At 41.4% G+C, this 1091893-nt stretch overlaps 10 protein-coding genes, 1 long non-coding RNA gene and 1 other non-coding gene across 38 annotated transcripts; 7 read left to right on the top strand and 5 right to left on the bottom strand.

Annotated features, from left to right (window-relative positions):
• The first annotated feature begins 30690 nt into the window (after positions 1-30690).
• On the top strand, positions 30691-122022 carry MYZAP (myocardial zonula adherens protein). The gene is made up of 15 exons (XM_073303761.1): positions 30691-30850; positions 39025-39114; positions 58511-58669; positions 62900-62992; positions 67615-67728; positions 68662-68814; positions 71201-71326; positions 72236-72364; positions 74989-75074; positions 76016-76121; positions 94119-94202; positions 94709-94809; positions 116810-117520; positions 118766-118988; positions 120237-122022. The coding sequence occupies exons 1-15, from the start codon at positions 30767-30769 to the stop codon at positions 120375-120377; spliced, it is 2400 nt and encodes a 799-aa protein (XP_073159862.1). The 5' UTR covers positions 30691-30766; the 3' UTR covers positions 120378-122022.
• Positions 122023-225380: 103358 nt separating this feature from the next.
• Positions 225381-292301, bottom strand: ALDH1A2 (aldehyde dehydrogenase 1 family member A2). The gene is made up of 13 exons (XM_073303757.1): positions 292138-292301; positions 262222-262326; positions 261860-262000; positions 260185-260314; positions 253800-253861; positions 250483-250611; positions 250242-250355; positions 238388-238490; positions 235121-235305; positions 234076-234240; positions 233462-233619; positions 232340-232414; positions 225381-227601 (listed from the first exon to the last, which is right to left on the bottom strand). Exons 1-13 carry the CDS (start codon positions 292252-292254, stop codon positions 227529-227531), a joined length of 1557 nt encoding a protein of 518 aa, XP_073159858.1. The 5' UTR covers positions 292255-292301; the 3' UTR covers positions 225381-227528.
• AQP9 (aquaporin 9) lies at positions 288564-357868 on the top strand. 2 transcript variants are annotated; one of them, XM_073303759.1, is made up of 7 exons: positions 288564-288872; positions 290241-290419; positions 340064-340190; positions 343601-343738; positions 348345-348463; positions 350873-351090; positions 356408-357868. In XM_073303759.1, exons 2-7 carry the CDS (start codon positions 290399-290401, stop codon positions 356607-356609), a joined length of 825 nt encoding a protein of 274 aa, XP_073159860.1. In that variant the 5' UTR covers positions 288564-288872; positions 290241-290398; the 3' UTR covers positions 356610-357868. The 2 variants fall into 2 exon arrangements, with proteins under 2 accessions (XP_073159860.1, XP_073159861.1); XM_073303760.1 differs by lacking the exons at positions 288564-288872; positions 290241-290419 and adding an exon at positions 322923-322973.
• An 11246-nt stretch (positions 357869-369114) lies between these two features.
• LOC140894899 (uncharacterized) lies at positions 369115-379014 on the bottom strand. Its single transcript, XR_012153987.1, has 3 exons — positions 378685-379014; positions 371165-371291; positions 369115-369163 (listed from the first exon to the last, which is right to left on the bottom strand). It is a non-coding gene; the product is annotated as an uncharacterized lncRNA (long non-coding RNA).
• A 26226-nt stretch (positions 379015-405240) lies between these two features.
• LIPC (lipase C, hepatic type) lies at positions 405241-523339 on the top strand. 4 transcript variants are annotated; one of them, XM_073303754.1, is made up of 12 exons: positions 405241-405318; positions 441398-441486; positions 451514-451641; positions 451853-451979; positions 499535-499722; positions 501775-501954; positions 505134-505251; positions 508506-508739; positions 510265-510507; positions 516587-516707; positions 518198-518416; positions 522199-523339. In XM_073303754.1, exons 4-12 carry the CDS (start codon positions 451898-451900, stop codon positions 522320-522322), a joined length of 1509 nt encoding a protein of 502 aa, XP_073159855.1. In that variant the 5' UTR covers positions 405241-405318; positions 441398-441486; positions 451514-451641; positions 451853-451897; the 3' UTR covers positions 522323-523339. The 4 variants fall into 4 exon arrangements, with proteins under 4 accessions (XP_073159855.1, XP_073159857.1, XP_073159856.1 ...); XM_073303756.1 differs by lacking the exon at positions 508506-508739; XM_073303755.1 differs by lacking the exon at positions 405241-405318 and having other exon boundaries at positions 441349-441486.
• Positions 447264-447455, top strand: LOC140895221 (U2 spliceosomal RNA). The gene has a single exon (XR_012154156.1). It is a non-coding gene; the product is annotated as a U2 spliceosomal RNA (small nuclear RNA).
• An 8672-nt stretch (positions 523340-532011) lies between the features above and the next one.
• ADAM10 (ADAM metallopeptidase domain 10) lies at positions 532012-659690 on the bottom strand. 3 transcript variants are annotated; one of them, XM_073303751.1, is made up of 16 exons: positions 659418-659690; positions 620950-621100; positions 593454-593572; positions 590545-590703; positions 579844-579947; positions 576089-576238; positions 573611-573703; positions 571174-571357; positions 558392-558555; positions 555665-555848; positions 548537-548687; positions 545620-545803; positions 543483-543591; positions 542757-542977; positions 535287-535413; positions 532013-534675 (listed from the first exon to the last, which is right to left on the bottom strand). In XM_073303751.1, exons 3-16 carry the CDS (start codon positions 593554-593556, stop codon positions 534581-534583), a joined length of 2028 nt encoding a protein of 675 aa, XP_073159852.1. In that variant the 5' UTR covers positions 593557-593572; positions 620950-621100; positions 659418-659690; the 3' UTR covers positions 532013-534580. The 3 variants fall into 3 exon arrangements, with proteins under 3 accessions (XP_073159853.1, XP_073159852.1, XP_073159851.1); XM_073303750.1 differs by having other exon boundaries at positions 532015-534675; positions 659372-659690; XM_073303752.1 differs by lacking the exons at positions 620950-621100; positions 659418-659690 and adding an exon at positions 605197-605346 and having other exon boundaries at positions 532012-534675.
• A 7105-nt stretch (positions 659691-666795) lies between these two features.
• Positions 666796-784260, top strand: MINDY2 (MINDY lysine 48 deubiquitinase 2). 8 transcript variants are annotated; one of them, XR_012153986.1, is made up of 11 exons: positions 666801-667777; positions 694937-694994; positions 705492-705556; positions 710182-710340; positions 712718-712820; positions 724948-725090; positions 752692-752865; positions 759193-759375; positions 766757-767254; positions 767692-767765; positions 768205-778854. XR_012153986.1 is itself a non-coding variant. In XM_073303748.1 (9 exons), the coding sequence occupies exons 1-9, from the start codon at positions 667094-667096 to the stop codon at positions 766886-766888; spliced, it is 1698 nt and encodes a 565-aa protein (XP_073159849.1). In that variant the 5' UTR covers positions 666796-667093; the 3' UTR covers positions 766889-778854. The 8 variants fall into 8 exon arrangements, 3 of the variants coding, with proteins under 3 accessions (XP_073159849.1, XP_073159847.1, XP_073159850.1); XR_012153985.1 differs by adding an exon at positions 782916-784260 and having other exon boundaries at positions 766757-768331; XR_012153984.1 differs by having other exon boundaries at positions 766757-767169; positions 767692-778854.
• Positions 773443-819561, bottom strand: SLTM (SAFB like transcription modulator). 5 transcript variants are annotated; one of them, XM_073303742.1, is made up of 23 exons: positions 819315-819561; positions 818215-818302; positions 810105-810169; positions 809520-809708; positions 809202-809249; positions 808088-808115; positions 806270-806738; positions 805671-805720; positions 802852-802970; positions 800813-800962; positions 800619-800728; positions 800343-800503; positions 799629-799720; positions 799217-799380; positions 797918-798098; positions 797196-797320; positions 795373-795543; positions 794415-794729; positions 792983-793124; positions 791872-792029; positions 789152-791408; positions 785189-785366; positions 776717-783059 (listed from the first exon to the last, which is right to left on the bottom strand). In XM_073303742.1, exons 1-21 carry the CDS (start codon positions 819486-819488, stop codon positions 791300-791302), a joined length of 3108 nt encoding a protein of 1035 aa, XP_073159843.1. In that variant the 5' UTR covers positions 819489-819561; the 3' UTR covers positions 776717-783059; positions 785189-785366; positions 789152-791299. The 5 variants fall into 5 exon arrangements, with proteins under 5 accessions (XP_073159846.1, XP_073159843.1, XP_073159842.1 ...); XM_073303741.1 differs by having other exon boundaries at positions 776717-783056; XM_073303740.1 differs by having other exon boundaries at positions 776717-785366.
• Positions 819562-830200: 10639 nt separating this feature from the next.
• RNF111 (ring finger protein 111) lies at positions 830201-921859 on the top strand. 6 transcript variants are annotated; one of them, XM_073303731.1, is made up of 15 exons: positions 830201-830560; positions 845564-846453; positions 847495-847617; positions 850496-850622; positions 874340-874503; positions 877165-877362; positions 878134-878453; positions 879519-879774; positions 882124-882466; positions 888993-889118; positions 890170-890296; positions 910686-910778; positions 911737-911832; positions 917805-917908; positions 919889-921859. In XM_073303731.1, exons 2-15 carry the CDS (start codon positions 845583-845585, stop codon positions 920004-920006), a joined length of 3066 nt encoding a protein of 1021 aa, XP_073159832.1. In that variant the 5' UTR covers positions 830201-830560; positions 845564-845582; the 3' UTR covers positions 920007-921859. The 6 variants fall into 6 exon arrangements, with proteins under 6 accessions (XP_073159832.1, XP_073159830.1, XP_073159831.1 ...); XM_073303729.1 differs by having other exon boundaries at positions 917781-917908; XM_073303730.1 differs by lacking the exon at positions 919889-921859 and adding an exon at positions 918179-918370 and having other exon boundaries at positions 917781-917908.
• Positions 920057-933891, top strand: CCNB2 (cyclin B2). Of its 4 annotated transcripts, none has more exons than XM_073303735.1 (9): positions 920057-920140; positions 928299-928427; positions 928507-928632; positions 929056-929226; positions 929301-929459; positions 929835-930071; positions 930950-931090; positions 932288-932398; positions 932672-933890. In XM_073303735.1, the coding sequence occupies exons 1-9, from the start codon at positions 920102-920104 to the stop codon at positions 932774-932776; spliced, it is 1218 nt and encodes a 405-aa protein (XP_073159836.1). In that variant the 5' UTR covers positions 920057-920101; the 3' UTR covers positions 932777-933890. The 4 variants fall into 4 exon arrangements, with proteins under 4 accessions (XP_073159836.1, XP_073159840.1, XP_073159837.1 ...); XM_073303736.1 differs by lacking the exon at positions 920057-920140 and adding an exon at positions 926324-926652 and having other exon boundaries at positions 932672-933889; XM_073303738.1 differs by lacking the exon at positions 920057-920140 and adding an exon at positions 926692-926963 and having other exon boundaries at positions 932672-933889.
• A 3151-nt stretch (positions 933892-937042) lies between these two features.
• On the bottom strand, positions 937043-1078813 carry MYO1E (myosin IE). Of its 2 annotated transcripts, XM_073303726.1 has the most exons (28): positions 1078463-1078813; positions 1023394-1023537; positions 1019687-1019776; positions 1018764-1018858; positions 1004248-1004335; positions 1001286-1001375; positions 999543-999674; positions 996747-996881; positions 995351-995483; positions 994185-994381; positions 992711-992791; positions 992251-992337; positions 990501-990587; positions 989316-989483; positions 986519-986604; positions 985744-985825; positions 983235-983341; positions 979398-979496; positions 974805-974949; positions 967645-967759; positions 966599-966768; positions 965902-966047; positions 959954-960100; positions 957929-958086; positions 955561-955653; positions 951106-951310; positions 938734-938903; positions 937043-938146 (listed from the first exon to the last, which is right to left on the bottom strand). In XM_073303726.1, the coding sequence occupies exons 1-28, from the start codon at positions 1078463-1078465 to the stop codon at positions 938070-938072; spliced, it is 3330 nt and encodes a 1109-aa protein (XP_073159827.1). In that variant the 5' UTR covers positions 1078466-1078813; the 3' UTR covers positions 937043-938069. The 2 variants fall into 2 exon arrangements, with proteins under 2 accessions (XP_073159827.1, XP_073159829.1); XM_073303728.1 differs by lacking the exon at positions 959954-960100.
• Between the last annotated feature and the right edge of the window lie 13080 nt (positions 1078814-1091893).

Below are 1091893 nucleotides of genomic sequence, written 5' to 3'. Positions count from 1 at the left end.
ACTTTATCCTAATTATAGTCTAAATTAAAGGAAGTGAGTGAAAGTTTATTAACTGTCACAATAACCTCTAACAATAGATATGGGTGGGAAAGGGAGTCAGAGTGAATTAGTCCAAACGAAGAGGCCTACTAATATAATTCAAGGCCTGTGTTAAGATCATATCTGGTAAACTAATGAAATGTGGGACCAGAAATCAATGGACCAAAAATGGTGTGTCATAAATTAGGCCTAATTGGTGAACAAAATAACGAGGGGATGAGCAATTCCAACCCTAACCCTAACCTTTTTGGAATCCTAAAAAATAAAAGAAAAAAGATTAGAAGCAGCAGAAGAAGCTGTTTTGCCAACAACCGCTGCAGCAACCTTTGTCATCATGCCTGCCACCCACACCATCTCCTGGGACCCAAGGGTCTGCTGTGACATTGTTGGCCTTCATCATCCGAATTCCAAGACGTGTCCTGACAAGACCAGGCCAAAGAGAGGGACCCAGATGATGTTGCCACCTCCACCAGCTCTGGCTAAATCCTGAATACCATCTGGAATGTGGGATTTTGTTGGCCCTTCCCCTCCTTGCACGCGTCCTTTTTCTTCCCCACCTTATTTGTTCTCTTTTCTTTTGTCTTCTGTTAAGTGAGAGTCTGGCTTACCCGGCCAAGTCTGTATATTTTGCAACACTGCTGTAAGCCTATGACCATAAAAATACAGACAAAGCAATGCCCTAACCAGCCTGACACTGGTACAACAGAGTGGCTGATAAGACCATGTGCTGTGCCTGTTTTTTTCCAGCAGTGAGGTTGCAAGTGAAAGTCAACGCTAGAGATAGAAGCTGCATTTGCTGTCTTTGCTGTTTTCTTCTTTACCCTTCTGCCTGCATTTGCCTTTTCTTCTATGAAATGGGATTGGACTTTAACATAGGGTGACCAGACAGCAAGTGAGAAAAATTGGGACAGGGGATGGAGGGAAATAGGTGCCTATATCAGACAAAGCCCCAAATATCGGGACTGTCCCTATAAAATTGGGACATCTGGACACCCTACTTTAACAGCAGCTTCAGCCCATTTCAACTAACTTATCTTTTCCCCCAAAAGGACAGTTATTACCATTTGTAATACCATCTACAAGACTGTCAGACAAAGGGTTTTTCCTTCTAAAAACTCTCCAGCGAAAGGGAACAAGGGATGATAAAATGAAAGCCATACTTTTCAAATGCTTTAACTATATTTCCTTCTTTTTCTGTATCTTTTTAATAAAAGATTTATTATTTAAAATAGGTTTCAGAGTAACAGCCGTGTTAGTCTGTATTCGCAAAAAGAAAAGGAGTACTTATGGCACCTTAGAGACTAACCAATTTATTTGAGCATAAGCTTTCGTGAGCTACAGCTCACTTCACATCCGATGAAGTGACCTGTAGCTCACGAAAGCTTATGCTCAAATAAATTGGTTAGTCTCTAAGGTGCCACAAGTCCTCCTTTTCTTTTTGCGAATACAGATTAACATGGCTGCTACTCTGAAATATTTCATTGCAGTAATGCATATTGATTTCCTTTGGCCTTGTTCTACGCATCTGATGCACCAAGTTGTAAAGATCAATACAAATGGTTGATTTCAGAGTAACAGCTGTGTTAGTCTGTCTTCGCAACTTGAGTTTGTGTATGTGTGGGTGGGGGGGGGCGGAGGGTGAGAAAACCTGGATTTGTGCTGGAAATGGCCCACCTTGATTATCATGCACATTGTAGGGAGAGTGGTCACTTTGGATAAGCTATTACCAGCAGAAGAGTGAGTTTGTGTGTGTGGTTTTTGAAGGGGGGTGAGGGAGTGAGAGAACCTGGATTTGTGCAGGAAATGGCCCACCTTGATTATCATACACATTGTGAAGAGAGTGGTCACTTTGGATGGGCTATTACCAGCAGGAGAGTGAGTTTGTGGGGGGGGGGGGGTGAGAAAACCTGGATTTGTGCTGGAAATGGCCCAACTTGATGATCACTTTAGATAAGCTATTACCAGCAGGACAGTGGGATGGGAGGAGGTATTGTTTCATGGTCTCTGTGTGTATATAATGTCTTCTGCAGTTTCCACGGTATGCATCCGATGAAGTGAGCTGTAGCTCACGAAAGCTCATGCTCAAATAAATTAGTTAGTCTCTAAGGTGCCACAAGTACTCCTTTTCTTTTTACAAATGGCTGAGAATCAGTAGGCAAATATTTTCCTAGTTTAGCATATGTGCCTTTTTAATGTACAGTCTCCATTAAAAAAATTTTTTTCCTCTAGGTGCTGTATCTTGGTTATTGGGTTGTATCATTTGCTGGTTAACCTGTGTATTTCATTGATTTATCTTCATGCTTTTCAACTCAAATACTTTCCTCCTTTCTTGATTGAGTTAAATAATTTGTTCTGATTTATAGCTGATTTTGTAACACATTTTAGAAGATGTGTGCAACTCTCATTTGTATAGTGCCAGTTGCATGCTTTGCTGAGTGTGCTCAGTTATGCACTAGTTGAGTTTGTATGCATTTTAGGATCAAGCAGCATATTTCAGTAATTAAATGTTGATGTTTTTAGCCTGCTTGAACTTCCTATGTCACTAGTGGAGCTGTGCATTTCAGTTACTTAATTTTTGCTTACTGTACTCATCAAGTAACATAGCAGCATGTCCCTCTCCTTTGCGGACTGAGCAACATCCTTTAGTGATCATCCGGGTTCATAAAGCATTTAGTTTGTTCACATTTCCATAATGTGCAGATTATGTTACATATTTAAGCTATTGCCTGTGCTGTGTTACTCAGGCCCAGTTTTGCAGCCAGAATTTCAGAATCACATTTCACAACTTGCTCTAAGGGATTTGGCTACCAGGGAAAAGAAAACAGTTACAGAATAATTTTTTTAATGAAAGGTTTATAGGAAAATTATTATTTTTCTTAAGACACTGAGACCCCATGAAAGAGGAGAAGAGAGCAAAAGCTAGGGTCGTAGTAGCCAGCAGAACACTTGCTTGCCATTTTGTATATAAACATTTGTATAGACTATCTTTTTTTCATCTTTGAATCTTTGTATCTGTATCATAAGAGTATTATTACTGGGTATTATTACATTCTCCTCCTGTCCAATCCCTCCTCCGTGCACCTTTGACTGGCAAGTTTATCTAGTTTTCACTGTACGGGCAGAGTGGTCTGAGTGATTCTATTGTGCAATAGAAAAGGCCCACTCTCGCGATGGTAATTTTTAGATGCTGCTTCTACAGAACGTGCATGTCAGATATGCACAGTTCTATACTACAGCTCTCTTAATTCTTTTCTTAAACACATCAAAAACAAACAAAGGAAACTGGACTACAAAGGAACGACAGGGTGGTCCAGTCGTTTAGAGCAAAGCACTGGGAGCCAGAAGGATACTGGTTTCTAATCCCAGCTGAGCCACTCACTCACTGTCTGACCTCCTCCTGCTTTTGTCAACATTATTAGAAAACGGAACATAAAACCGGAGCTCCTTGAAAACCAGATACTGTATTTGGGCTGAGGTTTCCTGTGTAAACAACTTCATAAAAAAATAAGTAAAGGAAATGTAAAGTGTGTGATTTTCTGCAAATCAGCCCACTGAGTTTGTGCTACAACTCAGTACTTCACTCTGCAGTGCCTCTGTGATATGTTGCAGTGGTCTCCAAATGGTGGCTGATCTGACACACCACCCTTCTGAGAGGCCAAATCATTGTCGGGCAGTCCATGTAATATCCTATGTACAATGGTTTAAAGACAAAACTGCAGACTTAAGTCTAGATTTCCCTGGGTTAGTGGGAATTTGATGTTTTTTGTTTTCCTGAAGTAAGAAGAAAATGGTTTATTGTGTTAGTCATAACTGCTATAAAAAGAGGAATGAGGGAGAATTAAAAAGACAATAAAACAATGCAAAAATTGTAACACAAGCCAACCAAAGCAGGGAACTTCCTGGATAAGGCCCTGGTGTTGACTTTAAACCCAACTCATTGTGCCTTGTTGTTCTAGAGAATATTTCGTCTAGTATCCAGCTATTTTTAAGATAAAATTAAACTCAGAACCCAGGTCAAAATTTCTGTCTGAACTATGAGTTTATTAAATGTTGTGGGGGAGAGGGGATCACAGTGGGAGATCTGTGCATGGATAAATGTTTTTCAAATTGAGAAGAGCCTCTCACCCTTTCTCGGGCAGTCCCTGAAAGGTAGTGACAGAATTCTTCTCTCCAGTCTGCACTTCCGAGGTCTTACGTGCACTCTGTGGCCTTGAACCTTGGGTTCAGATGAGCTGAGCTTAGTGAGTTCTGAGCACCCCAACTCTAAGGACCGTTTAGTTGCTGGTACAATTTAGAACAGCTTCAGGGTTCTTCTAAGTTATGACAACCAGTACCAGCCCACAAGGGGCCATTTTGCCACCTGGGGATTAGTCAGTGTAGCAATCTTCCAGCATAGATCTTCCCCCGCTCCCTCCCCCAACCACATCCATGTCACTGGGGAGGGAGTAGAACTGAGCCAGTCTATAGCTCCTAGGATTTTCCCCAAGGTGGAGAAATAATCAGGAGGCTAGTTTTCTAAAATATTGCAAAGGGGCTGTAGCAGGAAACAGGAACTGGGTCTCTGTTTCATATTCCACACTAGCCATATTCATGAAATTCAGTGAGACAAAGTGTGTGAGGTAATATATTTTATTTGACCAACTCCTGTTGCTGAGAGGGAAAAGCTCCTGAGCTTACACAGAGCTCTTCTTCAGGGCTGGGAAATGTACTCAGACTGTCTGTGTTAGTCTGTATTCACAAAAACAACAAGGAGTCCGGTGGCACCTTAAAGACTAACAGATTTATTTGGGCATAAGCTTTTGTGGGGGAAAAAAAAAACCCACTTTTTCAGATGCTAAAGGTGGAACAGATTGTTAAGCATAAGTAGTTAATACATATTTCAAGGGATCATTCAAGGTGAAGTGGCCTGTTAACACCTCTCCAGTCATAGAGGGGAAAGGAAGGGAGGGGGAAAAAATAAGGTAGCTGGGGGGAGGGAGGAGGGTTAGTGGGTTATAGATTGTTGTAATAAACCATATTCAGCCCATGCATTTTAGTGTCTAGCAAAGTTATCAACTTAAGCTCCCAGGCTCCTCTTTTGAAGGTGTTGTCTGTTGTGCATGGGGTGGCTACTGGGTCTGTGACTGGTAGGTGTGGTCACAGGCGCCAGCTTCCTCTGGGCACCGGGGGTGCTCAATCCCCCCACTCTGGAACTGCCCCCACCCCACCCCTTCCCCCAAGACCCCACCCTGCCTCTTCCCACCCCTGCTCTGCCCCATGTCTTCCCCCCCAGTTACGCCCCCTCCTCCAAGCGTGCCCCATCCTCGCTCCTCTCCCTCAGAGCCTCCTGCTGATCACAGCGGGAAGGAGGCGCTGGGAGGGGGGGGGGAGTCGATTGGCGGGGTTGCCGGTGGATGAGAGGCGAGGAGCTGGCTGCAGATGGGTGCTCAGCACCCGCTAATTTTTTTCCCTGTGTGCTCCAGCTCTGGAACATCCATGGAGTTGGTGCCCATGGATGTGGTGATCAGTGGATTGTGTCTGTAGGGTTCCTTTGTTGAAGCTGATTGTGGTGTCCAGGAAGTTGATGTTAGTGTGGGAGTACTCTAGACAGAATTGTATTGATGGGTGGTGGTTGATCACTATCTGGTGGTTGGATTTTAAGGACTGTATAGCCGTCCTCTTGGTGGTAGAGAGATTGTGGTGGATGTGATGTTGTTAAGGATTTCACAGTCCATTTTTTCCTGAAGCAATCAATGTAATAATCATGAGTGGATTTCATCTGCAGTGGGGTGTCAACTCAGATAATTCTGCTATGGGGGAGCTGGTAATTGTGGGTGGTTCCATCATTGTTGTGAAAGAATTTTTTGAGGCGGAGTTGGTGGAAGAATTCTTTTAGTTCTCCACATGTTAGAATGGTATCAGGTTCTGTGGTGGGGGCGGAAGTTCAATCCCTGGAAGAGTATAGATAATTCAGCTCCAGTTAGGGATAATCTTGATGATGTTGGAGTGTCATTTAGTATCCATGTGGTGGGTCCTGGTGCCATGGTTTCTCCCAGAAGTGGTGTTCTGTAAGTTGTGGAGTTGTTGTAGTTGGTTCTGCTTTTTGTTTTTGTGTTGGATGGCTGTGATCAAGTTTTTTTAGTGGTAGTTTTGGGCTTCTTGCATTTCCTGATTCTTCCAGGGTTTGGGAGCATGTGATGATTTCTTGTTTGAGGTGGTCCTTTGTGGAGTATGTGAAGCCCAGTGGTTCCTCAGTTTTTCTGCAGTCCTTCTGCAGAGCTGCTCAGCATATATGGAGTTGTATGTAGTGGTCAAAGGGTTATAGATGGTGAGACCTCTGGGGCTGATTATTTGTTTCTTGAATTTGCTCAGGAAGTAGATGCCAACTTCCTGGACACCACGATCAGCTTCAGCAATGGATTCCTACAGACAACTATATACAAGAAACCCATGGATCACCACACGCTACCTTCACAGATCAAGTAAGCACCCCAAACCCATCAAAAAGTCTGTTATCTACAGTCATGCACTCAGATACCACAGAATATGGTAGAACAAAATCCAGGATATATACCTTAACACACTTAAAACTGTCTTCACCAAACAAGGATACCCCACCAGAGAAGTAGATTGCATCATGGAACATGCCACCAAAATACCCCAAGAGAACCTGCTTCAATCCAGATATAAAACCCCATCCAACTGCACACCCCTATTTGTCAACTGCCACCCCACAATGGAACCCATACTAGGTATAATTAAGCAATTCCAATCTAAACTCGATGGGACAACATCCTAAAAGAAATCTTCCTGAGCTCCCTCATCTGGCCTTCAAACAACCCCACAACCTCTCCAAGCTCATCATCAGATGCAAGCTCCAATCAGCTCTGCGAAAAGAATGGATGCAAAACTGCGGAGATAAAGGAAGAAAGAGGCACGCCTCGGGACCCTATTTCGCCCCCGGGTGTTCACTACTTCCTACCACCTAACACAGATGTAATGAGGTGAAGTGGTGTCCATATAAAATAAGTAAGAACTACTGATTATTCCTCAAGGAAGGCTTTTAATGATTTTTGACTATAATAACAGCATAAACAAAACAAGAAAAGGAAAACCAAAGACCAGCACTGAATAAGAATTAATACAAAAGGTAGATTATATTGAAGACAAGCCCAAGTACAAGTAATATTGTGGACCATTTGCAAGTTCCTGAACAGTGACTCTACATATGCTGGTCCTGGCAGGTTATAATAAAAGCCCCGAAGACAAGCATAGGTAAAGCTATTATTCACCAGCTCTATATTCCTGGTGTAAAAGGCAACATAAAGCTGATGAACGACAGCGCTACATGCATTTACTAGGACTATGTAAAAGACAAGCAATAACACATGCAAAGCTATTATGCATCAGCCATCTACTATTGATTTTGTACAACAGTATCGATACGACTATGATCCGTTCAGCTCGAGCGACCAGACTTCTTTACTCCATGGACTTACCCTGCATTCGTCCGAAAAATACGTTACCCTTCAGTCGGCCGTTTTCCACACTGGCCAGGTACAGACAGTCGAGAAGTGCACGTCCCTTCGGTTCAGGGGGTGTGGGTCAGGTACGACTGACAACACACACACACTCCCAGGCCTTTGTCTTTTTATCTGGTCTGATGGCCATGTTTTAGAACAGACCAACCAATCAGGGTGGGCCACATTGTTTATGTGGTTGCCCTAATTGTATAATTGATGCATATTTAATTTTTAGGCCTATTTATTTTCTATCATCAATTATATTTTGAATGTGGGCATGTGGGTAATTTTGGATTGATAAGTACATAGAAGTCAGCATAAATCGCTATCTGGTTGCTTCGTTTCCTGACCACAAGTCACAAGCGTAAGCTTTATTTTTGCAAGGCTTGCATTTTGCAGAATACGGAAGTTTGAGGCCTAACATTTGCAATACATCTATTTCGTTCAGGCTTGACAAGACAGTTCACTTTATTCACAGCAAAACCTGTAGAAATATCTACACTACATCAATTATCAAAACCCTTCACTATGCACCTTTCAAGATCCATGGGTCCTTCACATAGTATACCTCATCCACTGCACTAAATGTCCCAATAACAACTATATGGGTGAAACCAGACAATCACTATTCTCTCAAATGAACTCACACAGAACAATGATAAAAGACAAACTCTGTATCACCCATGGGTGAACACTTTTCACAAAGAGATCACTCCATATCTGACCTCTCAGTTCTCATCTTCAAAGGTAACCTGCACAACATCTTCAAAAGACAAGACTGGGAGCTTAAAATGATGATTTTGCTAGACACTAAAAACCATAGACTAAATAGGGACATTGGGATTTATGGATTATTACAACAATCTATACCCCACTAACCATTCCCATACCCCACTAACCATAACCCCCAGCTGCCTTTTCTCCCCCTCCCTTTCTCGCCTATGAATGGAGATGTACTAATGGGCCGCGTCTCTTTGAATGGTTCCTTGAAATACATTAACTAACAACCTGCTCCACCTTGTATTTAGCTGTGACATTCCCAGATCTGAAGAAGAGCTCTGTGTAAGCTTGAAAGCTTGTCTCTCTCACCAACAGGAGTTGGTCCAATAAAAGATATTAGCTCACCAACCTTGTCTTTCTAATATCCTGGGACCAACACAGCTACAACTACACTGCATATCTAACTTCAAAGGAAATTCTGAACTTGGAACCAATGCAGCGTAGCCACAGGAAGGAGAATTTCCCCCAGACACTAGCCTTCTTTGTCTGCGCTGACCTGAGTTTTGTCCCTCCAGTCAGTGCTATATTTGTTTCCTGTTCTGCCACTGCTACGTCACTGTTTCCTCCACCTTTAACTGGCCCAGCCAGAATTTCTTGTCCTGTTGGGGACAGTGATTCCTTTCAATCTGTCTCATGAGTGTGAACTGACAGCAGAAGAGTGAAGCTGCTCTGGCAGAAACCAAAGCAATATTAGGAGCCTTTTTCAACCAACAATCTGAGGTGGAGAGAGAATGAGCCCATCTCTGGTCCTGAGAATGATCTCTGAATGGGGATTGGCCTCCTCCCCTCCAGCCTCACTCGTGGCCAAGCTGATTTAGTGTACAGAAAATGTGATCCCTTTCTAAATGTGATCCTGGTGCGAGATGACCAGTGTAGGAAAGGTGCCCTTCCTGTTCCTAACTTCAGAGTCCCAGTAGAGTATATAAACAACGCACCTTTGTAGTTTGCAAAATAGCCGTGGAGCTGGTAGGTCACTGCTCTGACCCCAAGGATGGGCTTTCAAGGAGCTAGTGGAGGAGGAGACTAAATGCTCTTTTATACCAGTTCTGTTTGATTGTTCTGTGGGGACACATGAGCGCTATCCTGGAGACCATCCAACAAACCTGACCCTTTTGTATGACAGCCAAAGAGCTACCAGCTTTGTTTAACTGTGACAGGCTCTTTTGTCAAGTGAGTAAAGACAGCCTGCCTCTCTCGTTCCTCAGGCATGGGATATTCCATTCCAGGGATTCCAGCGCTGAAATCTAGGCTGTTACCATGTGACTATTGACTAATCAACAGCCCTGGTTCACCATTGGGAGAATGGACTACAGTGCAAGTTAGAATCCTTACCTGGGAAGCAGGTATGCTCTGTTATAATCAGAGCCCCAACTCCTTCCTTTAGACAGGAAGATGCTCACTATAAATTTGAAGGGGAAAAAAAAAAAGGCTTCTGAATCCTGCCTGCTTCTGAGAGGGTTGGTCACACATGCACAAGATTAATTAGGTTTAATTTAAATATATGCATATTTGAGTAAGTAGGCGTTTGAACTACAGCATGTTCATTGAAAACACTGGCTCATAGGGAAATCTAGCCTGTTTCGCAGGGCTACAAAGCTGTGACAACTGGAATGATGAGGAATTCACATATATCTGTATATATTTACACAGCCTCATGAAATTAGTCTAGGGTCTTTGGTGGCAAAGGGCCTGAGCAATTAACAAGCTCTCAAACATGAAGGACCAAAGTTTCTGAAAACTGAAACCTGGGCAAAGCACATGCAGTTACGTACATGATATATGGATGTAGTCACTACAATTACATGCGTTACTCCAGACACATACATGCATGTAGAACCCAGTTTGTACATGCAATGGCAATAACACTGCACATAAAGTGGGCCCACAATTGCATATGTGCATGGACTTGGGCCTCAGCTTTCTGAAAATGGGCTCCTAGAACCATGTCTCGATTTCAGTGCATTTGGGCAGCCAATTGCTCGGTGACAGTGCCACCAAACTTCAAGGTGATGTAAGCCAGTGTTTCTCAAACGCAGCCATCATCGGATTTTTTTTGCGGCCACAACGGCTTCCAAAGCATGAGCAGAGATGGGGGTAGGGGAGCAAAGCCACCCCCTGCAGACCCCAGCAGTTGCTCCTGAATAGCTGTTACTAAGGGCAGTGAGATGCGCCGCCTTGGTGTCTGTGCTGGCCTACACCACGCAGCCTCCTCAGGGGCTCCAGGCAGCACCTCTGAAGACACGTGGGGCCAATTGGTGCGCCGCCAGAGGTTACTCTGGTTGGTGGAGGTGTCTGCAGGTGTTCGGGCACTGGGGTGCTCCTCTGGGCAGCTCCCCGTTCCCACTTGGCTGAGGCGCAGGGAGCCTGGGACTCCATAGGCAGCTGGTGAGTTCCTGACCCACCTTCCTCGGGGTGGGCTCTCACTGACGGGCTGTGGGAGCCAAGGACAGAGAGATGGGTTTGTCAGAGTAGCCACTGGCAAGAGGCGATGGGCGCACTCTTAGGCCACCAAAAAATGTGTTGTGAGAACCCCTGCGCATCAGGACAGGATGCAGGAGCACTTGATCTCTGGGAAACAAGGATTAATCTAATTTCATCCTCTCCAAACTCTTCCACAGGTGGTCAGGGAAAGGAATATATTAGCTGTTTGGCAAGCTGTGGGGAAAAGGGAGATGGCATTTGTTATAGAATAAAAGCCCCAAACCAGGTAATTTCCTCTTTCTTTTCCCCTGTGTTTTAGCTATGGTGGTTTTACTTTGTGCATCACTTTCTTGGAGTTTTCTTAGTCATTTTTTTTTAGATGCTCATTGCAACTATTTTTTTTTTTTGGCTAAGTCATTCCACCAGCATTTACATGCTAACTGACCAGTCGGTTGAATGGTATGAGATGTCTGATTCCTGTTGTGGTGATGTGACTGAACTGCTAGGACAGGAAATGTCCAGGTGCCACTTACAAATCCATAGAAAGAATGAGCACACTTGTATTATGTTTGCAGTGGTGGTGTAGCCATGTTGGTCTCATGATAGTAGAGCGACAAGGGGGGGTGAGATAATATCTTTTATTGGACTAACTTCTGTTGGTGAAAGAGACAAGCTTACACACGACCCAGAGCCTTCCTTCTCATCCACCTTGTCTCTCACACTGATATTAGACATTCATTGTTCTGTTTGTTTTTAAGGTTTGTAACTGCAGGAGGCAAAATCACAAGGATTCCAAGTTTCAGAGTAACAGCCGTGTTAGTCTGTATTCGCAAAAAGAAAAGGAGTACTTGTGGCACCTTAGCGACTAACCAATTTATTTGAGCATAAGCTTTCGTGAGCTACAGCTCACTTCATCAGATACATCCTGTGGAAAGTGTAGAAGATCTTTTTATACACACAAAGCATGAAAAAATACCTCCTCCACCCCACTCTCCTGCTGGTAATAGCTTATCTAAAGTGATCACTCTCCTTACAATGTGTATGATAATCAAGTTGAGCTATTTCCAGCACAAATCCAGGTTTTCTCACCCCCCCCCCCACACACACACACAAACCCACTCTCCTGCTGGTAATAGCTTATCTAAAGTGACCACTCTCGTTCTGTTGTGTGGTTTGTATTTGCTGGTGAGTAGTTGCTACTGAGGATTCCAAACAAACAACTGCTGCTCTTTTATTTTGTATTGCTGCCTATTCGCGTTCAATAACAGGGAGTTCATTTTGAAAGGACAATATTGCTCAAGGCTATTTGCTGGAAATTCAGGTGCTTGACTGGGCAATGATAAACTAATGTCCAACCTTCTTTTCTGCAATTTAAGCCCATTGCATCTTGTTCTCTCATCAGAGGTTAAGAAAAAACAAATTTTCTCCCTCCTCCTTGTAACAACCTTTTACATACTTGAAAACTGTTTTCATGTCCCCCCTGGGTCTTCTCTTCTCCAGACTAAACAAACCCAGTTTTTTCAATCTTCCATCATAGGTCATGTTTTCTAGACTTTTAAACATTTTTGTTGCTCTTCTCTGGACTCTCTCCAATTTGTCCACATCCTTCTTGAAATGTGGCGCCCGGAACTGGACACCATACTCCAGTTGAGGCCTAATCAGCACAGAGTAGAGTGGAAGAATTACTTCTTGTGTCTTGCTTACAACACTCCTGCTAATACATCCCAGAATAATGTTCACTTTTTTTGCAACCGAGTTACACTGTTGACTCACATTTAGCTTGTGGTCCACTATGACCTCCAGATCCCTTTCCACAGTACTCCTTCCTAGGCAGTCATTTCCCATTTTGTATGTGTGCAACTGATTGTTCCTTCCTAAATGAAGTACTTTGCATTTGTCCTTATTGAATTTCATCCTATTTACTTCAGACCATTTCTCCAGTTTGATCATTTTGAATTTTTAATCCTGTCTTCCAAAGCACTTGCAACCCCTCCCAGCTTGGTATCATCTGCAAACTTTATAAGTGTACTCTGTATGCCATTATCTAAATCATTGATGAAGATATTGAACATACTTGGACCCAGAACTGATCCCTGTGGGACCCCACTCGTTAAGTCCTTCCAGCATGACTGTGAACCACTGATAACTACTCTCTGGGAATGGTTTTCCAACCAGTTTTGCACCCACCTTATAGAAGCTCCATCTAGGTTGCATTTCCCTAGATTGTTTATGAGAAGGTTATGTGAGACAGTATCAAGAGCTTTACTTAAAGTCAAGACATACCACATCTACCACTAGACACAAGGCTTGTTATCCTGTCAAAGAAAGCTATCTGGTTGGTTTGACATAATTTGTTCTTGACAAATCCATGCTGACTGTTACTTATCACCTTATTATCTTCTAGATGTTTTCCAAATTGATTTCTTAATCATTTGCTTCATTATCTTTCCAGGTACAGAAGTTAAGCTGACTGGTCTGTAATTCCCTGGGTCGTCCTTATTTCCCTTTATATAGATGGGCACTATATTTGCCCTTTTCCAGACTTCTGGAAGCTCTCCCATCTTCCATGACTTTTCAAAGATAATCGCTAATGGCTCAGATATCTCCTCAATCAGCTCCTTGAGTATTCTAGGATGCATTTATTCAGGCCTTGGTGACTTGAAGACATCTAATTATGTTTAACTTGTTCTTTCCCTATTTTAGCCTTTTCTGATCCTACCTCATTTTCACTGGTATTCACTATGTTAGACATCCAATCACCACCAACCTTCTTGGTGAAAATCGAACTAAGAAGTCATTAAGCAACTCTGCCATTTCCACATTTTCTGTTATTGTCTCTCCGCCCCCCCCCCCCGCATTGAGTAACGGGCCTTCCTTGTCCTAGGTCTTTCTCTTGCTTCTAATGTATATGTAGAATGTTTTCTTGTTACCCTTTATGTGTCTAGCTAGTTTGATCTCCTTTTGTGCCTTGACCTTTCTAATTTTGTCCCTACATATTTGTGTTATTTGTTCATATTCATCCTTTGTAATTTGACCTAGTTTCCACTTTTTGTAGGACTCTTTTTTGATTTTTAGATCATTGAAGATCTCCTGGTTAAGCCAAGATGGTCTCTTGCCATACTTCCTATCTTTCCTATGCATTGGGATAGTTTCCTCTTGTGCCCTTAATAATGTCTTTTCTAAAAATTGCCAACTGTCTTCAGTTGGTTTTCCCACTAGAGTTGCTTCCCATGGGAACTTACCTACCAACTGCCTGAGTTTCCTAAAGTTGGCCTTCTTGGAATCCATTGTCTTTATTTTGCTGGTCTCCCTCCTACCATTCCTGGAGGTCAGAGTGCGGGAGGAGGATCTTGGCTGGGGCAGGGAGTTATGGTATGGGGGTAGGGTGAGGACTCCGGGTGGGGTGGGGCTGGGGATGAGGGGTTTGGGGTACAAGAGGGTGCTCTGGACTGAAAACGAGGGGTTTGGAGGGCCCAGGAGGGGGTCAGGGCTGCAGGCTTCTGGTGGTGCTTACTTCAAGCAGCTCCCAGAAGCAGCGGCATGTCCCCGCTCTGGCTCCTACATGGAGGCACGGCAAAGTGGCTCTACATGCTGTCTTGTGTGCAGGAGCCGCCCCCGCAGCTCCCATTGGCCGTTGTTCCAGGCCAATGGGAGCTGCGGGGGCGGCCCTTGGGGTGGGAGGAAGTGTGCGGAGTCCCCTGGCTGCCCCTAGCATAGGAGCCGGAGGGGGGAGGGGACATGCTGGCTGCTTCCCAGAAGCCCCATGGTGCGGAGGAAAGCAGGGAGGCTGCTGGTGAGGATGTGTGGCGCCACCAACCGGACAGTCAGCGATGCTGACCAGAGCCCCCAGAATCCCTTTTAGACTAGATGTTCCAGTCGAAAATTGGACACCTGGTCACCCTACTGTCAACCCTCAGTTGAGAGCGAAGCAACCCAGCTTAAGTGGTTGATGTTAATGAAATCCATTGAACTAAACTATGGTGGTTGGTCACCATGAATCGGCTAAAGCAATACTACTGGGGGAATTCTGCACCAGTGCACATGTGCAGAATTCATGTCCCCCGCATATTTCTTTGCTTCTTGGAGAAAAATGACTTTCTGACAGGGAAGCTGCAAGAGGAGTGTCACACCACTCCCTAGCTGTGCAGGTACATCGTTTCAGCCGGTGGAGAGGTAAATCACTGCAAGGCTGGTGACAACCCAGCCTTTGACTCCTACCTTGAGCTGGGATTAGCTGCTAATCGCAGCTGGGCTGGAGGCAGAAGAGGATGGGACTTCCTCTTCCCCTGCAAGGAGTGGCTGAGGCTGTGTCAGACCCACCCCTCAAAACCTCCCCCAGCTGCAGAAAGCTCAGCATCCTCCCCTGCTTCCTGCCCCCATTGCTCCTCAGCTGCTGGGGAGGAGAGGGGTCACTCTGCTGCTCCCCCATCCACCCAGCCATGCATCCAGACCTCCCATACCCAGACACCCCCGCAAGCTTCACCCTGTATACCCAGAACCTCCCAAGCCCCCCATACCTGAACCGCACCCTACTGAACCTCAACCCCTGCATCTGGTGCTCCCTGCACCCAGACCCCCTGCCTCTGGACCCCCACTGAGCTCTCTGCACTCAAACCCCAACTCTGATGATCCCCACACCCATGCACCATCCTGAGCCCCCACATCCAGACCCCCATGCCCTGACCCCAATTAGTTTCACCCGGACCCCCACCCCACCAAGCCCCACTCCCCCAGCACCCAGATGCCACTGCTGAGATGCCAACACTCAGACCCCTCCACTGAGCCCCAACCACTTTCACCTGGAAGCCCCTGAAGAGTCCCATTGCCTCTACACCTGGACACACACCCCCATAAGCCTCTCTGCATCCAAATCCCACCCCCCACCTAGACCCCCCCCACTGAGCTGCCTGCACCAAAATTGTCACACACAGAATCCTCTCACCTCACACCTGGATCCCCCCACACTGAGCCCCTCCACATTTGGATCCTGCCTGCCCCACACCCGGTGCAGAGGGGCAGGTTCCCAGGGTGATTCTGGGGCTGGCCCCGGCCTTGTGCTGTGTCAGGTGCAGCCTCACCACTGAGTCCATGTCCCCGGGATGGGGTGTGGGGAGGCTGCAGGCTGATCTCCTATCTTTGTGCACTGCCATGCTGGAGCCCCTGCATTTATTTATTGACAAATAAAACTTGTAGAATTTTTCAGAATTTTTAAATATTGTGCCCAGAATTTTTAATTTTTTGGTGCAGAATGCCCTCAGGAGTAAAGCAATAATGACCTGCAGGGAAGATATTTCCTCACTGGCTGGGGGAGTACAGTGCTTGAGGCAAAACCAGCCATTCACTGCCAGGAAATGCAATGAATCAACCTGTGTAAAGAACTATGTTCCAGCACAAATAGGTAAGCTGATTCATCAGACATAATGTACATGTCATGTACAGCCTTGCTGACCAAGGCTTCAATCTTGGTGCCATTGAACTTGCATTGATTCCAATAGATGCTAGCATGACATTAGCTGTGTTTGGGATTCTGCTCTTGTGCAGAAGGAAGGACCTCACTCAGGGCAGAGCTCAGTGATTAATGAGCCTAGAAGTAAAGAATGGAGAGAGAGACACAAAGCCAAAGCTCAGATTTGTTAACCCTCCAAACATGCTGCAAAGCCCATCTTTCCCCTCAGGCTTTCACACTGAGAGTGGAGGTGTTTCTTAGAGCACTCTGTCACAGTTCAGGGCAAATGCACTTGTATTTCCCAGCCCTGGTCCCTCTAGGGCACAACTCTAGGTTTTTGGCTCCTTAGTCATCACCTTCCTTGCACAGAGACCTCTTGCCCTCCTGATTGCCAGCCAGTTAAATATGGAAAAATAAACTAAGAGCCAGCCCCAGATCTGTGACTGGTACAAAATACCTGCATGATGAAAGAGAGTGTTTGTGCATAGCTCTTTATCTTAAGCCTCACCCTCCTGCCCAGTTACCTCCCCTCATACTGTGAAGTAAGTCTAAGAATTGTTACTCTGAACAGCATTTTCCTTGCAAAGTGGGGGATCGATTCCAAAATATATTTATTTTCTCTTTCTTGCCTCTTCAGCAAAGTGGTCTCCTGCACTTTTTGTTTATGGCACCTGTATTTTCCTAGCAGCTGAGGATGAATACACAAACTTCATGAAAGTTTTTAGTTTTGAAAAAAGGTCATTTTTCATTTAAAAAAAAATATGAATGAAAAATTTCACCCAGCTCTAGTAAACATGCAAACTGTGAAAGTGTTAATGTGAGATATTTCAAATTGAAGATGCACTTATCACAAAGCCTTAATGAACAAAGCCTTAAAATAAAAGATCCATAAACATCAAAGGAAAGAAGTAAATGTTAGTTTCAGATTAAGCTGGATATTTTAGGCTAATTCATTCCGCCATTAATGCCCTCTGTTTACTTCCTTTTTGTGTTAGTTATATTTCATTAGACTTCAGTTCTGGACCTTTGGCCTAAGCCTGGTCCTGTTGAAATCAATGTCAGTCTTGCAATTTATCCAGTAGGTGGTAGCAGAGAGCGTTGCTTCATAATTATTTGACCTTAATCCTGTCTGTTGGCTGCTAGAGTCTGGAAAATTGCATTGCAGGTAAAGTACCCCAAAACAAAGACATTCATCTGTCACACATTTATTCCCTTACTTTCCAGTATTACAGCTGGAAAGGAAGGGAATAAATGGACCACGCCTTCGTCTGTGTTGTTTATTAGATCATTCAGGGGAAGGACAGAACTGATAGGTGTTCTTACAGCACCTAGCACATTGGGTCCTCACCTCAACTGGGTCCTCTAGGTGCTACCACAGTGCTACAACTACTAAATTATTCATACTGAGCAGAGGGTCATATGCTGCCCTCTGCACCAGGCTGAACTCCACTCTCACTATGGAAATATGAGGGGAATATTATTTCCATCAGGTTGCTAATGGCACTTTAATTTTATATGGGGATAACCCCCCTCCGCCCCCAGTCCGACTTGACTCCCTGCATGGGTTAGAGTGCTCTCACAGCAGTCTTTGGGAACAGTGAATCATTCATTGCCTTCCTGGGCCTGGCCTCAGACAGGCCATCAGAACTGTAACATGGGCATGGGAGCACTGCCCTGCTTCACAGGGATGTTGTGAGGATAAATCCATTAAAGTTGGGAAGTGCAGAGATACTGCAGTGATGGGGGCATCTACGTGTCATAGGCTACATCCACACAGCAGCTGGGAGGGTGCTTCCTAATGTGGGAGCCAAACATGCGCTTTCTCTGCTTGAGCTAAGCACGGCAAACGTAGCAGTGTAGCCTCAGCAACTTGGACAAGCTGTCTGAATACGTACCCCCAGGCAGGCAGCTAGCCCAAGCCATGGCCAATGCTGCCATGGCCACGCTGTTGTCTAGAGTGTGTTCCTTCCAGTAGAGTTAGTGCAGGTCTGTCCACACACACTGGGAAGCACCCTCAAGCTACTGTGTAGACAGATCCATAAAAAGAAAGTAGCCTAAGGTCATTAGTGCCCAACTCCCATTGAACTTCATGAGGAGTTAGGTCCCTAACTCCCAAGGGCTCCTTTAAAAATCCCAGGCTTGAATGTCATTGTCAAATGTTCAGTTACTGTCTCAGCCAGACAGCCCCAAAGGTGAAAAGTCAGTGTATTAATTCAGTTCTTTCTCCTTACTCCCTGTAAACCAATCAAATTCCTAGATCATGGGAAATCTTATAAGCTCCCTGGCACTGCAACATGCAGATATGGTCCCCTTGCACGGCATTAAGCCAGCCTAAAGACTGCTGTAATTTATGCCGGTTTGCAGTGGGCACAGGGAGCCAAAACCCTGAGGATCCGTATAATATAAGGATGTCTTGACCACTCCCTCTTTTCCATGCTACATCAGCTCCATGTCACCATTACACTGAGGCATTTGGAAATTGGCTGGTTAAATCAGACCACATTACACTGACATGCATTAGCTGCGCCACAGAGGAGGATCCAACCCATCATGAGCCCAAAAGGGAGGAAAGGTTGAAAATGTGAACAAAAGGGATATTTTTGAAGCCTTCTCATCTCCTTTCTGAGTGTTACCAACTTCCTTAGGATGTGAGGTGGCAAATGAAATTCCAGGGGGTCAGATATTTTTTTGTGGAAGTTGTAACAAGGAAGACCTGTTAAAAATCAGCCTTTGATTGGGAAGATAGCTTCAGCCTTATCTATGGAGCAGCTGTGCATGCTCTTTTATGTCAAAGAGCCTTTCTATAGGCTTCTCATACAGTAGAATTCTATAGCAGGGAAATAATCTTCAATTAAATTCTGCAGAGTGTTCCAGAGTTTCTCCTTCTCTGTTCAGTTCTACAGGAATATTCCATAAGGGTAAATTTCTGTCTATTCTTTTAATTCATCTGAATTCTGAAACTATACAGCAGCATATGAAAACCAAAACACTAACAAACTGCATGATGCCCCTCCACTAATCTGAAGACAGCTTATCATAATAACCAGGAAAGAAACATGCCCTACCTTCTTTACAAGAGCTCGTTGTCAAATTTGCAGTCAGAATTTTCTGCTGAACTTTGCACCCCAAATGATTTAACATAAACAAGTGATATACCACAAAACAGTTAATTGAAAGGGGATTTTTAAATTGCTCATGGTCTCCCCAAATATTTACTCAAATAATAAACTAGAAATAAAACAAACACCAGGTGTTTCCTATCTCTCTAGTTTAGATTTTATCTCAAAATACCTACCACTAGAGGCTCAATCCAGCCCCCATGATGGTCAATGGGATTTTTACTATTGAAATCAAATGGAGCAGGATTGCCCTGTGTTACTGTATTAGTATTTTTCTAAATTATAGGGGAGTTGCCTGGATGGAACAGAGTGATAGTCCACTGATCAAGATCCTGTTTGCAACAGTGGCCAATTACCAATGATTCATCATAGGAAGACAAACCCTCCTCTCCATCTCCCACATCACGTCTCATGCCAATTGTGTAATACTGTACTACTGGAAATCTCTCTCTGACCCTAGCCCTGGTCATTTTCATCCTAACAAACAAATCCTTTTATCTGACCATAGCCTAATTTCATATGCTTGTGTGGCTTACCTCTCTTTGAAGTTCTTTGCCTCAGTAATAACCTAGGGTTCCACATGTAATTATATATTGCATTCAAATAATTCCTTTTTTCAAATTTTAAATCTATGGAGCCAGATTCTGATCACAGCTACACTCAGATAAATCCTGAGTAACTCCCTTGACTTCTTGACCATTACCAGACTTATATCAATGCAAATGAGACCAGAAGCTGACCAACTGCCTTTTAATGTTATCTGATATCCCCTTGATCTTGTATTATGGTGAAGGGAAAATAGGAGTTCCAGACAGGTCTTTTCTAAGCCATTCATTATTTTAAACACCTCTCTCTGATCTGTTTTTACTGCTCTCTCTTATAACAACGTGGTTGTAAAATAAATGTACAACATCTCTATTCAAACTGAAACACAATATTAGGTTTTGGGTCTACTTTCTTGTCCACAAAATTGCCATAAATAGGAATTTGAGTTACAGCCATATGAGTCAGACGAAGCTAATGGGGAAGTTTTTCAGTTATTATTTATATATGGCAGCACCTGTGGCTTGGGGTAAATACAGCAGTCCCAAGTCTCTGACCCTTCTATGTGTCAATGTTTAATTTGTACCAAAGCCCACATCACAAATCATAAAAAGCAATTATACCATTGTACCCCTTCTACTAGGGGGAAAAGCCCGGTGGGCAATGGATCCCCATTCAGGCAAAACTCCTGCAAGATACAGTGCTTTAGAGAATCCGTCTCTAGCCAAAACCAGTCTTAGTTCTGTTTCTTCAAGAGCCCAAAATGAGGTCTTGGCCCAAACAAGGCACAGGTGATCTACCCTCCTATTACTCCACCCTAATTAGGTCCAACAAGATACCTTGCTAAACTTGATCCAACTGCTCTCTAAAAAGTTTCTCGGGCACATGGGTAGCTACTTTGAGTGCACATGGTTTTATATAGGTAAGAGCACCCTACAAAGCCCTGGTGTCCCTACCCAACAGAGCTTCGAATCTGAATAGCTCAAGAACATAACAAAATACCCAAATGTAGTAGAATGATGATAGCAAAAAGGTCTATAAGGGAAATTACAATGGTAAAGTGGGGGAGGGAATTCAATGCTTTTTTGTTGTTGTTGCTTAGATTGAGTTCCCAGTTAATGCTACAGAAAATGTTAACTTTAGCATAAATCTTGTAAAATGAGAAGATGGTTGTAATCATAAGAGGCTGTATGGATAACCACAAAGATGAGAATAGGATATTCATACAGCAGGAGCTGTTAGGTCAGAGACTTGAGTGGAGCAAAGGAGTAAGGAGTGGATTTCTCTCGACTGTTGAAGAAGAGGGTATGAAGTCTGAATTTTAGGAATTGTCATTGGATAGTGTCAGGGCTGGATTTAGGGGCAGGTGACCCAGGCGACTGCCTTGGGTGCTGGGCTTGAGGGGTTCTGGGCTCGGGGTGCTGTTCATGTTGTTAGTGACAAAAGGGAAAATAGAATGTTTGAAGCAACATGTTTCAGGTATTCTGTATGTGGCTTCATTTTTCATTTACCTCCTAGAATGTTCTGCGTCTTCGTAGAATCTCACAAGATATCCAAATGTTGAACAAATGGAGGGGGGAGGTGCAAAGACGCTCCTCGCCTGGGGTACCATTTGATCTAGGGTCAACTCTGGATAGCGTTATCTTTTAGATACCCTGGTCAGCACTTGATACTGTTTTGAATGTTTGCTGTTGTTTCCGTGTTACACTTAGATTCAGTGCACTTTCTCATGGACTCACTTACCCTGTGTTTCCATTATAATAACGTTTTGGAATGTCAGATGGAGGAAGAAGCTTGGTGGTTGGGAGGGCTGGGAACAAATTGAGGACATGATCTAAAGCCTGTAGAAATCAATGGCAGTCTTTCCACTTATTTCAATAGGCTTTAGATCAGGCCTTCTTTGTTTGTTCCTGAGGCCTTGTTTACATGTGGAAATTGACCAGAATAATTACTCTTTCATTAATTAGTCCAGAATAAAATAGCTATTGTGCAATAGCTTATTCCACAACAGCTGTTTTGGTCAATTTCCCCATGTAGACAAACACTGTGTCATTTTCAGAAAGTAATATTTTACCTATGCAAGCCTCAGGCTTATCTGGATCTTGTGGCATCTCCAAGCCTATGTATGTTAGAAATCCTATCCTACTGGTTTAATGGCTGATGTTGGCTGGACCCCAAAGTGTGGTATATGGCTTGAAGGTGAATGACTGGGTCTTGTACTATGTCACCTGGACTCAGAAGCAGGGTGGTTCTACCCTCAATTGACTTCCTGCTAATTGGTGATGTGCTGTAATGCTGAAAGAGGTAGGTGAAAGAGAAATAAACCTAACCCATGTGCTGAGCAGATGGACAAGCAAGGATGATGCATTGGAAATCCTGGGAGTGGCTGATCAGGTTTACTGGTAAAACACATGGCAAAGTTTCAAACTATTTGGGTGTGTGATCTCATTTCGTGGATCTCTCATTAAAGGTGCATTTCCCCATGTAACTTGTTTACTCACTCAAATTGCGCTATTGGTAAATTATTTGTTGATTATTTAGTCTCCCTTCTGACCGTGCTTCAGATTATATTGCAATCAAACACAAACGTTGAAAATATTTTTGAGGAAGACCAAAACCATGGCACCAACCTCACCTTAATTTTGTGGAAGTCCAGTTATGAATTTGGGGGCTAAGCCCCATCTATGTAATGAGATGAACTGAAATCCCCGATACAGATCCAAACTTCTCCAAAGCTTGGGCGCATTTGTATCTGTTATGTGAGACTCCTCATATCTCTGCTAAGTACAACTTTGAAACTGGGTTGTGTTATAGTGAATGGGGGAAATAAATGCCTCACTAGGCAAAACCCTTGCAATGGAAAGTATTTCTAGGTAATGCTTCTCCAGACAAAGCTACTTGTAGGTGTTTCTCCCTGAAATTCCAAAATAAGGCAGAACCCAAGCAATCCCCTGGTGAACTGCCCTCCTATTACTGCACACCAGTTAAGTCCAATGAGAGATTTTCTTCTGTGATAATAAATTAAGCTATGACTAACCATGTTCCTCTTTCTATTATTGCAGTGATTTATTTATTGGGGAAACCAGGGAAATCTTGGTCTTGTGGCCTGCTTAGGAATTTTCCTTGAATCTCTGATAAAGATGGGAATTCCAGCTAGGTTTTCTTCGAGAATCACTTGGCCAAGCTTATTCCGATGGGACTCTTGTGATATCAGGGGACTTACACCAAGGTGAATATGGCTCATTATACTGTAGTGAATTTCTCTCGTAGGACTATTTAGTTCTTTTTGGTGTATAAAAAGAAGATAAAACAATGGGCCAGATTCTCTTGCTGTCTAAGGCCAATTTGCTTATATAGCACAAATGCCAGATGCATTCATTACTAGTGTAAGGGGGAATAGAGGGAGGGCTGGGGGGATAAGAACAGCTTTGATACCGCATCTAGGGAGTATACCACAACTTAACTGTAGTAGTAGTAATGGGTGTGTCTATTGTTCCTCTACCTGTCTTAATTTGCTCACTTGCACAGCAGTCATGAGTCCTGCCCCTTGTTCAGTAAAGTTGCTATTTATGTGATTCATTTTTAAAATGACATGCATTCTTCTAAATAAGGCTGTTGATTAATCACAGTTAACTCATGCGATTAACTCAAAAAAATTAACTGTGATTAAAAAAATTAATTGCAATTAATCGCACTGTTAAATAATAATACCAATTGAAATTTATTAAATATTTTGGATGTCTTTCTACATTTTCAAATATATTGATTTCTATTACAACACTGAATACAAAGCATACAGTGCTCACTTCATATTATTTTTATTACAAATATTTGCACTGTAAAATGATAAACAAAAGAAATAGTATTTTTCAATTCACCTCATACAAGTACTGTAGTGCAATCTCTTTATCATGAAAGTACAACTTACAAAAGTAGATTTTTTTTGTTACATAACTGCACTAAAAAACAAAACAAAGTCAAACTTTAGAGCTTACAAGTCCACTCAGTTCTACTTCTTGTTCAGCCAATTGCTAAGAGAAGCAAGTTTGTTTACATTTGCAAGAGGTAATGCTGCCCACTTCTTCTTTACAATGTCACCTGAAAGTGAGAACAGGCATTTGCATGGCACTTTTGTAGCCGGAGTTGCAAGGTATTTATGTGCCAGATATGCTAAAAATTCATACATCCCTTCGTGCTTCAGCCACCATTCCAGAGGACATGCTTCCATGCTGATGATGCTCGTTTAAAAAAAGCATGCGTTAATGAAATTTGTGACTGAACTCCTTGGGGGAGAATTGTATGTCTCCAGTTCTGTTTTACCCGCATTCTGCCGTATATTTCATGTTATAGCAGTCTCACTTCCACAGCAAATTTGACAAAATACAAAGAAGGTACCCACATGAGATTTCTAAAGACAGCTACAGCACTCGACCTAAGGTTTAAGAATCTGAAGTGCCTTCCAAAATCTGAGAGGGATGAGATGTGGAGAATGCTTTCAGAAGTCTTAAAAGAACAACACTCCGATGCGGAAACTACAGAACCCAAACCACCAAAAAAGAAAATCAACTTTCGGCTGGTGGCATCTGACTCAGATGATGAAAATGAACATGCTCGGTCCACTCTGCTTTGGATCGTTATTGAGCAGAACCCGTCATCAACATGGACGCATGTATTATGGAATGGTGGTTGAAGCATGAAGGGACATATGAATCTTTAGCGTATCTGGCACGTAAATATCTTGCGATGCCAGCTACAACAGTGCCATGCGAACACCTGTTCTCACTTTTAGGTGACATTGTAAACAAGACATGGGGAGCATTATTTCCTACAAATTGTAACCAAACTTGTTTGTCTGAGCAATTGGCTGAAGTAGAACTGAATGGACTTGTAGGTTCTAAAGTTTTACATTGTTTTGTTTTTTGAATGCAGTAATTTTTTGTACATAATTCTACATTTGTAAGTTCAACTTTCATTATAAAAAGATTGCACTTCAGTACTTGTATTAGGTGAATTTAAATATACAATTTCTTTTGTTTTTTACAGTGCGAATATTTGTAATAAAAAATAAAGTGAGCACTGTATTCTGTGTTGTAATTGAAATCACTATATTTGAAAATGTAGAAAACCTCCAAAAATATTTAAATAAATGGTATTCTATTATTGTTTAACAGTGCAATTAATCACAATTTTTTTTAATTGCTTGACAGCCCTACTTCTAAACTGTCCTTCCACCTCTTTTGTGTATGCTTATGGGAATAAATCTATTACTCATTTATTTTGTGCCAGTGTTTATACTTCAGTATCTTCTATCATTGCATTGTACTCTGCAACTTATCACTGTCAGCTGTGACCTTTTCACTTCTTACAGTTAAGCAGGTTGTCAGGCCTGGTTGTACTTAGAGGAGAGATCTACATGGATAATCTAAATGCTACAGGAAGAGGAAGTAGAGATGGTTAGTTTGCAGGTGTTACTCTTCCAGTTGAGTTGGTACTGAAACAATGCCACAGTGTGGTGGAATGGGGCACCGTGCTGTGATGGGTTCCTCCCGGGGTGCCACCTGGAACTAAGGTACCACTGAGCGCCCTGGACCCACCAGCCTGGGCTCCCTCTCACACTGTACTGCTGCGACAAGCTGCAAAGCCCTCCAGCCTGCACTTTCACCAGCATTCATACAGGCAGGGACACACCCAGCTGCAGTTACACACAGGCTCTCTAACCACCAGCTTCCCAGCCTGGGACCCCCAAAGCAGTACTGTCCTGCCCTGGTCAAATCTGGCCAGTATATTGGTTTAATACCCAGTCCGCTTCCCCCTCAATGCGAAGAGAACAGTGCACACTTGTGGAAACCAAGCAGAGATTTTCCCCAAGCACTCCAGTCAAAGCTCACTGGTTTAGATTATAACATAAAATAAGTTTATTAACTACAAAAGGATAGATTTTAAGTGATAGCAAACTGATCAAAGCAGATTACTGAGTAAATAAAACCGCAAACTGAGCTTAACATACTAGATAGGGTGAGAATTTGCTAATTCATATCCTACCTGAGTGATAAACAGGCTGGCAGATTCTTAAGGCACAAGCTGCCTTTGCTTTGCAGCTTGGGTTTCCCAGGTTTTCATACACAGCTAGAAATCCCTTTAGGGACCATCACTTCCCCCCCATTCAGTCTTTGTTCCTCAAGTTTTTCCAGGTGTGGTGTTGTAGGAAGAGTGAGGTCCCAGCATGATGTCATTTCCCCCCTTTTATATCTTCTTCCCACTTGCTGAAAAGCTCTTTTCCCATTGTGTAGTGCTATCTTTGAGAGGTTTCTACTGTACATCATTCCTGGGGTAATCCTTGTGCTTGTGTACATTTCCTCAATAAGCCATTAATATCGCTTGGCCTTTTTACTGTTGTATGTGAAAGGCTGCTTATGGGTGTTTTCAACCTCACAACATGTTTCAGTAACACATACATAGCCAAACTTCATAATGTCACATAGATGATCGCACATACAATACAAGATATTAATGACTTGCAGATCAAGACTTTTAGAATGATACCTCACAAGGCATACTTTGTACAAAACATATCCTAATTACGTGATAGTGGTGAATATTGGGGTGCCGGGGTGTCACACGTGCTACTGGAGATTTCATCTTCTGGATATAACATAAAACTTGAAGCCCTAAGAACTTATAGCATTATACTTTTTGACCACATTGCACCCATGAGGTGGCCACCTCTCAGTGATGGATGAAGTTGCGTGTGTGTGTATGTATGTATATACACACGCTTCTCTATCTATAAATTACACTTTTAAATTTTATTAAATCTACCTAACCAGTGCTCTGTGTGCATGTACAATTGATATATACAGAGAGAGAGAGAGAGAGAGCTAATATCCAATAGCAAAATCTTCCCCAAATTAGAATCTTTAGTGGCCTAAGAACTTTAAAGCTGCTTGATTATTTTTCACAGGATGTATGCTAAGCACTTTCTGATAATTGGGTCTCTTTAAGGTATCACATGTTGGGCAACCAAATACACTCGTTATGCTTTAAAACCTTGGCTGTAGTTCTTGTTAGACTGCGTGTTGCTCAAGAATGATCATTAAGGACCTGATCCTGAAATCATTATCTGCCTGATACAATGTTTATTGCTCTGAGTAGTCCTACAAACACACACTGCGAAAGTGCGTACAATTACATGTATGCACAAATGCAGTTGAATCCCATTTCTATTGGCATTGTTTTGTTTGGTTAGGTGAGTTGCAGGTGCTCAGACCCACTCCAGCTGAGGCTTTGAGTGACTAATCCTCTGTGGGACATTCTCTTTTGTGGTTCCTACCTCTTACACAAGAAATCACTCACTCAAGAAATCACTCAAGAAATATCATTGTGTTATTATTCTTCACCTATCTATCAGGAATGTTCTGAGCCTTTATTAATGCTTATAAAGCACTCCAAGAACCTCAGCAGAAAGGTGCTGTGTAAGTTTAAAGGTGCTGTGTAATTATTAGAAGTACAGTAGATAATGAGAAATCAATGCAATCCTGCTACACAATTCCATATTCTCATTAATATTTTCATATAAATATGAAATTTATCATATAAATAGCAATTAACCCCAGGGGTTCCTTTTTAGATTGAACCCTACAGTAACTGAAAATAACTTCAATAAGGTAGAGAAGGGGTAGTGAGAACCCAGCAAACTGAAATACATATACAGAAATGCTTTCCACAATTACATTTGAAGTCAGTGGGGCTTCTTACATGCTTAAATATCTTGTTGAATTGGGTTCCTAAATACCTTCCATGATTCTGTTCATGTGATAGTCTTTGCTGTAAATGGAATTCATGGGTAAGGGACAATGAAGGCTGCATATCCTTTAATCTCACTGGCAAGTGAAGCCTCTTCAGAAGCTTAAGTATAACACTTCACTCTTTGGGCTTGTACATACTGGCACTTACTTCAGTATAACTTAAGTCACTCAGGGTGTGGAAAAGTGACGTAAGTTACACAGACCTAAGTGCTGGTGTGGACAGTGGGAGAAGCTCCCCATTGACATAGCTACCGCCACTGGGAGAGGTGGAGTAATTACGCTGATGGGAAAACTGTCTCTCATCGGCATAGAGTGTCTGCTCTAGTCGTGCTTCAGTGGAGCAGCTATATCGGTACAGCTGCAGCAAGTCTAGTGTAGACTAGCCCTTTGTGTAGCAATAAAAAATGGGATTTTGTTTGGCTTCATAACCCATGTGTGAGTCCATGCCTTGATGTGGAAACTTATGATTCTTCATGAATCCTACAGCATTATCATTCCATTTGACAAGGCATTGCCAAACAATCACTCCTCCTTCCATAGCTTACTTCCTTCACACCTTGCCAGCTATTGACCTTTCTTTCCTGAAATATGGGTGGTGCTGCTTTGCGGAAGAAGAATCCATCCCTTTAAAATGCCTACATGTAGACATGTACACTTCACAGCATTGTAAACTCTGCCTTTGTTAATTGAAGGCTGGATTGCCCTTTCCTGCAGAAACGCCCATGGGAGGCGAACTGGAAGGATTTCATTGCAGTTGTCCCCTCATTAGTCAGAGAAGGAAGTTTTACTTCCTTCCTGTGTGGGAAGAGCCATTGGTCAGGCCTTCAAACCTGCTTATCCACAGAAGCCCAAGGCCATTTGTATGGAGGCCTTGTAGGTCCCCTCCCTGACAGCACAGGTCCCCTGATCACCTTGAAGAGAGCTTCCCATTCTGGAGGGAGTCTGCAGAAGTTATAGTACCTTTTTCAGGGAATTTGTGTGAGGATGGGGGGAGGATGGGATGGGTCCTCCCTAGCCCACTACTACCAACCTGAGACCTTAACTACTCCTTATCAAAAGCCTGTGCAACTCCTTTCCGTCCACATGGATCCCAACTCTGCAGATGGCTCTCTATATTGTGCTAGGAAAGGGTGACGGTGGGCAGGGGGACACTCGAGGTAGAAGGGGTGAAAACTTGATAGTTCACTGCAAAGTTTTCCTTTTTCCATTTCAGATTAGTTCCACTTCTTTAGCATTCCTGAAATCAGAAAACACCAAAGCTAATAATGATATCCTTAATTATATTATTACGTACATCTCAAATATGGTATATTTTTCTACAACTTTTGCCCTTCAGGTGTGACGTCCTATTACCATGATTACACTGCATAAGGCAGACACACAGAGCCTAAGAAAGTAACTGTGTGTGTATACATACACAAAGTTACATGGTGAATGAGACAGGGGTTTTGCAGTTCCCTTGTCTCATTTGCTGTGCACCATACTACTGACAGTTAACTTCTGTGTTTGTCCAGGCTGTATAATTGCTTCAGTTCTATTCTCAGAAGCAAAGAGAGGGAGAATAAGAAAGAAGGAAGTAAAATGAAACGGGAAAAACAAGTATCAAAGACTTTAAGCTAAATAAGCTTTAAAGACCAAACTAACCCAGAACCTGTAATTAACAACAACCCACTATAGGTATATAAACCTTATTATTGTCTCTTTCTCTCCCCTCCCCTCCTTTGTTAGAATCTAAACTCTTTGGGGAATGGGCCATATCTTATTGTCTGTAAAATGCTATATCATTTTATGGGCATAAATAATTAATGAAACACAAAAACTGGATGAGGTAATATTTTTTAATGGGTCAACTTCTATTGGTGAAAGAAACAAGAGAAGAGTTCTGTGGAGCTCCAAAGCATCTCTTTTACCAACAGATGTTGGTTCAATTAAAAAAAAATTACCACGCCTACCTTCCCTCCCCCCCTTTGCCCCCTGGATCCTGGGACCAACACACCTACAACACTACAAGTAAATAACTATGTCTTATACTGTTTACTAAGTGTAAAAGACAGAATACTAAGTGTAAAAGATGGAATGCTTGGCTATCTGTCACAAATAAATACAATACATGCAAGTATAGGCACACTATATATATTCAAACAGGCACACGATGCATATGTATTTATACACTGTGCATTTACAATATCCACATTCATACACACAAGCACTCACTCTGCATACATACACTATGCTTCCATACGATATGCATACAAATACTTATGCACTATGAACAATCACTGTACACAAATAGGATATAAATCCATGCTAGGTCCATGAGTGGAGCTTCTAGATTCTGCTGAAATACAAGTAATAACTAACAGACAAAGCACCCACCACAAATACCCAGTGCGCACACCTGCCGTGCGTGCACACACTGACCAATACCCAGTGCGCACACCTGCCGTGCATGCACACACTGACCAATACCCAGTGTGCACACCTGCCGTGCGTGCACACACTGACCAATACCCAGTGCGCACCCATGCTGTGAACACACCAACACATACCCAGTGTGCACACCTGCCGAGCATGCACACAGCCACGCTACCCAGTGTGCACACCTGCTGTGTATGCACACACCCACAAATGCCCTACATGCACCCCCCCACACAAATACCCGACGCACACATCCGCTGTGTGCACACCCCCCCCACACAAATGCCAGCTGCACACGCCTGCTGTAGAGCTGTACATACACCCACAACTACCCAGTGCACACACCTCCTGCACACTCACCCACCCATGCCTAGTGCACACACCCGCTGTGCATGCACACACCCACCCAGGCCCCGTCGCACCCGTGCACGCACCTGCTGCACACACCCATGCCCCGCGCACCCCCCCGCGAACAGGCCGGGCACACAGGGGCCGCCCCGCTGCGTTGCTGACGAGACGCCCGGCGAGCGATAAAACGCGGGTTGCCTGACGAGTCCGGGGAGCACCGTGCTCGCCCGGCGGGCGCGGCGGCCCCTCCCCGGGGCGTTGGCTGGAGCCGCACCTGCTGGCCCCGGCCGGAGCGGGGCGGCTGGGCCCGGCGCCAGTCACTGAGGGGGAAGGCGGCGAAGGAGGATGCTGCGCTACAGCTCCGCGCTCACCATCACCACCACCGTCCCCAGGCCGCCCGCCGGCGGCAGCGGCCCCGGCGAGAAGCGGGTGAGTCACCCGGGAGCGGCCTCTCAGCCTGCCCAGCTCGGCCGCGGGGGGCGCTGGGTCCCCCCGGGCTGCTTCCCGCGCGGTGCTGCTGCCCCCGAGCCAGGGGTGAAGCCAGGCCTGGGGCCGCTCCTCGCGCGGGACCCCAGAGAGTCCTGCGGGCTAACTCTGAGCGGGCACCGTGTGGGCCAGGCTCCGCCTGGGGCTGCTCCCCGCTGGTCTGAGCTGGGCTTTCGGGCAGGGGTGGGCGCTAGTGCCCGAAACTCGCCTTGGCTTAGGGCACGTTCTGCTGTTTCACCCTCCTCCCGCCACAAGCGGCTGCCCAAATCCGCACTCGCCAATGGTAACCGTGAGCCCTAGTGTGCGGGGTCCGGTTATCAACACCAGGCTCGGCCAGCGCTGGCTCGGAGGAGCGGAGAGACTGCGGGCATTCCGCTCTGTGGAGAGCGCAGCAGAATCCAGGAGTCTTTTCTTCTCCCCCATTCGCTAAAGGAGCTTTTACAATGTAGGGCAAATGTCTAGTTCCCCATTTCTACTCCGCGTAGCCAGCAAGGTTAGAACAGAGCAGAAAGAAAAGGAGGACTTGTGGCACCTTAGAGACTAACCAATTTATTTGAGCATAAGCTTTCGTGAGCTACAGCTCACTTCATCGGATGACAGAAAGAAGTCTGACTTGGTTTAATGTACATACTTTAATAAGGATTGTTTTTAAAGGGCAGAACGTATATTTGTCCAGCAGTGTTTGCCCTCTAGCTATACATGTGTACAGGAAGATGTAGTTTACTAATGATTTTTCTTTTGAATAGAAGAAAAATGTGCCAAAATATATTTTATTGCATGGCAAAGACTAGAGCTGTAAAAGAAAGCGTATTGGTCTCAAGAGAAATACTGTGCCCCAGATCCTCAAAGGTATTTAGGGGTATAACTCCCTTTGCGGATCTGGACCTGTGCTTTTCGTTTTTTATGTTATGTTTTTTCAGAATTAATGTTTCTACTCTAGAGAGAGAACACACTTGACATCAAGATGCACAATTTCAAAGAAGAACAGTTCAAAGAAAATATTGCAGGATACTGCAAAATAGTGGTTTGTTTTTTTTTAAAATCTTCAGTAATTAGTTTAGAGCAAAAACTTTCCCTCTATGTATTTTGGCAGACTTCTTTTTTTCCCCCCCAATCTGTGCTTCATCTTTGTTTCTGTTCCAATCGAATTATCTACTGAAAACAGGATCAAATTTTGTGGGCTCTACAATGAGGTTTTCTTTTACTAGTCATAATATTGTGGCTCCAGTTTTTCCAGGTGTGCAGTTGTTTACAAACATCCAGCTGGATTTAAAGAATCAAGGACTTTCACATGCAGATGACAACAGATTAAGGATGCTTAAATTAATGCCTTAGATGCTGTAGCTAGTGGGTGTTGCTTTAAACCCATGAGCCTTTTAAATAGAACAATATTTAAATATTTTGGAATCTTTCATAATCAAGATAAGATCGGTAATGATGATGTAAGAATCTGCTTGGCAAGTCTTCTAAATGTTGTTAAAATTCTGGCAGATATAGTGACAAGAATGTTCCTACACCCACCCTACTTTAAATAGCTTTTTCAGTACTATAACAACATATGCTGTTATCATGAGAGGACACACATTCTTTACCTGCTGTAGTGGCAATAAATCAACAAGGATCAGGTGATAAGCTTGTCATTACAAACCAGTGTTGTTGTGTGACTAATCTTTTTAGAGAGACAAGGTGGGTGAGGTAATGGCTATGTCTACGCTACAGACCTTACAGTGGCACAGCTGTACTGCTGCAGCTGTGCTGCTGTAAAGTCTCTTGTGTAGCCACTCTGTGCTGATGGGAGAAATCTCTCCTGCTGGCATAATTAAACCACCCCAACAAGTGGCGGTAGCTATATTGGCAGTAGACACTCTCCCATTGACATAGCGCTGTTCTCCCCGATGCTTTTGACAGTGAAAATTATGCGGGTCGGGGGGGGGATGTTTTTCACACCCGTGATCAACAGAAGTTTTGCTGACAGAAGTGCTAGTGCAGACAAAGCTGGTATCTTTTTAATGGACCTACTTCTGTTGATGAGAGAGACAAGCTTTCAAGCTAACACAGAGCTGTTCTTTTGGAATACATAATAGTTATCTCTGTTCATCTAACAGCAACACCCACCTGTTCATCAGAGAACACAAAACCAGTGAGGAATGTTATCATGACACCTGTTGCATACAGTAACCAGTGAGACTGGTGAAGTTGCTGTAGCAAAGTCATCTGCCTTTGTATGCTAGGAGCCAGTTAACTCTCTGACTTCACTCTTCATCACAAATATAAGGAGTAAACAAACTTAGACTCATGGTGGGTGAGAAGCGAAGTTATTAAACCGGAAAATTAGAAAGCTTTGGAAACTGCAATTATTATTATTATTTTATTATAGTAATAATAAGGAAATAAGATATTTTAGTGGAGAATTACATAGTATAATGTGGCCTTACTTCCTAATTCTTAAGAATAAAGTGATTCCCATCCTCATTATTCATAATAAGTTTCATGTTTGATATTTTTCTTCTAAACAGGTTAATATTGAGAGTATATTTTAGAATACAAGTTTTTTTTTTTAACTTAATCTACTCTAGCCTACATTCCAGGACAAAGTAAAAATATGTAGTTCTGGTAATTTGTAAGAATGCAGTCCCTTTTTCTAGTGGCAACAACGGAATTAATTTGCAAGTAAAACTCTCTTTTGTAGTGAAAAGTTAGCTCCCAAACATGGCTATTCAAAAAAGGGAATGAAAACACTTGGAATAACAAATGAAGTAAAATTACACCCAACACAAGATGTCATAGTTCCATCTACCTGGAATCACAGGAAAAGTGTCCATTAATCATGTTGTTTTAGAGATGAATCTAAAGGTGGCTATAATTACATTTTTTCCACAGATTGTCTGTCAATTGTACCTTATCACCAGATTAATCTTTCTGCACTGACTGAAACTAAAGACTTGTTTCTTGTCTTGTCTTCAGAAGTTTAGAATAACTTCGGACCCTATGCAGAGTGAGTGGTTCTTAAGCTTCACCCATTGAGCAAAGATCAAAAAAAGTCTATGGAGGCAAGCAGCAGGGAATTACTCGACAAAATTCCAGTCCCCAAACCACTTGAGTGCCAGAAGCAATTGTATCTTTATTGGCATAACCAATAACATCTCCGGCTTTTTGATCCCACACCCTCTAAAGTCAGTGGGAATTTTGACATTTTCAGTAGTTGGGTCAATATTGAGCGTCTTACTCCAGTGGGAGCAATATGGAGATCTTAGGAAGGACAGATTATCAATAGACAAATATTACTTTGCTAGAAAAATATCATTTTGGTCATTCTAACCCTATTGCTGGCATTCTGGCTCCACATATTTCACTAGTATTTTGCTTTAAAAAAAAAGTCTGCAGAACATTTGTCAAAATAATCATTCAGGGTTTGAGTCTGTTACTCTTACTTGTGTAAAGCAGACCCCTGCTTATTCAAGGAGCATGCTGCTCAGTGTGAATAAGGATTGTGGAAGTGGGGCCCTATTTTTTTTTAATATAGTCTAAAATTTTAAACTTACCTTCAGTATTTTCTTTTTAAGTGCTATATTGCAACAAACTATCTTTGGTGATATCCTGCATGATATAAGCATGTCTCCAATTATTAACTTCCATTCCATTTGGCAAACTAATGTTAAGAGCTGTAGTGAACCTGTCTTTGCTTCCCTGTGTGTGCATCAGTCTCACAGATGACATCCAGCGTAGCTCTGGGAATATTGCTCATAGGTTGGTGGTTATCGCAGAGTAAACAGTGGGCACATAGTATTGTCCAAATTGGGATTACTTTCTTTGTTGAGTAGTTTGCTAAAACTGTGGTCACTGCAAATTATAAAGTTTACAAGTGATGGATTTTTTTAGATTGTTTCTGATTCTTTATAAAACCAAAGTTATACCCCTACATCTACCAGGAGTTCAGTAATAGCATGATACGGTCAATTTCATTCTAACCTGTTGTGAGGGATAGCTCAGTGATTTGAACATTAGCCTGCTAAACCCAGGGTTGTGAGTTCAATCCTTGAGGGGGCCATTTCGGGATCTGGGGCAAAAATTGGGGATTGGTCCTGTTTTGAGCAGGGGGTTGGACTAGATGACCTCCTGAGGTCCCTTCCAACCCTGATATTCTATGATGACATGGAGGTAGATGGGCGAATGCTTCCAGTCCATAACTTGGCTGCCTACTCAGAGTACCGGTGCGTCTATGCTACAAGCTCTACAGCAACACAGTACTTGTTATAGCAACTGAAAGGGTCTTTCCACATAACCCCAGTGTTTCAGTCCATTTCTTCTTCACTTTCAGCTCAGTCATATTTCTCCGCCCTTCACCCAGCACTTAGTTCAGTCTCTCCCTAGTCTGTATCTGAGGTACCCCGTCTTTTTCTGAGGAATTTCTGCAACCATCCCCACAGCTAGAGAGTGCTGGGGTTGATTCCCTCTGGAGCTCATTACAATTGTTCCTTGATTTGACCAATAAATTTGTGAACAAACAATGCAAAACGCTACTTCCCCAAGAGGCAACATCAGCTGAGGATCTGGCCACATGTGTATGTAACTTGTGTGGGGGGAAAAAAAAATCTTTCAATTACATTTTCTATTAAAATTGAATGGGAGAGTTGGTTCAATGCTTTGTGGCATCAGAGATTCTGGAATCCCAAGTGAGGTTGTGTGAGTATATGCCCAATCTGTTTTATGGCGTCATGCAGCTACTTCTTTCATGTGCCCCTTGAGACAAACCGTCAGGCTGGTGTTCGTCCAAAAGGCTAGTGACTGGTTCTGTTTGAAAATGTGTGATTGTTTTCTGTGGCATTTGCAGAGATGTTGGGATTGGTACATGGGTTCTGATTTAATTGGGGATGTATGGTGATTGTGAAAGTGTGGGTACAGTCCTGTTTGGTAAAATTCCATTTCTGCAGGGTGATGAGGTGCAGTTTCTTCATCTATGTCTCCTAAAGGGTCTGTAGAATTTGATGGGGGATCCCAGTCTTGTCAACTGATGAACTCTACAACAGTCTGGCCTTTAGTATTCTGTGAGCATTGCAAGCTGAAATGTGAAACAGTAAAGTTTTTGTTTCACTTTGCTGCTTGAAGTACTCAGAGCAGAAATACTGATGAAAATATGATCTTCTGGAGTGTGTGTGCATATGCGTACTGCTATGCGCCTGAGGGGATGGGGAAATAAAGGGCAGAGAAAAGAAGGGCTCCTAGGCGTTATGGTAATATAAATACAGTAATGTTTTGGGGGGATAATAGAGAATGAAGTATGAAAAGGGTGCTACCTTGAATTTTTTTTAAACTTAAAGAAAAAGAAAGAGGAGAAAGGAAAAATATAAATATCCGTGGTCTCAGCCAACCAAAGAACCAATGAAAGAACCAGTCAAAGAGCTGGGGATGCTGTGCAATTGCTAAACCTAACTTATTACTCTTCCCAGTTATTCAGTTTCCTGCACTCTGATTGTGGGTCTGCATAATTATTGTTTGGGTGCAGTAACCAAATAGCATGTGAATCTCATTCCCTGTACTCTGGCAGACAGTCACTGTTCACCAGTCAGCGTATGGGGACTTGTATAATTTCAGTATGATTACTGACAAATAATTTTACTGTGAATATTTAAATCAACTGCTGACTGGCTCCTTTGTTGAATGCCATGCACTTTGCTTGCTTCAAAGATGGTGTATGCTTCTGTTTATCGTTCTCTTGTCTGTGAACAAGAAAAATACCTAAAATCAAAGAAATAGAGGTTGTCAAATCACTGAAAGGGAGACTGTATTCAATTCTGTCTGGTCTGAAATCACTGGGAGCAAGATTTGGCCTTCTTTCTTTCATCACCTTCCCTTGCAACCCCCTAAATTCCCTTGTGTTCCCTTGCCATCCTACGGGTCAGGAAGGTGCTTGTCTCCACAAGAACACTCATAAATGTTTGTCTTTGTTTGCTTATATTGGAAGACTGCCCACCTCTCCCTTCTGGTTCATGCCTGTAAACGAATATGTATTAGGGAGAAGAGCCTTGCTAAGTTGATGGGAGGAAAGAACAGTGGAAAGTAAAAATTAAGGGGATGGGTGGGGGAAAAGGGGTGATAAGAGGTGTATATGGGCTTCCTGATAGTCATATTTTGTGCCAATAAACTCCAAAGTCAAGGAGTTTAGTAGTGTAGGGTACGGTTATTAACTTATAAACAGGAAGTGCCTTAAATTTCTCTGTTATAATGGCTGAAAGGAAGAATCTGGAATTCTCTTTAATGACAGTTACAGATACCACCTAATCAGTGTCAAAAGCCAGTGTACGTGGACACAGTCAAGGTTGTATTCATCGTTTAAAAATAAATCACATTGTTTGTTCCTCTGGAAACTGGAAATTAAAATGTTTCGTTACCAAATTTAACATCCTTCATCACATGTACTTTGGCTTGTTGTTGTAGGTTTGATAATGAATGCTGATTAATGGCATTGAGCTCTTTTTGTGTTTAAAATTGTTTTGCAAATGGATCTAAAGATCTAAATCAGTGATACTCAGACTGAGTCTCGCTTGTGAGCCACAAGTGGCTCTTTAATGTGTCTCCTGCAGCTCTTTGCAGCACATGATATTAAAACACTGTGATTTAATTATTAACCAATCTGGATGTTTTTACTATGTTGTTAAACAACTGTAGTTGATAAAATAATATGTGGTGAGTTATTTTGCTGAGTAAAAACTAAATATTTCCCGTCATACTGTTGAAATATGAATATATAGCACTATAGTAAATGAAACAAAGAATTCATGTGATGGTGTCTTTTGGGTAATGTTGATCACTAATTTGGCTCCTGAACCACTGAGGTCTGAGTATCACTGATATAAATGGATCTAAAGGGCCTTGAAAGTGAAGACCAGTAGCTTATGTTCAAAGTGACAGAGCAAGGGGAGTTAATAGAGGGATGAACTGGTCAAAGCAACAGGCTGAGAAAATGATCTGTGCAGTAGCAATTTCAGTGAATATGAGTGAAACAGGATTGCATTTTTCAATGCTGGAGAAAAGGATGTAGTAATTGAGGCATGAGGGCCTGGATGAACATTTTAGCTGTGTGGATGGATAGGAAAGGCCATAGCTTAGACCTATTACGCACAAAGAATTGTGAAGAATTAGACATGGAGGTCAGAATCCAAGATGATACCCACATTATAGGCCTGCGTGACAGGTAGGACGGTAATGGTGTCCATAGTGGCTGAGAAAGCGGGAGGGAGGGATTTTTGTGGGGAGGCGAATTTAAGAGCTAGACATCCACAAGGAGATGTCAGAGAGAGTCTGGGATTTTTGTTTGGACAGAATGTGTTTTGTATTTCAATAGTTGGTATCTATTGCTTAGAAATCATTTATTGCTTTTTATTGTAGCACCTAAAGGCTCCAGCCAAGACTGGGACCCTGTCATGCTAGGCACTGAAAAAACTTGTAATAAAAGACAGTCCCTGCCTCAAAGAGCTTACAATCGAAACAGACAACAAAGGGAAACAATGTGATGGGAAAATAGTATTATTAACCCCATTTCACCAACGAGGAAGTGGCTTTTCCAAGATCACATAGGAAGAGGGACCTTGATTACACTTTTTTATGAAAGCGTTTATGAACTTTTGGCCATGTGCATAATTTACCAATGTGATTAATCTCATTGAATTCAGTGGAACTAAACTCATGAGTGTTTCCAGGATCAAGCTATTGGTATGTCCTCGACATAAAAACAGGGTCTGTTCTAGAAAGCATTTTGTGTTTTCAGATACTGAATCTCCCATTTTAAAGATCAAAGATGTGCCAAATTTCAATCCAAGGCAGAGAAACTGAAGAAAACTATTTTCAGTGTTAGTGTATTTCAATCCCCAATGTCATTTGGGTGAACATAGCAAAACCCCATTTCAGTCAACAGCATGTTATTGTTTCAGGTATGTAATGTTCTCCTTGAATTAGTTCTTGCCAGCTAAAGAACCCAGCCATTAGAAAGTAACTTTTTCCATTGTTTGTGGCATGGATGAAAACTCAAAAACTAGTGCATCTTATTTTGTAGAGGGGTCTGTTAAAATGACCTTTCTTAGCATTCTTAAAACTGAAAGAAAACCTTTGTTTCTTTCTAGATGAATGTCTGTAGATTACGCCTAACAGTGCCACCTGATGAAGGCTCATTTTCTGAACAAGGAGCAAATAAACCGGAAAGAACAAAAAAAGTAAGTGCATTGGGTGTAGGCTGGCATTTACGAGCACGCAATCAGTAACAATCAGAATGTGTTTGTTTCATCCCTTCCACAGAAATAAGATTAACATTGATGGGAATTTCAACATCTTTGCAAATTTAAGAAAAGAAAATTGACATTTCACATAAAAGTTATACTGTGTTCAAAACTGAGGTATGGGTGAGCTCTGAAGTTGGTGGCAGCAAAATTGTGCCTGGAGGTATAAGGGTTAGAACAGTTTTGCAACACATAGGCTCTAGGTGATGGGCAGTTGAGGTACTTGCAAGATTTTATTATTTAATATTTGTAACAGAAGCCCAAATCAAGATCAGGGCCCCATTGTGTTAGGCACCATACAAGTGCCTGCAAAGGCAAGGTCCTTGTCCTGAATAGTTTACCATCTTAGGGTTTGATCCTGCAAAGTCTTAAACGTATGAATGGTCCCCATTGGTTTCAGTGGGACTACTTGTTTGTGTAAAGTTCTGCATATGCTTAAGTTTTTTTGCAAGATTGGTGTCTTAAAAATGTGAGTTTGAACTGGCCTTCATATGACTTTTGGGGCCGGGGGGGAGTGAAGTGTAAGTTGTTAGACCGATACTGATGGGAAAAATACAAAAGAAGGAAATCCAGGTTCTTCTGGGAAGAAAATGGTACGAGAGCAGTGCGGTGAGAGAGACAAAGGGTCCAGTTCTGTTCCTACAGAAGCAGTGGCAAAACTTTGTGAGTTTCGGGGTGCAAGACCAAGCTTTAAAGACCAGATTTTTACAGTTATTTAGGCATGTAAACACCTTTTTAAAAAAAGCACCTGGTGCCAGATTTTTAGTGCCATAAATATGTTTATCTTGTCTTAAGCCAGGATTAAAAAGGAAAGCTGGGCATCTTTTACTATTTGACCACATGAACACTTTTTAATAAACCAAACCAAAACAGGATATTAGCAGAACAATGTTTGAATTGTGATGCGGCACTCGGATCCCCTCAAAACACAACTACTTCATAGTATCTCTAAACTAACACAACTTTAGCCTGGTTTCAGAGTAGCAGCCGTGTTAGTCTGTATTTGCAAAAAGAAAAGGAGTACTTGTGGCACCTTAGAGACTAACAAATTTATTTGAGCATAAGCTTTCGTGAGTTACAGCTCTGTAGCCTGACTTAGCAAGAGACAAATGTTTTCTCTACTTTTAATTTTGTTCAAAATTGTCAAAATATAAGGCGTTTATCAAGTATCTATTGTGCAAAGATACAGGCTTGGATTCTTATTTACGCTAAGGCCCCTTGACATCACTGTGGTGTTGTTAAAGGGGTTTTAAAGTGGCTATAAATGTGACTTACACTCACTTGAAGATAGTTTAGTGTAAATTAGAATCAAACCCATAATATTTAAACTGAGTAGTTGTACCATGTGGAATACTTTTTGCCACTTTAAATCCTCTCCTCATTTGTATCTGATACCCAAGGAATTCCTGCTAATTAATTAGGGCAATGGATGTAGGGTCCACCCACATTAAGAGTAGTCTTAGTTTGTTTTTAAGGAGGATATATGTTGACTGTACTATGTGGGGACACAATAATGAAAAGAAGTGTCAGAGGCCCATGAATGATCAGAGCTGAGACAGGTTTTTATTTCTGACAGTCTTTTTCACTGTGAGGCCTTGAATTTAAAGGAAGCAAATGAGATTTCCCACCTCCTCCCTCTACAACTATAAATTCAAATTGCAAATTTAACATAAGTTGAGCCTGGCAGTTTTATACCAGAGAATGTATTAAGGGGGAACAACTGTATTGATCCTCTGTACAGTCTAGAATGCAAAGTGGTAAGTTTGTTTACATATTCCCAAGACACTGGATTCTTTCTACATATTGTTACATGATTTATATTAGTTAAATTCAGAATTATCTACCGGCTGTATGATCTTATTGCATTGTTATAACAGTCTGATAGTTTTCCAAAGGTAAGTAATTCTTGTCAATAATAATTGCTGATATTCAGGAGTATGTACAAGAGTATATATCTAGTTGGCAGTGGGCATTGCAATTAAATATTCAAAAACATGTGGAGCATTTTACCCCCCAATGCCATCAGATAGCTAAATGCATATCACCATATAAACAAACAACTGCAAAAAGTTACTGACTGTGAATCAGTTCTCACCTAAGACCTTTAAGAAAATTTTGTAATTTATTACTGATGGATTTTATTGTCACTGTAATGCATTGCTTGTATAAACCCTACCTGGTTGCTTATTAACTGGGAATGCACAAAGAGCTCTATTTATTCTTTTTTTAAATTTTATTTGCAGAATGATAAGATACTTTTATATCTCTTAAGATATTGTGATCAGATATCTGAGCTGATCCACCCATATTCGACTGACTCAGCGTTAATAAAATTACCTTTACTCTTAAAGTGCCTTACAAACATTAACTAATCCTCAGAACGCCTTTGTGAGACAGGAAACCTTAGCTCTTATAAATGGGGATAATAGAGACAAGGGTTAGGTGACTGTTCAGTTTGCAGGCTTGCATTTAACAATTAAAGTATGCAAATACAGCTCTGCAGTACCAAGAACCGAAAGGAACTGCATGACAGTCACTGGACAGCAAAGCTGTTTGATAACAATGTTGTATTGTCTTTAAATACTGGATATTGTCAAAAAACATTCAGAAAAATGCTAGTGTTGGATATGAAAGTAAGACCTTGTTTACGCTACAGATTTTTGTTGGCAAAAGGCAGTTTTTATCGACAAAATAGGAGAGGTGTACATACTACAATGCCACTTTTGCTGACCAAATTCACCTGTTTTGGCAACAAAATAAAACCATCTCGATGAGAGGCATGGAGCTTTTTGCGGCAAAGTTTTTATTGACAAAATGTCAGCGTAGACACAGCGCTTCGTTTTGTCACTGTAATTGGCCTCCGGGAGGTCCCACAATGCCCATCCTGACCATTCAGGTCAGCAGTTCGAACTCCGCTGTCCTGCACCTAGGTAAACAAGCATCATCCCCTCCATCTTTAAAGGCCATTTTTGAAATTCTACTTCCTGTTTGCTCAGCATGGAGAGCTCACATCGCATTCTCTCCGCTGACTATGGCGGCTCCACTGGGCAAGTAGTCTCCCACTTGGACCACAGTGGAGCATTTGGATCTGCTGAGTATATGGGGAGAGGAGGCTGTCCAGTCCCAGCTCTGCTCCAGCTGAAGGAATTTTGACAGATTTCTATGGGCAGATTTCATATGGTTTGTGCGATAAGGGCTGCTATGATCGGGACACTGCGCAGTTCCAAGCGAAGATAAAGGTGCTGAGACAAGTGTACCATAAGGCGAGGAAGGCAAACGGTTGCTCAAGTGTTGTGCTGAAGACCTGCTGCTTCTATAAAGAGCTGGACGCCATCCTCGCGGGGACCCCATCTGCACTGCCAAGAGCCCTGTGGATACTTGGATGGGGCTAGAGGCGGTGGACAGTGGACCTAACCCTGAGGACAAAGTCATGGACCCTAGAGGTGGACTTGGAGGATGATGTGGAGCCCATGGCAGAGTTGTCCGGTGGTGCTGCGAATCGGGAACTCTTCTCCTCACAAGAGGTGTCTGGCCAGTCTCAGCAGTCCATCTCTGGCGAGCCAGATGCTGGAGAGCAGACCCCTGGTAAGTGATCTTTTTGAGCTGATGCCGCTCAGTTATTTGACATATAGGTGTCCTTTGTTCTGTATCCAGTAGAAGTGGGTGAAGGGATAGAAATGTACAAGACTAGCTGTGTTTGAGCATGCTTCACATTCCCCTGTGCAGCTAAGCAGTGTGATGGTACAGTGTGTTGATTCACACCAAGATTTCATAGGAATCCTCCAGAGAGATCGCTAGGACACTTTCCTGGAGGTCCTCGCCAATCCTCTGTCGAAGGTTCCTTGGCAGAGCTGCTCTGTTCCTTCCTCTGTTGTAAGAAACTTTCCTTCGACGATCACTGGCGCAGGGACCAAAGCGGCACACAGGCAAGCAGCATAGGATCCAGGTCTGAAGCTGAATGCGTGAAGTAGATGCACCCTTGCATTCTTTCTTACCGCCAGGAGTGAGATATCTGCTTCAGTGATCCCCACCTGTGGAAAATGGTGGCAGAATTTACAATATTGTCCCTACTTGCCTCCAGTGATCCCGTTTTTTTTTTTTTTTTTTTTAAAAGTAGACCCTTTGCCCCATCTTGAATGCCCAACTGCCCGCCCCCTGGGCCAAACTCACCATGTTTAGTATATCCACCGAGCTGTTGCTTGCCAGGGAACAGTGAGAAACAATTCAATATGTGAAAAGAGGTGTATTTTAATGTCATGATGCAGTGCTGTGCATGCACTAACAATCATGCTTCTCTATATTATTGTTTCTTGTGCTTCTGCAGATGTGGCATTCAGGGGAACCACCTACACACTGGCGGAGCACCTTCATCAGATAAGGAAGTGACTAAGGTGGAGCAAGGAGAACATGTTCTGTGAGGTGCTCCAATTGTCTGAGGCAGAAAAAAGAGAATGGAGGGAGAAAAATGGAAAGATGGGATAGAAAGGACCGTGTGGAGCGCATTCAAAAGGCCCATGAGCAGATGATAAAAGTCATGGAGGAGCAAACAGAGATGCTGAAGTTCCTCATCGCACTTCAGTTAGAACAGATGCATGCTTGTCCCCCTCCCCCCCCGGCCAATACCGAACTGTTTTCCACGCCCTTCCCAAACTCCTCCCACACATTCCTTCCAACTTTTTGAAACATCTCAGTATCCTGTTCACTCCACTTCTTTGGACAGCTTCCAAAATGAGAGCTGGACTTAAGCACAGCTATGAGAGCATCCACTGCCTTGCATTGCTAACTCCCTTCCCACCAAGCCTTTTGTATGTGTTAATTGATATTTAATCAAAACAAACTCTCTCTGAAAGATAACCAGTCTTTATTTGTGTTCCACACTTGGTGATAGCTGCTGGTAGTAAAACATATGCATGTAGTTGTTTAATCATTTGCTTATGGTAAATCCCATGCGGGGAAACATCGCAAGTGTTAGGCACAATAAGAAAATTCAAAATAATGAACAGATTACTGAACGGAAATATACATTACTGGTTCTCATTATCAGAGTGTTTCCTCAAAGCCTCCCTGATTCAAATTGCCTTCTGTTGTGCCCCTCTAATAGCCCTGGTATCAGGCTGCTCAAAATCAGCAGTCAGGCAATCTGCCTCTGTGCTCTATCCCTGGTCAAACTTTTCACCCTTCTCCTCACAAAGATTATGTAGCAGGCAGCTATGACTAGATCTAAGTGAGGAAAACATTCCCATAATCTGCCATAAAGGCATCACCAGTGCACTTTTAATCTGCCAAATGTATATTCCATGGTCATTCTGCACCTACTCAGCCTGTTGGTGAAGTGCTCCTGCCTGCTGTCCAGGTTTCCCTTCTAAGGCTTCATGATCCTTGGGAGTCAGGGGTATGCTGGATCTTCCAGGATCACTGTGGGCATTTCAACATCCCTGTCCCCCATCCCCTGAATCTCCTGGTCTGGAAAGAAAGTCCCTGCTTGCAGCTTTCTGTACAGGCCAGTGTTCCTGAAGATACATGGGTCAAGCACCTTCCCGGACCAGCCCACGTTGATGTCAGTGAAATGCCCATGGTGATCCACAAAAGCCTGCAATACTATAGAGAAGTACCAGTTTCTATTCATGCACTCTGTTGCTAGATGGTCCCGGGCCAAAATTGGAATATGCGTTCCATCTATCGCCCCTCCAGTTAAGGAATTCCATTGCTGCAGAGCCATCCACTAGTTCATACACATTGCCAAGAGTCACAGTACTTCGTAGCAGGATGTGATTAATGGCCCTGTTCACACGTGTTAACGCGGCACCCACGATCAACTTTCCAACTCCAAACTGATTCGTGACCGAATGATGGTAGACTGGAGTCACCAGCTTCCACGCTGTGATCACCATGCACTTCACCACCAAGAGGGCAGCTCTCGTTTTGGTGTCCTTGCAGTGCAGGGCTGGGGTGAGCTCCGCACACAGTTCTAGGAAGGTGGATTTGCGCATCCGAAAGTTCTGCAGTCACTGCTCGTCATCCCAGGCCTGCATAACAATGTACTTCCACCACTCAGTGCTTGTTTCCTGACCCAAAAGCAACGGTCCACTGTGTGCAGCTGCTCCGTGAATGCCAAAAGTTCATCTGGTGTTTCTTTCCATGGCATACAGCAGGTCAGGCAACTTTGATTCCTGTTCAGATTGAGAGCTCATGATATAATGCATGACCATCCACTATATGTTCATAACAGTGACAACAGGAGCAGTGCAGGATCCATCCTTTCACACAGAGATGGCAGGTGCTGAGTAAACAGAGGCCATTGGAAAAATGTCACAAAATGTAGTCGGAAGACCCTGGAATGCTGGGACAGAAAATAATGCATCATGGGATGTTGAACCTGCCCCCATGATGTGTTGCGATCCACTCCGCCTTCCCACAAGCCCTAGCTGCAGAAGGGGATAACTGCCCACAGTGCACTGTCGATGCTAGAGCACCAACTGTGGACGTGCCCTGCAGACAGAGGGAGCGTAGTGTGAACGTGCAATAGCGATGAGGTTGTAACGCTTTTTTGTCAACAAAAAAAAGTTTGTCGACAATCAAACTCTATAGTGTAGACAAGGCCTTAATCTAAGAATTTTATTTTGAGCACTTACTGAATTTTATACCCATCTTTGTTCCATGCTGTAGCATCATAGAACCATAGAATATCAGGGTTGGAAGGGACCTCAGGAGGTCATCTAGTCCAACCCCCTGCTCAAAGCAGGACCAATCCCCAACTAAATCATCCTAGCCAGGGCTTTGGCAAGCCTGACCTTAAAAATATCTAAGGAAGGATATTCCACCACTTCCCTAGGTAACGCATTCCAGTGTTTCACCACCCTCCTAGTGAAAAAGTTTTTGCCTAATGTCCAACCTAAACCTCCCCCACTGCAACTTGAGACCATTACTCCTTGTCCTGTCCTCTGCTACCACTGAGAATAGTCTAGTCCATCCTGTTTGGAACCCTCTTTCAGGTAGTTGAAAGCAGCTATCAAATCCCCCCTCATTGTTCTCTTCCGCAGACTAAACAATCCCAGTTCCCTCAGCCTCTCTTCATAATTCATGTGTTCCAGTCCCCTAATCATTTTTGTTGCCCTCCGCTGGACTCTTTCCAATTTTTCCACATCCTTCTTGTAGTGTGGGGCCCAAAATTGGACACACTACACCAGATGAGGCCTCACCAATGTCGAATAGAGGGGAACGATCACGTCCCTCGATCTGCTGGCAATGCCCCTACATATACATCCCAAAATGCCATTGGCCTTCTTGGCAACAAGGGCACACTGTTGACTCATATCCAGCTTCTCGTCCACTGTAACCACTCGGTCCTTTTCTGCAGAACTGCTGCCGAGCCATTCAGTCCCTAGTCTGTAGCGGTGCATGGGATTCTTCCGTCCTAAGTGCAGGACTCTGCGCTTGTCCCTGTTGAACCTCATCAGATTTCTTTTGGCCCAATCCTCTAATTTGTCTAGGGCCCTCTGTATCCTATCCCTACCCTCCAGTGTATCTACCTCTCCTCCCACTTTAGTGTCATCTGCAAACTTGCTGAGGGTGCAATCCATACCATCCTCCAGATCATTTATGAAGATATTGAACAAAACCAGCCTGAGGACCGACCGACCCCTGGGGCACTCCACTTGATACCGGTTGCCAACTAGACATGGAGCTATTGATCACTACCCGTTGAGCCCGACAATCTAGCCAACTTTCTATCCACCTTATAGTCCATTCATCCAGCCCATACTTCTTTAACTTGCTGGCAAGAATACTGTGGGAGACCGTGTCAAAAGCTTTGCTAAAGTCAAGGAACAGCACGTCCACCGCTTTCCCCTCATCCGCAGAGCCAGTTATCTTGTCATAGAAGGCAAAAGGGCTTGTCTTTACTGCATTAGTTAGCTTCAGTTAGAACACTCAACTTGCTCCACTCAAGCCTACTGAGAGTGATCACACTGCAAAACAACACCCTCACAGAGGCTATGTGTACACAGTAATGTACACCAAGGGTTACTGGGACTTAACTGACCTGTGGCAGGGAATCCTGGTCTCAACCATCTACATTGCATTTTTAATCCAACATCCTAGTGACAGGGAGCCACCTCCTCCCTGTCAATTTTGCTCCCTGCTCTGGGCAAGCTCCACACAGCAGCGAGGAGGAGCCAGAGTCGCTGCTGTGGGAGGAGCTGAAAGGGGTAGCATGCTCGGCCAGACAGTAATGGCACTTCTGGCTGCCTGCACTGCTGCTCCTCTGCTGCCAGGAACTTTGGGATACCCAGGAGCACTTCTAGGACCCACATCAAGCTGAAGCCATGGGGCTCGGACCCTAGGTCCCAACTTCATATGGGCTCAGACCCTCCAGTCCTGAAGGGTCTTGGCCTGTGTACCCTCTAAGCTGCGTGGCCGCACGGCCTGCCAGGAGAGATTCAAATGCTGTGCACTTGATTAGCAGAGCTGCACGCATTTGGCAGCATGTGTTCAGGTGCCCCTCTCTGCTGCTTTTTGCAGCCATGTTGCTCCTGCAGCTGTTCCTGGGACCCTCCTGCTGGCTGTGCAGAGTGGGGGGAAGGAGGGTGCTGATGTCAGGGTGTCCCTGTCCCCCACCCCTGTATCCCATCACCACAGAGCAGGACAGAGGGGACAGGGCTCAGGACTTTTGAGCAGGAGAGAGCTGCTGAAGTCTGAACAAGCCTTCTGGGTGGAGTGAGTGCCTTAAAGAGACAGCACACGGTGTCTCAGAGACTTCCCCAGCAGCCAGTGTGCATGTGAGCGCGTGTTCTCCCTCTCTCTTGCCCATGTCCCCCATCTCTGCAGAGCCAGGGTGGGGAGACAGGGCTCAGGGGAACAGAAGAGCTTTCAGTGAGTGCCTTAAAGAGACAGTGCACGGTGTCTCTCAGAAACTTCCCGAGCAGCCAGCATACACACACTGTGTGTGTGTGTGTGTGTGTGTGTAATTTTACTCTTTCAAAATGTTATTTTAGTTTTTTGAGTGGTCTATGCATTTCATAATTTTTATTTCTCTCTTACACTTAAATTTAATTCTTTGAGTAGTGAGATCTAAAATGCCTAACCTATCCCGGCTGGAGTAATTATCCCTATGGTAACTTTTAAAAAATATATATTATATCTAGGATTTTTGTTTCTTCTACTGGTGGCGTACATCACCTCGGTGCACATAACAAAATTTATTCTGCAGATGGATGGAAAAAAATAGAGAGAACATTGTTTGGGACCCTGGGAAAGAGCCCTAGGTTAGCACATTTGCAGTGAGGATACAAAGGTGGAGGTTAGATTGAGCCTGGGCTTAAACTGCTGTGTAGACATGCCCAGAGTGATTGAATTAGTAGTTGATGAGCTGTTGTAATTCAAGATACTGCATTCCCATTCTAACTAGCATGAGCTTCAAACACCATTTAAATTGAGCTAGAGATTTTTGCATGGACTGGAGTCAGGTTAGGTGCAAAACTCAAGTTGCAGCTCAGGCTAACAATGCAATGAGGAGAAGGCCTAAGAACCTGTTACCGTGAATAGTTTAAGGCTGACTCATCTTTCAATGCACCTTGCAAATATCCCCAAATTGAGGAGATAATTGGTTAGGGACTGGATGACTAAACAACTAACAAGGTGATTCAGCTCATCAGCTGGGACATTTAAAAAAAAAACGGAAGAGAGGGGCAAAGGCTGGAAGGAAGGTCAAAGAAGCTCAGGATCTCAAAAGTAAGACCATCCATCATCCCTCTGTCAAGGAGTACCTTGAAGATTGGGAAAAGCATTATGGTGATGGGACATGAAACTGCATGAGACAAATATAATATGCTGTGGTGAACTTAAGTAAGAGTGTGTGAGGACTGCTTGTAAAGAGAAAGGGTGAGGTAGCATGCCCTGTGGCACTGCCCAACTCTGATCTACGAAGCTCCACCTGACTGTTGAACCACATGTAACTCTTGTGGAGTCTAAGAGCAAACACAACAGTTGCATCAGCAGAATGCTTTCCATGTGACAAGGCAACAGATGAGCAAATGGATAATTCCCAGGATTCCTTCCCATCTCTACCAGCTGCTTGAGAAGGATAAGAGCTAGAGGGTTAGTATTGTGTCAAAGGGAGTGCCAAAGAGTTATAAAAATACCATGGTACGGCACTGGATTACAGTCTTCTCTAGCTGATACTCTTTTAGTAAGAAGTGAAAAATCAGTTGCACTAATGTCATCTCATAACGTGTCTCTGAGTATTTTGGGGTTCTCTGCACCTCCTTTGGTTGAGACATAGTCTCTCTAGGGTTGAGCACCGCTAAAATAGGTTTTGTGAAGCACTTTGAGATCTACTGATGACAAGCAGTATATAACAGCTCGGTACTACTGGGCTACAGTATATGTTATAAAATCAGCTACTGCACTGGTAGATATGTGATAGTTTTTGCTAATTGTGATACTCTTTGAATTTTCTAAAGTTCCTGGCAATGTTATAGAATCATAGAAGTTAACTGGTGTATTTCTTTCAGTCTATATTTCATATATGCTGTATTTCAAGAAATAATGCTTGTATAGATATGTATTGACACATTTCCATATCCATAATGCATTTAAAATATAATGTAGCATCTGCAAAGGAGGCTGAATGTAATATGAGTTTCATGAACACCAAAGTAATATAAAAAATAATAATCTATCACATTAGAGCAATTTGGGCTGATGGAATAGATATAATAAAGATGCTATTCTTCTTTACAGGAAATCTAAGTTAATCAACTGTGTGAACATTATCACTGTCTATATCATTGGTAACTTGTATTCTAAACGAAAGGGAGACAGAACTGATATAGCAGATACTCTGATAGCTCTGGGAATAGGAAGAAATAAGAAACCTATTTTAACTACTTTTAGTAGATGCCAAAGGAATTGATTTGAGATATTACAGGTAATTGACAATTAGGTTTTGCTAAAACTTTTAAGTTCTTATTAAACGCACCCACACCCCTACATGAATCCACTGTTGTGTATCCAAACCAGTAGTTCTCAACCTGTGGTCCAGTCAGCACACAACTGTGGCCCATGTGACATCCTCAGGGCCATATAGGTAGTATTGGATGCGGCCCACAATGGTAAATTGGATCAGTGGTTCTCAGCCTAACACACCAAGATGTGTCTTAATCATTAAATTAGATGGGTTTACTCCTTTTTTTTAAAAGGATGCCTAGAGTGTACCCTGCCCTCTTGTTTAGGAGGAATCTGAAGTGATAGGAAAGTCTAGAACATATCTTTTGATTTGATTTTAAAATGGAATATTGGATATTGATTGGGGGAAAGCTCTCCTTGGCATGTGTTTCTTATTGTACATGTAAATTAATAGGCATCATGCCTGCCTATAAAAGAGGAAGCAAAAAGCAGCACTTTATATTCTGAATAGAACTTTATTGCACCTTAGGCAGTTTGGTATGAAGCAGAGCCACCATAAAAACAGTCTATTTGGGTTGAGAGATAAACAGGACACCTAGTAATTAGCAGGCATTTTGCAACATCTCAGGTGTCTGTCTATTTAAAATAGTGCAAGGAACTGAATAATAAATAGCATATCTCAAAGAAAAGAAGATCGTTATTAGACATCACCCTATGTATTGTGTCTGTGCTACTGCACATCAAGTCAAAGCATATCCCTGGAAGCTACTGTAGATTCATATAGCATTTGCTGTGCATGCAAATGGTATATTCTCACTACTAACTTACATTGCAGCACAGACTCAGAAATCACTCAAAATAAGCCTGTAATTTCAGGTCAGCAGCTCGCATGTTAGAATAGTTTTAAAATAAAATGCAGTGCTTTTTCTATAGTATCTGCTCAGGGAGTGCTCTGATATCACAGTGATGAGTGTGTGGCAATGCCGTGGTAGCTAAAACTGTTTCCTTTACATTTCTCTAGCAGTAATGTGATGGTTTTGACCAGAAATGGGGGTGGTTAGGCTGGATCTTGGCTTTAAAGTCCACCAGCATTGACAACTTTACTTAGTAAGCTCAGCAGCTGAATGCAATGATCCTAACCAGTGCTCATCTGGTCCTGAACATTTTGAAGACACACATTGACTTTTAATATCCCCAACTGAGAGATCTATCATTTGCCTCACCATTGACCATGCAGCAGAGAGAGGTGGTGATTACCATTTCTACTCCTTTATCACTGAATACCTGAGCAGGGGGAGAGGATCTACCAGCCTGGCTCCCCTCTGTATTGGAATGCGGAAAAGGTGTGGCTGTAAACATGTATTTAAACAGATTTTGCTGTCTGTGAAGGCTCTAGCGCTCCATGGTGCTCGGTTAGGGAGAGGGGGACCCTGGGGATTTGGGAGAAAGAGAATATGGTAGGGAGGGGGTATGACAGGGGAACAAGAAAGAAAAGGAGAAAAAAGATAAAATATTGATGGGGAAACACTGACCAGAGATGGGGGGGGGGGTAAGTAAGTGCTCGGAGAACGCAAATTGGAAGAGGTGGGTAATGTCAGGTGCATGCTGGTGGAATAACATGAGAAAAAACAGTTGCAGTCAGCAAGATCCTCTTTTGAAAGATGGTAAGTGTTTTATAGCAAGAATGTAAAATAAGTCAAGATAATTGGTAATTCTCTGACCCCTGAGTGTGAGCCTGCACTTCCCCAAGGAATTCTTCTCCTTCTGCCTTTCAGGTGGCCACTTCACTAGCCCTTCCCCTGAGTAGCTGTGCAAGTGAAACAGGCAGCTGAATTGTGATTAACACCCTGGTGCACTGTGGCCAGGTAGTGCCCTTATACCCTTCTACAAATAGTTTAGAAAAAATAAACTTTAAACGATAGAACTACCAACTTCTTTGGGGGAGTTGGGAGAGGCAGGGGTGGAAAGAGATTTGAGTGGAGGGAAGGAGGGAAAAGATGAGAAAAATGACAGTAAAAGGGAAAGTAACATAGATAGTGCCGTCAATTTTATACAGCATTGAACAATGGGAAAACTGTACCAAAACTAAAGGAGGACTTGTGGCACCTTAGAGACTAACAGCTTATGCTCAAATAAATTGGTTAGTCTCTAAGGTGCCACAAGTCCTCCTTTTCTTTTTGCGAATACAGACTAACACCACTGCTACTCTGAAACCTGTACCAAAACTGAAACCGATCCTTATAAACCAAAACAATACAGTGTAAAGCAGAGAACAAATGTACAATGTCATGTACTTATTAGATGTGGAATGCTTTTCAAACTAGAGGAATTCTTAAACTCTCTTTTGTAAGAGAGGAGAAAGAGGGAGGAAGCTTGGGACACTGTTCTAAACTTACAGAACAGCCTGAAAGGAGGCACAATTCCTGGAGCAGGTGGTGATAACAAAAAGGCATGGTTAGAGGTGTAAGCAGTGGTTGTGTAATATATATACCTACATGTCATATGTACAATTCCATTGTCCTGTAAATGTAAATCTACTCACCTGTGTGTGTAATGGGAAATAAGTGTATTTGGGGGACCATGTGGTTTGGATGGATACAGATCTTGGTTAGTTTGAATCTACTAGATCTTTGCCAGGAAAGATCTTCCCAAGGCATTCTGCACAGATATGTTCCATGGCCTAGGAAAAGCCCAGTTGTGGCCAGAAAGTTTATAACTAGAGCTGGTTGAAATTTTCCAACTGAAAAATTTTTCAGCAAAAATGGACATTTGGGTCAACCCAAACATTTCATGATTTTGTGTTGAATTTGCTGAATTGTTTCTGTTGAAAACCAGGAAGAAAAAATCTAAACACTTTGTTTCCACGCTTTCAAAACAAAATATTTTCACTTTTTCTATTCAAAGTGACATTTCATATAAAGGTCCTCATTTTATGTAATTTTTAAAACAAATCTTAAAATTCAGAACAATTTTTTTTTTGTTAACTTTTCAGTTTGTTAAACAATTCTGTCTTTTTGGAACTGCCAGCAAACTCGAAAAAATCAGTCATTTGTATAGCTCCCTGCCTAATCTCCATGTTAATGCCTATAAGCAAGATTTTTAAATGAGTCCTGTAACATTTTGGAGACCCAGTAGAAGTTTGTTGCTGGAGATCAAGAAGTTCAGCTACTAGAGCTCCATTAAAATGATGATAAACCAGTTGTGTGACTTTGAAAGCTATACTTGCTAGGCAGTAGCTGTTCCATGGATAATGTTCAGGTCCTTAGAAGCATATTACTTTCTGAAGTAATTTGCCACAATTGAAATGATTATTGTTTTGGGCATCTGGGAGACGGAAATTATTCTTTAATGCTCTAATGCAAGTAATTATTTAAGGTGGCGTTGCTATGAAACTACCAAACGAATTGTATAACCCAGGAAATGTAAAGCTAGTCTTAAATCGTGTCTCACCCAGTTCCTGTAAAACAAGCTTGCTTTCTTTGTGTTTTCAACAAAGTAAATGGTTTTTTAATGACGGGTAGAGTAGTATGTGATTATGTAGCTTTGATTATTGGCATACAAAAATATGCCTGTGATGATTTTTGTATTTTATTTTTTTAAAGCGTGGAATTGTATGTTGATAGTTGCACTGCAAGTGCATGTGCGTTTGTGTAATAGATGAGGTTGTTAGCACCATTTTTTTTTATTAAGGTTGCCCAACATTTCCCATTATAAGACTCTTTTTACAGTTGCTTACAAGTTTGTGATCACTTTAACCATTTGGGTTGAAATTTTCCATGCTCTGGGTGTTTACTGCAACCTGAATTTACATAAGTAGGGCCATACAGGATCAGATCAGTTGTCCATGTAGCCCATTATCCTGTCTTCTGACAGTGGCCAGGGCCAGATGCTTCAGAGGGCATGAACAGAACAGGACAACTTATCAAGTAATGCATCCCCTGTTGTCCAATTCCAACTCCTTGCAAGTCGGAGGTTTAGAGACATCCAGAGCATAGGGTTGTGTCCGTGATCATCTTGGCTAATAACCATTGATGGACCTATACTCCATGAATTTATCTCATTCTTTTTTTGAAACCAGTTATACTTTTGGCCTTCACAACATTCCCTGGTAATGAGTTCTACAGGTTGACTGTGCTTTGTGTGAAGAAATCGTTCCTGATGGTGGTTTTTTAAATCTACTGCCTATTAATTTCAATGGCTGGCTCTTGTGTTATATGAAAGAGTACATCACATTTCCTTATTAACTTTCTCCACACCATTCATGATTTTATAGAACATAAGAACATTGGCCACTGTCAGAAGACCGGATACTGGGCTGGATGGACCATTGATCTGACCCAGTATGGCTGTTCTTATGATCTACAGATATGTCCAAAGCAGACTGTGAAGTGTTACAAAGGGATCTGACAAAACTGGGTGATGGGGCAACAAAATGATTAAATGTAATGTTGAAAATGCAAAACAGTGCACATTGGAAAACACAATCTCAACTACACATACAAAATGATGGGTTCTAAATTAGCTGTTACCACTGAAGAAAGAGATCTTGGCGTCCTTGTGCGTAGTTCTCTGAAAACATCTACTCAATGTCCATCTGCAGTCAAAAAAGCTCATAGTGTTTGGAACCATTAGGAAATGGATAGATAATAAGATGTCACTGTATAAATCCATGGTATGCCCACACCTTGAATACTGCATGCAGTTCTGGACACCATATCTCAAACAAGGTGTATTAGAATTGGAAAAAGTATGGAGAAGGGCAACAAAAGTGATTTAGGGTTATGGAACAGCTTCCATATAAGGTAATTTTGTATTGTCGGCAGACTTTACCACCTCACTCTTACCACCTTTTCCAGGTCATTGTTGAACAATGCTGATCCCAGTACAGGTCCTTGGGGGACCCTGCTATTTAGCTCTTTCCACTGTGAAAACTGACTGTTTATTCCCACCCTTTGTTTCCTATCTTTTAGCCAGTGAGGGATCTATGAGAGGACCTTTCCTCTTATCCCATGACTCCTTAATTTGCTTAAGAACATTTGATGAGGACCTTGTCAAATGCTTTCTGAATTTTTCATAAGTTTCAGTCATTTCTCAGAATGAGGTTAGACCGCATGGAGGAGGAATACAGAAGGGAGAAGACCTGGACCAGGGAAGAAGGAAAGGAGTAGTTAGGACAAGGAGATTTCCTGGGACAGGAAGAGGAAACGGGGGAAGAGAGAAACTGACTGGGAGTTGTGGGGTGGGACTGGGATTGGGAGCCAGAGATGGTAGGGAGGCTGGGGTTGGGAGAAAGAGGAGGCTGAGACTGGGAGCTGGTGAAATAAAACGGGGGATCTGGGAGCCATTTGGGGAGGAATGACAACACTGAGATCAGACTCCGTGCTTAGAGGAGTGGGGAGACAGGAGGTGGTTGAAGGAGGAGACTGGGGTTGGAAAGCTGTGGGGGGTGAATGAGTGGGGGATGGGGTGAGGGAAGAGATATGAGAAGGAGCCAGGACGTGCGTGGGGGAACTGCGATATGAGAAGGAGCAAGGATGTGCATGGGAGAATTGGGGCTGGCTGGTCAAAGAGATTGCTACAAAGAGCCAGGGAGAGAGGTGATTGGGGCAAAAATACAGGGGTGGGAAGAGTTGGGAGGGAGGAACTGGGAATGTCAGGGCAAAGAGACTGGGACTGGTAGTGATGCAATGCTCAATTTGAGATGTCTAAGACCTGATTTTTTTCAGGTGCTTAGCATGATACAGCACTTGATAGTTTCAAATAACAGCGCCTCTTGACTTCAGTTGCAGCTGTGAAAGTTTAGCAAATCAGAGTGTGAGTGTTCTGCACATCAGACCCCAGGGTCTCAAGCTGGGCACTCAGAAAATGAGGAACACATAAGTAATGACTACCCATGAAATGTTTGATGTGATGTTTTTTGGTTTTTTTTAAGTGTCTTGCCCAGCATCACACCAGAACTCTGTGTGCCAGAGGTAGGAATAGAATCCAGTTGTCCAGGGCACCATTCAACTGCTGTTAGCATAAGACCATCCTTCTCTTCCTGCCATGCCTTATTAACTAGTACAATAAATGAGGCAGTGGTCTTCTAGACAACAGCCACCTTTACTACACAATCCTGATTCATCCCCTGAGCAGGTCCATCTTGTGCAATGAATGAAGTAGAGGTACTGTTGAAAAAAGAAGCATGTGAGCATGGAATTAGAGAATGTATCATCATGCTTATGCACAAAGTCAATTAATTAAGGTTACACAGGCAACCTTATTTCTGGAACTTCCTAACTTTCGAGGGCTCGATCTTGTAACTTTAATGTTCTTTTAATGTGGTGGGAGGGGGTTGGGTGATATTTGTATATGATATTGAGGAGAAAATATCAGTGTAACAGAAGCTTGGAAATATTTCACAATTATGTATTTTTTTTAAATGTCAAAGCTACAGCAATATTTCCTTTTTTCATTTGTATGGTAAATGTTGTTTTCCCAAATACGTGCACAGCTAATGTAGTGTGTGATTATCTAATATAGACAAACTAGCTTGCTCCAAATCAGTACAAGGTATCCTTTAAAAACAATCTCTAAACAGAGAGATTAACTCATGTACTGTGTCTAAGAATACAGTACAAATTGATTATGTACTACAGTTGCCAGCTCATTGTCTTGTGAATAGTTCCAGGAGATGTATTTTTGGTTCCTTTAATGTTAGTACTTTAAAGGTGAACTCCAATAATCCCCTTTGTTCTTAGCTTTTTTATACTAGAAAGAGCATGCTGGGTCGGTGTTTATTTCTCTGTGTTATCTGAAGAACTGGAGAGCTAATGGGATGTGACATCATAAGAGACTGAAAATTGAGCTGCAGCTTTCTCATCCCTCAGTTGATGGGGAAGGAGAATATTTAGACTGTTGAAATGTGGTGGAGGTGTTAAAAACTTAATAAGTTTCAACACCTAAAAGCTTTAAAAGTTCTTATTGTTGAATGGGAATATGTGTTTGGTTACAAAATCTTTATCTGAGGGACTAAGGGCAACATTCAGGAATGTTCCCAAATCTACCAGGTCCTGCTAAGTATATAGAGAGGGGGGGAAAAAACTGAAAATGTATGTTTTGTCAATCTTGCAAACATTTACATTATGTGCTGAGTTTAATGGGACTGTTCATGTGCATAGAGTTAAGCAGATGCATAAATATTTTTCAGCCATATTTTCAGCAGTGTTCACTGATTTTGTGCACTTCAGTTTTGGGTGCCCAATTTGTGACACCTTGTATCTAATTTTTTTCAGAGGTGTCGAAAGCCTGAATTGGGGACTCAGTGTCCCTCTTAAATTGAGGCACACACATGCATATATATTTTTTTAGTTTAACTTCCTCTGTACTTTTACCTACTGGGACCTGAGTTCAGAGTTCTGTGTCCCCCTTACAAGAATTGATAACATACCTAACACCTACACAAATATGTGCAAATACCATGCAGCTCATTGCCCTACTTCAAGTCTTGCAGTACTGATGTTACTAAATCCTGCAGGAGAAACAGAATCTGAACTGAAGTATTGGGGTACCATGGGAGTATGCCAGCTTTAAAAAAAAAAAAAAAAAAAAAGCTTCAAACGTGAACTGGACTGCTTAAAATATAAACAAAATATAGTACAAGTAAGTCCTGATTTTTTTTTTGAGCACTAAATATCAAACCACTGTAATCTAAAATCCATATCCTAAATGCAGCTTATATATTTTTTTATTGAAAGTTTCAGTTTCAGATGTTTCCTGAGAACTACGTTAAATCAGGGTTCATATGTATAAATGACCCACATTTATTCATAAAAGTTTAAGAATTATAGTGCAAAATATTTAGACTTGCACTGACATTGCATAAGAGAGTTGTAAAAACTGCATCTATCATGTATTTCTTCATGAAAAAGTTTTAAAATGAGCAATAAAACATCTTATATATCATGTCTCCTGGATTTTCCTCCAGGATATTTTTATTTTAAAGGGTGCATAAAGAAACATTTTGAAAGTAAATTTTATAAACAAAAGTTGAGAGCAGCTCCAGGCAAAGGAAAACAGCTGTTATGGACTGTGCCTACACATCTACTTATCCCTAGCCTCCAAATCCAACCATACATATATATATATATATAATTTCCCGATAATGAATTTGAGTAAGTCAATGTCTTGAACAATTTTTTAATAACCTCATTACTCTCTCTCACCCAGAAGTCCAGTCTGTTGTCCTCTAGTTGTACATACACATATAATTTCTGTTAAGACTAATGAAACTTCTATCCTTCCTTGAGGATGCAAGTATATAAGACCTAAGGAATTTCTGTATCTTTCTTTGCAGGTCTGTAGCATGCTCCCTTTTGCTGTTTTTAATTTGTTTTTGTGTTTAGTATTATTTAGGGTAAAAGGTGTTTGGTTTTTTGTTTTTAAATAGCAACCCTACCATGTTCCGAATGGAATGTCTACAGGGAAGTTCTCTGATGGCATGGTGTATGGTGTGGTACACAGGACTGACAATAACCATAAGAAAGAAATGGTGGTTTATGGGTGGTCAGCTAATCAGCTGAAAGAAGAGATGAATTACATTAAAGATGTGAGTTATATTTTTTTTAATTTTAAAAAATGTTCTCAAATATCCTTTCTATAATGTTGTTGTTTATTGAGTCTCTACAACTTGAGTAAAAAAACCCTCTGTTCTGTAGCAGGGGACTGTAACAGACTCACATCCTCTGTGGGTTGGGTACAAGGGGAATACCTAATACATACACTGACCGGAGCACTAGAGTCCTGCTTCTGTTCAGCAAGTAAGCTGCCAAACAACTCATAGGGTCCCTGTTCCAAAGCCCTTATAATCTGAAATCAAATACATAGAAAATTGTTTAAGCTGCCTTTGAAAGACTGATCAAACCCATCCTCTCCAGTTCTGGGTGGGTTACTAAAAATGGTTAAGTAGCAAATTCATTTAAGGATGCTTTGGGGCAGCTTCAGGGTAAGGGGTTGCCTAATAACAGTGGCCTCTTGCACAAATTTTACTGTATAGAAAGTATTGGATAATAAGAGAAACTAACATGTCTATAGCTAACTATAAATAACAGCTCTCCTGAAATAGAAGTGTAAATTCAGTGGCTTTGGTAAGACTGTGCCAAATCATGCTGGAGCTAAATATTTCACCTGTTGATCTTTGACCCTCTAGGTTTAGTTAGTAATTCTGCTAATTAGCACAAAGCAAATAATCTGTCCTTCTCTTTACTCCATTCCACCCATGGAATGGAGTAAAGCTGGCCAGTGCAGATGATGCTATACTGATTTCAAGTTCAAGAGATCAACTTTCATATAAAAGAGAGAATCACTGTGAGTCAGGCTAACAATTTAAGGGGATGTAATAACATTGATTCCTAATATCTGCTTGTTTTTGCTTACAGGCCCTTGCAGGCTGTTTTTTCTTATGCTAATAGGCCATTTTCTAATAGTCAGGGATCATTGACTCTCTCTTACCAAGTGGCTTCTTGTAGTTGAGGAAACTTGCCCTTTTTGTAATATTCTGGGCTCAATTCACCATTGACCTGTCCCTTGTATGGTCCTTTACACCAGTGAAAAGTGAGTGAAAATGCTCTCATTCTGACGGGTGTAAATGACTCCACAGGATGCAGGGCAGTGGCAAGTGAGCAGAGCTGATCCATTATCAGTTCACTGCCTTGATATTTAAATGCTACAATGATGGGAGCCAAAATGGTGGTGGGATTGTTATTGCAGTAGCTCCTAGGGCAGTGGTCACCAACCGATTGATTGATTTTTGTGATCAGCTAGTCGATCCTAGAGAATCTCCGAGTTGATTGCAATGTCTGGCGGTGCAATGTGGCTGCCACTAAGGCAGATTCCCTACCCTGGCCCCACGCTGCCCCCAGAAGCGGCCAGCGCTGCCCCAGGGGCGGGGGGTAGGGTTCTCCCTCTGCGAGCTGCTCCTGACTGCAAGCACCGTCCCCACAGCTCCCATTGGCTGGGAGAACTGCAGGGGTGGTGCTTGCAGAGAAGGACAGCACGTGGAGCCACGTGCCCCCTTCCCCTCCTCCCACCAGTGGCTGCAAGGGTGCAGGAAGCGGTGTGGGCCCAGGGTAGGCAGGGAGCCTGCCTTAGCCTCGCTGCACCTGCCACGGGAGCTGCCGGAGGTAAGTGGTGCCTGGCAGGAGGCTGCACCCCAATCCCCAGCCCTGAGCCCTGTTCTGAAGCCAGCACCACATACTCCCTCCTGTACTCCGAACCTCCTCCTGCACTCCAAGCCCCACCCTGAGCCCCCTCCCAGAACCAGCACCCCAAACCCCCTCCTGCACCCCAGCCCTGACCCCCCCTCCCAGAGCCAGCACCCTGTACCGCCTCTTGCACCCCAACGCTCTGCCCCAGCTTGGAGCCCCCTCCTCCTCTGAAACTTCCTCCTAGAGCGTGCATCCCTTTCCTCCTCCTAAATGCCTACCCCAGCCCGGTGAAAGTGAGTGAGTGTGGGGGACAGCGAGCGATGGAGTGAGTGGGAAGGGTTGGGGCCTCAGGAAGGGGCAGGGTAGATCCTGGGTTGCACTTAGATTCAAAAAGCGATCTTGGGCATAAAAAGGTTGGAGACCACTGACCTAGGAGCTCCAATCTTGGACCCAGACTCCATTGTGCCAGGTACTGTACATACACAGAACAGAGACAGATGCTGCCTCAAAGAACTTTGATTGGACAATTGTACAGCATGTCTTTGGATTTGCTGGGTTGGTTTGGTTTGCCCTAGTGCTGTCATCATCATTGTGTGGTTTTTTTTGTTTGTTTTTTTCCTCTCACATGGTATACCAGCTCACAGACATATCCTGTTTAAAACTTCAGATCCCTTCCCACACCCTCCCCAGTCATTTTGTGCCAATTGAAGTATGATACTATGTAAATGCACTCTTATTATTTGGATCAAAGCCTTCGGTCCAGACAAGTATTAGAATGAAGAGTATGTCCTCCAATCAAAAGGATGGCAGTAGTGTTGTCTGAACAGATTCTCAAAAACAGCCAAAGGTTGGTGGGTCGGTCTATCTATCTAATATAAAAGTCTGACAAGAACAAATTTTTAGGCTTTGATTCTGGCAGTGCTGTGTATAGAGGTTGGGGGAAGGTGTGATCCCCTCTCTCTCTCCATGTAAAGCTGCGTTCAACTAAACCAATTCAAAAGCTTCGCTCCCCCCTCCTCCCAATGACTTGCATCTTTGCAGCCCAACAAGGTGTTAGTCTGTCTTCACTACATACATGCATATAAGGTGATGTTTAACATTTAAACTTAAAGTAGACTAAAAATCATAGCTCTCTGGGTAGGTGCACTAGTGGGGAGAGACTCTACTGAGTTATTTCTTGAGCACAAGGAATGGTGTGTGGCAGAGGAAGGAGAGAGAGTTCCTGGTGCTTTCAGCTGCGCATGTTCCAAAGGGGGCAGGACTACATGGTTTGGGGCATGGCCATGCAGCACAAACCCCTTTCTGAGAGTGCACCCCCCCTAAAGCAGTGTTTCTCAAATGTGGCCACCGTGGCCAAATGCAACCACCAGGGACATTTCTTGTGGCCACAGCCTCTGGGGGAGAAGGGAGGGAGGGAGTAGCGTCCCCTCTCCCTTCCTTTTGCTCCTGGATGCCCTGTCTTGGTGTTGATGCTGGGGCCACCAACAGGGGTTGGGCCCCGCCCCCCTCTGGAGAAACCTGGGGCACAATGCTGGAGGAGCAGGTGCCCAGTGAGTTCCCCACCTTCCCGGGGGTGATGGGGCTCAGGCTTTGGGGTTCAGCCCTGGAGTGGCAGGCTCTGGCCACCGGGCTTTGGGCTCCAGTCCTGGGCTCTGGCTGAGCAGCAGGAAGCTCTGGCAGCAGGGCTTCAGGCTCTAGTCCCCTGTTGCCTCCCCTGGCCCCACATCCAGGGCTTAATTTGTCCCCAGGCTTGGCAGGGCTAAGTAAGTCTGCTGTGAAAATTGATACTTGTATGTTTAATATCACTTTTCACAGCAGACTTACTAGCTAGCAATAAATAAATTACAATGATTTGGACATGTGTAGGTGCATATTTATTTGTTTTTCCTAAAGCTAATTAAGTATTTTAGGAAAAAGTGTGAGACCGGCCATCAGCAAGAGTTGGTGGCCGCACTCTGAGGCCACCAAAAATTTGTTCTGAGAACCCCTTTATTACATACGTACACACGAATGCAGCCACCTCTCGGTGCCTCCTGACCTGACTCCAGCTGTGCATAGGCCCAGCTATGCTCACTGTTGTACAGTACCTAATCAGTCTGGTAGGTAATCATAACTGAGTGAAAAGGGCGACCTCTAACTATGTGTCTGGAAGGTAGCATGTAAGAGAACATTTATATATTTAGTTGTCCGTTGTAAACACTAGTTAATCTTGAGCTAAAAAGTTGCTTCTGTTCATGTTTGATTAACGTAGCTAACTCAGTTTTGTTTCCAGTGTTAAAAATACATATAGGAAATAACAATTTATACCTGCAGTTATTTTAAGTTACGTTTAATTTTTGTATTAAAATCAAATTGGTGAATAGCCTATTTTTTGGAATCTAGTGATGAAATTAGTTTCTAAATTCATGCAAATCAGTGTTTATACAGAGAGGGGCCTTAAAAGGTAATTAAACCCTCAGCTACTACACAGTTGTGTCTTAGATACCAATGTCACAGTGAGCAAGCATTGGCTTAGTAATGGTGATACTGTAGGTGATCTTGGTCTTTGGAGAACATAGTTGTCTGGTTTCTAATCTAAATTATATTTGTAATAAAGGCTGAATAACAAAGGCTTATAATTTGTCTGACTACAGGTGAGAGCAACTTTGGAAAAAGTAAGAAAGAAAATGTATGGCGAGTATGGTGAAATGAAACGGAAAATACAGCAACTTACAAATGAATTGACAGTAAGTTCACGTTTATTTGTAATGATGTCATAAGAGGTGAACCAAACAAGGTTACCTACAAACATTTTTTTATGAAAGACAGCATGTGGCATGAAACAAATCATGTTTTAGAGCCATTTAAGTTCATTATTTTTCATGCCTTCAGTGAAAATTTCATTTCAAGCAAAATGAAAACAGGGCAGAGGCTTTTTCTGTCTGTAAACGATCATTAGAGAGTCAAGTGGGTGAGGTAATGTCTTTTATTGGCCCAACTTCTGTTGGTGAGAGAGAGAGAAGCTTTTGAGTTTATGCTGAGCTCTTCTTCAGGTCTGGTCATGTAAAGGAGCCTGACAGATTACTCCCATTACCTGCTTTTTGTAAATAAAGCCTACTGTTAATTACATTGCTTGTGTGATTATGTATGATTAATATTCTAATACTGACTGGAGGATGGTGTTTATCGTAGAAAGCTACTGTTCTGTGGGCTGACAAATTAACTCACTGGGGGTTATACAAGAATCTGTCATCTGTTGCTTACTGGAGGTCACGTTTGCAACTCAACAGGTCATTCCACTAAACTAAATTCCAGCCTTTGTAACTTACTACAGTATTTAAATATATTTGATTGCCCTAAAAGTGCTGCAGCCTCAGTACTCTGCTGAAGCCTCTCCATGTTCCACTGCAGCAATAATAGTGAAGGTGTCAGGAAAATTATCCCCCCCCCTTTTTTTTTTTTCCTCACACGCACTTTAAAAATTGCTCTTACCTGAATCCATACAAACTGAGTTCTTTAGTTCAGAAAACTGGTTGGTTGGTTCAACAATTATGCTATAGATGCCAATTCCAACATTACTTTCTATGGCCCTGATTCAGAAAAGCCTTGTTAATAAGTTTAAGTCCCACTAACTTAAAGTTAAGCATATGTTTAAATGTTATCCTTATGTGCTCTAATGCTATCTTGATAGAGCCTTTAGCTTCTGCGAGTCATTATACTAGAGTGTGCATCATGACCTCTATAGGTTTGGAAGCAAACTTAAAAATTTGGAAGGGAAAAAAAAATCATCATTCCTTAGTACATTGTTGGACTACTTCCTGATACTTGGGAGTGTCTGAAAATATGAATACTTGCTTCTCTTTCACTTAATCTTTTTTCCATCAGTTTCTGTGTCCTGTAGAAGGGAAGTGGAGTCCAAAAAGTAGCTAAAGATCAGAGAACTGTGTCCCAAATGCTGCCATAAGGACTAAACTAGATCCCCTTGAAGCCAATGGGAGTTTTTGCTTTGACCTCAAAGAGTTCAGGATTTGGCCTGAAATATGGGAGAAATGTAAATGTCTCTGGGATCTATTATTGGATGAATTTATTTATTTGTTTATTTGGACTTCTACAATAATATAAAGGGCTGTTCAAGGCCAAAGGCACTCTTGGCACACACCATTTTTGTCTCTGTAAAGTGTGCCAGATGCACTATGGAATTCCATCTACCCTGTGCTGAGCTTCCCCTTTCTAGTTAATGATTATAGGATCATTTTTCAGGTAATGGTTGCTTGTCAATAGATCCCAATGCCATAAATTGGGTAGTTAGGAAGAGCAGTAACATGTAGCTCTTTTCAGGTCATGCAATCCTGGCTCAGTCAAATGAATTGTGTGTGGCATTTCAAGGGAATGACATAGTGATAGTTAAGTGTGTAGTCCAGTGTCTCTTCAGTATTGCCTTTTGGGTGTTTAACCACCATCTTACATTCCCCAGACTAAACTTCTTATCCCTAAGCCTCCTTTTCTCCATCTTATCTGTTGCTTTTGGCAGCCCCACCGTCTTCCCAGACACCCAGGCTCTCATACTTGGCAACATTTTAGAATCCTTTTATTTCTGCTCCCATCACCTCTGGGCCCTTGCCATAAATTCTCTCTCTCTGTCTGTAGCATCTCCAAAAACTGCCCCTCACTTTTATCCCTATTGCTAAAACTCTTGCCTGTGCACAAGTGAAATCCTGCCCTTGGTCACTGAACCTTTCTTCTAGGTCCTCCCCACCTAACCTCTCTTCTGCAATTTGTCCAAAAGAGTCCTTCCTTGATCACTTTTTACATGTGCACACACCTCTATGAAGTGAGCCTTGAGCACTGCCTTCCCCTGTATGCTCTCGCTCAGTTGGTGCATGGCTTGGCTAGTGAATGCTAATTGTTAAATAGTGATGAAGGTTGGTCCACGATGCTTGTGTATTTTATCTAGAGGTAGACCTTGTTTGCTTGTGTGCATGATAAGTTTAGACCTTGGTTCATAATCATTGGCACTGTTTGGTCTGATGTATCTTCCTTTATGTTCTTAGACACCTTAAGGTTGGTTGGTTTCATATTGTGATGTTGTACCCTAAATGCTTTTATAAAAATATGCTAATGAGTGTGACTATAATGTAACTGGAATATGCTTCATGCAAAAGGTCTCTTCTAAGGTATCATTACAAAGCTTACAATCTAATGAGTGGTCATCCTATTTGTATAAATGTATCGCTCTTGTTTCTGAAATGAGAAATATGAAATATAACTCTGAAGCCCTATTGTAGTTATGCAAAGTGTGGGCCATTAATGGTGGTTTGGAATCTTAATGGCTCCCATTAACTAGGACAATTGACTGTAGATGGCTCTGTTTTACTTTTAAGTCTTCCTGTATACGTGTGTGCTGGCAAGTGAGTAATGAAGTCTTACAGTGATGTGATCATGTCACCTGAACTAGAATCCATCTTTAACCTGGTGCTTTTCCATTGATAAGGAGGGGTGGGAACCCAGAGGGACAAAGGATTCCCGCCTTATGCAAAAGATACATAAGTGGGTGGAACAGAACAAAGGGGGCGGCCATCATGAGAAATCCCCTAGCTACCACCTGAGCTGGAACAAGGGCTGTACCGGGGAAAGGATTGTGCCCAGACTAGGAAGGTGTCCAGTCTGTGAAAGAAACTTACTGAAACATCTCTGGGGGTGAGATTTTAGCTATATTCAGTTTTATTACTGTACTAGGCTTAGACTTGCGTGTTTTGTTTTATTTTGCTTGGTAATTCACTTTGTTCTGTCTGTCTGCTACTTAGAACCACTTAAATCCTACTTTCTGTATTTAATAAAATCACTTTTTACTTATTAATTAATTCAGAGTATGTATTAATACCTGGGGCGGGGCCAAACAGCTGTGCATATCTCTCTATCAGTGTTATAGAGGGCGAACAATTTATGAGTTTACCCTGTATAAGCTTTATACAGGGTAAAACGGATTTATTTGGGGTTTGGACCCCATTGGGAATTGGGCATCTGAGTGTTAGAGACAGGCACACTTCTGTAAGCTGCTCTCAGTTAAGCTTGCAGTTTGTGGGACGTAATTCAGACCTGGGTCTGTGTTTGTTGCTTGCAAGCATGTCTGGCACAGCCAGTCAGGGTTCTGGAGTCCCAAGCTGACACGGAAGGCAGGGGCAGAAGTAGTCTTGGCACATCAGGTGGCAGCCCCAAGGGGGTTTCTGTGATCCAGCCCGTCACACATATATATTTGAAAAGTTCAAACATAGTAAATGTTTGTGTTGGCTGCTCCCCACTGATCACTCTCACATTTAAGCTCATGCTTCTTACCTTCAAAGCTTTTTACTTGCTTCCCTGAGTTCCTGGTCTCGTCTCCTCCTACACTGTCATGCTCCCTGCACTCCAGCCACGCCTCTCTCTAAGCTTCTCCATTTCTTTCCTTCACCTGCTCCTGACTGTATGTCCTCTTGCACTCCACCCCATGTGCCTACAGCAGCTTTCCCAGTAAACTGCCAAACATCCTCCTCCTCCTATCGTTCAGTTGTGCACTGAAGACACAGACAGCTAATAAACAGCTGTCCTGTATCTGTTTGTGTTTGTGTGTGTTTGTGTTTGGGGCAGGGACTTTGTCAATTTGGGGGTCTGTATATTTTAGCTACTCTAAAGTATTGTGAAAATTTACCATGCTATCTAAATAACAATAAATGAGTATGAGTGTTGTTTCACCTACTGGAATGCTCTTATATGCATTTGCAATTCTGATCTTTCGTGGAGATCCTCACAGCAGTTTCTAGACACACACATATTTTTTATAAACCAGAATCTTTTCTTTTTGAAAACTGGCAAAATTTAAAAATATGCAAAGTACAACTTCAAGGTGAGAAAAACTCTGCAGGAGTTCTTATTGGGTGAAACTTGCCTCTGTGCACAGGGTCAGCACAAGGCCTATGCACCAGGTAAACCCCAATTAAGCACCAAAAGGGATGAATTCCCTCTGCACAAAGATGAATTTCTTCTACCAAGTTTAGCTAGAGAAAAGTTCTCTTTTTGTGACCACAAGAGTTAGAGCCTGAGTCCTTGTTGTGATTAATGTGCATGATGGCACACACCATGAGAAGACACTGAAAAACTGCTTCTATATCTCAGCATAGCTTGCTTCCAAGGCCAAAATTTAAGCTTTTAAAATGAAGTTTTGGTTAACACAGGATTTCCAATAGAGAGAAGTTTACCTAGAGATTCAAACTCTTAATCCCATTGTTTTTAATCTCTTGTCTCTCCAGTGCTAAATTGGTGGCAGCTATCATCCTTTTGAAAGAATTTTAAAATGTGAGGATTGTTTTTTATATCTTTTTCTTAATCTGTTTAGATAACAAATGTTGAAAAAGAATCATTACAGAGTCATATGCAAGTGCAGGCTGCAGCCTTGGATAGCTTCAGTGAAATGAACAGCTCCTTGACATCGGCATCAATTGAGTTGCAGGTATGCTGTTAATAACTCTATCAAAGAGAATGGCCTGATCCATCAGCTACCATCCTAGACTCCCTCTTGTGTCATCAGTTTAACAGTATACATGAGGGATGGATAATGGTTAGATACACATTCGGATCTTAACCATCAAATGTGACAGAAAAAGATGAAGTTAAGAAAAATCCAGGAGTTTTTGCTGGCTAAAAGGCTATCCTTTAATATACAGTAAAGTGTTGTTTCACTCCATTGCAGCTGGTGAAAGCCATTAGCCTTTGCTTAATGGAAAATTAAAGGTGAAACTGAGACTCTTTCCATATTTTACAAATCAATGACACATCACATGATTTTGTCCCATTGTTGTTTTCTATTGATGGAAATTTCAATGATTTTTTTTTAATTTTACAAATATTGAGTAGCCACTCTTGTAAACATACAAAGATCATTTTTCTTGTTTATAAAAATGTTTTCAGCTTGGCATCCATCCCAGCTAGCCTCCTCGACTCTCCTGCCTCCCGGTGTCAAACTTCAGTGTTTTCAGGTTTATTATCTTAAAATATGGCATTTGGAAAGGGGAAGAATGGAGGGGAAAATCCAACATTTCACTTCAGTTGTATTACAGTATCAAATGGAAGTAGTGTTTGCACTGTAATGCATGTGTGTCTCTTCCTCTTGATCACAGCTCTCTGGGACTGCATTTTAATGAACATGCTCCTATGGAGAGAGTTTTTTCGTAAAGCAAATAATTGGAAACCGTAATTTTAAAGAGCCAAAGCTATTAACTATGTTAACACTATGTCAACAAAACCATAAACTCTAAAATATTCTAAATATTGCAAAAAGTCTCTTGTGGTAGGTTGGTCGAATTATTATTTTTATTATTATTATTATTATTATTAATTATTGTTATTACTGCAAATTGTGTTCATTTCGTTGTGTTCATTTTAGAAAACTTTAGTGGATGTTAGTTTGGAGAACACAGATATAAGGGATCAAATAAGGAATTTAAAACACACACATGAGCAGTCCATGGAAAAACTGAAAGAAAAGCAAAAACAGCTGGAAACAGCCCAAGTTGAAAATCAGCTACTGAAACTAAAGGTACGGTATGTAAACTCCCCTTATTCATATTGTACAATAAGGACATTGCTGAGGCAATGAGATTTAATTTCTTGGAAAAAGAGATTTGGCCACATTTGTGTAGAGTTCTTCACCGACCATGCATGGAGTGTTATTGACAGCCAGTACTGTACCTTTCACAATTTTTCATCAGAAATCTGTTATGTTTTGTTCACATGTACAGTATTTATTGGGCAACAGAGGTGCACCCTAAGAGCAAATTACCCTGAAAAGAGAAGTTAGTTGTGGGACAGGTTTTCAGGTAAGCACAAGGGAATGAAATGCAAGCTGGAGCTATCATATGGGCCTTTTTTATGAGTCCCACTGTCTTGCATTTGGAAGCTTCCATTAAATCATATCAGAGCAGTTAACAGCATTTCAAATAACTTGGAACAATCATGCAGTATCAGAAATATTTTTAAAAATACATTAAATCCCTTCCATGAAATTAGGTGACCACTGATTTACTGACATTTTAAAAAGTCAGAAACAGATGATTATCTTGGAGGCTCTTGTATCCTACATTGGTGCATAATGATAGATGGCCCAGATCCATCACACTAAAGAGGGAGGGTACCAGCTTACTAATGTATTTTTATGTTCTAATTTCCTTTCAACAATAGTTTTACAAGGTTTTTGTGCTTGCATCTGCTGTGGTCTGTAGGGAATAAAAAGAAGGAAAGGATAATTAGAGGAAAAGAAATCAGGATTTCAAAACAGAAATTCGTAGTTTATTCTAATCTTGAGGACACATCCTGGCCCAAACATGAAGTGAGGGAAAGCTATGTGTAGAATCTGAGGGCAGAATTCAGCCTGTAGGTCCTAATTCAGTGAAGCACTTAAGCATGTGCTTAACGTCAAGCAAGTTGGCATCAATGGAATGTGAGCAAGTGCTAAAAGTTAAGCACATGCTGGCATAGTGAAAGTTGCTTGTTAAGTCATATGCAGAAACATCTACAGGATCTGATTTTTAATTTGGGGGTGGGGAGGGCACATAAGAGAATTTGGTATTGTGGGGGTTGGCTGTGAAAAGGCAAAAATTACCAACTACCCTTGTTACTGCCAGTCAGGAATGTTCCTCTCTGTTAGAATCATTTCTTTTATATTCTCACTTGAGAACGTTGTTAGTTATTGCGGTGGCCACCCAAATTGTAAACAAAGGAAGGTGGGAGAGGTGGCACGGGAAATTATACTCGACTTTGACACTTTTTAGGGAGGTTAGGGTTGAACTGTTGCAACTCTGCTTTCCTAGTTTTGTCATTTCTAACCACATTACTGTAACTCTGGGGGTTCAGCATATACTTTAATTAAAGTTTATTTAATTCCTGTTCCTTTAGATTGCATTGGCAGAAACTTGCTCTCTGTCCTAATGTAGAGATCTGGGTCAGATGCCACAGAAGGCAGTTACAATGCAAATAGAATCCTTCCGAGAGATCTGTCCCTCTTCAGAAGACAAAATATCTTTTTATTTTTATGCAGAGCAATAACATTTGAACAGTTTGTTCCCACTGAGTAAGACAGTATAAGGGTTTGATAAATCTTGCAGTCCTTGAAACAAGATAACTCAGATGTTCAAAACAGAGATCTTCTATAACCAGGAGCACTAGAGTTCCAGCATTAAACACTAAGTGCCTGATTCTTTTCTTATTACCATGATTAACACCAATGTAAATAACACTAAGTTAATAGTTTTGTAGGCCTAAATTCTCCTCTCACTTAGATCAGGGTAACTCCCATGACTGTAATGGTGTCACTCCAGATTTGCAGCAGAGCAAGTAAGAGGAGAATCAAGTCCTAGCAAAGCTATTTAGTTTAGTTTAGTTTTATTTAGCTTTTATTTCAGTCTACAGCACAGATGGGCTCAAAACTGTAAATATTGGATCTGGATTTTGATCAGTGCAAAGTGCATGGGCATTTGGATATGGGTTTTGGTTTAGGTTCAGGCTCATTTCTAAGCTATACTCCTGTAAAATTAGAGAATTTTGAATTAATCATCATACGTGGGAGCAAACTTCAAGTGTGTGAGAGGGTGTCATGAGAGAACTTAATAAAGAGTCAGGCCTGATTCTCAGTTACATTAATGGCACGTTAACTCTGGCAGTGTGAAGGGGCTCTAAAGTTGGTGTAATTGTAACTTACACCCATTTGAAAGGCCCTTTTACACTGCCAGAGTGCTGTAATGTGGACTTGGTGTAAATCAGGCCTAATAGTAGAGTATATTTTGTAACAATGCTAAGGGAAGGATCTACCTATCAACATCAGTTACATCTCTACCTTTTGGTTGGTTTGAGCTCCATTTTTCTTGTCTCCAGCAATGGTGCACCGAGAGAGGGTTCAGCTGTAGAAGTTCTTTTGTTCGCTCCTATAGGTAGAATGCTCTCAAGAAGCCAATGCTGACGTAATGAGAGAGATGACCAGAAGACTGTACAGCCAGTATGAAGAAAAACTACAACAAGAAGAACAGAAACATATAGCTGAGAAAGAAACTCTAATAGTATGTACAGCCAGTCTGTAACAGTGTTCTTCAGTTCAGTGTTTGAAGTACAGTCCTTACATTTGTCAATATAATTTAATTTGAAGTCTTAAATTTATTTGTACCCCAGTTTCTTTTCATTTCATGTCTTGTCACAGCAACTTTTAAACTTTCATAATCACTAGAGTTTTAAAGCTGAAGAATAGGGTGTCTAAACATAATGGACAGTAAAAATTTAAATTTCAAAATGAAAAAAGTGGATGGTTTTTCTACTCCTGGTCTAAGAAAATGGAAAGTACAAATCCTCTGACTTTAGTGAAATCTCAAGAGGGGAAAAAAAATAAATTTCAGTAGAGAAATCCTGAGAACATTTTTTTTTTTCCTTCCAAAAGCTTCCTCTGATCATGTTTTGTATATTTCTAGTCAATAACAAGGTTATCTAACACCACTCACTGATCGCCACAGAAACTGAAGTCAAGCTCTCCAGCCTTAATGTGATACAGATATAAATGCAGTTAAAAGTGACAGGCTTTGGGAACTAAACATACTGTTCTTGGGAATAGTACATTTTCTTCTCTCATTACTGAGTACGTGTGTATCCACTGAGGGGAGAACAAATATTCATGTGGTGTGCAAACCTTTTTTGTTTTTAAAGCTAATTGCTGAGAAGCCTTTTAATACAGGGATGTAACGCCACTATTTTGATCACCCACATTTTATGTGCCACAAAACTCATATTCGATGCTATAGCTAGATGTTTGGTTTGCAAAAAGTCTCAGTTCTTGGGCACCTAACTTTATTGGCTTTATTGAGTCTACTTTTAAAAAAAAACAACCCCATTGTATATAGCACAGAAATCAGCTCCTTACTTTTCATTCATCAATTTTATTGATTGTTTGTGGATATGATCATAAACTTGTTTGTTCAAAGGCAGAAACAAATAGACTTCTGAAGACCATTGAGGAGGCAAATAAGAAGATGCAAATTACAGAGACAAGTATACAGGAAAAAGACGAGAGGATTGGAGAGCTGGATCGGTTCATTCAGCGCATGGAAGAGGTAACGTTCTCTGCTCACAAATGTTAAAGTATGGGTGCCAATATCTATGCTCTTTTTAGCAGAAATGCAAGACTTGTATAGGAGTGCACCTGTTTCTTCAGTCCCCTGTGAGTCAACAACATCCCTCTCCTCCAATGGCCTCTATCTCACTCACCACTTTTATCTTCTTCCTGTTAATAAAATCAAAAACCCTTTATTGCATCCGTCCATGCTCTTAGCACTTGGACTGCTGAGGACACACCATGGCAAGTTGGCATCCTTTGCCCACTCTGCTGTTTGTGGAAGCTGTTACTTGCAAAAACTTTCACGGCTGCTTTGGAGCTGAGACACACATGGGGCTAATCTTTATTTTGAAAGGACAGTTTAAAAAAACAAACACATTTTATCTCCTAATAGCCTGTACAAGTTTTTCTGGATCCTTTATGGTCCTTTAGTGATTAGACATAAAATCTTATAAATGTACCACTGACCTACGTAACAAATGCATATATATGAAAGCATTTTTATCTAAATGCATCGGGGAAAAACCTATTATTGTAATTAGTTTTAACTGGAATTGCACCTCAGGGTTCCTGTACATCAGGATGAAACTCTTAAGACTTCAGACTAAGATTCCTTTTGAATTTTGATGTCAAACTTTCTGTGCATGAACAACCATCTGTGTTTCCATGCACATAACTTATTTTTGATTATTTTTCAAAATACTCTGGCAGTGACCCCAGATATTCAGTTTTTAGTCTACCTCTGATATATAAAATGGTTCTTCCTTACTTCTCTGCACACAATATTGTCAAATGTTTCTCTCCTTGGTTCAAATATGGTCTACCATGCTGCAGCCTTGAACATATTTTTACAATTGACTTGTAACTCCCTCAAAGCAGAAATGCTGCCAGATACTTATCTCTTGTGACGTTAGCAGCACTGCTGTAGAACAAGTTGTAGCAGTTTCTGTCATTTCCTTATATCTCCTGCCCTGCCTTCTTCTATTTTATGGACTTCGTTTCCGGGCAAAACTCACACTGGTTTTGAGATAATTGTTCTAATGTAAGTCTAGTAGTGCAGTGCCTCTATTTACACATACAATTATTATCTGAACCTTGTCTGTTGGAAGTTCCCTGATGTCTGAAACAGGTTTATTCCCCCAGTGTCAACTAAGGGAAATTTCATTGTAATTATTAATCTGAAATGATCAGTGATTCCATTATATTCAGTAATGGAGTCTGCAATATTATTTGTTTAGTGCCTTTAGCATGTCTGGCATTGTTCAATATATGAAAATAAATACAATCCCTGCCAAAGAATTTACTGTCTAAAGGACAGAAATGCAGAAGTAAGGACTCACTAGAAATCCTGAGTGGTGACAGGAACGTAGGGTTTTGGTTAGTTTAATCCTAAAACATAATAAAACTCAATTCTTAAACTACGGTCTTGGTGTGCTTTAGCTTCAATTTAAATCTAACTACTAATTATTTGCTAATACAGAGAAACAAATATCGCCATCCACACTTGCTGGCTAGATGGGATTACTAACCCTTGTTTAAACTATATGTAGTATGTTAATGTCCTCTTTACCCAACTAACAAAAGTGCATTGACTGGATTATAACTATTTAGGTGGACTCTTCTCAATTTAAGATCTAGCTGTGACATAAATTAAAATAAATGAAGCTATCAGTTAGCAGTAATGTTGGATAAATCATTTTGGGCCAGATTGTAATTCCTTACTCTACAGGTCGTCCCACTGCGTTTAGTGGCGTTATTCATAGTGATAAAGGTGGTATTCAATGAGTAAAGTGGTACATTATGATCGTTGGTGTTAGGAAATGCATGTGAACTTTACTTTTTGTTAATTAATTTATGCAGTCAGCTCTGAACTCCTGCTGTTCTGCTTGTGTTGCTGTTTAAATATTTGGCTGTTATCTAAGGCCCCAATCCTGGTCTCATTGACATGAAAGGCAAAACTCACCTTGACTCGTAGAGCAGGATCAGACCCTACAAGTGCACAGATCCTCTCAGCACTCATGCTGGGTAACATTTGAACAGGATAAGTAGGGACATTTTGGGAGAAAACTAGGGAGACGCCTCCTATCTCTGCCAAAATACATTGGATCAGGAGATCCTTTTGGAGGAACAATATGGAAAATTTGATATTCATTTTAGCAACAGTGGTCATGTGGTTCATTTAAGCTCTGCATCCAAGACCTTAAATGCAATCATATCTTTGACCTGTAAGAATTTTAGAGAGATGGAGTCCCTTTGTGGGTCAGAAAGATAATGTTCTTTCAGAGTTGCATTTCAGCTCACACGTCTTTATCCTTCAGAGTCTCACTTACCTACAAAATTGCAAGCAAAGCTACCCCTTGACACTGGCGCTGAAGACTGAAAACATTGCCATTTATCTTGTGCTCAGCTGAGAATTCAGGGTTCTCTTTATTCAAGCCTTGTTTTTTCCATTCTGTGCTTCTTGGCTGTAGGAAATACATGCTCTACCTGTAATATAGTAATAACTTGTAGCTGAATCAGCTTCTGTTTTTGTTTAACATATTATGGGCCTTTTTAAATCACAATAAAATGTACTTGAATTTACAATGTGAAGAAGTGGAGAAATAACATTTTCTTGTTTAGGAACGCCACCAGCTACAAAAACAACTGGTACAACATGAAATCCAGATATCTGGAGCAAAATCTCAAACCCATTCAGACAGACAGAGGTGAGATTTTACTCCTTACTGAGATTTCTAGCATTGTTAAAAAAAATTTCAAACCTGAATCTGTTATATTAACTTTGGTTGTAATATGTTCCAGCTGGATAATTCCTTCCCAAATTATATTTGCCTTATTTTATGTAGGAAAACTGCAAGAGAATTTATTTTGCAAAAACTCATCCTTCTCAGCTTTATTTATGAGAGAAGTTGAGTGCAATCATGATGGATTAGGTAGAGTACATTGCATTGCTGAGAAATCAGTTTTTAGGTCCATATAGTTTCATGCATATCTGCTATGCTTTTTTAAAATAGATATAAAAGACAAAGGCCAGACTCTTTTCAGAAGTGCTGTGCACCCAAAATCAGGCCGCTAGGATCCTTGCAATCAATATCTTAATTATCTCTTTCTCTAGTATGTATAGTCACAACATTTTAAAAAAAGTAATTTCTGTACCACATCCTATGTAGAACTGTAGGACAGCTCAGTGAGCACAGTCTGTGAACTCTTACTTTTTCTCCTTGGTAACATCTGCCTCTTGGTGATGAAGCGGGGATTAATCAGATAATGGTTTGTAAGTGCTAAAACAAACCATAATGTGCATGCAGCTCTCCAGGGCTGATTGTCTAGAAGATCCCAGATCATCATTCTGTTTGAACAAGTATCCCTTTTGAAACTTCTCTAAATTTTGGCAGCTGATATGTAAGGTAAAGGTGAGCTAAGTGGGTGGTGTCTGACAATGACTAAAGACCAAACAGATAACCATAAAAATGAACTTTAGACAAATATAGGAAATGACATTTGTCAGTGGAATTTGGCTTATTTAATGAGGTTCCTTTTCTTGATCGACTTTGGCGTTGTGTTTATTTTTTTTGTTTTGTTTGGTTGTTCTTTTATTTACATTGCATGGCTTCCTACATATTTACTTAGTTCTTATAACTTATATCAGGTCACAGCATCTGGAAGATGTTGCAGCTGGTCTTAGAGAACGAATCAAACATCTGGATGACATGGTCCATTGCCAACAGAAGAAAGTCAAACATATGGTTGAAGAGGTGAGCTCTAGTAAAACAATACATTCCATAAACCGCTTTTTGAAGGTTTTAACACTGTACACCATAAAGCTGAATACATCGCCCAGGAGGGAGCTCTCTTCTAAGTCCTTCTGCCTGCTCCACTACCAAAAGCTCTGCATGTTGTTTGCTGCTTTGTTTAGCCCGTTACCTTCTTACACCATGTTGCGTACTGCGTGAATAGTGCATGAGCTATGCATCTGTATATTGCAAAGCAGAAAGAGGAAGTTAAAGTGGTTTATACCAGTGGTTCTCGGGCTATAGTCTGTATCCGTGGTAGCTCTGGATCCCTTCCTGGTGGTCCATGGAATGAAACTCTTTCAGAATTAAGCAGTGAGTAATGAAGACCTGATGCACACAAATAGTTGGGGTTGGGGATGTGCGGTGGGTGGATGGGTGAGGAGATTGGTTCCTTCTCTAAACAAGTGGTCTGTGGAATGAAAAAGATGAAGGATTATTTGCTTTTAGTAATATACCTATGAAAGATACTGTGCAGAAGAGGTGGCTTTAATCTACCCTTATGCTTCTCTAATCCTGGAACCACATGGGGCTGGATTGGTCTCCAGTGGAAGGTAAAGCAGTCTTCCATGTGAATTCCGCTCTGATTTACCAGCAGCCTGTGCCCCCGTGCTGTTCCAGCCGCCAGGCCAGCTAGAGTCCAGACAGGGCAGGCTGGGCTGATATGGCACAGGGTTTTGGACATGAAATTGGGTTTAAATTGGAGTGACGCAGGGGAGCCAAATTGCACTAGTGTATTGGGCCCAAATATTGTAGTCAGGGAGGACTCTGAAGATTCACCTTCAATTAGATTTGGACAAACATTCAACATGGTGGAAAATTATTATGGATGCTGTTGCTGATCTGAATAGGAATTCTTCCCTTAATTCAGCATTGTGGTATTACTGCTTTGCTATGAAAATTTCTGTATCCTAGTTTGTTTTCCTAGTTCCAAAGATGAGAAAAGTCATTTTAACATTTTTTGTTTGTTTGTTTGTTTGTTTTGAGCAGCAGCACTAAGCACTTTTTTTTTTTTTGCGGGGGGTGGGGGGGATATACAAAAATATCTATTTCTGGGTGTAACATTTGTGGCATATACTGAGTGCATAACACTGTGGTATAAAGGTTTTATTGGCACTTTCGCTTGGATGACCTGCCTAACTCATGGCTTCACCACCTACACGTCAACCAACCACTCCAAACTTGTTGTTAAAACCTTTCTACCACAGCATAGACAGGATTCATTTTCTCTCTTTCCAGTGCTCATTTATTTAATGGATTTCTGGCAGAACATCTTAAGAATTATTACTAGAATTTCATTTCAGTTTAGATAAGCAAACTAGCACCCTGCAGATTCTTCTTTCACAAAACTACGAGAATTCTCTCTTCAGCCATGACATGCAGGGCAGGCAAAGTGATTCCAGAAATATTTGTGAAGAAATGCTAAATAGGATGAGCTAATTTTTGCTCTTTATTGCAAAATATGTACTAAATTGCATGGGTGCAACTTGTTAGGAATTTGCCTCAACATAGTTGTACCTACTTGGCTCACTAGAGGTTCTACAACTACAGTTTTTCCATATTGAGTGTTTTGGCAAAAGCATACAAAAATATTGGACCAAATTCATTCCTAGTGTAACTTCATAAACTTCAGTAAAATAACCGAAGGGTGAGTTTGTCTGGTTGGATCCTTATAATATAGAAGAGTATATTCATCTTGGAATACCTTTTTGTATCACTGCTAAAGCTTTAAAACCAGCTTTCTGCTCATATGTATAACTTAATCACTGTCATCATCCTAGAGAATAGAAAGTCATGAGACACCTATCAAGTCATTTCTTGGCCCTTGTGCAAGTCTCCACTTAGTTAAGATAAAAGGCTGGTGCCTTGAATAGTTTTTTTGTTTTTGTTAATTATGGCAATTGGGGAAAATTCATATTGTCACACAGCCATAAGGAATGTAAAACTACAAGAAACTACTGGCTTTTGTTAATCAGTTTCATCATGAGCTTCACATGGACCTTTTCAGTGGCACCTTCTTTTTCATTTTCTTCTAAGGTGAACTAACTTCCCTTTCTTCTTTCTCCTTTTTCACCACTAACCGTTTTTGGCATTCCCAATGTAGGGGTTTGTGATTGGTCAACCCTCATCAGATCAGATAATGCCAAATACAAGCTTGGGCCCTGAACTTACAGTGAACTCTATGTGGGCACAGCAATCCACACATACAGAGTTCCATTACAATCAGGGTTCTGTGCAGATCCCAGAGCACAATTAGCGCTGCATTCTCTACTTTCTGCAGTTCATAATGGATTCTGCAGCAGATGATGATCATACTGCAATAGGTTTGGGAACCCTGTTTCCTTAACTGCATGAGGATATGGGTTAACTTATGCTTTCCCCAGCATTCTGAAGTATTCTTTCAGGCTACATCTAAACTGATGTCAGCCTGCCTTTTTTTTTTTTTTAACTGTGTATTCAAATGGTTGTATTTATTCAAAAGGCTAGAGTAAAGCAGTCTTATATATGATAGAAACTAGAGCTCCTTCAAAAAAGGAACAGTCCATGATGGGGAAGAGGTGGGTGTTAATGGTTCCCCCCCCCCTCCAGTTGCTTGTGCACGCCCTTTAATACTTGATTTACCTATGGATAAAGCACAATAGATGGTCATGCTTTTATGTCCATTCTGAAATCAAAGCTTCAAATGGAATTTCTTGGAGTGGATTCATTGCGTAAGCGAATGAGTGCTGCTAACAGATACCTGAGATGTCAGCACCAGAATTTCTGCTTTTGGTGCAGTGAAGGAACCTGTACTCCTGGAAATGGTGTCTATGAAGACGGTGGCACCACTGATTTGAAAGTAAATTAAATGATGGCTTCATGTATCTCCTAAACATGGGAGATTTTAGAGTTCCACAGTTAAGTAAGGTTCCGAGACTTGGGCATACTCGGGTGTTCAACAGAGTATACCCAGAACTGCCCCTTCTGTTAGTCTTTTAAATTATTTAGATACTGCAAAAGGAAATAGCTCGTAACTTGGGGAGGTAGAATTTATTAAGGTACCTTTATTAATCATTATTGCAGTACATTCATGGCTTGTCTCTATTCAAAAACAAAAACCCGTCCTACTGTTCATAGGGATGTGTTCATCTTATGAAGAATGATGACATCCTTTTCAATAGTATCATTGAAAAAGAGTATTTTACAATTAGGAAATTATTTTATAATGCAGTTTGGCATCACTGTGGCCTGGCTTTGAGAAAACAGGTTACTCTAGGAACCCCAGAACAGAAATATATGGTATCTAAATTTAGAAATATCAACAATGCTTGTACGAGGTGAAGCAAAATGTATTTTTTTTTTTTAACAAGAAGCTTTAAACTACAGAGCTAAGTGAGAAGCTCAGGTAAGCATCTGCTTGCTTGATTACAGAATAAGCTTTTGTTAGTTACCTCTCAACCTGTTAACACCTAAATGTAGACTTAAATGCTATGAGATTCATTCTTTCAGTATAAATAACACTGTAAACTCAGTTTTTATTATTTATTCTGCTATAAATTATTTTCAGCAATCAAACTGAAGGAGCAACAATCTGTATGGAATATAAGTGGCGAGAGGCTAAGATCAATGGCGTTCTTTAAAATGAGGGATAGTTGAGGTCTGAATTGAACATCTTTATTACAACAGTATCACCGGATTCTGTGAGGATTAAAGTTTGTTGGGCGCTCAGACACCAGGGTAATGGGGGCCATATAAGTATCTTAATATGGTACCATCCCAACTGGATGATCATTAAATCCCAGGAGACTGTACTGTTTAGTCAGACAGGCAGTGCATCATCTCTGCCTGTCATAAATATAAAGGGAAGGGTAAACGCCTTTAAAATCCCTCCTGGCCAGAGGAAAAACCCTTTCATGTGTAAAGGGTTAAGAAGCTAGGATAACCTCGCTGGCACCTGACCAAAATGACCAATGGGGAGATAAGATACTTTCAAAGTTGGAGGGGGGAGAAACAAAGGCTCTCTCTGTCTGCTTTTGCCAGGAACAGAAAAGGAATGCAGTCTTAGAACTCAGTAAGTAATCTAGCTAGATATGCGTTAGATTCTGTTTTGTTTAAATGGCTGATAAAATAAGCTGTGCTGAATGGAATGTATATTCCTGTTTTTGTGTCTTTTTGTAACTTAAGGTTTTGCCTAGAGGGATTCTCTATGTTTTGAATCTGATTACCCTATAAGGTATTTACCATCCTGATTTTACAGAGGTGATTCTTTTTACTTTTTCTTCAATTAAAATTCTTCTTTTAAGAACCTGATTGCTTCTTCATTGTTCTTAAGATCCAAGGGTTTGGGTCTGTGTTCACCTATGCAAATTGGTGAGGATTTTTATCAAGCCTTCCCCAGGAAAGGGGGTGTAGGGTTTGGGGAGGATTTTGGGGGGGGAAAGAAGTTTCCAAGTGGGCTCTTTCCCTATTATATATTTGTTAGACTTTGGTGGTGGCAGCAATAAAGTCCAAGGGCAAAAGGTAAAGTAGTTTGTACCTTGGGGAAGTTTTAACCTAAGCTGGTAAAAATAAGCTTAGGGGGTTTTTCATGCAGGTCCCCACATCTGTACCCTAGAGTTCAGAGTGGGGAAAGAACCTTGACACTGCCTGATCCAATTCCTTTAGGTTCTAATAGGATATAGCTCTGGTGGCAAGACTGCACTCCAACTTTGGGGCACCTGGGACCAGATTTGTCAACCCCGTGGGGATTTGTTTTCACTGTGCACACCAGGATTTGAGGGACCTTGAGAAGCAAATATCAAAACTTAGACCCGTCTACCCAATTTCTTTGCCTATTTTCCCAATTCCTGTTCCCTTTGCCATAAGATTTTCCTGTACGAAAAAGTTAACGTATTTCCTTTTAACAGTTTTTCAGCCTAGCTCCATTGTAGTGCAATACTTATTCCTATATAGAGGCAGCTTTGTGCTAGCCCTTACCTTTCTTTGTACCAAGAGTTTGTGTGAAATCCCATATATTCCATGTGTAGAAGGTGCCAAATAAATAAGAGACCCTGCCCCAGGGAGTCTATATAATTTAAAAGCAAATACAGGTTCTATACAGAAGTATCCAAAACTGAGCAAGCACAGACTGGAAATGAGTTTTTATGGCTACAGTGCTCCACATAATAGGTGGATCTTCAGTTCTGTTGTAGGAGGAGACTGAGGACACTTGGCAAACAATAATTAAGGGGATGCTACAAGCAAGAAGGGTTGCATGAAACTAGAAGGGGCTGAAGGAGACCCTGTCTAGATTAGGAAATATGCTAGCTAGTACACTTTCACTAATATGTTTTTAAACACAAGTGTAGACAGTGTCCAGCATTTTAAAAAAAAAAGTGTTAGCAGGTTGTGGTCAACCCTAGTCTAGACATGTCCAAAAGGAGCAGTCTGAAGTGAAGCATGGATGTAGGAGGCAGTGAGGACAGATGAACAGAGTGACTAAGAGTTGATGCAGAAGGAGTCACTTTAAAATAAATGCTATTAAACCCTGCTCTTCACAGAGGCCCCAATCTTGCTGGCATTGAATTCAATGGTAGTTTTGCCATTGCCTTCAATGGGACCAAAAATCAAGCCCAAGATCAACCTTCTGTGTTCGACATGCCAGGAGTGTTTTTGCCAAAGTTCTCCCTATTTTAAAAGAAACCCTCATCTTACATGCTATAGTAAAAGTTTAGTCAGCTTGAGCTAGACAAACTAGTTGTAATTTCAGGACATAAATTAAACAGAAGCACAGAAACTAACTGCCAGAGGAAAATAAATGTTTAAATTAGAGATGAAATGGAAATTGACTGGATCTGTGACCTTCAACATCTCTTTGCATTAGACCCCACACAAAGCCATTTTGCAGCCTCATAGGGTTTCTTTATTGTGTGAGACACAAAGAGAATAGTTGGTTAGAGAACTTTCTTGCCAGCTGCTGTTGTTGCATGGTAAAGTCTGGTGTTATAAGTAGGGAAGAACCGCAGATGATACAACACTGACAGATTTTCTCAAAGCAGAACTTACTTGTTAAATAAATGTGTTTCCAATTGTGACAAAGCTCCAACCTTGTCTCAGTGGGTCCCACGCTTCCAGGCAGATTTATGCTAGCCTCAGAGGCTAACTGTGACCTTCCTCATAGCCCTTCTCTCTCTAGAGGCAAGGGTCAGAGCCTACTCAGCCGTTTTCATCATAAGCCAGCAAGGGAGGTGGGAAGAAGCAACCCTCTCTCGCACACAGTCTCTGTCTCATTGTCTCTGTGATTAATCTGGGAGAGTGGGGGCGGGGGAGGGAGCTTGGGCCCACTCTCTACTCCAGGCTCCAGCCCAGGGACCCTAATAGTAGCAGCTATTTGTAGCTGACTTTTTGAAACAGGACAAGTACAATTCCCTGGGCCACTTCCCCGCAGCAGCCCCCACTTCCTCAACATCTACTTTATCCTTAACTCAGGGCCCCCTTTCTTGTGCCTGATCGGGTTGGTCCTGCCCAGTTTCTCCAGCAGCACAACTTCCTACTACTACTCCTGACATACACCTCTAACTGACTAACTGGGAGGCCTTTAACTAGTTCCAGTGAGCCCTTGATTGGCTTCATGTGTCCCAATCAACCTAGCTGTCTCCACTGCTTTCTAGAAGGATCTTAATTAGCCAGGTGTCTTGATTAACCTGGAGCAACTGCCGTTTGGTTACCATGGTAACAGGGATTTGTTTAGCCTAGAGCTAATGTACCTGTTTCTCATTACTTTCCTATAGTCATCTGGCCCTGCCCTGTTACACAATATACTGTACTTCCTTTTTACTTACCATGCCAATGGCTGCATGTGAAAGACCCCAGCACCATGGTAGGTGGAGAATCTCAATGTCTGGTGGCATGGCATATTTATATTTTTAAGAAGAAATTGTGCCAACTTTAGGAAGTTTACAGTGCAGGTTCTTTTAGGAAAGGAAGTGTCAGAGAAGGTGGATCATCTGGATCTCAGTGGATAAATCGAAGTGAGCATTAATATGGGAGAAATTGAGAGACTATCAATAGTCTGCTTCTTGCTCTCCCTGTGTATACATCTTAAAGTAACACTTGGTTATTAACCAGACAGTCTAATGCCTAATGCAGTGAAAGAAAGTCAAAGATGGTGAAACTCTTATGCAGAACTGTTACATTGAAGTGGGCAGAAATGTTTTCTTCAAAACACTTTCACTGGAGAGATCAGCCACCAATAAGATGACACAGAACTGGACAGGCAGATGCAGACTTATGAGACCTGAGGCAAGATGATAGCAGTGCTTCTGACCTGGTAATGGTGTTGCTGCCAAACCTTTGCCTCACTTTTTTTGTCTACTTAAATGCATGGACATGGGTGAAATCTTGCTCTTTAAAGTGATCTTTTCCTTCTTTTGCCATGGTGGAGGATAGCTGTAATTGCCTCCGTCCCCCAAAAACCTTTTGCAGAGACTTTGTTAAGAAAAACAACAAGTTAAAAGAACTTACAATGAAACATAAAAATTTAAATCAAATTATTTTTAGGGTTTTTTTTAAACAAACAAAAGTATTCATCTAGGCGGAGTGACTATGTGCTAAATTTCAACCTGGTGACATTTAAAAGATTTGAAGTTTCTTTCCTTTGCTTTTGAGTATTATGCTGTAAAAACAAGATCACATTTTCATTACACAAGGGACTTTATTTGACATAATAAAGCATTTCATCACTGAGAGAGGATTGAATTTGAAATTTGAAACTGAGCATTTTGGGAGAGAGAGAGATTTAAAGGGGAAAGAAGGGGTTTTTTTCCTTGGCAAGAAATTATCTACAGAATAGAAATTTAGAATGACATTCCCCTAACCTACTGAATTGAACTGTCTCCAGGTCATGGCACACGAGCTGTTCTCCACATTTAGTCTGAGATTCATTGGAAGATAAGTGGCGGCCAGACATAAGAAAAAGAAGCTATATCCTTTTTTTTATTGTAGCAGAAATTGGCATGAAAGAGAGAATATTTGTATACGATCTGCTAAGGAGTGAATCCTAACCCAAATAATGAAGATACACATTATATTGAACAAATGGAAAAGAGAAGGAAGCGTGACAAAAAAGGCTATATGACCAGCTGAAAACTGCTTACTCAAGACGTTTCAGAAACTCCAGGCATATTATATGATATTGCCAGTTTTAATATGGAAATACTTTTAAAACTGTAAAAGAAGCAACACTGAAACATGGACTGTGGAATCACCATCCAAACTGGGATGCTGTATTTTTACTAACAAAACTCTATACTTGTGTGGGATACAACATCTCTATATTTTTCAACAAAGGAGCCCACATGTAGAAAGAAAAGCCATATGGGAACATGGCTTAAGAAGAGCAACTTCAAAGCATAAATGGCAGAGAATCATAATGCTTATGCTCAGATAAATTTGTTAGCCTCTAAGATGCCACAAGTACTCCTTTTCTTTTTGTGGAATGCCTCAGTGAATCTAAAAAACGAAGCTATACAGTCCAACATCCTACATGGAATGTATTAGACCTCTACAGACAACAAAAATAGAACCACCAGAGATCTTTGGTGGAAACGTTCATTCATGTATTTGTGGCAGAGGCAATCTGTCATTTCTGGTCCAGCTTCATCTATAGAATGCACTTTGCAAAGCATTGACGCCTGCAACTTGGATTGGAGCGGCAAACCAGCTAGCATACTTAAACCCACGTTATTATTGTATTATGGTAGTTCCTAAACAAGGGGGTCAGTACCCAGTTATGCTAGACACTGTACAAACAGTTCTTACACACTAGAACACCAGTGATTCCTCAGAGCTACTGTAGCAGTAGATTGAGATCAAAGACTGGTTTAATATTGCTAGAACTAGACAGATTAGAAAGTCCCTTAAATTAGTGCAATAATTTACGCTAAACCTAGTTTGAGTAATAATATCTGTTACTACAACTATGTTAAATCTGTTTTTACTGATGTGTGTGTGTGTGTGTGTGTGTGTATGTATATGTATATAATATATATGAGAGAGAGAGTGTGTGAAAACTGTGATTATAAAAAGAAGTAGAAGATATTATCGGAGTCTGGCGTTTTTAATGGGGCCTAAGGGAATAAGATGCTCATTCTTATTGATTTTTGATAGAGCCACTTGGAAAAATCTCAGCTCTAATGCCTAGAATACAATAAACTTGGCTTATTTAAAAATTAAAGTTGAATGAAACATTAGACTTTTAGAATGAAATCTGGTCTTTCCTGTACAGCCACTGTCTCCCTAAAAAGATGACAAAGGCTGAGCATTCTAGTCAATGTTGTGATGTCTTGTCTGTCCTGTATTGTTTAGTCCATTGTGTGTTTGTAATAAGTTTAGTCATGTTTATAACTGGTTTGTCCATTTTTGTTTGTCATGTATCACCATGTTACAGGTGTCAAATTCACTAATGGCAGATGAACAGTAAAATATAAATGTCTTTTATAATATACAATACTCATATAAATGTACAATGTGATGTACTGAGAAATAACTTCAACTGGATGATATCATTGTGTGGTAAATCTTGGGTGAATTTAAATAACTGCTGGATCTACTCCAACCTGATAAATCAATATACATTTTCAAGCCTCCAGCTCTGAAATGGATCATATTTAGCAAAAAACCAATATGTCAAGGTTGTGCCATTTACACAACCCCTTTTTAAAAAAGGCAATTATTTTATCATTCTCTTAGAGAATGACAAAAAAGAGAAAATATTTTTCTCATTTCCTTGGCTTTGAATTGCTTTGTACTCTCCTGATTCTTCTCTAACCTCACTCTTCGCTCCTTCAGCATTTTTTTTGGCAGATTTTCTTCTGCTCCTTCCCCACATCTTTGTCCCAGGGTAGTGTCCTTTCTCCTCTTCTTTTAATGATCTTATTCACTCTTATGGGTTCAGAGTCCTAGCTTTATGCTGATGACTCCCAAATCTAATTTTCTACCATTAACCTTTCATTTCTGGCTATTTCCTCTCAGATGTGTCTCACCATCTCAAGAGCAAATTGTATAAAACTAATATTAACTTTTCAGTACAGACACTCTGGGAGAACCAGGGGAAGGAATTGTATTAGATTGAGAATAATTTAAAAGAAACAATCTTGTTTGGAGCTTCAGATAGAGTGGGTCTGCGAAAGAGATTGGGAAGAGGAGTGTGAGCCTGATGCTCTGAATTTCAGAGTTTGTTCCATGCACAGAGGGCAGTATAGAAGAGGACGGGAGAGGGCAAAATAAATTAAGTAGGTGTCAAAACCAGCATCTTTGCTCACATGAAAGAGAGCAAAGTAGAGTTCCAAGATGTAGTTCAGGGTGAAGTTTTGTAGGGCCTTGAAGCAAAAAGTGAAAGGTTTAAACTGGGGTGACTATGCCAGGAGATGTCAGGGGAACAATTTTTCAAAGAGAGGATTGATAGTCTGTTTTAGCAAGGAAGGGAATTTGAGGAGGTCATTGTATCCAAGGTGAGAGAGAAGAGCATAGTCAAGCATCTTAAATGATGGGATGAAATGGAAGGGTTGGATTTTCTAAGTGTGGAGAGAGAGACAATACAGGATTTGATGATGATCTGGATGTGTGCTGAGAGATTGAGAGTGAAAGATGACTGTGACATTGCAGGACAGGGAGGATAGGGGTGCGCTCAATGACAACAGAAAATGAGGTAAGATGGTGAGCACTGAAGAAAAATAAAGGGCTTTAAAGTGGCCATATTAAAGTTGAGCTGATGACTAGCCATCCAGAATGATGTGCATCCCCTAACCCAGTGAGGCTTTCAGCTCTGATTAGGATCGCTAGGGTCTACTGTAATACAAATAACAGTGTTAGAGAAATAGTCAGTATGGGTCTGAAGAGAGGAACAATTGTGACTCTATGTAGAGATGTTGGTAGAACTGTGAGAAAAGATAAGAACAGCTGAGATAAGGTGTAAAGGGAGTGCTAGGTTAGAGCCCTGTGAGGCTCCCCCAGAGAGGGGTTATGGGATATACCAAAATAGCAGTCAGAGAAGGAGGAAGAGAATGGTGAGAGGACAATGCCATGAAAACTACCTGGGGGGACAGGATTTCTAGTAGGGAGTGACCAACAGTACTGAAGGCTAAGTAAAGATCAAGGATAAGAATGGATTAGAGCAGGTAGGTAGCCAGCCATTAGGTAGCCAACCTATGGCACATGTGCCAAAGGCAGCACACGAGCTGATTTTCAGTGGCACTCACACGCCTGGGTCCTAGCCACCGGTCCGGGGGGTCTGCATTTTAATTTAATTTTAAATGAAGCTTCTTAAACATTTTAAAAACTTTATTTACTTTACATACAACAATAGTTTAGTGTTATATTAAAGACTTATAGAAAGAGACCTTCTAAAAACATTAAAATGTATTACTGGCACGAAAAACCTTAAATTAGAGTGAATAAATGAAGACTCTGCACACCACTTCTGAAAGGTTGACAACCCCTGGATTAGAGGCTCTAAGTCTTAGCCAGAAAGGTGTCCTTTTAGACCATGGTGATAACACTTTCAGTGGAATGAAGAGGATAGAAGCCAGACTGCAGTGGATCCAGGAGTGAGTCTGAGAAGAGTTGGAGGATTATTTTTTGTCCCAAACTGCTCCACTTCTCACCCACATCTTTCATTGTGGATAATTCTGCCATCCCTCCTGTCAGGCTCTCAGCCTGATTATCATCTTTAATTTGTCATGCTCCTTCTCTCTCCATGCATATTCACCTATGCCTTGAACAGGCTGCTTAAAACCCACTTCTTTCTGCAAGATATCCCTACATGAAAACTGACTTCATGGCTTTTTGGTCTTTTGCCTCACATACTGTGTGTCTGCTTTACACTGCCAGTGCTCATGGCAGAGACCATCTCTTTCTGTGTGTTGGGATGTTGTGTGTGTTTTAGATTAGTTTCCATGAGTTAATGTTTGTCTAGCTCTTTGCAAAAAGGAAAGCACTATGGAAGATTGAAGTATCCCTTCTGTTTATTTTAAAAACATTTTACCAGAAAGTATGCGTATTTGAGCCAATACCCTTGTTACATTCCTAACATAGTGAAGATCACACTTTCACTTTATGCAGTGTTACTTATATCAATGTACTGTACCTATATATTGTGTTTAATTTAAGGCTTTATTGAATATATCTTTTATACTCATCCAAAGTTGTTGCTTCCTTTCCCATGTTTCCTTTAAATGTAGCATCTCCTCATCGGGGTATCATAGTACCCTAAAAGTTTTTATACGATCAGGTTTGATTGCTTCTTAATGTCTTTTCCCAACATGAAAGGCCATAGGGTGGGAATTTAACACCTTTTATCCAAAGATGCAGTGAATGGCCTCTTAGTGGAGGTCTAAATCCACTGTCAGCTCCTGGACAAGGCTTCAGCAGCTCTATAGCCCCTTTGTGGTGGCTCCTCCAGGTCCTGGATTGCAGCAGTTGCCAAGAACCTGACTGTCCCCTTCAAAGGGTCAGAATAACTGCAAGCTCACTGGCTACATTCCTGCTCATCCTCCATGCTGGCCTATGTGCATTTGGCACAGAGAATAACTCTGCCACATTCAGGGGGTGCAAAGTCTTTCCGCACCTCTGTCCTCCTCCCTTCACAGTGGAGAGACGTCTGTGGCTTGTCCACTGCTGGGTGTGTTTCACCCCTAATGGATTTAGGATCATTTTAGTCAACATACCTAAAATCTTGGATTGAATGAAGTGTCACTTATATATAATATGTAAAATAACAGTGTTATAGGATTTGGGGAGTCAGGTATTTTGTGTAACAGCTCACTGCAAGTGTAATCCACATGGTCCAACCAGATCCTCTATTGGTCTTACCCCATATTATTTTTACTGATATAAACAAATAAGCTTTTAGGCCATAGGAATCTTTGCTTTTCTTACACACTTTTATACTTACTAGATTACAATTTTAGCACAATCCTCCAAAAGAACTGAAGAAAAGGATGAATAGAATTGAACTGCAGCCATAAAGCCATGTTAAAATGAGCCACGAAATGTTGCTGTTGGTGTGTATGGTTCAGAACTCCAGAGCCGTTAGTGGCTCCTGCCTTGGAACACAAATGCAGTAAATCTGATGCCAAATCATAGAATACCAGTTGAATGAAAACCAATCAATACCATGTTGGGGAGAGGTGGAAGAATCCATCAGGCTTTCCATCTTAGTGTTCTGTTCTGGATTTCAATATGTTCCTTTTAATTCTAGCATTTTCATTGTTATTCTAGGTATAATCTCTCTAGACCATTTTCAGATCATTCAGATCTGTATATACAGTGTTAATTCTGAGTAGATGTGGAATATATATGAATATATACGTAGATTCCATTTTAATCAGACTACATGTACTTGTATTTGACAGTGTGATACTGAACCATCTTCTTTGCTCAATTTTAACTTTCATGGTGTAAAGGCTTTGAATTATAATCACTCTGTGAACCAGTAAAATAAGCTGTTATGAAAAGGTAGAGGTGTAAGGCCCTAGTTGGCTTTCAGAAATGTTTATTGGTGTCTAATTAGATTACTACTCTAAATAAAAACATTTGTTTTCCAAATTAATTTAAAAATCAGAATTGGCACCAACTACTGTGTAATATCTCCAGTAACAGGATCTGCCTCAGTAAGGGAAAAATTGTCCTCTGATTACACAGCTGTACTTGGTTTCAAGCTGAAAGTCTGCTCTCACTACGCATACAGATGTCTGATACCAAAATGATTTCCTTCTGTGCATGGCAGGGGAACAGAATGTTAATGCCAAATACCACCATAAGAAAACAATTTATACTGTCAGAATATTCCACTTTCAAAATTGTGGGAAGACTAAACCCACTTATAACAAAAATGCTGGCTGAACTATAATTATAATTATAGTGTTAGACATAGCAATAATTAAAGACCAGGATCAATAGCTGTCAAGTGTCTGCAGGTGCTATAAACATTACTCTTCTATGAAGATATGAAAGCTGAAAAGATCACTTAAAATCTAGTTTTAAATGACAATGCTAATGGAACTATATTTTAGCCAGAGAAGAATCTGCTATTTAAAGTGAAAGACAGATGAAGGAGCACCAGCTTGAACTGAAAATAAACCCCTTATTTGCAAAGAAATGGATGAGTTGATCATAGCATTTCTTCACTGCTGTGTATTTTATCATTATCATTTAGTTGAAAAATTTACAGTATGGAATTTACACTTGCCTTTTTTCAATAATTGAATTGCCACTTCTTTGTATGACACATTTATTGAAAATAAATGATTAAAAATACAAATTAGACACATCACTTTTATTAAGATAAATACCCATGTTAGCTGTACTTCTTTTTATTATTGTCTTCACAAATCTTATGTTTTAAGTTCTTTGCCTTTTTTTTAATTCATCTGTGTTTTACTCTAACCTTTTCCAGATCTTTCTCTTTAGAACTGTTTTGGGGTTTTTTGCACTCATTAATTTTTTATATTGGTTTGCAATGGATAATTTGTGAAAGTGATGGCCATTGTATTTAATATTTAAATTTCAGATTCTTTTCCTCTTTCTCTGAGACCTTTTTTATTGATTATTTTCAGATATGCTGGAGAGCTTTACATAGAAGGGGTTTTTAATAGCAAAAAACAGTTTAATAAAAAAAATTTAAAGGGCGGGGAGATGAAATGAAGAGGGAGAGAGAGCTGGACAGGCTTTTGGAATTTGTTTTACTCTGATGCATATTAGTGATATTACCTCAAACACCTTATCTCTCCAGTGTACCACAGTGACAGTTATAAGTGGAAAATTGAATTATTTGGAACTTCAGTTGCCTTCTGATTGGCTGTTTTTTAAATTTAATTAATTTAAAATAAAATTTTACTGCACTTCTATGAATAAATAGTTTTTACTTTTTTTCCTTAAAATTTTATATGTAAAGGTCACAGCCATTCAGCAATCTGACAGGATAAAATCCATTCAGTTTAATGAGAATTTTGTAGAAAATACCTATTTTTATTGCTCATGAGTATTTTTATAATTTTCTTGTGGCAACAGTTATAGGCATTTATGAAATTTTTCTTGGCTCACAGCCCAAACTATTGAATTTAATTGGGCGGGGGGGAAATGTTCAGGTTTTTGTGCTATGGCATATCCAGTTTTGCTGAGTGACAGCTCCTGTAGCATTCCCCTTCCTTCATCTGCACAGTGCTAGGTTGTATACTAGTATAGCAGGTCTAAAGAAGAATCTGCATGAGTGACTTTTTTTTCATATGTTGTATTCCAGCATCTACGGGTAACAATAAAATCACTTATGTCAATGGGTACTCCATGAGCAGGAGGATATACCTACATGCAGAAGTAGGCAGGAATGGGGCCTAGGTTTGCTAAAACTCTAACTTGATGTCTAATTCTGCTTCCACAGAAGTCCAACATCAAAATTCATCCTGACTTCAGTGAAACCAGAATGCAATTGTTAGTGTGATCTTTTGATTTTTTTTTAAATGGTTGATTATTCAGTAAAGGTGGACTGGAACTTAACTGTTTAAGTCCTGACATGACTTAGCTTCATACAGAGTGCAGAATTCAGTAAATATTATTGGCTTTCAGCCCTTCTTCTGCACCTAGGACATGACCTGCACCCTTTAAAATATATTATTTTTAGATTAAAAGCTATGTTTATACCAACAATTGTATTTTATATTAGAGAGGCACCATTGACTCAAATTCCAAAATATAGTTGGGATGTAAACAGAAATGTGACCTTTTAAAAAAAAAAAACACCAGAAAAGGTTGTTCTTAAGTATTTCCAGGTAGTGGAAGCAAAACATTACAGCATTCAGAAGCTGAAAGCCGAGCCCGTCAAAATTTCACTAATTTTTTTGTTTTTGTTTTTCACCCAAGATCTTTTCATTGAAAAATTTCTACCAGCTTTACCTCAAAGTTAATTTGACTTCATTATTATTGTCCAGGCTGGAAAAAAATTAAGTAAACAAAGTATATATAGTAAATAAAAAAACTAGATTTAAAAGAAAATTCCGTTTTAATAATCTAGGGGAGTGGTTCTAGTAACATAAAACTTGTCAGTGTGTCTTCATGCAGACCATTAAGGAATCCTTAACAGTTTACAAAATACCATTAATAACTTAAAAACTAATTTTAAAATATTTATTTGTTAATAGGATGAATAACTGAGTAGTGTCATTTTGTTCTTAAAGGGGTACAGTCTGGTGTATTGTTATTTATTACTAATACATATTAGTATATTACTAATAACCTAAATTTCAGGTCTAAAGTCTGACTAGACAATGGCCCTTTAATACAACATACAAATCTGGAACAATCGAGTAATTCATGTACTTTGAATGTAGCATTGGTTTTGCATTGCAGCACTCTATGTAAAGTGTTCAGGTATCACTTCTTACATACATGTAGTAAGTACTGGAAAATGTCCATTTCTGCTCCTCTCAAGCCTCCCTCCAAAATTCTCTTTGTACTAGCCTATGCTATGGAAACTGTATACTAAAAACCATCACCGCTAGCATGGCTTAGTTGTATTGTGTATAGTTTTAAAACAATGTTTTAAGGCTATACCAGTTCCACTGTAGTGGCACAACTAGTTAACCTGAAGCTGTTCTTGAAAAGTGTAGTTTTTGTAATGTAGGTGTAACCTGAACTGTTTTCTGTCACTCTTGGTGCTGCATCTCTCTCCTGTGCCTGAAACTACATCATATTCACACACCCACAATAAGCAGCGTCCCTTTTTCTCCTTTAGGTTCTTAGAATGTACTTTTGCAAAGCCTTCAGTGTTCATCTCTTCAATCTTGTCTACTCCATTTTGTGTTTTGAGCTGTTATACTAGTGTTCTGTTCTAAACAACATACAGATCGACTTCAGTGGAACTCACTTAAGCAATCAGTTAACAGGTTTCTTAAAATACTCCTTCACAAGAGACAGAAATGCACGTGTTGGGCCAGAACCTCAGCTGCAGGCAAGCAGCATCAGCATAACTTGGCAGGGGGACAGCAGTGGAGACAACAGAGGCTTTCAGAGGCTACTTGCTCCAAACCAGCCCCCCAGTTTAAGAACAGCCTTGAGCCATCTACCAATGACCCCAAGGGACTGGTACTGCAACTGGGGAGCTCTGTGGCATCCTGGTCATGCCCATCTTTCTCTGGCCACACCCATTGCAGTAGTGGCTGGGAGGGATGTGTGATTAAAAATTGCTACAATAATGTGCAAAGATCCCACTACTCGGGGAGATCATCTTGTAGCTGGGTAAATTAGCTTTTAAGACAAGTTTGCACAAATTGAGTGGTGAAAGGTTGCCCTAATGAAGGGGGGAATCTGAAATTATTAATACTGTATTGATGTTAATATTGTTCCCTACAGAGCCCAGAAAATGTCACATTATTGTTGAGGTGGCCTCTTTTTGTTGTTTTATCATCAATCTGACAAGCAATTGTTGATGATGACTTTTTCCCCCAACTATGAAATATAAAAGTTTTCATATAGAAATATTTGAATTTTCATGCTATGCCAAATAAGGGCAAGAGATTAGCACCAGGTAATAAAAGTTTTGGGTGAGCTTAAAACCTGAGAGCAGAGTCCCCTGAACCCTGTAATTTAGTTTATTTTTTTACATATTTTTATATCGGCTAGTTGTTACTTGAAAACTTTTGTTTACTTTCCAAAGACTAAAAATGCATGAAGTGTCAGAAGCCATGTTAGTACACATGTATGATCATGGCATCTGCATTAAGCCATGTTAGTGCATGTCTGTGATTATGGTGTAAACCACCCAAGTTGACCCTTTTGAATCCAAACTGTTTTGGAATATGTACACATTCTAGAACAGAAAGTACAATATTGGCTGCACACTGAAATCCAGTGAGTTTTGGTTTCGGTTTGTGGAATAGTCTTTTGTTTCTTCTTCTTTTTTTTTTAACGTCTTTGCCTTAAGATATTCCTGATTTTTTTTTTCATTCATAGATCGAAATACTAAAGAAAAAGATCAAGCAAAAGGAATTGTTTATAATGCAGCTTCTAGAAAAAATCTCTTTCCTAGAATGTGAGGTAAGGACTTAAATTAGCTTTACTCTTTTAAGGGTTAAAATTGATTTGATGTGATTTACGAGAACTGTTAGAGTTGGAGCTATGCTGTCTGATGTTTTCTTTATGTAAATTCACTGTATGTAGTAACTGGTCTTGAATATGGAAACAGAAATATCTCTAACATCAGGATCATCATGAATGCATGTAATAAACAAATAATCTTCACATTCATGTTGAACTTCTGTAACATAGTTATGCATTTACACTATAGAGACATTTAAAAAATCTAGCATTCTGTATGTAGGGCATTGATTGACTTGTGTTTTTACGGTCACAGTAACTTTATTTTCCAAAATTTTTGTGTATTCTAAATAATAATTTTGGAATGTTGATGAAGAAAGCCTTATGCTGGACTTTATTAATTTAAAAGAGAAAATACAATGTTAATGAGCTAAAATCATTAAAACATATTTGTCTTCTCGGAAAATACAACTTGAAAGGTCATGAAGAAAATCCTTCTTTTCCAGAATAAAGAATTACAAGACAGGTTGGACTACTTAATGGAAACCCAGTCAAGGACTAATGTAGAAACAAGAGAGATCGGAGTAGGATGTGATCTTCCATCCAGGTATTCAGAGCTTCAGATAATTTACTGGAAAGGTTCTCCACAGAAAATCACTGTCAATAAATCTATCCAGAATATGGATTTGGAACAACAGCACTTATATCTACCAACAGTAATTTCTCAAGAACTTATCTGCAGCCTAATGGCTAATGTACTTTTATTTAATGATCTTTTTCTTCATGGCATACAGAGTGGTGTGTAGCATAGAAATGGTATTTACCATTGACTTAATTTCTGACACCTACAACAAACATGTCTCTTTCCTTTAAATGATGGAGCATGGTAGAGGCTCCTGGAGTATTTAACTACAAAAGGGTGAAATGAGCAGGGAGTTAAACCTAGGCCCCCTAGAGTTCCACCTTTTGGGGGGATATCAAATAACTGTTCTTGTGACCTATAGGAAAAATAGTGTTCAAGTTTTCCTACTGTGAGTGCAGCAGAACACAGCTGCAGAACTTTAGCACTTCAGTTGGGTTGCGTAAAGTATCCAGTATGTTAGGCAGTGCTGGAATTTGGCTGCTCCATAATTCAGATTAGGCTAATGTTGTGTATTCGTAACATACATGGTCCATCACTATTTTAAAAAGTCAGTGTTAGCTTAAAATTGCTAGATATTATTTGAGATACTACAGGAACCTAATATAGGAAATAACGTATTGTTGATCACTGTTTGCAGTAAGAGCTCCTCTGAAAGCTATTACAATATAACTATTAACATATTAACTGTTGGACTATATGCATGTAGCTAGGTGAATCCTGTTACAAGCCTGACCAATGCAAGCTTCAGGGGTGGGAGGAAAAAGTGGCAACTCCTTCTGAAGGTTGAGTAGTGGCAGTAGAGCTCCTTTTAAGGCTGCCGTAGTTCTTGTACATGCCCCCAGCCCTGCATGGGGATTGGCCACTGGATCTGCTTAGTTTTGTTTTATCTCCTGAGCCTGCATCTAAACTGCTTTATTTTCTTTGAGGGGAAGGGTGTCTTCATAGCCCATTTGGATGGGCTACACTCTCTCTCTCTTACATGCTCCACTGGAACCATGTTAGTTCTTCTGTAACCAAGGCTCCGTGCACTTGCATCAGGAGGGGGATAGAACTTGCTCAAAACTCACTTAAAATAAAAAGTAGTAATTGTCCATGAACCATAAAGCCCAATAGCGTTGCCATTTTTAAAATGCCCAGCGGTACAATAATCCATTTTAACAGCCCTGCAAAGTAAATATTTAATTTTGAGGAATGCAAGTAGGCACATGAAATCAGTAAACTATCTTGTATAATATAATTTGCCCTCATAATATAAAAACTACCATGTCCGTTTTTCAGCTTGTTTGGCAACTTTGAGCCTAGAGTGTAATTTAATGGCACTATGAAGCTAACAAACCCTTCTTTGTGGTGCTTCTTGGGGCCCCTTTAGATCTCAAAGCAGCCTTTGCATAGCTTTCAGATTTCTCCCATTCTTTAAATTTATCTGTGACATCTACCTGGTTTAGTTTTCATGAAACTACGTTTTTACAGTCAATTTTATTTTTTAATTCCATGTCACTAGTTTTTATGGCTTTAGGGAGACTTCAGCATGCTAAATTAGAGCACCTGTGTTGGTATTCTAATATGTGATTTGTTGATGCTCACATCCCAAACTTGCTATTATCTGGCATAAGATTACCAAGAGTTCTTCGTGACATTTAAAAAGACATCTGGGGTGTATCTAATGTGCATTACAGCTTCTAGAGCTAGTATCAAAAAGAACCTTCAGTACATAAACTTCACTGCAAAGAACTTGTGTCTAGCTGCCCAAATTGACATGTCAAGCAAAACAAGTTGAACCCCACAGACTTTGACAGTTAAAATGTCTTTCCATCTCTTAGCAGTACAAACATCGACAGCAGAAGGTCTCCTGAAACTTCAAGACCTGTGAGGACGTACACCCCATTCAAGAGAGTCCTGGAGTTTAGTGTGAAGAATAATACATCTTAAACACGCAAGTCAATGCATTCCTTACAAATAAGCAAGTGCCTTGTGCAGCTTGACGTCTGATAAGAATTAAGCTAAGCAGCCACAGAGAAGACCAGCCGCAGAGAGTCTTGCTCAACATTTTCTGTGTGCAACTTTTTAGTAGCTCCATATCTGAAGTTGCTACTGACATTAGTGTTTTGCATGGGGTTTTGGAAGAAGAGCAGATTGAAAATGCAATCTGTATTGCTTCTTGAGAGGAAGCGGTATAGTGCAATTTTACATATTTCAAACACACTGAAGGAGAGACTGTTGTACAGTTGTATAGTTTTTCTGATTGTGTGTTGTAAATCTTTTTGTAAAATGAAGCTGTAATTTATTTTATTTTCAATCTAATATAATTAGGTGTAAAATCTATAATTCTCCTGCAAAAGGGTGTTGATTTGCAAGCCATCTCTTTTCTTCTTGGATGGGTCACCTGTTACAGTCCTAAGGGCTCTGTTTGCCCAAAAAAGATTCACCAGTATCCAACATTCTTTTGCAGAATGTTTACAGCGGAGTTGTGTACCTTGGGTAACTATCAAAGAACTTGATCCTACAAACACTTGCTAATGAACGTATTGCTTACTACTCTCAGGAGTAAGCACTAAAGCTTCACTGCTTTGTTGGATTGAGACCTCCGTTTCTACTACAGTTAGCTGTAAGCAATTATATTCAGTGATAAATGTTTGTAGAATCAGGACCAAGTCTTGTAGTCAAGGCCCTACATTTGGATTTGGATTTGTTCTTGGTCCATTTTGCCCCAGAAACAGGAATGATAACTACAGAGCAGAATTTTGCCTTCAAAGGCAGTAGCTGCATTATTCTATTATGTGATTTTGGATTCTGATTCAGAAGACCATTTCTTCAAAATTTGGCTTACCATCTCATGCCCAGCTTCCATGTACCAGCAGAAATTACTCCATCTGCTCTACCTGCGAGTATTTTAATACAGAGATGATTTTTCACACTCTGTTTATAATCCCAGAATTTAAAAAACAATGCTAATTTTATTTTTAATGTTTTCTTATGGTTTTATTAAAATTAGTTTTTAAACAGAGTAACTTTATATTATAGTCACAGCTGCGTTTTATTTTTAAAAATGTACTGTTACTTAATGTTGCTCCAGCATTTCATATTATTACTGGACGACAATAGGCATGCCTCAGGGTTTCACAAAATGAATGTGTTCCCCAACCTTAACCCAAGATTTTAAACTTTGGCACCAGCTGTAGAAACAAAGTAAGAGGTCGTGTTTTTAATTAAAATTATCAATAATCTACATGTAATAAATGCCTTGCTTACTCCCAAGTTTTTCATGTTTTTGGATGCTTGTTAGAGAAGTTTGTCTTGAAATTGCACTTTGTAACTGGCAAATAAAATAGCACATTTTGCAGTATGGAATCACAAGTGTCTGCATTGGTGTGGATAGTTTGGAACACTTGCAGAAACAATAATTGTTCGAAGAGACCAAAGCAATGGAATGGAATATCAACTTAGGCACCAATTCTGCAAGTTCATATACACAGTAGATCTCACTGTGTGTGAATCTGCAGAGGTAGGGCCTAGTGAACCTGGACTTCAGCTTCTGAACACTGAAAGTGTTCATTTTCTAAAAAGCAAAGTTCAGTATTATTATACTATCTTCAAAATTCAAAGTAAGTGTTTGTTTCCTCCCCCACCACACAAAAAAAAAAATCAAGGAATGTATAAATTACTTCAAATACAGTTGGATGGAGATCTGTATAATATCTGCTTATCTAAAGTGTTTTATTTTAATCTGTGCTACCATAGAAGTAGCTCTTAAATGTTTGTTTTAAAAAAAAATCCTAAAATACTGATTCTACATTAATGCCAGTGAAGGGATAAATCTGTTTCTCGTAGTGAAAAGGCATAGAAATCGCTCCACTGGCAAAGGGCCTGAGGACAAGCCCCCCTACTTTTTATTAAAGTGGGTTACTTTCTATAGACCCCTGAAATGAGGAGCTATATTTATACTGCAAACCAGAGGAATTGTCATGTGACCAGGTAGCAAGTACACTGAAACTACTCACACCCTGAGATCAGTGGTAACTGTTGTTTTAATCTTGTGTGGAGGATCTTTCCTTGAATTACACTGTGGTGCCTGAGACTTGGTGCCCTGGTGGTTTCTGAAAGACTAAGCTGGCTGAACTGGGCTTCTACCATCTTACAGCCAGTTTGAAATTTATCAGAATTATAAATGAGATATGAAACTATTGGCAGGATCTTCAAAAACATTAATATGTGCCAGAGATGATGGTGAGAGAAAAGGTGGGTAAGATAATATCTTAAACTGGACCAACTTCGGTTCGTGAAAGACAAGCTTTCGAGCTACACAGAACTCTTCTAATGGTGGTTGATTTTTCTATACCCAATGCATATATGCAAAAAGAAAAGGAGTACTTGTGGCACCTTAGAGACTAACCAATTTATTTGAGCATGAGCTTTCGTGAGCTACAGCTCACTTCATCGGATGTATGCATACATGCATGTATACATGCATACATCCGATGAAGTGAGCTGTAGCTCACGAAAGCTCATGCTCAAATAAATTGGTTAGTCTCTAAGGTGCCACAAGTACTCCTTTTCTTTTTGCGAATACAGACTAACACGGCTGTTACTCTGAAAAATGCATATATGGTATGCTTGCCTAGTGCATGTGATCATGACTCCCTCTAGCGGCTGATAGCAATCATTCAGACTATTTCATAACTTAGCCTGATTTACACTAAAAAGTTATGTCGACCCAGCCAAGTCACTCAGGGGTATGAAAAATCCACACCCCTGAGCCCTGGTCTACACTAGGACTTTAGGTCGAATTTAGCAGCGTTAAATCGATGTAAACCTGCACCCGTCCACACAATGAAGCCCTTTATTTCGACTGAAAGGGCTCTTAAAATCGATTTCCTTACTCCACCCCTGACAAATGGATTAGCGCTTAAATCGACGTTGCCGGCTCGAATTTGGGGTACTGTGGACACAATTCGATGGTATTGGCCTCCAAGAGCTATCCCAGAGTGCTCCATTGTGACCGCTCTGGACAGCACTCTCAACTCAGATGCACTGGCCAGGTAGATAGGAAAAGAACCGCGAACTTTTAAATCTCATTTCCTGTTTGGCCAGCGTGGCAAGTTGCAGGTGACCATCCAGAGCTCATCAGCACAGGTGACCATGATGGACTCCCAGAATCACAAAAGAGCTCCATCATGGACCGAACGGGACGTACGGGATCTGATCGCTGTTTGGGGAGAGGAATCCGTGCTATCAGAACTCCGTTCCAGTTTTCGAAATGCCAAAACCTTTGTCAAAATCTCCCAGGGGATGAAGGACAGAGGCCATAACAGGGACCTGAAGCAGTGCCGCGTGAAACTGAAGGAGCTGAGGCAAGCCTACCAGAAAACCAGAGAGGCGAACGGCCGCTCCGGGTCAGAGCCCCAAACATGCCGCTTCTATGATGAGCTGCATGCCATTTTAGGGGGTTCAGCCACCACTACCCCAGCTGTGTTGTTTGACTCCTTCAATGGAGATGGAGGCAATACGGAAGCAGGTTTTGGGGACGAAGATGATGATGATGAGGTTGTAGATAGCTCACAGCAAGGAAGCGGAGAAACCGGTTTTCCCGACAGCCAGGAACTGTTTCTCACCCTGGACCTGGAGCCAGTACCCCCCGAACCCACCCAAGGCTGCCTCCTGGACCCAGCAGGCGGAGAAAGGACCTCTGGTGAGTGTACCTTTTAAAATACTATACATGGTTTAAAAGCAAGCATGTGAAAGGATTACTTTGCCCTGGCATTCGCGGTTCTCCTAGATGTACTCCTAAAGCCTTTGCAAAAGGTTTCTGGGGAGGGCAACCTTATTGTGTCCTTAATGGTAGGACACTTTACCACTCCAGGCCAGTAACACGTACTCGGGAATCATTGTAGAACAAAGCATTGCAGTGTATGTTTGCTGGCATTCAAACAACATCCGTTCTTTATCTCTCTGTGTTATCCTCAGGAGCGTGAGATATAATTCATGGTCACCTGGTTGAAATAGAGTGCTTTTCTTCAGGGGACACTCAGAGGAGCCCATTCCTGCTGGGCTGTTTGCCTGTGGCTAAACAGAAATGTTCCCCGCTGTTAGCCACAGGGAGGGTTGAGGGGGTAGCCACGCGGTGGGGGGAGGCAAAATGCGACCTTGTAACGAAAGCACATGTGCTATGTATGTAATGTTAACAGCAAGAATTACCCTGAGAGTGTGTAGCCACTGTTTTATAAAATGTGTCTTTTTAAATACCACTGTCCCTTTTTTTTTTCTCCACCAGCTGCATGTGTTTCAATGATCACAGGATCTTCTCCTTCCCAGAGGCTAGTGAAGCTTAGAAAGAAAAAAAAAAACGCACTCGCGATGAAATGTTTTCTCCGAGCTCATGCTGTCCTCCCACACTGACAGAGCACAGATGAATGCTTGGAGGCAAATAATGTCAGAGTGCAGGAAAGCACAAAATGACCGGGAGGAGAGGTGGCGGGCTGAAGAGAGTAAGTGGCGGGCTGAAGAGAGGGCTGAAGCTCAAATGTGGCGGCAGTGTGATGAGAGGAGGCAGGATTCAATGCTGAGGCTGCTGGTGGACCAAACCAGTATGCTCCAGTGTATGGTTGAGCTGCAGCAAAGGCAGCTGGAGCACAGACTCCCACTGCAGCCCCTCTGTAACCAACCGCCCTCCTCCCCGAGTTCCATAGCCTCCACACCCAGATGCCCAAGAACGCGGTGGGGGGGCCTCCGGCCAACCAGCCACCCCACCACAGAGGATTGCCCAAAAAAAAGAAGCTGTCATTCAATAAATTTTAAAGTTGTAAACTTTTAAAGTGCTGTGTGGCATTTTCCTTCCCTCCTCCATCACCCCTCCTGGGCTACCTTGGTAGTCATCCCCCTATTTGTGTGATGAATGAATAAAGAATGCATGAATGTGAAGCAACAATGACATTATTGCCTCTGCAAGCGGTGATTGACGGGAGGAAAGGCGGGTGGTTAGCTTACAGGGAAGTAGAGTGAACCAAGGGGCGGGGGGTTTCATCAAGGAGAAACAAACAGAACTTTCACACCGTAGCCTGGCCAGTCATGAAACTGGTTTTCAAAGCTTCTCTGATGCGTACCGTGCCCTCCTGTGCTCTTCTAACCGCCCTGGTGTCTGGCTGAGTGTAACCAGCAGCCAGGCGATTTGCCTCAACCTCCCACCCCACCATAAACGTCTCCCCCTTACTCTCACAGATATTGTGGAGCACACAGCAAGCAGTAATAACAGTGGGAATATTGGTTTCGCTGAGGTCTAAGCGAGTCAGTAAACTGCGCCAGCGCGCCTTTAAACGTCCAAATGCACATTCTATCACCATTCTGCACTTGCTCAGCCTGTAGTTGAACAGCTCCTGACTACTGTCCAGGCTGCCTGTGTACGGCTTCATGAGCCATAGCATTTAGGGGTAGGCTGGGTCCCCAAGGATACATATAGGCATTTCAACATCCCCAACAGTTATTTTCTGGTCTGGGAATAAAGTCCCTTCCTGCAGCTTTTGAAACAGACCAGAGTTCCTGAAGATGCGAGCGTCATGTACCTTTCCCGGCCATCCCACGTTGATGTTGGTGAAACGTCCCTTGTGATCCACCAGAGCTTGCAGCACTATCGAAAAGTACCCCTTGCAGTTTATGTACTCGGCAGCTTGGTGCTCCGGTGCCAAGATAGGGATATGGGTTCCGTCTATGGCCCCACCACAGTTAGGGAATCCCATTGCAGCAAAGCCATCCACTGTGACCTGCACATTTCCCAGGGTCACTACCCTCGATATCAGCAGATCTTTGATTGCGTGGGCTACTTGCATCACAGCAGCTCCAACAGTAGATTTGCCCACTCCAAATTGATTCCCAACTGACCGGTAGCTGTCTGACGTTGCAAGCTTCCACAGGGCTATCGCCACTCGCTTCTCAACTGTGAGGGCTGCTCTCATCTTGGTATTCATGCGCTTCAGGGCAGGGGAAAGCAAGTCACAAAGTTCCATGAAAGTGCTCTTATGCATGCGAAAGTTTTGCAGCCACTGGGAATCGTCCCAGACCCGCAACGCTATGCGGTCCCACCAGTCTGTGCTTGTTTCCCGAGCCCAGAATCGGCGTTCCACAGCATGAACCTGCCCCATTAGCACCATGATGCATGCATTGGCAGGGCCCATGCTTTCAGAGAAATCTGTGTCCATGTCCTGATCACTCACGTGACCGCGCTGACGTCGCCTCCTCGCCCGGTATCGCTTTGCCAGGCTCCGGTGCTGCATATACTGCTGGATAATGCGTGTGGTGTTTAATGTGCTCCTAATTGCCAAAGTGAGCTGAGCAGCCTCCATGCTTGCGTTGGTATGGCGTCCGCACAGAAAAAAGGCACGGAACGATTGTCTGCCGTTGCTCTGACGGAGGGAGGGGCGACTGACGACACAGCTTACAGGGTTGGCTTCAGGGAGCTAAAATCAACAAAGGGGGTGGCTTTACATCAAGGAGTATTTCAGGCAGGACTTCACGGAGGGTTCCAATAAGAAATGGTACACCTAAGTTATTGTTCTTATTGGAACAAGGAGGTTAGCCTGGCCTCTGATACATGGCTAGATTTACCTCGCTGCACCTTCTCTGTGAGTGACTGCAGAGTGACCTAGAGGAATGAGTCCCCTAGACAGGGGAGGGGGGGAAGCAAATGAATACAGAACAAATCTGGTCTATTTCTTGTTTTGATCCACTCCATCTATCTTTTACATCTTTGGCTGGCAGCATACAGTGCAGAAGGACTGCATGCCATCCACATCTCATGGCTGCTCGGCAGAAGATGGTACAGTACGACTGCTAGCAATCCGTATCGCCTGCCTGCTCACCATAAGACGGTTCAATAGGACTGACTGCAGGACTAAAGAGAATGACCTGGTCAAGTTACTCCAAATTTAGTCCCTGCGCCCATGTCTGCCCAGGTGCTCCCAGCCGACGTGGCCAGGAGCACCTCTGACATGACGATGACGGCTACCAGTCGTACTGTACCGTCTGCTGCCACAAGGCAAGGGGTTGCTGCTACTGTGTAGCAATGCCGTACCGCGTCTGCCAGCACCCAGGAGTCATAGGGTGACGGTTACCTGAGCAGGCTCCATGCTTGCCATGGTATGGCGTCTGCACAGGTAACTCAGGAAAAAAGGCGTGAAACGATTGTCTGCCCTTGCTTTCACGGAGGGAGGGAGGGAACGGAGGCCTGATGATATGCACCCAGAACCACCCGCAACAATGTTTTAGCCCCGTCAGGCATTGGGATCTCAACCCAGAATTCCAATGGGCAGCGGAGACTGCAGGAACTGTGGGATAGCTACCCACAGTGCAACGCTCTGGAAGTCGACTCTAGCCTCGGTACTGTGGGAGCGCTCCGCCGAGTTAATGCACTTAATGCACTTAGAGCATTTTCTGTGAGGACACAAACACTCGAATATATAAAACCGATTTCTAAAAAAACGACTTCTATAAATTCGACCTTATTCCGTAGTGTAGACATATGAGATGTATTTAATTCGACCTAACCCCAGTGTAGACAGTGCTAGGCCGATGGAATTCTTCCATCAACCTAGTTACTCACTCTCAGGGAAGTGGATCGCCTATGGGAGAACCCCTCCCATCCGCACAGGTAGTGCCTACACTGAAATACTACAGCGCTGCAGCTATGTCGCTGTAGTGTTTCAAGCGTTGATAGGCCCTCATTATGTTTTTGCTTTGTTCAAGGGATAGATGCTTCTGCTCTTGATGTTGAGGATTTTTGAATTGAACCGCACTTGTGATTCTGGTGTCCTCATGGGTACGCAGTCACAGTCCATTACACAAGCACCTCTTGACCTCTTACATGGCAAGATGGCTCCACAAGCAGTTTGATCATGTGATGAGGCTGGTTTATTATATGGGAGCAATCTTTAAACTTCAGGTGGCTGGATGAAGACTGAATTAAAAGATGGGGGAAAGGTGCATGGTTACAAAAGATGTTAACCTTTTTCCCCCCTAAGTCATAATGGAGCCCAATGAAGTTACACAGGCAAAGGTTGAGAAACAAGAGTCATTTTGGGGAGTTTCTCAGCAAATGGCATTTGCTTGGAGATTGTGAGAAAATGGGGGAAATGTTGGGCAGTATTTTATTATAAATATCAAAAGGAAATTCATTATGCTTTCAAAGGGTTCAATGGAATCTCTTCTGAAAATGTCATACAGGCCTCATTAACTCTGAGTAAAGCAAAAAAATCAACCACTCTGACTGTGAAACTGCACTGGGCTTGCTTCAGAGCAACTGAGTCTTGGGTCTTCCTTGTAGAAGTTTCCTCTTAAAAATATAATTTATAGAATAATTTGAAATATGGATTAATTTCTAAACTAAATGAGAAGTACACAGTTTCTTCAGTCCTAGTTAAAGGACATCTTGATATCTGATATGCTGCATAGAAATCACTGACTAAAAACAGACAAGGATTTTATAATTGAATTTTGTTCAAACTTGATTGATGGGTACTGTGTGGTCTTGATGATGAAGGTGGAGAAGGAGGGAGACGGGGAAAAAAGTTTGTTACTCAGAGATCAGCTAAAGATTTAGGGTCAGATCATGAGCTGGTGTAAATCAGCATAGTTCCACTGTCAGGAGGTCAAACTAGGTGATAAGTGGGTCCTTCTGCCTTTGAGTATATGAACGTAAGTCAAACTGTAAAAATTGTTTTCATATTTCAATATCCTGTTTGTCAACGCTGGTTTGGATAAATGTGTCCTACAACACTGGAAATTAGGAAATAGTCAATGAGATCCATGTAGCTAGGTCCTATAAAGTGCATCGAGTATGTAAGAGTAAACTATATCACTTTATTTAGATCACAATACAGTGTTTGTAGCACATATTCTTTTGTAATTTAAACCATGTTGTTAGCTGTCTTGTATGTAAATCAAGAAAGCACTTGGGGATTCAGTTTGCATATACACTGTATAAATAATAGTTACATTGTACATTTTAATATCTATGGTATGTAGGATTTGAAAAGGATAAACAGCAATAAATATTGTGTATTTTATAGGAATTTTTATACTCTAGTGTCTCAACACTAATTTGAATATAACATAAGCTTACCATAAAAATCATAGAAACAACTTATCCTACAAACCCTTCGAGGTGCAAAACATGTATTAATTTGAAAGTGATTTGTTTGGCTCTTGGAATTTCTTGTTACTGTTTCCTTTGGCAGATACACTCTTGAGAACAGGAAATCACTCCCTTGTTTAAGACTGAAAACTGCTCTTTGAGCTAAGTATCAAATAGATGAGGCTCTTAATTAAAGAAAAGAGAACTTGTTTTGTATACAAAATAACTGGCATAATGGTCCCTTGTCCCTCAAACAAACACAAAAAAACTGTTCTAAAAATGACTATCCATTCTGTTGTCTAAACCAAGGACAGATTAAGACAGATCCCAAGTACATCAGGGACGATGCTCCATTGACCTCACTGGAGTTATACCACTAGAATAAATTGGCCCATTTTTTATAACTTAAATTTCCATTATTCATCACACACATTGAGTGTATATTGTCTTCTAAAAACATATTTTAAATGAAGCAAATAATATGTTGCATCCAAAGAGCCTTATAAATATGCAAGCAATAGCAAAGATTAGAACCAGTGACTAATCAATGATGAGCAGTATTATTAGTTTGGTTTCTTAAGATGAGTTCTGTAAAGTGTTATATCTTAGCTAATACCATCTTAGATGTCCTTTTGTATGCGCAATTTTGATAGCTTTGGTGTGCCTCTCAGACGTGGACTCTGGTTTTCCTGTACATTGCCACAATGCACTACTAAAATCTTAAAAAGAATAGGACTACTTGTGACACCTTAGAGACTAACAAATTTATTTGAGCATAAGCTTTCGTGGGCTAAAACCCACTTCATCAGATGCATGCAGTGGAAAATACAGTAGGAAGATATATACACAGAGAACATGAAAAAATGGGTGTTGCCATACCCATTATAACGAGAGTGATCAGTTAAGGTGAGCTATTATCATCAGGAGAAAAAAAACCTTTTGTAGTGATAATCAGGATGGCCCATTTCCAACAGTTGATAAGAAGGTGTGAGTAACAGTAGGGGGAAGAAATAAGCTTGGGGAAATAGTTTTACTTTGTGTAATGACACATCCACTCCCAGTCTTTATTCAAGCCTAATTTAATGGTGTCCAGTTTGCAAATTAATTCCAATTCAGCAGTTTCTCTTTGGAGTCTGTTTTTTGAAACTTTTTTGTTGAAGAATTGCAACTTTTAGGTCTGTAATTGAGTGACCAGAGAGATTGAAGTGTTCTCCGACTGGTTTTTGAATGTTATAATTCTCGACGTCTGATTCATTTATTCTTTTACCTAGAGACTGTCCGGTTTGGCCAATGTACATGGCAGAAGGGCATTGCTGGCACATGATGGCATATATCACATTGGTAGATGTGCAGGTGAATGAGTCTCTGATAGTGTGCCCAATATGATTAGGTCCTATGATGGTGTCCCCTGAATAGATATGTGGACAGAGTTGGCAATGGGCTTTGTTGCAAGGATAGGTTCCTCGGTTAGTGGCTTTGGTGTGTGGTTGCTAGTGAGTATTTGCTTCAGGTTCTGTCTGTAAGCAAGGACTGGCCTGTCTCCCAAGATCTGTGAGAGTGAGGGATCGTCCTTCAGGATAGGTTGAAGATCTTTGATGTGCTGGAGAGGTTTTGGCATTGGGGGTTTTTATGAGTGGATGAGCAGGTTAAAAAGTGTAGAAACTTAGGAGTGTAGGATTTGGCCCTTTACTAAACCCATAGGCTGTGCTGGAGATATCACCATCATCAGTGCAGGAACACACACTACTAGTGGGTGGAGGGGCAGAGAATGGAAACATCTATTTTATTTTTTTTTAAGTAGGAGATACCAGGAAAAAAATAAAAAATGGAAAACTGAAATTTTTGTTTCCAAAACCCAAAAGTCAATGGCATTTCCAGTCAAAATTTAACATTTTTAGTTTTGCTTTGAAATATCAATTTAAATTAAGATTTTCATTTTTTTTAGAACTTCCCAGTTGGTAAATCAAAAATTTTGATGCATCCACATTTTTCCAATAAAACTTTTTAGTTGAAAAACATTGACCGGCTTTAATCCTGTGGCCTTTTTCCTATTTCTATCCTTTGGATGGAGAGCTTCATTCTGGTACCTTCCAGAAGTATTAAAAATTCACACATGCAAACATCTATCTCTATCAGAATGTCCCCAGTGACTTGTATAATATGTCAAACAGTATACTTTTGGATACATTGCCTAATTACTTGAAAGCCTAATCTCCCTATATAAAGAGCAATATTCCTCTCTCCTATCCTTGTCTCATCTGTCACCTCATTTATTCTATTTTATTTATCAGAAGAGTGGATTTTCTTCTCTGCTGCTCTTCTTATAATTGGATCTTCTTGTAGGTTCCAAGATATTTGCCATACAAATAACACTGAATTGCATAGCAACTGTTCTCATACTATTGAGGAATAAATTGCATTTGACTTCAGACATGACAGAAAACAGACTGTCGCCTTCAGTCAGCTGTTATTAATAGCACCCTCTGTTGGGACAATATCCAAAGTGGGGAGCATAGTAAAATCTACTATAATAAGAAACAAAGGGACCAATCCTGTGAAATAATAAGCACCTTATATGAGTGCTGAACAAAGTGTTCAAGAAAACAGTTGGTGACTGGAAGAAATATTCCCCTCTAATGTGGAGGCAAAACATGCTCTAATACAAAGAGAATGTTCTTCAAGACAAGCTGTGAAAATACTATTGATGTGTAGGGTTGCCAGCCCTCTAGGATTGGCCTGGAGTCTCCAGGAAATAAAGATTAATCTTTAATTAAAGATTGTCATTGGATGTATTCCTGGAGATTTCATCATATCAAAATCGGCAACCCTACTGATGTGCAATTTAAATATGTTACTTCTGAACCCCAGTAGAAAAAGAAGTGGCCAAAGTCCCTAGATTGTATTAGGCTGACCACGTTCTGTCTGATGAGATCTACTTGTCTTCGAAACAGGGCTGTTTGGGGGGTTTCCTTCCTGCAAAACAGTTCTCTGTACTCTCAGCTGGCAAGGCATGAGAATGCACGACCTTCCCCTTCCCCGCAATTGCTCCGGATGCCAGTTCATAGCAGGGAGGTAGGGGTAGGGGTTGGGAGGGTGAGGGTGTTTCAGATCCACTTCTACCTTTGAGCATTAGCATCTACTTTCCACTGCCTAGGCATCCATAATGGCTTCTGCTGAATAAGTGACAAGATCAAATTTGACCAGAAATGTATATTCACCCCCATTCTTTTCTATAGGTGGATCACTTGATGACCTCCATGTAAATTCCTGATCACACTTAAACCATAAAGGGAATTCTAAATCTTATCCTAATACAGGCATCATCTACTCAGTATTCTTCCTAATGATGCTAGCTAAAGATAGATGAATGTCACAGTCTGAGTGATTGTCCTTATGAGTGATGCCATAGGGGAACTCACATGTTTTGTATCCAGCACATCATCGCTGATGATTCATGTTGGTAATTTGCAACATGAGATTTCATTCCCATCACCTTTTCTCCTACTGTTGCACGGTGGTGCTGCAGTTCAGAGTTAGAAATATAAATTGTAAATGCTATTACCTTTCTGCACATGTAATAATGATTGAACGGAAGTTACACAGCAGCAACTCAAAGTATAATAGTGATAGAGCTGTAGATCATCCTGCATAGACCTGTGCATGAAAAGAACCTTCTGTATGTGCGCCTCCCTGTTCCCCTACAGAAAAAGGGGGCATTCTCTTTCCATGACATTGCCACATTTTTCTCTGTGGTTTGCACAAGGAGAAGAGGTGGAGATATAGGGCAGGAGGGGGTGAGCTGAGGGATACGCATCATCCTGCCTCTGGCTGTGTGAAGAGTAAGTTAAAAAACTTCCACTTATAGGTCTAAAGGGTTACTGGGGCTTGGGAGTTGGCCAGAGGAGGGGCTAGAATTCAGAGCAGATGCAGGGGAATAGAGCCTTTATTTGGCCTATTACAGCTTCCCTGGGATCACCTAAATTGGGGAGGGGGAGTATTCTTGCCTATTTGTCAGAGGCAAAACCTGCCTCCCCTGACTGAATGATCAGGGAGAAATGGGGCAAACAGAGATTTCTTCCTTCTCCTGTAGGATTTTCTGTAGGACGGGATGATCTGGGCTGGGGGCAATAGGCACTAAGACAATCCACTCACTAGTCACTTAGTTGGGTTTTTCTCACCCTGATCATGGTATTTTTTTTTCCAATGGGTAGCTGCCGACTTGATTAATCTCATTTCCCCTAGCCCTCAGCCTTTCCATTCACCTTCCAGCTGAGCAAACAAAGGGGTGGATAGTCATTTTAACATGCTTCCTCTCTCAATCCCTCTGGGATTGGCCTTCAGTTCATCCTGTTCATAAAACAACTGTTTTAACAATCTCTGAGAAATGTCTCTTTACTAGTACTTGGACCAAGCGGCCTCTATTGGGATAAACTTTAAAAGACCCAAATCTGCCACCTGGGAACCACCATTCAGCTAATGGCTTTATTATTATTACTACTAGATGGAGTGGGTTTAATAAATATCATGGCACTCATAACAACCAGTTGAGAAAAAACAAAATAAGCAAACCAACAGAGTCTGAAGTTCTATATTTACCTTGTGTATTACCCACAAAGATATTTTAAAACAAGTTTGACATAAGTCTCATCTATGTTCTTTGTTTAGATTTTGCATTTCTCTGTTTGGACAATGAAAGTCAATGAGGTCAGTTTCACTTTTGGTTTCTTTTGTGTTGCAAGGTTTAGCTCTTGCATTGTGAAGAGGAATGTTTATTTACTTCAAATAATCTGTTCTCATTTGGGAATTTTTTTAAAAAGGTAGAAATGTATTCATTGTCACTACATTTTATAAAAACCTGTATTTTCAAAATGTAAATTTGTGGCCGAACTAAAAATAGTCAATAGAAAATGTCAATTTGCAAAAATCCCTGTAATCTCCACCTTTACCCTTACTTAAGCAATCCCTGACAATTAAAAATCTTGAGTCCTAGTAAGATCCTATGGTCAGCTAAAAGATAATGTCCATTTAAACAAATGGAAGGGGCTAGATTTTTTTACCAGTGAAAAGTGCAAATCAGTTTTAGTAAGAAATCTAGACCCTCACTACTTTTTCAGTAAACTGACTGTTGAACACCAGACACAAGTATCTGCTTCTGTTCTCTACTATTTCTTTCATCCAGCTTACTACAAAATGTGCTTCTTCCAATGAACGTAACAACCACATTCAAGAATGCAGACTGTGTGACATGGGGATCCATCTTGAGTTGAACTCTGATGGGCTGAGGGCCCTTTGCTTCAGTTGGGTCACTTGATTTATTTAGTGCAGAAGTCAGCAACCTGTGGTTCACAAGCCACAGATCTTTTCAAACATCTGCATCACTCAGCTTGAAATAGGAAACTGGCGCCACCCTACCATCCTCATTCAATTCCCTTCCTTCTACTCTTAACCCACCCCTTTCTTCCTGGTTTCTGCTGTTTAAGTCCCACTCCCTGTAGTCTTGAGTGCATTTCTCCTATTTTGCTGGTTGTCTTGTGTTAATATTTTGGGGGAATACAGATGCATTTGAAAATTGCCATTTTGAGTCTCATGCTGGTATCTGTTCTTTACACCAGTCACTTTACAAGGGTTGCCCTACTGCACAATAATTGAGTGAATATGACAGCATTATATAAATGTTGCTTTTGGGGTGGTAGACAGCTACTTTCTGTCATTCTTGTTTGTTTATTTAAAGTACTACTAGAAAGTTTAACAAAATGCCTGGCTTCAGGAATGAGGACATTTTCTATCTGGCTGTAGGCGTCTGCTTTCTAACCGCAAAAGCACCAAGGTTGGGGGAGCGAAAGGAACAACTTTCCCACTTTGATACATGCGGGCTGCTAAGGGTGCTGAACGAAGAGTATAGATGCTGTCCTTTCCCATCGTTTTTGCTTTTTCAGCTATTACCAGGAGCTAATTTGAGAGGTGGAGGGACTTTGTAAAAGTCCCCACAATTCAGACTTGAGTAACCACCCTAATCCTGCCCTTGGAGCAGTAAAACCACCACACTGATTCTTCTACATCTTTGTTCCTACAGTCATGGAGGGAGGAATGAATAGCGTTTGTCCCTAATGAATTACAACACTGCATTAATATCCAGTGAGACATCAGGATCGCGCTAGAGAAAACGTTGCAGACTCTAAGCTGGCTGCATCATTGGTCTCAACAGGTACAACACACTTGGGTGACTGAGGATCGCATTCACAACTGGGGTCAGAGTAGCAGCTGTGTTCGTCTGTATCCGCAACTCCAACATCATCTTTGACACCGTCTATTTTTAAGACACAGTGCCCCACAGAGTTTTATCTATGGTAGAGACCAACAGTACATTTGCATTCTAATGTGTGACCGTTTACACGGTTATCTGGAAGGTGAGGGCGGAGTTCTGTGCAAAGTGGGAGTGCAGTTGGCAGGGCCGTGGGATATTAGACCCCAAAGTCATTGTGGGTAGAGATAAGGGGGCCTGGAGGGAGGAGGAGCGTGAGGTTTGGTGATGAGTTGGTATATTTGTGTGCATGGGATGCAGCAGGGGTCATGTAGAGCGGGAGGTGATCAGCGTTTGGAGAAGGGTTGTCCGGAGGGAGGAGCCTGGGACTCGTTGGGGGGGGGAGACTGATGGGGGTATAATGTCTGTGGGGGATGCAGGGGTTGATGGAGCGGGGTTGTCTGGTCAGTGGTCCGGCAGTGGGAAGGTGGGTGGAGGTTTAGGGGCAGAGGAGGGGGATTGGGCATGTTTGGGATGGGGGCGCGAGATAGAGGGGGGTGGGGTGACAGTGTGTGGACGGAAATGGAGGCGTGACGGATGGGGGGGGGCGGGACCCATCCGGCCTGGGTTGGGTGTGCGCTTGGTAGAAGAACGGGATCTAAAGAGGGGCGGGACGACCGGCTAAGGGCCCAGGGATCAGCGGCGCACAGCTCCGCCTTTCAACAAAGTCTGACCCTGCTGCCGTACCGTCCTTTCCGGTAACATGGCGGCCTACTGTGTGCGGCGGAAGCCGCTGGCGGAGCCGGCGCTGGGGAACCCCCTGCAGCGACAGGTGCCTGTTCCCGGCCGGCTGGCAGCATGTCATCGCCGCCAGGGGAAGGCGGGGAGCTGCGGGGCCGAAGCCTGCAAGAGCTGCAGGAGATGCTGAGGCGCCAGGAGAGGCTGCTGGCCGCTCGGTGAGCGCGGGGCCGGCGGGAGCGAGATCGCGGGATAGCGCCCGGCGGCCACCACCCCGGGGCTGGGCTGAGCCCGTCCTTCCCCGGCCACGGGCCCGCGCGGCGGAGACGGGTAACCGGCGTAACGGCTTCCCGCCGGGGCCCAGCTGCCCGCCCCCAATACGCACACAGCTGCCCTCGCGCGCCTTCCACCCAACCCCTGCTGCCATCCCCGCCCCCCCCCCGGTGCCCTGCCTCCTAATCCCCCCCCGCACTCACCGAGAGATGCACTGGTGCCCCACCACCCCGCTCTCATTCATTCCCCCCCCCCCGCCCCACACACGGAGCTGCCCCACCACCCCGCTCTCATTCATTCCCCCCCCCCGCCCCACACACGGAGCTGCCCCACCACCCCGCTCTCATTCATTCCCCCCCCCCGCCCCACACACGGAGCTGCCCCACCACCCCGCTCTCATTCATTCCCCCCCCCCCGCCCCACACACGGAGCTGCCCCACCACCCCGCTCTCATTCATTCCCCCCCCCCGCCCCACACACGGAGCTGCCCCACCACCCCGCTCTCATTCATTCCCCCCCCCCCGCCCCACACACGGAGCTGCCCCACCACCCCGCTCTCATTCATTCCCCTCCCCCCCACACACACACGGAGCTGCCCCACCACCCCGCTCTCATTCATTCCCCTCCCCCCCACACACACACGGAGCTGCCCCACCACCCCGCTCTCATTCATTCCCCCCCCCGCCCCACACACGGAGCTGCCCCACCACCCCGCTCTCATTCATTCCCCCCCCTCGCCCCACACACGGAGCTGCCCCACCACCCTGTTTTCATTCATCCCCCCCCCGCCCCACACACGAAGCTGCCCCACCACCCCGCTCTCATTCATTCCCCCCCCTCGCCCCACACACGGAGCTGCCCCACCACCCCGCTCTCATTCATTCCCCCCCCCCGCCCCACACACGGAGCTGCCCCACCACTCCGCTCTCATTCATTCCCCCCCCGCCCCACACACGGAGCTGCCCTGCTTCTGGTCCCCCTAGCCCCCACACACAGAGATACGCACTGCTACCCCAACACATTACTGTCATCGCTGCTCCACACACAGAGCTGCCCTGCCTCCTATCTCCCCAACTACCACCACCTAAAACACAGACAGACGCGCGCATGCACACACAGACACACCACTACCCCATCGGTATTGTCATCCCCCCACACACGTACCACGCACACACACAGAGCTGCCCTGCGTCCTGTCCCTTAGCCCCTAGCTTCCACCACCTCCATCACACACACAAATAGAGGTACCACTACCGCAAGACCAACACACCGCTATCATCCCCCCTACTCGTACACGCGTGTGCACGCTCATAGCTGCCTTCCTCCTGTTCACCCACCCACAGCCACCACCATTTCCAAGACACGCAGACATGACACAGTGAAGCCTGATCTTGCCAATGACTTTGCAGGAGCACCTGTCCCCCCACTGTCTGCTGTCATTTTGGATGGTGGATACCACAGTGACAAGAGCCGAGTTCTTGTGAGAGGGATAACAGCCAGGTCACAGATTGGACTTGGTGGGCAGAACAGGCCCAACAGCTGTAAGAATTTTCCCCTATTGAAGGGGCCACTTCACGGGGGCTGTGCCAAGCACAGAGAGTGCACTGATAGAGGACAGAAGGATTTGGGAGTCCAAGCAATACAGAATCAGACAATCATAGAATTCAGTGCCAGAAGGGCTGACCGGATCATCTGGTCTGATTCCTGTATATTACGGGCCGCCAACGCCACCCAGCACCCACATGCTAAACCCAATGACCAAAGTATTACAGTCTACGGGAGACTAGGCTGTTAGGTGCCACAGGCAGAGAATAGGTGGGAGTGAGGTACATCAACACCCAAAGCCAGGAAAGTGATTGTTCAGTAGACCCAGTTAATCCTAGCAAGTAACCTGCACCCACACACCGCAAAGGAAGGTGAAAAAGTTTGTCACTGCCAATTTAACCTCAGGGAAAATTCCTTCCTCACCCAACACATGGTGATCACTTAGATCTTGAGTCTGAGAGCAAGAACCAGTGAAGAACAATAAATAAGTGATGCTTTTCCGTTAGTAGGGACTGATCTTGCAAGCACTTAAGCATGAGTGACTCTATTCAAAGTCAGTGGGGCTCCTCACATAAGTAAAACCACCCCACGTGTTTACATGTTTGCGGGGTCAGGGCTTTAATGAGTTGCAAATATAACATGTCATCTACAGAAATACGTGGTTTTTAAGGAGGCTTTCAAGTCTTCTTTGAATAAAAAGAGTGTGTGTGAGAGACAGAGTTAATGAGTAAAGGCCAAAGTGGGGAGGGTGTCACTCATCAATTTATGGGGGAAATATAGAGGGGTGGTGTCTAAAACTTAGGCTATGTCTTCATTGTAAAAAAGATATGTCTTGTTTCACATTGAGATAGCAAGTTTGATGTAAAATTGTAGTGGAGACAAGACACAAGTAGTTTTATACCTCAGTGTAGTTAGTTGAGGTAAACCCCAATCAGTGGGGCTTTGATTACAACTAGCTATGCTGAGGTAGAAACTTCTGTGCCTGGTCCCCTCTAAAAAATGTACAGTGAGGTAGCTAACTTAGTATAAAGACATATCTTTTTTTTTTTTTTCCTTCCAGTGAAGGAAAACTAAAGAGTGGGGAAAAGGAAGAACTAGAACAAACATATATCCTGCACAAATGTGCAATTTTAGCCCTATTCTCTAAGGTCTGGTCTACACTGAAATCTTTTCTGGTGTTGGTAAGGGCATTTTGGTTTTTTTTTTTGCAACATTTCTATACCAGCAAAATCCCTTGTGAAGATGCAGTTATACTGGCATAGAAGTGCTTTTGCTAATATAGCTTATTTTGATATAAACTATAGTGGCAAAAACAGATTTTCGCCAGTGTAAGTTGTGTATACACTAGGAGGGTTTGCTGGTATAGCTTTACCAGCAAACCTTTTCTAGTGTAGACTACACCTAAGAGATCTACTTACTGATACTTCACTTGATTTTTCCATAAAATCAGTTAGTAAAACTTTCTTGGACCCAATTTACTGGTTGTGAATGCTACTCATTTGTGTCAGAATCACATCACTTTATAGGTTGGATTTCACACGCACACACTTTTGTGATTAATTTGCTACAGATAGCTTTGACAACTTAATAGAGTTGTGAAGACTATTCTGGGTAAGGCTGTCAAGACAACAGTTTTAGAAGTATACTCAAGTTTTATAAATTCACAGTTCTAAAGTCAATTGATAAATATCTTCAGTAATCATAGCACAGTTCACTTCAGTCTTGTATTTTCCCCTCCCAGTTCTGTGATCTTTTAAATGAAATCGTTGTAAAATATTTGTCAAATCATTATTTCAGCTCAGAATAATCTTCACTGGTTTGGCAAAATGATTACTTTTTTTCTGCTATAGTCATGAACTTATAAAACTACAGATGTCATGCATTTATGCAAACTTAAAGCATTCTGAAAACATTAGAATTCTAATGTCATGGAACCAGCAATGTTTTAATATTTTCATGAAACTATTAACTTTATCCATCTGATATTACATATGTGAATATCAGAAATAAGACTGAGGCTTGTCACATAACTATTTCTTTCTTATTTTTAGGACATTTATTTATAGACTTCCAGATAAAGGTAAAAAGATCTCTGATTTTGTTGAAAAGCTGAAGCTTGCCATAGCACAGCAGGAAGAATTAAGGAGGACAACTGAACTGTTGTCTGTTGTTAGACTGGAGTTTCAGACAAAACAAGAGGCGATTAATACAAACAAGCAAAGAGTTGCCCTGAGTGAGAACAAATCAACATATAAAGTTTTCTCATCTATTTATGAAAACTCTGCTACTCTTGTAAACAAAACTTCTACAACTGTTTTGCAAGACAAGGAAGCTGAATGTACCGAGAAAAGAGACACACGTACAGCTTCTTCAAAGGGCCATAAAAAACTTAATCAAATAGAGAGTATGATAGAAGACCATGCAAAATCTCACGAAAGTGAATCCAATTTAAATTCATCCACAATCAGCCTGATGAAAATTGATCAGCAGATACCTAAATACAGTTCTCTGGGTGAAACAGAAAGTCCAGTGGATGCTTCAGGCAGCAGTGGTGACGTGCTGGTGGATGCCTTTGAAAGAGTTGCAGTTGGAGATGGGAATAACAATGAAAGAAAATCAGAAAAAGAACAGAACATTGCTAAATTTAAGAAGAATCCCTTTGGAAGCTTTCCCACCGTGGCATCAAAAAAGCCACATTATATTGAAGTTCTAGAATCAAGAGCTAAGAACCCAAGAGCTAAAAATAAATTTAAAACCAACGTGTAAGTATTGCGGAATATAGAAGTTTCTCATAAATAGGAGGGCTAACTATTATCTATATAAAATTGGCGACTGTAAATGCTTTAGTGTCATGCTAGTTTAATGTGCTAGTCCCCCACATCTGGAGACTGGGGCTAAAATCCTGATTCAAAAGTTATCATCAAAAAATGTCGCTTAGTCTCCTGATTCCACGAGTAATAAATAATCATCATCAATCCTGAAAGGTTTTTTTGCTTCACGCTATGAAGCTATTACTTAACTGGCAAATATTCCTTTTAGGACTACAATTGAACGGTAATAGCAGGTGGCTTTTTCAGGATCACTCTGAATTTTAATTTCTATATTGGCAAAATTGTCTGGCTGAAGTTTCCCTGACTCCCAGCCATTGCTATTTTATGGGCACAAAATACACAGAAACATAGAACTAGACGTACAACTTCTGGCAGAGATTTTTTCCCCCCGAAAAGAATATTTGCTACAAGTTGGTGACATGATAGCGTTTTGCACCTTTACTAGGTGCTATTCTGGAAACAATTGATATGCATCATGGAGCATCATCATAGTGCCTTCATATAATTGAAAAGATTAACCTATTGTAGCTGCAGATCACTACATTAGAAGATTACAAACTGTATGAAATCACTAGTTCATTTTTTCCATTGATTAAAAACTTCAGATATTCACAGAGGAAGGCAGGAAAGAGTGACTCCAGGTGTCTGTGTAGTATGTGATTTTATGGTTAGTATTAGAAACATGTATATAGAGAGAGATTGTACTTAAGTAGGGCATGATCCTTCAATGTGCTGGAGCATTTCCTGTGAAAAAATGAATGTACTCAACCTCAGGGAAGTTAATTGAAGTAGATAGCGTTCAGTAGATTGAGAGAGGCAGCATATTCTAATGGACTTATTGCTGAGCTGGGAACTCTTCCATTCTAATCCTTGCGAAAGCAGTGATTTACGGTGTGGCTTTGGGGAAGTCACTTAACCTGTCCATGAATTTTTCCTCATTGGTAAAGTTTCCTTCCTTGTAAAAGTGCTGTGAAAATTAATTACCTTTTTACATGAAGAAGCACTATGAAAGTTCAACTTATTGTTCACTTATGTGGTACATTATAATATGACCTGATTTATACGGTCTCTTTCTTAGTCTTTCTGTATCAGAAATGACTATTTCTAGAATTAAAAACTACATCTTAAATTCACATTGCAAATATGGGTTGCAACTTCACATTTGATCCCTTTTAGATTACCAGCTGAGTGGAGTGGCTCATCTCATGATTCCTCACCTAGTCGTTCACCTAGGAGACTTGGATCTTCAATTTCCGAAGAAGAAAGACGTCTTAGAGATAAGAAACATCTGGATGACATCACAGCAGCCCGGCTGCCACCACTTCATCATGCACCTACCCAACTGTTATCTGTAGAAGAATCAGTAGCACTTCAGACACAGCAAAAAGAAATATATGAGGTATGAATCAGTGTTACTGTTTGGACTGGAAAATGTAATTATATTGCTGAGACCATTCTGGAAAGCCACGGTATAAAGGGTATGCCTTTCATATGTTAGTCAGTCGAGACTCTCAGACTCTCTTTAGAAGGTCAGATTAATTTTTCTATTTGATTCTGTCAGTGGTGTTTTCAAATTCAGTCTTTAGAGCTGTTTATCAAGCAGTAAATAAAATTTAGCCTTATTCTTTGCATATAGTAATGATCAATTCGTTGCAGTGTCACTTGTCACCTCTGTGCTTTGAACTCAAAAAGTATGCTCGGTAATGAGCATACCAGTCACTAGTGTATGCTGGATGCCCCATTCATGCTAATAAAGGCAAAAGAAGTATCCAGTGTTATAGATCTGAAAAATGCGAGCACGTAATTACCGTTGATTTTCTTTGCACTGTGACTGGCAACGACCAAGTTCTTTGTAGTCACTGGAGGTTAAGGAAATTTCATTTTGAACAGAGATCTCCTGTGGCGCTGGATTTTGGCATTGAATTCCATATGATGACAGATTGGTAACGTTTAAAACTGGACAGCTAGTAAAAACTTATTGGTGTTGGGCTATTTAATTTCAGTGTGGTGCTGCTTAATATTTTACAAGCACTTGCCAATTAATAATCTGAGCGTTCCTGAGAGTTAGGTAAATAGCTCAGCTAAAGTAGCTGTTCAACATACTGTAGTAAGCAGTAACAGAGTGTCTACAAGAAGGTGGTGTTAGTTGGAAGAAAAATGAATGTAAAAGGAATAATATATTTTTCCGCCCTAAGACCTATTGTGAATAGACAAGAACTTTTTACAGGGGGGTGGAAAAATTGGAACTGGAGAAATTATAGGAGTTGCCAAAGGCCACAGTCTTTGTTGGAGCTGGGAGTTCTGTTTCTCACATGACTCTGGTAGGCAACATCTCTACATAGGCCTGATCTTGTTCAAGTGGAAGCAGGTCTTATGTAAGAATTGCAGCATGGAGAAACTGCTGCTCAAGTAATAAAATGAAATAATTTCTAAATCAAAATATTAAAGATCTTTTTGTTTAAATTTAAGGAAATGTCCACTGTTTCTTGCAGATATTAAGAATAGTTGGGTTGACACTTAATGTGATCATGCAAGTTACTCTGTAATGTTTCTATTTTTTTAGCTAGTAGATTTTTGACATCCAGGATGAATAACAAATTATAGTTTAACTTGTCTCTCTTTCCTTCCTGTGTGTGTTCGTTTTTAGGAAATGCAAGCAAAACTTGCTGCACAAAAACTAGCAGAAAGGTTGAATATTAAAATGGTCAGGTATGAACCTGAGGAGGAAACTTCAATGAAATACAGAGAAGTGAGGGATGAGGAAGACTACCATTCATTGGAAGACTGAGTTCAAAAAGGAAAATATCTGGCAATGGACAGTGTAATTGATCTCTTGTGCTATCCTTTTAAAAACTCGATAACCAGGATTCTTGGCCTTGTAGATTGTTGTGTTTGCTAGAGGAGATGTGGCACTGCAGCTCTGGGAAGGGATTAATAGTTTGAGTACAAATGATATTGGTGTTTGTGGCCTGATTTTCATATGCAGAGTGTGTGCTCAGTGCCTCTGAAAATTGCCCATTGGGCTTCATATAGCTCAGCTAAAGTAGCTGTTCAAGCAGTGACAGAGTGTCTACAAGAAGATGGTTATAGTTGGAGGGAAAATGAACGTAAAAGGAATAATATATTTTTCCACCCTTAAACCTATTGTGAATAGATAAGAACTCTGAGTTATAAAATAACTTAAATCCTCTTCAGGCTCTAAGGGACATTCTCTCCAGTTATGGTGACCCTTGTTAAGCAAATCTAAAGATTTAATTAATTTGAAGACTAATATTTTCTATTAAAGGTCTTGGTGTTCTTTTTCTTCATACTATTTTTGTACATTGATTAAACTTTTGGAATACTATTGTCTGCTGAAATTAATAGAAGAGATCCTTCCTCTAGTTTCATTGGAAGAAATAAAGTCTTGGGTGTTTTTTCAGTAATGCAAACTAGCCAACCCTTGAAGAACAAAAATCTCTCAAACACAGCATCATTTTCTTTGCTTCAACTGACGTTTGAAAGTGGAGAGCCCCAGTGAAAAGCTTTTCTTAATTGCAAAGAAATACAGCTCAGATAAAAAAATAATAGAAAATTCTTTATTTTCCTTGCCAAGATCTGGGTTCTAAAACTCCTCTGCAGCATAAGAAATGCAGGTCCCTGCTGCTGACTTAGTTATTGGGAATAGCATTAGCTGTAGTAGGAGAACTCAAGCCATGGCAGGTAAAAAGACTTTCGTTTGTCCACTAGTGTTAAATATACTATAGTGTAGTCTGCTTTGAATGATTGACACCTGGAAACGTAAGGGCCCTTCCATGGAAGTGCAATACTTGTAAAAGTATGCTCATACCCATAAAACACGCTTTGTGCAAATCCTACATAGCTACCTGTCTTGTGTACAGATGCATGTTTCTGAAGCCTCAAGCATTGTGTCCTTCAAATATGTGACCCTGAACATCAGATTCCTTTCTAGCTTCCAAACATAAGTAACAAGCTAAATCATAGCTAGCAAGGTTATTGCGTAAAGCAGGGGTGGGCAAACTTTTTGGCCCAAGGGCCACATCAGGGTTGGGAAATGGTATGGAGGGCGGGGTAGGGAAGGCTGTGCCCCCAAACAGCCTGCCCCCCCCCCTATCTCCCCATCCCTCTTCCTGCCCCCTGACTTCCCCCCCTCAGAACCTCTGATCCATCCAACCCCCCCCCAGCTCCTTGTCCCCTGACCGCCCCCTCCCGTAACCGACCCCTGGGACCCCACCCCATCAAACCCCCCCATCCCCGGACTGCCCTGCCCCCTATCGACACCTCCACCCCCTGACAGGCCCCCCGGGACTCACAACCTATCCACCCCACCATTCCTTGTCCCCTGACCACCCCCTCCCAGGACCCCTGTCCTTAACTGCCCCCCCAGGACCCCACCCCCTATCCAACCTCACCTGCTCCCTGTCCCCTGCTCTCCCGGGACCACACCCCCATCCAACCCCCCCTTGCTCCCTGGCTCCTGACCGCCCCCCTCCCCGAACCTCCGCCCCATCCAACTGCCTCATGTCCCCTGACTGCCCCCCCGGGACCTCCTGCACCTTATCCAACTCTCCTGGCCCCTTACCATGCTGCTCAGAGCTGCAGGACAGGCTTATTGGATAGCCTGGGAGGTAGGCGGGTGCAAGCCGCTGTGCGGTTGCATCATCCCAGGGGAGGGGGAGACAACAGGGAGGGGCCGGGGGCTAGCCTCCCTGGCCAAGAGCTCAAGGGCTGGGTAGGACAGTCGGGCTGTAGTTTGCCCACCTCTGATCTAAAGGATAATTCTGAAATTGTGTTGCTGTATTAGGAAACTGGAGGATGCTAATTGAAAAGGAGAAAAGCCTTGGCTTGCAGGATGTAGTCAGAATAGTTGTTTTGTACATTCTGGAATAATGAAGCATCCGATTAGATCCAAAACTTTCAGCATTTTAACTTCTGTTATGCATGCTTTTAAAATTTTATTCTGTTTAGTGACAGTTAACCTTTAGTACAAAAATAACTCAGTTGAACTGGTTAGGAAAACATATGTTGAATCTTCAGGTTTTAAAAATTATATTAGAATGCAAACTGACTGGAAATTGGTTATATTTGTTTAAAAGTTTGGGAATCCTGCAAGTTTTCTGACACAATTGCAATAAACTAACTTTCCTGTATATTGAAAGATTGAATAGCAGACACTCTGCTCCTCAGTGCCCCGTGTTTAAAGGGATGGAACTGTGTAAGTATGTCTAATTTGTGATCCTGTGGGTTTTAGGAGCAAGCTTGCCAGAAGAGTTTGGATTTTGCTCCTGTTTAATTATGTAAGTCCCACCCACACTAATCTTAAACCTTCTTATGCATTAGTTACTGGTGATTCTTGCAACCATACCACTTTAAACTGCTATCTGGTTTGCTCTTCTAAGCTCAGTTCTTGACTGGGAGGGGCAAGCAGAGAATCTCCCAAGGACAAAGCCAGGTCGTGCAGGAAGTGCTGGCAGCTCATAAGTGGCATTCAGTCATTCATGAATCAATGTCTGACTGTGCTATTAAGGAATACTGTTGAAGTTTTCATCTTTTACGAGGGACATCCCGTAGTCTTGACCATTTAACATCTGATTTTTCAGAATGTTAAAACTTAGCAACCTCGGTTGAAGTCCATGAAAGTGGCAGGTGCTCAGCGCCACCAAATGTCAAGTTATTAATCAATGTAGATCTCAGGTCTCTCTTAAGAGTAAGGATGCTCTGGAGACTAGATTTTGCATATATAAAGTCCCTCTTCAGTTTCAGCTGGATACAATATTCATCACTTCAGGTTCTTGGCTTAAGTACTGTTGCTGCACCCTATTACGTATTTCCACTATGAAGAGGCTTCTGTCCCAGTATCCTCCTCAGCCCCACTGTCCCACTCTGACTCTCCCAGCTGTGCAGCTCCCAAAAGGTTCGCCTTCTTCCCCCAGCACCAATCCAGCTCTCACATCCACACACTCCTCTACCTCCTCCCCTTCATCTCTGGTGAGATTTGCTCCAGCCCTGGTCCTCCCTCCATCTTCATCCTCTCCACCTCCCACACCCATCTATGCCACTTCCTCTGCCCCTCTAGTCAATCATTCCTAACCTCGCATCTATCTTACTCCTTTTCTCCTCCTCTTGTTTCTGGAACACCCACTCCATCTCTGAAAAGATCACAGCCATCTAGGACCACTCCATATCTTGTTCCCTCCTGGCTCCTGTCCCTCACAGAGACTAGAATCCCTTCATCTGACACTGGCTCTGCAGCTGCCCTCTCTTTTAGAGTATGTCTACACTGCAGCTGGGATTTTCAGCGCAGGTAGACAAACTCACACTAGCTCATTCTCCAGCAAGTGGCTAAAAATAGCAGTGTGGATGTTGCAGCACGGGCCAGAACTCAGGCTATCCACCTGGATCCAAGCTCACCTGACCCCCATGGTCCAAGGTCATGCAGCTAGCTGAAGCTGCCACCCATGCCACAACATCCACACTGCTATTTTTAGTGCGCCTGCTTGAGCTGAGCTAGCGCAAGTCTCAACCAGCACTGGGAATCACACCTCACGGCTGCAGTGCAGACATAGCCATAAACGCCTGTCCTTCTCTCTGACTTCCTGCCCTGGATCAGACACGGTGAGGGAGCTGAGTTTCTCCTCTTCTGTTCCTGCTGCTTCCAACTTCTCGCTATTTCCCACTCTGTGTTTTGAACAACCCTGCATCTGACTCTTCCCTCTCCCCTCTGTGTTGCCGTCATCTACCATCCACCCAACTCCTCCCCATCAGCTTGCTTCTCTGATTTTGACTCCTGTTATCTCTCTCTAGTGATTTCAGCTTCCACGCTGATGACCCACCTGACCCCTTCTCTGAAAGTTTCCTCACCCTCATCTCTTTGTTGTACCACACAGCCCTGGTTCAATTCTCTCATTCACTAAAAAGGCCATTGACTTGCCTAGCTCTTCAACTAGCAGTGCTCTTGCTCTGATCTCTCTCTAGCTGATTTCCCCCATGACTATCATCTGGTCTCAGCATTGCCCATGAGCTCCCCCAGCATGCCCTGTGTCTTGGCCTTTCTGTAATACCCACTCCATCAGCTTTAATGAGTTCTCATCTGCTTTCAGCCCTTTCCTCCTTGTCCTCTTGTCCCTGTCTTTTGTCCATATGGTTGTTGATTCTCTCCATGTTTCACTCTCCTCCACCCTTGACTCTTTTGCGCCTCTCTCTTCCATCACAAGGTCTGTTCTGCCAACTGCTAGCCTGGTTTACCCTCAACATCTGCTTCCTCAGCTCCTGCTCTTGTGCTGTGGTGTGTCCCTGGCTGAAATCCCATGACCAGGCTGACTTCCTCCCCTACAGATTCATTCTGAGTCTGAGTGATCACCTTTGGGTGAACACTTTTCACAGAGCGATCACTCTGCATCTGACCTCTCAGTCCTCGTCCTCAGAGGAAACCTGCACTACACCTTCAAATGACGAGCCTGGGAGCTTAAATGCATAACTTTGCTAGATACTAAGAATTATGGACTGAATAGACACACTAGATTTCTGGCTTGTTACAACAGTCTAACAATCTGTTCCACGTTGTATTTAGCTGTGACACTGAGTACATTTCCCAGATCTGAAGAAGAGCTCTGTGTAAGCTCAAAAGCTTGTATCTCACCAACAGATGTTGGTCCAATAAAAGATTTTACCGAAATCACCATGGCTCTTTAGGATGAAAATTCACCAGGAAAATGGAAACACTCATATTAAAACAGTGAAATACAACTGGCAATTGATACCAGTATGTGGTGAGAGTTATTTCTTACCATGGGAAGTTACAGGAATTTCTACTAAGTAGTATCCCTCCAGCTTACATTTTAAATTTGACATTATGGACTGGGTCATCACCTAGTGTAAATCAGTGCACATCCATTGAAGTCATCACTGAGGTCATTGAAGTCCATAATGTTTAATTTAGATATTTATATTTCTTCCCTCTCTGTGTACACAGATGGTATTAATGTAGTTAGTTATTAGATCAAGGTGTCCAGTATAATTGTGTATTTGTAACAGGCTTAAATTGTTGCAATCCAAAATCTAGTCTTAGTCTAAAGATGAACACTTTATAAGACTCCCTTTGTATACTTTTGCTGACTGCCCATCTCGTTGAAAGATTTCTGTTTATACTTTTCTTTTGATGTTGATCATAGAAATGTCTTTTAAGAGAAACCCTCACGGTAGTGATGTCTTTTACTTAAAAGACTGCCCAATAGTGATAGGATTAGCCTTGTGCTGGTTATAACATAATCTCCTCTGCTGCACCAATATTTGAGCTGCAGTTCTACCATCTCCCCCACTGCTATCTTAAACCCCAGGCCCTATCTAATCTGTGACACAAATTCAAATTCTGTGGCAGGAAACCCACAATTCCATGACAATGTTACTTAGATTTATGAGTTGGTGATTGTTTTCATAATACATTGCTGAGTCCTCCCTGGAAGTGCAGCGTGAAAGGCCTGAGTAAGGAGAAATGTATGCTTACTAAGGCTTGATGTTCAGGTTCCCTGTATAGACAGCGTCCAGTTGCTGGGGGAGTATGTGGCAGCTGCGTAAAGCTCTGTCCTTCCAGGACTGGCAGTGATGAGAGGGTCTGAGCCAGACTGCAGAAGGCTGGTGGCAGCCAGGGGCTGAGCTGATGTGCTGTGGTAACCATGTAGAGCTCCAATACCGCTTCTATTGTGAAGTGGGTGAGCCCAGATTGAGGGGCAGATGACGATATTTTATTACAAACTTTTTTAGCAAAAAAATATTATATGTGATTGTTATCCCTGGCCTTGCAGTTGTCACTTGGTTTGGATTGTAAGCTCCTTGTCATAGGGACTGTGGATATAATTTTCAAAAGTGCTGAAGTGATTTAGGAGCCTAAATCCTGTTGAATTTGAATGGGACTTAGACAAAGTGTACAGTGCTCACTTTATATTATTTTTGATTACAAATATTTGCACTGTAAAAATGGTAAACAAAAGTAGTAGTATTTTTCAATTCACCTCATACAAGTACTGTAGTGCAGTCTCTATCATGAAAGTGCAACTTACAAACGTAGGCTTTTTTGTTACATAACTGCACTCAAAAAGAAAACAATGTAAAACTTTAGAGTCTACAAGTTCACTCAGTCACTCAACTCCTACTTGTTCAGCCAATCACTAAGAGAAACAAGTTTGTTTACATTTACGAGTGTCACAAGATATTTATGTGCCAGATGTGCTAAAGATTCATATGCCTCTTCATGCTTTGGCCATAGTTCCAGAGGACATGCTTCCATGCTGATGACGCTCAATAAAAAAAAGAAGGGGTTAATTAAATTTGTGACTGCACACAGGAGAATTGTATGTCTCCTGCTCTGTTTTACCTGTATTCTGCCATATATTTCATGTTAAAGCAGTCTTGGATGATGACCCAGTACATGTTTGTTTTAAGAACACTTTCACTGCAAATTTGACAAAATGAAAAGAAGATACCAATATGAAATTTCTGAAGATAGCTACAGCACTCGACCCAAGATTTAAGAATCTGAAATGTCTTCCAAAATCTGAGAGGGATGAGGTGTGAAGCATGCTTTCAGAAGTCTTAAAAGAGCAACTCTCTGATGTTGAAACTACAGAACCCAAACCACCAAAAAAGAAAATCAATCTTCTGCTGGTGGCATCTGACTCAGCTGATTAAAATGAACATGCATCGGTCCGTATTGCTTAGGATGGTTATCGATTAGAACCTGTCATCAGCATGGACGCATATCCTCTGGAATGGTGGTTGAAGCATCAAGGGACATATGAATCTTTAGCGTATCTGGCATGTAAATATCTTGCGACGCTCCTGGTTACAACAGTTCCATGCAAATGCCTGTTCTCACTTTCAGGTGACGTAAACAAGAAGCAGGCAACATTATCTTCTGCAAATGTAAACGAACTTGTTTGTCTGAGCAATTGGCTGAACAAGAAGTAGGACTGATTGGATTTGTAGGCTCTAAAGTTTTACATTGTTTTATTTTGGAATGCAGGTTTTTTTGTACATAATTCGACATTTGTAAGTTGCACTTTCAGGGTAAAGAGATAGCACTACAGTACTTGTAGTAGATCAATTGAAAAGTACTATTTCTTTTGTTTATCATTTTTACAGTGCAAATATTTGTAATCAAAATAAATAGAAAGTGAACACTGTACACTTTGTATTTTGTTGTAATTTAAATCAATATATGTGAAAATGTAGAAAACATCAAAAATATTTGAATAAATGGTATCCTATTATTGTTTAACAGCGTGATTAATCCTGTGTTTAATTTTTTTAAATTGCTTGAGAGCCTTAATTGTAATACATTTTTCACAACAAGGGCCCTTCCAAATTCACAGCCCATTTGGTCAATTCCATGGTCAGAGGATTTTAAAAATCATAAATGTCATTATTTCAGATATTTAAATCTAAAATTTCACCGTGTTGTAACTGTAGGAGTCCTGACCCAAAAAAGGGAAGTGGGAGGGTTGCAAGGTTATTGTAGGGGAGTTGTGGTATTGCCTACCTTACTTCTGCGCTGCTGCTGGTGGCAGTGTTGCCTTCAAAGCTGGGCGGCTGGAAAGCGGCATCTGCTGATTAGGAGCCCAGCTCTGAAGGCAGAGCCCCCGCCAGCAGCAGCGCAGAAGTAAGGATGGCCTGGTATGGTATTGCCAACCTTACTTCTGCGCTGCTGCCTTCAGAGCTCGGCCAGCCGCTGCCACTCTCCAGCTGCCCATTGCCACCCTTACTTCTGCCCTGCTGCTGACAGTGCTGCCTTCAGAGCTGGGTGCCTGGCCAGCAGCCACCACTTTCTAGCCACCCAGCTCTGAAGGCAGTGCAGAAGTAAGGGTGGCAATACATGACTCCCCTATAATAACCTTGCAACACCCCCATGGCCCGATTTTGGGTCGGGACTCCCAGTTTGAGAAACGCTGGTCTCCCCTATGAGATCTGTATGGTATAGGGTAATAGTACACAAAAGACCAGATTTCATGGTCCATGAGGTGTTTTTCACGGATGTGAATTTGATAAGGCCCTATTCATAACTAATACGTGCCAAAGGAGACTGCTGATCTCCAAGGGGATGAAGAGCATAAATGAGCTTTCAAAGAAAGCAGTTAGCCTGCAAGACAATAATTATTCATATTTTCATTTGAATTTAGGAAAGACCTCAGGTCTGTGTGTAAGATGACAGATGTGTTCAAGTCTCTGTTAGATTATGAATGCTCTGTTGCCTCCTGGTTACTATGAAAGTTCCACAGTTTCCTAAATGTCTCAGGAGAGCTTCTTGGTGCAATTGTGTTTTCTGGAGTTACAGATCCATGAGATCCATTCCTAATTATGTGTGAAATGCCTTTGTCTTCAGTTGGTTTTTCCTCCCACTTAAGGAATAAGATAAATATATGGATTCCCAAAATCCTCATTATGTGAAATAATAGTTTCTTTACTGACTTATGTTGTCTCATATTAGTTATAAGTTCTCAGCCCCTAATTTCATATTATTCATTTTAGCTGTTCCAAAATGGCACTGTACTGATTATAATACTACTTAAATGATAGCTGATGATAAATATTATCCTTGCACAGACATAGGGCATCATCATATGTCATGCCGGCAGACCATTTTTTTGCTAGCACAGCAGATTTTTGTGGCTGTAGGCCAGGAATTTTAATGAAAGAAAACATCAAAGATGCAGAAGAAATGAGAATATTAGTCAAGGAAGATACACAGTGATGCTCTCTGATAACCTCTGGTAATTGACATTAGAACTATGTGGGAGCAACTTAAATAAACATCTGGACACTGAGCTTAGACATTTCCAGTGACAAAACCCAGACAGATCTTCTGGACTTGCAATAATAAATATTTCAGCACAGCCTACATGAATCACCTTAAAATCCTGTTTTCAATTATTCTAGTTTTATAAATACATCATAGTTAATCATTCAAGTATATAATTTCTTTTGAAGGTTACAGAATTTGATTTTTGTTTCATTCACATTAAATGCAGTTTTTATTCATATCAAATTTACTTCTGTTTGTATAAAAACAATAGCATAAGCTTGCCAAATGCTATTAAAGCAGAATGCAACTGAACTTTTCCTTGGGTGGAAGGGCCTTTTCTGAAAACCCTGGCCATGCACTATAGTTCATTCCAGCCATGCAGCCCACTAAAATAGTGGTGAAAGAAGATTACAGTTTTTTTTTTTTTTAAAAAAAAGCTGTTTCCCAATATCTTTTTAAAAGGGTCTTTTCTGATTTTGCTTAGTTCTGTAAAAGTAATAGTGTTAAGAATATGGTCTGTGCTCGCATGGCTAGCCCAAGCTAGCAGAGCTAGAACAAGTCTGTCTACCCATGCTGGGAATCACGCCTCTCAGCTGCATTGTAGAGATGCCCAAAGTGGCCCTCTGCCATCAAAAGTGTGCTGAAAAGAGGGAAAAGTCTGCTGTCTTGTGTGTGCCAATCATGGGGGGTGGGCGGAGTGAATTAGTGAGATGCAGGTTTGCAGGGATATGTACGATGTAGAGAATTTATTCTACGTTATCACAACTCTGAGATCTGTAAAATACATTTTCTGCTTTGATATCCTAAAAATAACCAGTAACTTATCCTGGTTATTCTCATCTGAATCTTTGTTTAAAATTTCCATGTTAATTAAATAAAATGCAATTTGTGCTTTGTAGGCCTTTTCTATATACTATAAAAATGATGGGTAGGGGAGTATAGAGAAAGCTACAAATCAACCTTAAGTATGATAATCTAAAAGCTTCACTCTTGCAATTTCACTTCTTGCTAATTGATCTATAGCTTATAAGTAGGGGAAATTAATTATAAACCTTATATTTATTAGAATACTTGATTTCTTACTGTTAAAACTGCACCATAAGCTGTCAGCATTGTAGCTGATGCAATGTAATTCATTTCACTCTTGTATAAACACTGATGAGGGAAAGGAAGTATTGAGAGTGGTGTATTTGGGGTGTGAGGAGGAATAAATAAGAGCAAGAGGATGAAATTAAGAAAAGGAAAATATAGATTGAATATCAAGTATTACTTCCTAACTCTAAGGTATGTTAGCTGTTGAATAGTCTCCTAAGGGAAAGTCCCATTTTTCACAGAATCATAGAAATGTAAGAATGGAAGAGACCTTAAGAGGTCAGTCCAGCCCCCTGTGCAGAGGCAGGATATTTAAAACTAAATTGGACAAAGTGCTAATAAATGCACTATAGGGAACAATTCTGCATTGGTAAAGGGTAGGACTGGAGGAGCTAACCAATGTTTCTTATTACTGATGTCTATAATTCTATATATGTTGCACTGTCTCATTACATATTTGAAAAATACTCCTCTCTTATGAGGCACCAATACTCTTCACTTCTATATGTGGGGAAAAACTTAAGGCCTGATTATGCTGTCTTGTAACTCCCACTGAAATTAACGGAAGTTGTACTTCAATGAGGACTGCCATCTAGGCCCTTAATTTGAAATGCATTGACTGTCAAAAGAAAAGGAGTACTAGTGGCACCTTAGAGACTAACCAATTTATTTGAGCATAAACTTTCGTTAGCTACAGCTCACTTCATCGGATCCGATGAAGTGAACCAATTTATTTGAGCATAAGCTTTCGTTAGCTACAGCTCACTTCATCGGATCCGATGAAGTGAGCTGTAGCTAACGAAAGCTTATGCTCAAATAAATTGGTTAGTCTCTAAGGTGCCACTAGTACTCATTTTCTTTTTGCGAATACAGACTAACACGGCTGTTACTCTGAAAATTGACTGTCAAAGTTACCCTGGCCATCTTTGCCATCCAATCTCACCACAGGGACTGGATTCTCTGGGTAATTTTCTTACTTATTAATAGCATTCTCCCCAAGTGATAGTTGACTCATTCCTGAAGAAAAGGAAGATAACTCATTGAAAAGTGCTGATGGAAAACAGTAGTAAAACCCACTTCAAGCTGTTTTTAGCACAAATAATTTACATGCCTACATTTCTTTTAATGCGTTCTTTGTATATAGGCGAAAAGTGTTCATATTGGTTGCCTTGACCCCTCTTTTGACCTGCAAACTCCCACGTAGTATAGTGAAGGTCCGTTTAATGGTGCTTTTTGGTTTTAGCCTGATGAATATTGGATACTTAATACCAGCATATTTACATTTTTAAATCATTCCTAAATGTGGTGTCTTTATTTTTCATTTCTAAAGTGATATTTAAAGTTTTGCAGGGGTGTAATTTTAATTAACTATTTTAAAAATACGCAGCAATCTATTCCATATTTGCCTTTTAAAAGCTGCCTGACATACAGTATAAAAAGAAAAGGAGTACTTGTGGCACCTTAGAGACTAACCAATTTGTCTGAGCATAAGCTTTCGTGAGTAGCTCATGAAAGCTTATGCTCAAATAAATTTGTTAGTCTCTAAGGTGCCACAAGAACTCCTTTTCTTTTTGCGGATACAGACTAACATGGCTGCTACTCTGAAACCTGTCATTATACAATAGTATAAGTTAAGATGCAGAAAAAATCTTAACCTTGATTAAATCCCTGATTTACATCAGTATTAACAAGAGACAGTTCTAAAGTTTTGCAGTGTTTAAATACAACTTAAAATATGTTTGTCTTATAAAATCATAGTAGTAAACAGATATTATACTTAAGATACCACAGTTCTTATATAAAATAAATAAAGTGGGCCAGATCCTCAGTTGGATCTTCAGTTGAGCTGTATCCCATTTCACCAGCTGAGGATTTGACCCATAAAGTCTATTGCCATTATCATAAAGGGAATCTGCAAAGTTTTACATTACAAGGTTTGCCCACTAGTGTTCTTTTATGAAGTATCACTCTTTTCTTCCACACAAATGTTTTTCCTGTCTGCTTCTTCTTTCTCATTAGAAATATCAGACCCCCCCTTTTGCTGGAGGACTCTGGCATTTGTGAGGGAATCCAAATGGTGATATGACATAGACTGTAACCTGAACTTGCAGCTCTTCCAGCTTCCAAATGCAATTCCTGGTTCTAGGCACATGGAGGGTCAGTTGAAGTCCTTCAGTTGGGGGAGAAGAGAACAGCAGCTCAGGTTCTAACCTTATATGACCACGGCATTCCACAGATGCCAGAGTCCGCCTGCAAAGGGAAGGAGGTTACGGTCTGATATGTCTGATTATATGAAACGTAACAAGCAGAAAAGTATCTTTTCTTTTCTTTTTAATTCTAAAGCTGTCGATAAATCAAGGTGCAGGAAAGGGCAACTCCAAAAGGTTCTGATGTTGTTGTGCAATTTAGTACTGCCAGAGACCAGCCTATGCCTGAGTAAGGCAATCATTGGGGCATCTCGTCTAGCTGGCGTTCTCTTAACCTATGTTAGGGGCATGAATAAGTAATGGGACGGCTCACGTACTTAAAGTTAAGTATTTGCTGAAGGTCCTTGCTGAATCAAGGTCTAAGTAAGTAGTTTTATTGCTGAGGTTCAGGAGCACTGAGTCAATTTGCTCTTCATCATGGAACTTGATATGAAATTCATGCATTGTCACCTAGAAAGCTATGGTGATTAAATGTTTATAGTAATAATGTATGTCCTGGGGCTGCCTGGGATCAGGCACCCAACTAAGAGGCTGAATGTTATACACCAGTTTTACATGAGTGAAAGTCCACTGATGTCAATGGATTTATGCCAGCATGAGCGGGAAATACATCTGTGGAACATGAAGGACCCAAGTCCTGCCACCTTAACTCACAGGAAGGCTCGTAGTGGAGGACTATATCTGTGAGGAAGGGTTGCAGGATCATACCCCACATGAGGCATTCAAGCACAGCTTCCTTCTTAGGGTGCAGTCTCTGAAGTTGACACCATAGGTGGCAACTGAATTAATAGGGAATGACTGGAGGGACCTGGGGAACCACTGTGTCCTTCACTGGCTAACTGAGCCAAGGAAAAAATTTCAGTGAGAGCTGAGAAAAACTTCTAAATGGTCCATAACCTGAAGGTATTATGCTCTCCCAAGCTGACAGCCCTGATCTGAATTTCAGCCAAGGTGAGCAGGAATGGGGCCCTGGGGCTTAAAGATACTAACAAAATAAGTAAATAAAACCTCAGCACCTCCTTCTACTCCCATCAGCACATTCCACTGATGGAGACTGAAGCATCCCTTCTTGCTCTGCTATATTCCATGAGGTAAATAAGACACATTGACTGCTCTTTATTAGTAAACAAAGGAAATTAAAAAACAATGTAAACCCTATTCCACTTGCTACAGAAACTGGATATCAGATTATTCAAAAGGAAGACACTAAGCCATTAATACATGCCATGTGTGCCTTCACATCTTATAATTGTGAAGAGGATGCATATTTTTTCACTTGTAATATTTTAGGCCTTGATTCATGTGTTTAATTTTAAGAATGTGCTCAAATCCATGCATGCCAAGTTGTTGTGTTGGGTTTATTTATTGGTTATTGACTTTAAAAAACTCCTCCAATGAGAAATACAGTACTGCCAACTCTGGTGATTTTACTGTCTTGCAGTGTCGGAATATGGAAGATGGGGTTCCTGTCCTGTGGGCCTGGCTGGGCTTGGCTCTCTGCCCCTGGTGTTGTGACCTCCGAGGTTGCACTGCTATTCAGGTTTGGCCCAGCCTTCCTGTTGAGGGACGGCGACGCTGGCCAGGCCACATTTATGTAAGTGACATTGTGACCTGGTGCATGGGATTGCAGCACCACTCACTCAAATTTAGCCCCTGATGGAGGGGCAGCTTGACTAAATCTGAGTGGTGCTGTGACCCCGTGCACCAGAGTACAATGCCTGGGGTGGAGAGATGAGCCCAGCCAATACTGTGACCCCTTGATGCATTCTGGTGATCCAATTTTGGGTCACAAAACCCTGATCTAAATGGCCTTTTGTTTTTAGCCTCTATTTTTTTTTTTAATGCACTAATTACTTTGAGTAAGATTTGCAGTCACTCTTCTACTGGGCCCCTTTCACTTAGGTATGTAGAAAAAAATGTCTCCCGGTCATTAGAGGAGGAATTAGAATTTAAACAGCTGGATGGTGATGGATAGTTGAACAGTCTGATACATTTTCTCTAAAACAGAGCTTGATGTTTTGAATAACAGACAAGGAAAGGTGACTTTATTTATTTATTTGAACTGTTGTCGCTCAGGACTCTTAAGGGTTAGAGCCACTGGCAAGAAAACATACAAACCTTCTTTTCCACCATGGTGTCATCAAGCATAAATTGGTCTATAACAACTTATAGGTATTTGGAAGGAATCTGAAAAAAGCTACATTAATTTTATCTTGTATAACTTTTCAGACGTCTAGCCTTGCGCAGTACTTAGAGAGTATAAGTATTTTCTAAGATATCTGTGACATCTGGTCTTAATATTCTCACATGTTTCTTCTGTGTACATTTGATAGATAACATATTTCTGGCAGTCTTTTGTTATTAGAATCTCCAAAATGTTGATATTAATCTGAGCCCAATCCAGAACAAGCTCTTTTAGGGACTCATCTTTGGAACTGGGTTATTTCTAACAAGCCAAATGTTTCAACATTCTCTTTAGGTAATTTGAAATTGACTTATAATTCAATAAGGAAGTCATTTTTGTTCAGTTTATAATGAAGGGCTGCTCAGCTGTGTCTTCCTCCTCCTCCTCCTTCAATTTTTAATCAATGTAATTCTTATTTGAGACATTATATTGGAATGTTATAGAAGCTAAAAGGCTAGGCTGTAGGATTTCACTCCACTAAATACTTAGGTGCTCTGGAATGTAAGGGCTGTCCTTTAAAATTGGATGGATTTAAGAGTATAAATGTATAATATTTCTTTAAGAGGCTTTCCATCAATCACTGGAACTACATATGTGAAAAAGGCAAGCAAGATTTGGTTCTGCATAACTAAAAATCTCTGAGTGATACATTTATGCAAATAGGATATGCAGGATATGGATCTCCATTAATGTATATTTCCATTAAACAATATGCAGGAACAAAAGAGAATTACACATATAGAGAAATATATACTGGAGGCAGTGAGTGAAATCCTGGCCCTATTGAATGTTAGGTTTTTTCCTAATGAATGTAATAATCACACATTCAAATTAGTGTGTGCATGTGTGTGTGTTATAAAAGGTAAATTAATTAAGCTGTTTTGTTAACAATGTGACTGTGTCACTCTGTTCTGCAAACACTTACTGGGTCAAATTCTAATTTAATCTATGCTCCTGTAAATTTATAATAACTTCAGTGATGAGAATTTTGCCCAGTAGAAGGGATATACACAAGTTTGATCACAGTCATCAAGATTCTCAAAGAATTTTTAGAGCTATTACACCTTTGCATGATGTAGCTGTCATTTTTTTAAAACAAGGGTTCATAATCATTATCATATCCTGAGATAGATATATAGACCTTTTGTTTTATTTTTTGGTAAATAAAATTCATAACTAGATAAGCGCTGTAATAATGGATAATACTAAATTGTTCCATGTTCGGACTGGGAAAAATGAACTTTATGAGATGCATAATCCTAGCAAAAACATTACTACATTCCTGAATTGACTGAAAGCATTTAATGATCATGCATCATGAGCAGCAGTTACAGCAGCAGACAATTATCTTCTATCCAAAAGGTCCCCTTTGTATCATTATTTGAATTAACATTTTCACAATGAGGATATTTTTATCCTTTTTAGTTTCTGGTGTAGTTTATCTGAAATTCCCTTTTCACAATGAGGCAAATTATATTTGAATGTCCATCATGTTCTACAGGTATTATCAGCTGTGCAGCATGGGCATTCACTCTTTTGCACTCAGGGCCAGATTCTGCCTTCATTTGCACTAGTCTTTTTAAGCCCTTTCCCTGCAAGTTAAGTTGTTCCATGCACTCAGACTTCTGTACCCACACAAGAACAATTTGCAGGATCACGGACTTAGATTGTAATTTCTTCAGGGTAATGGCCATTTCTTTGTATGTGTTTATATGGTACCTTATCCTGATTGATACATTTGAGTGCTCAGAGTATAAATATTAAATAAATACATGATGATAAATAATATAATGCAGATTTTTTGAAAAACAAGAGCAGAGTCCAACTCCCTCCCTCTAATCAACTCTTCAAGAGGTGCTATTTCACTTTTCCTCAGTAGATGTCAGCAACACTACAACCATTCCAAGTATTCTTGCTTCAAGCAAGTCCTGTTTACAATTTTAATTATTTTTACAATTTCACTTTTGCATAGGAGTAGCAATCTAAACCAGTCAAATCTATTGGCCTCTGTCTATAATAGAGATGGGATTAGAAATTACCATTTGGCATTGTAAAAGAAAAAATGTATTCTCCACAAAGCAACAATCATACAGAACTTGGTGGAAAGGGCTTATTGCTACATTTTTAGAATTTTCAGCAAGTTTACCTCACATACTGCCCCCAAGGCAAATGTGAAGTAATATAAGATGTCTAATATTTTGCTTCTTTCTGTGAAGTAAATCAAAACCGTGGGAATGTTTTCACATAATTTGATTTACTCCTGTCTCCTACAATATAGCTTCAACTACATTTAGTTAACTCTCTGCTACAAAAAAGGGGCCCAATCCTATTCCCAGTGAAGTCAGTGGCAAACATCCTGTTGACTCCATTGGGAATAGGATTGGGCCCTCAGGACTACACAATTGCAAAGGAAGGACATGGAATGAAATCCTTTCGGTAGAATTTTTTTCCTGCTTAACAGAAGCATTTAATTCCACTTTAAGTTTTATGAGATAAGCAAAAATATTCAGAAATGTATATTTTATATTAAATGGGAAGGAGAGAGCTCTTGCTTTGATATTTACTTGCTTGAGTGAGTGACTGGAAGGGTCCCATTGTTTCCTGGACTGCCTGAATATAGTACCTTCCTTCACATGTGATCCAGCTGGATTCCGACCCTCTTTTGACACTGTGTGTTTCTGTGTTCTTTGGTTCGGACATTTCTCTCTTTCCCATTCCTCTTTAGAGATTTTGAAAGGTGAGATGAAGAACTGGATTGGTAGTTCTGGAGAACGAAATCTTATTCTGTCACAGAACAGGTATAGCAAAGGCAGCAGCAGTGAAAGCTTCCCTACGCTGCCCTGCCAATGTGTCCACTCAAGCATACCCTGGAGAAATCACCTCTATGAATGAACAATAGCTGAGTCTCCATGGCTTGTTTACACCTTGCTCGCAATTGTGCAGGGTTGCTAATTAGTCCATTGGTGGTGTTTGCTTGCTTGTTTCTTGTGATGTGGACACTCGTTCACTGGGAAGTGGGCTGAGACCACTTGTCTCACCAAATTCACCTCCCACTGGCCATCCCCAAACCATCAGATTGTAACAGCCTTTGTTCATTAGGGATGGGGATAGAGCCAAACTGCAGACCTTGGGTCAAATTGCTCCAGATCCCACTAACCGTGGGTGGAACCACAAAGAATGTTTGGGGGGACAGTGAACAAATGGAGTAATTCTGACCCCAAATATGCAAAGAACTGCCTCCACAGCTGAGCTCAGTTCCTGTCCTCCCAAAAGCCCCCCCTTAGCACCTTGTATATATTTACACCATAAAGTCATATGCACCTGTGTGTGTGCACATGTGGATATCTTTCTGTTATAGTGTCATCCAGTGCCCTGTATCCCAAGATCTCTCTCTTCGCTGTCCCTTCCTGTGTGACCCTCAGCTGTTCCCATAGTGCTCTGCCCTCCCCTGTGCTCTGCATCCCCATTCCCTGGAGTTCTGACACCTCCAGCGTCCTGTCTTCCGTGGTACCTAATATTGGGTCTCCCCCATTAGTGTCCTCTGTTCCCATCTCTCCCCAGTGCTCTTTGTCCCACTCCCCTTTCTTTTTTTGTGTGTGGGGGAGTTCACAGACTCCCAATAGGGCGTATCTGTCATCTTCCCAGCAGTTCCTTCCTCATCCTCATTGGAAGTGGGTCTGATGGGTGTTCTTTGCCTCTGACAAGGTGCTGTAGGGTTGTGAGGAGAGGACTCTTCTTCCACCTTCCTTTGTAGCCAGCAGGAAGGAAGCTGGCTCTTCCTCCTTAGCGCTGTCTGCTGGGTGTCTGGTGCTACTGCTGTCTTTCAGCTGGTGAGCAACTCTGCTCATGAACTGGTGGGTGGTTCTACAGGGGAGGGAATGGAGAGTGTCGAGTCTGCTGCTTCACACAGCAGTTCATATAGGACTGGAACTGACCTTATTTTATTTCTTCATCATAGATGAAGGGGGGAAAAGACACTGCTGAAAGCTGTGGGTCAAATAGCCTCCCAACCTTCCCAGTGTCTGTGCTGATGCCATTAATGCTTTGAACTTCCATAGCACTTTTCATCGGAGGATATTAAAGTAGTTTGCAGGCTTTAATTAATTAAACCATACAACCCCTATGAAGTTGATAAGGATTATTCCTGTTTTACAGAAGGAGGCACAGAGAGATCAGGTGAGTTAGCCCAGGTGTCACAAGAAATCACAGTAAGCCAGAAGCAGAGTAGTAACAGATCTCCTGGTCCCCAGCATTGCACTTCACGACTGAAACAAAAGTACTGCAAAGTGCAAAGATGCTGCATAGTTTTGGTGCTGTTTCGATATCTGCATGTTGCTCACCTAAGATACCTCTGGAAGATAGACTTTGGCTGTGTTGCTAGGCAGACTGCCAGATTGGTGGGTAGTCTGGAATGGTAAATAGTTTACATGTGAGAGTAAATGCTGGACCATGTCTGCTTCATTCATAATATGAAAAGGAGAAATCTTTAACTTTACATAGGTTATGCTTGTAACAACTTTTGCAAGTAGTGACTACTGGACGAATGGCTTAATGTAGATGATGTGGGAAATTGCTCTGGCCGCTGTGAGGAGAGTGTATGTGTGTGTGTGTATTTATGTGTGTATGTATATATGTAATGGACGATTTGAGTGGAAAGGCTGGCATAAGCTTTTACTTATACCAACAATACTGATATAACAGTTTCCACATCAAAGCTAGGTCCAACTACTATACAGTTGCATAACTAAACATATGATTTAAGTCAGCAAGTCTTTCCAGCTTATGCACCATTTCCTGAATATGAGTTTCATGCCTCGTGTGCATCAACAATAATGGATCAATCCAGCCAAAATTTCCTTCCACAGCTGCTGGCTTTAGGAAGTTCTCTGGGCCTCCTGTGCTCTGCAGCTGTGGAGGCTGTTCCCTGTTCTGAGTGTACGAATCTCCTGTGCCTAGAGAATGCTAAACCAGGCATCCTGTAGCACCCTGTTCTGAGTGGCAGTCTCCAACTCTGCCCCCAACTGATTGCCATCTTCTGCAATGAGACCTTTGGCGATGACAACATGACGTGTTAGTATGTGCCACAAGTCACTGATGTTCTAAAACTGAGTTCTGAGGGCTGAATTTTAAAGATCTGTGGCCTCAAGGTCTTATGCTTTTCCTGTTCCAGAGAGAGCAAGGAGGAGATCCACTGAGCAGAAATTTTAAAGGAATATAATTTGGCAAATTAGGGGATTGCAACATCTTTGGCAAGAGAGGGGAGAAAATTTGTCCCCCCACTGCCAAAAATAAGCCCAGAGAACTGCTGTGTGAAATGTTCCTGACAGAACCACATGAAACTTGCCTGCTTTCAAGTTTTGTTATAAACTCAAAAATGAACCCAGAGCTGTTGAAGGTTCCACTTAAATTCCTTAATCTGCACCTTTCAATCAACCTGGAGCCCATTTATGGTTTTGAAAATGAAACGTGGTGGTTTCAATTGAGTTTCAATTTGAGCTTTTAAAGTTTTTGTTCAAACCTCAAACTCAAAGTGAAACTCAGGGGGACAAAACCACGTAAAATCGAGAATCAAAGGAAAGGTTCACATGAACCCCTGAAAACCAAACATGTGTGAGATTTCTCACAGCTCCTGGTTAGGCTCTGCCCATCCACACAGTCCATAGGCAGAATTATTCTTCTCCTTCTCTTTGCTATGTAGCTGGGGCTCAGAGGGCCTGAATTTGATGTCAATCAGGTGTGCTGCCCCAAGAAAATTAATGAAACCCTCCCATGTTTAACACTGGGAGATGTGGCTGTATTTATCTGGGGTGCAATCTATCCATAAACAGGTTTGAAAGATTGCTTACAAATTGCGGGGGGAAGCAGTTTAAGCTCTACCGATAAGGGAGACAGAATTTCAGGTCTTGTACTGTGTGTGTAACTGAAGCTGAGGAAACAGAGTTTGAAACCTTTTTGGAACTGAGAAAAATATTGCTAACTGAGCTGCAACAAACAGGTAATTACAATAGAGACTGAGGGGAAAAACTTGGGGAATTATGAGGTTTTATCTAATTTCAACCCCTGCAGTGTTCTTGGTTGAAAACCAAACAGTGAGTGTGCCTCATTGCTGCATGAGCTAAACGAACTCCAGAACGCTGTGGTGGCGTCTTGATCTGCAACACTATAAAACCACCACATGCAAATGAGGGGAAGTGCAAGTTTAAGGGTTTGTGATATACGCTGTTTGTATCCTGCTTAGCACTATTTGCACTCTTGTGAACTCTCAGGGGAAATCCTGGCTCCATTGAAATCAGTGGGAGTTCTATCATTGACGCCAAAGGAACCAGGACTTCACCCATCTTGTGCAATATACTGTTGCTACACTTACAAACTTGACAAATGTCTCTGATGGTTAAATAAGTATTGTAATTAGATAACCTCAGTATTTGTCGTATTCAAGGTATTCTGTGTAGTAAGTGTAGGGAAGGCAAGGCAATCCCTTGTCTTTCTGTTTAGCTCATTCTCTCCTAATTAAATCCCACCTCTCTAACCCTCCTCCCCGCCCGAATTAGTGGAACTAGCGTGACACTTGCCACCATTACACTGATCGCTCTGTGTATCTGTTATATCTTTCCCCTCTATCCTTTGTCTGTCTACTTAACTCCTCAGTGCAGGGTCTGTCTTCTGCTCTGCATTTGTAGGGTGCATCGCACAGTGGGGTCCTGACCTTGATTGCCCCTAAGCACTAAAGTAATAAGCATGACTATTATTAATAATAAAAATAATACAGTAAGGTCACCTAAAGTGCTGTATATTAAGCAAATTGACAAGTGTTAAAAGGCCACCATGAATTGCAACTCTGGAAAGCAAAGAAATTCAGCATGCAAGCTGTGGAGAATATTGAGGCCTCGTTCTGACAGGAATGCCTCCGCCTAGCCCTCCCTTTCAGGGGAGCACTAGAAAGCCATTTTCTTAAGCCAAAATTTCTCAGCTTTATCTCTAGAAAGCTGTAAGGTTGCCACTAATGTTGCCAGAGGATTTATCTCCCTCCTTTCACTTGTTCAGTTCTTCCTCATGAACCACCCCGGGCTTTTCTTGTGGACAGCTGGCGTTTCTATATAATGCATGTGTTGTGACAGAATCCAGGCTAACATGCAAACTCAGTTGTGTGGCTGCATACAAGTCATATGCTCATCGTGGTATAGTTATGATTCCTACTGCCTTAGCTACCCAGGGAGCCAGAATGGGGCCATGAGCTCAATCCCCAGTCCCACTGGAGGAGCCAGAGAGGGCCAGCAGCTTGATGTTCGTCCACCATTTGATGAAATACATTGAGAAAGTAAATCTACTGTTCAGGGTGGGCAAACATCGTGGCAAAGAACTGAGCCAGGACGTATAAGATGTATGCCTGTTTGATATGTGTTATTAGGGTTAATGGCCAAGCTCACTGTTAGTTCATTTGAATGAGCTAGCGTTGGGTGAGAAATCCATGCTGAAATAACACCATGTTAGTGGCTTACAGCAATATGTGAATAAGGGGAAGCTCACCTCATGTAGCGAACTTGCACAAAGCCTGTTGGAAGGGTTTCAGAGAGACTTTGCTGGATGTGGGCCTTATGTGGGCACTATGCATGTGGGTGAATGTGACCCATCATGCCCAGTCCAGGAAGTTATTTTCTTATTTTGTAATGTTTTAAACCAGGGCTGCTCCAGTGGTTCCCTTCACTCTTTCTCCTACGGAAGCCCTGCAGAGCTGTGACAAGAGCAGTTTATGTAGGTGAAGCAGCCAGGGTCTTGAAGGTGGAGCTAACTAGCTGCTCAGGAGTTTAAAGTACCACTCCAAGAACTTTTCCTTTTAGGAAAAATAACGATGTGTTTGTTCCTGCAGTGATCTACCTGCAGGGGCCCTATTTACTGTACTGTAGATATAGGCATCTGTAGGGCCTGAAACACAACACAAGATAAACAGAGTGAGAGAGGACAGAACAGATGCGTCTGTGGTAGAGGGAGGTAGGTGTCGCTTTGTCAGTGCTGTATGCAGCCACTGCGCACGGTTTATGAATGGTGCAAAGCTGTGCATGCTGGACAGATGTGAGGCCAGCTATGTTTGTAGGTATTCCCTAAAAATCAGGAGGAATAGAGGACTTCATTGGGCTCAGACACCCAGGGGCTGTGATCAATCAAAAGAACCCCCGACTCACTGATCTTATTTTCCATAACAGCCCAGACAACTCTGCTTCAGCTGCCTCCTAAGATTTCTTTATTTCATACCATCAGTGTTGATGCAGAATGACCTCAGCAAAGAAGAAGCCAATGTGGAGCAAATCTAAAAGTAAAATGTACTTCTCAAGCTGTGTGAGGTGAATGTGGGACCCAGTGCAGTGGAGGCTGGAGCGAGCTGTTGAGAGAAAGGCACTATAAAGTAGTCTTCATTTTCTGCCAGACAAGCTTCTGTAGCTTTCTAGCGTTTTATGTGAATAGGTAAGCAAGGTAGGGAAACATGGTCTGTTACCTTTGAAGTGGTGGTCTCTATATACAGAAGGTGTGCCCTGAGGTCCATTTATAGAAATGAATATTATAATTGGAGGTCATCTGATAAATTATCCATATTCGATGTCCTGATCAATAATGCTCTACAGGTAAAGATCCTCACCAGCTGACCTCCATCAAGTTAGAAAAAGGTTCAGCAATATCTTTGAAATGCTCACTGGGCTCTCAAATGATGAATAGGAACAGCTGCTTGTACACAAGCAGAGAACAAGATAAAAAGTGGAAAAATTACTCTCTCTTCAAATCAGGGTCAACTGTAGTGTCTGCTGGTGCCTGTTTAGTAGCTCTCCTCCTAGGTCAAATGGCATTTCATAAGGGATATGACTCCTTCACCATGCCCCACACCCACATCCATTGTACGGTAACAATGTGCTTTCATATTCACGTAGCTGCAGCATCTTCTGGAGCAAATAGGCTATTCTATGTAACTATTTATAAATAAGATCCACTTGTACAGCACTGTAAATATAAATAGCCCTTAACAATCACAGGGTAAGACGTTTTCTGCCTTAAACAGTTTACAGTAGACAGGACAAAGACAAACCTGTGCAAGACATGGGACAATAGTTCAAGAAAGGGAGAATGGGTACTGCAGGAAAAGAGGAGATTCTGACAGCCTAAATTTTCAAAAATGACAAGTTATTCTGGGTGTCCAGTTTGAGACACTGTAAAGGGTCCTGATTTTCAGAGGATGGGTGCTTTGTGCTCACAAATATAGTGGTCAGTAGGCTTGAAGGAACAAAGCGGGAGACAGAGACTAAGGGAGCAGTAAAATGAGAGGAACAGAGAGGAGTGTAGAGGGGGAGCAGGAAGAAATAAAAGCAGAGAAGTGGGTGTGGCAAGATTATTTAGGGCCTCAAAAGCAAGAATGAAGAATCTGACTTTGGTGCAGTGCAAAAGAAAGAGTCAATAGCTGATCGGTAGGAATACAGTGCAGGATCTCAGACAAAGTTCCCCGGTCTCTCCTGAGGAGCTCACCCTTCTAGAAAGAATCTGGACTTGAGCATCTAGCAGTTTTCAGAGCCCAAGAAGTGCAGCTTTCTCTGACCAAGCCTAAAGTGGCATTGAGAATCACCAAGGAAAGCTCCCCAGATTAGTAAAGAATTTCTTTATGGCCATAAAGTACCATTCTATTTAGTTATCGGGGCCTCTGGCTAGTACCAAGGCATCCACTGCTTCTACTAGGCCTCCATCAGATTTTTCTACTAGTGCTGAGTTTTCTTGTGGCATCTCTAATCTGAGACATGAGGCTTGTTTTAACTTCAAAACCTTAAACATCCTGCACGTATGGAGGAAACACATTCATTGCAGCCAAGCACTGGTGATATCCTCATACAAGAAGAGGTTAGCGTTATCATTTTTTGTGATCCTATCACATGCTTGGCCTTGGTCAGAACTGGAACGGGAGTCTTTTAAAGAACACCAAAGTGCTGCATAAAGTGGTGTTTTTGATTCAACAGGCTTAATTTAAAACCCCATGATGCTTTCAGATATTTCTACTGCAGTAGATCAATCCCTGAGGCACGAGGGAAAAAATGTGTTTTCTAGATACCTGTAAAGTTTTATAGCTTTCCATATTTTTGGAAGTGGAAGCACTGACATCCCATTAAAGGGCATCTATCGCTACCATCTCTGCAAGACTGTAATAAATCAACTACAGAACTAGATGCTAGGGCAAAGTGCCAGCTGTCGCTTTAGTTTTTCCATTTATTTCAAACTGCCAACGCTATTTTCACATAATCTTTTTATATTTATTTTTCTAATTCCTTTAGCATCAATTTATTCCACAGTGAAGCAGAAATTACATAAATATTCTGAATAAAGCATTTAGATGGACCAGGCACTGCCTAAATAAAGAGAATATTTGACGGTTGCAGTTTAATTCATTCTTATTAACATTCCCACAAACACATTTATTAAAACCCTTTTAAAGTCCCCTTATCATTTGCTTTCCACTCTGAACACTCAACCAAGGGAGACATCTTTCATAAACTATGATAGTTTTTGTTAAAAAGACTTTCGTAACATACACATGGTGAAAATCTTGTTGATAAAATGTCAACATGTTTCTAGTGAAATCAGAATGAAATATTATTCAAAGAGGAACTTACAATAAATATTTCCTAATTTGTAATAGCGGAATTCAGCAGTGTATGAAAATAAATATGCTGTGTGAAAATGTATATATACATCAATCAGTGTTTTATGTTATTTGTTCAGGATGAGTTGTGCCTTTGAATCCCACAGAAAACTAATGCAATATTTCTACCTCAGAAAAAAATTACTTTGCAGGTAGAATTAAACCAATGACAACTTTTCTCCTTTTGATATGTACTTCACCTTGGGTTCATAAACAGAAGACAAAGCCAAACAGTGCTCAGACTCTTTGTTTTTAGCCAGATGTTACATTTTAGAAACATCTATTGCAATGAAAATAAAATAAATTCAAATTAGGGAAAAGCAGATTACCATGAAAGAAAAATTCTGGAGTAGTTACAATTGAAATTTAAGTTCTTCCTACTGAAACAAAAATGACACCGGGGGGCTTTTAAATGGTGGAGTGCGTGCTAATTGGCTGAAATTCTTTTTTTCATATGCTAATGTTTGCGCAGCTGTGTTTATAATATACCCTGAAAATTTTAAGATGCATTACTTAAGATATATTTCCATGCTCCTTGTGGTTTTGGGAGGACTCCACTGGAAAGAGGGGCTTTTGTTCATGGACCTGAGCATGCTACTAACTCAGAGGGAGGATGGCAATGGTTTTCATAAGGCTACCTCTTTTACAGCACTTGTGGAACCCACTATCACAAAGTTTACATATTGGCTGAGCACAGGAACATCTTTTTATGTGAGATTTCTCTGGTGTGTGGGTGCTGCAGGTTTGAGAAGTACAGGATGGTGAAAAATAAACGTTTTTGAACTTGTAGAAGGAAGTTGTGCACCCAGATAAGTGGGCATTACGCTATTGGCCAGATTATCAAAGTTATATGCATACAACTATGTCCTCATATTTATATGTACCTAACTTATGCACAATGCAGTCTTATGCAATCTGCTATTTCTACATACATCTCCCCACTTGGGTCCTAAACTGACCAATGCATACACATCTACCAGATTTGTGTGTGTACCTTGAGTATTTTCGTGCAGATGTGTGGTAATATTTCCTCATTGAATATTCAACCTAAGTATTCTGTTTCTTACGTTCATCTCATTTCTCCTGATTATTATTCTCATTGATTTCAATGAGGCCAGGATTTTCATCCTCTTTGTATCACTGAAGAGTACCTGTTCCTCTTTGATGTACTGGTAGAATGGTATGGGCTCCTTTAGTTGTTGCTTAGCCAAGCTCAAGAATTACCACTAAATAGTCAACAACTGTTAACAAAATTAATCAACAGAGTTGTGCTCATGTTTCTGTTTTGGGTTTCACCTTTGACAGATGGGTTCTGAAGGAATCAAGACTGAATGGGTATAGAATCATGCTAACTGTAAATGGCAAATTGGGTCATGGAAATCCATTTGAGCTACAATCTCAGAACTGGCTGGGGGTTCGACACAGCGCAAGTTTTAATTTGTTTCTTTAAGTTAAAAGAATGTAACTCCAAATACCTTCACTCCAATGAAAAAGCTGTAGCCACTGAATGAAGGATAGGTCTAGGTAGGTATGAACTGCCCAATGAAGAAGGAGCCTGTGTAGTTCATTAGCATTTTTCTTGTGTTTTTTAGTGTTATATTCCTGTCAGGATATGGGAAGTCCATATGTTAAAGACCTTTTAAAATAGCTCTTATTTCTTGCTTTTGCTGATTTAAAACCAAAGGGTGCCTGAAAATGCTCTTTAGAGTGTTCATTCGTCCCTCAATTTAAACCAACCTGGAAAAAATCAGCTCCTGAGATCATTGGTACATTTGTGCAATCTTTAAAGAATGTTATCACACTTTCTCCCTCTCAGTTGATTGAGAAAGCTGTGGTTATGAATTTTCCTGAATGGAAATGCCCTACCTAATTGAAACACTGACTCTGCTTTTAACTCTGATAAATATGCTTTAACCCAAGAGCTCTAAATCTGCAGCAGGCCGGAAGAGTTACCCTACCAGTCTAAAGGCCTTAACTTTGGCCTCATTTTCTCTGGACTCCTTCTCTCTGGCCTACCTTCTTGTCTGTCTCATTAACAATCTATTCAAATGCTATTGCTAAAATAATCTTCCTCTCCCATTCTTCACACCTTGTCAGCCTACTTCTCAGACCCCTCCACCAACTTCCTGTCTTTCTCTTCATCATCTTCAAGCTCATTATCCTTCCACTTTCTGTCATGCTGCTCCCTTTGGTTGGAATTATTTCACAATATAATACATTACCGTGTAATTCTGTACATTCCTAGTCTGGAAGTAGCTGGGGTATTTTATATGCTTCTGATCTCTGCAGGGTCCTTGTATACCCATAGCACTGTATTAAAACTCTAATCATCAAACTGATTGCAGCAGAGCTTAGGGATGACCCTAAGGGGCCTATCTGTGCCTGTAATGTTTGCACATTCCTAGTAGTGATATCGTCTCATCGCTCTGCAAGTAACACCTAGACTGGAATGTAGTAGGGACAGTATTAGCATCAGCTCTGCCTCTTTGTTGCGTGACAGCTGTGTGGGAGCCATGGGCTGGGCACTTGCACTGGTCCAGTGTGAGGAGGAAGAACAGAGGCCAGTCATGAGATTAAAAAAGGGTATTTTATAAGATATATAAAAGGGTATTTTACCTTTTAAAAAAATAGCAGTTTTTAGATGTACACTCCCGCTCATTCAAACGGGCGGGAGGAATAAGCAAGCGTGATCAGTTGTGCTAGTAGCAGCAAGGGTGTCTCCTAGTAGCATTTTAATAAGACTGGCCGTTTGCTCAAGATCTCTCTCAAGCCCTTGAGGTAGGCCCACAAGACCCCACAGTCCAGCTTCGTTGGCCTCTGTCTCCTGTTGGTCTCAGCCATTTAGTCCCCTTAGCTTTTCTATGCTTCCCTCCTCCCCCATGAGCTTTGTTTATTGAATGCTCACTCAAACCCGCTATGTCCCCCTAATATGGTTTGGCCAGCAGGAAACAAGGGGATACCAGCTGCCTCAACTTCCAAAGAGAAAAAGTGACGAGTCCGCAGCAGAAATGAGCAGAAAAAAATAAACTGGAACAAACGTATGGTGCTTTTTGCAGTTTCCTATTAATTTCAATGGAAAATTGCAGTCCTGCAATTCTGCCACTAGTAAGTGCTGTGAGAGGCTATCCCTGAAGAACATGGCCCAGTTTGCTCCCCTGATTCAAAATGGAATCTCCTAGGAGTCAGCAGAAAGACCCTGGAAGACTTGCAGTGCTTGTTTGTTCAGTGGAATGCTTTACAAAGGTGAGAGGAGCCTTTTCAGCTTTGTGCTTCTGTGGTGCAGCGAGCAGGAGATTGAAAGAATATGTAGCATGTGCCTCCTTCTCCATGGTCCTCACTGGAGTCTCATACAGTTAATGCAATCTGGGCTAATTTTTTAATAGTGCTCTATCCACTAGACTATACTGCTTCAGAGTACCCTATGAATATTTGTTTGCATCACAAGTGCCTCTTCTTACTTCAAACTCTTGATATAAGGATTAAGGGCCCAGTCATGTATATGTGTTAAAGTCTACAAAGGTTTTGTTAGTGAGTTCAGTGGATGTATGATCAGGCTCTAGATTTCCAGGATTTGCATATCATGTCCTTGTTGTCAAGCATGTTCTGTTTCCTAAGTATCTTCCTACAAAGCTGTAAAAATAAATAATTAAATTAAATAAATGACCCACAACAGTTCTACCCTCTCCCAACTTCTTAGAAAAATCCCACTGGAGGAAAGCTCATTTAAAGCGGGTTCAATATCACATATTGCTTGTTTAATAAAATCACTCAGACTCCATGGGATTATCCATAAGCATGATTCTTTGTCTGTTTTACCTTTTCAGGAAAAGTCAGTCTATTAATGCACTGTCAACACAACACATACTGTTACTAATGTGGGTGGAATGTTCAGCCCTTTGAGTCCCTTCAGCTAAATGGACTTGAACCCCACACACATATTCCTGTGTAGCTGTGGTGATGACAGGAAAAGATTACACTTCATGTACGTATTTGGTTGAGAAATGTTGCCCAGAGGCATAATATTTGCAAGCCCACCTTAAAGACCTGATGAAATTAGTTTAATTGTAAGGAAGCTATTTCATATTGTTGTGGCACTGTATGTCGTCACATTCGACAAGTACCAGGGTCTAACCTTTTAATTGAAAATTACTTTGGGAATCTTGCCAGACATTACAAACTGAAAATACTAAAACCCCATTACTGGGTCACGTAATATAATAGGCACAAAGTCAAATGTCATTATAACAAGCACACTCTATGACTGTGCAGGTGTGAAGCTCTGTGTTGATCACATATTTTGACTGAAGAATAATTTCCTGAATAGCAATTTGTTGCCTCATTCAATGAAACTGAAGGTTTTCTACAGCAGTTAAAATGTAGTCCTTCCAGAGCTTATTGCCTTTTGTCACAAAGATTGATTAGACTGCATAATGATAGTTTCTTTATTTCTATATGTAGATACATTAAAATGGGTTAATTATTCCCAGTTTAAATAAGTGTTTTTCCTTGAAACCAGTACTGGTTAATGTAGCTAGCAGCACTGCAAAGAGCAGTGATGTTTTGCTCATTATACATCTGTATTAACAAGGGCATACACTTTATTTTTAATTCCTGTGAGTCCTCAAGGATCATCAGATTTGGACACCGCAATAATTTACCAGTATGTTAGCTGTGATCTTCAGCAGGTCACTGTCCGAGCAAGGCTGGGTCCATGGGATTTTTGTAGCTGCTGAGAGAAGATGCAGATTGCAAATAAAGATGAGGTTACGGGGGAAAGAGGAGAGATTTCATTTAGCCCAATGAGGGAGTCACAGAAGAAAAGCTGCTCACCATTGCTATATTTTTCTTGCAACCACACTTTCAGAAATGCTCTCGAACTATGCGCCTCCATTCATGTGCCTCCTTGGTACCTTTAAAAATCAGGCACAAGGTGACTCAAGTTGGGCAACCAAAATAACATTTTGGCGTGACTGAACAGCCCAGCTAACACAACAAAGCCCCCATCCCCATGGGAAAGGGGAAGAGTAGAGGACTGCATAAAGTCCAGTCGGGATGTTGCTTTGCTAATCTAATTAATGGAAAGGGGCTCAATGTATATTTAGATAGATAGATGTGTTCTATGGAAATATCGTGGAAAGAATTGGCAGATGTATGGCAAATGTTATACTCTCTGTGGAAGTGACTAGAAACAGGGCTGGATTAATGGAAGGCTTGATTGAACAACGATCTGTCGTAGAGCCTTGATGAAATTTTTTGGCTGAAACGTTTATTTGCCAGAAAAATGCAGGTTTGGGTCGACTGATACATTTCGTGAATTTGTGTCAATTTCAGCTCATTGTTTTGGGTGAAAGTTAAAAAAAAAAGTGCTGGACATACTGAAATGTTACGTTTTGATTTTGGGGCTAAAGTCACAAGGAGAATTAGGCGCCCTTAACAAAATGATAAAACAGGTGCCCCCTTTATGCTCAGTAAGCTAGTGGTTAGTGTACTTGTCTTGACTGTGGGAGGCTCAGGTTCTAATCTCTGCTCCAGGGAATATTTAGCTATTTATACAAAGTGGAGCAGCTCCAACAAAAGTGTGATAAAGAGCCATAGTCCAGTAGTTAGGGTGCTTTCCTGGCATATGGGAGGCATGGGTTCAAATCCCTGCTCCATATCAGGCAGAAGAGATATTTGATCCCCTGGCTTCCAGGCGAATACGACAACCACTGGGCTATTGGCTATAGGGGTGGCACTGCTACATCCTTGTTTTTTCTTGAGCAAAGACTCACCTGGCTTAAGTACTTAGCTCCAGGAAAGGGTTCACAGCTCTGAATCCCAAATGGAGATAGATGCCTTCCCCAACTCAGACTCAGGCACCTAACTCCCTTTGAGCAGTGGGGCTTAGGCCACACCTCTCTCCTTGGTGTTTCCACTGGCCAGTTTAGGCAGCTCTCCACACAGTGTACTGCCTTCTGTGTATTAGGTCCCTATTTAGGCACCTAACTCGCCTTATGCATTGTATGGGGAGCTCGGGTCCCTAACTCAGGGTTATGTAGGACATCGAAAAGTTAGGCATTGCAATGCCTACATCCTCCTTGTGAATCTGTCTCCTAGATCATTGGTTTTCAAACCGGGGTGCGCATACCCCGAGGGGTACGTGATAAAAATCCTCTAATAGTGGACAATGCATTTTATTTAGGGAGACTTAGCAATCTAATGAACATATAATTTCCTTTCAGTTAGAACTGCAGCTGCATTGGTGTACGTTTCCTCTCTGCTGTGTGACTCAGAATCAGAGCTTTTCAAACTGTGGGGCATGCCCCCCTTGGAGGATGTGGAGGAACGTTTTGTGGGGGGAAGCAATGACATCAGGTGACTTGTGCTAGCAGGGCTGTCCTTACCCATACACAGAGTACGCAGCTGCGTAGGGCACCAGGAAACTTGGGGTGCCCTGCGTAGCGGCTTGCTGCTTCAGCCCCTGCCCTACCTCTGCCCCATGGCCCCCGCCCCTGCTCCGCCCCAGCCCTGCCTCTTCCCGCCCCTGAGGACTCCAGCAGGGCTGGGCTTGCATTCCCCAGCAGTAGGAAGTGCAGGGACCCGACCCCAGCCACGCTGCTGGTGAGTGCTGGGAGATGGTTTCCCCCTGCTTCCCGAGCCACCCCCCGACCCCACGGAGGCCTGGGGCCCCACATGCACCCCTGCGGAGGCCTGCCCCCCCCCAAGGGGGGGCTGCATAGGGCCCCAAAATAGCTAGGGACGGCCCTGTGTGCTAGTGACACCAGGTAGCTTAGCTTGGGCCAGCTCCATCTGGTGTCACTGCTCACCCCACCGAATGTTCCTCTGCGCCCCCTAGGGAGCATGCACTCCACAGTTTGAAAACCTCTACAAGCTGTTGCTAAATGGAAAGCAGAAATCTGAGGGGGCATGTGATCCCTGCTGCCCCCTCCCAACACATGCAGTAGACTACATTATTTAGAAAGAGGTACATATCCTAAAAAGTTTGAAAACCACTGCCCTAGAGCTGATGGGTGCACTCTGGTGTGGAGTTTTGTTTTTTAATTAAATTCAAATCAAATGTATTTCTTATCCAATTTGCACCATACTGTAGCTGTGTTTAAAAAAAATTGATCAGATATGAAGGAATTCATACTAGCAATAAAACCAATGCGCATAAATAGCCCGTGAATGGGAAATGACAGGTTGTTTTGCTTTAAATAGGGATTAAGAGTTTTGAAAATAGACAGAACTTGGCATATTGAGATATATTTGCTCAAAACCTAGGGTATGTAAATTCACTAGAATTAGGGCTGAAGAAAAAGTTCACATGAATCCTTGCAAACTGCATGTCCTGTGATTTGCACAGATGCAATATATGTATGTGATTCGTGTTCTACTATGCAGAATATCTCTTAATGAGGGCCTAATTCTACAAATCCTTATTCATGCAAGTAGTCCTTACTCACACAAGTGGTCCCAGTGATATCAGTAGGATTACTCCTGTGAGGTAGCAGCAGAGCCAAGCTGTAAGTCACATAAAGTCAATTTCCCTTTTAAAACGCGACTGTGATTCTAGTGGCCAAAATAAAAATGGAGAGCTTCCCACCAACTCTGCTTCATTAATAATGTTGGCTTACTCAAAGGTCTGTATATAAATGTATCTGATAACACTACACCCTGCCTTTGTTCCGAAGATTCACACACACAGGGAAACTGACGAAAGTTTATTTTGGAAAAGGAGTAAATCCAAATGATGGATACCATGTGTCAAAATAAGCCTTAGTGCACGTTTGCACTTTCACACTCAAGTTTAAATTATGCTTTGGATCTACGTAGAGGATCAGTTTGGCAAGAAACAGCCTGAGTTATCCAACAAATTAATTCATTCTGTTGCATGGAGTACAGAATATATCCATTTCACTGAAATGCTATATGGTATTCATTACATTCAGAGAGCTCTCTCGATCCTAGAAATAGATCACCTGAAAATCAAGTAATGGAAACATCCCCTTATGGTCAGGTCTTCCTTTATTTGGTGTTCAATCTATTTATTCTTGAAGAGACAGATGACTAAGGCATGTTATTGCGAAGTCTCTTGTTAACTAGATGCTCACCATTATGGTACTATTATAACAAATTAATAACCTTTGTTTTATCAAATGGCTTAAAAACATTAATTAAGCCTCAGGTGAAGTAGATATCTCCATTTAACTTGTTTGGAAACTGACACAATGAGAGGCTAATAGGGCCTAATTATCAGAGATGATGAGCATATGCAGCCTGCATTGATTTCACTTAGAGCTGTGGGTGCTTGGCACTTAATCACATGCTTGCATGCATTCCTGAATAGGGATGGACCCAAGAATGTGGTTAAGTGCTTTTCTGAATTGGGGCCTGTGTGATTTGCCCAAGGTGGTACAGCAAGTCTATGGCAGAACTGGGAAAAGAACTTGGAATTCCTGACCAGGCCAGCAAAATGACCAATAGGCCATTGTCTGAGACTAGAGGGAATGGACTTGTCTTAGATATTTTCTTAGGTTTGGGCATTTTTGCACAGCTGTTAAGTATTTCAGTACACATACACAAGTTTTTCAAAGTAGCAGCAGAGCCGCTCACCTGCAAAGTGTTCTTTCTGCATGTGGGAATCCACGTGGACTAGAGACTGAAGTCTCTGTGGTAATAGGGCCTTGCCCTTCGCTTACTCTGAATCTGGTTAATGTTTGCTCAGTCAGCTGGGAATGGAAAGTATCATGTTAGTATCATATTGACAATCTTTCTTCTGTGGATGCTATTTATTGAAGCATTAAAACAGTTTGGTAGAGTTGGGTTTTGTGACTTCTTCTTAAAGTAGAAAGGTTTCAGAGTAGCAGCCGTGTTAGTCTGTATTCACAAAAAGAAAAGGAGTACTTGTGGCACCTTAGAGACTAACAAATTTATTTGAGCACAAGCTTTCGTCGGTGAGCTGTAGCTCACGAAAGCTTATGCACCAATACATTTGTTAGTCTCTAAGTTGCCACAAGTAGTCCTGTTCTTTTAAAGTAGAAACACATTGTTACTGTTGGTCCACGTTGTTACTATGCTGATACCATTTTCCTCCTTAAATGAAAACCACAAAAAAGACACAAGTGCTGTAAAATAATCACAATTTTGCAGCTTAACTTTTAGCAAAAGGAATTTTTCAATGGTGACAGTTCTGGAAAGACTTTAACTTTTAAATACTTACAACAAATAATAAGTAAAACTTCGTGATTAAAGTTTCCAGAAGGGACTACTAACATTATCTGTACATCTGTTCATGATATAATCTCCAAATGAAAAACATTCATTTGAAGGAAAAAAAAGACAAATATTACCCAGTGTCTCAGTGCAGACTTCACTCTGTGTGGACATCTTTGGTAAGAGTTAACCAACAATTTTTTCATGTGATCACTATTTAGCCAAACCTCAACAGTACTCCTGAGGTTGCTTAAATGTCATTGACTGCCTCTCATTTCATTTGCTGAAAATTGTGGTCATTTTAAATTATGCTACATGAAAGAGCTTTCAATTGCATTAAATAAAATTGGCCATCATATCTGATGAAAATACTCAAAGGTAAATCAGCCATAAATGCTGTGAAACAGCATATTTTAAGTCTCATTGATTTAAATATTAGGAGATTGTATAGTTTGTGTTTGTGACTGTATAAGTAATTTACAGTAGTCTCGCCATATCTTGTGATACATTCAGGAAGACAGAATATGAACTTCTAATAAATTTGTGTTAACTCACAAAATAATGACCTATGTTGGTCAGCAGCAATTTGCCAGTGTAAGGCAGAGTCTGCTGAAATTAATACAAGTTAACAAAGTGCAGAGAAATCCATTGGACTCAGTCTAGGTAACTTGGACCTGAGTCTTAAATTAATTTTACTCTGTCTGTGAAAGTTGGTGAGATTCATGTCGTCAGTGCTAAAAGTCACCTTTTTCTTCAGATGTGTAATATTTTCTGCTGGCATTAAACTTATACAAATTGGGGTCATGCTAAACATTTTCTTATGATATGCAAATTGACATTGACTGATACCATTTATAACTCTTTAGTTTTTCATTGCATGGTCATTTTGATCATTGGTGAGTGCTATTTGCTCATCAGCCACTGATTCCCTATTGTCTTGCATCAGCTGGCACAAAAAATCAGTGACCATATAATGGAGTTACAGCCAACATCATTTATGGATTGCCTTTGATTTTGACAGAACGTCCTTTGATTGATGTTTGCTTACTGCCGGAATATTCAGATTCTAATAACAACTCCACTGCCATTCAGATGTAAGAATGAAAGTGACAACCTAAGGTGCCAAACATGAGGAATCGAATGTGGGATACACAGGGCTAGGTGTTCCTTGCAAATTTAACACGTGCATGTGATGGAGCTAAAAATGTTATCATAAAAGGTGTCTAGTGTCAACTATTACAAAAACAGATAGTTAATCAAAGTGACAGGAGAGAGAACAACAGGAAAAACAGGGCAATCAGCGATCTCAATAGACCTGCTCACATGCTGAAAGTTAATCACATGTGCTTTGCTAGATTAGGGTCTTGCAGCAGGGTAATCTGTGTATTTGTTAGAAACATTTGAGGTCAGGCAAGCCTTCTTTAATATACAAACATTGCTTGTGAACTGAAAGAATTTCAAGAACTGATCTGGCAACACCATTTTTCTGGCCTGTGTGGACAAGTCAGGACTTGACCATTCTTGATCCTAAAATCCAGAAAACTCTGTGCACCAGGTCCAGCACCAATCAGCACAGCTATGCAGTCTGAAAGAGCTTTCAAGATGAGGACCTTTCTGTAGTGACGGGACCTAAAATACTTGACACACTTTAGTCAGCAAATACCTCATTTTGCCAACTGTTTATTTAACACGTGACTTAAGGTTCTGTATCTGGAACCTCAGAGACAGAGTAACACTGATGGTTGCCTCAGAATAGTCTTTGTGGTCATCATCTTGTCAGAGAGAAGGTAACTACGATAGCAATTTAATGTAAGTAGAGGGTTCAGGAAGCAGAATGCTCCAAAAGTGTTCCACCTCTTACCATGCTACCTGCATATTCAGTCTGCTAAGGGTGGGTAACATCATGTTAATTGAAGGTTTCCTTTATATGGCATGTACAGTATACCTGTAAAGTGTATTGTCTGATTTATGAGAGTAGCACTGAGGGAACTACAATATATAAAGTAGTCACCAGATATTGTTACAGACTAAGGGCAAAATTCTATACTCAGATCCTTATAACTGATCTAGAATTTGATATTCTGCTCTTTTTAGATGCATGGAAGTCCTAGTGGGAATTCTGAGGGAGTTCCATACATACAGAACATTGAAACTGAAATCCACAGTACAGAGATGAGAAAATGATTTTGCCCAGGGTGGCTATTTAGGGGGGGATACGAGGTACAATATGAACCATAGCAAGTATTCTCTGTGCCACAATGTGATATTTACTTGTACTACATATCCTTGGTATTCCCTATACTGAAAATGCAAAATACCATGGTACATTTAACTATGGCTGATGGTGAATGACTTATTCTTAATGGTATGCACTGTAAGGAAACAACTATATTATTTGGTTTCTTTAGTGATCCTAAAGAGTCAGGAAACACAAACCGCACAAAGCCTCATGTACACCTGAGAAGGACAGGTGGAAAGGTGAAGTAGTTGTGCAGTTTGACAAAGTGGGAATAGTTCTCATCCTACCAGGTTACTCTGTCTCCCTTTGCCCCACTCCGCACATGCTGTGGCTTCATGTGGCTCCTGGAAGCAGCGGCATGTCTCCACTCCAGCTCCTATGCGTAGGGGCAGCTGGGGGGCTCCGCACACCACCCCCGCCCCAAGCGCCAGCCCCGCAGCTCCCATTGGCTGGGAACTTGTGCCCCAATCTCTTGCCCCAGCCCTAATCCCCCTCCCACCCTCCGAACCCCTTGGTCCCAGCCTGGAGCACCCTGCTGCACCCCAAACCCTTCATCTCCAGCCCCACCCCAGAGCCTGCACTCCCAGTCAGAGCCCTCACCCCCCCCCAAACCTCCTGCCCCAGCCCAGAGTGGTATCTCACACCCTGAACTCCTCATTTCTGGCCGTACCACAGAACCTGCACCCCCTCCCGCAGCCCAGCTCCCAATTTTGTGAGCATTCATGGCCCGCCATACAATTTTCATACCCAGATGTGGCCCTTGGGCCAAAAAGTTTGCCCACCCCTGGTTTAAACACTGATTTCAGCTTTACATAAAATTAATGCTTATTTCTCACATTTTGAATCATAATCTGGGAGCCAGACTAGAACACAGATGTCCTTTCTGGCAAATATAGTTTATATACTTGTATATGATATTTTTGCTCTATCACCTTTAGGACTGTGTTGAACAAAAGCTTGGGTTGTGCAGATTTATGGAGTAAATCTCTGAAATACATATTCTTCTGGCCTGTGTTGATGAACCAGTTGTCTCATTGATCATATGGAAGGGGGTAGTTTACAAGGTAGTTGTAAGTGCATTAAGAGAGCTGCATGCTGTCCATGCATATAGGAAACCTCTCAAGTAGAAATACACAGTGTTTCTGTAAATGATGATTGTTTACATCATTTGCTGCAGACTTTAAATTATGGTGATTATAAGAATCTCTACTGATCTACTTTTATCCATTGTCTGATGATGTGGCCTCATCATCATTGCTCATACTCTCACTGGTGCCTTTCAGATAATGTTAAAACACCTCAACAAAGGTGCCAAGGTTTGTAAATCTCCACTCTCTCTCTCTTTTATGAGGGAGCATGCCCTCCTCCCCAAAATCCTATCAGAAGAAGAAAACAATAGTAACCTACACCTTGGTTACTAGAAAGAAAAGGAGTACTTGTGGCACCTTAGAGACTAACCAATTTATTAGAGCATAAGCTTTCGTGAGCTACAGCTCACTTCATCAGATGCTTTGGTTACTGGCACACTCAGTGCAAACACATTACTGGCATTTTATGTTTTGTCACTCCATTGCATTCATCCCTTTCTTCCGTTATTTAGTAGGGGCTCGTCCGCAAACTGAGTGCCTAATTGTAGTATGGAACGTTTGCATGCTGTGGTCCTTTTCTGTCCTTTCAGTTGTCACAAGTAATGGGGGCCCTTATGGCTCCCTTTTACTGTGTAATTGGAATATTTTGACACATTATTTTCTCCCGAAGTGAACCCTGGCAAAGAGGCATATGAGACAAATGTGACCTTTTCATTACAGAAGTGGTGGCCGTCTCCAGCAGAGTTCAGGTTCCCATTCTAAATCCATCTCTGAAACCAGTTTACCATCTTAAGTGTAGGCAAAATGCCCTTTAAGACTTGCAAGATTAGCAAGCAACCACTGAGCTTCAGATGTTTATTCAGGCTACAATTCTCAGCCAAGAATGTATAGCTTGTGCTAGGATTCTTTGCACTCCTGGTTCTAGGATTTACCATTGCTACTTTGGCTCAGAACGTTGGAAGGAGAGGAAGAAAATCTATGACCAATATGTAAGATACATGTTTGGCTCTAGGGATCTAGTATTAGTATTTCACTAGTGGGCTCGAGGCATGCAGACAGGGTTCTTGTAAGAAACACTGAACCTGTTAAGGGTTCTGAGGTTCACTCCCATTGGACTTGCTCAAAACTATTTAATGGGGCAGGAATATTTCTGCTGAATAAGTCAAAAGGGTGATTGTGATGGTTCTTTGAGCATCCAAGACTGAGTCACCTCGTTATGTCCTGCCTCTGGAAAAAAAAGGGGGGGATCTTTCTTAGGGTAGCTCCCTGTCACCACCAGCCTTTGAGCCACTCAAACACTCTCCTCTGGGCTATGCCAGCCTTAACTTCACCTTGCAGGTTAACAATAGGTGCACCTCAGTTGCTGATTCCCTTTGAATTGTCCCCCTGTGATATTCAGCCCCTGATGCTGGCTACTCATAGAAATCCCAGATTCCCTGCACCCAGAGGTGTAGTTTTCCCCAGTTTTCCAGTTTTACCTTAAACCACCATTCCTGTAAACCATATAACACTTGTGAGCACTTGTAATAAAACAAAAGTAGGTTTATGTAAAAAATACTTAAGATGTAACTAGAAACGAGAAAGAGTAGTGGAAACAAAAAGAAAAGGAGGACTTGTGGCACCTTAGAGTAGTCTCTAAGGTGCCACAAGTCCTCCTTTTCTTTTTGCGAATACAGACTAACACGGCTGTTCCTCTGAAACCTGTCATAGTGGAAACAAATAATTACAACACAAAACATATCATAAACCACAAACCTGAGTCCATGCTTATCATTAATTACCTTTCCTATGTAATAAAATAGATTTCCGTCACAAAGTTCACTCCACTGCAGAGCTCGCTGGTATCTCAAGAAGCAGAATCCAAATATTCATGAAAATATCCCCTGCTCTACCAAGGGTTTCCTCAGTGAATGTCTGCAGAGTGCTTCTCCTTCCTCTGTGTTACCCTGAAAACTGCATTTTGTTTCTATTCACAGACAGAACAAACCCCTGTCATGCTGAAAAGTTTCTTTTTACCTTTAAGTAGTTTTGATTATTTGTCTTTGTCACTGATGGTTTCCCATTAGAAGTCTTAGTATAGCGAAAAGCTAAACAATTAAGCCTTGCATTGGAGCACCAGCCAGCCAGAGCAGGGTGATAACTCCCCCTTGCCCAAATGGACCATCAACAAGACGTATTATCTCCTGGTGACTAATTTCTACTCGAATCCATAAGCAAACTTTCAATATACATTGTCCCTTAGATATTACCTGTGCATACATCTCGCAATGGTTATGAATCTTGATAAATTACGAGCTCTCTGCAGATACAAGATATTACTCCATAAAGAGTAACACATGAGGTAAGATGTGTAATGAGTTTGGCTATGTCTACACTGCACATCTCTTGTGGCAGCATGTATGGTATGTATAGCAGCATGCAGCAGTGACAAATGGGCTGAGTCCGCTCTGCAGTGTGTAGCAAGGAAAGGATCCAACAGCAAGGAGGCAGTGGCATACTAAAATAGCAGTGTAGACGGTCAAGGCACTTCTTGGGTGAGTAGCAAGCCCGGTAGGGTACATACCTATATACATACCCACAGGCTTCAGGAGTGTCTTTGCTCAACTTGCCTAAGGAATGCCTCATAGTCTACACTGCTATTTATATTCATGCTGGGGGTAGCATGTAGTGTATGTATTCCACTCGCTGCTGAAAGGAGTGTGCAGTGCATACCTTTTGTCAGGTCTGAGGTGAGATTTGTTTGCAGAGAGATGGGGATCCTTTTTTGAGGGGTCACTCTGTCAGTGATGAAGCCCATTTTGTGGCCTCCCACAAATACTTCTGTTGCCCAGCTGGAAGAAATATCTTGGCTATATTATTGGAGATTGATGACGCATAGCTTTTTCCAACTTAGTATTCAGGAAATATTTATAAACATGAAGTAGAGTCATGAAGTAGAGTCAATAAAAAGCAATTAGATCTCTTAAAATTGGAACTTCTTCTCAAATGGGTTAAAGTGATACTAGCTAGATATTTCTAAAATTATAGCCTTGAAAGAATCATTCTTAGCTGGCAAAACTTGTTGTCTCTAACGCACAATAATTAACATTTCTCAATTTATTGTAAAAATATTTTTAACTGACATAGAATTTGTTAGAAATTTGTTTTAGAAGGAAATTTAGCCAGATCTTTAAGGCACTGAGAATAAAGTGCATTTTCTGTAATTGCACAGATGAAAAACTGATCGAGACAGTCTTACTGACTCTGTAAATCAAGGGAAATAAGATTTGGGGGTGGGGGAGGAAAAACATTTCTGCCTAAAATGAGCTCATTAAGACAAAAACCTACAGCCCTACTCCTCCTTTCCAGAAAGTTCCATCCAACAGGAAACTATGTCTAGCCTGAGGAAATACATTAAAATAGCCTTTGACCATGTCAGCCTGTGAGACATCATTGTGATACCTCTACTGGAGGAGAATAGGGGACACTTGTTTGCCAGGGAGATTAAGATAAAGACTTCAGGGTGCCTATGTAAGGGAATGTATTTGGATGCAAGAAGACCTGTGTGTTCATAAAATCCTCACCTGTCCCTTGTGGAGTTTAAAGTCTGCACTAGAACGCAGTCAGTCTGGAAGCTGTGTTCGTTTGAGACACTTCAGCCGACAGAGCTCAGGGTATTATTAGAGGATGACAGAGACAGAGCGGTCTAATAAGTGTTGTGAGTGGTTGTGTGACTGTGGAACAAATTTTACTGCAGATAAGGCTTAGCCTTAACTTTATACTCCTTATGGCATGTCGCAAGACACATCTCAGGAATATCTGAATACCATAAAATGCACTGACAGCAGTTTGCACCTGCAAGATTGTGCCTGTGACTACTTGCAAGTGCAAACTCCAAGATCACTTCTGAAAGCTCCGGTCTGATATGTGCAGTCACGTTTGGCAAAAAGATAACCAAAGGCAAAGGGTTAGGGGAAAGTAACTGATTTGTTAATCAGATTTGTCTCCGATTTGTTAATGGGTGATAATACCAAGGCTATACTGGAATATTGTTTGTGCTACACAAGAGCATAACAAAGAGCAATGGAATGGAAATTAAGAAAAGGCAAATTTTGAGTGAAGATATATAAACATTTTCTTGCAAATGAGATGTATTGGGCTGTGGAATAGGCTCCTCAGAAAGTAATGGAAGCTCCTTTGCTTGAGATTTTTAAAATGAGATTAGACAAAATACTAGAAAATGCCCTGTATGGAACAATGCTAGACTGACCCGTAAGAGATGGATTTTGATGATCTAATAGGTCTCTCAGTTCTTTCCTCTGTGGTTCTAAGAATTCCTATTCCTCAGTGGGGCAGGTTGGGTTACCAATCCATCAGGGCAGCAGAGAGGCAAATAGTGAAATCTTTTTAAAACCATTATCTTTTTTCCATTGTATTATTATTTATTATTGGTATTACTCAAGCGCCACGAACCCAATCACGGACCAGGATCCCACTGTGCCTTTGAATATATTATGTATATTATTATTTTATTATTATATATTAAATCACACTTAGATTTTCAGGACTGTCTTTCAATATGTTTGGAAAGTGCCCAGCACACTTTGAAACCTAATTCAGTCAAAAATTATGTTACAAATAATTTCTATTAATGAAAGCCAATCTCATGTACAACCTGGGGAAGGTGCAACCTCAGCTGACGTGGCAGAATTATAGTCTGGTTGTCTTAGAATTGTTTGTCTGTGAATGAGAGAGCACAGAACTAGGCATCTTTGAAGCAGGATCTGAGTAAGTATTTCACAATCCTGCCTGCGTCACCCCTGCGATTCCAGTCCTGGACATTGAGTATAGATGGGGAAACCTGATTCTGCGCTTACATGCTGTACTTTAGTTCTATACCAGTGTAACTTAAAGAGCAAAAGTGGTTGTTATAAGTGGAGATGGAAGGCCAAAATCTGCTCTTGTTAAAATCTGTATAAATCCAGAGCATCTCCCCTGACTTTGGCTGAGTTACTCAAGGTTTAAAGTCGTGTAAATGAGAGCAGAATTTGGCCTGGAGTTTGACACACTGGAATGTAATTCTGTGATGCGGACTAATGACCAGTAAGGGTTAGGAGGGAACTACCAAATGCACTTTCACTTGTTACCTTATTTAAATTTCAACCCAGGCCTCTGGAGGTGAAAGGCTAGCATGTTATCCAGGGCCTTACAAAATGTGTTTCAACACACAAACCTGCAATATCTCTGAAATCTATGCTGGTTCTTTCTGCTGCTGTGTGTAATTTCAGAATACAGTGTTACCATTAAAGAAAAACAACAACCGTTTGCTCTTTCATCTGCACACTCTACTGCACCAATTGGGGGAATCATTCCCCAGGCTCCCCTAAAATCTGTGATCTTTGGCCCTCGCTGTAAATTGATTCCTTGCTCTGCCAGTCAGACATGTGAACAGGGTAAAATCCATGTTATTTTAAACCCTGGCATTAACTCTCTCTACCATTCTACCCTCTTATGTTCTGACTTTATTTTATTGCGTTATTTATCTGGAAGAATATATCAGAGCACAATGCAAGTTTAGCCTGTTAAAAAACTTCCAATTAAAAATAAATCCCTGAAGTTTGCTTTGACTTCTGCAGGAGAATTGATGTTGGGAAAAGCAAGTCCAATTAGTCATGAGCAAGTGAGTGCCTCATTACTGTGAAAATTGCTTTAGTACTATTTAGCCCATGTCTACTTTACAGGATCCTTTCCATGCATAAATACAAATGTGTAAAATGTCCAATATCTTGTTTAAGTTTATTGTGAACTGATTATCTGAAACCCACAAAATACTGTTCTGCTTGAGTACAATGTAATTAAATAAACCACAACAGTTTTCTTTTTTCCACTTCTCCCCCTCACCCCCCATTTTTACAGCAAGAATAGTAATGTATTTTGTATACATAATGCCTTCCTTCTTATGTGCATTCAGTATGAGTCGCTTTGGCAACCACTGAAATTAAGGAATGTCTTGGTTACAACACAGTAACTATTCTACATAAGGGTTTAGGATGGGAAGGGAAGATAAAAAACTGAAAACTACAGGAAATTTGAGGTAGCGATACTGTAATTCCAAATTGCAACCTTGATAATACCCTGGCTTTAACCAAATAGAAGAAAGTGACATGATTTTTGACTGCAAGTGGTCAGGACCTTGGTATTGTATCTCAGGATAGCAGTACCAACCGAACAGTGCCCCAGTACCACGGTGGGACATTGTTTCAGTGATGACTCATCGGTAAGATGGAATTTTAAAGTTAAACTGATGATTAATAGGGTTAGTTTTGACAGCTTGATAATGTGCTTGTTTGCGTAAAGAGCACAAAGCAAAGATAGTCACTGTATTCTTTGCCAAAATCCTTATTCATGCCACCAGTCACCCTAAAGTCAATAGGACTCCTCACAGGAGTAAAATTTTGAGGATTGGCAAAATTACTTCTCCATGCTGCTATGTAGCTGCCTGGCATATTGTCAGGCTAGTAGCATCAGATATAACATAATATTGCGTGTTGAGTGTGTATACTGAAAGTGGGGTAAAATTATATTTCAATTTTCCTTTGAGAAAAATGTTGGTAATACAAGGCCTGTCAAGACCCTTTCCCGTGTCTGATAGCTTTATCACAGCCCCAGCTCCAAAGGTTAAATGTTTTGGATTACACAGAATGTACATTATATAGGGGACTTACAATAAATCAACAAGGCAGGTATGTTAAACACAGAAAAATATCTACAGCTGTTCTCTTACTCATCCTGCTTGTTATTTAACTCCGTCTCTACCCAAAGGAATATTTTTAGTTGTACTGTCAACAGTTTCAAAACAAAGAAGCAACTACAACTGGCAAATGAGGAACCCAGCTGGTGCTGTGTTTAGGCTCCCAATGAATATACTCTAATCCTGACACCTGCAAGCTATTTAATCAGGATTTACAATTGAACATGAAGGATGAGGGGTCCAGAGGGCTGTGTTCTTGGTGTTTTGATTGCAAATGATGGAGAAAAACTTTGTTATCGGATGTTGTAGTTATTTGAAGTTTGGTGCCCTCTAACCCACAGGGGACCTAGAATCATTTATCACTTCACAGCAAAAGCCAAAAAAAAAAAAAAAAAAAAGAACCCACCATGGCTTACACACTTGCAGTCTCCTTTAGCTTTTCCTGTATTCCAGTGTAAACAAGACTTGGATTTATGAACAATGAAAATCAATTGCCAGCAGGCCTATGGAAGGGCCAGGTTGTATGGGAAAGTATGCATGCTCTATCCTGTTTCAGACTGAAAAAGATCACTTTAAATGCCTCAGAGCTGGTAACACATGCATAATGATGAGATGTGCCTAAAGATACGCAGAAAGAATGTGGTTATAATGCAAAGACACAAGAGCAGAATAAGTAAGCGAATTTAGGGAAAAAAAAGTCCAGCTTCTTTCACAGCTTATTCCTTGAATCTTAAAGTGACATTGTCAAAGTTGAATGCCCCCAACATACAGCCTGCCTTAGATAGAAATGTCATATTTATACTCATTGCCCTCTTATTCCTTTTAAATTCCATCTTTTGTCCTAAACAAAGGATGTAACATGAGTCAATTTTAATCAATCTCATAACAAACCCAAGACACTCAATTATTTTGCGAGACTTTTTGTTTATCTTGTTTATTTACTGAGGGATTTTTAAGTGCCCCTGGCTGGGTGCATGACAAATTAAATACCGTAATTTGGCCTGGGTGTGGGTGTGTGTGTGCACAGGGGGCGGGAGGGTTTGCATGCCATCCTTTCCCTCTGCTGTGCCTGTCGAGCTCCATAACTACAAATAAGCAGAGTGTGATGTTACTGACACCCTCTCTGAAGTTGTTAGGTAACAGTGATGTGCCCTTAGGGTCTGTTCTGATGATTCTAAGTTATTTTTCATTGGCTGAGTGTATTGTGTAACTCCATAGCCTGCTGAACTTTGTGTGGGTGGAGTTGTGGAATAAGCCAGATGCTGTCTCTAACTTGATTATGTTGTTGAATTTAGTTCTTAATAAAGTAATTGTTGTTTTTCAAGGCAGATGAGTGGTGGGGGGTAGCTGAGATGGCTCTAAGCTACCTTTTATGCCTCCCCTGATCAGCTGAGGGCTGAGAGTGGGGGCAAACCATCCTCTAGAACCAGTTAGAGCAGCCACAGGGCTGCTCAAATTTGTGCTGGCTAGAATGATCCCCTAGGGACTGTTCTGCAGGCCAAACAGCATCATCCCTTCCATGGCCCTTCCCCTACCAGCTGGCTCTCGCATGCCCCTTGTGTTGGTGGTGGGGAAGCCAAGAATTCACCTCATGATGGTGGGATGCTCTTCAGCCCCACTGGGGCTGGTTTAATGTTTCTGTGCACCATACCATGTTGGCTGTGCAAAAGGACCTAATCAAGGCACAATCTGAGCTTCAACTCATATCACCTTCACCAAATATTTGAGAAGCATGCAAGCACTGCACCCCTAGCCGACCAGTAAAAATGAGCCATTCCCCCGCTCTACTTCTTTCTGGAGGGATTTGAGAAGAGATTTTAAAAAGTGTATTCACATTTATTACAAGATAGGCTTGTTTTGATTTATTTTTTAAATAATGTTTTTAAAAGCCCTGTTAGCCCCACTTTTTCCTGCCTCCAGGTACTGTATCAGAGACATCTTCCTTGCCTGCTGGCTGGTGTCTCCTGCACAGTGTCCATGTCATAGCTCTTCCATTGCTTGCAGAATGTCAGAATGAACTATTCCTTTGATGAGGAATTATTAGTGCTACTCCTTTGCTCCCCAGACTCTTCCTCAGCTTCCTTTGCCTGCTATCAGCAGTACTGGGTCAGACTTTTCCATTTCCATGCTCCTACACTTCTTTGAGCAGGGGCCATAAGACATCTCACTTAGTCTATCACAAGTGCTTTCCCTCCTTCCAGCTCCTTCTGTCGTTCAGACACTAGCACCTGATCCATCAGTAATCACCTGTAAGCTCTTTTCCGGTGAATGCTCTCCTTAAGGTAACTTTTCCTCTGTTTTTCAAGGAAATGCCAATACTTCAGATCAGAACCCACCTCTTCTGTCAAGGAATTTTGATCTCTTTTAAGTTCCACACCAACTTAAGGATTCTTTCTGGATGATTCCTATTACAATTCCTCTGATATCCTTCAATAGCCTGTTATGTGACATAACCTCCCCTTGTTTGGGTCAGCATATCTACCTCCTCTGATGAATTCATTGCATACACTCACTTGATTGGTCTTTGCTTTCCCTGATGAGTCTTCTATTTTAATCTCTACCCAGTTCCATTTCCACCAGATTAATAAAATACTGTCAGTTTGAAAGCAACTTTTTCATGTGGAGTTGCAAATATCAGTGTCACCATGGACACAGGAAATGATGATTGGCTCTGCATCTGACCCAGGATATGGAGGTGTAATAAAGGCTGAAGATTATTGCCACAAAAACAGGTACTCCAGTCCTGCTACCTTTACATAAATATTCCCATTGACTAAATAGTCAAACTGGTAAATTCAGTAAGACTATATGTGTGAAAAGAATTGCAGAAGGGGCACTTATATACAAGTATCTTTCAATGCCTCTTTGTGTAAAACTGAATTCTATGAGGTCTAGAGCAAGGCTTAATCTTGCCGTTTTTAGGGCATCCAAGGTTCAAACTGAAGTGCACAAAAATGCAAGATTGGGTTCCTAGTCATGATAATTGTTCAGGAAAGAAAATGCTCCTCAGGATGTGATGCTGTGAAGAACATTTTTGATGATGGATGAAGTTGTGATTGATTATTTAAAACTGTGATCGTAGTAGAATTCAGAGTACATTGATTTAAACTGGTGCGGCTCTTGATAAGCCCTCAGTGACACATCTTGTTCCAGGAGATGACACCACAGTTGATAAAGTTACAAAGTAGACTTTCCATTATATCTAAGAAAAGCATGATACAGGCCTTAATGCAGTTAGTCCTTATCAGATTGCTGCACTCCATCATAAATGCAAACGGAGGCTACATGTGGACACACGCAAGATTAAGCATTAGGGATGGTCATCAGCACTGAGTTGTAGTAAGTCTCCAGCCCCTCAAAGGCTCACTTCCTTATTTGCAAGTGTTCAGGGAAAAAGGGAGGCAGAGAGTGGGTGTGTCCAAAGAGGCTTGTTTGAGTGTGATACTCTTGCTAATGCTGTGCATGCTTAGCTATGCTTTGGCTTCTTAGGCCACATTCCTATAGATAGGCAGGACTAACTTGTCATCAGCACAGCAGTGAACGTGTTGAGAAGTCTAAATGCCTTTGGAGGCAATTGGAGTAAAGTATAGGGTGACCAGATAGCAAGTGTGAAAAATCAGGACACTTTTTGGGGGGGTGTTGGGAGGGCTATAGTTGCGTACATAAAACAAAGCCCCTAATATCGGGTCAATACCAGTATTATCAGGATGTCTGGTCCCCTTAGTAAAGTACAACCTTTCTGTTGTTTAAAACATTCCTGCGACTGCATTCTTTTTGGAGAGCAGAAATGAACCTTAGTGCCTAGAGCGCAACTCCTTGGAAGGGTGTTTAACAAGTCTCACTATGCAGAAAACCAAAATATCAATTTGATACCAGTGTACACTAAGGAAATGCATGAAACTGGAATGGAGGTAAAAGTTAGGAGGGAGGTGGACTTTAATGTCTGGATAAATGTGCAAAAAGAAAAGGAGTACTTGTGGCACCTTAGAGACTAACCAATTTATTTGAGCATAAGCTTTCATGAGCTACAGCTCACTTCATCGGATGCATAGATGTGCCTACATAAATGTGAACAAAGTTTAACCATCTCAACCGCAAAAGATGAAAAAAAATGGTCCTCTCTAATTTTATTCATAGACTACACTTGGTCAAAAGCATCCATAAAAATGCCATTAATGAAACAAACAGGGATTCTTCAAGTGTAAAACAGATACAGTCACATTTCAGAAGTTCAGCACTTCTGGTAGATAAGAATAATAAATAATGTACAATCTCTGCTGGGAAATGGGAATTTCCTTACTTCAGAGTTCTGCCTTAGTAATGACAGGTTTCAGAGTAACAGCCGTGTGAGTCTGTATTCGCAAAAAGAACAGGAGTACTTGTGGCACCTTAGAGACTAACCAATTTATTTGAGCATGAGCTTTCGTGAGCTACAGCTCACTTCATCGGATGCATACTGTGGAAACTGCAGAAGACATGCATCCGATGAAGTGAGCTGTAGCTCACGAAAGCTTATGCTCAAATAAATTGGTTAGTCTCTAAGGTGCCACAAGTCCTCCTTTTCTTTTTGCCTTAGTAATGATTATTCAGATATTAGTTTGGAGAAACACCAAATGAAACTTGCTGAGGTCACCCTTTCTGTAACTAGGAAGCGTGCCCATTTGTACTGGGACTGCATTACACGACATCTGCATTGACTGGAAGAGATGTGCCTACATGTGCACCTTTAGAGACAGGGACTTAGCCCTGATCAGTTTTCCCATGGACTTCAACGGGCATTGCGACAGACTCTTAAAGAAATGTTTGGGGAGTGTATAGTGCATGCACACCACGCCAAACACAGCAGAGAAAACTTGCTTGTAGAAAAAAGATTTTAATTTGGCAAACGTTCCAACACCAGGAGACCACCAGTTACAAGATTAGGGAAGGACAGTCAAGAGGTTGAACTTTGCCTGTGAAAGGCTCTATGCCAGCATTGTTTGCTGAGAGTTTGGTAGCATAATGCTATTTGTTTTTAAAAAATTAATAATAGGGAAAAAATCCCTTAAGGCTCTGACTTAGGCCATCTCTACACTACCACTTACGTTGGCAAAACTTACGTTACTCAGAGGTGTGAGAAACACTCCCCACCCTCTCACTGACATAAGTTTTGCCGGTATAAATGGTAGTGTGCCTAGTGCTTTGCCCGCCCACATAACTACACCGCGTATTGAGGTGGTTTTATGTTGTCGACGGGAGAACTCTCTCCTGTCGGCATAGAGTGGCTACATGGGTGATCTTACAGTGGCGCAGCTGCATCGGTACAGCTGTGCCTCTGGAAGCTCGCAAGTGTAGACATGGCCTTGGTAATGAATGATGGTATTGTATAAAATGACCAAATGTTTAGAAGGGTCCAATAGCTCCAAACTGAACACTGAGTGCATACTGTGTTGCGGCAATTCAGCAGTATCTAGGTGCTTGGATGGCCAAGAGATCCTTTTTTCTCTGTATGATCCCTTGGAAAATATTCATCTGGGGTAAAATTTGCACCTGAACAGATGGCCAGCACAAAGTGAATGTATTGCTTTCAAGTTACACATGGCCTGATTTTGAGGCTGCAGTGTGTTGTAGAGCTTCAGTTTTAGTATTGTGCTCAAACATATCAGCACGACCAGCTAGGTGCCTGAATATATTCTGCCAAGTAAGCAGCTAGGTTAGAAACAAAGCCCTGTCTGTTTTAATAAGGGTTGTTAATTACTGACTGCTTCAGCATATGAAAATGAACTTGGCTATTTCTTTTGAACTGTGCCTTTAGAAGTTCAAGATAGGGAAGTACAGTGTTTATTCAAGAGGCCTGTGAATCTATGTATCCTCAGCTAGATTATCACTTTGTAACATTCACAGATAGTTAACAAAACAAATGGCTTTGACTGTAATGCAGGAGCTGAGTTCTTCAACTTCTTCCCAGCAACCAGACCTGCCGTCTGATAATCTAACAAGGTGTGCTCCATTTCAGCAGTGGGAAAGGGGGCCCACTGTCCGTCATGTCTCGTAAGAATTAACTTTTGGTCTGAACACAGAGCTAACTTCAAATATTCGTTACAAAATATTGCTAAACTCTCTACTCGGTTTGGAAGTGAATGCCATCAATCCTGCTCTGAAATTAATTTCTCAGTGTGAAGATGCTTATTATTAGAATTATGAGTCTTGAAAAGTCTTCCTCACAGGAGCAGCCCTGTTGAAGTCACCAGTGTAACTATGGGCAGAATCTGGCCTGTTGTCTGCATGCATGAGGAAGGGCTTTCTGAATCAGGTTCTAGATTAGGAATGAGCAAATGAGTTAATAAAAAAAGAAAATCTTCTTTTCTTGTAGCCCTGCTGGTTGGTACAGTTATCCCTAAAGTGTAAAATTGTGGCAGATATACACAGCTATCCTTTGGGGGCAATGCTCGTTTGGATGCTCCGTGAAACTTTCTGAAACATCTAAATATTACCCAAAATATCACTGCTATTGTCAGTAACATCATGATGTAAAAACAACAAGGAGTCCTTGTGGCACTTGAGAGACTAACAAATTTATTTGGGCATAAGCTTTCGTGCATGCCCAAATAAATTTGTTAGTCTCTAAGGTGCCACAAGGACTCCTCATTGTTTTTGCTGATACAGACTAACATGGCTACAACTCTGAAACCTGTCATCATGATGTCAAAGTCCCATATCTCATGAAGTTCCAGGGCTGGTAGCAATGCTTATCCTATTTCTAACCCAGACAGTTATTAGACATCATACCTGTCACCTTTCAGGCATTGAATATTGCTCTACTGGGGTTGGACATTTATACGGATAACCAGAGTTAGCATAATTAATGATAAAAATGTGAAAAGGGATAGTAAATCTCATGCTTCAAGGTTTAAACCAACCCCTGAGTATTAGAGATCAGGATGAGACCGAATGTGGAGGGCAGATTATCCCACATCTCCCTAGCGCATCTTCCTCTGAAGCATCTAATACTGGCTGCTGTCAGAAACAGGATACTGGGTTAGATGGATCTCAGGTCTGATTTAATCTGACAATTCTTATGTTCCGAAGCATTGCACCAGTATAATTTGGGGGGGAAGAACAAAACATTTTTCAAAAGTTTTAAAAACAAAGAGAAGTTCATTGATAATGCTTAGATGTTATTAAAATTTGGAATAAAATTCTAGTGGGGAGGGATTAGTGGGCAGAGTGCAGGTGAGAAAGGCAAAAGAGCATACTAAATTCAATTTTATAATGAGAATATTCCACCTTCACTTTAAGGAGAAAGGAGAATAACATGAGGTATCCGTGATGTGCAAGGTTTTTTACTAATGAAGGAGCAGAGGATTCTGGGAAGTTGGGGCTATTTTCTCCTTTCCCAAGTGTCTATGAAACTTACTCTTCTGTATACTTATCTAAATCTATAAGGTTTAGGTAATGGAAGTGGCTGAAATTTTTTGAATGAATTTTTTTTCATTCTAAAATGCCCTTTAATATAGTAAACTTCATAGTACAGTATAGTTTTTTTTTGTATTTTTAAAAAATATTTAGTTGCAAAACCCTAAACCATTTTCTTTTTCATATTCTTTTTTCCCTCTTCTTCTTCTCCCTTTTTCAGTGGCAAAATGGAAAAAAGAAGAGTAAAAAGGAGAGAGAGGGGCTAAAACTAAAAGTCCAACTATTTCTGAAACCAAAAATTTGATAAAATCTTCAAATAAACAAAAACTTGTTCCCTTTCAACATCTGTGGGATAAATTACTTCGGAATTTTCAAAATTTGTTGTGAAAACTCTTTATAATTTTGAGTAGATTTTGTTCTAAAGTTTGTTTATGCTTTTTGAACTCCCACCCAGATTTCGGGTAACTAGAGTGGGTGGCTAGGTACTTTTTATTTCCCCTCGTCATACTATAACAATTATGATAAACTATGTGGCTCAGCTTTTCATAAGTGACTAATGGTTTTGAATACCTCAATTTTTGATTGTCCAACTTGAGAAACCTTAAAGGGATCTGATTTTCAGAGAATGTGTGCACAACACTTTCTAAGAACTGGACTCCTTTTCACTAATTACTCCTGAAAATTTTGGCCTATAACTGTAAAAATCTGACCAGAACATCTCAAAAAACTGGAGGAATTTCAGACTGACATAACTGTTTTAGAATATTTTCAGTACATTCTAAATGCCTGAAGATAATACATACATTCCAGCTATGAGCCTTATTAAATGAAAAGTAAACTGTCTATGTCATTTGCAAGTCTGTTTTCTTGTGATGTTTTTTGATGAAAGGTTTCTGTGGCTTAAAGAGCACCACCCCATCCAAAGCTGGCATGTTTTCTGCAAATATTGATGCCCAGAAAATCAGCTCATAGTACAGAAATCCGAATCCAGCTTCTGATTAATAGCACTAGATTTTTTTTTTTTTATGGACAGCTCATGCAGAGAATTCAAAAGAAAAACAAACATTTCATGGAAAGCACTTGGTATTTTGGTGGATAGAATTCAAGCAGGTGCAGGTTTACAAGCAAATTCAAATACAGGAATGAGTAAACACTGCTGTTTTGCCTGTAGCAGAATGGATCACACAGACCAGCTGGAATTTAGATGGATTTTTTTTAAAATGAAATAATAATAATAGGCAACTTTTATTATATTACTAAGCCAGTAACCCAACAGAGGAATGGGAAAACACCATGGATTTCAGTATTTTTAATTTTTTCAATCAAATTACTTAATTTTGTAAGAAAATGAAACAGCACAAGGAAAAAGATTTTACGTGTGCTGTGTTTCCAAATAATATACCTCTCATGAGATGAACTTTAAGCAAAGGAGAAAATGTTTATATTTTTTTTCTTTATATGTTTGTGCGGTGTGTCAGGGTTTGCATGACAAGTTACATGTTTCTTTATCTGTCATAGGAATATATTCTTACATTTTGGAAGAGGGATTAGACTGCTGACTTTTCAGAACCTCGACATTTGGATTTTGAAAGTTTAAGAATACTATGTGGAGTAGTTTTCAAAATGGGTGAACAATAAGCCATCGTCTTAAACCTGGATCTCCCCACTGTGTGATACAATTCCTGCTTATCTGATCTTACCAAAATCACCTTCATGATGAATTTTGGGATCCAACAGACCTCCGTGAACTTTAGTTCAATATACACTTGGAGGATTTATTGTATCCGGTTTTGTCTACTAGAAGAAAATGAGAAAACCAGACAAATCAACTATTTGTTAATCATCTCAATAGCATGGGAATTTAAACAAATGTTACATATGCCTTCAAACAAATGGTCAGCTTCTGAAGCACATGTTTAGTTAGAACACTTCTGGCTCTCGGGTGATATTTCTCTCATGGTCTTTCTAAGAATACTGACTATGCCTAAATTTCTTCCGAGAGTTAACTTACAAGTGCCACTGAGCTAAAGAAATTGTCACATCTGACATTACAACTGTTCTTTACTATTCTAATGAAGTAAAAAATCACACTTCTTCCACGGAGAGAAATTAAAGTGCTTGACCATCTGCATATGCATCATTCACAGGTTGGGCCTTGTTCCCGTGGTATCTGATTTTGATGTTAACAAATATAGAGTTTTGTTCCTGAATTGATACTTTTTGAACTATGTTGATAGAAATCAACTCATGTTTTCTTTTTGTTCCCTGATTTATTTACAGCACATGTTCTTAATTTGGGTACATGCAAACATGTCAAGAAAGAACTGAAGACCAGCATTCCGAAATAGATGCTGTCTGCTTCATTTCATTACTTTCTTCTAAAACCGAAAAGAACACTCATGACAACAACTCAAAGCTTCCATCCTGTATGTTTTCATGCCTGGAGCAGGCTGAACTGTGCTCTTCGCCATGGGCAGGAGAATCAATGCTAGGGCATCTAGGTCAGGAGAAGTCAAGAGTAAGAATGTGCAGAGTAAGAACGTGCAGGATCTACTGTAATACATTCTCTTTTGTGTCGCCACTCATGACCATTGCCATAATCTTCACCACTGAGATATCGTTTGCTAGAACCAATAGCAGAAGCTAGAGTTTCAGTATCTGTTCTGTCAGGTCTGAACGGATCCAGATATTGACATTTGGGACTCTAGTATGAATCATTCAAAACTTAATCTTTCAAGAAGCTACGAAATACTAGCTTGAAAGGGCTTGTGTGTATTTTTGGAGGAATGATCATACATCAGACCCTCTCTTAGCCCAGTTCCTCCTGTTGGAAAAGCTACTCTATTAACTCCCCATGCCAAACTGTTATTCTAAATGATCCTGACATCAGTCATTCCCCTCCTCATTATTTAATTCAACTACGCTCCATAAGATTTGCATTAATCACAAGTAATTCATGAAATGCAGATGTGTCATTAACTTAATGTCTAATAAGAATTACATCAGAAGATTATTTATATGAACAATAAAGTACATTGATTAATAAAACATTTATGTGTCAGTGACAATCAGTTCAGGCTCCTGCAACTTAATTCATTCATTATTTGTTTATATTGGAGGAGTGCCGAAGGAATCTTTAGTGATTTCTTTGATTTGTAAGAAAGTTTAGATACTTTGGGCCAAATTCCACTTTCAGGTACATGCCTGCAAACCCTCTGACTTCAATGTGAATCTAATCTTGGACAACATTCTGCCTTTTTTCCGTTAGCTGGGGAGAGGGCCACTTGGTTTGGTTAATTGCACCTTTTAAAATGTGGTGTGCATTGCTGTTGAAAATGAGTAAGAAGTGAGCGAGAACATGGATACTTTCACAACAGTAATTTCCCCACTAAAAGAGAGAGAGAGAGAAAGAGAGAGAGGATGTACTGGGCACATTGGCTTACTTATTGTCAGCTCTTTTTCTCACTTTAAATTGCAAGCTATTGTAGGAACAGTCAATAATTTTCCTATTTTTTGCACAAATTCTAATTTCAGTATGCCAGGATCAGGGGCAAAAATGTCCACCAATAAATACTTCCACATCTCAAAGGCAAGAAGCATTATGTATGGCAGTTCTTGAGGATCTTGCCATTTACAAAGCTTAAAACCACAAATTAGGGCACGGATATTTAATACTTCAATAAAACAAACATTAAAAATCACAAATTTATTTTATAAAATACTCTTTTATGCTTCCCAAAGCAGGCATGCTTTCCATGCTAATGAAACCAAGGGGAGCAGATGGTTTCCTCTATAAATCCATGCATGGAGTGTTGTGCCATTGGAATAATGCTTTAAAAGCTTTACATAACATTACAGAGAAGGGTTAGAGAAGGAGCTTGCCCAGTATTTACACAGAGGAGTGGGGTTTGGGAAACCTGGCTTAGGAATCTCCCACTGACTTGCTGTGTGACCATGAGGAAGTCATTTACCTGCTTTGTTTCCCTATTTCTGCATCAGTCAAATGTGGCTCATTACACCTACTTTGATTAAGCTCTTTGTGCAATACATTCTTATTTATCACAGAAGGAGAGAGAGTTTTCTATTCAGCAATTAATATGCCTCTGATTGATGTGAGTCTCTCAACTGACTACAGACGGTGCTGCTCAGGGCTCCACTGCAGATCACAAACTTATTGTAAGAATATTTTCAACTTGAGTATTTTCAGTGACCATAGAAAAAGCATTTTCCTAGCGAAAAAATGCAAGAGGAGAAGTCACGGAGCAGCGGTTCTTTATTGGGACTTAGTGAATGTTTCTATAAATATATTACTTCAGGCCCTGACAGTAAGGTGCTTGTGTATATCTTTACCACTCTAGATTGCTAAAGGCCTTTTTAGATTGTTATTCTGAACATAAAGCAAGCAAATGGCAGAGAACAAAGATCTCGCTTCCAAATTAACATGCACGTAGACTGAACTTAGTACTACTGGGGTAGCTCCTCAGTTTGCTATCTATGAACCCACAGAGGAGAAGTCAGAACTGTGCATGAAGGCTAGAATTTCCTCGTTTTATGCCAGCTCCAGGACTCGCTCCCCATCCTATTTCTTTTCAGTGTGATCATGTGTTCAGGATTTTAACTGGCTGGTGTAACTTGCCGGAGGCTGGGCTCTACGTGTGCTAGTTTATGAATGGCCTGTTCAAAAGGCAAGGCGGGGTGTATGTGTGTGGGGGGAAGGGGTGTTGTAGCTGACAGGCTCTTTCGTGAAGCCCTGTTTCTGCTTTGGCGCCCCCTATGGGAAAGTACACAAAATCTAGGCCCACGTTTTGAAGCACTGGGTGGGAATGACATACGGAACTGGGACGCAGGGAGGTGAATTTACCTTACTGTGGGTTTATTGTCACATTTTTCTGAGTGGGGCAGAGCACTAGGTGTCCCAGTGGTGGAGCCTCCACTGGTTTCTAGCCATTCCAGTGGAAAGGAAAACAGCTTAGGAGTGTGACTTTGGGGAGGAAAACTAATGCACAGAGGACAGTTGCTTTGAATGTAGCAGGTCTGCTCATGTGCTTAAAGTTAAGCACCTGTTTAAGGTTTTGCCCAGATCCCCAGCTCAGGAGTCTTACTCCAGTGGAGTGACTTTGATGGCAGAAATCTCTCATTCAGTGAGCAGTGAAGAAATTATCATTTCTTTCTTTCATACCTAGGCCACTGTTTGTCTGGCTTATTTTTAAAGAGTGGCAGGAAACTCCATGCACCCTCAAGGTTTAGAAAAACCCTCAAACACATCTTGCCAAATATCTACAGCCATCTGTCTCAGATTGCACCCACACCCACAAACACACCATCCCAGGCAGCGTTCCATAGAAACCAAACTATGATTGTGTGAATGGCTACAACCATTTTTTCCTCTAGCCGTGTGTTGATAATACGTGTAACTACAAAAAACCCCAAACATCCAGAGAGAGATTTTCACAGGATTTACATTCAAACATGTTTTAGGAAAAGTTGTATATAATCCATCCCATCACACCACTGTGGCTTTGACTGTGCGTGCACACACATCGCAGGCTTCTGATAGCTCCCGGACCAATCCAGCTTTGCTCTTGTGCTGATGAAAGCACTGGATCTCCCTGATGTGTGTGTGTCAAGCCTCTGATATTAGAACAGTGCTTTGCAAATGTAAAGCAGTGCACAAGTGTTGAGTGTGACTATTCATAATTAGGATCCTCATGTGCTTTACAAATACTAAACATCCCAGTGCCCCGAGACGTGGGTAAGTGTTGTTGTCTCCCTTTTACAGATAGGTAAATCTGATATGTGAATTGCCCAGTGCTACAAGGCAAGTCAGAAGCAGAAAGAGAAGTGAAACGAGGAGTCCTTAGTTAGCCCTGTATCACACATCAGCCACTAGACCTCCCACACCTTACAGAAAAGTCCCATAGACTGTAATGGGCTGAAACTTACAGGCTTCTATAAAAATGACTCTAAAACCTGTACTTTTAATAGAGAATTATAAGTCCTGCTTGGTTTTTTTTTAAACTATCTTCTAGAGTTTTGTATAAGGGCTATAATTCTATATTAAATTCTAATCTACAGTATGGTTGGGGGGAAATAATAACCTAGAGAGAAGTTATCATTTTCTATTCTATTGTGTACAGCTTTTCCCCTAAGCTTCTTCTCTCTGGTGTGAAATGGTTTAGTTTCTCCCCCTATGAAAGTTTCCCTTGAAGACACAGTTGGGGAGAGCAAATAGCACACCCAGAGGGCCGGGCTTGGAGAAGACAAGGTCTTTGGTATGCCTGGTACATCCAGGCACAGCTGTTTGCATTTGTGGACAACTTGGCCCCACACCTCCATTCAGCATGTAGTCTGGAGGTGAGGAGTAACTGCTGAGCCGCCTGCTGATAAGAGGCAAAGCAGAGATAAGCATCTTCTGCTTCACAGCTTTTATCTGAAAACAAGTTAATGATTATGCTCTTAACACTGTTAGCAGAATGCGCTCAGGCGAGCTTGTGGGGAGGTTGTGCTCCAGCAGAGGACTAGAAAGACACCATTTGTCCACAATAATATTCCAAACTTTGTCCAGGGGAAAAATTCACCTAGGATGTGGTGGAGATAGGTAACGAATGAAATGTACACAGCTCTTTACGGGAGGGGAATCGAAGAGGAAGAGCCTGAAGAAAAACCTATTCACATTGACAATCCCAAGTGACACTACCATAATACAGCAGGGAAGATCATGTGTGAAGGTCCATTAGCAATGCTCTCAACATTTGTACTGAAAAAGAGGCTCAACTTGCTTTGCCTTGGAACAGGATAAAATGAATCCACTCTTCTTTTATGCCACTGAATTATTTTTCATAATCAGCCCTTGTTCTGTGTGGTTTACCAGCCCTGCGTAGTTATGCAATAGCTCTCATATGGAGGGGAAAGTGATATTATGGAAAACTGTGCAGGCTTCTTCAAGTTTCCCACTATTTATGGCTTTGTGCCTAAAAACACAAAGTGGTGGAGCAGTGAAAGGTGTAACCTTTTGCCAGCATGAGGGCGTGGGATTTCAGTCTGAGTCTTGCAGCACTTTCAGACAGTAAAATTACATTCTGGTACCTCCCACCATTATCCCTTGTCCAAATGGAAATAAATCCATAGGCAAAGAGCTGATGTATCCAATATACCAATAAGGTGGCACATGCTCACCAAATGATCCACACAGGATTGTAAAACTAGAATGGATAGAGGAACATACAGGCGTTCTCCAGGGAGACGAACTGAGGTTGTATGCAGTTCTAGAGAACTGAAGTAGGGAGCAAAAAGTGATTACAGGGGTACAAAAAGTTTTATGCTGGGGGACCTATTGTACTTGCATATTCTATGAGGTGCCTCTCATTTGCAATGGCTTCAGACACGGTTTTTGCTCTGATTCTGTATAGTCATTGCTTTAGGGCTTGAGGAAGGAGGATCAGTACTGTTTTAAATAAAGTAGCTCTGGAATATACTTAGAATGAGCATTCTTAACACAATGCTCACGTATTCTTGGCTGTTGAATGGAAACAAACAACCTACCAAAGGCTCACCATATTCTGTGTAACTTCTGTATGTTTAGCTATTATAATTGTAATTAGTCGTGGGCATGCTTTAATAGCCTCAATGCGGTCAACAGTTAAACGCTTGTACCCTTTGAATATTAGACATGATACTTCCTCCTTTGCGATCTGAGCCTTTCTAGCATTACATTTTTCCCCACTGTCTGCCAAACACTGCAGAGTCACTTCTAAGTCTTTCATGTGCTTTTGGCGATCTGGTGAGGAGATAAGAAGATCATCAACATACTGTACAACATAAGAAGCCATGTCTGGCAACTTTGCCAGCACATCAGCTAACACTCTATGAAACAAAGTAGGTGAGTTATGAAAATCCTGGCTTAGGCGAGTAAAGGTATATTGCTTCCCTTTATCAGTAAATGCAAACCAGAATTGACTGTCAGGGTGCACAGGAACAGACCAAAAGCCATTGCTAATGTCCAAGGCTGAAAACACTACGTGATCATTAGGTACAGTAAAAAGAATTGTACTAGGGTCAGCAACTAGGGGGGTGAGCCTGTCTGCATGCATGTGCTATTTCGATAATCAGTGGTAAGCCGCCACGATCCATCTGGCTTCTTAACAGGCCAGACAGGTGAATTACATTTTGACTGTATTTCTTTTACAACTCCCCTCTTTATCAACTCTTTGACTGTACTTTCTGCCTCTCTCAGGGCCTCTGGCTTAATTGGATAGGGACGTGCGGGAGGGGGAGGATTTCCTGTAATCACCACTGGTGGGACATTCATCAAACCACAGTCGAGTTTATCAGCTGCCCACACTCCCACTGGTCCTGGCAGCTCAGGGAGCAACTGCACAACGCACACACACGCCCCTGGAGAAGAATAGATCAGAGGCACATTAGCACTAGACTTTTGAGATGGTATTTGCAACGAAGGTGACTCACCCAAATTTAAATGACACCCCAATTTTCATAACATGCCAATTCCCATTACTTGTACCTTTGGCTTGTTTTGGCGCATAATAAAATCACCCCCAAAAACGTTCTTCTGTCTCGATTAAAAGGGGCTTTGTCAGATATGCTTTCATGCTTGCTCCCCACAACCCTGTTAAAGTAGTAAATTTAGAAGTCAAAGGTAATCCTGGAATATCAGTGATGGATACTGAAGCTCCCGTAGCTATAAGAATTTTACATGACATGCCCCCAACCCTAGCATTTAGGTACGGACATGCAGATGAGCCATACTGGCTCACTGCAATGGGGGGCCGAAAGCCCCTAATCAGAGGATTTGTTCATGGAGTTGAGGATTTGTATTAATTGGTCCCAAGACATAGTCTCAAGAGGGTCTTTACCCTTGTTACTAGGGCAATTCTTGGACCAATGCCCTGTCTGGTCACATTTCATACACTGATCAGCTCTTCCACCCCTTTTCTTATAACATTCCTTTTTGTTATGGCCCAACATTCCACAGTTACTACAATTACCACCTCCTACATTTGCTGCTTTAACTGCAGCAACAAAGCTATCTTCCAAACTCATGTTCAGTTTTCCTTTTCCTTTCTGTCCTTGGGTTTGCATTCTGTGCACCTTTTCTCCTGTACCCTGTTTCTGATTGTGTTTGCTAATGTTTGAAGCCCATGTTAATAATTCACCATAACCTGGAGGCTGAAAGTCAGTTTTCAGGGCTGCCTTCTACAGGCCACATACCCTGTCAAGTACCCCCTCTAGGAACACAGCATGTTCACGAGTAGCATTCTGTTGCCCCCCATACCGTTGATATAACTCAAACTTGTCTTCCACATATTTTTCAAAGGGCTCATTTGGATGCTGTTTTCGGTTAGCATATAATGAGTACAAATTAGTACCCGGCCCCAAAGCCACCATTACAGCCTGTCGGAAATTCCGCACTGCGGTTTCCATATCAGCTGAGGAGGCAAAAATAGCAGTTGCCCATGCAGAGTTATTAAAACCACCAGCAATCCTACTCCAGGCTGTGGCAGGACATTTTGCTTTTGCCATGGTGAAAACATCAAAAGCATGTAAGGCCTCCTACTACCATCCACTCCTGTGCCTTTTCCCAGAAGGGTAGGTTTGGGTTATTAAGCTGCAAAGATGGCAATTCTTTTAACATGCTCCGCAAGTCAGATGGACTCATAGGAGTGTGCTCTAGGCAACTAACAGTAGCAGGGTCTCTTTCCCCTTGATTAGGATTAGGGACAGTGTGCACTCTCACCAGAGCCATGAAACTAGACTGATATCCCCATATTCCACATGTAGGGTCCAAAGGTGCTGAGGGACAAGATCTCTTTCCCTGCGAGTCTGCTTCTTTATACTTTTTTGCTTCTGCTTGCAGTTCTTCTACCTCTGCTTCTAACTCTCCCACCCTTCCTTTTAGCAATCACACTTTCTAACCAGCTGTTCATAATCAACAATTAAACACATACCAGCCATTTTGTCCTTCTCTTTGCTGTTTTTTAACCCCATATACCAACAGGTAACATAATATAATTGTTTAGTCAGGTAATCATCATGTGTTGGATATCCTTGTTTCAATGCCTTATCATACTGAGACAGGGCAGATTTTACAGCCAGCAACCTTACATCTACACTGAGGACATCGTCTTCCTCTGATAAATATTGTGGTTTATGCACAAAATCAATGTTACCCACCTGTAATGGGAGGTGGTCATCCTTCTTTATTTCAGTCATACAGCCAAAATATCTCAACAAGAGTGATGTAGTGGTGGGAGTCTGCTATAGACCACCGGACCAGGGGGATGAGGTGGATGAGGCTTTCTTCCGGCAGCTCGCAGAAGCTACTAGATCGCACGCCCTGGTTCTCATGGGTGACTTTAATTTTCCTGATATCTGCTGGGAGAGCAATACAGCGGTGCATAGACAATCCAGGAAGTTTTTGGAAAGCGTAGGGGACAATTTCCTGGTGCAAGTGCTAGAGGAGCCAACTGGGGGGGAGCTTTTCTTGACCTGCTGCTCACAAACCGGGAAGAATTAGTGGGGGAAGCAAAAGTGGATGGGAATCTGGGAGGCAGTGACCATGAGTTGGTTGAGTTCAGGATCCTGACACAGGGAAGAAAGGTAAGCAGCAGGATAAGGACCCTGGACTTCAGGAAAGCGAACTTCGACTCCCTCAGGGAACGGATGGGTAGGATCCCCTGGGGGACTAACATGAAGGGGAAAGGCGTCCAGGAGAGCTGGCTGTATTTCAAGGAATCCCTGTTGAGGTTACAGGGACAAACCATCCCGATGTGTCGAAAGAATAGTAAATATGGCAGGCGACCAAATATGGTTGGCTTAACGGTGAAATCCTAGCGGATCTTAAACATAAAAAGAAGCTTACAAGAAGTGGAAGGTTGGACATATGACCAGGGAAGAGTATTAAAATATTGCTCGGGCATGTAGGAATGAAACCAGGAGGGCCAAATAGCACCTGGAGCTGCAGCTAGCGAGAGATGTCAAGAGTAACAAGAAGGGTTTCTTCAAGTATGTTGGCAACAAGAAGAAAGCCAAGGAAAGTGTGGATCCCTTAATGAATGAGAGAGGCAACCTAGTGACAGAGGATGTGGAAAAAGCTAATGTACTCAATGCTTTTTTTGCCTCTGTCTTCACGAACAAGGTCAGCTCCCAGACTGCTGCGCTGGGCATCACAACATGGGGAATAGATGGCCAGCCCTCTGTGGAGAAAGAGGTGGTTAGGGACTATTTAGAAAAGCTGGAGGTGCACAAGTCCATGGGGCTGGACGAGTTGCATCCGAGAGTGTTAAAGGAATTGGCGGCTGTGATTGCAGAGCCATTGGCCATTATCTTTGAAAACTCGTGGCGAACGGGGGAAGTCCCGGATGACTGGAAAAAAGGCTAATGTAGTGCCAATCTTTAAAAAAGGGAAGAAGGAGGATCCTGGGAACTACAGGCCAGTCAGACTCACCTCAGTCCCCGGAAAAATCATGGAGCAGGTCCTCAAAGAATCAATCCTGAAGCACTTACATGAGAGGAAAGTGATCAGGAACAGTCAGCATGGATTCACCCAGGGAAGGTCATGCCTGACTAATCTAATCGCCTTCTATGATGAGATTACTGGTTCTGTGGATGAAGGGAAAGCAGTGGATGCGTTGGTTCTTGACTTTAGCAAAACTTTTGACACGGTCTCCCACAGTATTCTTGTCAGCAAGTTAAAGAAGTATGGGCTGGATGAATGCACTATAAGGTGGGTAGAAAGTTAGCTAGATTGTCGAGCTCAACGGGTAGTGATCAATGGCTCCATGTCTAGTTGGCAGCCGGTGTCAAGTGGAGTGCCCCAGGGGTCGGTCCTGGGGCCAGTTTTGTTCAATATCTTCATAAATGATCTGGAGGATGGTGTGGATTGCGCTCTCAGCAAATTTGCGGATGATACTAAACTGGGAGGAGTGGTAGATACGCTGAGGGCAGGGATAGGATACAGAGGGACCTAGACAAATTGGAGGACTGGGCCAAAAGAAATCTGATGAGGTTCAATAAGGATAAGTGCAGAGTCCTGCACTTAGGACGGAAGAACCCAATGCACAGCTACAGGCTAGGGACCGAATGGCTAGGCAGCAGTTCTGTGGAAAAGGACCTAGGGGTGACAGTGGACGAGAAGCTGGATATGAGTCAGCAGTGTGTCCTTGTTGCCAAGGGAGCCAATGGCATTTTGGGATGTATAAGTAGGGGCATAGCGAGCAGATCGAGGGACGTGATCGTCCCCCTCTATTCGACATTGGTGAGGCCTCATCTGGAGTACTGTGTCCAGTTTTGGGCTCCACACTACAAGAAGGATGTGGATAAATTGGAGAGAGTCCAGCGAAGGGCAACAAAAATGATTAGGGGTCTGGAACACATGACTTATGAGGAGAGGCTGAGGGAACTGGGATTGTTTAGTCTGCAGAAGAGAAGAATGAGGGGGGATTTGATAGCTGCTTTCAACTACCTGAGAGGTGGTTCCAGAGAGGATGGTTCTAGACTATTCTCAGTGGTAGAAGAGGACAGGACAAGGAGTAATGGTGTCAAGTTGCAGTGGGGGAGGTTTAGGTTGGATATTAGGAAAAACTTTTTCACTAGGAGGGTGGTGAAACACTGGAATGCGCTACCTAGGGAGGTGGTAGAATCTCCTTCCTTAGAAGTTTTTAAGGTCAGGCTTGCCAAAGCCCTGGCTGGGATGGTTTAGTTGGGGATTGGTCCTGCTTTGAGCAGGGGGTTGGACTAGATGACCTCCTGAGGTCCCTTCCAACCCTGATATTCTATGATTCTATGAACAAGAAAACTAATAAACTTACTGCTACAATAGTTATAAAAGCACTAATTATACACTCTTCATATTGTGGATCACTATAACCCTTCATCTTTCCCCTTTTTTTTCTTTTTTTAACCTAAATATCCTCCAATCTCCAAATTTTTAAATACAATTCTGTTTACAGACTAATAACAATTTATTCAAATCAAACACCCCAGACTGAAATGCCCAATCAGCAGATTGATCTGTTTTCCAATTTATTTGATCTACACAATTACAATTTTCAGTTAGGAGGTCTGGGCCAGCCAACATAGTAACCAGAGGTACTTATGGCTATACCTGCCCCTACTCTAACTGTTGGCCCTTATGGCCTCTTTGATTTCCCACTTCAACAACACTTAGTCAGAGGAACTTACAGCTTAACCAGCCCCCACACTAAGTACAATGTCTTAAGACTGTGACCTAAATGTTTCAGAACTGCATAAACCCCTTGAATTCCCCAGCGCCAAGACTTGCTTACTACAAAAGGTATGAGAGTCACCAGTCAGGTCAGAGACCCACAACCAAATAAAAAATGAACAAACTCACCCTCTAATTGGATTGTAGGTTGTGATCCTGAAGGATATTTCTCACCCTGCTCGCTGTGCCAAGAAACTGCTGGGATTTTGTGGTTCCCAGTAATAACTAAATGAGTCAGATGCCGGGCAGAACCAAGGGTCTTCGAAACTTTGCTCAATTCAATAAGACTTAATTCAATGTGCACAAAGGGAAAGCCCCTGGTACAAAAATCAGCCAGAGTCCCTCCAGCAAGGAGCCCCTTCCATTACTATTTTATAGCACATGGCAGTTACATAACACAAACCTCTAGCCAATCATATTTAACCTTTCCATATATAGATTTGTTCATCACATGCTTATACTTCTCCACGCCACATGTTGAGCTCACTCCCCTCCCCTTGGCCTTTTCTAGAATGTTCCTAAGGTGGTGAGCCACAGCATGCTTCTTTATGCATACGTACCTTCTAAATCACATTTTGTTTAAAATGAACACAAGCATACCCTTCAACGTGCAGTGGCATCTTTGCTTACTAGCACGCTTGTAGTGCATGGCTAGCTCATGATCTATACAGGGATTGGTTCACAAAATTAGTAAGCCAATCAGAAAGTATATGATACAATGTAGAAGGTAATGTGCATGTGTTAGTTTGTCTTAGAATATGTATATAGTCTGATTTATAATTGTGTACTTTGTAGTTATGGTGCACCCTAACCCACTCCCCCTACACTTGAGCCTGATCACCTCAGATGTAGCTCTAAGAAAGACACCTCAGTGACAAGTCTGGATTCAAACTGAGTTTTTTTATGTAGGAGAACTGGATAAAGTCCCAGCTCTTCTCCCTTCTGTACGTAAATCAGGCAGCTTCCTCTTCCATGCTGCCTGCACGCCAGCAGGGGGAGAACTGAGCGCACAGGAGAGACAGTTTCCCTGCTCTCTGTTCCTGTGCTGGGTGCCACAGCGGCTTGGAAGAACAAATGCAGAAAAAGTCCTGCTTGGTTCCTTCATCCCAGGGCTGGAATATACTCAGTTCATCAATAATCTTCAGGGAATTTAGCTGTCGAACTCTAACAAATGTCTACTGAGCATGTGCAAACTGAGATTTGTCAAGGGCTTTTAAATTTGCCAAAGTTGAGCATTTTTTTCACAGGAATAGCAAAAAGCACATCCCTGACACAAAGACAAGCCCTGCTACAAAACATGGGGGTGCAAGAGCTTCTCAAATAAATGGTTTAACCAAGGCAAAACAATGTATTTTCCCCTGACCTCAGACACCTGGAATGTTCAATTTCAGACACATGGTTAAAGTTTTGCGAAGTTATAAATAGGCTTGGAAGGATTAGGTTTTCTATCAATAAATGTTGGTAAATGTCTATTCCATTGCGCACACACAAACCAACAAAAATATTTCCAATGATAATAATCAAATTTTACAGATAAATGAAGTAAGAAAAAATGCTGCTTGAGACCTCATTAGAATAAAAATCCAGTGATCTAGTCTTTTCATAGAATCATAAGACTGGAAGAGACCTTGATAGATCATCTGGTCCAATCCCCTGCACTCATGGCAGGACTAAATATTATCTAGACCATCCCTGACAGGTGTTTGTCTAACCTGCTCTTAAAAGTCTCCAATGATGGAGATTCCACAACCTCCCTAGGCAATTTATTCCAGTGCTTAACCACCCTGGCAGTTAGGAATTTTTTCCTAATGTCCAACCTAAACCACCCTTGCTTCAATTTAAGCCCATTGCTTCTTGTCCTATCCTCAGAAGTTAAGAAGAACAATTTTTCTCCTTCCTCCTTGTAACAACCTTTTATATACTTGAAAACTGTTATCATGTCCCCTCTCAGTCTTCTCTTCTCCAGGCTAAACAAACCCAATTTTTGTCAATCTTCCCTCATAGGTCATGTTTTCTAGACCTTTAATCATTTTTGTTGCTCTTCTCTGGACTTTCTCCAATTTGTCCACATATTTCCTGAAATGTGGCGCCCAGAACTGGACACCATACTCCAGTTGAGGCCTAATCAGTGTGGAGTAGAGCAGAAGAATTATTTCTCGTGTCTTACTTACAACACTTCTGCTAATACATCCCAGAATTATGTTTGCTTTTTTTTGCAACAGTGTTACACTGTTGACTCATATTTAGCGTGTACTCCACTATGACCCCCAGATCCCTTTCTGCAGTACTCCTTCCTAGGCAGTCATTTCCCATTTTGTTTTTGTGCAACTGATTGTTCCTTCCTAAGTGGAATACTTTGCATTCATCTTTATTGAATTTCATACCATTTTTCCAGTTTGTCCAGATCATTTTGAATTATAATGCTAAAGCACTTGCAACCCCTACCTGCTTGGTATTGTCCGCAAACTTTATAAGTGTACTCTCTATGCCATTATCTAAATCATTGATCACTCTCTGGGAATGGTTTTCCAACCAGTTATGAATTAGGCTTGTTAAAAATGGAATAGTGAATGAATAGCAAAAACCTGAGGTCTGATTTAAGGATATTTACTTTGTATATTTTGACATGATGTTGAAAATTTGTGTTTTAATGGTTTATAAAGCTTTAACTTTTTGAATTTCAACATCTACACTCATTTAATAATTGTACGACCCCCCACCCCCGAATTTTCTGCAAATATGAACATTTAAATAGATTAAAATTAAAATTAAAAAAATTAAAAAATAAAATTAAGACTAAACATAGATATTATCCATCAAAATATAAAAAATAAAAACAGATTTCTGCCAAACCCAGTTATAAAGGAACTGAAATCAGCACTTATAATGGAAAGTGTTGGGTCACCTTAACTGGAGACATTGCTACTTGTTCCACCCATAATGCATAGCTGAAGCTTTCTGTATCAAGCATGTTTATTTTATTATTTGTTTGTATTTTCTTAGCCTCTACATTGTGCAAGGCGCTGCCTATACACATAGGAAGTCACTGTCCATGGACTAAAGTACTTAGACAAACAACATTAGGAAGCAGAAGAAAGAGAGGCTTGAAATCAAAGTCATTTGTATTCATCTGTTTGTACATATTGGTGTCTCTTTTAATTAAAAAAGACATAGCCACTGCTCCTCAACTTAACTGTGGCTGGTTGGCCAGTTTCTTGTGAATGTCGTGGAGGAAATTCAGGCAGTAGTTGTATACAGCATATTCAGGCCCTATCAGATCAGCATCCTGTTGCAGGGCAGCACTTAAACCTGGGATTATACACATGCTTCAATTCTGTCCTGAATCAGGACCTTATCAAATTTGGCGAGAGGGTGCTAGTTTGAGCAGCAGGTGGAATCAAGCAATTATGTCTCTGTCTATTGTGGTTGGAGGCTTCTCAAATAAGTCGCCCTGGAACCCATCTGTAGTTTATAAACTCTAAACAAACAGTGTCTGTATCAAAAGTTTGTCATTCGTGGTGGAGCTTTGACAGGAGCAAGAGACTGGCAACAACAATGAATGACGAGAGCACCCAGTGGGGAGGGACTTTAATTTCTCATGCCACTCGGGCTGCTAAGGTGGGCAGAGCAGGAGGGGTGAGTGACGCTCCCGTGTTGGCTGATCCTTTTCCTGTAATGGCAGCTATTGAGGAGTAAGGGACAGCTACTAGGCAAATACCCCTACAGCACAAATACGCTCAGTGTCTGTGTCCCTTTCTCTGTTGCATGGAATGCCATTAAGAAAGGAAAAAATTATCCAGAATATCAGGAAAACCTTCCTAGCAGTGAGATTTATTAGGATATGGAATAGTTTCCCTAGGGAATTGGAGGGGGCTCCTTTGTCTGAGGCTTTTTAAAACCAGACTGCACAAACCACTAGAAAATGGATGGGAACAATCCTACTCTAGCAGGAAGAAGACCTTCTTTCTCTCATCCAAAAGCTGGTGGACAAGCAATAGAAGCTACGTCCTTAATGTGCTTTGGAGTGAGTTTGTTTTTCCCATCCCCAACTACGTCCATCTCTCGCTGTTCAATTCATTTCTATCTTGACCAGATTTATTTGAAAGGAGCTGAACAGTAAAGTACAGAACTTGCTGAAGAACTAAAACTACATTATTTGGCTGGACATTTTACAGTGGTTTTTAGTTTATGATAACATTTGTTACAGATCACTTGCCAGAGAACATAGGAGAAAGGGTTTGGTGTGTTCCATTACTTCCATTACTAGTATGGGTTCACCCTGTATATGCTGTAAACCGCTTTAATGGTGAATACTTGCGCTGAGCAATTAGAAAAATAATACTGAGAAACTATGATTATAGGACCACCACAGACTAATCTGTCTCTCTTCTCTTAGTCTGTGGTTAAAATCTGTTGGCATGTGGCCCACAACATATTGCCTTTGTTACAACAGAGCAAAAGTATGCAGAAGTATTTCCTCTAACAATCAAAACTTCAGTGCAAAAGTAGTGACCCAAATTAACTGTTTGGAAGAAAAAGGTTAAAGGTGTTTTCAAAAAGCATTCCTGACCAAACTGAAATAAATCAGCCAACTTCACCTACACATCCCCCAAACCTGCAATCAGCAATAATTTAATAGAAATAAAACAAATGGATTGCCACATTCCTTCATGTCTATTACACTTCACTCTTCATTGCAGAAATTACTCAGAAATGAAAGGTTGGAAGGAAACTTGGCTGCTGGTAATGTCTTTATCACTTATGCTGCTGCAAACCTTCACAGAAACATCTACGATGCATTTTCCCAAAAAGTCGCATTTCTGAGGCTACAGAAATTATGAAAATGCTTTGAGTCTTTTAATAAAAAGTGTTGCGAATTAATTTTATATATAATAATAATAATAATAATAATAAATAATTTATTAGGCCTCTGAACAATTAACACAATATTATAGTGGAGGTGAGTGGCATGCCCTCTAGTTGAAGTTCAGTTTCAATTTCCCTTTATCGGTAGAACATGACAAATTGTGACCCCCCCTACCAGGAAAAGCTCTTAAGCATGTGCTTAAGCCTCACTAAAAATCAATAGGACGTAAGCATCTGCTTAAGTGCTTTCCTGAATTGTGGCCTATGCCTGAGTTGCAATTTTCAATGTTCTGTGTCAGGCCAAAGGTGAATAAACTATGTTTATCTGCTTTAAAAAGCTGTGTGTATACTTGTTTTAAAAAAATATACCCGTATCCATTTGCTCTTATAAGAAATGTTATGTGTGGATGATATGTTTAAATATTCAAATGTTAGAGGCAAAAAGCCAATTTACAGAGGGGTTGCCAGAAAAGAAAAAAACAGATCCACAGTACCATCCCATCCCACTGAAAAACAAAAAATTCACCCCTATGTTTCACAGATATTCTAGGAAGGGAAAAAAACCCATGAGACTTGCGCAGAAGGAGTGCTCTGGCATATGTATTTTTCTAATCCACTAGGTTTGAGATAGGCTTGGTCAGCAGCTAACTTTGAAAGTTATGGTGTTCTTGGCTTGGGCTTTGCTACTGTTTTCTTCCTATAATACCTAGTTCACCTATGAGATACAATCCTAATATTTTTCATGACACAATGTCTTGAAAATTTCCAGAGAAAGAGGACAGGTTTTTTTTTATCTAATTCAAATCTTTGATCCTAAAAGGAAATACACTTTCTTATAGCCGTATGCAAAAAGAAAAGGAGTACTTGTGGCACCTTAGAGACTAACCAATTTATTTGAGCATAAGCTTTCGTGAGCTATAGCTCACTTATGCTCAAATAAATTGGTTAGTCGCTAAGGTGCCACAAGTACTCCTTTTCTTTTTGCGAATACAGACTAACACGGCTGTTACTCTGAAACCTCTCATTATAGCCTTATGACATTCTATAATTGCTGAACTTCTACAACTATTTCTGCCCAGGTATATTTAATGAAAATATTTTTTCTGACTGATTTGCAAGTGACAGATTATTATAAGAAACATTAAGTATGCTTTTGGAGCAAGGAAATAATAAGCAACAGTAACGGCTGATTGACTTTCCATAGATATTGATGGTTTACAATTTAAGAAAAAGAACAATGTAATTTATGGTCATTAAAAAAAAATCCAATTCTTCCTGTTCTGACTCCCCAGATATTTTTCATATTTAATGATGTTGCAAGGTCATGCTTTTAAAAGAAATTAAAGAAATTTAGGGCGTGCCATTCATACACAAATAGCATGATTTTTCTCTCCTACTATCCTTCCCCCCCCTCCTCTCCTGTGTGTGCTGCTGCTTGGTGTTGCCAGAAGACCTGTTGTATCAACTCTCCTGGATAAAACCACCCGTCGTCCCCTGACATGGATGATAGGATTAGTGACCAGCCAATGCCCCAACAAAGACCCAAGAGGCTTCAAGAAAATAGAGGAGATTGCTGCCCCACCACCATCCTGCTTTGCTGAAGGCAAGATAACAATCAGGGACCTGCCCCTTACATATCTACTGGGCAAAGCTGCTTTTGGCTTTGAGAGTCAGAGAGAGGTGGAGCTGGAGGTCCCAGCCTGGGTGAATGGACTGTGAAACAAGTGCGGAGGGTGAGAGTGCTAGTTTGAGGCTCTGGGTTTAGAGAAGATAAAGGAAGGTGATGGTCACAAATCACCTGGGGAGAAGAAGAGGGACAAAGTGAAGAAGCAGGAAACATCTTTTTATATGCTTTAGGAATTATTTTGGGGAAATTCTATGGCCTGTGCTCTTCAGGAGGTCAGACTAGATGATCACAATGGTCCCTTCTGGCCTTAGAATTGATGAATCTATGAGATGTCAGAAGATGGTTTAAGGGAGGAATCCAAGGGCAGAGGAATTGGTTGGGCCTGAATAAAAATTTTGTTATTGAAAAGGAATGGTTTAAATGAAATATTGAAGCTAAGAGACAGGAAAGCACAGAAGTCTGAGAGAAGGAATTGGAACGAACTTTGAAAAGCATTGCTGTGGATTTGTAAATTAAAGGGATTACAGCACACTTGGGATTGGACAGCAACATGGTGGCATCCTTATGCAGGACACTGTAACAAAGAGTGACTGCCCAGGGATCCATGGATAAATACACAGCCCTTTAATTTTTTTTGGACAGGAAGTGAAGGGTCCAGGAGCGATCATGGAGGCAGAGAGATTTGTGAGTGAAGGCCTTGGCCTCTGGCAGATCCTTGAGATCCCAGGATTCCATGGGTTGAACCTCTTTGCTTATCCTACAGGGAAGAAGACGAGGCCCCTGAACAGATATCTGCCTGCAAAAAACTCCACAAGGGAAACCTCCCAGATCTTTTCTTCCCATCACACCCTATCAATGTTCCCTCTAATTTTTGACAGGTCGTGTGTGCAAAAAATTTCTTCTGTGCAAATTGTGCTTCTGTGCAAATTTTTGTGCGTGTGGTGTTTCGCCGTGTGCACGGGGTTTAAGATCTGTGTGTGCGCACGTGCACGCACAGCTTAGAGGGAACCGTACACCCTGTCCATGGGTTTGGTCACAGGAGTGAATGATCTGGCCTCTCAGCATGTTAACATTTAGTAAAATACAATTCTTTCAATTATACATCCTAAGCTCACCCCGGCCATAGAAAAGTCATAAACTCATCAGGGCTTTAAACAGAAACACACACAAAACCTTTTGAGCACCAAAAACCCAGCCCCTTTGAATACTGTATATTTACATATTAAAACATTTACATATTAATATGTATTTACATATTATATAATATAAATAATATTTATTAATATTTATATAATAGAAATAATATTTATTAATATTTATTTATATAATAAATAATATAATATTTACATATTAAAACAACAACAAAAACATTGTGAAAACCCGAAATAAAAGAACCCATTTTATTACATTGCGGGCTGGCGAGAGGGTTTCTCTCTGTGCAGAATTATTATGTCTCCACCCCCGCCCCTCTCCGGCACAAGCTCAGTTATATTGTTTGAAACTGCAGACAATGGAAACACAAATAAACACAGAAACACATGTGTTTCAGTCTGTAATTTGTGCCATTCTGTTCTGGTGCCTGAGACACCTATCCATAAAAAATTTCCCCAAGACAGCAGATTGTCAGTACAGAAACCATGTCTGAAAGTCTCCCTTCTTCCTTTAACTAGCATCAGAAAGAAAGAAGAAGGCCAATACATATTGTAGTAAAGAAAAATCTAAGGCCTAACAGTTTGAATATTTTGGAATTTGTGCTCTAGTGATAGAAACTCATATCTTGATCCCATTTCAGCATGGGATAAAATACTGAGGATCCTTATTTCAAAAGATGTTCTAAAGATCCCTTGGTTTCCTTGTAAGTGATGACCATAGATGGTAATACACTTTTGACTGAATGTATCCCTGGTGTAAACTGTTTAAATAAGGTTGCACTGATTTACACCAGGAATGAAGTTTGCCCCTTATATAGGCCATTTTGATAATACCGATGATTTGATGTTGTATGATTACTTGAATCTGTGAGTATGCTCTTTTCTCAGTAATCGCTGGATATAGCACAATGTGCATCATGTGTTACAGACCAAGATTAAGACCATTTTAGTCATCTCCCTAGATTCCATTATGTAAGCAGTTAAAGAGTAAACTGAGGTCATATGGTTGGTTCCGCCCCATCCCCATATAATCCGGGCCCTAAAGTTTGAAACTCCAGCTGTTTAAGTTCTGCTAAATGAATGTCAGTCAGGAGAGCGCAGGGGTTTGGCATTTCAGCTTTATTGATGCACCTTTGATAGGAAGGAACACCAGCTGTAACTGGAAAAAGCCCTTATGAGAGAGAAATGACGAGAAGAGGGATAGGTGGCAACACTAAAGAGCCGGAGTTGGAACAATTGGAGGAAATGCCTCTATCCTAGCAGCATCCCACTATGTATTCTCAGCTTTCACCCTAGTCTTTGTCTAAGCATCTTTCTTCCAGTTCTCTAAGACTTCATTGAATAGTGTTGGCTTGGAGCCAACTAAGTGTGAAAAGCCCCCCCGTCCCTTTCAACAGGTGCAACAGCACAAAAACTTCATCTTCCAGAGAGGACAACAGACACTGCCTCAGACTTTGGCTATGAAGTATAAACATAACCCAGCTCATTCTGGAATGCAGCTCTGAAATGAGGCAACAGCAGAGCTGCTAAAATTACTGCAACATTCATTTGTTTCAGATGAATTTTCCCTGATGCACATGGAAGGATCAGACCCATGATACACTGTTCATCTTGCTGGACTTATTTCAGAGAACAAATAGTTAAGTGTGGTGTCATAACAAGGGATATGAAATGCCTATAACTTTCCTTTTGCATCAAGACGGTTGAAACTGCATTTGTGTTTGTTTCTATCAATATCTGTAATATCTCAAATGTACAAATTTACCCTTGACCTTTGAAAGTTATTGGCATAAGAGGAGAATGGTTCTTATTTCTATTATCCTGATGCCTTTAAACAAGTGTGTGTGTGTGTGAGGGGGGAATAGAAATGTATTGGTTCGGGGCTCCTTTTAATAAACACAAAGGTTCACTTTAAAAATGTGATTTGGTAGCTGTTTGTAATGTGTCTACAATGTTTAAAAATTTAAAAATCTGTCTTGCAACAGGGGCAGCCTCAATATATAATCCTGATGCCAGCAATAATGCTTGCTATGATCAGTAACATGTCTAGTGATCTTAACTGGATCGTGGGTTTAATCTCAGAACAGCAATATTTACATTCATATTCATTTTAACTCCCCCCCCCCAAATAAACAACTTTTATCAGAACAACCCAATGGGCCTGCATCATAAAACTGCTTTTCAGCTAAGGTTCTTGTAATTACAGACTGTGGCCCAACTCTTTGACTTCAGTGGAGCCATGCCAGTTTACTCCAGCTGAGGATCTGACCCAGTAATTTTCTTGAAAAAGTATTTTATGCTTTGGATGGTAAATCAGACTGTTGCTCAAAGGCAAACCAAACCTGAGCAGAAACACTTTTGTGTCTTCAGTAAACTGTGAAGAGCTTTTACCCACTGGTATTACTTAATTACATATGCATGTGCACTTTCTGGTTCTGGCTGGCACTGGATTTAGAAGTGTCAAAATAGCACCAGAAAGGCTGCCTCCTATGACTTTTGCAGCACCATCAGGAACTGGATGTACCATAACTTATGGTAGTGTAATTTACAACCCGGTTTTGCAGATCTAGAGTTCTGGTAAAGTCTGGGTGATCACCAGTGTAACTATACAGTAACTTTACCTCACTGACCAGGTCACATTCAGCATTCATAAAATTATTACATATCAATATTCTTAGATTATTACATAGAAGCTCCATGTCCTTCACAGTTTGATTATTAGAATAACCTCAAGTCCACATATGATTAAAAAGAGGACAAATATTTGCCTACTGATATAAATGGAGTAGAGTGGACAAAAGAAACAGTAAATGTTACTGTCATGATCTATTTAGATGAGCTAGAGAATGCTTAGTTACTGACCACACTAATGTAGTTTATAATTTGATTGCATAACTAGCTGAGGGGCTGTAGTCTTTGGGTAGTCCTCAAAAACAACCTCTTTTCTCAGCAGGACTCCAAATGTGAATAGCAAAGTTCCGCTTGATATGATTCGAAATAGCAAAGATATTTATCCTATAGCCTGTGAATTCTCTGGGCAGGGACCATCTTCTTTATTATATGACTATCCACCACCTAACCCTTGACTGGTATTTATAGGCACCAACTGTAATGCAAATAACAATAATTAACTAAACTTGAAAAGTCTAGATTTACGAGAGGAATGCAAATTGAATTTTACCTGTTGAGCGGCCATTGGGAGCAAGTGCAGAATGTCATAATCTACCATCCACACTTCATGCATTATTTCAGAGACAGGCTGTATGATATGACAACTCAGATCAACTGGATTTATTTAGATACTTTTGAAAAGTTAATAGAAATCGGGTTGCTTGGCACAACTTACTGACCCTGTCAAATCATTCTTTCCTAATCTACCACAACAGGGATTGTAAGGAAAGCATAAATCTTGGGCATTCATTTCAGTAATTAGATATGTGGTCAAAACAAGAAGATGTTAGGGATTATTTATGTGGTAGTACAGGACAAAATTATCACTCTCTACAACTGATATGCATTCCTGGTAAGGTATTAAGCACCCTCTGCTGCTGCTGGAGTTGAACATGCTCAGATGTGCATAGGTAGGATCTGACCCTGTGGATCTATACTTGTTTTAATTTTTTAAATAATATTCTGCATTTGTTCTGTTTGCTTGACTTACTTGAAAACGTGACCATCAGGAAATATCGCCCAAATCTACACATTTTTAGCTTTTACATCATCTGGACCCTTCTTTTGTTAAATCCGCTAATGCACAATTGGCTGTAGCACTGGGAACTGGGAGTGAGTCCCACCTGTGCTAAGAGCATGTGCGCTCAGTACCAGTTAACTGCTTTCATCACCTGCATTCATGTTACAGAGAAACATCTGGATACTATTACAATTATAAAAGGTGCAGTGTTTATCCTCACTCCAGGATTGGACTCTGATTTCACAACCCTCCTAGAAGAGTGAAGCTCAAGTAAATACATCCTGTCCCATTTATAATCGACATATGCTTAACATCAATAAAACATAATAGATCTTTGTTAATTACATCATCATCATCATCAACTATAATTGAGGCAGCATTAATAAACCTTGCTGAAGAGTAAAGCTTGTCAGTGCAACTCTTGTCATCTGGGACAGAGAAGTAAAGATGTGGATTTCTTGGTCTTTTTTCAAGTAGCAAATAGCCTATGGAATTTTGTTTGCTGACTGAGAAGGGAGACACAAGAGGCTTGTCTGGCACATTAAGCAAAGTGACTGGTTCTTTTGCGTGTGGAATAGAACAGTAATATAGCCCAATGCTGTTCCCACTGACGTCTGTTGTAAAACCTCGATTGACTTCCGCCAGACAAAGGAGAATTGAGTCCTGTTTGCAATCCTTCAAAATAATTCTGTCTTTCATTTTTTCTTTCCAAATGAAAATTGGAAGTAAGAAGTCCACACCTTCTAGTTTGCACATGGTAATGAGTGTTTGCCCATACAAGCAGGTGCATGCCCACTTTTTTGCTCACGCTTCGTTATGCACAAACAAATGGGCATACAGAAACAGAAGCCAGCTTGAGACAACCCATAGAGTCCTTCCAGCATTTACAATATAAACATATGGAAGGGGACTGGAAATAGAAAAGGGAACGGCAAAAACGATTTACTAAATTCTGAATGGAAAGAGGAATGAAGCCTCACTCACTGCATGTGCTTCCTGTCTCTTTATGATGGTATTTTTGAAATGTGAGAGACTGTTACTTTGCCAAAGTGAACAAGGAAGCAGATATGTAACCAAAATGTGAAATCCTGGAGGCGTTTTAGCTCATTTACAAATGTGTTCACACCATTTTATCAGTCAGGCATGGCTAAGCAGGTGTGCTAGTTTCCTCCTGACATTATGATTTCCTTGTTTCCCACTTGTAGCTCAACTGTTTTCCCTGCATTTATTTATTTTGTAATAACAGTATCCCTAAGACACAGGCAGCTTGTTCAATATAGTACCCTGATTATGCATGGGTGTCCTTGCTGATTGAAGGATTAGTAGGAAGAGCAAATTATATGCTGGGAGAAGCTTGATTTTCTATTGCTCCTTGAAGTGCCATGCCTAGAAAGTATCATTTTCAGAAGTGACATCACAATCAGCAATAACCCACCTGTGATTGCTGTGAAGCGGGGGCATTACTTTCAGAAATGACTCTTTTCAGAATGAAATTGTCCAAAGGTTCAAAGATCTTGATCTGCCAGGACAGTTGGTTATAACCCCTCACATCAAATCATGGGCCTCCAAAACCTTTGTATCTCAGGTACTTATACATTTTTATACCAGTTTGGCCATTTTTTAGTGAAGAGTCTTGACCTGTGAAACATAATGGGAGCATTTACCATGCTTTTCAAATGGAATTCTTTGACGTGGGTCAGTCCCTCCTCCTGGACCACTTTCATCTCTGGTTACCCCTTGTTAAGGTTTCATACATCTCTGTCAAATGACTCTGTCTCTGTATCTGATGGCAATCCTCTGTGCTAAGATGCATTCCTTTATGCAATCCCACCAGATTCATCTCTGCCTTGTTTAACTACCTTCTTCCTCTTCGTCATCTAATCCCCATCCTTATTCTTAAGGGCCACTTGTACACTGATCAGTTCAACTGTAAATCTCATTCCAAATTTTTAATAAATATCTTTCAGTTAACACCATCTAAATATTTCTCAGGCCAGAGGAACACCCTCACTATAACCCTGTCTCCTCGATCTCCCTTCTCTGCTCAAATTTCCCAGTTGCTGCCACTCCCTATAAATTTGGCCTCCTCTTTGAACTTGAAATGTAGTCCACCTCCTGCATCTCTTATGTCTGTCACTCCCCCCACCACATTGTTTATGTATGCCAGTGTCTTGACTCACTTCTGCCAAAAGCCTCATCTGTGGTTGCTTTCATGTCTTCCCACCTTTGCTAATGCAAGTCCTTTCTACTTGGTTTCCCCAGTTTGCAGTTGTCCAGACTCCAGCATGTGCAGAATGGTGTCGGCCAGAGTCTCACCTAAACATACAAGTACCAGCATGTCTCCCATGTCCTTAAATGGCTCCCCATTCAACTCATGAACCAGTTCAAAATGGCATCCCTTGTTCCGGCCTGCTGCATAGACTGCTCCTCATCTCCTTGCCTCCCTCGGTTCCCCTCTCTACTCTCCCAATCTTGGACACTTGTTCTCCACAACTCCTGCCATCTCAAAGATCCTCCTGTATTTCTCTGCCTCATAGATTTTCCATCTATTTTCAAATGGTGGGCTAAGATTCTCAACATTGATGTCAATATAGCTACGCTCATTTACAACAGCTAAGAATTTGCCCCATTGTCTCTCCTTTGTTTCATAATTTCTCACTCTTGCTTAGCTTTCAGTTCTTATTTCAGCTTTTTCACGGTAATGTTTATTTCACTGTAATGTTTAATTCTTTAAAACAGAGCTGTGGAAAGAGGCAATACAAAATAAACTTGTATGTTTTGGGATGTATGGGAGAGCAACATCTGTCTTCCATCCCATGGGAATCACATTTACCTCAAATACAGGTCTGAAAGCTGGAACAGCCTTTACCTAACAATTTTATTGGGAATTCTTAAAATATGCTTAGGAAATCCTGCTGTCCTCCTTACTAGACAGAAAAGCCAACTTCACAGCTCATGTTAACCTGAGGAGCCTTTTAAAAAGTGCTCTGTGATGGCTTAACTGTGCTCCCATTGAAATCAGGGGTATAACGCCAGTTGATTTCAATAGGAGCAGAATTATGACAATAAGTGCTTTTGAAAATCCCATCCAAGACGTGTATGCTAGTCATTTCCTAAGACATGTCTTTTTAAATTCATCCCTACGAATTAGCAGGGGGATGTCAGTGTGCGTACTGAGGGTCACGATAGACCCATTCCATAGCAAGAACCCAGAAATCCTATAAGTAGGGGGCTTATAATTTGATAGCATATAAGAACAGAGCCACATTACACTTGGTTGGGGGTTTTGTGTGTGATCTTTTAAATGTGGTCTCTCTCTCTCTTTTTTTAATTTGAATTTAGTTACTGTCAATTATATAATACCAACTAGTGGCAAATTATTATGCCATTAAAGTGGGAAAAACCCTTCAGGTCATGTGGAAGGCAGCACCATGAGAGAGAAACAACATTTCACATCCATAAGTTATTAAAGATGGCCACTGAGGACCACATGTTTGCTAGAGATGTGAGGAACATGTTATTGGTATTTACAATTCCAGGTAGTTAATAGGAATAAATAATGAGCAGAGATGCTGAAAAGAAGCGGGGGTAAAAAAGAGAACTAGAGAAAAACATGGATAGAGTGAGGGAATCTGGAAAGCATTCAGCAGAGAAAGGGAATAGAAGAAAAAAATATACTGCTCTGTCACCCATGATTTCTTCTTTCCCCCCCTTCACCTGACACGATGGGACTGGTAGTGAGGCATTTCATAGAGCATCTTACAACATGGTGTGAATAGAATTACGTATCAGAGGGCAAGGGTGGAATTGCCAATAACTGCAATTTATTGGAAGATGACTCTTGCCACAAGATGAACTTGCCACTGCTCACCACAAACATGTGGCCAAACACTGAATTTCTTATCATACCTGCTGCTACCAACATGCGTTTAGGTAAGTGCAGTTGATTCATTCCTCTTTGGGAATTTTACTTAAGGATGTCCTGAGAGGATGTTTGTAGATTCCATTGTTTGGAATATGGCATGCTGCCCATTTCTGTGTGCGGTTTTTCAGCAGGGCTTTAACACTTCTAAACAGATGTTTTAAAAAATGACTTTTTGAAATGTAATCTACATAGGTCTGACCATATTTTTGTTACAGATGTCAAACATATCGACGTGTTGTACAAGAAAGATAATGTTTGGAACCTAACACTAGGAGATGATCGAGAATGTTTAGCTGAAAAATCCTGTCAACCTCCTTTACTTGTCTCTGCACATAATCCTAGAGGGAAGAGCCTAACCCTTCCCAGTCCCACATACAGATAGAGCTAAGAGACAAAGGCACTAGGCAAAATGAAAAGATGGCTTACCTGAGACAGCGCTGAGCTAGCCTTGTTGCTTCAAGTCTGTATCAATTGTCCAGGGACTTCTGCTTGAGCTCTCTGAATAAGATTCATGAGTAGAGGACATTTCTAAGTATAGTCTGGTCGCGGCTATGGAATTGGTTTTCTGTTTTTCAAACTCAGAATTATTCCTCAAGCCCTGGTAAATTTCCTCTGTACTCTTTTGACTCCAGATTAGTAGAAGAGAGATTGTGCCCATGGCGGAAGCAAAACTGCTGGCAACACGTATGTTTAAATATGATTGTTGCTTAGCAGGGTTCTAGCAAGGCTTCCCTGTTCAGTATATGCAGATATTGTCTGTCTGAGAACCACACTGTGGAACCATGGGTTGGTGAGGTTTTAGGATGGTTTGGTGAGCCTATTTCTGAGAAACTGTGCTAGAGAGTGCTGCCAGGAACCACTGGGTTACTTGTAGCTAGTGAGACAGCTGCCATCTTGGTTAGCACACCAGGAACCTCCAGAGTGCAAAGCATGTTTCTTCAGCTTGAGCTGAAAGGCCAGGCTCCGCAGCTTGAAGCTGTAACAGACTTGCCTCCTTTATGCAATTGGTTACATGCTTCCTTTAAACAGAGGAAGCTCTTTCTAAGCATCTGAGGCCAACAGCAGTATGAATCAGGCTGAGCCCCCACTTATGTGATGGCCACCATGCTGGCTGACACTGACTGAGCTAGGGACCCTACTGAGTTAGAAAGATGAGTCTCTGCAGCTTGAGCTATAGAGCCAGACTTGAGCTGAGACCTGTGACAGACCCATATTCTCTATGGAGAGGAGGCAGGGGTTGGGGAGAGGAGACACATAACTTTAGTACTGTTCTGCTCTCAGTATGGACAGGGGCATACTCTGTCCTTTAGCCAATTTAATTTGAAAAATATTTTCAAATAATGCATTGAAATAGAGAAAGTTTGTTTCTCTGTGTGAGATGTGTCCTAAAAGGTTTATTGCCAGTAATGACTGTGGTTGAACAGTTACAATGGAAACTATTCTTAGCAAATCTGTTTCCATTTGGCTGACCTGTCCACATTCGCCTTATTCTAAATTGTGTTTGCCAAGTATTTTCTAAGGTATCTGCAGGAACTGTTCAACTTTTATGTCTACACCAGAGCTCATCCATTACTTCAAAGACTCAAACGCTAATAATGAAATGGTTTTGTGGTCTCACTATTGATTTTGAGTCACATCTAACTCCTTTCCCAGTGTGGGTATTATCAGCTGTTTAAAGAGATTCTTTAGTATCTTTCACCATTCCCATCTGTTTCTTGTGCCCTGAGGTCACCAAGATTTAATGGTCATCAGTGGAAGTTAAAGCAATTGAGAGGAGGAATGGAGAGGAGAAGGATATTTAAGCTGCCTTGAATTTGATCATCTTCCATATGAGGACTTTATTTTGGCATGTTTGAAGAGGTCTGATTGAAACCCAGGGGTTGTAGACACTGTAAAGAATCAGCCATCTGAACTCTTGACACAGTCCAGTTAACTTAGGCTGTTGGATTCTAGCTGTATCTTAGATTGCTGCCACGAGTTTTGTTGCATTCTTTGTGCATAAGGATGAATAGACTCTCTGAAATGTGTGACTGAAAGAGATGCAGGCTCGTGATGGAGTGCCTCCCCTTGGTTGTGTTTGACATGGTTCCCAGAAATTGTGACCATTCTTCACAGTGTTTAAAAAGATATCATTTTAGTGTTAGATAAGAGCCTGTTAGCCATCTGCGTCATGGTGGACCTCTTTGTAGATTTTGATGCTATTGAACTTCATACCTTGAAGACAGGAGTCAATCAGTGGTGAAGGAATATGATATGTATCACGAAAGGATCTGAACTTCAATGCCCCTCAAAGATCCAATGTTGTTCAATTAATCTATGAGGCCACCAGCTGAAATCACTTCTTTACCCTGAAGTCTTATGAGTACTCTGATAATACACACTTGTGTAACTCTTACCCAGTAGAACCTGCATGCTACTGGAGGAAAGCTTGATGTTGCTCGCTGAACATCTCAGCACTACTTCATCCTCAATCCTGGGAAACAGTAGCCTTTCTATCAAGTAAAGTTTTTCATGATGAAGATTCGAATGCTTCCTTCATGTCTTCTTTAATGTGGGGGTTTGATTGTAGTGAGTCATTCTGAGAAGTTTGTCACTGCTTTTGACCTTGCTCTTTCTATGCAAGACCATCTGTCAGACATTGTATCAGTGTGTGTTTCCCAGTTGAACAGACTGCACCTTTACTTATCTTGTGAAATCCTTGCAACATCACCACTAGCCTTTGCGGTTGTGAGCTGTGATCATTTTACACCCACTCTGCATTCTTTGGAATGGTTACCTATAAACTGCCTGAATGACTTTAAGTTCATAATACTGATTTTTAACGTCCTTTAGCAATGTAGGTGGTGGCTATATTCAAGGCTTCCTCCTTGAGCCTCATCCTGATGTGTATTTGCGCTCTGATGATATCCCGCACTCAGAGATACCACCGTCATATCTTAAGTCAGCAGGTAATAGGGTTTAAATACGATTTTAACCATTATTCATTTTTAGAATGATTTTATTCTATTGCTGTTCAGCACTGTGTGTGCTGTTGTGTTATGCAAGCTCATAGCAGCGTCAAGCACAGTTACCCTGCTTTCCATATGAGTTCCAGGTGCACAGTCACTGTTTATACTTCTGCACTGGGAAGTGGTTAATAAAGTTGCATCTCTAGGCATAAATCATTTCCCCCCGAACAATTATGGCTAGTAGCTTAATAATGAGATAACAAGGTTGTATGTACTTGAATGGGGTATTTTAGCAAACAGGTTGCAGTAATTTGTGGGGAATGTGACGCAGAAATTGTTGTGATATGCTCAGGGCTGAGAGAGCTCTGGGAGCTTACTTGGTAATCAAGGTCACCTTCTGCTATAACAGCCTGACAATTCTGGCTCTTCAGACCACACAAACTTAATTAAAGCCAGTGGAGAAATTGCAAGTAAAAGGGGAAAAAAGAACTAGGGCAATCAGAAATATTCTGTATTCTAGATCAGCTGAGCAGAGTCCAGGAAAAGAGCCTGATCTTGCTCATTATCTATATATCATGAGGCACGTAGAGAATGGGGCATGTCATTTATGAACTGTAATGAGACAGCACAGTATATGGGTGAAGGCCATCTGCAGGAGCACAGAAGAGACCAATCACTGTGGGACACCTCACTGTCCTAGCGAAGGCTCCCACCACTGGGGTAAGGGCTGCCATTGTGCCAGATCCTTCCCTTTCATTCAGATCACTGCAGCTGTAAAGTAGAGAATCAGAGTTCTGGCTTCTAGTCTCAGCTCTGCCACTGACCTGCTGTGTGACTCAGGGCAAGTCACTCCACTTCTCTTTACCTGTTTCTCCTCCAACCCTTTGTCCATCTTATCTAGTTAGATTGCAAGCTCTTCTCACCAGGGGTTGTCTCTTACTGTGTGTTTGTACAGTGCCTGTAACGGCCCCAATTGGCTTAGATTAGGAGTCTTAAACATGTGGCCCGCGGAGTTATTTCCTGCAGCCCACCATAGGCGCCGACTTCACCGGCAGCCAAGCTCACCTCCTCCACCCGCCGAGTGCACCACTTCCCCGCTCCTCTGCCTACCTCCCACCTCTTCCCGCCACCAAACAGCTGTTTGGCGGTGCTTAGGACTTTCCAGGAGGGAGGGGAGAGCAGCAGGGACATGGCGTGCTCAGGGGAGGAGACGGAGATGATGTGGGGCCGGAGCGGGATTTGGGGAAGGGGTTGGAATAGGGGCAGGGAGGGGGCGGAGTTGGGGCAGGGACTTTGGGGAAGGGGTTGGAATGGGGATGGGGAAGGGGTGGGAAGAGGCGGGGCAGGGGTGGGGCCTCATGGAGGGGTGGAGTGGGGGTGGGAGTATGGGGGGGCTTTAACTGAAGTAATCTGCACAGCTACAGACTAGGGACCGAATGGCTAGGCAGCAGTTCTGCAGAAAAGGACCTAGGGGTGACAGTGGACGAGAAGCTGGATATGAGTCAGCAGTGTGCCCTTGTTGCCAAGAAGGCCAATGGCATTTTGGGATGTATAAGTAGGGGCATAGCGAGCAGATCGAGGGACGTGATCGTTCCCCTCTATTCGACATTGGTGAGGCCTCATCTGGAGTACTGTGTCCAGTTTTGGGCCCCACACTTCAAGAAGGATGTGGATAAATTGGAGAGAGTCCAGCGAAGGGCAACAAAAATGATTAGGGGACTGGAACACATGAGTTATGAGGAGAGGCTGAGGGAGCTGGGATTGTTTAGCCTGCAGAAGAGAAGAATGAGGGGGGATTTGATAGCTGCTTTCAACTACCTGAAAGGGGGTTCCAAAGAGGATGGCTCTAGACTGTTCTCAATGGTAGCAGATGACAGAACGAGGAGTAATGGTCTCAAGTTGCAGTGGGGGAGGTTTAGATTGGATATTAGGAAAAACTTTTTCACTAAGAGGGTGGTGAAACACTGGAATGCGTTACCTAGGGAGGTGGTAGAATCTCCTTCCTTAGAGGTTTTTAAGGTCAGGCTTGACAAAGCCCTGGCTGGGATGATTTAACTGGGAATTGGTCCTGCTTTGAGCAGGGGGTTGGACTAGATGACCTTCTGGGGTCCCTTCCAACCCTGATATTCTATGATTCTATGATTCTAATTCTAAAAGTAAATGCATGTTTTGTCATTTGAGTGAGGTGCATTACTGAGTGTTTATATTTTATTAAAACCCCTCTTTGCATTACAGTTTTTAAAAAGTTAATACATTGACTTTTAATAGCATACTTTTTTACTCTTCATATTTTTCATTTTTGACTATACTTTTGTATCTTTGTATGAAATGGTTTCAGTGATACGGCCCTTGGGCCAATGTACTAGTCCTCACGTGGCCCTCGTGGTGATTTGAGTTTGATCCCTGGCTTAGATGCTCTTTGACAGAGCCATCTCAAGCCCCTGAAAAAAGGCATGTGGTCATTTATTTATTTTGATCTGTCTCTTTTGTGCCTTTGGTATATAGTGACATCACTTTGTTCCCTTCTGTAACTGCCTTTCTCAGTCTTTTCCCCATCACATGGTAACCATAGGTTAGCGGGGGTTGATTTAAAGATGACCCATTACCCCAACAAATAAAATAACGGTTAGTTTGGGGGCAACAACACAGAGGACAAATGAGCTTCTAATGTCTATATAAGGTGACTGAGGGTTTTTTTTTATTACTACTCAGAACAAGTGAATAATAAGAGGGGCTGATATTTTTTGTTATTCTGCACCTGCGCAGGGCTTTTTACAGAGAAAAATGAGCATTCATGGAGTCGGTGGGATGGTTTGCTGGGTGTATGGGTTTATTTTCCTTTTCCTCACCCCCTCTCTCATCTTCCAGCTGGGTCTTCATCCTGGCTTTCTCTCAAATTTCAGTTTCTCCTTTACTCATTTTTATTTAGCGGAATTTTAGGTTTCTCAGTACACATCCCCCCCCCCGCCCCATGTTCCCCATGGGCCCCACTTCCTTTCTCACATTCCACACTGCAGCTTACCGCTCTGGATTCACAGTTGGCCAGTGGGCTCAGGGAAGTGTTCTAACCCTGCAAGTTCCAAGCTCGGTCTGTCATCGTCATCAAACCAAGGAGCGCACTCTCACTAGTGAAAATGCTAAGATAACAGTTCTCATGGTATTCTCAATTAAAAATTCCTGAAATATTTCCAGTGTCAGCCAGCAGAAAAGCAGGGTGATAGCGAACAAATGATGACAGGAAGGCAAGTGGGAAATGGGGAAGGGAAATATAGGGCGAGACAATAAGGAGAGAGAGAGAAATAAGCAGGAGACAAAAAAAAAATAGAGAGATAAAAACCTAGTGAGGAGGCATCAAAGAATGAAAAAATGAAAAATGTGAAATAAAAGTAAATGAAATTAAGTGCACAGAACAAATATTTGGATAGTGGTCAAACATAGAGAGCAGATGCTGAATATGACTGAGAGCCAGAAACACAACAAAGATTAGAAAAACCTATAGGAAGGTTTGGGCAAATTTTTGGTCAGTTCTTATGTTATCTGCTCTAAGTCACCCATCTCCAATTCTGATACCTCAGCTCTTCTACTGGGAAGTTGGTTTGCCCAAAATCAGATGATTTACTAGTTTTGATACAATGCTGTGTTTTATGGAGGGTAATTTCTGTGGTGGTTTTTCTGCTTAATCAGAGCAATCATGTCTGTAGTCTGGGTATATTCAGGATATATATACTATGACCTTTGCAGGAGAGGGTTTCTTCCATCATTTATGTTCAGATATAGTCACGCAAACCCTGCCTATGTCTCAGGGCACACTCTGTTCTGAAAAAGGCTCTTTTTGCTGAATACCACACGTTCACTTCCCTACGCCAGCCTGCCATGGGGGAAAACCCACAGGAAAAAATAAATGTCTGTCTGAGTGCAACTTCTGCAAAGGGGAGGGCCCTTTCATAACATTCCACCCAACCAGAAAATATTGAAATGAAAGAAAGGAGAAGGGACTTGAGCAGTTCATGAGGATCTTTCCATCAGAACATATGAATGCCAGATACCATATAGCTTAATTTACAACCTGCTCTCAGTAATCACCGCTAGTTAGCAGCAGCACCTTTACCATAGAGCTTTTAATGAATGCCATCCATCCTGGTTTAGTAGCCATCCTCACTGGGCACTGTACTTTTCCACACAAGCTTCAGGGGAAAAGTAATTTTATTTAGTAGGAGCCATCCTTGCTTTAAAGCAGCCCTTGAGTTAAATCCAGAAGTAATTAAATGTAATGAAGCTCACAACTTGTCGTTGTTGCTAATGTGTTAATAGCCTGGTTTCCATAATCAATTTGGATAGTTGGTTTTTTTTCCCTGAGAACCATGCTGGCCAAACTGTGGTACAGCGTGTCTGTAGAGGTTAGGGTAGTTTTATAACACGGCTGAAAACAGTTTTTAGATTAAAAACCCTGCCTGCACTGGGAAAATGTGCTAGAACTGTATCACATTGCTGCTCATGGACTGATCCAGGCCTTTTCGTCTTTCTGTTGTATTGGTCTGTATAGCTGTTGGATATCTGTTTTACATCTTTATGTATATTTCCTTCAAATCCTACCACAAAAACCGATCTTTTTCTACAGCTGTTCTCTACTGCCCTTTCTAAAGCAAAATAAAGTAGAACCTGCATTTTCAAAAGAATTAATATGCTGCATTACTGTGCCACCTAAATAATCCCGTCAGCTCATTCTGGGTAGTCCTCCTTCCTTTCCTCTGTACCTCTGTTTTTGGGTTCCCAGGGTCCCTTCATGCTGTGTACAATTTAGATTGTTAGCTTTTTCGGGCAGGGATCTTGGGTGAAATCCAAATCCTACTCAAGTCAATGTGAGTTTTGTCACTGACTTGAATAGAGACAGGATTTTCACCTTTGTCTTAACTCCCTGGTTACAGCAACCATATACATCTACCAACATACCTCTCACCTACCAATGCCCAAATGTGGGACACGGTGTATGACGAAGACCTAAAATGAGGGGCATGAAAAAAAAGTCATGGAGGAATGCTGTGGGATTCACCCCTTCAGTGGAAATAACTGCAACCTCAGTGCAATGATTCTTTATTTCCAGTGTCAGTGACTTCCCACCCTAAGAGTGAGCTGACACCGAAGTGGTGTGGCTGTGCCTTGAAATGGGAAACATTTAACTATATTAGAAGTGGAAAAGGCAACAAGTATGTTATCGCTCAGGGATGATTCAGCCATCTCCGTCAGTCAGAGTAACTGGCTCAATTTTGCCATTAGTTTTTTGGCCACCTTTTAGGAAGGTGATCCTGAGAGCCCACACTATGGCATATCACTGAAATGAGAACCCAAGAAACACAAAGATGAGGCATTATGGGGTAAATGAATAGTTATAGAGTGTAGTGTGTAAGTGGAGTGACTCATATCAATTCATATCTTCCTGAAATAAGACTTTTGGGTGTAACAAATATAATGTTATAGTGAAAGAGAACTGCATGAGTTCGAACCCATATTAGTATAACGAGAGCGTTAGGACAGAGATTCATATTTATAAAGTGAATGAAAAACAAGGGAAGGGAGAATTCTATTTTCCCTGAATAGGAAACATTTCGATTGTTTTCAACTGTAAATGATGCATAAAAGTTCTACAATAGGCCCCTTGAGGGCTCCTGACTGCAGTTTCTTGAAACACGGTAACACTGGTTCTCTCCAATAGGATATTCAAAGTCAGTTATATTACACAGCATAAACAGGTGCATGACACCTGATCTGTCATACTGGGTGTACAAGGCAGACAATGACAGACATGGTGATCAGTTCCACGGCATTTAAAAAACTGCAGATTATGTATTCGCTGATTACCGAGGTTTTCTTAAATTGAGATCAATCAATTTACACTTGAGTGTACTTTAACTTTTTAAAAGCCTGTACTGAGTTATTATAGTGCTTAACTGCAATTACACATAACATTGGCTCTGTGATAACAGATATTTTTTAAATGATGTTTCAAGACTGTTGGAACTGTTACAAAAAAGCCCTTTTTGCTTAGCACCTTTTATAATTTGTACTAAAATCCTATAAGTACCTGCTGTAGATATTGTAGTTGTTTTCCCTGTTTATATCAATCTTACAGCTGTTGCTTTGCTGGGATTAATTTGTCTCCAAGGGGTTTCAGCACTATCCTCCCTGGTGCATTTTGAGAGCCTGTAATGTCATGTAATCAGGGCCATATTATTTTTGTCTAAATCTCTGGGAGTGATGTCAGAGGAAAAAGGAAACTAGCTAACTCCCAACCATTTGACCAAAGGTTAAATTAGTCTTGGCCTTCTCCCAGCTGGACTTGAAGCTTTTCAGTCAAACATTTGTTCTGCCCAGCTCAGAAAAATTGAAGGGTTTTTTTCCCCCGTGTCTTCCCCCGCCCCCGCAAGAGTTTTTTGAATTTTTTTGAAAGAGTTTTTACCAATATTGTCTGCTTTCCTAAATGTCAATAGACTCATTTGTTGTGGAATAGATCTCTGGAAATATGAGTGTTATCTACTGGTGGTTCTGTCTTATTGTTCTTAATTCCAGCAGAAGCTGTGGAATGACGTGGAAAAAGAACAAAGTGATAAAATGTCTGTATGTCAAACCACACCGTGAAATAGCTACATCATTTACCAGACAAACAGATATGCTGTATTTTGTGTATAGTAGAGGCATAATTCAGAAACAGCCCAGTCCACAATATTGCAAAAAGCTCCTCTTCAACTTTGCACATGTTTGTGGTTCTGCTTTGGAGTGTGCTACACATTCTCACAACAGCAGCAGCAGTTACCTTGGTTTTGTTGTTGTAAAAAGACATCTTGCAAACTGTTCTGTACAGTTTCTTACACCATCCTCATCACTATAGTATCTGAGCACCTTCCACTAGTGTGTTAAGCAAGGTAACTGAACATCTGTGTTGTGTTTGTTTTCTGATCCTCTCCCCAGAGGGAGAAGTGTGTGCAGTGGAGTGGTTTTATTTTGGAATTTTTGTTTTATTTTCTATACACACATTGCTTTATGCATGTATAGAGAGCAAGGTGAAAGAAATGTGCCTTGCACTTAGCACAGAAGGTGGTGAGGGTTATGATGCTCCTAGGTTCCTGTGGGAGTTCATTAGGCAAGTATCCTGATCTGATTACAACAGGTTGTGATTTTAAATCTTGCCTTCTGATTAATGATAATGATAATGAAGTCCCAAAAGCTCAGACGTTGGGCTAAATTAGGTTGGGGGTAAGCTAGGTTGGGGTAAGCTTTGAAAAGTTTGGATGCTTATCCATCCTCTTTGGTCTGGAGAATGGGCTTGGAATCTCCCAAAGAACAGGCTTTCCTTGCAAGGTTTCTGGTTGTTTGGACTAAATATCACAAATGTCCTTTATCCCACTATTTTAATAATTCTGCTCCCTGCTCTGCTTTAAACCAGGAAGTGATTCTGAAGGAATGGGCTGGTTCTATTAAGACCTTAAAAAAGGTTTGAGTGTAGTTCAAGCTTTGAGCAGAAGTTCAGGTTGGTTCATAATTTCTAAGGTTTGGACACCCCGTTCCTAATGTTGATATCCCATCATTTCTACTGAGAAGTTCATAGAATCATAGAATTGTAGGACTGGAAGGGACCCTGAGAGGTTTTCTAATCCAGCCCCCTGCACCCATGGCAGGACTAAGTATTATCTAGACCATCCCTGACAGGTATTTGTCAATTAGTTGATCCAAGACTGGTATTCGGAGATCAGAATTAGTAAATCAAAATAGTCTGTTCACAGGTTCTAGTGGCTTTCTGCACATCCCTGCATTCATGGAGTGTTTTCAGATTCCTTCAGCCTCATTTCAGACTTTCCACTCTTGTCAGTGCATTACCCACTAATGATGGCTATTTGTGCTTGTGAAATATCCATTGCATTGTAATACCTGTGCTTCTGTTTATGAAAAAATAATCCCTGGTCCTTTTATAATGCACTACTATGAGTCCAAATCACATCGAGAGGCTAATTCACAGATTAGTATTTTGGCTCTTTGATCCCCAATCAAAAGAATAATATGTGTATAATTTAAAAAGCCCATATCCAGATATTAATGGTCAGGCAATGATCACGTAAGGAAACTTTATTTGTTACAGGTTACTTTAAAGCACGATTATTGCACAAACCCTTTGGAATGCTATAACTAAAATCAGTCTCCCTCCTCCCTCCTCCCTCCAAAAAAGAGTATGCTCTACTTTCAACAAAGTTTTCAAGGGTCAAAACTCTGAGATAAAATTTGTCCTCGGGTGGTCATTTCTCTTATAGTTAAAACAAATTTGAAGGTATAGATTTGGTTGGGAGCTGCCAAAATATTCTCTGGAAATAATTAGAAAGCAATTGAGATTGATGCATTTGGAAAAGCACACGAGTTTAGCATTGGTGAACTATATAGTAACAATTGCAAATCCTTTGAATAAAGCCAAGCTATTTTAATATTAAGCATATACCTTTTAAAGCTATTCATAAGAGCTTTTTAGCTCTTGCAAATGATATTGCAGCTAGTTAATGTGTTAAAATATAGAATTATTTCTTTGGCTAGTAGTGAGCATACTCCGTTTTGATATTAATATAGACACTAGAAAAAATAGGAAATTGATTTGGTCTATGGAATTAATTGTGTTTTGCCTCATGGGAAACAAGGGTGACCTTATGAATTGTTCTCCTTGGGCAGAGAAGGATTGGAAGCATGGCTGAGGGGATGCCCTCTGCTGTGGGGAAGCGCACAGCTTGTATTTCATCACTTGTTTGCATCTTACAATGGCTGGCTGAAGCATGTCATTGCAGTTGTGGAGGAGGCTGGATCATCTTAAAAGGTACCAACTGCAGCAGGTAATAATTGCACTGAAGAAAGAAAATGCAAGGAACTAGAACCATCTAATGTGGCTTCATGGAGTTTGCTTAATATTTGAGAGTGAAAAAGGATTGGCTCTAGAAATAGAGAAGGAGCAGAGCAATAAGCATAAAAGGCAGCCGTATATTAGAATGAGTTACTGTACGAGGTCAGGGGTTGGCCAGATGGGGATTGGGGGATCCTTGCATTGCCATGGAAATTGTCTCCATGCCAAACCTGTGTGGGGCCGGTATGGAAGGTCATAGGGGAGAGGCTACAGACCCCCGCATCTGTGTGGATCTTGTGGCCCCAATACCTCACAAAACCAGCAAGGAGGAATTGCGTCTGCTATTCCTGTCCATAGCTGTGAGGAAGGAGGCTAAGCGGCAGCCCCTTGTTATGATCCTGGGTTGGAGTTCTTCATTTCACCACCTGCATTTCAAGCACATACACCCTGCATCCTTTGTATGAGTAGGGTGAATTTCACTACCGGTACCCCGGTGATCAGGGAACCAAAAGGAATAAGCAGCAAGAGCTTAGAAAGAATGAATCATAAACAATTCTTTGATGAAATCACAAACTCACCTGTCACTAGGAATAGAATAGATATAACAGAGAAATTTCACATAGAAGTTTATTCACATGGGCTTTGGTCTGAGCGCTGTCAGATGCGGGGGACAGTGAATGTCCAGGCTTTAAAGAGACAGACAGACAACCCGGATGTATGTTTGCTCTATATATCTTTATAAAACTATAGCTTTACTTTCGTACTCCATGAACACATTATTCATTCTATATTAAATGCTTGAGTATGGATGCCACTAGTTAACCTTTCTGATGTCATTTGTCAGGCTAATCAGAGAAATATTATATACGGTCTCCTATGAATAATATTTTATGTGGAAATAGGCATTTCCCTGACTAGCGTGACTTTTTTCTACTTTTAAGTGTAAACAGTTATACAGCAAAACTACCAAACATTGCTAGCTCCGATTAGCTACAGCTGCTGCATGCCACATAAGGCTTTCCATTAATAGCCAGGTAGCATTGCCTATGGTCACTATAGAGCCTCCTGTTGACTGGGTTGCCTTCAAGTTAGATAGAAGTGAGGTGGGGGAGGGAGGGATATGGAAAGGGTCAGTACAAAGGTTATAAAGAATAAAACGGGGCGTGAAAAATATCATGCCTTGCTCAGTTTCCCTAAAAGTCCCCAGAGAAGTTAAGCTCTTCCATGATATATTCAGTACCTCTTAGGTCTTCTGGGACAAAGGAAAAGAGTTTCCATAATAGCCCTTGCACCATCTTCCTTGCTGCCTTTATCTGTATATATTATGAGTACCATAAGTTAGAAAAATCATTTACATCTATTGATTTTAAAATCATTGTTGGTTCTGGAGCAGTCTCATAAGTACAAGAACCTTTGGGGTTTGCAGTGCAGAGTTATGGAGCCCCAGGAGGCTGCTCAGTCAGTACAAAACAAGGAGGCAGGAAATACAGGTATGTAAATGAAAGTGCTATTACCTGTACCAGAGTAGGAGCCTTTCTCTCACTCTCTCTGGTTTTCATGAGAAAGGTGTCTTAGGTGCCTAACTCCAGGAGAGGGTTTGCAGCTGAGAATCTTGAACAGAGGTAGGTACGTGCCTCCGACCTGTCAGGCAGATACCTAAGACCCAGGGAGTTAGGTACCTTGTGTACCTTTGAGGAGCTCTGCCCTAAGCCCCACCCCTGGCCTCTGCATATCACCGCTGGCTAACTTAGGCAGCTCTCTGCTCAGCTTGCTGTCTTCTGTGAATCCTTTACTCAGGCACCTAACTCTCTCCATATAATGCATGGGGAGACTGGGTGCCTAACTTGGGGCTGCGAGTTCCATTGGGCAACAGGGTGCCTAGGAGTTAAGCATTGCGATGCTCAGCACTGCAGTGTCTCAGTGCCAAAGACTGTGTGCAAATGGAGTATTTGCAGGGGGGCCTTAGTGCACTGTTAATTTGGGCCTAATCCACCAAAGCAGCCAATCAGTATTTCAACAAGGTTTTTTTAAATAAAGTTATTCTGCACATTTTTGGAGACTAATTGTATAAATTGGATAGGCTGTGTTATCTTTCAGCAACAAAAGTTTGCATATATAGAGAGATATGTACCTTTTCAGTCTATTACAGATATATTGTGTAGAGCATCAATGGTTCTTTTTCCTTTAAAAGAATGCAGTTTGCTAGATTAACCATTACAAACATAATAAAGAGGGTGCATAGTCCTACATTTAGTTCTGCCTGTGCCTCTGTCCTGGGGCCATCATAAAACTGGAATCTTGTGGCTTTCCTGAAATGCCTCAAGATTCACACTGGGAGTAGTAAGAAGACTAGATCAGTTGTACTTTAGAATGATCCAGGAAGCTGTAGCAAACTGTTCTTTGAAAATTGCTATGATAAAATGCTCCTGACCAAAGACGCGAAGCATTGTAAGTAATCGGAATGAATCTAGCCTAAAGCCAAAATTTACACAATAGGGTGCCTAAAGTCAGGCGCTTAGGACCCATCTCAGAAAAGCATCCCTATTTAAAACCAATGGGATTTAAGCATGTGCTTAAAGTTAAGCACATGCTTAAGTGCTTTCTTGCATTGAAGACCTTTGCCACTATTTAGGCATCCAAATAAGTGGTTTGACTCAGAGGTGTTGAACATCTGCAGTTCCCACTGAACTCAATGTGGGGCTGACGATGCCCCATGCCTCTGAAAATCAAGCCACTGATTTAGGTGTGTAAATGAGGGATTGGTACCTAATTTTATGCACTCAGGTTTAAAATTGTGGCCACAATATGGGTGTATATGTGTGAAACAAAAGCAAAATATGTTATTTTTAAATTGCTGTCACTTCCAACTAAGGAACAAGCCAACTGGCTTCTGAGAAACAGGAAACAACTGAACTAAACTGCAGTAAATTGATACAAGTGCTGAAAAGATAATTTGTCCAAAACCAGGCTCTGGTGAAGCTTCATGGTATTATTTATTAGCTAAGAGATCCTGTATTGAGTATTAATATGTAGAAATGAATAGCTGCTGTGGCTACTAGTAGGGGATTTGTTTTCAGGCCATTACTTGAGTATCAAACACAATATCTTAAATAGTCTTTAGTCTTAAAGTGTTACAAGGGTTTTTTCCCCATTTGGATTGTCAAAAAAGAAAACTTTTTACAGTCTGCTCTTGCAGTCCTTCAGGCACATGAAATTCCCACTTATGTCTATAGTATTTCCAGGTGCAATGGCTGCAGGAGCAGGGGAGTGTATGTGAGCATGCGTGTGTATTGGGTATACTTTGTCTTAAAATAGACTTAACACAGCAGTCTGTGCAGTTGGTACTGTTGGAGAGGAGGACTGATCTTGTGGTGAACGCACTGACTGAGGAATCAGGGGAGCTGGGTTCAGCTCCTGGCTTTGCCATAGACTCCCTTTGTAACCTGGGATAAATTATTTAATCTCTCTGGCCCAGATCCTCAAAGATATTTAGGTGACAAAGGGCATGTCTACACTAGAAAGGTAAGTCGCCCAATATTAGGCTGACTCACAGTCTCCACAGTCCACACTACCTCCTTGGGTCAGTGGTGTGTGTCCACACCAGGAGCGCTTCCACCAACCTAAGTTTGGGGAGCTGAGAGCTCAGTCTCTCAACTCCATTGGCGGCTCCTGACAGGCTGCTCCCCCATTCTGGTTCCTGTTCCCAACCAGGAATGGGGGAAGCCACCGGGGCTGCTCACCTGCCCATTCCTCACCAGGAGCAGGGGGAAGCCACCCAGAGCTTCTCACCCAGTAGGGAGCGGGGTCCAGCTCCTGCCGTGAAACTGACAAGAGAGCTAACAGCCAATATAAGGATCACAGTGTCTATGCAGACATTGTGTCACCCTAACTACACGAACATAAGCCTTATACCTCCCATGGAGGTGGAGTTATTATGTTGGTGTAGTACACTGGCGGCATGGGTGGTGGGTGGAGCCCCCCTTTGTGGAGGCTAGTCCCCGGCTCCATCCCTTCTGCCCCCCTCCCCCCCCGCTGCAGGCCGGAGCCCCACGGCTCCCCACCCCACTGCAGCTGGAGCCCCGAGACCCCCTGCTTGCCCATGGCCGGAGCAACAAGCACCTCCTACTACGAGCCTGCCCCCTTGGCTGGAGGAGCCCTGGGCTGGCTGGAGGCCCGAGGGCCCTCGGCTGGAGGAGCCCCAGGCTGGCCAGAGCCCCAGGCACCGAGCCCCCATCCCCCGACCTGCCCGGAGGAGCCCTGGCCGAGCCCCCCAACACTTTCCCGGAGGAGCCCTGAGCCAGTCACAGCAGCACCTCCCCTCCCCAGACTCCAAGCCGCCCAGGAAAAGGTGCAGCATGACAGCGTCTCTTCCTGAAGAAGAACCTGAGCTATGTAGGTTCTGGGGCAGCTGAGGAGGCGGTATCCACTACTCAGCTTCCTGAGTTCATCAGTAATCTCTCTGGAGTCCAGGGAGATTACTGATGAACCCCAGAAGCTGAATCTCATGCCTCCTCCGCTGCCCTGGAACCTGCATGGGGCATAATGAAGCAAAACTTCCCCCGCCAAACCTGCAACTGGGCATCCAGTGGCAGCGGCGGCGCCAGGGGAGGCAATAGCAGAGCCTCCTCTGGCCTATTATACCCACTGCCCATGATTGGTGGGAGGAAGGCTGTAGTGTAGACACTGACATAATTAGGTTGATGTAAGCTGCCTTATGTCAACCTAATTGTGTAGTGTAGACCAGCCCTAACTTCTATGGATTTCAACGGGAGTTAGGTGCCTAAATACCTTTGAGGAGCTGGGCCTTAGTTTCCCATCTGTAAAATGGGGGTAATAATATTTCCTTGCCTATTTAGCTTATATGCTCTTCGATGCATGGACTATTTCTACTATGTTTTAGAGAACCTAGCACAATGGGGCCCAGTCTTTGGTGGGCCTTTAGGTACTACCCTAATACAAATAATTCATAGCTAATTCATGCATTTTGTATGCTCTGAAGGACATGAGAGCATAAAACATAGACAGAGATACTGCAAAAGAGAGAAAAAAAGTCATCCATTCAGATAAATTCAGAATTAATCCATTTCATTAGAACTGTTTTGAAACAACTATTTGTTTCATAGCGTTGACTGCTTCTGTGCTAGAAAAATTGTCATTAGTTCTGTTACTTCTGTTTCTGGACAGTGATAAAAATATTTGTGGAATCATAGGCCACACTAGCTAGAGAAGCGCCCAGCTCAGGATCTGCACACCCTTGAATACTGGGGAAAGTTCCAGTCCAGATCTGGACTTCATGAGTGGCCTTTACACAGATAGTTGGCTGAACCAAATCCCCAGCTCTGAACACTCTCAAACTGTGGAAATTTTGGACCTAGATCTAGGTTGTGCAGCTTGGGTTTTTAATATAAAAGGACATGTTTTCATCAATAGTCTTCAGGTTGAATTTGATTTATCAGGTTCTTCACTGAATCAGCAGCATCTGCACATTGCTCAGCTAATAACATCAGCAGAGAGATGGTGTGTGACTCAAGATAATGTAAACAAGCATGTCTTCCAGAACTTTAATCAGCTTCAAAAACCGGGAAAAGTCGGATTGTATGTGGGAATCTAGCTCGTCTTTTGGGTGGTTATTTTTAAAGGTTACAACAATATTTTTGAACAATGTGTTGTGACAGTAGCTCCTTCACCACTGTCTAATTTCCTGGCAAGGATAGATGACAACGTCTGACGCTTGATAGCTATAACTGGAAAAAAATGGCAAGCTGGAACAGCCATTTCCAGTGTATTCATGTATGAATTTTTAGTGGCGCAAAACCATGGTTTACTGAACTCTGGTGAACTGAAACTCTCTTCACGGAAGTTCTGTTATGTTCTCCAGCCTCATTCTGTCTGTTCATTGAGTTCCAAGTTCCCCAAACCCAGAGTGCAAAGAGGAGCAGTTGACCAGTTTGCCCAAAGTTGACTGGCCAAGGAGGGTGCTCAGCACTAGAGCTGGGCAGGAAATGGTTTTCCTTGCCCAGAAATACTTTTGAGAGTTTGAAAGTTTTTCCCATTTTGAACTTGGATGGAAAGGCTATGGTGAACATATTCATGAACTGAAAAAATGAAGTGTTTAGTTTCAGTAATTTAAAAACATTTTGTTTCAATGTTGATGGTTTTTTTCAACTTTTTAAAGGCCCATTAGCTTAAATTTCAAAATATACAGTCATTTAGAACCAGAAAAAGTGACTTTTTTCCCTTTGAAAAAAGTCAGAATAGATAACTTTGAAAAAAAAATTCTCAACATTATTGCTTTAATTGGGAAATTCGTCAAAACCACCCTGGTTTGACCCTGGTTTGTCAACAGCTTCAGTCTTGACAAATCAACACTTTTCTTCAAAAACTTTTCATCAAAAAATTCACAACCAGCTCTACTCACCACTTTGCTTGAGGCTAACAGGCAGAAAAAGATGCTAGTGGTGACAGTCTGCACTCTGGAGTTAAGCATCTGCTAAAATTCTTTGCTGAATAGGGATGGATTTAATCATGCTTCAGATTAAGCATGCACCTAGGTGCTTTGCAAAACTGGGGCCTCCAGGCTAGCACAACTTTGTATGTGCTGTTGCAATATGTAAACTAGCTAAAGTTGTTACGGAACATGGCTCTGAGCAAGTATCTGTTGAGCACAAGCACAAGAAGAAGAAATTGTTGAACAGAACAGAGAAAAATAATCTTTAAAAATGAACATTAGGAAAAAAGGGGAAAAAAATCCATTTTCTTCCAGAAACCATGAAAACAAGGTACTGGGAAACCAGCCATCAGTTTGTTTTTCTTTGTGAGTATCCGGCTGTCTAGGCACACCATTCAGATCGTAGCATGCCGACTGGCTGCATTAGTGTTTGTGTTACTTAATACCGTGTCAAAAAGTTGCTTAAAAATAATTGATGCTACTGATGAAGTAAAAGTTTTGTGCTGTGTTTACAAAATGCTGAGATTACAGCGTTTGAGATGACATTGTTTTATTGCTGCTATGCTGCATTACATGCACAAAAAGGAAACAAGTAACATTAAGGGTAACTATATTTGTTTTATTCCCATTTTTTAAGAAATACAAGCACAGTGAAGGCTCTTGAACCTGGTAGAATCCCCAAGCTGCTAGTAACGTGAAACATAATGTCCCCAGCAAGCATTTGGGGCTAGAGTCTACAGTCCTTAATCGGAGTTCTGAATGTTTGAAGCTGCACATTATAAGGCTAACTGGTAATTACTCTTCCCAGAGTGGCCATTGTAAAAACAGAGCATGCCACAATTTGTTGCTGTTCTACCGAGGAGCACAATTGAGAGACCCTCAGTGCCAAAAACCCTGAGGAAGAGCTCAGGATGTTCGGTTTTAAAACTTAAACCACCCACAAGCCCAGCCTTTTATCATAGCTAGTACCCAGCCTTGGGTTGCCAACTTTCTAATCACACAAAGCCGAACACCCTTGTCATGCCCCCTGCCTGCCCTTCCCCGAGGCCCCGCCTCAGCCCCACTGCTTCTCCGAGGGCCCACTCCCTGCTCACTCCGTTCCCCATCACTGTGTCGGTCACTCTCCCCCACCCTCACTCACTTTCACTGGGCTGGGGCAGAGGGTCGGGGTGCGGAAGGGGGTGGGGTGAGGTCCAGGGTGAGGCCGGAGATGAGGGGTTTCGGGTGCAGAAGGGGACTCCGGGCTGGAGCCAAGGGGTTCGGAGTGCAGGAAGGAGCTCAGGGCTGGAGCAGGGGGTTGGGGTGCAGGAGGAAGTGCAGGCTCCATCTGGGGGCATGCACTCTGGGATGGGGATGGCAATGAGGGTTTTGGGTGCAGAAGGGGGCTCAGGGCTGGGGGCAAGGGGTGTGGGCTCTGAGAGGGCGTTAGGGTGTGGGAGGGGGTTCTGACCTAGGCAAGGGGTGGGAGTGCATGAGGGAGTTCAAGGTGCGGTCTCTGGCTAGGCAGCGTTTACCTCAGGCGGCTGAAGCATGTCCGGAGGGGCTAAGGGGCTCTGTGCGCTGCCTGTGACTGTAGGTGCCGTCCCTGCAGGCACCACCTGCCTTACTCCTGCTGCGCTGCCGACTGGACTTTTAGCGGCTCGGTCCTTTTCGACAGGGCATTCCAGATGAAAACCAGATGCCTGGCAACCCTAAACCAGCCTGTCTGTATTAAGGTGTGACATCTAGTGCACCTGAATAGGAAATTATCTTAAAACATTTGGCCCACAATGTTAGATTTCAAGCCACAGCCCATGCTGATTGGCATGGGGTCAGGAGGTGGCATGCTTAAGAATATGCTTCAGGACCTGTCTTTCTGACTAGGGGAGGGAGGGCTGGGTTCCAGTTGCACAGTTCCCAGTACAACATTCTGAAGCAAGGGGCACTTGGGAGATTTGGAAAGGCCTTCTGAGAGCCCAGGGGGAGAAGAGATCAAATTCCCATAAATCCTCTGGTACCAGTGACACTCCTGCTGCTTTTCTCAAAATGGAGGCTTGCTTGGCAAAAGAGGTTTCTCCTTGGAAGGTGACTGCAGTGAGGGCAGGACCTGTGTAGAGCCAAAGTCAGACAGCGACCTGTCATGGAGAGAGTTTTTGATGCGACATTGGGGCAGACGCCACTCCTGGAGTAATAGGTTCCATGCAATACTGGTAGATGATATTCATGTGGATGATATTAGAAGCATAACTCTGTGAATGGAGAGACTGTTAACCTTCTGTGGAGAGCGCTATACATTGCTCCCAAATTAGATTGCAAGACTAGCTATAAACAGTATTTGGACATAATTACTGATGATTGTAGAGAAATATGGGTGAAGGCTAAGTGGTGTCTCTGCTAGACCTTTGTGTGTCTTTAGTGTCTGAGAGTAGACATAATTGGCAACGTGATTATTCCGCCAGCTGTCATGGCCTGGGTTAGTTGTACATCAGTTTATTATCAAACTATGCCTAAAAGCCCTTTTCATGCAGTAAGCAGAAAAGAGCAGCATTTTAACTGTGTTCCCCAGTTCAGTGTCTGGCCCAACAGATACAATGCAAATGCTCTGGTCATAGTCCTCAAAATGTAACTTCCTGAAAGTAAAATGTTTGTTTTACAATTCCCTGCTATCCTCTCTTCATCTAAAACTTACACTGAACCTTTGTGAGATTCAGATAACCATGGCTAACTTTCTATGTATTCTTGATTATTGTTTGCCACACTATGTAGTGCTGGGTTACATTTGGGAATGGAACAAAAGTGCCAAAAGAGTGAGAGAGTGGGTATGTCTGTGATATTTTGGTCCAACGCAAAGCGGGAAGTAGCAGAAACCTCCCAAGAAATCCTGCTCTCATGAGAATTCCAGCCCCATCTTGTAGACTCAATGGATCAAACAAAACAGGGGAGGCACGCCCACTGCCACCTTTTCCATTTGCTGGGGGAGTCACTGGAATCCGTTTTGTTTTAGTTTTGCAGAGCAGCGGATCTCTCATGCTGCACGCAACTGTCTTTCTGGTTTCGACTGCTGTCTGAAATCTGAACACAGATGTGCACTTTTCCAAACAGCAGGAAAAGCCACAAAAGAAATGAGTTGCTGTAAGCACGTTTGGCAATAAGGCCAGGCTATTGGCAGGGGTAAAGGACGGTGGCTAAGCAAGGTCTTTAAAAACGGACAAATTTTGAGTGTGTGTGTTTTCTTGATACTTTAAAAGGATCTCACATTTAAATTGAACGTGGCCACTACAGCTAGGTTATTGGTTCCAGCTTTGTTACATAGATAAATGGCCAAAGGAAACATTATCCAAACAGTTCCACTTCAAAGGCAAAAATGACAAGCTTAGCGGAACTTGCAGTACTTTAAATCTGGCCGGTAACCAAGTGAAAAGTGTAAAATATACATGTTTAGGAAGTAGGACACATGCCGTTCCACACAGGCCTTTCCCATGCTCTTAGAGCAGGCCAGCTTCATTTGATGTGCAAATGCATGATGTGTGAGCTATCCTGGCAACACACTGCCTGCCAGCAGCACAAACACTCTTTTGGAACGCTGCAGCAGGCGACGCACACAGCAACTCCTGCCTGGTGAGGTTGTCTGTTGCAAAACCCAGGTTTATTTAGCAGGTCCCATTAGGGAGGCTGTGCACATGAAACCCACCCTCAAAAGAGCAAAATCCTCAATAGTATTTTGAATTAACAGCAAACAGGAAAGTTACAACAACATTCTGGGAACTATATTAGTAATACAAACTTCATTTGTGCTTTACCCACCCAGAATGTCTCCAGCAAGAACCCTGGGGCATGACAGCTAGTGTCACAACTAAGGCCCCAGCATAACAGCAACAATGTGTTTGGAAACAGCCGCTGAAGTATTTTTCTTTTGCTTGGCAGCGCCCAAGTTACAGCCTCACATGGGAGAAGCTGATCATAATATAATGCACAGGGTATTTTTGTATCACTTAACTTTTGATTAACATGTTACATAACCCTACAAATATAAATGTAAATGCCGGATACAAAGATGCTGTAAATAGTGGTCCCGGTTCTTCACTCAGGCCAACTTTACATCAGTGACTTCAATGGCTGTATACAGCTGTAAGTCCAAAGTGCTGGTAGTCAGACTAAATCATTCCTACCTAGACCCCCCATGTGCACCATGTAATTCCTCTCCCTCTGCCTTTACAGTGGTTATGTCCTTCAAGTATTAGTTCATGGTTTTATGTCTGTCACGCGAAACATATTTAGCTTTTCTACAAAAAAACTTTCTCCATATGGTTTTCTCCCCTCTCTAACGCCCCCCCCCTTCATCGCTCAGGAGACCTGTTCCCAACTCGGCCACTGATCTGCTGCATTGCCCTTAGGGCGGTCACTTCATCTTGCTGTGCCACCATTTCCCCTTTACCTATTTAAGCTCTTTGGGACAGGGACTGTCTTCGTATGTATATAGACTGTATCTAGCACTAACAGTGCACTATGAAAAGTGTCAGTTCCATTAAAATATTATCACCGCCCAGTTAGTGTGTGTGGAAGCCCCACGCGGGGGAGTATGCGTGCCTCATCTTCTAGCCTCCTCCCAAAGAGCTGCGCACGGAAATTCCAAAATCATTGCCAAACTCTGACTGCGCATCTTTTAAAACTAAGCATTTCTGCGGTATATTATGCATGGCAATGTGTTTACTCTCACTGTTCTGGCAGGCATCGGTGCTCATTTAGCATTTGTTAGTTTAGCTTGTTTTAATTAAGGGATCCATGGACTGGATTCTTCACACAGTGATGGTGAATGGCAACACTTCCATTGGTGTCAGAGCTACAGCATTGGGCTCTACTCTATCTTTCTTTACACGGACTTTCTGTTGCTTGTGTGAGCAATTTGTGGCTGCACAGTGCAGTCAGAACGCTGCTGTAGTTAGCTTAACAGAACACACATCAGTACTGAGATACACTGGAACGTGTTGATTGTCCAGATGTATGGCCATGGGGAATTATTGCCTGTTACCTACTGAAGCGAGTGGAAATGAAGGCCTGAAACATTTAAAAACATTCCTGATTCCCAGGATTTGTCAATAACTGCGTCCTTTTCTCTTGTATTGCAAGTTAGTTGCTAGTCCAATAAAGTATCAGGGCGTAGCCGTGTTAGTCTGTATCCACAAGGATTCCAGTGGCACCTTAAAGACTAACAGATTTATTTGGGCATAAGCTTTTGTGGGTAAAAAAACCCCACTTTTTCCCCTTCCCCACCAAATGGTCCCTCTTTTCCTATCCTGTTAGAGGTTCCCTATGTATAGGGGTCGCCCTTAAAAATGTGTTTAAATAAATCACATTACCCCAGTATTTTCTGTTTAGTCTCGGTATTCTCAGTTGTTCGGCGTAGATTTTTATTGCTCAGTGTCAGGAAACGTCAATTTCACCGTACACACACAAACTGAAAAAAATATTTCCATTGATCATGATAAAAATTTACAGCTAGGTAGAGAAAGAAAAATGCTGCTTGCAAACTTATTAGAATTTGAGTTAAGGATAGCTGTTGATATGTGAGGTTGACAATTTGTGTTTTACCAGTTAAAGTTTTAAAGTTGTTGAATCTCAATATCTATTGTGAGATTAAGTAATTATTATCTGACCTCCTCCCTGGAATTTCCCACAACTGGGAAAATTTAAATTGATTAAAAAGCTTAAACATTGATATTGTCCATCAAAATTATTTAAAAAAATTGAATTCTACCAAGCCAAGGGCTATGGAATAGTGATGTAACCGTATCTATTTTATCCTATCAAATAGGCAATTTTTCAAAAGATGAGCAATGCTCTGGGCCATGAAAATATGTGTGGAATTTAAGGGATTGTCCAATCGTTTGTGGGGGAGTTGTACATACCATAGAATGCAAATTCTACTGCTTGTGAAGTGCCTTGACATTCAAACTGCCCCTTTTGGCTTGAGAGACTAAAGGCCAGTGTAATATCAGTCCATAAGTGATCGTGGTGTTAATTTATTTGTATCTGTGACTCATTGGTGGGGAAAGTAAAGTCATCATCCTTTTTGTTTAAAACTTTATCCAAAACTCAAGCTGCGATGCAACAGTTTGCAAGGATGCCCCACTGCTTCAAATGATTTCAGCCCGTCACCGATAGCTAAACTTTATGAGCACAGAGGGCGAGGATGAACTTTGGCGGTGACCTGGATCCACAATTCACAGGGTTTTTTTTCCATACAGCTGCAATAATATTCCAAAAAACATAATTGGCCATTTACTTCATTCACTTTTGCAAATGAAAATAAAGCTACTGTGAGAGCAGCCCCTTCACTAATGTAATGCTTTTTCCCCCCTGGCTCCATCAACAACAAAAAACTCTCGCAGGCTGCAAAATCTTTCTCGAAACCTTTTTAATGGAAAACTTCATAGAAAATATTTCATATCCTTTTACTTTTTTTAATAACATAACTATATACATGATAAACTGTAACGAAGACTTGCAGGGATTGGAAAAAAATGTTTTGTTGACTACATGCATATGGTACATTGTTCAAAAAAAGATTTTCACAAACTCATGTACATCAAATGTAGCAACAGTGACAAAAGCTGGGGGGGAAATGTCAGCTGTATATTATTTACCTGAATTTAATTGAAATAACACGGAGACATACAAAACACACAAATAATACAGAAGAATACACAATATAAATGCTTATTGCTAGCACAGGTTTCTTTTCTTTTTTTTTGTTTTGTTTTGTTTTTAAGTAAATAGCAGAAAAGAAATAAAACCTCCCTTTTCACATTTTATACTGCAGTTAAAAAGATAACTAATTTGTTATTTGCTGTATGTTTATTTTACTCTGGTATACACTACAGTAGGAGTACATGACCTTCACATGTAACAACTCAGGAATACTGGGTTTCAGCTCTGTTTGTGAATGTACTGTCACTTGTGAATAACAGCATGTTACATAGTACTTAAAAACACACACAGGAAATGGCATGAGTTATAAATACAAAATGCTTTTGGGGCTCAGTGCCAGAAGGTGCTGGGCACTTGGGTCCTGATGCACCAAAGCATTTAGGGACAGGGTTAACTTCACGCACAGGAGTATCCCTCTGAAATCAATTCGTAAAAATTAAGCAAGTGCCTAAATGATTTGCTGGATTGGGCCCAGAGCGCTCAGCAACTTGGCCTATGGAGCCTATGGTTAGTAAACAAACTGTTAAACACATGAGGCTATAATTCTGACCTTACCCTCCACATAATGTAGCTACAGTAGGATATTTACTGTACTTTTAAATAAATGTTGTTATAAAACACCTTTCCTCCCCCCCCAACTGGCGTTTGAGTGTTATTCTGGAGCTGGAAAGAAGAAAAAGACAAAGACTCGTGAGTTTATGTTCAGTTTGTTAACTGGGAATCAGGAGGGATTCTGGAACCATCAGGTGTGGCAGTGTACTGTAAACATCTCACTTTTGAATAGGCCTGCTCTTATTCTGGTGCAGTGTCAAAACAAACGTGGAATCAGTGAAAAGTCCAATCGCAGCAATTAAGCTCTTCTGGGGCTCACCAGCAGGGTGAGGACAGCAAGCCATCTTTTTGTAAAATCAAGCTTGTCGGGTGGGTTTTTCCAACGCTAATGAAAACATCACAATTTCCCAAAGTGCCAAACTTGAAACATCTGCTATAATCACGAGTAGTTTGCTGGCCAAGGAGCCTGCAGTGTCAGTCTATACAGATATTTCATGGCGCGGGGGGGACGCTCAGCAAATAATGAAAGCTAAAATAGTTCTGTAAAGCCTTTGGGATCTCCTTCCCATCCAGCCATGCACTTGTGGGAGGATGGTAAAACTTTCTAAAAATCTTATTATAGGTACCAACTCACTTATAAGACATAAAATAACTGTTAAGATGCACTATGAATATCAGACCATCTGTGTGTGTTCATGGAAACCAAATGTCAATGCTAACTAGAATCTTTCCAAATTTAGTAATCCATGCAATAAATTAGTCCCCCCCAGTCTAACCACTTCAAAACATCATGCTGATTGCAAAGTTGCCAATGTACCATATTGCCTGGCTCCAATTCAAAACCGTTCACTTTTGGTTATTAAAGAATGTCAGTGATACTTGATCAGTTGTGTATGCCTAAAATGGTGTCCTCCAAATGAGATCTGTCGCAAAGCCTCGTATAAGAATATCAGCCCAATCTAGCCTTGTTTGAGAAGATGATTTTAAAACAACCTATCTTTTTTGCATATGTGTGCAAAGGATTGTTGTGTGTGTAACTAACAGATGTATAGTGGTACAGTTATTAAATAGTATCCAATTGCAATTTTAACTCTTGCTGCCTGATTTGGTTTAAAAATAAGGGTGTGTGTGTGGGGGGGGGTTCCCAGTGGAGCGTTATGAAATAATGCAGAGTCGGTTTGCATTTTGTATGCAATTATGTGCCTGGTACATATGTTGTAACTTAATATCTTAAATATATACTGCGTAACAACACTTTTTATTCCTGAGTGCTGGTCCCATAAGGAATATTGAGGGTGGCATCACATGTTGTTCTGCACAACATGCTCCTTCATCTTCTTAGGAATTCTTTTGAGGAATCTTTATTGTCACAGTTTTAACTTCAGAATATTCTCTCAATCCACATTCGCCCCTAGAAAACAAATTGCAGCCTATCAACTCATGTCAATTCATTAGTTCCTTATCCAGCCATAAGACGTAGCAGAAGGTTATCTGATGAAGTCATGATATAACTTGAACACCAAAGCACAGTTTCATCACTATATTGTGTGTTTAACACTGGATTAAAGTTCATTTTATCTTCTAAAACCATTGACTGTCAAGTCCCGGTTTGGGACAGGAGGAGTATGGATGGCTCCAGGGTTTGGTAAGGAGGTGTGGAGCCACTATAAATCCTGTCCAGGATGGTAGTGACTAGAAGCACTCACTGTCCATTGATGGAGCCATGCAAAATGAATTGATGGTCTCCGTCCCTTCCAGGTCCTGGAGGAAAAATAGCCACATGCCAAGAACGAACAGCACAACTGGCATCTGTGTTAGCACTCTACAAAGAGAAGCCAAGGACTGAAAGGCAGGAAAACCAGAACTCCTCATATCCCTAAACTAAAGCTGTGCTCAGCCCTGACCAGCCTGTCTCCTATCCCTGCGGGTTCCCGTCAGTGAGTGGGGAGGGTAGGTAGCAGCAGTTATAGAGGCTGAGACTGAGGAAATACCTAGCAGCAGGGACTTAGGGCATTGGCACATACTCCACTGCAGAGTTCAACCTACCCAGTCTTCCAGCAGCCAGAAACCCTTTTAGCCCTGGCACAGTGCCACGTAAGTGAGCCTACAAGCTCTTCAAGGTTAGTTATTCTTATCCACCTGGGATTGGATACTGCTGGATACATCCACTACTTGGGAAATATGGAGGTTAAGCTATTGGTGTTGTCTTGGTTACTGAATAGATTTTTCTGTAACCGGTTCTGGCCCAGCTCCTCTCTTGGGCAATTCTGCTAAGTCTCTGGAGTGGATACTGCATTACTCTAATCCTTTTCTCCCTTAGGAACAGCTCGTTTCCTTTTATCTCCATACATTTGGGGTGACTGACAAGTCATTATTTGGTATTGACATTGCAATCATGCCTTAGGCTCTAATCAGGAATTGGGGCCCTTTTGTTGAGACAAAAAATAGGCTCTGGCCCTGAGAGTTTACAATCTAAGTACATGAGTTGAGCATCTTTTCGGCCTCGATTGGTACTAGGAGTCTCACACATAGACTCCGCAGGCATAGTGCCATGTCTCCTTGCAAGAGGCTGCACTGAGTTAATTTCCTTATTTGTAAGAATAAAACCTAAAGAATTCCTGTAACTGCACTTCATGTGAGTTTGTTTGGCATTTGGAGCTTTCCTTCTTCCTTATGCAACAGTACAGAATGTAATCCTAAATTGCACAAGTAAGAAAATTCCAAGGGGACTCTCCTGAACCCCCCTTTTAATAAATGTTGCTTTCAAAACAGGGAGGGGGTTATTATTCAGAGGCTGTCCACTATAAAACCCCTGGGTATGCTCCTGATGTTGCATAGCCTGTTCTGAATTTACTTCCAAAGTGTACATTTTTACACACAAATGTTTCCCCGGGGGTAGACCCTTCTGACCTCCCTTTGGAGTGTTAATTCATTTGTGCAGAGATGTTGATATTTATCAGGTCATTCCACCCCACCTGCAGTTTTGAAACCTTTCCAACGTGCCTGTTGGCACTGTAAAGTTTACACCTGACTTAGCCAGTTGATATTTAACTTGGTCAGACTGGTGTTTCAGTCAGCACTGTATGAATTAGTAGAAACTAAGTACAAGAAGGGAAATGAACTAATGAGAATTCTTCATAATTAAGTCTCACATTCAATTGGACAAACCCCCACAACTTGCAACAGAGAGTCCCCAGATTTGTCTTCCGCACAATGACCAAACCATTTATCAAACTTAGCTGAGCCACAGAGCCGTTCCCCAATGGCTCAGTAGAGGCTGTCACAGAGAGCTCCAGGGAGCTGAAGAACTAATGCTAATAAGTCACTCTGTGTGAAAATTTCTGCTTGATTCAGTAGGGCTGAAACTTGGCTCCAAACACCCCTTAGACACATTTTTGAGTCAATAGTTAACCCAGCCAATGTAGAATCCAGTGCCTTTATATACCACCAATTGCCAGCTGCTGTCTTGTTCTGGTCTAGCAAACAAAATAATGTGTGTGTGTGTGTGGGGGGGGGGGGGTGTCTCAAACTCAAGGTGCTATGGGCCTTCACAATCTTTTTTTTTTCTTTCCTGTTTTGAACTTGAGAAGGTAGACAAATGTGAAGTGTCCTCGAGCTACTGGGTAGTTGATGCCCCTTTATAAGCTTATCTTGATTGTCCCTACCTCTAATATAGCCATACAGGAGAGTACGGAGCAGGAAGAAAGCCCCAGTGCATGGCCATGTGCAGGCCTAACCAGATCATAGTTCTAGGAGCAAGGAGAGAGCTGGTGTTGCAATGCTTGCAGAGGTGAAATGGACTAGTCAATGTGCAGGTCATCATCAGAGCCATCATTCCATTCCCCTCTATCAGCTGGTCAGGTTTGAGGGGGGAAGTAAGCTGCACTCCAAAAATGGGTGAAATAATGTATGCTCCCTCTCTCCCTCCCCCCAAGAACAAGAGACGACCAGGGAAGGAACTGTACCCAAGGGATATTCCTTCTTAGCTCCTTCTGAGCAGTGCAGCTAGGCATTGCCCCCTACGCAGGACCAAGCTGAAAACCTCAATCTTCTAGACCTTACGGATTAACTCAATGATAAACAATGAACTTCCTTTGGGAAAGTTTGGACTGAAATCAGAAAGTCTTTCTTTGAGTCATTTTTAATTTAATATGGCCACAATAAATATGATGGGCCTGATTCTCATTTACAAGATGTCACCTTCACAGCACTCTGGCAGTGTAAAGGGACCTTAATGGGAATGTAACTGTAACTTAAGACCACTTTAAGGCCTTTTTACACTTCCAGAGCATTGTAAAGGGGCATCCTTAGTAGACAATAGACCTGAATCTCATATGTATATAAGGTCTGGTTCCTCACAGCTTTTTACTTTGTGTCATCAGGTACACCTGTGCAAAGTGAGTGTAAAACTGGTGTAGTAGACCTTAAATATTGATTTTCACGCTTTCCCACCTATGAAAAAATAGCAGAAAAATCTAGGAAATGAAATGCAAAACCCAAATCAAACCTTGCTAATGCAACATTAAGGTAGCACGGTTATTACCTGACTCTAATATAATGTTAACTCAGTTGTGATGCACATATTATATGGCCTGTTTTTCTAGTCTGTGGTTTTCTAGTCCTATTTTTCTAATTAAATGTGTAGCTTACTAATGTTTATGTAGTAAAATATGTCCCATCAAACATATGGATGCACAACATAGCAAATTAGCATTGTTAGAACATTCACTGTTTTCATTCCCTGACTTTGTGATTTTAACATTGAAACCTTGACATTGCAGTAAAATGTGTGTGTGTGTGCGTGTGCGTGTGTGTGTGTACATACACACAATGGACTCTGGTCAAAGGGATTCTTAAATACCTAGAATGATAACTCACAGCAGAGTTATCATCAGGTGTCTTTTCATGCGGGAGACAAATATTATATCAGACCTTAACATTATTTTCTATGGGAAAGATTTTCAAAGGCACAAATGGGAATCAAGCTGGCTTAACTACTCAGAGCTTTGAAAATTTTCACACCCTGTGTGATGTAATTAAGCTAAACTAAGCGGGGTTGAGAGGTGGTTGAGAGGTGAGATTTATTATGGTGATGGAAGAACCCCTGTCTACACTTCAGCGCTTCTGTGGCCCAGCTGCAGCATTTTCAGTGTAGGCACAGATATCCTGAGAACAGTATGACTAACTCATGAACGAGTTCAGCTAAGTGGTTCTTAACAAGGGAAGATATATCTGTGTGCATGGAACCCATTTTATGGATCAGGAGCTACTTCACCATATTTAGTTTGAAAGAGTTTGACCTTATTTTGATTTTACTGCTGAATGAGTAGTCAGCCAAAAGCTATTTTCAGGGATGAAATGGGACTTAAGTGGTTCATGTGCTCTCTGCACAGGAATTTTCCTGTTATACATATATATTAACAAATACATAATCAAATGTACTGCATACACAATTGATACAATATCTTGCTATTTCCATGAAGGTTAATATTGGTAGGACGTTAAACTAGGTATGGAAGGAAGAGGATTAAGGGTGGGATTCCATTCCAAGAGATCTGCCATTTACTTCCAGCTGGAATAGGAAGGAAGACAGATAGTCCATAACAGAAGGGGAATATTTTTTTAGGAAGTGTTAATAGAGTTGCCTTAGTGTAGACCTGATTTCATTTAACCTTGTTAAATCTGGAAGAGATAAATAGCACTTTAATTACATGCAGGTGGTCCAGTATTGGGAACTGTGGCAAACAACAGTGAAGACGGAAAAAAAGAATACAAAGAGTTGCAGCTAGCGAGGCAAGCAATATGGCAGAAGAACAACAATATGGGAATCTTCTCAGAAAATTGCCAGTTAATATATCCAAGGAAAAATCTTCTGGATCAGGGAGACATTTGGAAACTTCCATTCTTTTTAGTAATGAGAAGACAGTCCCACTAAATCACCTTGCTGTTCCAAAATCTCCAAGGGAAAAATACTAGTGCCATACAAGCCAAATGTATATACAACCAAGACACGAGTATCCCTGTCTTCTCATACCACGCTCATCAGTGTGGTACATGAGTATCTCTATCGTTTTCATTCTAAAAATTCACTAATATTTCCTTACTTGTATATCTGAGCAAAGTTTAGAAGGCAATAATATGATACTTACATTTCTCTCCCATTGCCAGACATTTTGAACCCTCCAAAAGGACTCTGGGCATTTAAGGCATTGTAACAATTTATCCTGTCAAAAGAAAAGGAGCTAATCTGGGTGCATTGTCAGTTATGTATTTGGGAATCCAGTTGGGAGGACTAAACTCATAGAAATAAGGATACCAGCCAACTATTTGTAGTAACTAAGTAATTTCAAACATATTAAAAGAAACATAAGCAGTTTATCTTTTAAAAGCATAATCCTACTCCCAGTGCAGACAATGACATAATTCCCATTTCGACAGGTTTCAGAGTAGCAGCTGTGTTAGTCTGTATTCGCAAAAAGAAAAGGAGGACTTGTGGTACCTTAGAGACTAACAAATTTATTTGAGCATGAGCTTTTGTGAGCTACAGCTCACTTCATCGGATGAAAGCTTATGCTCAAATACATTTGTTAGTCTCTAAGGTGCCACAAGTACTCCTTTTATAATTCCCACTGTCTTCAAAAGGCAGCAGGGTCAGCCCCTTGGATGCTGATGGAAAAAGTTAAGTAGCTTGAATTCAGCTTCAGTAATGAACTGTTAATTTGTTAACAAACCTCAATGCCATCTTATAACACTTTGCTATTAGATTTGAAATGGTCTTTTTCCACCTGATTTCCTCTGGGCTCTTTAGTTTATCCAGTCCTGACATATCAAATTACATGCTTTTGTTAACCCTCAGAAATGGAGTTTATCAGTCCCTGATAAATGGGTGCCTGTTGTTTTCTTGATGCTTTAACATCAGCAACTGCATTATTATTGGAGCATTCATCAGAAAAATCTAACAGAGTTTCCCCATTCTGAAAACAACACGGGACCTTATTATTATTTTATTAGGAGGATGATTATTATTTCCTATTATTTGTTTTCAGCAGTTCCTACCAGCATGCCAGCGGCTGAGTTTACAATCTAAAGAAGATGGGGGAAAGGGCACAATATACAAGTAAAGTGGGCAGGATGATGACAAAATACTTTTACCTCTACAGTTAGTAGATATCTAGACTGGGCCTGGGAAAGGGTGGAAAACTAGGGTCGAACAATGGTGAGTCAAACCCCTTATCTCCAACAGCAGGAATGCATGGTGACTGCTGCCTTACCAGACTGTCCCAGCTTGCATTGCTGATGAGACTGTCAGGGCCTTGTTTATGTCATTTGTAAAGACAGCAGCTACCAGCCCAAAATCTGAATTGTTGGCTCTCTCTATAACTTCATCCATGGTTTTAAATCTCAGTATTTCTTGAACAGGCCCAAAGATCTGCAACAGAGATTAATGGTTAATTTTTAAAACAGCCTTGGGATAAAAATCCCCATTTTTTTCCAGCTGTCTCCCTTTTCCTGTTTTACTCTTTACCAATTCCTAAAGGAATATTTATTAGCGGCACCAGCTCCCTGCAAAACTGTGTGAGCTTTCCCAAAGCAGAGCCCTAGGAAGAGCAGCCACTGAATGAATCCCATCCACTTCCTTTTCTCTTTTCTCAGCTCTGGAACTTGGCTAACTAAGACAGATTCTTTACCCAAACAGGTGCTGAGAGCTTCTCTACCCCTAAAGGGTATTGAGATGCACACCATTGTCCAGCAAGACCCATATTCCATTTGCAGCAATAAATTCCAACTCTAAAACTTTTATCTCCTAAAATAAATAAAATAAATTAAATCCTGTTTAGACACAAATTTATGATGATTATGCCCCCGAGAGGAAATTTGTGGATACCTCTTCCTTGGCAATCCGCATGTCATCTGTTACATTGGAAAACACTGTAGGTTCAATGAAGAAACCCTTTCTTCCTAGTCCTTTACCTCCACATTCGAGTTTTGCGCCTTCTGTAATGCCACTTTGGATAAGTTCCAGGATCTTGTTATACTGTTTCTTATCAATCTTAAAGGTTGAAGAAGCTGTGTTAGTTCTACTGCTTGAGAGTACTCTTGACTACAAACCAGAATGAGTCTGAGAGCATGTTCACAAACACTCACTTTGGCTCAAACTTGAGAGGTACTAAATACCTGCCACTACTGTTGACTTCCTCATCTCAAAGAATAGTGTAACCCACATTAACCCTGTATGGTCTTTGTCCTGCTATAGTGGCTGGTCCACAAATAGCAGCTAATGAGTCTGCTACTGCCTTCCATCTAATGAAGCTGAGCCTTTTGTTCAGCTGGTAGACAGGTCATGCCTTTAGGTCCAGATGCCTTACAAATGACCCAACCAGGGGGGTTTAGTTACAATTAGGTATTTTTAGTATTTTTTAGTACAAATTAGGTATTTTTCCAAATCTGCCTAATTTTTGTTCAAAACTCACCCCTTTTTGGAGATCAACAATCACAATTATGGCATTATGAACTTTTTGAAGGATGACAGCCTAGAGCAGAGACTTCTGGGAGTCTGCCTCTCCATTGCATGTGCTCATTGCACAGCCTGGAGGTGCACAGTGTAGATTTAAGGACAGAATCTACCTTTAATTCTATGAAGCAAACTTTGTAGAATTTGCCAGTATGCTCAGATAACAGAACGCAAGAGTGACTTTTCATGAAGGGGGAGAGACCTACTTCTGCACTGCAGCAGATAAGGTTGGCCCCTTTGGAACTATAATTTTTAAAATGCTTGTTATTTCAATCCCTGTGTACCACAACAAGGCATGCATTCATTAGCCACAAAACATGCTGTGGTTTGAATGAGAACCACAGTGCTAAACAGGCACCATCATACTCTCTATGCAGCCGGCCCATGTGTCATGAAGAGCTGACACATTATTCTTTACCTGGGGACCTTGTTCCGTAGTTGGGTCAAAAGGACTCCCCACTACTCTCCTCTTGGCACGTTCGACACTTCTTCTAACAAACTCCTCGTAGATCGACTCTTCCACGTAAATCCGCGAGCCTGCAGTGCAACATTGTCCTTGATTGAAGAAGACCCCCTGGTGAGCTTGTTCCACAGCATAGTCCACTACAAAACCAAGACAGCCACACACTGCTGTGAGAAGTAATTCACACACTGCTATTGTGCCAGCATCAGACATATTATTTAGTGTTGAGTTTTTATAACTTCGTAGCAGAATTACAGGATTTGGTTAAAAAAACAAAAACAAATTAAAAACACATTACTGTGGTATGGTCCTTACACGAGGATTCGTTTTATTTTATGTAACAATCCCTGTGAAAACATGGTACACAATGTGTGTTTTAAGTTTAAGAGCTCAAAAGCTGTAGACTATTAGGGCATGATTTTTGTCTCATTTACATGAGATTTGACATCTCTGAAATGCTGGTGATTTCAGTGGAGTTACTCCTGGACACCAATGGGAGGAAAATCAGGTACGTAGGGACAAAAATTCTACCCTTGGTTATTTGGGTGCAACAGATGCCTAGAACAGAATTTGGCCCTCACAGTATTTCATGTGCCTTTATAAAGATTAAAAATACCACCTTATTAAGCAGTAATGTCCAACAGGGTAGCCATTATCCCACTGTCAGTTGCAGCACTTTGGAGTTTGGAGTAGAATATGATCAATTTGGGGATTTTAAAAACAACAACAATGCTTTATTTTCAGAACATTCTAGAAAACCCTGTCTAAGAAACATGTCAAACATGTTTCCTTGTCACCATCATCTTGAAAAAGTAATTCAGCCTGTTTCCTGAAACTCATTCAAAATCTCTCAAGAAGACCCCACAAAGATTGAGAACAATAGCATTTAGAACTGGTTAACTGATTTCCTTTCTCTTTTCTTAACATACTTTTGCACTCCGAAGGGCTGTAACCATCCTCTTGTGGCTTTTCAAAGAAAGTATAGTTTCTATGGCTTTGCCACACTATCAGCAAACTTTCACACACGTTGTTCTGTAAACAGATTAAACAGTTCCTTTGTAACAGCCAGCAAAAACTCTTCAATGTTTAACTAGTGGCTTAGAATGGTTGGATGCTAGTAGTGTATTTGCAAGGAGGCCAAAACTTGCTATTGATCCTCTGTTTTGTATGATACACTGTGAACATACCTGGAATTTAAATTTAAACTTTTCTGTAGGACAAGCAGAATATAGGGTGGGGAAAAAAGCTCTTGAAACATTTATGGCATATGGGATCTGTAATAAGTGCTTGGCGGGAGAACAAGTTGATGCCTGTCAATTGTCCGTGATTACTGAGCTTTGGGCAAGAACTGGACGACTGTTGAAGGTTGTTAATTGTAGAGATGGATTAATTAATATTTTGGCTGCTTGTTTCAGGTTACCTAAAATCACAAAGCTTTAGGCAGAACAATTTGTCCCAATCCAGGAGAATACTGTCAGGTTTTGTATACATGCCTAGTGGCACCTGCTTCAATTTAAGATGTGATTTCAGCCATATTAGTTAAACTGGTTGTAAAAATCATGTGGACAATTTCAGTTTGAATCACTTATTTTAATTTAGCATTTTATTAGAAATACTTTAAACCAGTTCATTAGGAATAGCTTTAAATAATTCAAAATAAACCTCTCAAGCCAAAATAAGGGTGTCCTTAAATGGGTTTGCACTGGTTGAGTTAAATCAATGCAAGTCTGTGCGTAGCAAGACTTGAGGCCTTGTCTGCATGGGAACTTTTTGGGGGGTATAATCTAAGGTGTGAATTAAGGCAGAGTTATAGTTACATGGTAAACCCTTTGTGTGGATGCCCTTATGCCACTGTAGTTTATGTCACTTGGGAAGATTTTTAACCTGATAAAAGCCACTCTTCTACCTGAATAAGTGTGTCCACACAGGATTTATACCAGGCTAACCATAGTTGTATCACTACTGTATATCAGTAGAACTGCTAACTTTTTCCCATACCAACCAGCTCTCTGTAGTTGAGAGTTCTTCGACTTTATCCTAATCTTGCAGAGCCTATCTGAAGGCTTTGAAAGTGGATGTCAGGTTGTATCCTTCTGTTGCTCGGCCTGGGGTCTAGTTAAAAACCCTAAACTTCTAGCCCTTATGGTTGCAAAGGCTTTGTCTACACAACGCACCTTTTAGCGACACGGCTGTGCCGCTAGAGGTGTGCCGCTCAAAGACGTGCAGGGTAGCCACTGTTTGTCAGTGGGAGAGAACTCTCCCGCCAACAAAAAACTTCCACCCCCAAGGAGTGGCCGTAGCTTTGTCATCAGGAGAGCGCTCCTGCAGATAAAGTGCTGTTCACACCGGCACTTTTCATCCACAGAACTTTGGTCTTGGGGAGGGGGTGTATTTTTGCCAGTGTAGACAAAGCCAAAGAAAGCTTTTCAAAGGTGCAATGAGTGCAGTGCGTCTGAACGGCAGCCTGAAACAATAGCTCAAAGCAAGGTGTGAACTGACCCATTCATCCTAATAAGGTGTTAACTTCAAAACCTCCTGCTGAACAATTTAAATGTCAACACTTTAACTACTTAATTGCTGATCATTTTAGCAGAAACTTCCAGCTAATGTGCTTATCCCACAATCCTAAAATGCTGCCCGCAACTTCTAAGGTGCCAAAAATCCTAAATTTCAGAGTAGCAGCCGTGTTAGTCTGTATTCGCAAAAAGAAAAGGAGTACTTGTGGCACCTTAGAGACTAACACATTTGTTTGAGCATAAGCTTTCGTGAGCTACAGCTGTAAATTGGTTAGTCTCTAAGGTGCCACAAGTACTCCTTTTCTTTTTGCAAAAATCCTAAGTATCTGGCCTGGTATGTGTGCGCCAGAATGGGCAAGAGGGGCTGGATCACTTGATGATTGCCTGTTCTGTTCATTCCCTCTGGGGCACCTGGCATTGGTCACTGTCAGAAGAGAGGTGGAACTTTGGTCTGACCCAGTATGGCCATTCTTATGTTCTAACTCCCAGCTGCACACACCTTACCTAGCTGCCAAACCTCCAGCTACCCTCTAAGGCTCTGACAAAGGCACTTATGCTTTGTCAATGCACAATTCTGCAGCACATTGCAAATCAAGAAATTTAGGAGGAGTGTAAAATGTACAATCAAATCACACAGCAAAAGGAATACTGCACGGATTGTATTATCATTGTCAGATTTAAGGAGATTGCGTAAGTGCTGACTTACAATCAGCATCTGCAAAAATGATGTTGGGGCTCTTCCCTCCCAGCTCCAGAGTTACTCTCTTCAAATTACTCCTTCCAGCTGCTTCTTGGATCAGCTTCCCAACCTGAAAGGAAATGGAGAAACATTTTACACACAATGCAGTCATACAGTTAACTGCACTAGCAAGCTCTGGATATCAGTGGGACACAGCTATTAAATAATCCAGCAGGTTCTTCAAATCCACAGATTCACGTAATAAAGAGACAACTTCCCAGGCCTTTCCCAGAACTGGAGGGTGGCCAAGACATGGGACAAACCTGGCAATAGGCACGCCCCTTCAATAGCTGTGCTGAAATGGGTTTGGGTTCTTGTCACAGGGTAGCTAATCCCTGGGGATAGACTAAGCCTAGTGCCGCTGGAGCAGAGCAGGTGGGTCCAATCCAACCAATTAAAGAGGCCTGGGCTACAGCTGGGCCCATAAAGGGCTTCTAGTGGGCAGTTTGGATGGTGGCAGCGATGGGCAGGGGCAAAGAAGTTACATGGAGTAGAGCTTGCTTGGGTGCTGGGTCCCTAGAGCAAGGGGCCAGGTGGCTTGGGGTTGCTGCTCCAGGAAGGGAGCAGAGCTGACTGAAACTGGGAAACTGCCAGGAGCACCAGGGACCCCTCGGGGTAAGGGGCGGGGGGCAGCCCTGAAGCCTAAGGCTAAGGAGTGAGTTAAAAGACTGTTTTTGTGTTTGTCTGCTGGCTTCTCTTAAGAAAATAAACCTCCTTGCAAGAGATCAGGCATGGCAGCATACATTTTGGAGCTGGGGAAAAGCCTGGCTCAGTGATCATTTTCTTCTAGTCTTTCTATTGCCAGGATCAATAGGAGAAATTAAGCTGAAATCTGTGTAACTGGAATGACTTCTTACACAAGCCAGTTATTTTAATTATCTATGGAGTAAGTGCAAAGGGTTTTCCATACCATTAACAAGAGGTTTCTGTTGCTTTCTGTTGCTACTGAAAAAAGGTCACTTGTACTAGCGCAGAATGCATTAAGTTCTTCTTTAGTAATAAGCACCATCATGCTTCTTTTATACAGTACAGCAGTTAGTAATACGATCACTTTAATTGTATTGTAATTTATTGCAATCCACTCCGAACACTGACATTTTCCAGATTGTTAGCCAAATAAGTTCTGAGGAATGTGTGTGTGTGTACGTATATATATATATATATATACACACACACACACACCCTCTCAAACATTCAATTTTTAGTCCCCAAAGAATTAAACTAATTTGAAGAGTGAAATTATAAACCAGAGAATATCACCTCATCTTAAAATTAGTGGCATTATATATAGGATTAACAGCATACAGTAGTTACAGAAGGATTTCACAGGCAAAATACAGCGCACACATACCAGGCCAGGTAGTAAGCTGCATCACAGCTAGAACAGGTAATAAGGGTGGGAATCAAAGGTGGTTTTGAGATTCCTTTGCACCTTCTCAATCCTAGGGGCCATTGGAGGCAAATGCAGCCCCTGGTGTAGTTTGGAGCAGCCCTAAGAGATGATTCTTCAGGTGAGGATCAATAAAGTTCAGCACCAGTCTGGCCACCCCCACCTTCTGCTAGCCATACCTATGACATGCCACCTATGCCAATGTCAGAAGGGTCGTGTAGCATGGAGCCGGAGCTGGTAACACCTGCTCTATGTTCCCTGGAGATTCCCCTGTGCTGGGGAAATCCCCAATAACCAGTTTAACTAGATTTCTGCTTGGTTTCCATTGTTTGAACTGCATTATTATGCCCATTTTGTAGGTTTGGGAAACAGTCACGGGGAGAGTAAGGCCTTGATATAGTAAAACATGAGTACAGGGTTCCGCGCTCTGCTGAAAAGGGATGGACTTAAGCATGTTCTGAAGTGCTTTGTTGAATCAGGGCCTAAAGTTCAGATCCTCAAAGGTATTTAGGCAACTAAGGAGTTGGATGCCTAAAAGCCTATGAGAATCTGGGTCTAAATTACATGCCCAAGGTCACACCGCAAGTCAGTAGCTGGCTGACACACATGTACACATGCATTTTGATTCCCAATCCTTCTCTCTTGCCATTAGAAATCAGTCTTTCCTTGTGCAAAAATCCCATCGGCAGCTGAACTTTCATCTACACTTTGACTGTGCTGCAGGACCTAGCTGTTGATATTTCTCAATGTTAAACTTCTACACACAGGGCCAGGTGACTGTGACTGCCAGCATTAAGGGGTTAATGGGAGAGACGCTGACCTACAGAATTAAAGTCAGTCTGCTGGAGAAAGTTAAGTCAGCACTGGAGTAATCATAAATGAAATAGAAACCCAGGGCCCCCACCAGAAAAAACAAAGAAAAAAGCCCACAGGATAATTAGGGAATTGTCAACCATTCCATGTAACTCAGTGATTAACTGTGTATCTGGCGATACCACTATCAAGTTTGACTGTGGATTTTTTAAAAATAAATTAACTTCAGCATCTTTTCTTTACCTCTATATTGATGAAACAGAGTGCTGACATTATCATGAAATTCCTTACATATCCCCTTAATTGGAGCTGATTTTACCACTATGTTTAACTGACAGCCGGGCCACACTGAATATGTTTAACACGTCACTTAGAAATTCCAACATCTCCCAAACAGGTATGAAATGTCCGTTTGAAAATCATCTAGAGCCTGGCCGTTATAGTCGGTGCTCTAGCCAATGGCACTCTGCAGCCTTATGGCTTCAGCCTCCCTCTTTGAAAGACCAATAATTAACTAGTTCCACCCCAAAATCACAATACAAACAAAAAGCAGAACATGTTAAGGAGGACAAAATTTATCTTTCCTGCCACCCCACCATTTCCACTTTAATGTCACAATAATATTGTGACCAAGTTAAAAAAAAGATTAAAACACCTGGCAAAACACGTGGTTGCCAACAGGGCCGGCCTTACGTCCCCTAGGCACAGAATCTTCAGCACCTCTCCCTCCCCCCGCCCCTGCCTACAGCTGACCTTAGTGTGTGCTGTAAAAAATGAAACTTTTAACCCACTTTTAACTTTAAGGAACCCTGAGAATGCTGGTGCCCCTAGGCACATGCCTATTGTGCCTAATTGGAAAGCTGGCCTTGGTTGCCAAATGTTATAGGACCCAAGGGGCTGGAGACCATGGTCCTAATTTGGAAATGTGTTGTCTTTAATATACAGAGGTTGTCAACGTTGCAAGAATAAGCTTAACAGAGAGTCTTACTTCAGCCTTAACACTGGGAATAAAAGCACGTTTATGGGTGGTAGGGCACAAAGCAGCTTACTACGGGGCACGCTCCTGAGTAAGCACTGGCATTTTGTTCAGTTGGTACAGTGCTCTGTGCACTCATGGCATGAGGGGAGCCTTAAGGAGGGTACTGAGGCTGTGATTATTTATTGAGAAAAGGAGCCTTTTTCATTTCTCTCTTCATCCACAGCGAGAGTTACCAAGGGATAAGTGATAGCGTTCCAGTCCCTGTAGTCTTTTAGTTCATGCTCCCTGTGGTGTCTCTTAGCTCTATCTGTGAACTTCCAACAGGCAATGCAGCGTAGCGAGGGAACTTTGGAAACGAGGACTCCCCCACAGATAATGGAGCTGAGCTGATTAATCAGCAGGAATGTTGGCACAGAAAACCTCAACTCCCCATCCTTGTTTTGAATAGGCTGCAAGATAGATATCAGGAGTATCCCTGGATAAGTTGTGAAGTACCATAACCCTGTAAACTGCATGGAGGGTGTGGGTAGATGTAATTTGGCTCATCTCAAAGAAAACAATCTGTTATGTGGGGTGAGGGGTGGTGGTGGTTGGTTGGTTGGAGGGGGAGGGGAACGGGACACCCAGCTGTACAGGACACCTCTGTTCAAAACAGCTACTTGAATCGCAGTCCCTAAAAGTATTCAATTATTAAACTGATGGCTGTTTTCTTTGTATCAATTCAATAATTGACAGGCGCACTCAATAGTTTAGTTTGTTTTTGAATGATTAATCTTTCTTATCAGAAGAGACTCATCTAGTCACATATTAAATAGGAGTGTGCAAACCAGTTTGGGATGAGACCCAAAACTTTACCCAAATTCTTTTAGAGGGTGGGGTTTCGGGTAAGCTATTGCACCCATTAACTTTTATTTTCATGTGCCTCTGCGCTTTCTGATTCCAGACAGAAGTGGAAGTGCCAAAATCATACAAGAAAAGCTATAATTTCTAATCTTACTAAAGCCCTGGAAATCTCAAAACCTCTTTCCCCCACCACAAAAACCAAAACAAAGCCCTAGTCCTGTGAGGTTTCCACTCCAGTCCTGAATAGTGCATTTGAATGTTCAGGTGCTTCTCTGACCTGAAGCTCCCAATGTTTGGAGGCTGTTTAGTGGTTTAAGAATCAAGTAAGCTCTACCTATAATCCTTGGATTCACACAGCAGGGTCAGTTTAGCCTTTTAAACTTCTGAGGTAAAAGAATTCAGTGGGATTTTTCGACAAAACCTTTAAAGCTGAGATGTTGCTTGCTTTGTGTGAACTTTGATTCCAGATTGTCTCCAGAGCACTCAGTATAACCCTATTTGACCACATGAGGTACTCTGCTTCTAAAGTGACCTTGGGGACTGTCCCCAGGCCAGCAAAGATTAGTGAACTTCACAATCCTGAAGTGGACAAGAGTAGCTTTTGGTATGTAGCCTTATCCTGGAGGAAGGACAACTTCCTAGCTCTCTACCAAATGCAATAAGGAAAAAAAAAAGAATGATTTTATTTCGGGTATCCTAGTTATTCAGGAAGCAAAAGTTGCCCAGCAGAATGAGTGACAAAAATTATCAAGAGGGCTTAAGCTAAAATTATGAATGAATTATAATATATCCTTCCCAAAGCCTCCTGTATTGGGCATTTCAGTAGTATGATTAACTGACAGACTTTTGGAAAGGGAACACACAGCCTTTAAGAATTTTATTGTTAGTGGAAGAAAAACCAGGACGTAATCCTGCAAGAAGATCCTAAAACAAGGAAAGATTTTATGATAGAAGAGAGCTGACACAACTCATTACTCATGCAGTAGGTAGACATGCTGTCTATATCATGCAACATGACATTCATCTCACTTAGGAAATGAAAGGAGAATCCTGCTGAGTAAATTAGAATAAATGGTAATACAGCTGTTAGCTACAAACATTTGTTTGGCATGAATCAATCTTGACTCTCCTGTAGCTTGCTTTGATGGTCTCTCTAGTCTCTTGTTGACTAATGATGAGATCATGGTTTGTTAATCTAACTGCATAAAGAAAACACTCTGCCAAGCAAAATGCAGACCGCTTTGTTGGGTTTTATTGAAGTTGTTTATGGACCTTGTGTTTACATAGGCATCCAAACCCATTTATTGAATATTTATTTGACTTATGCACATAACTGCATGAACATAGAACTGAATCATATCTTTAATCTGAGTTACTCTGTCTGCTTTTTAATGGGATTTAGCTTGAACAACATGGAAACCAGCCACGTAAAATACATTTCTTGTTGGCCAGCGCTTCAAATGTTTAGCATGCTATCTGTGATTCCTATCATCTTGAGAGCATGTAAAAACTGGATGGAGTTGCAAACCAGTTCAGATTTGGAGGAAACACATTTGTTTTTGAACAGAAGTTATTGATACACATTAAGCATTTGCTGAGCAAACTTCTGGGTAATATGTAGCAACATGAAAATTTATATTAAAACCTTCCCCTTGTCAATACATTTCTAATCTATATTGTATTATTTTCATCCTTTGTATTGACTATATACTTACCAACTACAGTACTATATGTTTTGCTTGAGTCATTAAATATTATTATTAGTCCTATATGTCCTTACAAGAACTCAGGCTTTGTGTACACATAGACATTGGATTAGTTATGTTAGTATCTTATAATGATAACACTATTACTAGTTTAGTAAATGTAACATAAAAGGCCTGATTCTCAACCTGGCCTCAACTCCCTCCATTTTTGAACAAACAGTGTGTTATGGGTGTAAATATAAAGTTAATGTTTTAGTGCATTCAATAATGCCTCCCTCTCATGACTGTGAAGTACAGGCTGGGACTAGCTGGTTAGAATAGGCAATATAAGCTTTATTGAGTGTATTGTTGTGTGTATTTGTTGGGAGATAGAAGACCAGAGAGAACTAGATAGTCCTATGTGTCCAGTGATCTCATGGACTGTTGCCAAATGCTTATGACTATATCATGAGTCTGTTGATTTGGTGGGTTGTTTTTTTTTTTTTTTTTTTTTAAAGGCCCAGGACCTTGAGTCATGGGATTAGGTGAGAATCACAGCTTTCCTTTTTTAAAATGAAATAAGTTTCTAGTCCTCCTGGCTGTAGAGAAAAACTTGAAAACGTGACCCCCTAAAGGCTCAAACCCACAAAACTACATAAAAAGAATCCCAAATGTATCTAATGTGTTTAAGCCAATCACGATTTTTTTTAAATTCAGGGTAAGCAAATAAGAAGCTGCTGCCTCTGCAAATCATGTGCAAAGTTTGAACCTGTGTGCTTCAGATATTTATTGGCTTTTACAAACATTTTAAAATCAGATGGTGTTCTAAAACTAGGATAATGCTATTTTTAAAATGTTCCACTTATTGGCCTCAGCCATGGTAACTTAGCTGGCTGTCCAAGTACTGCATGCAAAACACTTACACAGGCATTTTTGGTGGCTGCAGAATTTGGCTGGCAACTACAATAATGGCTTTTCTGTCTTTCTGAGCCCTTTCCCGCTCACGATTTAGAGAACCTGTCTTTAAAGAATGAAAAGATCTTAGGAAGAGGAAGAACTGCCACTCAGCATTTGAGATATGTGTAAATTGCTGCCCCCTCACAAGAATGTATGTTGTTGTAAACAATGGCTGCAGCAGTTCATTTTACTATAGGGAAAGAAAAGATAATGGCTCAATTAATACATGACCTCATTCCATACAGTGAAAAAAATGTTTAAGGTGCTTTAGGAGCAGTCTTCAGTTCTCACTTCTGTCCACCATTAATATTGCATTATCTAGTGTTGACAACCTACAGGGATCTGTAAAATGATAAAAATGAAGATATCTCCTGCCCTAAAGAAGTAGTAGTCCAAAGGCAAGTATAGGGACACACTAGGAAATCCAGAGCTTGGGATAATTTAGGTTCTTAAAAGATCATTTAATTGTATGTAACTTTAACATAATCACTCCTTGTGGGCCTCCTGGAAGAACTGTATTTTTAAAAGGGATGTAAATGTGCAGAAGGTAGTGAGATGGTGAGGAAATCAAACGGAGGCTGGCATAGAAAAAATGCATGCAGATGGCTATGGGAAACAAGGCAACAGGGGTAAAATCCTGGCCCAACTGAAGTCAATGGCAAAGCTTCCATTGGCTTCAACAGGGCAAGGATTTCACCCTGGACTGGCACCAATGGTTGGGCAGAGAGGGTGAGGGCAATATGACAGGAAACCAAACCCATGAGGTAGGTGGCAAGAGCCGAGTCATGAAGAGCTGAGAAAGCGAGGAGGAGCCCTGTAAACTCAAAGTAGTGGAAGCCCATGAGGAAATACAAATAGGTGGTGACATGGTCAACTCAATTGCTGAGGAAGGTCCCATTTGGCAGCTAAAGTTTGACCGATGGGGTGGATGGAAAAAAAGGGTGTCAATGAGGTCAGAGAGGAGAAGGTTACAATAACTGAAAAGGGACACGATCGGGGCCTGGTTCATTAAAAAGCACCTAATAGAAACAACCAATCTTGTTAGAAATCCCTCCATCAAGCAAGCTGTTGAAGAGTATCAACCAGTGCAAGCAGATAAGCCTAAAGGGACCATGGCAAAATGTTCCAAATCTGGATCTTGTGCTCAGTATGATTTTTTTCCCCTTCAGTGCATTGGTTCTCAAAGTGTGGTTCATAAACCACCAATAGTCTGGAGAACTTTTCCTAACGAGCTATTGAGAACCATGCATTGGGGGATTAGGAGAGGAGGTGATGCATGGAGGGATGTTTCTCTTGTAAAGTGGTGTAAAATGAGATGAAAGAGATGAAGGACCACTGTTTTGTGTATGAGATGAGCCATGAAGGAAGTGGGATGGGGGAAGGGAATAGTGATAGTATCAGGGAAAACATGATTCATGGGATGGGAAGATGAAAGGGAAGCATAGGCATATTTTGACTTTATATTTGGGGGTGGAGGGGGACAGCTCCAGTCAGGCCAATGGGGCCTTGCATGGGGTAGGCAAATTCCACACCTGTCCAAGGCTTTCAGTTTGGGGAGGGGCAAAACTCCCTGGTCTCCCCAAACTATGCCCATGAAGGGAAGATGGTCTTTGCACACACATGACATTTTAAAACAATTCTCAAAGTGCCCAAGAGTCTGAGACAGAAATAGAGAAGAGCTGGAGAGTACAAACTGATCAACAAAACAGTCACAAACCTCACACCTGAGCCATCAGGAAGTGACTAGTTCATATTTTGATTGATTCAAGTGCTATAGCAAGTTCTGCATGGATTCTTCTCCTCTCTAATCTGAATTAAACTCCCTGAAAGAGACAAATGTCCCCCCTTCCATTTAAAGATCCATGAAAGGCACACTTGCAAAAATGTCTGCCTCATGGTTCCTTGGTTCTATGAGGTGAAGCCAATGGGCATGCAGACCTTCAAATGGATGGGATGAGGGGCTTATGGAGGCCAGCTATCCATTGGCTCTTCCACTGTGGTTAGGCATTACTTGCTTGACTGAAGATTATGGAGATGCAGTCAATGCTGCTGAGTACATCAATAATTTATGTGTCAATTTGAAATATAAACTCGCTCTGTCTCCTGCTAGCAAGTCAAACCATGCACCCCAACTTGCACAGAGAAGAGCTTGTGTAATATGGCATGCTGGTGGCTTTACAGTGGGAGAAGACAAAGCATCTGGCCACCTGACCCGTATGTATTCCCCCGACTCCTTTTCCATGTGATTAATTTGGTTTTACTGAGCTAGGGTTGCCAATTTGGTTGGACGTATTTCTGGAGATTTCATCACATGACATAATCTTTATTTAAAGACTAATCTTCAATTCATGGAGACTCCAGGACAATCCTGAAGGGTTAGCAACCCTATTTTACTCCCCTTAATGCTGTGCTGCAGAAGGGAGTGAGTGGGGAACTAGGTGGACTGAAAAGTGAGTTTGGCTCAACCAGCAGATTCTGCCAAGTTCTTGACGGGGGCGTGTATTCCTCTGGATTCAATGGGCATTCCATTGCCATTATCATGAATTACACTTGTTTACTGAGAGAATAGAAGCCTTTTATCACTCCATCAATTGGGATCATATTGTCTCTCTCAGGTTAGGAGAGGGAAATGAGAGGTGCAGTTTATAGCCCTGATTGAGGAAAGCATCTCTATTCAAGACAGAACTTAAGCATATGCTTAAAGTTAAGCATGTTCTGACGTGTTGTCTTGAACAGGCATGGATATAAAGTACGTTCTTCAGTGCTTCCCTGAAGCAGGGCCTAAATGAGTTAGAGATTGAAGTCAAAATATGAGAAAAAACTTGTCATCTTTGTATAGACCAAGACTTGAGCCCTCACAATGGACTCCAGCATGGAGTCACAGTCATGCACTTGGTCTCTCTTAGTCTTATTTCTTTTGTTTGTTGAATTTTTATTATTTATGAAATTGTACCAAGAATGACCTCTTCCCCCCACCCTCCTTAAAGGAACGCTGCTGAAAAAGAGACAATAAAACCCAATTAATGCTGATTCTGCAAACATAAGATTTTTTTTGCAGGCAGCTGGGGAGCTTAATTAGCTTTTACCGGAAAATATTGATTGTTTACGGTATAAGCAAGAGGTTCTAGTGGTGGAGACTTGAGAAAAACCCCATGCTACAGGCACTTAAACTGGAATAACTTTGCTTTTCTTCTGATAGGTTTTATCATTAACTTGTTGGAGCTAAAATAGTAACTGCCTGTGCTAGCACCTGGAAGAGCTGTGGGACTGGAATATTCTGGCTCTGGGTATATCTGATGGCTGTAAGAAACCACATCACTGGAATATACAACTGACCTGCTGTACGTAAGAGTAGACACACAAAATATTTCCATTTTTATTTCATTAAAAAATGTGAAAACTGTTTCTGAGAAGTCTGATGCTCTGTATAACCATTGATATTACAGGACCATGTCTAAAATGTTACAGTGTTGACTTGCTGTTATAAGAATTCAGTGTTACAGGAAATCAGAAACAATATGGAACAGTTTACACTAACTCTGCATTAAAATGTTCCATCTGTTCTTGCTTTAGGTTCTTAGAGAATTGCTTTTTCATCTCAGTAATGCTTTTCACTTCCTATTAGTAAGGCTTTTAAAGGTAGGCACTGAGTTAGTATAAAACCCACAGCTTTTGAGTTTTAAGCGCCTATTAGAACTAAAGCTGTCTTGAACTACAATAAAAATTTATTTTGGCTACAAAAGACAACTTTGAAACCTAACCCATCTGTATTATTTCTCCTCCAAACAGCGCAACATCCTGTATAATAGAATATTTATCTTAAACACACACCACATACCTTTGTGAAAACAATTGTTTCAACTTAATTTATTGGGGGGGTGGGAGGGAGAGACAGAGCTCATATTAAGATTTCCAATATTCTATGATGCTAATGTAAATCGCTAACAGAACAGGAGTTGTAATGAAATTGTTGCAATTTTTCAAAGTAATCTGAAATCTGATGTTTGTTGCAATTGACTTTGTTACTTTTTATATATTATAACCTAAATTTTCATAAAAATCCACACATAATTACACATGGTAAATTTTCTACAAGGTAATTTTGTGTGTAAACTAGGCACACAATTGCATCCACATTATACTGACAATTTAGGCCCATACACTGTGGTACCTACGATTCATTATAGATTTTATTGTACCAAAAAGTACTGAAAGTAATAGATTAGCTTGATCTCGCAGTCATTGCACACACAAGTTTCCCAGTGACTTCAGTGAGAGTTACCATGCATGCACATAAGGATGGAAGGATCAGGTTATAATCTCACACCAAGAGTAAATCTATCTCACTATGGAGTGTAGTCTACCCTTGATGCACACAAAATGTCCACTGAGCCTAGTGGGAGTCATGTGCACATATCAAGGAGGGAACAGACCGCTAGAATTGTAGGATCCATCCATACAATAGTTTGTCAAAGTCTCAATGGAACAGGGCCTGTTATTAGTACTCTCTAAATATTACCAATCCTGAAACTCCCATTGAGATTCCTCTCCTTCTGGTTTCCTTTTTTCCTCTCCTCAGACTGAGAGATAAGGACCCTTCTATGGTGGCATCAGCCTGTAGCACCTCTATTATCCCCAACTCCTGAATGATAACAGCGGTCTTTGTACATATTTGATAGTTAGGCAAAGTCACTGTTCTGGTTGGTTCAGCCCCCTTTATGTAGATTAAAACCATTCTCTTCAGAGTTAAACTCTTCAATAGCTTCTAGGTCACACAGATTATGGACACCAAAGAGGGACTTGTGCACTGTATGGCTTATACTACACAATCTATCTACCCATGTGTCCTAATTCATGTCCTCACAAGCCCATAGCAAATCCTACCAATATTTTTCCACATGTGTGCCATGGTATTTGGTACAGCAGGTGTTAAGGGGAAAGTGACACCTCTGCTTTGGTAGTGTGATAATATGTAGATTTTAGATTTTAGATTTTCAGATTTTCAGATTGAGCTGGGAAGGACAGACCGTTCTGGTGTGAGTATATCCTTTCTGCTGGATGACCCGGAGGAACTTCAGTCAAGAGCTTGGCTATTGTTCCCTAAATATTTTCTGGATTGATATCTTACAGTAACATACTTTAGAATACACTTACCTCAGTAGATCCAGTAAAAGCAATTTTATCTATGCCAACATGAGAAGCTATTGCTGCGCCTGCAGTTGGACCAAATCCTGGCAAAATATTGACTACTCCCGGCGGAAAGCCAGCCTAGCAAAACAGAATTAGAGGAAACATGGTTTGTGAAAATTGACCAAGCAAACTAAACTAGACGTGCTGTGGTAGTTCCTTAGCTGCCAGGAGAGCAGGAGACATTATTCCTGTCAATTATTCTTACCTCCTTGACGAGGGCTCCCATATAAAGCGCGCTGAGTGGTGTTTGCTCTGCTGGTTTAATAACTACTGTATTGCCACAGCACAGAGCTGGGGCAATCTTCCATGCAAACATCAGCAGGGGGAAGTTCCACTGTAAGAAAAAATAAAAGTTGATAGATGGAAAAATATTGCAGTGGTGCTTTGTTTTCAAGATGTCAAGCTGCTACCTCACTGATTTCTCAGGCTTATCCTCCACATAAATCTTTCCCAGCACAAAGCAAGGGTTTTTTTTAATTACCACCATTAAGAAAGAGGCAATAGTGACCTTTCAATTCTTCTTTCTCCTCTACTCAAAGAATTATAACCTCCGCCCCCCATCTTCTCAAAAAGAATTTTGGGTTTGACGTCAATTTTTTTAATCCGAGCTTTTAATTTCATTGACTATTTTGCAATTGGCACCTCTTCCCCCCCGCCCCCCATTCAGGACAAATAGCTGCTGGCTCTGTGGTGTTCAGAAAGAACTATTTTGCATCAGTGCCAGATTATATAGATAGATTTCTAATCCTTGAATGCTTTTTAAGAACTCCAGAACATTTCTAGGCAAACCCATACATAATTAACTGATGGGATTATAAGAAATAACTCCCACACACACACACCCCTCCCAATATCTCTACAGTGTTAGCACTCTGTATTATCTATTTATTTACCAAGGAAGTTTTAACATGTTTACAGATCATTGCCATGGAAATATCAGAGACAAAAAGATAGTCAACTATCTGTGTCATTTTCATTACAAGTTCTTCTTGAACAATTGGTATGAAACACACAAGAAAAAGAGAGACAATAAATTGATCCAGACAAATTATCTGCTGGTGTAAGCGACTCCATTGACTTCAACTGAAGGATGCCAATTTACTGCAGCAGAAAATTTGGCCCATTATATTTATTTGCTGCACAAAATGGGTTAGGATTCCATCTGGTAGCAATCATCAAATGTATCGGGCCTTCTGCATTTGGGCCTGATCCTGCAAACACTTATGCATGTACGTTATTTTACTCACATGAGCAGTCCCATTGATTTCATGTGAGTAAAGTTATTCACATCTGCGGTTGTAGCATTGAACTCATAGATGTAACTACAATAATCTCACTTGGAAGAAAATAGAAATATCAGTCATGAAGAGTCAGCCACTAGCTAGAAGGTGTTACTGCCTGATGCACATCAGCTGCCACTCTCATAGACCTCTCGCTGGACCCTGGCAAGCTTGAAAAAATACACAAATGTCTTTCCTTCACCAAACACCCAATTTTTTCCCCCCTCAGTTGTTTATAAACTTTGGAGACAGAGTGATGTTTTAATTCTATCACCAGTATATAAGCCTGGGAGTGGAGACATTGGGCCAACAGTATGCTGACAGCCTGCACTTCTGTCGCCTCTTGCGGTAAAGCTCTGAAGAGTTGTATAGTGCAAAATGTGGCAGGGTGAAAATAGGCATTCCTAGTTAGGAACCTTGCAAGGTCTTTCCTCATTCTTCTCCAGGAAGGTTTTGCTACGTAAGACACTAAAAATCAAAATAAATACAGCTTCAACCTACGTCTCTGCACAAAACATATGTAACGGATTATGTGTTTGGACTGTGCTGTTAGTGCCTAATTTACAGCTCGATCCTGGCCTAGGACATATCTACCTACTGGATCTCCTCTCTCCTTATGTCAGGATGCCACAGCTGTGATCAGCAGAGGCACCTGAGCTGGATCCCCCTCCATTTAAAAGAGAGGAGCTCAGCAATAGAGCGTTCTCCATGAGGGGAATCTCAGGTCTGAGAAAAGCTTTGCACCCCTGGCCCCAAATGGCCTGGGTTAGTTAACTTTCAGGGTATGCTGCAGGATTCAAGGCTACAGTGGAGGGTAGGTTTTGATGGGGGTTAGATGTGGAGCAGGGAGGGGAGTTTTGTGCAGTGCTGGCTGTTTAGTTTTATTTTTGTAGTACATTGCAGGGGTGGCTAAAGCCTTGGATAAGGTTCCCCTTTATACTTTTGTACAAATCTAAATCAAGTAAATAAATCCTGTATTCTTTAAGATCTTGGGCACCTCCAGCAGAGTGTTCAGTATCCGCAGTGCCCAGTCACTTCAGCAGAACATGTCCATTGAGGGCACTGAGCAGCTCCCAGGAAATTAAGGGCATTAAGGTTCTGATCCTGCAATCACCTACTCACATGCTTAACTTTTCACAAGTTTATTGCCATTGAAGTCACTCATTCCACAGAGCTGCTCATGTGACTGGAAGTTCAGAACATGTGTAGGTGCTTGCAGGATGGGGCTTAGACTGTGAGCTCCTTCCCATGGTGTTCATATAGAGTGCCAGCCACAAGAGTCACCCGTTACAAAGAAATATAGTAATAAATAGTAAGAGAAAAAAGGCCTTGACACTGTTAAAAATCATCTTTTTTGGGTTGCTCCTTTTTATTGAAATTGCTGCGTATTACAAACACACTCTGGCCGCTCAGGGGCTTGCGGTAGACATGAATAAAACAAAAACCAACATCAACAAAAAATTCTTGATTAGTTCCCCAATGCTTTGTAAAGGAAAAGCTTCCGCACCATATTTTAATAGCTGTACATGAGCCTCCCATTGAAATTTCTCCCAGAAACCATTAACCAGTACTTTTGAAAAGAATGCTTGTTCAATGGAGTTCCCATGCAATGTATCACAGGAGTTTGCCGAGGATGCATACAGGGGGGTGGGGGGAGGGAGGAGAAGGAAAGAAAGAGTATTAAATTTAATGAAATAATAAGTGTCCTTCTCTCTTGCAACAAATACAATAAACCCTTCATGTTTTTAATAATCTGCACAAAGTTAACTGTAATGACGTGTCTTCTGGAGTTTCTTCTTTTCTAAAAGCTTTGTAAAAGGAAATACCAGGAAAGAACAGAATTAAAATACATAACATTGTCCCAGGAACTTGGAGGCGTCTGTTAAATTGCAGTAAAAACTAACTAAATAAAAAATGACTGCCACAGCAAAGCATCAATTTTCCATAAGTTGTGTGAACATCCATAACCAATGACAGCATATTAACACTGTGTTTTGCTTTGCTTGTTTTAATCATGAGAATTCTATGACTTGAGAACTTAACTCCTAATACCAGAGCTAAAACCCTATTAGCGTGTTCAAATAAGCATTTGCAGGGAGACTGTTAAAGATATGTCAACAATATGAGCTCAGCTTTTTTTCGTAATGGAAAACACACATAGCTGAGGTCCATGTTTTATGTGTCTTTTAAAGAGAACTGGTTCAAATGAAAATAAATACAAGGCACTAGCAGAGATACTCACAGGGATGATCTGTCCACACACTCCGATGGGTTCATGTCTTGTAAACGTAAAATAATCTCCATCTGAAACAGATGAGAATGGTTACTCTCAAGAGCAGTTTGACTTGGCAGAACAAAAAAAAGGGGAGGGGGGAGAGCTTTAAGGATCAGCCTTTGATGGCAGTAAAAGAAATAGTTACTGAAATATCTTTCGTGAGCCAGCGTGGGAAATCTGGAGCAACCCAATTGTTTGCACCACATGCAAAGGTGACAGGCTTGGTTCCTTGGGAAAGAGGACAATCTGTGCAGAAAGGGTATGTCGACACTGCAGTTAGACACCTCTGGCTGGCCTGTGCCAGCGGACTCAGGCTTGTGGGGCTTGGGCTAAGGGGCTGTTCACTGCAGCACGAGTTCTGGGACCCTCCCACCTTGCAGGGTCCGATAGCCTGGCTCCAGCCCAAACCTGAATGTCTACACTGCAAATAAACAGCCCCTTAGCTGGAGCGCGAGTCAGCTGGCACTGGCATCCGCGGGTTTTTAATTGCAGCGTAGACATACCCACAGAGGTTTTGGCAGTGACCTCAAAGGAAGCCATTTACTTACCTCCTCTGCTTCCAGGCTCGAAGAAGAGAAGAAAAAAGGAATCCTCTGAATCACTGAGGAAGAGCTCTGTGTGGCTTGAGAGCTTGACTCTCTCTCCCCCAACTGAAGTTGGTCCAATAAAAGATATTCCCTCACCTACCTTGTCTCTCTGAATCACTGACAATTATTTTTAGAGCCTTGAAAACCAAGATGGCAAAAAAAAAATGTGGTAGGTACCAGGCTTTAGAATGAGACCTATGCCCAGCCTGAAGGTTTCATTTAGTGGGGGGCAGACTCCTGAGCTAAATCACTACAGTGAAGGGGGTGAGCTGACTCATTTCAAGAAGTAAACAGAAACCTGAAAGCTCCCTGATTTGGGGGTCTGATCTTTCCTCTGTGCCAACCTTTCACATTGCCTCTGAGCTGCTGGTCTCTGAGTGGGCCTGTGTCTATAGGAACACACAGTATTTACAAATGTAGGCATCTGTTTATGCACTAGAATCACCTCAGCTAAATATGAGTAAGACTGGTGAGAAATGTACCTAGGCTCAATCTCAGGGGAAAGGGCGAAAATTAGAGCTCGGAGTGCTTTTGGGAACCTGCAGCAAACTTTGGTCCCGTACATCTGGTAACAATAAATGGGTTAATCCAGAAAGTTTCCTGGTTTTAAATATGGGCTTCAGCTTGGCTTTAATTAAAAACAAACTTTTTTTTAGGTTTACTTGTTTCTGTAAGTCTATTTCATTTTGTGTAGGGGAAACATACCCATAAAGCACTACTGTACATTAATCAGCTGGGATTTGGCTTCAAAGTTTTCAAGAGACCAGAAACTGAATATTAGCTATAAAACAGTTATCAGCAGGCTATGTGCAGCAGAGGGAGACAAAAGAGGAAAAGGGTCAGCGAGAGCGAGAGAGAGAAAGAAAGATTAATAGAATAAGAGAGAGAAACAGAGTGTAACACAGGGGAAGGAAGAAGAAAGATGGTTGATGAATCAATTTGGTCTGCTCTGCCTAGACAGAAGGAAAAGAATAGGAGGAACTATAGAGACCGGCTTATAATTCAAATGATCAAAATGCTTTATTTGGAGCATATTTTTAAAAGAATCATAGAAGTGTGAGGTGAAAATACCAGCCTATGCTCGGTAACACCAAGATAAATGGCTCCTAGGCAGAAAACCTCAGACAACGTCACAGTAACAGGCCATCCCTGTATCATCATTACTGCACTACTTCATGCCCCCTGAGGTAAAGCTGCAGTGAACCCAAACATGGGTTGCGAAGTCAGCCAAATCATGGTTAATTTGATTGGACATAAAAGGCATGTTCTTTCCTCACTCAGAGTTTTCTTCATAGTGTTACCTCCGATGCTTGCACAGCTTCTGCCAGACTCCAGAATAACTGCCCTTTTTCGACACCTACTTTAAATGTTGGTCATCCACAGACCTCACAATTCTGGTGACATTTTTGGGGATGTTTAATAACATTTCCTTCAGTCATCACTGCAGATGTCAAATTACCCAGAGGATGAAGGTGAAGTTGGAAATGCCAAAGGTGTATCTGTAGGCTGCCTGGTGCACACCATAAAACTAGTTTTTGCAATAGCAGAATAACTAAGTTTGATGAAGTGAATCATTTTAGCTAAACAATGATAGTTAAAAAGCCTGAATCCCATGTGCTCAGAAACTACACAGGCAACAATGAAACTTTTACAGTTTTAATATAAACTTATAAAACTAGCAGTAATGAAAACACTTCTACTTTAAGCTGGTGTGAAAATGTACTAATTCTCACTCACTCTCCTCAGCGCTCTCCTAGTAGCTGTCAGCAGGCAGGAGACTACCAGAGTGAGGTCTGTATATCTGACACCCACACCGAGGTGACTGAAAGAAGATCCATCTATGCCAGACCACAAAGGTCTTGACTTTAATCTCTGCAGCACCTGAACCTGTCTGCAACTGCTTCAGGAGTGTGAGCTGTTGTCACTTGAGACAGCTTACTCTGAATCCCCATGGGAGGGCAGACTGGCTGTCCACTAGCTCTGGCCATCCCTCCTGAAGGACAAGCTTCCCACTGGGATCTCCTTAAATCAGCTAAATTAGCCCTGGTGAATTAGCCCTGGTAGACAAGGCTCTGGTATGTTGTACTGCGGCTGTTATTAGACATCTTTGTGTGCATTATTAGCCCATTACTCAGCAGAAAACACACAGATTTAGGTTTGGTGAGAAAGCAGATCCTAGCAGACTCCAGGGACAGCTGTGAAATCTAAAAGGATCATCCCTGTTAACCAATTTCATGACTTCTAAAAAAATTATTGTGTTGAAAAATACTTTAGAAAGTTACCATGAATGGCTTGAGGGAATGGCAACATGATATGCCATTCCACATCTAAGGCTACTGATTCCAATCCAGTCCCGATTAGTAGTAAATGGAAGTTGTCACTGCTTGATGACTTTTGAGAGCTGAAGTAGGTTACCCTCTAGGTCTCAGCTGAGGTCCTCTAGGTCTGTATCACAAAGTTCACCACCTCATTCATTATCAATCAACTTTGTAGACAGTAAGCAAAGAAACTGGAGATCATATGGGTCTGGTGACTGAGAGCCCAACTGTGCGCCCATTTACTTATGCTAGCGAACACCTACACGAGTCATCCCCTTGGTTTCAAATGGGACATCTTGCAGGAATGCGTGTTCACCAGCATGAATAAGGATAGCACATGGAGTAAGAAGGGAATGCAGGACCCTTAGAGTTGGTACCTCCAGGTCAGGGTGGAGGCATATGGCAGGACAATGTGTGAAGCTTGCACTGTTGCAGTACATACTGTAGCCATTTGGTAGGTAGGGGACTTCAGCCAGGCTGCTAATCTGACACCTCTCCTATTTTTTTCTATCAAATCGTTAAGGTAAATGCGGAAAAACAAACTAATTTGTCTCTTTTTCAAGTTGTATTAAAACAGGGTTAAAAAAAAGAGCATATATTATTTTTTAAAAAATATATCCTCAGCTGGTGTAAATTGGCCTAGCTCACTGACGTGAATAGAGCCACCAATTCACAGCAGTTGAGGATCTGGCCCAAAGATTTTTTTTTATTATTATTATTTCCCAATTAAAAAATCCTGTTTATATTCAGGGATCTCTGCTTTGGTATTGGAACACCTTCCATAGGGGTATTCGACCAGATCTCTCACAGGAGTCGGACCATGTCCTAGGTATTTAGTTTTCACATATCTGGTAATGTGGCAGGTCTAATATGTAACCATATGACTTGTACAGGGGCACGTAGGAGATAGAGATGAGAGATTCAGGAAACATTGGAAACACATTGTGTGATAGCCCGGATGTAACCAGAGCAGAATTGGTCCTATAACTTGTGATATGGCATATGCTGTAGCTACAGCTACATTTTGGACTGTGATAGCTTTATTAATCTAACCGTTTCCAATCAGGGCCTGATTCTGCTGTCCTTGACATCAGCAGGGTTTTGCAATAGGGAGCAAAGGGCAGGGTGGAGACCTAACACTGAGACCAGAACAAATGTAACTCTAACAAATGCTCTTCCTTCTTAGCCACCCCTGTATCCAGTGCCTTCCTCCCTGTCTCTCCTTGGACTGTAGTTGTTTTAGAGAAGAAAAACCTTGTCAAAAATAAACATCAGAGGACTGTAGGGTATCTAATTAATGATCACATTTAACAGGCGGGGTGGAGGAAGAAATTTAATAGTGGTGTTTTTGTGGTTTTATTTTCATGGCTGATTTCCTTTAACAAGTTAACTGTAACTATGAAAAAACAGTCATCCCTGGGTAAGACCAGCTTTAAGTTGGTATAACTAACTTCACTCTGGTGTAACTCTACTGACTGCCGTGAGTTTACCAGAGTAACACAGTGGTGAATCAGACTCAGGGAGAAAATCCTTGCTAGTTAAAAAGGGCCAAATTGCACCCTCAGAAATTGAGATTTCACCCATTTGTGTCTGGAAAATCCCACGTTTGCACAAGGATATGGATACCAGTAACTGCAGGCCATTGTGGTTTGCACTTAGGGAGGCTTGCTGAAAATGCAGCCCCAGGAACTCAGACCACTTCACTAACAAACTCAGTTTTGCAGCTGCTTCCCTGCAGCGTGTTGGTTGTTTGCATTTTTAAGGACTGGAATAAACAGAGAATTTGTTCTCCCGAGTTGGCAATGCCTCTTACTCACCGACTTAATTTCTGTATTCCTGCTGGGCTCATAAGTGAGAAGGAGGCATTCACTGACAAGGGAAGAAGGGATTAGGGAGCAGGAAATTTGCTGAATATATGAATTTATGGTGTGCTCTGCACTATTGCTTGTGTCAATTTAAAGTGAAAGCAGGACACAAAGAATTTGGTGCTAATATTTTCTTTAGTCCTTACAGAAGAGCTTTTACGCAATGTTACAGTGCCATGTCTTTAGTGAAAATACACTGACTCATAGACTGTAAGGCCACAAGGGACTGTCATGGATCATCTAGTCTGGCCTCCTACACATTGCAAGCCTCAGAACCTAACCCACCTACTCCTGTCACAGATCTATAGCCTCTGGCTGAGTTACTGATGTCCTCAAATTGTGATTTAAAAGATTCCACCATTTACTCTAGTTCAAACCAGCAAGTGACTCATGCCCCATGCTGCAGAAGAAGGTGAAAACCCCCAGGATCACTGCTAATCTGATTCTGGAGAAAACTCCTTCCCAACTCCAAATATGGTGATCAGTTAGACTCTGAACATGTGGGTGAGACCCACCAGCCAGATACCTGGGAAAATATTCTCTTTAGTAACTCAGACCCCTCCCCATCTAATGTCCCATCTGGAGCTATTTGCTGGAGATATTTGCTAATCGCAGTCATGGATGAGCCATATGCCACTGTAGGCAATCTCATCGCAGACCATAGATTAGTATGCTTTCAGTAGAAAATGGAAGGGGAGTAGGTTGTCAGCTAAATATGAAAGATAAGAAAACTCAGCTTCATTTCCTTACTTCTTTACTAAAATAGAAGAGCAGAATAACTTCTCCCCACCACTTATGCCCCAGCTTTTCTCCCACACATATTATTAACTACTGATCCCACTGTACATCAGAAGGAAGCAGATACCATAAAAAAAGTCTCTTGTATTTATGGAAGTTTCTTGCTAATGAAATTACAAACTCTCTCAAAGTATCTGTGAATTTGGATCCAGTTTGAAAGACATGTTAAATGAGTTGGACAGTCACATCCTGGTCCATGATGGGTATTACTAATCCCCATTTTAAACCACACAAATGAGCACAACTAAGGCTACAAGGTGGGAAAAGCAGGGGCAATAGGGGTGAAAAGTAAGGAGTAGCTTCAGTAGGAGAGCTACATGAAGGATTATGCACAGAATTTGCCCAAATCATGCCTATATTTTCAAATGCATCAGGGTGCATAATATTCATCTCGACAATTATATTTATATTTAAATATAGCTATAAAAAGCTATCTATAGTTTACTTCATGGTACACATACATAAGGGTCCAAACATTCCCGTGAACGTGCATGTGAAGCTTTCCATTGACTTTAATCACAGTAAGTTATCTAGTTATCTAGTCCATCCCAGTGCCAGTTGAATATTGTACCCAACAGCATACTATCTAGTGATTTTTCCAATATGATTTTAAGCAATCCAATTGTAGGGCTTCCTCCACCTTCTACAAGAGGTTATTCCATAATCTAATAGGTCTCCTGGGTGCTCCATTTGGCCCAAGTGTGTTTGTGTAGATATATAAACAAAATTCCAAAGAATCATCATATTGTAGGTAGAATCTGCTGCTTCTGTGAATTCTACTTACCCACAGGAATGGTCATTCCATGAATCTTGTCTGCCCAACCTGCATAATACCTCAGAGTTTTGATGACTCCCTGAAGATCTACATAGAAAGCCTGCAGAAAGGGTTTGCCACTATTCAGCGATTCCATGGTCTGGAGGACAAGAGAAAGTGAAGAGAATATGAACAAAGTAGCACATCAGGCTCTGCAGACTGCAATACTCCAACTGCTCATGTAATGACATTAGTGACAGATGAATAGAAATGAGGATCAAACCTTCCCCCAACATCAGGAACTTCACAGTAGTGATTAAGACCCCATTTTACTGCTACTGTATTTTTTTGGGGGGGAGGGGTGCTATAATACTAGGAACAAAGACTTCTCAAGAGTTGCATAGTGAAACTTTTGTCGAATATTTCAACTGATCTGAAACATACAGAATTTTTCTTGAAAAATCCTAGTAATTTTAAAAGTCCCTAAAATCCCTATGATTTTAAGTGTGTGTGTGTGTACACCTAATAGTCACTGTGATTAGTTCAAATACATAAACACAGCATTTCTTTAATCAGGAGCCAAGATAAAAATGCCTGTCAAACTAGGTTCTGCTATGTTCATGATAACAGCTGAGAAGGGACTCTTTGTAACTTTACATTAACTATCTGAATTCATAGAAGAATGGACGTATTCCTCTTTATATAATTGATGGGAATATAAAATTTTCTATAAACGGCTGCCAAAACCCCCATTGAGGCCTGAGATATCTACAGTGTACAGCCAGTTTATTTATTACCATCAAATACACAAGCTCTCCTCTAGGGAAGCTCATAATTTAACAAGCGAAGGGCCTCATTTTTAATTCAGTTTTCCTATTGACAACAGTATCTTATTAGGCATCCTCTTAAGAGTCCCTAAGATTGTTTAGTGAAAAGAATCCAATAAAATGTCCTTAGATGTTGACTAGCTGAACTAACTTTCAACAGTTAGCATTATCTAATAGAAATTGTTATGAATGAGCACAGTGGAGATAAGATAGCAGGTATGACACATGACTAGATACAGACCATAAATGTAATTTGTATACAGAAGAGTAGCGGCTTAATTCTGCACTGACTTACATCCCAAACTGAAGTCAGTAGCACTGCCTGTGATGCAATTCAGCAAAGAATTTGGCTCTAGACATACAAATCAAATGACAGGCATAATGAGCTTGGTTTGTTGTCCACTTCCTTCTCCCCATGGCGATTTTACAGCTTACACTGGTGGTAACATGATTTAAGTGTTGACAAAGCTGGAATTAAGATGTTCACCAGCTTAGTTCCAAAGCACTTGACATGCAGAAAACAACATTAACAATGCTTCAGTTTATAAGCTTAATGTATGTGCTAAATAGCATAATTTCTAAACTGTGCATTATTGGTTCAGTACTGCACAGCATTTCATCTATCATTTTATTAAGTAGTACCGCACAATTGGTTTTATGCAGTTATCCATTTTTTTATATTAGAACATAAAACCAAGTTACAAATACACACACACAGCCTGATCCAAAGCCCATTCGAGTCAATGGAAAACCTATTCAGACACACTAGCCAATCTGACACCAACATCATGCACATTTACACATCTATGAACTTATTTGCTCTCAGAATATAAAGCTCATACATGAAACAACTTCTGATTTCCCCCTACACCACTTACAGCAAGAATTGCCCTGTCTCTTTCAACCAAGTCCGCTAGTTTATCCAAGAGACGGCCTCTTTCCGATGCATCCATTCTCCTCCACACTGAGCCTAGAGAGAAAGCAAGGCGAGCTGCCCTCACTGCTTTGTCCGTATCAACCTGTTGAGGAGGAAGGAACAATAAAGCTTTGGGGTAAACACTAACAGAGTATTAGTTGGTATCTGAAATTTCTGAACGGACAATATACCATAATCATACTATGAGGGGCAGGAGTTAATAAAAGATTGGTCTATCATCAGTGAAGATTCTGGAGTGGACTAGTCAGAGGTGTGGGTTTTGGTCTAGTGTACATTTATAACCATTTCACAGGGATACTTTACCTTGTCAGCTTCCTGGATCTCACAGATTTGCTCTCCTGTTGATGGATTATATACTGGGAATATGTTCCCACTCTCAGAATTTTGCCACTCATTATTTATGAAAATCTAAAAAGGGGAAGAAGAAGAAGAAGAAGAAGAAGAAGAAGAAGAAGAAGAAGAAAAGGCACTTTAAAGCTTTGAATCATTCTGTAGTACCAGTCATTTAGCAAGTAGCATTTTACTCATATGAGAATCTCACTGAAGTCACATTAAAGCCATCAATAAAGGTCTGCAGACTCTGGCACCAAAGTGCTGAACTTATTTCTGCTTTACAATGTTCAAAAGTTAAGATGAAGGACCTGATCCTACTGTCACTGAAGTCAGGGGCCTAAGGCCTAGATCCTCAAAAGGTACGTAGTCTTCTACCTTCCGGTGATTTAATTGGAAGTTAGGAGCTTAAATACCTGGGAGGATCTGGGCTTACGTGGCCTGGTTGAAATTGAAATTTGCGACATCCACTGTACAAAAACAATCACATATCACTGACTTATGGGAGCAAAACCTTGAAACTACCAGGACTAAGGCAAGATGATGGATTAGTCACTCAAATCCCCATCTCAGCAAGTAAATGTTTCGTTACTGAAATAACCCAGACAATATTAAGTAATCTCAAACATCACAATTCTCCAAGAGATAGTCAGTTGATTATGACCAAATGGAAAAGTCACAGCACAGAATTAAATATCTGCACAGAACAATGGAAATTACTGTTAAGTCCTGTTAGTAATGATATCATCTTAATTGTCATGGACAAATCAAATGCAGATTTTAATTCTGCCTAGCAGTTGCTATTTTGGCAAAGGTTCATTACTGCGGGGCTCTGTGTTGGTAACTACATAGTAGGGGGTCCAAATTTCTACTGCATGACTTTGGAAAAAACAATACAAATTTTTATTAGCAAATATGAAATGCCCCCTTACAAATAATTCACTCTAGGGGGAAGTCCTGGACTCAGTGAAGTCAATGGAAGTTTTGCCATTGACTTCAGTGGGGGCAGGAGTTCCACCTTAGACTGGAGCGACAGGATTAAAGTTCAAAGCCCGTTTTCTGCAAGGCAGTTTAAATTGTGATTATAGGGTAGACCCCTTTCTTCGGTTACAGCACAGAAAGCCCCTTCTGGGCCCTTTGATCTTGCAAGAAGCTGAGTGACCCTTTGAGTCAATGGGAGTGAGGAGGCTCAGCATCAATCCTTCACTGCACACAGTGAAGGGACCAATCCTGCAAAGTGTTGAACATCCATCCACTTTGCCAGGAGACCTTTAACACCATGGCCGATGAGGCATATGCTGTACAGAGCTGTCTCTAAATTGTAGACATCACTACTCTACTGTTTATGGTTTATATTAAGATTTTTTAATGACAACTGATTTTTCTGGTATGCTGGGAGACCACAATGTGGGTGGCCATTACACAGTGGCACATGGAGCTTCTCATCCCATATACAGAGCTAATCAGAATTGCTTCCTTTCTCTGGCTCTGGGTCCAGTCCACCCCAAAAGGGGATAAGGAGAACATTGAGCCATGCTCTCCCATGTGTGCTAGCCCACGGAGCAGGAAAGCCAGGCAGATGGGAGTATGTTGCACTGCTGAAGATAGGATTTTTGTCTGACCACCCCAGGTATGGTGTGAGCACATTTCACAGTTTACTCAGGGTTATATGCACCCTGTACACGCTAACCATGAGTAAGGCACTCAGGATTGGACCCTTCATTCATAACAACAGGAAAGATCTATGTTACTCAGAGAATATCTGAACATTTGTTTTTATGTAGAAATCTGCAGAGTTCAAAATACATGGGTCATGATAGTTTGCTACTGGTAGACTGGAATGTGGCTGTCTCTGTTAGTGCTGTTCTCACCACCCAAAATACAAAAATTCAATGGTGACTTGGGCAATGACGTTGGGTGGAAGCCATAAGTTTCCATAAGTTTTCAGTGTGAACCCTTCTTCACTTGAAAACAGTCCATTTTCACTAAGAAAATCCACATCCCTCCATGAAATTCTTCATGAAACCTAGCTCATTTTCACTGGAAAAATACATGTATTTGGCAACAACTGGCCCACTTTTGAGTTCATAGCTACATGACAGGAGATGACTTCATGACACACATTTCATACCCTTCTCGCTTCCTCAGAGATCAGTTAATCCTCACTGCTGAGCCTGCTCAGACAAAAATGGTACTTCCTATTTAAGTAACCTAAACATCATAGACTTGTCTAGACAAAAGTCATGACTTTGTCACCCCTTTTGATTGCTGTTACTGCCATTGCAGGAGTCTGCGCTCTGACTTCTACACCTGGGAATCACGTGAAGGGATCGCTGTCATACTGACAAATGTGCCTCTGAAGCTGTGCTCTGGACATCCACCCACAGAACATGCTTAAGAGAGATGGCCAAGGGCCCTGACTTCCCTAACAAATGATGTGCCTGGATGATGGAGCCACACAAACAGATAAAAGAAAATTTAGAGAAAAATCTGGTGAGACAAACCCATGGCCTTATTTATCATGGGCAGGATTTTCCTGTAGGCAGGAGGCAGATTGTTATACTTTGCGACTTTCAGTTCCTCTGCTTCATCGGCCAGGGAGTTGATTTAGATCTCATGGTCACATCTTGCCATGGCCTTGAAAATGCCTTTCTGCCATTTACGTTCTCAAACATTTCCCTGCTTATATGCTTCTGCCTTTTTCACTAATATATCAAAGTCCTCTTCAGAAAGTTCAGGTTTGTTGCATGACCATCTGAAACTAATTGTTCCAGCCATGGCATGTGACATAGCATTACGTATACCACTTTAGGCGATCACCCATTTGTCCTAGAGAATCTGAAGTTTACATATGTGATCATCAACTGCCTGTGTGTATTTCAGGGCTTCAACAGGATCCTCGGACATTGGAGACACTGGACATTGACTGTTGGTGGACATCTGGCTTTTGAGGAGTTGGGAAATACAGTGAGACCTGAGGGAAGCTAGTCTTGGTCTGAGTTTGCTGGTGCTTCTGCACTGCCAAAGGCCTCATAAGATCTCACTATGGAGCAATTTCTGATGAGGATGTGGTCAGTTTCCTTCATGGCACATCCATTGTTTGAAATCTAGTTACTGTGATGGTTGTTAAGGTTAAAGTAAACCAGGAACCCATACGAGACAAGCCCTTTGCAGCACACGTCAAAAGCTGGGTGGTGGTGTCATGATTTGGGGAACCTTAACCAAAGCTGTCACAGTATCATACCGAGTTTGATCACAGCCAGTCACGGCACTGAAATCTCCAAGAACTAGCAGTGTGTCATATGGCGGAGTTGACTGGATTTTTGCTGCTAGCTGGTGATACAGTGCCACCTTGGCACAGAGCCATCATGCACCTGGCTGGCAGCCATAAACAGCCTTCTAACATCCCCATCACAAAACCAGACAGCTCTCCCTGCTCATCAGTGGACGAGGCCCTGGACAGATGGAAAACACATTACAAAAATGTGCTGAACCACATACATGCTAATGACTGTCCAGAGCTATGTGACCTGGCACACCACAAAGCTGCAGAGCCAGAGATGCACACTGATCCTTCATCATCCAAGGAAGTATGAAAGGTCATCCAAAAGTTACAGAATGGACATGCTGCTGGACCTGATGGCATTCCACCCTAGCTACTCAAAGATGCTTTGGAACCAGTGAGCGTTGGCCTGCATCAGCTGTTCCTATGTGTGAGCATCAGCAGAAGGGAAAGATGACATCTTAGTGTCCCTGTACTAGGGCAAAGCATCTCACACCAAATGTAGCAACTGCAGGCCAATCTCATTATTATAAGTCCCTGGAATGGTCTTCACTTGCATTCGGCTTGGCAGGATGCAGCTGCTCCTTAACAGACATTGTCATCCACGCAATCAGATTTCACTGTTGGGTGGTCCACAATGGATGATGACTTTACCTGCTGGCTGAGCTGCATTTCTGCTTCATGTGGCATTTATCAATATCAACATGGTTTTTGATTCAGTTGGCAGATCAGGATTTTGGCTCACACTGAAAAGAATTGGCGTTCCAGATGTTTTGCTAAATCTGGTACATGATCGTCACATCAGTCCCACTGTAAGAGTGCGCATTTGTTCTCAGCTTTCACAGCTTCTACCCAACCTCAGCTGCATGGCAGGGATGCATTCTCACCCTGGCACTAGTCTGTCAAACTATCAAGTGGATATTAGCACTTGCTGCGCCACATGTTGGAATCAAGATTGGTCAAGAAGTGTTCACTGACCAAGACTATGCCAGCGGTGGTGCGATACTTGTGAAAAAGCCAGAGAATTTCAATCCCCAGTCTCCAAGACACTACCTGCACTGTGGAGGCATCTCATGACAGAAGGCCAAGGTTCAGAACCTCAGATCTGGGCCAACAGAACCCTTGGTGCAGGTGGGGTTGAGTGTTGACTAGATTATCTACCTAGACTGCCAGCAGAGTCAAACAGTCACACCAAACTGGACTTTCTTCAACAATTAGGTCTCACTGTCTTTTGCATGAAGTCCATGTCTAACTTATGGATGGAAAAACGTCTTTGCCCTAAGACAAAGTTCAGACTCTATCAAACTTGTGTACTACCTGTATTGCTGTATGGGTCAGAAACCTGGACCCACTTACAGGCAGACACAGAGCGTCTAGAGGTATTCCATATGCACTGTCATCATCAAATTCTGAGGATAAAGTGGTTTGACTTTGTGCAAAATGTCATAATCTTGCAGAGATCTGATCTTCCTTCAACAGCTCATTATATTCCAAAGTGGTGTTGCATGCTTTTTGGCCACGATACCAGGAAAACACTGCAGCACACTATGCTCTCAAACTCTTCAACAATGTGCAAAGTTTTGCACACCTTACCCTGCCTGACACTGCCTGCAAAGACACCCCAGAGATTTGTGAATTTGCAGGATTGAGCCAGATCTGGGCACTTCCATATACCTAGTGTGACACCATCCATTATAATCACTCTGGCTGGCACAATACTCCTCAGTTGACTGTGTGTGTTTGATAATTCCATGGGGGTTTGAATTTTGGTGAAACTCATCTGACTACAAATAGATCCATAATTCTATTTTTCACTGTGCAAAGAACATATAAGATTAGAACTGTTGCGGAGCTGGCTTCTACTAGAGAGACCAGGATCTAAAAGTCTGTACACATGGCTTGGAGCCAGGAACTCCTCCATTCCAATAATGGCTTTCACAATTTCTTCCACTGTCGCCTTGGGCAAGTCACTTTGCCTTCTGTCTTAATTTCCCTGTCTGTAATGCAGGGCTAGTAACACTTGCCTGCCTCTCTGGGGTAACAAGGGTTAACTAGCCAATGTTATAACTTACTTGGACCTTGAAAAAAGCACCAGCTTTAGAGGTCTTTGTAACATTGAATCATTGACTAGTGAGAAAGATCATATAAGGCTGCAGTCTGTCTCCTGGGAAGTGAGGGAGTGAGAAAGATAGTAAAAAGATAAGGAGAAACCAGATACAAGGAAATTCTTAATGAGAAAGGAAAGACAAAAGGATACTCTTCGAAAAATAAACTGGAGAATTATAAATTATTGCTATTTTAGAAAACTCAATGAGGAACCTACAGAGGAGGCATTGTCATACAGAAATAAATAAAGGCCTATAAACCGAGAGAGAAATGTGAAGGACAGTGTGTGGATCTGATTTTTTTTTTTAAAGTCAAGGGTGAGACTTGGACCTGGAGAGAGAGAGAGACAAACACACACACAAGTTAATTGTGCACACCAATGGGCAATTACAAGCGCAAGATGGATCTGCGTGTACATGGATTTGGTGGATCTCAGCTTTCTGGATTTTTATGGACTGGGCCACTGGAAGGTAACTAATTCTGAATGACTTGATGTGAAAATATTGTAGAGATGATGGATGTGTGTTCTGTATTCACAGTGGCCCATAGCAGAGAGGGACTGAGCCCCAACTGGTCCCTTCCCTGCACCCACCATTGAACTCATCTGGGGACACCTCCCGTAACCAAGACCCACCCTGCCTCCTTTTCCTTCTCCCAGACGAGGCCAGCCCTATGAGCAAAGGAGACTGCACCCCCATAGGAGCTCTGTAGGCAGTGTCAGCAGCAGGGCAGAGCGGCAAGGCACTTTCAGAACCCCTGGACTCTGGACATCCTTTCCTCACTGCTAATTTGTTGCTAGCTGCTAACTCCTCACACTGCTTTCCTTCACATTCTCTTTGCCCTGCTCCTCTCTATCCCACTGCAGTGTCCCCTTGCCTTTCCTTTCTTCCTTCCGCTCCCCTAGTTCTAAAAAATTCACCCCCTCCACCAGCTTCACCTTCACAGTATAAATAAGCTTGGGCCTAACATGGCATTTGCCAGATATCATTTTGTTTGGATGTTGCACCCTTGGTCTGGCAGGGGTATTGACTGTAAGCTCATTAGACGAAGGACTGTGTTGTCCTACTGGTTTGTACAACACCTAAAAAATGGGGCTTTGCTCCCAACTGGGACACTATGGTGCTTACCCAACAGAAATAATAAAACTCATCATCTGTAGTAACACCACGTGCTGGACTCATCCGGCATGTTATTGTCACTTCTTAGCGTATATTTTAAACCAGATTTGATATTACAAACAAAGAGCTGGCTATGACCTGTGTAGAACAAGGATTTTGCTGGCAGCCTTTCCACTGACTTTAATCGACTTTACATTAGGCTCATACTGGGGCGGGGGGTGGGGGGGGAAGGAGGCTCTCCAGAAGCAGATGGCCAGGGAGGTGGCAAGGATGTTTGTCCAAGGTTGCAGAGTGCACAGAGACATGAAGCGTCTTACTTAATTTTTCTGTCTTGAAGTAATAAAACATTTGGACTGAATAAAAGAAGTTGAGATGGGAGGGAAGGAGAACAGGGGGCAGGAACAGCAGTTTGGTTTTCTTCCCGGATGGAATTGCTCTGGTTTTGTAAAAAGCTTAACAAATGCCACAACATGTTCTGCTGGGACCAACAACAATCATCAAGTTCACCAGTATGTAGGACATGTATATATTGTTAAAATGCATTTCAAAGCAGGGACTGGATATAGCAACACAGAAGTCACAAAACTAACTTGACCTATCTGATGTAATATTTTTATTCAATACTCCATTTATCCCCATAGTGTTTAAAAAGCAGCACCAGCAAAGGTTCTTAGATAGGGCACGGGAAAGATCTGTTTGGCATAATGTTGAGGTAGAAGGCAAAAGAAATTGCTACTGTTAATGGTTAATGTTAGTTTCTTCCTGTTCCACTTTCTATAAACAAGGTAATGCCTATACAAGCTCATTACTGTAAACTGAGCACATTTAAATTGGCAGTAAAATCAGAGTATTTACTCTAGTGCACATATAAAGTACCTCGTCCAATGTTTTGGAACAGTTTCAAGTCTTGAAATCCAGCAGCTGGCGGCTTTACAAGCAAAACGTTACACTTAAATAACTCACTTTTGAAAGTTTTAGGTGTTCTGTGTCAGGTAGTACCATTCAGCAGACATTCATACCACCAAGACCCAGATTCTTTTGCAATAAATTTGCATTCACTAGAGCTTTTATAACTCTTCCAGCACTACTGACTCCAATGGCTGTTGATTAAATGTATATATCCTGTACATTTAATCTGACTTTCATTATGGCCACTTCATAAAAATGCCATGGAATGGACAAGTGATGACACATTGCAAGGACAAGGAATCCCTGCAAAGCCTCAAATTGGGTTTTTTTTTCTTCCTTATTTATAGTGACCATTGTAGTGGCTCGCTCTAAATCAGGGAAAATATTTGACAGCAAATGTTCCTATCTATGGATTATATATAACCCATCCTAAACACCAGATGAAAAAAGGGATAACCCTAGGAAAAGAAGGGCTTGCTTCCATGTAAATCATGCTACAAATTGGACAACACCCAGCGAGCTCATTGTTCAACCTCAATTGTGAAAGCTATTCACATTTACTATTCCCCTGGAATCAATGTTAATTAAGGCTGAGTGAGGCCATAAATCAGCCCTTGGTTTTTACAACTTAATTCAGCATTAAGCATATATATTTAAATAAAAGGTAACTGATTAACCACTTGAGTTTTCCAGGAGTTGCTGAAGTAATTTGTTTTTGTTTGAATCCTAGTGTTCACTTTTGTGGTTTGCAATAGGGAAAAGAATAAGTATACAGTATGTCATGTATTAGCTATGTGGCAATGTGAGTAGTTAAGTAATCTAGCCCACTGGGTGTTGTCAATGAAACTGTGCCAAACGAGGGGGAAAATAGTGGAGAGATTTTGGAAGCAATGCAGTAAGCATTAAGTTTGCCATCTAGCCTCATTTAAGTGAGTACTTCAGCCATGTCAGACCAGTAAGAGAGAATAGAAACTCTCCCATTTTATTCGTGTTCCTTTTCAAATAGCCCACAAATCTATCCAGTACAATGAACTGACCAATCATAATGCATCAGTGCTGACGCCATAATGTAACAGGTGGGGGAGGTTGTTATTCACTGTTCAAAGTGCCATCTATTCACAAGGGGCATCAACAAGAGGGCCCTCTTGCCCAACTCTTGTGATGGGCTCAAAACACTTTTCCAAAAGAGTAGGGATATTCCTGCTGTCATCAGAGATGAAGAGAGGGGAGGAAAAAGAGGGGGAATTGTACTGGAGCCCTGAGCTCAGGTCCCTCCACCCCCCTATCCCAAAATCGTCTGTAACATCTAAGTAAAATGAAATGGGAGAGGGTGTGTCCCCATATTTCTCTTGCCAGGCGAGGGTTTCGTGGTTAATATTCTCACTCACTCTCATGCACACACACATAGACAGTTTCTAATCCAGAGCTTTGAATGCCTAATGGTTGCCCCAATTTTTGCCTGGGGAATCACGTCATTAGTAGGGCCTTGGTTAATCACATACACATCCCATTGACTTCACTGGGCGTTGTAACCAAGGGAAGCATTGGCCCATTGATTAGGACACATGGCTGTCCCAAACACGACGGGATACCTAGAAAAATGAAACCTGTGGTATCATCCTGAATATTATAGAAAACAAGCACTGGATTTCTTGGTGTCACCTGGAGATACTGCAGACATATAATCTCAGTCCTATTTTTTATTTTGGATCATGCATTATGGTATATATGGCCTGAATTTTAAAGCTACTGAGAACTGGCCTTAGTAGGATTTGTGGATGTTCATCGTTTCTGAAAAATCAGGGTAGTAGTAGCAGCTGTTTTAGCCTAACGCAAAGCAGTCTAAGCTTCATGAAGAAACCATTATAATAGCCCAGTTAACTAGTAGTCTGTCCCAGTTGAGGCTTGATCATTATTAGTAACAATGTTCACCTCAAAACATCGCTGTAATTCATTTCTAGAACATGATCGGTAAGCAAATTTATGTTTACAAACTCCTATTAAGTGACACCCCCTGCTTCCCCCGCCCCCCCCCCACACACAAATATGCCACAGAGCTAATATCTTCTGTGCTGCTCTGAATCGAAAGAAATTTGTTTTTGTTGAATTACAAATTCCTTCTGATGTTTACCCTGGGGCTAACTCTGGCTTTGGGAAGCGGAACTGATTTTTAAATCCACCAGGGATTCCTGCATGTTCATTGCCTCTCATGCTTACTGTCTTCTCTAAAAATATGCAGGAACAATAGCATTGGGGTTGTTTTAATTCAGCAGAGCAATCAACACAGGTGGCAACAATGTAACTTTTCATTTCCTTTTTTTAAAATGTTCTCAGATGATGTGCTAGTGAAATGGATGATTTACATTCCTAATTCAATATTGCTTAGTGATGATGTCATCAGACTTTTTCTATAAGATCCCCAGGTGCACAAGTAAGAACCTCCGCCAGTGGACAGACAGTGGCCTAGCTTTCAGTTCCTTTGAGATAGAATTATTTTCCCATGGATTTAATAAACAGTGTTTTTGTACTTTTGCTGATCCAAAAATGTTTTTTTGGTACAGGAAGAGGATTTTAACATCCAAATAATAATGGCTTCCCACAGGAGACATGGTTCTGGATGAATGCAGGAATGAATGGGAATTTCCTAACTCAATTGATTTAGTAGCTGGTTATAGTTTTGTTCTATCAAAGTGATCCCTTTTTCATATGTGGCTTTTTTCCTTGGAGAGCCTTCAACGCCAAGGCTACAAGAGAGGGGGAGGGGGGCATCAGATGCCAAAGTACTTTATGAAGGAATCACAGCTGTTTGGCCCCCAGCATCTTCTCATAGCTGGAGGAATTAAGAAATACATAATAGCACTTTTCGGGAGTGGGGGTGGGGGGAGGCACACTTTTAGAGGCATGCAAAAAATTCAGCATCAGTCCCTTGGTAAATGTTTCATAACATCACAGATACTGGGCACCTGTACCTCAGTCTGGTCAGGAAATTTCATATCCTTTCCCATCTCAGCAACTTCATTTCCTCTCCTTTGGAAACATTTCAGGAGTTCTAACAGTTCGTCATTGGGAAGGGAATGAACTAGACAGGATTGCCAATCAGAGGTGCAGCTTGTTTATTTTCTCAGGCTTTGTTTTCCTTCACTTTTATGGCTGCCTTGATACAACAAGCCTCCAGCATTCTAGACAGTGTGTCACAGGGCATTTCTGTGATTGCCTGGGAATCGACAGGTGGCTACAGAATCCGGAAAAATCCATATTTTATAAACTAGCGTCATGATGGCAAAATACAATCTTGGCATGTCGGTGGAGAACTTGGTGATTGGTCAACAAACTAACTATAAATAAAATAAGGTGTAGTGCAGTGAATGAACAGAGTACACAGTGCTTTGCAGTGGCTGCTAAACAAACGATATGGGCTATGCACTTTTAAGCAATGTGGAGTTCTGTTTATAAAGCCAGTGGCACGACATGGTCCAATGTTTGGGCCGTGCCAGTGATGGGACCACTTTTGAACCTGAATCAATAGATGGATAGAAGAATCACAGCTAGAGGCAGGATATACAGATTAATGGTATAAACTGCCAGTGGCTATTCTGTTGTTCACTAAAGCAATGCTGAGGGAACAGTGTGGCTCCCATTGAAGTTGTCCAGCGTTTGTTTTCATAATAAGGTGTCTTTCAAATGGGGACTGTTTGTAATCACTTTAATTAGAGTGACAATGAACTGTGAACAAGATTTAAACTCTGGCAAGCAAGCCAGGACTTCCAATGAACTGCTGTTCCATCATGAGGGGACCAATCCCATTTGCACTGAAGTAAATAGAAAAACTCTAACGGACTTCAAAGGGAGCAGAAGCAGGCCCCTAGGTGATGAAAAGGTAGCTACGCAAGCAGCCAGTAGGGAGATGTTTGTATTGGGAGGTTCCATTGCTTTACTGGAGACTGAAACCAGCCAGAAAGACTGCGAATCCCACACGCACGTTGATTTTCCTTCTTTGGCTGCCTGTCTGTTGACTTTTATTCAGCTCTGCCTGACCTCCCAAATAAGAAGAGATTTCTAAAGGAAGAAGAGCATTCTTTTTTTTACCAGGTGGGATTTTTCCCAGCTCTAATTTGGATGTAGAGCCAGGAACAAGTTGTCATGGCCCTTAAGGAAACACTGCCATAGAATGGGGTTTTCATTCGTTAACTCAAATTTAGGTTTTATTAAAAAACACAAGATACAAAATATCTAAAATCCAAAATGTATCAAGTGGGAAATTTAGAACATTTGCAACTAGGGACTAAAGTATAAGAACCAGAATGGGGAATTGCCTAGAAACTGACACAGTGAAAGTGACATGACAAGCCCAGTTTCATTGTCACTACTGGATGAAATGCAAAACACTTCAGGTGAAAAGTAAACTATTTTTTTAAATTTCTCTTTTGAATAATCTAAAATGTTGTCCACAACAGATAAGATCTTTATGAACTATACTGGGACAATTTAATCCTACTGTAACTTCATTAGCTTTGTTAGACTGGGAAAGGATTTGGCCCACTATTTTTGTTTTAACATTGTCCTTTAAGTCCTATTTCAAAGAGAAGAATCTAGTTTCCTACTGACAAAGACAGTCCCCCCCCCCCCCGTCCATGTAAGAGTGATTCCATTTTAATGTGGTTCAAGTCTCAGAGATTTTATTTTAATTAAAAGCAAGTGGGACATTAAACTATACACAACTGATGGGACAAACAGCTTCTCTCTCTCTCTAGTGTTCCAGACCATCAAAAGAAGCCTCATACTGAAGCCTTTATTCAGCCAGTAAGTCCCAGATAAAGTCAGTGGGTGAAGTTCTGGCCTGCCGCAGTTCCATGGATTGGGATGGATTGAAATGGAGTAGAGTCACCTTTACCACCCCTTTGAGCCTTATCCCAAGTGCGGTGTGTCTGGATAGCTCTGATTGGGGCCTACCGCTTTTCTGGATATAATCCTCAAACAACAAGGGCTTGATCCAAAATCCATTGAAGTCAATGACGGTCTTTCCATTCACTGCACTGGGGTGTGGATCAGGATTTAAGTTTTTAAAATAGTAAAGTACATCAATATCTTGAGAACAGAGTTTCAGGGCCAGATCCTGCTCTTACTTATACCAGTGTAAATCAGGAGTCACTCCATTGCAATGTCCATTGAGTTAAAACGGTACAGCTGGAAGTGGCTGTGGCTTGAGGAGAAGTTCTGTGGGAAATTCAACTCCTGAGTAGTAGTGGGAGACACTGATCGGGTTTGACAACCTCCTGTCAATCGGTTGTGCAAGTGGAATGTAACATGATTTTTCTTCTCCCTATGAAACAAAATCCTCGCACCAAATGTTTGATCTGCCTATCTCCCTGGCTTAATTAGTCTTCTGTCTTTCTGAGAGTTGAGTCTGCTCTTTTGCAAATGGCAGCACATCAGACAAGGGGAGACCTGTCGTGTTTATTTTCTAAGCCATAGGGGACACCTATTTGAAAAAACATCCAGCTTATCTAAATGTTTTTGTTTGTATGATTTTGAATTAGGAGGTTTGGGTAATTAGTTGAGGAGATTAAGTATGTCTTAACAACGTGCAGTAGTAGCATGCTTACTTAACTTGTTTCCTTCACAAGTATTTCCTGCATAAAACCTAGTCTGCCAAACACCGATTATATCCTTTTCTATTTGAGTTTCTCACTGTGGCACATGCTGATGAAGCAGCCGTTATTTTAATTCAGTCACACTAAAGGGATTAATTTTGCGTTTGGTTCTTCCAGAAAATACTCTAGGAGGGAAAAAATATATCAAAGTGCATTGTTTGTTACACTGTCCTTGTAACAGATCAGAAACATCTTATTAGTTTTGGTTGTATTATTGCAGCCTATAAACACAATTTTACACGCAGCACTGGAAGTAATTGCTTTTCTCAAAGTAATTTGCACCTTTTCATTTAATGAAGAATTTATCTGCTGATAGTAGCACAATACAGGGACAATTACACTTGCACTAGTCCAGCTAATATTTCATGTAATCCTAACAAAACTTTCAGTCATGCTTTCAGTAGTGGGGCTCTCTTTAATTTCTGGTGAAACTCTCCGCTGTCTTAATCTGCCCTGCATCAGAAAGGGTTTTGTTGGAAACTAGGAAATTCCTGAAACATTTATTATGCACTGGATCTGCCATTTAGAGAAAAGAAACGCCATTCGTGAACAAGTAACTGCAAATTTGGTTACATGTGAGGGGAAAAATTATGTTTAGGTCACACAGTCCATCTGGTTGATTGCACTTACTGAGACCTAAAAATTAAACAATGAGAGATTTCTAAAAATTCATTGTCAGGAACTGGGGGGAGGGAGGAGGTATTTGTTTTGAAAATCAATTATTGAGCTGCCAGTTCACTTTAATGAAGTTGTGGCAATTAAGAAACGGATCCTGGAAACCCTTCCTTTCACCAGTATCCTTACACAAGGACTTCCATTTTAGGCAGTGGGCATAAGGACTATTCAGATAAGGATTTTTTTTAGAAATGAATCTAAGATTGAACATCATGTTTTTTCCTGAATCATGCATAGGTGCTTGTGTGCTGTGCTTGTTGTTGTGCATCTCAGCACTGATTTTGTAGTTAAATAATACTACAAAACAGAATTACGTGTTCATTTTTGCATGGGAGAATGATTCTAATATTTAAATGAAGACGGCAACATTAGTCTTCAAAATTGTTTGTAGTTAACTATTTGCTATTTCACATGTTCATTACCAAAGTGCAGGGTGTTGCTTACAAACTAGGCCACATTTTAGCTGCTCTACATAAGTATTTCTCCTGCTAAGATCTTGAACATTACAGACAACTCTGCCCTCAGAAAAATGTCATGGAAGAGTTCAGTTTGACTTGAAAGTCCCACATGAGAAAATCACTTTATAACCACATATGAGAAATTGCTGGAATGTCAACTTCGTTTGCAGTGGCCCCATATGGCCCGATCACTCTCCCTGGCATGATAAATCACTGGCAGAATCCTTACCTTAGCACGTTTGATCTCAGCTCAGCAAGACTTGGTTTTGATGTGAAGAACTCCAGATCTGTTAGGTCAGAGACAAATAGCAGAGCCACTGACCTGCAAAGTGCTAAGTCTATATTAGACCCAAGTGAACAGTCATGGCTTCTGGAAAATTTGCCCCCACTGGTATCCCACTAACCTACTTAATGTTTGCAAATATTTCTGTTAGAGCATTTTGAACGTATTTGCTAAATGATACCGATGAAACTTCCTTTTATTGTAGGTCCTGCAGTGCAAAAATTACCTAAAAGTGAAAAACCAGACAGCCCAAAAAGCATTTAGGAATAAACCTTGGATTAACTGTTATAATTGTCAACACTTCAGGGATATATAAAATCAAGCTGAATATTTATCAGCCTGATTGGATTTCTGTGGAACAGCTATACATTTTAAAGTTTACACTAACCCTGTTCTACCCAAAGTGCATTCACTGATATATCTAGTAATCATGATATTCACTAATACATCTAATAAGATACATGCAGGTGATTATTTGACTTCCCAGACTGGTTATAACTGAAGACCCCAAGCCACAAAATCTTGATCTAAATCTGAACTTTCCCAAAGTTCTGGAGGCCCTTATTTCTGGGGATCAGTTCTGGGTCTGATACAGGTTAAATTGTCACTTGTCTCTAGGATACTATGCAGGAACATTAACCTTCCTGAAAATGGGACATTATTAATGGGCTTCAGAAAGAGAATAGCTTGGCATCATCAGCATTAAGTTACGTCACATTATGTACCACTTACACTGTAGGGAATACCACCTGTGACATCCTTGGTGAAAGCCTTTAAAACAAGTTGTTGTGTTTGGTAGATGCAGGCGTGAAGTAATTCCCAAAAGACTAATTTGGAAACTCTTTCATCAATTGCTCTTCAAAAAGATATAGAACACATCATCTCTCCTCTTCTCCAAAATGACAGTGGAATCTCTTTGCTCACAGGCACAGATGAACAGGGGCTTTTCTTTCCAACAAAGGAGTTTGCAAGGGTTTTGATTTGTTTATTTTAAACATGGTTTCTCTCTTGAAGGAAATAAAACTTTAGTTAGAGTCCCTTGCCTCAGAGTTCAATTTTGATTCCTCCTTCAGTTATTTCAGTCAATTAGCCATTGAGTCCACAAATAGAAAATTGGAACAGTCCATTCGACTTACTTTCTATTATCCATAAGGCTGATTGGGGAAGGCTGGGATTAAGTTGTCAAAAGTATCCCACTGTGTTTGGATATCTGACAGATTTACACCCCAAGGTACACTGTGGTGCTAAGACGAAAATTGGATGTGAAGAGTTCTTGCAGGAGTTGATTACAGTGCTGAGCAAATAAAACACTTAGGGGTATAACAAAATAATGCCAATATTTAATGGTGTTTAACACTAGTCTTTTTATAATTGTGAGCTATTCATTATGACCTGCATGAAAAATGAGCTCTTTTATTTACCTCTAAATAGAAGCAGACCAATAATTTTAGGTGTGTAAATTAAAAACATAAGCCTCACCTTTTGCCAAACAAACAGCTTTTACAATATGGACTAAGGCAAAACCAAAACCCCACAACCCAGAGATTTCCCTAAATGACCAGAGTGGGTTATAAGTCTTGTGTGTGTAGCCTTCCCTACACACACATGTTCATTTATCTAATCCTGAGAATTTTTCCATTTGCTTTCAAATCACTGTTTCTCTTCCTCTTTCCAAACGACTCCCCTTTTACTCTGCTGGAACCCCTTGTAATGATACCAGAATGTGGGCAAAGCTCATTAGTCTCCCTGCTGTTTACAAGACAGGATTTATGCTCAATGTAGTGAACACAGTGACACTTGATCACTAAATGGCTAGAACCACCATCAAGGCTTTAATCTGAGAAATTTTTCACCCAGACAGTGCAAATACCTATCAGCATGTAGAAGCATGAAGAGCCATATTAATTACAGCTAGCACATGTAGACCAATAACTAACCTTCTCTAAAGAGCACACCAATAAATACCCATTTGCGAAGGTTAATTTAATACAACCCTTGGCTGTTATCTGGTATAGGATATGTCGCCAATTCAATCCATTAAGTAATAACTGAACTCTCAGGGGGCCTAGTTGAAGTCAAATGTTGTTATTCCAGGTTCACTGCTTTTAGTCTCCCTAAAGACCATTTAGGCAAACAGATGGAAGAGCTGACTACAAAGGCTCTCAGTCACAGAGAGCCACTTTGTGAAAACAGGTAACTGATTTCCTGGTCAGAAGCCTTTATCAAGTACTCTGCGTGTGTGCGCGCCCACACTTGTATTTAGAGAGACAACCCAAAAAAGAAAAGCAATTTGTTCTTGCTCCATGTGTAACCAGAGGGAAAGTCAGGCTGCCATAAAAACAGCTTTCTTTCAAAATGAGTCGATTAAAAAAAGCAGTGAGAGATACAGAGACTATCATAGACTGAGCTAAAAAAAATATCAGGGACTAGATGGAGTTATGTCGATTTACACCAGCTGAGAATCTGGCCCCAAAAGCTCTATGCAACCTGGCCCACCTGGGTAGATGGGGGTGGGGGACGCTGAGCTGTTCCAGTTGCTGGATATCTCTGCCTGTGGGGTTGGGGTACTTTTCATATTAAATATCAGGGCCTCACCTCCCCGCACCCCTTTAAAAAAAAAAAGGAGGACCTTATTAAGCTCTTTGGAAGACCTGAATAGTGATGTCACAAGTGGGAATGACCTTAGCTGTAGGTCGTCTTCTCCACACCCTGTCACTCCAAACAATTCTGATATTCATAGAAAAATAAAAAGGGGGGTAGCATTTCAGGGTACAGCCTCATGTGACCTCATTATTCAGATCTCCCATCAAAATCTGAACCTAATATCTCCAATGAACAGCAGCAGCAAAACTCCCAAACACGGAGTCCATCTTCATGCTACATCAAGAAGCAGCAAAGAGCAGAAAGCAAATGTAAGATTGCGTGTGTGTGTGTGTGTACACAACATATAATACACTAAGTTCAGCCTTCTGAGCATTTGAGGAAGCAGCCCAATTCCAAAAGTGCATTGTATTGTCCAGGGCTCTCAGCCTGTTAATTTGTCTCCAGTGTTACGACTGTCCCTGAGGTCTTTGATACTCATGCATCTCTGCAGGGGGAGTAATTTAGAGAACTCACTGCTTGGACTATTTAAAATATGCCATTTCTCTGTTCAAAGACAAGGGAAGCACATGGCCTAATTGATGCAGTGAAGGATGGGGAAGTCAGGAGCTCTGGATTCGAGTCCTGACTCTAACACTGACTTGTATAACCTTGTGCTGGTCACCATGACCACCTTCAGGCCTGAGCTTCCCTATCTGTAAAAAAGACCTAACGCTCACCAGTCTCCCAGGAATGGTGGGAGGCTGAAGTAATTGATGTTTGTTAGAAGCTTTGAGATCCTTGGAGGGAAAGTGCTGAGTATTATTTATTGCACTAGAATGACTTTAGGTAAAAATGTCTTTACCAAAATAACAAATGGTTTTTAAATGATTATCAAAGGGCTCAGACCAGTAGGACCAGGTTAGTATAGTACAGACATGTTGCTCTGGAGACCTGGGCTGCTTGCCTAAAAAGTACAGGTGCGGAGTTAGGGCCTGCTCCAGTTCAGTGAAGTCAATGGAGAGCGTTCCATTGACTTCAATGGGCTTTGGATCAGACCCTTAGTAGAAGTGGCTGGGGAATTATGGTAAAGACAAGGAAAGACCAAGAAAGCCTCATGGGTGATGGAGAAGTCAGGGCTGAAATCTTATTAAGATCTGTCACAGACACAGTGTAATGGTAGCCTCAGTACCTCAGGCATCTAGGAAGAAAAACGGCTGGATCAGGTATTTTAAGTTTGCAAACATTACAATTAAATAAAAACAATGTTAAACAAGTGAAGACTATTGTAGGTCTCTGATCAGGATGATCCTGGGTTCAGTTATTGACTCCTATTTGGGCTTACCCCTCTGTACTCAAGTGGGAAGACTCGCTCACTTGCAGCGGCTTTGGATCAGCCCCTTTGTTAGCTTCAGGAGCTGTAAGTTCTTGTCAGAACTTTCAGGATGCCCCAGTACAGGAACTGCTAGAACCATCCTTTCCAGCCGGAAAGAAGCGGTAACCGGGAAAGAAGGCTCTCCTTTTCCCTTGGTCTGAACAGGCGAACAGCCCATTAAACTGTTCATTTCTACCCACTCCATTAAGTTAACCTATACAGATGGCTTAATGTTGATTAGTATTCAAAGCTATTAGGAGGAAATAGAGATTTCATATGACAAGGTAAATTGGTGCCTGGTGGAGATGTACAGTGACAAGTGCTGGGATCCAAGGAAGGCACTTCTAAAATGGGTCAGAAAGAGCAGTGATGACAAACTCTTGTTAGATTTCAGAATGCAAAATAAAATGGCTCTTTTCAGGTCCATGAGCCCTGATTCTCATTTACACCAAGCCCCATTACATCACTGTGGCAGCATAAAGGGGGCTTAAAGTGGCTGTAAATGTAACTTACTTCCATTTTAAGACCATTTTCACTGCCAGGGTGGAAAATGAGAAGTAGGTCCTATGTCTCAGGAAATGCCATAGTGATCTAGTTGAAGAGGCTTTGTAGGCTTTTCAACTGGTCAGCCTGCAGCTTTCATCCAAGTAATCTTACAGTTATAAAAGTACAAGTGCCTATAAACCAATGCAAAAAGCTTAAGAGAAAAATGGGTGATCTGGACTGTCTCACTGCGAGAAAAAAACCCTGGCATGTTTGAAACATGGTGGGGTGAGAATAATCAGTGGCATACCATAATTTTTAGCTATAAACTTCATAGGGAGGACAGGTTAGGCTGCAAAGATGAGGGGAGTAGCCCCATACATAAAGAATTCCATGAATTCTATTGAACGAAAATGTCTGGGTAGAGAGGACCCTGAGGTAGACTCAGCAGTGGATAAAAACCTGTGGTCATAAAGTACAAACACAATAGCAGGGGCATAGTTCTGACCTCTGGATCAGAACAATAATCGTGAAGTTAAATTTGAAAAAGAACAGGGAGGCAATAAAAGCTATTAGAATAATCACCACATATTACCCAACTGAATATTATGCTGTGAAAGAGAGTGTAAGAAAAATAATTCTCTATATTCTAACCCACACTTGACTTAGTCCTGTCACACAGGAGTTGGTTTAAGAAGTAATTGTAGCTGGACCATTGAGTAACAGTTACCACATAAATAATTTCAACATCATTGCAGGAGAGGATCACATGAAGAAGCACTACGCTCTGGGATACTAAAACTTCAAGAAGGGGATATTTTTTTTTTTTAAAGAAAAGGAAGGAAGTTAGAAACCTCCTGCTTGAAGTTAGGAAATTAAAATCCATAGAATCAGCATGGAGGCTTACGAATGTATACGAGTCACAGAAGATTTGCATTCCCAAGGCCAAAAAAAGGAAGCAAAGAGACAAGAAAATAAATGGGATGGTTAAGAAGAAAGATACAAGGGTTTATGCAGGCCAAAAAATATCCTTTATAAAAGCAAAAGCAAAAGAAATCCTGCCTAAGTGATGCTAATAGAAGAGAACATAAAATGTAGAGGCAGCAAGATATAAAATGGAAATTAAAAAACTGCTTTGAGATATTTGACGAAAAAATACCAAAGATGTAAAGGCAAATTAAAAATTCATAAAGTGTAGTCTTTTTTTTTTTAAGCAGCTTTGCGAGAGTCAGCGGGATCACAAGACAACCTGGCTGTGAAGGGCAGAATAAAGGAGGCCGCAGACTAAGCTAAGACTGACATTTTCAGAACTGGCCCCTGATTTTGTGTGTCTCAAGTTGACCATATTATAATAAAATAATAATAATACCCATAGCTGGAAGCACACAAAGCTAGGAGACTTTCTAGGCAGTCAGGGCCTAAATTAAAGAACGGGGATGTGGAGGAGGGGGGTCATAAGTCTTCACCACAGAAGAGAATGGGGAAATACCTGTCCTAGGGACTGCTCTTTACTTCTCTATTTAAACAGCATCCATTGAAGTGAGCTGTAGCTCACGAAAGCTTATGCTCAAATAAATTGGTTAGTCTCTAAGGTGCTACAAGTCCTCCTTTTCTTTTTTTGCGAATACAGACTAACACGGCTGTTACTCTGAAACCTATCAGTCAAGGGTGCCACTGTTTCATATATGTTGTAAAGAGATTAATTCTGAGATCTTACAAGCAGCCCCGAATGCTAACCTACCTCAAATCTCACAACCTAATCAGGCTGAGGCCCGGCCAGTAATTGCATGAGAAACCTCCTCAGAAATCCCAGGGTGCTGCTAAAAGTGGAGTTGGTGATTTAGTATGTGGCATACTTCCCACTGAGCCAGTACTGAAACAATGCCCCAGCATGGTGCTGCTAGGGATGTCATATTTCAGATGAAATGAAGAATTGAGGTCCTGACCAAACACTGTCATTTAAAATCCTGTGGCATTTTTCACCCAGGGGTGGTAGGGTTGTTAGCTTTTGTATTATGGTCACATTTTAGTTTGGGTAATTACATTTTACCTTCCTAAAATCCTCTCCAAGTTCAACTGACACTAGTATTCTTCACTTCCTGTCTCAAACTGTTCAGCCTTGTGTTGCTCTGCATTGTTACGCAGCTAATGTGTTGCACCCCAGAAGTGGATTCACTTCAGTGACGGGTAAAGTATTTTACAGAGAGAGGTGTGTTTGGAGATCCTTTGTGTTGAAAGGCACCTTTTATTACCCACATTTGAAATTTTGGGATTGTTCAGTCATTGCCTGCTACTGGATGTCCAGAGAACAGCAAAGAGCGGTATTGACCCAGAGTGCTTTTTTTTTTTTCATCTGAGGCTGGCAAAAAGGTGGCAACCGTTTCAGTCAGAGATGGACTTCACTACAATTCTCTATGCCCCTGCCACCTCCAGCGTGGATTACTGCAACTGAGTTACTCCACTATGGACTACGCCTGAAGACCACATGGAAACTGCAACTGGATTAAAATGTGGCTCAGTGCATACTTAGTGATATTGTGTATAGGGACTGCATTACACCTTTGCTCAATAGGTCACACTGGCTTCCACTTAGGTTCTGAGTGCAATTTAGAGTGTTGACTGTGACCTACTAATTGCTTTATGGAGTAAGTCCTGTGTATTCTAGAGACCACCTCTCTCCTTGTATTTTATTGTGAAAGTTGAGATCAGGTGGGGTGTGAGGGAATTTTCACTGGAGGGCCTTTCCCTCTGAAAATTACTCCTACTTCAGTCCAGCAACACCTGAATGCATTGATTTTCAGGTCATGTTGCAAAATCTAGTTCACCAGGCACCCTCTGGGCAGGGTTCGGAGTGCTACTGAAGGGGGAGGAATTCTGTTTTTGTTGTTGACTTTGTTTCATCTTTTATGTGGCGATTTGTACTGCATATTTAAGTAATGAATTGTTTGTGCACTAAAAATTTGATCACATTGTATGAATTTAAATAAATGTCACACTTATCTACACATAGTGTAGATCATTATTAAAAATAATAGAAAACACTGGCCAGGGGTGTTATGATTTTTGACAGATTCCAAAGCATGGAAGTTCTTGTGTTCTGGGTGAAACAAGCTGCTTATATACAATCAGAGCAGCCAGCCCTTCACTAATAATGAGTGTGCAAATAATGCAGGATTAGGTCCTTAAAAAGCAATCACTTTTTAGGCTACATCATTTTAATATATTATATAAAATACAAATAATGTTTAAAAGTCTTTAAGTAGCCAATTTAGCCACTTATTTGTGTTTGTTCCTAGGTACCCACATCACTTGACTGAGGATGCCTTTCCAAAGGAGAAGGTGGAGGGAGATTTATATGCAAACAGCATGAAAGTGCTCAAGAGCTTTAATTTGCTGAAGAAATTGACTTTCTTTGATAATAAATAAAAATACTTTGTCTTTACATAGCCCCATGATAGTGGTACTTCTCTATAAATATACGATTTGGCTGTCACAATGCATCTCTTTAAGCCAGGTTGAATTTTGATGCATCCATGTTGATTTATAATAATGAATTAGTCACATTAGCCTATGCAATCGTTCATTTTCTTGAGCTGTGTATCTTTGTCTCTGCATCTGTGCTTTTAGTTTTGTTTGCTTCAGGGAGGAAGTGGTACTCTTATACTGGAAAAACTAAAACAAACCAATGAAAAACAGTCATTTTTAAAAAATGAGGTGATGAAAAATTAAATTGCAAAATGTCTTGTTTCAGTACTAGGAAAAATAGTTGAGAAAAATCATAAAAAACCAGTGATATTTTATGAACCATTTGGCTATACAAACAAACTGATATAGATTCTTCTACCACTGTGTCTCTGTAACCCGTTAAAGAGTTTTTTTAAAAGAATTATCCAAATGATGGGCAGAGAAGAATCAGTGATTATAATTTATTTAGACTTTAAAAAGGCTTTTGATCATAAAGTCCTTCGCAAGAAGCTATTAAGGAAAGTTAGTAACCACATGGTCAGAGATAAAGTCCTGTCATGGATTAAAAACTGGTTAAGAGATAAGAAGCTAAGAGTGGAAATAAATGGACAATTCTCACTTTGGAAAGAGGTTAATAGAAAGGTGCCCCAGGATCATTACTATGATTAGTGGCAATCAATATCTTTGTTCACTAGATCATTAACAGTGAGGTGCATCGGCTGCAGATGAAAAATATTCAAAGTAGTCAAGAGACTGGAAGGGATTGTGAGAAATTCCATCAGGATCTAACCTAACTGGGTAATTGGACAACAATACAACAGATGAAATTCATCATAGGTAAGTGCAAAGCAGTGTACATTGGAAGGAAGAATTTAAATTACTAGTACAAATTAATGGAATCTGAATTAGTTGTAACCTCTGGAGAATTAGCCATTACTGTGGACAGTTCATTGAAGACATCTCTTAATGTGCAGCACAAAGAAGTGAATAGAGGAAGATATATACAATGGAATTAATGTGTTCGCCTGGAATACTACATTCAGTTTATTGTAGATAACAACATGTATAGGATCTGATTAAGGAGTGGTGGGCAATTCTGCATTGTCAGGCAGATGGATTAGCTGACTAACTTAACAGGCCTTTTCAGTCTCCAACTTCTATGAGTCTTAGAACAGATAAAGATATTTATATCAAAATAATAGCATTTTCAATTATATTATCTATACTCAAGCTTCAAAGCATCAGGGGTCAGGAAGAAATTTCCCCTTTAGACCACAATATAGTTTTGCACAGTTCAGTGCACCTTTCTCTGAAACATCTAGACCTGGTCACAGTGGGAGACTGTTACATACCAGTTGGTCCACTGATCAGTTCCAGCATACTCCTAGTGCAGAGAGATTAGGCCTGTGGATCCACATGGCATCAAATCCAATAGCTACTTTGCCAGTCCATGCTGGCACAGAGGGCAGACTGGCAGAGATGTAGCCAAACCCCCACCCAGGCTGGCACACAGAAAAGGGTTCTATTTGTCCACTTCTCAGATCTCATCTCTGGTTGTCTTTCATCCAGGTACCCCCTAGTCCTGGAATCTTCCAGCTGAGCTGACCCACAAGGCCACTAACCCCTTCCCATTCAAATGCTTCCCTGGGAGCAACTTCTACCAATAAATCTACAAGAAATTAGCCAGCTAATAATGGCCTGTTACACGGATAGAATGATATTTTTTATATGAAACAAGACACGTCAACCCAAAGAGGATCTGCTACCACAAAGGATAAAAATAGCTAGGGAGAACTCCACTCACCTGATTTTTTTCAAACCTTCTGCTTCAGTTCAACACATTCTAAATAAATCATCTTCCCTGTCACCCCTAATCTGAGTTTTGGTCAAGAAATTACTCTGAGAATCTCCAGCAGGGAAGAAAACCTTCAGGAAAAGGGTCTAGGCAATGTCACAGAGTGGAGATGGGCAAGAGAATTTAGCAGCAACCAATAAAAACCCCAAACACTTACTTTTTTGGAAGCTCAAATGTTTCTGTTCAGTTCTTATTTCACCAGAAGTCGCTTACCCATCCCTATTACAAACTCTGTAATTTTACTGCTTTACTGTAGGGCTGGGCTTACAGTTTGGCTAAATTGTCTGAACTGTACCTGGTCTATATTTAGTTTATAGTTTAGGAGTGGAAGACGATCCCTGTTACAGGTTTAATATGGCCATCAGTCTATTCACCTAATCCTAATGTATAATTCTTTCTGAACAAAGAGCCATTAATAGAACTATATACTCACTCCTTTCGTAATAAAGCAACTTCATCCTGTTACAGTCCTTTTATCAGAGGATCTCAAGAGACCTAATTTAGCAATTCTTACTCAAGCTCAAGATCAAGCTAAAAATGCCATGCAAACAAGAATTAGAACTCAACATCAACTTGAGTATTATCATCCCCATTATACAGAGGTAAAGTGAAACACAGAGAGGGAGAAGCTTTTCACTCAAAGTTATGCAAGCCAGTGGCAGAGCTGGGGAAAGAACCCAGGAGGCCTGGCTCTTTATTCCAGCTCACAGCACTTAACCACACCCTGTCCTTTCTTGTCAATGTGACTTATTAAAATCACTATGACAATGCTCTGTACATAGGGCTTCTATTTAACAGGATTTATTAATTTTATTTTTCAGGGTTTATTTTTAGCAATTTTTGAGTTCTGTGTAGATGTTCAAAAATCAGGTTTTGGGGATTCTCTCTTTAATACGGTAATGAAGATTTTTTATGGAGATACTTCCCAAAATTCTTGACTAAACAGGATCTACTTTAATTTTTATTATATGTATAAAAATGACTTACATGTTAGTTTAAGCTTTATCCTTGTTACTGAACCATTGGTTTTAGCATTCAGTGCATTTGTTCCCTACTGACCTTTAACATAGCACTGTTTCAAATGGCACTACAGAAGAACCTCAGAGTTACATACACTTTCGGAATGGAAGTCGTTCGTAACTCTGAAATGTTCGGAGCACTGAACAAAACATTCTGGTTATTTTAAAAATTTACAATTCAACATTTTTAATACAGCTTTGAAACTTTATTATGCAGAAGAAAAATTCTGCTTTTAACCATTTTAATTTAAACAAAACAAGCAGAGAAACAGTTTCCTTACCCTGTCAAATCTTTCTTTTTTAAACTCCTTCCCCCCTTTTTAGTAGTTTACATTTAATACGGTACTGTACTATATTTGCCCTTTTTTTTTTTGTCTCTGCTGCTTCCTGATTGCGTACTTTCGGTTCTAAATGAGGTGTATGGTTGATGGGTCAGTTCGTAATTCTGGTGTTCGTAATTCTGAGGTTCTATTTATGTTAAAGTGCAGTAAGGAACCTTTACTGCCCACCAACAGGGACTACACAGACCAATTAATGTGCAACACATTAGTACACTTTAGAAATCACATCCCCGTTACTGCTTCATGTAGATACAAGCCAGGGACCAGCAATAGTGCCCATATAATGACAAACTGTAATGGGAAAGGGGTGAAGTCAACATAAATTGAGTAACCATTTCTGATATTTTTCCAGTGTTTATTAGATAAACACCTACATTTTTTTTTCAAATTGGGGGGTGTTTATTGGTTAAAACCTAACATCAGAAGTCCTTTCTATAAAACAGGGTTGATTACACAACAGCAAGAGATCAAGAATTCCTGCAGAAAAAACCACCAGAGGTGGCCTGAGGGGAGGAAAACTCTGCAAGGGGAAATAGTTCCATTGGAATAATTCCATGTCTATTTTTAAACACTGGAGAGTTGCTCAGATATTATTGTGTTGGCGAAGCCATATAAATATCTAGATAGGAGAACAGATCAAATGATAAGGAGGTTCAGACTCTGGAGCCCACAGAGTCCTCACAGATACACACAGATCTCCACGGTTCCATGCTCAGAACGCCCAGACGGCATAGCTTCACTGCAGCTTCACTGCTGCGGCTTCCCTCAACATCTGATGCTCCTGGAACACCCCATTTTAGAGGAGTTCCCAGCATGGAGATGGCACAATTGGATTGATTGCTTGTTGCCAGGGAGAGGGTGTGTATCAGCCTGGCATTCCCTCCTGCCTGTCCCTTCCCTGCTCATGGATCCCTGGACTGATAGAGGTCTCCACAGGTTTGGAGCAGGGGGATGAGGAAGGCAGAAAAACAGAACTGCAGAATGACTTTGCTTCTATGCAAGAGGGGAAGACCCTCCTCTCTGGTGAGCCTGGGGGAATGATTCCTCCCCACATATTTATATGGGGCTCAGAAATGAAGAACAGGGTTAAAAAATAATAATTATATTGAAAATCTTAAGTGACTTGCACATAGCAGTTTCAGTTGGTGTCATCAGAAGGGGAGATATTTAACCCTTAACCTGTAAGCCTGTCTAAATGTGGACATTAATCTTGTTTAAGTTTGGACAGAATCTGGCTGTTTCTCTTCCAGCATTTTCCTATTATTTACATATTAAATTAGTCATTTTCTATAGTGCCCGATCTAGGGCGATATATTTCTACAACTAGTTTTTAAAAAGACTACATTCCCTTCTGAGGATGGAATGCAGAGTAAACTACAGCATACATTAAAAGAAAACTGCACTTGTGCATCAGGAAACTGACAGTCATTGCAAATATTTTTTTTCCTGATCAGTGAAGAAATGTACAGTGTGCATGTTCCAAAACATGGAGCAAAAGTATATGTGATAGAACGCAAACATTCTCTGCTCATTCATTTCACTACATCTAGCATTTAATACTTTAAAGAAACAATTTTATGATATTTGATTGCTAACTAGTGGAAATACACCCAACTTTAAACACACAAACACAAGCAGTGTTTATTTTATGTATGATGACAGGTTTCAGAGTAGCAGCCGTGTTCATCTGCATCCGATGAAGTGAGCTGTAGCTCACGAAAGCTTATGCTCAAATAAATTTGTTAGTCTCTAAGGTGCCACAAGTACTCCTGTTCTTTTTATTTTATGTATGTCACTCAACGGTCCTTAACAGTGTGGTATTTTCCTAGGAAAATAATATATGTCCTACTATTTTAAAGATTTCTGGGTAAAAAAGTAATACTTTCTTTCAATGCACATTTTTTAAATCTATATTGATTCTGACTTAAGGCTCCCTGGAAATCTAATAGCTTTTAGACTTAACAAAATTTCCTCAGCATTTTTCAAATTTAGAATTTAAAACACAGCAGAAATGCAATCCTTAACTAGAAAAAACATATTCAAGTAACTTTAATTTCTCTGCATTACCATGAGTACCTTTATTTTATGTAAAGAATTAACTCCGAAATGGTTAAGACTTTACATTCAGAGAGAACTGTAATAAGAAGTTCAAGAATTCTGAGCACTGCTTGTGTGTTTAAAGGTCTCAGCTAACAAGCAGGAGGCGAGAGGCTGCTGGAAATGCTCACAGATGCCTGATTTTACAAGTTTTTTGTAAAGTGCTTTAGTCTAGCATTATTTATTGTTTATGGAAGTTGTTTGTCACTTAAGACATGAAGTGACCCCTCCCCCAAATGAAAGAATCAAGTTTCAATCCATTATTTCATTTCTGATTGTTTTTCTTTGTAATAGGTGGGAAAGTGGATCCTGGATAAAAGTCCTGCCCAAGACAAGACTCTAAATTGAAGACTCCAATTATCTATAAATCACTTGTCTTTCCTGCAGAGAGAAAGAAAAGGGAGGGGGAGGAGAAAGAGATAGAGACAGACAGAAAAACAGAGACAGACGACATGCCAAATAAAATACTAAAGGTACCTTTTCTATATCAAACTTCTTTCTTCAAGGGCAATCACGAGTTACCTGATAATTCAGATTCTGGTGAAACATTTTTGTTGTTGCTTTAATACTGAAAAATGAACTCTCTTACTTCAACCATTAGGCTAAAATCTGTCAGAACTCTCACACTTCTGAGATTATGGCATTTGCATTCTAAATGATTAGAGTTTATATTCCTTGGTAATGTTTTCAAACAAAAAAGAGGCACATGGCCACTCACAAGTTTGCATTATACTTTAGAAAGATTTTTAAACCAACTTCCCAGTTGCATAAAGTTGAGAAATGTATACACAATTACTATACAAACTGACTTGGATAAGCACATCATTCAAAGAGTACTCATAATACCTGACACACATTTTATAATACAAGAACTAATAACTTTAAGCGGTAAATAAAATTCATGCAAAATATTTGCTCAATATCATTGTTCTTACAACGACACAGCAATCACCCTCGAACACCCATGTACTTTTTTAATTTTCATTTAAATTACCTTCTGGAAAATTATAAGCTAACAAATATACGCACTCTTAATTTGTATATCTCGTTTCTCATTAAAAAATTATGAAGCCTAAAGTAGTTGAGTTTCCCCTCAAACGTACTTCTAAAACATGGAATAACTAACAAATTAGAGAACAAATTCGTTTTGGCACTGGCTTAAAAAAAGGAAGACAAAAAGCTTTTAAAGTGATAATTGGAAAGAAAATATTACAATGGATTGGCCAACATGGGTTTCCTATCAGTGCTAAGACACCTGAAGGTGTATTTCCAGTAGATAAAAATGTTATCACCTTTTTCTAATGTTAATATGTTTTCTTTTCCTATTAAGTTACTCAGTAATTAGGAATAAAATCTTAAACATTGGAATCTATTTATACAATGCATTTGATATTTCTCCAGCACAAATGAAAACATACTTCAGTTCAAGGTACTAAAGGTGTAAAGATTAAAAACATGAAAACAAAATTTAAAAATTGAACTTGCATTTACAAACAACTGGTCTAAAAGCCTGTTTTAGCCTCTGGAAACTGTTCAGTTCTATAATGTAATATAGAAATCCTGAGTATGTATCTACCGTGACCCAACTGGATAATTCTTAACCATGCCTTAATGAAAATATAATATGACACTATATGTCTTAAATGTTAAGATAATTTGCCCTCTAAACAATGTCATTTCAAGGGCATACTCAGATACTGAGGAAGTTAGTCAAGAGACCTGTTTCAAGACTGTAACAACCTGGTAGGATTAAGAGCCCTCCAGGAATTGTAAAAAAGTCCCAGGGGTACATGGACCATTTCAATAAAGAAAACATTTTTATTTTCTGATTGAGAAGTAGAAGTATGTATAACCTCCTCTGATTTCCATCAGGAGCAACTGAAATGTATAAGGGAAGCACTGACTGCTACACTGAAAATAAAACTGATCAGTTTTGTGGAAAACAACATTTAAAGAAGCACAGAAATGGTTCAGCCAACCTCAGCAAATCTCATTTGCTTTTCTATTATCCTTTGGCTTTCCAGATGGTTACAGGGCTACAACAATCCGTTTCCTTTATTAGTGTTTCAAGGCAGTTTTTTTATCTCTGCACTGAAGTCGGTTAGGGCAGATTGGAACCGATGTTAAGCAAAATCCCTCTTCTGGAGGGAAAGCTGTGAGCTCCCTGCCAGAATAAATGAACACAACTTACCTTGGTGTATTTGATTTCAAGGTTGAGAGTGGGAGAAGGCAGCAGATGCAGAGATGCCATCAGAGCTGCAGGGTCTGCCTTCACCTCTCCTGGCATCTCAATTTTACTGGAAGTCATAGTCTTTGGGGATTTTATAGTACAAACGTTCCCCCTTATCTGACCTGGGCTTCCCCCCCCCCTTTTTTTTCTTTTTTTCCTCCCCCCACCCCCCCCTTGCACAGATCAGTGCTGAAGCTTTTGCTCTCGTCCTCTGTATATAGGCAGGTGTCAAGCCGGGTCTCTTCTTATTGGCCATGAGGGCAGAGGCAGGGGGGCAGGTCCATCCTACCTAGGCTGAGAGAATTAAAATGCTCTCTCTTTCCATCAGCCTGAGCGCTCAGCCTCAGCCCAGTCTGGCAGAGAGTGCAGGAGACCAGCCCGCAACAGGTCTCTTCTCTCGGCCCAGGCTGGAGCCCGAGGGGGCTCCGCCCTGGCTCTCACCCATCCGCCGGGTAGCCAGCAGCTGGGCCCCCACGTGAAGCGCGCTCTGGTGCCGGGGCTGCGGAGGCAATTCCCGAGGATTTCCCTGCAAGAAGGGCAGGGGAATTAGCAGCCGGGTGCTAGGTGCAGCCCGGCGGAAATCAAAGCGGGTTTCCGAGGGGCGCACAGGCTCTCGGCCGCAGGGGGGCACTTGGGAACCTCATTAGAGCCGCTCTGCCAAGGGGGGGGGCGGACAGGGCGATGCGCGCCCGGCCCCAGCGGGGCAGCCCCTCCGGGGCAGGCCCGGCTCAGCGGACACCCCGCGCCAGGGGCGACCCTCCCGGAGCGGCCCCGCAAGTGCAGAGAACCCCGCGCTCCCGGGCACGGAGCAGCCCACACAGCCCGGGGCCGGGGCAGCTGCTGGTCCAGCTCCGCGGGACAGGCTCAGCCCCGTGCCAACAGCAGCTTCCCTCCCTCCCAGCCCACGGTCCCCCGGGCAGAGCGCCGAGCAGCGGCTCAGTTCCCTGCTTGCCCTCCGCCGGGGTAGGGCAGGGAGAGCCAGCCGGACACACGGACACACACGGAGAGACGGAGCTACAGCCAGCCAGGCTGCGCGAGATACACACACCCCGACAGAATCGCATGCAGAGATACACCCCGCCAGACAGAGAGACACGGATGTACACACACTGAGAGAGATACTCATACCCAGAGATACACCCCGCCAGACAGACCCACTCGTCCACACAGATACACACCGACAGATAGTCAGAGAGAGACACAGAGAGATACTCATACCCAGAGATACACCCCGCCAGACAGACCCACACGTCCACACAGATACACACCGACAGATATTCAGAGAGACACACACAGAGAGATACTCATACCCAGAGATACACCCCGCCAGACAGACCCACACGTCCACACAGATACACACCGACAGATAGTCAGAGAGAGACACAGAGAGATACTCATACCCAGAGATACACCCCGCCAGACAGACCCACACGTACACACAGATACACACCGACAGATATTCAGAGACACACACAGAGATACTCATACCCAGAAATACACCCCGACAGACACACAGATATACTCATACACGGAGGTACACACACAGACCCAGAGACATACACCGACAGATATATGTATACACACACAGATACACTATTTTTATATACACACAGACACAAAAGTACACCCTGAGGGGCACAGCACAGACGCATGCCGACGCACATTTTGTTTCCACCTTAGGAGAAAATAGGGGAATTGATACCAGTGAAGATGCTGGTAGTCCTGCCTCTTTGCTAGGACTACCCTCTTCCCACGCTGCCCTACCCTGAGCAAAGATGGGCAACCCTTCCACTCCCAATCAAAGACACAAGGTGGGGGTGAGGTAATAGCTTTTACTAGTCCAACTGCTGTTGGGGAGAGAGAGCCCCTCTTGGAGCTTACACAGAGCTCTTCCTTCTGTGTAAGCTGGAAAGCTTTTGTCTCTGGCCAACAGGAGTTGGACCAAGAAGAAGATACTACCTCACCCACCTTGTAGCCATGTTGGGTGGCAGGATATTAGAGGGACAACAACAGGGCACACTCCCAAAGTTTCTTTAGAACTGGCCTCCCTCCTGGTCTGTTTCTAGATGGGGATCTGCTCCCTTTTCCCTACCTGCATCACACCCCACTACAGGAAAGGGGTTTCCTTGCACAACCCAGCCTCTTGTTCTCATCTGCCAGTTATTTTATTTACCCTCCTTCCTCCCTCTCCTTCAAGCGATCTAACCAAACGGATTTCCACTCCCCCTTCATCTACTTTTGTAGAACAGGGACCCTGCCTCTCCTTGCATTGGTCTCACAGGATGCCGCAATTTGGGAACCAGAGTTTTTAAACAGGTCCTGGTGTTTTTCCCCTTCTATATCTCTCCCACCTTTATTCTCAGCATGTACTGATTTTCTCAAAATCGCCTCGCTTTTTTGCGGCTACTTACATCAAAGAGGCTGGATCTCAGGGTGTGACAGTGATAAACGCAAACCAAATATCCTCCAAAGAAAGCGGCCGGCAGCAGATACCTGGTTACAGACAGCAGCATCTTCTGTTAGCCTGCTGCCCTCTGCTGGGCCACGTGGCTCATATCCATCGTCCGGTCCCCCAGCAGAACTATCGCCGTCTGTTGGAACTGAAGACAAAGAATGCACATCAAAGCAACCAGGAACATAGCAGGTTATTCTTTTTATTGAACTAGCTAAGAATAAACAATAGAATCTGGGGACACTCTGGTTTTGTTAGATGGACCCTTTGCAGAGTCCACAAATCCTTGTTGCTCCTTGTTGTACAAACATGGCCACAGTTCATGGACAACTTGCAAATACAAATATAGAGTGTCAACAGGGGTTATGTAAGGACACACAGTGAACTTCACCCCTCCGCAGAGAGCCAGCAAAAGGTATATGTCACATGAGGGCTAAATGTTTAGCGTTTAGTGGTGTATAGGCCACAGCACTGATCTGTGAATTCACCCACAGTAGTGGTTCCAGCTGAGTAACAAAAAAGTAAGGTCCAAATATATTTGTCTAATTTCCTTCTTTTCTTTATTCTCCTCCCAGTGAAGATGGCTTCATAATTTTGTGTTTTTTATAGGATAGGCAGGACGGTGACAATTTGAATGAGTGAGATTTCAAAAATTTAGCAATGCAGTTTATAATGCCACATTAAAACACAGAGCCAGCGCTTTACCATATCAGTGATATAGTCTATAAACTGCCTTAAAATGAACCAAATGAGGGAATCTTCCCCCGAAATGAGTGAAACTCAGTGGAGTTTGTATCTAGGGGGGTTTTATTGGGAAAGATTTGAGAGATAGAGCCTGGGTGGCTTTTTCATTCTTAAGCAATACAGGCTGCTGGAGATTAAGCCAGAAGGCACTCATTTCCCCAGTACACACTAACTGAAGTGGGAAAAACTGCTTAAATGCTGCTCAGTCTGGGCTGGGACAGTCTGCACAGAGGCCCTGTGCCTTTGCACTACCTCCCAGCTTCCTCCAGCTCCATGGCAGTGCAGATCCTGTGCCTCTTGTTGCTAGAGACTCCTCCGTCTATCACACAGACCCTAGACCCCAGCCACCTCTTAGTGTGCTGAAGGCCCTTGGGCTGGCTGCTAGCATTACCTTTTCTGTGGTGGGGGGGTGATGACTGGCACCACCCTAGTCCTGCCTGAGCCCACTGTCTGTGAACAGATTGTTGAATAGGGAATCCCAAGACAAGAGGTGGGAAAGACCGGCGTTCACTCTTCCTACTAGCCAGGGGTCTGCAAAGGCAACGATTTGGGCCTAAAACAGAGTGTGATTGTGCTCTCATTGAAGTCAAAGGCAGCTTGGCCAAATGGGAGTAATAGCAAGGTCTAGAATACAAAATGCTACACTGGACATAACAACAATGTTGCAAGCATAACTCAACACTATGAGTGCTTGATTATAATACCATAGGTTGTTCAGCTCCCACTAAAGGAATATAAATATTTCTTCTGGAGTATAATCTTTCGGGGCAGGGACTCAGTCTCCCTATGTGTCTCTACCCACCATATTTTGGGTGCTATCACAATAAATAAGTAGAAATGAATATAGAACTAAACTTGATTTGCTTTCTCATGGGAGAACAAAATAATTCCAATAAAAACTACATTGCATGGAAAAGGAAGAAAACACCATCTGTGTTTAAACCTGAGGAGTTCCACAAACGACAATATTTTACTGAAATCTTGCAACTTCTATTCTTTTTCTGAGTGGGAGTGTTAAGTACACTGGTAATTAAATCAGTGTGTTTTACTTTCTTCCATGTGAATGGGTTTTAATTAAACACCTATTGAGACAGCAACTTCAAATCACTTAATCTGGAAACAAATTTGTTCTGTGTCAGGTTGTAATGACAAAGATATTACTGTCCTTCCACACTTAGTAAAGAAATAATCATCGGCAAAATGGAGAAAGACCTGAGTAATTGTCTCCCTTATTTTCAAGGGAAGGATTTCAGTTAGTATCTAGCCAATAACAAATTCATTCTGTAATTGTCACAATTCTTCTTCATTATCAGTTCTGCTCATGTGGATCTAAAAGGTAGGTAACATTTAGAAAAAAATTGGACTCCATTTCCAAACCTTAATGGCCCCCCTTTCAAATTATGCTGTTCATAGTCAAATAAGTGGCATCACTTACATAAACGCCAACTGCCAAAGCTCAGAAATAAAGTATTGGATAGGGCTCAGGCGACAGGAGCCAGTGCTGTGGCATGGGAAGCAGTATATTTCCTGACCCAAATGTAATAAAGGTGTGACAGCCAGGAGTCATGGTAAGGCTAGTCTTTAGCTTGTAGCCCCACTCACGTGACATGGATTAGAGTTACAAACGGTTCCTTGTCACATGGCAGAGGTCAGTATTCCCAGAATGCAATGGCTCCTGTTACATCTAGTAAATCAAACTTCACAAACATCCTTTACATTAGCAAGTGGGGACTCTTACTGCCTAGTGTCTTAGGGTATGTCTACACTAAGGAATAAGGTTGAATTTATAGAAGTCGTTTTTTTAGAAATCGGTTTTATATATTCGAGTGTGTGTTTCCCCACAGAAAATGCTCTAAGTGCATTAACTCGGCGGAGTGCTTCCACAGTACCGAGGCTCGAGTCGACTTCCGGAGCGTTGCACTGTGGATAGCTATCCCACAGTTCCCGCAGTCTCCGCTGCCCATTGGAATTCTGGGTTGAGATCCCAATGCCTGATGGGGCTAAAACATTGTCGCGGGTGGTTCTGGGTACATATCGTCAGGCCCCCGTTCCCTCCCTCCTTCCGTGAAAGCAAGGGCAGACAATCGTTTTGCGCCTTTTTTCCTGAGTTACCTGTGCAGACGCCATACCATGGCAAGCATGGAGCCTGCTCAGGTAACCGTCACCCTATGTCTCCTGGGTGCTGGCAGATGCAGTACGGCTTTGTTACACAGTAGCAGCAACCCCTTGCCTTGTGGCAGCAGACGGTACAGTACGACTGGTAGCCGTCATCGTCATGTCCGAGGTGCTCCTGGCCACGTCGGCTGGGAGCGCCTGGACAGACATGGGCGCAGGGACTAAATTTGGAGTGACTTGACCAGGTCATTCTCTTTAGTCCTGCAGTCAGTCCTATTGAACCGTCTTATGGTGCGCAGGCAGGCGATACGGATTGCTAGCAGTCGTACTGTACCATCTTCTGCCGGGCAGGCAAGAGATGAAGATTGATAGCAGTCGTATTGTACCATCTTCTGCCAGGCAGGCAAGAGAGGAGGATGGCTAGCAGTCGTACTGTACCATCTTTTGCTGAGCAGCCATGAGATGTGGATGGCATGCAGTCCTTCTGCACCGTCTGCTGCCAGCCAAAGATGTAAAAGATAGATGGAGTGGATCAAAACAAGAAATAGACCAGATTTGTTTTGTACTCATTTGCCTCCTCCCCTGTCTAGGGGACTCATTCCTCTAGGTCACACTGCAGTCACTCACAGAGAAGGTGCAGTGAGGTAAATCTAGCCATGTATCAATCAAAGGCCAGGCTAACCTCCTTGTTCCAATAAGAACAATAACTTAGGTGCACCATTTCTTATTGGAACCCTCCGTGAAGTCCTGCCTGAAATACTCCTTGATGTAAAGACACCCCCTTTGTTGATTTTAGCTCCCTGAAGCCAACCCTGTAAGCCGTGTCGTCAGTCGCCCCTCCCTCCGTCAGAGCAACGGCAGACAATCATTCCACGCCTTTTTTCTGTGCGGACGCCATACCAAGGCAAGCATGGAGGCCACTCAGCTCACTTTGGCAATTAGGAGCACATTAAACACCACACGCGTTATCCAGCAGTATATGCAGCACCAGAACCTGGCAAAGTGATACCGGGGGAGGAGGCGACGTCAGCGCGGTCACGTGAGTGATCAGGACATGGACACAGATTTCTCTGAAAGCATGGGCCCTGCCAATGCATGCATCATGGTGCTAATGGGGCAGGTTCATGCTGTGGAACGCCGATTCTGGGCTCGGGAAACAAGCACAGACTGGTGGGACCGCATAGTGTTGCAGGTCTGGGACGATTCCCAGTGGCTGCGAAACTTTCGCATGCATAAGGGCACTTTCATGGAACTTTGTGACTTGCTTTCCCCTGCCCTGAGGCGCATGAATACCAAGATGAGAGCAGCCCTCATAGTTGAGAAGCGAGAGGCGATAGCCTTGTGGAAGCTTGCAACGCCAGACAGCTACCGGTCAGTTGGGAATCAATTTGGAGTGGGCAAATCTACTGTGGGGGCTGCTGTGATGCAAGTAGCCCACGCAATCAAAGATCTGATGATATCAAGGGTAGTGACCCTGGGAAATGTGCAGGTCATAGTGGATGGCTTTGCTGCAATGGGATTCCCTAACTGTGGTGGGTCCATAGATGGAACCCATATCCCTATCTTGGCACCAGAGCACCAAGCCGTCGAGTACATAAACCGCAAGGGGTACTTTTCAATAGTGCTGCAAGCTCTGGTGGATCACAAGGGATGTTTCACCAACATCAATGTGGGATGGCCGGGAAAGGTACATGACGCTCGCATCTTCAGGAACTCTGGTCTGTTTCAAAAGCTGCAGGAAGGGACTTTATTCCCAGACCAGAAAATAACTGTTGGGGATGTTGAAATGCCTATATGTATCCTTGGGGACCCAGCCTACCCCTAAATGCCATGGCTCATGAAGCTGCACACAGGCAGCCTGGACAGTAGTCAGGAGCTGTTCAACTACAGGCTGAGCAAGTGCAGAATGGTGGTAGAATGTGCATTTGGACGTTTAAAGGCGCGCTGGCGCAGTTTACTGACTCGCTTAGACCTCAGCGAAACCAATATTCCCCCTGTTATTACTGCTTGCTGTGTGCTCCACAATATCTGTGAGAGTAAGGGGGAGACGTTTATGGCGGGGTGGGAGGTTGAGGCAAATCGCCTGGCTGCTGGTTATGCGCAGCCAGACACCAGGGCGGTTAGAAGAGCACAGGAGGGCGTGGTACGCATCAGAGAAGCTTTGAAAACCAGTTTCATGACTGGCCAGGCTTCGGTGTGAAAGTTCTGTTTGTTTCTCGTTGATGAAACCCCGCGCCCCTTGGTTCACTCTACTTCCCTGTAAGCTAACCACCCGCCCCTCCTCCCTTCAATCACCGCTTGCAGAGGCAATAAAGTCATTGTTGCTTCACATTCATGCATTCTTTATTCATTCATCACACAAATAGGGGGATGACTACCAAGGTAGCCCAGGAGGGGTGGTGGAGGAGGGAAGGAAAATGCCACACAGCACTTTAAGCACAGCACTTTAAAAGTTTACAACTTTAAAATTTATTGAATGACAGCCTTCTTTTTTTTGGGCAATTCTCTGTGGTGGAGTGGCTGGTTGGCCGGAGGCCCCCCCACCGCGTTCTTGGGCGTCTGGGTGTGGAGGCTATGGAACTTGGGGAGGAGGGAGGTTGGTTACAGAGGGGCTGCAGTGGCAGTCTGTGCTCCAGCTGCCTTTGCTGCAGCTCAACCATACACTGGAGCATACTGGTTTGGTCCGCCAGCAGTCTCAGCATTGAATCCTGCCTCCTCTCATCACGCTGCCGCCACATTTGACCTTCAGCCCTCTCTTCAGCCCACCACTTACTCTCTTCAGCCCGCCGCCTCTCCTCCCGGTCATTTTGTGCTTTCCTGCACTCTGACATTATTTGCCTCCACACATTCGTCTGTGCTCTGTCAGTGTGGGAGGACAGCATGAGCTCGGAGAACATTTCATCGCGAGTGCGTTTTTTTTTTCTTTTTAAGCTTCACTAGCCTCTGGGAAGGAGAAGATCCTGTGATCATTGAAACACATGCAGCTGGTGGAGAAAAAAAAAGGGACAGCGGTATTTAAAAAGACACATTTAATAAAACAGTGGCTACACTCTTTCAGGGTAAACCTTGCTGTTAACATTACATACATAGCACATGTGCTTTCGTTACAAGGTCGCATTTTGCCTCCCCCCACCGCATGGCTACCCCCTCAACCTTCCCCCCTCCCTGTGGCTAATAGCGGGGAACATTTCTGTTTAGCCACAGGCAAACAGCCCAGCAGGAACGGGCTCCTCTGAGTGTCCCCTGAAGAAAAGCACTCTATTTCAACCAGGTGACCATGAATTATATCTCACTCTCCTGAGGATAACACAGAGAGATAAAGAACGGATGTTGTTTGAATGCCAGCAAACATACACTGCAATGCTTTGTTCTACAATGATTCCCGAGTACGTGTTACTGGCCTGGAGTGGTAAAGTGTCCTACCATGAAGGACGCAATAAGGCTGCCCTCCCCAGAAACCTTTTGCAAAGGCTTTAGGACTACATCTAGGAGAACCGCGAATGCCAGGGCAAAGTAATCCTTTCACATGCTTGCTTTTAAACCATGTATAGTATTTTAAAAGGTACACTCACCAGAGGTCCCTTCTCCGCCTGCTGGGTCCAGGAGGCAGCCTTGGGTGGGTTCGGGGGGTACTGGCTCCAGGTCCAGGGTGAGAAACAGTTCCTGGCTGTCGGGAAACCCGGTTTCTCCGCTTGCTTGCTGTGAGCTATCTACAACCTCATCATCATCATCATCTTCTTCGTCCCCAAAACCTGCTTCCGTATTGCCTCCATCTCCATTGAAAGAGTCAAACAACACGGCTGGGGTAGTGGTGGCTGAACCCCCTAAAATGGCATGCAGCTCATCATAGAAGCGGCATGTTTGGGGCTCTGACCCGGAGCGGCCGTTTGCCTCTCTGGTTTTCTGGTAGGCTTGCCTCAGCTCCTTCAGTTTCACGCGGCACTGCTTCGGGTCCCTGTTATGGCCTCTGTCCTTCATGCCCTGGGAGATTTTGACAAAGGTTTTGGCATTTCGAAAACTGGAACGGAGTTCTGATAGCATGGATTCCTCTCTCCAAACAGCGATCAGATCCCGTACGTCCCGTTCGGTCCATGATGGAGCTCTTTTGCGATTCTGGGACTCCATCATGGTCACCTGTGCTGATGAGCTCTGCATGGTCACCTGCAGCTTGCCACGCTGGCCAAACAGGAAATGAGATTTAAAAGTTCGCGGTTCTTTTCCTGTCTACCTGGCCAGTGCATCTGAGTTGAGAGTGCTGTCCAGAGCGGTCACAATGGAGCACTCTGGGATAGCTCCCGGAGGCCAATACCATCGAATTGTGTCCACAGTACCCCAAATTCGAGCCGGCAACGTCGATTTAAGCGCTAATCCACTTGTCAGGGGTGGAGTAAGGAAATCGATTTTAAGAGCCCTTTAAGTTGAAATAAAGGGCTTCATTGTGTGGACGGGTGCAGGTTTACATCGATTTAACGCTGCTAAATTCGACCTAAAGTCCTAGTGTAGACCAGGGCTTAGGGTGGCATCCAGGAAGGGACTTAGGCATTGCAACATTGAACATTATGACACACAGAAAATCCAGCAACACCACCGTGATCCACAAAGCCAAGGCTCCTAGGCTCCCCATACAAAGCATGAGGAGAGAGGCATGGAAGAATGCAAGCCACAAAAACCAGCATGCTAGCAGGGACCTACCTAAACTAGCCAATAGGAGACGCTGCCTGGAGGGCTGCATACTAAGCCTGCCCCTCTTTCAAGTCCAGGCTGCAGGGAGGTGCCTATCCATGCCTAGTGATCCACAAACAGGAACCCACTGACTGGAGTTAAACTCGTTAGGCACCAGAGGTGTTTCTTGTAGGAATGACTTAGGCACCTGCCTTGCTCCATAAGAAACAGGAGGAGGCGGTGGTGCCCACCATGTAATTTTTAGCAGAGTGCTTAGACCGCTCACCTGGGATGGGGGAGATCCAGCTTCAGTTCCCCACTCTGCCTCTCTCTCTGGCCCAAGGACTGTTCCAGTGTGGATAAATACAGTCACTGGGTGAGAGCAAGAGGATTAGAATGACTGTGTAGCCCAGTGGTTAGGATACCCCTCCCACCCGGGAGGTGGGAGAACCTGGATCCAGTCCCCCTGCTCCAACCACACTGTCATCGTTTATTCACAGTGGAACAGGAGACATGGAGTGTCCCCCACATCAGAATATCCCATAGCTCAGTGGTTAGAGCACTTTCCTAGAGTTGGGAGACCCCTGTTCTATTCTTTTCTCCCCATCAGGCAGAGGGGGGAACTGAAACTGGGTCTCCCCTATCCCAGGTGAATGCTCTAACTACCAAGCAAAAAGTTATAAGATGGGCACCAGCACCACCTCCTCCAGCCAGATTTTGAATGGGACCTTATCCAGTAGGGGCCCTCTGAGCACACCTACCATATCCAGGTGGGCCTCACACACGACTTATGCGACTAATCGCCTGTGGACCCCTGGTTCATGGATTGCTCTGGGATGGGAGGCAGGTATCTGGTTGGTATAGAGATGTAGCAGCATGCCCAGAGGCAGAAACTTAGGCGCTTAGGGAACTTTTACCCTGAAAAACTTAAGGCACAGAGTGAGTTTAGGTGCCTACAGGCTCTGGTAGGAGTTTGATGGATCACGGTAGAGCCAAAACTGGACTCTGGGTACCTAAAACAGGGACTTAGGCACCTAAGTCTGGGGTTTATGTGCTTAAATGCTTTTGTGGATTCCACCCTTACTACCTATTGCATTCCCACTCGGCACCTTCCAGGTTTGGCCATTGCAGTGTAATGGGCTCACCCCTCCAAGGATTAGGTATTAGGACACATCTACACTTGCTAAGTTACGGCGCCAGCAGTTACAGCACCACTCAGAGAGCGCCGAAGAGAAACCACTATTATGTGTTCACACTGACAGCTGCCTGCGCAATAGCATGTTCACACTTGCCGTGCTATTTGGAGCGGTGCACTCTGGGCAGCTAGCCCACAGAGCACCTCTTTCTCTTTTGTCGCTAAGTCTTGTGGAAAGGCGGAAGGGGTCATGGGGCATCCTGGGTCCTGTCCCAATGCCCTGTGATGCATTGCTTCACATCCCAGCATTCCCTGTGCTTCTGTTTGCATTTGGCACCATATTTCAATGGTTTGTTTACTGTGCACCCTGTCCTGCCTCTTTCGGGCTGCAGGAATGGATCCTGAGCTGCTGACCACTATGCTGCTCGCACTAACCAACATGTCTCGAGTGGCAGTGGAGTTATTACTTAAACTACAAAGTCAAGAGGAGTGCAATGTTGATCTTGCCACACGTAGTAGCCATGACACAAGATTGCTTGTGGCATTCACGGAGGTGCTGACCACAGTGGAACGCTGCTTTGGGGCTCGGGAAACAAGCACTGAGTGGTGGGATCACATCGTGATGCATGTCTGGGATAAAGAGCTGTGTCTGCAGAACTTTCACATGAGGAAAGCCACATTCATGGAACTGTTTGATGAGCTCGCCCCCATTCTGCGGCACAAGGACACGAGAATGAGAGCTGCCCTGCCACTGGAGAAGCACGTGGTGATTGCATTGTGGGAGCCGGCTACTCCAGACTGCTACCGATCAGTCATTAACCAGTTCGGAGTGGGAAAGTCAACGGTTGTGTTGTGTTGATGGAAGTGCGCAGGTCCATTAATCATATCCTGTTCTGAAAGACCATGACTCTGGGCAACGTTCGTGACATTGTAGATGGCTTTGCACAAATGGGCTTCCCTAAGGGGTGATCGATGGCATGCACATTCCAATTCTGACACCAGACCACCTAGCCATCAAGTACATTAATTGCAAGGGGTATTTCTCAATGGTTCTCCAGGTGTTTGTGGATCACTGTGGGCATTTCACAGACATTAACGCAAGCTGGTCTGGAAAGGTGCATGATGCATGCATCTTTCGGAACACTGGCCTGTTCAAGAAGCTGCAAGCAGGGACTTTCTTCCCTGACCAGAAGATCACCGTAGGGGAAGTTGAAAGGCCCACTGTGATCCTGGGAGAGACCGCCTACCCCTTAATGCCATGGCTCATGAAGCCATATACGGGGCAACTTGACAGCAGCAAGGAGTGGTTCAACAACAGGCTGAGCAAGTGCAGAATGACTGTAGAGTGTGCATTTGGCCGTTTAAAAGCCCGCTGGCGATGCCTGTATGGAAAGCTGGACATGGCTGATGACAATATTCCTATGCTTATAGCCGCGTGCTGTACGCTCCATAATATTTGTGAAGGGAAGGGTGAAAGCTTCACTCAGGGCTGGACTGCAGAGGATCAGCACCTGGATGCTGAGTTTGAACAGCCAGAGACCAGGGCTATTAGAGGGGTACAGTGCGAGGCCATAAGGATCAGGGATGCTTTGAGGCAGCAATTTGAAGATGAAAGCCACTAATAGTTGTTGCTATGCTCAGGATTGCAGTGCTTGTAATGCTAGACCAGTGACTGGTGCACATGATGCAAGAAGGGACCTTAACATAACCTTAACTTTGCAGTGCTCTTTTTGCTTTCACTTAATAGAATAAAGATTGTTTGTTTGTTTGAAAGCAATTCTTTTATTGAAAGACAATAACCAAAGGAGAGAGTCAAATGAAAAAAATCATCAGCAGGGAGGATGATGGGGGAAGGGAAGGTATCAAGAGGAGGAGGGGTCCCGGGATGGCTACAGATCTGTGTATGTCCAAGGATCATACCCAAACTTCTCCTTTGGAGTACGATGCAGTGGGTGCTGGACTTCAGCAGGGCCAAACTGCAGAGGGATCGGTGTTGAGTGCAGTGGGTAGAGAGAGTCCACACTGCTGGCTGGGAGGAGGGAGGAGTGGAATGCTGCGGGTAGAGAGTGGAGCCAGGAGGTTGATAAGAGTGTGTTGGTGGGGTTGGGAGGTGCATGGGAAAGAGTTTTGCGACAGTGCTGCAGGGGAGAGCAGGTGCGGAGCTCCTCGGTTTGAAGAGCTAGTATCTCCTGGAGCGTGTCTGCTCGGTGCTCCATAACTGTTAAGAGCCACTCCATGGCTTCTTTCTGGTGTGCCGCATTCTCCTTTCAGTCCCTCTTCTCACTGTCTTGCCACTCCTTCAATTCTTTTTTCTTGGCGGTGTAGTGCATCATAACCTCATGCATAAAGTCCTCCTTAGTTCTTCTTGGATGCTTTCTAATTCTGTGCAGCCATTCTGCCACCGATAACAAAGAAGGAGGCTGTGCTCCCAAGGTCATCTCTGTGACGTTTAAATGCAACATTTTACAGAAGCAGTATTGTTTGCAACATAGACAACACTGTTTCAGTGCTTTAACACACAGCCAGTGCTCACACACCTGTCGCTAACTGGCTGAACCCAGGCAAGCACACATGAGCCACAAGACCCCAAAAATGGTGAGTAGCCGCAGGGGCAGGGTAAATCACTGTTCCAAGACCCTGCTGTACACTGGGCATGTGGCTCTTGGGCACTTGAAGAGAGTCAGCACTGTAGGGTGGGCCTGATAATCATTCCTGTCCCCACAGGAGGTAATCATTATCAAAGATATCTCGCTGCTGAGGGTGAGCAGGGAATCAAGGGAGAGTTTTCTCCAAGCCTGAAGCTTCTGCCCTGGTGCCTATGCGGCTAGCCTGTGTGCAACAATGATCCCCTCACCCGTCACAGTAAAGTGACGTGGAAAAGTTACTGTTTATGGGTCAAGAAACAAAACAGCTCTGCCGAGCAACCTGCGGCAGTGGATTGCTCAGTATCTCCACGAGTTTCCTGAAGATCTGTGAGGGAGATTACCGTGAAGTGAGGGAGTGTATCAACAGCCTGTTCTGCCACTCAGGCTAGGCATGAGGTAGTAGACAAGTCTGCTTTCTGCATCCCTCCTGTCCCCAACAACTCACTTCAGCAATTCCCAAAATCAGAGGCCTCCTCTCCTGATTGCACTTTGCCAAGCTCCAACTGCTGTGACTGGCTAGGCTCCTCCAGGGTAGAAAAGAGCTCCTGACTGCATACATCTCTGGCCTCTGAGTCATCCTCTGCCTCTGGGTCCTCCTCCCGCTCTTCGTCCAGGATTGCCTCCTCCTGGCTCGGTCCACTCTTGACTGGCACGCAAGCCAATGAAGTATCCACAGGGTCCTTCGTAGTGGAGGTGGAGTCGCCACTGAGTATCGCATCCAGCTCTTTGTAGAACCAGCAGCTCATGGGCACAGCATAGGAATGGTGATTTGCCTCCCATGCCTTGTGGTAGGCTTTCCGCAGCTCCTTCACTTTGACCCTGCAGTGCAATGTGTCCCGGTCATGGCCCCTTTCTATCATGCATCTAGAAATCTGTCCATAGGTATAATTCCAATGGCTGGAGTGCAGCTGGGACTGCACTGCCTCCTCTCCCCAAATGCTGATGAGGTCCAGCAGCTCGGCATTGCTCCAAGTGGGGGATCGCCTGGTGTGTGGAGCAGGCATGGCGACCTGGAAAGATGTGCTGAGACCACTGCATGCATCACCGAGCAAACAGGAAGGGGACTTTCAAATCTGCAAAGGAATATACAGTGTGGGGCTGAGGGTTGGTCACCTGAGGGCAGGGCAGTAGAGTTCAAACCGATGACCGGAGGGGTGAGAACAGACGCTGCAGGACACCTCCCGGAGGCCAGTCGCAGCACTGTAATCACCACGCTGTCTACACTGGCAAAGCAGCACTGTAGCCCCGGAGCAGAAAGCTCTTCACTTCTCGTCAGGGTGGTTTTTTTACAGCGCTGCATCTGCGCACTAAGTGGCTTGGCAGTGTGTACACCTCGGGAGTTACAGCGCTCAAAGCTGCTTTACTGCGCACAAACTTGCCAGTGTAGGCGGGGCCTTAGACCTGTGCTGCACCAGAAGCAACAACAGCGCAAATTACGGTCAGCAAGTGTGAATCATTAGAAAGTAAAACTACTCAAAGTTGTAGGTAGCCATCGGTGGTCCAGAAAGCACCTGGAATGCTTCCCTAATTGGGCCTCTGGTGATCGCTCATGTAAAGAAATCCCAGGCATAATGCCAGCATAGCAGCTCTGCACCACCTACTCCCCCACTCCCAGGGAATGTTAGGGCTGGGAGGAGATGTGGCTAGAGTAATCTGTGCTGCAAAGATCCTGGGCTGGCAAAGCAGCCCCAAAGGGGCCAAACCAGCACCAGGTTGTCTTCAGGACCAGGGTAGCAGAGAGTCATCTATGATCTCATGCTGACCATCGCTCATATGTAGGACCCTACCAAATTCACGGCCATGAAAAATGAATCACAGACTGTGAAATCTGGTCTTTTGTGTGCTTTTACCCTATATTATACAGATTTCACAAGGGAGAACAGCATTTCTCAAATTGGGGGTCCTGACCCCAAAGGGAGTTGTAAGGGGGTTGCAAATTTATTTTAGGGAGGTCATGGTATTGCCACCCTTACTTCTGTGCTTCCTGCAGAGCTGGGCAGCTGTAGAGTGGCAGCTGTTGGCCAGGCACCCAGCTCTGAAGGCGGCGCCCTGCCAGCAGCAGTGCAGAAGTAAGGGTGGCAATACCATACCAGGCCATCCTTACTTCTGCTCTGCTGCTGCTGGGGCTCTGCCTGCAGAGCTGGGATCCCAGCCAGTAGCCGCCACTCTCCAGTTGCCCAGCTCTGAAGGCAGCGCTGCTGCCAGCAGTAGCGCTGAAGTAAGGGTAGCAGAACCTCACCCCCCTCCAATAACTTTGAGACCCCCCTCCACAATTCCTTTTTGGGTCAGGACCCCTACAATTACAACACGGTGAAATTTTAGATTTAAAAAGCTGAAATCATGACATTTATCATTTTTAAAATCCTGTGACTGTGAAATTGACCAAAATGGACCATGAATTTGGTAGGGCCCAACTCATATGTCCTGAGAGTCTAGCTCATACAGAGAATAGCTAAGCAAGCCTACCAAATCTTAGGCAATGAGGTGGATTTGTAGTTGGGCATTATTCTGACAGGAGTTTCATTCATATCATTATCCACTTGAGATCCTGGTCATCTTAGATTTTGTTCACTTAAAGCCCACTAAGTATTTTGTACAAAAATGTGTAACAGTATTCCACTATCATTAGAAAATAACACAGGGTATGTCAATGCTGACCCATCACTGACATTTATAGGCACTGCTTCACCTCCATGGCTGTTGAGGTTCTCGTCTATGCCTTCATCTCCTTGATCCTGGACTATTTCTATTCCCAATGGCTTCTCCTAGACTCCCCTAGCAGCTCTAGACTGTTTATCACACAAAAGAGTCTGATCACATCACTCTGCTACTCAAACAACTCTGCTTGGTATTGGTAAATATATACAAGGTGTAAGTCATTTACAGATGCTCCCCAGGTTACGCAAGACCCAACTTACACAAATCCGCACTTACAGAAAAAGTTCCGTAAGCTAGAAATAGGAGGGATTTTTTGTTTGTTTTGTTTTTTGGCGTAACGGTTGGGTTTACGTTTCCGACTTACGCAAAATTCGAGTTACGCAAGACGTTCCGGAACGGAACGATTGCATAAGTCGGAGAGCGTCTATACCTTTTTGTACTTTACAGTAAGAAAAGGAGTACTTGTAGCACCTTAGAGACTAACCGATTTATTTGAGCATAAGCTTTCGTGAGCTACAGTGAGCTGTAGCTCACGAAAGCTTATGCTCAAATAAATCGGTTAGTCTCTAAGGTGCCACAAGTACTCCTTTTCTTTTTGCGAATACAGACTAACACGGCTGTTACTCTGAAACCTGCACTTTACATTGTGTTTCTTTATAAAAAATCAGTAAAAAGAATGATAAAAACCCTACAACTCTACTGGCTCCCCATTCATTTCAGGACCCAGTTGAAAACAGACCTTGTTTTCAAAGCCCTCCACAGATTGATATAAGCCTGTTTTATGGACTTTCTCCACTCCGGTGTCTCTTGCCCTCCATACAATGTCACCATTGTGGGTGTGAGAGCCTTTTCCTCTGCAGCTCTTGCCATCTTGAATAACCTGCCTCATTAAATCTCTCTCATTTCAAATCTTATCTGCAAACATCTCATCTCTTCATATTTTTCACCTGCTCCCCCACCATTAACTTTGTAATTATGTCATTGAACTCCATAAAGCTTTTTGGGGATTCAGTTTGTATAAAGACACTATAAAAAACAATATTGTATAGTGCTGCACTTTGTTTTCTGGAAAAATAATTTTACTTTTTTTCTTACCCTTGCACTGATTCAGTATAGCTTCATAAGACCAAAACAAACTCATCAACCAAATTGCCAGCAAAACTCTAATTTCAGACTGTTAGTTGTAGGTAATGCTTGGTGCTGATGTACTTGCAAAGTAAGAAAAAATACAGGCTGATTGGTTTCAGTTTACAGTTTTGGCAGTTTAAAAACAATTCACTTGGAAAATTGATCAAATATGCTTCGGAATTAGAACTGGAGAATAAATAAGGACCAAAAAGCCACTTCCACTAAGTCACTTTTCTGATCAAATTTCCACTTTAAAATTTGAACTTCATGCAGTCAATGCTTCAGCCTCAAGTGTCTCATGTTAATTGCCTGGTATTTTCATTACTGGCCATGATGGCAGCAAATGCTCTTCCACAGATACTGGTATTGTAATTTATCTGCAAAAATAAATCACACATTATAGCATTTCCCCCTCCCCCCGAGTTAATTGAATCACTTCTTTAAATGTCTTCAAGCCTGATGATTTGAGAGAGGTTTATTGTTTGAAATATTTTAAGAATTATACTCCTGGAGTCGCATGCAAAATGATCTCATTACTTCCTCCAGATAAAAGTACAATCCTAATACTCTCCTAAATAAGATTACTAAGGGGCACCTGTTTGAAGTAATTCCTGTAAAATAGCATCCAAACTTACTACAGGGATTTTAAAGAGAAATATTAATTCACTATAAAAAGATTCTACATTCCAAAAAGGATCCACTGTCTGCCTATTAGATATCTGTAGTCGTAATTGCTTAATGAGGATTTTTGGATCTGTCGTAAGTTCTACAAATGCTACTAAAATCATACTTACATTTTGATTTATCTTTTACACTAATGGTTTCAATATAGAATCCAAAATAGATGGTGATGTCAATCATCAGCAATGATTCCTGATCACTGGAAGTCCAGAAACTACCAGTGACGAAAACTTTGATATACTATTTACTGCAAATGAGACCAATGGATCAGCTTTCAAACCTGTGATAGTGTCCATTTCATGCTGGACAGATCTATTCCTCGCTACTGCAGTTCATCTGATCCTAAGCCTAAAGTCAGGATTTTAGTCAAGCCACAAGTTACTTAGTTACCTATAAACCCATACCTAGGGTGCAAGCAGAAAGAGTCTGTAGGGGTTGGGCTCTGCGGTTTTGGTTTGGCCTATACTAGAAACAGGAGTCAGTTGCAAAGTTTGGTTTTATCTTTTTAAGTCTATGATTTAAACATCATGTTCTCAGCACAGATGTATGACTTGAATAGTCTGTAGGGGCCTGACGTTGCCCCCTATGGAATGTGCACGAGGAGTAGCCTCAAAATCTGAAGGTCTCCTGAGATCTGCCTGAGAGACCATCGTCATCTGGGTGGGTGTCCTCTGTCTGCTTAGTAGGGGAAGAGCCACATGCACAGTCTGTCCCACTGTTGTCAACTAAGCATCAGTAAAACTCACAAAGGGATGGGGACAATGTGCAATGGCTTGGGTCAATGCTCTATAAAGGGTGTGCTAACATCTATGCAGTTATGCCAGGTGTGCTTTTGGTTCCACATACTCTATGCTGAGCCTTCCTACTTTGAATGTCTCTTCAATTTACTTTTTTGAATTTACTATTTGAAAAACACATCAAGCCTCAAATGGACTGACCTTTCTGCTAACGTATCTCACCTAATGAACGGATGCAATTAACGAATTCATATTGGAATATTGCACTTTCCAGTTCACATTTATCATCTCTAAATGCTCCATCTGGTTTGTCAGTTTCAATTTTTTATTATTACCCTTTAAACTAAAGGAATAAGTCTTATATCTAATTAACTGAACTTACATATTCAATTAATAGATTCATTATACCTTAATGAATATGGATACAGCACTGGGGCAACAGCAGATTGCTGTGTCGGAGTGTTCCTACCTATATATCCTGTAAAGAACATGCTATGAATCTCAGAGCAATTTTTTTTAATTAAACAAACCTGAGTGCTAAGAGCACAGTGCACATGCAATCTAACATTTCTGTACAGCGTGAATTGGACAATTTTCTGGTCTTTGCCCTCATTCTAGCATCTGAGAGATTCCCCCATGCAAAATGAACCCAAGCAGCAAAACTTCTGTTTCTGGAGAGGCAGGGAATCTGTTAGGTGGCAAGTAACGGATTGAATGAGCTTTCAGTGGAGTTAGTGTAACATTGCTATTAGAGATGACACAAGTGAGAAGTTAAAGGAGGACCTCACAGGGTCCTAGAGCCTGGGCTCGAGCCTGAGTCCGGATGTCTACATTGCAATTAAACAGCCCCACAGCCTGAGACCCAGGAGCCCAAGTCAGCTGGCATGAGCCAGCCACAAGTTTTTAATTGCTGGGTAGACATACTAGAAGTAGGGAAGTAGAACCACTAAGCATGAGGCAGTGCCCGGCTGCAAGGAGATCTGGGGTGGGGGGCAGGGAGAAAGAGGGGTGGCCTTGGGAGTGGACTGGCAGTGTAAAGGGAAGGTGGTTTGCAATGTAAATGGAGGAAGTTCTGTTGCCCTCCTAAAGATGCTGCCCTATCCATCTTCAAAGATTTGCTTGCCAAATGCAGCATTTTATATTGTTTTTGTGGAGATGGAATCAAGTCCTCACTTCCCTTGGGTTTTCTTAAAATAATATTTCACACTAGGTAGGCTTAGGTCTACTGCCCTTCTAAAATTCTTATTGTCTTATCAATAGCCATAACAAGGTCCACTGTTCCTGCTACCATAAGGAATTTAGTCTTTGTAACAGGGTAAAAGGGTTTGATAATGCAATCCATTCTGATTAGGAAAATGTAGAACTTACATCATCAGAAAAATCCACTGGAAATACTTCAAGGCTGTCTTCCTTTTTTCATACATCACAAATGTATTTATTGAGAAACCTTTTGTTTTCAAAGCAACACCCATTTGCGCTACCTTTTGAAGTGTTTCTTATTCAGGGGTCTGAAATTAATAAAAAAAATATGAAGTGAGCCAATGATATTCTGTTCTTGCAGAGAAAGGTGTGCACAACTCATGGACCTTAATTGTTCTGAAAAAGGGAGTGTGTGTCTGAAAATGGACAGGGAACTGGCAAACAAACTACTTCTCTGTACTAAATCAATCCATTCGCAAAAAAAAAAAAAACCCTGGCCAAATCCTGCCCTGATTTACACACCCCTCTCCCGTGTGCATACAGTAAGATAGAGCTGCTTGTAATGCAACTTACAAAAGGAGCTTATATTAGTATTATAACCAGCGGTTTAAGGAAAAGCCATCACTAACGCTACATATAACATTGGCTTGGACACACAGACAGCTGTACAACATTTTTATTACACTTGCCTTTTGAAACAAGAGCAGCGATACCGCAGCATTTCACTACTGCCCTCTGCCCAGCTCTTAAAGCCGTGTCAGTGTGAACGGTTATCTGTGTCATACTATTTCAGATAATCTCTGACAGCACACATTCTCAACGAATCATTGCACAGTCATCCTATACAGGAACATGGGAAGTGCCATACTGTATGCTCCTAAAAGCTATGTCAATAAATGGGATGGCTGTATGTAGCGAGGTGCTGCTGGGCCCCTCTTACTTCTGTCCCTGCTGCCCTCACAAAACCAATCAGGGGTGCCTTAGGTTGATGCAATCACCCGTGTATTTTATTTATAGTTCTTTCCCACCACCAGCTTACTATCTATGTACAGGGTTTTACAGCCAGACTTACTATCTATGTACAGGGTTTTACAGGCCCCCACCCCCAGCCCTGGCTAATTACGCTGGCAGCTGTTTCTAGTTGCCAAGCAGGCAGGGCTATTCAGCCAGCTCCAATCCATTCTGGGGTGGCAGGAGGCTGATTAAGCACTTTGTGTCCAGCACCCTGTCACACACCTCCCGCCTTAGGTAACCACTAGGTTGATCCTTCCCTGTCCTCTCCTCCCTCTGCCAGTGGGGCTACTCTTGGAGAGTCTCTTGTCTCCCACCAGGTGCTCCCCGGGGTCCTTCTTGCGGGGTTTGTTCATCCCCCACCTGCAGAACGTACACTGTGTAGGGGCAGGATTGTCTGGCTATGTAGACTCCCTCCTCAGGCCCTACGCTACCAGCACTCCCAGCTACCTTCGAGACACCACTGACTTCCTGAGGAAACTACAATCCATCGGTGATCTTCCTGATAACACTATCCTGGCCACTATGGATGTAGAAGCCCTCTACACCAACATTCCACACAAAAATGAACTACAAGCTGTCAGGAACAGTATCCCCGATAATGTCACGGCTAACCTGGTGGCTGAACTTTGTGTCTTTGTCCTTACCCATAACTATTTTACATTTGGGGACAATGTATACCTTCAAATCAGCGGCACTGCTATGGGTACCCGCATGGCCCCACAGTATGCCAACATTTTTATGGCTGACTTAGAAAAACACTTCCTCAGCTCTCGTCCCCTAATGCCCCTACTCTACTTGTGCTATATTGATGACATCTTCATCATCTGGACCCATGAAAAAGAAGCCCTTGAGGAAGTCCACCATGATTTCAACAATTTCCATCCCACCATCAACCTCAGCCTGGTCCAGTCCACACAAGAGATCCACTTCCTGCACACTACAGTGCTAATAAGCGATGGTCACATAAACACCACCCTATACAGGAAACCTACTCACCGCTATTCCTACCTCCAGCTTACACCCTGACCACACCACACGATTCATTGTCTACAGCCAAGCTCTGCGATACAACCGCATTTGCTCCAACCCCTCAGACAGAGACAAACACCTACAAGATCTCTATCAAGCATTCTTACAACTACAATACCCACTTGCGGAAGTGAAGAAACAGATTGATAGAGCCAGAAGAGTTCCCAGAAGTCACCTACTACAGGACAGGCCTAACAAAGAAAATAACAGAACGCCACTAGCCGTCACCTTCAGCCCCCAACTAAAACCCCTCCAAAGCATTATTAAGGATCTACAACCTATCCTGAAGGATGACCCAACACTCTCACAAATCTTGGGAGACAGGCCAGTCCTTGCCTTCAGACAGCCCCCCAACCTGAAGAAAATACTCACCAGCAACCATATACCACACAGCAGAACCACTAACCCAGGAACCTATCCTTGAAACAAAGCCCGTTGCCAACTGTGTCCACATATCTATTCAGGAGACACCATCATAGGGCCTAATCACATCAGCCACACTATCAGAGGCTCGTTCACCTGCACATCCACCAATGTGATATATGCCATCATGTGCCAGCAATGCCCCTCTGCCATGTACATTGGTCAAACTGGACAGTCTCTACGTAAAAGAATAAATGGACACAAATCAGATGTCAAGAATTAAAACATTCATAAACCAGTTGGAGAACACTTCAATCTCTCTGGTCACGCAATTACAGACATGAAAGTTGCGATATTACAACAAAAAAACTTCAAAACCGGATTCCAATGAGAGACTGTTGAATTGGAACTCATTTGCAAATTGGATACAATTAACTTAGGCTTGAATAGAGACTGGGAGTGGCTAAGTCATTATGCAAGGTAACCTATTTCCCCTTGTTTTTTCCTACTCCTCCCTCAGAAGTTCTTGTTAAACCCTGGATTTGTGCTGGAAATGGCCCACCTTGATTATCATACACATTGTAAGGAGAGTGATCATTTTAGATAAGCTATTACCAACAGGAGAGTGGGTTTGTGGAGGAGGGGAGAGGAGAAAACCTGGATTTGTGCTGGAAATGGCCCAACTTGATTATCATACACATTGTAAGGAGAGTGATCACTTTAGATAAGCTATTACCAGCAGGAGAGTGGGGTGGGGGAGAGAAAACCTTTTGTAGTGGTAAACACCCATTTTTTCATGCTTTGTGTGTATAAAAAGATCTTCTGTACTTTCCACAGTATGCATCCGATAAAGTGAGTTGTAGCTCACGAAAGCTTATGCTCAGATAAATTGGTTAGTCTCCAAGATGCCACAAGTACTCCTTTTCTTACTGTGTAGGGGGTGGATGGCCCCACAGCTCTTCCGCCGCGCACAGGTGGTCACACCAATCACACCCCCCAATTTGACCTCTCTGCTTCTCCCTCTTTCCCTCCGGCAGGGGAATCGGGGTCAGCCGCGACTTCCTACAGGACACCCAGGGCCTCAGGTTCTTCCACCCTGTCCAGTGGGGTCTGGGTCTCTTTGCCTGGGGGCTCTATTTTGGGGCACTCCTTTGGCCCCTCCTCCTCTACTCCCTTTTCTTCCCCATTCGGATTCTGTTGTCTAGGGTTTTCCTCTGTTCTTTCCTAAGGATGTTGGTCCTCCCCCTTACTGGGGTCCACTAGTGTAGGGGGCGCCCCTCCCTTCTTTGGCATCCCTTTTCTTTCCCCCTCCCATGAGTCTCCTCCCTTTGCCTCCTTTCCCTTTTAGGAAGGGGTTCCAGTTCCAGTCCATCCCCAGTACCACCGGGTACACTCTCCGGGTACCACCAGCGGGTATAACCCTCCACTACCCTGTCCCGTTTCCAGGAAAACCTGCCTGACACTTCCAGGGGCACCTGGACCATTGGGCAGTGCTTCCTATCCTCATGGATGCACTCAAGTTTCATCCTCGCCCCGGGGATAAGCCAGTTTGGCTTTACCAGCCCTTTCTGGATGAGCAAGCACGCTGAGGCCATGTCCACTAGGCTCCTCTGGGGCTTCCTCCCCACACTCCCTGGAATGGTGACAGTCCTTACCCCTTCCCCCGCCCTCCAATGTTAGTCCAGCCACAAAACTCGGCTAGGCCGTATTCCATCTCCGGGCAGTGCCCCCTTTTTATGTCCTGGTCATCCAGGGGCTCCCCTGGTATAATCTTTCTTCCTCTCTGGGTCCTTCCTGGTTTTTTTTTCCCCTACTCCAGGTCCCTGCACATCCGATCCTCCTTCCGGGGTAAGTCTGCTTCCCCATATTCCTCAGTTAGCTTGACTGCAGCCTCCACTGTGCTTGGCTGGGGTTGTTTGACCCAGACTTGCATGCTATCTGGGAAGCCCTGTAAAAACTGTTCTAGAATCATTTGGTCCATAATTTCTCCCACTGTTTGGGTATCCGGCCACAGCCAACAAGCGGCCCAGCCCGTCAGCTTCTGGGTGAATGCCCAGGGCCGCAACCCCCGCATCCACCTGGCTGACCAAAACTTCTGGTGGTATTTTTATGCCAATAGTCCCACCCAGTCTAGGACTGCCTCATAGTCCTTGGCCTGGTCATTACTCAGCACCATATAGGCTGCTTGAGGCTCGCCAGGCATCCGGGTCATCGGTGGGTCCCATCTCACACAGGCCCAATCCCATCGCTTGGGTGCCATCACCCCACATGGGACTCATCAGTCGTTGTAAGAGCTGCTGCTGCACGTTGGCCTTCTCCCTTATAAAGTCCTGCAGGGTTCTTGGTTGTTCCAGCTGCCAGGTGAGTAAGACCTGCCTCTCTAGCTGGTGAGATAGCTGGAAGGCTTGCAGCGCCTTTGGCATCTCCTCCTGCTGCTTCACTAGCCATAGCAGGGTCCCTTCCATCTCTGGGCTGCCACCCACTCACCCTGGCTTCAGACCCTGGACAAGCCCCAATATGTAGCAAGGCGCTGCTGGGCCCCTCTTGCTTCTGCCCCTGCTGCTCTCACAAAACCAATCAGGAACACCTTAGGTCCATGTAATCACCTGTGTACTTTATTTATAGTTCTTTCCCACTACCAGCTTACTAGCTTTGTTCAGGGTTTTACAGCCAGACTTCACCAGCAACAGGCCAGAGCCACCAGCCCTTCTCAGCCTCTGGCCTTTCTTTCCCCCTCCTCGCCTTTATAGCCCCTGGCTAATTAGGCTGGCAGCTGTTTCTAGTTGCCAAGCAGGCAGGGCTATTCAGCCAACTCCAATCCATTCCCCTTGATTGGAGCTGTTGTGGCAGGGGGCTGATTAAGTGGCAGGGGGCTGATCATGCCCACCACCCTGTCACACTGCACTTCTGTATCTTCTAAAATGTTATCATTATTTGTTATTTCCTGAGACCCGATGGTGTATTCAGCCTTTTACAGAACAAAGAGCTGTTGGCTTTGCCCCAAGGAGTTTACAGGACTCTCACAGACTGCAGTGGGCTTTGGATCAGGCCCTTAAGGCTATAGCCAATGTGAAATATGCTTAAAGTGTTTACTAATAGATGTAACATGAATTCATAGGAATCTTTCAAGTTTGTCACTCCAAGGGGCTGATGTTTCTTCTATGGCCTGAGATCTTTTACTCCTATATCTGATTCACGTTAGTATTTACAGCAAAGGATAGATGGAGACAGACCAGAAAGGGAAAGATGGTCTGAAAATCTGTTCCTTAGGTAGCCAAAGAATCAGTAATGCTGCATTTGAATCTGTTCAGCTCATCATAAAATAGTTGTTTTCTTTGAATGCACCAGCAGTAGCAATGATTCACTTATTAGAGAAAATCTTTCAAAGATTGTGTAGTAATTTTTCTGTGAGTTGGGTGAATAAATTTGCATACGGACAGGAAGTTTTGGACATATTTGCCCCTGGCATAGCTCAACTAAAACCAAGAGATTTACAGTAGGGAAAAATTTTGCCCATATTACAATACAAATACTGAAAGGTGCATTGTGTTGCATGTTAATAAACTTGCTCACCCTAGCTGTGTTGGATTTAGAACTTATATCAATAATGATTTATGTGATACTCGGAAAACTATCCTGTTAAGAACTCAGTGCTGTATATACTGTTACCCCTGAGAATTAAGCTCTGGGAACAATACACAGCAGCATTATTCTTTATTTCTGTAGGGCAAAGCATGAGGGGGAACGTAAGGAAGGTAGAATAATACAGTCTGTATATAACCCTTTCTCATTCCTATTCTGCTTGGATATAGACATAGGGCCAAAGTACTTCAATGCAGATTTCACGGATGTAATGGCACAATTTGTGGGGCCCAGTTCTGAGGTTACAGTATAGGTACAGTTAAGAATGGATCACATTAATATTGTAGACATTCTTTCCCTTTTTAAAAAGCATTGGCCTCCCTGCCTTCAGTCACCTGAATTCCATTTAAAGAAACTTAAACTGTATACGTTACACACATGGGAAACTCAAGTCCAGATGAAACATCACTGGCAAAAATCAATAAACTACAGGCAGAGAGCATTCGTCTCCTTGTGCTGTTCTGCACATGTGCGACCGTCTCCACCTCTTTGCAGAAATAGCAGCCTTTCCACATGAGCGATGGCCAAAGGCCAGGATTAATCACAGTCCAGAGATGCTGGTGCAGAGTAGTAGTGCTTACTGCCTGGACCTGGGGAGTTCCATCCCAGTTGTCAGGTTTTTAGGCTCTAAGTTACCCTGACAGCTTTGAAAGGTGCTCGTGTCATCTGTTTGGCATTGCCAGTATTCCTACCATTATGACACCGCGAGCAGGGCCAAGATGGTAAACCTGAGAATGAGTGAGACTAGTAGAAAACAGTAATCATGGTGTTATCATCTGACCGCTGTTTAATTGGGCAGTCCAACTCTCTACGTAGTAAAGGAGCAGTAACAGGAAAGGTAGGTTGCATGGACTACTAATTAAGGTTTTAAATGTTTAATAGCATTTCTTTTTCCTAACATTTCATGTGTTCTTCCCCCCCAATGCTATCTAGATATTTGTTAGAACTGGGAGAATACCTCAATAAACCTGCTGTGATTATCACTCAAATGATAAACTGAATTCACTACAGCTGTGTTTGTGCCCCTTTTGTATTGGCTTTAATGGGAAGAATATATGTGAAAACTGCAAATTTTAAGCAAACATTAAAGAATATTTGAAGAAAGCAAATTCTGATCTTTTAAGTGTAGGTATTGGCACTCCAAAGCGGATTCGCAGAGTTATGCTCACCTAGTCAAGGAACAAAAGCACTGTGGGGAAAGCAATGTGGTCTGGAGAAATGAGCATGGAGTTGGGAATGAGGAGGTCTTGAGTCATAGTCTTGGATGTGCCACTGACTCTACTCTGTGGCTTCAGCCAACTCTCCCTCCCACAGTATCTCCAGCTACCAAAAATGGGGCTACCAAACCTTGCGCACCTGTTGTGAGGATTAACGAGGTGATCATCACACTGCCCTTTGAGCACGTAAAGGGATACAGAAATGCAGTGCAACTCTGGAACAATGCAGCTCTACGTTGCCTCCCTACTCAGGTCTGTGGCTATCTGCCACAATCTAGGCCTCTATTAGAGAAGGAATTGCTATCAACATTTATCTTAATCAATTACTTTTCTTAAGTACACCACTTATGTCTCATCTTTCAAGGAAGAAACACCATGTTCACCTCATTCTTGCTGTAATTAACGTGTCCTGCTGCAATTTTTTTTAAACACACACAATTATGCAAGTCTTTTCCTTTCAGAGCCATAATAAAGTTGTACCTTTTATATGCTGCAATAACTAATATCCTGAACATGTAGCTTTGTGATGTAATAATGCAAAGGTGTCTCCCAAAATGTAATAAATTGGGTTATAATCAGACTACACCCCAAAGTTGCACGAAACCAGAGTGATCTCTGGAATAACTCAGCTGAAGCAATTGGAGTAGAAGACTTGAGTGAGGAAAGTAAATTTTACCCTTAACCTGATCCTGCAGAATCAGGCCCTTATTCTGGATGGGCCAGATCCAAAATCCACTGACGTTCATGGGAATGGGAATTCCCACTGATTTTAGTCGGCTTTAGGTCAGGCCCTATATTCCTGATGCTGCAAGGTGCTGCTGCCTTCTACAAAGCCTTATTTACACTAGGATATTTCAGACACCTAATACCCTATGGGTACAGCACTGCTGGAGACAGGAATAGCATAAACAAGGCTTAGACATCATTATCACTGCGGCATCTAACCCACCAGTGGAAATGCAGCCACTGGGAACTGTGGATATGCCTACACTGCAATTAAAAACCCACAGCTGGCCCATGTCAGCTGGTTCAGGCTAAGAGGTCTTTAACTGCAGTTTAGACGTTCAGACTCAGGCTAGAGCCTGATGTCTGGGTCCCTCCCTCCTCCTAGCATCCTAGAGGTTGGGCTCGAGCCCAAAAGTCTACACCACAGTTAAACAGCCCCTTAGCCAAGCCCTGTGAGCCTGAGTCAGCCAGAGGTGCAAGTAAGCCGGTCCGGTGTACCAGCAAGAGCTGGTACGCCATGCCAGACCAGACCGGCTTCCCCAGGCTGGCAATTTAAAGGGCCCGGGGCTCCCTGCAGCGGAAGAGGTGGGGCCTTTAAATCCCCCCGGGAGCTCCTTGCAGCAGCCGGAGCCCCAAACCCTTTAAATTGCCTCCCGAGCCCCGCTGCCGGAGCCCTGGGGTTGCGATGGCAGGGCTCCAGTGATGATTTAAAGGGCCCAGGGCTCTGGCCGCTGTGGGGAGCCCCGGGCCCTTTAAATCACCACCAGAGCCCTGCTACCGCTACCTTGGGACTCCGGCAGCGGGGCTCAGGAGGCAATTTAAAGGGCCCGGGGCTCCCTGCAGTGGTAGGAGCCCCGGGCCCTTTAAAGCACCGCCCGAGCCGTGCCACCGCTACCCTGGGGCTCTGGCAGCCAGGCTCGGGCAGCAATTTAAAGGGCCCAGAGCTCCACTGCAGTAGCAGTGGCTGGAACCCCGGGCCCTTTAAATCACCCCTGAGCTCCCAGCCGGCTCTGCAGCTGGGAGCTGCCAAGGGGGATGTAAAGGCCCCACCTCTTCCGGTTAAGGCCACACCTCTTCTGGTTGAGGCCACGCCCCCGCTCAGGACTCCGGCATAGTTTCACCCCTGGAGTCAGCTGACGCAGGCCAGCCACAGGTGTCTAAATGCAGTGTAAATATACACCAGGGATCCAAAAGACCTCAGGTGTAGACACAGCACCAGACCCTGTGCATCCCCAACTCATCATGAAGTCACCTACCAGGATTAGGCTCTGGATATTCCTGTATTTAATACAATAAAGCCAACGGATGAAATAATGCGTCAACTTGTTCAAGTCAATCAATCAATGTGTCAATTGAGTCAGTGACATCTGATAGGAACAACCAAGATGCTAATAGCTTTTTAAAGAAAAGCAGATGAATGTTTCACTGTAGAAATATTATTCCACACTGGGCCTGATTCTGTAGGGTGCTCAGAACCTTCAGCTCTCTTTCATGTCAGTGGGAAATCAGGTTCTGAATACCTTGCAGGATCTGGACTGAAGCAGATTTCATTAGAGGGGTTTACATTATTCTGCCTCATTGCTCTCATAAACAGGCCTCTCTCACCACTGGAGAGTTGAAGCATTTAGTCCAAGAAGTGTATTACTATTCAGTCCATGGATGTACAAAATCACAGCACTTCTAAAGCAGCATTCTTCATTAGGCACTGAAATCTCTCTAAACTGTACAGAATGTGATTTTTTTTTCTTTAAAAAGAAAAGAAAAGAAAAGAAAAGAAAAGAAAAGAAAAGAAAAGAAAAGAAAAGAAAAGAAAAGAAAGGCAGGCAGGCTAGAGCACATTTCTTTGGCAAGCACTCACTCACTGGCACAGCCTCCTTTGCAGAAAGGTTTCAAATGGCCAACAACTGCATAACTTTAATTCCATCTGGGAGCAAAACCAAGGGCTTGCTTCCATATTTGGCAGTTTATATAATCTCTCCCCTTCTCATCTTTTGGGGAAATAAACACACAAAAGTTTACCTTGGTAAAAGGTAACCTTGGGGGGAAGACAATGATTAATCCAGTCTATGTGGAATTAGAAGAAAAAAAAGTCCATCAGCTTGTGATTGTGAGGTTTCCAGTATTATCTCGTTCTGCTAATATAAATAGAAGCCAGCAAACTCAGATATCGCACAGGATGGAAAGCTCATGATGAATCATCAGGTCACGTCCAGGGGATCCAGTCAATGCCTGCACAGTCAGATGATTCCACTGGCAGCACAGATGTCAAAATCTCATATTTCAATGTATAAGTAAAAGTGTCAAAGTTCAGCTGAAGCATGATTACACAGCAAATTTAAGGGGTCTGTGTTGGTGCATAACTGGCATTATAGAGCAACAAGAGGAACCAAAAAATGAACGGGCAAAGCAAAAGAACGTTCAAGGAGAAATTTGCCTTAAAGAACAGCTTTATAAAAGAAGCCCTGTCAGAATTCCTGGGAACATTTATATTGATAGTAAGTGTCAGCTGTTTTCCTTCCTTCCCACTAATTTAATGATGGACAGTGTTTGTAAGGGGACATGTGCTGCTTTTCCTTGTACTCTACAAGTAGCATGGGTCAGTGACTGACAAATAGTGCACAGCAGTGAATGAATTCCTTCTATTTAATGGTAAGTTTGTTATTACTTCAGTCACTTGAAATAAATATGCATGACTATTAAATATAGACAACAATATTTGTTGAATGTACTTTACAATTGTCTGTTAAAGGTTTCATTTGATAGCTGACTAGGTTTTTAGTGACTTACCAACTTCTGAAAAACGTGCAGATGTGAACAATACACTTCAATAATCCTGCTTTTCTATTTTTTTTTAAAATCAGGAATTTCTCAGTTCTCATGCATGAGTTCCATTTGCATTGACTAATTAACCATATTGTGCAAATAGGGGATAACAGATCTCAGACTAGGTATCTTTTCACTGTGTTACACAGATTTAATCCTGTGATTCCTAGTGAATGTAATGGCAGTTGCACTGCTGAATCCTCAGGTATTTGAAAGCTTATCATATTTTGTGTGTATATACTGTTATATTTGCTGTAACCTGCTACTGTTTTCCATTTCAGGCAAATATTATACCCCCTCTGTTATGTATTCACAACAACAAAATGTTTTTCTCTTTACTTCTTATTCAAAAAGTTTCCTGGGATCTTTGCATATTAGAAATTAGACACACAACGTAGATTTGATTTACAAAGACACACTGGCATGTTATTAATATTCTAATAGCACATAAAATAATGATTATATTGTGCTTTCCAAACACTGACTAATCCTTAGTGAGTTTGGTATTCTTTTTTTAAGATGGGGAAACTGAGGCACAGAGCAGGTCCCTGATTTACCAAACAGAGACTTCAGTGACACAACCGGGATTAGAATAATTGTTCCAAGACCCATCTCCTTCCTTGTAGATGGAATGCAACTGTCTTGTGGTTTTGCTAAGCATTTCATCAAGGTGAAACTGCACCAAAAACTAAACAAAACAAAAATAAAACCAAAAGTACCTACCAAGACCCCAAACTAAATACAGGCATAATACTTGCATGGAAAGGTGTATCTTTTTGTCTGTTACCATGTCAGTTAGATTTAAAGCAGGTCATCTAGAAGACTCCCAACAGTTATGGAAGTGTTGAAAATGACATTCTTTATCCTACTTCAACCAACTCTTAGCACGGGCATTACAGTAACAATCCTACTTTGCAATTTTCCAAAACATCTATACGGTGTTATAACAAGGAACAGTACTCACTCAGTTAGATGCAAGAATCTCAAAGCATTTTACCAGCAATAATCAATTAACGTCCAGTCCTATGTCTTAACCACATGATCCTCCTCCCCCACTCATTAATCAAATTCTGTAAGTGAAGAAAATATATTACAGTGTAGATACTATTATTTAATGTTCTGCCACGCAAGAGTGGAAGGAAATGCAACCCTACAGTCTGTTTTATAGTATAACAGGGAAATCAAACTACATAATCCTGGGGTTGGCAATGTGACTAAATTTCACAACCTACTTTCCTTTTTTTTAGTTTAAAGTTGTTTCAGCCTTGGATAATGCTGAAAAAACCTACAAATAGACAAAACTGGATAACTGAGCAATCAGCAAGCTGCTAAGAATCTAGGCTGATGTTTTGACTGCACAGGATTTTCTGAAGTAAAGTGCAGTACAGGTTTATTGTAACAAGGTGCTCCCTTTTCTGCAGTTACTTGCCCCAGGAGTCAATGGAATCCCACTACCAATAGCATCTCTCGCCTCATGATTCACTTCTTTTAAAAAAAAAATTAAACCCGATTTAATTTTGAGCTGGTGAAAGGGGCATGACTGACAACTCTGGAGACAGAAATCCACGAAGAGCAGGTACAGAAGTAAGAGCTTCCCCACACTGTCCCACTGACATGCCTTAATCCTATTCTAGAGTGAGAGTCAGACAGTTCAGTGGGTCTATTCAATCCAGAGCCTCTCTGGAGGCACAACTGATGCCAGTTAGGAGGATTGCTTGTAGGATGTGGATACTATATCCACCTAGAAATGGGCTAAGACCACCTATTGATTTCCCATATGCCACATATTGCAATGACTTTCAGTCACGACCAAATTGGGGTTTAATGGAATAATAAAAATTAAAATTAAAATAATTTGGCCAGTCTCTTATTTCTCCTAGAAGTGGAAGGCTGCATATGTTATTACTAACTCAGGATTCCAACCCCACTGACCCTAAGAAGATGTAGCTGCCCCGCCAATACACACACAGGCAAAGCAATCCAACTTTGGCTCCAGTTCTTCTGGGAGGCAACATCATTGATCCTAGACCGCAATGCATTCTTATGTTACCAAGTTTTAAAAGTTCAGTCAAACCTGGAATGTTATTTCCAAACTCTGAAAAATTAAAAAGCCTTATAGGATTTATTTCAGGATATTGGTAAAGTAGCAATTTGTTATGGGGCAAAACCTGCCCTTCCACCAGGGTCGCGGAGGGTTCTGCCTACAGTAGAACTGATGTGGATCCATTGAGGACAGGCCTTGAGGATGCCACACAGAGCTAGCTACTCACACACCCTGTGCCAGAGCCTGGCTTCATGGGGATTCACTGCACACCACAAATCCATAGGAAGAAAGTGGGATAGGTGAATTTGATGGCGTATAGGTCAACAGCCATGGCCCCCTATATAAAATGGGTCATAGATGCTGCTGTGTAGCCTACTCCAGTTTTAGACCCCTCGGCTATATGGGGAAAGGGCTGCTTTCACCACCAGTTTCCAAAGTGTTCCCCAGCACACAGCATGGCTGCTCTAGTTATGCTCTAGGACCAGGATTAGCATGGTTCCACCATACATAGGCAGTGAAAACGTCACATTTAATTAAGGAAGGAACATCAGGCCTCGTGTGTAATTTCTAAGAAACAAACTTGGACTAGTGCAGTTTCTATATGGCAGAGCTATATTAGCAGCATAGGCAAATGTGTGCTACAAGGAGTGTGCATTATGCCAAAGATTTCTGCTTGCAGATGGTTTGCTGATGTCTGAACTGTTCATTTCCCCATTTTTACACTTGTGTTGGTGGCATTACATGTAACATTTAAAGTCTCATCGTGCAGTTTAAATACACTTTTAAAGATGAAAGTCTATCTTTAACCCACCCAGTTATGGTAGGTCTGCAGCACATATATAAAAATAGAGACAACTGTTTCTTCACAGCAGGTGCAGTGTCATGTGATTTTTGCACACCCAGGATATGGAAACTACAGTATGGGCCAGATCATTCCAGTTCTGGCTGACATTTGGCCCTGTTCTCATTATGGTGAGGTTTGCACTCCTCCAAAACAGGCTGTAGGTTCTGCCCCAAATCTCAGGGACCTTCCATGGGTTTCCGTGTTTCATCTGGGTCTCCCACACACATGCATGCACCCAACCCATGCCCCATGCCAACCTCCCACACGCAGACAGCTTCCTGGCAGTGAGACTCCACTGGACCCCATTGACAGGGCTCCTGCAGCTGGCTGCAGCCCTCGCACTGTGGGGCCTGTGGCACATTTCCTCCCAGAGCTCCATGGGGCTAGTGGCAGAGGCTGCTCAGGGAGACTGACAAAACAGAGCAGAGAAGCAATGGAGCAGAGGAGTGGGTTATATGATTTCCAGGGGATCTCTCATTAGGAGTCTGCATAGGGCTAGTCTGCCTCTCTCTGGTTTAAACCTGCATTCTCTCTGTATATATTCCCTTGTTTTCTTACCCTTTTCCAAAGCCATGTCTGTGCAAGGGTGTCTTGCATCTGTGTAGCATACACCAATGCAGCTACACAGGAACCAAGGTGGTGGTGATGTGCTGCTCCAGTGTAGTCAGACTTACTCCAGTTTACACCAGTGTAACACATCTGAACTGGAGCAGTGAAATGTTCCAAAAGAGCAACTCCCTTGCTTGTTCCCATGAGCTGAGTGTATTTTCTGTTTTATTTTCACTCTCAAGAAAATGTTCTTGTTGAAAGCAATTCCCAGAACACTGGCTATGGAGCCAATAACTCCAGGGTCCAAGAGGCAGGTAGGGGCACGGCCTGTTTACTTGCTAACGTAGAGCACAAGCTTCCACTTGCAATATCAGAGCAAGTGGGTGGCAGCTGTGCAGGCCCCCTCTACAAATAGATTGAGTGTTGTGTGCCTGTGGCCTCCGACAGATTGTGGAGAACATTTCACTGTGTGTTATAGTTGGAGATGAGGTTGTATATGTTTCATGATACATCTACACTGTAACTGGGGTGTGTGATTGCAACATACATACCCAAGCTAGCTTTAACCTAGCTAGTGTGGGTACCTGACCAGTGGAACTGCAGCTGCACAGATTTCAACACAGGCCATTCGAGCCTGTCCAGAACCTTAGGTAATTACTCAAGCAACTAGTCTGCGCTGAAGTCCATGCTATTGTGGCTTCAGTACTGTTGGTACCCGTGCTAGCTAGATTAAAGTTAGCTTGGGTATGTATGTTGCAAAGTACTGCAATCACACAGTACTTAGGAGGACTGCTGTCCTTCTGCGCAGCTTTAGTCCGTGGCTGAAGTCGCAAGGCCTCCTGTGTAACTCCCATTGAAACAAATGGGTGTTTGTGTGTGCATAAAGACTGCGGTCTGTGGAGATCCGATACACCAGCTGTGTTCAAGACACTGCCACAGGCTGAGGGAAGGTAGCAGCGGTTGTTTGATTAATGACCGAATGCCTATTTATCTTGTGGTCATCAGCATCTTTTGTCTTGTTTTCAAACCTCAAGCACGTCATTATTGTACTCACCACTTTTTTTTTTCTGGTTCCTATTGTAAATAAACTCCTCTTTGGGTTTGCACCAAAATACTACGTCTTGGTTTATTCCGGTCTGAAAAAGCTACAAATCAGTCATCGACTGCTGGTCAAGTCACAGTCAAGTCAGTAAATCCATTACAATTTAGCTGACTTCATATTTTCCTTCTTCCATGCTCCATATGAACTCCAGTGCACACTGAGAATGGTATCTTCCTGTATTGCAGATCCAAAGTAGCGAAGCCATATTTCAAGTCTTTATAAAGTGGTGTTTATTGGATAATAGCCAGTTTAAATCTGGATTCCTTACTTCTGTTTATTAAATGAAAGACGTGTTTAGCCTACATTGTGGAATAAGTACTTACAAATTTTGTATTTTTAAAAACAAAGATGATTTAAGTTTTGACATTATCAAAAAGCAAAGTTTGAAAGAGAGGTTAGAGTATCTATGTATAGAATGAGAGGGTTCAGTCATTTTTGTATATTATAAGATATAAATAAAATAGATATCAGTGGCCTCTAAGAGCCACCTAACTATTAGCTGTTATCATTGAAAATCTCCAGAAGCCATCATGTGAATAGTTAGTTAGAAGGAACTTGAAGTAGGATGGGTTAGTCATGAGTGAGAAAAAAGCGGTTATAAATGAAAGATTAAAATGCATTTATAATTGAAATTTTGATACATCATTTACTATGGCAACACCCTTTATAACAACATTCTATGCATTGTTGGGCTCAGATATGGTAATACTCTGAAAAGTGTCTCTACAATGTCATGGAGTTCTATGCAGTAGGGCTTCTGGCATACTGAAGTACAAATAACACAATAATAATCATTCATGATTTGAACTTGACACAGTTTGGTCCTGAACTTGCAGAGCATTTTACAAGTAAAAATGTGTGCGTTTTTTCCTATCTGCCAATGCCATAAATTCAACCTGGGGTCAGAAAGTTTTCTGGCTCCTGCAAACTTACCAGTAACATAGATTCTGAAGCTAGAATTTTGTTGGCAATCCTATTGATGACCTGCAAGCCAAATAAGAATCCCCCCCTCTTTCTCTCTCTCAAATGTATTGAACCTGCTTGCAAACAGAAGTCAAACATAATAAAAACATCACTTACTTTTGTCACTAAAGAGGACAGTCAGCCCAACACACAAGCACCAGATTGTGCTGAGTGAGGGGGATATTTTTGCATAGTTACTTTTCTGGCCATAATTGTACTTTTATCAAAATTAGGTTTTTGCTCCAAACACCAGTTCATATCTCACTGTAGTTTTTCTTTCTAAGTGAGCTGAATGTTTAGCCGTGGAGTGGAAGAACTGGAAGGGAGGCTAGCTAATGTTTTTTCAAATCTAAAATGTTTTTCACAGCAAATAATTTTTAAAAGTTACAGGAAATCCTTTGTGTTTCCTGTTACCCAAAGTGCAAAATTGTGGTAGTCAGGCTTTCCAGTATCTGACATTTTAATTTCAGGTGCTGCAAACATTCTGTACTGTGCAAAGGTTTTAAAAGAGAATTCAGTTCATCTTTGCAATACCAGCAACCCCATCTCATTGGCTCCTGTTGATTAACACAGAGGTACCAATAAGTAAACTGGGATACATTTTCAAAGGACAGAGGCCCAGAGTCCTTTGTGCAGATACGATTTTTGCCAGCAAAATTGGCACTGAAATGCATGCACATTGCTGAGTACTTTAGCCTCTCCCAGCCTGACTACAAAATAATCAAATCTACATTCACAATTCAACTGTAGGTGCAAAACGTGGGTGCAAATTTTGCAGGCGCAAATTTGGACACTGCTCTTTTGGTAATTTGGCCCATTAAGTAAGAAAATAAAAATAAATACAACAAAGTTAAACTAATAAAGTTTCCAAACTGTTACAAGAGCCTGGAACGTATAACGAGAGACAAGAAATTAACTTTTCACTATAAAGCAAGTTTACACTCTTTTGCCTTCAGTATGCTCTGATTGTTAAAATCATAGAATTGTTTGGGTTAGAAGGAATTATTGTGAGACATCTAGTTCATTCCCTTGTATAATGGCAGAATCAATTTCTAAGCTGTCCCTAAAACTGTTTATGACTGATATGGCAATTTCCTGCAATATTCTTGAAACACCTTATTATGTTAAATGTACGTATTATTGTGCGCTGGGGTTGTATGGAACCTTTCTGGGGGGAGTGGCAGATACTATACCTGGCAATTCGAAAAAGACTATATTGAAAATATGCCAGATAAGTGTGGACATCTGGAAGAATAAGTGGATTTTCTGGGGAATCCCTAGGGAAAGATTAATGCAAATTTCCCAGCTACAGGAGAGTATCATTGTCTGCTGATTACCTGTTACAGCAGGCCAAGCTCAAAGGCCTGAGCACTATAAAGAAATAGGCTGATCTGCCCAGTTTTTGTTCTGGTTCTGGATCTAAGATGGATGTGAACTTGTAACCCTGGAGAAAACCCAGTTGTGGGTTGTGAAGGATTAAAACCTACCAGACCCCTTGGTTGGAGAAGGCAATGACCTCTGGTAAGCCTTTAAGCATGCACATAGGAACTTCTATTGTTTTGATATATTCTCTCTCTAATGCTTTTGCATTAAGAACAAATGTGCTTGCTTAGAAGAAGCAGTGCAGCAACTTACACCTGTAGGCAATACACTGGTCATAGCCTTTGGAGAGAAAGCAAAGCACAGCCACTGGCCTGTTTAAGCAAATTGACTTGTTGGGGGTATCACACTGTAAATCAGGGAACTGCCTTAAAACCCCACTCAGAAGGGAGTGAGGCACAAATCTCCACCCAGAAGCAAGGAGCTGAAAACAATTAAATGGGTCCCCTGGGTGGACCACGGAGGGAGAAAACAGGTGCAGTTGCCCTGAAACTGTGACAGCACAACACCCTCAAAAGAAGAGCCTGGGAACTTAAATTCATAACTCTGCTGGATGCTAAAATATATAGATTAACAAGTGCACTTATTTTGACTCACTGTGACAATTTGTAACATACCCTATTGCCTGCTGCCCTTAATTGCCCACTTCATTTCACGTGGTCTTCTACAGCAGGTGTGAACCCCTTGTGCTTCATAATCTATTCCACCTTCTGTTTAGCTTAGGCACTCTGGTTACCTTCTTCAGACCTAAGGAAGAGTTCTGTGAAGCTAGAAAGCTTGTCCCTTCCACCAACAAAAGTTGGTCCTATAAGAGATTAGCTCACCTACCATGTCCTACTGTTCTATTAACATTTGAAAACATTAAACTTACAAAATTTATCCTATTTTTGAATGAAAACAAAGTTCAACTAGCTAAGAGCCAACTACCAACGGCATTGTACACCCAGAATGGGGTGTGACTGTACATGTGGGAGCATGACCAAAGCCCTGCTTTCCCATTCATTTGCCAGCGCCTGGAGGAAGTGCATACTGCACTTTTCAGGTACTGCTCTCCCAGGAGCCATTAGGCCAGCTTCTGTCCTATGCAGGCACAACACCTCCAGACACCACTGCCTGTGTGATACAACTCCCCAGCCAGCATTGCTGTGGTTAAACATGCTTTTACTTTTTTTAAGCTTTTACGTTTGTAAGTCGGTGCAGGAAGGAAAAGAGACAGACACCTCTCAGTACAAGAATAAATTATGAGACTTGCAAGGAAACACCAGTTTAAGATAATCTAGTTCTTCTTGAGAAGCTAAAAAGTAATTCTCCCCTCCTTCTCTTTTCTCTGCACCCCATCCCCATTTTGAAGCAGACACCCTCCACCTCTGCAAGGTAGGGTCTACAACCTGAACTCCTTCAGAGTGTTTTCCTTTCTGACCCTCTCCTGGATTTCTAAAACCCAGTAAGAACCTGAAAATAATTTTCACCAAAGAAATTAGTTCAAACTGATTGTCTTGCCTAGTTTAGGACAGAAAAGCATTTCAGTATCCGGGGATGAAGAGGGCAACATTAAATTAGTAAAATATGAGACAGTATAGACCTTTCCAGTTTCCCCGGGCAATTTAACAGTTTATTCCTCCTCTATAGCATGTGCAAGAGCAATAATAAAACATTTAAAGCACTACTTTAAAAATGTAGTAGGGTCTATAGCTCAATATTTCTCATATATATGTTTTATTTTACATAGAGCAATTTGAACCAGATCTTCACGTGTTTTAAAAGCTTAAATGTACACATTTCTGCTGACTCTTATGAAATGTACAGTATATCACTGTCTCCTAGTAGTAATGTTTTTTGCCATTAAAAAGAAAGTATCAAAATTATAATAATTTTAGGGTTTATGTCCATACTATTTAATTGCCTAAATGATCAGCTTTAATTCCAAACCCTTATTTCATTGGATAGTGAAAACAAATGAAGGGAAATCCATTTGAGCCTGAAAGGATATTGATTGTGTCCCAGGAGATCTCCAGAAGAATGGATATGGCACTCTTATTACTCCAAGTTTGATTAAATTGCAATAGCAGGATAAAACTAAATATGTAACTAATGATAAAGAGCCATGTGGTTTTAAAGTAGTTACATGATTTTTTTTTAACTAGTAGACTACATTTTTATTGCGCCATGAAAATTAGAAATGATATCAGCCAAAACACTGGAGATATTGGAAAAGATGGAGATGAAGAGTAGTTTTTGCTGAAGATTTTCCATAAAGGATAAAAAAAGCTTCAGAAAAATTCTGTGGCGTGAATTCTTCCAGAGCTCTGATCCGAAATACTAGCTGTTCTAAAACATGCCTCTGTTGTTATTATTGTTTGAATTGCGATAGTGCTTAGGACCTCCAGTTATGGACTAGGCTCCATCGTGCTAGGTGTTGTACCAACACACAGGAAAAAGTTGGACCCTACCCCCAAAGAGCTGACAGTTTATTATAAAAACAGCTAATCAGGAAATCAAATGGGAAATAACGATTTAAGCAAAGTTGATTTTGCAAGCAGATGGATTGTAAATGAAAGAGCACTAAAAATAGACAAAGGAAAAAACTTGAAACCATCAACTTGATAATTGTCTCTGTCTGAAAATAGTTTAGATGTTATTATTAAAAACAACACCTAAGATTCCCGTAACTGAAGAAGATCACAGAAAAATATTCTTTACATTTTCAGTTTTACTTTGTGCATTTGACAGCAATTTGCATAGGATCCATTTTACTGTTTCCCCCATAGAATCAGTTATTTAGCCAGTTTCCCCTCTTTGTGAAGATCCTTCATATAGCAACAGGGAAAAATAATCTTTTTTTCTAATAGGAAAATGTGATTGTCCCCCTGCCAATTTTTGTGGTTTTACAAAGAGGCAGAGGTAGGACCTGTAACTTTTCTTTCTTTCTTTCGTTTATACTGCTATCACCGCAGTAGCTGAGCAGCTTACATGTGAGCTTGCCAGCAATACAAAAGACCCTAGTGGAGTCTCTGGCTCTTCTCCCATTTCAAAATTAAAAAAAAAAAAAAAGGTCTGGGGTATTTTTTTAGGAGTTTGTGGGAGGGGCAGGGAGGTGTTGGGGTTTTAAAAAAAATTTAGTTGGTTGATTTGCATTACAGCTATGTTCCTTTGAGTGTTCTTTAATTGACTAGATTTCCATGTGTCAAACGTTTGAGCAGGTCAGAAATGTCCACTGTTCCTTTGTCTACATTCATTTTAGAAAATGAAGATTTGGAATAGATTCGGCCCTTGATACAAGAAGGTGCAGATCACACCCTGCAGCACTAGCAAGGCCTCTGATGCCCCTTGGAAGAGGGTAGCAGAATTAACCCTTGGGAAGGGCTGTTGGTGTTCTCACTGCCCCTCTTCTTTGAGGCGTTCACAGGTCAGGGACAGCTTCAGGGCTACTCGACACTGGAAAGTTAGGTCGACCTAGCTATGTCGCTCAGGGGTATGAAAAATTCATTCCCCTGAGACACATAGGTAGGCTGACCTAAGCCCCGGTATAGACACAGCTAGGTCAATGGAAGAATTCTTCCATCAACCTGGCTACTGCTTCTTGGAGAGGTGGGTTTACTACAGTGACAGAAAAACCCCTTCCATCGCGGTAATAAATGCTACGCTATAGCACTACGGCAACTGCAGTTCTAACCTAGACATACCGTTAGTTTCTAGGAGCACTCCACCAGAACCCAGCTGGCAGAGGCTGTCAAAGGCACGTCCAAATCAGCACATCGCCTGAGAACCTAGCTATACCCACTCCCAGGCCAGTGACACCACTTTATGGGCTGTGCTGGTGTTAGGACCCAGGGACTAGAACCCAAGTCTGCAGAGCCTAGGGCAGCTGATATTCCCACAGTGGCACTGGGAGGCCATGCAGAGGCACAGCTAGGGAGCACTGTGGAGAGTAAGTGCTGCAAAAAGCAGTGCCCAAGAGACCCAGAATGACTGTACCTTGTGGCCCTCTGACTGGCCAAGTACCCCTACTTAGCTGCAGGGGTTGCCCCAGGAAGTTGTTGGGGCAACCACACAGACTTTGGCCTGCTGGAACACCAGACTTCGCCTCATCTCCTGATCTCCATCTCTGACTCCAGCCTGACTTCAACCCTGATTGCTGCCTCTCAGTTCTAACCTGGTACTATCTCTGATCTCCAGTCTCTGACCCTAGCTTGACTCTGACCCTGACTCTTGTTTATGGGACGTGGCCTTGAGATTGCTCCAACTCCTCCCGCACGACTCCCATCCCTGGTGGGCAAACCTCAGCTGCGACCACCTATGCCCTTGTCCCTTACAACCGGTTAGCCATGTTCCCCACCGCAACCCAGCAGAGGGCAGGTTGCAGCCATTTCATCTGCTCACCTGATGGACTTTCTGAAATCCTATATCCTGATTTTTCCCTGAAAAATCCTAATCAGCCAGGGGAATATGGCTACTGCCTTAAGGATGTCACATCAGACAGTTTTCCCCTACAGATGGTCCTCCAAGCTCCCAACAGGTTCCCATGACAATCTTTCTGCTTCCACGCACTCAGAATGGATGAAGCTAGGATACAGCAAGGACTCTCTCTCCTGGGATGATAGGACTTTTAGCCTATTGTACTGCATTGCATTCTGGGGCATCTCAGCCTCAAAGAACCAGATGCAGCTGTAGAATAATCCAGACAAATATTAAAGAGGCCCACCTTGCCTAAGAAAGAGGGAGAAGGCATGTTGCCTGCCAACAGAAAATGCCTGCCGATGGTTGCAGAGAAAGGTAGGAAGGCGGGTCTGGTGTCGGAAAGGGGCAGCGAAGCGGTCCTACCTTCACAAAGAAATCTGCACTGATAGTTTTACTGCATTAGAGTGATCCTTGGAGCAAGCAAATGTGCGTGTCAACATGTGGCTGTCCTCTGAAAAGTGACTAAAACAGACACTATTATTTTTCAAAGACTTTCAGATTAAGAGTGCTTCATGGACAAGTTAAAAGATGGGTTTTGTAACTGCCACCTCTGGGATCAGCCTGAGTTTGTGCCGAGTTCTTTCCTTCTTGTACAATATCAGCAGTTGTAAAGATTCTGAAGACCATATTCTGCCCTCAGTGACACCTGTGCCGCTCCATTGTAGGCTTGCACAAGTGTAACTGACTGGAGCTTACTGCACAGTTCTGATGATGATGCGCAAGATACAACAGAATGCAGCTCATTGTCTAAACTGCGTTGGCTCTTTGCAGCTAACAGCGGTAAAAAGCAATAAACTTTGTTTTGGCAAAAAGAAAAGGAGGACTTGTGGCACCTTAGAGACTAACCAATTTATTTGAGCATGAGCATCCGATGAAGTGAGCTGTAGCTCACGAAAGCTCATGCTCAGATAAATTGGTTAGTCTCGAAGGTGCCACAAGTACTCCTTGTCTTTTTGCGAATACAGACTAACACGGCTGCTACTCTGAAACCTTAGTTTTGGCACTACAGGAAGTAGATCTGACTCTGAATACACAAGCAGCAACTCTGTTGAGTAAAGAGATACCATTCTTATATATACTTGAAGTATTGCACTTTAAGAGGACTCAGACACTATAGCCTCTATAGAAAATAGATCCCTTATTGTTCTGGACTTGGACCTTTCAGAAAACCCTTTTTCATACCAGAAATGCTATTATATACATTTTTGCAGAAATCCTGACTATCACACAGATGGAGGCAGTATGCTCTCAGTCTCGCCAATGTCTGGGAAAGTTCTACAAGCTGCCAAGGAGTAACAAGGATATTATGCTTAAAGGAGCCGAATTGTTTTCCTTCCCCTGATGTTTGTCATATTACCCAAGACAAAGGAAAGGCTTCAATGTCTGAGAAGCGAGCTCTTCTGCCAGAGAATGTGTAGACAGCCACCCCACACCCAGCCAAACTACATGTTATTGAAGACAATAATCTTGTTTGTTTTGGGACAAAAAGAGTCAGCCCTGAAGCTACTGGGGTAAATATAAGCAGATGAGGCTGCAGACAACTGGAAGCACAAGATAAGATAAAGGTATCTGCCCTCAATTACACTCAGGCAACCCCCACTGATTTCAATTGTTTCAGTCAATGAGATTGCATGGGTGTAACTGAAGGCTGAACTTGGCCTAGAAACTTAAAATATTGAGTTACAACATGCTGATCTAGTCCAGTTTCAGCTCAGATTAGTGGAGGTTACCAAGATATTAAATTGCTGCTCATGTAATAATATTATGAGGTGGTATCTGCAAGCTGAGCTCCTGGTATGCATATAATGGACTGTGCCCATGATAGTCAGTACTCATTCACTGCGCATGGGCAAGCATTACACATACACACTGGGCAAGGTATTGACTGCCTGGGCTGCATGTGCTAATTTCAGTTTGTGTGCTTGCTTCTGTGGGTGCCGTTAGTTGCAAGCACAAAACCAGAGGGGCTAGAGCTGAAAGCTTGGCCCAGGGCATGGCTACGTATTTAGAAAAGATAGCAGTTAGCACTCCCTGCCCTCCCTCCCCCATCTCCTTCCCCACCCCAGCTGTCTCTCTCACACACAGGCTGGGTCACATTTTCAAGAAGGTGGTCTCTTTTCTGAGCCTGCAAAACCTGTGCCCAGCCATTCACTTGAGGGATACCAACTGATTGAGCGCAAACCGTACCTGCAGAAAGGCACATAGGTACCATAGCAATATTGGGAACTTTTTGTTACACTTCCAAGCTGTGTCATTCACTAGGTCTTGCCTGGTGCAATTTCTCAGATATCCCCTCTCCAAAGTCTGAAGAATGAGGTAGCTGCAGAACACAATGCTTTACTCATCCTCTACCAGCTCTGGTCCCATCAAGTATTCCACTACCCCAGTCTTGTGGTCTAAGTCTCGAGTTGCTTCAGTTCAGGCATATCAGTTCTTGCCAGATTAAAGAAACGCCAACATACGAGCCTGGACGACCCAGGTTGTAGCTAAAGACAATAAAACTAGTCAGATTTAAAAACAATTAAAATGCCTTTTGTTTTGGTTTTTCTTGTGCGTGTCTAATCATTAAGAGAGAATATACATTAGTGTTCCACTCCTAGCATAGCATAAAGCAGACTGAAGCAAGGAATTGGTCGGTCTGCTTCACAAGATACAATGCTATAGCCTATGCTACTGCTTTCCAACACAGTAACCCCATCTATAAAAAGTATCCTGGCAACTCTAATGCTCTGGCACCACATAATGCTTTGTTTGCTTGTGAGCGACCTATAACTTGTAAGCAACATCTGCCCCTGCGTAGATGATGCAGTCGGAGACAGACCGGCCCGGCCAAAGGCTTTTTGCTGGTATAGTAATGTCGGGGGGTGATTTTTTTGGCAACTAGCAAAAGCCCGAGTGTAGATGCAGTTATACCAGGATAACTGAGATTACACTTGGGGAACCTGTACAGTATATGCTGGAAGAAGCACTTTTTTTGCTGGTATAAACTGCATCTACACTGGGAGGCTTTGCCTGATAGCTACACGAACAAACCTTTTGTAGTTTAGAGTAGGCCTAAGGCAAAATAGGCTTTTACTGCTGCTCTGCTTAGCTTCTGCAAAGAATCTGCATCACACTCACAATATGCACTTCTCTAAGAACAAATGTATTTACATTCAGACAGAGAGTTAGCAAGACCATCTGCAACGCAGCCATCTGGTGGCTCCCAATAACATTACACCAGTGATTGAAGAGAGGTGATTAGCACGAGCTAACTTGGCATCACTTTTAAGTAAAGATAAGAAAGTGATCATTCATGAGGCGCAAGAAAAATTAGAATCCCATACACATGGACAGGTAGAAAATGAATATGCACATGAATATGAATCACCAACATAATTAACATTAAGAAAAGGAGGACTTGTGGCACCTTAGAGACTAACCAATTTATTTGAGCATAAGCTTTCGTGAGCTACAGCTCACTTCATTGGATGCATTCACTGTATTTTCCACTGAATGCATCCGATGAAGTGAGCTATAACTCACAAAAGCTTATGCTCAAATAAATTGGTTAGTCTCTAAGGTGCCACAAGTCCTCCTTTTCTTTTTGCGAATACAGACTAACATGGCTGCTACTCTGAAACCTGTAATTAACATTGTTCAAGATAATCCCAGTCACACCCTAACAAGGAGTGAGTCAGACTGTGCTCTGGCTCCTGAGGCGCTACTATCCAGTGAGCCCTAGCCTCTAGATACAGATGAACATGCTGTGAAATGGAAGTGCTCAGGCTGTTGATAACCACCCATTCTAGGGCCCTGGGCCCCAGTTCAGCTGTGGATCCCTAGTCAGCATAGCACTGAAGTGTGTGTTTACATTTAGGAATGTGCTTAAAGGGAGATTTTCAAAGGCACAAACTGACTTGCGGTGAGAGCTGGGTGCCTAACTGCCTTTTGTGACATTCACAATCTTCCCTATTGGTTTAATGTGGGGCTTGAGCATGTGCTTAAAGTTAAGCATAAGCTTAGTTCTTTGCTGACTCAGGATGGACTTAATCACTCTAAGTGCTTTGCTGAACTGGGATCTTGATGAGAACCAGCGTAAAATGTAAATTTGTTAACCTAGTGAGAATGCCCCCATGTGAACTGTTGGAGAACCCTCATTTTAATGAGGTGCCATGTGGAGAATGCAGAGACAATGAAGCACTCATGTGAGGGCTTCCGCTTGCCCACACATCCAAGAACAGGGCTAAGATAAAATATTCACAAGTGGGCAGATTTTCAAACCGCTCAGTACAGAGCAACTCCCCTTTGCTCTCAATAGGAGCAGTTGGGTGCTGAGCACTTTTGAAAGGGTAGGCATAGGTGTTAAAGGAAAGAGGCACTCATTAGTGAACATGTATAACTATTTATTTTTCAGGCTGTTTGCACAGGGAAACAGCAAACAGGTAGATCTATTTGGCTGATTTCTCCAGAACTTTCTCCAGCTTGTCTCCTTCCAACCTAGGCCCACAATGTAATTAGTCCTGGTCTTTCATTCTTGTTTCTGACCTTCATTTATGTAACGCTGGATCTTTCCAATCATTCCAACCTCTTCTCTATACTGTCCTGTCCATTTTATGGACACCTGGCATTTTAAATAGTTTTACATGATATTCTAGCAATTCACATTCACACAGAGTGTTGTCTGATCTCAAGACAGCATTACATAAGCACACGATAAAATCTCCAGAGATTCCTCTTTTACCTGCTGGTTGAACAGCGTAATCCAGAGTTTCAAAATGAAGTGACATGCTATGAAACTGTTGCGATATATTTCACAATTTTTATCATCATTTTCTCATTGTTTATAATAACCGATTGGAACTGAAATCTTCCCAGACAGAATGATCTTCCCCAATCAGCACCCATCCACTGGAGTGGACTTGTTTGTTTTGGGAGGTGGTCTTCAGAAAGGGCAGCATTAAAAGGATTTAGTCTGAAAGAAAAGTCAAAATCAAAATATAAACTTGAACATGTTTTACACAATAAATCAAGCTGAATTTTGTGAGGGTGGTGCACTCGAAGGTGTGTTCCTTTCCAGTGACACTCAGCCCAAAGGCTCTTGTGCAGGCTCCGCACTGGGCTGAATTTCACCAACAGAGTTCAAAAGCATTTTCATGGGAGAGACCATATAAAATACTATGTATATGCAACATAAGTTGACCTAGGAGGCAAGAGCTGGGTTTGCTGCCTTTTAGTGAAGCAAGAAGAGAAATGTAACATTGTCATAGCACTTTGTCTTCCAACCTAGACAGTCATTTTTATTCCATGAATACCAGATCCTTCTCTGTTATAATCTAGGACATTGGTAGATAAAATTCCTACCCACAACAAGCCATGCTTTCTGCCACTGAATTGAGGGAGATGCAAAACCAATGCCCAGCACAATTGAAGTACTGGTTGTCCACATGCCATTGATTTCAAACACTTGCAATTCTTCACCAACATGCTTCCCTTGCCATTAAGGCAGCACGCAGGAGTTACAACTCTCCAGGAAGATCTCATTTACCACTTGGCGCCAGCACGCTCATGTTTTATCTTTCCCTTATGAACTACAGGCACTCGGATGTGGGTGTGTTGCCCAAGACGTCCTTAGCCGAGGGGCCATGGGCGGGACTGTAACAGTAGCCGTTGGATTTGCAATGGCAGTCACCATGGCAGTGTATGTATCCGGGGGCGTGTCTGGTAAGTCTTTTTTTTTTTTTTTTTTTTTGTGTGAAGCATGCATACCACAGCTTTCACAGATTTATATATAGTCTAGTTTCATGGTATTCTTATCAGATACACATTTAGCAACTTCAGGTTGCTGTCTGCACCATTATAGCAGAGCGTAGATCAGATCTTCCATTAACCCCATCCCTCCCCACACTTTCCTTTTTCACTTTTTAATAAATTCAGCCACCAGTTTCCATTCTGAACCTAAACACATAACACTAAGGCCCCTCAGAAACCTGGTACTTACAATAAGTGCTTTGCACCAGGTCAGAAAACAGCCAAGCCATTGCCCTGAGGTTTCCTCAACAGAGAGGGCTCCCTGGATAGCACAGGAGCCATGTTAGGGTAATGGCCAGGAAAAGCTGCTAGAGTCTAGCGATGCCCAGCTACTACAATGATTCCCAGCTGGGCACAAGTTAGAGTGACCCTGAAGTTGCTCTAACTTGTACCACTAGCCAGCCCTACGATCAGGGATGTATAAAGGTGACATACAGATACCTTTGCCATCCCCTTCCCCATGTCTGCAGCACGGGGAGCCGAGCCAGACTACAGATCTAGGTCTCACGTCAGTAAAGTGTCTACCTCCTCCTCCCACCCCCAAGATTTGTAAAATAATGTCAGTTTGGTCACTTTTAAGAATCAGGCATGACAGAAATCAATAAAATAATAATTCTCTTCTTGTACTGAGAGACTTTCCCTTTGTTTCGCTGTCTACCTTTGAGGTAACTCAGTACAGTACCAACATGCAGCACATTTATACCTTCCCATTCAGCTCTGACCAAATTGATCCTGGGAGCGTTTGTATACCTGCTTTCAGCTCGAGTGTTTATTCTGAGTTAGCTCTCGCCCCTAAAAGGGAAGCTTGGATTTTTTGTCTATAAGCAAAATTAATTGCCAGTGAAGAGGAGACTGCCATGGTTAAAGTTAAAGGGTTCCCTTGCCCTCTAGTTTCGGTTGAGGAAACTGTGACCACTGATAAAGAGGGGCAGTTCAGCCTAGCAATAAGCATGTAAATCTAGTTGCCTTGGAAGGAATTGCTGTGGCTGTTTGTTTTCTCCTCTCTAGTGTGTTTTTACGCAGACAATACATTGAGATAACTGACTGAGAGGATGTTTCTAGGTTCATACCAAGAAGTGGTTCAGTGTATTGTGAAACAGCCAGATCTCATTACCTCCACTCAGACAGATAAGTCAATAGTACCACACCAGCTTAATTTGATAGTACAATATGTCGGAATGCTGTTCTAATCTGAGCAAGGATTAACTACGGCTGTTCCTTGTGATGTGGATAGGGTTCAGTTAGGTCTTCCAATGCAGCACTATGAAAATAATCTGGAAAGCACATCTCACTTTTTGTACCTTTAAAGGATATTCATCTGAACCTGTCTAAAATATATGGGGCTCGACTGTGGCAAGGTTGCAAAGCTTTTTCTTTGAGAAGGGATTCTGTATGCAGCAAACTTTCTCTAGGAAAGACCAGATGTGTCAATAGGATGCGACAACCCAACATCTAATGATTTGTATATGTAGTAGAATATCTGCCTCCACATAGCCTCATTAATAAACCCTATGGCTCACTGGAATCCTGCATTCCCATGGCTAAGTGCTGCTGACATCCTTCGCATTGGTACTTTAGGAAATTCTAACTCCCTGTATCATATGGTTAAAGGTCTGGATAATCTGAGCTTTCTTCTAGATGCCATTTTAAGGGAATTTCCCTTTTCCCCACCATTCTGGGGCTGTCCACATCCCTGTCAATGCCCTGAGAATTCCCCTCCCCACACTTTTTCCTCATTTCACTGTTGATGCTTCCCCATCCTTCTGGCTGAATTAGAATGGAAATTACACTTTCCAAAGCCTGTCAATGCTGTTATTTCGTCATTTGAAGGAGCAGCAAGTGGCTCAAAGACCAAGAATCTTGAGTCTCCCAAGTCAGTGGTAAATCCACCCAGTAGACTAGCCCATTGCAGATCTAATTTTATCAGCCATTTCTAATGAGCTCCTTTTCCAGGTTATAAGCATCTCCCCTGCATGTACTCGCTAAGAACAGGTTGGGGATTGTTGAAAGAAAATAAAATTCTTCCTTTCAGATAGAGTAAGGAAAAAGAAAGAAAAGACAAGAACATATGAAATTCCACATGAAGGATTGTTAAGTTCCAATCCATCTATTAGCTCTATGATGAAGAATTAGAAGAATTCATTCCAGATTGATGCCACTAGGTGACAGTTTTGGAAAGGATACAAGGGACGTCTTTATCCTACTTGTTATCTGTGTTTATCTGTTCACATGTCATAGGTGCTTATGTTTCACAAGAAGATAACACAGTGCAAGTAAACATGGAAATAGGAGAGAGACACCCTTTCTCCATTGCTATCCTTTGACAAAGGTCACTTTCTTATATACATATTATCAAAGACAAAGGCCATCATGTTTCTTACCTCAATATATCCCTGAATGTGGCTTTACCTGGAAGTTACCACATGGCATGTTCTACATTGTAGCAAAATCCAAATTCATCATATTTATATTTTAGATATCTTGAAGTCTACTTATTACAGTAACTAGAAATATGCATTTCTTAAGAATCTACTGCACATCCAGCAATAATGAGGTTTACAAAGGCATTCAACACTTTTCCCCAATGCGGATGAAAAGGTGTTGAGGGAAGTGGATAATACATGACATAACAAACAACATGATTCAGATGTTGATAATGAAGTTGTTACAGTAAACTCAGCTACTGGAGAAATCTCGTCCTTCCTAAATATCTGGGTACTTACATGGTCCCTGTCACAAATGCATCTGAGCATTTCCGAAATATTTAAAAATAGATCCCTCTGCGTCCACAGGGTCACCCCAGCAGCCCCCTGACCACACGCCCTCCTGAACTCAGCATAGGAGTGTGGTGAGGGGCAAGAGTGTGTCTATTCACTGGTGATCCCTAGATTCCAGATAGCCTCTAGCCAGCACACCTGAGCAGTCTGAGGTGATTTTACTTAATGCCAGGGAAGGCTCAGTTCCCATCCAGCCCCAGGATCAAAGAGGGCAGCATAAAGATGACTTAATGCCACCTTCTCCTGAGTGCAGCTCAGATGTAGCCCAGAATCCAGATCAAGATTAGCAGCATGACCAAGTCAACATTACTTCTTAATCTTAATAAATGCTTGGGAAACAGAATGAACAGTCAATAACATTCTAATGAGACGCCCTCCCCACAAATACTGAGAAGAGTGAGCTGTAGCAAAATAACCCCATTGCCGAGCAAACCTAGGCACATAGTCTAGTGTTCAAAAGTGCTCACATTTTTACAAACACTCCACCTCCTCCTATTTCTCTGTGTTGTCTATATTATCGGTATTATTTTGTGATTTATTTTTCAGGTGGTCACATAAACCCAGCTGTTTCATTAGCCATGTGTGCAACGGGAAGGTTGAAATGGACCAAATTACCTTTTTATATATTAGCACAATTCCTGGGAGCATTTGTTGGAGCAGCCGCTGTCTTTGGGATTTATTATGGTGAGTATATAGTAGACACACCTATAGGACTTGCTAGAAGTAAGGAAATCTCTGAGACCCTAATGCTTTGATGAGTTCCAAGCAGGCACAGAGGTCTGCCACACACCGTTCATTGTGGGACTGGGGCCTATGTCACAAAAGAGAAAGGAAGAACTAAGGGGGAAGGCTCTGACCTCCCAAGTGTTCGACAACACTTACATTTCAGAAAACAGAAAAAGTTCTGAAATGTAGGAAAAATGACTCATTCTTGGGAAATTAGATACTCTAAGAACATATTTTTTCTCACAAAGACTTTTACTTATTTAATTCTTAGCATGTATATAGGGCTCCTCCTCCTCCAAGGACTTTAGAAATATTAAAGGACAGATCCAACAGCCCTTATGTGAGTAACACCAATGGTGTTCAGTGAGACTTCAGAGTAGGAGATGAAGTCCCGCCTGACTAAATCTCATACCACCTCTTTGAGCTAGGTATTAACCCTATTTTATAGATGGAAACTGAGGCAGAGGGGTTAAGTGGTCACATATTAGAGGCAAGACTAGAATGCAGGAATTTCTGACTCCCCACTCTGTCTGGGCCATATTGTGGTATGATAGAAAAATAAAATGTCAGATTGGATATTTATAGGCTTCCCTGGCTAGATAAATCCTCCAGGATTAGGTCATTTCTTTAACCTCTGATTTTTGTTTAAAAGGACTCACGCCATGCTTCTGTGGTCCCATCCTTAATTCTGTTGATCTCTGTGGGTGTTTTTATTTCATTAATGCTCTTTTTCTTTGTTTTCTGCTACTGTCTCCTAGAATCTAGGATTACAGGAATTCTCTTTTCTCCCATTTCCCTAGGCCCTGTACTATCTCTCTCCTTTAGTCCTCATTCAATCCCTACATCCATATATGCGCCTCCCATTATACTATTGCTTGTAATTCCTGAAGCCAGGTAAACTCTTCCAAAGCACCAAAGTGACTTAGGAGCCCAAGTCTCATTTTAAAAAAGTGATTTAGGCACTTATGTGCTTTTTATCATTTTACCCCACATCACTTGCCTGTGCTATTTTCTTTCACCACCAATGATGTCCCAGAGAGAGATGATACTTCACACAACAGAATTCTGTGATAATTTGACTGATGTACATATGGAATTTTTAAAGATATACAGAATTAAACAAAAGTAGGGCACAGTTAAAAAGTTTTCTTTTCCCTTTTTATTAGTAGATAGTTGTGATGGAACCATCCACCAATGAGAAGGAGGGAGCCCGAGGGGGGAAAACTAGTCAAGAGTTAACCCAAAAGCCATTCACAGTTAAACTAATCTCAACTCCACACAAACCTAAAACAGAAAAAACAACCATGGGGTGTAGATGGCAGAGTTGTTTTTTTTCTTTAGCTTGGCCTTTTATTTCAAAAAGTAGAAACCTGGGCACTCTTACCTCTGAGAAGTTTCTAAAACCATTTTGGGTCTCCCCGGCTCTAGCCAAAGCCAGCAATACTTACCAGTGACCTCCATTATGATATAGGTGAGACTATTTCTACGCTCACATAGCATCACTTGAAGGCAGGAGTGTGGCACAGAAAGCAATGCTCAGTTTCTTCTCATTGTTTGTTTTTCATGGGTGCTTGGTGCTGGTGATCCCTTCCTTAGAATCACAGAATATCAGGGTTGGAAGGGACCTCAGGAGGTCATCTAGTCCAATCCCCTGTTCAAAGCAGGACCAATCCACAACTAAATCATCCCAACCAGGGCTTTGTCAAGCCTGACCTTAAAAACTTCTAAGGAAGAAGATTCCACCACCTCCCTAGGTAATGCATTCTAGTGCTTCACCACCCTCCCAGTGAAAAAGTTTTTCCTAATATCCAACCTAAACCTCCCTCACTGCAACTTGAGACCATTACTCCTCGTTCTGTCATCTGCTACCACTGAGAACAGTCCAAATCCATCCTCTTTGGAACCCCCTTTCAGGTAGTTGAAAGCAGCTATCAAATCCCCCCTCATTCTTCTCTTCCGCAGACTGAACAATCCTAGTTCCCTCAGCCTCTCCTCATAAGTCATGTTCCAGTCCCCTAATCATTTTTGTTGCCCTCTGCTGGACGTTTTCCAATTTTTCCACATCCTTCTTGTAGTGTGGGGCCCAAAACTGGACACAGTACTCCAGATGAGGCCTCACCAATGTCGAACAGAGGGGAACGATCATGTCCCTCAATCTGCTGGCAATGCCCCTACTTATACATCCCAAAATACCATTGGCCTTCTTGGCAACAAGGGCACACTGTTGACTCATACCCAGCTTCTCGTCCACTGTAACCCCTAGGTCCTTTTCTGCAGAACTGCTGCCTGGCCATTTGGTCCCTAGTCTGTAGTGGTGCATGGGATTCTTCCGTCCTACGTTCAGGACTCTGCACTTGTCCTTATTGATTTCTTTTGGCCCAATCCTCTAATTTGTCTAAGGCCCTCTGTACCCTCCAGCTTATCTACCACTCCTCCCAGTTTAGTGTCATTTACAAGCTTGCTGAGGGTGCAATCTACGCCATCCTCCAGATCATTAATGAAGATATTGAACAAAACCGGCCCCAGGACTGACCCTTGGAGCACTCCGCTTGATACCGGCTGCCAACTAGACATGGAGCCATTGATCACTACCCGTTGAGCCAGACAATCTAGCCAACTTTCTAACCACCTTATCATCCATTCATCCAGCCCATACTTCTTTAACTTGCTGGCAAGAATACTGTGGGAGACTGTCAAAAGCTTTGCTAAAGTCAAGGAATAACATGTCCACTGCTTTCCGCTCATCCACAGAGCCAGTTATCTCATCATATAAGGCAATTAGATTAGTCAGGCATGACTTGCCCTTGGTGAATCCATGCTGACTGTTTCTGATCACTTTCCTCTCCTCTAAGTGCTTCAGAAATTGATTCCTTGAGGACCTGCTCCATGATTTTTCCAGGGACTGAGGTGATGCTGACTGGCCTGTAGTTCCCTGGATCCTCCTCCTTCCCTTTTTTAAAGATGGGCACTACATTAGCCTTTTTCCAGTTGTCCGGGACCTCTCCCGATCGCCATGAGTTTTCAAAAGGTAATGGCCAATGGCTCTGCAATCACTTCTTCCTGGTCAGGCAGGGTGCCAAGGTGGCAACTTGTTTTTAGATAGTTAACACGCTACAAACTCACAGACAGAAAGTTATGAATCTCCCGCCCCACCACATGGGCAGTGGAGGGTGGCAGACTGGCTGAAGCAAAAGGAAGGTGGAGCAAGGGAACTATTTAGGCAGGTTTCCATGGCCTTGGAGCCCAGCCCAAGTTTGACCCAGTTCTAGTAAGAGCTCATTCCAGGTTAGGATCCAGGCAGAAAATCTGGAAAGCTGGATCTTTAGGACCAGAATTTTGTTACCTCAAATTTTATAAGTCAAATTACAGAAAGCTTTACATTAAAATACCTTATTTTGATACATATAATGGATTCCTCATTTCTTTCCCCACAACACCATACTACAGCTGTAGTGTAACAATAAGATATTCCCTTCTCAGCCAAGATTTTCAAAACTGAGGGGTGTTTTGGATGTCTGACTTGAGACACCTTAAAGGGACCTGACTTTCACAGGGTGGGTGCTTAGCACATGGTGATAATCAGGTCCCTAAAAGGTGTCTCAGGTTTAGCACCCAAGAATCGATCACAAGTCACTTTAAAAAAATCTTGGCCATCATGAAGACCAATGCTAGAAGTGGTAATACTTTACGTACAGATAAAAAGATAAGAGAGAACTAACCGTGTTCTGTCTGCTATTTAAAAGAAAAAGTACGTTGGATGACTAGGAAAATGAGAGAGCCATTTCTTTTAGGCTTTAGCCCTTCTTTTAGAAGGGACTATAATTTGGGAAAGGAATGCAACTCTGAAGACATTGGTAAACACTAAATTAGATAGAGAAATTAAGAGTAATAAGGCACCAACTCCCATGCCACCAAGCAGGGCCTTCCAGGGAGCTGAGCTCTTTGGCTGGGGAATGGCCACATCTGAGAGAAGTGACTCCCTTTTCCACGCTGGCAGATGTTCAGGTATCAGAAGAAATTTCTGGCAGTTGATTGAAGTAAAGCCCTCACACAGAGCAGGGAATGCAAGCTCTTTTGGGGCCAGAGATCTCTCAGGAGCGTTCCTTCACCCCAGCAAGGAACTGTATAACATAATATAATGAAAAAAGTAATGTGGCATTATTCCCTGGCTGCTGGTAACCTGAATGGTTTTACAACAGTAAAATCAGAATGCTGCTGAAATCGGATATCTGAAGATGTCATGTCAGGTCTAGAAACATTTTGCAGAACAATATAAATGTTTTCAAGACCAGGAAACTTTCCCAAGCACTGGTTTGGGGCAGCAATCAGAAAGAAAGAACACATGAGCCTGGATTTGAAAGATGGAACGTAAGAGACAAGAGGTGCACTGCAGTGCCTGAATGCACAGGAGCAGAAATGAGACACTGTGGAGGTGGTTTTATCATTCCTCAGCCATAAATAAAACAGGATTCAATAGTTTCCAAATGAGAATGTGATGTGCAATTCCCACTGTATGTAATGTTGATAAGTAAGCATAACCAGGCAATGGATATGTTTTCTGTAGATGCATTCATGAACTACAGTGGTGGAGAGCTTATAGTTACAGGATCTAATGCAACCGCACATATTTTTGCAACCTATCCAGCTCCACATCTGTCCCTGATAAGTGGATTTGCAGATCAAGTAAGTACACAGAGAAAAACAAAAAAACCTAGTCTTGTTACATTTGTTGTCTTGATTGTAGAAACAAAATGTTGAAAAACATAAAATTGGCCAATAAAAAAACCCAACGATTAAAATTCTAACAACTGTGGCCAAGTTTATCATTTTGGTCACTCCTTGTTATGCATTATAGTAATGACAAGATATGACCGTTTGCAGAGAGAAAATTTCATTCAGATTGCAATAGGGTGACCAGATGCCCCCATTTTATAGAGACAGGCCCGATTTTGGGGTCTTTTTCTTATATAGGTTCCTATTACCCGCCACCCCGTCCCGATTTTTCACATTTGCTGTCTGGTCACCCTAGATTGCTAGCAAAACTCTTTAAAATTGCTCTTTCCAGCTGTGAGAGCCATGTTAAAACCCAGGTAACAGCTATTCTTATCCACACAGTCTTTGGAATTCTTCTACTATTTTATGTTTGTCAGTGTATTGAGCCAGATCCTCAGCTGATGCAAATCAGCACTGCTCCCCTGTCTCCAGGGGAGTACACCAATTTATACCTGCTGGGGTTCTGGCCCATTTGGTACATGTATGTTATCCCTTGCTAAATAGCAGTTTACCCCTAGAACCAGTGTCATTTATTTCTTACCTTTAACTCCCTCATAGATGCCTCTTCACCCCACTCCGCACAAATTTTTGATGATTAAAGAAAAATTGAGAGGATCCACCAGAGCTATCAAAAGAATGGAAATTCCATTTGGTGAAGGATTTTGAAATTTTCAAAACATGGCTTCATTTCAAATCTGAACAAACCCTGAACATTCCAAAATTCTGTGCAAAAGAATTTTTTTAAAAAATTGTAGTGTATTGATCAATATTTTGCAACAAAGTAAATTTTTATTTTATATTAAATACATGACATGCCAAAAAATTTCAAAATGAAAAGTCATTTCAAAGCAAATAAATAAATAAATAAATAAATAAATCTTTCCAAAAATGTCAACATTGGATGTTTTGACACTGTCAGAACTCTCCCACCCCTCCACCCACACAGGTTTTTCTCCAAAATAAAATTTGGGGACATTGCCCAATTTTCCAAAGTATTTTGATTTTGTCGGAACTGTCTTTTCTCACAGAAAACTGTTTTGTCAAAGTTTTTCCATGCAGCTCTATTAAAAATTATGTCATAAATCATATGCACAAAGGGCCCAAATTAAGGTTGTACAGGCAATGAAAATTCTGGCATTTCCTAACTTTTGAAAACTTTTGAGTGCTTAACTTAGTAAACATATTGTTCTTTAAATGTAGATTTTGGATGTAATACCAGAATAAAGGTTCTCTCACTCTCTTTTTTTAAACTGTAAATTTAGGGGAGTAAGCTGTATCTGCATAAGTCACCTTTATACTGGTATATAAAATTTACCAAATTAGGAGTTGTACTAATTTAATGATATCAGTAAAAAATATCACACTCTTAACCAAAATAGCTAAATTACTACAAAAACCTGATTGTAGATGCGTCCTCAGACACTGGGGGACATCTCTCTTTCTCTCTCTCTCTCTCTCCTGCTCCACTTGTTCAGGCTTGTAAACAAATCTTGCCACTTCCTTCTCTACATTTCTAAGATTTGCCCTTTGCCTTCTGTTTAGACAGTCTCATCCTTTGTGTCTATGTACACACACACACTTTACATAAAGTTAACTAGAATCAAGCAGAGCTACTTGTGACTGTATGAAGTACTCAGTGGGTGGGAAAGGTGATTTTTCTTCTTCAGAAGCATCCTAGACAGCAAGTAAAGCAACCCTGAATACATTTCCAGGTAAGCACACTGGGCTGACTAATGCAAGTTTTGCCTGTACAGAGTCTGCAGGATTAAGCCCATCATCAGCAAATGGTTCTGTAGCAACATTTTTAATATGCATGGATGTTGCGTTTAAATAGTCACTTTGACTGACTGTCAAAATGTGCAACAGGGACTCTGAGCAAAGCAGAAATATGAAGCAATTAGTTTTGTGCGGGCAAAATCATTGCATAAAGGAATGTGATCTACCAGGTACCAGCAGCTTCAGTTTACATTGCATTTCTCTGCTTGCATTTTTCAGTATTTTTTTATCTATTATTGCTCGGGCACCTTTCTATTATGTGTTTGCAAATGATGAACATTTGGGTGGAGTTGGATTTTTTTTATTTTGGATGCTTACTGCTAATAAGGGACAAACCAGACCGTATTCCTATCACCTTGAACTATAGGGACAGTGGGATCACAACTGGGCTGCTCTGTCCTCTCTCCGTAGTGGAATGAATCTGATCATCAAATCCAAACTTCACCAAATTTGGGGGAAGTTCAGATTCTGATCCAGAAGGCCTCCTCTTTATTTAGAGCTTATATATATATTTATTCAATATATTTTCTTTTCATTGGACAGGTGATGTCAACAGCTCTTCTTGTTCTGATTGTCTTTGCTATTTTTGACACCAAAAATATGGGCGTACCAAAGGGCTTGGAACCAATTGCAGTTGGACTTCTTATCCTTCTGCTCACTTGTTCTTTGGGAATGAACAGTGGCTGTGCCATGAACCCAGCGAGGGACCTAAGTCCAAGGATTTTCACAGCTATAGCAGGATGGGGTTTTGAAGTATTCACGTAAGTAATTCTTGCATCAGTGGGATGTGAATATATCCCTGTTAAGTGTTCTGCTGAATGATTAAGACCCTGATCAAGCCTGGTACTTCAGCACATACCATACTCACCTGCATATGAAATAATCCCAGTGAAGTCTATTCATGTACTTGAAGTTTGACATGTGATAAAGTACCTTGCCTTAATGAGATTTTCGGCACATCTAGAAAATAAAACTTGCATTTCCTCAAAGACCAGGTACAGTTTCAGACAGACTCTCCTAAAATAGTATGGGGTCTCAGATAACACTGCAAATAGCATAAAGGAAATGCTTTCTTCTCTCACGACAGTTTTCATAAAGAACAAAAACTGCTGTAGAGAGTCAGCAATTAGTACAGTGATAGGTGCACTAAAAGCCATAGCTAGATCAGACAAGGTGGGTGAGGTAATGTTTTTCATTGGACCAACTTCTGGGGGTGAAAGAGACAAGTCTCCGAGCTTACACAGCGCTCTTCTTCAGGTCTGGGAAAGGTAAGAAGAACTCTGTGTGAGCTCGGAAGCTTGTCTCTTTCACAGAAGTTGGTCCAATAACAGCTATTATCTCTCCTACCTTGGCTCTCTAATATCCTGGGACCAACCTGGCAGCAATAATGCTGAAAACAACATAAATAGATCAGGCTGATTTGGACTGTTATTTGAAAGTTGAATGCATGTAATTGCAGAAATATGAAAAATCTAAAGGCCTGATTTTTAGGTTGTGTGATGCCTCCTTAGTTTCATGTTTCAGCATGCACTCTCAAATCCCTGGTTTGTACACACTGAGCTGGCTAGGCACACAGTTAGCCATGTGCACATACCAAAAGCAAAGCTCACCTGTAACCAGTTGTATCCAGGTGCCTCTTTTGTACATACACAAACAGCACTGTTTTCAAATGTTTCTTCAGGAGCAGGCTCCTCTGGTTGGTTAGTTTTGTATTGCTAATTATTTACAGGTAGGAATCCCAAGTACTCACCACAACTGCTTAAAGCCCTTAGATATCTACAGGATAAATATCCAGAGCACCTAATAGTCCATACAAAGACATTTAATACTACTACACAGCTCTTATGTAGCAAGTTTTTCTATCCATAGATCTCAAAATATTTATAAAAAGAGGCCAGTATCATTACCCCATTTTCCAGACAGGGAAACTGAGGCACAGAGTGCCTGTGAAATGACTTGCCCAGGGTCACGCAACAGGCCAGTGGCAGAGCTGGGAATAGATTCCAGGTCTCCTGAGTTCCAGGCCAGTGCTCTATCCACTGGACAATACTGCCTTCTAAAAAATGGAGCACATGCAATGTAAGATTTCATATCCGGGAAAAAAACTTTCATTATAAATAGGCAATTTTGCTGGAGAAGGTTGGGAAGCCTTGTCATACAGTAATCTAATCATAGACTCCCTAGGAACTCCCCTCTCCTCATATGAGGTGTCATACACATTTATATTTTAAAATCTACAGGAAAACTATGCTGAGAAGAAAATGCATTCGTTACCTGTTTCAGATCATTTCTGCTAGTGTTGCTTGGGATTTATAGTCAGGTGGGAAATATATCCACACTGAAAAGATCATATTGAGCATTTAAAAGGGAGAGCACAGAATGTCTGGCAGCAGATCTTTGAAACCACAAGAAAAAATAATCTGAGCAGTCTTAGAGACATATAAATTAAGTAGGACATCTTCCTCTCTGTCCTCATTTACCCTACAGCTGTAACTGGGGAACCAGTTACAACATGCTTGTTCCCTTACCCATTTACAACATAGTTCCAAGTTGGAGTACAGAAAGTTACATAGAGTGTTACATAACTGGGCTAAAACTTAGGTACAGTATGTTGGTTGCAGACTACAGATAAGGTCTTGAATATGCTGAAGTTTGAATAATATTGTAAGCAGGTCAGTGGCAGGATTTCTATAATCATTGTGGACAGATTTGGTTTTGCCTAACCCATGTTAGAAATGTGTTGTCAAACCATTCTGTATATTTCAGAGGGGGACAGAGAGGGTTGTCTGTAGTACAGTTTGGATAACTTACTCAGACAAGTAGGTCCTATTGAAGTCTACTGTCTCAACAGAAAGCCAAAGTTTTCAAGTTTATCCCTCTGAACAGGGCAATAATGCTTAACAGCCATGCTTAAACATGGTTTCCACTAACAGTTCTGGTTACAGTGGGGGAGGGGGGGCAGAGATTCAGATACAAATGCTCAACCTTGCAGTTGATTAGCTGGCAGGTTAACAAAATGTGAAGAGGTGATGAGCGACATTGCTACAGATGAGTATTTTGCTACAATATCTGAAACTATCTAGCAGCAGTGGAATTTTCCCCCCCCTGTGTTTATCATACCTTCCTTTTTAACCAGGGCCCACGATGATTCCGAAAGGCTAGGTAAGCACGCAGTGTTTCCTTTAGAGATATTAGCATTTCACTGACTAGCAGACTGAAAGTTCTGTATGAGCTGTGCGGCCAGTACTGTTCCTTTCAATATTACATCTGCAGTGTATTTAGACTCCCCTGAAACTGCCTCTGAATTCCTTTAGAGAGACAAGGTGGGTGAGGCAATGTCTTTTATTGGATCAACTTCTGTTGGAGAGAGAGACAAGCTTTCAAGCCACCCAGTGCCCTCTTCAGATCAGAATTCCTTTGTGTTGGGTTTTTTTTTTAGTTATATTGTGTAGTAATAGTGCCCTCTGGTGGCTAGCTGCAAGAGATCAGTCCTGATATTTCCATACTGAAGCTTTAGGGATTTATCATCTATCAACTTCTCCTATTTAAAGGTTATAGGTAGCACTCAGATATCTACTGCCTACACACATCTCTGTTGACATGTCTGGTTTGAATGATGCAATTACCAAACAGCATTAACTAAAACCAGTTCTGTTCTGGAGAAGTCCAGAGGAACTACATAAGGCAGTGATTCCCAAACTTGTTCCGCCACTTATGCGGGGAAAGCCCCTGGCGGGCCGGGCCAATTTGTGTACCTGCTCCGTCCACAGGTTCGGCCGATCGCAGCTCCTAGTGGCCGCGGTTCATTGCTCTAGGCCAATGAGAGCTGCTGGAAGCGGCGCGGGCCAAAGGATGTACTGGCCTCCGCTTCCAGCAGATTTTCTGCTTTGCCCAGTTTTGGGTGTAGCAAAGTGTGGAGCTATTACTGAGCTAATTACAGCTCCCCAAAGGACCACGAACCAGCTGGAGATGACCAGAGTGCAGTGTATTTCAGCCACTCCTGCTCCTCACCTATACCATGCTCCCTGAGCCAGAGGCTGCAGAAAAGAAAGCATAGGCATCAGCTTTGTCAGCTCTGCATCCACTGTGTTCTCTTTTGCCCTGAGCTGCAGCAGAGGTAACTACCTGCAAGCTCCCTTAGTCTTCAGTTGCATGAATAAAGTGGACAGAATGTGTCCCTTTAGTAGTAATGGTAGAGAAAATACTTTATCATCACAAAGACATAATTGGATGATTTCCTTCTGACCTGGCAGCACAGCTGTATGCTGGGCAATAGGAGAACTAAATGTGCATCAATGGAGCTAAGGGATGTCACAGAGTACTTGTCTCTGTTTCAGTGGAGGATGACAGAAGGTAATGGCAACTCACAAGTCAAGCATGTCCTGATCTCCGTTTAGTTTTGGCATCAGCTCCAGGGCAACTGCTCTTGCACCCTCCTAGCAGGAGGGAAAATGCCAGAACTTCAGTTGTCCAGTGCAAGTAAGGGCCATAATTTAGAGAAGATAAAATAGAGAGCACCAGGGTCCCATCTTCACTGGCTTTGTTTGGAACAGCGACATGCACACACATGCAAGACACAGTTGGAGTTTTGCATGTGTAGATCAACGGCACAAAGACTACTGAGTACACCTTGTCACAGCAATCCAGAGCCCAGACGGCCATTCAAGTCTGAGCAATGAATGGAGCCAAAACTCAGTGGGACAATGTCAAGGACTATTTTGTACCCTCTAGCAAGATCTTAACAACTCCAAAGGAGGAACTCCAGACTATGGCATAAAGACTGAGTAAAGGAAGAATAATTTCATGAAATGGACATTGTGAAGACTGCAACAAATACCACTGTACTTGTACTGTGGCTAAACATAAATTCACTTCCACATAAAATTATGCTGTCATGCACTGAGCAATTATTTATATAATTTTAAAATTAGATTTGCCATTGTTTGTAGTAATCTCCTAGAATCGTCTTCCAATAAAATCCTTTCTCAAATTAATTTATCTTTTTGTATTTGGGGAAAATACGTTCCCTCTTCATTTCCAGTATGCATTAAATGTAAGTGACTCTTTTCTCCTTGAGAATCACATCTTCAATTGATATATCATGTTATTGAGCCAAAACAGCTCATTATACCAGCAGAGTTGAGTATATCATCAGAGCTCCGGGACCAGTGCTCAGAATTAACTGCTGCTGTTAAGTGAATATGTCTAGGATACACACATATAGTAGCTTCCTGTATTACCCATAGACCCAGCCCCATTGAAATCAATGGCAAAATTTCCATTGACTTTAATGGAACCAAAATTTCACCCTTAGATTCTACAAGGGTTTCCATCAGGGTACTGCAATTATAATACGGCTCAGTTTTAGGCCAGCGTCTTTTTTAACTATTACTGAAAGAAAACCTCACACCTTAAAACAGAGATAATAAACTTCCTTACGAAACTTGAATCTTGACCACTCTAGTCAAGCATAATATACTTTACACTTTAGTATTTTAAACTATACTTTTCAAGACACCCATAACATACTACGCTTCTCAAGCAAAATATTATATACTATGTGAATATAGGGCCTGATCCTGCAAATCATTCCTCATGTAAGCAGAAAAATTGAGACATACCTGTGCAATCATCACACTTGATGTTTCCAGCTGCCCATTAATGTGTGTTCATAATCTGACAATGTAGTGCACAAAATGTGTGTCATTTAATTTCACTACAAGCCAACAAATTTCAGCTTTCCCAAATTCCCCATCTGCTAAGGGTCTGGTAGTTAGGAAGCCTATTTTCTAAAGAACATATACAGTAATCGACCTATGGCCCAGGCGGTTGTTAGTATATTTCAACCAGAGTGTGCGCAGGAAGATAATGGTTGTCACCAATCTACAGAAACATTAGCTCAAAGTAAACATTTACCACAAGATATGATACAAAAACCTCACTGTGATAGGCATTCTAGCTATACAAAATATTGCAGTAAAGTCAATACCACCATACAGTGTTTATAACTCAGCTGCCAAACAATAGATACAATATTAGCAACACAGTGAACCATAATTCTGTTTTTCTTTCTTACAGGGCTGGAAATAACTGGTGGTGGGTTCCTACGGTTGCACCTATGATGGGAGGAGTAATTGGAGCTGTTACCTATATTATTTTTATTGAAATTCACCATTCAGATACACAGCTGGAAGAAGACACGGATATGTATGAGAAATATGAACTTACCAATATGGAGAAAGAAGAAAGAATTTGCGATCAGCACCCTGTTCGGATTTAAAGCAGAATGACTGTATAGGCCATTCTGCAAAAACTGTGCCTCAATTAAAGTACACACTTCATAAGTTACATGTGACCTGCACAGAAAACAAAGTCCAAAAAGAATTTCTTCCCCTGAAGCAGATTATTTCAAAATCTGGGACTTAAATTACTTACTTGCTTCAGGGAAAAAATTGCTGTCTTTTTTTCTGTGGTTTTCAGGTCAAGTTTTCTCCTCGATGAAATTGTAATGGGATGATACACTGACCTGCTAATTCAATCCATACAATCCATAAGTCAAGTGATCTAATTAACCATTAATGGATGAGGCACTGTGTCACAAAACTGCCTGCACAGAGATAGTTAAGTGGTCCAGTGCTGCATTATCATGTAAAGAAACGATTTCACTCATTACAGCCATTTATTAAAAAAAGGCATGTGCTGAAAAGATTATGCGTTAGGAAAAATATCAGAATTGCCCGAAAGTTAATTGAAGTGGTTTGTACCTAATTTTGTATCTGGATATTAACTGGACAGCTGTGAAAGGATATGCAAGTGGTGAGGATTGAGAAAAGATAACATGTTGACAAAAGGTGAGAAATCTCTGTCTTGAGCTTTAGTCCAAAAAGACAATATTGATACTTTTGCTCAGCTTCTCCATAGCCATAATGCTCCAAGTAGGTTTTCAAACCCTTTGATTAATCTTAATGGAATCTATTTAAAACCGAAACTAGATTATTCATCCAAATGTCTCTTGCTGTGTTCTCTGGGTGAATTTCATCCTTGCGCAGAGGGCCAGCAGCACAACGCTTACGCAATGCAGAAAAGTCCTATGCACTACTTACGTTCTTAAGAGGCCTCGTGTGGGCACTCTGTACAGGCCTCGTGTGGGCACTCTGTACAGGCCTCGTGTGGGCACTCTGTACAGGATGAATTTCATCCTCTAAGAGGGAGCAATTTTTTGTTTTGGTAGCTTCAAGTCATCTCACAAAAACAGTCATTAAAATTAAAAATAGGTCCAAAGCCAGACCCTAGTTTCAAACTGCACTGAGCTCTGAGATCCAGACTGAGTTCAAATCCAGACAGCGTGCTCTCTCTCTTGAATGAAGATGGTTAGATGTATTCTACTTCCACACTATTTAGCTTATGCTAGTTAGTATCATTATCAAGTCCTCACTTTGAAAATCCAGTTTCCTGTTTTATCAATGTAAATTGAATGTGTCAAATTAGCTCAATGCAATCTCTAATTTTTATATGGCTGTTGGTGGTGATTGTGAATAAAGAGACTTCATGTTCAAAAGCCATGTTTCAAAAGTCGGTTATCAGCTCTATTCACTCATTTTAGGATATTATTGTTCCCTATTTAACGTCAATCCATCCTCTAAATCCACAACATTTTCTCCGAAGTATCTACACTGGGGAGTGCAGAACTCTTTTTATGGCCAGCCACTCCAACAAATGACAAACAGAGGTGGTTTTGAAAATAACGTGGCCAGAAGCCTTCTCCCAATTTCCAGAGGGCAGGTCTGTTACTCCCCCTCCTTGACATAATATGCCAGTAAAAATCAGAGGCCCAGCACATGGCAGCAAAAAGGTAGAAAATCATCTGATCAGACAAAAGCTTTATTTGAATTTGGATTGTTGACTGGACATTGATGATACCATTTACCTGAGGAGCTGCATAGAATCATAGGACTGGAAGGGACCTCAAGAGCTCATTTAGTCCAGTCCCCTGCACTCAAGGCAGGACTAAGTACTACCTAGAGCATCCCTGACAGGTGTTTGTCTAACCTGCTCTTAAAAATCTCGAATGACGGAGATTCCACAACGTCCCTGGGCAATTTATTCCAGTGCTTAACCACCCTGACAGTCAGGAAGTTTTTCCTAATGTCCAACCTAAACTGCCCTTGCTGCAATTTAAGCTCATTGCTTCTTGTCCTATCCTCAGAGGTTATCTCCCTCCTCCTTGTAAAAAGCTTTTAAGTACTTGAAAACTGTTATGTCCCCCCTCAGTCTTCTCTTTTCCAGACTAAACGAACCCAGTTTTTTCAATCTTTCCCCATAGGTCATGTTTTCAAGACCTTTAATAATTTTTGTTGATCTTCTCAGGACTTCAAAATTTGTCAACATCTTTCCTGAAATGTGGTACCCAGAACTGGACACCATACTCCAATTGAGGCCTAATCAGTGCGGAGCAGAGCAGAAGAATTATTTCTTGTGTCTTGCTTACAACACTCCTGCTAATACAGCCCAGAATGATGTTTGCTGCTTTTTTTTTTTTTTGGCAACTATATTACACTGTTGACTATTTAGTTTGTGATCCACTATGACCCCCCAGGTCCCTTTCCGCAGTACTCTTCCTAGGCAGTCATTTCCCATTTTGTCTGTGTGCAACTGATTATTCCTTCCTAAATGGAGTACTTTGCATTTGTACTTATTGAATTTCATCCTGTTTACTTCAGACCATTTCTCCAGTTTGTCTAGATCATTTTGAATTTTAATCCTATCCTCCAAAGCACTTGCAACCCCTCCCAGCTTGGTACCATCCGCAAACTTTATAAGTGTACTCTATATACCACTATCTAAACCATTAATGAAGATATTGAACAGAACCAGACCCAGAACTGATCCCTGCTGGACCCCACTCAACATGCCCCTTCCAGCTTGACTGTGAACTACTGAGAACTATTCTCTGGGAACAGTTTTCCAACCAGCATATCTCCATTTTCAATGAACATTTTAAGAAAATATACAAAACCATAAACACTCACCTTGCCAAGTCACCATACAAGCACAGTGAAAAAGGTTGTATCTACCTCTAACTAGTTTGCTTTGGACTACTGTATTCAAAAACATATATTCTGTTAGATTCATCTGCTTGTGTCATATCACACCACTTTTTGGAGAGTCATCATAACAAAATGGGAGGACAGACATAGCTGGTCCATGTCTTTTGGAGAAGAGAAGAATACAGGAAAAGCAAGTGTATGACACATATGTAATTGCTCACTGTACAGAGCTATATGCAGGGTTTACAGCTGTGGCAGCTTTCTCCTCTGCCTTGTATATTGATATATTGTGCTGTTATAGCTTGTGACATCATATAGTAAAATACAAGGCTGTCAGAAAATGAAATTTATGAACTCTAAGAATAACTTGCACTTATAGTACAAATCAGTAACACCCTTCCTCCGAACATCTGCTCTACAATCCTCAGTCTGTTAAATTACAGAACACTCCAAGACACTGAGAGGTTAAAGTAGCTTGTCCAAAATCACATAGGGTGTGATCCTGCAAGTTGCTGAGTGCCCTTAACTCCCACTGAAGTCAGTGCCTTACTGGAAGCATCTGTACAGAAGATAAAGATATGTATGTGTTATGCAACTGGACGGGAGTAATACATTTTGCCCGGAATGTTTGCAGCAGGCTAAAGTTTGTTGTTCCAGGATTTTCCACAAGAAGGCCACAGCCAGTTAGCATGCCCCCCACACCACACGCTGTTGTTTCCTTTTATGCACCATGGTACAAAGTGCGGAAGCATGGGTCAGGAATGTGAGTGGGACATTTTGCACAGGATATAGAACAACTGGTCTACACCTATAGCATGTGTCTGTGAATTAGCTGTGGTACACAAAGCTCCTCTTCTGCATTTTCTGCATGGTGCCCAGATTGCTACAAGAGAAATCAACGGTGCACCTCCTCTCTAGGTCATTCACAAATATTAAATCATTGTTTAAAGTTTTCATGGTTAAAAAAATGACTAGAAGCAACACAAATCTCACCAATTTGGCCCGAAAACCTGGTATCATTAAGTTATCAATTCTATACAGGGACCCATTTTTAAAATTAATTTTAACTCAAACTAATTAATGAGCTTATTTCTACATTTTCAGAAGATTCCCTCTGTACAAATGACAGCTCTCTTTGACTTCAGTGGGGCCAGGATTTCACCCAGAAAGTACGCGCAATCGTTTTTGAGAGCGTATGTTGTACTCTTCATGCCAAACAAAGAGACCGAATCCCTGCTTTGAGTGCAAAACTCAGCTCAACCTTAACAATGGAGTCATAATCAGCATCTCCATAACACAGCTGAAAAATTGAACTCCATCTCATGCTACAGGCCTCAATTCATGAAGTTCAGTTTGTGCAGAACAAAAGTATTTTTAGTTTACATAAATCATGAAGTTGTCTATTATCAGTTGATACTGCAAATGTGCCCATTGCCTGAGTTAATATAAGATGATCAGGTACAAAGAAAAGCTTTTCCATCAAGAGAGACTTTCCAGTCACTGAGTTGACATTGAGCAGGCTTCAGTGTACTTATTTGGATCTGAAATATTAGCTCCTGGAGAAAAATCATTTCGGGAGCATTATTTGATGTTCCGATTATCTTTTGGACAATTTAAATAGTGTCTTAAATCTAATTAATCACTTTACTAGTTTAGAGTCTGCTCTTGCAAACACCATGGGGTCAAATGCTTACTGTTGTTATTGTTCAGAAGTCAATGGCACCACTCACAGTAATAAGCAGTGTGGCCAGTATTTGTACGATCAGGCTCTTAATGTAGCTGAAACTGCACTTTCAAGTAGTTTTGATTCAAAAATTTGGATTACACTGCAAATGAGTTATAATCCAAACCATAATGAGTGCATTCTAATACCAATTTTTATTTATATCAAAATCCTCCCCTTTGACACTGAAGAAAATACTAAGAAATAAATAGCCACTAATCATGACATTCAGTGTTTTATAGACTGGTGTTGCAAGAACACATTAACTAACCAAATTCCCAGAACACAGACTCTGTGGCAAATTACTTGGGTCAGAAGCAGTGCCAGGAGCACAGGAATGCTGGGGCATGAATAATGGCCATTGTGGGGCCAGGGGGCATCCATGCACAGACAAAGTGGACCAAGCCCCTAGATCTCAACCTGTCCCCCCCTCTGCAGTTCTGCTTGGGGAAAAACTCTTGAAGTAGCTTTCCCACAGGTCTGAACTGAAGCCAGAATAGGGTGGAATAATTTTGTCTACATGAGTCTCATTCCAGCAATCAATTTTAAGCCATGCACAGATAGTCAGATTTTGGCCTACCGTGCTTTAAAACCTCCCAGGCCAACGTAACCACAGGGGAGCTCCATTGAGGTTAACAGATTTATACCGGGGATGCATTTTACTCTTTAATTTAAATTTACATAACAAAATTTGATGTACAGATTACAATAACCAAAGGAAATAACCCAACAAAACAATGGTTAAGTGAGGTTCTTCACTTTGTCACAGAAATCAGCACAAGCAAGGAGATTCAGAGTTGTAATTGATATTTCATTCTTCATCCATCCAGCAGGGTATTACCTCCCTACAGCTTATGGTCTTTTTGATAGTGTATGTTCTGCTCTCTTTCCTTAGCCATCTCTATTTTCTCTGCTCTTTCTCTATATAGTGCAATGGCTCTCCAGAGATTTATATTCAGCATTTTTTTTCATCTACTTTTGAATCTGAGAATGTTCTCATGAGAGCAACTACAAGTTTTACCTCACATGCTTGTTTTTTGGCAGTTGCTTGAATTTTTTCCTCCCACCAAACAACCTTGCGCTGGAAAATACAAGTAAACTGACTAAGATCCAGTAACAGCTGTTCTCTGTCTGCTCAGTACAATTGTTATTGCATAGCATTACTGGCTCTGTAGTTTTAAAAAAAGTTCTACCTTTTAATCTGTTGCTAAACTGTAACAAAAGAGTATTTAGGAAAAAAAAATCTTCTGGGCATAACAGTATTTTTGATTTTTTTTTTTTAACCTGCATCTTGTTAAAATTATTTCTTTGTATGGCACTATTACTGTTACTGCCTCTGCTTTTCTAGTCAGCCTAAGGTGTACAGCATCTGTTCGTTGGTCAGCCAAGAATGAAGAGTAGGTAATGATTTTAAGCCACTGGTATGTGCTCTGCACGTGTAAATGGCACCCTAAAGAAACCTATATAGGTGTGAAAGAGAAAGCTGTGCACGCTATACTTGTGTGGGTTTTTCCCTCATTCCTCCCCTTTCTCTTCCTTAAAGAGATGTTATCAGGAAAAAAAAACAATCAAAACTTATTCTTCTGTATGTAATTAACACCCTCCCAAATGGAGTACAATCAGATTTACTTTTCACTGTCTCCATATTTCCAACCCCAAGCATTCAAAAATCATAAAGTCAAACCCCAACCAGTGATGAGACTGGTTTAAAAATCATGAGATTTAAAAATAATAAAGGTGGGTTTCTTTTTATTTGCCTTCTGGATTTTGTTCCTTTAGGGGGTCACATTTTCAATCTTTGCTTCATAATAATGAGGGCTAGAAATTTTTGCTGGTTTGTTTTAATGAAATCAGAGATTCTCATGTCATCACTTGACTCCAGGAACCAGGGCTTTAATTAAAAAAACAATCAATCATCATGAGACTCGTGATAGAAATCAAGAGCTGGCAACAGTGCAGTTTCTGCTGTTATGCTTTTGCATTTCACTCCGTGAAGGCAACAGATGCAGACTGATCCATTTCCTTTTTGTTTCTGTAGCTCCTGCCTGGTCTACACTATCGGGGGTGGGGGAGAGCTAAGTCGGCCTAAGTTACACAACATCAGCTATGAAAATAGCAAAGCTGAAGTTGACATGTTTAGAGCTACTTACCGCAGTGTCTTCACTACTTACCGCAGTGTCTTCAACAGCTGACATTCCCACATCGACTCCGCCTACACTTCTCGCTCCAATGGAGTACTGGAGTCGACGGGAAAGCGCTCGGCGGTAGATTTATCGCGTCTTCACTAGACCCCCGCTGGATCGATCGCTCCGGATGTAAGTGTAGAGTGGAATTTTCAAAAGTACTACCGCTGACCGCCCTACCTCTACTCCTGCTGAAATCAACTGTAAACCTCCCACTGACTTCACTGGGAACAGAGTTATGCCAAAGCTGAGTGCTTCTGAAGATAGCATCCTATATTCATTAGTATTTACTGAAGTCAGAAATTAATGTCTAGGTCTCAGAATCTGGTAAGAAGCATGCTTAGTCATGAGTACTTTTGTTTTGGAAGCAGGGTGCCTTCTAGTTTGTAGGATGAGTTCTTTGGATGGGTTAGATCTAGAGCCCAATTAGGAGTCAATTTGTCCTGCAAATCCCAGGCCAATTTTTTTAGGACTGATACAGGATGCTGTATTTGTAGGTAGTGTGAAGGTTCCTTCCCCACTCTGAACTCTAGGGTAGAGATGTGGGGACCTGCATGAAAGACCCCCAAGCTTATTCGTACCAGCTTAGGTTAAACGCTGCCACCACCAAAGTGTTACACAAAGAACAGGGGAAGTGCCCACTTGGAAACATCTCCCCCCCCAGAATATCCCCCCCAAGCACTACACCCCCTTTCCTGGGGAAGGCTTGATAAAAATGCTCACTAATTTGCATAGGTGAACACAGACCCAAACCCTTGGATCTTAAGAACAATGAAAAAGGAATCAGGTTCTTAAGAAGAGAATTTTAATTAAAGAAAAAGAAAAAGAATCCCCTCTGTAAAATCAGGATGGTAAATACCTTACAGGGTAATCAGATTCAAAACACAGAGAATCCCTCTAGGCAAAACCTTAAGTTACAAAAAGACACAAAAACAGGAATATCCCTTCCATTCAGCACAGCTTATTTTATCAGCCATTTAAACAAAACAGAATCTAACGCATATCTAACTAGATTGCTTACTAACTCTTTACAGGAGTTCTGACCTGCATTCCTGCTCTGGTCCCGGCAAAAGCATCACACAAACAGAGAGAACCCTTTGTCGTCCCGTCCTGTCCCGTCCCCTCCCCAAGCTTTGAAAGTATCTTGTCTCCTCATTGGTCATTTTGGTCAGGTGCCAGCGAGGTTATCTTAGCTTCTTAACCCTTTACAGTTGAAAAAGTTTTTCCTCTGGCCAGGAGGGATTTAAAGGTGTTTACCCTTCCCTTTATATTTATGACAGGTAGTGTGTTGCACAGGATAGAAGACCTAGTTATGAAAAGGTTAATAGCAGGCTAATACACAGGACACCCACAACCAAGTAACATTCTTTCGTATGCTTTAAAGAATTAGAAATGCCTTTTAGCTGCATTTTACTGTTCTTAAAATTACATTAAAAGTAAAGGTACCGTGTGCAAATAATGCAAGAAGAGAGCTACATTTGGAGATCTTTTGTACAATAATTCACCACCATCTCCAGACACCTATTGTGATTTGGAACATTTCTAGGTAGCATCTTTTCACTTCGATGTTTAGAACAATTACAAATTCTACTACGAAACCTTGGACTGCAATGGCATGCATATTTAGGTACACACACGAAGACAAATTCTGGTCTCTGTTATACTCTGGATTTACTGTGAAGTAAATCAGAGGAGAATGAGACCCATTGTTTCTTTTTGTCCATATTGGTTTTTCATTCTAGGACTATAGTACAACATAAAATCTATTCCTTATCTTTAATGCAATGCTTCAAAGACATTAATAATAGATAGCAAAGCAGGGATTCTCTTTAGCAGTAGAAAGAAACAGCCATAAGTCAGATAAAAACAAAGATAAATATCAATTAGGAAAAAACAGATTGTTTACTGAACAGCAGCAATAGGATGGCTCCTATTGTTATAGAAAGAGTGTTGGAAAATGGTATTATAGTAAAACGGTATTTGCAAATTTAACCATATTTTCCCTCAAGTGTTTACACTCTACCTAAAATCCAATATCATGAAAGCAAAACACTATGTAATTACAAATATATAGCCTTCCCCCTGTTTTACACCACATTTCAAGGCCCACACCTTTACTCCTATGTAACAAGAATGATTGTGGACAGTGTAAAAACTGGCAATGCAAACCTACAGTGTCAGCCAATCAGCGCACACGTCACCTTACACAACAGCTCCCCTAAAAGCCTTTATAACTATAAATGGAGTGATATGGATGGCCTGCTGGTGAGCATCATAAATATGAAGTGTTCTCTGCTGTTTGCTGGAAAGCATACAGCTGTATCTAGGGTGGGGTGAGGTGAGAGACAGAATAATAAGATCCTGTACTCCTTCCCACAATAAAAATACAAAACTGCATGTTTCCATTGATTCAAGGGAAATTTAATTTCCCATTATAATGAAAGGAGAAGAGGTCTGATTTCTGTGCTGGTAGGCTTCCCTCCCAATTTTCTAGAGACTTCAGCTTTAGATTTAGACTATGACTTGGGCTACACCCCCGGCAGGGTGCATACGGGGGATAAGAACCTGTGAATCCTTTCTTGGCACAGGATATCCATCGCTTGGATCAGGAAGTTCTGTGCAAGCACTCTTCTCCGCCCATCTGTTTCAGGGGTGAGGAAGTGTGTGGGGAGGACTAAGGAGTGGCTGGAATCTTTGCTTTGCCACTACAGTGCATCAGCCAGCATAGATGAGCTAGAGCAGAGGATGTTGTAAGTTAGACCAACAGCAAAATTACTTAACCCCACACCAAAGCAAGGGAAAGTACGTAAAGAACGCTGCCTCAAAGGGATGTCTCTGAGACACAGTGCCTCCTAGGTGTATTCCTGGCATGGTGGTGCAAGTTCCAGGCTGTGCCTAATGGCACAATCTCATCCCTAAAGGACATGAGCCCAGGATTGAGAATGGAGACCATGATGCTCAGATACGATCTTGATGGGCACAGTATGAGGCTCTATCTAGACAGGTAGGAAACATAAAAGTTGTACAACTACAAAGTCATAGATCTAATCATTAAAAATAAGGAAAGAAAAGTATGGAAAGTTCTGAGCAGCTTCTTCTCAACCTATGTTTTATATTACAGGGACAAGTGTCCCACAGCATCATATCCTAAACCTATCAGAAGTGAAAAAAGGGGCTGTAAAAAAGCAAGTAGATGCTAAGATGATGATCCGCATTTTAGGCACGATGTCAGCAAGAGTTAGGGAGCTTGCAAGCAATTTGAATTTCAGGAATCTCTGTCAAATATTATAGAAGCAATGAGAAAATGTGCTGAACAGAAAATCCACAAATGTTGGCAAAACAAACCAAGACATGAAGGCCAGCCACAAGCAGACATAATAAATGTTTGCTCACTTCAGGAAAATAACATTGTCTGTGGAACGTGGCATAAATAGATAGTGGTGAAAAGCAACTGTGACCTGACAGTACTGGAAGGGTGGGTAAGGGCAGGTATATCAGTCTCAGGCCTAGTCTACCCTAGAAAATTAGGTTGGTTTAATTACGTTGGTCAGGGGTGTGAAAAATCCTGAGCGGTATAGTTAAACCATCTTAAGTCCCAATTTAGACAGTGCTAGATCAATGGAAGAATTCTTCCAGCGACTTAGCTTCCACCTCTTAGGGAGGTGGATTACCTACACTGACAGGTGAACCCCTCCCTCAGCATAGGTAGTGTTTACTCCAGGGGTTCTCAAACTTCATTGCACGGCGACCCCCTTCTGACAATAAAAATTACTACATGACCACAGGAGCGGGGATTGAAGCCTTAGCCTGCCCAAGTCCCACTGCCTCGGGTAGGGGGGCTGAAGCCAAAGCCGAAGGGCTTCCGTCCCAGGTGGGGGGGAGGCCTGTAACCTGAGCCCCAATGCCCAGGGCTGGAGCCCTCGGACGTTGGCTTCAGCCCCGGGTAGTAGGGCTTGGATCCTGGGCCCCAGCAAGTCTAATGCCAGCCCTGGTGATCCCATTAAAATGCGGTCATGACCCACTTTGAGGTCCCAACCCACAGATTGAGAACCACTGGTCTACACTGAAGAACAGCAGCTGTGCCACTGTAGCATTTCAAGTGTAGACAAGCCCTTAGAAAAAGGGCTTTAACTATTCCTATGAACTTAGAGGTTACCTCTAAGGAAATAAGGAAAATAGTTATGGGCACCTGAATCTAATTAAGGGCAGCCTGAGATCTTTAAAAACCTCTTCTTGTGAGGGAGGAGGGTGGAGAAGCCAGCTGCGGAAGGGTTGTGTACAGCGAGGGGGAAAGGCTTCTCCTAGGAAAAAAGCAGTTTTTCCCTATAAGGGGAAATCTTGTGTTTATTTCTGTTTGAGGAGGGGATCTTGATTCCCAGTGTAGCTAGGCCCACAGTGGGTTAGAGAGGGTTGCTGGCAACTGCATAAGAGGAGGCAGATTTCCAGTGCGAGTTAGGAAATGTATTTTTGTTTGTTTGTTTAACGATGTTTTTGGGTGAAAACCCCAAGGCCTATCCTATCAATATTGAAGTATTAAACCTCTGCAGTGGGTCTGATTTACCCCAGGCTCCTCCCCCCAACACCAGAGGGAGAAACGCTGGACCCTGACATGACAAAAGAGGTGTGTTGTCACAACACTTAGTCACGGCCATTCTTCCCTTCTCCACCACGAGCATCATGTTTGACTCATGAAATTAAAATCTGGTATCAGAGGTGAATTCAAACCTTTCCGAAATAAGTACTTTCTAATTCAGGTACCTGTTTTGATACATCACTAGTCAACACAAAGAAATATAACTTATTAAAAGTTGAGCTTTTGAGTCTTGTGTGAATGATGTTGCATATTTTAATGTGCTCACTAACAGCACTTAATAATAATGTAATACATGAGGAATACTTTCAGCATCCTCAAAAAGTAGTCTGTACTCCAGTCATTTCAACTTTGCAGTCATGTCAACAGGATTGTCAATGAGAAAGTAACAGAGCTTACACCACACTGAAACTCAAGAACACTACACTTGAATACAGAGATCAGGAACAAACTTGACCAGAATTCAATAGATGTAACTAACCTCAAATAACTAACATGCAGCCACAGATGCCTAAGTTTGGCAGCAAAATATTGCTAACTTAAATAGCTATTTGTTTTATCGGATGTTCTCTTGAATGGGGTAAAATTGCAAATTATACTCAGTGATAAAACTCTCCCAAGGCCTAGGATTGGTGGATATTATATTTTCCAATACTCAAGCAAAAACTTGCATTTTCAAACTGGATGACTTATTTCAGAGTAAGGAAAAACACCTAAGAAAGAATGAATTTAACGTCTTCATAGGGGTGAAGGGAGGGGCAGAGAGAGCGAGCGTACACAATGACAACCATCTTGAGTTAACTGCAGCATTACAAACCCCACTCCAATACCCAACAACTGGCAGGGAGATCCCAGACATTTAATTTGCATGACAGAAAACAAAATCATAATATCATTGCCTCCCTATCACGCATACACCACAGGTGACACCATCCTGGAGGCTGGTGTCAAAAAAGTGGTCAAAATACAGGTTAGTGCTGACTAAGCATTGCAGGGAACTTGTTTAACGTATGCCTCCTGCCACCAAAGGATGAAATCCTCACCTCACTGATGTCAGCGGGAGCTTTCACATTGGCTTCAAGGAGGTGAGGATTTCACCTTAAATGTCTAAATCCCCATATGTTTGCAGTGTTGTTGTAGCCATGTCGGTCCCACAGACCTGAAGAAGACTCCATGTAGCCTGAAAGCCTGTACCTTCCACCAATAGACATTGCTCCAATAAAAGATATTACCTCACCCACCTTGTCTCCCTGTCTGCATCTAATGTTCATGGTCCTGGTGTTAACCTCCCTGCAAAGAAGGGAGCAAAATCAGGCACATGTGGTTTTTTGGAGAGGGTGGCATAGAAGGGGAACCATCAGGAGAATAAGGAAAATAATTACTTTCCCCTTGGATATCAAAATAATCACAAGGAAAGGAAGTCCTCGGAGTGTGACTGCTGCCTAGTCCCATGACCTAATTACAACAAACTGGATGGAGTAAGCACACAAGCTGCTCCATGAAGTCTTGGAGAGAGAGAGAGAGGAGCTGCTGCACAAACCTCTGCTTAGAGGCACGTATTCCTAACAACTACTGGCTGTACATGAAGTAGTAGTTTTTAATAGTAGACAATCCAAAGTCACAGGCCATGTACATTGTTGTAAAGCGATCAAACCAAACACTGCATGCACCTCAAAGGCATCTGAATCAGTAAAAACACGGTGGCTAAATAAAATGTAAAATGCAAACCACACACATTCCAACCTACTCCACAACAAAAAGGTACAAAATAATCAAGCTGTAGAACCAGCAGCTGGGGTTTTAGGATCTCTGCCTCACATCACAATGGGTTCTTTGAAATCTGAGAAACTTTTGCGGTTGAACAGAACAGCTTTCAAACAAAGACAGAAGGAAGAAAGAAAAACTCCACCTAAAATATTTACCCTGCCAGCAAGAGTATTTGTACCCTTTTCTTGTTCCAAGTCTTTTATCTGTTTTACAGCACAACCAGCAGCAGGCCCTTCTGTCTCTCTCAGCAAGATTTCTTCTGTCTCTCAGCAGCTCCTGTCTTGACTGTGTGCCACTGGTCTTTCTATTCCCTTGAGCACATGCTCCCATTAGCAACCTTTTCATTTCATGAAGCCAAATGAAAAAAAAAAAAAAAAGTGATTTTCAAGCTAAATCTCAGCAAGTTAATCAACTGGGCTTCCAACAACTTCTCTAGCAACCACATTCCTTTGCCTTTTTGTTTATTAGATGTGTTACATACAGGAGCCTGACATGATAGAGATTACAGCTTCAAGGAATTTGGATGAGTCCCAACAGAATCATGAGCTTTTGGGACACAGGTGAGACCAGTGCTTTTTCAAGAGGCCCAAATGTTATGATTTGTGGTGTATTAGGAATAGGATTTATGAAAGTTTAATTTGAAGTTTAGAACATGCAAAATCTGAGGGGGTTGGGTATTCCATTTACACAAAATCAACCTTAATTTGGAAAAATTTATTAGTTTGTTAACTAAGTTCTGATTGAAGAATTTTTATTTATGGGTATGATGCATGAGCCACTAAGAACCCAGGTTGACTTTCAGATCCCAGACAAGCCTGTGATATTGTCAGTTAGAAAAAGCACCCTTTTGCCTGTAGTCTGAGGTGATTTGACATGCACATTAGAGAGAGCTAAACACAGAACCCCAAGATGCCATTTTTCAGTCACTTTTTAGAGTAACACTGTATTAAAAGAACAAAAACAAAACAAAAAATCTTCCCAGCTTTAGAAACTTTATCCCATTACCATAAAACACTTACTTAGAAGTGAAGTGTTAGAAGTGACTAAGCCCATTTCATAATTTTTAAAATGTTACTGTGGCTTAGAGAGTGATGTTTAAAAATGTCCAATGAATGATCACTAACACAAACACACGTAACATCTGTACAATCATGCTAAGCTTTTGCTTTTATTAAGACACTAATATAATTTCTCCTCGAGCTATTTTGCAGGTCTCAGGTGCGTTCATTTGGCCAACTCTTCTTTATTTTCTACATTCCTGTTTTTAGCAATTTGTTCCGTATGGTATTTATTTCTGTTACTTAGTCATGAAATGTGCATGGTGTTCCCTTGGACCTTTTCACGTCCAAGTGTTGGTGGCTAACTTTAGACTGCACTGCCATTGCCCTCTTTTCATGCATCTGGCATCTGACTGCTGGGATAGCAATACATTATGTACTGCAGCTTCCAGAGAAGTGCAGCACTTTAGTAGTTAGCAGTACCCTGAGGATCTGATCCTGCAATCTTTCTGCAAGCAACACTCACATCAGTTTCAGTAACTTCATTCAGTAACTTCATGACCTCGGATCGCTACCCCTTCCTGCTTCTCCACGTGGGCACCAATGATACTGCCAAGAATGACCTTGAGCGGATCACTGCGGACTATGTGGCTCTAGGAAGAAGAATAAAGGAGTTGGAGGCGCAAGTGGTGTTCTCGTCCATCCTCCCCGTGGAAGGAAAAGGCCTAGGTAGGGAGCGTCGAATCGTGGAAGTCAACGAATGGCTACGCAGGTGGTGTCGGAGAGAAGGCTTTGGTTTCTTTGACCATGGGATGGTGTTCCATGAAGGAGGAGTGCTGGGCAGAGACGGGCTCCATCTTAAAAAGAGAGGAAAGAGCATCTTTGCCAGCAGGCTGGCTAACCTAGTGAGGAGGGCTTTAAACTAGGTTCACCGGGGGAAGGAGACCAAAGCCCTGAGGTAAGTGGGAAAGCGGGATACCGGGAGGAAGCACAGGCAGCAATGTCTGTGAGGGGAGGGCTCCTGCCTCATACTGGCAATGAGGGGCGATCAACAGGTTATCTCAAGTGCTTATATACAAATGCACAAAGCCTTGGAAACAAGCAGGGAGAACTGGAGGTCCTGGTGATGTCAAGGAACTATGACGTGATCGGAATAACAGAGACTTGGTGGGATAACTCACATGACTGGAGTACTGTCATGGATGGTTATAAACTGTTCAGGAAGGACAGGCAGGGCAGAAAAGGTGGGGGAGTAGCACTGTATGTAAGGGAGCAGTATGACTGCTCAGAGCTCCGGTATGAAACTGCAGAAAAACCTGAGTGTCTCTGGATTAAGTTTAGAAGTGTGTGCAACAAGAGTGATGTAGTGGTGGGAGTCTGCTATAGACCACCGGACCAGGGGGATGAGGTGGATGAGGCTTTCTTCCGGCAGCTCACGGAAGCTACTAGATCGCATGCCCTGATTCTCATGGGTGACTTTAATTTTCCTGATATCTGCTGGGAGAGCAATACAGCGGTGCATAGACAATCCAGGAAGTTTTTGGAAAGCGTAGGGGACAATTTCCTGGCGCAAGTGCTAGAGGAGCCAACTAGGGGGGGCGCTTTTCTTGACCTGCTGCTCACAAACCGGGTAGAATTAGTGGGGGAAGCAAAAGTGGATGGGAATCTGGGAGGCAGTGACCATGAGTTGGTTGAGTTCAGGATCCTGACGCAGGGAAGAAAGGTAAGCAGCAGGATACGGACCCTGGACTTCAGGAAAGCAGACTTTGACTCCCTCAGGGAACGGATGGCCAGGATCCCCTGGGGGACTAACTTGAAGGGGAAAGGAGTCCAAGAGAGCTGGCTGTATTTCAAGGAATCCCTGTTGAGGTTACAGGGACAAACCATCCCGATGAGTCGAAAGAATAGTAAATATGGCAGGCGACCAGCTTGGCTTAATGGTGAAATCCTAGCGGATCTTAAACATAAAAAAGAAGCTTACAAGAAGTGGAAGGTTGGACATATGACCAGGGAAGAGTATAAAAATATTGCTCGGGCATGTAGGAATGATATCAGGAGGGCCAAATCGCACCTGGAGCTGCAGCTAGCCAGAGATGTCAAGAGTAACAAGAAGGGTTTCTTCAGGTATGTTGGCAACAAGAAGAAAGCCAAGGAATGTGTGGGCCCCTTACTGAATGAGGGAGGCAACCTAGTGACAGAGGATGTGGAAAAAGCTAATGTACTCAATGCTTTTTTTGCCTCTGTTTTCACTAACAAGGTCAGCTCCCAGACTGCTGCGCTGGGCATCACAAAATGCGGAAGAGATGGCCAGCCCTCTGTGGAGATAGAGGCGGTTAGGGACTATTTAGAAAAGCTGGACGTGCACAAGTCCATGGGGCCGGACGAGTTGCATCCGAGAGTGCTGAAGGAATTGGCGGCTGTGATTGCAGAGCCACTGGCCATTATCTTTGAAAACTCGTGGCGAACCGGGGAAGTCCCGGATGACTGGAAAAAGGCTAATGTAGTGCCAATCTTTAAAAAAGGGAAGAAGGAAGATCCTGGGAACTACAGGCCAGTCAGCCTCACCTCAGTCCCTGGAAAAATCATGGAGCAGGTCCTCAAAGAATCAATCCTGAAGCACTTGCATGAGAGGAAAGTGATCAGGAACAGCCAGCATGGATTCACCAAGGGAAGGTCATGCCTGACTAATCTAATCGCCTTTTATGATGAGATTACTGGTTCTGTGGATGAAGGGAAAGCAGTGGATGTATTGTTTCTTGACTTTAGCAAAGCTTTTGACACGGTCTCCCATAGTATTCTTGTCAGCAAGTTAAGGAAGTATGGGCTGGATGAATGCACTATAAGGTGGGTAGAAAGCTGGCTAAATTGTCGGGCTCAACGGGTAGTGATCAATGGCTCCATGTCTAGTTGGCAGCCGGTATCAAGTGGAGTGCCCCAAGGGTCGGTCCTGGGGCCGGTTTTATTCAATATCTTCATAAATGATCTGGAGGATGGTGTGGATTGCACTCTCAGCAAATTTGTGGATGATACTAAACTGGGAGGAGTGGTAGATACGCTGGAGGGGAGGGATAGGATACAGAAGGACCTAGACCAATTGGAAGATTGGGCCAAAAGGAATCTGATGAGGTTCAATAAGGATAAGTGCAGGGTCCTGCACTTAGGACGGAAGAACCCAATGCACAGCTACAGACTAGGGACCGAATGGCTAGGCAGCAGTTCTGCGGAAAAGGACCTAGGGGTGACAGTGGACGAGAAGCTGGATATGAGTCAGCAGTGTGCCCTTGTTGCCAAGAAGGCCAATGGCATTTTGGGATGTATAAGTAGGGGCATAGCGAGCAGATCGAGGGACGTGATCGTTCCCCTCTATTCGACATTGGTGAGGCCTCATCTGGAGTACTGTGTCCAGTTTTGGGCCCCACACTTCAAGAAGGATGTGGATAAATTGGAGAGAGTCCAGCGAAGGGCAACAAAAATGATTAGGGGACTGGAACACATGAGTTATGAGAAGAGGCTGAGGGAGCTGGGATTGTTTAGCCTGCAGAAGAGAAGAATGAGGGGGGATTTGATAGCTGCTTTCAACTACCTGAAAGGGGGTTCCAAAGAGGATGGCTCTAGACTGTTCTCAATGGTAGCAGATGACAGAACGAGGAGTAATGGTCTCAAGTTGCAGTGGGGGAGGTTTAGATTGGATATTAGGAAAAACTTTTTCACTAAGAGGGTGGTGAAACACTGGAATGCGTTACCTAGGGAGGTGGTAGAATCTCCTTCCTTAGAGGTTTTTAAGGTCAGGCTTGACAAAGCCCTGGCTGGGATGATTTAACTGGGAATTGGTCCTGCTTTGAGCAGGGGGTTGGACTAGATGACCTTCTGGGGTCCCTTCCAACCCTGATATTCTATGATTCTATGATTCTATGACAGTATTTCTAACCCTGACAGCGGTGTGGTGAGGGTAAATACATTAAAGATTGTGAAAAGAAAAGGAGTACTTGTGGCACTTTAGAGACTAACCAATTTATTTGAGCATAAGTGAAGTGAGCTCACTTCATCGGATGCATGCCAGTGAGCTGTAGCTTACGAAAGCTTATGCTCAAATAAATTGGTTAGTCTCTAAGGTGCCACAAGTCCTCCTTTTCTTTTTGCAGATACAGACTCACACGGCTGCTCCTCTGAAACCTGTAAAGATTGTGAGGTGCTCAAGTACTACAGTAATGGGGGCTTTATAAGAACCTTGATAGATGTCATTTCACTCTCTTTACAGCAAATATAACAATCTTCACTGCAGCAGTGAAACAGCAGGAAATGACTGTGAGCAGATACCCCAGTCACATGATTCCTCTGTTGAGTGTGGGTTTGGTTTAACACTCCTAGGAAAGGTGAATAAAAGTTGCTAAGGACTCTGACAAACATTTCACTGGCAAAGCTTGGGGAAAGGCAGCAGTGCTTCAAGGCGTCTGGCTTTCTTTAGTACTGTAAGAATCCCTGGAATTTTTTCAAACAATTATATGACCGATTACATTGGTAAATTATTATCAATCCCATGCTGTCCCCAGGATGTTCTTACAAAGCTCTTATTATTATTATTATTTTTAAATTTAACTTGTAAGGCATGTTGCTGTTCCTCACCATTACTTGTTATATTATTTCTTGCAGTCAGAAATAGGTGACTAAATGCTAGAGAAATACAATATTTTAATTCTGAGTGGGAAATGTGCTTTGTAAATGTGCAGAATATGACAAGGTCAGATTTATTTTTCAAACTATTCAGCACAGTTCTTCACCTTGAAATACAAAGGCCATGTCCATATTTTTTTTACTAAACTTTTTGCCTATTTTGACATCTTAATTTGTACATTTTCAAGTGGCAACTGCTTGTTAACATTTTAATTTACAAGCAAATTATTTATTGATCCCTGCTGCTTGTTCATTCTCCAACAGAGGGCAGCTCAAGTAGGCAGCAGCAATTTAGGTATAAAGGCTAACATTGTCCTTTCTAAATGTTATGAATTTAATACATGTGAAAGGTGCCAGAGCTTAGTTCTGGACAGTAAAGTCCTCTCTCCACAGAGCAGGAGGATGAAATTAGATTGTAAACTCTGAGAGATAAGGACCATTTTTTTGTTCTACGATTGTACAGTGCCTAGCACAATAGCTCTCTGGACCCTATCAAGGCCTCAAGGCACTTCTGTGATACAAATAAATAATGAGCTTCTCCACAGTGTCCCAACGTGCCACAACTCTGACCAAAAGGGCTGGGACAAAGAAGATGGTCCACACAGCTCATTCAATCCTTGACCTCTCTGCTTAGACTGCTAATCAGGCTGCCAATGAGTGCGGACAGTGGTGGTAGGTTTTTGTGATTTGAATGTATGCCTACTAAACAGAAACCAGCAAACTCATTGTACAAAGTTTTGGGGACAGATTCAGATTCTTGTTTATACCAAAGGATTCATTGAGTTACTCCACATTTATAGTCTTGTGAATCAAATCAGAATCAGGTCCTTTAACTTTAAGAAGTAAAAAAGTAAAAGTTATTTGTATTTGGGAAAAAGTTCCTGCATACCGCAGTATCAAAAGATTGTGGTTAACTCAACTGTAGTGATAAGGGGACCTGAGCAGGAGAACTATGTATATATCTATTTATCAGGTCTCTAGCGTTCTTAATTATATTGTTTGTAAGAGACTTTTACTTTCTGCTGCTGCAATCCTGTATGAATACTGCCTCCAGGGAGTAGCATGACAAGGATTGTGTATCTCATATGACTATCCCAAGCAAGCTAGATTTTTAATACTAATTCATTTTAACCACCTCACATCCTATGCTGTACTATTGGTTATGTTCATTATCATTTAAAAGCTCCAGCAAAAAAGTTGCCTTATGGAAAAGCATCACCGTTTTTGAAGGATTTTTGACTAACCCAAAATGAGTCATCTTAATATGCTGGGGAAAATAGGGATCTTCCATTACCATGTTGGCTGTCAGATAATGGAATTGGTGGGGCAGGAGCCAAAATTCAATAAAATGAACTTAAATGGTAAACTCTCAAGTGGAATACTCTTGAGCCATTCCAGAGAGCTTGTAGTTAGGCTGACTGGCCCTTATTGTCCTATTGGGAACCTTAATAAAATCTTTAAAGGAAAGGAAGTGCTTGTTATGAAATAGATTATTGGAGCGTCTCATGTCAAGAGGGACTTGGCCATAACAATTTACTCATTTATCAACACCTCAAATTTCTCTAAGGGTTAAGTCCTGTGCCTACAGCATGGTAGTAGAAGGCCAAAAATTCAGCAGAACTGCTGTGTTGCCCCTGCCCACCAGGACCTAAAGCAGAGAGGCCCTACAAAATGACTTCTAAGTACTGCAATGGCAAGCACTCTACAGGGGGATGGAGAGAGTGAGTTGTGAGGCAGCTAAGTGGCAGGAGTGTGGCTTCTGGGTCTTTCAACCTAGTCTGTAACTCCACCTAGGGATACAGGGGAAAACTAGGGTCCAGTGGGGTGTGGTAGTGGCAATGGCCAAATTGCCAAGGTTCTCTGTACCCTTCCTCCAGGTTAGGAGAGAGTTCCATCAACTCAGCAACCATGTAGTACCTAAACACGAAGCTCTTTTACTTAAGATTTGTTCTGGTGACTAGCATTTCTCTCTTTGAGGGGTAGATTTATATCTGGGCCTCTAGCCAATATTCGCATGCATGCGCCCACCTTTAAAACAGTGCACATATAAACTTGTTAACATTTGCAGGTGCAAACATCTACTAAAAATTCCAAAATTTGCGTCCATCTGTAAGTCTGTTTAAAGAGCACGCTGGTTGAAGTTTTTCAGCTAAAAAAATAAATGGGTTTGCATAAAAATAAAATTGAGGGGAAAAGTATTTCAGTGACTTTGGATTTTCAACAGGAAACTTGAGAACAAGCCAAAATTGTTATTTTCATTCAGCTCGTAAAAAGGCCATTTGTATTTGTTTTCTGAAATCTCAGAATTACTGGTTGGGGGGAGGGGGAGTTTTGAAAATGTTTCCTCTTTCCACTCTAATTTTTTTCAAAGTCTCCCCAACTTTCCAAACATTAAGAAGTGGCAAAAGGAAAAATGAAATGCTGTAAGTCTGCCACCTCTAACGTTTCTAAAGCTAAAGTAGTTTTGAAAATTTAGAGTAGAAAAAAATGGGGGGGGGGAACCCTGACACTATTCAGTTTACTGGAATCACTGAAAGACAGGCAAGGAGGAGAAAAGGGACAACAAATTTTGAAAATCAGAGTTAAAAATAAACACAAAATTTTTTAAAAGAAATTATCCCATTCCAAAGCCTATGATTTATTTTTGTGAAATTGTTTTTCCATTTTTCAACCAGCTGTGCTTGCAGGTGTTTGTATCTGCAATATTGACGTGCAGGTTCGCATGCACACAAGTGGAGGTCAAGGGCTGAAAAAAAATCAAGCCCTAGTAGAGAGCCCTGGGTTAAACTGCAGCACAGACACTACCAAGAACAAAGTATTACCTAGACTAGAGAATAAGTTATGATATTGGAAGGGATAGGAAAGAAGTGATGGAGTAACACTACGCTACATAAAATGTATTGTCTTAGTATATCATCTTATGCTGCTACAAGATTACCTCTGGTCATATGGGACCAAAGATTGGTGGTCGCTTTTATTATTTTTAATAATGATTTTTAATCAGAGTCCTGTTTGCAAGGTGGTTCTTACCTATGTAAATATTACACACTTGATAAGGAAACTAGATTATCAAGTTCATTACAAAATTACTTGAAATAAAATGTATGTTTAAGCCAAACATATGAGAAACTAATGTGCTCCCAGGATAACTGAAACTAATATTACAATGTAGTCTACATATTCTTGTTGCAGAATTTCTTTGAAACTCAGAATCAGATCATAAGCACTTTACTTCTCACTTTTAATAAAGGTCATTTAAAAAGAACTATTCTGTGGTCTGAAGGACATACACAAGTCTAAAAATATACTCCAAAATCCTCTACAATTTGAATCACACCAGAGTATGTTGAGTATATGCCAAAGCCTATACATTACGTTATAATTTGTTGGGTTCAGCATGCAGCTTGCCTGCCCTGCCGCGCCCCCTGGTGGCCGAGTGTGCACTGCAGGTATTGCTGCTCCAGTTTCCAGTCTCTGCGGGTGAGAGAGGGGAGAGAAGCACACATGTGGTTGAGCCTTCTGCTGGGTCACTGCATTCAATCCCCTTCTGGGGAAACAAGTGTTCAAACAAAAAGTTTCAAAAACAGAAAAGGTTCTTTTTTGCCTGCTTGGGCTCCCCTCCTTCTCGGCTCTAAGTCTCTCCATTCTAAGATGGAGCGATGAATTCCAGGCTGCTTCACATACTCAGCCCCTCTGGGCTATTGTTTCGTTTCTCTGGGTATGTCTACACTGCAATAGACACAAGCAGCTGGCCCCTGCCAGTTGACTCGGGCTCCAGCTGCCAGCCAAAGCCTGAATGTTTACATCACAATTAAACAGCCCATTAGCCCAAGCCAGCTGGCAGCAGCTAGCTGCCGGTGTCTAATTGCTGTGAAGACATACTCTCTGTGGCTCTGGGATAGAGCCTGGGAGTCAGGGCTGTTTCCTTGGAGTCCCCTTAAAGTCATCTGTAGACCCTCACTCAAGGCCTTCCATAGAAGTCCGCCCATTTTGCTCTGTGGTTTTTTCCCTTCAAACTGAGTTCTCAGCCCTGATCACCTAGCTGATCAGGACCAGCTTGCAAGGGGCAGGGAGGTATGGGGGAGAAGGGAGCTAATCTGACATAGTGGCTGAGCTAATAACCCTTAAGGGGCCAGCCATCCTGTGACAGGGCTTTGAAAACATTTATGCACATTAGACAGTTGTGGGTTGACCGGCCTTCACAATTCACTGATGCCCCTTGAATTTTTTTCTGTGGTATCACCATATATTACAGTAGAGTAACTCAAGGCCTAAGGCAAAGCCCACTGAAGTCAATATGAAGGCGCCCATTGAGTTCAATGGGTTTGGAATTAGGCTCTTACTGAGCAGGCCAGACAAGCTTTCTAGATTACTCAATTACTACAAATGTGGCTATTTCCAGTGCTATCCAGACACTTAATTCATTTTCTATTATTCATCTCACAGTGAATTGCTTCTGATCTAATAAATAGTGAATATGAAGTATACTTATGTACTGTAGAAAACATTTGCCCACTTACAAGGGTCAATTTGGCCTCTGGATTCTACAGCAGTCTATACATAGGTGGAGTTGCAAACCACAGAGTTCCATTACCAAAAAGTTTAAAATCACACTATGCCATTTTAAATATTTGATTTGAGTTAAACTAATTCATATGAAATACCTAAAATGACACATTAAGTGGCTGGTTCAATGTACATTTGTAAGAGCAATCTAAAGTGTTTCAGTTATTTCTTGAATTAGAATTACATTTGCTCCCTGTTTTGTAGGCAGGATGAGCCAGATAATATTGTAGGACTGTAGCCAATGCTAGATTCCATACTGTGAATAGCACATACAGCTTTGCCTGTTAGCAAAGTGTATTCTGGTAGTAGTGTTTGAATTTGAATACTATTTTAAGGGCTTGGCTGCATTTCCATTACAATCCCCTATTTTCAGGTGTTTATAAATTCAGGGGGGAAGATTCTGTGCAGCTAAAAAACTTGGCATATAGCACTTATTTTGAGAGCGATTTATGTTTTCTTTACAAAAGGTTAACCCTCACAGAGCTGAAGATGGAATATATTTGTCCTCAGTGAATTATGCTGGAGAGAGTCCCAATTCAGTTTCCCCTGCTGTAAACCCTGGCTGACCTCCCACAAACTCCCTTAGAAATACCCAGCATGCCAATATGGGAATCAGTTTTCTAAAGATCATAAAGAACATATTTTTCAGTTCTTAATGAATGCAAAACAATCACACACATCAATTTCAATTCAGTTTTGAAATACAAGTAGTATAAATATTTACTTCCTTTCACAGTTTGTATTCAATACAAAGAAATGGCCAATACTCTGGTCTCCAGCTCCTCTGAAGTACAGACCATTAGCCACCATGCATCCATCCAGGATGAAATACAAAAACTGTCTAAAGCTGGGACTACGTCTTTAAAAAACAATGAAGCAGCCCAGGCTCTGAGCATGTTCAAGAAAGCGTACATTCTGGCTGATGGGGTTCCTGAGATTAAAAGTCAGACGAGGTGTCTCTTCAGTCTAGGGGCTGCCTACATTGCCATGGGCAAACCAAAGAAAGAACTGAAGTGAATGCTGAAGTGTAAATCAAAGGGATCTGTGGAGAAAGATGGTGATTTCTACTTTAACATTGTAGCTGCTTACAATGAAATGAAGGAGTACTCTAAAGCGGTGAAGTTTTATCAGAGAGCTATTCGTGAATACATACCTCGTGAAACACAAAGCATCTCAGATGCTCTGATCAAACTTGGCTATTGTTCAGTGAATGTAGGAGACCTACCCTCAGCTGCATGTTCCTTTAGGCTAGCCAGCCACTCCTATCAAAAGGCAAAGAAAACTGAAGATGCTGCCATGGCCATGAGGGAGGCAGCTAGCTACATGATACGGAGTCAAAAGTTCTCAAAGGCAGAAGTGCTTGAGACTTTAGCTGAATGTGCACAGCTGTGTTCTGGAATCACTAACCAGGATTTGTTACGTAAGTCAGTAACTTTAGTTACCAATTTTGTTTCAATAAAGATAAAGAGAACTGTGTAAGTTGTTTTCTTACAGAATTTAAATAGACAAAAATGTGCATCCAGCCAAGTACAAGACTCAAGGAGCTTGGCTTGTTTAGCCAAACTAAAAGAAGGTTGGAGGGGAGATATAGAATCATAGAATATCAGGGTTGGAAGGGACCTCAGGAGGTCATCTAGTCCAACCCCCTGCTCAAAAGCAGGACCCATACCCAATTAAATCATCCCAGCCAGGGCTTTGTCAAGTCTGACCTTAAAAACGTCTAAGGAAGGAGATTCCACCACCTCCCTAGGCAACGCATTCCAGTGTTTCACCACCCTCCTAGTGAAAAAGTTTTTCCTAATATCCAACCTGAACCTCCCCCACTGCAACTTGAGACCATTACTCCTTGTTCTGTCCTCTTCCACCACTGAGAATAGTCTAGAACCATCCTCTCTGGAACTACCTCTCAGGTAGTTGAAAGCAGCTATCAAATCCCCCCTCATTCTTCTCTTCTGCAGACTAAACAATCCCAGTTCCCTCAGCCTCTCCTCATAACTCATGTGTTCCAGACCCCTAATCATTTTCGTTGCCCTTCGCTGGACTCTCTCCAATTTATCCACATCCTTCTTGTAGTGTGGGGCCCAAAACTGGACACAGTACTCCAGATGAGGCCTCACCAATGTCGAATAGAGGGGGACGATCACGTCCCTCGATCTGCTCGCTATGCCCCTACTTATACATCCCAAAATGCCATTGGCCTTCTTGGCAACAAGGGCACACTGCTGACTCATATCCAGCTTCCCGTCCACTGTCACCCCTAGGTCCTTTTCCGCAGAACTGCTGCCTAGCCATTCGGTCCCTAGTCTGTAGCTGTGCTTTGGGTTCTTCCATCCTAAGTGCAGGACCCTGCACTTGTCCTTATTGAACCTCATCAGATTTCTTTTGGCCCAATCCTCCAATTTGTCTAGGTCCCTCTGTATCCTATCCCTGCCCTCCAGTGTATCTACCACTCCTCCCAGTTTAGTATCATCCGCAAATTTGCTGAGAGTGCAATCCACACCATCCTCCAGATCATTTATGAAGATATTGAACAAAACCGGCCCCAGGACCGACCCCTGGGGCACTCCACTTGACACAGGCTTCCAACTAGACATGGAGCCATTGATCACTACCCGTTGAGCCCGACAATCTAGCCAACTTTCTACCCACCTTATAGTGCATTCATCCAGCCCATATTTCCTTAACTTGCTGACAAGAATACTGTGGGAGACCGTGTCAAAAGCTTTGCTAAAGTCAAGATACAATACATCCACTGCTTTCCCTTCATCCACAGAACCAGTAATCTCATCATAGAAGGCGATTAGATTAGTCAGGCATGACCTTCCCTTGGTGAATCCATGCTGACTGTTCCTGATCACTTTCCTCTCATGTAAGTGCTTCAGGATTGATTCTTTGAGGACCTGCTCCATGATTTTTCTGGGGACTGAAGTGAGGCTGACTGGCCTGTAGTTCCCAGGATCCTCCTTCTTCCCTTTTTTAAAGATTGGCACTACATTAGCTTTTTTCCAGTCATCCGGGACTTCCCCCGTTCGCCATGAGTTTTCAAAGATAATGGCCAATGGCTCTGCAATCACAGCCGCCAGTTCCTTTAGCACTCTCGGATGCAACTCATCCGGCCCCAAGGACTTGTGCACATCCAGTTTTTCTAAATTGTCCCTAACCACCTCTTTCTCCACAGAGGGCTGGCCATCTATTCCCCATGTTGTGATGCCCAGCACAGCAGTCTGGGAGCTGACCTTGTTCGTGAAGACAGAGGCAAAAAAAGCATTGAGTACATTAGCTTTTTCCACATCCTCCGTCACTAGGTTGCCTCCCTCATTCATTAAGGGGCCCACACTTTCCTTGGCTTTCTTCTTGTTGCCAACATACCTGAAGAAACCCTTCTTGTTTCTCTTAACATCTCTCACTAGCTGCAGCTCCAGGTGCGATTTGGCCCTCCTAATTTCATTCCTACATGCCCGAGCAATATTTTTATACTCTTCCCTGGTCATATGTCCAACCTTCCACTTCTTGCAAGCTTCTTTTTTATGCTTAAGATCTGCTAGGATTTCACCGTTAAGCCAAGTTGGTCGCCTGCCATATTTACTATTCTTTCGACACATCGGGATGGTTTGTCCCTGTAACCTCAACAGGGATTCCTTGAAATACAGCCAGCTCTCCTGGACTCCTTTCCCCTTTATGTTAGTCCCCCAGGGGATCCTACCCATCCGTTCCCTGAGGGAGTCGAAGTCTGCTTTCCTGAAGTCCAGGGTCCGTATTCTGCTGCTTACCTTTCTTCCCTGTGTCAGGATCCTGAACTCAACCAACTCATGGTCACTGCCTCCCAGATTCCCATCCACTTTTGCTTCCCCCACTAATTCTTCCCGGTTTGTGAGCAGCAGGTCAAGAAAAGCTCCCCCACTAGTTGGCTCCTCTAGCACTTGCGCCAGGAAATTGTCCCCTATGCTTTCCAAAAACTTCCTGGATTGTCTATGCACCGCTGTACTGCTCTCCCAGCAGATATCAGGAAAATTAAAGTCACCCATGAGAACCAGGGCATGCGATCTAGTAGCTTCCACGAGCTGCTGGAAGAAAGCCTCATCCACCTCATCCCCCTGGTCCGGTGGTCTATAGCAGACTCGGACCACTACATCACTCCTGTTGCTCACACTTCTAAACTTAATCCAGAGACACTCAGGTTTTTCTGCAGTTTCGTACCGGAGCTCTGAGCAGTCATACTGCTCCCTTACATACAGTGCTACTCCCCTACCTTTTCTGCCCCGCCTGTCCTTCCTGAACAGTTTATAACCATCCATGACAGTACTCCAGTCATGTGAGTTATCCCACCAAGTCTCTGTTATTCCAATCACGTCATAATTCCTTGACATCACCAGGACCTCCAGTTCTCCCTGCTTGTTTCCAAGGCTTTGTGCATTTGTATATAAGCACTTGAGATAACCTGCTGATCGCCCCTCATTCTCAGTATGAGGCAGGAGCCCTCCCCTCACAGACATTCCTGCCTGTGCTTCCTCCTGGTATCCCGCTTTCCCACTTACCTCAGGGCTTTGGTCTCCTTCCCCCGGTGAACCTAGTTTAAAGCCCTCCTCACTAGGTTAGCCAGCCTGCTCGCAAAGATGCTCTTCCCTCTCTTCGTAAGGTGGAGCCCGTCTCTGCCCAGCACTCCTTCTTCATGGAACACCATCCCATGGTCAAAGAATCCAAAGCCTTCTCTCCGACACCACCTGCGTAGCCATTCGTTGACTTCCACTATTCGACGGTCCCTACCCAGGCCTTTTCCTTCCATGGGGAGGATGGACGAGAACACCACCTGCGCCTCAAACTCCTTTATCCTTCTTCCCAGAGCCACGTAGTCCGCAGTGATCCGCTCAAGGTCATTCTTGGCAGTATCATTGGTGCCCACGTGGAGAAGCAGGAAGGGGTAGCGATCCGAGGGCTTGATGAGTCTCGGCAGTCTCTCCGTCACATCGCGAATCTTAGCCCCCGGCAAGCAGCAGACTTCTCGGTTTTCCCGGTCAGGGCGGCAGATAGATGACTCAGTCCCCCGGAGTAGAGAGTCCCCGACCACCACCACCCGCCTCCTTCTCTTGGGAGTGGTGGTCGTGGAACCCCCCATCTCAGGACAGCGCATCTCATGCCTTCCAACCAGCGGAGTCTCCTTCTGCTTTCTCCCCCCAGACATATCATCTGGTCCACTCTCCGCAACGGTACCTGTGGAGAGAACATGAAAGCGGTTAGTTACCTGTGTCCACATTGCTGGAACCCGGACATTCCCCCTTCTTCTTCTGGAGGTCACATGTTGCCAAGCTTCTTCACTGGCCTCTTGGCTCCGCTGTGCAACCTGCTCTAAATCTTTAGAGCTTTGTGCCCGTAGAAGCATATCCTGACTTTTGTCCAGAAAATCCTCTGTTTCTCGTATGCAACGCAGGGTCGTTATCTGTTGCTCCAGACCTTCAATCTTCTCTTCCAGTATGGAGACCGGCTTGCACTTTGTACACACAAAGTCGCTTCTGTCCTGTGGAAGAAAGACAAACATGGCACATCCAGTGCAGGTCACAATAGCTGAACCCCTCCCTTCCATACCACCTTCTTACTATGAGCTTCCTCAGAGAAGTTGGCAAGATGTAAGCCTCACTGGGTTCACTCCAGGTGAACTCCCAGGCAAACTCCTGCTGTGTGCTGCTCTGCTGTCCCCCGCTGCTCAGCTGGTTCACCGCCGCTCAGCTGGTTCCCGAAGCTCTGGCTATTTTTAAACAGCCAGGCTCCCCTGAAACAAACAAACAGACAGCCCCACTGCCCACCCCCTGCAGGCTACCAGCCAATCAGACACTCGCTCAGGCTCTCACACTGCCCTCCCAGCAAACACACGCTCGGATACTTACTCAGCAAACACGCACTCGGATACTCACCAATCCCAGGCAAACTCCTGCTGTGTGCTGCTCTGCTGTCCCCCGCTGCTCAGCTGGTTCACGAAGCTCTGGCTATTTGATATGATTTAGATATGATTGCTCTCTATAAATATATCAGAGGGGTAAATACCAGAGAGGGAGAGGAATTATTTAAGCTCAGTACCAACGTGGACACAAGAACAAATGGATATAAACTGGTCATGGGGAAGTTTAGACTTGAAATTAGACGAAGGTTTCTAACCATCAGAGGAGTAAAGTTTTGGAATAGCCTTCCAGGGGAAGCAGTGGGGCAAAAGACCTATCTGGCTTCAAGATTAAACTCGATAAGTTTATGGAGGAGATGGTATGATGGGATAACATGATTTTGGCAATTAACTGATCTTTAAATATTCATGGTAAATAGGCCCAATGGCCTGTGATGGGATGTTAGATGGGGTGGGATATGAGTTACTACAGAAAATTCTTTCCTGGGTATCTGGCTGGTGAATCTTGCCCATATGCTCAGGGTTTAGCTGATCGCCATATTTGGGGTCTGGAAGGAATTTTCCTCCAGAGCAGATTGGAAGAGGCCCTGGAGGTTTTTCGCCTTCCTCTGTACCATGGGGCACGGGTCACTTGCTGGAGGATTCTCTGCTCCCTGAAGTCTTTAAACCACGATTTGAGGACTTCAATAGCTTAGACATAGGTAAGAGCTTTTTACAGGAGTGGGTGGGTGAGATTCTGTGGCCTGCATTGTGCAGGAGGTCGGACTAGATGATCATAATGGTCCCTTCTGACCTTAGTATCTATGAATCTATGTAAAGTACAGAACCTTCAGAGGTGTCTAAACACCAGACAGAAATCTCTCTGCTTTCTTTTCTCAATGGCGATTTCATGTAGTGAACAGTGTCACAAAGCCTTTGCCTGGCATGCAAGCAAGCTTTAGCCTGTTGCCGCTGCTTTTAATTCCTGATTTGTGCAGCCAAACTGAGGACCAAATTTTAATAACTTTATTTACAGTCTTGTGCCTTAGCTAATAGAGAGTAAGTATCATGATCCATAGAAAATGAGAGAATTTCAGTTGTACATCTATTTCAAAACCCAATCCCGCTCTCCAAGGGTGGTTCAGGTATTTCCATCTGTGAAAACCAGGACCAGCTCTAGGCACCAGCAAAGCAAGCACATGCTTGGAGAGGCACATTTCCAGAGGCGGCGTTTCTTTCCCCCGGCTCTGCTCAGTCAGCCAATGACTCTGCTCAGTCAACCAACTCAACCAACACGTCCTGGCACAGGGTCCCCCCCTTCCCGCCCCGGCCACACGTGTCACAATCGGCAGAGGAGCCGGAGCCTGAGATTGGGGCAGGACCCGCAGCCAGTAAGGGACCTGCTGCCCCGGGCGGCTCAGCGCTGGGTGGGCGCCCCTGGTCCGCCCCCCTCCCCATGGCTGACCCGCCCCCCAGCCACTCTGTCAGTTACTGTCCCCTGTGCGGGGGTGAGGCTAGGTCTGAGATCGGGCTGGGGGCCCACAGGCGGAATGTACAGCCCCGAGTACCTCACTCCAAACACTGCTATAGCATTACGCATTCTTTTAACAATTCCAGTATCAGTGGCTTCTGGTGAGCGCAGTTTCTCAAAACTGAAATTACTAAAAAATTATTTGAGGTCCACCATGTCTCAAAATCATTTGTCAGGACTTGCATTCATTTCAATTGAAAGTACCATTGCAAAAAAATTTAGATTTCACTTAATTATTAAAAGACTACGCAAGTATAAAAACCAGACAAATTCAGTTCATATAAAATTCTTTTAATTTATGAGACACCGGGCACACCGGAAGACACTAATGTTTTTCATCACAGTGTATAGTTGAACCCAAATTGTTATTAATTGTGATTTTGTTAAAATTAAATGAATACACTAGTAGGAAATGGTTGTATTTCACTAACTACAAATTCTGTTTTAATTTTTAAAAAAATTTTAACAGTCAAAAAACAAACAAACAAACAACACATAGCAAAGTGCAAACGTGTAAAAGCCAAAAAAAGGGGTGGGGGGGGGGAGGCTGCCAAAATATTTTTTCCTTGGGACAGCAAAACCTAGAGCCAGCCCTGATGAAAACTGACAACAGCAAAGTATCACTGTAATTCCTACAAATGGCTAATTTATTACTTACTTTTTTTACTTGCCACAATTATTTAAAAGGAGCCCCGTGCACATAAGCATTGGCTTTGGGTCACAGTTGCAATAGTTTCACATTTGCGCTTCCAGATGCGACAGGAAGGGTTGTACAGCCAATTGTACAACATATTACACATTATGCCGCACAGGCTCAGTCTGCTCATGGTGTCTTGTACTGTACATTGATCTGGAGTTCATTTACCTCAAATAGCCTTGTAAACATCACCACCTAAAAGCAGTTAATCATACATTCAGCCAATTAGAAACATTATGGATGGAAAAATATAGCCAAGTTATTAGTCCGAAAATGTACCAACCCCTCTCTCTTTGCCCAACCCCAGCTATCTAATGTTAATGTTGCTGTGCTACCTTTCAGGCAAACTCTACAACCACATTGGATTGCACCATGCTGAAATGATGTGCTTCCACCAAGCTGGGAAATACTTTATCAAAGCCATGCAAATCTGCAGTGGGGCAAACTTTTCTATACAGAAGAGAGCTCTATTGCTACAAAACCTGGGAGCAATCTACAATGCTTTATGCCAGTATGAAAATTCATTGAGATATCACGTCGAGGCAGCACATCTGTACGGTGAGGTGTTGAACATGTGATTCATTCAGCAGGGTGGAGAGGTTCACCTCTCAGGGCCGGCCTACAACATTTTGGCACCTGAGGCGGGGAGCTCAAATGATGCCCCCATGCCCTCTCGCTTGGACCAAAAAACTTTGAAAGGTCTCAATTCTGCCTTCTTCCTGTTATACTCCTCTCATGGTACTGCTCTGCTACCTACTCCAATGAAAGAGAACTAACTTAAACTTTTTTGAACAAGGCGTTTTAAGTAACACTTAACTTTCAAACATCTGAACAGCAAATGTTACTTTTCTTGTCTGCATAGTAAACACTGGCATTTTTATCTGTTTGAAAAATCAAAGTGGTGCTTTCCATGCCTTCTTGGTTGCAAAGATTTGAACTGCTTCCTGCTGAAGGTCCACAGTTTGGACCAGCTTATGCTCTATTGAGATGGTTGCAAGGCTGACCAGCCTCTCCTGTGTCATTGTGGAGTGTAGATGTGTTTTTATTAACTTCAGCTTGGAGAAGCTGCGTTCTCCACTGGCAACTGTTACAGGATGTGTTAGAAGTATGCACAGAGCAACAAAAGCATTTGGAAAGAAGGTGGTCATCTTATTTGTGCACATATATTCCAGAACAGCCTTTGGAGTTGATCCTGCTGAAAATGTATCTTGAAAGGGCTTTCAGTTCATCACCTAAATCACTTGCATCAATATCGTATATGTGTATGTCATCATGTGTCAACACTGTCTCTTGTGCCCTGCATTGCTGGTGTAGGTCTTCTTCAGGTATAGTGAGGATTTTTGGAATATCATACAACATCCCAAATATACAGCTGTTTTCCTTGAGCTGCATGAAACATTCTTCAACTGCCTGTATTGCACAATCTAGCACCTGGTTAAAGAATTCAACTTTGAATTGTTGTTTGGGGTCTCTCATGGGATTATCCCGTGCTTTGTAATCAAAATGTCTTCTTCTTCGGTGACTCTTGTATTCTTGAATGGGTGGGAAAACAGCTTCAATGTGAAGTTCCTCTGCCAACTTCTGTGCCCTCTTCAGAACGTTTTGAAATCCCTCATCTGACCGGTAAGACTGTAGGTATGACTTTGCTTTGTCCAGTTGTTCCATTGCTCCAGATATACCAAGGTCAACACCTTGGAGTCTCTTGCTTACAACATTTATTTCAAACAGTATGTCATGCCACGACACTAAGCCACACAGAAATTTGAAGTTATATATGTTTCTGGTGATTCCATTTCCCTCTGCCACTGTTCTCCCATGAACAGTTCCTGTCATAGCATTATCCTCCATAATGGCAACTATGGCATCATCTATCTTCCCAATTTGGTGTTTGATAGGCTTTATTACCTCCACTCGACTTTCCCATCGTGTGGCATTCAGTGGTTTCAGTGTCAGAGAGGATGTTCCCAGATGTTGCTTCAAAATTTGTCATCGATGAGCTGATGCACAGAAAAATACATTGATGCTTTGAACTATATTAAAAAATTCAGCAGCCTCACTAGAAGCTGATGCTGCATCACTGACCACCAAGTTCAATGAATGAGAACTGCATGGGACAAAAAAAGCTCGAGGGTTTAACTCTCAGATCCGTGTCTGCACTCCTCTGTTTTTTCCTCTCATGTTGGCACCATTATCGTAGCCCTGACCTCTCACGTCAGCTATCGCAATTCCTGTATCTTCCAGCTTTTTAAGAAGCACATTTGTCATACCAGCTCCTGTAGTATCATCACTGTCAATAAATTCTAGAAAATGCTCTCTGACAGTCACCATTGCAGGGACATTTTCACTGGGTTCTGTTGTTGTTACAAAACGCACCATTAAAGTCATTTGTTCCGTATGGCTGATGTCAGGTGTGCAGTCCAGAATAACAAAGTAATATCTTGCTGACTTCAGATCTGCCACAATCTTCTGTTTGACTTTTGTTGCCAGTAACTGTATGATCTCATTTTGAATGGTTTTTCCAAGGTAGTGGTGCGTGTACATTTCTTGGGTGGCGACTCTTCTTAGATGCTCCTGGAGTACAGCGTCAAACTCAGCCATCAGCTCCACAGTTGTAAGGAAGTTTCCATCATTTGGCACATACAGCTGATCTGAAGTGCCACGCAGTGCTAGGTTTTGGGTAGCAAGCATTCTCACAACGGCAATGAGCCTTTCCAGAACATTTTGCCAGTAAAGAGACTCTGATGCAATCTTCTATGCTGATCATCTATGGTGGCCTTTAGCCTTAGTCTCATCTCAAGTTCTTTCCACCTATGGAATGCTCTCTGGTGATTTGCTGCCTTCTCATGGCATGTCAGATTTCTAGCCAGATTTTCCAGTCCTTTGGAAAATCTGCACCAGCAGCACACACAATTGTCTACACTCTGGGTCCCAGTGGTGCCCCCTCACCCCTACAGTCTGGCACCTGAGGCAGCCGCCTCAGTTCGCCTCATGGTAAGGCCAGCCCTGATCAGACAGGAATCGCCAGCCCTGGGGCAGCTGCCCTTTTTTGCCCCCCGTCGGTGGCCCCTGCAGCACTGTGGCAGCACTTTAACACTGTTGCCCCTTCCTGCTGCCGGTACGGACCCTAACGTGGGCTGCATATGGGATGGTACCAGCTTCTTACCAGTACACCATACTGGCTCACTTTCACCACTGACCCTCCCCTCTAACTGAGTCTAGCAGTCTGCTTCAGTCTCTTGGCTGTGTTTGTGGAGGCAGCCTAGTACAGGAGTGTTGCCCCTTTCTGTTTCAGGCCTTTCTGCCTCCCCTTCCTTCTCTGTATTCTCTCTTTTATAGCAAGCCTTGTTGCCTCCATTGGCTGCAGCTGTGGGTGTCTGTCTCCATGACTGGCAGCTGTGACAGCTGCAAGGGGTGTGGTCAAACTGCTTGCTTGTAGATAAGAGAGGTTCTCCTCCCCCTTCTGTCTCTGAGCAGTACGGGGTTTGTAGACCCCATTGCAGGCCCCATTTCAGCAAACCATTCAAGCACACACTTAACTTTATGTCAATGGGACTTAAACACATGCTTAAGTATTTTGCTGAACAGGAACTGACTACAGAATTTGGGACAGATTCAGCAAAACTATTTTGTGCCATCTTCTAGCCTATGAAATGTTCTAAGGAAGAAAATTTGGGGAATAGGTGAATATGCTAATAAAGATTTATCGTTAAGCCTCACGCTTGAAATACTTGGATCCTATGCCTAGACCCACAGCTGCCAGGACTTTGAGCACAATCCCAGAAGAGTGAATATGGGCTTGTGTTTTTAATTAACTTGATTGAGAGGAAGTGAACGATGCACAAGCACTTACATAAATAACTAACAGTGAAAAATTACAGATCTTCCATAGTGTTTTCATTAAACATTACACAGACTTTTTAAAAAAGGATTGAATTCAAGTGTGGTGCCTGAATGCAGCAAGATTATGGCAAACAATGTCTAGAAGGAAAATGCCCCTTTGGTGCAGAGGCTGTTAACCACTCAACATGACCAGTATTTCAGTTGTCCTAAATCAGATTAAGTCCTATAAAGTACTCATTAATTGTTAAGGAAATCTGGTTGTTAACTCTATTTTCCTTGGGTGAACCTAATAAAAGTTCGCAGATCCAAATCCTGCAGTCCTTGCTTAGGCAAAAGTCCTATCAAAGTGAATAGAAATGCTGCCTGACTACAGATTGAAGGCCCTATCCTTCTATTTAATCAGCATACCTATAGATGTTTATCTATAGACTTCAAAATGCTCCACAATAGTGAGTAAGCATCTGTAGATGGGGGAAACTGAGGCACAGAGAAGTACAGTGAGTTGCTAAAGTTTGCATACTAAGCATCAAGAGCCAGAATAGAATCCAGGCATCTTGATACCTAGCCAGGTGCCCTATCCACTGGACTATACTATCACTATGAAGAAATATGTATATTTCAGTCAGTGAGCTTTGGATACTCAAAGATTGTAGGATTTTGTCATAGGTAAGGATAGTAAGGTTTGGACCAGACATTATCTTTTTTCCTTCTTTGCTGTCTTTTTGATATTTTTCTGGCATCCTTTTGAATGCTTGTATTTCTAGTCGGGCTAGCCATGCATTTTGCATGGGATATCAGCATGCTGTACATTCAAAAAGGTACAGCATGGTTATAATGGATTTAGGTTAGTCATAAAGCAGCTATAAAGAACCACTGATGCCTCATGAAAAAGATCTCTATTGGAACAATTCTGCCTCCAAAGCATCTAATTTTATGCTTTTCCTTCCCCTGCTTTTCATTAGTTGGATATTTGTACGACAGCAGGCTTTTGTTCTTTAGAAGGTCATCTGAACCTGCTGGCTTTCCCTCACCTGAAATCACAAGCCTCTGACTATGACATCACAGTTCCTCCCTGTTTAACAAACAACATTTATTGTAAAACGAAGCAAAGAACAATGACCTTAGGTGAGGAAAACTCAGCAAGTTTCCAAAGGAACAAAGATCATGTGTTCTGCAAATAGCCCAGGAATAATTAAAAAAACCTTACAGGGTAAACAAATACATTACATAGTACTAGGCAAGACTTGTTTCGAGACACATTGTTTATTAAAGTATCAGTAACTAAGGTAACTGCAGCCTTACACCAGTGATTCTTAACACGAGAGATACTAAAATTTAAAAATTAATAAAATCCTCTTGATCTCCCCTGCACCAACACAACACAACACACTGGTCTTTTATCACATTTTCTATGCATCCAGCTCACATATTTTGCCACAAAACACACAAGGCTGTCTCTGTCCGACTGCATTACCTAACTCTTACAATGTGGGGGAGGTAATATCTTTTATTGGACCAACTTCTGTTGGCAAAAGAAACAAGCTCTCTTCTTTAAGAAGAGCTCCGTGTAGCTCAAAAGATTGTCTCTTTCGCCAACAGAAGTTGGTCCAATAAAAGATGTTACCTCACCCACCTTTTGTCTCTAATACCCTGGGACCAACATTGCTACAGCTAACACTGCAAACAGATACTGAAGTTTTCAGAACCCACGCACCAAGGTAAATGACATTTCTAGGCAGGGATGGAAATGAGCAAAACCTCTCTCACCAGTACCATCTGAAGAAGTGTGGGGGGCAGGAGGAGGTGTGGGTAGCACATATACTGTGCATCCAGTTCAAGCACATTTTTGGTACTGTTTGCTCTCATTGTACTTTTCTCCACTTTGATATTTTCTCTGCTCCTCTTTCAGGCTGTGGAGACATAAGCCACACACTACAATTATTTTCATTGTTCCAGTTTATACAGTAAAAATAATAATTGCTCAGAAATCCTTCTATGTGATCCTTACAATTTCTGTCCTGTTGCAGCAGTGTTGGTCAAGGATATGAGAAACACAAGGTAGGTGAGGTAATATGCAAAGAGGAGGTCTGAAAGATTGTATCTTCCACACCAAACAGAAGCTGGTGCAATGAAAGATATTATCTCATCTACCTTGTCTCTCTCAACTTCTGTGCTTGACTTGTTCAGTTTTAAAGGTGGTTTGCACCAGGCTTTGGTAAGCTTTTCCCCACCATTGATGCACTGTTTCATTCCCTTGCTAATTAAAGATGTTTGGCTAATCAGTGTCTTCAAAGTCTTGTCCCTCTCAGCTAGCTGGCTGAAAGATATTGCTTATACCAAACCTGGTTTAAAGGGTTACATGTCAACATGTTTAGGCCTAGAATTCAAACTAACTACTTAGCCTATGTCTAGAGCCACCCCTGAACAAATCAGTATAAAAATATACACCAAGACAAGTTATAAAGGAATTTTCCCCAGATACCTGTACTGATTCTATAGTAACTGCAAACAAAGTATTTCTTTCAATCTCCACCATAATAATATAGATTTATTGCTTTGCTTCAGGGTACATCATGTCTGTAAGTTAAAATGTAATACAAGTAAAATAGTGATAATTAATAGCATAGATAATTTTAAACAGTACATTCATGGACCCAATTGTTCATGCAGAATATGGGAGAATGTATAAATCCGTTTATGTAACTATAACTCATGAATTACTTACATTAATCTTTGCTTTAGGTGCACTGAGAGAGAGAAACGCCCAAGGACAAAGTCTCTGCAATTTAGCATATGCTTACAGCCAGCTGAAAAACTATAGCATGGCAGAGTATTACTATCAAGAAACACTTAATGCATTTTTGGATGTGGGTAAGAGAGCTGCCTCCAGCCACTATAATTTTAGATTTGTAATAAACCCGCATTTTCTGCTCTTAATAAATCAGTAGTATCAGTCTGCAGCAGGCTGAATCCACTGATTTCACATCATGCTTGGAGAACCCATAATTAACTGGCTCCCACTACAGAGGAAGTGTTCCATACCTTTGTATTGATATTGTTTAGTGTCCAAAAAGTCTATACAACATCAAAGTGCCTGACACTTAAAAATGTCTAAACTAGAAGTCCATTGACATTGGACTTCATTGAAAAGAACCAATAATTGTTTCACTAGCATAAGATCAGGTCTGGAACAGAGTTTCTACAGTTACCAATATCAATGGAAGATTTTTCATGGAAGTGCCTCATGAGTTTCTTGCTCATCAAGATCAGCACAATTGTTTACAATGTCAACAGAAGATTTTTTTAATTTGTTCTTTCCCCACCCCCCCAAGGGAGCCATTACAATGGGAAAAGAATGTTCTTCTCTTTGGTATTAAATGAGCACCAGAGAGAAATAATCTCTTCCAACATCAATACACTTGAATTAAAATAATTTGTGTTAAATTACAATTAATATCTACATGAAGTCACTAAAGGCAAAATAATTTAACATTAAGTCTGTCATTCTGTCCCAATCACCGTGACATGTGTAGGTATTTAAACTAGCTGTGGGATAGTAAATAATATCTCCCACTGTACTGAGACCAATCTGAGACCCCTGCGTTACCTTGGCACCTAATTTAATGATGAGTAGATAAAAGGAGGAAATTTCAGATACAGGTTTATCAGTTAACACAAACTTTGGGGGCAGTGTAATACTATCAGGTCTGTAGTGTTGACTTCCAACATGTGGCTTTCAGAATTTAAGTGGTCACCAGCATCTTCCACTTAATTTAGCACCTGCTGCTGGGACCCTCCCCTCCTCAAGTCTTTCACATTTTGGTAAAATGAACGCCCAAAGGGAATATGGTGTGACTAGTGGGTGTAATTCAATACAAACCACCACACAGCCATACTGCATCATCAGAAATCAGAAAAGGGAAAAGCTAGTGCCCATCTCCTCTGGAATAACCTGTTCTCTAACATTCAGTGCTATGTAGTCATTGTGGAGTTGTCTGGTCATTTGCACACCTACCTACTATACTAAATATCCAAATGGTGGAGTATAAACCTAATAGGGACTGATCTGAAGCTCATTGAAGCCAATGAGTCTTTCCTCTTGTCTTCATTGAAGACTGTTCTAGGCAAAATACTTAAGCATGAGTTTAAATATAATGTGCTTAAGTGCTTTGTTGAACAAGGATGGATTTAAGTATGTGTCTTCATTGTTTTGCCTACATGGAGGCACAATTTCTTGCTGAATTCATTAATAGTTATTTTGTAGCTGAGATCAACTAAGCATTTGAGTTCTGAATGTAAAAACAAAAAATATTTAAAATCAGCAAACTATATTTTAATGTGAACAAGCCTGCCATGTTTCAGCAAGGAATGTTTTCCCTCAAGTTAGAAACACAGAATGCAATTGTATATTGGAATTGCCATCTAAAGTTTAATTTCTTCATTAAACTCATTATATCTGAATACACAGAATTTAACATGTGTGCGGTTATTCATTTAATGTCTGGCACCATCGTGTCTGGTAATGTGCATTGGATTAGGCCCCAAATTAGCAGTAGTTTAGCTACTGCTAAAATTATTACAGGGAGAAAAAATATTTTAGTTAACATAGGTGAGCCTGAAATCATTGCATTCCATGTTGCTTCAAATCGATAGCAATTGTTCCTGAAATGAAACATCTTATCTTTCCTGGAATAGAAGCTCCAATGTCCTGTCAAAGCAAAATAAAGCAACCAAACAATAACCCTCCCCCACCTCCACACTATTTACTGGAATAGGATCAAACCATCATCCATTTAGCTCAGGAATACCCTGCATCCAACACATTTCAACCCTGTACACACTGACTTGTCCATTCTGTGTTTTAAAGTTGAATTTATATAGACAGAATAACAAACTTTGAATAGCAATGATATGATCTCTTACAGGTGATTTGTACGGCCAGCAACAAGTCTGCGAAGGATTGGGTGCTACTAGTTTCTGCCTAGGTGACTTAGATCAGGCCATCTCTTATTACAAACAAGCTCTGACTCTGTTTGGAAAGTCAAAGGTACTTTTTGTTTGCACTGTTTGCACACAATGTGTAATGCACACAGAAGATAAAGACTTTTTTTTGTCAGCATTAGGAAATAATGTAAGCTGTTTTCTCAGAGCCTGCACCTTATGAAGAATTCCCATTCACTCCAGTGGGAGTTCCACACACATAGCAGCTAGAGAATTGAGTCTTTAGCTGCACCTTCCTAAATGCAACCTTTCCTCCCACACAGTATTTGTCAGCTGAGTGGGTGATGAAAAGGAGCTTTACAGGAGTGGTGGGCTTAGAGGCATTATTTAAAAAAAAAAAAAGAGGCAGAAGGTTTCAATCAACTATTTAAAATTCTGCTCACTGAAGTGCATTCTGCTATGCCTAAAATGTAATATATTATGTAACAAATGCATTTCATAACAGCTAACTAGGGAATCTCACAGACTGTGAATTAATTAGCAAAGGGAGTTTCTGATGTAGAACATTGATCATCTCAACCAGCAGGTTGGCCTCTCTTTTTTTTTTTTTTTTTTTATTAAACTGGCAATGATTTTCTCAAATTCTGTAGGTCAGAGTAATAGCTGCAAAGATCACAGAGCCCCTCCTGAGAGAGGCACTGCTGTTGATTTGAGTGGCCCAGTGCATGCCCTGTATTTCAGGGAAAGTGCCTAACTGTGCTTGCTGCAAAGATGAGATAAAGAGTTCAAAGAGCAGTTAAGGGGGGGAGGGGGAGTAACTCATGGTGGGTATGTTTTTGTTTGGAACATCCCATTCTACAGCACAGGGTCTGATCTGTGTTTTAGAGCGTAAAGGAACAGGCGAAAAAGGACCTTGGATGAAAGCATGTTTGCAAATATACATCAGAGCCACCACTGGCTATAGTGTCCTGCAACCTCAAGCAACCCAGCCTCATTTAAAAAAAAGAAAGATTTTCAATATTAATATCTAGTTATTGCCACTATGGCATTTATCAAAGATTACGGTTCATGTTTGGATTTGTCTCACAATTCAACTTAAATTGTTTAGATTTTTCTCTTTTCCCACTATATGATGGAACCCAGTATAATGAGAGCAAATTATTTTCAAGCTCTCTGCACAAACAAGAGGCATGTCACTGTTTAGCTGACATTCTGACACTAGAGTGAAGCATTTGCAAGTTATTTTTAAGGGAAATATTAGCTCTGGTAAATTACACACAAAAAAAACCAACAATGAAAAGTTGTTTTAGGTGAAAAATTTTTGTTGAAAAATTTAACGAGACAAAAAAAAATGACAACTGACAGGAGAGAGAAGGGCTGAGTTATACACAAGTAGATATGCTGCTTTAAATACCCCAGAGAACATACATTGCAGTTATGTAGGAAACATTAAAATGAACAAAGAAAATATAGTGTAATGGCAAGACAAAGGATAGTATAAATATGGGGTATTTATCAAGGAAGATTACAGCTCATGTTTGGATTTTCCTCACAGTGAAATATCTAACTGTTTTGACTTTTCCCTTTCTTTTTGTTCCTGAAACAGGAAACATCTGATCTCTTCAGAGAAAGGGTTTTAGGGAAACTGAGGGATGTTACTAAATATCAAACCAGTCATCAGTGTCCTGTTTCATGCAGAGATGGCTTTTCAAACACAACAGCAGCTGTAAGTTTAGGGCAGGGAGAATCATTACAAAACATGAAAACAAAAGCTAACTTTAAAAATCATTGCTCATTTGCTGGACTCCCTTTCTCCCTCCTGCTAGTTGCTAACAAGCACAGTGTGTGCTGTAGCACTTGGCATTCACCTAGAAAGGGAAGGTGAGCAGCAGCTGTCCCATCTGTGTTGCGAGAGGAGGTAGCACTGGTGGATGACAGAATGAGCTCTCTGGAACACATGCAGTCTGCAGCATTGTCCAGAGCCTTGAGTCAGAGGGGAAAAGATCCCTGGGGATCTCCTAAACTTATCCCCTTCTGATCTCACATCCATGTGCCAGAGGATCCCCTCAACAGCTCTAGTCTAGTCAAAAGTTGGTCCAATCAGAGATATTATCTCACCTACCTTCTCCTTTGTTTAGTGATAACCAGAGCAATAGGAAACATTCAGCTGGGGACTGACTATCCAAAGACTAGACTACACTGAATGCAAACACAAGGGCTGAGGATTAATTAGGTGGAACTGTGTGCACATCAGAAGCAGGCAGAAAGTAGGCAGAAGGGACCAGAAAAATGATAAGACAGCCAGTTAAGCTTTTGTATAATGGCCTTGAGAGGAAGCCAAGAAATTTTTTAGGCAAATTTCTGGCTGGAAAGTAAGGCTTGGAATCATGGGCGGTGGGTCTCAAAGGCAGCAGGGGTTGTGTCTCCCCAAACAGCCTTGCGTGGTCCCTCCCACGCTCTGTCCCCAGCCCCCTTCCTGCTTCCTGGGCTGTGCTGCAGGGGGCTCTTCCCCTCCCATAGCCGGGACCCCAGGCTGGCAATGAGGGGCTAATGGGGTCCGGCCTGCGCTTCAACGCTGGCCCGTCCAGTGCGCTGCCTAGGGTTGCCAGGTGTCTGGTTTTCAACCAGAACATGTGGTCAAAAAGGGACCCTCCCCAGCCCAGTGAAAATGAGTGAGTGAGTGAGGGTGGGGACAGCAAGCAACAGAGGGAGCGGAGATGGAGGTAGTGGAGCGGGGCCTCAGAGAAGGGGCAGGGCAAGGGTGTTCGGATTTTTGCAATTAGAAAGTTGGCCGCTATCCTGCCCTTCCGGCACTCACCCGCCCCGTGTTCTGTGAAGTGTGGGCTTCCTGTTATTTTTCTAAGTTTCCTGACTCCCAGGGTTGTCTCTCTAAAACCCTATTGATTCATAGTTGCACAGGCCACTTCAGATTTAAACACAAACAACTTCATCTTCAGATTAAAGTTTGAATCTAACTATTCAATTCAGAACAGATTGATTTTTTTTTTTACGCACTAATGTATTCTGCATAATCAGAACTTCTTTATTCAGTTCTGAAATCCTCGTAATATGCTTTCACCTTTTAGGGATGGAAACCGGCAGCTCTATTCCATTTCACTTCCACAACCTAATTCTATTTTATATAATTAGAATAAAAAACCTACTAATGAATCCAGGAGCTTGGGAATGGATTCTCCCCTCACTTACAAATGGTGTAAATCTAGAGTCCCAATAGAGAAGCCAAACAAATTTAGAATCTGTTCTGTATCATGTCAGTTTTACTAGAAATACTGTGCTTATTAGAATAATAATAAAAAATCCTTTGCTCTTTCATAGCAATCTTCTCCCAAAGTTGCCAGAAATGACCATGATTCTGTGGAATCTGAACAAGAAACATAGTAAGTTACAGCAGTGCTTTAGTTGGTCAGATTTCAGAGACCTAAAACACCAAACTTCTTTCTATAGTCCATGTTCTGTTTTAAACATACAAAACTCCAGTACACTTGGCAAATTTGGCCTTGTTAATATTAAGCAACCGTTATTTAAGAGACTCAAGGCAAATGGATATGCATAAGATGAAATAAAATACAGCAAAGACGCTATAAACTCAGCGTAAACATTACAAATATTGTTGAAACCTGGGCCATTCCCAGTACTTCTGAGCAACCAGACTCTGCCCTCACTTCTATCCCTGGCAGTCAATGTGGTTTAAGGGCTGCCCATGAGAGCAAAATTTGGCACAAGAGGAATAGGTCATTGACAACATCAGTGGCACGTGTATTTAATGAAAGAATGCTAGGACTCAAGATGCATAAGGAGGAGAGATGTCTCTTTGGTTTGTTGTTTTAGACACACGTATGAGGCAGTCACTCAGCTTTTAAGCAGTAAAATATGCATGTTAGTATTGTTATGTAAAAAGGACAATGGTGAGACTATTATGCTGCTCTCCAATTCCCTGTCAAATGCTCCACTTCTGAGAGAAAGATGACATTAAACTCTGCTTTTATCACACACACACACACCCTTTAAAAACAAAAACAAAATGATAGTTTCAGCAGCACACAAGTTTCTTTCTAAAAATTCAAGGAGTGGATGGGTCATGCATCAGTCACTGAATGACCCTACTACTTTAGCCCTTCTCTAGCACCTTACATCCGAGAACGGCAAAGCATTTTGTAAACACTAATTAAATAAAACCTTGCCGCACTCCTGGAAAGTTATATTGAGAATTAAAAGTATTAGCATATTATTCCTATTTTACAGATGGAGAAACGGAGGTTAGTTGATTTATATAAAACCACAGAGTTAGTCAGTGTCAAAGCTGGAATTAAAATCTAGCGGTGAAATCCTGATTCAGTTGACTTTGACGGGGCTAGGATTTCACCCCAGATCTGGACTCCCAGTCCTGAGTTCTAACCTCAAGGATACGCTGCTTCCCATGAGATAGGCTCAGAATCACCAGGTAACAGGTGGTGGTGAAAAAGTTCGAGATTTTTTTTTTCTTTAAAAAAAAAGGGGGGGGGGCTGATTTCATTGCTGCACCTGTACTGACCCAAACTAAGAACTTTTACATCAAACTTTGCAATAGGCAGCCAGAGTCCTTTCTACAAAACATTAGTATATTTTAGTACCAGCAATTAGGAGTCAAAATATCTGATCATTCCACCGTGTCCAAACCTGAATCAGATTTTAAAAAATGTACGTAGTAAGTTTTATTGCCAGAAGCTTGTTTCCAGTAATTGCATGCACAACTACTAGACACTTAAAAGTTACAAATGGCTACCTGCATGCTCAAATACCAAACCTGGGAGAGCAGCTGTTGATATCATAGTTTATGTAACTTTTGAAAATCAAATGGAAACAACTGAAGAAGCAGTAGTTTTGTTGCAGCAATGATGCCATGCTGTTAGATATTTTAGAGGAGAGTTTGTTGTGGAAGATTTATCCAGTCATGTATTGAAAACCTGAGTCAGAAACAGTCAGACTGTGAGGAAGAGCAATTCCCTTGTTATGTCCTGTCATGGTTATTCCTCTGAATGTCTAGGTTCACATCACAAACTGCATACACATCAGTTGTATGGATTCTCCTCTTCCCAGACAACTTCATCTTCTACTTTCAGTAAGTCTCTGCATAGCCACTAGATGTCACTTTATTAAGGTTATTTTAGTAATCCTGTGCTGTTTTATTGGCATTAGCCCTTCAGAGGTAGTGCGCAGTTTCATTTTGATTTTAAAACATGAACATTTTAAGACCAGCTAGGAGTTGATGAATCACTTGTCTAATTTGAAAACTACAGAATTTCCCATATTTCAAAGACTGAAATCTCAGAACATACAGACAATGGAATTACAAAACAGGGATGAATTTGGCCCTGGGTGTGCATTAGAAACGTGCATTATATATGTGATCACGATGAAAGGATAAAGAGAGGACTCAAGCACCAATTTCTATTCAATTTTTTTCAGTCTGTATGAGGAGCCACGGAACGAGTATTTGGGTAATAAAAAGAAACAGAGAGATGGATATACTGAAGGTGAAAGGAGTGTCACTTCCAGAGCAAATTCAATGTCATCTCACCTTATTCCACTGTAACAAAAGTGCTAACAGGTACTGTAGATATGGTTTAAAGATGTTCCATTTATTTTATATTTAGGGTACAAACCCTCTGCTTTCTGATGCCTCAAGTCTCAGTCTCTGACAGGTCAGTTTTACTGAGTAGGACATGGTTTGAAATATCCAGACCTTGCATTCATGCAATTCTCCTTTATAGAAAAAGCTGACCCTGGCGAAGAGAGGGAAACAGAACAGGAGGATGACTGCATTTCTGGGCACATGAATATAGAATCACAGATGTGGGCCAGATTCTTCATTTCCTTACGTGTGTGTGCATCGGGAGGACCACCACTGAAATCAGTGGAGATACATGTCCTGCTCTCACAATGGTGTAAGAGCAGACTATGGCAACACGGAGGCAGCACAGGCCATTACACATACACAGACTTTTGTTTAAATCCCGTGGTAGAACAAAGGTTGTAACAGCCAAGAAATGGCAAAACATTGTGAATCTAAGTCAACACTGAACATTAGATTAACATATAGGTAGGATCCAATGTTTATCTTTAGGAACATGATATTAGATTGGTTTAATATCAAAGACATTTACCCTGAACTCACTGAGGACAATAGGGTTTTGCCATTGACTTCAATGGCAGCCCAATCAGGCCCAAGCAAAGTGCATTTAAAAAGAAGGGAAGAATAATAATTTGTACAACAAAATAGAACTTTAAAAAGTCTTATTTGAAATAATAGCAACAATGATGGCGTCATTTAACATTTTTATACCTTCTTCCATCCCAAAAGATCCCAAAGCACTTTACAAAACTACTGGATAAAACTGTATGTAGAGCTTCAACTACTGAGAATGCAGCCATCTCTGGGAAGGAGATTGGCAGATAACTGCTCTGCACTGGGATTAGAGGATATTTTAGCCAAGAACACAGGCTAACCTCTGCTGTCATGGAAGGTGTGTCAGAATATTTGATAGTCACACAAAACAGCCAGGTCTTCTTTGACTTTTTAAGGTCTCTTCCAAAACATTGAGGTATACACTGTAATAACTATGCTCATTTTCTCAGTATGTTCATTCCACCCCAGGAGCTGTAAATGCAAGCAAGACAATTAACTCTTTGGAAATGCCTCAGTTCAGCTGATTATTCTAGTTTCTAGTAATTAAGATTGCATTCCATGATCCTCAGCCTTATTAAATTAGTGTTTACAGTTCTGTATGCTACAAAAATAAAACATGGTTATTTTAATTAAATTATTCATAAATGGCATTCGTTCTACCTCAGATGTATGTATAATGAGAACAGGGCCAAATAGACTCATCATTCATTTTCATGTATTTTTGTCTGCTAATTGGAGATACACGTAACTGTTCAAATTAAATGCAAATCTTTCCAATTTCTCTATCCTCCTCCTTTCTTAATCTATTTCCTTCTACAGGACCGTACTCAGAAGTCTTATTTGCCCTCCCTCCCTCCCTGGACGTGGACCCTTATTTCTGGGGATATTCTTCCAGTCCTGACATGGTTTTCAGAAGCTCACTGATTTTCCAAATTGCCTGCTGTGTCGCAAAACACACAGAGAATATTAAAGAGCAATGACGACTGTCTCCACTATTTTATATAGCAACACATATGCTGTCAGCAATTCAGTACAAGAGGAGATCAAGTCTAGTTTTAAAAGGATGAAATACTAACAGTAGTCATAGCAGCTCCCAACATATTTGAATTGTAGATGTTTCATATTGCTGTTTGCAGCCAAAGAGACTATTTTAGTATTGCAGTTCTAGGAGCAATGGGCCCAATTCTTCTGTCATCCTGATCAGAATTCTGATTAATCCAATTGAATCCAAGGGGGTTACTCCAATTTACTCTGAAACTGAGTTACTCCAGATCTACACCAGTGTAACAATGCAGAATTTGGTCCCATGTTTCATGGTGTAAGACAATTTTGCAACAGATTTTCTGTCCTGTGAACAGGCAAGGGGGAACAGAACTTACCGGCAAATTGCCAGTATACATAGCCAGCTCTTACACCTCTCACCAGACATCCACTGAGATACAGGATGTTTTGGGGACGGAAAAGGGACCATAGCCAATCAGCTGGTGAAAGCTAGGTCAGCCCCTAGGCTGCTCTAATCTGCTCTGGGACTGGTACAGAAAATCAGGAAAGCTTCCTGCTTGTGTAACCAGAACCACGCAGCCATTAGTTTAGAACTGGAGGAGAGATTCCCTTACAATTACTTTAAAGTAAGGCATGATCCAAATTCAAGGCATCATGGAAGGCATAGCTTGAAGTGATAGGTTTAGACCATACTCTTTTCCCTTTGCCATCCCAATACACATTTAACTGACTGTTCTTAAAAATACAAAGAATTTCTTTGTTCTTCCCCTCTTCCATTCTGTATCAGCTCCAGAGAATGCCAATAGAAGTTCCATGAACAAAGCACAAATACAGCACTATGGATAATGGAGAATGCTGCCCTTACTGAACAGAGTTTTGTTTTAAACAAAAGTCTTATAACTGTTATTGCACAAACCAGGGCATTTAGGAGCTATTGCGACAGTCTCTTCATCAGTACAATTAAGCAGAGAAGTTCCATTGGAATCTAATCTAAATCTGAAAAAAAAGTGTCTAAAATTTAGACTGGGTAACTTGACCATTGCTTCATTTGAACCCAATCAGTTTCATGCATAAGGGTCAAGGCGGGGGGAAAGGTGGGTCGGGGAGAGAGAGGGGAATAAATCCATAAAGAACAAATATCACACAAATGAAACAGCTAAGGAGCTGCAATACAAAACAAAAAGCATGTCCACAGACATGTACAATCCTAGGTAATGCCAAAACCACCAGCAGCAGCTTCATCCTCCTGGTCAGTAGATTATTGCCTACAAATGAGCTGCACTGTTCTGGAATAACAGTTTTTTATTTATTGGTCAACTTAGCCCTGCAGGGCTTCCTTTGTCTGCCAGAGAACAGTCTTCTTTGCCTGGCATAAGGTAGGTATTCTTTTACTATCTCTCTCCAAATCTCTATTAATTCTTAGTCTTCTTCTAGTGTCCTCTGTATGTGCTTGAGAACAGCTGGGGTCTGGTATCTCACAACCACTCTATAGCAATCTGAATATAAGGAGCAGACAATAAGGGATTTGAGAGAGCACTTTCTACGGTGAGTAGGAACCGGAGCTTTCATATTAGAGAGCACTGCTTTGAATAGCAGAAGAGCTAGAAAATCTCTGGATTTACATCCTCACATTGCCAGGATGCAGTCATTTCTGATGGACTTGGAAAGTATAACTCAGTGCTATTTGCAAATCCCAATGTTCTTTCCGGGTTGGAATTCTTCCTCAGTAGAGCTGCTGAAATTCAACATTTCTTCCACAAACCATTCCTTATCACAGTTTCTTCAATGATTAATTAGACTCAGTGCTGGTAGCCTTGGTAGGCTGGGATGTGTTTTATTCCATGCCAGTAATAGGAATGCATGCACAGTGAGAAATCATGACTCACAGCTTAAAGGAATTAATTCTTTTTCACATTTGGTTAGTCATTTCTGATGATATATATTGCTTTGAAATATTTCTACCAACACCTTTCAGTCTTTTTTAAAATATATAGTCAGGAACTAGTATCTGGTGTGTGTAGCCACAAAATCATAATGCCTCGGTTTCCTATATAAAGTTGTAAGAACAACTTTTAAAAAAAAGAGTTCACACAGAGCCAGTAGCCATTTTGATCTTAGAGTTGCTACAGATGACACACATACACACTGCTCTTCCATGGAGATGTTACATTTGCTCTTTCACGTTTCTTTATTGTTTTCCTTTATCTAAAATAAAAGTCTTCAGACTAAAAGTATATGGTTACTCTTTGTGTTTGGAAAAAAAATAGCATCTCAACACTGGAATGGAGCATACACCCAGGGCCGTCCCTACCCATACGAAAAGTACAGAGCTGCGGTAGGGCACCAGGAAATTTGGGGCACCAAATTTCCTGGTCACAATCAGTGGCCATTTATTTTCCTTTACAAAAATGCAAGAGCAACAATGCATAAGTTTCCTTCTCCTGTGTTCTCTGGCTTTTTGCTGTTGCACTGACTGTATGGAGACAAACAGTACTTCTTGGGGGACTGCTTATCCAGTAAGGATTCTGATGCCATGAAATGGGGATGTTATCTGATGATGCTGTATTTTAATCATCAGTTTAAAGGGCAATTAGAATATAGCACTGCGCATTAAGACCGACAATGCAGAACTCCTTACTAAGAGACAGGGCCAAATTCAGAGTGGTGTAAGCAGAGGAAATACTATTGGCTTCAGTAGGGCTGCTTATACCACAGCTGACTTTAGCCCATGATTCTGGGCAAGTACTATCACTTCAAGACATGGTGGAACTCAGTAAAAAGCCTGAGGCAACAGGAAAGTGGTGATTCAGATATTCTTATCTTTTTTTAAGGAAAGAAAACAGTCTATCACCACCACACACAGCTCCAGCCAGCCACAATTAGCTCTTATCCGATCTTGTTCAGCGGTGTTGCCAGGGAAAGACAACCCACTCCGTGGTGAGTGGCAAGAAATGCTAACATAAATGGTTGGCCCTTGAATGCAGCCAGACTAACTCTTCCTTGAGTGTTTCAGCTCCTTTCACAGCCTTACATTCACTTGAAGCACAGAGGCTGAAGTTCCTCTGTGTACCAAAACAACAGGTACAGCACTGGCAGTGGCCGTTGGGTTTCTAACTTGACCTTTGTGCCTCAGACAAAGGTCTGGGGGAGAGAAGTGCACAGTGTTGATGCCCACAGAGGCTTGTAGCTCTCTACACTGCACTAAAAAGTGTGATCTTGTTAATTAATGCCAGTTACACTGCGATGGGGTTTCTGGTGCTGTGAACACCTGCCCACTATAAGCTGGACTGGAACCACCAACTCATTTCACACAAACCATCCTACAATCATTAGATGTCAACAACTTTTGGTCACCATCACCTACAGAAAACCAAGGAGATGGTGTCTGAATCTCATTTAGGAGAACATTTGGGGCTCAAGACCAAGGCCAGGGTAAAGGTTGTCATTAGTTAGTAGCACATTCTGGTGACAGTTCAGCACAAAATAATAGTTGCAGTGCAAAAATCTCATGAAATCATTAGTTTGTGAGACTGTCACCATCTTGGGCCAAACATAAGATTTTAGCCTCATCCAAAATCCAAACCTGAACATAGGTTCTTCTACTGTTCTAGTTATCACCTGGAACCAGAACTGCAGGGTGGGGGTGAGAGAGATCCAGCAACATGAATTCAAATGTGAACTTAATCCCCATACACCTCATGAAATCTGATGTTTTGTTCTTGATCTATCTCCTACCATTAACTTGGGCTGCATTCATCCATTGACCTAAAGGTGAAAGAGCTGGGCAAAAATGAGAGCCTCTCTTTTCCTCTGTGTTGTCTCTGTTCTCACTCCTCCTTTTTATTTCCTTCTACTCTGCTCTCTCTCTCTCTCTCTCTGCTGTACCCTGCATATGTGAACAACAGCAGAATGAAAATGACTAAAATCCTGATCTCTGAAGCGCTTCCAGCAATTCTCCCTGACTGGGGAGGGAAATGATACAGGAACTGGAGACGCCAGCGGCTGGGCCTGCGGTGTGGTTGAATGCAATCTTCGTGGCTGGACTTGTGTTTCAGCTGCTGTGTATCCTAGAACCGAGATTTGAATCTTGTTGCCAAAAGGCCACAGCTCCCTCAAATAAAGCAAGAGAAAACCCCCACTGCACAAGTGAGAGTAGTGATAAGCTTGCCTCAGCTAAACAAACATGCTGCACTGGCTTTGGTGAAATTATTTGTATTATGGGCACACCTAAATCCCTCAGTCAGAACGGGGGCTCCTTTACACTGAAAACTACCTAAGGACATGTGCCCGGGCCCTGAAGCACTTACAATCTAAGATGACATTTGACATACAAAAGGAGGGGGAAAGGAATATGTAAAATTTGTCTATTTGACTGTATGGTCATTATTTTTCTCATAATTATAAACAGTAAGTCCAGCTATCCTTATCTTACCCTCAATCAACTCATTTCATATATACAGCAAGCCAGCAGTGGATCTTGAGGAGATATTTGGAGGAGGTAGCAAAGATCTTACAATCCATTTGCTCATTTTTACTGGAGTCATACCCTGAGCTGATAAGTACAAGGATTTCACACACTGACTCCTAAATCCCAGGGCTGCTTGGTATGCTAGATCACTGTTCCATTTCATATGTATATTCCACAGTATTAATTTAAGTTTGTCTGCATTCACTTTATTTTCAGTCTACCTACACTATCACCTTAAAGATAAATCTCCCTGAATATTCTTCAATTTATTTATCTTCAATTTCAGTATCCTCAGCAAATAGTTATCTTACAATTGATATTGCTATCCATCATAATTAGATACAGCAATCAACAAAAAGATGTCTCATAACTGACCCCAAAGGAAATGCATCATTTTCTAATAGTCACTCAGTTACTTGTTTCTGAGATTGATCTCTATCCATTAAGCTATTTTTCCCTCTCACACAGAGAGTCTTCACTATAACATCACCATGGGACCTTAAACTTTTTTTAATGTAAATTTATTCTGCATTATATCGCCTGTATTAGCTGTGCCAATCATGGCAGTGATACTGTATCTTGAAGAAATGCAAGAAGATAATGAACCAAAACCTTCCTCTCCTAAATCCAGCTTGATTGGCTCTTATAAAATTAAGTTTTTCACAGTGTTCCTTCATGAAATTCTGCAAAACAGACTGCTAATATTCTCAGTCACAACTGTTGTTAAGGTACCTAGGCAACTCTAACTGCTTGCCAATCTTTCCTAACCTTTATCTTGAATTATGTTTACCCCAGAATCTGCTCTTTTAAACAACACATTGGGATTTAATTTCTACTCCCATTTCCCTTAAAATTCATGGGTATGTATTATTTGGACCTGCATTCACTCTAAGAGATTGCAGTGTTTAAACAACTGTTTCCATTCTTATCTATACACTAGCTAACACTTCCTGTGTCCTAACAGGAAATCTGATCTCTGCCATACACAGTTCTTTATCCTTTCATTCCATTTTAAAGCCAGCTGGAAACTAATTGTTCTTTAAGGGCAATGAAGTGACAGGACATCCATTAGCTTCAGTAAGAGCAGAATTTGGCCTTAAGTCTACTATGTCCTTACAGGATTTCCCTAGACTCCCCCTGAATTTCCCCAACACCCTTCCCAGTTACATGCAGTGGTGCCAATTTAGTCGTTGGTTGGAAATTTGAATTGAAATTGAAACATTAATACACACTTTAAAAGCATATACAGTATATGAGAAAATACTTGTACCTGAGAAAGCATAATGGGTTTGAAAAGTATGAACAAAGACTGGCTTCCTCACACAGCTGTTATTTATGACAATGTTGGCACATTTGTTTCGGCTATATTGGCCTACCTAATAATTTCAAATTATTATTTATAAGCAAGGTCTGAATGAGCTCTCCCCTGACAGCTAGTGATAAGCCAGGGGTAGATGTAAAGGCTTCAGGACCAGACTGTATTTACATGAACACACCTACTCTGCCTAGGTATCCAGCGGACAGCTGTGCTACCCAAGTGATCAGTTTTGGCTGGTATTGGGTTACAAATCACTTAAGTATTAAATGTGGGGATTATGAAATGTTGTTATCCTTATTGTAGGAGTAAAGGGCAGCAGAACTGTGCTTAGTCTGACTGAATGAGGGGGTCTCCCTCAGGGCTTAATTTGCACTAGGGCTTGCCAGGGCTGAGCCCAGGCACCTCTAGGCTCAGCAGTTCATAGCCCTGGGACCTCTGGGCTTCTCACATCAGTTCTGAAAGTAACAAACTAGCTTGAGCTCCAGCACCTCTTTCGTTACAAATTAAGCACCGGTCACCCTCAACTGAACTGCACTCCCTAAGCGGAAGGTTTGGATGCCAGATCCTAGTGAAGAGAGAGAGAGAGAGGGTGGGGGTAGAGGTGTTTTGCTTGATTAACTGTGTGGGCTCTGCCTATTTGACCTGTCCCCTCTCCTGTTTAGAGAGAGAGATGATTAGGCTTCATAAGTGACCACTAGAGCTGAAATCACTAATAATCAGGTTTAAGAGTTTAGACCTGCTGTGGGACAGTGTTTCTGTGGAAGAGACAAACCAGCCAGCACTAGCAGCGAGGTTCGCCCACTGAGAGCAGGGTGGAACCACGAGAGACCAACTCGCAGAGGTCACAGTGGCAGGTGGCAGCAGAAGGTGACAGTACAGGGCCATTGGGGACGGAGCGGTAGAGTGAACGGTGGCACGACAAACAGAAGCAGCCAGAGCACTGGACTATGTTTTAGTGACTTCACTACAGAATGTTAGATTTGTGACTGGGAAACTTATATAAATACATTTCCTAGTAGGCCAAGATTTTTAAAATGCATTATTTGCCAAGGTCATTATCTCACATCATCGCTATCTCAAGAGGTCATTATCTTGGGGAGTTTCTGTACTAAAAACTTTATTATAATTATTTTTATGTAATTGGTCCAATGGTCCATCTATCCCAGTATCCTGTCTTCCAACAGTGACTATTCCAGGTGCTTCAGAGGGAATGAACAGAACAGGGAATCATTGAATGATCCATCCCCTGTCATCCACTCCCAGCTTCTGGTGAACAGAGGCTAGGCACGCTCAGAGCATGGTGTTGCATCCCTCCCCATCCTGGCTAATAGCCATTAATAGATCTAACCTCCATGAACTTATCTAGTTCTTTTTTGAACCCGGTTATCATTTTGGCCTTCACAACATCCCTGGCAAAGAGTTTCACGGGTGACCGTGCGTTGTGTGAAGAAATACTTTCTTTTGTTTGTTTTAAACTTACTGCCTATTAATTTCTTTGGGTGACACCTGGTTCTTGTGTTAAGTGAAGACGTAAATAACACTTCCTTATTCATTTTCTCCACATCAGTCAAGATTTTATAAGCCTCTATCATATCCCCTGTTAGTCATCTCTTTTCCAAGCTGAAAAGTCCCAGTCTTCTTAATCTCTCCTCATATGGAATCGGTTACATACCCCTAATCATTCTCTGCCCTTCTCTGAACCTTTTCCAATTCCAGTATATCTTTTTTTGAGATGGGGTGACCAGAACTGCATGCAGTATTCAAGATGTGGACATATCATGGATTTATCTAGTAAAAGTGGAGGAGCTTGGTTTGCCCGACTGATCAGTTAAGCCAATACTGAAAACCTATATGAAAAGCCTGCAAAACACCATGCCTCTGGCATGCATCAACATGCAGAAAGCCTTATAAGCCAGTCACTGTCAAAGCCAGTTTTAGAAGAACTTAATGAGGCTGTTAAGAATGTCTGTGAACCAACATGGCTGTTGCATCATACTTTTTATTTAAGCAAAAGATACCACACACAACAAACTGGAGGCCAATGTTAAGTGCATTGCCACTTGTTAATCCTGAAGTTGGACACTGGTTTCAAACAAGACTGGCAAATGCTTGCTATCTTTCTGAAAAAACTCAGCTGACTCTCTAGAAGCATGCAGTGCAACAGTGAAAGACACAGCAGTTGAAAAAGTGAAGAACTTTCTCACCATATTCAAAATATGTGCATTCATGGTTGATGAAGCACCAATACAAATAGGCATCAAGTATTAAGTCATTGCGTATGTTATCTTGATGTCTGTGGTAGGCCAGTAGATGCATTCTAGATGTTCAGGTTATAGAAGACATATCAGCTGCATCTGTGACATCTTAGAAGAGTTAAATGCTTGTAAATTGAACCCCAAACAGATGGCGGCTTGTGCAAACTTCTCTGGAAGACATAGTAGAGTACAAGCTTTGCTCAGAGAAAAGGGTAACCCTAATCTCTCCTATACACACTGCAGAGACCATCTACTCCAGCTAGTGCTAGTACAAGCCGCAGAATCTTAAAAAGACATTAAAAAGCCACAAACTTAATGGCTGTTTTTTGCTGAAAAAAAGAGTATGAGTCCAAAAGGACTGAACATCTTGGAAACAAATAGAAGATACACTGGGATTGAAGTTCAAATTAGTCCAACCTGGGAAAACCTGCTGGCTTTCTCATGAGTGATGCTTGGCTGTTGTCTTAAAGTTACTGCAACCGTTATTACTGGCTTTGGAAAGCATCAAGATAGGACAGATTTAAGTAGTGAGGCTGGTGGACTACATTTGTTACTAAATTCAGAGAAGACTATTGTCATTCTCTCTCTTGTATGTCTACTGTTGAAACCACTTGGGTCATTAAACAATGTCAACCAGGCATCTGCTACAACAGTGGTAGATCTTTGTCCAGCAATAGAAGCTACCCTTGGATCAATCAGAGATATCCATTGAAAATGTACTGGAAGAAGCAAAGACTTCAGTCCAGAAGCTGATTAATGAAGGTACTTATATTGACTCTTTAAGTGAAGAGGACAAGAAGTGTTTGTTAAGCCAACTGAAAAAGTACACAGACTCGATTCTTACAAATCTACAATAGCAATTTCTGGATTCTACTCAATCTCCATGTAGCTTTTACAGATGCCTGTCTTATAAAACACCTACAGTTGAGTGGAGTGAGGCACTACCAGCAATAGAGCTGCTATGTGATCAGGACAAAATAGAGAATTTTCAACACAGAGTGGAATATTATACGATGAACGAAGATTTAACTTCAACTTCTTTCTCCTCACTAGTTGTTCGACCCAATCTTTGTGCTATGTTTCCTGGGATGAAAAAAGTAGGAATTTATCACTTGCTACTCACAGTCACAACCGCTACAGTTGAGCATACAGTTGAGCATTTTTCCTCATTGAATAGAATTTTGTGTTCTGAAAGAAGTCGCCTTTTGCCTGATCATGAGCATATCATAAAGGACCTGAAGTAATGGACATACAAGAAGACACCAAAAAGTGAAAAATTACAAGAAACCAAGATGGATGTAGATGTAGCTCTTCGTAGGAGGCTTGAGTGGCCAACTTTAATTTTTGTGACGATTTTAAAACATGAGTTAAATCTAATAAAATGGTTGTGAAACATGTTTCAGTTTTTACTATGGCGCCATACAGACCACCTTTGCCCTCACAGTCTCAACCCTTGTTGGCCTCACCCGCCCTAAATATTCCAACACCTCCCCTAATCTCAATTCTTGGGGAAAACACTGCTTATCTTTGATCTCTGTTTGCCCTCTATAATGAGTGGACCAAATACATGTAGATGAGTGATGTGGCTGTCTCACAGAGAGAATAACCTTTAGTTCATGTGGGAGAGGCCTTGCTGTTAAAAAAAAAAATCCAAGTTACTTTCCTGGATCCCTGTTTGTGTGTGAGATTTACACGGTAATTGTATCTCTGGTCATATGGATTATTATACAAGTAACCTTGTTTGAGAATATATTTGTATTTGTAATATATAACATGTTAATTCTGCAGTCTTTTTAAAAGTGTGGCAGCATGGTGGCTTCTATTGTAGAACCCGCAAAATAGTGACACTAGCTGGTGACCACTATTCACTGTGTCTAAGGAGTGAATTTTCATCAATGTTTGTTTGAAAGCTTCACTTTACACTGAAAATTGTTGCATCAAACTGTAATCTGTTTCAAAGTCAGGTGAAAGGGAGTGTTCTGATTTTGTTACATACTATGAGACACAGAGGGCCAGATTCTGGTATAACATAGGTACCTCTGGAGTAACGTCACTCAAGTCCGTGGATCTGCACAGATACAAAACTTAAGAGAGATCAGATGCAAAAAGCTGGAATCAGAAACTTCCATGCTACTTTGGAGTGACAATTATGTGGATGTCCTACTGCTAGCTGGTTCACCTAAGATGTTTAGGAGTCTGTTACTGTTCCAGATAACAGGCCTAGTTCTTTAGCTTAAACAGCAGAGACTCCTTGATTTCAAAGCAAGCAGCGGCAGGGTTTTATCCCCACTGAGTACCACATTGAGATTCTGACATTCATGTAGATTTCATAGTTATTTCAATACAATTCCACTATTTACCCTCAATTAAATAAACAATTATATGGATTTAGATGCATAGGTCACTTAGGCACATCTGAAAATTTTACCATTCTAAGTTATATTTTCCTTTATATCAGTACATCTGCATATTTTCTTGTATAGTTCCTACCACTGAGGCTATAACTGAAGAAATACAAAGCCCAAAAGAAACAGGATTAAATGCTACTAAAATACTGTGCTAAGATTTTGTAATTTCAATATTTAACATTGTGTTCTGACACCAATAGATGTGTATTTGGCATCACAGGCTAAAGCAGATGTTAAGGCAAGAAAACTGGTAAACACTCAACAGTGCAAAAGGGTTCTATCGTGATTCAGGACTTGCTGAAAACATGCTATGATTGGCTAATGTTGTGTCTGCCAATTAAAGAGAGCTAGTTACATTATTTATTTAAAACAATATCTTTTAACAAAAAAAAAGGGTTATTTTTCAGTGGGTTGTTCAGGAGCTGATCATAGTTTCCTCAAATGCATGCATTATTCATTAGTATTCAGTCTATGGGGGTTGTTCATAAACTGTTCACTTTGATTAATCACCATTTGTATTATAGTCGCCTGGTATAGATTTTCTGTTCCCTGACTGGATGACAGATTTTTCAGTCTAGAGAATAACTTCTGTTTTCCCATATACAAGGAGAACCCTATACTTTCAAACACAATTCCCTTTATTTTACATTAAAAAGAACAAGCGAGCACAAAAGTAATACAGATACAAGCTACATACAGCACAATGATGATTATAAGTGCTAAATAATGAATAGCCCACTTCTGAGATGAACGTTTCAATAACATGAATCAAACTTCTGGGACATTTTACAGCAAATTGCACTTAGGTATTTTATTCACAGCCATTCATAAATGAAGTGTTTGGGTTTTTAAAATATTTACACAGTTCTACACTAACTAATTATTCAACTCCTCAGAAGGTTCACAGGGTGCTTTACTCATTGTATGTGTCTCCTGCACCTTAGAACTCCTGGTTCTCACCCAGCCCTGTGTTTTTGGGCCGCAGGTCCATCACCAGAATCATAAGGAAGCCCAGCAATCCAAGCCACTTTAACACTACTTCCCTCCTCCTAAACCAAACACTTGCACCCATACAGAATCCTACTGAAATCAGTTGGACCTCTCGCACAGACCTCCATGCCCATACAGTGTTCCTAGTGTCCCAATCAAGTCAATGGGACTCCGAGCACAAACCCCTACACTGTACAGTGCCCCACACCAAAGTCTGTAGGATGCTATATGGACACCAATTCTGCACTAGTGGATTAATTACAGGGCTAGGGCCTTGGACTGGAAGCTCCTCAGGGAGGGACCATGTCTGTTTCTGTTAAGCACCAAGTCCTCTTTTGGGCACACAATTTTTTTTTAAATGATGGGAATAAATTGCTGATTTTTCCTGACTTTCTTTGCTCACTAGTGAAGGAGAAAGGCGCTGTAGCAGAACGTGAGTATGCAAGGGTAGCTGTGCTGTACCTACTAAACTCAAGTTATCTATGGCGAGAAAACCTTCAAGTTCTGGGATGTAATCTCTGCTTTCAGGCTGCTGGATAAATCAGGCAGGCACAGTTGTGCTTCCATTCACAGCATAGGGGCAAAGGTTAATGGAACTGGCAGCCTCTCCTAGAAAATTTGTTCCCTACATCCATTGTATCCATTTGCAGTTTGAACAAAGTGTTATTTTGGCATGTGGCTATTCCCTGGACAAACAAGTTTGCACAGATCAGTTATTTATTTAGCTGCTTTCTTTTTTAAGCTGTTTGTTTTAGAAATAGACTAGCAACTGAACATCTACACCTAAAAACATGAAAGGTGAAAAGTTCAGGTGCTATGAGGTGTCTGGTCAGAGGGACAGGAAACTGAGCATGCCGCTGTGATTGAGCAGTTTAGGAGGTAGATAAAACCTTTAAAAGGCTCTCATATCTTATGCTGTCTCATGCTTCCTTGCTCTCAGTTTCCAGGCAGAGTCTGAATTTCCTTTTAAGTATCTCTGACATCATTTAGTCCAACACATAGCGCTACAAGAGGCTGAACATCAAATCTCTTGAATTGTGTATTAGGTCTCTCTGCAACCTCCTTCATCTTTGCTTCTGGAAGATTAACAACAATCCTGTAGCTAACCCCTTTTTACACACAAAGCATATGATTGAGTCTCCTATTACAATAAATCTATATCCTTCTTTTGCTTCCCAGCGTTCTCTCATTATGCTTTGCTGCACAGTGAAACGATCCTTTGAATCATATTCAGTGCCAACCAGTACCTGAAACCATAAGCACTTCATTTCCCTATATACTATTCCTTTTATGTGTCCAACAGCATCTCCTGCCTTTTACCTATTCACCATTTGAGAGCCACTAGTTTTATCTATACTGCGCCTCTAAAACACCCTCCACACAGTTCTCAGATATTCTGGGGCTAAAATGACAACACTCCTACAGTACCTTTGGTCTCAAAGCACAGTACAAACTATGCCCACAAATCACTTCACACACCCCTGAAATGAAGCAACTCAGAAGCTGAAAGGCAGCAACTGCTTAATAGTGCATTGCAACATGACCACAGTAGTTAGGTCAGCAAATGGTGAATAAATTTGTTCCATCTGAACTTGCTGTTGGGTTTTAGGGTAGGGGTAGGAAGAACGTAATTACGGCAATTTGGAATTTGACCAGGACAACAGTCTCGAAAGATTCTTTGGGAGTTTTAAATGATCATGAGTGGTCAGGATCTTAATTTTACATTTAATCTGGAAGATGAATGGTCACTGTGTTGTCAATGAACCTCTAACTGGTTTGCCTCAGAACCTTTTAAATCAATATCTTATACCTCCTACTCTCTATCAGACAAAGATTTTACACTCAGTACAATGCAGTCCCCCTGTTTCAACACGACAGCCTGGTTTTAAAGAGAGGACTGGGAATGCTTATAATTTACCATGTGTGTTGAAAAACCTTTATTTGTTTTGAACTAATTTCAAGTTCTAACTGAACTTCATTTGTTTTGGTCTGCAGCAGGCAGAAAAAAAACAAAAGCTTCTAAATAATGGTTTGGGAACAAACTAGGCTTCTATTAGCAACTTTAAAAAAAAAATAAAAAAGGATCTCTGAGCTCTGCCAGCTCCCTTGAGCAAAGGTCACAAAAAAGGCTAGTGTCCTTTTCTGTTCTCCCTTCTGAAAAAAACTAAACAGCTTCACTTACCAGTGAAAATACCTTGAAATGTTGGAAATAGCAATTTAATTATTTCTACTCTACAGTAGTTCTATGACTTGATTTGCATTAGTTCAATACAAAATAAACGACACCCTGAATTTAGAGAGCTGTGAATGACTGGAAAGGTATGTGCACACTGCAATTAGACATCTGCGGCTGGCCCTGGGGCTCCTGGGGTTTGGGCTAAGGGGCTGTTTAATTGCAGTGTAGATGTTGGGGCACAGTCTGGAGTCTAGACTCCAGGACCCTGTGAGGTGGGAGGGTCCCAGAGCCTGGGTCCAGCCCGAGTCCAAATGTCTACGCTGCAATCAGACAGCTCCTTAGCCCGAATCCAGCAAGCCTGAGTCAGGTGGCATGAGCCAGCTGCGGGTGTCTAATTACAGCATAGACATACCCAACGAGGCCAGAAAAGAGAGCAAATACAATATGACGACACTGACACAGGTCCACAATTTCACTCAGATTCACCAAGTTCTAAGATTCCTTTTATGTCAGGTGTGGTGCAACCAGAGCTCTTGGACCAGAGCTGGCCCACCTAGTGTTTTGTGTGGAACCAAAAGCAGAGGCTGCTCCATGGAAGCAGAAATTGGCTTTTCCTTTCCAGATTTAACTAATATTCAGAAAGGGAATCTAGCACCTGCCTACCAGATTTGAACACCCTCAAAATTCAGGAGTGCTCAAGCACAATTTAGGCTGCTGTTACTTTATTTCTCCCAAATAAAATATACTGATCGACTGTAATTTGCTGTAAAAAAAGTAGGATAAAATTGAGCAACAAATGCTGGCATCTTCCCAGTGCTAACTAGGGCTGGAATTGCTATTTTCAACAGCCATTATCATTTTTTTTAGTTTTGTTTGTTTAAAAAGAAGACAGTAATATTGCATTGGCAAATTCCCCACAGAAACAAAGAGTGGAACAAAAGAATAACAAAAAGACACCTCAACTTTTATGTAGGACAGTCTTATAATATGGATCCAGATAGCCTCCAATCACACAAGCTCAAAATTGTTCCACTTTGCTGACGTTTTGTAACCGGGTGGGAATCAGTCCTGTCTGTGCGCTGGGCACAACCAAAATTCCTACTGAATTCAGAAGTGCCTTGCTTTGGTAACCATACTACCTGATATTTTCACCCTTTGTAAGCGAAGCAGGTTTACACTTAGTAATTGGGTGGGAAGACTCTCAGAAAAAGTTAGGTGATGTAGGAGGTGTTGCTTATTCACTAGGTAATGTGAGACCTTCCTGTTACAACAGTAAACCAGTGCAGCATAGAATGCACTTTGCTCCTAGAGTCTAGAATGGGGTCCTTTGCTTCTATACACAGCCCATTAAAGACAATGAAAAAACTCCCACTCACTTCAACAGGCTTTGGACAGAACTGGTTATACATGGGGTAACTCCACTGTCTTCACAGGGTCCTGGTACCACAGTGGAGCGGGACCATGTGAGCTTGTGGCAGAGCTGCTGCTCAGGGATGGGAACCTCCTGGCACGACAGCCTCCAAAATCATTCAGGCTGCACTTTCTGCTCGACTATGTGCTAGCTGAGGGATGCATGGGAATTGGTCGCCTCTGCTGGAGGTGATGGGCATCTCAGGTACTTAAAGCCATGGCCTAGAGGAGGGAAGTGCCTAACTGCAGAGTATGCGGCTGCCTAGGGCCAGCACTGAGGATTTAGAGTCTATAGTGCCGCCGTTGCAAGGTTCAAACATGCTCAGCCTTGGAATCGCCACCCCTCCTTAGACTAGTAAGCTACAGCTATCTAAGGCTCGCCTCTGGCGATTGGCCCCATGGCTTTAGCCAGAGAAGCTGCAGGTGGCTCTGTGACTTCTGGGGGCCATTAAGCTAGGAGCAGATAAAGAAACTGGAGTTAACCTCAAGGAACAGAGGTCACCCATAAGAAAGGAATGTCAAGGGAAGCAGGGAAAGAGGAAGCAGGTCAGGCTTGCAGGGGAGAATAGCGTCCAAGGTAGAAGGGAAACAGGCCTGGGGAGAGGTGATGGTGACCAGGTAGTAGACTAGCATGTAGATGGGAGCAGAGGGAGAAAGGCTGATGACTTCAGGTTTCCAGGGGTTAAGTCCTCACTTTGGGGAAATGGTGTTTGCAAGTGGCTTGCTCAAATGGCAGGATGGATGCTGAGGGAGGGATTTGTCAGAATTGATCAGGTAGCTGCTGGCTTTGGGACTCTGAGCGGAGACTAGGACCGCATACTGTGACTGGTGAAATAGGGTGGTTCTGGAGACAAGGCTATAGAAGGTCTGAATGAGGAAGGAGATAGATCTGTGGGGAGTTTCCCCTGATCACGACAGAAGTTCTGCTCACTGGACACTGGTAAACCCACGTGAGTGTACAGCTGAATGAGAAAACCTGGGGGCTGAGGGAGCTGGGTACGGCAATGCAGATAGTCACGCAGAGGTGTGTGATCAAAATGCAAAATGTCCCCGAGATTCAGCACCGGGTATACTATGGCACTGCCGCACCAGGCCCACAATGATGACATGCGGGCTCACAAATATGTGTGACACCAGGGCTCACAGAAGGTTAATCTGGCCCTGGATCCCAGTATAGATCTGGCCAAAGGCTACAACCTACCCTTGACCCTTGTATCAAACTCCCACCGGTAATTCTGTTGTGGGTTGAGAGGAATACACTCTTAAATATAGAATTCAGCCCACCTCACAGAACAAGTTTGAGTCCCCTGCATCAAAACAAGGCTGTATAGCACATTTTCCAGAAAGACCTTCCGATTCTACAGATGCATCCCTCAAGTGAAAATCCCTCTTCAAGGCTCCCCACCATACTGCGTACACATATATTAATATGTACCATATAGAGAAGGCCAGGAGAACATCTGGGACAGTTTCAACCTCTAGGTAAAATAGCCTTCCTCAGAGCAGGAAGTTTATTGAGGGAGCACTGCATGTTATGAGATAGGACTAGGACAGTTCTTCCATCCAATATAATGAAGTTGGAGCAAGCAGTGTGAGACTTAACATCTCTGTGACTTTCCACCTCAGGAGGCCACAACAAAGCAAAGGACTTTTTTCCAAAAGTATTTTACTGTAAAAATGAATGAGTAATATTAATGCCTAAAACATGCATCCTGGGAACAGGAGGCTGCAAAATATTAAATTAACTCTAGACTAGATTAGCATAGCTTTGATCTGCAAGAACAGTACTGGCAATAAAATTTAACTTTGTACTGAATTGTTTTTAAACCTCACTGTAGTTTCTTCTATTGTTGTGTGTGTGCCTAATCTTAACTTCAAATTCAACATGCAAGTGACCCCGTGTGTTTAAGTCTAGCCCAGATTTATGCAGAACACACATCCTCCTTTTTCAAAGGGTGACTGATCCAAGTCCAACAACTATTGTCAAAGGATGCATTTTATTTTTGGTTTAATGTTAGCAGCTGAAGTCGAAAGTTTGAAGTTCATGCCGAATGTGTTTAACAATGTTATATTTTAATAAATCAGATAACAAGCCAAAAACTCCAACCTAATACTCAAAAGACTGTCAAATTTGCCATCACAAAATGCACAAACGAAGGTGATTTTTATTCCCTTGGGCGACTAGCATACCCAGACAGAGACTGTAACAATCACTTTTGAAGTTTTCCCATTTTCTATATATCTGAGATTCTGCCACTCAAACCAGTACAATGAACCTAAGTTTAGAGAAATATAAAAATGAAGCCTATGTCCCAGAAGGTACTCACGTGCTTTAGTTAGTACACGTGTAACATATTTACAATTTAAACATTTTACACTGATTTCCCTCTCCCTGCAACTGAAGCTTTTAAGGATCTCTGTCCATTTTCTTCTAAGGTTGAGAACTATTCTCCTCATGAACCTTCTCACTTCGACAGGGATACTCACAGCATATTCCTTTTGCGAGGAAAGTAGCTGACTAGCGCTTCCTATAACGTTGCTGTTCAGTCATGGAGCTGTGGCCATCCTGCCATGAACCCAACAGTCTCCCTTCTGAGAAGCTTCAAAGATCCACCTGCTCAGGAGGAGCAATCTACAGTCATTCCTAAACCTGGAGTTGCTGCACACTATAGTGCAAAATGCAACAAGGCCACGAGGGCCATTCACAAAGCCTGCTCAGATGGGTCAGATTTTCAGTGGGCCTCCTTGAGTGTACCTGCAGACAGATCGAGTGCATCCATTTTGCATACTGAAAAACCACCAACTGAATTATGAGTGCTTAGACTGAACTGAAAAGGAGACTCGCACTCATAAGCATCAGAAAAAACTAAAGAGCCTTGAAAAGGAAGCACTTTGTATTGGAAAATGGTTGTATGTATTGGCATTTTACATTTGAATTTTTGTTTATTTGGTATAATGGAAAATTGCAGACGTTATACAATGTCAGCTATTACCATGTACATAATAATTGGGCCACATAATTCATTTCTAGTAGCTGTTAGTAGGAAGCCAAGTGTAAAAGAAATAGTTTATGACCTAGCCCTTTTACTATGGATTTATGGTTGCGTGTGACCTTCAGTTAGCAAAGCTAATGTGATTCATTACACTGAAGGAATCGGAGTATGTTTTCCAAACTCTTATTTTGAATCCTTAAAATCCTTTGCCTTTTGGTTTCTTCTGTATTCATTTTGAAGAGTGAGTAATTTAACATATGAGGTAGTTTTTCTTCCTGTAATTGGCTCATCCATTTAAAGATAAATAAAGCTAGCACTGCTGCTTTCCTATTTATGTTTGTTTGTTTTTTAAAATTAAATTACTTCCCTTGAAACTAAATAATAATGGCTCCAACTACAAAAATCAAAATGAATAGCGTCAGCAAAAAGGGGGGTGGAGTGCACCACAAAGAATACAAATGGAAGGAAGAGATGAAATGTCCAAGCTTGCAATCTTGATATAGCCAAAACTCCCAGTGAAGCCATGCCTGACTGTAAGTGATATGCTCCATTCAGTATTGATGGTTTTGCTGAATACTCTACAATTGCAGTGATCTGCTAAAGACTTAATATCTTTTGTTACTGAATCCAAAATGTCACATAAATGCCCAATCCTGTAATCCCAAGTAAGGGCTTCCTATGCAGGGGAGGGAAGAAAAAACAAACAAAAAAATGAAATGAAGGATAGAGATATAAAAAAAAATTATGGTTAGATCAAAGACAAATACAACCTGTAATCTGCTCCATTTCTTAGTGCTATATCGATTTTGACAGAGGTCCTGAACTATGTGCAATCTTAAAGTCAGGGTTTTAATAATTACAGAAAATGACACTTGATTGTATTCTTAGCTCTTCAGAAATATTATATAGTGGATAGATTAAAATAGAGATGTGTTTCAGGATTTATTAGTCATTATTTAGAGTCTGTCATTTCACAGAGCTAAGGGTATGCAGTTTATAAATTCTCCCATTAACAAATACTGATTACCATGTGTAATTCTTCAAAAGTTATTTCACTGATTTGGAACAGTCTGGAAGACATATTTTTTCTAAAAATCAGTAGTCCATGTGCCTGTCAGAAACACAGCATTCTGTTTTACTACTGAAAATAAGAGGATCAAAATAGCCTTCCAGGCCCCATAAAAATTAAAATCCCAAGACTTTAGTTAAGAACAGTTTTAAACTTGTTTTTGAGAGAAGATTTCTACTGCCAAATTATGCTGTATATTTCACAGGCTCTCTCTGTAACAACAAAATGACTGGAATTATTAACAGAACATTCATTTGCATAGCACACTCAACTCAAAAGCAGAATAGTTTACATTTATCAGGGCCAGCTCTAGGTTTTTTGCCACCCCAAACAAAAAAATTTTTGGCTGCCCCCCCCTTTTTTTGGCTTTTACACATGTTTGCACTTTGCAATGTTGTTTTGTTTTGTTTTGACTGTTTAAAATAAAAAAATGAAAACAGAGAATTTGTAGTTAGTGAAATAAAACAATTTCCTACTAGTGTATTCATTTAATTTTAACAAAAATCACAATTACAAACAATTTGGGTTCAACTATACACTGTAATGAAAAACGTTAGTGTCTCCCGGTGCGCCCAGTTTCTCATAAATTAAAAGAATTTATATGAACTGAATTTGGTTGGTTTTTATACTTGCGTAGTCTTAATAATTCAGTGAAATCTAATTTTTTTGCAATGGTCCTTTAATTAAAATTAATGCGAGTCCTGACAAACGATTTTGAGACATGGTGGACCTCAAATAATTTTTTTTTAGTAATTTCAGTTTTGAGAAACTGCGCTCACCAAAAGCCACTGATCCCGGTAACGTTAAAAAAATGCATAATGCTATAGCAGTGTTTGGAGTGAGGTACTCGGGGCTGTACATCCCGCCCGTGGGCGCCCAGCCCGATCTCAGACCCAGCCCCACCCCCGCAGAGGGGACAGTAACCAACCGAGCGGCTGGGGGCAGGTCAGCTGCGGGGAGAGGGGTGGACCAAAGGCGCCCACCCAGCGCCGAGCTGCCCAGGGAAGCTGGTCCCTTACTGGCTGCAAGTCCTGCCCCGATCCCGGGCTCTGCTCCACTCGGGCTCCTCCGCTGCTTGTGACACATGCGGCAGGGGCAGGTGAGGGGGAGGAGCCACATCGCCCCGCTCCCCTGGTGGTGCGGGGCCAGGACCCCCACGCTGAGCCTGCCACCCCACCCCACGCAGGGGCTCTTTGGTTGACTGAGTGGGGCCGGGGGGGGGGGGCACGGGAAGGATGGCTGGAATGCCGCCCCTGGAAATGTGCCGCCCAAGGACGTGCTTGCTTTGCTGGTGCCTAGAGCCGGTCCTGGCATTTATATAGCACCTTTTATCCCAAGGGATCTTCCAAAGCTTGTCACAGGCTAAACACCACTGAAACATACAATACCTTCTGATTTGGGGAAAACTTCCAGTGAAGTCAGTGGGAGGTTTAAATGAACGGAGTGCAGAATCCAGCCCATGGAACTTGTGATTGCTAGCTAGAATGTACAAAGTATTAAGAAGATTTTTAAAGTGCTTTGGTTAGGATATTGCAGCAAACCAAAGATTTCTGACTTACCTCTTTAATTTATAGTATTCATTGCAACTGGACTTTTTTATAGCTCTTCTCAAAGAGTCTGTTTGCAAGTTATTCCTGTTCATATTTCTAAAGATGATAGCACTGGATCCTTTTGAGTGGGATAGAAAAAGGATTCCAACTGTAAACAGTGGGTGAATATGCTGGAGGGAAAAAAAGTGAATTCCTACCAGTTTATCAAGCCAGTTCCCTGCAAGTCAAAAGGCTAAATTTGTATTATTACTAATAATTTGTATTGTGGTGGTGACCAGAAATCCTGGCTCCACCACACTAAGCACATTACAAAAGACAACTCCTGCCCCAAAGAGCTTACAGTGTAACTAAACATACAGGTTGAAATTCCATGCTGCATCTAACTCACAGCTCAAAGGGAGACAGGCTAAGGTGCCTTTAAGGCCTGCAGCCTAAGTCATAGAAGGGTCCCTGGGTTGCCCTATGCACCTCAGAGCTGCCCAGAATATCATAGTGCTCAACAATGTGGCCCAGCCCCAGACCTTCTTCTACCAGTGCAAACCCCAGCACATCTCCTAAACCAGGGCTTGAGATGGGGTCCTCAAAGGTCAGCCTTACAGCAGTCTTCCATACTATCTGCATCAAGGGAATCCTCCCAAGGATGCAACCAGGACATTTAGGGTACGTCTGCGCTGCCAGAAAAGGGCAGCTGACTTGAGGGTCTCAGAGCCCTGACTCCAGTCTGAGCCTGAACATTTATACTACTATTTCATAGTCCCACAACCTGAGCCCTGAGAATCCGAGTCAGCTGACCCAGGCTCAGACTTGGTGCTGTGGGTTTTTTAATTGCAATGTTAAAATATCCTGTGAGCCCCTGTATGCTGCTCCAGCCCTTTTACTCAGCTAACGCTAAAAGAGCAGGGGTGAGGTTCTGAGCCTCAAAACTTCACCTTGAATTGTAACTTGAACCCTCAACAGAGTTAGCTAGGCTGTCTGTTTAAACACATCTGATCAGCTTTAATCATGAATAGTTATTATGCATTTTCTCTGTATAAACAGTTGGGGCTGATACACCAGACTTATACCAATGAAACATTTATACAACACCCAACCATTATGCATTTTCTCCATATAAAGAGCTGTCCCATAACAGTTAAACAAGGGTCTGAAAACAGCTCAGTGTTCAGGTCACGCCAATCTTTACTTCAGTTCCAAAGTCACTTTAGAGAGCTCCAGGCAAAAGCATTGATAGTCTGGAAAGGCCAAGGTAACCATAAAGTTCGTCCAAATGGGAAAACAGGTGGGGCAGGAGCTACTGAGCAAAGCATTTTTTAAAGTGAAATCTAAGAAATCCAACACAGTTTAAGTGCATCTCTTTTTCTCTCAGTAAATGTTTTAAAACAGCACTCAGTGTCTGGTTTCAGGATGTTTTTATGTTTCTGGTCTTACTGCTTCCATTTTATGTGTTTAAATGCATTTGAATTATTTAGTAGTTTCAAAAAATGATCAATGGGTAATTAATTATTTCAGGCCATTGTGACAGAGCATGGGATAAAGCAAATGTCTAATTTCAAAGTATATTTACTTCCAACTCTCAAAGCTAGGCAAGCTCCCTCCAGAAAAAAAGTGTGTTTATGTAGAAATAGAAAGGAATTGTTTTACTGATCACAGAACTGGAGCTGAATAATTGTGCACAGCTAAGGCGGTGTCTTTCCTGCATCTTTGTTTGTCTTTTTGAGGGAAACAGAAAGATTCCTGGCACCACCACTGTAAACAGGGAGAGAATAATTTACATAATTTATGTTGTAAGTAATGTATCCATACTTTAACATATGCTTGTTACACCTCTAGCAGTATTTTTCTCAGAATAGATGTGTTTATTTACAAACATTCATTTGCACATTCTCTTTATTTTCTATCAAAATAAAGAGATCACAAATAAAGGTTGATTTTATTCAACATAACTGGAGTTGGATGTACAGACTGTTACACTAGGGACAAGCACTGTTGGATACTCCAGAAGCAAGGATGCTAACTTCAGCCCTTAAAAGAGGGGGAAGCAAGTCTTCAGAGACAAGGGAGCTGATTACTTTCCTCAGACGATACCAGGAGGAAGTAGATTAGTATTGCCACAGGAAGAGATGAACACCCCAAAATGTAGCAGGCTGATTACAGAATAAGATTGCTTTGTAAAGATTAGATTAGTGGTCTCAGAAAGAGGTAAAACAACTCAGGAGTGACATGTCCAAATCATAGCCAGCATGACTTAGTGCCTCATTCTTCAGTTATGTATCTAGAGGAACCATCAGTTCATTGTAGGAGGGCCTTTCAGATACTGGCACAGCTCTGATGAAGTTCGGCATAATTTGTGAAGGCCTTTGGAGTGAATGTGCAATTCTTGCATTGCTTTCGCATTTCAATAAAGTACAATTCTACGGTAACTTGTTCAGTGTTTGATTTATAATAACCCAACCCCATTTTCTAACCTGAAGATGTAGATATGTACTGGCCTCTTTTATTTTATCAAACCCTATTGTCTAAAATAAATCACTCAAAATAATTTTGCACCATCCAGCAATAGATCACAGCCCATGCTCACATGCATAATGTTTCAAAAAAATTTGGTTGACACGATGCAAGCAAAATTTATTAACAGCACATTTGCTTTAATCTATCCAAAAGTACAGAATAGTATAATAAAGCAATACATTGCATTATTATTTACTTCAAAATGAAGCCGTATAGAATGCATATTGTAACAAATCTCTAGCTACGTAAGATTTCATGGTCGTCTTCAACACAATAGCCAAATAGAACTTCACAGCAACAGCAGGAGTAGAACTCCGGTCCCCCTGCTCCAAAAGTATAGACTTTTACCAATTACATTGGAGGAGAATTCCCATTAATTATGGAAATGAGTAGACTGACACACAGTTGAGTAGTTTTGATTGCATCTAATGGAGGGCAGTGGTATATGAACACATTAGCTGCTTCGTTGCTAGTATATTTGTCTCTAGGAAAAATATCTATTTTAACATGCGCTTCCTATCCAGTAGTAGGGATTGCTTAAATTCAGCTGTTTAATAAGCTGCCATCACTCCACCTATAGGCTAACACACTGCACTATACTTTATATAAAATGCATAAAATGTATCTATCCAAATTTACCTAAGATTTCTAACGGAATACAGAATGAGTGATTTAACACAAATCATTCTGCCAATGCATCACTGCTCCATTATTTTACAATTGTTCTGAAACCAGGACTAAGAATAGCTCCATTAACTGTCAAAAAACTGACTAGAGAGACCAACGTGGCTACACCACCACAAAAAAATAATTGTAAGATGTTTTAATGTGTTCTGAAAATTTTTGTCTGATCTGTAGTTTCTCCTTCAATATAACAAGGCAGCTTACAGCAGACATGGCTTAAACTGAATCTGAATTCAATGTGTAGCAAAGAATCTCATATTTCCAACTATAAGCCTGTAGTGCTTTTCATCTAAAAAGGTGAATAACAGCTTGAAAAAGCTTGTAACTAAGATTAAAGCTTAAAACCTCCATAGACCTTGCAAAGAGCATTTAAAAAAAGCAGCAGATGGGAAGGGTAAATGCCTTTGCACACTGAATTATCAAATACCTGTGAACCTGGTAGTATTTGAAACTGATGTTACCCAAAGATCTACCCAAATGTTGTCTTATGCAATCAGTAAATTAACAAAGTTTAATTTTATAGCTAATTTCATAATAGTGCCACAGATGCCATGGGAGCAGACCTGGGTTTTGGCAGACAGGACTCTTACCCTGCTAACGCTGGGCCGGTCTCTTTCCATTACTGATCGTGGGTACCAGGGATTCTGAAACTGGGTCTTCGTGGACAATCCATTCTGGAGCTCAGTGTCCAATCTGAAGGAATGGAGGTGCACTTCATGGATTTCTCAAGATGATACAGTTTAGACAGGTGTCCACAGATAGGGGCAGACCAAGCTGTGATTAAGCACATGGCTCTCACAAGGCAAAACAGTCAGCAGCTGTGTCCATCTTTGAACGGAATTAATCCATTACAAGACAGGCTGGGCTTATGGTTTTGGATCCACCATTTCAGGAAACAGAGATGTGAGGTGCCAAACAAAATTCATAAAGAAAGGTTTGTTTTTAGAACAAAACAAAAAAGATGGGGGGAAAAAGAGTGAGGAATTGAATCCTGACTGAGCTAAGGTAACAAAATTCTACCCAGGAAGTGGCAGACAACATTGGTTCCCTCCCACCACCACAGGCAGGGAGAGGGAACTGCAGAACGGTTGTAATTCTTTGTTTTTATGTTTTTCATAACCGTGATCTGTAGTCTAAAACATTAACTCAAAAGTTTTTGGTATGGGAATGTACAGTTATGTGTGGAAAGAAATGTATTCCTTTAAAATGTCTATTCCTTTAACATTGTTGTATGCATTGTCTATTCCTTTAACACTGTTGTTGTATCTGTGTTGGGTCCCAGGGTATTAGAGAGACGAGGTGGGTGAGGTGATCTCTTTTATTGGACTAGCGTCTGCTGGTGAAAGAGAGGCATTCAAGAGTTTGTGTCTCTCTCACCAACAGAAGTTGGCCGAAATAAAAGAACTCATCCACCTTATCTCCTATTCCTTTACCAGGCATTCCTTTAAATGAGTTCTATTGTATAAAAATAGCAGAAATATGTAAAGGAAAAAACAGACAACATTTTCCTTAAGCTCTGCTACCAACAGCTAGCCTGAGTACATCTTCAAGCACCCAGTCTGGGCCAGAGCTATCTTTTTGACTTGTGGTATTTGGAGGAAAGGTGCTATATAAAACACTTTATGGACAATTCACTCAGCCTCATGACACTCCCAAGAGGTAGGTTTTATTAAACCCTGTGTACAGATGGGACATCAGTGCCACAGGGAGGTCAAGTGACTTGCCCAAGGTCACACAGGAAGTCAGTGACAGAGCAGAAACAGAACACAAGTCACCTAATTTCCAATTCTGTGCTTTAACAACTAGACCATGCTCCCACATCTGCCTTTAATAAGCTTTTAAAAATGGCTGGGGGAGGGGGGGAGAAAATGTTCCGTTCAACAAGTTTCAGAAACCAAAAGGCTACTTTTCCTGTTGTGTGGGGTTTTTCCCCTTCAATTTCCAAACTAAATTGGCAGTGATTCTAAGCAGACCTACACTGTGTGCCTTTTATCACAGCTTTCTGTGCAGCTACACAGGCACCTGCACATCACGTTTTCAAAGTGATACTTTTAACCGAGACTGTCAGTCAGGAGAAGGTAGCTCTGTAGATGCTTTGACAAGCTGCTACTCAGGAGAACTCACTGGTTCCATGGAACACCAGTATCTTGGAGAAAGTATAGGAACGGAGAAACAATTGATAATGGATCAAGATGGGGTGAGGGAGAGACAGATCTCACACTAGCAGAATATAGGAGTAAGGGGAAGCTAAAGAGAAAACAGAAAGAGAAAACATTAGTAATGTTAGCAGCAATATAGATTATTAATAATATTTTTTCTATTAATAATAAAAGCACCATTGCCACCACCACGTGTTTTAACAAACAGAAGGGTCTTTTCCTGCCAGGTCATATATAAGTGACACACTAAATAATGTCCCAGTACTTTAAAGTAACTCAGTTTCCAAGAGTAAAAAATAGTTTGCGTTTATGCCATGTGTAGCATATGAAAGAGTGGGATGGATCAATGAACTCGAGCTTTCATGGTATTTTGTGGATAATAACCCTGTTTTATCTGTGATGCGTGTTGTGGATTTATAGATTTTTAAAGCGAAAAGGGATCATTCTGGTCAGCTACTCTGGACCTCCTACATCATGAGAATCATAGTATTTCACCAATAATGCTTGCATCAAGCCCAATAACTTGTGATTGAATTAGAATATATCATTTAGAGAGACTTTAAAGACTTCAAGTGATGGAGAATTTCCAATCTCTCTTGGTAAACTGTTCCAATGGTTAATTGCCCTCACTGTAGAAATGGTCATCTTATTTCCGTTTTGAAGTTTTCTAACAATCTTCCAGCCATCGGATCTTGTAACACTGCTTGACTGAGACAAAAGAAACCTCTAATATTAGAAATATTCTTCCTGCATAGGTACCTATAGACTGATCAAGTCACCTGTTGAGATTCTCTTCAATAAACATAGACCAAACTCTTTCATTCCAAGGCACATTTCCTAGATCTCAAATATTCTTATAGCTCTTTTTCTAAACAGTCCCCAGTTGTTATATGGGACACTGGATGTTGTTAGCAAGGTTTCTTACTGACTTTTGTAAATCCGACACGTTTTTCTGATGTCAGTTCATGCTGAGAATAAGAGAGGGTAGGACAAAGAGTAAAAGTAATCTTGAAATCCCTAAATTTTTGATGCCATACATCAAGCAGAAGGGGATGGGGAACATACAGAAAAACCTGCCTAAAGAGAAGAGTTGTTAAGCTGCTTTATTATGTATATGACCCCATTCATGTAACGCTCACCTATTTCCCCTCCCACAGAACACACCTGATCAGTCTTGTCATCTGATTAGCCCTTCGCTACCTTTTGTCTTTTAGGCAGGTATGTTCATTTGCTTAAAGCTACTGGCTGAACGAAATCTACTTTAAAAAGCAACAAGCACAAACTGGTCCTTTGGCTGAGTATATCATGGCTACACAACCATCACCATCATGCTCTCTCAGTTACCACATTTTCGCCTGTGCATATAGCATATGCCCTGTGACTTGTTTGCAGTGCATTTGGCTTCAAATAGTTGCTACTCACCGATGGAGCATAAAAGCTTTGTGCTATCTATTTTGCCCCCGGTAAAATATTTCCACATATAAATTAAATACACCCAGAATGAAGCAATGCAGAAAGTAAAAGAAGATTCCAATGTTTTCTATAAAAAAATTCCCTCTCTCCTAGCGGACTCCAGAATGCTAACATTGGGGTCCACAGATAGAAGTGGGTGTTTCAGGGCCATGAATACTGAAATTTTACTAATATGTTACAACAGAAACAACTGTGCTAAATTCAGTGTTTAAGAGTTTTCCTAATTCCTCATTTCAACCGTAGAACATCAATATCCATAGGACACTAGCACAAAACAGATTGAATTCATGCTCACAGTCACTTAATTTTAACAATGACATGTTCCTGCAAGTCACTGCAATAGCTATGGACACCCGGATGGCACCATAGTTCATCAATTTTCTTACGGTTAATCTAAGACTACAAGTAACATATAAGTGTTTCACCTATTGCCAGTGGACTACTGGTATTTTTATTTATGCCAACAGAAGTTGACAATTTTTAAAGCATTCTGCAATGCCGTCACTAAATTCCTCCCAACCATTGCTATTACTTTCCAGAACAAATCAATTTCCTAGATACAACTGTCAAGGTGAAAAAAAAACAATGGGTCATTGAACACTGAATATTCCAAATGTTCACATACCCTAAAGAAGCCACGCTTCCAGTTTGCACACACTAAAATACCTTCCACGTGTCTCCAAATAGTCATTCCTACCACTTCCAGCCCAAGCAAAAAGGAAAGAATGATGCACATGTTCCATGCATGAGGCCTTCTCATTTGCCATGGGTGAGATCTAGCTGAAATTACAAAGGAAAACAGACTGCTGGGATCCTGGCTGGGATGGAAGGGAGAGGTGGTGCCATCTCCTTAACAGCCTCATGCATGGACAGGGCTTGAGCAGGGTATGGTTGGGGAAATCACCCTTGGCTCCTCCCCTCGCAGCCTGACTGCACAGTCCCAGAGGGCACTGATGGCTCCCCTCACAAGGCAGGGAGCAGCTTATATTGCTTCTCCTGGACACGGGCTGCCATTCACAGCGGTTTTCTTTCCCCACTTGCCCTTCCCATGGGTACTTGTTTTATTGTGTCTACTGCTCAATTTCCCAGTTTGCCCTGGTTTTTGGTGAGCCCCCTTTTGAGGAGATAAGAAGGATCTTTCCCACATCACAGGCTGCCTGTTATCGGTGTACGTTTTTCGCCTTCAACAGACTGCACCGGAGGTGTTTCTGGGGAGGGGTATTGGACTGTCAAGCTGTCTGGAGTGGTTCATGAACGTGGCTGCCAACCTCAGGGCAAGCGGTTACAAACCAGCACACAAACCCCAAAATGGTTGTGTTGTGAAATTAGATTTCACCAACCAAGTATCAAGTGTTAACTGCTCAAGCACTACATCAGCCTTAACAGGGAGTCACCGACAGCCCCCTTGAGCTCTCCGGTCTATCTTGCCACCCAGGCAAGCCTGTCTTTGTGATAAATGGCCCCTCACATCAAAAATCACAATATTCAGGTTACTCCCAATCACTTACTCCATGCCAATTGTACCTTAGATCTCTCAAAGACAGCGCTTGTAGCCAGTGCTATAATAAACATTTAGTTTAATAACTACAAAAAAGTAATAAGTTATTTACAAGGTTTAAGCTGGTAAATACACATGAGTTACAGTCTTAGGTTTCAAAAAGTAACAGATCTTGCACATTAAAGCAGCTTCTATACTTCCTTTAGCACTAACCCAAACTAAGCAGCTTGGGGATCCTTGTTTATGCTTAGAAATATTGTCCTCTCCAGATTCCAAGCAGCATAATGATAGAGATCTTTCTGGTCAGGAATTTTTATTCCCTTCTCCCAGATGAGAGGAGGATTCGTGCACATCCCCTCTCTATGGGGTACAGGGAACAAACAACAAAATCTTTTGTCCACTGATGTTCTGCAATAGTTCCTCTGGTATCTATTGGCTCTCTTTCGTTGGGCAGGAGATAACACTTCCTGTGGAAAACTAATATCTCACACCTGGTAATGTTTCTCTCCTGACTGTGGGGGTTTCCAGTTACATAGCAAACACTTTTATAGTTTCAAAGCAAATACTTAAATATTACTTTATAAAACATAGGATACAGATATTATAAGAGAGATGAATGCATGAAGCAACTCTCAAGCATTTCATGAAGTCCAAACATCTCTATAGATCTAATACCTAGTTTAACAAAACTATTACAGGTGAGCCAGACTAGTTTCCACCTATGCATTTGTCAATGCTCAGTGAGGTCTAGGGACCTTGGTATGAACTGACACCTGGTCTGCCAGCGTCACATGAACTATTGAGTTATTTGCACCATCTGTGTATCACATGTCCGGTATAGGTTAACTGAGATACTAGGATCCTGAGTTATTGCTGAAGCCCTGGGCACTGGCAGGTGCAATCTGGCTGGATCCTTACTCTCTGTTACATGGCAATGGGAGGGCTTCAATGTCTGGTGCAGAAAGATACTTTTCACCTCATCCCTCGCATGAGGAAAGCACGGGAGTGGTGGAAAAGAATATCTCTGGTCTTCCTGGTCCTGATCCTTGGGTAGGATTCACAGGAGGGGGCTAGCAGTACTCCCCTCTTAAGGGCTGCTCTGTCTTCACAGCTGTTGGTTTGCAAACTTCTTTGGAGTTATACCAGCGGGTAGTTTGTGTGGGATGATGCCACCTGGCAGTTTCTCCCCTGGGTCTGTTATGTCGCAGCTAATAGCACTTGCTGACTTGGCTTTAACTAGATCTCTTTATGAGTTATTCAATGCAGTGTCCAGACCAAGCGTGCTATTACACCCAGCGCAGTTGAAATGTAAACGCAGTATTCACGTAGGTGGTCAATGTAGCCATTTCTTTTCACTCTAACTTTCCTACTTGTACTTCAACTGGAAGATATCTGTGGCTTTAAGAACAGCCCAAGGACAGAGGGCTCCCAGATACCTGGCAATTAATTGCAGCTTGCTTAACCAGTTCAGTGTACCCCAATTCTTTAATGTCATGGAATGTATCTGATAAGTGTCATGCAAGGTACCAATGAAAAGCTCATGACTCACTGGTTATTCATACGGCACAATGTAGGTGCAAACAACTGATGCAGAGTTATGGAGAAACTGAAATTATATTTTTTAAAATGTGTTCACCAGCTGAGCAGGCGTTACCCCACTCTAAACAAAGGAATGTGGTTTTTCCACCTGGACATTACTGCCAAAGTACATTAAAAAAAACAATGAGAATGTATTTACATATTGCCTAAACAGACTCATCAAGCTAACAAGGGGTGGAGGCAAACCTCACACTCTCACAAGGGGGTGGGGGTGGGGAGAGATTGACACTCACAGATTTAACGTTCATGTAAATACAGCGGTGGGGGCAGGACTTACATAATTTGCATTTTAGCAGATAATGCAAGCGTCACTGAGTCTGGTATCGTTTATAGCTTAGAGTGCCAATCTCAGGGCAGACTGTCAGAAAACAAGGCAGACACCCCAAACTGGTGGTGCATCCTATAATTAGATTTCATTAAACCAGTAACAAATGTGCACTCCTGGACTACTATGTTAGTCTTGCCATGGACAGTCCCCGTAAGCTCTCCAGCCCCTCAGACAAACTGGAGTTTATGATGAAAGGTTATTAAAATCAAAATTCACCACACATTAGGTTACTCCCACCCCCAACGGGCCAATCACTTACCCCAGGTCAATGGATACTCTTGATCTCACCAAAGACAACACTGTAGCCAATTTCTCTAGTAAACTAACTAAAAATTTGTTAGCTAAGAAAAAGAAATGAAAGTTATTGAGGGTTAAAGCAGTTAAAATACATTACCAGGTGAGTCTAAGTTTGTAGTCTAATCTGCTAGTTCTCCATAAGTCTCTCCAGGTTGCCCTAAATGGCTTTAGGGACCTCGGTCTTGCATCTGGAACACCCCCTGACAGCATCCAAATATATCAGAGATACAGGATCATTCCCCTGAATCAGTATTTATAGGCCCCACTCACAGAAGGCATGCTGACAAGCGTCTTGACCCATGTAGGTGCTTCCTTTGATGACGAAGATTAGGCAATGCAGACTGGGACTGTGAATCCTTTGCCGTTTAATGGTCCTTGCTTTGAAGTGATCTTTTCATTTACATTTCCAAGGCTCCAATTTCCAATGGGCAAACATAATGTAAACACAATGTGATAGCCAGAAACAAACAAACAATCTTTCATTAGTTTTCATGAAGTTTTACATATTAAGTGAACTCACATCTAAACACTAATATCCATTTGGACTTGGTTAGCCTTAGATCAATATAAATCAACAGGTTTTAGATGAGCGAAAAGAACACTATTAGTGTTGGGCAAACGTAATTATCGGGCATATGCCATGTATATGAACAGCCCCTTTTTTTCTATTCTAACAAGTGAATTGGTTTGAACACATTATGATCTTTTCCCATTTCTTTGGTTTCTATTAGCATGCGAGTGAATTAGCCTGCTGCCTAGGTTTTAGCTTGCAGCCTGGTAGGCAGCATCACACTCAGCAGGAAACTTCCTTCACCGGGAGACTCCATGTCTCCTTCCTCACAGTTTGAGTGAACTTTATGTCGGGGTGACTCCAGCTGAAGTAACAAACTGTTGGATATTGACCCTAAAGGAGCAGCAAACTAACTTTCCTCTGATTGTTCCAAAGCACATGTTTTTTGGGGGAAAATAGAGGGCTAAGGAAGTGTAGAGTCATTATCAGATGTTAACCAAAGCCGGTGGAAGTCTGGGATCTGCAGACAGGCTCATGGATCAAAGGCATTGGACCAGGGCTGCCCAATGCGTAGACAGAGGGCATGCTGGTTGCTGACTGTGGGCATCCCAGGCAGAGCACTATAGTAGCAAAGCTTTTGGGCACTTAAGAGTTATAGGGTAAGAGGTGACAGCTCTTCACCAGTTTGGATTGTCCCACAGAACATAACAGCATCTACCTTCCACTCCCCCATTTAAAATTAATTTGGTGCTCACAAAAAAAAGATGCAAAAGTTAAACTTCAGAGAATGAGATCCGCAGAATGTATGGGGCGCAGATTCCCTCCCGACCCACAATCGACATGCCTAAACACTGCCCTGAAAATAACTACAACACACACTCAGCTAGGATTTGACTCAGCACTAGTGACTGAAGTGTAGTGTAGTGTAGATAACTTCTGTGTAAATGGCTGAAAGCCTTATTAAAAAGTTTGCAATTCTTATAGCTTTGTCCGTCCATCATAGGAATTTGCAGAGCCGGGTATCTTAGTATAAGAAATGGAAATTCTTATTGCCTGCCTTAATAAGAACCAATCCTGCTCCCTTTGTACAGGCAAAGCAAACTTTACACAGCTCTTCAATTCAAGTTACAACACATTTTGAATCCTTAATCTGTAGTATTTGCAAATAAAGCAACATTGAAAAACCCAGACAACTAGCAACAATCCTTATGAAATACATCCCTTAAAGACCACATCATCCAGAATAACATCTGCAGTAAACAGATTGACAAGTCTCACTGAACTTTGAAACACTCTTGTTACTTCTCCAAAAATAATAAGGGAGAAAAATGCAGACAGATTACTGCAATATCTGCTGGTACAAATCCCATTAAAAGCCATCACATTGTTCTTCATAAATCAAGATTGGGTGAACTGACCAGAACCCTTAAGAAAAACATGACCTGAACGCAAACTGAAATCAAGGTTCAAAAGGATGAAACGTTTAAAAAAAATTCTTTAAAAAATATCTTTGTTGGATGCCTCTGCCTAGCTCCAACAGAAACTGCTGAAAATATTTTTATCTAATATTGCAGATTCAGATAGTGCTTCTCTAAACTTTCTAAACAAACTTTGAGCTTAATCCAATTGAACCTCTGAACTTTCAAGGATCTTCCATCTCTAAAATAAACTCACTTCCTATCATATAATCTTCTATGAACACAGGAAATGCCATACTCCATCAGACTGGTGGAGTATCTAGTCCAGTATCCTACCTCCAACAGGTTTCAGAGTAGCAGCCATGTTAGTCTGTATCCGCAAAAAGAACAGGAGTACTTGTGGCACCTTAGAGACGAAAATTTATTTGAGCATAAGCTTTCGTGGGCTAAAACCCACTTCATTGGATGCACGCAGTGGAAAATACAGTAGGAAGATTATATTATATATCTCACACACACACACACACAGAGAGAACATGAAACAATGGGTACTCTGAAACCTGTCATTATGCAAGGCACTGAATTTAGCCGTATGGAGTGGAAATCTGTCAACTTCATGAAAAAACTTGTACAGATACAGACAGACATCATCTTCCTTTCCAAATGCAAACAGATGGACATCCTACCAAAAGGACTGAAGGTAAAAAATCCATTACAATCTACATACCACACAGACTATGCTGACAGCTTGTGCCACACGCTCTCAAAGAAACTGCGGAACCACCTGATCAACATCCTCTACAGCAAACAGGGAAAGATTAAGAATGAGCTCTCAAAACTGGATACTCTCATAAAAAACCAACCTTCCACACGAACTTCCTCATGACTGGACTTTACAAAAACTAGACAAACCATTTACAACACACACTTTGCTTCTCTACAAAAGAAAAAGGATGCTAAACTATCTAAACTACTACATGCCACAAGGGGCCACCCAGCAATATTGTTAATCTGTCCAACTACACTCTTAGCCCAGCAGAAGAATCTGTCCTATCTCGGGGCCTCTCCTTTTGCCCCTCCACCCCCATGAACATGATACAGTTCTGTGGTGACCTGGAATCCTATTTTTGATGTCTCCGACTCAAGGAATATTTCCAACACACCTCTGAACAACATACTAACCCACAGAGACCTTCCTACCAACACTACAAAAAGAAGGATTCTGGGTGGACTCCTCCTGAAGGTCAAAACAACAGACTGGACTTCTCCATAGAGTGCTTCCGCCGACGTGCACGGGCTGAAATTGTGGAAAAGCAGCATCACTTGCCCCATAACCTCAGCCGTGCAGAACACAATGCCATCCACAGCCTCAGAAACAACTCTGACATCATAATCAAAAAGGCTGACAAAGGAGGTGCTGTCGTCATCATGAATAGGTCGGAATATGAACAAGAGGCTGCTAGGCAGCTCTCCAACACCACTTTCTATAAGCCATTACCCTCTGATCCCACTGAGGGTTACCAAAAGAAACTACACCATCTGCTCAACAAAATCCCTGAAAAAGCACAGGAAGAAATCCGCACAGACACACCCCTAGAATCCCGACCAGGGGTATTCTATCTGCTACCCAAGATCCATAAACCTGGGAATTCTGGACGCCCCATCATCTCAGGCATTGGCACCCTGACAGCAGGATTGTCTGGCTATGAAGACTCCCTCCTCAAGCCCTACGCTACCAGCACTCCCAGCTACCTTCGAGACACCACTGACTTCCTGAGGAAACTACAATCCATCGGTGATCTTCCTGAAAACACCATCCTAGCAATTATGGATGTAGAAGCCCTCTACACCAACATTCCACACAAAGATGGACTACAAGCCATTAGGAACAATATCCCCGATAATGTCACAACAAACCTGGTGACTGAACTTTGTGACTTTGTCCTCGCCCATAACTATTTCACATTTGGGGACAATGTATACCTTTAAATCAGCGGCGCTGCTATGGGTACCCGCATGGCCTCACAGTATGCCAACATTTTTATGGCTGACTTAGAACAACGCTTCCTCAGCTCTCGTCCCCTAATGCCCCTACTCTACTTGCGCTACATTGATGACATCTTCAACATCTGGACCCATGGAAAAGAAGCCCTTGAGGAATTCTACCATGATTTCAACAATTTCCATCCCACCATCAACCTCAGCCTGGACCAGTCCACACAAGAGATCCACTTCCTGGACACTACAGTGCTAATAAGCGATGGTCACATAATCACTACCCTATTCCGGAAACCTACTGACCGCTATACTTACCTACTTGCCCCCAGCTTTCATCCAGACCTCACCACACGATCCATTGTCTACAGCCAAGCTCTACGATACAACCACATTTGCTCCAACCCCTCAGACAGAGACAAACACCTACAAGATCTCTATCAAGCGCTCTTACAATACCCACCTGCTGAAGAAGTGAAGAAACAGATTGACAGAGCCAGAAGAGTACCCAGAAGTTACCTACTACAGGACAGGCCCAACAAAGAAAATAACAGAATGCCACTAGCCATCACCTTCAGTCCCCAACTAAAACCTCTCCAGCGCATCATCAAGGATCTACAACCTATCCTGAAGGACGACCCATCACTCTCACAAATCTTGGGAAACAGGCCAGTCCCTGCTTACAGACAGCCCCCCCAACCTGAAGCAAATACTCACCAGCAACCACACACCACACAACGAAAACACTAACCCAGGAACCTATCCTTGCAACAAAGCCCGTTGCCAACTGTGTCCACATATCTATTCAGGGGACACCATCATAGGGCCTAATCACATCAGCCGTACTAGCAAAGGCTCGTTCACCTGCACATCCAGCAATGTGATATATGCCATCATGTGCCAGCAATGCCCCTCTGCCATGTACATTGGCCAAAACGGACAGTCTCTACGTAAAAGAATAAATGGATACAAATCAGACGTCAAGAATTATAACATTCAAAAACCAGTCAGTCAGAGAACACTTCAATCTCTCTGGTCACTCGATTACAGACCTAAAAGTTGCAATTCTTCAACCAAAAAAACTTCAAAAACAGACTCCAACGAGAGACTGCTGAATTGGAATTAATTTGCAAACTGGATACAATTAACTTAGGCTTGAATAGAGACTGGGAGTGGATGCGTCATTACACAAAGTAAAACTATTTCCCCATGGTTATTCCCTCCCCCTACCCCCCACTGTTCCTCAGACTTTCTTGTCAACTACTGGAAATGGCCCACCTTGATTATCACTACAAAAGGTTTTTTGTTTTTTTCCTCTCCTGCTGGTAATAGCTCACCTTACCTGATCACTCTCGTTACAGTGTGTATGGTAACACCCATTGTTTCATGTTCTCTGTGTATATAAAATCTCCCCACTGTATTTTCCACTGCATGCACCCGATGAAGTGAGCTGTCGCGAACGAAAGCTTATGCTCAAATAAATTTGTTAGTCTCCAAGGTGCCCCAAGTACTCCTGTTCTTTTTGCGGATACAGACTAACACAGCTGCTACTCTGAAAACTATGATGAGAGTGATCAGTTAAGGTGAGCTATTATCAGCAGGAAAGAGAGAAAAAAAAAAAAAACCTTTTCGTAGTGATAATCAAGGTGGGCCATTTCCAGACATTGACAAGAATGTGTGAGGAACAGTGTGTGTGTATGTATGTATGGGGGGGGGATAAACATGGGGAAATAGTTTTAACTTTGTGTAATGACACATCCAATCCCACTCTTTATTCAAGCCTAATGTAATGGTGTCCAGTTTGCAAATTAATTCCAATTCAGCAGTATCAGTTGCTTCAGACAAGCAGCTCTAAAATAGACAATTATAGGACAACCTGCCATCGGGAAAGTTTCTTCCTGATCCCCATTAGTTAGAGTTTGAGTTCATCTTATAAACCCTCATGCTTCAAAATATCTTATTCTGCACTTTGGGGTTTGTTTATCATGGCTATTCCTTACTCTTCCATAGATTCCCATTTTCATTGTTCAGAAATATTTTCAGATTTGATGTGTATTTTACCCATTTCTTCTTTGATTTTTGTTGTCTGCTTGGTCTTCTCGTTATTTTATTTAAAACGGTTTCAGATACATTGCCTCTCCAGAGGGATTCAGGTTTTGCTCTCATAAGCGTGTTAACTCCTAAGAGTCACCATCAATCAGCACTTGAATGTTTAATGTCTTTCAATATCCTTTGTTTTGCCACAGTTCTCCGGCTTTTATTTTAAGTGCTTTCAAGTGTATCCCTCTTCAAATATTTGCCTACAATGATCCCTGGTTGTCTTGTTCTGCTGTCTTCTTTATTCATAGGAACGATCAATCAATTTCTGAAACAAGCCTGCTCTCTATCTAGTATCAGAAACATTTGCCTCCTCCCAAGTGCAGCCAAGGAAAGGGAAGTGAGTAAGCATTGTTGTTTTTACCATGCAGTCATCTCTTTATGATGTACTTTTATTTGAAGTGAGGGAGGTGAACAAGCAAGGCTGCTTTAAAACAGAAATTGCACTTGTCTTTGCTGTTTTTGCTTAAAACCTTGAAGCTCTGTTCCCAAAAGGAGAAGAACACAACAAAAACATAAAAATGCCATGCATGAGGCTGGGTTGGGTTGCAGTCTTTCAATGAAATTCTTTATGTATGTTTGAGTAGTTTATTTTACATGCAGTACAATGAAGGGAAAAGACCTTTTACCTGAACAAACACAAGCACATGAGTAAGCACAGACTTAATGCACTTCGTCACACACAACAGAAGGCCGTACACCTGGCAAGCATGCCTGATTCTTACCACGGGTTCCATGAAATATCTATCATGCTTGTGGGGGCAATAAGTTCCTTTACATGTAAGCTTTGCCATGTAGAGTTATGGAAGGCTTCCCCCTCTCCCCCAATCTTGACCTCCTATATCACCACTTTTCAGAGTAACAGCCGTGTTAGTCTGTATTCGCAAAAAGAAAAGGAGTACTTGTGGCACCTTAGCGACTAACCAATTTATTTGAGCATGAGCTTTCAAATAAATTGGTTAGTCTCTAAGGTGCCACAAGTACTCCTTTTCTTATATCACCACTGACCAGGCACTGACGTAAAAACAGGGCTTCTTAAATACACAAACTGTTCATAAAAATCAAAACCTAGAATCCATAAGAAGATAGTTGTGGTGGAGCTCACTCACCCTTGCAGATCCCCTTTGCATTGGTGTGGGGTGTTGTCGTGATCTTTGACCTCAGCATCTCCTGTCAGCTACCTGCCTCTGGCCCAGAGTCTTCTGTGGCTCAGCCCTCAGGCCAAGACACTTAGAGTTCAGACCCCATTCTTTCAAGGCAACTAAACACATTACACATTATCTCTAAATAAAGGGCACTGAAGGAAGTAGACTGAAAATGTAAATATTTTATTTACTGAAATTACACAGAAGAACCCACTATTACTATTCAGTTTTATTTATGTCTGGCTATTGTTTGATTTTCAATTCTCTTTTAAAAAAACATTTAAAATACAAGTTTCTCAGTGGTGCTGGTTAAGGGTTTTTATAGTTATCAATGAACACAGCAACACAGGATGTGGTAAACTGCCTTTTTTTTAGCTACAAGAATGCAATTCTGAGCCCAAGGTACGGATTCAGGGCAAGTATAGGTGACAACAGCTTGATTCTGAGTGACCAGTCCAGAAGAGATGTCACATGCATCATAAGCAATAAAACAGACTGCATCTTGCAGAAGACACTCATTTCACAGGATCAGGTCCATGCACACTAAGTTATTTTACTTAGAAGATGAAACTCACTGGCCCCTTAAGACATTGGAAAACATTGTTACAAAGCTCATTGGCCCTATTGCTTTTCACCTCAAGCCTTGGGTAGCTCAATGGAGCTATGCCAGCTGATGATGTGGCCCATAATGTTTCTTCTCAAGCTGAAAGACAACTTTGTAGTATGCTGCTTTTTGTCTGTAGGTGGTTGAAACCCCCCTTGAAGAACATAAGGAATGCTGCACATCATTATTTGAGCTTTTAAAAAAAATGGAAGTAAAGCTACTAAGTTACAGAGCTCCAAATTCCAATATTTTTCCTTGGGATGCACCAAAGCTTCTGCAAATACCAAACTTCCCTGGCTGACAGACAACTAGTACCAGCAACCTCAACCCTGTACCTCAAGAAAGGACTATGGTGTACTCCCATTTAGCCAAAACCCTATTATCCGAACCTCCCCATTATCCAAATCCCTTCCTTGTCCCCCAGCATGAGATACATGCAGGGCAAGGAAGGGATTGGGATAATGCAGAGGTTCAACTTCAGATAACAGAGCAGAGCTCCCACTCCCTCACCCCACCCCCAGAACTGTGAGGAGCATGAGCCCCTGGCTACAGGGGTGGCTTCCCTACTGCTGAATGGCTCCTGGGTCAGTGCAAGAAGCCAGAGCCAAATTAACCTTTTTGTGGGCCTGGTACCAAACATATTTGTGGGCCCCCATGGGGTAAGGGAGGGGCTGGGGGCAAGCACAGCAGGGCGAGCAGACAGGATCCCCCTGGGGTGGCACGGAACTGGTACCTACCTACCTCTGCCAGAGCCAGGTCTTTCTGAGCCAGTTTCTCTCTCTCTGAGCTGCAGCTGGTGGGGAGTCTGACTGCAGTTACTCCTGTAACTAGACTTTTAGTGTCTGGTCAACACTGCTGACCAGACACTGGCAGGTCCACTTTTCAACTAGACTTTCTGGTCAAAAACCAGCCACCTGGCAACAGGGGCACCGGAACGGGGGAACCGGGGGGCCATGGCCCCATCACTTTTAGAAGTGGGAAGGCTATGCCCTCCCACTTTTTTCCTGTCTGGGGGTGGGGAGCGGGGTAGGGAAGGAGCAGAGAGGAGCAAGCCATGGGTGAGGCCTCAAGGAAAGAGGGATCAGGGATGGGAAGAGACAGACTGAGGTCAGGACCTTGGGGCAAGAGGCCAAGTGTGGGCAGGGCCTCCGGGTGGAGGACAGGCAGAGCCACAGGGGGAGAGGAGTGCAGGTGAGGCCTTGAGGGGAGGACCAGAGCAAGGGAGGCTACAGTCCAGGTGCAGTGGCTCCCCCACTTCTCAGGGCCTTCCAGCACTACTAAGTTATTTTACTCAGTTATTACTAAGTGGGCCCAGCCTGACGGTGCCATTGTAAACCCGGTACTTCAGGGAGCCTTTTTCGGCCCCACTGTCATGGGAGTGAGTGAATGGGGAAGGACAGGGGAGCTGCAGAGCCAGTGATCCCTGCAGGTACAAGATGCAGGGAAGGCTGCAGTCCTGGAAGCGCAGAGCAGAGTTCCAGCCGGGGGGTGGTGGCTCTGTTCTGTCCTGCACCTTGCACCTGCAGTGATTGGGTGTCACTGGCCCCCCAGAACCCTCTGCAGCCCCACTGTCATGGGAGTGAGTGAGCGAGTGGGGCAGAGCTAAGACCACTCCCCAGCCAGGACTGTGAAGAGGAGCAGCCTCAAGCCCCCATTGCAGAATGACTCCTGCCCTCTCAGCTATCCAAACTCCCAATAACCTGAATAAAATCCATGGCCCTCTCCTCTGCTATTCAGATAATCAGGAGTATACTGTAGTGATTAATTCCCTGAAGCCAAATCAGGACACAGCAAAGTCCATGTGTCCCAGGTGCCGGCTTCTCAAATGCTTTCCCAGGTTGCCTTTCCAGTATCTAGTTGCGTTTATAATCCTCCAGTTCCCGAGTCCTGTGTTTCCTTAGCTTTGTAGCCTCCAACTTTATTCAGTCAATGGTGCAGGGCCCTCTACTGTGGAAATCCTACCCAGAGGCACTGCTGCTGCTTCAATTCCTGTTTCACTTGAGGGTCTGCAGTCAGTGCGTGGAGCCCCAAGAGCAGCCAGCTTGCCCAAGAGACACATCCCCCAGCAGTCTCCACCCATGGGACTACTATGGAGTTCCAGTCAGATTTTAAAGCCATCTTCTTTTGGCAGCCCCACCAATACCAGCTGCCCTCTTCCTAGCATAGCAGCCCCCTCTAAGCAGTGGGATACACGTTGGACTCCACACATACCCTAATAGGGGTTCCATAAAACCGTTACCATAAATATAACCATTAAAACATTACAAAGCTTATTTTGTCTAAACCAAATAGAAACTTCTCAGTCACCTTATGAGAGATGCACATTACCAAGATGTAAATTTTGACATAACCTCACATATACATATAGTTGAGTTGTGTGTGAAAAGCATGCTTCCAACATGCCTTTTAATGTCACCAAACAGCCAAATCAGAATGGTCACAGGTTTTACGCAAAGATCCAGCAGGAATCCTAAACTTGGAGATTCCAGCTTCAATAATTGTCTATATGGAAACAGACATCTATGGTATGCCTTAGGTCTGCTGCAGTCACTATCTACTAACAAACCTATTAGAAGCTAAATTCCTATGATAATACGATCCTTCCTTCAACCAAGGGATATAGCCTGTGAATTGAAACAAAGGAATACCATTTAAGAAAATGATCATCTAACAAAGTGGGTATTCACCCACGAAAGCTTATGCTCCAATACGTCTGTTAGTCTATAAGGTGCCACAGGATTCTTTGCCACTTTTACAGATCTTTCTATGCCTTTCCTATATGCTGAAAGCTTTTGTGTGATCTCTGTGTGTTACTGACTACAATTTTGCAAATACAGACTAACACGGCTGTTATTCTGAAACCTGAATTTAGTAATGAGAGCCAGTCTGCAACCCAATTGAGACAGAGCAGCTCAAACAAAGTTGGCAACTCATTTATTGCGTGACCTGTCAAACATGTGGTAGGATTGGCTAAGTTACAATTTAGATATGAAGCACTTTTTCTCTGTATTTAATCAGGAAACCTCTACCTTTAAAGCATATTCTATTGTAGGAGATCCAGTCTTCTCTTGATGAGTGTGTATTAAAGTTAATTGGAATTACTCATGTACATCAAATGGCGATTAGACCTAGGAAAAAGAAAAAGACCCTGATCACATGTAGTGTGAATGGGATAGCCTTGCGAGGGGCCATTGTGAGCAGTGACTTCCCTTAGAAAACAATGGCATCTGTTTTCTGTTGGCTAATGTGCCATAGCATGCAATTTTATGCTACATCAATTTATCTTAAATGCATGCTGTGGAATTTCTCATTCTAGTACTGTACAAGTATTCCCAGAGCAATGCCCGGTTTTCTAGCCATTATTGCTCGTATTACTGTCAACGCTGAAAGCAAATTACTAATGCTGCTAGCAAAATATGAATTTGCTTTATATAGCAGAAGTATTACCTGGAAATAGGAGTGTTGCAATAACATGACCATTGACTTCAATGTGGAATTTGATCGGGGTGGGGAGTGGGGGGTTGGAGGGACACACACAACACCACCCACAAGAAAGTGTTAATTGTGCATACTAGTTGGAAATTATGCCCCAGTTAAAACCTTTAGACCAAGACAGATATTGTCATGAAGGAACACACATAAGCACAATTTGTTAAAGATATTAAATTGTTTTAATTTCACAGCACCTTCCATCTAAATTTCCAAACCATTTTTAAACCTCACCTGAATTTAGGCCTGTGAGGTCAATTGCGTCATCATCCTAATTTTTCAGAGGAGGAACAGCAGCCCAGAGAATTTAAGTTACTTGAACAAGGTCACAAAAAGTGTGACAAAACACCAGAAGAGAACTCAGATCTCCCTTACATAGGAGATGAGTAATGATTAGTTTCCTCATACTGAGGAACCAGAGCCACTTCCAGACAAAGCAGATGTCTTTCCAGATCTCTAACAATATGTCTGTGCTTGTTTTTGTCTATGGCATGTTTTATTGTGCTTGTTTTCTAATGTTCTGATAGTATTTTTTCCTGTCAGCTTGTTGTGACAGTCTATACTATTATGTTTACCATTGGAGGACTGAAGAGACAGTTATTCAACAGTCCAGACCGTACACTGAGTAATGTCACACTGGTGTAAACTTCTTACTTGGGTTCATTCCCTCTCTACCCATTGTTTTCTCTTGATCCTTTTAACTGTGACATATCTGCAGTATCATGGATGCATGCAGCCACTGACTTTACATGCGTTTTTGGGTGCGACAGAGAGCTGAAAACACCTTCATACTTTCTCTCAAGCTCCCCTCAGGTTTCTGAGGAGCTCCCCATAAACAGCCACAAGCCCTCTGAGGCAGGGTCTGTCTTTTTGGTCAGTATTTTTACAGTGCCTAGCAGCTAAAATCAAGGTGTAGTCTCTGTTCTTATCAGTTTAATATCTGATATGTCCTTAATTTGAGGACTGTATATTAAATTGATTTTTGAAACAGGGGGCTGGAAGAGGATCTTACTCTGTCCACCCCATGCATTGACCTGGTATTGCAGTGCCTCCGGGAATAAAAAAAAGAAAAAACAATTGAGTGGGTGGGGGTCCATGACAAGGGCTCCTAGGCACTAAGGTAATACAAATAAATAAGATAGGGGAATTTGCTTCAGGTTTTTGTTTATAAAGCCTAACAAATCAATTTATAGTACTAATATGGGATTCAGATCCATCTGGGCTTCTGAGCTGCCAAATGAAAGAATGTCCTGTAACAAGTTACAGCATGCTAAAGGAGGAAGGGTTCAGAGGTGACGTTAGAAAATAGCTTTTAATTGTAAGACCAATTGAACAATGAAATAAACTGTGACCATTGCCTAGAATGGATCATCACTGAGAATGCCACACTCAGGGCTGAGACACTCCAAGAACTAGTACTTTATTCTATCATGAGAGTCACCAAACCAGTAACAAAATGAGCTTCTGTAGTCACACTAGTTAACAAGAAGCGAAAATAGCAGACCGCTTTAGGCATTCCAGATCCTGGTTCCCATCCAGACAAATTAGTTTAATATAGTGAGAGGTTACTGAAAACCCAATTCACTGTACATGAGGTTCTTCTACCAATCCCAAAGAATGAGACACTTATCCCCGGGTCAATATATATTTAGGATCTTACCCAAATATGATGCTGTCAGCCAATTCTTAGTAAATTAAAGATTTTATTAATAATAAAAGAAAAAGAAGAGTTAAATGGTTAAAGAATCATATACAAGTGATTGGAAAATCCTCAGATCAGAATTGTAGCATTGATGGTAAATTTGCTAGTTTGCACAAAAGTCTCTCTGGAATCATTCCAACAGGTCAGAATCCAAAGGCAGATTAGATGTAGACTCAGTTCAAGTCTTTCCACTCATTTTCCAGGGTATTTCAAGTAACTACTTGGAAGATCTCAGTCCCATGGCTTAAACTTTCCCTGTTCAAAGTTCAGCAGACTAGAGATGCAGAATCAGGCCCAAGGTTTCTCTTTTATAGCTGGAACAGGCTGTCAAGTGTTTTGAGCACCCCATGTGACTGCGGCTCCTTCTTTGTTGAGCACATACTGACCCATTCATGGAAGTTAACATTCCATTTCCTATGCATTCATAGGTAATCTAGTTACACTGATTGCTGGTCATTCATTAAGAATAGCAATAGATAAACTGAAGACAATATAGGTAATATTACCAGTTTCCTGCAGTGACTCACATCTTTGATCTTCAGGTTAACTGAACACAATCGCATACATAATGTAAAGACAATTAAGACATGAAAGGGACTTATGCAAACATTTATCATCTCCCTTGATTCCTATTACTACTAATGAATGGGTTAGTGATTGCTGGTCTTCTTACATCTCTTTGATATTCACACATGTGAATTGTACTGATTACAATTGCAATGCCTTTTGTTAATTTATGGGTCATACACAGGGGTTAGTAGTTTGTTATGCTGGTGAACCAGTTAAGTGTCACAATCCCAAAATGATCACCATGTGCTCAGAAACAGGTTAGATTAGTGAGAATGATAGGAGCAATCATGCAAATTAAGGGCTTGAGAGGATAGGATGACCCTATCTTCTGGTTTCAGCTATTCCATCCCATGCAGATAGTTCTGGAGTTCTTATTAAAGCATTTTCTCTCTATTTGCTATTTCTAAACAGCAAATCCTTGCAAACAAAGTATAGCAGAGAGTTTACAAAATACTCGTTAGAGCACACTGAGTCTACTTAACCGTTCTGACAATATAGTTCCTGTGACACTTATGTTCTCATTAACGAGGTCCTCCAGTTCTTGGGAGAATGGGAAATGGCACTCTTCTGCTTCAATCATATGCCTTCACTTTTAGCTCCACTTTTTCCTAATTTAAGAGGATGTCCCAGTTCCGATTTATAAAGGAACCCATGAGATGTGGGTGAAATGCAGGATTTGAAGGCTGCAAAGTTTATAGAACTGTAGAAACATTTTTCCAGTTGAGATTCAGGAGCAAATGCTCATTACATTTTTCCCCCCTCAGGTGGGAAGAACTTCTGATGTTCTCTTGATTCCCTGAAGATCCATATTTTTGTGCAGCTGTAATCTCTAGGTGACATAAGTTAGCCAATGTTCTTCCACCTAAGTAGTCCTCCCAACTGGCACAGTGTGAACCTTTCATAACAAAAGGAAAGAACTGATTAAAAGTAGCCAGTTTGGGATTTTAGTGTGCCCATGGAACTCAGGATGGTTTTCACATAAGAGTTACCACAGCTCCCACACTGGTTAGTAAACTTGGACAAAGATTTGAACACATCTGACTGAACTGTGATTTTGGGTGGAAAAAACTGAATGTCACATTTGTGCTTTGCTGTGAGGACTTTTTGTTTTGCTTGAACGGGAATAAAAATAAGCCTCAAGGCACTACAAATTCCCATGAAGAGCCAAGTGAAAAAAGTTAATATGAAGTTCTGTAAAGGGAGAATTTGGTTCACAAAACTCCATTCCCAACACCTTCCAGCATAAGAGGTGAGATACCTATTTTTCATTCCTCATCTTGGTATCTGCACAGTGGGGTAGAGATTAATCCAATGGCACTAGAAAGGCTCACCTGCAACATCCAGATCATCTCCCACTCCATAAATCTCGTGTGAGGGGATTTTTTAGGAAAGCCATATCAGGCTCCACTCAGAGAACAACCCAACAGTGATTAATTACCTTGGCCCAAGCAGAGGACTTGCCTCCAAATCTGCTGGTTCTCCTAAGATCCACTGAGATCCTGTGCCTCTTCCTCATCTCAGCTCCATTGGAGGGGGACTAATAAGGATTCCCGCAGCTGTGACTGCTCTTGGGACACCCAGGAAGATCTCCAGGAAATCCAGGACGGTTGGGGGCCATAGACATGTCTCCAGGGAATTTCCTTGGGGCTAGGCAACCCTTTGTCCTTGGCTGCTCAATTTCCAAGAAGTCTATGGGCAGGCAGTTGAGACAGCTGAGCCCCCCCAGTTCCCTAATACTGTAGGAACCTAGCTTAAAAGCTAAATTTGTTAAGGAAAAAAAGTATGTAGAGATCTACTAATATTTCAGAAAAACAAAGTGATCTTCAGTGACCTTTTCAAGTTTATGATAGAAATGCTCAAAATGATAGTTAAACCAGGGTGATAGGAATCATGAAGTCAAGCTATATGTAAAGTGGTGCACTGGATCAGCAGGTTACAATGCTCCTGTGGTAGTAGTCTTTGCATTCTGGAGTGAGTTTGTTACAACAAAGTAACGCCTTATCCCAAAAGTAGTTCCAGAGAACTTTGTGGAACTGCATTTAATATAAGGCATTACTCCACTGGAGAAAGGGTGTCAAAATCCAACCCTAGGAGGAACTCTGTCACCTTAAAGAAGCCTTTTAAAAAAAAAGTTTACTATGTTCCCTCTAAATGCCTGTAGTTCCCTCAGCACTACACCTCACACATGACCAGGGCAGAAACAAGCAATGCTCCCTGCCTACTTGACACTACAGTACACACCTTTGTAGTGACATTCATACACATCACAATTATTAACTGCCTGCTCTGATTTCCAGTAGACAATGTACCATACAAAGAATGACAGGTTTCAGAGTAACAGCCGTGTTAGTCTGTATTCGCAAAAAGAAAAGGAGTACTTGTGGCACCTTAGAGACTAATCAATTTATTTGAGCATAAGCTTTCGTGAGCTACAGCTCACTTCATCGGATGCATGAAGTGAGCTGTAGCTCATGAAAGCTTATGCTCAAATAAATTGGTTAGTCTCTAAGGTGCCACAAGTACTCCTTTTCTTCATACAAACAATGACTTTTCTTTGTAGTCACCCCTACACTTATTAATGGAGGGAAATGTCAGTTAATTGTGCTTTGTTAATGAATTTCTCACACAAGATAAAAATCTGCCTACTTACTTTAAACTAAAAACATTTTCTTCTTGTACAAGAGCAGTTATCTATTATAACACTGAAGTTAGCAAAACTATTTATTAAGTGAGGCATTTCAGCGTATCACATTTGATTCCCCCCACGCCCCACTGGCTCCCTTCTACACACACAAACCCCAACTTGGATGTCTCTAGGTTTGTGAACTATTTAGATGTCTTTTTTTTCCCCTTTTAGTCATTTTGCAATATGTTCAGACTGAGCCAACCAACTCTGAGCTAACTACCCGCCACCTTCAGCTGCATTTCAGAACAGAATATTCACCCTCATTGTGATCTGTTCAAAACTGAGCATTGCTGAATAAGGTAGGGATCCAGCTCTAAATTTAATTTCTGCCAAAAGCAACATAAAATGAAAATGTATGTGGATGAAAGCAAATTCAGTTCACATTAGAGTGAGGCACAGAAGGAAAATATTGGAACAGTGAACAGAACACTTAAAGGTTAAAGGTTAACAATTAATGGGTAACCATTCCTTCCAAAGTATTGATAATCTTCCATGTCTCTTTGGCAGCAGAAAATTAGTAGTGAAAGCCTCAGTGTTCGTGTGGAAAGAGAAGAAATGAGAAGTTTCCGATTTCTCTCACTTTTGTTGCTTTTCTTCATCTTTACTCAAGCAAATACACATGGAGGGAAGAAAAAAGGTAATATACTGGCTAATGTAACTACCAATCATGATTTCTGTTTCAAAGTTTGTGCTATAAAGATTGAGAAACTGACTCTTTGGGACTCAACATGCTTTTTTGAACATTATGTTCTCTTAATCAAATGCATGGCCATTAAAATGACATTTATAAGAAAATGTAGCTGTTTTTAAATGAGAGGAAACCATTCTCAAAGAATGTAGCTGTAAGGTAATCTGACCTCTAACATGTTTGACGACAGTTAAGTTAAAAAATGTATTTGTCTGAAAACTCTCTTGAACCAATCGTGCAATCTGTTCTGTGAAAGAATATTTTCTAAAACAGGGAAAAAGGTCTCCAGAAATTTTACAAATTGCTTCATTAATTTATTTATTGGTGGAGTGCTGTTAGAGTGAAAGGGGTATATCTTTGAAATCTTGTGTGTAGAATCATCTAAGTTGTTGCACCCCTATTTTCTATGGGAGTGTGCCATTTTATGTTGGAGTGTCCCTTTGATTATTGGAATATGACAACCACAAAATAGTACTAAACCTCTCTACTTTGCAGGACCAGCTCTAGGCACCAGCAAAGCAAGCACGCGCTTGGGGTGGCACAATTCCAGGGACAACATTCCGGCCACCCCCTTTTTTTGCGGGGGGGTGGGCAGTTGCGCTCTCGGAGCTTGGGGCTGAAAATTTTTTGCTTGGAGCGGCAAAAAACCTAGAACCGGCCCTGCTACTTTGCCAAAGTTAATTTCATATTCAACCTTGTAAACCATAAATACTAAGTAGCAGTTTTCCTTCTTATCTAAGGTTATTTCCAATATTTTAAATCTGGAGGGGATAATATAGTTTCATCCCTAGACTGAGGTGAGATCAGGGCTGGCTCCAGGCACCAGCTTTTGGGTGGCAGCAGCAATTCGGCAGCAACTGCTTGGGGCGGCAAAATTGGTAGAGCCGCCCCTGGGTGAGATGTAGAGTTGTACACCGGCAGTAGAAGTATGTCCTTTGTTGGTAGCTGTGTAAGGTTTTATGATAACAATTCTATTAACTATTTCCCATCAGAGAATACTATACACATTACTTGCACAGTGATTTCAATTCGGGACGGGGGAGGGGGTTCTGCACCCCAAGCCTCACTTTGTGTTTCCACTTTCTGACATAACAAAAACTTTAAGAAAAACCTCAGTCAAAACCAGTTTCACTCAAAACTATAATCTGTTCCAGGTTCCCACACAGCTGGGCCACAGGTACTTAAAAGGCTGACAACTCTTAGCAAAACATTGACAGGCCTACACTGAGTTTCAAATTTTTAATACAACTCAGATGGAGATTTGTTTGTAGTTTGGGGTTTGATTATCTCCATACAAAACCTTGTGTGTTAAAAGTTCAGGTCATTCATCAAAAACATGACAGCAGGTCACTGTACCCCAGGTCCTCTAAGGTCAGAAGGCTCACTTGATGCCAGTGCCCACTCCCACTCCCTTACCACCTCTGGCACCTTTTATAACAAGGCTACCATTCCTTTTTGTAATCTAGGCACAATTATGTCAATGGACTCCACTTGTTTGCTCTTTGTTTCCCTAACTTAGAATCTACCTAGTCTTCTAAGAAGCACATTAAGCATGTGTCCCACTAGAGTTAGCAAGCACATCAACGTTAGTCTTTTTTAAACGAGATACGGTTGATTAAAGAAACAAGAATAGGTAAAGCTAAGAATTTATTTAAAAAAAAAAAGTCTGCTCTGTTCTCATCTGATCAGAACATGGCTAGAATGGTCTGCAGAGCTTAGTTACAAAGGTTAAAGTCTGGTTGCAGCAGCCTTGCATTCCAGAATCAGATTCTTATCTCACATCAGTTTTATACCACTATACCTCTTGACCTCAGTGGAGTTATTCTCAATTATTCAAGTAATAACCATTATTATTTTTAAGGATTAAAAAAAGAATAATCAAAGTGTGAACAGCAGTCTAAATTTCAGGTTTGAAATACATAGAATGATACTCCTTTCAACTGGATTTGAATTTGTGGTTAGGTTAGACTTGGCCCCTCACCCTTTCAAAGCAAGGAAATTAAGCACCGAGTAGTTTATTGTGTGAGGGTATTTAGAATGGAAAGACACTAACAGATGTCATTTACTTCAGTGGGATTTAGTGGGTCATTGTTGCCTCAGAAAAGTCAGGCTCTTTAGGTTAGGACATCTAAATATGGATTTAGGAGTTAAGCTTTAAGTACCCACATTTGAAAATTTTGGTCCAAGGATTGGTCTGACTGGTCTCTGCTTGGATGTTGAAGACCCAGATCCCATTACATTCCTTGCATCCTTTGCCAAAATTCCCCGTTGTTGGACAACGTGCTATAGATTTGCTGGCTGCTGCCCTCTACACCATCAGTGGATGCATTTCATTAGAGATACTGTGTAGACGTACAGCAGCAAAGTCCTTTGGAATTAAGAGTTCTATCACCTAAAAAGGTTACTGCGTCTTTGAGGGCTTCGCTGAAGATTTTCAAGATCTGGCAACTGCAAAAGTGAAACTCCAGACATGAATCTTTCCCATTGAAATCCAAAATATAACTTCAGTCCAATTTAATTAAAGATCCTTTTCTTTTGTTCATGGAAATACCCAATCCTAGGGTCTAGAACAAAGAACTAGCCATGCATCAAACAAGCTTCAATGTTTTCTTCTAATACAAATGACTGAACATGTTAATGAGGGGCTTACATTCACCAGAAGAAGAAAACATAATAGGTATTCACTTGATGTGTGCATTGCTTTCCTTTTCCTGCTACTATTCACACAGTAGCGATCACTTATACAGCACACTAGAAAAACTGGAACAAAGTACATTTTCTTGATAATACAGTAGTGCATCTATGCAGCACTGCAGAAATGTTAATTGTTTGTGGTTTTCTTCATTCCTTTCAAAGTAGAACAGGTGATATTGTTTTAATGGGAAATATCAGTCTATAGATACATTCGTTATTAATTATTTTCGCCAATGCTTGTTGTTGTTTACCACTGGCTTATGTGACATATTTTGTCATACGAGAGCTATGCTGAATCTACTTGAAGTTTCAGGGTTAATAGTGGGGTTTCATTAACTATATTAATAATGCAGTTTTCAACTTTATATTGCTCAGCAGAGTAGCCTTAGTGTAGTGACCTCTTTTCCTATGTATCAGCTACAGCTGAGAACGGTTTGCTGAAGCTAAGTAAGGCTTCATATGTAGTCAGAGAGTGTGGCAGTATTTGGATGGGCCAGCAGCCACTTCCAAGCAGCATACATAAGATTTCCTAGCAGAATAAGCAATAACCAGCAAGAGACACAAAAGGGGCCATCTATCTGCACATGCCAAGTCTGGGTGATAAGATTCATTACTTTGGCACCGGGCCAAAATGAATTATGATCCTCTTTATACTATTCCCCTTTTAAAAAAAATTTACTGAAGAATTTCCCTCTAAAATGGTTTACCCAACAATGAATTTGTGAAAAACAAAGGCAGTTTACACAGTTATGAACTCTTGTTAAGTACTCTGATTTCATAAAAAGTTGCTCCAGTTCTTACCCGTTAGTGTGCTGTAACTTCCCTGAAAGTGTTAACTTGTAGAAGGCTAATTTCCTTCATAAGCAGCTAGCAACAGCCTCATGACCTCACATTATGATCAGCCAATGAAAGTTTATTCTGGGAAAGCAATGCATGTGGCATGACACGCTCCACGATCTCGGCAGTTGGATCTATGGCAACCTGACAGCACCTGCACACGCACACACACGGTTCAAGTTGCTTGTGCAGTTTCAGCTAAGTTCAGTTGAATTCGTCTTTTACCAGTAACACAAAACGGACTTCACTTTTCTAATTGGCCTCCAGATTCAGATACAACTACACCAAGTGCAACAAACGGTAAATACCAAAAAGGACGCGACAAAGAGGAACCCAGTTGAAATGGATTATGAGTGGAGAATCTATTCATACATGCAACTCTCTCTAACAAATTAAGCCACCTTGCACCACATAAGTCCTATGACTTACTACTGTTCAAGAATTTGATTCTCCCACTCGAATTCCCATGGCATACTACCTTACTCTGCAGCTAAATTACTGGGACCACTCACAGGGTAAGGTATTATACAATAGGGCTAATGGTGTCAGAATAAGGCCCCAAGGCAGCAAACAGGCTCCTATTTCCAGTCATTATAGCTTTGGAGTAGACAGACTCCCACAAGGCTCTGCTTCCGTGGCATGTTATTCCACACATTTTATGCTAAGCAAATATATAAAAACAGAGCTGAGATTAGATTGGTCATTTTCATACTTCTGTATATTAAGTCATTTACCCATAGTTCTCTTATTTCAGGTCAAATGTTCTGTAGCATGCCACTGAGTGATTTTAATTCCATATTTCAAGTGCCACTGCTCCACCATTGGGTAATGACGGGTCATGAGGCATGTTGGAGGACATCAATTAATGTTTAACTCTGTGTTCATAACTCCCCATTTACAAAGGCCACTCAATTAGGAGTCCAGTCAAATGTAAATTTGTCCTCCTCAATCACTTACAATACATGCTGGCTATAAAAAAACAGTCCAGATGAATTTTGATTTACCAGGATGTCCATGCAATTACTTAAACTTCAGACACTGTTCAGGAACAAATCCTATTTGCCTGGAAACTTAAAAATGTTTTTTTATAGACACACTAATGTTTATATTTTACAGGACTCTCAGAGGGAAAGGCTTGGTAAGGTGTGGTATTAGAGGGTCAAGTGGGTATTGTTTTGGTTTGATCTCATCTCTAGTTGGCTATTTTCTGATTTGGGGATGAGAAGAAGCTGGTAGTTTTAATTTTTATGTAACTAAATTTTAACCTAGGGCAATAGCTTGAGACCCCCCCCCTCCCCAGGGAGCTTCTGTATTCAAATACAGAATATATACATATCAAATACATAAAATATTTTATGTATTTGATATGTATATCAAATATTTTATGTATTTGATATGTATATATTTTGTTATACTAGCAATATTTCCACTCCAGAGCTTACATTGTACTGATGAAATATTTTTAAACCATTTGAGAATGGACTATGTCTAGGACCGTTACTGTTATCCAGGGGAATGCTTGAGAAGTACTGCATTTCTCACCACTGATTAGTGGCTCTGTAGTGATATATTGTTTATTACAGATATGGGGAAATATATACAAATATGAACTAACTGATGTTTGTAAGACATCTTGAGGGAAGCTTAACCTACAGCTTATCTCAGATACTTGATTTGTAAACTATGTATCTCTGCTAAATTGTATTATGAAGAATCTAAGGGGCTTTCCATATTTATTGAACTTATGAGCTATTTAAACCCCATTTTAAAAGGACAAGTCCTAGACTCCAACCCAAGTGCTATCCCCTGGAAGCTCACTAGGGAAAGTGGTTACCAAACCTTTTTCAGGCAACTGAAATATAACAAAGACTGATCTTGGCTAAATCAGCCAGTTCCTATTCAGATGTGTATGTCTAACCTACAACAGAGTTCCATAGCTATTAATCCCAGTTTCACAAGTGCATATAATTAAGAGAGCTGGCTAGCAGTAGCTTACCTGCACCCAGAACAGAGGCTCACCATTGTGAGCTAAATTGTCACAGCCTTTACTCAGCCATGCAGGGGAGTAAGGTCACCTCTGTTTAGCCTGCTCAGATTGTAACACCAGCTACAGAGGGGAAGATGGTGCTGCTTCACTGACTTTGGCTCAACCCACCTCAACCCCCAAAGTAGATGAACAGTATGCAGTGGGAGCAGTAGACTGTTCTGTGAAAAGGATAAAGTACAGTTCCTCCCTTGTGCCTGGGTGGAAGGTAACCCAACCAATTCATTCTCTGGTCTGCTCCTGGGATGGTGCAGCTATGAGGTTGTAGGAAGGTTGTAAAATGGCCATCTAGACTTAAAGTAGAGAAGGGAACTTAGATTATCAGTCTCGCAAGTCTTAAGTGCCAATATACATACCAGCAACTGGGGAGCAACTGTAGTGGAATACTGCATTGAGAGCCAGCTGGCTCATCACTCAGTAATTTATTGTGCTCCATCTCCATCATGCTTACCGGGGAATAGAAATTGAAATCTACATCATTATGCAAGCTTGTTCTTTTAACAGAGAACAGTTTTTTTGGTAAGGAAAATAATAGATTGGAATTTTCTTAGCAAATGAGATCAAAGTCATGACAGCTGAGGAATTAACAAGAGGTGCTGCATGGGAAATCCTAGGTGACAGCTTGCTTTGATGAGGTTTTTAAAAAGTATGTAATGTAAGATGTGTATGTGTGTGTGGTATGGAACTTTTGTGCTTCCTTTAGTTACTAACAGTACAGTTTTGCCAGTTTTGCAAATAAAATCACTACAATCACTACTAAGAAAACAAAGGCCAAATTCTGCTCTTGTGCAGGAGTTGGTCAAAAAGTAGTCACAGAAGTTGATGGAGATGCTCCCAATTTTTTTTTATTGGGTAGCTAAGATCAGAATCTGGCCACTGCAGTCTTTAGGTTTTTATCTAATAGAGAATAAGTAGTAATAGCAGAATTTACTGGGGCTGAAAGTTGGGGCTGATTTCTACTTCTGTCAGATTTGAGGATATCTACAGAATGGAATCTTATATACAAATGTGATTAGAGAAGTGCTAAAACAGGAACCTACTTGAAAGTCATGCTTAACTATGGACTTAACAGTGCTGAGCACCCACCTGCCCCCACTGGAATGTGGCTAGAAAAAATAAAACAAATCAAGCAGACTAGACCTCGTATTTCTCCAGAGCTAAACGGATCTAGAATGTCAACTCTTCCGTTCTAAATACAGAACCTGTGACTTTTCTATTGGGTTCTAAATCTGGCAGAAAGCATCTCTCCACTTGCCCTTGAGCTGTATTAGTGGGGTGGGGTTGTGAGCAGCAGGGCAAAAATGTTTACACTTGACTGCTCACAGTTAAGTGCTTTATCTGAAGGGTTTTTAGGGACCTACTTATGGATTGAGGTGCCAGACTATAGGCACGCAAGCTTGAAAATTTTGGTTTACATGCACACTTCATAGAATCATCAGACTGGAAGGGACTTTGAGAGGTCATCTAGTCTAGTCCCCTGCAGTCATGGCAGGACTAAGTATTAAGCATTAGATGTTCTACTACAGCACACAAACTACTGTGGATATTGGAATCTCCTATTGGGCTAGAGCCAGCTCCTGTTAATTCAATGGATAATCTGCCACTGACTTCAATGGAAGCTGGCACAGATCCTTATTAAGAGAGTTTGTTGCAGAAATCTCACACCAACATAAAAGAAGATATTCCAGACTTTCTTTCTGGAAAGTTTCAGAGTACAAATTTAGGTAGTAAGGGACTGAATTGAGTAACTCAGGCCTTGCCTACACTAAAGGGAAAAGTCTATCTAAGCTACGCAATTTGAGTTATGTGAATAGCGTAACTCAAATCAACGTAGCTTAGATCTACTTACCATGGAGTCCACACTATGCGACACTGACGGGAGACTGCTGGATATATAAATTGAGCTAGAAATATGCAATATAGTATAGAATCATAAAAATGACAAGCAAAAAAAGATTCAAGAGCAAGTCACATGGAGTCCTGAAACTGCAGAGACAGGGTACAGGGAATTCCTGCTGGCTGTTTCATAGGGAGGGAGAAGCATGTCACAAAACCTCCTTTCCCTTTCTTCTGTCTTCTCTGCCATACTTGTATTTAGTTCCCTCCATCCCATGCATAAAGGAGTGCAAGGGGGGGGTGATTTCCTGTGGAGAAACTAGTTAACTTTCTGCTATTTTTAAATGTTAGATGTCAAGAACTCAATCCTACAAATTCGAGTGCTCTCCATAGCCACTGAAGTATGAAGTGTAGTAATCAGCCCCTTCCATTTCTACTTAGTCCAGGCTGGGATTTGGGGAAATGGTGACAATAAGTAGCACAGGCTCTACTTAGCTTTGAAGATAGAAAACCACAGTGCATCTGTGCCCAGAGGCTTCGCTTAAGAATCTCCTTTATATTAGTTACCACCAAGTCCTGCCTTTTTTTTCCCCCCTTCTGCGAAGGATACTACCATATCTATGGGTGTTGAGGTACTCAGTTCCTCACAACAGTGACTCCATAGTGTTGGGGGTCATGTTTCTTTTTAGAAATGGTCTTGCTGCAATAAATTTAAGGAGAGGATTATATCACCCTTCTTGAAGGGGGATATCATACCTACTGTGACAAAGTTCCTCCTCTGCCTTGGTGGGTCCTGCACTTATTGGCAGATTTGCTTGCCTCAGAGATTCACAACAGCCTTCAGTTTGGCCACTTTTGCTAGTGGCTCAAACCTGCTGTTCACTCAGCTAACGTCATCACTGGCCAGCATGGGGAAAACGGGAGGGGAACGATCCCCGCAGTCTCTGCTGATCCACCTAGTGGGTCGGGGGACAGGCCAGGGACCTTCCCCTCCAGTGAGACCTACAGTCCAGGACAACTCCTCCCCTATCCAATAGGGAGTTGGGGGGATGGGGTGAACCCAGGCCCTCCCTCTACTCCGGATTCCACTCCAGAGCCCTGTGGATCACAGCTGTCTACAGTGTTTCTAGTAGCAGCTGTGTGACAGCTACTTTCCCATGGCCTCCTCCCCACACATTCTTTATCCTGACCTTCTTCCTGATGCCAGATAGCATTTGCACTCCTCAGTCCTCCAGCAGCACACCCCCTACTGACTGAAGTGAGGTCCTTTATAAACCAGGTGCCCTGATTAGCCTGCCTGTCTTAATTGATTCTAGCAGTTTCTTAATTGGCTCCAGGTGTCCTAATTAGCCTGCCTGCCTCAATTGGTTCCAGCAAGTTCCTAATTGTTCTGGAACTGTCCCTATTACCTTACCCAAGGAAAAGGGAACTGCTTAATCTGGGGCTAATATATCTGTCTTCTATCACTCTCCTGTAGCCATCTGGCCTGACCTGGTCAGACTACACACTTCTGTGCACTAGGAGGTATTCTGAAAGCCTCCCTGTACTCCCCAGGGTGAACTTAGTTTAGGGTGACCAGATGTCCCAATTTTGTAGGGACAGTCCTGATATTCAAGGCTTTTTCTTATATAGCGCCCATTACCACCCTCCCCCCCCCATCCTGATTTTTTTTCATACTTGCTGTCCAGTCACCCTAAGGTAGCTCTACATATTCACCAGTGCAGAGCTGTGGCTAAGTGCCAGAATTTAACTCACAGAGAGCAAAACTTCTTTCATTTAGTAAACTCTGTATGCTCAGTATACAGAATTTGAAATGTCCTTATTTGTGAGCATTGTTCAGCGCACATGGTGTTTCATTTCTTTCTTGTTGACCTTGGCTTGCTGAAGTGAACATCACGTACTGGTCAACTGTAGACTGTTTGGAACACAATTTTTGTAAAGATAACCCTAAAATCTAGGGCTTAAATTCTGCCTTTGAGTAGGACCTTTCTGCACAAGTAGTCCTATGAGTTTCAGTTGGACAACTTGTTTAATAGAGTACTACTAGTACTACTGGCTCCATTAGAATTTAAAGGGCATCTTTCTCCTCTAATTTCATGGACTGATTTCTAATAATTTCATCAGCAAGAAAAAAAACGCAGAAGGAGACAGTTCTGTTACCCTGCTGATGGCTTGTGAAAGGTTTAAGGACGGTGGGGACATTTCTGTCTGGTGCTAATAATATTTACATTAAGGTGGTCTAGGGCACACTTCCCCTTGAAAAACTAGAGCTAATATAATTATTTTCTCCATAGTCAGCAATCTAGTCTGCCAGTTAAAATACTTCTGAGCTCTCTGGACACTTGCCCAAATTAAAGCCTAAATTTCCCTCAGACCCCTTTGTGCATACTTACGCAAATTAATTCTAAGTATTGGAGAGAATGTTTAACTATGAATGAATGATCCAACTCCTGTTCCAGTTTTCTTTTCAATATTTCCAGTTTTAACAAGGTGATTTAACTCAGACTATCAACCTCTGTACATAATACCCTACTGTAGAATAGATTTGACAGATCTGTTTGCCCTTCTCTTCCCCATATCTCTCTCTCTCCCCCCCCCCACTCCTTAGATCATTACTCTGAATTTATACTAAATACAGAACCATGAGCTTTCCCAAACACATTCACAGAAACAAAATCTCAGTCCTCCAAGGACCAGAGCAATTTCTGTTAGACATTTCAGTGCCAAGGCAGGTCAGTGAAGTTATTATTAGCTTTAATTAGCACTCCTTCAAGCTATTGAATTCTTTACCTGCAGCCAAGAGGCATGCAGGTCAGTGCAGAATTCTCTTACTTCTAAGATCTAAATCCCATTCTCATTATTACAAGCAAGATACAAATATCACCAATGCAAACTGACTTTTGGTAAAGTAAGATTTGACCCATGTACCCAAAATGGCTATACAAGCAAAGATCAGATAAAAACAAAACTTTAGAGGAAAGAAACTCTCCACAGAGAGTCTAAGAATTTGTAAAGAAAATTCATTTGGTCCTACTAATTACAGACAGACCATGTGTTATATGTGGTATAACAGGTCACAAACAGATAATTCACACACTCAGCTCAATTATGACAATGTACATTACTTTTAGGTCTGTGCTTTATGAGTCTGAATATACATGAAAATTGACTCCTCCTCCAAAAATCTGAACTACAAATATCAGGGCAGACTCAGAGGTCCAAAAACAAACTGATATCAGTTATGAAGTGGTCTAAGAATTGATGAAGTCCACCAGCACATCATTCTCATGCACTATATGCATATTCTAACAAAGTGCCATGAGACCGGAAGCCTGACAGCAGCTCTCATTATTAAAAGACACTGCCACTTCATTGAGGGAGCTGCTGGAGGATTTATTTGGGAGAAAATATAATATGTAAAATCAGTGATTTTATTGGGATTAAGAGACAATCCACAGGGAAATCTTAAATCCAGAGATACAAATACTATGAAAAATGAAGTACAGCTATTACAGGAATTAAGAAACAAGATATTGTGTAAAACATGACACAAAGTACTAGCCCCCATGAGAGAAATGCATCAATGTGTATTAGCCAAGATGGTCACGGATGCAACCCGTGCTCTGGGTGTCCCTAGCCTCTGACTGCCAGAAGCTGGGAGTGGATGACAGGGAAGAGATCACTTTATGATTGCCTGTTCTGTTCATTCCCTCTGAAGCACTTGGCATCGGCTACTGGGCTAGGTGGACCATTGGTCTGACCCAGTATGGTTATTCTTATATCCTCCACCTTACCCCTCATATAAATCCCACAGGATTAGAAAGAAAGTGGAAAGACTGAAAACATGCGGACAATACAACAACTCTTCAGTCAGCAGGCCTGGATTCGCTCATATGTGCTTGGTGAACTTACACATACACCCCTCCCCCTCCCGCATATATCTTGGGGGAGGGGGAAGCTGAATGTCGGAAAAAAATGGTCATAGCACAGCAACACTTACTCAAGTTTAGCCCACTGCCTCCCCATCATGATGGGGGCAGGGTGCAGATGGGCCAATGTTGAGTGAGCGACATAGGGTCACAGTGCCACTCTGGTCTAGGGTTCCCCAATGTCCATGCAAAGGCCCCAAAATCCTTTGGCTATGCCATGTTACTCAGCTTTCACAGTGAAACTGGTAAGCTCAGTGAAGAAGCAGGAGGCGGCCAAGAAAACAACAAATAAGCACTGCATGTCTTGGTGAGGTAATCTAGGTACAGCAAGGGTAAACAGGAGGTCATCAGATGTAGACAGGCAAATTAAGTTTAGCCCTCCATTAACCAAAACTAATTAGTCAGCTGAACACAGATGCTTTCTGTGACAGGCTGGGGGCATGTCTGTCGAATTGTGAACTCCATTTTGGTGTGTGAATGCCATTTTGTGATTATAACCTTCATTGTGATCTCCATGTTGGATTATGGCACCCAGGTAGTGTTGAAAGCTAGTCTAATCCTGACAAGGTCAGTCTGTTCTTATAGATTCATAGATATTTAGGTCAGAAGAGACCATTATGATCATCTAGTCTGACCTCCTGCACAACGCAGGCCACAGAATTCCACCCACCACTCCTGTGAAAAACCTCTCACCTAAGTCTGAGCTCTTGAAGTCCTCAAATCGTGGTCCAAAGACTTCAAGGAGCAGAGAATCCTCCAGCAAGTGACCCGTGCCCCATGCTACAGAGGAAGGCAAAAAAGCTCCAGGGCCTCTTCCAATCTGCCATGGAGGAAAATTCCTTCCCGACCCCAAATATGGTGATCAGCTAAACCCTGAGCATATGGGCAAGATTCACCAGCCAGATACTACAGAAAATTCTTTCCTGGGTAACTCAGATCCCACCCCATCTAATATCCCATCACAGGTCATTGGGCCTATTTACCATGAATATTTAATTACCAAAACCATGTTATCCCATCATAACATCTCCTCCATAAACTTATCGAGTTTAATCTTAAAGCCAGATAGATCTTTTGCCCCCACTGCTTCCCTTGGAAGGCTATTCCAAATCTTCACTCCTCTGATGGTTAGAAACCGTCATCTAATTTCAAGTCTAAACTTCCTGGTGGCCAGTTTATATCCATTTGTTCTTCTGTTCACATTGGTACTGAGCTTAAATAATTCCTCTCCCTCTCCGGTATTTATCCCTCTGATATATTTATAGAGAGCAATCATATCTCCCCTCAACCTTCTTTTAGTTAAGCTAAACAAGCCAACCTCCTTGAGTCTCCTTTCATAAGACAAGTTTTCCATTCCTCGGATCATCCTAGTAGCCCTTCTCTGTACCAGTTCCAGTTTGAATTCATCCTTCTTAAACATGGGAGACCAGAACTGCACACAGTATTCCAGGTGAGGTCTCACCAGTGCTTTGTATAACGGTACTAAAACCTCCTTATCCCTACTGGAAATACCTCTCCTGATGCATCCCCAGCTTATAACTAAAATTCTTGTTATTAATCCCTAAATGCATGACCTTACACTTCTCACTATTAAATTTCATCCTATTACTATTACTCCAGTTTACAAGGTCATCCAGATCCGCCTGTAGGATATCCCTGTCCTTCTCTAAATTGGCAATACCTCCCAGCTTTGTATCATCCACAAACTTAATTAGCATACTCCCACTTTTTGTGCCGAGGTCAGTAATAAAAAGATTAAATAAGATTGGTCCCAAAACCGATCCTTGAGGAACTCCACTGGTAACCTCCCTCCAGCCTGACAGTTCACCTTTCAGTAGGACCCGTTGTAATCTCCCCTTTAACCAGTTCCTTATCCACCTTTCAATTTTCATATTGATCCCCATCTTATCCAATTTAACTAATAATTCCCCATGTGGCACGGTATCAAATGCCTTACTGAAATCTAGGTAAATTAGATCCACTGCATTTCCTTTGTCTAAAAAAATCTGTTACTTTCTCAAAGAAGGAGATCAGGTTGGTTTGGCACTATCTACCTTTTGTAAAACCATGTTGTATTTTGTCCCATTTACCATGGACTTAAATGTCCTTAACTACCTTCTCCTTCAAAATTTTTTCCAAGACCTTGCATACTACAGATATCAAACTAACAGGCCTATAGTTACCCAGATCACTTTTTTTCCCTTTCTGAAAAATAGGAACCATGTTAGCAATTCTCCAATCACATGGTACAACCCCTGAGTTTACAGATTCATTAAAAATTCTTGCTAATGGGCTTGCAATTTCATGTGCCAATTCCTTTAATATTCTTGGATGAAGATTATCTGGGCCCCCCGATTTAGTCCCATTAAGCTGTTTGAGTTTCGCTTCTACCTCAGATATGGTAATATCTACCTCCGTGTCCTCATTCCCATTTGTCATGCTACCATTATCCCCAAGATTCTTTTTAGTCTTATTAAAGACTGAGGCAAAGTATTTGTTTAGATATTGGGCCATGCCTAGATTATCCTTGACCTCCACTCCATCCTCAGTGTTTAGCGGTCCTACTTCTTCTTTCTTTGTTTTCTTCTTATTTATATGACTATAGGATCTTTTACTATTGGTTTTAATTCCCTTTGCAAGGTCCAACTCTACTTGACTTTTAGCCTGTCTCACTTTATCCCTACATGTTCTGACCTCAATAAGGTAGCTTTCCTTGCTGATCCCTCCCTTCTTCCACTCCCTGTATGCTTTCTGCTTTTTCTTAATCACCTCTCTGAGATGCTTGCTCATTCAGCTTGGTCTACAACTCCTGCCTATGAATTTTTTCCCCTTTCTTGGGATGCAGGCTTCCGATAACTTCTGCAGCTTCAATTTAAAATAATCCCAGGCCTCCTCTACCTTTAGATCCATAAATTCTTCAGTCCAATCTACTTCCCTAACTAATTTTCTTAATTTTTGAAAGTCAGCCCTTTTGAAATCAAAAACCCTAGTTGCAGATTTATTTTTTTTAATCCTTCCATTCAGTTTGAACTGAATTAGCTCATGATCACTTGAGCCAAGATTATCCCCTACAACCATTTCTTCTATGAGGTCCTCACTACTCACCAAAACCAAATCTAAAATGGCATCCCCAGTCGGTTCAGCAACTACTTGATGAAGGAATCCATCAGCTATCGCATCTAGGAAAATCGGAGCCCTATTATTATTACTAGCACTCGTCCTCCAGTCTACATCTGGGAAGTTAAAGTCTCCCATGATCACACAGTTTCCATTAGTATTTACTTTATTAAAAACATTAAAAAGGGCTCTATCCATATCCAGATTAGATCCCGGCGGTCTATAGCACACCCCAAGCACTATCCCAGGGGAGGCTCTAATAGTTTTCTTCCCCAATGTCATTTTTGCCCAGACGGACTCTGTCTTATCCATTCCATCGCTTCTTATTTCTTTACATTCTACCTCATCATTGATATACAGTGCTACTCCACCACCTTTACCTTTATTTCAGTCTTTCCTAAACAGCACATACCCTTCAATACCCGTAGTCCAGTCATGACGACTATTCTACCACGTTTCCGTTACCCCTATAATATCTGGTTTCACTTCCTGCACCAGTAGCTCTGGTTCCTCCATTTTGTTACCGAGGCTCCTCGCATTGGTGTACAAACATCTTAATTTTTGCTGTTTGGCCTCACTCACATTCCGTACCCTATTAGGCACGGTCATTCTACAGCCAGTATAACCTATTAGACTGGTATCCACACTGCCCTTCCTCCTTATATACATTCTCCTACCCAGGGCTGTATCCTCTCTTACTTCGTTTTCTTCCCTCTCAATGCTAAAATCCAGCGTGGAGATTACCTGGACATCTCCCAACCATCTCCCCCAAATTCCTAGTTTAAAGCTTCTTTGTGCTCATGTTATAGGTAGGATACCTACCACAGGGAAAACAAAGAGAGCCATCAAATCTGATGAGCTAGTAGTTGAGACTATCTGCAAGAACAATTAACAAGGAAGGAACTGCAGTTTCTCAGCCTGAGCCACATGGGCCAGAAGGGGAGAGGGAGACTTTTAAAAAAATGGCTACTTCTCTGAGGTGGGGGTCAAATTGCATGCTATGGTGGCTGGCAAATAGATCAGGTTAAGAAGAGGAAGCGCTGCTTAGCCTGAGGACAGTGACCAAACCCAGGACTCAGACAAGGCAGACTGGATTCAAGGACTGTTTATTTTCCAAAGATCTGTAACTCACTAGTACTTTCAAGTGTCTATGGTTAAGAAATTCCTTTGCTAAGACTGTACTCTCTGCTTTCCTGACAGTATAACTAGAAAGCAGAGCTCCTCCAGCTGGGTGGATTTTGGGGGAATGTGTTTAAGCAACTGGGGGCACTGGTAGCAGGGTCCCACTGGCCAAGAAGAATGTCAGACATGGGGACTGCAGCTATCATATCAATTTTTTCAGAAGGCCTGTTGAGTGCCACAAAGCAAGCTATCATTCTGATTGACTGCCAGTAATGTCATTATCTTTGTCAGTAACATGCAGAAAATGCACATATCTGAGTTTTCCTTCTTTAGATGTACCATTTCCTGACACCAAAGAGCATTCTGAACATCAGAAAATTGTGCATTGCTGGGGTAGTCACACACCACCGGTCACAGTAATTGCTTGAACATATATTGTGTCGTGTCTTTTTGCTAAAATTAATTAATATAATGGGAGTTGTGTACCTGATTCCCCACATATCAAACTAAAAACAGTTGAATGAATGTCAAATCTGTCATGAACCTCTCTCTTCGTGCAAACATTAAGCAAAAAAAAACTCCCCCCAGAAACAGGCCTAGCTAACAGCATTACTAAAGTATAACTCTGCAGCTCACCCCTCACAATCAGCTTTCAGAAAGGAAGAGAACTAAATATTCAAACTGATTATGATAATGAACAGTTTGGTCACCGACTAATTCATAAGGTTACAAAGCTACGTAAAGGTTTCAGAGTAGCAGCCATGTTAATCTGTATCCTCAAAAAGAAAAAGGAGTACTTGTGGCACCTTAGAGACTAAGGTGCCACAAGTACTCCCTTTTCTTAAAGCTACCTAAAGGTTGTCAAGTACTGATATTATAATAGGTCCATATTCTGGGTTCAGATGTGCACTTAATCTTCCATTTTTCAGTTGCTGGAGGCACTAACAGATCAGAAAAAATAAGGCACTTATTTTGGAATTTTCCATTTTGCTTTTAAGCTAGGGATGAATTTTTTTTTTAAACCACGTGCAGCCTCCAAATTCATGCAGTCAGAGGATTCATAGAAGATCAATGGCTAATATATATTTTCTTTAACTGGGTTTTATTAATTTCAGCATTCCATAGTAAGATTCTCTCTATTTGCATGACAAGGCTTCAGTATTGGTATGGTTGGACATACAAATTTACACAGAAGGTTACTTCATGGTGCTTTATTCTGATGCTCAGTCTGCTGATAAAAGCTTTCAGTTGAAAGTAACCTAAAATATTATATAAATACATATATGAGCAAGCTAATTTGAAACAACATGACATGCTTTGATAAGCACATTTCAACTCATTCCCAAAACCAAGACTCATGTCTGATATTATTTAACATGACAGTCACCCACAAATCTCTCATTAAATCAACGTGTATATTGATTCTATGCCTGTGACATTTTCCTTTCATGTAATGGACCTAAAGCACATGAATCCAAAAAAATACAACTCATGCATTCAATATACTTGATCTGCAACAGCCAGTGATTTATAGGACAGTCCTGTGACACTTCAGATTTTCCAAACATGGAATTGAATAAACTATCCCAAGATGGCAACCACACAAATTCCTTGAGTCAAGTTGTTTAAAAAAAAAGGGGGGGCGGGTGGGGAATGCTATGGTTATCATCATTACAGTTCAAACTTGATGGGGGAATTTAGGATCTTGTTCTGCCAGCACTAAGTTAAGCCATGTATTTATTTTATGCTAACCTAATCACTATTATATCATATACAGAAAACACAAATAGGTTCCCTGTTTATGGAGGAATATATAGCTAAAGTATGAAAATTCTTGTTTGCACTTGTTAAAAAAGTTATTAAACATAAGAATATAACATAAGTTATAAGAATATAACATAAGTTGCAAACATAAGTTCACCTCCTGAGAACTGCAGAGTTACACCCCATGGGATCTCCTTGTTACACAGAGATTTTGGGTTGAAGCAAGAAGATCCATGATTAGTTCACCAGTATTGGCATATACTGCAGTACAGCTCTGCTACAGCTCTCTGACCTGTGGTGGCTTATTTTACGGTTCATTTAACGTGTGAAGTTGTTTTGGATCAGGTAACAACTAAACATTTCAACTATCATGCCTGCTAACCAGTGCATACCCTGTTCCACCTACATTCCAACAAGCAGCACTACAAGGTAGGGGAGGGGTTATGGTCAGACAGGTAATCACCCATCTGTATTACAAAAAGTTCCCTTGGGCATCAGTCATTAGAAGTTAATAGTGGAGACCAAGGACCTGACCATCTCCAAGGTAGCTCTATCCAAGCCATGGTGACTCTTGGTACTTGAATCATGCCAACACAGACATGTCTATATGACTCCCACCCAGTCCATTCAATGTTTGTTCTCATGCTCCCAGCAAGTGTGTCTTCTTGCAACCAAGTAGGTAGCCATACAAAAGCAAATGGGTAAACTGAGTCACAATTTTCATAAAAATACTGTAATTTCCTACAATCTCCACATCTGGCCTGTAGGTCTCAGAAAAGGGACAGGAAATTTGAGTAATATGTTATTATGCAGACAAAAAGCTCATAGCTGTGGTGATGAGCTCTATAAACACTCCAAAAGAAATACCTAAAGAACAGAAGTGATAAGCTTGTACGAATAGGCTGTTGTATTGCAGTGTAGCCAAGTGAAATACGTATACAACGTGCTTAAATAAAATTTTTAATAAAATACTTCTCCTTTATTACATGAAAGGCTGGCTGTCAGTGTCACTTGCAATACAATGAAATTAAAATAAAATTAAAATTCCTTTTCTAGGCAATAAAAGCAGCATTCCTTCTTTGTTTTCTGTATGTAGGTTGGTTGCGTTTTTCAGGGCTTTTAAAAATAATTTCAGTTAAGCTTCTAATTTGATACTGGAAATCAACTATGTGCAAGAAGGCAGCCAACATTCAATCAACAAAAAAAAGGTAGGTCTTTTCTTGCTGCTTTACTTTGAGTTTTGGATACAAAAACTCCAGTGCAGCCAGTGTTGTTGTAGGTTAACAAAAGTGGAATAAGGGGAATAAGTTTTCATTTTTGAAACTTGGGAACATTGGCTCCAGAGTATGAAAATATTCTTAAGGGGACAATTCACCCCCATTCATCACTGTGATGAGTGCTCACAGTTACTTGAGCTTAGCAACGGACAAAGGTTTCCAAGTTCTCCTTTCATGATGCAGAGCCAGATTGTGCCACTCAGCCTAGGGCCCAGGTATTTTCCTCATTTTACCCTAATCTGAAGGGAAAAAAATTCATTAAAGGACATTTTATGATAACATATTTGCTTGGAGCAGGGGTCCTAACTTTGCAAAGATCAATTCCTTGGAGGCCGGATTCTACAACTCCTCACTTTTCTTCCCCCCCCCGCCTTAATTAGCCACAGCTGCATTACTAGTTAGCTCTTTAAGTAGCTGCCTAACAGCAAGCCTTGGAAATAACACCAAAAAAGGCTCTAAAGCAATGTGTGTTCTGATTTGCGAACAATGATCTGAGAAGTCAGGAACAGCCCAGCTGGTTCTGAGGTGACATTCACTGTGAAAAAAGTATTGTTTCACAAGTGGTTAGGTAAAAAACTCTAGAATTCCCTGTTATTGTCATGTGGCAATTTTCTTCTAAATAAGCCATTCTTAATGTTAAACTACTTAATAATAAAAGGAAATAATCAAGGCAAACCCTCTCACCACCACCACCACCCACAACAATCCTATTTTACCTGAAGCCTTCAGCTTTATGAATTTAGCACAACACTTATTTCCATCTCAATTTGCAGGGAGTTAGAAGAGAAAATCTCAGAGCATTCAGATGGGAATAAATACTGTATGAGTTAAAGACTGCTTGTCTTTGTTCTGCATGTTGTCCACTCTGAGGACAATTGGAATACTCACAGGAATACAGCCAGTAGGATTTGACAGGTTTCAGAGTAGCAGCCGTGTTAGTCTGTATTCGAAAAAAGAAAAGGAGTACTTGTGGCACCTTAGAGACTAACCAATTTATTTGAGCATAAGCTTTCATGAGCTACAGCTCACTTCATCAGATGCATTAGGATTTGACAGTATGCCACTGGGGGCGGGGGGAGCTGGTGGGAGGAGGGGACAGGCCATGTGAACCCCAGTCACCCTATACTCCAGTACTTTTTCTTTCAAAAGGTGCTGTCTTTGGTATTCCTGCTAAGGGAGACTTGTATGCAGTATATATCTTCCCTCACAAGTGTGTCAAACCATTTGAGTTCAGCTGGCAGAAAATGCAGAGGCAACTGCTTTCAACTTCCTACATTTTTTTTTAACACCTATCCTTTTTATTGTAATACAAAAGAGTCCATGTGGCGCTGTAGGAAGAATGAGATCATATGCAGCCTCAAATAACTCTAAATATTCATTGTTGAGGTAGTTTTAAAACCATGCCAATTTTGAATGGCTACATCTCTAAAAATCCATCCTCAGTTCGTTTACAATGATGACATCGCTGTATAAACCTCCTTAGCAATTGGAACTCCCACACACTTGGCTATGCCAAGCATCATAAATGTAACCCTTCTGCCAGGTGGAGCTGGCAGCAACTAGGGCCAATTTCAATATCTAGGGCAGGGGTCTCAAAGTCCTGGCCCACGGGCCATCTGCAGCCCGAGAACCTCCCCAATGCGGCCTGCGGGGCTCCAGCAATTTTGGGGCCCGGTCTCGCCCTTGGCCCTGCCTGCTGCCCCCAGGCGCTCCCTCCCCCCGCGCGTCCACCGGGTGATTTAAAATGGCCTGGGGCCCCACCCACCCCCAGCAGCGCAGTGGAGCTGAGCAGCTTCCTGCGCGTTCACTCCACGTGGCTGCCAGCCCCTCCCTGCAGCCACGGGGCAGGGCTGTGCCTCCGCGCACTGCTCCGAGTGCCCCTGTGGCCGATGGGAAGCAGCACACTGAGGCCCCCCGGCCTGCCCGCCTTGGTAAGCACTGCACTGCCTGACCCCCTCCCAGAGCCTGCACCCCCACCCCTTCCCGGCCCCAAACTCCCTCCCAGAGCCTGTTCTCCCTTCCCAAGTCCCTCCAGCCCCCAAACTCCCTCCCAGAGCCTGCACCCCCTCCCCAGGGCCGGCTCTAGGCACCAGCAATTCCAGAGACGGCATTCCAGCCATCCTTTTATTGATTGATTGATTGATTGGGCAGTTGTGCTCTCAGAGCTTGGGGCGGCAAAAAACCTAGAGTCGGCCCTGCCCCTCCCCCTTCCCACACACCCCCTCCTACCCCCAAACTCCTTCCCAGAGCCTGCAATCCCACCCCCTCCTTCTGCACCCCCAGACCCCCTCTCCCCAGAGCCTGCACCCAGTACCCAAACTCCATCCCAGAGCCTTCACCCCAGACCCCCTTCCAGAGCCCATCCTCTCACTCCTTCTGCACCCAAGCTCCCTCCCAGAGCCTGCACCCCAACCCCAGACCTCCTCCCCCACCCAAACTCCCTCCCAGAGCCTTAGGCAGGTGGGGGGCAGAGTTTGGGGGGCGGGGGCAGAGTTCTGGGCAGCATGAGTGACATTATTGGCCTGCTGGGAGGATTTGAGGACTGGCACTGGCCTGAAGGGGTTCCTTTTAACAATACAAAACAGAACTGGCTTGAGCTCCTATCCCAACTCAGAAATTTACCACTACACCAGGGCCCCTCTAAGAGAATATCTCCCAAGCACTGAGTCAATGTATAACAAAAGAGCTTTTAATAAAAGGGAAAGGGAACCAAGCTGGGAAACACCACAACCACATTCAAGAGCATACGACCACAAGCAAACCCAACCTCACTGTGTGTTGAGCAGTGTCCTTTGCCCCATTTCCCATCTTGTGGTGGGAAAGTCCAACAAATCAATGTCCCTTTAAAATATCATTCCCCTCTCCCTCCGCTGCACCCCACTCACAGTTGGCTGCCCTTGGTTAGTGAAGACTCAGAGTTCAGAGGTGCATTCGTGTGGGGAAGCAGGCACGAGGCTTGAACAATACCTCTGCTGCCCCTGGCTACTGTCTCCTGGCCATGGGCCCACTGTCCTCAGCTGCCACTGCTTCCACAACATCATGTTCTGAGGTTCCACCACTTAACCCAGCTCTTGATGATTTCAGCAGGTAGCAGGGCACCTCAGAGCCAGTGCAGTCTCCATGTTCACTGTCCCCACACAAGGCCTAAGTCTTCACTCCTAGGCTAGCTCAGCAGTGATGTCAGCTCTAGGAAACACCAACCAGCAACAAAAACTCTTAAGTGAGTCTAATCAGCTCCATCATTACACACTGGAGAGGGGCCCTCAGACAGTGTCTAGGACTCTTTGGGCAGCATCCACATCCTCAGTAAGAACACCTGTCCGCACCTAGGCGCCTATCTACTTGGCATCCATACTCCCTGCTTAGCAAGTGAGGGTGAGTTGAGAATGACTCCCTCAGTCAGGGCATGCAAAGCACGGTTCTGCTGCACGTTACTTGTACAATAAGGGAAATGTTTCATTAGCCCTGCATTCAAATACTAGAGTGCTTGTAACTCAAAACCAGCCAAATTGATCAATTTGGCAAAGCAACTCCATCTACTGTTCCCCTAGGCAGAATAGGCACATCTATGCAAACATGATCAGCTCCTGAAGTGTTTTCCCCTGGCTTATCGCTAGCTGCCAGAGGAGAACTCATTCAGACCCCTGCTTACACCAGCAATATTTTTAGAAGCTTTCTTTGCCTGATAATTTCACAGCCTCTAGTCTACCATTCTCCTAATGAATACAAATTTAAAAAAACACGATAATTAAACAGAGAAATATTTCATCCTGTCAAATATTTGGCTGTCTGGAGCATGAGGAGAGGCTGGGATGGAGAAACTGATTTGTCTCCATAGCAATAAGAGGAAATATACCTGTAAAACTGTCTGCATTGATCTGCTGCAAGACGATTATTAGAAACCAGTCCAAATACCTAAGCAAATTTCAAGCATCCTTCACAGGCAGTGGTGACTAAAGGGCCATATATTGCTTAGTTACTGCCACACCATCAGGTTAGCTTCCCATTCTGCCTTTGTCATGGTCAGACTTCATTTTCTTGCTGAGGCTTACAAATGGTGCTTGCCCTCACCTAGCCATATCCATAATCCAGGACAAATTGTCTTACTTCCAAGTAGTTTTTAAACTAATGAATGTTAAAATAATGAATTGCAGGACATAAGAAGGGGGGTGGGAAATCAAGCAGGTGCAAAATACCCTTTCTTTAGTCAACCACTGTAGAGGGCTCTGCTGAGAAGGCTATTTTTAAATTATAGAGAAATTCAATTCTCATACATACTGTATGTAACCCACAGCTTTGCTCCATCACTTGCACTGCTCTATGCATCATATGCCTCAAGAAAACACTTCTGTTCCTTAAAAGGAAGAACATTTCCTTCTACCAAAAGCCCACCCTATATACAAGCAGACAGATGTGAGACATTGTGTCTTATCAACACAGTGGTATGGGATAGGTGTGGGCAGTCAGCAATACCTTCTTTAAGTATCCACATCCAATGCCGTGTGCCTAATCACTGCAATATTTGCTCAAGTGGATGATGCTCAGGGAGCATGCCTTAAGCATGTCAGGTAAATGAAGCTGGACCAGAATTTTATTTGTTCATTCTCATTTACTCCCATTTTTCCTCAAGCATCAGCTCTGTCCCTAGATTAGCTCTGGAACAGAACACTTTCACAATGGCAGGGCTTCTCCCCAGCTTCTAAGCATACACTGCCCCATCCTTTGAATAGCTTTACTATCCACACATGAGCAAAACCACAATTGGTTCTTCAGTTCACTTCTCAGCCAGTCTTTATATAGCCAGTGCAGCTCTCCACCTGCTCTACTACTCTTCTGGAACAACAGGTCCAGGGTAACCTTCCTGGGTAGCTGGCTCCCTGTTCCAAGGCCCCACCACAGGAGTTAGTTCCACTCCCCAGGCCCTGCCCCTTTTAATTGTCTCAACTGGGCCCACCTGCTCTGACACAGGGGTGCTCCACTTGGTCAACTCACAGGGACCACCTATTCTGTGATAAATACTATGAATAATTTTTGGTCCATCCACAAACATTTACAGGGACATATTTCAGATAAAAGAAAAGGAGTACTTGTGGCACCTTAGAGACTAACCAATTTATTTGAGCATGAGCTTTCGTGAGCTACAGCTCACTTCATCAGATGTTTACCGTGGAAACATCTGATGAAGTGAGCTGTAGCTCACGAAAGCTCATGCTCAAATAAATTGGTTAGTCTCTAAGGTGCCACAAGTACTCCTTTTCTTTTTGCGAATACAGACTAACACGGCTGTTCCTCTGAAATATTTCAGATAATTCACTTAGGTTACCTGCATTTCCCTCCATCCCATCCCCAAGAATCAGGAAGTTTGAGTTACCCAACTATATTGTGACATTAGAAATATACAACAGATGCACCAAAAGGATTCAACAGTTCCACGGAGCACCTCTCTGGGTTATTTTCTACCTCCTATCTCCATGTGAGTGAGAATGAACAGAAGAGAATGGTGCGATGAAGATGAAGAGAATGGTGCGATTCCTTCCATAAAGGGTTGAAGCCTAACTGGAAAATGTTATTTTAAGTGGCAGGTGAACCTTCCATAGATAGATGGGTAGATAACAAGCATCCAGGTGCACACGTGGCCTTTGTGACACTCGATTAAGGTTACAGGATTCTTTGCATGGAGATAATATCAGATACTAATTAGGAGTGGGTAAAGCGGTTTGGCTAAATCAGCAATCAAAACCTTTGCCCAAAAATGAAATCAAACCTTATCCCAAGCTTGAGAAGTGTTGTTAAATTTTGTTGTCAATTTTTCTTTTTCACTTCATTCAGGCAGAGACAACAAACCTGCCGAAATACCATGAAAAAGGCAGTCCTCATGGCATTGCTGGCCTGGCTGAAAGCAAGAAAAACTGGAAGTTGCACACAAAAGCATACTGTTCTGAAATTGCCAGTTCAGTTTTTCAGACCTCAGAAGTTCAGTCAGCTAAACAGCTAAGCAGCTAAATTTTTGTATGTTTATTCCAACTTTGGTTGGAGTGCTTTTGTAGCCAGGTCAGTCCCAGGCTAGACACAAGGCGGGTGAGGTAATATCTTTTATTGGACCAATTTTGTGAGCTTTGCCCCACACTAATATTAACACTAGATCATTCTGACAGAAATTGTACCATTTGCAAAATTTTCATTTCTACAAACTGTCTTTTAATTTTCATGCAAAAACATTTCTAATGAAGGACGCAGTTTAAAAAAAAGTACATCCTGCTCCCCTTGCCTCCATGCAGAAGCCTTTGATATACTCTGCCAGAGCACTTATTCTGCACAAGTGTTTGTTTTGTTCATGAGAAAAATTGTCATGCACTAAGTAATTGTGTTTTTACTGCAAACCCTCTAAGAAAAGAGGTAATAAAACTGAAGGATTGGAGGGAAAATTATGTTTAGGATGAAATGAACACTTTTTTTTAAAAGGAATAATTCTCACTACATTTCAGCAAAATGTGTCCTTTAGAGTGGCTACCACACAAAGTATTAACTCAGGACTACAGAGTGCTTCAGAAAAAGCATATCAGTTGACAGATTAGAATAACTGCTACATACCTTTGAAGTTAGAATGCTTAGAATACAAATACTGTAATTATATAGTTCTGTAATTATAGTTAATAGTTACCAGAAAGGTTAAAAACGAACTTGTGCAAAATAAAGGAATCTCTCTCCATTTAATTGAAGGTTTTGCTATTAGATTTGTCAGTCCTAGATGGAGGAGAATATATTTCTCTTTATTTACAAACAGCATGCTCTTTTATGTGAATCCATAGAGAAAATTATGGAAGTTATTAAACTCCCTGGTAGAAGTGTAATAGATGGAACTGGGTAGATTTTTTTGCTTGCAGTGTGAGTTGTTTAGTCTAGGCAGCCTCCATAAATCTGAACAAAATCCATGACGTTGCTACAAAACAAAATGAAAGAGAAAGAGGACACATACATCACATAATCTCCATGGGGGTTGGGTCAGTTCTTGGAAATGAAAGTGAATCTATCTTCAGGTGTTATTTACAGGTTATACTCAGGAGCCTTAGACGCAAGAGAATTTCAGGGAACTATTGGCACCCAACACTCTTGGACCTGGAGTGCCTGTTCATCTAATTTACCTTTTAAAAAGAAAATTGCAAGGCACTATAAAAGCTATTCTAATTACTAAATATCTATATTAATAGAATAAACAATGGTGGAAGCAGCCATTATGGCACCTTCCTAACTTTGAGAGATAATAAAAGCAGCCATGCACCTGAATGCATAGAAAAACAAAAGATACCTTCAAAGGTTGCTGTGAAGTATTTGTATATTTCCTGAAAAATTCGTGCTGGCTCTAAAAAAAGAAGGAATAGAGCTCACCATACAATAACTTTCAAAGTCTACTGCCTCATGATACAGAGACTCCACTGGTTTCTTTAGCTGATGATCTAGTGACAGTGGACAGAGGCCAAGTGTCCATGATGATATTATTACATTTATTCGCCTTTGATATGGCTGAGCACAAAGTATTGCTGATATGCCAGCAGGATCAAATTGGCCAATGGGATTGTTCTTTAGAGTCTCTGTTCTCTTCTTCTCTCGCAGATTTCAGAGAAGAACCTGGGAAGTAGCAGACAGTGGATAGCACCAAGTAGCTGCTCACTTGTGGTGGTGACAAAGGGTTCCAATCAGCCATGGTCACTGTGGCATGTATACAAGGCTGCCGGGGAGACTGTGAGGCACTGTGGGTTGCTGGTAGCACTCAATTCTAAGTTTCTTTTTCATCAGGCTGCACTTTGATCAGAATTGTCCTTGTTTGTCCAAGACACAGACATTAACTCAGCTGCAGCTCAGTCTGGGGTGGGCAGAGGTGATGCTGGCAGTGTAGTCTGCCTGCTTAGCCTAGGGGGTCTGACATCTGCGCATTTCATCTGTGCTATGTCCATCTTTAAATTGCATTTGCTTCCCACTTGCTTTCAGGGGCAACTGACAGTGTTGATCCTAGTCTAGTAAATTCTATATACTCTAGGAATGGCTCTCTTAGGGGCCAACTCTCACACTATGCTTTATTATGATGGCAGAGGTATTTTTCCTGACAGTCACTGCCTGCACACTCTTGGAGAATGGAGGGTCCCCAGGAATTCAGTGTCTGTGATAAACCAAATTTATTAATTGGAGCATGGTACCAAACACATCGTTTTGGTCAAACACTGGATAATATAGTATGTTTGGTTGGGGTGCCAAACAGAGTGGGGGCTCTCTGCACTGCATATATGAGACAGATTAATTTGTTGAGCCTTTATTTACAGTAAGTCATCATGATCCGAGATGCCGCAGCATTGGGCATATAAAAACCATAAACTAAACAAGACAGTTACAGTGGAGGCTTACAAAAAATTCATCAAAACATTACTTTTGATGTGCTTTTCATCAGTAACAAAGGAAACGGGTACAATGAACATTTGTTGGACACAACCGGAGTTCCAAAGGGGCAGGCGTGCGGGATTGAAAGGAACTACCTACTGCAGTGGGGAAGAGTATTCATCAGAAACAAAATGGAACTGTAACCCACTAGTCAGTGTGTTACATGTCACCACATGGGCCTGGTCCACATGGAGGCTCATGCTTTAGTTCTGCAGATCTTAGGTTCAGTCACTGGAGATGACCAAGCTGATGGATGTCACAGAAGCACTACTGTATTTCCACAAAGATCTGTTAAGCATAACAGAACGGAACAATTTTTTATTATTTTTGATTGGTCACTGACAGTAAGAGCAATGTGTACTGTGAATTCTCTATATCCACACACCTAATTGCCATAGATTTATACATCCTTGGTGAAAATACCCTATCACTTACAGTGTGACCAAGTGGCCAGAGCACACAGGACTGGAGGTCAGGATTCCTGATCAGCCAATGATCTTGTGGCCTTCAGCAAGACACTTAACCTGTGTGTGTCTCAAGTTTCCCCATTTGTGTTGTGTGTGGTGTACTACATACCCATCTCAGAGCGCAAAGGTTAAAATAACTGTAAAATGCTTTCAGCTCCTCAGATGACAGGCACTATACACATAAAGCAGTTTTATCATCACGTTGACAAAAGACATTGCATGTTTGACTACACAATGAATTTCAGTACAGTGGAAAGACATGGTTGTTCTTGGCAGAGGCTGAAGAAGTATGATTTATGCAGCATATCCTTTCCCATTCTGAATCTCTGCTCTTTCACATGCATGAACTGCCTTCTCACCTTCTTTGCCCTACAGAATGTAACAGATGCTGGATTCAATATACCAGCCAAAAACTGGGAGCATGGGTAGATTTGTTACATACACCATGTGCTACATAGAATATGCACAGTAGGGGAAGGTGACTTTTTGGTGACAAAAAAATGTTAAGACGACAACACAAAATTAACCTCTTCTAGGGCACCTGACTGTCAGGATTATATTTACATAGCTGTTCTGATGCATAAAACCATCTTTCTCCTTCTGACTCTTTCAGTTGTGGCGTCTGTGCCTTAAACAGAAGGGCTGCAAGGATGTCACGCTTGCGTGATTTTGGTAGCATTTGTACACTTACAGATCTAAGCAATAGCAGATGTTCACCAAGTGACATAACAGCTCCTTTGCTTTTCTACCAAGACATTGCTTTCGCTTTGGACTTTGAGTATGTAAGAGTTTGACCTCCTGGATAAAAAGTAAATTGTTCATTTTCTCCAGTTTTCATTCCTTCATATTAGAGATACTGTGGTAAGCTTTGCTGCATCCCCACATTTGCTATAGGAACATTAAGGAGGAGGATTCTCATGACTGCATAACTCAGATTCTTTGAAGGTTTTCCTAGACGCTGGTATGGAGTTTCACATTGCCACCCATACTAAATCTCAGGAAAAACTTCCTAATGGTAAGAACAATAGGACAATGGAACAGAGTGCCTAGGGAGGTTGAAGAAGCTTCTTCACTGGACATTTTCTAAAGGACGCTGGATAGCCATCTGTCTTGGATGGTTTAAATACAACAAATCCTACATTTTGGCAGGGTGTTAGACTTGGTTACCCTGGCTGCCCCTCCTAACCCTATGCTTCTACCCAGTATGGTTTATAGCAGTGGTTCTCAAACTTTAGCAACCCAAGGACACCCATTTTGATTTACAAATTTTTGGGGACCCCAAGCCTCCTGCTCAGTCCCAGACCCCACCCCCATTCCATCCCTTCCCCCAAGGCCCCACCCACCCCCCTCTTCCTGTCCCCTGCTCACTCCATTCCCCCTCCCTCCATCTCTCACTCTCCCCCACCCTCACTCACTTTTACCAGACTGGGGCAGGGGATTGGGGTGTAGGAGGGGGTGCAGCTCTGGGAGGAGTTTAGGGTGCAGGCTCTGCATAAGCATATACCCTTCCCCCCCTCCCTTGCTTAGCAGCTTCACCAAACAATGTTTTGTTTTTCAAGTTTGGAGTTTTAGGGATCACTCATCAACTATGCTGAACTGATGGCCAGCTGTGGTGGGGAGAAGCTGAACCAGCTGTAAGCCAATCCTGGGGTCAGTTTCTAAGGGATGTTCTAATCTGCACTGGCTTGTAATGACTTCCCCGTGGGACCAGCACAGATAACAGTGCACCCTGGCTATGCCCCAAGAATGCCGCTCCCACCACCAGCACTGGAGGAGGAACAGAAGGGGCTGGCTTTATGCCATCGAGCTGGGCAAATCCTCAGCTGCCCATTTAGGACGGGATTAAGGTCCCTTCGCACGGCACTAGCAGTACAAGGAGACCTGAGCAGGGCCAAGGATTTGGCCCATATAATCTAATTTTACTTCCTTGACTATTAACCTGCATTACTTCCAATACTCCTAGGTGCTAATTGTTCATATAACCAGTCTATGCAATGCATTTCTTTTATTCACTGCTCCCTCTGTTTGTTACAGCCCTTCGTTGCATCTCCTCTTAAGTTACTCCCTGTTCCTGCAACTAAACAGTTCCTAAACAGGAACATGCCGCTTGTGCGCACACAGAACCCTAGTGATCTCAGTGTGGCTCTCAATGGGTGCAAAGATACACCCACACAGAAGGAGCTGCAAAATCCGGCTCTTATACTGTGAGCTCTTCAGAATAGGGGAGGCCTGTTCCTGCGTGGTTGTAGAGCAGCTAGCATCACATGACCTGGCGGCTGATGGTGGCCTCTGGGCACCACTGCAATACAAATAAGTAATACTATCGCCCTCTTTAGTATATTTAGTGGAGTTATTCCGCTCTAATACTGGAGTAACTCGGATCAGAATCTGGCCCCGTACATAAGGAAATCCAAGAGAATTTGTAAAATGAGTAGTTAATATTAAGTAGAATTTAAATCGGCTTACAGTTCAATTATATACATATGACGTGGACATTAAATATAACCAGTATCAAGTGCATTTAAGTTTTGTTTTTCACTGGTTGCAATATCTGCTTCTTAAAATGTGTATTTCCCTTCCACATCGTGCCCTTTTCATATAACCAGTGGGAAACTGCCCTGTTTATTAGCAGCCAAAATCAATGAGGTTATTAGTGACGTCAATAAAGCTCTTGGCATGCTGCTAACCTGTACTCCTCTTTTTTTTGGGCTGATGACTGTTTCTGTAGCCAAAGAGCAAACACGCTCTGGTTGAATCATTCATAAGCACCAAAGCATGTGGGGCGGGAGCATTAGAAGGAGGGTTGTTTGTTTGTTTGTTTTTATAATAAGCTTCCATGGTGACAATGTGGTAGGTTTTAAAACCAGAAATATATTATAACCTTGAAGACATTCCCTGTCAGATTATATCCATTGCCACTGTGTCCACGTAATAACTAGCTACTAGTACTATTAATATTTTTTAATTTATAGGCATTTTTATGGTACTTATCTCCACAGCATCTCAGCTTTCCATAAACTTTAATGAGTTTGCAACACTAATATGAGGCAGAGGCCAAACTAGAGGTTACAGAGAGGTTAACTGACTTGCCCAAAGTCATAATGCAAGCCTGGGGCACAGCTGGGAGAGCCAGGTATCCTGACTCCCTGTCCTGTGCCTTGCCCACAAGTTCATCCTTCCATGTTTGTGAGTGCCACTGAGTCACGTAGATGAAATTGGCCCGAATTTCAGAGGTGTTCAGCACCCTGCAACTGTGGTGGAAGTTGTGGGTGCCTGGTGGAAGGCACCTGAGCAGCTACTATGCGAGGTCTCGCTATATGTTGAAGCTGACTATCCTGGACATCCTGGTCATTGCTAATTAATTTATTTTCCTCCATTATAACCACATTTACTCTGTGCTCCTTGCTCCAGCTTTCAGCACAACACCATAGGGGACTCAGCAACTATGATAGTCAGTCCACTAATTAGGGTGGCTAATTTTGAACATCCAAAAATTGTGAGTAGGGGGCTTGTCCCTAAGACATGCCCCTTGACCAAAGTTTTCACTCCTTCACAGGTGTGCACTAATTATCCCGCTGTCACCAGTCCACTTCTGAAGTGGCTAAATTTCAGTGATATTTTTATATACATCATTTGGGGAGTACACTGTCCTCTTGAGGATGAAAGGCACTAGAGCAATTTTCAAGATACCTTCAGAAGAAAAGTAGGGATCTGTGATATTGCATGCCAAGAGAAACTACCTGGAGCTAACTTGCCTACTCTGATCTTAGAAAACACTTGAGACCTGAGCCTGCATGGTCCTGAGCACACACTAAGGGGTCTGAGTGCCCCCAACTTCCACTAATTTCCAAAGACATTCAGCAACTTGTAAGCCCTTTGCTAGCCTACTTCAAATCTGAACAGCTTCTTTCTTGTTGCTTGGCAGCTGCCCTCTTAATTCAGTGTTTGCTGTTTCCAAGCTGTCAGATCTGATCCTGTTTGGTGATCTCATCCTAACTGTGACTGGGCCCGCCACCTATACCCTCACCTCTTGCTCCATCCGAGACCACTCGGAGACTTCCTTGCTTGGCAGCACCAGCATGTACTTTATTTACAGTGTTAGACTGTCTCCATCAATACATATCAGTGCTTCCATGCCCTTGCACTGTGTTCCCACTTTCTGTCCCTTTCTTTCAAGGAAGGAAAGGTTGAAGTGTCCCTACTCTGAAAACTCCCCTTGACAGGCTCTCCTAGCTGCTGCCACACCATGCCTTCCTCAAGCACTTCCTTCCTGTGCGCCTTTTAAACCATTTTGCTGTTAATGGGCTGATTAGCTCATTAATTTCCTAATCCCAGTTTGACCTGGTAATCAGGCATAGCCCTGATCAATTAGGTCTTTGCTGGGGGAATCTAATTAGTGCTAATACTGACCAGAGTGCTGACTCATGCTCCATCTCGCAGCACTCTGTCACACTCACCTTTAAGATTAGGGGGATTTTCCTGTTGTTTCTGATTCAACATTAGACTCTCCAATTGGATCCCAGCAGGTATCACAAGGAAAAACCTCACACACTCTCCGGAAAGCTAAGAACACACTTTTTCAGGAAATTTGATAAAATCATTCCAGTTTTGGTTTTTCCACATACCAGGAATACACATGTAAAATACCCAGTAAAAATCAACATTGTGTGAGTTTGTCATAGATTTTCTTCATTGAAATCAAACAAACTTCCTTTCAAAACTGAATACAGCTTCAAGCTGCTTACTTCTACTGTACCACATTTGATGGATTATGTAGAGCTAAAGACTTAGTGGCCACAGACCCAGCTCGGTTTCCACAAACCATCCAACAACAACAACAACAACCATTCCAGTTCTAACAATAATTCTAATACTATGCATAGAATTTCAATTGATTGTTCAGTTAATTTATGATAAATCTCTTCTCCCCAACAAAATATCATAAGCAAAGATCAAAGAATTTCAAGAAATTCATTTCTTTTTCACCATTCCTACATTTGTTAACTGGTACGGTGCCTACAAAGAATGACTAATGGCACCTGGTGAATCCAAGCACAGCCTGTACTCCCAACATGGAAATCAATCACAATGAAACCTCAGCCTGACTAGGCAAATTGTGTCCATGAAAAAAAAGTCAAGGTTTTAACCCAAAACGTTTCCTTTATTTTGGGAAATTTGTTGCTCAGGAAAATTGACAGCCCTGGAGACTGCAGTTCTCTAGCCAAAGACCAAGAACAGCATGAGCAGTGGAAGCTTCCTTGTACTGCTCCACAAATAAAGGGGTGAATGGATAGTTCAGTCTTCATGGCCTAATATAGTCAGTTCCTCTATTGAGGTTCACAACAAAATTTCTGGTTAGTGCAAATATTCAGGATGTTTTTAGGTTGTGTACACTGGCCTACTGTGAATTTTTAAATAAGACTTGAAGTTCCATTGTTCATTTTTCCAATTGTTGTATTTGTAGGGGTAGATGAGTAACAGGAGCAGAATTTTCCCATGTTTGTGGTTGCCACTAGGTACCACAGCAATGCAAATAGTAAAATAACAACTATACTGCATTACACTGTTGGAAATTAGTGCAAGCTACCCAGCTCATTGATGGTTATACTCTCCAGTTTCCATACCCTCAAAAAATGGAGTACAGTCTCTTTTCCAGTTTGGCCCATGCAACATTAACATTTGTCAAGAACACTGAAATAGAAGTGTTCTGTCTAAACAGTGACCTTTACAATTTTCTTCAGTCTGATGTCTTAGTATCAAAGCCCAAACATGTGGGCTTTAGAAATTGCCATAACGGAGCAGACCATGTAGCATCCTGTCTCAGAGTAGCCAATAACACACATTTCAGAAGAAGGTGGAGGAAACACCATATCAGAGAATTATACACGTAATAACTTGCATATAAGGGAATAATTCATATACCTAGGAAATTAGTGGCTGGCTTATGCCCTGACGCATGAGGGTGTATATCCCTCAGACATTTTTAACCTCTAATATAACTCTGGATTTTCTGGTTTCCCCCAGCTTCTATCAGTGAATATCTTTTTAAGATGACCTGCAAAGCAGGGCAGGAAATACATGCAGAATAAAGTGTGCCTGCATAATTTTCAGACTAAACCAGTCACTCACTGCTCCTTTATCTTAGGCAAGGTTTTATCTCAACAGACTCCTGCTAAGACATTCTGGTTAAAGGGAGGTTGTTTGTTGTGGGGGGGGGAAATAACTTGACAAAAGGGTGAGGGAGAATGCAAATGAGTAGCCACTGCAAACAAATGACCCGATGATGTGAGGTGCTGAGCACCTGAATCTCCCATTGAAATTAAAGGGACACAATAGTGTAAAGCATCTTGTAGGTTCCAAGTCCAGAGGGGGGGGAGGGATAACTCAGTGGTTTGAGCATTGGCCTGCTAAACCCAGGGTTGTGAGTTCAATCCTTGAATTGGGCCATTTAGGGATGTGAGGCAAAAATTGGGGAGTGGTCCTGCTTTGAGCAGGGGGTTAGACTAGATGACCGCCTGAGGTCCCTTCCAATCCTGATATTCTATGGTTCTATGAATGTCATCTTAGTGTCTGGTTCACACACAGCCTGTAGGTATCTGCAATAGCTTGAGTTTTGTTTCTCACTTTTTGAGAGCATCATTGCTTTAATGGTATTAGAATACAGATTTTTGTGCCTTGAGTTTCCCTTTTCTGTTAAAACTCTTAATCAAGAAGAAAAACAAATGCCACATCAATATGTTATGGCTCTGTTTCTACAGTGTCTTCAGATCTTATACATCATTAGATTCATTGGGCTAAATCCTTAGATCCTGACCAACCCACTGAGGATTCTCCCAGCCTAGCAGCACCTGCTATGTCCTCCACCTTCCCAGATTATCGAACAAGGGGTGCAGCTGACACATCCCTTTGACCCAGAGATCCATGGCTGCTGGAATGCTTTGGAGTGTGAGCCTCTAGTGTAGATTAGAGCGTAGGTCAGGCTGCTGTAACTTGCATTGGGGGATCAAACAACCACAGCATCCAAAGGCACCTTTTCCTCTTTCTTCACCCTCCACTTCATGGTCTTCCATGCTTAACGTAGCTTGGCTGGACTGGAGGATCTTGCCTACGTTGTTTTCATGGATGTAGGTGTAGGATCTCCCCAAATGTGGAATTCTCCCCAAACTATTAACCCTGCCAGAGCAAGGAAAACACAGTGCTAGAGCAACAACGGGTTAAAAGTCCAATATTCTATGAGCCTGTAGTGCTACAAAAAGGCAGCTTTATACCTTTGAAAATGGAGATTTACAGCTTCCAGTGGGACACACATCATTTACTGCTAGCTGCCCAAGTTAATGCACCTTATCATGACTTTTAAAATATAATTTGCTACATCCTCTTCTACAGCTGGGGTCATGGTAACTAAGGTGATCTGGCTTTACAGGGAAAGTGATAGAAAAATCCTAATAAAAACGGTTTTAAACTCCCTAAAATAATTTTTCTGTAATGCAAGTGGTATACAGTATAGAAAATACAGGACAAAGGTGTGGTACAAAGGTTTTTTCAGCACTCATTTTGGACAGCCTGCATAACTCACTAACAGCTTTGCCAATTTTAAGTAATTCATCATCCCCAACTTAAGCTAAAAAAACCTTTATATCACACCACCATAAATCTCTTCCTGTAATATATTATGTGAAAGAACTTTACGGATTAGAGCTGGAGTGCTTGATATCTATAAATTCAGAATAAAAATATTATGACAGGAGATTAATGAAAAAGAAAACACCTAATCAGTGTATAGTATAGAGAATCTACATGAATTCAGTCTAAGGTAAATAAGCAGGAGATGTATTTAACTTGGTCTTAATGGGGCCAAGAACTAAAGAACTAAATGTTCTTTAATTCCAAGTCTTTTTTGCTAAGAAGCTTTCTTTCTGAATACAATGCATGAACAGACATAACCTGCAATGCATACCATTTACAAGAATTTGTTGCAGAAATAACTGCTTTGGATCATCTCTTGTTTATCAGACACCCACTGTAAGAGATGATGGAGAAAATTTAGGACATGCCCAAAATCTTCTGGGCCCTTTGATCTGAAATCAGTGAACACATTAAACTGTTATTTAGATGAACATCCCTAGTGACTTTCAAAGCAAACAGCTACTATGTGCTTCAAAACCAGGACTTCCCGGGCGGCTATTTTTGCCTTACTAATTCTTCCAGATTAAAACAGTAAAAACAAAATAAAGTTTTAAAAATTCAAAGGGTTAGATGAAAGGTAAGGAAAAAACAAAAACAAAACAGGAACACTAGAAAGAAGAGAAGGCAAAACCAGAAAGGCAAGGGGAAAGTACTAGCAAATGAAGGTTCCATGGGAAATATGTATTTCAATATTTTTAGCACCATTTCTACTAAAATCCAATTCTCTTGGAACTGCAACAATTTAATATACTCAGTCACTAAGTTATTTATCTTAGACTGAGACATCTGGCTTTCTGGGAACTTGCAAAGACATCAGCTTAATTCCCTGTAGCTTTACCAGAGGCATAGCTCCGCTCCAGAGCCACCCATCTTCAGTGTCATGCAACAGAGCTATTATAGTGCCAGTGGTTTGGAAGACCTTACATGGTTGTTACTCTGATGGGTGAATTTCACCTCCCTTAAAGAGAAAATTTCACACACTGGAGAACTTCTGTAGAACAATCCAGGCATATTTCTACCTTGTCTTTCTCATAAACATTTTCACTATTTTAGCTAAATTTCAAATACAGGGTCATATTTCACATACTTTATGATCACTCTTCTCCTTCTGCCTAATACTGCGGTGCAGGAGTTACAATGAAATTGTGACATCTCAGCCATTTCCATGGCAAGTTGTCATCAGGCTAGATTGTCACTTCACTGCAAGATCATGCAGAAAGAAAAAGCGGGGATGTGAGGAGGAAGAACACTTCTATTTCTAGCACAGATATCTTTAAACAGAAGTCCAAAAAAAACAGTCACATCCTTTGCAAAACTGTCCTCTTTTTTCAAATTTCACCCTGTCAGTATAGCCCTGCTGTAAAGTGAAATGGGTATGGCAACCATACAGCTATGCAATTTTCTCCCTATCTTTTGCAATATATAAGGAGAAGAGGAGGAAAAGAAAAGAGAAAGAAATCATAATGTTCTGACTTAGTTGGTTATACAAGATATACACACAGTTTGAATCCTCGGATCAAACATCCTACCTCCCACATTTCTTATTTAGAGATGGGTTGTCTATTCATAACAAATAATTCAGCAAACTTAGCCATCTTTTTTCACAAATTGTCCATGAACAAACTTTGATTTTACTAATTTGTTCCTTATTCAAAATTGTTTGACTCAGCTGCTGTGCAGAGACCACTGTAGATCACAGTTACCAATATATTGTCTCATTGTTCATTTCTACTCACCTGTCCATTTATATTCATCCGTTGTCTCTTGTCTTATATTTAGATTGGTGCAGGGAATGTCTTTTTGTTCTGTCTGTATGGCACCTACCACTACGGGGTCCTGGTCTAGGACTAGGGCTCCTAGAAACTATGGTAACAGCAATAGAAACTATGAAAAGCGTATTTCAGCCTTATACATGTTCTTAAAAGCAGGAGGGAAATGAGAGCTCAAGATGGGCATCTGCACACTTTTGGCATGTATCTTGGCTAAAAAATTTAGTCACACATTTTCATACAAATATTTTCAGTAAATATCTCTGTAAAAGGGGAAAATCATTGGGATGAATGTTTGCAGAAAATAAATAAAAAGGGGCACATACAGTAAGAATATATTCACAGTCTGTATTTGAACAAGTGTCCATGAATACTTTTTGCAGTATTTGCCCAGTTCTAAATCTGATCAACTTCAATAAGAATTTATTTCCTGTGGGAATTTTGTTGAAATAAGGAAGGGAGGGAAAGGATAATTACTTCCCTTTTACTTACATCTTTAAATGAATGTGTGTTGAGTTTAACATTTGTGGAACATACTAGTCCTAAGAATTTCTGGCAAGACTTCTTTTTGTTTCCCAGTATTGCTTCAAGTAGAATTAAAGATAGGTGAAATTCATAGGATATTGCTTTCAATTTAACAATCGCTTTCATACAGTAGAATACTGGACAATCCCTCTTGTGCTTGACAAACACTATTTAAGAGTTCAGAAGGTTAAATAGAACAAGTGTGTGTATTTAGGGGGATTAATTCACCCTATTTTATGAAGATGGGGTCTCCTCTAAACCAGTAACTAAACCTACATTGGCTATATTACTGTGATTGACAGCACACTCTACAAGGCAGAAGCATTAAAATCATCAGAACACTCTGACTAGGCAAGCTCACCCTTATGCAGTGGGCCAGCACAAAGCCCATGCACCATATAAATCCCATTTAAGCTCAATTTAAGGGTCCATGCACCCTAGATGAACATACCATGAGGAAAACCATGTTACCCAGTAACTAATGAAAGATGCTTAGCCCTTTCAGGGGTGGCACATCCTCCTAAATTTCTTTATATAAGAATAATCTACACTGTCTCCCTTTCAGAGAGTATAAAGTGGAAGTCAGGAGACATAGGTTCTAATCCAGACTCTGTCTGAGGACTCTCTGCCTCAGTTTCCCCATCTGCTGAGGATAATCACCACTTGACTGTGGTACTGAGAGGACTAACTGATGTTTTTAAATTGCTTCAAGATGAAAGATGCTAAAGTGGTGTAAAGTTGGTATTTATATTAACCAGAAAAGGAAAAAGGGCCTCAAGCTGTTGAGACTCAGGCTCTTTCCATAAGGTTTTGATTTTTAATGAATGTGAAAAAGGGTTGACCAACAACTTCATTGGCTTTTGTGTTTCAGTCTTTGCCCATCTTTTAGACTAACCATTACTGCTGCTACACTTGGCTCCACAGAAAGTAAACATACTTGGAAAAAAAGATTACATCCAAGTTTTACACAACAAAAGGCAGTTTAATAGGGGAAGAGAAAGATTAGGAAGAACAAAGCACAAGCACCAGAAAATAAATGTCTGTTTGGATGGTTTTTGAGCCAACACAGTATTTACAACTAATGAGGGAAGCAATGTGGATTTGGCAAGAGGAGAGACAATTAACATAGCATGTAGAGTAAAGCAGAAGGCGAATCTGTTCATTTCTGTTTCTTGACATACAGGTTATGCTGCTTGTGCTGCTTCCTCTTTGAAAACCTTGAAACAAACACAGTATTATTTGACTCATATGTGAAGATGTAAGGGAGCTGTTCAGAATAGACAACAGCACATGGGAGCTAAACTATCACAGCACTGAGCCTATGTTCACCGTCATCTCTTTAAAGATCTGCTAGAAAGGCTTTTGCTGGTCTTTTTATATTCTCAGAATCATGAAATGCTGTCATCTGAGACACACTTAGGCATTGGCAGTTTGCATCTCTCTTGGTCACCAGCCTGAATACTTACAAGAGAAGACAGTTCTGAATAAACAGCATCAACAGGAGTGTGACTAGGGTATCATAATAAACAGGTGATGAAGATCTCTGATCAATTATTCTTGATATAAGAAACCTTTGCAAGTAGCGTGCACTCATTGATGTTTTAAACCCAGGTCTGGATTAATGCTGGGGCTTTAGGGGCTGCAGCCCAGGGCCTCGGGCTAAGGGGAGCCCCGCAGGCCTGCGGCCCAGATGCAGCCCACTGCTTCTTTCTATCCAGCCCACGGCAAGTCTCTGCACTGCAGGCCAGATATTGGTCCCCGAGCCTCGGCACCCCGCCTTTCCCCCATGGGCATGGAGCTGCAAGTGCCAGCTTGCCGATGTGTCCCAGCAGCCCCTAGGAAAGGAGCCTTCAGGGAATCTCTGCATGCTGCCCCCGCCCCCAGAGCCAGTTCTGCAGGTCCCAAAGCCACTGGGAGCTGCGGGGGTGGGCGCCTGCAGGCACAGACAGCATGTGCTGTACAGAGCGGCCTGGCCCCTCTGTCTAGGGGCCAGACATGCCGGCCACCTCGGGTAGCAGAGCAGTGCGGAGCCAGGGCAGGCAGGGATCCTGCCTTAGCCCTGCTGTGCCACTGCCCAGGAGCCACCCGGGGAAGTGCCTCCCAGCTGGAGCCTGCACCCCTCATCCCCTCCTGCATCCCAATCCCCTGCCCCAGCCCTGAGCCCCTTCCTGCACCCCAACTCCCAGAGGCCCCACAAAATCTAATTGCCCCAGGCCCACAGGAGTTAATCTGTCCTGTTTGAACCACAGATCAAACAAATTGTACTTAATAAAGAAAAGAACAGTTGTGCTTAACCTGAATATTATTTACAGCTGTTTGTTCTACTGACTTGCATCTTCAGTGATATCAGTGTTGGGTATTTCTTCCGATTGTTCTTTCTGTGGAAGGTAGTTAAATAGTTTCTATTCTAATCAAATTTGGAAACCTAGTGAATAGGTCTAAAGTTCTTGCTAACACATGTACGCACATTCCAGTTATCCATTTTTTTTAATATGGCACAAAATATAATGGATTTTGTCTAGAACACAGTAGGGTAGGATAAGGATAAGGATCTTTGCTTAGTGGCTACTAATTGTATCTACAGCCAAAATCTTTGGTCCTTTTTAATGTTGAAAAAAGTTCATTAGATACAGACCACAGACCTGCTAGGTCCAGTACAGATTATATATAACATAGAGCAGATTGTCATATATATCTCACAGACTTATTTCCTGTGTTTCCCTACAGTGTGAAGGGGGGCTTTTTTGTTGTAGGTCTCAGAACGTGCCCTCCCACAGTGGTGCAGCTGAACTCCTGCACAGGGAAAAGTTTGGGGAGGACAGGCTGTTTTTTATTAGCCAATACAAAAATCATTTCTCTGGAATGGAGTAGGTGTTCACCTCCAGGTAGACGTGGGGAGGATTCTAACTTTCAGAGAAAAAATATCCCTCATGCTTCAAAGGTAAAGAATTCACAAAGGGAAACACAAGAGACAGCCACACCCCTTGTCACCCAGACTATGCATTAGTATGCAATTTTTGTACAAAGTAACACACACACACTCTTTTGTATTAACAGTTTCATTGACTGTTCAGGGGAAGCATAGGAATTGGCTCAAAAATCTGCTATATCAGCCTAAATTTAATCACTCTTCAGGCACCATGGACCACTAAGGCCACCAATACAGCCTTGCCTGTATCCCAGCCCATGAAATCCATACATCACCAATTTCAATTTTTGCTTTGTGCCATGATCTTCTTTCCAAGACCCTGCTTGTCTGTGACTTGTATCTCTCAGTCCTGTTATCTCCATGCATAGAATTCTACTTGTTCATGCTAACTGCCCAGGCCTCTTTACTTTCACCAATCGTCTTTCAAATGAACGTCAGTGCACACGTACAGTATTCTAACTGCATAGCAAACACCAGCTGCTGTTTGTCCCTGAGAACCAAGCAGAGAGGATTGCATTGGTTTGACTCCTTCCAGTTCCCAAGACAATGTCACAATCCTTCCTGTTGTGTTTTCCCCCCAAAGGACAAGGAGTAGATAGAACCTGTTGACCAAACCTGGGGAGTGTTGAAAGTTAGAATGTTGGAATGACAAGAAAATGTTGCACGATCTGGAGCCCTGATGTTGACTGCACACAGTAATTTGAGTGCACTTTGGCTGGCCTATCTTACATATATGTCTAGTGCCGTATAAACCATAATAATCTGGAAAGTAAATGGTCATATTGGCCGAATTACTCTCCCATAAGGAAGGGAGGCAGTTCATATTGCTCCTCCTGGGCATGAGCTGCCACTTACCACTGTTTTCTTTCCCCACACACCCTTTCCAGGGGTGGTGGTTTGGTTTTTTCCTGACTTTACTACTAGATTTCCCTACTTTGCTCTGGGCTTCGGCCAGCTCCTTTCTGAGGGGAGAAGAAGGCTCTTTACCACCTCACACTGGCAGTTAGCGGTGGGGGCTTTTCACCTTCAACAGGCTCTCCTCTGGGGAGGGGCACTGAGCTATCAAATTATTTGCGCCACCTGTGTGGTGTGTCCAGGGCGAGTTAACTGAGGTATCAACGGGCCTGAGTTATTACTAGGGCACCAAGCACTGATCATGCGGCAACTGGCTGGACCCTTATTCTGCATTGCATGGCACCAGGAGGGCTTCAGTGTCTGGCGCAGAAAGGAATGCATGAGGAAATAGAAAAGGGGGATTTGAAGTCTTTCTGGTTCTGCTCCTTGGGTGGATTTACAGGAGGGGGCTAGCGGCACCAATTTTTTGATGACTGCTCTGCATTTATAGTGATTTGTTTGCAAACTGCAATGCACTTATTCTGCCAGGTAGTTTGTGGGAGGAGCCACCTGGCTGTTCCTCGCAAGTCACATTATGTCATAGCTAAGGCTAAGATTTTATCTCGGATATTTTTAGTAAAAGTCATGGACAGGTCATGGGCAATAAAAAAAAATTCACGGAAGCCATGACCTGTCCCTTATTTTTACTAAAAATAATGTGACAAAATCGGGATCTGTGGGTCCTTCACACTGCCAGTGGCAGGGCAGCTGGGAGCTCCGGGGGCCCACATTGCGGGTTGGGTGTTGGAGCTCCACCATGGCTGGGAGCTGCGGGGTGCCCCTGCTGCCCGTGTCGACTTGGAGTTCCGGAGGCGGGGCTACCCGCAGCTCCCTGCCCCTGTGGATGGCAGGGGACCCTACAGTTCCCCACAGCTTCAGGCTGAAGTCACAGAGGTCTCTGGAAGTCACAGATTCCGTTAATTCCACGACCTCCGTGACTAAATCATAGGCTTAGTCATAGCTAATACAAGTTGTGGCCATGGCTTTAACCAGGTCTCTGTGTGTGGTGTCTTCCTCACTGAGGGTCCAGTTCACGGCTCTGTGAATAGTTTTCAGACTTCATTATTGCATGCAGTCTTGTTTTAGCCGTGTTGATCCCAGGATATAGGTGAGTGACGTAATATCTTTTATTGAACCAACATCTGTTGGTGAGAGAGACAAGCTTTTGCGCTTATATACACCTGTAGAGCACTCTGTAAACTCAAAAGCTTATCTCTCTCATCAACACTTCTTTAAACTCATTATTACTTAAACTCCGATTTAAGAGTTCCACACAACGTTAACTCTAATTTTCTACATTACATCCTGCCATTTTGTGTGAGCTTCAGCAGATTATGCTTTGAAAGTGTACAGTTTGGGGGTTTTTGACAGGCACTTCAAAGTGAAAAGAGGCTCGTGAATAGGGTTTTAGATAAACAGCAGGAACACTGACAACACTTCCAGCAAGAAAAGCTCTGAAAGATCAATTGGTGAAACTAAAGCACTCAGAAAGAATCCATCTCATTAACCCTTGTTTATTAATGGACAAATATATATATTGTATCTGGGATTGGGGTTGCCTCCATGACCATCCTGGCTAATAACCATTGGTGGACCTATCCTCCATTAACTCAGCTAATTGTTTTTTGAACTCAGTTATAGTTTTGGCCTTCACAACAGATGCAATGAGTTCCACAGGTTGACTGTGAAGAGTTCCATGTTGCGCTCCAGTCCACTAGTCTATGCTATGCCTCCCCATGACCTAGGTCACAAGCTGCTACTCCTCAGTGGCTTGTGCCAAATTTTAAGTATCTACTAATTCTGGGGGCCTCAGTATATGGGTGGCTGATTTTCAGAGGTGCAGAAGGTCAGTGATTCTCACTAGCCATCCAAGCATGGAAGTACTCAGAATTTGAAACTTGGGTCTATGGCTTTATTAACTTGCGTATTTCTATGACAGAATCAAAACATGTGACTCCCGCATTTGGGGAGCCTGGACCTGAATGTTGGAAGCTCCCTGGAAGTGTGGAGGCCACCAGTGCCTGGACCATGGCCCCTCCCCCTGCTCTGCCCTGAGGCCCGCACCCAATCAGCCTCCTCTCCCCAAGGCCCTACCCATGCTCCACCCCCACTCCACCCCAGGCCCTGCTCAGTCCTGTCCCCTGCCTACACCTTTCTGCCCTTCACCCACCGCTTGTACCTCTCTGTCCCTTCCCTGGAGTGGTTCCCCTCGCCTCTCTACCTTTCAAGGGTCCACAGGGAAGCAGCAGAGAGGCAGGCAGCGGGGAACGCAGGGGGAAGTGGTGGACTGGAAGCAGAAAGAGGAGCCATGTGGATGGGGCCACAGGGGAAGAGCGGGACATGGGAGTGGGACCTCAGGGCAGAGCGGTGGTGGCACTCCAAAGGTGGCAGGCTGGCAGCGTGCCTCTAAAGGGAGCTGTGCAGTATCCTGTTTGGGGAGGCTTAGCCTCCCCTGGCCTATTATACCCACTACCCACGATTGAGGGACTCCTTTGTCTCATAACACAGCAGACTCTGTTGGAACTTTTCACCTTTGAGCGTCATGAATAAGTTCCAAACTGGATTTTTAAGTTTTTCCTCCCAGACCTACCACCTAGCCAAAAGCTCACATCACAACCACCACATTCATACAAAAATCCCAATATAGTAATTTATTACTGAGCAACATCAAAAATATATATGTCAATGTATAAAATGCAGAAAGGTAAAGTCCCTCTGTGTAGTAACTAGCAGGAATTCAGAGAGCAAAAGTGTTGAAAGAAAATGTAAGAGGAGAAAAAACAAAGTAAGGGTGTCCATTTTATTTTCTTCACTATATTTTTAAGTGTTCTTCTCATTTACTAAGAATACAATACATTTTATACCTTGGTGTAGGTAATATTCACAGCTCCTTAAAGTGATTCCATGGTTAAGCATATCTGCTTCTTTAAACTGCACCCCTGGTTTGCTGTGGCTTTATCTTTTCCTAATATTGCTCTTCTCTGAAACCAAAGGCCTCGCATACAAATTCAGCAACTCATGACTGTATGCTGTGAAAGAGAAATGATCAAGCTAAGTTCTAAATAGCTATAATGGTCAAATTGATTTTTAAAGAAAAATATGGCATACTGCATTACTGAAGCTGAGTGTTACAACAGTTAGCAAAGGGTTAACACTTCAGCTTTATTAACTTTATCCCCCTTTAAATGGCTGAATTGGATTTTCCTACCTGTGAAACATACTACACTGTCTGGAGTGACTTGCTGTTACAAAAGGGAATATATGGTAATTAATGACAGAAACAGAAAGCAGCTTCTCACTACAGTAATGCAGTTTTGGGAGCTTTACTGCCATGCCAAAGACATCATTAGCTTGACAGCCAATTAAAATATATTATTTGTATCAAATTTTAGATTCCTAAAATGTAATGTCGAATGGGATGCTTATAACAAGATTAACAATGTTACAGTCTGATCTAAAGACAGAGAAATCAGATGTGAATGATGTGCTATGTATTGTGTAATAGAAAACCCCAATATTACATGTGAGTAGTCCCATTGCTATGCATGCTTCCAGAATAAGAGCCAACTCTGTACATTTATCAAAAGCCTCTTGCAATGTATTGAATTGACTCAGTTAATGTCATCAGAACCTGTGGTTACATTTATAACTGGAACATCAGAGATGGATGTATTCTAGAGATAGGACAGTATGTCAAGAAACATGGTTTCTGAAAAATGTCCGTAGGCATAAAAGTCATGAGCATTGATATTCTCAAACATCACTTTAAGAATGCTCACTTTTGGGAGATGAACTACACACAGAAACATTTCTAATACAGTGGTATATTTTGCATGTATTAAGCAGCTTTCATCCAAGAACCTAAAAGTACTTTACTCACTGTGAATCCCATTCCCCTACAAACCAACCCAGATTCTTATCCAGAGGAGCCACCCCCTCTTCAGCCTATCCCAGGACTCAGCTTCTCTTTGAAACCACCCACCCAGAAGGGAGCAGGGATAGAGCATACCAATGGAACCTCAGTCTGTGAAGGGCTCCCCTTTCTTCCTACAAGCACAAGGTCCATCAGCAAAATGCCAAGTCTCATTTACTTCTCTTAGCCTTTATCCCATGCTGGACAGTGGACATAAGCTCTAATGAATGTTTAGTTCCTAGAAATCTCCTAATATTAAACTTCCAATTTGTACCCTTTTTAACCTAACTGGACCTCCACGATGAGATCAAGAAGGCAGAAAATAAATAAATAGTGTAAAATTCCTTCCTGACACCAAAAACATTAGATTGGTAAGACCCACGGCATCCTGATAGCTCACTATACTACAACAACAAGGAGGAAGTACCGGGCAGCTAAAGATGCAAGGGGCCCCCAAATGCACAAGAAGGGTTTAAATTGATGGAAGGGAGATACATCAGGGCCAAATAGCTTCTCAGCTCCACCCTGGTTGGCCAATAGGAGACAGAGAACCCAAGGTAGGAGGGGCCCAGCTATGATATTTCCAGGTATTTGCTCATGATTAGGCCTCAACTAGAGTATTGTGTCCAGTTCTAGGCGCCACATTTCAGGAAAGACATGGACAAATTGGAGAAAGTCCAGAGAAGAGTAACAAAAATAATTAAAGGTCAAGAAAACATGACCTATGAGGGAGGACTGAAAAAAAATTGGTTTAGTCTGGAAAAGAAAAGACTGAGAGGGGACATAATAATAGTTTCCAAGGACATAAAAGGTTGTTACGAGGAGGAGGGAGAAAAATTGTTCTCCTTAACCTCTTAGGATAGGACAAGAAGCAATGGGCTTAAATTGCAGCAAGGGCAGTTTAGGCTGGACATTCGGAAAAACTTCCGAACTGTCAAGGTGGTTAAGCACTCGAATAAATTGCCTAGGGAGGTTGTAGAATTTCTGTCATTGGAGATTTTTTAAGAGCAGGTTAGACAAACATCTGTCAGGGATAGTCTAGATAATGCTTAGTGGTGCAGGAGTTCATCCTTGAGTGCAGGGGACTGGACTAGATGACCTCTTGAGGTCCCTTCCAGTCCTACAATTTTATGATTCATCCCCTGCCTTTCCCTTATGGGAGCTGGTTATCATACCTGCTGATCCAACTAACATCTCTCCTCCCACCACTGGGATGAAGAGCAGGGGAGAATGACATTCTTTGCAAGTCCTTTTAATGAAAAAAAAATTGCACCTGCCTGAAGTGCGTCAGTAGGATCCAGCTGTCCTCTGCTCTTCCTGCAGCTGGGAGAGGAGTTTGCCTGGATCTAAGCATCCCCTGGAACCGTCCTGGTACTAATGCCTAGTGAAGAAGGATGCTTCTTCCCCTTATTAGGAAACATCACAACCAGGAGGGTCACTCCTTCGAGGTCCCATAAGAACCTGAACTTCTTGCCACATATGCAATGATCATGTAATGGAAATATCCTATTGTAAAGTGACACAGAATGTGAAAGGGGCTTTTGAAAATTTTACCCCAAGTCCCATTTTCAAGAGAGACTCAGGCAGTTAGACTCCTAAGTCTCTTTTGAAACTGGTATGGAGGAGCCTAAGTCACCTAGGTGCTTTAAGAATATTCTCCTATAGCTCCTACAAGGGTATGTTATCAGAAAGTACATGTACCACAACCTATACAAGGAATTTTTATCTTGACTTTCTAGAGACAAATCACTTGAGATCCGCTCTAATGGCTTCAGAGGTCACCCAAAACCCTAAACAGAATTATATGCTTGTATTAAATGGCTGCTTTAGCATACTGCTACTTGCTTTGCATCTACTAGCATATATACATTAGTTATATGTCCCCTGCACAGTTACTATGTTATTGGCTATGCATGTAATAATGTTGTAGAGTCACAACAACTGTACCTTATCCTTATGGTAGATATTGTATCATGCACCATAATTATAAGGCCCATATTTCCTGTGTAATTTCAGTTATTGTGAGAGACAGGCTCAAAGCAAACCTCAGATTCAAACAGCATCAAACTTTGAAAAAGGTCAGCTTTTGACCAAGCTTTGCAGCTTATGCCCAGTTATTAACGGATTGTATTACGCAGCATTTCACTCAATAGAAGTGTATTTTTTTTAAATAACTTTATTCCTCCATGTATTTTAAGCTGTACTGCATAAATAGTCTTTGCAGGTTTTGTATTCCTTGTTACTAGGTATGTTATATAAATTTCATTTCAGAGGCACTGGGGTCACAGCATCAGCACATTAGAATAAAGAAAAATCAACACAGCTCAGCAACCAAATTTCGACTCTATACAGACACAACTGAAGAAGGCTGTCTGATTTTGTTTGATCAGTTGGAAACTCTTGACAAATGCAGTTTCAATGCCTCTCTTCCTCTGGTTATGATAGTCCATGGATGGTCGGTATGAACTTCACATTATTTTCTTTTTAATTCAAGATGCATCTGATCTGATCTACTTCCCTTCTTATTATGTTACTACCAAAGTATCTTCCAAGGAAAGGTTAGGAAAAGAATGACTGCATATTTCCTTAGTAGGAAACATATCTTGAAATAGTCCAGAGTCTGTTACTCCCATTGAATTCGGAGACCGAATATCAACCTCTCATAGAGGAGACCTGTGTTAGAGATTATTTTCATATTCCCTGGTTTAAAGCCTGTAGAGTCTGAACAAGTAGCTGAATTAATGTGCTATGTCTCTAAAGGCTCAAGTACTGATTTCATTTCTGTTCTATTTGCTAACAGATACTTCCAGATTGTTATTGAAAAGAAGTGCTCAAAATCTCCCCACATCTCTTTCACACACACCTTGAAGAGAAATTCTCTATAAAACACTTTCAGCTGAAAATGGAGCCTTGAACAGCAATAAATAACCACTGAACTGGTTCCAAGTTAAAAAAAAAAATTAAAAAGCCAGTTCAAAAAGCCGTTCTAGTCTGCAGTGAATTTTGATCAGCTCTTCAGTTTAAAAAAATGTTCATTTAACAGACATTCAAAGCAGAATCTTATAGAAGCCACACTTACTAGCAAAGGTGGACAAAACTGTCTGAGCAAATCTTTTATCACAGAAAACTTTATAGGGCATTGCCCCCAAGCACATGGATGTAATACCTTTTGGCATTAGTAGGAGCTACAGATGAATAGGGATGGAGAATGCACCACTAAAATTATTTCAGTAAAGGACCCCAAACAAATATGTAAGGGAAAAAAAGATAAACAACTCTCTTCCGAATTCCCATTGAGCTTTTTGTAACAAAATGGAAAATGACGATGCAATTTGAAATTGGAAGAGGAATACCATATCAGAAGTTTGGACACAGTGAACCAGGGTTTCAACTTGTTCTGCAACCTGGTTAACAGTTCCAGTTTTGTAAAACTCAAGTGAAGTTCCCCATATCAGGTACAGACATGTAAATTCAAGAGATTTTATTTGGACCCTGTCTACAATGAGGTTGAAATCCTGGCCTCATGGAGGTCAATGGCAAAACTCCCATCAACTTCAGTGGAGCCAACATTTTACTCTGGGTCTTTAACCAAACTGAGGGACCTTATTCAAACACTGTCCTCATTGAGCAAACAACGGGCCTGAGCCTATTCCCACTGAAGTCAGTGACAAAACTTCTTAACTTCAGCATGAGAGGGATCAGGGCCTGAGTTGGAACGCCGTGCTTAAGCCAAATTTAAACATGGATTCTCAAACTCTGTTAGAGGGTCAGTGGAGAAGAGATTTAGAAGCCTGTAAGTGCCCTGGTGAAGGGAATGTATTCAATTAGTTTAACTTAATTCTGACAGCTTTAGCAGTTAGAAAATTTGGCTGTATTAGATTTGATAGAAACTAAGGATTCTTACAATCAAAAAAGCATTAGGAATTTATGACCCATTGAATTGAATGGGACTCCTCAGGCAAATACAGGCTTCATGATCAAACCTTTAAAAAAGAGAGAGAGAGAGAGAGAGAGCGCACGCATGCTCACAACAAGAACAAAAACAGGGCAGGACAGATTTCAAAATGATTGATGGAATCGTCTAGAAAATCAGAAGTCTGGAACTCTAGATGCCCAGCAATCTTTCACCACCACACCTACCCCTTTCCCTGTACCTAGGATTTTTGGAGGGTAGCTGCTGTAAAATGAAATATGAGAAATTACTCAGTTATCCCTAGAAGAGAGAGTAAATACAGTGGCACCTGTTCATTGTCAAGGGCCCATGTCAAAAGGCCCAAAAGTTGAATGCTTTTGATATTGGCTCTTGAGTTTGTTTTATCCTTCTGATCTTACTGCTATATGCAATCATTTTATCGTCATCCTCAGAAGTGATATACAAAACCTGATGACTACTAAATAATCCTCCTTGCTCACATATTCTCGTTTTCATGCAATTAGTTGTCAGGAATTGCATAGGAATGTACTTGGTAAAGAGGTTCTTCCCCCCCTCCCACCCAAACCCTTTTTTACAGGTGGATGGAATGTTAGAAGGGTGGATCTGGAAGATGGTAGCAGCCCTGAAATCTCAGCATAAACAAACAAATGTGATTATTGCAGACTGGCTTACACTTGCTCACCAGCATTACCCTATAGCAGCACAGAATACACGCAATATAGGACAAGAGATAGCAGGTTTCCTGGAATGGCTGGAGGTAAGCGCCCCGAATCAAAATGTGTTTCTTTGAGCAAGAGCTATTTTCTCCTTTTGTTTATGCTTTCACCTTAGTTCGAAGTTATGTTGTTAATGTGCTCTGCTTCACTCACTTACGTTCTTTCATTGCAATGCACAAACAAATTTCTTCCATAAACTTTAAGATGACTTCATAAAAATTTTATTGTGCAAGAGAGAAACAGCAAGTGGCCTTCTGTTTATTAAAACATTTGATATTACTTTAGAGATGTGATCGTTTCATGCTACTGTAATTTTCTTTGTTCTGTTAGCACTTCTGCAGGCAGCTGTTTGTCTGAGTTATAGACCTGTACTGGATAATAAAGCTCAAGTTCAAAACACTTAAACTGACAGTGGTCGGTGGAAGCAGGGGAGGGATGAAAGAGCAACACATTTTCAGAGCCTGGTTTTGCGTGAGCATCACTGGCAAGAAGAATGGGCTTCGCTGGACAGGGGCGGAGGTGTTTTGGCTTCAGTTCCCATCTCTGCCACAGACTTTAAGGGTGATCTTGGACAAGTCTTTGCTTCAGTTCTCCACAGCTGGCACTAAGCACTTTGGTCCCCTCAGGCCCTCCCCAAAGTGGACTCAGCTGCTGTGGAAGCAGCAGCAAGGCCTGAGCTGTGCTAATGTGATGACTCCCAGCATTGGGCACTGCGCCTGGTTTCAGTTAAAGAGGGAGCACCCTCACAGAGACAGACACATGTGCTTCAAAGCTGTCCTAGCTGTGGCAGGCAGCCATGCCAGAGCTGCATTGGTCTGATGGCTACCAGCTACTGCTTTTGCCATGATGGTGATGGAGGAGCGCGATGATGATATTTCAGCGGATGGGGGAGTGAAGATTGACAGAACAAGAGCTACCCCTATAAATCAGGTGCTTTAGGCAGCCCCCTATTTAGCGTGCACACACACACACAGAGAGCTGGTCCAGGATTCCCCATACGTAAAATGGGATAATGCTTCCCTACCTCACAGGGAAAATATGAAGTCACAGGCCACATCTACACGAGAGAGATTTGTTGGCATAGCTGTGTTGGTTGAGGTGTGAAAACACACACACCCACAAGCCTAGCCAACACAGCTGTCCTGGCAAAAACCCCAGTGTAGATGCAACTGTGCTGACAGAAGAGTGCTTCTATTGGCAGAGCTCATGTCATCTGGAGAGGTGGTGTAGCTATGCCACCAGAAAACCTTCTGTCAGCATACACTGCATCTACACTCAGGGTCTCTGCCAGTATAACTGTGCTGGTATAGCCGTATCAGCAAAGTCTGTGTAGTGTAGACCAGCCCACTTCCTTTTAGTCATGGCTATGTCTACACTGAACTTTCTTTTGGGGGGAAAAAGAAGTCTGTAAAGTTGACTGAGAAATTTGTAACAAACGGTAATGAAGAGCAAAGCATCTACCATCGGTGATGGCAGGATGATGAGTCTGGTGGCACCTTAAAGACTAACAGATTTATTTGGGCATAAGCTTTTTTGGGTAAAAAACCCACTTCTTCAGTTGTATGACTCCATGCATCTGAAGTGGGTTTTTTACCCACGAAAGCTTATGCTCAAATAAATCTGTTAGTCTTTAAGGTGCCACCGGACTCCTTGTTGTTTTTGTGGATACAGACTAACACAGCTACCCCCTGATACTTATGGAGAGTGGACACTATACCACAGAGAGCACGAAGATAACGGGTGTCACCCTTCTACTTTGTGAGATTAAAAGTAACCTTTGCTCTTGTTCAAACTGGGTCATGGTGGCAGTGACCTGAAGTGATATTTTGATAGCTGATCTATGTGAAACAAGCGGGTAGACTTAGTGCAATTCCCAGCACATCAGAGACATCACTGACGATCATACTTGCTAGCTGTCTCAGCCGACAAAGCAAGGACTGACTACAGCATGGGGCTGAAGAAGTGATTCTGAGCACATTGCTGTGGCAGCATGGGTGGATTCCTTTATGCTGTGTCCCCCCAAGATTTACACTGGCTGTCACCTTTCACAGCTTTACATTCCATTGAGAGGGAGATTAAATTCACTGGAGAGAAAGTTCATAAAGTAAACAGTGCTAACAAAACACAGTTGTGTTGAAACTAATGAAACAACAACAAAAACTACCCCCAGTCTACTTAGCAATGAGAATTTTCCTTTCCACCCTCCAGAAGTGTATTTCTGATGTGTGTCCAACTGCTTAGAGCCAGATGTGAACACCTGAAATGGCCACAGTGGAGGTATCAAATATTTCAGAGGTGTATGTGTTTTAATTGAAAATACAAAGAAAGCCAATCTTAGAGTTCTTAGTCCAGGCGTTTAGGAGGCATCATTTCTAGTTTAGCAATGTCTGTTAAGAAAACTATTAATTTCAGATTTCCCAGGTGTAATTTCTGAGAATCACCTTTCACAAGAATTTACTGTTTTCCCTCTAAATACTTCTCTCTAGTGGAGATTGAGAAATGTAGCAGAATAACGTGGCTTCCGGTAAAGTCCACCCTGAAAGGTTTGGATATTTCTGTAAGAGACACAAATACCACATTTTTCTTTCCAACTCAGAAAATTCTTGTGCTTCAGAGTGTAAGTGAAAGAGCTAAGATATATGCCGTATTGAGTAGGAAGAGTGATGAGCCCAAGGCCATTCTACTTCAGTGGGCTTGTTTCAGATCAGATACCCAGTTGTACAAATTAGTCCAAGAAATGACACTGATGTATCACTTTACATTTCTGATAAGAAGGCCTGTGATACTTTGCTTGCAATATGCATCAGTGTCTCAGTATGAGGTGACAGGACACTATATGTAAAGGATTGTTTTACCCTGTATTTAACACACATCCAGCAACTGAAAAGCAGAATACTGCAGACACAGATAATACAACACCTGCAACATTTCTAATGAAGATCAGCAAACCCCTGCTATTTCTACCCAGGGCGTACCTGAGCAGAGTATGTGAACAACAGTGTCTAATTGTATGGCAGTTTCCTGAAGTATGCACATGTCCAGTAGAAGTTAAATGAAGTTAAAACCAACAAATGCCTTTTGTGACCTAAGCACCTCATTCGATCATTGGTATCAAAATACAAACTGGCTTGTGTTGTAGCCGATGGGAATTCTTAGACAGCAATTACCAGTTTATTTTTCATTTTTTATGCAACTAAGTCAAACTGCTGATGTCTTCCAGGAATCTGTTCAATTTTCCAGAAGCAATGTTCATCTAATTGGGTACAGCCTAGGAGCTCATGTTTCAGGGTTTGCTGGCAGTTATATTAGTGGCACAAACAAGATTGGAAGAATTACAGGTAAAAAAAATATTTATAATTTTAATAGAACAGCCATCTGGCTTCATTGCTTAAGTGTACTGATACTTAACAGCCTTATGTTACAGCTTACATTAGAACTATAATTTTTTAAAAATGAGCAATCTTATCTTCACTGATTGTGTGAGTGTATAACAGTGATATTTACACTGGATTTTCAAAGGTTTTCTTGTAATTAATTTATTTCAGGAGTCCTATGATGCAGTGTGCTAAATAAATTTACGTTTGTACTGGTCTTCTTTTCTAATATAATTATTCCAAATTTTTACACACACACTGAGGTCCTGATTCTGAAAATACTTAAACACGTAAGCAACTTTGTATGCTTGAATAGTCCCAACGAACTCAATGGAACTATGCAAGTGTGAAAATTTACTCGTATGTGGGATCAAAAACTGAAAGATCTGCAGATATTGTTCTCTGTGGGCGTTTTTTAGTAGTTATATAATTATTGCACATATTCATGTCTTTAAAGGAAGGCCCATTGTTTTGTATAATGTAGTGCTGAACAGGAGGTAAGCCAGACACCCATCATTTGGAACTGGATCCCCAAAACAAATATGTTTAAATCCAATCTTTTGTTCAGGCCCACCACTATGAGGGAGCAAAAAGTAAAGTCTATAGCCTCAAGCTCCATATATGTTACAGTTTGCAGGACATCCACTACAGGTCCTAAGGTGAATCCTAGGGCAAAACTCTTCTGATTATTAGGTCTTATGAGTAAGGCCCTGTGTAAATAAAGATTTCATGGAGGGCATGGAAATCATGAAAATGCCTCCAAACTGTGATCTCTTAAGTATTTGTCCTTGAAACTGATTACATTTACATGTGAAATTCATTCAGTCCTTGAAATTGACTAACATTTGTTGTACAATTCATTCCATCCTCAAAATTGATTAATTTCAGTTGTAAAATTTATTCCCTGCAAACTCTGTGAAATTCAATACTTTGCCATGTCTGCTATGGTGAATTTTCTTTAAAAAAAAAAAAAAAAAGATTTACGCAGGGTCCTACTTATGAACCTTCTTACTTATTTGCCTTCTCCAACCTGATCAAAACCAAAGTCCACACAATATCTAGAGTCCGAACATAAACCCTTCCTGGGGTTTGCCTGTTTAACAAAGGAATAGGAGATAAGATAAAGTTCAACTCATGCCTTTGCCCCAGGCGTGACAGCTGTCAGGATTCCTACCTCAGGCCTGCTCATTCTACACCCTATATTCTCTATTCCTGAAGAACTGCTCCTACCTCCCTTATACCAGGTGTCAAAATAAACCACTGCCTTCAGTGAGCCAGCAGAACTCACTGGATATTGCTGGGAAAGGGTTAACACCTGCTCACAGGGCGGGGTGTCTCAGGCACTGCCAGCCTTCTACAGATCTGTAGGAAGAATACCACAGCGTCCAAATGTATTTTCTCAGTTCACCACATGATTCTTTTTCTTTGACAGAAGCTGTAATAAGTGGTGAAATAAATGGAAGAGAAGCACATTTAGAGTCTGCCAAATGCTTGATATTTAAAGGCAAAGTGCACCCTTCTGAAAATATTTCTCTTAGCTGTAACCACTGTACTTTTTTCTTGGCTGGCCAACGCCTGTGCAAGGGCTCTGACAATAAAAAAATGCAATTGTTGTATTTTTAGAGCTGTGAAATAGTCCATTTTGGACTAGCTGTGCATTGACTGCCGGTTCGTTCTCCTTCTAATGTACATTTTCTTGAAGTTACTCATTTTCTGCAGTGGAATGGTAATTAGAGCCTTGATCCTGCTTCCGCTAAAGTCTCTGACAAAATTCCCATTGACTTTAGTGGTGCAAAAGCAGGCCTCATCAGAAAAGCCATACGAACTCCACTTGCCACAAAGAAGCAGAATTTAGCACTTAAGCTTTTATTTAGGCTTTGGTTGGAAAAAGAAGCAAATTTCTCATTGCAAAAAGTTTATGCTCTAATGGGAACTAGATTCAGTTTTGAAGCTTCTCCCACTGGTGTAGAAACTGGGCTGAAATTCTTCTAAGCACAGAATCTTAGGATATCCAGTACTTACGTGTTCTGAATTGGAAGAATTACAGCAAGGATCTTTCTTCTAATATTTCTGTACACCATCTTCCAGCCTGAGTCCAAACCAGGGAAGTGCAGAGGTCCAAAAGCATCAACCTAAGGATTCCACTCAAGTATGGTTCAAGTTCTGGGCAAAGGTTCAGAGTGCTTCTTATTTTATCCTAAGTAGTTTGGCCATCCCTAGCAGGAACCCTCAATATACCCTTTACCCTTTAAGGGTGAGCAAGTGAGAAAATGCTTAAAATAATTAAAATACATTATTTCTAAATATAATTAGGTATATTCTTCAGTAGCACTGAAATAAGCTTGCAACAATAATCTCCATTAACTGAACACTGAATGGAAAATATCTACAAAAATTGGCCACACATTCATTATAGCCAACTTTACTTTTAATACACATGTGCCAATTCTGCTCCCATTAGACAAGGGGATTAGCAGGACTATCCAAGCAGCGTCTGGCCCAGAGTAGTCTTCTAGACACAGAAAAGCAGCTAAAAATGTACATGGGACATTAAAAAAAATTAGTTCTTCAATAGCCCTCAGAAAGTAAGGTGATAGGCACCTTGGAAAAATATTTAATAAACTAAATCTAACACTCCAAGTCTGGAATATTTTTTCTAAAGAGGGATAATTATTAGCCTTGAAGTACAGTCATTTGATGGTGGAGAATCATTCTGAATAAAAATAGCTAACCAGACACCAGAAGCCTTTCTATAAACAAACCAAACATTATGAAGTCTCAGGTCTCCAATGTAAGGTAAAAGTCAAGCTTAATGTGGAACACCTGTCTGCAATAGGGCCTCTGCCATGTGTGACCTCTGCAGGATTTAAAAACCAAAATTAAGTAAACACCCACCCAAGCAGACGTAGTGGCAGTGAACACGGCTTGTCTACAACAAACACATCTATCTCTTCAGGCTAGTGTCCTTGTATATATAGCAATTACTGTTTGTTAGTGTCTATATTTGCTTTTAACTCTTTGGGTGTAGTTGTGTTCCCCCTACTCGTGGCCTTTTTGTCCCTAGTCTTGTTTCTTAGCATAAAGAAGGCAAGCCGTCACTAAAAGTCCGGGCAGTCATAGAGTGTGTTTTTCTCAGTTTTATGGTATTAATTTCATAACTTCTTCTGGTAAATCAAATCTACTGTAACTCTCAAACAGATTATTTGCATTTATTGTAGGCCTTGACCCCGCTGGTCCTTTGTTTGAAGGAATGTCACCAACAGACCGTTTATCTCCAGATGATGCAAACTTTGTAGATGCAATTCATACATTTACTCAACAGCACATGGGTCTCAGCGTAGGGATCAAGCAGCCAGTGGCACATTTTGACTTTTATCCCAATGGAGGCACCTTTCAACCTGGCTGCCACATCATGCATGTGTATAATCACATTGCACAGTATGGAATCACTGGTAAGAAGTGCTTTTTGTCATGTCAAGGAAGCATTGCAGTCTGACTGACAGCAGCTCTGAGAAACTTCTAAATGTCCATATGCAATTAAATAGCCTAAAGTATCACCCAATATAAACAACATACTGTAAAAGGGAGCTTTTCTTAGCTAGAAACTGATTACCTGATTTTTAAGATGCTCTAAGCACCCACAGTTCACATTGACTTGAGTGAGAGCTCTGGGCACTTAGCACCTCTGAAAATTAGGACAAAAGCATCCTACTATCAACCAATTTGGAATGAGTCCAAGGATACTTATTTTGGGTACTGAGGCAAGAGGAGAGTTTACCCTAATTAAGACAGATACATTTACAATGCAATTAGTTATTTAAAATCAAATAAAATTCAGTACTGTACTACTTACCTCCCCGAATTATCTCCCCCCTTGCTACCCTCACAACTCTCAGGCACTACCCTGCAAAGTGGACAAACTCGCTCGCTCTCTCTCTAGGACCTTATTGCCAATTAGACAAGTAACAATCTAAGTTTTATATATAGAAGCTCTGTCCTAGTGTAGCGCAATGTAAATGTACAGAGACACCCCCGAAGGAGGTTGTAACTGCTGCAATATACTGCCGGAAGATAAGGCACTCATGCAGAGTGACAATTAGAATGATTTGCTGAAACACCAGAACAGGGCAGAGTTTGCCCAGCATACTGCATTCCAAAACATTTTCAGCTGTTCTCACAATACCAAGAAATAAAGCTATTAGATAGCCCATATCTGGCTTCAGCAGCTATGAATTAGGAAGCTCATGAGTGAGGATGTGTTTTCATAGTCTACCATGGTATATAACCACACAGAGAGGAAAATAAGATCTAAAACTGTAATACTAAAGGAAAAGACTGTTAAAAATTACTTTTAAATTGAAGGCTGTTGATAGCAGCATGAAGAATAAGTACCCTAGTGTCAGGCTTGTTTCTCAACAATTTACTGTGGGAATAATGCATTCATGTTGTTCCTGTTGAACAACAACAGCTGCAAATGTGATTCATCAGGGAGGTTAGTCACTTAAATAGGTGTACGATATGCCAGGTATTACAGGAACAACCAAAGTGCAGCACAGCGTTCTGCAGTGCAGCCCACAGTGGCTGTCCTCTTTAATATGAAGTGAAGTCTGAAAAGACTACAGATACCAGCATGCTATGTTCCATATGGAACAGCCAAGATGGGGCATTGCATTCTGGTATCTGTAGTCTGAACAATTTTATTAAAGAAGAGGATGTGTACAATCTGTTCCATTTTGTACACATTAGTTCCTGCTACGTTTGCCAGCTCAGTCAGATAGTGTTTGGATGCTCCTTGATAGAATTAAGAATTCTACATGTGTCTCTGCGGGGATTGTCTAACTGATAGGATTTAGTAGTAAATATGATGTGTTGAGAAGGATCAATAAGATTTACATGGCAGCTTACTACACTGCTTTGTAACTGGCATGGGAAGTGGGGGCACAGGAATGTCAAGGGTTTTGCTATTATATTTTCCAGGGATCACTCAGACAGTGAAATGTGCACACGAGAGGTCGGTTCATCTGTTCATTGACTCTCTACTGCATGATGATAAGCAAAGCATGGCCTACTGGTGCAACGATATCCAAACCTTTGACAAAGGAATGTGCCTCAGTTGTAGGAAGAACCGTTGCAACACCCTGGGCTACAACATCAGAAAGGAGAGGCTCCAGAGGAACAGACGGCTCTTTTTGAAAACACGAGCACATGCGCCTTTCAAAGGTTAGTAGGTACACTTGCTCAGGAGCCCAACTAGAAAATGAAGTGAAAAATTAACTAGGTTTTTGGATCTTGTTAAGTCATTTGCCTAAGTGATAAAATCACTAGGTCAAAATCAGTTTGTCCAGATAGTTGTGAATCCTAGTGGGCTTTTCCCCCCAGCCATTCCCTCAAGAGCTCTCTTAATATTTTAATGGGAGAAGCAAGTTGCATGCTTATCACACAGTAACTGTGGATTCGTGGTTTCTAAGCTGCTCAGGTCCTGATCTGCAGAATTTTCTTATAGCTAACTCAAACCGAACAATTGGTATAGCATATGCAGGCTGCCAGCCAAGCCAAAAAAAAAACCCCATAATTGCTCAGGGAGACCTGTAAGACCTCCCATTCTGACTGTGGTACAAATTTTATCTGTAATTAGTCTATAGCAGACATACAAATGATTACTTTTCAAACAGAAGACAGAACAGAATAGTGTGGGTTTTTATAGGGTGGAATTGTAGAACTAAAATGAAGCTACTGGAATTCTAGAGTTATCTTCATTAAATCACTTTGTCAGGAGCACAATAACAGCTCACTATTTGAATTTGGAGAGAAAACACATACATAATTACACCAATTACTATTGGGGGGGGTGGAAATAGGTCTGATAGAGAATTACGGAATAGAGGCCTATCTGCACTATAAAAATTGTCAAGGGACCTGGTTACATACTAACTACAACATGAGTTCTCAGCTTTGGGACTGAGGGATGGGAGGATGGGAACTGGTATCAGGGGTTCAAAGCCACCATACCCTTTCCATATTGCTATCAGTAAGGGAGGTCTTAGAATGGAAGGGGTTAAGAACCACTGAGTTACAACACAGTGAACACACAGTCCCATCTTGTAGTGTAGCTGGGTCCATGCTAATGACTTGGAAACACAGTAAGAGCCCATCTACACTGCAAGACAGAATCAGGTTTAACCATGTCCCAGGGCTATTGTGCTGTAACCATGTCCACTGACACAATTGCTTTTGTAGTGTAAACGGGCATTGGGTGAGAGTTTGAAATAGTAAAGTAAAGAACACACCTCTTTTCATCACCCCCAAGGTCTTTGGTGGCATCCAGTTACCTCTCGAAATCAGGACTGAGTCCTCCAGCCCAGGTCATTTCCTACAAATAGTTCTTACAGTAGTTAAGATGACTTAACTGCAGGTGGCAGACACACACCATCCCATTCCTGACCCCCACAGCTGTGTGGGGGTGACAGGGCATTGGATAGTCAGGGGCAGCCAGAGTAAGAGAGGGGAAGGAAAGGCAAAGGCTGGCAGCTTGGGGAGGATGTAGGAGGAGGAGCCAGGAACAGGCTCCTCCCCTTCCCCCCACTCGACAGCTCCTCCCCTTTCTCCTGCTGCTGCTGCCACCTGCTGGCTCCAAGCTCACAGGAACTAAAAAGAAAGAGGCAGAAGAGCACTGAGGTCAGAGGAGAGAACGTCTCTCTGTCCTCAGGGCTGTTGCCTGCATCACAGAGCATCCAGCAGCGTGGGAATTGCAGGGGAAAGCCTGTGCTACAGGAGATTCTGCTGGGACTCCACAGATGCAATGTGTGCCATGGGCAGTCTGGCCCACATGGTCTCACATGCTGTTAAAGAGAATATGAGAATTGTCTGAAGGAGACACTGTGTTCAGTCCTTCTCCCTCTTTTCAGAAATAAGCTATTTATTGTCACCACTTTGGATGCTGAGAGGTTGCCAGAGGGAAAGGGGATGCCCACATAGTTTGCACATCCCTAGAACAAGCTCTGCTTATGTACAGAACTACTGAGTTTTGCTGCTTATATTTTGCAGTATGATGTCCCCAGTGCTCAATGTATAATTCAATGTAATGCTTTCACACACATTTGGCTTCTTTTGAAAGATTTTTGGAAACCCTTCCTCTAATCCTAGTTTAAAATGAATAGCATTTACTCCAAATGGGGAGGCTACAAGCACAGCTCTGTCTCAGCTACTCAGACTGGACTGGATTTAATCCATATGAAAACAGAAAAAAGTTGACATTTTCTGAATTTCCTATTTTATTTTATTTTTAATTATGTGGTAAGCTAACTGTCATGGAACACATCACTCACCACCGGACAGGTGCCTCCTCCTGGTTGTTCTGGAGATTAGCTCAAGGCCAACACCCCATCTGTGGTCTGCACCCCATCACTCCTTCTCCGCAGTCCACCTGCAACCCTCTCACAGCATCAGGAGCCACTGCATCCTATTCATGGTTCAGTCCCCTAGCCATGTGACTATCCATGTTCCCCTCTTCTGTGGGAGTTTAGTTCCTAGTCCAACCACTTCCCCAGTGGTGACTGCAGTCAATTGTCCTGCTACGTCCCCAGTGGCAAGTGGGAGGGACCCAGGCCTGCTCTCTACTCTGGGTCCCAGCCCAGGGACCCTCTGAATTGCAGTCACTTACTGCAGTCCTTTGCCTCTACTATTGCTACTACATTTCCCTAGGCCACTTCCTCAGTCTCAGCAGCCCATCCGGAGCGCTCTCTCTTCTCCCCAGGTTCCTGCCTGCATTGCTTTGTCCGAGATGCTACAGGATTGCAGCCTACTCCAGACACAGTGCTCCCTCCTCAAGCTCCAGGCAGCTATAGCCCTGCTCTTCACTGAGGCTCTTTTTATATGGGCCTGCTGGGCCTTGATTGGCCGCTCCTCACAGCCCCTCTCCTATTGGCTGCTTTTTGCCACAGCCACTCTAGGGCTCTATTAACCCCTTACAGGCCAGTGTGGGGCGGATGCCCTATCACACTGCTCAAAATATATTTTGACATTTTAGGAGCCCCTAAGCAGTCACTCTTCATTAGTTCTTCAAAGCAAAAATTTATTTTGGGTCAGCATAGTAAGATCACCTTCAGGATCCATGATTAAACACTGCTTTTACGGTAAGGAATCTACTGACAAATGTATCTTGGCAAAAGAAAAGATCATTGGTATTGTTTTCTTACTGGCATCTGGAACTCTTTTCTTACCATAAGCCTTAACTCTGTTGTTCCCAATGACTTTAATTTCACTTTTAAAGACATACTGCAGTTCAATTCCTGGAACTATTCCTGATGTGAAAAAAAAGAAAAAGCCATTCTCACAGACTCTTGGGATACCAAAAGGTCAATGCCTTAACAAGAGCTTTCTTTCATAGTAGCTGCAAAACAGTCCAACAATTGTGTAAGAATCTGTATCAAGTGATCCTGAAACACTTTCCCAAGAATGCTCTAAAGATCATGTGAAAAACTCAGACAGCAAATAATTAAGAAGCTCAGTGTTATACTTCCTCATAATCTTAGTTTCTTTATGAAACTGGACATTCTATTCTTCAAGTTAATGATAGTGTATCCAGGCCTGAAAGCTGACCTGATTTCATTAAAAAGATAGCAGTTGTAAGAAGATAACACGTTTATAATAGCGCCTTTCATCCTGAAAGGTCAGTGTGTTGTACAGACCGCATGTATGTACGTAGCGGGGTCACTCACTTGCCACTGAACTGCAGCCATTCTGTGCAAGTGACGCTACACATCAGTTTTAAGGAGGGGGAGTGAATACTTTTCCATAAAAAGAAAAGGAGTGCTTGTGTCTCACGAAAGCTTATGCTCAAATAAATTGGTTAGTCTCTAAGGTGCCACAAGTCCTCCTTTTCTTTTTGCGAATACAGACTAACACGGCTGCTACTCTGAAACCTACCTTTCCATAATAACTACCAGGCAGGATTGGATAATAGCATGGAATTACCTGATCTGTAATTTGACCAGGAGAGCAGGATAAACATCTAACTCTTGCTAAATGTGCCCTGGAGGCGTGAATGCCCCAAATTAGTCAGGACATCTGTTACAGGTCTTATCCAGCAGATGGCTAGAAAAAAACAACCTTCATCCTGTGGGGACAGTGAAAGGGTTTTTGCCTTTAGCTTTTGCAGAAATATATTAGAAATATATATTCATAACATGAATCTCCTTCTCAAGTCTCCAAGATCTGTGCAGGCCCAGCTTTAATTTTACATGGTTATAAGCACAGCATTTGTAAGAGGTGCAGTCTGATCAGTGTGGTCTCATGTACCACAGTAGGTTAAAATCTATTTTTAAATGATAGATATGGTGTTTAGTGGATGGATGGGTTTGGATACTTAGCCAAACCAACCAAGGGACCCATTCTATCCACCTCTCCAACCTCTAGGTCAGGGGAGGACAAACGATGGCCTGGGGGCTGCATCCAGCCCTTCAGACATTTTAATTTGGCATTCGAGCTCCAGCCAGGGAGTGGAGTCAGGGGCTTGCCCCGCTCTGTGCATGCCGGGGCTCCCCGCTCCACACTATGCATAGAGGTAGCCAGGGGGCTCCGCATACTGCCCCCGCAGCTCCCATTGGCCAGCAATTGTGGCCAATGAGAGTTGCAGGGGCAGCACCTGCAGATGAGACAGCGCGGAGAGCCACCTGGCCACACCTCTGTGTAGGAGCCGGAGATAGGACATGCCACTGCTTCCGGGAGCTGCTTGAGGTAAGTGACACCTAGAGCCTACACCCCTGCCCCAGCCCTGATCCCCCCTCCCACCCTCCAAACCCCTCGGTCCCAGCCCAGAGCATCCTTCTGCGCCCCCAACCTCTCATCCCCAGCCCCACGCCAGAATCCACACCCCCAGCCAAAACCCTCACTCCCTCCTGCACCCCAACCCCCAATTTAGTGAGCATTTATGGCCCGCCATAAAATTTCCATACCCAGATGTGGCCCTCGGGCCAACAAGTTTGCCCACCCCTGCTCTAGGTGCTGCTCCAAGCAGCATATAGGGGCCACATAGAAAGGGCAAAGTGCCAAGGAAAATTCCCCCAAAGCACACAGGATCAGTAAGACTGGCATAATACTATAATACAGCCGTGTTAGTCTGTATTCGCAAAAAGAAAAGGAGGACTTGTGGCACCTTAGAGACTAACCAATTTATTTGAGCATAATACTGGCATAATACTGGCATAAGCCTATACTATCCCCTTCCAAGCCCCAGCCTGGAAGGGTGGGCCTGCTGAAGGAAGGTGTGTTTGCCCATAGGGCTCAGTGTTATAGGGCATATCAACAACTCATCACTGTTATGTTTCTTAATTTAAAGCCAGTTGATGTACTGGGGGTAGATGGAGAGTCATCTTGCTCAGAAATCCTCTGATAGACAGTACTATATGAATGCTTTCATCAGCGGATAATGGCTTTTCCAAATGAAACTACTTCTGTTACCATTACTTCTGACAGGCTGACCGGGCAGAGGATAGACAAAGTTGGGCATTCAAAGCTGTATGGCACAATTTGCACACACAGTCAGACAATGATTTTCTGCAATTTGCTACATGTGAAAACAACATATGACATTTACACTGATGATATCTCAGCCACTCTTTTCTACAACTGCATCACTTTTTCAGTTCAAAGACTTTCCCAAACCCTCTTCTTCTAGAACCCATCAAACCTCAAAGCAGTAATGACATATTTCTTCTTTCAATGTGTTGAACAAAGTCATATTTTGAACAAAGTCATATTGTGAACAGATACGTGTTAAGCACAATGTATCATTATGCCATCAAGAACAGTCATCTGTTCTGCTGGGAGATGTTCCAGCAGATCCCAGTGAGCAAGGCTGACATCCAGAAGAGCGTTCTCAATCCATGTGACTACACCACTGCCCTTTCCAGTCCACAGAAGGATTTCTATCTATACAGCTGTACAGAATCCAGGGAAGTCAGACCAGGAACTGCCTGCTTACTCTCTGTGACACACATCAGAAATTCTCAGAATTAAATCTTATGAAATCTGAAAGATTTCCCACAGAAAACTCCCCCCACCCATTTCCCCTACATCACACCACTAAAGAGAGCAGTGGGGACCCAAAAACGTGTCAGCTAACGCTGTTTGGCAATGATTGACAGCTGCTGACTTTTGTAATGGTGACCAATGCATTTGATAAAATAAATAAAAGGGAAACGATTTTCAAGTGTCTGCTCTGAACTGCAAACTTCTGCTATCACATGAGTATGCTGCCTGCATGACTGTGACTCACCTTGCAATTTCTTCTCCTGTGCAGTTTACCATTATCAATTCAAGATACACTTCATCAATGAAATTCAAGAGAAACAGGTAGAACCAACTTTTACCGTCTCTCTGACAGGCACTAAAGAAGATGCTGAAAATCTCCCCATCACGCTGTGAGTATTAGACACAAAGTCCCTATTTTATGGTGGTGAAAAATGAGGCCACGTTTTCTAATACAGGCTCACTTATATAATAAATATGCATCATTTGTTCTGAATTGCCTGGTTTAGTAGTCTTCAATAGAGACGAACTGGAAATCATGCAAAACAAAAAAATCCAACAGCCTTTTACAATGTTCATGCAAGTCTTGGTATGAAAAGTCACTATAAAATAGACTAGTCAATCTTAGAAGTTTTCTTGAACATTGAGTACGGCATCCTATCCAGTCAAGTTCAGTCCATCCCAGGATGAGCAGTTGTAGAATGCTGGGTCTATTTTGTGCAGTTAAAAGGCAATTTAACTAGAATGGGAGGTTCACCGGTAACGGTGGCTGTTGTCATGAGCCTAGGCAACATACAGAGATACTGTGTAGTATCTTCTTATGGTGACAGCATGCAGGAAGGAGAAGAGAAGAATATATCCCAAAAGATTCCTCTCCAACCAGGCCCATAGCCAGCTAACCACAGCTGACAGAGCGTTTGTGAAGTGAAGGACACACCCCACTTCCATTGCTATATGTCTTTTAGACTTGACCATTACAGAGAATCTGGATTGATGTAAAAGCAAATGGGAACTTGGGAGGTCCTTCCTGGAGAAACACTGAAACATCTGGTGTAATTCCCCACAGTTTAGACAAGTTTAGGGACATTTCTAATGAGGGATTTTCTGCAAAATCTGGGTGTTCTGTATTTACTGTTTTTCCACCCAGAGTGAGAGGGAGTTGGAGGCTCCTGGTGGGAAAGACCTTCGTGTAGTGAAGAAGAGGCACAGAGGGACTCCTTTTTGGGAAATATTTTCTTCTCCTGTCAGGAGTTGCTGCTGCTCCACAAATAGGCCAGGCTTCTCCCATTACTATCTCCCCGGTTTGTCAAATTCTCACACTTCACCATCCCTGGAGGAGCAGAAGCCCTGGAGGAGCTGTGATTCCCCCAGACCAAGGAGAAGGGAAACACCTTCTGATTTTAGCAATGGAGGGGAACTGCCCCCACCCACTTTGATCCCTATATATATGGACAATAATAACAAGAATTAAGTCCCTCAAGTAAGGTCTTTGAGGCAGGGACTCTCTTTTTGTTTGTTTGTACAGTGCCTAGCACACTGGGGTCCTGGTCCGTGATTGGGACTCCTAGGAACTACTGCAATACAAAGAACAAATAATGTCATCAGTAGCTCAGTGGCTAACGTACTGACCAGTTTGTAAATGGGAAGAGTACAACTTTATTTTAATAGTATATGCAGCACTGCTGTAGAATCTTGCAAGATTGTTTACAGTTAAAACATGCAGAAAGAAAAACACATTTTCTTCAAGTGTTGTTTAGATATTAGTGTCATCTGCTCTACCTCTTCAGATGGAAACCACAGATAGACCTATAATCCAGAAACTATCATTTACACAAAGCACATTTCAGTGTCCAGATCACTTTTGGTGGTTTTGCTTTTACAGCGTTGAAGGCATTACAGGAAATAAAACCTATTCCTTTCTCATCACTCTGGACATCGACATTGGTGAGCTAATGATGATCAAATTCAAATGGGAAGGAACTGCAGTTTGGGAAAATATCTGGGACACAGTTCAAACTATCATCCCCTGGACAAAGGGCAACCGTCGACCAGGACTTATTGTAAAGACAATAAGAGTCAAAGCAGGAGAAACACAGCAAAAGTAGGTGTTATAGAAATCACTTTTTGGAATAATTAAGGAGCAGTGTGGGCACAGATCTTGAATTATCAGATGTAGAATAACTAAGACTACAACTTTTGAGATATGCAAAGAAAATAAACCTCACTTTACTCCAATTCACTAAACACCACCCACTGTGCCTGTCCATCACACTTTTCTGTCTCCCAGATGAGTTTAAATACATCAGTGGGTGGGATAGGGAGACATAAAAGAACTTACAAACTGCTTTGTAGCAATAGAAGGTGCGGGGAGTGGGCTTGGTTTTCACTGGCTACGTATAGAAGAAGCAGGCTTTGGTCTGCTCATATTTTGTGTATGTCGAGTATGAGGAGGGTGACACGGCTGCATCATAAATCCAGTTGTGATTCAAAATAGAGCTGAATTCAAGGATTAACATGCACCTTTAGATATGCCCAGGCTTGAAAAAAATCACAGGATATTTGTAGGCCTAAAACTGAACTTTTTAGATAATTGATTGCTACATGTGGACTCCTGTTCTCTGACAGCAGCCTCTTTACCAGCTGACCTCTTTGGAAGTCGCAACCCACCTAGCAACAAGCTTTGAGCACTTTGGGTATGTCTTCACTGCAGAGTTAACTGGGGCAGTCACCTGTGTTAGCCTAGCCAAGGCATGAGCAGCCACTCTGCAAAGTGATTCAGTCCTCGCTGGTGCAGCACACACCCGTGGGAGTCAGCAGGACTTCTGGGGGCATGTCCCATGGTGCTTTATGCAGCAGGAATCTGAGCTGCTCTCTGATTGTTTCCCAAAGAACTGGGGAAATTGGGAGAACTTGTCTGGCCTTCCAGGCACATGGAGGAATTGTGGAAAGGCCTTTGAGACCTATCAGCACTTGAGTGGTTTCATCTGCAGGCTCATTACAAAGTAGGGGGTCAAGTGAAAATGGTGCTTGAGTCCTAGCATATGCCCCCAGCTTGGACAACTAGCCCTGGTTTTAAGCACCACAAACTCTGGTGAGAGGGTTTTATGTGAGAGAGGATTAGAGACAACACGAAAGTAAGAGCCTAAGTTAACTCTGCAGTGAAGATTTTCCCTAATACAATTGACGACCAAAGGCAGCTTGCTTTTCTTTTTCTTTTTTTACATAGACTGTACCTGTCAGAGTCCCTAGGGACCACACAATATCTTTGAAAAGGCACACATTGTTAACGAATGGGAGCTTTATAAAGACAACTCCTCCCCTTTCCCCCCATCACCTGCCCCAACAATAACTCCCCCCAGGGAAAAGGCAGGGTGCCTTACATCATGCTCAGAAGGGCAACAGAGGAGGAAGCAGATTTCAGAACTACGCAGTCTCCTGGCTGATTATTGATTACATTAATTTAACACAAGAAGTCTGTTTTCTGATAAACTTGGTAGATTTTCTCACATTAGTTTCTTTTGCCCTGGTCCAGTCTCTGACAGATGAGCTGTGTGTGCTGTATTAAAACTTATGTGGAGGCCCCTGCATGGTTGGCTTGTGTGTTAGTGAATTCCTTCCACTACAGAGATAGTGGAATTTCCATGGTGGGTTAAGTATCCACAGACACAGATACTGGAGAGGAAAAGCACCATACATAACACTGATCACTGCCAGTGTTTGGCAGTCACTCCTGCACTCTATGCTGCCATTTGTCTGGTGCTGTAGATGAAGTGATGAATTTTGTCAGGCGAACTGTAAAATCATTGCATTCTGTTTGCTAGGACTTAGATTTTCTTGAATAAAAACTTCTACATGCAAGGTGAGGTTTCATGGTTTTCAAGAGCTATTACAGCATCCCCCGTAGACAAACCATTACAGTACCAGTAACATCAGTGCTTATATTTGTGAAATGGTTTGTCTATTAAAAAAAAAAAAAAAAGGAAAATTTTAGCCAGAAATGTTTGTAATGGCTGCCACTGCTTTAACCTCCTGAGAACTAGCCCTTTTAATTAAGGTTAAATGAGAACAAATTGTCCTACTTTGCAGAAGGCTTCAACCCTGAAGGGACAATTATATTGGTCTTGCTCCAAAGAGCTCAGGAAAGACCTCACAGCCACCAATAATATCTATTGCAGATCATTGAGGGTACCCCTACCATCTGCAGAGCCATAGTTCCCTGGTGCTGATTTGAAAGAGTGACTTACAGAAATTTACATAGTGCTTCAAACCTGAAGAAAAAAATTATACATTTACTTGACCACTATCTTTGTGCTCCTTTTGCTCTTACTCAAAACATTTGTTTTATAAATATTTTCCTCCTCACAGAACAGCATCTCTGACTTGATCCTGCCATAGAGTATTAATCCTGAGTTTTTAACATCTCATGTTGGTATGAAAATGATAATGGACCCGTATTAACTTAGCTCAGTTTGCTGCAGGATCAAATTGGAGAGTAAGACGCATTGGGCATGACAGAGAGACATGGTCCAACCGGAGTTTTGATAGTTTAAGAAAGTGTATACAAAATGTGAAAGGAATATGTGGCTGCTCTGTTTGAAATTCCTAAAGAGGAAGGTTCTTCCCTGACACTGTTGTGTGTGCCAATAATGTGCTGCAAGAGGACTCTCAAAATAGTTCAAAAGAATTACAATACTTGTGTGCTGCTTAGGGATTCCCACTGGAGTAGAAAAGGCTGGGGGTTGGCACCACAAAACTTTGTAGGTGTTTTAGATACAGAAAACAATGCTAAAGGTTGTTGGGTAAGTGGAACTGGATTTTGGTGCTGAGGATGTTGTAATAGGGGCTGACGAGGTGCTATTCTCTTTCTATGCAATCTAGAACTTCATGGGAACTTAAATAACACCGTTGCTGAAATTGTGCTTTGGGGTGAGTGAAAGCTTACTAGGTATTTCTAAAAGGAAGCATAAGGAATACTCAAGGGCAAATCTCTCTTTGAAAGAAATGTAGAGGTGTATTTAAATCATTTACCAAAACTCCCTTGGAGAGACCAAACTGCATGAATTTAATCATTAGCATATTGGGAATTTTAGATTATAAAATACTAGAAGAAACAAACCATATGTTTTGATTAGTCTTCCACTTTCCCAGGCACTTGAACAAACAGTTAACTATATTTTCATATCCACATTTTACCCATTTTAATCATTTGAAACATTTGTTTGTAATGGTTTCATGTGCTAGATTTTCCCTTTGTGTAAAGAGTGGGACACGTGTCAATGAATGCTTTTTCAATAATGCTTCTTAAAGAGCAGAGGAGGGCTGTTCAAGGATGGGCTAAGCTTTCAGCTTCCTTTGAGACCTCATCCTCATAGCCTCAAAATGTTATTATGGCTGCATTTATACAAAGATATTTTCACTAAAATGTCCATCTACTGCTATTAATGTTTCAGCATCACACATGGTAGCAAGAGTGGGAGAACACTAGTGTAGGGGCCAGGCAGCTGCTGCTGTTTTAAGCACCATATTATCTATCAGAACAGATCTACATAACCTGATTCATGCCCCTAGTGGCCATGAGCAAAAATTTCTTCATGAAGACAATACTCACGAGAACTAGCATAAAGTATGGACAAACAGAAAGACCATACAGAAGCAGTAAACTAAATACACAGGAATCACCTATGCCTCACCTACTCCCCCCTACCCTGTTCTAAATACTTTGCTGCCAGATGTACATTCATAATTAAAAGCAAATGAAAACAATTAGGTATCTTATTAAAAAAGCAGAAAAAGAAGTTGAAGTCAAGAATACTATGGGGAACAGAACATTTACACAAAGAAATGTCCAAAAAAGGTAACTTATACTTTGTGTTTTCTATTTAGAATGACATTTTGTTCTCAAAGTGTTGACAACGTGCACCTGCATCCAGCCCAAGAGAAAACTTTTGTGAGATGTGCAAACAGCTCTCGGAGACTAAAGAGAAAATTCAGATTAGCAAGAACATGAACAGAGCTGCCTGTCAAGCATTAGTAAAATCCCACACCTACAACAATAGTTCAAACATTTTAAATATACCAAGTTTAACAAAAAACAATGTACACCAACAGTTCCAGAGGGAACAAGACAAAAATAAAAAATTAATTTTATTTTTGGGATACACCAATATACTGAAATATGCATTTTGTTTGTCCTTAAAGCTATTCCCAAACAGATCAGCTTGCAATTTCTTAGTCAATATCATGTGTTTATATCTAAATTGTTTTGAAATGCGGAAAGATAAAACCTGTTCTGGGGAAATGCAAACATGGTTACTTCAAAAGACTCTTGCTAAAAACTGCCGTTGAACACAAAGGCAGATTTCATGTTGCTGATTCTTTAAAAAGCAATTTGCTTTCCAACTAGACAACTTGGAATAACAACAATTTGCGTACTCCAAGGTAGAAAACAATTTTATTAGCGACAAAACAAGTAGTTCACTGGGGTGAAATAATTCATAGGCTCCATGGGGCAAACCTGAATATTATCAGCTAAAGCATAGTTGAATTACTTACTAATGAACTTGGTGTGTAAATCACTTACTGCAAAAATATTCTTACTGAAGAGAGAAAATTCTCACAACTATAGAAAACTTTTATGAGCTTTTAACTGAATAGCTTGCTAACATTCATGAGCTAAGGAGTTATGAAGGTGACAGGCTCATCCTTGTCTGATACCCAATAAAACTTACAGCGTTATGAGCCAAATAATTGTACCTTTAAGAACATGTTTCATTTAAGTTTATTCTATTGGAAAATGCTTTGCTGTTCAATGTAGTGACAGAAATATTTTAAACTAATTTGCTTTGAAGAAATGCTTAGTGTACATTCCAGCTGATAGTCCCTATTTGCAGTCATGTTCAGTGAACTTCTGCACGTAAATCCTTTTCATCATGCTAGTGTAAACTCTAAAGTTATGTAAAATTTTCACAGTAGACTAACATGATTTACAAATGAAAAATTGTAAAACTTCAGCCATTTTCATTACATTCAGAGAATTATGAAACTTCAAGATTATGTATTTCCATTATTTCCTGTATCAATAGAAAATATGGAAAAAAGAAATAGCCCTAAGTTTCCTTAGAAAATTTTTATTTTCAGTTTATGATTGCATGTGGTAATCAGAAAAATAGTGTTTTGACACTACATTGGTCATTTTGTTATGCCAGAAATCAAAATTTATCATTACAAGTTTGTTTTTACTACTGTGATGTTTAATTTTATTAAAGTCTTTAAGGAATCTGAAATGTTTTTCTCAAATAGTGAAAAATGTTTATGGTTGCTGGTGGTCATGAGGCCTGAAACAAGCCATATCGTCACACCAAAAACAGATAAATGTTAATAAAATATGTACAGAAATTACGAGTCAGGATATTGAAAGATGTGGGAAATCAACAATTTAGGCAGATCTATCAATCTTTAAATTAGTGAGCAATTACTAAGGGCAGGTGTACACTACAAAATTAAGACTACCTAAATTACGTTGATATTCAGCTGCCTCAGTAATTAAATCACTTTTGCATGTCCACACTATACTCTTTGGGTCAGCAGTGTATGACCTCACTACCAGTGCTTGCATCAAGGCAGAGAGCAGTGCACCAGGGGTAGCTATCCCACTGTGCAACTTGCCACCACCTAGTGCAGGGTATTTTGGGAAGGGATTGCAATGCTTCATGGGGGCAAAGGAGTTGTGCATGGGTGATGGGGACCATGCTTTCAATGTCTCATGATGCGATAAAATTTTGGAATAGAGAAAACTGCATCCCATGATGTTTCGCACCTCTTTTCAAAAGCCCCACAAACATGCGCCTCTGCCATCACTGGGTGAAGCATGGAGCCCGCCCAGCTCTCCACTATTGTGATGAGTGTTGCGAGCACAATGCACCTGATCATGCAGTATTTGAAGAGCTGCCAGAGGAGCCATAGAGGAACATGATGATTCCTTGGAGGCTAATGTGCTGTAGGACATAGAAACAATTCAAGGTTGTTGTTGGCATTCATGGAGAGGCTGCAGATGGTGCAGCAACACCAAACTGAGACCTGCTCTGACCGTGGAGAAGTGAGTGGCAATCGCTGTGTGGAAGCTTGCAACATCACATTGATTCCCCACAGATGGGTAGCAATTTGGAATTGGGAAATCCACTGTGATGCAAGTGTGCAGGGCCATCAACTGCATCCTGCTACGAAGGACTGAGACTCTGGATGGTTTTGCAGCAATGGGGTTCCCGAACTGCAGCGGGGCGCTAAATGCTATGCATATCCCTATTTTGGCACCAGACCACCTTGCCACAGAGTACATCAACAGAAAGGGCTACTCTTCTATGGCATTGCAAGAGCTGGTGGATTACTGGGGATGCTTTACCGCCATCAATGCAGGATGGTCAGGGAAGGTGCATGACTCACGCATCTTTAAGAACACAGGACTATTCAGAAAGCTGTAAGCAGGGATTTTTTTTTCCAGACCAGAGAATTACCATTGGGGATGTTGAAATGCTTTATAAATACAGGGGAAAGAACAATCATTTTCATTTCACAAACACATACACCAACAGTCTCTCTCACAGGGGAACGTATGTCACCTGTGAATATCTGTCCTCTCCCCCATATGGAATGGTAGGGTAGTGCAGCGGCCCCAGCCACCATATGGAATGTGGAGGGGGGAGGATTTAGGGAGGTCCCAGGATGCAGTTCTCTATAAGCTGCAGAGGGAGGTGCATGGGGCTGTTGAACCTGAAGGCCAACAAGAGTCTCCAGCATGTCTGCTTGAGAAGTGTTAGTAGCTCTTGCTGCACATCTCTCTCCTTTCTCTCTGCTCTTCTCCTCTCCTCTCCACCCCTGTCCATGAGGGTGATCCTCCAAGCCCTGTGCTTGGTATCCGAAGCACCAGAGGCTTGCAAGATCTCTTGCAACATGTCACTGTGTCCTCTTCCTTCTCCTCCTGATCTGGCTGAGCTGCTCTGCTAGTGTGGATGGAGACACCCTCTCAAGGCCACATTTCCACTTGCAAAAGATACCATGCACAGTGGTACTATTGAGAGTGTTTTCACAAGATCAATGGAAACTTGGTCTACACTGAACTTGCTCCCTTGAGCCACACAAGTTACAAACCCTACATTCTCACTTCTCCTTGGGATTCACACAGCATGGCAGCAGTCGCGGGGTGTGGGGGAGAAGGGGGGTGAGTTGGGACAATAAAGCAGGGTAGCTCGTGGGCATGAGTATACATGGATAGGGTAATTGAACTGAATACTGGCACTGTTTTCCACAAGTGGTGGTGATTGTAGCTGACATCTCACTCCTGAATGGAGGCTGAACGGGAACCGCTCCTGCACATGTCCAGAGGCAGACCAGGTCTATATGCTGCTCGCTAGTGTGCTGCAATGGTGCCTGCTTAAGAATTGCTGAGTGACATGGGAAAATGTCCTACCATGGCAGAAGAAATAAGTCAGCCCTCCCCAGAAATCTTCAGCTGAGGATTGCAGGCTACACCCAGGAAAGTTTCCTTGAGATCTCTATGGAGGACTCAAGGGACAGACCAGTGCACGTAAACCAACTCTTCTGCGAGGCTCCCCTCTGCCTAACCATACAGGGGATTGAGACGCAAATAGCGACTTTACCTCCATTGGTTATTTCACTACCTCTTCTAGTACAATTGAAAAAGAGTAAGTGACCAGATGTGCCCCTGCCATATCAAAGCAAACTGCATACTTACCAGAGATTCCTTCCCCTGCATCAGGCTCACCTATGCTGGACTGTAGGGACAGACTAGACTGCCCTGGCATCAAAACAGGTCCTGACTCACCGCACCACTGGATCTGCCCCTCCCCCCATCACTGTCCCCCATAGTCCTCCTCTTTCTCATCCTCTCTGTTTACTTCAGGAGCCTGTGACTCCCACTCCCCTAAGGTATCCACGTGGCTCATGGTGGTAGTGGTAGGGTCTGTGCTGACAACGGCATGCAGCAGTTTGTAAAAGCGGCATGTCTGCAATTGTCAGCCTCCTTTGCCTTCTGGTACACCTGCCACGGGTCCTTGGCTCCCGCACCGCACTGCTGCAGATCCCTTTTGTAGCCCTCCTCTCCCCATGCCCCGAGCAATCTGCTCAGAGATATCGATGTTCCTACGTCTGAATTGGAGCTGTGCCCGCACAGCTTCTTCTCCCCACACATCCAGGAGATCCACCACCTCCTGTGTACTCCACACGTCTGCAGCACGGAGCCAGCCTGGTCAGCTGCTAGGTGAACTCTCCATGCCGACCAAGCAGGAAATGGAAATTCAACAATTTGCAGGGCTTTAAAAGGGGAGGGGCTTGTATCTGTGTACCTGGCTGCCGGGCAGCGGAGTTCAAAGCAGTGACCAGAGTGGTCATGGTAGGGTATTGTGGGACATCTCCGGGAGACCACTAAAGTCAACATAAGCAACACAGCATCTACACTGACATTGTGTCAACCTAAGAACTACGCCTCTTGAGGAGGTGGAATTATTAAGTTAGCAAAGTGGGTGAGTTACATTGGAGGGAGTGACATATTAGTGTAGATCGGGGTTCTCAAACTGGGGGTCATGAGCTGTCAGCCTCCACCCTCACACCCCACTTCACCTCCATTTATAATAGTATTAAATATATTTTAAAAAGTGTTTTAAATTTAAAAGGGAGGGGGGAGTCGCATTCAGAGGCTTGCTGTGTGAAAGGGGTCACCAATACAAAAGTTTGAGAACCACCGGTATAGATGCTTACAGAGTTAGGTCAACATAAGTGGCCTTGTGGGAACTTAGCTCTGTCATGTAGGCCAGGACTAAATGTTGAGGTGGAAACATTTGCTGACAATTCATTAGCAGGGGACTAGACTAGATGACTTCGAGGTCCCTTCCAGCCCTACATTTCTATGATTCTATCTTATTAGCACTCACAGGCTTTTTTAAATAGCTACCATTCATTTAAAATAAGCCATGATCTTAAATTCAGAAACCAAAAGGGTGATCAGTAGCTGGGATATAAGTTGAAGCACACTTAACTGGTGAACAATACACCAGTTTTCTTCCTTGAAAATACACCCAGTTCAGAAGCTGATGTGGCAAAAGCAACAACTACTGGGAATAAGACCCTGATGAGAAGGAAAAAGTCTGCCCCAACTGGCTAAAAGGGCTTTGTGGTCTATGCTGACAGGGACAGATTCTAACCCCAGGAAGAAAATCTTTGGATCTTCAATGGACACAGTAAGTTTTGTGCTTTAATAGGTCTCACTAAAAGAAGAAAGGTTAGATTTTGTTCAGCTCCTGGCACTAAGTTTTTTCTCAGTGCTAGTATCTGATTGCTGCAGAGATCTGACAGTCCAAAATTCAGCCTATGCTTGATACTTGTTCATTATTCTTATGGCTGTGCCTGAATTTCCTCCAGGCCCTGGCAGGCTATGTTCAGTCAAAATCTCTGAAGACTACACTCAAAAGCCATATTAAATAAATCATGCTTGGTATGGCATGATAAAAAGAATCTTAAGGCAAGGGGGTCTGCCCAGACATAGGTGTAATGAAGGATCAATTGCCAATTCTGTTGTCAAGCACCAAAGCCACCAGGGCCAACTGGGTACTACTCAGATATTAACTCAAGCTTTCACTTTTATTGGTAGGACCCTACCAAATTCACAGCTGTAAAATCTGGTCTCCCCCGTGAAATCTGGTCTTTTGTGTACTTTCACCCTTTACTATACAGATACCATAGGGAAGACCAGCATTTCTCAAATTGGGGGTCCTGTCCCAAAAGGGGGGTGCAGGGTTTGCAAGGTTATTGTAGTGGGATTGCGGTATTGCCACCCTTACTTCTGTGCTGCTTTCAGAGCTGGGTGCCCAGAGAGTGGCAGCTGCTGACCAGACGCCCAGCCCCAAAAGCAGTGTCCTGCCAGCAGCAGCGCAGAACTAAGGGGGGCAATGCCATACCAGGCCATCCTGACTGCTGTGCTGCAGCTGATGGCGGCTCTGCCTTCAGAGCTGGGCTCCCGGCCAGCAGCCGCCACTCTCCAGCCGCCCAGCTCTAAAGGCAGCGCCATTGCCAGCAGCAGCGCAGAAGTAAGGGTGGCGATACCATGAACCCCCTTATAAACCTTGCGATCACCCCACAACCCCTTTTCGGTCAGGACCCCTACAGTTACAATACCATGACATTTCAGATTTAAATATCTGAAATAATGAAATTTACAATTTTTAAAATCCTCTGACTGTGAACTTGACCAAAATAGCCCTTGAATTTGGTAGGGCAGTACTTATTGGATCTTTTGAAACATCCTGTATGAGAAAAAAGCTGGTGGGAAAGTGTATGAAAGATCCATGTGGGTGAGTCTTGGGAGACTGAGTCAACTAATAAGGCCTGAATGTCCATCACTCTTGAACAGCAGACACCCACTTTTTGGTTGAATGTTTCTAAGTCAGGAACTGAATCACTGACTTTCCATGATATTTAGGCTTCTAAGTGCCTAAAGGCTCGTCTACAATGCACAGCATGGGGTGTGATTTCTAAAGCATGCTAACAGGTCGTGCACTAACTGGTCCATGTAGACCCTGCTGGTTCTCACTCAAAGTTCCTTAGTATACTTTAACATAGTGCTATGGAACTTTGAGTGAGAACCAGCAGGGTTTACACAGACCAGCCAGTGCATGGAAGTGCGCTTTAGAATTCACACCCCTGTAGTGCACATAATCCCATGGGGTACACAAGCCCTCAGTCACTTTTGAAAATGGGATTTAAGCACTTTTGAAAATTTTACCTCAAGTACCTTGTATTGAGACTTCCCCCTCCAGCATGCTCTCCTTCAAAAAGTGAGATGATATGTGGTTATTCACCACCTCTGAGAGGCCTTCATACCTCTAGGAAGCATGACTCTCTGGACCTTTCAAATGTGGTCCCATGTAACCAAGGGAAAACCAGGGGAGAGTTTACACATGAAATTTGGCTTGTTGCACATACTATACATCATCCAAACAGGCTTAAGAGCAGCTGAATCTCCAGACAGACAATTGTGTATTCCATCTTAGAATAAAAAGGTTCTTCTGATACTTGCGGCTATCTGGTTTCCTAGGTGAATTAGCTCTCTGGTGGAAACAGTGTGGCTTTAAATAAAATTAAGAAAACTGTGTACCTCAACTTCTGACATCTATGTAAGTTAAATCCACCTCTTGCTTTGCTTTGACTATGACATGACCATTGACAGGAAAACGTTAATTCCCTTCCTTCCAGTATCATAAACCACTATACTAACTTGTGAACAGTCTGTGGTGTGTAGACAACGTAAATAGTCCATAGAGCTGTTTCAATAGAAAAATCCCAGGAATTTACAATGAAGGACAAATTTGGATGTGTACGCCGTATGCAGATGTAGAGAGGTCTTGCATTCACTTAGCAGACACCAGATGCTAGTGTCTCCATCTAGAAGCGTACATCTTTACAAAACTACATTTCTCTGAGGTGCTAAAGGGCCCACAACTGTCAATCCCCCTTTTCTTAAAAAAAAAAAGAGTAAAACTGAATATATTCTAAAGAAGAGTTGAAGAAGCAAGTGGTCGGTGGCCATCATATTGTATTGCCAAGTTTATTAAGCTCACCTTGACTGGATTTTTTTCAAGTCCAGGACAGGATAAAGAATGGCTTTTTTGATCAATTCCAACTGTAAATCTCACTAGATTATCTTCAAAATTCATAACAGTTCTATCAAACTAGAAAGTTATGATAATTAAAGACATCCAGTATTCCTTCTAGCTTCCTTGAAGGCTGGAAGAATGTTTGTGTTCAGAGGATACTGAACAACTGATCTTGCTTTTATAGCAAGGGCCCAAGGCTAGAACCCAAATACAATTCCGCTATAAGGCTGAAGTCACAGGCACCCTTTTGCTACTTCATATGATGAAAGGCATCCATATGAAAACTTAACAAATCTGCCACAAAAGCCACCATAACAGAGAACAGCTGATTTTAGGTTTAGTGTCCAAGATATCTATGTACGTGGGCCAACATTTTCAAACTTGTTTTTGTAAATTTAGACAGCCTAAATCCTCATTTAGACACCTAAATAAGTGGCCTATTTTCAGAGACCTGTGGGTGCAAAATACCTTTAAAAATCAGGCCACTTCTTTGAATGCCTAAATGTAAATTTAGGGCCTAACTTTAGGAAAACCAAGTACGAAACATTTGGATAATATCAAGATCTGTACGGAGGCTGCTGAAGCCTCAGCATCAAGGAAACCTCCTTATGACTGCTTGATTTGAAAGAAATCCTCCTGTAAAGAAACCATTATCGCAAAACTGGATACCAGTAGATAATGCATCTTTGAAGATTTTCTAAAATTGTCAGCTAAGAAAATTAAAAGCAAAATCAACTGAATATATATAGGAGTTTTAACAAAGCATGTTATCCGGAAATATGCAGCAGCAGTTACTCTCCTTTCATCCAGATTCTCATTTCTTACAAATCCAAGTCTCTAAATACCTTGTCCCAAAAGATTTGAAAGACAAGCTAATCTCGTACAACCAACACTGCTTGCACTACAAGTGTTATCAATTCTAATAAAATCCGAGAAGTTCTAACATAAAAGGTGCCTAGTGTTTGTAAACCAGTTACAGAGAGTTCAGATATATTTATAACTTGACTCTCTAAATTCCATTTAAAGTTGCAATGGTCATTCCTGAATACCTGTTAGTGGTGCCTCACTTTTTGTTCACTGAGATTACTGCTCTCTTTCTCTCTTCAAACACAAACAGAGCTTGAAACCAAACCATATCAAAGTCATTATACCTTAGTTATACAAAAGCTAAGTGCTTTTAATCACCTTACATGAACTAATGTTTCCTAGTTCTATTCACCTTTCTTCAAAATTAGTAACTCTCCCCTCTGCTTTCTTTATGTGAGGTGGGAACAGTAATGAAAAAGTGATAGAGCCACTGATTTATAGAGTCTTTGCTGCTTTGATTAACTAGATAAAATGTCATGTTAAAGGGAATCACATGAAGACCTTCTTTCGGACATTCACACCATTCTGGCTGCACATTCTCCCTAAAGGAAAAAAGCTGTTTAATGAATAAAAATGTTTTAGAAGTATAAAGACAACTGAATTCAATTAGCAGCTATATCCTGGGGAAATCAGATTAGTTACCAAAAATAAAGCCATTTACACACACTTACTACAAGGAATAATTTAAAAGAAAACAGGAACCATGTTTTCAAGTGCTTATAAGTCACTTTTCCTAATTTCAGTTCACAGGCATCTTTATCCCTATTTAGGTACCTGAAAAGGTTACCTGGCTTCCAGAGGTGCAGAGCTCCCACTGATAATCTAATAATTCTCTTTGCACCCAACTATACACTTTAATTCTAAGAGCAAGCATTGATGTCAAAATCATGAAAACGGTACATCAAAGCATGCCCAGGAATTCCTTAGATCAATTTCTCAGTTAGGGGAAAAAAAAGCTTCAAGCATATATTCCTTAGACCGTACAACCTTTGAACGAAAGATGCGGCTAGCAGGCCTTTTAATATAAATCTTAGCCCAACCAGTTAAAAAAAAATCAACCAATTTATAAAGATCTGTCCACTAAAAATTAAAAGCTACCTATGTTGATAGTTTTAATACAGACAACAATCAGATTTGCATAGCGTGTTTTGAAAACTTATTCATTAGCTATCTTCAGTGAATTTTATATTAATTGTCATAGATAAAATGTCAGAAAGTGAATTTATTTCACAAGATCAAGCCAACTAAAGATCTACCTTATACATCTTCAGAGTTTTTCGCTTAATTTTTAAACATAACAGCAGAGAAGGAGTTTAAAATACTTTGATCAGAAGAAACAAAAGAAAGATAATTTTAGAGCTTTATCTTAAAAAGAGTGTTTCCACGGACAAATTTTACTTTATTTACTGCGTGAAGCTCAAATTGGGAGATGTGGATAACACTTTCTGGTGTATTCATAATGCAGTTATTCTTGTTCTAATTATATCTGTGGTGAAAGACAGAAAAAGTAGGAGGAAGCAGCATTTGTATACTCCTTTTGCTTTGAGTTTAAAAAGCAAGCAAACCTTCAAGATAATTTCATCAAGTCTATTTATTAATGCATTTCAAGTTTCAAAAAAATCATACATATCTTTGCACAATACTTTATTTTTTGCAATTTTAGTAAAAATTTCCAAAGTGAACAAAAAAAAGATACTGTATAAAACACAGTGGACATTAAATTGACAGTAGTATTAGATCTCGTCTGTCTTGATCTTTTGTTTTACCACATTTTGACTTGCAGTGGAGAGTTCAGTGCACATCTCTTTTCAGAAAACATTTAACTTAGACTCAAAAGAAAATAGGGCAGCATGTATCTGCTGAAACCCCACCACAGGATAACACTACGAGCAAAAAATTTACATGTCCCAAAGGTTATCACACTCAAGAAGTTACTAAGAACTCTTGCTGAAAAAAAGTCACCATTTTAGAAATGCAAACCCACTTCCAGTCTTTGCACAGTCTGAAAACAAATGTATTTAAAATGATTTAAAAGCAACTACATACATTTCTAACTTATTAAGACTGTTTGGAATTATTTATAGTCTATGGGGTTTCATGTACAAAATTTGTCTCTAAACCATGTACAAAAAGCTGTATTTTGAAAAAAGTCACCACATACTGTACAAGTTTACAAGGAAGAGATCCCATTATATTCTGTAATATTTTTGGCCTTGCTGGCTTGCGTCACATTATGAGAATGATTGTGTAAACTTTATACTCTTAAAAAAAACAAAACCAAAAAAGAAAGCCTGTCCAACCCTTAATAAATTTTCTCCTAAGCAAAGCCAGGAAAATTATAGCCATTTGCCTCTAATTAGCTTGCAGCTTTTGGAAAACAAGCAATAAATATGTCACAAGCGTAAACTTTTGTAATGCCCCTTTCGTTTCTGCATAGCAGTAAGCATGTTAAGACATTAAATGCTTTTGTTTTCTGTTTTAAAAAAATGCCAATTATTTACATTCGTACTAAAAACTTTGGAATGGGACATTGTGCTGTTTGAACTTCACTACTGTTATAAAATATTTAAGGGAAAATCAGTTGGCCTAACTATAATTTTAAGTCAGCTACAGTAGCTGGAATATTACTGTATTTTAGTGGTTATTCATTAACAGTATCATGCTGGAAAGTTATCTAAATATTTGATAAATTAAAAAATAGAAACTACAGCTTTTCATCCTTCCCATTTCTTCAGAATCATGAACGTAATTACCACACTACGAATATCTGAACCCAAATAAACCGGTTGCAGTCCTTAAAAGAAGTTGTATAACAGGCATATTTCTCTACTAAAGCATGGAAATATTTCATCCAAATCTTCATTATTTAACAGAATAATCAGACAAAAATTAAAAATACTTATGCTGAACTACAAGAAATCGGACATTTATATAAAATGTAATTTTGAAACATTCTGGCATATGCGAAGTTTGCACAACACCTGTTGCATGTACTCCCAAAAGAGCATTCAAACTTGTGTGCTATGTTTTAGCAGCTGTTTGATAAAAGATGAAATGAGTACTTGAACCAACTCTGATCCAAATAAAAAGTTTAAATTGATTCAAAACTGCTGTGTAAAGCATTACAGAATCCTTGACCATTATACACCTCCATCCTCTGTTATCCTGAGTAAGTCAATTAAACAATAATTTCTTCATTAATAGCGGAAAAGTTTTATAATACAAAGAAACATCCATATTGCAATTCTTTTGTTTACAATTGCACACAGAAGTACGGGTGTACATTAGAAATACAAGTCTGCATATAACAATTTATATACACTGGCAGGTTACGTCTCCAATGTTGAGGTGGCCTAGCTTCCTACCCTTAATTGGCAGTTGAAAAATATATACATATATATTTTCAATTTGTGAATAAAAGTCTTACAAGAACCATGTTTGCCTGCAAGTGAAGAAAATGCAGCAATGAAGAGCAGAAAAGGGAAAAAAAAACCATGATAATCTAAGACGTTTGTGCCATTAGGTTAAAAATTTCTGTAAGAAAAATCACTTCTCTCTCTGGAAGGTCCAATAATTAAAAATTAAACTCCTCCACTTGTTTGAGGACATAACATCTTGCCTTTTTTCCTTCTATTTTTTGTTTGAGAGTAAGACTGGGGACAGTGACTTAATAGGTTTTCTTTGGAGTGAAGTTTTCCCATTGTAGGCACTAGGAAGAACCAAGGCAAAATCTGTAGTTAACGTCTCATGTGTCCCATCTGATAACTCTCCCGGGGCCTCTGACGTGGTGGTGGTTGAGTGGTTTGTGGTGGTCTCCTCCTCTTTAAAGTGCCTGTTGTAAACAGAGAAAAAACATGAGTTTTTAGGGAAAAAAATAAATCAAAGAATGCATTTTTAAAAGAATGACTGCCAATAAAGTGAAGTACAATTCTGATTAGACAAATTAAATATGAAAGGATATTTTCATGCTTTGTGAAAAGCACAATATTTAAAATTTCAATAAGAAAAGTTTTAACAGACAACTAGCTATGTGGTATGAACATGTAATATATTGTAAATAAACTGCTACATACAATGATTTTCTGACAGAACGGTGGTGTAGGGAGAGAGAGTAAAAGGAAGTCTATGTTAGTAATTGCAACTACCACCACTATACTTTCCACATATTCCATATGTTTATAGTCCATATTTTGACTAGGAGAATGTGAGATGTAATTTTCTCTCTGTCTACACAGTAGACCAGATTTGAGAAATAGTTCTATGGGGTTATTATGGCATGAAAAAAGCAATATGTGTAACCTTTTAGTTTCGCAGTGCCAGACTACGAGCTATAGAACTAGCATTACGGTTTCTCAACCGTTTAAAAAGGCAAGGCATATAGTTGAGAATAAAGGCTCTACCTTCTTACCTCTCTGTAGTCTTAATCAACTTGGATGTACTTACCTGGGAGTGGTTTAGGAGGAGGCAACTTTGGATTACTGCTCGGAGTATGAACACTGCATATTTTAATGAATCCAGCCATTAACATGATCAGAGCAATTCCCATAAGCAATACTGCCCACCAGTGAGCCTAAAACACATTACAAAACAAGATTTAAAAAAAAGACAGTACATTGTTAAATTTATTTGGCTGAATTCTGTAAGGTTTCTCATACAATGAAATATACTAACAAGTTACATAAAATAAATTAGTGGCATTAATGAATTTATTTAATAATCCATTTAATCACTGTTAAGCATTTATTGCATCTAATCTGGGTGAACATAGACCCTAAACTTCCCCAACTTGAAAATAGCTTTTCTGAGCTCTAGCATTGTTGTTTCACTTAATGATTAATTCTATTGCTACTTTATTATAGTAAAAATTATAGAAGTCACAAATCTTCCGGTGCCAGCTATCTATAAAAGCCAGCACCTCCCATGGATTTGGCAGACATATTCCAAGGCAGTGAGTAAATCAATTCGCAGTCCGGAAGAAAAAGCCAAAAGAAAAAGGACAAAGTAATAAGTTGCTGTACTGCAGCTTGGGGCAATTCAGCAACTAGGTAAGAATCTGCATATTTTTCAGAGCTCTTAGCTGGCCTTTGCTTTGCACGCAGAAAGCAATGAAATCTAGCCATAAAGTACAATTCAGGTACTACTAATGAAAAAATGACAAAACATAACAGAAGACTGCAGAAATTGATTCTTAAATGCTGTTGCAATGGAAGTAAATATATTCTAGGGAGAATACACAAAAATATAATCCATGGAAGGAAAGGGCTTTCAGGGAGAAGTCCTTGACTCTGGAATTCATTCCTCCAACACTGGCGAGGATTTATTACTTTCAGGACATACTGTAAACATTTCAGTTTATTAGAGGCTGAAGGAGAAAAAAGTGAAAATGGAGAAGATCTTTTTATGGTACCTTTGACCTGTTGAGTTCATTAAGTGTATTAATAATTCTTCGGCTATGTCTACACTGCGTACCAGTTTTCATTACAAACCAAAATGAAAAGCAAGTGGTATCCACACTGCTATGTAGCTACATGTCAGTGAAAGGCTCTGGAGAGGGGAAGCAGCAGCGAGCTGGAACCTTTCCCCAAGAATCTCACTATCAAAGCCTTCCCCCACAGCGGGGAGAAAGCTCCAGCAGCGGTGAGCTGATAGAGCCTTTCTGCACAGCTCCCCGCTGTAGGACACTCTTCCTCTGACAGGGGAAGGCTTCAGTGGTGGGACATCACCCTGCTAAAAATAGCCGTGTAGACTGGGAAGGCACTGCTTGGGCTGTAGAGAGCTGTGTATGGTATTAAAGCTGGGTAGATGCCCACAGGCAGTGCCTCACTGCCTACACAGCTATTAATACCCAGGGGGTTCCCAACAGGTGGATAACTATAGTCTTTGCTACTGCTAAAGTTGTCTAACACCTATTATAACCTTGTTTACAGTTACTTAATTTAGACAAACTGGTTGTTCAGATTGGAATTTTCCATACTTTCTCTCTGCCACACAATGGAAGCTTTTGTATGTCTGCCACTTTCAAGAAATCAGTTAGTGAAACAGGTACTTTTGCCTATGTTAAATTCTGACGTTTTAAAAACAGCTGTCACACCTCAAGGATTCAAATTAGGAATTTGTTATTCGGCAGGGAGGATGTCTGAGGTTGGAAACATGTCATTCACTGTCTCCCATGAAAGCAGACATTTAGCCAAGTTACAATATATAGAGAATTTGCATATGGGCACGACAGTTTGATCCCTACTTGTCCCTTAATTTTCTCTACAATCCAACTGCACTGCATGTGCTCCCAGGCCCCAAGCGAATCTCCTGCCTTACGTGCCTATGATAAGAACAGAGCAAGCCTTCCAGCTGAAACACAGGCTGCTTCCTGCCACCTCCCTATTCTTCTTAAAATACTTTTCAGACTAAAGGAAGGTGCACTGGACTGGGAATGGAAGACTGAGTTCTAGTCTTATCTTTCCTTGAATAATATTAATTCTGTGTACTTCACAACCTCTATTAAGCAAGCTTTCGTATCCTTAAATTTGGAGGGAAGTAAGTTTTCTGTCCATCAAAGGCAACTGAGGATCTGAGACACTGCACAGGTTTGCTTCTGACAAAACAGAATCTAGGTCTCTAATATAGCAAACCAAAATCTTATCTAGTTAATCACACTGCCTCTCAAAGAATGTGCCAAATCTACGTGCTTGGTTATGTCGTCTTATACAAGAGACAGGCAACAGTGAGCACCGTGCAAGCAAAAAGCATAACTGACAAACCACCACCACCTACAAGTTCTCTTTCAGTCCTCTGATCAAATCAAAGGCAATTCTCCACTCCCAGATCAAGGAATAGAACACAGGAATCCCAATTCCCAGCATTTCAGAGTGGCAGAGCAAAAACCACTCAAAATTGTGTGCTACAGTTGCACATGAACTTTTCTTTTTAAGAAAATTCTATAAAAACTACATTAAAAACCTTGCTACAGTTGAAAAGATAAGCATTCCAAAATTAAGAAATGCCAGATTTATTGTGCAACTTTTATTCTGCCCCCTTCCATTTTTGCTTTATGACAGTCTAATTACATAATCACACGCTATTTTCTCATAGGCCTCTAACATATTGGGAGGTGAATGGGACAAGGTTTTGTAAGCAGTGAGACTTGAAATGTGGAAAAGAGACAGCATGCAATGATGTAATTAAACTGTATAATAATGCATAGGCACAAAGGGGCAAAATTAAGGTTGCACAGGCAGCTGTTAACTTTCTGAATGCTTTAGTTTGCAATCTATAATAATTTTCATTTAGTAGTTTTTGTATGGCATATGAATGAAGCTGACAGATTTATTACATTCCATAGCTATACATATTACGTCTCCATTTGCTGCATACATTTAAAATCTGCATGCCTATTTCTATAGAAATTCATGAGATTACTTACCTAATTTGTATATGCTAATAGTAAATGTAATATTTTAATCAAACATTTCTCAGTGTTCTATATTTTGACTCATGCTTTTGATTTGGTGTAAATGGAACATTTTTGGTTCAAATGAAAGTTAAGCCATAGCAAATACACTTAAATTCATTTTTTAAGCATCTAATTCCTTTGAAGTGGGGCGTGTTTCATATTTCATCATCTATACAAAGCTTAACATATTACATGGCTGGTTAATGCAAACTATTTACCTGTGACTGGAGTTCTCCTGAAGGTAGTTTCCTGTAAAAAGTCAACTCTTTGGTCAGATCCTTGATGCACACTAGCAAGCTTCGTATATAAAGTTCAGAAACCCTTATGAGGCAGTTAAAGTTAACCACTAATGCAGTTAGGAAATAGTTATGTATTGTGTACTAGACTGTTTTAAAGACAAGGTAAGGCTACCTTCACCCCCGCCAAAACACTGCTATAAACCTACACTACAGAGATATCTATGTGAAAAGCAGGGGCACAACAAATAGGGGGCCCAGGCCTGCCCCCTACTTGGCTGGCTCCGAGCAAAGACTCCAGTAGCTGCTGTCTCACCTCCTGGCCATGCCCAAGACAGCAATATTGCCACCCTTACTTCTGCGCTGCCTTCAGAGCTGGGTGGCTAGGGAACAGTGGCTGCTGGCCAGGTGCCCAGCTCTGAAGGCAGCAGCGCAGAAGCAAGGGTGGCAATACCATATCAGGCCATCCTTACTTCTGCGCTGCTGCTGCTGCCAGCTCTGCCTTCAGAGCTGGGCTCCTGGGCACCAGCCGTTGTTTTCCGGCCACCCAGCTCTGAAGGCAGCGCCGCCACTAGCAACAGCACAGAAATAAAGGTAGCAGTACCGCAACCCCCCTTACGATAACCTTACCATGCCCCCCCCCCCGCCACTTCTTTTTGGGTCAGGACCCCTACAATTACAACACCATGAAATTTCAGATTTAAATATCTGGAATAGCGAAATTTATTATTTTTAAAACCCTATGACCGCAAAATTGACCAAAATGGACCATGAATTTGGTAGGGCCCTAAGTATGGGGCAACCCTGCAGCCTGGGACCCACTGACCATACAGGAGTAATGGGCTGGGGAACCACATCCGTGCCCAACGAGGAAGCTCCTGCCAGAATCCTGGTGCTGTGGGCTGGCAGGGAAGGCCCCAGTACTTCTCCAATGTCCTTTCCCTTGGTGGGGCAGTAGTGGGGATTGCAGCCCTAATACCAGGGCTTTCCGCAGGGAGCTGGGGACCCGCAGACTGCACAATAAATCCCCCTACGCTCTCTGGGCTGTGCCCTACCCTGGCACTGGGGTCCCTGGACATCCCAGCACTTCCTTCCCTGGCTGCAGCCCCACAAAACTGCCTGCAGCTGTGTCTGCCCTGTCAGCTGTATGTGAAGGTATGCCTGCGGAGCACACTGTGGATTGTGTCCCACCATTTTCTTTGCCCCAGGACAGGCATCCTACTGGAGAAGGATCTTCCCCATGGACTCCCTCCTTAGAAAAATTCTGGCTGTGCCCCTAAAGTAGAGTGACATTAGAAAATTCCTTTTCCTCTCAAAAAAGGATATTTAGAGTTTACAGAGAACTGACTGTGTGCAAATACTAGAACAAATTTATGATGATAGTTTCTTAAAGCAAAAGGGAAGCGTTATATACCAATACTGTATCAGGTATGCATCAAGCAATGAAAATTGCATTAATAAATGACAGTGTATTTATTTATCAGTGCTTCAGTAACCACTAAATTATGGTCAAGTGAGTAAATCAGAGTGAATTTCAGTAAGATTTGCATACTCAATTCTTTTAGGGTGCTTTGGAAAATCAGCTTTAATTTTTAAAGTATCAATTGTTGGTCTGAAAGAGCTGACAAAAAAACACGGAGGTCTGCTCAGTGGAGGTATTTATATTATAAATACCTAGACCTTAGGATTACAAGGGACACAGGACAGCACATCTGATTTCCTACACTTAACGTAAGCTATGCTCTACCTAGACATTTTCATTTTTTTTTCATTTTTAAATATTTCCATAATGACCTATCTTGCCAGGATGTTCTATTGTCAAATTGCTCTTACTGTTGAGGAAAAACTTCCCTTCTAAACTTAACTTTTACAGTGTTTCTGGCCAGCCTTGCAGGTATAACTCTCCCTGTTTGTTTTTGAGTATAACTATCATAAGAACGGCCCTACTGGGTCAGACCAAGGATCCATCTAGCCCAGTATCCTGTCTTCCGACAGTGGCCAGTGCCAGGTGCCTCAGAGGAAATGAACAGAACAAGTAATCATCAAGTGATCCATCCCGTCACCCATTCCCAGCTTCTGGCAAACAGAGGCTAGGGACACCATTCCTGCGCATCCTGGCTAATAGCCACCGATGGACCCAGCCTCCATGAATTTATCTAGTTCTTTTTTGAACCCTGTTATGGTCTTATGGTATCAACCCCCACTTAATTTCTTTAAGCTATGCATGAGCCTCAATTTTTTCTTTACATAGCATATTTTTCTTCAGTTGCTCTTTGTATTCAGCATTATTGTGATCACACACAATTAGGTCTATAAAGGAAACCTTACGTAAAAAAATAAGTTTCAAGAGGACTAAAACCAAAATTGACTAGTAAATGTACACAAAAATACTATGGAAACAGAAACAGATCAATAATATTACAAAGGTAATCTAGGTACAAGCTTCAGCTGGTACAGAAGACTTGCCCACCTTCCCCATAGGTAAGGCCACCAGGAGCACAATGAGCCTGTGCTCAAGTCCCTCCATTGGCATGAGAAGCTGACCCAGAGCCAGTTTAAATCTTTGGTCCTGATCTTCAAAACATTTAATTAAGTCCTAGCTACAACAGAGACTGAATTTTAACCTCTGAACCACAGAAGTAGCGGTGCTCTTCTGGGACAATGCAGATCATGAAGTCCAGGATGAAAAGCAAGATTGCTAGTAACAAAGATTTAGATTTTCAATCTAAAGGCGTATGGCTACAGAACAAGCTTCCAGAGCAAACTGAGCACATCCTGACTGTGTCTTTAGGAAACACTGCAAGTCCTTCCCCTTCAGAGAAGACTTTCCTTTACAAGAACAACACTAACATTAATACCCCCTTCTACTCATAAAAACCCAATCAAAATCAGAAGTTACCCCCAAACAAATCTAAAATTAATAAAATATAAAAAACAAACAGAGCTTTTACTCTGAAGAGAGAGTAGTGCCAGAGACTCAAAGTCCACCAAGGATTTTGATATTGCTATCAGTTTTATGAAGAAGGCATTCAGATTCCTCAGTGATGGGTAGCAGTATAAAACCCTAAAAACAGACAATCGACTTTGATTCTTAAATATACAGTATAAGAACACCGTGGAAGTGTATAGGCTCACATTCAGACACCTATTTAAACATGCCAAACAAAGGACAATGCTGGTATAGTGAAAATAAACAGCTAATATTTGGCCTCAGAGTGGAGATGAATCCACTTAGCACCATATGCATCTAATAAATGTCTGGACAAAATATACTGTTGAACAGACATTTAAAAACTATGTTGACGGTACAGAGTTATGATTATGTATAGTTCATTTATGAAGTTCTCACAGATATTTTTGAAATAAATGGATGGTAATGACAGATATGTTGGTTAAGATGTACAGTGAAAAATCTGGTACCATAGACATGTAATGAATGAACTGTACAGACAAACTATAGAGGTACCTAATACAAAGGTGAACACACGAGTCCAACATGGAAAGTCACCAATGTTTCCTTGCAGCTCTATCTGCTGGATACTTTATTGGAAGAGTATAGTCCCTTTAGGATAAGGGATCAAAAGATATGCAAATAGCTACTATGCCCTGATGTTCTGAGGAACTGAGCATCTACATAGGAGGACAAAAGATTTAAGAGCTGGAAAAAAATGTCAGATTTTTAAAAAATTAAGGTGACCACTCAGTAAAATGAAGAGATATTAGTATGGTTAGAAGGAATAGCGTACTACACGTACCATAAGCCACTTTCTTCAATTGTCTCCAAAGGATATTGAACTTTACCTGCTAAACTTGCTAGTTGGATTATAAGTGTGAAGAAGCCAACCAAAGAGTAAGGATTGAGAATGTACTTGAAGGGTATGTCTACACTGCAGTACAACACCTGCGGCTGGCCTGTGTCAGCTGACTTGGGCTCATGGGGCTAGTGCTGTGGGACTATAAAATTGCAGTGTAGACAATCAGGCTCTGGGACCCTAGGCAACCCAGCCTGTGCCCAAGTGTCTACACTACAATTTTATATCCCAGCACCCCGAGCACAGTGTCATAGGTCAGCTGTGGGAGTTTTAGAGCAGTGCAGACATACCTTAAGAGAACACTGAAATACTGCATATACAGTCATGTTTATCATTAGTCACAAACATTGAATATATTCAATCCATTTTACAGGAATCTTTCATGCTTATGTTTTCAAACCATTAAGATACTTACCACAATCCATTCTGCAATATTTTCATACAGCTCTGGATTAAAAATTGCTTTCTTTAGTCTGGCTAGAGGACCATCAGCATCTACTAACCGACATCTCATGAATACATCACAATAGCCTTTAAAATCATTGCAGGGGGATCCAGGTTGAAGCGTAATGGTTTTGAGACTGAAATACTGCTCCCACTGACTAGATCCCGTACTTGCACAAGTCATTGGATCCACTGAAAAAAGTGAATATAATTGAAGACTGGATTTTATTTCAAGACAAGTTTAAAACAAAATACCTTGCATATGCATGAATGCGTAAAAGGATATCCAACCCACTACTAAAAATGTAGTCTTACCCTATTTAAAAACTTATCAGGAAGTGGTAACGTAATTGTTTTTCATGAAGGTACTATTAACTTGAAAAACAAAAATATTTATGACTTATCAATGACCTATCAAATGGGCATTTTACTATTAAGGTCCACTGAGTATCTTTATGGGAGAAGCACATTGTTCATAATAGTACATAAGTAATAAACACTGAATTATACATTGTATATTTCCAAAAAAAGTGTTTTGGAACAGCAAGACCAAAGACTTTTTCCACATGCTGTAATTCTTACTCAAAACTTGGTAAATATTTTAAAATCACAAAGGTGACTTTAAATAAAATTAAGTCTAGTAAAAACCTTGAGAGATTTACTATTGTATTAGTGTTTAGAAGTGTGCAAATCTTACTTTTTTTCATGCAGCAGACATGGCACAACTCTTTATCATCCTTGCCATCTGAACTAGCACATGTACATTCATCCAAGCCATATTTCTCACAGATAGAACCAGCACATTGCTGTTAGAGACAAAAGGAGGAAGAATAATTCAAAATCATCTTCACATCCATTTGTAGCAGATAAAACAAATATCAATTTTAATAGACAAAAAGCATAAAGAGCAGCTCACTAAAAAAGAAACCTTAACACTTCAAAAGCAAATTTAAGCTATTTTTAAAGTTTATAAATAGTAATACTTTCTCTCACAGAAAAAAGTAAATATTTAATTGGTTTGGATTAATTTGGACAAGAATTTAAAATTGGATGGTTGAGGTACAGAATCTTAGGTTCTTTGATATGCCTTATTCCCATAAATGGGGGAGGCATGAAAACAGGAGTTGCAACAAATATATAGCACAGCAATATGCACAAAAAAAATTCTAAATCAAGACCACAGAACTGGAATACCTATTCATGAAAATAAAAATAGCTCAAAAGTATGAAAGATATGGCATTTCAATGTCTTCTTTCCCTTAGGGGAAAAAATCAGTAGCAGGAAAGAGTCTATAATACTGTAAGTAATTCAATGTTTGGATGATCTCAAAATCAAATTCAGAAGCAAGCAAATGAGCAGTGATCAAATTATGGGAAAAAAGAAGGGGGGCTCTAGTACTTTGCAGATGTTCCCTTCTTGGGCTAGATTGCTCTGCATGGTCCCCTACAGTATTAGGGGTTTTAAAGTAGTCTCTGACCATATTGGAAATAAAATGCTAAAAAAAATTCATTAATACAGAGTTAAGGTTGCCCATTGGTAGCATGTGCCCTTCCAGAATGCCAAGTTCAGCAAAACAAACTTCTGAAAACCAGGAAATAGTTACGGTAAACGCCCAAGCAATCTTAACTCTGCCCTCTGAGTGATGCCCCACAATGCCCATAACACATTACTTGCATTCTGTCTTTTTGCTCTAATGGGTAGACACTACCTCCATTTGCCCTATGCCCCAACGCTGAGCCTACTCCTATGACAGAATACCACAACTGTAAAATTTAACCACTTCATACACTCTTACAACACCTTTGCACTTGCACATAGAATACCACCTAAATGTATACCAGATTGCCATTTAATTGTCCAGCGTTGTTTTTTAAACCGAAAGAAATGTTTGTTGGTAGGAGTTAGTGGTCAGTTGTTCTTACCTACGTTTGCAGCTGAAATGCTAGTGTGGCTACATAATAAGCAGCAGATTGACCTAGTATTTATATAGTGCTTTTTATCAGCAGATCTCCAATAACTTTACATCATTATCCCCATGTTACAGATGGGAAACTGAGGCACAGAGGTGAATTGGCTTGCCTGGCAGGATAGTGGCGGAGCCAAAAATAGTTCCAGACCAGTGTCTGTTCACAGTTATGTGATTCCTCAGTGCTCCTCCTGTCTCCTGGATATTTTGTTATTGCAGAATGTGGATAATGGCTGTGGTTTAAAATGTATGCAATGTGTTTATGTCCCAAAACCATGGACACTGTTGTTATAATAACTGTTATTATATGATTGTTAACAGTTACTTTAAGTGGGCAAGAGAAAAGACAGTTACCTTTTCCGTAACTGGTGTTTGAGATGTGTTAGTCATATCTATTCCACAATAGGTGTGCGTCCTCGCCATGTGCACCCGTGCCAGAAGTTTTCCCCCTAGCAGTACCCACAGGGGAGCGCCCCAAGTGGCGCCCTCCATGGCGCAGTATAAGGGGTGCTGCGCGCTCCCCCCACCCTCAGTTCTTTCTTGCCAGACAACTCCAACAGAGGGAAAAGAGGGCAGGATATGGAATAGACATGAGCAACACATCTCGAAGAACACCAGTTACAGAAAAGGTAACTGTCTTTTCTTCAAGTGATTGCTCATGTGTATATCCGTTGGAGGTGGGTAGGAGTTCACAAATTCCCGGGACCGAGCACAGCCCTGCCAAACCCAGCGTCTTCCCTGGTCTGGGAGACAATCGCATAATGTGAGGTGAACGTGTAAACTGAAGACCACGCGGAAGCCATATTGCTTCAAAAATTGTGCTTTGCAATATATTGTTAGCACAATAGTTCTGAACATTAAGCTCACCCCTTTAATGCAAACTTGTGTATGTCTGTTGCAATCTGTGAAGTTTGGCTTGGGATCAGATGCTGGACAGAGAGCAGTGAAACCATTACACATTCCTTCTCTTGCACAGTCAGAATCATTCCGACACTTATCAGTCTTGAGTTTGAAGCTACATTGTGCAGTACAGCAGGGGCCTTGACTGGGGCTACAAAGAAAAAAAAACAAAAAATATATATTAAGAAAAATGCAGATTTTTTCTGGTGTTTCTAATGTACCCTGAATAGCAATATTGTTCAAGTCTTCTAAGTTTAACATTTACTGATTAATGGAGGTAGAATAAAGCAGAACTTGCTAAGAAATATGCACATTTAATTGGAATACCACTTAAAACTACAACTGCATACAAAAATAGCGTCAGTTTTGTTATTTCCAATTTGTGTCAACAAAATGTAAACTGAAAAATGTTTTTTGGGGGGTAACAAATGTTTGGTATTCTGTATCCAGCAGTCATGAAAAACACCACATTTACGTTACTTACACTAGAAAAATTACTTTTGCATGCATGTTTACATCTGAACACCTTCATAAAAGTGAAATTTTAGGTTCAGCTAACATTGCCCAAGTTAAACTCACTACCTGGAGGAAGTTTAAAATTAAAGATGAAGTAAAACATTCTTTGAGATTTTAAATGGATAAAAGTTACACATTTTTATTTGTATTGGGTTTTAATATGTGTACTGTCAAGTATCTTAGGCCTAATATATATTTATATATATATTTTTTAAAGCAAAGTTTAAATATTTACTAGAAGTATCTACACCCTTTTCAATATTTTTGGGTCACTTTCATATCGTGCCATATGTGTTGCATTGCCTAGAAGCAAGGTAACACAGATGAAGTTTGATATGTAAAATCCAAGTGCCAGGAAAATCTATTTGATATCAAATTGTATACTTGGGTCACCTTCCTTCGACAAAATGTATCACATATGACACTATGAAAATGACTAAATTCTGAATAAATGTGGTAGAATATTTAGTCATCCACAACAGACAGGCAGATGTCTTATAATGCATTTTAACAAAGCAAAAATGTCTTTTGGAAATACCAGCCTCTACCTGAAAGTTCTCTTATAAATACGGACTTTTCAATATCTCTTGCCATTTGTAATTACTTGCACCAAGTGGTCCAAGGAAGTCTACTGTTGTAAACAGTGTGTGCTTCGGCTCATTGCATGCCTAAGATAGCAATGTGACAGTAAGTTGTATTGATGAACACAATACTATAGCCATTTTTGCTATCATGTAGGCTTGATGAGTGGAATTGTCTTCTAGTGCCAATTCTTGATTTTTTGATCAATGCCAAGTTCAACACTAGTGTCTGGCAAACCATTAACGTTTAATGTATTCATAGACACTCTGGCAGCAGGGAGGATGAAAAAAGATATCACATGCAATGAAGTTAGAGAACAAAGCAGCCTTGTATAGCCGTGAGCCAAGAAAAGCTCATGCTGCTCTTAAATTAGGTCTTGTCTACAGGAACACTTATTGCATTGCAAACAGGGGTATAAATCTACCCTGCAGTGTGGACCCCAGTCCCTCATGCTAAAAATTCTGCAATGCTCTTCAGTCTACCCCGTTTTGAAACTGGGAAGATATAAGTGTCTAGCAGCAGAGTCCACACGGAGAGTTAGTGTGCAGCAAGCTAGTGTAGGATAGATTTACACCCCAGCTTGCCAGACACTAAGTAGACTAGCCCTGAGACAGCCTTCTACAACTGTTAGATTTGTCAAGATTCTGATCTCCTTGCATTCTTTATTCTCTCCCCAAACAGTAATAGTCAGAAAGAGAAAAAGGGTAGGGATCCAATTGATTCTCCCGCCCTCCCCCACAAATCTCTGATACTACTTAACATTAAGAATAACAGACCAAGGGAATGACAAAGGATTAATTACAATTTATACAGCCTTTCTTAGCTCAAGATAACCAGAGAATTTTGACCAGGGTACATATACGTACTGAAATCATCTAATGACAGTACAGTCACCTAAAGTATGACCTTAGTCCAGGTACTAGTGGGCAGATGTTCATATCATAAAATTCTTAACGTTTGACAAAAACTAAACATTCCATGGCAGCTTTAGTAAAGGAGCCAATTGAATTAACAGGAAGACTAAATTTATCAGCAGAATTTGTCCTAACTATACCTGATTTAATCCACGTTAACAAAGCTGCATGGAAAAGTATGTCCTGACACTGCACATTTGCACCTTCCTCTAGCTAAAGAAAGACCTTCAGTTTTAAGAGCTGTCAACCTGATCCTTTTCACAAGCACAAGATATACTGAGTGTCCCTGCTCAATTTTTCTGCAAAACATCCAAGATAGATCAGATAAGCAAGAAAAGGGACTTACAAATTTGGATTTCTTTTAAGACCTTGTCTACAAATGAACGCATTACCTTGCAGGACATCACTAATGTGATAAATATGATTTTGTCCTCAGTAGGGACAAGGACAGTAATGTTTAAGTGTGTTAGCTTGTTGAATTTAGCTCAAGGGATAACTACAACCAACCAACATTTTTAAACACAACTTGTCCCTACTTATACTGGGTCCTAAGGTGTACTTAATGTAGTTAGTTAGAAAGCATTTTAAATTATGCATTTTTCCAAAAGACTAAGAATAAAGTACTCTCATAGTTGCCGACTAAAAAAAAGTTACAATTAGTGCTGAGTTAAAAAAATAACATAATATAGTTAGTGAAATTCCCATTAACTGTTACTACTAAAAAATTAAGGACATTCTAACAATATAAATGAGATTAGACTTCAAGTGTCAAACAGTATACCTCATAGAAGATATTCCTAAAATAAAGCTTGCTAGCCTATCCATAAGTCTGAACAATTCAATAAGCATAATATAACTGAAATATATAATACCTGCAAAGTTTGCCTGGTTTTAACTTGCATTTCTTATCTTCTGGTTGATTTGCATCGTAACAGCATTCATCTTTACACTGGTCACTGTATCCACAATCACACTGCTCTCCTTCTTCTACCATTCCATTACCACAGATGGGCTGGCCAGACTCTGAAAAATGTCAGTATATTTTTGTAACACTACAGAATATAAAAGACATGCATGGTAACTTGAAGTTAAATTGTCATAGGACATAGTTAAGCATGATTGGCAATGTCTACTGAAGATGGGATTAGTATTGGAAGTGCAGGTATGTTACAGATTAGGATTTTGTTGGGAAATTTGAACAGTACTCTTCAGCATCCAGCTGGTTGATTTCTACTACATATTTTGTTCTCATTTTGTATTCAGAACTTCTACTAATAACCATGGGAACTCCTTGTGCAAAAGAAAAGTGAGATCAGAGCTCAGGATGGAGATTTATGGAAAAATTCTCTAAATTAGCATTCAGTTTTCCTGCACTGCTCCCCCTCTTTCTAAAAAATTCTCTGACCATAATAGCTGTTTTGGTGTTCAGAACTGATAATGTCTAGAGCTGAGATCCTTCGTACCAGCAGCTCCAAAGCTTTGTTTCACGGGGACTTGTGCATCCCCACACTACTTTACAAAAGGTTCAGACTCAGTATCATTAAACAAGGCTCTGCAGTGACAATTCTCAAAGAGCCACGGAGGATAAGACACTAGAATAGAATGTGTGTACCCCTTTAAATTATTTTTCGCACAGTTTGTGTGGATAAGGAGTTGAATACATAAGAGGAGGTTACTCACCTTGTGCAGTAACTGACGTTCGAGATGAGCGTCCCTACGGGTGCTCCACTTCAGGTCAAGGTGCGTCCCAGCGCTTTTGATCGGAGATTTCTAGAGCAGTACCCCTACGGGCTGTGCCTGCCTCTCGAGCAGTCAGTGTTCTAATAGCATGTGCACAGCCCGGGCTCCTCAGTTCCTTCTCTCCAACGCAGTGTGTTACAAATTCTGAAGTAGAGGGGAGGAGGGCGGGTAGTGGAGCACCCACAGGGACACTCATCTCGAACATTGTCAGTTACTGCACAGGGAGAGTAACCTCCTCCTCCTCTTGAGAGGTCCCTGTGGGTGCTCCACTTCAGGTGCTGAAAAGCAGTATACCTTAGGATAGATGGGACTTTGGATGAGGCAAGAAGGCTGCTGACAGGAGAGCTCTACCTAATCTGCTGTCAGACGCTGCAGTGTGGATGAGAACATAGTGATTAGCGAAGGTAAGGTTCAATGCCCAGGTAGCTGCCTTGCATGTGTCAGACAGTGGGACATTAAGTAGAAAGGCCGTGGAGGAAGAGACAGCTCTGGTAGAGTGTGTTCTGATTGATGTAGGAGGTTGTATTTGCCTGAGTTGGTAACAAAGGCATATGCAGCCAGCAATCCATTTGGAAAGTCTCTGTGTAGAGATAGCATTTCCTTGTGAGCGCTGAGTAGGAAAAACAAAAAGTCTGGGGGTTTTTCTAAACAGTTTTGTTCTATCCCGGTAAAAGGATAACGCTCTGCGAACATCAAGAGTGTGCACTGTCATTTCAAACGTGTTAGCGTGAGGTTTTGGGAAAAATGTTGGAAGGTATATAGGTTCATTGAGATGAAAGGAAGAGTATCTTGGGTAAGAACCTTGGATGTGTTCGGAGTGTGACCTTATTGTGGAAAAATGTGGTATACGGAGGGTCCACCATAAGCGCCCCCATTTCTCCTACTTGTCTGGCAGAGGTTATTGCTATGAGGAAGGTAGCCTTCATGGATAGGTGGAGAAGGGAGCAGGGAGCCATCGGTTCAAAGGGTGTATCCATCAGGGCTTTGAGGACTAGGTGTAAATCCCAAGGCATAGCAGGCGGTTTCACATCTGAGTAGAATGTCTGGATACCCTTCAGGAACCTTTTGGTGATTGGATGGGCAAAGACTGTTAGTTGTCAATCTTATGGTGGAAGGTGGTGATTGCCACGAGGTGGACCTTGAGTGAGCTTGTGGAGAGGCCAGATGTTTTGAGGTGTAACAGGTAACCCAATATCAGTGGGAGTGAAGCAGAAACTGGAGAGGTCTGCTTATCAGCGCACCAAGATGTGAACTGTTTCCATTTATGCAGGTAGGTAGTGCACGTGTTTTGTGTTCTGCTATGTAGCAAGACGGTGCGTACTTGGTCCGAACATGTTAACTCCACATTAGAGAACCATTGATCAGCCAGGCCCTTAGGTAGAGACATTGTAAGGCAGGGAGAAAGAGTTGTCCCCTGCGTTGTGATAGGAGGTTTCTGAGTGGGGGAAGGGGAATGGGTGGCTTGACTGACATGCGAAGGAGGAAGGGGTACCACAGTTGTCTGGGCCATGCTGGGGCTGTGAGAATGATGTTGGTTCTGTCTGTTCATATCTTCTGAATTACTCTGTGCAATGGAGGCATTGGTGGGAACACATACATGAGAGTTTCAGTCCAAGGGAGAATAAAGGCGTCTCCCCGTGTTTCCCCAGGCCTGCTCTGGAGCAGAATGTTGGGCATTTTTTGTTTGCAGCTGTGGCAAATAGATCCAGTTGGGGATAACCCCAGGTCTGGGGAACGTTGGAAAAAATGTTGTCACTGAGTTCCCACTCGTGCTGTATGGGGAACGATCGGCTGAGCTTGTCTGCAGGGTATTCTGAGAGCCTGGCATGTATGAGGTGGAGATGTAGATGATGTGTTGAAGGCACCTGTTCCAAAAAGCTTTACCGCCTCTGTGCAGAGGGAGCGTGTCCGGGCTCCCCCGTGTCTGTTGACATAAAACATGCACTTGATATTGTTGGTCATGATTCGAATTCGGCAGTTTGGATGATGGGAATGAAATGGAGGCAGGCATTGCATTTGGCCTGGAGCTCTAGCAAATTTCTGTGAAGCTTGGTTTCTGGAGTGGCCCAGAGACCCTGAGTGGTGAGGTGGCCGATGTGTGATCCCTATCCTGTGAGGGATGCATCTGTGGTGATGGTAATTGAAGTGGGATCTTGTCGGAAGGGAATCCCGGTGCAGAGGTTGACTGGAAAGGTCCACAAGAGAAGTGAGTCCTTGACTTTCTGGGGCATAGTTAGTAACCTGTTTATCCTGTGCTTGTTTGGTTTGTATACCATGGCTAGCCAACCCTGAAGGCATCTCATGTACAGGAGAGCATCTGCGACCACAAATGTACAAGCGGCCATATGTCCTAAGAGCTGTAGGGAGTCTCTGACTGTAGTTTATGGGCTGGCATGTATCTGGGTAATAAGGATGCCCATTGTGCGGAATCTGTCCTGGGGGAGAGATGCAAGACCGGTGGTGGAATCAAAGTGAGTGCTGATGAAGTTGATTTGTTGGGTAGGTTGTAAGGTAGATTTGTTTTTGTTTATTTGCAAGGTGTGGAAGCAGTGAAGGATTGCAAGAGTTGCATGGTTTGATTCTAACTGAGTGGGAGACTTGAGGAGACAATCGTCCAGGTAAGGAAATATGAGGATTCCTTTTTTCCTGATGTGCGCTATTACAACTGCTAGCACCTTGGAGAAGACACGTGGTGCGGTGGAGAGGCCAAATTGTACTGCTAATGTTGTGCTCCCACAGCAAACCTGAGGAAATGTTGATGGGCAGTGTGGATAGAGACATGGAAATATGCATCTTGGAGGTCAAGGGTTGAAAACCAATCTCCTTGCTCCAGTGTCAGAATCATCATTGGGAGAGTAAATATTCGGAATTTCTGTTTCTTGACAAACTTGTTCAAAAGTTTAAGATCGAGGATGGGGCGCCAACGCCGTTTTTCTTTTCCGTCAAGAAGTAGTGGGAGTAAACCCCTTTCCCTCTGTGTTGAGGGGGTACCTCCTCTATTGCTCTGAGATGTATGAGATGTTGTACCTCCTGACAGAGCAACTGTTCGTGAGAGGGGTCCCTGAAGATGGATGGGGTGGGGTGGGGTGGGGGGGAGCTAAGGAGAGGAAGGAGATGGCATAACCCAGTCTGATAATTTCCAGGACCCATCTGTCCATAGTGATGGTTTGCCAGTTGGCCAGGAACAGACACAAATGGTGTCCAAAAAATGGTTGGTTGGAGCTGGCGCTGGAGAGGGTGCGAGGTTTTCTATACCCTCGACCAAGACTTCAAATTTGTTTATTTGGGTTAGGAGGGTGGGTCACCACTGCTTGCGGAGGTCGACGTCGTTGGTTTCTGGGCCTATATTGCTGTTGTTGTGTATCATATTGTCTTAAAAGTGGATGTTGTGTAAAGGTGTGGTGATGCGGTCGTTGGTATGGCTGATATCTATATTGTCTCTTCTTTGATGCAGGCATTTGGATGCCTAAGGATTGGAGTGTGGCCCTGGAGTCCTTCATGGAGTGAGGGACCTCATTGGTCGTAGAGGCAAGGAGCTTGTCTCCATCAAAGGGGAGATCTTCGACCGTATTCTGTATCTCCTTCGGAAAGGAAGTAGTAGTAAACCATGAGGCCCACCGCATGACAATGGCCATGGCTGTGGGTCCGGCCGCTGCGTCTGCAGCATCAAGGGCTGCTTGAAGAGCTGTCTGGGAGATCAATTGGTCCTTGGACACTACTGCTTTAAACTGTTGTCATTTATTCTTCGACACATCAATCAATAAATTGCATTACCTTAGCATAATTTTTGTGGTCATATTTTGCTAAGAGCGCAGCATAGTTCACTACTCTAAATTGCAAAGTGGAAGAATACACTTTGTGGCCAAAGGAGTCCAGTCTCTTGTTTTCTTTGTCCAATGGAGTGGACTGGAAGTGTTGATATTTGTTTGTCTGATTGGCCGAGTCGACCACTCGCGAATTAGGTGAGGGGTGCGTAAATAGAAACTCAGAATCCTTAGATGGGACAAAATATTTGCAGTCCAGTCTCTTGTTAGTCGGGGTTATTGTGGTTGGGGTCTGCCAAATAGTTTTATCAGGTTCCATAATGGCCCCATTAATTGGTAGGGCTATTTTGGAGGAGGTCGTAGCTTGCAGGATATCCGTAAGCTCGTGGTGTGTTTCAGGTACCTCCTCCAGGGTAATTTTGAGCTCCTCCGCTACTCTCTTAAACAACTCTTGAAAGTGAGCGAGCTCATCAGTAGTGGGAGATGGTGGTGGGGGCACCGTGGCGTCTTGTGGTGTTATGGCTGTAGAGGTGGTGTGCGGTGCAGTATCTTTTGCAGGGGTGGGGGCCACATCAGGTCTTATCTGGGTTTCAGTGTAAACCGGCAGTGAGGAGCGTCTGACAGCTTTCCTCTGGGGATCCTGCAGAACACCTGAGTGTGGTATATGTCCATGAACCCCAGTGTGGCTACTGCCCTGGGGAGGGCATAGGTGGTCCCATTCAGGGATTGACATACCAGTGTGGATAGCCATGAGGATATGGCGATCGTGCTGTAATGCATCTCCAAGTTGCAGGTAACTGAATCTGGGGAAAGGATTGAGAGGAAATCTGTTAATTGTATTCCTCTTTCTCATCCTCCCACACCTCATTGGAGGGGCTTGAAGTAGTAGGGGAGTACTGAAGGTAGGGTGCTAAAGGTCTCGGTGAGGTGCCGAGAAGAGGAGAGTCAGGAGCATGGGACACCCTTAATTCCTCTGGCTGTAGAAACTGCGGTGGAGCTGACTGAGCAGGACTTGGTGCCGAGATAGCTGTTGGAGGCACAGTCTGCTGGGGCACCAAAGGGTGTCCTGGGGGAGCAAGCTGGCTCTGCGGAGTAGACGCCCCTGAGGTAGGCACAGCAAGGGAAGCTGGAGAGCTCAGGGGGGTCAGTGCTGAGAGTGGTGGCTGGAAAAGCAGTGCCGCAAGATCAAAGGACGGTGCCGCAGCCATCACTTGTACTGTCGGCACTGTAGCAGCTCTTAGCATGGTTGTAACAGAGGTGGCCGAAGAAGAGCTGAAAGAGGCTGGCAACTGGAAGCCCTGAGCCTTGGCACCGTGTAGTGGGGCAGCCGACTCACCGTCGGTGACTGAGGTGCCTGCTGCGTTGAAGGTGCTGAGCCGTGGAACTGGAGTTATCAGAGACCAGAGAGCTGGTTTTAACTTTTTGCCTGAGGAATGGCTCCTGAGGGGAGAGGAAGCTGGCTGTTTTTTTGCTTTCGCTTTGCCTCTGGAGGGTGTCTCAGAGGTTTGCTGGCCAGGGTCAGATGCAGGTCTTAGGGAGTTTTCCAAGAGCAGCATTTTAACCTCAAAGAGCACTGCTGAACTCCGTCTCTAGCCAGGGACGGTAGAGAAGGAACTGAGAAGCCCCGGCTGTGCATGCGCTATTATAACACTGACAGCTCAAGAGGCAGGCACAGCGTGTGCACAGCCCGTAGGGTACTGCTGTAGAAATCTCCAATCAAAGGCGCTGAGATGCATCTTGACCTGAAGTGGAGTACCCACATGGACATCTCTTGAAGAAGAATGGGCAAATGTTATCAAGTTTTCAGAAACTGTAAAGGGGAGAGGGTAAGTCGGGGTAGGCAAATTTTTTGGCCCGAGGGCCACATCTGGGTGGGGAAATTGTATGCAAGGCATGGGAAGGGGTGTGGTGTGCAGGAATGGGCTCAGGGCAAGGGGTTGGAGTGCAGGAGGGGGTGTGGAGTGCAGGAGGGGGCTTGGGGCAGGGGGTTAGGTTGCGGGGTGCAGGAGGGGTTTGGGGTACAGGCTCCAGCCTGGCAGCAGTGTGCAGTGGGACTAAGGCAGGCTCCTTGCCTGCTCTGGCCCCGTGCCGCTCCCAGAAGTGGCCAGCATGTTCGGAGTGGCTCCTGGGGGTGGGGTTGAGCAGATGGCTCTGCTACGCTCTGCCCTCGCCTGTGGGTACCACCCCCGAAGCTCCCACTGGCCGTAGTTTGCCCTCCCCTGGAGTAAGTTCTATTATGAGAAATTAGTCTACATCCTATCATGCTAACCGATATTTTCTCATTGTTTCTTGTACTCCGTCAGTCTGTCCATATCTCATCTGCGGTCTCTTGTTTTATACTCAAACTGTAAGCTCTTTAGGGCAGAGACTTTTTGTTCCATGGCACCAAATGCAACTGGGTCTGATCTATGACTGGGGCTCCCAAGCGGTATCATAATACTGATACATAATAAAGTTAACTCTTTAGCATTTTATAAGGATGACACAAATACATACCAACAAAACAATTATTTCTTTTTTTCTCAAGAACTTGGCTGATATTTCGAACGCTACAGATGGAGAACTTGTTGTTGTTAAGTTTGTCCCCCGATGTAGCTCTTGCATACATGATATAATTGCCATTTTCTTTCTGCCCCAAGTTCTTGGACTCTCCTGGAGTGCATTCCGTTCCAGAATCATGCTGCAAAGCAGAAAATTGTCAACTATTTCAAGCAGATCAGTTTCTGTCAGTTAATTTGCTATCTTTCAACCTATGTGTATAATAGACCCGTGTGGGGTAATAGGATGAGAAACACAAGCTCATATAAAACTATTCCCTTTTTAAAAACAAGTGGACCAAAAAAAAAAGGGACATTCTACACAGGTTTCAAATTGAATCAAATAGACACATAATAGAAAAATATAGCATTACAGAAGTTAATGGTACCTAGAAATGAAAGTGCATCAGTGGAAAATGATTCCATGAAGGAAAATTGTTCAAAATTCTGAATGTTAAAATTATCATTCTTCTTCCCAAGGTTTTATCCATTAATAGCTAATATAGTGTTATTTTTTCTCCCCATCCCATCCTCTGTTTCATCTATCATCTTAGAAAAGCCTAAGAGCAGCTACATACTTAAATGTATTAAGATCAGCAAAAATTCCATAATTGATGAACCCCTACTACCCCCCTCAAAAATTAATTTCTTGTAACGAGGCTGCTCTGTTCTCGCATCCACAAGCAAATCCCAAGCTAGTGAACTCTGCCTTTGCTATAGCGGAGGTATTTTCTTTTTAGACCTATAGTAGTCTGGACAGGCTCAGATAGTTCAAGGACAAAGAAGCAATGCAGAAGAAGAAACCAATGCTCTGTCTGACCAGATATATGCCATGGTTATTACTAAACACTGAATCATCTCCAAAGCACTGACCCAAATGACTATCACTTGTCTATTTCAAAAAGTGAAGAACATCAGAAGCACAGGATGAAATGGAAAGTCACGACAACATCTCCAGCTTAAATGTTAATGGTGGTTTATCAATCTCTGTGTGTGCTGGTTACAGCAACACATCACACACGATCCTTTCTTTTACTGCTTTTACGTTCTATCTGAAAACTTTTGTCAGTGCTCAAAAACCTAACTTCTGTGAGAGCAACCATATCATGTTTACACTAGAGAACCTGACTGTCCAACTGAAATGATTAAATAAAATTGGCTTAAGCTCAAATAGTTTGATGCGTCCATGCTTAGCCACACCGACTGGTATAAAGAATCACAGAAGTTTTACACACTAGCACTGTTTTAGACTACTTCAATTACACTGCCCTCTGGGTACCTGTCCACAGTTCCTGGTATCTCCCAAAAGCAGAGGATTCTGAGATTTCTGAATACTGCCAAATGTCTGTGGGACATTAATGGGAGGACCAGCAGAAACATCTCAGATAGTTCACATTCACACTGTAGGGAAAATGTGGACTTAAGTATGATATGATTTGTGGGGGAAGTCTATTTCTATCCACACTATGGAGAACTGATCATTTATACCATCACCTGGTAACATACATGGAATACTTTATAATATAGAAGTTTCAAAGATTATGATAAATGGCAAAAGCTTTGAAAAAATATTTGACAAGAGTAAGAAACTGTTTAATACCAATATTGTACTACCACTTTTGACAACTGATTTTCCCAAAATATGACCCAACCCTTCCAAGTATATAAATGTGCACTTTTAAAATGGTATTACCACAAAGAATAGCAAATTTCCTGACAAGTATATCGGCTGACTATCCAAGATCAAACATGAGTTTCACAGGCAAGTTCAAAAATGATGTTTCAATTGGTCCAAAAAGATTTTCACTCTGACAGATTTCCTACTTCTTCCATCAATGCACACTGTTACCATTCTGGATTCTTGTTCCAGCCAATATGGTGGAAGTTAGCTTAATGGTTAAATTTCTAGTTTTCTAAAATGTAAAACTTTAAAAGTGACACGTAAAAAAGGAAATATTCTCCATTTTTCACCACCACCACCCACAAACAGAGAAACAAATAAAAACTCAAATTTTTCAGACTGTCACAGTCAAAAGCCTTGAACATAGCACGTGAAGACAACTGCTTCAAAATCCTATTTACAAGTGTAACTCAGAATAACCTGCTTCTCAAAATAAATTAAAAAACTTTAAGGTATAACAAAAAAAATGCAACAGGGTACAAAGGAAAGCCAGTTTTATCCCCATTGTTGGGTGAAAGGACATAACCAAAGTTTTGCCTCATGAGCTGGGACCCTTCCCCTCACTCTCCATAAAATAAGAACTAGTATTTACTTCTCACCATAACACAGATGCACACATATACATTTTTGAAGAAATATGAGTAAGCTTTGCCCTTCCTACTTCCTTTGAAGACTTTAGGAGAGAATAACCCACACTTTTTTCAGAAGAGTAGTCATGAATAAGTGCAGTATAAGAAAGGCTAAGCCAGTAGTTGCTGTAAGCAGCTAAATGAGAAATTAAGAATATTCACAAAAGTCCTGTGGCACCAAGTTCTTCCGTTTGTAGAACATTCACAAAGATCTTAACATATATTGCTTATCTGCGGTCTTTGCTTTTCTTTTGCATGCACACCTATTCATTTATTTTATTAGTATACACATAATGTTAATGATGAAAACATTTTACTAAGTTATTCCCCCCCAAAACACTGAAAATTTGTAATGGAGCAACCATTTAATACTTACAGGAGAACCAAAGTTATGTCCAACCTCATGAGCAAAAGTGATGTGAGAAACCTTAGGAGGGACGTGAGAGCCATAGTTCTGAACAGTGATGATTCCAGTATTTAAGGACTTCTTTTTACCATCAGAATAGAGCTTGCTCTTTTCACATATTCCCCCAGAGCTCCCTGCATTTAGAACAAGAGTTAAACAGCTCAAAAATTAAAACATTTTGAAAGAAAAAAGGTGAGTTGTATTTTTTGCTCTGTATCTTAGTTGAAAACTTACTCTAACTGTATTACAATACTGAAAGTGTGTAGAGAGCCACATCAGTGTTTTTTAATCCATTTGGTACTCCTTTTCGAGTAAAGGATATACTATTTCTGAATACATAAAATTCTGTCCAGTTTCAAGGAAAAAGGCTAACGTTCACAATGTTCAGTTGCATATACTTCAAACCTGCTTTTAAATACTATCTTCCATTTTCCCCCAAAAAGTACTTGTAAAAGACCTAAGATTAGCTACATATCCTAGGGAGAAGGAGTGACTCATTTCTTCACAGTACAATTTAAAACTGAAATGTGGTTTTGACAGGTGGTTAATTATATATGTGTTTAAAGGTCAACGATCAAGGAAGTTACACCCAGTGTTTGAAAACGCAGTCCTGAGACTTATTTTGCTGTAAAAACATTTTCAGAATCTAGAATATTTGCTTTCTAAACAAGTTTTGTCTTGCTAAAGTCAAACTGCAGTTCAGCAAAGTAAGTCTCATGAAATAAGTACTTCGAGGAATAGCCTCACAGGGGAAGGGTGATAAAGATTCATACTTTAGCACCTATAAGTCAGTGAGTAAAAAGTTCAAAGTGGAGCCTTACTATATACTCTATATTCACCCATACATTTCAATGCAGCAGGTCTTAAAGGACAACTCATCTTTCTTTCATACTACAAAATGATCAGATTCCTAAAATCCTCCTTAAATGGACTAACAAAACATTCCTTAGCTGCACATCCAACAGCTGTTAGTCATCCAGACTCCATGTAATGCATTCTTAATTAAGAAATCCTGTACAGATACAAGATAAAACGTGAATGCTATCCAATAGATCAGAGATCGGCAACCTTTGGCATGTGGCCCACCAGGGTAAGCTTCCTGGTGGGCTGGGCCAGTTTGTTTACCTGCCGCATCCACAGGTTCGGCCGATCACGGCTCCCACTAGCTGTGGTTTGCCACATTTGCACACATGGCAATGTGTGCTGAAGGAAGCAGCGCAAGCCGAGGGATGTGCTGGCTGCTGCTTCCTGTAGCACCCATTGGCCTGGAGTGGCAGTCAGCCGAACCTGCAGACATGGAAGGTAAACAAACCGGCCTGGCTCACCAAGGGGCTTACCCGGTGGGCTGCATGCCAAAGGTTGCTGATCCCCGTAATAGATGCAGATAAAGTTCTTGTGAGTGGTGCTTGTGAAATCTACATTCCATCAGCCCTACCCCACTATGCTGCCATGCTTCCCCAGCCAATGGGCCAAAACAGACCCTCTGTGCCACTTTCATGGAGTATTAGGGCAATTAGATCCATGTATTGAATTTCCTAGACTCTTCCTTAGGACAATCACCAACACTGGTCTGATCGATTGATGGATTGGTGATCCCTCGATGGATTGGCGATCCCTTGATTTGAGGATGATCTCTACCATGGATTTACATAAGGTTCCTGGACTCTGGATCCTGGAACCGCAAATCTGCCCGGAGTAGGTACATACATTTTGTGACAGGATGATGGCCTGCTGGGAGAAAGTTATTTCTTTTTCCTTTCTCCTCTCTCTCTTTTCAACTTTGAGGACAAGGCACTTCTCCTCGAAGCAGGCCAGTGCCTGATGGAGGATATGGCGCCATTGGGGTCGGTTGGTTGCTTGCTCTTTCCAGCTTGTGATGTCCACATCAATTTTCTTAAGAGACGCTTTCAGTGCGTCTTTGTACCGTTTCCTCTGACCACCACGGGATCTCTGACCATGGGTGAGTGAAAGTAGAGGACTTGTTTTGGGAGGTGAGAATCTGGCATCCACACACAATGTCCAGCCCAGTGAAGTTGGTGCATGAGAATCATTGCTTCAATGCTAATGACATTGGCTTCAGCGAGGATGCTGGCATTAGTGCAGTGATCTTACCATTTGATGCAAAGGATCTTCTGGAGGCATCGCTCGTGATACCTCTCCCAACTCTTGAGGTGCTGTTGACAGGTCACCCAGGTTTTGTGTCCAAAGAGAAGTGTTGGAACAACAATTGTCTTATAGACCTGGATCTTGGTGGCCTGCCATAGGTCATGGTATGTGAAAACGCATCAAAGCAATTTCCCAAAGGAAGCACTTGTGCACTGAATTCTGTGTTGGATCTCACTTCCAAGTTTTGCATTTTGAGAAAGTTGGCTACCAAGGTAGCAAAAGTGCTCAACTGTCTCCAGAGTCTGACACTCAAGGTGATTTGTTGTGGGTCACGTTCAAGGCCTGAAGCAGGTTGATAGACCACTTTAGTCTTCTCAATATTGAGTGAGAGTCCTAGGCTTCAGTAAGCTTGTGCAAGAAAATCCAGTATGGACTGAAGGTCATTCTCACTGTGCACGAGGATGACACAATCCTCCGCATACTGAAAATCAGTAATGGATGCCCTGAAGACTTTAGACTTCGAGCAGAGACGAAGATTAAAGAGCTGCCCATCCAGTCAATTCCACTGGGGGAGATGATCTCGACTGGGCAGAGATCAATGTTCGTCTATACAGATCCCTCTGTGTTGTACAAGGGTGCTGAGAGCACCCCTGCAAGGCCAATTCATCTGCATAACCTAGTCAGAAGATCTAAATGGTACAAACAACAGACATGAATTGCCATACCAATCAGACCAGAGATCCATCTAGTCCAATATCTTGTTTCTGTCAGTGGTCCTTATGAGATGCTTCAGAGGAAGGCACAAGAACCCCACTATAAGGGATAGTGTGTCCCCCACGTTAGATCTCATCCTAATCTAATAGCTAGATTTTATCTGAAGGCCTGAAGCATGACAGGGTTTAATAAAGCTTACACATTTTGGAAGGGATGATTATACTACTGGACATTCTTGTTATCCACATAAATGTCCAATTTTTTTTTAATCTTGTTGTTCTTTGCCTCAATGACTTCCTGTGGCAATGAGATCTACAGTCTAATTACTCATTATGTGAAAAAGTATTTCCTTTTGAATTTATCACCTTTTAATTTCCTGCATGTTCCTTCCTTGTTCTTGTGTTATGAGACACAAAGAGCAGACGCTCCCGACTGACCTTCTCTGTGACATTTGGTGGTTTTTTTTATGGATTTCTATCACTGCCTATGTGTCTCCATGACATTACTGAAAATGACTGCACAACACTGTCATCAGCAGGATGGGACACAATAGTGAAAGAACAGAAAAGTCATTTGGCTGGGGGAAAATGTGCCCAATACTTAATACACAAGTAGGTATTGATAGTATTATCTAGGTATTGGATAGCTTTAAATGAATTTACTTCAATTTGATCACAACCCTAAAAACATTTGTATTAAGTTTTTAGCTGGTGAGAGGTGATTTTATTGTTTACGAAACTCAAGGGTGTAGTCGGATATTTGTTTTTATAAATATGTAGAATACAAAATAATTTACACTAGATTTATTTTCAGACAAAAATACCATCAAAACCTGTGGTGAGAAACTGGGCTCAAATTGGTCAGGAAATTTTTGAATGATGAAAAATAGTAGCTTGCAGTTCAAAAACAGAGCCATTTCTTTTGTTATCACTATGCACAGAGAAACTCTTTGAAAGAACAGAGTAGAACTTTCTGTTTCAAGTCCTGTCCGATATGGACTTTGGCCCCCAGATCCTTAAATGAATAACTGCTCTTGACATCAGCTCTTGACATCAGCTGTGTGAATTGATGGAGTTAAATCTCCTTTACTTGAATTACCCAGAGAGTAGGCAAGGATGTCTAATGTCTCTTCTACTTTCTGGACTGGCCACAGAGCCTTTTGCTCAAAGGACAATGAATCCATCACAGGAATGAAACTTGTAGGACCCACATCAGAAAACAGCATATATAGATGTAACATTTTTATCTAAATCAAATATTCTCTAAAATTATTTGCTAAAATAATCCTGGATTTTGGGAAAGTCTGGATTTAAAATAAATTATGCCAAATCTGAAATACTAGCTATAAATTTGCCAGACCCTGAAAGTCACTCCTTCACAAAATGTTTGGGTACGAATGGGCAATAAATTCTGTAAGATACATGGGAATTCAAATCTCAACCTAGAAAAGCTTTATCATTTAAATGTTAACCACAACTTCAGCAAATGAAAAAAGATTTGGAGTTCCGGGGGAAGTATACAATTTCTTGATTGGGAAGAACAGCCACCATGAAAATAAACATTCTGCTAAGGATATATTTCTTGTTTCAAAATTTTTCTATGACTAGCCCAGATACAAACCTAGGAGGAATACAGAGGATGCTGTTACAATTTACATGGAATAAGAAAAGGCCAAGAGTGAGTGCAGATACTTTGTACAGATCCATTGAACAGGGTAGATTAGCTGCTGCAAATGGCAGTTTCTCAAATGTGGGTCCAAGAGGGTACTCCAGGGGGTCCATGGGACCTGCAGACCAACTCCTCCCCCTGTTCCCCAGCATGCAGGAGGTTGCTGGGAGGGAGGGGGAGGAAGGGGGACAGGGCTGCTTGGGGGAAGGGACAGCAAGAGGCGGGGAAGAGGAGGGGCAGGGGTGGAGCCTTGGGGGAAGGGGTAGACTGGGGGCAGGGCCTGGGATTCAGTGGGCAGCTTGGGGGCCCACAGTAAAAATTTTAAATCAGAATACGGGTCCTTAGGTAACTAAAGTTTGAGAACTGCTGATTTATGGTATCATGCCGGCCAGCTCAAAGCAGGAGTGGAGTGGGGGTGCCCAGCCAAACACTGGGTCTTTATTGAACAGAAAAATTGTGGTACTTTAAGTCTCTAGGTCGCTCCAGAAGTTTACACACATCCTTTAGCAAAGGCTACTCCATGGGTTTGGGATAGAATTAGAGAAATTCTTTTCTCTCGCCCATCACACCCATTGCAAATATTCTAGATCTTAAAAGAAATTGCAAACCAGAGAGCTTCAAAGACTGGGAGAGCCATGGAATACATGTGGTTGGCCAGCCTATTTTGGGCTTGTCTACACTTACATTTTATAGCGCTCTAACTTGCTGGCTCAGGGGGGTAAAAAAATCACCCCCGAGTGCAACAAGTCTGAGCGCTTTAAAGTGCTAGTGTGGACAGGCTCTGAGTACTGGGAACCATGCTCCCAGCGTTCTGAGATAATCCCCTCGCACGTGACCACACTCGCACTTCAAAGCGTTGCCGTGGGAGTGCTCCCATGGCAGCGTTTTGAAGTTTCCAGTGTAGCTATGCCCTCAGTAAAGAAACTTTTCTAACTTGTTTAGAGATCACAACTAATTTTAACTGGCACTAGTACTTTCAAGTAAGGCATTAGGTTTCTCAACTTTCTAGAAAACCTGTTTTATACAGAAAGCTAACAAATAGAAGCGATGGTATCTGGTCAATTAGGAAACAAAAAAAATAACTAATTTGTATTAATCTTTGCAGACAGCTTTCCTGACAAAAAAAAATTCATATATGACTCACTGGGGAAAGGATGTGGATAGACAAATTACCCCAGAGAAAGGGGGGTTAGTCTGGGAGAAGGGGGAGGGGGGGAAAAAAAAAAGGAGGACCAGTAACCTCAGCCTGAAACACAATTTCTTGAAGATACTGTTTCAATGGCCCTCCAAACCAACCAGGCTAAAAGATATTGATAGACTGAATGGGGATACATGTTAGAGAAACTGTGGTGAAAAAGGAGATTTTATGCATATATGGTGTTCCGTTCACTCCTTGGAGAGTATTGGGAAAAAGAAACAGTCCAACCATAAAGGAATGGTTTATTTAAAAAAAAAAAAGGGGGGGGGGAGAGAAGAGGTTGTGGTTATGGAAAAATTAACATACAAACTATGTACCCAGCAAGAGAGAGAAGACAGATAGATACATAGATAAAGGGTTACCTTTTATTCAATACTCAAGAACCCAGCAAAGCTATCCAGTTTTTTTTTTTTAAAACATTTGATAGACACACCTGACCTATTAAACATGTATATTGAGATTTCACTCAACTTCATAAAAATCAATAGAAATGGCATATTACAGGTGTTTTAATGATGCTCACTCTGTACTATAACACCCTATTAAACAGAAACATCTGATGACTATACTCCTGTATGTCTCATTAAACAAAAACTAACTGTTTTAATAATTGTTTTGTTTCTGATATTTACATGGCCAGGACTTGTCAACTTTTAAACTATTTAGGAAATCTTAACAATAATAACTTGGTTAGATGCTTGTGAATTTTTAAATAATGAGAACTTTTTTAGTTGTGGGAATGCAAAAAACATAATGCCTGTCATAACTACAGTTAACTTTTATTTTGTGTATTTTAGACATGATGTAATTAATAAGATCTTGTGGAACCATGGACACTAACAAGTCTAGGTTTGCACAGCTGGAATTTTTAATGAGACATAAGTCTATAAAAATTTACATTTACTCAAAGCATAGACAGAATATTGGGAAAGCCAGGTTAGAAATCTTCATTCTCGGGCTTATCATACAACACTGATAAGACATCCAAGAATAAAAGGTGCCATATAGACTGATCAGTTCCAAACTATTCATCTTGTAAAACTAATGTATCCAGGGTGTTCCAAACATCGCATTTCCTAAAGGATCAATTATACAAATAAGCAATATGCGGTAGCCAAAGCAGCAGCTGTTGGTTTTTTTTTGGCAACTCAAGAACAATTGTTTTAAACTAATATGCTTAATATTTCCAATTTTTAATGTTCCTGAAAATGAAGTTGATCCTACAATCCTAACTCCAGGCCATGTAGGTCACCATTTAACACAAACATCTACTATTTCCCTTGAAATAGAGGACACTGCTGCCAAATACCACAAGCTGCAGTGAAAGATAACATGGCCAAATACTCTGCAAGTCTTTCATTTCACATATCCTACAGTGAGAACAATGAACAGCCACCTATTGAATTCAATGCTGGATACCGAACAAGATTAACTAATTCACATGCCTTGCTCATATTCAGAAGTTTCTAGCAAATCAAATTCTAAATTTCATCCACTTTTCTGCTTCAACTTCCAATCCGATTCCACTCACTAGTCATGTCCCTGTTCTCAATTACAAGTGACTTCACCCATTCCTCTTCCTCAACTTCTACCTACTTCTATACAGGTTTGTTTCCCAATAACCCTAAGCCTTGAAAAGAAATCTATGTTCTAAATAACTTCTCTGAACTGTAGTCTATGTTTATTCTGACTGAAGTTAGAATCTGTTTCTAATATAAAAAAATCATGTTCATGTAAATATTTCAGAGATTAACTGATTGACCAAAAAAGTTGTAAGAACTAGGAAGTAAAGGATGTGGTCCAAGAAGACACTAAAAAGATAGCACTGCATCAGTGTATTGTCAGAAGTATGAAGAGTCAGTCTTTGTGTCAGACTTGTCTAAGGAAAAAGCATTTGAGTATATTAGAAGACAAACCAAGCATGACCAAGAATACACTTTCTGGTCACAAAATGGATATGAGAACAGGAAAGTATGGTAGGTCATCCATTTAGCATTCAGATACTCTAGAATTAAGTAAGGTATCATCATCTAGCCCTGGTCTACACGACAGGATTAGGTCGAATTTAGATGCATTAGGTCGATTTTATAATAAATGCACTACACCAGCAACTCCGTTCCGTCGACCTAAAGGGCTCTTAAAATAGACTTCTGTACTCCTCCCTGGCGAGGGGAGTAGTGCTAAAATCAACCTTGCTGGGTTGAATTTGGGGTAGTGTGGACGCAAATCGACGTTATTGGCCTCCAGGAGCTATCCCAGAGTGCTCCAATGGGACTGCTCTGGACAGCACTTTCAACTCCAATGCACTAGCCAGGTACACAGGAAAAGCCCTGGGAACTTTTGAATTTCATTTCCTGTTTGGTCAGCGTGGCGAGCTCAGCAGCACAGGTGACCATGCAGTCCCCCCAGAATTGCAAACGAGCCGCAGCATGGAGCAACCGGGGGACACTGGATCTGATCGCTGTATGGGGAGAAGAATCCGTGCAGGTAGAACTCCGATCAAAAAGAAGAAATGCAAATATTTATGGCAAAATCGCACAGGGCATGATGGACAGAGGCTACAACAGGGACACACAGCAGAGTTGTGTGAAAATCAAGGCGCTCAGGCAAGGCTACCAAAAGGCAAAGGAGGCAAACTGTCACTCTGGGTCAGAGCCCCATACATGCTGCTTCTATGATCAGCTGCATGGCATTCCGGGGGGGAGGGGGGGGTTACGGACCCTACCACTACCCCACCACTGCCTGTGGACACCTGCAAGGGGTGTGGGGCAGGGGGAGAAGGAGAGTCTCAAATCAACACGGAGGAGGATTTGGTGGATGAGGAAGATGAGCAGAATGTGCAGCAGGCAAGTGGTGAATCCATTCTCCCCGGCAGCCAGGACCTTTTCATCACCTTGGAGCCAATACCCTCCCAAGGCAGGATCCCCATCCCTGAAGGCAGAGAAGGCACCTCTGGTGAGTGCACATTTGTAATTACAGTACAGGGTTGAAAACCAATAGTATTTAATGTTTGATTTGCCCTGAAGACTTGGGATACATTCGCGGCCAGTACAGCTACTGGAAAAGTCTGTTAACGTGTCTGGGGATGGAGCGGGAATCCCCCAGAGACATCTCCATGAAGCTCTCCTGGAGATGCTCTGAAAGCCTTTGCAGAAGGTTTCTGGGAAGGGCTGCCTTATTTCTTCCTCCACAGTAGGACACTTTACAACGCCAAGCCAGTAGCAAGTAGTCTGGAATCACTACAGCACAAAGCATGGCAGCGAATGGTCCTGGGTTTTGGTCGCATTCAAGCAACATTCGGTCTTTATCTTTCTGTGTTAGCCTCAGGAGAGTGATATCATTCATGGTCACCTGGTTGAAATAGTGAAATTTTTGTAAGGGAACAATAAAAGGACACTGTTCATGCTGGGCTGTTTGCGCTTGGCTGAAAGGGATCATCCCATAGCCACCCAGCGGCAGGAGGGGCGAAGGGATCATCCCAAATAGCTACGTGGAGAGGTGGGGGGAGGTGTGTGCTGCACCTCCACCCGAAAACCGCAGTCTTTCCTTTTAAATGGCAAACCCAACCAGCATTGCTTGCTATGGGAAAGGAGGGTGCTCCAGTTTGAAAACATTCCCACATGTTATGAAGGCGTTAAAAGCCAAACCTGCGTACCCTTTGGCTTACCATGGCTGCCTGGAAACTGAATGCTGTTGCCCAGCCGTTTGTGATGTGTCACCATACCGGCAGGCGCTCAATATAAAAGGCAAAATGCGACCTTGACCCTAAAGCACATGTGCTGTCTGCTGTGAATTGCTTGATTCACTGTGAAAGAGTCTCTTTTGTTCTCAGAAATGTATCATCTTATATTTTACTCTCCCTTTTTATCCCCCTGCAGGTGCAAATGTTTCTTTGCTCCCCCTATCATCTCCATCGCAGATTAGAAGGCAAAAAAAACACTCGCGATGACATGTTTTCCGAGCTCATGCAGTTCTCCTGCACTGATAGGGCACAGCTGAATGCATGGAGGCATTCAGTGGCAGAGTCCAGGAAAGCATTAAGTGAGCATGACGAGAAGAGGCAGGATGCAATGCTGAGGCTAATGGGAAAGCAAACGGATATGCTCAGGCGTCTGGTGGAGTTGCAGGAAAGTTAACAAGAGCACAGACCGCTGCTTCACCCACTGTACAACTGCCTGCCCTCCTCTCCAAATTCCATATCCTCCTCACCCAGACGCCTAAGAACACGGGGAGCCACTCCACTCCAGAGGATGGCCCAAGCAACAGAAGGCTGTCATTCAAACAGTGTTGATTTGTAGTGTGGCTACAAGTCAGCAGTGTGCCCTGATCCTCCCCTCCGAACCCAGGCTACCTTATCAGTTCTCTCTCTCTTTTTTTCTTAATTCATAAAGAAAAAATGCATGGTTTCAAAACAATAGTGACTTTATTTCCTTTGCCAGCTATGATCAAAGGGGGGAGGGTGGTTGGCTTACAGGAAATTAAAATCAACAAAGGGGGCGGGTTTGCATCAAGGAGAAAAACACACAACTGTCACACTGTAGCCTGGCCAGTCATGAAACTGGTTTTCAAAGCCCCTCTGATGCGCAGCGTGCCTACCTGTACTCTTCTAATCGCCCTGGTGTCTGACTGTTCAAAACTGGCAGCTAGATGATTTGCCTCAACCTCCCACCCCGCTATAAACGTCTCCCCCTAACTCTCACAGATATGGAGCAAGCAGTAATAACAATGGGAATATTGGTTGCGCTGAGGTCTAACCCAGTCAGCGAACAGCACCAGCGAGCTCTTAAACGTCCAAAGGCACATTCTACCAGCATTCTGCACTTGCTCAGCCTATAGTTGAACTCCTTACTACTGTCCAGGCGGCATGTGTATGGCTTCATGAGCCATGGGAGCAAGGGGTAGGCTGGGTCTCCAAGGAAAACTATTGGCATTTCAACATCCCCAACAGTAATTTTCTGGTCTGGGAAGTAAGTCCCTTCTTGCAGCTGCTCAAACAGCCAGGAGTTCCTAAAGATGAGGATGTCATGCACCTTTCCTCGCCATCCCACGTTGATGTTGGTGAAACGTCCCTTGTGATCCACCAGTGCTTGCAGCACCATTGAGAAGTACCCCTTGCGATTTATGTACTGGTTGGCAAGATGGTCCAGTGCCAAGATAGGGATATGCATTCCGTCTATCACCCCACCACAGTTAGGGAAACCCATTGCAGCAAAGCCATCCACTATGACCTACACATTTCCCAGAGTCACTACCCTGGATAGCAGAACGTCAGTGATTGCAATGGCTACTTGAATCACAGCAGTCCCCACAGTAAATTTGCCCACTCCAAATTGATTCCTGACCGACCGGTAGCTGTCGGGGGTTGCAAACTTCCACAGGGCTATTGCCACTTGCTTCTCAACTGTCAGGGCAGCTCTCATCTTGGCATTCCTGCGTTTCAGGGCAGGGGAAAGCAACTCACAGAGTTCCAGGAAAGTGGCCTTATGCATGCGAAAGTTTCGCAGCCACAGGGAATCATCCCATACCTGCAAAACTATGCAGTGCCACCAGTCTGTGCTTGTTTTCTGGGCCCAGAATCAGCGTTCCACTGTATCAACCAGCCCCACTGCCACCATGATGTCCCAATTGCCACATCCTGTGCTTTCAGGAATGTCTGTGTCCATGTCCTCCTCACAATTGTCCTTGTGCTGCTGTCTCTTAGCCAGGTTCTGCACATACTGCAGTATAATGCGGGAGGCGTTTACAATGCTTGCAACAGCAGCGGTGAGTTGAGTGGGCCCCATGCTTGCCATGCTATGGCATCTGCACGAGTAACCCAGGAAAAGAAGGGTGAAATGATTGTCTGCAGTTGCTTTCACAGAGGGAGAGAAGGAGGGGAGACTGACGACATGTACTCAAAACCACCCGCGGTAATGGTATTGGGAGCTTAACCCGGAATTCCAATGGGTAGCGGAGACTGCGGGAACTGTGGGATAGCTTCCCACAGTGCACCGCTCCGTGAGTCGATGCTAGCCACAGTTGTTAGGATGCACTCTGCCAACTTAATGCGCTTAGTGGGGAAATACACAATCGACTGTATAAAACTGATTTCTAAATATCGACTTCTATAAAAACCAACCTAATTTTGCAGTGCAGACATACCCTTAGATTGAAAGAATGTTGCAACTAGTTTTCTCCATCCATTAGACATATGTTGAGCTCCAATATTATTCAACTGCTGTTTTACATTAACAATACTGGCTCTTTTCTGCAGAGGGAGATAGTTGTCTATCCACATGGATGAAAAGATTTTCCTTGCTAGGTGGTAAATGGTATTTCTCCAATGGTCAAAGTCAGTCTCTAGAAAGATTTTCTCTTATGTCACACTTGAGTAGGTATAAGACACTATTGGAATAGCAGATTTTCGTAGCTCCAATGCACGTTATCACAAAGGCTCTGTTAAATTTCTCCACATGAAATGACATAATAAAATGCTATCAGGAAATGGTTAGAAACAGAAAATTAAGATACATGGCTGGAATGAAATTGGTCAGAGTCTCAGTGAAATTTAAAGAAAAATCATCTAGGAAGGGCAAGTACAGAGATATTGTTTCAGTACCTCTGCAGACATCACTACATTGGTTTATACTCTGTTCAGATTTCCAAGTTATTTGTATCCATAAGAGCTGGAAGCCAGAGATCTTGGAGTACAAATCTATGGCAAGGCGTGAATTTTATGGCTGTAGACTGTTGTAGAATACAAGGAGCCCTGGTTATAATTTATTTGAAGCACTTCTGACACCTCTTTCATTTCACTGGTCACTCATACCTTGTCAACTATTCGCCCAGAGAATTAAGGTGCTGTTATAAAGAAAAGTAATGAATAGGGGAATCTGTGTGACTCAAATCGTTAGTGGCACATGATGTACTGATGTTTACATAATTTCAAATCATACATTATCAAAAACTGTGAAGAATCAGACCTACAAATATTTCAGTAAAGTCAACAGTTGATATTTTTCTTCCTTGCTCCTACTTAAAAATACTTGGTTTCTGTAGGAGAGTACTCTAGTTATGGATTAATTACCTGAAGGGGCTCCAACCCAAGCCAGACCAAGGACACCATCATCAAAATCACGGTCAGTAAATACATAGGCCAAGCAATAGTCATCATGATTCTGCTCAGAGTTCAGTTCCAAAAACTTCTCCACACCAATATTAGGAAATCTGAAGGGATTGGAAGGGTCTCTCTCATCAACAGTTGTGTTGATCTAAAAGTAAATTCAAGTTTATACTGAATCAGACACTGCATTTTTGTCCAGCTAATACAAGCTTGCTAAGAAAAACTTCCTATTATCAACTGCGGTGTCAAATAATTACATGAATATCTAAAGATTTATAGACACTACATATCAATTCATACTATCTGGAAAATCCTGAGTCCTAAAGTGAACTTGTTTCATAAAACAACGTAACTGCATTTATGTGGCAAATTACAACCTCCTTCTTCCTTCAAATGCTTCCTGAAGACAAACTTCATCCACAAGAATTAAAAAAAGGGTGTATTTATAACCTTAATTCTACATTTCTGAAATTGGACTTTCATCTGGTTATCCAGTTGACTACTGTATCTACTTTAATGCAAGTTCCTGGAACAAAAAGATTGTATTACATCCTGTAAGGTACACTGATCGCACATGCTACTACCTCATAGCACACGAAGGTCAGAATGCTTAGATACAGCTAAGAACAAGAAAAATTTGTAAAAAAGTGTCCGATAGAGTAAAACTGCATGCTCAGATTAAATCTTCAACATAAAGCTAAGAGCAAGATTTATGGGCTATACGTAAATTCCATTCAGCTCATTGTACTGTGGAAGTCTCTCCAATATTTTTTTCTGAGCACAAACATGCACTAAGGCAGAAGCTGATTAGAGGTTTTTTTTTTTTAAACTGAACACAACGAAACATGCAAGTATGCACAGAGCAATTTCATGTGTAACAGTCTAAAAGTTGGAGGCTTAAAAGCAATGTGCAAAAGGAAGTTTTTTTAAAAATTGCACTTTGGTCTTTTGCTTTTTTATAATGTATAAAGGCAGCCTTTTAATAGAAGTTTTTTTTCTGCTTTTATCTTTTTATTTTTAAGAGTCAGGCATATCAAGTAATCCAGTCTGGTCTGATCTTCCTATTTTTTCCCAGAGGAACTTTTCAGTGGTCTGGTGTATCGTGAGCTACCTCACACCTTAACCCAGGGATCGGCAACCTTTGGCATGCTGCCCGTCAGGGTAAGCCCCTGGCGGGCTGGGCCAGTTTGTTTACCTGTAGCATCCACAGGTTCGGCCGATCGCAGCTTTCACTGGCAGCAGTTCGCCGTCCCAGGCCAATGAGGGCTGCGGGAAGTGGCACAGGCCGAGGAATGTGCTGGCTGCCCTTTCCTCAGCCCCCATTGGACTGGAACAGCGAACTGCAGCCAGTGGAAGCGGTGATCGGCTGAACCTCCGGACGCTGCAGATAAACAAACTGGCCCAGCCTACTAGGGGCTTACCATGACAGGCCACATTCTGATTGCCGATCCCTGCCTTAACCCAAGAGGCTGGAGTGCTGACTCTTCCAAAAAAAGACCTTCTTTCTCCCAAGCTGTTTATATATTAGTTACATAGGTGTTACAAAGATTAAAAAAAATCTTTAATACTAGACTACAATCCTTTCCTCTCAATTGCTCCCCCTTTTAGTTGGTCTCTTGTAATGTCAGATATCCTTCCAAGGTAGATTAATTCATTTGAAGGCCAAAAGAGACCACCAAGATCACTTAATCTAACTTCTTGCATAAGAAGAGCCACAGAGTTTCACCTGAGCTGGAGGGAATTAATCCTCTCCTCCCTGTACATAAACAAACCCTGTTTAAAAGACTCAAATTTCTAATTTTTGAAGGCCACCACTTATCTCACACACTTAGAATTTCAGGCCTTCTTTGTATGTCAAAGCAACAAGAAGGGAACAAGCACAACAGTTTCCTTCTTTGCATGTCACCTTTAACAACTAATTGATGTTTCTGTATATTAATGTACTGACTACATTTTCCCCACCAATGAAAGGAGCATTTTAAGGATAAGCTGAACTTTAAAATTAGGAAGCAAATTTCTGCAGTGACCATTGGCCTAAAGCATCAAATATAGGAAGTTTTAAAAAATTAATATTTTAACAGCCCCCAAGTAAACTCCTATATTTCTCCTGAATTTCCTGTCCCATCACTGCTGATAACCAATATGTGAGAAGCTCTGTCCCTTAAATTAGTCCGCTATATCAAACACTTAACTGAAACATCACAAAGCCATAATGAAAGCCATGGCTATGTGAATATTAAGACTGCAAGAGCACTGAAGAAATTAGGTAGGAGGACAATTATAACAGACTGTTTTTAACATGAAAGTATCATATAGTCAGCAATGATAGTTAAATGGCAATAATTCTTTTAAACAAACACTCCTCACATTCAGATATGACTGCAGCAACAGAATTACTCACTCTTATTCGTTTCACCATGAAACTGATGTTACGGATTCCCGTGAAATCTGTTGACTGGTAAATTGTGTCAATTGCTTTAACATGACTGGATATCTATTAATCAGAAAGAGAAAAACTGAAGTGTTTACAGTCAAAAAATGTTTTCTACATACTATACTACACAAGAAAACTTCAATGCAAGCATCTTCACGTGAAAATTAACGTGCAGTATTAACTTTCACTGATATGTGATAAAGTACCCTTAATGAATAATCAGTATACATAGTTCAGACCATAAAAATCTTCGATATCCCCTATTGCTAAATTAACTTTGCTCACCCAATACAAATAACTGGAAATAATTATATTTGTTTGTGACAGCCATTCAATTCACCCTAACATCAAAGTACAGTGAAAAGTATCCTCAAGGATTACATTATTTTAAAGAACAATACACTGGAAAAGTTTTTATTTTGTAAATTGTCATTGCACGTTATTCTATTTTTTACTAGAAAGCAAATATGAAAAACCACCATTTGCCTTCTTAAGAATATGGGATAAAGTTTTCAAAAGCACTTAAGTGACTTAAGGATTAAAATGACAAAGGGACTTAGGTGCCTAATTGCCACTTTAAGTGGACTTATGTCCAATATTTAGGGACCAATGAGATCCTCAAAACCCCCACTCAGCTGGCGCCTAACATTGCGGTCACCTAAATTTCCATGCAAGTTCCTGCCAGTGGGCCTGCACAAAACTGCTTCAGTCTTGATGTCCGCCCTAGCTTGCACCTAAACACCTGTGGGATTCTCAAACTAAGCATTCATCTGCCTATCTCACCTGGGGTGCCCAATCCATTAGGTGTGCTTAGAGCACACCTAATCTGTGAAAAAAGAGACAGCTGGGGATGACCAGATCAGGAATTTGGGGGAATGGGAAGGGTGGACGTGTGTCCAATAGTCAGGGCACTCACTTAGGATGGGAGAGACCCATTTTCAAATCTCCACTGTGCCTGCTTTGGAGCAAGCGCTTGAATGCAGTTTACCCACATTCCAGGTGAGCGTCCTAACTCAATTTCTCCTGTTGAAACTGCTCCACTTTATATAAATAGATATTCCCTGGACCAAAGATTGACTGTAAAGCTCAGTACACAACTCCACAAGAGAATTCACAGGTATGAATGCTGAACTGAAATAGGCATTTAACTCCAGGTTGGAGGGAAGCGCCTAACTACCTTTGTGTGGCAGGGCCTAAACCCCACCCCTTTCCCTCAGTATTTCCTAGTGGCTAGCTTAAGCTGCTCCCCGTTCAGCTTGTTGCCTTTTTCTGAATCCCATTCTTATGCACTTAACTCTCACCATGCATTGCCTAAATTGGGGCTGTCCACTGGACAGCTGTAAACCTAAAAGTTTAAAAGTGTTGCAAAGCTTAAGTCCCTTTGGGGATGTAGACCTCAGGAGCCCAAGCCCCATTTTCAAAGAAGAGATATAGGCTCTTAAGTCCCATTGACTTTCCATTAGGTGCCTAAGTATCTAACTCGCTCTTGAAAATGGGACTAGGGCACTTCTGAAAATGTTACCCATTATGAATTGTAGCTGTACAGTCCAATGAACTATTAATCTACATTAAATTAGATGCAAAAATGGGCTGTGAAGCTACGGAACACTTCAAGAAGAAGTAACACGTGTTACCTAGATTTTTTTTACAAACAGAAGAGGAACCAAGAAAGTAAATTTCCTGGCTAGGAATTCATTGAAATAAGTGAAGATTGTCTACTTTTAGTTTCTTCCTACTTCTTCACTGACCATCTACTGAACTTGTCTCTATAGGAGTTGGTCTTACTGGAAACGTCTATACCGCAGCTGGGAACACGGATCACAGCACAGGTAGACACTAAAATAGCAGTGTGGACGTTGTGGAACAGGCAGAGGGGCTCAAGCTAGTCACCAAGTGCAAGTCCTCCTGACTCCTTGGGTTTGCGCTTGGGTGGTTAGCCTAAGCCACAACCTGTGCCGCTATGGCAACAGTGCTTCAGCATGTTAGCTCAAGCAGAGCTAGTATGATTGGTCTACCCAGCCTAGAAGGCATACTCCCAGCTGCATTGCTGACATACCCACTGTCATTAACTGAAAGTGCTCAGAGCTTACATTGTGTAGCTTTTCTCTTGAAATGCTAACATAGCATTTTTTCAGACTTTCATACAAGTCTGACATTTCCAAAAGGAACTCTTTTCCCTGATTTTCACAGGTGCTAAACACCCACAACTCCCATTAAAGAGAGGTCCAACTGCCTATCACCTCTGAACATTGGGCACGTGGTACCCTTGTGGTGGGTCAATGAGAAAGCTGCCTTAATAATGCCAGGATAGCAGTAGCAGACGAAAAAGTTTAAACAGACCTAAACATGAAAAGCACCATGATAAAAATGCATTTGTCTAGACTATACCCTCTTAAAGAGAAAAAGAACAGACTCTTGGAATAGTGACTAAAGGCTTACAAATACCTGTGCAATCACAGCTTCCCTTGTTCCATAATGCTTATAGAACAGATGATCAGTCTGAATGTAGAGCTGACAAGTATTTTTTTCAGCTTGAGCTGCACGTTTTTTTCTTAAAAGCTCTGGACCATTGATGTTATATTCTTTGTAGGGTTTCTATACATACATAAGAAAGCAATGAAGCATTAATTTTGTACATATTCTTTTAAATTAAATCATATTTAAAAACACTAATGCTTTTTACATGAGTGCAGTATTCTTAAGAGAAGAACACACATGAAGACCTCTATTATCCTATTTATTATAGGAAAGTTTCCTAAATCGTGAACTAGGCTAGTCTTCAAGTAGGTCATCCACTTCATAAGCACACTTTAGTCATAACTCCTCTGAGTTTAGCCCTGCAATTTAGAATATAGCCAACAAGAACAGAGAAGTTTTGGTACCATCATATCACAGGAATTCTGTGCCTCTAAAACCTATGAAACCATAATAGAAAACTATGTAGCTCTTTGCAATGGTGAAGAAACAAACACAAATCCAATTTGTAGATATAAAAATCAATTCTAGAAATGTTTCCTCACCACAACAAAAAGGTTGTTACTTCAGATCATTACTACTCTAACAGTCATTAACCTGAACAAGCTGAAACACTCCAATGCTTGAATGTGGAATGAAGTATTGCCAAACAGCCAGAATAATGCATCCACTATTTCTGCCATTCAGAGCACTGATAGCTAACACATTTGCCTTAGCGGCATTCACTGCTTTATAGCTAGGGCCCTACCAAATTCACCGCCGTGAAAAATGTGTCACGGACGGTGAAATCTGGTCTCCCTTGCCGTTAAATCTAGTCTTTTGCGTGCTTTTACCGTATACTTTACAAATTTCATAGGGGTGACCAGTGTTTCTCAAATTGGGGGTCCTGACCAAAAGGGAGTGAGGGGTGGGCTTGCAAGGTTATTTTACGGGTGTTGCGGTATTGCCACCTTACTTCTGCACTGCCTTTGGAGCTGTGTGGCCTGCAAGCGGCAGCTGTTGGCCGATGGCCCAGCTCCAAAGGCAGTGCCCTGCCAGCAGCTCAGAAGTAAGGGTGGGCAATACCATACCGTACAATACGCTGGTGCCCAGCTCTGTCCCATACCATGCCATCCTTACTTCTCCATTGCTGCTGAAGGCAGCTCTGCCTTCAGAGCTGGGCTCCTAGCAAGCAGTCGCTGCTCTCCAGCTCCAAAGGCAGCGCTGCCTTCAGCAGCAACAAAGTAGTAAGGATAGCAGTAGTGCAATCCCCCCTACAATAACATTGCGACCTCCCCTGACAACTCCTTTTTGCGTCAGGACTCCTATAATTACAACACAGTGAAATTTCAGATTTAAAATAGCTGAAATCATGGAAGTTAGATTTTAAAAATTCTACCACATGAATTTGACCAAAATGGGCCATGAATTTGGTAGGGCCCTATTTATGTCTCATCATCCTCTAGTAGGTCACGTCTACACATGGCAGTTTTGGGGGAAAAGTCCTGTTGCTCCCAACACTGGATCCATCTGCACTGGCTCAGTTGCACCAGTGTTAGCAATTTCTTGAGCCACAGTGTAAATAGGGTTTTGGCTACCAGTGCTTTTGTCAGCAGAGTATCATCTAACCGCTGAAAGTAAATCTATTGGACAGCTCTGAAAATAGTCATGACAGTCGAAACCATCCACACTAGGGATCAGGACATTCCTAACACTGGAAAGATCATTTTTAGCTAGAGACAAGGACTTGGAGCAAATCCATAATGTAAGAGATTATTCGGTAGGATCTTAGATGGATACTGCCAGCTTTGAAAGACTCAATTTAGCAAGTTGACTTATTAATCAAGATAATTAAAATAAAGTTGCAAGTACTGTAGCATAAGGGACTGTGGGTGCCATTTTCAACAGCATCTTAGTGACTTAACACGATTCTCACTGATTTTCAGTAAGACTTTGGCTCCTAAAACACTAAAGCACTTTGCAAATCCCACCTGAGCAGGTCTGTTGAAAGTAAAATTAATTTAAACCATTAGCATCTGAACCAGGTTTTACCCTTCAAGGTCAGAAAATGGATGCAATTTGCTTTGTGGCCCTCCCCCTTTCCAGAATATGTAGGGAATGAAGAAAAGAAAATATTTCATGTGTAATTAGCTGTATTTGCAGGATTTCCTCACTGAAAGTTCCAAAAATATATTAACATATAGGGTGGATATAAAGGAAAATTTTAGTGCTTATTACAATGAGACACAAACCATTGTCTAAACTAAGGCATAGTCCAATGGAAGAAAGAAAGATTACAATAATGGTTTTTAACATTATATGAACATGCAGTTTTATGGAGATTATGGTATTCAGCGATCAGTTTGCTCTGTGCTGTTTTTACTGAGGGTGGAGTGAAGGTTACTTTTAAAGAAGGCAATGTTGTGTTTAAGGAGTACAACCTTATCTAATTTTTAGCCTTTTTTTAAGCTAACAGGTTCTTGAAAAGTAACATTCAGATATGTATCTGCAACCTTAATAGTTTCATAACCATTTCATTAGTCTTTCAGAACTAATATGGAACTTGGCAGAGCAAAGGACTCGGAATGATTTTCTTCCTGAGGTCTACAGGAGTGGAAGTCCTCATCTGTGCATCTCCTAATATCCACTAAAGAGTATTTTGCCTCTGCTGAAGATATTAAGGTTGCTAGGAGGGGATCCCCTCCTCTGTGCACATTTCAAAATATGTGAGGCAGTGAGGGGAGAAATTAGGAGACTAAGAAGATTACAAAGGACAGCACAGAGGGGCAATTCTTCCCTCCTTCCTGTGGATCTCCCAAGGTTCTCATAAGGAACACCTAAACTCCTGTGCATCCGAGGAGAACCAAAAAAGTAGGGCTCCACATTGGGTAAATTTTAAGTGCCTTTCCATTCAAACTTTCATTGCCTGCTGCAGTCATTCTGAGGCTCATTCCACCCATGTTCCTTAATTTGCCTCTGGAAGGTGTTCAAATTCCATAGTGATGGATATAGTACAAAGAATCTACATGTAACAAAATGAGCTACTTGCAGACATAAGAAACTCTTGGGTCCCCTGTGCCTGTAACCAATAGATTGCTCTTCACGAACCAACCACTCTTCCCTCTCCCCAGAAACCTTAGGAAGCTGGTTAGTCTTCAGTGGGTTAAAGCTGAATTGCTAGTCACCAGACAAAAACAAACAAATAGGCTTTTCAGCGTGACTAACTTTTCAGTTCCACGGCTGACATGACTGGTTGCAGATTTTAGGTGGTGTAGAAGCAAAGTCTGACTGGTAATAGGAACTCATTTGCAACCCTAATTATGGAGTGGCTACTGCCACTCTATAATACTGTAAGAATAACTAACTTTGAGTTAACATCTACCCAGACCTCCGTTCTGTATACAAAACATATTCTCAACTGAAACCCAAGTACCTGTGCACATATGCACCTTCACTGACATGAACATAACATACCAACCAGCATATATACTACACCTGTGTTCAGGAACGTAGACTTTTGGACATGCATTTAAATAGCTTTCAAAATATAAACAATTTAAAGACAGGAAAATGATTTTTCAGATACCTTTGTTAAGCTGGAGAAGTCCTCTGAAATTGTATGGGCAACTTGAAGTGGGGGGCAGGTGAGGTGGGCTAGGAAAAGAGTGTATGGGCACATACAGAGGAGCAATACCAATATTTAATTTTCATTTTATCAATAGGATCCATTATACCATGTGCTATACCTGTGTTGTTGGTTCCTCTACACCAGTCATTTGGTACTTCTGCATTCTTTCAAACACGGAATGATCTGCACAACCGCCTTGTGGTCCATATTTATGAGGATACTCTAAAATGTTGGGAAAATTAGGTTATTTTGATTTTTCAACTTGTGAATATTTGTTTAAATTTTACTTATGTATAAAATGTGAAAGTATCAGATTAATTTTCAGTTAGTGTCCAATATTGCTCACTTGATACTTCAAGGAAAAATCTCTAATCTTCAGAGATTGCAACTTGAGTATGCAACAGAATATCTGAATTTTTTCAAGCTTAACTTAATTTTTCTTAGTTTCTTTCACACAAAAATGAATTGTGAAACTTAAAATACTAAAAAATACTAAAACATGGATAGTTTTAGAATGAAAAGTAAGCTTTAAAAAAAAGTGAACTGAAGCATTTATTTGACCAGACTGTTTAGGATTTTGATTCTACTGCAAGAGCTGATGACATCATTGGCCATTAAAGAAGTATTCCTTACATTAATTTGGTTCTAATAATGTCATGAATTCTTGCTGAAGAAAGGAAGACCTTGAAATTAGGTCCTGGTAGGCAAGAGGAAATTATCTTATTACTTGTTTTACAATATTGGTCATTTTTAATTCTACCCCAGGCATTCTGTTAATGTAAAGTAACAAGTGCCAGATTTTAAAATCCTTCATTCACTTGTGAACTTTCTTACTATACTGGAGCAACTTTATTCTCTCATCAACCCACAAATTTAAGTCTCACTAACATGAATATGACAACAACAAAACAATCACTAGTGACTACTCAATGTAAGCTTAAAGTTAAACATATTCAAATATATATATTTGCTCTTATGGGAAGTGTATATTTTATATAAACTAGGCCATACGTAGAACCATTTCCTTACGTAATGATCGGAATTTTACAGGTGGGTCTCTCTTTTTACAAAGGAAAAGCTACGGCGCAGAAATTTAGTGAGTTGTTCACAGTCGCACAGTAAGTCTGTGGCAGCACTGGGAAAAGAATTCACATCTTAATTCCCTGTCCCATTTTCCAGCAACTGGACCAAGTTGCCTGAAGATTGTGCTATAGTGTCCCAAGTTGAATAGTCTGTAGAATATTTACAAGTTGAATGGGTTGTATTTTATAACCTTTGCTGCCATCTACAAACAAAATTAAAAGAACCTTACAAGTCATATGGTACTTTAATATTTCAAAAGACTTTCAGAGCTGTTGGGGAACAATTAAACATCTTGGCCCTAGACTGAGTAAGTACTTCAAATTGTAACAGTAGGATTTTCAATGATTTATGAGCATTGCTACTAAACCGAACAAAAAATCTCCAAAAACCCATGTTTGGAAAATATAAGAATGCGCTGCTATTAGGGCATGTTCTTCCCTATAAATTTCTAACTCAAATAAGAAAAATAAAGGTTAACAAATAATTTAGGATGCTTTTTATGATGAAGAACAGAACGTATGAAAACTCAAGTGAACAAGGGCTCAAATTGGAGAACACCAGTCCAGAGACTGAGATGACCATCATGAAATGGAGAGCTTCCCGGTACAACAGAAGTCGGTAACTTGGATCCCTATCTGCTCCATTTTACTGTGTTATATATGATCAAAAACTTTAAATGACAATGATTTTGTCTGAAATTTACAAAGGAAAAAACTTGTTAAGTCCATTGGGTGGACTTGTGCCTCAGTTTCCCACCTTACAGAGGCATTCTGGTTTTACTGGATGTATCAGTAAATACAGCTTATTGGTCAGTGTTTTGGCAGAGTGTAACCATAAGTTATGTCTACAGTAGGAGTGCTTTACTGGTCGGTATAAGTAGACCTGTATACTATACCAGCAAAGTGGTCCTAGTGTGGAGGCAGTTTACACCAGCAAAGCTATGCTTTTACTGTTACAGCTTATTTTACACCCCCACCCTGAGCAAAACAGATATTGGCAAAACTGTACTATTACAACTGCATCTAGACTGGAACTTTTGCCAAAAGAGCTAACTAAGTCAGTGCGAGATCACACACTTGGGGGACACAACCAATAGAGCTACTCTGTTGAAAGTCTAATGTAGACATGGCCATACCGTGCTTTAAAAAATGAAAATAACTTTGTGGGGAAGCAGAGAGAAGAGCAAGATTTAGAATTACTATAATCTGATAGTTAACGGAAACTAAGCTACAACCGTTATAAACTTCAAAGTCTATTTCTAACTGCACCATACCCCTAGAGTACAGAATCCAGATCAATGCCACCAAAACTAGTTAGTTTTCTGCAGCATAAATCACTGATACTACAAAGCAAAGAATAAAGCATTTACCCTTGCACAATGTTGACTAAACAAAAGTAGTTTGTTTCAAGAATTTGAAATGCAAGATGATAGTGTTCTCCTGTTCTAATAGAAATGTGCTTCCTGAGATGAGAATAGGGACATGGTACAGTATAACTGTAGGTGGCACCCACTACATGTGCAGTGGCCACTTCATAGCTACAAATAGTGGTATTTACTATTTAGGGAAAATGTTGGCTTTTAAAATAGGAAGAATAGAGAAGAGAAATGGGAACCTTATGGGAAAAGGAGATGCAAGAATGGGAATATCCTGTGCATAAAAAGGAAGTGAAGAGTGACAGACTTGCCTCTAGGACAATGAATGCTATTGTCTGGACAATTAGCATGAACCAATGACATTTTCTTTAAATAGCAGCTAACTCCACAGTAGGCAAGAATGCAGTGTCTAAGCTTACCGCTACAGATTTCCTTTTAGAAATTCAAGTCACTGTCATTTATTGTATATTTAACTTTAATTTCTTAAGTGAAAAATTTACTAAAATTGAAATAATGGTGTTCCATATTGATTTTCTCCAACTTCCAATTCAAATTTGCTCAGTTTACAAGTAAAAAGGACTTTCTAAATGACAATGCAGAGAACCCGAGAACTGCATTCAAAGTTGTGATCTTTTTGTCCCTCACAAACTCAACACTAAATTTCTAAATGTATCAGCTTGCTAACCATTTTGCTGATTAGGTGAAAGGCAGAATAAAAGTATGATTTTCAGTGAAGAATTGGATGTGATTAAAACAGAAAGGGGCATGCATATCTGTTGAGTAAGGGGAAGTTTACATAATCACTTTTGCCAAAAACAACTTCATTTTAAAACTATTTTGAAATTTGCATTTTCAAAGAAAAATACATTTCTATCCACTTACATTAAAATTCTATTCCAATGTCAAATGAATTCAATGTACATTTCCCTGAAATGGTTTAATTTCCTATCTAGGGAAATGAACATAAGATGGGAGCCTTCTCTTTCAAATCCCAATTCCTGATGTCAAAGGATCAAGTCGGGATGAATGTTAGAGTCAAATGGAAGTATATCATACAGTGAACTCTAGTTTTAAAGATATAGTATTCAGTACAAATTGTGGTTTTAAATTAAAACTCAAACTGATATATGTATGTAAAAATAACCTTTTCATTATATTTAATAATTAGCATAGATCTTCTTATAGCTTACGTGTTCCTGAGTTAGATATTTGCAGGAAGATTACTGCACTATTGAACGGCTGAGTGAGCTTTGCTTTGTGTAGTCTGCAAGTTTCAAGAAATACTGCTTTTCAAAGATAGGTTGAGAAACAGCACTTGTTTATGGATAAGCAAAAGTCCATTAGTTTAATACACTGTTAATATTGTAGGATCTATTGTCCACATGTCTTTGGAAAATATGGCTGCATTACAAGAAATGTTTGGAACACTCATATCTTCTTTTCAATGAAATATCACAACTCAGAACAGCAATACTTCGTTCTATGGGAAAACCTTTGAACTAGACAAGTGCACAATATTTATACTTCTACCCAGCATGGGCAATAGTCTGTCTGATGTTTTACTGTTTAATACTGCCAGTTGTGAAGGAGGGGAATTGAATTTACAGAGAAACTTTAAATAAGCTGTGTCTTAAATCCAATTATGTTCATAATCAGCTTTAGTCACATGATGTAATGAAGGTCACACGTTAGTTTTTGTTGCAAATCTAATATTGGCAAAGGTTATCATAAGGTATGTTTCTTTTAAAGGCCCTTAAACACAAATCAATCATCTTTTGGAGGATTTCATTTTCTGGTGGTGGGATAGTGAAGGAATGGGTGGGGGAGTGGGGCGAGAATAAGAACAAAGCAAGCAGTCCTGGTGCTGGATCATTCTCAAGCAACAACAAAAACAAAAAGGAAGATCAATAATTCAAGTTGAAATGCACCATATATTCCTCCCCATACCCTTTTCTACCCCAGAAACAATGTTACACACATTTCCACAATCACAGAAGAAAAAGGTAGTAGGCAGTCATAGAAAAGACTGAACAGAAAAACCCTAGTATTTCATTTTCTATTTTAGGATTTGAGGTGAGTACTTAACTTTTCTTGTATGGTTTAACACTAGAAGACACTGAAATTTACAAAGCCACATAATATTACTTTTGCTGTAGACCCAAACCAATTAAGAAGATTCTACAATACACATATGATTTTTCTGTTAATCCATTGTCTAGGACTTTAAAGAATATGGTTAACAAGCTTTCCTTACCTGAGAGAAATAGTGTAGTAGCACACAGACTTTATATAACAACTATTTCTTAAATGTGTTTTATAGAGAGATTTTAAAACAATTTTTCTCTGTCAAAATGAAAACTTTCAAAAATAAGCTATTTGATTTATGGCCCAGTTACTAAATATAAAGATTACTGTAAATGGTCGTGTTTGCAAGAAGACTGACAACACAAGTCATAAATTCTCCAACTTATTTTTTAATTTTACTGATAATGAATGTTCAGTGACTGGCTGTTGCCAGGATCTTTTCAGCTATTTTTTTTTTTTTTTTTTACAGGATTTTGGCAGCTTTCCCTAAACTAGTGACAATGTCATCACAAGACCTTTTTTACCCCAATTAGGCATGTCAGCTTCCTCATAAGTGCTCTTATGTTCTGTATTTTTTAATATTTTTAGAGAGGATGGCTGCGACCTAAGCTGTGGCATGCAATAAACCAAATTTTTTTTTAAATTGCTGACTTAACCAGGATTTTTTCCAAAATTAATGCTAGTTTAGGATGATTTTATTGAACCAAGTTGCCTGGCTCCAAGATAAACCTCACACTTGAATTTCTGGGGAGCTAAAGAGTGACGGCCAATAGAAAGTGATGACCAACAGTACATGTGTACCAGCAGATTTCACATACACAACCACCACACAATCTTCAGGGTGGCAATAGAAACCCCTTCCTTAAAAAATAAATAAATAAATAAATGCCACTCACTGGCCACCACAAATCTAAATTAGGACTCTTGTTCTTACAGTCCAACAGGACCTTCAATATGGCCTGTTCAGCAGCACCGATAACGAAAATAGTGTTTGGTGGGATCTGTCAACAATGAGCTGCCTTTTCAGGAAACAAGATCACAGTTTAAGAAGCTAAGAATGCACTCAGGGATTTCCTAAAGTCTGTTTCCTGCAGTTTAGGCAGATATTTCCCACTTCCAAAAGAATGATACCAACATCTTGTATCTCAAATGGACTTATAAGTTTGTGGTTTGTTTTTTCTTATAACCGTAGCATTCTTTTCAGAGATATGTAGAGACCCCTTAAATGAATATTTTCCTAGGGTTTCTCATATCTGAATATGGGGTTTTGAAGTCCCATTTTCCAAAAAGTTTTAGGGGACAAGAGGCCCTTTGTGCAGTAGCAACCTTAAAGAGGTTTTAAGTGATATCAAAACACAACAGACACACCCAAGCCATATTATCAGTGTATCGAGACACTAACTAGCTGATGGTGCCTACCATCTCTACCAAGGGAGCTGGCTTGAGATTCTGGTACAAGTGATACCACATTTGCAGTCAGGAATTTTTCAAGCCGTTTTACTACAGCAAATGCTACTCAAAATGAAGATCCTTCCCATGATGGCAACTTTTTAGAGAAAATTTACTGAGATGAGACTAGAACTTTTTTAGGACCTTTTTCTGCTGGCTTTTAATTGTTCAATTGGAATATTGACACCAAACAAGTTTGGATTAATTATTATCCTTTTGACAGATAGCTGTACATTCCAAAACCAATAAATTATTAGAAGTTATGGCTATGCTAGTATTCAGAGTAATATAGTTCCAAACAGAACTCATATCCACTTAAAAAAAATATATCAGTAGCACTACATTTCTGCTGTCCAAGGAGCAGCAGGGCAGCAAGGACTGCCCATTCATTTCAGTGTGGGCATGACTCTGAACTTGGGGGATGAGGAGGTGGTGTCAGAATAGCCTGTGATGGTGAGTGCTAAAGTAATGATGCTTCCTTGAATCACAATGGATTAGGCAGCGCTTCTCTGATGCTATTAAACTCCTGTAGGAAGAATAGCTCCCATCTGGTTCTCCAGTTGTCCTGAAATAGCCCTTGATCCTAGCTCCAGCTTTCGCAGAGCTGACCAGCAGAGGAGCATATGTCTTCAAAAGGCCAAGTTCGGACACCCCTTCCGCACCACAACTTTCCAGTAAACCCAAGAAGGGCATCTGGACCTCTCTACTAAGCCTGCACTGGATGTAAAATAGGATGATCTTCTGGCCAAAGAGTTGCAAGGTAATACATTGAACAACCGTAAAACTATTTTTCCTATTCTCCTACAAGTGTTAGATATTTGAAACAGAGGCCACATTGGGGAACTTTTTACACATAATCCCTTTAAAATCCCTACTCTCCTTACTTAATATTTAGTGACAGCCATAACACTTTAACACTTCATAGCTATTCTGCCTCCCAGTTACATGTAATGACATTAGTAACCAGGGATGTTTTAAGTAAGAAATCATTTTTTACTCTGTCAGAATACCAAGTATAATATCAGTCTGGAGAGCAAGAAACCAGGTCACTCTTGATTTTTTTTTTTTTTTTTTCTATTTGTTAGTAAACAGTGCTATCAACTAAGCAATGTATGGTTAAATAATTAAAAGTACACTGGATTTAGACACATGGTTCCTCACTAGAAGTGATTTAAGAAAAACTAACAATTTTAAAACTTCTATTTATACGTTAAACCTGTATTAAAGGAGTAGTTTTTTTCTGAACTATCAATCACTCACACTCGGTTCCCATAACACCTTCAAAAATATTTTTATCTACAAGATGGTGACCAAAAGTAGGGGGCACAGAAATGCAAGTTGTAATTAAAAAAACACAATTTGTAAATGATGAATAATGCTACGTTACCAAAATAAGGACTCATCAAAACAGGTACATGATTTTTTTTTTTTAAACAATTAAAAGTTAATACGCAACTTTTCCAAGGCCTTGAAGAGGTCACCAAAATTTCCACTTCCTTTATGACTTACTGTAAACGATTTGTGAGCAGGATTTCCCTTCCACAACTAACCTGAGTAAACATGCAATTTATTTTGTATTTAATAATGTGACTCGTGAACATATTATACAGTTCACATATTTAAATAAAGAATTCCTTTGAAAGCCTTAGTGTGTGGAAGAAACTGGTTTCTAAAACTAATCCATCAATGAATGTAACTAATTTGCATCATATTGCCACTGAGTTATAAAACAGTTTGACTGGGAGTGGCTCAGGAATCTGAAATCATTCATTTTGTGTTCAAAGTCATGAATAGAAGGCTGCCTTCCACTGGTCACCACATCCACTGTAACAGACAAAAGCCTTCTTATAAAGATGACAATATAATCCCCATTTACAAAAAACCCTTTTGTCTATTGAATAAGATTTCATTGAGATGCTAATCATATGTTGCATTATGGTGCCTGAAAAGGCTCAAAAAGTATATTGTTTCAAAAGGCTCAAACACGGCTGACCAAAAATATTCCATCTTAAAGCAAAAAGATTCCTTCCCCTCCCCCACAACCTGGTGAATTAGCACTGAGAGGTGTTTTTTTTTTTTTTGTTGCCCCTCCAGTGCAAGCTGCTATCTATGTCAATCTGCATCTATTTCATGAGAGTTACAAGTAGTTATAGATTATACAGCAAGAGGAACTAAGATTTGTGTGCTCTTGTTTTCATTTTAAAAAGTTGTACAGAGCCTATTTCATTAAACTACAATTACAAACAAGATTACATATCTAAGACAGTATGCTTTGAAAGGCAAAGAAAGTATAGGGTCTCACTGAATCGTTTTGAGGTGTCTTAGTAAAGATTATACATTAATTTTTAAAATATTTCAATGTACGGAAGCTCTGAAGTTATCCTAAGCTATCAACGAAAAATCAAAGCAAAATTAAAGAGATGATGATGAAGAAACTCTTCCCATTCTAACAGAAACTCAGGAGGACGTTAAAACAGCAGCCTCTAAAGCAGTGGTCTCCAACTTTTTTATGCCCAAGATCAGTTTTTTGAATCTAAGGGTAACCCAGAATCTACCCTGCCCCTTCCTCAAGGCCCCCCCCTTCCCCAAAGCCCCGCCCACTCCACCCCCCCATTGCTCACTTTCACTGGGCTGGGGTTCACAGTGTGACAGAGGCCTCTTGGCTAAGCCTGGGGAAGGGGATTGGGGTGCAGGAGGGTGTGAGGGGTGCAGGCTCTGGGAGGGAGTTTGGATGCAGGACTGAATATGGGGTGCTGGCTCGGGAGGAGGTCAGGACTGGGGCTTGGGGCGTAGGAGGGGTTTCAGGGTGCAGAAGGGGGTATGGGGTGCTGGCTCCAGAAGGGAGCTCAGGGCTGGGGCTTGAGGTGCTGGCTCTGGGAAGGAGTGTGGCTCCCACTGGGCAGCGGGCGCAGCGAGGCTAAGGCAGACTCCCTGCCTATCCCAGCCCCACACTGCTCCCGGAAGGGGCCAGCTTGCCCCTGCAGTGGGGTGAGCAGGGGGCACATGGCTCCTTGCCAAAATAAGGAAGCAACTGACACAGGATTATGGAAAATAGATCTTTTAAAACTTTATATATATTTTTGACAAGATTATAAATCTGGTAAATAAAGTAAAATAGTTTTGATGTCATGTACTGACTCCCTAAGCTTGAGAGCCCATGCTGCGACGCCCATGCTGTTTTTTTAAAATGCGTTAGCTTGAGCTCCAGCTGCAGTATAGACAGACCCAAAATTGAATCGTGAATAGGGTACAGTCATCAAGTGGGGATGTTTCTAGTTGGGTCTCAGTGATCAGTTCCTGGCCCTATAACTACTTAACATTATCATCAATGTGCACAAGCAGATGCAAAGGCTCAGGGAGTGGTAAGGAAGACTGGTCACTGGTACAAAGCAATATGGATCACTTGGTAAGACATATTTTATATGGCCAAATGTAAAGTTATACATTTAGATCAAAGAATAGAGTCTACTTGCAGAGTAGGGGACACTATCCTGGAAAGCAGTGACTCAGAAAAGGTATGTGCTCTGCAGCGGATAATCAGCTGAACACCAGCTCCCAGTGTAGTATTGTGTCCAAAAAGGCTGCTGCGAACGTGATCTTTGGATATATGAACCAGGGAATCTCAAGTAGGAGTGGGGAGCTTTTATTACCTCTACTGTGTTGGTGTAACCACTATTGGAATGCTCTGTCCAGTTCTGGGGTCCACAATTCAAGAAGGATGTTGATAAATTGAAGAGGGTTCAGAAAAGAGCCAAATATTAAAAAATAATGCCTTACCTTACAGCAATAGACTCAAGGAGCTCAATCTATTTAGTTTAACAAGAGAAGGATAAGGGGGGACTTGAGCAGTCTATAAGTACCTACGTGGGAAATGAAACTTTGATAATGGGCTCTTTAATGTAGCAGACAAGAGTACAGCATGATACAATGGCTGGAAGTTGAAGCTGGACAAATTCAGAATGGAAATAAGATGTAAATTTCTAACAGGGTAATTAACCACTGGGAAAACTTACCAAGGGTGGAGATGGATTCTCCATCTTAGACCATTTTTAAATCAAAATTGGATTGTTTTCTATAAGATATGCTCTAATTTGAACAGGAAATAATTCAGAATGTACAGAAGTCTTATGGCCTGTATTACACAGGAACTCTGACAAGATAATTACAATGGTCCCTTCTAGCCTTACAATCTACGACCTTAGTAGCTAGCATTTTCTGCACTTTCCCATCAACTGAAAATTCCCATCAGAACAGTGTTCCAGAATGCTAGCTGCTGGCTGTTACTGCACCTTTTAAGTACCAGTCTGAAGGAGTCTGGGACCCATGTGTGCAGGGAAAGCTGTTGTTTTCTACACTGCTAAATTGGGTATCTTTCTTACCTAATTATATTAATCTAGGAGCACTTTAATGTGAATTTAGATTACTCATCCCTCCTTTTGGATACCACAGAACTTCACAAGAAAGCACCATGGTCAGTATGTGACATTTTAACAAGCTCAAGGGAAGGCTTCGTGTTTACTTTGTAGGAAAGATCTCCACTAGTACACCAGTCTTGCAGCTAGAGGACTAGCCCAATTAGCGAATAATAAAACAACAACAAAAGTTTGAAGTGGGGTAAGGTTTGTGCCTGCTCTAGATTCCTTTCAGACCATAACTGCACATGGATCACTTCAGGACATCATGACTCGTACTGTTGTATGATAATGAGCATCTTGTAATATTTGTCTCCATAAACCCCTGAGTTTGAAACTTACCAACGGCTTAGGTAGTTTGACATTTAATGAAAACGTTTTCGCTTTGTCTACAGCACAAAGTGGGAGTACTTACTAATATCGTCTTCATGATAAATGACGGAGTGAAATGGTAGGGTTCTGTCCTTAATATATCTCTCTGCTGGCTCAACATAAAAGGTGCCACTGTGAGTCTGGATGAATCCTTCAAATCTTCCATCAATAACAGATCCGTGGCTAAAGCTTCCCTGATCACCTATTAAAGAAAGCAGCAAATGTGTTTTGAAAAAACAACATTTATACCCATCTCAAAACATTCTTACAGTTTATATACAAAAACGATTCCAAAGAATACACTCTGAAATCAATACAGGGAAACAGTGTGTGAATTAACCTTACTTACGAGAGTACACCTGAAATATGAATTTGAAAAGGAAAGTCTGAAGAACAAAGCTCTAAAACTAAAATTCCCATGACCACCTCAGATATATTTTTATTCACATGCGAAACAGTTAACATACAGAAAGTAATAGGTACTCAGCAAAGTCCTGTACTCATGATCGTCCAGAATATGAGCCTAATTCCTAAAATTCCAACATTGGCAAACCAAGAAATGCAGAATTAGGGTCCTCTTATATGTATCTTAAAAGGTTAGTGTTACAAGAACAAAATAAGTGTTAAAAAGCAAAACATTGAAAAGTGTTAAAGCAATACTTTCCCACAATACCAAGTGATTCCCCCCACAGGGATTGCTACAGGAACTGGGATTACCACAGTATCATAACGCCCTTTCCCTAACCAAGCCCTGTACAGCTCCAAATCAGCACTCCTATTCAGGCTATTAAATGGACACTCACTGTATTCTGTAAAGCATCAGTGATCTGAATACTTGCTACTGGTTGGAAGAGACTAAGGGATGATGAAGACTCCTCTGTTCAGGCATCAAGGATTAAAAAAGAATTAAGCTCATATGGGAAAGTCATTTCAACTTTTCATTTGCTTATTTGCCAATGTTTAAATTGGGGAAGTTCATCTTATGTTCTGAAATAGAATGAGGCACAAGGCAATGGCGGAGCATGTATATCCTACAAATATATTTTTCCATGTGAATTTCCAGTTTTCAAAAAATTATATAGGGCATGATTAAGGGGCAATTATAGGACCAAAGGGGTGCTGTAGAGAGGCTTTGCTAGCACTTCTCACATGTCTACAGTTAGCAGTTGGAAAGACCAGCAGGACTGGTGAGTAAAGTTTCAGCCTGGGTACCCCTTTAGGACCCAGCAGATCATTTGCATTTGAGAATGGCTCTGATTCCAGAGACAAGATGAACCCAGATGAATCTGTATGTAGTCTCCACATGCTTAAAACTCAATCACAAGAGTCAGATAGAGGAGAGGATCTGAACTCATGGTCACTGGGACTGCAGATGAGCACCAGCCTCCTCAAGCAACCAGCTGAGTTGAGGTGAGTAGATCAATTGCCAGAGCCTCTCATTCACTAAGCATTTCCTTGAAGAGCGCAAACTGATCTTTAGTCTTAAGATGAGCGTCCTACAATTACCCTGACCTTACATCCCACCCGTGCAAGCTCTGAGAACTACGTACCAGTCCATGGTATAAGCTTTGCCTGCTTATTTTCAGCTCCCTACCCTAGCTTCACTGTGTACCTGATTTTAGAGCACTTAGCAAATTAAAAGCTGGTCATTTGTGTGACCCTCTCTCACGAACCCTTTAACCAAATAACCCCAGATTTCCACTACATAGCTGTCTTGAAGACAGTCTGGCTATACACAAGCATTCAAGCACTTTGAAATGTAAAAGCACAACATTTTGTAGGGGCTGTATCCCAAGACAACCATGAAAACAAAAAAGACCACAAATTTACACACACACACAAAATTTGAGCCCAGAACACACTTAAGGAAACCAACTATGTATCCCTGCATGTCTTCCAACTTTGGGGGGGATGGGGTGCAAGGAGGGGTGCAAGATGGGGAAGATACCATAAGTACATCACTTTGTAGATGGTGCTCTCTTATGGAGATACACAAAAGATTTTGGTTCCCATTAACAATGTATGAACCACCAGTAGGGGAGACCACTCTTCTCCCCCAGAGTTTACATCTCCAGTTATATATATTCTGGAATGCAGGCATTTATAGTTAATGACTGAGTTATTGATTCTATGCTGGTGAAGACTCTCTGGATTCCCTTCACCATTCATTCATGTGAGCATAAAGTTATATAGTTCAAGGTATGTGAACTCTTAAATGGAAGTAAATTTGAATGGGCATCAAATTCAATTTTTCATACTCTATCACCTGTAGCCATTTCATAATCCTTGTAGAAACTTAGTAGAAAACTTCAAGTTTTTCCAGAAAGCATCATGGGGAAGGTCAGGACTAGCTTCCACGTTCAGCTTGTTCCAAGGGCTAAGCACCAGATTACACACAATTTTTACAGGGGCCTCCTTTTGGTATATGGGTGTCTAATTTCACCACATTGCTTGTCAGAATCCCTCAGGTACCATGTTGCCTGATAATGTAGTTGGGCCACTTAGTAGTATAACTGGATAGGGAATGGTCAAATCAAGTGTTCAGCCATCTGGTTTAGTTCATCTTTAAGTGAAAATATACAGACTGAAGTCACCATCTGTTTGAAAGGAAGGAGGGAAGGAAGGAAAGAAAGAAAGACTATATTCGGAAGTGCAGTACCCACATTCTTGAAAAGGTACTTAAAATGAAGGCCATTCAGACTCTGAATGACTCCAAAAAAAAGTTAAGAAAATATTTTGCAGTAAGTCCACCAAAACTAAGTTAGGAAAAGATTAATCAACGGTCCATGCATCACATTTTAGTATTTTTTCAATTAAGGAAATTTTAAACTAATATTTTTGAACAATTTGATCAAATATTTTCCACTTCATAAGTCAAAGCAACATTAAAATAAAATAGTATTTGCTTAAAATCATTGCACTTTTTAGTCAATGTGAAATTGTTGTACTTACCATATATGTGTCCAGTGTAAATATGGGAGGTATCATAATCAACTACTTTATTTGATATTTCTACTTTGAAGTCATTACTAAAGAGGGATGTATCTCTCTTCATTCGAAGGTTGAAGTGTCTATGAAGTAAACAAAAGATAGTAAACTGAAATATAATTTCAATTACACAAACACTGCTGAATACAGATTGTGTTAAAATGTAGGTTGTAAATACACCCTGCAAATCCTCTAAAAATATTACCAATATGGAAACAATATTACTTACACAGAGCATGAGACAGGCAAACATATTACAAGAAGGATTTCAGTTCAGTACATAATGGCATTCAGATGTTTCTGATGTAACTGTACTAACAAAATAATGTGAGAAAGAAATCATGGCCAGTCTTAAAGTTCACAAACCTAATCTTACCTGCTCAGCCTTAACTATGGATTTTGTTCTCACTCCTCCATAAAACGTGGGAGTAACTGAAGGAAGAGCCATCTTTTCTTTGATAAAGTATTATAAAACTATTCAAGTTAGTAATCTCTTCATTTTCAGTTTATTTTGCTTGCAATTTCCAGCATAGAGACTTAAAGTCTAGGTATACTGTTGGCTTAATTGGATATGAAATTCAAAAATAAGATGGACACCAACACTTGTAATAAAAAGTCCACAAAAATGTGTAGGGATTACTACATGTAACTATAGCAGTTCAATTCTATCTAAATTGAACAGATTTACTTATATTTAACACTCAGACTACATTTAATCCCACTAGAAATATAAATGATCTCTCTTTGGAAATCAGGAGCACAAGTTTATGATTCAACCTCTAATTTAAGTGGAAGAAAAAGTTATCAAGACATAAAACATGTCAACTTGGTTGATTTTTTAATTTTTTTTAAAATAAACATGACAATTTTTACAAACTAACTTTGTAATTAATGAATAAAAACAGTCCTTTCACTAGGCCAAGATAAGGTTATTGTCTGAAAAATGCAAGAACTGAAATATCGTAATTGCTGCAATAACTAATACACCACTAGTGATCCACAACTATTAAGCCCAAAATTCATTTTGACTCCAATGCTATTATTTGTATTACAGTATGACAAGTGCCACATTACTGAAGAATTTTTTAAAATCAACAACTGCATAGACCAATTGAACAAAAATAATAATCCCCTTTACCTGGAAACTTATTTTAGTCATCTAAATTAATCAGGACTGCAACATTTAAACATTATGTTTTGCATGTAGAATCACCCTCCCAATACTAGAAAGCTCTTAAAATAAAATAAAATAAAATCAACCTGGGTTTTGTTTTTAATGAAGTTTGCAATATCAGTTTCATTTAGGTCTTATTTCTATTGTATGACTCTTCCTCATTACAGGAGTGCCTTACTGTACATTCAAACAATGAGATGGACACAGGTGCTGCTGCCACTGCTAAACACCAAAGGAGTGGATGCACATGAAGCCAGCCACCTAAGGCCGGGTCTACAGTACGCAGTTATTTCGGAATTAGCAGAGTTAATTTGAAATAAAACTGATTCTGTCTGCATGACCAAACCGGTTTTTTCGATTTAAAGGGCTCTTTAATCAGATGTCTGTACTCCACCTTGGCAAGTGGAGTAGCGTTAAAATCCAGATTGCAGTTCCGGGTTTCAGGTACTGCGGACGCAATTCAATGTTATTGGCCTCTGGGAGCTATCCCAGAATGCTCCCTTGTGACCACTCTGGACAACACTCTCAACTCCGATGCACGAGCCAGGTAGGCAGTAAAAGCCCCGGGAACTTTTGAATTTCATTTCCTGTTTGGTCACCATCATCACAGGCGACCATGCCATCACAAGAGACCATGCAGTCCCGGATTTGCAGATGAGCTCCAGCATGGTCTGAACGGGAGGTACTGGATCTCATCACATGTTGGGGAGATGAATCTGTTATGGCAGAACTACGTTCCAAAAAAAGAAACACAAATACATATGCTAAAAAGTCTCCAGGGCCATGACGGAAAAAGGCTACACAGAGCAGTATCATACAAAAATCAAAGAGCTCAGGCAAGTATACCAAAAAGCCAGGGAGGCGAATGGGCACTCTGGGTCTCAGCCCCATACAAGCCGCTTCTACCATGAACTGCATGCAATTGGGGGGGAGGGGGGGTGATGCCACCACTACCCCACCACTGTCCATGGACACCTGCAAGGGGGGAGTTGCACGGAGAGAGGAGGATGAGTTATTGGAGGATGAGGAGGAGGACAGTGCACAGGCGGCAAGTGGGGAATCAGTTCTCCCCCCTAGCCAGGAACTATGCTTAACGCTGGAGCCAACAGCCTCCCCCCAATCCCAAGGCGGCCTCCCGGACTGTGACCCTGGAGAAGGCACTTCTGGTGAGTGAGAACCTTATTGGAGCCACGCGATAGAGGGAAAACCCAGCCGCGCTGAGCTGTTCATGTTTAGTTTAAAGGGCTCACCCCTGCTCAGAGCCTCATCGGAGCCACGTGGTGAGTGCTGGGGGTGTGTGTGGGGTGTTGTGTGAAGAGATTATCCCAGAGAGCCTGTAGGCCCTCCTTTTATATGGCAAACCCACCAGGCATTGCTTGCTATGGCAAAGGGGGCCTGGCAGTTTGAAAGCATTGAAATGAATGCGAAAGAAGCAGAACCTGCATGCCCCTAGGGCTTACCATGGCTGCCTGCAAGCTGAATTCTGTTGGCCGGCTGTGTGTGATGGCTTACTCACACCAAAGTGGTAGGCACTTCAGTATAAGAGGCAAAATGCAACCTTGTACAGAAAGAACATGTGCTCTGCACTATGAATTGCCTGTTTCATGGAGAAAGTGTGTCCCCTTTGCTCTCTAAAATGCATCTTTTAAAATACTACCCTCCCCTTTTCTCCTAGCAAGGAACCAAATGCTCCCCTATCAGCAGCAGAACCTACCCAGCTCTAGAATCACATAGGAAGGGAACAGTGGCAGAAGTTGGAGATGCTGTCAAAGAACACATTTCCCTCACAACATACGTGCCTCATAACACAAAGGTTCCAATCAGAGCTTCACTGGCAGGCGGACTTGACATAACGTAAATTCACGTTTGCAACACAGACGGACATTCATCCTTCTCAGGCTACAGAGACAATTATCCTTACTGAAATCTTGGATGGAGATTGTGTTACAGAATATTATCCTCCTCTCCTCTTGTAGAGACTCTTACTGAAATCAGGGACTCAGTGTTCTAGGTACTATATAAGCATAGCAAGAGATGGCCCTGCTCTCAAGAGCTTACAATCTAAATATACAAGACAACATAATATTACCTTCATTTTGTAAATAGGAAGCTGAGGAACAGAGATTAAGAGATTGCCCAAGATTCACAGAGGAAGCCTGTGGCAGGGTATTACCTCCAATCTCCCTAGCCCCAGTCCAATGCCTTAACCACTAAACCATCCTTCCTAATTTGTTTTGTGACATAGATGCATACCATGATCCACTCTAATATTCTGGGACCGACATGGCTACAACTCTGCATACATCCTGCCTCAGACTAATGCTTACTGGTTAACCAGTTAACATTTTACATCTCTACTGGAAAGAAATTTTCTTTTTAAATTCCAGATTTGCATTTTTATTTTAAATGGTTTTCCATACATGGATATAGTAATCGGCTTTTTAAATAAGCCACAGCCATAACTGAACACAAGTAATTTATATATCAAAATAATTACAATAGCTGTTACAGGTACATGCCAAACTGGAAAATTTCATTACACAGAACTGCTAAGAGAATTTTTTTGTATTTGAAGAATAACTAATCAAATTAGAGAGACAAACCTGAAATAAGCACACATAAAAAGGGTTTTACTTGGCTTGTCATTTTCATTTCTGTAGTGATAATAATAAATACTGTTGACTCTTTCCATCTTTACTTTCCCCTTAATCTGCGGGCATGGAAACAGTTATCAGATCAATATTGACATCTTTTACATCCATTATTTAAACATACAAGAAAAAAACCAATTTCTCCCCCATACATTCAGATGTACACAATACAAACACATTCTGATTCATAGTTTATATAGTGAAACCTACTGTCCATTTGTGCTCACAGTATAAAACAAATAATGGGGGTTAATGTCTGAAGTCAGTCACATTGTCAGTCACTTTCAATCCAATTTTGTTCCATATACACCTCAATTATATAATAAATATGTTCACTGTTAAAGTTTCTTAAAAATATCTTCAACATTTTCTTGATATTAAGACTCAATTTCACCTAAATTCAGAAAAATGGATAGTTAAGTCTATATCCAGACAAGTTTTTTTCTTTGATTTTTTCAATACAAACACCAATATGAAATGCAATAAGCAAGCCTCCAAACACAACTATCCTTATATTTCTATGGCCATATTTCTTCTTCAGTAATAAGAAACAAGGCAGTAAGTTTCCTGTTCTCTAACCTACTCCATTATAGTGCACACCACTCCAGCAACAAACAGCATGTTATTTTATGTACTAATCTTTTGAGAAAGTAATCTCAACCCTCAAAATTAACATCTGGTAGATTAGCTTCAAGTAAACTAGTAATTTATGACAGGATGAGAAATGCACACTGTTACACAGCCTATAAGATTAGGTAGATGAACTTTATATTTGGTAGTAAGAAGAAAACTAATGTCTCACTGAAAGTTTGTGTCTACAGGATGTCCTTATGCATCCGATGAAGTGAGCTGTAGCTCACGAAAGCTTATGCTCATATAAATTGGTTAGTTCTAAGATGCCACAAGTACTCCTTTTCTTTTTGCGAATACAGACTAACATGGCTGCTACTCTGAAACCTGTCCTTATGTAAACAGTACATTTCTAGACATATATACTATATGTACTGGTAAACCATAAATATTTAGAGGCCGAATGACAAACAGATGGAAAACGGAAGAATTCACAGTCACAGAATAAAACTAAAATATTAGCTATTACTTTGTTTTGATATTACATTGACAAGTTACACAACTGCCCTGGTCACCAACTTCATCCATTTTAAACAATAAAGTTAATCCAGCTGATGATTCGCAATATAATGAAGTTCACAATATGCTCTTGCTTAGGCCTGGTCTACACACCGGTTTAAAGGTGTTGTTTTAAACAGACTGTTAAAACCTGTGTGTGGAGATTCTTATCAGATTATGCCTGTAAATCAAGATAAACTAATAAGGCAGGTTTAAACAGATATAGGTGTCCATACACAAGGTTAACAAGGTTATACCAATTTAAATACATTTTTAAAAGGATTTAAGTCAAACTGGTGTGTGTAGACAAGCCTTTGACTAGATCCCTCTGCTGAAACTTTAATAACAGATCTCCACCCTCACATCTGATGGACTGCTATCTTCCTCCTGGGGAGGCCCATGTGTGAAAGAATGACCTAGTCTCCCTGATTTCATTGGTGTTTGCTAGAAATCCTAGCAAGACCTCTGTCACAGCTGACTCAAGTGAATGGTATTCTTTCTAAAAGGAAATTCAAATATTTTTATTCTGCCTACAGAACCTTAACTTAGTCTATATGCTCAGAGCAAAGAATGATCCTTGATCTCTGTATTACATGTGATACAGTAGCATATTATTGAAAATAAAGTACTGTAAGACTAAACTTTTCCAGTTCTAATTCATATAAACTGAAGTCAATCATGAGCTATTGGAAAATAAAGGACAAGCTTATTATTATATCTAAACATTGAAAACTACACAACTACTCAAGAGAGGAATGAAAAACAGGTGTAGGAATACTATATAATCAGGGCCAAATTCTCCTCTCGGACACACTTGCTCAACTAGAGTAAGTGGAATTGAGAATGTAGCTGGCCTTATTACAAAAGGAAATTATATACAAAGTCAGAATTATTGGATTCAACCTAAAATTACACAGAGTAGGATAAGCAGGCTCCCTGTCTCAACTGACACTAAAATATTCTTCTGAGGTATTTACACATCACTCGTCAATCTTGCACTTTCTACTCCACAATGGCAATTGTTGAGGTAGGTTTGCTTAGATGGCCTGTACCTTATGATAAAGCTTTTTCTGTTGATAGCTGAGAATGGTAAGTATGGATTCCCAGGATGTACACAAACTGGCATATAAGGTAAACTTCCAGTATCCACTGGAATTAGCATTCCTGATTTCTAAAGGCACCACTATGTTCTAGTATATGGGTAAAACTACAGATTACACACGAATGCTAATTAAAGTAGTGTGATTGAACTTTTTATTATGAACAGAGCAGTTTGAACGATCAGCCAGTCACAAGTAAAAACAGACTAGAGTTTTAAATAAAAATACACCCCTTTATGTTTTTACAGACTCACTTCACTCTTTCCTCATCACTTCCTACTCACCTCAATTAATTTACCTAAATTAAGAAATCTGTTTGTTCCAAAAATGTTTTTATCAGATTATCTAACAGGCCTTCTCGGTCATTTGCACGTACTCCAGGGTAGCAAAAGAATAATCAGTCATAACTCAGTAAGTTTGGTGAGTCACTAGCACTAATTTTTTCTAATGAGTTGCGGGAATTTTCGACTTTAATTCCAAGGGGAAAAAAATGGGAGCGGGATGAAAGTTATTTCAAGGATGAAGTACAATTTAAATTAAATTAAGCCCCAAACTTTAGATAGGCAGTGGTAATGATGAAATTCTGTACTACATATTTTAAAAGGTAGATATTGGTTTAAACCCACAACAACATCATCAATTTACAGTTTGGGATCAAAGTAAATCGACAATAGGGCTCCTACCTTTGAATTTCTGTTCTTGGGGATTTGCATTGTAGTCTCATTTTATTAATGTGTTACCTATCATTAGCAATGAAAGCAAATGAACCATTTTGCTCAGTACAATTATGTAAACGGACATAGCAGAACTTCTTAAAATGTATAAACTGAATTGTGATACATTTGAAATATAGCTTTGACCTTCTTGCTTACAGCCACATATTGCTGAAAAAACTGAGAACACCACACAGGCAATACCAATAGCCAGCATAGGCTAAGATATGTTGCTTGAACACTGGTTAAATAATCTTTTTCACTCATTGCCAAAAAACAGCTAGTGTACAAATTCTCTCATATTTCATGTTTGCCACATTAGCATAAAAGTACATTTCATACAGTGATGTTACCTACAGAGTTGAACTAAAATGTTCAAGAACTATGGTTTTAATCATGCTTACTACTGCTGATTTTTAGGTTTTGTTTTTTTCACTAAATAATTAAAACAACAGCAATAATAATCTATGATAGATTAACTGATTATATACAACCATGGAGATACAGTAATGAGCCATGTTTAAGTTACTGCATAGTTTGACTATTTTAAAGCAGTTTCAACAATTTTACTAAAAAAAATTTACAACTGTGAGGTCAGACTGTCCCTTTATCATAAAGATTTGTAGGTGAAACAACAGTTGCTACCTATGCTCAGACAAAACCTTGGTAGTTTCTCATAAGCTTTAATTATATCTATCACACATTTTATTTTAGCCAAAAAAGGTATGCACAGTATTACTGCATAAAAGCAAACAGTTGAAAACTTCTGACATGCTTATTTTGACTAAATATGATAACAGTTAAGGTATGCAAAACATTTAGTGTTTAATTCTGTATCAGGTTCCAAAAATAGGAGACAACTGTTATCCTTTTACACAAGACAACTTGGGAAATCTCACCAAGAGAAGTTCCTGTAAACTAGGAAATGCAGCTCTAACCAAAGCAAAGACTAACAGGCATGTAAATACAGCCTTAGAGTCCCTAATCTCCTCCTTCCAATTTCGCACAATTTGTTAGTTACTCTTTCCAACTTAAAGCAAGCTTCTAATTACTTTCTCTCTCCCCATAGTTGAATAGTTTCCACTTTTCCATTCCCAGTTTACTTCTTACACAAAGAACCTTACTACTTTCATTTATACTGAGACAAAAGCATTATTTTACAGACCAGATGAACAGGAATAAAAAACAGCCTCTGAAGCCCTGAAAAAGTCTGCATCTGGATCCAAACTTGAGTTTAAAGTGATCAGTCCAAACTGCAGGCATTTTTATAACAGAGAGCTCTTTCATATATATGTTTCAGTTCACTAATAAAATTTCTGTAGGAAAAAATGAGCTAAGCATGCAATGGAACGGCTTACCCTATAAACCAATAGATTCTTTTTAGAGTCTGTGTTTTGAGTATCTTCTAAACGCTGAAAAAACCCTGTTACTAATCTGTTCTATAACTGTTGTTTGAGATATACGGCACGTCCATTCCTCGCAATGTCGGTGCACCAAGCACCCAGCCACTGGAAATTTCTTCCTTCAGCAGAACCTGTTGGGCAGCTCAGGCTTCCCCTACTGCCATTTGCCACTGCATGCAGGTTTAAAGGGCAAAGTCATTCCTGCCCCTCCTCCCCCGTTCTTTTCTGCTCTACCTCTGATGAGACAGGTAGGAGGGAGGGTTCTGGAATGGGCATGTACAAAACATGTCAAAGAATAACTTATGGAACAGGTTAGTAACTGTATTTTATTTTTTCCATGATTGCACACATGCATTCCATTCTTGGCAACTTTCAAACTGTAAGACAGGAGGTGGAATCACAATCTATTTCAATAAAGATTAGAGAATAACTTGTCTCACTCCACCATTGTCACTGGAGCCTTGAGCCAAGGCTCTGACGTCCAAGGTATCCAAACACTCTTCCACTCTGGTTGTAGGTGGCTTTGGGTAGAATACAAGCAAATAAACTGGTTGGATTATGGAAGAAGAGGAAACCACCTTTGGGACGATCTTTGGATGAGGACGCAGGTAAGCTTTGTCCTTAAAATAGATCATATAGGATGTCCTGACATTAATGCCTGCAGCTCTCTATTCTTCTGGCCGAGGTAATGGCCACCAAAAAATGCCACATTCATTGACAGATGCAGCAACGAGCAGGTAGCCAGCAGTTCAAATGGGGAACCAATAAGTCTTGGCAATACTAAGTTTAGATCCCCTGGGGAAATGGGCTCTTGCAATTGAGAATATAATTTGACTAAGCCCTTTAAAAACCTTATGGCCAGGTCATTGGAGAAAACAGAATGATTGTCCACTTTAGGATGGAACACTGAAACAGCCAGATGTACTTTGATGTTATAACTGCCAAATCTTGGTGTTTCAGGTATATGTAGTCCAGAATTTGTTGAACTAATGAACCGGTCAGTGATACCTCATATTGGCAAGACCAGATGGAGAAACATTTCCATTTAGCAACTAGCTCTCACAGAAGGCTTTACTTCTTGAACATCTTCCAAGCAAGCCTGATCTTTAGCATCTATCCATGGAGCATCCACGCAGTTAAGCGAAGGGACCGTAGGCTCAGGTGGAGTAGGCAACAGTGATCCTGGGAGATTAGGTCTGAGTCTACTGGAAGTGAAACTGCAGGTTTCACAGACAGTGCCAGGAAAGTGGAGAACAGTGCTGATGGCCCATGCTGGGGTTATAAGTGTGACACTAACCTAGTCCAGTTTTATCTTTAACAACATCCTGCAAATGAATGGGATTAGTGGAAAAGCACAGAGGAGTCTTGCCTGACCATATCAGTAAAAAGTTGTTTTACGGAACTTGGGCTGTGACCTCATATGGAACAGAACTGCTAATGCTTTCTGTTGGACTGTCACAAATAGGTCCACTTTGGGAATCTGTCTGCTGAAAGATGTATTTGGCCAGATCAGGGCGAAGAGAACACTTATGGTGACTCGTAAATGATCTGCTCAGCTGGTCTGCTAGGTCATTCTATATTCCCAGCAGATATGATGCTTCTATATCTACTGAGCTGGCAATACACAACTCCCAGAGGAGAGTCACTTCTTGACAGAGTGGAGAAGAAATCCTCCCCCTGTTCGTTGAGGTAAAATATTGTCGCCTCAGTCCATCTCATTTGTGGCTGCATGCTTTGCATATCACTTTTAAAGATGACAAATATATCAATATAATTTCAGTGAAACTAGCACCTTTCATTTTCATGACCTGTTCAAATGTAGTCAGTAATTACTTGGTTTAACATATCCAGGTGTTTAACAGCTTTGAAGATTGAAGGCGCTATAAAAAGAACTATACTACATCAAAGACTAAAAAACTAGCATAACATGTTAGCAAACTGCTCTGGGACCACGGTGCCCCTAACCCTCAGTTCATAATGACTGCACAATCAACATACCCATTCCCTACCCAAAAAAAACCTCATGACAATCATTGCTGAAGTAACATCAGCTTGAACACATTAATAAAAATGAACTTATCCATCAAAACAGTCAGTGGTTTGGACTAATTTCAAGTGAAAATTGAAGGGAATCTAAAGAGTTCCACTGAATGGTAAGGAAAAACCCCTCAAAATTCTACTTGCCAAATAAGGCTCATTCCCATCCTGAGCTTAAGTGATTGTCAGATAATTTATATGTTCCAAAGTTATGCCTGTAGCGGAGATGAAGACTTCTTACTCTGCAGTACCACCAGCACATTAAGAACATTTTAACTGAAAATGTGAATACTGGAATAAGACCAGTATGTTTTAGAATTAAAAATGTCCTTACTAATTGTCTCATCGTGACCAGCCTTTCCCTCTCCCCTTCACTGAAGAGGCTCTCTAAACTGTCAGTATTGTCAGGATGCGCACCCTTTTGCAACAGCATCTACTTTTGCGGCAGTAAGGTTATGGCATCCAGAAATTAATCTTGTTCCATGTTAACCCAGTGGTAACTGGAGTCCAGGGTACCATGCCTGAATGTAGTTGGGCTGTTCAGTAGTATATAATTAAAGGGGCTAATCCCCATTGCCACAGGCCTATAGTCTGAACTCAAGATAATTTGCTGAACGTTTTTCTTACCCAGCTTGTTCTAGCAAACTTGTTTAAGATTTATCAATTAAAAGCATTGATTTGGCTGTATGGTAACTACACTGCCACTTTTTTGGCTTAGTATGATTATTTTGCCTTCCTACTCTGCTTGCCCACTCTTCTGACTCCACTGCTAAAGGCAGCCATACAGTGCTGACTACACTGGCCAATTGGAGCCACTACATTCAGAAACATGCAGGATGAGCACAAAAAGCAGAGAACTGCTGCCACCAACAATTCCTGTCAGTCTCCTGGGGAGCAACTGCACTGCACCCACTGCAAACAGCATCCACTGGTCACTCAGGGCCCAACTGTGCAAGCCATCCCATAGGTGCCCTCTGTTGTCAGTGCTGACCAATGAAAATACCATTAGAAATACTCAATTAGGTGAGCACATTAAAAAATTGTTCAAAACATTTGGTTTAAGATAGGATTCTAGTTTTTGAAAATTTGCATTTTTGACAGTTATCAGATGTAGCCATCCTTACTTGTAAGTCAAAGACTGAAGCAAACGTATAGATGGTATTTTGCTACTGAAGTTTAAACCTTTTTATAATAGATATTAAATACTGAAATAGGGTCTTAAATAATCTTTGAATCAAATTAATCTTACAGACCACAAAAATATCCACAGGTCTAACCATGTGAAAGGCCTTTCGACTTACACACACTTAAAAATTAAAAACTGTCATATATCACGTGTTTTAAAAACGGCTTTTTTCTAAAAGGCTACACATTCCAACAGAAGCTAATTCAGACACTTGACTTCAAACGGAATTATACGAAATGATTTGCAATAAAAATCTGAAAAAATCTTAGATTAGTGATAAACTGTGGAGCCTTTGAAAAACTGTTTTGAGTGTACCTGTAATATGATTTAGTAATATGCAGATGTAGTCATTTGTCCTCAGAAAGCACTTGAAAAATCCACTTGTTCACTCACCCATGGTGAGTAGCAATCTTTCCCAGGGGAGTGTCATCAATTTTTGCAGAATCTATGCGGGGGGGGGGGGGGGGGGGTTAGTGGGTGTGGATGACAGACTGATGGAACAAGTTAGAAAAAAAAAGTATAAGGAAGAGATAGTAAATTACCTTTTTTAAATTCATTAAGTAGAAAGCTAATTGACAGTACAGTTAAACAGAAGACAGTTTATTATTCCTTTGAATATGCATGGGTCTTGGTTATACCTGTATTTTTCACCCTGATTGGCAGACTTAATTCTGGGACTATGAGGTGTGAAGTAAATTTTTCAAATCCTGTCCTAAATTAAAATAATCAATTATTAATTAATGTCTAGCACAATAAACTCACCCTATAATAGAACTTCAGAGTTACCTATTTAAGATTATATTTGTTCTGCTGTTGGTATGTTGGCAATGTCTATGCTGAGAAGAGTCCTTTCCTTTTTCCCTGAAAGGCAATTTACCATTACTCTTCAATTTTTGGGACAGTTTCATTCCTTTGATCAAAGTTTCTACCTTTTTCAACGCAAGGTCAGGGACCCTACAGGAGCAAGGAGTTGAGCCAACACAAGAACTCAAGTAGATTTATAGTCCAGTTTGACAAAAAGAAAAGGAGTACTTGTGGCACCCTAGAGACTAATAAATTTATCTGAGCATAAGCTTTCGTGAGCTACAGCTCACTTCATTGGATGCAGTCCAGTTTGGAAGTTGCAACCTCAGGAGTTAATATGACAAAATACAGCTTCCTACGTTTAAGTTGCAGACTTCATGAAAGATTCAATCTTCCACTCGAGAATCATGAATTACCTTACAATGATCATTTGAGATTAAGGGATAAATCTGATTTACAAGATTGCTGTAGAAGCCTAGCTTTTCTTTCAACCTTATAATTAAATGTAATATTAATAGCTCATCTTAAGTGATCATTCTCCTTACAGTGTGTATGATAACACCCATTTTTTCATGTTCTGTGTGTATATAAATCTCCCCACTGTATTTTCCACTGAATGCATCCGATGAAGTGAGCTGTAGCTCACGGAAGCTTATGCTCGAATAAATTGGTTAGTCTCTAAGGTGCTACAAGTACTCCTTTTCTTTTTGCAAATACAGACTAACACGGCTGTTACTCTGAAACCTGTCATTATGAAAAAAGGGTTTGAAACTACTGCTGGAGGGTTTATTAAAGGAAAGTGATCATAACAATAAGGCAATATTTGTGATCAAAAAGAAGTCTGTTAGAAAGTAAAATATTGCCAGTGAGATGGAGACCAATATCCCATATTAAGAGGTAAGGCATATAATGGAGTAAGTTAAACTCCTTTACAATCAAACTCCCTTACACATACTTACCCTCACATATCAGCAAATCAGTGTAAGTTACATTGGGGGTTCACAAACTCTTTCTTTCTGAGGCCCCCCCCAACATTCTATAAAAACTCCATGGCCCACCTGTGCCACAACAACTGTTTTTCTGCATATAAAAGCCAGAGCCAACATTAGGGGGTAGCAAGCAGGGCAGCTGTCCGGGACCCCACGCCACAGGGGGCACTGCAAAGCTAAAATTGTTCAATCTTTGGCTTCAGCCCCGGGTGATGGGGCTTGGGGTCCCAGACTGCAATCCTGCATGGCGGGGCTTTGGCTTTCTGCCCTGGGCCCTAGTGAGTCTAATGCTAGCCAGGTTTGGTAGACCACCTGAAACCAGCCTGCAGATCCCTGGTTGAGAACCACTGAGTTACACCATATTGGAGTCCCTCTAGTGTCTCATTATTTCTGAATTCACTACCCTCCCAATAGGATACCGAGAGCATTAGGGGACCTACCTGAATGAGAATCAACTGGGTTTGCAAATCCTGGGCATATAAAAATAATTGTAGGCAGGTTAATTTTAAGTCTAACCTGTACTTCTTGCACATGCAATTTTTCATTTTCTCCTATTTCAGACCTTGAAAAAATAAAATAAGTTTTGTACTGTCTGCAAGGCAGCAATGTCAACTGATCTAAACAAAAAGATTTATGATTCTAAAGATTTAACAGGTTTCCATATGTTACTCTGAACGGTCTTAATTTCCCTACTGAGCTGGTGTTTTATTATGTGTTAATTTTAAATCTCAAGCATTAAAGCTGCCAAACAAATGGTACTTAGGTGATTATCCAATTATAAAAACTTATTGTAGTATCTGTTCCTGAAGTTGCAAAAGGTTTTCTTTATTTGGTAAACTTATCGTATAAGAGCTTGTTTTAATTTGTATTTACAAGTTAAGTGCTTTGTGTGGTTGTGGTGTACTGTGCATTTTGTTTTAGTACAAATATTGAAGTAGTAAGTTGTCAGAAAAACTATACACAGTAGTGAAAAAACGGTTACTTACTTTCTCGTAACTGTTGTTCGAGATGTGTGTTCACCTCCATTCCACATTAGGTGTGCGCGCGCGCTGCAAGCACAAGCATCGGAAACTTTTCCCCTTAGTGGCTCCCGTTGGGCCGGCAGGGCCCCCCGAGTGGCGCCACTGCGCTGTGAATATATACCCCTGCCGGCCCGACCCCCTCCAGTTCCTTCTTGCCGAGGGGTAGGAGGGTGGGTGGTGGCATGGACGTGAACAACACATCTCGAAGAACAACAGTTATGAGAAAGTAACCGTTTTTTCTTCGAGTGCTTGTTCACGTCCATTCCATATTAGGTGAATCACAAGCTTACCTCTAGAGGAGGGTGGGAGTCATGGAGTAACTGATCCGACGACTGCTCTGCCTCCTGCCACGTCCTCTCTGGCCTGCTGGTTGACCGTGCAGTGGGTCATGAAGGTGTGCACCAAGAACCAGGTGGCTGCTCTGCAGATCTCCTGGATCGAGACCTACACTAGGAAAGCCATGGAAGTCGCTTGCACCCTGGTCGAGTGAGCAGTGATCACCGGGACCGGAACACCCGCGAGCTCATAGCATGCCCAGATGCAGATTGTAATCCAAGACGAGATCCGCTGCACTGACACCGGGAGGCCTTTCATCCTCTCAGCTATGCCCACGAACAGCTGCGCGGATTTTCAAAAGGGCTTGGTGCGCTCCAAATAGAAGCGCTCGATGGACATCCCAGGCTGCGGTGACTAGGATCTGTATGCGGTTTTGGAAAAAACACCGGCAGACAAATGTCCTGGCCCAAATGGAATTGTGAGACCACCTTAGGGAGGAACTTGGGGTGCGGTCAGAGCTGCACCTTATCCTTGTGAAATACTGTATATGGTGGCTCAGAGGTGAGAGCCCTCAGCTCAGATACCCTTCTGGCCGAGGTAATGACCACCAGAAATGCCACCTTCCAGGAAAGGTGGAGGAGGGAGCAGGTAGCGAGGGGCTCGAAAGTGGGTCCCATGAGCTTAGAGAGGGCCAAGTTAAGGTTCCATGGAGGGACTGGGGGCGTGAGTACGGAAACATCCTCTCCAATCCTTTAAGGAACCGTCTCACCACTGGGTGGGAAAACACCAAGCCCCCCGAAAACCCCGGATGGAAGGCCGAGATGGCCGCCAGGTGCACTCTGAGTGAGGACGGGGCCAGCCCCTGTTGCTTGAGGTGCAGGAGGTACTCTAGGATGGCTTGCACCGGGGCCTGGCATGGCTGCACCTGTCGGGACTCTCACCAACACGAGAACCTTTTCCACTTGGCCATATAGGTAGCCCTGGTAGGGGGCTTTCTGCTGCCAAGCAGAATCTGCTGCACGGGAAGGGAGCACTGGCTCGCCAGGGCGTTTAGCCACAGAGCCTCCAAGCCGTCAGGTGCAGTGATTGTAGGTCGGGGTGGAGAAGCCGTCTGCTCTCCTGTGTAATGAGGTCCTGGTGTAGGGGCAGGACTACTGGGGCCTCCATTGACAGCTCTAGGAGCTATGTGTACCAGTGCTGGCTGGCCCAGGCTCGGGCGATGAGGATCACCGCCGCCCTGTCCCTGTGCACCTTGAGCAGGACATTGTGCACCAAGGGGAGCGGGGAGAAGGCATACATCAAGTCCCCTCTCCACGGGAATCGCAAACATGTCCGCAAGCGAGCCCGGGCTGCGGCCCTGGAACAAGCAGAACCGCAGGACTGGGTGTTGGCCCTGATGGCAAACAGGTCTACCCGGGGAAACCCCCGCCTGCTGAAGAGCGAAAGCACGACGTCCGCCCTGAGCGTCCACTCGGGCATGTGGTACGTCCTGCTCTGGGAGTCCGCCAGCTCTTTTTGTACCCCTGGGAGATAGGACACCTCGAAGTGAATTGCATGTGCTATGCAAAGGTCCCAGAGGAGGAGAGCCTTGCGACAGAGTGGCAAGGAACGAGCCACGCCATGCTTGTTTATATAAAACATGGCAGTAGTGTTGTCTGTCAGAACTGTCACGCTGTGATCACTCAGAGTGGTGTGAAAGGTCTGGCAGGTGAGACGAACCACCCTGAGCTCCTTCACATTGATATGGAATGACCGCTCTGCTCTGGACCGCAACCCCCTGCGTCATGAGGTCCCCCAGGTAAGCCCCCCACCTGTGGTCTGAAACATCCGTCACCAGTGTCAGGTCTGGTTGTGGGGCAGCAAAGGGGATACCTTCACAAACCACAGGCTGGGACTGCCATCACAGCAGGGAGTCCAGCACATCCCTTGGCGCTGTCACTACCAAGTCCTCAGATCGGCCCACTAGAAGCCAGTCGTCGAGGTACGGATACACCCGGATTCTCTGCCTCTGTAAGAAGGCCGCCACCACCGCCATGCACTTCATGAACACCCTTGGGGCCACAGCTAGACCGAACGGGAGAACTGCAAACTGGTAATGTTCTTGGCCCACGGTGAAGCGTAGGAACCGTCGATGTGCTGGGTGGATGGCGATATGAAAGTACGCGTCCTTCATGTTGAGGGCAGCATACCAGTCCCCCAGATCCAGGGAAGGGATGATGGTGCCCAGAGAGACCATGTGGAACCGGGCCTTGACCAGGAACTTGTTGAGCCTGCACAGGTCTAGGATGGGGCGAAGGCCCCCTTTGGCCTTGGGGACGAGGAAGTACCGGAGGTAGAGCCCCTTCCCCCTTAGGCCATGCAGCACCGCCTCTACCGCCGCCGCCTCTAGCAGCGAGAGGACTTCCTTCTCTAGGAGATGCTCATGAGAGGGGTCCCTGAAGAGGGATGGGGAAAGGGGGTGGGAGGGAGGCGAACTGCAGCAAGTACCTGTTCCATACCGTACCGTGAGTAAGACCCAACCTGTCTGACGTAATGGTGGACCATGCACGGGAGAAACGGGACAGATGGTTCAGAAAACAAAGGGACAGATCCGGTGACTGGTCTGGTACGCTGTCCCTGAGCACACCTTCAAAAGCCTGGCTTAGTGCCCGGCTGGGGTTTGTGCTGGCCTTGGTTCTGGCCTGGCGCATTATTGTTACTATTGTTGCGCTGTCGCCTGTTATCCCTGCCTCGCCTACGGTAAGGCTCGTGCCGAAGGCGAGGCTGGTACTGGCGTTGAGGGGGAGGCTGCAGCTTAAAGGGCTTCTTCTGGATCGCTGGGGTGTGCATACCCAGCAACTTAAGTGTAGCTCGCGAGTCCTTGACGCTGTGCAGCCTCATGTCTGTCTGGTCCGAGAAGAGCCCTGACCCTTTGAAGGGGAGGTCCTGGAGTGCATTCTGGATCTTGGGCGGCAGGCCTGACTCCTGGAGCTACGCCAAGCGCCTCTTGACCACCCCCTGACCCGACTGTTCTAGCCGCTGCGTCTGCCGAATCCAGGGAGGCCTGGAGAGAGGTCTTGGCTACTGCCTTGCCCTCGTCCACCAGGGCTGTGAACTCCTGTTGGGAACCTTGCGGGAGGTTGTCCTTAAACTTCACCACCACCGCACAGGAGTTGAAATTGTGCCTGTTGAGGATGGCCTGCTGGTTCGCAGTCCTCAACTGAAGGCCCGCAGATGAGTACATCTTTCTACCAAAAAGGTCTAGGCATTTCGCCTCCTTGGCCTTAGTGGCCAGGGCCTGCTGTCCATGGCGCTCCCTTTCATTTACCGCTGAGACCACTAGGGAGCATGGACTCGGGGTGGCAGAACAGAAACTCATAGCCTTTAGAAGGGGCAAAATATTTATGCTCCACTCCCTTGGCTGTTGGAGTGCCGGAGGCTGGGGTCTGCCATACAGTCGTCTTGTAGTTGGACTGAATGGTCTTAATGAGCGGGAGTGCTATTCTGGATGGACCTTTGGGGCTCAAAATGTCCACCATGGGGTCCTCCTGCTCAACTGTCTCCTTGGCCTGCAAACCCAAGTTCTGGGCAACCCTGCGCAGCAATTCCTGGTGGGCTCTATGGTCTATCGGTGGAAGGCCGGACACCTCTGAACCCACCACCGCCGTATTCGGGGAAGACGAGGAGGTTAAGCTGCTGCTCAACCCCCTCCAGTTGGTCTTCCTGCTGCCCTTCTCCCGTGGGAAGGGCTTCCGGCTCAGGCCGGGGCCGGAGTCCATGGGATAGCACCAGACTCTGTGCCAGTCTCTCCCATTTATCCTGCGGGGAAGCTGGAGGTCTGGAAACTGTAGCCTCCAGCACCTTCTGGAATCAGTGCAGGGACCAGGACCGCTGCACTGAGTAACTTGCCCTTGACACTCCTGATAGGCCCAGGGGGTCCAGAAGGGCCAATGGCCTGGCGGCCCCCATTGGGGTTGCCAGCCCACCTGAGGGTCCCTGCTGCCTGGGGCCCGGTGCAGCTAGCTATAGTGGCCAGAGTCGGTGCCAGACTGCAGCGATGCCGATCACAAAGGCCATGGCGGTGCCAATGATCTGCACCGGGGGAGAACGAGCAGCTCCTGGCTGAGCGGGAGCAGTACCGGTATCCCCGGGACCGGGACTGTCTGCAGGAGTCCTCTGGCAAGGTCTGTCTCAGCACCAGGAGGAGTTGGTCTCTGGGTGGTGCCAGAGTGTGGCGTGCCCCTTCCGATGCCTCCCTGCGCTGACTCACTGCTGGTGCCACAACCTCCTTCTGGGCCGCTGGCAACTGTGAGTCTGCGGAGTCGGAGCTCGACCGGGACCAACTTCGGGAGCGGTGCTGGGACGGTGTCCTTGAGTAGCACACCACTGCTAGCTTACCCCTCGATAGCACCCAAGACATAGGTGTCGGAGGGTTCTCCCCATATGGGAGGGGGCTCGCCACCGACAGCTCGATGAGGTCCTTTACAGCCTCAAAGGTGCCAGGCGTACAGGGCTGATCCATTATGCCCTATAGCCCATTGTCCGCACTGAGCTCACTTAGGTCCGGGCTTGGTGGGACTTGTGCTGCCGGGATCGCCGGTGTCAGAGCCGGTGCCTCGGCCTTCCTGCTCTTATCGGCGCTCGGTGCCTTGGAAGGTGCCAGCCTCCTATGTGGGGAATGACCGCGCCTTCATTTTGGCTGCGCAGGGGACGGCACCGGGGAGGACGAGTGGTGCCGGGGCCTAGCCTGGCACTCTGGGGCCAACAGTTTATGGTGCTTAGCTGGTGCTGGGTCTCTTGATGGCTCCGCGGCACTATGCACTGAGGAAGCCTGAGCCAGCATTGGGCACTCTGGGCCTGGTGGCTGCAATGCACCCTCCATCAACAGCTGCTTTAGACAAAAGCCTCTTTCTTTCCTTGTTCTTGGCTTAAACGCCTCGCAAATCCTACACCCTTCAGTTTGATGTCCGTCCCTCAGGCAACGTAGACATGAGTCATGTGGGTCACTAACTGGCATAGGTTTGCGGCATGTGGCGCAAGCCTTGAAGCCGTGGGCCTGCGGCATGCCCTGCAGCAGGTGCTAGAAGCCTCCAAGCACCTAATGACTTAAGTGTCCACAATAGGTATGTTAACAAACTGATAACAGCTACTCTAAAGGCTAAGGGACTGCTCTTCTACGAGAGGGAGAGAGAGAGAGATTGTTCCAATGCTGCCACAGACGGTAAGAAGGAACTGGAGGGGGTCGGGCCAGCAGGGGTATATATGCACAGCGCAGTGGTGCCACTCGGGGGGCCCTGCCAGGAGCTGTTAAGGGGAAAGTTTCCGACGCTCAGGCAGACAGCGCACGCACACCTAAACGTGAAATGGACATGAACAAGCACTCGAAGAAGAACAATAGTTATATACTGGACACTACTAGCAGAGACTACTTATCTAAATATCAGTTCAATTAAAATGACTCAAATGTAAAGAGATGTAAACGTCTTTGGTCTTAGTGTTATTAAGCAGAATTCTACAGATTAAAAGACAGATCACACTGAAGCCAGCCGCCCATACTTGAATACTCTGATTCTTCACACATTGTTTTCCCACCAATGCCACCAGCAAGTTTTCTGGACACTGAGCTGAAGGGTATTTTGATTCTTCTCTATGCAGGGAACTGATAGCAGTTAAAAATCAAGTAATGAAGTAGTATTACAGCCCTAGCCTGTACATCAGATATTTCTGTAGAGAAAAACCAGCTCTAAATGCACCACGAGCCCAGGAGAGCAGTTACAATATGAGGTCCTCTGCATCTTCACCCACAAACAAGAACTTTTCTCAGCAGTAGCTTCTGATCCTCGAAAAGCCCCAGAAGGAAACAGAGCCACAGAAAACAAAAGTTTTGTAGGTGGTATCAGAGCTGTTCAATTAAGTTTATGAAACACCCATCTGGTATCGTTAGATTTTTGCTCTGGAAAAATTTCAGCAAGTTACAGCAATTAATTCATGAAGTTATTCTAAGCGTTCAAACCTTTATAAAGAATTATTTTGATAAGTGCATGTACATAAAAGCAGAAACTTTTTTTTTAAACTAATGCAAGAAAATGTAAACACAGCAAGGTATTGTTCTGAATTGGAATGTTAAACAAAAATTGAACAGCAAGTTGAAATTTAATTAGTTTTCAATATTTTGAAATATTCATAAATTAGTATTCCAATAATATTCTTTAATTTTCAATAAATATTTTGAGATACATTTACCATTAGCACAAGTGCAAAAGTGCTTCTCCCCATCTAAAAAGAATAGCTTTGTTCTCCTTACAAAAACATCTCGTGTAGAAAGTCTTTGGATAATTGCTTAGAATTACAATTTTTCATACTTCTGCAATATTTTAATGGTATGTTATAAAAGTCACTATGCCTAAGAAATAAGCCGAGGTCTTCAAAGTCAATTTAAAAGGGTAAAGCTTCTGAAATGAGAATTAAAGCACTGTAATAAAAACATATAGATGCGCCACACTTCTACAGGTTTCAGAGTAGCAGCCGTGTTAGTCTGTATCCGCAAAAAGAAAAAGGAGTACTTGTGGCACCTTAGAGACTAACCAATTTATTTGAGCATAAGCTTTCGTGAGCTACAGCTCACTTCATCGGATGATAGCTCACGAAAGCTCATGCTCAAATAAATTGGTTAGTCTCTAAGGTGCCACAAGTACTCCTTTTTCTTTTTGCGAATACAGACTAACACAGCTGTTACTCTGAAACCAAGCTAAGATAAGAATTCAGCCAGGGAATGAGGTTTTAATATAGAAATTCCCCCGCTAATGCCCCAGTCTTACAACTGGCTCCATGCAGGCAGACCACTACACACAGGCAGAGCCTTAAAGTAGGTCTACACTACAAACACTTCAGCAGCATGGCTGTGGTGCTGCAATGTAGACACTTGCTACAGCAACAGAAGGATTTCCATCGCTGTAGTAAATCTATCCCCTCAAAGGTGGTAGCGAGGTCTGTGGAAGAATTCTTCCATCAATCTAATGGTGTCTGTACTTGGGCTTATGCTATGTCTACATTGAAACCGCTTCAGCAGCACAATTGCAGCTATGCCACTGTAGCACTTCAGTTTAGACACTCACTACAGCGACATGGGGGTTCTCTCACTGCTGTTGTTAATCCTCCTCCCCCAATAAGTAGTAAGTAGGTTGATGGAAGAATTCTTCCATCAACTTAGCACCATCTACAACTGGGGTTAGGTCACCTAACCCCTACAGAGCTCAGGGTGTGGATTTTTCATGCTCCTCAGAAACGTGGCTGGGTTGACCTAAGTTTTAGGTGTAGACCAAGGACTTGTCTGGTGCAGCCCATTGCAGACTCAGGGTCTATGTTTCAAGACATTTCACCTAAACCCTACAAGCTCAAATGGGTCTGCACTCAAGATGACTTTTGCAAACAGATCATAAGAGACATCTTTTCTGGGTGGTATTTTTTTAAGTGCCAGTTTACTGTAGTTAAGTGGAGAGAGAGAATATTGCACAAAGTGTATTTACAATCTTTGCTAGCATGATTTAACAACAATCAGTGCTTAAACCTCTGAAACACACCAAGCAGTAATTTTTAACGTATATTCAGAACAGAGTTATGACTGAATATCAAAGAAATCAGTTCATACAATAGCAAATGTAAAAAACTGTAAACAGATTTATTCCATATTACCATAAAAATAAGTTTTGTATAAAACAAAATCTATATTCATAGTTAGGAATCCCAAGGCTGAATATGTGCCCTTAACCCATCCACCGACCTATGTACATAATGATTTCTTGATCCAATATCTGTTTACCTAAGTTGGCAAACGTCACCCACAACATTGAATTGCTCGTTTTTGTGGCTGAAACTCCAGCACCACCAGTTTTAAAGAGTGTCATAATTTTATAGCACTTAATTGTTTTGAATGCATTCTTAAACTAAAAGGCAAAGATTAAATATACACACAATGCTCAGTGTAGAAATTAACGTAAGAATTACCAGACCAGACATATCTAGTCCACTATTCAGCCTGCAGCAGCAGGCAGTACCGCATGTTTTAGGAGAAGGTGCAAAAATCCCAATTGGGCAATTTTGTACTAACCTGCTGTGATTATTTAGAGATCTACATAACACTTCTGAATTGTGGTTGATTTGATGAAGTTTCTGCATCACTAAATGTCTCAGGGGATGTATAGTCAGTCATCTGCTCTCAGGGCTGGTGTCATGTCTCTCCCAGACCAGGAGCAATGGATAGTCATCATCAAAAACAGCTCTTACTCAAGAGGGAGCACCTTAGGACAATGGAAATGCTGAAGCCTATGGGAACCTGTTCAACCAAGTTTGTTCACAGAGTGGGGGTTTGGAGCAGTGGCTTTTCTCCATAAGGGACACAAAAAACAGGGGATAGGCTACACTGAAAACTTACATCTGCACAGATCTCTCTCTCTCAGGATGTCAGAAACCCATCCTCAGAGATGTAGCTATGCCGACCTAACCCCCGGTTTAGACAGGGCTAGGTCAATGGAAGAGTTCTTCTGTCGATCTAGTTACTGCCTCTTGGGGAGGCCAATTAACTACAGCAACAAGAGAACCCCTCCCATCACTGTAGTGATTGTCTGCACTGAAACACTGCTGCTGTATAGCATATTAAGTGTAGATATAGCCTAGGGGCGGGTATAGCCCTTTAAAACCAGAAGCAGAAGAGAGAGAGAACGAGAACTATTTGACTGCGGGACACCAGATGCAGCTAGAGGAAACGGACTGCAGAGGTCAGACAGTGACTCCAGGATCTGGAAGAGAAGCCTGACCTGGAGGAATGGAGTCCTGGAACCACAGGAGGACACAGAATACAATCCCAAAGAATGCTGAAAAGTGTTGAGGAAACTGAGGCAAGGATTTTAGCGCAGATGTTTCTTGTTTTGCCTAGATCTGTACCTCTGATGCCATCTTATGTGAAGAGTGATAGATAAACTTGCCTACGGTTTCCAATACTATTTGCTTCAGCTATTAGATGTCTCTGAAGGGATAAACCATAAAAGCAGAGTGTCCACAACATTGGAATTCTGGGATGGATGTAGTTAAGCTACTGGAAAGTCTTGGGAAGATGATGCTAGTATCAGGGCCTAGGCAAGCAGGCAATATAGTCCCAGCTTGGAGAGAGGCCAGAGTTAGATGGAGGATCTTTACCCTGAGAGTGTGCTTAGAGACCCAAAGCCAGAGGTAGTGCTTGGAGTCTGCTCAGAAAGCCAAAACACACAGAAGTCCAGTGCTGAGATCTAAATTCAGCAGCCTGCTGAGCGTCTACAAGGAGCTCAACTAGAACTGTGACACCTGTCTGTGTAGCAAGTTTCCTCTTAACCCCTTCAGTAAGAAGTTGGCTTATGCCCTGAAGCACACAGATTTATATCCCTTCCGTACTTTTTTTTTTTAAAATCCTTTCTACGGTAACTGCAGATGTTCTAATGCTATCTTTTAAAGAAACCTGTCAGGTTCCTGGACTCAGTTACCTTATGGCACTGGAGTGCAACAGCCTAGTTTACAGTGGAAAGTATTTCAAAGATCACTATCTAAATTTTAAATTTAGCTATTTTCATCCAGTGGAGCTTTAAAATTATCATGTAGATAAAGCTACATATATGGATGACTTATCCACCATTGAAGATACTTGTGGTAAAACGCAGCAAATAACTATCAACATACTATGGTAATATTTAGAACATGGAATACCACACGAGCTAAATTTTTTAGGGAAGCAAAATGTAGTAAGAGATGATGGAATCTGTTTACAATACTGGTATTTTCTGGAGAGTGTCATTGATTATTTACTGATCACAAGTGGTCAATGTGAAACTGAGGATGTGTCCATATCAAATTATAAACCCCATGTTGTTTCAGGGGCTCTACTTTCCATTGCAATTATTTGGAGCATGACCTTCATGCTGCATTACAACCTCCTTTGTTGATTAGAGCATCCATTTTGTAGCAGCAGCATGACACCTAGCAGAAAGACTGTCTGAGAAGCTATGGCACAGCCATCAATGTTGAATGACTCTGCCCTATTGGAACAATGTGTTTTCTTCCAGTAGGGCCCTTGACTTTAAACGTCTCTATACACATAACAAAATAGGGAGGGGAGCTGAAGCACACAGGCAAGAGGGGGACTCTTCTAAGCAAGAGGCCAGACCATCGCAACATGCAAGAGTTCAGCAAACTTTTCCAGTCACCCCCTCCGCTAAGAGGGACCGCGGGTTAAGAGGGCCATGCTGAAATATCTTAAGATAGCTATATAAATATATACACACACACACACACACCCCAGAATTACATACATATTCACAGTGTCCCAAATACTGCAGGCCTAGCTGTTAATGGTGCTTTGCAAGAATATAAATTCAAATGTGTAATCTAATAAAAACACTACTACTACTACTACACAGGGGTGAAAGTAACTCAGGACACTTACTGGTATGGGGGCGGCTCTGGCCTCTAGAAGGGGCAGGGCTAGGGGTCAGTATCCCCCAGCCAGCCCTTCCAGGCTGCCTGGTCTGCGCTGCCTGGGGTTCCCGTGGCGATTTAAAGGGCCCGGGGCTCTGGATGCCACTGCTACAGTAGCAGTGTCTGGAGCCCTGGGCCCTTTTAAATCACCAGCACCGGGGCAGCTGCTCCCTTTGCCCCCTCACCCCCCGTCGGCGGCGGTTGAGGGGGGCAAAAGGGACAGGGACCTTAAAGCGCTGCAGGGTTCTCTGCCGCGGCAGCGCTTTAATGTTGCTGCACCCCACCCCCACCCCCACCCAGCGGCCCAGTGCTGCCGCAGCAAAGGACCATCCTTAAAGTGCTGCCACGGCAGCGTTTTAACGTCCCTGCCCTTTTTGCCTCCCACGTTGGCGGCCCTTAAAGCGCTGCCGCAGCAAAGGACCATCCACAGCAGCACTTTAACGTCGCTGCCCCTTCTCCCCCTGTTGGCAGTAAAGATGTACAACATGTTTCCGCCCCGTGCTTCCTGTCCATTTCTAGGTCAGTGAGTTAGTGAACAAATCTGTAGTGCTACACAGCAAGTTCCTGTACCGCGTGTTAACGAGTCTCACGTGTTAAATAGGTAGCGCTGGGAGGTATGGCGCTACCGTGCATTAAGTGGATTTGCATGTAAATGGGCCTGTACTGTAAACCTGTATTGACCTAGATACATCACTCAGGGGCGTGAAAAATTCACACTCCCGAGAGACATAAAATTAAGCTGACCTAAGCCCCAGTAGTGACACCATTAGGTTGACAAAAGAATTCTTCCCTCAACCTAGCTACATCTCTCAAGGAGATAGATTTACTATAGTTATAGCCGACAGAGCTAGCTTTAGCATCTTATTTCACTTTGCAGTAATTCAAGGAACCTACAGGCCCATATCCTGCAAGATATTAGCTTAAAGCAGTTAACATAAGGTATAAATTATCATAAGGCTTTGAGGCCTGTGAACTCTGGCATAAATAAATGGCAAAGTCACTCTGAGTTTTGGGGAACTGGGAATAGTGTGCTTAAGGGAAGGGGCTGTCTAAAATGCTACCAGGTTACCACGGGAATGCTGAGCTGATACTAGGCTTGGATACGTTCGGATAGATTGTCAGCAGATGCTTAGCCATGGATTTGCCCTGGCAATTAATTGATGTATATAATAATAAGCTAAAATCATTAATATACTTATCTATAGGGTAAAAGTTGGATATGGACAAGGGATGCTGAGCATTTGAATGAATATTCATGACAGCCCCTGGGCTCTACAATAGGCCAAACCACTACATAAAGGGGGTCATTGTCGTCTGTCAATCTGGACCATCGGACTTGTTTGGCATGCCAGGGTCAGAGCAGGTTGCCTCTTACCATCAGATCCCCAAGCAAGGGTATGACTATATGAGTATATATATGTGAGGAACGGCACAAGATATCACCATAAATCTGTATTTTTGCTATCTTTTTATCCGGTTTGGAGCTTTGGTGGTTTTACTAATTGTGTTCACAAAAAGGTGTTAAAGCTTTGCTTTGCCCTCAGCCTGAGTGTCTACATTACGTACTCTGGGGTTCCCAGCCAGATATTGAACTCAATAACCTTGATTCTGTCATGCCAAATCCTGGGACTAGAACCTACAGTACCCTCTTTAAATTAGTATTAATGGGAAATCAATAATAATTAATAACTACTAAAGAATCGGGCAACACAGCAACAGAAAAACCCCTTCCGTCGCATAGCTGTAGAACTGTGCTGCTGTAGCACTTGTAGTATAGACAGTCTCAGAGCAAATTTGACCATAAAAATCAGGAAGTGCAAAAGTTATGTTAAATGCAAGAGTTCTCTTTTTTAAAAGAAAATGCTACCGGCAGGACCAGAGTTTTTCAAATCTTTGCAGCACAGTGCTAGTTTTCTCCCACACACCCCATTTATCTACAATGACACTATGGAACTACCTAATTTTCTCCGGCAACATGGAATTAGGTAACTTTAGTTTTCAGTTACGTTTTCATGCACAAGAATAGAAAATGCATTTTTAGTGTCTTACAAAATTCAGTACTTTGTCCCAAATTGGACTATTTTCTTCAATGAAGAGTACTCATAGGCAAAAGTTCAGTGTACAGCTTTGTGCTATTCACAAAGTCCAAAAATGCATTACAAAACCAGGAATAACTATGCCACTCCACTCTTAATATATTTCAAAAACCAAAAGAGATTTAATCTTAGCCAGAAATTAAATCTTTGGTTTGAGGTTAAATAAGAAAATTTGAGCAAGTCTAAGTAAAAATGAGAGGTAGTTACAACTCAGTGTGATTTACTCTGAACACTTACAATTAATTCACTTGCATTATAAAAGGTACCTTTAAAATATTTTAACATTCAAGTTACATAACATTCATATGCAGTGGTGTAGTACTTCAACCAATGCACTTGTATTTTGTTAAAATAAACGGAAAGTATTCTTAAGGTGAACAGCCTTAAATAAAAATTACTCACCTTCCATGTGCATGAAAATTTAGGTGCAGAAACTGGTCTTCATGCAACACTGCTCTTTTGGCACGCTGGTGTTTTTGGTGTAATGAATCCACATCATATGACAATCCTTCATAATGTTTAATGTATTTATTTAAAGGATTTCCATACTGGCCTGTGAAAAGAAAAAAAAACAGTAATCTGAGTCTCAGCATTTCGAAAGTATCAGTGAATAGAACTTGATGTTTTTCTTTTGCACTCCTAAAAGAAAAACATACTTGTATTTTCATTCTGCAATGCTAGCATTACAGTTTCTACTCAAAATTGAAGGCTTACTTCTGCAAGCCAAAACATGGCGATTAAAAGCAAGTCTAAACGTGCAGTGATACAAATATTCTTTCATGTGATAACTGTGCTTCCAAAGCAGTTTTCCATGCAATCAAAAAAGGCTGAAGAAACATCCCTGAGGATTCAGCTTGAATTCAAGCTTCTTGGCCTAGACATTTCCCTGCAGAAGGTTTTTGACTCCTGTTGAGTGCATGAGAAATTTGGAAGAGAAACCTGGCTAACCTGAGGATGGAAGGGAACTGGAAAGCTGGCCAGGAGCACTGGTATTTGAGAGCTTTGCCTGGATCTACATGTAGTGCAGACAGGGCCCAAAACAATGATTTTAAAGTTATGCTAGACATTGAGTACTTCTGCCTTAGTACAAGACTCACTGCAAGACTAGGTATCTGAATAGTCAACTGGCATTGATAAGCTAGTGAACTGACTTCTCTACCGCTGTGTAGACATCTGCCTGAAGACAAATTCTGGGTATGTGCTAAATTAGACTGCTAAAGCAACCTAGCAGACAAAAGGATGGGAAGAAACAAAACAACGAAAACCAAAGGAAGGGACAGAGGATGTTAAATGGGAGGGGCATTAGAAACAGGAAAACAGGAACCCGGATGTCAAAACTGATGGTGAGCAACCTGTGGAGTAGACAGGAGGGGCTTGGAGCAAACAGCATCTCTGTGACATTTCCCAAGTAAAACTTCAGAAAGAAAAGTGAATCTACAGGGGACTGAGGGTTGCTGCTACTAACTCAAAATGGATGAGTGACTCCTGGGCTGGCTTTGTCTTGAAAATTTCTTCCTCCCACAAACCCTTATGGATGGGAGAGTGGTGGGAACTCATGCCCCGAATGGTGAATTCTATGTATTCAATGCTCTAGGCCATTACTTGTTTCCCTTCTATTTCGTATGTTTCATATTTTTAAATAAAAAGTGAGTAAGACTTCTACTTCTGTTTTGGAAAGTGAATATGCAAAAGTGATAGTACAAAATAAATTTCACACGTGATCGTTTGAGACAAGATATTCTAATAAGTCCTGACATTCATTAAGTGTGTTCTAAGCAATTATTCTTCCTACACAAGTATATTCACTACGTATAGTTTCCTTCAGTATCTGAAGCAACACAATCCGCATGTAAATTCTATGCATGAAGAATATTGTTTCAGAGTTAATAAGGCAAGCTAAAAGAAAGCTTTATGGAAACAACTAAAGAGGAAGTGATTCAATTGTTCAGACTGGGGACAAAAAGACAAGTAGAGTGGAGGAAGAATAGAAAAGAGGAACAAACTCAACAGGAGAGGAAGAGATGAGTTGATGAAGATCAGCTATAATATTTTTATATCTTGCAAAGCATTTTGAATTGGATATAAGGCACTTAAAGTGACTGAGCATGGTGATTTTGCTCCCTAAAGTGAAGGTTTCGGTCCAGAAATCTAAACCCTTAAGAATTCAAGGTGCTCATAAGAGGAAAAGCAATAAAAAGGTGGGTGCCCTCAAATTCCAGCAAATGAATGTAAACTTCAGGTGTTAAACAACTTTGAAGATCAGGCCAAAAGTTATTATACAGAATTCAAGAGAGTTTTGATGCCCCATCATTGTTGCATTCTTTGTTCGAATGGGACACTAAACTACTACAGCATGTTGAGGAAAATTAAAAACCAACTACCCTAATTAAAATAGGCCTTAAAACATTACACACATTTTGCATGCAGAACACACGAGTGTTTGCCATTGGTACTTTGTATGTAAATTTATATAGTTGGAGACAAGGAGGCCTTCAGTATTGTCATTAAACCCAAGCAGAAGAACAAAATGACCAATTTATAATCCTTCCTCTTGCAAATTCATAGAAATAGCTTCATCTGAAGCTGCTGTATTTGAAGAACACAATGGATTAGGCAGTCACGTGCATTAAGACAGCATTTTACATTTGAACATAGTTAATAATGTTGTTCAAATGTAAACACCAACTCTGCAGCAATGTACAAACACTAATTTGCAGTTAATTATGTGAAAATCAAATGTTTTTTTAAATAAGCCAATAGTTCTAAAACAAAAAATGTCTTTAGTATAACTTTTGCCAACCAGACTTCTAGAAGAAATGTTCAAATAGTACCAATATTTATTACTCAAGCTTTGCTCAGTGACTTGCCAAATCTTCCCCACATCATCCCTTTGACAGGGTATACCCCATGATTTCAAAGATGGTTTGGAGAAATACTCTGGTTCTAAATGTGGCACTGTGATTTGGTATGAAATGGAAGTAATGACAAACAAGCAGATAAAAATGGAGCAAAAGCACCATCTTCACCTTCACTCAGGATTAAGTGGGAGTAAAAGGAATTTCAGATAATTTATTTTTAAAGTTAATACACACAGTTGTTGATATCCAAGTTAATGTACTGGAAGTAAGATATGCGGTCTTTTATTTCCAGGTTTCAACTCCAGATCTGATCACTATTTAGTTACCTATATGAAATGGACTGGTGATTTGAACATTTCCTTGTGCAAAAGTGTCCATATAAAAAAACTCCAAGGACAAAATTTCTATCTTGTTCTACTTCTGTTACTGTGGCACGTTCACCATCTGCTTTTTTCTCCCTTATGATTTTTTTTAATGTGCTCACCACACTTAAAACTGGTTGCTCATCTATTTGAGAATCATCTTTTCTATTCTCAAGGTTCTCCTCCTCGGAAACTCATTCTTCTGTTTCCTGTCCTTGATCTTCCAGAACTTGGCCTGGACCATCCCCTTTTCTCTAGAAATAAATTGTCAGATGGGATCTGGAGGATTTCACTATGGTAAAAATAAACATATCCAAGGAAAAATCAGATCTGTGAGTTTTCTCCAAATAATTAATTTAAGGGTAGGAGAAAATGTAGTTTTCCCAATGAGTAAGTAAGCAGTTTAATCCCAAACCAAGCCAATCCCCTGGATGCCAGGACTCTGTTGCTCAGCCCATCTCCCTGGCCAGCACAGCTCCACAGGGATTTCCCCAAACACCACTATCCCCTTTAAAGGTAGTTTTCCAACAGAGAGGGCTACTGAAGAATTAATGCAGCCCCCAAGACTTTACCTCTGTAACTTGTGGCATTTGCTGCCATTAGATAGCTACATGTTATGTTTAAATAAAATTTCATTTTTAAATTTAATTCATTTAATTTTCATTCACCTCCTTGTTCTATGAGAAGATAAATAAGTGCTAGAGAAAGTCAATCTGAAAGCATTCTTATCTCTTATGTCACCTCATTCATTTCCTCATCACACTAATTTCAATCTTTAAAAATATCCTGGATTTTCCATACCTCCAGTAATTGTCCCCCATTTCTGAATCTGTTATACTTCTGGTATATTTTTTCTGGAGATGAAGTATCCAGAAATGAACTAAGTAGTCAAAGTAGAGGGTTTACCATTGATTTGCACCTCCCCTTATCTCCGTAGCCAAATTCAAGTGAGGATTCATCCTCCCAAAATGAGGACAATAGAGCAGAGGCCTCTGTGTATGTGCCGAGAGTGAGACAGTTGCAAATTTAGATTCATTGTAAGTTGCTACCTTCAGTTTTTTTAGATTTTATATTCATGGTTTTAATCCAGGCCATTACTGTGATCGGATCACTTTCTATTGTAAAACAAATACACTCGCACTGCATTTGAATTTTCTTTTCCATTTCTGGCCCCCAAAGGAAATTATGCATGCTTTAACTATTGAAGCAAATACTGGTATACTATGCGCAGCTTAGAAGAAGAGCAAGGGTGAAGCAGTGAGCTTTACATTTGGATTGGAAGGAGGCAATGTTTACTCTACTAAGACATGGTTAGGCATGGCTTTTCAGAGAAATCACTCCACAGCTGTACATAACAGAAGTTCGGTTGGGACACCATCTTTATGATAGATTCATTTCAAGACTCTCACAGTTTTTACCCCCATATACAAGTTCTGCCCTGCTACTGCTGCAACAAGGGAACAATACTACACACTTCATCTTCCCTAAACACAAAAGTGTTCTCCATGACTAGCCAATCGCTGTATTTCATTTACATTTACACAAGAAAAAATTCCCATGCAAAAAAAGTTAAATGCTCCATCAAAGGATGACCACCCAGCATTAAATTACATACAAGAAACAATTAACTCAGCCAACCAATATACTATTCAAAGCAACAAAACAGCCTCCTAAATCATAAGAACACTCAGTCTTTGCTCCAAACTATGTCAGATACATGGCCCTTTATGCATGCTATCCACCAATACTATAAAGTAAAAATGGTTGATTATATTCTGGCTTATTTATTTGCTTTCATGTACAATTACATTTTAAAAAGAGAAACTAAGGACTAAGCAGACGTAATTTTTAGGAATACTCTGCAATTAAGTACTGCCGATTCTTCAGGCTCTTTGGCAGAGCAGTAATTACATTTGCCTAAGCATAATAAGTTTAAAAGGATTTAACTGGAATGAAGTCTAAAATGTCAAAGAATTTTTTAACTCACAGTCATTTCATAACTGGCTCTTATTAATGTCACTTTATATAAAGGCCATCTTTTATTCTCCCAAGTCAAGCATTCAAAGGAACATAAACACGATCTATTTTCAGCCTACCCTGCCCAGATCTCTTATAAAAGTTCAAAGCATTTATGCTATAGTAGAGAAACAACACCTAACTTCCTGACAGTATAACAAAGTATTAAAGCTAGTTTCTGTTTTTGCTTAATTTGCTTTCAAATAGATTCACTAGAGAGGTGGAAATAACCTCAGAAGTGCATTCTATCCCATTTCATTCAGCCTGGTAAAATATTAAGTTCCGCAACAGAGAAACATCATTCTCTAATTTAAAGAATATTGAAAGGACCTGTTCAGCTATCAGGAAAATGGTTCAGCTACTTTGGAATGTGCATGTTCTGCATGAAGATGAATAAATGGGTTAATAAGCTAATCAGGCTGGGATAGGAGAGACCTCTCTCTCTTTTTATTTTTTATATACACACAAAAGAGAGAAGGGTACCCATAAATTCCCTTAAAGATTAAGTGGACCTTCCAATAGCATAGGGGCGGGCAAATTTTTTGGCCAGAGGGCCACATTGGGTTTCCAAAATTGTATGGAGGGCCATTTAGAGGAGGCTAGGTCTCCCCAAACAGCCAGCTGTGTGTGGCCCGGCCCTCGCCTCCTATCTTACCTCCCTGCTTCTCGCCCCGTGACAGCTCCCCCAGGACTCCTGCCCCATCCAACTCCCCCGCCCCATCCCATGATGCCCCCCCCACCCCGGGACTCCTACCCCATCCACCACCCCCTGCTCCCTGACAATCCCCGGACTCCCAACCCAACTGCCCCCTGCCGCCCCATCCAACCCCCCCCCCCTCATTCCTGACTTGCCCCCCCGGGACCCCTGTCCCATCCAACCACCCCTTCTCCCTGTCCACTGACAGCCTCCGGAACCCCTGCCCCTGACTGCCCCCCGCCGCCCTATCCAACGCCCCCTCTTCTTCCTGACTGTCCCCTGCCCCCCAGGATCCCTGCCCTCTGACCCCCCCCCAACCCCTGACGACCACCCTGAACTCCCCTGCCCTCTATCCAACCCTCCCTGCCCCCTTACCGTGCTGCCTGGAGCACTGGTGGCTGGCAGCAATACAGCCGCGCCGCTCAGAGCACCGGGTCAGGCTGCGGATCTGCAACTGCGCTGGACGGCCACCCAGAGCATTGCGCCGGCAGTGCGGTGCACTGAGGCTGCGGGGGAAGGGGTCACAGCAGGGGAGGGGTTGGGGGCAAGCCTCCCGGGCCAGGAGCTCAGGGGCTAGGCAGGAGGGTCCTGCAGGCCGCATGTGGCCCGCAGGCTGTGGTTTGCCCACCTCTGCAATAGCAGGTATCAGAGCCCTAGTCTATGGGGGAGGTAGGAATTCACACACCCAAGTTTGTTTGCTGGTCTATTTGTAACATTGAAAAATATCAGGAAAGGAGGGCCTCATGAAAATCATCTTTTTTAAGCTAACAACTCTTAAGAAGTTTCCTTCAGGAAGTCTCACCTAGAAATATTTAGGGAAATGAATCATGGCAAGTAAAGTAACATGTAAACTGGCAGGCATACAGCTGATCTCCACTCCACTGCGCCAATTAATAATTAAAATGAGGCTCACTAAGATACCTTTCTAAAAAGTGAGACCACGAAGACCATAAACTACTTTAAATTACATAACAATGAGTACTGAAAGTTAGACAAGGTCATGGGAAAATTCATAAACCTATCCAATTTTTTCAAATCAGAATGAGCAAGCGGAATCCACTCTTCAAATGAGTGCCGAAAGAGGTAGGAGCACATATATAGTAAAGAGTTAATTCAAGGAGCAGATTAGAGCTGTGAATTACTCCTTGACTTTACAGTTCTAATTTCATTAGGACATGGAAAACAAGTTTAAAAATAATTTCCCATCTTTTTGGTCCAGTAAAAAAGTTAGGAGGACATCTTTAGCACCTGGTTAGTAGGTGTTGGATGCCTTTTTGTCCAGACCCTGTGTTCAAGCGCAAACACTTGATTACACTGTAAGAACTATGAAGCAGTAGGGAACACCTCACCAAGCTGGGTTCAATCTCCAGCAGACATTCCCATTCAGGGCGGGAGGCACCCCCCTGAAGCAGTTGTAGTGGCAGGAGGAAAGTGAGTACAGACCTCTAGAGATTTGGGAACCATCTTGAAAACCTTTTAGGAAAAAAAAGCATTGATGTCAGCAGGTACCTAGTCACTTTTTTTTTTATGAAAGGGAGCTATTTCTTTCTATGGAGCTAGCATAGAAGAGAGAGCACTCTGAGTTAACAAAAGTGGAACAGTTAAGCTGGAACAACTGTAGAGAAGATAAGGGTGTGAAAATCATTTGAAGAAGCTAGTAAAGCAGCAACAAAACAAAACACAAAAAACCCACCACCAGGCTTTGTAAGCTTTTACAGTTTGCTTCCATGCTGGTATACTGTCTATCTAGATTATAAAGTCTGAAGAGTGGGATCTGTCTTATACATAAGGCTACGTTTTAGTCACGGGTATTTTTTTTAGTAAAAGTCATGGACAGGTCACGGGAAGTAAACAAAAATTCACGGCTCGTGACCTGTCCATGACTTTTACTATATACCCCTAAAATTTGGGCAGAGGGTCAAGTTTTGGGGAGGGGGTGGTCCCGCGGGTGCTGAGGGAGGTGGCCCAGGACCCCGCTGGTGCTCGGGGGAGGAAGAGTGGGCAGCAGTGTGTGGCCTGGGACCCTGCTGGTGCTGGGGGGACAGGGTGAGCAATGGCATGTGCCCAGGGACCCCCGCTAGTCTACGCTGGACTACCCGGCTCTGCAGGGGGCAGCAGACGGGCCAAGCCCAGGGGGCTCCACGTGCTGCTCCTGCCAGAAGCACCAGTTGGGCAACTCCCATTGGCCAGGAACTGCAGCCAATAGGAGCTGCGGAGTTGGGGAGCCCCCTGCCCCTCTGCAGCCTAAGAACTGCAGGGCCATGCTAATGGGAGCCAGGGAGGCCCCCAGCCTGAGGTAAGCACCCCCACACACCTCCCAACCCCTGGCCCTGAGCCCCCTCCCACACACCAAAACTGCTGCTGCTGGCCTGGGGCTGCCCACTCGGGCAGCCCCTGAGCCAGCCCTGGCTGCTGCAGAAGTCACAGAGGTCCCGGGAAGTCACAGAATCAATGACTTCCATGACAGACTCGCAGCCATACTCATACACAATGTCAAGTATATTTAAAACACAGTTAGAGTAGGACACTTAAACTGACAGTCTAACATCCAGAAGTGGAAAGTACATAAATGGGACATCCCTAAACAAGCATTTAGAAAATGACCAGAGCTCAGAAAAAGTAAGTGGACATTAGAAAATAAACATGAATGGATTTCAAACACTCTGAAGCAACATCCTAACCTTTCATTTCAACTGGGCCAGGTTTTCACCCTTTGTTTTGCTATGGTGAGAGGAAAAAAAATATTGCCATTAATTTTGTCTGTAGGTTCAAAATATAGACAGGTGGTAATTGTGCCTCTGGGCCTTTTTCACAAAAATATACTTTAAAATACCAGTTTCCTGAAGTACTACAAAACTGATTGAACAGAAATGCAAGCAATTTTTCCTTTATATAAAAAAGTACATGTCATAAAACAGTATAAATAATGCAGCATTAGGAGTTGCTTAAAGGCACTTTAAAATATGCAGTCAACTAATATGAAGCTACATGACAGGTCTTGCAACTAAAATACCACAATTCTGTAAATTCTCCCTTAAATTAAATACTACACCAACGGATATCAGAAACTTACATCTAATCAGCGTGATTTCAAAATATTGAACACTATCTTGACTTATTGTATACTAAAAGCCATTTATGTTTTCAGCTAAATATGTTCTCTAATTCAGAAGTTACTACGGTATTTTGGTTTCTCTCAAAATAAATACATACAAGTTCTTAGCTAAGCTGACATAAAAGTGCTCCCAGTTACCCCACTGTTAGTATAAAAGTGCCAACAGAATAACTGGGCACTCATGTCCCATTTACTTTCCCCTACCACAGTGGTAAGTCAATTATTTTTTGTCAAGGTCCAGTCAAGGTCCAGACGCCAGAGAAAATAAACAGTAATGATAATAAATAATAAGTAAATAAAAAGATTTTGGGGTGCTTTCAAAAGTGTGTGGCAGTCCAGATTTGGCCCCAGTCTGCCTATATACTACCCTTGCCTTACCGTTTGTTCTACAGAATACCATTTTCTGACAAAGATCTGAAAATTTACTGTTAACTATCTGACCCAAAAGGGGTGGTGGTAAAAAAATGAATTAAAGAGCACAAGCATCTACTCAGACAAGCTTTCCTTTAAAAAAAAAAGTTTAAAATACAAATGGACATACGGCCAGGGAATCAAGTAGGAAATACCCATATCAAAACTCCAATAGTGCACAAGCAATAAAATCTCACAGCAGTCATTTGTAAATGGTTCATAAGCTCTCCTGAAGCTCACATTACTCAACGCCTGAATCTCCCCAAAATTTTGGGGAGCAGACTTCATAAGCAATTGCTTTGATGCACACAGGCAAATTCAAAGCATATCTTCCTATTATCACTGTTGCACATTTAATAAGAAGGTAACTGCAGACTGCCTGCTCAATGGTAAGAGTTTATCTCCATTTCTCTGTGAAATTAAAGCAACAAGAAGGGCAGAAGAAAAGCACCTCTAATTCCTTTCCCTCCTCTCAGCAGTTGGAAAACTGTGGGGACAGGAGAAAAGAGTACAGTAATGGAGATCTCCCCAAGTAATGGAGAACTCCCCAAGAGGACTGGAGGGGGAGAAGTACGTAGATAGATAACTGCATAATTCTGCCTCCTGAAGACATCTTGTATGATTCACACTGCTGGATTTTTACCTGGGAAGACACTCAAAACTGTCCAAGCTCAAAGGTTTTCGGTCTCTAAGGGCATGTCTACTTGGGGACAAAATCAACGAGAGGTGAGAAATCTATGTGCATAAAGTAGCCCCTGCACATTCAGGAGTGAACAGCAGGGGGAGGGGTTTTAATGAGCTTTAATTTACCTTGACATGATTTACCTTACATCTTGTGAGGGTTTCGGCAGGTCTATACTTAAACCACTGCAGTGGCTGTGCCGCTGTAGCGCTTCAGTGAAGACGCTACTATGCCAACAGGAGAGCTTCTCTCGTTGTCATAATCCATCTCTGTGAGAGACGGTAGCTATGTTGACGGGAGAAGCCCGCTGATGGGGGTAAGGTCAGTATAACTGGATCATACAAGGGTGTGGGTTTTTCACACCGAGTGACTTAGTTATACCAGTGTAAGTCTGTAGTGTAGGCCTGACCTTTGTCTAAACAGTGAGGTGATGAGCTCTATTGGAAGGGTGATTTCTAAAGCACACAAATGTGTTGTGCATTAATTGGTCTGTGTAGTGTGCTGGTGCAATCTCAAGCACTTAGAAACCACACTCCCATAGTGTGCATTGATGTACAATGTAGACATACCCTAAGAACCCACAGTAGTGGGCAAAAGAATGAATTGCTTGTCTTTTGGGGACTGCATGTTACCACATAGCTTAAACCACCTTTTGGAACATTTCACTCAGTTTATGATTTAGCAGTCAGCAGAGACTGCCTAAAGAAAAATAAGCCAAAGTGAAAGGATTGCAAAGTTAAGAGAAGACTAAAGAAGTGTAAAGATAAAATAAAACCACCTTCAGGAAGGTTCCCTCCAAGACAGGGGAAGTGGATGATTGAGAATCCTAGTAAATGAGATCTTCAGAAAAGTAGTAACTATCCCTAACACAAAATACCAACTGGGCACAATTCTCACTGCTGAAGAATAAGTAGTTTGAAGGATGTCTCAAAAGAAAAGACGAAAACTATCAAGAGCAAGACCAGCAATGAACAAAGTTTTAAAAACAAGAGAAAGGGAAGATACTTCTCAAAAGCATCAGGCTTAAGACTTTGAAAGCCTGTAGAGAGCATCTAAAGAACAAGAAAAGGGAAAGTGTGGCCAACTCAAAAAAGTACATCCTAAAATAAACTCTGGGGAAGAGAAACGTTTTTGGATTCTTACTTTAGAAAGAGGTTCTCCAACCCTGAGAATCCAAAGTGGAATTCCTTCTAGAGACAATCCCAGTAATGGTGATTTATAAACATATATGTATCTGCCTTTCATATGCCCAATGAATACAGCCCTGAGTAAGTCAGTAGAAGCTGTTCAGTGTCACATCAAATGAGCCTTGACACATAGCCTTACACAGTTAGGCCACCCAGGTCATTACCATTTGCAATTCAGTAGGATAGTCATTTGGACACAGTCACCTTAGCAACAGTATTGCCCAGGGAACTCATAGGAAATTAAATGAATTTGGTGATTTTCTAAGGGTGGTCAGACTGCTTCAAGTAGAACTCTTATTTTTTTCCCCTTTGATCAAACATGTGAAGAAGATGTACACTCTGCGAAAATGTTTCCAAAACCATATGTTCATTAAAATGACTCCAAAACTGAATGAAGGCCAAGCACCAAGCCTGAAATCTCTGAAGTGCTTGAAACTCAAAAGGCAAAGCCTAGTCACAGAAATTAAGTTCTTCTTAGGTATCTGGAGGTCAACATTCCATCAGTACTTCAGAACCAGCAGCAGTGAAAGAGCAAAGTCAAAGTAAAATGAATATTTGAAAGAAACAGGCCACAGTGAAAGGAAGAGGAACACTACAGAGTTTACCTGAAGTAGGCTGAAAAGACAATAGTACCAAATGGAGAGAGTGCTTCTGCAGAGAGCCCCTTGTTGGCTATGCTCAAGGAACTGACTACAGATAAGAGTCCTATGGCACACAAGCAATAGAGGGAGGGAGCACTCTTCTACCTGCTACATCTGTGGTTAAGGAACAAAAAAGGTTAAGAATTTCAGTTCTACCAGTTTCTACTAGGAAACAGGCACCCAGGAGTGAGAATCCCAAAGAGGATCTCTTTAATTACAAAAAAAAAAAAAAAAAAAAAAAAAGAGCTCTCCTTGCATCAGCTGGAGGATAATTTGAGAGCTTTACATTAATCATACATCTAATAGTCAAAAGCTGTTGCCCCATCCACCAGGGTCCAAGGACAGGATCCAGAAGAATCCCAGTTTCTTCCTCCTTTTGAGCAGAATGACTTCTCACTTGACCTTACTTCCTCATGCTTAGTGTTCCCTTACACTAAAGTATTTGTATCTAGCTCTGGTTACTCTAGCTAGAAGCTGTCTGGTAAATGAAACAAAATGAAGGAATAGGGAAACTCAGACCCCTGAACACACCATCTATCACCCCCCACTTCAAACAATGGAGTAGCAACATATTTTCAGTAGGGCTGTCAAGCTATTAAAAAAATAGTGTGATTAATCGCACGATTAAAAAATTAATCACGTTGTTAAATAATGGAATACCGTTTATTTAAAATATTTTTGGGTGTTTTCTACATTTTCAAATATATTGATTTCAATTACAAACACAGAATACAAAGTGTACAGTGCTCACTTATTTATGTTTGAACACAAATATTTGCACTGAAACACTTTTTTTTTGTTTTTTTACAATTCACCTCATACAAGTACAGGTGCAATCTCCACCATGAACGTTAAACTTACAAATATAGAATTATGTACAAAAGAATAACTGCATTGAAAAATAAAACAATGTAAAACTTTAGAGCCTACAAGTTCACTCAGTCCTACTTCAGCCAATTGCTCAGACAAACAAACTTGGTTACCATTTGCAGGAGATAATGCTGTACGCTTTTTGTTTACAATGTCACCTGAAAGTGAGAACAGGCATTCGCATGGCACTGTTGTAGCCAGTGTTGCAAGATACTGATGTGCCTGATGCACTAAAGTTTCATAAATCCCTTCATCTTCATCCACCATTCCAGCATTCTTCCATGCTGATGAGGGGTTCTGCTTGATAACAATCCAAAGCAAAGTGGCCTGATGCACGTTCATTTTAGTCATCTGAATCAGATGCCACCAGGAGAAGGCTGATTTTCTTTTTTGGTGGTTCAGGTTCTGTAGTTTCCGCATCAGAGTGTTGCTCTTTTAAGACTTCTGAAAGCATGCTCCATACCTCGTCCCTCTCAGATTTTGGAAGGTACTTCTGATTCTTAAACCTTGGGTTGAGTGCGGTAGCTATTTTTAGAAATCTCACATTGGTATCATCTTTGCGTTTTGTCAAATCTACTGTAAAAGTGTTCTTAAAACAAAGATGTGCTGGGTCATCATCCGAGACTGCTATAACATGAAATATATAGCAGAATGTGGGTAAAACAGAGGCGAAGACATACAGTTCTCCCCCAAAGAGTTCAGTCACAAATTTAATTAATGCATTATTTTTTAACTAGCATCATCAGCATGGAAGCGTATCACCTGGAATGGTGGCTGAAGCATGAAGGGGCATACAAATGTTTAGTATATCTGGCAGTAAGTACCTTGCAACCTGGCTACAAAAGTGCCACGCAAAGGCCTGTTCTCACTTTCAGGTGACATTGTAAATAAGAAGCAGGCAGCAGCATCACCTGTAAATGTAAACAAACTTGTTTGTCTTAGCGATTGGCAGAATAAGAAGTAGGACTGATTAGACTTGTAGGCTCTAAATTTTAGATTGCTCTCAAAAGCAAAAGAGTTATGTAACAAACAAAAACCAAACATTTGTAAGTTGCACTTTCATGACAGAGAGATTGCTCTGTAGTACTTGTATGAGGTGAATTGAAAATTATTATTTCATTTATCATTTTTACAGTGCAAATGTTTGTAATAAAAATATAAAGTTAGCACTGTACACTTTGTATTCTGTGTTGAAATAGAAATCAGTGTATTTGAACATGTAGAAAAACCATCCAAAATATTTAATACATTTCAATTGGTATTCTATTGTTTAATAGAAATTAATTTTTTTAATCATAATAAATTTTTTTTAGTTAATCGCGTGAGTTAACTGCAATTAACTGACAGCCCGAGTTTTCAGCAAGAAAAGTGGGGAAAGAACTACTTTGGAGATATCATATGCCTTCTTACAAACACTAGTTTATAGAAGATGTTTTGCAGCAAGACTTCCTCTGGATATATCTAGATGTGGTTTAAGAAGTTTGCTATTCTGGATTGTAGTAGAGAAGCTGCATTTTGGTACACCATATAAATGTATCTGTGTTTTTACCTTTGTCAATTCACTTTTTACATAGTTCTTTAACACTTGCCTGTATTTTCTTGATTTGTTTTGTATCCTTCTCTTTAAGATTACTCTGCCTATTTAAATCTGTAATTATGTGGCTCATTTCCCCTTTAGTTATTGTATATGAGCGAAATACATTTGGGTTACGTCTTCACTAGAAATGCACTGCTATAGCACTTCAGCATAGACGCTTACTAAAGCGACAGGAGTTACCCATCAATGTAAGTAATCCACCTCCATGAGAGACAGTAGTTAGGTCAACAGAAGACTTCTGCTGTTGATGTAACATGGTCTACCATCAGTGGTTACATCAGCTTAACTACCTTGCTCAAGCGTGTGGTTTAGGGGGAGATGTTTGTTTTTTGATTTTTTAAACACCCCTGAGCGATGTAGCTGATCAACCTAACTTTTTAGTGTAGCCCTGGCCTTGGTCCCACCACCCGGACGTCTTTGACAACACTGACAATACAATATTCTTTAACAAGCAGTAAGCTTCAGGAATTCATGAAGACTCCGGTTCTATGTTTCATTAAGAAAGTTTTGCATTGTAAAACTAGCATTTGCATCATGTAATTTATGCCAGTTCAGCTCAGTATGGTCCAATAGTTACAAATAATGGCTGAAAACAAGGAAGAGCCACTGACTCATAGTATGACCTAAAGCAATGTATAACCCTCTGTGACACATGGTTAGAAATGGTTAAACAGCTTGTAGGCTGAATGACCCAAAGCCTACCTTTAAAAGTCATGCTAGAAAGGTATGCGAATGATAATTAGGGCCATTCGTGCTAAACAGACTAGAACGTTGAAATGCAAATCTATATTGTTAGAATTGTGTGCATCTTAGATGCTACCTGTAAACAGACAGTCCCTGTCAATATAACTATTGATTCAGAGATCAAAAGGGAATATTAAAATTTAGATGAACCTTGGGTAAAATAATGTCATTGTCTATGTCTCTGAAGTTAGTACTAGACCGCCTAATGGACAAATTGCCCTATGTTAATTTGTGTAACTAATTAATGGTGGTGCTTAGAAAGCAAAAAGTTACATTAAAAGCCTATTGTTTAACCACTTGACCAAGCAGTCCTGGATGCTAGAACACTGTATAAAAAGACCCTTGGGTCCTGCTCATCTCAGATCTGCTTAAGCTTCATGGGGGAAGTTTGAGTCATAAGACTGAGATCCCAGTTATGCTGGTACACCCTGAATATGATATTGGGACACTGGACTATAACCTATGAGCTATTTCTGAAAGAACACTTTGCAACCAGAAAGCTCACCATCTCTGCTACGAATCTGAACCTCAAAGAATTGAGCTCATGTCTGTATGTATATTGCTCTTTTAACCATGCTCTCTTTTGCTTTTTAATAAATTTTAGTTTAGTTAATAATAATTAGCTATAGTGTGTATTTGGGTAAGATCTGGAACATTCAATAACCTGGGAGGCAATGCATCTGATCCTTTGGGCTTGGTAGAACCTTTTCTTTTATATGATTAAATAAGATTCACAGGAATCTGCATCATATTTGACTTGGGTACCTGGATGTAATAAAGAAGCTGTTTTGTACTGGCTTGGTAAATTTAAGTATTGGAATATCCACCAGCTTTATGGGGACTGTCTGCCCCAATCTTTGCAGTTCACCCTAATTGAGTGACCACAGCTGGTCCCCACAGGGACCCCAGTCACACACACTTATACTTCAGTCAGCCTATTTGTGAAGTTGAACTAAAAAATAAATAAATCAATAATTCACTGAATGACAGCTGTATTTCAGATTAAACTTTTGGGTAAATAAATCACAAAATAAATACAAATTATTCAAGTAAAAATACTATTTTAATATAAATTGCCACATCAGACTATCCCTTGGAAAACATATTCAGTACTGAAATCAAAGATTTGCTTTGAGTAAAGGCCTGATGATGGTTTCTATCAAATCTAGTCTCTCTAAGATACTCCGTCAGACATCTTTAGTACGGTAGTGAAAGAAAACCCAAAACTGAAAGAGAACCACATTCTACATATCAGCCAGTCTCTAGAGCAGTGGCTGTCAACCTTTCCAGACTACTGAACCCCTTTCAAGAATCTGAATTGTCTTGTGTACCTCCAAGTTTCACCTCACTTAAAAACTTACAAAAATCAGACAAAAATACAAAAGGTGTCACAGCACACTATTACTGAAAAATTGCATACTTTCTCATTTTACCATATAATAATCAAATAAATTGGAATATAAATATTGTGCTTACATTTAAGCTTATAGTATACAGAGCAGCATAAATAATTGTTTATGAAATTTTAGTTGTACTGATTTCACTAGTGTTTTTTATGTAGCCTGTTGTAAAACTAGGCAAATATCTAGATGAGTTGATGTAGCCCTGGAAGACTTCTGAGTACCCCCAGGGGTACGCATACCCCTGGTTAAGAACCACTGCTCTAGAGTATGTTCCTATCAAATATTAACTCTCCTTGACCCAACATTTAGTCCAATCATGAGCATGATATGTGCTCACAAAGGACTTCAAGACTAGAAAATTTCTAGCTTGTATCTGGTCTTCTATTGTAGAGTGAAATTTGAACAGATTAAAAATATATCAGTGAAGAAAATCATGAACCTTCAATAATTTGAGACTTTCATCATGTAATGAATTTACAAGGAACCATTTGTACCTCAGGTAACAACGGTATGCTTACAAATAGAGATTAAGCACTTGTTTCCCCAAGCAAACTTCAGATGAGTGACCTTTTTTCCAAGAAAAACAAGACTGAGTTATTTAAGGTTCTTCTGAAAGAAAAATATTTAAAGAAATCAAATTTTAGATGCCACTAAACTGAAAGGACCATATTGTACTAGCCAACAACTGACATCAGATTTGATTTTCTGAGTAAATCAATGTTTTCAAATTTTTATCACTTTGCATTTATCACTGCTCTTAACAGTGGTATGATGATACTTCACTTTTAAAATAAGTGGTAATGAACAAAAAGGCAAGAAAGTTCACCTCTCTTCTGAATTTATGCTGATGTTAATATTTACTGGAAGTCTCCTTCACTAGTTACTACAAGATCAACAGAAGTGAAATCTGAGGACAACAAGGAGTCTCCTGGGCAAGTGATTTCCCTTCCGCAGAACCTAGGCTCTCTTAAAAAAAAACAAAAAACAAAACAAAACTTCTACAACTTAACAGTTCGAAAAACCTTTCAAATATCAACTGCAAGTAAACAAATAACGTACTGTTTTCCTCAGTCTTAAAACAAGACTCTCTCAGTGCCTCTGCTGATCAGAGTGTGAGCGAGCAAAAGTTACCAGTGTTAGTTTTCCTTGTTTATTTGTGACCATGTGGGGAGCAGTGAAAATAATTAGGTCAGTATCACTCTGTTACTGATTAGGAAAGTTATGAGCAAAGGCACACATTTGAGCCATTCACGGGGGAGCACACTTAATGGTGGCTGCTGGAGGGAGTAGAAAACAGCCTCTCTCACACCCCCAGCAGCAAAAAGAGAGGGAGAACAACTGACATCTAACTAGAGCAGCCCCCAAGGAACTGAGGTGAAGTAAAGGAGCAGAATTCCCACCCACTTTCATAACAGCCAAGAAGCTCTGGAATGAGTGAGCAACAAAGAATGCTCTTCTCTGTTCCAGCAGAGATAGGGGAAACTGCTTCATATTTATCAGATTTCAGACAATGTGAAAACTGGAACCCTGAAGTCAGGTCCTGGGACAGCCTCTTGTCAAAATTTTCAGCACCTCTTTTCCAGCAGATGGGGCAGGTGGGGGAGGGGAAGAAGATTGGTGTGTTCTTGGTATATTGCCCCTATTCTAGTCCATCTGTGACAGGTCTTTGTCTAACCTGTTCTTAAAAAACTCCAACAGATTCCACAACCTCTGTAGGTAATTTCTTCCAATGCTTACCTATCCTTACAGTTGGGAAGTCTTTCCTAATAACCTAAGTCTCTGTTGCTGCAATCATAGAATCATAATATCAGGGTTGGAAGAGACCTCAGGAGATCATCTAAACCAACCCCCTGCTCAGAGCAGGACCAATCCCCAACTAAATCACCCCAGCCAGGGCTTTGTCACGCCTGACCTTAAAAACCTCTAAGGAAAGAGATTCCACCACCTCCCTAGGTAACCCATTGCAGTGCTTCACCACCACTATTAAGTTTTTCTTAATCTCCAACCTAAACCTCCCCCACTGCAACTTGAGACCAATACTCCTCGTTCTGTCATCTGGTGCCACTGAAAACAGTCTAGATCCATCCTCTTTGGAATCCCCTTTCAGGTAGTTGAAAGCAGCTATCAAATCCCTCCTCATTCTTCTCTTCTGGAGACTAAATTATCCCAGCTCCCTCAGCCTCTCCTCATAAATCATGTGCTCCAGCCTCCTAATCATTTTTGTTGCCCTCCGCTGGACGTTTTCCAGTTTTTCCACATCCTTCTTGTACTGTGGGGCCCAAAACTGGACACAGTACTCAAGATGAGGCCTCACCAATGCCAAATAGAGGGGAATGATCACATCCCTGGATCTGCTGGCAATGCTCCTACTTATACAGCCCAAAATGCTGTTAGCCTTCTTGGCAACAAGGGCACACTGTTGACTCATCCAGCTTCCCATCCACTGTAACCCCTAGGTCCTTTTCTGCAGAACTGCTGCCTAGCCACTCGGTCCCTAGTCTGTAGCAATGCATGGGATGCTTCCATCCTAAGGGCAGGACTCTGCATTTGTCCTTGTTGAACCTCATCCGATTTCTTTTGGCCCAATCCTTTAATTTGTTTAGGTCCCTCTGTAACCTATCCCTACCCGCCAGCGTACCTACCACTCCTCCAAGTTTAGTGTCACCTGAAAACTTGCTGAGGGTGTAATCCACGCCATCCTCCAGATGGTTAATGAAAATATTGAACAAAACTGGCCCCAGGACTGACCCTTGGGGCACTCTGCTTGATACCAGCTGCCAACTAGATATTACAACCATTGATCACTACCCGTTGAGCCCGATGATCTAGCCAGATTTCTATCGACCTTATAGTCCATTCATCCAGCCCATACTTCTTTAACTTGCTGGCAAGAATACTGTGGGAGACCGTTATCAAAAGCTTTGCTAAAGTCAAGGAATAATACATTCACTGCTTTCCCCTCATCCACAGAGCCAGTTATCTCGTCACAGAAGGCAATTAGGTTAGTCAGGCATGACTTGCCCTTGGTGAATCTATGCTGACTGTTCCTGATCACTTTCCTCTCCTCTAAGTGCTTCAGAATTGATTGAGGACCTGCTCCATGATTTTTCCAGGGACTAAGGTAAGGCTGACTGGCCTGTAGTTCCTTGGATCCTCCTCCTTCCCTTTTTTAAAGATGGGCACTACATTAGCCTTTTTCCCCCCCATCATCTGGGACCTCCCCCAATCACCATGAGTTTTCAAAGATAATGGCCAATGGCTCTGCCATCACATCATCCAACTCCTTTAGCACCCTCGGATGCAGTTTATCCGGCCCCATGGACTTGTGCTCATCCAGCTTTTCTAAATAGTCCTGAACACTTCTTTCTCCATACAGGTCTAGTCACCTCCTCCCCATACTGCGCTGCCCAGTGCGGTAGTCTGGGAGCTGACCTTGTTTGTGAAGACAGAGGCAAAAAAAAGCATTGAGTACATCAGCTTTTTCCACATACTCTGTCACCATAACTTCTTGTGCTGTCCTCAGTGCATATGGAAAACAAATGGTCACCCTCCTTGTTATAAACAAACGTTTACACACTGAAAGATTTATGTGCCCTCTTAGTCTTCGCTTCTTTAGACTAAAAGAATTTTTTCAAATCTTTCCTCTCTGGTCATGTTTTCTAGTTCTTTAATCATTTTTGTTGCTCTCCTCTGGACTTTATTCAACTTGTCCACATCTTTCCCGAAGTGCGATCCCCAGAACTGGACAGTACTCCAGAAGCCTTATCAGTGCTGAATAGAGTGGAAGAATTACTTCTTGTCTCGCTTACAATACTGTAGCTCCAATGAGAGCCATCCAGAATGATGTTCGCTTTTTTGCGACAGTATTACATTATTGACTCATTTAATTTGTGATCCACCATAACCCCCAGATCCTTTTCTGCAGCATGCGGTGCTTAAAGTCCATCTCTGGCACAGTGGCTATTTTGTGATAAAATAGCAAGAATAATCAGCCTTAGGAGTTATAACTGTTGGTTCTGCTAGGCAGCACCACAGACTTTGCTAAACCCTCATCAGTTACTTCTGTATAGTGACCTATCAGGAACCAATATTGCTATTTCTCCCCACAAAAAGTAGACACTGAAAGGTTTTAGGTATTTTCACTGCAGTTACACATTCCCTTTTTTGCATTTCAGCAGTGTGTTCCTAGATAGGTTAGTTGTGGAAGGATCTTCTCTTGCTGTATTAGGAAACAGCCATTGCCACTTTAGAGGGGATCATGTTACCCTATTCCCATGAAAGGATGCAGCAGCACTATCTGTGGCATATGCCTTTTTATATGTAGCTTTCCTAGAATGGGTTTCAATCTTCGATTACTCTGTACCAAATAGAGCCCTGTGCAGATAGAAATCAGTATCCACTGAACCGTCGAGCCACAAGGACCAGAACATGGGACCAGTGCTCCCAGGAGCCAGAGCCCCATGCTGGCGGCTCCTCCAGTGCAAGTGTACCACCCCAAGCCCTGCCCCCAGCCCTGTCCTCCAGCGCAGCTGTACAGACCACAGACAGGAAACGCAGCCACACAGACAGGGCATGGAAGAGATGGGTGCTGTACAACAGCACGGGAGGAGCTGCGGGTACAGGGCACTGGCTCCTGAAAGCAGCGGCCCCACGTTCTGCTCCTTTCGCCACTGTGGTTCCAAGGAGAGCCCTATAGTTCAGCGGATACCCATTTCTATCCATGGATAAATGATCTGTATCTGCTAAGGGCTCTACAAATAAACATCAAGGCTTCACACTGCATAATGCTACCTTACATTTTCAGAAACACACAAAGTTAACATTAATATTACAATAGTACCCAAAGGGCTCAATCAGGATTGGACCCCCATTGTGACAGGTGTTACACCAACACAGGAAGATGCGGTCCCTGCACTGCAGAGTGTGCAGTCTAATTTAAGACAAGACACAGAAGGGAAGGAGAAAGACAAGAAGATTAATCATTGTAAGTACACATGGTTACACTAGTTGTGTGGGTGTTCTGCATTGTTTGGGAACCTAAAAAAAATAAAAATCAGTACTTCTGCTTATTTTTTCCCCAAAGACTTTGAAATGTTTGAGAGTTATGCTGAGGAATGCAAATGGCCACAAGCTAACAGTGGAAGCAGCACAATTGTCTAATGATTTTCCCCATTCAAAAAAATGTATCAGGTAACCCAAAATGTAGGACATAACTTGGCAGCCCGTAACTTCTCAAAGACAAAACAAAGAACAGTTACTTTCCTTACAGTAAGTGTGGTTCTTTCAGCTGTACTGTCTACAGATTCCACTCTGGCCCATGCACACCAGATCAGAATCTTTTTGAATAGCAGTGTCCACTGGAGCCCTGCCTGCGTCCTCGGTGCTCTTACCACCTGTGCTTATAGCCAAGGACATAAAGAATGGAGTAGGTTCAAGTGTCACTCAGTTCCCTCGCCAGTATGGAATCCCATCAGCTCAGGGCTCCAAATTAGCAGGGAAGGCAGTTGGGTCATGGAATCTGTGTGGACAAGACCTCTTGAAGAATCCGATGAAGTGAGCTGTAGTTCATGGAAGCTTATGCTCAAATAGATTTATTAGTCTCAAAGGTGCTACAAGTCCTCCTTTTCTTGAAGAATCAGTTACTGGAAGGCAAACATTCTTTGACCATACAGAGATTCCACATGTGGTGACTATCAAGTAGCTATTTAGTTGCTTGGACAGTGGTACAAAGAGTTCTATTTGAATAGCTATTGCAGGACAGCCTTACTAACACACTAACTAACTTACTAACCATCATCTGATCTGGAAGCCTGCACTATGGAATAGTGAGTTGTAGATCGAGCTCTGTGTAACTGCTCTATATATCCCATGTATAGGATTATTATCCAAACAAGCATCAGAGGATGCTCCAATATGATGAACTTTCTTCACTAATCAATAAAAAAAATCCTTGTATAGAAACCCACTTGAATAACCTCCAAGTGGATACAGGACAATCTTTAGTCATAGAAGCAAATGCCAAGGACATATTTTTAGGACCAAGCCTACCTAAATAAAAAAAGAGAACGCTCTCATTATGTCTAATGTGTGATGCTTCAATTCCCCTGTGTTAGAACGAAGCATGGGAAAGAAAACTGGGAGGTGAATGGACTGATTTGTATGGAATTCTGAAGCCACCAAGTGCAGGAACTTCAGGTGAGGTCTAAGGGTAACTGTCCTGGTAGAAAGACCATTTACAAGGGGCTGGAAGTGAGAGTTTAACTGCTCCTAAGCTGATGTAATGGTCACCAGAAATGCTGTTTTCATTGCTAGGTGGCAAAGGAACCAGATTGTCATGGGCTCAAAGACGGGAGAACACCATCAATCCAGTTAGTACTATAATAAGGTACCAGGAAGGAGGCGGCTCCCTAACCGGTAAAAAAAATCAAAGAAATCCTTTCAGAAATTTTATCATCACTTAAGGTGCCAAAATAGAGTGTGCTCTGGATAGGATGATGATCTGCAGCTATTACTGCTCGATAGACTTCGAGCTCATTGATAGTCCAGATTGCTTCAGGGATAGCAAACAGTCCAGTATTGCTGCAAATGAAGCGGTCAATGGCAAAAGTTGAGCTGCCCAGATAGGAAACCTTTCTATTTGGCCTTGTACATCTGTTTGAACAAAGATTTCCTGCTTTGAAGCAAAACATTTTGAACTCCTGGTTCAACAGTTTCTCCGTAAACTTCAGCCAGCCAGCATCCAGGCTGTCAGATGTAGTGCTGGGTCTGGATGCAGGATCTGGCCTCCATTCTAGGAGACTAGGAGCAGGCAGAACCACTTAGGAGAAAGTTGCTGTGGTCATAACAGAACAAAATGGGCTCAGGACCCAAAGAAGGGATGGTAGAAGCTAAGTCAACTATGTGGAATTTGAAACAACAGATGTCAAAGACCGAGGATGGGTCTCCAACCTCCTCTCTTTGGGATTAAGTAGTGGGAATGAAAACCTTTGTCCTTGAACTCTAAGGGCAATTTTTGCACTGCTCTCAGTTGTAAAAGGGAGTCTAACTCCTGCTTTAACAGTCTCATGAGAGGGGTCTCTGAAAAGGGACATGAGGAGTAATTAAAGAGTACTGTTTGGCTGTTTGCTATCCTCATTTGTAAGCTTGCAAATGGACAGACCTTCCAGCCTAAAAGGTATTGATTTTTAGGATCCTTATCAAGGGTGGACTCTGGGAGACCTTGCTGCTTTGCCTTCCCTTAGGCCGCTTGTACTGTCAGGGAGTCAAGTGCAGAAGGCTGGTAAGAGTACTTGAGCCTTTAGCTGGAACCTTATACCTCCAGTCAGCGCCCTTGCAGGTAGCTGGAATTGCCTTGGCAGGTTTGTGTAATCCCTGATTTATGTGAATACACAGCCTTCCTGATGCTGCTATATTAAGGATACACACGGATTTATGCTACTTCTTCTAAGGAAAAGGATGGCAGAAATACTGGATGTTACATTAGGTCTTGACAGACCTTGAACTCAAACAGAGGCTACAATGGAGGACTGAAGGCTTCTCTGGGGGAAGAAAAGGATATAGTAAGAGGTGCTAGGTACTCCAGCTCAGGCGAGTAATGATCATCCCCACTGTCCTTCTCTTGACCTAATAGCTGCAGATGAATTAGCTGAATTGGGAGTTTGGGAGTCTGAAACTGTCTACAGGTGAATGACATCTAACCCTCAATATAAATGAGGATGCTGACTTTCTGGAGCAGAGTTTTATACCCCAAGGGAACCAGTATGAGCATAGCTGATATGGATAATGTGGGGAAGGAGGCTTGGGGGAGACCAACTAAAGTTCTCCCTAGATCTCTTTTTAATACCCCGGGGGAGGGGGGGCCCCTCTGGATTTCCTCCCAGACTCCCACTGCAACACCCGCAGGGAAAACAGACTCTTCCCCTGCTCGTGTCCTCTGCTCTGCTGAGGAAGAGGAAAAAGTAAACTGTTTCTAGGGAAAAGACAGTCCTATCCGACACGCCTTGTTTAAGGCATGGAGATGCCCGTATCAATGAGACTCAGCTGGACACACATGGGAAACAAGAAGCTGGGAGTTTAGCAATAACTTCCCTTAAACATTTTCAGCCAATTGAAAGATACTGGTTCGATGCCAAGATATTGAAGCACAGACAGCTGGTGCTGAAGCATCAGCTGATAGAGAGGTGACCAACACTGGTACTGTAAGGGAAGCATTTGTTGTCGAGGTTCTGGGCACTGAACTCAGTACTGAGTGCAGCATGGTCCTTATAATCATAAGGAACTTTTGATGCTATCTTCCTCTTTGGTACCAAGCTACTAACACAGCCCCCTGATTATGGCTGTTGACAGAAGTAGTCTGAAGAAAGCTGTGGCTCATGTCTCCTGCATGGTGTTGGACAACCTACACCTAGCCCCTTCCCTGGAGTGGTGGTCTTTCCTGCCTCTCTGGGACATTGACAACAAAAGGGGTGACTAGTAGTAGCCCTCATGAGCCGTGACTCCACTCCAGACTCCATTAGCTGGAAGAGACTGACCTGTCTGCTGAGGATTCTCAGGTCTCCAAGCCCGTGGAGACTTGTATAGACTTCTCAAGTAGTAGAAGCTTGAGTCTTGCCTCCCTCAAGTTCCTTCTGTGTACACTTCAAAAAGGAACAATACATATAGCAACACTTTGGTACATTTTCCTCTGGGAAGCACATGAGGTACAGAGAGTGCCTATCATTAACAGGTCTACAATCAAGTCAAATGAGATACAGTTCTTAACCCTGGTTGCTTGGTGTCTACCATGTTTGAAGTACCCCTGCATGGGGGGAGGAGGGGAAACTTAGGCGAAAGGAAACTACAAAGTTTATTTGGGTGGCTAAGCCATAGGCAACAAAAACCTCATCAACTCTACTAACTACACTAACACTAATTATGACTATAACAACTTAAAATCTAGTTCACACAGTGGAAGGGATGAGGACTTCGCAAAGGTTTCCGTCTCTCTCACAGTTGGGCAGAAGGAACTGAGTAGTGGTTTAGACCGCTCCAAAGGCAAAGACACACACCTAAAAATAATCTAATTTTCCATGCATGGGGCACATGTGCACCAAGAATGGAATCTGTGGAGACAGACAATCACTAAAAGAATAACAGCAGATTGCTCTACATCAGGGCCAGAGGATAAGGTGTTCTCAATGTGGGAGTCTCCTCCTCTACAAGGTCACAACTTTCATTTAAAATTCCTTAAGCACAGAACTCAGTGTGTAAAATGAATATCCCTTGAAAATAAAGTTAGTAATACTGGATGGACCATTTATATCCACGCAAAGTACCGAGGAAAGCCAAATTACTCTATCCACCCTGTTTTAGAGAGGATGATTGGATGGATCAAGGGATTTTACATAAGTAAGGCTATGTTTTACTCATGGGTATTTTTAGTAAAAGTCATGGACAGGTCACAGGCAATGAACAAAAATTCACAGCCATGACCTGTCCGTGATTTTAACTAAAACTTGGGCCGGTGGCCCCTCGCAGGCACTGGTGCCCAGGTGCTGGGGGGGGGGGGGGGGGGATTGGTGGGTTTCCGCATGTTCCTGCAGCTCTGGCCAGGGGGGCTCTGCACACTGCTGCTCCCGCCACAAGCGCTGGCTCTGCAGGCGCAGCTCCCACTGTCCGGGAGGCGCTGCCAATGGGAGCTTTGGGGGCAGGGCCTGCAAGTGTGAAAAGCACATGGAGCCCCCCTGGCCTCTCCACCTAGGAGCTGCAGGGACATGCTGATGGGAGCACCCCCCCCCAGCCCCAAGCCCTCTCCACACCCAAACTGCTTCTGCTGGCTCAGGGGCTGCCCAAGTGGCTGCAAAAGTCATGGTGGTCACGGAAAGTCACGGAATCCATGACTTCCATGACAGACAACACTGCCTTAAACATAAGATATGACACATTGCTCTCCTGTGTCACAAATGTCGGTCCAAGACAGGTGAAAGCTTGCTAGCATTAATTACAGAGGTAGTGAAATATGGTAAAGTAGTAGCAGGGTAAGTACAAAGACTAGGCAGGAATACAGAGGGTAAGAGGAAGGGAAAAGTACTACAAATATTACCACCACATTGTTAAACTATGTTCAGTGTACATACATATGAACAACTTTCACCAAGTTTATAAACCCAAGTAACTGACATTTTTGTTAATCTTAATCCCCACACTCCCTATTTCCCTCAAAATGTTTTTACTTCAACCAATTTTCCGAGGTCTACATTTAGAATCTAACTGACTACAGAAAGTGACTAAGATAGAGGTATGGCACAAAGAGACAACAAACAACTCTCACAGAGAGGTGGGGGGTGACAAGGTAGCTTCAAGCCACCTTTGCACCCTCCTAATTCTGAGCTAGTCACGCATAACAGATATAACTGGGGACTAAGTTACAGTAGCTCAGCCACTGGTTACCTATGGGCATCATCAGTACAGCACTATATGCTACAGCTTCACTCTTTTCTCCCAGAATTTATGGGAGGAGAGGACATCTGTGGCTGTCTTCCTCACTTCCCAGGCTGGGAGAATTCCTCCCTGGACAGATCCAGATTTTAGAGCTCCTTTTCGTCACACTAGCCCTTTTACCTGGCTTGCGGGGATGAAAAATCTCACCCATTGTGTTTATCCATCTGTAAAGCTCTTGACAGAGAATATATTATGCTATATCATGGCTGTTTGGTGGCCTATGAAAAACGAGTTATTACCCAGTCTGTTCCTAATAAATAACCTTGCCACACCACACAGTTACCATCACTGACCGCTCTGGAATCAATCCCAGCAGAGGGGTTAGAGTAGTCCTAGAAGTAGTCCTTTCATATCACGATTGATATGGCAGGGTGGTCTGAAGTTTGCACAGCTGTCTGTGGTACAGTAGAGCCACAGAATTATGAACACCTCAGGAATGGAGATGGTTTGTAATATTCGTAACTCTGAACAAAATGTTATGGTTCTTTCAAAAGTTTACAACTGAACATTGACTTAATACAGCGCTGAAACCTTACTATGCAGAAGAAAAATGCTACTTTAACCATCTTAATGTAAATGAAACAAGCACAGAAACAGTTTCCTTACCTTGTAAATTTTTTTTAAACCTTTGATTTTATTTTTTTTTAGTAGTTTATGTTTAACACAGTACTGTACTGTATTTGCTTTTTTTTTGGTTTCTGCTGCTGCCTGATTGTGAATTTCTGGTTCCAAATGAGGTGTGTGGTTGACCAGTCACTTCATAACTCTTGTGTTTATAACTCTGAGGTTCTACTGTACTTTTTTTGTACCTATACCACATCTCTCGCCAGTATTATCTGCCACCTTTCAAGAACACTAAACTTACCTTTTAAGAATGCATAAGTGAATAAAGCGGGAAGTATGCCAGATGTTTGAGGAGAAATTAAATGTGAAAACACCCCCCCTTGCGATTTTTTGGGTGAAGTGTTTTATGTGGAAAATTATGTGATAAGATTATGTTCAGATATTACAACTGTTAGCCCAAATAATTTCACTGAAACAATGCAAAATGTCATATATGCAGGTGTGACTGCAGCTGAAAAAATGAAGCATTGTGCACCCACATATTTAGATTAAAAATCTGGCCTCTATCTTCCACTAAAAATTACAGTTATACTAATAACACTGTTCTCTCCTACTTCAAACAGTGGCACTCACATCAGTAATTTGTCTGTGATACACCATATGTGCCCACAACAATAATTAGCGATGACTAGGACTGCAGATTTGTCACGGTATTTTTTAATAAAAAAAACCTGATCACAGCAAATTTAGTAAAAGTCACAGGATAAATGTAGATTTACTGTGACTGCTTCCTGAATTGATAAAAAAATGCCCTCCTCGCCCTCCTGAGGGGGAACGAACCATCTTCCACCCTTGGCATAACCCTAATCCCTACCCAGTGTGGAGGCAAGGCCTGGGGCAGGAGCTGAAGAGCTAGCCCAATATGTGGAGTTGGTGCCCTGCTCTAGGCATTGTGAACACGTGTTGCACAATCCAAACAGAGTGGCAGGCTGGCCAAACCTGAGCAGCTCTGTGACCTGGTATATCAGGTCACAACACAAAGAGCAGAGAGCAAAGCCCAGGCTCAGGCCCAGGCCCAGGCCCAGGCCCACTTGATAAGAGATGTTGCTGCAAGATGAGTCACAGACACAAAAAGGCAACAGACAAAGAGGAAAAATCTCGCTATATATGACTTTTTTCACGGCATGATAAGCTTGCAGCCCAAATGATGACCCAAATCTGTGGAATTTCTAAAGTTATTTCATACCTCAATGTTATATAGAGTTAAAGACATGAGTCAAGAAGTTAAACGAATATCACTGAACAGTTTACTATAGATTTCAGACTCTAATAAACAACATTTATAGCTGGTCTGATCAGATTTGTATAACATCAGCACACAATTTCATAGTTCACAAGTCTAAATGGCAAAGTTCCTCACCATTTTAAGGAAGACGTTGTAAATCACTGTTGTGAATAAAATACAATCTCTCAGCTGCAAAGCACACAATAATCCTCATTATAATCTACTGAACTCAAAACTATATTGAGGACTACACATTGCTTGATAGTAAGACAAGTCTTACTTTGAAGTCAGTAGCTCAAACCCAATCCAAAAAAGCCAAAAGTCATTACAAAATCTGATGTATGATTGACAGGCTATTTGAAACTGGTTAATGGTCTCAGCCTAGTTCCTACAGGACAGCTGTCCACATTGCAAGAGTCATCATTGATTGGCAGCTTTATAAATGTCAGCATAGGGAGTGAACTACTCATCACTGGAGAGAGAGAGAGTGACTCTCACCAGCTGAAGACAGAGGTACATTAGAGAAGACTTGCAAAAAAACATTTCATGAACATTTACCAGTCCAGTTATAAAACTTATTTGCTCATGTGAAGATAAGATTTAACCTTCCATCAAGGTGAAAGATTGAACAGAATTTTACAGAGCTGCATTAAGAGGGAAGCTTGCATTGCTGGTCCTTTTTTTCAAGCTAAAAAGAGAACTTCTGTATTCAGCAGGGTCATGCTGCTTTTTCCAGTAGAAAAGATAAGAAATCTCTTAAAGGGACACAAACATTTCTTTTTAGCTTCTACTGTTACAGTTAAAGTTTAAGGATATGTCTATACAGAGTTGGCATGTAGAAAACTGAGGGTATGTCGGAATAAGGTCGAATTTATAGAAGTCTTTTTTTAGAAATCGGTTTTATATATTCGAGTGTGTGTGTCCCCACAGAAAATGCTCTAAGTGCATTAACTCGGCGGAGTGCTTCCACAGTACCGAGGCTAGAGTCGACTTCCGGAGCGTTACACTGTGGGTAGCTATCCCACAGTTCCCGCAGTCTCCGCTGCCCATTGGAATTCTGGGTTGAGATCCCAATGCCTGATGGGGCTAAAACATTGTCACGGGTGGTTTTGGGTACATATCGTCAGGCCCCCCTTCCCTCCCTCCCTCCGTGAAAGCAAGGGCAGACAATCGTTTTGCGCCTTTTTTCCTGAATTACCTGTGCAGAGGCCACACCACGGCAAGCATGGAGCCTGCTCAGGTAACCGTCACCCTATGTCTCCTGGGTGCTGGCAGATGCAGTACGGTATTGCTACACAGTAGCAGCAACCCATTGCCTTCTGGCAGCAGACGGTGCAATACGACTGGTAGCCGTCCTCGTCGTGTCCGAGGTGCTCCTGGCCACGTCGGCTGGGAGCGCCTGGGCAGACATGGGCGCAGGGACTAAATTTGGAGTGACTTGACCAGGTCATTCTCTTTAGTCCTGCAGTCAGTCCTATTGAATCGTCTTATGGTGAGCAGGCAGGGGATACGGATTGCTAGCAGTCGTACTGTACCATCTTCTGCCGGGCAGGCAAGAGATGAGGATGGCTAGCAGTGTTACTGTACCATCTTCTGCCGAGCAGCCATGAGATGTGGATGGCATGCAGCCCTTCTGCACCGTCTGCTGCCAGCCAAAGATGTAAAAGATAGATGGAGTGGATCAAAACAAGAAATAGACCAGATTTGTTCTGTATTCATTTGCTTCCCCCCCTCCCCTGTCTAGGGGACTCATTCCTCTAGGTCACACTGCAGTCACTCACAGAGAAGGTGCAGCGAGGTAAATCTAGCCATGTATCAATCAGAGGCCAGGCTAACCTCTTTGTTCCAATAAGAACAATAAACTTAGGTGCACCATTTCTTATTGGAACCCTCCGTGAAGTCCTGCCTGAAATACTCCTTGATGTAAAGCCACCCCCTTTGTTGATTTTAGCTCCCTGAAGCCAACCCTGTAAGCCGTGTCCTCAGTCGCCCCTCCCTGCGTCAGAGCAATGGCAAACAATCGTGCATCTGAGTTGAGAGTGCTGTCCAGGGCGGTCACAATGGAGCACTCTGGGATAGCTCCCGGAGGCCAATACCATCGAATTGTGTCCACAGTACCCCAAATTCGAGCCAGCAAGGCCAATTTAAGCGCTAATCCACTTGTCAGGGGTGGAGTAAGGAAATCGATTTTAAGAGCCCTTTAAGTCGAAATAAAGGGCTTCATCGTGTGGACGGGTGCAGGTTTACATCGATTTAATGCTGCTAAATTTGACCTAAAGTCCTAGTGTAGACCAGGGCTTTGATATAAATCTACAGTGCTCTAACATGCCATAGTCTAACTGGCCATGTGGACCCCGTTCACTTAAAGTTCCATATACATTTTCCAGGAGCACTGTAGATTTACACCACATCGCACCTTGGATTACTGAGAGAGTAGCAGCCGTGTTAGTCTGTATCCGCAAAAAGAAAAGGAGTACTTGTGGCACCTTAGAGACTAACCAATTTATTTCAGCATAAGCTTTTGTGAGCCATTCATCCGATGAAGTGAGCTGTGGCTCATGAAAATTTATGCTCAAATAAATGTGTTAGTCTCTAAGGTGCCACAAGTCCTCCTTTTCTTTTTTTGAAAGAGAAAAAGTATACTTTCAGTGTGTTTACTTTATACTTAATGTGCTATCAAATGTAGTTTCATTGTTTCGCTCTGTGTACGTGTGTGTGTGCGCGCCCTTCATATAGACACAGGAAAAAAAACCAAAAAATAGGAAAGTGTGATTTTAAGTTCACAAGAATTGGCAGAGGGACACTGACAGATATAGTACCTGAAACTACCTTTAACTATTTGAAACAGATTAGAGATTTCAAGTTGATAGCATTCCCTCACAAAAACAAACTTTTAGATAAACCTTTGTGAAAAATGATTTCATATATTATATACCCATATAAGTTTGCATCATACTAGGATTCTGAATGCATTTTAAGACACTCTGCAGCTTCTGCACCCAACTTACTGTTAACAAGTATTCCGAAAAAATACAGCGCATAAATATTTGCAAAGACCCCCACTCAGTTATATGCACTGGAAGTCACGCAGTAAAATTAAAACGGACATTAGGAAATAAATTAACAAATGTAAGATACACCATAAATACTAGAACTTTAATTTTAAAGGGACACCAACCAAAAAAAATCATATCTATTTAAATTATTTTATGTAATAGTTTAAAAAAAGTACAATTTTCTTCCTCTGAGTTTGGTGCTTAGTAAGTTTCCTCAGAGCTAATTTCCCTTATTTGTGGGGTTTTTTTTACACAACAGGAAAGAAAAACAAAAGAATGTGTTTTAAACAAAAAATGGCAATAAAAAGCAAGGGTACCTCAAGTTACTAAGACTTTTAAAAAGAAAACTGAAAAAAGAATTTCAAAATGGCAGTGTTCTTTTATCACTGAAATTTAAAGACGATCCAAATTTGGTAGTACTACAGATGAAGAAGGTCACACATGAACCTACATCAAATTTTTTAGCTTAGCTAGATTTAGAAACTGCTTGAATTCCATCATGTACCTCACTGCTGAGTTAACTCAGGTGCTCACTCAGGTGTTGCTCCTAAATCCCCTCTCCCCATCACACACAAAACCCTCTCACATGAGGTTGGTGGTGCTTTAAATCCTAGCTGTCCGGCTTGGGGTATAGATTAAAGCTCAAGTGCCACTTCTGTTTGGGCTGGTAACACACCCGCTCTGTGGTGAGGATGCAGATTAAATCTCTTAAAACGCTAATAATCCTCCAAGGTATTGCCACAATTCCCTCCATGTGCCCACAAGGACAGACAAGTTCTCTCACAATTCACTGGAGAAGAATCAGAGCAGCTCAGCTTACCAGAGCACAAAGAACCACAGAATATACCCCCAGAAGTCCTAGTGACATGAGTGAACACAGCACTTGTAAGGATATAGCAACTCAGGTATAGCTTTGCAGTATGGCTCACAATTGGACACGGCCAACCCAGATCCTCAAACCCACGTGCCAATCACACAGGTTAACTTTTGAGGCCAAAAGTTCTCCCAGGCCCATTTCCTATCCCACACTTTTCTATCCCTCAACTAGAAGACCATGGACTATATTCACCTTCTTTGAAGACTGGAAGCAACTCATTTTGGAACCAGGGTGGATAAAAATCAATGATTTAATAAAAAAAAATTTTAAAAAAGCATTTTATGAAAAAAATCAATCTAAAGATAAGGATATATTATAGCTCAAAGCTATCTCATCATGGAATAGGGATTATAAATTATAATTCTATGAGACAATATATTCATGTAATGTTTAAGAAAAGTTTTGTAAATGAGTTTCAATAGTTCATGGATTAGGGATCCAATCTCATCGGGTTCCAGGGGCTTCTGTATAGATTTAGGTTTCCATCTACCCAATGGGATTCAGCGCTCAGTCTAGAAGATACCATCAGAGAGGCTTAGTTTTGCAGTTCTCAAACTGTGGATTTGTGTCTCCAGAGATAACATGCTTGTTAACAGCAAAAATGTTTTAAAATAAATAAATAAAATATAGAGTTGAGAAATAACAGACCTCAACCCTATTGTCCCTCTGCAAATTTGTGTACACAGAGTCAATCCCTTACCTCTCTCTAAAAGTGCAAAGTTTCAAGGAGTTCAATGAATAGAAGATTGCTGGGTGTGGAATAGATCTGGACAAGAAGTAGTCTGGAGATAAATGTGAGAAGGGAGGGACAGGCAGTAGAAACAAAAGTGAAACTGTTCTGAGCAGCATATTCCAGAAGTCTTCAGGTCTTTCTAAGCGTAGCCTTCATTGATTGGAGATCTACCATACCATTCTCTCACTAGAAGGGAAAACCTATAATAGCAGCAGGCCCAGTTTGGGAGAGACCCAGTTTGGGAATAAGAACCATTCAAGAAATATATGTTTGCTGATGATGTTTTAAAGAAAGTCACACCAGTGAACTGGTAGAAGTCACTTCAGCACTTGGATTCAGAGACTGTTGAAGCAATAATCTCACTTTTAACAGCATTCACTTCTTCTGCTGGTTTAGAAAGAATATTTTCTTCCTTTGTACTAATTCATGACAAATTGAGAAATCGTTTGGGACCTGAAAAAGCAGGAAAGCTTGTTTTTCTTTTCCAGATTATGAACGAACAGGAAAATGAAGGTGAAGACGACTGAGTTAGCTGCAGAAGCCAATGTTTTAAGTTTCTCATGTTGACCCAGCTTACACAATTGATTTAATATTTGGGGGTTTTTTTTAATTGCATATAACTATTTTAGTTAAAAACAATTTTAACAAAAACAAACCTGATTTTAAAAAATGTGAATGTTTAAATTCAAAAATTCATATGCTTGTTTTGTTAAAATATTATATGTTTGCTGTTCAAGAAAAAAAATCCAGAATATATAACATTGTTGTTTTAGTTAAATAAAACAATTTAAATGTCTGTCTGGCGATATTCTCCTCCTAATACTGCATGGCAAGACAATCCTCCAAAATTAATGATTAACCTGTCGAATTGGAGATAGCTGCTTCAATTACCTTTGGTAAATGAAATAACCAAACCATCATTCATTTTCTGATATAGCTGTAAAACTAATCTGAAAAGTTTTCAAAATAAATCACTTAAAAATATATATAGTGTGTACCTCCTAAAAATGAAACCTACTTCTATCTGTGAGTTGTGAAGAATATGTATTAATGTTATAACAACCAACAAGAATGCACTTTTATGTAGAAATCTATGATTAAATCGAACCTTCCTGACTCGTGATTTAAATCAAATCCACCCTGTTTGGAACTCATTAACATCATTTAATAGTTGCATCCTGCTTCCTCATAGAAAACTGGTATGCGTAGTGTGTGCTAAATGTTGTCAAGAACACACACACACACGCATCACTGCCTTGCTTGTGGATGCAATAGTAGTGTAAGTCACTGAATAGCCCCTAAACCAAATGCCTCCACAGTGCTCAATTTAACTTTTCGAACTGTACATTAAAAATTCTTATAAGCAATAAGAGTAGTTGTAGCTGTGTCAGTCTCAGGGTATTAAAGAGACAAGGTGGGTGAGGTAACAGACCAGAAGAGCTCTGTGTGGCTCAAAAGTGTTTCTCTCACCAACAGAAGTTGTTACAAGGTGTGTGATGTAATATCTTTTATTGTATTTCTTATAGACAATAACTAATTTCAGGATTCTAGTTTCTAACTTTTAAGTTAAGACTTATCTTTTAAAAATTCTTAACAGCTTTAGGTGCATGAAGCTAGCAAGTTTGCATCTCTCTAAAACAGATCTCCAAATGATTCCACTTCTTCCAACTGTGAAAAATGGATGTATATGCTAATTACTGTAACCCTGTAACTGTAGAGCTGGATCACTTTTTTCTGAATGCTACATTTACTTAGCTTCAACATAATTTGCTAACAGAAAGTGGTCTAACTTCAAGACAGGCTTTTCCCTAAACTCTTTAATCATAGACAACGCCACTTATATGACAGTAGAGTTTCTCCTATATAGGTAAGTATTCCGCTTCCCTAAGAGGTGGTACCTATGTTGACAGGAGAAGCCTCCCATTAACATAGTGCTATCTACACGAGGAGTTAGGTTGATATAACTGCACTGCTCAGGAGTGTGGATAACCCCTAAGCGACGTTATATTGACATAAGTTTGTATAGGCCCTGATCCTTAAACATTTATGTATATATGTTTGTAGGAATTGGTTCTGAATGTTATTAATAAATGTATTAATGATTACAAAAGATCACAATAAGGACATTTCAATAATCATTTTGTCCTAGAACAATTTATTAAGTGACAGTACTTTTTAGAAGTGGAACCCAATGAAAACCGGTTGTCACTGGAACCTGAGCATGTATAGAGTTTAAGTGGTTTTCTAAACAAACTTTGTATCAAGCAGGCTGGAGCCATTCAACTCAAGGTGATTTGTCAGATGACTTAAAAAAAAAAAATATTCATTCAAATCAAGTTAAGGCTTTGTAAAAACTGATTTGAAAATTTGTGTTACTATGACAGTTTTAGATTACAATTTATAATTAAACTATAAATGTTGCTCCTTTTGATGCCAGTACTGATAGATGTATTTGAATTTTACAGAACTGTTATGAGCAAAAAACCATATTACATTCAGAATTAAGGACCTAATCTTGCTAACACTTAAACAGGTACATTCATTTCAATGCATCAAGGTGAATGTATTTTACTGAAAGCTTCTTTTAGTGGCATAAAACCATTGTCACTTCAAAACAAAATCGCATAAGTTATTTAGACATTGAACATATTAACAAAACTATGAACTGTTAATGTGTACGTCAACATTTTAAGAACCATTTAAGCACTCTGAGGGTGGTATTTTCAAAAGCACCTATGTGACTGAAGAGCATAAATCTTAATGACTTTGAACTGTAAACACTGATGGAGGACCACTGCCTGGTTGAAGTTATTTCAGCTTTCTTGACTTGTGTAAGTTCATTATATTGGAAGGTAGTATTGGTTGGAAATAGAGTGCTGGCAATTTGTTTCTCAATTTTGTATGAGTTTGTGCTGCTTTTACAGTTATGTTTATAAGATTAGAGACGTGTCTTTTCCCTCTATACGTTAACATTTTAAATGTGAAGTTTTAGTTAAAAAAAAAATCTGTAAAATCTGGGGCTATAAACTGCAAAAATAACTACAGCACATCCACTGCAAAATGAAAAGTAAATAAAACATGTAAATAAAAATTAAATAAAAATAATTTGATTTTTTAAAAATATTTGTCTACATCGCTGTAAAACACATATTTAGATTCCAATTAAAGACAGACTTCTATGCCTCCAACATATAATGCGAAACTGAGAATGATACCTGATCCATGTTGCATGCATCATTTGGGGGGTGGGGGGCGGAAATGGATACCAACAGCAATCCCAATATGTTACTATCTCTGCTGAGGATTATGTTTACACACAAAAACATAGGTTTGATACATTTCCCAAATCTATCTATCTATATATATATAAATAAATAAAAATAGAACCCCATTCCTCTTTCATTAGCTAATCCGAATATGAATTTCCGAAGTAAAACTGACAGATCTGGACCTAAAACTGGCATCCTGTGAATTTGCTTTTGTACATTCTAAGTTTACTCTCAGTGTACTTAAAGCATTATTTTATTGCTTAAAATAAGCAGACCACCACAAGAACGTGGTGATTTTAAGAACAGAGGATGAACTAACTCAAATGCTCCCATTGTCAGAGCAATTTAATCAATTTATATAAAGCGTTGAGGAAAAATCCTTGAATAGTACTCCAATATATTTTAAAACAAGAACGTTATGTCCTAATATTTGCAAAATTACAAGAACATCAGTACCAAAACTTGGTCCATATTCTGACCTATATAAATACTAGATACTGCAGGATTAGTGTGTGTTTTGACAACATAAACTGGATTGCTTTCTCTGCTCTATCTTAGAAGTATTTTTCTGTTGGCTTTGCCTAAAAACTGTGTTCTGAAGTCTTCATGTAGCTACTTCAAAATTGTTTTATTACAATTCATCCAAAATGACATCTTTTGCACAATCCCATTAATACTGAAATGTACAGAAACAGAGCTCAAACAGAATAAGTGACAAGTAAAAGTCCCTTATCAACGACTCTATCCATCCCTCTATCAACTGCTCCACCTATGCTGCCATTAACCCTTCCATTTCCAGAGTCATCCGCCCTCCCCCCCCCGCAAAAACACCTCCCCTAATAGCTTCCTAATCCCAAAGTGCATTTCTCGGTTAGGAAGCCACTATAAAAATAGTGTCAAAAGCAACAGCGCTTCTTCCAAGGTTATGGTTCCCTGGCCTGGGACAGAGTTAAGCCCCTAGCTGTAACTACAGTTCCATTCCAGGAAATCCCAGCTTTTATATTCTATTTCCACAGCAGATAAGGCAGCTCTAACTTCTTTCACTAACCATACTTCCGCCTTTAAAAACTCAAGTGACCTCAAAAACTGGGAAATTATTACATAGAAACTGGAGCTTTAAGAAGTGTTAACAAAAGGCTAAATCATCTTCCCAGACCTTTAAAACACAATAGCTTTCAACTTTCAACCACTCTACTTTCTCTTGAAGATGTTCTTCCTTGGGGAGAGGGAGAATGTTCCAGCCAGTTTACATCTTTTATGTGCCTGAAAGTGGTTTGGTGAGGTTTACTGTATGCCTTGTTGAGGGCGAAAGACAATTCACCAGGCAACAACCACCCCCATGCTCTGCTGTTTGTTCGCCTTGTTCTCTCTCAAACACAGACCATCTTACCGCTCCCGTCACACAACGGGAGGGGGAGGAAGATTTAGAGAGAACAACAGGGAACGAGCTTGGGCAACCACAGATCCTGAGGCCATAAAGAAAGTCCCAGAGGACGAGGGGAAGGGAAGTGAGACCCAGCCTAGGAACCATGGGGCAGAAAACAAATCCCAGCGGAGAGATTTTTCGGGGGAGGAAGAGGAAGAATTCAGCTCAGTGACCTGCGGGGAGAAGAATCACCGAGTGGTGCGGGGATTGGACCCAGCCCAGCAACGGGGGGGGGGGGGGGGGCGACAAGAGCCCGTACAGGAAGGTCTGGATCCGGCCCAGCAATCTGGCGGTGGAGGGAAAGAGAAGCGCCCACGGATCTAACCCAGGCCTGACATGCGGGTAACTCAGGGGGAGATCCCCGAGAAGCGGGGCCCAGATCCGCTCCAAAGACGGGAGCCAGCAACTGGAAGAGGCCCCGAGCTCCCTTCGAGGCTATAAATGGGGGAGACGCGGAGCGCCCCCCCCCGCGGCCTCGAGCGGTCCCCTCACTCGCCCCCAACAAGGGGTGGCAGAGACACCGCCCGGTGCCAGGCCCCGTCCAGTCCCTACCTCCGGCTCCGGCCGCCCAAGAGCAGAACAGGATTATCGCCCCCACCAGCACCATCTTCGCCTGGCCCAGGCCCCGCCGCCGCTTCCTCCTAACCGCAGCGCATCCGCTCCGGCCAGGGACTGGGATCGGGAGGGGCACCGAGGCGCTTCCCTTCGTTTCGCCGCCGCACAGGCAGACGCTTCCGCCCGATCCTCCAACCCTCGACTCTGCGACTCGTTCCGCCTCAGCGCCCGCCCGGCAGCGCGCCCCTCTCCTGGAGCCACAGCCACCCTACCTCCGCCGTCCGCCCGCCCCCCGCGCGACGCCCGCACCAGGGAGGGGCGGGGCTCGGGGGCACGCCCACAGCGCGCGATCGGCCACGCCACACCCCGCCCCCCCGCTCAGACCCGCCTCCTCCCACGTGGTACAGGGAGCCCCCGAGCCAGACCCAAGCGTCGGGGCGTTGCTGGAAAATAGTGTGCCTGCTGTCTTAAAGGGGCAGCGTCCCCGTCCCCCACGTTTCATTGTTCGGGCAGAGGCGCTGGCGTGCGGCGTGCACGCGCAGCAGCGTGCACGAGCAGCACACTGTGAAGACCACCGCTGCACCGACAAAGGGGCCGTGCAAGGTGCAAACTGCAAGCAGACGCCTACTCCCCCTTGCCCAACAATACAGCCTCCCTCTCCCAGTACGCGCTTCCCCTACGTTCAGCAGGAGCTGTCCGGAGCAGAGCTCCTGTAAATATTTTCAAATCCCCCAGAGGTTTTATAGCGCGGGGGTGGGGGTCCGGGAAATACTGTAAGAATTTAAGCCCTATCTACAACCCACAATGAAAAGGGCTTCCTCAACTAAAGTCTAGATCTCCGTAGACGAGTGATCCATTACCTTCTCCCTCACACCTTTAGTGCGTGAAGCCTCCCGAGTCCCCATGCTATTCCTCCCTTGCCTTTTTCCCTGGGCAAACGTGACTAGTCTTGATTGCTCGCTTTCTGATTCTGCATGTAGAAACAATAGGCCCAAGAGTTAAAGGCCCCCCTTGTTGCATTATATTGTTAGGAAACTGGCATATTGGGTCAGACCCAGTATGTGCTCCAGTATCCTCTTTCTATAAGTAGCCAACACCATGTGCTCAATGGGAAGGTGCAAGAAACTACCAGTGCTCTCTGTCAGTGCTACCCCAGAGAGTCTGCTATGGGGCCCTATGCAGGAATATTTCCTTCCCCTCCCCAGTCCCTTTTGCAGCCACTGCTACAAAGCAACAAACATCTTTAAATTTGTTTTTGTTAATATTTCTGATAGGCGGTAGGATGGGGGAGATAATACCTCATAAAGTGGGAAAGTGCTTCCGATGATAAACGCTTGCCTGTGCTAAAGCGTAACAACTAACACAGAATGTCTGCCTACAAAACTGTTTCACTAAAGCTTATGCTCAAATAAATGTGTTAGTCTCTAAGGTGCCACAAGTATGCCTTTTCTTTTTGCAAATACAGACTAACAGGGTTGCTACTCTGAAACCTAAAACTCAGGACAGCTTTCTCACCCCCATGGCCTGATTTCTGTGGCTTTTTTAAAAACGTGTTTGTCCTCGGTTTAGATTTTAAAAAACCTTAGAAAAGAAGAAAGTGAGTGAGAGTGGGTGAGTAGGAAGGTGTGTGTGCCGGAGGGGGGGAAGGGGGGCAGGCAGACTCCTTATCTCTGGTAAAAAACAGCTAACTTTTTTTACATACTCTAATTTTTTCTTGTGATTTTTGTATAAATCCAAACTTTAAAAAGCAATCTTGTGTATTTTTTTGTTAATTTTGTTTTTTTATTAAAATACATATGTAAACTCCCATCAGTTGCCAGTTTTCATATTCTTGCCCAGTTGCTGTTTTGGTACTTTAAAAACACTATTTTTAAAAGGATAGGCTAGTATCTTAAGCCTTTTTAGTTCACTAAACTTCTACAAAATATCCCTAAGAGTGGCCTTGTTTTGTTAGAGTTCAGTCAATACTGCTTTTTCATGTTAAACTTTTTTAAAAACTAACATAATGCTTCAAGCAGGCCTCACTGCATACAGAATATCCTTTAAAAAGGTTATGTTATGTTACATCTCAGTCAGTGCTGTATTTTCATGTTAAATGTTAAAAAAAAACCCTTTATATCATGAAACACAGCATGTTTAGCAAGTGTTAAAAGTATGAGGGAAAAGTCAAGAGGGGGGTGTTCTTCAGATACGCTATCTCTGAGCTTCATGCAGTCACAAAGCAATGGTTTTTGTCTTTTACAGTCAGTAAATGAAATAAAATACTTGTTATAACTTTCACAAAGTGTTTTTCAATGCACTCTCACCATTTGTTAATACTTTAACACGTTTTAAAAGTTAGGAAAGAAGTCCGCATAAAAAATCCAGCAAACTGAAGGGGTGACCCCTAGAGCATTGCTAAAGCAGACTATAGTGTATGGATCACTGGGTAGCCTAATTACAGTAGTCTTATCCATTTTTAAAATGTAGAGAAAGCTACTGCTCCAACCTGTGATATATTATTTTAATAAAACCTATGGACCCAAGACAAACACAGGAGCTTGTACCTGTCCCTCAGCACACTGGCTGCAAACCTTTAAAAACAAAGATATTCTGATAATGCAACAGAAATATTCATATTTAAATCTAAAAGTCCTAAGAAAATGAAAGCTTAATATAACTTTCACATGGATTTGTTAAAAAGTGGGGAGGAAAATAAACTTCTCTCTGATCCACTGGATTACAGAATAAGGGGAATATAAACTAGCTGTTACTAAGGTTCTGTGGTTTTCACTCTGGGGTGTTTCTGCATGCTCATATTTTTATTTTTTTAACTGAAACACACATAAAAATGTTAAATAAAGGACTCTATCTTCATATAGGCTTGTCTTTTAAAGTGTTTATTTCATTACAAAATTTAATATATCTTTTACTTGTATTTGTTGAATACAACTGACGGAACCCCAGACCGGCAGCAGGCAGCCTTCTTTTCTCTGATCCACTGGCTCACAGATGCTGTTTTTGCTGCAGCTTCAAATTGTCCTCACTAAAAGCATAGGGAAAAGCTTTTACAAACTTTTTGTTAGTAAGGGTTTGTGGGTTTAACTCTGGACTGTTTCTGCATGCTCATGTTTTATTAAAAAACCTATAAATGAGGGGATGTTTCTTCATATAGGCTTGTCTTTTCAAGTGGTTATAAAGCAGAGCTTTATTCCTTTACAAAACTTAAAATACCTTTTACTTGCTTTTGTTAAAAAGTGGGGGAAGAAGCAGCCTTATCTCTGATCCACTGACTCATAGATGCTGTTTTTGCTAACAGGGGCTTTCAAATTGTCCTCACTAAAAAATGACCAATTTTAGTCTAAAACATAGGTGGGAAACTTTTAAAAACTGTTTGTTACTAAGGCTTATGGTTTTAACCTTTATTAAAGCACCTATGTAAAAGGGCTACATGGCGGGAAAAATGCTTGGGGTCTGTTTTTTTTTAGATAAGAGTAAGGCAATTAAAGGGGGTGAGTAGTGAGGGGAGGGGAGGGAGATGGCTCTTGTTTAAAAATCTTGGGTCTATAGGATTGCTTCAGGAAAATGTGTTCCATGATGCAGCTGTAGAACAGCATCTGATTGGTCCAATCCAAAGGTGGAGATAACTAGCCTGAGGGGCTGTAAACCTTGGAAGCTCCTTCTTTCCCCAGAAACAGTTGGTAGGGTAAGATCTCTCTCTCTGACTTAACCATGTGTTGTCTATCTTTGCCCTGTCCAAAGGGGCTTTCTTTTCCCTTTTCTTGCTCTGTTCTCACTTTTAATCTATCTTCATATGTTTCTCTTTTATTTAACTCTTTTTAAATGCTCTTTTCTTAACCTACCCTTATACTGTATTTAACATTTTAAATGCTTTTTTATTAACCTCCCTTTATAACTTTTTACCATGTGTTTACTAAACAGTCTCTGCTTTATAAAATTCCTTTTGCCACGTGTGTTCTTTTTTTAACCTCTTTATATTTTTCACTTTTATTTAACTCTTTTTAAATGCTCTTAACCTACCCTTATATTTAATACACCTTTTAAACTTACCTCAAAATTTATTCTTTAATAACACGCCAAACTAGGCCTTTAAAATCATCTCTCCTTACTAAATCTAACCAAACAACCTTTCTTTCCTTTTTTCCCTCTAAACCTTACCAAAGCTTTTTTTAAAAAAAAAATCTTTACGCTCTCACTCTATTCTTTCAACCTTTTTCTCTAAGCAATCAATCAAATGTGTCAAAGCTCAAGCACACAACATACCCCCTATTCAAACATAAATAATATTTTTTTTCAAAATGGCCAATGGTGCCAAACCTTGAATCCAAGGGAAACAGAAAGGGAGGGCGGGACATAAGCCCTAAATGGGGCGTGGAAACCTGTCAACAAGTACATGATGATGAATACTATCGAGGTATATGCTACTAGCGCTTACACTAGAGAGCTTACAATAGTGCAGCTATGCTGGTGTAAGCTCTCTAGGGTAGCCAACACCATAGCCTTATTTAGCTTTGCAGGAAACAAAAATCAATGGCCAGTACTCAAACAGCAAAAGAGGTGACAATTCCTTTGAGGTTTATCTTCACTAATGTGGAATCAGGGTATGATCCCACAAGAAGGTAGAGTAGATTCCAGCTTGAAATTCCAGGGCTTTTGAGGCAGGAACTCTCAACGAAGAGCTTGAAAGTGGTTAAAAAGCTGAGCCTGAGAAGACAAAGGCTCTGCAGAAAAGCAGGCTACAGCCTGGTCCTCAAGAAAATGAGGCAGAGGTTACCAAAGCTAAATCAGGACTATCTAACTGGATGCAGCAGGAGATAAATTTAGGTAAGACAATATATATTTAAGCTTTTGTTGCTTTAACCCTTTTTGCTCTATTTGTTATGTTCCTATGGATAAATAAATACTATATTTTGAACAAGTTGTTCTCTGTCACTGTATTTACAAACTGGTCACAGTCCCCAGAGAGAAGACTTCAGTGGGGGCCAAAAGGTAACACAAAATGCTGCAGGATTACAATGAAAGATTTGTTTACGGTTCCTGCTTTCAGCTTACAGTGAGACTATCACATTTGCATTCAACCTCTGTTGTCAGGTCACAGTGCTACTGTCAAATAACCCTCGCCCCACAACTCCCTCAGGTTACAGCACATTCTATCTGACTTCAGAAATGGTATAGCATTTGTCTGTGATGGTGCTGTTATTTTTTGACCCAATGAGAAAATTATCAAGAAAAGTCAACAATAAGCAATTTATAAAAGTGTGTAATTGTTTATTATGCACGCCTATTTAAAAGGTTTTTTTTAAAAAATAGAGGAGGACACAATCCAGTTTTATAGTTTGCTTTTCAGAAGTTGTCAACTATGTACTAAAACATCAAATTAATATTTAAATTTTAAGGCTTTGAACACTTGCTTTTAGTTACTGTTGTCTTGGCAAAATAGTAGAAGAATATTTTACAGAATAAGTTAGAAAGGCTGAGTTAGTTCTTCCATTTGATTAAAAAGTATCTGTAAGAAGTATTACATGAGGATATACACAGGAAGGACTAGGAAAGTTACAAGAACGTCCATTGCTTCACAGGAAGCTACTCATGCTGAAGTAATTGTTTCCAAAGACTTTAAATAACACCAAGAGAGAAGGAGGGATTTTTAGAGTGAGAAACAAAGACAGATAAGATTATGGAAAAAGAAAATTCTTACTTGCCCCGCCTCACAAGTCTCTATCAACCCTTCATTTTACAAACTCACATTTTGATCTCAGTTGGGGATTTTGCTTAGTATTCAATTGAATCATAAAGTGACATTAGTTTTTTTTAATGATGGTTTACATTAACCATACATTTATAACATTTTAAAGCATAGATGGTTCACAAATGAATGCATACCACTGAAAAATATATATAGAAAGGAAAATAATTCCCTGGAACTGAGATGGTATTTAATATTTTGTGGATGATATTTCTCCCAGCTTCCCCAGATCCCTGATATTGACAGGAAGCGAGAACTTTGTGAGGTTTTCATCTTTGTTATGTTACAATTCCTTTCAGAAGAACATAATAGTCCTTTGGTCATAGTCAATAGCTATTAGCCAGGATGGGCTGGGATGGTGTCCTAGCCTCTGCTTGCCAGAAGCTAGGAATGGGCGACAGGATCACTTGATGATTACCTATTCTGTACATTCCCTCTGGGGCACCTGGCATTGGCCACTGTCGGAAGACAGGATAATGGGCTAGATCAGGGGTTCTCAAACTAGAGGTTGTGATCCCTCAGGGGTTCACAAAGTTAATACATAGGGGGTCATGAGCTGTCAGCCTCCACCCCAAACCCCGCTTCATTCCAGCATTTATAATAGTGTTAAATATATTAAAAAGTAAATTTAATTTATAAGGGGGGAGTCGCACTCAGAGACTTACTGTGTGAAAGGGGTCACTAGTACAAAAGTTTGAGAACCACTAGGCTACATGGACCTTTGGTTTGACCCAGTATAGCTGTTCTTATGTTCTTTTCAGAGTAGCAGCCGTGTTAGTCTGTATTCGCAAAAAGAAAAGGAGTACTTGTGGCACCTTAGAGACTAACCAATTTATTTGGGCATAAGCTTTCGTGAGCTTATGCTGTAGCTCACGAAAGCTTATGCTCAGATAAACTGGTTAGTCTCTAAGGTGCCACAAGTACTCCTTTTCTTCTTATGTTCTTTGTTACAGCTCAGAAAAGCAGCTGCACTGTTCCTTTAAAAAGGCTGTGACTGGAGCCCTCTGCGCTGGTCCTATGCCCCGAGTTTCAACTTCCTGCAAAATAGTGAGAGGGGCTTGCAAATGTAATTGTCGTGAGCCCAGATTCCTTTTCGTTGTAGCAGTGTGCGCTGCCCGCTCCGAACACGCTATTCCAGAACTCGTGCACGGCTTGCAATGAATAAAAAGGTTTTAAAAAGTATCTAAGGCACATCTCGTTCAGATAGCTGTATTGTGCCTTATATTTGTTCACGGACATTATTAGCAAAATAACAGAGTAACTTGAGACTGAAGAGCAAACTGTTGGCTCCGGGGAGAGGAAAGCAGCTATTGACTTTGAAAGGAAAATGTGAATCTTCAAAGACACACAAACGCTTTCAGCCTGTATGATAAAATGGGGAACCACAAATTAAGTCAGCAAATTGAGTATTGCTTGGGAATAGGGAGTCGGCTTTGCTGTTGTTTTTTGGCTTAGGAAACAGGTGCCTGCCCTACCCGTATCCTGAAGGCACGAGCCACGCACACGATTACATGGTGAATGTCCAACTGGACATTGCAATTACCAATCCGAAACTGCCAAGCACGCGCTCGCCTCTTAGCGCCCTCCCCACCTGTTCCCTCGGGCTCGCGCCGCTGGGCCGCGCGCAGTCCTTCGCCACGCCCCGTCGGACTGAAACCCGTCGGCGCTGCGTGCCCTGCTTCTCGCGCCCTTCGCTTCCTCGGGCTCGCGTCGCTAACGTACACCCAGCTCCTCGCTCCGCCCCCTGCCCAGGCTCAAATCGAGCCTCTAGGCCGCGCCTCTCCTACTTCTCGCGCGCGCTCCCCACCCCAGCGGCGATCTGAAGCGGCTCCCCTTCCACCCACACGTCCCAGGGGTGGCGCCGCGGGGCGGAGCCGTTGCCGCTGTCATGGCGTCCAGGGCGCTGCTGGCGAAGGAACAGCCTCTGCGGAGCCAGTAGAGAGCTAGGCGGGCGGGCGGGCGGCGGTCCGGCCATGGAGAGCTTGGCGCAGCCCCCGCCGCCCCCGGGCGTGCTGAAGAGGGGCGGCGGGGGCGCTGCGGGCCGAATCATCCTGGAGGGGTCGGTGGAGAAAGAGGCGGGGGGTAGCAGCAGGGATGGACCTGTGACTGCTGAGGAGGGCGGCGGGCAGTGGGGTCCGTCCCCTCCACTTCTTCCCCCGCCTGCCGCGGGCCCCGGGAGGGACTCTCCTGCCTCGCTGGGGTCTCCCGTGCTGGCCGGTGAGAGCCGCCGGTCCGCTGCGGACTGCGCGGAGCCAGCCGTGACTGAGAGCCTTGAGGCGGCTCCTGCCTTGGTGAGCGGCCCCGGGGAGGCCGGCAGCAGCGGCGACCCCAGCCCCCCAGAGGAGGAGTCGCGGAGCTTGGACTCCCTGGAGTCCTTCTCCAACCTGCACTCCTGCTGCCCGAGCAGCTCCGAGCTCAATAGTGATGCCGAGGAGGCGGTGGCGGCAGCAGAGGGCAAGGCCCCGACCCCCGGAGGGGACGGGCCCACGGCGGCGGCTCAGCTCTTGTCGGCCTCTAAGGAGCGCTTTCCCGGCCAGTCGGTCTATCACATCAAGTGGGTCCGCTGGAAGGAGGAGAACACGCCGATCATCACCCAGAACGAGAACGGGCCCTGCCCGCTGCTGGCCATCATGAACGTGCTGCTGCTGGCTTGGAAGGTATGGTATCCCCCGGGCCGGGAGTAATTGACAATGTCTATAGCAGCAGAAACGCACCTGAGGCTTCGCGCAGACCCAGTTACAGTCTCTGTGATAGTGGAGATGCGCACAGCCCCGCACTACATATATCTCACTTTGTGTTATGATTTGTAGAGCTCTGGAAACGTAGAAGATGCTTCACAAACCTAATAGCTATTCCTGTAGCCCTGGAAACATGCACAGTACTTCTGTAATCACAAATCTATATAGTGTGACAACCTATACACAACTATTTATGTCAGACCTATTACTACAGCATTAGACACTACGCTGCTTAAAGGGAAGCCTATTATTGTTGATATGCTTTACATAACACTTAAAGTGTGCACATCTCTCACTCCAAGTGCTGGGAAAATACATGGGATCTTGCAAAACAGTTCTATTATTTGTACTGTGTAGCACTGGCAATATAGGTAAGACTGTGTTTTGTAAAGTGCTGCTATTTTTAAATAGCAATAGTAATGTAGATGGTGCTTCACAAAACAATCATAACAGTGATATGTTACTGGAAATATGTGTAGCAGTCTATGAAATAGAAATCTGTTCTACAGATTCGTGGTGATGGGAACACGCATGACAATTTGCAGAAAGTTACCTGTTTTCAGGAGTGCTGGGTCTGTATACAGTTCTTTATAAATATAAACCTATTATTGCTGTTTGGCAAATTAATAACTGGCATAGTGTTTTACTAAGCACATCCCTAATAATAATTACACAGCTGTAATTGTATACAGCATATTGTAAAGATCTAATATTAATTAGTATTATATGTCAAGATTGTGCAAAGGACTGGTAACCAGAAACTCCCATGTTCTAATCCTGTCTTGAATAATAACTTATCCAAGGCTGCAGTGGAAACCATTTTAACTTCTGACTCAATTTTTCCCATCTATAAAATGGGGATAAGCCTTCTCTACAATTCATAGCATGGTGTTAAGATAAATATTTATAAGGGGATTTTGAAAAGGAAGTAGCTATTAATGCTAAGTAGTAATTTGCATTCCCCTTTAAAACCACCCAGAGGGTTTCCCCTCTCAAGAAGAGCCAATTATCTAACCCAAACAGATGCACCCTGACTGTTATCCCACGTACTGTAAGATATTGTGACAGCTCTGGGCAGTTGCATCTGTATTTCCTCTCATTGGTCAAGTTAAGGGCACCCACTCTGAGGCTTCTAGCTCCTCAGCCATTTTCTTTGTGGGTGGAGACCCCCACCTCCCCTTCTGATCGTGGTATTTCCAAGCTGCACAGTTCTCTGCCTTCATTATGTTGTTCCCAGCCCAGACAGGTTACCTGAGGATAACAACTTGCTTTCTCTTCAGAGATGGTTAACAGGTGTAATTGCTATAGTTATAAGTTACCACAGGTTACATGTTCATTACAGCTTCAGCTCAGAACAAACATCCAGCCTTTGGAGGCCTCAGCAGGCCCAGTCCTTCCACTCTTAACCTAAGGAGTGGGGTAATCTGTGGACCAGAGGATCTGTCTGTTTGCTGGATCAAGAAGAAGGCCCTGAGCTAGTTTAAAACAAGACTGTTTGTTCAAAAATCCTTTCTTTGTCTGTTGGTCCTTGGAGAATCCATTTTGAGCTAGTGCAGTGATTCTCAAACTTTTGTACTGGTGACCCCTTTCACATAGCAAGCCTCTGAGTGCAACCTCCCCCCTCCCTCCCCCCCCCCATAAATTAAGAACTCTTTTTTTATATACATAACACCATTATAAATGCTGGAGGCAAAGCGGGGTTTGGAGTGGAGTCTGACAGCTTGTGACCCCCACCCCCCCCTGTAATAACCTTGTGACCCCCTGAGGGGTCCCAACCCCTAGTTTGAGAACCCCTGAGCTAGTGCATATCTCTCCAGATGGGTGGCTTCAAAGGGTTGATAACAGAAGTAGTACATTGGCATTCCCCATCCTTACTAATGGAAGTCCATACAAAGCCACAATAATACACAATTACATTCTTAATACAATGTACCCCAAAGGTCTTAACCCTAATTGAATAAAGTTTAACTTAATTCAGTAAAGTTTATCTTAATTCCATAAGGTTTGTTCAGGATATTACCAGTCTTTCACAAGTATCACTCAGGCAATCAGCACAGGAAGGCTTAGGGCAAGAAGTAGTTTTTTTGAAGAATTTGAATGAGCAAGGGAAAGATAGAGTGGGAGGCTGTTTCAAATGTAGCGGGTGACATGAAAAAAGTAAAGAGGCAAAAGTGGTTAAGAGGTAGGTGTTGGGAACCTTCAGGATGTACAAAGCATTTTATAAATGTCAGTAGAGGTTTTACTTTTGACTTAAATGGGAGCAGCATTGGGCCAAATATTCATACAGCTTCACTACTGAAATGCAGATACCTTTGGCACGTAGGGTGGCAATCAGGATTATACTATATTATACCTTCATAGATCTCCAGGTGGAGATGACATTATAAACAAAGCAAAAACCTACTTTTAAAATTAACCCAGACTGTCTCCTTCTCCAGTGTCTTCCTTCCAGTGAAGTGTTTTTGTGCCGTATTTATATGTGATGAAACCCCAGATTAGAATATTTGTAATTAAGAAACAGTGTTCTCCTACTAAATAGAGGGATTTTGTTTTAATTAGACAAAGATAAGTGGTGTTAATCCAACAATTATTGGTGTTTTTTTTAAAGTCACGAGAAAAGATATCTCCTAAATATAGTCTAGTCTTATATTTCATTTATCATTAGAAAGAAGGGTGCAGTCACTATGACTCAGGCTCCGTGTCTGTCACTGAGGTCGTGGAAGTCATGGATTCTGTGACTTCTGCAGCAGCCTGTGTGGCTGACCCCGGGACAGTCACATGGGCCAGCCGCACTTTTCTGCTTTTGACAAAACAGTGGGACACACAAGAAATGAAGAGAGGATAGTAAAAGGTGGGGGAAATATAGCTGCTTTTGCTGTTTTTAGGATACAGTTATGGATGGATGCTTTGGGCTGGCAGGTTGGCCACAACAGCTGTTGCTCTGGATGCTGGCTTACCTGCCTGGTCAGGAATGTAATTTGGCTGGCCTTTTCAGGTTCCTCTCCTTCACTGCTTCTTCTAAGGCTGGACAAACCTAGGTGGGCTGCCTTGTCTTTTCATGCTGGTGCTATGCAGTGCAGTTTGTTTTAGAATTGAGTAGAAAAGTTGAAATATACAAGGAGGACAGGAGGAAGATAGTGGAGGGATAAAAAGGGGGAGCAGTGATGGTTCCCGTTGGTATGCCAAGGTCTGAGTTTCACAACAAAAATTTTCCATTAGTAGCTCCCCCCCCTCCCCCCAGCAAAGTCTCTTCTTAGGGACCTCAAAAATGGGATGTTGAGTGGAATAGCCCATCCTCTTATTATTTTGTCCACCAAATAGGCTTAATTTTTTCAGCACCAAATTGGGTCTGTTGATTTCTGGTTCCATACTCCTCTTGTTTACCGGAAGTGATCTTAACACAGTCCTTGGTTGGCTTTAGTAGACAGTCTTTTGCATTTATTCTTAAACAATTTTATATAACAGGTAATTGGGACAATTTATGAACCTTTACCTACTTTCCAGCTATTAAACTCACAGTTGGAGTAGAACCTGTGATGCCCCAATTATTACCATGCATAATATGTATATATAATTATAGACTCTTACCCTGCACCCAAAATTTTACATGACTTTTGTGATCATGTGCCACTATGTATTTATATGAGTGAACAGTGTAATCTCTGATTTTATAAATAAGGTAATGATGTTTCCCTGAAAAATCAGAAGTCTCTCTAATTTCAGGGACTGTCCTAATATTCCTGTTAGTATTACAGAAGAGAGTTCTGTCCTGATTTATGTAAATCCCAGCAGATTGGCTACCAGAAGTAGCTGCTAGCCAGCTAAATTGGTGAAATTGATCACACACTGAGCTTACATGTACATGGACCTCCACTTAATTTGTTGTACAGTAATATTTTACCCCCTACATTTAATTAAATCTCCTGGCTAAGTGCCCCACACCAACTTGCTTTACTTCCCCATCACCCCCTCCCAAACTATAATCAGATGTATGTTGACACTGGTGAAGTAGCAAGCTTATTTGCAGCTGATCTGCACCATGTCTGTATGTAGCTGGCTACTGATCCAGGCTGATGATAGATGTCCACATTCTGCTCACTCTCCCTACACCATAGGTGAAAACTGGATTGTGGCAGGGAATTGTGGGGATGGGAACAAGGGACCAAAGCCTGAGAGTTAGGATAAAGAGAATGAGCGTACTGTGTGTGTTAGGGAGAGATATCATGAGGTATCTAGAGCGGAAATGTAGAGCAGAGTGCAGCAAGGATGTAGGGAGAAGAAAAAGTGAGGGAAGTGGGAGGGGGTGGAGAGGGAAGAAAGATTAAAATATAGAGAATAGAATAGTCTTTCTCCTCCTTTCTTCACCCATCAAACCCTTTACCTCCATAGGTGTTACTGTTTACCTTGAAAATCTGGTCACCCTATAAACAAACATGTCATGGTCTCAAACAATTGTAAATAACATTTACAGCAACTTAAAGTAAGGGTTTCAGAGTAACAGCCGTGTTAGTCTGTATTCGCAAAAAGAAAAGGAGTACTTGTGGCACCTTAGAGACTAACCAATTTATTAGAGCATAAGCTTTCGTGAGCTACAGCTCACTTCATCAGATGCATATCGTGGAAACTGCAGCAGACTTTATATATACACAGAGAATATGAACCAATACCTCCTCCCACCCCACTGTCCTGTTGGTAATAGCTTATCTAAAGTGATCATCAGGTGGGCCATTTCCAGCACAAATCCAGGTTTTCTCACCCTCCACCCCCCCACACAAATTCACTCTCCTGCTGGTGATAGCCCATCCAAAGTGACAACTCTTTACACAATGTGCATGACAATCAAGTTGGGCTATTTCCTGCACAAATCCAGGTTTTCTCACATCCCCCCCACCCCCATACACACACAAACTCACTCTCCTGCTGGTAATAGCTCATCCAAACTGACCACTCTTCAAGTTTAAATCCAAGTTAAACCAGAACATCTGGGGGGGGGTAGGAAAAAACAAGAGGAAACAGGTTACCTTGCATAATGACTTAGCCACTCCCAGTCTCTATTTAAGCCTAAATTAATAGTATCCAATTTGCAAATGAATTCCAATTCAGCAGTTTCTCGCTGGAGTCTGGATTTGAAGTTTTTTTGTTTTAAGATAGCGACCTTCATGTCTGTGATTGCGTGACCAGAGAGATTGAAGTGTTCTCCGACTGGTTTATGAATGTTATAATTCTTGACATCTGATTTGTGTCCATTTATTCTTTTACGTAGAGACTGTCCAGTTTGACCAATGTACATGGCAGAGGGGCATTGCTGGCACATGATGGCATATATCACATTGGTGGATGTGCAGGTGAACGAGCCTCTGATAGTGTGGCTGATGTTATTAGGCCCTGTGATGGTGTCCCCTGAATAGATATGTGGGCACAGTTGGCAATGGGCTTTGTTGCAAGGATAAGTTCCTGGGTTAGTGGTTCTGTTGTGTGGTATGTGGTTGTTGGTGAGTATTTGCTTCAGGTTGCGGGGCTGTCTGTAGGCAAGGACTGGCCTGTCTCCCAAGATTTGTGAGAGTGTTGGGTCATCCTTTAGGATAGGTTGTAGATCCTTAATAATGCGTTGGAGGGGTTTTAGTTGGGGGCTGAAGGTGACGGCTAGTGGCGTTCTGTTATTTTCTTTGTTAGGCCTGTCCTGTAGTAGGTAACTTCTGGGAACTCTTCTGGCTCTATCAATCTGTTTCTTTACTTCTGCAGGTGGGTATTGTAGTTGTAAGAAAGCTTGACAGAGATCTTGTAGGTGTTTGTCTCTGTCTGAGGGGTTGGCGCAAATGCGGTTGTATCGCAGAGCTCGGCTGTAGACAATGGATCGTGTGGTGTGGTCAGGGTGAAAGCTGGAGGCATGCAGGTAGGAATAGCGGTCAGTAGGTTTCCGGTATAGGGTGGTGTTTATGTGACCATTGTTTATTAGCACTGTAGTGTCCAGGAAGTGGATCTCTTGTGTGGACTGGACCAGGCTGAGGTTGGTGGTGGGATGGAAATTGTTGAAATCATGGTGGAATTCCTCAAGGGCTTCTTTTCCATGGGTCCAGATGATGAAGATGTCATCAATATAGCGCAAGTAGAGTAGGGGCTTTAGGGGACGAGAGCTGAGGAAGCGTTGTTCTAAAACTTGGATTTAAACTTGAAGAGTGGTCAGTTTGGATGAGCTATTACCAGCAGGAGAGTGAGTTTGTGTGTGTATGGGGGTGGGGGGATGTGAGAGAACCTGGATTTGTGCAGGAAATAGCCCAACTTGATTGTCATGCACATTGTGTAAAGAGTTGTCACTTTGGATGGGCTATCACCAGCAGGAGAGTGAATTTGTGTGGGGGGGGGTGGAGGGTGAGAAAACCTGGATTTGTGCTGGAAATGGCCCACCTGATGATCACTTTAGATAAGCTATTACCAGCAGGACAGTGGGGTGGGAGGAGGTATTGGTTCATATTCTCTGTGTATATATAAAGTCTGCTGCAGTTTCCACGATATGCATCTGATGAAGTGAGCTGTAGCTCACGAAAGCTTATGCTCTAATAAATTGGTTAATCTCTAAGGTGCCACAAGTACTCCTTTTCTTTTAAAGTAAGGGGTATGTCATGATTACAGGGCTAACAGCATCTCTGTGCCTTTCTTGAGTGCATCCCCTCAGGTGACTTGTACTTTTACCTATCCTGGGATGGAATTCCACAACTCTCCCACTCTTAAAGTAGACCCAGGGCTACAATATTCTGTGTATCAACTGTTCTTACCGAGCAGGTCTGACTGACTTCATACACTTGTGGTTCTTCCTCTCAGGAGTCTGACCAGAAGCATATGGTGATCAGACTTCTTAAAACCAATAAAAACAAAGTGTTTAGAAAAGAGGATTTTAAAACAGTCAACACCCATGCCTAATTTACCTAAAGGCTTACCATCCTCTGACTGTAATCTTGGCAGGCCTAACTTCTTCAGGCATCCCATCCTGTCTCTCTAGCCCCTCCCCCTGATAATTACCCAATTCTGTTGGGAAAGTTCCTTTAACCTGCCAGAAGTCTTTCATGTCCTGTGTTTACAGGAATTTTGTGGATTAGCTGCAGAGGGGGCAAAATCTTCAAAGTTATAATCATGGCATTGTTCCTCTGCAAACATATGAGGGTTGTAAAAATGTGATTTTTCTTAAGTCATTCCTTCCCTTCTTGCCTGTTTTTTTTTCAGACTCTCCTGTTGTGTTAAATCAATATAGTGACACAGAAAATGTCTAAATAACGAGGTTAATATACAGGATTCATAGAATCATAGGACTGGAACAGACCTCAAGAGGTCATCTAGTCTGGTCCCCTGCACTCATGGCAGGACCAAGTATTATCTAGACCATCCCTGACAGGTGTTTGTCTAACCTGCTCTTAAAAATCTCCAGTGATGGAGATTCCACAATCTCCCTAGGCAATTTATTCCAGTGCTTAATCACCCTGACAGGAAGTTTTTCATAATATCCAACCTAAACCTCCCTTGTTGCAATTTAAGCCCGTTGCTTCTTGTCCTATCCTCAGAGGTTAAGAACAATTTTTCTCCCTCCTCTTTGTAACAACTTTTTATGTACTTGAAAACTGTTCTCATGTCTCCCTGCTGCTTTTTTTTTTGGGCAACAGTGTTACACTGTTGACTCCTATTTAGCTTGTGGTCCACTATGACCCCCAGATCCCTTTACCTCGAAGAAGTACCATACTTTTTGCGGAGTCACTTTCAATTTTGTTTGTGTGCAGCTGATTGTTCCTTCTCAGGTGGAGTACTTTGCGTTTGTCCTTATTGAATTTCATCCTGTTTACTTCAGACTGTTTTTTTCAGTTTGTCCAGATCATTTTGAATTATAATCCTATCCTCCAAAGCACTTGCAACCCCTCCCCACCCTAGCTTGGTATTGTCCGCAAACTTTATAAGTGTACTCTCTATGCCATTATGTAAATAATTGATTAAGATGTTGAACCGAACAGAGCAGCTCTAAATTCATCGTAGATTATCTCTGACTTTTGTATATACAGATTCATTGATCAGATTGTCTAAAGTCTTTTTAGCAATTCACATTCTACTGTTAATCACAAATACTGAGTCTACCTTGACTTATTGAAGACCTTGGGTAGTTCTTGATCAGTTTAAGTTTCAAAAAGTTTGCTTTGGTAAAAGTTGCAGTAACTGGCAGGGTTGAGCTGTACAGTGCAGCAAAATAGGTAAATATGCTCCAATATTTATTTTCTAATGATTTTTTTCTAGTGGTGATGAAAATGCAGTCTGTCATTTCAGCAAGATTTTTCAGTTCTTACTCTGTCAGGTAGAAGAAAAATCAATCAGTATTTTTTTGAGAACTCCACATCAGTATCAGCCTTAGAAATTTTGAGTAGGGCTACAAAAAGAAATATTATGTGCAACTAAGTGACTGAGAATTCTGCCTCTGTTTAATCACACTTCTGGGGTAGTACCTCTGGCAACACTTGAGTTTTGATAACCTTCTGGAAAAGCAGTACTCATTGGGTCTACACAAATACCTCCTTATATATCAAATGTTTGTAACCAAAATTGTAAGAAAGTTGTGTGGTTCCCAACTAGCACAGCTCCTTCCCCTAAAGAGAGATTAGAAGTTTGAGGAAGCAGAAAAGATGAGCAGGTAACATGAATGTGTATAAACTGTACTTTGAAAGAACTAAAATTACTGGTAAGTAACTTTTTATCTTTTGAAGTGGCTCTGTAGATTCCAACTTGGAGTCTAGCTTGCAGTGCAGCCTCCAGGATGTTGGGCTGAAGTGTTAAAGTGAAATAAGAATTGCAGAACTGTTCTCTCAAAGCAAATCTCAGATTAGTGTGCCAGATCGAGAGAACAGTTCTGTATAAATGAACACCAGATGGCAGCTGTGATGGCAATGAGACGGGCAGTCCATTGAAGCAAGCCTTTGGAAGACATGGAGCAAAGTGTGGCTATCCTTTCAGACTTTATGTATAATGGCCTGGCACACTGAACAACATTCTGATAAATGGCCATTCCCAAGGCATATTGGGCAGCAGATATTAGTCAGACTCTGCAGACAGAGAGGGGTGAAATGCACTACTTAAACCCAGGCTCATTCTCTGTATTTCTTGGATTGGATGTGATGTTTTGAACCAAAGCACTTGGGAAATTAAGCTGTGCAGAAACTATTTAAAATTCCTTAGCTAAAACAAATTACTTAGATAAGTAGTTTAAAGTCTAAATTACAAGAAGAAACTCGTAGATGTTTGGTCGAAAACCAGAAGCTCTTCTAGCCCCAGAGCAAAAGTGTCTAGTCACCCACAGCTAGCCTCAGAAAGGAAGGAATCCCAAGGCATTTGGGGACTACAGTATGCTTTGAATTCCTGGTATTGTAAGGCAGTGCTTGTGTAGTCCAACAGTCACTGTTTCCCTAGAAGGATCTATGTCAAAAAATCTGCTCCTTCACAAATGTGACCATTCTAACTTATCTTCTCTTTTCTCTGATGGTGGTCCTATCTGTCCATGACGCCAGTTCTGACCGATGTTTGGTCAATTTTCCCATGACCATTGTGATGGCTTTTAGGGCACCCAGCATTAAGAGTCACCTTGTCATCCCATGTCTCCCACGTGAGGGAGTCTTGACTGCCTGGCTAGGTGTCTGCTGCTGAATATCACTGGTCTGTTGGCCACTCAAGCACTTTCTTCTGAGCAATGTCAGCCCTGTCTTCACCTGCAGGTTAACAATAGGTTAACCCTTGTCCCCAAGTCCTTTTGAATCGTTCCCCTTGAATATCCAGCCTTTGACACTGGCTACTCACAGAAATTCCAGCTCCTCTGCCCCCAAAGGAGCAGTGTGCCCAAGTTGTACCTTAAACTCCTTCTGTATGATGTGCAACATTTATAATAGAACAAAATAAGGTTTATATAAGAGAGGATAGAGATTCTACTAGAAACAAGAGTGAGTGATGGAAACGAATGATTAAATATGAAACAATCCTAAAACATGAACCTGGGTCTAAACTTATAATAGTTGTCTTTTCTGTTTAATAAAGTACATTTCCCCCCCCCCCCCCCCCAAGATCCAGTCTGTTGCAGAAATGGCTGGCTTCCTAAGAATCAGGATCCAGTATTTCATGAGAACACTTCGTGCTTCAAGATCTCTCTTCAGAGAGAGGCTGTAGAGTACCTCTCTTTCCTGTGTTAACTGAAATAGTTTTTCGTTTCCATTCATAGATAGGGTGAACCTGTAAGGTGGGAAATTTATCCAAATCCACAGCTCAGTCAATTTTCACCTTTATTTATAAATGTTCAGACAGATTTATTCATATTTTCTGAACATACACATATGCCAGACAATAGACAGATAAGACGGAAGAGGTAGGGACCCAAGTTATGATTTCCAAGGTACTGGGAAGCTCTCCTGCACTTCATGATGGTTGTCTTGGTCGCTGGTCTGGTCCTTCAGTCTCATTTCTTCAGTTTCCAGTACAGTATTTCTCTGACTTGGGCTCTTGTTCACTTGGGTTTTTATAGTTTTTCATATTGCACGTTCATTAATTGCCCTCCAACCAACATTGAGTTGTATTACATAACCCATACAATACACATGCACAAGCTTCACTTTCTATAACTTTTGCTGTCTGTTTTCATGTCATCTTACTCCTGTTTTTCCCAATATAGAAGCTTTTAGCATGACATTTTGTGTGCGATTGTACTGATTAACTTCCTCTTGTTTCTTCCAGTACAATAAATAACTTCACTTTTTTCCCTGTCAGCTGTGAGCATTATCTAAACAAGTGTGTGTGAAAGAAATGAATGTGGTCTTGCCATTCTGTCAGGCAAGACTAGGCCAAGGCATAAATATTACACAATCCAAACTTATTCACTGTTAGAGACTAATAAAAAAGTGAGCTGTAGCTCACGGAAGCTTATGCTCGAATAAATTTGTTAGTCTCTAAGGTGCCACAAGTACTCCTTTTCTTTTTGCGGATACAGACTAACACGGCTGCTACTCTGAAACTTATTCACTGTTGTGACATTTGGCAGGGCGCAACCTGAACTACTGGACTGCTGTGTTTCCTTAGCCCTCCAGCCTAAGATGTCCTTTACACTGCTTACCTGTCAGAACAGCAACCCCTCTAGGCTTTGCTCACTCACAGTGGCTAGCATGTAAAGCAGGGGTTCTCAAACGGGGGGGTTGTGACCCCTCAGGGGGTTGCAAGGTGATTACATTGTGGTCACTAGCTGTCAGCTGTGTGGAGCTGGCAGCCCCAAGGCTCAATTAAATTACCCCCTTAGTTTATAAGAGGGATCACACTTTGAGACTTGCTATGTGAAAGGGGTCACTAATGGAAAAAGTTTGAAAACCACTGATGTGAAGTCCTCCGAGCCATCCATGAATAGATACAGGGTGACGCCTGCATATCACTCAGTCCCAAAATAGGAAAATGTAGTTGTAAAACCACAAACCTTGGCAAGAAGTTTGAGGTGAATAGAGTATCTGAACTACTGCTAACCTTTTTAAAGAATTGACTAGGATTCAGGTTAACTATGTCCCATTTACTGATGTTTTCAAACTTTTAAAATAATAGTTCTGTCTCTCATAGGTATAGTGTGGATTAGTTAATGGTTGTACAATGAAGCCTCAGATATAAAGTGCTTGTAGACCTCTTTTTTGCAGATTGTTGCAGCATAGTTACTTTGGAAATGAAACATTTTGTGGAATTAGGTGGTTTCAGGTATGCTGTTACAGGGACTGTGTATGAGTACTGAAGATTTTGTTAATTTCTATTTTGCTGTAGAAAATGTAAGTATTAAAAAAGCCCCATAAAATCATATAATTTGAATGTAAACTAAATAAATGATTCAGCCATTACCAAGGTGTCCTATATTTAATCTCACTTTAACTATATCCCCAGCACATTAACAAAGAAAGGACACCTTTTCAGTGGCTTTGATTTAGGTTCTTTTCTATAACTGCATATACCATATGTATGTCAGATTTATCCTTTTCAGTTCATGAATATCAAGCTGGATAAAAATTGATTTAACATTCTTATTTAAATCTGATCTTTTAAATTACATTAAACATAGGTTTAATTTTTAACAAATAGGACAACCTATATTACGGCGTAAATTTACTACAATCCATTAAAATATATACAGGAAATATTAAGCAGTACATGTTTTTGGCCTAATTTTAAAGAAAGTCACACCACTGGGGTGGTGGAAGTCACTGGTTAAGAACCTGGACCCAGAGTTTGTTGACATGCTAAATCTGCTTTTGATAGCAGTAACCTTGTCTGCAGGTGCAGAGAAAATATTATCTTCAATTTATTTAACTAGTTCAGTTCAATGACTAATTCATTCAAAGTTAAGAAACCAATAGGAGTTGAAAAAGCTTGTTCTTTTCCAATCTATCAATAAAAACTAGTCTTGAGAGGAAGAGATCTACTCATTCTAAAATCTTGAACATGGTGATCCGAAACAATCAGTGCAGATATTACTTCCTTTGTTTAATATATCAGGTTTTTTAAATGCAAAAATATGTTTTGATAAACTCTATTTCTTATGTATCCAGGACATTTAAGGTACTTTTATTTTACTAGTTAACAATCTGAAAATGCTGCTTTTGTGCATTTTTAATTGAATTTGAACTTCTGTCAATCATAATCATTTGACACAAATCACAAGTAAAAAGACCCCAACGGTTAATAAAGTAAATAAGGAATTTGTCATTCTCAATTTTCTAACATAATAAAATGTAAAAATTAAGAATCTGAATAAAGGTATGGTGAGCTGTAAAATTGCTTAAATGTGTATAGATATCTAATGAATTCTCCTGATTATTATAGAGATACACCAAATTTAGTGTAAAGCATATATGTAGTTGAAAATCAACATGTTATAATGGTTACCAACCAGTGAGAATCAGCTTTACTTTAGGAAAATAATTAAAAAGTACAAATGCAAAATGTGATTAAAATTGGTTATTTAAATTAACATTTCCTGCATGCTCATTTAAATCATAATTAAAATGGGTCACTTAAATCTTTTTGATTTAAATTAATTCACCATGACAAATTTTAAGGAGAGCTATCAGAGTGAATTTAACTGGAAAATTTCTCAAAATTATTATGTGGCACTTATATGCAGTCTTATACTTTAGAAATTATATGGAGAAGTAAAAATATAACACACTGCAAAATGTGATACCCATAGCTAAGGTTGCTAGACGCTTTCCATCAAAGAACCTATCTTCAGTTGCTTATAACTTTGCCAAACTTACACTAGTTTGCACTGAAATTTTCTGTTCTAGGTGTATGCGTAAGGCTTCTCATAGTGGTTGTTGAAAGTGGTCAGAAAAAGTGGTTTGACAGTTTCCAAGAGTGAGGTTAGGGAAAACTACATTATTTGTCCGTCTTTTTTTTTTTTTTTTTTTTTTTAAGTTCTTTATTGAGAAACTGACACCTCCATTATTTGCAGCAAGGGGTTGAAATTTAGTAGGGCATCAGGCATGTGCTTTTTGCTCTTCCTGTGAAAATTTGCCCACCACTCCTTTGAGGGCAGAGAAGCTGGAATATCTGTGAGTAGCCAGTGTCAAGGGCTGGATATTCCAGGGGAACAATTCAAAGGGACTTGGGGACAAGGTTCACCTATTGTTAACCTGTAGGTGAAGACAGGGCTGACATTGTTGAAGTGGCTCTGTAGATTCCAACTTGGAGTCTAGCTTGCAGTGCAGCCTCCAGGATGTTAGGCAGCATAGGACCTTATTCGCCTGATGGCACCGCCTTCTCCAAGGAGGAATGAGGCACCGGTGGTAACCTGGCCACCTATTCCATCTAGGGGCAAGCCAGCGATGTCACTCTGCTCTCCATCTCTAGCATGTGACTCCCCAGCTGTCTATGTGGGGGAACTGCACGAGTCCCCAGAGGTCTGGCACCACTCACTGGTACCACCCAGTACTGCTCCTCCGTGGTCTTCTTTTTTGGAGACCTCAGAATCCGAGACAGAGTCCTATCATTCAGATAAGTCTAGCAGCAGGTGGTCTAGATCTAGGTGGCACTGCCAGCTCCATCCAGCATCGTGGCCACCTCAATGGCAACCACCAGCTCAGTGGCCTTCTGGACTCCCCGGGCTTCTCGTGAGGCCCAGAGTCAGAGCCAGGTGTCAAGATCTAGGTCTGCGTCAGTCATGTCTACATCCTTCATCGCCTCGCAGCACCTGGCACCGAGACTATCTCCGGCTAAGATGCCGATGCCTCCGCATGCTGCTCTGACCTCGGCACTGGCAACCGTCTCGGCACCATCGGCACACCAGCCCCACGAACAACATTGACCTTCTTGGTGCTGAGGGCAGTGACCAACGTCACGTGCCAGTTCTCTCGTCCTCCCCATATGAGGCCGTTGCGAGCACTTCAGTGGCCCTGGCCTTAGAGGATTGAAGGGTTCCGCAACCGTTGTTGCGCAGGGTAGCCCAGAACCTGGGGATCTAGGCAGAGGAACTGGTAGAGGATGCTGATCCCATGGTGGACATCCTTGTCCCCTCTGGGCCCTTGCGTATTGCGCTGCCATTCATCAAAACTATAAATGAGACCACGAAAACTTGGTGGCAGACACCGGCCTCTTTGCCCCGTACAGTTAAGAGAAATAAGATGCTTTTTCCTCCCCTCAAAGGGATACGAGCATCTCTGTACTCATCCTCCACCCGACTCGGTGGTGGTGGATGCTGCAAACCAAAGGGAGCACCAGGGGCTTCAGGGATCATCCCCTAAAAATCAGGAGATGAAAAAGGTGGACTTGTTTGGGAGGAAAATCTACTCCACCAGTGGTTTGCAGCTCCACATTGCAGACCAACAGGCCATCATTAGTAGGTACTGTGGCGCGATGGCCAAATTTGCTGAACTACTACCACCAGACTCCTGCTCTGAATTTAATGCCTTGGTCTGGAGGAAGGCAAACTCATTGCTAGGGCCTCCTTGCAGGCTGCTCTTGATGCTGCGGCCACCCAAACCATGGCTGCAGCAGTGGCCATGAGAAGGTCCTCTTGACTCCAGGCCTCTGGACTACCTCGTGAAGTCCAACAGACCATTTAAAACCTACCCTTTGAAGGTCAGGCCTTAATCTTTGAAAAGACAGACAGGAAACTGCACAGTTTAAAAGGCTTGAGGGCCACCCTCAAGTCCCTAGGCATATACAGCACAGGCATTTCAGGCTTCAACCTCCTCTGCAGTTTTACCAGCAAAATTCACAGGACGGTTCCTGGAGGAATCATAGAATATCAGGGTTGGAAGGAACCTCAGGAGGTCATCTAGTCCAACCCCCTGCTCAAAGCAGGACCGATCCCCGACTAAATCATCCCAGCCAGGGCTTTGTCAAGCCTGACCTTAAAAACTTCTAGGGAAGGAGATTCCACCACCTCCCTAGGTAACGCATTCCAGTGTTTCACCACCCTCATGTGAAAAAGTTTTTCACAAATATCCAACCTAAATCTCCCCCACTGCAACTTGAGACCATTACTCCTTGTTCTGTCATCTGCTACCACTGAACAGTCTAGAGCCATCTTCTTTGGAACCCTCTTTCAGGTAGTTGAAAGCAGCTATCAAATCCCCCCTCATTCTTCTCTTCTGAAGACTTAAACATAGAATCATAGAATAACAGAGTTGGAAGGGACCTCTGGAGGCCATCTAGTCCAACCCCCTGCCCAGAGCAGGACCAATCCCAACTAAATCATCCCAGCCAGGGCTTTGTCAAGCCTGACCTTGTCAAGCCTCCCCAGTTCCCTCAGCCTCTCCTCATAAGTCATGTGTTCCAGTCCCCTAATCATTTTTGTTGCCCTCCCCTGGACTCTTTCCAATTTTTCCACATCCTTCTTGTAGTGTGGGGCCCAAAACTGGACACAGCACTCCAGATGAGGCCTGACCAATGTCAAATAGAGGAGAACGATCACGTCCCTTGATGTGCTGGCAATGCCCCTACTTGTACATCCCAAAATGCCATTGGCCTTCTTGGCAACAAGGGTACACTCTTGACTCATATCCAGCTTCTCGACCACTGTAACCCCCTAGGTCCTTTTCTGCAGAACTGCTGCCAAGCCATTCGGTCCCTAGTCTGTAGCGGTGCATTGCATTCTTCCATCCTAAGTGCAGGACTCTGGACTTGTCCTTATTGAACCTCATCCGATTTCTTTTGGCCCAATCCTCTGATTTGTCTAGGTCCCTCTGTATCCTATCCTTACCCCTCCAGGGTATCTACCACTCCTCCCAGTTTAGTCTCATCTGCAAACTTGCTGAGGGTGTAATCCACACTATCCTCCAGATCATTTATGAAGATATTGAACAAAAGCGGCCCCAGGAACGACCCCTGGGGCACTCCACTTGATACCAGCTGCCAACTAGACATGGAGCCATTGATCACTACCCGTTGAGCCCGACAGTCTAGCCAGCTTTCTATCCACCTTATAGTCCATTCATCCAGCCCATGCTTCTTTAACTTGCTGGCAAGAATACTGTGGGAGACCGTGTCAAAAGCTTTGCTAAAGTCAAGGAACAGCACGTCCACTGCTTTCCCTTCATCCACAGAGCCAGTTATCTCATCATAGAAGGCAATTAGATTAGTCAGGCATGACTTGCCCTTGGTGAATCCATGCTGACTGTTCCTGATCACTTTCCTCTCCTCTAAGTGCTTCAGAATTGATTCCTTGAGGACCTGCTCCATGATTTTCCAGGGACTGAGGTGAGGCTGTAGCCTCTCTGGCCTGTAGTTCCCAGGATCCTCCTCCTCCCCTTTTTCAAAGATGGGCACTACATTAGCCTTTTTCCAGTCATCTGGGACCTCCCCCGATCACCATGAGTTTTCAAAGATAATGGCCAATGGCTCTGCAATCACATCCGCCAGCTCCTTTAGCACTCTCGGATGTAACGCATCCGGCCCCATGGACTTGTGCTTGTCCAGCTTTTCTAAATAGTCCCGAACCACTTCTTTCTCCACAGAGGGCTGGTCCTAGATTCATAGATATTTAGGTCAGAAGGGACCATTATGATCATCTAGTCTGACCACCTGCACAACGCAGGCCACAGAATTTCACCTACCGCTCCTACCAGAAAAAACCCTCACACCTATATCTGTGCTATTGAAGTCCTCAAATCGTAGTTTAAAGACTTCAAGGAGCAGAGAATCCTCCAGCAAGTGACCCCGTGCCCCATGCTACAGAGGAAGGCGAAAAACCTCCAGGGCCTCTTCCAATCTGCCATGGAGGAAAATTCCTTCCCGACCCCAAATATGGTGATCAGCTAAACCCTGAGCATATGGGCAAGATTCACCAGCCAGATACTACAGAAAATTCTTTCCTGGGTAACTCGGATCTCACCCCATCTAATAGCCCATCACAGGCCATTGGGCCTATTTACCATGAATATTTAATTACCAAAACCATGTTATCCCATCATACCAGCTCCTCCATAAACTTACCGAGTTTAATCTTAAAGCCAGATAGATCTTTTGCCCCCACTGCTTCCCTTGGAAGGCTATTCAAAAACTTCACTCCTCTGACGGTTAAAAACCTTCATCTAACTTCTAGTCTAAATTTCCTAGTGGCCAGTTTATATCCATTTGTTCTTGTGTCCACATTGGTACTGAGCTTAAATAATTCCTCTCCCTCTCCGGTATTTATCCCTCTGATATATTTATAGAGAGCAATCATATCTCCCCTCAGCCTTCTTTTAGTTAGGCGAAACAAGCCAAGCTCCCTGAGTCTCCTTTCGTAAGACAAGTTTTCCATTCCTCGGATCATCCTAGTAGCCCTTCTCTGTACCAGTTCCAGTTTGAATTCATCCTTCTTAAACATGGGAGACCAGAACTGCACACAGTATTCCAGGTGAGGTCTCACCAGTGCCTTGTATAACAGTACTAAAACCTCCTTATCCCTACTGGAAATACCTCTCCTGATGCATCCCAAGACTGCATTAGCTTTTTTCACAGCCATATCACATAGGATGACTATGAGCCGCCAATGATCAACCAGTACTCCAAGGCCCTTCTCCTCCTCCGTTACTTCTAATTGATGCGTCCCCAGCTTATAACTAAAATTCTTGTTATTAATCCCTAAATGCATGACCTTACACTTCTCACTATTAAATTTCATCCTATTACTATTACTCCAGTTTACAAGGTCATCCAGATCCTCCTGTAGGGTATCCCTGTCCTTCTCTAAATTGGCAATACCTCCCAGCTTTGTATATCCGCAAACTTAATTAGCACACTCCCACTTTTTGTGCCGAGGTCAGTAATAAAAAGATTAAATAAGATTGGTCCCAAAACCGATCCTTGAGGAACTCCACTGGTAACCTCCCTCCAGCCTGACAGTTCACCTTTCAGTAGGACCCGTTGTAATCTCCCTTTTAACCAATTCCTTATCCACCTTTCAATTTTCCTATTGATCCCCATCTTATCCAATTTAACTAATTTCCCATTTCCACGGTATCAAATGCCTTACTAAAATCTAGGTAAATTAGATCCACTGCGTTTCCTTTGTCTAAAAAAATCTGTTACCTTCTCAAAGAAGGAGATCAAGTTGGTTTGGCATGAGCTACCTTTTGTAAAACCATGTTGTATTTTGTCTCATTTCCCATTGACTTCAATGTCCTTAACTACCTTCTCCTTCAAAATTTTTTCCAAGACCTTGCATACTACAGATGTCAAACTAACAGGCCTATAATTACCCGGATCACTTTTTTTCCCTTTCTTAAAAATAGGAGCTATGTTAGCAATTCTCCAATCATATGGTACAACCCCTGAGTTTACAGATTCATTAAAAATTCTTGCTAATGGGCTTGCAATTTCATGTGCCAATTCCTTTAATATTCTTGGATGAAGATTATCTGGGCCCCCTGATTTAGTCCCATTAAGCTGTTTGAGTTTCGCTTCTACCTCAGATATGGTGATGTCTACCTCCATATCCTCATTCCCATTTGTCATGCTACCATTATCCCTAAGATCCTCTTTAGTCTTATTAAAGACTGAGGCAAAGTATTTGTTTAGATATTGGGCCATGCCTTGACCTTCACTCCATCCTCAGTGTTTAGCGGTCCCACTTCTTCTTTCTTTGTTTTCTTATTTATATGACTATAGAACCTTTTACTATTGGTTTTAATTCCCTTTGCAAGGCCCAACTCTACTTGACTTTTTTAGCTTGTCTCACTTTATCCCTATATGTTCTGACCTCAATAAGGTAGCTTTCCTTGCTGATCCCTCCTTTCTTCCACTCCCTGTATGCTTTCTGCTTTTTCCTAATCACCTCTCTGAGATGCTTGGTCTACAACTCCTGCCTATGAATTTTTTCCCCTTTCTTGGGATGCAGGCTTCCGATAGCTTCTGTAGCTTTGATTTAAAATAATCCCAGGCCGCCTCTACCTTTAGATCCATAAATTCTTCAGTCCAATCCACTTCCCTAACTAATTTCCTTAATTTTTGAAAGTCAGCCCTTTTGAAATCAAAAACCCTAGTTGCAGATTTATTTTTGTTAATCCTTCCGTTCAGTTTGAACTGAATTAGCTCATGATCACTTGAGCCAAGATTATCCCCTACAACCATTTCTTCTATGAGGTCCTCACTACTCACCAAAACCAAATCTAAAATGGCATCCCCTCTAGTCCCCAGTGCAGCAGTCTGGGAGCTGACCTTGTTCGTGAAGACAGAGGCAAAAAAAGCATTGAGTACATTAGCTTTTTCCACATCCTCTGTCACTAGGTTGCCTCCCTCATTCAGTAAGGGGCCCACACGTTCCTTTACTTTCTTCTTGTTGCTAACATACCTGAAGAAACCCTTCTTGTTACTCTTAACATCTCTTGCTAGCTGCAACTCCAGGTGTGATTTGGCCTTCCTGATTTCACTCCTGCAAGCCTGAGCAATATTTTTATACTCATCCCTGGTCATTTGTCCAATCTTCCACTTCTTGTAAACTTTCAGGATTTCACTGTTAAGCCAAGCTGGTCGCCTGCCATGTTTACTATTCTTTCTACACATCGGGATGGTTTGTCCCTGTAACTTCAATAAGGATTCTTTAAAACACAGCCAGCTCTCCTGGACTCCTTTCCCCCTCATGTTATTCTCCCACGGGATCTTGCCCATCAGTTCCCTGAGGGAGTAAAAGTCTGCTTTTCTGAAGTCTAGGGTCTGTATTCTGCTGCTCTCCTTTCTTCCTTGTGTTAAGATCCTGAACTCGACCATTTCATGGTCACTGCCTCCCAGATTCCCATCCACTTTTGCTTCCCCTACTAATTCTTCCTGGTTTGTGAGCAGCAGGTCAAGAAGAGCTCTGCCCCTAGTTGGTTCCTCCAGCACTTGCACCAGGAAATTGTCCCCTACGTTTTCCAAAAACTTTCTGGATTGCCTGAGCACCGCTGTATTGCTCCCCCAGCAGATATCAGGGTGATTGAAGTCTCCCATGAGAACCAGGGCCTGCGATCTAGTAACTTCTGCGAGTTGCCGGAAGAAAGCCTCGTTCACCTCATCCCCCTGGTCTGGTGGTCTATAGTAGACTGCCACCACAACATCACCCTTGTTGCTCACACTTCTAAACTTAATCCAGAGACTCTCAGGTTTTTCTGCAGTTTCATTCTTGAGCTCTGAGCAGTCATACTGCTCTCTTACATACAGTGCAACTCCCCCACCTTTTCTGCCCTTCCTGTCCTTCCTGAACAGCTTATATCCATCCAGGAGGAGGAACAGAGTAGCAGGAAGAGGCTGTACCTATCCTCGGACCAGAGCTCTGGCCAGACCAAGCCTTCCTCGGCCAGAAACAAGCCTTTTGAAGATGTGCACGAGATGGCACACCTGCTCCGGAACTGGATCCACCCTGCCTTACCTTCTCGTCACGATTGTCCCCTTTCTATCCTGCCTGGGCCCATATTACATTGTTCTACGTACAGTAGAAAGGGGATATTCTCTCCAATTCTCTACCCTCCTGCCCTTCCACTCCCCTTCCCCGTCTCTCTTCAGGGACCCTTCTCATGAGCAACTCTTTATACAGGAGGTGCACTCGTTCCTCTCGCTGGGAACAGTGAAAGATGTTCTTCAGGAGCTGAGGCAAGGGCTTCTATTCCTGGTATTTCCTAATACCGAAAGCCAAAGGCAGGCTAAGGCCCATTGTAGATCTATGCGAACTCAACAAGTTCATGAAGAAACTCAAGTTCCATATGGTCTCCTGGGCCTCCATCATCCCTTCCTTGGATCCAGGGGATTGGTGTGCTGTCCTCGATTTTAAAGACGCATACTTTCATATAGCAATAACTCCAACCCACAGAAAATACTTCTGGTTTGTGGTGAGCAACAATCACTACCAGTTCACAGTCCTCCTGTTTGGTCTGTCAGTGGCACTTCAAGTGTTATGTACACGTTCCTGCACAGGTGGCAGGTACAAGTTTTCCCATACCTTGATGTCTGGCTCATCAAGGGCCGCTCCAGGTTTCAAGAGGAGGCACAAGTCGACTTCATAAGAGCGACGTTCGACGAGCTGGGCCTTCTTCTGGACAAGGTGAAATCAATGCTGTCCCCAGTTCAGAGGATAGCGCTTATGGGGGCAGTGCTGGACTCGACACAAGCCAGGGCATACCTCCTGGAAGGAAGGTTTCAGGCCCTCAGCTACATCATTCAGGGTCTTGGGCAGTTCCCCACCACCACAGCAAGGAATTGCCTGAAACTTCTAGCACACATGGCTGCCTGTGCCTATGTGATGTAGCATGCCAGACTCAGACTTCGGCCCCTTCAGTCATGGCTAGCATTGGTGTATTGGCCAGTCCGGGACAGCTTGGACAGGATCGTGACCCTGCCTTGTCCTGTCCTCGACTCTCTCTCCTGTGGTGGCTCGGCTCACAGGTGGTATGTGCAGGGGTCCCCTTCACCAGCCCACAGCCGTCTTTCACTAGTGATAGATGTGTCAACCTTGGGCCGGGAGCACATCTGGGAGACATCAGGACTCAAGGCCTTTAGTCTCGGGCAGAACTTGCGCTACACATACATGTCAGCTGAGAGCGGTATGCCTGGTGTACCTGACTTTCCGAGCCCACTTAACATGGAGATGTGCATCACTTATGACAGACAACACCAAGGCGATGTTTTATATCAACAAACGGGGGTGCACACTCTTCTCTCCTGTGCCAGGAAGCCCTCGTGCTGTGGGACTTTTGTAGGGCATTCGATATACTTGTAAGCATCGTACCTCCCTGGGGCACAGAACCAGTTGGCGGACTATCTCAGCAGGTCATTCCATGGCCACAAGTGGTCCCTATGCTTGGACGTTGTGATCTCAACCTTCCATCGGTGGGGCTTTCCCCAGTTTTGTTTGCCCCATGACTCAACAGGAAGTGCCAGCAGGTTTGCTCCTTCCTGAATCAGCCCCGGCTCCATCACGGATGCATTTCTGCTCCCGTGGGGAGGCCATCTACTGTACACCTTTCCACCCATTCTGCTTGTTCAGAAGGTACTCCTCAAGATTCGGTGGGAACAAGCTTTGGTGATATTGTTAGCTCCAGCCTGGCCCTGCCAACAATAGTACACATCACTCCTGGAAATGTCCGTGGACGCTCCAGTCAGCTTGCTGTTCTTCCCAGACCTATTAACTCAGGATCATGGCTGTCTCCAGCACCCGCACCTCAAGTCACTGCACCTCATGGTGTAGAAGCTCCATGGCTGAACCTGATGGAGCTTTCCTGCTCAGACCAGGTTAGGCAAGTCCTCCTTCGTAGTCGGAAACCCCACCACCAGAGCTAACTACCTTGCCAAGTGGAGAAGATTTTCAATCTGGTCAGCACATTGTTCCTCCCCGATGCTCACCACTATTCTGATTATATTGGATTACGTTCTCCATCTCAAGCAGCAGGGCTGTCCATGTCATCAGTAAGGGTTCACTTGACTGCCATTCTGCCTTCCATCCAGGTGCAGAGGGCCGCTTGGTCTTCGCCAACCCTATGGTCAGCTGTTTCCTGAAAGGTCTCGACATTCTATATGCACATGGCAGGTAGCCGATCCCAGTTTAGGGCCTTAATCTGGACTTTTCCAAACTGATGGGTCTGCCCTTTGAACCACTGGCAACTTGCTCCAATCTCTTTACCTCCCGTACAAGGTGGCGTTTCTGGTAGTGATAACCTCAGCTAGGAGGATGGCTGAGCTCAAGGCTTTAACATCCGAGCCTCCTTACATGGTGTTCTATAAGGACAAGGTTCAGCTCGGGCCTCATCCAGCTTTCCTTCCAAAAGTTGTCTTGCAGTTTCCCATCAACCAGAATATCTTCCTCTCTGTGTTTTATCCGAAGCCTCACTCAAATGGCAGGAACAGAGGCTTCGCTCATTGGATGTCCGCAGAGCACTAGCCTTCTGCATTGAGATAAACGAAGCCATTTTGAAAGTCTATCCAGTTATTTGTCGCTGTGGTAGACAGAATGAAAGGTCTTTCTGTCTCTTCTCAGCAGATTTCGTCCTGGATCACATCCTGTATCGGAGAGTGCTATAACCTGGCAGGGGTGCCTGCCCCTTCGATCACTGCGCACTCCTCCAGGGCGCAGGCCTGTTCAACGACTTCCTTGGCTCAGGTTCCTACCCAGGAAATATGCAGAGCAGTGACCTGATCCTCCGTACACGCTTTCACTGTGCACTATGCAATTACCCAGAGGGCCAGAGACTGTGGCCTTTGGTAGAGCGGTACTCCAATCAGCAGACAACTCCGACCCTGTCTCCTGAACTTGGGCTCATGAGTCATCATCTGACTAGAATTGGCATGAACAAGCACTCGAAGAAAAACGGTTACTCACCTTCTCGTAACTGTTGTTCAAGATGTTAATGTCCATTCCAATACCCTCTCTCCTATCCCTCTGTTGGAGTAGCCAGCAAGAAGGAACTGATGGGAGGTTGGCTCGGCTGGGCCCTATATTGGGCGCCATGAAGACGCTACTCCAGGGGTGCCCAGGCCAATCCTATGGATACTGCTAGGTGAAAAATCTTCCGACTGTTATGCACGTGGCGTGTGCACACCTGATAGGAATGCACATGAACAACACATCTTGAATAACAGTTACAAGAAGATGAGTAACTGTTTTATTTAGGCTCCAAGTACTTTCCAGCGAAAATACTTAACTGCCATGAGGAGAGGCAGTGTCCCCCTTTTTGGTGGCCCACCAGATTACTGTGAGAAGATCCAGATGCTTACTTGCCTTCATGTCAGTAGGCTGCAGCCCTGTTTCCTCCATTGGCCTGTCTGGCACATGGCCTGGGCACCAACCGCGCATGTTACCTCTTCACAGAAATGGAGCAGTGCTGACTCACCTGTGGCTCTAAGTAGCCCTCTTCCAAACTCCACCTGAAGATGTGAGTCTTCTGCTTTACGCCTTCAAGGGGCTACGTGGTAGGTGTAGCAAGTAACCCACAGACATTTTGCACAGAATTCTAGCACATTATTACTTAATCGCATGAGAAATACACAGATCTATATAAAAATAATCATCCCTACATGCATTTCCCTGCCTGAGTTTCCTCACCACTCCGGAGCATTCTTTGGGCTGCGTACAGGGTCCTCTGTGGGATCCAAGATCCTTTCCTTGCAGCTATATGACTTCTCTGTCAAAACATGGAGCCTCTCTTCCTAGGTCAGCTTGCTTCCTGAATGTGGCCAAACCATCCTCTTCCCCTCATTTTCCTATACTTGTATCTTATTGTGAATTTTCCCCTGATCTACCCAGCCTCTATGGCCAACATCAGTATGTTAGTATCTTTTTGTCCTGCTTGGGGAATTTCCACTCTGCATTTCCCCTCTCCTTTCAGACAGGATGAGGCGGTATTCCCTTCCAGCTCAAGCAAACATTGTCCCAATGTACTTTAGCCTGCATACAAGGCTGAGTTCTAATGACTCAGCATTGTCCCTGGTCTTTGAACAATCCTGCCAGCCCATGGTGGGTACACATCAACAGAGGGGCATTCATGATACTGTTCTATGAAAATTACTATTACTTCATAATAACCAGAATTTGTAAGTTATACATATAGATTACCCCCAAATCATTAGAGGCAGGGATTAGTTCTAGACTAGGCAGGGCATTAAAGATAATCCACTATTAGTGTGAATTGATGGGATGTGAACGAGAAGCCAGTTCAGAGACTTCAGCGCAGATGTAATCCCATATCCTGACATTGCTTAAGTGGATCTTATTTTCTATTAGTTATAGTTTCTGCTGGAACCCTCTGGGGAGGACGAAGCACATTTTTGTAGTCAAGTTTGAAGGCAGCACAGGCATCTAGCTCTTGGAACGTCTACGTAACAGAAAAATAGCTATAGTTTCATGGCCTGCTGTGGATTCTGAAAGACAGTATGGACCAATATTGCTGCTTGGGGATTTAAGGGTTTATCTATACAAGGGAATTACTGGAAAATAAGTAGGGTGCAAATTTAGATCTCAATAGCTATTCTACGTTGACATTTTGTGTGAATGCTCTTATTCCACACTGAGTGCCTTTTAGCAGTTTGGGGTAATCCATTTCTAAAATGAATTAACCTGAAACTTAAAGGCACTCTTAGTGCAAAAGTGTATCCATATGGGGAGTTAGTGTGGAATACCTGTTCAGCAACAGCTATTCTGGGCTTCTTCCATGTGTAGACAAATCCTTGCAACCGAATTCTAGGGCTGCACGCCATTTTGGCAAAAATCTTGTATGCACACTTGCCAAAGGATTTGAAAGTAATTTGTTTGTAGAGTGTTAGTGAAGCCCTGTACAAATAGATTTGATTTGCAATTAGGTTGAGATGTTCTATAAGTCTAATCGTTCTAAGTAGTTCAGTTTTAAAAGGTTTCAAAAATACACTTGTCTAGGCAAACGCTGCCATCAGCTTCTTGAGAATCAAGTATTAAGGTTTTTCAGCCCATATGATTCTGAAACCTTTCCAAAATTATAAGTGTCACCTGATGCTGTTCTGTCTTCCAGAGTTTTCAGGTGAGCTCTACTGCTGCTTATGCTGTTTATAGTTTTGCCAAGATGCAGCGGAGTGAAAACTTGTTTTATTGGTTTCCATTTCTGCTTTTTTTGAATCCCACTGGAAGCAGTGAAACTGACAATTGAATTTCATTTTCATCAGTTGCAGAAGTAGTCACTGGAACTATTTTTCTAAAGAGGGTGACTCAGTTGAGGTTTGGGCTCTGTGTTCAGAGTTGGTAAAGAAGTAAACAGAGAAGACTCTCTTATCTTCTAGCAGCCCCAAAAGCTTGGGAGACTGGCGTGAGAGCTTCACATTTATCTGACCCCTACTAGTTGGAGACTGATACAAAAGATGGTGCCCCAAGCAAGATTCAGGGATTTCAGCACCAATTCTTTCTTTATGAGTGTGTATATGGAGAGGGGTTTCACTTCGGTACTTCCACAGGAATTTGGCCCAATATTTAGTATCTATTTAGGTTGTAAGTTTATTCCTTTTGTGATTAGGTATTCTCTTAAAAAAAAATCCTATATCTGTATTTGCATGATGGAGGGGAGAGAGGAAAAACTTGATGGGATAATTTAGAAAAGTGAAATACAATAGAGAGAGGGATGGACCTTGTGAGAAGGAAGGAAAAATGTAGGAGAGGAAGTGGAAGAAAACATTCTAGGGAAAGATCAGGAGTTGGAGGGGAAGAGAGAGGAAAGAAAAGGGTGAGTGAAGCAAGGAAGGAAAAGATCGTAGAAAAGCAAAAGATGTACCAAGTAAATTTTTTTTTTTAATTGTATATAGTGGAAAGTTCACCATGTTACATGAAATATAGTATGCAACTCTTATCCCTTTAAGTTGTGTGACCGTACGCTCAGGTTGTGGCAGAGAGATCTTTCACCCTTGTTTGTGTTTAGTTCATGTACTAGAAAGTGTTTTCTATTTTTTGAAATATTATACTATGATATCCCTTAAAGGTATCATATAGGATCTGGGCCCCCTTGTGTTACGTGCTGTATAAACACAGACAGGTATGGTCTCTGCCCAGAAAAGCTTGTAAAATCACTTTTTGATTTTAATGTAACAGACTTCCTCAAATGTACTCCATTTTTGAAACAAAATCCTTTTCTTTCACAGGTCAAGCTGCCACCAATGATGGAAATCATAACTGCTGAACAGCTGATGGAATATTTAGGTTAGTAGTGATCCAGAATAGATTTATAATTGTATTTAAGGAAGTAGTTTATCACTTGGTAGAATTACATAAGAATATTTTTCCATCAAACTTTCTCCAGCAGGTTTTGATTGAATATAGGTTACACAAAATATAATCTGGTATATTAGACTACCTTTGGTTACCATTTATGGTTTTCATTGGTGCTGCTAATGGAAGTTCTGTGCTCTACCTTTGTGGTTAAATGTAAAATGTTGCTGTGGCTGCCAGCTTATGGCCTGGATCTTGCAGGTGGCCTGGCCTCATGCTCCAGGATGCCAACAGACATCTTCTCATTCCTGTTCCTTGCTTTGTTCATATTGTATCTTCTGAAAAGTACTAAGACAATTGTTTCTTTTAATTATCTACAGTGACTTTATATTTCTCCTTCTTGTTCTTGCCTAATTATAGGAACAGCAAAAACTTAATGTAATTGGCGTGGCAGCTGGGGGTCTCTTATTTGCAGGGACCACTTCATTCTCAGGTTCAGTCTCTAACCCATCTGCAACTTTCCAGAGGACAAGTCTAACTGATAGTTCAGAAAATTCAGACATTCAAGGTTCAATCATCACACATCTTAAGCTCTAGATACTACATCCTCCTAGCCTAATAACTTTGGAGTGATGTTTCAGTTTCTTGTATCAAATTAACCTGAAAATGTGAAAAGAACAATTTTCTGTAAACTATTCCCTAGTGAGGGAATGTTATATCGTGGGTTAAAGTAACAAGGAGGAAAAACATCTAAAGATTAGGCGTTATACCAGTGGTTCTCAAACCTTTGGTCTAGTGACCACCCTTTCACATAGCAAGCCTCTGAGTGCTTTTTAATATATTTAACACAATTATAAATGCTAGATGCAAAGTAGGATTTGGCGTGGACGCTGACAGCTCATGATCCCCCATATAATAACCTTGCAACCCCCAGTTTGAAAACCCCTGCGCTACACAATGAATGAACCTGTGCTACTGTAGGAAGCACTTGTGTAGATAGATGGTTTAGATTTACTTTTTATGAGAATGTATTATGGAACTGTGATTGGTGCTTCCATAGCTGAGGTGTGTGGTGTGGGTTTTTTTCTTAAAGCAGGAATTCAGCCACTTTATGTATAAGGAATACAGCATATCCTTCCCACAGTTATAGCACTTGATCTTTTGATGCAGAATGAATTTACAAATAAATTTGGTTAATGAGTTTGAAATAACATCAGTTTTAAAGTTGTTTTGTTTTTTTTAAATGAGTTCTTTAAGAAATTTAGTATCCAGTGTCGGAACACTTTACTAAGCTTAATAATGGAATAGCAGACTTTTCAAACTCCCCATGAAGTTAAAACTCACTGAAATCTCACGCATTGGCTCCATTTGAAGGCATTCATTTTATGATTAGTAGTAACTTTCTGCTTTTACTTTTCATAACTGAGGCTGATTAAATATAATTTTGGTCTTCAGGGAATTTCCCAGAGAACTGTTCTCTTGGGAAATGGCCACCACCTCTTGTTGTTCTCAATAAGAAAGAAGTTAAGCCACGCTGAGGAGATCGTGGACCCTCACGGCTGAGGGTCTCAATCTTCTTTGAGAGCAGCTTTGCTTCATTGTTACTTGGAACAAAGGGAGGTAATGGCTGTTTTGCAAGAGATCATTTTAACTGAGGGCTACTGTCATCTCTGTCCCATCAAGAGCTATAGGGAGATGGCAAGAAAGAATGGGAAACATCACATGGTCTATATGGCCATATACATATCTGTAATTTGGAGCTGCAATTAAATTTTTCTTAGTTGCTATAATTCAAAAATTCTTGTTTGTTTTTTTTCCCAGTAGCCTTTCTTTTAATCTACTGTTTGAAGACTGTTCTAAGCATATAGATTGAGGTTATTTATGAAATTTGGTAACCAGCACCTATTACATATAGCAAACAGTGAATAATAATGGCAATTTAAAGCACTTCTACCATTGCTAATGCTACAAAGAAACTCTTAAGCAGCCCTACTAGTAAACTGGCTATGGAGATATTCTATAACATTTTCATAAGGATGAATTACAACTCTGGACTTGTTACCCGGCGTTCTTTCAACCCAAAGTTCTTGGTAACTTTTACTCTGTGCGAGGTGGTGTCAGGAAATAAATCAGGGGAGACACGGCTGTGCAACCAATAGATGGCTGGCACAAACAGGACAACACGAGTGCTTTCACTTAAAGCTAAACTTTACTTAGTCTCAAGCACTTATACACACGTCCGCAACAGGTTAGTAAAACACCCCCAACCCTTGATAATTACCAAAGCTGAGTGTGGCTCTTGAGTGGCACAGCGACAGCCTGTGTGCTGGTGGGGAACACATGATGCATCCAGAGGGAGAGTCCAGTCCTGACGAGTCCCACTACCTCAAACTTTTCTCCCTTATTTATGCATTACATTTAGTAATAGAATGCCATGTCCCTTAAAGAAAACTCGTTAAGCAAGCAGATCCAATGGTCAATCAAGAGGCTCCTTCTGATTATTGATTAACCAGGTGTGAGTTTTTCCAGAGTTTGCAGCCTTGAGGCCCCAATAGACATCCTGCTCTTCTAAAATGCATGTATCAGCAGCTTCAACACAATGCTTATCAGGAAGGACACTGGGTCAAGCTGCCCTTTCTGTGGCACCGAAAACCTCCTCCCCTCCTTCTTTGGTCAAGCTGAGTTTGCTACATGGCCACTTTGTCTTGCTGACTTGGCTGCTTTCAGCAATAAGCCATAGTGATTTCAGACACTTTACTGGTTTGCTGACATCTCCCCGTACAGACTGACTGACTACTTCTTTGAGTGATTGGCTAAATGAATTTTGCTCTTGGTGTGCATGTGAGATGGTTTCTTTTGGCCTGTAGAGTGTGGGGCTATGCCTGCATCCTAGGTGTCCTTTTAAGCCCCCCCCCCCTCACCTGATGGTGTAAAGGTTGGAACAGGTCCAGCTGTCCCTGAGTTCTTTCTTATGGCCTGTGGCTGTGAGACAGAACCTCTGCAGTTGTCTCCCTTGCTCTGGACACTGTGCTAGCAGGTGTTAGTCAGAATCAGAGTTTATATATTTAATCATCTGTTTACAAAAACACACATCTTTTTCCCTTAGATAAACTTGTTAGGTTAGACACTCTCCTTTCCCCTCCCGAGGGTATTAGAACTCATAGGATTTTAAATCCTATATTTCAAGTTCAGGATGGTGATTATGACCTCTGTAATTCCCTCGTTAGATCTTCAGGACTGATTTGCAGCTCTTGACTTGCAAGAGGCCTATTCTATATATCAATCCATCCAGGCTACAGGAAATAAGTTGGATTCCTGGTGGAAACATCTTGCTACCAGTCCTACCCTTGGTCTTTCCACAGCACTGAACGTATTCACTAGTCGTGGCAGATTATCTAAGGAGATAAAGAATCCAGGTTCATCCATAAATTGACTACTAGAGGATTTGAGGAAGATCACCACTACAGGCAATTAACTCAATGCAAATAAATCTGATGTGATTTGCCTCACTAGACCCACATCAAAAGACAAAAAACTGTACTGACTCGGCATAGATTTCTTAGGAACACTGATAGAGTCCAGGTCAGTGACAGTTTATCTTACACAAAAGATTCCAAACGGTGATATGTTTTATCAACCCACTTCAAGATCAGCTAAGAACATCAATAAGAACATATCTCAGGCTACTAGGACCCATGGCCTCATGCACTTAGGTCAGAGATTATGCCAGACTTCATCTACTTTCCATTGCAGGATGGTTGAAGTTGAAATCAGTGTATTTATCCAGAAGGCATTGCATGGACATGATGGTCACAGTCCCTCAAGAAGCCTTCTCCTCATCAGGTGTACAACGGAGTACCTTTCTACAGACTGCTGCCTCCCAAGACACTCTGCCAGACATCTCAAAAAGCTTTTCTCTACATAAATATCTAGAGCTCAGAACTGTCCAGCTGGCATGAAAAAGCATTCCTGGTTCCACAATACATGTTCTGACAGACTACACCACAACTATGCATTATGTCAACAGACCGGGGGGAGCAAGATCATTCCCTGCTCTATCAGGCAGCCATGTGGCCATGGAATTGGTGCATTCTGAACCAAACCACACTGGTTGCCTTGCACCTTCCTGGTCTTATTTTTTGCATAGAACAGCTGATAGGCTGTTCTCAGAGTACCATGAGTGATCTGTCAGAGACTTAGTCCTACATAGCATCTTTCACAAGCGGAGATTTCCAGAAATAGACCTATTTGCCACAGACCAGAACAACAGAAGTCTGACAATCTGTTTAAGAGGGTGTTGGAGTCCATCTTCCCTGACAGATGTCATATGTGTGTGTGTGTTTGGGGAAAAAAAAATTAATGCATACCTTTCCATCAATGCCCATGATGCCGAGGGTACTGAGGAAACTCCAGTATGGGCCAGGCAGTTTTGGTATTCAGAACTGATGAGCCTTTCAACACAGCCACCATCACCTTACCGGCCCTGGCTGCATAGTCTTTGAGAACAGCAGTTAGATTATACACCTGGACCCCACTCTGTTATATCTGACAGCCAGGATGCTGACTGGATGATGTCCACAGAAAGAAGCTTTCTTCTGAGGTCCAGAACATTCTGGTCTAAAGCAAGAAGCCTTCAACCAGATTTAATTATACAGCTGAATGGAAGAGATTTTTTCATTTGGGGATCTCGGCACCAGCTTTCTCCCCTGACGTCACCAATTTCAGCAATACTGGAAATCTCAATTTTTCAATCCGCTCCGTAAGGTTCCTTCTAGCAGCAGTATCTGCATAACACACTCCTATCCAGGGCCATGTTTTTCCACCATCCCATAGCAGGAAGATTCCTTAAAGGCCCCATTTGTGTTTTTCCACTGATTTGGAAGCCCCCCTCATCCTTGTGACCTCAATATAGTATTGGTAGACTTGGAAGGATGAGATTTTCTTTGATAATTGTCATAAACGTCAATTTCACTGTACACTCACAAACCAACCAGAAAGTATTTTCTTAATCAAAATTTCCAAATAGGCAAACCAGGAGAAATGCCGCTTGAGAACTTAGTTTGATTTAAGGATATTTACTTTGTATATTTTGACATTTGATGCTGACAGTTGATGTTAACAGTTATAAAGCTTGAACATTTTTAATCTCATCATCTTCTGTCATTGTCTGACCCCTCCCTCCATGATCTCCCTCAACTGTGAAAATGTAAATAATAAAAATTGTAAACTGTGCTTAAAAATAAACATCAACAGTATCTGTCAAAATAATAAAATAAAAGTTCAATTCTGCCAAGCCTAAGTATTAGCAGAGCTGATGGATTCTTCCCCCCTCCCACCTTAGTGCTGAGCAAGCTGTTCCCTTTACCACCACCACCTACCTGCAAAGACAGCTTTTCTTAGTAGCCTCACATCAGCTCAAAAGATAGGGGCGAGTCAGGCACTCATGACAGATGGTCCCCCTTATTAAGTGTTTCATGAGGACACAGTAATTTTTGGATCTCTTGCTAAAGGTCTGCTAGGTTTTCTAGATTATGGTAAGAAGCTGCCTGTTGTGAGGAAATTCCCACTGTTTCATTCTTCTCAGAGAGCCTGTTAGGAGATGGTAAGTTAATATCTGATAAGGGAAGAATTAACTCGTAGGGTTTGGGGGAGAAAGATGCTCCTATTGGGGTCCAGGAAGTGGGCGGGCAGAAGCCAACCCACTGCTAAAGGGTCCCTCCCCCACCCCCAGCCTAAGGAAGGGATCCACAGGACCTGGAAGCCAAGTGATTTTGGGAGACAACTAATAAAATAACATGAACAGGGTCAAACAAAGGGAACCTGACGGGGATACCAAGCAGAGAACCGCGGACAGCGCCCACTGCTCCTTGAAGGCATCAAGGGAGTCGGTGGATGCCGCCCAGAGGAACTATGCCCGGATGCGTGAACAGACGGAGGAAAATAAGCCTTACAGTCTCAGTCTCCATCGGCCAACCTCGTCTCCCTGGTTTTATAGATGGCCGTTTTAGCCAGGGCCAGGAGGAGGTTGACCAGGAGGTCCCGCGGCTTTGTGGGGCCACGGATAGGGAGTCATAGATAAGGAAGTGAGGGGAAATGTGTAGCCAGAAACATAACAAAATATTTGTGAGGAGCTGAAATAGGGGCTGCAAACTGGTGCACTCCAAGTAAACGTGCGCCAGGGTCTCCCTCCTGCTGCAGCAGGGGCAGGTGTCCGGGTAAACCGTGCCAAATACACGCCCATGCTCATGGCCCCGTGAAGGAGCCTTGATGCTGCAAGGCAAAATGAAGCAACATTGGGAGGATTCTGAAAGGCTGGTAGCTAACTTGTGTGTGTATAGAGTAATGGGATGGGACAAGAGCCTTTGGTCTGGTTGGTCCCCACACATCTCTTACTCCCAAGAGACAGAAGATTATGCTGCTTGTGGGGAAAGGAGTTGGCTCTTTGCAGTACTCTTAGCCAGTTGGCTGCCGCCAATATCCTCAATTTTTATATAACTTGATTAGCGTATTATACACAAATTAAATAGCTTATTAGATCTGGATGCATTAGTCAAATTCTACAACTATTTGAAACTAAATCTAATACCATGTTTTAATCTGACATATAAAGCAGATACTGCTATGTTCTATCAGTGTCTACAGATCTATTGTTTCAGAGGGTCTGTAACTCATGCCAAACAACAATTTGGGTATTGATTCAAGATCTCTCATTAACTTTGTTTAAGAATGTATTTGTCTGGGGTTATGATCATCTGTGCTGTGCGGGCATTGCTCTATATTATTTCATCACATCTTAAAAATCCAAGTCTAGACAAATGTTTTAGGATTTTCTGATCTCTTTGATAAACTAATAGCTAACAGAGATGCTGAGGGTTGACTGCCCTAAAGAGTGAGATTTACAGTCCCAAAGAGTGAGATTTTCTAGCTGGTGTGTTAGATCACCTTTGGTCCTTGGTGACCACCAATAGTCCAGGATTTTAAACCAACTGGCACTTAATAGTTAGTTTTAAAATGTACACTGCTTAATATTGCATATGAAACACTTAAATGTCCTAATTCATCATAACGTCCAGGGCACGTGAACATTCTATATGCAATGCAAACTGATGGATTTTAATAAAAACAATTTATTTGCTGTCTGGAACAAAAACCTCGATGATGGTTGGAGATCCCTGAGGACCTGAGTTGTTAACGCCTGGTTTAGGCAGATTGTCAGTGGACAGTATAAGAGAAATATTCAAAAATAAACTGTTTTTATATAAACCTAACAAAGAGAATTGTTTTATCAATACAACAATGTTTATTTTGCATATCACCTTCTCATAGTGATCATCCATTTGAAAAACTTTTCAGTAGGACTGTCAAGTGATTAAAAATATTAATCGCGCTGTTAAACAATAGAATACCATTTATTTTAAATATTTTTGGATGTTTACTACATTTTCAAAGATACTAATTTCAATTACAACACAGAATACAAAGAGTACAGTGCTCACTTCATATTTATTTTTTTATTACAAATATCTGCACTGTAAAATAACTAAAATTATATTTTTCAATTCACCTCATACAAGTACAGGTGCAATCTCCATCATGAAAGTTGAACTTACAAATGTAGAATTATGTACAAAAAAATAATTGCTTTGAAAAATAAAACAATGTAAAACTTTAGAGCCTACAAGTTCACTCAGTCCTACTTCAGCCAACTGCTCAGACAAGCAAACTTGGTTACCATTTGCAAGAGATAATGCTGTACGCTTTTTGTTTACAATGTCACTTGAAAGTGAGAATAGGCATTCGCATGGCACTGTTGTAGCAGCGTTGCAAGATATTTATGTGCCAGATGCACTGAAGATTCATATGTCCCTTCATGCTTCAGCCACCATTCCAGAGGACATGCTTCCATGCTGATGATGGGTTTCGTTTGATAACAATCCAAAGCAAAGCGGCCTGATGCATGTTCATTTTCGTCATCTGAATCAGATGCCGCCAACAGAAAGCTTATTTTCTTTTTTGGTGGTTCGGGTTCTGTAGTTTCTGCATCAGTGTGTTGCTCTTTTAAGACTTCTAAAAGCGTGCTCCACCCCTTGTCCCTCAGATTTTGGACAGCAGTTCAGATTCTTCAACCTTGGGTTGAGTGCGGTAGCTATTTTTAGAAAGCTCACATTGGTACCTTTTTTGCATTTTTGTCAAATAGTCTACGAAAGTGTTCTTAAAACGAATATGTGCTGGGTCATCATCCGAGACTGCAGTAACATGAAATATATGCAGGATGTGGGTAAAACAGAGCAGGAGACCTACAGTTCTCCCTCTCCAAGAAGTACAGTCACAAATTTAATTGATGCATTATTTTTTTAACGAGCAGCAGCAGCATGGAAGCATGTCTTCTGGAATGGTGGCTGAAGCATGAAGGGACATATGAATCTTTAGTGCATCTGGCATGTAAATATCTTTCAATGCCAGCTACAAAAGTGCCATGCAAAGGCCTGTTGTCACTTTCAGGTGACATTGTAAATAAGCAGGCAGCAATATCTCCTGACAATGTAAACAAACTTGTTTGTCTTAGCGATTTGGCAGAATAAGAAGTAGGACTGAGTGGACTTGTAGGCTCTAAAGTTTTACACTCTTTTTTGTTTTAGAGTGCAGTTATGTAACCAAAAAAAAAATCTGTTTGTAAGTTACACTTTCATGATAGAGAGTGCACTTCAGTACTTGTATGAGGTGAATTGAAAAATACTATTTATTTTGTTTATCATTTTTACAGTGCATATATTAGTAATAATATAAAGTGAGCACTGTAAACTTTGTATTCTGTGTAATTGAAATCAATATTGAATGTAGAAAAACATCCAAAAATATATAATAAATTTCAATTGGTATTCTATTGTTTATAAGTGTGATTAATCACGATTAATTTTTTTAATCTTGTGAGTTAACTGTGATTGACAACCCTACTTTTCAGTAGTATTTGATTTGGATATAATTGCTCATATTAAATTTACAGCAAACTAAAATCAGATTCTAAAATAAATGCAAAATTAAAATTAAGCTTAAATAAAACACAACCAAATAATAGTCCTTTATTTTTACATTTATTTGAAGTAATTGAATTTAATGAATCTGAAGCTAACAAAACATAGATAGAAAGCTGTAGCTCACGAAAGCTTATGCTCAAATAAATTGGTTAGTCTCTAAGGTGCCACAAGTACTCCTTTTCTTTTTGCGAATACAGACTAACACAGCTGTTACTCTGAAAACATAGATAAAGGATTCAGGTTTCACATTTCTTTTAAAATCTATATTGGTTTCTAATTTGGTGTCTGATTTTATTCATGTACTTTGTTACATTGCCATGCGGCCCCTTTGCTGCTGTTACAATTTCTTTTGGTGGCTTAAACTTGAAATATGACTCAGGATTTGCCAGCTTCACTTGGATAATAGAGGGCTGTTTCCCATCTAGTCCAAGGGTTAGTCTGAATGGGCAATAAGGCTGTCAGGAAAGATATCTTTAAACAAGGGACTCAGGTGGTCTGCACTTGCAAGAGGAATATTTTGCTGTGCAAGCAGAATTGTAACTTTCGCTTCGGCATGTGTCTCCAGGGGAAAAAACACATTTTGAACAGAAACAAAGTGTAATGTATAGAAACAAAGATTTGAATATTTTATAAAGGTTAAATATAAAAATGGGAAATAAATAGACAAGACATTCAAACAGTATAACCAGCTTTTCACAAGCATGTATGTTAATATGATACAAATAGGGAGGGGATATTTTTGTTTGATGTAAGAATTGCAAGTTTGTGTCTGTATAACTTTGTATATATAACCTACTGTATTTTAATAATCCTATTGCCTTGGATAAAGGCATAAACTATATTAATTAATATTTAACTCTCATCAGGACACATTGAAAACTGTACAGAAAACAGAAAAACTTGGACCCAATAAAAATTAATTTATAAAACACTAAAAGAACATTGCAAACAATATTTTGTCAAATTCTAGGAATAAATGACTGTACTAGTGCAAAAAAAAGGTCAGCAAATAGCATAGCTACATGCCCAACTGAAATGTTTACCTGTCATTTGGGTTTTACTTCTGATGAGATTGTGTATGTGCTTTTTCTCTAACAATTCTGATTAAAGTTCTGAGGAAGTGGGCACTCATCAGTTCCTATGGTCAGAGGGGATCACTGACCTCATATATAACAGGGGTCATAGAACTTCCCCCAAATAATTCCTAGATCATATCTTTTACAAAAATATCCAATCTTGACTTTAAAATGTCAGTGATGGAGAATCCACTATGACCCTTGAGAAGTTGTTCCAGTGGTAATTTTTTTTGTTTGATTTATTTATTTTAAAGGTTGTTAATTAAAGATGCCACCATTTTGTCAAAGAGCTTCAGGCAGATAGAGGTACTCTTTAAAAGTTGTCTAAAGCTTTGAGTTGTAGAATAAACTATAACTTGAAAACTTTTTTTTTTAAGGAGACTATATTCTTGATGCAAAACCAAAAGAGATTTCTGAAATTCAACGTCTAAATTACGAGCAGGTAAGAAACAGAGTTTCTAAAAAAGCAATTTTTTGTTTTTCAGTAATGAACTAAAGCTTTTTTTTCCCCACAAAATTACTTTTGTTGAGATTTGTAAAATTCACCAATGTATGGAAAATAGAGCCTTTGTTCTTATTTATTCAGTATCAAACTTAGTTTTACAGTATCTATCCTAAAGTAGAGAAGATTAGTTATTGCTATACGAATCACTTTCTTGAAAAAATACCTTTTTTTCTTGTTTATAGTAACAGATTGGCTTTGGGCTTAGTGTTCAATCTGACTTCTAAGTCTCTGCCTCTCTTCTAGCAAAGAAAATAAAATGTCTTTGCATACTGTTATATCCGCCATGGCAAAATGAGTTCCTTTATCTGCAGCAAATATAGTGACAGACTCCATTGTACTTATTTTAAAGTAGTTCATATTTCAGTTCAGATGTCCCTGGAGTACTGATGGTAGGTACTTATTCTGAGAAATCTGTGATCGTGGAAAACCATGCTTTTCAGATTAGCATACCCTATTCAGATAGGAATAGAAAACTTAATCACTTAAAATTTATCTGTAGATGCTGCTGTAACCAGATCACAGAAGTAGTACAGAGAGTCTTAAGAATTCTCTGAAGTGTTTTATAGCTATTTCTTTTAACTTCAATTGAGGATATAGTAGTTGATATACTTATTCCATTTTTAAATATAACTGAGGTAAAGGTGTGTCTACCATGTACATATTTTTAATAACAAACCTGTTGCGGTTACTACTGGTATAGAGTGATTGCCGCATTTAATTTCAGAGGTGGGTGATCCTATGTATATGTTTGAAAAGAGCTTTGGGAGCCTTTTGGGATTAGTTACTATAAATATTAATTTTTTAAAAACCACCCTGTAGAGGCAATTGGGGTATGTGCAAATAGTAATTTTCTTACTAAAACCAAAAATCACTATACGTAGCCAAATTAAAAGGACGTGATCTATATGAAGCTTTTGAAAATGTATTCTATGATATAGCACCAATAATGCATTCTGAATTTTTTAAGTCCTTTTTTAAAATGTGCAACTTTTTGTGCTTCCTGTTGACGTTTAAGAAGTGACTGATAGCAACACCAGCCAGGATGCTCAGCTCATTCCTCACTTTTGTTTCAGAACACACTTTTGTCTGATGTCTCTTCATTTTCACTTTGAGATTTGATGATGCTTGTGATACTGGCAAACATCTTCTTGTAGGATCTGGAGAAAGATGTGTACCATCAATAAAACAGTGAATCTGACCACAAAGTAGATTAAATGGGAGAGGAATGGAAAGAAATATTTTTTTTCTTTTATATTTTGTTTATTGTAATCTTATAGGTTACTTGTTATGAATGTATACCTAACTTTGTATCTGTTTTCAACTGGAAATGGATTTTCTTGCTCCATTTTAACTACTGTACTAAAAAGGCAAAGTGACATCATGAAAGCTTGTATGTGAGCTCCTATGTAAGTGCTAACTGTGACTAATGTAAGCAGTTTTTCTTTAAAAGGTGTCTTGAGCCACTTATGGGTGTTTGAAAGGCAAATGTCTAGGAACATGAGTTCGCAATTTCAACCTGGTATCTAAAATCAAGGTGGATGTTCCTTGGTTCATACATCATCCCCACTAATAAACTGAGCATTACGCAGATATAACTGAAGTCACAATTTTGAGACAAAGGGCTTTCACAAGCTAAGGCATAAGTTGACATTTAGGGTCTTTATTCCTGTATTGACATATTAGTCAGAAAAAATGCATGGCAGTGCACTAGAGATTGCACTTCTACAAATCGGGCAAGCTACAAAGATTAGATCAGTCAGGGACTTCAGTGTCTAGTGCTGTTAATGCAGCATCATTCACAAACTTTACTTCAGATCTTGAAAAGAAATCCCTTAGAGTAAAAGTGTTTGGGAAAATACATTAAGAAATCTAAAACTAAGGAAACTGATTATTGCTCCTGACTTTTCAGGGAGAGGTTCCTAACTTCTCAAGAAGAGGCACACTAATGTGCCATGCAGACCTTGCTACAAAGCACAAAAATGACGAACCTTTGTGTTGCTACAGTTGGTATTTGATAAATTGCTTCTTCTCAAGGAACTGAAACTTTAAAATCTTAGAACATGATTTTAATCACTTGTATTGCCTTAAGCGATTAGGACAAAACATTGAGATCATGCAGAAATATTTCTTATTACAGACCTTGCTAAATTTACAAGATGCACCTACTAGTCAGTGTGAGATAGAAAAGATGAAGGGGATCTGTGCTGGTATGTTCCAGTAAAAAGAACATGATACACAAAATAATGAACAGTATATAGAGAAGATAGGAGAAAAGGGGAACAGAAGTACCCAACCTAATATAAGGAAAAGTGGACCTTTTAATGAATCAATTAGCAACACATTTCAGACTAATAAGGAAACAGTTTTTCATAAAACACGCAGTTAGCTTGTGGAACTGACTGCCACAAGATACCAATGAGATCAAGAGCTTTGCAGAGTTCAGAAAAAGGTTGACATTCATGTTTATATTGATAATGAAAACATCTAGATTACAGTGGAAGAAACTTCCCTATGAATAGGCTATTCCTGTTTACTGTAAAACTGTTTACTGTTTACCATAAAACTGTTTACTGCAGTATTCTTGCATGTTCCTCTGAAGCAGCTGGTATTGGCCACTGTTGGAGATAGGATACAAGGTTAGATTGACCAATGATCTGGTAAGGCAATGTTTGTCTTTCCTACCCGTCCCAGAGCCTCTTGGCTGCTGCGAAGGAGAGAAGCTTTTGTTACTGTACTCCTCTCCTCAGCTTCCTGGCTACTATGGGGTGAGGGAATAGAGTGGGTCAGGTCTCCACTGTTTGACTTCTCACCTAGAGCCTCTTCGGTGCTGGGTAGTGTGAAGAAGTGTCATCTACCTTTAGTCTCCACTTTTTGAGTCTGTCTCCTCTGTGAAGCGCCTGCTTCTGGTGCTATGTTGAATTGCTTTTGCTACAGCAACAGTGTAAATTTGATACAATTCTGGAGTTTCATTGCTTCCCACAGGTTCTGAATAGAAGCAGTGAAACAGACCCGAGTCTAAACACTCTGCTGGTGCTTGGTAATGCTGTGCAAAGGCATTGGAACTGACCTCAGATTTGGGAAGACAATGCTTAGTTGGTTTGCATTTTGGAATATTTACTCTAGAACATAAAGAACAGAAAATAAGTTTGTTTTTTAAATTAAAAGCTTAATTTTTGTAGAAACTGCTAACATATGCCCCCAAGTAGCAGGAAAAGCTTCCTACTTGCTTCCGGTGAGTGAATTTTTCTAGCTACATCTACATGTGTTCATAGCTTATTCCCTGTGCATAAAATTCTTAAAGGAGAGAGGGGAGGATTTCATTGGGAGTAAATGATTAGAATTTTGAAATGGAATTATTTTACTTTTTATTACTGGATCTCCTTATTTGGTTTTGGAGGATTTACACGTACATCTTATATTCGCTGTGCAAATTGAGTGGTATTGTGGAAAATGAAATTGACATGGAGCATAGTCTTTCAAAATTATCTAAAATGATTTATTTTGTGTTATAAACTTTGAGTGGTGTAGCTGACATATAATGCTTCATGTGTCCAAGTGAGTGCTAAATTATCAGTGGTTACAATAAGTCTTGTGGTTTAGAAGTTATTGGAAAAATATTGTATAGTGGTAGACACAGTGTACTGGAATAAGGTTGAAGAAAATTAGCTACCCATTTACTCTTTGGCCTCCCCTTACCCAACTGGATGGGTTTACCATGTAATTGTCATACAATTTTTTTTTTTGGTATGTTCCTTTACATCTTTAAAGAGGCTAGTGTAGGTATATTTTCACTTCCATGCCAAATTGCGTTGTAAATATATAAATTGTCATATTTATCCAGTATTTTCTAATCTTATTAGTGCTCACTTTGTGGAGTAGCAAACACAATCCTTCTTATGGCAACCTAGTTGTTTCATCTATTTTCTCAGCAAATATTTCATAGTGCTCCAGTGAGGTATTGTATTTCTAAGACTGCCATTCGAGTTTCATAATACAGCTCCTTTTGTTTGTGTAACATGGAACCAGAGTCTTCAGCCATTGCTGATGTGGGCATTATAATAAACTTATGCCTCAAATGCTATTCCAGACTCTTCTGTGCATTGCTACTTTCCCATCCTTCAAATCAATAAATTGAAATCAGGGCTGGAAAGTAGGAAAACTGATCTTATTTAAAAATAAACTCTTTACTTTAAGTCTTAAGGCCAGGAGCTGTCTGTTATACAGCTTGTACATGGGACTGGGACCTCTGACATACTACCTCAATATATATAAATAGGTTTAATGAACTTAAATTGTGCTGTTTAGTACATGTAGATTATTTGTTAAATAAAATTTGTAAATGAATTTATATTTTCTTGTTTTTGAAGACCTATCTTAAGTTGTGATACTGGTGTAACTGAGAAAATGTATTGAATCCATTGTTTACCTAATGTGCCCTTTTGCAAGTTGTATATAAAACACTGAATCAGATGAATTATTAACTTACAAGAGTAGCTACCAAGTGTAGAAAATGCTCTAGTGCCATCCATTTGGTTCATCTATATTTTTCTTTTTGTTGTCAGAACATGAGTGATGCAATGGCTATCCTACATAAGCTACAGACAGGTCTGGATGTGAACGTGAAGTTCACTGGTGTACGAGTTTTTGAATACACACCTGAATGCATAGTATTTGACCTTCTTGATATCCCTTTGTACCATGGATGGTTAGTGGATCCTCAGGTAAGCAAAATTAGCTTAGATGATGAGTTATCTATTTCCTGTCTGAACTATTTTACATTTTACTGATGTGTATGGCACATCAGAATTTTCAGATTCTTGTTTAATTTTAACCTAAGGCTCCTAGTCTCTCTTGTTGTTGTGTAGACAGGAGTTACAGTGAGCTGATCATGTTTTCTTTTGAGTCTGCACCCTGAAAGATTAAAATTTCACCTTGAAGCGTGGTGTGAAATCATACTGTTCATTTTAAGGGACTATAACTTTGCAATGATTGAATATTATAAAGTTCTAGATTTTAGACAAGTCTATTTCAAGTCCTGCATCAGTGCAAAATAGCACTGCTGGTCTAGGGAAGTACTGAGTTTGTTTTTGCCCTTTCCAGGAGTGGTATTCATTTCTTACCTTGTTTGCTCATATAAGAGTTTGGACACTAAGAAGTTAGTGAACGTGATGTGACTTCCCTCCTTCCTGAAATTCCTACCTGCTTTTAGCAGCTTCTGTTTCAAGAACTGAAACAGAATCAACAAAATTTCAACAAAATCAAGTTGAAAAAATGAAATTTTTATCTTAAACAAAATTATATCACTTATTCTTAAGATGGGCTGGCTGAGGCGCTATCCACTTAAGAAAAGAAGGTGATACTGTTTGGCTGGGGAATTATACGGCTAGAATAGCCTCTCTGTATGATTGATGTGTTCCTAATGATTTGTAACTCTGTCTTGTAATTATCTAGGCTCTTTTCTAGTTGTGTTTTTTGTTTCACCTGGCAATTTTCTTGGCCAGAAAATGTTTTCATCTCATTTTAGCACTACAGACAGCAACCCGTCTCTCTCTGATGCACCCTACATCTATAGTTCAGATCTTTGTGAACTCTATGGGTGACAATGTTGGAGAACAGGAGAAACAATAGTTGTTGTAGTTTTGGCCAAGGGAGAAACACATATTGGTGGTCCAAAACTTTTCTGGTTTCCTGTTTGCTTCCAGGTGCAAATCAAGCCTTTCTTACTGATTATTAATAGTTATTTATTATTAGGTTAGTCTTTTGTGGCACCAGCTATGACTGAAGCCCCGCTGATTTAGAAACACATGAAAAAGTGATCCTTGGTCTGAAGAACTTAGATTTTAAGTTGGTATTTACCAAGTTTTGTCTCAGCTACTTGAGCATCTGACTCTGTGATCTTCCAATATAGTTTAAATCAGCTGACATACTCATGCTATAGTTTCAAGATTTGAGATTTGGTCAGGAGGATGTCTTAATGGAGGGACCTTAATTCTGGAAATCATTTCCCATGCTGATGTAACAGATCCAGAATTTCCTTAGCTTTTTACATTACTTTAATGTAAAAAGCTAACTGTTCCCACAGGTATTTCTCTAACAGATAACCTCTACATTTTCAATCTAGATGACATTAGTTAACTTGATTTTTGTATTGATCAAGACTTATATGAGCTTCCGGAGACAACTGTGGCAGACATATACTTTTTTAAATTGTGAAAACTTTGTAATAGCCTTCCTAAAATAGGAATGCATTATTTTTTTGTATGCTAAATGTTTGAGTACTTAAAAAAAACAAAAAAAAACTACTAGATGAAGCCATCTCATTTTTTAACTTTTTTTCTTTGGGATCCTCTGGAACATGCATGTAAGTGATTTGCAGCACATTATAATGTATCCTAAAAAGGAATAAAGAAATGTGGCTTAAGTAGGCATGTATTGATTGATTTTTATGTGACCCACATGACACATTGATTCTGCAGAGTCTAAGTTTTCACATTTAAAAAATAAAGTTTGTAACTCTCGTAGTTGCAGAGAATCTTCCAGATGTGTACCAAGTACAACTAATGCAGCCTGAGTTTGCAGGCTGCCTGCAAGAATGGGTCTGGAAAGTATGAAGGCATGATACAGAAAAAAGGGAATAAGAAAGGAAGTGGGGGAAAATTTTGTTGTTTATAAAAAACCAGCATATTCCCCACTAAGTGAAGCTGAATGTGCCAACTGAAAAAATAATAAATAACTGAAAGTTGAGGTATTGATTAAAAGACTGATTCTACCCCTGATCTTTTTATGTAGATCGCCCACTCATATAACTCTGTATTGAGGGCAGCGTGTAGTATTAAACTTAAACCCTAGCTCATACTCCATAATTAAAATGGAATTTTGCGCACTCCACAAAATGTGTGCAACATCCTTGGGTTAAGGCTTTTCAAACCAGGGCTATGTATTGACCTTAGTGTGGTATACCCAAAAGACTAAAACCTCTTGTGGACAATTCATTTTTGATATATTTTATCTTGTTATGAACACTTCCAGTAGGCACACAGGAGCAAACAATGGATTTTCTGTTCTTCATAAAGATAAATGAATTATTTGTTTTTCCAGATTGCTGACATTGTGAAGGCAGTTGGTAATTGTAGTTACAATCAATTGGTGGAGAAGATAATCTGTTGTAAACAGTCGGACAACAGTGAGCTGGTTAGTGAAGGTGGGTGAATGCTGCCATTGTAATTTTTTTCTTCTTTAATTACTGGAACTAATGAAGTGCAGTATCCATTTATACATTTTTAAAAATTATTACACTTTTTTTTAATTATACATTTTGTATATTGGTCTGCTGTATATGTAGTCTGTCCCGTGGTGGTGACATCCATGTGATATACTGCATTAATCATGCACACTAAATCTCAACTGCATCTTTGCCCATTAAACCATCTGCACTGGGATTGCCCTCTGAGACTGGAATTTACAAAGCTTTGCAAACCTCTGAGCTCTGCTATTTTTAAATTTTAAAAAGCTGGAGAAATCTTTCTCTTCTTACAGAATTTCATTAGTTTGAGGTCTCATGGGCAACGTTCAGTCAGGGTCAGTGACAGGTTTCAGATCTGCTATGTCTCAACATAACTTGTTTAGACATGGAAACTTTATATCATTTGGAAAGGGGAAAATCACTATTAGAAAGATATAGTACTTCTACGCATGGTAGGTCTCAAGATTTCAGACTGGAAACATAAAGAAAAGCTATTATACGTTATTGTTGAGACTTGTAATCTATCAGCTGTTCTTTCTGTGGTTTGTGCATTTGGACTCTGTAATAAGGGAGCCTTCCTTTACTGGTGAAGGGATATGAAAAATAGTGTCAGTAAAAATGCACATGTGTAAACTGCACATGTGTGAGTGAGCATGTATTTCACAAAAAATACAATCTATTTTTGTTCTAAAGTTTGATCCATAGACTATAGTTGATTCAGGCAGGGATTAATTTTTGGAGCCATCATTAGTTGGAGGCTCATTATGTTTGTTGCACTGAGAGGCAGAGCCTCTAATCGGTAGTGGGGGTCATCAGTGGTGATCTACAGAAAACACAGGAGCTTAAAATTTTTCATTCAACTTTTCAGTTACTGCAAGGTTTAAATCCATTGTGCTCTGAAAACAAGTATGCATCACCATGTATTCAGTTTTCTATACAATTGCAAGTATAGGTAAGTAGTTTGAGAGTTTGAAGAGCTAAAGATTATTCTTGAAATATTCAGGACTGGTGCAAGCTTTATTCTGATTCTTCTACAAATAGCCTTACTTTAATACTTTGAAATTTAAATAGAAGTAGATCCATTCAAAATTTCATGGGTGGACTCCATTTTTAATTTGAAGTTAGTAGTCTTTACAATACTTTTTCTAAATATGCCACAGAAACCATTGTGAAAATGTTGTTTGTCAGTGTCAGAAGGGGTATAGCACAAGCCTGACCAGTGTTTAGTTTCACAAGGCTTTGTGACTTTTGCAAACTGTCTAATCTCTTCAGTTCCATAAGGTTTTATACCTGAGGCAGTGTGTTACAGAGGATAGGTGTGACATTCTCTACCTTAAAGTAGCATCCTGGGACCTCCCCCCCCCCATATTCATCACTAACATGAGATTATGATGTGTGTTATACAAAGTATACCTTGTGAGGTATCATTTAACAAGTCTTGATCTGTTGAACATTTAATATGCTGTTGGATGGTATGTACTGTCATTGTATGTGAAGTTAAGTATCGCTATATGTGTTACTGAAATATGTTGTGAGGTTGGGAACGCCCACAGCCAGCCTTTCAGTTACAACAAAGAAGGCCCCGGACAGTGTTAATAGCCCTTCAAGAAAACAATCCTATCCCAAAGGCTCTTTAAAGCAGTGGAGATTATTGCTTGTCAAATGGGGACTGACGGATCCCTGCAGCACAGCAAGGATCTTTCTAGCAGCTAGAAGAAAGTATAAAAAGAGAGACGGTGACATCACTTGGCCTCTCTTCCCTCACCCCAGATCTCAACACCTAAAGCACATCTGGAAGACAAAGATTTTGAACTGGGGAAGTTTGGTCTCAGGCTGGAAGGTAGTCCAGTCTGTGTGTATTGAGGAACTGTAACCTGCTTGTATCATCTGTTAGGGTGAGACACTGCTTGATTCAAATCTTGTTTAGTCTGTTAGAAATGCAGTTTAAATTCTAACTATTTTATTTCTTAGATAACCAACTTTGATCTCTGTGCCTGCCACTTATAATCACTTAAAATCTATCTATCTGTAGTTAATAAATCTGTTTTACATTTTACCTAAAAGTGTGTTTTGGTGGAAGTGCTTGGGAAATGTCAGCTTCGATTACGAAGGATGGTACATATCCACTTTCCTATGAAGAACAGGCGAACTAAATATGAACTTACACTGGTCAGGTATATGGAGCTGGGCGGGAGGGGGGGATTGGCGAGAGCCTCTCTATTGATGGTTCATGAGTGGCTGGGAGATCATTCATGTAACTTAGTTGGGTGTGTCCCTGCCTATGAATGCCTGTGTAAGTGCAGTACCTGTTAGAGCAGTGGATCTCAAACTTTTTTTTTTTTGCGGACCACTTGAAAATTGCTAAGGATTTTGGAGGACCACTTAATCTTTCCAAATGTGGTTTGTACTGTTAGCTAACTATTGTAAAGCGCTTTGGATAAAAGCACTATATTAAAAAAAACAACAACATTGTTTATTCTACAAATAAAAGCACACAACTCATATTTTAATATCGATACTTACCTTTCTAATGTGATAGGTGTGCCCCTTTTCTCTGTGCTGCAGCTGCCACAGAGCTGAGGCTGGGAAAGAGGGCTTTCTCTCCCTGGCAGCTGCAGCCTTGGAGCTGGGGAAAGTCACCTCTTTTTCTCTGGCTGCCGCAGCCCTGCACATCCCAAATTTCCTCCACCCCTTCTTCTCACCCCACTGGCCCCTACCACTTACCCCACCCCCCAAGGCCACCACCTCACCTTATATGTGCATCTTCTCCAGGCACCTAATTAGTGGAGCCACGCCTGCGCGGCTCCACTAATTAGGTGGATGGCCCTTCATTCTCTCGTGTGCAGCTGCCCAGGTTCCACGAACCACAGTTTGAGAACCTCTGTGTTTGACATGAGCCTCACAATGTGAGAGGCAACCCAGGCTAGTAGGTTTGGAGGGCTAAGCAGTCTCACAGTCCAGGTTGCACCAGGAGACTCTCTCAAATCCTGTTCCAGTGTCCTGTTGTGGCAGATTTAGGTTTTATTCCTGGCTCTGCCACTTGGCTGCTGTGTGGTTTAAGGCAAGCCAGTTTCATTTCTCTATGAACTCTGTTTCTCCTCCAACCCTTTGTCATCTTTATTCAGATTATAAACTGTCTCCTGCTGTGTATTTGTATAGTGTTTAGTACAATAGTACCCCAATCTCAGTTGGGGTCTCTGTGCTACTGTAATGAAAATATAAATAATAATTCTTGGAAAAAATATCCTCTAGGTCAACTAGGTAAACACTTAACCTCAGATTTTTAAAGATATTTAGGCATTGCTGCCCTCGTGTTGTAACACCTAATTGATTTATGAGCCTAAATTTCATATTCAAAAGTGATTTAGGCAGTGCACTCAGAAATGCCTAAATAAGGGTCCAAATAATGGTCTTGACCCACTTAAAACTTTTAAGTTGCAAACTAATACATGCATTTGCTCTAAACTGATGACTATATAAGCCAGTTTGTTTTAACAAATATAAAATTCTTCTTATCTAAATATAATAAAGGGGCTACCTTTAGCTCTCATTACCTTGTGGGAGGAAATACCCCTGTGCTATCCACCTCTACCTGGAATCCTTTCAGCTAGTTACCATCTTCCCTGCATAGGCAGGCACTATCCGGAACCACAACATGAATGCTTAACTCAAAATTTAGAATAAATATGACATGGTTTATGAGGTACTGGAAATATTGGGAAAGTGGTAATTTTCCATATTATTAAATACAACCATTTTAGGTTTTCTACAGAGTCATGAAATTTTAACTCATTTTGTCCATATTTAGAAGTGGCTTCCAAATAACAGATTGGGGAGCTTTATAATAGTCCTGTACCATGATGCTGTTTAAGAGAATTACAGAATTGTTTACAAGAATAAAGGTAATAGTAGAATACAAATAAGATTTACAGTGCTGATATATACTGGTCAATCTAACAAAGGCATTGTCAGCTGTAAAAAATGGGCAAGTCTTCAAAGCTCAGCTGTTTTGGAGCTAGATGGTTGAAAAATGGAAAAAAAAATTTTTTTCATTCTTACTTTACCAAAACATTACTGAAGATTTTGGTAGGTGTTTTCAGAAAAGTTCATCTTTGGACAGGGACCAGGTATGGAAAAACATCCAAAAAGGTGATTTTTTTTTTTAAAATCCTGCGACCTTGTAAAACTGTTAAATTTAACTGTTTTGAAAACTTGAGGTATTTGTTTGCTTATAAGGAGCCTGAACTATAGTAAGTGCAAGAATGTTAAATGGAATAATCCTTTTATGAAGGCTCTAATATGATTGAATTTTCAGTATGCTCATAAGGGAACACATTACTTCTCCCTTATTTACAATCTGTATTGAACAGCTTTATAGCCCAAACTGTTGAAAATAGGTGGGTAACTGTCTCTTGTAGTGAAATGCCTCTGACAGTGTTGGTAAAAATTATTTTTGATTGGCCACATTTAAGACTTTGAAAATAGCTTTAAGTACATGTAAAGTACATTATTAAAGCTGATCTGAACGGTGAGGGAGGCACAAAAAACTGGTTGCATACTTTTTTGTGCATCTTCATAATGCATAAAGAGAGCCTGAAAAGTTTGTGTGTATGCGTGGTTTTTTATTTAGTTCATATCTTACTAATATCAGAAATGCCAAGTCCTTTTTTTGTTCGAGGCCTTCTTCACAAGACCTGGAGATTGTGAACGGGGATCCCGGGAAGGTTAGATAGCTTTTCTTTTGTTAGGCAGGCATTTGATCTAAATAGATGTTAATAAAGTGGACAATTTTAAAAAGTGTGAATAAAAATTATTTCCCCTCATGTTTCTTTTTCTTGGTATTTGCAGTGTCATAATATTACTAGTTCTCCAGCAATCCACAGACTCTTCCAGGAAAAACAGTAAACAAACCTGAATTACTACTGAAGTGAATTGGGAGATTGCCAATCTGTGTCTGTTGCCTGCGGGAGTCCTATGTCTCCCAGAAGTGCAACTTCTATCTGGCCCTCAAGTCTAGGGTAAGGAAAAATAGAGAAATTAAACTCAGACTGTTAAATGGCTGAAGGGAGCATTCCATCAGCTTCTGAGTCAGGTTAGTAAATGAACTAATACATCTGTCTCTAGGCAGATCCAGCACCCCGCAAGCTTCCCTTGAGAAAGTCCTTTTGAAGCCTTTAGGGAAGGTTTCCAAAAAGAGGAACATGGACTCTCACCTTAAGGCGACAGCTCTGAAAAGATCGAAGTCCTTGGTGAGATCTAGGTCTCCAAAGCCTTCACATCTCTACTTATTACCTTCTGCGTTGAAGGATTCCTCCTCCAGTATTGCTGTGGCCATAAAATCCCAGAGCACAAAGGAAAGACATGGTTCTGATAAGGCCTTGGTAACCTCTACTGTCAAGGAGGGGAAGCTTAGAGAGTTGGGACTGGCACTGTTGAGTTCAGCCCAGCCTTCGGTACCCATGCATGTGGCACCCTTAGGCAACAGCACCAGACACCATCGGTGTCTACTTCGGTACGTCCACAGTGGCTTTGGCGACCGTGGTCTCAGCTACCTCATGGGTACCACTCCCCCTACTCAGTACCAGAGGAATTCAGCTCTACTAAGGACCTCTCAATAATGGGTGAACCACAGTCCCCCCTCCTGCTGGGTACTGAGTATCTCTTAGTACTGAAACCTGATCTCTGGACTACTGTCCTCTAGTACTGCAGGATTCTCCACTGTTTCCTGCAAGTGCTCCCCGTTTGGATCAGATAGAGGCAGATGAAGGAGACTTCCAGTCAGTATCCTCTATTTCTGTTCATGGTTCTCTACACATCCATTCAGGATCCCATTCTCTGAAAGTCATAGGGAAGATAAGGCTAATTTATCAAGGGTGGTGAAACCATGCATGCCACTTCTACATCTCTATGGGCCCTACAGTGGCCATTCTGGGGCCCCGAGCTGCTTATCTACAGCAATGTACCGGTGGTCTGGCAAAATCTCACAGGGAGGGCAGAGTTGTACAGCATTCTCCTCCCCAACCAGCCCTCACCCAGGAGGCGACATTTGAGGAGCGGGCAGCTAGGGCGAATAAGCAGGCCCCCCTCAAACATCTGTTTCATTCTTGCATCTGGATGAAGCAGTTATGCCTCCACTACCATCCAGGGCCAATGATTTCCAGCAATATAAAGACTTCATAAAGAGGGTAGCTGACACCCTTCATATTTCTCTCGAGGAGGTCAAGGATTCACAGCACAAAGGGTTGAATATCTTGTAGTCAGCAACACTCCTCAAGGGTGTGTTACTAATCAATGAGGTGCTCCTAGATCTACCTAAGATGATCTGATGGACACTTGCCACTATTCTAACCATGTCTAAAGGGGTGGATAAGAAGTGTTTATGTTCCCTCTAGGGATTCTTTTTGTTCTCCTATTCCCTGCCTAACTCCCTGGAGGTGGATGTGGTAAACAAGGGGGGGGGGGAATGCAGCACTTCTCTCTTCCCCCCTCCCTTCCCCCCATATGAGACAGACCAGAAAATGCTGGTGGATCCCTTTGAGTGAAAGGCCTATTAATCAGCAACCCTTTCAGTTCAGGATTGCAAATTATCAGGCCCTGATGGCCAAATTATAATGAATTTGTGGCTTTTGTTGAACATCTGCCCCAAGAACATAGGGCGCAATTCTAATCCATCTCAGAGAGCCGGTTGGTGGCCAGAACTGCTGTGGACGCTGCTGCCAGGTCCTTCTCCATGGCAGTGGTTATGAGAGGGCATTATGGCTCCATCTTTCAGGGTTTTTGAGAGAAGTACAGAACAGTGTGGAAGATCTCCGCTTGACAGTCATAAACTGTTCTTGGAGGCCACGGATGAGTCCTAAAGGACTCCAGGGCTACTTTGTGATCTCAGGGCATATATACACCTACATATAAGAAAAGGTTTAGTAGGTCACAGACTGGCCAGAGATCACATCCTACTCAGTTTTCCAGATCCCATAGATCCACTGAACCACTCACAAAGACAGATTTCAGAGAGGGGGTTGCACGAAGCAATAGTTTTGGGTTGGTTGAGGGTTCAAAACCACCTCTGCCTCTGGATTTACAGCTGTGCCTATTAGCCCACCTCCCTCGTTTAGCAGACCAGCTTGCCTACCTCCACCATGGTTGGAGGCAGATCACTACAGACAAGTGGGTAATAGAGGTAATATCAGGTTAAACTATCCATTTTATGTTGTTCTAACTTTCATTCCTCTTCCCTGTCCCCTTTCAGGGCCCCTCTCGTTAGCTTTTATTGAGACAAGAAGTGAAATCTTCTTCGATTAGGAGCAATAGAACCAGTTCCTCCTCCTCCTCACAAAGAGCAAGAGATTTTACTCTAAGTATTTCCTTCTGCTGAGGGACGATGGAGATTGATCTTGCATCTAAGACTTCTAAACAAGGTAGTAAAGTCTCAAAAATTCAGGATGTTGACTCTGGCAGCTATAATTGCCTCACTAAAGAAAGAGGATTGATTTTCAGCTCTTGACATACAAGATGTCTATTTCCATATAACAATACACCCATCATATAGGAAATACCTATGCTTCACTCTAGGCTAGGATAATTTCCAAACTGAGTGCTTCCTTTCAGCCTTTCCTCAGCCCAAACATTGTTCTCAAAAGCCCTGACCGTAGTGGCTGCTTAACTCCAACAAGAAGCGATTCTAGTCTTCTTGTACCTCGATGACTAGCTACTCAAGGGCCGTTCCTACAAAGCACTGCTGTCTTTCACCCAGATGGCCCATGCTCTGTTCCACGAGTTGGATCTGTAGTTGAATGTAAAAAAAAATCCACATTAATCCCTATACACATGATACAGTTTATAGGGGCATATTTGGACTCATTGAAACCAGAGCCTATGTTCCCTTAGACACATTTGTCATCTTGTCAGGTCTGGTACAAGCAATTCAGGGGAGACCTCAAAACACAATAAGCTCCTGGGACACATGGCAGCTTGCACCTTTGTGACCAATCATGCAAGGCTATCTCTCTGCTGCTTCCAAAAACTGTGCAAAGGCTATGTAGTAGTCCTGTTTGTCCAGATAGCCCTCTTGATCAACTGAGAGAAACCACCCCTGATTCCAATGCAAACGTTAGAATTTATAGGAGCCAGAATAGATTTGGTAACAGCTCAGGCATACGTATCTCAGGATAGGTTCCTTGCAATCCAATCCCTAGTAAATGGGATGATCACTAACCCGGCCAGGGGTGTGCAGACTTAGCTGACACTGTTGGGTCATGTGTCCACATGTACATATGTGATGCTGCTTGCCAGACTTCACCTGATGCCCCTACAACTATGGCTCAGGTCAGTCCCCAGGAACCATCTGCTGAGCAAATCAATGGTAATATTATTCCGTGTCATGAGAGCACTGACCTGGTGCCTACCCCCAACAATGTTCAGAAAGGAGAACCATCTGAAACCCCATAAACATCCTGAACACTGATCACGGACTCATCTAGGACAGGATGGGAGCACCCACCTGTACCATTGCCCAATATAAGAGAGATGGTCCCCGGAGGAGGTGAGACTACACACAGAAGTGCTGGAGTTTTGGGTCATCAGGCCAGTGTGTGGTCTCCTCCTGGTCCTATGGCACGTTGTAACACACAAACCAACAAAACACTGGCAATATATTACATATGCGAGGGGGTGTGCTATCTCCCCCATTGGGTAATGAAGTGATCAAGTTGTGGAATTGGTGCTATGAAACATCCCTTTGATAATGCTGCACCTGCCAGGAACCAGCAGTGACATAGTGGGTTTCCTGAGCTGGCATTTAGTCACTGACCACAAGTGGTTGCTGCAGAAATTCACCAAGAGTACATTTTCTGTTGTGGAGGACATGGGTAATAGATCTGTTTGTCACCAGAGATAATGCAAAGTGCTCCAGCTTTGCTCCAGAGGCCATGAATCCAGAGTCCCTCCAATCACATTCCTTTCGGAGTGGAGTTAAAGGCTTTGTTCCACCTTCCCACTGATTCTACAGAGTGACTATCAAAGCCAGATGAGAGCATCTCAGCTCATCCCCATAACTCTGTAATGGCTGAGACAGTTCTGTCTTATGAACTTGCTACATCTGTTGGTGCAACCCCCAAGCAAGATCCCACTCCACCCAGACCTGTTATCACAGGGACAGTTACTTCACCCAGACCTAGTGTCACTACAACTGACTGCCTAAATGCTGCTTGGATGAGTATCCTGGAAAAGGGCTGCTTGTCACTTGTCCAGGGTATCTTGATTCTAAGCAGGAACCCATCCATGAGAAGAACCTACTCTAAGTGGAAGAGGTTTTCCATATGGGTGGCCCAACAGGCTTCAATACGTAAGATCCTGGACTGCATACTGCAGTTGAAGTGCTCTGGACTTGACTTCCCTCTGATACGGTTGCTCTTCATCTTCTCTCCTCTTACTGTATCAAAAATCCTCAAGGACCTCACATGTGCTGATCCAGTGGTCACTCTCTATAGTACTGTGTTGACCAGACTAAATATTTCATGTTGTCCCAAGCCTGTTCTCTATCCCTGCTTTTGGAGTCGTTAGCCAAAAAGTGCTTTGAGTTGCATGGAAGCTGAGGGGGGTCATGGCTACATTTCCCTTTATGTAAGTGGCATCATAGACTATCAGGGTTGGGAGGGACCTCAAGAGGTCATCTAATCCAACCCCTTGCTCAAAGCAGGACCAATCCCCAATTGTTGCCCCAGATTCCTAAATGGCCCCCTCAAGGATTGAACTCACAACCTTGGGTTTTACAGGCCAATGCTCAAACCACTGAGCTATCCCTCCCTCCTCCACATTGATGACATCTTGAAGAACTACAGTTACATGATAATGTAACTATAGTTATATTACTTTTGTATTAGTAACAATATTTCCTTCAAGATGTTTCTCTCTCTCTCTCTCTCTTTCATATATATATTTCTGCTGTGTGCACGCCTTCCACTCTACTACAGGATCTTGTTTCATTTGTGCTGAAGGAAGCGAGTGGTGGTTGAGCTGCTTCACCCTCTATGCCCCCAGTGCAAAGCATGAGGATACTCAGGGCCATGGGTGGTTGCAAAAGACACTGTCAGTCAAACAACTCTGATCCTGAGTAAATGGGGCGCACATACACCAAGAGTGGAATGAATAAATATACACAACACATCTCAAACAACTCTGGTTAATGTACGTTTCCTAGATGTGTGACCTTGTGTTTTGTCTGTATTAAAATGCTTGCTGCTTAAAGGTGCCCAGGTTATTAAACGATCCAGATCACTCTGCAGAACTGACCTGTCGTTATCACTGTTTACCGTCCACCAATTTTGGTGTCATCTACAAGCATTGCCAGCAATGATTTTATATTTTCTTCTGGATCATTGATGATAAATATATTGAAGAGTTGGACCAAGAAAAGATCCCGGTCAGACCCCCACTAGAAAACCCCCTATTGAATGATGATTCTCCATTTACAGTTAGCACCTGAGATTTTCCAGTTAGCCAGTTTTTAATCCAATTAATGTGCTACCTTGATTTATTATAGTGCTGTTTTTTTAAAATCAGGATTCCATGGTGCTAAGTCAAATAACATGATTGGTAAAATGCACTGTTTTTGTACAAGAGAGATTTTTTAAAATCCCACCTCTGTTAAATTATTATCATTATTATTGATTTGTATTACATAGGAGCCCATTGTGGAGCAGGGCCCCATTATGCTAGGCACTGTACAAACATAGAACAAAAAGACTGCAATAAGATTGCAGTAAAAAATTTAATGCTTTTGTGACCGTCTGTACAAAATTTATTATAGTCTTGTAAAAAGGGTGAACATAGGGATACAAAGTATGCCTTCTGAGGTATCATTTGAAAATTCATAATTGGCTGATCATTGCTGTCTTGGTAAAATATGTGTGGCAACATTATAGGTAAAGTTACAAGATTTTACTGTATAATATTACTGAGATGTTACAAGTTCAGAAAAGCAGGCATAAACCAGTTCCTCAATGACAAGAGCCAAACTGATGCTTCAGGTGTCAAAAAAATCAAATGGACTTGTCACCTGGTTAAGTGGCCATTCTTTGGCAGGAAAGAGGGTGTGAGTGAGAAACCTACATTTTTGGCAAAGAAACAGCTGGAGGTTCACATCCCCACAGATTTTCTGTCTCCTGAACCACAGTTGGAGATCTTTTTCAAAGAAAAGGAACTATAAGAAAGGGGAACAGGTGTCCCAAAACATTCCTCCCTTTCTTTCTATCAACGGCAACTACAACACCTGAGGAACGAAGAAACAGATTTGGACTGAAGGGGGAATCCTGTCTGAAAGGAAATTAGCCAGTAAGACTGCTAGAACATGTGGTGAGAGAGACTTTTTGCTTTAAATTCACTTAGCTTATTAAGTTAGGTATTAATTGTATTCTTGCCTTTTATTTCTTTGTAACCAGTCCTGATATTTATGCCTCATTACTTGTAATTACGCAAAACTTTTTCTGTAGTTAATAAACTTGTTTTATTGTTTTATCTAAATCAGTGTGCTTGGATTGAACTGTTTGGGAAACTTTGGGATAACAGGATTTGTACATAACATTTTCTTTTAATAAAATATATTTTATTTATATGAGCATGTGTTATCCAGGAGAGGGCTGGGCAATACAAGATGCACATTTCTGGGGGAAAGTCTGGGACTGGGAATTTGCTCGTGTTGCTCTGCAGTGTAATTCAGGAGTGGCTGGCACTCCAGCAGTATAGCTGGGAGTAATTTACATGCTGAAAGCTGTGTGAGAGCAGATCAGGACTGATTGCTCCAACAGCAAAGCAGTGTAAAAGGCACCCCAGGCTGGAGAATTGAGAGGATGCAGCTTTCCATCAGTTCAGATTCTACCCTGGGTAATGTCATAGTGTCACAGATGTAAATTGAGAAGGAAAGTTAACTTATTTTCTTCTAGTGAAATCTAATTTGATATAAGCCTTGAGAGTTCATTTCACTAGCTGAGAGAGAATTTTTGATATATTTAATTTTTTTATGTAGGTAGGTATGTATGTATTTAGATGTGTATGATGGACCCACAGTTAATAATCTGCATTGCTTTTATAGGATTTGTAGCTGAACAATTTCTGAACAACACAGCCACTCAGTTGACATACCATGGGTTATGTGAGCTGACTTCAGCAGTTCAGGAAGGAGAACTTTGTGTGTTCTTCAGGAACAACCATTTTAGCACCATGACCAAATATAAGGTATGATTATTAACCTTTTCATTGATTTTTATTGTCTGTGTGTCAGCTAGAAAAAGGGAATTTGCACAGATTTGTAGTGACAGACTAATAGGCTGCACTTTCTTACTGAATTTAAATGGTGGAGAAATATGACCCATTCCCAAATGACTACTATAAAAAGCAGCTATGTTTTAAGGTATATGTCATATTTAGATTAAATTATTGTTTTTGATAACTTAGCACTGTTTTAAAAAAATTAAAATAGCTAAATATTTTAGCTGCTTATTATAGTATTAGAAAAACTATTAATCTCTCCCCCCCCCAGCCGAAATAAAATTGTTATACAGCATTACTCTGGTTTAAGATCTTTGAGACAAGGTATTTTATTATTGGAATATGGATTATACAGGGTTTATACCCTTTCACTTTTATATTGTTATATTGCTGAATTTCTTGTCTTTGGATATGCTAACAATTGGGTAGATACTCTCACGAAGCAAATCATTGGACAATGGGTGAACTCTTTCTACCAGTTAATGTGTTTAAAATACAACTTGTACTCCTGGGGAATTCTACACCAAGAAATTAAAAATTCTGTACACAATATTGCATAATTCTGCATATTTTATTTGTCAAAATAACACAATATAATCATGCCAGTTTCTATTATTTTGGTAATTTATTTCAAAATACCTGTCAAGTATGTCTGTAACAGTACAGACAAAAAAGAACCAGGAAATATTTTTGACAAATAGATTCCTTACTAGGCATATTAATACATAACTTTAAGAAATAATTCATATAAACTGCAATACAGAAATGTATTTCCTGCATCCTTCAGAAGCAGTGGGGGTAATGGAGGAGCTGAGGGAGAGGGAAGTACTTGTTGGGAAGAAGCCTGGGAGTGAACCAGGAGGGTTGTTGAGTGTGGGTGGGAGAAGTATGGAATAGGGGGCTTTTGGGGAGGGAGGGATTGTTAGGGAGTTGGGGACCCTCCCCCATACAGATGCTGGCTGACCCTTAGCCTCTCCCATTCAGTCAGGCACATCTGCCCCTGTCCTCCTGTGTACTTGCAGTGCCTCCCTCATCCTCATGTGTCCCTGCACCCCCACTCAGCCACCCTCTCCCCATGCATCCCCCTAACACCATGTGTCCCTGCACCCACCAGTGCCATTTAGCCCTTTTGAACCCCAGTGTGTGACCCTCCGCAGCAGCCCCATATGCCCTGCTCCTCCTGTGCCTCCTCACCTGGCCCCGTGGGCAGGGCAGTGTGAGGAATACAGACTCTCCTCCACCAGCCTATCAACTGCTTGCTGCTATGGCTGGTGAGCTGGTTGCCCTCTGTTTGGTGCCACAGCATCCCCTGGTGGGCAAAAGCCATAACTGCAGTGACTCTCCAGCATTGTGTATTTTCTATGGAGAGAAAAATAATTCTGTGAGGGACATGAATTCTGCACATGCACAGTGGCACAGAATTCCCCCAGGAGTTAACTTGACCTGTCTATACTAGAGTTTTTAAAAGATGTTAGTTAAAATGTTTGAGGTAACTTTTTAAAAATACATCTTTTATCCTAGACTAGACAAGCTCTTTATGTGTAGACAACTTGACTAGCACGTAGCTAATGACAGGGTAAATGAGTTCAGTGCTAGGTATGACAACAGCCTAACTGTTTATATTTGCAGAAAATTGTGGAAACAGTGCCTGGGATATGGCCACCTCTGATTAGTTAGCAGCATCTAAAATTGTGGAAAAGCCAATGAACTTCAGAGATGAGAGGACTCTTGTCTGACATCTTCTCTTGAAATTAAAATGATAGGGATTTGAAATTTCTTTGTGTGTAGGAAAGGGTAAACTCTTTATGTCCTACAAAGCAATTACATAGAGTGGAAGGTAAACCACTTTTATTGGCCTTTTTGTGACGTGAGGAAAGAGGTTGACATTAAATTTGTAACCAGTCAAACAAGGTTCCCATGGGAAACCAGAGGTAGACTAAGACTCAGTGACTGTAGGGCTCACCAGCTCCATGGATGGAAGGATCTGTCTCATTCAGGTTCAAAGGCACTCGTGGAGCACCATTGCTTTTAAGACAACTTTACAAATCCTAAAAGGCTGCTGTGATTGAATTAACCATATAGGGTTATCCAGAAAGGGGCACTGTCAACTTTGAACTCAGTCAGCCCTCTTGGGAGAGAGGAGTGACCAGGTCTTTGGAGACAAAAGTTCAGAATGACAGAAGTTAACCAACCCCTGGGTGGTTGATGAAGCTGAAAATTCTGACATGGAACTCTAGCTAAGTTCTCTCAACATGAGTGTGAATTTTAGAAAGTTTTACCTTTCTATATTAAAGCTTTGCAGTTGTGCATTAGCCAGATTTTAGTAAAGGAGCCTTCTTTTTTAATTCATGTGTATTTATTGTGCCTTGTAAATAGTGCTAATAATTGCTAATTTTTTTACTACATTGTATTTAAGTTAGTGTGTCTCTTCTAGACCAGAAACCATAAGCTGGAGTACAGGTTAAATGTACAATGATGTTGGACAATGTGATTGAGGGCAGAATTTGACTGGCGGAATCTCCTTTTTATCAGTGTGTGTTTGTTTGTTTGTTTAGAACTCAAACAGTTTTACTAATTATTACCATACTGTCCCCAAAATGCAACATTACTTACAAAAATGAACTTGCCACTTTTTATTTACTACTTTTTAATGTTAGTGATAAGGTAATTTTTTTCCAATTTTGTCGTACTAGTGAAGTAGTTGAAAAAGCCAACTTGACTTTTAGATTGAATTTGTAGGTCTGACACTTTGAATAACTTTTTACTTGTAAGCTTGTTTGTCTCTAGTCACCTTTTTTACTAACTTTTCAGAAAAAAAGACATGCTTTGAATTAAGTTAATGTGGAATACAGCAACAACCAATAGTTACAGGAGTTGTATTCTGCAGTCTAAGACAACAAGGGAGGAAGCTAAAATAGGCCATTCGTGAACTTGTTGGGGGGTGGAGGGGAAGACTCTGAATACTGGGTAGAAGTCTGGATGGAACTGGAGTTGGGAAGCAAGATCTTCTGCAGAATTTTAATCTCTTCCTATAAGCCTCTCCTCTGTTGTGGGAAGGAAAAGAGGAATTTGTGCCTCAAAACTTTATCATAGTCAAATTTAGTTAATTTAAGACTCCATTCACATCCCAAATGTGCACAGACTACAAATATCATCTGTGAACAGCCTTTGTCATCACTGCTGAGGTGACAGTATGTGCTATAACTCTTGTTGACCACAGATATTTAGAATTTTTGCTGCTAGAATTAAAGCAGAAAAATAGTAATTTCTTCCATGAGGTGAGACATTCCTATGATTACAAAGATACGGTCTCATAATAGAACATAATATTCTAGGAGATCTTACAGGTCTCCAGTTACGTTTATGTGGCTTCATGCCCAATGAAAAGTCTGAAGAAATGACAAGTGTTTCCATCATTGTTACTGGTCTGTTACTTTCAAAATGTGAAAAACTCTGTATAACTCATTCCTTATGGAGCACTGTATAATTAGTGACCTGAATAAGCTGTGCAAATTGAAGACTTTAGATGCTACTTTTATTCCTTTCTTTCTTTCTTTCTTTCTTTCTTTCTTTCTTTCTTTCTTTCTTTCTTTCTTTCTTTCTTTCTTTCTTTCTTTCTTTCTTTCTTTCTTTCTTTCTTTCTTTCAATATAGCCTTGTAGATCATTGTAATGATGTTTGTAACGTGGACCAAAACATTGCAGGAAGGGTGGGAGTGGTTGTGGTTGTGTAGGGGGATATTTAATGTGGCCTTTTTAAATAAAAAGGACCTGTCCTACAAGCACCAACTGTTTTGAACAACAAATAAATGAGATTTAGAGCAATATTTCAAGTAGAATCAGCCAATCATAACACAAAGTAATATTTAAAATAGTAAAAATGCATTAAATTCACTTATGATATTGCTGCTGTTCAGAATGGACTGAAGTGTCACTTTTTTAAACTAGTGAAATATAATATGGGCCAAATTCTGTCCTCTTATCCGCACATGGGAACAGTGTTATTTTTAGCCAGAGACCAGTATTTGGATCAGAGTTCAAAACTTGGCTTTTAATTTTCATCCTGGGTATTTTACCAGTTTAGCACACTTAAATATAGATTATATGGTGAGATCACTTTAATACATGAAAATGCTGCGCCTCTGGGATTATAGACAACACCTTTTTAAGTGACCAGCAATAATATAGTATGGTTTAGGACACGAAATGAGTTCCTATTACTAAAAATATATTTCTAAGACTGAAAACAAATCTGGTTTTAAATTGAATTTAAAATATCTGAAAAATATCATATGTTGTCAGTATATTTTACTCTCATCCTACTTATAGGTATCCAGCAAATGAAAGGTATTGTCGACTTTGAAAATTGTGTTAAACATTTAGCAATACAATAGAATCTCATGGATTTAGACTTGTTAATAAACTTGTCCCCACTTTGCTATGGAGATTTAACACCTGAATAACAGACTTGCAAAAATAAAGAAGTTTTAACAATACAAAATATTTGTATTATTCCATACATTGAATATTATTCAATATTTGAAAATTCGTTAGTACTGTAGACAATTAAATACTCTTATAAATTAAGTTTAAAGTATACCTATTTAATTATCGAAGTACATTTTGTGGTGCGTTATCCTTGGTTTTAATTACTTATTTTTTACAAATTCACTAAGGACCCTCACCCCAGTCGTTTCTGTGAATTTGCGAGATTCTACTGTATATTTTCTGTACATTTTACATCATTTTAAATTTTTGCTTTTCATAATATGAACAATCTAAAATAACATAAATAGTAAATGACTTTTTCTGATTGAAGTGTGACTGAATAATTTCCCAGCATGGGTTATTAAAGTCTAATGTGCACATTTACAAATCAACATTTTGTTTTCACATTTTAAAACTGAGTGAGCTAATAAAATTGCTGTCCCAGTAGAACCAATAATTCATCCATGTAGGATCCCAGTAGGTACTTGGAAATGTGATAGAAAGCTTCATGAATAAAACTTCTGATTTCTAAGGATTTCTTAATTGGGAGCAGATTCCTTATGAATTGCTTATAATACTGTACATACTGGCAATAATGGTGCACTGAACAACTCTTTAAAATTATAATATGCTGTTACATTCAGTTTGTGCATAATTAAAATATTCATAGACATACCTAATACACATGTCCAAATCAGGTGCTGATGTATACATATGGCTGATTAGTTGGGCAATGGGCATATGTGATATATAGGTCCTGCACATAAATTAGATATGTGCAGATGGATTGTGCATGTTTTACTTCAAAAATGTGACTCAAATTTTTATTAAGTAAGTTAGACAAAAGATGGCATGCTATTTGATACATTTACTATGTTATATATGTTTGTCTCTGTTTATCTTGGTGGAGAGCAGATGTTACTTTCAAGGGTTACTTTTCAAGATTTGAGGCTTATTATTTTCTAGAAAACTACCGCAGTGAATAATTAAAGCTAAACTATAGCTATAAAAATAAATGAACAAGGTGCATTTTGATGCATTATACTTGTTTACACTTGCTCAGTCAGAAATCAATAATTAACAGTGGGATATCAGTGGGTTACTGTTAGTGAGCCTATAGTACAGTACAGTCCAGCTTCAGTTTTAGTTCCCTTAATGTAAATTTCTTGGTGCTTAGTATAAATAAATGTAAATAGTACAGTAGCATGACTTGGAATGTCTTGTATGCAAAACATTTCAAACTAGGGTGTCATGGTTTCAACAGGAGTTACAAGTGCTGAATATTCTGGTTACTTATGTGCCATTATGTAGATTTAGATGTTTAACTTCAGGCACATAATGTTGAAAACTTTGGCCATAGTCTTTAAAACTACAGTTTTGGTTTTTTTTCATACTGATGATCTCTAAAGATTGTTAAGTCCTTTACTAAACGACTCACTTTTCCAGAAATTTAAACTGGCACTACGGAACATAAGATGGTTTGATTAGAAGAGTACAGTGCAAATTTAGTTCTTGTTTTTAAAACAAGAAGGGCCAATATAATGTATAGCTTTATAAGTCAGCTGGAACATTTATAATCTCCTTGAGACTTTAAAGGAAGTTAATGTAGGTCATATATTTCTTATGATATAAAATTTGACAGGAAAGCATCTTCACTTCCAAATTATCAACAAACAAATTATTTAGTAATGAGACTTTTGGGAGAAAATGAGAAAAAGGTAAGCATTGTTCTGTGAATGAGGTGATCTAAGCAGGAGGGCAGACATTAGCGAAAAGGCCCCATACTAATGAAAACTAACCACAAAGTCATTTTTGTTGTTGTCATGGCCACATTTATTTCTACTGTGTATGAGATTCAGTAATCTATTGAAACAAAATACAAGATGCTAAAAAATATGGTCATACAAATAAATAACTGATCTGCTACTCAGTAACACAATCTGCTCTTAATGTTTATGCTTGACCTCCAAATCTTGGCAGTAGTAATTGAGCTGTAGCCAGCACTGCTTCACGCATCAGATTTCTGTTCTAATTGAGAAGTGATAGAAATGTTTACTCTATAATTATGAGATGAACAAAACATTTAAATATAATTTAAGACAGCAGGATTTCTTTGGCTGAAATGCAATATAGTCAGTGGCAGAATTAAGGCTGTTGTGACTTGGAGGATGCATGATTGAATTGGTATAATTGAAAATGAGGATGTAACTTTTGTCATTCTTCCCAACACATAGATATTATTGCTAGCTTCCAGTGCACAGAGTATGTTACAAATGGTTTTGGGGGAGATAGGATTTGAGGTTCAAAAATCACTACCTTTCTTATATTGTTTCCACGTTAAGTTTTATGTTGTTTCCCACTTAATGAGCATGAAGCTAAACTTGCCAATATACTACAAATGAGTAAGAAAATACACTAGAGGTCTTGAAAATTAAATATTAAAATATTATTCCATTCTGCAGTCTCTGCTACACCAGTGTGGAATGCTTGTCAGTCATTCTTGTCACGCAAGTGACACAGAGATCAATCAAATAGCTCCAAAAAGTTTGGCCTCAAGGATTCTTGGTCACATACTGTCTCCTAAATTCTCCAGTTTTTGCTCAGAGTACATCGTAAAAGTACCCTTGCTCTGTCATGGCTGAAAAATAAAAAAGTTACTCTGAGTCAACAAATAAAATGAGAAAAGGGGACAAGAAATGTCTAACTTGCAGAGTGCCTCTTCAACCCCCAGCTGCTGGGTCTATTTGCCTCTGTTGCTCTGAGGACTTCTAAGACCATCAGGTGACACTGATTTGGAGCTTCCTGCTGTTCCAGGACCTTTTACCTCAAGATCAGCTAGGAGTTCTGACAATCATGTCTTGGCAGCACAGAAACCTACAGAAGAGGTAGGAAATTCTGCTCAGTCTATTTCTAATTTCCAGAAGGGACACAATGCACCTCTGTTCCTTCTACTCAATTTAGTTTTCACTATAGATAATTCAGTTGAGGAAGTGAGGTACAGACAAGACCTCTCACTCAGCCTACCATTAAGACAAAGAAATCAGCTTCTACTGCAAAGGCTAGCACTATTTTTTGTTGTACCCACCTCCCAAGAGCATGAACTCAATTTCAGCTCAGCCAAAGTCCGATAAGGAAAATCTCATTGGGGACAGCTATGAAGAGTTAATCATCCAAGTGCCTTCCTTTCTCTCATCCTCTGAGATAACCTGGTAGAGGATGATGATGATAAGGGTGTTGAGTCTTCCAGGTCGTAAGAGGTACTGAAGGACTTAATGACTTCTGGATGAATTTCCTGTTTATGCTGAAATTATTACTAAAATGCATAGAATTAAACCTTCTACTTATACATTGCTACAAGGGAACTCTAACTTATAGTAGAGGAAGAAAAACCTAAGAATGCAGTTCATCTGTGTCTGTCAGAAAATATCTTTGTAAGATGCTCATGACATTGAATTTGCCTTTCCTGCTAATGCTGCCAAGCTTTATAAGTTCCCCAATATTAATGTGAAATGCTGGTCCTCAGTCCTTAAAATAGTTTGTGGTGGCTGCTTGGATCCCACTGAAGTAAAAGCCAGCCCCAGAATCTACTTGAAAGAGTTGATTCAGTCCTTTTAAAATCTTATAGGTCTATGGCAACCCATCTAACCATCTCAGTTCATTCTTTCTACATAGCTAAGTACCTAATAAAATGGTAGAAAGGAGAGCTCTTGGCTTCTCCTGAAACAACTGCTTCTTCATCTCTCCACAAATGGTCAATTCATTATAGTTTATCCTGCTCTTACCTCTATGATACAAGTTCAGACTGTTTTTGTACTACCCTTTATATGGATTTCCTTGCATTGTCAAGCAGAGTCTCCATGTCTTTGCTTTTGGACAAGATACTAAATCATTGCTTAATTCAAGCTTGTGTCCTTTCTGTATAGGGAGGGACATGTTTTCAGGGAGACTTTATAAAGCCATGAATGACCTTGCTGAAAATGTCTCATCAACTAAACATAAAGTTCAGGCCTTGAAATAGACCCAAACATTACTTTTAGTAATCTTGCTCTTTGGTGGTAAACCAAGTAGGAACAGTTACTGAAATCAGATCCTGTTGTCCCATGTAAACAAGGACGAAGTTGGGAAATTAAATTCTGTCCTTTCTGAGAAATCTGACCCTTAAGGTGTTTCAGAGATACAGGCTAGGATTCTTGTATTTCAAAATCACTGAAGCCTCCTCACTTCCAGCTAGTTGGCCCACTTTGTAATGTCCCAAGGCTCTTAGTTTCTGGACCTTCCCAACCACTCTACATTTTAAATGGTGCTTCTTTATTTAGGAAGGACTCTTAGCCATGTTGAAACATTTGCAAGATCCTCAGTGAAGAAATTATTTATTTCATTTGTTATCATACCCCTGAAAAAGTCAGCAATCTGTCCATTCTGAAAAGCAGTGGTTAAATCACTACCTCATTACTCTTCCAATCCAGGAAGTTCAAAATGAAGTTTAGACTCTAATCCTAGCTAAAAACCCAAGCAACTCTGTGGCATCTGTGGGCCTTCAAGACTATTTTCTGTATGTGCCAAATACACAAAGTCACAACTATGAAGTTTTGCCTTAAGGTCTTGCATCTGTCCTATTGTATCTTCCTGTTGGATTTAGTGTAATCTCTGCAAGTTTTAATGATCTTTACAGCAGCAGTACAGTAATAGCCGACAGGAGAAGAGGGAAGTGATGGTAGTCATACTGCTGCACTGTGTGAGAGGGGCTCTATCTTCTGGGTTACCTCAGATCCGGGCCTCAGGTTGCACCCTGGGCTTGGTTTTGGTCCCATGTTCTCAAAGCCTTATATTTTGAGACCTGGCTATTAATAGCTAGTACAGATTAGCCATCTTTAAATCACAATTATAGAAAATGGGTAATCTCCGCAAACCTGAAGCTGCAGGAATATTGGAATGCTAACCTTTTTGTAAGTTATTAGTACAAGAGTTTGCTGTGCAAATCTTTTTGGAAGAACAATTCTTGATAGCTTTGGTAACTTAAAAATGTCAACCTTGCTATAAAGCATTCATGTACATTACATGTATGCACTCTTGTACTTGAGTGTTTGTGTTGTTCCCAGAACTCAACATCATTCTTGAATTTTGAGGTTGAGATGCAATTGATTTACTATATTTCAAAGAAGGCTGAAGTATATGCTAGTCTCCAATTACACCTGATGACACAATGCACTTAAGTTACCTGAGCTGCTGATTTGAGCCTGGCTGTAGCCTACATAACTATAATAAATAGATACAATTGTTAGTAATTTAACCTAATTTCAACATAATTTCTTCAAATATAACATTAATTTTAATAATATAGAAATTTGGAAGTGTCTTTATTCTGCTAAGATAGTTCAGAATAAAGAAAAGACAGAGATACTAATTTTTTATAGGACCCAGTTTTTAACTGTTAACTCTAATAGATTTATTTTAAATTCTCAGACAATTAATCCAACGCTCAAAAAGTAAATTCTGTAAGTTTTGGGGAGGATATGCTGTTTTTCATAAAAAATAGAGGTTGAATCACTTTAAGTGCAAAATGGAACTCAGCTTTAACTATGGAGTTGAGTTGTAACCAGTGCTTCCATAGTTGAATATAAATATTTACTGAAAAACTTGTTTTTTCCAACCAATAAAAGTATATTGTGTTGTCATATGAGACCAAAATGCAGAAGAAGCTGTGGGATTTAAATTTCTTAGGTTAGTTCAGCTAACGTGCATTGCAGAGGTGACTTTTTGCATTTCATAGCCTTGTCTACATTAGAAAAATTTTAGCTTTGCATGCACAGTTGCATACACTAGCAACCCCATGTCCACATAAAGAGCTTGCAGCAGCTCACAGAGTACTGGAATCATAGGTGCTGGAACTAGGGATACTAGGGGTGCTGCTGCAACCCCTGACTAGAAGTGGTTTCCATTATATACAGGGTTCACAGTTTGGTTTTCAGCACTCCCACTACACAAGTTATTCCAGCATCCCTGACTAGCACTGTGGCAATTGCTCATGCTCAAAGCAAAGCTCACCACCATTGTACTCTGCATCAGATCAGTGTGCTCCATTGCAGTGCTAGAACAGTCTGACTGTGTTGGGGTTGGAGCTGCACCAGTGAGAGATAACTGTTTCACCAAATCCCCAGTTTCCTCAAGCCTGCTCATTTAACTTGTAAAATAAGTGCTTATATCTATTTTTGCATAAAGACAACTTTCAAAAGTATCCAGTTTCCATTTTCAAAAGTCACTTGGGTACTTAGGCACCTAGGTCACTTACAGTCTTCTGAAAACTTTATTCAACTTGTATATGTATACACATTTGGACACTTTACATTTTACAAATAGAAAACTGGATGAAGCAGTAAATAGAAATTTGCAAGGAGCTGTGGGATAGTTGCCTACGGTTCAGTGTGAGTGCAACAGTTTTCAGCGAGTGTTGTTTGTAGACATGGTGAATTGTGATCGCCCAAAAGAGGATGGATACTATGGATTCTCTGCAATGTTGCACTCTGCACTGGGTGTTTATCCATAGTGCAAGTTGCACTGATAAACTTAAGTAGTTTAGACACAACTGAGGGGGACACATGCTAGCAGATTATTTATTTATTTATTTATTATAAAACGCTGGCTACAGAATAAAGATGTCACCTGGACTGGTTGTTGCACCTGATTAACAGAGTCCTTGACATATGAACACAAAAAGGAACAAAATGTAGAGGAAAACACAAGCTTTGCACTGTTTGTTCCCTGTCACCGTATAGGGCAATGTTGTATGTTATTGTTTGGAGAGTTAAGCAATATTAAAATATCGGTCTTATTGATATCCTCACATTGTGCTTTTATGCAATATATATAGATATCTCTTGATATTTTATTTTAATTTCATGTTGATAACTACAATGTCACTTTAACTAGTCCATGGATTAAATGACCCCTGACTAGAAAAGTATGATATTAACAAGCATTCTTCAGTCAATAATGCATTTTTAGTTTTCAGTCACATCATTCACATTAAAAGGAAGACATTAAAAAATACAGCAACAGCAGTTTTAAGACGGGAGCTAATATTGCCTTTGTCAGCAGTTTAACATGAGAGAGTAAAGAAATTGTTTCCCTCTCCAAAGAATTGGATTTTGTTTTGTCTGTTTATAAAAGTTATAATACTCTGGATGTCACATCCAGACCTTTAATAATTTGTTCAAATTTATACACATTATAATTTTAGAAAAAATACCATTAATTTGATGAATAGATTTTGGAACATGTAAGGAATATAGGCTTGCATAAATTAAGTCTTTTAGCCAAACTTTAATATTCCTGCTATGGAAAACTGTATTATTAAAATCTAATGTAGATGATACTTCATACTCTGTTACCTGACATTGCTTATTAAGTTAAAAGTTTAAATGAGTATTGTGATGTATTCTTTGTGCATGTTTCTTCTGCTTGTGTTCATAAAGAGATGTTATATAGTGTATATATATATTGCAATTGGTGAGAAAATTTCAATTATTGCCTAAAATAATGGGGAGAATAAATTGATAATTCCATAAGAGTATAGACAGTTTCCTAATCACTTACATAACAAGTTGCACTGGATTTTTTTTTTGTACATTTGCACTTGAGCATTCATCTCTTCTGTCCCTTACCCTTAACTTTCTAACAGCTTTTGGTTTTGCGGGCCTTTAATTGTGCAATAGTATTTTAAAACTGTTAAAGATGTGATTTTTTTTTTTTGAGATTTGCCTCTGCTTTCCATTACACAGATAATAAGTACAGCAAACGATAATCCCCCAAATCAAGGAAAAACAGGACTGTAATGAGGGGCTCTGGTAAGATATCTTAGTTGGACTGTTTCCCTCTGATATGACTGCTTACACACTCTGTTTGCTTTACAGAAAAGTAACAGGAAACTAATTTCCTGCCTGGACTGTCAAGTGTGTTTTGTGGTGATTTTATGTAGGTTAAAAAGATATTTTCTTTCTGTATTAAGAAATCTGCATAGTATTTATCCAAATTCTACATATACGTCATAGAAACACTTACAATTTTTCCTTTTTAAGCATCAGTAGATTTATCTTTGTAAAAGTAGTGAGCTATTTGTGTCTGAGAGATTAGACACACACAACATTAATGCCATTTGGCACTGAATATAATTTAAATTATTCGAATACTTTTGCTTGTCTGGTAATAGTACTATTTTTAGTCTTAAAGATCAGGACCATCAAATCAAACGTTTATAGTACTTTCAAAAAACAAGTACGCAGTCTCTCAGTTGTCTGATAGTTACTGTAACTAGGCACTCAACTATATTATTCCCAAAATAATTATGTGTGTTCATCTCAATATATAGTATTTTTGTAACACTGAAAGGGCCTGATCCAGAGCTCATTGAAGTCAATGGGAATATTTCCATTGACTTAAAAGGGCTTTGGATCGGACCTAATGTGTTAATTTTTCAGGACTAAGTTTTTTAAGACAGAATGTAGTTTTAATTTTCAGTTTTCTAGGCTGATCAAAATTTACGTATTGGTTTTATAATGTATAAACAAAACAGAAAACACTGTAAAAATTTTTTATAAATCACTTTTATAACAAGTAATCAGTGTATGGAATTAATTGTTAGAAATGTCGTGCAAACCAATAGAACCAGTAAGTGCGTTGCCAATCAATACATAAAGGCAACTGCTAGAAGAAATGTGGAAAAAGTATATTCATGTTAAGACTACTTGTAGCTTGACGTGCCACAGCCTATGCTCATTGTCCTTGCATTTATCAGATTATTTATCTATAAACAGAAAAGTATTAGATGGCTCTTCAGAGAAACAATCCCATTATCAAAACTTGCATTTGAGGCTTTTATGTGTAAGGCTAAACTGTGTGTATATGTTGTGAAGGCCAAGACCATAACAGGGTTCAAAAAAGAACTAGATAAATTCATGGAGGATAAGTCCATCAATGGCTGTTAGCCAGGATGGGCAGGAATGGTGTCCCTAGCCTCTGGGAAGCTGGGAATGAGCGACAGAGGATGGATCATTTGATGATTACCTGTTCTGTTCATTCCGTCTGGGGCACCTAGCACTGGCCACTGTTGGAAAACAGGATACTGGATTAGATGGACCTTGGTCTGACCCAGTAGGGCCATTCTTATGTTCTTATTCTTATGAATATATGAAGTCTTAGACATTCAGGATAAATATTTAATATTTCATAATTATTCAATAGGCTTAACATCTACTAAAAATAAATACACCTCTACCCTGATATAACATGACCCGATATAACACTAATTCGGATATAATGTGATAAAGCAGCGCTCTGGGGGACGGGGCTGCGCGCTCCAGGGGATCAGCACATCAGCGTGTCTGGCTCCGACACGCTGCTCTGAGCAGTGTGTTAAGGGTGCCGGGCCGGGGCCAAGGGGTTGGATAAGGGGCAGAAGGTCTCGGGGGGCAGTCAGGGGACAGGGAACAGGCGGGGTTGGATGGTTCAGAGGTTCTGGGGGCGGGGCAGTCAGGGGACAGGGAACTGGGGCATTGGATAGGGCGTGGGAGTCCTGGGGGGCTTGTCATGGGGTGGGGGTGTGGATAGGGTTGGGGCAGTCAGGGAACAGGGAGCGGGGGCAGGGAGTTGGATGGATCGGGGGGTTTGAGGCGTCAGTCGGGGCAGGAAGTGACTACTAATAACAGAAATGCTCGAGGCCAAAGCAAGTTCGATATAACGTGGTAAGATTTTTTGGCTCCCAAGGACTGCGTTATATCTAGGTAGAGGTGTATCACTTGTGTGCCTGTGACTAATTTTTTAAACCCTTCTCTTCTATACCCTTTCTGATAACAGCTGTTACTGCAGTATATATAGTAATGTTCACTGTTAGCTTTATAGCCCTTGAAATGTATATTTCTAAAACATTGCTATATCAGTTTGTCTTCGTCTTTGTATTCATTTTTAATTCCATATTTTGTAAACAATGAATTCTTAACAGTCCATCACAATTCAGATAAAAACATCTATGCTTAATAATGTATAATGTATTGTAGACTCTCAGCAAGCATGGCCCAAAAAGCAGGCCACAATTACTTAAATGGATTCATCACATAAACTAGAAACTTCTTATGTGCAAGATATCTATCCTTATATCATTGACTATGCTCTTACAACCAAATCTCATCATTATTTCTGTTTTCAAGATCAACAGCTTAAAAATTCAGTTTTTACTGACTGATGAATTGAGTTGCCTGTGTACATCACTCTTAAGAAATTGCAGGATTCTTAAAACCTCTCCCCTTATGACATCAGTTTGAGTTGTTATGAGAGGCTGTAATAGAAATATATGAGAAATGACACCCAACGGAATGGCAGTGCATTCAACTAATATACAAGACTTGAGTTCAAGAAAGGGTCTTGCTTCCAGATTCAGATCCTTGATCAGTGCATCCTCAAGGAGATTAGATTAAAACATGTTAGTATTCAATGTCAGATTAAACTATTGCGCAATATTTGCAATTTAAATATTTTCTTTTAGCTTGGGAGGGGGCAAGACATGATCACTTTTCTTATAAAAGAAGACAGGAAGAAAATTACAATACAGAGGATAGGAATTAATTTCAATTTAATCTATTATATGACCATCTTCTCTAACATATTGTTGCCAGAAACATGCAAAGACTACCTCATAAATCAACTGTACATTTGTTTTACTGGTTACAAACCACAAATTCCAGATTGTCACTGTCTCAAATTAAAAACAATATTTACATAGGAACACAGGTTATGGAATACTGGAAATACTGATGCTCCATTTAGTTCAGTAGCCAGATTATGGCTATTACACAGGAGTAGCACAACTGACAGTACATGATGGTCAAACCTCACCTTGCTCTTGTGGTTTGCTCATTGCCTCTCAATACTGTATGCAAGATTGGCACCCATTTCTCTCTTGATACCAAAGACTACCTGAACAATGGTAATATATGGGCCTCTACGGAGCTGTTTTTGGGTAACTGCAAAATAATTAAAATCACGAGATCTATGTAAGTTGGACCTCTAACTGACAGGTGCCTAGAGGGGGACTTTCCCCATATTCCTGCAACTCATAGTTATTTATCCCATTTTGTACTTTGCTAGGCTTTGCTCATGTGAACCAGTTTATTTTTGAACTAGCCAATTGCAGTGGTCTTGCTTAGATGGATCAGTAAAATCCGAAGTACTTTCTCGCCTTAGAGGTGGAAATCGTGTATTAAAATGTTTGTCTTATTATAAAGTAAAATATCTGCAATTTGAAGATAATCATGATTTATATACACCTATTAAATTGCAGTTTTTAAAGCAAAAGAAAAAAATAGTAGCAAACATTTTCTTCAAGCTTGAAACAGTTCTCCGGTATCAAATAAATTTTGGCTTTGAAATAGTTTAAGAAATGTTTAGTTTTAGTCTGATGGGGAACATCTACACAGGGATAAAAGACGCGTGCCATGGCTGTAGCTGGCCTGGGTCAGCTGTGGGGCTAAAAATTGCTGTGTAGATGTTTGGATTCAGGCTGGATCCCAAGCTCTGGGACTCACAATCTTCACAGGGTCCCAGGGCGCAGGCTCCAGCCTGAGCCCAAATGTCTACACACAATTTTTTCAGCCTTGGAGCCCAAGCCCTGTAAGTCAGAGTCAGCTGACCTGGGACACCTGTGGGTTTTTTTATCCCTGTGTAGACATATCCATAGAAGTTATGAAATATTCTTTTTAATATTTGTAGTTGGATAACTGAACTTGTCACAAAAACCTTTTTACCTTTCAAAGACCCTTGAAATGACCCCTTAAAAAAAAAAAGAAATCATCCTTCCTGTTTGAAGAACATCTCTAAAGCATGTAAATATTCTCAAGTATTTTTCTCAAGTTGCAGTCCATATTGTATCATTTTAGAAGCTTTATTTACACCTTTATTTGCCTTTCTGAATAAAATCTGCAACTTCATTTAATGTGATCCAGTACTTGTTTAAAAAATGAACTAATGTACTATACAAATAAAAACCAGATGGCTGTAATAAATAAAGGATCAAATACATTTGTACAAGGGTTCAAAGATGGAATATATTAGGGTTGTCAAGCTATTTAAAAAAATCACAATTAATTGCACGAGTAATCACACTATTAATAATAGAATACATTTATTTAAATATTTTTGTATGTTTTCCACATTTTCAAATATATTGATTTTAATTTTAACACAGAATACAAAGTGTTCGTGCTCACTTTATATTTTTTGTTACAAATATTTGCACTGCAAAAAACAAAAGAAATAGTATTTTTCAGTTCACCCAATACAAGTACTGTAGTGCAATATCTTTATCACGAAAGTTGAACTTACAAATGTAGAATTATGTACAAACAATAACTACATTCAAAAATAAAACAATGTAAAACTTTAGAGCTTACAAGTCCACTCAGTCCGGTTTCTTGTTCACCCAATCGGTCAGACAAACAAGTTTGTTTACACTTGCAGGAGATAATGCTGCCCGCTTCTTGTTCACAAAGTCACCTGAAAGTGAGAACAGGTGTTTGCATAGCACTGTTGTAGCCGGCATTGGAAGATATTTACATGCCAGGTGTGCTAACAATTCATATGTCCCTTCATGCTTCAGCCGTCATTCCAGAGGACATGTCCATGCTGATGACAGGTTCTGCTAGATAACAATCCAAAGCAGTGCAGACCAATGCATGTTCATTTTCATCATCTGAGTCAGATGCCATACTCACAAGGTTGATTTTCTTTTTTGGTGGTTTGAGTTCTGTAGTTTCCACATTGGAGTGTTGCTCTTTTAAGACTTCTGAAAGCATGCTCCATACTTCATCCCTTTCAGATTTTGGAAGGCAAATCAGATTCTTAAACCTTGGGTTGAGTGTTGTAGCTATCTTTAGAAATCTCACTTCGGTACCTTCTTTGCATTTTGTCAAATCGGCAGCGAAAGTGTTCTTAAAATGAACAACATGTTCTGAGTCATCATCTGAGAATAATATTTCATGTTATAGATGGCAGAATGCAGATAAAATAGAGCTGGAGACATACAATTCTCCCCCAAGGAGTTGTCACAAATTTAATTAATGCATTATTTTTTTAATAAGCGTCATCAGCATGGAAGCATGTCCTCCGGAATGGTGGCCAAAGCATGAAGGGCCATACACATATTTAGCATATCTGGCATGCAGATACCTTGCAGTGCTGGCTACAAAAGTCCCATGCGAATGCCTGTTCTCATTTTCTGGTGACATTGTAAATAAGAAGTGGGTAGCATTATCTCCCGTAAATGTAAACAAACCTGTTTGTCTCAGCAATTGGCGGAAAAAAAGTAGGACTGAGTGGACTTGTAGGCTCTAAAGTTTTGCATTGTTTTGTTTTTGAGTGCAGTTATGTAACAAACAAACAAATCTACATTTGTAAGTTGCACTTTCACAATAAAGAGATTGCACTACAGTACTTGTATGAGGTGAATTGAAAAATACTGTTTTATCATTTTTATAGTGCAAATATTTGTAATAAAAATAATAATATAAAGTGAGCAATGTACACTTTGTATTCTGGGTTGTAATTGAAATCAATATATTTGAAAATGTAGAAAAACATCCAAAAATATTTAATTTCAATTTTTATTCTATTATTTAACAGTGCAATTAAAACTGCTATTAATCGCGATTAATTTTTTTTATTTAATTGCATGAGTTAACTGCGATTAATCCGCAGCCCTAGAATATATATTTTATCACTTGTACATAAAACAATTGTGCAATGTATATCTGATGTAAAACTTTTTTGGACTTAACTGTCTTGAGTAATAGTTGTCTAACTTTCTCTCAAGTCACCAAAAATAGTGAAATTCAGAAAGATTTTTTTTTCACTTCCATAGTTTTCCTACACACCTTCCCTTCACTCAACCATTGTTATAGGACCAGTTATTTCTCACCATCTCTTGCGTTACTCAAGTCTCTTTGAAATATTGCTTCAAACTGTTTTCTAAGGTGGCACTCTTTGGTTATAACATTAGAATGCAGAAAAGTGAGTTGCAGTGAATTGATCAATAGTAGCCATATAAAACTTCAGCGGTGTGGGAGTTTAACCTGCTGAATAAATGTAATTCAAATGTCTGTAATGCATTTGCGTTGAACAGACTTGTCTATATCATTTGAAGATGTGCATTCCTCTTTCAATTTGTTTTTCTAATTACACTAATATTGTGTATTATGACAAATTATTTAAAACAGTCAGCAGATGGAAATATAAGAAACTTTCTATTTTTGTTGGTTTGGTTTTATCCAGTTTGAAAAAGTTCATGAACATATAGGGGTATCTGCCTAATCAAGAAAAGACAGACTTTTTCCTAACCATCTTACTATTCCTGTACCATCTACTGAAGATTACAAAGGGAAGGGATTTTGATAATCACTTAATTTGTAGAAAATGTTGGTAATGAGATTGCTGATCTTAGTGTTCTGTGTTTTATTTAATTCCCATAGCTGTGCTGAAAGGTGTATAGCTGATCTCAATGACTTACAGAGAAATACACAATACTACAGCAAGCTTTTTATAGTTATAGAGAGATTCTTTTTAGGAATGAGACAAAATAGAAATGTCAGATTTTGACATCCTTTAAAGTGTTGGTCATTTGATCTGAGTACTTGGATCTGAACTTGCCCCTAAAATTTTGATTTTGTGTCAGAGCTAAAACTAGAAGAGCTATGTTTTCTGGTTTACAGGCAGAACACAGAAAATTAATAAAGTGTAGACAATAGTCTAATATTGATAATGGTTTTCCGTCAATTGTGTCAGATAAGCACAGGCTCAATTTGAAGGCAGTCCAATCCCTCCTGGGAGTTCCCTAGTGCTCAGAGAGGGAGTATGCCTGCTGCTGTATCCCTTAGGGTGATGCCAGATATTATTTTGCCCTGTGCAGATAGCTGATTTCAGTAACCAGTGTGGAGAAGTGTGACCGTTTCTGTCCCTTGCAAATTTGGGAAGTTTCCTTGTGGCCTCTCCCTCACTGCCAGTGCCAGGCATGATATGGTCCATAATGTTCTCTCCTCACTGAGGAAAATGTTACTAGTTGACACAAGTTTTTTTAATAATTTTACTATAGTCTTTTCTATAGGGTAGGCAAGACCAAAGCACAAACAATAGAAAATCATTAAAGGGGAAGTTTTTAGCTGTATTTGACGTACTGGCTTTTACTCCTCCTGCTGTTACAGATTCTTGTAGTATGGTTAATTGAATTTGAGTGAGAGGGTTATGCCACCAGTTTTGGGGCTAGTAGAATTGGAGTATTAGTTATCAAATGAAAATCTTTTGATAAACAGCATAGCATTAATGTTGCCTGTCAGCCAACCAGTTAAAAATCCCTGACAGGTCTCTCTTTTGCCTTTATTTATTTGTGATGGGGGGCCTTTGGAGGAGGAACTTTGGACTGCCAAAATGAACTGTTGTTGAGAGACTTTGATATGTATGTAAGCAGTAGATGAGCTGCTCAGTGGCAACTCAGTATGATTAACCATAATATTAGCCAGATTCTGAATTAAAAGGATACTAAAGAGAGAAATAAAGGAATAGTTGCATCAGGACACTAATCCTGAGATACCAAGCCTTCCAGCAGTGAGACAATTATTTGAATGTTCACTAAATTGATACTGAGTGAAATCATGGTTCTTTGAGGGCTACATGAAAATACTTCGTTTTATGCCCTGGTTCTAGTGACTTCTCCAAAAATAAAATAATAATAAAGTACAGTTGGTACCTTTTTTGATAGTCTGAGCAGAACCCAAGTATTGCATTGTTCTGGAAGTTGAACTACCTTCTCATTACAAGAGAGTGGGGTCTCTAGATCAAGTTTAAAATGTCATTTGTGTATGTAAGAACACTTGCAAAATTGTTGCTAGTACTGTAGCTGTTCTGTTCATTTGATGTCTTTAATGACCATTACAGTCTAAGGGGAAAAAAAATGTGATCATACATGTGATGGTCATATCCATGTGATAATTTGCGCCACTGACCACTTTCTTTGCACTCTACTCACTAATCCATCTCTACTGATATTGTTATCATTCCAAACTTCCAAGCAGGAAAAACAGTTGCCATGGGGGTTGGGGTGAGTGATGTAAAACTGCCCCATTTTTATATCTATTCTGAAAGAGTAAATGGAAAAATCACTAAAAAAAAACAAACAAAAAAACCTCCCACTTCTTTCTCCTTGCCACAAAAGAGAGAAATGTTTTGAAGTCTCCACTTGCAGATAGGAAAGAAGCCATCCCTTAGGGAAGATTTGGCTTATACATTATTGTAGTTTATGTACGAGACTTCAGAACTTCTTCCAGTATCAGTCCTCAAAAATCTACGCTCCAAAATGAGATTTCTCTGTGTAAAACCCCCAAAACAAGTTTTGCTATCTAAAGTTACTGGACATAAATTGTTATACAACATTTTTAGGGCTATGTGCAATAAATGTCTAAAAATTATTAATAAAATTAAAATTCTAGTGTCTATAGTTGAAACACTTCAGAATTGCTTGAATTGTAGTATGAGGTTAGTAAATTAATTCAATCTTTTAATCTAGTATGTGACAATTAGATTTCATAGGCTTTTTTTCATGGAATAGAATAGAATAATAAAATATTAGGGTTGGAAGGGACCTCAAGAGGTCATCTAATCCAACCCCCTGCTCAAAGCAGGACTTATCCCCAGTTTTTGCCCCAGATCCCTAAATGGCCTCCTCAAGGATGGAACTCTCAACCCTGGGTTTAGCAGGCCAATGCTCAAACCACTGAGCTATCCCTCCCCCCCACATTTTCTTCACATAAAATTTAAAAATGAACTTTTTGTAGTAAATGTTAAGTTGTTTCACAATATTTTTGATAGCTACAGAAAAGAAAATTAGGCATGGACCAGGTCTGCTGCATGCTTTCCATGGGCCAAAGCTTTGAAGTTTTGTCTTTACACTTTTTTTTTAAGATGACTGAATGAATGCATATTTTTATATTAGCATAATGTAGTTAAAGGATGGCAACATTCTGTCTGTAAAGAGCAAGTATTTGAACACTTTGATACTCGTAGGAATGCATGCAAGTGGTGGTACATTAATTTTGAAGGAATAAATGGGCCTAAAGCATCAAAAGTGTTAACGTGACCCTGTAATTGTCCAGCATTAAACAGTTTTAAACAAGGTTCGAGGTTTGGGATACGGCCCCCTCAGCCTGCTTGATACCCTGGCAAACACATCATTAAACATCCTTTTAACCTTTTATTAAAGATACAGAAAAGGAAGTTAAAGCATTTGAAATACCAAGTATTAAATAAGGCTTTCATTTTCAAGTACCTTGATCCCTTTAGCTGGAGAGAGTTTTTAAAAAGGAACCTCCCCTGCCACCACCCTTGTTTCGCTGTCATTTAGGCCATTCCTATGCTATGCAGTGCCATAGCTGTGTCGGTATAACTGGCTACAGTGATGGAAGGTGTTTTTGCTTCGCTACAGGAACACTACCTCCCCAAGCAATGGTAACTAGGTTAGTGGAAGCATTCTTCTGTCAACCTAGCTGCATCTATAGTAGGGGCTAGGTTGACATAGGTATGGCAGTTGGGGTGTGGATTTTTTTTACCTAAATTTTACATGTAGACAAGTCTTTAGATGGTATTTAAAATGGTAAAAACTGTCCTTTCTGGGGAAAAGAGAAGTTAGTTGAAATGGGCTGGAGCTATAGTTGTTGAAATCCGATCCCATTTTCTGAAAGACAAAACAAGACAAATACACAAGTGGGGAGAGAAAAGAACAGCAATGATATAAAATGGAGCTGCTGTCTCTGGTGTTAACTCTCACTTGCAACATGACTGCTAGAAAAAAACAGCCACACTAAGAAATTTGCACCTGTGTCAGGCTGTTTGGGCCATTGCTTTTAGTTGCCTATTTCTGATCACAGGCTTACAGTAATGTTGCAAAGCATACAGTTTTAGCTGGTTAGGCCAGACTTCTCTTAGACAGAAGGTGAAAGGATAGGAAAGAGAAAATATGGGATGGAGAAGGAGAAGGAAAAGGACATGTGAGGGGTTGGGAGTAACAGTCTCTTATCAGGGGGTATTTGGGAGTGAGCCAGAGCCAGTGGAGGAGATGACGTCATTTGGGTCCCTCTCTTGGCCAAGTCTGGTCAGGACATCTCTGAGGATCAGGGTAATGAAACTCTGATGATGTCACAGTGGATCCCTGATTCCCAGGAGGCCATGGGAGTAGCAGCCATGATGATGAAGCCTGCTCCTTCCCATTCTTTGTCAGCCAGTCATCGCCTGTGATTTCCTCCTGCCCCCAGTTTTTTTTATTTTAAGGACCCCAAAAGGCAGCGCTGGGTGGAATAGCTCATCCTCTCATTAGGTCTAATTTCCAGCCCACAATTTTGGTTCACTGATTTAAAATCATTCTAGGAAGGAAAATGCCAAAGAAACCCACCACAGTGGCATTTAATTTCAGAAAAGGGAACAACATTAAAATGAGGACTCTAGTTAAATGGAAATTGAAAAGAACAGTTGCAAGAATGAAATGCCTGCAAGCTGCATGGGAACTTTTTAAAACACCATACTACAGGATCAAAATATATGTATCTCCCAAAGAAAGAGAGAGTAAGAGCTCCAAAAATAACACCACCATGGTTAAACAGAGTAAAAGAGACCGAGACAAAAAGGCATCCTTTAAAAATTGGTACTCATATCCTTCTCAGGAAAATAAGATTATAAACTCTGGCAAGTCAAGTGTAAAAGTATAAGTAACCAGACCAAAAAAGAATTTGAAGAGTAACTAGCTAAAACCACAAAAACGAACAGCAATTTTTTTTTAAGTGTATCAGAGTCAGGAAGCCTGCCAAACAATAATGGGGCCACTGTATGATCAAGGAGCAGTCAAGGAAGACAAGGCTGTTAAGAAGAAGCTTTACATCACTCTTCACTGCAAAGGATGTGAGGGAGAGTCCCACACCTGAGCCATTCTTTTCAGGCAGTAAAACTGAGGAACTGTCCCAGATTGAGGTGTCAATAGAAGAGGTTTTGGAACAAATTAATAAACAGTAATAAGTCACCAGGACAAGATGGTATTCACTCAAGAGTTTTGAAGGATCTCAAATATGGAACTACAGAACTACTAACTATGGTATGTAACCTATCACTTAAATCAGCCTCCGTACCAGATGACTGGTAGATAGCTAATGTGATGCTGATTTTTAAAAATGGCTCCAGATGCAATTCTGGCAATTACAGGCCAGTAAGCCTAACTTCAGTACTGGGTAAATTGAAACTGTAATAAGGAACAGAATTGTCAGACACGTAGATGAACAGGATATGTTGGGGAAGAGTCGACAGAGGTTTTGTAAAAGGAAATCATGCTTCACTAATCTATTAGAATTCTTCACGGGACATCAACAAACATGGACAAAGGTGAACCACTGGATATAGTCAACTTGGACTTTCAGAAAGCCTTTGACAAGGTCCCTCACCAAAGGCTCTTAACTAAAGTAAGTAGTCTTGGGATAAGAAGGAAGGATCTTCTCATGCATCAGTAACTAGTTAAAAGATAGGAGACAAAGGCTAGGAATAAATGGTTAGTTTTCACAGGGGGGAGAGGTAAATAGCACAGTCCCCCAAGGATCTGTACTGGCAGCAGTGCTGTTCAACATATTCATAAATGATCTGGAAATAGGGGTAAACAGTGAGGGTGCATAGTTTTCAGACGAAACAAAATTACTCAAGATAGTTAAGTCCAAAACTAACTGAGAAGAGTTACAAAGGGTGTCACAAAACTGTGTGACTGGGCAAGAAGATGGCAGATGACATTCAGTGTTGATAAATGCAAAGTAATGCATATTGGAAAACATCATCCCAACTACACATACAAAATGATAAAATAGCTAAATTAGCTATTACCACTCAACATAATGTGCAGCAGCCGTCAAAATAGCTAACAATGTTAGGAACCATTAGAAAGGGATAGATAGTAAGACAGAAAATATAATCATGTCACTATATAAATTCATGGTGTTTGCAGTTCTGGTTGCCTCATCTTTTAAAAAAAAAAAAAAAGAACATTAGAATTGGAAAAACTATAGAGAAGGGCAACAAAAATTATTAGGAGTATGGAACAGCTTCTGTATGAGGAGAAATTAAAAAGACTGGAAGTGTTCAGCTTGGAGTAGAATCAACTGAGGATATAATAGAGGTCTATAAAATAATGAATGGTGTAAAGGAAGTGAATAAGGAAGTGTTATCTACCCTCTCACATAACACATGAACCAGAGGTCGCCCACTGAAATTAATAGGCACCAAATTTAAAACAGATACAAGGAAGTAGTTTTTCACACAATGCACGGTCAACTTGTGGAACTTGTAGCCAGGGCATCTTGTGAGGACCAAACTATAACTGTGTTCAAAGAAGAACTAGATAAGTTAATGAATGATAAGTCACTTTGGATGGGCTATTACCAGCAGGAGAGTGAGTTTGTGTGTGGGGGGGTGGAGGGTGAGAAAACCTGGATTTGTGCTGGAAATGGCCCAACTTGATGATCACTTTAGATAAGCTATTACCAGCAGGACAGTGGGGTGGGAGGAGGTATTGTTTCATGATCTCTGTGTGTATATAATGTCTGCTGCAGTTTCCACGGTATGTATCCGATGAAGTGAGCTGTAGCTCATGAAAGCTCATGCTCAAATAAATTGGTTAGTCTCTAAGGTGCCACAAGTACTCCTTTTCTTTTTGCGAATACAGACTAACACGGCTGTTACTCTGAAAAAAGTCCATCAATGACTACCAGCCAAAATGGTCAGGGACTCAACCTCCTGCTCCAGGTGCCTAAACCTCTGATTGCTGGAAGCTGGAACTGGATGAGCGGGGATGGATCTCTTGATAAATTTCCCAGTTTTGTTAGCTCTTTCTGAAACATGTTGTCAGACAACAGAATACTGGGCTAAATGGACCATTGGTCTGACCCCGTATGGCCATTCTTATGTTCTTGTGATTTCCGGTTCCACTCTTCTCTTTTTTTACCAGACGTGGTCCTAACACAGTCCTTGAGTTATATCAGTAGGTCTTTTTGTTTGAACTGATTCAGTATGTCTCCCTTTTGCATCTTTTTCCATTGACATTTATTGATACACGTGATTGGAACATTTTGTAAACTTTTTATCCACTTTCCCACAGTTAAGCTTACAATTAAGGTAAATTTTTAGGCCCAATTATTACAAAAGTGGTCAATGAAATAAAAGTAGAGGAGGGCTAATTTAAAAAAAAAAAAGGATTTGTATTACAATTTGTTACAAAATGGGTATTTGTATTTAAATCTTCCCTTGCTTCCAATTCCATAATTGTGCGGGTACGTTTGCAGTCACAGAAATGAGTACCCATATTTGTGTAGAATTACTGTGATTGCATGCACAGTGGTGACGAGTATGCAAAGGACCCTTTAAACAATTAACTGACCAATTGATGCACAGTTATGAAATCTGGTCCCTAACATTCAGTCATGTATTTATGCTGAGAGTGGGAGAACCATCTGTGTTGTTACTTCTGCTTAATTAGATCAGTTGCCAAGAAAAAGATTAATGAGGTTTTTGGTTAATCTTAACAATGGATAAATAAAACTTTTTTTCTGTTTAAATTTAATTATTGGAGGTGTCTAAGAGCTGGTTAATAGTTTATAGTTATAAATTTCTGTATGCTGGCATAAATTTCCCACTGTGCAACCCTGTTTTTACTTCATGCTGCTGCTCAACGCTTTTTCAGCTACTAGGTGTCAATTCCTAACAAAAGTGAAGACTAGATGAGATCAAACTGGCTATGTAAGATTAAGCCGATATGATGGATAAGGGAAGCACTGTATCTTTTAGCAGAATTGTTTATCTGGCCTTTGTAAAAGCATATTTTGCAATCTCAGGCCATATTGAGTCCATTGCTGGCCCTGAATTCTCAGCTGACAGCTACGGTATATTTTTGGCTTGTGGGCTGTAACTGTTCTCCTTTGAGAGAAAGGATGATTGTAAAGTAAAGGTACATGATTGGAATTCAGGCCATCTGGGTTCAATTCCAGGATCTGTGACAGTCTTCCTTTATGACTTGGGGCAAGTCAGTTAACCGCTCTGTGCTTAAATTCTCTATATGTGGAAAGGACATATTACTTGCATCCCACTCATAGCCTGGTCTGGTTAGGCTGTAAACTTATTGGGGCAGGGATTGTCTTTTCGTGTGCATTTGCACAGCTCTTAGCCCACTGACTCCGATTTTGGTGGGGTCTCTAACGCTGCCATAATAGGAATAATATATAATCTGATGTGGACAGTGTCGCAGTGAGCCATGGCTTTATAATGTGAAGGCAAAAAAGCTGCAGTAAGATCTACTTGGGGCACCACTGAAGAGGACTTGAAAGCTTCAGCTACTGCTGAAGTTAGCAGCTCCCCTTGAGTTGGAGAGCTCATAACAAAAGTGCTCCATGACCTGCATTGGCTGCCAGTTTGCTTTTGGGTGCAGTTCAAACATTAGCATCTATAACCTAATAATGGTCTGAGACCCACTTATTGGAAGATCCTCTCTTGTCTCCAAGCCCTACCATGGGAGTTAAAATCTGTTGAGGTTTTTGTTTTTTTTTTTTTTCTGTCCTGGAATTTACATTGCCAGTAGCCAGGTATTCCCAGCAAAGGGCCCACACTTTGGAACCTGTTCCATCAAGTAGTTTGAGAACCCAAGTTGGTGGGACTATGTTTTATGTTTATTGTAATAGGGAATGGGAACTTTAGTTAATATGCAGGATTTTATTCTCCTGTGATGGATTCTTTGTATTGCTGTAGGTTGCCAGTGTGCCTTGGAAATGAGCACTAATATAAATCTCAATATTCCGTACTGATAACAGAAGTATACAAATAGTTTTAAATCTGAAACATGGGCATAAATCTAAATTATCCTCATTCGGTTTACTGAATCATGGAGGTTCAGTTAGTAGGAATAATAAGTAAATGTTTCAGACTGTAAAGATCTACTTTTATTCCTCTTATAGATTCTATCCTTATTATCCTTCCATTTAGGGTCAGCTTTATCTGCTGGTGACAGACCAGGGTTTTCTTACAGAAGAGAAAGTTGTCTGGGAAAGTTTACATAATGTAGATGGTGATGGAAATTTCTGTGACTCTGAATTCCACCTTCGGCCTCCATCAGACCCAGAAACTGTATATAGAGGGCAGCAGGATCAAATTGATCAGGTAAATCTATTGCATTTCTCCAGCTTTTGTAGGGTGGGATTTTCCAAAGTTGTCCCATTGAAGTCAATGGAAGTTCTACCACTGACTTCAATGGGATCAGAGTAAGGCTGACACTGATTGTTTTTGAAAATTGCTCTCTAGGAAAAATGAACCCATTTTCCAAAGATTCTGCTGTTGCCTCTTCACATGGGTATTTCTTAGCATGTTTTGTTCAGGTACCAGAAGTCAGATTTGACATGTTAAGGAATTAATGTACATTATTTTAAAAAAAAATCATACTATGGAATTTTTGCTTCTTCGGATGCTTGTCCATATGCACGTTCCACTCATAGTGTGCATATGCCTCAAGAGCTCAAGATTGGAGACTTTTTGGCCAGTAGTATCCATACGTGCATGTGCACCCTGCCAATCCTCATTGCTCTGCAGTGAGGGCATATAAGGGAGAAGCTAATCAGCCACCACTCAATTCTTCTCACATCCTTTCAGCTTAGAAATGAAGCCCTGATTGTCTGAGAGACTGCCAGCCGTTCTCTACTAGTATAGTTCTAGCTCTGATTTCACAGTTTATATAGTCATAGCTTAGTCCATTAATAGATATAGTTATCGGATTGTCTGTTGTTATTGTTAGTTCTTTAGGGATTAATCACCAACAGCATGGTATCATCTGGTTCTCTTGGATTGAAATGCTGCCCCTTGTGAGGGAACTGTCACAGTCTCAGATTAACATTCAGAAGTGCTTTGATTGTCTGAAAGAATCGTACATTCCTAGCAAATGGGCAATTTATAAGTCTTTTAGTTCTAAGGCCAGGGAAGACAGGAAGGCTGGTTTTCAGGTCTTCCTCATGACTCAGAGCCCCCAAGTACAGCCTGCAAGAGCCCAATTACTGCCCAACTTCCAGGCCATGAGGTCTGTGTCCTCAGACAGCCCACAAGGCTCCAGGAGTCCGAGAGGCAGAACACCTACCAAGGCTTTGTCTAAGAGGAAAACCTGCCCACAGCACATAACATCTGCTGAGACGACGTGGCCCAAAATGATTCCTGCCAAAGCTCAGTCTCATGCCGATTCCGACTGGATGGCACCAAAGCACCCCGCACAGAAAACTCTGCATTCACAAAAGAACTTGTTTAATCCTAGTACCATCTACCTAATACTCTATAGATGCATTGTGAAATGGCCCCAGCACTGATACTCCTGGCAGCAGGGCCAAGCTGACCTAGGCCAGACACCAGGGGCCTCTCCTGTTCCATAATGGAGAATGTAAAATATGCTGAGAGAACCTGGTTCCAGACCACCAATCCACAACACCTTTGCTGAAGGCACCATACAAGTACTAAGCACCAGTTGATCTCCAGATACAACAGGACCTACAATCTCCCTTACTGTTTGTAGTGTTGTTGTAGCCATGTTGGTCCCAGGATATGAGAGCAACATGGTGGGTGAGGTAATATCTTTTATTGGACCAACTTCTGGTGGTGGAAGAGACAAGTTTTTGAGCTTCAGAGCTCTTCTTCAGCTCTGTAAAGCTTGAAAGCTCGTTTCTTCCACAAACGGAAATTGGTCTAATAAAAGATACTACCTCATCTCCCTTATTGTTGGCTTCAGCATTACAGTCAGCATCGACTTTACTAACTGGTGTGGCACTATCTGTTGCTAACGCACTGGGAGCCACAGCACCACCCACGTCAACATCACCCATTAATCAGCATTTTCCATTCTTCTTATCTTCAGAGTCAAAGGGTTAGGAAGATCCATACCAGTAGCATCTTTACTTGCCTCAAACCTCAACATTTGATAGAGTCCAAACACTCTTCACGGGAAAAATACTGGGACCTTTAAAATCTTGACCCATGGTTCCCTATCTCCTGGCCATCAGGCTCATACCAATCAATTCCCATGTGGCCCTATTGGGAACCCTGGTCTGCTCAATCCAGTTTTAGCCAGATGGACCAGCACCGCTGCCAGGAGATTGTTTCACCCACAATATCAGTCCCAGAGGCTACCCACTTCTTGGTTCCGCTTCAACCGCAGGTAGAGCAGGAAGTTATGGAAGAACAGGAACCAGAGGGAAGCCTGTCAGCTCCGGTGGCCCTGTTCTTTGTCCCCTGATGAGGTTGTAGTGTACCACCAGTGGCATCATAATTGGACAATTTCAAGGACTTCCAATATTTATTAAAAAGGATATCTGAGGTCCTTCAAATCCCTATTGAGGAGGTCCAGAAGCAGACTCATAAATTAGTGGACATACCCCATGCTGCTTTGGCAGGAAAAATAGCCCTCCCTGTCAACAAAGCTATCATGGACACAGCCAAAACTGTGTGGCAGATGCATACTTCAGCACCCCATTGCTCTCTTAGGGCAGATAGAAAATAGCAAGTACCTCTCAAGCGTGCAGAATTCTTTTACAGACACTTTCCTCTGTAGTCACAGTAATGAAGGAAAGAGCAAAACAACTCAAGTCCACACCAAAAGGAGGACTAACCAAAGAGATTAGATAAATTTGCCCAGAAAGCCTACTCTTTGGCAATTCTACAGTTCTATGTGGCCAATTACTAGGCCATATTAGCCAGTTATGACTTCTGATACACGAGAGACTGCATGTCTTTACAGATAAACTGCCAAATGAGACTTAAAAAGAATTTGTCATTAGTCAGCAAGGGCCAGCAAATGGCCAATACACGTAAGCGAGGCTCACTGGATATGGTGGAAACAACTATCAGATTCATGGTGATGGTGGTTGTTATGCAACAGGCATTCTGGCTTCAGGGCACTAGAGTACAAACTACATCTGTGGCATCACTGTGAAAATTTTCCCGTATCAGTCATCTGTAAAGCATCTATTTGGGCATCAATACACATCATCATAAAGCACTACACCCTCACTGAGTCTTCTAGATCTGATGCTGTATTTGGTAAAGCAGTTCTTCAGTCATTGTTTAACTAACCATTCTAAGCTCCCATTGTTGCTTGGGAGTCACTATCAGTGGAAAGTGTATATGGACAAACACTTGAAGGAGAATGGCAAGTTACTTACCATGTACAGTAAATGGAGTTTCTTGAGATGTGTTGACCATATGCACTCCACATCCATCCTTCCATTCCGTCTGCCTTCGAGTTGACTTTGGGGATTCTGCAGTGGGAAGTGCTGACGCACATTGCCCTTAAATGCCCTCACTGCAGAGCACAAGGAATGGAAGGGTGCATGCACGCCATATGGATAGCGTGAGCCAAAAAGTCTCCAATCTCAAACTCTCTAGGTGCATGTACACTATGAATGGAATGTCAACATATCTCGAAGAACTCCAGTTACTGATAAATTACTGTCATCCTATTAGTAAAAACTTAGTAGCTTATGCTAGTTTATGAAAGCTACAATATCTAGCCAACTTCAGATTTGGTCTGTAAGGATTTTAATTCTACATGCTGTTGGTAATTTACCTTAAAAGCATGGGTTATCCTGTCTGTAAGGGTTCATAAATTAGAGAACATAATTTATTATGTTCAGTACATAATTGTGTTTTGATATACATTATTTCAGATCTCACTGTCCTCACTGAACTTTGCCTTTTGATGTCAATTCTGCAGAATGGAAAAACAGTAGTATTCATAGATTCTAGTTTGTTTGTCTTATATTAGCTTCTAGAGGCCTCTTCTAAGAGGACCCATTGTGGTAGGCAGGGTAGAAACGTACAGCAAGAGACAGTTTCTGCCTCAAAGAACTTACATTCTACGTAGACAAAACTAATTAATGAGTTCTTAAAGTGTATTTGAGAAGCATTTTTACATATTTTAAAAAGCTTCAAATATGTGTAGGCAGATGCGTTTATAAATTTAAGCACTTCAGTTAAAATCTGAGATAATCCCCCATATTAACATGTCCCAATATACATGTGTAGGTTTTGATAATTTTCTGATAATATAAATCAAGACTTAATCTTATTCCCTGCAAATACATGAGTGAAATTTAGAAAATTTAGAAACATGAGAAAAATTTAGGGGCCACCTGTGGTACTGCACAGTCAGTTATAAGCAGAGACTAGCCCAAACAGATGTCTGTAATTGAGCTGATTATCTGAAATTAATGTTATCAGATTTAATTTGTTTGGAGCTGTTGAAATAATGCAAAAAACCAACAACCATGGTATATCAAAATTAAACATTAAAAAGCTGGCATATCAATTTTTCTGCTAGGGTGAAGTGTTACATTGTGGGGAAAATATGCTTGAGAACAAATTTGGAATGATGACTCTGTACTGGCATTTGTTGGAATTGAACACTTCAGGGCAACCACAAAAATTCAATGGGTTGGATTCTCCACTGTGATTTTTATGGCTCAAAGCAGCCATAAAGCCAGCAGTGATGGGCACTTAGGATTCTCCTTGGGTAAGGGGAATCCCCAAGTAGCGTAGAGCTGGTATAGTAGCCTTTTATGGCTAGCTCCCAGTGCAAGGGGCATTTCTGAGTGAAAGAGAGATGGCTGGGGCATCTTCACTTGCTGGAAATCCATGGCTGCCACGGCACCTTGATGCTGTGGACAACTGTACAAAAGTTAGCTATATATCTGTATGTACACTTAGTTCTTGACGAGCTAGGGTGAAAATCTAACTCTCGCAATCCTGATGTGCATTATTTGTGTGGAACCTGCTTCCACATACTAAAAGTTCCCTAGTGTGTTCAATGTACTCGTGTTTTAAAGCTCTGAACTGGAAGACTGTAATACCTCTCTTTCTTCTATCGATCAAGAAGAAATTCCATTTTATTTTGCTATTACTACTACTATTTTATTTGGCTGAAAGGTGTTTTCCCATGACAGCTCCCTCATGGCAGATAAAATGAAAACTAAATTCAATACCAATAATAACTGATAGCTGCAAAACATTCTGTTATTCTTAGGTGGTGCAATACAGTACAATTCTGGATGACATATCTTCATAGTAATGGAATATTTTTGTTTGATCCAGTATTACTATTAAAGTGCAGCTTTTGAAGAATTTCTTTGCAAAAGTTACAGTATTGTACAGTAGCCTAACAATCAGAAGTAGCTAATTTAAATAGTGACAAAATATTCTCTTACTTAAATTCAAAATCTTTGCTCTCCTCTGATATAAAATTAAATGACAGAGGGACACTTATCCAAATATGTGTGTGCTTTTTGGGAAGGTCATAACCTTTCCTTCTTTAAGGAGTTTGTGTAGATGTGGAAGGGGTGGAGAAGCAGTATTCAGAATAAGCAGATGGTCTGTGCATCCAGTAGTAACCCTGAGTCAAAGCACAGATTTTGCACTGGAGATCATCTGTCCATCTGCAGTCCCCTGAGACTTATCATCCTCTCCCCAAGTACTGGTAGTGCCTGGGTTCTGTTTTTCTTATGTCACCAACCGCATAGTGTAAGCTAATGCTCCTTGAAGGGACATTTACTAATGTTACTGTGTGCAGTGGAAGGGGAAATGTGCCACATAAAGCAGCTGATTCCTGCTTCTGCACCTCTCTGGCTTCACATTAAACTGAATTTCCATGTGGTTGTCTGAGGAGAAAAATGTGAGTACTGTATATGGTAGTTAGGTTAGGGGAAAGAGATGTTACTGCACTTGTCCATGCCCCCACACATAGTTTTTCTGAGGGATTTCTGCAGTTTTGCTCTCTTCTGCTCTTGGTCTAAAGTGCTTTTGCAAAGCAATGTGCTAATTAAAGTACTCTTCTTGAATGATAATATATTGCAACATGAATATTTCTGAAAGGATAAAATCACTAGTTCACATAACTTTAGCACTTTGTCCGTGTGGAACTTCATTCTCTTACGTGCTTAAAATTTAAGTGAGTATTAACATCACTGAGTAATGATGGTCTGTAAGTCATAATCCCTCTGCTAGATTTTCAGAGCAATCCCCTCCCCCCAAAGATAGGATGAAGATTTTTGGTGGAGAATAGCTTGCTCATAGTGGTTTAATGGAACATTTATAAAAAAGGGAGGTGATAATATTAGGAATTTAAAAAGTAAGCCCATATGTAAACAAAGTTTTTTTTATATATGTTTGTTTACATATGGATAAATATTAAAAAAAAGTTATGCTGTAGATATACTGCAGTACAGAACAGAGTCAGAGAAGGTATACAGGTGCTCCTGTCACAATTCCTTCCTTGATCTGACTTCGTATGGAGGCTTTAACCAGCACTTTTAAGTGGCCATTCAACATAAAAAACCATCCAGGAAGCATAAATACTGAATCCTGGAGCTCTCATTTTTAGAGGTTCATGGAAGTCCTGTTACAACTTTGGCTTATCATTAGGGTAGCAGAAGAGTGTTTACTAATAATGAGTTTACTTCTTAGGACTATCTGATGGCATTGTCTTTACAACAAGAGCAGCAGAGCCAAGATATTGATTGGGAGCAGATCCCAGAAGGAATCAGTGATCTAGAGCTAGCAAAGAAGCTGCAGGAAGAGGAGGATAGGCGGGCTTCTCAGTACTATCAGGAACAAGAACAAGCAGCTGCAGCTGCTGCTCAGGCCCAGGTAAGAGCATATTCCATGGTTAGAGTACAGTTATTAGCTTTATTTAGTTTCTGGTAACTTCATTAAAACACAAATTCTTACTACTGTGAGTGTTTTACATCAATGACAAGTTTCATTCAGTATGAAAAGGATACTGTCTGTTTGATTTTCTTCCATAGCATCTTACTTTACCTCAGATTTTATAGGCAGCATTATCATAGCAATGTTCATAGAACTTGCTCTAGATGTGTAACACTAATACCACTAACACTCTGTACAGTGAGTGAATATGACGATTGTACAACAAACTTTAGGAAAAATCTTATTACTGCTAGAATATGCATGCTAATTCCGTATCAATTTCTGTCAGTGTCATGGTAAATTAAACCAGGTTGCTAATGGCCTTGGCATCTACACCAAGATTTTGCTAAGACTATTAAATAGGGATGCTGATAAGAGTTATAATTGTAGTTACAGAAATTGCATTGAAACAGAAGTAGCACCGTGCAGCATTTCAGCCATCTTTGGATGAAGAAGAGAAAGCTGATCAGGATTTTTTTAATAAGACAATCCTATGAAAAGCTGAAACATATATCTTTTGGATTTTGAATTTTTGTATACTGATTAGCATGCAGAGTTAGGTTTTCATTATTCAGCTATTAGCAGCTACAGCAAAATGAGTTTTTAACATCTTATTCCTCTCCTACATCATGACTAGAAATGTCACTGAATGCAGTTCTGCTTGTCTCACTGTCCCTAAATAATCCCGTTTTCAGTTTTGCATAACTGTTTTGTACACACCTAATTGTATCTGACTTCTGAAACTAAAACAACTAAAAAGCTGCATAAAACCCCATTTATCCAACTTGCATTTAATCGGTAAGTTCTTATTCATATCTGTTTATTCCTCATGAGACATTTTCCTTGTTATTTCCCCAGTCATCCAAATGTGAGGCAGCAAATGCAAAACTTATCCCTGTGTATGGGTGAATCATAAAAGCTGAAAAAAGTCTGTCTCAAATTTATTCATTAGACTGCAGAACTGACAAAGAGGACAGAAAACTCAAAATTGACTGAAGCCTTCTCATTCAGGGGAAAAAAAAAAGCACACAGAGAGGGAGAGCATCTTCCAGCATTTTGAGGGTGCTGCTTGTTAACTCAGTGATCATAGCCTGTGCAATAGACGTCTTGGCATTTGGTGTCAAAAAAAACTCTGCCTTTATCCTGTTTGTTTAGTCCAGTGGTTTTCAAACTGTGGGTCGTGACCCAGTACTGGGTTGCGGAATGTAAGGCACTGGGTTGCGGTGGCTCTGGTCAGCACCGTCGACTGAGCCATTAAAAGTCCCGTCGACGGTGCTGCCTGGCTAAGGCAGGCTAGTCCCGACCTGTTCTGACACCGCATTGCACCCCAGAATGGCCTGGCTCCTAGGTGCGGGGACCACGGGGCTCCACGCGCTGACCTCACCCAGAGCGCCAGCTCCGCACTCCCATTGGCCAGTTCCCGGCCAGTGGGAGCTGGGGGCAGTGCCTGCGGGCAAGAGTCGCACAGAGCCACTTGTGTACCTCCGCCTAGGAGCTGGACTTGTTGCTGGCCGCTTCCAGGGCACAGCGCGGTCCATGGTCCACCCCCACTGCGCCACTGACAAGGAGCTGCCCAGGGTAAACCCGCACCCCAATCCCCTGCCCCATCCCTGAGCCCCCCGAAACCCGGAGCCCCTTCCTGCACCCCAAATTCCTCATCCCTGGCCCCACCCCAGAGCCTACACCTCCATCCCAGAGCCCTGACCCCCTCCTACACCCCAACTTCCTGCCCCAGCCCAGAACCCCCTCCCACATACTGAACCCCTCATTCCCAGCCTCACCCCTGCACCTCTACCCTCTGCCCCAGCTCTGAGCCCCTCCCAAACCCCTCATCCCCAGCTCCATTGAATCATGGGCATCAACAATTTCCTGCAACTGTGTTGCCAGAAATTTTTTTTGAAAACCGCGGATTTAGTCCACTGTAATTACTGAATTGTCAGAGGAGATATCCTCAAGTTATCTGTTAAATAATATGCAACTATGCTACTTTCCCACAAACCACATTATAGGAGTTTGTGCTCTTGCGTTATGTTATGTAATACTTTAGTTTGTTGGAGATTTGGTAATTGCTTTTATTCTGTCCTTTTAATTTTATGTCAAAATATCAAATTAGCGGTAGATGACCATAGAATTTGCAGTCCAGGTCCTTTTAGGTTGTTTTGTCAAGGTAAATAATTATGTTCAAGATACCGTGTTTAATGTGATTTATATTCATCTATGTAAATTGTCACCTAACTGAATTTTTTTAATTGCCCTTCCTGATTCTGAGATCATTTTTAAAAAAAAAAAGAAGCACATTTTTAGTTGCGAAAAATATTCAAAAATTGAAAGTAAACTATCACAGTGAAGTCTGACTGAGTCTTCAGACAGACAGGAACAATAACTCAGAAGTGTGAACTGCACCCATTAATCTAAACAAGATGTTAACACTGAAGCACAATTATGACAATATAAATAACACTGTTACGCTGCTCATCGTTTTAGCAGAAACATCAAATTACTGTGTTTATCTCTCACTGTTGGATGCAGCTACAGTTATTTGGTCAAGATGTGAAGGGATTAGCCAGCTGCAATAGAGTTGCTGGGATGGGGAAGAAGAAATCCATGTACCTGCTCTCCCAAATGTAAAGTCATCTCTGTCCCTTCCCATAGTTGGCTCCTTAGGGCTTCAAGTACCAAAAGCATTCACTGACTCTTGATTATCAAAAACTAAAATGATCTCCTATGGCTTCCTTGTTGCCAAAAGTCCCAGATTTTCCATAATTAGTAGTCAAAACCCAGCATTTTCAGTCTGCAGCTTCGAAAATGTAGTTTGTCTTTGATTTGAAAAAAGAAAACTGAAAAATCTACAGCACAGTGAAACTCGGGGGGGGGATATTATAAACTAAATTAAATTTAATAGCAAAATAAATTATACAAATGATATGGCACTGATTGAACTGATCTGGAACAGGGTCGCATAATAGGAAGAGTGCTTGGGGCTCAATACTACACATTATTTAGGTCTGTTGTGCTGTATAAGACAGATGGGACTTTGATTGTATTTCATTTGGGCTGTGGGAATCTGTCTTTCTCGCTAAAAATAATTAATTTTGCATGTTAGTTTTAACAGACCTCAAACTGAGGACTTGGCTACACTTGTGAGTTAGAGTGCATTAAAGGAGCCCTGGGCTCACTAGCTCACCACCCGTCCACTCTGGCAATGCACGTAGAGCACTCTGACTCTGCAGCTAGAGTGCTCCTGGTACTCCACCTCACAAGTGGAATAACGTTTGGTGTGCCCCCGCTGGAGCGCTGCAGCGCCAGTGTGGACACCCTGGTCTGTTAGTGCGCTCTGATCGGCCTCCAGAAGTGTCCCACAATTCCTGTTCTAGCCACTCTGGTCATCACTTTGAACTCTACTGCCCTGCCCTCAGGTGACCAACGGTCAGACCCGCCCTTTAAATTCTCTGGGAATTTTGAAAATCCCCTTCCTGTTTGCTCAGCCAGGCGTGGCGTGTTCTCAGTGAGTCTTTCCAGGTGACCATGCCTCCACATGCCAGGCGATCCCCCGTATGGACCAATGGCGAGGCGCTGGACCTCAGTGTTTGGGAGGAGGAAGCTGTCTAGTCCCAGCTGTGCTCCAGCCATAGGAATTATGATACCTTCGGGCAGATATCAAGGGACATGATGGAAAGGGGCCATGATGGGGACGCGCTGCAGTGCAGGATAAAAGTGAAGGAGCTGCGGAATGCCTACCACAAAGCCCGTGAGGCAAACAGCCGCTCCGGTGCTGCCCCTGCGACCTGCCGTTTCTACAAAGAGCTAGACACAGTACTTGGGGGCGACCCCACCTCCACTCCGAGTACCGCCATGGACGCTTCGGAGCCCAGTTCAACAAGGCAGGAGGAGGAGGAGCAAAGTGGGAGCGAGGGTGCTGAGGCAGAGGAAGACACCCCAGAATCCCTAGACGCATGCAGCCAGGAGCTGTTCTCAAGTGAGGAGGAAGGTAGCCAGTCGCAGCGGCCGGTGCTTCGGGAAGGACAAACACCAGAGGAGGTTCCCGGTAAGCGGCTTTTATTTTGGGAAGAAAGTTATTCAGTGCGGGCTCTTGGGGTGAGGAGGGTTAGGGCTGAATGCATGCCTAGATGCAGAATCAGGCGTTGATGTGCTCTGTCACATCACGGTAATCGGCCTCAGTGATCTCTTCAAAGGTCTCATCCAGAACTTGGGCAATACGCTTGTGCAGGTTTCTCGGGAGAGCCACTGTGGTCCTTGTCCCAGTAAGGCTAACTTGTCTGCACCACTGTGCCATGTGGGGCAGGGGGACCATTGCTGCACACAGGCAAGCTGCATAGGGGCCAGGGCAGAAGCCACATTGCAGTAGAAGACCCTCCCTTCCTTCCCGGGTCACCCTCAGCAGCAGGATATCTTCCAGGACGAACTCCTGTGGAAAATGTGGGGACAGTGTTCAGTATAGAGGCCCCCTGCTGCTGTTGGCTCTCCCCAAGGCACAGAAACCCAGAGGACAGTACAGCCGTGAAACAATCAGTCACGCTTGACCCTGTGCTTACTCACCATTCTGGGGCTCCCGTGCGTTATGTGCGCTCGCTTTGGGATGGGCAAATTATGCTATTGTGTAGACTGTGCTTGCCCTTAAGTACAGGGGAATCATTGCTCTGTCTGGTGTGAACAATGCAGCCTCTGTTAAGTGTTGCATTTTGCCTTACAGATGCAACCTTGAGATCTCAGCCATCTGTTTTATCACCGGCCGAAAGACTCCAAAGAATCAGAAAGAGGCCACATAGAAGCAAGGAAGACCTGTTGCATGAAGTAATGCAGCATTCAAGTAATGAAAATTAAAAAGTGCAGGAGTGGCGGGACAGTGAAAGGAGGATCTGCCAGCAGAATGAGGAGCGCCGACACAAAAGCACATTGCTCCAGCAGCAAAGCATGGATTGGTTGATAAGCATAATGGAGCGCCAAGCGGACTCTATCCAGGCACTCGTAGCCATGCAGGCAGAGCACTACTGCCCCCGCCCCCCCGCAGCCCTTGTCCCAAAACTTTTTCCCTTTTGCCCCCATGTCACATCCAACCCACTATCCCCAAAATCCAAGTTCTTACCACCACAGCTGCCTCCAACACCTGTAGCTTCACCACCCAGCCTTGAAAACTACGACCCTTACCCACTGCACTCAACCCCCATCACAACCCAGTATAGCCATTCTGAAGTGCAGCAGTCATTGCACAGCACTCCAGACAGGAAGGCTGAGTATGATAACAGGACATATGCAAATCTGTGATTGTACTGTTCCCCACCCCACCCCCTTGCCCTTTCTGTTTCTCAAGCAGGTGTGTTTCTTTTCAATAAATGAACTTTCTTTTCAATAAATGGATTTTTTGGCTTTGAAAACATACTTTATTATTGCATAAAGTAAAAGATACCTTAGCCCAGGAAAGAAACAGGCACTGCAAGTCAGTGTAGCAAACAGATTCCTAACAACACTGGAACCACTGCACTTCACTCCCGTGCAGGGCACCAGACATTACTGGTAGCTTTCAGCCTCAAATTGCTCCCTCAAGGCATCCCTAATTCTTGCAGCCCTGCACTGGGCCCCTCTAAGAGCCCTGCTCTCTGGCTGTTCAAATTCAGCCTCCAGGTGTTGAACCTCCGAGTTCCATACCTGAGTGAATCGTTCACACTTCCCTTCACAAATATTATGGAGGGTACAGCACGCAGATATAACCACGGCGATGCTGTCATCAGCCAGGTCCCGCTTCCCATACAGAGAGTGCCAGCGGCCCTTTAAGCAGCCAAAAGCACACTCCAGAGTCATTCTGCACCGGCTCTGCCTGTTGTTGAACCACTCCTTGCTGCTGTCAAGGCTCCCTGTGTAGGGTTTCATGAGCCACAGCATTAAACGTCTCCAAGGATCATAATGGGCATTTTGACTTCCCCTACGGTGATCTTCTGGTCTGGGAAAAAAGTCCCAGCTTGCAGCTTTCTGAACAGGCCGGTGTTCTGAAAGATGCATGCGTCATGCACCTTTCTGGGCCAGCCTGCTTTAATGTCAATGAAACACCTCTGGTGATCCACAAGCGCCTGGAGATCCATAGAGAAATACCCCTTCTGATTAACGTACTCGGAGGCTAGGTGGGCTGGTGCCAGAATTGGAATAAGCGTCCCCTCTATCGCCCCTCCGCAGTTAGGGAAACCCATTTGTGCAAAGCCATCCACAATATCATGCACGTTACCCAGAGTCACGTTTCTTCTGAGCAGGATGCGATTAATAGTCCTGCAAACTTGCATCAACACGATTCCAACGGTCGACTTTCCCACTCCAAACTGGTTAGCGACCGATCGGTAGCTGTCTGGAGTTGCCAGCTTCCAGATTGCAATAGCCACACGCTTCTCCACCGTCTGGGCAGCTCTCAATCTCATGTCCTTGCACCGCAGGGTGGGGACGAGCTCCTCACAGTTCCATGAAAGTGGCTTTTCTCATCCGAAAGTTCTGCAACCACTGCTCGTCATCCCAGACTTGCATGACGATGTGATCCCACCACTCAGTGCTTGTTTCCCAACCCCAAAAGCAGCATTCCACGGTGGAGAGCATGTCCGTGAATGCCACAAGCAAACTCGTGTCATAAGCGTTATTCGAGTCGATATCCTCGTCAGAGCCCGCACTGTCACTTTGGATCATAAGGAATAACTCGACTGCCAAACGTGACATGCTGGCAAGACTCGTCAGCATACTCCTCAGCAGTTCGGGCTCCATTCCCGCAGACCGAAAGGGAAGACAGAGCGCGCAGTACGAAAATTGTTGAAAGATGGTGCCAAATGTGGACGGAAGCACAGGGATTGCTGGGATGCGAACCGATGCATCACAGGGCATTCGGACAGGACCCAGAATGCCCCGCACCTCCTGCCTCCTTCCCACAAGCCACAGCGCCAGAATTGGAAGAGGTGTTCTGTGGGATAGCTGCCCATAATGCACCGCTCCCAATGCTGCTGCAAATGCCGCAAACGTGGCCACGCCAGTGCGCTTGCAGCTGTCAGTGTGGACAGACTGCAGCGCTTTCCCTACTGCACTCTCCGAAGGCGGGTTTAACTCAAAGCGCTCTACATCTGCAAGTGTATACATGCCCTGAAACACTCTGTGCCTGATGGCTGTAGTTTGCATAATTAATTAATATTAAAGTTAGTGAGCAAGTTTCAGTTTCCATTAGTTACTGTTCCCAGCCATATGAATTTTAGACAGGAATGTTGATTCAGGAACTACCTTTAGCATTTAGAATAATATTTCTCTTTGCTGGTTTTGATTTTTCAAGTCTTTCTTCCAGCAGATGCAAGGAGCTGCTTCTCCAGCAAGTGGAAGACAATCTGGAAGTAGTGAACGCAAACGAAAAGAACCTCGAGAGAAAGAGAGGGAGAAAGAGAAAGAGAAAGAAAAGAATAGTTGTGTTATTTTGTAACCGGGGATGGATTTTGCCTGGAGTCAAGTGCATGTCCTCAAACAAAAACAAGGAATAAAATGAAGACAAACCTGTTACATGCCGCCTGTGCCTGATTACCCCATGGATTTATTCACGTTTAAGGAGAGGATGGGTGACTACTTTGTTACAATCATACAGACTTTCTTCAAAGTCATACAGTGCGCTCTGTGTGAGATGGAATTCTATTACAATGGGATGCGGCTGTGCTTTGAGTCAGTCATGAGAAATACTGCACCTTGTAGCTAAACACACAAATCATGGCAAGTTTTGTGTCATAGTGACATGCGTTACTTATAATATCAGTTAGTAAGCTATTTCATCTTCTGCTCTAAACAAAGAAAGGAGGTAATTGATTTTGTCAGATTTCTTCCTGAAATCTTTACATCAGCAAAACAGAATCCTATATTGCTTTTCATGGTCTGACAATATAACTTAGACTGGGCATTTATGGTTTTAGAGCCCAATATGTTTCTGGGCAAACTGCCTCCATAATGCACCCAGATTCCTTTTGTTCAAGAGCTGGTAGGCCATTCTTTAACCCATATTTGTGCTGGGTTATTTCTACCACTGGGTTAGTTCTACCACCATGACCTTAGTCTCATATATAAGTTATTTGTTAAATATCATACTGAAAATTGTGTGTCATGGAAAAATGGGGTGTCTATTGATAAGCAAGATAAAGATTTATTTTGCTTTTCTTGAAGTTAAAAACTGGGTATCACAACTCAGATCTTATCAGGGTCAGACACAAATAATTTAATAGTTTTTTTTTCTTTGTTTAGTATCTTCCATTATAGGTAAACTGGACCAGAGAAGTTGTTATTTATTGATCTCTCCATGCAACACGTGAATGGTGGTAGGAAACTGAAGTCTCTAATAATGCTTGTCCTGCGTAGGAATGCAGAATTAAAATAACTAACTTAATATCTGCCTTCATCCAGAAGTACCTTGAACCGTAACATGACTTTAACATGTCCATTTGTATATTTAAGCTAGTATACTGTGTACAAATACTTTTAAAAATCATGTATCAGTAAAAAGCACACTTTTGCAGGGTGAGAGAAAGGTTAAGCTAGTCTCTCAAATTGTTTGGAAAGGCACTCAGATGTAGTATCACTTTGTTTTTTAAATCATTAGTTTAGAGTTATGGAAAACTTCTATAGAAATAACCAGATTTTCTAATTTATGGGAACCAAGTAAACATGTTACATCTTGTAGTATTTATAGGTTACAGGAACAAAATACTTGTTGAATTTTATTATGAGGGTACTACAAATCCTCTTTCATTTCAACAGGGAAAGTCAATAACAACTACCTTGTCGCTGATCCTTTTGATAAAGTTTTTATTTAGCAACTTGTAGACACTTTTGAAAACAGCTGCTTCTGCTGGAAAAAAAGTTCCGATTCACATTCAAAGGCTTGGTAAGTGCACTAATATACGTGAGTATAGAACAGTTTAAAGCAGCCAACTGGAGTATGACATTCATATATTTTGAAGTGTGGCTTGGGGGATGTCCGTGGAACTCAAAATTTAAAAAACCCTCTTGATTTCTGAATTTGAGTCCAGTGTTAAAGCAATGCTATAAAATTGTTCAAGTGGAATTGCCTCCATAATTAGAACCAGTCATTGCACAAACCTATTACATATTTAAATAAACAATTAGGCTGATAAAGTAGGAATAGTTCTCATGATAACTGAAGAGTCAGTCTAGATCACTCTTAGTTTCTTCCTCAGCTTTTTTCCTTCTGTCCACTTTCTTACAATTTCCTTTTTGTAATACTGAAATGATGATGAATGATTGAAGGGGATCTCTCTTTCAGACACAAAAATCCATTTCTTCAGACAAAATTATACAAATATAAACGAGGAACACAAATGTGATGGTTTGCTTTACATAGAACTGAAAATATTGACATTGTATTGTATTGGAGGTACAAAAACTTTTAACCATATATTTTTTAAAAAGCAGTCTGTTACTGATGAAATATTTCCAAACTCATATTTACATTTAATACTCTTGAAAAATAAATATGTCAAGTTAAGCTTCTGTTACCTTATTATTTCCAATGACAATACTGGCATTGTACATTCACTTTTAAAACAAATTAACTTAGATTGTTGTTGCTACTATCAAGTACATCTTTTCGTAAAATAAAGTAAATCACTAAAAATAATTCAATGTACTTGCTAGTATCAGAAAACTCTGTTTAATATTCCTACTTCATGTCTTACTGACACCCCTGAAACATAATTTGATATACTTACGGCAATATTGGTATATTCAATTCCAGTGGAAGAAAACAAATTAAATGTCAATGTTTGTTGTAAAAATCTCAGACTTTCCAGATAATTCAGTTTCTCCTTCAATAAAGGAGTTACCAGTTTCAGAAATATTGTGGCTTGATATTCATATTATTCACAATAATTCTTGTCAATTTGCTCTTTCTTTAAGGGTCTGGATGGCTAAGGTTTTTCGTAATATTGAGGCTTTTACTCTTTTACTTCTAGGACATTGGTGTGCATCTAGCCCAACTTGGTAGTGACCAAAATCATAAATATATAAGCTAGTACCCAATATGAAATGAGTTTGGTGGTCTTAATTAATTTCCTACAGGACTGATGTCTACATCACCAAAACTCCCATAACAGTTGTCATCTGTTGAGCATCTAAAGAATCCAAAGATTGAATAATCATTGAGACTGAACTACTCTCACCTGTAATGGGCATCCCTTTAAATCAATATTGGGGAATATTTGTGGAGCACAATAGGAAGATTTATACTCCTAACTCCGGTACTGTAATCTGTTCTGCAGTGCTATTACTCTTGCAGCTTTCTACAGAACTAGGCTTATTTTTTAAATAATTTGAATGTTTGGTTATTTTTACTCTATTCTACCCGTTAAGATACTTGTGTGGGGGTTTTTTGTACCCAGCTGTACTCTGTGGGTATCTCCTCCTGATATACAAAGATGGATAGAGAGCTCTCTAGGGAAATATATTGGGAGTTACATGGAACCCATTTCACTGCTAAATATAATCCTCATTAATCCTAATATAGCTCTACTTACCTTTCTAGTATAGACATACCCCGGGATCAGGAACCCACACTTCCACACCTTGTTTGATATTTGTCAGACTATTTTGGCTTCTTAAGCTTGTACCATAATGGTTGCAACATTGTACGGGATTGCTTTTGGGTATTCAGATTTGTATGTACAAAGTTACTGAAAAATGACTCCCTTACTTAATACAAGGCAATTCAAAATCATTTGATGTTATTCAGCCCAAACACAAAAGGAAAAAGCGTATTCAATACTCCTCTAATTTAAAACCTACCTTTTTTCTTCTGATCCTACGTATATGAAAAGTGCAGTCAGCCCTTTGCTCAGTTCAGTTTCCTGCTGGTGATGTCAGACCAATTTGTAAAAGATATGGTCCGTGATGTATCCAATTTTGTGTAGTTTTCTAATGGTTTTATTTGTTTTAGAGTATTCAACTTTTAAAAACTTGAGAAAGTGTAACCTTAAACAGCAGGCAGCCTGCATGTTCCTAGGTGATCTGATCAGTGTGATGTCTTCCACAGATTGTATATCGGGGTAAAAGAATCAAATCAAGCATTAGTTTGATTGTCCTGAGATAGTGTCTTACTCCAGGCCAGCTATGAGAATAAGTTGTTTGCAACAAGAAAGGCTTGTAGCATCAGTCTAGACTACATAGCCAGTTATGATTTATGGTAGAAGGTCCTCTATGGTGATAGGCATCAGTATAAGAATCTTGATAGGCTCTGAACCACCAATAAGAGAAAACAGATACGTTTTAAAGTAGAAATTTGCAGAATTCCCTTCTTACCCTGTGTATTTGGAACATACAACAACATAATAGTAATTTCAAGCTCATGATCTGAAGGGGGTGGTATGTGTGGTTCCTGGTTGGTTGTCTGGGCCCCATCTAGAAGGTTACTCTTACTTATGCAGCTGGAATGTTCTCCAGGAACAATTCTCTCCCTCTAAGATATCTGGAGCACAGTGTGTGCTGGCCAGGTCCCCTCCTCCCCCAAACAATGCCTGACATGCCCACTTGGCAGGAAGGGAACTGATTATTGGCATTACACCAACTGTCTCTTTTAGGGCAGCTTTTGTCCCTTCATCCCCTCTTGTACTGCTCCAGGGCCAAGAAAGGGACCCATTCTGTCAGGCCTCTCAGCAGTTCTGTTGAAATATCAATCTCAATGATTAATTTTGTTGTCATTAATTTAAGTTGTCTTTATCTGAAAAATTGCCTCTGGAGAGCTTGCTGCAGTTTGGAAGTTCATTGCTGTTTTACAGCTATCACTTTCCTATTTTGTAGGCTTACTTGTGCATATAGAATTAATCTGTCTTGGATGATTCTGTATTTCTAACTGAGAAATATAACTGCATGGTTGTCATTTGTACAAGAAGCAATATTTTGAGGGCATGTAAAAGAGTTGTTTTGTGGGAAGTGTCAGTTGTCCGGTCTGGAATCCCATGAGGGAATATTCTAGTGGCATTTTCGAAACTCTGAATAGGACCCTCATATGTTTTAAAATTGGCAGCTTACAAAATACTTTCTGGTGACTTTTTGCTGTATGGATTGATTTATGCCTTTCTTTTCATCCAAAATTTTTTGTTGATAGAGTTTACATCTTCCTAAATGGAGTGAGTAACCATTATCAGAATTTTGCCCAATTCCATGGTTCCTACGTCTGTATAGGAAACAGTGTTACGCTGTAGTCCTGGCTAATGTAGTCTTTCCCTGGGCCAAAAGAAAGTGAAATGTGTAAAAACAAACAGTTTCTCCACCCCTAAATGCTATGCTTAAGTCTTTGTAGTAACAAGAAAAAAAGTCTCCAAGCTGGTAAAACTTGCTACAATTTTTTTTCTTTGAAATTAGATCTTTCATGGGCCTGTACCTTTTATCATTGCCCTAATAGTGACATAATTGAATTTTAGCTCAGCTACAACTTTGACAGTTCTAGCTTTCAGCCTGATTAAGCACAGGTATCATGAAATTAATAACTATGGGAGACTTAACCATCCTTCTGTGGTACTGTAGAAGAATAAAACTAAGATTCTCCCAAAAGAATTTGTTAAATTATATGAAGTACTCTTGTGGTTGTTTCAAACAGATTTCTTTTAGCATAAAATCCGACAGTGGGATTTTCAAACTTGTATTGACCTAACTGTTCCCACTGAAGTCCGTGATAAAACTCTAATTGACTTCACAGAGTTAGGACATTCAGATGAGATTTTCAAATGTGCTCAGCACACAGTTTTAGTTTTGCTTTTTTATTTTTTTTTAACAGTGACTACCTTTCAAAGATTTTTTTGTGTGAAAGAACTGATTAGTATTAAATGTTTCTGTTCAAGTCTTCTATCTTGTTCACTGGTATAGCAAGGACATGTCTGGAACTGTCAATAAAAGAAATGCCGGACAGTATCTAAAAGTGACTGAAAATTGTGAATTACAGCTATTTTAAAAGTTTTCTTTTATTTCAGTAAATATGAATCCCAATGCTGTGCCTCAATCATTGAGCTCTCTTTGTGCTTTCTGAGAACTCTGCTGTAGGAGATATTGAAACTGAGTTCTAATTCGTACCTCATTAGACTAAGTGTGTGGCTGGTCATGAGTTAATTTAACATTTTCTTTGAACAGCTGCTTCTAGACTTCCTTGTGTGGTCCAGAGCGCGGATCTGTGGAGGTGACAAAGCTGAACTGCTGATGCATATAACCTAGTTTTATTCTACACTGGCCACTTTTCAGATATGAGTAACTTTAGCATATTAATTTTCTTTTAAAATAAAAATCCCTAAATACACATTAGGGACTTAGAGACGCATTTAATTATAGGGCATACGTTAACCTTTACTGATAAGCATAATATTTGCTAAAAACATTAAAAACAATTTTAGAAATATTACTGAGCAGAGACCATGGATACTAGGCTTATCAGCTGTGATACTTTAAAACACTGAACTATAACCTTATGGAAAAACTGGAAGGTGTGAAAATGTTACAACAAACATCATTATGGTACCACTGGCATGCACCTCTTTAATATTTTTCCTTTCCAAATTCAGGGGAAAAGAGGGAAGATGTAAAAATAGCTATAGGAAAAAATAATGATCTTATCCTTTGTCCCTTATTATAGAAAATGGGTGGGATTTCTCAAGAGCATCTAAGGATTAAGCAACCAACTCCCATTAAAAGTCAGTAAGATTTGGGTGCCTAGCTCCTTTAGATGCTCTTGAAAAATAACACCCTATATGGAAAATGTACCTAAGACAGAGGCTAGATTTTTCTCTAAAGGACACCTCTGACCATTTTGCTTCATAGAGTATTTCAAAATGCAGCATTTAGTTTTTTAAATTTAGTAATCTGGGAAGGTGTCAGATTGACAGTACTCATAGCTGAAATCTTTTTGGATTACAGAACAAGAATAGCATGGGTAACAGCAGATAAATGCTTTTTACAATGTTGTATGTGCTTTTCCTTTCCTCATGTTAAAAACAAACTAGTATCTATTCATTATTACAGTTGGTTTAAATATTTTATTTCATTCTCTGGATCTAGCTTTAGAAACAATTGATGTTTATACTTTCTAGTCTTTATCAGGGCTGACGTCCTTAAGACATTGACAAATAGAGTCTTAAGTCAACGGGGATATTATTAAATGTAGAAGATCAGGGTATATATTTTTATTCACCTTTCTTGTAAGGTACACAGAGAAAAAAGGTGTCCAGCATCTTAGAGGTAAACAGAATATAACTGACTTTTTGCAAGTGTTTAAAATGTACTTATGGAATTCCAGCAAAATTTCCCTTCTGACTTACCCTATATTCTTTAGCAAACAAAGATTGTTCCTATAATCTTTTCAATAACCTCTCCAATATTTTTTTCCATTCCACTTGCCCATGTCTATAATGGGACCGTGTTCTACCTATACTTCTTTCCTCTGGCTACTACCTTTTTTGGTTCAAGCTATGGTTATGTCTATGCAGAGGATACCCAACTATGTATTCTTCTTTGTTTTGGTATTTCCTCACTTTGTCTTCTACTGTATCAAATTCTTATTTTGGTAATTGGTAAGAAAAGTACCTTTAACTAAAATTTCCCATTTTGACTCAAATTCATCCCGTCTATCATGAATTCAGGTGTTTGACTTCATTCACAAATCTTTCCTCTTACCTATACCAGATTTATTATTTGATTATAACAACTTCTACTGTCCAAACACACAGGAAGACACAGTCCCCTCCCTGAAGAGTTTACAATCAAAGATTTATAATTCTTTATATGGTCACCTAACCTATTATTTGCCTATTTTATTCCCTCTTGATTTTTAAACCACCATAATGAAGTTGGAGATAGGGAGACTGTGAAAGAGGGCATTACTTTGGCACCTCAGTTTATTTGTACTTGATACGGTGGCTCATCCCTCTACCCATATTCAGTAATGGAACAGCTCGTTTCTCAGAAATCTACATTGGTTGAATGTAAATTTCCAAATTAAGTGTGGTGTTAATAAATAAGTTAAGTTTCCAGCTCCTTTCTTTTAGGTCTGATATGGAAATTATTCTCCCATCTTCCACCTCCACAGTTGCAGATTACATCTCAAGATCTCTTATATTTCAACCACGCTCTGAAGCCCAAAAGCTGGCTTTACACATACACATGCATTTTCCTTCTCTAATGGAAAAACACCCCTTGTGCCTTGCTGTTTCTCAATGCCAAGTCTTTTTCCTAAACATAGCTATTATACCTCTGTTCAGCTCTACCCAAATAAATATGGAGCTACCATATTTATAATGAAATCTATATAGTTTACTTATATTTCCATGTATGTAATAAGTTGTGATACTGTGGTATTCTTGTAATAATTTGATTATCAAAACTGCACTCGTTTCAGACAGTAGTATTGATTATGCTCAGGGTTATATTTTATACCTTTATTTATAAATCTCTGTTTTGGAATATTGAGTGTGTCATAGTCCTGGTCAAACTCCCCCAGCTGGACACTCTACTAAACTGCTCTGTTTGGATCCACACACTGCATATGAATGCTTTTCAACTCCTGTGGGCCTGGGTAGACTCAACGGCAGTCTCTCTTTGGCCTCCAGGTTTGTTCCCCAGCCCATAGATGCTGTATGGCACCTGTTCTCAAAGTCGGCCTCCTAAGACGTCCCAGTAGCTTTGGCACACCTACCCTCGTCTTCCACGCTGGTTTATGGTTAACCCCTTCTGGGACATGTGATAACTGAATAAAATCAGACACTTTGCAGAGGGATTTCTAAACCATCACTCATTACTTGAGATAGCACAAGAGAGACAAATCCATGTAAAATAAGCCACATGTACACCCTTCCCTGCCTCCATTTCCTCACCACTCTTGAGTGTTCTTTGGGACTCAGTGTCTATTCAGACTTGCAGCTCCCCTTTCCTGAACTTCATTCTTCCAGTACAGTCTTCTCTTCCTTTTCTGGTTGGTGAGAGAGAGCTACTCTGAGCAGCCCTTCTCTTTCTGTATCTTGATGAGCCTCAGACCCCCATCAGGTGATCCACTGCTTGGTTGTCAGCCTGCTTGGAAGAGCTGGGCTCTCTGAGTGGTAGCCAGCTCTTTGTCAAGGGAGCTTCCAATTGAATGGAAGGTCATCAGGATTTAATGACTCCCTCCCATTGCTAGCCCTCTACGAGAGGCAAGAATTTCTCTTGATGTGTGTGTGTTAGCTCAATATGAAGACTACATAGCCAAAATAGTTCTATAATCAAAGTGGTCTTCACAAAACAGAATGAAGGTTGCAGCTTGATACAGATAGATGCAGACTTACACTAATCCATCACAAGGGGGTAATACTGATTAGAATTGAAATAGAGGAAAAAGAATAGTGCACAAAAATTGATGTATAATCATTTACCAACTCATTATTTATCTGTGAAATGTTTGTAAGTTCAGCTGTGTTGAGGCATAATTATGTACAAAGAACATTTAGACACTTGGATGAAATGTACTATATAAAGTACTACCTGCAGCATTGTTCTTCTGAAATTCAAAAGAATGCATAGAAAAGGGCCACTGCCATTGAGGAAAACATTTCACATTTGAATGAAAAGTAGATAAAAACACAAAAGGTTTGACAAATATTGACATTTGATTGTTTTCTTCTATTGTAATACATTTGTGCAGAATATAGCAGCATGAATATTTACATCTTTTTTTTGACCAAATACTTTGCAGACAAGTATTCTGCTCAATTACTTGAGTTGATATTAGCTTTCAGAACTGTAACAAACTGCTGTATCAATAACAGTCCACAGTAAAAAGAAAAGGAATACTTGTGGCACCCCAAGTACTCCTTTTCTTTTTGCGAATACAGACTAACATGGCTGTTACTCTGAAACCAGTCCACAATAATGCTTCCAACTCAATGGAGATTGTGTAAATCCACTGAAAACATTTACGGAATACATGGAGGAATAGAATTTATATACTATACAAACTTGAAGCCTCAGGGCTTGTCTTCACTACAGCTGTATCTGTGTCGACAGTTGAGCACTCTCCTGTCAATGTAATTACTGCACCGCAACAAGAGATGGAAGATACGTTGGCAGGAGCGTGTCTCCTGCCGATATAGCACGGTGTAGACAGCGCTTTAAGTTGATGCAACTTACATCACTCCAGGGGGTGGCATTTTCACACTACTGAGCGGTGTAACTTACATCAACTTAAGTGGCAGTGTCAACAAGTCCTCAGAAGTATACTCTTGTGTGCTCTTCACTATCATTCCCATTTCGTGACCAGCAGAGGCTAGTGGTGCAGAGCTAAGTGTCCACTGGTTCCTGGAACTTGAAGTAAAGTTTTCTAACCGTTTGGTGGGTTTTATCATTAGTTTGTTTTTTTTCTTTTTCTACTGAACAATAAATACCACAATCCACTAAATATAGAAGTCCAATTCTTAATGCCATCTTTAAAATGTTGTGTGACATTAGACTGGAAATGAGCAAGGAGTCTGGCAGTTTATTGTACATTGGAGTCAGTCTCGCAATTCAGTCAAAGGTTGCACAGCTAATTGTTAACATGTATATCAGTATTATATAGTCCCCGTAGTAATCGAGAATTTTATAGTCACGAAGATTGGAAGAAGAAAAGCAAGACTCGGTATATACAATTTTGATTTAACTACAATCTTAAACTGGATTTTCAAATGAGCCTAAGGGAGCTGGGCACTAAAATACCATTAATATTCTTTGAAAATTCTAGCCATAGTCTATAGTCTCTAGCCCATTCTCACCGTGTTGAGTAAGGGAGAGGTTTAAAAATGTGAACAAGTATTAAGATTTCCCTCCATCTGGTTTAAAAGATAAAACTAAACTCCAACCTGCTTCCATTATTAAACTGCAAATTGGTTTGATTTTATATTATGCATTTAGTTTAAAAAAATGATTTGATTGTAAATCAAAATGACCATTTTATACTACTAAATTTGTTTCTAATACTGCCAGAGAAGTTTGAAAATACAGTTCTTGTCCTACCAAATTTCTTTACATTTTGGCAACCATTACCTTTCCCTTGTGTTTCTAATTGAACTTGATTTTCTATTCCTACTACTTTTGTGCCCAAGCATCAATTGTTCTCCTTATTCAAGGAATAATATTTAACTACTAGTACAGAGCAATTAGAAGGGGCTCAAAATCACGTTTAGATGTTTTACATCAAACATGTTTTTAGTTTGCAAATTAAATAGATATTTATATAATATAGTCTGCAAGGTCCTTTAGGTTCAAATGTTTAAAGGTAGGTCACATTTTTGGTGTAAACACTTCAACAGCATGCTTTTTAATTAACTTAAATCTTGATAGGTTTAAAAAGGGACAAAAATTACAAAAGAATTATATAGGAATTTTATTTACTATAGGAAAAGAGTGCTATAGGAAAACCTAGTTTTGTATTTGCAAATGCTAGGTAACACATTCTGCTTAAAAAACTATGACCTCTTTGTGAGCAATGTAAGTAGATAGATATAATGAACCAGTAAAATTACTATCCTATTTATTTTAAACTACATCAGTTTCAGCACTTTGTGGACAGTCTGCACACTAATAGCTGCAAAGTTATCAGATAGATATTATATTTGATGTACTTAATTTACAGCACCAGATTTTCCTTTCTGGCATACTTAAGAGTTGGCCATTGAGACTGCAGGCAAAAATAACCATTGAGACCCTGTCAGAAATAAATTAGTGGCTATGTGTCTGAAAACTAGTTATATTAGAAGCAATTTGATTTTTGTTATAGCAAAAGTGTCTGTGTGTATGTCCAGAGACGTTAAAATATTGTAACATTACTGATAACTCTTGGAATGTTTGACTGTTCTAATTATTACAAGACTGTACATCAGTGAAATGAGCTGGACTCGCCCTTTGATACAATTTGTACTTCTTAAAAAGTAAATACTTAACACTTTTTTTCCAACGTTATTGTAACATGTTGCTATTTTATCACAAACTTTTGCCCTGTGCTTCTGCTTTTGTTGTACTGCCTGTATATGTTCTTAATCACTGTCTAAATTTGATAAGATTTAACAAAAGCAATCAATTCTCTCTCCTTCCCCTTTGTATTATAGCCCAATAGACTTCAGCCACCATACCAATGTGTGGTATTAATGGCAAAACAGTGAACATTATCGCACCCTCTTCCATTTTCAAAATTTCTTGTTAGCCACTAAGTGCCAATTCTTAAGCAAAAGGGTCAGCTTTAAAAAAAAAAAATTTTTTTTCTACCAGGAATGACTGCATTGCCTCCAGCTCCCACAAGTGAGTGCAGAAAACCACCTCTAGTCCTTTGTAGTAGTTTGATATAAATAATGTTGTACGACTGACTTCCTACCTTTCAATCACAGCATCCCTCTGACTGAAAGACAGGATACATCCGCAAAAAGAACAGGAGTACTTGTGGCACCTTAGAGACTAACAAATTTATTTGAGCATAAGCTTTCGTGGGCTACAGCCCACTTCACTGGATGCATGCAGTGGAAAATACAGTAGGAAGATTTTATACACAGAGAACATGAATGTTATAATACTTGACGTCTGATTTGTGTCCATTTATTCTTTTACGTAGAGACTGTCCGGTTTGGCCAATGTACATGGCAGAGGAGCATTGCTGGCACACCATTTGCAAACTGGACACCATTAAATTAGGCTTGAATAAAGACTGGGAGTGGATGTGTCATTACAAAAAGTAAAACTATTTCCCCATGTTAATTCCCCCTTCCCCCCACCGTTCCTCAGACGTTCTTATCAACTGTGGGAAATGGCCCGTCTTGATTATCACTACAAAAGGTGTTTTTTTCTTTTTTCTCTCCTGCTGTTAATAGCTCACCTGACCTGATCACTCTCGTTACAGTGTGTATGGTAACACCCATTGTTTCATGTTCTCTGTGTATATAAAATCTTCCTACTGTATTTTCCACTGCATGCATCCGATGAAGTGGGCTGTAGCCCACGAAAGCTTATGCTCAAATACATTTGTTAGTCTCTAAGATGCCCCAAGTACTCCTGTTCTTTTTGCGGATACAGACTAACACGGCTGCTACTCTGAAACCTGTCAAGGATACATCTGGATTTTCATAATTATTTTCTTTGATTAAGCTTTCAGCATTGTCTTAAGTATTACTTGCAGAAGTACATATCAACTTTTTTCGTTTGTTTTACAATTGCCTTTTGGTATCTTGTTTTATATATGTGTATGGGCTCATGTTAACAAAAAGGCATGCTCTATACTATTGGGGAATTTTATACTACAAAAGTTGCTGCCAGTGCAGCAGCTGCTAAAGGTAATATGGTAGTTTGAAGTATTTGTTCTTCTATTTATTAATTACATGGTTTTGATACTGGGCATTTTGTTTTGAAAAAATAAAGTAACATGGAGAAAACCATTCATAAGATCCCTTCTTAAGAAAAAGGTCAGTTCAAAGAAACATTCTTATTTAACACTGATTATTTGTAATGTATTTAAGATGTCTTTCCTTAGTAAAACATACAGCAAAATGAAAAAAAAAATCTTGTAACTGCTGAGCTACATTGCTTCAAGGGCTTCATTGCTTTATGAAGCTTTAGCTGCCAGCTAAGCTATTTGTCTTGATGCACATAATATTAACAAATCACAATATGAACATGTTTTTACAATTTCATATTAGTTATTGCAGATCTTACCTCTGGAAAAAAAAAATTCATATTGAAAACTATACTGAAAAGCAGCATAATTTAATTAAAATCCAGTCATGTCAAGAGTCAGATAAATACACTAAAATCCTGTTTTACAAAGATTAATATGAAAGAGAGAAGGGTTTCAGTCAGTTACTTGGGTATCCAATATTGCATTACATCTCAGTTTTTGCAAACTGGATCTGTTTTGCATTTTAAGAGTCTTAGTGATTAATTTATATTGTTTTCTAAAGCATTAATTAAAATCTGTTTTACTTAATCTTTTAAAAGAGAATAATGTAAGGAACCAAAAAATTCCTTGGTAAGGTTCAAAATTTGAGATTTTAAATTTTCAGAGAAGTGTAGTTTCTATGAACTAGTTAGATGAAAATTAGCTTTTTAAAATTTCTGTACTACTAAAAGGAAAAAAGTATTGAAACGAACATTTGAAGAATCACTGGTAAGTAGAGCTTTCTTCACACTTTAGCCTGCTACAATTTATGTATGAGACACAAGATGGGTGAGGTCTTATCTTTTATTGGACCAACTTCTGTTGGTGAGAGAGACAAGCAACAGAAGTTGGTCTAATAAAAGATATTACTTAACCAACCATGTCTCCGTAATATCTTGGGACTGACATGGCTACAACATTGCATACAACAACTTATGTATGTGAACAGTCCTCTAGAACTTAATGTGCATAAATTGAACTGAGGCCTAACTGGCAAACTGTTTAATGTAAAAAGAAAAGGAGTACTTGTGGCACCTTAGAGACTAACATTTATTTGAGCATAAGCTTTCGTGAGCTACAGCTCACTTCATCGGATGCATTCAAAAGTCTGCAGCATTGGGGCCTAAGTGAGCTAGTTCTCTGTACTGAACCCAAAGATATGATTTATAAATGAGCTTGGAGGGTTGGGGTTCATTTGAGTTTCATTGTGACATTAGCTTTTCAAAGGCCATCTTTCATTCTTATGACTAGATACAAGCAACAAAAGGTTAGTGTAGTTAAAACTCTGATTTTATCTTTAAAAAACTGTTAAAGGTGTAATTTCAACCCACAACAGAATCATAGTTAAAATAGCTTTGGGCTTTAAATTCACCCCACTGTGCCTAGATATTCTGGCACCTTTGCTCATTGGGTATTTGTGCAATATTGTACTTGGTCAAAATTGCAACAAGTTGACAGTCTCAGGCTTAGCTTTTGTGCCTTTTTGTAACTTAAGAGAGTTTTCAAATCAAAAAGCCAAACATTGCTCTGATTGAAATGTTGTATGCAGTGCCAGCCTGAGAAATGGAGTCACAACCCAATTATAAATAATAAACTTTATAAATAAAATGCTGATAGACCCTCAAATATAAAACTTAAGACAGTTTTCATTAGGAGGGGAGAAAACCATAAATGTCCTTTTCGTGGTCACTGCTAAAGCAATGCTGACTTCTTAAAAGTTTGAGTTAAACATTACATCAGTGGTTCTAAAATTCTGTACCACCAGGGGTCCAAAGGGTTGCTGGTGGTCCCTGGCGAACTTATTAGTTGAATGACGCTAGGTCCTCATTTGCAGCTACTTAATAGCATTTTTTAAAAATCCCTAAAAATACTTTCCTAATATTACATTTCCAAGTAGCAATTGTAGTGTTTCTATGGGGATTGTTGTTTGATCATAAATGAGAAGGGAGATGGTCTACAATATATTAAGATGTAGTCCACAGTATAGGATTTTAGAATCCCTTTCTTAAACAATGTTACCTAGTTTGCCATCTTCTCTGCTTCTCTACATCTGTACAACTGAAAAGTTACAGGTGACCATTGTACATTTGTTAAAAATAATAAAATAATAATACTTTAAGATTTTTCTATTTAGTACCATACTTTTATTTCCAGTCATTTAGTACACTAGATTCCTATGGAGAATGTTACTAACCTGTTTTGTTCTTGGTATGGATATCTCTGGGTGTGTTCAGAGAAAACAGATTTTTTTTTTCCTGATATGTTTAATACGGTCTATAGAGTTGAGTTTTACTGGGTTTAAACTTTCCTGTAACAGGATTCATGAAGATTAATGCATGCTATTTCTTGTAAGATGTCTAATACAGAATCCATATAGTTAAGTGGCTCACAAAATTGACATACTATATTTGGCATCTGTGATTAGAAAGGTTTCTCCCTGAAAACTGAAATAGTTGTGGGAACGTTACAATAGTGTTTGCATCTATTCTAACTAATGGGAAAGTAGACCTTTGTATGATATTGCTGGTTGATCCATTAAGCACTGTGTATATTATATTCACCTCATGGAAAATGCCTGCTATTTTGTATAATTTGTAATACAAAATGTCTCACTAAATTAAGGGTGAAGTATAACGAATGCTGATAAAACCCATTGTAATTTTATCCTATCTTGATATTTCTATTATACTGTTTGAGATAATTTCATTATGCACATATATTTTAGGTAAAACCTATATTATCTATATTATTTTCCTAATATAACTTTATTTAAGACCAAATAGGTATTAGCCTTTCAAGACATGTTTATACAGGGTATCTGTTTATAGACAAGATAAACAACTGTCCCATATAGTTAGAAATTACAACTTTCTCTGCATTTGATTTTTCTCCCTTTTTATTCCCACAGCTGAAGGATTAGGTAGATTGATTATTGTGCCATACCTTTTAAAATGTATCTGCAGATGTGCTTATGTAATAAACTTAATAATTTGTACCTCGTTACAGTCTCACTCTGACCTAACTTATTTCTAACTAAAAACTGTACTTACAGTTGAACCTCAGAGTTATGAACACCAGAGTTCTGAACTGGCCAGTCAACCACACAGCTCATCTGGAACCGGAAGAACACGATCAGGCAGCAGCAGAGATTTTTAAAAAAGCAAATACAGTACAGTACTGTGTTGAACGTAAACTGCTTTAAAAAAAAAGGGAAAGTTTTAAAAAATATTTGACAAGGTAAAGAAACTCTGTGCTTGTTTCGTTTAAATTAAGATGGTTAAAAGCAGCAATTTTTCTTATGCATAGTAAAATTTCAAAACTGTATTAAATCAATGTTCAGTTGTAAACTTTTTGAAAGAATAACCATGTTTTGTTCAGCACTATGAACATTTCAGAGTTATGAACAACCTCCATTCCCAAAGTGTTCATAACTCTGAGGTTCTACAGTAATATCCAGAGTGAGTTAGAACAGTAGGACAGTAACAGAAAACAAATCAATCAATGTGGTTTATAACACTTTGTACCTGATAACTTTGAGGGGGGGTTTTAATTTCTGTTGGCCACTTGAATTCTTCCCTGCCAGCAGATGGAGACGGTATAATTGGATCACTTGTATAAAAAGATGCTTTTTTACACAGACACACACACACTTTTCCAAAACAGCACAACGATCACGTTACAAAGCACAGATGATAGTCTGGACTGGTATGAGAACTCCAATTACTACATAAGAGCATGGATACTATTTTATAAGAGAAGTCTGTCTAAGGATGTCTTAAGTACCACAAGCATGTTCAGGTGTGGAATTGCTTTTCTTTACTGGTGTGAATTTTAGAGAAGTTCACATACTGGTCATTTTCAGCCTCACTTTGCCCTGATGGAAAAAGTGGTGTTCTTTGTGTGATATAACTTAAATTCCTCCAAGCTTTTGGTGAAATAGGCCCTAGAAAACAACTTCCGATAATCCGTTGTCTGATACTACTGGAATTATTTGAGGAATCCTTTAAAGAACCCTAAGAGAGACCCATCTCTGGTACATAACTTGCTATCTGATTTACCTCTGCCACCCTGTACATATTTAGGTTTCTGAAATACACAGTAGTTAGAAAAACATATTATACTGAACCAGACAACAAAAAATAACCAGATCCTCCACTTGCCCCATGCATCCACCCCAATATTTTTCATCAGCAGCCCTCTTAAAAAGATATGCATTGTAGTATCCCCTAAAGGACAACAGCTTTGGCTTATTTCAAACCAAGGAGAGAAAGCATATTCCAAAGGAAAGGGCCTCAGAACCCCGTTAGCAGTCTATCTTCTTTGCCAGTAAGGGTTATTACATAGTAGGGTCTACCTAGAGGAACACTTACCACTTTAAGTAACAAATAACCACTATCATTATGGTCCATGGTGGTGTTGCATCTGGGTCAGACTAGTGTTGTGAAATGGGCCTACGCCTTAATTGAACTCAAGGGTGAAGGCATTGGCTTGCTTGTTGAATGGAATAGCTCACTGACCACAAGACAAATGCTTAGTAATTTGCAAGAGCTTGACTGTTAACAGCGTTGAGTTCAGCATGTTGGTAATTGACCTGTAAAGAGCTGAACTGCCTAAGTCCTTACTATTTGAGAGTCCTCTCCCTGTGTGGTACTGCTACAGCTTTACATTATGGAAGTGCTCAAGAGGAGGCTTTGACAGAGTAGAAGGGCCCTAGACTTTGGAATTTACTCACCCATGTTGGTCTTTAACAGCCTGAATTTGTCAAACCTCAGGACATGCTGCATGGCCAGTCCCTTTCCCAGGTTTTTGGCAAGGAGCAGAATTAGTGCATTTAAGTGGGAACCTATGACTGCAATTTTCTTTTCTTTTCCTCTGGGTGTCCAAACAGGTGCTTTGTTCATTTCTGAATTTTAAAACAACATATGCATCTTGTATTGGACAGACACCTTTTTAATGGCTATGTAACTTTGTAAAGCGTTCCATCAGTTAACACAATGGCAGTTGGTCAGTAAAGGTGAAGACTTTGTAAGAGTTATGGTATTTAATCTGCAAGTGTCCCTTTTCCCTGTGGGTAAGGCTATAACAAACTTCTGCTGGTATACCTATGCTGGTCAGGGAGGTAACATGACACATGTAGCTGTGGCATGAGACATCCCTAAATGTTTTTACATATTGGCAAAATTGCTTTTGGTGGGAGGTGGCTGGAATTTGCTATATGGGCAAAATTGCATTTTTGGTTGGCTAAAGACAGTGTCTGCACTAAGATCGCTTTACCAGGGTAGCATCCTGTTATACCTACACCATCAAAGCGCTCCTAGCACTGACCTGGCCCTTAGTCTAATCCTCTCAACAGCCTGGAGAGTAGAAGAGGTTTTTTGGTGAGCTGTTGCATCTTGGCACAGAATAGCAGTGTGCTTTTAACTTCGGTGTACAGTAACGATGCACCTCTTCCACTTCTGACCGTCAGGTTGGCATTGGTACCAAATCTTTGAGGGTCCTAGACCTGTACAAATTATCAGCAGGAAGAGATATGCATTGTTATGTAGTGGCTAATACTGTGGGTAAATGCAAGAAATGGATCCTCTACTTTGTTGAAAGCCACTTGAAACACTTAGCTTCTCTCTCTGCCCCCTGCATCATATGTCACTAGGTCCTTAGCCCACCCATACCCCCAACTGCTATTTCAAATCATAAGACAGGAACTCCCACCAGTTGCCACCTTTAATTCCTTTTCTCAGTCACCATCCCCATCTGTTCAGGAAAGATGAGCTTTTCAACAGAGCTGGATGGTGATCAGCTTTAGGCTAGTTTGGGTGGGGTACAAGCACTAGAGCCATGGAACAATCTCCCCCTCCCCCCTTTGAAAATCCTCACAAGCAGCAAGCCTGCAGCCCTCTTGTTTATAACAGGACTCTGCCTCTCTCCCGCCCTCATCCTTGTGAGCTCCCTGGAAACATTAGAGTTAACCTAAAATAAAAATATTTTGAACAATTTGGAGCTTTAAAAGTCAATACTAACCTCTCAATTGTGACAGCACCACACAGGCAGTTAGTGCATATTCTAAATGTGTATGTTCACTAATATTTTCTACTTTAGCAGGCTACTACATTCTATATCAGCTTCAGTTTCCACATTGTTTTAGATGATGTTGCCTGAGATTGGGCACATTATAGTAATCCAGTATTGGTGACAAAAGCATAGGCCACAGGTGCAAGGTCTGTAGCTGAAACAAAAAAGCTGAAGCATCCCTAAGGTGGTCTTGGAACATCTGTTCCCCCTCACTAGAATGTAGGGTTGCAGAATCTCCAGGAATTAAAGATTAATCTTGCATTAAAGATTGTCATGTGATGAAACTAACACTGGCAAATTGTAGAATGATTTGACTAGTCTCTAGTTCAGATGCCCTCAAAAAAGAATAAGAGCTATCCCCCTTTAAGCAACATCACTGCACTTTTATCGAAATTGAACTTTAGCCAGTTATTGCATCTCACCCCACCCCAAAAAAGCCAGACATTTAATAGCTCTACTGCCATATCCAAACACTGCTAGGGGGCAGTAGTATGTAATGGATGGAACTCTGCAAAACTTGAGCCAGCCCTTAGAGAGCAGTTGCCCCATTCCACCCCCTGGGAAAACTCTGCAAGTAAAGCTAAGCACAAATCCACTCCGGTCGTAGTCTGCAGGCATATCAACGCATGAACCACGGAACTGAATGCAGATAGCACAAGCATCAGGGCAGTTTGCCTGTTGAGGTTACAGGGACAAACCATCCCAATGAGTCGAAAGAATAGTAAATATGGCAGGCGACCAGCTTGGCTTAATGGTGAAATCCTAGCGGATCTTAAACATAAAAAAGAAGCTTACAAGAAGTGTAAGGTTGGACATATGACAAGCGAAGAGTATAAAAATATTGCTCAGGCATGTAGGAATGATATCAGGAGGGCCAAATCGCACCTGGGAGCTGCAGCTAGCGAGAGATGTGAAGAGTAACAAGAAGGGTTTCTTCAGGTATGTTGGCAACAAGAAGAAAGCCAAGGAAAGTGTGGGCCTCTTACTGAATGAGGGAGGCAACCTAGTGACAGAGGATGTGGAAAAAGCTAATGTACTCAATGCTTTTTTTGCCTCTGTCTTCACAAACAAGGTCAGCTCCCAGACTGCTGCGCTGGGCATCACAAAATGGGGAAGAGAGGGCCAGCCCTCAGTGGAGATAGAGGTGGTTAGGGACTATTTAGAAAAGCTGGACATGCACAAGTCCATGGGGCCGGACGAGTTGCATCCGAGAGTGCTGAAGGAATTGGCGGCTGTGATTGCAGAGCCATTGGCTATTATCTTTGAAAACTCGTGGCGAACGGGGGAAGTCCCGGATGACTGGAAAAAGGCTAATGTAGTGCCAATCTTTAAAAAAGAGAAGAAGGAACTACAGGCCAGTCAGCCTCACCTCAGTCCCTGGAAAAATCATGGAGCAGGTCCTCAAAGAATCAATCTTGATGCACTTGCATGAGAGGAAAGTGATCAGGAACAGCCAGCATGGATTCACCAAGGGAAGGTCATGCCTGACTAATCTAATCGCCTTTTATGATGAGATTACTGGTTCTGTGGATGAAGGGAAAGCAGTGGATGTATGGTTCCTTGACTTTAGCAAAGCTTTTGACACGGTCTCCCACAGTATTCTTGTCAGCAAGTTAAGGAAGTATGGGCTGGATGAATGCACTATAAGGTGGGTAGAAAGCTGGCTAGATTGTCGGGCTCAACGGGTAGTGATCAATGGCTCCATGTCTAGTTGGCAGCCGGTGTCAAGTGGAGTGCCCCAAGGGTCGGTCCTGGGGCCGGTTTTGTTCAATATCTTCATAAATGATCTGGAGGATGGTGTGGATTGCACTCTCAGCAAATTTGCGGATGATACTAAACTGGGAGGAGTGGTAGATACGCTGGAGGGGAGGGATAGGATACAGAAGGACCTAGACAAATTGGAGGATTGGGCCAAAAGAAATCTGATGAGGTTCAATAAGGATAAGTGCAGAGTCCTGCACTTAGGATGGAAGAATCCAATGCACCGCTACAGCCTAGGGACCGAATGGCTAGGCAGCAGTTCTGCGGAAAAGGACCTAGGGGTGACAGTGGACAAGAAGCTGGATATGAGTCAGCAGTGTGCCCTTGTTGCCAAGAAGGCCAATGGCATTTTGGGATGTATAAGTAGGGGCATAGCGAGCAGATCGAGGGACGTGATCGTTCCCCTCTATTCGACATTGGTGAGGCCTCATCTGGAGTACTGTGTCCAGTTTTGGGCCCCACACTACAAGAAGGATGTGGATAAATTGGAGAGAGTCCAGCGAAGGGCAACAAAAATGATTAGGGGTCTAGAACACATGACTTATGAGGAGAGGCTGAGGGAGCTGGGATTGTTTAGCCTGCAGAAGAGAAGAATGAGGGGGGATTTGATAGCTGCTTTCAACTACCTGAAAGGGAGTTCCAAAGAGGATGGCTCTAGACTGTTCTCAGTGGTAGCAGATGACAGAACGAGGAGTAATGGTCTCAAGTTGCAGTGGGGGAGGTTTAGATTGGATATTAGGAAAAACTTTTTCACTAAGAGGGTGGTGAAACACTGGAATGCGTTACCTAGGGAGGTGGTAGAATCTCCTTCCTTAGAGGTTTTTAAGGTCAGGCTTGACAAAGCCCTGGCTGGGATGATTTAACTGGGAATTGGTCCTGCTTCGAGCAGGGGGTTGGACTAGATGACCTTCTGGGGTCCCTTCCAACCCTGATATTCTATGATTCTATGATACATAGACTGGCATAGGTCAAGGATGTGAGACTTCAAACAACTGATCTGTATCACCAGCCTTTGCAATATAATTATTGGGCTTGGGGGGGGAGGGTGCACTACTGGCTGATAGCCAGATTGTCAGCATCAAGTATTGCTGTAGTTTCTTATGCAGAAGCAGCTTCTTTAAGAGGAAAGCAACTCTACATTCCCTCAGAGACACTGATGTCTGTCAGCAATAGACCCACATCTCTGCTGGTCCTCAGGACCCGGGCCATAAGACTTAGTTAGGCAGAGTATCAAAGAGTAAGCTGGAAAGCAACCTCTAGTCCCTTTCTGCACAGCCTAGACTCAGTGAGGAAAATCTGGTATTCACTATTTCTGCATACCTTCAACTTCCTCTACAGAAGCATATAGCACTGGGTTGAGCTACAGAATTTTACTCAATTAGAAGTTGCTTGATAATGGGGAGGGACTTATGTCAGTCACCAGGTGAAAGCAGCTGGCCCCTCAGCCCCAATACTTACTTGTAGCATCTTTGGAGAACAACAGCCTCTTCTCTCCTGTACAGCATAATTTTGAAGATCAAAATCTTTAGCAGCCAGATTTACCCCTCATCTTCCTTTATTTCATCTGGATGCCAAGGATGCACAGAGTACAAAGGCAGAGAAGGCAGCATCTTGAAGCCACCTTATTAATGAAGGATAGGCCTGAAAATGCAGACCTCCTTGAAAGTGGCCTGATCACAGAAAAGCTTCCCTCAAGGCCTTCTGGCAGTACTCTCATTCTACTTGCTTTTGGGGCATACCATTAACAGGGTCCTTGCCTGAATAGATGTGCCACCACATTAAAATGTAGGGGATAGTAGGTCAATCCATAACCGCTTAAAAACTAAGCTAATTGCCACCCAATCCCAAAACTCGACTCATGGCATTGCAGCAGATAATCCCATGCTAGTCATGAAAATCCTGAGTTGAAATGGAGTAGTTTGTCATTCATCATCAGTCTCAAAAGCATCCAGCACCATTGAGGAACTTTGCAGTGCAGCAAGGCTATATATATAATATATCTATATATCTATATCCAGTTGTAGTTTAACACTATTCTTCAACTCCCACGAAGTGAACACAGTATTAATCAGAGACTGGCTGGGTGAGATGAGAAAGATGGTTGTGTAGTGAAGGCACTGACTGCGACTCTAGTGAAATGCTTTCCATTCTTGGCTCCAATACTCTAGCAAGGCACTTGTGCCTCAGTCCTTGATCTGTAAAATGAGAATAATGCTCCCTCTACTCCCACTGGAAAGCTGAGAATAAATCCACTGTATCTGAGATTTTCAGAGGGTACTGTGAAGGGAAGCATGCAAGTAATGAGATAGAAACTGTAAATATTCTATGTATTGAAGAGGAACTTGCTTCTTCAGACCCTGCTAACCAATTGCATTTTTGATCACAAAAAAATCCCCAAACCATATCCTGTCCTATTTGTGAATGGAGGGCAAGTCTTCATCTCTACCCCCCCAACAGGCTACTTTGTTTCTCCCAAATTTGATCACTCCTACTTCTAAATTAGGGAGGCATGCAAGGATTAAATGGATTGTTGATGCTAAGTGTAGGTCTTTGTTCCTTTGCAGGCCTTCAAAAGTACCTTTAACTTCTCCCCCCATGATGAAATGTGGAGTCAGAGGCTGAGCATAAAAATAAAACAGGGACTTTTAGGGACTCTAGTGTTTAGATTCATCATACATCCTATGAAGAAAAAAGTGATACTTCACATTAATGGAATTACACTCAGAGGAAACTTTTCTTTAAAATTGCCTGCATCCGATCTGAACACATTTTAATTGACTTACATCTCAACCTAAAATCAGAATTGTCTTCCGGATATGAACTGAGTTCTACTGGTAGCAGTACAGAAACTGTGGTTAGTGACTTGAACAAGCTGTCCTTTTAGATTACAAGGAGGTAGTTTGTAGAGAGTTTCAGCAATCAAAACCAGGCTGTCCCCTATGGTGTCTATTGTATGCCATACAGGAACAGAGCTTGTGTTCAAAATGTGTCAGTTTTATTCTTTTTTGCCCCAGCAGACTGAAAGTTCCAGAAACTTACTAGGAACTATACAGAATATGAAGGTTTATTTCAAAAGAATACATTTGCAAGAATACACATAGATGCACTCAATGTAACAGTACCTTCTGCAAAAATAGGTTACATAATACCCAGAAATGCAAGAAAACCACCTTATTCTCTACAAATTAGAAAGCAGGTTTTATAGCCTGAACAACCTTCAAAATGGAGGTTACTGTTGTGTATGTTCTGTTCTATGGAGCTAACTTTAAAGCGTGACACCACAGAGCTAATGCTGGTAAATTAAACTACTAGCACACAGCTGCAAACTATTCCATTATATTTATACAGTGTTAACAAATATTTTGGTTCCAATTTGTTTTGCAGAGCTCTAGTGCCGCAGGGAAAATGCTTATCAAAGATACACAAAAACTATCCAAAATTACAACGCAACTATTAAAAATGCCTCCAAAATTGAGAGGAAAAAAGTAATCATGTTAAAATTAAAAAAAAATTGAACAGGATTTCCAGACAAGACTTCCTGTTTGTATCAGGTAAAGTTTAGAAGAGATTTCAATAAGTTATCTTGAAACCAAGCAGCTGTGGATCCTAGAATCTTCGTGGAGGTCCACCCTTAAACGGCTTAAATCCTGAGCCACTTCCCCTCTGCATGGAATTGCCTGTGATCTGTACAACTCTATTAATTGGTGAAGAGTTACTGGAAACAAAGGTTTAAAAAAAAAGTGTTAAAGGGTATTCTGAGTGGAAGTTTTATGAGTGTCAAATGTGTGTGTGAATAGTACTAAATACTTATGTAACTCAATTGTGGAACAGAACTGTAAAACCTCAGGAGAGGCTTGGTACAACATAATGAAAGCTTTCCTGACAAAGAGGAAGTTACACACTTTACAGCAGAATACACTGATGCAGCTGAACACTGCTGCTATTGAATAACTGCTAGTAGCAGTGCAGGGAATACTCTGCACTGTTATGTAAATGATCCAGATTCATGACTAAGCCAGCTCAGCTCATGGGAAAGATGAGTTTCATGTTGTGCAGCAGCGACCCCTTCAACCGATTAAGTGGCGTTGATTGGTTCTCATCCAGAAGGATTATGGTCGCAATGAAGAGCTTTGAGAGCTCAACAATGGGGAACCAGGGGAAAGGAGCGTTTTTTGTACCTTGTATGTGGAGACATCATGCCACCTCCTCCACGGCCATCTCCCATTCTCCTTGCATCATGATACCCACTTCCTTGAGAACTAGGTCCATGCCATTCTTTTCTTGGTCCAGTTTCACGACTATGGCGTTCAACAACATGTCTATCTTCATTATAATGCTGGCAAAATATACAGTGATTTACAGCAAGTCTGAAATGGTCACATGGCTTAAACTGCAATGTTTTGAGTTATTTGAAAGAAGTTACATATTTTATACAATGATTTTGGATTCTCTCCAATATACTTATGATGGAATTTACCCATTTCTCAACTCAGTGTTTAAAGGTAAAAATCACTTTACAAATTCAACAATTAGAACTAGCATTTCTGAATCTGATCCTCTTGTTTCAAAATAAGATTTTTAACAATGCTAATATGGGAGCTCCTTTGTGGAAGTGTTTCTGTGCAGCTTTAATTTCTGGAAGGTGGCCTGGTTCCATGGAGTGGGAAATCAAGGAACCTGGACGCTATAACCAGCTCTGATACGGATATGTTTTGTGACAGTGGACTAGTAACTTCACACCCTCCATCAGTTTCCCCACTTGGAGAACAGCAATAATTATACTTCCCCTTTTTGTAGGATAGTTAATGTAATCAACAGAGAAGAAATTGAGTCTTAGAGTTTCTTGGTTAGCCAGTGTCACTAGCAAGATTGTCACTACAGACTAAAGTGCCAGCAAGGCCAAGATTAGAACTCCAATTGTTCTTGGGATTTTTGTTGTTGTTACCGAACACTTTAGAAAGTGGGGTACATAATTATCTGAGACAGCATGCTAAGACTGCACTGTATTCCAGTTAAACTACTCTCCCACCAGTTGATGTGGTATTAGTGGTTATAACAGAATCTACATCCATCATTCTGATTCACCTGAAGCACATTAGATCACCAAGAGAAGTAACAGATACTCACTTCTTGGATATTTAATGGAAAGAAACACATTACCCTTTAGAACTGCACAGCAAGATGGGTACAGTGCTGCACAGCAGTATAAATACTATAAGTATAGGGTTAGCTCATTCTTCAATAGTTTCAGTAAACACTAAACAGTTATAGAGCAGTAAAGATACTTACTTGTCCTCCGCTTCCTCTTTCTCCCATGACTCCCCGTTCTCCCTCCCTGCTTCCATAACCAGAAGCACTGCTACGGCTACCGGGAGCGGCACTTCTCACGTGTCCAGACACCTCTCTTCCTGATCTTTCTGGTCTCTCTCCTCTGTAAGAGAATTATCTAGTCAAATTTTTCTTTTATTGGCACAAGGCAGTAGCTGGTAATACCTTTGTGTGGAGGCTAGACAGAATCCAATTTTCTGTATATTTTGGGTTCTTAGGAAGTTACTTGCAAGTCACTAAGCAGCAATTTATAGGTCTGAATAGTTAATTCATCTCAAAAATTGCTAATAAAAATAGGATGCATCCTACATTCTCTCATCAAGAGTGACTTACCACACTACTACTATGCATGCCCAAGAACAGCATGGCAGAAAGCAAGAACAACAAACAACACATGGAGTCTTCGGTCTTACAACACAATTCCGAGGAACCAACTGTGTTGTAAGCCGAAACATTGTAAGTTGAACCCGCTTTTCCCAAAGGAATCAATGGTATGAAGGGCAGATTGGTTCCTGGACCATGGCTTGATACACCATTTTCACCACAATAACCCAGACTTTTGTACTAAAACTAAATTATAGATGACTAATGTTGCATCATCAGTGTATTTACTGTACATTGTATTTTGTAAACAGCATTCAAACAAACTCACATATGCTACTCAGAATGCTGGCAACACAGGCACAGAAAGCCAGGGAGAACAGCACACATGCTGAGCCTCAGCCAATCACTGTTCAAGCTTTCTGACTGGCTCCTGGCCGGGCTCAGCCAATCAAAAATAAACAGCAACCCGACCCAGCAACAAGCTACACTGATGCCTGGAGGCCAATCAGAAACGACCCCTTCCAGCTCCACACCAGTATAGTGCAACCAGGAAGTAATTTCAAGCCAACTTTGTGCAAATTGACAGGTTTCAGAGTAAAAGCCATGTTAGTCTGAATTCGCAAAAAGAAAAGGAGGACTTGTGGCACCTTAGAGACTAAGCAATTTATTTGAGCATGAGCTTTCGTGACATCCGATGAAGTGAGCTGTAGCTCACGAAAGCTTATGCTCAAATAAATTGGTTAGTCTCCAAGGTGCCACAAGTCCTCCTTTTCTTTTTGTGCAAATTGAGCATCCTAAGGGCTAAGCGAGTGTTGTAAGGGTGGAACGGGCAGTCAATTGAAAAGCGTTGTAAGGGCATCTGACGTAAGTCGGATGTCGAAGTCCAAGGATTCCCTGTACAGTCAAGGTTATGGCAGACAACATGAACAGAATGCAAGTTCTAAACTGTGCCATTCTGATTATCTACTTTGTTTTTTAAAGCAAATTCTCCAGTTAACATTGATACTATAAATTGGTTTTATTAAAATCACTAGCAATACAGCTTTGTCTAATATCCAGACGACTATACCTGGCATCCCGTTTGTCTGTGCTTATGCCTCCCTCGTTCTTCCAATTAGTTTGTCTAGGTGGATTTGAACCAGTTTCTCTTGGATGACGACCATGTGATATTTCTGGCCTATCATGAATTATCACTGTTCTTCTCTCATCTCTGTCTCCTCGCACTTCTCGTCTGTCAGTATCTCGAAGTTCATTTCTTGGTTGTGGGGGTTCATTTCTTCTGGACTCACTGAAATTCTTAGGATACCTCTCAAACCCAGGCTCCTCTCTTCGCGCTGTCGGGCGTGTCTTTTTTCCTTCACTTTGATTTACAAAGCGTTCTCGCCTGTACAAATTGGAGGGCAGGACAGGTTATTTGGAGGTCCCTTCCAACCCTGATATTCTATGATTCTATTTGCTCAATCCACTAACTTCAGCTAGAACACCAGTTGCTTCCTTATCTAGTTCAGTCAATTTAGTAGCTATGTACATGAAAGTACCAAAGTGTGAACACCTACACTTATTGTACTTGTATAAACTGTTACGAGATTCAACTCACAGCAGGTCTCATTAATTCCTGTAATGAGAACACTGTTACAGAAACACCTTTCCAGAATTATGAAATGGACTGGATAAACCAGAGAGCCAACTGAAAAAAGTATAAAATCAGTCTGTATGAATTTTACCAAAAAGTTTGGAAAAAAGTCTGTTTGGGCAAATGTTGCCATTTAGCCACATATTACATCAATATCTTATCTAGACTGCCATGAAAATGTAGCTCTATTAGCCTACTATAAATACTAGACACACTTCTCAGTGTTCTGTTTTTAAATGCTGAACGCAAACATCAAGCCTTATTAAAGCTATTTCCCTCTGTATCTGTCTTAAGGACTGAAGAGTAGAAATCTCAAACAGTTCCCTGAGTCCCAAGCGGGTCTCCAGTACCTCTTAAAAGTAAAAATCTTAGTAATTATTGTCTGAAAACATACCTTTCAAAAGAGGATGATGGCACGGATGAACCCTCTGGGTATCGCCCCCTCTCTCTGTGGTCAAAGTCATTAAACCTATTCTGCTGGCGACTGTAATCAGAACCATGACTAAAGCGTGCATCTGTATCCAAGGACATCTTTTTATTCTCATTCCAGTAGGGATCATCCCGCCTTTAGAAACAGACATTTTAAACGAATATTTTACAACAAGTTACAATATTTGAATTGTAGCCTTTTTACTATAGTACAGAAGAGGTTAAAAGTTTTCTTCAAAGTGAGTCCGTCCATTATTTAGTCTTCAAGTCGTCTCCAACTCCTGCAACACATGCTTAGAACTGATCATTTGTTCCAATTTTTCATCAGTGAATTTGATAAATGCACAACTTAATTCATTGGTTTCTGATGAAGGTCATTTTAGAACAAAAAAAGTCTAGAACACCTGATAGTATTTTAGAACCAAGAATATCTGTCCACTTCAGGCAGTCTGAGATAAAATGGAAACTATCTATACAAACATCCGAAACTACTAGTAAGGGCCCACTGTTTGATTCCTGCACAGGATAGGATCTATGACCAGTGAACATCAGTAGAACTTAAGGTAAGAACTTAACTTTCAGACAAAAATTACAAGAGCGAAAATACACTGACATGTGGAGGATAACAGTATGCAGAATGTCCCCGTTAGCCTGGTCACTGGAGACATTAAATCACAGAACTATGAACAGATTTAGTATATTTGCAGGCTCACTAAAGAAAGGCTGTGTGTTCATTAATGTGCAATTAACAGCCTTGAAAACTGAAGTCCTATTTCCCATGAAATACGTACACCATTGATAGCAGTAGCTGTATTTTGACCCATGGGAAAATCATGATCACCTCGATGAGAGAGTGATTTTAGGCGATTCCTTACACTGTTAAAAATATTAACAATGGTGCCAACTGTAAGAATTTTAGTCCCATTCTTATCTGATAAGTAGTGTTTGACATGGGTCAAACATTTGCCAGCTAGCAACTTTTGTCACTGACCACTCAACTGGGAAGAAACTGATACAGAAATCTAGAAGCCAAAGGCTCTGTATTGCATTATTGATTCACTGAGCCATCCAGCTCCCAGGATCTGAAGTCTTAACACCAAGTGGTAGCAGCTGGAAACTTCCATAACTGTTTAAAATCAGGACAGTAAAACAACACACGTGCACACGTACGTGAGATGCTCTTGTTGGGCCATGAGGACTATCATAAGATATTTCCTTCCTAGTACAGAATTGTCTCTCTCCACAGTTGCATTACATTGATTTAGGCATATTAGTCCAGGGATTCTCAAACTTCACTGCACTGCCATCCCCTTCTAACAAAAATTACTACACAACCCCAGGAGTGGGGACTGACGCCTGAGCCTGCCCAAGCCCCACCACCCCAGGTGAGGGAGCCAAAGCCCAAGCCCCAATGCTCCAGGCGGGGAGGAGGAGGAGGAGAGCAAAGCCCAAGAGCTTCAACCCCAAGTGGAAGGCCTGTAACCTGAGCCCCGCCACCGAGGGCTGAAACCCTTGTGCTTCGGCCTTGGGCTGTGTGGTTCAGGCTTTAGCCCCACACCCCAGCAAGTCTAATGCCAACCCTGGCGATCCCATTAAAACAGGGTCGCAACCCACTTTGGGGTCCTGACCCACAGTTTGAGAACTGATCTATTAGTCCTTAGCAAGTAGGTCAGCAGCACTGGGTACTCAATTATGGTGGCAAGCGTTCTCTGCATGGACCCACTTAATGATAAACAGAGGTTGTTTGGTGGCATGAGCAACAGATTAGCAAATTGGAAAATACACTACCTGTGATCTACATCACGTGGACGTTTCAAAGAGTTCCTTTTCTCCTGTTCATAACGAAGCTGCTGCTGCTGTCGACGAAGCTCCTCCCTTTCACGAGCAATACGCTCTGCTTCTTTGCGACGCTCCTACCAAAAAAAATAAGGGAGGATTACTATGGAACGAACCCATTAGCTTTGCACTAGAGGCAAATATACAAAAGTTGCTACAAATACAGAATTAATTCCCCACACACAATCAGATCAACTTCAATTTCTGTACTAATACTGGAGAAACTTGCAATACAAAAGAAGTAGTTTTAGACTATTGGGATCTATTAGACATAACTCACTATGTGAAAAAGCAGAGCAACAGGACCTTTGGTATGCCATCTCGTTAACCAAGATTTTGTCACTAGAAAGTTTTATACATTTCTAGTACCAATATGCCCTGAAAGGCATTCATTTTCCGTTTGCAGTAAATTCATAGTTATAGAAGAAATACTTGCAGACTTAAGTTAGATTTATGCGGCCAACAGAATCCTTTAGCCTCTTGATTGTTGACTTCCACCGAGATCTAGACAACTCTCCATATAAGCTACTGAACAGCCAGAGGGAAAGATCACTACTAAACTGTTTACAAGTTATATTTTCTACTTAAAAGAATTACAGCAAATAAAATGGAAAGGATTAAGTTCAATATTGTAACTTGATGTAACACTAAACTTTATGCATACTGGCCTGTACCTGTTCAATACGAATCCGTTCTCTTTCCAAGCGCTCTCGTTCCATTCTTTCCCTCTCCAGTTTTTGTCTTTCAATCTCCAATCGTTCTCTTTCCCTCTGCAAGCGCTCACGTTCCTCACGTTCACGTATGATTCGAATGCGTTCTCTCTCCCGACGCTCTCTCTCAGCAAGTTCTCTTCGCCTACAACATTATTTTTAAAATATGGCTTATAGTGGCTGTTTGAGACTGGTTTCTCCTGTGCAATACTGCCATAGCTGTAGTCAGCAGGTGTTCAATTTGAAAGACATGGCTGCTGGCAGGGCCCTTTTTTTGGAATTCACTTCCTCCTTTGTCCCCAACAGCCCGAACTGGGTAATCTGTATGGCATGCTACAAAGCCCATTTATTTAAGGGGTCATCTGAGGTGTGCGTAGATTTGATGTTGATAGAATGGGGAGTAGGTGTTAGGTTTTTGTTTTGTTTTTTTAATTGGCATCTGTCTGCTGCTACCGTCTGCATTTTGACTCTGCCTGGATGCCAGCCTAGCAAAGCTATATAAAGGTGTGAGTTAGATTCTTTGCTGTGTACAGCTTGTGGCAGCTCCAGCAGAGCTAGAGAATCATTACCAGGGAGCCAGTTACTGCTCCCCCAATTCTGACACTAGCTGGGCCACATGTCAGAGTGCAGCATGCTCCCACTCCTTCCCTTCTCCTCCTCCTCCCTCCCTGCCACACTAGGCTGCAGGGAGGGAGATGTAGGAGCCTGCTGTATCAGCTCTACACCTGCTGGAAATCCCCACACCCACAGGACTGCAACCAGGTAACTCCTGAGTTGTTTCTGCTCCTTCTGCAGAGCATGACCCACATAGAGGGAGCAGAACAAAGCAGAGTATCTACCCAGCTTCAAAGTAGGACAGATTGGCCTGCTGGAGGCAAAAATACCAATCCCATATCATGCCCCCTTGTCATTAAGGTGTAATTACTGAATTAGCTATTTCTAGTCACGCCTATTACAATCAATTGGACTAACGATGTCAATAATTTAAAGAAATAGATCGATCACATGTAAGGAAGGACATACCACAGACAGTTATGAAATACATATCCCTGTTATTCTACTCTATGGACACTAATTTCCGACTTTTTGCATCAAATTTGGACTTCAGATATGAGAAGTATTTTCATACTAATTTGAAAGTAGAGCGTGGTGTTTGAGGAAAAAGCTTGATGAAATGCCCTATGATCAGATTTCTAAAAGTAATTTTACCCAATTAAATCTTAAAAAGTGGTCTAAGATGAATCAAAAAATTTTGATCACTACCTTCGGAGCTCAACTGCTCGACGTATTCGTTCCAATCGAACCATGTGCTCCCGCATTCTTTGTTCCTTCATTTTCTCAAAAGGCAAGATATCCTTTCTGCCTCTGTACTCCCTGAACTTCATTTTATCTTGAATGAAACGCTCTTTGTTCCTTAGCACCGGTGGCTGTTAACAGAAATTCCAGTTATTTCAAAAGTCACATGGTACTAGGGAGATTTCTGGATACTATACTAGTTTACAATATTACAACCTCGAGAACTAGTTAGCGTATCAACAGGGCTGTCCATCTTAGACTATTTTGAAACTAACAACTATCTGCAGATAGTTACTTGCCTATTAATTGATGATAAAGTGGTTAGAAAGTAATATGGAGACAGACAAGGATTATGTGTCAAGTTTAGAGAGATACTTACTTTATCAAACCTTCCCCTTCTCACTGTCCTAGTGTGACCCTGGTCTCCTTTTGTTTGGTCTAGAACTACCATCTGACCTGGACTTTTTCCACCTAAGAAAAATGGTTTAACATAAGCATGAATTAAAGTGGTTTTGATTTAACACTACAGTTACAAATGAAAATAACCACATTTTAAGATGGTCATCTGCCTACTCTGGAAACGGATTTCAGAGTAGCCGTGTTAGTCTGTATTCGCAAAAAGAAAAGGAGTACTTGTGGCACCTTAGAGACTAACCAATTTATCTGAGCATCAGCTTTTGTGAGCTACAGCTCACTTCATCGGATGTCGATGAAGTGAGCTGTAACTCACAAAAGCTGACGCTCAAATATATTGGTTAGTCTCTAAGGTGCCACAAGTACTCTTTTTCTTTCTACTCTGGAAAGTTTACTTGCTGAAATGCATGATATGAATCTTAAAAATTAAGATGACTAATGATAGGACAGGTATGTCAATACATATCTGTGTAATAAACAAGAATACAAAAATCTAGTAGTTTATATGACAGCACTGGAATGACTTTCTAACTCAGCAATGACGACCCTATTACTGAAGGTTTTAAGGAAACAAGGTTTTAGGATTTATATGCAGTGGCATCTTGGGTATTATCTGCTGCCGTAAAAGCAAATGAAAAGATGAAGACAGAGGCAATGAGAAAAAAGCTATATTGCATACTTATTCGTTTCTTGTCTTCAGTTTTTTTAGTGGATTCTTGATTAGGGCCACTTGATCCATTATCATTCTTCTCATCTTTACCTTCAGTTTTCTTAGCTTCTTTACTTTCTTTTTTCTCAGATTTGTCAGATTTCTTCTCTTCTTTTTTGGCTGACTGAGTTCTTGTTAAAAAGGACACAAAGAGAGACAGTGAGAAAGGTTTGGTTATATAGTTTCAGTACACATCATTTTGTTTGGACAGTCCATCAAACCAGAAGATGCAAAGCAAGCTCTTACTTGCTCGTTTTATCAATTGATGCAGTCTTCTTATCCCCCATGTTTCTACCAGAACCGGATTTCTCATCAATTTCTTTCTTCAGCTCTTTCTTGGAAGGATCACCTTTTACCTACATTTTTTAGAAAGGTAAATTTAATAGAATGTGACCCCATACACAAATAATCCTTATGTAAGGAGTATACATTAAACTTACTTTCTCAACAGAAATTTGTTGTCCATGCAGCTCTGTACGATGGAGATGTGCAATACATCTAGCCACCTCCGTACTGGAAGACATGGTTACAATGCCATAACACTTTGCTCCAGGGCTTCGTGCATTTGTGACCACCTTTGCACTAAGGACCTAAAAAATATATAATTTGAAGAATAAAGCTTAACATTTTGGATCCAGCTGGTAGAGAGAGGAGAAGATAGTGAGAATTTTCACTAAGAATAAAGATTAAGGGTAAAATTTTCTGAAGTCTTGAATGTTACCCCAACTCTCAGCTTAGTCACGCCAAGTTGTGTATCTGCTCAAAAAGTAGACACAAGTTTTAAAAGTCTTAGCGTATATGAAATACAAGAATAAAATTAGTATTCATCTACTAAAGAAACATTTTGTTAAAACTTTACCACTGTTTAAGTTTGTTGGCTAGACAAGTGAGAAAACAAACAACTTATACGGGCACTCTAACTTCCAAGAAGCAAGCCACTCCACATGTACAGATGGAGGAGGGAAACCTCTTTTGAGAGTCAATACCAGACTGTCAAGTAATTTCAGTAGTGTGTCAGAATGCCTCTTGCTGAGAGGAAAGCACTGAGCAAGGTATCACCTCTGGCTCCTAGTGAAGTCGAACTTGCTACAAAGTACATAAATGCTGGGGCATCATTTCTAGATTCTGCAGCACTGAGGCAGCAGACTGTACAGCAGCTTCAATAAATGGAAGTTTAAACATGCAGTAGAGTAGCCTCTTTTGATATACTTTTGTTTACACTGTTTTCAAAATCAGTTTTTGATAGACCATAAATTTATTTATTTTACAGTAATGCAAGTCTACATTGTGGAAGGAGAAAAGGACAGAGCTGGAGGTTTCGTCACTTGAATAGGAACAGTTAAGGATGTCAACATCTGAGGTGGCGTAGGAAGCAATTCAGGACTGTGGGTGTTTGTTAGATAACCAGCAGTGAAATAGTGTTCAGATGTAATTTATAAATACAAGCTTCTGGTTCTAATAACTCATTGAGATGCACTGTACACTCTTGAGCTTGTTTCAGGTGTGCAACCTGAGGAAGATACTGTAAAGAGCTTCTGAAGATTAAACAGATGCAACTATAAGACCCTAAAAATATTTAAATGAAGGTTTAGATTCTGTGGCAAACTGCATGTCAGTAGAATCCATGAAGTCCTGGTTTTAAGTCTACATACCAGGAAACAAACCCGTATAAACAGTTTTATGGATTTAAAGAAGTTTTGTTACGAAGATGGAAAGCCAAGTTAAATTAACAGTTAATACCTACATCACTGTCACAACTTTTGCAGATCTCCCCAACCCAAAACTGTGTAAAATGAAGTTAGCAACTGTCTAACAGAGCTGTATGTTTACATTAAGGTGTTAGTTTAAGGTGCAGAAGGTTGTGTGGATGCTTATTTCAATTTAAGAGGCTTCTCCATTTAGCTTAGAAGTCAACTAGGAACAAGTTTTAAACAGACAAATAAGCCACCCAGATAAGACCAAAAAAAAAAAAAAAAAAAAAAAAAAGAGGCCATAGCCTTTTGAACTGTTCAGAGGAAACAGACTTTTGGATCAAAAAGAATTAGACTCTGGCTATGAGAAACTGAAGGCTTATGCAGCCCAACTCCTCCTTAATCCTGACATGAGGCGGTCATTTTAGGCTATGCTACAAAACCTTTCCATTTGACCACTCCAGACTATGGCATACGCATCAGACAGACTGACCCTTGCAGGTTTTGGGAAGGAGAAATGAGAACTCAGTTGGTATGCAGATAGTAACTCAATATTCCCACCTCCTCTCATCTCTCACAGAAGATGCTCCAACAAAATCCTCTTCCTTCACTGCCAAGATACTTCTGCATGGACACACACTTATTCTGATGGCAGCTCTTGATGTTACCGTTATGTAATTTAGGTTTTATATTGGTCAGTCAGATCTGGTCTTAGATCAGCTCATATTAAAACATGAGAATATGACAGTTAGGTTCTTTCAATCAAAATACTGAACACAAATAAATACCTTTCCATATTTGCCAAAGAGATTTTTCAAGTCAGCAGCTTTCGTGTTGGAAGAGAGTCCACTAACCCATAGGTTTCTAGTTGAACTGCCACTGCTACCACTAACACTGCTTGCACTTCCTGGAACAAGTTTCACAAAGAAAACTTGAAGTTACTAATATGTGGTCTAATGTTACCATGATCACTAAACAAAAGTCATTACCACCTCAATTCATACTTTGAGAAAAAGTATCATTAGGTCATACATAGTGAGCCTTCCTGTATAATACATACCATAGAATTTCATCCATCCAGTTACCCCTGTATTTAGCCCAATAACTTGTGTGACTAAAACATATCCTTCCAGGAAGGCATCCAGTCTTTTTCTGAAGACAAGATCAAGAATTCACCACTTCCCTTGGTAATCTGGTCTAATGGCTAATGACCCGGTTAAAAATGTGCGCTTTATTTCTCATTTGACTTTGTCTGGCTTTAATTTCCAGCCATTGGTTCTTGTTATGCACTTCTATGTTAGATTAATGAATCCTTTAGTGCGTGGTATTATCTCTTCATGAAGGTACTTATTCAGCACTGTGAAGTCACCTCAATCCTTTAGTTTATTAAAAAAGAAGACTGAGCTCTAAGTCTTTCACTGTAAAATATTTTCTCCCAAGCTTCATATAATTTTTGTGGCTCTTTTTTGGACCCTCTCCAATTTTTCAACATCTTTTAAAATGTTGATAGTAAAACTGGATGCAGTATTCTAGTACTCACCAATGCCGGAGGGAGAAGTAAGATTACCTACCTACTCACTACTCCCATTTATACATCTAAGGATCACATTTGCCATTTTTGTCAGAGCATCACACTGGGAACTTGTGTAGAGTTGCTTATCCACCATGACCCCTAAATCTTTTTCAGAATCACTGTTTTTCAAGATACTGTAGGAACAAAAACTGCAGGTCATACCTAGATATTTGACCTTGCAGTTGTTTGTATTCAAATGCATTTGGGTCCTAGGCATACATACAGGCAATGCCAATAGTACCAAAATTGGAACTTCCAACCCTACAAACTATTTATTCTAAAAACAGACTTGCCACTGTTGTATTGGAGGGTCCTTAATCTTTTCCCATGTAATCTGGAGAAAAGACTACATATTATGTACTGAGCCTAAGTAATAACAAAAGGGAAAAATTTGAACTACATCATTGACTGTAATGCTTAAGTGTACTATATTTAAAAATATTAGATGGGGAATTTTATGAATACCTAATGCTTAGACCTTTTTACAGTGTACTGCAAATCCAGCAGTCTAAGTGTCCACGTGTTTTAAGATACTCCTGTGAAAATCTGTTATCTTTTGCTTTAGTTGTAACAAAATGGAGTTGCTGTATCCTAGTTATTAAAATGTTATTTGAAGTTATGTATGAAGTTAAACATCCAAAGAGAACATAATGAACATGTATCCACAATATTATGCGGGAAGTGACACTTTCACATTCAACGTGTGGAGTGTTTTTCTGTAGACAAATGCCATTTGCTGGACAGCATTCTGTTTAGTTCCAAATAAAAATGTTTTGTGATGGGGACAAGAATTCCATGCATGACAATTTAAGGACTTTGATATGGTCCCTCGCTGTGATTCTCCCCAGTGCTCATGGCCTTTTAGGCTTGGAGAGCAATTACTTATCTTATTACGCTCACCAACTATCATCTATGTAATTCTTGTTGTAACAGATACAGTAAAAGCAAATGGAATTTCCCTGACAGACCAATAGCTAAAAGGAGTTAAGACTCTGCTAACTATATAGTAAACAAATGCCTGTAACTGGCATTGCTACTGGTACAGTTGACAGCTAGTCAGTTGACAGCCTTCATTTTTTAAGAAGGGTAACAATGCAATGCCAAGACAATTTCTATGTACAGTAGAATCTCAGAATTTCAAACTGACTGGTCAACCACATACTTCACTTGGAACCAGAAGTTCGCAATCAGACAGCAGATACAAAACAAAAAAGCAAATGCACTATAGTACTGTGTTAAAAGTCAACTACTAAAAAAATACAGGGAAAGTTTTAAAAATATTGGACAAGATAAGGAAACTGTTTTTGTTCTGGTTTCATTTAAATTTAGATGGTTAAAAGCAGCATTTTTCTTCTGCATAGTCAAGTTTCAAAGCTGTATTAAGTCAATGTTCAGTTGTGAACTTTGGAAAGAATAACCATAACGTTTTGTTCAGCATTACAAAAATTTCAGTTACAAACAACCTGTATTCCACAGGTGTTCGTAACTCTGAGGTTCAACTGTACACGAACTTCAGAAGAAAAGATTAGAGTATTATACATTCATGGACAGGGCTGTGACTAATTTTAGGTTCTGTATCTAAAATACTTATTCTTCAAAATAAAGCCATGAGAACCAGAAATGGAGCTGTCCTTCTACTCATGATTGATCTGAAGTAGACTGATGTGTTTTAAAGTATTTGCTTAGGGCTAACTGACTTGAAAGGAGCTTGGAGGATTAAAAAAACCACAGGAAAACTAAGGCCTAGTGTACTCCTACTATTATTGACTTCAGTCAAAAACTGAACCAATTCTCTAAGGCATTTTAGTCCATGGCAAGGAAGATATAACAGGTTAAGAGATGTTCTGCAGTAATTTAGCTTTTGGTCACCTCCTAGATTGATTCCCATGTATCGGATAAAGTAAAAGGTGGCTTTCCATGTATACTATGGATACAATAAAACTGTATACTATGGATACAATTTTACAGTATTCTGTGTTTAAATCACAAGATATAGCAATATAAAACTAAGTGCTACAGTAGGAGTTAAGTTACCTTTATCATCCTTTGATGTTGTTTTGCTTTCTTTGGATTCCTTAGCAGAGCTGGAGAAGCAAATCATCAAAAGAAAATTGAAAATACAGAATTTTAGACACTGCATTTTACACTACTACTAGCAGGCAAGTTAACATTTCAAAAAGGGGTGGACTGGGTTATATTTGTACAAAATGATTCCCTTATGGATTCTTGCACTGATTTTCCCCAAGATGCCTGAAGATCTAGATTTTCTGACAATTCTATTCAGTGGATATATGGCAATCTTCTCCAGATTTCAGGACGGGGACTTGACTTCATTTTGTGTTCTTAGAACTGATAGCTGTTCATTACCATCACCACAAGGACACTTAAACTTGTCAATTTGAAAAAAATAAAAAATAAAATGCTGACAATTCGACAATGCAATCAGTAGGACATAGTTTCTATACGAAGATCTTGAATTTTTAAAAAGTAACTTATGGCGGTCAAAAAAAATATCTATAGGCAGGAGCATAAGATATTAATTATAAGATGCTTGCTGCTACCCCCTTAATGTAGAGTGATCTTACTGAATGCTGGTACTCAGTATCGTAAAGAACGGACATAGAAAGACAAACCTCTTTGCTTGACCAGAGGCCCCAGTAGACGAGGGACCTTTCTTCAAAGTGTCCTTTTCTTTGTCTCCAGATTCTGCTTTCTTTGAACCTTCTCTGGCTTCCTTCTTGACAGGATCACCCTTCACGCAGTCTTCCTTCTTACCATCTTTATGGTTCTCAGTCATCTCATAATCCTTGTTTTCCTTCTCCAGGCTCTGTGCAATGGTATCCTGCCCATCTTTTGGCTTACTTGCTTCAGAATCTGTAATTTTCACATTTTTACCTGTTTCTAGGAGGTCATCACCATCAAAATCCAGAGTGATGGCATCTTCAGCCTGGATTGTAACCGATATGTTATCATCCTCAGCTTCTTTCACAGATGTGTTAGCTTCCATCTCTTCATGAGCCGTATGATCAGCCTCAGCTAGGCTTTCTTCTGAAGGCAGAGGTTTAGATACTTCTTGTATACCATCACCAGAACCTGCTTTATCTAAGAGGATTTAACAGGAATAAATATGGCAAAACAAGAAGTTTAAACAATTTTATATGCATAAGCTAGAATAGGACCTAGAAAATACAAAGCCAGTTATTAGCACTGATGGAAGATTAGGGGGAAAAAACAAGATGTATTAACATGTAAATAAATCCTTCACCCAGGATCACTCATTCGCCATGGCAAAATACATTTTCTAAAAGACAAATACCAACAAACAGTAGGAGTCAGAAAATGGTTCCATCCTGCAGATACCAGTTTTTCATAGCAAGTATCCATTTTCCGCTGTAGGTGTTAATATGCCATAAAGAAAGGCTTTCTTCAGATGCTTGCAGTTTGATTTAATCAGTGTTTGAAAACTTCCTTGTTGTAAGACTTTTAACCTTCCAAAATCCTTAAGAGTGACAGTCGGGAGAGTCTAAGTCAGTCTTCAATACAGTTTCAAGGTTCTGTCTTGATCCTCCTTTCTGAATGGTTGTTTGGCAGTCAAGATAGCTGAACAAGTCTGCTGCAGAAACCGAAGTGTGAACTTCAAAGTTCGTAGCAAACTGGTTTTCAGTCTTCATCCACTTTGCAGATTTTCAGTATTCATTCTCAGTCCCATAAGCAGTATCTCCAACAATATTCTTGCATTCTCACAAAACAGATGCTTCAGCGATAGGGTCCCTCGTAAATGGTGAGTCTGTAGGTTTATTCTCCAACTTCAACACTGTCCATCTTGTTTAAAGTGAAAGTGCTCCATGATCTTTCTAGTCCACAATATGTAGAATCCTTTGATTTCTCTCCAGAAAGTCTCTGGTTGGTCAGATGTGTCACACTTCTTCTGTAGCATTAGTAAGTAGAATGGCTTTAAAAAAAAAAGCCGCTGTTTAGACTCCTCCACGTTTCTGAAAGCTTCCTTTACCATCCTAAGCACAACCTGGCAGCATGTGGATGACAGTATGTGAAAAGTCAAGTAGATGATGGTCCATAATTGGCAAGTTTTCGAAGTTCAGTATAGTAATGTACTGTCTCATTCTGTTAAGCATCTACCAGTTACTGCAGTGCAAGTCTTCAATTTGTGCTTCAAGATTTATTGCACCATAGAAACAGAAGTCCTTGCATATTTGGTTTGTTTTTAATTAATAATAAGCATACATCCACCACAGTAACTGATATGTACTATCATCCACTCTTAAGAGAAAAATAAATCCACTGAGTACATGGATCTTAGTGAGCTTAATACAGAGACAGTCAATACTTAATACTAGAGACAAACCTAATGTTAACAGACTAAAAATTAAGCAAGTTTCACTTTTAATCTACCAGTTTAAAACCTCTCAACTCTACTAAATTTCAAAACATACCTTTTTCATTTTCTTCCTCTTCACCATTCTGCAAGACAGGGGGAAATCAAATTTAAGTATCTGTTTGTTATGAGAGTTTAAGCACAAAAGTTATGAATTTCAAGTCCACAGTAATCAGAATTTATGAATTAAGGAACTGTTTCCAAAAACTAAACAGTTTAATTAGAAGTTGATGGTACACATTGTTTATACCATCTTTTGTAGCCAGTGAGAATTCATATCACAGCATTCAGTAACATCTTTGTTTTCCAGTTAAGAACATTTCCCTTTCTAGAAAAGTTCCCTTTTCCATGAAAGGGAACTTACAACTGGTGGCAACACGTTACCAACTTCTCTTGTAGTCAAAGTGTTACTTGATATGTGTCTAGAGTTAAGGTCTTCAGAATGAGAGCAACAAGTAATATGATCTCTGTTCTCTTGCACTGTTCTATCAAAGGCAATTAACTAGTGTTAGCCTTGAAAGTGAGAGTCTCCCTGGTTTGATTATTATACAGGAAATGTCTGATACATATGCTGTTTAACCAATGTTTACTTTTTTGGGTTATCAAAGTTAACTGAGAGGAAGATGATGATCTACTTCCACTGTGTATGTATGTATGTGTATATATATTATTTTACATATTCTGGATGTCTTCATCAGAAGTGTCTGGAACGCTGTATGAATTTCAGAACTGGAAGAACTTTACTTTTTTTTAAACAAAGGTATCTGAACCTTCATCTCCAGATCATCATTTTTAAAATTTTAACTTTGGAAATGAAGTTCTGAAATGAAAGAGAGGAGGATTTTGTATACATTGTGTTAGAGATACTACATATAGTTCTTAAGTTTCACTAAAGAGGTACCTCAAAGTATTTTTGGGTAGATTAGTTAAGTGTGTGTATAATGCTCCCACAAGAGCCAAGTATAGTCACTTTGAGAGGACATCTCGAAGTCCAGGTCATCCTTAATACAGCAAGCAAAGCCTGTATTGCAGTCATTTGCAAACATATGTATTATACCATCAGAAGCTCAAAGGTGCAAGCCTGGTAACTTAACTGAGAAAGAAGGTCACTTTAAGCCAGGCTTTGCTTCAATTTCCTAATCGCAAGTTTAACAAGACCATTTGGAACTTACATGGACAGTTGGAAATGTATCATCTTCTGTGTCTTGAAGATCATTTTCCTAAGTTGAAAACACAGATAAGGGGCTTGCTAAACAAGCTAGTAATAATGACACTTACAAAAGCACCTAAAGAGTCAGGAATTCAGCTCTGTACTACTTAGACAGGTTAAGAGGAGCAGGGGAGTTTGAAGAAGTACTACCTCTTTTAGTGAGCTGAATAAGACAGACTAAAAGAGACAAACTTTAGCCCCAAAGAGTTTTAGACAGACTAAACAGAAATGTGTTTTTCGATGAAAGTTCATATAGATTTTAACAAGTGTGGCAAGGTACCTGGCTTTCAAAATCTTTTTCTGCATCTTCTCTTGTCTCCCCCTGTTTTGAATCAGAATATTTCTTTTCTGAAGGAGGCAGTTCTTTAGAATGCGAGTTCTCCTCTTCATTTTCACCAACTTCTTCAAAGTCCTTCAGTTCATCATTTCCATCTTGATCGCTTGCGTCTTGAACCTCCAACTCACTTTCCTTTCAATCAGAAGAACATATGGTATAACTAGAGGCATGAGCTAGATTTTACTTCCAGTGAAACAGAGCCATTGCTTCTTCAAAAGGATATCAAAATAGCTACATTTTCAACATTCTTTATTGTTGTCCTTCCTAGAGTTCCCATTTATTTTGAAGCACACAGCATGCTCACATGCAGAAAGGTATGCATCAAGATAAATCAAGCCATATAACTGAATGTGTGTGGAATAAGATATGATCAAATATCTTGTAGTAGTGTAAACACAGCATGAACAATGATTTAGATCTCCATTTAAGTTAGCTTGTGTCAAATGGACCTTTTCAGCTAAAACTTTGCTTCATTTACCGGACTAGAACAGTTCAGTATATAAGTTCTCAAAGAAATTTAGTTATTACCTTGACAAAGGAATCATCTTCCACTGAAGTATCACCACTTAATTCATCAGTTTCCTGTTTTTTACCTAAAAAGACAGGATACGCTAATGACTACAGTTGAAAGCAACTCCTTTTGTAAGACTTTACTTCATATGCATTATGGTGCAAGAGAAGGAAGGTTCAACTAACTGTTCTCCAGAATACTACAGCTCAACTGAATCACTCACCATGGTATAATTCCCAAAGAACATTATGTTTTAAGATGAAACTCAAGGGTTATGAAATGGAGTTGGTATGTAATCATTTGACAGTGCACAATCAACAAAATGGTGCTTCTTCAATTCTGACCTCTCCCCTTTAGAATTTATTCCTTGCTCTTCAGACTCAATTCTTAAATTTAAAAAAAAAAAAGTTATGTAGTAATTCTGATAACAATGAATGAAGTAGCATTAATTGTAGTTAGCAACCAACTCTAGGAGCTAAACTTTAGAATTAAGACCTGGCAATGAATATTTTCCATGAAGTTGAAAATATTGACAACTCTCCCTCTGAGACCGCTGTCACAAATCTAGCATTGTGCATGTACTTTTTTTTTGGGGGGGGGGGGGCAGTAAGGGAGTGGATAAGGTGACTGACAGAACTCCATTGGAGTCCATCACTTATCCTTTCCAAAGGAGTAACCCACATGTTGTGCACTTCAAATAATTACATGAATAAAAGACACTGAACAACTTAATCCCAAGTATCAGCCTGTGAGTAACCTTTTAGAAAAGATCTAAATGCACAATCTGATCAGAATTGGTGCAAATGGGTTTCTGTGGGAATCCATGACCAGATGCAGCTGGGATGACATGGGCAATTATGATAACAACTTTGCCAATGAAGGCTTTTTGCTACTTAGTGTATTTGACACTAAGAACACATTAATGATTTGCTCTTCAACTTTTCACCCTCCCCTTCTTCCAAGGGATGGACAGTATATCTAGAGAATTGAAGTACATCACTCCTTAGCACAAACAGCCCCACATCCACCTTTGATGTAACAAAGAGAATCAGCTTTTTTTTTTTTTTTTTTTTTTTTAATTCTTCTAAGAGGCAAGTTCTAAACAGCACTTGAAAACTTGAAAACTTCCTGACCAAACAAGACACACATTGACCGTTCTCTCTCATTAGTTACATGAGTAAGATACAGGTAAATGCCCAAATTAGTTTTTATAAATGCAATTATAGATCAATTCAGATTTGAATTAAAAAGGCATCCTTTTGCCATATTTAGCATTGCTGCTTTGTATTTGGAGTGCAATACCATGAAATTAGCAAGGTACAAGTGGCAACGAAAAAATTATGATCAAAAAGGCATGTTTTAAGATGCTAGCCTTCCTTAGAAGGTGAGTGACTTAACAGAAAGATGCTTTCCACTCCATGGAATCCTCAGATCTTGGGAACATGAGTCTAATCTAGACTGTTTTAGAATGGTACTTTTTTTTTTTAAAGTAAACTTGGGCAATCCTGCCAGTGGCAGCTATATTCAGGTATGTTCCAACAATCTTCTAGTCCATGTAAACAAAGGATAAATGAAGAATGAAATGAAATTAAAAGCAGTATCACTGAACAGGGACTTTTGTACTTGTCCTTTCGGCTTCACAATTTGCTTCTTATTAAAACAAAAAAGAATCAATCAAATTGAATGCTTTGTTGGCATTCACAGGGCTTCTCCATGTTCTACCCTAGATCCTTGAACTTCTCCTGCACCTGTATCCAGATAAACACACACACTATGCTCATGAGGCAAGTGTTCTTGATGCTACAGGTGTCCAGCAAAGGCCTATTTCATTGAATAGCTGTCAGTCTCTAGACTCTTCAAAGGGTGTTTCTAAAATTCATCTGCTTGCCATGCACAGGAAAAATTAACTAGAACCATTTTGTGGTGGGAGAGGTGCTCTTCCCCCCGACATGAAAGTCCTCAGACATTATGGCACTCAAAGGCATCTCTCTTGAAAGCCAGATTTCTGAAAGTGTCCTCATCAGAAGCCAAATGAATGGGAGTATCAGAAGGATTTTTCCATTTTTATTTTTTGTATAGCCAAGACCAGACAGGAGGACACTTGTTGCTACTCCAAGTCTCTCTCTCCATGATGATCAAGTACTTGCAGTCCACCTTAATACATTGAAATAAAAGCAAGCAGACATTTATTCCTTGATGTTACAAGAGCGTGTTCCAAATATGAGAAAATAGTCCTCTTCAAGTGAAACTATGATGCCCTTGTCCCCTCAAAAAAGTATCAATACAACTTATTCCAGTGCAATTACTACTTAAAGGTGCTGATGCAGATAGTTTTCTAATGTTGGTGCAATATGGCTCTCTAATATTGACAGTATATCTTGACAAAAAGAGGCCCTCAGAGACTGAAGTGTTCAGTACTATTCAATGGTGCTGACGTAAATGAACTAGATTACTACTGGTCCGTCCACAGGTGAACAAGCACAGAGTTATGTGTGCCCACACAGCTAAGGTCAGATCCCCGGAAAGCATTTTTCAGCAAGAGAACAACTGTTATGCAAGGTCAGCATAATCTAGAGGACCAATACTTAGGGCTAAAAGGCACATGTTATTGTCGCTAGAGAACCCCTGGTAGCCCACAGCAGTGCCTATGAAACAAAGCAAGGTAGCAACACACAGGAAAGAATCCCATGCACTGCTACAGACTAGGGACCAAGTGGCTACGCAGCAGTTCTGTAGAAAAGGACCTAGGGGTTACAGTGGACGAGAAGTTGGATATGAGTCAGTGTGCCCTTGTTGCCAAGAAGTCCAACAGCATTTTGGGCTGTATAAGTAGGAGCATTGCCAGCGGATCCAGGGACACGATCATTCCCCTCTATTCGGCATTGGTGAGGCCTCATCTGGAGCATTGTGTCCCACACAACAACAACAACAACAACAACAAAGAGTCCAGCGGAGGGCAACAAAAATGATTAGGGGACTGGAGCACGTGACTTATGAGGAGAAGCTGAGAGGACTGGGATTATTTAGTCTGCGGAAGAGAGGAATGAGGGGGGATTTGATAGCGGCTTTCAACTACCTGAAAGTGGGTTCCAAAGAGGATGGATCTAGTCTGTTTTCAGTTGTAGCAGATGACAGAACAAGGAGTAATAGTCTCAAGCTGCAGTGGGGGAGGTTTAGGTTGTATATTAGGAAAAAACTTTTTCATTAGGAGGGTGAAGCACTGGAATGGGCTACCTAGTGAGGTGGTGGAATCTCCTTCTTTAGGAGTTTTTAAGGTCAGGCTTGACAAAGCCCTGGCTGGGATGATTTAATTGGGGATCGGTCCTCCTTTGAGCACGGGGTTGGATTAGATGACCTCGTAAGATCCTTCGTCCCACATCAGCCCTGACAGGGTTAAGGAAGCTGAGACAGAGACAGTTATGATAGGCCACACATGAGGGGCTTAGGCTGGCAAAGCAACCCCTAATTGAAAAATGAAGCTCAGCTGAGCAGGTATGGGCTGGGCTAGTATAAAGCCTAGAAGCTGACAACAGAAAGGGCTGCAGTGAGGAAACTTGCACCCACCTTCTGTTCATTAGAGAAGGAAGGAGGGAACCCCTGGAAAGAGTATGACACTGGTTCTGAGGAAAAAAGGTATAGTACAGCTTGGTCTACATTCCAAATTTTATGTCAGTATAACTATGTCCAGGAAGATTGTTTGCAGATTTGAAAATAGCTATAGTTGAACAAAAAAAACCTTCAGAAACAGACTTCAAAGAGAAACAGTAGAACTAAAATTCATTTGCAAATTTAACACCATTAATTTGGGCTTGAATAGGGACTGGCTGGCTCATTACAAAAGCAGCTTTGCCTCTCCTGGAATTGACACCTCCTCATCTATTATTGGGAGTGGACTACATCCACCCTGATCGAATTGGCCATGTCAACACTGGCTCTCCACTTGTGAGGTAACTCCCTTCTCTTCATGTGCCAATATATTTATGTCTGCATCTGTAATTTTCACTCCATGCATCTTCTTACCAACGAAAGCTTAGGCTCAAATAAATCTGTTAGCCTTTAAGGTGCCACTGGACTTGTTTTTGTGGATACAGACGAACAGAGCTACCCTCTGATATCTGGTATAGACAGCATTATGTTGACAGGAGGACTTCCCCGTGGAGGAGGTGGAGCTCTACACCAATGGGAAAAGATCTTCCATTGGCATAGGTAGCTTCTTCACTAACTGCTACAGTGATGCAGCTGTGCCACTGTAGTGCTTAAGTGTAGACAAGCCCTCAGAAGAGAGAAGGGTGGAGAAGAAAACCCGTTGGGAGTAGGAAGCAGTCCAGAGAGAGAGACAACGTGAGCAGCAAGACTGTGGACTGACCAGACCTTGGCTGCATGTTACAGGGTCTTTGTGCTAGAACCCAGAATAGGGTGCAGGTCTAGGTTCCCCTACTAGCCACTGACAGAGTGGCATTGTCTGGACAGCAGGTCCAGTGAGATTCTATACCCCAGAAGAGGAAATGACATGACTGGAGGGCCAAATCATGAAGAGGAAGATGCAGATCCTGGAACAAGAGAGGGCTCACAGTGTGAGAGAGTACAATAGGTTTAGAGACCTCAAGGGGAGGCATCAGCCCTGGAAGAGGCACCATCCACAATAAGTGAACACTGCAGGACTGTGCCCGATAATAAAAGGGGGCAGAGATAAGATCACACTAATAGACTGAGGCATTTAGGAGTATCCCAAAGGAAACTGAGTTAAATGGTGGTGGAAGATTATCTAGTATACATCAGTTTTTCCTGTTGAGAGACAGATGCCTCTTGAAAACTATCAGCCAGAGATATAGGTAACCAAGGAGTAGTGGCAGGGAAATGTATGTGAATACAGACAGCAGGGTTGATACCAAGAAACTTGATGTAACAAGTGGCATGACTGTATATCTCCCTTGGATACGATATTATAGTTCTACTGCACAGCAGTATTGTGTACAGTTTTTGTACTGACGCCAAGTAGCATGTTTGACTGACACAAAAAAATCTGCGTTGGTGGATATCATTAACAGCCAGGAAAACTAGGGGTCTTTTTTGGGGTAGAGATGTGCCTTATCTTTAAGTATTTTATTATTTTTGAAAGATTGACATTCAGGAGGGCGCTATATAATTTAGGGACATGAAGGTTAAGTAGTGTGGAGGAATAAGACAGCAACAGTACTATAGCATGTGCTAGTAAATATACATCTTTTAGTGATATAATGGGGTTGGATAGTAAAGGAACCAAATTCATTCTGGTGGTATCAGGGTCAGATATCTACAGGCAGATGCATGTTACTTCCACAAATACACACTGCCTTTAAACTGCAATTATGGCCTGAAATTAGACAAGGAAGTTTGTTATGTGAAACCAATGGGTCTTGTTTAAATATAGTTTAACAAATTAACTAATGTCCTTGATTGCGTTAGCATCTTGGTATTAAAACTTGCTTTAATGTTTACTACTTATTCATCCTGTTTTATTTTATGTTATAGACAAAATGTTTCAAACTCAAGTTCCTGAGCATTAGCACAAAGCTGCAGCATTTGGGTTGCAAATACTCCAGGGGAATGTTCACATCTAATAATATTTCACAGAAAACATTACATAATTCCCTTGTAGGTGAGTTACAACATCTGACCTAGACACCTAAAAAGTTACTAGGATCTTCACATGTGGCCAGAACAACATTTTGGTGACAGCATTCAGCACTGAACAGGTGATTAAGGAAGCGAGATTTAAAAAAAAAAAAAATACAAAAAACAATGTGCCTGCACATGAGGTATTAGCTATTAAATCCAGGAGTGAAGCGGTACAACAGAAGTTATTCAAGCAAGTTCTATTTAGCACTCAGTTTTATCTGGGCCTGAAAAGTTGGACACCTATTAGCTTTTTTTTTTTATTTTGAAGACCTCTACTGATTTGCTCTCTGAAAAGTCTGAAGTTGCTACTTGAATGGAAAAACCTTTGGTCTCCCTTTCAGATGTTCCAAAGAAGGCTCTCTTCCTTCTTATCCTTCCCCCAGCCTCCTTCTAATGGATCTACTACTTCCCTTACAACTTCAGTGGCAGTCCTGCTGTTCACAGCTTTCCCCCACCCCAGCAGTAGCTGTATCAAGTTCAGGGAGCAGTAAAATTGTCCTTACTATAATGTTCTGAATAGCAACAGTAAAGCCTGCTAGATACTTATTAGCTTCACCCTGCAGCAGCCCAGAGAAAGCTATGAGCAGCAGAAACTACAGCAGTTGGTTTGAAAAGTCTATCAGGGAGGGAAAACTGCATCTGTTGACACTAAAGGACTATTTTTGAAACCAGAATGGCTTGAGTCTTAGAGCTTGTCTACACATACAGTGGTGCAGTTGCACCTCTATGTTGAAAAGAGTGCCGTCCATAGCATTGTCCACACCGGCCCTCATGTCAATGTAATTTACATCGCTTGTGGGTGGTTTATTCAGACCTCTGAATGATTTAAGTTATGCTGACATAACCTGTGTTTACACTAGAGGTTAAGTCTTAAAGGAAAGCTCAGTTTCTGAAGAAATTAATGGCTTAAATTCCCCTGCTTACCAGGGAAACTTCCTGGGACAAGCTAACCAATGCATTTTTCCAAGTGCTAGTCTTTCCAACTGGAGGAAAGAGTCAGGTTTATAAGAGATTAAAGTAATAGCATTTTAGCAGAAAAGTTAAATCTCTATCGTGGAAGAGAGAAACAAGCAGGAGGGGAAACCAACATCATGGGGTTAAATTAATGCATATCATCCTAACCAAAGTAACTAACAAAGGAATATATGGTTGCTAAACAGTCACTTTGGTCTCACTGTGGACGAAAAGGTATTGCAGTAAGTCCACTGAAAGCCAAGACTGGGAAAATCTGACAGATTATATTGACAAATGAAAACATTCCTTCAGGATATTCACTTTAGAAGATGAACATATCTGAATACGGTAAGAGTATCATTCTTCCATGCAGTCAGCCAAGCAGTGTGTTTGTAATGTTATAGAAAACAAATATGAACAGTGTGAATTATATTCAGGTTCTATCAAAGGGCCCTTGTTAACAGAAACATATGTGAATCACGCAAGCATCCAATTATAATCCATTTCCATAAATTTTCAAAGTGGGTGAGGAGAAAGTGAGAACTCATCTTAAGACCAATGACATCTTTTTGAAAAAAGGGAAGGGTTCATATTTTATAGGTAAACCTATAATTTCTACATATTGCTATAGAAAAGCTGGAAGCCACATCTTAAATAGCAGCTGTCAAAGACTTCCCCAAACAGTAATATCCTCAGAAGGCAGAGTGACAGGGTGAAGGTCTAGACTATCCAAGAGGGACCTTGTCAGAGGCCAATTCAATATAGTGGTGTGCATATCAGTCATGATTTAGAGGGCTGAAGAAGAAAGGAGGCAAACACTAACCATAGCAGCAGAAGGAGTAACTCAGGTCTTAGTTTACTTTTTGCTAAATACACAACCCAGTATAACAAGATCAGTAGAAAGGCTTCTAAATTTTCAAGCTTCCATACAATTTTAAGTTTCCTCCTTAACTATGTAGTAATTTCAAATGAGAAAGTGAAATTGACTATTAGAAGCAAAACCAAGTCTATTTTGTTTCTTTTTGCGTTTATCCCAAACAGTACAGATAAGATTTATTCAAAAATTCTTTATGCAAGAATATCGGTTGAAGATTGACATGCAATTCCGTTTTAGACTGGCCACTTATTTTTGGTGTACAGTCACCTTCATCACTTGACACTTTCCCTCCCTTCAAGTTCAATGACAATCTTTAATAGAGGCTGAGCATTTCCAGAAAAAACAATTAAGTAGCAGATACCAGTAAATGTGTGAGACAGTCCTCAAGTGTGGTTTGTTTTTTTTGTTTTTTTTTTGGAGCGCGGTGGAGAAGAGAGAGAACCCTGTTTGACTAAATTTGTAGAAAAGTGGACAAAACTGTATCAAGCACAACTACTCATAATTTGGGCGGATATTCACAAGGCCTATTTCTCAGTATTCACAATAGGTAAAAACTTATTTTTAATTTGACAATTAAACTTTTAAAAACCTTAAGTAAATAGATTTTCACAATATAATTTGTATTAATAGGTTTTAACCTTTGCCTTTTGTTGGCTTCTTGATAGGTGTATCAGCTGAAACAGTTATTTCAATATTATCTGGATCTCCTCCCTCTTCTTCAATAGCCTAAATAAAACCAAATAATAAATGTTTTATGAAATTTAACTAGAAGTTGATAATTTACATACACAAAAGCCTAATGACTTGTTCTTCCTAAATACAAAGTATTAAGGGATTCAGATTAGATAGTACATTTAAAACTCCTGGAGGACCAGAAGAGGAAAATAATCTAGGTAATGGCAGCAACCTAAGTGATTAGAGTAACATTTTTACAAAATGTAACACAGATCAACATACTACTCACACAAAACGAAATGCTACAAGGCAATTTAAACGTAACGACAGCAACATTTAGGCTAGGCCAAAACCCTACGAAAATAATACTGTTACAAGAACATTCCTGTATTTGCACAGGCCGGCAACCCACCACAGTAATTTCGTGGCAGCCGTACCTTGAGATGCTCAGGCGATGTCAGAAGAAAGCAGACAGCCTTCTGCTGTAAACAGGCCCCATACAGACTCAACAGAGAAGGGTGCCGAGGCAACAGAACCACGGAGCTTACCAAGCAACGCAAATAGCCTCAGCCATCTATGCCAAGCCTGAGCAATGGCAAAACAGGGGTTAGGGCCAGGCTGTTTTACAGGGGGAGCCCAGCACCGGAGAGGTGCCTGGCTGCGTGTGCTGGGCTCAATCCCGTAGTACGGGGCTGCCCCTACCTCGGAAGGGAGGTGGCAGATGAAAAATGCTGTGGCGATGTCCAAATCCAGATTTCTGCTCAGACCAGCCCAGGGCACCACGCCCTGCCTCCACCACCAACCACATAAGGATTTAAAACAGCCGGGCGGCGGGCCCGTTTGCGGGCGCCAGGGCTGCGCGGCCAGACGAGCCCCTCAGGGGGTGCGCAGCGGTCCTCGTGGGCGAGGAGCACAGAGACCCCTCCGGGGCAGCGCCGTGAACGGCAGGGGTTCGCCCGCCGCCGGAGCTCAACGCCGGGCAAGGCCCCAGCAGGCTCCCGAAACCAGAGAGCAAAGTACGGCCTGGCCTGGCCTGGCCGCGCGGCCTACGCCGGCCTCTCACCTGCTTGAGCCGGGAGATGAGCACGGTCTTCACCCCGGTGATGTCCAGATTGCGCCGCTTCAGCTCCGACTTGAGATCGATGACCCGCAGGTCGGTGATCTTCTTGCTCTCCATCTGGGCTGGCCCCGCGGACGGGGCTGTAGCGGGAGAAGAGACGGCGGCAGCGGCGGCCATTTTAGGGCGAGTGAGCGCGGTAGCTGCACGCACAATGAAACCCCCTCAGCCGCTTGATCCCGCCCTCCGTCAGTACCCGGATGGCGGCCGCACAGGACCGGGCTGAAACGGGCATGCGCGTTGCCCGGCTCTTTCCTGTTCCCCGAGGCTTACCTCGAGTCCCGCTCTCTTCCCCGCCCAGCCGGCCCGCCCTGCGCCAGGGGGCGTGTCTGGGGAGCTCTGGTCCCCGCCCGGGGGCTGGGAGAAGGGGGTGCTCTGTGGGGAGGAGGTGAAGGTGGAGCTGGCTATGGGCAGGACTGAGGGAACTCCTGTTGTGACCGACTCCAGCCCCGAGAGCTGGGGGCTGTGGTATGTTCTCTGCAAGGCTCCCTGCTCGGCGCCCCGGGTTCTGTCATGGGCAGCCACGGAGGCCCAGGAACCGCAGAGCCTCTGATCAGCCAGCCCATGCCTTCCTGTGCATCTCTGGGGCCTCTCAAGTTTGGGACCTGCTAGGCCACAATGGTAGAGTCCCGTTCTCCTAAAGAAACTGTATTAGCCTAAGGAAAACAGTATGATCCTGAAAGCTACTCTAGCATTGCCAACCCCAAATTCTCAAAAACATGAGTTATCCCCTCTCCCAGAATAATGAGATTAGCTTAGAAATCATGAGAATTTAAAATAATAAGCGGGGGATTCTTTGTATTTGCCTTCTGGTTTCTGAGCCTTCAGGGTTGATGTTTTCAAGTCTTTCTCTGCTACCAGGAGCCCTATCTGACAGGCACAAATGAGCTGAAGTTTTTTCAATTGTCTTAGGTCCTGTTCCAAGTCTAGACTGTTTTATGGGAGGAAACGCTTGGCTTCTTCAGCTGAAGGCTGAAGAGGGGATATGATTGGTCTATACAAATACATCAGAAGGTAAACATCAGGGAGGGAGAGGAACTATTTAAGCTAAAGGACAATGTTGGCACAAGAACAAACGTATATGAATTGGCCATCAGTAAATTTAGGTTGAAAATTAGAAAAATGTTTCTAACCATCAGAGGAGTGAGGTTCTGAAACAGCCTTCCAATAGGAGTAGTGTGGCCAAACTACTTAACTAGTTTTCAGATGGAGCTTACTAAATTTATTAACTGACTTATATGATATAGTTGCCTGTGATAGCAGGGGACTGGAGTGGATGACCTGGAAGTCCCTTCCATGCCTGTGTTCCTAATAGGGCTGTCAATCGCAGTTAACTCACACGATTAACTCAAAAAAAATAATTGCAATTAATAGCAGTTTTAATCACAATGTTAAACAATAGAATACCAATTGAAATTTATTAAATATTTTGGATCTTTTTCTACATTTTCATATATATTCTGTGTTGTAATTGAAATCAAACTGTGTATTATTTTTTATTACAAATATTTGCACTGTAAAAATGATAAAAGAAATAGTATTTTTCAATTCACCTCATACAAGTACTGTAGTGCGATCGCTTTATCATGAAAAGAAAAGGAGTACTTGTGGCACCTTAGAGACTAACCAATTTATTAGAGCATAAGCTTTCGTGAGCTACAGCTCACTTCATCAGATGCATAACACGGCTGTTACTCTGAAATTTATCATGAAAGTGCAACTTCCAAATGTAGATTTTTTTTTGTTACATAACTGCACTCTAAAACAAAATAGTATAAAACTTTAGCGCCTACAAGCCCACTCAGTCCTACTTATTATTCTGCCGATCGCTAAGACAAACAAATTTGTTTCCATTTACAGGATATAATGCTGCCCTCTTCTTATTTACAATGTCACCAGAAAGTGAGAATAGGCATTTGCATGGCACTTTTGCAGCTGGCATTGCAAGGTATTTACGTGCCAGATATGCTAAATATTTGTATGGCCCTTCATGCTTTGGCCACCATTCCAGAGGACATGCTTCCATGCTGATGACACTTGTTAAAAAAAAAATGCATTAATTAAATTTGTGACCGAACTCCTTGGGGGAGCATTGTATGTCCCCTGCTCTGTTTTACCTGCATTCTGCCATATATTTCATGTTATAGCAGTCTCAGATGATGACCCAGCACATGTTGTTCATTTTAAGAACACTTTCACTGCAGATCTGACAAAACGCAAAGAAGGTACCAGTGTGAGATTTCTAAAGATAGCTACAGCATTCGACCCAAGGTTTAAGAATCTGCAGTGCCTTCCAAAATCTGAGAGGGATAAAGTGTGGAGCATGCTTTCAGAAGTCTTAAAAGAGCAACATTTTGATGCGAAAACTACAGAACCCAAACCACCAAAAAAGAAAAATCAACCTTCTACTGGTGGCTTCTGACTCAGTCTGCACTGCTTTGGATTGTTATCGAGCAGAACCTGTCATCAGCAAGGTGGACCACGGGTATCTCCTGAGCACTCTGCGAGCGTTTGGCTTCGGACCCCAGTTTGTGGGGTTTCTCCAGATGCTGTACGCCTCCACAGAGTGTCTGGTCAGGTTCAACTGGACCCTGACTGAACCGGTAAGTTTCAGGCAAGGAGTACAGCAAGTGTGCCCCCTTTCAGGCCAGCTGTATGCTCTGGCAATCGAGCCCTTCCTCTGTCTCCTCCGCAGGAGGTTGACAGGGTTGGTGCTGTGGGAGCCAGAGCTGCGGCTGGTCCTGTCAGCGTACGCCGTTGACGTGCTCCTCGTGGTCCAGGACCCAGGTGACTTGGCACAAGTGGAAGCTTGCCAGGCCATCTATTTGGCAGCCTCCTCCGCGTGGGTCAACTGGGTCAAGAGCTCTGGCTTGGTGGTGTTTGGATCATATTGAAGAAGTTCTGTATTAAAATCACAAATGAGTTTGATTCCCCATAGTTTAAATTCCAGGGTATTACTAATTAAGAGGTCTCTTGGTTTTTGGTACTGTTTCTCTCCCTCTCTGTGTGAAACTTGCAAGCTGCTAATTGTGTTAGTACATTCTAAGACAGAGTCTGTTCTCAAAGCAATTCTCTGTAACAGCAGCTACTCACACAGAGAGAGATTCAAAGCAATACTCTGTAACAACAGAAACAGCACCCAGAGACTCCCCGCCCTTGTGTTGTATTCATCTCGCTTTGTTAACAATTGTGATTAAAATAGAGATAGAGGATGTATGTGGATGGAGGCTTGGTGTGGATAATAACTGAATGATCAGGGAGGTGCCAGCCGAAGAATCCAGTGTCCATCGGCCGAAGAAGGCATCAAGTGGAAATAACCAGAGGACCCCCGGAAGGCAGACTGGAATCCACCCAACAGCCTCAAGGATGGGAGAACCAAAGAACAAGATAACATCTGGCAGCACGGAGCCGTCAGGAATGTGCCATCTGCTGATTGATTCAGCAACAGCATGATGAAGCAATTCCCATAGACTGGCATAGAAAGAAATTCCTATAAAAATGGACTCTAGAAAGTGAGAACTTTGGGGTCTGATTCTGCAAACCAACTTCCAGGAGCATCAGATGAGCATCTGACAAGGCCCTGCTCCCTCCTCGTCTCCAGGCAACGTGGCCAGTGGCTTGGCATGAGCAACTCTAAGGCTGGTAACTGTGATAACAACCTTGCAGAACCTGTGTGTGTGTGTGTGTATGAATGAATGTGTGAATAAATATGAGATGAAATGGAATGTTATAGCTATAACTAACTGCTTACTATGATTCTTTCTGTATTCACAATAAATGTGGCCTTTTGCCTTTTTCCCCTTTAATAAGATCCTGCTGGTTTTTATTTTATTGGTATAACAGTGGTAGGGGACTGGTGGCAGGCGAGCTCCCTCCCACCCCCACTTCAGGCCATCTGGTGGAGCGTGAGTCTGCTGCTCTATCTCGGCATTTACCTTTCTGCCACGCATCCCTCTCTGCCGGAGAACTGGCATGATTTAGAGGGCGGGGAGATAGAGCGGCTTCGGAAATGGACAGGACTACTCCGGTGCCTCTCCCTTCGAGGGAGAGCGCTGGTGCTTAATCAACTAGTCCTGTCCATGCTCTGGTACTGGCTCCACACCCTGGTCCCAGCCCCGGGTTTCCTGCCCAACGTCCTGACATCGATTCTGGAGTTCTTTTGGTCAGGACTGCACTGGATCCCTGCAGGGGTTCTCCATCTACCGCTGGAGGAGGGAGGGCAGGGCCTGAAGTGTCTGCGCACTCAGGTCCATGTCTTCTGCCTCCAGGCCCTGCAGAGGCTCCTTTATGGTGCAGGTAGTCCGGCATGGAGCATACTGGCGCATGCCTTCCTGCGCCACTTCCGAGGGCTCCAATACAACCAACAGTTCCTTTATCTCCATCCGAAAGGTCTTCCGCAAGACCTCTCTGGGCTGCCGGTCTTCTACCAGGACCTCCTCCGGACCTGGAAACTGCTTTCAACAGCCAGGTCTGTGGTGGCCACCGAGGGGGCAGATCTCCTCGCGGAGCCCCTGCTACACAACCCCCAGCTCCAAGTGCAGGTGGCGGAGTCCCTCTCAGTGCGCCTGAGGTTGATCCTGGCAGAAGTCACAAGAGTTGGAGACCTCCTGGACTACGACCGGGGAGACTGGCTGGATCCCCTGATGCTCACTCAGCGCATGAAGCTCTCCAGACCTCATACTCCCCGGCGCATACTTCAGGAGCTGAGGGCTGCTTTGCCCGCCCGCTGCTTGGGTTTACCTTGACTGGGTCCTGCACGGGGGTGTGCCTCGCCCACCCTCCACCCCAGGCCTGCTGGACCTTTTCATCGGACCTCTTCCCCGTGGACCCAACCGACCCCCCCCCCACCACTACCACTTCACCGTGAGCCAGCTGCACAAGCTGTAGCCGGTCTGCTTTCAGACCGTGCCAAGGAAACATCTATTCATGCTTGTGCTCCACGCCCTTCACGCCGTCACCCTGATGTCCCGCCCCGATACAAAATGGTGGGACCTCCTGCCACCTTTGGAGGTTGAGGAGCCCCGGTGGGCCAGCCTATATTCCACCTTGGTCCTGAGGCCCGCCGGGGATATCAGTTGGCGACTCCTTCACAGAGCTGTGAGCATGGGCGTGTAGTTGGCGCAGGTCACCTCTATCCCAGACACCTGCCCCTTTTGCAGCGTGAGGGAAACCCTGGCGCACACATATCTGGAGTGTGCCAGGCTGCAGCCCCTATTCCAGCTCCTCACGAATATTTTATTACGTTTTTGATTGCACTTTTCCCCTCACCTTCTTATTTATGCACTCCCTAACTGCGGCCCCACAAAGTCACAGGATCTTCTGGTCAACCTCCTCCTGGCCCTAGCTAAAATGGCCATCTATAAAACCAGAGTGAGGAGGTTGGCCGATGGAGTCTCCTGTGACTGTGGGGCCTATTTCCAATCCTCGATCCGTTCACGTATCCAGGCAGAGTTCCTCTGGGCAGCGTCCACTGACTCCCTGGACGCCTTTGAGGAGCAGTGGGCGCTGTCCGGGGTTCTCTGCTCGGTGTCCCCGTCTGGTTCCCTTCATTTGACCCTTTGACCACACTCCTGTCCCTGTTATTTCATTAGTTGTTCCCCAGATTTATTTGGTGTCCAGGTCCTGTGGATCCCCCCTCTTAGGCTGGGGGGGATCCTTTAGCAGTGGGTGGGCGAAGCCGGATCCCAATAGGATCAGCAGGGATGCATGTCCCTTGGAATGGTGGTTGAAGCATGAAGGGACATATGAATCTTTAGCACATCTGGCACGTAAATATCTTGCAATGCTGGCTACAACATTGTCATGTGAACACCTGTTCTCACTTTCAGATGACATTGTAAACAAAAAGCAGGCAGCATTATCTCCTGCAAATGTAAACAAACTTGTTTGAGCAATTGGCTGAACAAGAAGTAGGAATGAGTGGACTTGTAGGCTCTAAAATGTTACATTGTTTTATTTTTGAATGCAGGTTTTTTGTACATAATTCTACATTTGTAAGTTCAATTTTCATGATAGAGATTTCACTACAGTACTTGAATTAGGTGAATTGAGAAATACTATTTCTTTTGTTTTTTTCCTGGGCAAATACTTGTAATAAAAAATAAATATAAAGTGAGCACTGTATACTTTGTATTCTAAGTTGTAATTGAAATCAATATATTTTTGAAAATGTAGAAATCATCCAAATATATTTAAATAAATGGTATTCTATTATTGTTTAATAGTGTGATTAATCGTGCAATTAATTTTTTTAATCCCATGACAGCCCCAGTTCCTAATTATATGCAAAGTCTGTGTTTGCTGTGTTCTCTCTCTCTCTCTCTTCTGAAAGCAAAGCATGAAGCATAATATAGATTGTACATAAAGGCCTAATTGCAGACAGATAAATTATTAGTGATCCTTAATTTTAAAATTTAATGCATTTGGTTGCTATACAAGGAAAACACTATCTTCCACTCCACTGTGTAGTTTTCCTGTTGATCTATTGTTGAAGTAGTGTATAATGTAAAAGTGAGAAGAAGGTTGTAGAAATTAGTTTCTGCTTTAGCTCCAATACCATTCACCCATAAGATAGCAAGGAAAAGAACCATAGCTTATTTAAAAATCAGAAATTAATATTCTCCATTTGATGATTAAAACTGTGCATATTTGCTAGGAAGTAGCATGTAATCTCCTGATCTGAAGTTAGATCATGGAATAGAAGCAGGTAGTTTGTCTGTTGAAATGTAACTGTTTTAATTGTCTGTGATTCATCATGGAAAAATACAAAAACAAAAAACACCCACAAAAATTAAACAAAATAAAAATACTACACATTTCCTCCCACTTATTTTACCAGCATTGAAAAAGTATACAGATATATTATCTTTCCATGAGCAATGTGCTTGGTGGAATGTTTGGTTATGATTTTTTAATGAAAATATGAACTTAGTTTGCTCACAAATAAAAAATACTTCTCCCTCCATCATGTTAGTTACTTTTATACTTTATTATGTGATCACATAGAAGAAATTATCACTCTCACTACATCTCCTTAATCATGTGACTAGAAAACATCCAGCTGCTTGAGCACACTGGATTTATGTAATTTCTCAAGGCCACATTTTGCCAACGTTTTGTATACAGTAGTTTAGGACACTTTGTTTTTCCAGATATCTCAGGAAATGTACAATTATGTGAGTGGTGCACATTTATTGTGAAATTAGTGCTTTTGAAAGATGCTCAGTGAATGACATTACAAAATTAATTTCTGTATCCTCAGAAAAGGTACAGCACTGACAGCACTAGTGCTTGCTTTTCCACTCTGCATATGCTTCAATCCTCTTCTGCCTCACATAGGCCACTGAATTTAGGGACTCGCTTTCACAACACACACACAAAGTATGCAGATGGGGGTGGGGACAAGGACATATTTCCTAGAATTTAAACCCCAAATATTTTCATTTAAAAACCTCACCTTTTCGACCTACAGGGAAGCCTGTTTCAGATATTAATGTTGGAAAAACATTCCCAAAATATAATACTGGTACAACTGAGTGGACTGTATATGGAATATGTTGTATGTCAGGTTTACTTGATTCTGCCTCTGTGCAGAGGGCTAGGCTTGATGATCTCTCAAGGTCCCTTGTTCCAGCCCTACATTTCTGTGAATGAGGCCTGTGGAACTCTATAGCTGAGAGCTCTGAAGGAGGAAGAGTAGTAGCCCAACACTATTTTCTGTAATTTCCCTTGAGGAATGAATAGAACCACTTTAGGGCTAGTTGTTTTCCCAAGGAATTGAAATTAGGAGGGTGTTCAAATTTACGGGGGGGTCAGGGCCGTTGAGGGGGTAAGACCATGAGGGTGAAGGTGGGCAGTATGGCACCATAGTAAAAACTGAAAAATGTTTCATGACCATTTTATTAGATTTAATTCATGTTTTAAAATCATCACATGAGTATGGGTATTGTTAGCAGTGAGGTGGGGTATGAGAGCAGACTGTGGATTTAATGATGGGTAGGGGAAAATATAGGTTTAACTGATATCCTGTGTGCAAGTATAAATGAGTTGTAAAAGGGTTTGAAGTGGTTGTTAAATTTTGCAAGTGTGGTACTCTGTCAGGGGAATAGACCCAGGTTTTGTCTACACTAGCACTTTTATCAATAAAACTTTTGTCGGTCAGCGGTATGAAAAAACACACCCCTTACTGACAGAAGTTTCACTGACAAAAGTGCTGGTGCGGACAGCGCTATGTCTGCAGGGGAGGCTCTCCTGCCAATGTAGCTAATGCCACTCATTGGTGGTGGTTTAATTATGCCAGCAGCAGAGCTGTCTCCCTCTGATAAAGAATAGCTACACTGGAGACCTTACAGTGGCAGAGCTGTAATGGTACAGCTGTGCTGCTGTAACGTCCGTAGTGTAGACATAGCCTCAATATTTGAGCATAGGGCAAGTGCAGATAGTACCTGTCCATTACAGTTAAAAAGCAGAGTCTGAGTGTGTGTTCAGGGTGTTTTGGGGTATCACCATAAAGGGTGGAGTTAAAGTTGTGTGGGCATTTACCTTAACTCTGTATTTCCTGGTTTTCAGAAGTTTGAGTTTTGCTGAACTTAGCTTGTCCCTTCCAGAATGTCATCAGTGGGCAACCTTAACTCTGCATTAATGAAATTTTTGGCATTTAATTTCTTAGCTGTAGAAACAGAGAAATGTTTGCTGATAGTTAATGGCCATTTAGGCAGTTGTAGTTTTCACCTAAGTTTGTAGTTGATATACTGCTGTGGCTAGGTAATAATCAAAAGCACTTTTATGCAGCATGTTATAGCAGTAGCTCTTAGAGAACTTTACATCATTATCCCTATTTTACAGATGGGAAACTGAGGCACGGAGCAATGAAGTGACTTGCCCAAGGTCACTCAGCAGGCCAGTGGCAGAGCTAGGAATAGACCCAATTTTTAGTCTTTCCACTAAGCCATCTGGTTACTGTGTAATTCCTAACTGCTCCTCCCCTCTCCTGTACAGTTTGGTATAGTGGACTAGGAATAATGGTCATATTTTGAAATGTTTGCAATGTGTAGTTGCTAATAGGGCCAGTAAAAGAGAGACCATAGATGGCATATGTCCCAAATCTAGACAATTCTAGACAGGTCATGGTTGTTACACTAACAACACTTCATGGTTGCTACACTATGTGAGAGAAGACTGCTGTGTATCTCTCATTCTCCACCTCCTGCACGACAATCCCGGTAACATGTATCCTAACTCCACGCCCCGCACACACACATTTCCAGCTCATTTAGCTATTAGTTGGCACCTAGAACATATCACCATCATCATCACAGCAGGCCCAGAGAGATGTTAAATGGCCCATTCATCTAATTGAGATGTTCTTCCGATGAAGTGAGCTGTAGCTCACGAAAGCTTATGCTCTAATAAATTTCTTAGTCTCTAAGGTACCACAAGTCCTCCTTTTCTTTTTACGGATACAGACTAACACGGCTGCTACTCTGAAACCTGTCAACTGAAAGAGACTCTGAAACGAGACAGATAAACAGCCTGACACAATAGCTATGAAACATGTGAACCATTTATACCAGTGGGTGTTTCCAATCCCACTCCTCAAGTGCTGGACAATTCTGGTAGATATTAAGCATACGCATTATCAGCTCCTCAGCCATCTCAGCAGTGTGTATCTTAGGAACCCCTTGTTCAAATGGCCACAAATTTGGATCACTTGTCAAACCCTGGGCTACCAGGCGGCACTCAAATTCCAAGGCAATCTGAGACACTGTACAGATTTTAGAACACATAGAACAGTGAAACTTTAACCAGAAAGCTGGTCTTAACCATAGTGGAGCCATTGCTCAATTATAATAAAGAGCCCAGGTAGTCTTCACTAGCATCCGTTATCCATGGGGACAAGGATCCATATCATAGGAAGTTGAATGGAGCTCTATCAGAGCACGTAGAGGCCAACCTCTTGACTTTTTAACTGGGTGAGATTCAGGATACAAGAAAAACTAAGTTGGCAACATTCTCTCTCCCTTTTATAATACATCTTTATTTACTTGTATTTTATTGTGTGATGGGGAAACAGTTTTGTAACTGTTAATGAACAATGCTTTAGCATAGGTCTGAATCCAGCATCAAAAATGACTTTACGGTAATTGAGCCTTCATAATGAGGAGAAATAGAAGGGCAGCATAGTCTCTTGCAGACTCCTTATTGCAGGTGCATTCACCACTGATCTTCGAGCTATTTTTAAGTAAGTTTCTAACCCTTCTGGTTAAAGAGAAGAGTATGAAAAGATGAAGTGAGTGCACCTGAGAGCAGGGATGGCTCTACCAATTTTGCCACCCCAAGCAGTTGCCGCCAAATTGCTGCCATGCCCGGAAGAGCGACGGAGCTGCAGCTGAATTGCCGCTGTGGGACACGGACTGCCGCCCCATTCTGAATGCTGCCCCAAGCACCTGCTTGGAAAGTTGGTGCCTGGAGCTGGCCCTGCCTGGGAGGCTCGGAAACCACAAAGCAAATACAAAGAACCCAGCATTTATTATTTAACAATATCTGGTAATTTGTGCGCCAATCGCATGATGTGATTGGGCCTGGCTCATGACTGTTTGACTGCTCGGGTTTGGCAAGACTGCTTTCCTCTCTACCCTTCTCCATCACGAGCCAGGCGGGGGCTCAGCAGAGCAGCCCTGGCTGTAGGACGGCTGCCGCGGCCATGCCCGCCTCCGCCCAACAGATGGCGCTCCTCGGCACAGGCCGTGCGCCACCCTAAGCCCCGCCCAGGCGGAGGAGCCGCACGGGAGGAGGGGCGTTCTGCGCAGCGGCTGCGCTCTGCAGGCTGCTGTAAAGCAGCACCAAGTGTCGCGCCGCGCCTGGGGAGGGAGGGCTTGGCAGCAGTAGCGGTCCGCGGAGGGGGCTGCGCAGCAGACAAAACCGCAACCGCCTAGGCTGCGCGTTCGCCGGGCGGCTTTGGGTGGGGAATCGGCCAGCGGGCGGAGGCCGTGTTGCGCCTCTGCGTGAGGGGCGGTAGGGCCCCGGGTGAGGGCGCAGCGGAGAAGGGAGCCGGGGCCTGCTGGGCCGGGCCAAGACGAGCTGTGCCGCGCTGGGTCCTTCCGGTGGCTGGTGGCGCCTCTTCCTTGTTCTCTCTTCCCCCTAGTGGGGGCTGTTACCACCCAGCGCCCCCTCCCTCGGCGTTAATGTCCCAGGTACGTTGGGGTCGCCTCCCTGGGAGGGGGGGTGGGGGCGGGGCCGGAGTGTGGCTGTGCGGGAGAGGAGGGAGGTGTGTATTGTCCAGCTTAAGGTGTGGGTGAGTCCGAGGCTGCTGATGGTCCCTCTGGTGCGATGAGTGGCAGATAAAGGGTCTCGGGTGAACGGGCCCGTTTGTTGTGTGTGGTGGGTCAGGCCTTTCTATGTGAATGTTAGTGTGACGGTGGGGGAGAGGGAATCAACGTAGGCTCTGCTGATGGAGTTGCCTCAAACTGTGGGGGTAGTTCAGCTGATGGAGACCTACTGTTATTTTTAAATGTCTCTCTGACATGCACGCAAAAACCTTCTCTCATCGGGGAGGTTAAAGTTGTTTTTTCTTTTTAAATTAGCCCCAAAATAATTTCCTGAGTGAAAGAGGTTTACGTTTGGTGTGTGTCTATAAGAGATGTTTGCACTGAAGTCACAGGCATTAAAGACAAAAATGAGGGCACATTTTTAAAAAATCTCTGTGAAAGAGTAATCACTAGGTATATTTGGCATCTGTTTTTCATAACTGTCATTTTTTTGTGTTAGCTTGAGCATCTTTTAGTGGGGTATTTTAGGAGAATGTGACCTACTCCACTGTTTATAGGGGGCTTCAAACGTTTGTTTTTCCTGGTCTGTTCATTTCTTTTTGTTATTTTTGATGCTTCAGAAAAATGTTTGTCTGGCTTGTCTTAAGAACCTGAGAAGAAGGTAATGCTTAAAAGGACTTTTTTTGTGCTAGCAAGTAAAATTACGTATCACATATCACAAGTTGTTTAGTGTAATAGACTACTTTATAATTTGCTGGTTCAAAAAAAGAAATTATTTGTCTTGTTGTTAGCTCTAAAAATGTTGGTAGGCTTTCTAGCAGACTCTTGTTGTTTATAGTATTGCCTGGGGGCCAGCTGAGAACAGGGCCCCATTGTGCTAGGCAGTATGCAGTGTAGTAGACAGTCCCTTTCCTGACAAGTGTACAGTCTGAATAAAGGAGACCGGTAAAGGGTAGGAGAATAGGATATAACATACCAGCAGAGTGATGTTTTGCAGTTGTCACGTTAATACCATGATCTATTAAAAATGTTAAGGGATTAGCTAAACGAAAAGACTGTGTGTGTGGAAATGGAATAGGAGGAGAGAAGGGGAAGGAATAGGGGAAATGTGTATGGAAGGTGGTGGGTGGCTGAGGTATGGGGATGGATTGGGGGCAAGCAGTCAATCAGGAAAGGGGACAGAATGTCCAGAGTCAAAACTGTAGGAAGTGGTCTGATGACATCACTGGTACAATGGTATGCTGCAGTACCTCCTGAGGCTCCTTGTGGGGAACCTAGAGTTCCTCAGCCAGCTAACACAAACTGCAATTTCCCTGTCTACATTAAGATCTTAAAATGTGTCCAACTATCATGTTAAACAAAAAACCTTTTTTTCCCTTAGTATGGATGAGTCTTAAGGAAGAGCAGGGGAGGTCTTCTGATCAACAAGAACAACATATGTTAATAAGCTTATTCCCTGTATATATGTGTGTGTGTATATATATATATATATATATATATATATATATATATATATTCATATTCATGGTTTTATGTCCTTCAGTGAAAACCTGTATTGTATTTTCAAAAAGGAATATTCTTTACACTTCAGTTACACATCTTCTGCTTTGGTAGTAACTTTCTATTTAGAAAGCTCAGTTAATGATGATCTTTTCATAGAATGATGAACCTGGAGGCTGAATTGTCAGATAATTGAGATAATGGCAAGAATTTTAAGAGGGTGAAACTTAATTCGTATGTAAACAAGACTAATAGCACAGGGCAAACCATCCATAATGTAGGCAGATGCTGCACAAATGATTTCCAAACAGCTCTACCAATGTGTCTTAATCCTGATCTGCAGTGCATATGCTATTCTTGTTCTGGAGCCTTCTGGCCCAAATTTACAAACACATATATTGAGCCAGATTGTATAGTGACTTTGTGATATGTATAATTTGGGACTGGGGTGAGTTTTATTTTCACTTTGATTAAGTGAGTATTTGAACTCCATCCAGTTTCTTCTGCTCCCCGCTGCTCTTCTGAGCTATTTAAGGCTTGTCTACATGGGGAAATTTACTATAGTTACAGCAGTATAACTGTATACTCTTAAATTTCGCATTTTAGACAAGCCCTAAATTGGGGCTTGAAACATCTGCCTGACAGTTACTAGATAGAGGACTAAGTCTACTAGCAAGAGATGAAAAATGAAGGGCTAATGAGACTCCATTCTTTCTAGTTGCTGCCAGTGAGGTGTAGTCTTGTCTTTCCTGGTTGTTGCCAGCAGAAGAATGTCCACTATTACCCCAGCATCTCCTGGCTGCATTGTGGAGGAAGAAATAGAGATCTCTGCTACTCTGATTCCCCAACCTCCGTTAGTTGGCTGTTCCTCCTCAGTGAATAACTCCAGTGTCTGCTTCTGCCCGTAGCTGTCCAAAGCAGTATCATGAAATTGTCCTGTTGATAGTGAGAACCTTGCATGTGGGAGTGAAACTAACAGTGGCAGTGATCAGTCTTGTTTCATTCTACTGCTTAGCAAAGCTATGAGCAGCAGCAATGAGTTGTCTGTAGATTCATGATGGCACTGCATCATTATAGTTTGTATTTGGAAGGTTTTCTTAGCAGCCACGAGGGCTGGAAACTTTCATTTTAAATGAAAGCTTGATATTGTGAGTTGATATTTCTATGACTTGCCAGAGCTATCTTCCCATTTCCCTGGAAATAATACATCTAGTTTGTTGAAGCCGTAAATTAGGGCTTGACCAAAGGCTTCAATAAAATTTTTTTCTTTGTTCTGTTCTAAAAAAAAGTAAGGCTTACTCCTGAATTCATTGATATTTTATTTGCCTTGGAGATCACTGAAGCTAAAACATTCCTGGGTTTTCAAATATTAATGCTTACATTTTAAAACCATGACTTACATAGTGTTGTTAACCTAACTGTCCACGTTTAAATCAAGGTTGAAGCTAAGAATACTAAATGTAAGAATGAAAATAAAATTGGAGTTTTTGTAACAGTATACTAACAAGATTAGATTAAAAATTGGACAGTTTTCTTGTCAAACCAGTTGAATAGCTGTAGTACAACTAAGTTCAATGCATGGTACTTTTTTTTCTGTTGCTAATAATGTGGTTGACTCTTAGAATAGAAATATGATTGTGTGTGTTTGTGTAAAGAAATATCTTGCCAAGTCAACTAATTAAAATATGCGGTCATAGACTTGAGTTCAGTGGGTTTTTTAGAGTAAATCTAAAGCTATGAGAACTTGTCTAACAATGAAAATGTGTGCCTTTCCAGCTTGCAAACATTCTCTGCTTGTCCTAGTATAGTCTCTTCTATGTACAAGTAACCTGGAATGTCTTTTCTCCTGTAACCACTTCTGCTTAGTAACCGTCACTGTCATTAATAAGGCAACTTCCCAAAATCTTATGTCGCTCATTTTATGCCATCATTGTTGCCATCTATGCACTTTGTGTAGCTATAATTCCTTTTGCTCTTTTGTAACAACTGTTTGCTCGGTGAGCTTAATGGATAAACAGTCATGAATTTTTAAAATTCCTTAAAGGGCTTTTTCATATTGTTCAAGTTCTTAACAGCTTCCTACATCTTGCTCTTACTAAAGCGAATAAATAATAACCTTCCCCCTTGACCTCTTACTCTGAAAGATTACTAGGAAACGGTGTTCTTCTATATCTGGTTGTAGAAAATAGCAGATCATCTGGATTCTGCTAAAGATTTAAATACAATAGTAATATAATTCTGCAGACTATTGAATGGATTATTTGCATATCTTGAACTTTCTCTAGCCATTTCTGAAATTTGGTTTTAAGCTTGTATAATTGGAGCTCTATAATTAGAGTCATATTAATAAAATATGGTATTTCTTATGTGTAAGCATTGAATACTTACCATGATTATAGGAAGGAATCCAGTTAAAGACGTTAAACTTTTTTTTAAAAAAAGCCAAACTTTGGAAGTATATTAGTATTATCTTTCAATTACAAATAGAACACCTCACAATGTTTATCATTACTATAGCAGTTTTTGAGTTTATAAAGTAATGTTGTTTTTAAATGAAATCCACAATGAAGTGAACTCAACCGAAAATGCCTCTATTCTTAACTTGCCTGATTGTGAATCCATATGGGTGTTTATAAATGGTTATCAAGATCTCCCATTACTCTGATAGGCAAGTGTGAGTTCCAGAATGTTGGCACTCTAGGGTGAGTCTTCACATTCTTCTTGCTCCTGTTTTTTAGGTCAGGACCTTCAGACAGTCCCCTAGCTTAGTTCTAACTTTCCTGTTTTATTTCTTGGTAGGACTTCTCCTCTGATCTAATAGATATATTGGAAATGAAACTGTGGAAGTAAGGTTCTAATATCAAATGTAAAATAGTAATAACAAATGTGTGGGGTACTCTAATAGCACATCTTGATGTAGTTTAAAATATTTCCATTCATTATTAATCAAAAGTAAACACTCTTTGTGTTGAATCAGAGCCCAAAAGCACCGTATAAGGTCTGGTCCACACTAAAAAGTTAAGTCGAAGCAGCAATGTCACATAGGGATGTGAAAAATCCGCCCCTCTGAACAATGTATTTAAGCCGACCTAACTCCCTGTGTAGACAGTGCTAGGTTGACAGAAGAATTTTTTTTGTCAACCTACTGCCTCTTGTGGAGGTGGATTACCTATGCTGATGGGAGCATCGCTCCCCCGTTGGCATAGGTAGTGTTTTCACGAAAGGACTACAGCAGTGTGCCACTGTAGTGTTTCAGGTGTAGGAAAGGCCTATGTAACCAGTCCTTTAGCCCTTGTCTTGATGGGCAAAAGGGTGGCTTTTTTAATTGTGTTAGCTCAGTTGAGTTACCTTAGCATGATTAAAAAGTTAAGATGCAGGTTGATAGATATATATATCTGTGTGGGTGTAGTTATACCAGTATAAAATAATTTCATACTGGTATAATTTCTGATTCTGGAACTGGAATATGCTATACCAGTGTAAAGCACCTTTGTGCCAGTATAACTGTCTACACTAGAGCTGTTACTAGCATAACTTCTGGAAAAATAAAAATCACACCTCCAACCAACATAATTATGCAATAACGTTTTTGTGTAGATCAACTCTTGATAAAGCTAACATGATTAGAAAAACTCACCTTTTTTGCCACTCAACATTTACTGTTGCCCCTCAAAGCATTACTGTTGTGTAAGATTGCTTTCATTTTTCATTATCACAGTTTTAAAAGGTGGGGAAATTTGTCCTAATGTGGATAAGATATTGACAATCTAGGAAGTACATAATATTGAACTTGTAGTGTGAGGGGAAGTACATATTGATTAACTTTGCTGGCTGAAGGTGAAAGCACTTCTGTAGCCTTAGAAGTGGCTATCAAAACAAACTGGGATTTGTGCTGCTGTTTTTTCATGACGTATAAAGGCCTGAAATACGCCCCAAACAAAGTCTACTTTTTTTCGTTGGAAATGTAGGGCTTATCTAACTTTTTTCTCCCTTAAAACTAGTAAGATTGCAGTATTACACATGCCATTGAAACCTTAAATTTATTCAGAATGTTTAAAACTTTTTTAAAAATACCTATTTAATTCCAAAGCCTGAATACTGTTGTGTTGCTGTTAAAGATCTAGTATTCTTCCACAAATGGCTGCGAGAGCACCTAAGTCATAGCTGAGACCTTTGTCTAGCCCATCAAATAAGGGAGCACCAGACCTGTGTTTGATACTCCTAAGGGGAGAGGAAAAGCAGTAGTTGAACATTTTGCGTTTAAAAAAATAGGGGGTATGGTGAGCCCAGTTACCTGCCCCATATTCACTTAGCAGGACCGTTTAAAACAAACATACAAAAAAACCTTTAACTGCCTTGTCATCCCTGGTCCCAGTTTTCAAAACCATAAATAATATATTTGGCTGTGGTCTGACAGTATACAAAATTTCAAATTAATGAAGTTTGAAGTATCTGAACTATTAAATTCTCAGCTGCTAGAAGTTTAATGGAAAATCCCGGGAGATCCTTGTCTATAGGCTCAGTGCAAGGATCCAGCTGTAGGATCAGGGCCTCAGATTTTAATGGGTGAGGAGAAAGAATCTGGAAAGGCCCATTTAGGCATTCATCTTAACCTAAAGATGCTGGTTGAAGCCCGAAAGATACTCATTGGTGTAAATTGTCATACTTCTATAAATGTGAATAGGCTTGTAGATTCTTAGATTTTCATATAAAACATAGTGCTTGTACTGGACTGCTTCAAAAGCATGCTAGTTTTGGAAAGAAATATGTCAAAACACATGGAGCTGAAACTAGATGAAAAGTATTGTCATTGCTGTGGAAGTACTTCAGAAAAGTAAGGAAATTCAAGATGACGAGCACATGCATTTCCCTCGACCTTGAATGTGAGGGTTTGCTTTCATAAAGTACTTCCGCTGTGGAATCTTTGCTATTTAACGTCATGCATTGACTTCTTGTGTTGCAGTACCAGTTATTTGCAGTGGCAATAGATTTCAGGGAGTTTTGGGAAATTAGCATGCCTTTGTTTAGGTGTTGTGTAGTGTCTGTGTGTGGGTTTTTTTTGTTTGAGATGCTAGTAAAGGATATTAAACTGCTGCCAGTAGGAGACAAAATAGAAACCCAACAAAATAATGCAGATAGCATTACAGGAATCAAAAACTTACAGCTAATACTGCATGCTTAATTTTCCTTAACTACTTTAAGGTATATCAATTTGGCTGAGTTTCTTTCTTTAACACATTACATTGCCAATGTAAGACATGACTTAAATTCCTGGATGGGTCTTTCAACACTCGTTTCAACCTATCAGGGTGTTGCAGTGTTGTCATACTTACTAAGCAGGGCAGAATTTATAGGCTCTGAAGAGCTCTGTTCAGCCTTCCAAGGCCAAGGAAGGTTATCATGAGGCTGTGGACTACTTCTGAGGGGACATGGGAATGCAGGAAGGCTTTGATAAGTGAAATGGACGAACAATTTACCGTAAGGCAGGGGTTCTTCACAACAAATTTTTTGGTGGCCTCAGAGAGCGGCCACTAACGCTTGCTGGTGGCCACACTGACATTTTTTCTTAAAATTATTTATTTTTCTTAAAGTTAATAAAGTAATATGCACATATATACATCCAAATCACTATCATTTTTTTATGTAAGGTTTTTGGGGGGGTGCCCCCCCGCATCCGTCCTCACCCCCCAACCCGCCACTTGCCTCCTCTCACCCCCCCGAACCCTCTGCTCACCTCCTCACTCCTCTGCCTGCAGCCAGACACGCCCCCCTCCTTCCTCCTCACCCTACTGCTGGCTTGCGGCTTGCACACACACACACACACACACACACACACACACACACACACACACACACACACACACACACACACACACACACACACACACACACACACACCGCCTCCTGCCCTTTGCCTTACCCCCCTGCCTACCGCAAGGACCCCCACTTGTTGCTGGCTCGCCTCCTCACTCCCCCACCAGGGCCCGCCCGCCGCTTGCCTCCTTACCCCCGCCTTGCCACTTCCCTCCAACCCCCATTCTTTCCTGAGGGGGATAGACTCTTTCCTGGAGACCTCTGTCAGTCTTTGGAGAACCTGAAAGGTGGCATCACAGAATCTTTACTTATAATGTAAAATGGTAGTTTAAAAAAAATGCTCTGGCTATGTTGATACATCACAAGAAGAAAGCAGATTTGATTGTTTTGCAGTTCATTATCTATTCCTGGACAGCACATAGATACAATAATGTAATATAGTAACTACTACACTTCTAATATTTTCTTAAATAGAATTTAAATAATTTAGCTTACTATAGTTACCTGCAGTGTAGGTAACATTTTGCAGCGCCATTCAGTTGTCCTCAGTGCACTTTCCTAAAACAAGTAAGTTATGTTTGGTATTCAGCATTTCAGGCTGTGATCAGATTCTCAAATTCCTTGTCATCTTGTTGTTGTGATGAAGACTGTACCAGAAAGGAACGTTCAGTACATATAATTAAAAAAAAAACAACCCTGAGCTGTAAGTGGTGATCACTGAGCACCACTATTTGCTGTTTCTTTTAGATATTGCCACAGATATGTATAGGAATCCTTCCTCAAATATCTGTTAAGAAAATGTTTCCACATATCTAGTATTGGCATAGCAAAATAAGGTGGGTGAGTGGAAGTGGAGGAGACCTAAGTCTGAGGGTAGGTCTACACTATCGGGACTACACCAGTATAGCTGTGGTGCTGTAGATATGCTGGGATAACCCTGTAGCGTAGATGCAGCCAATGCCGAAGGAAAGTATCTTTCTATTGCTGTCGCAACACCACTTTACAAAATGATGGCAGCTATGTCAATCAAAGTATTCTAACGTCAGTTTAGCTGTCTACACTGGAGGTTATTAGATTGGCATATCTGTAGTGGTTTGGGTGAGAATTTTCCACACTCTTAACTAACATATAGCTATATCATCCTAGATTTTAAGTGTAGACCAGGTCTCGGTGGAAGCTCTGGTGGAGGAGTGGTGCATCTCTTTAAAAAAACAAACAAAAAAAAGCCTCCGGTGCACTGTGAATATTGTGCCAAACAGTACCACTGTAAAGATGACCTCACAAAGATACTGAAAAAAGTTTTTGTGGCCTTTTTGCTTTCTGATTTGTGAGTGTGTGTATAGCGGGCCGGAAGTATTTTCCTGCTTACATTAGAAACATTAGAAATAGAAAGCCTGGGAAATCTAGTGTGTATGTGTAGGGAGGGGGATGCTGTGGGTTCTTCAACCTCATACTTGGCATTGAAGCAGGAGGAGAGGGAGAAAGGAGGGCCTGAATGTTGAGTCTTAAGTCCTTTCTTTAGTCAAATTGTTTAAAATGTTGACTTTATTCAACTCTGTTGATTAAATTTGCATTTTGAATAAACCCCCTCCTCCTTTGTTGACTCTTGTGGGTGTCAGCACTATTCTTCAGCATGGTCTTCCAACTTGGACAAGGCACAAATTTCTGATGTGGATAAAAACATGGAAAAACTATTTGAAAAACCTTTGGGTCACCTTTATACATCATAAAGTAAAATTGGCACAAACCAATCTTTTTCTTTTTGCGTTGCTTTAAAGGAAAACATGGATGCAATATCGATTTTGTGCCTGTGGCACCACTTAAATTCAGTGGTGGTTAAACCCCATTCCTTCCTCAGGCCAAAACAAATTAGAGCTTGCACTGGGGCTCTTTCAGCTTGTTTTGGAAGAAGCTTTACAGACATATATAATACCACTAGGCATGTTCTGTTTCTTAGTTCCTGGTAAAAATGAAATTGAGACTCTAAATCAAGTGCTTTGTTATAGGCTCCAGCTCCTGAATACATAACTTTGTACATCTTCAGTTGGCTATTTCTTAATGTGAATGGTGTCTCTTATATCTGTGGGAAAAGCACGTAGGTGCAACTTTGAAAGTGTTGCTATGCTTCTCTATTCTGTACTGTTCATAACACTTTTTCTTTTCCATGTTATCTTTTCTTATTCTCTTAATCATTGGTTTTATTTTTCACATGAAATACTTGTTTCCATCACAAAAGAATGAAAGAATAATAATGGAGGAGTGAAATGAAGTAAAAGTGGTGCTGTTCTCATTTTGACACAGTTCTAGCAAAAGAGACGTGGTACATCCAGGTGCCAATGGCTTTTGATGATTAGCAATGATATTTTTTTGTCTACCTTGCTCCTGTGGTGTTCGCCAGCTTTGGAAAAATTTTGCTCAGAGGTTCCTAGAGAAGCAGATGACCACCTTCTGTGTTGTAGTAAATTTAAGTGGAAGGCACAGAATGCTGCTATTGAGGATATGTCTGTGCCCGAGTGACACAGCTGCAGCACTAGAGCTGTGCCTCTGGTGTGCCCTGGTGTAGACACCTGCTACAGTGATGGAAGGGTTTTTTTCATTGCTGTAATTCCACCCCCTCGAGGTAGCAGCTTGGTCCATGGAAAAAGTCTTCTGTTGACCTACTGGTGTTTATACCGGGGCTTAGGCTGGCTTAACTATGTCTCTTGGCGGTCTGAATTTTTCATATCGTTGAGCGATGTAGCTAGGTCAACTGAAATTTTACTTCTAGATCAGGCCTAAGTTGTGCCCATGTAACAACCCTAAATAGCAAATGTCTCCTTTAACAAACTCTGCCTTGTGAAGATGAGAGTCAGAATCTGACTGCACTCTACCCACTGGTGGGAAAAGGTGTTGAGGGTGGTGTGAGGTGACAATAATTGGTTGACCAATTTCTAAATGACCAAATCTGCTTTTCAGATTCTCTGCAATGAGATTCTTCCAACATTGCTGATGTAATCTGCAATCCCAGTGGACAAGGGAATAAAGCATTGTTTCTTAGAGAGACACCACTCACGTGTAATACCATAGTCCCATTTGCTTTATGATATAGGATAAATCCTACAAATATGGCTCAGGCTGTTTAATCAGGAATTTTGCTAATAGAAAGATTTTTTAAGAAGTCTAGAGTCTTCCAAACTGAGCTTAGGAAATCCAGGGCCCTGTGGATTTCATAGTTACTTATGATGGCTCTACTGCAGTAACTTCTCCTTGCTGCAGAGTTCTGTTTCAACAAGCTCTGTTGCTTATGACTATGAAGAGAATGCAATGTAAGCGCAAACTGATGCAGTGTTGTCTTTGAGTTTATATGCAGCCTGAAACTGTCTTAGAATTAACCCTGAAATCTAAAGATGACGACGTAAATGTTGGTATTAACTGTCTCATAGCTGCTGATCTTAGTAGAAGCAGCTAGCTGATGAACCAGAATTTCCAGTGTGCTACACCAGAGTGCCATAAAATTGTGATCTTAGTGAAACTAAATTCTGTGGCTTTTTTCAAAGTAGACAAGGGCTTAGGTATTAGTGACATCCAAAATACATTTGTCCACTCCAAAATGCTACCATTAATTTGAAGATGCAGGCAGTAGTGGATCACTGATCTCTTAATAGATCATTCTGGTTGGTTTGGCAAAGTCCACATGAATTTTAAACTTGTTTGTGTACATCATCGGTGGTTTTCCCACCTTCGGTTAGAGAATGTAATGGCACTCATATTTCCATGGTGCTACTTGGTGTCCTGCTTATTGTTTGTTCTAGCTTGATTACTTTGAGAGGAATAGGAGGTGCTTCTAATATTATTGCAGTTATTATTGGAGTCAAATGCTTTTGGATTGTCCTTTTATTAGTCTAAATGGGAGGTGTATATACCAGTTGAAACATATTGACATTAAATACCTTGCCAAGGGTATTGCTGCTTTTATTTCACAACAATTGTAAGAGCAAAAGTGGTTGGTTGGGGTTTTTTTGTTTTGTTTTCCCCAGACTGATCTGTGGAGACGAATGTTTTTGCATAGCAGCAGCCTAACATTCCAGCAGTGAGGGGAATCTTCCCTGGCAGCAAGTACCAGGGGAGCTAATATGATATGTGACACTCTCTCTGCCAATTTGCCACCATGTGTAGCATAGGGTAAAGTGTTCATGGAGTGAAAATAGCCTTGTCTATACACAGCTCTCCCATTTCAGTGTACTATAGCTCCTTTCTTATGAAAGGGTAGATTATATACATACATAGAATTTGTGTCAAATCTATTCAAATAGTAAGTTGTAACATGTCTTTTGTTTCACTTTACCTAGGTTGCTGATAAAAAAAATAAACAATTGCAAATTACCTACATATGTGCTGATCCAATGTCCCCATGCCGTAGTTAATCTTAGATACCTACCATATTCAGTTTTCCTTTTGGAAGATAATGGTTGCACAGGCTTAGTGGAATTAACACAAGGTACAGCTACATGTTTGCAGAAACATTATATAATTTTACAGCTGTGTACAGGAAGTATCTGCCACTGGAACCCTTTTAAAAAAAAGTGTTACTCTGAGTGAATCTTGTGAACTGTCTGCATGACAGATAGTAGGGAATGGATGTTTATGGTGTGAACTGGAAAAGTAGGTTGAGTGCTGGGTGAATATGGGTATATCTACAGTATAGCTGCAGCTTTCACACCGTAATATAGATTCTTCCTAAATCAATGGAAGGGGATTTCCATTGATGTAGTTACTCCACCTCTCCAAGAGGCAGTAGATAGGTTGACAGAAGAATTCTTCCATTGACCTGGCTATGTCTCGGTTAGCCTATAACACTCAGTGCAAAATTTTTCACAGGCCTGAGCAACATAGCTAGGTAAATCTAATTTTTAAGTGTAGACAAGCCTAAGACCAGAGTTGCTGAGAAATTAAGTACTGTTGGGACGTGTAGGTGTATGGGGGCCACATTCTGAGGGTGGCAGTGGTGAAAGTATTCAACTTCTTGAATAGCCAGGCTAGTCCTCTCTCAATATGCAATAGGAGATGTAACTGCTTGGAGTTTTCAACTATCTCTACATCTGGTATTCCTACATATGAATTATAATTGTACCCCATTCCACATATGTGCGAGCCTTTTGTCATTCATCAGCTTCATCATGTTTTGTGTAGTGCCTCTTCCCAATCCATCATCTTGAGATTATTCAGAGAGACAGAATCTAATGCATGATTTTCTCTGGGGGCAAATATGCAGAGGCTGATATACAAAAGACAGTTTGAGGAACCTTCCAGCCTCAGGCTATAAGGGTTTCAAAATGTTTTGGTGAGGTTAAGGAAATAGTTGTGTTCCATCACTGTGCTTGGTACCATATATTCAGCTGTGAACTTAGACCTTTTCTAAAAACAAAAGTTTTACTAAAGGAGTGATGTTGCACCGGTTTATCTTAACCAGTGCACCTTGAATACACTAGCTTATAAAACCACGGCTTGAAGAATCTACTTAGAAAGAAAGAAAGCTTTTCTGAGCGAGCAACTGGGACAAAGCCGTTACATTTTGGAGAAACTAATTGATTAAAGTCAGATAACTAGCCCTTCAGGTTTTCTTGCAACTGTATAAAATGTGAAGTGATCTAATATGATCTTCATTCTTCCAATGTTTTGTTTCAATATTTATGACGCTATTCAGGTTGATATCACTTTGTTGCTTACCAGGAAAGCTATGAGCAGGAATAACAGGTGTGGCACTAGCTATTCATGGGATCAGGAAAGTATAGATTAGGAATCCTGCACCCCACTCTAAGGAGCCAAGAGTACAGTAGTGGAGGCCTTCCCTTCTTTAAAAAAAAATGCTGAATGAAATGAGGGATCCTGTTTTCTCCATCCAGCAGCCAGAGGGGACCAGCAGAGATTCATACTTAAATAGTCTCTAGCTAGCAGCTGATATGAAAGAGAAAACCTAAGAATGGTTAAGGACAGCCCTGTGGTAGGTAGTGTAGCACCCTTGTCTTTCCAGCAGCTGGCTGTGGTTGATCAGAGATAGGCTTCTCATTATGGCAATGTCCTGGGCCATTTGGGTGGAGATATCTCTTCCACTGTAGAAGTTGCTGGTGGTGACAAATTAAAGCTATTTATATTTTCTGAATATGGTAATGTATCAGAGTTACTTCAAAAACATGTATCATCCTTAAAGATAGTCTAGTATGACGACCATTTTTTAGAAACCAATAAGCAATTTGCTTCACACAGTCACTAATCTCTTGACAGCATGTTGAATTACTTGTGAAGTATTACAAGATATTTGTAAATTATCCCAAAGCTAATGCTTTTTCAATTTCAACTTTACAGTGTGTGTGAAATTAAACATTCTTTGGTTTAATGTTTTGACATTTTAAACAACATTCCCTCATTTTGTGGGGGGCAGAAACAAGACATTTTAGTATGTTACAGTACTAGTCAAAATAGCTGACCTGACTTAACAAAATATTTGTACTAGATCTTGCTGGACTCTGGAGGGGGAAAAAAGCCAAAGTTACTTGCGATTTCTAGAATTGTTTTACTCCAAACAGCTGATGCAGACCTCCTGATGGGGCAATAAAGTAGTGACTTCCCAGAATGTACTGGCAAATTTCTGACTGGCTTGCTGGCATATTTCCTTTTGCCAGAATTCAACAAGACTTTCTAAAAGTATCTTGCGTATTCATATCTTTCCACAGAATTATTTACAGTAATGTGAAAGGCAAACTAGTTCTGAGACACCTATGTAATGTTAACATTATTAAAAAAATAGAACATGTTTGTTACAGTTTTAGGATGTCTTAAACATTGCGTTGAAATTGACAACCTCTGAGCACTTTGTAGGTAACATTGAGAGTACTCAGTGGTAAATCCCTTAATTCTGTAGCTCATTCCATGCTTAAGTAAAATAGGGTAATGGCCAGAAAGGAAAGGTTCTATGTTAGTTACATTGTACATATATGAAGACATTATTAAAATAATTTGAAACTCAAATTATTTCTTGGTAGGGAAACACTGCATAACTTGTACTGGATGGTTATATCCTTAAAGCTCGCTTGCTTTTGAGTTCCTTACTGGGTTTCTGTCTTATGTCCTGGTGATTAGAATCTCTGAATATGCCATATTGGATGTCTTACTATAAGTTGTTGGCTTCTAGTGTAAAAGGTTGTTTGGGACCACCAGCAGGTTGAGTCATAGAAAGCCCATTATGTCATTATTGTCCTATCTTAATATTTTGGAGTCACTATTCTTTCACCTATTTATATACCTGTAAGGCCCTTTAAATGCTGATGAGAGTTGCGTATAAAGCCCCCTTGGCCAAAGGTAGAATAGACATTTTGTCTGACTACATTTCTAGAAATAATTCTAGAAATAAATAAATTGTCTGGAATAAAATCAGAACATATTTCTAGCAGAAAAAATACTTCATAAAACCAATGTTTTTTCTGGCATATTAGTGAAAGAAGCAAAATAGCTAGCCATACTCCCATTGCCACTAAAAGTTGTGGTATTTTTTTGGTTGTTAATCTATAGCTATTCTAGTGCAACATTAATAGCAGGTTAATTTTTTTTTTTTTGATGCATGTCTGATTTTCTTTCCAGGACTTCTTTGTAGTTTTCCATGTCTCAATGGACTCCCAAATGTAATATAGTCTATACTATAAAAGCGGATATGAAGAGTGAAGTTCCCTCTGATGCACCAAAGAGACAGGAGAGTCTGAAGGGGATCCTCTTGAATCCTGAGCCCATTGGGGCAGCCAAAAGTTTCCCTGCAGAAGTTGAGATGATTGCCAATAAAGTAGGGAATGAATTCTCTCACTTGTGTGGTGACTCTCAAAAGCAGGACATGAATGGCAATCATCCAGAACAAGACAAAGGTATCGTAGTGCGGAAAAAACGCAAGAGTCAGCAGGCTGGCCCTTCATATGCTCAAAACTGTGGTGTTAAAGAAAACCAGGGAATTTTAGGACTAAGACAACGCCTAGAAACACAAAGTGAAGACAATGATTCTTCTTTTAGTGACTGTGTGTCTTCACCTTCATCTAGCCTACATTTTGGAGACTCTGATACAATCACATCTGATGAGGAAAAGGAGACCCCTGTAAGACATACTCAGGCAGTGTTGAGTACAAGTAGAACTCATAGTGCAAGGTCACAAAAGTGGCCTCGTACTGAGACAGAATCTGTACCTGGACTGTTAATGAAACGACCCTGTTTTCATAGCAATTCACCGAGAAGACCTCCATATAGAAAGAGGTTTGTGAAAACCAGTTCCTCACAGCGAACACAAAACCAAAAAGAACGAATTTTAATTCAGAGAAAAAAACGGGAGGTATTAGCTCGAAGAAAGTATGCTTTGCTACCCAGCTCTAGCAGTTCCAGTGAGAATGACCTCAGTAGTGAATCTTCCTCAAGTTCTTCCACTGAAGGAGAGGAAGACTTATTTGTATCTCCTGGTGACAACCACCAAAACAGTACAACTGTTCCCTCAGGTAAAATGGAGCTCTTGTTTTTTTTGAGTGAGTAATCTAGTTGGTTATTAATCTGTTCATTTTCCGGTGAATAGTATGTGCATGGTTTTCCTTAGCCTTTTTGTTTATAGACCTTACAAATGCTGCTCTTCCTTTAAAAAAGGAAATAGGTTATTTGGGAGAGTGTACTATAGTTCTCCCATTAAGAGAGTTCAGTATTTAATATATATCTGAGTAATGATGTACTTTTAATTTGTAACAGAATTAAACTGAGAGTTTAAGTTCCTATAACCATGTTAGCCCTAAGTCCTGCACTAGGATAAAATAATGGTTCCCAGACGGTGGTCCACCGGCAGCATGGATAAGAATCAATGATTTTAAAAAACAAACCATTTTTGAAATTAAATGCAGGTTTATATAAAAACATACGTAAATCGGAAATTGACAACCTATGTTAAGGTCTAAACTTTTATTTCATTTATTAAAATTATTTAAATTAAATACAAAATACAGTACTGAGCAGTCTGTACAGTTTTGCTGCCGTTTTAAATAAAGACCATTGGACAGGTGAAAGTTACTGGCTAAATACCTGGAACCAGAGTTTGCTGAATTTCTAAAGCAGCTTTTGAGAACAATAGCCTCTTCTGTATGTGCAGAGAGAATTTTTTTTCCATTTTAATTCAACTAATTCTGTTCAATGATTAGTTCAGACTTGAGAAACTAATTTGCAGTTGAACAAACAGGAATGCTTCTTTTTCCTTTTCCAGTCTGAGTAAAACTAGGTATGAGAGGATGAGATCTTCGTTTTCTTCAATGTTTTTTAACTAGTGACTAGAAACATTCAGTTCACTAGCTACAGATAATAAAATCATTAATACAGGGTTCAGGTTTCCCAGTGACCTCTTGTAACCTTTCAGAACATTGAGTTCTGCAAAATTTAAACTTCAGAAAACCAGGAAATATACAGTTAGGGTACACACCATACAACCTTAACTCTGCCGTCCATGGCCCTAAAATACCCATAACAGATGTACTCATGCTCTGATTTTTTTGTCATTGCAGTGGAAAGGAGCTACCTACCCTACATTCAGACATTTAGGGCTTGTCTACACTTGAAAGGCTACAGTGGCACTGCTGCAGCACATCAGTGTAGATCCTACACTGGGGGTTCTTTCGTTGGCGTAGGTAGGTAGGTGTAGGAATTTCTCTCCACAGGAGAATCCTAGCTCCCCCCTACTGAGTTCTCTCAGCTTCTTTATCAGGTCCAGGTGCCTAATGATCCTTATGGAGCTCTTATCCCACAGGACAGGAGGCAGGCACAGGTGCACTAATTGGCTCTTACTCCGATCACCTGTTAACCCCATCTCTGAAGCCCATCAGTATGTATCTAAATAAGTGTCTTACCATTGTCTGTGGAATATGTAAATTTAGTTTCCTTTTTCCAATAAGCTGCTTCACTCATGGAAAGTGGGTGTGTATAATAGACTCCTGGAAAAATTGTCATGAAATACTCCTGAGGGCATTCTGCACCAAAATATTAAAAATTCTGTGCACAATATTTTAGAATTCTGCAATTTTTTTGTCAAATAAATGTGGAGGCTACAGCATGGCATTGGGGAGCACAGGCCACTGGCTGCAAAGAGGTGGGATCACTCTGCAGCTCCACCCCAAGACATAGACTCAGCGGTGGGGCTGCTCCCAACCCTGACACAGTGCAAGGACTGGGCCTGCCCCAGAAACACCCCAGGGACCTGCCCCTCTGTGCCGGGTGCACCAGGTGTGGGCAGGCAGGCTCAGCAAGGCAGGATCCAAGTATGGAGGGGCTTAGTGTGGGGGGATCCAGGTGTGGGTTGAGAGGGTTCTGTGTGGAGCAACCTCTGTGCAGGCGGCTTGTTATGAGAGCAACAGTAATGGGACTATGCAGGGAGGTCCAGGTGAAGGTGGTTGGGGCTCAGTGGTGGGGGGGCGTGGGTGGCAGAATAAAGCTTGGCAGTGGGGTCTGGATGTGGGGGGGGTTCAGTGGGGAGGTCCAGATGCTGGGGAGTGGGGTTCAATAGGGTGGGGATCCAGGTGAAGCTGGTTGAGGCTCGGGGGGGTGGTGATCTGGGTGCAGGTGGCTTGTTGTGGTGGTCCAAGTGCAGGGGAAATGGGGCATGGCGGGGGGGGCTCTGGGTGTGTGTGTGGGGTGAGGCTGGAGGGAGACTGGATGCATGGGCTTTGAGCGAATGGGGGAGCAGCTCCCTGTACAGTGATCCCTTCCCTTCTCCTGCAGCTGAAGAGCAATGGGTGCAGGAAGCAAGTGGGGGGAGAGTTTGCAGAGCTTTCTGCAGCCTGGGGAGAAATCTGGGGTTGGGTCTGACCCAGCCCCAGATGCTGTACAGGGGAAGTGCAAGGACTAGCAGCTGAGCACGGCCCAGGGTATCTACAGCCAGGTCTTCCCCAGTCCCACCGTCTGCCCCACAGTAGTTTACCTGTCTGCTAGCTGTGCTGGGCACCCAAAACATACCGCTGGGGAGGGTCACATGACCACTCTTCCCTTTGCTTCCCCATCAGAGAGTCATTTTTCTGCTAGGAAGCAAAGAAATCTGTGGGGGACATGAATTTTGTGCATGCACAGTGGCGCACAATTCCCCCAGGAGTAATGAAAATATTATCATTAAAGACCAAATCTATTCTGCAAACTGATGACAATGGGACAATATTACTTGCCTATCAGAATATTGCTCTTGCAAAGTGAGTGGGTGAGCACAGCTTTGCAAAACTGGCTTAATATTTTGGGTATTTGACTCCAGCTGGCTGGGTAAAAATAATACAGAAATATTCAGTATTTAGAAAGTAAAAACCAATAGGCAATAACTTAATTTTTTAGCCTCTTGAAAAAGATTTGTTTGCCAAAAAGTTAGGGAAAAATATTGACAAGTGATTCTTCCCTTCCCCTCCCCTCCCCCCACCAGTTGAGATTTCACTTGTATGCCCTTGCAGTCAGCAGTGTTCCCAACACTCAGAAACTCTTATTTTAACATCAGAACATGCTGAATCTCTTCTTTTATATATGAATAGCTATGACAAAAGGAGGTGGCAAATACAGATTTAATTTTGTAACTGTTTACTTACAAGTTGTAGAAAACATAATGCAATTAGGACACAGTTTAAACTTACATGTGGTATTCTCCCCAAGTCTTTTTGGTCTTACATTTTTTTGGTGAGACTTCATGCAAGTTACAAAATGCATCCAATCATCAAAACTGAAGACACAATTTCTACATTCTAATATGTTTCCTCTAAAATACATAGCCCTCACAGTCTCTTACCCAAAAGTCTTAGTAAAGGGATAGGCTGTGTAAAAATGCTTGTAAGTTCCAATGTGTTCATGCAGGCTCCTTTAAGATTTAGATCACAGTTTGGCACTCTTCAGTTCTTTCTAAACTCCTTTTCTAGTGTACCTTTTAGGTGTTCATTAAATGAAATAAAGTGGTACAGATAATGAGACTAAAATGTTTTAAATTATCTGTGATAGAAGATTGCATATCTACTTGCTGTCTGTTTCTAGCCTTTGAACTTCATCTTATTTCCATTAACTGTAGAGATGTTCAGTTCAAGATTATCAGTTATTTTTTTATCTGTTGCTTTGGTAATCTAAAACTGAAAAATCTCAGTAAGTTGAGTTGTGTTGTCTCCCTCAAAACCTAAAAACGTAGTTGTTGAGGGTTCGGAGAGGGTAGTGTTGAATCAGTCCTGCTTCTCTGAATAATTATTTTGGATCAGATTTGGTAGATGCTTTTCACGGGCTTGCATTACAGATTTGTTACATTATCACTACTGTATCCCTTTTACTTGTGTATATACTATAAAATGCAAATACAGTTTAATAAAGGCAGTTTTTTAATATATAAAGGTAATAACTTATAAACAAAAAATGAATTCCATGAGTGCAGGGGACTGGACTAGATGACCTCTCGAGGTCCCTTCCAGTCCCATGGTTCTATGACTCTTGTATGAAAAAGGCAATATCAAATGTACATAATCCAAACTGTTGATTTTTCTCTCCCCTTCCCTGCTCCAGGAAGTATTGATGAAGATGTTGTAGTGATTGAAGCATCCTCCACTCCCCAGGTCACTGCCAATGAAGAAATCAATGTTACCTCAACAGACAGTGAAGTGGAAATCGTAACAGTTGGAGAAAGCTATCGGTAAGATTAGCCTCTATCTCTTTGTATGGTGGGTGAGTTGAGTGGGATAGTTTATCTCCTGTGTAAGTAACTTAAAAAAAAATGCTAACCTCCTAAAAATGTGGATATCAGTTTAAAAAGCATGTTATACTTTGTGTGTGTGTTTTGTATAGTCTTCATTAACAGCCTGAAAACAAGCAAGAAGTAATGTTGTTCAAAATGGTTTGTATGTATGGAGGATATCCATATCAAAATTTGATTCTCATTTCCACTAGTGATCCTTGGTTTTAGGACGTTGGACAAAATCCACAAGGATGTTACAGATGTCTGTCTGTCCTTGCAGAGTGTCTGATGAGCCACAAGTTCTCCAGGTTGAGAATTTGCCTTCCTACTAGAGCTAGATGCTTTTGTCAGGCAACTTTGCTTGAAGCAGAAAACTTGGCACTGACATGTGGAGCCACTCAAGTGCCTCTGCAACAAATATATACATATCTATTTGTTGTTGAGGGTGTGTTGCAACTTCTAAAACTTGAAGGATTGTAGAAATCATTTTTAGAAGGTGGTTGTAACTTTTTTATCAAAGCTGATTTCTGATGAAATTAACTAAGGGAGTTGCATAGACTCAGACTTCAAGGCCAGAAAGGACCATCCTCTAGTCTGACCACCTGCACATTGCAGGCCACAGAACCTCACCCACCCACTCCTGTAATAGACGCATAACCTCTGGCTAAGTTACTGAAGTTTTCAATCCTTGTTTTAAAGACTTCAGGTTACAGAGACTCCACCTTTTACACCCTAGTTTAAACCTGGAAGTGACCCATGTCTCATGCTGCAGAGGAAGGTGAACAACCCTTAGGCTCTCTGCCAATCTTACCTGGGTGAAAATTCCTTCCTGACCCCAAATATGGTGATCAGTTAGACCCTAAGTATGTGGACAAGACTTACCACCCAGACACCTAGGAAAGAATTCTCTGCAGTAACTCAGAGCCCTCCCCATCTAGTGTTCTGTCTCCAGCCGTTGGAGATACTTGCTGCTAGCCATCACAGATCAACTACATGTCATTATAGGCAGTCTCATCATACCGTCCTCTCCATATATATATCACGATCAATCTTGGAGACAGTTAGGTTTTTTGCCCCCCTTGGAAGGCTGTTCCAGAACTTCACTCCTCTGATGGTTAGAAACCTTAATCTAATTTCAGGTCTAAATGTGTTTATAACCATTTGTTCTTGTGTCCACACTGGCGCTTAACTTAAATATCTCCTCTCCCTCTGTGGTATTTATCCACCTGATGTATTCATAGAGAGCAATCATATCTCCTATCAGCCTTCTTTTGGTTAGGCTAAACAAGCCAAGCTCTTTGAGTCTCCTATCATAAGGTAGGTTTTCCTCTCCTCAGGTCATGCTAATAGCCCTTCTATGCACCTGTTCCAGTTTGAATTAATCATTCTTAAACATGGAGACCAGAATTGCACAGAGTATTACAGATGAAGTCTCACCAGTGCCTTGTATAATGGTACTAACACTTCCCTGTCTCTACTGGAAATACCTCACCGGATGCATCCTACGACTGCATTAGAGTTTTTCATGGCTGCATCACATTGGCAGCTCATAGTCCTGCTGTGATCAGCCAGTACACTCAGGTCTTTGAATAATAATATTTAACAAGAATGACAAAATGATATTCCCGCAGAGTCATTTGGTTTGAATAAATTAACTGCATTCTAATCATAAGCATCTACTTCTTTGAGCGTGCTCCTTAAAGCAGTAGTGGGTCACTTATTTGGAAGTGTGTGTGTGTGTTTCACAGAAATATCTGTTAATACAACCCCCACTTCCATAAATGTATTTTATAGGTCTGAAACATGACATTTGCTTCAGATTAGTCTGTGCACCAGCAAGATTACAGTCCTAATAGGCAACATAAAACAAGATAACACACAGTGGGAAGGAAAGGGAGGAGAGACAGGATAAATCAACTTTATTTTTTGCACATAGTATGGCCTGTAGCTCTTTATCTTAATTTATTTTCGTTTTTAAAATCATGAATTTTCCTTTGGAGTACTGTTTCTTGTTGACTCTGCGGTTTTAGCCCTTGCCTATTTTCTCAGTCTTGTGCATTTTTAACTCTTGCCCATCATCTTCAGAGATGCCTGCTCAGTCCACGTTAATGTACATTATTAAGAGCTGCAGCAGTATTTTTCAGGATGCTTGGAAAGATTTTTCAGATACCTCTCAAACTATCACTTTAAGCTTTCTGTGTATTGTAGATAACCTTTAAAGCGTCAAAAATGTGCCTAGATTAAGCTGATTGCATTTATAGACCATTAATTCAAGGCTTGATTAAAGATGGATGGGATTCGTTTACATATTCAGCTTTTTCTCTGCTCAGCATAATTAAGAAAAGGTTTGTGTCGTAGCCAAAAGGACTAAAGGAGAGTATCAGATAAAGGCTAGGAGTACTTCTGGCACCTTAGAGAAGACTAACCAATTTATTTGCCACAAGTACTCCTTTTCTTTTTGCGAATACAGACTAACACGGCTGTTACTCTGAAAGATAAAGGCTAGTGTTTCTCTTCTCCTCCTCCCCCAAATACATGAATCTGGCTCCCATTGATGGCAATGGTAGCCTTGCCAGTGGTAGCAAGATTAGGTCAAAGGCCTGTTCCTTTTGATGCATTTTGATGACATCTGTCAATAAGTTTTAGATTGTATTGAATTTGCCAGCTCCTTCAATATGCAGATTACTAATAAATTTAAATCTTTAATGGCGTGGCAAGGGTAACAGTCTGTTCTTCTACTGTTTACTACTGGTCTTCAGCTACGAGGAAAAGACCTCCTTCTAAAACAAAGCACTGTATCCTTGGCAACTTTCAGTTGAACACATGCATGTAATTACTTTGTCTTTCTCTACAGTTTTATATATTTGTGTTTTATAATAGCAATGCTGATCTTCAGCTCTAGGATTCAGTCATCTAATGACTGAAAGAGGTCCTCAACTCGGCCTTAAGCCTTAGGTTTTTCCAGGCAATCATTAAATGCCAGAAAATGCCCTCCCTACCAGTCAATTATTCTTTACTGTGGTGAAGTTATCTTAGCCCTGGTCTACACTAGGAGTTGAGGTCGAATTTAGCAGCATTAAATCGATTTAACCCTGCACCCGCCACATGATGAAGCCTTTTTTTTGACTTAAAGGGCTCTTAAAATCGATTTCCTTACTCGACCCCCGACAAGGGGATTAGCGCTTAAATTTGCCTTGCCGGGTCGAATTTGGAGTACTGTGGACGCAATTAGACGGTATTGGCCCCCGGGAGCTATCCCAGAGTGCTCTATTGTGACCGCTCTGGACAGCACTCTCAACTCGGATGCACTGGCCAGGTAGACAGGAAAAGGCCCACAAACTTTTGAATTTCAATTTCCTGTTTGCATGGTCATCTGCAGCTTGCCATGCTACCCAGAGCTCATAGAATCATAGAATAGAATCATAGAATATCAGGGTTGGAAGGGACCCCAGAAGGTCATCTAGTCCAACCCCCTGCTCAAAGCAGGACCAATTCCCAGTTAAATCATCCCAGCCAGGGTTTTGTCAAGCCTGACCTTAAAAACCTCTAAGGAAGGAGATCAGCAGAGGTGACCATGATGGAATACCAGAATCGCAAAAGAGCTCCAGCATGGACCGAACGGGAGGTACGGGATCTGATTGCTGTATGGGGAGAGGAATCCGTGCTATCAGAACTCAGTTCCGGTTTTCGAAATGCCAAAACATTTGTCAAAATCTCCCAGGGCATGAAGAACAAAGGCCATAACAGGGACCCGAACCAGTGCCGCATGAAATTTAAGGAGCTGAGGCAAGCCTACCAGAAAACCAGAGAGGCAAATAGCCGCTCCGGGTCAGAGCCCCAAACATGCTGCTTCTATGATGAGCTGCAGTGCCATTTTAGGGGGTTCAGCCACCACTACCCCAGCCATGTTGTTTGACTCCTTCAATGGAGATGGAGGCAACACAGAAGCAGGTTTTGGGGACGAGGAAGATAGCTCACAGCAAGCAAGCGTAGAAACCGGTTTTCCCGACAGCCAGGAACTGTTTCTCACCCTGTACCTGGAGCCAGTACCCCCCTGAACCCACCCAAGGCTGCCTCCCGGACCCGCCAGGTGGAGAAGGGACCTCTGGTGAGTGTACCTTTTTAAAATACTATACATGGTTTAAAAGCAAGCATGTTTAATGATTAATTTGCCCTGGCATTTGCGGCTCTCCTGGATGTACTCCCAAAGCTTTTGCAAAAGGTTTCTGGGGAGGGCAGCCTTATTCCATCCACCATGGTAGGACAGTTTACCACACCAGACCAGTAGCACGTACTCTGGAATCATTGTAGAACAAAGCATTGCAGTGTATGTTTGCTGGCATTCAAACAACATCTGTTCTTTATCTCTCTGTGTTATCCTCAGGAGAGTGATATCATTCAGGGTCACCTGGCTGAAATAGGGTGCTTTTCTTAAGGGCACATTCAGAGGTGCCCGTTCCTGCTGGGCTGTTTGCCTGTGGCTGAACAGAAATGTTCCCCGCTGTTAGCCACGGTGAGGGGTGAGGGGCTAGCCACTTGGAGGGGGGAGGCAAAATGCGACCTTGGAACGAAAGCACATGTGCTGTGTATGTAATGTTAACAGCAAGGTTTACCCTGAAAGAGTGTAGCCATTATTCTATAAAATGTGTCTTTTTAAATACCACTGTCCTTTTTTTTTTCTCCACCAGCTGCATGTGTTTCAAGGATCACAGGATCTTCTCCTTCCCAGAGGCTAGTGAAGATTAGAAGGCGAAAAATTGCACTCGTGATGAAATGTTCTCTGACCTCATGCTGTCCTCCCACACTGACAGAGCACAGACGAATGCGTGGAGGCAGACAATGTCAGAGTGCAGGAAAGCACAAAATGACCGGGAGGAGAGGTGGCGGGCTGAAGAGAGTAAGTGGCGGGCTGAGGAGAGGGCTGAAGCTGAAAGGTGGCGGCAGCATGATAAGAGGAGGCAGGATTCAATGCTGAGGCTGCTGGAGGATCAAACTAATATGCTCCAGCGTATGGTTGAGCTTCAGGAAAGGCAGCAGGAGCACAGACCGCCGCTACAGCCCCTGTGTAACCAACCGCTCTCCTCCCCAAGTTCCATAGCCTCCTCACCCAGATGCCCAAGAACACGGTGGGGGAGCTTCCGGCCACCCAGCAACTCCACCCCAGAGGATTGCCCAAGCAACAAAAGGCTGGCATTCAATAAGTTTTAAAGTTTTAAACTTTTAAAGTGCTGTGTGTCCTTGTCCTTCCCTCCTCCACCACCCCTCCCAGTGCTTCTCACCTCCACCACCTGTCCCGGGCTACCTTGGCAGTTATCCCCTTATTTGTGTTATGAAATAATAAAGAATGCATGAATGTGAAGCAACAATGACTTTATTGCCTCTGCAAGTGGTGATCGAAGGGAGGAGGGGAGGGTGCTTAGCTTACAGGTAAGTAGAGTGAACCAAGGGGCGGGGCGTTTCATCAAGGAGAAACAAACAGAACTTTCACACCGTAGCCTGGCCAGTCATGAAACTGGTCTTCAGAGATTCTCCGATGCACACCGCACCCTCCTGTGCTCTTCTAACTGCCCTGTTGTCAGGCTGCGCGTAACCAGCGGCCAGGCTATTTGCCTCAACCTCTCACCCCACCATAAACGTCTCCCCCTTACTCTCACAGATATTGTGGAGCGCATAGCAAGCAGTAATAACAGTGGGAATATTGGTTTCGCTCAGGTCTAACAGAGTCAGTAAACTACACCAGCGCGCTTTTAAATGTCCTAATGCACATTCTACCACCATTTTCCACTTGCTCAGCCTGTAGTTGCACAGCTCCTGACTACTGTCCAGGAGGCTGCCTGTGTACGCTTCATGAGCCGTGGCATTAAGCAGTAGGCTGGGTCCCCAAGGATAACTATAGGCATTTCAGCATCCCCAACAGTTATTTTCTGGTCTGGGAATAAAGTCCCTTCCTGCAGCTTTTGAAACAGACCAGAGTTCCTGAAGATAAGAGCGTCATGTACCTTTCCCAGCAATCCCACTTTGATATTGGTGAAACGTCCCTTGTGATCCACCAGAGCTTGCAGCACTATTGAAAACTACCTCTTGCGGTTTATGTACTCGCCGGCTTGGTGCTCCGGTGCCAAGATAGGGATATGGGTTCCATCTATGGACCCACCACAGTTAGGGAATCCCATTGCAGCAAAGCCATCCACTATGACCTGCACATTTCCCAGGGTCACTACCCTTGATATCAGCAGATCTTTGATTGCATTGGCTACTTGCATCACAGAAGCCCCCACAGTTGATTTGCCCACTCCAAATTGATTCCCGACTGACCGGTAGCTGTCTGGCGTTGCAAGCTTTCACAGGGCTATTGCCACTCGCTTCTCAACTGTGAGGGCTGCTCTGATCTTGGTATTCTGGTGCTTCAGGGCAGGGGAAAGCAAGTCACAAAGTTTCATGAAAGTGCCCTTACGCATGCGAAAGTTTTGCAGCCACTGGGAATCATCCCAGACCCGCAACACTATGCGGTCCCACCAGTCTGTGCTAGTTTCCCGGGCCCAGAATCGGCATTCCATGGCATGAACCTGCCCTATTAGCACCATGATGCCTGCATTGCCAAGGCCCGTGCTTTGAGAGAAGTCTGTGTCCATGTCTTCATCACTCTCGTCACCGCGCTGATGTCGCCTACTTGCCCGGTTTCGCTTTGGCAGGTTCTGGTGCTGCATATACTGCTAGATAATGCATGTGGTATTTAATGTGCTCCTAATTGCCAAAGTGATCTGAGCGGGCTCCATGCTTGCTGCAGTATGGCGTCTGTACAGAAAAAAGGCGGAGAACGATTGTCTGCCATTGCTCTGACAGAGGGAGGGGCGACTGATGACATGGCTTACAGGATTGGCTTACAGGGAATTAAAATCAACAAAGGGGGTGGCTTTACATCAAGGAGAAACAAAAACAGCTGTCACACAGAATGGCCCCCTCAAAGGTTGAACTCAAAACCCTGTGTTTAGCAGGCCAATGCTCAACCACTAAGCTATTCCTCCCTCTTGTATTTCAGGCAGGACTTGAGGGAGGGAGGGGGGAGCAAATGCATACAAAACAAATCTGGTCTATTTCTTGTTTTGATCCAGTCCATCTATCTTTTACATCTTTGGCTGGCAGCAGACGGTGCAGAAGGACTGCAAGCCATCCACATCTCTTGGCTGCTCGGCAGAAGATGGTACAATAGGACTGCTAGCCATCCATATTTCTTGCCTGCTCACCATAAGATGGTAGAATAGGACTGCCTGCAGGACTAAAGAGAGTGACCTGGTCGAGTCACTCCTAATGTAGTCCCTGCACCCATGTCTGCCCAGGCGCTCTTGACTGACGCGGCCAGGAGCACCTCGGAGATGACGATGGTGGCTACCAGTCCTATTGTACCGTCTGCTGCCACAAGGCTATGGGTTGCTGCTGCTGTGTAGCAATGCAGTACCATGTCTGCCAGCACCCAGGAGACATACGGTGACAGTGAGCTGAGCGGGCTCCATGCTTGCCCTGGTATGGTGTCTGCACAGGTAACTCAGGAAAAAAGGCACGAAACGATTGTCTGCCGTTGCTTTCACAGAGGGAGGGAGGGAAGGAGGGCCTGATGACATGGACCCAGAACCACCCGTGACGATGTTTTTTGCCTCATCAGGCATTGGGATCTTAACCCAGAATTCCAATGGGCAGCAGAGACTGCGGGAATTGTGGGATAGCTACCCACAGTGCAACACTCCGAAAGTCGACGCTAGCCTCAGTACTGTGGAAGCACTCTGCCGAGTTAATGCACTTAATGCACTTAGAGCATTTTGTGTGGGGACACACACAATTGACTACTTAAACGATTTCTAAAAAACCGACTTCTATAAATTCAACCTAATTTTGTAGTGTAGACATACCCTTAGTACTTCCTATTCAGACCAAAGTCATGTGGCCTGGTCAGGCACATCACAGCGTTTCCAGAATTACAAATTTTGTTGCTGTTCTGCTGAACAGAAGGTGCCATCAGCAGTCTTAAAATTCCCACTTAATTCAGAGTTTTAGTTTCAAATATTGTGAATAAACTGAACATTCTGACATAGTTGTTCACCACTATTTAGAATACTGTTCAAAGCAAAAATAAGTGTCTGTCTTATGTTCAGCTTCACATAACTCTCATATAGATAAAGCAGGTTACATTTTTTAAAAGTCAAGGATGTGTTTTGGAGGGAAGTAAAAATCTAAGTCAAGTGAGAATAAAACATGAAAATACAATATACAGTACTCTAATTTATAGTATCACTTTTCTGTCTAATCTAGAAGATAGATTTTCTTACAATACCTATTTTAAATGTATTGAATAAGTCTTGTGTAAGGAATGGGTAGTGTTAACACACACACACCCCCAACCCGGATAGGTCATGGTAGTTTATGAACTTGTCATTTTGGTTTCAGTAATTTGGATGGCTGTAAATTTAAAAAGAGAAATTTTACAACTTCTTTGATTCACAAAGTTTTGAGGTTTTTATGTCTATTTTAGGTATTTTGCCATCAAGTTAAGTACATTTGTTTTCTGTATCCTTTACAGTTTCTATACCCAATATACACCCCAAAAAATGGAGGTCAGCTGGTGTAATGCTCTACTTATCTCATATAATAGAAAATGCAGCCTTTATTTAATTTTTAATGACTTTAGGTTCTGATCCTGCTAATAGTTGCACGTCTCCTTAACTGTACTCCTGTTAGTCATCCCACTTACTTCAATGATAGTAAAGGTAAGTACATATGTTTTTGTGGAATTGGACTCTTATAACAGAGCATCTTAATTCAGTGAGAGAGGATGTTCAGTGTCACAGGAAATCTTAGCTTTAATTTTTTTTAAATATTCCCTTTTGAAATTTTTCGAAGAAGTCAAAGGATATTAGATATGTCTCTTACTAATATTAATGGAAGGTATATCTAAACCCTTTAGACTACTCAACCCTTGGGTTTTAAATTTCCTGTTAGAAAACTGACCTGAGGAGTCCCAGGTACAGCTGAATTTGCTTCATGACATTCTTCTGCATAACCTCTATGGAAAGAGGTCTGAGAGATTATATTAAGAGACATTTGTGGAAGGGAGAGAGAGGGAGGTATTAACAATAACTTCTTTAGTAAATGATGATGGTTTGTGTCTCTTCAGCTATTTTTCAGTTGACAATATTTTGCATGCTAAGTAGGTACTTTCCACTGTAGAAATGTATGTTATATTCTAGCTCTATTAATACTTGACTATAAGAAGACTGATAGTGAGAAAAAGATCTGTCATTTTGTTACCTGCAATCCTACTTAATGAATGAATTATATGGCACATGCGGTATTGCAGAGAAGTACTGTTTACTGCAGATTTGGGAGTATGTAAAATATTTCCATTGTTGCCATCAAATCTGTTATAGTTAAAACATGGATTATAGTAATTCCTGTGTTAAGCTATTGATCCCCTATTAAGTGATGACTCATTGAGTAGTTATTCAGTAGTATTAGATATTAGCTTTAGCCCTATTGTTTAAAAGGTGCTTGTGAGCAGCTAACTGTATTTTTGATGATTTAACTTTTATTCAAGTTTGTCACTAGACTTAAGTAATGGTAGTTTAAAATTTGTCCCTCCTCTGGGGGGAATTATATTAGGATTGAGACATGGAGTTAATCTTCAGATATTTGATCGTAAGTGATATTCTTTCTCTTTGCCAAAACTAACGTAAAAATCATATTTAAAATTCTGAAGTGCTAATGGCCTGAGAATTGAAAAGTTCAGTATTTTAAAAAACATTAAATTTGTTAACCTCAAAGTGGGAGATGAAATAAGTATGAGAGATCCGAAGTTGTGACTTTGTATAAGGAACTTGTTAGTATAAGGAATCTGTTTGTGGGAGACTTTTGAAGTTAGTTGATCTCTACTCTCTTGTACAAGTAAAACAAAGAAAGGTATTACTTCTTCAAACACTGTTTAAAAGGTGATAGTGTATCAAAGAACCCTTAACAAAGTACCTAAATTATGCATCAGGTATATGTTTAATTTACAAACTAGTGAATTAAAACTGGAGCAAAAATTATGATGCTTTATAGTACTTTATTAAAAAAAAATCAACAGTGCGCGTCAACTTTTTTTGGTGGTAATGAGATGGGGAAATCTTCTTGGAGCTCAGCTGACTGTCAGTATGTTGAAATTAATCCCTACTGGCCACTCATAGTCAAAGAATTACTAGTTAAGGTCAGAAAGAAGAAAATGTAATAGTAAACAAAGCACTTAAATTATTTGGTTCATGGTGAGCCCTTCTTTCAGATGATGGTTACTCGTGGTGAGGGAGGAGGATACTGAGGGAAAATATGCCTGCTAGAACTGTGTAAGGAACAGTAATTCCATTTTGTGGAGGATTTTGAGAGCAACTTGTTTTTTGTTTTGATTTGGTTCAAAATGTTTTGATTTTTGTAGCAAAACCCTGCAAGAATTAGTTTCTCAGATAACAAAATGTTTAGTCCCAAATGTCATAACAAAATATTTTGACCTGGAACAGAAATTCCACTAGTGGCCATGTTGTGTGTAGTTTTCAGTGTGTCATTTAATCAGGGCAGGGAAGAGGGGTAGCTGAGGAGTAGGACGCTGACTTTTTAAAACAAACAAATGGACTAGGACGAGTGGTGGTGGTGGTGGTGAGGTGAAAGAGGAGTGGGGCCCCTTACTACAAAACTCTCCCTCTCCTCCAGTGTTTGGGAGCACTTTTCTGTGGTGATGGGGCTGTCAAACATGGCTGTCTTCCACTACTGTGAAGGGGGGGGCCTCTTGAGACTCCCCATAGCATCTTAGTACCACCTCCTTAGGTGGACCACAGATTGCCAGTCTCACAGACTGCATCCACTATGAATGCATTGAGGCTGAGAGCTGTTGTTGACAGCAGTTCCTGCACCTTGTAATGCTATCCAGAAACTGACTCACAACCAGATTGAGGCAGTGAGTGAAGCTAGGGATGTGGAAGAGACCATTGTGCTCTGTCTTTATGATTACTCCCTTGTTGCTGCAAAGCCAGCAGAGAGGGACCTTAGCCATTCCTCTATGACATCATGCAGCTTTTCCAAGATTATGCTGAAAACCATGACTGTGGCATGCTGTCAACTGAGGATGTACATGTTGCCAGAGCTGCTGCCAGTCTCTCTGCTGCTCCTGACCTAGTAGGCTGTAACATATGTAGTCGGCTGTCTGACCACTGAGCCATATGTGAGTAGTCAGGTGTACCCTTCTACATTCAGTTACCCAGACCATACTGTTCTGCAATTCTTAAAGTAGCACACTGATCTGATACTGCCTTGTTAGTAAAACAGGAACATCTAGGAATCTGATACAAGGGGACTTAATCTCACCCTCCACGTAGGAAAAAGGAAGTATGTCCATACCTACCATCTTTGCACATTCTGCTGCATGCTCCTGGACTTAGCTGAAAGTACTTGAGTGCTTGTCCATAAGTATTCCACCACTCAGTTCCTTCTCACTACCCACTGCTGCAAGACTGAGCTCCTCAGTGTCTGCATCTTTATGCATCCCTTTTTGCTCTTAGCTGTAAGTATGTGTACTCCCTTCTTTTTCTTCTCTGACTGGGAGTGTCCTGGTATTGGGACATAGGGAGGGATGTTATTAAGTCTCCTAGGTTTAAGTATTGCCCCTCTTGGAGACTGGCAGTTCTGGTAAATGATGGGCACATAACATGCCATTTTGTTTAGGAGAAGTACATCTCTGATAAATGTGTGGTGTGCAATTCCTTTTCTAGAAGGTCCTTGAAAGCTAGAGAGGCAGATTTAAAGATAATTTTGTTAGATCTATCTATGCAGCTAGTCACTGATCTGGGGAGGGCAGACCCCCTTTGAAAAGTTTCACCTCAGTACAGGAGTGTCCCCATCGGCTTCAGATCCAGTAATTCAGCTCCAATCTGGAAAGACCGGTGATGGCTTCAGACAGAGGTAGGGCTGATAAAACCTGGATCCTCAGATAAGAAGGGGCGTTGCTAATCTGAGAAAAGCAGGGACAAATCTCAATGGGAGTTTCCCAGCGAGAAGAGGTCTGTCATCTCACCTCTTTGGTTCTAAGGGGACTTTATGGATTGATGTGGGTAACCACTCTGAGGGAGCGTGGTACTGGGGCTTTGGGACTACTTGGGGACTCACAATCCGCTGCTGCCAGGGCATCAGGGATTACCTGAGCACAGAGTGCTTTGGAGTCAGTTACTATGGTACAGACCTCATCAGCACTACTCCCCTAAACGCTACTTGCTTCTACACAGAGTGTCTGTACCAAGTGCACTGGCATAGCCAACCCTAAGGTTTGTGGCACTGCCTCTCTCAATACAAAAAAGCATGCAGTAACAATGGACCTTCAAGTCTTATAAGAGTCAGTCTCCCTTGCTATCCACTGGACTAAAAATCCCTCTTGTGGTACTGATGCCTTTTATGTCATTGGCACAGAGTACTGTTCTGGGGCTTATGTCCTGTGGAATCCTAGTACTCGGGCTTCTGATGCTTCCCCTTCCTCCCCCTCCCCCTTAGGTTTAGAATGTTCATTGTCCTCTTCTGACGCTCAACACAACAGGGAAGGCAGGGAAGGCTCCCTTACTTATTACAAATCTGAAGGGGTGTGTCAAGGTTCCTTCCCCACTCTGAACTCTAGGGTACAGATGTGGGGACCTGCATGAAAACCTCCTAAGCTTACTTTTACCAGCTTAGGTTAACACTTCCCCAAGGTACAAACTATTTTACCCTTTGCCCTTGGACTTCCACTGCCACCACCAAACGTTTATCTGGATTTATTTTATTAGGAAAGCGTTGTTTGGAAATGTCTTCCCCCCCCCCAAATCCTCCCAACCCTTGCACCCCACTTCCTGGGGATGGTTTGATAAAAATCCTCACCAGTTTGCATAGGTGACCACAGACCCAAACCCTTGGATCTTAAGAACAATTAAAAAACAACATTCAGTTCTTGAAAAGAAGAATTTGAATAGAAGTAACAGTAAAAAAAGAAGTAACAATAAAAAGAATCACCTCTGTAAAATCAGGATGGTAAATACCTTACAGGGTTATTAGATTCAAAACATAGAGAATCCCTCTAGGCAAAACCTTAAATTACAAAAAGACACACAGACAGGAATATCCATTCTATTCAGCACAGCTTAATTTCTCAGCCATTTAAAGAAATCATAATCTAACGTATATCTAGCTAGATTACTTACTAAGTTCTAAGACTCCATTCCTGTTCTGTCCCCGGCGAAAGCATCACACAGACAGGCTTTGTTTTTCCCTTCCCCCAGCTTTTGAAAGTATCTTGTCTCCTCATTGGTCATTTTGGTCAGGTGCCAGCGAGGTTATCCTAGCTTCTTAACCCTTTACAGGTGAGAGGATTTTTTCTCTGGCCAGGAGGGATTTTAAAGGGGTTTACCCTTCCCTTTATATTTATGACAGGGAGTAGAGGGCTTCACTTAGGACACAGCAGGTTTGTGAGTAGACACTTGCCCTGGTGCTCCTTTCTGATATAATGTTATAACATAGCTCTGTTGGAACCTGTGGGGTCTTTAAGGTCTTAGATATCATGCCTTTGCATCTTCTCCTAGAATGAGAACCTTGTGAGACCCTGACACTCCAATATTCACCGCTGTCACGTAATTAGGATATGTTTTGTAAAAAGTATATCTTGTGAGGTATCATTCTAAAAGTCTTGATCTGCTAAACATTAATATTGTTTGTGTTATTGTCGTATGGGAAGTAATGAAGTTTGACTATGTATGTGTTACTGAAAGATATTGTGAGGTTGAAAACATCCGCAGGCAGCCTTTCATGTACGACCATTAAAAAGGCCAAACAATGTTAATGGCTTATTCAGGGAATGCACACAAGCATAAAGATTACCCCAGGAACTGTGTACAATAGAAACATCTCAGAGATAGCACTACACAATGGTAACTGTTTGACCCAGGTCACAGCAAAAGAGCTTTCCAGCAAGTGGGAGGAAGATATAAAAGGGGGACAATGACCTCATGAGGGTACCTCACTATCCCTGCAACATCAAACCTGGAAAGACCTGAGGGGCAAGGACTGAACTGTAGGAAGTGATGGTCCCAGGCTAGAAGGATCTTAAGCCTATGTATGAAAACCTGGGAAAGCCAAGGCAACTTGTACCTTAAGAATCTGCCAGCCTGTTTATCACTCAGAGTGAGCATTTGCTAATTTATATCTTACCTATGTAATGTGTTAAGCTCAGTTTGCGATTTGTTTATTTACTAAGCTTTGATCTGTTTGCTATCCCTTGTAATCACTTAAAATCTACCTTTTGTAGTTAATAAACTTGTTTTGTTTATTCTAAAATTTTGTGTAATTCATAACTGGAGGGGGCCAAAAGCTGTGCATATCTTCCTGCACATTGAGAGAGGAAGCGGATTTCACAAGCTTACGCTGTACAGTTTTCTGTGCAGTGCAAGACAATATAATTTTGGATTTGCACCCCTTAGGGGGTGTGCACTTGAGTGTTGAGCAGTCCCCTAGCTGATTCTTCCCATGCAGAGCTGATTTCAGTGTCTGTGTCTTTCTGCAGCTGGGCAAGTCCCTACCCCATGTGTGTGCTACAGGAGGCATAAGGGCCTGGCACAGCAGGACAAGGTGAGGGAGTCCAGGCTTGATGACTCCAGTACATCAGGTGGCACCCCGGAGTTGGGGACAACCCATCACAAACCTCTCCTACCCTGTATCCGGAAACTGCAGTGTCTCAGATTGCAGTTCATGAACCTGACAGTTCAGGCAATATCAGCAGCTGTTTTGTCCTCATCCCTATCTGAGGCAGTGGTGGTTCGTTGAGTGCTGGTCCTGACATGTATTGCACACGTGGGTATGCATGTGTGCCCTGCGCCTGAGTCCGGATAGTCTTTGTAAATAATGTCACTTGGCCTGCACATTTTCAGTTGCTCTCCTCATGTTCTAGACTGAGGGCAGAAGAGGCAGTGTGGGCCAATACTTCTCCAGTTCCTTCTTATGTACCACATGGCCAGAGTCAGAATCCTCTATGTCCACAGATTTCTCCAGCTTCTTTATTAGTCAATAAATATATATTGTAAATAGTTTTATTATTTAGCATAATTAAAATTTTAATACAGTAAGGTTAAGCTTAGCTCTTCCCCCTCTTGGGGAGTCCATTCCCACAGACTGGGAATGATTCCCAATCCTGGGAGTCAAGAATTCAGTCCCTTACCCTAACTCTCTCTCTGTGTGTGATGAGCACCAGTGCTGCCTTTGTCTGGGCAAGATGAATATCTCAGCAGAGTGCAGCATTTGCTGCTGCTTTTCCCTCTTGAACATGTGAGGCTTGTGAGCTTTGGTTGAGAGAACACCTTATAGAGAAGCTCATGAGACCTCACTCTGATCCAGCCAGGGAGACTACCCTCTACATTGGCGTCAATGACACCCACCTCAAGCACAAGCTTGGGAGTGGAACCTCAAGCTCCTTAGCCCAAGGAATTGTCATTTAGGGCTTCACACGAGAGTAGGGGGCACTGTCATGGATTTGAGGACAGAGCTGCATCCAAATCTCCTCCTAAGAGAAGTGACCCATCCCCAGCTCCATGCAGGTGTGCCTTTGCATGCAGATCTTAAGGGCTCAGGACTGCTTAAGACCCCCAGGAAGGAGGGTAAAGCATGTAAGAAAAAGAATCCATCTGTTGTCTCCTAAACATAAAGACCAACATCCACTGGTTCCATCGAAGATTGCTAGACCTGACTTTTCAGTTGTAGCAGTCACCCTTTCTAAGGACCATCCATCCCAAATGTCTTGGGAGGTAGCGGCAACATCAGTCCCGATCACTGGAATGCCCCAAACACTGGGATGCACAGACACCTATATCTTGGCAGAGGATATCTTCTTCCATTATCCTCAGTCCGCTCTCCTTTTGGGCTTCATCCTCCTGAGAGACATTGCCACGCCGGAGATGAAAACTACTATGACAATACGGGAACCCTCTCTGCTCCAACCCTCAGGCAGAAATGTTCACTCTCCAATACTGATGGCCCCACTGGTGAAATGAGACCTTAGAAGAGCTCGGTGTTCTGACCTATCCATCATCCTGTATTTTAAAGAATCCTTATTGAGGTTACGGGGACAATCCATCCCAATGTGTAGAAAGAATAGTAAATATGGCAGGCGACCAGCTTGGCTTAACAGTGAAATCCTTGCTGATCTTAAACACAAAAAAGAAGCTTACAAGAAGTGGAAGATTGGACAAATGACCAGGGATGAGTATAAAAATATTGCTCGGGCATGCAGGAGTGAAATCAGGAAGGCCAAATCACACCTGGAGTTGCAGCTAGTGAGAGATGTTAAGAGTAACAAGAAGGGTTTCTTCAGGTATGTTAACAACAAGAAGAAAGTTAAGGAAAGTGTGGGCCCCTTACTGAATGAGGGAGACAACGTAGTGACAGAGGATGTGGAAAAAGCTAATGTACTCAATGCTTTTTTTGCCTCAGTCTTCACAAACAAGGTCAGCTCCCAGACTACTGCATTGGGTAGCACAGCATGGGGAGGAGGTGACCAGCCCACTGTGGAGAAAGAAGTGGTTCGGGACTATTTAGAAAAGCTGGACGAGCACAAGTCCATGGGGCCAGATGCGCTGCATCGGAGAGTGCTAAAGGAGTTGGTGGATGTGATTGCAGAGCCATTGGCCATTATCTTTGAAAACTCATGGCGATCGGGGGAGGTCCCAGATGACTGGAAAAAGGCTAATGTAGTGCCCATCTTTAAAAAAAAGGGAAGAAGGAAGATCCTGGGAACTACAGGCCAGAGAGGCCTATAGCCTCACTTCAGTCCCTGGAAAAATCATGGAGCAGGTCCTCAAGGAATCAATTCTGAAGCACTTAGAGGAGAGGAAAGTGATCAGGAACAGTCAGCATGGATTCACCAAGGGCAAGTCATGCCTGACTAATCTAATTGCCTTCTATGACGAGATAACTGGCTCTGTGGATGAAGGGAAAGCAGTGGACGTGTTGTTCCTTGACTTTAGCAAAGCTTTTGACACGGTCTCCCACAGTATTCTTGCCAGCAAGTTAAAGAAGTATGGGCTGGATGAATGGACTATAAGGTGGATAGAAAGCTGGCTAGATTGTCAGGCTCAACAGGTAGTGATCAATGGCTCCTTGTCTAATTGCCAGCCGGTATCAAGTGGAGTGCCCCAGGGGTCGGTCCTGGGGCCGTTTTTGTTCAATATCTTCATAAATGATCTGGAGGATGGTGTGGATTACACCCTCAGCAAGTTTGCAGATGAGACTAAACTGGGAGGAGTGGTAGATACGCTGGAGGGTAGGGATAGGATACAGAGGGCCCTAGACAAATCAGAGGATTGGGCCAAAAGAAATCGGATGAGGTTCAACAAGGACAAGTGCAGAGTCCTGCACTTAGGATGGAAGAATTCAATGCACCGCTACAGACTAGGGACCGAATGGCTCGGCCCCAGTTCTGCAGAAAAGGACCTAAGGGTTACAGTGGACGAGAAGCTGGATATGAGTCAATAGTGTGCCCTTGTTGCCAAGAAGGCTAATGGCATTTTAAGTAGGGGCATTGCCAGCAGATTGAGGGACATGATCGTTCCCCTCTATTCAACATTGGTGAGGCCTCATCTGGAGTACTATGTCCAGTTTTGGGCCCCACACTACAAGAAGGATGTGGAAAAATTGGAAAGAGTCCAGCGGAGGGCAACAAAAATGATTAGGGGACTGGAACACATGACTTATGAGGAGAGGCTGAGGGAACTGGGATTGTTTAGTCTGTGGAAGAGAAGAATGAGGGGGGATTTGATAGCTGCTTTCAACTACCTGAAAGGGGGTTCCAAAGAGGATGGATCTAGACTGTTCTCAGTGGTAGCTGATGACAGAACAAGGAGTAATGGTCTCAAGTTGCAGTGAGGGAGGTTTAGGTTGCATATTAGGAAAAACTTTTTCACTAGGAGGGTGGTGAAACACTGGAATGCGTTACCTAGGGAGGTGGTGGAATCTCCTTCCTTAGAAGTTTTTAAGGTCAGGCTTGCCAAAGCCCTGGTTGGGATGATTTAGTTGGGGATTGGCCCTGCTTTGAGCAGGGGGTTGGACTAGATGACCTCCTGATGTCCCTTCCTCCCTGATATTCTATGATTCTATGATCCCCTGGCAGAGAGCAGGACTGCTGGTACCTGATGCTGTGTGGTCCCTCTCAATCAGTTGATCCCTTGTATTTGTCCTAGTGGGGCCCATGGGACCCATATGGCAGATCCATCATGAGCCCTACCACACTTTTCCCACATGGCATCTACAAAATCCATTGGAGTATGAGGAGGAGGAAATGGATCCTGCTGGGATGATTTAGTTGGGGATTGGCCCTGGTTTGAGCAGGGGGTTGGACTAGATGACCTCCTAAGGTCCCTTCCAACCTTGATATTCTATGATTCTATGATCCAGTACTGCCAGGGACCTCATCCTCTTCACTGTCTCTGCTAGACAACTGCAGACAATGTCAGGAGCTCCTACAGAGGATAGCAAATAACCTCCAGATTCCTCTGGAGGAGGTCCAAGATGCCTGGCATCAGCACCCTGACATCCTATAGCTGATAGGTCCCTGCAAAGTAGCTCTCCCAGTAAATAAGGCTGTCATGGAAGCAGCCAGGGCTGTCTGGCATGCCCCGGCCCCCTGCACTCCCACACCTAAAATTGGCATTATTTCGTCCCAGCCAAAGGAGTGGAATTGCTTTGCATATACCTAATGCCCTACTCGCTATTGGTGCAAGCAGACCCAGAAAGAACAAGGTTACAACACCCAGCAGTCACCTGGCTGATAAAGGCTCAAAGAGATTGGAACTTCTGGGAAGAAAGGAGTATTCCTCTATAAGCCTGCAGCTTCGTATCGCTACCTATTAGGCTTTGTGAACAAAATATGACCTTAATTATTACTTCAGACATGCCAGACTTTGAGGACAAGCTTCCCCTAGAGGACAGAGCCCAATTTCAAGCCTTCATTGAGGAAGGCAGACTAGTGGGGGGGAAACGTCCCTACCAGCTGCAATGGATGCAATGGGTATGGCATCTAGAGGGTTACTTATGAGTGGTGAGTCTTGGCTTCACTCTTTAGGGTTCCCATGGGAGGTCCAGAACACCATAGAGGATTTACTATTCAAGTCTCACTTGTTCCACACAAAAACTGATGAGTCTCTACACTAGTTGGTTTATAGAGCCTGTTTAGTCTCTTACTTGATTGGTTTTATATGGTAAGTGATACATCTTTGTATTTTCATGTTGCTTGCTGTTTACTGTAATTCTTAGGTATTCTTTCTCTTTTTGTGTGTGTACTTCTGTATTGTACAGAAGTCAGTCATCTTTCACTTTCAAATAGGCATGATGCACTTTGAAAGGCATGGGTTCAAAATAGAGATTGATAACGTGGAAAATAATCTAATTGTATCCCCAGGGAATAGCCATAATTAGACTTATTGATACATATGGTAAAATGAAGATAGAAAGCTAGGGTTGGAAGAGAGCTCGAGATGTCAGCTAGTCCAGGCCCCTGGGCTAAGGTAAGATTAAGTATATCTTGACCATCATTGACAGGTGTTTGTCTAGCTTGTTCTTAAAAATAGCCAATGACAGGGATTCCACAGCCCTCTTGGTAGCCTTTTTCAGTGCTAACTATCCTTCGTTAGAAAGTTTTTCCTCATATATGACCTGAATCTTCCTTGCTGCAGATTACTACATGTCCTACTGTCAGTGGGCATGGAGAACAATTGATCAATGTCCTCTTTATGACCGTATTTAACATATTCGAAGACTATCAGGTCCCCCTTTAGTCTTCAGAATAGGAGACTGAACATGCCCTTTTTTTAACCTTTACTCAAAAGTAAGTTTTCTAAACCTCTTAGCATTTTTGTGGCTCTCATCTGGACTCTCTCCAATTTGTACACATCTTTCTTGAAGTGTGGCACCCAGAACTGGACATAATACTTCAGCTGAGGCCTCACCAGGGCCGAGGAGAGCAATACAATTACCTGATTGTCTTACATGCATCGTTCCTGTTATTACAACCCAGAATATTGGCTTTTTTCACAACTTCATCATGTTGGTTCATATTCAAGTTGCGATCCATTATAATCACCAGTCTTCACCAATACTACTGCCTATCCAGTTGTTCCCCATTTTGTAGCTTTGTATTTGATTTGCTCCTTCCTAAGTGTAGTACTGTGCAGTAGGTGCTGACTTCAGACAAGTTCTCACATTTGTCAGTCATTTTGAATGCTAATCCTTTCCTCCAGAGTGCTAGCAACCCCTCCTAGCATGGTGTCACCTAAAGGTTTTATACATCCATTCCATTATCCAAGTCACTAATGAAAATATTGAATAATACCAAACTCCCAACAGACCCCTCCGGGAGCCCACTAGATACTTTCTCTTCCCCCCCCCCCCCATTTTGATAGTGAACTGTTGATAACTACTCTTTGATTATGGTCTTTTGCATCCATCTGATAGTAATTTCATCTAGCCCACATTTCCCTTGTTTGCTTCTGAGAATGTCTTGTGGGTCTGTGCCAAAAACCTTACTAAAATCAAAATATATCCTGTCTACTGTTCCCTCCCATCAATCCACTAGGCCTGGAACCCTGTCAAGGAAAACACATATTGGGCATTCATGAGCCTGTTGGCGTTATGGATCAGCAGTCTGATGAATGGTTCCTACATTTCAATTCAAAAATGTTGTCATTGCTTGCTAATTCCTGAACAACTTCTTAAAGTTTGTGTGTGCTCTAGATTAAAACTAGATGATCATTGGATTCATGGAATCCAGTATATAGGCTAAGCTGATACAAAATTTATAAGAACATTAATTTTAGGGGAGTGTGTTTTTTTGTGGAGATGGGTACAGTACTACTAGCTCATGAAGTGGCATTTCTCTTTGCCCAACCTAAGCCTCCCAAAATGGTTCTAGCTTTATAGATTCTGCTTTCCTTGTATCAAATCACAGATCTGATTCCTAAATTCAAATCAAATGTTAAAAAAATTCTGATATTTTTTTTCATGTATTAGCTCTGCTGCACAGTCACATAAGTGCTGAGCAAAACAAGGCCTTGTATCTTATATGGTGTTATGAAGCAGTTTTATTGTTCCGCCATGTCACCAAAAATTAGCCCTCTGGGCAAGTGGAAATACAAAGGAACTTTTTCATATTGTATTCACTTTGTGGCTCTCATGTAAGAATATTGATTTGGTAAATACATTAAAATATCACAATTTTTTGGAAATATAATATAAATGCAATCTAAATCTGTCAGTTTCTTTAGTAACAGAGAAGATTGGCCTATAATACAAAAAGCTTGCATGCTGCAGGGAAAAAATCTAACATCAGAGCTCATAAGGTCTACAGAAGTGGTGGTTTGGGACGGAAGATAAATGTAGGTGATCATGCTTGTGGTGCAGCATGCCAGCATTCCACTATGTCTCTATTCCTGGTGGACTTCCTAAAGTTCTAAATGCAGCATTTTCCAATTTGGAAAATCAGGCCATTGTTGTGCTTAAATATTACAGAGGAGGTAAGTGCCCACAACTCTCACTGAACTCTAGGAGCCCCGGGTGTTTAACATCTCTAAGGATAAAAGTAAAATGTTAAATGTGGAATTTAATTCACTTTTTTAAATTAACAGGAGGGGAGTGGTTAGTGTGCTTTGACCTGGGGTTCGTGACAGAAGTGTATTAAGGTGATTAGCAAATTACCACATCTCTTCTAGGTCTACCCCTAATCTACCATACACGATTTCCTGTAGAACTCAAAAGATCTACATGAAGGGAACCCCACAACTGCAGAGTTCAGGAAGTCTGCAGCCTTATTTCTCCCCTCCACAGGTGGAGTCTGTGGTTAGCCAGGTACTTTGTGGGCAGCAGGGGTTAAAGCAAAAAGAAATCGCAGCATATGAAAGGTATCTCCCAAACTATCTTAACTGCTCCCCTGTAAAGATCCCACAAGAGAAATTGCTTGGGGACATATTAACCTTGTCACTGAGTGCAGAAACTAGAATGCCTTACTTATAATGGCAAAATGGTTGTACCAATTCCATCTTCCTTTATGGGCATATAATGTACACAGAAAGGCAGGCATACTTGCTAAATTTCCAATTAGATAAGTAGTATATGTAAGCCAGTCATTCCAAATTCTTTGATTCCATGTGCCATAATTATAGTATCAGTGATTACAGAGCTAACATATAGACTTACAGAAACACCATGAAATTGAGGCAGAAATAAACCAAAGTATCAGACTGTGTCCTAGACAAATTTGTATGGAACCAATTCTGAAATCAGTGCTCTGTGTCTGTCATTTGTAAACCTTATACACTTTCTGGGTGAAAAAAAATTAGTATGTCTGGAACTGTAGGTTGGGGGATTTGATTATGCACTTACGAATGATGATGATGATGGGAGGATGGTAGAGGTGAGTTACACTTTACCAATATGATGGCTTTTCCAGACTTGGGATATCTAGTGCTGTAATAGTAGGTTGAAAGAAATTAGTGAAGATGAGGCTGGCATTGTTAAGCAGGTAGAATTAAGATCCTTTTAGATTACTTTGTCTGTGCATTTCTGTATTTTGAATGTAAAGATTAAACTTTAGACCCAGACATCTGACTTTTCTGGGTTTCTAATGCTTGTATTTTAGGAAATACAACATTGATGTAAGGGGCTCTACCCATAAGTAACTGATCTATTCTCTCAACCGTAACACCAGTTTAACAGATTCTTTGGTCTGGGTGTTTGGCTTGTGGATGGATTGAATTTACTTGGTGTAAAGTTTCAGCCTGGAAAAATAAAACCAGTGGTTTCCATGGGCATAGTTCACGCTTATGCTTACTATCCCTCCCAAAGTTTATGTGAGAGAGGGTTCTGAATTATTTCTAGAGAAGAAAATAATAGCATATATTTGAAGGGATTATAAATTCAGAGGTTGTGTTCTGAGTTTATTTTAAAAATACAGACTTAATTATATAACAGTAGGTAAAAATCCTCAAAACAAAATCTCAGACATAAGTGAATAAAATAACATACAAAACAATACCTATAGTGTTCTAGATCTTTTCATACTGTGGACATTCCTGTCATCCTTGGTATGTCCGGTATTTCACTAATTTGATACAAATAGTGGTGTAGAGAACTGAGGGTTGGGAAAGACACTTCTTTGTTTTTTAACTTTGTATAAAACAAGGGCAGGTATAAGCGCTAAATGGTGGGAACTCTGGTTTCATTTTGAGGTTTTTCCTTAACCTTATCCATATTTTCAAGTCTTATTGTGGTACTCTTTCCAGGCAGACTGTATGGCAGTATTAGACTAATGAGCTGTAACACAGGTGTGAGTCCTGCCTCTTTGGATGTTTGCCAGAACTGGAATACTCCCAAAGCTACAGAAGTATTAGTGAATAAGCTACTAGTGTGTATGGTTTAGTGGTGTATTTGAATGTGGCAGAACATTTAGAAAATCAAACTTTTCCAAACAAATACAGTTGGAACCAACTCACGGTGAGCAGAAAACTTAGTTTCCATCTCTGAAAACCGGACTCAAGAGAAAATGTATCAAGTCAAGGCCAAACGTATGTGTTACTTTTCCAGGCAGCTGTATTTTTTTTTCCCCCCTTCAGGTCTCGTTCGACACTTGGACACTCACGATCTCACTGGAACCAGAACTCTAGCTCTCATGCTGCTCGATCACAAGAACAGCGGAACCGTAGTAGGATTTCCACAGTCATACAGCCACTGAGGCAGAATGCAGCGGAAGTGGTGGACCTCACAGTGGATGAAGATGGTAAGTTATAATTGTGACTTAGATCACTCTAATGAGGATGCAGGATGAAAGAGAGGAGGGAAAGGGGGATGTTGTCAGCAGAACAGAAAACTGAGTTAACGCTAACAAATGAATAGTTGGTTGCTATTAAAATATAGGTGTTGCAATCACAAGGATAAGCCAAAATAAACCTGCTAGTCAGATGCTCCTTACAAACTAAATCTTGAGCGTTGTTGCTGAATTTATGCTAAAAATAAACATGTTAGTCTAGTGGACGTTAAATAAAAAAGTAGATTTTTTTACTGGATTAATGAGAATTTTGCTCTTCACTATGAAATTGTAATGGATTGAAAGATATGCATAGTAGCAAGATTCAAGTTTAATAAAAGATCAAAGAGTGACTTGTCAGTCAGTTTGCCATTTCTCTTCCTAACTACTGTCTATATTTATCATGAGGCTCTACATCTCAGAATTAAAACAAAGGGGAGAACATCAGAAGCAATTTGGCTTATTTTTAAACAGGTAGAGGAGTTAGAAAATCTAAAAAAATTGGTATCTACACTCATCTTGTTGGCATTCTGAGTTTGTCTTAAGTCACGGTAGTTTTTTTTAAAGTAGAAATTCTGAGAATACTGATTAGGAAAACTATATTAGTACTTTTTTCTTTGAGGAAAGGCTATGTCACTTGCAATCTAATGTTGACATGGTAAGTCCTGGAGTTCGTAAGTTTTAAAAGCAATTCTGTTGCCAAGTTATTGCCCTGACTTTACTACTTAACTCATACTACCGAAAGCCTACTCATGCTGTTTGTCTTTCTCTTGCTGTTTGAATGCTCTGTCTGTAAAGGGAGAGCAGTTACTCTAGAAGACAGTAATGGAGGTAAAATTCTGATTTCACCTGGAACTAGTGTTCCCATTTTAAAAGCCAGTGAGTCAGAGAGACTCATACAGCTGGCTTAAAGAACCACTATAAAATTCCAGCACACCTCATAACTGTAATTTCCAGGGTGTCTGTGTGTGTGTCTGTGTGTGTGTGTGTGTATATATATAATATGAGGAACTGATCTGTGGGCTCAGGGAGGCAGGCTTAGAAGCATTAGAGAATAGAACTAGTAGGCAGGGCTTCAGTAGTGCTGTCAGCATGTCTTTGTAGAGAGCAGTAAGGTTAAGATAAATTAGAGTACTAACTTTTTATGTTCTAGTGTAAATTTGGAAACTTTTTCACAGTGAAGTTTGATTGTGAGGACCGTGGTTTGGGAAAAACTTTCAAAAGGACTCATTTAAAAATGTCTCTGGCAAAGTCAACTAATCTTAAACCAAAAATCTGGAAAATTGTTATAGGAAGAATTACTGTGTGAAATAGATACAATTACACCACTTAAATGTGAAAGAAGATTAGTAATTCTGCTGTTAAGTGAAAATCAACTCATCCTTAGCTATGGAGTTGCTTAGGTATCTCCACAGTAATTCTCAAGAGACTCTCTCCCATTGTAATTGACTTTTCTTGCCTAACTCAGTGATTCAATGGTCTAGTGTTGATGGATCTTACACAATCTTCAAGGAAGAGACTGTGATATTACAAACATTGCATAATTACATTACATTGAATCACAGGACGAGCAGGATAATTGTAAAACCGGGGAAAGCTTCTATTTACACTCTATCAATAGTAAGTGGTATGTTGGGAAAGAGTGCCAGGGGACTATTTTAATGAGATTTTAACATTTTCCCCTAACTTCTGGAAGTCGCTTCTGAAGCTTCCAGAAGGTACTTAAAATCTATTGGCATTTTACTGGTTGAAAATAAGGAGGAAAAAATTGAAAGTAAAGAGGCTTTTTGAAAAACCTTATTCTCGAACATACTTTTTGGAAATATTCTACTCCAGTGTTTTGAAAAGGAGATAATTATAGCAGCTCTTTATTACTACAGCTATGTGCTTTAGTTTAATAAACAAATATTGTTTGAAAATGTTGGATTTCAAAAGGGGTGCCAACTTGTTTTGTAATTTTTACATAGTTAATTATGCCCAATATCAGAAGCAGTTTTTAAAAATCAGAGCCAGTATGACACACTTGGAATTATTAAACTTGTGTAAAGTAGAACCATAAATTAAGAAATATGCAGGTTTTTTGAAAAGCCACTGGACCAGGTTGTGTAAAGTTGTACAGTTCACTGATATGCATTAAACACATGATGGTGATTATGAACTACAAGTAATCATATAACTGCTTGCTTAGGGATATGTGAAAGTCCATAGAAAATACAGTAGTAAATAAAGTCAGTACTTGCATCATATATTACAATGACTTAGTTGCCTTTCTAGTTATGTATAATTGCCAAATAAATCTAAATCTTTGGTTTGGCTTGTGGAATGATTTTATACTGACCTTTTACAAAGTTTTTTGCCTTTTTTTTAGTAAAGTCAGACTGCTCACTATAAAACTCTTCATACTTTGGCTTTTTCATACTTGTGGGGGAAATAGAACTAACTTTCACATTTTATATCCCATCAAGCCACTTGTTCTGAATTTATCAGCGTCTGGTAGAAATAGAATCCAAAATTTCATGTAAAATAAACAGTTGTAAGGAAAACTGAATTTCTTGGGAACTTTAAAAGCTTAAATAGCATGTACTGTTGCAGTAATCATTATATTGATTCTCTGTAATGTCCACACTTCCATAGAGCCCACAGTTGTGCCAACAACCTCAGCTAGAGTTGAAACCCAGATTGTGAGTTCTGCTTCCGGTAACAATACCAATACATCTACCTCAGAGCAGGCCTCTGATGCTGCTATAAGTGTCTCCAATAGCCAGATCTCTACAGCACCAGAGACATTGACTACTCTTCCCAATAGCAACACTGCTGGGACTTCAGTGGGAGGTACAGAACAATAGAACTTTCTCAAGATCTGTTTTATGTTTAAATTGCTTTGCTACCTGTTGAAATATGCTTAGGCCTGGCTTTACTTTGTTTAAATGAATTATTGTGTCTGTGTAGATACTGTTTAACAGAATGGCAAATTTAGATATTTTTCAAAGTAACACAGTTTTATTAATATTTAACACAATAGAAATTAAAGGCCCCATGAGTTTAAGGCCAGACTCTGCCTGTCCCTGTGCTAGAGAAGAGAGATCTGAAGGAAACTGCCTCAAACACACACATGCCGGGGTCAGTCATCGTTGGACTTGAGGGGAGCATGAGGTCAGCTAGTACTACCTGCAATACTAGTAGACCCAGGAAGGGACTTCTCTGGCCACAATATGTGTGCATGGGACCTTGTCTGTGCCCCTAGCCAGCAGCTGCAATGAAATCTGGGTTTGAATGCACTCTGAATGTAATAATGCAAGATTCTTCCTCTGACAATTCATATGAACAGATCTAACTGATTAGTTTCAGGACTTCTCAGAGGAATCATTGAAACCACTTTTCATATCCTTTTAAAATGTTTGAGTTTCAAATATCAGTTGGTGAAGTCTCCTGTAATTTTGTTTGATGTGGATGTATTTCCTATCCAATTACTCACTATTTAATGGGTTAATGATTGATTAAATCCAGATACTTCTATTTCAGGCACCATTTCATGATGCATCTTCCACTTCCTTGCCCAAGTTTCAGCAACATTAAATTTGTTTAATTTCTCTCCATTTTAAGATGATGTAAGGAGAACTGCCTCTAGTACTACACTGGAAACTGGTCCTCCTGCCATGCCAAGGCTACCATCATGCTGCCCCCAACATTCTCCGTGTGGAGGATCTTCACAGAATCACCATGTATTAGGACACCCTCACCCAAGTTGTTTTCAGCAGCATGGCCACCACTTTCAACACCACCATCACCACCACCATAATCCCCACTCAACTGTCCCACTGTCTCCTTCGTTCAGTGACTCCAGCTGCCCTGTTGAAAGGCCGCCTCCAGTGCCAGCTCCTTGTGGAGCAAGCAGCAGTACTGGCACCAGCTACCATGACCAGGCATGTTTAACTTTTATGATTTTTCACTTTACAGTTTTAAAGTGATGTTAGCGGAATAATAGAATAATAAGTGAATTCCCAATTCAGTAGTCTTATCTGTGGCAGGTATAACAGAGGCTTGAAATAGGAAAATTTAAAGCACGAGTTCTGAGCAGTGAAATTGAAAAACAAAAAACAAACCAAAAACAGAAACAATTCAAAATGTGTTAATTTGATGTTGACACTATCTGTCACTTGTACACCTCTAAAATTTTAAATGTTCCTGTTTTTAAAAAAAAAAAAAAACAAAAAAAACCCCCAATGGCTTAGAATATACTCCACATACTTTGGACTCTTTAGAACTACTTAAGTATATAGCAGTCTTCTCTAATATGGCCTGTGACTCCAAAGGTAGGCTCTTGAGGTTAACAGTTCTGTGACTAATTCAGCCACTGCAGAAAAACTAATTTGTCAAATATGTTTTTCAGAATCCTTTTTAGAATATTTGCACTTCAGTACTTCATTTTATGCTAATTTAACTTCAGGTTCTCTTTAGAAATACCTCTTATTTGTCAGTTGTTGAAAATTGCAGTTTCAGGCCTCTGAGAACTGAACTGTATAACTTATTCCTAGAACTTATGATTTTTTTAAGAGTGCTTTTTGTAATAAAGCTTTTGGTCATTTTTATAACTATGAAACTTATATCAGTTAGGCCCAACTAAGAAGAATACTAAGGTTACCGTTTGCATCTATGGAAATGTACAGTGAAGTGCCCTCATGGGCATTGAATTAAGACTTGTTTTCGGACGAATGATTATAAAATAGAAAATAATGAAGCTAAATTGAAGAACTCTTATGAGCATGAACATTCTTGTTCAACTCCGTCCTCCTTCACTAAGCTTGTGAACTTTAAACAATAATCATATCTAAAGAGTGCTCTACATTGGGGCCTTAAGCATTTTATCGCATTAAATATTTCACGTGCAAAACATTGCAGTAAATATATTTTGTTGTAGCACACTTAAAGGTGACCTAGCTTTAAATATTTGAAGAAATGCTTGAAAACAAGTCAGTTTGTTTATACAGCAGGCACTGCCAGTAGACTTAAGCAACAATGGTATAAGAAGTCATGGAAATGGTGCTTTCCATGGAGCATCAGCATTTGACCCTTGCTGTCCTGGTTCTTCATCCCGAACTGCAATTTATGGGCATCAGGCTGGTGCTGGCCCAAGCCAACCAATAGCAATAGATGGATATGGAACAAGCATGGTTGCACAGCCCCAGCCCCAACCTCCTGCTCAGGCCTCGCTCTCATCATGTCGACATTATATGCACTCTCCTTGTAAGTACACTTACTCTACCTATAAATATACTTGTGTGAAATACAAAACAGGAAAACATAACTTCCCTGACAACTTTGGTTATACCGTCCTCTTGATTAGGCCTTAGAACCAGCATTCTTAAACCTACAATAAGAAATATTTTTACTGTTGGTAAACCATCAGGGTCCTTCTGAGAATCCTTGCAGCATGGAGGAATTTAAAATAAACAGATAATCCAGTATGTACTGCTTTGACTGTGCCTAAGATATAGAAAACATGAGGCTTTTGTTTTTTTAATGTTTATTACTGTGAATTAATTCTGTACCCTAAAAGTACCAGCTTTATATAAAAACAAAACGAAAAAAATCCTTGAGGTTGAAATAGTGAAAAATGACTTTTAGGGTAAATCATCTTTGTGGTATAATTAAAAGGAAACTTTCCTTTTTTAAAAGAGCATTTTTAGATAAATTGTTTCCTGCATAGCACTGTATACAATTTATTTGAGAAGATTCTAGGACCTGAAATTTGATCATCTAAAGTAATGCATGGGAGTTATTTCTCTCTAGGCTCACTCATTTTTTATCTGAGTTCAGACACACTAAGTTTTTTCAAATTTATACTTATGTCAGATTTTTGAGGCTTTCCCCGTCGCCCCGCCTTATTTTACATTAACTGCTCATTTTCTGATTCAGTAAATATCAGACTTTAATATTTTTTTTCTCCCCCACTTTATCTGAGACTGGCAGTCTAGATCCTGTACTGTTCAGTCATTTCCTTAAGAAGTAAGGATGTATTCTCTACTTCTTTTTTTTTTTTTTTTTTTTTTTTTTATTTCCTTACTTTGGCCTCCATCTTGCAGGGAGCTCTGCTTGGGCAGACTCATTAAGTCAGTGTGGCTTCTCATAAGCATAGGGATCTACCCATGCAGAACTGATTGTAGGGTTGGGGCCTTTGTGCCTTTCTTCTCCATTTCTTTGCCTCTCACAATCCATTTTTAAATAATGGCTTTGAAATATTTATGAGGATAGTATACAAAATTAAATACCTCTTTGACGGTTGTTGCACACAAAGGGAAACCTATTTAGTGCTTAAGAGTGTGTCTACACTTCAGTGTAAACCCAGAGTTCGAACTCAGGCTCAAGCTTGATCCCCACTTCTGTCTACACACAAATCATGCTAACCCAGGCTTTGGATCCAGGATCCCACAGGGGTTGAGGGTCCAAGACCGAGTCAAGCTGGAACCCAGGGTTCAAGCCCTATTGCTTTGCAGTGTAGACACATCCTGACTGGACTCTTACTCTGGGAGTCCACCATAAGCGTACCATAATCTTGTGGGCTGACTTTTTGTCCTCTGGACAGTTAACTTTGGTGGACAGTCAAGATTTCCCACACTGCACCATGACAAAGGGATATAGTGGCCACTTTTTTGGGGACGGGGCTAGGAAGTCTGGGATTATGGGTGGTTGGATTATGGTCTGCACAATGAAGTGTAGATGCTGGAGCCTCAGGTTGGGACCCAGGGTTCAACTATTCCTAACTTGGCCAGTAGCCCAGCGTTTACTAACTCAAGTTCTGCTAACCCTGGGGTTACATTGCTGTGTTAACATACACTAAATGTCAGTTGGGGTTGCCAGAAACTTATTTTCTTGGAAAAATGCCAAGTACTCAAAGATGCTTATGTTTTGAGAACAGTAAGGGATATGGACTTGCTAGGAGGCATTGGCTCTTTTATGATGATGTTGATGATAATTCTCATTACCACGGTAACATGTAGCAGCCCTAGTCATAGGTCAGGACCCATTGTGCTAGCTGCTGTACAAACACAGAACAAAATTCCTTTCCTCTCGTTTCTCTTAATACATGAGTTCTAAAAAAGAAGAGGCTGACAGCATCCTGGTAGTTTTTAATCAGGTGTGTTAAATGGATTTTTCTCAGACCTTACTTTTTTTGTCAATATTGCAATTTTGTCAATATTAGCAAGTCCGATTTTTCTATTTAAAAAAAAAATGCTTATTTTTTTTCTCATGCCCATCAGTCCTCTTATGGCAGCCAGTTGGTTATGTATCCTTCCATCTCCAGTTATCAAGAAACATCCTATGAAAACTGGCTTTCTGGTTGCAGTTTTTCATTTTGTCTTGCTCATCTACATGATGGGAAGCTTTGGCTTTTATTTCACTTAATTTGTGAATTTCACATGTTGATTTGTCAGTGCCTGTTAATCATTGTGAAAAGATAAATGCTCATGTTATAAAGATATTATTTGTATCGTAGTAGAGTGCAGTACAGTATCGGCATGAAGTTATTGTAGTTTCTTATGCATTTGATTGAGAAACTTTACGTAATACATTAAAAATGCATTTTCATTCCAGATGCTTTGACGAGACCTCTTCATCAGTCTTCTGCATGCCCCCACTCTCATGGAAATCCTCCTCCTCAGCCACAGCCTCCACCCCAGGTGGATTATGTTATCCCTCATCCAGTGCATCCCTTTCATGCCTCCATCTCTCACGCCTCTTCTCATCCAGTTCCACCTCCACCACCAACTCACCCTTTAGCCAGTGCAGCTGCTCCAATTCCACAGCATCTTCCACCCTCACACCAGCCTATTACCCATCATATTCCTGCAACTGCACCTTCAGCACAGAGGATGCATCCTCATGAGGTGATCCAGAGGATGGAGGTCCAGAGAAGAAGAATGATGCAGCATCCAACGTATGTCATAAATGTTTAGTTATTGTTCTGAGTACATTTAATTCCTTATCCTCTGTTTTTTTAAATGCTGCATGTGACTCTTAATTGTAATACCATGGTTAGTGGATAATTACGATTAAACTGTGGTGAGATGTGACTCTTGTTATCTACCACCACAGTTAGCTCTTGTATTAGCAGTTGCAGTAGAAAAGCCAAGGATTAAGTAAGCACTGAGGCTGAACTACCCTCTCACTTGTCAAGGTGGCCCCTCCAGGAAGGATCAGAGGTACCTTAGTGGGGAAGCTTGGGGAAGCTAGTACTTCTGTTGCCCATGCTTTACCTGTCCTGTGAATAAGCAGAGTTCAGTTTCAAGTGCAAGCAATTTGCACTTTTTTATTATCACTAACAGGTAATTTCCAGCTTCCAAGCAAATCCTTAAATGTTTTTTGCACTGTTGAAGTCAGCAAGACTTTTTTAAATATAAATTGACATTTTAAAACAAATGAACAACTGAAGGCGAGTGAGATGGTTTTTTAAAAAAAATGTTGATCTTGGAAATTGTGGATAAAATCACTTCAATTTTCATCTACATTAAAGCAAACATCATTAATAGAAATTTTGACTTTTTTTCCATAACAGTGCTATTTTTCGGTGTGACCACAAAAGACTAATTAGTGGGAGCTGTTCAGGGTTTTAAGGTCAAGAATTCTGGACCCATGCATGTTGCTTGTTGAAAGAAATGTAACTTTTTTTTATAAATGTTACTAAATCTTTTAAACAAAGAGAGAAAATAGATCACCAAACTAATTTATTATTAAACTAAACTAAAAATAAAGAAATACAACTACCAAATCAAGGTCAAATCAACCAACCAATCAATCTGAATGCTGGATTGGAGTTAAATCATAAAATATGTTAAATCATCAAACTAATTCGAGATAACCAGTCCTTAGAATTCTCTGGAGAATTTATAAGAAGGTGGCTGTATGTTTGGCTATAACCACAACTATAAAATGTTACCAGTTCTAATCAATCCGTGACCTAGATAAATTTAGTTTCATTATTAAAAACTTAATCACTAATAGTTTCATTATTAAAAACTAACATCTGAACTACAACCTCAGGCAATTGAGCTTCTTTGTTAGAATTCTGTTCTTATGTGGTGGCTAACCCTTTCCTTCCTCCATTTCCCCAAAACAGATATTACAATACAGACTTATATCTTTGATAAGCAGAAGTTTGACAACTCCTACTTACAAGAAACTGGTCATCTGTAATTTTTGGTATCCCAGACCTTTTAATTACAGGACACAGAACACACTTTAACCAAGTCTTTAACTGTCTTTCAGACAGTTTTTTAGGGCTGTTTAAATTCGGGAAAATTACTTTCTGGCACCTTTCCCTTGTGGGCTTTGAGTGCTTATAGACATGCATGCACACAACTACATTTTCACACCCTAAAAGTAAAGAATATTAAAAGGCTGGGACACTGCCAGCTAACAAAAAGAAAAGAGAAAAACAGAACAAGGAAAATAACAGGATTAACTCTACAGCTGTCAGTTTTATGGACTTTTATGGAATAGGAGCTGGAACTGCAGCCAAGGAGCCAGATAATGATGTTTCTGGCACAGCGCTTCTTATTACTGGCACAGTGCTTCTTGCTAGTGGACTTAGGTGCAGGGAGAGACAGGTCAAAGGCTGGCATACCTATTTCTTGTTGTGAATTACTCTCCCTGATGTTCCAGAACCCTGAGAGTAATAACATCAGTTTTCCTTCAGGTGGCTCATTGGCCCAAAAGGCAAAGCATCACTGCCTTACCGTTGATGCTTATAGTTTGCAAACTTTGCTTACTGAGTCTTCCAGTGTCTCCAAGGTCTTCAAACAAATCTGGTCCAAGGCCTATCTTGGAGCCATGCAACCTGGTCCAGTCAGTTTCAAATTAGGTAATCTGTAGCTGGCATTACTTCTGGAAAAATCCTTTTCAAACCAGTAATTAAAAAAACTATTCAAGGTTTTACATGCCACAGAGACTGAAAGTCTGTGACCCCCCTGTCAGGGTTCCCTCCCCATTCTGAGGTACAGATGTGGGGACCTGCATGAAAGACCCCCTAAGATTATATTCTACCATTTTAGGTTAAAAACCTCTCTAAGGCACAAATTCCTTTCCTTGCCTTGGACGGTATTGCTGCCACCACCAAGTGATTCAAACAAAAATTCGAGAAAGGGTCACTTGGAGTCCATATTCCCTCAAAATATTCCCCCAAGCCCCTTCACCCACTTTCCTGGGGAAGCTTGAGAATAATATACCAACCAGTTGGTTACAAAGTGAGCACAGACCAAACCCTTTGGTTTATAGGACATTGAAAATCAATCAGGTTCTTAGAAGAAGAATTGTATTGTAAAGAAAAAAGTAAAAGAATCACACCTGCAAAATCAGGATGGAAGGTAACTTTACAGGGTAATAAAAAGATTTGAAATACAGAGGACTCCTTTCTGGACTCAACTTCTCAGTTACCAAAAACAGGAATAAACTACTTCTTAGGATAGGGAAAATTCACAAGCTAAAACAAAAGATAATCTAACTCATTTCCTTGCCTTATTTACAATTTTTGTAATCTTAGATGAATCATTTCAGGTATGTTTTCAGGAGATGTTTTACCTGCCTTTACGGTCGGTCTCGGTCTCTCTCTGTCTCCCTCTCTCTCTCTCTCTGTCGGAGAGGGAACAAAACAAAGAGAGCACAAACAAAACCTCTCCCCACAGATATGAAAGTATCTTCTTTCCTCATTGGCCCTTCTGGTCAGGTGCCAACTAGGTTATTTGAGCTGCTTAACCCCTTACAGATAGTGTTTCAGTACAGTGGCAAGGAGGGATTTTATGCTACCCTTATCTTTGTTTATGACACCCCCAGCTTCCAAAACAAAACAAAAAAATTCCCCTTTTTGTCACCAATTTATGGACAGATCACTATAAAAAGACCTGTACAAATAGCTGACTAAACACTGAGCAATAATCAATTGCTCACCCACCAACAAAACTAAAAAGTTAAACAGCTTATGTCTAATGTCATCACTTCTTACAACAAGACAATTTACAGTAATTTCATAGTTTCATCTTTTCATAATTTAAGGCCAGAAGGGACTATTAAACTTTATACCTTCAAAGATGCTAAAGCCCTGATGCATGATATGTAATGTCATTGAGTTACAAGGGTTATGAGCATTTTTGAGGGTACTGCAGTCAACCTCATTCTCCCCATGAAGAAAGGGAGTGAGCATCGGGTCTCATAGATTCACAGATTCCAAGAGTAGGAGGAAGCATCATGACCATCCAGCCTGACCTCCCCTACACACAGGTCGTAGAATTTCTCCCAGAAGCTGGGTTAAACCATATCTTTAAAAAACATATCTAATCTTATTTTAAACTCTCAGTGATGCTGAGTCCACCCCCCACCCCCCCCCAAGCTGTTCCAATGTTTCATTATGCTCCCAGCTAGGAAACTGCATCTTTAATTCAACATCAATATTTGAAACTAGGCTGATAGGTCAAACAGTTTATATTGTAAAATGTAATCTTGATAGACTGAAGTTACTTTAAAATCTCTCAAGGTGAAACTTTTATTTAAAATTAGGGTTGTCAAACAATTAAAAAAATTAATCACGATGAATTGTGGAATTAAAGAAATTAATTGCACGATTAATCGTGCTGTTAATAATAAAATACTAGTTATTTAAACATTTTTCAATGTTTTCGACATTTTCAAATGTAAGTGTACCACGCTCACTTTATATTTACTTTAGATTTTTACAGTGCAAATATTTATAATAAAAAGAAATAGTATTTTTCAGTTCATCTAATACAAGTACTGTAGTACAGTCTCTTTGACACGAAAGTTGAACTTACAAATGTAGAATTATGTACAAAAAATATCTGCGTTCAAAAATAAAACAATGTAAAATGTTAGAGCCTACAAGGCCACTCAGTCCTACTTCTTGTTCAACCAGTTGCTCAGACAAACAAGTTAGTTTACATTTACGGGCGATAACCTTGCCCACTCTTGTTTACAACATTACCCGAAAGTGAGAACAGGCGTTCACATGGCACTGTTGTAGCTGGTGTCACAAGATATTTATGTGCCACATACGCTAAAGATTCAGATGCCCCTTTATGCTTCATCCAACATTCCAGAGGACATGCATCCATGCTGATGACTGGTTCTGCTTGTCAATGATCCAATACAGTGTGGACCAATGTATGTTCATTTTCATCATCTGAGTCGGATGCCACCAGTAGAAGGGGTTTTTTTGTGGGGGGTTTTTTGTTTTTGGTTTTGGTTTTTTTTGGTGGTTCAGGTTCTATAGTTTCCTCATCAAAGTGTTGCTCTTTTAAGACTTCTGAAAGCATGCTTCACACCTCTTCCCTTTCAGATTTTGGAAGGCACTTCAGATTCTTAAACCTTGGGTCGAGTGCTGTATATCTTTAGAAATCTCACATGGGTACCTTCTTTGCGTTTTGCCAAATTTGCAGTGAAAGTGTTCTTGAAACGAACAACATATGCTGGGTCATCGTCCGAGACTGCTATAACATGAAATATATGGCAGAATGCGGGTAAAACAGATCAAGAGACGTACAATTCTCCCCCAAGGAGTTCATTCACAAATTTCATTAATGTATGATTTTTTTAACGAGCATCATCAGGGTGGAAGCATGTCCTCTGGAATGGTGGCAGAAGCAGGAAGGGGCATACGGATATTTAACGTATCTGGTATGTAAATATCTTACAGTGCCTACTACAAAAGTGCCATGTGAATGCCTGTTATCACTTTGAGGTGATGTAAATAAGAAGTGGGCAGCATTATCTCCCGTAAATGTTATCAAACTTGTTTGTCTTAGCAATTGGCTGAACAAGAAGTAGAACTGAGTGGCCTTGTAGGCACTAACGTTTTACATTGTTTTGTTTTGAGTGCAGTTATGTAACAAAAGAATCTACATTTGGAAGTTGCACTTTCACAATAAAGAGATTGCACTACAGTACTTGTATGAGGTGACTAGAAAAGTGCTATTTCTTTTGTTTATCACTTTTACAGTGCAAATGTTTGTAATCAAAAATAATATAAAGTGAGCACTGTACACTTTGTAGTCTGTTGTAACTGAAATCAATATATTTGAAAAAATGCAAAAATCAATAAATTTCAATTGGTATTCTATTGTTTAGAAGTATTAAAACCGCGATTATTTTTTTTGAGTTAATCTTGTGAGTTAATTGTGATTAATCAACAGCCCTATTTTAAAATACAAGATTTTTGAAGTTTATACTGTTCCTCTGAAACCTGTATAAAGTCTGTATTCTCATAGGCTGTTTCTCTCTCAAAGATGATTTTTGACCACTAGCATAAGGAGACGTTTTGGGAGTCATTATGAAGCTGCGTTAACTTTTGTTTAAGGAGCAGTTTCTCTGTCTATTGTCACAGTTCCTTTCGCAAGAACCAAATAATTGTGGCAAAGTCTGATTGTGGCACTCTCTGATGTGAGAAGGTTGAGAATAGAACTTTTAGTTAAGTCCACTATTACTAACTGATTTGGCTATTGACCAGGCAGTTTTTCTATGTCATTCTTCTGTAGTAGCACAGAAAACTTTCAATTCCTGCCAGGATAAATTACAGGTTGGTGGTAGCCTTCTTGGGGGAAGTCATCCTTGCTAGAGATTTTGTGCAGTAAAGCAGCTACCAATAGCTAAGCCACCTGCAAAAAGCACCATCTGGCAAGAGAACACTACACGTGGTTGTTTGGACATGAAGCCATCCACCCCATGTTCTGCTTTTGGGAAACACAAGTTTCTAAACTGACAGAAAAATTAAGCAAAGAGTAAACTTATAGCTACTACTTCCCTTATAGAATTAATAGATCATAGAATATCAGGGTTGGAAGGGACCTCAAGAGATCATCTAGTCCAACCCCCTGCTCAAAGCAGGACCACTCCCCAATTTTTGCCCCAGATCCCTAAATGGCCCCCTCAAGGATTGAACTCACAACCCTGAGTTTAGCAGGCCAATGCTCAAACCACTGAGCTATCCCTCTGCTTCCAAGCTTTTAAAGTTTTAAAAATTTTCCATGACTCCTTTGGAAGTATCAGCTGATGGGTTACAACCAACTGTTCCTTAGAGTACATTATACAAAAACTTCAGATGCTCCTTGTTCACCTGTTGCATGGAGAAACTGTACTCCTATCATGTGGACTAAGAGAAAATGAACTCTGTATTATCTATTAAGAGAAATTGCTGCCTTTTAACCTAGAAAACAGAAGTATTGCTTCATGTGAATACCTAAGTACCTTAATCTACCAGGAAGCTGCAGATTAAGATATGGATGACTTTTCAATTGTGACTGTCTCTGGATCTTGACATATAATGATGAAACTGAATTTTACTTTGGCAAAAATGGTTAACCTCATGTTGAAGACTTAGTATTTTTCTGTAGTCATGCCTGCCAGATAAAGGTTGAATCATTATAGTTTTAACTCGTGCTGTCTTGTATTCGAACTCTTAGACGTGCACATGAACGGCCTCCTCCACATCCTCACAGAATGCATCCCAACTATGGTCATGGGCACCATATCCATGTGCCTCAGACAATGTCCTCACATCCTCGACAAGCTCCAGAGAGGTCTGCCTGGTCAGTACTCTTAATTCCTCGTTAGTGTCATATGAGTTGGTAGGTGCCCATTTATTGGCATTTGCTATATGACCTTTCATCCTGAGAATATGTTGATAATGTTTTGATTTAATTTAACAAACTGCCAAGTGCATGTGCAGGCTAAAATGTGTTAACATGGCTCTCTCTATAAAGTGCCATTTTGTTTGCTACTAGCCAATTTAAACATTTCCAGTTTGCTTTTACAAATGCCAGCAAATATCTACCATTTTTTAACAATGCTTATACAGTTGAACTGTTTTGGTACCAGTTATTGCAAATGAAAGGAGTTCAAAACTCTTGTGTATTGGCAAAAAGGAATTTATACAAAACATTTTTTGAAGTTAAAAGTTCAGACCTTTTGAACTATAAGCTAATTTACCTTTCCTCTTATCTGTGACTGAATTTTTATTTAAAAAACTTTTGCATCTGATATGTAGTAAGAGAGATTTTAACTGAACTTTTACTTCTGAGCTTGGTCTACTCATAAACTACTAAACCTGTAACTTTGTAATTAGTTTTTCTGTTGTGTTGTTCCACTCCTAGTAACCTGTGGTTTACAGTGGCTAGATAGCTCTGGAAATTCTAGAACTTTACTACCTAGGTCTAGGATAATATCTCAGATTCATTGGGCAACTTCCTGTAACCACAGTGATTAATGGAATGGTGAACTGCAGAGGACTTATTGTATGAAAACACAGGATTCCAAATCAGTAATAGAGTAGTTGTGCATAACACATGATTTCTAAGTTAAGTCTGTACTGGTATTTGTTGTTAATTTTATTTTTACTGATTTTTTTTAATTTAATTTTTAAACCAGTTGTTAAGTCACAAACACGTTATTTGAACCAATGATGGGATTACAGAACTGATTAAATGGAAAATATTTATTTTAAAGTAATTAATCTTTTATTTAAAATGTCCTTTGAGCGTGTGTTTTAGATGCCATGATATAAATTTCCAAAACCATAGAGATGTAGCTAGAGGGCAAAACGTAACTAGACTAAAATGTTTAATTTTGCTTATGTGACAGGGAACTGGGAATTGAAGCTGGAGTGGCTGCAGCTACATATCCTCCAGGCCCATTGCACCCTCATTTGGCACACTACCATGCACCTCCTCGACTTCATCACTTACAAATAGGGGCTCTTCCTTTAATGGTAAGGAGATAATATGTGGAAACTCATATGGTAGTTAATCATTACCTGTGACTTCTTAAAGAATTTATCCTCTTTTGTACAAGGTTTGTTACATTTTAATTGGATATGTATAGAATTTTACAAATAATAGTGGTTCAACTGAACAAATGCAGAAAAATCTATTCCATTGTTTTATGTATTGATACTAAATGGGAAGCTAGAACAGACTTGCATTAATTGAATAAAATACATTTAGGACAGTAACATTTCTAACTTCAGCCTTGTAAATGGAAGACATCTGAATGAAATTGTTTCTTGCATAATAATGCATTGACCCTCTGCATCTGATTTAAAAGTTCAGATCTTACTGTAACTGGTGTCACAGTGCTTAACTTTCTAAGCAGCATGTGAGAATTGTATTGATGCTTATTTTATAGTTTATCTTGCAGCACAGTAGGAGTTAAATCTTAGTTCTTCTTCGAGTAGTGTCCCTATGGGCGCTCCACTGCTCTGCTAATTGGAGAACTTCGGTAGCAATCCATCCCACCTGCACATGCACTGCTCCCTGCCTGCCACAAGACTACTTTCTTTGCTTCATTTACCTTTTATTTTGGTCGTTGCCTTAAAAGAATTGTCTTCTGTGGACTCCCTGAGGGAGGGGACGCTCCTGGATAAGGGTATGCCCAGCTTGCAGGACTTCATCAGTGACTGGGATAGATTCTTTGCAACTGAGTCACTTTTTGGACTTGTGCCAGCAACTGAAGCCCAGATCTAGGAAGGACAGAGAACTGATGCTCAAACTCCTACTTATGGAGTCAGTCCTTCAGCCTCTGAAGTCCCGATGGGAGCCATCACTGTATCTGCCCACTTCAAAGGGGGAAGAGCTCAGAAATATGCCTGCGAGCCACTCAGGTAAGGCCTCTAAGAAAAGGTCTGTGAGTTCCCGTAGTAAGCCCCGATTGAGCTGAAAATGATCCCTGGCTTGTCCAGTATCATTGGTACCGATGGCACTGAAGCCATCTAAATCTGGTACCCGGGGCACGCATGGTATCGAACTGAGAGGGCAGGTCGGAATGCCTAAAGACCCAGTGGGCACAGGCAAAGAAGTATCGGTACCGCAGGGGTGTGAGAAACAGAAGATCCACCCCAGGGAAGACTGGTACGGTCGTCAACATTGTAACAGAGCTTGCCATCAGGTCTGTGTTTCCGACTGTCGGTACAAGCCTCTTGGCACTGACAGGCTCCACCAGTAGCGATGCCCTCTGCACCAACAGATTTCCAGTGCACAATGAATTTTTCGGTGTCTGACACCAGTTTCTTCTCTGCTCAGTACAGGGGCCCTGGTACCAAGTTCACCCAGAGCCCTTGGCTCACCAGTGACCTCCTGCCATGCACCACCCTTTTTGTCATCAGAGTCAGAAATTGACCAAGAGGACCTAGCTTCCCAATGCTCTTCTCGCCCACCGTATGGAGCCCAGTTTCACTATGGACACTGGGCATACCAACCCTCTGACGCACAACCTCCCTGGTTTGGGCAACCACGGTACCAACCACCGGTCCCCTTACCATCACAGTGGCTGTACTGGCAGGTCCAAAGGCAACAGGCCTCCATCATTACTAGTATGGCCTATCAGAAGCCAAGGAAGTACACTCCTTCAGCCGCTGTCTCGAGGGCCTCAACTCCCCGACCAGGGAAGGGAGGAACCAGAGGCCAAAGTTGAGGAGGAAGTCACTTCTTCAGCCCCTTTCTCATATTCGTCACCAGATGAGACAGTGATGCTCCCTCTGCCATCGATGGAGGATGACTTTAAACTGTTCCAGGACTGGGGACAGGGGGTGGCAGAGGCACTCCATATACCTTTACAAGAGGTATCTGAGTCATGTCATAAGCTGGTGGACATTCTGCATTCCTCCATCTCCTCCAGAGTGGCCCTCCCTATTAATGAGGATCTACTGGACCCTGCTGACACGATATGGCAGACCCCCACGTCCGTCCTACCAACTTGTAAGAGGGCAGACAAGAAATATGTGCCAGAAAGGACATGGAATTCCTGTTCTTGCACCTGACTCCCAATTCGATCATTGTGGACACAGTTAACTCTAAATGCCACCAACACCACTTTAAGTCCATCACTTATGACTGGGACTGGAAGCACCTGGACTTGTTTGGCAGGAAGGCCTCCTCCTCAGCTACCCTTCAATTCAGAGTGGCGAACGATCAAGCCTTGTGGGCTAAATATGAGTATCAGAACTATGTGAAGTTTAGTTCTTTTATTGAACAACTCCCCTATTCTCACAAGGACCAATTTAAAACCTTAATTAATGAGGGCCAGCTGGTGGCAAAAAGTCTCTCCAGTCTGCACTTGATGCAGCTGACAGTGGCACATTCTATTTAGACTGACATTGTGATGAGATGGGCCTCGTGGTTTCATCTCTTTGGCTTCCCCCAGGAAGTCCAAACAGTGGTGGAGGACCTCCCCTTTGAGGGGACAAAATTATTTGCTGAACAGACTGATGCCTCCCTCCACACGTTAAAAGGTTCAAGGGCCATTCTTCAATCCCTTAGGATCTATACACCTGGGTACCAAAGAAAGTACAGCCCTCAGCCACCATTCAAGTCTTGCTCACAATATTCATCTCAGTTATCCACGTTAATATACACAGAGATCTTATGAATCTGAGGAAGAAGCCCAGGTTCTCCAGACGAAAGATGTCGGGAACTCAGCAAACTTCTTCTCAGTTCTCTACCTTGAAGAGACAGTTTTGACGTGTTCGTTGAGGTGCTGTAGAACACTCATGCTAGAAAACCCCACCCATCCCTTTGGAGATAGTCTCACCCTGTTCCACAGCACCTGGGAATGGATAACTGCCAACAAATGGGCATTGGAGATCATCTGAGATGAACACTGCATCCATTTCTCCACCCTCCCCCTTCCCATACCCCTTTCCCCATCCTCTTCAGGGATCCTTTTCACAACACCTGCTAAACCAGCAGATTAACCACCTCTTCAGCATAGGAGCCATAGAGCCAGTGCCCGTACATCTAAGGAGCAGAGGCTTCTACTGTTGTTACTTCCTGAAGAAAAAAGGGGGTTGGAGACCCATACTGGACCTCAGAATGCTCAACAAGTTTGTCAAGGCTGAGAAGTTCAAGATGGTCATGTTATCTACGATCATTCCAGCATTAGAAAAAGAAGACTGGTTCTCAGCCCTGGACCTCCAAGATGCTTATTTTTCACATCTTGATCATAACTGAGCCACAGACATTACCTCAGGTTCACGCTAGGCCAAGACCACTACCATATGGAGTACTCCCTTTCGGCCGCTCATCGGCCCCCAGAATATTCTCCAAGGTCATCTTGGTATTGGCGGTCCACTTATACTCTCAAGACATCATGATTTATCCTTACCTGGATGACTACCTTCTCACAGGAGCCGACCGTGACTCCATTCAGACGGAAGCACTCCTCCCACATCAAACATTTCTCAGTCTCTCCTCATTGATGGAGACAGTACAGTCCAGCCCCCAAATTTTGGCTAAACATTGCCTCCAGCTCTTGTGGAACACAGCTTTGGGCACATCAGTTATTGCCTATGCAGACTATACATGAGATGCCTCCAGGCATGTTTGGTTTGGTTTATAGGCCGAACAGAGACAACATAAATGACTATTGATGCCTACCAGGGTCAAGCAATTCTTGGACTGGTGGAAGGACCCAGTAAACATCTGTTTGAACAAACAGGATTGAACAGTCTTCCCCATCTCTACTCCTGACCACCGATGCATCCCTCAGAGATGGGGGCGTACATCTCAATGGTCACACAATGCACGGCAAATATCTCCAGCTAAAACATGCCTCCACATCAACCTGCTCAAACTCGGAGCGATCAGAAATGGGCACACTCATTTCCTCCAGCTGATCAAAAACATGCACGTATGGGTCATGACGAACAATATGGTCTCTGTGTCTTACATAAACGATCAGGGAGGCCCCAGGTCTTATTCCCTATGTGTAGAAGCATCAAAACTGTGGAACTGGTGCATCTCCCACAATATCTTAATATCGGCAGCATACTTATCAGGAATATACAGCACGACGGCAGACAGTCTCAGCTGCAAACTCCCACACGATCACTAACGAGAGATAGATTTGATGGTACTCCATGACATTCTGACAGTATGGGACATCTGTAGTAGACCTATTCATTACCACAACAAGAAATGTCCACAGTACTGCTCCATGGGAGATGCCCTCCTCCTTCAATGGGACAGGACCTTCTTTACGCCTTTCCCTAAGATGGAAAGTCCTGTTGAAAGTGAAGAGAGAGCAAACATCATACTGATTGCTCCTACCTGGCTCAGAGAGACGTGGTACCCTTACCTGTCACAGCTGCCACCGTGTCCACCAGTAACGCTTCCAATCACTCCTTACCTTCTATCCCAGAATGAGAGATGCACTCTCCATCTGAATCTGTGGCTCAAAGTCTGGCTTCTGCACATAGACATCTTGCTCTGAGGAGGTACAGGAGGTGTTATTGCACAGTAGGAGAGGAACTACTCTCCATACTATCTACAAAAATGGAAGAGAATCCAGATCTGGTTCCAGCCCAAAGGTGTCATCCCTAATACATCTATCCTACTGGTGATCCTGTTAACTCTCAGGAATTCAGGACTCTCTCAGTTCACTGAAGGTTCATCTAGCAGCACTTGCAGTCTTCCATTAGCATGTAGAATGATATTCAATCTTCTCTCACCTGACTACAAAGAGGTTTCTCTAAGGCATAGCAAACTTCTTCCCACAACCCAGACCTCCCATGCCTCCATAGGATTTCAACCTAGTATTAAAAGGTCTGACTAGGCTACCATTTGAACCCTTGGCCACTTGTTCCTTAACTTACCTTTTTATGAAGAAGACATTCGTCATCGCCAGCACCTCTGCCAGAAGGATTGGGGAAATAGCGACTCTGATGGCGCATCCCCCTTTCACTGTGTTCTTCATGACGAGGTCATACTTAGACCAAATCCAAAGTTCACTCCCAAGGTGTCTTCTGCATTTCACTTAAATCAACTTATTCAGCCTCCAGACTTTTATCTCAAACCTTATCTATTCCCCTCATACACTCGACATGAGGAGAGCCTTGGCCTTCTGTTTGGAGAGGACAAGAGCCTTCAGAAAGTCTCCAAGACTCTTCTTCTCCATTGAAGATAGGTCAAAAGGTACGGTGAGATTTAGCTCAGAGGCTCTCTAACTGGGTCTTGGACTGTAGTAATCTGTTACCAATTGTGTAACACAAAACCCCCATCTTCAGTATGCATGCATTCTACGAGGTCAGTCTCCTCATCCATTGCCTTTTCCAAGGGTATCCCTATATCAAAAATCTGCAGAGCAGCTACCTGAACTTCTGCACACACCTTTGCAGAACACAATGCCATCCTGGACGATTCTGTTGCAGATCCCAAATTCAGTGCCACAGTACTATCATCCATATCAGACTCTACTTTGAAGTCCCAATCCCCAGTGGTGGGCACTGCCTGGGAGTCGCCTACGGTGGAGCACCCATAGGGACACTACTCAAAGAAGTTGTTACTCACCTTGTGCAATAATGATGGTTCTTTGAGATGTGTGTCCATATGGGTGCTCCACGACCCACCCACCTCCTCTGTACTTCGGAGTTCTAATAGTTGACTCTGCAGTAGAGAAGGAATTGAGGAGGGATTGCCTGTGCATGCTGGTTAGCCTTGTGGCAGGCGTGGAGCAGCACATGCATGGGCAGGACAGATTGCTACCAAAGTTCTCTGATCAGCAGCACAGGGACACAGACACACCTACAGGGGAGCACCCATAGGGGGACACCTCTCGAAGAACTGTTACTGCACAAGGTCAGTAACTTCTTCATTTGGTTATACAATATTTCAAGATAATTTTGGGTGTCAAGTGAACCATTTCTTATGAAGGGGCATCATTAAAATGGAGATACAGCACATAATTTCTGTTGCATAAGAACAGTGGCATGGGGAGATAAAAATATTGATGTTGGAGCATAAATTTCCCTTGTTTTGCTAAATTAAAGCATCTGTTTACTTATTGATTCAATTTTTTTTATCATGTAAAAGTGGGTATCCTAGGCACCCTTGCTATAAATCACTAGGGCTGAGTAAAGAACTTGCAAATTTTTGGAATAATAGTTCTTCCCTTTTATAACTTGTTCTTATGTTGCTTAAGGCTTTGCTAATTAACTACCATGGTAAAATCTTCCACTACTTCAATGACATATCAAGATTCCTATTGCATTGATGCTCAGTTAGCATACTGTGAGGTGAACCAGTTACTTGTTGGAATGTATGAAAGTAACAGATGGCTAGCTCTGTCAATAGTGCAACCTTATTTTTTGAGTGGTAGGTATAATTCCATATTTTAATATGGTCAGCAATGCACTGGTTACTGCACAGTCTATTCAAGTAAGTGTGTGTGTAATATATATATAATTTTATTTGTTTTTAATCTGTGTTGCATGGTCATTTATACTGGGGTGGCCATATTTAGTGAACCTGCGAGCTGCATATGACAATCTTCAGAAGTTCAAGAGCCGGAGCGCGCCTGACCGGGCTTGGGGCTTCAGCCTTGCAGCAGGGTGGTGTGGGGGTAGGGGGCTTCAGTCCTGCTCCTGCTGAAGCCCAAAGCCCTGGTAGCACACCTCACAGGGCTGAAGTCCCAAGACCCCACTCCTGACTGAGCGGAAGCCCTTAACCCCACCAGTGTGCTGCAAGGCAGAAGCCCTGAGCTCCCCCCTGTTCCTCCTCTCCCCCCCCCCCCGGGTGAGCACCACTTTAACTATAAAAGAGACGCATGCAGCTCACAAACAACGTTTGGCCACTCCTGATCTATACGTATCCTAATTGTCATACGATTTTTAAATTAGGTTAATGATCTTCAATGGGACAAAACAATTATATTTTCTTCCTTCTTTTTTATACCAGATCGTCGGTAACATACATGAATAACTTCAGTTACTTTCAGTGCATAGATTCCTAATGCAGATGTCTACTGTAATAGTCCAGTAACCTATACAGGCATCAAAGGGAATGAGATTCATGTTCTTTATGCATCTTCGTTCCAGCTTATTTTTAAAAATAAGAACACTAAGATTCAACAGGAAACAGCAGAAATTATGATTACGGAATCAAACTGTTCTTTGCTCAAACTTGCAATGGCCCTGCTAAAATAAAGTACTTAATTTGTAATATGTAAATAAAAGCAGGCTCAGGAATGTATTGATTTGGGAATGACTAGCATGTAGCATGAAGAAAAGAGGATGAGAGAGAGAAGCTGTGGGAATAGATTTTTAAAACTCTGTTTTAGCTCCCTGTTTATGTAGTTTGGTCATAATATGTTTTAAGATTGTACTTTCACATGCACTAAACCTCACTGCATGGCAATGGGCTAGAAGGCCACTGATCGTTCCCTTGGACTCCAGCCTTGATGGAAACTATCAAGTTGCTTTTGGAATTCTGCTGCTCTTGAAAGATATTGCTGTTTTCCCTCATCAGTCTGCAGTTGCCAACGTAATCACTTAATGTTATGCTACAGTAGGTGACAACCTGGTGTGAATGTGTAATAGAGCTGGTTGATTTTCACAAAAAGAACTGCCTCAAAGTACATTTATTTTTGGCCTGAAATCAACTTTTTTGTTTCTCCTTAAAGGATTGCGAATATAGAGTCCCTACATGTGGTATGTTGGTATGCTCTATATGGAAAGCAGAAACTCTCTCTAAAAGCAGTCTTTGTTGGGACCACATGCATGCTTGCTAATGGATTTAAACATTCAGACTTGAGGATATTAGCACTGTGGCCTTGACCCCACCCAGTTTCTGTTAATCTACTGTGATAAAGAACCTCAAAGTTTGAGTCTTCTGTATTTACCTTGAGGAGCTTTTTACCTGTTTTGTTTAGTGTACAACTCGTTCTGAGTAGTACCTGCAGTCCTGGTTAGTTCCACACCAGCTGTTAGGCCCTGATGGCATTGTAATAGTCAGGATTCGAATATGTGCCTCTTGGAAGACAGCTTGTCTCTGTACATCTTGGTCAAGTGTCTTTGACAGGGACCTTCCCTACCTTCCCTGGGTCTGCTCTATTTGTATGCACTTATGTGCAAATCAAGGAAAGGCTGAGAACCAGTTGAAGGCTTTTCTATTGTAATTGGCCTTACATATTCAGTTTCTCATGTCCCCAGTCCAAGCACCTGATTGACCCAAACTCTATTTTGAAGTTCCTAAGGCAGAAGTGCAGAGCAGCTTTGAGATGCCAATATGACTGAAGGCTGGCTTCAGAAGCCTTGAGTAATCTACATTCCTCTCCACCTCAAACCCCTAACTTCAGACTCTCCAGATTTGAGTAATAGGAGACACCATGGATCTATCTGGTCATTTACTGATTGAGAGGGATACAGGGTCATTTTAGGCTGTCTATACTACGCAGCTTTTAGCAACAGGACTGTGTCGCAATAGCCATGCCGCTAAAATCGCGCAGTGTAGCTGCTGTTCACTGGCTCTCCTGCCGATAAAATACTTCTACCCCAATGAGTGGCATTTACGTTGTCGGCAGGAGAGTGCTCCTGCCAACAACGCTCTGTTTGCACTGGCACTTGTCATGGCAAAACTTTCGTTTTCTAGGGTTTGGGTTTTTTTAGCACTTCTGAAAGACAAAAGTTTTGTTGTTCAATTGCCATTGTAGACATAGCCTTAGTGACTACTGATGCTCTGTTTAGAGTAGCAGCCATGTTAGTCTGTATCCGCAAAAAGAACAGGAGTACTTGTGGCACCTTAGAGACGAACAAATTTATTTGAGCATAAGCTTTCATGCTTAGACAGACCCCAACCTGAAGCAAATACTCACCAGCAACCGCACAATAAAAACACTAACCCAGAAACCTATCCTTGCAACAAAGCCCGTTGCCAACTGTGTCCACATATCTATTCAGGGGACACCATCATAGGGCCTAATCTCATCAGCCACACTATCAGAGGCTCGTTCACCTGCACATCTACCAATGTGATATATGCCATCATGTGCCAGCAATGCCCCTCTGCCATGTACATTGGCCAAACCGGAAAGTCTCTACGTAAAAGAATAAATGGACACAAATCAGACGTCAAGAATTATAACATTCAAAAACCAAATGGAGAAGTCTTCAGTCTCTTTGGTCACTCGATTACAGACCTAAAAGTCGCAATATTACAACAAAAAAATTTCAAAAACAGACTCCAAGGAGAGAGTGCTGAATTGGAATTAATTTGCAAACTGGACACCATTAAATTAGGCTTGAATAAAGACTGGGAGTGGATGTGTCATTCCACAAAATAAAACGATTTCCCCATGTTTATTTTTCCCCCCTACTGTTCCTCACACGTTCTTGTCAACTGCTGGAAATGACCCATCTTGATTATCACTACAAAAGGGTTTTGTTTTTGTTTTTTTGTTTTTCCTCTCTCCTGCTGGTAATAGCTCACCTAAACTGATCATTCTCGTTATAGTGTGTATGGTAATACCCATTGTTTCATGTTCTCTGTGTATTTAAAATCTTCCTACTATATTTTCCACTGAATGCATCTGATGAAGTGGGCTGTAGCCCACGAAAGCTTATGCTCCGATAAATTTGTTAGTCTCTAAGGTGCCACAACTACTCCCGTTCTTGATGCTCTGTTTAGTAACTCTTCTCCCCCTGCCAGCAGCAGCAATTCTTGGCAGATTCTGCTCTCTCCTATTACACCTATTTTTCTGATTCTTCCTCTTTGTTGAATCTCAGTGGAGCTTGCACTGTCTCTTGGGGTTCATCTGCTTGTAAGATCAGAGACCTGGATTCAGGGTTTGGATTCCTCACTATCCCAGATGGTGCAAAGATGCCCTTTCCAGGGCTCTTTGATCTATAAGGCTTTGCAGAGGATCTTCTTATAAGAGACGGAAGAACATATCTGCTGGTAGAGGGGTAGGCAATGTAGCGGCTCAGGTTCTAGAACAGTGGTTCTCAAACTTTTTTTTCTGCAGAACACTTGAAAATTGCCAAGGGTCTTGGCGGACCACTTTAATGATCTTTCCAAATGTTGTTTGTATGGTTAGCTAACTATTGTAAAGCACTTTGGATAAAAGCGCTATATAAAAAATACATAATAATTGTTTTTTGTTCTATAGATAAAAGTACACAACTCATTTTAATATCATTAGTCTTACCTTTCTAATGCAATGGATGTGCCTTCTCTACCCTGCCATGGCAGCCCCCAAGCTGGAGCTGGGAAGGAAAAGGGTCTCTCTTCCCCCCACCGCAGCAGCTCCGAGTTGGGGCTGGGAAGGAGGGCTGTCTTTCCTGGGCAGCCACAGCCCTGGAGCTGGGGAAAGTCATCTCTTTCTCTGGCTGCCGCAGTCCTGCATGTCCCAAATTCCCCCCACCGCCTCTTCTCACCCCAGTGCCCCCTCCCCCTATTCCCCCCAAGGCCACCATCTCACCTTACATGTGCGTCTCCTCCTCCAGGGTCCAGGCACCTAATTAGTGGAGCCCCGCCTGTGCTGCTCCACTAATTAGGTGGGTGGCCCTTCATTCTCTTTTGTGCGGCCACCCAGGCGCACACCTTAGAGGAAACTATCCACGGACCACAGTTTGAGAAACTCTGTTCTAGAAATTTCCTCTGTGCTGTAGAAGTATTCAGAACCATTGTCTTTGTCATACCTCTTCAACCCATTAGTTTTTTTGGCCATTGTGTCAGGCTTTTGAGGGTTCTCTGCTACCAAGTCTGCAACTGACATTGGCTTCATCTTCTAGGATGTTGTAGCTTCAATAGATTGGTAGCTTCTGTATTGACTCTGAGATCCTGTCCCAGAGTGGTTAAACCACATGGTTCCACCCTTGAGAGAGGTGAAGAAAACCAGGCCTGTCACCTGAGGGCAGTGATTAAAGTGGTGTGAGGCGGGGGGTGTCACAGACCCAGCAGATTTATTCTTTTAAAATCAAGCTGGTTGCTGAAAAACACACTTTAAGAACTATCTTACCAAAGCTGCTGCTCCCCTCACTTTTTTTCAGACCACTTTATGCATTGCCTGAGGAATGCTCTGAAGAAGGACAAAAAGGGGGACTAAAACTCAGATCACCATGTAACTGTGACAGAAGGACTGAGATTTCCCTTCCAACTAGAATACATGCAAATTAGGTGTCTCCCTGGGTAGGGGTTTCAAAGAGCACCAGGGGCCTACTTCAGAAAAGGGTGGGGAAATTACTAGTAGGTAAGTAAATTATACTTTTGACCCTTATGGGCACATGATACTCTATGATCCATTACAGCTGGGAAGTAGGCAGCAGTAAAACAAATCTCCACAAGTGGAAGGGAAACTTAGAAATCAAGAAAGCTGAATCAAAAGGAAAAACTGCTTTTATTTCAGTGTCAGGGAGTTATTTTGTTTTTTAATTCTTCCTTCCTCCCTCTACCATATGAAGGGGTTTTAATTAAGGCAGATTGAGAGAGGGAAGACAGAATCTCATTTTTAAGAGCTTCTTCAGACTAAACATCTATTTTAATTCAGTGTATTCTTATTATATCACGAAAGTCCGGGGTAGCAATATGGCAAAACTATCTGAATGAAGCACTGTGCTGTTTTCCTATCTAATGACCACCTCCCTGATTGAGTGAGCCTTCACAGAAGGAGGGATCTTTTATGAACAGTTTTTAAGCCTGGCAAACTCCTGACTATATCTAGCTGGAAACAGTGGATATGGATGCTCTTCATGCCCCTTTAGTCAGCAGTCTAATCATAAATTTAATTTTCTTCAAGTAGTTTTTTCATAAACAATTTGAATGTCTGAACCATATTTAAAGTGTGCAACTGATTGTCCTAGTTGTGCAAGGGCTTAGAATACATAGCTTTCACTTGAACCAATTTAACTTTTGGGGCAGAAAACTGTCCTGAAGGCCTGAGAATCACCTGAGCTGGAAAAAAAAAATTACACAGGATTACAGTTGGATAAGCCCCTCTAAATTTACTAAATCTCCTGGCCTGTCTAATTGCTAACAGGAAAAAACACTTGCACAGAAAGTAAGGGGAACTCCTGTCTATCTTTAAAATAAGAGATTAACTGAAACAACATATCATTCTGTTTGTCTCCTGTGGGTGTCTCTGCACTTAAGGAATTGGAAAGGTGCTGTAAGAAGGGCTAGATGTAGACAAAATATGTTACAAAGCTCCTAACACTTAGATTCAGATGTTCAGGAAACCTGTCCCAGGACCTCTTGGCTCTGCAGCAGGAATCCAGGAAACTCTTGAGCCCCAGCTTGAACTGGTTTTAGGGCTTCCATGCCGCATGATGGGGCGGCTCCAAAGCTGTACAGACCGTGTAAGTCTGGTATCACCAGCAGCGCACCAAGTAAAACTCACTTTCATGAGACAGCTTGAGTTCAGTGAATTGGCATTTTCCAGTGAAACTCTCATCTGGAAATTTCCAGCCAGCTCTACTAACCACCTCAGCAATGACAGAGCAACCCCCAATGTACTGGGCTACCCTGCCTGATAAACTGATTCTTTTGCTGCTGCCCCCATCTATGACCTGCCCCTTGAAGAGATAGTGGAATGCTACTATTAATCATGCATATATCAGTAAATAAAAACAGGAGATGATGGAGAGGATAGGGAGAGGGAAGAGGGAACCCCATGCTTGGGGGGAGTGGGGCAGGGGAACCCTGGGTTTGTCATGGGAGCCCCCATTTTGGCAAAATGGCTGAGCAAGCCTGGCTGCAGGGGACAGGGATGGCTGGCTGGGGAGGGCACCCTGCGTGGACTGCAATAGAGGGAGGAGGCTCCTACAACGGACAGTGGAGATGGAAGGGGGACAGGTCAGTGCCTGGGGGAGCAGGGTCCCCTGATCCTCCCACTGCAAAACAGCACAGCCACATCCCATTGCCAGCAACTGAGATGGAGAGGATAGCTCGTTGCACTGGGGATTGTCCCCGATACTTTCCACTGCAAAATAGCAACCCCCCCTCCCCTGCCACCAGCTGAGGAAGGGAGGAGGAAACCCTCCAGCTTTTCCTCTGCTGCTCCCCTGACCCCAGCTCTCCATCCATCCCCCCCCTCCCCCCAAATCCCTGTCTTCCAGACCCTTACCCTATGCTCTCCACACAGGCTCTGTCAGGCAGGGCAAGTGGATAGGGCTGTGTGCCCTGAGGCTGTGCTCCAGGGTCCAGAGGGGAGTGGAAAAATGTGGTTTGGGTGGGGCAATATGCCACGCCCCCCCCCATATCTCCACCCTTGCTTTAGCAGGGAGGACTCCACTGCTGTGTTTTCTCATCAAATATTGTTTTGCTGTAGATTCCAGTTTTCAAATCTGGGAGGGACACCAGGGTGGGGGTGGAAGGAGGAGTTAAAAATGACAATGGAAAGAGCTTCTGCCTGGAAGATAGGAGGCTCCGCTATGGCCTGCCCTCCCCCCTCTTTTCATTTGTGGAGACAAGACACTAGGGAGTTAGAGAAGCAATTGGCTCTCAGAACAGCTCATAATGTAATGTCATCAAGTGGAAGCTAGAGAGGTTATTTTAAAAAAACAAAAACAAATAAAAAAAACCACACCACCAAAAAGCCTCCATACTTGTAAAAGGAAGAGGAATAACCCAGTTTTAATGAATCAGAGATTACCAGTAACTATTGTCGATCCAAATAATTGCTCATAGACATCCCTCCCCCCAAACTCCCCCTCTTTTAAGTCACAGCCAAACTCTTTATATTGTCATGTTCAAACTATCAGATCTGTGAGGGAAATATATGTGGTTCTCCAACAGATGCTGCTTTTTTGAGGGATGGAGGGATCAGTTCTGCAGATAGATGTATGCACGTCAAACAAATTTAGCTTTATACTGGCAATTATACTGAGTTACATTTACTGGTAAGTAACCTTTGTAAACAATTCATCGTGAATGTTACATAACAATTTAGCGGCATACACTTAGCCCTGGTCTACACTTCGGGGTTAGGTTGAATTTAGTCACGTTCGGTCGATTTTAAAATGGATGCATCCACACAACCAACCCCGTTCCGTTGACTTAAAGGGCTCTTAAAATTGACTTCTGTACTTCTCCCTGGTGAAGGGAGTAGCGCGAAAATCAACTTGTTGGGTCGAATTTGGAGTAGTGCAGACGCAAATTGACTGTATTGGCCTCCGGGAGCTACCCCAGAGTGCTCCATTGTGACTGCTCTGGACAGCACTTTGAACTCCAATGCACTAGCCAGGTACACAGGAAAAGCCCTGGGTACTTTATTTCCTGTTTGGTCAGCGTGACGCTCCATCATCTCAGGCATTGGCACCCTGACAGCAGGATTGTCTGGCTATGTAGACTCCCTCCTTAGGCCCTATGCTACCAGCACTCCCAGCTATCTTCGAGACACCACTGACTTCCTGAGGAAACTACAGTCCATCAGTGATCTTCCTGAAAACACCATCCTGGCGACTATGGATGCAGAAGCCCTCTACACCAACATTCCACACAAAGATGGACTACAAGCCGTCAGGAACAGTATCCCAGATAATGTCACGGCAAACCTGGTGGCTGAAGTTTGTGACTTTGTCCTCACCCATAAGTATTTCACGTTTGGAGACAATGTATACCTTCAAATCAGTGGCACTGCTGTGGGTACCCGTATGGCCTCACAGTATGCCAACATTTTCATGGCGGACTAAGAACAACGCTCCCTCAGCTCTCGTCCCCTAATGCCCCTACTCACGCTAGTTTGATGACATCTTCATCATCTGGACCCATGGAAAAGAAGCCCTTGAGGAATTCCACCATGATGTCAACAATTTCCATCCCACCATCAACCTCAGCCTGGACCAGTCCACACAAGAGATCCACTTTCTGGACACTACAGTGCTAATAAGCTATGGTCACATAACACCACCCTATACCGGAAGCCTACTGACCACTATGCCTACCAACATGCCTCCAGCTTTCATCCAGACCACACCACATGATCCATTGTCTACAGCCAAGCCCTACGAAACAACCGCATTTGCTCCAACCCCTCAGACAGAGACAACCACCTACAAGATCTCTGTCAAGCGTTCTTACAACTACAGTACCCACCTGCTGAAATGAAGAAACAGATTGACAGAGCCAGAAGAGTACCCAGAAGTCACCTACTACAGGACAGGCCCAACAAAGAAAATAACAGAATGCCACTAGCCATCACCTTCAGCCCTCAACTAAAACCTCTCCAATGCATCATCAAGGATCTACAACCTATCCTGAAGGATGACCCATCACTCTCACAGATCTTGGGAGACAGGCCAGTCCCTGTGTACAGAGAGCCTCCCAACCTGAAGCAAATACTCACCAGCAACCCCACATCACACAACAGAACCACTAACCCACAAACCTATCCTTGCAACAAAACTTGTTGCCAACTGTGTCCACATATCTATTCAGGGGACACCATCATAGGGCCTAATCACATCAGCCACCCTATCAGAGGCTCGTTCACCTGCACATCTACCAATGTGATATATGCCATCATGTGCCAGCAATGCTCCTCTGCCATGTACATTGGTCAAACTGGACAGTCTCTATGTAAAAGAATAAATGGACACAAATCAGACGTCAAGAAGTATAACATTCAAAGACCAATCGGAGAACACGTCAGTCTCTTTGGTCACTCGATTACAGACCTAAAAGTGGCAATTCTTCAACAAAAAAACTTCAAAAACAGACTCCAAGGAGAGACTGCTGAATTGGAATTAGTTTGCAAACTGGATACAGTTAACTTAGGCTTGAATAGAGACTGGGAGTGGATGGGTCATTACAGAAAGTAAAACTATTTCCCCATGGTTATTCCCTCCCCCCCACCCCCCACTGTTCCTCAGACGTTCTTGTCAACTGCTGGAAATGGCCCACCTTGATTATCACTACAAAAGGTTTCTTCCCCCCACCCCCACCCCCGCTCTCCTGCTGGTAATAGCTCACCTTAAGTGATCACTCTTGTTACAGTGTGTATGGTAACACCCATTGTTTCATGTTCTCTATGTATATAAATCTTCCCACTCTATTTTCCACTGAGTGCATCTGCAGCTGTAGCTCACAAAGCTTATGCTCAAATAAATGTGTTAGTCTCTAAGGTGCCACAAGTACTCCTTTTCTTTCAGCAGCACAGGTGAGCATCCAGTCCCCCCTGCCCTAGAATCGTAGAGCATAGAATGTTTCTACACTCCCCCTATCATCTCCATCCCTGAGGTTATTGCAGATTAGAAGGCGAAAAAAAGCACTCGTGATGACATGTTTTCCGAGCTCATGTGGTCCTCCCGCACAGATAGGGCACAGCTTAATGCATGGAGGCATTCAGTGGTAGAGGCCAGGGAAGAATTAAGTGAGCGCGAAGAGCAGAGGCAGGACGCAATGCTGAGGCTAAAGGGAGAGCAAACGGACATGATGAAGTGTCTGTTGGAGCTGCAGGAAAGCCAACAAGAGCACAGACCCCCGCTGCATCCATTGTTTTACTGCCTGCCCTCCTCCCCATGTTCCATAGCCGCCTCACTCAGACGCCCAAGAATACGGGGCGGAAAGGCTCCGGGCACCCAGCCACTCCACTCCACAGGATGGTCCAAGCAACAGAAGGTTGTCATTCAAACAGTTTGATTTTTAGTGTGGCTACAATAAGTAATGTGGCCTTGTCCTTCCCTCTTCCCCCACCCCACCTGGGCTACCTTGTCCGTTATCTTTTTTTTTTTTTTTTTGATTAATAAAGAGAGAATGCATGGGTTTCAAAACAATAGTTACTTTATTTCGAAGGGGAGAGAGTGGCTTACAGGGAATTAAAATCAACAAAGGCAGCGGGTTTGCATCAAGGAGAAGCACACACAGCTGTCACACCAAAGCCTTGCCAGTCATGAAACTGGTTTTCAAAGCCTCTCTGATGCGCAGTGCCTTGCTGTGCTCTTCTAATCGCCCTGGTGTCTGGCTGCTCAAAATCGGACGCCAGGCGATTTGCCTCAACCTCCCACCCCTCCATAAACGTCTCCCCCTTACTCTCACAGACATTATGGAGCATACAGCAAGCAGCAATAACAATGGGAATGTTGGTTGCACTGAGGTCTGACCTAGTCACCAAACAGCGCCAGCAAGCTTTTAAAACGTCCAAAGGCACATTCAACCACCATTCTGCTCTTGCTCAGCCTATAGTTGAACTGCTCCTTACTACCGTCCAGGCTTCGTGAGCCATGGGAGCAAGGGGTAGGCTGGGGTAGGTGCGACCGCACGGTGCTAGTGGCTGGGAGAGCACCCTGAGGCAGAAGCCTCCAGCCCGCATGATATTCCAAGCAGGACTGAATCTCCATGAGTCAAAACTTAAAGAAAAGAATGATCTAGAGTCTCTGGCTCCCATTCAGTGCTCTAAGAGGAAGATAGCCATGTCTGTCCAGGCGCCCCTGGTCGACCTCACTGAGGTCTGCCAGGAGCACCCAGGAGACGTACGACAGCTGTTAGTAGCAATGCAGTATCACGTCTGCCAGCAGCACTCAAAGATGTACAATGACAGTGAGCTGAGCGAGCTCCGTTCTTGCCGTGGTATGGCGTCTGCACAGGTAACCCAGGAAAAAAGGCGTGAAACGATTGTCTGCCATTGTTTTCACGAAGGGAGGGAGGCCTGCTGACATGTACCCAAAACCACCCGCAACAATGTTTTTGCCCCATCAGGCATTGGGAGCTTAACCCAGTATTCCAATGGGCAGCGGAGACTGCGGGAACTGTGGGATAGCTACTTACAGTGCACCTGTCTGTAAGTCAATGCTAGCCACGGTAGTGAGGACGCACTCCGCCAACTTAATGCGCTTAGTGTGGACATACACAATCGACTATATAAAATCAGTTTCTAAAAATCGACTTCTATAAAATCAACCTAATTTCGTAGTGTAGACATACCCGTAGACGGATCCACTCTGGAATCATACCTTCTAGGCTTTTGAGTCTCCTTGTTAATAAGAATTGAGGATGGGGGCATGCACTTTTTACCTTATATTAGTCTTGAAATATTTGCTAGTCTGAGGTTCCTGTTCAGTTGCATATTTACAGAGAACTCTCCTTCTATGCTATGCTCCCCTGGAAGCCTGGCACTGGGAGGCCTGTCAATTTATAGTAAATATTCCAGTATACCATGTATGAGTGTGAGGTGTTTTTTTTGTTTTTTTTTACATTGGCAACAACTCCTATCTCATTACTTGATAAGCACACTTAAATATTTAAACAAAAAATATATTCTCAAAGTGAACTGGTACAAATAAAATCATTGTTGCTGTTGCCAAAGCATTTAAAGTTACCTATCCATAGATCCCTACCAAATTCATGGTCCATTTTGGTCAATTTCACGGACATAGGATTTAAAAAATAGTAAATTTCCTGATTTCAGCTATTTAAATCCGATCGCTGTGTTGTAATTATCGGGGTCCTGATCCAAAAAGAAGTTGTGGGATGGTTGAAGGGGAGGAGGGTGTTACTGCAGGGTAGGTTGCAGTACTGCTACCCTTACTTTTGTGTTGCCTTCAGAGCTGGGCAGCCAGGAGCCCAGCTCTGAAGGCAGAGCTGCCACCACCAGCAGCAGCACAGAAGTAAGGATGGCATGGTATGGTATTGCCACCCTTACTTCTCTGCTGCTGCCTGCAAAGCAGGGCCCTCAGTCAGCAGCTGCCACTCTCCGGCCGCCCAGCTCTGAAGGCAGCAGCACAGAAGTAAGGGTGGCATGGTATGGTATTGCCAGCCTTAGTTCTGCGCTGCTCTTGGCGGATGCTGCCTTGAAAGCTGGGTGCCCAGGCAACAGCTGCTGCTCTCCAGCCACGCAGCTCTGAAAGCAGCTCAGAAGTAAGGGTGGCAATACCACGATTCCTTCTAAAATAACCTTGCAACTCCCCTGCAATTCCCTTTTGGGTCAAGACCCCCAATTTGAGAAAATCTGATCTCCCCTCTGAAATTGGTATAGTACATAGTAAAAGTGCACAAAAGAGTAGTTTTCACGGGGGGGGGACCAGATTTCATGGTCCGTGACATGTTTTTCGTGGCTGTGAATTTGGTAGGGCCCTACGTATCCATAAAGCTTTTTTTTATGCAGTCCATACAACAAAATATTTTTGAATCATCGTGGCTAGAAAGAGGCAGTTTAGCGATTTGTCATGGCATATTGTCCATGCCATAACTATCTTAAAGGTGACGTTGATTAGTTCCACTTAGTCACATTACATATTTTATAAGTTTGAACAGAAGTGATCGAATGAAATCTTTGTTAAACCTTGCTTGAATGTACTTCCCGCTAATAAAAACAAAAAGGTCATGGAAGTATTCAGCATAAAAGTGAAAGTTTAAATTCTCCATGGTATCATCTTGCGTTACTGATTTGCTGAAGACTTACCAGCCACTACTTACAGCAGTCAGGAAGGTGCTAGCTGACTCTTGGAAATACTGCTTTCCCCTCCATAAAGTTAAACATAACTTCTGTGCTTACTACTCCTCAAGATCTTTAGGCAGATATTGCTCATTCTGGGGGCTTGACTCAGTTTTCATTTTAGCTTGGCTGCTCACTTTTAAGGTGAGATGAATTATTTTTATCCTCTTGATAAGCCATGACAAGAACAGTTTTTATAAAAAGTGTTAAGGATGTGCTTTCAAAATAAGGTCAGGACTGTTATTCATACATAGTACAGTAGTACTTAAGGAGACTAGTTGGGATTGGCTCCCAGTGTGCTAGGCACTGTATAAACATTCATATAATCCCTGTTCCAAGGAGCTTACAATTTAGGTTATTTGGGTTGCATTTTAAAGGCTTACCTAAACTTTGGGTGTTATATCTTGGATTTGCCTTTGTAAATTTTAAGAACTGTATTCAAAAATGTATTAGGTTGCTTGGATAAGATCAGAATATTGACCATTGTTATGGAGTGAGTGTTTATCTTGATTTTTATGTAATATCTAAAGTTTAATGGTTGAGATGCTACAGCAGGTTTGATAGTGATTTAATACATCAGTTTTAGGTGTTGGGTTTACCAAAGTCCGAAAATATTTGAGTGTTTATTATACAGATCAGGTTGAGATTGTGAGAGAATTGGCAAGGTTTAAAGTATTTGATACATTACGCAGAAGGTGGAGAGAACCATAATAGAAGAGCATCTAGTCTCCCATAAGGGTTCTTGCTTCTGGTTATATTAGAGAGCACTAAAATAAGGAAGCTCATTGTGGTTTTTCAGTACTTATTAGTTGGATTTGTATGTGCTAGTTAAAGTTGGGCAGTATAAATGATGAGACTGAGTGACTTCAATAAAAGCAAAAGGATCTTATATTTTGCAACATGAACAGTAGAATACTGAAACTGTTCTGAATAGGTTTAACTTACGTCTGCTATTTGAATAGGTTCCAGACATGGCGGGCTACCCTCACATCCGTTACATTTCATCGGGATTGGATGGAACATCATTCAGAGGCCCTTTCAGGGGCAATTTTGAGGTTTGTAATAGAATAAACATAGATATATGCCAAAATGTGTTGAGGGAATGAGGGGAGGGTACGCTGCAGGATTAGCCCTGCATATGGATGTAAAATAAATAAATGTATAGAAAATGCCCTTAATTTTTAGAATGACTTTTGGCTGTTATCACAGACTAGGAGCAGAATGGATACTAAAAGTGAGTGAATTGTAACTGAAAAAAGTTAGTCAATAAAAGGTGCCTTTTTCCTGGACAAGGTGGCATTAGGTGGCTATTAACTGACACTACATCTAGCTGTTACGATAAATAGGATGTCATACATTCCAAGACAGTGGTGAAAGGTACTGGTGCCTCTAAACAACTGAGATCCACCTCATCAGAATGAAACTTGGCAACTTTGACAGTGCTGTCCTCAATTTATCATGTAGTACAGGAACTGAAGCTGTAAATATGGTATCAGATGCAGAGAGTTAATGAACTAGTCCACTGGGGAGGAAAAAAAAAAAACCTTCAGTGAGAGCTCATGGTTCTAATAAATTTGTATTGCTGGAGAATAAGAAATCAGTCACTGTATATCTGTTGTCTCTTTCAAGCCTTAATGACTGTTAGAAAGCAAATATATTTGAATAGCATTTTAATTATATTTTCCTCACTAGACACACAAGTATTTATGAACATACCAACCAGTCATTTCTAGATTATAAAAACAGTTGCCAGTTTTTAGGCGTAAAACAATATTTTCCTATCTCTTAAAGCGACAAAAAGTGCTGTGTATCTTTATTCAGAAAGCCCCAACTTTTCCTGCACATCATAGATTTAATTGTAATCCTGCCATTCTCAGGTAAATTGTCTGAGAGTGAATAAGTGGGAGAACTAATGGTGTTGACTGATATATCATTCTGTGGATAGAATAAAACTAACAACTGTTTAGCTACTGATATGTCATAGTTCTTACCATGGTTATCCCTTGACTTCAGGAGTTGATTCACTTGGAAGAGCGACTAGGCAATGTTAATCGTGGAGCCTCCCAGGGAACTATTGAAAGGTGCACGTATCCACACAAATACAAAAAGGTGAGGATTTCTCTACATTTGTATGTTTACTTTTGCAGATATACTAAATATTACCACTTGCAGTGTTATTAAAGGGCACTTGTCTTCTATATGCTCCTAACCTAAAGTTTTGTAAGAAAATTTTATCTCAAAGTTACTGCTATTTTGAGAATGACACCCAGACTTTTTACCTTCGTTATGGACTTTTCTCCATCCCAGTTTTTGGTTAATGTCTGAATGAGGAGCAAGTACAATTTAATTGAATTTAATTTTTCTTTCTTGTTTTAAGATTAATTCCAAATTCCTCAGAATACAAAAAAAAAACCAAAAAACTAAAGATATGGGTGAAGCTTCATTTTTTTTTTTAAAGAAAAAAGTTAGTCCAGTTAATGAAAAGGCAACTTATAAACATGTCCATACATCTGGGCAAAAGTTATTTGTTTGCATTTAGAGCAAGGAATGACCCATATATTATTGTAGATATGTAGGAAATTAAGAAACAGTGCCCTGCTGGGCTATGTGGAACACTATAACACAAATGTAAAGGATGAAAGCCCATAGGTTTAGAGAAAAGGAGGACTTGTGGAACCTTAGATACTAACACATTTATTTGAGCATAAGCTTTCGTGAGCTACAGCTCAATTCATCGGATGCATTCAGTGGAAAATATAGTGGGGAGATTTATATACCCAGAGAACATGAAACAATGGGTGTTATCATACACACTGTAACGAGAGTGATCACTCAAGGTGAGCTATTACCAGCAAGGGTGGGGGGGCGGAACCTTTTGTAGCGATAATCAAGGTGGGCCATTTCCAGCAGTTGACAAGAACGTCTGAGGAACAGCGGGCAGGGGAGAGGAATAAACATGGGGAAATAGTATTACTTTGTGTAATGACCCATCCACTCCCAGTCTTCATTCAAGCCTAAGTTAATTTTATCCAGTTTGCAAACTAATTCCAATTCAGCACTCTCTCCTTGGAGTCTGTTTTTGAAGGTTTTTTGTTGAAGAATTGCCACTTTTAGGTCTGTAGTCGAGTGACCAAAGAGATTGAAGTGTTCTCCGACTGGGTTTTGAATGTTATACTTCTTGACGTCTGATTTGTGTCCATTGATTCTTTTACGTAGAGATTGTCCAGTTTGGCCAACGTACATGGCAGAGTGGCATTGCTGGCACATGATGGCATATATCACATTGGTAGATGTGCAGGTGAACGAGCCTCTGATAGGGTGGCTGATGTGATTAGGTCCTGTGATGGTGTCCCCTGAATAGATATGTGGACACAGTTGGCAACAAGCTTTGTTGCAAGGACAGGTTTGTGGGTTAGTGGTTCTGTTGTGTGGTGTGGGGTTGCTGGTGAGTATTTGCTTCAGGTTGGGGGGCTGTCTGTGTAAGCAAGGACTGGCCTCTCTCCCACAATCTGTGAGAGTGATGGGTCATCCTTCAGGATAGGTTGTAGATCCTTGATGATGCGTTGGAGAGGTTTTAGTTGGGGGCTGAAGGTGATGGCTAGTAGCATTCTGTTATTTTCTTTGTTGGGCCTGTCCTGTAGTAGGTGACTTCTGGGTACTCTTCTGGCTCTGTCAGTCTGTTTCTTCACTTCAGCAGGTGGGTACTGTAGTTGTAAGAACGCTTGATAGAGATCTTGTAGGTGTTTGTCTCTGTCTGAGGGGTTGGAGCAAATGTGGTTGTATCATAGGGCTTGGCTGTGGACACTGGATCATGTGGTGTGGTCTGGATGAAAGCTGGAGGCATGTCGGTAGGCATAGTGGTCAGTAGGTTTCCGGTATAGGGTGGTGTTTATGTGACCATAGCTTATTAGCACCATAGTGTCCAGGAAGTGGATCTCTTATGTGGACTGGTCCAGGCTGAGGTTGATGGTGGGATGGAAATTGTTGACATCATGGTGGAATTCCTCAAGGGCTTCTTTTCCATGGGTCCAGATGATCATGTCATCAATGTAGCGCAAGTAGAGTAGGGGCATTAGGGGACGAGAGCTGAGGAACCGTTGTTCTAAGTCAGCTATGAAAATGTTGGCATACCGTGGGGCCATGTGGGTACCCATAGCAGTGTCGCTAATTTGAAGATCTACATTGTCCCCAAATGTGAAATAGTTATGGGTGAGGACAAAGTCACAAAGTTCAGCCACCAGGTTTGCCGTGACATTATCGGGGATACTGTTCCTGACGGCTTGTAGTCCATCTTTGTGTGGAATGTTGGTGTAGAGGGCTTTCTATATCCATAGTCGCCAGGATGGTGTTTTCAGGAAGATCACTGATGGATTGTAGTTTCCTCAGGAAGTCAGTGGTGTCTCGAAGATAGCTGGGAGTGCTGGTAGCATAGGGCCTGAGGAGGGAATCTACGTAGCCAGACAGTCCTGCTGTCAGGGTGCCAATGCCTGAGATGATGGGACATCCAGGATTCCCAGGTTTATGGATCTTGGGTAGTAGATAGAATACCCCTGTTTGGGGTTCCAGGGGTGTGTCTGTGCGGATTTGTTCTTGTGCTTTTTCAGGGAGTTTCTCGAGCAAATGCTGTAGTTTTTCTTTTGGTAACTCTCAGTGGGATCAGAGGGTAATGGCTTATAGAAAGTGGTGTTGGAGAGCTGCCTAGCAGCCTCTTGTTCATATTCCGACCTATTCATGATGACAACAGCACCTCCTTTGTCAGCTTTTTTGATTATGATGTTAAAGTTGTTTCTGAGGCTGTGGATGGCATTGTGTTCTGCACGGCTGAGGTTATGGAGCAAGTGATGCTGCTTTTCCACAATTTCAGCCCGTGCACGTCGGCGGAAGCACTCTATGTAGAAGTCCAGTCTGTTGTTTTGACCTTCAGGAGGAGTCCACCCAGAATCCTTCTTTTTGTAGTGTTGGTAGGAAGGTCTCTGTGGGTTAGTATGTTGTTCAGAGGTGTGTTGGAAATATTCCTTGAGTCGGAGACATCAAAAATAGGATTCCAGGTCACCACAGAACTGTATCATGTTCGTGGGGGTGGAGGGGCAAAAGGAGAGGCCCCGAGATAGGACAGATTCTTCTGGGCTAAGAGTGTAGTTGGACAGATTAACAATATTGCTGGGTGGCCCCTTGTGGCATGTAGTAGTTTAGATAGTTTAGCATCCTTTTTCTTTTGTAGAGAAGCAAAGTGTGTGTTGTAAATGGCTTGTCTAGTTTTTGTAAAGTCCAGCCGCGAGGAAGTTTGTGTGGACGGTTGGTTTTTTATGAGAGTATCCAGTTTTGAGAGCTCATTCTTAATCTTTCCCTGTTTGCTGTAGAGGATGTTGATCAGGTGATTCCGCAGTTTCTTTGAGAGCGTGTGCCACAATCTGTCAGCATAGTCTGTGTGGTATGTAGATTGTAATGGATTTTTTACCTTCAGTCCTTTTGGTAGGATGTCCATCTGTTTGCATTTGGAAAGGAAGATGATGTCTGTCTGTATCTGTACAAGTTTATTCGTGAAGTTGACAGATTTCCACTCCATACGGCTAAATTCAGTGCCTTGCATAATGACAGGTTTCAGAGTAGCAGCCGTGTTAGTCTGTATCCGCAAAAAGAAATGCCTTTTAGTCCAATTGCAGCCCTTGGCTATATGAGCTAAAATTCTGAAAGAAAAGTAGATGGATTTGTAGTCAAATTCATACTCTTTAAATCTTCCAGTATTCTATTTAGATCAATTAGACCTGAAGTATTCGGCAGGAGCCCCTGACCTATGCAGCATCCTCTCTCCCAGTTCTCTCCTCCCTCTGCATCTCCTGTCCAGTTTCACCAGTACAGCATTCCTTTTATTTTTATCTTCAATTAATTTTACTCTGCTTCTAAATTTTAAAGTATACTGCAAAGTTCTGTACTGACAAAGTAACTCGGTTGTAGCGGGGGAAAGGTTTAGGCAGCTGGGTAGTGGATATTTTAGACTTTTTGTATCCAGGAAGGTGTTTGAGGCAAAGGGGGACAGGTAGGTAGGACGGGTAGTCACAAGTCGGTTGAGATCTTTTGTTACTATAGAGGGGCTGCATCTTCTCTTTAATGCCTCCTCTTGGGCAAAGACAGAGAAGTGACAATTTTGTTCCCCATCCCACTGACCCTTGATAGCATCTAACTGCCCCACTGTACCATTTCAGAGTATCTATCACTACCTCCAACAACAGTGAATAATCACATAGCTGATCATTTCAGCAATGATATCAAGCAATGAAATAATTAATGGTGACATTTTAAATTGTCATTGGTCTTCATTGCTCACACTGTGGAGAATAATAGATGTATTTCATCTTAAGAGTTGTAACAAATTGTTTACAGACTTGGGCAGACATCATTGTTCTTCTTTGAGTGCTTGCTCATGTCATTTCCATTCTGGGGTGTGTGTGTGCCGTGTACGTGGTTGCCAGAAATTTTCTCTTAATGGTACCCGTTAGGCTGACTCTGGTGACCCCTGGAGGCCCGTGCTCATGCACTGGTATATAGGGCAGCGCCGACCCTGCACCCTCTCAGTTCCTTCTTACCGCCTGTGACAGTTGTCAGAACAGCCTTCCTTTCCTTTGTGAAAATGCTTGCCTAGTGTTTAATCGAACTGTATTCTTGTAAAAAATTATATTCAGTAGTTACTTAGTTATGCTTAGTTTTTTAGTAGTTGGATAGTCCCCTTTAGGGACGTTGCTCCGGGGTCGGGGCATGCCCGAACTGTGGCAAACCTATGCCAGTAAGTGATCCCCACTCCAGCTGCTTGAGGTGCCTTGGGGAAGTGCATGTTAAAGAATGGCACAAGATTTGTTGTGGGTTTAAACCAAGGACATAGGAGGACAGGGACATCAGGCTCAAAGCCCTACTTATGGAAGCAGCACTCAGGTTGGCCTCCGAGCCGAGCAGATCAATGCACAATGCCCTGCCGGCACCAGGTCGAGAGAGGGTGCTCCCCAGTGCCCAAGGGAGGCGCAAGTTACTACCTATGTCAGGCCACTCTCCCTCCCCACAAAGACAGATAGCAGCAACACTTAGCCCTGTCTGGGACCCTCCCCTGACCTTGAACTCCTCACCCACCTTCAGGTTTTTATGCTTGAGTCACCCAGAATGGAATCAACATGAGCAATCACTCAAAGAAGAAGAAAAGGTTACTCACCTTTCATAGCTGTTGTTCTTTGAAATGTGTTGCTCATGTCCATTCCATGACCTGCCCTCCATGCCCGCTGTCAGAGTTGACGGCAAGAAGGAACTGAGAGGGCGCAGGGCTGGCGGCGCCCTATATATCGGTGCACAGGCCTTCTGGGATTGCCAGAGCTGGCCCTATGGGTACCACAAAAGGAAAATATCCAGCAACCGTGCATATGGCACACGTACACCCTGGAATGGAATGGGCATGAGCAGCACATCTCGAAGAACAACAGTTACAAGAGGTGAGTAACCACTTTTTTCCATTACTCTGTTCTCACTTTGAAGGCTTCCATAACTCTAAGGAATACACTTCTTTTAAAAAGGAAAGCTTTGATTCTGGAGTAGTTATGTGGAAACTTAAAAATAATCCACAAGTATGAGGCAATTTAGGCCATTGAAGACTACATTATATACAAGACCCTGTCAGTAATATGGGTGGTGGTCTTTAATAGGTAAAGGTTTAAGGTACCAGACTTTACATGAGAATAATTCAACCATCGGTATGAGTTTTGTTTGAAATGTTTGTTCATGCATGAAATGAAGATATTCATATGCTTAGAGACAAAAAAATCTTAACTTCATAGTCCCAAATATCTTTTAAACTAACATTTCAGTCTTTATTAATTCTTTATGCTCTTATATCTATACTAATTTTTAACTGTTTAAACGTTTGATATCTAGTCTTTAGAAGCAAGCAAGTTGAAGATTTACTTTTTAAAATGTAACATATAATTTGTCAATCAGATGTTTTCCTAGAAATGAAATGTTGAATATGCATAAAAAGAGATTCTACTCAGTTTGTCAATAATGTCATCTCTACTAATAAGGTAACAACTGATTGGTTCTCACAGAGGAAACTGCACTGCAAACAAGATGGGGAGGAAGGAACAGAGGAAGACACAGAGGAAAAGTGTACCATCTGTTTGTCTATATTAGAGGAAGGTGAAGATGTCAGGTAAATAAACACTACTAGTACCTAATAATCAAAATCTAGTGCCGGAACACCTTTGGATATAGCACCCAGGAAGCAAAAAGTTTACTTTTAAATTTTGCAGCATAAAATACTCCTGAGGGGATTCTGCGCCAAAAAATTGTGTACAATATTTTAAAGTTCTGCACATTTTATTAGTCAGTAAATGTGGTTCCAGCATAGCAGCGGGGAGCAAAGGCCACTGGCTGCATTGAGGTGGGAGATCACCCTAAAGCCCTTATCTCCCTGTTACAGGGACAGCAGTGAGGCTGCACCCGACCCTGATACAGTGCAAGGGCTGGGCCTGCCCCTCTGCACCAGATGTGGGTGGGCAGGCTCAGCCCAGCAGGATCCAAGTGTGGGGTGAGAGGTTTCTGTGTTGGGCAATCTGGTTGTGGGTGGCTTTACAAAAAATCTGGATACAAAGGGGCTTATTGGGGGGCTTGGGGTGCAGCGGCAATGGGACTCTGCTGGGGATCCAGGTGAAGGTGGTTGGGGCTCAGTAGAGGGGTCTGGATGTTGGGGAGATGGGGCTTTGTGTCGGGGGGGTCCTGGTGCTGGGTGAGTAGGGCTTGATGGGGTGGGAGTCCAGTTGCAGCTGGTTGGGGATCAGTGGGGTGGGGATATGGGTCTGGGGGCTCATCAGAGGGGTCCAGGTATAGGGGCATAGGGCTTGTCAAAGTGAGGGTTTGATGGGCCTGCTTAACGGGAGAGCCCCAGCTACTGCTAAGGGGATGTTGCATACTATCCTTCCACTCCTCTCCCCCCCCCCCCGATTCCCCTATTCCCTTTTCTTCTCCATCCTCATTCCCACATTCCCTTCCCTGTGCCCTATTCCACCTGCTTCTTCCCCCCTTCCCTGTCTCTTCCCCCCCCCCCCCCTTCCCTTATATCAGCACTCACTGTTGCACAGAAAACAGGAAGTCTCCCAGCACACGGAATGGGAACACGACTGGCACTAGGACCCAGGAGGTGGCATTCAATCAGTGGAGCCAGATGAAGCTGCCTTTAACTGGGAAGTTCTGTGCTTGCAGAAATGATAGGGCAGGTAACCCCGTGTGCCCCCTCCCCATGCCTCACCTCTGTTTGGAGAGGGGCAATCCCGATTTAAAAAACAAACAAACTGTACCTATGGTTGTCCCCCCACGCGGCTTCTCTGCCATTTTCTGCAGGGAAGCACAGGAATTCGGAGGGGATTGGGGGAGGCGCATTTTCTGCTGTTGCACAGTCACGCGGAATCCCCCCAGGAGTAATAAAAGCACTCGCTTGATATGTTTAGAAATACATTTAAACAAGGGAAATCTGTCTTACTGTCAGTTATCGGCAATAATTCTCAATTTCTATATTGACTTTTTTAATAACAAATTATAGTAGTACGAACAGCTTTTAGGGGCCATTGGCACATCAGATCCTATATCCTACCTCCAACAATTGCCCGTGCTGTTGGTTCAGTGGATGGTGAAAGTCCTCTTAATGCACTGAGCTGATTGTCCAGTACCATAGAACTGGTGAAGAGGCAAATGGCAGGTCAATTGTCAGTCAAGCGCACGTCTTAAGCCAAGACTGATAGCACTAGGAAAAGGTAGATATGGTAATTGCAGGTGCTATTAGTTTCCTTTTAAAAATCTAACTATGCTGTCTCCCTCACTGTCTTGAACAATGGATTCCATGGGTTAATTCTACACAGCCCCATTCTTCTTTGCTAGTGCAAGTCTGGAGTAACTCTACTGAAGATACAGCAGAGTTACATCACTGTAACAGAGCATAATCTGTCCCATAGTATTCTGCATTAAAATGTTCTATCATTTTTAATCTTACTGACAATTTAGTGGAGATATATCCCTTTGTTCTTTCATTTTTGGCTGGTGCCAATTTTTATATATAAAATGAGATTTCAGCACCAAGAAAAACTAATAACACTGTAAATACTATATTAAAAATTAACTCTTTCTTTTCTGGTGACAGGCGCCTTCCATGTATGCACCTTTTCCACCAAGTGTGTGTAGATCAATGGTTGATTACTAACAAGAAGTGCCCCATTTGCAGAGTGGACATTGAAGCTCAGCTGCCAAGTGAAAGTTGACACCATTTTCCAGAACTCTTGTCCTCCTCCTCACTCCCTTCCATCCTTCCTGGTACTGCAGTCTACCAAAGATGGCATGACTTACCTGCGCAGATATGGAAGCATTGATCCTAGAGTGCTATCTCTGCTATATGGTACAACTAATGCTAGACCTACAGTTTATGTAGACAGTTGAGTTTCAGTGTATTTATAAAGCTTTTTTAGGTTTTACATTTTTTTCTTTTAATTCATTTTACTGTATTTTTGCATGGTTCCTTGTATTGCATTTGTTTGCACATATTATGGGCTTTGTGACCCCAAACTTGCAGGCAAGATTAGCTGCTTTAGTAAGTAGAATTGTGTGTTGTTCCCTTCCCTCCCAAACATAGTATCAAGCTTTGAGAATATGATTTCACTCATTACTAACCTCGGATTTCTTAATTTAATCAATCATGTATTTTAGTTTAATGTATAAAGATCATCTAGAAAAGAATAATATTGTATATTAAGACATTCCTTAATTAGGAAAAAATGGCTGCTGTATATTTACAATGTCAGTTCTGAGTCAAATACCATCCTTAATACTGGGAACAGAATACAAACTATATTCGGTCTGACTGATACAGCTGGTATACTCCTCACCAGAGTTTTGTCTGATCAAATTTTATGTTTTTAAACTTTCAGCACAATACAGATATATTTGAATGTCAATATTAAACATTTAGACTGCTGTTCAGATTGTATTTATCATTTTCTTACAATGTCTAGAAATTTGAATCCCTAACTTAATATTTGTTGCTGTGAAACAGCTCTAATGAACACTAAATATTGATTTAAATTAGCTGGATTGTAGATACTTGCAGATTGAATGCATTTTTAGGGAAACAAATATGTAGAATTTTGTTCAGTCTTCTGCTAAGTATGTCAAATTACCTGCACACATTGGTTTTGTAAAGCCATTTAATCAGAACCTAGAATTGCAGTTCTTAAGGCAGGATCCATGCATTCTTAGAACTTTTAAAGAACCCAGATCTCTCATGGGATTTTTATTAGTTTTAAAGTTAATAAAGTCAGCTAAATCCACCTGTCACTTGTTTTGTCACTAGTAACTTAAAAATCTGTAAATCTCTGTAGAAACTGAAACAAATTATGTGATTACCTTGTTTTGCTTTGATCATAGATTCCCTCTTTATAAATTACCAACAGTCCATCACTGATTGAAAATATTTTCTATAGTTAAGATTTGCTGCATAATATAGTATATAGAATTAAATTAATGTACTAACATTTCTCCTTTGGAGGAAGTTTTAATCCACTTCGGGACAAGTTCCTTATCAAAATACTTTGACACACAATATAGTATAGTTTATTTAAAATGTGTTGAAGAGAGGCTCAAGAACATCAAGACAGTATTACTGTCACAACCTGGAAGAGATGTTCCTGTGGGATCATATATGAACATGTCAATAAGCTTGCATTAAGCCACCTGCTTTGTAAGTGGATTGAATAATAAATACCTTCTGTTTCCCTTGTGTCTTTCATAATCAGTTAAGTGTAAAACAGTTTACAATAAAACACAAATCAAAATGTTTTGTTTACACCTAACAAATTGTGATCCATTTATAAGTGTAACCTTATCTAATTTGATGCCTGTTTGTCTGGTTAAAAGCAGCTCCCCCACCCCCCTTTTTTTTTTTAATCGTTTCATGTCAGGAGTAGCATTTTCCAATGCAATGTCCATTGCTGGCAATAGACTTAATACCTCTGGCACTAAGGCATTAAGCAGGGAGAAGTTTTGTCCTAACAGTTGTGATTAATGGACATTTTAAAGCTTACTTGCATTGTTAAAAGTAAACTTAATTTGAAGACTTGAATCACTTTTGTGTTTAATTTGGTGGCGTGGGGTGAGGGGGATGAGGGAGAAAGCTAATGTGATTTGGCTGCTCCAAACTGTCATGGTTTTAAACTGAAGCTTCTTAGCGTATGTAGCTATAAGGACCTGTGGCTGGGTATGAAATTGAAGCTGTAGTGGATAAAATTAACTGGAAAGACAAAAAAGGAACCCTTTTCAACTCTTCAGTGCATATGAAGAAAAAAGGAGGGGAGGTAGCTTTCCAGGGGTGCACCCCAACTGATAGTTGAAGGTGGGAGGACACTCACTTTTAAAGTTACATCATAGGTACTTAGAGACATGGAAATAATTGAGACCCAGGGTGCACAATGAGTCCACTTTGGCATACCTTCCAGGGACAAAGAAGCACAGACTTTTTTTTAAAAATGCACCAGATTTCGGTGTCTGGTACTTAGAGGTATTTTAGTGGCCCATGAGTTGACCTATTTTATAACTGCTACTGATACTGTCTTGCTTTTAAATGTATACATAACATATTATAAAGTGATGTTTAACAGTTATGTGCCAGGAATCTCAGTTCCTGTTATGTGCTAATGCAGGGGCTAATAAACCTGCAGCCTACTCCTATTCCAGAAAGTTGTGACCTGATATAATTTAGGGAAAGGAAAATTAATGGGTTTTTGAAAATTTCCACCACTTACTGTGCTTTACTTGCTTAGATGCATTGCCTTAAGTTTTCTGCAGCATCTTTGACTTTCAAGATAAGTCTCAACAGTATGCATCAAATTACTTTTCATATAAAATTCCATTGTCAGAACAAATCCTTTTGTATGCAATAAATAAAATGTTAGACTGATCATCTGCAGTCTGTTTTTTCATAAAAGTTGTTTTCAATTTTGCCTTCTAGTGTTTAAGCTCTTCATTTGAACAATAATTCTTTGGCATAAGCTGTTTACTTGCATCCTAACAATGGATGTGTCTGTGGGAACATCACAACCTCAGTATGAAAGGATTAAATATTTTATAAAGCTCCAGCTATATACAGAAGTCAGTATCTTAATTAAAATAGTGGATTGTTTGAAATGCTACACCCACAGCATTTGTCATTTTCTCTACAACTAAGAGAATTTATGCAAATTACTATGATTTGTTTACTTGTGTACATAAGATAACACTTTGATTTATTTTGCTGTCAAAGTGTAAATCCAGTTGTTAGTGACCATAATACTTGCATGGTATTTGAATTTTCTCCCATGATGATAGCAGCGTAAGTGACTGAACCACAAAAAAGGGTCTGGAATATGAAAGGGAATTTTCAAACACCTTCATGTTGATTGTTCTGCAACAAAAAATGTGAGTGAATTGAAAAGTAGCTTCTGAAGCGGGAGTACGTGTGCTTCATGCTGATGAAAACTGAACAACTATCAAAACACCATGAAACAGTGAAAAGTAGTGGTGATGATACCATGTATTGGGTGCTTACCTTTGATGTTTTACTTTACCTTCCACTATTATTACTCTGACAGGTTTCAGAGTAGCAGCTGTGTTGGTCTGTATCCGCAAAAAGAAAAGGAGGACTTGTGGCACCTTAGAGACTAACCAATTTATTTGAGCATAGTCTCGAAGGTACCACAAGTACTCCTATTATTACCCTGAGATACCTTGAGTTTTTTTCCTCAAGTAGGCAAAAATTTTAAATCTTTACAGCACAAATGCATTATACCACTGAATCTGGGAAAACCTTCAGCATATGAGAACTTGCTTTCTCACCATTTTTGTATGGTGATTACTTCTATGCAAACCTGTTGAGTTGTTGCCTGCATAAATAATGCATGTACTATAACAAAGATTTGCTGTGGAACTCCATATTAAGGAAAGTAAAAAGTCCATACTTGGAGCAGCCTCAAAGGCAGACCTCCCATTATACTACTGTCCTAGTCTGACTGGGACTGACTATAAACATAAGTGACTGAAACAAGGAGGAGTCCGGTGGCACCTTAAAGACTAACAAATTTATTTGGGCATAAGCTTTCGTATGCCTGCATCTGTAATTTTCATTCCAGGCATCTGAAGAAGTGGGTTTTTTACCCACGGAAGCTTATGCCCAAATAAATCTGTTAGCCTTTAAGGTGCCACTGGACTCCTTGTTGTTTTTGTCGATACAGACTAATGCGGCTACCCCCCGGATACATAACTGACTGAAGAACTAAAGGATTTACTTTGAAACACTGGGGAACATTTACGCAAAGCTGAGTCAGAAATGTGCATGACTGGCTACATCTGAACACATAATGACATTACGTGGGATAATAGAGGGAGAAGTTTCAGAGTAGCAGCCGTGTTAGTCTGTATTTGCTAAAAGAAAAGGAGTACTTGTGGCACCTTAGAGACTAACCAATTTATTTGAGCATAAGCTTTCGTAAGCTACAGCTCACTTCATTGAGCTGTATCTCATGAAAGCTTATGCTCAAATAAATTGGTTAGTCTCTAAGGTGCCACAAGTACTCCTTCTCTTTTAGAGGGAGAAGTGTTAGAGCATATCCCATAAAATGGGACTGTCCTGATAAAGCAGGAAGAAATTGAGCCTTAAAGCAAAGAAAACAAATTGGTATGGTATGGCAAAGAATGACCTTTCTTAAGACAGTTGTAAGATATATAAGATCAAATTAAGACAAATGGATAGGTTGGAAGACTTAAAATCAGATCATTACGCTCAAAGGCTGGGGCACAAACGTTTTAATTAAAAAATAAGAAACCTTGAAAGAAACAGAAGTATTAAGTGCTTGTACAGGTGAACACAATGAGAGCTAGCTGGAAGTAGTAACATTCATTATTGGATTCAGAGTAGCAGCTGTGTTAGTCTGTATCTGCAAAAAGAAAAGGAGGACTTGTGGCACCTTAGAGACTAACCAATTTATTTGAGCATAAGCTTTTGTAAGCTACAGCTCACTTCATTGGATGCATTATTGGAGTAGCATGGCCATTAGATTTCACCTTGTTGAAAAATACTGTGCTGATTTTTCAGTTCTGCTCTCAAAAGGAATAAATATTTGATGATCCTACAGTGAGTGTGGGGAATTAGAGGAACCCTAATTCATGCTGTGCTTTTTAACTTTTGCCATGGGCGGGTATATTATAGCCATGCTACCCAACCTTTCTTTGAGTCATACCCATATCAAATAGACTTTCACCTGTAATAAATCACAGGTGTTACAAGGCTTAGCTGGCTACAACAGCCTTTTGGGGTTCGCCACTGTAAGGAAATATGCACTTATGTATTATAGTCCTGCTTATTAACAATGCAGTAGAACTGTATTTTGGACTACCTCTCTGCTTGAATATTAACCACTGCTCCTATGCAACTACAGGAATACATTAAAAGAAAAAAAAAGTGTAGGTGGATATATGTTGCTCAACTGTTCTAAGACATTACCTTGAAGCACTTCATATTAAGGTTTCAATACCTAATTTTCCCACTATTCCATTTTAAAAATCAAGGTTTGTAGGACAACTTCATATGCTAATGGCACAGATCTTAACCGCACAATATATGTTCTATAAGCTTATGCTGGAAGATGAGCTTCTGATAAGTTTAGTGGGCCCTCAATGCCAGAGAGGCCTTGGTATTTTGTTGGATAGGGCAAATATTACTACGTGTTTGGTTCACAAGGTATAAAGGACCTTGAAAGTCATTAGTAACTTTAACATACCTATATATATGAAAAATAACTGGATAAGAGAAAAAGCACTAAACTGTACTGGGTTGTGTGGGTATGTGTGTATATATATGTGTATCTGTATAAGGGCAATTGATTAATAACAGCTCACATGATTAACTCAAAATTAATCATGATTAAAAAATCAATGGCAATTAATTGCACTATTAAATTTATTAAATATATTTGGATGCTTTTCTATACATTTCTAAATATAGCAATTCAATTACAACACAGAATACAAAGTGTACAGTGCTCACTTTATATTTTTATTACAAATATTTGCACTGTAAAAATGATAAAGAGTATTTTTCAATTCATCTCATACAAGTACTGGAGTGTGAGCTCTTTATCCTTAAAATGCAGCTTACAAATGCGGGCTTTTTCTTGCATACTCGCGCGAGCTGCAGCCAGGCGGGGCGCTGCCCAGGGCGGCACGGGGCTGCCCTCAGCCCGGTCTGGGCGCGGGAGCGGCCAGGCGCGTCACTCCTCCTACGCGCGCGCGCGCCGTGGGCGGCACCTGCCGCGCCCAGCCCCCCTCCCCGGGCCGCTCTCTAACGCCCCGCCTCTCAGCGCCGCGCGCTCCGCTTGCGGAACGAGGCCGGTCCCCTTCCCGCCCCGCTTGGCTCTGGCGGCCCAGCCACTAGGGACCGAGGGGTCCCGTCCCGAGCGCTGCCTCCACCCGAAGTGACTACGTCTCCCAAGCTCCTTTGCGCAAGGTCCGAGCTCGCGAGAACTCTCAGTCGTAGCGGAGATCTGGACCGGCTTCCTTTGAAGCTTTGTTTTTGTTAAGATCTCCATTCCCGCGGAAGCGCTTCGAATCCAGTTTTCCCTTCCCGGCCAAGGGTCATCGTCACGGCAACGTATGGGGCGGAGCCCGAATGCTGGGCCAATCAGAGGAGAGCATCCTATGAAGCTGTCCAATGGGAGCACAGGCGGGGCGCTATTTGAAGCTGAGGGCGGCGCACCAGGCTAATAGCGTAGTAGCTGCATCAAGAGGCGGAAGGGGTGTCGGGGTCGCTTTCATTCCTCGCTCTTACAGCCCGACCGTCTCCAGTCAAGAGTCGCCGTCCTCATGGCGCTGGTCCGGCGCGCTGCGGTGAGTGCGGGCCTGGGCCTGGGCCTGGGCCCGGGCCGCCGGCGCCGAGCTGCGGGGACGCGCTGGATCGGGCAGGCGGCCGCAGAGAGCGGTGCGGCCGGAGCAAGCCGTGGGGTTGGGGCGGCGGGGAGCGCGCTGGCGCCCTGCTCCTGCCCACGCTGGAGAGCGCCTGTACGGAGACCCCTGCCGCCAGGCTAAGGGCCCGGAGCAGTTAAATGTCCTCTGCGTAGCCCCGGCTGGGGACAGTCGGAGGCTTCGGCCCAGGCTGCACGTGAAGCTTCAGCCGGGCCAAGGTCCCCTCTGCGCTGGAGGTTTGTACTATCTCCGCTGAGATTCGTGCAGCCCGCCTGCCGCACAGCCAGCGTGTCAGCACTCGCCGTCCCCGCGGAAGGGGTTTTCCCGTTGTCAGAGTCAGTGCACCCCCTTGGGGAGCTGTAGTCGGTCAGTGGCACAGTGGTGTCTGTAGCCGGGGCTAGGTTGGTTTAACTGCATCTGCCTGGGGTGGGAATTTTTCACACCACTGACTAATATAGTTAGTTTTAGGTGTAAATAAGGCCGAACACTGAGGGTCTGAGTGGTTTCCCTGGGGCAAATTAGACATTCAAGGCTAAGGTATTGATCTCAGTTGTGTCCGTCAGGCAGGAAACTCAGCAGATGGCGAGAGCAGCCGTTATGAGCATGCTTTCCTGAGGGAGCAGACACAGAGCTGCTTGTGCACGGCACTTGCTCTGGAGATAGCATGGGGATTTTCCAGCAAGTAAAATGCCTATTGTTTGTTCTGTGCTCATGGATATGGGATCTTCTGTATCACTCGGATTAGAATACAGCTGTCTCTGTTGGACTCCTGTTTTCTGATGGAAACAACGATGCAAAGTCCCAAATACAGGCAAACTGTTCAGACAAAAGGGTTGGCAAAAATTTAACTTCTGCCTTGCGACCACTGAAATGTTCTTACAGTAAAGTAAGCTTTCTTAAAGACTTGTGCATATGTAGATGTTAACCTTTGAGGTAATGCTTTTTTACCTTGTTGAAAGCTTTAGTCCTTATGAAAGATTTCTAATTTCACAGTAACAAAGAGAGGGCTGGGTTTCAGTATGGCTTTTAAGGGCTTGGATACGCTATCTAAAACTGAGTAGGGGAGCGCTTCAGTCCTTTGAAGTACAGTGTGTGCTGAAATAACTCTGAAAGGCAACAGTCTTTTACCATGCAGTGTAAAATTCATAAGGCAGTAATTCCCTCTCTTTAAGTGATGACCTAAGAGAAACTAGTTTGGTCACTGGCTCATCTCCATGGAAATTCATCTTTAGTTACAATTGGGTGGACATTCTAAAACTGATGCTAAAGAAAGCATGGTTTCCAGTTAGGAAGAACAAGATTTGGGTGACTTCATCTGTAATCTCTCTAAATGTAGTCAATTTTTAATTGCACTCTCCATAATGCATCTAATCCTCCTTTATTCACCTCCCCATCCTGCTGAGCACAACTATGTGCTGTGAAACAAAACATGGTATAGTGGTACTGTGGGTGCCCAGATACCATGGTGGTGGGAGATTTTGAGATTAGTATAATCTGAAAGTAACTAGTTTTTACTTGGAGTTTATTTAGTTTAGTTTTTTTTTAACGTTGTTTACAATTTTCCTTTGCAGATTACTAGAGGGGTGGAGAATGCTATGACAGGACTTAACAACAAAGCCAAAAGTCAAGTGACTAACAAAAGGGCTGCTTTGGAAGAGATTGGAAATAGAGTTACAACCAGAGGAACACATGCAGCCAAGGTAAAGCTGTAGTTCAACTCTAGCTGTCAGAAAAGCTACTTATTAGTTCTGAGTTAACTGTTGTTCTTTCCTCTGGTAGAAAACAGAGAGCTTCAAAGTACCTGTAAAAACTACAAAAGGAGCTACTAAACCAGCAAATGTAACTGCACAACCTAAACCTCCAGCTGCAGTAAATTTAACTCTCAAAGAAGAGACTGTTCCAAAGGTAGGAAATGGCAAATTCCTATGTCACTCTCCAGTTCCTAACCCTTGGTCCTCCACTCTAGCCCTTTCTAGGCCAGAGCTTTAACACTTCAGAAAAAGATCAGATTCATTTTATGATATTATTCCTGGCTTCAGTCTATTAGCTTACAGTCACAACTAACTTGGGATGTGACATAATACTACCCATTAGGACTTGCAAAAACTTGTCAGATCAAGAAATATATCTATAATGGGTAAAGGCCTTATAGGCTAAAATATTGTAGATATCTTAAATGGCATGTAGAGTCTTAGGTTTTGGTAGCTGCTTTCCTAGTTTGTATTACAGGCAAACTCCCAACTCATGGGGGTGGGGGGAGGGGGAGAAAGAGTCTTAAATGAGAGAGACTTAATGTATGGGCCTCAGTGACTATAATCTGTCCACTAGATTCTGTCTCCAACCCCCATGGATGTATCCATGAAAGAAGAGGACCTGTGCCAAGCTTTCTCTGATGTGCTGCTTAACAACATAGAGGATATTGATGCTGATGATTGGGAAAACCCTCAACTCTGTAGTGACTATGTAAAAGATATTTATCTGTATCTGAGGCAGCTTGAGGTATGGATGCCTAAGTACTACACATTCAAGTGAAATTAAGCTTTCAGTCTTTCATATTGGTCTCTCTTTAACAGCTGCAGCAATCAGTACGTCCACACTACCTCAATGGGAAGGAGATCAATGGGCGTATGCGTGCAATTCTAGTTGATTGGCTGGTTCAGGTCCACTCAAGATTTCAGCTCTTGCAGGAAACACTATATATGTGTGTTGCAATTATGGACCGCTTCTTACAAGTAAGTATCTGAAACCTGATCCAAGCACATTGTACAGGCTTTTGAGACTCATTAAATTAGTACACTCTAAAATAACTCTTGTCCTCTGTTTATGGTTTTTGGGTTACAGATGTTCCAGGCAAACTTAAAATCTGTTAACCTATAATTTTCTACCTGAGCTAAAAGGTGGATGTGATAGTTCTGACTAACACAAGTCATTCTAGGGACACAGATGCATCCCAAGGCTAAATCTAGAAGTCTTGCATGCTGAAAACCTAAATGGGGAGGGGGAAAAATGTGCTGACTCACTGAATGGAAATTCATGCCTTGTACTTGCTGAAAGGTAATACATCATGAAGATTAAACAGTTCTCTAAACTCTTGTTACCTTATACAGATTCACCCAGTATCCCGTAAGAAGCTTCAGCTGGCTGGTGTTACAGCATTGCTTCTTGCCTCAAAGTATGAGGAGATATTCTCTCCTGATATTGCGGATTTTGTTTACATCACTGACAATGCATACTCTAGCTCTCAGATCAGAGAGATGGAAATGATGATTCTTAAGGAGCTGAACTTTGACTTGGGACGCCCTCTGCCACTTCACTTCTTAAGGAGAGCATCAAAAGCTGGTGAGGTAGGTACTTCCTCTAGCTATCTTAAAATCCTCCTGCTTATGAGAGACTAGTATTGGAGGCATGGAATGTCAGGACTCCCATTAACACTTCATTTAGGCAGGGTGATTTTTACCTCATGACTTAAAGCACCATGAGCTGAAGGAGACTTTCTGGTGGGTGGGCCGTGTGTACAGCTGAATGCTTGTTATAGGAAAAGGACTGAGCAGTATTAAGTTACTTTGTGGTCATGGAGTCAAGCAACTCATCAGCGTTTGCTGCAATTCATAACATGATTGTCTCAAATTTTACAAGCTTCATGTTGAGGCTTCTGTTCTGTGTTTTAAAAGATACTAAAACTATTGTTGTGGTGTTGTGTTAAGGAGACAAGGATATTTGGCTTGCCAGCTCAAAGAATGGAAGCCTTATTGAGTGAAAATTAGCTGTAATACCTAAGCTTACTTTTTGATAAGTGTTTAACTAATCCATTGTCTTACTCTAGCTTCTCTTTAGGGAAAAGGTGGGACTCTCCTCATTTGCTAGGTCTGTTATGCTAGTATTATGCTATAGTGCTTGTTGCAAACACTACAGGGAATATAATTCAGCTATTTTTATGGGGTGAGGAGAATATTGACAATTCTGTTAGATTTGGGTTAGACTGAATTTGAGCCCTGTTAACCTGGGAGAACAGGTTAAGGGTCTCTTGGCCTCTCTCTCCTGAAGGAAGAGATCAAATTCCTACTTAACATAGTTTCAAAAATTTGTATGACTGAGAACAGGGTCAACAACTCTTTTCCAGACGGGAACAAGAACATAAAGTAGATTAAACCTGGACCACCTTGATGGTGGTACTATAATGAAGTGATAAATTTCATGAACTAACAAGCTGTTGATCTGGCAGGCTGATGCTGAGCAACATACACTAGCAAAGTACCTGATGGAGCTGACACTCATAGACTATGATATGATACATCATCATCCTTCAGAGATAGCAGCTGCTGCCTTATGTTTGTCTCAGAAGGTTCTGGGGCAAGGCAAATGGGTGAGTTGCTTTTTGTGATTTGTTCAAGGCCACAGAATAGATGGCTGTCAAACTTATGAAGTATGTAAGCTGCACTCCAACATAATGAGTAACTGCAAAGTATAGCTGGTAGGATAAGTAATCCAAGAAATGTAGTAATAAATGGAAAGGTTCCAGCTTGTTGCCCTTAAGCACTGGAATGTTCAGGCCTACCTGTAGTTGGAAGGCTAGAACATTTTTTCACAGTGCTACTTAGCACACCGGCCCATACTAGCAAGTAACTAAACTTATCAGGAACAACAATGGCAGGAAAAGCCAGCTTGACCATTAGGTAACATGCCTTGAGTATTTTCCCTTGCGGATGATAGACCTTTAACGCTTCAAAAGACAACCTCAAAATGTCCTTGCTTGCTAAATAGCTAAACCTAATAACCTTTCAGTCAGTGAAATGGTTTTGGTCAGTGTAAAAATTCCCCTTCAGAAAGCACTGCATTCTGATATTACAAAGAATAGTGATTGCATGATGAATTCCAACCACAGCTACTGAACTTCTAAACTATCTGCATGAACTTGTTAGCTTGGTTTACAGCTTTTGCATAAACCAGTTCTTGGACAAGGTGGGGAAAGACCACATCTAGGAAATAGTGTCAAGATACCACAGTAGACAACTCGGTACCAGTTTTACTGAGACAGGCAGTCAAAAGTAGGTGTCTACCTGTGGCCCTCAGGCATTTTAAGTAAACTTTGCACCTAGATTATGAACAAAACATGTTTTGAGTTGTGCCCTGCAATTCTTAAACTGAAGTGTTTGAATCAGCCCTGCTGTTACAGGGGACCTCTCCTCCCAGCCCCTGTGCTGCACAGAGCAGTTAGAAGTGTGCTGAGTAGTTGCTGAGCACCTGTTGAGGATTTTTCTGCCACTGAACCTGCTCAGCACACAAGATTCAACAAAACGTCTTCCCTAAAGTATTTATTGTGGCCTCTTGACGCTCCTGGAATATGGTCATAAGGATTTCATATAATCATGAGTTGGATGCCACTACTCTGACCTAATAGCAAGGATGATTCTGATCTACACACGGTAAAGCTCAAGTTCAACTTGTCCAGTCTAAACCAAACTTATTACAGTTGTTACCTGAAGCAAACTGTAGCGCCTCAGGCAGGCATAATCTGTTTGTTAGATGCTACTCTAGGGTTCTGACCAGTCTTGTATTGCAGGGTGTAAAGCAGCAGTACTACACTGGGTATGCAGAAGACAGTCTTATGCTAATTATGCAACATATGGCCAAGAATGTAGTAAGAGTAAATGAGAACTTAACAAAATACACTGTAAGTATACACTAAGGGCAAATATCTAATTATGCTTCAAATGTTATACACTAATGTCTTTGACAGATGTCTCTTGCTTCAGTTTTACTCTATAAAAGAATATGCTCTTACTACCTCTTTTGACTATTCAGCAACTTCCTGGCCCCTTTTCAAAGTGCTCCAGTGGAAATGAGTAGGTGGCTTAACCACTTACTAGTAAGTAGTCTGAGCTCTCTCTAGCATGGCACAAAACAATGTAAACTTATTACTTAACAGTCTCTCTAATTCCTACAGGCCATAAGGAACAAGTATGCAAGCAGCAAACTCATGAGGATCAGCACAGTTCCTCAACTGAACTCCAAAACAATCAAAGACCTTGCTTCATCTCTCTTGGGATAATCCTAGGTAGACAATTCCTACTCCATGCACTTTGTCAACATGCCATTGAGGCACAACTGCTGCTTTTGTACATAGCCTTTCAATCTTAGTACAGACCCCTCAGATTCACTCTGAAAGCAAACTTTTAAACTTGCCCTTTAATACTCTTGTATATCTAGAAATAAAGCTCCTTTTTTAAAAAAAACTCTCCCTGGGTATTACTAACACTAAGTGTAGATGGTGCATGTGAGAACTCGACTTTCACAAGCAATGTGAAATGACCTACTTCATAAACTTTGGGTAGACTTGAGATGATCCTCATAATAGGCCAGCAATCAGAACCTTAACAGTTTAAAACAAAGCTCTAGAGTACATAGTTGACATGAATCTGGCAAATGTGAGGGTGTCTAGAAGTAATCTCCACTCATAAACTGGATCAACCTGGCTTTTGGTGGGGGAGAGCCCAATTTGAGGCAACTGCAGATTTTAATCTAAGTACTATTAAGATAAGCCCCAGTCTGGCAAACACATCTCTGCATGAATGTAGTTGTAGTCCCAGTCCTAGGCCAAGCCCCCTGAACATCTACATTTAGTGAGTAGAGTGCATGATACTCTGGGGCATGATACATGGAGGCCAGCAGAAGTGGGACATGTATAAGCTGAAACTGTAGCTTATGTCCAGACAGTGCCTCTTGCAGGGCTGAGCTGCCTGGAGAATGGAAAAAATCTACCCCTATAAGTGATGGCTTGATTCAAGTCCATGTAACTGAAGCTTCCTCCTATCAGAAGGAGGAAGGTAGCAGGAAACTGGCGATTAGAGTAAAGAAAAGGGTTCCCCCTCCAAAAGCTGCTTAGGATGGTTCCAACTACTCATTAGTTCATTATGAACCACTACGAATCTCAATGGAAGACTATTGGGCTAGAGCAGGGGTCAGCAGCCTTTCAGAAGTGGTAGGCCAAGTCTTCATTTATTGACCTTAATTTAAAGTTTCACATGCCAGTAATACATTTTAACCTTTTTTGGAAGGTCTCTCTAGAAGTTTATATATAACTAAACTGTCATATGTAAAGGAAACAACATATTCAAAATATTTAAGAAGCTTCATTTAAAATTAAACGCTGATCTTACACCACTCAGCCTGGGGTTCAGTTTACCTTGGCCAGCAGCAGGCTGAGCAGGGCCAGCGGCCAGGATCCCAGAGCGGCTCAGCCTCCTGCCAGTCTGGGGTTCCATCTGCTGGCTCCTGCCAGCCAGGGTCCCAGCTGCTGGCCCTGCTCAGCCTGCTGCTGGTCTGAGATCCTGGCCCTGCCCATATAGTTGGTACCTATCTTCTCCCTGGTTCTAGCCCCTTAGCTTAGTGCAGGGAGGAGAAGAAGAGGGTGGGAGTGCACTGAGCACAGGGCTGGGGGTGAAGGAGCAGGTTGGGGTATAAGGTCTGGCCAGGAGCTAGAATGAGGGAGGGGGCTCAGGGTTGGCAGGAGGTTTGGGGGTGGAGCGCTTACCTGGGTAGCTCCCATTTGGTATGAGGGGTGCAGTTGGGAATGTGGGGTGGGGTGCAGGAGCTCCTGTTTGGTGCTCAGGGTGGGAATGTGGGGGGTGTGTGTGCAACAGTCAGGGTAGAGGGCTGGGGCATGTGAGGGGGTGCAGGTGTGGGGGGAGTGCTGGGGGCAGGGCACAGAGCTGGGGGCAGGGGGGAGCTCCACAGTCCTGTTCTCCCACCTCTTCTCTACCTCCTCCCAGGAGCGGCCAGCTTGCTATGGCTCTGCTTCTCCCCCTCCCTGGCAAGGTCCATCAGCAGCAGGGAAGGAGAGGAGGAGGGGCAGGAACCCAGCATGCTGGGGGATGGGGGAGCTTGCCTGCTCTGCAGCAGCAGCTAGCAGGACCAAGCTTCTTCACCCTGTGCGGGGGGGGGGGCAGAGAAGAGCAGGCCGGGGGGGGGGGGGGCAGAGAAGAGCAGGCCAGGGGGGGCAGGATTTTTTAATGGCACGCTGCTGCCTGCTGGGGTCCTGGCCTGGGTTCAGCAGCAGGCTGAGCAGGGCCAGTGGCTGGGACTCAGCAAGCAGCAGTGTGCCATTAAAAATCAGCTCGTGTCACCTTTGGCATGCGTGCCATAGGTTGCCGACCCCTGGGCTAGAGAAAGCATGTGGTTCAGGTCCTAACCTAGAAGGAGGGAGACCCACCTGATTAGGTACGAGGGCAGGGGCTTGAACTTGGAGCAGCTTCAACAGAAGACAAACCTGCCCCAGAAAATATACTACTGTAGTAGGTGGAGTGCTCTCCTGCAGTGTAGGGGTCCAAAGTTCTGGAATGGGTTGAGGCCTAAATGGTCAGTAAACTTCATGTCAATTGGGACAGTTCCAGGCTGCTTAAAACTTTTGGGGGGGGGGGGGGGTCAAACTATTCCTCTGAAAAACTTTGCTTATCTTTCTACTTGTACCTCAACAGTCCACAATAGTGTTACTAGGAATCTGCTGCACTGGCCATATGCCTGGGGGATGGTATCTGAGATCATTGCATGCACACTGCCACTCCCTTTAATGGTTTGCCTTCTGTAGAGGCTTCTTTACAGCTGGAGTCGGTCAGGTGCCCTTGCAGTGTGTCTCAACAGGGGCTTATTCAGGAATAGCTTCAAGTGGATTCCCTACCTAATCAGAAACACCTGTCATGTAGACAAGTCTTAGGCTAACTATTAACAGAAGTTTAGCAAACACTATGAAGTACATTAGCAAATCAAACTTCTTCCTGTTTATGTTGAGATGTAAGCCTTAGCCCAACTTCTTGAATTCATGGAAGTCTATAGCATATTGACAGGGATTCCACTATGATGAAATTGACTATAATTATATATTTGCATTATTGCATACTCATCTGTTACATGTGAAGGTGCACAATAAAAATGGCAGGTGACCAATTGAGCAGGGACTTAAGCAAACCAGCCTTAATTAAACTACATATTGTACAGCATTCAAACCATTTACCTTTGTGCTATAGGGGTCAGTGTATGGGAAAAAAATGACAGTATGTGCCTCAGCTAGTGCAGTGATGGTGACAATTTTACCGCATACTGCCAGGTCCAGTGTGGTTACCTCAACCCACCTCTATTATTTACATCACTGTAGTGACTAGGAGCCCTCTTCAGAAATTCAAAATTCCCTTTAATCAGTGCTATACAAACAGAACAAATTCTAAGGGGAAAGTGCCATATGCTGACCCTTCTAATGTTATCTCAACTCTGAATTTGTAATCCCTTCTTGTATTTCTCCTGCTGCCTATTGACAGATGCTACTTCCCCAGGGTAAAGTTCCTGTGCTGAGGCAATTCTACACCCTCTCCCTGCTCCCCTGGACCCTTGTGCTGAGCTGGTTCCAAGGAACACACTCCTAAAACTTGTTCACCAAAACACTATCCTCTCAAAAGTAACTCCTACTCTATCACGTAGGAGAAGTAAGCTAATACTTATGTCCCCTTTTTAAAATAGTACCTTCTCTTTTATCAGCTCTCCCTGACTTTCCTTTGTTGGCTATTCCAAGTTGGCCTTTCATGTTTGACTTTGGATTGTAAACTGCTGCGGCCAAGGACTATGCTTGGTTTTGGCTGTTTCTGTACAGTGCTCAGCCCACCCTTTTAGGCACATAATCTACAACCAGTGCATTGTGGAGGGACAGTGGGGTCGGACAGTTTAGGCTCATTGCAGGTCCCAGATTTAAACTTCAGAAGACTGCCTTTAAAATCCACTTCATATTCGCTTGTGCAGTACTTCCCTCTAGCCTAGCCGTGGGCAACCTGTGGCCCTTCATGATAATCTGATTGCAGGCCACGAGACTTTTTGCTGATGTTGACCATCCGCAGGACTATCCCCCACAGCTCCCAGCGGCCGTGGTTTGCCATTCCCAGCCAATGGGAGCTGTGGGAAGCAGTGGCTAGCACAGCCCTACAGCCCACTGCTTCCTGCAGCTCCCATTGGCCAGGAACAGCAAACCACAGCTGTGGGGGGCCATGCCTGTGGATGTTCAACATCAGCAAATTGTCTTGCAGCCTGCAATCAATTACCCTGATTAGCTACATGCAGGCCACAGGTTTCCCACCACTGCTCTAACCAATCATACAGGGGCTAAGAAGAATATTCAGTACCTCTCTCTTCAGATCAAAGCCTTTTTATATATTCACAGACCCTATTGCTTCCATCTCTGGAACTCCATACACTGGGAGCTTAGTTATCCATTCTGAGTTCCAGGTACTCATGCATGCAAAACAGAAATATTACAAATTTAACAAACCAACTCAGCTCATTGGTTCCTGAATTTTATTGGTGGAGTGTCAGGAGAAAAAGAATGGATGCTGATGATATCTGCATGGTAAGCAACAGCCATTTTAAATGGTCGGGGAGGCAACTGGGCTTAAAAGCATTAACACTGGTTTTATCATTAAAAAGGAATAGTGCATGTTTGGAAGTACCTGGCACAAAACGTCTAATAAAACTACTTTATGGATAAGTACAGTGAATACTACATTATACATTCATACATGTTTCTACAATATTAGATTTTTTTATATACAGTATATGATCTGCTCCTATACATGTACAGCTCAGGGGAAAGAGTTGCTTCCTGTAACAGGTACAGCATTAAGCATAAATCCAACATGGGCCAGCCATATTCTAATATAAATCATGAAGAAGGCATCATTGTATAGCATACAGTACTTTTCTTTTCTTTTTTTTTTTTCAGTGCCTTTTGGAATCCCTAAACTTTACTGGCAAGCAAACCAGCTCCATTACACATCTGTACAGAACTATTTAAATATACCATCACCAATCCTAAATCTGTGTGACATGTAGCAGCATTCTTACCATGTTCCCCAGAGTGATCTGCATTGGAGGAAATGTGTATGTAATGCCATCATTTTTTTTTATTTATAAACTAAAGGCACTTGTTAAATACAACCTTTCCAAAATCCCTAGTCCTAGATTGCAAAGCACTGTGCAGTTTCAGGAAAACTGTAAGGACTACAACACCTCTTCATTCACTCTGCACTAGAAACAGGTTTAAATATAATAAATAATTCATTTTTCACTGCTTTCATACATGTATCTGAGGCATAGATTTTCATGTTTGCTTTATGGACAGTAAACTGAGTGACTTGTTTTCTTGCTTGTATACAACTTCACTGGTGAAGATGCCGCTAAGAATTATAGGCCTTGGCGAAGAACTGCCATTTGTCCTCGTGCGAGAGTGGAAGGGGAAAGCATCCTATTTTTCAACTATTGGTAATGTCATGCCATCCTTCATTTAACAAAACCTTCTTTGCATTTTGTTATATCTTGGTCACATAGTTGTTGGGGAACAGTCCTTGCTTCCCTCGTAATCTGCCTGTCCACCAGCCTGAGGGATCTGTGACAAGAAGAGCAGAATGAGCAATGAGGTTTTAGAAATCCTTATTTCATGTTCAGTCTCCCTCCTTTTTAGTCTTCTTTGATTTATGTCCGTTTTGTGCAGACTGGCAAAACTCTTCTACAGGTACTCCTTAGAGACCAAATGCAAAGGGCTGTGAGAGCCTGGACTGGCTAACGTTCTGGACACACTGCAAGGCCTTATCTGTTCACTGGGGGGATTGGCTTTGGAACTGCATCACTAATTGCTTTTCAGCTGATGTGCTTTAGCCGTTGTCATGGTCTTATACATGCAACCAGAGGCTATGGGGGGGGGCACTTGAATTTGGACTCCCCAGTGGGGAATAACTGAGCAAACTAGGGTGGGCACGATATAGGTGTGATGGCTCCTCCTTACCCTACCTGTCCTAAAAGCAGACCACCTACTGCTTCAAGAAATGCAGGAGTCATTCTCCAGGAAAATGTCTAGGGAGTTAGCTGTAAAACCCCACATTAACAATAACAGTGTGCCCTGGGGAGCTTGGAGCAATTTGTTCACAAAGGACATTTAAAACCAACAAACAAAAAACCACCAACCTCTTTACTTACCTTCTTTGATTATATCAATTATGTCATTGGCATTAAAGCTAAGTTCATCTGTGTCCTGAGCATCATATGCATACAGTGCCCGGCACTGTGGTACCTGAGGCTTGGGTTTTGGATGTGGTTTAGGTCTCCCTCCAGCTGGTGGGGGCCGGTTTGTTGTCTGCCTGCGAACACTGCGGGGGGGGGGGGGGGGGAGGACAAGAGTAATTGACAGGGGAAATGCTCCAAGACTGTAACTATGAATATACACTCAACCAACCCCACTGCACTTTGCTCCATTACATCACCGGGTCAGACAATGGAAAGCACTCTCTGGATTTGAGGGCCAAGCCCGCTCACTTAGATTCCCCTGTAAATATCACAGTAGTTATAGAAGAAAGACTTGTTAGGTCATAGGAGCATCCATGTGCATGGAGCAGGATATAGTCCTTTCTCCCCCCACTACGTCTCCCAGAGAGGGGCTGTAGTGCACATTACATTAGCATCGTCTGTGCCAAACGGTAGACAAAGAGGTAGGAGGTTCCAGTTCTCCAAATACTTATCTCCAGAGTAACGACATCATGTAATTCTGTGCTGCTTTACCTACATTAGTAAGCTTTGCCTTGAGCCAGAGATTGCCCACTTCAGCTCTTCTAGCACTTGTAATAAAAGAGCACTTCACAGAGGGCTCACCATTTGCCTTTCCCTGCCCCCAAACACACAAAATACATTTAAAGCTTAAGCTGCAGGGCACCCTTTGCCAGAGATTCTGCCTCTGATATAAAACGCCTTCCTTTCTCACAAGCTCACTGTTGTTCCAATGCTATGGTTAGGCAGGACAGTGATACTGCACTTGCATCAGCTCCTAGTGTCTATAGATTTTATCTGTGCTCAAATGTGAAGCACTGGGTGATGTGGTATGACGTTACTGGAGTGGCTACAATCCCTCCAAGAATCCAAGGCTAAGTGCAGGGGGAGGAGGAGAAATGAGAGGAAAGGAAAGGAGCAGGCAGGCAATGGTGGAAGAGAGTAGATATACTGTGTGTATATATATATATATATATTATATATATATATATATATATATATATATATATTTTAAATCACCCAGGTCCCTGGGCAATTGCCCCTTTTGCCGCCCCTGTGCCTGGCGGGCCTGGATGATGCCGTAGGAAGCATCTGGAGCAAATTAATAACAATCATTCACTCTCTTGGATTCACAGCTGCGAGTTCAGAGGAGGTTTACCTGAGCTATGAGATTTTGGTTGCAGGCGGTGTTGGATCATATTAAAGAAGTTAGTTCTGTATTAAAATCACAAATGAGTTTGATTCTCCATAGTTTAAATTCCAGGGTATTACTAATTAAGAGGTCTCTTGGTTTTTGGTACTGTTTCTCTCCCTCTCTGTGTGAAACTTGCAAGCTGCTAATTGTGTTAGTACATTCTAAGACAGAGTCTGTTTTCAAAGCAATTCTTTGTAACAACTACTACTCACACAGAGAGAGACTCAAAGCAATACTCTGTAACAACAGAAACAGCACCCAGAGACTCCCCGTCCTTTTGTTGTATTCATCTTGCTTTGTTAACAATTGTGATTAAAATAGAGATAGAGGATGTATGTGGATGGATGCTTGGTGTGGATAATAACTGAATGATCAGGGAGGTGCCAGCCGAAGAATCCAGTGTCCATCGGCCGAAGAAGGCATCAAGTGGAAATAACCAGAGGACCCCCGGAAGGCAGACTGGAATCCACCCAACAGCCTCAAGGATGGGAGAACCAAAGAACAAGATAACATCTGGCAGCACAGAGCCGTCAGGAATGTGCCATCTGCTGATTGATTCAGCAACAGCATGATGAAGCAATTCCCATAGACTGGCATAGAAAGAAATTCCTATAAAAATGGACTCTAGAAAGTGAGAACTTTGGGGTCTGATTCTGCAAACCAACTTCCAGGAGCATCAGATGAGCATCTGACAAGGCCCTGCTCCCTCCTCGTGTCCAGGCCACCTGGCCAGTGGCTTGGCATGAGCAACTCTAAGACTGGTAACTATGATAACAACCTTGCAGAACCTGTGTGAGTGTGTGTATGAATGAATGTGTGAATAAATATGAAATTGAATGGAATGTTATAGCTATAACTAACTGCTTACTATGATTCTTTCTGTATTCACAATAAATGTGGCATTTTTCCTTTTCTCCTTTAATAAGATCCTGCTGGTTTTTATTTTATTGGTATAGCAGTGGGAGTTAGGAGGCCAGTAGGCCAGTTCTGTAGAATAAATGGATGTATACCTTAAATTGCCAGCAACAGCCCCTAAAAATTTAAGATGTGATAAAACTGGAACTCCCACCACCACCACCAGCCTTTGATGGTTCAGATAAAATTAAACCTGATTTTGAACCCCCACTCTCCCAAAAATACAACAACAAACAAGCAAACCACCACTACCCACAAAATGCCATATGTTGGGTGAGACTTTGAAAAACCAAATCCATACCACGCTGGCTTGTCCCTTGTCTGCTAGGAATAGAAACTGCATCTCTTCCTCAGGAGTATATTATTTGTGATGAAGAAGAACCCTCCAAGAACCTATGCCAGTGACTAACTTAACTTGCTGTAAAGCAGTGGCTCTCAGACTTTGTACTAGTGACCCCTTTCGCATACCAAGCCTCTGAATGTGACCCCCTTATACATGAAAAACACTTTTTAATATATTTAACACTGTTATAAATGCTGGAGGCAAAGCAGGGTTTGGGGTGGAGTCTGACAGCTCATGGCCCCTCATGTAATAATCTCACAACCCCCTGATGGGTCCTGACTCCCAGTTTGAGAACCCCTGCTGTAAAGTAACAATGGGATTTCAAAAAATGTTATTGAATATGACAATATTCAGGAAGAGATCCCTGTAGCCTGACTCCTCTCTTTGTGGCCCTTTCCCTTGTACTTATTACTGTGAGATAAAGAGTTAAAATACCACTAACAGTTGTTGTAGCTGTGTTGGTCCCAAAATATTAGAGAAACAAGGTGGGAAAGGTAATAATATCTTTTACTGGACCAAATGCTATATGTGAGAGAAACAAGCTTTCAAGCTTACGCGGGGCTACTTCAGGTCTGCGAGGTTTTTTCCTTTGATTTTATATTTATTATTTCTCTGGTCAGCCAGTGAGAGGAGAGAATTCACAAGCTGCTCTCCCATGGATGAACGCTTGCAATTGCTATTAACATTAATGAGCAGACACAATAAGTGTACTGAGGATTGAATTCGTTAGTCAAGGATAAAAATGAAAAAGCACTTAGGTGCTTTTATTTCTGTGGTGTTTTTTCATATTACATCGAACACCTGTACAGAATAAAGGTCTTCTGGGAGCTAACACTTAAATAAAAGGTTTCAGAGTAGCAGCCGTGTTAGTCTGTATTCGCAAAAAGAAAAGGAGTACTTGTGGCACCTTAAAGACTAACCAATTTATTTGAGCATGAGCTTTCGTGAGCTACAGAATCCGATGAAGTGAGCTGTAGCTCACGAAAGCTCATGCTCAAATAAATTGGTTAGTCTCTAAGGTGCCACAAGTACTCCTTTTCTTTTTACTTAAATAAAACTGCACCGGAAGGACTTTCGTTTTCCCCCTGAACTTTTGCTTTTACTTCTGAGACCAGGCCGGAAACTAGGCACATTAACATTGGAAATGAATGATAGTTCTGTAGTTAGTCTGTGTGTATGTGTAATGTATATAAATGTGTTCCTCGGTGGATGAACTATACGGTATGTGGTCCAATAATCAAAACAGAGGGAAGCAATGAGCTCTGGATTCCAAAAGTCAAATGGGCAGGGGGAGCTGATGAACACACCAGCAGGGGACTGTTAGCTGCACCTGTTGTGAAAGAAAGCTGCAGAAGTTTCAAAAGAACTCTCCTTTGTGGCAAAGCCAAGAGTCTATTACAAAGAGTCCATGGCAGGTAACAAAGAGCTTTTTCCATATTGTTATTGAGCTGTGCAGACATTGCATCAACCCTGAATGGGTTTGTGAGAGGCCATCAGATTCTGCAAGCCCTACACCAACCTCACAAAAATCCCAAATGCCCTAGGATAGATGGCAACCCCACTTGAGGGAGAGTTATAGCTATGTGGGCACCTGGTACTCAGGTGTTACCTCTAGCTGTTCAGGCAACCACAGGTGTAGGGCTGTGCTACTGAGAGAGAATGAGGAGACAGACACTTCTGATTGGTAGAAGAGAGAATAGTAATTCAGAGACCTGATGGCAAGAGAGAACCTTCCTGGATTCAAATGCCTGTGAGAAGTTTTCTTTCCATAGCTGCAAATGCCCAGTGAAGTACTATCTGCTTTAGCCCTCCAGAAGATTACCCTTATAGTAGCCAGAATGAGAGTTTGTGTTTATTCGGTGCACAGCAGGAGATCCAACTAGCCTACTGCAATTGAAGAATTAAACTTTAACATGGCAATTCGTATCCAATTCCCTGGAATCACACAATGAGAACAAGCCTCAACACGTGCCCCAGAAAAATAATCAGGAAAACACTGGATGATATTAAGGCCTTAGTGCTTTGGAAGCCTTTCCATAGAGTGACTGTTTCTGTTACTGGCAGCATGTTTTCTAAGCCAGCTGTGCTTTGCATTGCTGAGTTTGAAAGCTTTGGCCCCAAACTCAGGCAAATCTCCCTATTTAGCCCTGGATGCCTAAATACACCTTTGTGCATTTCCCAGGGAGTTCATGCAATTTCCAAGCAATGCAAGGGGTTTGAGGCAGGCCCCATTTCTACAAGGAGACAGCCCCGCTGGAAGGAATGATTGGGAAGACAACACTTCAATGAAAGCCTCTGGGATTCCCCCCCTTCTTTACCTCCCTCTCATAGGTTTTCCTGTGGGAGGAGGCAAGCAGCCCAATTCATGTTTCCAAATACAGGTAGGACACCAGACACTTCTGATGTAATTCTGATTAGACATTTGGACAGTGCATTTGACTTAATGAGTAGTTATGAAAGATGAGTTGTAGGGACTGGAAGATTTTCCTTCACTTTGCAAGAGAAGCAAATCTGAGCTCTTTTCATTTTTACAAAAATAACAGTAAATCAAGCCAATGAAAAAAGCATATTGAATGATTGATTGAGCCCGTACTCCAGTTTTCATTAAAACAGTTTTTACATCAAAAACAAGCCGTAAAAATATTAACTGGCAACATAGAGCTAACCATATCATTCTAAGGACGCCACAGTGTGTGAAAGCCTGGCCTGGAAACCAGTAGATGGGGCTGCTTGTCATCATATAAGACTTATTCTTCTCTAGCATAGGGAACACACACACAGCCTGGATGGACTTTTCTAGTGACTTGCAACATAGATTACAACTAGATTGCACATTGACTGATCCTGATCAGGGATTAAATTGTCATACATTGGCAAGAATTTAACTCCATTGTTTGATCAGGGCCTAATTGTGTGTTGCAACTCCAGGAGGTGCAGCCCAAGGACTGTAATCAGCAGTCCCTTACTGTACCTGTACTGGGGGAATTACCCTCCACCCCTGCATACCATTGGAGCATTCATGAACAGCATTACAGAATGTGTACAGGGGAAAGTTGCAGAGCAGTATTCTTTGCTATCCAATCCCTTCTTAAGGTTAAAAAGTTTAAATCAATTACTGGTTACTCAACTTAAGCTATCATCATCTGCTGCAAATTCCTCAGGTGACACTTGAGATCGCTCCCCACCAATTGGGCAAAATACTAGACTCCAAACTTTTCTAAATCTTACAGAAATAATATAGCACAAACTAGTTTCATACAGCAATCTTACTATCACATTTTACATGCTTGTTTGTGTTAGAGCACCCAAAATGTCTAGAAATCAAACAGTCCATCATTTGGACTTTTGTTTTATTTCCATATCTTAAAACATTACCATACCTTTGTGTCTGTGGATGTGCTCCTGTCCTCCCTTTATAACTACCAGATGATTATTGCAGTGCTGTTTACTCTCTCATTCTGCCCTGTTTCAGCTTGCCAAAATCATGACCACCCACTCCCAAAGAATCAAATAATTCAGTCATGCCATGCTCTTGCAAAGACCTCCATTGGCTTCCTACTTCTGGAAAACTGTTTACACAAACCTCTAGAGCTCACTCTGGTGAAGCCTCTCCAAATAATTACTGGAATTCTTAACCCCTTCAAGGTCTGAGCACACTTTATCCTCACCAACAGTACACTGCTTCTTCCAGGCATTCTCCCCTCCTCCTTCATTTGAAATTCCATATCAGCCTGCCTTTCGCAAGAGACCAACAATAAGAGATATATGGCTGCTCCCTCACACTCCGGATGCAATTACCGCTGTGTCTGCTTGTGGTTTTTCTACCCATGAGTCCATGCAGTTTTCAGAGCAAACTAGAAAAACATTTCATAAGTTGGAGATGGTGGGTTTTTAAAAAAAGTCTGCCCCCACCCTAATTGGGAAGGCAAGGGGACATTTCTGTGTTAGAAAAGTCAAATAATAAAAATAAAGCTTTGACATCAAATCTAAACATCCTGGTACTCTTGGGCAATACGTATAAAGCAAATGGTCTTTTTCATTCCATGCCCCTGGCCTTAGGACTTCACTCCCTGGTATGGCAAAAGGGAATTCTTCATTCAGCTACCTCAAGACTAAACCTACAATACTGCTTTTTAATGCACGTAAAGCACCATGAAATGGTTATATTCTGAGGGCTAGCTTGGGGTGTATCTGTTTACAAGTCAGCTTCACTGAGATGAAAGTGTCATTTACACAGTTACCCCAGGAGTATTACTATATGGCTCACTCTAGCTTTTCTGCTAAATAGACACCTTTAATATTGATATAATATGGTAGCAACTAGAGACCGTAGTCATAGATGATCAGGGCTCTGTTGTGCTAGGCAACAGACAGACACATCACAATGAGATGGATGGACACTATGCTATATTGCACATGCATTTCATGTATCTTAACTATTAACCAAATTTCAAAGGTAAGTGTTTTATTATTTAACTCACATTATCCCATTTGATGCAGCTTGTCCAGGAAGAATACTACAGAGGAACAGATTTAACCAAGAATAAATTGACATGCAGTCATGAGGATCCTCACACAAAGTAACAAAGGAAAATGTAAGGTGTTAGTGAACAAAGAATGTTGGTATTCTTACTATACAAGTTGGAGTTTACTTGAGGAGTTGACATGATGTCAAATTAGTGTCTATCATTTGTTTCTTAGGTGTTGGTCATAAAACATCATGCAAATAAAAAGAAAGCTCTTAAGGCTGTAGAAGAGAATTCAATATTAAAGGGTTTTTTTGGCAGGGGGCAGGGCTGATAAGAACCCATTATACAGAAAAGGTGCACAGAAGGGAAAATGTGCTGAACGTTAGTGGAGCAGGAAGATAGAATACATTATCTCATCTAATCTAATCTACAGGGACATATGAATACATATTAAATTTGTGTGTAGGACCAGAAATCCCCTACTTGGCACTGCAGAACAACAATCTCCAGTGCAATGGGAATTCAGCTTAACTTCTCTTGGCATAGAAAGTCAATTGGCTCTATGTACGTTTACAGTTTTTGATGCATCATGTAATAAAATTACCTCTCTCATATATGGTGAGGATGAATTATTTTGTAAACTGCCTGGACAAAGAAAAGAGCTAAACAAAGTACTGTGCTAAGTATTATCATAGGGCAAATAGAACAGCATTGAATGGACAAAGAGAGGTGGCTAGCCATCACCTAAAGACCATCTTAAACTGGAGGGACTAAAGCAGATCACCCGCACATCCTCTAAAAACTTCCCTGTACTGGGTGGCATGGCTGCTTGTCTATAACGCTGAAGTGTACCAGATGGGTGACTGAGCTGCTCCACCACTACATGGGTCAAACGAGGGGTGTTTGACTGACTCTAAGGGTCTACACAGCAACTAGACACTCGCAGTTGGCCTATGCCAACTGGTTATGGGGCTCTGGCTGCAGGGCTGCTGTGTAGACTTCCGGTCTCAGACTGCATCCTGAGCTCTGGGACCCTCCCACCCTGCCTGCCCTCTGAAGGCCACCTTGCAGTGGTGAGAGGAAGTGAGTTGCCCACCCATCCCCGATGAGAGATCCTGGAAAACAGGAGGGGTCAGGATAGAGGCTGGGCAAAAGTTCAACCCAATCCCTATTTTTCCCAAGCCATCCTTAATACAAACTATACATTTGGCAAAATGATTCTGTGTCGGGCTGAGACCTTGGATAACAAATTACAGCCCAGAGCATAATTGTTATGACTGAGTTTTAAATGTCTGTAAATAGAGAGTAGCAATGGAAAGGCTCAAGTGACCTTACACATAGCAGTGTGACTACACCAGGACAGCCGGGGTGGGATGGGGTAGGAAGATTGCTACTAAAGCAAGCCCTTCCGATTCTCTTAGTTTGAGAAATTCATAGTCTTTTTAAGCAAAATATCTGGTGTGGCAGCATCTTCGTTTTTACTTTAACCTTTTGTTCTATCTTCAGGGGATGGTTGGGACCCAGCCAGTATGGTCAGTGAGAGCTCAAACTCTGCAACGAGTCAGTCAGAACAACTGTGAAGCACCTGGCTAACTGCTGCCAGCTGGCCACTTGCTGTGGTGGGCTGGGTTAAATGACCCACCTCCCTTAAGAGGAAGACAAGAATCTATTGCAAGGGGTTGGGGGAGAGAGACTCTGTTTGGGGGAGGAGAGTCTGGGAAAAAGGGGTGGGGTATTCACTGGGTGAAAGGGAATTCATTTTGATGACAATGGTCCCTATTACTATCTAAGTGTAATTGACCCTATCTACTCTTCCTATACTAATAGAAACTTAAACTAACCCAGCACTCATTATTCCAAGGTACCTCAGAGTCAGTGACTTAAAGCTACATAAAATATTTGAAAAGCTGCTTTCAATGAGAAAGACTGAGCTCAAATTATATGAAAAGATACTAACAGACTTGACTCATTGTTCCCTAACCAAAGTGATAGCACTGAAGCGGCAGACAGCTCCATTCCAAAAGAGCAGCTGTCCATTTGTCCTCTAGAAGATCCAAGGTACCCAACCTCTCCTGTTTGCTAGGTAGGAAGTGATCATGGGATTTCTGGAAAATTGTGGGCTAGAGCAGGGGTAGCCAACCTTAGCCTGAGAAGGAGCCAGAATTTACCAATGTACATTGCCAAAGAGCCACAGTAATACTTCAGCAGCTCCCCCACCCACCGGCAGCCCCACTGATCAGCACCTCCCCCTGCCCCTCCTGATCAGCTGTTTCATGGCATGCAGGAGGCTCTGGGGGGGGAGGAGCAAGGGCATGGCAGGCTCAGGGGATGGGGTGGGAAGGGCTGGAGTGGGGCAGGGCCTGTGGCAGAGCCAGAGGTTGAGCAGTGAGCATCCCCTGGCACATTGGAAAGCTGGCACCTGTAGCTCCAGCCCCGGAGTCGGTGCCTATACAAGGAGCCGCATATTAACTTCTGAAGAGCCACATATGGCTCCGGAGACACAGGCTGGCCACCCATGGGCTAGAGGATTCCGGCTGTTATCATCCTAAACATGCTGTGTTCCTTTATAATAGCCTCCAGTGGAAACCTGAGCAAGCATGTGGCTAGAGTACAGCATGGAGCACTGTAGATTTCTTGCAAGTGTTATAATTCACAGAAGACATATGCGAGAGTGCTTGTTACAGGTACTGTCGAGATAGGCTAAACCATACTAAGTAATTGCCAAAAAAATCACCAGTGTGTGAAGTGCAGCCTGCAGCCAGATGCATCCTGGGGCTGCCCCATATTTTTCATATGGAGATTAACCCAATGAAACAAAGTCTCATAAAGTAATGCTCCATCTTGATCTGTGATAATCTCCAATATTGTAATTTCTGAACCACACTTCTATTTATTAAAAAGAATAGGATGCCTACAAAATACTCCATTTTGTACAATTTGGGCTTCTGGAAAGTTGTCAGCATAGCCCTCCACTGAGCAAAATTTGCATCTCTGCTCTTCCTCACCCATTCTAAGGGAACACCATGTCTCACACAGGACCAAAATCAGCATGGAGACTTAAGAACAACAGTATGTCAAAACGCATCCTGGACAATGCCATTTTAAGCAGTAACAATACAAACTAACAGTTCGGGAGGAAATTCCCCCCCCCCCCCCCCCCCCCCAGACACTGGCGGGCTGTTGAGGAATACTCAAAAATTTATTTTAATAGGCTGCAGCCGACAGAGGGGAACCTGTATCAACTGTCACCAAGCCCAATTATTAACACTTCCTGACAGCAGATTTGTTTTTTATTTACACAAGTCATAACTGCTTTGGTATTTGAATGTACTGTGGGTCATCTGGATCTCAGTCACACCACAACTATCTCACTAAAAGGAATTAGGGAGCTGCATGCATGGAAATATGCAGAGTGATTATTCATGATCAGATCTGTTTTACAATACTCAAAGAGGCAAGAGCCTTTGAATCTGAAAATCAGCTGGCATTAACATTCCCACTAAAGCAAAGCTCCACTAATGTGCAAAAAAGCAGAGTAGAAAGATCTCAGAGGAGAAATTGTTTAGTCACTGTAATGAAGACTAAGTATATTGTGTTTAAATATTTATTAAATTGTGATTTCAGCGCTTGGGAAAGGTGCTAAACTGTTATCCTGGAGACTGAAGACTTCTGTTTATCCATATAACAGTGACAATATGGACAGCAGTTGTGCAAGCTTTCCCCGCACTAGAGCAATGAGGGGAAAGCTAGGGTTGAGTGGGTAGTTCAGTCTCCATTGCCGATTTTGCCCTTGGTCACTCTGAACTTCTTCTTTGCCAACTGTGGTGGTGATGGGACTGGTGGTTTTGCTGATGGGAACACCCGTCCATTGGGAAATGCATAGACACCATAGGCCATCTGGCAATGAGTTTGGACCAACAAATTTATTGTGGTATAATCATTTGCAACTATTTAGAATAGCTTATTCATAATTGAAAACAAAAGAAATCTCTATTACTGATTTCAGCTGATAAAACCTCAGCACCACTGTCAAGAAGGAGAAATTTTTCCCTAGTGCATGTAGTTGTCATAGTAACAGATTATAGAAAGATATTACTTTTTTTAAACAAGTGATTCTGAGATATTTCTCTTACTGTTGACACCAAAAAATGTAACCTGGACATCACTTCCTGTTACTTCTCTTTGGTTATCGAGTCATTTCCATCTCAAGTGTGAGCAAAGATATTTGGTACCATCTCATCCATACAATGTACAGGTCACCAGTAATCTAATAAATCCCTGAAGAAGCAATTGGCAATGTGTACATCACCAGTTTACACTTCTGAGTCAGTAACATGTTACTTTCCCAAAGTAACTGTAACAACCCTAACTGCATATTTGACTTGAGTATGATCATTATTTAATACTGTATATCTGTATATCTAGATTATTGTCTGATAGTCAGTTTCAATGTAGGAGATAGGGGCAGGACATCACAGAGTTGGATATAGCTTCCCCAATTCTCTGCCTTGTGCAGCTCTAGTCCCAGTGCTGGAATTGAGACTATTCTAATCTACACCAGCTGCCAAAGGTCACTAAGGGACTGTGTGCCGGCTGAGAATTGCTTGACAGCGGTGGTCCTCAAGCCATACTCCCTGCCCTTCCTGGTATGCTCCCTGTAAAGGGACTAGGAATGGCTGGATATGCCAGTTGAGAGCACCCCCCAGCTGTCCAGATATCGCCAGTATTCAGGCTCTTTACATTGCACCTCCTGAGTGCAAAGGAGACAAATTGGGGTGGAATTAATATGCCCCTAATTTCACCAATAAAATCAGTTTCCTGCCATGAATTATCCTGCCATTCTTCCCCCACCAAAAAAATATTAAAAAAAAATCATCAATCTCATATGGAGTGTATAATGAAAATAAGATAGTATTAAAGAGAGAATACTGTCTCGTGGTTGGAACAGAGGATTGGGAGTAAGAATTCCTGGGTTCTGACAGTTGCTGGGAGACAGAGGCAAAGTGAGCTATGCTCACTGTTTACCCATTCATAAAATGGGTACGAAAATCTCTCTTGTACAGGGGAGTGGAGGCTTAATTAAGTCTGTAAAATGCTTTGGGAGTCTTTAGTAGGTACTGTGCAAGTACATGATTTTAGCATTGTGAATACTGGAACTGGTTCACATTGACTCCATGGTGAATGGATTATGGACTTGAGCCCACGATTATTCTGCATGTGGAAATCCTATGGAAGTCAATGGGACACCTGAGCGCAGCTTAATGCCATGATTTGGCCATGTATGCAAACAATATAATTTCACCAGTAATGAATAATTTAAGTCCAGGAACCTCTTTATAATGATCAGGCCCTTCTTTCTTTGAAAGAGTCTCCACATAAAAGCTTACCCAGCAGCCCCTTGGTCAGGCACCTTGAGGAAGTCCAGACTTTCTGGTTGGTGTGAAGTCTTGTCTGATCCCGCCGACAGTTGCTGTGGTAAAGGTGGGCGCACCATAGTTGTATACAGGTTCTTCTGACTGGCTCGTTGGTTTGCTGGAGTGTGAGGATGTGGCACAAATTGTGGGCTTTTTATCAGTCCATTTTGATGGTGACCTAGAAGTATAAAAAAGCATGAACCCATGACGTACAACTGTGAGAATAAGGCGGCCTCCTTTCTGCAGTGTTCAGCTTTGTCTGCAGTTCCACTGTCAATTATCACTTGGACTCAACTTTCAAGGAATTTGAAAACTCAGAGCAAAATTCAGCAGAGATCCCCAACTTTGCTCTGTACATAGGCCAGAGTTACTGAAAACTCATCCTAAGACCCTTGTTTAAGGGTTCATGACCCCTGTTTAAGTTTCAGGTATGTGATAAAACTCTAAATGATCACTGGGATTTGCAAAGCTCTTGGTTTAGCAAAACCATGCATTTTTGATCTTGGCTGCTGTTTAACCTTAGCCCTTGTGTTTTAAAACCATTGCATGGGGGTTTAGCCATCTGTGGCTTCCCAGTAAAGACAATGGACTTCCAATGGCTTCAATGGACTTTGGGTCAGGCCTTTGATCTTCCTAAAGTTAAAGGGAGTCAGATGGGGAAAACCCTATAGAGCTCTCTGAACACTGGCTTTATTACACCTTACAAATCAACATTATTTTAAATAAAAAGGTTTTTATTTAAAATAATGTTGATTTAAATGTTTGCCCGTTTAACAGAAGCACTAAATGATAGAAAAGGTGTATTCAGATGCTTTCTGACTCTCTCACAGATCAAATAGTGGCTCCTATTTTGGATTTTGCATGTGATAATATGGGCAATGAGAAACTTAATTTGACAGAGTTTACTCATGATCAGGAGGGACTTATGAAAATTATTTACTGCATGTGTGTGTGTAACTAATCAGTCACTCACATTTACCATCCTCCACTGATGTTGCATGGTACAGCATGAGGCATGAAGTTAAAGGCAATGCTTGGTCTTATACACATTAGAGACTGTGCTGGCCTGCACAGAGCCCTGCAGGAGGTGTGCTGCCTTTACCTGTCCTTGAACCACGGTGCAGCACTTCACACGCCCTTCCAGAAAACTTGCCTCTAAAACACACTTAAAAAAAAACAAAACAAAAAAAAACCACCTACCTACCTCTGAGCTCATTGCAGAAGAAGTTACTTGCCTGTAACCGGAGGTTCTTCGAGATGTGTGGTCCCTATTTGGATTCCAAACATGGGTGCATATGGCATGCCTGTGCACCCATGTTTGGAATCCACATACGGACTATCACTCGAAGAATCAGGGCTTATGAGCTCAATCCTGCATTCCTTCCATGCCCCAAACTCCCACTACATTAAATCAAAGCAGGACTGGGCAATACATGCATCACCATCCGGTGACCCTCTCCACTCCCCGAATGGAGTTAAAAGCAGTGGCCAGCTGGACAACTAGCACACTGAAGAATCACAGTGATGAAATAGGAGTTCATTCATTAGTATTTCCTCATGACACTGGGTCCTGGAAGAGTTTACAGAAAATCTAGGACATACTGGCCTTCCATTGACATTGCATGACCTTCAGTTCCTAACAGTTCCCCTGATACTATGGCAGCAGTTTAAGTCCCACCCTTTTTCAGGATCCTATATTCTAAAAAATAAATTCTAGCACCAATGTGTCAATCTAGACTATTAGATAAAATCTAGTTTTATCTTATCTTTTATGGACATCTCTATTAAGGTTTATTTTAAAGTAAATGCATACACAGGAATGTGTGCATCTGTAGTCCCATTATGATTTTAAAATGGTCATGAATACATTGGAATCTCTCTTATGTGGCAACTCAAGAGGCTGACAAACAGTCTGCTTTCCCCCACTTGTGGGGCAAGTAGAATTGTACTTAGTGGCTGGAATTTTCATCAGAGACTAAGGATTTAGGTCCCCAAATCACATGGCGCCTAATTTCCTTTGACAATCCCAGTCTATCTGTTTGGAATACTCTGTGATGTTTTCTTAACACAGTAGGTTGCCTAATAAGGGTGGTTTCTTGTACAGGTGTACCAATAAGGAACACACTGCAAGAGCAGCAGATAGTTTTTGTATGTTAACTGGCTATTTAAAAAATCTTTTTTCTTTTTTAAACAAAAAATCTTGAAGTGACCTAGTACAGATCTGGAGGGATGTCAGGTGTTCAGCCTGCCTCTGAGAGGCTTCACAAGGGAGAATGAGGCAACTCAGGTTCACCTTGGACTAATTAACTCACTGAGTAACTATGAAGTAGTTAATTAGGCAGGGAAGCACCTGGGCATGATAAAAGGGAAGGCAGTGAGGAGGAAGGGGGAAACTAGGAGAACAGGGTGTTCCTAGGGAGTGTAGGAAGAACAGTCTTCTACAGAGAAAGCATCTGGGGATACCTAATGAGGGGGGGACACTAGCAATAGAAACCCAGGGAGAATGCTCCTGGGTGGGAGAGTTTTCAGCAGGAAACCATAAGCTGTCCTGAAGAAGGGTCCTTGTGGTTCGGCCTCCATGGGAGGACCTTGACCCAAAAGGAGGGACTATTCCCCAGCTATTGCCAAGAAGAGCCCTGACTCCAGAAGAGGGTTCTGGGTCATGAAAGCCTTGCTGCTGATAAGGGGCTTGGATGTAACTTGGGTTGATGGATTAAGACTGACTCAGCCCATCTTCCCTACAGATGCAGAGCGGGAGGTCTCTTCATGTGATGTTCTGCCTTTGGGGTTGAATAAAGTAGATCACCGCATGTTTGCTGTGATAGTCAGTAGTGTGCAGAGTTGAACCCTAGACGGATATCAGTAGGGTCTCTTATTTTCACTTGTACCCTTACTCTAAATTACTCTTATTTGTTACAAACTCGCAGGACAGAACAATATTTTGTTCCCTAATCCTTCCCAAGATTTCTTTGCAAAATGCTCCCTTTAAATGAGAAGCAGCCACTTAGCATTATCCTTTTTTTCCTGAAATACTAACAGTAACCTTCATGTCTAAAGCTGAGCCAGATCACTAAATTAAACACAATTCTAAGGGGGTGATGTTCAAGATACAAACTTCTGCGGGAGTTCCTCCTTCAGGGAAACTGAGACAAAGATGCAATGATGGGCTGTCAGAGGGTGTCACCTGGGTGAGGTCCCCCATTACACCCATATTTGCTATTGAACTGTGGATGCTCCAGAGCATAGGGGCCACTACAAGATCTAAACTCAATGTGGCTGTCCTTTGCATTCCTGATTCTTAAACACTGACAAAAGTGTTTGCAACTGTTGTTAAAATTAAACAAGCTGCTGCTGGCTTGACTTTTCATGTAACCCTGAACAAATATTTACTGCCTAATTACAAACATCCGGAAGCACTGTTTTGTAAAAGAAATGTTGATCCAATCTTAACTACTGCAGTGCAAGAATCCAATTGCTTAATTGTTGTAAACAGGCATGGCATCTTGGAAAACAATTCCACGCAATCCTTTGCCTGAGACACACACTGAACTTTGTCTTGCCTAAGTTAGTACTGTATGATTTAAACTTTTATTATTTAATCTGGCAAAGAGTGTCTGCTTTAGACATGAAGTTTTCTCCTAGCATTGTACTTCTTTTCTAAGATAAGTGGTTGCTCCTTATTGAAAAAGGACATTTTGGAAAGAAATCTTGGGACGTGTTAGGTAAATGAAATAGCGTTCTTTCCTGTAAACTCATACTCTAATTTCTTATTTTAAGGGCAAAAATGAAAATAACAGACACAGTTTAGTGACATCAATCTAGAATTCAACTTTGCACCCTACTTAATAGCACAGCTAACATGAAGGGAACTAGTTTATTCAACCCCAAGGGGAGAACGTCTCATGGAGAGACTGCATCTTCTGCACCTACGTACTGGCACAGCTCACGTGCATTAGCATATACGAAAGCTGTTGCATAACAGGAAGGAAATGAGGCATAACTCCAGTTCCATTATGCGTGGTAGTGAGAGCGCAGTGACAAGGCTGAGTATTGTCTAGTCCTGTGCTGTGTGTATATATTGCGTCCTAAAATGGAAGATGCATTGAAGCAACTGCACATTCAGTGTTCTGTAGCAAGAGGCTATATATATTGGCATCCATGACAATTGACATGAGACACCTCCAGCTGAACACTAGTCTCAGAGTAAGTGCCAGTGGATTTGAAGGACGGGTTTGATATAACGCCTGTCACACTGAGGAGCCTAATTAAACATGCAAATTTCAGTTAGGGTGATTTCAAAAATACTTTTAGAACTGAAGGGAAAAAACCCCCACTGCAAAGCGTTCTGGAGAATGATGCCCAGCTGCGACATCAAAGAAAGAAACTGAATCTGGAATGCTGCCTTAGCCAAAGTGCAAGATAACTTACCTGGGGGAGGTGGAGCAGCCCTCATGGGGTAATTCTGACTTTGAGTCCTCTGGGAATACCCTCGGCTTTGGGTAATGTTCCGTCTCGTGGGGCCTAAAATAAACACACTAAACTCTGTCAGATTGCAGTCCTCTGTGTAGCATTCAGTAAACAAGTCCTTATGCTGAATGTCAGATCCTCATTCTTGATCAGAGGGAGCCAGGTGAAATTCAGGTTTTGGCCAAGTTGTGGTTAGCATAGCACACGAAGGCCTGGGGGATCAAAGGTAACTTAATGCCATTTTAACAAACTCACCCAGTCCTGGGGTCAGCTGTGGTCCAGGTGAGCTTTAATCATAAACCTGGTCTAAAGTGGCACCCAACTCTCATTAGCCCCAAGGAATGTTCCAAAAGCGAGGGAGGGCTGGCATAATGGTGCTTCAAACACACCCTTTTGTCTAGTAATTTCTTTATTCTGTAAGTCCACTATGCCAAGGGTTACTGCAGCTCTGTGCCACTAGAAGATTCTCCCTTGTCAGAATCCTTCACCAGTTAGTTCTATGGCTCCTTTGCACCACTGGAGTGGCACAAGCTGGCCATATTGTGGCTGAGAACTCACCTTCTGTTTTTGAATTAAAGGGCTATAGAGAAAATTGTGTGTGTGTGTGTTAAGGGAGCATGAGAGGTAGAGGGCGGTACTCCACAGCTGTAAGAACATAGGAACAAAGCAGGCTAAATATGGTTTGAAAATAACTCATGACGTGCACAAGACTTAAGCTCCTGTTTGAGAGGCTATAACATTTGACAACAGGTTATTACAAGGTCTGTTACATCTGTGGCTCTTCCTTACCCGAATGGAACAGGGAACAATGCAAATGGGGCTCCCCCCTGCTGTCTTCAGAACCCCCTTACATGAGGAAGGAAGGCTTCACAGCACAGAGGTACTCTGAGGCAAAGCTAATGCATCCTCAGGAACTATTACATTTGGAGCGGATTCCTTGCTGTTGTATCACTCCATAATTTGCTACTGGCACCTTTTTCTCCTAGCCCTGCCTGCCCCTCTCCTCAGACATGGATCCGCAAACCAGAGAAGGGTTCTCTGTGGATTTTGTGGAAGAGGGTGCCCTTTGTGGATGGGATGAATGTCTGATCTGCCACTTGTGTTCTGTCCCATGCTGCAAGACTAGATTTCTTATGTCCCAGGGCCATGAGTTTCAGAGGCATCCACTAGCAGTCAGTGTGCACTGCTGAATTAACAGTGAATCCAACAAAGGCTTTACAAGGAGATGCAAGTATGTTGCAGCGTTACAGTCTGCAACCTACTCTTCCTGTAAATGCCACAGAGAAACAAAGAACATAGGGTTCAGAGTAACAGCCGTGTTAGTCTGTATTCGCAAAAAGAAAAGGAGTACTTGTGGCACCTTAGAGACTAACCAATTTATTTGAGCATGAGCTTTCGTGAGCTACAGCTCACTTCATCGGATGCATACCGTGGAAACTGCAGCAGACTTTATATATACACAGAAATCATAAAACAATACCTCCTCCCACCCCACTGTCCTGCTGGTAATAGCTTATCTAAAGTGATCATCAAGTTGGGCCATTTCCAGCACAAATCCAGGTTTTCTCACCCTCCACCTCCCCCCCCCCCACACACACACAAACTCACTCTCCTGCTGGTAATAGCCCATCCAAAGTGACAACTCCCTACACAATGTGCATGATAATCAAGGTGGGCCATTTCCTGCACAAATCCAGGTTCTCTCACCCCCTTACCCCCCTCCAAAAACCACACACACAAACTCACTCTCCTGCTGGTAATAGCTCATCCAAAGTGACCACTCTCCCTACAATGTGCATGGTAATTAAGGTGGGCCATGTCCAGCACAAATCCAGGCTCTCTCACCCCCCCCCCCTTTTTCCCCCCGGGGACACACACACACACACACACACACACAAACTCACTCTCCTGCTGGCAATAGCTCATCCAAACTGACCACTCTCCAAGTTTAAATCCAAGTTTAACCAGAACATCTGTGGGGGGGGGGAGGTAAAGTATTACCAGCAGAACAGTAGGTAAGGTAGGTAGATAAGCTATTACCAGCAGGACAGTGGGGTGGGAGGAGGTATTGTTTCATGATCTCTGTGTGTATATAAAGTCTGCTGCAGTTTCCACGGTATACATCCGATGAAGTGAGCTGTAGCTCACGAAAGCTCATGCTCAAATAAATTGGTTAGTCTCTAAGGTGCCACAAGTACTCCTTTTCTTTTTAAAGAACATAGGGTAGGTGGTGGATAGGGAAGAGACTGAGAAATAAAGGTAAAACGAACAGCCAAAAACAAGACTCTGATCCATTCAGAAAGACAGTCAAAGGGAAATTCATACTTACGGGAATTCTTTGGTAGTCCTGGTCCTATGCTGACCTGCAGCACCTTGTTACTTGGCTTGAGAATAGCTAAATCTCCTTGGCCTTGCATAAATTGCACTTGGCGAGAACCACCTGCACTCCATGGTCCCCAATTCTCCTTCTTCAGCTTCACTTCAAGTCTAATGCAAGTACACACACACAGACAAAAAGAGAAGCATTCACATACAAGACTCAGGGAACATCACTAACCAACAGATTAGCTTTACAATGGGAAAAAATAAACAGGTTGATGTCAAATCAACCTTGCTGATATCTATAGCTGAGAGTATTTTAAACTGAACAAAACATAGTTTCATGCCTTTTTGTGTACTATATGACATTATTAACTGTTCTTGGGAAACCTACACAAACAAGGTTATAAGATGCTCTCAATGAAGTTTTGAGGACAAATGTTCAAAGGTTTGAACAATACATGTATATACACTATCTACCACATCACCCAGTGTATCTGCAGAACCCTGCATAGGTGCATGCTAGGGGGTGTCACATACCCAGATACCCATTAGTGTATGCCATTATTGACATATGCATGCAAATACACTTATTTGTGGGAGCTAGGGGAACATGTACATTTTTGCACATGTACTTATGTCCTCTTTTGAAGATACAGGCCTCTATCAAAATTCAAATAGTCTCGTTCACAGCTTGTATCTGCAAATGCGTATTACCTTCAATGCACTGTAGCTAGAGATGAGCTCAGGCAGCCATGATGTGCAAAACCTCAGTTGTTATGCACTGCTTTTTACAATGGTAAAACCAAAACCACCTCTGTTATTGGCTTTGGATTCCCAGTCTATATGACTATATCAGGGATCTGCGGTCCACTGGGAGCTGCGAGCAGCCATACCTGCAGACACTCAGGTAAACAAAGCATCTCGCGGCCCGCCAGGGGCTTACCCTGATGAAGCCGTGAACCAAGTTTGGGAACCCCTAGACTATATGGAACCTTTTACACTTTTTCCTACTCACCCTTGTCATTATCAAGCTAAAATGATATTCTTCCTTAAATAATTCTTAGACTGCTTTGACTGGAATAAAACAGACATGTAAATTCCAGGCTCAATGTCATTAATTTGCTTACTTCATAGGAGTATTAGCAAGAATACAATTTTATTGATATGGTTTCCAGCATGCACTTAAAGCAAAAAACCAGCCCCAACATGCAAACAAAATCCTACAAATTCAAGTTCTCTAACATCTGGAGTTTTCTTTGGACAAACATCTAGAAGTTCAGATACTTATCCAAGCTACCCCCACTGATCCCTGCAGGCCTCTGTCCCCACAAAATCTAAACTCCTACCCTAAATAAGAGACCCCTTTTCCACCAACTACCCATCACTCTGGCCTTATCTTCCCATTATGTATCTAAGCACGTATATCACATGCAACAGTGTAGTACTTCAGCATCTCTAGGGTAAGGCCAAGGAGTACATAATGGGACTGAAGAGAATTCTCCCTTCTTAGGGCATGACGTACCAGCACAGCCCACTCTGCAGCTGCTACTGCGTTGTCCTCCTCTAAGAGAGGAAGGGTTTGGACTGTGAATCCATGTGGCTGTTCATTGACTGGCCTAACCCTCATTGCAGTTGGGAGAACTAACACAGAGAACTGCTGGGTAGGCACACTGATGGTGAAGAATTTCCCTTGTGTGGCCTCTCGATAACCTGATGCCCCGCTCAGCACAGCAAGGGAAGTTTTGCTGTATTAAGGTCCCACTGCACACAGAGAATGAGAAGTGGGGAGTGGCTAGGATTTGATCCTAAGGTATTACACAGGTTATGCAAGAAAGTCTTCTAGCTTTCTAAGCACATGAGTATGCAGGCATTCACACTTCACACATCTCCATGGGTCTGTAACAGACGATGGAATATAAATATGAGAATCCAATGCTTACACTAACCTGGTTTTTGCATCTTTACCCTGGCAGCAAGAAGAAACAGCTGTTTAATATTTTTTTTAAAATCCGTTGGGAAAACAGTTACTCACGTATTGCTAAATTTCAGAGGTAGTTTTCTTTGTGTTTTCTCCTCATATCTCTTAGATAAAAGGCTTAAAAATTCTGTTTTGAAGACCGATTCAAGCAAACTATCATATTCCTGCTCATGTAGAATGAAAATGTCATCCTGCATTGTGCTGTAAAGAAATCAGACCAGGCATTATTCAGCCTTGAATCCAAAGTGCAAAAGTAGCCCTGCATTTTAATAGCATTTGAAAGCAATCATGGTGATTTTTAAAAAATCTAATGAAGAATTAATAGCTGAGTTTTGCTCTTAGATAATGGTTCTTTGTTTCAGCTGCTGGTAATGGGATCCCCAAAACAATCTTCTTGTGTGATATCTGAATACAAATCAGTCATTTTAAGTTAATTATTGTTATTATAAAATGGGAACATGTGCTACAATTAAGAGCTCATATCCTTAACAACAGCAAAGTTAGCCATTAAGACTGGATTTGTAGAACGTTGTATAAAGTTAATTAAAAAAGCTGAAAAAGAAATACTTCTTTTAAAATGAGACTGAAACACAAACCAATAAAAGCAAAGCAAGCTCCCAATGCTGCATCACCTTTAACTTGCACTCCCTGAACTTAGACAGTGAAGCAAACACAGACCCTGGATAAGGTCCATAGCTGGTGTAAGTCAGCATCACTCCACTGAACTTAATGGAGTGATTCCAATTTACACCAGTTGAGGATCCTATAAACTCATACAGGTAGAGTCCCAAGGCCACCTGGAACTCTGCTAAAGGACTGGGCTTGATTGATTCTGCAAAATTCTGGAATCCCCATGATAGCAAATTCTCTGTTGTGATTCCAAGTCACCAAGCCAGGTTTATCAGCCTTAATGTTTTAATAGTTCTTGTTTATATATAATTCTCTTTTCTGTCATAGAGGCTATGTGGTCCAGGACAGTAAGCACGGTTCAATGAGCCAAGACTTCCTGAGCCATGTCATTTAGTCACTGTGTCTGCTCCTCTGTGCCCCATTTTCTATTCTGTAAAAGGGGGCATCAATGCTTACCTCACAGTTCAATGGGAGCTAGGTGCCTTTATACCTCTGAGGATCTAAGCCTGAGTTACTACTGGTACAGCACTTTGAAGATGTAAAAAGAAAAGGAGGACTTGTGGCACCTTAGAGATTAACCAATTTATTTGAGCATGAGCTTTCGTGAGCTAAAGTGTTAAGCATAATTATCATATTACTGACTTCAATGGTGCCATGCCAATTTACACCAGCTCACAAACTGACCCCCTGTCTCTTTCTCCCCTTTTTGTGAAGAAATGGGCTTATCAGATATTGTAATAATGATTCACTTCAAAAAGCTGTACCCTTTTTTAAGAGGTTGGGTGCCCTTTTTGCAGGGGTGCTTTCTGCAGAGTGACTGAAGCCACAGCTTCTCTGATATTCCACCAGTCTTAGGTCTTCTTGTCAGAGTGTTCCCTCATGGCTTCTCTAGTGGGTAGTGGTTTTAGTACTGATGTGCTAATATCCCAGCCCTCTGGCTAGGAACTGAAGCATTTTAAAGGAAGGCTGTGGGAGGATTCCAGAACACTTTTTTGAAGGGATGAAGTCTGTGTCTCTCTCACTTGCTCATACTTTTTCACCAAGAAGTGGTCACAGTAGGTTACAAAGCAAGGACACTGACATCATGGTTACATGTCTGACCAGGCTATGACTGAGGAAGAAGGTGTCTGGGTGATTTATAACAAATGTTCTCCACAAACACCCCAAACAGTTGCAATTAAAAGCTCCGTTTTAGAGGCATGTGAGTGCAAAATCACTAGAAGAGGCTTATATTTTTATCAAAAGGCTCCATTCCCCATTCGCATTATCCTGGTCACATGCATAAAGCCATGAAACAAAAACTTGCAAGTGTATTTGTTCTCCTACTCTGATTCAGACTAATCTTTGGATCGGTCTACCTTCTTACTCATGTGTTTGGGCTGCAATTTCTTACAGATGTTAGAAGCTGCACACTGGTTTTAAAGGCACCCATACCAGTGTGAGGCTTTGTTGCATACTGGCCTCCCTTTCATCTTCTGTTCTGACTGCTAACAACATTAGAAAATATTGGGTTACTCTCTCAGCATATTAGATGTCACATACTAAGCAAAAGCGGAAGGTGTTGTCTGCATTTCTCGCTGAAAAGAAATGAATTTGTATTTCAGCATTTTATATCCTATTAGATTTACAGTTAATATTCATTTAGAAAGGCTCTTTTTAAACTGCAGTTTATTAGAAGTAGCTACTACAGTAATACTCAGAGGGTCAATATCCATGTACTCTAGTGACTGCAACTGAAAGCTGTGGCAAACCATACCTCTCAATAGCCAGGTGGAAAGGAAGCCAAAATTACATGGCTGTCAGCAGATGACTTCATTTCTCAAAAAAGTACATATGGGAGTAAATCAAAATAAGTCACTGATGTCTAAAAGAAATCTGGATATTTATTACTTCAACACATCATAATAAAATAGAAGAGGACTAATTAGGTCAAGCACACAAGGTTCTTTCACCTAATTCAGTCTTCTCACTCTTACAATTACCTATTTTCTGATTACCTGGCTATTAATTAACTTCCCCTTTTGGGCACACCCTTTTACAATGATCCTTTCCCAGCATGCCTGGCTGATAGCTGGCCCTTTAAATGTGGGAGAAGCAACCAGCAGCAGCTCTTTGATATTCATTTTCCCTCAAATTGCTGTGGGCTGCAAGTCTCTCCCTTACAGAGTGTGAGTATTTATTTATATATATATATATACAAAAGAGAGAGAATACCTATCAGCCCATTCTAGATGCCCTTGATGAGAGGACTTGTGGCACCTTAGAGACTAACAAATTTGTTTGAGCATAAGCTTTCACATCTGATGAAGTGAGCTGTAGCTCATGAAAGCTTATGCTCAAATAAATTTGTTAGTCTCTAAGGTGCCACAAGTCCTCCTTTTCTTTTTGCTGATCCAGACTAACACGGCTGCTACGCTGAAACTTAAAATACAAGTGTCAACACTCACTCTACTCCTCTGTAACCAAACCACAGCAATTCCATCCCAGGTAATCCCCAAACAGAACATTAAGGAGAGGAAAAGTTGAACCTTCGTACTTCTCTGACAATTAATCACCCTTTCTCCCTCCCTCATCCCCATTTTAAAAAATGCTTTCTTCTATTCTGAGTGCTCCTGTTAAATCAGAACAGTTTAGAAAAGAAATGAACCCTTTGAAATGCCCTTTACATAAGTATAATTGTAATCCAGTCTATATGACCTGATGAAAATTTAATTTAGCATATTTTCCTTCTGGGGTATATTCAGACTCATTTCCAGGTTGGCTCAGAATCCAATTATTTTAAATATATTCAAAAACATGCAGAAATTTCCAGGCTGAGAAAGATTGTGTTGAAAATTAGGGGATTGATTTGTGTTTGAGAGAATAATAGAGAATTTAAATAGAAATAGTACTCCGTGAGGTTTCTGAACTCCGTGTGTTTGAAAGAAAAAAAAAGAGAGGCAGATTGTTTTTCTACAAGAATACTCGGCCTTTGGTAACATACAGGCACACAAATTGGCATTAAGTGTACAACAGGAAGGATTCTATACTATTCCAATAGTTCAGTAAAAATCTATTAAGAATGGCAATGAAAACTTTTAATTCTTGCCATTTTCAGGGCAGAAGTATCTCAGATGCCCCATAAAGTCTGGTCCTATTACAGATAGTAACCTTTGTGCCCTTCTTCCTACTTGATTTAGCATGGCTACCCTAACTCAATAGAGAACAAGAACCTGTGTAAGAAATATTCATTCTGAGTACGGCCCACACTAAAATGAAAACATTAAAAAAAAGACAACTCTCACTATGTTTATTTTTTTAAACATGGAGACAATGTGATATATTCCATCATGTGCCAGCAATGCCCCTCTACCATGTACACTGGTAAACTGGACAGTCTCTACGTAAAAGAATAAATGGACACAAATCAGACATCAAGAATTATAACATTCAAAAACCAGTTGGAGAACACTTCAATCTCTCTGGTCACTCGACTACAGACCTAAAAGTGGCAATACTTCAACAAAAAACCTTCAGAAACAGACTCCAAGGAGAGACTGCTGAATTGGAATTAATTTGCAAACTGGATACAATTAACTTAGGCTTGAATAGAGACTGGGAGTGGATGGGTCATTACACAAAGTAAAACTATTTCCCCATGTTTATCTCCTCCCCCCCGACCCCCCGAACTGTTCTTCAGACCTTCTTGTCAACTGCTGGAAATGGCCCAGCTTGATTATCACTACAAAAGGTTCCCCCCCACCCCACTCTCCTGCTGGTAATAGCTCACCTTAAGTGATCACTCTGGTTACAGTGTGTATGGTAACACCCATTGTTTCATGTTCTCTATGTATATAAATCTCCCCATTGTATTTTCCACTGAATGTATCCGATGAAGTGAGCTGTAGCTCACGAAAGCTTATGCTCAAATAAATTTGTTAGTCTCTAAGGTGCCACAAGTACTCCTTTTCTTATGCCATGTAATTTCTGAAATTTTTGGAAGCCACAAGCATTGGTTTATGACGATAACAGCACATTGACAACTCATGGTCAAAGCCTCATTAAATATAACATCAATATAATAAATATAGAGTTCTGAATTCATCAGATTTGGTTTATCTACAGAAAGGTATGCTCCCATCTGAAGTAATGAGTGTAACCACTCTTACTGAGTTGGCAGTCTGGAGGCATGCTTCTTTTTAGCTTACTCAGTACAGCTGTATACACAGAGTACTAGGGTCCTAGTCTGAGTGTCTAGATGTAGTAATTTTCAGGACCCACACTCAGTTTAGTTTTCAAGCACCAGAATAAGAGACTTCACTCTAACGTCCAGCCAACACCTATTACTGTAGCCATTCACGGTTGCAATTCTTGTTATAACTGTGTGACAAATAAAACAACACAGGCCTGCTTTGAAAATGCTGTGGAAAAGAACAGGACCAGTATGTGTTAACCTATCTGCTTAGAAATGCCATAGAATGAGCGGGCACATTTTACACCCTGTTTTACACTGGACTAGTATGAGACAGGTATTTATAAACATGTACTTCAAAAGTTTGCTTTTAGTTATCAACCCATAATACTTAAGTATGGGAATATTTTAAAAATAATTAGTTTCGTTTAATATTTAATTCCTCTTATTGCCCTAAGCAGATGGTTCTGTATCATTGTGTACTGAATGTCAATCTAAATGCCAGCACTAGCAAAATGTGATAACTAAAAAGATGGCAGGAGAGTTTGTTCTCTCCTTCTGTGAGGGAGGAAGTGTTTTAGATGGGTATCCATTTGTCTGATGTGCAGTTTCTTGCTGTTTTGTACTGAGTCACCTGGAAGTGGTTTATAAGCATTATGTGACCACAGAAGCTATTTCCTGTAATCTGGAATGTGTCTGTCCCTGAGTCAGCAGAAGTACTTAGCAGACTAACCAGCATTAAAGTCTTAATGTAGAATGGCCAGAGAGAACACCACTCCAGGAAGTAGGACTCACACAAAAAATACTCAAAAAGCATTAGGAATTACTTCTAAGACAGACCTTTGGATCAAAAGTCATTACCACCTCTTAATGTTAATGCAGACGGAGAACATTTTTCTGGGAAGCCATGGGCCAAACTGAGAACTCCTGTAAAAGAACTACTGATTGCACCACATTAACAGGTACTCAGAAAATCTGTATGTGTTTGTGTGTAAATGTAAGTGTGTGTACTCCTGTAGCTAGCATATTGGTAAGAACGGAAAAGCAGTTTGGTTTCAGAACTGCCAGTCCCCTTGCCTTTGTTAATTTTCAAATTCACTGAATAGTGCTTATATAATTCCAGCCCTAGTAAACAACCTCCCCTCTCCTGTTCCTACATGATTTTTCTCTGCCAACAGAAAGAACCTGGCCAGGCACTGACCTTAGGGAAACAGAAAGAATTCTCTCCACCTCAATCCTCCGCTTTAACACCTCCTTCACCAGGCCTTTTTCTGGCCCCTGCTTCACCTTTTCACGCCCAATCAGATATATGCACTTTGGAGTGAGGACAAGGTCTCGTTTCACGCCCTGAAATGTGAAATGATTTGAAAAAATATAGATGTACAGCATCAACAAAATACACAGGCACCTGAAATTAGCTAAATAAGAAGGACATGAATGGGTCACAGATACATAATGTACCAGATTTATTTTGTTTGGGGAGCAGTGGAAGGAGGATGTAGAGAAGTGGGTGAATGTTATTCAGCTTGGATTGCATTTAGATAAAGATAGAGCTTTGCTCCTTATTCTCTATTTCTTAATTCCAACACCACTTTCTACCCAGCATCTGCCACAGCCCCTTCTGTCCTTGGGACAGAAAGTTTGAAAATGATATAACATGGACCATGGCTAAAGAATGTGATGGAATCCTCTATCCGTTTGTCCCAAGAGTGATAGTTTTCCTTCAGATCTGAAATCCCAGGTTGTATGGAACTGCCCTATACCCTATTTACAATCAGAAATTGATGTTTTCCAAGCATGGTGGAGTTTCCTTTCTAGGGTAGTTCCTAAAAAACACTGCTTCATAACTTAGACAGCATGACTAGACCAAGGATCATGAGGTTTTTTTGTAACCATACCTTAAATCGCCTGTCATATTTAGTAATCGTGTCTGCAAAATCAATCTTCTCCCGTTTCCCTACAAACTGACGTAGCTCTGGATGTTCCTCCATGCCTATGTAGTCCCCAATAAAGTTCCTGTTGATGCTATTTCGCCTTCTCTCTTTCTTGTTCAGCAACAGATCTGAGGCTTGAACACCAAAAGAATACATTAATAAATACTGCTAACCAAAGAACTTTCTAAATTCATGAAAAGAAAGAGCTCACAGGGCTTCAAGAGGAGCTTAACATTAGAAGAAAATTTAGGCAAATCTGGCAGGTGAAAAAAGGCACTGGTTAAGCTGGTAATCCTTTTGACAGGCAGATGTGTGCTTTGAAAGCCATACCTATTTAAATACTTTGCCCAGAATGGAGAGCCACCTCCAGAATTAGGGGAAGTTCTGATGCAAACCTGATCTCTGTGGAACTATCTCTAAGAACAACTACCAAAAAGAAAGAAAGAAAGAAAGAAAGAAAGAAAGAAAGAAAGAAAGAAAGAAAGAAAGAAAGAAAGAAAGAAAGAAAGAAAGAAAGAAAGAAAGAAAGAAGTTGTAGAACTATATTGCTTAGCAAGATTTGTCCCTGGAAATGAAATAGTATCTATATCTAGCACCAATCCACGAAACCTGAATTATTACTCAAAGTCCTCTGCCATCATAACAGATTTGTTTTCTAATAAGCATCAGACATTTTTCAAAACATGCACACCTCACCTTTGGTTTAGAGTTAAGGGCTTGTAGAAGTGTTTTGCTATTGCCCAGGAAGGCAATAAAGCATGACAAACTCTAGGATGGAATTTGTATTAGTCCCAAGTCCCAGCTTCTGTTTAGTTGTGGAAAGCTCTCTCCCTCACTACTAGATAACTTCTATCCCTACCACTTCAAATTGTTAGCAAAATGCACTCAACCTTAAACAAAGCAATGCAAGAGTTTGCACTCCAGGATAGGAGATATTACTTTGCTCATTTGAATCATGCTCTGTTTCTGGCTCTGGGATAGCTCCTACAGCATTAGAAGTAAAGACATACCTTCTTCTCTCATTTGTACATACTTCTTCCTGGCCATGTATTTCCTCCATGCCTTCTGGATTGCCCGAGCATATCCATCATACTTCCTTTCTCTCATCTCTTCAAGCAAAAACAGCTACAGATAAAGAGGAAAAATAGGTCAAAAACTTTAGGTGAGGAATAAGTGAGCTTGGAAAAATCCACATTTCACTTTCAACCTCCATGGATGCCACCTATTTGTTACACTCCAGAACCAAGAGTGCCTTACAACCACTGTCAGTGGGCCCAGCATCAGACTGGGAAAGAAAGCTCTTGCAGGGAAAGGAGGAAGTGTCCTCTGATGGTGATATGGGCAACGATGGCTCATGTAGAGTCTACCCCCTACTCCTGCTGCCAAAGTCTGGAGGACGGTGAATAGGGATAGTCTTTTCTCCCTGCAGCACTGCTATCGCAACTTTAGGCTGTGATTCTCTAGTGGGCCCTGCTCAGTCGTACTGCATGACCTGCCCTCCTGCATTTGCTGCTTCTTGGCTGAATCTGGGCAGGACATTGCCAGAGTACAGGAGGTGGCTGGTCTTGTCCTAGATAACACGTCATAATGGATCCATAACTTGATACTGTCCTCTCATTTCACATACAGGAGGCATCAGAGGGTGGATAAATACTAGCTCCTGCACTGTCCAAGTCTGAATTTCAAACTCCTTGTGCCTCTTGGTTACACTTCAGTAATGGAAGCCCCCTGGATGGTTCTGTGGGTCCAAGTTACTCGGGGTTCCCTGGCAGGTTCCCTGGCAGACATGGCTTGGATCGGGATCAGTGAATCTGTGCAGGATATACTGATCCTTGGCAAGGTTTTAGGGGGTTTCTGGGAAATTTCCCTGGATGCGATATCCAGAAATTCTTGAGGTTGCCCCGTTGTTGTGTTCTGAAACACTATTTTCTTCGCAATCCATACGTAAAAAATTATATGTCACTTATATAATTATAACTAAAGATTTCCCATTTTAGTTAAATTCCCCATTTACCACATGTCAGAGCTCCATTAGCTTTCAGTTCATAGGATGTGTTTGAGGAGTTAAGTTGCTCTTAGGAATAGAAAGCAAAACCTTGGATTTATGGAATGGTGTCTTAAGTTCCGATAAGCGTATGCTGACCTGTCTACGTGGTCGGTATGCCTCTAGTGTTCACTAACAACTGCGCTGCTTTTTATTTTTTTTTTTTAAAATACGTAACAGGGTATACTATATGTTAGTTATAGCACATTGGAAGTTAGACCCTTGATAAGGAAATAGGATTTTATAATATCCTAGGAATTCTTAACTGTGTGTGTGTATATATACAAATCATAGAGTCAAAGATAAAGTTGGGTGGGGAGGAATATATGGCATGAGCATAGTGTCTGCATGCTCAAATGTTCATTTCTAGACTTCTGAGTTATTATCTATGGAAATGATAACATATTTTTGAGGCATTAGGTAGACCTTAACGATGCTGACATTTTCAACCATAACTATTTCCTACTGAAGTTGTCCGTTGACAAATATTTTGGGGGCTGTTGCCAAACAGTATGTATGTTTCTCCCCTGCAAATATGCAAAATCCCAGTATATCCACAAGTGGGTCATGAAGATCCTGTAGAAATCAGGGAAAGGTCCTTCATGAAGATATGTCTATTGTTTTCCACGGTCACAGAATACTTCATGTGGTTGCTGGATTTTGGTTGAGAGACAGGCATGTCAATGTGTTATGCCAGGAATACAAACAGACCATAAAACTTCACAACACATGGAACTGCGAATAGAGATCTCCAAAAAATAGTAGGAAAATGGTCCAACGTGACAGTGCTATGAGTGGACAAAACCATGCTTACAGCCAATCATGGCACTAAGTGGGCACTAAACCAATTAAAAGTTATAGTGTAGACACAGGCCTGACTGCTTCAAAAATTCCATGAGATTTACACAAATTAATCCAGCAAGGTGATGAATTCTGCTCCTTACTCCATATGAAAAGGGAAGCCTCTAAAACTAGGTTATTCTCTTTTCATTTTAAAATCAGTTATGCCAGCCAGGGGCTCTTGGTTTTTATATTTTTGTAGGGTGTTTCTTAGAAAAGGCTGCTGGAATTCTCATGACACTTGTTTTCTGAGATAGAAAACCAAAGACTCTAAATTTCCTCTTTTCCTATGAATTATCTAAGAATTAGGAAATTTCATAAAAAATGCTTAAAATATAACCTAAGAGGGGGCAAAAAGCTGCCAATTCCCAGTGTATGTTGGCTGTTTTAATTCCATAAATGATATTATTTTAAAAGATTAGCTGGCTTGTGTGTATGTCTTTCAAAGTTGTGGGGTTTGAAACCATGGATGCTACCAAAAGAAAAATAATGTCATGCCTATCCAATGTAATCCAATGTGGGTTTTAAAGCAAACAGATCTTTTCTGCATGTTCAGCAAAGTAACTAGACTACCAAAGTGAAATCATATGGTAAATATAAAGCTTTTACACAAAACCTAGGATGGGAAGTTGGTCTTAAAGGAGAATCCACTGAGAATGGAGCAAGTTTTAAAATTATACCAGTCAAATAATTGGGAAGATTAATTATATTTTAGGAGGGGTTTTCAGCTCACTTGCCTCTGTTATCAGGGGCTTTTCTGCAAGAGACAATAGGCAGGTCTAAAAGCATCACTGCCACTCCTCTGTACACATGGCTGCCTGTCTGCCAGCTTCTTCAGCAGCAGCAGCACTGAGAGAAGTCCTCCCAGTCTCTAAACTCCTCAGAACTGCAGGGGCGTTCTGGATGTTGAATAGTGCATTGGAGTGATGTTGCCATGGGCAGGAAGTGGAACTGAGCATCAAGAAAACAGTAAAACTGACTCTACACAAAACGTTGCCAAATGCACAAATGTAATCACTTGAAGGGCTATGTGTAAAAACTGTAGCTCAAAAGTTTCAAACTGAAGCATGATTTTCAGTTTGGTTTCCCTCTAAAGCATAGTATCTGAAAAAAACAGGGTAGGTGCTTGTGATATCAGTTGTGTTGCAAAGAAAACACACAATCCTGATCTCTTCTTCAAAGATATACTCTAGTTCAAACATCGCTTGATGCAGGAATTACTGGATGAAATTCTCTGGCCGGTGTTATGCAGGAGGTCACATTTAGAAGATCATAATGGCTGCTTCTGCTCTTCACATTTATTTGTAACAAGCTTTGCAGCTCATCTTATGGTTAAAATTAGGTCTGGCCAATCTAACAAGTTTCATATCTGATTAAAAAAACAGAAGTAACTGATGTCAGCAGTGCATGTTTAATGTTTTCATTGTCAGAATCAATATTTGACTTACTAACATTGCTGCTGACACAGAGCAAGTCCTAGGTTTGACTCCATGCAGAAATTCAGACAATGGCCCACTTGCCAAGATATAATGCAATTGTGTGATCATGTACTGTGGATTAGACTCAAGCCTGATAGAGATTTTGCATTTGGGACCATTATGGACACACCAGAATAATGTCAAGAGGTTCCTGTGGTGGTGACAACCTCAGTGGTTGTTAGTGAAATGCTAAAGAAGCGTATTTAAAATATTAAAATGCTATCTCTTCCCCCAAACTTCTGATATGTAATACAGGGAGTGCTGTGCTTTAAAAATACAAACACTAAATCCTTTCTAGAGAGTGCAGTCAATGTTTGTTTTGTGGGTACTAAAATGATGTGGGCAGAAAATAAAAATTTTCAATGTATATGTAGAAATGAGGTAAGTTAATGTGGCACTTCAATACAAAAAAATATGGAAATGCTACCACACTCCTTTTAGAAACGTGTTTTACTTCTGTGCGTCTGAACTATTTAGTGCCTCAAAACTGTGTGTGAAATAAAAAATCCCCACTCAAACACTGAACTCACACTAAAATGCATTAATCTGATAGTTTTTAATAAAGAACAGACAGCCCCTGCAATTGATTATTCTGTATTGAATCACACCCATAAACATAAAAAATACCCTCCTCAACTCTATGTATATAGCTATAAATGAAATAGGACACAAAAGCTGACAGTGACTTTTACATTTTGATACATACTGTGCGGAACTATAGTTTCTCTCCTTTTTTCCCCTCTCTCCTTGTATGATGGGTGGGTAATCTAATGTAGCCTCCTAAATTACAGCCTTAAATATTAGTGTGATGTGGTGAACCATTCATGGTATAACGTAACACAAGAGGTGACATCACAAAAAATAATTACAGAAGATGTAGTTGGTACCTGGGCGCTATCCTGTCAGAAATGTTTGTCCCCTTCTTAGAATGATCAGACGTCCCGATATTATTCGGACTATCCTGATATTAGGGACTTTGTCTTATAGAGGACCCTTTTACCTCCTGCCCAACCCCATCCCGATTTTTCACACTTGATATCTGGTTATCCTATCTCTTATGCAAGTGCAAAACCCAGAAATAACCATGCACCAGCCACCCACAAAATTGGATTCCTATGGCATATTCTAGGTTGGCTAATCCAGGACCCAGGAGAATAAATGTAGGCATATGAGTGAAATGGACATAAACCGAAATTCTTGGGATGGTTCCTTTTTCTCAGTGGCGCTCTGAGGAAACACCCATCATAGGCTCAGATTTTTTTTTTTTTTTTTAATTAGTGAATGAGATTCCGGATAATAGTCATAAGAGGCTGAAAGAGTACTTGTTTTAATCCAGCCAAATGTACAGACTTGACTTACTAGAATTGTTCAGAAAAGCAATTTTCATAATTGCCATGGAATATAATGTATTCCACTGCATCAATGTATGGCACTGTAAATTTCATTGTTAGAAGGCTGCCTTTTTTATAGGAGAAAATTTCTCCTTCTTTGTTAGTGCTGGTTTTATTATCAGCACGACCACCCAGCTAACTATAGAATGATTAAATCACAAAAATATTGTCCAGATTGGTGCTTACTGTCTCTTGCTGTTGTTTGTTAAACTGCCATGAGCAGTTTGTTTCAAGCAGCCAATAATAGATCCCTGAAAAACAGTAAAAACCATGAGATCAAGCAGCAGACTCAGACTTTTAAAAACCCTTTGCTCAGTTTAGCTCCTCAAATCTTGCAAAGATGTAGAAATGCTATAAATATGGGGGGGTTGTACAAATTGATATTAAACAAAGAAAACCACAATCTAATAAAAAACATTTTCTCTGGGTCTCACTTTCCCTTGTACGTGAAGACACTTATTTATTCAGGTGTGTAATGGAAATGGCCTCCTGTCTGCCATTCATAAAACCTTACTTCACTGTTAGCTGGCAACTCTCCATCTACAGAAAGCTTATAGAAGTCCCTTCACAATGATGCAAGCACTAGATAGGATTTCAGCACACAGGCTCTAGGACTTCTAGTTAGGTCAAAAGCAAAACTTCAATCAACTTCAATGGGGGCATGGTCACACCCTTAATCAGTGCACTTCAGGTTATAGCAACATTACTGATATTGCATCCTGTCAGCACATACCATTTTTTATTTTTTTGCTAACAGTCATACTAATTGCAGTATAGCAAAGCAAAGCAGCCCAATAGCTGTAATTTAAGGCCATCAAAGTCTCACTCTCCCTCATCTAATAAAAACATTAAGATAAAAAAAGTGCTGGTCACTGTAAGATAAGTTGTGAAACAAAAATACAAGAGAAATTCTTTAATAAAATGTATTCATTACATGGTTAGTTCCTTTCACACTCCTTCTAGCAAATCAAATGTTTTCCCCCGTAACAATCACATGCCTCCTTTTATTTTGAGAGAGACAAAATATAAGCCTACATGAGTCATCTAAAGCTTCACTTCTCTCAAAATTAATGTGACCCTTTTAATAGTTTGGATAATTTAATAGGACAATACCATGATGCCAGTGGGTGGGTACTTTTTTCTGGGAAGATATGCCATCTAGGAGCTGGCTGGAAAATGTGCATCTCCCTCCCTCCGTGGAAAATTTCAACTTTTTGTCAAAACAGAATTTTTTTTGGTTCTCAGCCAAAACCTGCCAAAATCCCCAAAAAGTCAGGTTTAGTTTTTCCAATGAAAAAAACTGAAAATGTGAGGAAAGCAAATACCTCCTGTGAATATTTTAATTAAGTTAAAAATCCAATTCTCAGTAGAAAACAAGTTTTGACATACATTTTTCCAATCAGCCTTCATGATATATTAGGCTGTGTAATATTCTTTCAAGGGAAATCGTGGAAACACCATCAGAAAAAATGTACTGGAATGGGAACAGTCCTCCACTGACTCAGGCCCTGAAATATTGTCCACTGAAGTCCACAGAGAAAGACTTTTGTTGACTTCAATGGGTGTTGGATCTGGCTCTACGTGAGCTAATAGGTCTTTTTCCATCCCTAATTAATGTGACTGTGTTCCAAAAGTCTGATTGTCTCAAGACTGAAAAGGACTACATGATGCTGAATGGAATATGTTTTCCCATTAAGAAGGATCTTTTTTGAATAATAAATGTAAAAAGAAGAATTTTTTTTTCAACAAAAGTTGTTGAACTTGATTTTTTTTCAACAAGAGTTCCGCGAGTATTGGGATAAATAGTCCAGGTCCCTAATGCTCATATGGTGTCATCTCTCAAATCTCAGTCATGCCAGAACATTTGATGCTGGTCTAGTAAATACGAAACAATTTCTTCTCCGTAATATTTTGGGCATTTTCTCTGCGCTGACTCTACCCCTCATTATTTAAATTTGTGATTGATCAAATAATACTTGCTTTATTTCTTGTTCTAATGGTTACACATATGGTTTCATAGCTTGACTCCCCTGCATATTACAATTTATCATACAACCAACTAAGTGCAAACCATGTCCCATGTAACCCTTGTGTGCTGTGTAATGGAGCCTCCTTTCCAAAGTATCCTTGCATCCTACCTTGCCTTCCTTAGGACGACTCTCTCATGCTCACTGTGTTACAAGTAGTCATGCAGCAGCCTTATTACATATTGCACCCATTATAAAAGCACCTGTAAATCTTGCCTCTATCCTCAGAGCAGACCTGTGTGTGACCTGTCAAGCCTGGCTAGAATGATATTATTCCAGCCCCCTCAGGTCCTGCCCACACAGGCCTCTTGCACATCTGGAGAAGGCAGAAGTGTACATACGCCAACCAAATTGTGCCATGCGCAAAGGCTCAGGATGAGTCATACTCACAGACTCTGGAGCTTTGATGAAGATCTTAGTTTTCCCAAGCTGGTATTGATCAGGGTCCATATTGACTGAGTGGAGCAGGTGGAGAACCCCCTTTTTCTCATCTCCTTTCCAGGAAGGCCAGGTTGCTTTGGTCAGAATGGCATATCTGAGACAGCAGTAAGAGAGAAGAAAAATATTAAGACTTGGCATCACACACACAGCAGGAGAAGAATGCCACTGGCTCTCAACCAGTACTGTCCCTAGGGTTAACCCCTCTGTTCTGTGTTGTCACAGTGCTTATGAAAGGGATGTGGAAGGACACACAAATTTATGGGTTTTCACTTTAACCAAAGTGGTGCTGTCCAGTATGAATGTCCTTGGTCCCAACTCTTCCAGTCTCCCTAAGCCAATAGCAGGTGACTAAAACACATACGTCAAGCTTTGCTTCCTTAACCCTTGGATAAATAGGTTCATCAGCAGTATCTATACTGAAGTAATCAGTAACTCATCCTTGGCACCTCACTGATTCCACCCCAAACACATGGCCTGTTTCCCATTCCAACCCTTCTCCATTCCCCTCTTCTAATCCTTGTTATGGCTATTTGTGAAGCACCTCTAATTTCTAAGCTAGTAGCCAGCCTCACTCTCCCAGCCCAGCTATTGTCAGCAGCTGGCCTGCTCTGTACCAGGAGGCCCCTGGCGTGGCCTCTCCTACAGGAGGGTGGGGAGGGACTAATGATGATGACCACCTGCTCAAGATTGGGGTGCTTTGTAACTGGCCACAACAAGAATATGAGGTCGGAGGGAAGTGCTGTAATAGGGAACAGACTAGGCATGTGGCAGGTGGGGAATGGTGTGTCTTGGATGAGTATCTCAGTACCACCCTGCTGTTTTGTAGAGTGAGGGAGAACATGGAACCCAGTAACAGAGACAGGCAGCTTCTGCCTGAGAGAACCAGCCACAGGAGAAGTGGTGGTTCATGGAAGGAAAGAGGCAGGACAGGGTGGGATTCACTGCTGGCCTCTCTTCTCTATGGCATGAAGACCCATAGCATCCTCCTTAAACCTTGGAAATTACCTAACTCCCAGGTTACAACAACATGGGAACTGCCCAGTTTTCTAAGGGTTAACTAGATAGAAACATGATAGATATAGAAGATAGAAACAGAGTCACAATGCTTTCTTGTTTTACTGCCCACCGATGGGCTAAGTCAGGGGTTCTCAAACTGGGGGTCAGGACCCCTCAAGGGGTTGCCAGATTATTACATGGGGGGGTCGCGAGCTGTCAACCTCCACCCCAACCCTGCTTTGCCTCCAGCATTTATAATGGTGTTAAATATATAAAAAAGTGTTTTTAATTTATAAGGGGGGTCACACTCAAAGGCTTGCTATGTGAAAAGGGTCACCAGTAAAAAAGTTTGAGAACCACTGGGCTAGGCTTTATATGTCTCAGCATACCTGTGGATAAGTAACTTTTGAAGCACTTTTGGGCTGCTTTGTGAACTAGACTGGAAACAGAGCAGCAGACAATTGCCCCTCAAAATCAATCTTATATTCATCTCCATTTTGGACAACCTTATCACAACTTTGTTTTCCTGAGGCCTGCCAGGCATGCTGGGGTACAATGTAAATACATGTTTATTAGTGAAACTATTTGAATAGTGAGGGGGGAAAATCAGTGATAAAGTGTTGCGTTTGGTTCACTATGATTCCTGAGTTCCTTGAGGCAGCCTCTGGGTGTTAGTGACAATGTGTCCAGACCCTGAAACTGCACAAATGGTTATTTATTAGAAAAGCTCATTTTTCATTGTTCTTCTGTCTAAAACATTTCCCAGACATGGATCAGATGCCATGCAACGTAAATGACAAACCACACATCACAAATAACAGTGACAGGCAACAGACTGTGAACAACCCAAAGTATGCAAATTACTTGCCCAAACTTAAGAAAAAACTCACAAACAGCACGTACTAGAAGAAACCTGGGAGAATTTGTGAACAACAAAAGGAACTACATCTGTAATGACTAACTGGACCAGCTCTATTTATAAATGTTTAAGGGTCAAATGCTGAAGTAATATGCAAGATGGTGTAAGTTGGACAATACTAAGTCCCTCTAAAACTCTTAGACATAGGTAAACCCATCCTGATGTAGCAGGATATCTAACATTAGTGTAATTTATGTGGAGGAGTAAGAAGAAGGAGCTCTAAGTTAACGAGGTTCCTACCCTGCTTACTTTCCAGTTTCTTCTGGCTGTTCAGCATGTAAATTCATCAGTACAGTGGGTTTAAGTCAGTGTAAGGAATCTTAATATAAGGGAGACTAAGTCAGTGTAAGAAAAACTAAGTTATACTATCTTGCATATTCCCTCTGAATCTGTCTTACACATGTTTCAGATCACAAATTCTAGCCATTTTGGGGGGGGAGTGGTAGGAGTGGAAATCAGCGAATAAAATATTTTTAATATAAATAGTAATCTTCAAAGCTATATAAAAAAAAAAACTTTGAAACTCTTTTTTTCCTCCCAGTTATATCCACCACGATCACTTCACACACTGAATGCTGTGAGGTGTCTGTGTTTCCAGTCAGCCACATTATTCTATAATATGTAATAATGTATGGTGGTATTATATTGTGCATTGCCATGTGGCACAGCACTCTCCTCAAACACATCTCTGTGTATTCTATGATTGTGTCCATTTCAATCAGTAGTATTAATGTCCCTCTATCTGGGCTTTTGGAGCTCATGCAATATGAGGTGGAAGTGTGATTCAGGCACAAGTGCTGAGCCTGGGTTTAAAATGCCTTTGAAAAAATGCCAAATCATGACTGCCAAAAAAAGAATCCATTATAAATGCACAATAAGCAGTTAGGTCATATGTCTAAATATGGGAGTATGGGGCTTAGCTCTTGGATTGGTTATGCTTTAAAACACACAGGCCTTTTCAGTGACTTTGGCTTTTCACATGCAAATGAAAATTTCAGACATAAAAGTCCATTCAGCCCAGAAATCTCCACTTACATAGAGCTGCCAAGGAACTCCCAATGAAAACAACTGCACAAACATGCATTTCCTGTCCATCCCATGCCTCAGTCCACTTTTACTCACACTGACTCATGGTGTCAAAACAGAGCTTGTTCTGGATGTTAGGTAACTGTGAATGGAAAGGGTGCAGGAAGATTTTTACTCACAACAAGAAGTTAAACTTTACCAAACTGCACTGAAGCAAAGAGCTAAATCCTACTGCAGGGAGATTTCATGGACTAAGACTGCCTGTGGATCTCTGCCTGTAAGAGTAGAAATCTATTCACCTTCTTCCCTAAGTGCCGTTAGGCTTTCACTGGGCAGAGCTTTCATTCAGAGAGTTTTTGAATCTGCATGGGCCCAATACATAGTCAATGTTCAGCTATTATCTAGCGGACACTAGATTTAACATGCATTATTGGTTGCTTATTCTATCTAGTAAGCAGAAAGTGCTTCATTCTCCAAGTTGTATTTCTTCAGCATAACATTCTGAGGTGGGCTAACACAATATGAAGTACATTTATGTTTTACTAGAAGACTGGGAGTAGATTAAATCATGTGAAGGATTGTTCCACGATGAATTATCCCAGAAAAGGGGCTAAATTAATCCCTGAAAATACTCTGGAGGTACATCACCAATTAATTTTACCCATTGTTTTCAAAAAGGAGGAGACACATGCTAAAAATCATGAGGTTTCTGGGCAGGACTCTGCTTCATGCCGGCAGCACTGTCACTAAGAATGTTGCTTCCAAAAAGGAAGCAACGTTTTGTTTCTTGGTGCATCATTCCTTGGATTTTCTTGATCCCAGAAAATCTGGTTTTGCACCAGAGTATGGTACTGAGACTGAACAGTTCTTCTTGGCTGAGGCTCTCATGATGACGGATGAAAACAAGATGTCCATGCTCATTATTTTAGATCTATCCGCTATCTTGAGTGATTCTGTTCCGCTCTGTGGATGTTGGGTGATCTGTTTATCTCAGCCTTTGCAACAATATAATTTTAGAATTAAAGCTTAGATTCTCAAATACAAGATTTAAAGTTTAAAAGTTTAAAAAAAAAAATAAAAAAAGTACCAGCTTGCTGATCTATCATAAGATGTCTCAATTTGATCCTGGGTAGCTGTGTGTCAATTATTCCACCAAAGGCTGGAATATATATTATTATTTGATTGAAATTACTTTAATTTAAGAGAGTCTCAGCAAAGAGATAGATGTTAATGTACAAATACAGAGCTAGCCATTCAAAGGAGTGTGGGTTTCATAGACTGGAGCATATGCTACTGAACACTTTTCTAGTTCTCTATTCCCATAGACTTTAACTCTTACCTCTGAGAGATCCATAGCAGTGCAGTAGGAATTGATACTTTAGGTAAGTTGAGAGAAGAACATGATACTTCTCAATGGCAAAAAGTTGGCTTTAAAAGCCTTTGTTCCTTTAAATCTCTATATAAACTGAATACTGCACAGTTAAAGCTAATGGGAGAAACTAGAAACTTTTTCAGGGCTTGTGGCTTTTCTTTCCTCCTCTTTTCCGCACCCATGTAGCAAACCACTGTACAGCAATACTGCAATGCCTGTAATACTGTACCTCTGCAAAAACTTTTTGAATACCCGTCTGTACGCATAGCCTGCTCTCCTTACTCGAATATTTTCTTTCAGCCCTAGGTATTCCACTTGATGCTTTACCCTGTGGGGAAAAACACAGTGAGATTTATAATCCCTTTCTTTTCAGCCTTTTTATAAACGTATGTATCCTTACAATTATATATTCTGTTTAAAGTCTCTAGTTCTGAACCACATGTGTGTGTGTGTGCGTGCGCTCACTCACACAAAGTATAAAGGGAACAATAGTCAAACTGTACGTCACTACATGGTGGGATGAAAATGTGGATCCCATCAAGACTGGGATGGAGTTATTGTAGCTGTTCTGTTCTTTTGCCTTGTAAGTTTATCTCATTACAGTTTTTCCCAGTTTAGGGAAAGATGAGCACTCGATTAAGCCTGTTCTCATTTGTTTAGAGGTCCCTTAACCAAAACTTTAACTTTCCAATTTTACTTTGATATTCTTTTTTCCCTTTTGTTTAAAGGTCTAATGAATAATTCAGGACTTGATTAGTCCACAGTTCATGGCTCTAATACTTGGCCATTAAAAAAAGCCAAGTAAATTCTGACCTACAAATGCCCCAAATACTGAGATGACACTGGACGTTGGGAGACTAACCTGTTTTCTTTTATCATAAATTTTTAATTTTCACCTGCACTTTACATAGCTCAAAATTAAACATAGTATCTTATATATGGCTATTCAGACTCAATACTGTGCAAGAAGGGCCAAGTTCGATGGTCAAAGGTCCAAAATAGCACTCTTCTGGAGTACCAGGGGCTGGAAAGCAGAAGCTGAGCAGTGTGTCCCTGGGTACCATGGCTCCTATCTCTGCCATATTACAGAGGGAAGATTTGTGTCAGGCTGGAAGAGTGGCTGGAGCATGCTCAGCAGTCCACACACTGCATAGTTCTAATGGCCACAAGCCTTGTAGGTTGGCACCAGTCCCAGAGGCTGAACTAACAGCTGTAGGCAGGCTGTGGAGGTGCTCTGTATCTTGTCTATGGGCTGAAGGGGAAGACTCCATTCCTCTGACAGCTCTATAGTTCCTCTGTGAAAAGCCCTTTTACTTCAGTTCTGCACAGGAGCTGAGGATTTCATCTTAAATCTCGAAGGGGAAAATAGAATGTAAAAGAAAGGGCTTCTCTTTGGGACTTCATTCTCCCTTTCTGGAGTTTGGGAGCACATTTTACATTTTTCTAAATTTAAAAACAAAAGTATATACTGCTAGACCACTTCTTAAAGCTTAGACATTAACTCAGAATAAGGGACTATCTTTCAGTGAACTTTTGTTGCTGTTGTAGGAGTCCTGCTTTACTGCTCTGCATTTCCCTAATTTCCTGAATGTTTATAATTCACATCAGAGAGCTGGAGGGGGTGTGTATTAAAATGACTGATTTTTTTTTTTAAGGTCCAAATCTGAATAGCTTGCAATAAGAAACAACAGGACTGCTAAATTTTTTCAATTAATTTAACAAATCACCACATTAAAAAAATGCTTCTTTAAATTATGTATATAATTTTGCTTACCATCTTTCCATTCTTTACAAAGACCTATTTCAAATTCTGGTACCTCTCAATCAGTGCTTAATTTGTAGCGAAAAAGGTGCCAGGACTCAAGCAATTTTTTTACATTCATAACTGATGAAACAAACCCAAAGGTGCCGGGGCTATGAACTGCCAAGACTAGAGGTGCCGGGGCTCAGCCCTGGCAAGCCCCGCACAAATTAAGCATTGCTCTCAATTGTTGCTTCACTGGAGTTATTTTCTAAGTTTAGCTTCATTCCAAGCCTCTAAAGTACAGGATGTTTTTTTTTGCCCGTTGATTTTTTTAAATCGAGACATTCCTGTTCTATGACTCACACTATAAAGGGGGATAATTTCTCATTTTTTAAATCCCATGTTGTCAATGACAAAACCCACCAGTCATTTTTTATTTTTAATAAAAGTTTATAAAAATGGTTTCCTTAAGCAATGTAAGTTGCTTTTTGGACTTCAAACTCACTATAAAAAGTGCTGCATATTTCAATGTTAGTGTTCAAGGAACCAAAGTAGATTTTGTACCCCTTCCAAGGCTTCTGGTGTAGTAACAGTAGAGAGATGATGTTCAAAAATATATTTTCCTGTTTATAGCTTTCCCTCCTGTTCACATCTGGAATAATGCAGTGGAACAACAATACAACTCCTTTTTTCTTACTACTCTTCCAGTACCAGTGTCCAGCAACACTACATTTCTTAAACATTTCTTTTTTGTCCTTTTTTTTTCCTGGGAAAAAGACACTCTTAAAAATCTCCCCTTAGGCATCAACCTCAAGCAGAGTCAAGGTCTAGGAATTCTGCTAATACAGAAAAATTTCAGGCCAAGCAGCTGTACCAGAATCGAAAGAAAAACACATTTTCAAGAAACACCCCAAATTTTGGAATAAGCAACTAATCCTGCTGAATCTTAGATTTGATACAAGGTCTATCTTAAGCAGAGTGCTACAGTTTCTGAAACTATTTAAATGAAGTACAAACCTGGAGCGACATGGGTTTGTGTAGTACACAGTAACACAGGCTTCCCCTGGGTAAAGTTCTTTCTTTAGCAAGACAACAATATTTTTGAAGTCCATTAACAGGCTAATTGTAAGCAGATCGTATATGCAGCCGCAATAATTTTTCAAATATGTGTTCATCGGTGTGGTGCATGAGACTAAATGACCCCAGGAAAATATTCCTTTCAAAAGCTAAACCAATATTGTTCAGCAAAATATCACTGTGACTCTTTCAACCCACTTAGATGTTCTATTTCCAGTGTCACTGAACTTTCCCACAGCAGTAAGATAACAATACTATGTAAGGAAAACAGCAAAACAAAAAAATCCCTTTGGTCAGTCCCATGAATCTTCACTACAGAAACAAACTGCAGACCACAGTTTTGCTTAGGGATATGCATATGAGCAGATCTGCCTTTCCTTGGGGACATCACTAACAACTATGAAGAATTTCTGGGTGTTTGAGGCTTTACCACAATGCATAGAATATAAATATAAAATCCAGTTTAATGAATGAGAGATCATTCGTTTTAAAAACTGGGGAAAAGTGCTCATAGTTATAAGGCTAGATGATGTCAATTTACCTCTGGGGATGGTATCACACAGTGTGTTGCATTCTATTTACCTGTACTTCATTGCCAATTACCTCAGCAATGGCAAAACAACACACATCGTTGGAAAATGGGGTCTCAGAGCCTGAGCTCCACCTGAAGCCCAAATGTCTACACTGCAATTTTACAGCCCTGCAGCCAGAGCCCACTGATCTGGGCCAGCTGTGGCTGCACCACAGGCCTTTTATCACAGTGTAGACATACCCAGAGTGACTTCTGCTCAGACTGCTAGGGTTTTAACTACCTAGTAGAAGCTATGGTTTTTCAAAGCAGCAAACAAAAGTTATAAGCTACATTCTGTTTGTGTGTACCAGGATTTAGTTGTGTAAATCCTATTATACTGTTCTGAAAATTTAGCCCTTAATTACTACGGGAGTTACTCAAATACATTCTGTAAATTGTGATTACCCACAACTAGCTCGGGAAAGACTACGATTAACCACATTAATGACTAATCCTAATCAAACAAAACTACTGTGTTTCCTCAGAGTTTAGGAGAGGCCGTAGAGTAAGTGGTTATATGTCAGGTCTGAAGGATTCTGTCAAGTACTGTGTCTAGAGTACCCAGTTCTGTTTGCTGGCATGCTGTGTGATTACAAATGTTTCTGCTGCTCAAAGGAAGCCTTGTTTGGACTGTTACTTTGGCTCTGCCCACCCCATACTTGGCTAACTCGTACCTGCTCTCCTCCCAATCTCGAGGCTTCTTTGTTTCATTGGGCTTGATGCAGCGGATGTAGTGAGGTGTACATTTCATCAGGGTACCAACAAGATCATTTGCTTGTTTCTGTGAAATGAGGAACAAAACTTAGATATGAGCTGATTCAGGTAAGTTATATAGGACATTTCTTCAAAGTGTCAATTGTCTACTGCTCCACTGACCACCACAGTATCTTTGGATAATATGCAGCAGGAGTCAGCAAGTAGCCCCACAAGCGTGGTTGTCTAGTGAGAGACTCAATTTGACCTTGTAAAAGGGCTACATGGAAATAGTCACATACATGGGGAAAAAGTCACAATTCACAAAGCGTTTCCATTAAAAATCTCAAATTGAAGGCCACCTGTCATTAGCAAGGAAGCTATCAGTTATTTTTACATTACTGGACTTTTATCTTTCTATTTCTTGCTCTTGTGTTGTATAATTCATCTTTGCTCCATCAAAAAAAGGGAACTCTTCCATCTTATTGATTTGATTTGTAAAATATACCCATTGTCATCTCTAGGCACATGTACACATTGAATGCACAAATTAATACAACCAGACTGACTTTACATCCACTGACAAAGTCCACCAACTCCCACTACAGTGAAACTCAATCCCATGCCAAGCCACCTCCTAAGAAAACACTTTAGTAGATATACTGCCATGGTAGGATGCCCTGAGGGTGGGGAGTGAGTTGAGAGTTGATGGCTTTTAAATGAAATCACCCTATCTCCAGCCCCTGACATTTAAATCTGGGGGCTGTTATGTGAATGCTTCAGTTGCATCCGATGAAGTAAGCTGTAGCTCACGAACGCTTATGCTCTAATAAATTTGTTAGTCTGTAAGGTGCCACAAGTCCTCCTTTTCTTTTTTCAGTTGATCTCAACAGTCAAGGTGAAATATGACAAAAGGGGCAGTGTCGTTAGACTAACATTGCTTTCTAGACAAAAGTGCTAAGATCTATTTGACGTAAGTGAGAATTCAAGTTATTAATAGCCTTCTTGCAGTAATAATAACAAGAAATTGCTAAATTCGGATTAGGATCCAAACTCTTCCAAATTTTTGGGACTTTGGGATCTGGGGGGCATAGGTTCAGGTCAATCTTCAAATAATATGCTAGAAATCTGAACAGTGAGGCCTGATTCAATGTCCACTGAAGTCAACAGGAGCCTTTTATTGATTACAGTGAGCACTGGATCAGGCTTTCTGGGCTGTTAAGGGACAAGTTATCTGTAGTTAATTGCAGGACACCAAGCAGCTGTTTGAAGGGGCTCATTCATTATGCACATGCCAGTGCTGCTATCACTGCCACCAATTGCCATTTTGGAAATTCAAACTAAAGCTGGGCAAAAAAATTCACATAAAGTGAAAATATAATGTTGTGATGGCTGAAACAAAATTACTTTACAACCAAGCCAGATTTGTAATTTTCTTCATAATCAAAATAGGAGTTTTGGACAATGAAAAACAGTGAAAACCACTTTTTTCATTAAATACACCCACCCACCCACACATACTATATATTGTATTTGGGGAGGAAAATTATATACATGTAATTGGGGGGGAAATATATTTTCCAAATGCAATGTATAAGTATGTGTGGGTATGTATGTTCAGTATTTAATGAATAAAGTGCTTTTCACTCTTTTTCACTGTCCAGAACTCCTATTTTGTTTATGAGGAAAATTACAAAGTTGGCCTGGTTATGAAGCGATTTTGTATACAGTGTGTATGTGAAGTTCCAGGACTCCTTCCCTATTCATTCACAAAGCCCAGGAATGTTGCTAATTTGAAGTTACTCCCTTGCTTGTTAGTTGTGCAGAATCTGCTGGGATATTTTCGTTTTGTTTTTTGACATTTAATGAAATACTGAAGTTGACTGAATTTTCACTTTCATTCTGAAATGGTTACAATGCAAAAACCTGTATATATTTCCCAAATGCAATATTCACCTTTAAACAAAATACTCTGGGCCTGATGCTTGGCTGGTGTAAAATGGTGTACCTCCATTGATGTCAATAGAGTTGTACCAATTTACCAGCTAAGAAATTTGGCCTGTTATCTTTGAAGTATAGGCACATTTCTTATTTTGGATACAGTGTAGCTGGGCTTGTTCTCCCTTAATAAATTTACTAAATAACCATAATAAAAGTTTTTACCACTCATACAACTAATTTATTTTCCAGCACTATGCAAATATTAAGTATGAAGAGGTCACAAGGTCTAGCTCATCAATTCAGCTAAAACAGATGTCATACCAAGTAGAAAAATGTTCAGTAACTGTTTGTATAGGTACCTATGAGATGGGAAACTGACTTTTTTTGGGGAGGGAGGGGGTCTTTCTATCAAGGCTAGGGCATCAGACCCCTCTGAGCTGATCCTGTTACTGTAAAAGGAAAGTTTTCAAGTATAAAAACACTACCTCCAAGAAAAATTGTCCCCGCCCTTTCCACCAGTTATATCCAAGAGGCATAAACTGAACATACCTTAATTTTACTGCCAGCAGTGGTTGGGCGGCCTTTCTTGTCCGCTTGGAGGTTTTCAGGAAATAGAGCCTTTATAAAAGGTCTGGAAAAGAATTAGCAAGACATGTTGGTGTATGAGGACAGAACAACCATGCATTGTGCACACTGCAGTATATCAAGGGATACATGGTAGAAACTGGTGGTTTAGTAGACTATGCATGATTATTTACAGTAAGTTGCGAATGCAGACATACCAAATCAATCTAAGATCAACATTTTCCAACAGCTTTATCTGCAGACAGTGCTTTTTCAGCAATCCCTTTCGCTGACACGTGAATTTCTGAAGGGTCACAAAATCCCAGATTCAAAGGAATATTATATGGATAGCCTTAATTTTTTTAAAAATTAATATATCAACATTATTAATTAAAATATACAATATTTAAAAATGCTACTTTGTACCTTTAACCAAGAACCTTTCTTTTACTGATTTCAAAGCACTTTACAAATCACTGGACGAGATTCTGATCATATCTAGCCTGTACACTGATCATATCTAGTCTACTTTTGGCCTGATCCCCCACTGCACCTTGCACAGTGTATAGTCATTCACATCTGTGTAAACTGGCTACAAAATGCTACCATTTTGATTTGGTCATGTTTTATACTCACTTTGCGCAGGTGTAAATGGCTACACATGGTGCAAGGCAGTGGAGAATCAGGCCACCGGCATCTACTTGAACCAACATTCTAGTCACCAAAAGTGTTAAGTGTTAAACAAGTTTTGTCTACGTACAGCTCACTGCTCTGCATGAGTTCAATCAAGTCCATGAAAAGAACATCCCGATTCCTCTCACAGAATCCATCCATATCATAGGATACCTGGGTCAAGGTGGAAATCAAATGTTGTTTAGTAGAGACCCTGATAATTAAACAATATTTTAAAACCCCCATGATTTTTCTGTTGATCTGATTCATGGTAACCAATAAATCCCTGAATATAATTTGCCTCATGAGTTTGTCATGTAAGACTTAGCTGATGTCAGTCATGTATTTAGAATTTAATGAAAAAGAATACCATGCAGCTGGTTAATGAGATGCAACAGCCTGGGAATAAATTTAACATCATATAGGGAAAAACAACAACAACAACAACAAAAGTTCTGCATAATCAAGGTTTTCTGTAATTCAATAAGATCAATAAGTACTGCGGTGTTAAAAAAAAAATCAAGAACAAATAGGAGAAATACAGCAGGACTTAGTACAAAATAATAAACAGAACACCTGCATATTGATTCCAAATTTAAGAGGGACACCATTATTTGACAGCACTTTGTATGCCATCAGTTTCAGTGTTTCTCCTGTGTAATTCACTTCCTCTCTGGTTTCAGTAGGTATCTCACACTGCCACAGACAATGTCATTTGTAAAAACCACAAAAATTGGCAGACACACTTGGGGACAGATGCAAAAGTAATTTTAACTTGTTTGTTTTTTAAACTGACTAGATTTCAAGTTGACTAGGTTCCTTTATTTCACTTTTTAAAAAAAGAAGAAGAAAAAGGACTCTCTTGATGATATCTTAGCACTGCAGTCCATAATGGAAACAGTTGTTGCAGTCAGTACGAGAAAGAAATAGGAAATGAGTGTTTCTGCATGTCAAAGTTCTGCGAGTCTTAGCACCATGTCAAGAGATATGTATGGTAGACTGATACTGAAACCCCTGTAGTAATAACCTATGCCAACCAGAATACACGAAATATTCTGCGCCTCATTGTTGTACACATGCTACTACAATAAGAAAATACTGGGTGAAATCTTGATCTCATTGAAGTCCATGGCTTCACTCAGAAGGTTATGTATGTTATGTTCTTTTCAATTGCCTTACTGCTGATGGTTGGTTGCTGATCTTCTAGCCAGTCATACACAGCTGGAATATATTTTATTAGAAAATGACTTTAATTTAACTGTTAAGGGTCGTTGTGGTTTCCATTGGAAACACCACTTTTCAGAGGCTTATAATTCAGCTGTTTTTATTCATATTGGTCTAAATTCTGGCAACAAACTGTCAGTCACATGTCAAACTTTTTCTTCTCTTCCAAGAAATATTTTAATACTTTTTGCTTTTTCTTCACACCTTCTAGTTTTACAAACAGTTAGTCCTTATACATGATTGCTTTTGCAACTAGGGAGGATATTCATATGTGAAAAGTATCTATGTACATACAACTAGTTACTTTTCATAACACCTTTTCCTGTATATCCATATTTCATATTCAGTTATGATTCTGATTCTAATTCTAGTTCTCAATGAATTCTAAGGTTTCCTATTACATTCTCTTGGAAACAGAATAGGCACTGACCCAATACTTTCTATGGTCCTTTTTTAAAATGTTCACATAAATGCTACTGACTGATTCTTATATCAGTTTCTTGGTTATTTTTATTTTGTATTTTTAATAACTGATCAAATGAAACTAATGCAAAGGACCTACATTTAACCAACAAATCAAGGAAATTCAGAGCTATGGCTGCAAATCTGTAACTTACTCCTGTTGGGTGCACATTTGATATATAAAATAACACACTTTCTGAAATCCCTGTAGTATGCTGCCACAGTACAAGTTCAGGGCCAGAATCTGATACTACTTCTCTTGTTAAGCAGTATGTTATTCCACAAGCAGTCCCACTGATTTCAGCAGAACTTATTACAGTATAAAGGGTCTACTCAGTGTGAGTAAGGGTAAGGCCCAAGGGAGAAATGACAATTTGGCAGGCTTCTTCCTTGACTTCTCAATTAAAGTATGTCCTTAATCTCATTTTATTTTTTTAACCTAATCTCTCCCTGACATGGAGAAAATTTTTTGACCTTGAATGATACTGCACATCCGTAAGTATACAAATTGATAACATCTTTAACTAGTGGTTTTGTTGTAACTATTTTATCACAGATGCAAATTGCTAATCTGACTCTAGGACCGTTGTCCCTAGTGTGAGATTAATCAAAAAATTTAAAAAACCCACATTCTGTAGAGAAGAAACACAGCTGAGCCCCAGATTTAACCCAGTCTATACTAGAAAAGGCCTGCCAGTGTATAAAAGTATACCTTTTATAAAAGTAAACCTTCCTAGTGTAGATGGACTTTATACTGGAAAAAAGAGTACTTTGCCATCATAATTTGATTTTTCCCAAATGAAATAAACAGTACTAGCGAAAGCACTAGTGCTTTTGCCTATATAAAAATGTCATTAAAAAGTCCACAACCCTAACAGACATTACAATACTGGCAAAAATTTTAAGTGTAGACCTGTCCTTTGAGAACATGGGGCCTGATACTCCTCTCACCTATACCTGTGTAAAACAAGAGTAATTCCTTTGAAGTCAATGGAGTTATATCAGTGAAAAACTGATGGCAGTCAGAGGAGGGTCAGACTCACTAAATTTGATAGTTGTGCAACTGATAATTTAGTTTTAATCCAGGGTTAAAACTATTTCCCCTCTATTTGGTTACTGTGCTTTTATTTAAAAGAAATTAGACAGCATTTAAAATAATTGGGGTTTTTTTCCTTCTAAAAGCTGTTTTTTTGTAGCACCTTTCCTGCATAATGGTGGATGATAAATCCCTGGTTCCAGCTGTTGAAATGTTCATGAGTCCCAATCTGCATCTGGAGTTTCTGGAGCAGCGTCTGGTCAGCTCCCTCTCCCACTGCATGCATTGTGGCACACACATCATCCAGAATGCTCATAATTCCTGGGGGATTCTGACAGGGCAGAGGTCAATGGGGAAGAAGGGGAAGAAAAGAAAAGAAACCTGTGATATGGTTTCAAGGTAGATAGAGTAAAACACTAAGAGCAAATTCATCCCAGGTGTAATTTCCCCACAGCCAATGGAGTTATACTGGGGATTAATTTGTCCATTAGCATGAAAGCAAAGATAAGGAAGAACTGGAAGTCCTAGAATTGACTAGATAGCTCTAATGATAGGGAGAAAAGTGAATGTGCCCAGAAAATCTATTTCTTTTAGCTTAAAGCTGTCACAAATACACAATTTTCTTCCCCCACCACCAAAAGCTAACCACATTTCAGATAAATGAGAGGCAACACTGGGAATGCTATGCATACGGTTCACCATTTCCTCTGAACCAAGACCAAAGTTTGGGACTTTGTGTGGGGGTACATAGTAGAGCTGCTCAAACAAACCAGAATTTCTGTTCCATGGGAAATTCTGATATTTTGATGTTTATTTTCATCCCAAATCAGGAGGAAAAGTGTAAATAGTAAAAGTTTTCATGGGAAAAAAAGTTGTGAAAACATTCCACCTGGAAATGTCAAAACGTTAATCTCTGCTTTTGCCTGAGCTGTGACAGTGCATCATGGCAGTTGTAGTTTTCGCTCCCTCATGTCCCATTCTCCCCTATGGGCCCACAGGGGAGAATGGACATGAGGGAGCGAAAACTACAACTGCCATTTCCCATGATTCAGTGTGGTCTCCCTGTGACTGAGCCACCTCAGTGCGATGTGGAGTTCATGGAAAATTTAGATTTTGATTAAACTCCATTTTCCAGCAGAAAAATGGGGTAGTTTTTTTCTTTTGACCAGCACTAGTATTGGGGTTCTAATTTTGGTCCATCTCTAATACATGTTACCCATATGGGATTCGGGTGTCCCACTTGCTGCACAACCCTGGGCTACTCTTGACAGCGAGGCAGTCCTAACTATTAGTTTGGAGAAAAATGTTGTCTCAGTTTCATGCATCTGTATTTGTGACAAAAACTTACCACTTTATTCTCAATGAGGTCACATACTATTTTGTTGTTGAAATAATCTATGGGTGTCCACCTAATTCCTTCTTGCACATATTCTTCCTGTGAGATAGAAAGAAAGACCCAAATATTCATTCACATTGTAGATTTAGTAGTGGATTTAGGATAGTCCACACACACATAAATTCTATACTATTCAAATGGTTTTAAAAGACCTGCCTATACAGGTGATTGGAATTTTCTTTTTGGTGATCTTGCCAAAAGCACTGACAATAATTCCTGCTGGATAATGTCTATGGGATCGTGTAGAGGATTCACGGAACTGTGTCCTAAATGAATACAGGAATTCTGAGGCAAATTCATCTCTTTGAGTCAAAGGAATTACCACAGGGATGAATCTGGCCCTTTGAATATAAATTCAATAATTTAGTGGTAATACTGGTGACCAAAACACCAACTACAACATACCTCTCCCTTGTTCTGATCTGATATGTCTCCCAATCTCAGATTACAGTTACTTTGTGAAAAATAATACTGGGGTACAATCCAGCTCTGTATTACACAACACTGACATGGCAGAGGATAAAATCCTCCCCCTTCATCCAGTGCACCTTGTGCTGTTCAGAGGCCTCAGAGTCCTTCCATTCTCCTCACCCCGACTGGAGCAGTTACTAATCAGAGCAGGATTTTCAATTAACATGTTTATCTTCAACCCGCTTTACAAACACTAACAAAACAAGTTTCACAATACCTGAGACACAGGTGATTGTCAATATTCTCAAGGCTAGTTTATAGATGGAGAAACTGAGACAGAGAGGCTAAGGACCAGATCTCCACAACAGCATGTTCAGAACTGCACATGCAAAAATGCAGGACCAGCTATGCTCCCTCTTTCTGGGCACAGTTCCTTGACTGTGAGTGCAACCAACTCTACAGCTGGTCAAAAACATGTTAAATTCAAAAAAAATTTTGATAGAAAAATGTCATTAAAACATTTTTTGACCAGCCCTAGTTGTATCAATTACATACATAAATGTCCAGCTAGATACTTAACTAGTCATTTGTGTGGACTTTTGTGGAAGTGCAATTGTGTATGTACACTTCTGGAAATACTGGCCCAAGAACACTTAGCTGCTGATTCTGGAGTCCTTGGGTGCCAGGTTTATACTTGCACTACTAGACCATACCTCTCTGGCCATATTGCATGCTATCATTGTTTTCCAATGTAGAATTTGATGCTCATGTAAGGAGAAACTTGGCAAAGACATTCCAGGGCAGAGAAAGGGACATGCTTTTAAAAGGGTAGAGAAGTGAGGAAATGGGTAGCATAAAAATAAATGTACAGCCAAGTTAACTGAATTCTCTATTTCATTAAAAATAGAGACAAATGGGTGAGACAAACTGTTTTTGCATTTAACTTTTAGTGCCATTTTCCACAAAAATGGAGGGATGGAACCAAGCTGCAGTTTTCCACTTCTGTCAGTGAGTCAGATCACACAGCGCGTGTGGTCAGAAAGTCATATGACTGCATAAATACACTGTGCAAGAGACTCACCTTTGTATCACTGTATTGGAAGAAAAATGTGTCTGCAACTGATGCTATTTACATTTTCAAGGTTAGTTAACTGCCATGATTTTTTTTGGCCTTGCTTTACAAAAAGGCAAATTTTGTTGTCACTGGCTGAAACCTCAGTCCAGCACCAAACAAAAGGGTGACAGCTAACTCTGTGAATTTTTAACTCAGAGATTATCAATGTGTAGTTACCTGTTCTGCCTTCAGTGTCAGTTCAATAAAAATCTGCTGCAGTTTTTCATTAACAAAGTTGATGCAGAACTGTTCAAAACCATTTTTCTATAATGAAACAGAAAAAAAGTTAACAATGTTAGCCTCATGCTCTACACTAAACAGCTTTTGATTTTTTTTATAATAAGCAATTTTTGGAGAGGTTTTAATGAACATTTTCAATGATGGGCTGGAAGCTGATTTTACATTTATTCCGTGTATTGTCACCACCTCAGTGTAAAGGTCAGTGACCGAGATTCTCTGAAGCTGTTTTCAGTACTTCATTTTTATTACATGAGACTTATTACCACTGGGCACTGTAGTTCATATGAATGCCCAGGAAGATGACATTTTCCTTTCTTTCTTTTGAACAGAGTTTTAAAAAAAAAAAATTCTTCTCTCCCCATCAGGTCAATTCAGATCCTGAATTTTGCAATCTTACCTGGAATATTTCAAAGCCATAAATGTCTAAGACTCCAATGTTATACTCTTCATAGTCCTTCTCCATAGCCTTATTAATGGACTAATAAAAAACAGAGAGGAAAAAACATGTTTATACAAAACAAACTAGTTTAAACCCTTAAGCAACTTTGAACTGAAAAAATTTGGGTTGTACAAAAATAACCTCTTTATATGCAATGACGAATGAAACTCCCCTTTTCTCCCCGCAAGTGTATTTCACTTTATTTAAAAAGGTAAACTCTATCGTCAGTTAGCAAATGAGTACTACATTATCCATTACAGTATATATTATATACATTACATTACGTTATCCAAGCAAGTGAGCCTTCAGAGCTATTACCTGTAAATCTGTTTCTCATTAGAAAGAGTTACTGGACCATTTAAAAAGAGAAATAAAAAAAGCAAACAAGAAATAAAAGGAACGTTTATAAAAGCTCAACAGTTAGAGTTCTGCTGATATGCAACCTGATTCTTCCCATTAAACTTTTTAAATTTCTGCTTTTCCTTGCCAGCAACTTAAAAGAGCAAAACACCAGTGACACCTGCTATATAGGCAGTGGGAGCTGCCATGGTGAGGCAGTTATAAGAAAATAGCAATGCCACCCTAGAACAAACCTTTGCTCCAGCTAGCCCAATATCTTGTCCAATATCTGATGTTTCTCCCTTCCCATTTCAGCCTACAGTCTCATCCTGAAAAGGGACTACCTTGCATGAGAGGAAGGGAGAGGGAGTAGAATAGCACCTGGAAAGCAGCAAGAATGGGACAATGAAGGGAGGCTGTAACCACTCCCCCTGGGAGTTTCACTACCTGACTGTTCTTCCTTCCTGAGAGTGCCCCAGACTATAGGTCACATTAAGGCTCTGAAAGCATGAGCTGTATTTTGGGGATGGGGGGAGGGCAGGTGGGCGAGGAGAAGGTGGTACACCACATGGGCAGCAGTGACTGGAGGCTGAGAGGAGGCATAATGCCTCTAACGGTGCTGGAGATGGGGCACTCACCAGCCATTTAAACCGTTTGAAAGGATGTAGCATGGGCCTTCGAGCCACTATCTCGAGTTCCATGGCCATGCCCTTGTTGTGCCATCCAGTGCTGCCACTATCTTTATAATGTCCCCAGCTAAATGCTCTAGGAACGCAAGCAATTTAAGGACGCCTCCAGTGCAGGAGTACTGCATGCAAGAGCCTCTCTGCACCCCTTTCCCCTGCCCTTAGCATTCCTGCTCTAGGGCAGCCACCAGGGAGCCCTGCTTGTGTGTGTGTGGAAGGGAGGCATGGAGAGGGCTGTATAGCAGTGGGTTAGCAATTAACAGCTGTTTAAGGCTTGAGGAAATGTAGTGCAGTGGGGGAAGGATACAATGGCCAAAAGCAGAGAATTGTGGGGGAAAGCCCACATGGAATATTTTTTCCTTTCATCATTTAACCCTAGTGACCTAATCAGAAAAAATTCAACTTACATCCACCAGGTAGTCAAAGATGCGGGCATGAAGGGCTTTGGCTAGAGCATCTCTGGTGTAGCAGGCCTGTTCCACATTAAGCGTCACATTAATGGACTCTGATTTGCCTCCCCACTTACTGTCCATCTGCCTGCTGGTCAGTTTCTCTTTCAGGCGGCTTTGGTTAATTCCCAGGAGGAAAGCAGGGAAAGCCAAAACTGCAAGAACAACCAGGGTTGTTGTTTTTTAACTAAACCAACGGATGGTGATTTAAAGATTTTAAAAAAACAAACAAACAAACAAGAAAACACACAAGTATCTCAAGTAGCAGTCATCGGAAATAAACCTGGTGGGATGTGGTAAAAATGGGACTTATGGCTCAAAACCTTCTCTAAATCTTCCAAGAAATTATTCAAGTCTTTACACCCAGATGGATTTTAAATAAATTGCACCCCATCCCAAAAAAGGTCTTCAGCTGTTTACCTCAAACCTTAGAACATATAAGACAGTTTACACCAGTGATTTGAATACAAGCAAACCACTCTGTGGAAGAAATATGAAAATTAAGCACTGAACTTAGACTGAAAGAAATTAAGTGAAATTAAACCTTAAAAAGTTCTTGGTAAAAAGCATCAAGGTTCAGAACTTAATAAGGAAGGATACAATTATCCAGCTCCTAATATTTCTTAAAAAGAAAAGGAGTACTAGTGGCACCTTAGAGTACTAGTACTCCTTTTCTTTTTGCGAATACAGACTAACACGGCTGCTACTCTGAAACCTAATATTTCTTACTCTCCTTCCTATGCTCATTCAGGGTTCTACAGTAAGCTACACTAGGGTTGCCCTGCCATCCACGTTTTTAAAAGACAGCAGGTGTTTTCATTTAATGCCTGGATAGGGTAGGAATATGGGCAATGCCCCAAGCATCTATGCTCTGGCTACCAAGGCCAGCTCTGGAGAGAGTTGCTGCTCCACCTCTCATTAAGTCAATAAGATTGCCTGGGGTGCAACTAGGGACTATGACCCCATATTGTTTTTGGAAGAGAAACCAAATTAGCAATCCCAGAGCATGAGAAATGATGTACTGTATTTGGATAAGCAGCTCACTACTCAGTTCACCTTGCAACATCTGGGCCTCAGCCTGTTGCATCATCATTAATCCTGTAATTGTTTCCAGAGCTACCTACACTCGTCACTCTCCACTGCAGCATAATTGCCAACTTCTTTAAAGCTGATGTTTCCCAAGTGCAGCACTCCTGCCACGATCTGTAGTACCAATGACTGCTCCTCTGCAAAGATGCCGATCACATTCATTGCATGCTGGGAAAAGAAAGACATCAAGTTACTAACATTATTCATTCACCATATTTTTCACAAACCATGAATAATTAATTGGAATTAAAAAAATTAAGTCTGGGATTTTCAAAAGAATTTAAAGCAATCAGGCCTCCAAATCCCATTAAAGTTTCCACAGAATTTCATCAACAGGATGTGAGATCTAGATGAGCTCATCATACATGCTAAAATGAAGCTGAGGCACTAAAGAAGGAGACACAGATTCTAAGACAATGTGTATTATAAAAACATTATTCCTGTTACACAAATAGATGATTTAGACCTAACAAAAGTGAAAACTGCATACTGCATGATTCTAGAATAGTTACATTTTGGCTGGCTTAGGCTTATAACTGATCTGCAGAATAGTTTTTTATCAAGTATAGTAAATGGTTCTTTTACAAATCTGATTCCTAATCTGTAATTTTTGCCAAAGTCCCACATAGGCTGGTACAGTAATAATGATGATACTTGGCACTTAAATAATGTTTTGCATTGGAAATGGCAGAGGTATCCACATAGCTAGCCATAGGTCACACAGCAAGTCAATATCAGAGCTGGATGCAGAGCCCTGGTCTCCGGATTCTCAGGCCTGGTCTACACTTACTCTGTAAACTTACTTTGGTATAACTATGTTGTTCAGCAGTGTGAAAAATCCACATCCCTGAGTGATGCAGTTATACTGACCTAACCCCTGGTGTAGACAGCGCTATGGCGACGGGAGAGCTTCTCCCATTGACACAGCTACTGCCTCTCCCAGAGGCAGATTAACTATGCCAACAGGAGAGGCATAGTAGAGTCTTCACTAAAGCGCTACACTGTGCTGTACATGTAGACAAGCCCTCAGTCCCTTCCTCTAACCTTCAGCCCATGCTACTATATACAGTTGAGAGCTTTCTGTTTTCAATTTTCACTTTTCAGTGGAAGCTAATCATTGTGCTGTATTTTAATATTTTTCATAATGCATTTTCTCTGCCTGCTGCTCACTGGCTGATCTTCTTTTCTATTGAATCTGTACTTCTAAAATAAATAGCGTGGCTATTTTAGCAGAATTATCAGAGCGCTAGCCAGAAAGAACACCCATTCATAATAAAGGGGTAATTAAAATTATATGGGTGAGTTTTTATCTACAAGAATTTGCAGCATGTGGTTTTCCTTTTTCTGTAAATATGAAACATTAAACTGTTTGCCTTAAAAGGTATAGCTGAATGAATACACATACACAGAGCACTGATTTAAAAAACACACCAGAGTTTCCTGAAAATCAGATTTGTCATTTATATCATCTACTTTGTAGGATCCAGAGAGGCTCAGATAGTAATAGTAATCCATGCTAGTAATGCCCAGGCTGTGTTTTTGCTCTGAGGAGGCACCTTCAATAAGCTGCAAAAGAAAAACACCAGAAATCAGATATCATTCCATTACATAGCTAACTCTCTCCAACTGGGGAAGGACAGCTCTTGAACAGGTGACTGAGGCTGTAATGTCATAGAAGACAGTCTCTTTATTTGCCAGGTGAACGCAGTGCCAGCAGTGTACCTTTCTCAGGTTTCTCTGATCTTGGCTTGGAAGAACAGACACTCATTCCCATTCCCAGGAATGATTTTTTTTTTTTTAAACTTCTGTGTTCAGTACTAGATCTTTGAATAAGACTCTCAGTTTGCAATGCTGCACGCTGATACGAGCTCCCTCGCATTAGAGGTGTGAGGAAAATGTGAACTGAATGTCAGGATAGGTCTGTCTTCAAGTCTGCAATACCAGGACTAAATGTCCAGGGAGGATTCCTCAGGTGGCCCCACTAATTTGTGACTCCCTGATCCAGAGGCCAGTTTTTCACTGTCCCCATCCTCAGCATAGTTCAAAGTGGCTTTTGGCTGCTCTGAACAACACCGGCTTGTCATAATCCCCAAGGGTCTGTTATGCCAGCTGGGGATCACCCAAGTACAGTGTTCATAGAATCATAGAATATCAGGGTTGGAAGGGACCTCAGGAGGTCATCTAGTCCAACCCCCTGCTCAAAAGCAGGACCCATACCCAATTAAATCATCCCAGCCAGGGCTTTGTCAAGCCTGACCTTAAAAACTTCTAAGGAAGGAGATTCCACCACCTCCCTAGGCAACGCATTCCAGTGTTTCACCACCCTCCTAGTGAAAAAGTTTTTCCTAATATCCAACCTAAACCTCCCCAACTGCAACTTGAGACCATTACTCCTTGTCCTGTCATCTTCTACCACTGAGAATAGTCTAGAACCATCCTCTCTGGAACTACCTCTCAGGTAGTTGAAAGCAGCTATCAAATCCCCCCTCATTCTTCTCTTCTGCAGACTAAACAATCCCAGTTCCCTCAGCCTCTCCTCATAACTCATGTGTTCCAGACCCCTAATCTTTTTTGTGGCCCTTCGCTGGACTCTCTCCAATTTATCCACATCCTTCTTGTAGTGTGGGGCCCAAAACTGGACACAGTACTCCAGATGAGGCCTCACCAATGTCGAATAGAGGGGAACGATCACGTCCCTCGATCTGCTCGCTATGCCCCTACTTATACATCCCAAAATGCCATTGGCCTTCTTGGCAACAAGGGCACACTGCTGGCTCATATCCACCTTCTCGTCCACTGTCACCCCTAGGTCCTTTTCCGCAGAATTGCTGCCTAGCCATTCGGTCCCTAGTCTGTAGCTGTGCATTGGGTTCTTCCGTCCTAAGTGCAGGACCCTGCACTTATCCTTATTGAACCTCATCAGATTTCTTTTGGCCCAATCCTCCAATTTGTCTAGGTCCCTCTGTATCCTATCCCTGCCCTCCAGCGTATCTACCACTCCTCCCAGTTTAGTATCATCCGCAAATTTGCTGAGAGTGCAATCCACACCATTCTCCAGATCATTTATGAAGATATTGAACAAAACCGGTCCCAGGACCGACCCCTGGGGAACTCCACTTGACACCGGCTGCCAACTAGACATGTTCAGCAATGCCTCCTAACACCTCTTATGCCGATCAGGGCTGGGAGTGAGTGGCACAGGGCTGGGATAGGGCAATTAAAGAAGCTTCCTGATCTCTTTGTATCACCAGACTGTATGAACTGAGCCACCATGCTGCCTCAGATATATGTACATAGACACATCTTTAATACCCAAAAATGAATGAACAAACCCCCAGTGGATCCTCTGCAATCACTATCAGAACCCTAAAGACCCCCTCTGTCCTTTTCATCTTCATGGCTTATGTTGTAGCCACCTTTCAGGGTGAGGAGAAAATGGGGTGCGCTTCAGAGTTTGTCAAAGCCTCTCCTAAACTGGGAGGAGTAGGGCGCAGAAGAACAATGCATTCACTTCCCTCAAAGAAGGGGAATGCACAGTCCCTGAAGCACTTCCAGCTCCAGTTCCACTTTTTCCATTTGGCAGTGATGTTTCATGTCCATGAAGCTGGCCCACAGTCACTTGTACTGACATTGTCTCTATTAGTACAACTTAACCAGTATTTAGCTTACAAGGATCTTTCCCATCAAAAGGTAGTGAAAGAAAAACAGCCCTTAGAGAAAGGTCCTATGAACTGCAATAGAGATGAAACTTTTAGGGTACTATAAAAATAATCCTAAAATCTTATAGAGTTTAATGGAGAATGATGCCTGTTTCTCTTTTGCAGCTAGACAATAGAATGCTAGGACAGAAGTTATCATTCTCTATTACATTCTACAGAATAGTTTTAAAAAATCTGCAGGGAAATTATCTACTATATTCTGTTAAACTCTTCCATGTGGGAGGTAACAGTGAATTTTCAAGCTGGCCCTTAGAAATACATCATGTTGTTACTTCACTGAGAGTCTACTGTTTTCTGGATTTGGAAAGAGACTCAAGCCACTGAATGAGTCTATGTTAGACAATGCCTTAGTGTGCACTGAAGGTACCTAGCAACATTCAGACTGCCCTTTTAAACATGCAGTCAATAGCATGACTTCATTGAGAGACGTACCAATATAAAGGAAAAACTAGAAATGGAAGAAGTATTTTTTTTTTAATAACTGTGAAAGGAACTGTACATTTCGGACCTGGTAAAAAATGTGAAAACTCCTTTCTCCAGGATTCCTCATTACCACCCGAGACTTTTCCAGGAGAAAGTTGGAGATCTTTCCACCATCAGGCTCCCCACCTGGGCTAAACTGGATTTCAAAGTATTTCCCCTGTAACAAATAATTAGAGAGGTTTTTGAATGATTAATAAAAACTAAGCTTAAAGCAGAGGCCTGTTGCAGTATAACTCAAGGAAACTAACTAGAATATGTATTCTGTATTACTTCAAGGTTAAATTAGGCCTGGACTCTTAAGAAACAATTACTTTCTTCCCCACTTTTCCATGTCCAGTTACCTAATTCTAAACCCAACATAATAATTCTGTAGTGCTTTAGAACAAAGATGTACACTAACCCATATGTAAGGACTAACTGGGGGACTTCTTTCCTCTGCCTTATTTGGTAGGTGTAAATTAGGCAGATTGCAGAAATGAAACACTGATGGCTAAATTTACTACTGATGTATGTGGGAACTACTCCAGTGTTGTAGATTTACAACCCCTTAAACCAATGGTTAATACAGCCTTCTGTTTCCAGGTGATGTATATCAATGATCCTTTTATCTTGGTGGACTGAGGAACCGCATTCACAACCCACGTCAACTTCAAAATATACCCTTACTTCTATTTTGTGAAGGGGATGACTAAGGGGAGCAAAAGGGGAAGAAGTTTGTCAAGCAAGGCACACTGCTAATACAGGTAGTCACAGACGAGGAAATACATTGGAAAACAATAAGGATATCTACAGTTTTGAATTTTTTTTCCCCCTTGCATGATGCATCAGATAACCTAGTTGTATATTTTAGTTCACTTGATATCTGAATGTCTGTGAAGACATTTATATTTTATTATATCCAGTATGTTTTCAACAAGGGTCTAAAATCTGAAAAGCACGGTTCAAATTTCATGCTGGTATAAAAGGATAAAACTCCATTTTAATTAAATAGAGCTGTGCCCATTTACACAAGCAGGGTATTTGGTCCCAAATATGTACTGTAACGTTGTCCCATTCTCTCTTCACTATATTTTATAAATACATGAAAAGAAAAGGAGTACTTGTGGCACCTTAGAGACTAACCAATTTATTGGTTAGTCTCTAAGGTGCCACAAGTATGCTCTAATAAATTGGTTAGTCTCTAAGGTGCCACAAGTACTCCTTTTCTTTTTGCGAATACAGACTAACACGGCTGTTACTCTGAAACCTATAAATACATGGTGATTCTTCCAAATTAAATGTTGTAAGGGCTACGTTAGTTAAAACGGAACTTAGGGTACAATATCAGGCCATTATTCTGCATATGTAGTGTTAGTTCCCATTACTATGTATAACATTTATAATCAAGTGCTGAAAACAATTCCTTATTGCTTTTTGGAAAGATGAATAACCTTCATGCTCAACAGTGAAGCCTAGCAATTGTTCCATCCCATTAAAAAAAAATCACAGCTAATTATTACACGGGTTGGAAAATAGATATGCTCATACCTTCCAGTTCAGTGCAGATTAGGCCCCAGTTAGGTTGATAGTTGTCTTGTTTACACATCACACTGTTTACAAATAGCTTTGCCCAAACCATAATAGAAACAAACATTTGCAATAACATCTAGGAGACCTTGAAATGTGTGCCTCTCCGTTTATATGAAAACCAGCATTTTCCTTCACAAAGATGCCAAAATCAAACTCACACGTTAGGAGCAAAAGCAATCTTTTGCGGAGAGGAACTTACAAATCTGCTGGAGTTATTGTTCCGTACAGTCTTCGCATTCCCAAAGGCTTCCAGTAAAGGGTTTGACTGCAGAATAATGTCCTTCACATGCTGTAATTTAAAAAAAAAAAAAATCTGCTTTGGGATCTTTATCAAGGTCTTGGAGCATTCATATGAAATCATGATTTGTAAACTTGATATATATAAGGAGCAAGGATGCCTGTCTCTACAAGCAGGCTTTAGAATATCCTCTTGGCCAGGTGAGGGGGAATCTGCCAATATGTCTGCAGAATGCAAGTTTTTTTTTTTTAAATTCAGTTTCTAGTTCTTATAATTGTGAAGAAAATCATCCAAACTTAAACAGAAAGTAAACTGATGCAGTCATCTTCCTGAACTTGCAGATAGCTATAAGTAGCAACACTGGCTATGCCAAGAAGGAGCACAATGAAACTGACCTGTTTCTTGACAGTTTCATTGCTGCTCACAGGGTTGGAAGCAGAGGCAGACTCTGGTCAAGGATAAAGTAACAGAGACTTTTTCTCTCACACTCTTGCAGCAGCTAGGAAGATGGGGGGATGGACGAGAATACAGGAGGAAGAAAAGCAAAGTGGTGCAGATCCCCACCCCTTAGTATCAGTAAGCCACTACCACTGGCCTTGGTGGTAGAATTCTCCTACCCCTGAATTGGTAGAGTTTCTCCCCTTGTTAGTAGGTGGCTTGCAATTTTTAAAACCCTGTTTCTAGGGAACATTAAAACAATAACAAATATCCATGTAGAACAGTTCACAGATGGCTGAGTGATTTACTGGAGTGGAAGCGGGATCAGAGAGAAATGGGTTAGTTTTATCCTGGAACACTGGGAGGAGGCTACCAAACTTGATGGACTAATGGTTTGGATCCTGTATGGTGAACCCTATGTTCCTTTGTTTCACTAAGTACATTTTATCTGAGAAACTTTATTTTTCTGGATCATGGCTAGATTGAGTTGGACAAAAAACCTTGAGGATCATATTTTAACCTGAGCAACTGCATATAAATCTACATTAAATCAACAGAGTTACTCCAAGTTTATACCAAGTGCATCTGGCGGCACAATCTGGCCCAAGGTTGCAACATTTCTGGCCACATTTTATCCTCTTTGCCTTTAACTTCCCTTCTAAATAAGACCTACTGTCCAAACAAGAAGTATAATGAAACAAGTAGAGAAGGAAACTGGAATCTTGAGGACAATGACAAATGGAATAAAATGGAAGAAGGTAGAGAATTTGGAAAATGTAGGGCTTCAAAAGCAGATTCAGAACTCTGCTGAATAATTAAAAATTGAAACAAAATACATAGGATATGTTTGGATAGTGAAAAGTATCTGGTGATCAGGATGGGGAACAATAATTATTTTAACACTATACACATCATCACTCGGTTTCAAAGTATTTATGTCCTGTTTATGAAATAACTGCTTACTAATTAAACCTATAACCTTGGAGCCCAATCTTGCAATTCCTTAAAACAAACAAAACTTGTCAAGACAATGGGAGTTTTGCCTGCATACGGAATGGTAGCTCAAGACCACAGATGGGCTAATGGTTAGCTCTGTGAGAGCTTCGAATCAGACAGCAAGGAGAAAAGTGCTGGGAGCAGGCCATGAGGAAGTCACTGGATTCTCACTTACCCAGATTCAATTATCATAAAACTCAGCCTAGCAGGTGTAGAGCGGCATCAGCCCATAGTTTGAAGCATTGGCTGTGGAAGGGCCATTTGCTTTAATGGGAGTAGGATCAGGGTGTTAGTTTCTTGCTCAAAATTAGTGTATATTCAGGTTTGTGTAGAGAGGATTGAATTTCACACAAAAATAATACACTACTCAAGAAAATGTATCAGTTTAATCAGCTCTGTCTTGTAACTACTGAGTTTATTTTGCATCTTGTAGGAAGAGCTGGGATTTACTTAAAATAACTGAAACAATTATTTATAATTTGATTAAGTCCACTCCAAAAATAACACAATGCATATTTTCCCTTTGCTATTGAATGACTGTGCAATGTTCCCTGTATCATTGTCTCCACAAACAAAACAGGAAGAACATAATCATCATCAGAGCTTGTACTAAGGCCAATGTATTATGGTAAGCAGAAAAAAAAAGCACACTGGTAAAGGGTAGCCACTACATACCAAGAATAGTTGTCTGTCAATCAGCCGATGATCTCATAGAACTCCATTAGTGGAATTTTATGGATAATTTACTGCATTAGCTTTAGTTAAAATGCTTGTGTAGATAGTGCAGACAGTAGTTTCAGAATTATTAACAAGCAACTATTCACCAATCTAGCTAGCTCCCAGAAATTACATTTCCTACTAGATAATTTGTTTAAAATTATGTTTAATAAAGGTCCTTCTCTTTTCCCTCTAATGTGTGAACACAAATCCATGATTTAATGGGAGATATGAACCACTGAGACAGTTCAATTCTCTCTGGATCTGAAAGGTCTAGTAAAAATTCATATTTGACGTTGTAGAAAAAGCAGATTTTCTGAGGTGTTGTTAAATAATGTTTGGTTGCTATAAATTAAACTCTTCTCCCTACAGCTTGAGGTCACAAATTCCCTTAAAAACGTTTTTCCCCAAAATCTTTAACCTTTGAATAATTCAGTATCAACACTGAAGCTGTTCCACAGGGGTCTGTTCAGACTAGTAGGTTTTCATCTTATGGACTCCCCATCCACAGGTGGAGGACCAGCAGATCTGTGCAGGGGTGAATCCCTGGCCCCAATTCATCCGTCCCCTACAGAGTACAATTCATGGATACCTGAACTCTGGAAGACCCATTTGTGCAGTAGAGCCACACCAGTTTCTATGCTAGGGGATCTATGTTGGCTGTACATGTGTGCTCAGCCATTTACCTCGTAAGTGTTATCTCTTGCATTGTGGCTATACAGTAAGATTTGACATGGTTTCTTTACAGCAACATTACACTATATCAACTCACCTGTACCTTGGGGCCACCTCCTGATATTTTAGAGATGTAACTCATGATATATTTAGCAGCTACAGTCTTTCCAGCACCGCTTTCACCGCTAGGAAGAGAGGAACACAAAGACACATCTGTTAAGTTGTTCAGACCGGAAAACAACATGGAACTTGATAAAATGTGTGATACTGCCATGCTCAGCAGCACTAAAACTGTGTAGATAGAGAGGTTACCCCAAAATAAAAGTCTGATAGTTAGACCTTCATGATATAGTTTTCTAAGGAAACACTGAGGAAAACGTAACTAAAAGAAGAAAGATAAATTATCTTTCCTACCAAAAGGTTTTCCAACACAGGCCCAAATTCTACACTCTGATACACTAATTCAGGAACAACTCTAGTGAAGACAAGTATAAATACAGAGTAACTCAGGTTTCCACTGGAGTTGTTTGAGATTTACCTTGTTTAACCAAGAACAGCTACCAAATAATAAATATGCCCCAAATTTAAATCAGGTGATTTAACAGCATATAGAATATGACATATAACATTCTAACGTGATACTTCTGGGGCATGTTTGTCACTGAATGACATAGAATAAATAATGTTACACACACACACACACAAAATCTCCACCAAACATATAAAAAGAGGAAGTATTAAAACAAAGAAAATAATATACTTAAGCTGAAATTTTTCAAGGGGCTAAGAACCCAATTCCCATTGGATTTTTAGTGGGATTTGTGTGCCTAATTCCCTTAGGTTTCCTTGAAAATCCCAGCCTTATGTTTTAAGGCAAGCCATCTGCCTAGATTCCACAAGAGTCTTTTCTTTTTTTTTTAGGCGTTCCTAAATGAAATAGTCATTCAGGATGTGATTAATAATGACTCACTGAGCACTATCTTCCTGGTCTTATGCCTCTTGACACAGGCTACGAGAAGGCTTAATACTCCACTCTAACTTTTCACAATTCCTTCCTCCCTTCCTTTAAAATATTTCACTTCAGTGGTGACATTAGGATACATCTTGCAACAGACTAGGAGTCCCTTTCATCTACTGCTAGCTTTTGGACAAAGATCACAGGACCTCTCATGGGGGGGGGGAAAAAAGGTTCTGTGTTGAACTGGAATGGGTTAAGATGATACTACATACGGGGCATGATTCTGATCTCGCACTTGAAAATTGTGATTTCAATGGAATTAGTCATAATTTACATTGATGTTGGTGCAAGTCACATCAGTCCTCATATTTAGCACAGTTAACCCATCTTACACCACTTTTGATGAGACAAATCAGGTCTCATCCAGATGGTGGTGAGAGGGCACAGTATTGTATTTTGAAATCGTTTGTCCTCATGCATAAAAGTCTGAGGGATCCTCAAGTCTCTGAACAAATTCAACATGTTTTGATACCATGGGTCAGACTATGCACAGTTGTGCCTGGGTGTGGACCAAATGCATGCCCTGCTCAAGTCCTGCCCCATATTTCCCAGGATAACCTCCGCTTGTGTTGGAAAGGGGAATGGATTTGCCAGTTGATGCCAATGTGTAACTCTCCATTAGCATCAACGATGGTCAAATTCCCAATAGGTTCAGTTCTGATAAGCGCTCAGAAGTTCAGATGCTTATCCAGACATCCTGGGTCTGTAAAACCAGACTGAAATTCTCACAAGGTACCTCATCCTTTGGGCTTCCAGTCAATGTAAAAATATTGTGAGAAGAGCCATCAGAAATGTCACCACGTTGGCTTCTCATCCTGATAACAACTAGGAAGCACAGATCAAATATTATCATTTTTTAAAAAGCTGAATAGTTTTTGAACCTCTCAACAATTTTTTTTCTGAATTCAGTTTGAGTTCTGGGTGAAGGCTTGAGTCAGTTATTTTATTATTTGAACCACTTCACCTAACCCTAATCAGCATGAAGAAGAGAATGCAGCCATTTGGCTTTATCCTCTGGAAAAATCTGAAGTACAGCTACATTCACTACAGCAGGGAGAGTAATCTCTGCATTTAGAAGTCCACATCAACAGAACGTCTGAAAGCTAAAAATAGAAAAAGTGCAGTTCTTCACAGCAAAGTCTGGCCAGAGTGGATACTCAATTTTAAAAGCAGGAAGGATAAATCCATCTAACCTGAATCAGATACCTGGGCTAGTGTATAAAGCAAATATAAAAAGAAACTAAAAGTTAAAATTGAAGTGAACAGCACTGATTTATATTTTCCTTTTCCAATTTCCTATTGGAGAGAGTAGTAACAGATTTTGATAGGATTCTACTAAATATTTCTAATGTGAAGCAAACTTTTGAGAGAACTGGTACACAGAAACTCAAGGTAACACTAGTAAAATCTAGGAATAAACTTCATGTCTATAATATGGTATTCATATCCTCACACCATTTCAAAGCACAGTCACAAGCAATCCGAATTATGTAATTGGAGCATCGGCGGCTTCTAGTGATACCAGTTTCCAAACTGCTCAAACATTGGTTAAACATCTCTTAAAACATTTTGGTGCATTAACGTGAAGCAGTAAACCTTGAAATGTTTCCTCCTATTCTGTGGGCCCAATTTGTGCTGATACAAGAGTCAGGTCCTTTCCCGACCCACCAAATGCTTTGCATTGCTCCGTCAGTGCAGAACAGCCAGTAGCCAGAATAACCGGCTATCAGGATTTAGAGATATAAAGAATCTTTCCTTCATGCCTCTGACACCACTTCCCCTGCCAGTTTTAGGGATGTGTTGTGGCGAGAGACGAGTGACCAGTTTCCATCTGTCAGAATAGCTCTTAAGGACCATTGTTGCTGGGTGAAACTTACAGAAACCCTGATGCTATAATTGAGATCAGGATTTGAGCAAATGGAAGCTCTTCTTTGGTATGGAGTGCCGGACTGGGCTCAAAGTCACTTTTCAGCATCAGGATTGCCATTGGCAGTAGGCTAACAGCTGTCTTTCATCATGCGAGCCTCCATTTTGCTGGGTTGCACAAAATGGGTTCAGCTCGCTTTTAAGTTTGACCTGAGTGAAGTTTCAGCATTTTCTTCCCTGCAACTGTCTGACTGTGGAGACTAAAATGATTAAACACCCAGAAATAGATTGAAGGAGTTTGGAAAAACAGATGAATGATGATCCTGCAAGTCTAAAATAAATCTGCAAACATATTATAGGAGCAGGGATGGGGTCTGTCCTTTTTTCTCTCTTTGTGTAGTACCTAGCACATTGTGGGAGCTATAGGAAACAAATATCAATGGACACAAATTCATCTCTGGTTTAACTCCCATTAGGTCAGTGCAGTTCCACTAGGGATGAATTTTGCCCATTGTGAGAATATTCTCTCTCTCTTAGGGTTTTATATTAGCACCCATCACCATGGTGTCTGAGTGTGCCCATGTTAAACAGCTTAGCAAAGCTAGATCCCTAGTGGACTTAATGAAATCTTCTGCTCTGGCTTTTTCTTAGATTAAAGAAAACTTTGGGTTTTTTTTCTTTAAACATGGGAATATTCTGATTATGGTAGAAAAACTTTATCAAAGAGGGAAGTTTTTGCAATGTGACGTAAAGTTTAGTTATTTATTTCTGTAATGCAGGCATTTCTATAGTGCTGTCTGTTTTCTCCAGTAACAGCTGACCCTGTTTGGATACTGTTTTTACCTAGTTAGGAGATTATAGGGAGTCACACCTCTCAACCTACCAGGGTTCTAGTGTGGGACCACAATGTATGACAAATATTCAAAATGAGGGATACACAAAAAATTATTCAAACTGCTTTGTAACCTCAATTACATGATTCCTTATTTCTGATATAAGCAAACCTCAACAATAAGAATGAGGAGGCTCCAAATTTGTGTGGAGCACAGGTAATTTCAGGACTAAAATGAGGGACATTGGTGGAAATTGCAGGGAGAAAGAAAGCAGTATGTATGGATCCGCTATATTTTAAAAGTATGGAGACATGAGAAGAATTAAAACAGTTCCCTACAGGATCATAGAATCATAGAACTGGAAGGGACTTCGAGAGGTCATCTAGTCCAGTTGCCTGCACTCAAGGCAGGACTAAGCATTATCTAGACCAGGGGTGGGCAAACTTTTTGGTCCGAGGGCCACTTCTGGGTGGGAAAACTGCATGCAGGGCCGGGGCAAGGCGCTGGGGTGTGGGAGGGAGTGAGGGGTGTGGAACGGGATGCGGTGTGCAGGAAGGGGCCCAGGTCAAGGGGTTGGGGTAGAGGAGGGGTGTGAGGTGCAGCAGGGGGCTCAGGGAAGGGGGTTGGGGTGCAGGAGGGGTGCAGCAGGGGGCTCAGGGCAGGGAGTTGAGGTGCAGGAGGGATGTGGGGTGCAGCAAGGGGCTCAAGGCAGGGAGTTGGAGTGTGGGGTGCAAGAGGGGTTCAGGCTCTGGCTTGGCACCGCTTACCTGGAGCAGCTCCGGGGTGGCAGTGGCATGCACTGGGGCCAGGGCAAGCTCCCTGCTTGCCTGCCCTGGTCCCGTGCCATGCCGCTCCCAGAAGCGGCCGGCACCACATCCCTGTGGCCCCAGAGGAGGGAGGGGGGCAGAGAGCTCCGCGTGCTTTTCTTGCCTGTGGGTACCTCCACCGAAGCTCCCATTGGCCACGGTTCCCCATTCCCGGCCAATGGGAGTTTCGGGGGAGGTACCCACAGGCAAGAGCAGCGCAAGAGCCCCCTCCCCCAGGGGATGCAGGGAAGTGGTGCCAGCCGCTTCTGGGAACTGTTTCAATTCTTCTCTGAAGGTCCAGATCCAGCCCGTGGGCCATAGTTTGCCCATTCCTGATCTAGATCATCCCTGACAGGTGTTTGTCCAACCTGCTCTTAAAAATTCACAATGATAGAGATTCTACAACCTTCCTAGGAATTTATTCCAGTGCTTAACCACTCTGACAGTTAGGAATTTTTTCCTAATGTTCAACCTAAACCACCCTTGCTGCAATTTAAGCCCATTGCTTCTTGTCCTATCCTCAGAGGTTAGGAAGAACAATTTTTCTCCCTCCCCCTTGTAATAACCTTTTATGTACTTGAAAACTGTTATCATACCCCTCTCAGTCTTCTCTTCTCCAGACTAAACAAACCCATTTTTTTCAATCTTCCCGCATAGCTCATGTTTTCTAGACTTTTAATCATTTTTCTTGCTCTTCTCTGGATTGTCTCCAGTTTGTCCATACCTTTCCTGAAATGTGGCGCCCAGAACTGGACACAATACTCCAGTTGAGGCCTAATCAGTGCAGAGTAGAGTGGAAGAATTACTTCTTGTGTCTTGCTTACAATACTCCTGCTAATACATCCCAGAATGATGTTTTGCTTTTTTTTGCAACAGCGTTACACTGTTGACTCATATTTAGCTTTCAGAGTAGCAGCCGTGTTAGTCTGTATTCGCAAAAGACAAGGAGTACTTGTGGCCCCTTAGAGACTAATAAATTTACTTGTGGCACCTTAGAGACTAACAAATTTACTTTGTTAGACTCTGAGGTGCCACAAGTTCTCCTTTTCTTTTGCATATTTAGCTTATGATCCACTATGGCCCCCAGATCCCTTTCCACAGGACTCCTTCCTAGGTAGTCATTTCCCATTTTGTATGTGTGCAACTGAAAGTTCCATGTTACATTATCAATAAGAACTAAGCTGTATATAGGCTCATATTGTATTTCACTCTTCAAAGAGAGTCAAATGAAACAGGAGAGAAAACAAAAAGCCTTTCTAAAGTGGCATTCCAAAATGAAACAGCAATTACACTTTCACTTTTAAAAGATGTCCTCCCTTAGGTAGAATTATGCCTTTGGTATTGTGACCTACTAGAGATGCCATATACTTCCTGCTATGCTCCCTAAGATGCCCTCGTTTCATGTACAGTTTTGCCCATGAGCAACCAATAATTTTCAAGGACATTTCCTGTGTGATATAATAAATAAAGGCCTATATCTAGGTTTGGCAGAGTTCAATTTTTATTTTTTTTATAATTGACAGATAATATCATTGTTTATTTTTAAGCATTTTTTTTATTTTAGTTTTTTCAGCTATTTAAATTTTCAGATGCATGAAATTATGGGGAGTCAGAATTATTTACTGACAGTAGACAGTGGAATTCAAAAAGTTAAAGCTTTAGAAACTGTTAAAACACGAACTGTCAATATCCCATGTCAAAATATATCAACTAAATATCCTTAAATCAACCAATCAGACCTGTTTTTACTATTCGTTCACTAGTCTATTTGTAAAACACTTAACTCAAAAGTCTAAATCACTGCATTTTGATGCTAGTAAGTTCTCAACCAGCATTTTTCTTACTTTGCTTCTCTGTAAATGATGATTATTGATGGAAATATTTTCCATCGGTTTATGCACGTGCAGTGAAATCAATGTTTATTGACATTTATCGATAGAAATCTAACCTTTCCAAGCCTATCTGTATCTAACCACAGCAGCTCAGCATAACAGCTGGAACCTTCAAAAGGAACCACAGGGGGCTAGGTACACAACTCCAATCCAGTGGGATACAGGTGCATACCTCCCAGACAACATTAGCATGCTGTTTAGAACAACCTTCACATGGGGAAACACATAAATGGATCCCTAAAGATCCCTGAGCTTTAGTTTCCCATTTGGGGCATACCTTGCAAGACCATGCTGTAGTAACCTTAAGGGCAAGTTACAGAGAACAGGGGGATAAGAAACACTAAGACAAATAACACCGCATTTAATAAATTTGAACCCATATAAAACAGTGTCATAAATCACTGTAAACAAAAGATTTCCTCACTGTATAACTTATCCCGCCCCCACTCCCTTCTTCAAATGATGTGTGGTTTGTATTATTCATTAAATAGTGGTAGCTATGAATACTAACGTGGAGGAATTTAGTTCCATTTTATTTGTAGTCTCTAGATTTAAGTGATACTTTAAATAATGTGACTTTTGTTTCAAGCCTGCCTTTTCACAGTTTACTTTAGATTTACACATGCACATACTTTTCTAAGTTTTTACAGTTTTATTGATCAGAGACCAGTAAATAGCCAAAATTAATCTAGAGCCACAATATGATGATGGTACATTATTTATATGCTGCAACAACTGTATCTGATGTACTTTGTTTGATAGTATCTTGCCTTCTGCTGAGTAAAACACAAAATTAGTTAAATGCCTCGAGAATTGTAGTAATTCCAGTAAATGATTCACCTAGAGCAGTTTTTCCATGGATACCTATCTGCTTTTTTACTTCTCCAATGATTATAAAATAATACAAGCTCCATTTTCTATCTTAGTCTCTTTATATATCATAGAAGAGCATGTTTCTTAAATTTAGAAAAAAGTGGCTATAATGGCTCAAGTTCATTAGAGAAACAAAAATGACATTTCATTTGAAATAACCTCATGTTACAGTAGGAAATGTTTCCATACATAGCTGTTACAAAAATTGCAAAATATGGTATATATTCTAAAAGAAAAAGGAAGATACCGGATTATGGAAAATAAACTGTAAGTGGCACTGACATAATTCATTTTTAACCTGGAGTTTTTCCTTACTGGAAATCAAGTTCACTTTCTTGATATCTTCCTAATCATTAAAAAATGCTTATTAGGTTTTTAAACAATTTTTTCCAGTAGTAGTTGCTGCTCTGAAAGAGTCAAATTTGCACAACACAGACTCTTAAAACTTCACTGAACTCAGAATAAAGCTAAAAAATTATGTGGAAACTTATCTCCACTTCTTCATCGTTGAGAGGAAGGGTAATTTAGTGATTAAAGTAGGGGATTGGGAGTCAAGACTTCTGACTCCTGTGCCTCCCCGACACTAATTTGTTGTGTTACTTGAGGGAACGCCACTTAGGGAGAGTGGTCACTTTGGATAAGCTATTACCAGCAGGAAAGTGAGTTTGTGTGTGTGGTTTTTGGAGGGGGGTGAGGGAGTGAGAGAACCTGGATTTGTGCAGGAAATGGCCCACCTTGATTATCATACACATTGTGGAGAGAGTGGTCACTTTGGATAAGCTATTACCAGCAGGAAAGTGAGTTTGTGTGTGTGGTTTTTGGAGGGGGTGAGGGAGTGAGAGAACCTGGATTTGTGTAGGAAATGGCCCACCTTGATTATCATACACATTGTGGAGAGAGTGGTCACTTTGGATGGGCTATTACCAGCAGGAGAGTGAGTTTGTGTGGGCGGGGCGGAGGGTGAGAAAATCTGGATTTGTGCTGGAAATGGCCCAACTTGATGATCACTTTAAATAAGCTATTACCAGCAGGACTGTGGGGTGGGAGGAGGCATTGTTTCATGGTCTCTGTGTGTATATAATGTCTTCTGCAGTTTCCACGGTATGCATCCGATGAAGTGAGCTGTAGCTCACGAAAGCTCATGCTCAAATAAATTGGTTAGTCGCTAAGGTGCCACAAGTACTCCTTTTCTTTTTACTTAAAATCCTGTACACCAATTTCCCCATCTGCAGAATGGGAGGGATAATACTTATCTACATGATTGGGACATTGAGGAGTTTTATTAGTTAATGTACACAAAGTGCTCTTAGATCTACCAACCAAGGACACTGCAGATGTAAAATATTATTCTCTTGTGTTTGGAGAAATCTACATGTAAAGTTTCATTTCTTTAGTTTTGTTCAAACCATCCCCATCAGCTTTGCCTTACACAAATATTTCTCCCCCATTCTGCTGGTGGCTTTTGCCTCACTGTTTCTTATCATGTTGAAGATTTGTGTGTGAGTGCCTTTTCCTGAGTGGCTGCTACCAGTAAGATTCAATCACATCTCCAACGACATTCTCCACTGCAGAAGTTTTCAAAAAAATCAATTGTTTGAGGCTTGCATGGGTTTTGCAATGCAGCAGCAGGACCAGATTTTTTTAAATTGACTTTTGGACTTAACCAATTTAAGATAAAGAGTTAGTCAGATTGTTTTACTGAAAGGGGGAAGATGGAAAGAAGTCTCTATTAAAGTAAATTAATATCAGTAAAGTTGTTGTACCATCCTAAGGTCATGACAGGTAGCCTTCTTGTAAGTAAATACTACCAGATGCAGATGAAAACTAAACTGATATTAAAAACAGGAAGAGAGACTTGAATTGAGAAATTTCTTCATAGCACACTAAAACACCTCATGGAAGAAGTCGTCCGAGCTGATAAAAAAGGGGAATAAAGCTTCCACCTTTGCAGAAACATAACCCTTTAAGGATAATCTGAAGAAAATATCTATTATCTCACACAAAACAGGACATTACTAATCATAACATCCACTGCCATGATCACAAGACAATGATGCTCTAGAGGGAATTTAAAACAACATCAAAACAAGTCTACAGACAACCCTTCATAGTTCAAATCTCAGCTGAGTGAATCGTTTTTTGTTGGGTTTTTTTTGGCAGTTCTTAGGTATCCATTGAAGGGCAGCCATTTTTTTATTTGGGACAGGGGGGAGGAACAATTCAATAGGCTATTAGAGTAGGATACAGAAGCCAGATCCAATAATATACACTTAAATAAATAACCATGCATATGCCTTAGCAAAACTCAGTGAAATGAAATGAAATATCAAACCGCTGCTGGAGCCTAAACCGCTTAATGTGAATAACATTTTGGCCACTATGGCTACACAGCAAATCACTTCAAACCACACTCTCCTCCATATATGGGAACAAGTGCACAGACAGATATGCTGCCTCTTGTGAATTTCAGATGCATGCACTAGTAACTAAAATTGTCAAATACCCAAGCTCTTTAACCACTCAATTGCCATGGACAAGCGGACGTTTTTGTGACATTCTGCTCCTCCTGCCCTCTTTCCTCCAGAGAGCACTGCACAGCCCTGGGGAAAGAGGGATAGAACAATCCCTGTTTCTCCTGATCACAGGGACTCTGCAATTCTGCCCAGCACTTACGAGGGCCACACAAATGGTGCTAAGGAAGGCTCCTTGCATCCTTTCCCCTACCACCTGGACACAAACACTGTGCACCTGCATCCAGGCCAGGAAGAATCCAACCCTTGAATAGCCTCATTGTTTACATTGTCCACAACCATTCATAAAAGCTCAGTGTTCTACAGCTATAATTAGAAACATGTACAGTTTTCTTAACACACATGGTAATTATTCTACAAATAAAACAGGCTTGTCTGTCCCTTGAAAGATATATGACAAGACTCAGTATTTTCTTACTAGATGAAACTGGCTGTCTCAAAAGAGCATATATGGATAGACAGGCACTGGAAGCAGAAATGGCATCAGTGAAAGGAGAGAGAAACCCTTTTTTCAAAACAGTAAATGAACAGCTTGAGATTTTAGCTGCAGAAGGGCAGGTCCAATAAAAGATAAACAAGAGAAAACCCTTACTACCTTAGATTAATAAAAGAAAAGCAGAGCAGAACATTTCCATGGCATTCTTAATAGACTCTCACCGAAAAAAACATTTAACTTCAGTAATGTAGCAAAGACAGAAGAGCTTGATGTTTGCTATGAGGAAATCACTTTGGAATGAATTTAAAGCAGCTACTGAAAGAATAAGGAACAATAAATTGCCAGGTAAAGATCAAATTGCAAAACTGCTTAAAGCAAGTGGAAGGGGCAGTATGAAAATCCTGCTATGCCTCTTCAATTTGGTCTGCCAGAAAGAATACACCACAGAAGAAGGGAAAAGAGGGATTACAATCAAACTCCCCCAAAGAGATATCAGAGTTTTGTAACAAGTGGCATGGGATTATGCTGCTTTCAGTCCCAGGGGAAAGTCTGCTATGCCATCACCCTAAGCAGATTTAGAGACAAACAAGTTGTAGATCTTGTGTAGACCAGCTCTTCATCCTGTGTAATATTGTAGAGCAAAGCAATGAATGGTAGCCCCCAGTAGTCCTGACTTTTGTGGATTTCCAAAAGGCATTTGATAGTGTAGATACAAAATTACTGAGACAGATAATATAAAACAACAAAACCATTCAAATTCATTCAAATTATTAAAAAATTGTCTCAGAACATTCAGTGTGCAGTAAAGATAAACCAGAAGCTAATGAACTGGTTTAATGTTAACAGTAGTGTCAGGTACAGTTGCATCTTGTCCCGCATCTTGTCTGTCATTGCTATTGACTTTGTTATGTGACAGATTGTCAGTATGGAGACAGACACTGCATGAATAGACGGGGAGCCTGGAGTCTTAGACTTTGCAGTCATCGTCTGTTTTATGAATAAATCAGTTAAAGATATGCAGCAACAGACAAATGGTCTTGCAAATTCTGCCAAGCCATTAGATCTTATTATTAATAAATCAAAGATGAAAGTTATGAAAATTAATTTACCTACCAAAGATTTTATCTACTTGGAAGGTGAAGCCTTGAAAACCATTACTAAATGTACTTAGGTGGTGATTCCATATTCGATATAAAGTCCAGAACAGGTAAAGCAACCGATGTATTTCAAAAACTCTACACAGTAGGGAAGTCCAATGTGATTAACAAAACCACCAAATTAAGATCTTTAGAAACACTGTCCTAAATGTTCTCTTCTATGGAGCAGAGTCCTGGAAAATAGTAAGTCCATCCAATGCAAATTGAACAGCTTTCATTATAGGTGTCTGTAGAGAATGTTCGAAGTAAAATGGCCTGATATAATCAGTAATCAAGCCCTAGAATGGGCACAACTACCTATAACAAGTGGTACGGAAGAGGAGATGGAGCTATTTTGGATATCTTTTAAGAATGCTCACTAATAGGCTACCCACAGAAGCTTTTCTTTGGCAATGCCAGAGCAAGAGACTGGTGTGCTTTTACACCATTATAACTTCATCGACTTCAGTAGAGTCATTCCAAATTTAGACTGGTGAATGAGAGGTGGATCAGCTCTGCATCTTGTAACTATTAGGAGCTGTGATGTCATAATCAGAAGAATCTTTAAGTAATCCAAAGCAATGTACATGGAATTTGATCAAGAGCACAAAAATATAAAAATTAACTAAAACGAACGGTACAACTGGCTGAATTCTTTGATTTGACAAATCTAACAACCCAGCAGTGAACCATTCACAGTTGTCCCCAAAATCAAACACCAACATAAAAAGCATCTGGAAACTTAGTCTCCTGCTTTTCCTGTGTTTATCTCACAAAAATAATCTTAGGAAAAATAAACATGCATCAAGGAAGAGGAACATTTTGTATATAATGTCATGAAAATGATTTTCTTCTTTCATTCTTGTTATACCCTTCAAATGTATCAAGCACAACACAGGAAGAGCGTGATGAGGCTGTGCACACGTCTCAGGGAACACAAACCATACTTTATTTACAGTATGGGCCAGACTTTCAAAAGAGCTCACTACCCACAATCAGGGTCTGTCTTTTATAAAAGAACTCAGCTGTCACAATTCAGGCACCTAAATAACTGGCCAGATTTTCCAAAGACCTTGACATTCTGGGTGCTAGGCATGTTTGAAAACCTGGCCCTTATGTAGGTCAAATCCAGAATTGTTTCTCTGAACACTCAAATTGTGGGGATTCAGATAATTTGGACCTGCATATTCACAGATTCATAGATATGAACTACCCCAAGCTCTGGATTTGAAGGACCAAAGCTCAAAGCAAAACCAACCCAAATTTTACTTGTTTCCTAACACCTATGAACTCAGAAACAGAACCAAATAACTCTAGTATTGCTAAAAAGAAGGCAGAGGAGTGGAAGTCTGAGCTGATAGTATCTTTGCACATGTGTAATCAGTTACTTCCAAGAAGCTACATGCTCTTGTTTTCCAGTACTAGGAGCACCCAACACTTTTCTACTGTGGGATGTCACCCTTGGGAGCTTGGCCAGGACTATGAGTCACAGCTCAAAAAGAAATTCCACAAGTATGAAGAATTTTCACACAACTCCTCTTTGAAGGCTTTCAAGTGCAGCTCATCTGTGACACATATTAAGATGATCTCTGCTTTCACACTATGACATTTAATACGATGGCAGAAAACCTTATATGCGGAACACCTTCAAATATAAAGACTCAGATCCTGGCCCCTGTTCTGGCTCATCTGCACTACTCCAGTAACACAAAGAGGCCAAAAAGTTCCCCAGGTACCTGTAAGTTTCCTTGGTACGAGGAATCTTTGCTGACACAGCTAGCTCTTTGCCACCCCTGAAGGCCCCTGGCATAGGAGGGGTGGCCAGGGTATACAGAACTCTCTGATTATCCCCACAAGCCAGGTGGCTCTTTGGGGGCTATTACAAATTTAAATACCTTTCTGCTAATCTAAACTAAGGTGGGGACAGGCTCAGTGGAAGACTTCCTGGGCATAGCTGAGGAGTCATTCCAAATACTTTTTTGGTTCAGACCAGAAGTTATAGATGCACTGTTTCATTTAGTGATGACTTTATAACAAACTAAGTAAGGTTCAGGGCAGCTTTAAAAGGTGACACCAGAGTAACAACCTCACATACAGTAGAACCCACTAACAACGACCTCATATATAGCAAAACCCCTCTGGGAATGAAGTAGAAAGGAAGTCCTGAATACAGCTGATGGGGAAATTATGAAAAGCCAGTTTTTAAACCTCCTATCATGGTTTAATTTGTAACCATGTACCTTTCATATACATTCTCCAGAGCCACTGCATTTTTGATAAGGGGACCCTTGACATGAGTCACGCATTGAGGAGAGGAAGGGTTCTTTTTGTTAAGCTACAAGCAAAGGCAACATTATAAAACAAAAATGAGGATCCAAAAAATGTCTAGTAATATTATAAAATCCTGAAATAGTTAATTTTCAGTGACAAAAGATTTTTATTAATACTACTAATATAAATTGATGTAAGAGAAAAAGAAGCATGGTAATGCCCTCAAAGAGTTCACAAGACTCAACCTCTTTTGGATAGCTCAGTGGTTTGAGCATTGGCCTGCTAAACCCAGCGTTGTGAGTTCAATCCTTGAGGGGGCCATTTAGGGATCAGAGCAAAAATCAGGGATTGGTCCTGCTTTGAGCAGGGGGTTGGACTAGATGACCTCCTGAGGTCCCTTCCAACCCTGATATTCTATGATACTGAAAAATAAGATGTGCTGGAAGGTTGCATGTGTGCTTGAATGCAGTTGATTGCGAGTGTACTGTGCATTATAATTTTGCAGTAAGAAATGATGAGGGGGGCCTATTTGTGGGTGATTATAGTATGACTTGGGGGTGTTACCAGGTACAAGGGCAAAGACCAAGTGACTTTAACCACATGAGAAATGCAAAAATTCCTTGCTTGAGTGTCTTGCTGCTTTTCTGAAATTGAATTTTTATATATAAAACTAAGGGAAAGCATTCAGCCTGTACATTTACTGGGCATTATTAAACATAGTTATGACATCACTTGTGCCCAATTAGAAAGGTCCATAATGCTTTCAGTGTTCTAAAGTCGTTCCAAAATAAATAATACATCATCAATATTATCTGAGATCCCCCCCACAACACACACACAAATGAATAATTCTACAATATTAAGGGAATCTAGCAATAAAATGAGAGACCCTGCTTCCTTCTGAGAAAGCTTTAAACTAGCAGCTATAATAGGTGAACAGCTGTTTCTTACCTGATAATGACACACTGGTTTTCTCTGTCAATAATCATGTTCCTGTACATGTTGTCGGCTAGAGCATAGATATGTGGTGGATTTTCATACTGAGCCTATGGGAAGGGGTTGGGGAATATAATGTAAATTTCAGACAGATCATTAAATACCACAGAAAAAAATAATATAAGTATTTATCACGGAACAGTTTCTTGCTAGGACAGAAAATTCTGCATTTTAAATTGAGCCTCAGACTTCAGCAGGTACATATTAAAATCAATTTTTGTCCTGGCTGAGATATGTAAACACTCTATTTTAAAAATGTAGAATACCTAAATATATACCTGTCCAAGAGAAACTCACATAATTTATGCCCCTTTCAGAAGTGGTCTTAAGCTAACAAATAAACACTGCACAGAGCCTCAGGCTGATTGGCCATGTGAGACCACCCCCCACCCCATTCAGACTGAATAGCATACGTAGTTTTCGGTCTATGGACATGCCTGATTCCAGTGCAGCAGATTGAGTTACCTGTGCCCTCCCTCTGCCCCATACTTACAGTCCAATTTTCAAAACTGGCCTCTAATTTTGTGTGCCTCTGTGTTTTGGTGTCCAGCTTTAGAGATCTAAGGTATAGATAGCTGGTGAAAAATTCCTCTTGTATAGGGGAACTGTCTGCTGTGGGGAAACCTGATCAAACTTAAATCAATACATGAATCTGTTTTGCAAGCTTAACTCTGTCTCAGAGAATCCAGCATGTAAATGGAGGGAGAAGCAGGACCTCATTAAAATTAGATGCTGCATCCAAATTAAGTTAGTCTAGGCCAGTAAGTTCCACCACCACCAAAACCAGTCAACATATACTCATATTAGTCCAAACAAAGCGTGAAGAACCTTTACATACAATTGAATATCTGCAATATCTTATAGGAAACTTTACTTACAGCTCCCTGGTACATTTCAATTTCCTTTTCTCCAAAGTATGGCATCTGTTTGAAAGGATTCACAGAGATTAACACAGATCCAATATATGTCTGTATTCAAGAGCAGTTAAGGTTCATGACACCTCCTCAGTGGCTATAATTTCATAAAGCATTACCTTATTACTGGTGATATAATATTTTGAGCTATAAATATCTATCAATAAAACAAAGCTTTACAAAAATAATTGGGTTTTCCCATCAATGCTGTTAAATAACTATAACTTCCAACAATCCTTAACAGTAAGAATGATATTACTGAGGCTTACAAATACAAACATATCGCATATGATTCGGAAAATATTTAATTTTTTTTAATTTAATTTAATTTAATTTTTTTAGCACAACGTTAACCGTTGAGCTCAGGAGCATGTATCTGAGGACAAAAAAAAAAAAGACACTTTCAGTAAAAATACAAGAAAGGAAATTATATATTTGAACTGTTTAGCCACTTCTGGAGTGTCTTATTGACAGCTTGAGAAGGACTAGCTGTTGTGAACGTGACAAAAAGCAGCATTTTAAAGGGACTGTCTGAACTCTCAGTGGTGTAAACTTCAGTGGAGCTATCTGATGTACAGATGTTAAGCAAAAAGAAAAGGAGTACTTGTGGCACCTTAGCGACTAACCAATTTATTTGAGCATAAGCTTTTGTGAGCTACAGCTCACTTCATCGGATGCATTCAGTGGAAAATACAGTGGGGAGCTTTATATACACAGAGAACATGAAACAATGGGTGTTATCATACACACAGTAAGGAGAGTGATCACTTAAAATGAGCTAATATCAGCAGGAGAGCGGTATTTTCCACTGAATGCATCCGATGAAGTGAGCTGTAGCTCACGAAAGCTTATGCTCAGATAAATTGGTTAGTCTCTAAGGTGCCACAAGTACTCCTTTTCTTTTTGCGAATACAGACTAACCCGGCTACTACTCTGAAAGAAGTGAAGCAGCATACTCTCAGGTTGGGTCAGTTCTCTGATGAGAGACTTACTAAGGGTGCTGCAGGAAGTGGTGTTGGTGATTCAGTAGGTGACACTGTTCTAGGCAAGTTACTGTGAAAGCAGCACCCCAGAATGGTGTTGTAGGGCAGTGGCTCTCAACCTTGCCAGACTACTGTACCCCTTTCAGGAATCTGATTTGTCTTGCATAACCTCAAGTTTCACCTCACTTAAAAAATACTTGCTTATAAAATCCGCCATAAAAATACAGAAGTGTCACAGCACACTATTGTTGAAAAGTTTCTTACTTTCTCATTTTTACCATATAATTATAAAATAAATCAATTGGTATATAAATATTGTACTTACATTTCAGTGTATAGTATATACAGCAGTATAAGCAAGTCATTGCCTGTATGAAATTTTAGTTTGTATCAACTTCACTTGTGCTTTTTATGTAGCCAGTTGTAAAACCAGGCAAATATCTCGATGAGTTGATGTACCCTCTGGAAGACCTCTGTGTACCCCCAGGGGTGCATGTACCCCTGGTTGAGAACCACTTTTATAGGAGGCTACTCTGGTGTCCTGGTTAAATTCTGCTTTGGGTAATTACATTCTGCTACCTGAAATCCTCCTGCAGATTCATGGATATGGAATACCGTAAATTTCGCTAATTAGCAACCTCTCATTTGCCAGCAAAAAGTTGCTATTATCTGCAGTTGCTAATAAGCGGCAACAGCCAGGGAAGGAAGCACTGGGATGTGCCTTCCTTGGCTGCAGCCCTACTAACCTGCCTGAGAGCAGGGTAGCAGCAGGGAAGGGGGCTTCAGCCCAGATGCTGGGGCTTTCCATCGTGAGTGGGGGTGCTGGAGCCCACAAAGTTGCATACTACCTCTTCCTGCGCTCTCCAGGAGTCGGGGCTCAGCACATTCCAGCGATTCCTTCCCTGTGCACAGTCCCACAGCAGGGTGCAACCTAGAGAGTGTAGGGAGAGGTACTATACAGCTCTAGCATCTGGGCTCCAGCCCCTCTCCCTGTTACTGTGTGGCCCAGAGCCTCCCCTTGCAGCCCCACACCTTCTGCGTGGTCCATTGCAGGACTGTGGTCCGAGAAGGAAGCACTGAGATGTGCTGAGTGCTGGCCCCAGGCCGGTTTATTCGGCTGCAGCCAGAGAAGGCAAGTCTTAGCACTTTCTTCTCTAGTTGCAGCCCCAAAAACCTGCAAGGGGTGCTCAGCGCATCCAAGCGCTTCCTTTTGGGGCAGCAGCCTTGCAAACTGCCTGCAGGTGGCGCCTTTCTTCCAAAAAGAGGTGGTAATAAGCCACATGCTATTGCTAATATCCAAATCCTAGTAACAATGATGTTAAATGGGATGGGATTAGTTCCTGGCAATATATTGCCATTAACCAGAAGTTGCTAATATCAGGATTGCTATTAAGTGGAACCTATAGTACTTCACTTCCTCTCCTCAACTGTTATATAGCTGTGCTGTGCGCTCTTACATAGCTGCAGTGTTTTACTGGGGAGAATTTAATGGATAGATGAAGTAATTCCTCTGTGTGTAATTCTTCCTGTGTGTAATATATGTATAAATATATACTACGCACGCCTATATACGGTTTGTAAAACATGTTAGGATCCTTTGGAATGAAAGATGTTATCTGCTTGTAGGTGGTGACTGACACCATTTTACAGTCAGACCTAGTTCACTGGTGCTTGGATTTAGCTGTGTGTCTATGTGTAAGAGCCCAATTTAGTAAGGATTTCAGATTCTATTTAGCAATCTGGAAGTGTTCATGGGTAAACAATCTACTGTTTAAACACTTCCCTACCCCCAAATTGTAGAATTAGCATTTAGTGCCCTACATAAGAATCTATTGTTATGGAATAATAGCTACAAAATGATGTCATGTTAGCCAGCGAGGAAATAAAAGTTACTGGACATAATTTCTATATTGTGAATTTGCAGTGCTCCACTCATACATTTTTGGATTTGATTCAGAAAAGAATGACAACATCCAGGGCACCAATATGGTAAACCACGCACTCATTATGTCAGTATAAACATGAAATGATTGTTTTCTGCTCACAAACAATGTCAGCATTTAGTGGAAAGATTCAGTAACCTCTGCCCAAAGTGGCACAGACCAATGTTCATTCATAGATGGACACATTAACAACTGAAAGTTCAGGAGCTGATCTCTAGATTAAAAATAAAATAAAATAAAATAAATAAAAGCCTGCACAAACTGGAGAGGGATAAAAAAGGAATTATAGTATTTACAACAAGAATCTAAAATCTAATGTGTCTGATTTAACCATGAATTCTTCTGAAAAACACTTAGTAATACCACTTTGTTAGACAGATAATTTTAACACAAATGCCACATTTTTATAGGGAGAAAATGAAGTATCAGACATGTTTTCATCAGTGCAAAACACAGGACTAAAAACTTCGCAAGAGTAACCCAAGAGAGACGAAGCTCCAAAGGAACAAAGGTGTTTTGTGCTACTAAATGGAAGAGTACTATCTCCTGGCCGCAACTTTTTGCTCAGTGTGTAAAGCATTTTGCTTAATCCCACATGAACTTTCATATAAAATGCTCAGCATCTTTCACTGATCTGCTTTCATGGATGGACGGAACGAGATATATATAATATATATTAATTAGTCTTATACTCTATAGCAGCAAGCCCACATTGCCCGAGTAAAAACATGCCCATAAAGGATACAAAGATGAAATCGTCCATGTATCGTTTCTTTAGATTCTCCACTATGGAATCCTCTGTGATTTTGGAGAGAAGGACCATATCATCCACTCCACTGTGCTTGACATTGTGACTCTGCCAGTGATATCGGTAGTGCCCCTTGCTGCCCTGTAAAATAATTTAATATGTATGGAAGAGATACAGATTTCTCATTAGCTTTAAAAATTAAAGAGTCAGTTCATTCATATATGCTGATCCCCAAAATATTTTCTCACATTAAACAGCAACCCCCATCTCTTGCTTGGACTCAGAGACAAATAAAAAGGCATCTCTTTACACACAAATAATGTTAACTTCAAAATTTTCAGTTATTGAAAGTATCAGTCACTCATCAATCTATTTGGTTTATCAAAGAGCAGGTTCGTAGGTGATTTGATCATGGTCTACAAGAACCTACATGGGGAGAGATTTCCAAAAATACACAGCTCTTTAATTTAGAAAAGAAAGGCATAATGAGACCCAATGATTGGAAACTGAAGCTCAAAAAACCCCCAGACTATAAATAAGGTGCAAACATTTAACAATGACAATAATTAAGCATTGGAACAACTAACAAGGGATATGGTGGATTCTCTATTACTTGCAGTCTTTAAGTCAAGACTGGATATTTTTCTAAATGAATACACTATAACTCAAACAGAAGTTATTAATTTGATGCAGAAATTATTGAGTGACATTTTATGGATTATGTAATGCAGGAGGTCGGATGGTTTGATCATAATGTTCCCTTCTCACCTTAAAATCTATGAATTCTTGTATTTAGCTGACATTTACATATGAATTCTCTCAGCAGGCTACAGCATGCCAGAGGAACTACTGTACTCTATGGTTACTACTGAAGTCTCGAAATATTACAAAGCGTACCACTTTAAACTAAAGCCAGGCTCAATGGGTCGTGATCAATGGCTCCATGTCTAGTTGGCAGCCGGTATTAAACGGAGTGCTCCAGGAATCGGTCCTGGGGTCGTTTTTGTTCAATATCTTCATTAATGATCTGGAGGATGGCGTGGACTGCAAACCCTCAACAAGTCTGCAGATGACACTAAGCTGGGAGGAGTGGTAGATACGCTAGAGGGTAGGATAAGATACAGAGGGACCTAGACAAATTAGAGGATTGGGCCAAAAGAAATCTGATGAGGTTTAATAAGGACAAGTGCAGAGTCCTGCACTTAGGATGAAAGAATCCCATGCACTGCTACAGACAAGGGACCGAGTGGCTAGGCAGCAGTTCTGTAGAAAAGGACCTAGGGATTTCAGTGGACGAGAAGCTGGATATGAGTCAACAGTGTGCCCTTGTTGCCAAGAAGGTTAACGGCATTTTGGGCTGTATAAATAGGAGCATTGCCAGCAGATCCAGGGACGTAATCATTCCCTTCTATTCAGCATTGGTGAGGCCTCATCTGGAGTACTGTGTCCAGTTTTGGGCCCCACACTACAAGAAGGATGTGGAAAAATTGGGAAGAGTCCAGAGGAGGGCAACAAATATGATTAGGGGGATGGAACACATGACTTATGAGGAGAGGTTGAGGGAACTGGGATTATTTAGTCTGCAGAAGAAAAGAATGAGGGGGGATTTGATAACTGCTTTTCAGATAACTACCTGAAAGGGCAAAAAGAAAAGGAGGACTTGTGGCACCTTAGAGACTAACCAATTTATTAGAGCATAAGCTTTCGTGAGCTACAGCTCACTTCTTCAGATGCATATCGTGGAAACTGCAGCAGGCTTTATATATACACAGAGAATATGAAACAATACCTATTCCCACCCCACTGTCCTGCTGGTAATAGCTTATCTAAAGTGATTTCCAGCACAAATCCAGGTTTTCTCACCCTCCACCCCCCCACACAAATTCACTCTCCTGCTGGTGATAGCCCATCCAAAGTGATAACTCTTTACACAATGTGCATGACAATTAAGCTGGGCTATTTCCTGCATAAATCCAGGTTCTCACATCCCCCCCACCCCCATACACACACAAACTCACTCTCCTGCTGGTAATAGCTCATCCAAACTGACCACTCTTCAAGTTAAAATCCAAGTTAATCCTGAAAGGGGGTTCCAAAGAGGATGGATCTAGACTGTTCTCATTGGTAGCAGATGACAGAACGAGGAGTAATGGTCTCAAGTTGCAGTGGGGGAGGTTTAGGTTGACTATTAGGAAAAACTTTTTCACTGGGAGGGTGGTGAAGCACTGGAATGGGTTACCTAGGAAGATGGTAGAATCTCCTTCCTTAGAGGTTTTTAAGGTCAGGCTTCACAAAACCCTGGCTGGGATGATTTAGTTGTAGATTGGTCCTGCTTTGAGCATGAGGTTGGACTAGATGACCTCCTGAGGTCCCTTCCAACCCGGATATTTGATGATTCTGTGATTATTCTATTGATAATTGGAAGTGCCTCTTTACAAAATATTACTTACGATGACTTAATTGATGATTTTGTAAAGAAAAAGTGTAGGAAAAAAACTATCTGAATAAATATATTGTTTTTCAAATTGAATACGTTTCTTCAGAGGAAGTTAACTTTTATTTTTCCCTTCATGCGTCATCTATACTTTTTATTTTTACATATTTTTCACGTTAGCATAATGCAAATAAGGCTTTCATCTAGACCAGAAGTTCTCAAACTGTGGTCCAGAACTCCATTCAGGTGGACCGAGGAAAGGTTATAAAGTTTTTTTTATAAAGCGCTCTTATCCAAAGCACTTTATAATAGTTAGCTAACAGTACAAACAACATTTGGAAAGATCATTAAGTGGTCCACCGAGACCCTCAGCAGTTTTCAAGTGGTCTGTGGAAGGGGGAAAAAAAAAAGACTACAAAAACAATTGAGATGCCTCACTTTATTTTCATTTACTTCCTATTACTTATAATATAGGAGGAGGATGAAGAAAAAAAGAATGAAAAACAGTGGGGGAGATAAGAGAGAATGTTCTTTTTCTGGGCTGGGTCCCCGGGGGGGGGAGCCGCCAAAAATAAAGCTGTGCACAGGGCCCTACTAACTCTAAATCTGCCACTGGGTGGTACGTGAACCAATAAAAGTTTGGGAGCCGCTGAGTTAGCTAATCTGCCGCAAAACATAGCGAAGACAAGGCACATCAGTTTTACAGAGAGGTAAACTTGACAAGGTCAAGAACCATGATGTGGGTATGGGTATGACCTCACCTAGCTATCTTGCAGTAAACACTACAAATGCTCTGTCTTCCCTTAGGATTTTACAGTGAGATAACACTGTCAGTGAAGATAAAGCCTAAGGGCTTGACTACACTTGCAAGTTACAGCGCAATAAAGGAGCCCTGGGCGCACTAACTCACTACCAGTCCACACTGGCAAGGCACATAGAGCGCTCTGACTCCGCGGCTACATCTCTGCTGGTACTCCACCTCGGCAAGTGGAATAACATTTGCTGTGCCCCCATTGGAGCGCCACAGTGCCAGTGTGGATGAGGTGTTGCTTTACTGAGCTCTGATCAGCCTCCGGAAACGTCCCATAATCCCCTTAAGTCAAGTGGCCACTCTTGTCATTGTTGTGAAATCGGCTGCAGGAATGCGGCTGCTTCTCAGCTCCGAGAAAAAGCAAACATTTACTGAGAAGGAGGCAGGGGAGGGGAGGTCTGAACTTACAAGACAGCATGCTGACACACTCAGCACCCCAAAAACCCACTCTCTCTCCCCCCACATACACACAACACACTCCCTGCCACACTCCATCCCATCCCAGCCCCCATTTGAAAAGCACGTTGCAGTCACTTGCATGCTGGGATAACTGCCCATAATGCACCATGCCGAATGCTGCTGCAAGTGCCGCAAATGTGGCCATGCCAATGCACTGTCAGCTGTCAGTGTGGACAGACTGCAGCGCTTTCCCTACTGCACTCTACGAAGACGGGTTTAACTCACAGTGCTCTACATCTGCAAGTGTAGCCATGCCCTAAGTAGCTGTAAAAAGAGGAGCTTGGCAGATTTAAACAAACCTCAGCCGGCACTGAGTTCTCAAAAACACAGACTGAAAGAGAGCCCCAGCGTATCACACTGCCAGGGGTCCCTCAGCAACTCTGCTGATGTTCTCTAAAACCAATGCTTGGAGTAGATTTAGGCTATGTCTACACTGGCAACTGAACGACAAAACTTTTGTCTTTCAGAGGTGTTTAAAAAAAAAAAACCACCAACCCTAAAAGACAAAAATTTTGCCACCAACGAGTGCCAGTGTGAACAGTGCATTGTCGTCAGGAGTGCTCTCCTACCGACAACGCAAACGCCGCTCGTGGCGGGTAGAAGTTTTTTTGTCAGCAGGAGAGCCAACGAACGGTGGCTACACTGTGCAACTTTTAGCAATATGGCTATGGAGACACAGCTGTGTCGCTAAAAGCTGTGTAGTGTAGACATAGCCACAGGAACTAAGGCTGGGCAAGGAAACAGGAATAAAGGTGTGTAATGCATTACTGTCAGCTTTTATTTTTCATTCTGTTGCTGTTCCATGCTTATGATCAGACCCACTTTGCATTCTGACAAGAAGAATATTTGTGGGTCATATAATGACTTCCTGTGAGCTAATGTTCTGCTGTTAGAGATACCCCACTTTAGGAATGCCAATGCAATAGCAAGCATATTCAACTCAATTGTTAGATTGAAAACTGACAACACCAGCAGATATTGATCACATGATTATAGTCAGTTTTATTCTGTTATTCCTCTGTTATAAATGCTTTGAAACATTCAAAACTGTAAACAAGCTAGAAATTAAGATTAAGATGCAGTTTCCATTTTTCTGATCTCTCAAGTCTCAGCAACAGACGACAAATGTCATTCTACAGACACTTTGGACTACACTGTATCTCCCTTTTTGTAACTATCTTCTAATAGTACAAGTCAACTGTTAATTAAAACAAACAGATATGGCTATTTGAATCTTGAAGAAGACAGAAGGGTGGCAAAGATGGTAAAGCACTGAAGCCTAAGATTTTATAACTGTTGTCACTTGTGCAGCATAATTGAAATGCGGAATATATAAGATAAATTCCCTGCTTACATAATTCCACAAATTATGGGTCACAAGCACATCATTATTGTTTTCTTCAGAATGTAAGCAGATGGATCAAATGCTACAGCTGGATTTTTATTTACAGAAGTTTGGATGTCAGACTCCACCTTGTGTTACAATGGCAACTGTGTTTTTATTTCTGTCCTTATTGTGAAAAAGACCAAGAAACGACAACATCCTACGCTACAAGTATTTGATGTAGCTCTAAAAAGGTTGGGTCACGCTGTGACACACAACAGGGTTTTTCTTTAACTGAGGAAAGCAAAATATTTTGTAGTTCAGACCATTTTAAAGTGCTTTGTCTAAAAATATAACACTTAAAACAAGAAATCTGAAGAGGCTGCACACTCAGTCCCTGAGGAAGGGCTAGGCATGCCTAATGTCTTGCTGCAGCAGCTCTCTCTAGCCATCTGAATAAGCAGAATTTGTAAGAGCTTTTGCCAGAGGGATGGTCACCAGAGCCTTTGGCTGCATCTACAGTGAAAGACATGGACCTGTAATTCACCCTCAGTGCAGCTCCAGATCATGGCAACCTTCTCTCCAGCAAAAGGTGATTCACAGCTCCCAAAAGGGTGCAAGATGTTTACTTTCCCCAGTTAAAGGTGTGACTTTTTTTTTCTAGCCACAACAAATACTTGCAGGTGAAGCATTTGTGTTCCCCTCCCAACCAGAACAGAAATATGAGCTTAGAGCTGCCATGGTAACACAAGATGTCATGGAGGTAAAAACACCTGCCCTCCATCTACACTACAGTTTCCACCACTGTATCATGAGTTTCATTTTTTCCCTTAGCATATAGAAGGTCTTTTAGGGTGTGCTTCTGAGAGGGGAAGAGGAATAGAAAACCCAGTGATCCCAAAAGATGCCTCAAAACTTTTATCCACTTTCCCATAGTTAGGCTCACATTTAAGGTAATTAGCCTCAAAACCTAAACCAAAAAGTGGTTGTTGGTAATCAGGGCTCCTTTCAACCCAATCTTTATTTAGAAGCATTCTCTGTGAAATCCTCATTTTAAAGCATGTCTGTACGCTAAGCAATGAATCCACTGATCTATAAACATGGGTTGTACTCATTTTTTCTATCCTTTTAAAAAAAGATCTAACCCTATTTGTGTGCTCCAGATCTTTTTTCTTTCTTTTTTTAATCTAAAGAATTATCTGCGGACCAAAATAAGGACACAGCTACTCAGCAGTCGCATTAGCTATCAAAATACTTATAATTTACAATCCATTTATAGTAGTCTTTCACATATTTCTCCAGCATGAAAAGATATGTTATCAGTAGAAATATACTCTGGAAATTTTAATGTGAATTTCAATCCCAGGTTGTGGCGATCAAAAATCAAACGGCAACAACAAGAGAGAAAAGCGCTTAAAACAGCTGCTATATATGTAGGTTAAGAAGAAGAATAGGAATATTGCTGCAACAGTAAGAGAATACTTGAAAGAGGAAATGAAAGTAAAGAGAGCAAAAGAAGCCAAAGAGACTGACTAAGATAAAAGTCAAATGCTTTAAATTAAACATGAGGGAAACATTAAGAAAGGAAGACAAAAAAGCAGTGCTGAAGATCTGAGGAAATGACAAAGAAAAGGTATTCAGTTTTTAGTTGTAGGACAGGCAGATTGAACAAAGAAGGAAAATAAAAACACTATAAATGCACTGAAGAACAGAATAAGAAAAAAGGCCAGAAAACTCACATCCTAAAAATCACAGTTAGGGATATAAAATAGAAAAAAGGAAATTTCTGTGATGGCTAAAGTTATTTTCTTGCATTGAGGCAACTGTGGTTTTGAATAACACTTCTACTTTGTGAAGGTTATTTCCCCAGTCTTGGTTTGTGAGTGTGAGGCATCCATAGACTGCATATGCTACACCCTACTTGAGCGAGTCAGGGAACAATACCAAAAACAGCAGGAATTCTTATAAGGTAAAATAAATAAATAAAATGTTACCAACGTGAAAAAAATGTATGTAAAAGCCAAAATAAATGGCTACATCACTGTTTCTGCCTGGTGATTTTGGGGATTACATATTGTATTATTTGGAATATTTACCGTTTTTTTAGCTGAGACTATTTAGAAAGGTTCCAAAGAATATTCTTCTCAAAGGAGCGCAATATTGTGAGAATTTAATACACTTGAAATGTGAATTTCAACTTAATCTTGACTCCAGGGTTACTCCGGTGCCTCCATAATGCATTATGGGCTGGATCATGCTCCCAACGAAATCCATCGATGGCAAAACTCTCATTGACTTCAGTGGGACAGGCTTAGGCCCCAGAGCGGCAAAATTCAATCCTGGTATATGCAGGTACATCTCCACTGTTTTTAGGTAAGGGGCACCATTTACACCAAGGATCAATTTGGCTGTCTCTGTACAGTATATGTGTATTTACATGTTGTACAAGTTATGAACATACAGGAAAAAACAACACTATGTTCCTCATCTTCTTTTGCTGGATTGCTATAGAAATACCTTATCTACACACTGTGACCCTTCTCTGCCCTCTTGTTATATACAAGATAAACTCACTGAGGTCAACTCCTGGAGGAAGTACAGGGCTGCGTACCTCGCAGTCTACCTCATGGTAAAACTAAAGTGCTTGGTCTTCGCTATGTTTTTACCTATGGACAGCTCATGAGCATTTATATGCATTAGTTACCCTGCAGTAAAAAACACACCACTTTTAGCAGTGAAGACAAGGCTTTAGTGTAACTTTATTTACACCTACACAGCTGTCCTGGAATACAGGTGGTCCAGGCAATTCCTTCTTTCCGAAACCTTAGCCCAACACCAATAACTGGTTGCCACAGAGAAACTCTGCCTCAAGAATTGACTGTAATCAGAGATCAAGGCAGACAGCAAATTACCCTCCTGCTGGTCACACAGTTCCCCTTACCGAGCCTTGCACAGCAGAGCTAAAAACACAGCAAGTCTTCTCACAACTGAACGTTTATTCACTGAGAAGAACAACGTTGAAGACTGTAAAGCAGCACCACTTGGCGATGCCTACCATAACTGGTGGAAGCAGTCATATTGGTGGCATTTTTTACAGCATGTCTTCTAACGGATGGTAGAGTTTATGTTGCACCTTTAAGTAAGTTTTGAACAAGGTTAGATGTCAGGATGGTAAAAATGCCTGAGCCTTGTCTACGCTACAGCTTCCACTGTTGTTAGTTCTGGGGAATCTGCACTGGTTGAGAACGTCATGACTTAATTTCTTCTGTTTATGTGCATCCAATATGTGTGTGTTGCAAAAGTTAAATTCTCCTAAAATATCCAGAAGAATTACTATTTCTCCTGCCACTTCCTGCAGTCATTAGTGTGATTATAGAGGATGAATTTATTCTGCTTCAGCTACTGTATGTCATGGTCACAAAAAGTTTATAATATGGCTTCAGTCTAAATGGATTCCACTCCATTTGAAAATTTAATTTGTTAATTAGTATAAGCTGCCACTGACTCCCTCAGCATTAGTCATGTTGTCTGAATTTTTCTTCTCCTGGTCGTTCTAAAAACAAATAAGGAACAAAACTGAGCTCTAAATGGCTTATATGAGGTACAGTGGACCAGTGTCTCTCTCATACACTGTCAGAAGACAGCATTTTGATGCTGTGCCGCACATGTTGTATATTGGTGCCTGCTGAAAGCAAAGCAAGTGAAACATTACAATAATTAAGTGTACAGCCATTTCCTATTTTAATTGACTTCCCCTCCCTTCCCTGTCCCTATCTTTCAGGGCTTTGGAATCTCAGGAATTTTTAGCACCAAACCATTTTCACAGGCCAAAATTTACTCAGTAAATTCCTTTCTATTCAGACATTGCCCTATTTGCATTGCTGGAAATAAACCGCAGTTGGAAGTTGTTCTTTTTGCCAACTGACATAAATCTTTTCTTTGATGAAACTAAGGTATGTGTTTTCTCACAAGATTGATGCTCACAGCTGTTGAGATGTACAATCACAAAGAACTGAGGCCGAATTATTTTTCTAGTACCCACCCCAAATAAACAACTATGTGCTGAAGACTTCCACAGGGACAGAATTCCTCTCTGTAGGCTGCCTCCAGGCTATTACTGCAGTCCCAGAAGCTCTTCTGCAATGAGGGTTTGGCTAGTGGTTCTTCATAGCATTAGACCCACCCCTGGATAAGGGCATCTTTACAGTGAAGTGCAGACCCATGGCAGCAGTCTGGAGATGGCTACTTAAGGGATCTACTGAATCAGCTCATCCCCTGGCTGCTCTGTCCATACCTCCTCCCTGGTCAGTGCTACCAAATTTTGCAGCAGTGCATCTGGCTGCAGACCTCCTCTTGGAGGGGGGGTTATGGATGTCTACAGCATCCTCCTGAACCAACTGTAACCCTCTGGCTAGCTGTTTGTGTTTAGTGGCATGGTCAGTGGGTATCTGCCAAGTGTCACAACTGACTCCTCTGAATCCCTGGTACAGACTTGAATATCAAGATAGGGGTGTGCACACAATTCTTTAGGTCTGCTTTTCTGACTCCAGTCATGCGGCTAATATTGCTCTGTAAAGATCAATTGTCAATGGTTACAACTTGATTTATATTAGCCAGTCATTCTTCTGTTGCCTGCAAACAGGACCAGGAGCTATTCCTTTGGTCAGTGGGTGGCCACTGTTGTCTGGACAGCAGCCTATATGTGCTGTTGAGGGCATGACCTCTGGCTGGACTCAGTACTAACAATTTTTTGAGTTTTTTTTACCACTTTCTTCCTTTGCTGCAAGTGTGTAATAAAAGTTAATGGGAATTATGTACAGCCACATGCTCCAAAGGGAGAATGTGCACCCACTGGCTTTTTAGTAAAAGCCTAATTTCAGCTGCCAGTTCTGCTTCCTTTTACTTACACAGAATACAGTATGCAAGCAGAGGATGGCAAGATTTCTAAAGGAATTGATTACAAATGAGATTTAAATTGTTAGATCAGCAAAACAAGACCTAAGCATCAGAGGATAAACCCAAGGCATCTTCATCCGTGTTAGAGCATTAATATTTTGCTTTTCATTTTACTATTCCCAGAGAACAAAATGTTCCCATTATAGAAATGCCTGATAGCTTTGTTATAGTTGAAAAACATCAGTCTGTCTACATTTACATTATGGATCTAGTTCTTCAGGTTTTATGTCTCTGCTGCTTCAAACTGCATTAAGGTCAAAGTTAGTGCTATTTCGTTCCAAATCGATTTTTTTTTTTACAAAATTATTTTAATCAGTTCAGCTTTCTTATTTTTTAACAGAAAGGTACTAGGTCCCCAAAGAGTTTATGAACCTGCAAGAACTCTATCTTAGTTACCTTCACAATTAAAGGTGGCTTAAGTTTGGAAAAATAAAAATATGCAAGGAGTTAGTCTTTAAAGTGCACAATAGTGTCCCTGCCAATGGTCATTATAGGGGGGGGAAAGAAAGTTTTGTTTTTTAAATTGCCTAACCATTTAAATTTTGATAATTAGCATCTGTGCATTTAATATTAAACTGTTACCATGCAATTATCCTTTTAACATTAAATATTTACTTTTCACCAGGTATTTTAATTAAAGCAAATTTCATCTCAAATTCACCACTGCTTTCAAAGGGATTTTACATAATAAAACCAATGCATGGAAGGTTCTTAGGAGTAAGTATGCATTCTATCAGTAGCAGCTTTGCTTTGATTTTGCAGTAAGGTTGCATCATTTTTCTCCATAATGGCATATATATATATATAATACAGGGCATATACACTGACTATTTTAAAGGGGACTCAGCATAATGGGTGAAATTTGACCCTTAAGTCCAGTGTGGGCCTCTGCACTGGGATGAATTTTACCCATCCAGAATAACAGTAAGATAGGCTACACAATTAGGTTGTGCTGCCAGCTTCACCTATATATGGGGTGCCAGAAGGCAGGGGGGGAGAAGAGGGGGGAGATGGGCCAATGGGCCATCGCACCACAACTTTTTACCGGCCGTATGGGGAAAAGGGGCAGGGTCTTGAGGGGAAGAGGTGATGCGGGAGGGTGGGGCCACGATTTGGGCACCAGTGGGCGCCCCACATACACCATTAGGAAGTTTCTAACGCCTCTGGAACCTATACTTATTGTTGCCAGATGATTTCCATTACAAGATCCGTTTTTCATTTGCTTACAACTTTGCCTAACTTCCACCATTTAGGCTGAAATTTTCCATGCCAGGGGTCTGTCTCAGGCTGTGGGTTTTTGTTTGTTTGTTTATTTACAAAATAAGCAAAATAAAAAGTTAAAAAATAATCTTTTTAAAAAGTATTAGTTCTTGCACCTATGTAGGGCCCAACAAGCAAGTTCCTGCTCTACCCGCTTTGTAGGCCGCCCATGCCCCAGCAGCTTACACGCATGTCACCAGTACTGCCAACACCAAAAGCTCAAAAAACTTGAGTAAGGATGCAAAAAATCATGATTGATTAAAAAATACATTTGGGGTTCTTTTATTTTTGCCTTCTGATTTTTGAATCTTTGGGGTACAGTAGAGTCACACTTTCATATTTTTCTGCACAACCATGAGGGTGGAAACTTACTTTAAAAATTAAAACTGAAATTTGCATATACTCACATGTCTCCAGCAACTGGAGGTTTTAAAAAAACCCACCAAATCATCGTAAGATTCATGAGAACTGGTAACACTGGGCAGCAGCTGTGACCAAGATTACTTTTCTCATCTGTGCCTTGGATAGTCACTTTAAAAATAAGGCTAATGTAGTTTTCTCTCTAATGAAAGTAGTCAGGTTTCTCGTAAACTCAATACAGCAGCACTGGAGTGACTAAGGCATTACTAGGCTGCAACTGCTGTAGCTTTTTTTCTTTAAGTGTCAGGAGATTTCTTAAAAGTCAGCATTCCATATCTACAGAGAGACTTCTCTCATGACTAACAGGGTGATTGATGTTTCTCCATTACTCATTGGGAAGGAGGGAGGGAAGAGTTCTGGCTTAGTGGGGAAGTTTTAATGTACAGTTTTTTGTTTGTTTAATTTCACAAAATGCTAAACAAACAAATGCACTATAAATTCTTCAGGACTACAGATGCTTCCTGTTTACCTCTCCAATACTGAATCAGCATGCTAGGTTAAAGATTCAGAGATTGAGTCTTAACTCACCTATGCTGCAAATCAGGAGTGATTCCCCTGAAGTTAATGGAGCTACTGCCCCAGTTTACAATGATGTGAGATCCAGGATCAGGCTTTTGGAGTCAGGCATCTAAATACCTTTGAGGATCTGGGCCCTAGTAAATGAGTTCATATTTTTCTCTCTCCTTAGCTTTATGGAATTTTGTCCACCAGACCAAAGAATCAGAGCTGAATCTGGGGATTATGATGGACCACTGTGCATTTTGCAGCACAATTATCTCTTTAAAAGAACACTATTTTTTATTTTTACATAAACACAAATGCACACACTGCCTTGTTTCAGCAGCATATAGTATTACAGAGTACAACTGTAGCCGCTACTTTGCAAATACCTTCCACTTCAAAAGTTATTTACTGTATACATACATATTTCTTAAGGGCCAAATCCTGAGTGGTCACTATACAGTCTTGTAAATCTGCTGATATCTGATTTATATCTGCGGACCGTGTTTGCAGATGGTGGATTGGATGCAGATACAAATTTTGTATCTGCGCAGGGCTCTAGTCATGTAAACCCCCAAAATGCAGCGGACATGTAGTGCTTCTCCTTTAGTAGCGAGGCCAGACAATGGAGAGTTGGTGAAAGAGGCCCACACCTTTTGCAGACTGAACCTGTTCAACAATGCCTCTGCACAATATAACAGGGCAGGTGTGTGCAACCAGTGGATCTGCACACATGTAGAACCATAAGGATGAAAACCCATGTGGAGTATGTGACATGCTGTTCTAGACCTCCAGAACTGTGAGCCACTGTGTTACTCTTGCTGAGGTACAGAGGTGAGCTTTGCTGTGTATTAGACTGTGCGTCAGCTCCCTTCCACACCAGTCTGTCTTTCTCACCAGCAAACTTCTCAAGACTCAGCCAGTCTTAGCCATGCTTTGCAGGTAACAATCAGTAAACTGCATCTCCCAAGTTCCTCAGAGATGTCTCTCTGCAAAGCACCTCCCCTATCATTTAACATGCACAGAAGATATTAAGTTTGCTGCTTATTTAAAGAGACAGAAACATCAGTTTGTTGGGTTGGTTTAGCTAAAAAGTAAAACAAGTTTATTTAATCAAAAAGAGAGAGGTTTTAAGTGAGTTCAAGTACAAGGGATAAAGACAGAAACAGTTACCAATAAAAGTGAAAATATGCTTTCTAATGGCTAAGATCTAACTCAACAAGCTACAGTTTTAGTTTCCTGACCAATCTTCCTTTTCCAGCAATGCTCTGAGTCAGGTCCGCACAGAGTCCAAGGAGCTGGATTTCCTTGTCTCCTCAGGTGGAGGATAACTTAGGGCTTCTCTACTCCTCTCCACTCAGTCCAGTAAACTTCAGAAAAAAAATCCCTCTCTCAAAGTTCATGGACTTACAAGAGGCAGGAAGGCTTCTTGGGAATGCAGTCTCCATCTTCTGCTTAGATTGTTACATGATTACTTTTTTCCCCCACTTGCTCACCTGATGGTTTTGTTTGCCTGGCATGCAAATGGGCTGTTCTTTCTCTCTGGTCACAATTTGCTCAATTTGCTTTGGAGACACATTCAAGCAGGCAGAACTGCCTTCCTTGTCTGGAAAAAACTGTTTATTTACTCCCCAGCATGCCTGCTAAAACACATTTTAGACATATTTCCAGCACATATTATAAGCCTTTGAAGGTTGACCATCCATATGTAACCCATGCCTGCTGGGTGTGGTGTTCTGTCCCCCTCTAGTGGCGCCTAGATCACTTAGAGATTGATGAGTTTGCTATAGCCTTAGCTAAGAACCATGCGGCTTTTAGCTCATGCAGTAGAGACTCATACACTAAGCTTCAAAGATCCCAGTTTCGATCCCATTCCCTGACGCCCAGGGTCCTTCAGTGTTACACATACATCACGCAGGAATATTAATGATTCCGTGAATTGTTGGTTTTCTAATTATATATTGCATGCCATCTTTTGGATATATATCATGACACAGAGTGCTAAGGGGGAAGCAGCAAGCCACAATCTCTACTCCTTCCAAAGCTCTGCTCTGTGTGTGTACTGATAGTGCAAGCTAGTGGTCAGAATTGCTTCCTTTATTCCTACAATTTATATACTTTTGTTTTTAATCCCTTTTACTTGAGCTGTGACCAGCATTTACAGGACTTGGTCCTAAATAATAATGACTAATATAGAGAGACTAGTTTGAGTGTTGTGACAAAGTTTCTGCTCTACCTTGGTGGGTCTTGCGCTTATTGGCGGATTTGCTCACCTTGGAGCTTCACGACAGCCCTCAGCTTGGCCGTTTTTCTGAACCCCCAGTCCAGGTCGATTCCTCCTGTGTCTGACCAGGAGTTGGGAGGACTTGGGGGGAACCCGAGCCCGCCCTCTACTCCCGGTTCCAGCTCAGGGCCCTGTGGACCCTGTGGAATGCAGCTGTCTAGAGTGCCTCCTGGAACAGCTGTGCAACAGCTACAACTCCCTGGGCTACTTCCCCATGGCCTCCTCCCAACACCTTCTTTATCCTCACCATAGGACCTTCCTTCTGGTGTCTGGTAATGCTTGTACTCCTCAGACCTCCAACAGTCCATGTTCTCACTCTCAGCTTCTAGTGCCTCTTGCTCCCAGCTCCTCACACGCACACCACAAACTGAAGTGAGCTCCTTTTAAAACCCAGGTGCCCTGATTAGCTTTCCTTAATTGATTCTAGCAGCTTCTTGATTGGCTGCAGGTGTTCTAATCAGCCTGTCTTAATTGTCTCCAGAAGATTCCTGATTGTTCTGGAACCTCCCCTGTTACCTTACCCAGGGAAAAGGGACCTACTTAGCCTGGGGCTAATATGTCTGCCTTCTATTACTCTCCTATAGTCATCTGGCCCGACCCTGTCACAGTGTATTCTGTGCAGAACTGGATCTAAAAATTCTGTGTCATGGTCCCCTGGTTTCTGCAGCAGTCCTTGGTGGTAGATAGGAAATTCTGCAGCAACTCCAGGTGTTGAATTAATTATGAAAATACTTAATACAACCCACTACAGAATCCTTTGTGAAAATTAGACTTATTTACATGTCACTTTTCTTCTGTCCCTACATTTTAAGTTTTCAACGTGTCACAAAATTTTACCTTAACACATAATTTATGCTTCATTTCGGCAGTAGGGCAGGGCACAGTTGGTGCTTCTGGAACCTAGAAAGGTGCAGAAGACACTTTGGAATTGTGGGACAAGCACATCAGCTGGAAGTTTTGTTAAACTGATTAGTATTGAAATAGTTACAAATATTGACATTTAAACTGACATGGTTAGGTTTAAGAGTTAACACCCACAGATGAATGAGGATATTCACCTTCCTCAGAGCCCTTTTTCAAGCTATCTGCATACCCAGAAAATCAATTCTGCATCATTTTACACTCAGTTAATATTGAAACATTATCTTACAGCGTAGGTTCTGGAGTACAACTCTAGCAAGGGATAGTGTTAGAAGCAAATCCTAGAACAGCAGAATTGCAGAATACAAGAGGATTTTATTTTTACAGAAGTATTTGCTGGCATGGTTTATATGATTTTTTTACAGAATGGAATGACGGCATGTTTTACTTCATTGGTTGGTATTACAGTATGTCATATTTACAATGACAGGTTTCAGAGTAACAGCCGTGTTAGACTGTATTCGCAAAAAGAAAAGGAGTACTCGTGGCACCTTAGAGACTAACCAATTTATTTGAACATGAGCTTTCGTGAGCTACAGCTCACTTCATCGGATGCGTACCGTGGAAACTGCTGCAGTTTCCACGGTACGCATCCGATGAAGTGAGCTGTAGCTCACGAAAGCTCATGTTCAAATAAATTGGTTAGTCTCTAAGGTGCCACGAGTACTCCTTTTCTTTTTATATTTACAATGGTATGCTATTCCGTGAACACCTTTACACTAGAGCTCATGTAGCTCAAAAGTTTGTCTCTCTCACCAACAGAAGTTCCAATAAAATATATTACTTCATATCTAGGGACCAACATGGCTACCACAACACTGTAAACTATAGGGAGATAGGCCCAGAGCCCATATAAATATAATCACAACTATACAAAACCTAAGTTACATATCTATCAGCCCTGTAACTGCAGTGGGCTTGCATAACTGATTGTGGGCAGAATTTCAGCTAATGTTTTAAAGTGATAGTTTATATTAGTCTGGAAAAGCAGACTTTAAGCACAATAGCAACATCAGTATTTTCCTCTAAATTGTTTTTAGAATTATTTTAGAATGTTTAGTGTACATATTATAATGTGCAAATTGGGTGTTATTGGAGCAAGAAAACTAAGGGTATGTCTACACTACAAAATTAGGTCAATCTTATAGAAGTAGATTTTTAGAAATCGATTTTATACAGTCGATTGCATATGTCCACACTAAGCGCATTAAGTTGGTGGAGTGCATCCACAGTACTGTGGATAGCATCGACTTTTGGAGCATTGCACTGTGGGTAGCTATCCCACAGTTCCCGCAGTCTCCGCTACCCATTGGAATTCTGGGTTGAGCTCCCAGTGCCTGATGGGGCAAAAAAATTGTCGAGGGTGGTTTTGGGTACATGTCGTCAGTCACCCCTCCCTCCGTGAAAGCAAAGGCAGACAATAGTTTCACACCTTTCTTCCCGGCAGATGCCATACTGCTGTCAGCAGACAGTGCAGTAGGACTGCTAACTGTCATTGTCATCCACCACTTCCCACTGCAAACCTGCTCTGCTGCTCTTGTCTCAATAGCGAATTTCTCCATGTTGTCTGTCATGTGCTCCCGGGTGCTTGTGCTCGGAACTAGCCGTCATCCTCCACCACTTCTGCTGCAACTCTGCTCTCCTGGTGCCATGAATCCACCTTGCAGGTCCTCTCATTGTTCTGTATAAATATCTATTTTTGTGGCATCTGTCGTCATCCACCTCTTCCGCTGCAACTCTGCTCTCCTGCAGATGCCATACCATGGCAAGCATGGAGCCCGCTCAGCTCACCGCTGCTGTTGTGAGCATTGCAAACACCTAGCACATTATTCTGCAGTATGTGGAGAACCTGCAAAAGCAGGCAAGGAGGCGACGACAGCGCAATCACGATAGTGATGAGGACATGGACACAGACTTCTCTCAAAGCATGGGCCCTGGCAATTTGGACATCATGGTGGTAATGGGGCAGCTTCATGCAGTGGAACGTCGATTCTGGGCTCGGGAAACAAGCACAGACTGGTGGGATCACATAGTATTGCAGGTCTGGGATGACTCCCAGTGGCTGCGAAACTTCCGCATGCATAAGGGCACTTTCATGGAACTTTGTGACTTGCTTTCTCCTGCCCTGAAGTGCAAGAATACCAAGATGAGATCAGCCCTCACAGTTGAGAAGCGAGTAGCAATAGCCCTCTGGAAGCCTGCAACACCAGACAGCTACCGGTCAGTCAGGAATCAGTTTGGAGTGGATAAATCTACTGTGGGGGCTGCTGTGATCTAAGTAGCCAATGCAATCACTGAGGATTGACTCCTCTGGGAAATGTGCAGGTCATAGTGGATGGCTTTCCTGCAATGGGGTTCCCTGTGGTGGGGCGATAGACGGAACGCATACCTCCATCTTGGGACCGGACCACCTTGGCAGCCAGTACGTAAACCGCAAGGGGTACTTTTCAATGGTGCTGCAAGCACTGGTGGATCACAAGGGACGTGTCACCAACATCAACGTGGGATGGCCGGGAAAGGTGTATGCCAGTCACATCTTCAGGAACTCTGGTCTGTTTGAACGGCTGCAGGAAGCTTACTTCCCAGACCAGAAGATTACCGTTGGGGATGTTGAAATGCCTATAGTTATTCTTGGGGATCCAGCCTACCCCTTAATGTCATGGCTCACGAAGCCATACACAGGCACCCTGAACAGTAGTAAGGAGCAGTTCAACTAGAGGCTGAGCAAGTGCAGAATGGTGGTAGAATGTGCATTTGGACGTTTAAAAGCTCCCTGATGCAGTTTACTGACTCAGTTAGACATCAGCGAAATGAATATTCCCATTGTTATTGCTGCTTGCTGTGTGCTCCACAATATCTGTGAGAGTAAGGGGGAGACATTTATGGTGGGGTGGGAGGTTAAGGCAAATCGCCTGGCGGCTGATTACACACAGCCAGACACACCAGGGCGATTAGAAGAGCACAGCTGGGTGTCCTGCGCATCACAGAAGCTTTGAAAACCAGTTTCATGACTGGCCGGGCTACGGTGTGACAGTTCTGTTTGTTTCTCCTTGATGAAAACCCGCCCCCTTGGTTGACTCTACTTCCCTGTAAGCCACCAGCCCTCCCTGCTTCAATCACCACTTTCAGAGGCAATCAAGTCATTACTGTTTCAAAATCATGCACTCTTTATTAATTCATCACACAAACAGGGGGAAAAGTCGCAAGATAGCCCAGGAGGGGTGGGTGAGGAGAGGAGGGAAGGACAAGGCCAAACTACAGTTCAAAACTTATTGAACGCCAGCCTTCTGTTGCTTGGGCAAACCTCTGGGGTGGAGTGGCCGGGTGCCCGTAGCCTCCCGCCCACGTTCTTGGGCGTCTGGGTGAGGGAGAACTTGGGGAGGAGGGCAGGTGGTTATACAGGGGCTGCAGCAGCAATCTGTGCTCCTGCTGCCTTTCCTGCAGCTCCACCAGACGCCTGAGCATGTCAGTTTGCTCCCCCACTAGACTCAGCATTGCATCCTCCCTCCTCTCATCGCGTTCATTTAACGCTTTCCTGGTCTCTGCCATTGTTTGCCTCCACGCATTCTGCTGAGCTCTTTCAGTGTGGGAGGACTGCATGAGCTCTGAGAACATTTCATCGTGAGTGTGTTTTTTTCGCCTTCTAATCTGTGCTATCCTCTGGGATGGAGATGATAGGGGGAGCATAGAAACATTTGCAGCTGTGGGAGGAAAAAAGGGAGAGTAGTATTTAAAAAGATACATTTTAGAGAACAAAGGGAAGACTATTTCACACTGAATCAAGCGATTCACATTACATAGCACATGTGCTTTTGGTACAAGGTCACATTTTGCCTCTTATATTGAGTGCCTACCGGTTTGGTGTGAGACTTCACACACACTTGGAGGGGCAACAGAATTCGGCTTGCAGGCAGCCACAATAAGGCAAAGGGTTTTGGCTTCTTCAACCTTCATAACATGTGGGAACAGTTTCAAACAGCAGTGCCCTTCTTTCCCATATCAAGCAAAGCCCATTGGGTTGGCCATTTAAAAGGAGTGGCTGCGGTTTTAGGGTGAATGTGCAGCACAACCCAACCCCCAATTCTCTGGCATGATCGCTTCCCCCCCACCCCCACAGCGGGGCTAGTATCAAGGAAGATCCCTGTCAGCCAAATGCAAACACCTCAGCATGAACGGGCCTCCCCCAACTGCATGGCTAACAGCGGGGATGATTTCTTTTCAGCCAAAGGCAAACAGCCCAGCAGGAACAGGCACCTCTGAATGTCCCTTTAAACAAATTTCCCATATTTGAACCAGGTGACTATGAATGATATCACTCTCCTGAGGCTAACACAAAGAAATAAAGAACAGATGTTGCTTGAATGCCACCAAAACCCAGGCCCATTCGCTGCAATGCTTTGTTCTGCAATGATTCCAGTCTACTTGCTACTGGCTTGGCGTGGTAAAAGTGTCCTACCATGGGGGACGGAATAAGGCTGACCTCCCCAGAAACCTTCTCCAAAGGCTTTTAGAGTACCTCCAGGGGAGCTTCATGGAGATGTCCCTGGAGGATTTCCACTCCATCCCCAGACACTGTTAACAGACTTTTCCAGTAGCTATACTGGCTGCTAATGCATCCCAAGTCTTCAGGGCAAATTAATCATTAAACACACTTGCTTTTAAACCCTGTATTATATTTACAAAGGTACGCTCACCAGAGGTGCCTTCTTCGGTTCCATGGTCCGGGAGCCTGTCTTGGGAGGGTATTGGCTCCAGGGTGATGAACAGTTCCGGGCTGCCGGGGAGAAGGGATTCTCCACTTGCCTGCTGTGTACTATCCTCCTCTTCCTCCTCCTCCTCATCCACAAAATCCTCATCCCTGTTGCGTGAGACTCCCCTCTTGCAGTTGTCCACTGACAGTGGTGGGGTAGTGGTAGGGGCGCTCCCTAGAATTGCAGGCAGCTCATCATAGAAGCAGCATGTATGGGGCTGTGACCTGGAGTGACCGTTTGCATCCTTTGCTTTTTGGTAGGCTTGCCTCAGCTCCTTAACTTTCACGCGGCACTGCTGTGTGTCCTTGTTGTAGCCTCTGTCCATCATGCCCTTGGAGATTTTGGCAAATATACTGGCATTTCGTCTTTTGGAACAGAGTTCTGCCTGCACGGATTCTTCTCCCCATACAGCGATCAGATCCAGTGTCTCCCGTTCGGTCCATGCTGGAGCTCTTTTGCGATTCTGGGACTCCATGGTCACCTGTGCTGATGAGCTCTGCATGGTCACCTGTCCTGATCAGCTCGCCATGCTGACCAAACAGGAAATGAAATTCAAAAGTTCCCGGGGATTTTCCTGTCTACCTGGCCAGTGCATCTGAGTTGAGAGTGCTGTCCAGAGCGGTTACAATGGAACACTCTGGGATAGCTCCCTGAGGCCAATACCGTCAAATTGTATCCACACTACCCCAAATTCGACCCAGCATGGTTGATTTTAGCACTACTTCCCTTGCTGGGGAGGAGTACAGAAATCAATTTTAAGAGCCCTTTAAGTCAACAAACAGGATTGGTCGTGTGGATGGGTGCAGGGTTAAATCGACCTAACACTGCTAAATTCAACCTAAACTCATAGTGTAGACCAGGGCTAACTGAAAACCAGATGTCTGAATTAGCTATCTTTATAGCTGAAAGCTTTTTTACCAGATGTGCCAACAACAGATTTCATTTGTAAATGGGCCTTCTTCACACTATTGCTATAAGAAACTGATACCATCAGAACATACATTATTAGCAATTTCGCAGATGTTGTATTATACAACTGTGTCTCTGGCAGAGATGCCAGCTAAATAAGATATCTGTACCCAAAGAGGTTTAAAAGGCTATATGCAATGCGTTGCTTCACACAACCAATAATTTTATTGTTAATATCTTAGAACTATGGCAGAATACCAAATCTGAATGCCTGTTATGCCTTGAAATTTACTGTTAGCATCACAAACACACAGACTTCAAACAGTATTTTGGCTAAAGGCTAAACGGAAACTGCAGGTGGAAGGCTGAATACTGACTTAGAAGGAAAATAAAACCTATCCATTCCTGTACACAACTGCAGGTAAAAGATTTAAATCTTCCTATTTAAAAGAATCTCTGAACTGGAGCAATATGATGCGCTTTTGTCTTTTCCCTCTGGTTTTCCAGCACTGTGAGATATTGACTTCTTGCCAACACAGCCTCGAGGACTATTAACATTTTGTTGAAGACAGCTCATTTATGTAAAAGTTAATCCTTATTAAATACTTGGGTCTGGTATGAAAATTTAAGAGTAGTATCTAAAAACAATAAAACCCAACCTAAACAAAAAAGTTACATTTGTTTTGCAAGTAGGTCTGGGGCCTGCACCTGTTTCCATATTTTATGCTAGGTCTCATCCATTGTTGTGTCTATATGCCTCATCAAGAACTTGATCACCTCCTAAGTAGCCAGAAACTTTTCCTCTCTGTGTTGTCTGACTTTATGCAGTGAATAACCATAAGCTTCTTCATCTTCCTTTATTGTAAATGTGGGTAGGTGTGTTACCTAACAGAAATTACACCAACCATCTTTTACCTTGCTAAATGAGTGCAAAACTTGCATAATGAAAGCTCAGAACAGGTGAAACTCAAATGATTTTGAGTTTTATTATAAACCCAAATTACAGGCTAGGTTCATGGATATCAGTTCAGTTTATTGTACCAGGTGTAAATTCTGGCTGAAGCCTGCGTTTTGTAGGGTTTTAACGTGAAACCAAGTAAAACTTATCTGGCTTGGCTGAATATTGCTTTCAGCTTTTGGGTTCATTCAAGCCATAAACTCAGAGTGAAAGTTAGGGGGCTGCAAACCAAAACCAGATGCATTTCACACAGCACTATAAACTTTACTGCAAAACTCTCAGGTAACATAACCCACTTTTCATGTAGAATTTGCATTCTGCATTTAGAAAAAAAGAAAGAGCTGCTGTTGGGAGAATAATTCTGCTTTCCTTGTCCCCACCAGCAGACACACCAGAAACAAGGCAGGTGCTTGGTTTTATTGGCATCTGTTTTTTATTTTTAGCTGCTACATTATATTGCCCTGTGCTAAAGCACTCAGGTTCAGATTTTTGTTGTGGGTTCTATTGTTAAGACAAGGTTTATGCCCCTCTTAAAAAAAAAAAAAATCAAATGTTGGCTCTACGAACAATCTGCACTGAGTCCACTCCCCATAAACTCACGTCAGCCTATTATAGAGCATATCCCTTACGTCCCGATTATAATCACAGAGTTGGCTCAGGAGCTCCAAGTGTCCCATAAATGTTGCCATTGACTCTCCTTGTTGTTGAAAACAACCAGTATATTTAAAATGTCTACAACCTCCTTGAGGATTTGTCCCAAAGGCAGCAATGGAAGCTGCCCCGAAATACCCATCAGCTAAAAAGATGAGCTGTGTGAGTGACCAAACAGCTGCCCCAAATTATGAAAAGCTGGGGGTTGTAACTCTCCTGAACCCACTTTTCAAACGTGCTTAAATCTCCATACATCTGAGGAGTAAACTAGGTGCCACCGTGGGAAGGCCAGAGTACAGCCCTACAGCAAAACTAAAATCCCATGGGTCATGGGATCATGCCATGATAGCGGGAGCAGGTAAAATGTACTTTGTTGCGGGTGGGATTGGGTGGGCAAAGAAAAAGGTTTCAGGAATTTGCAGAAAAACACTAAATCTCTCATCAGTTTGTCATAAATAGAATTTCAGCAATGTAAAGCAAGTTTTTCTTTTTCTTTTTTTTTAAATAAAGGTTTTAATACTTAAATGTAAGCAAGGGACAGAAAGATTTGAGGTCTATTATAACAGGAGTTAAAGTATTTTTTACATGGTTTAAGCAAGATTTGTTTTATTATTTTAGTGGTAAAAATTGTCTGAATTCCATTTCTACATATAATATACTAACAGACTTTTTTTTTTTTTTTTAGTAGCATGGGGGAATCTGTCTCTCCTTCAGGATTTCCGGGATCAGGTTTTTGTGGATGGGAGCAGGATAAAAATGCAAGAAAGAATGTAAGAATGGGTATTGTGGGGAGGGACAGGAACAGGATTAAAAATAGAGTTCCGGGCAGGTCTCTAGGGCAGAGTAGATGCTTCGTCTTCAGTGTATACACTTTACAACTCTAAATACTTAGATGAAGTGTTCTCTTTATTTACCCTGTACAGGGCTGTCATTAACCATGAAAATGCCATTCAATGTACTTTGTTAGTCTTCTCCTTCTACATTAACCCCTCTGCCTTCCTTCATACCTGAGCTTGCAACATTTACCAGACATACCAGTTTATGCATGTTAGTTGCCCTGAGGTAAAAAAAAGTAGCTTTCTTAGCAGTGTAGGCAAGCTCTTAGGCTGCTCGTGTGGTGAGACCACTGCCTACCATACTGACCAATATTTTCTCATTGTTTCCTTGTACTTCCTCCTCTGTCTATCCATCTGTGGTCTCTTATCTTATACGTACAGTGTAAGATCTTTGGGCCAGGGACTGTTTTTTGTTTTGTGTTTGTGCAACACCTAGCATAGTGGGAATCTTGGTCCATGGCTACGTGCTGTGGTAATACAAATAAATAAATAATTATGTTGCTCACCTTCTTTAATGCAAATAACTCCATAGAATTTAACTGGGATTAGACCAATAGGATGCTACAGAAGTAGAACAGGGCTTTATGGACATAACTAAAACCTACATAATTTAATAGGGAATTAAAAAATTTAAACAGTCAAGGCATCTTTCTATATTATTATTTTATACATGGTTTTAAAATGCTATAGAAAAGATATAATTTTCTATTGATTTTTTTTAAGGGTTTTTGTAAGGACTGGACCTTCCTCAATCTTTCTACTCTTGAAACCAGTTTCTGCCGCCCTCTTAATTTAAATAGAATGTGATTCTTGCAGGGTTTTGTTAAATGGATGAATTAATAATCCGCAATGCTGGAGTGGGTTCAAAATAAAATAAACCCCTGAGTTCTCACATTGCTACCAAATGGGACAACGGGGTCCAAAATTTAGAACTAGCTGGCTCTACCAGAGTTCTTTTGGGAGGTGCCACAGTGATAGTGAAGAGACAATGTGTCTCTATCTTCTGTCTTTGTTGCAAATCTGTTTACTGAAGGTTTTAGTTTAGGATATGAGGCTATTCCTTGACATCCCGATGGTGTTGATGGCCAAAAGAGAATGCAGGTTGTTTTCTGTTAGAGATTCCCACTGACTTCAGTGGGCTTTGGATTATGCCCTTGGCCTCTGTAGCTGTGGAAATCAATATATCTGCAGAGCTTCCACTTGGTATAAAGCATAGCACAAAAGCTGTTTAAGGCTGAAGTAGGCCTAAGAATCATATGAGTTAGATCTCGGATTAGATGTTTTCATTAGGAGAGTTCCCACCCTACACTGAAAGTAATATATATGTTCTCTGTATAATTAAAACTTTTTCTCTGTAGATTTTGACTTCATTGTTAACTCAGACAATAACCAATCAATCAAACCTTAGCCTAAGCTACTGTCCCTGAGCCAGAATTCCTAGTGTTCCTAGTGTTTTCCCCCACAGGATTTCTATCCCAGAACCTAGTGTTCTCCAAACCTTCATATCCTCCTTGGAGCTAACAAAATCCACCTAATAGTATGACTCAGCACTGATTATACTGGTCATCTCAATGACACAACAGAAAAGCTCTGCTTCCTTATTTAGCTTCACAGAGTCTGCCATCCTGTTTCAGGTATCAATGGCGGAGTCTCCCTCAAAATGTTTATTACCAAAAATAATATTCTCTCCTGCCAAATTTCTGTAGTCTCACTTCTTCAATAGCTAGCCTTCACAAGGTTCCATTTTCAAAGTAATGAATGTATAATAGTCCTTCTATTTGCCATTAGGGTTTTGGCAGAATACTTTCAAAATTACCCTCCTTCCAATATATTGAACAAGTTTTTTCCCCCCCCATTATTAAAGAGATCCAGCAAATTCAGTGAAGATAAATATTTGAGTTTTTGTGGATTTCAGGTGGAGTTAACTGAGTTAAGATCACATCTGCAAATAAAGCACATTTCTGATGAGGTGCTACAAAACATAAACGCCATTATTATCTTTCACATCTAGCAGCGTCGAAACCCTTGACTTTCAGTGGGGAGAATTTTTTGATTCTAGAACTACAATAAGACATAATTAATTTTTTTTTAAAATAGACTAAAACAGACACTATGAATTTTGATCTGTTTCCTGAAGGTTTTATGTGTCACTAATATGAGCTATTAACTTTTTATTTTGTTTATTACTGGAGTTGGCAGCCAACGTTATAGGAGCTGCTTGGTTCCTATGCCTCAGGAATCCAGTCAGACAGTTCAGGGCAACATACTGTTCAGCGCACCTCACTGATCCTCTGAGTAGGAGCCACATGCCCTCCCACCAGCTACCACACCACTTACAGCTGGTGGCAAAATACGCACAACCCAGGTAGGAGAGAGCATAAACACACCCAATCCCATGTTAGTCAGCTGTAGCTCCCAATGCACGCCTGTGCTGTATGGAAGTATCCTGCCTGACTGCTTATGGGCGGAAATATGTTGCCTCTTTCCCCTCATCCCTGCACACCAGTGCAACAGCGGGCAGCATATTGTTTCCAGAATAGTACACAGTTTCTGGCTCTTTGATATCATGAAAATTGCAAAATGAATTAACGTAATACCTGAGATGAAGACACGGATACGTGATTGGAGGAAACCTGCTTTTGGAGTGGACAGACATTGTTAGAACATGGAACTAAAGAAGGTATTAAAAAATGTTCAGTATTTTAGGTTATTATAATTTTGTAAACACTTTCAATTGCAAGTCACATTAAAGAGCTTTAGAACTGCCTTCTGTTTTCTCAACTCTTGAGAAAACCTGAAAGTTCCATCCAGTCGCCAAATGCTGCTAGCTCATCTGTTTGGCCAGTGATCTAGTTTAGCTTGTTTTCATACTTTAAAAAATATGTAGAAAAGCTGACCTGCATCACTTCCGTCTGCAAAATCATATGATGTTCTTTATAGATTCCTTATTATGCAAGAAAAATGGCAGAGTAATAAAACTGTAGTATTGTTTCATCAGAATACTAGTTCATAGAATAATCCTTAAAAGGTCCTTAAACAGTAGCTTAAAATCACATTCTTAACTAGACAGATATTTTGCTAGTCACTTCTACTTTTGAAGCTAAACTAAGGCCTGGACTACACTACAGCATTAAGTCGACATGAGGCAGCTTATGTCGACCTCACTATGTCAGTGTACACACTACAGCCTTGCTCCCGCCAATGCTAAGTGCCCTACTACACTGACATAAATCCACCTCCACAAGAGGCATGGGGCTTATGTTGGTGTAGTTACGGCCACATAGTGTACCGGTAGACAGTGCATAAACTATACCTGCAGACCCAGGAATCAGGAGAGCACAAAAGTGGCATAAAGTCACATTTGTGTTTTTCATCTCCAGATCCTCCACAGAACAGAGTGTAGCCCACTGTATTAACATAACCCTCTACTATACTGTCCTTCATATTTTCTTGATTTGGATAGGTTGTGATCCTCGGAGATATTTTTCACCTTCTCTTATATAAGAAATAGTGTTGTTCTAACGTTCACATCATGTGTGGCATGAACTTCTAGTTTATGTGTTTATAATTATGAAGTCATCCCAACTCACGGGCAGTGGAGATATTTTTCTACATGGACAATTCTATGGTAACTTATTTTTTTCATTAATATAGCTATGCTGTTGCCTATGGAGAGTCCCACATGAGGGCAAGGATAATCTTGCCTGAAGATCTGTGATTCCCAGAGGGCATTTGGACATTATTCCTGTTGTGGGGTCACTTGCTGTGCCAAAATGTTTTGGGAATTTTGGCATTTTCAGAGAATACTGAACAGTAATTATAACACAGATTGCCTGTTTGTTCAGTTAATAAGGGCACAGCCTCTCTTTATAGTGACCTGCTCTCTTATAAATGAATCTTTATTTGTACAGTAAACTGATCTCTACAATTTTAATAATTAAAAATATGGGTGAAATCATGGCCCCATGGATGTCAGTGTCTCTCTCTCATGTCCCTTACTCCCTCCCTAGTGGTACCAATGAGGCTAGGTGGAGACGGGATGTCAGTGTTAATGTAATTAACATCTTTCATTATATATCAGACTAAAATAGAATCCTCAATTTAAATTTTCACTAGTCTGTCTAGGACACATGTTCAAAGAGATAAATGCATGATTTGTGCATTGTGAAGATATTTTCTTGACAGAACACTTAATCTTTAAAATAGAAAGGCTAACTAAAAACTGTTTGCTCTTCCAGTCACACCCATAATCAGCCACATTCCTTTGAAAAGAGTGAAGGGGAAAGACTTGGGTTTTTTTTCAGTGAAACCTAATTAGGCATACATAAAAGTGGCAAAAAATGTTGATGTGTTGTTTCAAATATCTGGACATCTCATGGTGCTGATGTTCCTTTCTAATTATTTCTTCATAATTAAAAGAATAGTTAAAAATCAGAGTCTAAATGTTCTAGCTGTTGCATTATTCACATTCAGGTTTGATATTTATTGCTTATGCCACCAAAGAACTTTAAATGAATGATAAAAAAGGAGACTGATAGACTGCATTCCTTTATTGACAGCTTATACTGTTCATTAATAACTAGGATTAGCCACAAATGCCTTCTGGGCAAAATCATTCCTACGTTTACTTGAGGACTGGAGCTATGCCCAGTGTTAATATTATGTTTCAAGGGCCCCCTGAACCTCTCTCTCTCTTTTCTTGTATTATTCCCTTCTACATTCCATGAAAAATAAATGTTCCAAACTGATTTTTTTTTTTTTAAGTTTGCTTCCGATCTGGCTCTTGGTTTTTACTAAGGTGCCTTACTTTGGTTTCAGTTTGGTGTGAACATTATTGCCAAGTACAAACAATACAAAATGAGCTGTGTTTAATTTGAATATAGAATAAGTTTATTCACAACAAAGGTGGCAGTGATGATAGAGGTAAACAAAATTTTCCCATAAGTCTTCAAACATCATTAGTTTTTTAATGTTAATATTTGTGTGCCTTTTATTTTTTGAAAACTTTTTATATGGCATTATCTAACAAACTATTTATTTCAATTTTTAAAAATGGGCTGAAGATCATCCAGTCTTTTGACTAGCCATTTGGAGAAAAGAATGTTCACAGCTATGCTGTGAGTTCTCAAATAATTACAGTTGCAACAAATTTCTGATGTCTTCATTCAACAAGGCCAGATTTTCAGATGCGTTTTATTTAATAGGTGATTGTATATTACCTGTTTTGCTTTTTGAGAGCGTTCATAGCCTTGTCCTCTGTAGGTTGTACTGGGGTAATGGTTCCTGTTGTGCTTTATAGGCCAGTGGAAGCTCTTGTTTATACAAGTTTCAGAGAAATAATTGATGTGCTCAGTGCCAGTGAAATACAGATGCATTTTGGTCCGAGAGAATGACATTGTTTAGGCCAGGTCTTGGGGAAAAAAATCACCAGAAGTTAGTAGGAGGCTTTTCCTAGTGAGTTTGAGGGAGTTATCTATTAACTTCTGCAGAATCTAACTTTTCATTTTTAGTGAGTTTACCGAGGAGGAAAACTAAAATGCTTGATCTTCATTGTGAGCCTCAAGATAGCTCATACTTGTTAGTTACCCCAAGTTACTATGAGGGGAAAGAGCCATAGGAGAGTGAGAGGTTATGCAAAAGAGTCAAGGAGGGGATAAGAGTGAGTGTGAGGGAGATCAGAAAATGAGATGGGCTCACTAGAGTAAGTGGTGGAGTCAGAGGAGGCGAGCAGATAAGAAACTTCTGTGTCTGTCACAGGGGAGAAAGAGGAGAGAGTTGAAGGAAGGGAATGGAATGTTGACTAGACTGTCAAGACAGAACCTTCCTTCAACACTTCACCACGCAGGACAGCTCTAATGAATTTGGTTGAGTCACATTAGGAAAGAGAAGAAAAGTAAGGCAAGGCTGAGGCCAGAGTCACACTATGCTCAAATGCCATTTTAGTGCCTTTTGTGCTCCACATGCCTGATGTAAAGCCCACTTAACTCAACAGGAATCTTTTCTGTTCATTTCAGTGGCCCTTGGATCAGCCCCCATCTCTACTAATGCTACTCATTCTTTTCTACCCTGTTCTGATGGCCATTCTACATCTTATTTTACTACTAAAATTCATTAAACAAACAAAATAAACCTTTACAAAAGAGTTTCTCTAACTTGCAGTGTTCTATGTTATAATCTCATTATTGCATCTAATGAGATGTGGCAGGGAAAATATCATTCCCTGAGCACTCTATTTTTAAACATTCCACCCATCTGGTCATATCTCATTACTTTTCCTGTAAAGCATGTAAATGCAAAGAGCCATGTATGTGAACAGTCTGTTATGTTGCTGTGTGCGCCTCATCTGGTTAATAGGAGACACTAAAATATGTATTTTAACGAATTAGAGAGGGGTGCAGGTGTGTTTGGCATACTCCTTGTGGAATCTCTGAGTGCCACAAACACTTAGCTTCACTTCATTCACACCAAGAAGGGATAAGAAACAACTTGATAACCATTATGTGAAGCCATTCCACTTATGGCTCTGTTCTTGTCTGATCTCATGGAAATGAGCAGGGCTGTGTCTGGTCAGAGTGTGCATGAGAGAGCACCTAGAAAAACCCTAGGATTCTGCAGGAAGTGATGTTGATAAGTTAATAATTGGTGCTCTTTCCTTTGAGTCAGTACTATGCCAATGCCCCAGCAATGTACAACTGAAGGGTACAGTCTTTCAAATGAAACGTAACAGAGGACCTGACCACTTGTGATCATTCAAGATCCCACCAAATGTTTTACAGGAGTAGGGGTTTTAACCCCAGAGTCAAATGCTAGAATGAGTATACTCTTCTGAGCTAAAATATTCTGTGTAGTTTCAAAAGATATTCTTTATCTGACACCATATTGAGACTGCCTTCCGTGTAGGCGTGGTGGAGAGGAAAGGATTTCCTGTGGCCTCTTTTGGTACACCCATATCGGACCAATGACTATCTGATCCATTTTATGATTATTCCAGTTTTGTTATTGCAATACCCTATCTACAACTTACAGTGCAACTGATTTGTAAGAGTAATTAATGATGCATTTTGTTGATTCTGTAGTGATGATGCACTGCTCTAGCAGCGCATTACACTTTACTGCAATACTTGACATTCTTGCTCCATTAGCCAATGGCAACTAAGTATTGCAAAAGGAAAATCTCTTACACTCTATTGGAAGGCTGCTGAACGAAGTAATATTACAGGGGTCTCCTGCTCGAGCATGCAGTCATCCCAAAGATTAACATGACTCACATGACTCCTTGTTGGGCAAAGTAATGGGGACTGAATGTGATTGTACGTGTGACTCCTTTCCCTCTCACCTCACGGCAGTTTTATGTATGTGTAAGAGTCAAGGAAATTACTGTAAATTATTCAGCACTTAGACATTAGACTCAGGTGTAGTTTTAACACAATGAGTAAGGTAAAGCTAAGGTTTCTGCATAGGGTTGACACTTACCACATACCCTGCCTACACTAGGGTTTTAACACATATTAGTGACATACGTAGTAACAAACATCTTCTTTCCAGTGAAACAAGGCCTAAGAATCTTGCCCAAGGTCACACAGAAAGTGTGTGAAGAACAGGGAATTGAACTGCATTTGCAGTGCAGATGCAAGGAGGGTTTGGCTTGAGCCTGGGCTTAAATTGCTGTGTAGACATACCCAGTGTGGCTCTACTGCCACTCCACAGCCTGGGTGTGAGATCTTTTCTTGATTCTTGCAAAAAGTAGTTTCAGTGCTCAGCCAAGTTACTCGGACAGGAAAAAGGGGGCAGGATTTGGGGGAAAGTGAGATTTTTGTGTTATAGCTACAGCTATAGTAAATGGATTAGAAGAAAAAGAAAATATCCTCCCTACTAGTGTAGTTATGACCCTGACTTGCCTTTACTAAACCAAATAAAACCACTCCCTCACTTTCAATCTTTGAGAAAGGTGTGGAAGTATTAGGGCTGAGAAATTACTTTAATTGTTACAAGATTCCCATGGTAAAGTCCTGCCAAAGGTTTAAGCCCATAAAATCTTATGGCTCCATTATAATGAGACAGAACTTCCTTTTTCTCAAAGCATTTCAGTTGGCTTATTATAAGCCACAAAGAGACCCTAAAAGTCACATTCATCTAAATACTTAACATTTTCATAGTTCGCAATATCCTGTTAACAGCATGAATGTAACATTTCTTTAGCTACTGATTTTGTGCCTTTTTGCTTGGCAAACTCACTAAGCTGATATGAACTTCCCTTTTGTTTTCTTCCTTATTTGTGCACCTGCATTTTCGATGATGACAGACAACTCCAGGAATACTGTTTATTAGTTTACGGGCTACTATAAATCCAAAAAGAGGAGGATGATAAAAGAAGAGGGCATTGTGTTGGTGGTGGTGGGTTTGTTTGTTTTTTTTTAAAAGCCCCAGGGAAGCAGCAGTTGTTTGTTTTGTTTTTATATAAAAAACACATTTTTTCCCACTTACAGGGCTGTGGATTTTTCATTCTCATCTGTATTTCTCATATAGAAATCAAATCTGGAGGATATTTTAGTACCAGATGACGGCCATTTCAAAGGTAAAATAAATATTGGGACCTTATTGACTCGACAGCATCACTTTTAAATACCCTGATTATGATGGATTGAATCCATCTCCAGCTATGTTTAGAAAAGAAACAGAAGGTGGCTGGGAAAAAAGAAGATCTGACGTTTGCACAGAATTCATCAAGTAGGAAGTTACTATTGGTATTTTTGGCTGAAGACTTTCTGTATCACACTAAATTAGAGTGACATAATTGTTCCAGAGCACTAAAAATCCAGTAGAAACTAAAATAGCTGGGTTACACCCAGGCTGACTGGAACACTCTAACTTGCTTTGTCCCTTGCAGTCATTCAGACTGAACTCTAGACCAGTGCTACTCAAAGTGGTGGTCTGCGGACCGGTGCCGGTTCGAGAGCCATCGGCTGCCGGTCTGCACGCACATTGGAAAAAAAATCCCCCCCACATCAGATAGCTTGAGAAGCACTGCTCTAGACAGCTAAAAACCTGCTCTACAAACATCAGGAAGAGAGGCTTTTGTTTCATATATGCTGGGGCTTGAGGAATTTCATGTTCTCTGGGGAGCTTTCTATGCTTTGCCCCTTTCCCATGTAGGCCTCTGAAAGCAGGGCACCTTTTATATTTGTTTGTGTGGCATATGGTAGGAGGGAAAAAGGTAGCCCAAGACCCTGCCAGGGGGAATGGAAGCCCAGACTGGAGTATGCAGGAAAGCTGGATATAATGAAAACTGGTAAATTGGGAACTATGGGTGTCAAAAGCTCTAGAAAAGAATTGAAGGGACAGAAGACTCCAGATGCAAACTGCCTCACATCCCATGTTGGAGTCTCTGCTCAGATTCAGACCACTAGAGAGGTAAATCTGAGCCGCAGACTCAGCCCTTGACCCACATGTGGTGTTTGGATCCACAATTTTGGTTCAGATTTCAGAGTAACAGCTGTGTTAGTCTGTATCCGCAAAAAGAACAGGAGTACTTGTGCACCTTAGAGACGAACAAATTTATTAGAGCATAAGCTTTCGTGGGCTACAGCCCACTTCATCGCATCATAGAATGGAACATATAGTAAGATATATTACACACACACACACAGAGAGAGAGAGAGAAGGTGGAAGTTGCCATACAAACGGTAAGAGGCTAATTAATTAAAATGAGCTATTATCAGCAGGAGAAAAAAAACTTTTGTAGTGATAATCAAGATGGCCCATTTAGACAGTTGACAAGAAGATGTGAGGATACTTAACATGGGGAAATAGATTCAATATGTGTAATGACCCAGCCACTCCCATTCTCTATTCAAATCCACGTTAATGTATCTAGTTTGCATATTAATTCAAGCTCAGCAGTTTCTTGTCGGAGTCGGTTTTTGAAGCTTTTCTGTTGCAGAATTGCCACCCTTAAGTCTTTTACTGGGTGGCTAGAGAGGTTGAAGTGTTCTCCTATTGGTTTTTGAATGTTATTATTCCTGATGTCAGGTTTGTGTCCATTTATTCTTTTGCGTAAAGACTTTCCTGTTTGGCCAATGTACATGGCAGAGGGCATTGCTGGCACATGATGGCATATATCACATTGGTAGATGTGCAAGTGAACAAGCCCCTGATGGTGTGACTAATGTGATTAGGTCCTGTGATGGTTCAGGCTCATCTCTAGTTTCAGTATTTAATCAACTGGATCCCAGGTAACTTGCTGAGCTTCTGGATGCAGTACTGGAAAGGATACTGTATAGTGCCTTTTTGGCCTTGATTTTTCAGTGCAAGCCCCCTTGTTCAGAGAACTTCAGAGCAAGGACTTTTTAAACTGTCTGTAAAGCCTCTATTTCAGAACATCTTCAAGCAGATTACTCTGATTTAATGTTATGCTTCTGACACTTTAATCTGATATCTTGTTTCATGTAAAGTGCCTAGAACATTTGACAGGCGACAGAAGTTAAATATTGACATACAACTTTGGTACATGTCACCTTTGTACGGAGCACATGAGGTCCTCAGACTTATTGAAAATGAACACACAAGGTGGATCAAAAAGACCAACTCTCTTCCATAGTTACCCAATATCAGCTAGGTGTAAACACCTTCAACCAACTGTTGTTGCTAATGTTTTAACATGAGGGAAGCTAACGGATTGTATTCGGTTTGCCTTACAGCATGTCTTTGGCAGCACTTTAACGTGGCTGTGTAGTCACGGCACCAGCGCTGGGAGAGAGCTCTCCCAACTCTCAAAAAATAATAAAAAAAACACGACGCCTCTGCTGGGGGAGTGGCTACACTGCCACTTTGCAGCGCTGAAACTTGCAGAGCTCAGGGGGGTGGTTTTTACACCCCGTGAGAAAGTTTCAGCACTGTAAAGTGGCAGTGTAGACAAGGCCTTAGTGTCTGAGCCTCAGTGCCCCAGCTAAAAAACAAAATAAAAATTTCATCATGCATTAATGGCATTTGTGGGCCACCCTCTTGCTCACAGCTTTTTAAACACACCACATGCTGATTACAGATCAATGCACTGGAAGAGTGAATATGACAAGTGATTAACTGAATAATGGACTGATATGAGAAGCACTGTGTGTTTCTTTCATTAACAAAGTAACTAGATAAAGGAAATACTAACTGATTTCAGCCACAGGTGAACACCTTAAAGGTGTGTCAGAGTAAATAGCTTTTCTGTGATCACTGAGGTCATTAGTTCTGAAAATAACATGCTTCTCTGTATTACACTACATTACACTACACTAAGCTACTGCATTCAGAACAGGCTCATTAAAATGTCATTAATGACTGCAGTAGGTTTATGAATGTATGTATATGTACTCTAAGGAGTGCATTGACAATCTAAATGTGTGTGCAAACTACTTCACCGCTTGTCTTTTTCCACATGAAGTGAAACTGTTCCCAGAATAACTGTCAACTGTGACATTAGATTCATAGGTGCTGACTCTGTGGGTGCTCCAGGCTGGAGTAGCCACAGGAAAAAGAGGGTGGGTGCTAAGCACCCACTGGCAGCCAGCTTCCCTCTCTTCTCCCAGCACCTCCACCCACCGGTGGCCCCACCAATCATCCCCAGCACCTCCTGCCCACTGTGGATCTGCTGTTCCATGGTGTGCGGGAGGTGCTGTGGGGGAAGGGAGGAGTGAGGGACAGGTGTGCTCAGGGGAGGAGGTGGAATAGAGTGGGAAGAGGCGGGGTGGGGGCAGAGCAGGAAGGGGTGGAGTGGGGGTGGGGTGGGGTGGAGCACGGTGGAAAGAGGCAGGGTGGGGCTTGGGGAAAGGTGTGGAATGGGGGCGGGGCCTGGGGAAGAGCTGGAGGGTCAAGAATCCCCCAGCACATTAGAAAGTCAGTGACTGATTAGATTCCTCTCTCTAACTAAGGAAAGGAGGTTTTATGGATGGAAACTAAGGGCACAAGTACGCTAGAGTGTTTACAGCAGTGCAGCTACACCGATGCCAACAGAAGACGCTCTAAGTTGATTACGCCAGTCCCTGCAAGCAGCAGAAGCCATGTCAGCAGGAGAAGCTCTCCTGCCAACATAGCACTGTCCACACTGGTGCTTATGTTGGTGTAACTTATGTCGCTCAGGGGGGTGATTTATTCAGGCCCCTGAGCAACATAAATTAGGCCAACATAAGCTATAGTGTAGACAGCCTTAGTATTTTCCATCCCACATTACTGCAATAGGACTTCTTAGAAAAGAGTTCCTATTGTGTTTTGTGCTTTTAAGAGAGGTTCCTTTGGTGCATTTATACTAAATTATCTAAACAAACTAATGAATTGTCTCAAATTCAAGCCATTGCCCATTGTGGATAAAATTTTAGATAGTCTTAATACATGGTGGAAGTCTCAGTTATAAAAGACATCTTGCCTCATACTGTAGTTGATTTCGACTCTTAGTCTTTCTCAGACTAATCATTTATTTAATTGGGACTGGCATGATTTACAAGAAAAAGGAAAAGAAAAGATCATCCCCAGGAGATCCAAAAGTAAGGACACATCTGCTCCCACTGAAGTCCAGGGGACTTCTGTTATTGAGTTAAAGGGAACAGGCAAAACTGCCAGTGAAGTCAATGTGTGTTTTTTTCTGGTGCTAGGGAAGCATCTTACATTCATTTCTTTCAGAGCGTGGTTCTTTTAGCTGATGACTTTAAAAAGAAAACAAAACCACCAAGCTTAACAGTCGCTTCAGCAATTCCATATATTGAGCATATTAAGCTCCAAGTAATTGCAAATCTACTTATTCCAATTTTCTTCTTGAGTTCTATTTTTTTTAAAATACCTAATTCAATGATATCTTTTACTTATTTATTGGTGTCCTCTATGTCGGCAATATAAGGCAGAAGGTGCATTTATTAAAAACACTATGACTCTTCTCCATTAATATATCGTGTTTGCTCATCAGTGATAATATAATCACATGGAGATCTAAATTGACCCTCCTGTTCGTTGGTATAGAGACAGAATCATAAAAAGGGAGGTTTAGGTTGGACATTAGGAAAAAACTTTCTAACTGTCAGGGTGGTTAAGCACTAGAATAAATTGCCTAGGGAGGTTGTGGAATCCCCATCATTGGAGATTTTTAAGAGCAGATTAGACAAACACCTGTCAGGGATGGTCTAGATAATACTTAGTCCTGCCATGAGCACAGGGGACTGGACTAGATGACCTCTCAAGGTCCCTTCCAGTCTTATGAGTTTATGAAAAGGATAAAGTGTAACAAATTATCTTTTGGCTTTTACTAAAGGACAAGCCCTATCCTTGCCCCTCTCTTGCATATGAACAGGGCCCAAATAACTGGGACCATCATATTTCTAATATACATGGGTGGGGGCAAAGAGTAGCTTTACCAACATCTCCTGCAGAGCAGAGCACAGCAGCCATGATTCACAGTCAGCAGTGCCTAAGCTGCTTTACCAATCGTGGAGTGACTGTGCAGGTTCCCTTGGATTTAGATTGGGGAAGGCAGGGTTCTCCTCCCCTTGATGATCTTGGGAGAAGCCTTGTGGGTAAGGAAGGCTTAGGAGGCCAGGATTTAGCTCTCTGGTGTAAAAACCCTCAGACAGCTATAATCTAGTCTAATGCAATCCTTTATTTTTAATGGTGCTATGGAAATAATAAAAGCTAAGCATAAGACAACCCTACCAGGATTTGAGCTTGTGGTTCTAGGAAGGTTAGGTTTTGCAAAACCAACGGCTAGACATCTAAGTCACTCCTACTTTTCATGGATGGTACTACATGTTTCATCTGGAAATCTATTAAACAATAGCAGTAATGAAATACAGGAATTAGCTATCCACTGCTCTTCAGTTCTCCCTCCAGTGTTCCTATGATCAACTAGGGATACAAAAACACAAAGCAAGCCACTACCATTCCCACTTCCAAGAAACTGCTGTTGGAAATGAATCAATTCAGCACACTGAGATCAAGTCTCTATGGACTGGGTGTGCTGGTATTTCAGAAATTAAAAGCCCTAGAACTAGAATTCCTGTTTAACCACTAGGAAAACTTTAAAAAAGAGTAGTTCATGGCAACAGCTTTAAGATTTCTGGAAAAGTCAGATGGGTAACTGACACTTAAAATTGGAAAGCTAAATATTTCTTTAATACTAAATCTGTCTGTTAATGTGGCAGTACTACATACATAGGGTCACATTAATCCATCCTCTACTACTGTATGCTACTTTAACCACTCTGTAGCCTGAGTATAGGTTCCTGCACTTTGCTAAATTAATGTATATTCCTGATGCTGAGGTCAGGATCAATGAAAACCACAGCAAATTCCTCAGAGGACATAATACATATTCCATATGTCTGGAGATAGCTTACACTTGGCAAATGAATTCATCTCCGTTATCACTAATGAAAACATTGCACATACTTTTTTTTGTTAACACAAAAGAAGTAGAACCACATATCAGGTTGCAGCATTAATTGCAGACTTCGCACACATGCAGACTTAATTATTCAAAGTACAGTATCAAGCTAGGAAAAGTCCTCATTCCTCTAATATGATGGGCCCAAGTCTCCACTGCCATACACATTCTGTATTTATTTACACTTGTGCAAATCAGAACAACCAAAAGTGTAGACAACCACACAAAGTGCAAGACAGCATAGAACCAGGCTAAATAGATCTTAAAAACTAGACAAGTGTAGTTCAGTATTCATACTTTGGGAATCCAGGATGTAACTCTAGGATTCCCTAGGTCAGATACTGAACTATCAATTTTTCTATTGCTTCAGCAAGATAATGTAAATTGGCTCATTTGCTTCAATGAGGATACATCCATATCCTCCTATCTGGAAATCACCATGTGCCTTGACCTCTGTGTTGCAATCCAAAAGAGAAGGGATATATAAAGAGAGAAAACAAGTGTAAGTTGGCCAACAAAGACTACAGCAGCACTATCCTATATTGAAGTCATTTTTTCCCCACACTTCTCTACTATAGTTGGAACTCAAATTGTAATTCACTAAGGGCCAACTCCTGACCCATTTTTATATGTCAATGATGTATGCAGAACTTTGAGGACACTTATGACTTCCCATTTCTTTTAGCCTGCCAGTAATTCTATACTGAGCCCAATCCCACCTACCAACTCCACCACCATCCAGCTGGGCCTGTGAGAGCTACTGCAGCTCTGACTATTGCACAGCTCCATCAGCAAAGAAAGCTTGGATATGCCACACTGATGGGTATGGAATAAGAAAATGAACTGAACAAAGCTGGAAACTGAGTCCTTACATTGTATTGAGAGGCTGTCACTGAGAGGGCTCTGCCCTCGATTGCCTAGAAAGGGACGCATATATTCACCCTAATGGGCCCATTCAGACTCTCTGGCTGTCACTTAGCTGAGGAAGAACATATCCCTCCTCATGGGATGAAGGGAAGCTTATCTCTTGACATCATCTCTTAGGAACTGAGTGGCATATACAGAAGTTAGGCAAAGTCACCCTGGGAAGGGATTGGGCATTTGTGTAAGATCTACCCGACTGCCTCAAGGGCAGATGGGAAAAGAGCCTCCTGTTTTGCTTAAGCATTCCTGGCTGTGGAGCCCAGCATGAACCTGATGAGAGTTCCACATTGTGGGTGTTGCTTAGGCCAGAATTTGGCTCTACAAATGGGGTATTGATTCTTTACCACTATAAGCACCTCCCCCTGTATTCCTGCCTTCCTCTCCTAAAGGACAGCTGTAATTTAAGCTGTTACTATGGCCACGCATGTTCCCATCATCCCACCAATATGTGACAAACCACAAACTTATTCCAAACAATCAAATGTAGGTTAAAGCTATTTCTAATTCAATATAAGACAGGCAAAAATATATGTAAGAACTGAAAAAATATAATGACTGCAACAAAAATTTTGATTTTTTTTAATGATTTTTTTTTGGTACTACAATGATCAGCAGATTTTTATAGGAGTCTTCTGTTTGCGGAATCCAACAGTCTTTGGCTAGCAGAGTAGCTCCCAGTGCATATTTTACAGGGCAACAAAAGAATACACTTATAAAGACTCTCCAGTTGTAGTTTCTCCATCCAAAAGAGAGAGTTGACATTACCCTCTGTCTGACTTTGGAATCAGTAGTAACATCTAAATTCTACATAAAATGTGAATTCCTCCAAGAAGCAGAGATGTAGCTGCTTCTTTTGTAAAACACCACCGTACAGTCTGAGGGTAAATGTACAGCCATTGTGGAGATTCTACAGCTCACCTCAGCATTCTGCATGCACAGATCGCGCCAGAAGTTCAGAATAAGATTTGAAAAAGTAACAGATGTTAACTAAAAGTGACCTCTCTAGTCATGTAGATCAACATCTGTGTATCCCGCAAAACATTATTTTTCCCATAACAAAATTTCAATGAAAGCATAAATGTTATTATTATTAATTTATGGTTGTAATAAAAAGAGAAAGGATAAATTTGTTTAAGGCAACTGGACGTGGGTTCAATTCCTGACTCTGCCATAGACTTCCTTTATGACCATGTACAAGTCACCAGGGCTGAGATTTTCAGAAGAACCTAAGGGAGTTAGGTGCCCAACTTCAACTGGATTTGACTCATTCGAAAATCCCAGTCTTAATCTCTATGGCACAAATATTTTTTAAAATCAGACAGGAGCCCTAGTGAGGTTTTCTAGAGAATCTACACACTTAATTCTCACTGAAATCAATGGGAGTTAGGTGCCTAGGCACTTTTGAAAATCCCACTAGGCATCTATCTGTATCTTTAGGAGACTAAATATCTTTAAAGATCTGTCCCTCTGGAGCCCATCTGTAAAATGTGGGTAGTTACAATTTCCCCACCTTTACCTGTCTTGTCTATTGACAGTAAGTTCTCTGGGGTAGATACTGTCTCTTACTATATGTCTGTATAGTGTGTAGGACAATGGGGCCACAATCTTAGTTGTGGCTTACAGGTGCTACTGCAATACAAATAACAATGTAACTGAAAATAATTAAAACAAAATCAGTTTGGTTGTGACATTAAAAGCAAAAATATTTAGCATATACTGAAGCTTTGAAGAAACTGATCATTACTTGCATTCCACTATGCTAGTCTATCTATTCTTAGATTTTTGTCCAGTTTGGGCCTAGATTTTCCCAGCTATCATTTATCAGCCTACAAGGTGTCACGTTAACTTGATCGGCAAGTACCAAATTACCAGCCACAATTCAAAATTACATTTAATATTGCAGTCTGTCCCCCAAGGCCTACTGTTTAAACTTTTATCTTTTAAATTTCACAATTAACATTCATGAAACTATGTTTCCTTTGTAACAAGAAGTACATACTGCATTATGCGCTCACTGTCTCCACATTTCAATTTTTGAAAATTTGCTCTGCAGTCACCACAATAGAGCCCAATCCTGGAAACACTACAAGGCATAGAGTGAAGACTGTATTTTTATGATTAGAGTCAAGTAAATAGGCCTGTTCTAGGGACAAGATACTCAAAGCAATAAAAATTTATGGAGTACTGTTTTTATACCAGCATTTCTTACATTCCACAGAAATGTTATGGACAGTATAGAAGCCATTTATAATGAACGCAGATAGTGGAATTGTTTAACTATATTGCAATATGCAAAATTTCAATTCAGATTGCTGCAAACCTATACTTCAAAGGAAGTTTTCTCTAGGTGAAGACTGGGTCCATAACAAATTATTGGAGTGAAAGTATCCAAGCTGTAGCATTAAGAAAAAGGTCAACACATGAATAAGACTATGGAGCTCATACTAATACAGGGTCTCATTCATTTGTGGATTATTTTCTTGATGAGTAATTTGCACATATGTTGTCTTGCTAACTTTGCCCCCATCTCTAGTTTTTAAAAGTTTTCTGATTAACTTAAAAATTCTGATTCATGTTCAAATAGAAAGGAAGTTAATAAATAGCAAAACCAAGACATTTACCTGAAGAAACCATGCCTCATGCAATCTTCTGGGAAATAAACCCACAGGAAACATACAAATTGTGTGTAACTATTTTATAATTCAGGTCTCGAATGTGTAGTTGCCAGTATGCGGAAAATCAAGGGTTTAAAAGGCAAAGAAGGATAAGTCGTTTTGAAATTCTTTTTTGTATTTTTCCATAAATAATAATCAAGCTGACTATGCTATAATTAACAAAAATAAAGCTCTTATGATTTTGGAAGGGGATGTTTCTAGTAAAAGACATTTCTTTCCAAATGTTTTTCTATAAACCATTCTTACATACTTTTATTGCACAATTTTTTTCCCCTTTGGCAGATGTGCACTAAAAACAGACTTATTCCAGGGTGCAGGGTTTTTTTTTTTATTAAACATATGAAATCTATATTCCATTTATACAGTTTGAATCATTCTTCTCCATGGAAGACTAAAAGATATTCACATACTAATGTTGCCTTTAAGTTACACAAAATGGCTTTTGAGATTAGGTTTCTAGAAATGTACCTTATTTTTCATTTGGGTTCATATTGAAAGGATCACATGGCTTCTAGTTTATGGATGAAATGTCAAAATATTTTCCATCTCATCGTAAATCTACCATTTGATGGGCAGAAAGATAGCAGAGGGATTATTGTAGGTAATCAAATGTGTCCATGAGATACCAAAAGAACCATTATAGCTCAAAGATCCCAGAACTAATATAATCTTAATGTTGTGAAACATTCAGGAAGAATACAGAGCATGAAAATATTTTATAGGTCAATTTTTGCTATGGATTATTACAAAAAAATGGTGGTGGTAATTTCATACCAAAACATCTGTTAATTTTTTGAGTATACAAGTATGTACCCTATAAAATGAACAGGACTTGTAACCCAGCAAACTACTTTTATGTTATTTAAAATTTGTGAGCAATACTTATCTACATGAAGTTCAAATATTTTGTTAGCATAGTTATTCAGACCTCTGTTAGTACAGGGAGGGTTGAGAGTTCTTATATTAGTGTTAAGGTAAAAAACATTTAATTGTGAGGTACTGTCACTGCAAATATCAGAAGCCCTGATGCTTTCTATAAATTTGTTATCCAAAAAAAATAAATGAAATACTTAGCTGCTGCTTGGCATTGCAAAAAACAAATTATTGATAAAAAATAATCCTAATCTCTGTTTTTCTATATATCTGCTAATAGTAAAATGCAACTCAAAAAAGGCATGAGGTTAACATTAACTGCCAAAAAAATAAACAATAACGTTGCCAAACTGCATAGACTCTTCAGACTTATGACTAAAGTGGAATCTCAGAGTTCAAGCAGTTAACCTGTAAAGGTTGGCCCAAAGATCTGGCAGCACGTACTATTCGTTCATAATAAGAGACATTTGTAAGAGATTTAACTCTGAGTGTGAAGAACATGTGCCAAAATGGAGAGGCCATGCTTTGTTACTATCATAAATGAGGCTGTACAGTTCTGACATGAACAGGGCTTAGATACTTAAATTAACCACAAGGATGACAGTAGAAAACAATTTATAGATCTGAGCTCAGCTGACTAAGGTGATTCAGCGAGTGACTCTGAGCTGGCTACAAAAGCTGCCCTCACACTTCCTGTGTTGGAATGCATGCAGCTAACCATTATAAGGCTGTAAGTCCTACATACAGGATGCCAAAATATCTCATTTAGACTTCAGTCTGCTGAACTAAATATCAAAATAACTTCTGGAGACGCAGTTTTGCTTAAATCATCCCTTTCCAAATTTGCCAGTGAGAAACTAGGTTAAAATAACCACATTTACATGAGCCTACAGTGAGCTCTGTATAACATGCCAATTTTATGATGGTGTATTGTGATCTCTAGGGCCCCAATCCTGGGGTCTGGCTGAACTCCATTCAGCATGGAGCCTTAATGGAGTGGGGAAATGGTGGCAATCCCGTGAGCTGCCAAGTGCCACACCTGATCCTGGTGCAAATTATAGCAGCTGTGGTGCTGCTCTAACTTGCACCTGCTTCTAACAGCACCAATAGAAGCCAGTGTTATGCACTGGTACACTTTAGAATTCACACTCCTCTAGTGTACACTGCTGCACTGTGCAGACAAGCCTTTAGTTAATATATAGCCAGATCTGGCTCATGCTATGGCCCCTTTGCACCACTCTGGAAGATTTACATTCAGCTAGTACACTTTAAGGAAGAGAGGGATTTATAAATTTACCATGCAATTTTTTGGTTTATGCACTTTCCAACAAGTAGTATCATTACTTTTAGAATGGTGCTCCCATCTGGACGGTTGCCCTTGTTAGCCTATGTTCTTTTTGCTACTAACCTCAGTTCCATTCCCAGCTCTGCCACTTGCTTTGTGACCTCAGGCAAATCACTTAACCTCTCTGTGCCTCAAAATTCCCTAATCTGTGAAAAGGGGGTAATGATACATACCCACCTTTGTAAAATATTGAGATCTTCAGATGACAAGAGCTAAATTATCATTACAACTATTCCAATGTAAATCCAGACTAACTCTACAGATGACAATGATTTATCTGGACTTTGCAGAGAACTGAGACACATTTCTCACATTATTTCAACAATTTTTAAAAAGGGTCAGAATTAAACATAATTTTTGCTTACCAGATTTTCCATTCGCCCATATTAGTATGGAGGCTTCACTATATTACAGGTAGGACTGACAGCACCATTTATTAATAAAGTTATCGGACAGCCTTGTCTATTAGAAGTTCTAATATTCCCAGGCTTTGGAGCAGGGAGTTGAAATGTGGTAGGGAGGCAGCCTTTGTGCCAGAGATGTGCCTTTTGCCATCCCTGTGAAAATCCAAACAATAAAAAATTAGCAAATGCCAGAATTAAGATTGTCTGTGCAATCTTAATACAACTCCCTTGGGAATATGCATTAAGATACAGTCTTTAATTACTTAATCACATCCTTTTTTCCACATGACCCCGCCTCATTCAGTTCACCGGATGGACCTGGGGTTGGGGGATTAATCAGAATTATGCAGTGACAGCAACTGTTGTCTATAGAATCCCTGCCTCATTTGGTGCATACAGTATAAACTGTGTAGTGAATGAGACAGGGAATTGCATGTAGAGAAAGGATGGTCCTTTGGTTAAGGCAGTGGAATGTTGCACTAGAGAACTGGATTATTTCTATCCCAGAGTTCCTATTTGATACAAGGCAAGTCACTTAAACCAAACTTTTCATGCTGGTCACTAACTGAGTTTTCCTCATTTTCTGAGTGGTTGACTTGAGATCCTGGGATCCGATTTCCAGAAGTGCTGTTCCCTCTGTGTCTTGGTTCCCCATCAATAAAATGGGGGTAATACCATCCTTTCATCTCACAAGGTGTTATAAAAATAAATTCATTAATATTTGTGAAGCATTCAGATACTATAGCGATAAGCACCACAGAAAAGCCCATACAGAAATTAATAATTCTGTCTTTAGAGCAGGGGTTGACTCATGTGCAGTAAATAAGGCATGGGACCACACACTGAACAAAGTTGAATAGCTTCCTACTAAGTAATTACCATCAATTCTGGTCTTGTGGAAAAAGAATATGTGATCATGTAATCAAAGGCTATCATAATGCATATGCACAAGAGAGCTGAATTAAGTTTGCAGAGACAACCTTAATTCTGTCTTTTCCTTACTTCTGAATGCTTAACTCTGCAACCTTAATGTTCTTTTAACATAGCTTTCACGTGTAATTTGTTCTGTACAATACTTAGATGGCATTTTTTTCCTGTAATGCAGAATTGGTCTAGGAACCTGGCACCACAGATGTGTAGCTGATATTACAAGCCTACAGTATGAGAACATCATTGTAAATAAGGGGAGACTTTCAAAGGCACAAAGGACAGTTGCATACCCAAAGCCCAGAGGACTTCAATGGGAGTTAGATGTTCTCATTTTTTCTTCTGAAAGTCTCCCCCTAAAAGCTTTAAAATCCCAAGAAAAAGTTATTAATTTAGGCTCTATTTAGGTTAAATCATTTTAAAAAAAGAGAGTACCTTAATAGGATTTTTCTCTAAAAGATTATTTAGTTCTGTATATTTGGAAAGCCTCAGCTCCAATAACCACACTCTGTATAATGCATTTCAAAATGAGACTTTAATTGGCTATTCCAATGGGCTGAAATGGTTCCATTTGGAAAGTTAGCTATAAGGTAAGATAACATTCTGCCAAAGCCGTAGCCTGTTGATTTGTCTGTGTTTGTAGAGGATCTGGAGTATTTTCCAAATACCTATTTCTGTAAAGTAAACATTCTCTCTCCACAATTCTAAGAATTACTACTTTGGTCTTCTTTCCCTATGGCTTCAGACTGACTTAAAGCCACACGTATCACTTAAGTACCAGTGTGGCAACAACCAGAATGCAAGGTGAGAGGTAAAAACAATGAAGCCACATCGTATGGCTAAATAGGCTGACACAGTGGACCGGATCATAGGCTGACGTAAATCAGTATAGTTCCATTTAAGTCACCACTACTGGGTTCAACAGAGCTATACTGATTGACACCAGCTGAAAATCCATCCAAGTAAGGATATTTCCATTTAAATTCAGTAAGGTCATCCCTAAGTTATCCACGGTCATATGCAAAGCAAGATGTGAAAGCCAGAAACCCTTCCTCCCTGATGAGAGAAGATGAAGAAAACTCCATGAAGTGAACATAACTGTTTCCAGCAGACTTCCCCCCCATCCTGTAGGTTTTTCTGCCAGATGCAATGATTGGGATTATAATTAGGGTTAGCTGATGCAAAAAAAAAACAAAACAAAAAACATTGTTGCTGCACAGGATTAACCTTGTAAATTTAAAAATATACTTACTTACATATTCCCTACATATACACAGCAGTGTCACATCCATATTTTACTACATGACAATTTGCTACAATTTTGAAGATTAAGGAAATCTATTCACAATTCTTACACAAAAGTTGACTTGGAAGGATTGCATTTTTACTGGTAAATGACGATAAATGTCAATTTCACCATACACCCACAAACCAAGGAAAACTATTTCCATAGATAATAAAAATTTACAGATAGGAAAGTGAGAAAAAACGCTGCTACAGAACTTACTAGAGTTTGATTTAAGGATATTTACTTTGTATATTTTGACATGTTAGGTCGACTCTTTGCATTTTAATGGTTGTAAAGCTTTAACTCTTTGAATCTCAATGTCCACTCATTAAATAATTAGTCTGAAACCTCCCCCATAATTTTCCAAAACTGTAAAAATTTAAATCAATAAAAATCTTTGTAAAAGCTTAAAAATCAATATTATTTGTCAAAGTTTTATAGATATATAAAAATCAAATACTGCCAACCCTATATACGTGGTTTTTTGTTAAAGTTGGGGATAGAAAATACCAGAGTACAACACTGGCCTTTAATATCATTTTTATAGTCTGTTTTTCAATACGATTTTTATTTCTAGGGAAAATAGTTGAAATTATATTTCTGCAAGAAAATACATTGATTTTCATTGTAACTTGTTTTACTAAAACTTCTGTTAAGAGCTGGGCAACAAATTATTTTCTTTGGGGATATTGCTAGTTATATGGGAGCAGATGATGATCTTGCCTTGACATTTTACCATACAACCTTTTTGCTTCAGGGCAGCTTATTTAAATCAGATTTTCTGCATAACCAATGGTATAACACTGCTGCAAATTATCCCTTGACTTAATTAATCTCAAGAGAAAGCTACCTGTGGAATGAATGACCGCAAACAATTCATTGACAACATTTTCACTTTACTGCCTTCTGCATCAGTAAAAAATTTAATATTTAGCAGACTAGACATATGAAAAACAAACCAAAAACCGGAGGGCAGAGACCCCTGTACAAAAAGTGTGTGCAAAACTAAGTACACACACAACGGATGCATGACATGTCCAAATTGCATGTGCAATTCCTGATTTGTAGGTACAGTTGTGGCAATTGTGAATGCAAATGTAACCGCAACATTCTGTGTGCATTGTTTGGACTTAAAAAGTGAGCCTCTACTTTTAAAAGAAAAATTGACGCATAACATACAATGTATCTATAAAATCACTTTTAAAAAAGGCTGAAATCACTGCTCTAGAAAGAGATAAAGAAAAATTATACAAGGGGGAAAGTACAACCTGTACCAAAAGAAAATAAACCCAAACAAAACCCACACATGCATTACAAATCATTAGTTTTGCTGTTGAATAACTACTGTACTTTAGTCTTATATATCAGCCAGACATGAACACCATGTAGCTAGGAAATTTTTCCATGCATGCACCTCTAGACACAGAGTTCACATAATGCAAAGCACATGCTGTTATTCTGCTCTACTATTCCACATTTGGCAGAGGACAGGGTTATGGCTAATGCTACTGTCTACAGTCAGAAAAGCACCCTTCAAGTACAAAAGCATAAAATATTTTGCTTGTAAATTTCTTATAGGAAAGGGAGAAAGGTATAGTACAAGGTCACAATTTGCTTCATACATTAGCTATTTTAGGGCCCACTCCTGCAAAGTACTGGGCACCTTCAAAGGATCATTGAGATGTTTTCACACTCATTGATTTCCATGGGGGCTGAAGGCACTCAACACCATTCAGGACATTCTCAGCACCTTTCAGGATTGGGCCCCGCGTATTTAGCTCTATTGCCACTAAATATAGTTCAATCTTTGTACAGAAAAAGCGTTTATTATTTCTTCCTTTTTTAAAATCCAAACCAGTCCACCCACATCTATGTTAAGAAGGGAGAGAAAAAGAGGAAAGGAGGATGACAGCAGTGCCAAGAGGAGAGGCAAATTCTGACACCTACAGTAGGACAAAACGATTAGCACTGCAATGTTGGTTTCAGAATGGCAGTATATAAACACATGTTTTCATTTGACTTGAGCAAACTTGATTTTGTCTGGTTCCAGGATTTGTAAATGATTCTAGATAAAAAGCAACATATTATTTATCCCGTCTATTTTCTTTGGGAAAACCTCACACACAAACACACCAGGTAACAAAAAAGAGTGATACACAATTATTTCTGCTGAAATAATCTACAGTAGAAACTGCCAGAGGAGGCAAAGGAAATCTTTGTTGGGGTCTTTGGGTTTGTATTTTTTAGAAATATAGAAACATTTTTTATTTTAGTTAAAATTGCATTACATCTGCCTGTGAATGTCAAATATGTTACTCTCAGATTATATAGAGCCAAATCCAGTTTACCATACTCATGGGAGCAATCTTAATTTTAAAGCAGGTTAAGATTATGGCACTACTGCAAGTGAGGGCTGAAAGACAGCACATTATTAATTCAAAAAGATTTTTCTTTTTCCAGCACATAAGTCAACAGGCTCTGTATTTGGACCCCAAAACTGGCCAGGCTATGGAAGTCTCTGCATTGTGATAATGCAGGCCAGTTTTGTTGCACCATGCAGACCAGGTCTAGACGTTTTATTGCAAACAAATACCTCAGCCCAGTTTTGTTAAGAACTTTGCTGGGCCACTTTAAACTTTTGTGATGAAGCCATGCAGACTACACAGTTGCAGATGAATTTCCTGAGGTTTCACTTCATTTTTTAATGAAAAATTTAAAATGGAAAGTTGGCAAAACGAATCTATGGAATTGAGTCAGAAGAGTAGAGTCAATGGATCTTGCCTGTGAGTAAGAACCATTCACATGAATAAGGTTTTGCAAGACTGGGTCTCTCCCACTGAATGAACTACTAACAATTTCTGTAGCCTTTACTTCACAAAAAGAAAGGATAGCAAAGAAAATTAATGAACTCTTATTGCTGTTTGAGCTGTTTTAAATACAGTATACCCTAACTTGATAAACTGATCTGGGCAAGAAATATCTGCAATAAACATCCCAATACAATTTTGTCTTGAATTCAGACTTGAAACATCTCATTTATCATCAGTTTCTTGGAATGTTTCATAACATTACATAGGGAAAGAGCAGCAGGACTGATTTTAACACTAAATAAAACAACTTCAAGATCCTTAAAAGGTGCTGAGTACTTCAGGAGAGGTACGGAGGTATCTCCGCTGTAATTGAAATCTCAGCACCTTACACAGTCAGGCCCTGTGCATTCTGGGGGAGTTTCATTATAAAGAAGGATGCACAGTAAGCAAGATTATAAATAAAAAAACAACCTCACAAATCTCCATCATCTTCTCATTTATAAATATCACAATAGCAAAATAAATAAAGTTATGAAAACCAATAGGAATTTAATGTAGTGCCTGGGGAATCTGATTTAAGTTTCAGCACATTGTTAGTTAATTTTTAATTAACACTTTTAAGTAGCCGTTATAAATGTAGACTAGCCAACAAGTTTTCTAAGAAGTAAAATAATTCCTATGTGGATTATCTATAGACAAATTGGCTAGCAAAGAAATTGTGAGGGGGGAGGGAGCAGGGAAAATCCCTCTTTGGGGTTTCAGGAAGACAGTGCTAAAACTTTTAAAGTATGGCTTTGATCTGAATGTAGACAATCTTAAAACTATGGCTCCTCATAGTTGGGAGCTCAGACTGATTTTACTGAAGGAAAAAAAATGAATATCTGACAAAACAGACTTTCTTGCAATGCTATTTGGAAATAAATTTTTTAAAGTCATGCTCCACTGATGTAGTAATTTCAAAAACTACTTCATTAAATTAATAAATCACATGCTATTTAGACTACAACAATTTCAAATGTATCTATAGGGGAAGACATTTTTTGTTAGATTTTTTTGGGTGGGAGAAAAAAGGAATAAATAAGAGGCCATATTGGTTCTTTACACTTCTCTCAAACAAAGATTCAGCTTTCCAGTGGTTCAACAGCAAAATATGGGAAAAGAAATTCAGGGTCACCAATTTCCATTGACACTCCTAGCACTATCATTTCTGGTTCTAAATAAAAATAAAAAAAGTCCTACAATAAACAAATTTTATAAGGTACAAAAATGCATTTGAATGCAGTTGAAAATAACATCCACTGATGTATGGTAAATATTGTAGCCTCACCAAGAGATTTAACCAAAGCCCATTGAAGTTAATGGGAAAACTCTCATTGATTCAGGGGGCTCTGAAACGGGCCCCAAAAACATTAGAGCAAAATCAAAGTAAAAACAATCGTGTCATCTGACCCAGACCTTCCACATATTGTGAGGATGAAAATTCTCCTCCCAGAAAAGGAGATGCAGACAAGAATCTCCTCCATCTACATATGGAGATATGGTGATCTCTTTAAGGACATGCACAGGACTGAGATCTTGTTCTTTATCACAAAATATTTAAATTTAATTAAGATAACATATATATGCCCAATGTGTTCCATACATATATACAATTGCACGAATAAAAGCAGGTATTAAATGTATGACGAAAAATGTATTGCCGTGGTCTAAATATGGTACTTTATGTAAAAATGCCATTCCTTACTATTAAATTAACTCTATATAACAAACCCTTACTCCTCTCCCCTCCCCCCCCTAAAAATAGTAATAAATTCAAGACAGAGAAGGGGGAGAAATCCATATAAGATCTGGAAACAAATGGAGCTAGGCATATTTAATATTATATAAATTACATGTTGGATGCATAGTCTAAATTATTGGCATAGTGGCCATTACACAGGAAATAAGTCTTTTCACACTAGGACTGGCTGGCTGTATGTAAACAAATAGAATGTTAAAGCAACAATATACAGGAAATGATATATGCCATCCATTCTTTGCAGGTAACCAATGGAGTTTGTAACAAAGTGTAGAAATGACAATACGTTAGAAGTATTGATCAGTTTTTAGTGGCTACAGGGTTCTCCAGTAAAGTTTCTCAATTTTCCACTGGAGAGCATTCAAAAACTATTTTATTTAGGTTTACTACCAACAGTAAGTTCATCCTTTATCATGACAAATTTACCAGGATGTAATATATTAAAAGTAATACAGGTTAAATTTGCTTTGCTACATGGTTCATGTAACAGACTCTTTCAAAAAGACAGACCCTCTAACTGAAATAAGCATTCATTAGAACTTTAATCTGTAAGAGAATTTGTTTGAAATATTGAATATGGTTAGCTGCTGAAATATTTAATTTTTCAATTTCTAAAACATTTAATCTTTATGACACCCTTTCTGTGTTACGTGTCAAAGCTCTGTCATCAAAATTAATAAGGCATCTAAAACATTCAGGAAAGGTAACTCACAAAGAAAGAATTAATAACTAAAATGAAAGGTATGGTAATGATAACAGATTCTTTATGAAAGTAGCAGAATATTCATAGAGTCAAAAATCAGTATTCCGATGAAAAGTCCTTTCACAATTTTTTATGAAAATGTGTCTCCAATCATTATGAAATTGTGATTTTTAGAACATACTTACTCAAGTTAATCAATACTATGTGAACTGCAGGTGCCTATTGGAAGCTGAATGACAGATTCAATTCAGTGCTATAGTAAAGCCTTGCATTAGTTATCTCTGCTGATTGCTAGCCTAATATCTTCTTAAAAAGACCTCTCATGCATCTTGTATAAAACAGAGGCTTAGAAACTGAATCAAAGTGGATGTCCTTTAAAATGTGTTGCAAGCTAACAGCCCAATCTTATGTTCCTTGCACACTCAAACTTTCCACAGAAATTTTCAGAAGTTTTGATTATTATGGTCTCAGACCTCGCACAAACTAAGAAACTAAAAAGTCAGAACAAGTTTCAGAGTGAATCCTTGGAAAATAAAAACACTTTGGAATTCCTAAGTCAAGGGTTTTTGCCCACTACATTTCAGAAATAAGTTTTTTGCCAAACCACCTAAATGTTTCAGATTCAGGGGTTACAGGATTTGGCCCATTCTCCCAGGACATATAATTCTTTTTCACTTCCTATCCTAAACTAATGAGTAACGTTACAGCATTCCACTCCACAGGTAGCTGAAATAATTATCTGGAATACTTTGGCATCAAAGATGATGTATGAACACAAGCTATTGCTATTCAGCAGGAGACTTCTTTGTAATTAATGCCTACCATTCAACACTGTTAGTAGAGCCAAAATTTTAGCAGAAGAACCCTTAGTTTTTTCAGTTAATCCAACTCAGATGGTTTAGTGATGGTGCATCTCCGTATTCATAGTGGACATTCAGCAGAGCCAGCTGTTTCAAAGTTCCTAGCTAAGAATCTTGGCCTTAACAATCACATCTGCTGCACATACATAGTCTTTTGGCTGCCTATCACTATGTCCATCTGCTCACAAGTTGGCCCAAACACTTGCTCTAAGACATGGGTGCTAGTCAATGATGGGTTTAGAGATGTAGCCTGAAGAACACTGCAAAGTACCATCTATTCTGTGACATCATACCATGTTGCTATATTCCAAAAGCATCTTTGCCCTTCATCATACTGATATACAGTAAATAAAATAAATCCAAAATGGAGAATAGACAGGCACAATGTTAAGCAATTCTGACTGCCACGAAGATTATAGTGCAACAGACATGTGAAACTCATGGGGACAAAGTAGGATATATATATAACAGGAAAGAACCATCCTCAGATATACTCTTTATGGGACAAATCACATGTTTAAAATTATACATGCCCTTAAGTTCTATATTGCATCAGCACCATGTTCAGCACCTTGCATAATAGAATCTTAGCTCAGATGCAATCCAATCTTTCTTCAGTATGACTAATTCAGACTATAAAATTCTTGTGGCAGGAACAGTGTCATCATCTTCTGTATAGCTGTGTGCACAATGACAGAGCTATAATAATAGCAGTGGTAGTTTAGGGAGATGTGACTAACTGTTCCATTCTGCTTGAGAAGATTGTTTGGAAGGCCCAGCTCTGTGACAGCAATTCCATGTGACTTGGGATCTTCATAAAAGAAACACTGAAAGTGCTAATTGCTAAATGTAAGTTTCTTAACAAACAGAGTCTATGGCCCAGGGTTGTCATAAAATATCTATGCCTGTCCTGGAGTTGTGTTCCCACACTTGTTACAAAGTAGAAAATTACATAATTGTTGTGAACATCAAAACTAAATCTAATGTTCTCCCTAGAAACCACAGCGGAATTCACAACTTTTATTATTTACCAGAAATGTACTGGGCGATATTTACCTCTGGGTTCAAAGGAATAACACTAAGAATGAATTTGGCCCATTGTGTTTCTAACTTTGACTGGTCCTTTACATATCTTTAAATTCAAGCAAAAGATAATGTAATATAGGGTGACCAGACAGCATGTGTGAAAAATCAGGACAGGGTGTGGGAGGTAATTGGTGCCTATATAAGAACAAGCCCCAAATATTGGGACTGGCCCTATAAAACCAGGACATATGGTCACCCTAGGATAATACTATATCACTATGTCAGAGTATGCACCTATAGCTCCCAGATTAATATTTACAGTAGAGGTTGTTGGAAAATTATTTTTTCAATAGAAAGTTTAAACTTTTCATCAAAAAGTAAAAACAAAAACACAAGAACATCAGGAAAATGGTTGAAAAAAACAAACAAAAAAAATTCAATTTTGGGGTTTTCAGGTTTTTGCCGGGGGTGGGGGCGCGAATCAAAACTAGGTACCTCCCATGAAAAAATTAATTTGGCTGAAATTGGGAAACACCCAGATTTTTTAATAGATTTTTTTCTACATTTTCAACCAGCCATAGTTCACAGCAAATGAGTGAGACTTTTTTTGTGTGGCCCTTCTTACTTTTTTCCAAACCCCGTGGTTATAGCCATTATACACATACTGTACTAACAGGTGTTAAAACACCATTGGGCAGTCCGGTGTAAGGAGAAGAGCATACAACAGGTACTTCTCTCACACACCAGGAAGAACAGGAGAAAAAACGTTTTAATTCCCCCCTGTACCAACCATGTTTCTGCCGCTCTCAGTTCCGCCTGATACAAACTGGGCAGCTAGGCTCACCTTGCTAGGGCAGCCAGTGCTAAACGGGAGCATTTATTTGGGCGAGGGAGCCTAAAGCGAGGTCTCTGTCGGTTCCCCGGACCCCGCCAGCTCTCCCTACCCCAGGTCGGCTCGGGAGGCTGCGTCTCCCTGACGCGGTGAACACGGCTCTCCCCAGGCGATCTGCCCACATAAGGCGCTGCCTGTCCTTGCCGCCTTAGCGCTGGCACCTGGCAAACCAGAGTCCCGCTTTCGGGGCAGCCAGCAACCGGCTGCTTGGCAAGAGCTACTCTCCATCCTCGCCGCGAAGTGCCACCCGCAGCAGGACGGAGGCGGCTGGCTCGGGTCCCGCGGGGGACGGTACCTGCTGTTCCTGGGACAAGAAACAGGCCTGGCAGTAACTTTCGGCTCCCGAGAGCTGGACGGGGGCGCCAGGCACACGATGAAGGAGGGCCCTGGGGCTGGGGTGGGCTGTGTGCCCGGGGGGCGAGCCCTGAAAGCCCGCTCAGCACACACCGACAGGGCGGGCACGGTAACCGCAGCACCACGCCGGGTCCCCGGCACTGGGCAATCAGCCTGGGACAGTCCCCCCTCCACCCTTCCCACGGTGCCCCCTACGGGCAGGGCACCGGGGGATCTGTCTGTCCCCCCAGTCCCTCCACCCAGCCCTCCCGCGGGCTGAGCCACTCGCCCGGTCCGGTCTCCGCCTGCCAGCCCGGCTCGCTCACCATCTCGCTGCGCTGCCGCGGTGGCTGCCCCGTCTGCCGCTGCTGCTCCGCACAGGCTGCCCGTGGATCCGGGAGGCGGGGACGGGCTGGTTTCCTCCCCCTCGGTTAGCGTCCAGCGTCCACCCAAGCTCAGCGGCGCAGAGGGGAGGCCAGCGCGGACCCCATGCGGGTGGACGGGCGCCAGCAGCCTCACAGGCTGGAGGCTCCTCTCATGCTCTGACGGGCACTCGGCTCCTCAGCGGCGTGTGTGCCGTGCCCGGCCCGGGAGTGGGAGCGAGAGCCGCGCTCCGCCTGTGCAGCCGCTGCCCCAGAGTCCAGCCCCAGCCGCTCTGTCCATAAATGGAGAATTCAGCTCGGACCTAGCCAATCACGGTTTGTTTTTATAGCGTCATTCCTGAGGGAGATCCTAGCAGCTGGCCGCGTGGAGCTGCTGCCGCTGGAACAGCCACAAGGGCCTCTGGATTTTGTAGTCTTTGTCTGCCCCCTGCAACTTCTTGAGTTTGTTTTTTGTTCCTGGGCGTGCCCTTGGCAGTGTCCCAGTGCTCCTGTCCAGAACACGCCACAGCCAGCCAGAGCACTTGCTCAAGAGCAGCCATGACCAACAGCTAGGCCTGGTCTACACTAGAGGCTTTGGCACCAGAGCTATCCCAGCAGAGCTCCCTAGTGTAGATGCAGCAGGATATGCTGACAGGAGTTCTTCCGCTGGCATAGCTACCCTACCTCCCCGAAAGCACTCCTTTTGCCCTCTGCACTGCAGTTTTCCTGGCACAGTTATGTTGGCTAGGGGTGTATGTGATTTTTTTCACACCCCTTGCTGATGTAGTTATCCTGACAAAACTTTATAGTGTAGGCATGGTTACACACAAGCATATTCCTCTTCCTGTATGGGCTTGTCTACACTGTCAAGTTTTGTTGACAAAACTTATGTAGACACCCAAAAGTTGACCAAACAAAAATCACCAAAGGGTGTTCACACTTGCTCCCTTTGGCGACAGATCATGTCCACATTGGAGCCACCATCATCGACAAGGTGAGCAATGCACCATGGGTATGTATCCCACCGTGCAGTGTTGAGGCTGATCGCTGCACATCTTGGGATTCTCTCTGAGTTCTCCCACAGCCCCCTCAGCTGCAGAGAGCAGCATCATGAGCAGCTCTGTGAACTCTTGGTGCTGATGAAGAGCAAAGCAGCACAGCAATCTGTCTCCCTGCCTGCTGCTGTGTTCCTAGTGCAGGGCAGAACAAGAGCATGCCAATGATTCGCTCTTTGTTCCTCAAAGTGAGCAGCACACAGATACTTCCCAGAGCTTTGAAAAGGGAGGGGCCCATGCCTGCAGGGCAGCAGAGATAAAAAAAAAAGCTGAGCAATCAGGGCAGGCATTGTGGGATACTGGCGGAAGCCAGTTCTGTCGACAAAACTATCAGCAGTGTCTACACTCGCTCTTTGTTGACAATAAAGGGAGGGGAAAAGACAAAAGTCTCTGGTAGGGGTGGAAGTTTTTTGTCACCAAAACTGGGCATTTTTCGCAACAAAAGTCTGATTGTAGTGTGTATGCTCTTGCTGTTTTGTCACCCTATAAAAATAGCTAAATCGATATTGTAGTGGGGTGGGCATCCACTTGGACCCAGAGGGGTTTAAGATAGCCCTGGGGGAGGGCTGGAGTAGAGGAAGGTAGCCGGGCTGATTGGGGAAGCAGCCTCAGCTGGGGGCCACACCCCAATCAGGGCCCAACTGGCTCTATAAAGGCTGTGAGCCAGAAGCTTAGACTAGCTTCTGAGAGGGAGGGACCTGGTTGTAGGGATCTAAGCAGAGTACCTAGATTGGAGCAGGGCTGGGGAAGGGCCTGGGGAGCCCCAGCCAGGAAAGCCCCAGGCTGTGGCCTAGCATTAAGCCCAACCGGTACTGGGGTTGCAGGGGACAGCCCACGGTTAGACCGAGGCAGCAGGTCCAAACCCAGCCTTGCCTGTGATGAGTGGCTCATACTGCAGTCTGCCCCAGGGTGTGGGGACTAGCTGGTGACTGGCAGGAGCCTATGACTGAGGTGAGGCAGGGATAGTGGGTGGGGGGTTTCCATGGGAGGGGGAGACCCAGAACTGTGGGGTACTGTCAGGGGGCAGAACCCAGTGAAAGGGGCACTGGGGGGGGGAGGGACATGGGAGCCAGCCTCAAGGTGAGACACTGTCCTGAAGAGGGTGCTCTGGAGGCTGGTTGGCTAATTCCCAGAGATGACCAGCAGGGGGTGCTGCTGGTGAGTCTGTGCCTGGTTACAAATATAAAAAACCTTTATACTGCTAAGGAAGAGGACAAAGCATCTTTATACCAGTACCCATGTTAGGTGTCCATGCCAGTTAGGTTGTCCTAATTTAAGAATAATTCAGTAATTTTCTAGGTATTCAAGTCCTAAGAAGACCGTCTCTGTCCCCAAAAGTTTAAGATCTAGGGCTGTGATCTTGAAAGTACTTCTGAATGTGATTTAAGCTTAGGAGTAATTACATTGGCTTCAGTGGGATCCTGACTGGGGCATATAGGCACCATCAGAATGTAATATAGAAAACAAAAATAAATAAAATCTTACAATTAAATAATGATTGTGTGCCTTCCAAACAATTTTTAAAAACCATTGCCCATAGCTGCTATTTGTTAACTACTGCATATTATTTTTTCTCTTTTTTCAATTAATCACTGAATGTGGAAACAGGCAGTGGTTAATTTTATTTTTTTTAAAAAAGCTCCAAGCAGACAATATTTTAGAGATTAGCCATAAGTGGAATCTTTTTATCCAACAGGCCTTCCTGAAACTTTGGTGGTCTGGATAAAATAGAACAGAGGTCTGAACCACTCCTGGGATGTGTTCTGATTCTGTAATTGGACTTGTGTGGGTAGATGAAAGTCAATGGAGCTCCCTAGAGGTAAACAGGTCTGTCTTCATGGCTCTGAGGACAGAATTGGGATGCTGGTTTGCAAAGTGGATCTGAGCCACTCCTGCTTTGGTTCTCAAACTGGATCTGAAGAACCAGCCCTGATTTGATTTGCAAACATAAAACCTGATTGATGAGGTATTGCAATATCCAGACCACCCTGGTTTGTTCATTATAGAAAAGGAACAAAAACAATTTATCTGGCCTTCCGTTTAGTCCCACAAACTTTAGTGGTTTGCATAAAATAGAACAGCTCCCTTGGATCTGAGCCATGCTTGGTTTTGGTTTTGAAAAATCAAAACATCGCCTCCTCAGCTCAACTCTGCTTACATTACTGACAAAAAGGAGTACTTGTGGCACCTTAGCGACTAGCAAATTTATTTGAGCATAAGCTTTCGTGAGCTTGCTGAGGCTCACAAAAGCTTATGCTCAAATAAATTTTAGTCTTTCTTTTTGCAGATACAGACTGACTAATGGCTGCTACTCTGATTAAAACTTATGATTTGCATTGGAGGCCTGGGCGTTATTTGACAGTGATTTTGGGGGAAAAACAGTTTAATTGAAAAAAGTTGGATAGCAAATATAACCACAGACTGCTATTAACACAAACGTATCTAACAGTGCTAAAAGTGAGCTGGAGTTTGTAAGAGCTGAGCTTCAGGCTTTATTCTCCAGCAGAAGGTGAGTAGCAGTAGTTCTATTGTAACTGGAAAAAAGTTTGCTCAGTGTATCACTTGAGCTTGGAGAAGTTATGTAAACCTTGAAAGATAGAAAAAAGAGAAATCAATCCAGAGAGGGAACCTGTTATGGATGTATTATACTCATGAATGTAAGCAATAAAATATATTGGTAATCTATCTAGGTTTTATATGTACATGTTTCTATATCTACTTTGTACTTGGCGTTTGTGTTAATATTAAAGGTTATTTCCTTAAAATCTTAATATAAATTACATAAATAAAGAAGAAACTGCGTTGGGGAGGAGAATAAGGAAAACCCTGTTCCTGTTGGACACTTCATTTGAGAGACTGCTGGGACCTGTTGTGCTCAGTTCTGTTTTCAGTACTTTTAGGCTCCATTTACACTAGAAATCTGACCCACTGCTGACAGTAGTTGGCAGGAATAGGCTCACCTGAAATTATGTTGAAAATGGTTTAATTGCTAGAGCCAGACTCTCCCCTTTGTGTAATGTATAGTGGAGAAAGGCACAAGTTCCCCCTGAACTTGAGGAAACACAAACTTCTCCTTCCATGCAGACTGCCTATGCACCAAGGAGCTCAGGTACAATCCTTTCCTGTACACCTCCCTTACGCTAGATAGCCCAAACTACCATCAGTGTTGATGGGACCTAACTGTTTTCAACACCATTACAAAACTGAATTGACAGTCTGGAACTGTTTGTTTATGATGGTCAAAGACATGAAGAAACTTCCATATAGGGGTGAGTGAAAAGATTAGGGCTACTTAGTTTAGAGAAGATATGAGATATCTTAATAAAAAAAAAACTAGGATAGAGAGAAAGTAAGTCATATGCTCCTGTTTACCATTTCTCATAATACAAGACATAGCGTCATTCAATTAAACAACAAATTTAAAACTGATAAAATAAATTGTTTTATGCAGTACATAATTAACCTGCCACAAGATATCAAGGAGGCTATGTGCTTAATAGGATTCCAAGTGACTAGACTTTTACATTATGATTAAGAACATCCACAGCTTTATACACCCTCATGCTTCCAGGCCTAAACTGACCACAAATTGATATAAATTAGGAAGAAACTTCCCCTATGAGTAGGTAATTAAATACTTGCTTCTTGTGTGATGGGGTTTTGTTTTTTACCTTCTGAATCATCTAGTACTGGCTGTTGGAAACAAAGTATCAGGCTATGTATACCACTGGTCTTGACCCATTTTTCTTGGTAGTTGGGGAGTATACAATATTAAAATGTATATTGACCTAATAAAATATTATTGCCTTGACTCTAATGTGGCTGCTACACACCTGTCCTAATTAAGGGCCTCCAGGCTTCTAGGAATTACATAATACACCCAAAGACCATCCCAATTCCAATTTTCTTACAATATTCTAAAAATTAAACTCAGAGACCAAGGGAAACTGAGAGGTGTAGGATTTCTGGTGCTGGATTTCTGATTTCTAGTTTAATTCCAGGCACATGGTAAAGATCACTAATCTGTGCTGTGGACTAACTCATTTTCATTTATAAGACCGATTTGACAGCCATCGGAAACTGACCATTGCTTATTACACTAATTAGAATAATCTTCCTGTGACTTGTGCTCCACCTGTCTGGTTCCTTGTTGTATCCATCTCTTGTCTCTCATCATACTCTGATGCCCTGATCCTGCAAAGACCTACACATGTGATTAGACATATGCACTGTGGGGCTCAGTGTGTGAAGTTAGGCACATGAATAAGTCTTTGCAGGATTGGGGCCTTAGATTGTGAGCTCTTTTGTGCAGGGTCTTTGTGCGTGTACAGTGCCTAGAATAACAGGGCTTCAATCCCCGATTCAGGCTTCCAGGTGCTAGTGCAATTCAAGTAATAAGAATACATTGGCTCCTAGATATAAACATTGTAGTTTAATAACTGCTTTAAAAAGTGAAATAGTTCTGTTAATTACCCTCAAATCCATGTGGATAGATGTTATGCATAATGTCGTTTAATAAAATTAGCTATTTTAGGCTGAGTTAAAAACAGCTTTTGAATCCACAAGACTTCTATATTTTTTTTTCTTTTCACCTTAAGCAGTACAAGGAAAACAAATCACTATAGGTAAAACAAATCTGACTGAGTTTCAGCACTGAAGAAATTTTTACAGCAGATTTCTAAACTCTGGTGAAGGTCTGATTAAGATTCAAATGCTGACACAGCCTTTGGTATTAAGAGAACTATTGTATATAAAACTTCTAGGAAGTAAGGCTTTATTATAGTGCTACTTGAGATGATTGTTACATTGTCAAAAAGATATTTCTAACCATTACAGAGGAAATGTGAGATGGTCTTATATCTAAGGTAGGTATGTAATAGATTGAACAGTGAACCCCACAGCAAGGTTTACTGCAGAAATTCAAGTCAGAAAAAGAGATCAGCAGAGCAAAATTACAGAGTGTCTGAGGAAAAAATAAAATACTTTTTTGACAATAAATGTAAATAGTCTTTAGAATTTGTGAACTTATTTTCTCTGAGAATTACAACCAGCCAGCTTTGGGGAAGGGGAGAGTGTTTTGCAGCACAGAATATTTTTCTTTCTCTCCTTACTACTTAATCAAAAAATAATGGAGGCACAAGAGAAGTATGGATCTTATGAGATCCAGTTCTTTGAGTAGTGTGAATAGAAGGATTATCTTAAAATCACTGTCTAGAATATGCTTAGGCATATTTTATTTATACACAGTGGGCCTAAGTCTCGTTTACAGTATGGATTTTTCTACATGGCAAAGTTTTACCAGTTATACCACTATACTTACTATATTATAGTTATAACTATGCAGGCATAAATCCCCATCTGGATATTCTTCTTCTTGTATAAGAATGACCTTTTTCTTTCAGCTGAAAACCTTTACCATGTGACACAAACTAAATTGAAAAAGGCACTGTTATACTGTACAAAGAATGTCCTCTCTAGTGGGTTATAGCTGTATAACTATATTAGTTTAAATTCACTCCTTAGTTTATACTACAATCTTTCCCACATAGACAAGGCCTATGATTGCTTTACACTATCAGTATAAAGGGGCCTTAGAGTAGGCATAAATTACCTTTACATTGTGTCCACTTTAAGGCCACTTGTATGCTGCCAGAGTGGTGTAAAGGGGCCTTAATGTTAATGAGAATCAGAGCCAATGAATGTGTCCTGCAATGAAGCTGATAGCTGCATCAGCTAAAGCCTAGTCTTTAGAGGAAATGTTGCAGGATATTTTGGTATAATTTAGGGCATGCGATTAACACAACAAATTAACTAGATTTAAAAAAAGTCGTTGTTAATTGCATTCTTAAACAATAGAATACCATTTTAAATAGATTATAAATATTTTTGGATTTTTTTCTACATTATCAAATATATTGATTTCAATTATAACACCAAATACTAAGCGTACAATGCTCACTTTATATTTTGATTACAAATATTTGCACTGTAAAAAAGAACAAAAGAAATAGTATTTTTCAATTCACCTCATACTGTACTATAGTGCAATATCTTTATTGTGAAAGTGTGCCTTACAAATGTATCATTTTTTTTTATATAACTGCATTCAAAAACAAAACAATCTAAAACTTCAGAGCCTGCAAGTGGAAGCATGAATTTAGCACATCTGGCACATAAATACCTTGCAATGCCAGCTGCAATAGTGCTATGCAAATACCTGTTCTCACCTTCAGGTGATACTGTAAATAAGAAGCACACAGCATTCAGAGGAGCAGCCCTGTTCGTCTGTATCTGCAAAAAGAAAAGGAGGACTTGTGGCACCTTACAGACTAACCAATTTATTCGAGCATAAGTTTTTGTGAGTTACAGCTCACGAAAGCTTATGCTCAATAAATTGGTTAGTCTCTAAGGTGCCACAAGTCCTCCTTTTCTTTAAGCACACAGCATTATCTCCCATAAATGTAAACCCAAACTGTGATAAATCACAACAATTTTTTTTAATCTCGTGATTAATTGCAATTATTTAAAATAATTTGATAGCCCTAGTATAACTATACCAGTATAATTAATGCCCAGCTTAGCTTGGGATATTGCAGAAATTGCAGATTCCACAATATTAGGCTTTGACTGCAGTTTTGACAGTAGGAGCCCCGGCTGCCCTGGTGTTGAGAGCAGGAGCCCCTGATCTGAGCCCAAAGTGGCTGACAGCAGAAAATTGTGGATAAGTAATAATGGATTTTATTACCACATATAATAAGGTCCATTATTATTTTCTGCCGTTTTCCATGGCTTGTCCACAACTCAGCCATATTTTTTTCCACAATCTTCCCATAATTCAAGTAGGGTATAACTGATAACGCTTCCCTCTGTACACAGAGCCTACGTCACACACGGCCAGATTCTGCCTTACCTCTGCACAGCCCACAGTGGGGATGAAAGATACAAGGACACTCCCCTGTACCTCATTGCTTAGCTCATGTAAGGACCAGGCAGAATTGCACCTTCTGAAGTTCTGAGACATGCAGACAGAGCCCGGAAGGGAGTAGGGTAGTATAGGAAGGAAGTAGGGGTAGCCTTTGGCCCCACCTATACACTGGCCAGTGGAATGACATACCAGTCAATGTACAGTTGTACAGAGAGCAGCAAGTTGTATCTCACAAAGGGGTACAATAGCAGACACAAAGGGGTACAATAGCAGATACTCAGTGTCTTGCACCCTATCATTCTGGGAGGAATTTTGCCTCCTCTGGGCTAAATGCCTCCTGGTCTTCTGTCAGAGCAATGTGGCTCTGCACTGCTGTTTGCTGTGGGGCATGTGTACAAGGCATAGTTTAGCCCTTTTCATGCATTTAAACACAGTGGTTTAATTTAGCTTACATTTAGGAAAAACATCTAATTCCCCAGCTGATCATATTAACTGAATGATACTTATTCAGCAACTGTGCAGGGATCCAAAGGAAGGAATTTCCTTTCAAATGTCAGTTCACTGCAGTGTGTGTCAAAATCATGAACACTTGAGATTCTCAGTCTAATAATAAAGTAAAAGCAAGATGTCTGTGAAGCTCCAGCACAATAAAAATGAATCTGAGTACACTTAAAAGAATACCATAAATTTGAAAACTATGGGTATGCCTACATATTTCTGCCTGACATGGGCCAGCAAGCCCTCTGGGCCCAGGTACCTACGGGGGAGGGGAGTGTTGAGTCTGAGTCCCAAGGGGTGCAATAACAGAGGAAGAAGGATTCACAGCAAGTGAAATGGCACAGACAGGTGACAGAGCAAGAGGACCGAATTGTGTTGCGCAAGGAGAGTCTCACAGTGCAGTTTCTGCAGTGGGAACACCGGCTGAGGGAAGAAAATGGAGTTCAGCAGAAAGAACTGTTCCAGAGGCTGCTCACGTTTATGGTCACCGCAGTACAGGCTCCTGCTGCATCCCCAGCACATCCTGAGTCCCCTCCACAGTACCACGTTCTGCAGACCAGGAACAGTGCTTGGCTTGCCTGTGCAACCAGGACTTAACTGCAGCTGGACAGGGCAAATCTACCCCACCCAGTTCTCCACCCCCATATAGGTCCCTACCCTGCTGCATATGTCCACCCCTCTGATGACACCCTCACCCCTGCAAGATTTCACCCATGTGATGACCCCTCCCTCTGCAGGGTCCCACCCCTGTAACGGCCTTTGCCCCCATACAGTGGCATCAAATGCATACTAAATATGGAAGAAAGGGAAAGGAGAGTGGAGGGGCCAGAGGACATGCAAACTTAGGGAATTTATTTGTTGGCCCTATTTGTTTGCTGTTTGTGCTGTTCAATGTTTGGTTTATGCCCTTTGTTTAATTTGAAAATTGTTGAATTTGGTGTTGGTTTATTGCTAGTGTGTTGGTGTGCTATTAGGTAATTGCCCTGCCTGGCAGTGGTTTAATAATTTATTTTATTACATCCATGTTCACAAAAAAGGCTTTTATTAAGAACATTGGTTTGTTACCATCACTGCATCACATCATATAATGTGTAGTTCAAATAATAAAGATAAACACATAAGGGACAACTGGGAAGTTGTATTAACACAATTACTCAATTATTTTCCTACATCAGTCCACATTGTAAATCCACAGGTTATGCCAGAAACTCTTCTCCCCAGTTTATAATCCGTCACTGCACCCATAAGTATAATGCACAGCAATCAGTCCTCCTGCAGTTCATAATCAGTCATGTCACCCATAAGTACAATGCATGGCAATCAATCCCCCCATTTCACTGCATGATGTGATAATAGCTCATTTACTGTAATCATTGTACAAACACATTTATAAACATACTTGTGACAGGTTGGGTCACAGAAACTCCCTCAAAACTGTCAGTATGGGGGGGACGGATAGCTCAGTGGTTTGAGCATTGGCCTGCTAAACCCAGGATTGTGAGTTCAATCCTTGAGGGGGCCATTTAGGGGTCTGGGGCAAAAATTGGGGATTAGTCCTGCTTTGAGCAGGGGGTTGGATTAGATGACCTCCTGAGGTCCCTTCCAATCCTGATATTCTATGAGTAGATGTGCTGGGATACCACTGAGAACAAACCCCGCTGCCAGAAGAGGCCTCCCTCCACTCCTATCTTGCTGAGTTAGACACTTCAGTCAGCTTCAGCACAGACCCAGGGGTTGGGCCACACCTCTCTGCAGTTCACTGAAACTGAGTTCCACTCAGCTAAGGGGCTTCTTAGTTAACAGGGACTTTCCCAGCACCCAGTATTCAGTCTTTCTGGGAGCCTAAACCCAGAATAAATCTGTTTTACTCTGTATAAAGTTTATACAGGGTAAACTCCTAAATTGTCCAGCCTCTATAACACAGAGGGAAAGAGGCACAGCTGTTTGCTCCCCCAGGTATTTATTACTTACTCGGAGTTAGTTAATAAGTAAAAAGTTATTTTATTTAGTATGAAAAGGAGGATTTAAGTGGTTCCACGTGATAACAGACAGAACAAAGTAAGTTACCAAGAAAAATAAAACAAAGCACTCAAATCTAAGCTTAATACATTAAGAAATTGATTACAAATGAAATCTCACCCCCAGAGATGTTCCAATAAGCTTCTTTCACAGACTGGACTCCTTCCTAGTCTGGGTCCAGAAATCACTCACACCACCGTAGTTACTGTCCTTTGTTCCAGTTTCTTTCAGGCATCTTTTGGGGGTGGAAAGGCCATCTCTTGAGCCAGCTGAAGACAAAATGGAGGGGTTTCCAGAGCCTTTTATATTCTCTCTCTTGTGGGTGGAAACCCCTTTGTTCTTCTGTGCAAAGTCACAGCAACAAGATGGAGTTTGTAGCCACCTGGGCAAGACACTTGTCCATGAATGATTCAGCTTTTTGCAGGCCAATGCCATTGTTTACATGTTAGTTTGAACGTTCCCAGGAAAGCTCAGATGTGGATTAGCGTCTCCCAAAGTCCATTGTCAGTTAAGTGTTTCTTGATTGGGCACTTACTGAGGATAGTCCTTTCTCAAGAAGCTGATCAAATGCTTCACTGAGGCTACTTAGAATCAAACACACTGATATACAAGTACATAGCCAATATTCATAACTTCAAATACAAAAATGATACTCACATACAGACAGCATAATCATAACCAGCAAACTACAACCTTTCCATAGACACCCCACTTGACCTCTGTACAAGACCTTATGCAACCACAGAACCCTGGTTGCAACAGTGATTTATACGGTCACAGTTCATGTCAATAATGTCACACCCTCCTCCTGAACTTACTGCCAGAGTCTTGGACACTGCCCATGGTGGAGGCAGTACATGTAAAATCCCTATTTGTCTCTGGTCACACACCGTCCCAGTACCTTTAAACCCTATGATGTCATTCATAGGTGTCCTAGCAAAGTTCTTGGTTCCTGGTCTCTGGGTGCCTGAAAACATGTTGGGGTGCAGTATTGCTAACAGTATGCAGGTAGCAATATCTGTTAAAGTGTAGGTGTCTTGGCATTTAGCCACCAATGCCAGGAGGCGGTGTGCCTCAGTTTCCCCATCCACACAGCAGTGTAGGCCTGTTATGCTTTTGCTGCTGTGCCAAGCTTCCAGCCTGTTTACAGGTATAAGCTGAAAAGCAACACATTTGTGGGACTGTTTTGTCACCATCCCTAGCATGTACAAAAGTTTTTTCCACAAATCAGGTATGTTACACATCTTTAAAGTGTTTACCATTAGCATTAACTCCTTTATCTTGACCCATAGGTGAAGTAGCAAACGACACAGGATTAACAGCCAATTTATGATGGACAAATTTTGTTCACACAGTTGGGCTTGGTCAGTGTACCATGGTAGGTGCTTTGATACAGATTTTTCTGACTCTTTGGAGAAGGCTTTCAATTCAGGCATGTGTTTGAGATTTTGGCAAGGAAAGGGTGCACTGCAACCATGCCTGCCCTTGGCCCCTCCCTCTGGAATTTCTTTGGGTTGGACCCCACCCCTTTGTGAAGCTTCCTAAATGCAAAGTTTTTCTTTCCCCAGCCTTGAAAAGACAGTGTTACCTTTTACAAAGGTAGCAGGAATAACATTCTTTAATGGAGTGATTTGAATTGGTAAGATCCCCTCTGTTACCTCACTCTGTTCCCAACAGGTCATCTGGGTATACACTCCCCTCCAGGAGATCTGACCCCCAGTCTTCCCTTAAAACCTGATTCACAGGTGAGGGGACTGGCATTTCAGATGCAGATTCTTCACCCTCCTTCTGGGGAAAAGCCTCCCTACAAAAGGTGGGTAGACCCTCCGGTCCCCCCTTACCTTCTGTCTGGACTTCCCTCTCTGGGCTCCCCTCTGAGGCAGACACTCCTGTGTCCCCCAAAAGGGAAGGTGACTCTGATCCAGCTGTAGGCTCACAGCTACCAGCTATGACAGCCCTTCACTGGCCAGCAAAATCTGCCCCCCTTTAACTCAGGTTGGGCTTGCTTCCAGCTACAGAGTCCCTGGGGTCTGTTCCCACCCAACTTTCATCTCCGGGGTACATGTCTCTGTGCACCCCAGGGCAGGACCTGTCCCCTGCTGACCTGCAACTTCCTGGCAGTCAGCAGCTGGGAAGGCTTCCTTGTTACCAGGTGGAACATTCCCCTCCCCCAGGGAGATAACAGGACAGGAGCTGGCTCTATCCAGCTCCTCCCACAGGGATTTGCCTTGAGCCCCGGGGCTACAGGATCTGGTTATGACCATCCCTGCTGCTACTGAGGAATTAGAGGTTTCAGAGTAACAGCCGTGTTAGTCTGTATTCGCAAAAAGAAAAGGAGTACTTGTGGCACCTTAGAGACTAACCAATTTATTAGAGCATAAGCTTTCGTGAGCTACAGCTCACTTCATCAGATGCATATCGTGGAAACTGCAGCAGACTTTATATAAAAGAATAAATGGACACAAATCAGATGTCAAGAATTATAACATTCATAAACCAGTCGGAGAACACTTCAATCTCTCTGGTCACGCACAGACATGAAGGTCGCTATCTTAAAACAAAAAAACTTCAAATCCAGACTCCAGCGAGAAACTGCTGAATTGGAATTCATTTGCAAATTGGATACTATTAATTTAGGCTTAAATAGAGACTTGGAGTGGCTAAGTCATTATGCAAGGTAGCCTGTTTCCTCTTGTTTTTCCTACCCCCCCCCCCCCCCGATGTTCTGGTTTAACTTGGATTTAAACTTGAAGAGTGGTCAGTTTGGATGAGCTATTACCAGCAGGAGAGTGAGTTTGTGTGTGTATGGGGGTGGGGGGGATGTGAGAAAACCTGGATTTGTGCAGGAAATAGCCCAACTTGATTGTCATGCACATTGTGTAAAGAGTTGTCACTTTG

This window comes from Lepidochelys kempii, chromosome 10 (assembly GCF_965140265.1).
Source record: "Lepidochelys kempii isolate rLepKem1 chromosome 10, rLepKem1.hap2, whole genome shotgun sequence".
NCBI classification, from domain to species: domain Eukaryota; kingdom Metazoa; phylum Chordata; order Testudines; family Cheloniidae; genus Lepidochelys; species Lepidochelys kempii.
The sequence above is the reverse complement of the archived record's forward strand: the minus strand, read 5'-3'. Positions and strand labels throughout refer to the sequence as shown.

What these genes read in the sequence shown, in the direction of transcription:
- MYZAP (XM_073303761.1), top strand. Translation starts at nt 30,767, where the DNA reads ATGCTGCGCTACAGCTCCGCGCTCACCATCACCACCACCGTCCCCAGG. An exon ending in AACCGGAAAGAACAAAAAAA is followed by an intron (nt 39,115 to 58,510) that starts GTAAGTGCATTG and finishes GTTTTTAAATAG; the next exon opens with CAACCCTACCATGTTCCGAA. An exon ending in AGCAAAAAGAAATATATGAG is followed by an intron (nt 118,989 to 120,236) that starts GTATGAATCAGT and finishes GTTCGTTTTTAG; the next exon opens with GAAATGCAAGCAAAACTTGC.
- AQP9 (XM_073303759.1), top strand. Translation starts at nt 290,399, where the DNA reads ATGCCAAATAAAATACTAAAG. An exon ending in TGTATCCGGGGGCGTGTCTG is followed by an intron (nt 340,191 to 343,600) that starts GTAAGTCTTTTT and finishes TTTATTTTTCAG; the next exon opens with GTGGTCACATAAACCCAGCT. An exon ending in TAAGTGGATTTGCAGATCAA is followed by an intron (nt 348,464 to 350,872) that starts GTAAGTACACAG and finishes TTCATTGGACAG; the next exon opens with GTGATGTCAACAGCTCTTCT.
- ALDH1A2 (XM_073303757.1), bottom strand. Translation starts at nt 292,254, where the DNA reads ATGACTTCCAGTAAAATTGAGATGCCAGGAGAGGTGAAGGCAGACCCT. An exon ending in TGTGTGGACAGATCATCCCT is followed by an intron (nt 250,612 to 253,799) that starts GTGAGTATCTCT and finishes TTTTTCTTACAG; the next exon opens with TGGAACTTCCCCCTGCTGAT. An exon ending in TGCGGATTGCCAAGGAAGAG is followed by an intron (nt 233,620 to 234,075) that starts GTATCCACAAAT and finishes TCTCTGTTGCAG; the next exon opens with ATCTTTGGGCCTGTTCAAGA.
- LIPC (XM_073303753.1), top strand. Translation starts at nt 451,835, where the DNA reads ATGTCTCTTTGGCAGCAGAAAATTAGTAGTGAAAGCCTCAGTGTTCGT. An exon ending in ACATGGAGGGAAGAAAAAAG is followed by an intron (nt 451,980 to 499,534) that starts GTAATATACTGG and finishes ATTTCATTTCAG; the next exon opens with AGGCACTGGGGTCACAGCAT. An exon ending in CAAGATTGGAAGAATTACAG is followed by an intron (nt 505,252 to 508,505) that starts GTAAAAAAAATA and finishes CATTTATTGTAG; the next exon opens with GCCTTGACCCCGCTGGTCCT.
- ADAM10 (XM_073303750.1), bottom strand. Translation starts at nt 659,426, where the DNA reads ATGGTGCTGGTGGGGGCGATAATCCTGTTCTGCTCTTGGGCGGCCGGA. An exon ending in TAGAGGAACCAACAACACAG is followed by an intron (nt 576,239 to 579,843) that starts GTATAGCACATG and finishes ATGTATGTATAG; the next exon opens with AAACCCTACAAAGAATATAA. An exon ending in GACATAACTTTGGTTCTCCT is followed by an intron (nt 555,849 to 558,391) that starts GTAAGTATTAAA and finishes TCTGCTTTGCAG; the next exon opens with CATGATTCTGGAACGGAATG.
- MINDY2 (XM_073303746.1), top strand. Translation starts at nt 667,094, where the DNA reads ATGGAGAGCTTGGCGCAGCCCCCGCCGCCCCCGGGCGTGCTGAAGAGG. An exon ending in ACAGCTGATGGAATATTTAG is followed by an intron (nt 694,995 to 705,491) that starts GTTAGTAGTGAT and finishes TTTTTTTTTAAG; the next exon opens with GAGACTATATTCTTGATGCA. An exon ending in GATGGTTAGTGGATCCTCAG is followed by an intron (nt 710,341 to 712,717) that starts GTAAGCAAAATT and finishes TTGTTTTTCCAG; the next exon opens with ATTGCTGACATTGTGAAGGC.
- SLTM (XM_073303740.1), bottom strand. Translation starts at nt 819,488, where the DNA reads ATGGCCGCCGCTGCCGCCGTCTCTTCTCCCGCTACAGCCCCGTCCGCG. An exon ending in GAAGGGGAAGGTTTGATAAA is followed by an intron (nt 799,381 to 799,628) that starts GTAAGTATCTCT and finishes TTCTGTTAACAG; the next exon opens with CCACCGGTGCTAAGGAACAA. An exon ending in ATGATGTCTCCACATACAAG is followed by an intron (nt 791,409 to 791,871) that starts GTACAAAAAACG and finishes CTTTGTTTCCAG; the next exon opens with TAACTCTTCACCAATTAATA.
- RNF111 (XM_073303729.1), top strand. Translation starts at nt 845,583, where the DNA reads ATGTCTCAATGGACTCCCAAATGTAATATAGTCTATACTATAAAAGCG. An exon ending in AGAATGATGCAGCATCCAAC is followed by an intron (nt 882,467 to 888,992) that starts GTATGTCATAAA and finishes TCGAACTCTTAG; the next exon opens with ACGTGCACATGAACGGCCTC. An exon ending in GAGGAAGGTGAAGATGTCAG is followed by an intron (nt 917,909 to 919,888) that starts GTAAATAAACAC and finishes TTCTGGTGACAG; the next exon opens with GCGCCTTCCATGTATGCACC.
- CCNB2 (XM_073303735.1), top strand. Translation starts at nt 920,102, where the DNA reads ATGGAAGCATTGATCCTAGAGTGCTATCTCTGCTATATG. An exon ending in TTATGGACCGCTTCTTACAA is followed by an intron (nt 929,460 to 929,834) that starts GTAAGTATCTGA and finishes TACCTTATACAG; the next exon opens with ATTCACCCAGTATCCCGTAA. An exon ending in AGAACTTAACAAAATACACT is followed by an intron (nt 932,399 to 932,671) that starts GTAAGTATACAC and finishes TAATTCCTACAG; the next exon opens with GCCATAAGGAACAAGTATGC.
- MYO1E (XM_073303726.1), bottom strand. An exon ending in AACCAGTGTGTCATTATCAG is followed by an intron (nt 1,004,336 to 1,018,763) that starts GTAAGAAACAGC and finishes CTCTCTTCCTAG; the next exon opens with CGGTGAAAGCGGTGCTGGAA. An exon ending in CCTCTGAAATTTAGCAATAC is followed by an intron (nt 958,087 to 959,953) that starts GTGAGTAACTGT and finishes TACTTGCATTAG; the next exon opens with ACTTGAAGTGAAGCTGAAGA.